The 1,101,351-nt window shown below is 39.9% G+C and overlaps 11 protein-coding genes and 4 long non-coding RNA genes across 29 annotated transcripts; 9 read left to right on the forward strand and 6 right to left on the reverse strand.

Annotated features, from left to right (window-relative positions):
- Positions 1-47,650: 47,650 nt before the first annotated feature.
- Positions 47,651-244,476, reverse strand: LOC132760803 (uncharacterized). The gene is made up of 3 exons (XR_009629892.2): positions 244,309-244,476; positions 131,374-131,505; positions 47,651-47,685 (listed from the first exon to the last, which is right to left on the reverse strand). It is a non-coding gene; the product is annotated as an uncharacterized lncRNA (long non-coding RNA).
- LOC132762045 (uncharacterized) lies at positions 67,413-118,175 on the forward strand. Its single transcript, XR_009630062.2, has 3 exons — positions 67,413-67,449; positions 117,200-117,358; positions 117,476-118,175. It is a non-coding gene; the product is annotated as an uncharacterized lncRNA (long non-coding RNA).
- Positions 236,010-283,486, forward strand: MAP3K7 (mitogen-activated protein kinase kinase kinase 7). 4 transcript variants are annotated; one of them, XM_060753042.2, is made up of 17 exons: positions 236,010-236,329; positions 242,844-242,954; positions 246,933-246,998; positions 248,865-248,910; positions 249,752-249,890; positions 252,751-252,875; positions 254,369-254,497; positions 256,353-256,483; positions 257,192-257,273; positions 258,741-258,892; positions 259,462-259,621; positions 262,192-262,272; positions 268,285-268,352; positions 272,227-272,341; positions 275,415-275,476; positions 279,131-279,246; positions 282,619-283,486. In XM_060753042.2, the coding sequence occupies exons 1-17, from the start codon at positions 236,240-236,242 to the stop codon at positions 282,797-282,799; spliced, it is 1,854 nt and encodes a 617-aa protein (XP_060609025.1). In that variant the 5' UTR covers positions 236,010-236,239; the 3' UTR covers positions 282,800-283,486. The 4 variants fall into 4 exon arrangements, with proteins under 4 accessions (XP_060609025.1, XP_060609026.1, XP_060609028.1 ...); XM_060753043.2 differs by having other exon boundaries at positions 268,288-268,352; XM_060753045.2 differs by lacking the exon at positions 262,192-262,272 and having other exon boundaries at positions 268,288-268,352.
- Positions 283,487-385,454: 101,968 nt separating this feature from the next.
- LOC132762044 (uncharacterized) lies at positions 385,455-393,639 on the reverse strand. The gene is made up of 3 exons (XR_009630061.2): positions 392,891-393,639; positions 391,292-391,377; positions 385,455-385,795 (listed from the first exon to the last, which is right to left on the reverse strand). It is a non-coding gene; the product is annotated as an uncharacterized lncRNA (long non-coding RNA).
- A 234-nt stretch (positions 393,640-393,873) lies between these two features.
- Positions 393,874-620,858, forward strand: BACH2 (BTB domain and CNC homolog 2). Of its 2 annotated transcripts, none has more exons than XM_067467497.1 (6): positions 393,874-394,601; positions 510,581-510,735; positions 550,848-551,102; positions 589,990-591,543; positions 610,700-610,906; positions 612,575-620,858. In XM_067467497.1, the coding sequence occupies exons 3-6, from the start codon at positions 550,860-550,862 to the stop codon at positions 613,049-613,051; spliced, it is 2,481 nt and encodes an 826-aa protein (XP_067323598.1). In that variant the 5' UTR covers positions 393,874-394,601; positions 510,581-510,735; positions 550,848-550,859; the 3' UTR covers positions 613,052-620,858. The 2 variants fall into 2 exon arrangements, with proteins under 2 accessions (XP_067323598.1, XP_060609021.2); XM_060753038.2 differs by lacking the exon at positions 393,874-394,601 and adding an exon at positions 462,365-462,422.
- Positions 620,859-623,275: 2,417 nt separating this feature from the next.
- Positions 623,276-633,200, reverse strand: LOC137095900 (uncharacterized). Its single transcript, XR_010909047.1, has 2 exons — positions 632,952-633,200; positions 623,276-624,613 (listed from the first exon to the last, which is right to left on the reverse strand). It is a non-coding gene; the product is annotated as an uncharacterized lncRNA (long non-coding RNA).
- Positions 633,201-633,789: 589 nt separating this feature from the next.
- GJA10 (gap junction protein alpha 10) lies at positions 633,790-638,089 on the reverse strand. Its single transcript, XM_060755053.2, has 2 exons — positions 637,646-638,089; positions 633,790-635,383 (listed from the first exon to the last, which is right to left on the reverse strand). The coding sequence occupies exon 2, from the start codon at positions 635,371-635,373 to the stop codon at positions 633,805-633,807; it is 1,569 nt and encodes a 522-aa protein (XP_060611036.1). The 5' UTR covers positions 635,374-635,383; positions 637,646-638,089; the 3' UTR covers positions 633,790-633,804.
- Positions 638,090-641,144: 3,055 nt separating this feature from the next.
- On the reverse strand, positions 641,145-662,395 carry CASP8AP2 (caspase 8 associated protein 2). 2 transcript variants are annotated; one of them, XM_060753037.2, is made up of 10 exons: positions 662,340-662,395; positions 661,573-661,648; positions 660,137-660,214; positions 657,047-657,147; positions 655,144-655,218; positions 653,127-653,242; positions 649,787-651,906; positions 644,405-647,594; positions 642,708-642,807; positions 641,145-641,556 (listed from the first exon to the last, which is right to left on the reverse strand). In XM_060753037.2, the coding sequence occupies exons 2-10, from the start codon at positions 661,619-661,621 to the stop codon at positions 641,500-641,502; spliced, it is 5,886 nt and encodes a 1,961-aa protein (XP_060609020.2). In that variant the 5' UTR covers positions 661,622-661,648; positions 662,340-662,395; the 3' UTR covers positions 641,145-641,499. The 2 variants fall into 2 exon arrangements, with proteins under 2 accessions (XP_060609020.2, XP_060609019.2); XM_060753036.2 differs by having other exon boundaries at positions 662,269-662,357.
- Positions 662,396-666,788: 4,393 nt separating this feature from the next.
- Positions 666,789-798,458, forward strand: MDN1 (midasin AAA ATPase 1). The gene is made up of 102 exons (XM_060753035.2): positions 666,789-667,030; positions 670,127-670,353; positions 671,601-671,825; positions 673,768-673,875; positions 673,975-674,167; positions 675,156-675,368; positions 676,163-676,294; positions 678,083-678,186; positions 678,528-678,642; positions 681,202-681,389; positions 681,634-681,712; positions 682,129-682,224; positions 683,691-683,803; positions 685,147-685,295; positions 685,390-685,450; positions 686,396-686,607; positions 688,321-688,424; positions 688,527-688,671; positions 689,820-689,916; positions 691,760-691,873; positions 692,839-692,986; positions 693,096-693,206; positions 693,494-693,645; positions 693,843-694,021; positions 696,786-696,994; positions 698,431-698,577; positions 699,670-699,811; positions 699,929-700,063; positions 700,197-700,335; positions 700,440-700,578; positions 700,688-700,818; positions 702,370-702,505; positions 704,419-704,548; positions 711,916-712,149; positions 712,370-712,567; positions 713,481-713,689; positions 714,148-714,270; positions 715,873-716,070; positions 716,563-716,670; positions 717,832-718,020; positions 719,764-719,853; positions 719,964-720,224; positions 721,121-721,391; positions 721,535-721,691; positions 722,295-722,411; positions 723,334-723,542; positions 724,585-724,730; positions 726,400-726,602; positions 727,437-727,657; positions 728,815-728,928; positions 729,164-729,296; positions 729,835-729,944; positions 732,133-732,266; positions 732,717-732,877; positions 733,392-733,512; positions 735,084-735,294; positions 735,501-735,723; positions 736,495-736,621; positions 737,318-737,488; positions 738,894-739,108; positions 739,667-740,054; positions 742,555-742,664; positions 743,054-743,747; positions 745,347-745,508; positions 747,359-747,632; positions 749,688-749,923; positions 751,690-751,785; positions 752,044-752,138; positions 752,256-752,380; positions 753,937-754,074; positions 755,518-755,627; positions 755,783-755,856; positions 764,321-764,516; positions 765,221-765,377; positions 765,523-765,669; positions 767,596-767,722; positions 768,119-768,224; positions 770,070-770,185; positions 771,137-771,598; positions 773,485-773,708; positions 774,438-774,578; positions 774,904-775,076; positions 775,293-775,454; positions 776,180-776,317; positions 777,429-777,570; positions 778,886-779,055; positions 780,223-780,363; positions 781,709-781,844; positions 783,411-783,712; positions 783,892-784,053; positions 784,528-784,629; positions 786,138-786,339; positions 790,189-790,362; positions 790,629-790,786; positions 792,459-792,539; positions 793,091-793,206; positions 793,768-793,942; positions 794,378-794,451; positions 794,548-794,662; positions 794,938-795,001; positions 796,044-796,186; positions 797,562-798,458. The coding sequence occupies exons 1-102, from the start codon at positions 666,929-666,931 to the stop codon at positions 797,748-797,750; spliced, it is 16,626 nt and encodes a 5,541-aa protein (XP_060609018.2). The 5' UTR covers positions 666,789-666,928; the 3' UTR covers positions 797,751-798,458.
- Positions 798,459-803,557: 5,099 nt separating this feature from the next.
- On the forward strand, positions 803,558-807,243 carry LYRM2 (LYR motif containing 2). The gene is made up of 3 exons (XM_060753034.2): positions 803,558-803,704; positions 804,431-804,571; positions 806,827-807,243. The coding sequence occupies exons 1-3, from the start codon at positions 803,660-803,662 to the stop codon at positions 806,905-806,907; spliced, it is 267 nt and encodes an 88-aa protein (XP_060609017.2). The 5' UTR covers positions 803,558-803,659; the 3' UTR covers positions 806,908-807,243.
- Positions 807,244-812,799: 5,556 nt separating this feature from the next.
- On the reverse strand, positions 812,800-921,394 carry ANKRD6 (ankyrin repeat domain 6). Of its 9 annotated transcripts, XM_067467494.1 has the most exons (17): positions 921,170-921,394; positions 894,798-895,077; positions 862,709-862,979; positions 845,334-845,432; positions 835,735-835,833; positions 834,983-835,081; positions 830,954-831,052; positions 829,632-829,730; positions 827,874-827,972; positions 826,667-826,744; positions 825,097-825,201; positions 824,694-824,831; positions 821,122-821,298; positions 819,527-819,679; positions 818,197-818,310; positions 814,771-815,098; positions 812,800-813,409 (listed from the first exon to the last, which is right to left on the reverse strand). In XM_067467494.1, exons 3-17 carry the CDS (start codon positions 862,826-862,828, stop codon positions 812,838-812,840), a joined length of 2,379 nt encoding a protein of 792 aa, XP_067323595.1. In that variant the 5' UTR covers positions 862,829-862,979; positions 894,798-895,077; positions 921,170-921,394; the 3' UTR covers positions 812,800-812,837. The 9 variants fall into 9 exon arrangements, with proteins under 9 accessions (XP_067323595.1, XP_060609009.2, XP_060609011.2 ...); XM_060753026.2 differs by lacking the exon at positions 894,798-895,077; XM_060753028.2 differs by lacking the exons at positions 894,798-895,077; positions 921,170-921,394 and adding an exon at positions 898,386-898,488.
- Positions 921,395-927,013: 5,619 nt separating this feature from the next.
- On the forward strand, positions 927,014-951,915 carry RRAGD (Ras related GTP binding D). The gene is made up of 7 exons (XM_060753023.2): positions 927,014-927,430; positions 940,584-940,879; positions 942,191-942,390; positions 944,331-944,445; positions 945,518-945,660; positions 948,691-948,839; positions 951,136-951,915. Exons 1-7 carry the CDS (start codon positions 927,229-927,231, stop codon positions 951,285-951,287), a joined length of 1,257 nt encoding a protein of 418 aa, XP_060609006.2. The 5' UTR covers positions 927,014-927,228; the 3' UTR covers positions 951,288-951,915.
- A 6,652-nt stretch (positions 951,916-958,567) lies between these two features.
- Positions 958,568-976,422, forward strand: UBE2J1 (ubiquitin conjugating enzyme E2 J1). The gene is made up of 8 exons (XM_060753040.2): positions 958,568-958,768; positions 963,388-963,461; positions 965,886-966,017; positions 966,553-966,637; positions 967,036-967,141; positions 968,142-968,274; positions 970,161-970,289; positions 975,701-976,422. The coding sequence occupies exons 1-8, from the start codon at positions 958,738-958,740 to the stop codon at positions 975,962-975,964; spliced, it is 954 nt and encodes a 317-aa protein (XP_060609023.1). The 5' UTR covers positions 958,568-958,737; the 3' UTR covers positions 975,965-976,422.
- Positions 976,423-979,850: 3,428 nt separating this feature from the next.
- Positions 979,851-1,020,606, forward strand: GABRR2 (gamma-aminobutyric acid type A receptor subunit rho2). Of its 2 annotated transcripts, XM_060753021.2 has the most exons (10): positions 979,851-980,357; positions 990,702-990,808; positions 1,001,488-1,001,555; positions 1,003,700-1,003,923; positions 1,005,016-1,005,098; positions 1,009,022-1,009,162; positions 1,012,788-1,012,940; positions 1,013,742-1,013,938; positions 1,014,319-1,014,456; positions 1,016,813-1,020,606. In XM_060753021.2, exons 1-10 carry the CDS (start codon positions 979,852-979,854, stop codon positions 1,017,119-1,017,121), a joined length of 1,926 nt encoding a protein of 641 aa, XP_060609004.2. In that variant the 5' UTR covers position 979,851; the 3' UTR covers positions 1,017,122-1,020,606. The 2 variants fall into 2 exon arrangements, with proteins under 2 accessions (XP_060609004.2, XP_060609005.2); XM_060753022.2 differs by lacking the exon at positions 1,014,319-1,014,456 and having other exon boundaries at positions 979,856-980,357.
- A 19,788-nt stretch (positions 1,020,607-1,040,394) lies between these two features.
- LOC132760792 (gamma-aminobutyric acid receptor subunit rho-1) lies at positions 1,040,395-1,089,738 on the forward strand. Its single transcript, XM_060753020.2, has 10 exons — positions 1,040,395-1,040,681; positions 1,065,409-1,065,462; positions 1,069,473-1,069,579; positions 1,075,214-1,075,281; positions 1,079,420-1,079,643; positions 1,083,164-1,083,246; positions 1,084,955-1,085,095; positions 1,086,284-1,086,436; positions 1,087,416-1,087,612; positions 1,088,901-1,089,738. The coding sequence occupies exons 1-10, from the start codon at positions 1,040,557-1,040,559 to the stop codon at positions 1,089,189-1,089,191; spliced, it is 1,443 nt and encodes a 480-aa protein (XP_060609003.1). The 5' UTR covers positions 1,040,395-1,040,556; the 3' UTR covers positions 1,089,192-1,089,738.
- The last annotated feature ends 11,613 nt before the right edge of the window (positions 1,089,739-1,101,351 follow it).

Consider the following 1,101,351-nt stretch of genomic DNA (forward strand, 5'->3'; position numbering starts at 1 on the left):
GAATTTGTGAAAGGTTAATTTGTCCTGTCATTCAGCTATATTCACCCTGTTTTTTCATCTGTGAAATGTTACAAGGTATGTCATTTTCTGGACTGGACTAGCACATAAGAACTTTGACTTCAAAAGCACCCAGGAGGAAAAAAAAAGACCACCATCTTGCCTATGGGACAAGTTACAGGATTGTGGTGCAAAAGAAACACAGAGGACAATATTCAACATATGACCCAAAGGTCTTATTCAGTAGGTGTAGAAGATCTGCTTCAAGGGTGAGACTCAGCTACCTGAAAAGTATGAAAGATAGGGCAAAAGACTTGGGCTCATTGTTTGTTTCCTCTTGTAAAAAGTCAATTAATTTGTCCCTCCTGCTCTTTTACTTTTTTGGATCTCCTTTTAATTATTCAGTTTTTGCATGTACTATGAATGTTGTTCGTTATTATTAGACAAAGGAGTAGGACAATCCTGCCATTGCAGAAAGGGTCAATGTTGGAATCTCCATCATGAAGATGGATGTCTGGCAAATGATGGGTTATACATCTCAGCAATTGGCAGCAATATTATTGCTAAGAATTTCACAAATCTGATCAGGAAGACTTTAATGTGAATTATGTGGGGGAGGGGGACAGCAGTATCAATGGCAGGAGTTCCACCAGGTGCTGGAGATAATAGCTCAACCATTAGAGAGAACTGGTCAGCTAGTACAAGAACTCAACAGCAGGAGGGGGGCAAACTTTAATAAGCAGCTACAGCAGGCATGGGCAAACTCCGGTCCTCCAAGTGTTTTAGACTTCAACTCCCAGAAATCCCAGTCAATTCCTACTGGCTGTTAGGAATTGTAGGAGTTGAAGTCCAAAAGGCATGGAGGGCCGAAGTTTGCCCATGCCTGAGCTACAGGGAGTGGAATACACACTGCATAGGAAAGAAACAAGTTCGATCAACCTGACCTCAAGCCAGCAAAGCAAATAAGATAGGGCAGGAACCTAGCAAAAAGAGTCTTATGATTGTGATGTAGCAATATTGGAATGTAACATATTTCAGAGGAATAGCCCTAACAGAGGAGGAAGAATAGCACTGTATGTCAAGGATGTGAGGAGATCTATGACTTAAATACTGGAAATCAAGTCAATAGCATTTGGGTAAAAATTAAGGGTCAAAGAAACAACAGACCCCCCCCCCCAACCAAATTGAGAGCTTAGATGATGCCTTCCTGGAGCAAACGACCACACAGCCATAAAGGAGAGCTATAGTAGTAATGGGGGGTTTCCAAAATCCTGATATTTGTTGGAAGTCCAACTCTGCCAAGAATACCAGATCAAACAATTTCCCCACTTGCCTTGCAGACAAAGTAGAAGGGGCAACAAGAGGATCAGCTGTTCCAGATCTGATCCTACCAACAATGATGACCAACAATGGGGTGGTAGTGTGAGATTTTGAAGTGACCATAGTCTTCTGAAATTTATTATACAGTGAAAAGAAGTGAGGAGAAATGGGAGGTGTCTAAAGAAATCAGAATAGAAGTCTAAAGAACTTTAAAATAAGATTTAAAAGGGACCTGTACAAAAAATTAAAATAGCGTGAAATCACAAAAGAGGAATTCAGATAAATAGGCAGTATGATTATGGAAAATCAGAACAGTTAAAACATAGTATAAACTTGGGTTTACTACAGTGCTTAAAAACATTGAAAAATACTTTTGGGGTTATGTCTATATCAAAAGAAAGAACATTGAAATGGGAGAGGCCACTAATGGCTTGGGTTTCCTAATGACAACTACTTGAAAATTATTTGATTTTAATTCAATAGAATTTCTGAATAAATATATGTTTACGATCTGTGCAACACCTGCTTTCTTTCTTAGGTTTTCTTTTGCAACTATGAAACTTTTTTTTAGAAAGGAAACAAACACTAGTTTGATCTAATGTTTTGCATGTAGAAGTAAGACACCAAAAGACTGAGGTTCAAATATCTACTCAGTCATGGAAATTCACTGGGTGGCCTTTAATAAGTCATATCTCTGCCTAAGAAGAAGACAATAACAAAACCTCCTCTGAATAAATCTTACCAAAAAAAACCTATGAAAGAGTCACCATGAGACAAAGTCTAGCTGAAAGCACATAACAAACAAACAAGCGCTGTGCCTCATAGCAAGCTAGAACAAGAGCACCCACAGTTGCTACATTACCCTCCCCACAATTCCCCATTCTTACATTGCCATCTTAGCTATTAACGAACAATGCTGAGTGCCTCAAGATATTTGAATGTGTCTGTAGCCGAATAAGCTTCCAAATAGTAACACTGTGTGTTTCATAGTGTTTTCTGTTCATTTTCTGTTTAGCAGCCCTGAGTAAGGAAGCATGGCACTGGTGTTATTCACATTTACCCTCTGAATTTATCAGTCATGCTTACTCCTGCTCTCTAAATGCCATATTCCCATTTTGTTGCTTCATGAGCAGTGTGGCCTTGGTTCCTGAGAGACAATCAAAAGATCCATGATGAATCTCTCTAAACCAGCAAAATCCTATTTCCAGCAGAAGATACCAAGTGTTTCTATTAAGCAGAATGCAGTGAAGACATGGAATGTACAGTGCTCATCATGATTCAGTTTTCTGAAGCATGCAGCCATCCACTCAGTGGAAATGGTGCTGCCTTGTTAAATGTGAACCAGACCTCGGAGATCATGAAATCCATATGGTGACATGCATTAAAAACTACAGTACATGTTCTAGAAAGAGCACTGGACATGTTTATCAGCAAGATCCATTTCAGGTATAGATTGCGACTAACTATAGAGCCCCCCCCCCCCATTTTCACAGAGGTTACAGGCACAGGTTTTTCATAGGGGGGAAAGGAAATTTAAAACGCACTTATTTTAACTGAGAGAAGACCATAGAAGTTCAATAAAGGATCTACCAATGCCTAGAAAGTGTTCCCTCTAGAAAGCCCTTGGTCATCCAACATGGCTCCATGTCAATTTTGAGTTGGAATTGAACACAGAGTCACTCTGGAGAGCTTTGAGAGTCTTAGAGAGCACATATTAATCAAATACGCAAATAACAAAATATGTAAAACAAATTGCTGTGGAGTAAGCCTGAGTCCTCCGCTATTACTGCAGCTGTTAGACTTCCTGACCATTGGCCTTAATGCAAAGGGGAATTGATAACCCATGGCTACAAACCACTGTCTCTGAGAGTAATATTTTCCCCTCAGATGACATTTCCTTTAATAGGAGCTAGGGACTGGCTTCCCATTACATTTAGGTCTTTGGGTTTCCTGTAATTTTCTGAACATTCTCATTTCTTTTCTTTTCATAACTGCTTAGTTATTCCTTTGAGGGGAGGTCATGGCTGCTGATATAGCTTTTTATTGCTTCTTTTGCAATCATTTCATGTTTATTTGTTTTCTCCTCACAGCTTAGTGGATTTGTTTTATGAATTGCTACAGGCAAAGCTTTTATTTTTAAATAAACGCTTATTACATTAAGATAATGTCATTGATATTTTGGTGTATTGCAGTCTGCTTTTCTCTCTCCAAATCCCCAAATTGTAACATATCATCTACAACAAAAAGACTGTAACTATTGTCAGATGACAATGTGAAATGCTTCAGAATTCAGATCCTTCAGGGTTAGAAACATTTTCTTATTTGACTGCAGAAAAGAAAGAAAGATGCTACTAGAAACCAAAGAGAACAGCTTCCCTACAACTCATTTCCTTCTCAAATGGCTGTAGTATTTCTGTTACCAAATAATCTCCTACTCAAACTGTATTCACAGTTCGTACTACTTGCAATATACCCCCTACCTCCACCCATTTAGATTTATTTTTATGTATGGATTTCTAAACTTTACAACTATTTCTTCATTGGCTACTCTGGTTCCTACAAGATGGATTGTTGTTGTGGTTTATTCGTTCAGTCACTTCTGATCTTCAAGACTTCATGGACCAGCCATGCCAGAGCTCACTGTTGGCTGTCGCTACCCTCAGCTCCTTCAAGGTCAAGCCAGTCACTTCAAAGATAACATCCATCCATCTTGCCCTTGGTTGGCCCCTCTTCCTTTTTCCTTCCATTTTCTCCTGCATCATTATCTTCTCCAAACTTTCCTGTCTTCTCATTATGTGGCCAAAGTACTTCATCTTTGTCTCTAATATCATTCCCTCCATTGAGCAGTCGGGCTTTATTTCCCGGAGTATGATCTTCTTGCAGTCCAAGGCACTCTCAGATTTTTCCTCCAGCACCACAATTCAAAAACATCTATCTTCCTTTGCTCAGCCTTCCGTATGGTCCAGCTCTCACTTCCATAGTTACTGTGAGGAATACCATTGCTTTAACTATACAAATCTTCATTGTCAGTGTGATATCTCTACTCTTAACTATTTTATTGAGATTAGTCATTGCTCTCCTCTCGAGAAGGAAATGTCTTCTGATTTCCTGTCTGCAGTCTGCATCTGCAGTAATCTTCACACCTAGAAATACAAAGTCTGTCACTGCCTCCATGTTTTCTCCCTCTATTTATCCGTTATCAATCAGTCTGGCTGATTATAGAAGACTAAAAATCCAAATATTATAAACTCATGTAAAACAGCCATTAAAACCTATAGTGTGAGATGAATTCCCCACCTCAGTGTTGCATTTTAATCTTCATTAAATATTTTAATTGTTAATACATTAAAAGTAGTTTTAATTGTGTGTGTGTGTGTGTGTGTGTGTGGTTTCATGCTTTTTAAAGTTTTGTACTCCATATTATTTTAGTTGTTCTGTTTTAATTGATAATTCTCAGACATTTTGAGTCCCATTCAGGAGAAAAGTGGGCTATAAATCAAATGAATATATATAGCAGTTGTTTGATTCAGTACAAGACAGCTTCCTATGGGTTTTTTTTCCACCAGACAATATGAATATTTTGCAAGAAATGTTTTGTGCACAAAGATTTGGAAAAATAGCATTTATGTGATTCTAAATAAATCTTCCAAAACCATGGTGTCATTTAGGACAACTGACAACATTTTCCAACCAGGGTCTGCAAACAAAAACATAAATACAGGGGTAACATTTGTCCTTGACTTGACTTTTCTTGTCTTTGAATGAAGCTACCTTAAAAATCTATTTTTCTCAGTCATCAAGATTGCATAGTGATAGCTGCATTGCACTCAATAGATAGGATTAAAGAGCTATTGCCTCACTCCAGAGCATGTTAGTTGTGCTTGGATCCCCTTGAAATCAATGAAGTCACTGTCTTTTAAAGTGTTTATTTGTCATTTTTAATCCTAGTCTTCCCCCAAGGAGTTCAAAACCAAACACATTATTCTCTCCTCCAATTTTATCCTTTACTAACCTCTGTGTGGTTATATTCAAAAAGATCTTGGAGCTCAAGGTCACTCTGTGTACCTCCAGCTTCTCAGTGCTAATCCGACACATACATACACAAAACAAGCCTGGTGTCTGCCACATGTTATGGACTTCAGCTCCCAGCAACTCCAATTAGGATGGCTAGGGGACAGTAATACAAAACATCTGGAAGGCATCAGGTTTAGAAAAGCTGCTCAGACCACTACAGAACACTAACTCTGCCTGCTTTTGACTACAGTTAAGTTGATACATTAGTATAAAAGATTTGAAAAGAGAAAAGAAACATCAAGTAAGTCTATATCCCATAAGTAGGAACTTGACATGTCTTATCTCCCAGTAGGGCATTACACATAACCTTGCTCATTCAAATGCTATTAAATGTTTGAGATAGGCTGTGGACATGTAAAAAACAACAATCATGCCACTCCAGTAGCATATGAAAAATAGTATCCAAGAAAGGTTTCAGTGTGATGTTTTAGCTCTGTGTCTGTATACCTCCTGCTGCACTCCTGATCTGTGATTAAAGCCTTAATCAGTTAATCACACCAATTAACAGATTATACCTGATAGCTCTAATTATTTCCTGTTGTCTATACTTCAGGCGTATAATGTGAAGGAAATCGAGGGATACCTCCTTTTGTATTTCATACTGATTCCAAAATTCACCTGCCCTGTACAAATACCACCAAAAGTATTTTAGTTCAAGCTGCAGATTTTACCAGGGAAAAAATATTTCTAAACGGAGTATTTTGCTACTGAAAACTACTCTTGAAATGAGCAAATTGGTTGAGTCCCAATAGTATATGACCCTTTGTAGCCACCAATGAACTCTGCTATATTAGAGAATTTCGGATAATTTTGTACACTAACATCCAAGGGAAGAAAACCTGATGGTTTGTCTGACTGCTATACAAATATACAACAATTAACTTGTCAGGGGAAGCATTACGAGTCTACGGTTTTAAAAAATATCCTTTTAGCCAGTCGTGGTGGTATTTTACTTGGAATGAAAAAAGTAGGAAATAATGTCTGGCTGCTTCACAACACAACTACAATAGAGAGGGTTTTTTTAATTTAATTTCAAATACTGAAATAAGTCACCTTCTGCCTGATCATATGAACCAACTAATTACTATATTGGATATCAATTGATGGACTGGAACTAGCAAACACACATAAGTGCCTCAAAAATGGATGAATTGCTTTTGAGAAGTTCATTAATAATGTAGTAGGGTTCTTAATTTTAATTAAAATGCACGTTAACCCTAATGAAATGACCACACTTTTGAAAGTTTTTTGAATGTTGATTAGAGTGGTAAAGAGCCACTTATGCTGACTCTTCAGCCTTCTAGAAAATGCCCTGTTGGGTTAAACAAGGTATACATTACGCTTGCCTTCATTTAGATGACAGACAGACAGATAGACAGACAGACATGTTGTTGTTCATTTTTTCAGTTGCTACCGACACTTCGTGACCTCATGGACCAGCCCACGCCAGAGCTCCCTGTCAGCCATCACCACCCCCAGTTCCTTCAAAGTCAAGCCAGTCACTTCAAGGATACCATCCATCCATCTTGCCCTTGGTCAGCCCCTCTTCCTTTTTCCTTCCATTTTCCCCAGCATCATTGTCTTCCCCAAGCTTTGCTGTCTTCTCATGATGTAGACAGACATAGAGGGTGCAAATTAGTATGCACACAAGCAGTCTAAGTTCATAAAAGGCAGAACAATGTGTTTGCCTCAAAGTAGCTAATTCGATTTCTATAAACATAGGTTGTTATCATACGGAGCATCCTAAATTTCATATAGATACAAGAACATCTCTCCTATAGACAGTCATCCTTTATATCAAAAGGCCAATGAAAATAAGGATGGGTTAATAAAGCCAACATACTCAGGCCTGTCCCCTCTTTCTTATCTATAGACACTATGCCATGGGAATAGCTGAGTTTCCAGGAGCAACAATGTTGTCCTCTAAGCTCAAATGTTCCTTCCTTGGGGTCAAAGAAGAGAGGCAACCATTCTGCCCTTCAAATGATAGAAGGGATTCAGTGGCTATGGCTGAAATGAGAGAGAACCAAGGAAAGAGGAATATTTGAACAGGGATTGCATCAAGAAAAAAAGTCAACAAGAATGTACAGCCATAAATCCGACCCCATGGAGACTCGCAGTTGTGCAAGAGCCACTTCCACTTCCCCACTCACTGGATCATCACCTTGTCATGGTGAGTGAGCTTCGGCACTCCAGTAAACCTATACTAGAAAATATTTACCATTTCTGTTGCTTAGGCAACCACCTTTCCACACAAGTTGATATGGATGCCAAAATACAGCACTGCCTGAGCTCTGCGAGTGCAGAATTTTTTCAAATGAAGCATAGAGTGTTCTAGGATCAGGATACCAAGATGCTTGTTTATACAGCTATTGTCCATCCAACTCTACTGTACACCTGCAAAACATAGACCATCCAGAAATGTGACTCTTGACTTCTGGAAAGATTCCACCATCATTGCCTTTGGAAAATCCTGCAAATCTCTTGGAAAAAAGATGGTCAAATGGCAGCATTCTGGAAGAAGCAAAGACCACCAGCATAGATGCTCTTCCATCAACTTCACTGGACTGGCCATATCATCCAAATGTCCAATCACTGTTTTCCAAAGCAGTTATTTTATTTCCAACTTAAGAACAGAAAATGGAATGTTGGTGGACAATAAAAGAGATATAAAGATGGGCTTAAATATAACCTTTAAAAATGTGGTATAAATACCAAGAACTGGAAAGCCCTGGCACTTGAGTGTTGTAAATGAAGGTCACCTGTTACCAATGGTGCCATGGATTTTGAAGAGGCAAGAATACCAGGGGAAAGGAAGAAACATGCCAAGAGGAAGGTATGTCAAGCAAATCCTTGTCGTGACTACCTTCCATCTTGAGATCCACGTGAAAGACCACATGGATCCAGGATAGGTCTTCACAGTAATTTATGGATCCACCTCAAAGATTCTACCTCTGTAAAACAATCATACTCAGCCACAAGTGATCACCTTGACTGATGACTCCCACAGGTTTATTATGGATGCATGGTTAGTTTGTTCTATTTTGCACCACTGTACATCATGACAGAATTCAGCACTGTCTTTACTAGGGCTTTGTTACATTTTTAAATCAGCTTATGACAATATAAAGTGTCTGGAACACAAGCTGCTGCTATCGACCTTGGAAATGGCCCTACAAATGGGCAGATATGAGGACATGCTATCTGCATGGCCCAAATTCAAGCTGCTTGCCCACCTCTTCTGTGTGTAGAAAACTGCTGATTTTTTGGCCAAAGCCATTTAAAAAAAAGTTGAACTTTTCTAAACATTTGAAACTACTTTGACACAGATGGAACAATCTGTATTTGTCCCTCACATGTTGCCCATTGGAAGTTTTTCTTTCATGTAGTGTTTTTTTACCCTTGGCAGTTCCCTATTCTCAAAACTGGCTAAAATGCCCAACACATGGGAATGAATAAGGACATCTACAACTAATGAAAACCTTAAGACATGGAGCAGGCAGATTACTCAGTGCTGTAATTAACGCATATAAGTCAGTCCAACAATAACTGAAAAATCTGCCCTGTAGTGCCCATTTTTAAAAAAAGCCATCAAAGAAAGGACAGATGTTAGATTTAAAAAAAACAAATTAATTCAAGGAAAATGTCTCTTTGCTTCCCATACAGATCATTAATTTTGTGGCTTAATTCCTATCTCTAGCTAGCAGGGATAGGCAGCTTTGTTCATTCAGTAATTGAAGCTGAATTGCCCTGCCACAGATCATGACTGGAGAATATTGCCAACACATTTCTGTTCAAGACCAAAACATCAGTTTGCCACCTTGCTTTTGCCCTTGTTCAGGCATATATCTTCTGGTTTAATGTATTCTGGGCCGGGGCAGGTGAGCGGCTTTTAAGAAGAGGAATGATGTTGTGATAGTTTTGCTCTTAAAAAGATGAAAAGGGCCAATCTAGAACTAACGCTGGTCATCTTATCCTGTTTTCAGGTGTCAGGTTATTTATATAGAGAAATATAGATATAGATGGTAACTAGCTGAAACACCATCTCTTAGTACTATTAAATCAGGCCCATCATGCTTTACTATCCCTATGTTTACTTTGATGTTGAAATACCCTGATGGCTCAAGTATCTCTGTATTCCTGAATAAACAGACTTTGACCAAACCAGATGACACTTGCCTGCCTGTGCCTTCAGCCAAAGCTATGCCTCCTTGGAGGATTGGGAGGTAACAGAGAGGCTACACAGGTACAGCTAACACGATAGGAAATGATGTCATATTGCTTCTGTTTTCATTTTTGGGTGATTTGGGGTAGTTCAGGATATTTTGGTGGGGTTGAGGGCCCTTAATCTCCCATTCTCATTGTTTTTGCTCTTACCTCCTCATGGAATTCTAATCCTATGTTAATAGAGCTAATGTGAATTCAAAAATGCAAGGATTTGTTACATATTACAGCACTTGTATTAGAACAAAACAGGAATCAAAACATACTGTATCTTGAGTGCAAACTGCGCAACGAATCTAATCATTTTCAACGCAGACACTATATTGTTGCTTTGTACCTTTGAGTCACTGCTGAATTATGGTGAGCCTAAGGTAAACCTATTATAGGGTTTTCTTGGAAACATTTGTTCAATGTTGTCTTTGTCTTTTTCTAAAACCAAGAGAGTTTGATCAATAGATTTCCATGGTCAAGGAGGGATTTGGACCCTCTTATCTGATGCCATATTCCAACAGTCAAACCACCACATCTAGCTGGGTAGTGCTTCTGTAATTTTCTTCTGAAAGAAATAGTGAGTTATTTCACCAATTTTCTTCCCACTGCTGGAAAGCATCAGTTTTCAAAGTCCATTTGCAATTCATAATAAAAATTTCATGAGGTTGCTTCATTTTCTGAACAGGAAAACACATTTTCTATGCATGTAGAAGTATTGTTTTCTAAACAGAAAAATGCTATTTTCTGAACAAAGCAACCCTGTGTGAATTTTATACAGAATCAGCTCTAGCTAATCTAGAATTCTTCTTGTCGCCCCCTTCCACATAGCTGCATAAAATCCAAATTGAACTAGATTATATGGCAGTGTGGACTCAGAAAATCCAGTTCAAAGCAGATATTGTGGATTATCCAACTTGATATTCTCGATTATATGGCTGCGTGAAAAGACCTGTCATGTTTTTTCAACATTCTGAAAGCATTTTACCCATTTTTCTTTTCTCTTTTTTTAATATTCTTTCTATGCTAAGGCAGAGTACAGTGTTGCTAGGCTGCAAGAAGGGTCAGGCCAAGAGACTAAATTTACAGATCATATTATGACATTTATGAGGGTCATTTCTGCTACAAGGTTAGCTCAGATGGCATCACAAAGTGACAGGGTCACTCCCACTTCATCCCATCTTTTCATAGGCAGGGAAGTGCCAACAGAGCTCAATCTCAGTGCATCTTTTTTCTTCTCCCCACACATTCCTTTTCTCTCAAATGGACTTTCCCCTTCATCCCAGTCCCCTTATACATTGCCATATAATCCTGATTATCAAATCAGATAATCCACATCTGCTTTGAACTGGATTATATGAGGCTGATAATTAGGATTTTCTATAGCAATGTAGAAGGGGATTCACTTCTCACCTGCTACATCTATCCATGTGCTTGACAGGAAACAATTCTGGGTGAACACTGAGTAAAAAGCATGCTCATACTCAGGTGAAGTTTTTTTTAAAAAAATGTGTTCACTCTGAGAGAAGAAATCTTCCCTATTTGTGAGTTGACTCTACATACAGGGCAAAATGGTCAAATGAGCAACAACAGTCAGCACTGGAAAAAGTACATATATTTTACTCATGAGAATCACAAGGCTCATTTTAATTCACCAACAAACACTGATGCAGGTGCCACTTTTGCAGATACAAAATATGCCATGGGCAAAGATAGATGATTTTGAGGTGAGGCAGAAGAACAGAAAGACAAATAGTGAGTAGGCTAGAAGAAAGGTTTAGAAGTTAAGGACTAAAACTATTGCCTAATCAAGCTACACTTCCTTCTTGAATCCAACAAAAATAACTCCAAGGATCAGCATCTGGCACATCCCTGAGAATCTGTCACTACCAACACATTTCCTGTAGCTCTTTAACCTTTGCTACTCCAGACAGTCAATGTGCCAAACTCATCCCTTCAAGCAGTAATAAGGAGAAGATGTAGCTGAGTTCTCTACTTGTCTTCTTCCCTTCTCCTGGGTTGGTGGGCTTCTTGAGCCCAAAGAGCAAGGTAGTAGTGATATTAATAGGAAAAAAAGTTGGTCTTCTTTGGGAAGGAAGACCACTTCAGCCATCTTGCCAAAGCCTGTGAGAAACCACACACATGTACACAGTTTTGAAGGAGCACTGGGTTCCACTTGTGCTCTTCATAAATGGAGGGACACTCCTACCCCTAGACCATTGGTGGAAGTCATGTAAACCAAGCATAGGCAAACTTCAGCCCTCCAGGTGTTTTGTACTTCAGCTCCCTGAAACCCTAGCCAGTTTACCAGCTGTTAGGAATTGTGGGAGTTGAAGTCCAAAACTCTTGGAGGGCTGAAGTTTGCCCATGCCTGATGTAAACCCTCCAGATGTCATTGGACTGTAACTCCTATAAGTCCCCGTCAATATAACTTAGAGTAACCAATACTGTGAGTTGCAATCCAACACCATCTAGGGGCCCATGTGAAACCCAATCATATGTTAGACATAATTCCCATAACTTTTTCAGGCAGATACTGGAAATAGCAGCATGGTGTTGTGAGGACAGAGCTGTATGCTGTGTTGTGTTGTGCCTGCCTTTGGAATCTGGAAAATAATTTGTGATTTAAAGACCTAAAGACCAGCTACAGGGTTAGTGAAGGATATGGAGTGTAGCCTTGTGCAACAGCAAATAGAGAAGGTCATTCTCTCATCTAGAGAAACAATAAAATTAGCCCTTTTATCGCTCGGTTTTTTTTTCTGTCCTGCACCATTCTGTAAACACTGCAGTATGACTTTGTCTCTTATCATCACCAAGCGGCATCTGCTTTTGTTGAAAGAGCATCACTCACAAGGGCTTTGCCATTCATATACTTAGCCTTATAGCATGGGAAGGGGTAAAGACAGACTCTTTCTTTCAGTCTACAATAGGTGGCTCTGTCACTCTGAGAAAAATGTGGTGGGAGGAAAGGGAATCACTGTGGATAATGTAACCAAGAGTTCACTTGCTGTCAAGCAGATTAAGATAAAGCTGAATGAGGTCAAAGCCATTAACATTTAGACTACAGGGTATATAACCAGTTAGCATCTAGTTAGACAGTAGGTTCTTTAATTGGAGAGTTGCTTCCTTCAAAAGATATGTAAACACTAATATCAGCTGCAGTCTGGGTGGTCCCATCCTTGCAACCCAGAGGACATGTCTAATGTGTATCCAGCTCCAAATTGTCCTTTGTAACCCAAACCACATTAGAATTGTAAATGAGTCTTGAGTCCTTTCTATACCCCATTGGCAAACAAACAGCTTCAAAGAAAAAAACAACTTGGCTTCCCTTTGGTGTTGATTTTGTTAAAAGTTCCTTTGCTTCCATGACTAGGGCCATAAAAGGTAAAGGTTTTCCCCTGACATTAAGTCCAGTCATGTCCAACTCTGGAGGTTGGTGCTCATCTCCATTTCTAAGCTGAACAGCCGCCGTTGTCCATAGACACCCCCAAGGTCATGTAGCTGGTATGACTGCATGTAGCGCTGTTACCTTCCCACTAGTAGATCTATTGATCTACTCACATTTGCATGTTTTCAAACTGCTAGGTTGGCAGGAGCTTGGGCTGACAGTGGGAGCTCACGTCACTCTCCAAATTTGAACCTGTGACCTTTCAGTCAACAAGTTCCACAGCTCAGTGCCTTAACCCACTGTGCCACCAGGGAACATACTTTCTGTTCAATTCCATTCTGTTAATATCTCCAATGTGCAAATGTTGAAAACATGGGGTGCAACAGATATAGGAAGAGAGAAGTGACAAAAAGGGTGGAATAAGCCAGGACGTTTGATCATTGTGTTATGTGGTAGCAAACCTGAAGCTACTAGAAACAGTTTGAGGGCACAACTGAGATAACAAACTCTTTTTGTCACTTTGACCACCACCACCACACAGTGATAACAATAATGTGTATTTTCTCACCTCACATGAAGAGCCTTAAACCAAGTGCTCTCCAACCACCTCCATCCTGTTTCATAGTAAATGTCTGTCTAGTAAACAAGACAGACATCTGAACTCCACCAGGTTAAATGGGGTGCCCAAAACAATTGTGTCCAGTGCTCTTCAACAATCCAAAATACAACAAACCTTTAATGATTCTATGAGCAGCACCATTAAGCCCCCTTTGTTGAATGTGTACTTCATGTCATTTTTAATTAGGGTCTAAAAATAAAGGGTCAGCTCTGGTTAATACTTGGATGGAGATTGCCACAAATATCAGCTCCTGCAAACTATATTTCAGAGGAAGGTACTGGCAAAACTCCATCTGAGTATTCCTTGTCTAAGAAATCCCTATGAAATTCAAGGGGTTGCCATAAGTCAACAGGCAACTTTAAGGCACATAGACATACAAAAGAGGCATGGGAGTATCCTGCAAAATCCACAAGATAAAAAGGAGACAATTCTCAGGATGCTGAAAGGATGGTTCTTTGTAAAGCTGACCAATGCAGTGTTTTTTCAATCTATAAATGGCCTTACTTTTTAGCTTTAAGTTAGCATGCACACACTATAAGTAATTCACAGATATAATAATGTTCTTATATGACTCAATGTCATGTATTTGTGTTTGACTTTTAATATAGGCGCCCAAAGAAGACATAAGAGCATCCACAAGTAAATATGTATTGGGGTTTTTAACCTAATGAACAATCATGTTTTCAGATCCCTTATACACGTCCCATTTTAGTCAGGCTATGAGAAATTAAGCATTAATGGAAATTTTGCATGAACTGATTATCGTTACAACATCAGACCAATGCTGGTTTACCAATTTCCTTAAAACACAGCAAGAAGCTTAGGGACTAGAGCCAGGTAGAAATGCCTGGGAGTTCAAGAAAAGATTTGAGACCAATAAAAGTACACAGTCGCCCTTCTCCCCTTTAGATAAACATGCATGCAAAAGCACAGACACAGAGATAAAAGTAAAAGACTTTATTTACAAAACTTGTATAATGTAATCTCATACAGGTAACAAATTCCTTGGTTACAGACAGAGCAATGGAACCAACCTTAAGATGGTGAGCAGGCCTTCTTTCATCCAAAAGTTACATCTCAGCCAAAAACAAAGAACCAAAAGGTAGCAGAGGGAGAAAGAAGTAAATGGGGGAAACAAAGGAATACATCTTCTTTATATAGCCTTCCAAAACATGTGCCCAGAGGCTTACGTGACCTAAAACACATCTCAAATGGTGGCCAGCTCATTAACTTACATGCATATTCAAATCAGGGGCAATAAACTTGGGAATGCCAAGAGGTCATGTTACAGCTGGGACCAGGCATGTAGCCGGGGGGGGGGGGGCTTGAGGGGCTTCAGCCCACCCTCCACCCCGAAATTATCGTGGTGGTTTGCAAAAAGGCCTTACTGGTGCATTATTTAAACTGTTATGTTTGTTCATATCATGATCTGATCACCATGCTCAATATATCCCATATGCATGGGGGTATTGGGGTAATGATACAAAAGGTTTGCTAGGGTAGACCCTCTTTCACTCAGACTCAGCCCCCCCGAAACTCACCCCCCCTGAAAGCCCCCCTGAAAAAAACTCAGCGCCCCCCCCCCCCCTCAAATCGAAATCCTGGCTACGGGCCTGGCTGGGACAAAACAGGAAGTGTCTCTTCAGAAATGTGAGTAAGATTGCTTTACTCACAACAGTATCTTTATTACTTTCTAAGATCTATAATCTAATTTGGGAATGGGCAGCTCAGACACTCTGGATGGTTTTAACTGTACCTTCCATAATAAGTTAAATTAAAACTTGTGCGCCAGCTGCGTCCGTACCTTGGGAAGTCTGACTTGGCCACGGTAGTCCACGCTCTGGTTACATCCCGTTTAGACTACTGCAACGCTCTCTACGTGGGGTTGCCTTTGAAGACGGCTCGGAAGCTTCAACTAGTCCAACATTCGGCAACCATGATTCTAATAGGAGCGGAACGCAGGGAGCATACAACCCCCCTGTTGCGCCAACTCCACTGGCTGCCGATTTGCTACCTGGCTCGATTCAAAGTGCTGGCGTTGACCTTTAAAGCCCTAAACGGTTCCGGCCCAAGATACCTATACGACCGCATCTCTGCCTATGAACCCATCAGGACTTTGAGATCTTCCGGGGAGGCTCTGCTCTGCTCTCGAGCCCGCCTGCAGCACAGGAACAGCTGGCGGGAACGAGAGATAGGGCCTTCTCGGTGGTGGCCCCTCGGCTGTGGAACGCCCTTCCCACAGATATTAGACTAGCTCCATCATTATTGGTATTCCGCAAAAAAGTGAAGACCTGGTTGTTCGAGCAGGCGTTCGAATAGTTAGTGCAATGAGTGTAATGAACATAGGAATGGAACAATGGATGACGGATTTGGATCATGTTTTCAGTGATGTGATGCCAGTGAATGGCTATTGTTGTTAATTATATAGGATTGTTTAGATGTTATGGTGTTATTGTTTTTTACCGTGTACTGTATTTTTGCTGTTCTGTTGTTAACCGCTGTGAGCAGGCATGTAGCCGGGGGGGGGGGTTGAGGGGCTTCAGCCCCCCCCCTCGAAATTCTGATGGTGGTTCACGAAAAGGCCATACTGGTGCATTATTTAAACTGTTATGTTTATTCATATCATGATCTGATCACCATACTCAATATATCCCATATGCATGGGGGTATTGAGGTAATGATACAAAAGGTTTGCTAGGCTAGACCCTCTTTCACTCGGACTCAGCCCCCCCGAACCCCCCGCCTGAAAAAAATTCAGCCCCCCCCCCCCCCCCCCCGAAACGAAATCCTGGCTACGGGCCTGGCTGTGAGTCGCCTAAGGGCTAAGAACAGTGGTATACAAATAAAGTAAATAAATAAATAAATAAATAAGTTGGATGTGATGGCTAGGGCTTATGGGATTCATAGCCAAAAACAGAAAGAAAGCCACAAATTATCCACCCCTGATCTAACTGGTCTTTTTCTTTCTCATTTGAAAAGAATTCCTGAAGTGCTCACTGATAAAAGAAAAAATAATCAATCAAAATAGATAAACTAGAAAAACATCTGGAAGAATTGTGCATAAATAGTGGCTCTCCAGCATGTTCATATCTAGAGGGTACACCTTAAAATAGTGAATTAACCTGGAGGTTAAAGCATATAGCTCACAGTTTGAAGGCCTTGTAGCTTTTAAAGAACATAAACAATTAAAAAAGGTTCATGTGGAGAGAGCCCAGCAAGCAGAACAGAAAGCAATTTGCCCTCAATTTAGCAATACCCTGATAAAATAGGATATCGGGGGTGGGGGGATGTGAGGATGTTTTAAGCAACTGGCCCAAAGTTAATTCACACAACCTTTGGACTTATGTTGACAATTTCAGATTGCCACACATGTCATTTCTCTACCTATGGTTAGTCAATCATGTGCTGCTGCAGTTATACGACAGCTTAAGCTTCTGGTGTGCTTTCTCACAACTTAAACAAGATTTAGTTTTAAAATAACATGCTTTATCCTACATATGGCAGTGCCTACAAATATGTTAATAATCGTTAGGCAGGTAGCCAGCACACAGCCTGAATTGTCAAGGGACCTATCGTAAGCTCATGTGAAATACCCATATTGAATTTTTCTTGTCACTTTTGAGTTAGCTTCACAGAGAAAAATATATAGCTTTACTGCAACATCTAAGATTGGCCAGAGAAAGAGAAGCGAGAGCATATCAAATGAAATAGAGCAAAACATTGTTTATCTTCCAAAATAAAGTACATTATTTTAGGCCCATGCACGCACACAGACACACGAGTATACACCTGTTTCATGAGTAATAGGCGTTCAGGGAAAAGAGTGTCTTCTTCAGGTCACCTTAAAATCGGATTCCCTTCAACCTATCTTTCCTGATCCTTAGCCATATTGGCTCAGGCTGACTGGGGTTGCAGTCTAGAAGCAGCTGAAAGTCTCAGAGTATTCACCCTTGATGTATAGAGCTCAGTTATGACTAAGTGAAATTTTCAAATAAATATTTCTAAAATGTGACAATAAATTTGAAGACAGGGAAATCTGTTTGCTTCATCATTGAATCAAGTGTGATGAGACTCCACACTCCCACCCCAAACCATTTGTGAGATACAAAATAAGAGTGTCAATGACATGCCTATGGAAAATCTCTTAAGTCACGCACACACAAAAACCAGCATTGGTGCCAATCAGGCCTCCAAGGGGAAAGCATCCAGGCTGCCACAGCTTTCTCCTAAGTGCACTGCTCACATAGTATGTTGTTCTTACTGGTATAGCAGAGAGAAGGTTCCCTTCAACAGGTCTGTCATCCTACCCCACAAGCCATCAGTCAACTCTATAAATACTAGAATTATTATCCTATTGCCACTTCTTCCTCTGTGGGTTACTTGGAAATCAGACTGGGTCAAGTTACAACTTGCTGTACTCAGATGAAACCAGAATGAATAGCCAAAGGAAATCATGAACTAAACTGAAATCTTTAGAAACTATCATCTGCCACCACACAGCCATTATGTAATTCTGTAGAGTCCTGTTCTATAATCATTCATTATCACAACAGTTGTTGCTGCTGCTACTGCTTTTCCTGCTGCTACAGCCCCAATATGACAAACCACTGTTCAGTTTAGGTGACCTCCACTTGAGATATCAATGGGTAATGCTGCATATTTTATTGAAGAGCCTTTAAGAGTTTGCAAGCTCAGATGTACCACTGCTGTGGAAACCACTTTTCCCAGTTAACACTGCCAGCAGGATGGTGGTAGATGCTCACTGAGCACTTAATAGCTACAAATGTTTTCAAGTTGCTCTTTGCAAAAACAAGCATATTCCTTCTTGAACTGAAGTCAAGGCTGGCAGTTCTTTGAGCCATCAGAAGGGTCCCTGCCTTCATCAGACACTTTAAAGAAAAAGGAAATGAGAAGCATCTCCAGATGTTTTCAAACAGATTGAGATGACTACCACCAGCTGGGCTTCTCCCCTTGGCCCCCGCCCCCATTTCTTAATGTACTAAGTTGAGTGCTCTAACTAAACTCATTCATGAACTTCCATTGTTCCAACAAAGCATATATAAATCAAAGCTCTTTCTTAGCTACCTCCAATATGTCTGTAATAACATGGTCTCTCCAAATTGCTAATGAACGTGAGGTGGGAGAATTATCCGGCATCCAACCTTTGTAGAACATCCCCTTCAGGCTCAACCATCTTCTTTCTATTGAAATTGTCAATGATGCCTTTCTATTGTTCTTGTAATCTTCAAAAGACGCATTTTTACAAAGGGATTCAAACTTCTCTTTGGTTTGAAATGCTTTATTTCAATGAAATAGCCTCATTATGCTTTGAGCCATCATAAAAACAGACAAGAGTTGATCATGATTCTATCTCTGAAAGAAGGACACAATAATTGAAGTTGCTTCTCCGTGTCTTAGATGAGAAAAAGGAGACAAATCTTTATATAGTTCATTGTTGCATGCAAAACTGAATAATTTTGGAAATGTTCTTCGCCGTGGCTGAGATGACAAGAGTTTTGGTGAATTTTTAGATGATTTTTTTGTACTTGCAAAAACCAAATTTGCGCAACAAACTTATTTTTGTCCAAATATGTAATGCACAAAACTCGATGGAAAATACCTGGGGGGTTTTCACAAAAAAAAATGGGGGTTTGCACAAAAATAAAAACATGGTTTGAAAGAAAATTAGTAAATGATTTTTCTATTTAGAGAAATTCTAAAATATGAAATGTTTTGCACTAGTTGACGATATATTTAATGAGGAAAATCATTTCTTTAATGAGAATTACAAAAACTAAGAATCTTTGTTACATTCAAAAAAATGCTTAGCATTTGGACCAAAAGTGAGAGCTTTTATGCATGTTTCAAATCCATAAAAAAGGCGTACACATGAATACAAACAAACAAACAAACAAAAAAGGATATTATTAGTCTTTATTCAAATGGATAAAATCTGCTCTTGAAAATAATACTTTTTATTACATTCTTTGAAAGGAATTGGTGTGTTAATAATAGGAGTATGTGCAATTGAACTAGCACCAATATTTTACTCAGTAAATTAAAAGACCCATAAGAGGGGTATTACTGGTTATTCCAACATAATGATGTATCCAAGCTCTTGTTAAAGCTCCATATTCCTTCTTTACAAGCCCCGTTGCAGCTATAAAGGAGAAACAGAAAAACACTTGAACAATACAAGGACTCCGTTATTGACAAAAGCCAATTCTACAATTAGGCTGAGCCACAAGGTAATAAATGCAATACAGTGACAGCCAACCTACTGCCAAAGGATTATTTCAGTGAGGAACAAATCGCTACTGGATTCAGTCTGTATACAATGGTAGTCTCAGGAATTCAGTGTGAACTAGGCCATGATACAAGCTCTTCTCTAAAGCACAAAAAGGCATAAAACAAACCAGTAGCACCATAAAGGCTAAGTAGTTTATTCTACTATGACATTTCATGGTTATGAATCCACTTCTTCATATGTATTACACATAAGATGTGCACTGCCTATGCAGATATCTATTAGAGGTGTACAAAATGCCAAAATTCTGCTCCATTTGTATTTACAAAATTTGGTGACCCCCGATTTGATTCTAAAGTTTTTTGAAAAAATTAGTATGGGGTCTAATTCATATATAATACAAAGTTCCAAGAATTTTGTTAGTTTTTCATTATGACTTTCACCCATTTGTACCAATGGGGACACTTTCAAGGCTCCTCTCTCCCTCTGGTTTAGAACTATCAGGATGAAACATGCTACACTTGTAAGCCACATTAACCACTGTAAGATACGCAAATTTCAGACCGTTTCGCTCATCCACTGATTTTTTAGGAAAATTTTGAAGTGTTTATGAACATTTTTATAAAAACTACAAAACAAGAAAATGTCTCTACAATGATACAACATAACCAGGATACCACCACCATTCCTTCACATTACAGAAAGATTCACATATCTACTTTTTAAAGAGGATTTTTAAAGTTTTGTTCTCTCTCCTAACTCCACAAAACAAAGACACAGAGGGAGATGCTTTGCAGGTGTTAGAAGGTATTAAAGCACACAAACACTGCACTTTGCACTGAATTGAATTATACTTTTTAAAACCAAAGGAAAGCAAGAAAACTAGAATTAAAATACAATTAAAATAGACTACAAAATAAAGAAAGCAATTTGTAGAATTTTAAATTGTAGAAATCTCAATGGGAAAAAATGACACCCACCCACTGACCCACCCCCCCCCCCAATGAATCCTAAACAGAACCTTCCCCTCCACACACACAAACACACACACAAAGAAAAGGGATCCCAAAACTCAACAGTGGTGATCAGAAAATGAATTCTAAGCTGAGGCAAACTAAGCTTGCATTGCACAGGTCACTACTGAGTTGCTCACTCGCTACGCTAGATCTAGAGCTCTCTCGCACCTCTCTCGCAATGGCGACCAAGGCAATATGGCTACTAGATTTAAAGAAAACACTAGAAATATCTCCTCCCTTCCCCTCTCCCTCAGCCCTGATAGGCTGAGGAGCGCATGTGACATACCCTTTTTTGCCCAGTACAGTTTTCTTACACTGAAAAAGTAGCTGACTCACTGTGACTTACAAAAGTAATAAACTTCTTATGAAATCTCCATAAATGTAATTTATTCCATGCTGGAATAAACCCGTTAATCTTAAAGATGTTATTGAATTTGTTTCATGCCTTCTTATGCTGAAATAGACCAGCAAGGTTATTCCTCTGAAACAATTCACTCATAATATATTCTACACTGCAGAGCATTCAGAGCAGCTGAGATTTACTTGTTGTACTTACTGCCTGGAGGCAAACCATTGTCTCTTGGTATTAGTCCTATAAAGAAACAAATAAAATCCCTTTCACACTTCCCCTATATCCCAGGATCTGATTCCAGATTATCTTCTTTTCCAAATTATCTGGCAGTGCAGACTTGTATAATCTGATAACTAGTGTGATCTGGACACCTCGATTGTATACTGCCTCCATGTTTTGTGTGTTGTACATGGCAGTCATGTGCATTCACCATTTCTCATACATTCTACAGTTTAAATTACATTAAAGTACACTACATTTTAATTACCTTAAAATCATTAAATTGCAACTATTTTAAAAGCAGCTAAAACATAATGATGATGATTGAAAAGTAAAACACATACCAATTAAAATAAATTTTGCAAGAACCAATTAATAGTGAGGGGTTTCTGTGAGAAAAAAAGCCATTGCTTGCCAGTGGAATGAGATTTTTTTTAAAGGGGAAGGAATTCCAATGCCTGGAACCATCGCTCTGTATGGCTATGAAAATGATGAAACTGAGAAAAAGTTATCCTCTGAATACATTAAACTTGGGCAGGCTCATGTAGGGAAATACAGTCTTTCAGATAACTTGAATAGCAAGAAAAAGGAGAAACAACTTAATGATTGGAGCCATAATTCATCAAAGTGTATATCAGGAATATGTGCATATTTTATCTACCACTTTGCTTTATTTAGAAGTGTGGTGACCAGATATTAATGGTAATCTCTTCTTTATATATAAAGTGGGACTGGAAGAAACAGATCCCAAAACTATTTCATGACAGGTTCCATTGCTTCTTAATGGAAAGGCTGGCTTCTGTCTGGCCTCTTCCTTTCACTAGTTGAAAAATATACCATTATTAATAGCCAATGTGACACTCTTTCTACAAATTGCTGCTAGAAAATTGCTAAATGAGATATTCACATATGATGCTGATGTCCGTGTTTCATTTGTGAATATCAGTGTTGTTGGAACTCTATTTCAAAAAGTTACTATATACAAGAAAAACAGAAATCGGGAGTTGCCATATTCTCATATTCTCAGTCTACTTCTTTTAACATGGCTATGAATTACATTATGGTTAATAGGCATTCCCATTTTTTAAAGGGCCATTAGGCGCTAAGGAAAGGAAATATTAAATAGGTCACCTAATGGACCGTAAATCTTAGAACATAAAAGTTATTCTGAAGTTTCAATCCAGTTCTGCTTCTGAAGATGGCTCTTTAAAACTATCACTGATAAGAGTTTACTTGTACTAGGACATTTAACTTTATGGAGGTCTGTTATACATTTCCTTTATGTGCCACACTTTATGGGAGAGTTTTCGATATACAAACCACCAGAGAATTTAGTGCATTAATTCACTAGATCTGTAAAACACTGTTCACCCATATGGAGCAGATTAAAGATATATCAAAAGGCAGTAAAGGGAAGTAGGTTGGTGGGCCAGGAATTATATACATCAGGTTGGAACTATAACTTGTAAAAAAATGTCCCCCTAAATAAATGTCATCAGCATTTTACAAAGAGCCTGTTTTGCTGCTGAAAACCAAAGGATTTTCTGAGGCCCCTTCTGCACAGCTTTATGAAATCCACATTATCTGTTTTCTACTGGATTATATGGCAACATAGACTAAGATATCCAGTTTGAATCAGATAATGTGGATTTCCTGCTTTGATAACTCGGATCTGGCAGTGTAGAAGGACCCTCCGTTATGTGAAAGATGAAACAAATTTTCACTGATTGCAAGTAGTCATACAGGGCGCTTCCAGACAGTGCCAAAATTCATGCCAAAGTGGGTTTAAGAAAGCGGGTTTGGCACGGATTTCCATCCCCACACACACACTCCAAAAACCCCAGACTTTCCCGAGAGGTGGCTAATAGCCACCCAGAAGCCCCCCCAAAACTCTTAAAATTAAAAAAAACTCACTCAGCCATTAAGGTACTCCTTGAGTCTTCCTGGCATGAAGAAATGATGAGCCAGGAGACCAGGGGGAGCGAGAGGAAAAATCATTCCTGCCCCCCCCCCCCCCAATGTCCTGGCACATTATGAATGCCATGTTTTTGGAAGCTTGTTTGGAATTGCATTTTGGGTTTCCTCCATGTGGATAAGCATTCACTTTTTGAATAATAAGACTTATATGACATGGGGAGGGAGGGAATGCATCAAGAATTTAAAGATGCTTAGGTGGGGCGTGGCCAAAAAAAGGTTGGGAACCACTGTTTTGGACTATAGCTAGCTCTACACATATTTTGTGGATTTGATTAATCGCAAATTTGTTTAAGATTTTCTCCATAAGAATCTCTAAGTCTTCTAGCTTTACTCTATGGTCAACTTCCACCAAAGGTTGACCAGAGAGTCACAATGGAGAACTTAGAGATTTCAAGAGAGAATGATTCCCCAAGCATTTGTAGGTCCTCCAGTGTAATTCTATAGACCTTTGGGTGGAAGGTGACTGTTAACTCACACTGGAGGGTCCAGAAAATCCCAGAGAGATCTTTTCTCAGATTACTTTAGAAAATTTATAGGGGTGGGGTATTCAGCATTTGCCCAGTTTTGAGAGATATGTAACCCTCACCCCCAATAGAATACAACTTGTCTGAATTAATCCAATAGAAGACAACAACATAACTGTTGTCTGAATTTAAGATAGAATTTAATACTCATCTCTTCCGGCAGGCCTACCTAGTAAATTTTAATTTGTGAATTTTAATCTGCATTTATCAGTGGATTTTAACTTGTATGTGTTTTTATAGTGTTTTAGATCTTGTTTTAATTATGTTGTACCCTGCCTTGAGCCACAAGGAGAGGCGGGTAATATTCTATTCCCAAAATATCTATCCTACCTCACCTTTACATGCCCAGCATTCTTAGAATTTTAACCATTACATTTGGTCCTGCCACAGGTTTTTTAACAGTGTCATGTTTTTGTTATTGTTCTATTGCTTTGTTATGAGTTTATTTATTGTTGCATTGTATTGTTGTTGTGTTTTTGTTAATGATGTACTTCGGGCTCGGCCTCTTGTAAGCCGCACTGAGTCAGCGGGAGATGGTAGCGGGGTACAAATAAAGGATTATTATTATTATTATTATTATTATTATTATTATTATTATATGTGCATACACACATGAAATATCGCAGTTAAGACATGATCAGGTCAGGTCATCATCATTTTTGTAAAATAACAGAAGTCTACAACATACAATATGGATGCCCATTTTATTCAATACTTTTAGAAACTAAATTGTCATTTTGTGCTACGAACGCATGATTAACTACCTTATGAGAAACACCAAAATATATTTGAAGAATATTTTGACAACACAGCCATAAGCTGGCTAAAGCCAGGTCATGCCTTCACTCATTAAGTGACTTCCTGTTTGGAGGACTTATTGGATTCCTTCTGTTATTGGTGAGAATATCTCAGTCTTTATTTCCCGCAAGCATTGCCTTGCTTAATGGAAATGTTAGCCTTTCATCTATAACTCCCAGAGAGCTGAAGAATTTTAATGACTAGGAAGCCTATGGTGCTGAGTGGACAGGTTTCCAGAAGTGGTTAAGGCAGTGGACAGGCATCAGCAGGATAAACACATGCTAATCAAACCTCCATCTGCACAGGGGGCTGCTTAGAAAAACAGACAGCTAATTTATAGAGCTCCGCGCTATGATTGGGAATGAGGAACATATGGGGAAAATTGCATTTCCAAGGTCTGTAAAATGTTAGTAAGCATCTTGCACTTTTGTAATAGGAAATGGAAGCCCTTCTAAACTTGAAGAAACAGGTATCTCCATCACAAGCAACTTCTTCATTTCTTGGGAAAGGTTTCCTGTTATTTCTTTCAGGTGGAGCACAGGATTTCTATATGGAAGGTCTCAGATTCAATTCTTACATGCAGTAAATACTACATGAGACTGTTCTAGGACAATGGAAAGTTCCACTCTAAATGATGAGAAATACATTTTATAAATAAAATATTCAGAGCTTTCCCAGGTTCCATTGGTTGGAGGTTACTTCTTCTAGACTTTGGAAGTCTCTCCTGATGAACATTCAGTCTACCCCATCTCTGGCCCCTTCTACACTGCCATATAATCCAGATTGGCAAAAAATGTCATGCGTTAGCATGAGTAGCATGCAGATTGACTCTAGCCCAGTTAACTGTGTGTGTGATGAAATGGCTCATAAAAGAAAAAACACACGAGACTTCGGTTTAAAGTAGAAAAGAAAATATTGTAGTATTGGCAGCATACAAAAACAAAGTAGCAGGATTACTGTTTCCACAAAAGTAACATGAAACAATATCTTCTGAGAGATATCACTACTCAGCTGAGATAAGCAGGAATCCTTGTCCTCTTCTCATGGCTGTGTCTTCGCAGGACATCTGCAGCATAGTCCCCGGCTTACACAAAGCAGAACGGCACAGAGGCATAGATGCACAATAGCATAAACGCACAATGGCAAAGAACTAAACACACAGTAGCTATCTTTATACACATGAAAATAACACTCTCAATTAACTCTTCAATTAACTGAAACAGCTGTAGCACAAACAGCCTTGAACCTTACAGCACTTAAAGTTATAGCACAAACAACATTGATCCTTACAACAACTTAAAGTACATTGCAACCTCTTAGTAGCAACAAAAAATATATAGAAAAGCATTTCCTACACACTTAAGAGTTGTGTACTAAAGCAATTATTTGCCAAGTGTGAAGGAAGACAGTCCTCGTGTATATCTATGCAATCTATAGAGCTATTTTCACTTTTTTCATTAGTTATATAACACAATCCTCAATTAAATCCTTGCAAGAGCTGAATTAGGGCTCTGTGGCAATAAGAAACTACAATTTAAAGCTCCATTGTTCTAATGTTGTTATTGACATTTTGAAGGAAAGATTTTAAAATATTAAAACCACAGTTATATTGTGGAAAATCTCTCCAGGTGGAATCCGCTGCAGGGTAAAAAAAATGATATTTATAAGTTCATGTATTCATTTACTATTTAACTGAATAGAGACTTCAAGTTGTTGCAAATATCTCTGTAGGTTTGTTTATGTTCAGTGGTTGGAAGGCTTGCTTCCAAAGAAGATTGCAATCAAATCTACTGTCTTTTAATCTCTTATTGAGGAGATACCTGAATGCTTCCCATTAGAGATGATTACACTCGTTTGTAGTTAAACATAATTAAAATAATGGTACTCAAGTTACTTTGGGTGTATTGCTGCCATTTTCAAAGTGTCCTATGGAATTAAAAGAAACTGCACTTCCAGAAACTGAAACAATGTGGAAGAAAATAAATTTACTTTTTTTTAAAAAAAGTTGTCATTTATACAAGCATAAATCCATTATTTCAAAATAGAACAGAACAGGTTTTATATATTATCATAGATTGTATGCTTAAAGAAAGATATTTCCCTCTTTGAGTGTGAGCTTAATGATCAAGGTCTACACAAGTTCAGACCAGTGAGCCTTTTCCTTTTCCATTTGCAGTATCATTTACCCCCCTCTGGAAATTATCCCATTTGTTTGTAGGAAAGAATGTTCATTAGAAGTACTTCATGTATATTTAGCAGCCACTGGGAAGGTAAACTAAGGGGCTAGCTGGTGCTCACTGGACACACACATACAATCTTCCCAGCAAAATCAAAAGTGTAGCATGTACAACAGTGGTTCTCAACTTGTGGGTCCCTGATGCTTTTGGCCTTCAACTCCCACAAATCCTAACAGCTGGTAAACTGGCTGGAATTTCTTGGACTTGGAAGCCAAAACATCTGGGGATCTACTGGATGAGAACCACTGATGATGTACAGTGTATGGGTGCACTGATCAAAACTGTCAATGCAGAGTGAACATTCCTATGAACCCAGCAGAATCTTCCAAAGAAGTTCACCTTAGAAGACCACATAATTGTGTGTAAATGTTTTGGCACTGTGGAAGTCAGGAGGCATGGTATTCACATCTGTGGTGGGAGTGTGAAGAGATACAAAAATTCTGGAGTCAAATTCTAGACCAGGTAGAATTACATACTAAAATAAAATTTAATATAAATACACAAATTTTGATAATAGGAATATATGGTGATAGAATATGACCTGTGAATGAGTTAAGGGTCATCCACAGATACTTCTTTTAGGTTCTCCTGGACTGGAGTAAGCTTTTCCCTTTTGCTACTTTACTCAGAGAAGGCTATGATTCCATTTTTTATAGGAGTTAAGGTACGCTATTTACATCGACCCATGGATAAGATGAACCAGGTTTTGGGAAGCTATTTTTTTATTAACATTTCTAAACTTCTACATGAGTATATATGCCTGTTCTATGCAGAATTTTCTTTAAAAAACCAGAAAAAGTGAATTCTTGCTTAATTGATATATTAATCAGTCCATGCCCCATTCCCTAAAGTGTGTCTTTGCACATTTTAAAAATGTTGTTGTGCACCATTTGTAACTTACAGCAACTCTAAAATGAATCTATCATGGGGTTTTCTTTGAAGGATTTCTTTAAAGCCATTGTCTTCTTCTGAGGATAAGACAGTGACTTGTCAAAGGCCATCAGTGGGTTTCCATGACTTTCCAGAGTCCTGGTCTGACCACTAAACTATGCTGGTTGGTTTTTGCACTTTATAAAAATGTTGTCAGCTGTATTTTTTTTCCAGGACCACAACACAAGTCAAGAAATGTGTGTAATTTTTTGCCATCAATTGTGTAAAAATATTTGAGGAGATTAACTGTCTAGCATGATTATTACCATATTTATAAATATGCACATTTCGCAACAAGATTCAAGCTATGTACTTTTTCAGCTCAATGTTTACTTCTTCCTAATTAGAAGACTGCCTCTGCCTGATGGAGGACCATCAGCAAGCAAAACTGAAAAGGGAGCCTAATAAGATTTCCTTCTTCTAGATTCAGCATACATGAATACAAGCAAGATCTCAACATTTTAAAACTGTTTATGAGTTAGGGGTGATTCTTTAAGGAAACCACTTGGAGCCTGAAACAAAGGAAAATTCACATCAGTTCTCACACACTGAAAGTGACTTTCTGAATAATGCTAACGCGGCATCTATCTAGACTGATGCGGGCCAGAAGAATGAAAGAATGACAGCCTGGGGCATTGTGGGTTAAAATAACAAATGAAATTGCTGTTGCTTAATTCATGAAGATTCCAATCCTAATTGTGCCATTTAGCCAGTTTATGTGCTTGCTAGAGAAAGTGATTGCTTTTGAAGATATTTTCCCCCCTTTGAACATCTCCAGGAATTCTTGTCAATATCTGTGTGATAAAGCCCACCTTAAAGCCGCCCTCGGGCTGAGAGGGGCGGTCAATAAATGCAAGAAATAAATAAAATAAATAATTAAAAGTCATTTAATAAGGAGTATGATTTATTGCTTAATGTGTTTTAAAATGAGTTTTGTCATATGGGTATAGTTGTAAAAACAGGGCTGGCTATGTCATTATGAGTGAAGCAGCTGCCCCAGAGAGAAGATGGATACAAAGTGCTGAGGTATAGACATGTCTCCCACATGACTTTCCTTGCCCCAATTCCTTATAAACTTACTGGTAACCTCAGATACCATTCAAGGGCATTGTTTCAGTTTTGGAAACATGTGGCTGAACAATATAAGAGTGTGGTCAGGAAACAAGATGGCAAGTGTTATTAATGAGGTAGATTACACAAAACAAGCATTTTAAACACAGAAATCTTGGAAAATATGTACTAACCAAAATCAATAAATGCAATACTTTATGGTCCCATGTGTATGTATGCTCATACAGAATGATTAACAATAAATATATAATGTTGTTTATTCATTCAGTCATTTCCAACTCTTTGTGACTTCATGGACCAGCTCACGCCAGAGCTCCCTGTTGGCCATCACCACCCGCAGCTCCTTCGAGGTCAAGCCAGTCACTTCAAGGATAACATCCATCCATATTGTCTTTGGTCGGCCCCTCTTCCTTTTTCCTTTCATTTTCCCCAGCATCATTATCTTCTCCAAACTATCCTGTCTTCTCATTAAGTGGCCAAAGTACTTCATCTTTGCTTCTAATATCCTTCCCTCCAATGAACAGTCGGCCATTATTTCCTAGAGTATGGACTGGTTTGATCTTCAAGGCACTCTGAGAATTTTCCTCCAACACCACAATTCAAAAGCATCTATCTTCCATTGCATTATTGTAAAATCAAAGTGCCTTTATTAGAAACCCTGCTCACTATTATAGTTTTCACTTAGATCCATTCTCACTGCCTGTGCTCTGTGTTCACACCTACCCTATTTGCCCAAAGCACATGATATATCAAATAAAAAAACCAACTTTCCTTTAAGACTCGGGGGTTTACTTTGAGTCAGTCATAGCTTTTCAGGTTAGCTTAGTGCACAGGGTTACTGTTAGGATTAATATATGGCTGTGTGGTTGAAGAGAGTTGGGTGGAAACCAAGATACAAGGCAATATAGTGTTCAAAGACATGAATATGATAAAGAAATCTATGCATGACAAAGGCATTTGAGAATGTTTCTCTCATGCTACAGTCCTGTACATATTTACCAATGAGTGACTCCCACTAAACTCATCAAGGCATATTGCATTTTAATGTAAATCAAATATTGTTCAGTAGAGGGAGGCTCTCACGAAGTAAGTAGTCAATAAATCTCTCCCTATGCTGGCATTCTACAAGTTAGCATCCATGCCTATGATGCAGGGGGAATTAATAAATCAAGAGGGAAGAGAGAAGAAAACTAGTAAATCTTAAAAATCAACAACTATTCAGACAGGATTGAAAGGGGAAGAAAAATACTTTCAAATTAGCAGTAATTCTCTGTAACATTGATCCTATTTAGAGTAATTAGAGATGGAAAGGGAATCTAAAATCCATTAAACAGCAATTTTTTGCATCTGCATGACAGAGAGAGTCAATACTGGTGTGGCACACAAAATTTGCCCTTCTACAGCAGCACTAAATTGCACTGTTATGCCCATAATTGCACAATGGGAACCATAAAGTTATAGTTAGGAACATGGGCCATTTGGATCTCAAATGCCTTTGGAGAATAGGGCAAACTCTTGTTCATATCATAAATGACTACCGAAAGATGTTTACCTTCTGTTAGAACAAAGAAAAGGCAGTCACTGACACAACAGGAGTTATTCCACAATGGATGACACAATAGAGCCTTGGCCTTAGGAAGCAAATCCTGGGTGTAACAAAAAGGCAACAAATTGTTAGCCGTTTTATTTTCTAGCATTTTCTAGCAGAGGGGAAAGATGGGTTTGTCAGATCATCTGCCTTGCAGGCCAAAATAATCTGGATGACTGTGAATACTATACACCTTCACTTGGCTCACAGAGAGAGACCGAAATTTGCTGTTTCTCCCACAGGGAACAAAATATCTCAAGAAAGCCCTGCCACGCTGCTTTTGCTCTTCACTCACATCAAGCAAAGTTGTCTTCTCATTTGCCAACACTCCTACAGCCTTTCTCCATGCCTTAATTTCTACCCTAACATTGCAACAAAATGTACTGCTGATTGTTCCCAGTGTCAAACATTGTTCTTGGAGTCTGCATTAAATTGCGTTCATAAAACCGAGCATTGTACAGCTCAAACCCAGCAAATCCTAGCAAGAATTGCTATGGCTAAACACATGTGGATTCATGCGCTCCAGCATGCATATGTTTGCATAGAAGGTGGGCAACCTTTTACGAACCATTTTAGAGGTAGCTCGAATAGGCCTCCCCACTATCAATAGTTCAATCTTCCTGGAAAAGTCACCAATGAATGAAACCTGATGGTGGGATGTGTGTAAACTGTTTCATATTCTAATGCATATATTGGGGGGGAAACTTGCAAAATAGTAATTGTATGCTTGGGAAAGCCATGTAAAATCCAGGGTTTTTTTTTTCTTTTCTGCTTTTTTAGGGTAGCAAATTCATTTCTGCAAAATCCTTTCAAGCACCAACAGGCCACAGACACATCTTCCTACTCAACTTTATCACCAGAGTTGATTTCATGCTATAGTCGTTCTTCAGACTGGTTGATGCAATGTCAAATGTTCTATGTTTTATGTTATGTCTATGTCGATGTTTTATAGTTCACTGGTTTTAATTCATTGTTATATGCTATTTTAGGGATGTGATATATTTTATATTTTGTGAGGCATGGAATTTTGCCAGTTACTTGTTGTGAACTGCTTTGTGTTCCCCTAGAGGTTGAGAAAAGTAGTATATAAATGAAATACATACATAAATAAATTGAACTTGAATAACAAGTGGTTATTTGAAATATGCTGCTGCTAGCACTTCTGGGTGAAACTTTCTCATTTTTTAAATTGTTATTATCATTATTGCATACATTACCTATCTAGATATTTGGCTTAATATCATAATGGGAATATTCACTGCAAGAATATTCATGGCTATTTCATGGCTATTTTAAAAACTACCTGCTTTGATGTAAAAGATTTGTGATATTTTCACAAGCTGGATGTTCACTTCTTGAGCAGGCAGATTCTTGGGCAGCAGAACCACTGTGCCTACCATACCTCTGCTTTCAAATTCTTCTTCACTTTTAGTAATACAGGTTGGGACTGGAATTGTTTTGGATATCAGACATTTTTGGTTTTAAAAAATGACATTATTGAGGGAGGTGTTGTTGAGCAATCTTGTACATACACCCAAACTCATACATTTTATGCATCTGAAATGGCAGAGTAGATGTTTTCCTCGGGTATTTACATCTACAGTTTTGTTTTGTTTTTCTGGTCTATGGCTCACTTACACATACTGCACCATGTAATGTTTCTTGGTGCTCTTTTTAAGAAGATTTTAAGATATTAAAAAGAGTATACGAGGAGACCTGTACACTCTTGTATAATGTATAAAACTGCCATACTTCAACTGTTAATGTATAAAACTGCCATACTTCAACTGTTTTTTATTTTGGCTAAACAGTTGAAGTATGGCAGTTTTATACATTTATATAATGTATAAAACTTCCATACTTCAACTGTTTAGCCAAAATACCATAATAAGAACATGATGGAGTATGATTAATGACACACTGCCTCTGTAGCTGGTTAAAATACTGATAACATCATTGTACCCTTGGATGGGATTTAGATAGCAGTAAGTGTGTGTGTGTGTGTGTATAATATATAATTTTTCCAAACACAGTGAAAATCACAGATATTAAAAGAAAAAATCAAAACACACAGCAAAAAGAGAAAGACAAGGAAAGAACCAAGAGAAAAAAGATTATCATTTTCTCAGCAGTTAAATAAACATATAATATATTAATACTACCCTCACTAAAATTGAATTACCAGTTTATTTCCTTCTTCCTGCAAAATTTCTAATCACCAAAATCTAAAATTCATATTATTCTTCTTTCTGAAAAAGCATATAAGTATTTTTGATCTTTATACAATATCCCTAATAAACATTATCTAGTCAAGATAAACAATTTATTCATTTTTTACTACAAAAATCACTTCCAGCCATAAATCTCCAAGACATACATAATCTTAATTTCTTCCATCTAATCTTGATACCCTGGTCATCATCAATTGTGCCATCATCAACTCTTTTCTAAAAGGCTTCTTTTTATTTTTATTTGTTATTTACACTTACATTAACAACATTCAATATTAATAGTATACAAAATATTTGCATTTTACAAACATTTAGACCCACCACCTAGGTCTGAACAAGTATTATTTCCTTTGCCATACACACACACACACACAATCATATCCAGAATTCCCATCCAACAAGGTCGTATTGTTTTCCTTTCTTACTCTCTAAGATGTATTTAATGAAAACTGACCAATATGAAGCAAATTTAATTTTCCCTCTAAGCACCTTCATTTCCTTTGATAATTTGTCATTTAAAACTATGTTCCGTACTTCCCCACACCTTGCTTCCAGCATGAGATTGGTTGCTGTCTTCCAATTCCTTAATATTATAAGCCTCACCACTGTAAGTAGAATAATAATAAATTCTTTCTTTTCCATTTCGAAATTCAACTTTGTGGCATCCATTAGTAATGCTAATCTAGCATCCAGGGCAATGGGTTAAAACCTTGTGCCGGCAGGATTGCTGACCGAAAGGTCAGTGGTACGAATCTGAGGAACGAAGTGAGCTCCTGTCTGTCAGCTCCAGCTTCTCAAGCAGGGACATGAGAAAAGGTTCCCTTGGGATAGTAAAACATCCGGGTGTCTCCTGGACAACGTCCTTGCAAACGGCCAATTTTCTCATACCAGAAGTTGCTCCTGACATGGGGGAAAAAATCTGGGACAATTTTTAGTCCAATCATATTACCAATTTCCTTAAATAGTGTTCCAAAAATTCTTCAGCTGGGGGCATTCCCACTATAAAAGAAAATCTGTCCCTGTATGCATGCCGCATCTCCAGCAATGTCTAATATGCTTCTTATTGAACTGGTGTGGTATACCAGGCCCGTAGCCAGGATTTCGTTTCGGGGGGGGGGGTGAATTTTTTTCAGGGGGGGTTCGGGGGGGCTGAGTTTCGGGGGGGCTGAGTCTGAGTGAAAGGGGGTCTAGCCTAGCAAACCTTTTGTATTATTACCCCAATACCCCCATGCATATGGGATATATTGAGTATGGTGATCAGATCATGATATGAATAAATATAACAGTTTAATAATGCACCAGTAAGGCCTTTTCGCGAACCACCATGAAAATTTCGGGGGGGGGGGGGGCTGAAGCCCCTCAAGCCCCCCCCCCCCGGCTACATGCCTGTGGTATACCATCGCCATATGACTTTACACACATTTTCTTTTAATCTTATCAACAGATCCTTGACCACTTTCCACTTTAGAGCCCCTTTCCAGTCAAAATCCATTAATGGCCCCAGATCTCCTTCCCATACCTTTTCTAACAACTTCAAGCCTATTTCCTCACCTATTAAACCATTGTATATTTTCCCAATTAGCACTTTCCCAGATATTTCTTGCTTTGTAAGTTTACATAGGTATTCTTCATATTTATTTAACTCTCTACATATAGGGTTTTTACCTAACCAGTCCATTTTCCATTTATATAACTGCCTTTCAAACCATTTGAAAAAGCCTTGTTGCTCCAACTTGTCAAATTTACCCTTCAAATTTTGTATCCATTCCTTCTAAGAAAGAGAAGTTTCTGCTTCCACTTATTTTTTTATTCCTAACTTTAACTCTCAGATCTTCCAGGAAATTCTCCAATAAAATGATTGGGTTTAGGGGAGAAACTCCTAGCCATATCTAACTTTTTAAACTACCCCATATCTCCATAACATCTTTTGCTAAAACATTTCACAATAATCTATACTAACAACAGGTTCTTTTATAAAAATTGCACTGAAGCCATAACATAAACTCTCAAACCCTTTAACCAGATATTCTTTTTTCCCACTACACAGCCATAACCTATTTTGTAAATAACTACATATTACAACATGCACCATCTATACATAATTATATTTCATATTATAATTTAACATTTTTCAAAAATATAAAACCTTGACTCCACTTGAAATCCTTTAAAATATTGATAAAAAGTGTATCCCTCCAGTATTGACTCCTCCAAACCAAACACCCAATTGCCAAAAACAGTTTTTGATCAAATGATTCCAATTCCCCTTTTTCCAATACATCTGAGATCACTTTGTATTTAAGAAGGGTTTCTTTCCCTGCTAAACCACACTAAATATGCCTTTCTGCTATTGCTTAAATAACAAATCAATTTACAAAACCAATATTATCTAAATAAAGAAAGCATCCTTCTAAACAAAACATCATTTTAAAGTTATCTTCTTAGTATTATTTCTTCATTCACAAGACAGTGTAGCAAAATCAGTCCCGGTAGAGTAAAACTCCAACTTTTGGGCATCCATTCTAGGTCTTTTTGTTCTCTTATTCAACAGCTGAAAAATTAGTAAAGTATTTTAATAACTCCTCAGCTGTTCCAGGGAGGTTTCTGCTTCACCCAGAACATTTGCAAAAGATTTGACCATTTCCTCTCTAGTGTCTTCAACTAAATCTCCTATATCCAGTCCAAAACAAGTCACATTTATTTTCCCCTCACCTCCAGTGATGCAAGGTTATCCATGTGCATTTCTTATTCTGTATTTTCAATTGCAAATACACATTAGAATGTTTCCACTTCATTAATTTGTCTCATCTCGCATCAGTCTAATCTTTGATTTTATCTATCTAATCCTTTTAAGCAGCTTCTGAAAAATTTCGCTTTCTGGTAGTTGCTTTGTCACCATCCTGCTTTGCTTCTGTATTTATTTCCATTTTGTCCCATACAGATTCTATATATTCAATCACACAATCTAGCTATTTTTATCATTATCTTGTTATTTAGAGTTTTTCTTTTGCCAAATTATCATTTTCCTTTAAAAAAAACAGTCCACTTTCCCAGGAACATCTGATCTAATCCAATTCAATATTTCTACATAACATCCCTCAAAAACATTTTTTATCAAGTCATGATCTTATCAAGTATGAATTAGAAATCCAGAAGAGTAAAAGGAAATAGAGAGTTGGGCTTGCTTCAGTGAGAGCTACTTCCTGGATATTTCCCATGCAATGGAAGAAGACTTTGCCTGCTAACCCCCCGAATGAAGACACAGGACAACTGTGATGGGTTAAAACTGGGCAACTTTATTGTTACCATTTTAATTTGTAACTAATTTTTTTGTTTTTATCATGAATTTGTAGTGAACACAGCCGAGGTAGTGTCCCTTCCCGGCCTACCCCTCGGCTAAATAGGGCGAAGCACCCGATCCCCTGGTGATATAATCCCGGGTAACCTTTAGGAAAATGTGTTGGATGAATCTTCCTCAAGGCTATTGAGGTCAGATCCATCCCATTTTAAGGCCATGTATCTTTATATCTCAGCTTGTCCAGTGTACCATTCGTTGATATTTCTGTTAATGGCCTTCGCCCCAGAAGGGGTGCCTAGGGTGCACACCAAATATAACTCTTTATTGCTGTTTTTCCGCTATCCTATTTAACAACCACACAAAACCAATTTGCCATCTGGTAACAGTGTAGGGCAGGCGAAAAAACCCCCCATAAACCTAGGAGGGAGAAAAATTCCTGTCCGGCTCCCTAGGGCAACCAATTATTTTACACTGTTAAAGGGCGGGTGTGGTGGGTTGACGTCTCGAAAAGACTGAGCTGGAGGGATCTAACTCCTCCAGGTCAGCCCACCCAAAGTAGTTCCGGCCGGAACTACTTTGGGTTGATTTCTTCAGCGGGCGGAAGAGGCAAAGGCCTTTTCCCTGTCTCCAGCTGCGCGGGAGACTGGAAAGGTCATTGCCTGCTAACCCCCCGAATGAAGACACAGGACAACTGTGATGGGTTAAAACTGGGCAACTTTATTGTTACCATTTTAATTTGTAACTAAATTTTTTGTTTTTATCATGAATTTGTAGTGAACACAGCTGAGGTAGTGTCCCTTCCCGGCCTACCCCTCGGCTAAATAGGGCGAAGCACCCGATCCCCTGGTGATATAATCCCGGGTAACCTTTAGGAAAATGTGTTGGATGAATCTTCCTCAAGGCTATTGAGGTCAGATCCATCCCATTTTAAGGCCATGTATCTTTATATCTCAGCTTGTCCAGTGTACCATTCGTTGATATTTCTGTTAATGGCCTTCGCCCCAGAAGGGGTGCCTAGGGTGCACACCAAATATAACTCTTTATTGCTGTTTTTCCGCCACAAGATGGAGGCAAGTGTCCACTTAGCCCCCATCTCCCCACCTTCAAAAACAGTCCTTGTCAATTTAGGCCCCAATTTGTAACAACAAGTTGCCCCATTTAGGAATGTATATCCATCTTATATTTGCGTGTGACTCACAAAATATACAATCGATATTTCAAAGAATGTTGCAAACAGTGGTGAACCTGGGGGCCCCTCCAGTGTTCCCATAACATGATAAGATAATAACTGTTGTATCGAGTGGCTAACCCTTGCGTGCCTCAGGGTTGCCATAACACCAATAACTGTTGTAACATATGGCGAACCTGGGAGCGCCTCCAGTGTTCCCTTAATGTGGTAAACACAGTAAAATGCTGTAACCGTTGGCGAACCTGGGAGCGCCTCCAGTGTTCCCTTAACGTGGTAAACACAGTAAAATGCTGTACCAGTTGGCGAACCTGGGAGCGCCTCCAGTGTTCCCTTAACGTGGTAAACACAGTAAAATGCTGTAACCATTGGCGAACCTGGGAGCGCCTCCAGTGTTCCCTTAACGTGGTAAACACAGTAAAATGCTGTACCAGTTGGCGAACCTGGGAGTGCCTCCATTGTTCTATAATATAAGTAACACATAAATGACGTGGTCCGGAGAGTTGATCTCGTCTCCCCAACCTTTTCTTAAACACTAGTGGATCGAAAACCCACAAAAGTCTTCAACCGCCACTCTTGCCCGTGGCGATGATGCCAAGCCACGCGAAGCTGGCCAACCGAACATCTTCATGCCACATCTGAATGTCAAGGCCACCATCGGAATGTGCCATAAACCAATATATGCGGAAACAGGAGCTGAAAAAACTAAAGAACAGAATCAACCGGGGGGGCGTAATACCCCTCTCCCCCTCCCTCAAGGAATCGTCTGCCCCCATACCATTTTTGTAAAGCCTCTGGGGCCCCCTGTGCACTGATTATTGTGACAATCACATTAATGTATACTCTAGTCAGGTAATATAAAAAGGGGGGGGGGTGGCTATATTTATAGCCCAAGAATTGGTGCGTATTGTTAAAGGGAATAATGATAGCCACTAGGAACTGTGCCTGAAAAGTTCGCCCCATCTTCTCCAGCTCTCTGTATCTCATGGATGGACTTCATCGTATAGTCTGTGTTGTAATAACTAAATGTCACAGCCTCTAACGCCATCTGTTAAGCTACTAATCATAGATATGCATAGAAACAATCTTGGTGACAGGTTCTTCGTCTCATACCGGTGTCCTTGAATATAGCCTGTTTGTATTTACCATCTGTTTGGGGTCTCAACCTCTGCTTAGCCTTCAATTGTAAGGTTGAAATCTATATCCCACCCCCCTCTGACGGGCCTGATTGCAAACGAGGAGTAGAAAAAGAGGGGGGGTGATCCCTAACTCGGAATGGAACCAATGGAACAGGAGGTTTAACCAAGCCCTGTAACCGCAGAACCTTGGAATTATGGTGTCTCGTTCACTCGACTGCAGTTATTGTTATTAGTATTATTGTTATTATTATTTTTGTTGTTGTTGTTGATATTGTTATTTATAATAGGGCCAACATGTCCATGAGGCCATTCATCATCAATAACCTTAGTGGTATAACCGGCTGACTATGTGGAAACAAATATTGATATGGTTATTCCAATGAGCCATGGGGTGAAGCCCTATCAACCGTTTGTATTGGGGTGGCTAAAAGACTTATCGCTGTTGAGTTGCTTATATGAATCATTGTTAGATGAAGTCTATCCTAGCAAGACCTAAGATTAATAAGGAAATGACCCTGCGTAATGATTATCTGGTATCGGGATGTGGGGAGAGGTATTCCTGGCTGCCTTAACCTAACTTTAATAATGAACACGAAACAAACCTCATAGTACTTGATGTAGCCGCCCTATTGTAGTCATGGGCCTTAACTTTAATGTGATTGGGAACATCTATGTCCGGTAAAAGCTTTCCTGTCCCCAAATAAGGCACCGCCCACCGTCTTGACCCAATGGGAGCTTATTTATAGTTAGCCTATAGGCTTGTAAACCACCATTAACTAATTATATACTGTGTGGTCCCTAGCCCTATTGTAAGAGGGTGCCAAAGCAAACACATAGATCAAGAATCAGTCATCTTGGCCAGATGTTGAAGATGTTTGATCCATGTCTGTCTGGAAAATCCTGTTCTCACTGGCCAGCGTCCCATCGTTGTTGGATGTTGTTGCCTCGACCAAAGAAATAATTTGATCAGACAGATTCGTGACAGGGGTACTTCTGTCTTGTAACTGATTAGTGCTGAAGGCCTGGTTTGCATCGGGGATGGGTCTCTCAGTTGAGACGTCCATCCTTTCATCATAATCGGGATTATCCTGGCCTTGTTCTGGCCGGGATCTAGCCTGTCTCCATAAGTGCCCTTCTACCAGATCCCACCGAAGCGCGGGATCGTGGGCTGCTTTCATGCGAAAAAGCTTGTCGTAACGAAGCCAACTGTCCCCCGGGAAACTAAAGTAGGCCTCATGAATGATGTCTAAGTACAGGAACAAAGAATATGCCCGAGCTGGGTAATGCTTAATAATCACGCTGGCATAAATCATAAAACAATTAAGCCAGTTACCCCAAGAGGGCTCCATCTCTCGTGCTTGTCTATCTGCATTGTGGTTGGGCTCTAAACTGTCCCGTGGAGCCTCATCATAAGCCGCCACATATAGAGTAAATAACTCTATGTATTTGTTGCTCAAAATCGCATCTATTGTGTCTTGTGTTAAGTGTGCTCCCAAGGAAACGATACCCAGGCTGTCTAATGATGGTGTTGATTGCGTGACTCTCCTATCCAGCATGCATGTATGCTCCCTGGTCTGAGCAAGACCGCTTGTTGAGGGCAATGGCAATGTGTGCTGTCTAACATTAACAGGAGAAACATCCATGAGGGGTGGGTTATCACAAGTTACCGGTCCTCCCTCCATTGGAAATCTAGAGTTGACATCGCCGGCTTGTAAAGGCAAGGAAGTGTTACCTGATGATGTAATTGTACCCTGAAGCCCTCGCGGCTGAAACTGTCTTGTGGTGGGTAACCTCGGTGGCATAACCCCGACTGCTAGGTGCTCAACGTTTGGCAACTGATCGTCATCGTGTTGCGGTGGCTCTATATCCTGTTGAAACTCCCGGTCAATGTCCGGCACTAATTGAAACACACAAGAGAAAGGAGCTTCGAGTAAAGTAGGCTCTGATTCATTATGTGATAACTGTGAGCTATGTCCGAGTGGAGCATTGTCTATGCTATTTTCCAATGCCTGGATACGCGCCACCAGAGCCTGATATAGATCTGGTGATATTTCCTGGCTCGACTCCCTGTTTGAGTGAGATTGGTGGCGCCTTGACCACCTTCTTCTGGCGGGGCCCTTGCCCTTTGACCCGCCGATGTTCTTCCTAGGTAACATCCTGTAAACAGAGAGGTAAGCATATGTAAGATTAGTAACCATGTATCTGCTGGCTCGAATAGGAGTTAAAGACCCACTGGTTTCGCATTAGAGAGTGTCCTCACATTGGATGGTATTGTCCGTTCAGGTAGCCTGTCCAACCTGTATACGGAGTGAACTCACCTTGAGGGTACCTTCAATTAATAAGCGACATGATAAGACCCTATCCCCTCTGCTGAAGGTGGTCCCCGCTGTCCATTACTAGGACCCTGTTTGCTTAAGAATATTACGTTTTTATAAGACATATGTCCTTTGGATAAATTATATATTGTGCAAAACCCTAGTAGCTTTTATTGTCATAATTATTAATGTTAATATTAAACTATTTAGTCGCAAATCCTGCATGTCAAACCTATGGGGGATGGCCTATTTCATTGTCCAAGAAAAACGGGACTATCTGCGGATCCCTCCAAGTCCATAGCCGTCTATTAAGGACAGTGCCCCGTGCATGCCCAGGTAGTTTGATGCTTTATCATCTTTGTGGGAGGCTTCTCTCATGCACCTGCATGAGGAGCTGGAGCTGATAGAGGAAAGCTCAACTACCCCTCTCCGGATCCGAACCTGTGACTTGTCATTCCTCAGTCCCGGCGGCACAGGGCTTTAGCCCACTGCGCCACGGGGGGCTCCCAGGAGTGTAATGAGCCATCGTATTTCTCCCCTGAGGAGTAGCGATCATAATGATCATGTATTGTGGTTTTAGACTGGAAGGTTGGCATCCCTCCACCACAAGGGTTTTTATTACTGCCCACGACTGGTACGATTTATTTCATCATGACATAGCCCACTTTTGAGGACTATTTCGGAGGAGGTGACGTGACTCACGTTTGTTTGGCTTTCCAATAAACATAAATAATAAAATATCCCAGTGTTGAATAGAATTGTTGCCTATCGCCACTGTGTAAATGTTCCCTTGACCTGTACTGTGGTAGAGAGGTGTTTGTATTGGTAAAAGCCTGCATAGACTTATTGTATCGTCTTGGAAAGGTAAACGTAGTCCCTTAAAATTAGTTCCAGTCATGTCTGACTCTAAGGTGTGGCACTCATCTCCATCCCCCAGCCGACGAGCCAGCGTTGTCCGTAGACCCTCCAAGGTCATGTGGTCGGCCTGTCTACACGGAGCGCCGCCACCTACCCGCCGGAGCAGTACCTATTGATCTACCCACATTTACATGTTTTGAACTGCTAGGTTGACAGAAGCTAGGGCCGACAGCGGAAGCACACGCCGCTCCCGGAATCGAAACTGCGACCTTTAGACCAACAAACTCAGCAGCTCAGTGCTTTGATCCACTGCGCCACCGAGTGTTCCAGTTTTATTATTATTATTACTATTATTATTATTAGTTTATCATTGTTATTGTTCTCTTCATTCATTGTTATTAATCTTTGTATTTGATTTGTATTTCTTTCTGTATTGTTTATTTTTATTTTGTTATCATTTGTTTGTTTTGTTATCACCATCATTATTATTATTACTATTAATCATTTGGCTGTAGAACAAAAGTCAGGTGGAATTAGGCTCCTAATCAATGTTAGCCCGGTGGGGAAACAGTTTTGAACAATGATATCATCCCCGAGGATTTCCACACTTGACGTGTTTTAAGGTTATTGTGAATAGAGCCAAGATGGCCGCAAGGTCTTGGTAGCCAAGATGGCCGCTGCTCCTAAAGTGAAAGTAAAAGTCAGCAGCCTGCCATGTGGCAGGCCCATGAACCCGCCTAAATTAGGCCATGGGCTTACCCTGGAATCTGAATTCAAGCCCTTCAATGGGCTAAAATAATTAACTTTCCATTATATATCTTATTGTTATTATTGTTATTATTTTGTTATATATACATATATCCATAAATATACCATATATATATAAAATTAGAATAACATCTAATTGTATCTAACCTGTAACTTATTAGTTTAAACCCTAAATCAGCGTAGATAACACATCTATATAGCCCGCAAGCATCAAATGAGCATACACACGCAAAATATGCCAGACCGGCGGCCTGTAACCCAAGCGCCCATTAGATAGAGGCAGGGGCCCACCCCAAAAGCGGGAGCGTCGACGGCCCCAGCCCCGATCGCACTCGGATGACAAAAACCCGGCAAACTGCGCGGGGACGTGTTCGTTCTCCTCATGCCACCAGGCCCTGGCCCGTCATGGGTGAGAAATACCAACGGCCTGGCGGCATGCAGAAAGACGGGGAGGAGGTTTGTCGCCTGCTGGGCAGATAAGGAAAATTACCCCCCAGCCCAAGCAGCCATGAGGAACCCAAAATCCCCAGCTGTGCTCCGAGCGTGGCTTCGGCAGAGGGCTGCCCTGGTAGAAGGCAAAATGCCTTCTTAAGCAGCCGAGCTCCTCAGCGGACATCTGTCTATGGCCGCGCCAAATACATGCGGGCCCCAGCCACGGCAGCCGGCCCGATGCCTAGCTGCCTAGCTGGGCCCCACCTACCGACCTGCCGATGAGTCCTCCCTCTTCAAGATGCGTCCTTCCTCCTCGACGTCTCGAAAAGACTGAGCTGGAGGGATCTAACTCCTCCAGGTCAGCCCACCCAAAGTAGTTCCGGCCGGAACTACTTTGGGTTGATTTCTTCAGCGGGCGGAAGAGGCAAAGGCCTTTTCCCTGTCTCCAGCTGCGCGGGAGACTGGAAAGGTCATTCTGTTTGCATAGTGGCAAGTTTGGATCAAATCCTTACAAATTTTGCCTTTCATCCTAACTACAGTTGCCAGATTGAAAACTGAACAGGTCTTCTGTATCTTTAATGGTTGTGTGGACACTGGGATTTCAGTAAGTGTTGCTTGTTACTTGGTTGCATGACAAGCAACACCTGCTGAAATTCCCTCTTCTACAAAGCAATTACAGGTACATAAACCATCTCCAGTTTTCACTAAGAGAGTTCTTTGATAGGGTTGATACGTAGGTCTGAAACTAAAAGGAAAACATGTTCCAGTTTTTTTGTTGAGCTGCAGGTAGAGAGCAGAGGGAGGGCATGCTGAATTTCCTACTTTAGTAATGAGTTTTTTATTGCTACTGTTTGGGTCTATAGCTCCCACAAATCTCTAATCAGCATACCCACTGATCATGCTGGTTGGAGTGCCTTGGAACTAAGATCTGAAATATAATTTTCCCAAGCTCTGGGGAAGATTGCCTCAAGCAGAAAAGAGTTATTTCTCCCACCCTGGACATTCTGCAGATATATAAACCTTACTTGCCTAATTTCCAAAAGACTTCACAACTACTGAGGATGCCTACCATAGATGTGAGTGAAATGTCAGGAGAGAATGCTTCTGGAACATGGCAACCTGATGAATAACTTTGCTTCCAGAGCTTAGGGAAGTTGGTCTCCTGATCCACTGCCAGAATTCTCCCAGCTGGCTCATCCATGGCCTTCCATAAACCTGTAAAGATCAAAGTTTAAAATAAGGCAACCATGTATCTTCCATGTTTTTATCTTAAGTACATTGGAAACTTTCTCTAATAAAAATTAATGCTAAATTTAGAACTACCCCCCCCCCCCCATCTTTTGCACTTCAATAAAAACATTTCCCAGGGCGCAATCCATTTCCATATTCGCTCTGCATTAATAAACAAAATTCTCCCTGAAGTTGCAGGCAAGATTACAAGTTGTGTTGTCAGATAAATATGTTATTGTGATATACAACTTGTACATTCTTAGAAATTCAATAAATATTTAATTTTGGCAAACAGATGAAGAGCAAAACAACACACACACTCAAGTTGCCGTAAGATAAAAACAATAGCCAGTGAGCTGTACCACTGGACAGAGGGCTGATCAGAAAGACTCTCTGAAGCAGAGATAAAAGGCTTCTCTCCCTTACTCAAAGAACATGGTCAAGGATGGTCTCTGCCCTCAAGTTGGTTACAAGGAGATCATCATTATCATGAACATAAAGATGCTAGAATTATAGAGCCTCCAAAAAGAAAAGCAATAAGGACTAGACCTTCCCTTAAGCAGTACGGGAAAGCTGCAGCAGACAGTTAATTTGGGAAGAAATAGTGAATGGCTTAACTGTATGGTGTACTTTTACTTGCATAGAGATGGAGCAGCAATTGTGGTTTTGTTTTTCTACATCCAGAATGAGAATGACTTTACAAGCCTTGGCTGCTGTGCCTTTATCAGGCAAGAGAAAGGGAGAGGCTACCAAGAAGGTCAACCTACCAGGAAGGTGACAGAGGTAGTCACATCAGAAAACAGATTGGGTATACAAATCTGTTTGTGTGTTTTACAGTCAAATATAAAGAGAGCAGCTTATGAGAATTTCTGCCCCAGGTGCCAAAGGAAGTCTTTTAATTTGCTAGTAGATTACACTATCTACATTTCCTTCTCAGGAAATAGAATTTCTTGGGCTGGTCCTGGGGTGCCACTTGTTGCTCTGATTCAGGAAGCTAAATGTCTTTAAAAGTCTGTATGTTTTATTCCCTCCCCCCCCCCCCCCACACCACCACCACCCCCAAGGCTTGGAGTTATTGCTGATTTTACCCACCATTGTTTACTTTATTTATTTATTTATTTATTTAATAGTTCTACTCTGCCCTATAAAATTAAAATTAAAATGAAGCCTTTTGAGACCCTTCATGCAGGATGTTGCCAACTGCTCTTTATCCAACTGATTTGAATTCCAGGGGCTCACTCAAACTATGAAAAATTCAGCAGCAAATCCCATATGTTGGAACCATTACAGTCAAAACTAGAATCATAGCACATATCATTGTCTAGTGTGAAAAAGGCCCCCAGGAGTTAATGGATTTTTTATTACTGCTTCTGACATTGAACTGATGAATCATGATGGAGCTGGCAGGAAGTTCCTCTGTGTCGTGGGAAGAGCTCCATCATAAATAGTACCCATAATAGATTAGAACTGTTTTAAAATGGGGAGGAGGCATGGGATAAGGTCCCTGGACATGTAGCTCCCCTCCCACTACATCAGTGGTTCTCAACCTGTGGGTCCCCAGATGTTTTGGCCTTCAATTCCCAGAAATCCTAACAGCTGGTAAACTGGCTGGGGTTTCTGGGAGTTGTAGGCCAAAACACCTGGGGCCCACAGGTTGAGAACCACTGCACTACATGTTTGTCTCTCTACATGGAAGGGAAATTATGAAGAGATTGAGCATGAAGAGATTTAGCATCCCTTTCTCTAAGCTTAGAAGGCTTTCTCTAAGCTTAGAAGGCCCTTACTTTAGGAAAGGCACATGGAATAGTATGTTGGAAGAAATGTATGTATTTATTGCATGCCAAAAGCTTGAGGGGAGTCAAAGAGACAGATTGTGGCCTGGTAGACCACCACAATCTGGAAGAGACATATTTACATTCTGTGGGGAAAACGCAATCTAGATATATCTCAAAACAGATCTCAAAATAGATTTTGTAAGCACTGCTGCACCAAAGTCATATTTGTGAAATCTATAAAAAAAAGCACAGTGCACACTAATGTGATGATGATGATGGTGATGATGATGATGATTATGATTATTATTATTATTATTCATTAGTGGTGAGAGTTTTATACTCAATTCCTCCACAGCAAAGGTCTGTAATTTTGCAGGCCTTGTTCAATTTGATTGCAATTACCACTTGGAAAGCTATGCATTCATGCCACTCTCCAGCACTAAATTGCTTGCTACCTTGAATTTAGCTTACTTATTTAGTCTGAACTGTTTTTAGACAGGGAGAAATAACTACATTGCTATAGCAAGAATATTTCTTCCCTCCCTCCCTTCCATTCTTACTTGACATAGACATGGATTTGAATCCTTGGAACTTATGACTAATGAGATTATGGCAATGGAATTCAACATTGGCGTCCTGTTTATAGTCTGCAAAGCTGATCTGTATCACACTCCCTTAGAGAACTGCTAGTTAAGAGTGGCAGTCCATGAACTAGTTCCTATTCTTTAACTGTTGGCTGCTGGTTCATGGTGGGTTTTCAGCAAAGAAAAGAGCCAGTTGCTTTCAACAAGCATAAAAATAGAGACAGTCTTTGGCACATACGAGTGGGATAGCAGCAATGATACTCATAAGCAGCAGTGGTGGGATAAGGGGGCACCCTTCTGGTCCTCCACATCAGGCCACTTAGAGAAACAGGGGTGGGGCAGAGAATATCTCAGAAAACATTTCTTCAAATGGACAGGAGTGAGGGAGGGTTTATTTGGATTTGTTTGAAGTTTGTATCTGTTTCAAATTTGGCACAGATTGTAAATGGTGAGAATATTTTCTGATGGCTAAAGTGCAGTTTATAATCGTATTTTGAAATGTCTCATTTTTCAAAATGGCAACAAGTATAATTCAGTTCTACAGACAATGTAAAATTTATTGTGTGTGTTTGCATTGCAGTCATTCTTTCATATTTTCTTTTAAAGCAAAATAGATTAAATAGATGATGCTAGATAGATGATGCTTAGATAGATGAACCAGACAGAGAGGCCCATCTACACTACCATATAATACAGTTTCAGAATGCAATTTAACTACATTGTACTGTTTGTTAGCTGCCATTAGTATTGATTTTTTTAAAATGTAAAAGTGAAATTAAAATGTCACAAAGGAGATGATTCTGAATACAATTCTACAGTTTCTTCTTTTCTCACACAAAGGGAGGGGGTGAAAAGAGCAAGAACAGATGGCTATCATATTTTCATATGTTGAGCTGCCTGTCATTTTTTTTTACTTCTTTCCTCTCATTTCAGTACCAAATGTCATGGAGAAAAAACCCTTTGTTCTTCCAGGACTGGTCTCCTGACAACCATATTCCATCTGTCATGTTCCCTCAGCTTTACCTCCCCTTCTCCCCCAAATTTCATATCAAACTCCTATTTTGAATCACCTATAACCTGATTCATCAGCAAGTATTTTTATATAGAGTTGTCAGCATGTGGTGACTTTACCTAACCATATCTGTACTGAAGTCATAGTACCTCATGTGTCGCAATTACTGTTGAACAACACCATAGAAATATGCCCACCTGACAGAAGTATATTGCCTCCTTTTTGCTACCATGTATGTCGTCTTCTTGGTAACCAGCCATTCTTGTCCTCCTTCTCCACCATATACATCTTATAGAGAGAAAAGGGCTAGATTGGTATACATGGGTATGACAAATGCTGAAAGCAGCAGAGCAGTGTTAAATTATTCTAGCTTTTTTGCAAGCCCTAAATCTTTAGATTTAAAGATAGCTTTGGGAATATCTACCTGACTGCATTCACCTGCATTTCGCAAAAACATGTGTTTGGAGATAAAGATTAATGCCACATTGTCAATGAACGGGCACAGTTTCACGTGAGCAATTAGATCTGCCATTGCCTTTTGGCTTGAAAAGTGTCTTCCAGGATTATCCTTTCCCCCTTCTGAAACAAAACAAAATGAGAAGATTGATGAACTGCTTACTAATTTTTAATCTTTTGAAGGAGTTTTTAAAAACACCACACCAGTCAGAAGAGGTAGTTTTCTGAGATTTTTTAAAAGATACATATAAAAATAATCAAGCCACACATAAATAACCAGAGCTTAAAGAAGCTACAGCTAACTTGGATACTGAGAACTACTGTACATTTGAAGAAAGTAATTTTTCTGATGTAATGCTGCTCCCCATTTGTCATGTTTTTGTGGTAAGAAAGCAGCAGAGAACATTGAAGAATACGTTCCATAATCTAAAAATAAAGTGTGACCACATTCACTTATAAATGAGTTCAAAGAAAATCTTAGAGAATATGTAAAATTCAATTCACACCCTTCATCCAGGTCTTTGGGCTTATCGTGGTTGTTGGGTTACCCTTGCAATGTTAACATCTTTTTGTGTACCAGTTCATTACCATCCCACTAAACTGAGCAATGCTGATGCTGCTGTTAGCCATTTCAACAGAAACATGATAGACTTTGAGGTTTCTGGGAGATAGTGTAAAACAGCTAGTGAACAAGCACCAACTTCTGTTTGTAACAGAGAGACCCCTGCAACAAATGATCCTTCCAAATCAATCATCCCTGAAATCTTACTAGAAGCTAAAATGACTAAACTGAGGATCTTGTACTCTGGATGCACTGGAAAGGTTAATAATGCTGAATAAAATGGAAAGCAGTAGGAAAAGAGGAATTACACGTTATAGATGGATTGACTCAGACAAGGAAGCCATAGCTCTGTGTTTTACAAGATCACGGGCCTATATTTACACTACAGAATTATAGTGCTATGTTTTCACTTTATCCACCATGCTTTCATCCTGTGGAAACCTGGATTGGAGTTTAGGGAGGAATATTGAATTTTCAGCCATAAAGTTGCCTCTGACCAAACTATGAATTACAATTAAAGTGGAAACAGAGCCCTATAATTGTGAATTGTAGTGCTGATACTAACAGATCTCATCCACAACATCAGCATATGATGAATCTAACTTAATGGCAAATAATGACAACAGCAAATTGTCAATGTATGTGCAATTTGGGATTTCTTTGCATTCTTGCTATAGTGGTAAAAGAAAGGGCAATTCAGCATTAGCTACAGAAGGATCTCTTCTTATGTAGTTTCTCTCATTTTTCATTGTATTTCTCCCCGTGACCAATACACCGTCATTTTTGACAGTGTCACAGACACAGAGACATTTTGTGTAGTGATATATTTTGATGTACTGGTGCTCACCATGACAGTCTCCATTGGTTTGCAAGCAGACTTAGTTTATTTGGAAAACATCTTTTATTAAGGTAAGAGGTATTCTCTTGAATTATCCATTCAAGACCCATTACAGGGGTTCTTGTCTTCCCAAACTACATTTCTCAGAATTCTCAGCTCACTTGCCCTCTCACAATGGTGGCCTCTTTGGCTTCACCCCACTGGTACAGTTTGCTTGTTGAAAATGAAACTGACTTGGGGAGACTTACGAGGCTTACCGAACTTTAACAAAAAGTCATAGGTGAGTGTTTCAGTTCTTTCTTTCTTTCTTTTTTTTTTTTTTTTTTTTTTTTTTTTTTTTTTGCGTGGAGGCCTATCGCATTTTAAAACTCACTTCTTACGAAATAGATCTGACATAGGGGGCACAAATGACTTTTTGCATGGTCCTAGTATGTACCCTCAAGTTGCCTGTTGACTTATGGTGACCTCATAAATTTAGAGGATTTTATTGGGCAAGGAAGACTCAAAGATTGTTTTTGAAGTTCTTTGCTATGAAACATAGCCTACAGCACCTGGGATGCATTGGCTGTCTCCCAACCAAGTATTAATGAGGGCTGATCTTTTTTAGCTTCCAAAATCAGACAAAATCTGTTTCCTATAGGGCAGTGTTTCTGAAACTGCATTTTGAACTTCAGCTCCCAGAAATCAGCTTATCAGCAGGAGGAGCACAGTTTAAGAAACTCTACTATAGAGAATTAAGAGTCCTTATAACAGAGATAGATAATGACAATATACTTTTGCTTGGAAAATCACACAAACAGAGACAATGTGAATATTGCAGTAATGTTGATGGAGCATGAATGTCTGAGGCAAAAGGGCATATTATTATTATTATATTTATTATTATTATTATTATTATTATTATTATTATTATTATTATTATTTGAAACACAACAAGATGAGTCCACAGCAGACAAGATCACTCTGCTGGCTGTTGTATTGGATCACATGTCAGACACTTCCCAAGTGTCTAGGACTATTGTTGTTGTTGTTGTTGTTTGTTCACCTTTCCTCATAGCTTGAGGTGCGGTACAACATGGTAAAACAGAACACACTGTGCTGGTCTCCATCACGGATCACCTTTGATGCCAGCTTGACCAGGGTGGGTCGGCGCTGCTTGTGTTATTGGATCTCACAGCAGCATTTGACACAATCGACCACAATCTTTTGACCCACTGCCTTGCTGCTGTTGGAGTCAGGGGGACAGCTTTAAATTGGCTGTCCTCCTTTCTTCACAACTGTGGACAGCAAGTGGAGAGGGGAGGCCTGGTCTCTGAGAGGTCCCCCCTATCTTGTGGGGTTCCTCAGTCATCATTGGGAGTTCCTTTAGACCCTCTGCTGACAATGGAGGCCCAGGTCTCCACCGTTAGCAGAACCACCTTTTTTCATCTGTGGCAGGCTAGACGGCTGGCCCCCTACTTGTCCAGGGATGACCTAGCTATGGTCATCCAGGCTAAGGTCATCTCAAGACTGGACTACTGTAATGCCCTCTACATTGGCCTTCCTCTGTTGGTGATCTGGAAGCTCAAGTTGGTACAAAATGCAGCTGATTGGCTTATTGCGGGAATTCCGATGAGATGCCACATAACACCAATCTTACTACAGCTGCATTGGTTACCAATTGAGCACCAGATCACTTTTAAAGTGATGGTACTTACCTTTAAGGCCTTGCATGGTCTGGGGCCGATGTACCTAAGGGACCACCTCACCCCCTACCAACCCCAGAGATCCCTCCGTTCTGAGGACCAAGATCTATTGGAAATTCCCAGTGTCAAGACCTTGCATCTAACAGCAACCAGACGCAGAGCCTTTACAGCACTAGCACCATCACTCTGGAATACTCTGCCATCTGAAGTCTGTGCCTTGCGGGACCTATCAGCTTTCCACAGGGCATGTAAGACATATCTGTTTCGACAGGCCTTTGATCTCTGATAGTGTTGTTTTTAAATTGGTTTTAAATTGTTTTAAATTGTTTTTAAATTGTGTTAGATTTTAACCTGTTCTTGTAAGCCACTCCAAGCCCCAGGGGAGTGGCGGCATATACGTTTGAATTATAAATAAATAAATAAATAAATAAATATGATATAGCAAATATACACAAGTAAAATGCAGGTTAAAATTCACAAGTTAAAATTGACCAGGTAGGCCTGCTGGAAAAGGTAGGTATTTATTGTCCCTGATACAGGAAATATCTTGGTGCTTCAACACTGGCACATGAATGAATGACATACTGCAGCACTCTGAGAAAATATACCCAAGTGTGGGAGGAGTTTCATATCACTGCAGCAGATTTTACAGTTTGAGTCCCATATTTTATATGCAACAGTGTTGGCGGAGGTAGGCATGGGAAGAATTAAACCCTCTTTGTTCCAACTCATAAGGAAACTAGTAATGAAATGAATCTGTTCGTGCTTTCTCTTTTAAAAATCCTCAAAATTCTTCTGCAAATGCTGATAGTACAGATTTATCACATTCTCTGTATATCTGGTATCCATTTCAGGGATCTGCCCACAAAATGAAAAGATACCCTGTGAAAACGGAAAGCAATCATTCCAACATAAGATGGGCCAATGTGTCGAGGGAGCTATAGCCAACAGCACAATCTGAAGACTCGCCACCTCCCACTTGGTTCAATTCCATTAACTTCAAAGGATCTTAGACACTTCAAAACTGTTTCTCAAGTACACTGCTTTAGCATGCATGACATATCGTAGATACTCCTTATTATGCCCTGATGGATACAGAAGTCTGGTAGCTGAAGACATACGCATAAGTTGGAGGAGATCCCAGGAACCATCCAGTTCCAATTCCTGCTATACAGAAACACACAATTAAATCACCCCTGAGAGAAGGTCATCTGGTCACCATTTAAAAACCTTCAAAGACAGAAACTGTACCACACTACAAAGAAGGAGCCTCTACCACACTCCAAGGCAGTATATTCCATTGTTGAACAGCTCTTGCCTTCAGGAAATTCTTCCTAATATTTAATATTTTTTCTGCAGTTTGAATCCATTTCTCTATGCCCTAGTCTCTAGAGAAGCATAAAACTAGGCTACTCTATCTTCAAAAAGATATCCCATTATGCGTTACTGAAAAATAGTGACCTGTTGCACCCCAGACATTCTAGTGCAGTGGTTCTCAACCTCTGGGTCCCCAGATGTTTTTGCCTTCAACTGCCAGAAATCCTAACAGCTAGTAAACTATCTGGGATTTCTGGGAATTGTAGGCCAAAACACCTGGGGACCCACAGTTTGAGAACCACTGTTCTATTGGATCTGTGTGTATAACCTAAACTCAAATACATTTTGTATTCTCTAGATCAGGGGTCTTCACATTGTGTCCTGGGGGCTGGATATGGCCCTCCAAGGTCATTTACCCGGCCCTCACTCAGGGTCAACCTAAGTCTGAAATGACTTGAAAGTACACAACAACAACAATAATCCTATCTCATCAGCCAAAAGTAGGCCCACATTTCCCATTGAAATACTAATTATATAAATAAAAATGTTATGTTCATTTGTGGGATTAACATAACTCAGAAAGCACTAGAAGAATTGACACCAAATTTGGACATAATATACCTATCAGACCAACAAGTGACCATCTCTCATAAAAACACTGAAAAACACAGTGGAAGAGACTTTAAAAGCCAAAAAATAAATAATACATTACAACGCATGTTCAAAACCACACGTGTATGCATATACACAAATATATACATATACATACACATATACACACAAAAACACATATACACATACCGGGCCACAGCATGGCAGGGGACGGCTAGTAAGTTTGTTAAAATTGTTCTTCATTTTAATTATTGTATTGTTTTAAAGTGTTGTTTTGTTTTGTGGTTTTGTTTTTTGTTTTTTTTGGGTTTTTTTGCACTACAAATAAGATATGTGCAGTGTGCATAGTAATTCATTCATATATTTTTTTCAAATTATAATCCGGCCCTCCAACAGTTTGAGGGACTGTGACCTGGCCCTCTGTTTAAAAAGTTTGAGGATCCCTGATCTGGAATAAGCAGATAATCTGGGATCAGATCCTGGGATATAGGGCAATGTAGATCCAGCCACAGACAAACATATTTGCAAGATATGCTCCATAACAAGTGTCATGTAGAGACACTGCTTCTGAAACATATATCTGACTTTTTCCTCCTATCTCCCTCCTCCCTGTGTGTATGTGTCTGCATCACTCATCCTCTCACACACTTTTGTCATTATTATTTTCAGGAGTGCATTCCATGAACCACATCTTCTGTAGTTAGAGCAGGGTCAGGCCTGCCTAATCTCACATTTCAGATGGGAAAAGGCTTTGAATGAAAAAAGCGATGAGTAAAGATCTTGGCCATTGAACCCCAGTACATTTATCATATCTAGTTAAGTCATTTCTATCCAAATCCCATCAGTGAAAGAGCAAATGAAAGGAACGGCTACTCACCGTGATCAAAGGACTTTTCACAGTCTTAATGAGAGTTATGTTGCCCTTCAAGGGCTGGCTTAGTAAGTGGATAAAAGTTTTATTGTCACTTCCCGCTTTGAGAAACCATTTTAGGCTTTAGGTTGGAGTCCATTTGCCATTCCTGTGCCCTAAACAAAATGTGTTAAAATAACCTACATATATTATCTTTGTGCTTATGCTAAAGATCTCTTCTTGCATGCTATAGCAAGTATTTCTCCTTAATAAGGACTCTAAGATGAGGACCACAAACTCTTGAGCCATTCCCATGCAAAACAAGGTATAAGGTTCACATACTGCTTGCCATAAGGAAACTATGAAGAGGTTGTATTTCCAGAGAACAGCATGATAGACAGCAGTAGGAATCCTATTTATAGCTTGAAGCAGGCTGGCTGCCATAGTGAAAAGCTGCCCATTCTGATCCTGAACTGCCTGTGTAGGTGAGTGACAAATATTTATTTTTGTGGTTATAGGCACAATTCAGAAAATATTGCATAATGCTACTCTCCTTGCCTCTTTTCTTCCCATTCTTCATCAAAGGAGGGAACTGAATGTAGATCACAATGACTCCCCTCAAATGAATCAGGTGGTACAGAAACCTGCAAATCAGTATTCCCAACTTGGAAAATGATTCCAGAAATACTGAATGATTCAGAGTATCAAACAATGCTAACAAAGCATTATCAACAAGAGTATATTTCTCTTTCTCTGACACATTGAAATATAATGTGAGAGTACTGTAGAGCTGTGTGAACTATTTATGTATTTGCTTCTTTTCTACCCCGCCCTTCTCCCACAAGGGGACTCAGGGCAGCTTACATCAGTGATGCTGTCAACATACATTCGATTAAAAACAATGAGGCTCAGTTAAAACATTATAAAAAGTCATCAATAAAAACATTTAACATTCAATTAACATGACGTTAAACCAAGGTCTAGTCAGATAAATCCAATGCCGTAATGTAAGGTTCAAATTTCTTTTCAAGCTGCCATTTTCCACTAGTCCATGCCTCTAGTTGAACGCCTTGTCCCACAGCCAGGTCTTCAGTTGTCTCCTGAAGGACAGGAGGGAAGTGGCCAGCCTGATGTCCTTAGGGAGGGAGTTCCACAGACAGAGGGCAGCTGCTGAAAAGGCCCTGTCTCTCATCCCCACCAACCACCTTTGCGAGAGTGGCAGGATCAAGAGCAGGGCCTCTCCTGATGATCTTAAACTGCATGATAGTTCATAGCAGGAGATACGTTTGGACAGGTAAGGTGGGCCAGAACCATTTAAGGCTTTGAAGGTTAAAACCAGGACTTTGAATTGTGCCCGGAAGATAATCGGCAACCAGTGGAGCTGACACAACAAAGGAGTGGTTCGTTCCCTGGACGCCGCTCCCGTTAGCAACCTGGCTGCTGACCATTGGACTAGTTGAAGCTTCCGAGTAGTTTTCAAAGGCAGCCCCATGTAGAGAGGGTTGCAGTAGTCTAATCGAGATGTAACCAGAGCGTGGACCACCATGGCCAAGTCAGACTTCCCAAGGAACGGGCGCAGCTGACGCATAAGTTTTAATTGTGCAAAAGCTCTCCCTGCCACTGCTGAAACCTGAGTTGTCAGGGATCCCGTCTAGTCCCATGGCTTGCCAACAATAAACAAAAGTGCCACCTGCACCATCAATGTGGTCAGCTAGCATGTGAAGAAATCCCTGCTTCATGTATCACTTCCCTCATAGAGTTTATTTTATATACACAATAAGATCTATGACTATGTGATCACAAATATAGATTGGTTTAACACCCGTGAATCCTCTTGATCTTTCCTGTGAATAGAGAGGCCATCTAAGTCCTTCTCTGTGTGATATGATAACTGGTGATAAAATATCAAGGGATGGACAGATATCAAGTCCAAAATACAACTGTGACAAGAGTCTCAATTCAATCATTAAAACTGTTAAATTTGGTGCTCCAACTTCTGAACCTAATTCCATTTATTGTACATATAACAAAGGTGCTAAACTCTCCCACAGAAAGCAATGAGAATGTTTAATTTTAGATATTCACAGCATGTGTAGCAAACACGTGACCTATAATATCCTGGTTCTTATTCTTATTATTCTTATTCTTATTTGTGTATGCTTTGGTACAAGGAGGAAAACAGGACTCTACCTCATGAGATAAACAATTTAGAAGGGGTATATGAGAATTCTGACAAATAGTGGCAATTGTAAGAATGACACATTCAACAGGAATGTCTGTCCCTTATATACAAAATAAGAACAGGGGAAAAACTAAATAACATAATGGGTCAATTTAACAAGATTTTATAATCCTATCATGATGCTCTATGAATTTGTTTTATAACCCTCTAGACAAGGCTTTTATTTTATACTCACTCTGCCTTGTTATGGAATTTTATAGAGGATCCAGATGTCACTGTCTTGCATTTCTAATCCTTCCACCTCTTCTATTTTTTTAATCACAGTAAATCTCATTAGGAAGAAAGAATGGTTGTACAAAGTAGCACTTGGAGTCTTCAATCTGCCTAAATACTAAAATAATTATCAGAGTATTTAAAACTATTAATATTTGGAACTGTGTAATAGCAAACCTCTAAAGGCACGAGCTGAGAACCTGCATGTGTCAGATAGCTATATCATTGTAACTGTATTTTTCAATACTAATCCACCTCCTCCAAACCCAATGTGTAAGCCAGCACACACACACACAGCCATGTGTGGCTTGGGTTGTTGTAGGTTTTTCGGGCTGTATGGCCATGTTCTAGAAGCATTCTCTCCTGATGTTTCACCTGCATCTGTGGCAAGCATCCTCAGAGATTCTGAGGTCTATTGGAAACTAGGAAATTTGGGTTTGTATGTCTGTGGAAGGTCCAGGGTAGGAGAAAGATCTCTTGTCTGTTGGAACTAGGTGTGAATGTTTCAATTGGCCACCTTGATTAGCATTTGATGGCCTGACACTTTTTAGGCGTGACTTGTTACTGCCTGGGAAATTCCTTTGTTGAGAAGTGATTATGTGTTCCTGATTATTTCTTGTCTGGAGTTCCCCTGTGTTTGAGGGTTTTTTAATTTATTTACTGTTATAATTTTAGAGGGGTTTTTTTTAGTACTGGTAGCCAGATTTTGTTCATTTTCATGGTTTCTTCCTTTCTGTTGAAATTGTCCACATGCTTGTGGATTTCAATGGCTTCTCTGTGTAGCCTGACATGGTAATTGCTAGAGTGGTCCAGCATTTCTGTGTTCTCAAATAATATCCTGTGTCCAGGTTGGTTCATCAGGTGCTACTTCTCTGGTTGAAGTAGTCTTCAGTGCCTTTCATGTTTCTTGATTCGTGTTAGGCCATTGCTGCGTTTGGTGGTCCCTATATAGACTTGTCCACAGCTGCATGGTATACAGTAGACTCCTGCAGAGGTGAGAGGATCCCTCTTGTCCTTTGCTGAATGTAGCGTTTGTTGGATTTTCTTAGTGGGTCTGTAGGTAGTTTGTATGTTGTGCTTCCTCATCATCTTCCCTATGCTGTCAGTGCTTCCCTTGATGTATGGCATGTGTGACTTGTTGGAGAGTGGGAATCAATTGTGTGCCTAGATATTTTTCTTTCCCTGGACATGCTGTAACAGGCACTAACAAGGTCCTTCAGAGATCTTTTAAAAATAGCTGGATATATCTCCACTGATCCCCTAACTCTCAAACAACTCAGAAATGGCAGTTTAAGGGGGGCTGCATGATTTAAAAGGTGAGCGTGAAGGAGGAGCTGGCCAAGCCTGGCTGAAGGAAGCCAATCACAATTCAGGAAGTAGTATGAAGGAGGCTGACAGAGGTCAGTGGAATTGAGTTTGGATCTGAGAGACAAAGAACTGCCTATGATTTTAGGGAGCTGTGTGTGAGCTAGCAGTCTGCATGTAATTTTCTGCAACTATGGAGCCAGCCTGCAAAGAGAATCTGTCACAGTAGGTTTAGGGGGTTGGTCGTTGCTTAATGGAAACTCAGTGACCAAAACAGGGCATCATGATATCTTAAGGGAGATGTACTAACAGGATGCAAGCCATGGTTTGACAAAGTCTAATCTCTTCAGGATGTGAAAAATACTCATTAATATTCCTATCCTCAATAAAAAGTGGGTGTCAGATAACTTGAGATACTTTGACAAAAGAGCAGAAAAATCATATTTTTGCAAAAATATACATTCTTGTGAAAAAATATTGCAACCTCCCTCAAAATGTTTTCTGCACATGTGTTTCTATGCATGTAGGGAGTTTGCTTAAATGTATGTAGTTTGAGCAAATACAATATATTTGTGCAAATACATTGATCCCTGCACAACCCTACATCTTGATGGGTTTTGTTTCATTTTGTTTGTTTTTTGTCATTACAATACATGGACTTCGGGATTATCAACATGCTTAGTGCACAAAAAGCAATATTTATTCCACAGAAGAGTTGCCTCCTACACAAGGTCAATATCTGCTACTCAGGGAGGTGACTGGTCATTCTTAATTTCCATCAAAAGGATAAACAAGGCAGGTAACAGGTTGGAGGTCACTTCAGGTGACATCGGCATACTCGTAGTTGGCAGCAGAACACTATATTCAATAGATGCTCATGAACATCTGCCCTGTCTAGATATCTAGACAAATGTCCATCTGCTCAGGAGGAGGCCTGACTATATGAAATATAACCATACTGGAATTTGTACCTAATTGGGGGAGAAATTTAATCTTGGCACACCCTCCCAAAATGATACACTAAATGAAGGTTCTGATATGGATGAATTAAAAGTTAATCAAAAATGTGACACACACACTCAGAATAAATGAATACAACTCCATTAACATTGTTTGGGTTACACCCTCTTACATCAGGGGTGAATTTACCCATAAATCCATAAAGCAAAATGAAATGTTATCTAAGGGTATGTTCTTGCAGCTGTCCTTCAGCTGAGAAAAGTTCAGGCTCACTTAGAGAATCAATATGTTGATAGAATCGTGTTTTCAATAAAAATGAGCGTTTGAATAGCTGGCTGGGTTATTAATTTCCAGAAGTAGCCAGTGAGTTCTGAAGATTTACATTTAATTGCCAATTATTAGGAGGGGATGGAATGATTGGCAAGACTGAAGTCTTAAACAATCATATCCACCTTTCTACATATGCAGAAACCACTTGGCTTTTAAGAAATGCAGGAATGAATGGGGGGAGGGAGAGGTTTTGCTGTATCCCTCCCTTCCTTTTTTAATTCCATTTTAAGGTAGCCCTATGCTCATTCTGCCACCTTGTGTGTGTCACATATATTACAAGGGATCATTAAAGAACAATTCTTTCTCCTACTCTGTGACTTTCTTTTTCTTCTAGTAAGTTACTGACCATTTTGAGATGTGCCAACATCATTTAAATCATGTTATTCACTAAAATATAACCTCCTCTTAGAATACACTGATGCAACTAGATAATATTTCAATTTTTCAAATTTAGAGCAAAGAAGATAATTTGTAAGGTCAAATTATTTTAAAATGTATATTTAAGGTCAATAACTCTTGGCAATTACATAGACAGCCAGAAAGTTAGATAAGCATGAATCTTCACATGAGAAAGCAGTGGGGTATTTTGGTAAAATGGAAAAGAGATGCTAGTTGTGAAATTTAGGAACCAGAAACCCCAATATGCAGACTCTAATGTACATCCAACAAATGGAAATACTCCAGGGATGGGAAAATGTGATCAGTGGGATAGATGAGGGCCCCAATTCCTATTTTGCAGCCTTTACGTCTCTGCACCCTTAAACCCTTTGCTGCCTCCACTGAATTTGGGGAATATTTTCTGTCCCCAAATCTCCCTCAGAAACATTGGTCTGCAAATGTGGTTTACTTTTAACTGCACCTCAAACAACTCTGCCCAAACAATGATCTAGACAATCCTTGGTTGAATTATTAAAGTGGAAGTGATGCAACATCTCTTCCGATTCTTCTGAGAAGCTCTATGTGGTCAAGGGTTGGGGAGAGGAAGGACTAAAACTGCCCTTATCCTTTACACAGTTGCCCATCCCTAGATTACACCAATGGTTCTCTTTCTGTTCCTCATATACATATCTCATTCAAAGTCATAATGGCTGTTCACAACTTTAGACCACCACAAGCAGAGTATTTGGCTTTTCTAAAAAAAAAGGGGGGGGCTACAAACGTTGGGCTATTTAATTTGTTCCATTTGTGCTTCTATTCCAGGCAGGGGAAGAGCAGCTTGTGAGACATACTGCCTCCAGTACCAAAATAATGTGGCTGATCTAAGGTTTTTTAGATGCACCTTGAATTTCAGAAGCACGATATTTTATGCTTTGCCAAAGGCAGAAAGGGGACTTGGGCCCTGAAACTGAAGAACAGCGCAGCAGAAGTGACAGCAGCCATGTCATGGAAGTGTTGTGTTTAAGACCTAATTCCAATTATGTAGGGTTTCCATAGTGAAAATTGGAGAAGTCTTCCGTACTGAGTAAATATTAACAGTTATTGTTTGTTAGACCTTGTTGCACACAACATCTGCTGAAAACGTGTCCTCTGCAGAATAAAGTTGCAGTAGCAATCTCCACGTTTCACTCTGGCAACTCCATAAGGAGTCTACCTTTGTTGATGCTTTGTATAGGGCTTCTAGAAATATTACATTTAATGTTCCCAGTTTGCCGTCTTTAATTCCACAGCAGAGCCTGAAACAAACATGCAGTTCTACAATTATTTTTGTAAATACTTTCAAGCAAAAACATAACTATTTTCTTTCTTCCTTGACACAAACTCTCAGGGTTGAAGTAGGTACAATCAGACATGAGTCCATTTCTACACAGAGGAAAATCTAACTTGTTATTACAACAAGAGGTAATAGCCTCAATCTTTTACATTTGTTCCCAAAAGAGTAGACTCCTTGAATCAATTGCCAACGGATGAGTCAGCCTGTAGCTAAATCCCACTTATTCTGTGAGTCTGATGTAATTGTGACTAACAATAGGATTCAAGCCATTGTGTCCTTCAGATATGGTAGGCGAAAATCTAATTAGACTAACAAATAAAAAATGAGTTATATGGATTGCCTTTTTCACTAGGACAGCATAAGCCAAATGTATATCAGCCAACTGCCCATATTTTATAATGGGTGTGCTATCTTCCACTTGACAATACTGTGCTGGTGCAGAAGGCACATGGTCTGCTGCTAGTATCTAGAATTTATCAGTCCACATTTCCAATTTATTATATATGTTGTTAAGTATAATAGTATAGAATCCAGTATCTTGCTGCTCTTGCATTCTGTTCTCCTTCTCCCTCCCAAAAATAACCCTGATGCTTTGTGCAAAAAAAAAAGGTATAGATGTATTGTTGAAGGCTTTCATGGCCAGAATCACTGGGATGTTGTAGGTTTTTTCGGGCTATATGGCCATGTTCTAGAGGTATAGACTTCGTTAATGCCTTCAAGGAAGTATATAAAGTACTGCCAAATTAGCTTGCTGCAATTAGTAGCTCAGGTTTCACTGAAATGGCAAAAGAAAAACAGCAGCAGTCATTGATGTAGTTAATAATGCTGACTGGGTATGATAAAAACTTGAAGAATATATTGCAAAGACCTTCCAGGAGAGTAAAAGGTCCACTTCTTAAAATGACCTCTGAAATGGTTTACAGCAGCCAACAACTGATACAAAGCTTTTTTCTTTCAAAAAGAGAATGCAACCCACCCCAAAAGAAAATGCCAGATTTTCAATCAATCAGTATCATTAACGAGATGAGTATTTTCATATTGTTTGTGATACAGAGAACACATATAAACAAAGTAAAGTTATTACACCTCCTGGTTGCAGCTGAGCTGGCATACCAGAACTTGGGGAGTTATTTTGAAAGGAGATTGAAGACAGTAACATTCCAAAGTCATCCATAACTAGAAACCAGAACACCATGTTCAGGGTGGCTTCGGTGTGTCACCAAATTCATGCTCATTACATGTAATTTCCCAAGTTCTGGTTGAGACCATCCATAAATGATCAATTTGTTTTCCACCAAGCTAAAAGTATGCTCTTCTGTTTTTTGGTATAACCATTTCCACCCCCACCCCACAAGGACAAGCAGACATGTTGATTTTAGCTTTTCTCCATTTTTCATTTTTCACTCTAGTGCACCACACTTCCATATCAGTGTGTGACAAAAATTGTATGCATGTTCATCTGGCCAAAATCCAATTATTAGTTCCAACAAAGGTAGACCCAGTGAGTCACTGTCATATTACATAGGTGTTGATTTACCAGGTTTCACTGGATTGTAATCTATCTGTAACAAATAATTGAATCTAGGTCATATATACCACTCATATAATGATATGTAATGTTTCTCCACAAAACAAGAAAACACTATCACAAAATTCAAAAAGGCAGAAATAACAAAGGATAACTGTATTCTGGTTCATATTGATTCAGAGAGCATTTCATGTTGATATCAAGCCCTATGGTGACTGGCTTAAGGAACTGGGTACTGGGTACATTTATTTTGGATTCAAAGGCAATGTGACATCCATCTTTAAATATCTGAAGAAATGTCATGTAGAACAGTAAGTAAGTTTGTTTTCCATTGCTCCAGAGACTAGAACATAAACCAATGGAGTCCAGTTACAATTTCTGTCACCACTCAGAGGGGTGGCAGGTGAGAGAGAGAGAAAGAGAGGCTCCATCTAAACCAGTGGTTCCCAACTTTTGGTCCTCTGGGTAGGTTGGACTTCAGCTCCCACAATTCCTAACAGCTCCCACATTTCCTAAGATAATTGGGAGTTCTGGGAATTAAAGTCTAAAATAACTAGAGGTCCAAGGGTTGTGAACCATTGTCCTAAACATTAAGGAGAACACCTTGGTGGTAAGAGCTATTTGATAGTAAAATTGCCTACGCAGAGGAGCAGGTAGATTCTCCTAAGTGAAGGTCTTATTACATCTCAGGAGCCTCCTCAGCAAGATAGCTAACCCAGAATAACCCAGAAGATGACCAGAGTGAGAACACCCTTTGAAGGCCACTCAACCTCTAACAGCCAAATCAGTTGAAACCTGGAGGTTTAACCTAATAAGCCACTGTTTTGGTGCCCTTTCCATCCAGTCCTGGAGTACCTGCTGGGAAGAGGGAAAGCCAGACACTGCTTAAAGGCAGCCACTGCTGATCCTTGATCCCTCCATTCTACAACAATCCAGCACAGTAAGCCGCACAGGCGAAATACAAGACAAATTGGTGTAACAGTGTGATCACGCACTTTCTCCAGCCCCAAACAAACCACTTTTCTCTGTCTAATTCTTTACTTTTTACAGAAAATTCTAAGAAAGATATTCTAAGCTCCTTCTATTAGCAAAGTGAATATAGCCTTGACTGTTGAACTTCTGCTTGAGGCTAATAGGCCTCCGCTTTGGAGTCTGATTCTCCAATGGCAGCCTAATTGCTCTTTTATGAGAAAGTCCAAGGGCATTCCTTTAAAAGCCTTGCTTTAATATGTCAATGTGTTTAAGGTGTCCCTATGTGTCACTCTGCCTTCCAATATTATTTCTCTCCCTCAAGTATAATTACTCATTAGATAAATAACACTAGCAATAAAAAATGCAAAAGAGGCTTGGGATCAGATTAAGGCAAACAATTAAAATGATGCCATGGTGGTGGTGTGCGTGTGTGTGGGGGGGGGGGGATGTTTGTTTGTTTGTTTGGAATTGCTTAGGACACAAAGGCTGTGTCAACGAGGATAATGATTGTGCAATCCTTCTTGGTGCTTGTGTGAACACAACATGCATTGCCTCAGCAAGCTTGAAAATAATTGGAAAAATATTTACCAAGGGTGCTTCAAAACATTGAGTAGGATTTACAGAAAACTCATGCTGTTGGTAATTTGTTGTCTTGTGTTGTTCCTTTTGTATTCCAAGGATAAATGCCCTCTACTAAACAACAACAACATCACGAAGTGGAAACTCATATTTTAAAATTAAGTCAAACCTGAAACTCTGTATGAGACTTCCAGCTGATCTGAGGACCTTTGGCAATTTCAAACTCATGAGTTTCACTGTTCCAAGTAGAATAACGATAGTGTCGGAAATTAAATTGACCCATTTTATTTAAAAAATTTGGAAGGGTGTAAACCTCAACTGTGTGATTGCCACTGTGTCAGAGCTGCTGATGACCTAAGCCATGAATTTAAGGGATTGTGTTGGCAACACTTTATAATAAGTGGCAAAAGATTATTTCTGCCTTTGGTACTCATTATTATAACATTAATTGAGGTGAAAGGTAATCCGTTTTGTATGCTAAATCATGGATCTTCTCTTAAAAGGTTAGCAAATGGATGATGTGCTGCTTGCCTAAATATGTGGCATTCAGGAGGTGATTTGTGTGTGCGTGTGTGCATATGTAAAAGCATTGCTTCGAAGCTGGACAGCAAAGGTGCTACCTCCAGAAAGCTTCCTCAGCAATGCTGAATTTGATACATCAAGTACTGGAATGAATCAGCCAGAAGGAGACAAACATTTTCTAGTTCATACTATGCCAGGTTACCCATAGTCAGCTTTCTACAAGATCCTCAGTCCTGCATTTATCTCCATATTTGAGTTGGACGTTCAATACAGGGGAGGATGGGGCAAAAATCCTAACTTTGCATATGCACCAATGTGCTTTGATGTTAAGATCCTATTTAATACCCACAAAACTAAATAGAAATATATTTACACTGAGGTCCTGGGGCCAATGGCTGCTACCTCAATAACAGTTCAACAGAGATCTCCAAGCACATATTCCTGGTGAATCAATGGCCATTTGGCTGAGGAAAAAGTAGAATCTGGCACCCTTTTCCAAGTACTGAGAAACCATTACACAAGGAGGAGCTGGATATTTCCTTGCATAATGCTGGAAAATGTTGTTTACGTAGCATAACCCCTACTCCTAAACCTTTATTCTCCAGATATTTTTTGGACTTCAATTCCCAGAAGCTTCAGCTCACTTTGGTCAATGGATGAAGTCCAAAACACTTGGAGGACCAGGGTTAAGGGACCGTTCCTTTAGAAGATGGGAGGACTGAGACTAAAATAGTGGTGCTTGTTGAAGGTCACCCTGTAAGTTCACAGCATAGGTAAAGTTCAGACCAGGGCATTTCTGCTTCACTCTGTGCAAGGTTTTTATTTCAATCCTTCTTCTTTTCAAAAAGCAAGTAATACTTGTGGTGCAATGCAACGCACCACACTATATATTTTAAAAGAAGTCTAACATTGATCTAGCACTGATTTTGTAAGCTGGACTGCACCACAGTGCCATGAGAACCTTAAAGCAGGGAGTTTCCTAAGCACCTGCCATTCAGACAAATAAATTCATTGGATTCAACTAATCTTAATCTTGACATTCTACAATACTATCTTTTGGGAACAGATAAAAGGCATTATCTCCCTTCCGCCCATCACCACTACCCATCCTGAAAAGGTGAAATTCAAAGAGCTGGTAACTCAGAAGACTGTGTCATGCCAAGATGGGAAAGCCAAACAACAAATGCACTTGAAATCTTGGATTATGAGCTTATTTATGGAATTTGGATTTAGAAAACAGAATGTGATGTCTGCAAATTAGTACGGTCAACCCGCTCCACCCCATATCTACAGATTCTGTTTTACCCATTAATGGCTTGAAAACCCTGATGTTGCCATTTGATAAAAGGGACACTATTTTATTACGCCACTTGAGCACCCACAGATTTTGGTATCCATGGGAAGGGGGTCCTGGAATCAAATCCCAGTAGATACCAAGGCCCTATTGCATTTCTTCTCCAAAAGTGAGAAAATACTTTAAAGGGTTTATCCGCAGTTCAAGTAAGAGAAACTACCAGGGAGTTAGAGTCATTAATTGGAGCCAGTCTAAAGACTAGAAAAACTCAAATGCAAAAGATTACTACCAGTCACCAGTGAAGGCTGGTTGCAAGAAACAGAAATCCTGGGGAGCTGCTGGGAGATTTGTGGACAGCTGTCTCAAAACAACAAGTGCTTAATTAATGGCTGTCTTCGATTTACCAGCTGTTGGGTTGATGTAATCCCTCTCTGTTTCTTTGTCAGTTGGCAAAGGATGAGAACATGCCTTCAGGATCATCAACATCTGTGACCTCGTGGTGTGGAACAATCCCTCTCCCCCTCTATCTCAGCTTCCAGCTTCAGAGAGACTGCCATCATTGGAAGCTGCACATCCCCAGACATCCAACTCCTAGGCCTGTTTGATCAAGAAAAAATTTGTTTCTAAAATCGATTTGTAATTGGGGTGTTTTTTTGTTTCGATATTTAAAATATTTACAAAACTTTCCAAAAAAATGTTTTGTTATTTACGAAATTTCGTAAATATTTACAAAACATTTTGTAAGTGTGAATGTTGCAGTAATGGTCACCTTGATTAGCATTGAATGGCTTTCATTTCTCCCACCCTGGACATTCCATAGATAAACTGAAACTCCATTTGCTCCTGACACAAAAGTTGCTCCTGACACGAAAAAAAAAAAGCCTCTCTGGCAGGGGCTCCAGGGGCGGGGAGGAGGAAGAGGAGGACAAGGAGGAGGAGAAGGAGGAGAAGGCGGGGAAGAGGAGCAAAACAGAGCAGGCAATGGGTTTGAGCTCCGGAGATCATCTGACTTGAAAGCCCCAAAGGGCGGAAGAGAGAGAGAGAGAGAGAGAGAAAGAAGGAGAAGCGAGGGGGAGAAAAGTTTGGTCCCCGCTCGGTCTCTCCCTCTCCCCGATCCCGAGAGGGGGGCGTGTTTCTGAAACTTTCTTCCCTCGCTATCTCTTCCCTTCCCTTCCTTTCCCCTTCCCTGGCCCTCCCTTCTCCGCCTGCCCGCCCGCCCGCCTCCCTCCGCCTCGCCGCGCGTGCGGCTGTCCTGCCCAGGAAGATGATGGATGGCAGGAGGGCAGCCGCGCGCCAGCAGAGCAGCAAGGAGAGGAGGAGGAGGCAGCAGCAGGAGCAGCAGCAGCGGCGCCCCAGACTTTGCTAAAGTCCCCTCGCTGCGTCCCGGATGGGCCTGGCAGCGCCTCCATCCCGGGAAGGAGGGCTTTGGAGAGAGAAAGAGGGGCGGAGGAGCCGCCGGCGAGGGGCGGGAAGCGAGCGGGAAGCAGTGGGCGATGGGGAGCCGCACGCCTCGCCCTACCCGGGAGACGCTGCCCGCCTGAAAACTTCTCTTCGGGTAAAGTTGTGCCTCCCTTTCCCTCCTCCTCCTCCGGTTCCTTCTTTCTTCTTCCCCCTTTCTCAATCCCCTTCCCCCTTCTCTCCCAGCCTCTTTCCCCCTCTTCTTCCTCACTTTCCGAGTCCCTTCTTCCTCCCTCTATCAACTCATCACACTAGAAAATGAATCGGCTCCGGCTCCTGCTCCCTCCTCCTCCTCCTCCTCCTCCCAGCTGTGTTGCTCGCGCCGCCCCTTCGCCCCGCCCGCCCCATTTACTGCTGGGGTGCTTGGGAGCGCCGGATTGGCTCCCAGGCACCAGCAGCACTCAGCAGCCTCCATCCCATTAACGAGACGAGCTGAAGCTCGTAAAAAAAATGGGGCTGCTGTTTCGATATTTTTAAACCCTTCCGGGTTTGAAAATATGTTTTGAAATCGCGTCGGATATGGTAAAAATAACGATTAAATTACGAAATAACGAATTAACGAACTAAAACCGACAGGCCTACCAACTCCTTCATGCCTGAATGGTCAAACTCCAAAGGGTGAGTTATGGCACTGGAGATATGTGATCAGAAATAGAGTCAAGTACAATTGGTTAATAGTGGGGAAGAATCTATAAAAACTGGGACTAGGAGATAAATCCAAAGCATACGAGAAATGAGGTTCAATAACTGGATCACCCCTCACTTCCAGCTGGAACCTATCAGCAGGCAAAAGTTGTTCAGGAAAGTGTACAGTTGCAAGATCCTAGTATATAGGGCTATGTGTACCAGAGACCATATCCTGACCTATCTTAGCAAGGTGCAGTGGAGGATGTTGTTTCATTAGAGGAGTTTATACAGATTCATCTTCTCCATTGCATGTGAAATGGAGAAGGCATCGATTAGACAGAAATACATATTGAATCAGGCTTTTTCAAGGGGTAGTCAGAGGCCCCAGAAGTTTTCTAATCAGATGAAAGCACTTTTGGCTTACCACAACAATTTTTCTGAATTTTTTCTCAACCAGGGCATTGCTCCTTTTTGTCCTTGCCCCCTTTTTCCTATAAGAATTGTGCAACTCCAAGATTTCAATCTATCTCATGAGACTTTGTATAATCTCTGAACAGGTTCTCAGTTGCATAGCTAATCACTTCTGCATTTCCCCAGTATACTAGAAATATTCCTACAAACACTGAAAGTATTAATAAAAAATAAAGATGCATTTTGCAATTACCAGCCTTTTTCTATTTAATGTATTCTATGGGGGCGGGGTGGTTGTCAAATCTTTTTTAAGGCTGCAGGAGCATGCATAAGCTGATTTATTTTATTTATTTTTTTGCAAAACGGACACTGCAAGTCTTTCAAACAGTAAGGACATGCTTAATCAACAAGGGAAATATATATATACTAGGAATTGCCTATAAAACTGCACCACACTTTAATTAGAAATAATATTTAAAAGGAAGCAAACAGGGCAAAAATGGCAACTTATGGCTTTGCAACTGTAGGTCCTCTCTAAGCTCTTGCTTGAAGTGGAATGGCCAGCAGTTTGTGGATGGGGAAACGAAGCAAAGTAAAATGCCATCCACAACAATATCTGTATGCCTTAAACTCTCTGCAGAAGCACTTTTGGCAGATTGCATCACCTCAACACACTTGGAAGCACTTTCTGCTACCTAAAAATGGAAGTCCTCTGTTCATTGAAAAGAAAAGTCTAACAATTTCTTGCAAATTTGTTTGGGGTGAGTTTAGAACAACATCGTACGATTGTGATCATTTCCACTCATGGTTAGGTAGCTTCTATCGCATGCCACAAGCCTCATGCAATAATATCTGCAGACAAAAGTCCTTTCCAGTCCTCCCTGGAAGATGTCAACATGTGCTCTATTCTACCACTGAGCTATGATACTTTGACTATGAAGGCGTGGGCGATTCTTTGTTTTTTACATTCCTCTTAAGTCTTTCCACACAGATGGTACCATTCTGAACATCATGAAACCACTGTCTTCCAGATGTTTTCAGCTCAAACAATGCAAGTCAGATGTGCATAGCAAATTACTCAAATCAGCACTCACCACTCCAAATTCCTATACACTTTTTTGAACAAGCATCTGATTCAATTAACCGTGAACAAAAATATTTTTCTAGCATCAGAATATTCCTCCTTACAAGATTTCTATCAAAAGTCATCAGGCCACTCTAGTGAAACAGTCCAAACCATTTCCATTACTTTAGTGAAAGGAGGATAAAATGTCATGCTAATTTCCTTTTTTATTCGAAAAGGGTATGTTCCCTTTTGGAACAAGGAGTATCTCTAAAGACAACTAAAGAATTAATAAACCATCATATATTATGCAGTTATTTCAGCTACCGCCTTTGTCATTCTGTTTTATTCCCCTATTCAGTTTTTGAAAATATCTATCAGGATTTGTAAGACAAAACACATATTTTGCCATTGGGTTAATCCAACAAAATGGAAATAAAGTTTGAGTGCTTCCATTTATACATACGAGATCAGGGTTCCCCCTTCTGTTTCTCTCCACCTTTCTCTTTCTCCCTTTGCTGCATCCTCACCTTGTTGTGATGAGCAGGCCTGTGCATTCCAATGAACCTTTGAGCAAAGCCATCATGTGCTCCCAGCAAGGCCACCTATGGTGGTGGAATCATAGGGGAAGAATAAGACCAAGAGCAGAGCAGGTGAATGATAACATGGTGCATGTTACAAAAGCTGTGAAGACGAGTTAATGCTGAAATATTTTATTTATTTATTTACTTTGCTTATATACCGCTGTATCTCAAGCCCGAAGGCAACTCACAGCGGTTCACAAACAGTAGAAACAGTAGAAACAGCAGTGGTTCCATACAACATATAACAATTGACTTAACACATTATCCATAAATTACCAATAAGCAATTACAATGCACAATTATTACAAAAAACAACCGTACCCAATCTTCTCATCATCCAAGTGTAGTCCAGGTTCGTCGTCCATTGTTCCATTCCTATGTTCCATTACCAGATTGTACTAAATTACTCAAACGCCTGCACAAACATCCAGGTCTTCACCTTTTTGCGGAATACCATTAGAGATGGTGCTAGTCTAATGTCCGTAGGAAGGGCGTTCCACAGCCGAGGAGCCACCACCGAGAAGGCCCTATCTCTCGTCCCCACCAGCCGAGCTTGAGAAGCAGGTGGGATCAAGAGCAGGGTCTCCCCGGAAGATCTCAAAGTCCTGGTGGGTTCATAGGCAGAGATACGGTCAGATAGGTAGCTTGGGCCGGAACCGTTTAGGGCTTTAAAGGCCAATGGCAGCACTTTGAATTCAGCCCGGTAGCAGATCGGTAGCCAGTGGAGTTGGCGCAACAGGGGGGTTGTATGCTCCCTGCGCTCCGCTCCTGTTAAAATCATGGCTGCTGAGCGTTGGACTAGTTGGAGCTTCCAAGCTGTCTTCAAAGGCAACCCCACGTAGAGAGTGTTGCAGTAGTCTATACGGGATGTAACCAGAGCGTGGACTACCGTGGCCAAGTCAGACTTCCCAAGGTACGGGCGCAGCTGGCGCACAAGCTTTAGCTGTGCAAATGCTCCCCTGGTCACCGCCGAAACCTGGGGTTCCAGGCTCAGCGATGAGTCCAGGGTCACACCCAAGCTGCGAACCTGCGTCTTCAGGGGGAGTGCAGCCCCATCCAACACAGGCTGTAACCCTATGCCCTGTTCGGCCTTGCGACTGACCAGAAGTACCTCTGTCTTGTCTGGATTCAATTTCAATTTGTTCACCCTCATCCAGACCGTCACAGCGGCCAAGCACCGGTTCAGGACCTGGACAGCCTCCTTAGTAGCAGGAGGAAAGGAGTGACAGAGTTGGACATCATCCACGTACAGATGACACCGTACCCCGAAACTCCGGATGATCTCCCCCAGCGGCTTCATGTAGATGTTAAACAACATGGGAGACAATATTGAGCCCTGAGGAACCCCACAAGACAATGGTTGTGGGGTTGAACAGGTGTCCCCCAACAACACCTTCTGAGATCGACCCTCCAGGAATGACTGGAGCCACTGCAAAACAGTACCTCCAAGACCCATCCCTGCGAGGCGTTCCAGAAGGATACCGTGGTCGACGGTATCGAAGGCCGCTGAGAGGTCCAGCAGCACCAACAGAGACACACTCCCCCTGTCGAGCTCCCGGCGCAGATCATCCACTAAGGCGACCAAGGCTGTCTCGGTACCATGTCCCGGCCTAAAGCCAGGCTGTGCTGGGTCTAGATAATCCGTGTCTACCAAGAATACCTGGAGTTATGAGGCCACCACACGTTCCAAGACTTTGCCCAAGAAGGGGAGATTGGAAACTGGCCAATAGTTGTCGAATTTAGTGGGGTCCAGTGATTGTTTCTTCAACAGCGGTTTTATTATAGCTTGTTTTAAGCTCGCTGGAATCTTGCCTTCCCGAAGGGAAGCATTAACCACCACCTTAATCCACTCAGCCAATCCCCCTCTGGCCTCCTTTAGAAGCCAGGATGGGCAGGGGTCCAGGATGCATGTGGTTGGCCTCATTCCTCCAAGTATCTTGTCCACATCCTCGGGTTTCACCAATTGAAATGAATCCATCAAAACTGGACAAGCAGGTGCTCGTGTTACATCCTCAGAGACTGCCATTAACATGGTATCCAGACCAGAATGGATCAAAGCGACTTTGTCTGCAAAGAACTGAGCAAAAGCTTCACAGCGAGAAGTCGAATCGTCAGGGTTCCCACCTTGAGTGGTGGGATTTAAAAGGCCTCTGATAATTCGGAACAGCTCAGCCGGACGGTTCTTTGCAGACGCAATAGTGGCCGCAAAGAAGGCCTTCTTTGCGGCTTTTATTGCCGCGGCATATGCCCTTAAAAAGGACACAAACCGTGTTCGATTTGGCTCACTCGGATCCGAACGCCACACACTCTCTAGTTCCCTCTTCCTTCGCTTCATCGCTGCCAGCTCCTCGGTGAACCAGGGAGCTGGTTTAGCTCAGCTACTTGAGAGGGGACATTCCAGAGCGATCGTGTCAATTGCCCTAGTCATCTCCCCATTCCAGAGAGTGACCAGGGCCTTGACAAGATCACCTACCAAGGCGGCGGGAAACTCCCCAAGAGCCATCAGGAATCCATCCGGATCCATAAGCCTCCTGGGGCGGACCAACTTAATGGGTCCTCCACCTCTGCAGAGGTTAGGGGGTGCAGTGAGCCTAAATAGATATGAAGTCGCCAATTGTCGGTATAACCATGCCATTAGATCAGAACCTCTTTCTGTGAATACTGTGTGTTGGTCATTGTGCACTGATATCCACAAATAAAACAATTCACACACACGGGTGTCTTCCAAGCAAATCAAAACCAACAGAATTTCCATGGTGATCTGCAAGTGGCAACGGGGGCAAGATTGAGAAATCTGGAAGCTCCTAGCCATGGACCAGCACATGCATAGTGGATATGGATTCAGTCATTCTAACTAAAGATCTGAGGTAGTTGAGCAGTTTGGCAGCTGTTTCCATGTCTAAGCAGCCCTATTTAGGATCCATTCTGCTCATCTCATTCGAGGAGGAGGTTAGAAAATGTGCCCTAAATATAGTCTGCCTTTTTAATCTATCCCTAACTGAACTCTCATATTCAAAGGTGTCATTACCCTACAGTCAAAAAAGACAAATTAATTTTGGAACCTGGAACAAATGGACACTGTTGGATAACACAGACAATGAGCACCCTGAACATAGGACTGCCATTATTGTAAGGGCCAGTTCCAGCAAGATATCAGAGACCAACTTGCAAACAAACTTAAAAGTGCCAACGCTGTTCATGCATTCAGTTTATTTGCATGAATAGCATATGATATAGAAGTTGAACCTCGCATAAAAATCACTATTGTGGCCTGGAAAATTCCTACTGGTAAATTTCCACTTCAGAAACAGTAACAGCAGAAATCAATACAGAATGGACCCCTTTGCTTGACACTAATCACATCCACACCGTACTGCCATGCTCTGTTTTACAGAAGTGGATTCCAACATATTGTCAAGTTTAATAGAAAGTATGGGAACCTTGAAGAATGCTGGCATTCACCAATTCATGTGAAAACCAACCTAGTTACTTCGACAAACTATCACCACTGCATCCTTCTTCCCATTGTTATTGTAGTGGTTTGTTTTTTTGCGTTTAAAAAATATTTTCAAGCTATGGATGATTAAATTGGTGTATACAGAATCCATGGATACAGAGGGTCAACTGTAGTGCCAAAAAAAACCTGCATTTTTCCCATTCTCATTGTATATGATTCAAAAGCTGTTGCTGTTCAAAAATATTGCAAAGGTAAAGAATATTTGGGTGCAATTCGTGTTAGTAGGGTGTAAGATTTGTGTGTGTGTGTGTGTGTGTGTGTGTGTATGCACATGTGTTTACCCTATTTACCAGAGTTTTCTAGATGTTGTTCCTTCTTTACATGATCATTGCTCAATGGTCTGCAGCCTCCACGATTTGCATGGTTCAAGTCAAAAGGAAGAGCACAGATATATCCACACTTCAGAATTTGTTTGACTCCACATTAACTGTCATGGCTCAATGTTATGAAATTCTGAAATTTGTAGTTTTGGAAGATATTTACCATTTTCTGTCAGAGGCGGCTTAATCTAGATCAGAATGTAAATTAAAGAGATCCAATTCCACTCCTGAGAGTCCAAGCCACCCTGAGAACTGCAAAGAAGTTCCCATGGCATCCACAAAACTATCCTCATGCTGAATTAATCCAACATGCAGAAATATTTTCTTTCTTATCCAGTTGGGAAAAATGCACTGAACAGAAGCATCCCATCCAATAACAATCAGCAATGGGAATCTTGGCAAGGGGAAAACAAAACAAGGAAAACAATATCTCTTATTGGAAATGTGTTATTCACCTTCCCGAGAGGCCCATGTCCAGTTCCTTGATACTTCATCTTGTTGACGGGAAGCTTCCCACCAGAGTGGAAATTATCTATCGGACAAATGGCAAGCTGTTTAACTTCAGCAGACTGAAAGCCAAAACCAAGGTTACAACAACATCTGTTATAGAACTCCAGAATGCTGATGACAAGGTCATCTGTGCGCATTCAGAAGAAGATCTACAAGCCACTCTAAACACCTTTGCAGAAGCATACGAGAAGCTCGACCTGTCACTGAACATCGAGAAAACCAAAGTGCTGTTCCAGCAGTCACCAGCCAATCCCTTTCCAATGCCAGAGATACAGCTTAATGGTGTAACATTAGAAAATGTTGACCTTTTCCACTACCTTGGCAGCCACCTCTCCACCAAAGTCAACATCGACACCAAAATACAACACCGCCTGAGCTCTGCGAGTACAGCATTTTTCTGAATGACGCAGAGAGTGTTTGAGGACTAGGACATCCGTAGGAATACCAAGGTGCTTGTTTATAAAGCTATTGTCCTCCCAACCCTGCTATACACCTGTGAGACGTGGACTGTCTACAGACGTCACATGCAACTCCTGGAATGATTCCATCAGCGCTGCCTCTGGAAAATCCTGCAAATCTCTTGGGAAGATAGGCGGACAAACGTCAGCATGCTGGAAAAAACAAAGAACACCAGCATTGAAGTGATTGTCCTCCGCCATTAGCCCGCTGGACTGGCTATGTTGTCCGGATGCCCGACCACAGTCACCCAAAGCAGTTGCTCTACTCCAAACTCAAGAATGGAAAACTGAATGTTGGTGGACAGGAAAAGAGATTTCAAGGTAGGCTAAAAGCCAACCTGAAAAACTCTGGCATAGACACCGAGAACTGGGAAGCCCTGACCCTTGAGCGCTCCAGCTGGAGGTCAGCTGTGACCAGCGGTGCTGCAGAATTTGAAGAGGCATGAATGCAGGGTGAAAGAGAGAAATGTGCCAAGAGAAAGGCGTGTCAAGCCAACTCCGACCGAGACCGCCTTCCACCTGGAAATCAGTGCCCTCACTGTAGGAGAAGATGCAGATCAAAAATAGGGCTCCACAGCCACCTACAGACCCACCAGAACACTGATCATGGAAGACTATCCTACTAGGCCAACGAGGGATCGCCTAAGTAAGTAAGTAAGTAAGTCCAGTTCCTACGTCTGGACATTCCAGTGATAGCACTGTGCTGCACATATTGGTTTTGAATTCCTACTCTGCAGCGACCATACAGTGGCCAGCTGCAGCACATTTAATCACCAATATTTTTTTATTGTGCTGTATTGGGCCAAACACATGCTCCAGCATGCATTGGGGTGTGTGAGCTTTCTGGACACTCCCCCTTTTTCTCCCACATCCTTCCAGATTTTCAGGCTGTGTAGATGGGGCCAGTGAGAAATCTGGTGACACAGCAAACTACAAATCCCAGGATTTCATAAGATGAGGCCATGGCAGTTAAAGCTGCATCAAACTGCTATAATTCCACGGTGTCAAAGGTCCCCAGCTATGCTGTTTCACCACATAACACATAACATTTTCAGATTTGAAAGACTGCAAGATGCCAGAGAGATGTACAATTGGAAGAAGAAAACATTTTATGCTGCCTCACAATAAGTTCCAAAACACTTATGTACAAAATTCTAAAGTAGCCTGGGAATGAAAAAGGAAAACATGGTACAAAAGAGGCCTCAAGACACTAGAAGATGCAGACGTACAATGCTACTTCCTATTCCTATGCAGAGGTTTAGTGGATGTAAGTTGGAGGGCAGAAAAAAGAAAGAAAAATCCTTTGATGAGCTTCCTTATGTTATGATCCAAAGACTTAATATGAAAAGAAGCACTCATTTAAAAGCATCTCAAAAAGCAGTCTTGCACGTCATCTATGATTTTCAAAAATGATTATTATTTATTCAGTCAATGATTCAAGTTGGCGCAAGCAACATTATTATATGAAGGCAGGCAGCATCCAAAACACAAGTTGAGACCAGCCAAACACTTGCAAATGTTTCCAGAAAACTCCCAAGAGTTCCAAAATAGCCAGAAATCAACCCAAACAGCAGATGCTTTGCTACGTCCTTTCTACTCTCCCATATGCAATCTATTGGCATAAACAATTGTGCACATAGGCCTATATGCAAGCAAGGCAAATCATAAACACTACACAGCAAATTATGAAAAACACAGCCTGCATATTTAGGGAACTATTACAAACACATTACAATGTATATTTTTTTAACCCCAACATTTCCTCTATAACTAAAGAGAACGCTATAGTCCTTAATAAATCCATATAGGTTTGATCTGCTCTATATCCCAGGATCTGATCCCAGATCATCTGCTAATCCCAGTTTTTTGGGGGGTTTTTTTGGCAGTGTAGACTCATATAATCCAGTTCAAAGCAGATAATCTGGGATCAGATCCTGGGATATAGGGCAGCGTAGATCCAGCCATAGTCTCTCTACGGCTATAACATTTTATTTTTCTGATAAGTAATGTATATGAAATATGAATCACCAGAAAAATTATACAGTACTAAGAATTTTGACTTTAAACACCCAGGGGGAAGGAGGAGGATGTGTCACTAGCCTCCATTATTCTGTTCCCACGTTGCATTTAACTTGTGAAACCAAACCTCATACCCTGAGATATTTTTAGACAGACACATACACACACAAAAGCTATCAACAAACCAGCTGCCACTCCTGTGCAAGAAGCTATGAGATCTCTTTTCTCTGATAAACCTCAGTATTCCATATAGTTTTATATGTTCAAGCTCCTAAATCACTTAAAATGAAGATGGAAGTCTAATCTCCTGTTAACCTTGCAGATGATATGTGCAACTTTCCACATAAAATACATTCCTCCAGTAACTATTAGGTCTGCAGGGTCATTGCCAAATGGAACACTCCAGTTGAGGGCAATGCTTCTAATGTTTCCGAAGTTTTCATAGACTGAATGTGCCAGTTTTGAATTATGATCAAGTAATTCTGGGACACATAAAGACAGAACTTATCCCCAATGGATACAGCGATTGTACTGTGTCGGCATACTGCACTTAGTAGAAATAGGAAGGAAGAAACATAAAAGCATCACATCAGGAGAATTCAACTGGACAACTGTGTTTTCAGAGTAATTTTTTTTCAACAACATAACAATACCTCATGTCATCTTCCAACTGTATTTTGTCACATATGTTGTTACTAGTGAAAGCCAACAGGAAAATTAATCTAAATTATATCTCTGTTTTAATATTCAGGCCTCATCTACGCTGCTATACAATGCAACTTGAAACTACATTGTATGGTCAGTGTAAACTCATAACACAGTTCAATGCAGTTAAACTGCATTATATGAGTCTACACTGATCAACATATAGTGCAGTTTCAATTGCATTATTTAGCAGTATGGATGGGCCCACTGTTGTCAAAATATTGATTTGGGAGAAATTTATTACAAGGTAAACATGAGACATATAGGAGGAATCAAATCCAAATATCCAAATATCACAAGACTTCACTTCACTTTATTTCTTAATTAGTCGCTTTCCACCAAGGTGCTCTGAGCGACTTACAATTTAAAATAGCATTTCACAATATAAAACATTCAACATAAAAACCTTTAGCAGTGACTATTTGGCAAATTTAATCTGATTACTTAAATGCACAACCAAACAGCCAAGTCTTGAGCGCTTTTACAAAAGGTCGCAACTCCGACATTGCTCTAACATATGGAGGCAATGAGTTCCACAGGATTGGAGCATAGATCAAAAAAGCTCTACGCCTTGTAGCTTCCAGGTGAACCTCCCTAGGGCCCGGTATGTATAGGAGATTTTCCTAGGTGGACCGAGGTGACCACTGAGAAAGGGAATAAGGCGGTCCCTAAGATATAAAGGTCCTTGGCCATTTTGAGCTCTAAATGTCAGGATCAGTATGTTGTAAGAGATCCGATGCTGTAAGAGTTACAGCAATCCCACCAAATATCCATGCATTGCCTCGGGGGCGAAGTGACTTGCAGGAGAATTATTCATATGGCAGATGCAAGGCTCTGCATAGACCAAGGTAAAAAAACAACTGGCAGCTTGGATGAGAGCCATGGGTAATATGTTACCTGTCCCTATGCTGGTAAACATAATTGAGTGCACACTGAATGTGAGCACAATTTTACTGTCTATAATCACAACACCATTTAAACTGCACTTGTATGGCCACTTAACTTGGGTATGAGCCTCACTGTACACAAAATGTTTCACTTCTGGATAGATATGTATAAGATTTTTTGTAGGGGTGGGAATTGGATCATGTTGTTGTGTGTGTTGCTGATTTATACCTCTGCTTTGGTTTTTCAGTACTTTTTCCAACATTTAAATATTATAGCCACACATTATCCAAGAAAAGTTATCACTGTTGCTTATTTGGAATCATTTCTAGAAACCTTAATGAGAAACTCCACTTTGATGGATGGTATAAATCTTTCCCAAAACAGACAGTTCCTGATCCAAAGTCGCCATTAAACAAATCCAATGAAACAAGTAAGGGTGTTTTCCTACAACAGTAAAATTGTAGGGGTGGAAGTGATGTGTTATAGAATATAGAGAGAAAGATTCAAAATTCTACTCACATGCATATTCTCTGCTAAAATACCATCAGACTCTTCATATTGTAATGTTGATTCCAGAAAACCTTCTCTGAAGGTTTTTAATTCACTGAAAGTTATATGGGCATTCTTGCATTCAAGCTGGTATATTGCTTCAAATTTCTAACAGAGGATGAATGTTTTGAACATAATTTTATGCCACTTTGCAATTATATCTCACATTACTGCATGAACAAAAAAAAGTTTCATTCTTCTATTATAAAATTCAGAATCTTTTGGTGGGTTCTGGTAGTCAAAATGGGATGGAGAGAATCAAGTAGCTTCTGCTTCTCTTGGGTGAAGAAACAATATCCATATCCTCCTACCTCCTTCCAAATTGAGATACAAGTGTATACTCTCCCTTTTGCCTGATGCAATGTCTATATGGGCCAAATATCAAAGATTCTCCTTGTAACTGCTGCAAGGATTCCACATGACCTATGACTGTTTTTGTAGCAGAAATGTTGCTTTCAGACATTAATTCTGTGCAAGGAAACTACAATTTAGTCTGGGGCTTCCTGGAAGCTCCATAGTCAACCCAGTGTTTTTGAGGTACTGATAACAAGATCAGACTGGATTCAACCAGATCCAAAGTCTACATGCCAACAAACCCACTGCTCTATCACTGGCTAGAAGCAGCTCTTCTACAGAGCCTAGCAAGTGGCATCACTTGTGCTGGTCACATGGCTTGGTGCCCTGTTGTAATCTTACCAGAAGACCATCAGCAAGGCTCTGCCAAGGAGTTGCTTTTGGCTGGTGAAACAGCAGCAGCACTAGCAGTGTATTCTCAGTCCAACCGGTCATCCAGTCACTCCAAGAACATTTATACCTCATCCAGGGCAGCTCCAGATTATTTCAGCCAGTGTGGATCCATCCTGAGTCACAGAAGACTTTAATCCACAGCTCATTCAAGCCATTTTCCTACATCAAAGGATATACAAAGATTAACCCCACTATCACATCATTCCATTTACAGAAGATGTCGAGGCTGGCATATTTGGCTGCTAATTCACCTGTGCTGGTGAATTCACATCCACTACACCCCTGAAGGCAGCAAACTTATCTTGGCAAGCATACTATGAGGAACACATCATCCTGGCCTCCATATCTTGCTGTCATGCTGTCTTCCAGCATCTGTTGCTTAAAGTGGCTGCTTATGATTCCACATTAACGGCAGTAGCTTCAGCATCCTATGGGATCCTGAAATTGTCTGCTCAGGAAGTGGCATTCAAAATTTCTGGAGACCTCTACTGCTTCATCAAACTACCAACCCATAATCAGTCTCACATTGGGAGAAAGCAGGATATAAATAATAAATAAATAATAAAAACTAGTAATAAAATAAAGCAAACCACAGGGTTTCATAGGATATCACTATGGCCATTGAAGTGAAAATTGTGATGCTATATTTTTGCAATATGAAGGGGCTCTGGGACTATGGGATCAAGATCAGAATCAGATATATATTAATTGTGCTTCAGTCCCATCATGCAAGCAACTCATGGAACTGGTTCGGGGTTCTTTGAGAGAATACAGTTATTTAATTTATTTTATTTTTACTGGTAGGAATAAGGAGAAGGAACATATATCCTGGGCCTACCCTGGATGCTGACCAATTATCTCAGTTTGGAAACATTATTTTGGACAAGTCCCAGGATCCTCCAGACATCATGGTCACCATGAAGATTATGAAAGTTGTACTCCAAAAAATATTTTCCCATTATAGTGCCATCTTGGGGTACTGTCTGTATTGTGGAACAAATATAGCAGAGTAGTGTTGAATAGTTGTCTTTCAAAAGCCTTTGATAAGCTTTGTTTTTTCAATTCCCATTTTCCTTTTTGGTCTTCCCTATTTTTTTAAAAAAACTGTTTTAAATGACTTCAATGCTGAAGAAACAAGAGATATTATTGGTGTTTTTCGTTCTCTTTTTCTGTCAACTTTTGAAAGAGGATAGTACATATACTGCATCACCCTTCTGGTTTAGCTTGTATGCAGTAGTGTGTTTTCTTTACCTTTTTTGAACAAGATAAAAGTTTTGGAACCAGCAAAATCAATACCTTATTGTTGTTCAGCAATTTCTCTTTGCATGTTTCTTAGTGTGCTTGGGGGAGAATGTACATTGCCCTCTTGCTTGATAATGCATTATTTAGCTATAACTCATTTCATTGCCCAGAAGAAGATATTGTATGACATTAGTATTCTCAAGTAGTATTGATTACCGGTATGAAATGAAAATACATAATTGATGAAAACATCAAGATCCTGCAGGGACACTTTTTCTTGGAAGGTTAAAGGAAGTCTGGTCTTTCAGAAGAAGAAGAAATTATCTACATGTTATATCCAGAGTCTGAGCTGACTCTGAAAATATGGGAATGAGAAATTTTCCATTAGTGCAGCAATTGCCATTAGTAAAGATAAAATATTCCTTGGGGAGGGGGGATCAGCTTAGAGCTTCATTTCACCTCTGGTGGTCTCTCTGTTTCATATATAAAGAGCAGTATCTCAATGATGGAGTCTCTCAGATATCTGTACTTTGTTTTTTCAAGGCAAGCTGAGGGTGCTTCCAGAGAGTGCAAAAATTCTCATTTTATATCTAAGACAAAAAAAATTCCTGGACTAGACAGCAGGTCCACACACAGGTCTCCCAACATCCTCACAGCCTTTCTCTGTCATGGATTAAAATGGAGGGCAGACAGAGGACATCCGGCTGAAGTTTTTTTAAAAAAAAAAGTTTATTTCGTATATGCATACATGTGAATATCTTAATATAAACCAAGCAGGTTCACATGTGTGCTTATGAGGTCCAACACATAACAGAGTGAAATAAAAAAAACTTCCATCATATCTCTCTCTTCCCCCAATTCTTAGTTCAACCTCTGTTTAAGATTATAAAGTATAAAATAAATAGTTTCAGAGAGTTCTTCTTGCTCTCCATTTGTGCTTCCTTTGAACCACTTGTGTGTCCATTTGACATCCCAATCCACTCTTTTGAACTTTTAAAAAGTGCACATGCAGTCTACACAGGGTGGAGGGGGAAATGCATGTGTTTTGCATGACTACAGGGATATACAGGCATGTATATCCCTGTACAGGCATGTAAAGGTGCATTTTTCAGGCAGATTCAGGCTTTAAGCACACCTTTTTATCATGTGCTTTTTAGCTGTTCGCCCAATCCCTCCCACACTTTGACCGAACATTGTTTAGCAACCACCCTCTTTTAACCCGATTACTTCCAGTTTTACAGCATATGTAGAAGGGCCCCGAGGTCACTTGGTTTTGTTTTTTCCACCTATTTTCAGCTCTATTTGTTTCTACACTGATGTGATCTCATTTCCACAGTGATGTGATTGTTAATTGATTAACTTGCATTATTTTAAATTATTAAACTTTCCTCGGAACATGCTACATGAAAGCGTTTTATCCTGAAATGCACATTTTATGAACATTTATGTTGCAGTTACTAAGCTGAGGTCTGTATTGAAAAACAAAGAAGTGGGAGGGAAATAACTTGAAGTATCACTGTGTTTGAATAGTTTATCAATCTAAGAAGTACAAAATCAGTTTGATTCATTTGAAAATGGGAAGGAGGAAAAATCCTCCAGCATTCATACTTAGTTTAAAAGAACAGAGTGAGCAGAAAAAACATGTAGAAAATGTTCCTTTGGGTAATTTGCCTCTTCATCTCTAAAATGCAAACCAGAATCAAAATACTGTAACTGCAGTGAACAAAAATTTGAACAGATAGATACCTTGAAAATCTAGACAATATGGTCTCCATAACCTATGAAACCACAGGAGAAAGTACAGACACCAGGAATAAAAGATGTACTGTGACCAGAACATGATCAACTTTCTCACATGATATTTATAGATGGGGAGAGCATTGGTAAAAAATACAGGAATGTTGCCTCATACAGAGATAGAATTGTTATTGCGGTGTGCCTTCAAGTTGTTTCTGCTTTATGGCCACACTGAGGTCAACCTATAATGGGGTTTTCTTGTCAAGATTTGTTCAGAGGGAGTGAATGTAACTTAATCAAGATCTCCCAGTGAGTTTCCAAGGCCAAGTTGGAATTTGAATCCTGATCTCAGGGTCGTAGTCCAATGCTCAATGCAGTATACCATGCTGGCTCTCCACAGAGACAAACTAATGGCTTGCAAAGCCCAGGACTGGCTGCAATAGCAAGCAAACTTTTTCCCAAGTGTTAAACAGGAATCTTTCCTGGGTGAATTGATTATGTGATTAACATTTCTTCTTGTTTTGGGTATGGGTACTGCCTTGCTGTCTCCCATTTAATCTCCTTGCTAGATGTAGGAGGAGGATGAAGAGTTACCATTGGGTCCATTTCGGTGGACAAAGCTGACAATGACTATTTTGATTTTGGAGAGACATATTTTTACATCGTTATACAGTTTTAACCATGAAATTGTAATATTTATGATACTGGACTGACCAATTTATATGTTTTAGCCGAAGCTGCTTAACTTGTTTTAATTGTATGTTTAATTTTTTGCATTTTATTATTGTCTGTGACATTGAATGTTTGCCATTTTTGTTTAGGGAAGATGCCCTGAGTCCCTTCAGGGAGAGAGGGCTGGTTAAAAATAAAGTTATTTGTTTTATGTAGTTTATTTATTTGCATTCTTGAAGCAGATACTACTAGAATGCTTCCAGACTGCCTTCTTTGATTCCAATTGGTTCTCTGGTTATGAAGAGAGAAAATGTTGGTGTACCATAATACAATAACCTTAACTGATTGGCTTCTTTATAAAAGAAGCAAGAAACTTAGTTCCTGATGTAGAAAGTGGCAGTGATGTAGAAAGTGGCTTATAATGGCTCAATTTTAAAATTTACCTTTCTCCGATCCAAGGAACTGGAGAGGAGAAAGGGCTTTGCCTCTTCCTCCCAGAAAGTAAACAGCCCAAAGTAGTTCCTACCGGAACTACTTTGGGGGCGGAGCCTGGAGGGTGATAGCCTCCCTCCAGCTCAGTCTTTTGCCTGACGGCGAAGAAGAAGGACGCGTCGAGAGGATCGGGACTGAAGGCCTGTGGGGACAGCGAGGCCTGCGGTCTCCTTCTCCCTGCAGCCTCCATCCTGCAAAACTTCGGTGGCTTCAAGTGGGTAAGGGGCCTGACAGGACTGGAGAGGCTTCCAGCCTCCAGCCCTGAGGCTCGCATTCAGGCGCCGCTGAACACACGCGGCCGCTGTTTTCGGGCGCTGCCTGCGCTGTGGCGGGTGGCGCCCATCAACAGTCAGGCCTTTCTTAGGCCTTCAGCCTCCTTCCCCCGAGGCCCTTTATGGAGCCTGGGCCTAGGGTGGCTGAAAGGGTTAGTTCCCTGGGCGGCGCGGATCAGCGTGGCGCTGGTTGGAGGGTGGACAAGAATAGAGAGGCTTTTGGGCCTCCTTCGCATGGGGCCTGCTCGGAGCTCCGTGCGCGTGCACTCTCGCTGCCCCCCCCCCCCCCCCGCCAACGCAGCACCATTTATCTGCCTTTGCCTGGGGAATTTGACCACGTGGGGCTCGCTGCCTCGAGAGAGATAATTTTGCTGCATTCATCCATGTGCATGTTTATGCATATTTATATGCGTCTGTATGCATATGTTTGGAGCCCCTGGTGGCGCAGTGGGTTAAAGCACTGAGCTGCTGAGCTTGATGATCGTAAGGTCACAGGTTCGATTCCAGGGAGCGGCGTGAGCTTCCGCTGTCAGCCCTAGCTTTTGCCAACCTAGTAGTTCAAAAACATGCAAATGTGAGTAGAGCAATAGGTACCGCTTAGGCGGGAAGGTAGCAGCGCTCCATGCAGTCATGCCAGCCACATGACCTTGGAGGTGTCTACTGACAACGCTGGCTCTTTGGCTTGGAAATGGAGATGAGATCCACACCCCAGAGTCAGACATGTCTGGACTTAATGTCAGGGGACTACCTTTACCTTTACCTTTATGCATATGTTTATGTATTATGTGCCTATGGGCTGTGTATATGTATATATACATGTATTAATGTGTGTGTTTGCATATACATGTATGTATAGTTATATATGTATATATATATAGATGAGGATGGTTATGATAAATGAATGTGGCCCTCATTTTGGGGGTGGTCAGAGTGAGATTATCAAAGGCTTGGCCCTGTTATGGCCAGTTTGAGGCTAACCTAGGCCCGGTTTATGGGCCTGCCATGTGGCTGGCTGCCATTTCACTTTCACTTTGTGGTGCAGCCAACGGCCATTTTGTTTGCCTCGTGGTCAGCAGCCATTTTGTGAGCAGTTGACTGCCAGGTTACTCTATGAACCGGCGGCCATCTTGGATTCTCGAATAGATTAGGGCCAGTTTGCTGATGGACTTACCTTGCCAGCAAATGCTATCTACAACTCCCATTGCCTGGATTACAAGTTTTACTGTGTCAGAGTCATTTGATTTTAACCCCCAGATAGTGGTTGCATTAATGAGAACGATATAATAAAATTATTATCTATGGGTTATGTATTATGATAAGGCGGTTTGTCGGCACAGCTATACATGTATGTGCACATGTGCACTTCTGCGTGTAGTGTGGTGTGTGTATACAAACCGTGTGCGTGCGCGCACGCGTGCACGCACAGGTGTGTTGTGTATATATATGTATATAAGTGGGGAGCAAATAATTATAACCATTCACTATCCGGGACAGTGGTGCAGCTGGATGGATGTCAGCTGCGTTAAGATCACTAGGGGCCAATGGTCGTGACTTCAAGCCAGCCTTAGTCAGAATTGAGCTCCCAACCATTGTGTATAGCCAGCTGTCGACCTACAGTCTAAAGTATACTGACAACAGTCAAATAAAAAAAAAATTGGGCTACTATTCAATAAGATGTACATAAATATACACTTGGGAGGGCTCCTTGGGTCAGTCAGGCCAACCCTGACAAAAACAATGCCCCGGCGGGGGTCAGACCGTATGACCCAGTAGGTTTCTTCCACTCTTTATTTCTATGATTCTATATGGCTTTAAATTAGAACTTCCTGATAATACAAGGTATATATGTATATATACTGCTGGCCCCCTGCTACACGTCGCAGTGGCCCAAGCTAAAATAGATGCATTTTGTGTATGTATATATACATAGGGTTATTGTATGTGGTTTTACACATACGCTAGGGTCGTTGACATTTTGTTATTTAGATCCTTTTCACGATATTTCAGTTTTTCTTCAGGAGGGACACTCATTGAGACGATGGGTTTGTTTTCTACCGGTTTGGTGTCAATCCGCTCAATGGTTTCAGAGTGGGTTGATCTCACAAATGAACATTACAATGTTCTATAAGCGGATCTAGAGGTATATTTATATGTTTGTGTGGGTGCGTGTGTCTCTATGCATACACGCAGACATATGTTTATTAGGTCAATAATAATAATAATAATAATAATAATAATAATAATAATAATAATAACTAATACCTCTTTCGTGTGCCAAGGCTATCACTGAACAAACGATAGTGGTCACAGCCTAGATAGAGGGCTATATATGCAGACTTCATGGTTGACTATGATGATAACGTCAATCACATTTAATCTAATATATAAGGGTGTGTATCTGTGTATACACATGCGTGTATATATGGGTGTGTGTTGTGTTTCTTATCCCTTATATGTGTATGTACGTGTATATATTTTCCAGTCGTATGATGATGGTTCAATGCAACTCAGATTTACCTTATTCAACGACCTTAATAATTCTGCTAATCTTCTTTTACAGGATGTGTCTGGAAAGAATATGAGTGGCCTAGAGGGCAGGGGCCCGGCTAAGTGAGGGCCGACAAGGCGCCACCAGACACATACCTTTGTGGCTCCCAAAGACCAGTTATCAGGAAGTATGCCACACACTAGGGGCGCACATTTAATCGGTGGAAGCTATGACAGACATTTCGCTGCCCGGACATGCTTGACGATTACCTCAAAGATAAGCGAGGCCATTTAATAACGTTCCTTTTCCTGTATGTTTTCTTTAGTTTCCAAGGCCGATGGGAGCTTAAACAAGACCCTGACCCATCTCGGGACAAAGGTGCCCAGCTGTATAAGTTCAAAATATCAGCAGGGCTGTGGTTACCTTCTGTATCTGCTACAGAAGTCCCAGCCGGTTGTACAGGTCTGTATACACTGATGCATCGGGATACCCCAGCTGCATCATTAGATATTATTGACTTGCCTACGGTCCCTTGGGATGACATAATAACACAAAATCAAAACACAGATGCTCGACCCAGAATGAGCTGCACACAGAGGATAATGGCCCGGCGGTTTTCTGCCATGACACTCAGACATGGGCCGCAATAACCAAGCTAGCTGATAGTGTCATCACTGACTAAACAGCGGGGGAAACCCAAGTTAAACTCACCAATAAAAAGTTTTTCCCCTGCGTCTTTAGGCTCACATTTGCCGCGAGAGACGGGGCTTGCTTTTATTTAGGGTGACAAAAGAGACACAGGTTGACAACGGGGACCCCTTCTACATGATAACAACACAAAATTGGATGATCGATCCGAGCTGGGGCCAATTGGTTTGAACGTTTTGGTGATATATGCTAACAGTTTAACTTGACAGATCCGGGCACATTCACGTTCTAATATCTTGACATCATTTGTGAGGCTTACCTTGTTGCCCGTGAGTGTCCGGCTCAAAGACGAGGGGCGGTTCCGACAAAGGCTGCGTGCTATCCCTCTTGTGTGGGGATATGATACAATGTGAGCTTTGGAAGTTAATACTGTCGGCATACATGGGTCGGAGCGACTACGACACCTTTAGAGATATGTAGCCGATTATTGATAGACAGGGGCTTATTGTCCACTAACTACCAACTACTAACCAAAGGCTCACCTGCCACAGGGCTTGTTTAAATAAAGTTACTTTTTGGAAAGGGGGGGGGCTTATACACGAGCCCCTCCCCCAATAAGTGGATCTTTCTAAGGTTCGATTATGATTGCAAGATAAATATACGGTTTCGTCCTGCCCTTAAGTCTACTCTAGCATCAAGCTGCTACATATAGCCCAATATTATCAATGCAGGTGTCCATTGGCCGGCATGCAGTTTAATGGCACTTCTGCTTAACCATCCAAGATTAGACGTTGGGTCAACTAAAATCTATGATAGCCACTGTTAAGTCAAGGCTAGGTTAATCTTTACAATAAGGGGAGAAGGGCTTATAAATACTAAATAGCCCAGTTAGGTTTGACCTCAATTGGCCGGTGAAAGTTATTAATACATAGCCCATTACAGCTGGGCTATTACTTGTTGACACACCACCATAACAAGGTCACCGGCTTAGTGGCTGCACAAGTTAGATGTTACGATTAGGGGGCTATACAGTTTTGGCTTCACAACGAAGCCCCCCCCCTTCCCCCCCCCCCGTCCTAATGGAGCCAGGTCATCACCATGATTGGAGTTTTTGACATTCTTTGGATGCTCTAAGCTGATTATTAACAACATGCAGATTGGGCTACCTATAATACCCCTCCCCCCGTTTTTTCCATATAATTTTATTCCTGGTGCTTAACTTAACAAGCTCCCAGGTTAAATCTCAAGGGTTTTATTACAACTCATAGAAATAATAAACATGATTGGGTTAAATTAAGGCCCCGTGGTTAATCCATGGGTTTAGGACCAAAAAGCCAGCTACATTAAATTCGCTTCTACTTAGTAAGTTATTAAACAGATATTTGGCTATTGACTCTCAACTACAACTAAACTCATAATTTCGTGGAAAAGATATATATATATGTTCCTTAGGCCAGACTATAGCCAAGTCACTATAAAATGCAGTGGGCCACACTGTCGTTTTAGGGGAGGTTGAGGAATGTCAAAAATGTTTTCAGCTATGGTGCTATTATACCGATAATAAACTGGTCACGCAAATTTCACTAATAAACAACTTCTAGACATCACATTTATTAGGTGTCTGGTCATCCGAGGAACTTTTCTTTTTGGTCAGGGACGTAGACAAGCCCACGCCATAGTTAGACTATCAACCCCTGCAGAGATCATCACCATCAGGCCTTGACAGCCATTGGGGATTACAAATAAGTTCAAACAACAAATAATACGCAAAATGATTTAGGATAGGGTCATTTGGGCCCCGACTAATAAGTCCAGTTGACAAAGCTGTTTCCCACAACCTACTAGGGTTTAACCAAACCCACGAAAACAATGTTTCAGAGTTATACCAAGAACACTGGTGTGGCACAATAGAAACCCAGGGTCTGTGATGACAACACCTCCAAAGCACAAAGAGTCATTTGCTTTACCGGTGATTACTTATGCCCACCCAGATGGTGAGCTGGGCGGCCTGACTTCAGTAACTTACCTGTCCGGCTCACACGGACTTTGTTTCCAAGGTGACTATATCACAAGGCCACCCTGGTGATATGTTAATTTTATGGAAGAGGGGTATGACGCCCCCTTCGCGTGATGGTTAATCTTTGTGTTCGAGTTTTGGCAGCCCCTGTCGGTTTGGCGTGCTGACGGACGACCGGTGGAGTCGATGGGGCTGAGAGAGACTGAGACATGGCTTCGCCACATTCCACAGTGAGCTGCATCCATCGTCATCCACAAAGGGTGGATCGGACTTACAAGGGATGGCAGATCTCCTGGTCAGGTGGAAAGAAGGTTCTCAGTGTGATATGATGGTTGGGGATAAATGTATGTCCCAAGTTGCTTCATGTGATACAAATATGACATGGGTGAGGACTGGTCGTCAATCCCCAGCCTCGACCCCGGCTTCTCACCACTACACGCACTATAAAGGCCATGCCATGAAGGCAAATATGGCTCAACATGGGATTCCTATCCAGACATTCCTATCCATGGTTGACAACATAAAATCAAAACCATGATATATACAATACGTTTAAATTAAGTCGGGAGTCATATGCTGGGCAACTTTGGGAGAGCTCAGGCTAGCAGGTTGTTAGGAGCTGTTTTAAGTGTGGGGGGATGGGACTAAGTAGACACTTGTCCGCATCCTGTGGCGGAAAAACAGCTAGGAAGAAATACATTTGGTGTTCACCCGAAGCAGCCCCTCCCTTTTGGGGAAAGCCATTGACATAACATCACTGGTTGTTACCTTGACCGAGGTGACTACTGGATAAATGGCTTTCAAATGGGGAGGGTCTTACCTCAATATCCTTGAGGAAGGTTCCTCCAACATTGGCTAAAGGTTACCCTGGTTTATGTCACACGGGAACCGGGTGCTTCGCCCTATTTTGCCGAGGGGTAGGCCGGGAAGGGACACCACCTCGGCTTTATTCACTACACGTTCATGCTAGTCTGATTAAGAGATTCTGTGGCTGAGTTAATTAGGTAACAATAAAGTTGCCCAGTTTTAAATCCATAACTGTTGTGTGGTGTCTTTCTTGGGGGGTTAGCAGGCAATTACCTTTCTCCGATCCAAGGAACTGGAGAGGAGAAAGGGCTTTGCCTCTTCCTCCCAGAAAGTAAACAGCCCAAAGTAGTTCCTACCGGAACTACTTTGGGGGCGGAGCCTGGAGGGTGATAGCCTCCCTCCAGCTCAGTCTTTTGCCTGACGGCGACCCACCTCACCCGCCCATTAACAGTATAATTATTGGTTGCTTTAGAGAGCCGGGTAGGAATTTTTTCCCCCTTCTATGTTCTAGAGGGGTTTTTTCGCCTACCCTATACTGTTACTAGGAGGCAGATTGGGTTTTGGTGGTTTTAAATAGGTTTTGCGGAAAAACAGCTAGGAAGAAATACATTTGGTGTTCACCCGAAGCAGCCCCTCCCTTTTGGGGAAAGCCATTGACATAACATCACTGGTTGTTACCTTGACCGAGGTGACTACTGGATAAATGGCTTTCAAATGGGGAGGGTCTTACCTCAATATCCTTGAGGAAGGTTCCTCCAACATTGGCTAAAGGTTACCCTGGTTTATGTCACACGGGAACCGGGTGCTTCGCCCTATTTTGCCGAGGGGTAGGCCGGGAAGGGACACCACCTCGGCTTTATTCACTACACGTTCATGCTAGTCTGATTAAGAGATTCTGTGGCTGAGTTAATTAGGTAACAATAAAGTTGCCCAGTTTTAAATCCATAACTGTTGTGTGGTGTCTTTCTTGGGGGGTTAGCAGGCAAATACCTTTATGAGCTGCAACAAGATGGAAGGATACAGTTGGTAAGGAATATGTAAAATGCAGGGCATCATCCCAGCCACCACTGCTTCAGGGTATCATGATATTAATACTTCAGAATGACTTCTCAACTCTGTTACATGTCTGACCCCAGGCCCGTAGCCAGGATTTCGTTTCGGGGGGGGGCTAAAAAAATTTTCAGGGGGGTTTCGGGGGGGGCTGAGTTTCGGGGGGGGGGCTGAGTCTGAGTGAAAGAGGGTCTAGCCTAGCAAACCTTTTGTATCATTACCCCAATACCCCCGTGCATATGGGATATATTGAGTATGGTGATCAGATCATGATATGAATAAACATAAGTTTAAATAATGCACCAATAAGGCCTTTTCGTGAACCACCATGAAAATTTCGGGGGGGGCTGAAGCCCCCCGAGCCCCCCCCCCCTGGCTACATGCCTGTCTGACCCATTAAATCTGCAATATGACAAGAGTGAATGCTGAGCCTTTCCCGCTGGATTCAATGAAGACGTCCTGTAGAATGCCAGAGAGGCTGCATGTTGCTGCATTTTTATTTAATCAAGACAAGCATCTTATATCAGGTACTTGTCAACCTACTGCTTTCATGCAAGCAAACAACAAAAGCTTGTTTTACAGATTCCCTGACGGGCTGATATACCTAGCAAGTATGGCCTGTATTTGATTCAGTAAACTATGCCAGTCTTGCAATATTTTGATGTTATGGGGTCTGAGAAGAAAGGCAATCAATGATGTACTATTATAGAAGTGAAGCGTGTAGAAACTCAGTATATTCTTTGATATGGTGATGTGGTTGGGAAAAAGGATGAACATCTGCCAAGTGGTCCATCTTAATCATTAATTATATTCTCTAAACCAGATGTGTCAAACTTGGAGCCCTCCAGATGTTTGGGTCTCCAACTCCCAGAAACCCTAGTCAGCTTGTCCAATGGTCAGGAATTCTGAGAACTGAAGTCCAAAACATCTGGAGGGTCACATGTTTGACACAATTGCTCTAAACTTACCTGAAAAGGTTCATAGCTTGAAACATCCAGCACATGTTGTACAACTATTGAATGTTCCATGCTCCGTTTTTGTTTTTGTTTTTGTTTGCTTGTTTTTCAAGCTTTTGGAAGTTAGTCTTGGGCTACAACTCTAAAAATTCACCATCGAGCCTCATTATGGTCATGCTGACTGGATAACTGGGCAGCAATTGTCCCAAAAAGTTTTTCCAAGGTTTACTCCAAAGAGATGGGGCAGAAGAAGATACCTGACATAAAAGAGAATGATACCTGATATTTTCCTCTGTTTTATTCAGAATAATTACTCTTTAAAAACCTTATCCATAGTTTCATTTTGGGACCTGTTCCAAGGTCATAGCCTGGAATTTCGCATCATTAGAATACTTTTTTTTTCAGCTATGTTTTTCAGCTTTTGTTTGGCCAGACTTTTTCTAGTTCTTGTTTTGACCTTGTAATAGGATTTATTTGGGTTTATTAGTTGTAATAATAAACCCAAATAAATCCTATTCTCTTGGGCAGACTTTCATTCAATAAACTGAAGATTTTGAGTCTGCACTGTAAACAATAAAGACAAAATAGTTCAACACTGGCTTAATCATTTTTTTTTTCAAAAATAGTGTTGTGTCTTCCTTGGGTTGTTAACTATGTTTCTTCAGTACCATTGAACTGAATCAGCTAGCAAACTAGAAAGTTGCTTTTTATATTTGTGGGCAGCAACAAGCCAGAGTCAGGTTTTTCTAATCATCTTGGGAATTCACTATACAATTTATCAGGCTTGCTTTTGGCCTGAATCAAGGCCTATAAATTAAAAACATACTCCAATAATGAAGAAGCTTTGATGTCTAATAGGGATTCTGTGGATCCGTTATTTTAATATTTTAGATTTATAATCAGAGGATTTACCCCTTCACTCCACTCCACTTTAGACAATTTTTTCCATGGGCTTTCTTTCTACTTACTTCTGACAAATATTTTCCTCATATTATGTTCATTAATGCTATTGATGCATAACTAACCCTTGGGCTCAGGGATCAGAGACAATTTGAAACATCAGCTTCCCCACATATTGAAAATACAGTTCAAAAGGAGTTGGGAGGATCTGGCCAGTTCTGGCTCATTTTAATTTTTGGACCAACAAATATTTGCTGGGAGAATGAAGAAAGCTTTAAATTATTTCAGCAGCTGCTGAACGACCACAGAACCCAACACAATGCCAATTAACTTTTGTTGGATAATACTGCTCCATGGAAAAAAAGGAATTTGTTGTTCAAAATCATGGGTCTATATCAAAATTAAGTGATCCATATACTGCTCTTCACTTTTCACCTCTTCTTTTCTAATGCTTCATTTACAGGGTTTACGTGCTCTTGTTCTGCAAACTAAACAGGAGAAGGGGGATTAGGCAACTAATGAAAGCAACTTCGTTTAGGCTATTGACAAGAACAAGCTAACTATGGTTGACCCTAAATTATAGAATTAATGCAATTTGATGCCATTTTAATGGCTCAATGCTATGGACTCATGGGAGTTGTAATTTTACAGGGTCTCTGCCAAATAATCTTGGTGCCTCACCAAACTACAATTCCCATGATGCCACAGCATTCAGCCATCACAATTAAAGTTGTGTTAAATTGCATGGATTCTACAGTGTAGATGCACCTTCAATAATGCCTACATGAAGCGCTTAAATTTCCATTTCACCATACAATGTGGGTGTCACAACCCAAATTTCAATACCTAAAAATTATGTAAACTCCTTCAAATTAAATTTCAGTTCCAGTTCATTGTTTGTTTGACATTGTCTACTTCGGATATAATGAGAGCACACAACTCACTTGAAAAGGCAGTAATACTTGGCAAGGTAGAAAATAAAGACTGCATTATAGATGGCTGGACTCAGTCAAAGCAGCCATGGCCATGAGTTTGCAATTTCCGAGCAACGTTGTTGATAACAAAATAAATTGGATAAATAAATAGGCACATAATAAATTGAAGTCAACTTGAAGGCAATTAGCAGCAGCAACCGCTCCAAAAGTAGGCAGTATATGGCCCTCCAAATTATATTGAACAGCAACTCCCATAAGCTGAAGTCAAGGCAAAAGGATACTGGGCACTGCAGTCCAATAACATCTGGACAGTGATTATTGTCCATCTAGCCCAGGCATGGGCAAACTTTGGCCCCCCAGGTGTTTTGGGCTTCGATTCCCACAATTCCTCACAGCCTTAACACCTGGAGGGCCAAAGTTTGCCCCGTCTAATCTAGCTTCTATGAAATAGCTCTAGTTCTTCACCAGAGAGAGAAAAAGCTATTGAAGCAAAATATTCTTCATAATTAAAAACTGCATAGAACGGAAATCCCTTTTTGACCCCCATTCTTATTAGAACACCACAAATGAGGCATCAACAACCACTGAGTTTTTTGTAGGCATATGAAAGTATCTCATTTTCACAAAATGTTTTCTTAGAGTCTTATGAACCCAATTTCAGGGACTTTGGGTACACCTACACGGTAGAATTAATGGAATTTGCCAACACTTTCACTACCATGGCCCAATACTATGTAAGTTGCAGTTTTACCAGTTTTTAGCTATCTCTGCCAAAGAGTGCTGGTGTCTAATCAGACTAAAAAATCCCCAAATTCCATAGCATTGAGTCATGGCAGTTACAGTGGTGTTGAACTATATTAATTCTATAGTTCAGATGCACCCTCTGCTTCCATTTAACACAAATCTGAGATGCTGCTATGCTTAAGGGCCATGCAGCTGTCAGCTCACCTACAGGAAGTCCATCCAATGGGGCTGGGTAGCAGGCTAGACTGCAATGGCCACCTGGTTCAAGATCATACCCTGCAGGAATACACAACTAAACCATTCTTGAGAGATAGTCATCCACATGCCATTCAAAGACCTCCATGGAAAATCCATAATCTTCTAAGGCAGTCTGGTTCATTTTTAAGCAGTTCAACCCTTTCATGAGTCCCTCAGCAGAGAGAAAAAATATTCCCCATGCATGGTATAAATACTTTATAGTGATGAAAGAAGTTACTTTTTTAGGGTTTTTTTGTTTTTGTTTTGGGAGTTGTAGTCTAAAAATAACTTTCCCACATACCACAAAAAAGTTACATCTGCCAAAATCCAACTGAAATACCTAAGCTGCAGGTTAGTTATAAATAACATTGATTTCAATGGGAACTAGTACATAACACTATATATTCTTGGATTGAGGCTAGAAACTTTAAAATGATTAAATAGCACAACCAGGGCATTTAAGTTATCTATAAATACTGTAAGAGTAGCGAGTTAAAACTGAATAAATCAAGAAGCACATTTTCCCACCTTACCTGAGCTAAAGCTTCCAAGGATCAAAATGTCATCTTAAAGATTAAAGGTTAGCTCATGATATATAGCCAATCAACTTAGGAGACACCTTATCTATCATGTCTGTTTTATAAGGCTAGCATTACCTAAAGTCTATATCAATCGGTCCCAGATGATGTGGACTAGGATCCAGAATTTTTTAATCAATGAACTTGGTACATTTTTTTACAAGTTTTAAAGTCTGAATTGGCTTTGTAAACCAAACATTTTGTGCATATGTTTGTATCTGGATCTAATAATAAACTCCTACTAGAAAATATCTCTTGTGCTTGTGTCATTGTATAACACATCACTTATTTTACTTGAAAATTGTGTTATCTTAATGTCAGACTTCCACCTTTTTCCTCTATAAACCATTGTGATCAACTGGGACCAACATGGATTACATGTGTGTATGTGCCTACAAGTCATCTGTCCGCTTATGATGATCCATGAATTTCATAAGGCAAGGAATACTCTGAGGTGGTTTTGTCAGTTCCTCCCTTTAAAATATAGCCAACAGGCCTTGCTTTTTGTCAGCAGGCTCCTATTCAAACACTAATCAGGAGTGACCCTCTCTAGCTTCTAAGATCAGATAGAATCTGGTAGATTTAGGAAATATGGCTACCATCATTCCTCACCACTGGCAATGCTGATATACAGTTGCTGGAAAATATAGGCAAAAACATCTGAAGGACCATAGTTGTCCACCCTGATCAATTTTTTTTAATGACAATTTACTTGCAGATCATGTCCTGTACAAATAGAATATGGCTCATTTGGAACACTTCCATGTCCTTATATATCAGTTCTGCTAAAGTATTTAAAGCGTAAATAGCTCCACCAGCAACTAAACACAATATATTATTTACATAGTCAGTAGAAATCTGAAGAAAAAAACAAAATATTTAACCCAGACCATAAATGAAATATTGCCTGCTGATCAAGGTATTGTAGGGTGGACATTCTCAAATTTCCCACTTCCCAACAGAATGTCGAGAAACAGATGTCGAGAAAAAGGCACCAGTATTTTTTCCCCATAGTGGTGAAATATTTTGGTATTTCTTTTTCTCATAAAGGAGAAAGAGATCACCACAATATTTAAAAACTTTACATTTTCAGGAAACTCACTGTTTTACTCATAACTGTGCAACTTTTTGAAGAACAACTGTGCCTTGACTATTTTATTTTAAACAACTTTTTGAGAAAGAGGGACAAGACAGAACAGGAAATGAATGGATTAGAAAACTGAACTTGATCAATAAAGGTGAACTGCATACTAGAGTTTTCTGATTTTGCTTGAAAGAAAAACCAAGGCATGCAACAAAATTACCATTAACCACTTTCCACAGTAGTCAAAGAAACCCCCAAGTAATGGTCTCTGAGCTATGAGGGCCCTTCTACACAGAAAATGCACAGGGAACCAGAGTTTAAAACTTCAGTTCCTTCCACATTTCATGCCCACACAGGGGGCCAAAAACACATCTTTTGGGCAAGAGGATGGCCACATTCCCTCCCATGCTGTAACCAAATGCAAATTGTTCTTATCCAGAAAAGAGGGGAAAACTGAATAACTGTCACTCAAGACTATAGGCTTGAAAGAATACCCATAGATACCAGATCTCTATTTAAACACATGTAACTTTTATTAAGCATTTAAAATCATACAGCAACTTAGTACCAAGGAAGCATTCATTCTCTCATTCAATCATCCTCATACTCCTGAAGAGTTGATCAGTTCCTTTGTAGAAGTGATAGGTGCAGATGCAGCATTGGTATCTGGCACACTCGAACATTTGGAAAGCCCCCTTTTTATATTATTTTCAGGTGTATTTCAATTCATGCCTTATGTAGGCTGTTTTCCACACTCCGGTTCTGGTTCATAACAGAGAGCTCCTCCCAGGTGTCAATACATCCCATTAGTAGCATTATTGAGGTATTCCTGCTGTCTTCAATATAGCAGTTTTAAAGGTCAATTGCTTAGGATTGACTATTTCTCACTTTGAGTGCCAAAATCATCATTTCAGCATGCATTGTGGTCTTCCATGTTTAATAGTCCTTTCTTTACATATTGGAGCCTATTTTTTCAGCTTTTCAGCTCAAACATCCATATTTATAATAGTGCCAAACCATCGTTGGTACAGGAGGGTGTGGTCACTGGGCCCCCTGACCTCCCTCATCCTCTTCCTGGCTATAAAGGGTTAAGAGAAAGCTCTTTACTGAGTGTAGAGTCTTCTAAGGTCTTTGTTTCCATAGGTGCAGAGTTCTGGAGGTGAAATTCCCCCTCCCTTCTCCAAAAACTCTGGCATTTAATTTAGATGGAAAACAAAGCCCTTAGAAGCCTTCATATTCTATAAGCAGCTTTCTTGTAACTCTTTACAACCAGGAAAGTGGGCGAGGGAGGAGAGAATAGCATTGCTATCCCTCCTCCGTGGGTTGCTTGATCCTGCAGAGAAAGAGATAGCTGTGAAGCCTGCTGCTGAGATCATGGATAGTGATCTCAGCAGCAGTCTCCATGTGTCCCACACTTCCAAATATCTGGACCTTAGGGCCTTTCCAGACAGATCCAAATCATGAAAGAAACTAGGATTTAAAATCCTGATTCCTTTTGTGATTTAGGCCATACATTGGACCCAAATCCCAGGTTTTCTCTGGGGGGGGGGGGCTACATGGTAGGCCATCTAGCCAGTCTCCAGCCCCCCGCTTCTTGTGTAAACTTGCTCAGGTCCCTTGCATACTCAGATCCCTTCGTTAAAGCACCCGATGCATCAAAATGAAAATCCCCCGGCCCTCTCCAAAGCTCCCAGCACAACATGCTATCACCGAGGGGGCTGAAGATGCAGGCAGGCCCCTCTGGTAAGTTTATATGAGAAACAGGGGGCTGAGAAGGGAGGGTGGGGATGCCATCCTGCTCCTATGGGCTCTAAGATGGCAATGGGGATTGGTCCCTGGATTGTAAAGACAGTCCTGAGTGTCAATTCCACAGGCCTAGCACCTAAAAAAATCCAGACCTTGCAGTAAGGTCCAGATCTTTCACAGTTTTTTTTTAAAAAATAAGAATAATCTGGATTAATTTGAGGTGTTATTTAGATGCCTCAGATTAATCCAAAACCCATCATGGGTTTTGGGGCTGTTTGTAAGGACCCTTAGTGAATGGCCCAGATCTTTGAAGGTGTCAAATTAACCTGGAATTAATTTAGATTTCCAAGTTTATCCCTGGTTAATCTGCATTATCATGAGGCATTATTTGGATGTCTCACAATAATGCACCCCCCCCCCCCGACACACACACACACCACATTTTAGTGCAGTGTAGTAGGGTCTGATTCTGTACTCCCTTCTCTGGCTCTTTCTGCCGTCTTTGATGCCTTGATTCTAACTTTTTTCGATGTTTCTACATACTTCCAGTGACTGATGCATCTACACCACAGACCTAATGCAGCAGGATACCACTTGAACTGTCAGGGCTCAATGCTATGGGATCCCAGGATTTGTCAGTTGGTGATGTACCATAACTCTTTGGCAGGGAAGGCTAGATACCTTGTAAAACTACCTCTCCCATAATTCAATACCATGAACCATGGTTTTAAAGTGTCAAACTGCACAACTTCTACAGTGTGGATGCACCCTGTGTCAGAGGATGACAGAAATTTCAGCTGGCTAGGACTTATCTCAAACTACATGTATTCTATAAGGAGGCAAGAACAGTTAAACACATGGCTTTGAACAAGAAATTAGTTTTTGGATCTAATTCATGATTTTTCAATGGAAAAAGGCCAGAAAGGCCAGAAAAGCAAAGCTTTAAAGTTAACTGTTTTCAGCCAGAATGGTTCATTGAAATTTTAAAAAATGAAGTCACTGATCAAATCCTTTTATTAATGACCACAAAGTCAAAGGTAATTTGTAAATGTGTGGGAATGTGTTATTATTAAACAAAAGAGACAATTGTGAGATAGTAAGGAAGAATTGTACAGGAAAACTTACAACAGAGGAAGACGACATTCCATAAGACTATAAAAATCCAGATCATCTGCTTTGAACTGGATTATATGATAGTGTGGACTCATATAATCCAGTTCAAAGCATATAATGTGGATTATCTGTATTGATAGTCTGGATTATATGGCAGTGTAGAAGGGAGCTAAGCAAAGCTATTGATTACTTGGAGCTCTCTCATTGGGTTGCCATAATTTGAAGTTGACTTGATGCCAGTTAACAGCAAATTTTTTTAAAAGGTAACTTTAACAAAGCTCGCTCCTTCTCACAATATAATTTGGAATTGGGGGAGAAAGCTTGATGCCTCAAAATATTGCTGGATAATAGAGAGAAAGACAAGAAATAAGTTAGGCTTAATGTCAGTACTTTTAATCACAACTTACGGTAACTATATTTTTTATTGTTTTTTGTTTGTTTGTTTGTTTGTTTTTGCAAGAGGCCTGGTATCACAATGTGTTTTTCTGCAGCCATAGCTACTCATAGTTTGGAGAAACAGGAGTTAACACAAGTATAACTATAAGCGAGCAGACAAACCTTTCTGCTCCCAATTTTCACTTTCTGAAGGCTGAAACTTCAAAGGACAGCCATATCAACTTCTCTTCATCTACATAGACTGTGTGAGTCATTCCAAATGTGTTTCCTCCTCCTTCTGGAATGCAGCTCTATGGGAGTACCATAACACTATTCTCCAGTTAATCTTATCTGTTGAAATGTAATATCAGGATGAGCTATTGCTTTTTGTTGTTGTTCACGAAACACGCTCCCACAGAAAACCTGTCTAGCAATTCAAAGGTCCACTGTTTCAGCTTTAGGGTCCCGATTTTTGCCTCTGGCTTGGTAATTAACCATTTATTTTATTATTCCCATTTCTTGCTTCATAAAACACATGCCTTTTATCAGTGTTGCCCAGTGAGTTATGTTTACAGACAAATAACAGGCAAAAGAAAGGGTAACCCTCCTTTCCAGCACATATTATTGATGCTGCATCCTGGCATATGACGCCTGCAGAAATTTGATAGTGGCATTATGTGCTTCTCTTTGTTGTAGTTGGCTCTTTTTAAAAAAATGACATTATCAGAAGCCGTTATTATATTTATGGTTTTGTGACCAGTGACTGTATTTGTAGAGCTAAATATCAAGGCTTGCTCCCAGACAAGTTCTCCACATAAAGACAGCACAAAGTTAATCCAAACTGGTCTCTGTTGGTAGGACCTAATGCTTGCTGTCAATGCCACATTTTTGTAAGAGGTGCAAAGAGGAGAGAATTGATTATTTTTAACTTCAGAAATGACTGGGCTTCTCTTGCAGCCATATTACATCGGCACTCCTGATTCAGCGGCAATTTAATAAATCAGGTGCCATGCCTTTCTTTTTATTTCTTCATTTGGCTGAATTTATGGGTATTTAGTGTGTGTTGATCAATTGACCTAATCTCTTGGGTCAGCGAATTCTTTAATTTTCTAACAAGCATTATTTACCTCCACTCCAAATTACTAAGAATTTACACTGATGCAGCGAATCTGTGCTCACACATTGGAATTAAGCCCTACTAAACTAAATGAGGCATATTTTTAGAAGACTTGCACCAGGCTTCAGAAGTTTTGTGGTCGTACATTGAGAAACTGGGTGAAAACTTTGCAATCTGTACTTCAGTGGAACTTTTGAAAATGTGTTCTTAGCACTTCAGTCTCTGTGAAGACTTTTAGATAAATATATCTTATGCCACAAATAGTCACAATTTACTTACATTTGTTGTATTTTATAATCTTTATGTTAAAAAAAGAAAGAAAGCTGGATCCAAGCACGCATTGAGATAGCAATTGTTTACTTCAATTCAAAATGACACATTCAGGAATTATGGCATCCATTTGTTCTGCTAGATACTCTGTCTCCCTTGCCTATGCTTCTTAATTTCCTTCTCCTTCTGTTACTAGTCTTATGACTAAATGCTTCAATTTATTTGCCATACAATGTCACTACACTCGATTTTGGTCATTTGTTACATTTTCTCTCTCTAGCTTTACGGTATGGCCACAGTGTGAGTGGGGGGAAACAGTGCTTTAAAGACATTGCAATGTATCAAGGTTTTCAATTTGATGCTCTCAAGCCCTTGAGGAGTCAAAATGTGTTTCACTGAGGTTGTGAAAAGTTTCTTCTTTTCTTTAATTTTATTTCTTGCCCTTTCATCTCAAGGTTGCCAGATTTTTCCCCAGATGGGAGCCCTGATATGATAAAGAAGGTAGCTTATCTCACTGCAAGTGAACAAGAAAACTCTGCAAGGAAAGCTGGCTACCATCAGTCAAATAAATTAGGCAAAGAATGTATGTGTGCGCACACATATGTATTTAATCAAAAACAGTTTAGCAGACCCAAATAGTATTAACTTTCTGCAGAAATAGGCCTGAAAGCCACTATTAATCTCAAAGGGATTTACCAATGTGTTTGCTTGCTCTTTAATAATTAAATCAATGGGTTTGCTCCAGTGTAACCAAAAGGACTTATCCCATAGAATAAATACATTAGAAACTGTGTTGTTCTTCACCGTAGGATAGGCTCCCTACCTCGAGTTCATAATGCTATGAGATGGAAAGCTCTTTGACAGAGTGGAAACACATATCGGCAAATACTCTCTCCTCCATGGAGATTCCCTTCTCATCTCCCAACTCTTCCAAAGGGTCTCCAAAGCTCTGGAGCAGACAGAATCACTCAAAATGCCCTCCTTATCCATTGGCTCAAGGAAAATTTTGTCAACAGGTAGACATGAAGTAGATACAATCCTCTAATTATATATTTAAGTATGAATAAAGGGAATGTTTGACAGAATAGTTTCCCTACCTGGCATTCCATGTTGGGTGCTTCCATACAGGACTAAAATCTGCACCGAAGTGGGTTTAAATAACCTGCTTTGGTAACAGGAGGGGCAAAGAGGAACACCCCCCCCCCCCACACACACACACACACACAAGTCCTTGCATATTATTTTCTGGCCCCAGGAGAACATTGCAGTAGGAGTTATGGAGGACAGGGACCTTGTAAGTACATTTTCAGGGCTTAATTGGGGGCTTGGGAGAAACCCAAAAGATGTGAGATAACAGTGGAGACTCACCCCCAGCTTGTCCTGGGACTACCCAGCAGTGAGTCTCCAAAGACCCAATACTCCATTAGACCCGGGCCTTTCAGGAAGGCCTGGATCTAATGGGATATCTGATTAATTCAGAACAAACCAAGGAAACTGACTATAGCAAGATATAACAAAAAAGATAAGTGCCACCCCCATTGGTTTGTTCTAAATTAATTCAATTAATTCAATGCAGTCCTTTGGAGGCGTCATTTGAATGCCTCCAGTAAAAACCGAGACAGGTCCCTGCTTTTGGGCCCATCTGGATGGGCCCATGAGGCCTCTTGCACATAGCTGTAGATGAATAGGTATTTGTCCATTTAAGAGGGCACTGTCTACCCAAGTGGCAACAGATGTCTTTCACGTCACTTTCTGCCTAATCCCTTTCCATTAATTGGACATTTTAGGAACCTAACCTAGAATGTTTTGCTTACAGTACATGGGGTCTACCAGGATCTCTCTTTATATACAACCTGGAGTGCAACTTAGACCCCTTCTACACTGCCATATAAAATCCAGATTATCTGCTTTGAACTGGATTATATGGCAATGTAGAAAGGGTCTGAGGACAAACCCCAAATAGAGCCAGAAATCACTCCTGGGACTCCAGATGACATCCAGGGCCTTCTGCTCCCAACACAGAGTAAAAGTTACCCTGATTTTATCCCACATTAGCAGAAGTTGGGGAATGCTCTGAAGCTTTACACTCTGAGTTGGACAGCTGAGCCAAGTCTAATTTGGAACTGGCCCCGCTGTTCACACAGACCAGTGCTGTCATCCTATTTTCCATTGCACTCTGCAGCAAGGGGGAGGGGGCAGTACTTATTTTTTTTATGTGTTGTCACAGTCAGGGACTTCTGAAGAACCCATGCCCACCAATAGGCACTCTGAAATTTGAAGATAAAATGGAAATCACCCACTCCTTTCTCCCTTCTCTCTCCAAGTCTTTTGGGCCCCTTTGCATCATTTACAAAGGCACCCAGCAATGGCCAGGGGCTCTCTGGAATCCGGTGGCGGTTGCTGCAAAAGGTCATGGTGATTGTCCAGCAGGCCAAACTGGATTCGCTTGACTGGACAGTCAGGACCTCACTCTTGTGGTTCAGGACTGGAGAGATGTAAACACATCAGCAGAATCGTGGGTCTGTCTGAAGCAACAATACTTGGATTTGGTCCTGAATTCAGATGCCCTTAGATTAATTCTCCGAGTCGCCTCTGGGCTGAGAGGGGCAGTATATAAATATAATATAATATAATAAATAATTCTGGGAAAGGATGGATTTCAAACAGAGCAGACAAGCAGCCTTACAATGGATTAAAAAAACACTATACAGAATGTAGGAGTGGTGGCAATTGCAACTCAAGCAATGTGAATAGGCCAAGACAGAATTTTTGCTTTCATGCAAAAGAATGCAACAGTCCAGGAAAGGCAAGTTTTTGACTGAAATAATTCCCATCAGTTCATAAGAGGAGGTGAAAATGGGTATATTTCACTGCTGCATTAAATGTAAATAGGTATTAATGCTATATTGGCTGGCACAAGCAAACATAAGCTCTGTGGCAGTGCAAGCCCTTGCAATAAGAAATACAGCCAAATCCATATTCGCAGTGACACTTACTTGCTACTCTCATTTCTCATCGCCTCTTCTGAAATTTGATTTCCTCTTATGGCAAAGAAGAAAGGGAAATATATTGATTGGAGTGTGTGAAGCAGATGCTCTGAAATAACAGTTAAATCACAGACTGTCTCTGTGACTATAAAGAAAGAAATGGCAGGAAAGTAGGGCGCCTATTGAGAATCTGTGAAGATTACCCCTAAATTATACTATAATTGGAAAGGAGGCAACAGGGTTCTGAGTAATAATAATCAAACTACAAAACTGGAAATTTCTGGGGAAGAAAAGGAGAAAAAATAGGCATGTGAGGAGGAGGAGGGACTTTCTGACTTGTTCCCAAAATATCATTAAGATCTTTTGGAACCAGCCAAAATTCTGACATCTGAGAATAATTCCACTCAATCGCTTTGCCAAGCTTTGGCATGAAAGAGCAACTGGGCTGGAAAGAAATGCTTTGCTTTAATCCAAATAAAAATGTGCCTTCTTTCCAATACTAAAGATACCCCTAGTTATTTGGATTAGTACTTCTCGATATCCCAGCTAGTTTTAAAGTACTGGAGTTTAATTAAAAATCCCCCACTAACTGAAATTGCGGTAAGTAGGAAAAGCAACCACCAATTCCTTATCATCTCAGTAAGCACTTCATTTCACAAGTCATCCTCTTGGAAGAATATTACAAATGGCCTCAGTTTCTTTTCCTATCATTAAATACAAATGGATGCACTCCAAAAACTTGCTGTACTGCTCATTAAAACCTTTTATCTTTATTCTGGCCAGGCTCTATGAAGACTTGTGAATTAATATCCCCTTTCTAATATATTTGGGAGGTGGCTTCTATTAGAGGAATATGAAAAAAAATATTTACCTTTTCAATATGTGCATTAATGGGAAACAGAATTGCAAGGTTAAGACATTCCATCACAGGCTTGCACTGCTTGCTTTTGTGTTCTGAACAGGAGATTCCTTTAAACCTGACATATTCCAAGCCAATTATTTAATCAATAGTTGGAACTAAATTATCTAGTATTGTAGCTTGACTAGGAAAGCTGGGGTGGGGGTTAAATTGCTGCAGGTGGTCTGCAAAGCTCATTTTGAAGTTAACTCTCCTAAGCTTCTGCAGTGGTCTTGGAGAATATTAATACAGTGTAATGCACCAGAGTACCCTTAGGGTGTTCACCTGCCATGGAATTTAATTTATTTTATATCTCATCTAATAGCCTGAATCTTCTCAATTAGGTAAATATAATGTGAAAATGTTTCCTTGTTTCTCTAAGGAGTTTAAAACCTGGAAGGTCATTCTCACAGAATTTTCTTACTAGTATATAATTGGGTTGAAAATGAAGTCTCGGTGCTTCTCATTCACTTAAAAAAATTCTGAAAGTACAATATGTGATTGGACCACTTCCATATGCTGTGAAGGTACAACACTTGTGTGGATGGTTCAAATGGGTTTATATTTCAGAGATGCAGCCTTGAATTAGAATAAGATTTTTTTAATCAAAAGGCAGCTGACAATAATAAATATAATAATAATAATAATAATAATAATAACAACAACAACAACGTATGGGAGAAATCTAGATTTCGCTTGACAACTGAGAACTGTGACCTCTACAATCACTTCATATGAGCAGCACTAAGGCTGGTGGAATTTGGAAGCAGGGATCCTGATCAAATCTTCTATAGACTCCACTAATATTTTCACGCTCCATAATTATAGCACTACAATTGTATTTTACAACCATGGCTACATCATACATAGTTTGTGGTTTTATGGGGCACTAGCGCAATCTAGCTAAATGCCTTGCCCTCAACTGAAAATGTCAGGTTTCCATAGGCTATCGCCACAGCAACTAAAGTAGAATCATAGTGCTATCAACCCAAGTAGGCTATAAACAGTGTTTCAGTTGCTGGTCCTGGTCCATTGCATGTGTTGGTTTAGAACTGCCCTTTGTTAGGCCCCTTCCACACAGCTGTATACAATCCCACATTATCTGCTTTGAATTGGTTTATATAGCAGTGTGGACTCTAATATTATGGGTTATTTGCCTTGATATTCTGAGTGATATAGCTATGTGGAAGAGCCCTTTAGACCTAAAGAATTTGGAATAACTTTTCTTAATCCAATTTGCTTGCTAAAACTATTGTATTGCTATCTCCTGCTCTTTAATCCACTGGTTCAGGAAGATTGTGTCTTATACTAGAGTGAGAAAAGAGCAATTACCTAAGAAATCTAAAGTTAGCAAGCAACAACATAAATAATATATGCCCATTTGTATCCTATTAATTCTGTTTAGTATTGCCCAATCTGGCAGAAACCAAAAAGTGAAATTGTCATGGATAGTAGAGAAAGGGGTGTAGAGAGGTATCCCTTCGATCTTGGGGCAAAAATACACAGGCACCTTTAAAAAGTGTGAATCAACTATGACATTGCAGTGCAGAGGAAATTGAACTCATCTATTCTTGATAGCAGGGGCTTCATTATTCACGTTTGCTTCACAATGACATTTGTGAAATATGAGGCCATCCCTACCTCATGAAGATAAATTCATGATCTGCGGTATCATTCTAGTATTTTACTTTTATAAAGAGAAGAATTTCTGTGGGATATAGTAAGCAAGTAGCAGTAGCTCTTAAAAAAACTTCAGCAGCATTGAAAAGGGAACCAAATATTCAGAGCCTGGAAACATTATTTTTCTTCTTTTATTGAAACTTCTAGAATTCTCTACCTAGTATGTTCTAGTCTCAAACTGTACTTCCCCCACCATTAATATCTGAAATAATCTTGATGAGGTAATGCCTGGTGTATATGCAGAGGTCCAGTGCAAAAGAAATTTAGATTTACTTTGTAGCAGGACTCATCAGATTTTACCTGTATGAGTTGAAATCAACTCTTTCTACACAACACCTGATATGAACTTACACAGTTTTGATATTTTAGTTGTCAGTGCATTCCCACAGTTTCACAACAAGGCAAAACCTTTGGATATTTCAGCCCTCCAGAGTTATGCATACTTTGTAGTCAAAACCATAGCAACAAATCAGACACATCAATAGGAGTTTCTTCTAACAGATTTTTAGAATTTTGCATACCCTAACACACAAACACATTTTTAAATACTTAGATCTATGCATCTCTTGAGTGATATTTTGATGCCACGGTAATGCAATGGGTTAAACCACTGAGCTGTGGAACTTGCTGACCAAAAGGTCAGCGGTTCAAATACACAGAGCGGGGTGAGCTCCTGTCATTAGCCCCAGCTTCTGCCAACCTAGCAGTTCAAAAACATGAAAATTTGAGTAGATCAATGGGTACCGCTCTGGTGGGAAGCTAATGGTGCTCCATGTAATCATTCCAGCCACATGACCTAGGAGATGTCTACAGACAATGCTGGCTCTTCAGCTTAGAACTGGAGATGAGCACCACCCCTCAGAGTTGGACTCAACTAGACTTAATGTCGAGGGGAAACTTTACCTTTACCTATACTTACCTCTGGACCAAACCTTGGGATCAGCACAAATAGATGCACTACAATGGAGAATGTGATAGAGAGGTGAAGACCAGGAAAGAATGATCATTAAATCCTTCACCATTTTTTCCTATTAAAGAAGCTGGAGGAGTCAGAATACATTTTCACCCATGAAAGTGAAATTGCTTTTGAATGTCTCACACTATGTAATAGTCTGATTGTTGCTAATACAGGATGAAAAGTGGAGGAGGGGAAAGGCGTTTCTCATTTAAGCAGGCATTTGGACCAATGTGCATTATAAACTGATTTCAGCAAGAACAGCTACATCTACAGACCTGTTGGTGTAATGGATGTCAGATTCCTCTGTGTGTGTGTGTGTGCGTGTGATGTCCCTGAACAAAGATTTTTGTTTTCTTTTCCCCATGCCTCTGAAAGGAAAATCAGGCTAGCCAGATCTGCACCTCAAACTTGAGGACTGAATTGTTGTATCATGTAGCAACCACTGCCTTACCTTGTATCCTGAGGCGAAGATCCATGTATCTTACTGAAGTAGACAACACAAATATAAGTTAGTCTTTGGCTGTGTATTTATTACATCCATCTTTCAGAGTTTTGTAATACAGCTATTAAAATCTATCTCAGGCTTCAACTTGGCATGGCATTATATGAAGCATACAAAACAGGGGAAAATGGGCTTGATTTCCCGCAAATTATTGCAGCCTGTTCAGGAGCAAGCAATTTGATCACTTGCTTTGATTCTATAAGAACAATCTGTGGGTGGAAATTTCTTGCTCTTGAACTACAACCTACAAATTTTATGAGCAGAGGCTGTTGTGGTCTTGACAACCAAATATTTTAGAAAGAGAAAAAGAAAAACTGCTATAGTTCAATGCATTTTTGGCTAGACTATACATAAAATAGGTCCGAGATTCTCAAATTTCATAAAGAATTGGATCAAATGGATATAAGTGTACTAATTGAGACACTGTTAGTGTCTCTTTTACCATTTATATCCCCGTTAAAGAAAGAATCATCTTGGTGATAAAGCTTTTATGCAAGATGTTGCCATAAATAGCTCCCACATAGGCATACACACACTCATAAACGGTAGTCAAAAGAGACCTATGCAAAATAAATATGCACAGACAGAATGTCTATATAAATGTGAAAGAAAGAAACGTTCCTAACATTTCTAGATATAACAACCAAAATGTTTGCTTCTGCCTCCCAGTGGTAGCATTTGCAAATTCCACATTTTAAAAATGAGGAAAATGGGGCGTGACAGAGTGAGTTCTCTGTTCCCATGAGAGTTCAGCCTATCTGGAATTACACATGCAGAAATGTCTGAGTTTCACTGATATCTATCTGCCAAGTTAGCAATGAAAATCAGAAACATTTCAGTAAAATGTCTGGGCTACAGTAATTCAATTAGAAAATAGTTATTAGGAAATATTATATTTTAGATCTATGTCTTCTATGGGGGCTAGCTGCCACAAGTGCTGTGAAGGATGTATTAAGCCTCTCCTTAAAGGGCAAACAAGGGTGATCTCCCAGAATGAATTCAAAATGTTGGTCTAAAATTCTATACCTTTAATCTGAACCTATTGGCCTCCAGATATTGCTGGAGTACAATTCCTGTCAGACTGGCTAGTGGGAGGTTGCCAACATCTGGAAGACCAAAGTATAGAATTAGGCTCTCAACACTTGTATCTCTGTCATCATTTCTCCCCATTCTGTCCTGGTGTTGAGGCTTGTGAAGCCTCAGCCTATGAGGATAAGGATTTTTTGCGTGAGCCTGTTACTTCTGTGGGGGAAAGTGGAAGTGTTTTTCAAGATGTTTTGGATAGATCTGTTGTCAGGGAAACAGACCGTGTTTCTCATGAGAATCTCCTAGAAGTTGACTGTGAAAGGAATGTAGAGGAGACTGGAGGGTTACCGATGACCCAGCATTTATTGTTCAGACAGGAGGGTGTGATGCAGAGACAGATTCATTGTTCTCAGAGACTGAAAGATAAATAAAGGGATCCCAGGTGTGGGAAAGAATTATGTTTAGGTAAGAGGGAGACTTCTTAAGGAATCGGAGGCTTTGTTCGGTGTGGAGATCAACGTTCGAATTTCATGTATCAAGTTGCCTGTCTATGAAGCTCAGAGTCAGGAGGTCTGGTTCTTGGTTTTTGGATCTTGTTGCCCTGTTTAAGTTGCATGTCTCCTGTTTGGATTAGAATTTTTTTCAACTTTTCAAGTCTTTGGGATTATAGTCATGTTTTGAGTGCCACCACTTTGGGATTACAGTTTCTTGTTTCACTTTCTGTGGTTTTTGGATTCATGTTCATTATTATTATTGACCTGTGTGGTGTCTGGGTGAAAAGGGATCAAACAGGTGGCTGGGCTGCAACACCTAGGATGCTATTATTATTATGTTTATTTAGACCCCACTTTTTCTCTCCACAAGGAGACTCAAAGCACATGCTAGAGAGATTCTTGTTTTCTGAAATATTCAAGGATCCATTACATTTTTTGCAATGACACTCTAGGCAAAAGATTCCCTGTCCACATTTCCATCCAACTTTTCAAGCAGAGAGAGGGAGAATCTATTTGTCTTACCAAAGCAGTTGGATTAAATACAGTTTTAACAAGACTGTTGTTTTTGTCTTACTGCTTTTCATCTATAAGAAAGAGTGTAAAAAAGAAGTGTTGTGTGTGTACAAGTGTGTAAAAGAGAGACAAACCATAGAAATTATGCATAATGTGTGTGTATGTGTGTGTGTAAGAGAGAGAGAGAGAGAGAGAGAGAGAGAGAGAGAGAGAGGCAACCATAGAAATTATATATACAAGTGATACTAATAGATATATAGAACATAAAGATGGTGAGATGTTGTGGTGGAGCGTAAGACTGGTAAAAGGCTGGAGGAAGACACAGATGGACTTATGAAAAAGGGAAATTAGAAAGAGGATAAAAAGGAGAGATGGATAAAAAGCACAAAGATTTGTAAATGCAACCTAACCTTCAATAAAACCTTGTACTGTGGAGCCAAATTTGAGTCCTTTAGCCAGTCAGGCATTCCTGACTGACTAAAGGACTCAATTCTATTCAATTCTCCTCTCTACGGAGACTCAATTCTATTCAATTCTCTATACATATTTGAAGGGGTGTATTCCCCAAACATTAGTAAATATTCCATGCCTACCCAGAATCTCCCTTTGGTGCTTGAGTTGTGTCATCCTGGATACCTAGGAATCCTCACTCAGAGAATGGTGATATTGGTATCTGTAGAAAATCAATACTGATGAATATGTAGAATTCTCCCACAATTGACTGATTGGTTAATAAGGTTGAGTGCATCACGAGGATAATTGGAAGATAACAGCAAATTTGTTGTCTATAGTCTTTTGACTTTTAACTTTAAGCCGATGGATCATTAAGAAATACATACATTTGAGAGGCTGTAAAATAAGCAAATATAACTGATTCATATAGAGGTTTACAACACATCTGTACATACTTATGTCAACCCTGTCTTCCAGGTAAATTGAGATGGAACTACCCCATATTATCAAAAATCTGTAGATAAATGCAGGATGACTGGTAATGTATTTACTAGAATATTGTGTGCATCTTTTTTTACTTAATTGCTTAGCCGAAATGGAGATGTGCATTACATTTGATGGTGCATTAGAATTGCATGCCAAAAGGTGCCTGTGCCCCTGTGACAGGCTGAGGATAGCAAAATCACCAGTCTCAGCCTGATGGAGGAGTAGCGGCTTCCCAGACCATGAATGAGGTCAGTTGGGAAGCCACGCCTCTTCACGAAGCTGAGGTTGGTGCGGGGCACCACTTCTCCTTGTCTTCCAACTGAGAAGCTAAGGAGAAGCACCCAAAGTCCCATTCTCCTTAGCCTCCTAGATGAGAGACTTCTTTCTTCTCTGGCAAATACATTTTTTGTCATGTGCCCCACATAACTTAGGTGTGCATTCCAATCAATAGTGCAGTAAAATACGGTACATGGAAAAATATTGGAATCTTGTATAAAACAATGTTCCCCTGTTGTCCTCTCTATGGAAAAACACGAATCCCCTATCAAGATCTTGGAAAGATTACTTCGTTGAATTTAAAATTTCAAAATCAACCCAGCCAACATGGTGATTAGGGTTCTGGGGATAAAATTCCACAAAAAAAGTTTCTTCCCAAGCTCTGGCCCTATCATTTTACAAAACCATCCTCTAGAAATTTCCTCTGTATTCATGGTGAACATATTACTTATTATTATGAGGGAAGCAATTTGTGCTCACCACCTTCTTTTTGTCCTACAGAATTTGTGATAAGCCACAGAGAGTGGTAGTGAAGGGAATCTGTTCTAGTAAAAAAGAAACCTAAATTATTCAGGAATATGCCACAATGTGGCTGGGACAAAACTCTCATCTTGAGTTAGTGCAGAAGATTTGCAGGGTAATACTTCTGGGACCTTTCTGTGTTCTTCCATAGGGTCTGGTATTTGTCCACAATCTGGAACCCTTACAGTCTGGAAATGGTAGGTGGGCTTGGTGTAAAGGTCAAAGTTAGGGTAAAAATCTAGAATATATGAAGCCAAGCCCCTCTTATCTAATTACATAATCCCTTCATTGTGTTTCACTCTGCTTCAGTTTCATGTTCATTTACTCAGTATTAAGTTTATTATAGACGTTGCTAAAGGTGCTACATTGTAAATAATGCACAAGACCCACATCTGCAGCAATAAACAAGCATAGCTGTTCTTGAAGTTGTTTTAATATTTTTTGCATATGTTTTTAAGTAAGAAAAATTATACACGTCTGAAATCTAAACAGAGGTCATTCCTTTAACAATGGAGCAATACGTTCCATTAAATCAATTTGCTACCTCTATAGCCTTACATAAATGATGTCATTTTGAGATTTTATTATCACATTCTTATTAAAACAATTTCTAAGTTGTCACCCAATTTTGAAAATGTAATCCATGCAAAGGTTGGATAGCAGACTGGAATATATGAAGCAAAGGGCAACTGCATGAAACAAAACTTCACACCATGATTTCACAATGCTGAAAAGGCTCTCTGTACCCAGTCTAGACATTTATTTTTAACATCTAGAGTCTCTGCTGAAAAAGAGAGTCACAAAATAAAAGATTATTTTACAATGGGAGCAGGTTTTAGCTTTCACTGAATAACAAAAGATGCCTACCGAATGGTATTTTCTTTTAAAAGAAGGTCTCTACCCATCATTCAGTCATGCATCAATCTGACCATAGCCAAATCCCAATAAAAGAAGTAAATTGGCAGGCTTGTTCAATTCATGTAAAGCCTTGAGCTTTAAACACAGACATTGATATTAATAGGGGAGGACTGGAGCTGAAGAACACATTATCTAATAGTAGTTGTATGGGCCTTTTTCTAGCTGGAAAAAAATGGTAATCAATGGATAACTTAAACCCAAGACCAGCCCGAGGCATTTTGAGGGCTCAGCCAGAGTACCAAATGACACCTTATCCCCAGCTTCAAAATCAAGGCAGACAGGACCCTAGGGCAGTCAAATTGTTTTGGCACCTGAGAAAGAATATTATAGGACTGCCTCTCCCACAAAAATGCAGTTGTTTCTGTTAACTGCTGTCAAGTAGATTTCAACTTATGCTGACCCTATGAATGAAAGATCTCCAAGACAACCTATCATCAAAAGCTCAGGTTTTGCAGACTCAGAGAATCTATGCTATCCTTGGGTGCATCTACAGTATAGCTTTAATGCAGCTTGACATCACATTAACTGCCATGGCTCAATTCTATGGAATCGTGGGAATTGTATTTTTATACTTTTTCAGCTTTTGCTGTTAAGGAGTGCTGATGCTCACCAAACTACAAATCCCAGGATTCCATAGCATTTAGCAATGAGAGTTAAAGTGGTGTCAAACTGCATTACAGTGTATATGTACCCTTTGATTTAGTTTATCCATCTATAATGTGATGCAAAAACAAACATTTTCCTCCTACTATCCCTAGATATCCCCCTCTACTTGGAGAAGCATCATAATTCACCAAGACCTGAGAGATGGCAGCCCCAGTTCTATAACACCTATTTGATACTGGCTGCTCTATGTGATGCCTGTTTGCTGCCCTCTAAAACAAATGTTAGACTTTCCATTGACAATGTTATTAATGAAGAATGAGAAACAAACTAGAAAAGGTTGCAGCAATTTCCTTTTGCCTGTGACTACAGCAAAGACTAAGGCCCCTTCCACACAGCCCTATATCCCAGAATATCAAGGCAGAAAATCCCACATTATCTGAGTGTGGACTCAAATAACCCAATTCAAAGCAGATATTGCAGGATTTTCTGCCTTGATATTCTGGGATAAAGGGCTGTTTGGACGGGCCCTAAGATTCTGCCTCTCTCTCCCCAAAATGAGTTCCTTCCCAACTTCCCTCATCTATTCATGAAACAGACTCTCAACCACAGCTTGCTGGTCAAATCAGAACTAAAGTCACCCCAAGACCTTCAGAAAATGGGCAGCACCAGCTTTTTTGCACCTCAAACTCCATAAGCTGAAAGTAAAGAGGGAAATTGAAAAAAGAAGAAAATCAGGACATTTAAAAAGTAGTTGAGAGAGTGGGACAGCAGATGATTAACTGGGATTGTCCCTGTAAACTGAGGCCGTTGGAAAGTATAAAATGTTGGACAATGATTTATCTGTCTTTTAAGGGGGGTCTTTCCCCTTGGTGCAGAGGAGAAATCTCAGGGAAAGGCTCCAGATTTTAATTTTACATTGTTTTCAATGGCATCAAATATCTGCCTATATTGTAAAGCCACCTTGAGTCCCCTCCAGGGTTGAGAAAGGCAGGATAGAAATGTCATAAATAAATAAATAAATAAATAAATAAATATTAATATTTGGAACCACTTAGTATTCACTGTCAAAGATGGTGCCTCATTCAGCATACTGACCAAATCAGCCCTGATACAAAAAATCTTTACTCTTTAACTTGTAACCTCATCAGACAGGGCAATTTGCCTGTCACACACCACTTGCTCTCCCTTTTTGCCATGGTGCCCATTACACGATGCACATCTACTTTCAGCCGGGCTCCATGCTGAAAGGGGAGCTCAAGTGGCGTATGCTGCCACCACTGCAACATGGCAAGCTTCCTGTGTTGCATTTGAAACAATGGGGGAAGAGGGCAGCGGGCACTTCCCCCTATGGGATGGGCTTCACGGTAAGTCATATGATGCAGGGAGTGGGGCAATGGGTTCTCCACACACCCCGCTGGAACCCCACGGATTTGCCACGATGTGTGGTGAAACCTGACATCAATGTGATAAGGCCGTTGGAAGTGATTCTCCCTGTGGAAACTGGGAGCATTTAATGTCAAATGGACTTCACTTAGTCTGTTTATGAATCATTCACTCCTGAACAATCTTAAAGGTTTGAAATGCATAAAATACTGTATTTGATAAACTGAAATATTTTGCCATGCACTGTCCAGCAATAACTGGGCTGGGGACAAAAAAAATTGACTCTGATGACTCAGTGGTATGTGATTATGTCCCAAATTTGGCACAGAGCCCAACATCAATCTGGGGCAGCCGTAGAGATGGCCAACTAGCTGTCTGCAACAGCTTTTGTTTTGCCACAGAATTCTTATAATACAACCATGTTTTGAGGTGTCTGCAAGGGGAGGAGTGCTCTGCCCCTCTCTCAGAATCCTAAAATGATTTGTTTTTATATATGCAGACACTCATCCAGCCAGTTAGAAACAGATTTAGGATAATCTCCAAGACCTCTCCCATTGACAGTATGGCCCCTGGATTTGGATGTTCTGTACTGTTTTGGAGGAAAGCATCTCTGGGCCAGCATGCAACTTGGATTAATACAGCTTGTTTTGATAAAATTATGCTGCCAAAATAAAGTCTTAGTATTGATATGGCTTTTGTTGTAATGAGTTGCTTTCTCGTATTCTGCTGCCCCTGTGCTTTGCTTAATATAATATATTTTTGTTTTTATAGTTGGATGTTTTCTAGTATGCTAACTATTTTATTTATTGAGTATGTTATTGCAGATGTCTTTGGCATCTACAACTATAGGAAGAGAGAGCAGTCTCTCCCCTCACATGATAGTTCTCAAATTCCTACCTTTCATTTTTTTAGAAAATAAAAATTTTAAAGCTTGTAGAAGCTGACATGAAAAGTAAAATGTGCAGCCACTATTCTGCCATTTTGTTTTGTAAGTAACTATACTAGTCCCTCATTGTTTTAGCATTTCAGCAGTCATGGCAAAGAATGGCATGCTTCCTCTCACCACAACTACTAGCCTGAAGGCTTAAATCTTAATCTGTTATGTAATTTCAGCTTCCTCAAAAGAGGAAGCTTGGGAGCCTGGTGTGCCAAGCTTTCCAGAGGACTAGATTAGGCACAGACAGGTTGAAGGCAAAATCAGACGCTTTATTCTCAATGGACAAAGTGGATTCCAGCAGAGTCTGAACTCTCAAAAACTGACATACTACAATTGTGAACACGCATTTTATTTATAGCATTTTGACAGCTATTCAGGTCTGCTATGCTGACTTCTGATTGGTCCAAAAAGTATCTGGCTAGGATCTGTTCTCTGGTTGATTCAGGGTTCCACCTGACATCATTGCTGGTTGTTCCTTGGTGGCAGGAAAGTTTAATAAAATGTCATTGGGTTTTTTAAAAGCTTTGTGTCTGTTTATTAATTCAACCAGGAAAGGAATGTGGTGGAACAAGTGATCATGGGGTGAAATGGGCTTGATATCTCAGCTTTGGCCACTACAATGGGTGCCAATCTAATAAATGAGGGGTGCTCAAGATGTTTGGTAATTGCAATGGGAGCCCCGGGGAGAGGTCTGATTTGGTGACAGGGATGAGGAAGCATTACTAGGAATAAACTGGATCATATCAGGAAGAAACAGGAAAAGACCCAGAGGCTCTTATGCAAGCCCATTGTGTGTCCCATGCATCTTTCCAGGGCATTGTGATGAGATTATGATCACCATGAGGCTACATCCTGATGTCCGGGATGCGGTGGAACAACATTCCAAGAGAAATTCATGAAAGGTTACTATAGGACAAAGAGAAAAGTCAACATGGGCTTGCTATATATCTCAGTGGAGCCACGGACCAGAATTCATGATTTTGAAGTCTAGTTTTTGATCACAAATTGAGGAATAGGCTCCTGGAAAATCCAAGTTAAAATGGTTCTCTGTATCAGTGTCAAGCCGATGATAATAAAATAAATCTGTTTTGTTGTTGTTGAAAGCAGATGCATCCTGCCACTGCAGTCAAAAAAAATAAACAACAAATAAACCCATTTCAGCATTTCACCAGTCCTAACCTATAGATTCTCATTTGCTCATCTACTGGACAAAAATAGTTTAAACGTATATTCTTTAAAGCAACTCAGATGATTTCTAACTTTTAAGAAACCACACATCAGATTTATATGTCTACTCAGAAATGTGTTCAGTGAGACTCCCTCACAGGTATGCATTATAGGATTGAACCACAAGCTATATTTGACTGAAAAGATATATCTCAGAAAGAAGATGGTTTCCTGGAATTATCCTGTTTATTTGTTTTAAAAAAGTTAAAGTCATTCTTCAATTTTCACTTCTCAGCACACTTTTTGAATCTCACTACCCAAAGCTGGGCATTTTATCTTTTATCTGCTATGGGTGGTTGGATATAATCCTATAATTTCCACTGCAATAATGAGAGGTTTAATTTTCCATTTCTTTCTGCTGTGAGACAGCATGTGGTTTGAATACTCACTCATGTCTGCATGGGTACACACTCTGCATTTGCATTACTATAAAGCCAATATCTGTATCATCTTTTCTTTATGAAGGGGTGAGAGACACACAGAAAAGCAGAGAATTGTAAAGTATATCTGAAATCTACTGAATGATTCCTCTTACCCACTTGTTTTGGTTCTCTAGTTTTAATGCTACCCAAAGACTTGTTGATAACAATTTCTCTTGTCTCATCCCAAAATCTATATTTTCAGGGTTAAAGATCATTCCAATATCCCTAGCCCATGTACAGATTTTCCAGAGTTAAAGTGAGCATGTGGAGAAAAGAACCTGTTCAACCATACATATCAATATGTCAGTTCTGTTCGCAACCCCATTTGTGAAAGGATCAATCCACAACTTCAATGGCCAAGGTATGTTCCAGGTGGCTGCAAGGAGTATACCATGTGATCCAATCAATGTTATGATCAGGAAGATGGTTTTATGTTATGAGAAATTACCTTTAAATGCTTTCATTTTTCCTCTACCAGCTCGTCAGTGAAATTTAATGGACCAGAGGCATCCTATGTTCCAGCCCAACCAAGCTGAAAAGTGGAAGCAAGAAGAAGAATCTGAAGAACATTAAAATAATCAATATGGAGAATGACCTGGTTTTCTGATATTTCTGTTCTTAGGTAACTCGCTACCAGAAATACTGTCCACATATGATAGAGTTGGTTCATGGATGAAGCAGTTTAAGTTAGGGATATCCTGGCATATCGGCAATACTCTAAAGATGTAATCCTATGTTCAATTACTGGGGAATATTTCCTATTAAACCCAACTAGATTTTAGTATATCTGCATTGAATTGGCCAGCTGCTATACACTTATACCAGAAGAGATGTCTCACCCCAAAAAATCACATAAATATTCACTTAGCTGAGATAATGATAGACCTTGACACTGCATAGATAAGAGGCATTAGTAAGAAATAAAACAAAGGAGGAAATGATCGCATTGCCTAAAATGTTGTTCCTATTTCAAAAATTACCAATTATCAAAGGAGTAAAGGCTTTTGAATATTGGAAGAAAGAGCTGGTTAAATTTATATGGGCAGGTAAGGGCACTTTTTTACATTTGGTGGTCATGTAGGATGTTACAAGATTTTTAGGGAAATGTGGTCAAGAAACAAACAAAATGATTTTCAGTAAGGTTAAAGTAAACCCAAAAATGTGTCTTTTGGGATTATTTAGGGAGGGAATTAGTAAAGGAAATGAAGAAATTTGTCAATATAGCTTTGTAGCAGCCAGATTGATAATAGCAAAATCTTGGAGGAAGAAAAATAATTATCTAAAATGGATTTGAGAGAAAAGTTATTAGACTATATACAAATGGCCAAGCTATCTAATGGTATTTGAGGAGGAAATAATGAGGAGTTCACTAAAAATGGAGGTTGGCATTTGTGTATCTGCAAAGAAAGACAAATGTAGATTTTAAAGTAGCTGCAAAAGGAATTTATTAAAGAAGTTATAAGGGTTGTTATTATTAGATATAAGATTCACAATAAGTAGTGATGGAAATTATAGGTGGTGGGTTCATGGGTTTGGGGAAGAAGTAAAAGGGTTTGTTAGGATGTTGTAATGTGTCTGTTTTGTTAGTTATTGTACTATTTGTATTTGTCTTTTGTATGCAATAAAAATAATAAACATTTTTAAAGGGAGAAAATTCTAAATATGCACAGGTAAAAATATTGCTTATCAGGTTGTATGAAGGCTTCGAATGAAAACTGATTTCAAATGTGTGCACATAATAAAATAAAGTTCTAGAAGTCTAAATGGAATTGCTATCCCCAAACAGAATAGACCAGAATACATATTTATACAAGCATTGATTAACAGATGATCCACAGCATCTACTGTAATTTGGACTAGAACTTTGACTTAAGCCAAAATAATTTGAACCATATTGTGGACTGAGAGGGAAGGAAGGAATCAAGCACTTACAAGATTGCAATATTCCTTGGAAACTCTTGATTTTTATAACATGCCATATGTATGTATGTGCTTTTAAGTGGCCTGTCAACCTATGGCAATCCCATGAATTTCACAGGGTTTCCTACACAAAGAAGGCTCAGAGGTAGCCTTGACAATTTCTTCCTCTCAAATATAGCCTTTATCATCTAGTATTCATTGGTGCCAACAGTGCTAACCAGGGCTGATCCTGCTTATCTTCCAAATGCCATAACACCTTAAACAGAAACTACAAAGTAAAAAATGCATCAGCTGTTACAAATGTCAGCAGACAGATAGAAGGAGAGGGGATATTTAAATTGACCTTAACAGAGTGTTTTTTTTTGTTTTGTTTTGTTTTGTTTTGTTATCCAGGAGCAATTTTCTGTATTGGTAAATATAGACTGCTATAAATTGAAATTTATAAAAATGCCAAAACCTATCATGATCTTTCAATAATACATCTTTATCAGTATGGTGCAATATCCTCAACAAATTATGGGCCATAAACACCTCCTAATATTGGAGAAAAAGAGGACTGCCAAGATAAAATTTGAAAAGGTAAGTGATGCAAACATCCTACCATAACCCTACTGAGTTGTTCGGTATTTTTCTTTATTTTTGGCAACACATTGTTTACTATTAGGCTCGTCTGATCTATTTGTTCAGACTGGAAAGCTGTTACTTGGCATACCGCTGTGTTCTGTAAACAGCTCCAGAAACAAACAAGGTTTTAAATAAAATCACTGTGTAATCAGAAGACTGCAACGCATCTTATCAGTTCTCTTCAAATAGCCAGGTAGCTTTGTGTTGAATGGGTACATTTAGCAACTTAAATATTGGATGTTCCAGTTGTATTAGATTATTTCTCTTGGTTTTTTTTTTTTTTTGGTTTTTTTTTTTTGGTTTTTTTTTTTTTTGTCAAGAAGTTGGCTGCTGCTTATATTCCATTACAAAAAGTATTGTTCATCCTGGTCCTAGTCTAAGATATGGATCAACAGCTTGAAACCTAGATCACTACAGTGGCCTCCAGGAACTTCCTGTTTAAGGCCGGTGTATCCTCTGATACCTGACAGACCTCCTCCTATTGCAATTTCATCATTTTTTGTAACTAAGATAAAGGCACAAGGCAGAAAGCCACATGCCACTGGACCCCCCCCCCCCCCCCCACACACACACACACACACTTTTCTATCTCAGCTGCTTTTCTCTTCCCACAAAGAGGCAAACGATTGCCCTGGGATGTTGAAGTACATCAAGGAAAAACTCTCTCCAAACCACAGTAAACTTTCCCTCAAGGAGAGAATGAATTAAAGGAGCTCAGTGCCTGGAGACATCTCAGTTTGTATGGGAATGGGTAAAGTTTTTTAAAAAATAAATAACCATTGACCAGTAAAATGTGGTCTCTTATTGCAAGAACTTGAAATACGTAAAGCTATTATATCTTTCTTTGCTTTAGGAGGAAAAGAAATCTTAAAAATTAGAGATAATTATTCAGACCACCTGTAAAATTATGTAAAAGAGCAAAGCAACTGAACAGTGAATGCCACACTTGGACCTTCCTATCCTGCTAGGGCAATGAAACTGTCCAGTGGCAGTTGTACTGTCAACCTTCCTGCACTGATCAAGGTCCATATACAAGTTGGAGCTTCTGTTCCACATAAAACAGCTTACTCTGTCCCTAAGCCATTTCAGTCTCCTGCACCCCCTGCCCTTGGCTCATGGAATTAAAATGAAATTACTATTAGGCTTGTCTGAACTATTTATTCAGACTGGAAAGCTGAATGGTGGTGGCTCCCCATCTGTGGAACACACCCTCCAGTGAAATTAGGTTGGATCTATCTATCCTTTCCTTTGGGAAGAAGCTTAAATCATAGTTCTGGGACCAGGCATTAGGGTAGCAGTCTTAACAAGTAATTGCAATGATTCGTGAGAACTGATAAGGGACAGGTTTTGGATTGGAACTCTGGATGCTGAACTGGACTTGGATGTTGTTATATTGCTTTTAGAAATGCTTTTAATTGGATATTTTATAACTTATTGTTTTAATTAATGTTAAATTGTGTTCATCTCCATCTATGAACCCATGCGCTCCCTTCATTCATCCGGAGAGGCCCTGCTCACGATCCCGCCTGCGTTGCAGGCGCGTTTGGTGGGGATAAGGGACAGGGCCTTTTCTGTGGTTGCCCTCTGACTTTGGAACACCCTCCCCAATGACATTAGATTAGCACCCACGTTGGCAGTCTTTAGGAAGAGCTTGAAGACCTGGCTATTCCGATGTGCCTTTCCGGAATAGGAAAACCACAGCACTATGTCCCAGAAGCACTTTATTAGAGTTTAAGATTCTCTGCACATTGCACTTGCCCAGAAATCCAACATACCACCTGTCACACCCAGCATTTTTTAATCTGTACCCATCACTTGGCCCGGCCCTGGTTTTTATTGTGTTATGGTGTAATGTTTTGTTGTTATTGCTGTATGTTTTTGATTTGCTTTGCATTGTATTGTTGTTGTTATGCTGTTGTTGTGTTGAGGCCTTGGCCTGTGTAAGCCACATCGAGTCCTTCGGGAGATGCTAGCAGGGTACAAATAAAGTTTAATAATATTATTATTATATTGTTTTGTTGTGTGTGTTGGCATCAAAATGCTGCCAGATGTAAGCTCCCCCCACAGGAGTTGAAAAGGATGGGATACAAATGTTTGAAATTAATTAATTAATTAAATGGGATTATCTCTTACTGAGTTTACCTTGTTACATGTATTTCTGCTCACCTACATGTCACCCTCCTTGATTCCACCAAAATGTAGCAGAGTAAGAGAACATCAGTTCATAACCAGCAAAGGTTTGCATGTGGTGAGCAAGAATTGCCAAGAATTGCAGAGTCAAATTTAGGTTTCAAAACATTTTATTTTTGAAAAAGAGATAAATTCAGGATAGAAAAGTCCTGGAGCTAACTTACTTAGTTTAACTTCATCTTAATAGGTTCATGTTTCTTTTTTCCATTTAAAAGAGGCAAAATGCATCTTCACAAAGAGAATAGAAGCAAGGAAAAAGTAAGCCTGGCTGCATGGCCTAGCTCCGAGGAAAGACAAGCTTAACCGATCCACACACTGACCTAGATGGTCAGGGTGAATGTGCTGCTAGACATGACCACATGTAACATACACCCATGCTTCATTGAATGCAGCCTCATCCATATGCAGCTAAGAGGTTATTGAAGGTATAATAAAGTATTAAATTGGTGGTGGTGGAGGAGAGAAACATCTAAAAGACATCAACATGCCCCATCCCACTCACAAGTTATTTAACAGCTTATCTGAACCAGGGCCTTTGTTAAATCACAAAAATTCTTAATAAAACAAATAAATTAAACAAAACAATCCTGACAAGGAGATGTACAACATGTCTGTGTATTGTATTTTCTATGAAATTCACTCAGGGCTTGTTTCAGTCCAGCAGCCTGAGATACGCATTTGCTGAATGCAATCTGACTTGGAAAATAGTGCTTTTTCTGCAGTGTTGCAAGTCTAATAAGACTGTAATATACTCAAAAGAACACAACCTTTGTACAGTTCATACTGTACAAGAATTTCAAGAGAAAAATCTCCGGTAGAGGGGAAGCTCGTTATAACTTATTAATGAAGAGTAGTAGAGGTGTGCTATTCAGAGCTGCTGAGTCCTATCAGCATCTTCCCCACAAGACTAGGATTTGCAAATATACCAAAACTGCATATCTGATTCACTTATATATTTTCCAAAACTATTGTAGGTACATTATGTCTGCCCAGATATTTGTTTATGTTGTTCTGAAGAGCAAAGGCCTCATTTTCTAAACAAATTCTATCACAAGATCTAGCAGTAGATAAACAAATCAAGTATAAGTAAAACTAGTGCATAGCAGATTATTTAAAAAAATGCTGAAATTCAAAAATGCTCATGCTTTCATGTGATTGCTTGAAGGACTCAATGCCTAGAACAGCGGTGGGCAACCTTTTGAGCTTGGTATGTCAAAATTCGCCAAAAACTGAGCATAACTCGGGTGGGGTGTCACTTTGGGAGAGAAAAACTATAATTTCATGATATTTATAGTTTAAATAATAAAAATGTATAATTGTAATATATAATTGTATTTAATAAACCAAAAACTAATTATTTAACTTACCGTACCTGCTTAGTGACTTCTTTGTTCATCCGCCAGTTGGTTTCTTTTGTTGATCTTGATATTATTTAACTTGTGTGGGGTGCCATGAACTAAGATAAGTGAGGGGGAGGGGGGGATTCTTTAACTAACCTGCCTATCAGTGACTGTTTTGTTGCTGAATTTCATTGACTAAATCTTCAACTGAAGGTTGGTATTTTGTACATTTCAAGCCAAGCAAGCACTACTAACTTCATAAGTCAATCTGTTTCTTTTGGTGGTTTTGATATTAATACTGAGAATAAGGTCTCACCAAAGTACATAGAGGGAAAATTGTGAGTAAAGCCATTGCTATATTTTTCAGGGTACCTGGTAAACGGTTCCAGGTACTCCAAATTTCCTGTTCTTAGTTGCACTCCTCTTGATTCTCCTCTTGCACTCCTCTTTCCAGATTCTCAAGCTGTGACCTCGAGTTGACAAACACCTAAGCCCAGATGCTATCTTGAAATTCTGCAAGTTGCACCTCCAAATCCAATTAGAAATCCATGACACCCCGATAGTATGGTTGGTCCAGTCCTGAGATGTATATAATACTTAACTGAATACCTTTATAGATATACATCACAACCATCACACAAATTGTTTTTCAAAATGTGTAGTCATTGGATTATCCCCAGAAAGCTTTAGAAAAAAACCTACTACTGTAGTAAAATATGAGAGGGAATAGCACCTTTTGCTTAGACATTTTGAGCAATACTCTTTTGGACAAGGCAACCAAGATATCTATGCAAATAGTTGAGATCATAGAAGTGAATAGAATATTTACCATCAGCTGTTTGTTTTCTGGATCTGTAAGGTGATCCTCTAGGAGCTATTCCATATTTTTTATGCTTTGTAATTGCTTTAAAAACCCAGAAAATGCACACAAATTAATTGCGGGATGACAGCTTCGTATGAAAGGCTCTTTTCAGTAGGAATAAATGACCCTTACATTTATTCCATCAGTTCTTGTCCTGCAAACAGGATTCATTACAGATTTTATAAAGCATTTGAAAAGAAATCTATATACTCTGCATTCTCAGAGTACCACATTTCCCCCCAAACCATTATGCTTTGTATTAAAAATGTACTCATCTCATATAAATTTGTGTGAAGTTGCTTAAAGCGCAGCATGGACTGAAACCCTTTGAAACACTTCAGTAATTTTCCATCCTCTTGATGGAGCTTTGATACTCGAAGTAGTATTCAGTCATCGGAAGGAAAATTCTGCTGGACAAAAGTAAGGAGATGAGGCTTATAAGGTGGTTAAAGGATTGTATGTGACCCTCTCACCAAGTGAAGCTGAACTTGGAATCTTTCCCCATACAGTTAATTAATTAGGAAACAACACAGGCCATATTTTAAAATATGATCCATGCCCATGTAAAGTCAAGTTCTGAAAGGATCAGGGCTAAGGAAGGCGTAAGGTGAAGACCTGGTATGAATGCTGCATTGCATACTTGTGAAGATTTCTGACATTTGTAGCTGCCAAAGGTGCCTTTGAGTTACTGCCACTTTAAAATATTGCCAGATATTTTTACTTTCTTTTTAAAAGCAAGAAACATTTCTAGTCTCGGTACATAGCTGCCAGGCTCCCAAGGAGAAAACCTCTGTTAAATTACTAGTTTCATTCTGTATCGAATGCCCACAGACTCTTAAAAATGCTGTGCAGCTATTTTCCCTCTTCTTTTTGTTTCCTCATTAAAAGAAGCAAGGTCTGTTGCCCCTGAAATGAAAACCGGAGGTGGGGGGAGATAGACACCCACAACCATATCATGGTCTTTTTCTCCCCAACAGCCTTGTACTGATAGCAAACTTTTAACTATCATGCTGTGTCATTCTGAACTAATCCTGCCTTCCTAAGAAAACTTTGATAGATTTCAACATCCCTTTATTTCCACCCAGTAGTGATCATTGTGGCACAAAATAATTTTTGAGGTTGTGGGGTAGGAAAAAAGGGCTATTAAAGTAAGCTTTATTGATCTCTATTCCAGGAGGTCTTATCACAGCTGACACCATCTGAGACAGCAAAACTGGGTTTTAACCAGCCATAGAATAGTTAGTGCATTTAAGTGAAGATAAGGCTTTGGAAAGAAAAACCCAAATACAATAAACCTACCCTGGTGTGAAATTATAGATTCAAACTACTTGATATTTATTTCTTCCAAGCTCAAACATTATAGTATTCATTTCCCCCTTCATCTTATTTTGATTTCTGAAGCTTCTTTTAAATTAAAGAGAAAGGGAAAAAAGAGACAGGGAAGAACTCAAAGTTAATTCCAGCGTATTGCAAACACATGGGATGCCTTTGTTAGGTGGAGAAGACGGGAAAGCATATGGGAATTCTTCAAGGCTACACTATACCAGATGGCACATTTTGTCTTGTGTGTTGCATTATACTCCAATATTTTCCATTTAAATAGGGTACTAAATCTGTGATAAGAGTATCTTGACTCCCTAGGTCCCCTAAGATGTTGTCTTGCTATTACTCTGATTTGCATTCAAACCACAGGCTTTCTGAGAGAGTTTGCCATTCTTTGAGATTTATTCTACCCCTGATATGTTTTAGGGCTACCCATTCTTCCAAATTCTCAACTGATGCTGAAATGTCACATCACTTCAGAGTTGGTCTGCAAGCATCTGTGCTGCCAGCCAGAGAGCAGTGAGTATAGTCCCTATTTTAGTCACTGCCCAAAACACAAAGATGACATGGCCATTTGTTCTACTCTGGATCAGGTCATTTCCAATCTGAATAGGACACTTCATGAGAACCAAAGCAGTAGCCAACCAACAAATAGGCTAAATAAAGGTGGGAAGTAGCTCATTGTCCGCTAGTGACCAAATCACAGAAATAAACAGAGTAGAGTAGTAATGGCAACAACTTCTACATGTGCATTTTAAGACAGCATTGTTATTCCAGAATAGAGCAGAGCCACATAATCAGTATAATATACCTGTGTATTGACTCAGCATTCAACAACTGATTCAATAGATCTACTACAACTGGAAACAATGGACATTATTCCAGCCACTCTAGATGTAAAGTGACTAATAAACAACATTGACCTAATTATCAGCTAGATTATTATAAGCCCCTTTTCTCCAAAAACCTTTGTGCCCTCCCTGAGTGCATATTTTTGTCTGAAGTAGTAACACATTGTCCATCTCCATCCCACAGCAATAGTGGGGTGGAGTCCAGACCATCCAAGGCCAGTTTGGCCTTGTTGGTTGCTCTCCTTACCTTGGATGTCCCATCACCATGGCCAGTAATGGGGACATAAATTGAGCTTTAGAGAGCACCTGGCCATCACCAGGCACCATTGCTGACATCAGCAAAAATGACTGCAGGACCAGGGAGGAGGGAGGCAACAGGAGGAGGATGGCAGTGCTGGCCAGTGTGTATTGAAGACCAGTTTGGATTAGAGCCAGTCCATCAATCAACATCAAATTGAAGTCTGGGGCTGCTTTGGAGTTTCAGAGAAATTCTGGAGCATTCTCTGCCTTTTCATAACATTGGGGGGAAATCTGCATTAATCAGGTTTACCCTGGATTACAGAATAGAAGTACCTAGATATTACCTGGGTGTCCAAATTCAGCTTCTGGTTGAAATTGGAATTTTGGGCCAGTGTTGACAAGCCCTTTATTTCTAAAACTTCTCTGTCACCTTATCAATATGAGTATAGTAGTACTGTAAATACCTTACATATGACATACACCATTTGGGCTATAGCACCACCTCTAGACTATGGATATAATAATGGCAGATCTCATTTGTATTGTTTAAAAGATCTACAGACACATTTTCCTCATGAAAAAGCACCCAATATTGCTTCTTTGCTGCAAGTTTTAAAAAGTGAATATGCTACTGCTTCCCAATGACAGCTACACCAAAAATTCTGGATTTCTCAGTTGTATTCTGGATCAGCATAACGCTTTCATAAGGGAAGACTGAAAGGAATTGGTTGAAACTGAATTCCAGTGTATAATTATGAAATGTTTAAGGTTCACTAAATCAGAAAGCTTCAAGCTATCTGACTTGTGGAACTGTCAGTTATCCTCCATTCCTGCCAGTGTTCTAGAGATTGATTCTGTATTTGTACCCACTGGCTGTAATTATTTCTTTCTTTCTTGGAGACACACCAGAGGTCATCAGCCAAAACTCATAGAACAGCACTGGTTCATAGATCATAGATCACCACTTTGACTTGCAATGTTATTCAAAGTGGCGTCATAGCTGTGGCATCTGCCCAGCAGAGTAATATGCTTTTTTAAAAAAAGAAATATTCTGCCCTACTTCATAAGAGGTCAAACTCTCAATTTACAGAAAACATGGGTTCAAAAACACAAATTAACTGAAATAGCAAAAATCTCATGTAAAGCTACAACAGCTTACTTTAGCTAAAATTATAAAACATTGTTAAAATACTTTAAAAGCACCAAAGAGAAATCAGTCATTGCTTTTATTCATTAAATGTTTGCATACAGATATGTGTTTTAAAGTGGTACCTGAAAAACAAAAATGTTTGAGTTAGTAGCAACCAGATTTCTGATACAAGAGAATAATACTAATACTAGCCCCTTGGTGGCACAGTGGGTTAAACCGCTGAGCTGCTGAACTTGCTGACCGAAAGGGGAGCAGGGTAAGCTTCTGCAATGTGAGTAGATCAATAGGTACTGCTTCTGTGGGGAGGTAATGGTGCTCCATGCAGTCATGCTGGCCTCATGACCTAGGAGGCATCTACGGACAACACCAGCTCTTTGGCTTAGAAATGGAAATGAGCACCACCTCCCAGAGTCAGACATGACTAGACTTAATGTCAGGGGAAACCTTTGCCTTTACTTTACTAATACTAATATTAATAATGTCATTTGTTACCCACCTCTCCTCATGGCTTGAGGTGAGACACAACATAATTAAAACACATCACCATATATTAAAGCATATTGCTATAAAATACATAATTCCATAACTGGGACAGCATCAAGGAGAAAGCCTTGCCAGGTGTGGTTGCCCCAAAGCCTACACTATTCTAGGGTACTGCTAGTTCAGATTTGTAAAAGTGTACTGGTTTGAGCCTACACTATTCTAGGGCACTGCTAGTTCACATTTGTAAAGGTGTATTGGACTCTGTCTGTTGCAATATACCTCACAGTCTTATAATTCTTAAAATTATGGCTCTGGATTCTATGTGGAAAAGGTATCCACAAATCTGTTTCTGGAGAATCACAGTAGATATGCAACTAAGAAGGGAAGGGTTAATCATTAGCTTTCCATTCCTATTCCAACATTAATTCTACCTAAAGTCATTGTTTAAGGAAAAGAGGCTTTTGGGAGAGTGGTTTTTTTCCCCTCAGCTCTATAAGTTTTGAACATATAAAACTGCCATGACTGAGTCTATTTTCTTCAACTCTTTAAGAATATGGGTAGTGGGTATTCTATCTATTGTGGATTACCATTTTTAATATTGTGTTGCTTCCATATTATGCTTGAATACTTGCATTTGTATTACCGTGTTATCTTAATTATGGTTTATATTGACTTGTTTAATTTGTTATATGGATTATGGATTTTCATGTGCTTTCTTGTGCTTTGTAATTCACAAATTAAATTAATGAACAAATGAATGAATAGCTTTCTTCCCAGTAAACACACTGAAAAACAAGTTAAATCAATTGGCATAAAAGAAACATTGTTTAAGAAGGGACCATTTTATATATAAAAAAAAATCTCTTCAGAAATGACAGAATTAGTTCATAAGTATTGAGTGGAATCAGTATTTATGCCCAGGGTCTTGCCATGTCTTGGTCAATGGGTCATAGAGATAAACACACCTCAGACAAATTACTCATTGAGTACATAGGCTATTCTCAATCAGAGATTCTGGGTTTGTAGTACAAACAAGCTCTGCTCAGAAAGGGCACTCTGTAGACTCATGATGGCATTGTCTGTAGGTCTCCATAAAATCCACTTTTAGAGTTTTATTGACTAATTCAATTGTAGTGCTGTCATAAGTTCAACAACTTTCCCCTCCTCTCCATCTTCCATGTATCAGATTGACCACAGATCTTGTTCAGATGGACAAATCTCTGGGGGCACTTCCACATAGTACCTATAATTTGTGAGATAATGTGTTAAACAGAATGGCCAGATAACATTTGTGCTAAACGTGTGCTAAAAAACTCCAGCCGTTATGCGCTGATATGTATATGCACACATAGAATCCCTCCATATTTGTGTTAGGTTAATCACATGTGTGTATATGTGATAACAGAGTGATTTAAAAACAAAAACTTCCAGCGGATATCTCCCATCTGCCCTCCATTTTATCCCAAGACACAGAAGGGCTAAGAGGACAGCAGGGGAAGAAAGCCCAGGACCAGCAGTTCTGTGTGGGAACCTGCTCAGAGGTCTTGGGTGTGTTAATCCCACATATTAATCCCACGTTTTGGCACTGTCTGGAAGTGCCCTAGGCAAGGACAATGAGACACATGACAGATCATTATAGGTAGCACTAAAGTTCCTTGGTAATGGTTGTATTTCTGCCAAAGGAAAATGTCTTTTACAATGTGTTTTGTCCGCCCGCCCCCCTCCCCTCCTCTCCCTGCCGCCAGACTTCAAAGCCTTGTATTACATATATGTTGACCACTCTTTCAAATGAAGGGGTCACATTTTACGACAAGATTGTTTGGGAAAGATTTTGGTTGTGTTCCTCCCTGTATTTTTGTACTATTCCTTTGCTGCATTAGAATACAGAGAGAGATGAAGTTGTGTACCTGTCAGACACAGACTTTTCACCAGAAAAAAAAATAACATGCAGCATTTTTATCTTCCTGCAATGGAACAAGATGTTAGCTTTTTTTCCCAAAGACAGTTGGCTTACATTTGAGTCATAATAAGTTTCTAACATCTTGTTTTTAAATTATTGTCACTTTTCTTGGATCCCATCCTGGGAGAAAGCTGATGTATACATTCAATAAAAAGTAAGTAAATGAACAATACTCTAGTTAAGACTAAAAGTAAAGGTAAATATTTCCTCTAACATTAAATCTAGTTGTATCCAGCTCTGGAAGGTGGTGCTCATCTCCATTTCTAAGCCAAAGAGCCAGAGTTGTCCATAGACACTCCCAAGGTCATGTAACTAGCATGACTGCATGGAGCACCATTATCTTCCTGCTGAAGCAGTACCTATTGATCTACTCACATTTGTATGTTTTCAAATTGCTAGGTTGGCAGAAGCTGGGGCTAACAGCGGGGGCTCACCCAGCTCCCTAGATTCAAACCACCAACCTTTTGGTCAGCAAGTTCAGCAGTATAACCCACTGCACCATCAGGGGGCCCTAGTTCAGACTAGCAACAGAATTTAGATCAGAAGTGAGAAACGTGCCAATTGAGATGTTGCTGGAGCGGAGTTTCCATGATTCCTCACTGTTAACAACATTGGCTAAGGCTGATGGAATATAAAGTACAACAACAACTAAAGCAGAGCTTTCAAAACATTGCATGCTGGTGACACATCTTTTAAGATAGACATCATTGACTAGCAAACCGGAGTTTGAACCAACCCCTTATAAGAGGTACAGACAAAGTACATCAACTTTAATAATGAAATGTATAGGGACACAACATATCTCATGAAAACCTTTCATATATATACTGTATACACACGCACGCACATGATTTGTTGTTTATTTCACATGGACTCAGGGGTTTCTTGTTATGTTTTTGCCATACACTGTTTGGAAAACTCAGATCTAAAGGGCTGTATTTAAAAGTATTTTCTCTCTGATTTAGCCCGTTATATCCAGCAATGCCAAATCCCTTTGTTTACATGTATCTAGGAAGCTTTTGCCTGTTAAATTGTCATTGTTTAAACCAAATATGCCTCTTAAGAGCAGACAAAATGAAATCATATTTTACTAACTTTGTGTGCAGAAGTGTGAACCATGCTACAAAGGAGACATATCTTTGAATTTATACAGTTCAAATAGTAAATGAACCTGACACTTCACCAGGATTCAGCTGATAATGGCTCTTTAAGTACCTTCCATACCAGGTCCTAGAGCAGTCCTTTCTCTTAATGCAATTTTGTTAAAAGCCATATTTCCAGCAAGGAAAAAAATACTATTATTTTATTGTTACGATCATCAGCTTCAGTTTAAGCCTTGCTGGCTACTATAAAACTGCCTAGAATGAAGTATATTAACTCCCAGGGAAAGTGTAAATTTCCCTATAATTACAGATTGATTCTGGCATTCTCACCTGCTCTGTGGCATAGGAGGCAGCGGGGGAACAGAGAAGAGTTGTGAAGCCAGCTGTGATTTCAGAGGCAGAAGTCATATGCCTATGGCTCTTCATTTGCTGTTTCTTCTCCTTGAGTGGTGGCTAAAGTGACTGGAGAAGATATAAAGAGATTGGTGTTAGGTACTCATTTTACAAGGTTCAGAAACCAAATGAAACCCCAAAGTAAATTCCCTTCAAACTACTTGGAAAATACAAGAATAGCCCAGGAACCTACAGGCTTCATGGTATACCAATTGTTCCAGAATATACACAGATTCAGAACATCAATGGAAGTTCTCACCAATAGTAACTTTAAAACTAACACTTGTTTTGGCCATATTTATTTAACCAGGTTTGTGAGAGGGCTAATGGAAGAGTATGCATCTGCATATGTAAGAGGAAGATGGGGGATTTGTGTACTTTTGTGAAGGGTAGAGTGTGTGCATGTGTGTTTATGTGTTTCCATCTCTATATAAAAGAAGATGTGCTTGTGTGAGAGAAACAGAGATGGTAAGCATGTGTGCATTTTGCGAACCCAAACAAGTGTGGTGAACTTCACTGCGTGGGAAGGTATTCATTTGATGGCCTTCATGGTCTGAGACCAGAAGACTTTGCATGAGGCACAAGGTGACAGAACTCATCATGTCATGGAGACATAAGTTATTTAATGCCTGGCCAACTTTAGTGTACACCTTGGCATTCCTTTTGTTTAATGGCAGAGCTCTAGAATAGCCTTTACAACCTAGGAACCTCCTCACATGTGCTGCTGGAATCACTGAGTATCCCCCACGGATCCTGGTGATCCTGATGGCACCTGACCAAGAGATGTGGGAACCTGTCACCCTGCACTGCCCTGGCTTCCTCCCTACCTCATCACACAGGGGGAAGTCTCAAGAAGCTGGCTCAATCCATCTTTCTCTATAGAAAGACAGAAAGCCTCATGTCATGTGACGCCAGTTTTTTTTTGGTGGCAGCAGGGATTTTTTGGCATTTTCAGCATGGAGCCATCCCAAAAGTACTTTTCCGGTGTGTGATGGGAGCTGGAGGGGTCCGTGGCAAAACTGCAAAAAACACTCTTCACCGCCAATTTTTAGCCTATGTGAAGAGGCTAGACTTGGATAGAAGGAATACCATTTGTCATGGAGGAGGGAGGGAGGGAGGGAGAGAAAGATGAGGAAGAAGTTGATGCTTTTGCTTCTCCACTCCAGGTAAGTGAATGACTTAGGACAGACCTTCTATTTCAATTTTACCAACAGCTGGCCAAGTTCAGAAACTATCCGATCCCTAAGGAAACCTTCAGAATTGTCAATATTTCACTAATATGCAGAACAAATTAGTCAAAAAAGTCAGAGGCAACAGACAGAAGAGACATTCTTTGGACATATTAAACACTACTTAGCTTTGCTTTTTATATGTTAAAATATCTATCTGCCCCCTGCTGCTTAACCATATTAAAGATTAAAACCAATCATTTTGCAACCTGGAAAATTTGTAATAGCTTCTTGAGAAAAGGGCGTCAGCATACTAGATAAGGGAACTATTAAACTGTTGTTACCATGGACTTCTGATCTGTGTCACTCACTTAAATTGCCATTATTACACATTGAAAAAAGTGAACCTTTTGCACTTAGCCATACAACATCCCTTTTAAAGAACAGGCTTCCACGACTAAAAAAATAATCTCTGGACATTTCTAAATTATTTGAAAGGGCTGCTTTTAGATCTTTTGTGTATTTGATAAAACAAATAGCAGAGCCTATATTAACATGCTTTCAATAAACTTTGGAACATGCTTAGTGTCTGTGAAAGATACAGTGTAACTGAGAAGATATTCATCCCCTTAATCTGAGAAAGCTTACTCCAAAGGACGTGAATTCAAGGATTTATTTGGGAGGGAAGGGGAGCTGTAAATAATTCATTCAAATAAAAGGCCAGCATTAAGTTGGTGACTGGGATAGGTGAGAATCTTGTTTCACATTGCTATTGTTTTTCTAAGAATCTAACAAAACCCACAAATATCCTCATATCTAAGTGAGAAAGAAATTGAATTTAAAATTAATGTATGTTAACATGAAGTTGTCACTCAAAGTCACCTGAACGGTGGAGTAGCAGTCTACAGCAAGAGGTGTAAATGCTGTGGGGCACCATCTTTGTACTGGTCACCAGTAACATTGTAACATATGTGTAAGCAGTTCCTGCAAGCATTTATGACCAATCCAAACATGAGCTGTTCAGCTGGGGGACGGTTTTCTGAACATTCCCGAGGTCCACTTAGCATGAAGTTATCATTCAGATGGCAATTATTGTATAAAGCCATATCCAGATTTGTGAGGAGAAATGACTGAATGGCTCATCACACCCAGTTAGGCATTCCTATATGCAAACATCAGGTGTAACTGTGGTGTATCTTGTCTAGCTTCACTTTTAGATGGTTGGGGTTCACAAAATTTCATGTATGTCATTCTAGCTGAGCAATGGATCATCAGCTAACAGTCATGTCACTCAATGTATGTCCAGGTATTTCAGGGTTGTAGTCTTTTTCTATGCATTATGATGGCCGTGTGGGTTATTGCAAAGTGAAAACACTACCAATTTAGCCACTGGCATTACAACTATAGTTGGAGGCACAGAATATTTCCAACACCAACACATACACATATGCACATATCCATTTATTCAACAAATGTATTTCTCCAGAACATATTTATTTTATTAAAACACTTATATCCTGCCATTATTGCAGTATCTAGACAGTGTCTACACTTACCCACTTGATTTGGAACTGCTCTAGAGCTGCCCTAGTGAAGCACAGAAGTGTCTGCCACAGCCACCAGAGAACTGGCTGGATCAAGGGTGCACTGAGGCTATCGCTACCATTGTGTTGCTGGCTACAAGCAGCTCCCCTGCATAGACTTGCTGGTGACATCACTTTTCTTAATGACATGGCTAGGCGTCCAGTTGTTATATTTTGTATGGAAAACATGTCCATATTATATTGCAATGTAGGCATGGCCTTGATGGTGATTTACATATACAATATTATAAATAATCTAAAGGAACTGAATAAGGGTAAAACAGTCTAAAAGGCTACAACATGTGCATGTACATTTCAGTTAGGCCACATAAATTATTATTATTATTATTATTATTAATAATAATAATAATAATAATAATAATAATAACTTTTTTCTTATATCCCACCACCATCTCCCTGAAGAGACTCAGGCTGGCTTTCATGGGGAGCAAGCCCAACAAAAACAGAAGTAAAATATAGCACAATTAAAATACATTGCACTGCAATAATTTAAACAATAAATCAATGCAACAGATATCATACACTTTAATAAAAAGCAATGTTTGAGTTTGGCACCAGAAAGAAACCAACACCGAGGCCAATCAAACCTCCAAAGTAAGATCATTTGACAAAGGGGTGCTACAGTCAAGAAGGCCCACCACCCCCATATCCATGCACAATGTATTTCTTTCACCGGTCAGACACAGAAAACGAGCCTTCCTGCAGTTTGCAAGCACATAGGGGTTTCTTCAGGTATTTACATCCCAAATTATTTACAGTGTTTAATAGCATCACCAAAAGTAGAATTGGCAGCCAATGTAGTTGCTATAAGGTATGAGTATCTATAAGATCCTCCACTCAACAATCTTACATTTTGCACTAGCTTCTGAGTTATTTTCAAGGGCAGTCCCATATAGAATACATTACAGCCATCTAATTGGAAAGCTACCACTATGGGATTGATACAGTGGCTAAATTATCCATCTCCAGGAAAGCCCACAGATGGTTCATTAGTCAAAGCTATCATCAAGCATTCTTTACAATGTTACAAAGTCTGCTTGGGCCTCCAGCAATAAAGATGGATCCTTCAGTGGAGTGCAATACGATCTGACACAGGTAACTTCTCAGATATAAGAAATATAGAAACACTGATCCATAGAGCCTCCATCTCGTTTAGATTCGGGCACCTAACATGCAGAGGTATAGCTAACTCCAATGGCTAGGAGTTGTGAAGTTGAGTGACACCACCATACTGATGGCACCTCACCCCCAAATCCCCCAATGGCTTTATCCAGAAACTCATACGAGGATGAGATAGAGTCCTCTGGCACTCTATAGCTTAATGACCATAGAGTTGAACTCTCATCCTGAAGTGCTGCTGTCTGCAACTGGCTGTGCAAGTAGAAATAGAATCATTGTAACAAAAGCTCTCTGCCTCCCTCTGATAAAGCCATTACCAATAGCATCAAAAGCCACTGAAATGTCCAGGAAGACCAACAGAGTAATGTACTCTGTCTTTAACCTGGGGTAGACCATCAGTCAGGCAAACTATCGTGTTTCCCTCTAAGATTTCAGAAGGAGGCATAACACAAATTAAGGTCATTCCAGTGATGTGCCCTGGCCTAAAGCCAGATTGAAACAGGTGTAGACCATTTGTTCCTTCAAGAATATTAGAACTTGCCCAGCCACCACATTCTCTTTTTTTAAATATATTTTATTGTCATTTTTCCATTTAAGTACGAACATAGGTGGTTTTACAGAATACAAGGAACACGAATACAAACTACATATACAGATACTCACACAGATCCATAAACAAAAACACTTGGGGCTCCCTATACCCTAATACACTTGCGTCATACTCAACTCGCACGAATAACATCACTTTCAGGATATATGGGAGAGGGGGGAGGGGAGGGGGTGTGATGACACAAATAGGGAAAGTATGGTAGGGTTACATTGTAACCCAGCCACCACATTCTCAAGCACTTGACTTCCAAATCAGACTAACAGCAATGCCTTTTAGTCCAGAGTGGTTCTCTTCCGGAGATTATACACCTTAACGCCCTATAAAGTAGCAGACATCTCCTCCTGATACAGTCAGGCATTCACCACCTCCAAACAATCCAGCTCTGCTAGATTTTATTAGCCAAGATGGTCTTACATGTGGTGGGATGAACCCATTCAAGCATCAACATCTTGTCCACATCAGACTGCAACAATTGAAGTGATATCAGGAAAATTGACCATATTAGGCACTGGATGCTTGCTCTAAATTTGCAATTGTAGGATTGTGTAATAGAAACTCTGGCTTCTTCTACATTGCTGTATAATCCAGTTTATCAAAGCAAATAATCCACATTATCTGTTTGAACCAGGCATGTAGCCAGGGGGGGGGGGGGGCTGAAATTTTCATGGTGGTTCGCGAAAAGGCCTTATTGGTGCATTATTTAAACTGTTATGTTTATTCATATCATGATCTGATCACCATACTCAATATATCCCGTATGCATGGGGGTATTGGAGTAATGATACAAAAGGTTTGCTAGGCTAGACCCTCTTTCACTCAGACTCAGCCCCCCCCCCCCGAAACCCCCCTGAAAAAAATTTAGCCCCCCCCCCCCCCGAAACGAAATCCTGGCTACGGGCCTGGTTTGAACTGTATTATATGAGTCTACACTGCCATATAATCCAGTTTAAAGCAGGTAATCTGGATGTTGTATGGTAGTGTAGAAGGGGCCTCAGTTAAAGGAAGCTGGATGTCACGTTAAGCCCCAGCAATGTCACAGCATACCATAAGGAGTCTACCTAGGACTATCTCAGATCATAAAGGTAATTTGAAAAACCTGCAGGTATCTATGGCTATGACTAGCATCCACCATGTCACTTGGGCATGGGATTTCAGAACAGATTGGGCAGGGTTTAATTTGTCATGACAGCCAAATCTTGTACTAATGTATTCACTATATGTTAGTAGTTGTGCAACTAGTCCTTCACATGTATATATATTTAAATTGGATTCTGTTCTTTTGAACTGTAAGCATATCATTATAATTTCAATTCTTATTTTCCATATTCTGTACTTGTTCTAGTTGATGGCACTGATTAGAAGCATAGAAAGCCATCTTCCACCAGCTTGGATTATTTGTTCATTTAGCCCAGTATTGTTTATTCTTACTTGAAGCAGCTGTCCTGCAGGTGTCTTTCACTTCATCTACTGCCTTTTCTAACTTGATCTGTCAGGAACTAAACCAGGAACATTCTGCAGGCAAAACATGTGCTCAATCACTCAGCTCCATGTCAGTGCCATTATTTTAAAAGCCATTTCTGTAGCAGAACTAAATAGGTGGAAGTGTAGGCTGGTGCATAACAAAGCTAATATCAAAGCACTTTTCCCCCTTTTTATTACAATATGCCTGAAGAAGTTTATTCCCTTAATAAGCACAATAATCCATGTATTGTCTCATTCAGATAGTACTCACACAGATTGCTCTGGAGTAGCATTAAAATAACTCTATCATTTCACTATTCTACCTAATTAAAATAGATGTTCAGTTCAACAACTATAAAAACAGAGAGAGCGCTGTATTTTGCTTTAATATAATTTGAACTATTGTAGCAATAGGAACAGTCATTTTGACTGTAAAACCTTCATAATAGTGAAATACTTCACCATTCTTCTAGAGTGAATATTAAACCAAACTACACCCTCTTCTACCTTACTCAGAAGGTATGCTTCACCAAGAAAATTGTGAAATTGTAGGATTTGCTTCTCCAAGATGTACAGATGGCGATCCATCTGGATAACTTCTATGGAGGTTAGACAAATTTATGGAGGACAAAGTTAAAGCTATTGTCAGTGGTTTGAGATCCTGATTAAGGCACCAATGTCTTAGTGAAAACAAAATAAAGGCTTTCTTCCAGGAACTCTATTCTAAAATAGACAATTTACTTAGGATGCCAATCCAATCTAGCTCCATTCTAGAGAAGAGCAAAAGGAGGACTGGCAGGAAGGAGAAGAGATGGAGAAACATCCATTAGACTATCAGTTTACACCACAGAAGGGTCACTTTATGAAGACATAGAGAGAGGATGCTTTGGATCACTCAAACTAAACCTATATTTCTGATACTTCTGCCCTCAGCCCTTCCAACAAGGGCAACTCATCATGATGGCTATGTGTTACTATCATTGTGAAAGGACCTCTCAAGAACAGTTGCAGGAAAGTACATGAGGGATGGTGCTATTACACTCATGTCATTCATTTGGCAAGCATGTGTCAATAAAAATGCTGCTCCATCCAATCTCACATGAGTCTTATTTATTTATTTATTTTGAACATTTATATCCTGTCCTTCTCAACCCCCCAAGGGGGGACTCAGGATGGCTCACAACTGTTTGTTGGCATCTACTGATTGCCAAACAGTTGTAGTACAGACAGTTTAACATTAAGTAAAACAACAAGATTATGAAATACATTAAAATATTAACCATTGAATATTAAAACACAAGGAAGCCTCAAGTCCAAATCATAATATGTTCCCATGTTCCTTTTTAAAAAATATTTTATTAGTTTTTATTTTGCAAAATTACATTAAAAACATGGGATAAATACAATGGGGTGTTGTGGGGGGGGGGGAAGCATATAGAGGAATGGGGGAGGGATAATGGGGGGGAGGGATCGAGAAGGGAAGCGGGAGGGTGGGGAGACAGTGCGGGGATTGGGGTTGGGTAAGTCAGGTACTTCCAGGTTCGCCCAGCGAGGCACATGCAATTGGTGTTTGTGAACATCTACAGGTATGTATACCAGGTGTACACTTCTATTTGTTTTCCCTTGTACGTATATTTGTTTTAACATTTATGTTTTTTAATCTCCTTGCTTGGTTTGTTTTACCAGTTTTCTCATTTGTTTAGTCCTTGGATTTCCTCTATAGGTCCATTATATACATCTCTTTGTTTTCGTCCTTTATGAATTCTAATACTACTTTCCAGTCGGTTCTTTGGGGTTTTGTGTAGTTCTGAGAGATTCTCTGCGTCAGTATATCCATGTTTATTATGTCCATTATTTTGGTAACCCATTGGTCCTTGGTTGGGATGTCTTTGTTTTTCCACATTTTTACAAGGGTCATCCTCGCGGCCACTATTAGATAAAAGAATATCCTATCTTCATTCTTTTCTAATTTAAAGTCTAGTAGTCCTAATAATAGTGTTTCTGGTTTCAATTCGAATTTTATGTTCAGTATTTTTTCTATCATCCTATGTATTTGTGACCAGAAGTTTTTAACTTTTCTACAGCTCCACCACATATGGATGAATACACCTTTCTCTTTCCCACACATCTAACATCGGTCTTTTGCTTTGTCTTTCATGATTTTTGCAAGTATCTCTGGTGTTAAATACCACCAGTAGAAGATCTTGTACCAGTTTTCTTTAAGGTCCGTAGCATATGTGTATTTAAAATTTTTTAGGCCAAATTTCCTCCCAATCTGCTAGAGGTATGGAACAACCTATGTCTCTTGACCAATTTATCATATTATTTTTTATTTGTTCAGTTTCTGTGGCCCATATTAAAAGTTGGTTATAGATTTTTCTTATAATTTTTGTATCTGTAGTTAGTATTCTATCCCAGAAGGTTTTTTTCATTTCAAAGCCTATTATCTTATCTATCTTAAAGTTTTCCTTGATTTGATGGTATTGGAACCAGGATATGGTGGAATCTATCGAGGTCAGTTCTTCCTGTGTTTTGAGCGTTACTTCCTGCCCCATGTTCTTATAAGGGGGAATATCTAATAAAGTGATTAGAAAAGGGTTGACTCCAGAGAGCAGACAAGAGACAAAGATGGTTTTGGACCATAAAGATAGGAATTAATTGGCTCAACATTTACGAAAGATGAGAATTGGAAAGAAAGGGAGGCTAAAATGTAAATGCCAGTTTTTCAAAATTGAAGGTAGACTCTTCCTCTGGAGTTTGATGTTAAACCAAGAGTTAGACCCTGTGACCAGCATTCTAGAAGATGCTTATTGCCCTAATAATATTGCCTTGCTTCTTAGGCCCCTTCCACTCAGCTGAATAAAATCCCAGATTATCTGCTTTAAAGTGGAATATATGGCAGTGTGGACTCAGATAACCCAGTTCAAAGCAGATATTGTGGGATTTCCTGCCTTGATATTCTGGGTTATATGGCTGTGTGGAAGGACCCTTAACCAAAAACCTGCCTTTGCTATCTGTGGTGAGTCACTTCATAACTTTCACTCAGGGTCAAAGTTTAAAGCATGTAAACAAAGCAAAAACAGGGGTCTTCTTGAATCTTCCAAGATGATTTAAAAATAGAGATTTTGGTGAGAATAAGACAAGGGAAATGTATTTCACTTGCTGAGCAAGGGATGCATTTTCTTAAGAGATGGGTAGGTAGAGTAGACAATGAATGACTGAATAATCTGATCTCTAATTGGAATCCCTTCCTTTAAAAAAAACTTTGTTGTAGGGAGCTCACCCATCCCACAGATTCAAAGTGGGGATGGATAGTTGTCAGCAGCATTGAGGATTATGTGCATATTTGGACTGCAGAAAACTTCTTGATGGGTGCTGATCGATAGGTGATTAAGTACCTAGAATAGCAAATGATTTTGCTTCTGCTTCTTTCATGATGCTTTCTATTTACAGAGCTATCAATTAGTCAATGAAAGGCAGTGTCCAAATGACTTTGTTCCAAAAAGAATAATGTTGGAAATAAGATATTTGCACATTCTTCTGCAGCTATGGGCCAGAGGACAGGTGTGGGCATTATTCCGATATTCTATGGCAACGGAGAACAACCAAGATACTTAAAAACTGCAGCAAGATTGACCTTTCATGATACTCTGGTATATCATGCAACTACAGACTCCAGAATTCCTCAGGGTATTGCCACAGCAGCAAAAATGGCATTTAGCACTGGGATTTTGGGTGGTATGGGTGAGCCTCAAGTCACCCACCACCATCATGGTGGAGTAATCTCAAGACAGGGGAGTGCATAGTTAATCGAGGTGGAAACAATATTCACTTCTCAGGCAATATAATCGGCTTGAAATACTACAAAGGTGAGACTTTTGCACTTTTCATTCAGTTTGTATAATTCAAAGTATTTCTGAAATTATTCTGCACCTGGGTGTTGTGTACATGTGAAAAAATTGTTTGCAGAAACATGATGTCTGGGTGGGTACACAATGGGTGTACTTTGTGTAAAAAATTGTTTTTGCAGAAAAACATTTCAGTACACGCACAAAAATGCTATTTTGTGCAAAAATCATTTAAAAATATGTTTTCCAACAAATAATATAACTGCTGCACACTAAACCATACTGGTTTGCATTCCTAATGGCCATTGGACACAGATTGGTGGTTGGACTGGGAGCAGATGGAATGAAGTTAATGGAGCCCCAACAAGAAGCACTCCAACCTTACTGTATCTTTACCAGGGCTGATTTACATAACAAAGGACATCCCCTGTGTTTTTCTTCCTAGCTCATGTTCTCCTTCACTTTCTTCTGAATAAATGTAATTGTATGTATGCTGCCACCATGTGGTGAAATAAAGCCTTTCAGCCGTATACGGCTGAATATACGTTTTCAGATATAACTTTTTTGATCACAGAACACTTGGTAGACTGGAAAGCATCCAGAATTCAAATACATTAAATGAGTCGACCTGCTAATGATTGTTTCTGGATTCCCGATAACTATTTCCTTTGCTGTTGGTGGTGTGTGCCTTCAAGTTGTTTCCGACTCATTTTTTTCCCCTGGAGCTGAGAATGTATGGATTATGCAAGGTCATCCAATGGGTTTCCATGGTTGAGTAGGGAATCAAACCCTGGTCTCCACTTAAGCTGCTACACTACCTCATTCCTTACCCCAAAATAAAAAGCAGATAGAGCAGCTACTGAACCCATGAGTGATTTTTTTTGTTGGTTGCCATCTTATATGTGAATGAATAAAAGTTTGCATCCCTGAAAAGACCTGCGGTAAATGGTAGCTTCTATCTCAGCAGAGTGGTAAATGTGCTCTGTATTTCATCCTAAACTTTAAAGTAATCCACACTGTGGTAATAACTTTATTGAGCCAACCTAAAAGTCACAAAAGCCATGTAATATCTTTAAAGTAATATGTTTTGATCAGGTAATTAAAAAAACATGGAGAGGAGGAAAGTATGAACATGATAGTATCCGGGAGTCTGGATGCTTTAATCAGATGGTTTGGAAGGAAGACACTGCAGCAATGAAATTTATCTCTTCATTGGAAAATACAGTAATTTCTCTGGAAACCTCAAAGCTGTCTCCATCCAATGCAAAGCTCAAAGTCCACTGGAATTTCAGTGAATTTCTCAGGCAGTCTCTATATTGTCAGATAATTTGGCACGGGATTCAGAGGGAGATTATTCAGCACCTTGGAGAGCCCCTTTAAAGTTCAGGCTAAGTCCTAGAGCAGTGGTTCTCAATCTGTGAGTCCCCAGATGCCTTGGCCTTCAACTCCCAGATATCCTAACAGCTGGTTAACTGACTGGGATTTCTGGGAGATGTAGGCCAAAAACCTGGGGACCCACAGATTGAGAACCACTGACCTAGAGCTTATTCCCCTGACATGGAAGTTTATTGTTTTGTTGCGGTGTGTCCTAAAGCCCAACCTATGATGGCCCTAAGGCAAACTACCCATCACAGGTTTTTCTTGGCAATATTTCTTTCTGGGAGATTTACCCTTGTTTTACTCTGAAGCTGAGTCTTTCTTGTCCAAGTTCACCCTATGGGTTTCCATGGCTGAGTGAGGATTTGAACCCTGGTCTCCAGAGTCCTATCCAACACTCAAACCACTACTGCCTCTCAATATGGAAACTATTCATGCACAAACCAAGATTTACCTTAAGATTTTTTTTTCAACTCTCTGTCACCCAACTTACAGATGAGTGCAGTCACAGAGTGCAGAGCAGCTTCTGGCTACAACATTATCATATAGAAATGAAATCTTCACATCCCATAGAATTAGAAAAAAAAATGCCATTAAAATGCATTACAAATATGAAAATGCTTGTCTAGGCCGCATTTTATGATTTATTATCATTAAAGAAAGCTTGGCAGAAAGGTTTGACTTTTGACTTTGACACAGCTTACCAGACTATTTTTGCCGCCTTTGCAGACATCCATCTTTAGGACACTTAATTGCAAATTTGCTGTGTTGATAGATGTACACATCATAGTTGCCAGATGTTTTTATACTCTGCGTAATTGTTATGTCCCCCTACACTCTTTACCGCTCCTCCCAGCAATTGTCCCGTGTATATTGCCAGTCACCCTCAATGGTCATTTTCAGAAACGATGTTGTAATCTTAACATTTCCCATGTCTATAATTTTTATTTTTATTAAGTTGTATTGCCTTAAACAGATTCCCAGAAGCCTTTTGCATCATATTACCAACATTTTGCAAAATGATATAGTTCCATTTCATGAGATAACAGCTTCAGCATCACTGGATAAATGCCCTTTTTGGCCAGTTTCCCACCTTCAGAAAACTATTAGCATGGTCATACCACCATGTGAATATTGAATTGTTCTGTATGGCAACTCCTGACCATCAAGGAAACTAGAAAGTTTTGTTTCATTTCCCAACTAAACAGTAAGTTATAGAAATGGCTAACTATACTTTCTCCTACCCTGGACATTCCACATATATATAAACCTCACTTGCCTAGTTTCCAACAGACCTCACAACCTATGGGGATGCCTGCCATAGATGTGGGTAAAACGTCAGGAGAAAATGATTCTGGAACATAGCCATACAGCTTGAAAAACTCACAGCAACAAAGTGATTCTGACCATGAAAGTCTTCAACATTATTATTATTATTATTATTATTATTATTATTATTATTATTTGAAACACAACAAGATGAATCCACAGCAGACACTCTGCTGGCTGTCGTATTGGATCACACGTTGGACACTTCCCAAGTGTCTAGGACTGTGTGATGTATCTGCGAATGATGTGTGCAGATCCCAGTAAGGTGGCCCTCTGCAGCTGGCAGATGGTAATTTTGTCAGCGCCGATTGTGTTTAAGTGCAAGCCAAGGTCTTTAGGCATTGCACCCAGTTTGCCGATCACCAATGGGACCACCTTGACTGGCTTGTGCCAGAGTCTTTGCAGTTCGATCTTTAAATCCTTATACTGTGTCATCTCTTCAATCCTACTGTCACCTGGGATTGCAACATTGACAATCCATACTTTGTTTTTTAACATGATCGTGAGTTCATATTGTTGTTGTTGTTGTTATTGTTGTTATTACAGGAAAGGAGTTTCCACCTAAACATTAGGAAGAACATCTTGATTGTAAGAGCTGTTCAGCAATGGAACTCTCTGCCTTGGAGTCTGATGGAAGCTCCTTCCTTGGAGGCTTTTAAACAGTGGCTGGATGGCCATCTGTCAGGGGTATTTTGATTGTGCTTTTCCTGCATGGCAAGAGGGTGGACTAAATAGCCTGTGTTGTCTCTTCCAATGCTATGATTCTAAGAAGATGCCAAAGCATAGAGTGAAAAACTGGACCAACTTCTTATCAAAGAAGAATTTACTCTAGGCACTAGAAAGGAAAAAGGAGAAGGCAGAAATATGACAGCACCTTTAAGATTAACCACATGTCTTTCTTATCTTATCCCTCCTCTTCCCTTTCTCCTTATGTTACAAAAGACGAACACAACTCCTTCTTTGAAAATTCCAGGCACCATTGAGAAATGTGTATACAAGAGGTTCAGAAATAATAAATGAACTTAGATTACAAGCCATGATGATCTTTTTCTGTGCTGTCAAAGACGAGGCAGGAAATGAAGAGATCACCCAAAATCTAAAGGAAGAGATAGACATTAAAAATTTGGTAGGCATCTCACACACTCTTGGAATACAAATAGAAGGGAATGGTGATGGAAATGTCTCTATTAATCAAGAACAGAAGATAATAGATCTTCTGGAATGTCATTTAAAAGATGCTAAATCATGCTAACACCGACTGAAATGTGTTTCTTAAGAAACCCTGTAAAATTTGAATCTTTAAAAAATGCTGACAAGTACAGGACTGCAGTTCACAGTCTTCCAAGTTCTCCAAGCCTGACATTACAAATGGAGTTGGAATTTTATGTGGAATGGTTAACTGTCCTACTGAAAAAGATCTCATTGCAGTTTAAAAAGTGGGCAGATATTTAAAGGAATTGCAGATTACAAACTAATGCTAATAGCTGATCACCAGCTTTAGCTGATAGGCTGCACAGATGTGGACTGGACTGGAGAATTGCCACACAGTAAGTCAACCAGTGGGGAACCTGATTTTCTATTGTGGAGGAGCCATAAACTGGTCTGCGAATGCCGATTCCTCCACAGGGGCAGAATCTGTGTCTGAAAAAGCAGACTGTGATGAAATAAGGTGGCTGCATAGCTTACTTTTATACTTTGGGATAACCGAGCCAAAGCCAACTCTTTTGTTGCAAGACAATCAAAGCTGCATTGGGATTTCTGAGCGTGAGAAGCTACTCAAAAAAGAAAATTGATATAGCCCCCCACAAGGTGCAGCAAGATAGGCTTCTTAAGCTAAAGTACAGAAGTTATGATAGCTGACTTCCTCATGAGCTTCTCCCAAAAGATCACTTTCAGAAATTGCATGTGAGTCATTTATTGTGATACAAGACAATGAGAAGAATAATCATTGTAAAATGTTTCCCAACCAAGCATTCTCTTTAACCCCCCTCCCCTTCACCCAGACAGCAAGAGTTTCCTGCATGCCTCTACTCTATACATGCTTCATGTAACCACAGGACTTTCTAGGTATGTTTGCAAGGACATAAAAGACTCATCCCTCCCTTTTACTTTCTCTCTCATCCTTCTCCCTCATGATGGTGTTAACAAGCTATGCTGAGTGTGCTTGAATGTACCATTATCATTGGTGATCGTGTCCAAGTTTGATGGCCATCCAAGAACAGGATCTTGGAAGTGGGTCTATAGGTGGCTGTGGAGACCTATTCTTGACCTGTGTGTTCTTCCTCAGTGAGGACATCAGTTTCCATATGGAAGATGGTCCCAGTCAGGGTTGGCTTAACTCACCTTCCTCTTGCCCCTTTTCTCCCTTTCACCCTCAATTTATACCTCTTCAAATTCCTCAGCACTGTTGGTAACAGCTGACCTCCAATTAGAGCACTCAAGGGCCATGGCTTCCCATGTACATTTAAATGTAATTACTAAAGATTTTTTCTATTAACTTATTTTGCTATAAATTTTGTGTATGAAACAGTTTGTATGCAGTGAACCACCAGAAAGGAAAGCTGCCACAATCTTACCCACACACTTACCCACACTTCAAAATATATTCCCTCCCAGACAATTTTGTGAACATTTTGTTCTCCAAAGCAGTTCTATAATATGCTTCTGATCAAAGTAAAGTCAAAATATAGGTTTCACTATTTTTCACAGTTTCAGGTATCCATACTGGGTCTAAGAATGTATATCCCTCTCCAATACAGTTGTTGTACTCTATACATAGAAAGATAGCACTTTGCAAAAAAGAGAAAGGACAGTGGATCTTAAGATTGGGAAGACAAGCCAATTCAGAGAGGTTTCCTATCCTTTCTTCCTTGCACCACCACCCCAATATCTATCCTCACATCCAGAAAGCTGTTATGCAAGTTTGTAAAACTTCAGAATGTGATTATTGATTCAGATGGAATACATCAGTTCGAATGCAATATATGTTGACAGGTTTTGTTCTCCCCATTTCTCCCCCACTCTCTCTCGCTCTCGCTCTCTCACTCACTCACATGCACACACGCACACACACGCACGCACACGCACACACGCACGCACACACTCCAAAACTGGAAGCACTGCATCATGGTTCAATTTTTCAGGCTATGCTGGCTAGGGGAACAATATGATTAAAGTCCAAAAAAAGCTACTTTTCCAGGCTTTGATCAATTCATACTCTAGTTAGAGGTGTGAAAGCTGTAACAGGGGATGGGAATGAACCCTATCAATAACCACCAGACATGTGGCAGAAAATCCTTGATGGTCTAGAAAGGCTAAATGACAGCAAAGTCTGTCTGGTCAAAAACTTCCCTGTTCAAAAAAGAAAACGATACTGATAGAGACAAGCAGATCAAGGCATTGTCAGAGTTTTTCCTTGTGGCTCGGTCTGAGTGACAAGAAGAAATCCCACTGGACAAAAGACAAAGTTCTTAAGAGCTGTTGGCAGCATCCAGAAAGTGGCAGGCAAACCCGGGGAGGAAAAAGGCAAGACAATCCTTTTCTCTGATGCCAAGGCTTTCCTGAGAAAGACGATAAGACTGAAGCTTCTGGGAATATTTCTACAAATGGAGGGGATGTTTTGAAAATGGATTGTCATAAAGTTGAATTAGCTGCAAGCAGAATATTTAGTGGCATGTTTGCTCAGCGCTTTAATATATGTGTTTGCAGAAACTCAGGGATGGGAATAACACTCTATAGAAAGTTGATGCTTTGGTGGATATCGGGGGTGGGAAATCTGTCGCTGTGATACAGCAACCATAAAAACAGTTTCAGATGCCCTTTTATATATAGCACACAATTTTTATATTATGCATTACATATTATACATTGTATACTATTATTAAATCTCCATTTAAAATGTTATTGCTTTCCAAAGCTTTTGGAATTACAGTTTAGTTTTATAAATCTTGTATAACTTGATTATATGTATTTGTTAGCTTGTTTTCCATTGAATTACATTGATATTTGTGTTTGGATAATTGCTTTTGCAATTATATTGGTTTCATATTTATATGAATCCTTCCTTCCCATGTGTGTATGTATTTTACATTCATAATGGAATGGGCAGCCATGCATTTACTTATAGGGGGCAGTAGAGGTAGAGACAGGTAGTTAAGGTTCCCTAGTTTGGTGTGTTCCCTCTTTACATTTGCTTGAATTACTGTATCCTTTTCCATAGGCTGGAACTTTCAGGTTTGATTCCACTTTCACTTGCCTCTCCTCCTCAGCAGTCCTTTTCCTAGTGTGCAATGCATCTACATCAGGTATGAGCAAACCCAGGCCCTTGGGCCAAATGTGGCCACCTGGGCTCTTTTCTCATGCCCTCTTCTCTTTTACCTTCCTTCCTTCTCTCTTTTCTTCTTCCTTTCCTTCCTCCCTCTTTTGCCTTCCCTCCTTCCTTTCCTTCCACCCTTTCATCCTTCCTTCCTTCTTCCCCCTCTCCCTTTCTTCTTCCTTTCCTTTTGTCTTTCCTTCCTTCTCCCTTCCCTCCCTCCATTCTCTTCCATCCTTCCTTTCTTCCATCCTTCTCTTCCTCTCTTCCTTCATTCTCTTTTCTTTCCACTTGGGGAATGTTTAGCTGAGAGACGTTTGAGAGGGAACATGAGAAGCATGTTTCAAAAGAGTGTCCCATTAAGGAGAGGGGAAAAACTGGCTTTCTGATGCTCTGGAGACCAGGGCAAAATGAAGCAATGGGTTCAAATGGCAGGAAAAGAGATTTGATTGAAAAGATTAGGAAGAACTTCCTGGAGAGTGGCATATGCTGCCTCAGAGTGCGATGGAGTCTCCTTCTCTTGAGGCTTTTCTGCAGAGGCTTTCTATTTGGAGTGCTTTGATTGTGCCTTCCTGCATGGCTAGGAGTTGGACTTGATGGCCCTTGTGGGTTTCTTCCAGCTCTAGGATTCTATATCAGGAGTAGGCAATACAAGGTATAATGGATACACTTTTCCTCTCCCATCCACCATCTCATCCTGACCAAGGCCAACCGTTTTGAGATCCAAGCGTTTCTGTCTTTCCTTCACTTTCTGCCTCCAAAAGAAAAGAGGAACGGGAGGAAAGGGCAGGGAGAGGGCTTAGGGAGAGCCCCCTCCCTCCCAGCCCACTCACCCCACTCTTGCCCACCATGTGGGCCCCCAAGTTAGAAAGTTTGCCCATGCCTGATCTACATTGTAGAATTAATGCAGTTTGACATCACTCTAACAAATATGGTTTCAGTGCTATGGAATCCTGGAAAAATTCTTCTACTGACCTAATGTGGATCTTCCATTGCCATTGCTGGCCTTCTAGTTCAATGAACACTTGAAGAAGGAGGTGATTTCTATCAGCACCACAATGTGAGAGGGGGGGAAAGTATATTTCCCACTACTACCACATTTTGTACTCTTGATCTTGATTATCCACCTCTTGGTTTTCTGTTTTGAAAAGAGGAAGGGACAAGTTGAAAGCTTTCTTGCGCTTAACATATTGGCTCTTTTGGCCTTGAATACACCAAAAAATCAATTCCAATTAAGGGTGCTGTGATTTTTTTTCCTGTTAAGCCAAATATGTTTTTATCCATTTTAAAGAGACCTGACATTAATGTGTTTGTAAACTACATGGGTTACAGTTATGCAGCAGTATATAATGTTGTAATTAAATGAAGAATAAATAAATTACTTGTAATTGGGTGGAGCTGAGTTATTTCTATAATGAAGCCGAGCCAAAGAGAATTGTTTTCGCAGTAGCACTCCACCACATCTCCACTTCCCCGTCAGCAAACTCTGGGCAACTTTGTTCTCCTTGTCACTTCTAGCAGGTGTGCAATTAAATTTGCACCTCTTCCAGGACAGCCTTGTTTCTTTGATGGTTTTAGAATTAAAATAACAAGAAGCTTCCATCAGTGTTATACTTCTTTATCTTTAATTATGCTGGCAGGAGATGAGTGATGTGCCAAAAAGATTCCAGCTGCAAGGTAGCAGATTTATTAGATAGCTCATAACCTGATCACCAATCTGCATTCCAGCAACGACTTCCATTAAGTATTAAAGGGGCCTTCAACTTACCTTTTCCAAAATAGCTCAGTAATTGCTTCACTAGACATTATTTTCATCTTTCATTCTTCCTCGGTGAAGTGAAGTAGCTCTAATTGATACTGACCTAAGGAAAGTTTAAAGTAGAAGGCTCTGGGAAAGATAAATGAATTATTTTTATTATTAAGATGGTTTTTGGGGAGGAGGTTATCTGTTGAAGTAGACCAGCCATTGGCAGCTTCTAGAGCTCTTTAGGGTCACTCTCACACATACACTCATGCACAAAAGCATGTTAGACATGACGATGTTGTGCCCCTTCTATAAGGACTCTAGACAGAGTCTGTATGCTCTTCTCCCAGTCAGAAAACCCTTGAATATGTTCTTACCATCACAAAATAACAGGTAGCACCACAGACTCTTATCCTATTGTAAAATTTTCTGAGACTAACTCAGTTTGATGAGTAAGACTGATACCAGCCACGTAACTCACAGTATCCCATCTATACTGTATATATAAAAAGTCCGTCTGTACCACAAAGACTGTTGCTAGGTGAAGTGACCCTTTGTGATGCCCCTGGATTGGCTGTTGCTAGGTGAAGTGGACCTCTGTGATGTCACTGGGAAAGAAAGGTGACATGTGTATGAGAGGAAGGGAGGGAGGAAAGAAAGAGAGCTATATTGTGGCGCAGCTGACTGAGTGTCAGCTGCATTAAGATCACTCTGACCAAAAGGTCATGAGTTTGAAGCCAGCCTGGGTTGGAGTGGGTTTCCAACCAATTGTGTAGCCTGTTGTTGACCTTTGCAACCCGACATTGGTTGGTCAATAAAGATACATTGTGGAGGTAGGCTCTCACAAAACTGGAAAAGGGAGAGGGAGGAAAAAGAAAAATAAGAGAAATGAAAGAATGGATAAGAAAAGGTGAAGGGAAAAAAGAAAAAGGAGGGAAGGAAGGAAGGAAGGAAGGAAGGAAGGGAAAGAAAGGGGGAAAACATATGAAGGGGTGAAGAAAGAAAGGGTGAAGCAGGCAGGTAGCAGTCCAACCAGCTAGGCAACGCCAGGTGTATATGATAGCAATAAATATATTCAAGGGTTCCCCTTGATGGATTGTCATCTTGTTGTGGTGAGGGGGCTTGGGCGTTTCAATGAGCCTGCAGGCATAACAGTCAGAGGCATGCAGGGGAGGTTCCAGACTGAGCACAATCTGACTGAGCACAAGACCTGAAGACCTCAATGGCAGATCAGGCAGAAGACAACATGGTACATGTTACAATGGCTGTGAAAGCGGAAGAAAGCTGCAACAGATTGAGAAGCCACTGTCATTGTGTTAACCATGCCACTGTTTGGGATCCTCACTCTGTGAAGACTGTGTGTTGATTGGCTGTGCACCAACCTCCACACATAAAAAAACACGCAGGCATCTTCCAAGAAAAATATAACCAAACCAAGTAAAATATTCAAGGGATAATAATAATAATAATAATAATAATAATAATAATAATACAAGCAGAGGCATAACACCGTTGCTTAGATGATCCACAAATGCCATCTGTCTGCAGCAAAGAACTGGTGGGATCACAAGCCAGAAAAAGTTACAGAAAATGAACACGTCAAGCTACTCTGGGACTTCCGGATTCAGACAGACAGAGTTTTGGAGCACAATACTCCTGACCTCACTATCATGTTAAAAAACAAAGTATGGATTGTCGATGTTGCAATCCCAGGTAACAGCAGGCTTGAAGAGAAACAACTGGTAAAGATGACACAATATGAGGATTTAAAGATCAAACTGCAAAGACTCTGGCACAAGCCAGTCAAGGTGGTCCCAGTGGTGATCGGCACACTAGGTGCAGTGCCTAAAGACCTTGGCCTGCACTTAAACACAATCGACGCTGACAAGATTACCCTCTGCCAGCTGCAAAAGACCACCTTACTGGGATCTGCACACATTATTCGCCAATACATCACATAGTCCTAGACACTTGGGAAGTGTCCGACATGTGATCCAGTACAACAGCCAGTGGAGTGTCCACTGTGGACTCATCTTGTGATGTTTCAAATAATAATAATAATAATAATAATAATAATAATAATAATAATAATAATCTTTATTTATACCCTGCCACCATCTCCTCAAAGGGGACTCAGGATAGCTTACATGAGGACAAGCCCAGAAGTGCATTACAATAGAGTAACATAAAAAGCATAAAACAAACACCACAGTAAAATAAATCAAGCATAAAATACAATAAACAATACAAAGTAATACAGTAAAAGATCAAACACAATCACAAGGAGTGGGCCACATGCACAAGATACAATGATAAAAACTCAGGATGAGGTAGAGATAAAACATATATATCTGTAAGGGAAACTCATGAACAGAGTAGTGGAGACAGTCCTTCATGCGGGCAGGAGGCAGTGCAATATGAGGACACCCATTATAGAGAGAATGATGTAAGATCACTCTCTAAAGGATCAACACACAGTAGCAAAATGATACAAAATTCACAAAAGAGTGATGCCTTTATTGACCAACCAAAATACACAGAACACATAATGCAGGCTTTTGAAGCTTTATTGGCTTCTTCATCTGACAAAAGTTATTGAAATACTTATACAGGAGACAGAAAAAAATGAAAGAAACAGTGATGTGTTAGAAACTCATCAACTCCCCCCCCCCCCAATCTTTTTTCTACAGAACAGCAACATCAGTAATGGGAGGGGAAAACAAAATACATATTGTAGTTAAAATATACTATTTGTAAAATATTTTCTCTTCTCACTCTTTGGAAAATCAAGAGGCATTGGACTGAGCACCATGTGAGGCATCAATCCACCTCCCCCGTCCTGCATCGAGAAATCTAGTTCGACTAGGAGAAATCTTATTCATTCTGGTATCTGAGATTTGGCAGGCATTGCTGAGATATTTCCAACATGTCACTAAGGCCTAGAAACATGGCTATTTTAAAATGCAAGCAGAACCGCTCAGGAAGGTGAATTCTATGCACATTATCATTTCTTGTTTTGTGCTTTTCTGTGTTTTTAGTGAATTATATTAGAGGAATAGCATACACTGAAATGAAGGATGTTTGAGAGGTCGGATATTTGTGGCACAGAACATTCACAGGAAATGATTACAGATTGCACTCTTCTATCCAGGAGGTGTTTTTGTTCTGATCTTTTAAAATTAAAAACCATGTCTGTGTTAGGCATAGGGACAATGGATCAAAGTGCTTAGCAAATGTGGTTTTTGAGATGTTTGATCAAACAAGTTTCATTCCATTACTGAAGGGAAAGACAAATTGATGTGCCCTTTACATTCATTCTGCATGACAAAATATTAATCTGAAGTGGGTGTTCATACTCCATCATGAAAAAGCATAAGCACATATATCTCATCAGCTGGGGCATCTATTTCACCCTTTCCTCCACCCAGCTTTTCCCTTTTTTTTACTGTTACTAGCCTGGTAAATAAAGATAATGGTACTGATTATTATAATTATGGTAATAATTGTGTTGTTTCTCGCTTTTTCTAAAATAGTGGTAAAGGAAGGATCTCTGCTGAAAGAGGAAACTAATAAACTTATAATGAAAGAAAAACTCATTTTTCCCACTGTAGTGACAAACTCTTTTAGAGTACTGAATATAGTACTGAATATTTTCCACCCGTATATGACAATTCCACATTTAGAAAACCAAACCAATGATCACCTAAGATATATTGCTTTCCTTCAACCTCTCTGTGTATGCTGTGAGAAAGAAATGCTTTCCGTGGCTGAAAGTTTAATCATGCGGATCTTCATCTTCATTCTCAAATGGTACACCCTGGACACAAGTTTAGCATTTTAGTAAGAACTAGGCCAAAATTCATTCTAATATTTTATTTTCTTGAGAAAGTACCCAGTTCATGTAGGTTACAACAATGCTTAATGTGACACTCCTGAGACATACAGCTATCAATCCATCCATAGATCACTACCTGAGTCAAACCATGTATAACTTTAGCTCTAGATAATTCTTGCTGAAACAGTCTCTGAATTGGTTTAGACAAAATATAAAGACATGGCTCCATCATAAAACTATAGAGGAACCAGTGTGGCAACACGGGTGGCTTGCTGCACTGCATTGGATCAAAGGAGGGAAGCAAGGCAGAGGATTTCCCCCCCCCCCCCACCATGGAATGAGATGGCGGAAGCCAGGCATTGCAGGCCATGGGGCAATGGGTTCCCCACGCCAAGCACCACCAGATTCGGCACGATGTGTGGTGATTCCTGCGTCCTATCTGATGGGGTCATATGAATCAAGGGAAGAAACCTTCTTTTCCACAGCCTGCTCTACTCATTATTCTTTTTTTCAAAATATCATTTTCCCAACCTACTCTAATTCTAACCCACTTATACTAAACATCTTATAAATGCCATAGATTAATCACTCATGCTAATGAAGTACTCTACTTAAGAAAACATCAATTTGGGTTTTGTGCCCAAGTTTCAATCACACAAGAGCACATAGAAGACTTAATATTCTTCCATAAATCAAAGCTCTTGGTTCATTTGCACTGGTGTCAATTTCACTCTTTCTTCATCTTAGCTTGGCTAGGGCCCCTCCCCAGTATAGTCACAGAGGACTCTCTTCCAGCCAAAGGGTGCAAATTAATGCAGTATAATACCACTTTAACTGCCATGACTTAGTGCTATGGAATCTTGGGAGTTGTCTTATGGTGAGGCACCAGCACTCTTTGACAGAGAAGGCCAAAGACTTTGTAAAATTACAACATCCATGATTCCATAGCATTGAGCCATGGGAGTTAAAATGGTGTCAAACTCCGTTAAGTCTACAGTGAAGAAACACCCAAGAGACCTATAATGATAAACATTTTGGTTGTTTAGATCCTGAAACCTATACAGCACAATTTTCTGTAAAACCTATACTAGAGAACTGCTTTATGGTGAAAGACTTCATTCTTATGAGTTGATTAACCTATTTCTGCACTACACAGCTTCAGAATTTCACACAATTGAATAATACTTGGTTCATAGTCTATGCAGAGACACTGAAAAGGTACAAAATTCTATTTGCAATGTTGAAAGGCTTTGTGTTTAAAAAAAAAAAATTCATTGACCAGATAATCCATCTTTCTCTGCAGAATATAATGTGGGGACAAATTACAGTATACTCTGCTTTCTGACATTAACTAATATTTATCGCACAGTGATTTCCCCACTCCCCTCTGTATTTTCAGGTTGAATACTGAAAAGTGAGACAGCAACTGTTTACACAGTCTAAGGAAGGGGGAAAGAAATAGAAATGAACTGTCACATTAATGCCTTCTGTGCCAAAAGGAACATAATAAAGGTGGGTGGAGTGGAAGTGAGAGGCTGTGCACACTTTAAGTAACAGAACAACGTGTACTTCACTCCTTGAAATCTGTGTCAGAATAGAAGACATTCTGGAGCCTGGACTCATTGGCAGTTTGAATTGGACATAGATTGAGAAAACAGAAATATATGCATGCTTCTCTAGCATGCATCGTGTTCAGCTACATTCATAAATGTAGACCAAGGATCTAGTCCTATACTATATATACTTGGGAACAAAAGTAACTGAATTTCTGGGCATCTATGCAATTAGTCATTGGTACATGGAAAGATGGGCAATAATATAGCTTTAGAAACTACCACCAAGCCTCCCAAAAAACAATAGAAAAGTTATTAATCTAGAAATGTTTTTGCAGTGTCTTTTGAAAAAAAATGTATATTTTGTCAAACGAAAACCTGAAAAAATGACTGACCAAGTCATATATAATACTCTGAATTAAATTATGGGCCTTGCAAAGCACCATGCTAACCTCCAATGCTCAATCAGAGAAGCAACCATGTGACCCGACAGGACACTTTTTGACATTCGGGGCATTTTTTGCAAAACTTCATGTCCAGTCTGGTTTGTCTTCAATGAATTCTATGTAGAATCAACTTTAGAAAATATTGGTCTGCTTATAGCATTTAGCATTGTTATCCCTTTTCATGTGGCATCATTGTATTCATTCTGTCCTTATATAATGTTACTATCTTTATTTGGGAGTTCTAGCATTCAGAGTGAAATCCATCAGTTAATGAAAGCTATTCAAGTAATACAGGGGACTGGAACCAAGGATTCTTCATCTCATGCCAAGCAGCAGCTATTCTTGAGGCCACTGTGCCAGAAATAAGGTCATTTCTCCTGTGTGGAATAGAGTCCTACCCTTTCTTTCTTGATCGTTATTTACCTATGTAGACTATTGTTTATTCCTGCTGTATAGAGGGGGAGAAATGAGGCATGAGTGAAGCTTTTTGTGCACAGTAAAAGTTACCTTCTCATTTATTACACTCTTATTTTGATAGATTTTTGCACACATGCTTGGACAATTTTTAGAAGTGTCATCAATCTAAGACTGCGTTGCAGTTGCTCTCTCACCCCCTGTTCAGCCTATAACTGAAGATCTGCTAGTAATAAATGAGCGATACGGCTGAGTGTCACCAACCCGCTGTAACATTTAATAGATATTCATAACAGGTATTAATCATACAGCATTCTGAAGGGCTGCCATCCTGTAAGGTACCAGGCACCTTCAGCTCCCACTCTTGTCAATGGGACCTGAGATTTGAAAGACTGGGGCCTCCTGCCCTTCAGAACTGCTTTGGCCTTCTGTCCCTCATATATTATTATGCAGCCCTAAATAAGAAGTATGTATGGTTTATCATGAGTAAATTCACCAGGGGATATTTTGGCCAGTGGATTCTTGGTCTGAGCAAGTGAACTGTTAAGAGAAAGCTCCATATCATTTATTTTATTTATTTACAGTATTTATATTCCACCCTTCTCACCCGTAGGGGACTCAGGGTGGATTACAACACACATATACATGGCAAACATTCAATGCTATTAGACATATGACATATATAGAATGACACAGAGGCAATTTAACATTCCAGCTTTCTGGCTTCATGAGGCTATGTTTGATTTCGGCCACAGGGGGAGCTGCCACTTCACTGTCCAATTGTGACGCCAAGTTCTTGATGGAGTACTTGCTCATTCTTCTGAATGCTGCTGGAAGGTTTTATGGTGTCATAAATTAGTTAAATTAACTTCCCCACATAAAGCAGTACCTAAATTTCCTACTTGACAGATGGAACTGTCTTTCGGGCTGTATAGGTCAAAAGCAAGCTAGACTATTAATGGTCAGGAACTCACTCTGACACGTGCTGGCTTCGAACTCATGACCTCTCAATCAGTAGTGATTTAATGCAGCTGGCTACTAACTAGCTGCGCCACAGCCCAGCCCTGTTAATATCATATTCATCTCTGCTCCAAAAGTCTCCAGCTTGCTTTAAACCTCCATTAATTCTGTGTACTTTATGACCCTTCTGTAATGTGAAAATGGAGAGTTTGGGTGTATACTTGTCTTCAGATAAGACTTCCCTTCAAATAAGACTTTCCAGCAGATTGAATGAGACTTTTTGGTCTTGGAACCTCCAAACATGCTCCCAAAATTATTTCACATGCTTTCAAAGATCAACATTATTTCCATGTTGTGCCATGATCCACTGCTCATAATCCTAGTGTGTCTAATCACTCACACATTGGGCCACAGTGCAAAATGAGACATTTATTCAAAACCTTGTTGAACAATGAAAGAACAGTAAGAATAACCAGAATAAAAAGAAAAAACCAAAATAGTAGGAATGAATATGGGCAGACAACCCTTCATGTTTCTATTTAGTACACAAATATGACCATCCAAGCCTTAATACAACATAAACAGGTATCTATGCAGAAGGAAAAAATATTCTGAAACACACTTTTACCTCCATTAAGGTAAAATGTTGCACTATGATTAAGATTAATGGATAAAGGCGAGGCTGAACTTCAAGCAGTTCCATACTGTAGATAATATGATCACTTTTCACTATTAAGGTAAATGATAAATTCTAAGGTGATTAATATGGTTTCTTTTTTCTCATACTTGCTAGAAAAGAAAGCATATGTTTTATCCAAGCTTTAATGTTTATATGTATTACAAAGTCAATCATAACTATTTTTCATTGCATTCTTTCTTTATTTTGATTCATATATCATGGACCTTTATTTGTCTTTGTCATTTAAGGACTGACCTCACTATAGACCAAATAAGGCTTTGATTATAGAGCATGCTGGGATGTTTTAACCTTATTTATTTATTATTTATTTTCAGGTTTAAAATCTTTTTGAAATACGTTACCTATCATTTGGCACCACTGTGTTCACAGGTTTTCTGATTATAATATGAAATCAACATTGTAAAAATCTCATAGACCCTTATGCTCTATCTAGTTCACCATTTATTCACTATTTTCTATAAGGGTGGCCATTTTACTATGGCAATGTAGCTAATAGGACTTGAATATCTATGGATTTTAATATCCATTGAGGTGCTGGGATCCCGGAATCAAGCCCTAGCTTTTTCAAAGCAACTGTCCAAGCTCTGGTAGGGTTTCTTTGAAAAATAGTAATGTAGGGGAGTCCCTATAGGAGAAGAAAGTTACTATATTTATATCCTGGACTTTGTCTTCAAGTTTGATAGGTATCTGAATTATGCTCAGAAACAAAATTGGAATCAGTAAAGATCATAAGGGTGCTGAAAGTTGAACCGAATTCCAACAAAGTCCTTTTAGTAATAATATTCACTGTAGGCATCATGAATGAATGACATAAATAAATTAGTGAATCAACAGAACCAAAATGCTTCCTCTTACATGCCTGAGGTTTCAGACAGTTAAAATGCACCACTTTGACTTGCCAATTCCAGTCCAGTCTTACTCCACCTCTTAATCTCCCGGAAGCCACACATTACTCTCAGAGTCTGTCCACAGTATCTTCCCCTCAAGGCTTCAGGACTGTTGTGTTCTGATAGCAGAAAGAAATGCCTTCTTCCCCCTCCATAAGATTACATTTTAACCTTGCTATTTGACATCTTGCTATTTGCTGTCATGTTGACTTGGAATTGTGTGTGTGCACGTGTGTGTCTTCAAGACATCCACCAATTTATTGCAACCCTATGAATTTCATAGGGTTTATTAGACAAGGAATACACAGGGATGTTGTTGCCAGTCCCTTTCTTTGAAATATAGTCTTCAGCACCAGATATTCAGTGGATGTCTCCCATCCCAGTATTAACCAGAGCTGACTCTGCTTAGCTTCCAAGATCAGATAGAATCTAGTGACTTTAGGACAGCCCTATAAATAAGAAGCCTTAAAAAAAACCCATCATCAACTTCCCTGCTCAGGTTTTGCAATATATAAGATACAATTGGATTGGGAACACTCTTGTTCAAATATGGGGAAAAGAGAAAAATTGGAACTGGTCCTGGGCATGTCTTCAGAGAGTTTCTGGTTGTGACCCACCGCACAGATATCAGAATGGAGGTTTCAATCAAGAAATCTGAAGACAGGGCAGTTAGGAAGGAACAGATGAGATAATTTGAAAACTAGTTAGGATTGCCTATGCCATCATATCCCATTCTGATTCATGATTATGAAAGCTGTACAATTAAGAGAGCAGATTGGAAGAAAATCAACACATTTGAAATGTGGTGCTGGAGAACTGAACTATTGATACTATGGACTATAAATCAAGCATGAATGCTCTCTAGAAGCCAGGTTCTCTAAACTAAGACTGTTGTACTGTACAATACATTGGCCATGTCATGAGAAAACATGGCTTACCAGAAAAGACACTAATGCTTGATAAAATATAAGGTAAGGGGAAAAGAAGATTGCCCCACTCCAGGTGAATAGACTCAACCAAGAAAGCTACATTCCTGAGTCTGAGGACCAGAGCAGAACTGTTGAAGATACGATTTGGAAGTGCCTCATTTACAAGGCTTCCATAAGTCAAAATCAATATGAAGGCAATTAACAACAAAGAGATGGAAGCAGGATGAAATGGAATTAGTGGAGCCAGTCAGAAGCAGAGTAAAGACCAGTTATGAAAAGAGTTGATATGCTCTCAATAGAGTATGTAGAGCTGGGAATGTGGGCATTCTTGATTCAGTATGTTGAAAACTTACTATACCGAATAGAATCACTTCTATCCAGTACAATCATTTACCAATACAGAGATCACCTTGAGTTCCAAGTATCAAGGGAAGGAATTTGAGGATTGAAGGCCAAAGTGAATGTCAGAAGCCCAAGGTTTGTAACTGTGAATTTTCTGCTACAGCAACCAGTTATGAAACATTAAGAAATAGTTTATTTAAACTATACTATGAAATAAACACAAAGAAACATCTTAATCAAATATTGGGTTAATATGAGAATAGTCAGAATCAGGCATGTAGCCCAAAATTCTCATGGTAGTCTGTGAAAAGGCCTTACTGGTACATTATTTAAACTGTTATGTTTATTCATATCATGATCTGATCATCATGCTCAATATATCTCATATGCATGGGGGTATTGGGGTAACAATACAAAAAGTTTGCTAGGGTAGACCCTCTTTCACTCAGACTCAGCCCCCCCCCCCCCCCAAATCAAAATCCTGGCTACGGGTCTGCTCAGAAAAAATGCTTTCCATTCTTCACTCTCCTGTAGGGCAGAAAACCTACATAAATATGTATGTTTTTACCCTGTTTCCCCTTCCCTTCTGCTCCCTCACCCATATTGTGCTTCAGTAGTTATATTTATATTTTTAATGTACCAAACATACCAAGTTTGTATGAAAATGTGACTATTTCCTGTGCTGGTCAATGACCGAAATACATTATTTGATTTGAAAACCTACATAAATAAGAAAGAAAGAAACACATCAGCAGTCTGATCAAAAAATTTATGGCATGCATACATTGACCTTAGAATTTTCACATGTCTTCAGTGCCACATTTGCATCCTCATTGCACACTCCTGACATTAAAAGATAATGCAAGGGAGAGTGCATGGTGCTTTCGATGTGAGCCCATGGCATAAATCCTGATGTTTAGCTAAAGCTCACTAGAGAGAACAATATTCAGCACACCTTAAATGAATTTTATATTTAAAAAATTAGTACCACAGCATTTTATTTCAGTGACAGAAATCTGCTGTGGTAATGAGATAAACTTTCATAGGGATTTATTTTAGTTTATATTTATTTCTCTTTTTTCTGTGTGGTAAACTGCATTTATTATGAATGGTCAATTCATATTCATATTGATACAGTTACTCTCTGTCATTAACCCATGTTGAAAAAAGTCTTATCTGATTCTACCATGACTTCACAGTCATCTAGGACTGAGATTCTAAGTCAGGAGAAGAAAGCCATTCTCTCTGTCTGAACTATTTTAATATATGTAAATATCTTCTTCGACATAATGAGAGATGCCTAGACCTTTTTCCCATTTGGAGCTGCTTTACCATTTCATTATGCAAATCCTCAATATGATTCATTGTGAAAAATAGCATAACAATATTGCAAAATGAGATACAAAATGCTTATAGCTAAAGCATATACTAACAGGTGAAATAAGAAAAAAGAACTATATTGGATGAATTGTGCCTGATGCTCAAATTATATGATTTTCCACATATAGAAAAATATTTCCAATTATCAGACTTTTTTTTTTTGAATTCTCATATGCATGTTTCTGTTTTTTCCAGAATGCAATAGTACCGATTCCATTCTTTTAGAAAGTTGATAGTGAGCTGGACTTTGCATACATATTTAAACTATGCATAACTTGTCCTTTGTGCAGATACATAGAAAGGATGCATATGCATCTTTTCTATGGAATATAAATGCTCAGTTTATAACAGGTTCAACAAAATGAAAACTTGAGAAGGCGCCTATACCTTTAATGATTGGGTAAAGAAGGAAATTTCAGCAGGTGTTACATGACAAGCAACATCTCCAGAACCATTAAAAGTACAGGAGTGATCTCAATTTTTCAATCTGTCAACTTCAATATGGGAATGCCATTGAGAAAGTATTTTCTTTAGAATCCCCAAAGCTAGCCAGTATATAAATAATCAACAGAGAGAAAAAGAAACTTGTGAAATCAAGTAATCTTTCTCCAATTAATTAAGCTGTGTGGGGTAAATACAAAACAATATTTCATTAAACATGTGATCTTGTTCTTCGGTGCGCTTTACTTTATTGGCATCTGAGAAGTTTCTAGAAATTTGAGATTGTTTGTCTTCCACAAGTACATCACAAAGAAAGGTAATGACTAAGGAAGGACAACTGTAATCAAATTATATCTATTGATTATCTGGACTACTATCTTTCTCTATGCCTAGTCTGCAATACTATACATATTGTATATATTCATGTATAAGTCTAAAAGTTTCAATCAAAAGATCAACCCCAAAAACTGGGTTGACTTATCCATGGGTCCTTGCAAATACTGTTCCTTCACTCTTATTTTAAAAAGGAATGGTCACAGTAGAGTGATAAAAGGTGAGAGCTCGGTCTGCTCTAGGAGAACATAAAAGAAACATCACACACACACACACACCACTCTGGCTGGATCCAGACAGGGCTTTATCCCAGAAGCATCCATGTTAAAATAACCCGGCTGTTTCTGGGGGGCTGTCCATACCCACCCCAGAAAGCACGTGCTTTCTGGGGTAGGTTGTCCAGATGTTCTCTAAGGACTAGCCCGACAGAATGTCTGGAGGCCCTAGCCCCCTCCCCCCAAGCCCCCAGACCCCTTAGAAAAGTTAAAAAAAACCTTACCAGGCCTGCAGTATACCTTCGGAGCAGCTCTCCCGGCTTGTAGAAATGATGCAGCATGAGAGTGGGGAGAGGGCGATTTTCCTCCCACCCTGTTTACTTTTCAAAACAGATTAGAGGGTTGAGCATTCCCACAGTTTATACCGGACTTGTTTAGCTGGGTAAACTGTGGGAATGCTGTCTGAACTGTAATGCTGACACTGGAAATATTGCAATTATCCGGCGCCTTCCAAGAAGGCGCGGAATAAATCCACTATCAAATTAATTCTCTACAAACCAGGGCTTTCCTGGTTTGTAGCAAATTAATTTGGGACTGTGCAGAACATTGTCTGGACAGTCCCTCCTTTATTGCAGAAGTTCCTGCAATAAAGGCCCTGTCTGGATGGACCCTCTGTCCACCGTGGTGCCTTTTCTGGCATTTTTGAATAAGGGAAATAGTACCCACAGTGGTCAGTTACAGGCACTTTCCCCTCTCTGCAAAATGGACCTCAACTTATCCATTGGTCATATCAAAATACACACACCCCCAAAAAACTGCCCCCAGTGAGGTTGACTTATGTACACACAATATACAACATTTATTCTAAATTGACTTCCATGGATCTGAATGGGGCTCACTTCTAAGGAGCTATGAGTGGGATTGCAACTGCATGCAGTCCTAGTAACTAAGTCTCTCTTAATTGAATGGAGTATCATGCCTTATAAGTATGCATAGGAATGCTGTGTTCAAATTATTAACAACAACAAAAGGTTAGCTTTGCCATAAACTATGAACTGAAATGCTGAAAATGCTTAGTGCTCTCCTTCCTGGAATATTCTGATCTCAACAAAAGTTTAGTCATGCAAACTTAGTGCTTGTTGTTCAAAGAATCTTGTGCATAGAATGAAATTTCATTCTCTGAGACACATGCTTTTTAAAAAAACAGAGTCAAGATCATTCTTCTGTAAACAATGGACTTGTCCCTTTCTGGTCTTTATGTTGGAAAATACCAAAGGCCAAATTGTTGTTGCAGCGTGCCTTCAAGTCGTTTCCAACTTATGGCGACCCTAAGGCGACCCTATCACGGGAAACTGAAAGGCATTATAATTATCTCTCACTCAGTGATTTGACTGTGCTTTGTGAAATTTCCCATTCAGATGTGCCTGCATGATATATGATCAAATACAGCAAGCAAGCTGCTCTGTGGACTCCCTTGGTTGAATACAATCACTGTGGGGGTTGTTACTGTATTAAGCCTCAGGCAGATTGGAAGGGACTCACTGGCTCCATATTTCTCTGTTTCCCTATCACTTGTCCTGTCTCCCTTGTTTCTCTCTCTCTCTCTCTCTCTCTCTCAACTCTTCCTTCACTAGCCAGTTATTTCACCCTGAGCAATGGCATTTGAGCTGAAATGCAAACAAAGGCGGTTTTTGTTTGTTCCAACTCAATTGTAGGGAAAAAAGAAACAAAGTCTTAGGTGACATTTCATCTTTAATACCTTCTCTGCTTTCAGCTGTCAGATTTATGTCTTTGGTGTAGTGAAATTAAGTCATTATATCACAAATCTTATTATGAATGAGGGGTTTAAAACCTTAAAGAGTTTTGGCAAAAGAAGAGTGTTCCTCCAAGTCAGGGCACAACATTCAGAAACTATGAAATTGGCCACGGTTTCCTCTCAACTTTTTGTATGGGGCCTCTGATCAAATTCCACTAACCTTCCACTGACCTCTTTTCTTGTGCTGAGTTCCAGCATATCCAAATGACCTACCATGTTATTCTTGTGGAGGATTTCATGCTTAATTACAACTATCTCAGCATCTCAGATGTCCTGTTTCACAGAGATATTTTAAGCAATCAGAAGAATTAAGTGGCATTTGCATCTGACCCTTTCATATTAACCGTTCAAAAGAAAAGCTTTCATTTTTAAATGACTAGTAGCTATATATTCTTATTGATGTACACAGCAAAAGAGTAGAAAACAAGAAAAAGACTCCACACTTTATTTGACAAGTTCCTCAAGAAAGTGAAAAACCTTTACAATAACTACCCGCAACTAAACTATAGCTCAAAGAAAGGATGAACCTGAGGTTATGTTCACTAGTTTGAACATTGTGTCTTATTGTAAGCATTTGAAGGACCACAAGTAAAAAAAAAGAGAGTTCAGATATGCATGATATAAAGAACTTGACTTACAGTTGTAACCTGACTTTTTTTTTTCTTTTCTTGCAAAGAAATCCCACCCGGCAAACATTGGTTTAATAAAGTATGAAGGTTTATGGTCAGATCCAAAATTGCCTGTCAAATCTGGGAAAACAATCACCAAAATGATTCTGATTGTTTCCTCAATGTGTGGGTTTACTTTTTTTTTCTATAATCCTCTGTGGAAAAATGGTTGCGTCAGAAGCAATTCAAATGTCTGCTCTCAATTATGCTAGCAAAGATGGACAATATTGTGATGTTTGGGGGTGAAGGGCATTACAGGAGAAGTTAAAGATTTCTTGTTGTAATTCTCAACCTGAGTTTGTTTGTCACATTTCTTTTCTTTTTTTTTTCCAAAAATGGAATAATCACATTTAAAAAAAAGAAAACAAAGAAAAGTTCTGAAAATCAACCCATCTGTGGTACCATATTGTTTGTAATTACACAAAAAATTCCAGCACAGGAAAAACAGAACAGAAACAAAAACTTAGAAATGCAGAAAGAGTACATGAGTATGTTTTCATTCTCCTATGCTTTAGTTGTCCCTTTGTATCAAAGTGAGGTGAACTTTAAACCATAGTTCTATACACACTGACATATGCTTAGGCAAACTTTCTTGAGATCATGACGTGTGAATCATGTTTGCTCCTCGTATAAATAAATATCATATATTTTCTCAACTAATCCTTTTTCAGGAGGCTTGTGAAATTCACCTTCCAACTAAAAGAATATTGATTTGTGCAAGATGTTGTTTTATTGCATTTGGTGCCACATCCTTGAAAATAAAATTTGGGGTTTCTTTCTCCTTCTGTATATTTTTCTTACTTTGTTTCTTGCCTTGTTAGCTGAAGATCCTGTCAAAAATAAGGGGAAATTTACATTGGACTCTGGCCTTGGATTCATTAAATGATGCATTAGATAACGGATTTACCAGCACAATTAGGCTTTGTCTCAAAAATTGCAAAAATAAAAAATAATAACATAATATATATCATAATATAATTATCAGCTTTGCCAGTCTCACTATTATAAGAGTGAAGCAAGTGCTTCAGGCAGTAGATGTTGCAGGGCCATGTTGGCATCTTTCCTTCTGCTGGAGGACACAGTTGTGTTGGCTTTCTTTGGCCCATCAAAGTAGCATCATCAGGCATGGCAGAGATCTGTCCAATCACCAGTACTGAAATAAGACTCATTTCTCAGACCAGCAGCTTCTGTAAATGAACCCAACAAGGGATGCAATGTTATCTTTTGCCTCACATAATAAAATGATCTTGGGAAGCCCTGCCCTGGAGACAGAAGGTGATGCTCTTTGCAAAGCAAAACAAAATTAAATTATGGTATTCCTATCTAGATACCAGAATTTTTTTATTCTACTCAGAGATGGTCAAAAGACCCGGTCTGTCACTTCTCTATCCTATGTGGATTATTTGTGAAATACATCCTCTGTTGGTGGTTTCAGAACTGAGCTGTAATGCCTGTCCAGGATTCCCTCAACAATTTTGGTCCATTATCTTTAATATAAAGAAGATAACTTGCCAGGGAGATGACACTGTTTAGTTGGCTCCTGTCCTTTCTTTTACTCTCCCTATCCCTTCACTTGAGCCAACTACCCTGCCTTGGAGCCAGGATATTAGAAAGACCACTTCCTACCATATGAGCCTGCCTTAAATTCAAGATCATCAGCATAATCCCTGTGTCAAGTGTCCCATGATTAGGCTGCTGGGTGTGGATAATGGGGCTTTCATGGTAGCAGCACCCTCAGTGTGATATTCTCCCCCTGAAGGAAATCAGGCTGGTGTCTTCCCTTTTGAGTTTCCATCAGGTAATGAAGAGAGCTGGACCTTTGGATCTTAAAACTGGGAGTGCCTGCTCTGCTTTTAGAGCTGTTTTAGCATCTCTTTTTCAAACTGTTGCGCTATTTTAAAACAGAAGCCATGCATGTTTGAAACTGTTCTAGTTGTCTAGTCCATGTTCCAAAAGTGTTTTTCCCTATTGTGCATCATCTCAGAGGTTCTAACAGAAACAATACATAAGACATAAATAAGTAAATAAATAAATAGCCTTCACTCCCTGTTGCCCAAGCCCTTCATCAGTTCAGTAGTCTATTACACTGTCCTTTTGCCTATCCTAGCTAATTCCAGCTCTTTCATACCTTAACTGAATTTTTGTGGGCTTCATTTCTAGATATTCGCTAAAGTCCACGCTCAAGGAATCAAGGGGCAGGTCTTTCCCTTTGTTTGCTCCTGGGTTTAGATGTAATATCTCAGTACTTTTTAAAGTTCTTTTTAAAAGATAAATATCACTATCTAGACTGGGAGAAGAGGCTGAGAATAGTTCTCCTCACACCACCTGTTGAGTTCAATGGCTTGGAAAGATGTGAACTGCGGACTTTGGGCTTACAGTTCACTCTTTTTGCAAGTTCACTACATCGAGAGGTCAGGTGGGCTGAGAACCTCTGCAGATCTTAGCAGATTGTGCTAAATGAGAGGTATATGAAAAATAAGGCAGAGAATAGTGGTGCGCTGGATTGTTTCGGAATTCAAATGTGCACAAGAAAAAGAAGGATTCAGAAGACGTGAAAAGCTAAATTTATATACACATACACACACTTTTGCACTCCCTGCTCTGGTTAGCTTTTCTTTTAAAAGATAATCTCTTCCTTCCTGGAATCAGTGAGGCCATCCTGTGGCAAATCATACTGGGTTTGATTATGATGCAGTAAGGGCAAAGGTGGCTATTCAGAATGAGGCCATTTCCCCTAAGTTTTATCTGTTTTTATAATGCCATTACCTTCCCAAATTTGATGGTCTTCATGACAACCTTGTGCACACAAACGGGGGGTTTTTAGGTCTTTTACTAGGATAATTGTTTTTACTGCCAATTTTATGGCACATAAAGCAAACGTCTGAAATTAGGATTATTAAATACTAATATGATAGTGACATTGTAAAACAAACATGTCATGCTAGATTTCCGTGGTCGTATATTTCCAAATTATAGTAATGCTGTTTTATCCATGCAACAGGTTTTTTAAAAATCACAGATAATGCAATCTACAGATTTACTTAATCACAGTAATTTACAGGGAAAGCTATAAAATATTTTATTATTATTTTGGCATGTGCTTTGGATAGACAAGGGCTGCAGCCAACCTTCACAAGAAAGTAGAAAATAGATTAAGGAGTCTATTCCTACTGTCAAGCAAGAGCATGATGGATATCCCACAAACAATTCATTGTCATTTATTTCTATTGCATTTATTTCTATTATACATATATAACTGTTCATTAATTCTTATATTATCTTGAGTAAAACAGTTAATGATTAAGAAAAATATTGTTCCTTTGCTTAAAAATCTAGTATTTGGGCTGACAAAACTGAGTTTTGTTTTCTTGTATTTTTGTTTTCTGTTTGTTTATTTCCTTAAGAAAAACTGTGTTCTGTGTCAACAGCTTGAGAATTTAATTTTCTCTAAAACAACACATTTTGCCTTTAGCTTACTCATTTGTGGGAACCTGACTAGTGTCTCACTTGCCACTCAGAAACACAGAAGACTTGGTAAAAAGTCAGCCCCTGGATGATATAGGAATTTGTAGGCAAAAAATATATTTTTCACTTGTGAGATAGTCTATGGACTATTACACAAAACAGGTAAAATGGCATCACATGGTGCTCTCTATGCACATCCCGCTGCCTGTCTGCCTCCTCCCCACTATTCACCTGTTCCACATAAGAAAAACCTGTCAAGGATCTCATCATCCCGAAATGCTGCCATCACCAACCTTAATGCAATGGGTCCAGTCCGCTCCTCTGCCATCATTCTGGCAGTAAATGAAGTGGGATTCTACTCCTCTCCCACTCTCACTATTCCCAAACTGTCTATTGTGTATTTATTTAATATTTTACAGTTATATTTGTCTTTTTCATAATTAAAATTAAAATATTACTATTAAAAATTGCAGGTAGAATTTCAAGAGTATACGGAAGAACACTCACAAGACCACAATAATAATAATAATAATAATAATAATAATAATAATAATCTTTATTTATACCCCGCCACCAACTTCCCAAGGGACTCGGAGCGGCTTACATGAGGCCAAGCCCAACAACACATCAATAAAACAAAAAACAATAAACAAAAACAATAAATTCAATACAATGAATATAAATCGCATATAAACAATAACCAATAAACAGTAACACACAAGGATTTAAAAACCTGTCGCCGGGCCAAATGTAATAGTTAAAAAAATTAAAAAATAAACGCTGGGCATGAACAAGGTAGGATATATCTGTTATAGGGTTTTAAAAGAGATGAGGGGGTGCAGTCAATCCTAAACCAGTAGTAAAGTGCATTCTGAGGACATATTGCTGGGAATTTTCCTTATTCTGGGAAGGCACACTGGAACAGCCACATTTTCAAGCTCCTCCTAAAGACTGCCAATGTTGGGGCATGCCTGATGTCCTTGGGAAGTGAGTTCCAGAGTCGGGGGGCCACCACCAAGAAGGACCTCTCTCTCATCCCACAAATTGTTGTATCAGCGCAATTGTGCAAATGAAGGATGGTGTGATATTTATTTATTCATTCATTTATTTATTTTACCTCACTTGTACCCCACCCTTCTCACCTCAAAGGGGATTCAGGGCAGCCACAAAAGCAAAATTCAAAGGTGTTCATCCCAGTATGTATTTGTTATCTAGGACCCTTCCACAAAGTCATATAACCCAGAATATCAAAACAGAAAATCCCACAATATCTGCTTGGAAACGGGATATATGAGTCCACACTGCCATATAATGTGGGATATTATTCAGCTGTGTGGAAGAGGCCTTGGATAGTGCAATTACCATGGAATAGCAGCTTTGTGCAATAAAATTTCAAAACTGATGACTGGAATATGACCTTCATTTCCAACAGAGCTGGTCCTCCTCTTGAGAAGAGCGAGGCATCAGATGTGCACTGAGATATCAGTGAAGTGCTGGTAAGCTATTGTGTTGCCAGAATTCAAACACATTTCAATCTGATCAGTGTTCCTATATGTAAGTAGAGAGTGCACCATTTTCCTTCACCCAAAGAAGAAAATTGTCTTGGGTCTATTCTCATTTTTACTTGTTGAAGGCAAACATTGATTCTCATTTTGTGTTTTTTTAAATGTATATTCAGTGATAACAACATGTCATATAACTGATACAAAATGAAATGCTTAGCAATGTGCTTGGGGGAATTCTTTCTTGATTAGAAAGATAACACATATTTTTCCTTAATTATTTTACTTAGTATAACCCTATTCTTTTAAGTATTGCAGGGCTTCCCGTCTCCCAATGATTTTACTGTAACCAAAGTATTAAGAAGATGAAGAAGACATTGTCGTTATTACTTATGCAGCGCCAAACATTTTTGCAATGCATGCTAATAGTGTGCAAATATTTGAATAGGAGAAAGAAAGATTACTTTACAACAATTCCAAATGGAAATTATAATAATGGAACATAAAAGCTACTATTGAAAGTCAGATGCTGTTTACTTATGGCTGCAACAACTGATAAGACTTACCAGTTAAGGAGAAATGGTGGCAGTAGTAGTTGTAGAAGCATTTTATCTTTCTTCAGACCACAGGCCATAACAAAATGAAATAAAACAAGAGAAACAAGCTGTAAACACAAAAGAGTCACTGATAGTTACAACAATCTAACGTGTAGACTACTAAAATTGAATATATATAGCCGTAAAGGGTAAATAAATATCACTTTTATTTATCTATTTGTGGATAGACTCTGGGTTTTTATGTTTGGAGAAACAGTTGTTTTAATATGAAAAGTGATATAACAAAGGTACAGAGTTGTGTATAGCTCCAAGTATTTAATAGTGAAATTCTATAAATGTCCACTCATAAGCAATCCCCATTGGACTCCATGGGATTCTATCCCAAGGAAGTATATATAGGATTGCAGCCTTAACAGCTGCAGAAACTGCAGTACATCAAGCATTAAGGCAGTTCATTCTTTCCTGCATATACAGAGTCTAAGGGCTCCTCCACGGCCACATAACACAGAATATCAAGGCAGATAAACTACAATATCTGCTTTGAACTGGGTTAGCTGAGTCCACACTGCCATATAACCCAGTTCAATGCGGATTTTATATAGCTGTGTGGAAGGGGCCTAAGGCTGCATCTACACTAGAGAATTAATGCTGTTTGGTGCCACTGTAACTACTATATAGCTCAATTCTATGGATTCCTGGGATTTGTAATTTGGTGAGGCATTGAACCATAGCAGTTAAAGTTCTTTCAAACTGTATTATTCTACAGTGTAGATGCACTCGTAGACCTTTTCTGTTAATAGCAGCCAAAAAAATGGAGAATGCCACTGATATATAAATAACGTTCTCTTATTTTTAAAAGAAAATATTGTAAGGGCTATAAATTGTCAATCAAACCATGAGCGGGTGTTGTTGTACAATTTGAAAGAACTCCTTTGTTTTGCTTTGGCTTGCCACGTGGAATGCACACAAATATTTCTCAGACTGAGCCTCATCTGATCGAACACACCAGAGCCACAACTCACACTGGCATCAAAGATGAAAGAGAGCAGCTTGATCGCAACAACTGGCCGTCTGAAGTGACATTGCATATATGTACTATGCAGCATACTTCCAGGCTCCTTTTATCAAAACTAGTTTTGAACAAAGCAGACCAACTGAAGTCTATTCAAATTAGTTGAAATGAGAAAAGAATCTAAAGATCCTGTCTCCCATGAAAGATATGCACTTCCCTTTTGGCCATTTTATTTGCACTACTTTTCAGAAAGGTATGGAACTTTTCAGAATGAGATGAATATACAGGAGACAAGGCATGTATGGCTATTATTAAGTCAACTTGACTAATATCTCCTCAACATCACCCATTTATTTATATTCTATGCTGCAAATCCAGGTGCATAGCCTATCCACTTTATATTCATCTTTCAAACTTGACAAGTGTGGGATTGTTAGCTGCCTTGAGTCCCCACGCGAAGAAAGGCAGGGTTTAAATAAAACTCATCATCATCATCACACTTAACTATATGTAACTAGTACTTGATTCAGCTAAAGTTAGCCAGTCAACCCTGGCTATAAGAGAGTCAGACTAGAGCCAAGTGATGAGACGGAACCCACCGGTGAGCAAAATGATTCACTAGTGATAGTGAAAAGGAGGAAGGAACAAAAAGTGTAGGTGATATTGAGAGAATGAATCTTTGACAATAATGGCAGTGCCTGGAAACAGAGTTTGAGGTGTGACTCCTGACAGCTTCATTGCAATACTAAAACAATTAAAAAATCAACCGCCTTCTGTTTTTTTTCCAGAGCCTAAAGCAGACTCAGAGAATACCCTTCTAAATGGCCAATTGGTCATCCTGGAAATTTGAAGGGGGCATAATTGGTCATGTTCACACATGGTCTTATTCATTGCAGCATGTTGCTGCAAGAGTTTGAAAAATGAATTGGTGGACTGCACCAAATTCTAAAGAGGCCAAAAATGCCCCCATAACACAGCATGAGAGCCAGCATGCTCTAATGGTCCAAACATTGGACTATGATTCTGGAGACCAGGGTTTGAATTCCCACTTGACTATAGAAACCCATTGGGTGACCTTGGGGAAGTCACATTCTCTGCCCCAAGAAGAAGGCAAAGGCAAGAAAAACCCATTATAGGGTGACTTTAGGGTCACTGTAATCCCGAAGTTACTCGAAGGCACACAACAGCAACAGCAGCAGCATCAAAAACAACAAATGGAGAGATGCAACACATAACTCTATTTGGAGTGCCCAGAAATGACATTGCATTGAGTCTCCTTGTGGAAAGAAAAAGTGGAGTATAAATAAAATTAACATAATAATAATATCCCTAATCTTTGGAGGGGGGGCACTTGGGAGTCACTTGTTTGGCACACATAACACTGTCATTGTTAATCTATGTGGCGACATGTGTAATACCTATGCCAATCTTAATACCCACCCACACCAGACAAACAGGTAAAGTAACCCTCAATGTAGTTATGAAATGTATTGTTCAAAATATCTGATAGTCATCCATTAATACCAACAATGGCAATAATAATAACATCAAAATCTCTCATCTCACCTACACAACTAAGGCTGTCAGTTCCCATAAGTAAGTCAACTAACTATTTCTATCCACTAACAAATCACTTCTGAAACCAACTCTACCCATAATTCTGGTTTGGACTGCCAGTCATCCCTTCCCTCGTTCTTGGGTTTCACATGCCACTCTGAAGGGTTTTGGGGTTTTTTGCAATAAGTTTTTTTCATAGCCTTCAAAGGTTGGTTTCCTTCAGAAGATGGAGAGTGGTGCTACCTCTGCCCTTTAATATTAAACCAGGTAACTGGATGGAGAAACTGTGAGAGCAGAGATGGTGTACTAAATGCCCTTGGGAATGCTGATATACAGCTCTGACTTGGAAGGGTTATTAAATCTTCGACCCAGCCAATACAAATACCTCACGCCAATGATTAATCAGCCTGGAAACAAAACAGAGGCAACAGAAAGAAAAAGAAATACAGCACAGTGTTGCTGAACTGAATGCATTGTTGAAAGCAACTACCCTGTGCCAATATTCTTGTAAGGATTTTGCATTAGCACTGTATATGTGAAATGTCACTAGTGGGATCCTGGGATAACTGTGTGTAGATATAATATTTGGCCTTTGCAAGCTCTGTTTGTTCAAAGATATTGAGATATATTTTTGGTTTGAATTTAGGCACATTTAGTATTGGAGGATGGCTGGGTAAATCAAACTTGTGATTTGGAAATGTTGGAAAGATCAAATGTTGAATGGACCATTTCACTATAATGATGGGAGTTCAGTTGCATAACACAGAGTGTTCCTTTTAGAGGGGGAAAGTTAACAATCATATTGGGCATGCTCAATCACTTAGGTGTGTTTTAAGTGCCTTTTGGGCTCTTGGTTATAATAACCTACATCCAAAGTAAGGCTTGCGCACTACAGTGCATTAATGGAGTCTTGTTTGGTTTGTTAGTTATGTACAGTAGAGTCTTGCTTATCCAACATAAACGGGCTGGCAGAACGTCAGATAAGCGAAAATATTGGATGATAAGGAGGGATTAAGGAAAATCCTATGAAACATCAAATTACATTATGATTTTACAAATTAAGCACCAAAACATCATATTTTACAACAAATCGACAGAAAAAGCAGGTCAATACATGGTAACCTTATGTAGTAATTACTGTATTTACAAATTTAGCACCAAAACATAGTAATGTATTGAAACATCTAAGGATCCGGGAGGGAGGCAGACTGCTTTGGATATAAGCGAAACTCTAGTGTAAATCCTAATGCATTTCTTCATGCAATTCCTAGGCACTCTGCTACATGTACAACTGATGAGATACATAACTGAAAACTGTTGTATTTCTCCCTTGTGTATAGTGAAGAACTGGGTACCCTATAAACTCAATCTTTGATTCACATCAAATTATATTAGATAAAATGAACACACACATATCAAAAACATTAAAACATCTAGGCGTCCCTGAGCAATGTCCTTGCAGACTGCCAGTTCTCTCACACCAGAAGCGATTTGTAGTTTTTCAAGTCGCTCCTGACATGACAAAACACACACACACAAACATAATGAGTTGCTCCGAGTCCCTTTAGGGAGAGGGGGTGAGATACAAATAAAGCTTTATTATTATTATTATGAGTTAAAGTTGGAATGGTACTACTCAAAAACCACTTTCCTCCCCATGGAGGAATTTTGACGTTTCCTCTACACTTCATGAGAAATTTGGGTGGGACCTGCCAAGCATCATCTGAGGCCCCCAGCTAAAAGCATCAAAACGGGATTATTTTGCCCTGTGTGAAGAGGTCCTTTGGAAGCCTCACAAGGCTCCAAGACTAGAAATGCAAATGCTTGACTAGTTCATCCTTACACACAAGAACAAATAATTAGTTTTCTCTCCACTGCAAGAGAAAATTAATAGTCCTCAATATTATTCTCCTAGTATTTGCACATGTGCAGGAGATATTTTGTGAGTGGAAAGGTATGTGTGTGTGTGTAAACTGAGCATTTTGTGTGTGAACAATAAAACCATATCCCTTTTTTCTGCAGAATTATTCTTATTTTGGGGACTTTGAATATAGAAAAATATTCAAATTTACACTGGTTTATTATTTCTCCTGAAAAAGATTTCTGACTGTTAGAAAACCCAATTCAATCTGGGAATGAATAAATGAATAATTCTTTCCATCCCTATCCAAGTTTAAAATTTGGAGAACGTACTACCCCAGCCTCATAAAAGGCCCAAAGTCCTGTACCAACATAGGCTTTCCCTATGTCTGCAATTTGTTCTATTAACATGCAGTCCTTGCCTAAAACCTTCTAAACAAATGAAATTCTAGGTGACTTGTTTCTTTTTAATGCCATCAATGTATTGATAGTTTCCTGTATGCAAAGTGTGTTTCTCTTACCTATTCCTTGAACATTAATTTAGTTGAATTTGCTAGCAAGAGCAAAGTGACATTGTTAAAGTTAATGACCCGGTGGTTTACAAGACAAGACACATATCAAGTCAAATTGATTGTATTAATTGTTTTATTGAGTAGCATCAACAAGAGTGGGTAGTTCACAATGTCCTCAAGCAAAGCCTGTGTGATTACATTATTGGTGAGCAGTGTATTCAAATTCATTAGGTAAGAGGATTTTTTGGTTTATAAAACCAACAGGTCTAGGTAACCGAAAATTCTGGCTTCAAGACAATAAATACCTCACATTATTCATCTTGCATTTCATCTTGCACAATAAAATTCATACAAGTCTTGCATACAAATTCTCTGGCTGTGGCAAATAGAATTGCTTTGTTCAGTCTTGCAAAACAGAAAAATAGAAATAAACAAATATCAGGCTTCTCAGACACAATGGATTGTACACACTTTGAGAGAAGGTTAGATAAGAATTCAGGATATGGACCATTGGAATTAGCAGAATCCTATAGAACCACTGTATAGTATGTAAAAGTAGCTATAGAGCTATGTCATGGATTCCGGTAAGATCTCCTCCCTCTGTCCAAATCCAACTTCCCAGTAAGCAGCTGCGAGGATCCATTCGTCTATTGATCCAGAAACAGCTAAATGAGATTCCCACCCTCTCCCATGCAAGGTTGAGATCCTGATCCTGGCAACCACCACCACCCTCAGATTCTGTTGGCATAAATATGAAGTTACGATTTTCCACCACTTGCATATGCATCACTTTGCAATGGCCTTATCACATTGCCCGAACGTGAGGATCCATGCTGGCTCCATTGGAGGGAAGTGTCATATGATGATTCTACTTCAATTGTGGGTGGGACCTCCACCAGAAGTCATGGGATGATGTTGTGGGATGAGCAGTATGCATCAATTGCTGGATTGGCGGGGTAGCATCCTAGGATGCTCCCCAAGCCCCGTCTGATGAGGTCCTTATGTCTATCACTACAATGCCTCCCAATTTGGAGAGGTCATGTTTGAGTTCTTGCTTCAGCTATTCAGAACCATGTTGATTAAACAGCAAAACAGATTACTTCAGTGCTAATCATAGGTCCAGATACTTTAAGCGGAACAGTAAAGGTACCAAGACATAGGCATTCAGGGGCTTCCATTATTGGCAACCCTTACTTTTTAGATTTGGCCATTTATTCTATTTAACAAGTTATATATGTGCCTTCAAGCTGCCTATGATTTATGACAATCCCATGAATTTTTTAAGGTTTTCTCATGTAAGGGAGACTCAGAGTTGGTTTTTGCAGTTCCTTCTGAAATATAACCAACAGCACAATCTAGAATTCATTGCTGATTTCCCATCCAAGTATTAACCGGGGCTAACCTTGCTTAGCTTAGAAATAAAGTGATGATGATTATTATTTATTTATCGTGTCATCAGCAACCATACCATTGTGTTACAATTCTAACAGAACAAGACAAACACACAGATTTAAAAAAAACAAAAACAAAACAAAACCACAGATTTTGCAAACTTGGTCGTTGGTTAAATGTCCTTTGACCAGTATTTGGCCACTTGGAGTGCCTCTGGTGTTGCCGCAAGAAGGTCCTCCATTGTGCATGTGGCAGGGCTCAGGTTGCATTGCAGCAGGTGGTCAGTGGTTTGTTCTTCTCCACACTCGCATGCCGAGAATTCCACCCTGTAGCCCCATTTCTGAAGGTTGGCTCTGCATCTCGTGGTGCCAGAGCGCAGTCTGTTCAGCGCCTTCCAAGTCACCCAGTCTTCTGTGTGCCCAGGGGGGAGTCTCTCATTAGGTATCACCCATGCATTGAGGTGGTGATGGTGATGATGGTGATGATGATGATGATGATGATGATGATGATGATGATGATGAGATGGGATCTGGTACCTTTAGGATACTTAGGCTTTAAGTAGTTATTTATTTATTTATTTATTAATTAAATGTTTCTTTGTATTAATCTTTTCCAAAAGGTATGATAGGGGTATGGGGAGGGGTAAAAATGTTAATTGTAGTAAATTAACAGGTCTTAGCAAATATCTAATAAATCATCAAGAGAGAGGAGAATGGTATGAAGGGCAAAGGAAAACATTATATAACATTTTATTACATTACATCTAGTTTTTAAATCTCTATTACTTTCACTTGGTACAATGTAAAAAATCTAAATCACACACACACACCATGCCATCTTGCCAGCAAGTGTGATGCTTCCCCCATCACAAGGAGGAGCCCTCACAACATGGGAGCCTTCCTATGCTGACAAGCAATCATCCTAGGATGCTTCCACACCAGTTGGGGAAGGGTTTCTGAAGGGAATCATGTGATTGGCTACATGCCCATCCGTCCCTCAACTGGCTGGTAAGCTTTCTAGGACACTTAAAACGGCAAGTGAGGTCCTAAGGAAGTAATGCCCAAAGGTCAGGCACATACTGATTGTGCAGAAGGGAGTGTGATGGGTTAGGGTTTTGTAAAAAAAAATTGTTTTGCTGCTTGCTTATTTGTTCTCACTTAGCCTCTTTTCCTTTTTTTAAAAAGATTTCTCTCTGTTATGAGTCAGTGGGAGAGATATTATACACATCATCTCCAAGACTGCTATGATTTCCACCTGCTTATCCAGGATCTTTCTTTGAGTGTACAGTTGCTTGAAAAATGGTTAGCAGGTACAATCCTTCTTTTTCATGTACCCACTGAACCTGGGATACAGCACTTGAGGCCTTCTGAGAAGTGCAGCAATTTCTACAATTACTAGTGATTATGGAGTCTCAGTGGAATGATCATTCATTGGCTCTAATTATCTCTGAAATGTGAAGTTGAATACATTCCATCTTCAGGTAACTTTAAGTCCTAAACTTAATATAGAGGGCTGAAGGTATCCGTGTGTAGTACTGCATTTGTAAAATATATGACTACCATTTTTCTTATCACCACACTGGTGCCACCCCATACTTTACAACTGCATCTACGTTCATGATACAGTTACAGCAAATAAGAAATAAATGAAATAAATGAACTGTTTTGCCAACCATGATAGATAGATAGATATGAAATAAACACAGCATGTGCAGAGTCCCCTATTAAACTCACTTAACATGTGTCACCTTTGTGACTACTGCAATAAAATGGATGTTGTTTCTATTCTACCCTACTGCTAAAGTCATTATTGTAGATGCTATGTTTTTAACTTACTAATGAGACCATGAGCAACTGTGATGATGTAAATGCCTCTCCAAGCAACCCAATTATAATATAAAAGGAGGAGGGCAGGGGTGCTTGATGAGAAATGTCAGCCCAAGTGAATCCCAGTATGCTTATGCTTGCCAAGCTGCAGACAGTAAATTTGCCTGATGCAGTCACTGGTCCTGTCTGGGGGATCATATTGGGGGATCATATTGGAGGACCTGAGCCTCATCACCTCTGGATTTCACCCTCATGATCCCGCTCAAGCTGCACCTCCAACAGGAGAATTTTTGAACTTGGCATCAGAGTTTAGCACTGTTTGTGAGAGACACAAAGGATAAATCTACCCTAATACAATGAACGTCTTGGTATCCACTGAGGTTTGGGTTGGGAGCCCCTTTGGATACCAAAAAGTAGATTCCCATTACATATAGAGGCATAGCAAAGCCTAATACACAATGGCAAAGGCAACATTTTCTTTTTTGGATTAAAAAAATATTTTCAGGCCATGGATGGTTGAATCCATGGATGTAGAATCCATGGATATGAAAGATAGGCTGCATTGTCCCCATGGATATACCATTTCCTAATGGGTATGTTCCCTGCTATAGCTGGAACCATAGGATTACTCTGTTGTAGAAGTGAAATGGCTTACTTCCTTCATGCCATATTAGTTAAAGTCATGGGTTGCAAAGTGTTTGAAAACACATATCATTGACCAATTATATACTCCTTCCATCACTGGTCACATCATTTGCAAAAATGTAATGGGATATGGAAAATAATACATGAGCCGTTTGCACAGGCCTATGGAGGAAACTCTTGAAGCACAAATGATACTACAGTTCAGTAGTAATAGCCTGACAGCATACCTATGGAGATGAAGGGGTGAAAATGGAATTGTAATAACAGTCAATTACATTGAATTTCAATCTGTAAAAGACTATTACAGAGTAAACAGGAAAAATAGCAAACCACCCCACTCCCATTGCAATGATTTCTTACAGGTTTTGAGGGGGAAGCCCTAAAGTTCAAATCAAGGTTCTGCTCCAAACCCTTGTTTACTACATTGCTGTTCCCACATTCCTCTAATGTGTAAATAGAGAAAGCTATGCATGTGAATCTCTACTGACCATAACTTGGCATAACTTGGAAACTACCAGGCATTCTATCTGTTAAAACTGTGGCACATCTTGCACTTGCCCACTTTCCTGTTTACACGCAATCCCAGATAGACTAGAAAACCAAGTTTAGCAAACCCTTGACAGCCTGTCACATACCTCTGGCAATTCTATTGCCTGTCAAAAATTGTGTGAGCTTATTTATATATGCCCCAATGAGCCCCATAAATAAATAAAGGTTAATATCCCATATCTAAAATGCTTAGGACTGGGAGTTTTTCAAATTTCAAAATAGTTGCATATACATAATGAGTTATCTTTGCAGCCAGGCCTGTAGCGAGGGGGGGGGGGGTTAGGGGATCAACCCCCCCCCCCCCCGAAATGTTTCAGATTTTTTTAAAAAACCTGGTTTACTCATGAATTTTAACTGGTTAACCAAATCCCCATGCTTATTTATTTGTCGTGTCAGGGCAACCAGTCAATTATATTATATTTCTAACAGAACAAAGCAAACAAACAGACAAAATACAAAATTTGTGAGTTTGGTAGTTGATTAAATGTCCTTTGACCAGTATCTGGCCCTTTGGAGTGCTTCTGGTGTTGCTGAAAGAAGGTCCTCCCTTGTGCATGTGGCAGGGCTCAGGCGATGTTGTATTTCAGTGTCAATGTGGACTTTTGTGGAGAGTTGGCTGCCAAGATAGCAGAAATGGTCAACATTTTCTAACGTTACACCATTAAGCTGTATTTCTGCCATTACAGAGGGATTGGCTGGTGACTGCTGGAAGAGCGCCTTGGTTTTCTTGATGTTCAGTGAGAGGCTGAGCTTCTTGTATGCTTCTGCAAAGGCCTTTAGAGTAGCTTGTAGGTCTTCTTCTGAATAAGCACAGACTACATTGTCATCAGCATATTGGAGTTCTATAACATATGTTGTTGTGACCTTGGTTTTGGCTTTCAGTCTGCTGAGGTTAAATAGCTTGCTATCTGTCCAATAGATTATTTCCACTCCAGTGGGAAGCTTCCCATCAACAAGGTGAAGTATCATAGCGATCAAGATGGAAAATAAGGTTGGGGCAACAACACATCCCTGTTTGACACCTGATTCCACCTTAAATGGGTCACTTTGGGAGCCATTGCTGTCCAAGACTGTTGCCATCATGTCATCATGGAAAAACCGTAGGATGTTCACAAATTTGTTAGGGCACCCGATTTTTTGGAGGATGGTCCAGAGGGCACTGCGATTCCCTGTGTCAAATGCCTTTGCAAGATCAATGAATCCCATGTACAGAGATTGATTTTGTTTCCTGAATATTTCTTGGAACTGTCGTGCAGTGAAGATCATGCCCACTGTTTCTCTGGAAGGAAAGAAGCCATTCTGGGATTCCGGGAGAGTGTCTTCTGAGAGAGGTAGAAGGCGGTTTGCAAGAATACTTGCAAGGAATTTCCCAGCTGAGGTTCGAAGGGATATTCCTCAATAGTTTCTGCAGTCTGTTCTTCCACTTTTTTAAAAAAAAAAGGGTGGTGATGGTGGCATCCTTGAAGTCTGCTGGGATTTTCTTGGTCACACACACTTTTTCAATGAGCTGGTGGAGATGTTGTGTCAGGTCAGGTCAGGTCAGGTCCACGCTCTTTAAAGATTTCAGCAGGGATCCCATCATGTCTGCTGTCTTTGTTATTTTTTGTTGGCTGGTGGCATTGCTGACTTCTTCCAAATTAGGCAAATCCCTGGTTTGTTGTTGCGGAATTTGTGAGAGAATCTTTTCGGCCATGTTGGAGCTGCAATTCAGGAGGTTGTGGTAGTGGTTTTATCAACGTAGTCCAATTGATATTTTTTTTGTCCTTCAGAAGTTTGGTTCCATCTGATGAATGTAGGGGGTGTATGCCATGGTTTCTTGGTCCATAAATGACCTTTTGGTTTAAAAAAAATCCCTGAGCACAATGGGCATCCTCAAAGTGTTGGATTTCTTCAGCCTTCTTTGCCCACTTCTTTGGACCTCAGCCTTTGCACTAGCATACATCTTTTTCTTGGCAGCACAGTTGATGTCCCCCTGCCATGTTTGGAAGGCATCCCTTTTCTTGTCAATTAACGGTTGGATCTCGTCATCCTTTTTATCAAACCAATCTTGATGTTTCTTGGTTTGATGTCCGATGGTTTCTGTCCAGGCTTGATGATGGAGGTCTTCAGTTTGTTCCAATGTTTCTCAACATTTTTGGAGTATTTTATAGGTAGATGATCTTTTTAGTGTTTTTTGGAGAAGGGCTCGCTTGGAGGGCTCCTGAAGGGCTTGTGCCTTATCCTTGAAGTCTGCGTTTGGGGGTGATCTTGATAGCCATCGTGGATCAGATTAACCTGTGGTCTGTCCAGCAGTCATCAGCACCTGTCATTGGTCTTTTGAGAAGCACATTGCGGAGGTCTCTGGCACGTGTAATTACATAGTCTAAGAGATGCCATTGCTTAGACTGGGGGTACTTCCATGATGACTTGAGTTTGTTTTTCTGGCTGAAGAGCATGTTGGTGGTGATAAGGCTGTGTTCTGCACATTTGGTGAGAAGCAAGATGCCATTCGAGTTGCTTTTTCCAACTCAGTCTTTTCCTATTGTCCCTGGCCACAGATTGAAGTCTCCCCCAACTTGGGCGAGACTCTATGCATCTTATACACAAAAGCTAAAGGTGATTTTGTACACCATAGTTTTAATAATTTTGTGCATGAAACAAAATTTGTGTCCATTGACCCATCAGAAAGCAATACTGTTACTATCTCATCCAACCTCGTAGTCAATTTTGTATCTGGTAGTATTTTGGAATTCCAGATAAGGGATGCACTGTGAACTGCCCTGAGTCCCCTTCGGGATTGAGAAGGGTGGTATACAAATACCGCAAATAATAAATAATGAATAAATGCTTGACCTGTATAATGGTATCCTCTACCATTTTCCCTGTTGTTTCCTTTCCTGGCTCAACCAGAAATTGATTCCAACATCTGTCATTTTAAGGAAAGCCCAGAAAACTTTCAATGCAGTAGCAGAGGTTGGAGACAACTCCAAAAGTACAGATCACTAGAAAAAGACAGAGAGTGAGTGAGAGAATTTCAGAACAAGGACCACAGACAGAAAATGTGCTGGCTGAGTAGCAAGCTTCAGCTTGTGAGCTAAAAATCCATCTCAGATAATTGACATTGATTTGATTGAAACAGCAGGGTGCCCTCCATCACCATGGGAGGAGACCATATGGAAGAACAGTATGAGGGTGGATAATGCCTGTCTGCTGAGTGTGACAATGTGTTTAGAGATTATTCACAAGGCTCTAGGGATTCCTCCATGGTAATGTTTCAGCTAAATTAGAATCAGATTAATTGCTCTAATCTAATTGAAAGACAATGTTTATCAAATTATTGCTCATTCACCACATGATATTGCAGAGTCATTATTCTCAGAGTTGAAATACAAAAATAATAATAATGAAAAGGATTTCTTGTAGCACATCTGCTTGAGAGCTCTGGAAGGCTGCTGAGCCCTGCGCACAAGTGTTAATGTAGTTTATGACTCTATGAGGTAACAAATAAATTAGAGCCAAAGGTTTGTGGATGATGAATCCCCTGTCTTTCTGTGAAAGTGCTTTTTTGTGGCATAATGCAGTCCTAAGTTAATTAAAAGGTTTTTGCAGAGTTTCATTTCATTTCATTTTAAGTAAAGAATATTTCTTCTTGGAAAATTAAATGTTTTTGCAGCAAGGAGCATGAAAAACTAAATTAAAAAAACACATTTTAGTTCTGCAACATTTACTTTTATCCTGCTTTAATCCCCCCCCCCCCCACACACACACACACACACACACCAAATGATACTTTCAAATTTAGTTTTGTAAATTACTTTTGTAATTTAGCAACACATAAATGTTGTTATAGCTTTCCTAGAAACCTTCATTAATCTCCACTGTTGGTTTGGGTCTTTTCTGATCAAATTGTTAACAGTCTTAATGCCTGGTCCAAAGTTGCATATAGTCTCTGAAGAAAGACTAAAGTGATCAATGGGAGCTTCCCTTAAAATACAAATGGGAGCGTTTTCTTGCAGGAGATGTGGCAAGAGAAAAACATTTTTAAAGCACCATAGTCTTTGAAGCTGTTATTGCATAAGAAATAGGTTTATAATAATTATATTCTCCTAACTAGTACTGTGTCTAGTTTGTAACCAAGGACTTTATTGTACACGGTCACCATCCTACAGCATTTGCACAATTCCAGATTTCTGGGAACTTACGAGGACAGCAACCTCCAGTATAAAAATGTCTTCTTGTTGCATAACAGGAACATTTCGCCACTCCACGATCTCACAGCCGTACTTATTGTTAGGGAGGTAACTCTGCATTCACACAATTCTCCTTTTCTGTTAAGTTTTCAGAAATTATATTATTTTAAAAGCAATTTCACAATTTATGCAAAGTTTGGTTTTTTAAAAAAATCATTATTCTTTTTAATTACTAGTATGGGGGGAAGGGGAACAGTTCCACCCTCAATGGCATTTCTATGCCAGCACAGAAATGGCTGGGGATCATTGCACCAGTTGTTGAGACACTGTGCCACAATCAAGTAGTATTTACAGATTTGGCCTGTAAAAGCAGGGGATGTGTTTATTGCAGTAATCCAACAAACCAGTATCAAGTTGCATACAGTGTGGTGCAAAAGGAACCATCACCATAGTTGACAGTTCTATGCCTGTTTGCCACCTTTGTGTGATTTTTTTTATTGTGTCAGAAGCAAATTGAGAATATATTGCTTGTCTCTTCTGATGTAAGAAAATCGTTCATATACAAAGATGTTGCCCAGAGGACACCCAGCTGTATTACCATCCTGTGGGAGGCTTCTCTCATGTCCCTGCATGGGAAGCTGTGGCTGACAGATGGGAGCTCACCCCATCTTGCAGATTCGAACCGCCAACCTTCAGTTCTTCAGGTCAGCAGTTCAGGCGGCACAAGGCTTTAACCCATTGCGCCACTGCAGTTCCCATCTTTGTGTGATAAAGTCTCTAATTTCTGTAAAAGTTACATAACAAAGATCAGGTACATATATATGTTACACAAGTTGAATGTCCCATGCTTTTTTAGATCATGGACAATGGGGAAATCTTTATTGCATTCCCATTTTTAATTAGTCCTTGTTACCTACAATGTTTATTGATATCAAGAAGGCAAGCCTTTCCTTGACATTTTCAAGTAACCTTCATTTAAGACACTGTAAAATAATGTCTTAGAGAAATGGTTACAAGGAAAAATTAGCAAGCAAAAGAAGGATTTAGCAAATCAAATCTTTCCCTGCAGCTGAACTCTACTGTTTACTGCTGAAGGCAATAATTTGTGTTCACAGACATAGATTTGAAGGTATCCAGTGCATTCTGGCACTCTGATAATATCCAAAATCCAATTATTAATCCCAATTAGAATATGCCTATTGAATTAATGAAAATATACAATTGTGTTGACATGCCAGTTACCACTAATTCAATGGAACTACTCTTATTGAGACTAACAATTAGATCTGTCAATATATTTAATATGAATATACTGCACATGTAAAACTTCCTTCGTTCTACTTTCCACAACCCTCAGAGCCTAATAAGCATTGAGTTAAATGTCATTTGTAAACAGGATTTCAATCAACGATCTAGTTTGTCAAAAGAAAAGTGTCCTACACAGCATTTGTATTTTCTCCTTGCCTGTGGGAATGGTGATACTCCATTTGATCATCAGAACAATCCCAGTCCCCAAACCAGTGTACTCAAAATATATTTCAGGGCAATTGCCACCATCCAGTTCCAGTGTGCCTTCCCGGAATAATGTCCCCAGAGCACTTTGTCCTCCAAAGCACTTTACATTTCTTTAAGTCTGCTTGTATGCCCTTCCACAAACACCAGTATCACCTTCCGTTCATGTCCCAGCATTATTTCCAATTTTAACTTAACATTTGGCCTTCCCACTGTTTTTAATTATGTGTTGTTTTATTGATAATGTTTATCTTATTGTCTATGTGTTTTTAATTGCTTGTATTGTTGTTATTATTGCTTGTATTGTTGTGTTTGGCCTCATGTAAGCTGCACCGAGTCCCTTGGGGAGATGGTAGCGAGGTACAAATAAAGTGTTATTATTATTATTATTATTATTATTATTATTATTATTATCCCCATTATCTTATCCAAGCTTTCCTGTCTTCTCATTATGTGGCCGAAGTATTCATCTTTTCCTCTAATATTCTTCCCTCCAGTGAACAGTCGGGCTGTATTTCCTGAAATATGGACTGGTTGGATCTTCTTGCAGTCCAAGGCATTCTCAGAATTTTCGTCCAACACCACAGTTCAAAAGTGTCTATCTTTCTTCACTTGGCCTTCCTTATGGTCCAGCTCTCACATCCATAGGTTACTATGGGGAATACCAATTCTTTAAATCCAGATTATTAACTTTGAATTGAATTACAGTATGTGGCAGTGTAGACTCATATAATCCAGTACAGAGCAGATAATGTGGAATTATCTTCTTTGATAATCTGGATTATATGGCAGTGTAGAAGGGGCCTAACACATAAGGAGAGGTCAACATGTGGAAAGTTAGGGTGGGGAAAAAACACCCCACCCCATATCTAGAAAGTGAATTGCAATATCTCTCATACAAGGCTTTGTACGAAATCTTTTGAGTAGGCTTTTATGGCCCATGGTACTCAATTTGCCACAGCAGAACAACCTATATCTTTCTTATTCTTTTGAGCTTTTTCTGGTTCTAATTCAACCACCAGTAGACTTGAGGAGCTACAAATTGAGTAGTCTTACACTAGCACTTGTGCAAGCATTCACCAAAAAATAGCAACACCTGTTTCCAAATTCCACGCATGTTTTTTTTTTTTAATCCAAAGAGCTGCCTGGTATAAGCACTTGTCGCACTTAAAAGATGGAGAGCTGTACTTTAGACAGACTGTGGAGAGCAGCCCTAAGAAATTGCTCCTGCTATTAATGCAAAAGGTACAGTGACAGGATCTGTATGGGAAGGATTCATAGTGGGGCTTAATTTGCATTTGTCATTTTTATGATGCACTCAGTTAACTTAAATATCTCATTTAAATACATTTTATTATTCATATTCTTTACACTCTTCACTGCAGTTATTTGGAAATGATTCAGAGTAGCTGCGGTAATATCGAGAGAATCATAACAGATGGCAGCAATGGGAAAACACATAGGAAGACCATTTGTAGGCGGAATATATAGCTTAATCTAGTGTCAACACAGCTACGGGAAACATTCTGCTGTGTAGGTGACTTTGTCAGGCATCAAATTAAAAGATTTGCAAACTAACATCAGAAGTGGCCTTTCTGAAGGAAGGGATTACTTCAATCTTATTACTTATTTTAAATTACTTTTAGCGTTAGAAATGCACAGTGAGCTTTTCAGACCTGCAAAGCAGCAAAAAGATGCAAGGAGATTTAAGCTCATTTCTGATTTCAGATAACAAAAGCACTTCGCCACGTGGGATGGGACAACCACCTTTGGGAACAAGCCTCAAAATGCCAACGACACAGACGAACCTAGCTCTTATCCTTCTTTGCAGAGAAAGGTCAATTGTCCCAGCTCTCCCTCCTGCATTACTAAATTTAGTCTTTGAAAAAGGCTGCAGTTGTCCACTTCACCTAGAGATGTTTTTACCTCGCTAGTCTTGCCTAATCCCATTGCACAGAAGAGCTGAAACAGAATGACAAGGATGTCAGGAAAGGAATGAACACTTAGGCTGCACTCCTAATATACACTTACCTGAGGATAAACTCTACCAAAAACTGTTGTTGTTGTTTGTATCTCTGTGATTGAGACACAAAGTGGCTCACAACAATAAAAAAGTAATACACTGATTCCTGCTACTTTAGGACAATTTTGAATCCCTCCATTCTCTCCCCCAATCTTATCTTCTCATCCCTTTCTTCTTCTGTAATATTGTCAGCAATGTTCATTCCTCTATCCATTATTGATATTCTGTTTCCATCATCCACTTTACATCTCCCTCTTCTATCTCATTGTTCTCTGTGTTAATTCCATCTATTCTTTTGCTCCCCCCCCCCAATTTCTCCATGTTTTTCTTTATGTTCATCTCTCACATCTCTCAATAACTAATCCCTTTCTTTCTCACACTATAGTCTTTCCTCCCTCCACATGGCATACCATGGTGTGTCTTTATTATACCGAACAGCCTGTTGCATTCAGCACTTTGTAGCAACAGGCTGTCTCTTAGTGCAGGCCTTCTATACTTAAAGCAAGATCTACCTTTCCTGCTCTTTTCCAAGAATGATGCTACATTGGCTCCAAACAGCTGACCAACAATTAACCAAACTTGACTTGTCATGTAGCTTTCTTACTTTAAACAAGTGATCACTTCATCTTACTTTGTTTGACAGTTTGAAGACTTGATTGTGTGAGACAGGCAAACCAGCATTACTGCTGGACCATCAGTTTTGAGAATGTTCCCTATGCCAGTGTGTTTCCTGCCTGCAGTTCTGCGTCCTCCACATGATTCTCTCATGCCTAAAAATCCTGCAACATTCCTACCTTGATGTGATGAGTCCCTTCCACTGCTGTGCCAACATGCTAACAATAAAGTGACATCAGGGTATGGGACTCACCTACTCTCCCCCACCCCATTATTCCCAGGGTGGCAGTGTTACTTTAATTTCTTATTTTTTCAATATTGTTGTTTTTTAAGTAAAGCTGGCATGGTACAATTGCTCTAAAATAAAAAATAAGGCACAGACACAGAGCAAGAAGGCAGAAATACAGGGGAATGTGCAAGAATGATGTCACAAATTAGCAAATTGGCACAATTGCATACTTGAAGACAGCCGCTGTGATAGGTGCTCAACTGGCATATGGTAGCAGGTTCATGATAGTGGATAGTTACTAGGTTAAGCACTTTCTATAGTGTACCTATTTTCAATTATGCAATTGTGTGCATAGTCCCAAAGTGAGGTGATTTTCATCAGACCAGGATTCCGCTCATCAGAGTTTCTCAGCACTCAAAAGACATGGGTTTTGCCCATTTTTCAAATATTTTTTATTATTCTTTCCACATCTACTGCCAAATGTTCCAGTGCATCTTGCACTTCATCTGCAGTTTCTATGACAACATTTCAGGGTTTTCTTATTTCTATGATAACATATATCTACTTTTCCTTGGGAAAATTCTGAATAATTCTGTCTTTGACTCATTGAAACCTCCCTGAAGACAAGTTCTGTGGAGTTAACTCACTTTGTTCTGGATTCTCTTCTAAAGTAGAAACATTTTTCCTAAATAACACAGGACAAGTCAACACGTGAAAAAACTGAGGGAAAATGAAACATAACAATAAATCAAATATACTATAATCTTGTTTGTTGGTGTTCAGCTCACTCCTATTCTTTACAATCACACGAACACACCCTGAAAAGATGGAGAATAGTATTTTGTCAAAGTTTCAGTCCTGGGAGAAGGAAATTTTACCATTGACCTCAACTGAACTATGCTATTTCAGAAAAACCAGGTCGGTTCCTGTGAGTGTTGAGGATGCCATGATAAGTCAATGACTGGGGGCTAAAGAAGACATCTGTGTATTCTGCATCTTCCTGTCTTGTATAGACTAAAACAACAACAACAAAATAAAACTTGTTCTTGCATTGATTTGGCCTTTGTCACTGCAACAGATGTGTTTTCCCAGTTATGACAGGTAGTTGTAATTCTATTAGTAGCTCATCAACTTCCTTGTAAAATCGATCTGTGTTGAGCTAGGCAAAGTCTTCTTAAAGGGACTGATTTATAGCTTCTGCAGGTTTTTAAAAAGCAGCAGAGAAAAAAACACATTTGCCTCTACTGTGATCAAATTGCCCAAACAATGTCTGAAAATAAGTAACTTTTAGCCTCTTTGCTGGTCGTCTTCGTGGCAGATGAGATGTGACCTTTGGCTGGCAGTTCTGCTGAAAGGCCTGCTGATGCTGGCATGTATAAATGATTGTCAATTTCCTTTATTAATTTACCTTGCCATCTCATGTATAAACTAGAAGGTTTCATTCTCCCCCACCTCCCACTTTAAATGTCTCCCACATCAATCTACCATGTTTGCCTGATTTGCAATTTTGCACCATGGTGCACAAGCAGTCAGATATGGAGAAGTGCAGAAAATGTATTTCAATGCCTGCTCTTTCATGCATATTCCAAATGGGGGCACGCAGGTGAATTTTCGGTTGACAGCACTTTAGTTAAGGTCACGGAAAGAGGTTATCATAATACTTCTATGTATTGAGTGACATCAAGAAGGTGGCAATGAATCACTGCAGTCTCAGAGCTGTCCCTGAATTTTAAAAAGTAACCATTTGTGTTGCATTAATTAAATACCTTTCAGGAGATCACACAAAATTATTTTGCTTTGGCAACAAATGTATAAAAATACAACTAACATAAAACCATATGTAGGTATGTTTCCTAACTCAATCTTCATCTTGTTTTACAATAATACAGGTGTCTATCTCATTGTTACTTTCATATTCCAACTTACCTTTAATAAGTTCCAGAAGCACATATAGTTAAGGAGCGCATCGAAGGTAGAGGTGCCAACAGAATGCAGCTGCTGCACTTCAACTCTGCTCAAGGAAGAACAGATCACATCATGCAGCGACATCTGTGGCCACACTATGGCTAGCCAGATATCGGGCCGTACTACTATCAACCTGTATTTCACTATTGTGGGAGTTGTGATGTAACACATCTGGAAAGTCCTAGGTCAGAGAAAGTTGGCTTAGAAAATGGTGACATGTAACCACTCATTCTCTTTCAAATATATACCAGATTTGTGGTCTTTCTAACATCAACCATAAGATGAGTGATGGATCAATGTTTTTGGACCACACTACCTATAATCCCTATTTATTGCTGGTTAGGACTAGTCAGGCCCCTTCCACAAAGGTAAATAAAATCCCACATTTTCTGGAATATATGGTAGTGTGAACTCAGATAACCCAGTTCAAAGAATATATTGTGGGATTTTCTGCCTTGATATTCTGGGTTATATGGCTGTGGAAGGGCCCTCAGAACTGAAGCCAAAGAGTATCTGATGTGCCATGGGCTCTCCACCCTTTCCTCATTCAGGTGAATGAGGTTATTCCTAAGATGTAGAGTATCTGGCATTTAAAACCCAAAGTTTTTTATCTGACAAAACATAGAGAGATAAAGGCATGTGCAATATGGATAATTCATAAAGGAACATAAAAAATGAATCACCTTCTAGCTTAGTACTGATGCTAGTTTTATAGAGCTGCCACTGAAGCCTAAAATATTTACTAAACTAAAAAGTAGTCTTTTTCATGGTTCACACATCCAAAATAAATTTAAAAAATATAACTGAGATCTCCTCCGAATTGGTGACCTCCAGATGTGTAGGTCTGATCCAATACTTGGAGATAGGGACAGTTGTAATCCAATACATCGTAACAGTACCACATTGGGTAAGACTATCACAACCAGAAGCATCTGGACTAATTACACTTTTGGAAATGAGGCTTTGAGATGTGCACCTTTGGATCCAATCAACAGCAAACAAGGTCTCTGAAGTGGGTCTAGCTAGAGTATAAAATGTATCCTAAAGGATTTTCTCCCCTTCACACATGAAAACACACAGTATGTGCTTATCTCTGCATCATTAGTTCCATTATCATGTGGCTTGATGAACTGTTGCAGATCTTGCCACTAGTCTCGACATAGTTTAGGAAGAGAATGCATCAGCATTAAGCACATAAACTTTGGGCTTTGGTAATAACCCCTTTGTTGATTGCAGTGGCACAAATGGGCTGTTATACCAGTCTAATCAGCCAGTAGACAATTTCCCCAGCCTGGGGAGTCCATAGATTACATTTGGGGCAATATGGGATTTGGCTGCTTAACCCAAATTTACAGTCCATTTTCACTTGCTTAAACAAGGGCACACATATTAACCAGTCTATGATGCCAGCATAAAGTAGGTCAAATTCATTCTCCTTTCTAAAAATTACAAAATAATCGTCTTCTAAAGAGCATTTAATCCAGAGTCTAGCAGGTTGGCTAGAATAAAATGTCCTCTAAAATGACTCAAGAAGGTCTTGAAACAGGCTATCAGTTCAAATTCCCAATTAAAATAATTGGTCAACACATTTTCTAATAGAGCCTTTATCATAAGGATACTTCCTCCTGCCTTTGCTTGACCATAAACTAATCAGAAATACATAAAAAAAACTGAATAGCAAAATGCCACTATGCATCTTTATAGAGCAACTACAGTTGTTATACTCACTGATGAAGTAAGTATTTTAAGCCAAAACATTTTGACAGAGAAAAAAATCTTTAGACAATAATGTGTATCACTTCACCTGCCCCTTTGGGAACCATCCTACTACTTGAGCTGAACTGGACCTGGACGCATGCCCTAAACCTTGTCCTGACATTACCACTGAGAGAATTGTGTACAGCTCTGATCACTTCATCTCAAAAAAGGATATTATAGAAGAGGGGAAAGGAGCAGAAAAGGTCACCCCGAAGGATCAAGAGCTGAAGTTGCTCCCCTGTAAAGGAAGGTTATAAGGTTTGGGTCGGGGGGGGGGGGGACAAGAGGGAATATGCTTCCACATAAATTTGCTAAATTCTTCCTGGTATAGGGAAAAAAGAATAAAAGAAGTTTTCATTCCCATATAATACTAGAATCCAGGGCTATATAGTGGTGAAAGTACATGATAGATAAAAAAGAAGTCCTTTTTCACAAAGCACATAGCTGAACTGCAGGGTTTGCTACCATGACCTTTAGTGATGACCATGACTTCAGGTGGCTTTAAAGGAAGATTAGACACATTCATAGCAGGGAAAAGGTCTGCAAGTGTTACTAGTCATCCTGACTCTGCATTACCTCCAAGTTCTGAGGCAGCATGGCTCTGAATTACCCATCACTGGAAAGAAGGTTGTTTTCCTACTCTCCTTGGGGACTTCCTATAGCTTATAGAATTCAATTCCATTAATGATCTCACTAACTTTTTCCAAGGTCTCATTTCAAGTAAATGGCCATACCTATAAGCAAAAGCTGGTATTTAATTGTGCTGTCTCTTTATTAACTTCATATTTGCAAGGTGCACGCCTACACAAATACCATACTGTAGTGTGAAGTGCCAGACCAAACAGCATAAATAAGATGTATTTCTGTGAGTAAATATTTTCTTTTTAATTGTATCATTACCTGGTTTTATACTACTAATTACTTGAAATTGCTGTGTAATAGATTCAGCATGGATTGGAGAGTTGGCGGGGGATTATCCAACCAGCACTGTTTTGAAACAATATGCACATGGTAACAGATTCCAGTCGTTTTATTTGACTTAATAGTAGGTCTGCATAGAATTATGTTCTCAAATTGCATTTGTCATATTCAAATTATGTTCTGAATCAATTTCTTACTCCTTTGGGATACCATTATGGCAAAAGATGAAACAACGAATACCTTATGATAGATTCTCCATTTGTACTAGAATTATGCTTTTAATGCTTCCACATAAAGAACATTCTTGTCATCCAAGATTAGATATTAAGCAGTTAATGTCTTGTATGGGTCCATCAGTATCAGGGTGTAACCTCACAAATAAATGGATCATACTTACAATGTACTGCCAACAGCGTGTTCAGCCTCAATTTTCTTGTAATATTATGACCTGAATGATCTGGTGCATCAATCATTTTCATTTAAGAGACATGGACACAGGTTAATATTAAACATAATCAGACATTAATCCAATTCCTTATGAACACACAGACAGGCAAATGTCACCCTTTCATCAATGTTCTATTGAGATGGAAACGGAACCAGTATTGTGATCTGAGCATTAGACTATGACTCTAGAGACCACGGTTTGAATCCCCATAGGGCCATAGAAATATGCTACCTTGGAGTCTCCTCCTCCTAACATTTATAAGCAGAGGCTGGATGGCCATTTGTCAGGAACGCTTTGATTGTATTTTCATAGATGGCAGAGATTTGGACTGGATGGCCATTGTGATCTATTCCAACTTATGATTTCACATTTGTTTTTTACCGTTGAATAACTTGCTTGATAGAAGCTTCTTAAGATCCCTCTCACAACCTCATTGCAGTAAACATTTTAACCACATTACTATCAGGGTCCTGCCCAGAGAGACTCTTGTAACTCAGTCAAGCACATGAATGTAGTCCAGAGGCAGTTCTGGGTCAACACATCCATCCGTCAGCCAAGCAAGAAGGAGCACATTCCAATAATCTCAATCCAGAATTGCTTACCAACAGTTTCCAAGTACAGGCAATCCCCAAGTTACAAACAAGATAGATTCTGTAGATTTGTTCTTGTTATATTTGTTTGTCAGATGCTTTGAGGTAAATTTGTCAGAACAGGTACATTTTCAAGTGTAACTCCAGTCATCCATCCACCTATATACATACATACACTAGCTTTGGATAATTTAGGGAAGGGTGAATACCGCAGTGGTGTTTTCTTTGCTGTCTATGCCCCTGTTCAGAAGATTTCACTTCACTTTCCATCCCTGTGATAACTGGATTGTGAAAAAGTTGGCTTGTTGTGGAAACAAGGATTGGTGAGAAAGCTTCGGTTGAAACATCTTTTTCCCATTAAAACTATTTTAGTAGCAAATTTCCCTTCTAAGAGGTAGATTTCATTAATTTCCTGTTGTCTCACCCCCGTTCTTAACTATGAGTCATTTGTAAGACAGATGTCTAACTTGGAGACTGCCTATATACTCCACAATCCAAAAATCCAAGGTACAGTTGATCTTTTAAGATCCAAGAGTAGGCTCACAAATATTACTCCCAACACCAACATTACTACCAACAACTAGTTATTCCAAACTCCAACTCTTTATGCAGATATTTCAGGTGATCTAACTTGCTGACCCTCTTCTCAGCCAAATAACTTGATCTACACACTTGAATACAATCTGGTCTTAATTGAAGACAGCCTGAAATACTTAAGTACCCTAGCATCAGTGGCAGTTGGATTGGAGGCTTTTAATCTGCTTTTGAACCTAGAAGTGATGGAGATGTAGCTGCTACTTCTCTTCTTCTAAACTCAATAAAGGCAGTTAGGATGTAGGAAGTGCCTTTAATCTGCATTAAAACATTCCCAGATAAAAAGTTACAACTGAAGTTACAAGACAAAATTGGATTGTGTCCTTTTCTTTAAATACAGCATAGAAGTGGCATGGTCACTGTGTGAAGCCTAATTCATTTTTCAAGCTGTCATATTTCATATTTGCCTTGCATGATTACACCTAAGCTCCCAAACTAATTTATCCTTTGGAAAAGTATCCTGCAAGGGCAGCTAGAGACATATTTGTTTGCCTGCAGTTAGCTATGACATCTGCAAATGGATATGAGTTCGCAGCAGAAAGCTAAGGCCTGCTCACACTTTTCTTTTTTTGGTCTATCTACCCAAATAGTCCCAACTTTCCAGGCATATTTGCACGTTCACATGGATACAATGAATGTGTGAACCAGGTGATCAAAATGTAGTCAACAACAATTCCCATAACAATGGTGGCCAAAAACAAGTGCTTCTGTGATAAGGAAAATTGATACAGACAGCCAGGATCATCTGATTTATACATTTGTCTCTTTGCATGCAGCTCTCTGTATGCGAAGAATTCACACTATGCCAAACATTTCTCATTACAGGCCACTGTGTCTCTACTATGCCAAGAACACTTCAATACAACCAACAATTAGCAATAACAGAGGGCTAGCCCTAGCTAGACCTTAGGAAAAACTAGTTATTTTTTTAAACCTGTATGTAATTAATTCCTTTCCCCAAAATGAATTTTATAGCCAAGATACATTATGATTATGACTTAGCTAGCAAGAACTCCAGTCCTTTCTGCAGCATAATTCTAATTTCTAGTTATTTGTAAGGTTATGGTGGTCTTGCTAAATGATAGAAGAAAAATATTGCATGCATGTTGTGACAATAACAAAATGCAACAGATGAGAACATAGTTTAAACCATAAATTCAGTTTAAAAGTAACATGCTAGTAACTGTTGCTATTTACTTCTAAGAAATGAATATGCAAACTGTAACTTATTTTTATAAGTGTATAGCATTACTTGACAACTGGGGCATCTTTAGAACTATAATTGTAATTAGTTATTACAATGTAATACAATGCACACTCTGAGCTTTACTCCTGTTTGGTGGAGTGGGAAACATCAGGAAGATGTTGGAGACAGCAGTGAAAGCCCACTGGCTTTTCTTCTTCCTTACCATTGTTCCTTTCTGTAAAAAGACAACTGTGTAGGTTTAAAGCCTGTTAGAACACCTTTACAATACAATAATTTACCAATCCATGGGATGTTTTTCCATGGGAAAATTGTTCTTGATCTGCCCTGAAGTATCACTTAGGGTCATTGACCCCTATCTTTCCATAGCCCCAGAGTACAGCCAGCTCCTTGTTGCGTTAGCTGGTACTGTTCCATTATCGGGACAGAGGCCACTAGGGGGCACTAGAGAGAGAAGATAGTCTATTTAACAGGAAGAGTTGAAGGGGAAAAACCATTTCCCCTGTTTTCCCTGATTATGCCCCCTCCTTCCTCCCCATATCATAAACGAGGATTCTTTCCACGACGTGGACATGGGGGAGAGGGCAGTAACAGGAAAACAGGGGGAAATTGTTTTACTACTTCAATCTACCCTCCACTCCCATAAAATGGACTATTCTTCTCACTCTATTGCCCCCTAGTGCCCTCCGCCCAGATAATGGAACAGTACCCATTAGTCTAGGGAATGATACCTGGAGAAGAGCTTGACATGACCACCCAAGAGCAAGTATAGAAGGCTAAATTAGAACAAATGTCCTGATTATGCACTATTTTCATGCACCCAGAATTGTTCATATATACAATTTTTCCATAGACAGAAGAATGTGAGGCAGGTCAGTTAATGTTACCTTACATTTGGGATGACTATAACCATATTGGTAACAGGCTTAAAATCATACCAGCAACAGAGTAGGATATTTTCACCTTCTATATCTTCTTATAGTATTCCCACTGCTCATCATATTCCCACTTCTTGTAATATTCCCAGTTATCTTTATCTACTAATTGCTGCTAAAATGCAGGGGCCATTCCCAATTTGCTGCATTCCAATCCTGCTGCCATAGCAGTTTGTAGTTTGGTGAGACATGAGAGCTGTCTAGATGAAAATTCTAAATATTTCTCCCTAACTTCAGATCCCAGGACTCCATGAGATGTAGCAATGGCAATTAAAGTGGAATACATATTGAGTATCCCTTATCTGGAGTTCCAGAATTCAGAATACTCCACAATCCAAAATTGTCTGCATTGATGGCTGAGATAGTGAAACTTTTGCTTTCTGATGGTTCAGTGGACACACATTTTGTTTCATGCAAAAAATTATGAAAATATGTATAAAGCTACATTCAGTACAAGGGGCATATGAAACATAAATGAATTTTGCATTTAGACTTTGGTCCCATCTGCAGAACATCCCGTTATACCACATTTACAGATATCCCAAAATCCAAAACACAGAGCACTTCTGTATCCAAGCATTTGGGTAATGCTCAACCTTCATAGCAGTGTGAATAGACCCTACACATTTGTATTCAGTATTAGGCACTCAATGTAACACTAGCAAATACAACAGAAAAATAACCAATATGACATGAATCTTAACTGCAGATTCACTTAGATACATTCTAAAATATAACATTAATATCACCATAGGTGATGTAATACAATTTGGGCTGACATCCATATAAACATAAGAAGAAATATACATTCATAAGCAGCCAATGCCTCACCTGGAAAAGTTTAAGAACTTAAACAGTTCAAAGCATCAGAAGCTTAATATGTTGAATAATATATAGGGACTATATTGTTTCTGAGAGAAATAGCATGCTAGAAAAAAATAAGTCATTGAAGTTATTTTTGAAACTGATGTGCATTTCAAAACCAAAAAGGATAAAATTCTCTAGGCTTGTAGTAGAAATTGAATGATTTCAAAGAACTCAAGCTGCAGATTTATTTCAGAACCCTTTTCTATCCTCCATATAATTAGCTTGACATTTTAAAGGCAGTGTTTTCAGATGTATTTATTTAAGTCCTGATGAAGGTGGGTCTAAGTAAGTCATTTTCCACAGGTGTGCCATTAATGATAAACCATCAGTCTAAGAAAATTACTGTACAGGAATAACATTGCTTTTTTAAAATGAATAATATTGCTTGTTGTGACACATACAATCCTCGTAATCATCCCTAATTGCTTCAGTTGTGTCATAATTCTGAGTGTTTTAAAAATAAACAGCAAATACATTGCCTTCTGGCTCTGTTTTGAATCAGTATGAAAAGCTATGATGGCTGCTTCCCTTATGTACAACTCTCTCATTGAAATGAAATTGCTTACCAGTGGTTCTGGCTTTTGATGCTTTGAGGTAAATAAATAATTCAGTGACTGATAGAAGTGACACCCTAGGCTTCATAATGGCATTCACCACAGAAGAGCCTGATACCGCTGAGAAATGTGTAGAGAATTTAACAATATCTGAATTATTTGTTTGTTTGTGAGAACTCAAGGCATTGTATACTGTCTTCCTTCTCTTTTTTATCCTCTCAACAAAACTATGAGATAGGTTTGAGTTAACAACTCAAGGTCAACCAATATAATTTATGGCTGAGCTGGGGCTTGAACTGGGGTCCCTTTAGTCCTAATGAACTTGAAAGAACAGGGCAATGAAAGGGAGGACCTAGAGCAACAGAGTAACATGATGCAGATATCCCATAAGCCTGAGCACAACACTAGTCCCACTGGGCAAAAAACCAAAAAAATAGTAGGTTGTAGTAGCTTTGAATTGGTATTAATGCACTCAAGGTATTAGAAAGCATCCAGCAGAGAGAAAGGGAGGTGTACAAAACTGGCACAATAGCCAAAACTATTGCATTTTGCGCCTACATTTCATCTTGTTTCCCCTCCTAAAATGGTCTAACATAAAGAAGTGCTTAGCACAAAGAGTAATAATGCCGGTCTTAAAGTTCATATTAAACATCAAGCAGCATATACAAAAGCCTTACAGTGCTCTTCACCTTTTCTTTTACAGACTTACTGCTGTGCTGCCAGACTAAAGAAACCCTTTGAATTTTCAGGATGAGTATGTGTCTTCCCTTTTAAACTATGTACTGCCTCTCAAAAGAAAATCAAAAGGAAGAATGTACAGGTGAAAGATTGCAGAGTTCCAGACTGAAACATTTTCAGCTCCTCTCCACCCTCATCAAAAATGTACCAATGTCTGTGGAACACTAATACTATAATTCCCAAGAGTAATTTAATCTGTGGATGAAGAACCAAAGACTTTTTTTGTTGAGATCTCACTAAATGTAATCTTAGCATTAATTCATGCTCATACTTTGTTTCTTCCATGAATACATATTCATTACTGCAATTCTTAATGGAAGCCTAGCTCACCAACTTCCACTGACGTGAGATAAGAAACACTTGACTCAAATACAGAACGGCTTTTGAATAATAGACTGATATTTTAGTCAATAGTTTATTCTCTCTTGAAAATATTGGTTGGTTTTTGTAAAACTCTCTCATCACAATGAAAATGAAGAACCATTTGGCTAACTTTTGTTATTTTCTGCCGATGATTATTTTTCCTCATGTATTTTAATTCAAAATAGCAGATGTTTGTGTATTCCCATGCCTGCATGTCTACTTATATTTATGATGACTTCAGTTATGAATTTTAGAGACTATTTATCAGCCACCTCTTGATTAACAAGAAAGTATAATTAATTCCATGAAAAGGATCTTTAATAAATTCAGCTCTTGAAAATCATGATTTCCATTTAATTGGATGTCTTTGAAGATAAGAGTTCTCTTTTGTATTCTGCTAACTTTGATTCATAACTATGGTAATAGAAAGATCTATTTGTTCATGTGGTTTAGTAGTTTCTATTTGAGATTTTACAAACCTGAAAGGAAACCATCTGGTAGAGATTTCTTTTATACATGATTCTCGTTTGGAAGAGGAATGTCTTGTGAGATTTATGAAAAAGACACATGTTACATCATATGATACCAGTATATTCAGTTTGCACTCTCCCATTTCTGGATACTACAAGAAATATAATATATTGTTTTTTCACAAGCAGGTTCAAAGAGAAGTATAATGTCCACACCGCAAATTTTATTCCACATCGCAATTTTTATTAACAGTGATTAATCATAGATAGTGGCAATTTTTGATGTATTCTTTGGTTCTATGGGACCTCTCAGCAACGTTTGCTATTACTATCCATGCCATTGTTCTGGACCACTTTGTCAGAAACAGGTACAGAGAGAGATAGAGGGCACATCCACACTGACCACTTAATACAGCTTGAAAGCAGCTTGAGAGTGCAGTGTTTAAAATACAAACACTGTAAATGCAAGGCACACAGTAATGCTCATTAAAAGCTTTAAGATGGGGTAAGCAAATCAGGGCATACTCCAAAATAGACATCAGCATGCTTCACAATAGACGTCAGCATGCTTCAGCAGAAACCACATTGGATGGCTAAACCAATTAAGGAACGGGCACTCTGGCAATCTGCACATGCACACTGGAGTGAAGAGAGTTGAAAAAAGCCTCAACTCTTCCATTGCCCATAAAGCCATGGATACTGCAGATCCTAGAACTGGGTTGAATCGACAGTCCGTATATCACCATCCAAACCTCAAGCCAGTTCCAGAGTTTAACAACAACAACAACAACAACAACAACATCAACACTTTATTTCTATTCTGCTCTATCTCCCCAAGGGGTCTCAGGGCAGATCACAGTACACATACACGGCAAGCATTCAATGCTGATTTGGATAGACAATACAGAACAGAAGGAGTTATGTTGTGTCGACCAACATCCAGCTTTTTGGCACCTTGGAAGATTTATGCTTGAAATCTAGCCACAGAGGGTGATGTCACTCCATCCTCTACAACGAAGAGCCATCAGGACTTCCTCCTTCCTTTTGCTCACCTGGCATTTTCTGATCTTTTTCTTTATGGTGTCGTAAAATACCTCCCTCGCTTGTTTTCACGATACCTAATTTCTCTAATTACAGCACAAGCTGTTTTCGAACTGCTTAGGTCAGCAATAAGCTGGGCTTGACAGTTGGCAGCTCATGCCATCCCAGTGCTTCAAACAGGCAACGTTTTGGTTGGTAGATTTTATCATTGCTAGTGATTTACCAGCTGTGCTAAACCCTGGCCCAAATGTGTTTCCCATTTAATCATCTGCACATTAAAATCACTTTCTCCACTGTCAGTTTCATACTGACCTAACTGGTTAATGTACATGTGCACAAGGTTTTACTGGTGTTCTGTTGCTTCTTGGAGAGACAAGTTCATAAGGCAGTGTAGAGGGATTCCCATCCCCACAGGTGCAGAGGATGGTAAGGTGACAACACAGATAAGGGGAATATGGATTCTATATCATTGTATAACTATAACCGCTTAATGTTCAAAGAGAATTTTCTAAACTAGGGTATTACAATTATTTGCAATGGCAATGCTGTTTCTTATTTTAAAATATTGTATTTCATGCCCCCCCTCCCATTTTGGGGGAGAAAAGGGGAGATATGACTATTATGTGGGTAAATATGGGTGTGCACCAGCAAGAGAAGCTTACATGGACTCCAGTAGTTGCCAATAGTTGAAGGAGACCACGTTGGCCTCATTCACCAGTATGCACACACTTGGCAAACAAAGCTAGGTGGTTTCTCTGGGCTGGTGGCAGCAAAGACAAACCTCATAGCTCTTGCGCCTTCACTCACCTGCATGCCTGCCCCTCAGAGCTATGGTGGTAGAGGTGCAGCTATTAGGCGAGGAATAGAAAATACCTAAACCGGGACCCCAAAAGGGGGGGGGGGGTACTACTGTTATGTGATAGCAACTATTATGCAATGAAATATAGTAGTAGTACTTGCAGCCTGACATGCCCTTAGTACTAAAGACTAGTAGATATTCACACTATTTAGCTGGAGGTCAAAGGACTTTTGTGTTTAGTGATTTTAGTAATTTCCCATAAATAAGTAAAAACATAAATAAGTAAAAAATATATGACATGGGCCAGTTTTGTCATTATTTTGTAACCTAAAGTCAGTTTCAACACCAGAACAATTTTTTTGCAGCACACAAGAGTCAGCAGTAACCTCCAAAGGAATGAAGCAAGGTCTGAATATTAAATTAGAGAAGAAGCATTCACTCGACCCCTCTTTGGAAAATCTCCTAAGATCATATTCTAGAAAAGGAAAGGTGAGTTCACATATTAAAGATTATATACCTGTTAAGATCCATATCAGGAAAATGTCCATTTAGTGAATTAAATAATCACCTTTGCTCCTTGGGGGGAAAAAATACATAAGATGTAGCAGAGAAGGGACACCACTTTGCTTTAAGGGCAGCTAGGAATACAACGGAATAACGTCTTTGAGTTAGGAGAAGAAGTTACTCCTAGAAGAATTTTGTGGATAATTTGAATTGGCCGACAAGTTTTTAAAATACACTTCCACAAAGCTTTTCCATTAACATTGGGCTATGACTGATTACAATTCCATGCCACTTTTACTCCAGAGGTCTCAAACCTGCATACATAATCTTCTTACTTAAAAAAAAAAAAGAGTCAGGGTGTTTCGTGTTCATCCCATGAAACAGTTCCAAGCTGGAACAACCTGGAGATGTGGGGTGGCTGACGCTCCTGCCCCCCAGAACCCCAATTCTCTACCCAAACCACACACAAAAAATAAACACTTAACAGAACTCTGGTTTCTCTACTTCCTGGTTTGCTGCCATGTGACTGAGCGCAGCAGCTTGGTAGAAGAGGAGGGGGCTCGGTCCTTCCTGTCTTGGGGGAGTGTTGGGGGTGTTGGAATCCTGCCCCATTTCCAACCATGCTGAACTGATTTCAGCATGGCTCAGTTGTTGGGCTGCTGTTCCGCCTCCAAGGTAATTGACAGCAAACCTGTGCAGCCATAATTTTTCATACCAGTTGAAGCTGCATTATGACCCTGTGTAGAATAGCCCTAAGATCGCATAACTTACTTTCTTAATGATATAAACCCATTGGAAATTAATATAAAGAAAGTTATATATTCTGTGGAAGACACTACAGCCTCAGTACAATCTATTAAGAAAGAGAAGAGACCCAATAATTTGTATTACTAAAGGCTTTTTTACTGTGAAAAAGCAACAATTATTGTAGTTTTTGGAACAACATAATGGAATGGCTTGCATGATGTGGCTTCTTTGGAAACTGGAAAGTGACTGAGTTAAACTGCATTGTAATCTGTTACCATCGAGTGGACCCTCGTAAAATTAGGGGGAGAAAAATAGTTTTGATATTGAAAAGTTATAATGGTCGATATTTAAAGAAATGGTGGGAGCATTTTTGAAGGAGGAAACCCCAGTTGATCAAGTAACCTGGCAAGAGATAGATAAAGAGATAAGAATGCTGAGGGAAAAGATCAATCAAAGGATGATTAAAATGGATTTATGGGGAAGATGCAGGAAAATTGAGATATATGTTGTTGAGGAATCCAGACAGAAGGAGGAGGATTCAGAAAAAGATATAAGTTTTGTCTATAACAACAGTTTTGGAGAATGAAAATGTTTGGCCCATTTTGAACATTTAAAGAATAAAGAAGATATGTGTGGGAATTGGAAAAAATTCACTGGGATTAAGGGAGTTAATTTTAATGGTCAGGGCATGGTCTTGGAAGGGTTTAAAAGAAAGCAGTTTTAAAACAGAGAAAATATAGTGATCCTGAAAGTTGACTGGGGACTTGATTCCCATGGCAATGATCCAGAAGGAAGCAAAGTGCTGAAAGTTAAGGAGGTTGATATCTATGAGAGGTTGTACCCAGGGATCCTTCTTCCTTGGAGGCTTTATGTTCAATTTTTACAATTGTTGAAATGTGAGGGGGGGGGGGGATATGTCAAATATAAGTTTTGAGAAGGGATAAATGTAATGGACTGTCTTACTAGATTTGGGAGAATATGTATAGCTTTGTTCTAATGTTAGATGTTTGATACTGGGTATCATGAAAAGAAATTGCTTTATAAAATGTTTTTTAATAACAGTCAGCCCTATATGTCCACTGATTCTGTAGCCAGGTATTCAACCCTCCATGATTTGAAAATATTAAAAACATATCTTAAAAGTGCAGCTTGATTTTGCAATTTTATATAAGAGACATAATTTTACTACACCGTTGTATATAATGGGATAGAAAAATTCACGGATTTTGGCATCTATCGGGTCCTAGATCCACATCCAGTGACTACCAAGGGTATATTAATGGCAGAGAGATGATTTGAAAAATGAGATACGTTTATATATGAATTTGGGAAATGAGTATGGATTTCATTATATAAAATGAGTTACTTTAAAGATTCGAAGGATTTGGTAATGTATTATCACAGTGGTAAGATTTTTATATGTTTAGAAATGGAGGGTTTAATCTTCTCAAAGGAGAAATGAAATATTGAAAATGAACAACTTTGTAAAAATGGACAAAGAGCTTGTCTTGATTAGAAAAAGGTCATTGACTTTTCCCCCCTTTCTTCTCACTTCTTTCTAAGGAAGGCAATCCCCTAATTAACTTTTAAAGAAATAATGATGGCAATGACTACTCGTTCTAATATATATATATATATGCATTAAATTGATAGAGGAAGAGTAACCACTATTTCTCGAGGGTCGCTCCCAGAAGGTGTCACTAGGGGACTCCTGCTCGACTCCTCGGCCATTGTACTGTGGAGTCCCGCAGGGCTCAATACTGTCCCCTATGTTGTTTAACATATACATGAAGCCGTTGGGAGAGATCATCCGGAGTTTTGGGGTGCGATGTCATCTGTACGCAGATGATGTCCAACTCTATCACTCATTTCCACCTGCCACTAAGGAGGCTGTTCAGGTCATGAACCGGTGCTTGGCCGCTGTCACGGACTGGATGAGGGACAACAGATTGAAACTAAATCCAGACAAGACAGAGGTACTCCTGGTCAGTCGTAAGACCGAACAGGGTACGGGATTACAGCCTGTGTTGGACGGGGTCACACTCCCCCTAAAAGCACAGGTACGCAGTCTGGCAGTTCTCCTGGATTCATCGCTGAGCCTGGAACCCCAGGTTTCAGCGGTGGTCAGGGGAGCATTCGCACAATTAAAACTTGTGCGCCAGCTGCGTCCGTACCTTGGGAGGGCTGACTTGGCCACGGTAGTACACGCTTTGGTTACATCCCGCTTAGATTACTGCAACGCTCTCTACGTGGGGTTGCCTCTGAAGACTGCCCGGAAGCTGCAGCAAGTACAACGCGCGGCAGCCAGATTACTAACGGGTGCGGGATACAGGGAGCACACCACTCCGCTGTTACTCGAACTCCACTGGCTGCCGATTAGCTTCCGAGCACAATTCAAAGTGCTGGTGTTAACCTATAAAGCCCTAAACGACTCCGGCCCTGTTTACCTCTCCGAACGTATTCTCCCCTACGAACCATCAAGACCACTAAGATCGTCTGGAGGGGCCCTGCTCTCAGTCCCTCTGCCTGCACAAGCACGGCTGGTGGGGACGAGGGACAGGGCCTTCTCAATGGTGGCCCCTCGACTTTGGAACTCCCTGCCATTAGAGATCAGAACTGCCCCCTCCCTCATGACGTTCAGGAAACTAACAAAGACCTGGTTGTGGAACGCGGCATTTGACAACTGATTTAATTCTTTGCCCACATGAAAGGAGGATGATGAATGTGATTGTGATGGTGTTGGACGATTTGGCTCTTTTAACTGGGATGTTAATATTTTAATGTGTATGGTGCTGATATTTTAATCGTGTAATGAAGTGGCATTGTGTTGTTATTGTATATTTTTTGTATGTTAACACATGTTGTGAACCGGTCCGAATCCCTCTTTGAAGGTGAGAGGGTCGGTATATAAAACCTCGAAATAAAAAATAAATTCATAAAGAATGTGGTAAAACTTTAGAAAATAAATGTATAACCTCAGAGAAAATAGTTGGACATTACTTTTTCTTCACTTGTTTTTGTTTGTTTTGAGCCGAACTGAATTGAATTCTAGTTTTTTGTATATTTTGTGTATTAAATGTGAGTACATGCAGTCCATTAGTTACAAACATCCAACGTAGAAATGACTCATATTTAAAAACGGGTGAGACAGCAGGATGAAAGAGGTGTGGTGGAGGCTCCTTCTTTGAAGGCTTTTAAACAGAGGCTGGATGGCCATCTGCCTGGGGTGCTTTGAATGCCATTTTCCTGCTTCTTGGCAGGAGGTTGGACTGGATGGCCCACGAGGTCTCTTCCAACTCTATGATTCTATGAATCTACCCTTCAGAAGAGAAATTTACTCCTGGAAGGGTTAGTATCATGAGGAAAAGGGATCTCAGCTGAAGCTTTATCTACAATCCTTGTTTCCACAACAAACCAATTTTTTCAAAATCTAATTATCACAGGAACAGAAAATGAGGTGAAAACGTCTGAACAGGGACACAAACAGCAAAGAAAATACCACAGGGTTGTTCTCACTTCCCTATGTTATCCAAACCTTATATATTCAACATATACAAGCAGTCCTCAAGTTACGAACAAGAGAGGTTCTGTAGGTTTTTTCTTAAGTTGAAATTGTATGTAACATTTCAAGTGTAACTCCATGTGTGTGTGTCCACTGTTTCCTTAGAGAGAGAGAGAGAGAGAGAGAGAGAGAGAGATTTAAGGGAAAAAAATTAAATCCATGCCAATCAGCAATAAAGATGAACCAAACCCATTGTATTCTTGTGGTATGAGTAGATGGGCAAGAAGAAGCAACTAATACAAGGCATTACAATGTATGGATTTCAAAAACTAAAAGCTCTAACACTTACAGGAAGCATTTGTCAGTTTGGAGGAACAGAGAGAGGTAAAGACAGCTTCTTCACACTTAACTTTTTGGGGGGTTTTCAGAGTTCAGCCACGGAACCTGATGGATCCCATCACACTCCAGAGAACTATTTCCAGAGTGGCTCCATGGCTGAACTGTCACCACCACCACAAAAGTGGTGGCAGCAGACAATGGCAGGCTCCCTGTCTTTCCATAAGGAAAGATAGGTCATGCCACCGAAAACAACAAAGCAGGGTACAGGGCGACAGGTCACAATGCCTCCTAAACGAGTGCTGCTGGGACATAGCAATATCCATCCATTCCAGTGGCACGTGTGACAAGCTACAAAGAGTATCCATGGAGGGAGAAAGCAGCTACGAAGAGAATGGTAGAGGCAGCAGAACTTTTAAAAATATAACTCCCAGAATCCTCCAGGTTCTGGTTGGAGAATTCTGGGATGTAATCCAAAATGTAACTTCTCCATGTTTTAATCTAGAACTCTTAGGAGTAGAGTATATGTAATGCTCTCCTCCCCACCAAGGGCATCAAACATGGAGCATCACTGAAAACACCTCGCCTATCTCCATGTCTATCTTTCACATCACCAAACCAAACAAGGCAGACAGTAGATTTTGCTCTGGTCTTTAGTGCAAAAAGTATTTCAGCACTTTGGATGCTTCCTTTAAAGTTTGGACTAAAATCTGGAATAGTTTCGGTGCTGCATCAACATTAAAACTACCAGCCACTACTGCAAAGACCACAGGTGCATCTACATTACAGAGTTAATGCAGTTTGACACCACTTTAACTGTCATGGCTTAATGGTATGGAATCATGGGAATTTCAGTTTAATGAGGCACCAGCACTCTTTGGTTGAGAAGGCTAAAGACCTTGTAAAATAATAACGGCCATGATTTCATAGCATTGAACCACGGCAATCAAACTGCATTAATTCTACAGTGTAGATTCACACCACATTATTTTTCCAGGTCTTCAAATCATGTCCTGACACTAAGTTGGTTTTGTTCTGAAGTAGCCATTGTGGATTAAGGTGTGTTTTATCTTATATTTTATGGTTTCAATGGAATAAGGTAACTATCCTGAATATATTTGAAGGACATGAAATGGAGAGCACAAGTATTTATGTCCAGTCTTTCCCTTTGGTTGCTCAATGATAAATGAATCCTGAATTAAGAAGAAAGATTCCTACCACGACGGTGGATGTAAAAATGTTAAAGGCACAAAAGTTAAGGTTCCCAAGGCAACAGTAATTTTGCCGTATGGAACAACATGCCTGACAGATGTTTCACTTTGGATTACCCTCTCCGGTTGTGATAATAAACAGGTTTATTAGAACATCCCAGCGGTCTCAGTGGCATGTGTTCATGAGTAATTGTGCTTTGAGTGTGCATTCAGTTACAACATATTCACCCTGGTTCCTTGAAAGAAAGAAGCATGACATGATACAGTGCAGAAGCACAAGAAACAGCGGGCAAGAGTTAGCACATCAGATTGAAGGCTTGCTAAAACCATTCCTGCATATTTCCACTCCTGAGTGTTTAAAACCCTCTACCTCTAGAAATTTGAGCAAATGTAGCCAATTAACAGGTCAGAGAAATGTCTGTATTTGAACTTTTTTTTCCACAAGGATTTTCTTTTCTATGTGTAGGGAAATTTTGTATTGGGAAGATGTGATGGATCTGTGTGGGTGCAGGGAGACCTTCCCTGCTGATGACCATTCACCAAAAGAAAGAAAGAAAAAATAGGATTATGACAGACTGTCAGTGTTCAGGCTAAACCAAGTGACACATCTTAGGCTGTCTAGTTGTTTGGGGAAGTTTTATACCCTTCTGCCAAGGGCACCTCTTTCAATTCAATTATATAAAAAATATGCCTTGGGTTTCTTTTCCCATAACCTAGCAGATGTCCAAAGTTACTAGATATTATGAACCAAACAGTACATGTGAAAATTTAACTGAGAAATGCTTGAGAAAACACTTTTCAAAAGAAGGTAGCCAAATATCAATTTTATAAGAGAGTTCATGTGTGAAAAATTCAGAAAAGGAGAAAAAAGTAGATAATTCCACAAACTAGTTGGAAAACAAAACCAATAAAGTTAGTCTAACGTTAACTAATTATAAACTACCTTCTTATATAATGCAACCTTCTAGTAGTGTAGAACTTATTATATACTACATTCTTAGACTAACAATAAAGTTAGCCTGACATAACAAGTAATATACTCCCTTCTTGAGTTTCATTCAGACTTCCTTGGAAGAAAGAAGACCTCCATGAATTTTGTCACCTGTCAGGATGGTTCCAACAGAATATACTGTAAAAATGCTTCACGTATATACAGAAATAAGTGAAACCAGTAAACAAATGAATGGTCCCTTACTGGAACCATTGTTATTTGGGCTATTTGAGATTGGTTCAAGCTGTTTTCAAATATAAGTCAGAAATTTAGAGAAGTAGCTATCACTTTAACAAGTCTTGATTTACATGATAAAAGAACTAATCAAATTCAACTAGTAGAAGTGGGAATGAAAGGGTTACTGTATATATAAATGTATAAGTCTAAAAAAATAGTCAATAACCCGACCCCCAAAACTTGGGTTGACTTGTTGTTGAACATTTGGCTACCTTTAACCCTTATTATAAAAATGAACCATCCCTTTGCTGAGTTGAATGACAAAAGGAGAGAGCTTAGGCCATCCCAGGGGAACCCCCTCTGCTGTCTCCATCATGTCAATACTTCTGGCCTTTCTGAATGCCTTGGTGAGGAAATGGCAGCAGTGGTGGCTTTTTTGGCACTTGCCCTCAAAGGACAAAAAAAAAAGAGTATGAGTAGTTGCTGGTTATGTTAAATGAATACTATTCTGTTAAGTTAATATTATACCTTAATGAACAAAGGGACCATTCCTTTGTAGCTTAATTAAAAAAGGAACCACCCCTTTATCTGAGTTGAATGGCAAAAGGTGTTTTCTAATCTCTGAGAGGGAATCCCTGAGGCTACTTTAGTGCTTTCTGTTCTCCGTGGAATGACCATCGACATATCCACGAATCATATTAAAATCCACACTTTTAGCTCCCAAACTTGCCCTTGACTTATACATGAGATTATACTTATATAGGAGTATATATGGTAACTCTCAGAAAATATATTGGACTTTACGATAGGATACCCTTCTGCTATAGACTTCCAGAGAAGACATTCCAGGAGGCATTTGGGATCTATTCAAAAATTAGCCTTTGTCACAGAAACATTCTTTCATATAATTCTTCATCTGTAGGGAGATGGCTCAAAAACAGCTCTATCACATGATCTATCAGGAGGTGAATTTCAAAAGATTTGATTTCAAAGAAATAAAAACATCATTGAAATGTACGAATTCAAATCATTTGGTGACCCAGAGATTATGCATTGCTTAATCAGGGGCTTAATAGCCATCTCAAGAATTACACACATCTGATTTCAAGGTAACCATGTCTGCTGAGGTGGCAAGCAGTTCTATAAAGGGGTACTAAGGTACTCTTTGTGGAGAGTTTCCTCAAAATACATTGAAAATCCAACTGTGTTCCAGCATCCTTCTCTTGTTGGTAACAATTATGTTTCTTTCTATAACTGTTTCAGATCCTTCTTACTGTGTATGGAGAATCCATGTTCTCTATCTCTGCCCATTTATCACAGCTCTACAGAAGAACCAATCATAAACTGAACTCTAACAATAGCATTGTCCTTGCTAACTGGGGCTTACTGAGTGTACCTTTAACAAATTATTATTTGTGTAATTATTTGTTCAAAGAATGAATGCTAAACATAGATAGGCAAGAGCCAGTGTCTCCAAAGATTTTGTATCTAAATAACTCAAGAGAGAAATAAATATAAGATGAAGCACAAAGGCTTGCTGTAGCAGAGGGAAACATACGGATTATTGCTGGAAAAAAGCAAAGGGAAGCTATTGAGATGAGTGGGTAGATAAGGAGAACGGGTCTACTCTAAGCATAAGTAAAAAGTAAGACCAAAACACAAACACTGGGACCTGTGGGGACATAACTATGAAGAAACTTGAAAGCTACTTGAACGGGTTTATAAAAGTGAAAAGAAATCAGAGTCAGTGAAGGAAGACATTTTTTAAACGGTACAGGCAGTCCCCAAGTTATGAACAAGATAGATTCTGTAGGTTTATTCTTAAGTTGAATTTGTATGTAAATCGGAAAAAGGTACATTTTAAAGTGTAACTCCAACCAAATATAGATATATAGATATAGCTTTAGATATCATAGGGAAAGGCTAACACACCTGTGGTGTTTGTTTTGCTGTCTGTGGCCCTGTTCAGAAGGTTTTACCTCACTTTCTGTCCCTGTGATAATTGGATTTTGAAAATTTTGGCTTGTTGCAGAAACAAGGATTGGTGAGAAAGCTACAGTGGAGACACCTTTTTCCCCATGATAACTCTTTCAAAAGTGAACTTCCCTTCCTAGGAGTAGGTTTGTCTCGCTTCCTGTTGTTTCGCTCCCATTAACTAGGAGTCATTTGTAAGTCGGATATTTGTAACTCTGGGATTGCCAGTACCATAGTTACCTCGCAGCCCTTTTCTTTAAAACATCAAGTTCTAAAAGCTTGTCTGAATAAAAAGTCTTCACCTGTTGAAAGAAGAACGGCAAGGAGGAGGGCAAAGTTTCAAAGTCCAGGAGCAGCCATCAAAGAAGCCCTGTCTTGGATTTGTATATTCAGGGGCAAGAACCACTTGGCCGAAATAACATCCTACACTCAATACAAGATTGGAAGAGATAGCCCAGAACTTGTATTGATTACAGTTGCAAATGTGGATTGGCCCTGCATGAGCATGGATCCAAGTATCAACTATGCACACATTAGGACAGGCTTTAACCTGAAACCTGTCTCGGTTTTACCGGAGGCATCCAAATGATGTCTCCGGTAAAACCGAATTAATTTCGAACATGTTCCAAATTAATTAGATACCTGGTAAGACCCGGATCTTAGATAAGATCCAGGCCTTACCATGTGCGACTCCTGTGTGGATTGGGCCTGGGGATCGTGTCATGCGATACCCAGGCCCAATCCATACAGGAATCTTGATTTTTTTTGGGCTCCATGAGCCCAAAAAACTGAGAGGGCATCCACCCCTCCCCCAAAACCACCAAACAAGTCTTAAAATTAAGCTTACCAGGTAGTCCTTCAGTATTTCTGGCACATGGAAATGATGCACCAGGAGATGGAGGGGAGGAGCTGTTGTCCTCCTCTATCCCTCTATCTCTTGGCGCATCATTTCTATGCACCAGGAGAACTGAAGGACCACCTTAATGGTAGCCCTATAAGTTTTTTATTTTATTTTGGGGGCTTCGGGGTGGCTGAATGTTATCTCAGTAGTTACTGGGATAACATCTTGATATCCCATCTGGAAAGCCTGGATTTGGGGGTGGGGTGGTGACAGAAATGTGTGTCAATTCTGTCATGTGGAAGTGCCCTAACATGTCTGCTGATCTATGAACCTGGCTCTCTTGCCTACTTCTGGAAACCTTGGGATCGCAGGAAGGATGTTTTTCCCCACCACCCCCCAACGTTGGGACCCCCTGTATTACCAATGCCAAAAGGACCGTGGTGATAGATCTCCCTGATCCATGTGAGATCAGTTGAGGATCTATGTGGTGTGATGCAGCAAAGTGTGCTTGGGGCCCTTGTCAACATGCATTAATTGATGTTCCCAAACATATGAACGATGCATGGGCATTACTGTGAACACAACTCCTACATAGTAGCCTCTTATTCATCCATACTCAAATTTTCTGACTTACCAGTATTTGCCACAATGTTTTTCCCATAACTTGTATTGTCACTCTTCACAATGCAAAAACAAGTAAGGAAAACGTCCAAGAGTGTGTGTGTTTTTAAGAAATCATCCTCAGTACAACTCCCTAAATTTTAAACCAGCATGGCTAGAAGCCATATCTGTGCAGGATTCTGAAATTTGTGGTCCATGAAAGTACCTTTCCCTAGCTATAGGGACATACTCGGTTGCACTCAAAGTGTATTCAACTCAAATCTTTCAAAATGTAGCATTGTATGAGTGAAACTACCCAGAGCACCCTTATATTGTCAGTCCTGCATAACATCTCCTTCAGCTTGAGTGCGTCAATCTCTCAAATGTTTCTGCACTTTTATTAGTGATTGTGGGGAACCAGGAAACATGCAAATGTTTATGCAGTGTAGCCATAGGAGTTTAGTAATGAAATTGCTTGGGCTGGAGTTAGCTGGACAGCTATGCTCTTGGGAAATATATCCCTGCGGGATATTGATCTTGGCAAATACCTCTGTTATGTCTTCAGGAGCACTCTGACTCTTGAATACAGATGGACTATAAATATATATTTATGTTAGATGTTTGTGTTTATGTGAAAGTGTTTTAATGATTTCCATGTTCAAATCCCAAAAGCCTAACATCATGCATGGATAGGAACCACTCTCCTCTGCCCACAGAAAATCATATGCCATCACTGTGCTTCTTTTTTAATCTTCTTTCTGATCTAAATATTAATAATTTGTTCATGAATAGTCAGCTGCAAGGGGTTCACAGATGATAAAAATAATGCATTTTATACAGACCATTAAAAATATTGCCCTACAAATGCTAGATGCATATAAAGCATTACTATGAAAGCTATTTCATATTCTTACTTTTCTCCATATGTGTACGTTAACAGAAAAGTACATCTCCTCTCAAAAGTTCAGATGATTACCTATGATCCTAGACTAATTTTGAAAGAGAAAATATGAATTGTTGTTTTAGATGGCTGGCAATATTATTTTGAGTCACTATTTAGAGTAACTGCACTCATATCACTTTGGAAAAGAAATCATGTTTAGATATTGCATCAGGCTTTTTGCAAGGCACTCATTTCTGTTCATCTGGAGGAACACAAATGAAAATATTGATGTGCCTGAGAAAATGTAAAATTCAAACTGAAAGAAAGATTTTAGAAGTAAATGTCACCTTTATGCCCCTTGGAGAAGTATAACACAGTTTTGACATTTCAATGTTTGTTTTATAAAGATTAATTCAATATACACAATACACATGACTACAGATGTTTTTAAATGTATTTCTGTTCAAGCTCTTAATACTTTTTAACTTTTCAGTGGCTTTTATAGTTTTCTGGTTTGCTTTTTCACAACAGGTCCACATAGTTGATCAAATTATATCTTGTTAGCTGAAGGAAAAAAATCATAGATTCTTCTCTATGAATTTTTAGGTCCCAGAACACAACCCTAAGATATGTGTGAACTGGAAATGAGGTTATTTAACAACATTGGGTTTACAAATGGTTTCACACAATGAGTCTGGCTGGGAACGTTTCCCTTATGGAAACAGGATCTTATGGTACTGATATGTTAAATTTCTATCTCACTCAGGGATAATGGTAGTGGAGTTTGGGGAAGGCATTTGGACCGCAAGAGATCTTGGTGGGTCACATTTCCCACACAAAAAAAATTACATTTCCCCCAGTGAAATGCCCTCTAAAGAATGTGAGGAGCACATTTGGCCTTCTGTAGTCGGTTTTAAGGACAAGGTAGGCCCTTTTGATAATAGAAAATAATTTAGAAATTAATTTCTGAGTCACTTCCTGTTAGAAAGGTTCTTTGCTTGAAATGTTCAAGGAGGAGAAAATTTGGTGAAAGTGTTCCCCGTCACCACAGGAAGCATGTGGGGAGGGGGGTGGCCTTTAGAAATGGAACCCGTGACACCAAAAATGGCCCTGGAGGTTCACATTTTCATCACTTCAGTCCTAATGTTCACTTAGCTTTCCAAATTGCATCCTTAGCATCTGAAATGGATCTACTCCTGAGGTGGCATGCACTCTACACGTTCTCAGGAGTCCCCTTCTGGCGTGGAAGGGTAGCGTGGAAGGGCACATTGACGAGTTGAATATCTCTGAATATTGGCTTTATTTGCCAGCCAAAGCAAATCACGGCAGATGTGCTCTAGGCATGAAAAGACTGTCGCGCCCCCCAAAATGGGGTCACGATATTTTATTGTTTTACAGAAATCCAAAAAATGTATTTTGATTGATGTTAATACGGTCCATTCAATTGGCCTATGTTTACCTGGAGTTGATGATACCCAACTCCACTACTCATTTTTCCCAGATTCCGAGGAAGCCCCGCGGATACTGGACCAGTGCCTGGCTGCTGTGATGATCTGGATAAGGACGAATAAGCTGAGGATCAATCCTGACAAGACAAATGTTCTACAAGTCAGTCATCCATCTGACTGGGGTATTGGGTGGCAACCTGTGCTGGACAGGGTTGCACTCCCCCTGAAGTCACAGGTCCACAGTTTGGGGGTTCTCCTGGATTCAGCTGACGCTTGATGCACAGGTGTCGGCAGTGGCCAGGAGAGCCTTTGCACAATTAAAACAGGGTAGGCATGAAGGCTACTCCTCAAACTGCAGTGGCAGCTCTTTTTCAAAGCTATACTTCTGTCTGTTTACACTCTACAGATGGGACTTACAGTTCTATATAGCAATTAAAATCTTATAAAACAACATCCTTTTCAATAATATTAAATTACCCCCTACATATGCCCTGCCACAGACAACACATGAATTGATGTATAATCAGACAATGCTATCTAAGGATGATTCCACACAGCAGGAAAATGCAGGCAAAAATAAGTTAAAGTAACCAATTTTTGCCCACATTGGAATCCCCACAGCCCACCCCAAACCCTGGATTTTCCATCTCGGGTCACTAGATACTATTCCAATTGCAATCGGGATAGAAGCCAGCTACCCCAAACTCCAAATTTAGACCCTAAAACTTACCGGAAAGCAGATGGCAGGCACATAGCCTGCTTGTAAACTTCTCCTGGCACTCTAAAATGGTGCAAGAGGAGAAGAAGCGGGTAAGGGAAATCTTTTAGAACTGGATGTTTTTAAGGAAAGGACTGCAAGATAATACGGTATGGTTTAATATTGCAGTACAGGCTGTCTCCAAGTTACAAATATTCGACTTACAAACGACTCAGGGCTAAGACAACAGGAAGTGGGAAATCTACCCCTTGGAAGGGAAATTCACTCCTGAAAGAGTTATCATGGGGGAAAGGTGTCTCCACAAAGCTTTATTACCAATCCTTGCTTCCACTACAAGCCAATTTTGTCAAAATCCATTTATCACAGGGACAGAAAGTGAGGTGAAATCTTCTGAACAGGGGCACAGAGAGAAAAACAAACACCATTGGAGTATTAACCCTTTCCTATGCTATCCAAAGCTTCAGAAGCTGGAGTTATTCTTCAAAAAATACCTTTTCCAATTTAGATACAAATTCAACTTAAGAACAAACCTACAGAACCGATCTTGTTTTGTAACTTTGGGACTGCCTATATAGTGGTTTAATTGTTTTTACTTTTTAATGTATGTTTTAAATTGCTTTAATATGATTATAGATTAATAATATTTTAATGTCAATCTTTTTGTATGTTTTTAATTACTATATCTTGTAATCAATATAATTTGCAAGGTCCCTTGAATCCCAACCGTGCAGAAAAGGGAGATTATAAAGAAAGAAATAAAAATAAAAATAAGAAAAATAATGGCAACAAAAATTATGGAAGGGCTGGAGCAACTTCTTAATGAAGACAGGTGACAATATTCACAGCATTTTACCTTAGAAAGAGCTGGAAAAAAAGGGGGAGCACATGATAGAGACATATACAATATCTCTGGAATTAGCCAAGGGAGCTGAACTCTAAGAGATATTAAATAAAAAGTAAAGGAGGAAGGAAGAAGACAAAAAACATGGCAACAACTTTCAAACTAGCAAGATCTGCTGGGGTTAGGAACCCAAAATCCCTGCAAAAGTGGAAAAAACATGAATTTAAAAAATACATTTTTTACCTCAGTCACTGCAACAATATGTTCAAATTCTACTAGATGGTGACCATAGAATCAAACTGGAGGACTTACACATGTCCAGAAAAGGGTTCTCTCCAGGAATCTCTATGCCCTTCAGCATATCTCTATGGCAAAAATTGACCACAAAGTCATAGAATCATAGAATCAAAGAGTTGGAAGAGACCTCATGGGCCATCCTGTCCAACCCCCTGCCAAGAAGCAGGAATATTGCATTCAAATCACCCCTGACAGATGGCCATCCAGCCTCTGCTTAAAAGCCTCCAAAGAAGGAGCCTCCACCACACTCCGAGGCAGAGAGTTCCACTGCTGAACGGCTCTCACAGTCAGGAAGTTCTTCCTCATGTTCAGATGGAATCTCCTCTCTTGTAGTTTGAAGCCATTGTTCCACGTCCTAGTCTCCAGGGAAGCAGAAAACAAGCTTGCTCCCTCCTCCCTGTGGCTTCCTCTCACATATTTATACATGGCTATCATATCCCCTCTCAGCCTTCTCTTCTTCAGGCTAAACAAGCCCAGCTCCTTAAGCCGCTCCTCATAGGGCTTGTTCTCCAGACCTTTTATCATTTTAGTCGCTCTCCTCTGGACACATTCCAGCTTGTCAATATCTCTCTTGAATTGTGGTGCCCAGAACTGGACACAATATTCCAGATGTGGTCTAACCAAAACAGAATAGAGGGGTAGCATTACTTCCCTAGATCTAGACACTATGCTCCTCTTGATGCAGGCCAAAATCCCATTGGCTTTTTTTGCCGCCACATCACATTGTTGGCTCATGTTTAACTTGTCCACGAGGACTCCAAGATCTTTTTCACACGTACTGCTCTCGAGCCAGGCATCCCCCATTCTGTAGCTTTGCATTTCGTTTTTCCTGCCAAAGTGGAGTATCTTGCATTTGTCACTGTTGAACTTCATTTTGTTAGTTTTGGCCCATCTCTCTAATCTGTCAAGATCGTTTTGAATTCTGCTCCTGTCCTCTGGAGTATTGGCTATCCCTCCCAATTTGGTGTCGTCTGCAAACTTGATGATCCTGCCTTCTAACCCTTCATCTAAGTCATTAATAAAGATGTTGAACAGGACCGGGCCCAGGACGCAACCCTGCGGCACTCCGCTCGTCACTTCTTTCCAGGATGAAGAGGAAGCATTGGTGAGCACCCTCTGGGTTCGTCCATTTAACCAATTACAGATCCACCTCACCGTAGTTTTGCCTAGCCCACATTGGACTAGTTTCCTTGCCAGAAGGTCATGGGGGACCTTGTCGAAGGCCTTACTGAAATCCAGGTACGCTACATCCACGGCATTCCCCGCATCTACCCAGCTTGTAACTCTATCGAAAAAAGAGATCAGATTAGTCTGGTATGACTTGTTTTTGATAAATCCATGTTGACTATTAGCAATGACCGCATTTGTTTCTAAGTGTTTGCAGACCACTTCCTTAACAATCTTTTCCAGAATCTTGCCTGGTATTGACGTGAGGCTGACCAGACGGTAGTTGTTTGGGTCATCCTTTTTTCCCTTCTTGAAGATTGGGACCACATTGGCCCTCCTCCAATCTGCTGGAACTTCTCCTGTTCTCCAAGAACTCTCAAAGATGGTTGCCAAAAGTTCCGAAATGACTTCCGCTAGTTCCTTCAATACTCTTGGGTGTAGTTGATCTGGCCCTGGGGACTTGAACTCATTTAGAGCGGCCAGGTATTCCTGGACGACTTCTTTCCCAATTTGGAGTTGGATGTCCTCAAATCCCTCATCCACTCCGTCTTGCTGAGGTTGAAGATGACTTTCTTTTTGTGAGAAGACCGAGGCAAAGAAGGTATTAAGTAGTTCTGCCTTTTTCCTATCCCCTGTCAGCATTGTCCCATCTTCTCCTCGAAGAGGCCCTATCGCCTCCTTGTTTTTCCTTTTTCTACTGACATAAGAAAAGAATCCCTTTTTATTGTTTTTAATGTCCCTGGCAAGCCTGAGCTCGTTTTGTGCTTTAGCCTTGCGGACCTTTTCCCTACAGCTGTTGGCTATTTGTTTGAATTCTTCTTTGGTGATTTCTCCCTTTTTCCAGTTCTTGTGCATGTCTCTTTTGTGTCTTAGCACAGTTAGAAGTTCTTTGGACATCCATTCTGGCTTCTTTGCACTTGCCCTATTTTTTCTTTTTGTTAGCACGGTTTGCAAATGCGCCTTGAGTATTTCACTCTTGAGAAACTCCCATCCATCCGTAACTCCCTTGTCTTTTAGTATCTGTGTCCACGGAATGCTGCTCAGTGTTTCCTTCATTTTTTGGAAATCAGCTCTCCTAAAGTCCAAAATGCGGGTTTGACTTGTCTTAGTTTCGGCCTTTCTTTGTACCTCAAATTGCAGGAGCACATGGTCACTTGCCCCTAAGGATCCTACCACTTCAACCACATCGATCAGATCCTCCACATTTGTTAGGATGAGATCAAGAGTAGCCAATCCCCTTGTTGCCTCTTCTACCTTCTGGGCCATGAAATTGTCTGCAAGGCAAGCGAGGAATTTGTTGGACTTTGTACTCTTGGCCGAGTTTGTTTTCCAGCAAATATCGGGATAGTTGAAATCGCCCATGACTACTACATCTCTTCTCTGTGCCTGTTTGGTCAACTGTTGGCAGAAGACTTCATCAAGTTCTTCCTCCTGGCTTGGAGGTCTGTAGTAGACTCCTACAACAAGATCTTTTTGAGTCCCAGTTCCCTTGATTCTTATCCAGATGCTTTCAAGCTGGTTTCCCGGATTGCTGTCATGCATTTCTTCTGCAGCATAAGAGTTTTTGACATATAAGGCTACTCCGCCTCCTCTCCCCTTTGTTTGGTTTCTGTGAAAGAGGTTATAGCCCTCGATGTCTACATTCCAGCGATAGGAGTCATCCCACCAGGTTTCAGTGATGCCTATGATATCATATTTGTGGTGTTGTGCTAAAAGTTGGAGTTCGGCATGTTTATTTCCCATGCTCTGTGAATTAGTGTAAAGACATGTGAGCCCCTGAGATCTTCCCCTGAGCTGTTTAATTGGGATTATTGTGCTTTCGGTACTTGGTCCTTTTTGTGTCTGTGTAGCCCTCCGTTTAGCCTTCTGACGGTTCCCTGACATTGTGGGTAAAGTAGTGTTCGCAAGGCTGTTGTCCCCCTCCCCCAGTGGGCCTAGTTTAAAGTGCGCCTAATGAGGTTTGCGAGATCTAGAGATTGTGAGACCTAGAGATTGCTAAATAGAATATATTAATCTGTGGATAAACAAATCTTCAAAAGTGAAAGCTTTCTTATTTTTTCATGAATATAAACCTATTAATTTGCATGTAGTACCAAGTGGCATTCATACCTCAGGTATAAAGCATATTTATACAGTTCTTGGAGTGAAAGAGAATACGATCCAGAAAATCTCATGCTTTGTCCTAACTCTTCAAAGGACTGTGAAAGATGGTACAGGTCTTTCAGATATTTACATTGGATACCCATTAAGAGGTATTCAATATTACCAGAAATTTGGATCTTGCCCATTGAAATCTGGAACAGAGACTTGATTTAACCCATACCACTCTTCTAATTCAGAAAGTTCCCAGAAGGGCTAATCAAGCTGCACTACACCCCGGTTTAGCAGTTTCAGGATTTTAGTCCAAGTTTCCAACAAGCATTTGATTTAAAATCAAAAAGACAAAAGGCATTTTCTGAAATCATCTGGCTGTTACTTTGTAATAAAACCAATACCACATACAATGTAAAAACTATGAAAAAAACAACTGTGCCATGATATCAAACATACCACTTTAAATACTTACTAATGTATTAATTTTTTTTAAAATCTTGTAATGAGAAGGTCTGAAGATGGATTTCTGAAATAAATGACCACAAAAGGGTGGAATTCTAGGCAACAGTAGTGACACAGTACCACCTTGTGGGAATAAATATAATTGTAACATCCTAGTCAGATAGTCCTCTTTTCCGTATATCATGCTTTTAAAACAGATTCCTTTTGGTATTTAAATATCTGAAAAACATTTAATAAAATTTGAGTTCAAAGGAGAGGAGAGAGGAAGAGTGGGTGCAAGGAAAGAAAGGAGCATATAGGGTCGTTATTTAAACATATCTTTAAGGTGCATATATTTATAATTTGTTGTTGCGTGCCTTCAAATCATTGCCAACTTATGATGACCCTAAGGCAAGCCGTAGGGGTTTTTTGGGGATGACTATGATTCATCCAAAGTCACCCAGTGGATTTCCATGGTTAATCAGGAAATCAAACCCTGGTCTCCCAAGTCGTATTTTAATGTTCACACAACGATATTGTACTAGCTCTCATTATTTATAATACAATAGCACAATACATCTATCAATATCTAGTATCTTTTTGAAAAACCCAAAATGTTAGTAGTTAGATGAATTATGGATGCAGCTTGCAGTATCTAATGTGGGATGTGATCCTGTAATGAAGATGTATAGCCAGGATGGAGCTAGGATTCATCTAGATCTGGGCTTCTTAAAGTTTTCAACTCACAACTCCTTTTGACCTGAGAAAAAATATGTGGTATACAGGTATATAGAATAGGTATATTAAATCAAACATTACTTATAATAAATCAGCAGTAAAGTCTGCCTGGTAGACAGGTAGATTTTCCGTTTTGTGAAGTATAAAATAGGTATACAAATCAAACATTTACTGGTAACAAATCAGAATTTGGAAAGTCTTTCCAGGCAGACAGATTTCCCTTTTTATGAAGTACAGCTGAAGCATCTTCTGTAGAGTCCATTGTAAACACTGCACAGCAGTTTCTGTAAAAGTCTAAAGCAGTCACTAGCCACCTCATCACAGTGGGGCAAATTGCCCCTTTAAAGCACCTTCCAAGTAACAAGGAAGTGATGCAGAGGTTAGTTGGTTTTGGGTAGTTCCAACAGTGGGGGAAAGGGCAACGAGGCAACATGCATTGCCACCATTTCCCCCGTCTGATGAGGAGAGGGGCAGAACACCAACACACCTTGTCCCATTGTCCCTGTCTGATGGGGGAAGGAGGGAGGGAGGGAGGGTGGGCAAGCAGGGTGTCACAAGGTGCTCCACAAACCTGCCATTTTGCTGGCACAGAGCAGGGGCCAGAGACATGTGAAAAATTTCCTCGTGATGTTCAGAAACCTTTTATTGTTTTTTCAGCACTCTAACATTGAACTAAGGGGCCCCATTTGGAGTTGTGACCCACAGTTTAAGAAGCAGTGATCTAGACACGAACTGAACCCAGAACATGGTGTCAAACTTCATTGAGAATCTTTCTCATAAGAGAACGCTCGTCACCATACAACCCTGAACACACACAATATTTTTTCTTTTCATAAGGTAGGCAGGTTCAGCCCTGATTAGTGTCTGCGTGTTGTTGTTTATTCATTCAGTCACTTTCGTGTCTGGATGAGCAACCACTAAAGCAGAGATAGTAAAGCATACACTATGGGCTATAAGTCGCTGTCATCTCCTCCCCCCCCCCCCCCCCCCCACACACACACAGGCCGCTAGAAATTCAAAAATATACTCCAAAATGACATTTTCACCATGTTTGGAGGCTCCCTGACAAAACAAATATTTTTGTAAAGTTTTTTTTTTAATCCCAGAAATGTCCTCTACAATGGAGAGGGGTTTTTTTGTTTGTTTGTTTGTTTGTTTGTTTGTTTTACCATGCTTGCGACCCTCTTCCATCACAATGTATATCCCAAAGAGGCCTTTTTGGACCAGAGATATGGGCCCCTAATCTTCCACAACTGCTCACCTGTATACTAAGGTATATCAGAGGTCTCCTGTCTGACATTCTAGAGAAGGTTTACAATTATTGATTATAAGGGCAATCTTCAGTATAAGGTAGCTTCCTCGCTTTCAGAAAAGTTGCCAGGTATTATAATTTGTATACTTTCCAGTAAGGACATTTATATCAAGTCATCCCTTTAAAAAACAAAGAAGAACCTCTAATTTAGATAGCATTTCCATAGAAATACTCATGACTTTCTCAGTGAGAAGGAGGAGTTTAGAGAAATGCTAATTCTGCATCCTTCAAGCAGATATGGTTTAGCAACATAGATTACTAGTCTAACTAATCACATTCCCTTTGACATCATAATGTCTTTCAGCAGAAACAAAACAATAACAAACAATAACAATATTAAGCCAAGATAGTAATGAGGTGAATCATTGTCTTCATATTCTAATCAGCTAAGATCTGGTTTATTATAATTTTATTATTCACACTGAGCATTTCATGTTTCTTACAAAATGGTAATTTGAAGACTGTTATCAGCTGGATTCTGTTACTCTCATACCATAGGATCAACACTGCTACCTCCAGTTGTCCAAAAATTTGCAAAAGGCTACATATTCCTGGGTCTACAGAGATACAAGAGAAAGAGAAATATCCTTTAAATAACAATTTCCATCCCTCAGAGGATACAATTTTTTGTATATATAAACAATTATGCATTCCTGTAGTGGAGTAGATGCCTATAGGGTCCTGAGGATGATTTACTTGGCTTTAAAGAATAGAGAGTAAAAAACATCACCTTGGCTCTAGCTTATCAGTGCTCTGGGTGTCCTGATAACGTGCAGGCTTTAAAGAATAGAGAGATAATGGGACACCTGAAGAGTTTAAGAGTAGTCATTCCTGCTCCCAAGTTAGAAAGGGGAATTTTCTTGTTGGGGTGATCTTCAAAGTCCTACGTTGTATATCATAGAATATCATAGAAAGAAGGAACCACAAGGGCTATCCACTATCCAGTCCAAAAAAAACCCTACCAGTAGAAAGATATTTGGTCTTCTGGATTATGATGTGGAAGGGAACAATATTCCATGGAGGTGAACAAACCCAGCAGTACTTGGTGCTAACTCCGCTCTCCCATAGACTCACACAAGGACAGACATGACAGCACATAGAAATCACAATATAAGGGCAATTGCAGGGAGGGGAAATTTAAACCAGAGGTGAAAATCACGTCACACTCAGATTATCTTCCCTAGCTAGCCTGCATAGCCCATGTTGAGGAATGGTGAGAATTATCATCCAACAACATCAAAGAACAACGTGATTCGAAGCCGAACCATGCTGTTATTCTCCCATTGCATTATTACAACGAAGGCTCAGTAACATACAAAGGAATTGCTTACAGAACATCTTTTGGGCCCTAAATCATGACTCATGGCATAACAACTGTGTTGGTTCAAACCAATTATCTCTTTCTCAGCATGAAGCAGGTTGTTGAAATTTCTCTACAACCTCTTGAGCTGATTTTCCATTTGCAAAGCCAAGAGAGAGCACATTTCCAAGCTGTTAACACTCCCTTTGGAGGCCAATCTTTTTGTTTTGTTTCATTATTTTAGCTGAGTCAGTACCTTTATTGACAGGTCACTTTCTTAATGATTTGGACATATGTTTTGAGACTCAAAGATAAACTTTATTTAAAATTTGTTTTTTGCAGCACAATAAACTTGACATTGCGGTTTTCAAATATTTAAAAACAAAGTAGAGGTACATAGAATAATCTCTTGCTATGCTCTCTTAAGAGCAGGGGCACAAAGCCTGGGAAAAATTAGCCTGCTTCCCTCCATTATGATTTGCCAGTTTCCTTAAATTATGCTTTTAGCCTGAGCACTCTCGGGATGTCATACCATTCATTGACTAAAAATTATGACTGGGACATTGGGGAGGGTGTGGAGTTTTAAAGCATGTTGATATTTTTATGTGTAGTGGTTTAATGATATAAATGGTTTGCTGGTTTTTAATATATTGATATTTGAATATTTTAATATATTCATATTATTATACTTAGCGTTGGTCTATATTATTTATTTATTTACTTACTTTGCTTATATACCGCTGTATCTCAAGCCCGAAGGCGACTCACAGCGGTTCACAAACAGTAGAAACAGTAGAAACAGCAGTGGTTCCATACAACATATAACAATTGACTTAACACTTTATCCATAAATTACCAATAAGCAATTACAATGCACAATTATTACAAAAAACAACCGTACCCAATCTTCTCATCATCCAAGCGTAGTCCAGATTCGTCGTCCATTGTTCCATTCCTATGTTCCATTACCAGATTGCACTAAATTACTCAAACGCCTGCACAAACAGCCAGGTCTTCACCTTTTTGCGGAATACCAAATATTAGCCACCTTGAGTCCCGATATTTTATCCACCTTGAGACAGGATAAAAATAAAGTAAATAAATAAATAGGGGGCAGCAGCCTATGATACTGTCAACCACCGCCTCCTCCTGAGAAAAATGTATAATATCACAAAGGACTACCACCTCACCCGCCTCATAGGAAACCTGCTACAAAACAGGAGCTTTTTTGTTGAGTTCCAGGGCCAGAGAAGCAGATGGCGGAAACAGAAGAATGGCCTGCCTCAGGGGAGCGTGCTTGCTCCATCCATGTTCAACATCTACACAAATGACCAGCCACTGCCAGAAGGGACAGAGAGTTTCATCTATGCTGATGATCGTGCCATTACTGCTCAAGCAGGGAGCTTTGAGACTGTAGAACAGAAGCTCTCCGAAGCTCTACGTGCTCTTACTGCCTACTACAGGGAAAACCAGCTGATCCCTAACCCATCTAAAACACAGACATGTGCCTTTCATCTCAAGAACAGAGAAGCATCCCAAGCTCTGAAGATCACCTGGGAAGGAATCCCACTGGAGCACTGCAGCGCACCCAAATACCTGGGAGTCACTTTGGACCGTGCTCTTACCTACAAGAAGCACTGCCTGAACATCAAGCAAAAAGTGGGTGCTAGAAACAATATCATACGAAAGCTGACTGGCACAACCTGGGGATCACAACCAGATACAGTGAAGACATCTGCCCTTGCGCTGTGCTAGTCTGCTGCTGAGTATGCATGCCCAGTGTGGAACACATCTCATCATACTAAAACAGTGGATGTGGCTCTTAATGAGACATGCCGCATTATCACGGGGTGTCTGCGCCCCACACCACTGGAGAAATTACACTGCTTAGCCGGCATTGCACCACCTGACATCCGCCGGGAAGTAGCAGCCAATAGTGAAAGGACCAAGGCAGAGACATCTCCAGCTCATCCCCTGTTTGGATATCAGCCAGCATGCCAACAACTTAAATCTAGACATAGTTTTCTAAGATCTACAGAGACACTAGCTGGAACACCTCAGCAAGCGAGAGTCCAAAAGTGGCAGGCCCAAACCCAGCACCTCAACCAATGGCTGATACCAAATGAGAGACTCCCCCCTGGGCACACAGAGGACTGGGCGACTTGGAAGGCGCTGAACAGACTGTGCTCTGGCACCACGAGATGCAGAGCCAACCTTCAGAAATGGGGCTACAAAGTGGAATCCTCGGCATGCGAGTGTGGAGAAGAGCAAACCACTGACCACCTGCTGCAATGCAACCTGAGCCCTGCCACATGCACAATGGAGGACCTTCTTGCAGCAACACCAGAGGCACTCCAAGTGGCCAGATAGTGGTCAAAGGACATTTAACCAACTACCAAACTCACAAGTTGTGTATTTTTCTGTCTGTTTGCTTGTTCTGTTAGAAATGTAATATATAATGGACTGGTTGCTCTGACACGACAAAAAAGCAGGAAAAATATGTGTAGCTTGTTACCAGGTTGGTTGGTAAGAATTATTAACAAAGAAAGCTAAGTGAACAGCTTGGGTTGTCTCACAGCAAAATCTATTTGAGGCCCAACCAGAGTAGAATGAATGAAATGGAATGCTACTTACTACTTGTAAACCTTATTAATTTCAATGGCCTTACTTTAGTTAGAAATAATTCCAATTAGTGTAATTGTTCTAGCTAATTACAAGTGTGCCTAATACAGATAATGAGTGGCAATATTAGGATGTAATCAGAAGCATCACAATTACTATATTCTAGTCATGGGCCTGAAATTTGTCCCATTTGTGTTTCTGTTTTGTTCCATCCATTCGGATGGCACAAAATGGAAAGGCACTCCTGAAAACAAAAATGCAAATAATACGAAAAGCAGGTCGGCCTGCCTTTGGGATGGATTGTAGGGGTCTGGCAGGGCCTGCAGCCGAGTGCCAAGTAAGAAGCATTCCTTACTTGGCACTCGGCTGCAGGCCCGGGTGTGTAGACACAAAGCCTGCACCCATAGGCCCAGGTGGTTTGGGCCTGTGAGTGCAGGCTTTGGACCTATGCACTGGGACCTCGCAGGGCCTGCAGTTGAGTGCTGAGTAAGGAGCTCTGCAGGCCTTGCCAGGCCCGGGCATGTAGACCCAAAGCTCTGGGGGTGCCTGCACCCATGCGCTGAGTAAGGAGCGACCGGGCTAATGGGTGCAGGCTTTGGGCATACACTTCCAGGCCTGGCAGGGCCTGCAGCCAAGCACCAAGTAAGGAACACTCCTTACTTGGTGCTCAGCTGCAGGCCCTGCAGGGCCCAGGTACATAGGCCCAAAGCCTGCACCCATAGACCCGGGTGCTTTGGGCCTATGAAGTCCCCCCCCCCCCCAAAATGAACATCAAAACAAAATGAGAAAACAAATATCTGGCCTTCCAATTTCGGGAGGTTGAGATGAAAATGGATTGGGAGCCCCACCGAAAGCTAAACACAAAACAGATCAAGGTAAGTCCTGAATGGACCAGTCTACTATACTCAAAAAGACAGAAACAGTACAGTGGGCTTCTGCTATCTGCTGTGGTTTTAGTTCCAGGACAACCCATGGATACCAAAATCCATGTATGCCCAAGTTCTATTACATGCAATGACATAGTAAAAAGATATACCTTTATATAAAGACAAAATCAAGGGTTGCTTTTTTTTATTTAAAAAAAGCCTCAGATGGTTGAATCCATGTACAGACAGTCCCTGAGTTACAAACATCCCACCTACAAACATCTTACAGTTAAGGATGGGGTTGAGAGAACAGGAAGTGAGAGAAATCTACTCCTTGGAAAGGAAACCTCTGCTGAAGCTTTATCACCAATCCTTGTTTCCACAAGCCATTTTTTTCAAAATCCAATTTTCACAGGGACAGAAAGTCATGCGAAATCTTGTGAAGGGGGCACAAACAGCAAAAGAAACACCCAGAGGGGTGTTAGCCCTTTCCTATGCTATCCAAAGCTTTAAAATACATGTTGTTGTTGTTTTTTGATGGAGTTACACTTTAAAATGTGCCTGTTCCCACTTACAAACCAATTGAACTTAGAAACAAACCTACAGAACCTACCATGTTTATAACTTTGGGACTGCTTGTATGCAGAATCCATGGATACAGGGAGCCAGGTTTAGTCTTAATAGAATTGTGTATTGAAATCATGTCATAATTCATTCACCCTCAACAGTCAGGGGACAGTTTTCTATGTCCATGATCAGAGATGCTTTGAAGGGTAAGATAAATTACCCTATGTCCTTTAATGATGATTTGCTCTTAATTATGTTTTTAGCCTATGCACTCCCAGGATGTTATCTCATTCATTGCTTAAGATGAGCAAAAAATGAGGCTAGCATGCTCCCATGGACACAAATTTACTTATTGGCGTTGTTGTCATTCTTATTCTTATTTCACTGCGCTCTTTCTCCCCAGGGGGGACTCAAAGCGCTTTGACATAAAAACATTAGCACAGAATTGAAAATATACTAATATAGAAAAATTAAAACAGAATTAAACACAAACTATACTAAAAAAAATCGGCTTAGAAATGGAGATGAGCACCACACCCCAGAGTCAGACATGACTGGACTTAATGTCAGGGGACTACCTTTACCTTTACCTATACTAAAAAAAATCTGTTACAAATCCATCAAAACATATTCAAAGTTAAAAACACAGCAGCCCCTGACAATCTTAAAAACCTTCTTCTTTAAAAGCCTGTCTGAAGAAAAAGGTTTTAGCCTACCACCAGAAGGACAGCAGGGAGGGAGCCATTCTGGCCTCCTGAAGAAGAAGAGGAGGAGGAGGAAGGAATAGTAGTAGGAGAAGTTTTATTTATATCTTTCCCCTCTCTCTGAAGGGTGGCTTTCCAGAGGGATTTCCAGAGTCAAGGGGCAGCCTCCAAGAAGGAAAGCTGGCTCTTGTTCCCCCCAACTGAACTTGCAATTGAGGTGAGACTGAGAGAAGGACCTCTCCTTAAAATCTCAGGGCCCGGACAGATTCATACAAGGTCGGCCAAACAACCTGGACCTATGCCTAGGGCTTTAAGAGTCATAACCAGCACTTTGAAATGTGCAGTGTATAGAATGAGAAGCCCTGAATGAAACAGCTAAATGTGCATATTTTAACATGGTATGAAAACTTGATGTCAAATTGTGAGTGTTCCTGTGGACTGTCTCAAAATGTGCTTTGATGCTCCTTTTCTTGGCATTAATCCCCTTGAATTGAACTTTTACGATTTTTTTAAAATGAATGTATTCTTCAGGAATCGCACAATTTTGACATATCACCATTTTGCTGTTGCTATATTTTCCCCTTCTTTAGATCTCGATTTCAGATTTCTACAATTCTGAGGATTCCCCTTTTAATTTTTAAAGTGGTATGGATGGAGACTACACTCGCCAATGAGATAGTTCAGAATGCGGAGAATTACTGTAGAAACAGACATGGGGTGGATATATTATCAGTTTTCCTTATCAACAGACCAGAAAGAAACACGACGGTAAAGAAGACAATTTCCCCCATTCCCACCCGCCACCCCCCACCCCGGTATGGTATGAAGTCCCAAATATACAATGAGAAACCTTGAATGAAGTCTATGAGGAAGCAAGATGTATGTTGTTCAGCTACTTATTTGCCTTGAACCAATAAAGTCTTCAACACTATACCTGTGCCATCTGGTCAGTGAGAACATGAAGCATTTCGAGGTCACTTGGTTTATGAGTTCAATCATAAAATCATAAGAGTTGGAAGAGACCTTGTGGGCCATCCAGTGCAAACCCCTCCCCCTTCCAAGAAGCAGGAAAGTCACATTCAAAGCACCCCCAACAGATGTCCATTCAGCCTCTGCTTAAAAGCCTCCAAAGAAGGAGCCTCCACCACACTCTGAGGCAGAGAGTTCCATTGCTGAACAGCTCTCACAGTTATATGGGTCATAAATCATAATCATCTCATAATAATAAAAGTGAAAATTATTGGGGGGGGATGTTCCCCACTATTGCTCCTCCATGTATTGTATAGTGTTCATGTATACAAGTTTTTTGCTAAAACGCAAGAAGACCTCAGCCATGCCTCTCCCACTCGAATAGTTGCCCCATTCTTTCGCTTTGATGCAGGTTGAGCATCCCTTATCTGGAATCTGGGATCTAAAATGCTTCAAAATCCAAAATTGTCCACCTTTGCTTTCTGATGATTAAATGCACACAAACATTGTTTCATGCACAAAACTATTACAAATATTGAACATAAAATTATATTCAGGCTATGAGTGTAAGCTGTATATAAAACATCTATTAAATGTATGTTTTAACTTAGATCCATTGTCCAAGAGATCACACAGGTACTTCAAAATCCAAACAAATCTGAAATCCAAAACACTTCAGGTCCTAAGCATTTCAGATAAGTGATACTTGTACAGATTCAACAATTTCCCACATCACACAGCAATCTAGTTATTTATGCACAAATTGCTCAGGTAACACTTTTACTTTTATATACCCATATTTATGCAAGAGTCATTCTGTCTCACAGAACTATGTACACTCATATTGTAAGGTGCTGGCCCACAAGTACTACTTCCTTCTCTAAATTGCAATTCATTATCTATGTTAGAGGCGCAAGCAGATGTGTAATTGATACTCATTATCTAGATTAGATGTGTAAGCAGATGTGCATCAGCATTTGTCAACCACTATAATGATGCTAAACATCACCTTTGTGCAGAAAATAATACAAATACCTCCTTTAAACTGAAAACAGACAAGCTGTGCAAACATTTATACAAGAAAATTAAGGAAACATTATTCTTGTAACCTTATTAACAAAACTTGTCCAAAAAAAGTAAGAATGCCAAAGGAGAAGCAATTATGGGGTAGTATTCAATGAGATTAGATAATGAAGGGAAAATGTAAATTAAGAAAAATATTTCATAAATATGAACATCATGCAATCTTTTTGCACTAATGGCAACTCAGCGGTAGAACATTTTAGTGAGTTTTGTTAAGTTACCTAGGAGGCTTTGAAGTAAAAGACCATGCAGCTCTTTCTAAAATAAAGCTGTTTGTATGGAAAATATTGCTGTATGAGAAGTTGTGTAATAATGATGATAATAATAATAATAATAACAACAACAACAACAACAATTAAATTTTCGAATCCAGACTGACAAAGTTTTGGAACACAATACACCAGACATCATGATTGTGGAAAAGAAAAAAGTCAGGATTATTGATGTCGCCATACCAGGTAACAGCTACATTGAGGAAAAACAACAGGAAAAACTTAGCCGCTATCAAGATCTCAAAATTGAACTGCAAAGGCTCTGGTATAAACAGTACAGGTGGTCCCAGTGGTCATTGGAGCCTGGGTGCCGTGCCAAAAGATCTCAGCTGGCATTTGGAAACAATAAACATCTACAAAATCACAATCTACTAACTGCAAAAGGCCACCTTACTTGGATCTGCGCGCCTCATTCGAAAATACATCACACAGTCCTAGGCGCTTGGGAAGTGTTCAACTTATGATTTTTTTGATATGAAATCCAGCATATAGATCTCATTTGCTGTGACATACAGTGCTTTTGTGTCAGAATAATAATAATAATAATAATAATAATAATTTGAAGCATAACAAGATTAGTATACAGTAAATAAGATCACTATACTGGCTGTGGTATTGGATCACACGTCGGGCACTTCCCAAGTGTCTAGGACTGTGTGATGTATGGTGAATAATGTGTGCAGATGCGTGTAGGGTGGCCTTTTGCAGCTGACAGATGGTAATTTTGTCAGTGCCAATTGTGTTTAAGTGCAGGCCAAGGTCTTTAGGCACTGCATCCAGTGAGCCCATCACCACTGGGACCACATTGACTGGTTTGTGCCAGAGTCTTTGCAGTTCAGTATTTAAATGCTCATATCATGTCAGCTTTTCCAGTTGTTTCTCTGTCACCTGGGATTGCAACATTGGCGATCCATACTTGGTTTTTTAACATGATCGTGAGGTCAGGAGTATTGTGCTCCAAAACTCTGGCAGTCTGAATTCGGAAGTCCCAGAGTAGTTTGACATGTTCATTTTCTGTAACCTTTTCAGGCTTGTGATCCCACCAGTCCTTTTTCAAAGGGAGATGGTATTTGTGGCACAAGTTCCAATGAATAATCTGAGCAACGATGTTATGCCTCTGCTTGTAGTCTGTCTGTGTGATCTTCTTGCAGGAGCTTATTATTATTATTATTATTATTATTATTATTCATTTGTTAAATGTCTCTCCTCACAGCTTGAGGCCAGATACAACATGGTTAAAACACACTGATAAAATATATTAAAATTAAATTAGATTATTCTTTCCATCATTTTCCTATCTATGATTCTATGATATCAAAAATGGTAAAAGGCTTGTATCCAGCATTTTGGTCATGGAAACAGGACAAAGAACTAAAACTATTCTTTCTACAAGCTTGCTCCCCAGGCAAGTGCTGAACCCGGGGGGGGGGGGGATCTTTCTTTTTTTAATAATCTTTATTGGGGGAGTTGTGTGTGTGTGGTGGGGGGGTCTTGGGTGCATCTATACCCTGGAATTAGAATCACAGAATAATAGAGTTGGAAGAGACTGCATGGGCCATGCAGGAAAAGCACAATCAAAGCACTGCTGGCAGATGGCCATCCAGCCTCAGTTTAAAAGCCTCCAAGGAAGGAACTTCCACTACACTCGGATGCAGACAATTCCACTGCTGAACAGCTCTTACAGTCAGGAAATTCTTCCTAACATTCAGGTGGAATCCCCTTTCCTGTCATTTGAATCAATTGCCTCAAGTCCTAATCTAAAGGGCAGAAGAAAACAAGCCTGATCCCTCTTCCTTCTGACACCCTTTCACATGTTTATACATGGCTATCATGTCTCCTCTCAGCCTTCTCTTCTGCAGGTTAAACATGCCCAGCTCTTTCAGACGCTACTCATAGGGCATGGTCTCCAGACCTTTGATCATTTTAGTCACCCTCCTCTGGACACTGTCCAATTTGTCAATATTTTTGAACTCTGGTGCCCTTTTATCATGCTCTTTATCACATATGTCCACTGCTCGTTAGAGAGCAGTTTTATACCACTTTTAACCGCTATGGCTTGATTCTATGGAATCCTGGGATCTATAGTTGGGTGAGGCAGCAGCACTCTTGAGCAGAGAAAGCTGAAGACCTGGTAAAACTAAAACTCTTATGATTGCATAAGACTTGGGTCCCTTCCACACAACCCTCTATCCCAGAATATCAAGGCAGAAAATCTCACATTATCTGAGTGTGGACTCAGATAATCTAGTTCAAAGCAAACATTGTGGGATTTTCTGCCTTGATATTCTGGGATAGAGAGCAGTGTGGGATAGAGGGCAGTGTTTGTTTTAAGTACTTTTTTGTTATTATATGTTTATATTGATGTTTTACTTATTGTTTTGATTTGGTTTGCCTATCTGTTTGATGTGTTGTCAAAGGCTTTCATGGTCAGAATCACTGGGTTGCTGTGAGTTTTCCGGGATGTATAGCCATATTCCAGAATGCTTCTGGTCCAGGAGCATGGCCATGCAGCCCAGAAAACTCATAGCAACCCTCTGTCAGTTGGTTTTTGTATGGCATTGAATGTTTGCCACTTTTTGTTTGGGAAATGCCCTGAGTCCTCCTGGGGAGATAGGGCGGGTTATAAAGAAAGGTGATGATGATGATTAGTATTATTATTATTATTATTATTATTATTATTATTATTATTTGAAACACAACAAGATGCGTCCACAGCAAACAAGATCACTCTGGCTGTTATATTGGATGACACGTTGGACACTTCCCACTGTGTGATGCATCAGCGAATAATGCATGCAGATCCCAGTAGGATGGACCTTTGCAGCTGGCAGATGGTAATATTGTCAGCGCTGATTGTGTTTAAGTGCAGGCCAAGGTCTTTAGGCACTGCATCCAGTGTGCCAATCACCACTGGGATCACCTTTACTGGTTTGTGCCAGTCTCTGCAGTTCGATCTTTAAATCCTCATATTGTGTCAGCTTTTCCAGTTGTTTCTCTTCAATCCTTCTGTTGCCTGGTATTGGAATATCAACTATCCATACTCTGTTTTTTAACACGACTGTGAGGTCAATATTATTATTATTATTATTATTAAAGAGAAAACCTGGGATCAGATCCTGGGATATAGGGCCTGGAAGGACCCCTAGTTTAAAGCAGGTATTGTGGGTTATTCTGCCTTGATATTCTGGGTTATATGGCTATCTGGAAGGGCTCTAACCCATGTTATCAATTCAAACTGCATTAGTTGTACAGGATTTACCCCTCTGGCACCGTTGGCTTCCATTCAGTGCTAGCGGAGAGTAATAACAATATAATAATAAAACTTTATTTGTATTCTGCCCTCTCTCCCCGAGGGGACTCAGGGTGGATTCCAACAAAAAAAAATGGCAAATATGTAATGCTAAAACACATTCTTAAAGAGAATACAAAAACAAACTATTCAAATACCAAAAGTAAACAAAAGCTACGACAAAATTGAACAAAAATTAAATGTTAACATAACCCACCAGTTACATCTTGTATAAAAATGTGCATAAATTATATAAACACACATAATGATTATTGAAACAGTTATTAAAATATTTAACGATGAGGACAGTAGCACTCCCTCGGCGCATCTACACAGTGGGGAATTGATACTTTGACAACACTTTTAACTGCCAGGGCTTTTCTGTTGGTCATGAGGGTTCTGTGTGGGAAGTTTGGCCCAATTCTCTCGGTGGGGTTCAGAATGCTCTCCGATTGCAGTTGTTGTTTCTTGTTCAATCGTTTCCAAATCTTCGTGACCTCATGGACCAGCCCACACCAGAGCTCCCTGTTGGCCGTCACCACCCCCAGCTCCTTCAGAGTCAAGCCAGTCACTTCAAGGATGCCATCCATCCATCTTGCCCTTGGTCAGCCCCTCTTCCTTTTTCCTTCCATTTTCCCCAGCATCATTGTCTTCTCTAAGCCAGGAGTCCTCAAACTAAGGCCCAGGGGCCAGATACAGCCCCCGAAGGTCATTTACGCGGCCCTCACTCAGGGTCAACCTAAGTCTGAAATGACTTAAAAGCACACAACAACAACAACAACAACAACAACCTTATTTCATCAGCCAAAAGCAGGCCCACACCTCCCATTGAAATACTAATAAGTTTATATTTGTTTAAATTGTTATTCGTTTTAATTATTGTATTGTTTTAAAGGGTTTTTGCACTACAAATAAGATATGTGCAGTGTGCATAGGAATTAATTCATATTCAAATTTTTATCAAATTATAATCCGGCCCTCCAACAGTTTGAGGGACTATGACCTGGCTCTCTGTTTAAAAAGTTTGAGGACCCCAGCTCTAAGCTTTCCTGTCTTCTCATGATGTGGCCAAAGTACTTCATCTTTGCTTCTACTATCCTTCCCTCCAATGAGCAGTCGGGCTTTATTTCCTGAAGTATGGACTGGTTTGACCTTCTCGCGGTCCAAGGCACTCTCAGAACTTTCCTCCAGCATCACAGTTCAAAAGCATCTATCTTCCTTCGCTCAGCCTTCCCTATGCTCCAGCTCTCACATCCGTAGGTTACTACAGGGAATACCATTGCTTTAACTATGCGGAACTTCGTTGCCAGTGTGATGTCTCTACTCTTCACTATTTTATCGAGATTGGTCATTGCTCTCCTCCCACGAAGTGTCTCCTGATTTCCTGGCCACAGTCTGCATCTGCAGTAATCTTTGCACCTAGAAATACAAAGCCTGTCACGGCCTCCACATTTTCTCCCTCTATTTCCCAGTTATCAATCATTCTTGTTGCCATAGTCTTGGTTTTTTTGATGTTTAACTGCAACCCAGCTTTTGCACTTTCTTCCTTCACCTTGGTTAGAAGGCTCCTCAGCTCCTCCTCGCTTTCAGCCATCAAAGTGGTATCATCTGCATATCTAAGGTTGTTAAGGTTTCTTCCAGCAATTTTCACCCCAGCCTTGCATTTATCTCTGATTATAGGTGAACTATAAATCCCAGCAACCAAAACTCCCGAATGCCAAGGTCTATTGCTATGGGATCCTGGGGGCTGTAGTCCTATAGGGCCCCCCGTTTCCCTTGCCGAAGAGTGCTGCTGCCTCCCCAGACGAGAGCTCCCACCCGGGATCCCACCGCCTTGAGGCCTAGCAGCGGGGTGGTGCCCGGCTGAGCCTCCCTCCTTCGTGGGAGGGCGGGGGGAGGGGGCGGGGCGGCTCCGGGAAGCGGGCGGGCAGGAGGAAGAGGAGGGCCGCTGGCTTCCTTGCCTCCTCCGCCGCCAGCCATGGCTCCGCCTGGGCCTCGCAGGCAGTAGCGGGAAGAGGCCGGGGAGCAGGGCACAGGCCCGGCGGAGGAGCGGCCCTCGCCCTCCCCGCTTCACGCCGAGCCCGCGGGGCCATGGGCCTCCGGTGAAGCCGGCCCGGCGGAGGAGCCTCTTCGGCGGGCGGAGGGATGTCTTCGGCCGGCCCCGCGGACATGATTGACACCCAGCCCGTGCTCAACTTCGAGGAGATCGACTACAAAGCCATCGAGGTGGAAGAGGTGAGGTCCTGGGCCGCGCCGGGCGTTGGGGCGCCCAGCCTTGGGGGACTTCAACTCCCAGGAGCCCCGGCCAGCCAGGACAGCACTGGGGCATTCTGGGAGACGAAGTCCAAAACACTCGAGGGACTCAAGCCTAAGGCCCCACCGGCACTGCATTGTATGGCCTTCGCTCAGGCACGGGCAAACTTCGGCCCTCCAGGTGGTCCGGACTTCAGCTCCCAGCAGCCCCAAACATCCAGGACAGCACTGAGGGATTCTGGGAGATGAAGTCCCAAACCCCCAAGGTTGGTGACCACTGGTGTTCGCCAGAGGTGAGGACTAGGCCCCTTCCACACAACTGAAGAAAATCCCACATTATCTGCTTTGGTTATAAGACAGTCTGGACTCAGGGCCCTTCCAGACAGCTATATAACCCAGAATATCAAGGCAGGAAATCCCACAATATCTGCTTTGAACTGGGTTATCTTGAGTCCACACTGCCATATATTCCAGTTCAAAGCAGATATTGTGGGATTTCCTGCCTTGATATTTTGGGGGCCCTACCACACAGCCCTATATCCCAGAATATCAAGGCAGAAAATCCCACAGTATTTCCTTTGAACTGGGTTATCTGAGTCCACACTCAGATAATGTGGGATTTCCTGCCTTGATATTCTGGGATATAGGCCTGTGTGGAAGGGCTCTCGGATAACTCGAGTCAAAGCAGATGTTGTGGGATTTTCTGCAATTATATTGTGAAGCCCCTTCCTCACAGCTACATAAAATCCCACATCTGCTTTAAACTGGGATATATTAACAGTGTGGACTCAGATAACCCAGTTCACATATTGTGAGATTTTCTGCCTTGAGATTCTGGTCCCCTTCTGCAATAGCTAAATAAAATCCCACATTATCTGCTTTGAACTGAAATATAAAACAATGTGGACTCCAGGCCTTCCACACAGCCCTCTATCCCAGAATATCATGGCAGAAAATCCCACAATATCTGCTTTGAGCTGGGTTGTGTGAGTCCACACTGCCATACATACCAGTTGAAAGCAGATATTGTGGGATTTTCTGCCTTAATATTCTGGGTTATATGGCTTTGTGGAAGGGCCCATAGACATTGCCACCGTTCATATTGATTTCAAAGGATGTATATACTACACCACGGAACAAATGCAGCTTCCCATCACTTTAACTACCTTGACTCAAATAAGTAAATAAGCAAAACTTTATTTCTCTCCCACCCCATCTCCCCATGGGGACTCTGGTTTCCATCAAAAGTGGTAAACATTCAGTGTCATAATAAAAACAGAAAAACAACAAATCAGTCGACACAATAAATAAAACAACATCAATATAAACTAATAATAACTAAACAATAAGACGACTGCAATAAATTAACAGCACATTCAACAATCATACAAATCACAAGTGAAACAATAATAGCAAATTAAAAACAGTATCAATAAAAACATGATTAAAAGCCATGGCAATATTAAATTCTTATTTCATAAGGCCAGATTTTTGACCATTCACATCTCCATGAGCCTGGGTTATGGGTTTTTTAAGGTTTTTATTTGCTTCCTAAAGGAGGACAGCAATTGGGCCATTCTGATCTCCTTTGGGAGAGAGTACTAAAGGCTATTTTATTTAGTACTGGGAGTTGTGGTTTGGTGAGGAGCCATCACTCTTTGGCAGAGAAGGCCTAGTAAAACCAAATCTCCCATCATTCCAGAGCACTGAGTCATGACAGCTAAAGTGATGTCAAACTGCATTTCCTCTACTTTATTTAGATGCTCCCCAAAACTATTCCTTACGTCAGGCATAAGCAAACTTTGGCTCTCCAGATATTTTGGACTTCCAACTCCCATAATTCCTAACAGCTACTGGAGGGCCAGAGTTTACCCATGCCTGCTTTAAGTCCTTGCTTGGGACAAAATCCATGAAGAAATATGTAGAGGACTGCACTGCACATTGCTATCAGGACGCCAGTGTTATTCAGGAAATGGTCTTTTTCTCCTGCATCCCACCCCTAAGTACAACTTCTTGGTACTTCTCACTCCTTAGTGAAGATGAGAGGACCACTGGACATAAGAAATAAATAAATACATTAGAATTCAAATCACATCCCTACTCAAATATGGACAGATTTTTGAGAGAAACCAGGACTCAAAAGTTATTTAGAGTCAGATCTGGCAAACTCAGGCTCCCTCTACACTGCCATATAAAATCCAGATTACCTGCTTGGAACTGGATTATATGGCAGTGTAGACTCATATAATTCAGTTCAAAGCAGATAATCTGGATTATCTGCTTTGATGATCTGGATTATATGGCAGTGTAGAAGGTATGAAGTTTTTAGGGATATTATTGGGTCACTTCTTATCAGTTAGTGAGTAGAGAAACAAGAGGTAAAATATAACAAAACAATAAAACCAATACACTTTTTCAAGTGCCCGTCCAGAAACCTGGTCTTAATTTTAAATCTCAGGGTAACCTGTGGAGATTTGGCTCACATAAAGGACCTGAGTATTCCCTAAAGGTATGCATCAAACAAATAAAAGCCATGAAAGACTTCAACCACACTTTTTAAGAGACTGCTGTTTTTCTACAGCAGGTTTAGTTATTTTTCAAGCGATGTGTTCAAAGCAAACATGATGTAGTGTTTTGAATTTTGGATTATGACTTTGAAGGCCAGGGTCTGAAAATCCTCACTTGACCACTAAACCCACAAAATGACCTAGAGCACTATTTCAGCCTCAGACCAAGGCTGTGCCCTTCCACACAGCCCTATATCCCAGAATATCAAGGCAGGAAATCCTACAATATCTGCTTTGATCTGGGTTATCTGGGTGAACACTCAGATAATGTGGGATTTCCTGCCTTGATATTCTGGGATATAGGGCTGCGTGGAAGGGCCCCCAGTCAATGGCAGAAAAACAAATCTTGGCAAGGAAACCATGTGATAGGGTCACCATTGGCCCAAAATGACTTGGAAGCACACATGCAACAGCAACAACAAAGCAACCTCAAGTGGTATGTTGTATATCTTTATATTTTAACTGGAGGGTTGGCAATTTGTAGTCACATAGAATATAATTGAAAACCTGTTTTATGTTAGTCATGAGCAACCTTAGGCTACATCATTTTATATATTCCAGAGAGTTCTTGACGGAAGGCATTAGAAGGGAGCGAGTATAAAGCCTATGGGTATATTTTCTTGTGTTAGCATCCTACATTTATGGAACTTCAGTTGCACATAAGTGAAGGAAAACTGTAGTAAACCATTGGTTTCGAGTATGAACACAAATGGACATGATAGCTGACAGTTCTCCCATTTTTTCTCATGTAAGGATAGGAATTGATCAGTCTTCCACTTGTTGTTACACATAAATTCCCATCACATCTGGCCAGCATAATTAATAATGAAAGGCAGTGAGTTTTATTCTGACTTCTCAAACCCGAGGCTATTTTTTTTACCATCATGCTTCTTTTTATGTGACATCCAGACCAGCACAAGATATGCATTTATGAAACTCAGGTTAGATTAGCAGTGAACTTAGGGCCGTGGGATGTACCAGAGCCCCTGACTGAGCTATTATTTCATAAGGAAGCATAAGTATTTGGACCTACCCTCATCTGTCCTTAAGCCTGTGACCCACTGCCACTTACAACTGACTTAACAACAATGAAAACAAATAGAAATTTACAACAAAAATTCCTCTTATGAAGAACGAAAGACTGGAATGAAATGGCCAGTCAGTAACTACTAGATGTACATTGCTGGTAGGACACATACTTATTTATTGCATCCTTGATCAACTTTTGTTCTTGCCTATAAAAGTGCAAGTAGTTATTAAATATTCCATCCATCTGTGAGATACCAAAAGAGAATCAGTATGTATGTCAATACTTGGCTTTGGCCTGAATGTGTGCTCATTGGTGCTTAAAGATAAGCTGTACTCTACCAGTTTGCTGGCAAAATATCACAAACACTGTTCTATGAAATTCATAACAGAATAAAGTAGGAATTTGTAATGGCAGAAAAGTGTGAAAATGGAACTCAATCAAATACAAAGAACATTTCATCTCAAGCTGTAGATGCATCATTTCTCAGTAAGCTGCTTGTCTTGCATATGGAGCAAAAACAGCTTCCAGTTTCAGATTAACACCTTGTCAGTCTTGGATTTGGAGACCAACATCCTTGATCAAACACATCCAAGAAATGATCTTCTTGAATTTATTTGAATGTCAAGAGCATCAAGTTGGTAAAGCTGGCTACGCTTCAGTTGAAGGAACACCTACAGTTCTGTATGAGATGTCAGTGAAAATAATGTCCTCTGTGATTGAATCTCTTTAGCCTGTGCAGCAAAGGAGATGAGTTTTATAATTAGATCTGGCAAACTTGTGTTCAAGTTTACTTTAAACAGAGGCTGGTTCAGTGCTCGGAAAGAAGGGGAAAAGTTGCTTTGATAACTACCGTAGCTAGTTGTTACCAGGACCTGGAATGGTGTACCATTTCATTTCTCGCAGACAGAGCTATGATTTTCGGTTTCCAATCTAACATCTTTTGTTTCAGTCTGAGCAGGAGACAGGTGGAAGTGGAAGAGTCACATGAAAGTCTTCCTTGTGCTACTTCTTTGAGTTGAAATGCTGTTAGTGATGAGCATAGGAGCTTCCATCAAGGAGGGGAATGAGTGTGTGAGAGAGATAGCACATTTTAAAAGTTATTGAACAAGTTACCATTTTTGACTTCATCCATTCTGTTACAACCAAGAAGAGAAAGTGAGTCAGTGTGAATGCAAGAGGAGGAGAGGAGAGGGCTATGTTGCCATATTGGAAGATCTAAACACCAGCATAGGGCATGCACTTGGACTGATTCAGTTGGTATTAGACGTGAGAAACAGGGTGTATTTTTTCTGCAGGCCTGAAGCCAGTTTAGAACTTAGCAACTGTTTGGAAAAAGTTGAGGAGGAAAAAGTTGAGGGAATCGCTCTCTCTGTACCAGTCCAGAGCATCTGTGTGTAGTGTCCGCCATGCTGTTTGATTGTGGGTGTATCGGGTAATGGGGAATCCAGTCATCGTAGTCTATTTAGAATTGTGATGATCAGAGATACAGATAACCAAAGATCCTTTCCCTGTATTAGTCAGTGGCATACTAGGGATAGCAGTGGTAACGTAACGATAAAGAGTTACTTACTGGACTGCAATAAAAAAATAAATGTTCTGCTGAGTGTCTGATGAAAAAGTTCTCAGATTCACAGTTGCAAGTCTTGTCTCAGCTGACCAAAGTACATTTCCCCCAGAAGACTTGAGTATACAAGATGGATTATATAGAAAAAGTGATACTATCAAGTAATTCAGACCCAAACTATATACCACTTTAAAGGTAACAGCCAATACTTTGTAACTTGTTCAGAAATTCATTGGCAAATGGTGGATTGGTTTTAATATAGGTATAATATGATCACTCCTAGATGCACCAGAAACTAATCTGGCTGCCATGTTTTGCACTTTGAAATACTGAAAGATAGACCAATGTCCTACACACTGCCTTGAAGCTACCTGTGTGTTCACTACCATCTTTAGGTCCCCCAGCTCCAGGAAGGAGCACAATTAACAGCAAAAGTTTTGATGGTCAGCAGTCCTGGCCATCACATCTATTTGGCCCTTCTTTGGAATAATGGATCCAGATGTACTCCCAAACTCTGAACATAGCCTTTCAGAGGGTATACATCCAGGACTGAATGACACACCTCCAACCCCAGATTAGGACCCTTAACTGTAAGCATCTCCTTCGTGTAAAGATTGGTTGTTTCTCCAGTCCACCCTGTTACCTCCTCAAAGCATTCATTCAGAAGAGACGCACTATCCTTAGATGATGCAACGAATTCAGATCCCATGTATGCTTGCATGTAATATTGCATGTGTTCAGGTGGATAATGTGATCTTCTTGAACATCTCCTTACATATTCCTGGCTAAGGGAACACATAACTCCAAGGTTATTTTCTAAGTTCCTCTTTCTTCCTCTTCTTACCACCTCTTGCACCCACATATAGTCCTGGAAACAATGCACAAATGAAAATGTTTTCCCTGAAAGAGATTACTGTACACAAAGCATCTGTTGTTCAGCAGATTACAAACAAAATCTCCAAGATTTACTTGCTTTTCGTAGAGCTTGTAAAACTTATTTATTTACGGTGGCATTTGAATTTTGTTGATCAAAAGTTTTTCTTGATCTTATATGTAATGTATCACATGTGTATATTGTAAACTGCTCCGAGCCTTCGGGGAGTGGCAGTATATAAAATTGATTGATAAATAAAAAAATAAATAAGTGTGGAAATTATTCAAGACAAGCTAGCACAAGATCCATCAGGTGAAACACCCTATTAGTAATGTGTGGTAATTAACAGGTGCATGACTAATTGAATGTAGAGATCTATTTTACTCTGTCTTTTTGTGATGTTAAGAACAGAATTGTAGGAATTATAATTTCTCAATGTTTCTAATTTTCTTTTTATTTAGGTTGTTGGAAGAGGAGCCTTTGGAGTAGTTTGCAAAGCAAAATGGCGAGGGAAAGATGTAGCCATTAAGCAAATAGAAAGTGAATCTGAAAGAAAAGCCTTCATAGTAGAGGTATAATTTTGCTTTGAAATGTATTTTAATTAAATCTATCAGTCTGCTACATCTGGAATAATATTCTTGTTGTGCTTAAAACACAATGCACCCAAGTACAGCAAATGATGTAGACTCTGAAAACAGCCTACAATGTTCTATCGCAAAATGCTCTCTTAGATTTGATTCTGGATTGTGCTTCAGTAGCTTTCTACATTTATGGAGGTGTGTTCAGTTATTCTATTTTTATTTTATTAATCTTCTACCTTTTTGCCAAAATTGTGACTCAATGGGCTTGCCAGAATACAAAAAGGAGCTTAAAAAAAGATTGAAATAATACTAAGCAGCCCAAAAAACCTACAACAACCCAATATTAAACTGTGTACAGAATTAAAATTATGTAAAACATTGATTTAAAAGCAAATAATATAAATAGTACAGCACTATAAAAAAAAAGTAATTCCCCGACTAAACAAAAAGATGTTCATTTGACACAAAAATTCAGCAGGAAGGAGCCATCCTCAGAAGGGAGTTGTATAGTTTTAAAATAACCAGATAAAAGCTTCTCTTCTGTTTCTATAAAAAATATACCTTTGAGAGTGGTGGGAGAAAAAGAATAGCCTTCACTAAAGAGTTTAGAACTTGTGAAGGCTCATACAGGAAGAAATGGTCATATAGAGGCTGGATATGACCTAGGTCTTATAGATCTTTATGGATCATAAATAGGACTTTAATTGCACCTGGAAAGAGATTGGCCACTAGCAGAGTGGTGTGCTCCCTGCAACCAGTCTTTGGATCAGCTAAGGTCTCTGACTGAATATTCTTCAAGGGCAAATTCACATGCATTACAGTAATGGGATACAACCAAACAAAAGCAAAATCTGTATGATTTTAAAATTATGAATTTTAACTATATACTGTTTGTTTAAAATGCATATGTTCTTTTAAATAATGTTATGTGTTTTGAACGGATGGTTCATGTTGTATTTGAATATGTTGCTGTTCCTTTCTGACATGGAGAGAGGCAGGTAAGAAATAAAGATGAAGAAGATGATGATATCACAGTAGTCAGATCACATTCCTAGAATGGACACTGCTGTGATACTGCCGATTCCGCAGATACAGTTCTGGCCACTGCTGTGAGGAGATTTGCTGACTTAGAGTCTTAAAAATGACTTTCCCAATGTCTGTTATCAGTAATACTCCCAACATTTGTATATCGGAAAGCTCTACAACACCTTTAAAGACTGGAGCCTTCCTTTTCTCGTATGGATATTCTGTAAACTCCCTTTATCTTGAATAACAGAATTCTGTAGACTCCTTCACCTGAAGGCAGGGTCAAAGAAAAGTATGTACAAACAGATTTATTTCTTACCAGTTTTGATAATTTCCAAACAAGCATTCAAAGCGCAGTTTTCTAGCTTTCCAGATTGCAAATTCCAGTGCAAGGAACTCAAAGATTCAATAATACTCTGCAGTCACTGGCTGGGGATATCAGTTGCAAAAGACTTGTGGGCTGGATTGTGAACATTGTATGCTTCAGTTCCTTGATCCATGCTTGCATGTGCAGAACAGAAAGTGGGATTATGGTTTCCCATGCATTCCACGGATTACTCTTTTTAATAACATTTGGATTAATAAACCAATACTGATAGTTGTTATTAGGACCACCACTGGGAGTTTAGTAAGCATACCTTTCAAAAGAATTTGTGTTGGCCTGAGAAAAGCTGCATTAAAGCTGATTATTTTTATACGAGAGAAATGCAAACTATTAGGAAGTGAATTCATTTGATTTTGTCCACCAGACTCCTGAAATTATCTAGTGATAAGTAAATGAGGCAAAATGGTATACCCTAAGTGAGCACACACAGATTATTACTTTTCTGTTTGTAAAGCAATTTCAAATGTGCTGCCAACAATAAAATTACTGAGTCCTTTCGAGACTAAAACTCCATCAAAAACCCAAGATAAAAACATTTTCGACTTTGGAATTAAATCATATTTGTTACTTATTTCACTATAAACCAGCATTCAAAATATAATAATAACAACTATCCCATAAGATGATATGACAAGATATGACAAAATGCTTTATATATTTAGAGATAAATATAGTATGTGAATTGATTTAAGTGACTTATTCTTGGCCCCAGCTGAAATCCCCTTGTACATAAGTATTCCAACAATTATCCCATCTCTTCAGCTGCAACCTCACTCAATGAACGGAGAGACAATTCACAGCTACAGTCATAGCTGAACCAGTCCAAATATATATGGATTGAGCTTGAATCTAGGACTTGCATGTTGCTGAGTTCCTTGGCTAGCTGATGTATTAAATTCAGTGGGTTATTGGTTAGACTTGTTGATCATCATGAGTGGTGGGCTGTATGTAAGATTTCCATATACTTCCTAATTATGCCATGAGGATAAATATGATAAAAGTACCATATATACTCGAATATAAGCCGAGTTTTTCAGCCCTTTTGGGGGCTGAAAAAGACTCCCTCGGCTTATACTCAAGTCAAGCTGGGCAGCAGAGGTGAGGCTCTGAAGCCAACTGGCCTTCACCTCCATGGGGAGTGGCCGGAAGAGGAGGAGCAGTGGCTGCAGTGGAGCCTTGTTACTGCCACCCCTCCTCCTCCCCTCAGTAAGCTGGCTAGGAAGAGAAGTGGTGGCGACAGCGGAGCCTACAAGTCAGGCTCCGGTGCTGCCAGTGCCGCCACTCATCCCCCACTCCTCAGCCAGCTGGCCAGGGAGAAGGAGGAGGGAGAGGATGAGCGGCAGTGGGGTCTGAAAGCGAGGCTCTGCTTCCGCCAGTACCACTGCTTCTCCCCCTCCAGGGAGGAGGAGGAAGCACAGGATGAGCAGCGGCTGTGACAGTGGAGGCTACAATCAAGGCTCTGGTGCCGCTGCTGCCACTACTCCCCCTCCCCTTGGCCAGCTGGATGAGCAGTGGAGATGGCAGCAGTGCCCGCAAGCAAGGCTCCAATGCCGCTGCCGCTGCTACCACCATTCCTCTCCCTCCCTTCTGCCAGCTGGCCAGGGAGGAGGAGGCAGAGGACAAGTGGCAGCGATGGAGCCCACAAGCATACTTACATTGAAGAAGTTTGTATAGTGGTTAAATCAGAGTTGGACAGTCTTACCTTTAATTATGTAAATATTCAAAAACATTTAAACTTGTGTTGCCTCAATTAATGTAATTTTATTTGTATTTATTTTTATGTTTGTTTTTGAAATTTATCAGTAGCTGCTGCATTTCCCACTCTAGGCTTATACTCAAGTCAACAAGTTTTCCCATTTTTTTGTGGCAAAAGTAGGTGCCTCAGATTATATTTGGGTTGAGTTATACTCATGTATATACTGTACTAACCAGTCATCTGTATAAGACTACAGAGGTCACACTGCACCTTTCCAACGTAGATCTTTAAGCACATGACTTGGTATTACTTTTATTCATAAAGATCATGTGAGATGAAAAGCCATCATTCTCCGTTCAATCCTCTACTTTTTTGCCTGGCATGTCTCCCTCTAAATTCTGTGAACAGAAAACTTAGAAAGCAGGACAGGTCTCCCATGTGGAAAATGTGATTTAGAAGGAAACTTGCATACAGTTCTAATACATACTAAAATGAATACTTGCATTAGTTGAGTAGGAATTATAAACTACCATTCAAGAATAGAAATGTATTAAAGGGTAGGTATGTTGAGTCACATTCAGGAGGTCATTGTAGAAGTCATGCCTAGTGAAAATGTGTGCTGAGGAGGCTATGATTCTTCTAAATATGCAATCTTATTATCTTCTATTGTAGCCATGTGATCTTTCTAGGAAATAAAGCTGGGAGCAGGAGTAAACTGCAGATATTTCCCCATATGGAAGCAGAATATTATTATGTAACATCAAACCTAGTTTAACATTAGATATGACTTAATAATGAAAAAAGGATGAAGAAACAACCTCAGAATTAACCTTTCAATAAATGATACTTTTTAAATTTTCAGCTTCGACAGCTTTCACGTGTGAACCATCCTAATATTGTCAAGTTATATGGCGCTTGTTTGAATCCAGTAAGTACTTACCAGTTCAGCTTATGAGATCACAATGTGACTGTATTGTGGGGTCAAAAATATCTTTGTGTTGTGGGATCAAAAATATATTTATATGTTTTTTTAGAATTCAGTCAAAATATCAGTACCAGCATAATGAAGTGGTTGAGTGCTGAACCAGAACTCAGTAAGATGTAAATCATTTGATGAAGAAAACCCTAGGATTTCATTAAAATCAGATTTAATACTTTATGACAAATATGTATAAACCAGGCTTGTTGATTCCAGTTTCATCTAAAGATAGGCTTAATGTTTCCAGCACTACAAAGATGATTAAGGTATTCAGCTTATGACTCATGCAGCAAAAGGGGGGGGGGGTTCTGTTGTAAAATTGCAATAGTGATTTATAGGCTGCAATACTAAGAAAGGCAACAGTTTTGGTTCTGGACTAATCAGTTAATCTAAAATATAAATCCTACATTCAATCCATTTCTACTCACAGTCTTCACAATTGGATTGCTCCAGAGATAGTTTAACAGGACTGCGTGTATCAAACTGTAAATAAGTACTGTAGGCCATCCCGACAGCAGAAATCACATCATTAAGTGAATAGAATCATATTTTGTACAAGTCAGAAGATACACCTTATAAAACAAACTCAAGTCTGGAAGGTTAAATCCATCTTCTGAAAATGATAGTTTCATCCATTTGAGTGAAAAATGGGGTAGCAAGGCCTCCATATAAACTTCTAGAAATATATTGATTAAAAAAAATAAACCTGAAGGATATCGAGTGAACAACCTTGAAGAACCTCCAATATATCTAGTGCAACATTCATCATAACTTTTTTTAACACCAAATACTTAATTTCAACTGTATTTTCCTTCAGCTCAGATTGTGAGCTGCCTTGGATCATATATTGAGAGAAAGGTGAGATAAGAAACAAGCAAACACACTTGAATGGTGTTACCCATCCAAGTCTAGAGACATTTCAGCAGGTGATGCAGACAAGTTAAGTTTAATCATTTGTGTGATATCTCAGGAACACGTGTCCAAATACCTTAACTTTTGGATATCAGTGAAACTGCCAGTCAGCAAAGATCCAAATAGATGGATTAACCCCAACAGGCATAGCCTCCCATTTAGACCAATTAACAGAATAGCAAAGTCATAAAGAATTTTCAAGGTTAATTCTGGGACTGGTGCATGCAGTTTGCTGTGGCTTTCATTTTCTTCACTTTTTTTTGTTCTTTTACCCTCTTCCTTACCAGTCTGCAAAAATGATAAATGTTTAAAACAGCTCATACAAAACACAAAAGTTCATTAGGATCTCTTTATATGCTCTGTTTTAAAGGGCAGTGACTCAGTAAATAGAGTGGGTGGAAGACTATGAAGAGAAAGTATAGAAGGAAATTAAAGCTGCAGCAAGTTGTTTTGGCGCAGTTTCTTTAAAGTCTCAAAATCAGAAAGAGAAACATGGTAGATCTGAAAGTATTACTGATTTTGCACTAACAAGATTAAATAGTTAGGATCCTCCAAACTCACACACAAATTCAGTTTGGGAGAATTTCACAAGCCTCCATATTTTCAACTGCTTTTCCATATAAAAAGTCATTTCTAAAGCCATAATATTCTGTGGCTGGAGCAAAATCGAAGAGGCCCTGTTGAGTTTTAAAAGTGAAATATTTTCTACAGATGTCATCCAGAATTTGAAGGGTAAGTGCAGTATTTTTGGTTGACAAGAAAATGATTGTAGACAGTAAAGTCAGGGGAACTAAATGTGGAAAATATCTGAAATAACAGTTACATTATTAACCATGATTTTTCACAACATGATTGTTTATAATGCAAACAACTTATTTTAACTTAACATATTTTTTCATTAAGGTATGTCTTGTTATGGAATACGCTGAAGGAGGTTCACTCTATAATGGTGAGCATCTCTCTTGAATATTATTGTGAAGAATTACCTAAAATACAAGGGTATGTTTACATATTGGTTTTCATAGAACCAAAGCCAGAGTGGTAGTTTTAGCAGTTTGACATCATGTAAACTCACACGTTCTTTTTTATTTTAATTAAAAAGATCAGAATCAGGCATCAAATATTCCAATAAATTACCATTCATCAAGTCTACTTAATCACTATTTTTGAGATTCAGGTTAATTGAAGTGAGTTCATTGCTGAAATCCCCAAAGATTAAATGATGGCATGATTGTTCCATTATGAGTGCTTAATTCACAGGTCACTCCATATCTTTCAAACTATTAACAAACTGGTTTGCAGTGGCAATATAAATATGGATTGATTGTTCTCATGATCAAAAGTATCCATTTATTGACCACTACTGCAAACATCACTGAAGTCAGATGACACTCAGTACATGTTCTTATTCTGCTAATTTTGCTCAAAAATGTCCTTATATTTTGTTTTAAGCTCATTTTTTCACAATGCTAAAACAATCTTTAAACTTGTGAAGTTGCATAATTCATTAATAAAATGGACTGAGAGATTGAGGTTTGTATCCTATGCTGCTAAACAGACTCAACTAGTTTGCTTACTTGGATTAGCTTTTTCACCCTAACTTAGGCATAGATGGCTTCCTAAATCAGTTTACAGAAGTGATTGATTGTAGATTGTAAGGCTTAGAAATAGTAGAACAAAGAAATACTATATGTTGTATATTTCTTGTTTGAATTGAAGAGGTGGTGTGCCCATCTCATATCTACCATAACGTGCAATCGTTCTTTTTAGTTTGTACCTTTGTTTTCCAGTTCTTCATGGTGCTGAGCCACTGCCTTACTACACTGCTGCACATGCAATGAGTTGGTGTTTACAGTGTTCCCAAGGAGTAGCATATCTTCACAGCATGAAACCAAAGGCTCTCATTCACAGGGACCTAAAGCCACCAAAGTAGGTTTTCACAAATCTTAAAAGCCACTGCCATTCAGAGAACTTGTTACCTAATTCCTACTCATTTTAGAGCCTACTGTGATATAAAGTATCTATTTTTAAATGTGATGTAAACTCACAGAAAATGCAACATTGTAAGTGTACTCTTAAAATGAGTTTAGAGCTGGACATGCTGTTTATCATTTGTTTCTGCCTTCATTGATGAGTGGATGTAAAACATAATTTTCTTGGTTAAAGCAGAAATAAATTAGCTATCCATTAATAACATACCTAGAGAAGGAGCCTTCTAATCAAGGTGAAAGAAGAAAGCGCAAAAGCCGGGTTGCAGCTAAACATCAAAAAAACCAAGATTATGGCAACAAGAATGATTGACAACTGGGAAATAGAGGGAGAAAATGTGGAGGCCGTGACAGACTTTGTATTTCTAGGCGCAAAGATTGCTGCAGATGCAGACTGTGGCCAGGAAATCAGGAGACGCTTACTTCTTGGGAGGAGAGCAATGTCCAATCTCCATAAAATAGTAAAGAGTAGAGACATCACTCTGGCAACAAAGACCCGTCGCAAACTAGGTTCCTGCGGGAGAAAACCTTGCTAGCATGTCCCTGACGTCATGAGACTCCGCCTCTCGCCCCGCCCCTTTCTCCGCCCCTTTCTCTTTGCCAGCGTGGTTTTTCCTTTGCTAGGGGAGCATTGCCCGCATTTTCTCTCAGTTGGCAGAATTCAACTGAGAGAAAATGCGGGCAATGCTGCCCTAGCAAAGGAAAAACCACGCTGGCAAAGAGAAAGGGGCGGAGAAAGGGGCAGGGCGAGAGGCGGAGTCTCATGACGTCAGGGACATGCTAGCAAGGTTTTCTCCCGCAGGAACCTAGTTTGCGACGGCTCAAAGATCCGCCTAGTCAAAGCCATGGTATTCCCTGTAGTAACCTATGGATGTGAGAGCTGGACCTTAGGGAAGGCTGAGCGAAGGAAGATGCTTTTGAGCTGTGGTGTTGGAGGAAAGTTCTGAGAGTGCCTTGGACTGCGAGAAGATCCAACCAGTCCATCCTCCAGGAAATAAATCCCGACTGCTCATTGGAGGGAAGGATACTACAGACAAAGCTGAAGTACTTTGGCCACATCATGATGAGACAGGAAAGCCTAGAGAAGACAATTATGCTGGGGAAAGTAGAAGGAAAAAGGAAGAGGGGCCGACCAAGGGCAAGATGGATGGCATCCTTGAAGTGACTGGACTGACCTTGAAGGAGCTGGGGGTCGTGACGGCCAACAGGGAGCTCTGGTGTGGGCTGGTGCATGAGGTCACGAAGAATCAGAGACGACTGAACGAATGAACAACAAGAGAACAATGTATATTGTTATATCGGTTTACCATGTTCTAATGCAGGATATGCAGCCATTAACAGGATGCACAAATTTAAATCAGGGTGCTTTAAATCACCAAAAGAAAAACTCAGTTTATATAATTGATTCAAAAAAGTTTGATGCTTGTACTACGTCACTTGTTTCTGGAACTGTAGTCATCCCAAATACATTTGTTCAGGACGATGGATACAGTTTATTTGATGCAGTCTTATTTTTTAATTAATTTTGCAAATAGTGTTACATATTATACTCATTACTTGTCATCTACAGATCTGCAGATGATCTGTCAATACACAGTGCTTAGTTTATTAATCTAAATCCCAAATGTTTTACACATGCAACATGCAATACCATTGGCCCTCCACATTTTCAGATTTAACTTTTGTGGATTTGATTATTTGCAAATTTGTTTAATATGTTCTTTGTAGAAGTCCTCTGGAAGTTGACCATAAAGTCACATTGAAGGACCTGGAGATTTGTACAGAGATAACCCTTTCCTAGGCATTTAAGATTCCTCCAGCACAGTCTGGTGGAAAGTGGCCATAGGGTCTTGCTGGAGGACCAAGAAATTCCTAGAGAAATGTTGTCTCGAGTTAAAAATAAATAAATAAAATATTTGTAGTTTTTCTACTTTCATGGCATTCCCTGTGCTCTTAGTCTCTACACAATCAAGGAGATTTAAATCTTAGAAAAATGTAAGGCTTACTATTTATCCTTTTTAAAATTTAAATATTTGATATTAAACCTAAATAATTTCTAGAAAGGTTTCTATAATTCTTAGAATTATAATTATGTTGGTCATGGGGGTTCAGTGTAGGAAGTTTGGCCCAATTCTGTCATTGGTGGGGTTCAGAATGCTCTTTGATTGTAGGTGAACTATAAACCCCAGCAACTACAACTCCCAAATGTCAAGGTCTATTTTCCCCAAACTCCACCAGTGTTCACATTTGAGCATATTGAGTATTAATGCCAAGTTTGGTCCAGATCCATCATTATGTGCATCCACAGTGCTCTCTAGATGTAGATGAACTACAGCTCCAAAACTCAAGGTCAATGCCCACCAAAGCCCTCCAGTATTTACTGTTGGTAATGGGAGTTCTGTGTGCCAATTTTGGTTCAATTCCATCCTTGGTGGAGTTCAGAATGTTATTTGATTGTAGGTGAACTATAAATCCCAGCAACTACAACTCCCAAATGACAAAATCAATCTCCCTCCAACTCCACCAGTATTCAAATTTGACATATCAGGTATTTGTGCCAAATTTGGTCCAGTGAATGAAAATACATCCTACATATCAGATATTTACATTACGATTCACAACAGTAGCAAAGTTACAGTTATGAAGTGACAATGAAAATAATATTATGGTTGGGGGTCACCATAACATGAGGAACTGTATTAAGGGGTCGTGGCATTAGGAAGGTTGAGAACCACTGCTTTAATGTAATAACTATTCTTCTTTAATTGAAAAGATACTAAACTATTATGTTTATTTGACAGCTTGCTTTTGGTGGCAGGTGGGACAGTTTTAAAGATCTGTGATTTTGGCACAGCATGTGATATTCAGACACACATGACCAACAATAAGGGAAGTGCTGCTTGGATGGCACCAGAAGTTTTTGAAGGTAACACATCAATATTAAAATTAATATATGTTATTGGATATTTAAAAATCATTGCTTATTTCTTCTGCTATTTCTTCTGATTATATTTCATTGTTGAGTTCTTGAAAGTGGGTAAATAGATGAAGAAAAATATCCTTTGAAAGTCTTTGACAAAAACACGCACTTTTTATATTTGCAGTTCATAGCCTGACAATAATTTTACGATAGAAATGCAGTTCTAAATAATTAAAGACAGATAATAACTTGTCCTGTTTAATGAATCCATTATAAATTTATACAGCTGGAAAGAAATTGCTAATCTGCAAATAATAAGACTTAATATGTCTGTGTTCAGACTCCCAATGAGCAACTTAGAATGTTGCTATTTTGAAGTACTTGCTAATGGTATTTGTTGTGGGGCACTATAATACAGGCAAATAAAATTAAGGATGCAAGTGGCAGTCATCAGGATCCTTCTGGCCTGCAATACCATTGTGGCAAAACCACATTTCAAAGTCCCGACACACTGAGCAGCTGCCTGAAACAAAGTTAGGACGTAATATTCAAAAAGGGACCTCTTAGTCATGTTCTCAATGTGATTTTATATAGTAGTCTCTTCAAGTATGCCTTCCCTGTTTTTCAATCAATTCTCACACACAGAGCACTTTATAACGTTCTCAGGATGACTATCAGGAAATATCTGCAAGGTTGTACTTACTGGGAATAGCTAGCCTATTCTTTGTGAACTTTCAGCTATTTAATTAAGATCATTGAAAAGGCCTAAAGAAAATATTTACCATGTTGCCGTCTGCATTGATTGGAGGAATTAGATAGATTGCTTTCAATTGAAATGAAGTTGTGCCCAAAGTATTCTATTCAGCTCTCACTATTCATACGACTTGTAACAATATCAGTCAGCACCAGTAGGCCAGAAATCTTGAACATTTTAGCTGCATAAAGGAGGAGCTAAACAAGCAATTGATCTTCCACACGTTATTGGTGTGCTGTTATATCCAGCCCCAGTGCTTTCTCCTACAACAACACCAGTGAAGTAACCTAAAGTTTATTGTTTCATCTTTCTATGGCTTGTTGGAAGAGAGCAAGCCCAAATGTTTATTTATGTACTCCTGATCATAGTTGAAGCAAGCAGGTGGCCTGCATAAACATGCTTAATTTTTCTGGAAATCTCTAGATTGTTTTGGATGTGAATGTGATCAATGTATAAGGATGCTTTGGGTCACATTGTATAGTTGGATTCATTTAAAAATGACATGGAATAGACTATTACCTGCATAAGTATAGAAGTGATTTGATTCTTAACTCAGTATTATGCAGCACAAAGTGTACAAAAAGAAAAATATAGAAAGAAAGCCATCTTCTGAAACCTGCAGTCTGGATTTGTGTGCAACAAACTTGGTTCAGATTTGCCACTAACATTCACAGAATTTCTTGGGCTTTCATTAAGACTGAAAATATGTTTTTGGACACCAATTATATGAATGATCTTTTTTCAGGTAGCAATTACAGTGAAAAATGTGATGTATTCAGTTGGGGTATTATTCTTTGGGAAGTGATTACCCGACGCAAACCTTTTGATGAGATTGGTGGTCCTGCATTTCGAATCATGTGGGCAGTTCACAATGGTAAGTTGAAATGTAACAGTGGCAGCAGGAATAACTGACAGGTAGTTTTCTAAAATATATAATTATGTATCTGCACCAGTCTTTTAATATTGAGCCGTAGTATGGTACCAGATGGGCTGATGAAAGCCTAGGGCCAAATTAGACATGGTAGAGTAACGTTGCTTGTATAAATACTGATCATATAAAATTTAGATGCCAAAGTGTGAGATCTGATTAAGAAAAAAAAGTTTCCCAATTTTGCTTTCCCACATGACATCTGTGAAAGTCCATATTTACATGTGCTAATCTGTTTAGTTGGCTACAACTTCAACTAATATAAGAAATTGCCTTTCACTTTCTATGGTGCTGCCTGCTTAAAAAAATTGGTACAACCAACCACCTTTGTTTTACGCCTATGATTTAAATTGTGTTTGTTCAGGTATGACTCGAATAAGATAGTAAAATTCTACAGACTGGGCTTGTAAGTAGAGGTTTACATCTTTAGGTCAAGAGCATAGGCCAAGATTAAAAAGCACTGCTTTACCTACACTTTTATGGCCTTGTATAATAAAACTATATTGTGCATTTCTCTATTCTTCATGCATTTTGAGAAAGTATTGTCAGAATGATTTCATGTAGTGCTTCAGTAATTTGTCAGTCTAAAAGCATAGGTGGTAAATATTCCATTTAACATTTAGAAGACAGCATTTTCTTCACTTGAAAGCTTTGCTACTGTTTTCTCATTGCTCTCTTAGTTTCTTTTTGCTAATGAAAGCAGTTCTGAAAGCCTTTCCAGGTACAGATACAAATTCAATCATAACTAAGAAGACTTTTCCATTCTGAATTAATTTACCACTTCATAAAGTTGATATACATCTAGAGTGTGCAATCTAGTAAAGGGATTGAATAATTCCAAGGGAGTGTTAGTTAGATTAAAAGAAGAAAAATGATGGGATTGTTACAGGAAGAGCAACAATGTAAATTTATCCAAATCAAGTTGAAGAACGTTTGATCATCCCAGCCCTTTTTGCACCATCCTAGTTCCACATTTTTTAAATATTGTGATGACAAAAAGTCCCAAACCACCTTACATTTAAATTATCAAAAATGTAAGTCAAAACCCCCAAGAAGCGACTTTGTCATCTTCCTGCGTAAGATTTTGATGGTAGAACCCTGGAAAAGTTGACAAAATTGTAGAATGTTTCATTTGGGAATGAAGAGGAAATCTAAGAGCTCTGTTAAAGCAGTTTTCCCTAGAGAGTGCATAAAGTGTAAACAGCAGAAGTGTGGCTTTCCTCAAAGACAAGAGTTTACCAAGTTGTTAAAAGGGGCCTGGATTGGCAATAGTTGAAGAGGAAAATCCGGGAGCAAGATAACCACATTGTTTATTATTTTTAACATTGATGAATTAAGCTACAAAATTTTCAGCGCATGACTATATTTGTTTTTAATACTTCTTGGAAGGTGGTCCTTGGCCTCCCCAAAGTTGCCAACCTCTATCTTAAATCATATGGGGCAGGCCCGTAGCCAGTATTTTGATTCGGGGGGGGGGGGGCTGAGTTTGATTCAGGGGGGCTGAGTCTGAGAGAAAGAGGATCTACCCTAGCAAACCTTTTGTATTGTTACCGCAATACCTCCATGCATATGGAATATATTGAGCATGGTGATCAGATCATGATATGAATAAACATAACAGTTGAAATAATGTACCAGTAAGGCCTTATCGCAGACCACCATGAGAATTTCGGCTACATGCGTGATATGGGGTATTTAGTAGTCAGCTGGTAAATAATTATTTCAGAAATATGTCTCATTCTGACAGTTCTGCATTTATGAGAGAGAGAGAGAGAGAAATAACCTAATGTTCTACTTTCAGGTACTCGACCGCCACTGATAAAAAATTTGCCTAAGCCTATTGAGAGCTTAATGACACGCTGTTGGTCTAAAGATCCCTCGCAACGGCCTTCCATGGAGGAGATTGTCAAAATAATGACACATTTGATGCAGGTATAACAGGTTATATCTTAGTTATATAGTATACTGTAAAGATAGGGTTGTAGAAGATGCAGTAAGCAGAAGGCATGGAAGCAGTGAACAAAGAGAAATATGGCTATAGAGAGGGAAATACAGTAGCTAATGCAGCAAGATAGAAGTATAAATGTGACAGAATCCAATTGTCATCAGACATTGTGTAATCATTGCATTGCATCAGGTCACCAGCCTGTTAAAAATGGCTGGATTGAATGAAAAACTGATGTTTTAAATTAAATATTTCGTATGTATTTTTCCATTGTGAATATCATGAATGCATTTTTTAAAAAATAACAACAGTGTCTTAGTGATATTCCCCACTCTCTTTATTATATAATAATAGCATTTTGTTACAACTCTTCCTATTTTCATTTTAATTAGAAGAGTAGGAGGCATTTTTAATGCAAAACCACTGTTTACCCTTTGATGCTACTGTAAGCTCAGTGGACTCAGACTCTGAGAAGGGCAGGAAATAAATATGGATTATTATTATTATTATTATTATTATTATTGTAGATTTTTTTAAAAAGAGTTTTTTTTACTTTCTGCAACAGACTACATTACAGAAAACTGAGTGATTTTCCAATTCTCTTTCTGTTCATTTTTTTACTTGCTCTATCAAATTGCTTGGCTAAAAAATGAATTTGTTAATCATTGAGATCTTCCTTCTTTATCTTCTTGCAGTACTTTCCAGGAGCTGATGAGCCTCTACAGTATCCATGTCAATATTCAGATGAAGGCCAAAGCAACTCTGCAACTAGCACAGGTACATAAAATGTATACATTGAAAATTTAGTATGAAATTATACTGACACAGGTTAAGTAGTATCCCTTATCCCGCTCACTGTCATTATGTTTGATTTATTATTATTTCTTTTCTTTATGTTTTGTGTATATTGTTTATATGCTTATATGTTTTATACTTTAATGCTATGTTGTTTATTTTATTGCAATTTGTATCTTATTTTATTGTAACCTGTTGTTTGGGCTTGTCCTCATATAAGCCGCCTTGAGTCCCCATTGGGGGAGATGGTGGCGGGGTATAAATAAAGTTTATTATTATTATTATTATTATTATTATTATTATTATCCAACTTGCTTGATACCAGAAGTCGTCCTCATTTTGGAGTTTTTCATAGTTCGGAATATTTTCATATCCACATTGAATCTTAATACAAAATTCATATACAACTCACACACATCTGCTGATGGCAATTTTTTACACAACATTTATAATATTTTTGTGCACAAAATGAAGTTTTGTCCATTGAACTATCAGAAAGCAGAGCTGGCACTCTCCGCTACCTACATGGACAATTATGTATTTTGGAATATTTCAGATTTCAAATTTCTGGATAAGGGATGCTCAACCTGTATAGACTTAAACACACACACATTCTGGATTCAGGTACATTAGTCACTGGTATGGATGCAGCATAAACTTTCTGTGGACAGAAGGTCGTCTTTAGTTCACAAAACTTAATTGATCCAGGGATGTTTTCTAATATCTAAACAGAGGACACGATGAATCTTAATTTAATCTCTTCTCCTATAGAGCCTTAAAAGCTATTGATGTGGATTAAAAGATCTTAAAGAACAGTTTGGGAAGTGGTTCTGGAAATTTCTTGGTATTGAGTGCATTCTGATTACAGCTCCAGTTGTGGATGCGCCCATCAGCAGATTTTTTTAAAAACCCTCTGAGTTCAGACCATTACTTCAGAGTTCACAGCAGTATAATGACATTAGGGTAGACGGAAGACTTCGCAGTGGAGCAGAAATATTGGTTATAACCCTAAAAATAATGCTATTGCATTTATATGCTATTGCGAATAGGTTGAAAAGAATAGATAGCAGAAGAACAGATCACTGATCCCATGAAGTCTAGTGTCCTTGCTGCTCAGTCATAGTGATTTTCCAGGATTTCAAATAGACTTTCACACAAAAAATGTGGAGGATAGCTTCTGAAATCTTTTGTATTTACAGTGTGTCCTCTCCTATAGAAACACTGCCATTCTTCATAGATGGGATGGGGATTATTACACTGTTGAAATGCCATTCTTGTGTTCTTCACCGTATATTATACTTGCAAAGGCTATTAACATCAGGAGGGCTGGATTTTTTCCATCTCTACGGTAGACGTCTTGTTCCTCTTGCCTTAAATTATACAAAGGTTTGAAGGGATAGTTAAAAAAAACCCCTCCGAACTCAACTAAAGATGGCTACTCTTTTATAGGCTCATTCATGGATATGACTTCCACAAATACCAGTAACAAGAGTGACGCCAATATGGAACTGAATGATTTCCAAGGAACTGCTACCAATGACACCATTAAACGTTTAGAATCAAAACTGGCCCAACAGATGAAAAATTCAGCAAAGCAGCAGGTAAGAATGTGTAAACATTGGCCACAGTTCTAGATGAGATCTCCTGGCCCAACCACTCACAGCAGTCATCAGCTGCTGTGAATGGTGGAGGTTTCTTCTCCTGTCGATCAGGATGCAACAGATTGCTGTTTCCTGCCCCGCAAGTCAAAAGCAGGTTCTCTGTCATACTTCCTCCTTGTGCCGGAAATTGCTTGCAGGAGGAAGTGAAAACATCAGTATGCTGTATTCTGATTGACAGAATAGTAGACCTTCATTTCTCACAGCTGCTACTCATAAATCAGGATTGTGGGACTGTATAGTGTATTGTATTAATTTTTCAAATGCCCACATTAAGTCCCTATTGAGAACTTTCAATGAAAATAAAAAGCAGGTCCAAATCTTTACTGAACATATAGCCTCAACAGAAATATAATCTTGCTGTTTTGTCACTTCTAAAGGACTGTAGTAATGATTTACTCTCATCTCATTTTACAAATTTTAATTTTTAAAAGTGGCAGTTTAAAAAATATATTTCTATATGCATTTTTGTTCACCCACTTCAAATGTATAAAGCAGCCACTTTTCTACAGGGAGAGCCTGGCCGCTTGAGTTTACCTCCATCCCGCGGTAGCAGTGTGGAAAGTTTGTCAGACATTCGTGGAAGACCACAGTCAACTCTTGTTTCGGGAGAAAGCAAACGAATGAGTGCTGATATGTCTGAAATTGAAGCAAGAATCACTGCTACCACAGGTAAAGACACCCATTAAATAACTACATCTTGTGAAACAGAGATGGGCGAAAGCTAAGTATATAGGAAATCATTAACTCTTGCCTTAGATGTTTTTAGATTTCTTGTTAAAAATCCTAATTTGGGTAAGATTCATTAGTTGCTGGCACAGTAGCCTCATGTAGTTATCTCCAAAATGATTCTCCTGAGACCGCAGTGGATAGTAGACATTTTCTAAATTCCTCTTGAGGCACTTCACAAAAGTAGAGCTTTGTAAGCACAGGTTTCCTCCAGGTCCTTCCCTTGAAAAAGACAGCCTAACAAATGTAATATCTTTACAGTTGCAATATAAAGCTTCAATTAATTGGTCCAAAGTGCTGGGTTTCTCCATGAGCTTTTGAGCATTTTTCAAGGAAATGGCAGGCCTCCTCTCATGTAAGTTTTCTATGCCACTTGTAATGATAACACCCAGCCAATTTAAATTGATGATTTCGTATCATGCGCAATATACGAATACAAAAAACTGACAATAATATAATTATAAATTAATTAATAACAGTAAATTATTTTTTAAATCCCACCACCATCTCTTGAAGAGACCCAGAGCATCTTACAAATGGCACAAAGTCCCTAAAAACAAAACATAAAAATGAAGTACAATATAAAATACAATAAAATAAAACAAACACAGTCTACCAGTGTGTCTTATATTGCAACACTGAAACACCCCAAAGGAAAATAAGGATTTCTAAAAAAAATTATACATATTACTGAATCCAGTCCCATTACCTCATTTGAAATAAGTTGGTACTGGGTGCAGTTAGGTTTTCTGTGAAGTAAAATTTCTGTTAATTTCTACTTCAGACAGTGAAATGTAAATGCAGTTATTGTGCTCTCATATTCCTTTTTTTAGATATGCCTGTGATTGTTGCTATTAAAGTCACACTTTTACAAAATTAAGCTCCTTTCCTCTTTAAACGCAGCATCTTCATCTGCCTGTAACGCATCCCTCTTAGGACATATGATGCTTTGCCCAGTGCCACATATTGCTCCTGAACTCTATTGTTGTGGCATCCAAAGGCCCCCAACCCACTGATTATTATTTTAAAAATACTACAGGTTTTCAGGTTCATTTTTTCCCTCAGAACCATCCGAAACAACACAAACTGTCCACAAATGTAGTGATTTTTGTCTCCCAAGCCCCCAAGACCATCTGAAGGTGAATAGGGGGTAGACAAAAGATTAGCCCCAGTAGTGACTTGAAAGAGATAACTGGTGCAAACATAAGGCAACAGTAGCCATGAAACAAAATAAAATGGATTCACACTATTCTTGGCTGTGTTTTAACGAATTGTGTTCTATTTTGGGATAGTTATGATAAGTTATGAGTTATTCTTCAAGTGAGGAAACATTGTGGGTTGGATACAAATAATTTTCTGTCATTGGAAATATTTTCCATGTCGGTTTCCACTCAGTTCCAAAATTGTGGGAAAGAGTGAACCTAAGCTATTTTCTCTTCCCACTGCAGCCCCTAGTTTAGCAAATAGCATGCTCAGATACCGTTGCTTAATAAAGCAAAAGCTATTGTCACTTGAATAAATGAAATGTTTTAAGGATAGATTTGTTCCTTGTATTAGAAGACCAATGGGAGCAGCAAGTTGTGATTGTGCACTCTTACACAAGTAGCCTTTGAAGTAAAGTTACTAAAGCAACAGATCTTAATCTTTAACCACAAAGTTGTCAATCCCAGTTCAGTTGTCAATCCCACACCCAAACCCAGAAATTACTCTCTTGGTAGCTTGTGTTGGGAATGCCTTAGGCAAGTACTGAACCAAAATAGTGATACATTTTCTCTAGAATATTTACTGCATTGACAAGTATATTCCTAATAAGGAGCTTTTAACATGTTGAACTACTATACTACTACCACTATCATCATCATCATCATCATACATTTTATGTTAACTGGTACAATTAACAGCTTTAATTAATTATGAAGCATTACATTAGAAATTATGTGTCCAGTAAATATTTGTGTTGTTTAATTTAATCACTTAATTTGTGTAACTGTGAGCTTAATATTCTTGGCATTGGTTAATTCTGGCTCTTTTTCAAAACATCCAGTTCTACTTAAAAACAGAGAAACTCTTTAAATGTAGTAATGCTAGACTGAAGTATTTCTTTTGGAGTGTACACATTTGATAGAGGTTTTGCACTGTATTGTAGGTAATTTCTTTTGTGAACATATGAGTGAAGTGGAGCCAGTGGACAATATAGCCTGTCTTGTGGCTAGGTTTTGGTATTTCCTTCCTTCATTACCATTGCTCTTTGTTAATTTGATGTTTGTGTGTCTAACTGTAACTAATAATGTGCTGTGTTACATGGTTGACCCTAGTTATATATGCTGCTCTTAACAAGTGCTTTACTGTTATAAGCATGACTGCAAAGCTGTGCAGTTCATTCAGCATGTCCTGTTTTGCATGTATCCTAGTTTAACCAAATCCAGTTTAAAAAGGAGTTTTTAGTCTGAATGATTTGTGTCACCATTGTAGTCGTTTGCATGTGTATTGTATGTGTGTGTGTGTTTTTTCAGCGTCTTCCAAACCTAAACGAGGCCATCGTAAAACTGCTTCGTTTGGCAACATTCTGGATGTCCCAGAGATCATCAAACCAGGTATCAAATACCAGCTACGTGGGTCTGTTGACGCTGATTCTGGGATAATGGCCAAATCTTTAAATACTTCTTGCTCCTATATATGAATGACTACTCTCTAACACCAGCATGTCAGATACGAACAAGGAAATGACATCTTTCTGTGTTTTTGCTTTCATTCCAACATCACAGAATTCTTTATATGAATAAATCCAGGGCATGTGTTCATCTTTACAGTATAGAAAGAACTTCCTTCCATTGGTTTCTTGCTATTCCAGTGTAAAAATAAGGACCAACGTTCTCTATTAGCTACTTAACTACATAACCTGTGCAGCTACTAGCATCTTCCCTTTTACTGAGCAGTAGTCAAAGCATAAAGTAGGGATTAGGAAATTTTCAATATATAGGGATTGGGAATCCAAACCAGCAATGAGTGCATAACTCTCAGGTACACATTGATGACTTTCTTAGTAAATTCTAGTCAGTATTACTATCTTTGAAATCAATGTGGATCTCTTTTTATGAAGATGATACTGCTCTTAAAAAGTGATCTGATATATACTGTTTGTATAGTAAAGCTATATGCATATGGTATACATTAATGCAACAAAACATATGCATATGGTATACATTAATGCAACAAAATACTTTACACAAAGGAGTTTGAGTAGCTGTGGAATAACTAAAGTTATGCTTAGGTATACATGCACATGTTACAGATAGATTTTCTTTCTTAAAAATGCAATACAAACATAATAAAACAAATGTTTATATGGCAGGATGTGTAATAAATGCATTACAACTATAGGAATATATGAATAAAAATTAAGAGTGATGAAAATGATAAAACATGTTATGCTTGTTCCTACAAAATGTGATAACGGGTTGCCGTTATCTTTTGTAGAAGTTTTTAAATAATGCTGAATACTTAGATACATTGAATACATAGATGAAGCCAAGAATTTGAATGGATTGAAATAATAATCTCATTATTCCCCAGTTTTAACCACTATATCAGGTACATATTTCATACAGTTCCTTCTGTTGTCGTGTGACCACACTCTTGGGTTAGAAAAAATAGGAGGACCTAAAAATCAGACTAGCATGCCCTTTACCCTTTCTGCATAGTGGATGGGTACATGGATAGGAGAAGAAGAAAAAAGAAGTAACGTTTCCTTCTTTTTCTATCAACATACCTATCCACTCCTTTTAGGACCATAACCTATAATTATTCAAAATGTATAAATTTTCAATAAATAGAAATGATGCCTATGGAGTAATTAATGTTTTCCATAAAACTGTCACTGTAGACTTGTCAGTTGAAGCATCCTTAATGCATAGCCTTTATTTCTAACCAGACAACTGAGCACATTTAATGTACCAATTACTTCTGAGAGGTTTATCCACATCCTGAGTCAAACATGAAAACAATGTGAGACAGTATATTAGGATGTGGTGAAGGAAGCTTTGAAAGGAATTCTTAATAGGCAAGATGTAATGCCACTTGGCCAGCATACAAGTGCCAACACCCTTGCCTCTTGCCCAAGTGATATGGAATTTCAAGCAAGTGGTTTGATACTTCTTGGGGTACATCCTCAGGAACAGTGGTGCTCTGAAAGAATATAGTTCTGCAGCATTTTTAATATCAGCAAAGTTATTTTCCCTTAAACACCTGTAAGCTAGATCTAACCACTTCAGATGAATAAAAAATCAATATGAAATTAATGTTTTCTCATAAGTCTAATCTTCGAATATTTGACAGATATTCATGTCAGGAAATCTGACCCTGTAAAAATCTCAATAGCCACTTGTAAATTTGAATTGTGTGATACAAGATTTGGGTTTTGAGGCTTTTGGGTGCACAGAGGCAGGAAAGTGAACTGGGAAGTTTCTCAAAGTATTTTCTTTTCTGCATTGGAAACAAATTCTGAAAATCCCCTGAACACCCTTTCTGGTACGATTGGGAGTTGGTTTTTCACATCTGGGAATCAATTTGAATCATAGGGCTATGATAGCAATACACTAGCATGCTTGCTTCTCAGTAGAACAGAAGTAACCCTGGATGCTGGATCAGCCTCACATGGCACCCCTGCTTGGGTTCCCTCAACCGTCTAGGAGGCAACCAGGAGTCCCAAATGCCCAGTGGCAATTAATGTGTTTCAGTGCTGTTGGGCAGCCACCATACAGGAACCCCTTCCCGGTGTGTCATAGATGTCCCCAGCTGCAACATCAACCTGCCAATGTCTTCCACATTCTGCCTGAGGTCCGCCAGAGCACCTTCTCACTGAGAGAGCTGAGCAGGCTCTCCCATCTCACTCAGTGTGTGGGCACTGGCTGACATCAGACAGAGTGCCTCCCATGCCCCATCTGTCCCTAGGTGGGGTGTTGCAGCTGGGGCATGGAAGGAGATAACAGGGGATTCCCATCCCATGTCCCTGTGCCACTAACCTCCAAAGAACGCAATATGAAAGTCAAGACAGTTGCCACCAGTTTCAGCTATCTTCACTGCCCCTAATATAGGGAAGAACCTGAATTCTGGTGCAGGATTCATGCTTTCCTCCAAATTAGCTTTGCCCTGGGTTAAGCCAGATCAGCCCTGTAGAGCATTTAACTCCCACAGGGTTGATCCATGCACACACCAACCTATGTGGTCAGTGTAGATGTGCCCCGAAGAAGTAGATTATAATCCATTAAGGTTCATGGGAGGATAAAATTGATTAGTTTTAATGTCACCAAAGGAGTCCCCTTTTCTAGCTGTTTTAGAATACATCATTTACTAATATCATAAAATTCAAAGATAAAGTGTTTTGCCCAAGCTTTATGTTTTGATCATGCAGCAAAAATAGCAAGCTGTGAGGTCAGGAATAAAAAGAACTAAAAACACAATTTGGATTCTTAACAGTCATTTAATGGTGACAACAGGAATGAAACAATATATGAAAAACTTTTATGAACTGAACACTAGATCTAATTGTTATTCAGGCCTCCTTTGGGATACTATGAAATCAGTTGTTAGGATATATGAAAGATTCAATGGTTTAAAAAAGGTAAACAACACCTAAGGAAAAAGTTACCAAAAAACAAAGAATGGACGAAAGAAAATTTGCACCCATTCCATCATCTCTTTGTCTTTCTTATAACCTCATCGCACTAGAAAATGAATCCACTTTAAATCCAGTTTCTGCCTCCTGCAGAATTCTGGGGTTTCTAATTTAGGGAGAAGCCTTTAACAACCTCACTAAACTACAAACCCCAGAATTCTGCAGAAGGCAGAAACTGGATTTAAAGTGGATTAATTCTCTAGTGTGAAGTAATTCCATCATTAAAAAAAAAACAGAGGGACAAAAATCAGCACTGTAAATAGAAAAGTGGCTAAAAGTTCATAGCACTTTTTAAAAAATAACATACAGACTAAATGGACACATAAAAGAAAATATGTTTGAGAGTATGTAATTATTACAAAGATACTTCAGATACAATACATGGTGATTGACCAGGATAAGGTTGGTGAATTCAGGAACTGGAGAGGGAGAAGAAAAAAATTACATTATGAAAATTGTATAGGAAGATGGAATTATTGTACATATCAGAATTAAAAATGCTTTTTTAATATTAAAGAGGAGGAAATAAACATTAAGACCTAAAGAATTTGTGGCCTCTGAAACACTTTTGTACAATTTTCATAACTGGATTATTTTGCTGTTTGCATTCTAGGCAAACAGGTGAACAACAATTGAATGTATCCAACAGTAGGTGCATATTAGCTAGAAGATGTGTGGTTTTGTCGCTGGTACGAATATGATTCCAGGAGCAATGAGTATTTATTGATATTCTGCTGCTTTGACTGTGCTTGCGCTGCTTGTTGTGTGCCTGTAATAATTAACAGTAACAAGGATGCTTAGCCTAAAAAGCTTGCCTTAACCTCTTGCTGCTGATTGAAGGTTTCTCGCTCAAAACACTCCTGCTGAGCACAACCTTCTTGAATTTTGGGGGGAGAAATGTTCATGTTCACATTTACTTCTACCCCACCCTGATTATTTTAACTTTTTAGTGGGCCACCGTATAATGTTTCAGCAACACATGTGCTGGGTTCCTTAGAGTCACAAATGTTGCTAATCTGAAAGGAGAATGGGTATTCCAGATATTTTTTCAAGTTTATTTCAGCTGAGCTAATTTTGGAATGGGGCAGTTGAATGAAACGTGCGCATAATTCTTATGTCAGTCATGGGTGGATCATCTAGAGATCCATGAACAATTGCAGAAGGTGTGGACCAACTGCCCAAATCTGTTAATGAATGGTGTTTATCCTAAATGTCCCAACTAATTTTCAATTAATACTCCTTTTGTGTCATGTCAGACTGCTGCACAATTAAGCTGATCACTTGGGTAGATCTTTGGAGGCTTATGTGGTAGATCCCTTGTGTTTTGCAGTACTTTGTAACTTGTTTCTTTCAGAAATGGACCTGAAATTTGGAACCACTTTCAAAGTGCATTATCAGCATCAAAAATTTCTGCCTTGAGTACCATTTGGTGGAAAAACTATATTCTAATTTTGCAAATTTTAAGGGCTTTTGTGAAATGCAAGTTAAATACAGTGTGCACATTATAGACTACTTATTGAGAAGCAAAAGCAGAATAATAAGCAGAAGACAGCTTGTCCTATCAGTTTTTACTCCTCTCCTCCTTTTCCTCTATAGCCCCCTGAATTTTGAGGGCTGCATAATATGATTGTATAGAATTGCCCCCTTTTAATAAATTCCCACCTTCCACTTAACCTAATCTCTTGGGAAGTTTTTCATTGGTATAGATAGCTGCAAAGGGAAAAAGGAAAAGAAAGATTGTGTTATGGAAGAAGATATGCTTTAAATATCCTTTACTTATATCCTGTTTAATTTAGATGCATATTAGAAGCATACAGCATTAAAACATTCCTAGGTGACTTTTCTTCATCCTTTAAAAAGCTGTACACAAGGAGTTGATACCTCTGATTACTGGCAAGCGGCATGTCATAAAAACTCTGAATGATGAATTGAGGGACCCTGGATGTTTGTGCATGTGCTTGTCATTGTTGGAGTGCCTGCTGTAAGTGTTATCCATAGTCTGGTGTTGTTTTTGAAGTTATGTAATGCAGCTTTCAAAGACAAAGAATCCTGGGTATTGTGTCAGCTGTTAATTGCCACAAGTTGAAGTTTCCTTCTGGAAGGCTGATCTCTCATCTCAGGAGCAGTCTAAACAATGAGGCACTGTAATAACACTCCTTTAAAAAACCAATCCAATAGACCAAAAATACAGCCTTCTATTTTAAAACAAAATAGATTTGCAGATTTGAACTATGTTTTGATTACTCTTTTTTGTAGCCATCAGTAACTTTTTAAAACAGGTTTGACAAAGTGTAGTGCTGTAGTCAAAGGGGAGTCTTTTTGAAAATATGGTAATTTATTTATAGTGTACTTGGTTATTGGAAGTGATGCAATATTATAACTAGAGTAGAATGTAGAATTTACAATTCTTAGGATGGAAAGTACAAAGAACATATTTAGGTCAGCCCTGTCATTTCCTCATTTCATTGATTAACCCAAACCAGTGAGATTATAGCAGGCAACATGTTATCTTCGTAGACTTGCTCTTAAAATCTCCATAACGTAACCTCCTTGAAATAGATACCATCATGCCAGCCCCTGATATCCCCCCCTCCCCCCAATGCTAAACTGGCTAAAGCAATGTGACAGAAGATGGTGAAGGAAAGTGCAGAAGCTATTCATGGGATAGGAGTGGTTATTGTATTAAGATATGCTTTCTGTTGACACGCCAGCATGCAGGGTGTTCTTTTTTTTCTTCCTTTTTTTTTTAAACTTAAAACTTCGCAGCTGTCTCTGTGCTCTCTTACCCCCTCCTCCTACTCCATATACAAACATACTCTTTCTTTCCCTGTCGTTGGATCGGTACAAATTCCAAGCTCTTTCTGCAGCAGTTGCACCCTTCTTGTTTGAGTGCATTTCAGTTTTGTTTTATTTTTTCGCTCTCCTTCACCAGCAGGCAACGGACAACAGAGGCGCAGATCCATTCAAGATCTTAGTGTGGCTGGAACAGACTCCAACCAGGTAAAAAAAAAGTGGGGGGAGGGTACATTTTGATACGTCAGAGAAAGTTCATTGAAAGATGTCTAAAGTTTTAAGAAGACTTGTGTGAAATATTAATTCCTCTCAGGTGGGATATCACACCATCAAAATGGTAAGGCAGTGTTTCTCAAACTGGGGGTCGGGATCCCTGGGGGGGGGGTCATGAGGGGGGTATCGGGTCACCAAAGACCATCAGAAAAACATAGGGTTTTCTGTTTGTCATGGGGGTTTTGTGGGGAAGTTTGGCCCAATTCTATCATTGGTGGGGTTCAGAATGCTATTTGATTGTAGGTGAACTATAAATCCCAGCACCTACAACTACCAAATGTCAAGGTCTATTTTCCCCAAACTTTTGGTCATATTGAGTAGTTGTGCCAAGTTTGGTCCAGATTCATCATCATTTGAGTCCATTGTGCTCTCTGGATGTAGGTGAATTACAACGCTAAAACTCAAGGTCAATTCCCACCAAACCCCTACAGTATTTTCTGTTGGTTATGGGAGTTCTGTGTGTCAAGTTTGGTTCAATTCCATCATTGGTTGAGTTCAGAATGCTTTTTGATTGTAGGTTAACTAAATCGCAGCAACTATAACTCCCCCACCACCACCACCACCACCCAACCCCCAATATTCACATTTGGGTGTATCGGGTATTTGTGCCAAATTTGGTCCAGTGAATGAAAACACATCCTACATATCATATATTTACATGACAATTCATAACAGTAGCAAAATTACAGTTATGAAGTAGCAATGAAAATAATTTTATGGTTGGGTGTCACCACAACATGATGAACTGTATTAAGGGGTCACGGCATTAGGAAGGTTGAGAACCACTGTTGTAAGGGAACATTCTCCTAATCCAAATACCTGTACCATTAATACCATTAATATTTAAATGTGTGGCATGCGGCTGCATAGGGTCCCTTCCATAACTTTGAATTTTATTCAAACCCTTTAATTAGCACCCCACCCACCCCCCAAAAAAGCTATAGAATGATATCTTATTTTCTCTGGTCAGTTCCTTTGCTTGTGTTTTGCTTAAAAAAAATAATCCTTGCATATTTAGTTGTGGATGAAATAACTGATAGTGGCTTCCAAATAAATAAAATGAATAAAACTACAATGCAGGTTTTATTATGACTATCCTTTGGAAATAACTGGTATGTGTTAATTGTATATATATTTATATTTATATTTAATTTTTTTAGAAAGTAAATGTTTGGTTGTGCTATGTGATACTTTCACTTTCATGTATGCAAACCTTTAATGTGCATCTGTAAAATTGTTCACTGAAGTAAGCTTTGGGTAATTCAATAAGATTTACGCACAAGTAAATGTGCATTAGAGTGTACATTTTCGATTTTCATCTCATACTACTAAACATTTCAGTGTGGGTGTCAATTTGATAGTTGAAACACATATAGATGCTCAGATTTACCTAGGTTTTACCTAGTAGTACAAAATCATAGACCAGACACGATGTGTGCATAATCAGGATAATGGTATTGATGGTTCATAGTGAAAGCATTGGAGGCAGTGGGAAAATAAGCTGTCATGTGTTCTACTTTACAGTAACAATCTATGTTCCTGCAGGGCAGGGGGTTGAACTGGATGGCCCTTGTGGTCTCTTCCAACTTTTTGGTTCTGTGATTCTGTGTTTTGGTACCCTGCATACTATTAATTTTGTGTAACTGTCTTTCACTAAAAATTCTTAAAGTACCATTATTGAGAGTGTCTATATATTGATAGAAATGTTTTGAGAGTTTTTATGAAACTTCTGAGCACTTCATTGAGCTATGCCATCACACATTGCAGATTTAAATTAGGGATAAAATTTGCCTTCCCTTTTGAGGCAAGATAACTTCACAAACTCATGCAAATGAATGCCTATGCACAGGCACATGCAGTATAACTGCTGTATCCACAGAACCATGATAGATGGTATCACATATTCACAGTTTCATTTATTCAATTATTCACTTAGGGCCTCGTGTATAAGGTAACACCCTATTTTTCATTCCTTTGTCATTCATTCAATTGAAAATAATAGCGTTTGCTATTATCCATAGTTTTACATATACACACAAGGTCTAGGAATGTATCCTCTGCAAATACAAGTGCACTGTGCATGTGATCCTCTATTATTTCTTTATTTTATTTGCCACACTTGTACCCTGTCCTTCTCATTCCAAAGGGGACTCAGGGCGGCCTCACAAAGACAAAATTCAATGCCGTATATACATATACACATCAGGAAATAAACAACTGCATTAATATCAACCCAATTTAAAACATAAACACTAAAACATCAGTTACAATCACAAAATCCAAATCATATTCCAGGGCCAATCTGAGTCATCATTTTGTTACTTGTAGTCTCTTACTGTGCTGCTTACTGACCAACCAACAACTTGTTCCCACAACCATGGCTTTAGTTTTTTTTTTCTGAAGGTCAGAAGGGAGGGAGCCAATCTAACTTCACTAGGGAATTCACTCTATACATCTTAATAGAGAACAGTTACAAGTTGAATTGTTTCAAGCACCACTTTGTTGATGCTATGAACCCATTTTGCTGGGGCTCTGTGTACATAATAGAATCACTGGCCTTCTGGGACCAAAATAGGAACCACAATAGTTGCAAGAGAGACCATAGTTTCATAGCAACAGTGACACCCACTTCTATAGAAACTTTTTCAACTGTAATGTTCATCAGTCATAATGTTGATGTTTTCATTGCATGGAAAACATCATTTCTGAATATTCAAGAATAGTAAAAAATAAATCCCATGATATCTTAATCGAACCCATATCCACATTTCTACAAACATATATTGAAATCTATAATGACTTGGCATCAACAAGCAAGCAGCAAGGCAGCAACTTCTAGAAACTTCCTGGTTCCTTTCAGATTGCAGTCAAAGTCACTTGGCAGTCCAAGGAGTGTCAATGAGAATGGCTGGCATATAGACCAGCGTCCTTGCATAGAAAACTGTCTGATGTGATCTTGCCCCGGGAGATTACTTATTTTGCCCAACCTGGAATTCCATGGTCATCTTGCGTGCTGACACTATTTTTACATGTGATTTTGTTTTCATTTATCTGCTACAGTAGTACCAGAATAGATATAAACTTCGATAGCTCAACTAGATGTGCATCCTTCAAACGTTTAGCCTGACATATATGATCGTCTTTTTTTAAAAAAAATAACTGTGATATTAGGGACTAAACCAGATAAGAACCAATAAGGACTTCCAATCCAATAAGCAATAAGGACTTTTTGCCCCACTGTGAGCTAGTCTGAATTAGAAGCAGGTGCACTGTCCATTTGCATGGAAAAAAAGTTCTGATTGACCCCCAGTGAGATCAAGGGGACATTGCTTTCCCACGTCTCCTTTCTGACTCCCTTGTTTCTTTGGCTCAACAATCCCTGAGTTGTGATGCAGGCATCTTTACAGAAGGATACCCCAAATGCAAGAACTGTTCCACCGATTATAATTTGAGGGAAAACAAATATACCACATGTCTATGAGCACTGAATGTGGCCCCAGACCGCTGCATTTGTTATCTTGAAAATGATTCAAAATTGCATCAAAATGACCCAAAATATTCTCTGGCAATGCAGGAAGGTTCCCAGACATGAAACTGTCCTCATGTGGGGGCAATAAATGTAGACATTTTCTTTTGTGTTTTCTTTTCTTTTGTTTCGCAGGAGCTGATTTGGGGGGGATTACAGCCTGCCATGATCCCCTGTGAAACTAATGTAGTCCCTTAACCTTCCACAGTTGTATTTGCCACAATCTTATTTGAAAGTAGTGTACTTTTAGTGGTAACTTCTTTTTAAAATGTTTTGTTATAGGAAAGCAGAAACAGCAGTAGATCATCTAGTCCTAGTGTGAGAATGATCACTACCCCGGGACCAACCTCTGAAAAGCCGCCTCGCAGTCTTCCTTGGACACCTGATGACTCTACAGGTAAACTTCTTGTAGATGTGGGGAGTGGTAGGTGTCATGGTGCATTCCTTTGAGAAATATTGGGCAAGCTGTATGATTTATTTTAACAAGCACAAATAAATATAAATAAATAAGAATTATGTGTATATGAAAGGAGGCACTTAAATGTTAAGTTTTAAATCAGTAATAAATAATGTTTGGCACCTGCCATGAAGCACAATGTTGTGCTGTTGCTCATTAATAGCTCTTCCTAACTTGTCCAGCACAATATAATGCATGAAAAGAGTTACAACATTTTCACCTCCTTCTGTGTTTCCATAAAGAATGAGCAGGCAGTAGCTATGTAACCTCCTTGCTTGCCCAACTTTCCTGAGATGGTGGTGGGACATAGAAAGAATGCACTTTGAGTGCCCATTTTATTTTAGGCACACCCATTGATATATCTCCTTCCACCCCCTCTGTTCCTGGAGCTAACCGTCTTAGACACTATGACACTGCCAGTATTTTGTACAAAAGAAATGTGAAAGGACACCATTTGCAAGTTCTATATATATATACATTAAAGACAAACCTGGAGGAAAACAGTTCTTACAATAATTATCATGAATACTTTCCCATAACAGAGTTTTTATGGCTGCCAATATGGTGAGACTCACTTGTTTCCTGTGCTTCTGAAATTTGTTTTTGCATGCTTTCAAGACATTTCTTTCTTTCAAGTCATGAATTATTAGCAAGATATTTTCATTGGGTGTTTACCCTTGCCTTCATCAGAGAAAGTGACTTGACCAGTTTCACCCAGTGAGTTTCCATGACTAAGTGGTCTGCAGCATGCAAGCCACCACACCGTGCAGCCTCTCAGCCTCTGATGAACACAATGTTGTTGTCACCAGTAATACACATCAGTACCTTTGTTGCTTCACACACCCCTCTAACATGTCCAGCTACAAAACAACATAGGTTAGCATATTTACATGTAATATATTAGGAATCTCTGGGTCGTCTGCTACTTTTTCATGGTCATCTTCCAGCAAGAGTTTGTTATAGAATCATGCTGGAAGACATAGAAATCCCTGGGAAGGTGTTTTCTTAGGCAAAAAGTAACAATTTCTTTACCTGTAGTTTTTCACTTCCACTGGGTTCTGTGCCCCTAAATCTGGCAAATATGAAGGCTGTGTTTTTATAGTATCCAGAGTTTTTTTTAAGGTGTATTGAGTTATACATTGCCCACCTGTATCATTCCCAGCAAATACTTTTTGGGAAGGTTCAGTATCTAGCTTTTATCTGAGTTAGGTGGATTTGTACCACTATAGTTCTGTCATTAAAAAGGTATTTTTCAACTCTGGACAATTTCTAAAGAGGTAGCACATTTGTGTGCAGGCTTTTGCTGTAGATTTGAAACTTGAGTTGATTCTGTTATCTAGCTAGGGGAACACCTGGAAACCTATTGTACATAAACTCTTTTACCCTAGATGGGAAGAACATGAGAGAAGTCAGATAAAGCTTTCTTTTCTTTTCTTTTTTCTTATATGAAAGCTGTGTCCACCTTTTGCTGTTGCCTGAGAGCATGTACATCCTGTGAATGTTTAAAAAGGACATTTAAGATCCAGCATGTCTTAAGAATAAATGCTTTAAAAACCAATCTATTAAATCCCTATAAGCAATTTTACAATTTATTAAGATGATTACAAATGTCAACCACAGTCGGTTGAATTAGAAATAAAGCAATAGATAGGTTTATTTCAGGCATTATTTTCAAATTCAGTTCAGTAAACTGAAAAAATAGTGGCCTATAGATGGTTATAAAGCTTAAGTTCATCTCCTCAATCAAGTTCGAGGTTTAATATCTTACAACCATAGATCACCACAATGTGATACCAAATATCAAAGAAGTTATATAAATAACAAATAACAGAATTAAAACATAACATAAAATTTCCATTTCTTATAATACAAAACTTACAAGTAAAAATTAAAATACACAAAATAAAACTTTTGGAACTGTAAGACATAACATTTTTGAGAATGCTTGTTATCTTAGCTATGCTTTCACTGATGCCATTAAGAAATGTGTAACTGCCAGATCATTGAAAATAAAAAATCTATTTTTTTGGCAGGCGGACCAATTATTTTTAATAAGTAGCAATAGATAGCATATTTCTCCACAAGTTATATTGTATCGCTGACAATCCAGACTGTATCTGCTGAATTAAGCAGTATTAATAGATACAGAACAGTTTCAGTTTTCCTGCAGCTTTCTCTCTCTTGTATTTCATTTAAAAGATAAATTTCTCAGAGCTATTGGTCATGCTTTGCTTAGCCAGGAATGTACTGATAAACTCTGGGATTGCTCCCTTTTAGTTATGTTTGCACTAGCAACTAGCAACAAAATCCATAACAGGTTTTTATGTAGTAAATGTTTGTTCCCTTCTGTAAAAACTGAATACACCAACAACTCCTTCATGACTTGTCTAATTAGTCATTTGAGACAAAAAAATTAATAACCTGCATCTAGAATGGTTTAACATGTGTACAGTTGTGCTGCATATGATATAAAGGCTATTATCCTTTAAAGGTATCTCATTCGGTATTGCAGCAATATGTTCGCATAGAATTTAGATAATTGGGTGGACCTTTGAGGGCCATTTCTATTACAGAAGCTGAGATAGATTTAAATGGGAGGAAGGGCTGCTTTTTAAATATTTATTTTCAGGCAGTTCAAACTGTGCACTGCCATATATGGACACTAAAACCCATTTATTTATTTATTTTAAATAATACATTTTATTTGTCAATGTTTCTTTTAAAAATCGAGCCTCATATTTGGCTGGAGACTTCGTTTCTCTCCACAAAGTAGTTCTTGCAAAGGAAACAATGTTGTTGGGGGTTTTGCAAATATGTTTCCAACTGGTTCTGAATGTTCCCATTTTATAATCTGGCTGATTGATTGACAACAGTTCTCCTCTATTGAACAAGCCCAGACCAGTCTGCAAAATCTTGTATTTCCTCAGAGTGAGTGGGTGAGAATTGGGGTCATCCCAGAATGACCCCCCGCTTTGAACATGTAAACCTGAGAATATCTGTATTTTTTCTACAGATACCAATGGATCTGATAATTCTATCCCAATGGCATATCTTACATTAGATCACCAGTTGCAGGTAAATCATTATTATGATTTCCTTATATATGTTCAATATACATGTTTTAGGTGTGATATAACCCTGATTTGCATAGCTTTGCCTGTATTAGTATTCTTGCAATTGACTGACCATGTCTGACACATGTTGAAAACTATAGAAACTGTATTCTCTGTTTTTATGTCTGGATTGAATGGCGTTGCTGTTTTGATACAACAGATTAGAAGGCTAATTATAATGCATTAACACAGTGACAGAGGAGCATCTTGCCAACCATGGCCTCTCATCTAGCCCACAGTTTTAAAAGTGCCATCAAAAGCATTGGTACCTCTCGATCATTCAGTTTGGAGCAGCACAAGAGCCGTAGTGGTGCAATGGATTAAATCCTTGTGTTGGCTGAACTGCTGACCTGAAGGTTGGCAGTTCAAATCCACAAGACAGGATGAGCTCCCATGTATCAGCTCCAGCTTCTCATGCAGGGACATGAGAGAAGCCTCCCACAGAATGGTAACACATCCGGGTGCCTCCTGGGCAATGTCTCTGCAGTTTCTCAAGTCGCTTCTGACACGATTTTTTTTAAAAGCATAAATGTCCCCAGGAACCAATCTGCCTATCAGGGATTCTTTTCTAATGGATGGCACAGGTTCATATAGCGGGGTTTTTTTGCCAACAAGTGTTCATCCTACGGATTATCAAATAATGATAGTTATTGCTTGGGATAAACTTGTTTGCTTTTTAAAAAATCCACCCAGTAAAACTAATTGTCTAAATAGATTACAAATACACCCAGTAACACTTTAAATCCAGCCAGTAACATGTTATCTAAATAGATTCCAAATGCTAAAATGTATTTGAATATTATTTTTAAATACTTTAGCTAGTAGGATTGTATATTCTGAAGGGCAAATCAGTTTCTGTCCCAAAATCAAAGTTTGAAGCTACATTGAAATAGTATGGCAACCATTTGGTGAAGCATCTTATCCAAAAAAGGGATTGTAGTCTGTAGTTCTTTTTTTTTTTTAATAATTTTTATTGAATGTTTTATAAAACAGAACAACGAAAGAGGGGGAACAATAAAAAGAAGATAGAAAAGTAAGAATAGAAAGAAGAAAGTACAAAAAACAAAACAAAGCAAAACAAAACAGCACCAAAAAAAAACAAACTACCCTAAACTATTCTAAAATGACTTCCACTCCAACATCAGGATCTTTTCCGTCAGCTTCTTCTAGTCTTATATATTCTTATCCTCTAATATTTTTCTAAATTTCTTTTCATAATCATAAAAAGAAGTCCAATCTGTTCTCTTTAGCGGTTTCCCGGTATTTCTTCTCATTAAAAATGTCAGTTCGTCCATGTCTCTAATTTCTTTAACTTTCTCCAACCATTCTTCAGTAGTAGGTATCTGTTCATTTTTCCAAAATTTGGCAAAAATAATTCTTGCCGCAGTAGTGAAATACGTAAATAATTTATCTTCATTTTCCTCTACTTTAAAGTCAGAGTCCATAAATCTTAGTAAATAGTATTCAGGTTTCTTTTTAAAACTTCTCTTCAATATCTTTTGTATTTCTTCATGTGTAGATGCCCAGAACTTAATTGTTTCTTTGCACGTCCACCACATGTGGAAAAATGTGCCCGTTTGTATTCCACATTTCCAGCATTTATCTGAGACATTTGGATACATATGGCTTAGTTTGTTCGGAGTCAAGTACCATCTATAAAACATTTTATACCAGTTTTCCTTCAAGTCCATGGCATAAGTATATTTCAACTTTTTATTCCACATTTGTTCCCATTCTCTAAATTGAATGGGCCGTCTTAAATTTTCGGCCCATTTAATCATACAATTTTTAACTTGCTCCTTTTCCGTTTGCCATTGGATCAATTTGTTATAAAGAATTGTAACTACCTTCTTCTCAGTTTTTAAAACTTTGTCCCATGTGTTTTCTTCCCAGTCAAATCCAATTTTTTGATCTTGTTTGAAATGCTCTTTAATTTGGAGGTAATGTAACCAAGTTATATTTCCGAACATACTCTTAAGTTGTTCAAACGATTTAATCTTCATTTCTCCTTTCAACAAAATATCCTTATATCTCGGCCAAATCCTCCATCCTAAAAGTCTTCTTTGATGGGCCTCCATCGCCGAGACCCAAAGAGGTGTAGCTTTATGAAAGAGGGCTTTGTATCTTAACCATGTCCTCAATAGGGAGGCTCGCACGAAATGATTCCCAAAGTTTTTTTCCTTAGATTCTCTATTATACCACACATAAGCGTGCCAGCCTACCCTCAAATCATAGCCCTCTAAGTTTAAGCACTTTTCCTTGTTCAGATTCATCCAATCTCTTATCCATGAAAGAGCACAAGCCTCATGGTAAGTTTTCAAGTCTGGAAATCCCAGACCTCCTCTCGTTTTTTTGTCAATTAAGTTTGTATAATTTATTCTTGGCCTTTTCCCTTTCCAAATACATTTAAGTAGATCTTTCTTCCATTTTTTAAATAAGGTTTGATTTCTTATTACCGGTATATTTGGAATAGGAATATAAGTCTTGGAAGAACATTCATCTTTATTAACGATATTCTACCCAGGAGTGACAAATTTAAGTAGTTCCATTTCTGTAAATCCTTTTGGATTTTATTCCAAACTATTTCGTAGTTATTCTTCAAAAGTTGACAATTTCTCGCGGTAATCCAGACTCCTAGATATTTAATTTTCTTTAGTCTGTAGTTCTAAGATCTACCAGGGAGGCCCTCCTCTCAGTCCCTCCTCCATCTCAAGTGTGGTTGGTGGGGGCAAGACAAAGGGCTTTCTCAGTGGTGGCCCTCCATCTTTGGAATGCCCTGAGATTGATTACTGCTGTTTATATCTGCAGCTATTACTGTATTTTATTGATTTTACTAGGGGTTTTGTGAAGTGAGATATTTATGTTGGTGGTTTTGTTATGTTATTGTTTCTGCAATTTTTGTATTTTGCGTGTTTGCACCTTTGAGTGCTTTATTAGCCACCCCAAGTCCCTCCGGGAGATAGTAGCAGGATATAAATAAAGTTTTATTATTGTTTGTTATTATTATTACAGTTCTCCACTTCTGGATTCAGTTTTGCTCTCTTCTGAAGTGGTTTTATGTTAGGGCTATGCTTATTCAACCTGTTTTCACCATGTCCTCTATCAAATAAGATTGGTCCTGCTCAATTCCAAATTAGCCCATAAAGCCAGACATTAAAAATAAGTAGATTGTGAACACCTTGTATGTGAAAGACCTGTGGTCTAAGCATTGAATAAACTAACTAAAAGTAGATAGAGGGAATCCAATATGGTCATACTTGAGGTGATATGGTGCAGAAGAAGGGTAGCTGATTGCTCATTGCCCTCCAATCTTGGACAAGAAATGAAAGTACTTACGGAGAGTAATTGAATGATATATATTTAGTTCTGTTGTATAGCATATCTTCATTCATTTGTTAAATTTAGCTGTGCTGGTAGCAGTTTGTGAAAGAACTAAACTGAAGTTTGACCATTTGTTAACTCTTATCTGGGTTGGTCTCTCCAGGTCTTCCTCATCAGTTTCTTTTTTTTCCTTGTTGAATGATACCTCTTAATATTCATTTTGCTTTCTTGTTAGTTCTTTTAATTTGTGTGTTTACAAATCTGTGAAACTGAACATATCTGATTTTATTTTCAGCCTCTTGCACCATGTCCAAACTCAAAAGAATCTATGGCTGTGTTTGAACAGCACTGTAAAATGGCACAGGAATATATGAAAGTTCAGACAGAAATAGCATTGCTGTTACAGAGAAAGTAAGTTGAAAATATGTTCTGTTATCATGAGTAGATAATATTTATTCCAGTGAAGTATGACATAAGAAAGTAACTACATCAGAAGTAACTGTCAGCATTGATTCACAGATATCAGCATTTTCATATTTCTGGCCATATTTCTTTTTATGACTAAATTGAAACAATTGGGAAAATCCCTAAAGGAATTGATTTCATCAGCCACCCCTAGATTGTGGAATGACCTGCCAGAACTGCATCAACAATTAAATGAGCTATCACAATTTCAAATACAATTAAAAAGCTATCTCTTCCCACAAACGTATCTAGTCAGTTTTAAACTATGAATTTTAAATTTACATTGTATTCGTATGTGTGTTTCAATCTTTGTTCTGTTTTTAATATAAGTATGTTTATGGTTGTTTTGTCTTTATATCTTGAGCTATGAGGACAGGTCCATAAAAACAAAACATTGTCATAATTGTTGTTATTGTTTTTATTTGAGTGTATAAGAGCTAAAATATTAGCATAAGGACAAGAACCACTATGTATTTGTCCCCAACTGGAGCCGACCCATCAAATCACTGGGATTTAGATTAATGTTGGCTAAATTAATGAATATGTTTGTGTTAGGCTTGGCAATCAGGTTTTGCCCATGTGCTCTTCTTTTGCATCTTGTACTAAGCTCAAACAATGTTCTCTTCTAATACCATGTAATTACAAATACTACCTGTTACAGCAATAAGCAAACCTTTCTGTTGAGGTTTTTAAGTAGATGTTGTGTGTTCATGTGTTGGTAAACCCTGGGGGTCCCTTTTAACTCTGTGATTCTAAGTTGCGACATGTTGTTTCTGGGAAGAAACCCCTGGCCCTCGTGACGCTTAAAGAGAAATATCTTAAGGCTCCTGTGTGATACACTTCAGTTCGCCTTCCTCTGAGTGTATCAAGGACTGTTTACTGACTAGTCCAGGGCAAAAAAGTTGAGGTTGATGTGTTGCCCTTTTGTGATAAATGTGTTTCCCAGCATCCTTGTATTCAAAAAGGCAGATTAGACTTGCAAGTTAGTTGGTTCCTTGAAAGTAGTTCTTCAAAGCTTTTGTAGGGGAGTTGCATTCAGTAAAATGGGGCTGCGAAAGGGACATACTGGGTTTAGCTCACATGCAGTCTCCCCCAACAAAAATCTTGGGCTGTCATCCTGATAAACAAGGACCTATATTCAGTTTTAGTCCTGATTACACATCCATTAGATTTATCTACATGCTGACCATTCATCAGTATTTCAAATGGGCCTACATATGAGACTAACCAGTGGAATGCCAGCTAAGGTGTGGATCCCTGGGCACCATTTTGAAATCAAAATTACTCCAATTTTTCTGGTGCCAGGGAGAGGATGTGTTCTCCTCTAGGTTTTACCAGCTAGTGCTGTATCCCTGTCCCTTAATCTTGGGAAGTTGTCCATCCTTTCTGCGAAAGAAGTGCAGGCACTACCCAGAAGGTATCTTTGAGGCTGGGAGAGAGTCCATTGACAAAATAATTCTCTAAAACTGTGCTTGGGATATTTGGTCATCTAAAATTAGAGTCCAGGAGAGTTTTGAATGCTTACTTCATCAATTAAGTGAAATGACAGTTGTGAAAGAAATAGTCTGTGTGACTCTTGTCTCTATTTTAGCTAAAGTTCATCTCTACATAGAACATGAGCTATTTTTAGAATGGTTAAAGTTGACAAAACCTAAACTATCTTTGAATCTAGGATAATCTTTCAGTATATCTTTAGCTAGGTCGAATTAGTTTTTTTCAATTTTATTCTGAGGGTTTTGCTAATTTTTAAGGTTTGTAAAAGAAGTTTGGTAGCGGCATGTTAATGGCATCAGATATTTACTCACTTACTTAACAAGAAAAAGTATGGTTTATTATACCATTGTGTAATAAGTGTCCTTGTTAAATTCTGATCACTCCTGTCTGCTAGTAATATGTAGTTTCACCCCTATCTTCTATCCCAAGCACGGGGAAACTTTGGCTCTTCAGGTGTTTTGGACTTCAACTCCCACAATTCCTAACAGCCGGTAGGCTATCAGGATTTATGGGAATTGGAAGTCCAAAACACCTGGAAGGCTGAAGTTTTCCCATTCCTGTTTATCCCATTATGTGATTCACTGCTCCTGCCTTTGCTTCCAGAGGCCAGGAAATTTGTGGTAGGATGTCACATTATACAGACACTTGAAACTACACATTAAGAGGAGATATGGGAGGAAAATGAGACAGAGGTGACTCCAGGGGGCAAGCACACGTTTTCCTTTACATTTAGTTTGTCCTTATTAAGATGCCACTGGAACTTGCTCATTACTTAATATTTCCAAGTTCAGATTCACATCACACTATATAGATAGCAGCATTGAAATCACCCAAAGGTTAATAATGTTTAGGCCTGCTGAGATAATTTTCTGACTAGGGTGAGTTAGTAAATAAAAATCTTTGAATTCTTCAGTGTTGCTGCATCATGGGACATACTGGCTGTTGAGGGGGAGTGTAGCCAGATCACTAACAATGCATCGGATATTGTTGCTGTTGTGTACCTTCAAGTTGTTTCTGACTTATGGTTACCCTGAGTTATCATGGGGTTTTCTTATTCAAACCTTTCTTCTCCAGAGTCATAGTCCAACACTTAACCAATTATGCCTCATTGGTTTTATTATCCTCAATTGTGTCTAAAACCTCATATGGAAATGCATGACATTACATATGTTGCATCACATCACACCTGCCTTAGGTTCCTCTAATGTCAGACTGGTAGACTGACCATTTATGAATACTGGTCTTCCATAAGACATTTTTCTAGATACCTGTCTCTCATTACAAGGACATCAAACTATAACCCATGTTGCTAACTAAAGAAGAATCTGGCTATCTGTCTAAAAAAGAGTGCTTAGTATTAAAATTTTCCCCTTTGAGAAAAGTGGGAGGAAAACATTTGCCATGGTTTCAAAATTACATAACAACCCCACCCCCCCCCCCACCCCCATGAATACATCAGTCAGAAAATTGCATATAGAGAGATGTGTGTGTGAACCACCTCATTCAGGGTGAAAGGGGCTTCATCTTGGATCTTATCCGAAGTACAGTAGGGGAGTAATGAGTACATTTTATTGAATCAAGCCAGTATTTTTAATTGTTTTTAATAATTGAAAATTTTCAATTTGTGGTTGGTTGAATCTGTGGATTCAGACCCCACTGATATGGAGAACCCACTGTATATGATCAGGTCACTGTGTGACTCAACAGATAATTGTTTTTGGATTACAATGAACAACATTAAATCTCTCTCTCTCACTGTGTGTGTGTATGTAATATTTTTTGTCTAGATTCTCACTTCATTTTTATTTTTTCAATTCAATTTAGGCAGGAACTAATAGCAGAACTGGACCAGGATGAAAAAGACCAGCAAAATACATCACGTCTGGTGCAAGAACATAAAAAGCTTTTAGATGAAAATAAAAGCCTTTCCACATACTACCAGCAATGCAAAAAACAGTTGGAGGTCATCCGAAATCAGCAACAAAAACGTCAAGGGACATCATGATTCACTGGGACTTTGCATTGACAGTGATACACAGAAAAAAAAACTTTACTTTTTTAATTATCCCATAATATGACAACTTCTGAGTGTTTCCTATTGGTGTGTGCTGAATATGTAGACGTACCTGCTGCTCTTCCAGCATCAGTTCAGTATCCTTTTTATTTGGGTAAACATTGAGGTTTTTGAGAATGGTAAGAGGAGCTACATGAATCAGCTGCAGCACTAAATGTAAAGCAAAATGCAATGAACTCTCTGGCTGTTTGCATGCCCCTTGTGTGATGGCTACCCTACCAAAAGTAACTAAGTGGCTGCTAAATTGTAAGATCTTTTGGTATTAATGCAATAGGAACAATGTAGAGCCCCCCTCCCTAATTTTTAGACTTTTTTTCTCACACCTGGATCTGTTTGTAAGCATTTGTTGTTTCCAAGGACTCCACTGATTTTACACCAGGCTCAAGAAGCAATGCTGGCTAAACAGTGTATTCTTTGGAATGGTTCCATTTTTTGCATTAAAAACAAGACATCTCAGCTGATGCCACCATCACTAGTCAAATGCTTGATCACCTTGCATCTTGTAATTATAAAATCATGTATTTTCTTTACTTGGAGGGTTGAGGAATGGGTTAGGGTATAGTAAACAAGGTTATCAAGGCCTTATGTGCAAATAGAGGATAAAACTTCATTAAGTCAGATGTTGTTGATTGATATTATTTAATCCTGTATGAACTGGACTCCTGTCTACTTACAAATCAAACCAGACATTGGAACTTCCCAATGCAGCGAAGAGAAACTCATTGCAGCTGCTGCCTGATCCTTCCTGTTCTATAGTATGCTCCATTTTCAGAGCTGCCATTGATAGCAAGACTCCTGTTGTGTGGTGGGGGGAACAAGTGAAATGATAAGAATAATCAGAGATGACACATTTTGCTATATTGAAAGGTTGGAAATAGGACTGAGGAACCAGTAGATATTCAGGCCGGTAGTGAAGGGGGATGGAAAGAACTTCTGGCAGGCTGCAGGTTCCCCAGCTTTGGTGCTAAAATACATATGTGTTGAGATTGCAATCAGAAAACCCTGATTCCCCCTTTAGAAGATATAATCAGAATGTCTACAGCAATATTCTGCACTAGCTACTTTGTAATGTATGTGCAACTAAGTAGTATCTCCTAATTGAGCCCCATTCCAGGCTATCTTAAAGCCAGCTGCCAAATTGGACAAAAAAAGTCCATTCAGCTTCTGCCCAGGACTGAAGGAGGAGGACATTTCCAGTTCCTCCCATCAGCAAGCAAAGCTACGACAAAGAATTGCCACAGAGGTTCTTCTTCTGATTGTTGCAGCTTTGCTTCCTTATGGGAAACATAGAAATGCCATCCACCTTGTGTCCTACTTGAAGGCTGATGGCCTACTTGCTCAATTTGGCTACTGGCTCTTAAGGCAATTTGCATTTATGTAGTCTTATGGTAAAACTATGCATATTACTGAATGCAGAGCAGTTACAGATCTAGATTAAATCTAGATGACAAATACCTAAGTGCAACATAGAATGGTAGCCATTTCAGATCATGTTGTAATCATAGTGCTGGGTTTAAAAATGCATCATAGTCTGCATCCATTTAAGGTTGGATCCACAACCAAACAATGAGTTCATCCATGATTATGGACTTGTTTTCTACTCATATTACCCTCATAGAATAACAGACCTCCATAGACTTATCATATTATACCTATGAACTAGGCCAAGTTTTAACTTTGGCTTTCTGTATTTCTTGGAGCTACTGTTTAAACATTTGGAATGAGATTATGAAATAGAAGATCGGAGTTGAAAAGCTACTTGAGTAGACTTTGTTACATAAAATGCCTTGCTCCCTTCTAAGTTTGATGTGGTAATACTACATTTTGTTGATATATGTTCCCTCAGTGCTTTCAGCTGCCAAAAAATTAAAAATCACCAGTATTGTGCATATATGAGAGGGATTGTGGATTTGGCCACAAAATTTGTCAATCAGAAAATCATTTTGCTCTTGTAGAAATCCTAATACACATGAAAATCAAAAATAATCACTCATCATTTGTGGTAATAACAGGCATAAGGGAACACTCATTCTTCAATTACCATTCTGTGGATTTAAACTGGGACATAGCTATGGAAATTGATGTAACTTATGTGGTATGCAATCCAATTTTATGCTGTTTTTACCCCCAATGAATCCCCTGTGTATTTAGTAAAGCTTACTCTCAGGGAAATATTTCTTAAACTCTTGGAAAAGATTTGACTTCCAGTAATTTACAAGTTACAACACAAACAACAACAATCGGCAAAATGTCCAAGATTCACCCAAGCATTTGAACTGGAAGTTTCACCCAAGGGAGGTTCTCCTGTGGAAAGGTTTTGAAATTATAGTGGCTTGCCTTGTGGCCCAGATACCACCATTTATGTAGATTTTCAGAGGCATGGAGGCAAGTGTATAGTAGCTTCCAATTTACATCCCCATGACTACCCCCTCAACATGCAATATTCCAGATAATATTTTCATTTGAAACAGACCTCAGAAAAGTTGTCTACTCAGGAGCTATTCCAAAGCACTATGAATGCCTCATTAGAATGTATGTCTACCTGTAAATAACCTGCCTTTCTTCCTTAAAGCTTCCTCCCTAGTAGTATATTTAGGGCTATAACCCTGTACATTGTTATATGAGAGTAAAATTGCTTGAACCCAGAACTCTCAGTAGATGGAAATAACGTTGCAAAGTCCACCCATGGCTCCCCATTTCTTTCAACTCAGGAATTGCTGACCTTGGCACAAAGATGATCAAACTGCAAGGTGTATATTCTTAAAACAAACCTCTTGATTTTACAATAAATCTATCCAGTGAGAGTTGAAAACCCATCTTATTTTGGATAAATAAAGGGGAGGGTTATAATTCCTGAAACCTCAACAGATGATTTGATTAACTGGCTGAAACTGATACTAGGATCAACTTAAGGGCACACATATTTATAGCAAAGTATAATTGGCGGGGAAAATAACTATAGTATTAAAGAATAGTGCAAGTGATCCAAGCATTGCTGTTAGCTTACATCTGTCCGGTTAGCAATATGGATGCAGCAGTGGTAAATCTGCATTTCTCAGCATGTTTAAAAATAAATATCAGCAATGTGTCTTTTACATCACAGGCTACAGCCATAGGTTTATTCATGCCAATAGACCATTGGGACTGGAGAAGTATTTTCAATCATAAATCAATAAACTGGGTGTTGTTTCTATCACATGATCTAGAGCACTGCTTTGTAAACTGTGGATCCCAACCCCAAATGGGGTCCCCTTAGCTCAATGTTGCGGTCACAAAAAGTTTAGCAGCAGTAATAGATTTCAGAATGCCACCCATTTACACAGATCTGTTAGGAACAACATTCAATGTTTACAGTAGACTGCAGGAAATGCTTCAGCTGTATTCCACAAAAAGGGAAACCAGCCAGTTTAGCAAGCCTTGCATATGCTGGTTTATTATCTGTAAATGATGTATTTATTTGTTTATTTACATCATTTCTGCCCCACCTTTCTCACCCCACAGGAATTCAAAGCAGATTTTTATACCCATTGAATATCGTTATATACCTGGGGTCATGTAAAAGATTCTTGGTCAGAAAGAAGGCCGAACGTGGGAAAGGTTTAAAAAGCCCTGATCTGGAAAATCAATCAAATAAGTTTTAGCAAGGATAAATATAAGCCATTATGTTTGCACAAATATATTATAGGTGGCACCAAGCTTGATCACAGAATTTGTGAAAGGACCTAGGTTCATAGTAAAACACAAGCTACAAATAAGCAGTGAAATTTTTGGCTGGATCAGCAGGAATATAATGTCCCTATCATGGGAAGTAATAGTACCCTTCTCTGCTTTGGTCAGAGCTCACATGGAACACAATGTTTATAATCTGGGTACAGCTCAAGAAGGATATCGACAAGATGGGAGGTATCCAAAGGAGGGCAACCAAGGTGGTAAGAGGTCTGGAAACCAAGCCTTATAAGAAATGGCTTAAGGAACTGAGAGTGTAAGTTTGGATAAGAGAAGATTGAAAAGTAATATCATAGAATCATGGAAGAGACCTCGTGGGCCATCCAATCCAACCGCTGCCAAGAAGCAGGAAAATTGCATTCAAAGCATCCCCAACAGATGGCCATCCACCTTCTGTTTAAAAGGCTCCACACAGTCCAGGGCAAAGAGTTCCGATGCTGAACAGCCCTCACAGTTAGAAAGTTCTTCCTAATGTTCAGGTGAAATCTCCTTTCCTGTAATTTGAAGCCATTTTTCCATTTCCTAGTCACTAGGGCATTAGAAAACAAGCCTGCTCTCTCCACACTATGACTTCCCCTTACATATTTAAACATGGGTATAATGTCTCCTCTCAGCCTTCTCTAGTTCAGGCTAAACATGCCCAGCTCTTTAAGCCACTCCTCATAGGGCTTGTCCTCTAGACCATTGATCATTTTAGTTGCCCTCTGGACACATTCCAGCTTGTAAACATCTCCTTTGACAAGGGGAATCAGGATGGTCTGACCAAGACAGAATCGAGGGGTAGCATGACTTCCCTGGATCTAGACACTAGACTCCTATTGATGCAGGCAAAAATCCCATTGGCTTTTTTAGCTGCCATATGACATTGTTGACTCATGTTTAACTTGTTTTCCACAAGGACTCCCAAGATCTTTTTCACACGAACTGCTCTCGAGCCAGGCATCCCCCATTCTGTATCTTTGCATTTCATTTTTTCTGCCTAAGTGAAGTATCTTGCATTTGTCCCTGTTGAACTTCATTTTGTTAGTTTTGGCCAATCATTTCTCTAATCTGTTAAGATTGTTTTGAATTCTGCTCCTGTCTTCTGAAGCACTGGCTCTCCTTCCCAATTTGGTGTTGTCTGCAAACTTGATGATCATGCCTCCAAACTCTTCATCTAAGTCATTAATAAAGATGTAGAATGACGGCCATATGAAGGAATGTCACAAAGAAGATGAACAGAAACCAGTGGATTCAAAATACAAGAAAAGAGATTCCACCTGAACGTACATATGAAATCATTTCTTGATTTTAAGAGCTGTTTAACAGTAGAACAGATTGCTTTGAAGGAAAGTGGATTCTTCTTCTCTGGTGTTTAAACAAAAGGTTGAATGGTCGTGGTTTAATTGCATATTTCTGTATGGTAGCAGATTGGATTAGATGACACCTGAAGTCCTTCCAACTCTAGGATTCTTTAAATCAGAGCAGCTTGGCATTAGGCCAGCTTATTTATCTCTTAGCCAACAGTTTTAGGCTATGATGAATTGATGGAACTGCTCAGCTCAGTACAATAACATTCTGATTCATTTGTGGGTAACCACTTCATCACACTAGAGAAAAATCCACTTTAAATCCAGTTTCTCTCCCCTGCAGAATTCTGGGGTTTGTAGTGTTGTGAGGATGTTAAAGGCTCCTCCCTTAACTACAAACCCCACAATTCCACAGGAGGCAGAGACTGGATTTTAAGTGGATTTTTTTCATTAGTGTGATGAGGCCACTAGAGATGAATACAACTGTGTCCAGTTTTGCTCTTAATAAGTTCTTGTAAAGGAGAAGCAGACATGAATTCGGCATGTAGTGATTCTACAAGTAACCTAACTGTCTTCAAGTAGATAGGCATTGCATGTCCTCCATCATGTCACAGACTCTCAGCACCTTCTCTGCTCTCAATAGATACGTATAAATGCAGTTGGCCCTTTACATTCATGGATGTACCATGCACAGGTTTGATTTGTGAGTTTGAAGCTGCTGCTTAAGGAGTGCAAACTCCTCACCCCTCCTCTCCATCTTCAATCCTTCCAACAGCTCCAGCCCATAGCTCCCTTTCTCACCTTGGCACCATCATGCCTCAAGCAGGTTTCTAACGCTCCTCTATAGGACACTGAAATGGATTTCAGCAGCAACCTGTAACTTCTGACTTTGGGAACTATGCTGAAGGAAGTAATTGTATATATTTATAATCCTTACATAGACCCTGGTTTAGGGGCTATGCAGGGACAGTGAAAGTCCCCCAAATATCATGTGCCAGTAAGCAGCTGCTGGAATCAACAGGAATCCATTCTACTATTGATTAGGAGGCAGCTGCCTGACATTCTCACCCCATTGTAAGAACACTGGCAAATGGGTATTTGTGTCATGGGTCCTTTATGGCCAGTTGCACTAGAAATCACTTGTTGGAGAGGTGGAATCTACAACATGGTAGTAACAGTGCTATATTCACCGTACATAATGGTCATACAGTCAGGAAGAGGCACACTGTGGAAGGAAAGTGTACATATGAAACACTGCATTGTTATATCCACTTACTTGGAAGTAAATGGAACTTATGCATTTTAATCAAGAGGAAAGTTTTAAATACTGCAGTAGACTCTCAGTTAACCAGCATAAATGGGGGAGATGCCGTATAAATGTAATTTGTTTTTTTTTAGAGTTATTATTAAAATAAGAGGGTGTGGGTTAAACCGCTGAGCCGCTGAACTTGCTGACCATAAGGTTGACGGTTTGAATCCAGGGAACGGGGTGTGCCCCAGCTTCTGCCAACCTGGCATTTTGAAAACATGCAAATGTGAGTAGATCAATAGGTACCACTTCTGTGGGAAGGTAGCGGCACTCCATGCGGTCATGCTGGCCACATGATCTTGGAGATTGTCCACTGTTGTCTACAGACAACACTGGCTCTTCGGCTTAGAAATGGAGATGAGCACCACCCCTCAGTCGAACATGCTTAATGTCAGGGAAAACTTTTACCTTTACCTATTAAAATAGGACTAATTATACTTTACCCCATACTATATCATATGATAAATTCTGTATTGGCTTGATATTAATATCGAAATACAATAAATAACGGCAAATAAAGAAAAAATATGTAATACAGTTTTACAGTCTTATAAAATTATTTAATTTTAATTGTTATTTAAAGTATTATTTCTTCAAAAAAAATTGCTACTTGCTTGAGAGTTCTTGTTGATTGAGTTCCAATTAACTGGAAGTCTACTTTCAGGAAACATTCAGTTTATGACCTATAGTTGTGTCACATCCTGGCCAAAATAAATTAGGTAAAATTCTGGGCTCAGGGTTCTTCCACACCCCCACCCCTACTCCACCCCCGAGTTATAAAGGAGAGGACAAAACAAATAAATTATTTGAAAAACGAGATCCCAAGTTAGCTGGAGTGATACGTGCTAGTTCTGAACTAAGGATAGACTGATTTTTTTCAAATTAATCAGTTGTGTCAATTTCTTCAGAAGTATGTAGAAGTGACACTTGCTTTTTAGAAAAGTGCTTTGCTATTTAAGAAGAGCTACCTGTGTCAAGTTTCCAGTCCTCTATTTTGTGGTTAGAACATCATTTGAATGACACAATATCCTAAAGTGACAAATCTCCCTGGAAGTTCAGTTTGGCTGTGCCACAAGAACGGACTAAGGATTTATTTTAGTAAATTAAGCAGATAATGAGGAGCACAAGCCTTCATGAAGCATGATGCCATTTTTATATGTTTTTCTGTCAACACCTGTGCTTCAAATGACAGCACAGAGCAACAGCTGAGGAAAAAGAAACAACTCTTTTGCAGAACACGGAAAGCAATATCCATTGACATGGACTGCCTGAGATTTCAAGTGAGTCATGCCTTCTCTTGCTGTTTCCAAAGTACGACAGTCTCCATTTAGTAATTTTGTTTTGTTTTTTTAGAGTTTGGCCTTGATTTGCTCTAGGACCCATTTTGCTTTCTAATAATCTATTATTAACCATTATGATTATGATTATCGAACCCCCAGTGGTGCAGTGGGTTAAACTGCTGAGCTGCTGAACTTGCTGACTGAAAGGTTGCAAGTTCAAATCTGGGGAGCGGCACGAGCTCCTGCTGTTAGCCCCAGCTTCTGCCAATCTAGCAGTTTGATAACATGCAAATGAGAGTAGATCAATAGGTACCATTCCAATGAGAAGGTAATGGCGCTCCATGCAGTGTCTTGGAAGTGTCTACAGACAACGCCGGCTCTTCGGCTTAGAAATTGAGATGAGCACCAACCCCCAGAGTCGAACACGACTGAACTTTACCCTATGATTAACAACATACCCTGTTTTGGTATGCAGTCACTCAGTTTTCTCCTGGACACCAGCACAGACTATTTCCACTTTTTTCTTCTTCTGTAGTGGGAGCATAAACTTGGATTATGATTATATTGATCCTCTTACCTCCAATATTTAGTCCTATTTTACATTACATATTTTGACTGCTTTTGCTATATCTCTCATTATTAATGCTACACAGTTTCTGACACAAAATGTCACATTCCTGTCCACTTTACCTGACTAATCCTAATATTACAATGTTTATATGTCATCTTTCTTGTTTACTGTATTTAGTTTCCTCTAATTTACTTACTTACTTACTTACTTACTTACTTACTTCATTTATATGCCGCTATTCTCACCCCTACGGGGGACTTAGAGCGGTGTACATCATAAGTATAGGCAAACATTCAATGCCACAATTGTACGCACAGTTGAACATAAACTAAAATCATTAAACAAAACTTAAAACACAATTTAAAACCATTAAACAAATTAAAACATGAATCCAAAACACAAAGCAAAGCACACATTGCACCAATCCTTAGTCAAAGTTCAGCTGCTGCATATTTCTCACATTCTATGTTCCTACAGTATTTGTTGTGCAGCTTCAGACCTTCGCTTCACTCTGAGCACGTCAACAGTTGAACATCCTTTCGCTTTGTGTCCAGTTACATCATTAGCCACTGGGGTACTCTGCTGTATTCCAGTAGCTTGTTGTGCCGTCTGACCCAGTAGTATCATTTAACGCTATCTCTTCATTCAAAAGGAGTTTGTCATGCCTCCTGAGAACCCACAACAAGTGCTATTGTGCCACTGCCGTTGCCTCCAAAAGATCCTCAACCAGTGTCACCTACCACAGCCCACCCACCCCTTCCACCCCCACCCCCACCCCTTATTGATCTGTTGAGTTTGCCAAATTCAGACTGGCTCTTTAGCTAAAGCCTGTATAACAGTCTTGAATCTATGTTCTGTCCTCCTTGAAAAACTTAGTGACTGACACATACGCAAACTTGCCCTTGTGAAAGCATGACAACAGTGGGGAGAGGAAGTGGTTTCTGGTGCTGGCAGCAATATCTTCACTAAGGAAACAAATTGATAAAATGGGAAGTGGTGACCAGAAATACTGGTGTTGTGAGTGATATATAGCCGCACTAACTCTCCAGTCCCAGGTTTGCTTTGGCTCATGTTCTTCTACCGGTTATTGCACAAACACACACATCCTTTTCACAAGCAAACGTAACGTAAATATTTAAAAGATGGGTTATCAAGAAAGAGGGGCTTCTTGTTTTGCTCTCATATTATTCTTTCACACTAAACAATTATAACAATTCATTTAATTGACAGGACAACATTCTGAGGATTCCTGGGATCTGCAGTTTAGGGAGGGACATTTAGAAAGCTCAGCCAGAGAACCAGGCTTCCAAACTTCAGGATTCCAAAGATTGAAGCCGAATCATAGCACTATAGTTGGGTCGTGTAAAGGAGCCTAAAGTTTATGCAGACAAGAATTCTGAGGAATTCTATCCATCTTTCACTTTCTCTGTGTGTGTAAGTTATGGTCCAGGAATTTGAAAAAGCATAATTAGAACTGGAATGTCAAGTAGAAAGGCTGGTGATCCTAGAGGAGATTTTATATTCCTTGCCCAACAATACTTGAAAAGATCTAGGCACCCCTGGCCCTTCCATGATGAAGATGCGCAGTTCCTACATATACACATACCACAATACCGCTCTAGTCTTAATGCAAGCAAGCATTGGTGCCTGGAAATTACACTATGCACTTTAAAAGCCTGAAAAAGAATACATTGAAGGTAAGAAAATCAACTGGAAGCTGCCTACTTCCCATTAGCTCTGGGCTAAGGCTAGCCCTGCACACACTAAAATTATTTTTAACCAGAGCTTAGAATACACAAACACACAAAAGTTCCCATAATCCCAGCCAGCATATTCATGTTTAGTGGTGGTTTGGGGTGTTGTAGTCCCAAAAAAATAACATTTCCAAGCTCTCTCACCCCACGGGCATCATACAGGCAGGGATACACAAACTTCCTAACTCTAACTACATGGAGCAACTGCATTGGCAACCAGCTCACTGGTTCTGCATGCCATTGGACATGTGTCAAAGCATATTTATATTTTGATCAAAAATCCTGCAGCCAACCAATTTAACCTGAATTGATACCATTGCCACCGTAGTTATTCTGAGACATACCACAAAAACTATTTTTTAAAGATTTGGGTTTTTAAAGGGCATTGGTTGTGTTGTGTTGTTTAGTTTTATTCAGTTTGAAGTCCAAGAGTATATCTTTACGCACAAGTGGGAATGATGCAGCCATCCAGATCTTGTTGGCATGCAACTCTCATTAGCCAAGTCAGTATAGCCAATGAGTGTTATGGTTCAACAACATTTAGAGGGCCATCCAGGGTTGCCAGCTTGAACATAAGACAGGGCTCCAAAGCTTTAATCTTTAATTGATCCTAGGCCAGAAAGAGATAAAATAAACTTCTGTCAGACTGAACTATGACATGTCTCTCCCTCTCATCCCTCACATATATTAATATTGGAACGATATATAGAAAATTTGCAAAATGCACATTTTAGTCCATGAAGATCCTCCATACAGACACAAACATTAAAGGAGAGTACAGAGAAGCATCCAGTGGAGTATAAAGTATGTAAGTGCACAACATCAGTCTCACCTCCTGCTCTAAATCTTACTAAACTGTCTCTCAAGAACCATCATCAGTGCCAGATTTGCCATTGTGCTTATGTGTGCCTAAGCACAGGGCCCCATTAGCAGGGGGCCCATCCTTCTACCATTTTTTACAATTGATTTTGCTTATGTGGTGCAATTCTAAATTTGGAGGTATTCTGTTTCAGAATGATTCCAGACATAATGATAACGTTGATAGTGTGCCACAAAGCAGGCAGTGTACCAAGCCTACCTCCTTCAGGACCCAAGTAAGGGGCTTCATAATGTAACTAGCATAGGACCTAATTTGTCCTAAATCCGGGACTGGCCGTTGTAATACTTTAACGGTTGTGCTAGAACTTCAGGAGATGAGAATTCAAATGCCTATTCGGTTATGGCAACCCACAGGTAACTTTGAGCAAGATGCATTTTATCAGCCTCAGCAGAACTAACAGCAAACCCTCCTCATCAAATCTTGCCAAGGAAACCCTATGAAAGAGTCACAATAATTCAAAATCAACTTGAAGACACCAAGAGAAAAATCACTTCATCTTGCAAGACCCTGAAATAAACCTTATCAGTTAAAAGGTGAAGCTCATAAAATTGTAGAACACATGTCAACAATAAAAATAAGGTTTCAAGCAGCCTTTAAAAATATAAATAAGAAACGGAGAAACTGACAATTCAAGATGTTTTCTTTTTCCTTTTTTGCTGAAAGAAATCAGTAATAAAGTCAGGTTGAGTCTGCAAACAGTTAAAAGACTACTGTTGATGACATTACTCCAGGCTAAGTGGCTTTACGAATGTCATCCACAACGCTGGTAGGACATCTTTCCAATACTCACATTAACAATCATTTCCAACCGTTCTCCATTAGCAACTAATAAAAGGAAAAGCCTTTAAGATGGGATTTGGCAGTTCTGAATTTGAGCCAACATCACATCATCTCTTCACTAAGAAACTATCTGTACGATCGGCACAAAGGGCAACACTTTCCCAGATAACACAGTTAGCAATGACAATGTCCAGCCTGATTGCATTTGGTCACAAAGGGAAGAAAAGCAGAACAGCTGCTGACCCTGCATATGTGTCAAAAGCTCACTTACTCGTCACCACTTCAGTTGTTGTCTTTCCAGACAGTTATAAAAATGAAGTGCTGTCAACGCAAGGCAAGGCATTTTAACAAGGCATATTAGCTCTTCGCAATGAATCAGGGATTATAACTTATGGCTTCCATGTCATCTTTGACTTCATCTCTCATCATTCCCAGCCAACATGGCCACCAATAATAGGTGGTGAAAGTAGCAGAGTAGAAGTATATCAGGGATGGAGGAGCCCCCGGTGACTGACAGGTCACAGGTTTGAATCCAGGGAGAGCACGGATGAGCTCCCTTTGTCAGCTCCAGCTCCCCATGTGAGGACATGAGACGAGCCTCCCACAAGGATGGTAAAACGTCAAAACATCATGGTGTCCCCTGGGCAACGTCCTTGCAGAGGCCAATTCTCTCACATCAGAAGAAACGCAGTTTCTCAAGTCACTCCTGATACCAAAAAAAAAATCAGGGATGGAAATTCTCCATTTCTCACTTCTCCACCAATGTGTGGATATCGGATCACTTTTTGTCCCACAGTGTTGAAATTTTCACCAACAATGGAAAGCTATCCAACTTTCCAAGGAAGTTGTGCATATTGCTGCAAGGTTTAAAAAGATAGCCAGTATGATATTGTAGTTTGAGTGTTAGATGAGGGTTAGAGAACATGCTTCAAATCCTTGGAGACCCTCATTGCCTCAGAAGAAGGCAATGACACACCTCCTGTGGACAAATCTTGTTGAGAAAACCTTGTAATCAGATTTCCTTTGGAAACGAGTGGAAGGCATCCGACAAAAAATGTATGCTAGATTAGTTTATAATTTTTAAAAAAGGATTGAAACTGAAGGCAACAGAGCAAAATGGCTCAGAAGTCAAGACTTGGGTGAGGTGACAAATGGACCCCTGTCTTCCATACTTCCTTACATAAAGACTGCCAAGTTCATCAAAGCAATAGCATCACTACCCTCAAAGAGCTGAAATGTATTATGCACCATGTAAGTGATGAGTCACTTACTCTGATAAAAAGCTCTAATATATCATATTTGGTGATGGGGTGGTTGTCACTTTTCTTTTCCCCCCATTTGTACTTGCCATATTTGGCTTAGGGGACAGAATGTTAATGGTTTCCATAAAAATTTTGCACGGCACTTCTGAGCCCAAGCAGAGAAAGTGACTCTCTTGCACTGTAATTTGTCTAAGGGCCAGCTAGTATTTATCTGATGGATGACTCCGACATTAAATGTTTTTAAGGAATGTTTCACAAAGGAGCTTCCACATATGGTAGAGATGACATAAGAGCATGGGTTCAGCATTTTGCATATGTAAACCAGCAGATCAATATGAAAAAAATCACACACACAGCTTTCTGACCATGGTTGTGGACCTCCCTCCCCAATGATATAAGATCAGCCTCCTCCCTCCTGGTCTTCAGAAAGAAAGTGAAAACGTGGCTTTGGGATCAAGCCTTCGAAGAATAATTGTAGTCCAATAGAATATGTGCAATGACTATTGGAACGTCCCAAGATTATGACTGTGGATGGCATCATTTTAATAGTGGATGTAATGTTTTTAAATGTTTTAATGTGTATTAATTTTAATCTTAATTTAAATGTATATTTTAACTGCATCCTAGACACTTGGGAAGTGTTCAACTTGTGATTTTGTGATACAAAATCCAGCATATAGATCTCGTTTGCTGTGACATCCTGTGCTTTGGGGTAAATAATAATAATGAGGAGGAGGAGGATTTAAAGATTGAACTGCAAAGATTCTGACACAAGCCAGTCAAGTTTGTCTCAGTGGTGATCGGCACATTGAGTACAGTGCCTAAAGACCTTGACCTGCACTTAAACACAATTGGCACTGACATAATTACCATCTGTCAGCTGCAAAAGGCCACCCTACTGGGATCTGCATGCATTATTTGCCGATACATCCGAAGGGTGATCCAATACAATAACCAGCATAGTGATCTTGTTTGCTGTGTACTAATCTTGTTGTGTTTCGAAGAAGAAGAAGAAGAAGAAGAAGAAGAAGAAGAAGAAGAAGAAGAAGAACAACAACAACAACAACAACAACACTTTATTTGAAGGAACTCAGGGCGGATTCTAGGATATACAGAGACACAAGGCAAACATTCAATGCCTTGAAACAATTAAACACTGACAGAAATAGAAGTCACTCTTCTAACTATTTTTTTGTGTCAGGTCTGCACAATCTGTGACCCTCCGGGTATTTTAAACTTCAGCTCCCAGAATTCCTGGCCATTTGGAACAGTTGGCTAGAGCTTCTGTTAGTTGGAGGCCCAAACACCTGGAGGGTCGCAGGTTATGCAGGCCTGGATTAGATAGTCTTGGCATTTGAATGTAGTAATCAAATACATTCAGAGCCTTAGGTCCCTCCTTTAAAGCTCAGACTAAAGTCCGGAACTGATTCAGTGTCCAAACTGCCTCTAGAGGCACCCGCCATTACTGGAACACAATACTATCAGTGGGCGTTATCATACCAGCCTGTTGTCTCTTCACAATCACTTTGTTTCAGAATAAGGAAACTTACCATTATTGAATTTTTCACTTTCACACTTCATTGGAATTGCGGGATGCTGGCACCTTGTTGATGTAATTTCAGGTTACCAGTCTTCCCAAACTCTCACTTCCCATTCATGTTTGCTCTACCCAGAGCAAGTATACTGTGGGTTTCTATTTTTCCTTCTCTTTCCCCGTTCTCATTATACTTTCAACCACTTTGAAATATCAGGACTGCAGCAAAAAGCCATTATTGCACCAGGAAGATTGGTGGAAGAATAGTGATACTGGACTGTCAGATTTTTTCCATCCGTGAAAAGAGATGATCCAAACACAATGTGACTATGATGGTGCATGACAACACACATTCTGTTGCCATGCAGTAAGCCCTATCCAAGTGTGCTTTTATCATGTTTTTTATAACATATGTCAGAGCCTCCCGTGATGTAGTGGGTTAATGCACTGAGCTGCAGAACTTGCTGACCAAAAGGTCACAGGTTTGAATCCAGGGAGCAGCGTGAGCTCCCGCTGTTAGCCCCAGCTTCTGCCAATCTGGCAGTTCAAAAACATGTAAATGTGAGTACATCAATAGGTACTGCTCCAACAGAAAGGTAATGGCGCTCCATGCAGTCATGCTGGCCACATGACCTTGGAGGTGTCTACGGACAATGCTGGCTCTTCAGCTTCAAAATGGAGATGAGCACCAACCCCCAGAGTCGGACACGACTGGACTTAATGTCAGGAGAAAACCTTTACCTTTACCTACCACTCAAATTGGGAGCTCCCGGTGGTGCAGTGGGTTAAAGTGCTGAGCTGCCAAGCTTGTTGACCGAAAGGTCACAGGTTCGATTCTGGGGAGCGGCGTGAGCTTCCGCTGTCAGCCCTAGCTTCTGCCAACCTAGCAGTTTGAAAACATGCAAATGTGAGTAGATCAATAGGTACCACTCCGGTGGGAAGGTAACGGCGCTCCATGCAGTCATGCCGGCCACATGACCTTGGAGGTGTCTACGGACAATGCCGGCTCTTCAGCTTAGAAATGGAGATGAGCACCACACCCCAGAGTCAGACATGACTGGACTTAATGTCAGGGGACAACCTTTACCTTTTACCACTCAAATCGACCCGGCACTATTCAGGGAAGGATCATATGAACAAGCATGGGATTTTGTCTCTTTCTGTATCTATGTCCTGAAAACAACCAAACAGAGGCTGCATCTTGCAAGCCTTACCAAAAGTTACCGCCTGTTCAGCCTTAATTTGAGCTCTTTCCCTCTCTTGGGCGCTTCTCTTAAATATGTTAAAGCACTCAACATATCATCTGGTTTCCCCTCTCATCACTGATATTTCTTCCTTCCACTCCTATGGGCAGAAGAAAAGCTAGCTGGATACTCTTATTTTTCCAGGGTGAACATAAACTATGAATACTGACACACTCTCCCCGTCGCTTTCCACCTCCAATGTTAGCTCTATCGCTGATACCACCACCATTTAAGGAAGCTCAGAATGAGAAGCTCCAGAGCAGGTCCTTGTAAGATACTCAGCTAATCATTATCTGGGGAAACTGTCTAGACGCTGTAGCTCATGATAGCCTTCCTCTTAAAAAGAATTATTCCACTGTAATCAATGCAGTGACTGCTCTCTCAGAGCATAGTTCTGCTAAGTGTCCATTAAATACTATTTCATGTCTCTGTTGATGACACATTAGATGGAGAGCCCTATGACTAAAAAAAAAATCGCCCTACCATCTGTTTGCAGGCAGATTTATGGTTGAAGACTTTGATACAAAGAAAATGCTGATAATAGGACTGGGTGGTGGCTAACATGAGAAGGAATAGATACTAAAAAGCACATATTATGAATCAGCAGAAAGAAGGAAGGATTTTTCTTGTAGATGGTTTGACTTTATTCTTTTAAAAGAATAAATAAAAATATTAGTATACATTCAGGATAATCTATAAGATGTGGAAAGCAGTCTCCTTTTTCTGTGGGTAAAATGAGAAATTGATCTATATTCCACGGGTTTCTTCCAAAAGACATGTTTATCTTAGGGTGCACCTCTGCTGTAGACTGAATACAGTTTGGACAACAGTGTCATCTAATCCAGATTATTGCTTTTCGGAAAGCCTGTAAAACCTTTCTCTTGCGACAAGCTTTTGAATAACTGTCTGTTCTTGTTTTTATTGTATTTTAAAGTTAATTGTATTGTTTTAATCTACTGCTGTAAACCACTCCGAGCCAAATTGGGAGTAGCGGTATACAAGTCAAATAAATAAATAAATAAATAAATAAATAAATAAATAAAATTATTAAAGCAGATAATCCACATTATCTGCTGTGAACTGGAATATCTGAGTCTACACTGCCAAATAATCCAATCCAAAGCAGATATTTTAGATTATATTTGGCAGTGTAGAGGGGGCCCTAGACTGTCATGGCAGTCTAGGGATTTGTCTAGGGCAGTCTAGGGCAGTCCAGGGATGCTATGGCAACCTGGGATTTGTAGTTTGATGCAACACCAATGCTCTTTGACAGAGAAAGTTAAAGAGCTTGTAACACTGTAACTCCCAATATTCCATAGCATTGGTTTTCTTCAAGTTAAATAACTTTTCCTTTAAAAGTTGGTTAGCATATTTGTTTTGTGTCTTTGTCATAATCCAGAAATTCATTTACTCCATCGGTCGTAGGCTAATGTTGATATGTATAGTTGGATACAGAAAAGCCATCAAGTTAACCCATTGAAATCAATGGGATTTAAGTTGTTGTGTGCTTTCAAGTAGTTTCTGAGGGCCCCTCCACACAGCCCTATATCCCAGAATATCAGGGCAGAAAATCCCACAATATCTGATTTAAACTGGGTTATCTGAGTCCACACTGAAATAAGTGGGATTTCCTGCCTTGATATTCTGGGATATAGGGCTGTGTGGATGGGTCCTGTGTTATGGTGATCCTTAAGCAAATCAATTACAGGATTTTCTGGGCTGAAAATGTGTGAGTGGCTTTAAGTTACAAGAAAGGAGATTCCATCTGAACATTAAGAAGAACTTCCTGACCATAAGAGCTGTTCAAAAGTAGAACTCTCTGCCTCAGAGTGTGGTGGAAGCTCCTTCCTTGGAAGCTTTTAAACAGAGGCTGGATGGCCATCTGTCAAGGATACTTTGTGTTTTTCCTGCATGGCAGGGGGTTGGACAAGATGGTCCCTGTGGTCTCTTCCAACTCTATTGTTCTATGATTCTGTGACTCATTGAGGCCACCCAGTGGGTTTCAATGGCCAAGCATAGAACTGAACACCAATCCCCAGAATTATAGTCCAAATTTCAACGTATATACTGAAAACTTTATTAAACCCCTTTTTATTTTACAAACCATTATAAATAAAACACAAGAGTGTTAGGGAATGCAAGGAATCAGTGTGTGTGTGTCAACTGCAAAATAAAGTGCATGAAGCCGACTGGTCGGGCAATATACGTGGGCATGTCTGAGCCTGGAACTTTTGGATACTGTTGCAATTTTGTTCAGGCTCAAGCTAGCAGATGCAGGGAGACAGTTGGAAGAGAGAAGCAGAGAGAGATAGACTGATTTGCTTCTTGGCTGCTGGAGGAAGATTATCTCATATGGACAAATACCATTTAAATTCTCTTTGAAAGGACATTTAGTGAGTTGATGCAACCGATCATACTGTAATATGTGTTCTGAATTAAGGAGAGTAAATTACTTGTTTACTGTTAATCTGTGTGGCACATTTTCTTTTTCTGGCAAGGGTGAACAATGTGAACTACACGTGGTTTATATTACATTACACCACAAAGAGGGCTATATCATCTGAATGTCCATATAGAGCTACAACAGAAGGGGAAGCAATGGATAATGGTAATGGAAGAACAGTGTATAGGTATTTGGCTATAGGATGCTTCCAGTGGAAGCCTCCTTCCACTTCGAATTAAAGAACAAGGTGGAACTAATCCATCTGTACCTTCTTGCACAAGTGTTTTGTACTTAAAATAAAAGATGGAAGAAATGGTTGGGAAAACATACCAGAGCTAACAATGGAAGATAGTATCATCCAGGGAAAAAAAACACCATCACCCTATATATTTCTGTGAATGAGTGATTGATTATACAGTCCACATCTTCTCTGGAAAGATCCTTAGACGGCAACTCTCTATTTCAGGATTTTCTGCAGAGTGCACCCTCACACATTATTTTTGGATTAAGATTTCCAGAAGCCCCTTTTCTTTAGGATCAATGGCCAAGTTGGCTGGGCAGCTCTTAGAGCTGTAGCTCCTAAAATTACATTTTCCAGGTTTTAGCCATTAGTTCCTGGATGGATTGAGGATCAAGCTGAATATGGTCCAGTTTCCCTTTCATAAGTCTCTGGATGCTTTGAACCTTTCAAAGTGCTATACAAATGCGTAAGTACACACTACACTACAACAGGTGGGAAAGCCTCAAGGGTGCAATCAGTATTTAAAATTGTTTAAGCAGCAAAAATGCCTAACAGCACATTAGCGCTAAACAACTGGAAAATCTATTTTCCACAGCTGTGCGTTCAGTGGGAGCCGTTCATTTCTTCGAAATGTAAGCGATTCTCATGTCATTTGGCGCAACCAAAGAGACGGGTCCCAATATGTTTCCTCACATTTTCCATAATTTAAAAACAGCAGAACTGCACATAGGTCTTATTTTAAACCAAAAAGAAAGAAAGAAACTTCTAATGATTATTGCAAACTCATGTAGAAAATGTAAGTGCACCATTCAGAATGATCTCACGGCACAAGACATTGCCTCTATTAATGTGTTCCAATTTGTAATTCTTTACCCAGTATGAGATTGGGAAAGCTGTGATTAAAATTAATTAGGTTAAGTAAAGTTTATCCCCCCCTGAGCACTGCTGTTTGAAGACAGGAACGGTAAAAGAGCAGCTACATCTGGCACTGCAGGAAGCAAAGACGTCACGCAGACAAGTAGGGCTGCTTATCCAGACGCACCATGCTGCTTATTTGGCACACCTCGCCCACCATGTGCTCCTTTCCGAGAGCTAATTGAGCCCAAAGTACTTGCTGACACCTTGAAATAGATATACTACCATCCACACTTTCCAGACCTTGTGGAGATCAATCAATGAAAAGAACCACAGTGGGAGGCAGGGGTAAGAAAAATACCCAGTCATAGCAAAAGCAGAATCAACCCCTTGATCAAAAATGTTACACCTGTTCGAGAGAGCAAAATAAATGCACATCCTCAAACGGATCTCAATCGCAACCACAAATGATGAAAAGCAACTCAATGCTAGTATGTTTCCAGTATCTCTAATTCGCACACACCATTACATCAGATTTAAGGGTCACAATTATTCATCCATAGGGTTGCTGTGAGTTTTCCAGGCTGTATGGCCATGTTCCAGAAGCATTCTCTCCTGACATTTCACCCACATCTATGGAAGGTATCCTCAGAGGTTGAGAGGTCTGTTGGAAACTAGGCAAGTCCAGGATGTGAGAAAGAACTACAACTCCTGAGATTCCGCAGCACTGAGCCATTGCAGTTAATGTGGTGTCAAACTGCATTCATTTTACAGTATAAGTCAAGGTGACATTAAGTCTAGTCATGTCTGACTCTGGGGGTTGGTGCTCATCTCAATTTCTAAGCCAAAGAGCTTGCGTTGTCCATAGACGCCTCCTAGGTCATGTGGCCGGCATGACTACATGGAGTGCCGTTAACTTCCCGCCGGAACGGTACCTATTGATCTACTCACATTTGCATGTTTTCGAACTTCTAGGTTGGCAGAAGATGGGGCTAGCAAGAGGAGCTGACCTCGCCCTGCAGATTCAAACCACTGAAGTTCCAGTCAACAAGTTCAGCAGCTCAGCAGTTTAACCCCCTGCACCGCATTTTATAGTCCAGATGCCCCCATACAACGGGACTCTCCCTTTTATGAATCTAGGAAACACAAATCAGCTAGTTAAGTCCACATCCAGGCTGATAGAATAGTCCTGGGTCTTGTCAACAACAACAACTGCTTTATTACAGTCCAAAGACTGAAATAGCTCAACAAAGATCTTGTCCTTGTTCTTCCTAACTTTACATAGTACTGCCTTTACATTAAAATAATTTGGGGAGTGAGTACAAAAAGTCTCTGTTTCAACCAGGAGTTGAAAGTAAATAGTCTGGACTAAAGAAAATGCATATGGATTGCCAAAAAAACGAAATCAGAAAGAAGAATAAGATCTGGGAGCATTTGGGTTTTTAAATCAGTCTGGATATATCCAAATAAATATATCATGGAATAAATGTAAGCTGGGTGTGACAATCCATCCAAAACATGTATTCTCTCTCACAAAATATACTTAAATTATTATTAAATTGCATTGTTCTTGCTCTTTGTGGGGACATGATTATGGTTTCTGTTTAGCATCTTTGGTGACTTTTGCTCCAAGGGTACTATCATGAGCATGTGGTGCTTTTTGTCATGGCCTTGGGCCCGTACAATAAACTATTTTGATTTGTATTCCCTACAGGTGCTATTAATATGGCTAGAAGTGCTACTCCTCTTGATTGCAACCTGCACTTTTGGTGCTATTGTAATTTCCAGGAGAGGAGAGGAGTGTTTCTGGAATTTTCTGCTCAGATGTCAATGCATTTTATATAGTTCAGTTGGGAGGAAGGGACAACATTCGCTGCTTTGCCTCAGGCACCAACATGGAGAAATTATTTGTAAGACCTTAAAAGAAGACATATTCTTCTAAAGATGACTCCCCAACAGCCTTCGTATAAATTATAAGATTTATTTATTTATCGTATCAGAAGCAAACGAAGGGTACAATTCCAATGTATTTAAAAAAAACACAAAGTTTAGAAACTTGGCATTGTATTAAATGTTCTTTTGATCAGTAGCTGGCCACTTGGAGTGCCTCTGGTGTTGCTGTGAGAAAGTCCTCCATTGTGCATATGGCAGGGTTCTGTCTGCATCGTAATAGGTGGTCTGTAGTTTTCTCTTCTCCACACTCGCATGTTGTGGACTCCACTTTGTGGCCCCATTTCTTAAGGTTGGCTCTGCATCTCATGCTGCCAGAGCGCAGTCTGTTCAATTATAAGATGACAAGTAGGTCAATGTGGAGAAAGAAGAGTGGTGAGACAAGAAATTAAAGAAAACCTCTTTTAATCCGATTTTGGGGAAAAGATGGAATATAAATCTATATATGGAGGTAAGATCAGCCCCCTCGCTAATGGTGTTCCGAAGAAGATTAAAAACTTGGATGTTCGAATAGGCATTTGGTTAATCAGTGCATTGAATGTGACAATTACAGGAATGGAAATATGGACGACGAATTTGGATCATGACTCTAGTGATGAGAAGCATTGTGTTGTTATTGTTGTGTAATACTGTATATTGTGCTTTTGTGTTTTGAATTGTATATTGTGATTGATTTTACCCTTGTTGTAAACCGCGTTGAGTCGCCGGTTAGGCTGAGAAACTGCAGTATACAAGTAAATAAATAAATAAATAAATATCATTCAGTAAATGAAAGAAATGAGAAAAAAAGAAATAAAAGTAAACTTAGTATTAGCAAGTACATAAGGGCTGATCATGTGAATTCAGGTACTTTGGAGTTAATTCCAGTGACTAGAGCAGGCATGGGCAAACTTCGAACCTCCAGGTGTCTTGGACTTCAACTCCCACAACGCCTAATAGCCTAATGGCTGTTAGTCATTGAGGGAGTTGAAGTCCAAAACACCAGGAGGGCCAAAGTTTGCCCATGCCTGGACTAGAGTATGACTTCATTCTTAGTAGACATGAATGTGCTGTCAATGCACTAAGTTTATACAGAGGCCAACCCCCTTTCAAGTATTTCATTATATATTTTAAACACTAGATGGCAATGTAAGCATGGATTTATTTGATGAGGTTGCAGTGGGTTCAAAACTCCCAGTGCAAAGTGTGTTACTCTCTTTCAAACTCAGCCTGTTCCACTTGTGTTGCTACACTTCCAGCATCGTTTTAGGCTTTCAAGATCTCCGCATGGGTGATTACAGTGTCAGTACTGTCAAAATTCTAGTTCGGCTGAACTATAAAGAAAAAAACCTAAAACAGCTTTTAGTGAAGTCTGAGTATTTTCTGTTTTGACTTCTCCTCAATAAGCTTTCATGCTTCTAGATTACACTTATTCCCATACTAGCATTTCTCACTCAGATTTAACTGTACTTACTCAAGAGTAAGGCTGCATCTACACTGTAAAACTGATGCAGTTTGGCACTACCTTATCCACCATAGCTAAATATTATGGAATCCTAGGAGTAGTAGTTTTACAAGGTCTTTAATCTTTTCTGCCAAAGAATTCTGGTGCCTTGCCAAACTCCAAAACCAAGGCTTCTACAGCATCAATGGAAGTTAAATTGATGTCAAACTGCATTAATTCTTCAGGGTAGATGCGTACTTAATTTCTGTGATTTTAGGATTTTTGTCCAGTTAAGCTTCATATATCTGTATAATGTGCTTTTGAAATGAATAAACATTGGGTTGCTGTGAGTTTTCCAGGCTGTATGGCATTGTTCCAGAAGCATTCTCTTCTGACATTTCACCCACATCTATGGCAGGCATCCTCAGAGGTTGTAAGGTCTGTTGAAAATTAGGCAGGTGAGACGTATATATCTGTGTAATGTCCTGGGTGGGAGAAAAAACTCTTGTCTATTAGAGGCATGTGTGAATGTTGCAATTGGCCACCTTGATTGCTATTGAATGGCCTTGGAGCTTCAAAGCCTGTCTGCTTCCTGCCTGGGGGAATCCTTTGGTGGGAGGTGTTAGCTGGCCCTGATTGTTTCATGTCAGGAATCCCCCCATTTTTTAATGTTCGCTGGCCCTGATTCATTCCTATCTGGAATATCCCTGTTTTTGAGTGTTGCTCTTTATTTACTGTCCTGATTTTAGACATTTTTAATACTGGAAGCCAGATTTTGTTCATTTCCAGAATGTTTCTGGAACATGGCCATACAGCCTGGAAAACTCACAGCGATCCAGTGATTCCAGTCATGAAAGCCTTTAATAACACATTGAATAAACACTCTTTTATTTACTGACATTTATCATATTGATGGTTGCCACATTTATTCTCATGATATGATTGTTTCAGTTTATGGAGAGGACGTAATGTCAAGACACCATGTGCCAAAATGGTTAGAGAATATATTGTGTGACCATGAAGAAACTTCGCAGATCCATCCAAAACAAATGTCGTAGGATACTGACAGCAGAGGTCTATCTCCTTCATGATAATGCGTGTCCACACACCGCTCATGCAACACAAGAGTTGTCGACTTCATTTGGTTGGGATGTTTTAAGCCACCCCTCTCACAGTTCCAATCTTGCACCCACTGACTATCATCTGTTCACTAAATTGAAGTGGAAAACACTTTTCCAATGATGATAAGGTGAAAATCGAATTGATGAACTGGCTGAAAAAGACAGAGGGAAATTTCTATGACACAGGCATCAAAAACTCATCCCCCGGATGACAAAATGTATTGAACTGAATGTTGGTTATGTGGTAAAGTAATGTAATACTTATGCTACAGTCTATGTAAGTTTTATTAAAATATATTCATTATTTATATTTATTTTTTTTAAAAATCTTGTAACCTTACTTCCCGGATAACCCTCATATAACCAAAAATGGCTGTATGGGTTTTAAGACTGTGGACAATGGGAAATGAAAGCAAGGTAATCAAGGGTATTAAATGGCAAGCTAAATAATTGAAACACAATCCTATATATGTCTTTTCTGAGATAAGTCCCCACGAGTTCATTCTTCTTACACAACATGCAGAGAATTGCAGTTTATTTAATATAAATAAATTGGGAGAATCAGTCGAAGAAAAAGTGAGTGGAAGATCACTGTGGGAATTGTTCTCACTATCAAATGTAATGAAGAAAAAATGAAGTCAAAACTAAACTTTCTTGACATAAAAAGATAGCACAAAAGTGCAATCAAAGTTGGACAGTGTAAGAAAATTACAATTGATTATCCTGAACATGAAGCTATTCTGCTTGAAATGCTAAGAAGACAACAGGAGAATTTGCAAATGATGACTAAATATTTATTTAAAAGAAGAAAATGAATATATGGTATGAGACTAATGTACAGCCCTGCTACTATCAAAGTATGCATGTTTACATTTGTTTAAGTATTTGAAAGCTTCACTGTTTTAAAAGGAAGATTACAAAAATTCACAAAAGACCCCATGAAATAATATGAAAAACACAAATACATTGAAAAGAAAAGGAAGTTAGTTGTTTAGGAAGCACAGTTAATGTGCGCTCTCTCTCTCTCTCTCTCTCTCACACACACACACAGATAGATAGTTATAGATATAGATATAGATATCTTTACATAGATGGAGTTCCATAGGGAATTTTCTAAGTTCTCCACGGCAACTCTATGGTAACTTCTGGTGGGTGTTATTAATTACAATACAGTTTGTTGCTATCTAAAATTTGTGGTTTCCATGGAAAGTTCAGAAATGTATCTGCTGTGGGTCCAAGGGTTGTACTGTATTTGCTAGTTTTTGGAGCAGAGCTTTCCAAATATTTTATGTTGCTGACACTTTTTAACCATACATTATTTCACAACAGAGGAATTCAGTTTTACTAGCAAACTGAAGGCCAAACCAATTCCTTATAAGATACAAACACATACATAAATTGTAATAATGAATACAATATATTTAATTAAAACCTTTTATTTATATATTTTAAAATATATTATTGATTGTTAACTTCACATAGACTCAGAAGTTTCTTGCTACGACACACTAATGTCTCACAACACACAGTTTGGAAAGCTCTGCCTTCGGACATGCCCTTCTATGTAAAACAGTGGTTCCCAACCTGTGGTCCATGGACCACCAGTGGTTCCCTAGAGATAAAATATGGTCTGCGGCCTCACTGTTACTACACCATTGCAACGAGAGCAGCTGGTCTTGCGAAACCCTCTTATAGTGCCGAGGCTTATTAAATATGGTTTTCTGTGGGTGAGCAGATGGCGACTACTGGATGGCATATTTTCTGATTCAGAAACTAGAGCTGATGTGGTCTATCCAATGCAATTTTCTGAATCCACGCCCCAAATAACCCAACTGAATCTAAAGTTGACGAAAAACTGATTTGCAACCTTTTTGGTACTAATGTTGGAGAGTGGTCCCCAATCAAAGTGGTCTCTGATCAAGTGGTCCCTGGTCAAAATAAAGGTTGGGAACTACTGATTTAAAAGGTTAAAAGCAACTCAACCAAGAACTGTGTGATCCATAGTGTGATGTCATCCCATGGTGATGTATTCAGTTCATAAACTTTGATAAACCTTTGCTGAAGTCTTTCTAGTTGCTGCATATTTCATCTTGAAACACTGTAAGAAAAACTGGCTTTAGTCATCAAACTCCTTCCACATTTGTTTATCTGCTCCACTTGCTGTTTCTGACAGAAATATGTGACAGGTTAATGCCTAATATAAAAAAGAGGGAAAGCAGTATACTATAAAACAGCACTGATACTCTTGATTTATAAATAACTTGAATAGATTTATGAACTTATTAATGCAATGCAGCTGCCGCCTTCATTCTCAATATGAGAGAGAAAGAAAATAAAACCTGCTGTAATAAATGCGGTTATGCATCAGCCTGATGAAAGTTAGTGGCCACCACAAAGAATGCTTGCAAGGCTCCATTCATTCTCATAAGTTCCAAGTGGCTGTGACAGTGACAAATGAGAGCCCTTCCAGACAGGCCTTATATCCCAGGATCTGATCCCAGGTTTTCTGTTTATCCCAGATTATCTGGCAGTGTGGACTCATATAATCCTGTTTAAAGCAGAAAACCTGGGATCAGATCCTGGGATATTTGGGCCTGTTTGGAAGAATTCTTCCTTAGGACTGACTTTATCACACAAGCCTGGCAAACCGGCACTGCGCTTGGGAGAGTTTTTCTCCATCAAGCTGCAATGTTTGAGGGAATAAAAGATAAAAGGCAGCCCATACATTTATAGTATCCCTCACTCTTTTGTGCTTCTGCCCAGAGAACAAGATTTATTTTAATTTCATATATATATTATTTTATATATCACCTTTGTCCCTACGTAGGTGGCTTGTAACATAGATATATAGATGCAGCATGATGTGAGACTGAGCTATGACATGCACATATTGCAGAAAATATACCCTCCATCTGTTGCGATCTAGCAGAGATAGTGGGTGCATCTACACTATAGATTTAATGCAGATTGCCACCACTTTAACTGATATGGCTCAATGCTATCGAAATATGGGAGAATGTGTAAAAATACAATCCCATAATTACTGGAAATACCTTAATCTATTGGAAATTCCAGTGCACCATAAGCTTATTGCAAAGGTAAAAAAATGATGTCACCTCCGCTTGGCAAATGTGAATCTCCATAAACATAGAGATCATTTGAAAACCACAAGTCAAATAAAAGTATGACCTTGTTAGAAGTCAACCCTTAAAACAAGTGATATTCATAAAGTATTAATGTAATAGCACACAGGTGGTTCAGCTGTTAAACTGAAGAACCATGTCTTTAAACAGCTAAATTTGGTTAGCTGAGGATGGTTGTTTCTTTGGAGTAGATTCTGCTGTTGTAATTGCTGTTGCCCAAAAGACATACACTCCCTTAAAACCTCTTACTTAAAACATGCACTCAAGAGACAAAACAAAGTAGTCTTCTTTGAAAAATAACATATCAGGTTTCCTAACTAACTTTCATATATTCACCATACAGGCACATAGTCTTTAAATGTCTTTAAGTATATCTGTACTCACTAAAGTCCATGACCACACACATCCACCTCCAAAGAAGCAGTAAGCAGAACTATAACATTGAAGTCCAAAAGCAAACATGCATTCACCTCCACTGAGATTTGGTGCAAACTGAACACAAAATGGAGTCCTGAGTCTGCACATGCTGAGTACAATCACGTCTATAACTCTTCCCACACCAAAAAGGTAAGGCAAATCAACATAATACAGGTTAACAAATATATACAGTAACAGTCAGTGGAGGCTTGGAAGGTTGCTGTTTCCAACAAAAATCTGGGAAATTGTGTTAATTCTACAGTGTGAATGGACCCAGTCTCACTTAATCCTCTGACATCCCACTATTTCACACGTATTTAAAATGTCTCAGTTTCTTTCTTCTCTTCCTCTCTGTCTTCCAATTGCTGCAAATTAAATTAAAAAATAGTTTGGGCCTTCCTCCATGGGCAAGAATGAGAAACTTGGAAGTCTCTGGACAGACTCAGAAGTGAAGTGGGCAGATCAAAAGACAACCTGGCAAAATGGCACTACCTAGAAGAATCTTCCACCTTGTGCAACTGTGGAGCAGAACTAACAACTCCTCACCTGTATGCTTGCCCACAATGCCCTGCCTCATGCACAGAGGAAGAACTCTTTAAGGCTACAGGCAGTGTGGTTGCTGTTGCCGTTTTTTTTGTCTAAAATTATTTAACTTCTGTTCCCTCTATTTTATCAGTTTTATACATTTATGCAATGGCCACCATTTGTTGTAGATGTTTTGGGCTATATGGCCATGTTCTAGAAGCATTCTCTCCTGATGTTTTGCCAGCATCTATGGTAGGCATCCTCAGAGGTTGTGAACCCAAAAAACAGACAACAACCCAGTGTTTCTGGCTATGAAAGCCTTCAACAATACATTTATGCAATGCTTTTAACACGAAATAAATAAAAGCAGCTGGAGAATTTATTTATTTATTTATTTTACTAGCCGTCCCCTGCCACACGTTGCTGTGGCCCACATGGGGTTCTGTGTGGGAGGTTTGGCCCAATTCTATTGTTGGTGGGATTCAGAATGCTCTGTGATTGTAGGTAAACTATAAATCCTAGCAACTACAACTCCCGAATGTCAAGATTCGATTTTCCCCAAACTCTACCAGTGTTCACATTTGAGCATATTGAGTATCCATGTAGAGTTTGGTCCAGATCCATTATTGTTTGAGTCTACAATGATCTCTGGGTGTAGGTGAACTACAACTCCAAAACCAAAGGACACTGCCCACCAAACCCTTCCAGTATTTTCTGTTGGTCATGGGAGAACTGTGTGCCAAGTTTGGTTCAGTTCTATTATTGGTGGAGCCCAGAAGGCTCTTTGATTGTAGGTGAACTATACATCCCAGCAACTACAACTCCCAAATGACAAAATTACTTTTTTTGAGTGAATGACATACATTGGGTTGTTAAGTGTCTTGTGTCCAAATTTGGTGTCAATTCGTCCAGTGGTTTTTGAGTTTTGTTAATCCCACAAACAAACATTACATTTTTATTTATATAGATTTAAAGCATTTATATTCCACCCTTCTCACCCTAAAGGGGACTCAGGGCGGAGCACAACATATAAATGGCAAACATTCAATGCCAAAACATGCTAGACTATACACATACAAAAGCATTAAAATCACTTATCTTGATGTTAAAATCCTCTAGTTAAAACTGTCTCAGAAGGAGACAGGAGAGGAGACAGATTTTTGCCCTTCTCCATAGGTTCAGGCTCAAACAAAATGCTGCTGCCTTTCCTAGCATTGTATGTTCTTCTTCAATAATAAATTTTGCAATCTTGACCATACTCTAATATTATTTGGTAGCATATGTTGTCGTTTTCTTCCATGAAATGCTGGCAGGTATAAGAAAATTCACGCACGGCTTGCTGAACTTGCATATATCTTTGCCTAGAGCTCAACAAGGCTCTAATTTGATTGCTCCTAGTCAACATGGGCCGGCTCTGCCCTACTGGACTTTGCTTGCAGCCTCCCTTAATCCTCCTTCTGGCCAGGCGCTCTGCTTCTGATACTTTCCAGTGACCCCAGTAATCATGTTTTGCTTTATTGTGCTGATAAGACTTGGTGGCATTAGGGCTCAACTTCCAATCTGCGATGCATGTGATTATATTAAACTTCCTTCGGTTGCTGCAAAATAATAATAATAATAATAATAATAATAATAAGTATATCCCTTCTGTAAACCTGCTCCACTGACGTCTGAGGAAGTGGCGTTTGTTATTGTTTCAAGAAAGCACCGTTCTGCACCTTCACTGCTTTGATCCTTGGCCTTACGTGGCTTTTTAAAGCTTAGCGAGGAGGAAAGGAGGGTTACGAGGCTTGTAAATGTTTCTATTGCATCAGATTATTGTCTTTCCTGTGTACAATCTGCTTGGGTGACTCACGCTTTCATGTATTAAACTGGGATGTATCTCTCTTTCTCTCGGGAAGAGGCAGCCTACGCTTGAAAATACGTTCCTCCTTTTCTTTTTCCCCCCTTGGGTTTAGATTTGGTTTAGAGGCGCCTGAGAGGCAATAATTGTTAAGCACTTATACGTTTGGAAAGTCTTTTAGAAATGATCAAAACTAATAATAAATTATAGACTACAGGAGGCTGGAGAAGTGGAAAGCTGCTTTCGCAAGATTTAAATCTGTTCTTCAAGAGCTTCATCTCCACCCACTTAACAAATCGAGTGGTGCCACGACTGTATAATTTTTCAGTTGGGTTTTTTTCCCTCTTGAAATAAAAGCCTGGAGTTGTAAAAACAGCCAGGCATGGGAACTCTATGTATATTCACGGTCCCGTTGTATATTTTTTCAGACATCTACCTGACCTAATTTATCCATTTCCCCACAAAGGAATTGTCAGAGTGTAGGAGCCTGAAGGCAGCCATAATTGTAAGCCCTGGGTGGTAATAGAGAATCTCTTGCTTACTGTATATACTCATGTATAAGTCTAGAAATTGTAGTTTTAACAATGACCCCCCCCCCCAAAAAAAACCAGGGTTGATGTATAAAAGGATCCATATAAGCACTGTACCTAATGTTTTATAAAAAAAAAAGAACCATCCCCAAAGTGGCAAATTTTATTTTTTTATTTTTTTATTAACAATATGTCTACCCCGCCTTTCTCAAACCTAAAGGTGATCCAAGGCGGCTTTACAACATAGGCAACTATTCAATGCCATTAAAACAATGAAAAAATCACTATAAACATTTAAAACAGAATTATTAGATACATACATTAAAACCTTTAAAAACATATAAAACCACTACCTTCACTATTTGCCTCATTGTCCAAAAACATCGTCTAAGCCATTCCAGTATTTGATTTCACATAGTTCTGTGTTTATCTATTGCACTAGGTTCCCAAAAGTTTGTTCAAAAAGCCAGGTTTTCACTTTTCTGCGGAAGATCAGGAGGGAAGGGGCTGATCTAATATCCCTAGGGAGAGAGTTCCACAGCTGAGGGGCCACCACAGAGAAGGTGACTCAAATGATTCCTTTATTTTGGGAGAACCTAAAAGAAGCACTGAACACCCTTACCCTCTCTGCAACAGTGCCACTTCTGGATTTTTTGACCACTGAGTGGGAAAATGACCACTGGCTCTTAAGGCAACACTGGCACTTTATCCACTGTAAAGAATGACCATCATCTCAAAACCATCAAAAATCTGCTCAGCCATGGGGTTGACTCAAACATGATGACTGGATGGCCATCTGTCACAGGTGCTTTGAATGCAATTTTCCTACTTCTTGGCAGGGGTTGGACTGGATGGCCCATGAGATCTCTTCTAACTCTATGGTTCTATGATTCTATGAGTATATACAGTAATGATATACTGTATATGCACCTTGCAGGTGTCCAGGAGTCCTAGCAGTTGAAAGTCACAGTAGTAAGGCAACAGGGGGCCATTTTACATTTGGAAACAAGGGAAAACACCTCTCTCATAGTGATACAGAAGTTTAGGCAGCAGAGGTCATATTTGGTGGCAGCAGAGGTTTAAACAGAGCCTTGCGCATGGTGGAAAAGTGATAGGATAAAATGTAACCCCCTATAACAATCACTGTAGCTCACTAAGCCAACTTCCATTCATAGCATAGTTTGACACTACAACCCCTTCCCAAGCTGTTTTTGTATCTATGGTTCCCTCCAGACTACCCAAATTGCCCACTTTCTTGGCAAAAATGGAGAAGGGGAGAGTGGCTGATTGATTTCTTCTGTAAGACTTCAGGAGCAGAAATTTGAGTTTTGAACTAACCTTTTAAATAAGTTGCAGTCTTCTCTCACTGTTTAATATTTTATGAATAAATGTTTGTTTCCCAAAGATTTACTGCTACTTCCTTAATTTTTTATTTACTGTATGACCCCCATATCCACAGGGGATACGTTCCAAGACACACACACACTGTAAATACCTCAAACCAATTTTTTCATGTCAGGAGTGACTTGAGATAACTGCAAGTCACTTCTGGTGTGAGGGAATTGGCAGTCAGCAATGATGTTGCCTGGGGAGGTCCTCTTGCATCTCTCCTCATGGTAAATTGGATCTGACAGACAGGAGCTCACCTTGCTCCCTGGATTTGAGCAGCCTTTCGTTTGGCAGCTTTGCTGACACAAGGGTTTAACCCACTGCGCCACCAGGGGCTTGACCTGAAATCATGGATAATATCAAACCCTATATTTTGACTATACTTGAGCCAGAAGCATACCATAGGAGGACCTAGAAAGACCCACATACACTTCTGGAGTGGAATTGGGGAATATATTATTTGGAGCATGGATAAGTGAAACTGTGGATACATACTTTGTGGATAAGAAGGTCATATTGTAACTTTTTACTGCATTTGTGTTGGTCCTGTGGCTATGCCACACAGCCCTTTCCTTAATAATTCCCAACAATGGGGAATAAACCAATTAGTCCATAGGGCAGAGCTTTCCAAACTGTTGGTCTCAACACATTAGTGTTTTGGCTGCAGTGTGAAGGTGTGTCATGCAAATGTAATAAGAAATAATACAAATCTTGGAAATGTATATTGTTATGTTACAAATTATATATATTTAAAAATATAAAGGAAAGGTTTTCATGAGATATGTTGTGTCCCCATACATTTGGCGTATGTGTCCATATCTTTTATGAGGGGTTGGTTTAATCTCCAGTTTGCTAATAAATCTGAATCATTGGGTTGCGAAATGATGCAGGTCTAAAAAGTGTGCCACCAACACTTTGTGTGAGAGAATTGGCCATCAGCAAAGACATTGCCCGGGGACTGCATAGGGGCTGCAGTGATTCCCTAGTGCCAGCTTTTCCTATCTATGCCTGAGATCCTACAACATATTGGCAGAGTATGTCTCCATCTATGTATTTACAAGAGATGGAAGACAGTTGGGACCATATGGCAGGAAGTGTTCTTCTTGTAGTAGTAGTAGTTGTTGTTGTTTTTGTTGTTGTATGACTTCTAGTCATTTTTGGCAGCCACAAGGTGAATCTATCACAGGGCTTTCTTTGCAAGATTTATTCAGAGGGAGTTTGCCTTTGCCTTTCTCTGGGTATTACTTGCCCATTGGATTTCCATGACTCAATAGGGTTTTGAAGCCTGGTGTCTCAGAGTCCTAGTCCACCACTGAAGTCACTCCATCACACCAGCTTGATGTGTAATGTGGCACCCAACTATATTACCTAGAATTCTCCTTGCTGTAAATACTTTTATGGCAAAATAAAACTTTCATAGTTCACTTTGTACTGACATTTTGAACAAAAGCAGTCCCAGATTAACTCCAGAATATTAAAAGGCTGCAACCCAAGGCCCTCTGTTTCTTGGAACGCCCTGGGGAGATTAAGATCAAGGAGGAATGGTCTTCTAAAGGGAATCTGAAAACTAGAGTCTGTTCCCTCCTGCTGCACCAGAAATAACAATAACTAAGCTTACAGTTAGACCTGAGTTTCAATGGCCAGATGTAGGATTGCTGCACTTTTAATCGCTGAATAGAGAAAGGAATTTCAGCAGGTGTAGATTTTACAGAACCATTAAAATGCAAGAACTTGGTAGAGAATAATTAAAAATTCAGGAACCTACACCCAGACTCAAGATTTAGTTGCTGTAACTCCCTGAATAGCCTTTCTGCGGTTGGTGGGGAGGGGGGTCGTAAAAATGTCTGGGCATGCCCCATGACTGGACCAGGCCAATGATACCTTCCTCTGAGACCCATCAGGCTCTTGGCAGATGATGTTAATTGTGTCTGGCTGGAAGGACATAACCAGATTCCTTTCCTATCTCCTGGCCTCTCTACCAGTCTTTGCGGCCAAAGCATGAATCCTTGGGTGAAGAGAATATCAACCACTGCAACAACCCATTTACAAGGTGGATTAATCATGACATATGTTAATAACACAATTGCAGGCAATGTTTCCACCCAAAAAAAGTCTGAACTGGTCTTCCTGTTAGTTTTTGCTACAAGACACCTCTTTTAGTCCAGTGTATTTTGAGTTTCATTAGTACTTCAGGTTTATTTGGGGTTTCTCATACCATGCCTCCTTGGAACAAAGCAGAATTCCAACTTGCCTAAAGGAGGCGGTTGTGTAGTCTATATTTTAAAAGCCATCCCTGAACCCCTTCATAATGGACAACTATCGGCCAGTGTCTTTCAAAAAAGAAAAACTTCTTTTTTGAACAAGGTGGTGGTCTCCCAACTCCAGGGGTTTTGGGATGTAACAAATCTGGATGACCTACGCAGAGAATTGCACATGACAATTGTGTCCTTGTTGACTCTCCTGGACATCTCATTAGTCTTCAACACCATCAACCATTTTATCCTTCTGGGGCGTCTCACTGGGATGGTGTTAAGAGGTCCTGAAGGGATGTACCCAGAAGGTGGTGGTAGGGGCTTCTGCTTTGAATCCTTGGCCATTAACCTTTGGGCTGCATTTTGTCCCCCATGCTTTTCAACATTTACTTGAAACCACTGGGAGAGGTCACCTGGAGTTTTGGAGTTCAGTGCTACCACTATGCAGATGACACCCAACTCCGCTACTCCTTCCCACCTAAAGCCAAGGAAGCTGTCCTGATCCTAAGCCAGTGTTTGACTGTCTGGCTGCATTAGAGATCATTGTCTTCCCAAACTACATTTCCCAGAATTCTGCAGGTGGCAGAAGAATGGGACTGCCCATGTTAAAGCCCAGTGTGATAACGTCACTGATAACTATTGACTTAAGCAGTTCTCAGTGGCTTGGAAACTGATCTCACATCACAAGAATGAACAACTGTGTAATATTATTTATATCAGAGGCACCAGGTGTATGGAATTATTTGAGATTACAGTAGGAACTATACTGATACAATTGTACATACTTTTATGATTTATGGTACTAAAAACAGACTTGCTGAGTCACCCTGGTGCTGAGTCTTTGATAATTATCAAATTCAAATGCATAAAGTGTATCATATCCTAGGAAGTTTATGAATTGCATAAGAGGTTTATGAATACCCCTGTTATGGGCTTGTATGTGTTCCACTACCTGGCCAAGACAAGCACAATCAGATCAAAACTGATTACACAAGACATACAAGTAATGGTGCAGATTTCAGGAGGGTTATTTTGGCAAGAATTTGCCATTTTGCTGGATGCAAAAGACTTACACATAGATTGGTTTGTTGCCCAATCAAGAGCTAGAGAAGAATGGTTTTGTTACTGGGAAAATATCTTATTAATTTAGACTTTTGTTTAATTCTTCTCAGTCTGCCGGGGCTCCCAAAACAATGTACAGCAAAACAAACAAACAGGTAAAACAATTTAAAACGCTATTGAAAAATAGACTTAAATAGTTTTTGAAACCACATATACCTAAAACAACCAGAAAAGCTACTCTGAACCTTAACTTACTACACACCCTCCTTGTTCTTAGGGCATCACTCCAGCAACAAGAACAGCTACACAAGGAGCGCTGGGTGCATCGTCAAGTCAAAATACTTCTGCTATGAACCATAGGTGCAGCATGTTTATAGCGCCTTTCAGCAATAGTTGGGAAGACTTCATATGCCAAGTGCTACTATTTTGAGTGCTTGAACAGGGAGCACATGGAGAAAGTGTTGCTTGTTTGTCAAACCAAATCCACCTGCAATCTCTATCCTTAATGTGCTGCTAAATAAAAATGCAGCCCAAAGACCTCCGTTTGAAGCTCTGGCAGTACGAATGATCAAAAGCAGGCTGCACAACAGAAATAACTTTTCAGGCAGGGATGTTGTTCCGATCTGTAAGTGATGCCATCTGGTTGTCTGACAATCTCGGCTGTTAACATGGTTCCCGTCGTCGTCACAGTGTGTGATTTTGCACACATGGCAATGATTCCTCTACAATTTTTTGGTGTGAGTCCTAAAATTGCTCCGCATATTGAAATCTCTTGTAAATGTGCTTCAGCTATGCCAGAACGTTGTCTCAGGTTTCCAGTATTTTTAGGATTTTTACAATTTAAGCAAGACTCTGCTAGAAGGATTTGGTTCAACATTAGTATACATGCAGATCTGTAAACAAAGCAAGGAACGTAGTTTGGGTCTACCACTACTATCCTGCACTGTGACACATTGATCACTACAGGAATAGGGAGCATGAAAGAAAGGTGTATTGATACAAATGTGAAGAAAGGCTTTCTACCTCTCCAGAGTCCCTGGATTCCTGTTTTCTGCCATCGAAATCTTCCAGGAGTAGTAATTCATGTTGTAAATGTTACAGGCAATCCATGTACTGGTTAACTGGTACCCATTTTTCAAAACCACAAGCATTCTGATGATTTCAGGTTTTTTAGGTTGTTTTGATTTGGGTTGTCAGTCTTTGCAGTCCCTGGGACTCTGAGAGAGAAAACCAGCTCTCCATAATTGCCTACACTTGGTCTAACACATGGACAGATTCGAAAGACTTAAACTCGGAGGTCTTGTAATCCATGAAAGGGTTTCAGTCACTGTTTTTTCTTCACAATAATTATGTGATAGAAGTTTGATCCCCAGTCTCCAAGCTTGCTGCTGTCCAAGGTATCCTTCCAGTCCAGTTTATGTTTTTCTGCTTCTTATCTTTGCTGATCCTCTGAACCTCAGTGGTTCTTAATCTGTGGGCCGCGGAGCACCAGTGTGCTGCGAGAACAAAAATCTGGTCCATGAGCCTCCTTCCTCTTTGTTTATTTGTTTTATTTATTTTATTTCTGCTCCTTTTGTGCCACTTGGCACTCCTTCCCTGTTGCTGACCATGCCATATGTTCTGCCACATATGTACCGCCAGTACACCGACCTTGGAGGACAATCTAACTCAGACAATGAGGGATCACCTAAGTAAATAAGTATGTTCTATATCAAAAACTAGAGCTGATGTGGTCTATCTAATGCAATTTTCTGAATCAGCACCCCAAACTGAATCTAAAGTTGACCAAAAACTGATACATAACCCTTTTGGTACTCATGTTGGAGAGTGGTCCCTGGTCAAAGTGGTCCCTGGTCAAGTGGTCCCTGGTCAAATGGTCCCTGGTCAAAAAAAGATTGGGAACCACTGCTCTATTGGATCCAGATTATTTATTTCCCTGTGTATGTGTCTGTTTTTGAAGGCGAGACTGCCTCCAGTCCTATATCTTCCGACTGACTCAGTTTTGCAAAGACAGTCCTGATTATTCATCTCTCATCCCTCTTTTTAGCTGCTTCTAGACTGTCCACATTTCTCTCTCCTACATTCACTCTTTGTCCTCTTCTGGCTTTAACTGCAACAAATGTAATTTGTACTCAACAACAGGGAGTGGAGAGGCCAGAAACTTGCCCTTCACAGTAGACTCAAGCAAAAACAATGTCTGCAGCATCTCTTAGCTTGTGTTTTCTTTCTCAGTAATAACTTGACCATACTCTGGTGGTGATTGGTCACATTTGTCCCAATTTTCATCTATAAAATGTTGGAGGCATGCAGTTCCAACCTTGGCATTCTTGGTTTGGCGTTCCGATGAGATCATTCTGTGGGGATTATTGGCTCCATTTCTGAGACTGACTGAAACCTGATGTCTCTGTGGCTGAACCCCACCAGCAAGCCTCTGAAAGCAAGATCCGCAGGACACCTCTTAAATGAGAACTATTGCATTTTCACAGATGCACTAAGTGTTTATCACGTCACCCATCCATTTCTTAGCACTTAATGCTAATTGCTAGCCTGATGTTTGCATTAGGTTGAAAGATCTGGGACCAGGGACAATTAAAGCCTGTGTCGCAAAAGCAAACATAACCATCTCCTTCCAGATAGTGAAACACATAATGACTGCATATAACAGAGTTCTCAGAAATCCCAAGCTGAACATATTCCAGAGCATGACTTTCTCTTTAATAGGCTCCCCGCCAGAATGACACAATGCTCTGGCTCACCGGAGTCATTGATAATCTGCCCTTTCTCTCCCCATTCCTTGCTGCAATGGCCCTCCTTTCATGGCAGGGACAGAGGGGCAGTGCTAACCCTGGTAAAACACTGTATTATTTACACTCACAGATTTAGTGTAAGGAAAAAATATTCTTTGCAGAAAAGAGAAGGAGGAAAAGGATTGAAGGGGAAATGGAGCATTGCAGAAGGAGCTGGATGCCCACCAAATGTGTAATTCTTTGTGGCTGACTTGGGTTTTCCACTCAAACTCTTTTGCTGGCATTTAGCTATAAAGTAATATATCTAAAACCATCCTGGGCCACTTCCTATTTGCCTTGAGAAGCCCAAGCATGAGCGAGCTGACACTCTGAATGTAAACTTGAGGTTAAAACAGAGGTTTACACTGAACAAGGTTTACACAGACATTTCTGAGGTCAAACCAAGAGGCTTGCTTGAAAAAAAAAGTCTTGGAAGTCTTAGAAAAATACTCTTTTGAACTACAAATCCCAGAAACTCTGCCATGGCTGCTGTAGTTTAAAAAAGTAGTTTTTACAAGATCAGAGAGAAGTTGGACTTTTCCCCACTCTATAACCTAATGAAAAGTTCAAAGCCCAACATACCCACTAAAATATCTCTGTCAAAAATAAAAAGAGACTGACTGTCAGCAAAATGTATTCATACTCTTCTCAGTACAGAGAAGAGCAATGTGTTGCAGGGTTGGATGGTAACCTGTGTCTGAACTGTACCATAGCAAATTTCAGGATGGAAGTGCTGTGGGGTTGGTTTTTGTAATGCTCCCACAATTCAAACCTCCCTGATTGCCATTAAACAACACACCAAGAGGAGGGATGCAGTGAACCCGAGTGACTAATTCTGTGAAAATATTATAAGGGTGCATCTGCACTGTATAATTAATACCTTAACTGCCATGCCTCAGTGCTATGGAATCCTGAGGGATGATGTTGCACAAGGTCTTTAAACATCTCTGCCAAAGAGGGCTGGTGCCTCCCCAAACTGTACACTCCAGGATTCCATCGCATGGGCCATGGCAGTTAAAGTGGTAACAAACTGCAATTATTCTACAGTGTAGATCAGGCATGGACAAAGTTTTTTGCCTTGGAGCCACACTGCAGGCCCATCCGGAAGGGACAGACTGGGAGGGAGAAGAGCCATTCACATGCTGAACAAAATGCACCCATGAGATGCAGGGGCCGGGAGAGGGCAGGAGTCAGGAGAGGATGGGGCCAGGAGGGAGCAGAGCAGGGCCCGGGTCATCCTCAGGTTGTCCTCCCAGCTTAAGGATGGGGCTGCTTGCCTCATCCTTATGCCAGAAGAAAGGTGGACCCAGTGACTGCCACAATCTTCCTTCCCTGATCCTTGGGCTGTCCTCTTAACATTATGCCAGGATGAGGGCAAGAAAGGTAGCTGAGAATGCTCCAGAGGGCTCTCAGCCACCACGTGCCTTCCTTGAGTTGTCTTCTCGGCATAAGGATGAAGCCGCTTGCACTACCCTAATGCTCAGAGCAGGATGAGATGCGTGGTGGCTGAGAGCTCTCCAGAGGACTCTCAGCCGTCTTTTTCTCATAAGGATATGATGGGCTGCCATGTACTTATGCCAAGAGGATGGGAAAAATAAGGAGGGTCTGAGGTAAGCACCCAGAGGGTAGCACCCAGCCCCTGGGCCTTAGTTTGCCCATGCCTAGTGTAGATGTATCCTATATCCAACCTTATATCTGAATATCTTGGGGGGGGGGCAAATAAATGCTTCCAGCTGCATCCTATCCTTTTCCACGCAGGAATGTATTGAATGAAAACTACTTTTGCACTTTCAGAGCTGTAAATCTAGGCACTCATGGCTAAGCAAGATGAGAGTGTGGCGGCAATGGCAAAGATTGTCAGTGGAGAAAAATTCAAAAGGAAGGAGGAGCTGTGGCCATTTTCTTTTGCCATAATCTACAGAGAAGGGCAAGATTGCACCCCCTCCATTCCTCCTCTCCCTCTGCTGAATTAACTTTGTTGTTGTTGTTCATTCATTCAATCATTTCCGACTCTTCGTGACTTCTTGGACCAGCCCACTCCAGAACTCCTGTCAGCCGTCACCACCCCCAGCTCCTTCAAGGTCAATCCAGTCACTTCAAGAATGCCATCCATCCATCTTTCCCTTGGTCGGCCCCTCTTCCTTTTTCCTTCCATTTTCCCCAGCGTCATTGTCTTCTCTAAGCTTTCCCTTCTTCTCATGATGTGGCCAAAGTACTTCATCTTGGCCTCTACTATCCTTCCCTCCAATGAGCAGTTGGGCTTTATTTCCTGGGGTATGGACTGATTTGATCTTCTCGTGGTCCGAGGCACTCTCAGAACTTTCCTCCAACACCACAGTTCAAAGCATCTATCTTCCTTCACTCAGCCTTCCCTGTAGTCCAGCTCTCACATCTGTAGGTGACTATGGGGAATACCATTGCTTTAACTATGTGGATCTTCATTGCCAGTGTGATGTCTCTACTCTTCACTATTTTATCAAGGTTAGTCATTGCTCTCCTCCCAAGAAGTAAGCATCTCCTGATTTCCTGGCTGCAGTCTGCTTCTGCAGTAATCTTTGCACCTAGAAATACAAAGGCTGTCACTGTCTCCACGTTTTCTCCCTCCTTTTTGCTGAATTAACTAAGTGGAAACAATTTTTGCACACTGAGCACCTCCTTGAAGTAAGGCAGAGATCATGGAGGACAATGTAAGAGAGATGGGACATTTTTAAAGAAGCTGAAAAAAATGGAACAACCAAGTGCCTATTGGGACTGTTCCTGTCAAACCAAGACATTGTTTGATATACCACTGTGGACCTCTACAGGAGCATGCATTGTATATAAATCAATCCTTTAATATATGCAGGACATCACTTTTAAGGTGGGTGAGCATTCAAAGCTAAGGACTGCATCCAACAATATGTATTATCAGTCTTCTACTTATGCCCTTTCTCCTGCTCCTTGATATGTCCCACAATCTCTTGATGTTTTCCCATCCTTTCAAAGTAGCTTTGGGAGAAATATAACGCTCACGAATATGAAATAAACCCCTTTGCTGGAATGAACAATATTGGACCCAATTCTGTAAATTCTCTCCCATTTTCAGTCAAAATTATTAACCTGGCCAAAATTGTGGTAAACCACAAGTAGCCTTCCACTTCATTAGTTGTCATATGCGATTGAGCTCCAATTTCTATTTGAAGTCGCATGGAAAAAAGGAGTCACCCAAGTCAGATCCAAAATACATATTTTAGACCACAACACATTTGTCAGTATAAGACTAGAAGTTTACTCAGGAAGCAGTTAAAGTTTGTGATTCCACTGCAGGTATATTCCCATTTCATTTTCCCTAGCAGTATACTTGGCAATAGTACAGCTTCAAAGTCAGGATGTCATAGAAACTGTATTTATGTTTTCCACAATGAGACTTCTTCCTACTCTTGCATTATCTTCTCCTGCCAAATTGAATGAATGAATAAACAGTGCTTAACTCTATTGAACTAGAAACCATTTTGTTATGAGTTTTACACATTCTTTTTTTTTTTTGCTATTGTGATTATTGATTAATCTAATTATTTCTTTCACAACAAGCACGTCATTTTAGAAGCTAATGAAGTCTTTAATCAAATCTTGTAGACCCTGTGCAAACAAAATGAAGACAAAAGAGAGAAAAGATACAGGAGAGAAAAATAAATTACATGGTATGTGTATTGAATTTGGACTTTCAATTCAAATTCCTGCTCAAGTGTGGAAAACCATTGGGTGACCTTGACTGAGTCACATTTTCCCAGCCTATGAGAAAAACAAATGCCAACCTCCTCTGAACAAATCTTGCCAAGAAAACCACAGAAAGCGTTACTATACATTCAAGTGTCAACTTGAAGGGATATAACAACAACAATAGCAATCCTTGACACAGTGAAGACATCTGCCCTTGCTTTTTGCTACTCTACTGCTGAGTGCACATGCCCAGTGTGGAACACATCTCGCCACGCTAAAACAGTTGCTGTAGCTCTTAATGAGACATGCCACATTATCACAGGATGTCTACACCCCACACCACTGGATAAATTATACTATTTAGCCAGTATTGCACCACCTGACTTCTGCCGGGAAGCAGCCAATAATGAAAGGACCAAGGAAGTGACATCTCCAATCCATCCCCTGTTCAGATATCAGCCAGCATGCTAATGCCTTAAACCAAGAAATAGTTTTCTAAGATCTACAGAGATCCTCTCAGGAACACCTCAGCAAGCAAGAGTCCAAAAGTGGCAGGCTAAATCCCGGAACCTCAATCCATGGCTGATACTGAATGAGAGACTCGCTGCTGGGCAAACAGAAGACTGGTTGACTTGGAAGGTACTGAACAGACTGCATTCTAGCACCATGAGGTGCAGAGCCAACCTTAAGAAATGGGGCCACAAAGTGGAGTTCACAACATGTGAGAATGGAGAAGAGCAAACCACAGACCACCACCTGAGCCCTTCCCCAGCCACATGCACAATGGAGGACCTTCTTATAGCAACAACAGAGGCACTCCTAGCAGCCAGCTTCTGCTTAAAGGACATTTAATGTAATACCAAGTTTTAAAACTTTGTGTTTTCTAAATACATTACAACTGTACCATCGGTTGTCTTCTGATATGATAAACATTTTTTGTTTTTGTTTTTCCAGATCTCTGCTCATGGTATAATATGGAAATGGACTATATTTTCAAGTGTGCTTCTACATAATCATTCCTACTGTCAAATGCAAAAAACAAAATTTGTTCTCAATTGGAAATCCAGCTCCATTTTCTGATACAGGTAGCAATTGAGAGCAAGGATTCTTGGTTGCGCAACTTCAATTTTCCTGGCCACTCACCACTTACCAAAGATGTTTACACTCCACCTGGAAAACACAAGATTAATATTTGCTTTCGTTATTTGATTTGGCTACTATTTTATCAAATGTACAATGTTAAAGTTAATCTTGTTTATTATTGTGCTTTGTCTAATCCATGCTTTTAGCTCTCCCAATCTGTGGTTGAGTAGCAAAGCATACACACTTAAAATAAATAATAGAATGAATGGTAGCTATTATTCACCACCACTATATCATCCTGAACATAATGATCTTATCTGATTTTGGAAGCTAGGCACCATTAGCCTTGCTAGCACTTGGTTAGGAGATGATGGGGAAATCTCCAGGTATTGCTAGTAAAGAATCTTGTCTGAACCATAGCAAGTCACTGTTACCAGTTACAGTTGTCAATACTGGTCTAAATGGAACAATGATTTGACGCTGTACAAGACAGTTTCCTGTGTTCATCTGTGCAGTCTAGGGTTATTGTATAAAAACCCATTCCTCAAAATTGATGTTTGAATCAATTATCTGGTGATATTCTCTAAATGATGCAATGGGTGAGCTATGGCCCAAAATAAGCAAAGTAGTAGCAAAGGAACACATAGCTATTAGCTACTATAAATGAATTAATATTGCTAGGACTCATTGATCTGCATTCAGGGACACTAAAGGAACTTGTAGGCATGATTTCAAAGCCAATACATTAATCTTTGAGAATTCTTGGAGAACAGGAAAGCCTCCAGCAGCCTGGAATAGGACAAACAGTGTTCCCCTCTCCAAAACTTGCAAGGGGGTAAAGAAGACCCGAGTAACTACTGACCATAACCTTAACATAACTACTGATGATTGCCTTGACATTAATACTGGAAAAGGTCCTAGGACAGATCATTAAACAATCTGCAACACTGTGGTTACTAAGGATGCAATCCCATGGGCAGAAAGGAAGCTGGGAAAATCGAGGAAAAGCATTTGGAAGAGTGGGGACTCGTCTTACCCCGGCAAGGTCCATCTCCGGGGGTGGCCAGCCATGCCACATCCTTTCCCTGTCTTCTTTCCGTTTTCCCCTGCTTCCCTCTTCTTTCTTTAATCAGGAGTCAGGTAACATGTGACTACTGAAAAAGGAGTCTTCTCTCCATTTTCGCATGCTGGCAAGACAGATCGGCAGCCACTGGAAGTGGTTGTGTGTATTGGGATGGCCTCTGAGGGTCTCTATTTTGCCAGTGTGTGAAAATGGAGAGAAAATGAGGAAAACCTTACATTGGATAAGATCCTAAGAGACTAGGGGTCTAAAAAGAAGTCATGGCACATTTATCTTACTTTTTTGTTACTCAGTTAAAAGCTTGATAGATCAGTGGAATGCTGTGGATGTAGTATATTAGGATTGCAGTAAGACTTTTGACACTGTCCTTTGTGATATTCTTGTAAATTGATGGCTCCCAACCTTTTTTTGACAAGGGACCACTTTGACCAGGGGTCACTTGACCAGGGACTAATTGACAAGGGACCCCTTTGACCAGGGACCACTCTCCAACATTAGTACAAATCAGTTTTTACTCAACTTTAGATTTGTTCTGATTCAGAAAATTGCATTGGATAGACTGCATCAGCTTTAATTTCTGATATAGAACATATGTCAGGGTCAGTGACAGGGAAGGAGTGGCAGAAGGTGCAAAAGGAGTGGAAATAAAATAAAGCGGAAGGAGACTCATGAACCAGATTTTTGTCCTCGGAGTCCACTGGTGGTCCATGGCCCACAGGTTAAGAACCACTGTTGCAAACAAACTGATAAAATATGGGCTAGATAGCAGTGCCTTGCCATATGTAATACCAAATGATACCCAAATCCTGGTTTGATGACAATACATATGAAAGCATCTAGGGTTTACTCCACACTTAACACTCTTCTACAGCATGATGCAGCAGCAAAAACAAAAACAAAAAAACTGTCAATGCAATTCCATGCTGTGGTAATATAATAGGAAGGGAAGTAATAATACAACTCTATTCTATTTCATTCACAGCTCACCTGGAATACTTTATCTGGTTCTGGGCACCACCATTTAAGAAATATATTGAAAAATGGAACATATCCAGTAGGGCTGGGCGGTTTCGTTTCGTTAATTCGTAATTCGTTAATAATTTGTTAATTTTTTCAATTACAAAACGATAACGAACCATTCTGGAGCAATTATTTTAAAAAACGAATTTTAAAAAACGAATTTTCAAAAACGTTTTGTAAATGCTTCGTATTTCGATATTGTATTCGTTTTGTTATTGTTTTGAGGTCGTTTCGTTATTATTTCCGCATGTCTGGGCCAGTTTTATGGTTTAATTAGTGAAAAAAAATTATAATATCACACCAACAGTCAACAACAGAGGGAGAGGGAAGCTTCAGAAGGTTCTGGAGGTTTTTTAGCGTATTTCGCGGTCGCGTCCGCCATTAACAAATCGATTCGTTGTTGTTTCGGAAATCTATTCGTTAATTTTTTACCATTTACGAAATTTCGTAAATATCGAACTTTTTAAAAGGAAAATTTTGTAATTATTTTAAATATCGAAACAAAAAAAACCCCAAATACAAATCGATTTTAGAAACAATTTTTTCCATTGTTACCCAGGCCTAATATCCAGAGGTGGACAACCAAGGCAGTAAAAAAAGAGAGTCCAAATAAACATCAAGAAGAATTTCCTATAGTAAGAGCTCTTCGACCATGGAAAAGCTTAGCTTGGAAAGTAGTTGACACTACTTGGACGTTTATAAACAGAAATTAGATTACTTTTTAAGCAGTGGTGCTTAAATAATGAATGACTACATGGCAAAGCTAGAATTGGGTCCTTGCAGTCCCTTCCATTACTGCCATGATTAAATGCAATGCCAAATTGTACTCCCATGGTTCTTCTTCCAGTTCTGCATTACTCCAGATTGCAAGGGAGGGGTGTGTGGGGCAGAGGGAACAAAGCAATTAAAGAGGTGCCACAAACACTCTAGTAAAACATACCCTTCCAAGTCATTGCATGGGATCATTTGACAATGGATAAAGGGGGTTAAATCAAAATAATGTGATTACACAGATTCCATAAGAAAAAATACTTCCTTCAATGGGCAAATTATTCTCTGTCAATAATTCATTTAGGTCATTGTGTATCTCGTGAATTATTCATTCAGGCCTCCCTCTGAGCTACTCAAGATGATCAAATATGAGGTCAGAAAGCAATTTTACCAATAACCTACTTACAAGTGCAATTTTTGCAAAGTACCGTAAGGACAGCATCGACTTTTTCAAATTGTATGTTTAGGAAAGGTTTCTCCCAAGGCTTAAGCAACAATCTTCTAGGATCTCTCTAAGGCAGGAGTCCTCAAACTTTTAAAGCCAAGATCTGGTTCACAGTCCCTCAGATTGTTAAGTGGGGAGGGCAATAGGTTGAGGAAAAAATATGAATGAATTCCTATGCACACTGCACATATTTTATTTGTAGTGCAAAAAATGAAAGAACAATACAATATTTCAATAAATAACAATTTTAACCAACATAAACTTACCAGTATGTGAATGGGAAGTGTGGGCCTCCTTCTGGCTAATGAGATAGTAAAGTTAATTAGGATTGCTGTTGTTGGGTGCCTTCAAGTTGTTTCAGACTTAGGGCAAACCAAAGTCTAAAGTTTAGAGTGGGAGCTGGGCAAATGACCTTGGAGGGCTGCATCTGGCCTGCAGGTTTCGTTTGGGAACCCCTGATCTAGGATCATTGAAAGCAACCATAAAAGGAGATCCCTAATCACTAGCTAGAAGTCTGCTAGTTTAAATCCAGTGTTGTTTAAGGCAGTTTAAGATGACTTGTTGCCTGAGGCAATGGACATAATGGCATCTCCCCCTATTCCATGTGCATGAAAGCACGCAATTCACACACCTGAAGCAACAGGCTATGGCTGGATCTGTACTGCCCTATATCCAAGGGTCTTATTATATGCTTCTCCCACATTATCTCGCAGTGGAGACTTATATAATCCCGTTCAAAGCAAATAATCTGGGATCAGATTCTGGGATATAGGTTATGGTAGATCCAGCCTAACTAGTCACATTGATCTGTCTAATTGTAGGGCTGATCCTGAAAGTAGGTGCCCTGCTCGGCCGGGGGGGGGGGGGATTGCCAAAATCAACTTTACGTCTTAAGATAAGTCAACATGGAATTTCACAGAAGGAAGGTTTCCCTGTATCTTCCACCCTCGGCAGCCCTCTATGCTCCATCCCATGTTGTTTCCATGGAAGAAGGCAGAAATCCCAGGCACTCTGGAGAGTCTTTTCAGGGGGGAAAGAGGGCTGGCAAAGGGGTAAATTAGCCACTTCCTCAAGTTAATATACAGTGAAATCCTATCCATTGTTTAAAATATGCTAATTGTAAAGTATGTAACTTGTCTTATTTGGTTTGTTTGCTCCTGGACACTAGCAATTCAAAGATGTTTGAATATGCCTTGCCTGAAAAATGTCTTTGAGGCATGAGGAGGAGGAGGAGGAGGAGGAGGAGGAGGATCTTTATTTATACTCCGCCACCATCTCCCCAGTGGGGACTCGGAGCAGCTTACATGGAGCCAAGCCTGGACAACATATTATAGCAGAATAAAACCAGATACGCCTTGAACTGGACTCTGGTTGAAATGAAGTGCCAGATGAGGTAACCGAGGCACCTGTCTGTCCAATTTTATGGGATTCTTTCCGTCTTGTTCTTCCTGATGACATGGAAGGGGTCCTTGGGACTGTGAGGGTGACCACTTGCGCTCTGGATCCATATCTGCTCAGAGAAGGGGATAGGCTTCCCTGTTGGTTATAAGAAAATGTGGACTACTGCTCCATTTACATCTTTGAAGTCTCTTTCCTGAAACATTGAGTTTTTTCTTGTAAGGACAACTGTGTATGGTCCCAAACCCATGTTATGATTTTTGTTTTGGTCACTCCAATGTGGATTGTGGTATATTTCTTCTCACAAAGCTGAGTATGGTTATGTACTTCACATAGAGCATCTCCCAAATTTTAAATTAATAAGCACATTTTTCAGTTCTAGGCTGGTTTACTTAGAAGGGAAAAGCTTCCTCTTAGACCTCCACCTTCAGGCCTCTTCCACACAGCTGTATAAAATCTACATTGAACTGGATTATTTTGCAGCGTGGACCCAGATAACCCAGTTCAAAGCAGATATTGTGGATCATCTACATTGATATTCTGGGTTATATAGGCTGTGTGGAAGGGCCTTCAGATGCCTCTGTTCAGAGCACCCAGCTATCCAGGAGGAGTGTTACCCTTCTCTAACCTACAAGTACCAGAATTCCATAAACTAGAACCACAGTGCTATAACTGTGTATGGTGAATCCCCTTGGAGAGATAGGGTGGGATATAAATAAAGAATTATTATTATATGACCTCTGTACCCATAGGGGATATGTTCCTGAAATTACTATGGAACCAGGAAACTGTGGATAACAGTGAACACTATTTAAATGAATGACTTCCACTAGAAGTTATCATAGAGTCACCCTGGAAGACCTAGAAAATTCCTAGAAAGGTGTCTCCATGGCAATTCTATTCTAACTTTTGGCAGAAACATACCATAAAATTGCCTAGAGGACCTAGAAAATTCCTAGAATTGATATATTTTGTCAGATGCAGGGGGTCACACAGGAATATGAAAAGACTCTCAGATATCCACCTTCAGAGGGGGAAATGTAAAATATCTATAATCCATAATATACTATTCAATTGACCATATGAACATATCTTACTAGAAGAAAGAAGCATTTCTACAGCTCGAACATAAGCTCCTTTACGCTAGCGGGAATTTTTCATGTTATTATTAAGGTATGTTAGGGATTTCGGGGCTTGATTTACAACTGTATACAAGACACATTGGCATGCCTGCCGATGTCTATGAAATGCAAATAACCAGAAGAAGACAGATCTAAAAATTAGTTTTTACATTGGTAGCTAAAGCATCAATAAAAGCAACTGAGCACTGATCCAAGGCCAAAAAATAAAAATAAATCCCCACTCTGTTTTATCATTTATCTGCTTTGCTTTGGAAGCAACTCATGGCACCTACCCGCCCACTCGCTCACCCACACACTGCCACCAATTTCCATGTTCTTTCAGACGTATCGCCTGCACATTTTATAAGCTAAACAGGACTGTCAAAGCTGCCTATCTATTCACCGATCATCTGCTCTAACAGATGCAAAAAAAAAATATCCACACACACAGAGACACAAGGTGAAGCAAATGGGAGAAAAATACATGCAGCCCTGCTTCAAGGTTAAAAAGAGCCCCAGAATGACGATGAACTGAATTTGACTAAAAAGGAAATCAAGCAAATCTTGTACATTTAAGTTTGTTTTGCTTTATTACATTTTTCTATGCACAGTGCCAAAAATAGCATCTATCACAAGGAAAAGCAAAGCAAACGTCACTGTTCCGAACAACAGAATAAGGCTGCAACACTTAACAAATTAATATGTAAAGCATATTAAGTCTTTCCTATGAGGACTGGGATGGGGGCAGCAGCATTTTCGTTGACACAGGCTGAAGTAGTACATTAAAACTAATGTATAAAAGGAGGTCTTTGGACCAAAAATTATGGATTTTCCTATGACCTGTGGATAAGTAGAGAGTCATTCCACAGAGAGCACAAAGCACCAATACACTTGGCCATGGCCGCCACCACCATTTCCCCATCCAGGCATTCAAGGATGCCAGAAGAGGCACCATGACCGAGAAAATAAATAGGGTCAGTGCTTTTTTTTAGGTTCTCCCTAGACAGACTAAAATCTTGCCTTTCGCCCCTTTGCTCAGAGAAAGGGATAGTTTCTCTTTTGACAATATTCACATTGACCCGTGAATAGATTTCCCCTGATTTTTGTGGGGTGGGCTTTTTGACTAAAATTTCTAGACTTATGCATGAGTATATAGGTTATATGATTACGTGCATTAAACATTGGAAACATATCTTACTGAAATGGAGCGGCTACGGAATGAACCAAGACATATTTAACATACCGTAAGATGAGCACATCTAATTATCTGTTGTCATTCATTTTATTTATGGGACAGAGCTGTACTTTGCAGTGCAGGAAGCTCTTGCATAGAACTGGGCTGAGCTTTGCAGCTTATGACAATGCTGCACTAGGCTTTACTAGAATTGAGTTGTGTTTTGTAGGTGTGTTAAAAAATTGCATTGAGGACCAGTCACTTTGTTTTGACCCCAAATCCATCTCCATGAAAGAAGATTTGGCTCCTAAGATCAAAATGCTTCTAATGGCCTAATGGTTAAACCGTCGAGCTGATGAACTTGCTGATCAGAAGGTTGGCAGTTTGAACCCATGGGACAGGATGAGCTCCCACTTTTAGCCCCAGCTCCTGCCAATCCAGCAGTTCAGAAACATGCAAATGTGAGTAGATAGGTACTGCATCGGTAGGAAGGTAAATGGCTCTCCGTACAGTCATGCCAGCCACATGACCTTGGAGATGTCTACAACTATGCAGACTTTTCGGCTTAGAAATGGAGATGAGAACCACCCTCAGAGCCAGAGATAAAGGGGAAGCCTTCACCTTTATCTGTGTGTATATGTCTTTCATTGTTTCAATGTTATATGTATATGCTGGAAGCCACCCTGAGTCCCCTCAGGGAGATTGCACGGAATACAAATAATAAAATAATAAATTTATTTTTGTATTTCGCCACCATCTCATCAAAAGGACTCGAGGCAGCTTATATGGGACTAAGCCCAGTCAAACAGAGTTAAAATATACACAATAAAATACATATACAACATCATAAAACATAATTAAAAGCATGATTCGCCATACTACAACCAGTAGCCAAGTATAATGGATGTTCCTGAATCAAGGGGCGAGGGAAGGCTTGTGCAATACAACTGCCTGAACAAGGGCTGATTGTAAAGTGCGGGAGGTAGATAATAAATTAAGGCTGAAATACAGTACAGCTCCAGGGCAGGGACAATAGTAAAGTGCAAGAGTCAAGGATGAGGTTATGGCTAGAGAGCTAGAAATTATGGCTAAAAAGGCCATAATATAGTACTAGTGTTGTTGTTATTGTTGTTGCTGTTGTTACTCATCTCTGATTTACAGAAAGTGTTTTACACTTTCAAAATTCTCCATTTACACCATATAAGTAAACTCTATGCCAACTTTGTGTTTTGGGTAGTAACTAGTTCAATATTTTTATCAGGGGAGCCTGTCACAGAAAAAAGAAGGTAACTTAACCAAGGGTTCCAAGCAAATTCAAAATTTATGTATTTGAAATTGGTGGTTTTGATACATGAGTACTCTTTATGGAAATATCTCATTCTAATATATTTTGAGATACTGAAATTATTATTATTATTATTATTATTATTATTAACAACATCATCATCATTATCATCATCCACAAAAGCCTACTTGCTACCTTCAGATGAGATGGAAAATGCTGCCCCATGAACAGCCTGAAGACCTTCTGCAAAGAGAAGGTAGGAGCACAAGCATAACCTTTGCCTTAAGCTGAAAAATGTCTTGCATCCCTTATGAGGGAGGGGCTATGTGTCATTTCAGGTGTGTTTGAGGTGGGTGGGGAACAAAGGTGATGAAATGTGCTTGTTTACATTGGGAGAAAGACATCTTTTTATCCTTAATGCATTAGGGAATGGTCTTAGCTCTGAGAAAACATGACCTCTGTGAAGTTGGCAAGGTCAGCTAAACCTGGAGTGATTTGCTACATAAGTGACAGAAACGGAGCTGCCTCGGGCAACTTTAAGTTAGGAAGCCAAATGCAACAAGACACGAGGATTCTGAAATCTGTGAGAACAAAACAGCATCCCTGGCTTTTTATATACTGTATACACAAACATATACACACACAGCGAGAATATTCTGAAGTATTTCATACCTGTACATGAAAAAGAAGTGAAAGATATATGTGTGATATCATTCACTGAAAACTGACTGGCAGTTTTAGATGAAAGATGTCATCCATACCTTTAACATCCATAACTTTAACTCTCTATCTTCAGAATTTTCTACCTTGGCAATATCAGCTTTCAGTTAATTCATTAAACCATATGAACAATCTCATCAGGTTTCATTTTAAAAGGGAAATCACTGACATGATGATTGCATAGGTAACCTGAACATATACATGCAATGAGGTTGGGATAAAAGCTTTTGAATACTTTGGGCTCCAGACTGAAATCAGAGAAGAAACTATAGTTTTACAAAATAATTAGCCTTTTCTAACCCACCAAACTGCATCTTCCAGGATTCTATAGTACTGAGCCATGGCAGTTAAAATAGAGTCAAACTGCATTAATTGTGTAGTGAAGGTGTACCCTTAGAAATGAGGAAGAAATACCTACAGACATAAATATATTTCTCAAGTCAGTGCTCTTCTCCTGAAAGTTGCCTCCTTTACCCCAAGATTTGGAGAACAGGGCCAAATCCAGAGACAAGAATTAAGCATGATACGTGTGCAGTTCACCATTCCTTCCATAAAGCTGGTGGCTGATGACTGATTTGATGATGGCATTGTAAATTTTTACTCATCTTTGGAGAGCAGATATACATGTCTCCAAAATCCATTGAAGTCAGGATAGACCACTTTTTTCTACTTTTGGTAGATCTTTCTATAGAACAGGTGTGGGCAGGCATGTAGCCGGGGGGGGGGGGGGGGGGACTTGAGGAGCTTCATTCTCATGGTGGTTTATTCATACCATGCTCAATATATCCCATATGCATGGGGGTATTGAGGTAATGATACAAAAGGTTTGCTAGGGTAGACCCTCTTTCACTCAGACTCAGCCCCCCCCCCCCTGAAACTCAGCCCCCCGAACCCCCCCTGAAAAAACTCAGCCCCCCCCCCCCCAAATCGAAATCCTGGCTACGGGCCTGGGTGTGGGCAAACCCAGGTCTGGGCCAAATGCGCCCCCCTTGGACTCTTTTCTCAGGCTGTCCTCTCTCTCACCATCCTTTCCCTCCTTCTCTCTTTTCTTCCTCCTTTCCTCCCTCCCTTCTTTACCTCCCTCTTTCTCCTTCCTTCCATCCTTCCTTCCCTTCCCCCTTTCATCCTTCTTTCCTTCTGTCTTTCCTCCCCTCCCTCCTTCCCCTTTGTCTTTCTTTCTGTTTTCCTCCCTCCCTCCATTCCCTTCCACCCTTCTTTCCTTCCATCCTTCTCTTCCTTCCTTCCCTCTCTTTTTCCTTCCTCCTTTCCTCCTGGGGGATGTTTAGCTGGGAGAAGAGAAGGTAGAGAGGGAACGTGAGAGCCATGTTTCAAGATTTAAAATGGTGTCCCATTGAGGAGGAGGGAGACCAGGGTACGGGGGAGCAATGGGTTCAAATGGCAGGAAAACAGATTTAACTGAAAAGATTAGGAATAACTTCCTGAGAGTAAGAGCTGTTGGAGACTGGCATAGGGTGCCTGGGAGTGTGGTGGAGTCTCCTTCTCTGGAGGCTTTTTTTTCTGCCGAGGCTGTCTATTGGGAGTGCTTTGATTGTGTCTTCCTGCATGGCAGGGGGTTGGACTGGATGGTCCCTGGCAGTCTCTTCCAGCTCTAGGATTCTAGGATTCTATATCAGGAGTAGGCAATGAGGAGTCTAATGGATACACTTTTTTTCTCCCCCGTTCCCCATCTCATTCTGACAAAGACCAACCCTTTTGGAATCCAAACATTTTCTGTCTTTCCTTCACTTTCTGCCTCCAAAACAGAAGAGGAAGAGGAGGAAAGGGGAAGGAGGGGGCTTAGGGAGAACCCCCTCTCTCCCAGCCCACTCACCTCGCTCAGGCCCTCCATGTGGCCCCCAGGTTAGAAAGTTTGCTCATGCCTGCTATAGAGCTTTTCAATGGCCTAACAGCCATGAAGGCAACTGTGCAAGGTGCTGACAACAAATGTTTTCTAGTTACAAGTGAAAGAGGTAGTTCATATTAAAATAGCATTGCTTGTGTGGTTCTGGATGAATCCAGTTTGGAATACGACCACTCCTGTTACTGGTGGATAAAGAATCAAATGGAAAGGATAGCTCACCCCTAATGAGCTGGGGGAGATACAGCCATCCCAGCTTGATCCATGAGTTAACTGTGTTAGGAACTGAGAATGCACCCCAATTTTTGAAGATCCTCATTGTGTGCTCTGTTTCTGAACTATGGCCCCTGCTGGGTGAAATATTTTAGAGAACTTCAATCTGGCATATTCAGGAACAGCTTACATTTTCTAAGATAGGAGTAGTGAAATTTTGCCGTGCTTGAGGGACATTCTAGAACAGGTATGGGCAAACTTCAGCCTTCCAGGTGTTATGGAGTTCAACTCCCACAATTCCTAACAGCCGATAGACTGTTGGGAATTGTGGTAGTTGAAGTCCAAAACACCTGGGGAGCTGAAGTTAGCCCATACCGGTTGTAGAGTATAATATGTTGCAGGAACCAATATCTTACAGGAACCAAGAATGTACATCAGAGGAACACATAACTCCTGTGGTATATGTATATGGGTCAAAGTGATAAGTGCAAATGAAAGACGGATTTACTATTATGATAAAATCTAAAAATGCAGATTGCACTGTCACCCTTTCCATAAACCATGGAAATTCCAGCTATGAAACAACTCTAGATCTAGCCTTATGAAAATGATCAGTGGTGTGGTTTGTTCCATAAAGATACACCAGCATTTGAAATGACTCAGAGGACACGGGCAGTGATTCACATGCAACAGAAAGATAATGGGGCATTGACAGAACATTCATTAACTTGATTTCTTTCTGAATGCTCTGAGCAGACCTGCTACCATGACTCAATCGTCTATTTCAGATGGCTGTATTTATATATTGATAGGAAAAGCAAGGAAACTGCACGGTGCCGCAATGCAGGGAGATGAGCTAATGGAACATCACTCAGAAAAGCCTCTCCTGCAAGTTGATTGCAAGAGAAGGGGAATGCTGTCCTTGCCAGCAGTACCAAAAGTGTTGCACAGATGGGTGCAAACTCTTGGTGCCCCCCCCCCCCCCCCCACGTTACTAAAAATCTCAATAAGAACAGTGAGACAAGGCCCTTCCCTAACTGAAGCCTGAGCTCTAGGATTCGGCTTTGCCCTCCCACACACACTTTGGGTAGGCAAAAACTGCAGGTTGTCATTTGCAAAGTCAAAAAACCGCTGGGTACACATTTAATTACCACATTAGCACTTGAGAACACTTTCTTTGCCAAGAGCACTAAGTTGTGGCTCAGCCTACTTTTCTTCCTGTCCATCATCCCCACACACATACACACACATTTCATGTTCTTCTGCTGTTCTTTCACTATGATAAATGTATGGGAGAAACCAGCACTTGGGCCCAGGCTGTGCAAGCCAGAAAATAGAAATAGAGGCAATGAGATGCCATATACATTGGCAAAGCTACGGTCAGCAGCAGGGCACAGTCACATCCTCTACCCTCCAACCACAATCTCTGCCTAGATTTGCCCATAGTTCCTTTCTCTCTTTGGAAAAGGTGCTTTTCTAGGTGGCTACATGAATGTGTTTTCAACTCCTGAAGTTAGTTTGAGGGATTTTTGCCCTTTAAAGACTTTCCTTGCAAACATTGCTCTTTAATGCTTGTAAAAAAAGTCTATAATCCTCAGATCTCACAACCTCTGAGGATGCCCGCCACAGATGCAGGCGAAACATCTGGAGAAAATGTTTCTAGAACATGGCCATACAGCCCGAAAAACCTACAACAACTCAGTGATTCTGGCCATAAAAGCCTTCGACAATACATTTTCCTATAATATCAGCAAGTATCAGGTACAAGGCACTTATGGATCAAGTAGGGTTGGGAGCTATCGCCCTCCCAACATTTCTGTGTGAGGCCTCTTTCAGACCATGACCTTTCTTCTCATTTTGCTGCTTGGCAAAATTGCTGTTGTGTGCCTTCAGGTAATTTCCAACTTATCTCCAAAACCTATCACAGGGTTTTCTTGGCAATATTTGTTTAGAGGGGAGTTGAGGCTGAGAGAGTGTGACTTGCCCAGTTCACTCAGTAGGTTTCCATGGCTGAGAGGAAGTAGTCCAAATACTCAAGCCACTGCTCCATGCTGGCTTTCACTTGACGATATGCCTACCTAAAATTCTCCCCTCTTTTAACACATGGTATGGGGAATCTTTGACCCAGAACACTCCTCTGCTTATCTGATGTGACGGCCATGAGAGCTCCAATCCAAAATATCCAGATGGCCAAATGTTTCCCACCTATGCCTCAAATATTAGAGGTTTCTGATTCATCAAAAGCCCATCCTGTTTTCAGTCCTGTCTTCATCTGTCCCCCATTCCATTTACCAGGAAATTCCTGAAATCACGAGGAGGGAATTACTGTTTCATGATTCGTCAGCCAGGTTTTTTCATATAGTGCTGCACAAGCAGATGACTTTCTGTAAGCGGTTGTGAACCTACAGCTGTAGAAGCAGTGGACAGGGTCAGCTAGTGATATCTCTGACAGTTAATCCACTACAAGTTTTCATCTGAACCTTAAAATCACTATCTAAAGTTATCTGTTTTGAGACTAATGTCCTGGGTATGGTGAAGCTTGGAATGAAGCTTAGAATGGATTCACTCCTTCACAGACACAGAGGCTCCCAATTATCCCTGCCAGTGGGTCTTATTAGTTATATGAATGAAGAATTAAACTTGCTCCATCTACCTTCCTGACATATATTGTTACTGGTATACCTTAGCCATGGTTTGGGTAATTCTTGGGAAGCATTTTTCATCCTAGAATATCTCATCTGGACATTTATGTTCTTTGTGCTAGATACAGTGAAAGCCATGCCTCTCCCTCCCCTTCAGCATAAGAGGCATGGCTGGTGACTGGATGAAAGTTTTAAAAGCCATAGACACCACTCCTGACTAAGCAAATAAGATGAAAAATCAGCAATGAGCTTACACCTGCAAATTTAAGCCAGACTCCTGCTTGCTTTTATGTCATTTGAAATACATAAAGAATAAGGAGCTAACCCTTTGTCAGGGCGACAACAACAACAAAAATGTATTTGAACAGTATCTCCTCAGTCAGCAGTTCTTCCTGATTACTTGCTGACATTCCTGATGTAGAGTAAGCTGTGTAATTTACCCATTTAGGTTGCCTTCCTTTGTGTCATTTTGTCTTCTTTTTCCTGGCTAAGAAAAAATGTGTAGACGCCATAGAGAACACAGAGCTCTCATGGCAAATTTCTGCCCTCTGGCTGGAAAATGCACATACCACTCCACAATTTTCTCTTAGGACTCTATCCCATGGGCAAGAGGAAAGGAGGGGAGCAGAGAAAAGCAAGGGGAAGTGTCCTTAAGAGTGGGGACCTGACTTATTCCAGCAAGATCTGTCTTCAGGGATGACCAGCCATCCCACGACATTTCCCTGTCTTCTTACCACTTTCCTCCACTTCCTACTGCTTTCTTCAAGACTCCTCTCTCCGTCTTTGCACACTGGAAAGACGGATTTCCACACACAGAAGTGGCTGTGCATCATGGGATGGCCTCCATTTTGCCAGCTTACTAAGACAGTAAGTAAAGAGAGAAAATTAGAGTGGGATAATGTCCTTAAAGATGCCACGGCTTTGAAGATCTTCATCTTTACTCTCGTGGTTTGTTCTAAGACCAAGAACAAACCATGAGAGTAAAGATGAAGATCCACCCAGAGGAAAAGTGTTCCTGCCATACATCAAGGGAACCACTGACCGCATAGGGAAGCTGATGAGGAAACACAACATACAAACAATCTACAAACCCACCAAGAAAATCCAACAAATGCTACGTTCAGCAAAGGACAAGAGGGATCCTCTCACCTCTGCAGGAGTCTACCGTATACCATGCAGCTGTGGACAAGTCTACATAGGGACCACCAAACGCAGCGCCCAGAGACGCATCAAGGAACATGAAAGGCACTGCAGACTCCTTCAACCAGAGAAGTCAGCCATAGCAGAGCACCTGATGAACCAGCCTGGACACAGCATATTATTTGAGAACACAGAAATGCTGGACCACACCAACAACCACCATGTCAGACTACACAGAGAAGCCATTGAAATCCACAAGCACGTGGACAATTTCAACAGAAAGGAAGAGACCATGAAAATGAACAAAATCTGGCTACCAGTATTAAAAAACTCTAAAATTACAACAGCAAAACAACAGAGAGGAAACAACCAGGCACAGATTAACACCTCCCAGCAAGAGATTTTCCCAGGCTCAGGCAGGCCTTCAAATGCTAATGAAGGTGATCAGCTGAAACATTCACACCTAACTGCAGCAGGGAAGAACTCCTTGCCCCACCCCAGCCATTCCACAGATATATAAACCCATTGTCCTAATTCCAACAGACCTCACTACCTCTGAGGATGCTTGCCATAGATGCAGGCGAAACGTCAGGAGAAATGCCTCTAGAACATGGCTCTATAGCCTGAAAAAACCCACAAGAACCTAGTGATTCCAGCCATGAAAGCCTTCGACAATACAAAAACTTTTGCTTTTTCTTCTTTCATTTCACAACCTGCCCAGTAGGAACAGGGAAAATAAGAGCAGTTGTGCACACATTATTATTTGATTTCATTCTTGCACAGATTGATCTAATGACCTCATCACATGAGGTCCTTTTTTGGCAGCATGTACCAGTTCATTTAAACTTTTACGGCAGAACCCGGTGGCTCCCATCCAATGACATAGAGCAACTTCTGGCGGGGCTCAAATATAAAAGAATAGGCAAACCAGTGCATACCACCACAGCAGAAACACAGGAGGATTCCTGTGTTGAATAGAAGGCAATGGGGGGAAGCCGGGAGGCTGACGTTTCCCCCCCCCCCCCCGCCGCCGCCGCCGCCACCGCCACAGTACTTCCCCCATGGTGATTCCATGATGTGTGGCAATTCTGGGAGCCCATCTGATGAGGTCATTAATCAATCTCATAAAATATATGGAACAATCACATCTATAGACGAAGTTATTATAGAAGTTTACATTAGCATAGTTCTTGGTTGTCCTAGTTTTTACTAATGCTGTGTAAGGAGGCATCAAGTACCTCCTTATGGATGACAGGTGCAGCCACTGCCTGAACTGCATCCAGGCACTGGACCACTAATTGGGCATTTAGGACTTTATTGCAGAAGGGAGGGAAAGCAGCATTGAAGCAGGACCATCATCTTTGATGACTATCCCTATTGCATGATACTGGGCACGTCTGGTTGCTGGTCTGTGTCTATTACCCCATCTCTTGCTATTGACAAGAAAAACCCATTGGCAGCTGCCAACTCTGCCACTACTTGCTGAGATAGGGCTGTTTCACTTCTGTTTTTGGCACTGAAGAGATGTCAAGAGGCAGTATTCTCCTCTTCCCCCACTCTCATCCCCCTCATTATTCCAGAACTGTATTCTTATATTAATAATTTGGGGTGGTTATTTTACCACTTCTGTAACTGTGTTATCATAGAATCATAAAGTTGGAAGAGATTCCAAGAGCCATCCAATCCAACTTTATTGTGTATTCCAAACAATCAAAGCTCTCCTGATATTTTTGCTCAATGGCCTCCATACTTTTGCTCAATGGCCTCCATAGAAGAAGATTCCACCAAGTCTGAGGCAGCATATTGCATTGTCAAACAACTCTTAGAATCATAGAATCAGAGAGTTGGAAGAGACCTCATGGTCCATCCAGTCCAACCGCCTGCCAAGAAGCAGGAATATTGCATTCAAATCACCCCCTGATAGATGGCCATCCAGCCTCTGTTTAAAAGCTTCCAAAGAAGGAGCCTCCAGCACACTCCGGGGCAGAGAGTTCCATGGCTGAATGGCTCTCACAGTCAGGAGTTATTCCTAATGTTTGGATGGAATCTCATAATAACAAAAAGTATGGAGCAACATAAATGTGTGATGATAGGGTTACATAGGTATACAGAAGTACGATAGTGGGAGCATGGTTTGGTGAAATGGCGCTATTTCATGAATGCTAGTATATATCTTCTATCACTATAGATATGCATTTAGTTTAAATTCCATTTAAATGCACAACCCTGTCACTCAACACAAATATTTTGTAGCACAATTAACATCTAACACTGCATATGGAGGCTTAAAACTACACAATCCATTATTAGACCTTGCCTGCTGATTAATTGGGACAATGATGTCATCTGTCAGCCACAACTAATTTGATCCTTTTGAACCCAGCCCCCCCCCCCCAGTTGCTGGGAGAGAAAGTCCCAAAAGTCCCAAAACATTGCTATGGGCATCCCCTATTACAACTGAAATTGTTTGGAGGTAGCTTGGTCTTGAATACAAAATAAAGCTTCACTAATTACCTGCTTTGAGTAGAAATGAAAACTATCAGAACTGGTTCATTTTTATGTACCAACACAGTTGCTGGCATTTTTTACTTTTCCTGTTGTGTATAGCTATAAGGCATTTTGCAGTGAGCATTCAAACTTCCACTACCAGCACGACTGCTTTTTAGTATGGGCCATCATAAGGTGTGTTTTTTTGTATGATGAGCCCAGGGTAAAATTGAAGGGCTTCAAAAAGCCAAAGACATTAACTTAAAAAGGTAAGGACAACCTGCCAAATTAGTGAAGGTAGACATAACATTTGGATGCTGGAAGCAGTAGATCAAAATGCCACTCTGTAGAAACATAATTAATAAACTAGGACCATATGAAGATGCCTCATACTAAGTCGGACTACTGTTGCCATTTAGATCACTTTCGTTGGCACAGACACACAGTAATGTCTCTCCAAGTGTTTCAAGCAGCTTTTTCAGCCCCACTTGGATATGCCTGCAACTGAATTTGGGACTTTTTATATCCAGAGGAGATGTTGAATTGCTCGTTTCAACCTTCCCAACATTCGCTCACAAGTTGTGGATCTGTAATTGTATCCCAAAATATTCCAGCTCATCCTGCCAAAACATGCTGGGCCATTTAATAACTGGAGTGAAAACTGAATTAGAGATTTCCTGGCTCACAGCTTCTCTTCACAGCCACCACTATACACCTGATGGATATATATCTGGTAAATATTATTCCAACATTGGAAAGCAAGAGTTATTTTGTCCATCTACCAGAAAAGAATTGCTTTTCCTGGATGTTGTCTCAACACATTTGGGGGTGACAGTGTGCTTTTCCAGATGGGGCAAATGTGTCAGGAGATGGAAGTGACAATAACAGGCAAAACCCAAAGCGCCATACAGTGTTGGCGCAGGTATCTTTAGACTAGTCTGGAAGGCTCTGTGTTGCTCCTTCCTTTCAAACCCCCTAAGCCTTCAGTCTTCTCCAAACATATGTGAAATTCATTGATGCATGAATCAACTCCTACCACGTAATTTTCGCATACTCTAATATTTCCTCTACTTTCATTGTTCTCTCCCCCCCCCCCCCACCTCAGTTACAAGAGTCATACTTTTTTCACATGCTGTAATTTTATGGCACACCCAATTACCTTTCACTTAAGGGCACAGGAAGAGAGAGGGAGAAGCAAAGGGGGAAATTGCATCTCTTGGTACTTTATCCAATATGTTAATAATGGTATCAGCAGGTTTATAAGCTAATGTTCTTTTAATTGTTCCATCTCCCCTTCCTCATATGCATAAGCTAATGGGCCCACTACTTTTTATCCTACTACCCCCATTGCTAATGGTTTCTCCAGTAATATAAAATGACGGATGGATATAGTCTGAGTTGAAAATCAATACGCATCCAGACTGTCTGTATAAGTTAAGAGTAGACCAAGGGGATGATCTTCTTGGAAGGAAACAGCGTCCATGGCACCATCATAGTGCCAAAGGCAACAAGGCTGAAATACTGCACTATTAGAAATCATTTATCGGGGAAAGTCATGGTCAGACCGCAGGAATACTGCTCCACAACGAAATCAGTGAATTACCATAATACCAGGAGTTTCTTCCATGTAGTTTTCTTGTAGTTTTCTCAGGTTTACTGTGGTGGCCAAAGTGGGAAACAGGATGCTTAGACCTGTTCTACATTGCCATATAAAATCCAGACTATTTGCTTTGAACTGGATTATCTGGCAGTGTAGACTCATGTAAGACAGTTCAAAGCAGATAATGTAAATTATTTGCTTTGATAATCTGGATTATCTGGCAGTGTAGATGGGGTTCTAGAACAGCTCTGTTTGTGTTTTTATGTTATGATTTCATTGGTTGTAGTCCCTGTCAGACCTCATTCAGATTTACAAGGGTACCAGTTCCACTAAGGGCCCTTCCAAACAGGTCCAAAATGCAAGACCTTTCTCGCTTTTACCTGAGGCATCCAAACGACGCCACAGGTACAAGCGAATTGATGTGGAGAAAACTGGGTTTTCCCAGTTTGCTCCACATTTATTTGACACCTGGAAAGATCCGGAGCTTAGGCTAAGATCCAGATCTTTCCAGGCACTGGGCCCCTGGGGATTGACTCCTGGGACAGCTTCAGTCCTGGGAGTCAATCTCCACAGCCATCCCAGTTCTTCAGGCTTCTGGAGCCTTAAGAAGTGGGAGGGTGCCCATCCCCTCAAGCCCCCCATCCCCCCCCCCAAAAAAAATAAACTTACCAGGGACACCTGCCAGCAGCACAGCCCCTCTGCACAGTACTCCTGATGCATGGAAATGCTATGTCATGAGGTGGGGGGAAGGGGGATTTCCTCCTCCCCACCTCCTGATATCATTTTTGCCCAACAGAAGTACTGTGCAGGGGGGGCTTGCGCTGCTGGTAGCCCCCCTCCAGTAAGTTGGGGGGGGGAATGGAAGGCCGGAGGGGAGGTGGATGCCATCCCTCACGGGAAAGCCATGGTTTGGGTTGGGGGTGGGGACAGAAACCTGGGAGGAAGGTAATCCCCTTCCTTCCAGGTTTCTGCCACGTCTGGAAGGGCCCTCAGGTCTTCTGACAATTAATTTTCTCCATTATTCTCTCATCCTAGTATTCTTGTCTTGCCTGAGGAAGGGTCAAAAGGGAACCACAAACTAAAGAAGTGTTGGCAATTACACCCTGGATTTCACTTTTCAAATAATTTCCTTTTCTGACAGTGGCCCAGTCCTTAACCTTTCAGGTTAAGCAGGGGTTTCCTGTATGACTGATTGAAAAAGTCAGCTTTCGAATATAACTCTTAAAAAAAAAACAAGACGAAAAGCATTGTTTGTTTTTTTCCAGATATATCCTCCAATCCCTGTAACCTAAGAATTTAATCCCAATACGTTGTGAGAGGTATTTGACTGCACCTCTCATAATTCCTAGCCAGCGTAGACGATGGTGAAGAATGCTTGTGATTGTAGCAACAATAGCTGGAAGATGGGTGATTTCATACCCCTTTTCAAAAAAGCCAGATAAAAAAAGCTACATTTGTATTTTGATATTAAAACAGTCTTTTGTTCAGCTGTTCTTGGGCCACAAATTTTGTTTGAGTCACATACATATCCTCAAACTGTTCAGATTTGGCAGGAATGATCTCAGATAACCCCGTCTTCACACTTTTTACACTGCTTTTATAGTTTCCCAGTTTCTCTCAACCTCCACTTTATGTGTTTGTCTTTAGCTTATTTCAATTGCTGTAAAGTAAGTTCAAACTGCAAAAGTAGTTTTCATTCAGTAAATTTACCTGATGCAGTAGCATCATCATTCCCTTCCATAAAGATTTGGGCAAAAGCAACTTACATGGGGTGGGGGGGCATTTCCCATCATCACCCCACAAGATTTTTAGATATAAAGTGGGTTATTGTATGCATATACACTGTCGAATTAATGCAATTGACACCACATTAATTGCTATGGCTCAATGCTGTGGAATCTTGGGTGTTGTACTTTGGTGAGACACCAGCACATTTTGTTAGATGAGGCTAAAGCCCTTGTGAAACTAAATGAGCCATGGCAGTCCAAATGATGTCAAATTGCATTAATACTACAGTGTAGATGGACCCATCATAGGACAAAGAGGTTCTCAGTGTGCAAGCTTGTTTGGGCAGTCAACATCGTTGTTTTTTAGCTGAACCCTGACACTGGTACGCTCAGCATTTTGGACCCTGGATAGCAATTTTGGCTATCATTGGTTCCTGACTAGACTCTGTATACCTCTGGCTTGACTTTGATAAATGGACTTCATACTACAGTATTGGCTCCCCCTTATTGGTTGTTGTGTAGAGTTCACGCTCCTGAATCTGGGGTGTTGTCTTTGACTGACTGACTCCTTTCTGCTATTTGTTTTGGACTGCACTTCTGATAAGCAGTGTGATTGCGACAGAGGCAAAGGATAGGTGCAACATGAGGGCTCGCCAAGGAGAGATACAAGAGCCAGAGCTTAACCAGCCATGGAAACCCAGTGAGCAACCATAGTCACACTCTCTCAACTTCTGAGGAAACCCTGAGGAAAACAAAGGCAAAAGTTCTCAGAGTTGCCACAAGTCTGGAAAGCACACAAAAACAACAACAAAGGAGGGATGCAGAGGTTTGAGAATATGAAGAAACACAAGGATGCCTACAGAAACAAAGATGTTCAGCTTTGTTATAAAATTATAAAAAATAAATAAAGCACTTACATTACTAATTCACTTTACTTCACTTCACTTTATTTCTTAATTAGTCATTCTCCACCAAGGTGCTCCGAGCGACTTACAATCTAAAATAGCATTTAAACAATCTAAAAATACTCAACATAAAAACATTCAACAGTGACTATTTGGCAAATTAGATCTGATTACTTAAATGCACAACCAAACAGCCAAGTCTTGAGTGCCTTTACAAAAGGTCACAACTCCGACATTGTTCTAATGCAGGGGTCCTCAAACTAAGGCCCGGGGACCAGATGCGGCCCTCCAAGGTCAATTACCTGGCCCTTGCTCAGGGTCAACCTAAGTATGAAACTACTTGAAAACACACAACAACAACAATCTTATCTCATCAGCCAAAACCAGGCCCACACTTTCCATTGAAATACTAATAACTTTATATTTGTTAAAATTGTTCTTAATTTTAATTATTGTATTGTTTTTTAAAAAAAAATTCACTATAAATAAGATATGTGCAGTGTGCATAGGAATTCATTCGTGTTTTTTTCAAATTATAATCCGGCCCACCAACAGTTTGAGGGACTGTGATCTGGCCCTCTGTTTAAACGGTTTGTGGACCCCTGCTCTAATGTATGGAGGCAATGAGTTCCACAAAATTGGAGCATAGGTCAAAAAAGCTCTACGCCTAATTCAAAGTGAAAGGTTCTATTTAAGGAATCTGAAGATCTCTCATTAAAGTCAAATATGGGATGTTGTAGGTTTTTCAGGCTATATGGCCATGTTGTAGAAGCATTATCTCCTGACGTTTCACCTGCATGTATGGCAAGCATCAAACCTCACAACCTCTGAGGATGCTTGCCATAGATGCAGGTGAAATGTCAGGAGATAATGCTTCTACAACATGGCCATATAGCCCGAAAAACCTACAACAACCCAATGATTCCGGCCATGAAAGACTTCGACAATACAAAGTCATATATGTTTTACAAGTTAATCCTACACAACAGAAATAAACACTGCAGAGTTCAATAGTGCGTATTCTTAACTAACCATGCATAGGATTGCAACCATACCCCAGAAACTTAATTATCAGATTGTTTTAGTGCTTGGTTTTCTTTGAATGTGTTTTAAGGTGGAGATTTTCAGCAGTATATTGGGAAAGCACTGGCATGTTATTGGGTTTTCCTTGACTGCATGGCTCTGAAGGCTGGAAGTTGCAGTTCAGCTGTTCTAGACCACTGCTTCTTAAACTGTGGGTCCCAGCTTGAAATGAGGTTCCCTTAGCTTAATGTTAGGGTCGTGAAAAAAATTGCAATACTAAATGTTTTCTGAACATCACCTAGTGGCTGCTTTAGACATTTACACAAAGCTGTCGTGTTTACAGTGGATTCTGCAGAAGATACTTCAGCTGTACTTCATGAAAAAGAAAATCAGTCTGTTTAACAAGCCTTGCAAATGCTGATTTGTTATAAGGAAATATTTTATTTTATACCTATTTTGTATACCTCTATATCTGGAATTGTGTAAAAAATTCTAAGGTGCAAAGGGGTCACAACTGTAAAAGGTTTAGGAAACCCTGCTCCAGGCCCATTGCCACTTGGAATTCACCCATTTGCATCCTTCAGCCCTTACCTGGAACAACAGGAGAAATGATTATGAAGCAACATGCTTGATTATACAACCGACCCAAAACTTTTACACTGAGTGTCGTTTTTTCCTCCATTTTTCTCTCATCTCCTGCTTCCTTGTCAGCATGGCCATTCACTCACCTCTCTGTGACCCACAGTCTTGGAGTTTTGTTCGAGGAGACAACATTAACTTTTGCACAGCCAGTTAATCCCATGGAATGATTCACAGAGCGCAGGAGCGTAGGCTGAAATTACGTTGCGTGCATTCATGTTTTATGTATGAAAAAAGGCTGGGTAAGGAAGGAGGTGGGAATGAAGCCCACCAATGCTGTGTTTTGAAGGGAGAAGGAAAATAGAAGACATTTTATGCTCAAAATATGTGGTGCACGGTCCAGTGATCATTACCAGAAATATAGGAAATTAAAAACAGGTGTGGGAAGGCTTTTCTGAACAATTCCAGGACTCAGCTCTGAACTTGGCTAAGAGGAAGTCTGTGTTTGCAAATGACTGGGTTACTGCAGAGTTGATTAGCTGCCACTAAGCGTCATCAAATAAAATTGTCTCCAAATGCCCAAATTAAGTTAAAATAAGACCAATTTGATAACTGTTGCTCAAGTACCCATTGGCATGAAATAAGCTTCATAATGACTACTCCCAATTTTTTCCAGATACAATTTTTATAGGATTGTATTGAGCAAGAAAAAAAAGTCAAATGAAACCTACCTTTGGCAAGGATGGACGATGCAAAATAAATTCCACACTTCCCATTAGTTTCACAGATATCCTTTCTTTAAAAGCTATTCACTGAGGCCCCTTCTACACTGCCATATAAAATCCAGATTATTTACTTTGAACTGGATTATATGGCAGTATAATGTGGATTATCCACTTTGATGATCTGGATTATATGGCAGATGGTTATTGTTTCATTCTGTTGTGTTATTGTTGTTTTATTCTGTTTTATGCTGTTTTTTATTTTTATTCTTAGTGTGTTATATTTTAATCATGTTAGTCTTGGGCTTTTTCCCATGTAAGCTGCCCCGAGTCCCTCTAGGGAAATGGAGGCGGGGTATAAAAATAAATTTATTATTAGTACTATAACTAAGAAACCCAACAAAGTAATACTGGAGGAATATTACTCTTGGTCAACATTACTGCTTCATTCAACCAATATTGTCTGCTAAGATCTGTACTTTGAACTGCTGTTTAAAGCACAAAACTCTCCCAATTGAAAAGACCAGTGTATCTAACCCACTATTGTGATTCTAGCAGTGTTCAACAATCCAATATGCTGTGAAAAAATAAGGTTGCAGATTCTTTGTAGCAGAAGTGGAAAACCTTTGGTCTCAGCATATCTGAGATGACATTAGCACAGTGAACAACATACCAAAGTGTGGAATACAATTGAACCGTCCTGATTAATCCTCTGTTATCCCATTTTACCTGTTTCTTAAATGCCTTTCCCCCATTGCCCTCAGCTTACTTCAAATTCTACAAACTCAGTCAATTAATCAGAAAGAGGAAGAGGAAAGGAGGGGTTGAATCTTCTCCTTCCCTGTAGATGCAAAGGAAATGCTGCAGTCTCTCCTAGCTTGGGTGTTCTTCCTCATGGATCATTTTTGCCATATTGCCGCTATCAATCTTGGAGCAGTTAATTCCCTGTAAGAAATATGCACTGTATGTAAAAGATATACTGTTCTTCTTTGTCTTGGTTCTCATATTTATCATAGCTCATTTGGGTTACCAGGCCAGAAGGGCAGCTCAGTAGAAATCTGATTGAGCTTATTGAAGAATATAAATGGTCTAATAACAATACTGAAAGGCTTATGGGAGACCAAAGGAATCAGAACAAAAGATAAGCAGGTCTCGAGTTAGTTCCAAATAAAAACTCCCAGTCTAGACTTAGAACAAAAAGTCTGCCTCTCTGCTTTTGTTCCTCCTCTGGAAAGAAAAGTCGAGGGGAAACTATTTTGTACTGGAAATTGGTTCTTCCTCCTCCTCCGTACTGAACATGGAGTCAAGAATTAATGCCCTGTGGCTACATCCAGTCCCTGCCAATAGAGGCCTTCAGAAGCAAATCACACGACCAAGCCTGAACAAGGGAATTTCAGTCTGAGCTTGGCCCCATGAAACACGGTGGTTGGAAAAGACCCTGAGGCTGCAACAGTACTGTAGTAATCTACGTAAACAGGACATTTTTCCCCATCCCGACTTTCCCCCAGTTACACAGAACTCATGCATATGCTAGTTTAGGCCCAGTCATGATTCTTTTTTTCGAGCTGCTGCCAATAGGTTTTAGTCATCTTCTGGCAAAGCCTTTTAAACCACAAACATTACATAGCTGCTGAATGAGTCATTGCTTGGAGTTATCTAATTCCTAGACCAGTGCATGCTTGCTTCCTGCAGTTCAGGAGAATTCCAATCACACAGATGGAGGAACAGGCCAAATCATTCCTTTGTCCAAGAGGCTCTTGCTGAAATGCTGAAATCAAAACTACTACTGTGGAGTCATGCTGCTAGGCACCTGATCAGCACCCATAGAGCAGTAGTAAGTGTGAGTAGATTACTGATGATTGTGTGCATCCTTTATTCCCACTGGTTATTTTAGTTAGGCAGAGTGATGTAATTGCCTCAAGCAAGACAGCAACAGTGAACACCCCTCAACCATTCCATCTTCTGGTGTTGGCTTTTTCTCCATCCTGCCTCCATCAGTGATGACACTTAAGAGAGATTTCTTGGTAGTTGTTCCAAAATTGTAAAAATCCTTCCCTAGGGCTGCCAACTGTTAGGGCCTGTCTTTGAGTCTCCAATTTTCATGGATTATCTTCAGGTAGAAGGTAAGGTGCAAACTGTCCAGTTTTTGTGGATTGAGCTACAGGTAGAAAGAAAGGCTGAATGCAAATCATCAGCTCGGCTATTACAGCAGCAGTTTCCTACTATTTTGCAAGGCTTAATTGATTTGTTGCTGCAACTTGTGAAGACTTTCCAGGGAAGTTACGTATTAGCTTCCTCCTTTTCTCCCAGGATACAAAGTGAACAGCTGATAATTGGTTGGTTTAAAGGTCCAGTCCATTGCAGAGATGTTACCATGGAGGGCATAGAATCATAGAGTTGGAAGAGACCTCGTGAGCCATCCAGTCCAACCCCCTGGCAAGGAGCTGGAAAATCACGTCCAAAGCACCCCCAACAGATGGCCATCCAGCCTCTGTTTAAAAACCTCCAAAGAAGGACACAGTATTCCAGGTGTGGTCTAACCAAGGCAGAATAGAGGGGTAGCATGACTTCCCTGGATCTAGACACTATACTCCTGCTTATGGAGGGCAAAATCCCATTGGCTTTTTAAGCTGCAGTGTCACGTTGTTGGCTCATGTTTAACTTGTTGTCCACGAGGACCCCAAGATCTTTTTCACACATACTGCTCTCGAGCCATGCGTCCCCCATTCTGTATTTTTGCATTTCATTTTTTCTGCCTAAGTGGAGTATCTTGCATTTGTCACTGGTGAACTTCATTTTGTTAATTTTGGCCCATCTCTCTAATCTGTTAAGATCATTTTGAATTCTGCTCCTGTCTTCTGGAGTATTGGCTATCCCTCCCAATTTGGTGTCATCTGCAAACTTGATGATCCTGCCTTTTAACCCTTCATCTAAGTCATTAATAAAGATGTTGAACAGGACCGGGCCCAGGACGGAACCCTGCGGCACGCCGCTCATCACTTCTTTCCAGGATGAAGAGGAAGCATTGGGGAGAATCACCCTCTGGGTTCGTCCATTTAACCAATTACAGATTCACCTAACCGTAGTTTGGCCTAGCCCACATTGGACTAGTTTGTTTGCCAGAAGGTCATGGGAGACCTTGTCGAAGGCCTTATTGAAATCCAGGTATGCTACATCCACGGCATTCCCCGCATCTACCCAACAACCCAATGATTCCGGCCATGAAAGCCTTCGACAATACAATATTATGGTGACCACATAAATCTCATAGGGTTTACTTAGGGAAGGAATACTCAGAGGTGGTTTTGCCAGTTCCTCCTCCTGAAACATAGCCTACCCCATTTGGTATTCATTGAGAGTACCCCATCCAAATACTAACCAAGATTTACCCTACTTAACAGCCAAACTCAAATAGAATCTGGAACTTTTGGGGATTTTAGATTCGCTTGTATAAGATGACTTGGAAATAAATGGCACATTGTTTGAACACTGTGAAGTCAGTTTCACTCTAAATTATATCAAGCTTAATCTTCTTCATTTTACATTCTTCAGTATTGTAGAAGTCAAAAGCAAGAGGTGAAGTCAGCAGTGAAGAGTGCCTGTATTATACTTTGTGGTTTTTCACTTTTATTTTGTGGCTTTCAGTTGTTGGAGTTCTAACTACAGAAAAAGGAGTTCTTTGACTCTCTATATCAGTTGAGCATTATGATTTTAAATAAAAGCAACAATAAAAGAATTAATCCTGCTGATTAAGGAGAGGAGAAAATTCTACCTTTTAGCAAGATCTTTATGGTCGTTGTGTGTCTTCAAGTCATTTTTGACATAAGGCAACCCTAAACCGAAAGATTTTTTTGGAGATGGGTTGCCATTGCCATTCTCAGACGCTGAAAGAGTTTGATTTGCCCAAGGTCACCCAATGGTTTTTACAGCAGAAAAATAGTGGCTGTTCCTTCTCAGATGTAACTGCCTGGGTGTCCTATGCCCACCCATGCCACTATATGGCTAAGAGAGTACATGCCTGCCTGTTGAAGCAGGCTTACAACAATAGGAGACACTGCACAAGGGCATGTCACTTTCCCACTTTGCAATGAACTTTCAAAAACATAAATACATGCACCCACAGGTTCATATTTCACATATCTCCAAGAGGATTCTGGCCAAAAATACAATCTTTCAAACTTCAACTGGTCTAGGCAAGCACATGTGCATGCTTGAATTAAACAAATAGTAATTTCCAGAAGCAATGAGGCAGCAACAATCTGTGCAAACTCATTTGGCCCAAATGTTCATTTTTTGATGTTGTGATCACCCACAGGATAGAAACGAAAGAAGTGAAAGTGGGACAGTTGCACAGTATGGAACAAATCTCAATATTTTGGACCCCTGATTTTAAAATGGGATTAGTCACACAGGCTGATATTAAATATTTCGGCTACAGATTTGTAACTACAGTTATGGATCCATAACTGCTCCATCATCATCATCCACCCTTTTCATCAGGGTGGAACATCAAGCATTCAGAGACAAAGACAATAAAACATGACACTATAAATAAACAAAAAATTATTAGCATCTCATCAGTTACCGTGTCAGCAATCGCAGGCCCAATTCAATAGTGTAATCTAGCAATTCCAAGAGGAAAGTCTTCAATCCTTTAGGGCAGGGTTCCTCAAACTAATGCCCGTGAGCTGGATATGGCCCTCCAAAGTCATTCACTAAGCCTCTGCCCTAAACTTTAGATTTAGGGTCACCCTAACTCTGAAATGACTTGAAGGCACACAACAACAATCCTAACTAACTTGACTATTTCATTAGCCTAAAGCAGCACCACACTTACCATTGAAATACTGGTACATTTATGTTGGTTAAAGTTGTTCTTAATTTTAAATATTGTATTGTTTTTTCATGATTTTTTGACCACAAACAAGATATGTGTCGTGTGTATAGAATTTTTCCTGTTTTTTGTTTTGTTTTGTTTTTTTCATTCTATAGTCTGGCTTCTCAACAGTCTAAGGAACTGTGAGCCAGCTTTAAAAGTTTGAGGACTCCTATAGGGAAACAGGTGAGAACCTCCTACAGCTAGAGGTACAAAGGAAGACTTTTCCAAAATACAAAGCCATATCTTGAAAAGCTTGCAAAATTGACAGACCTGTGCACATCAGTAGAACAGACATGGATCCTTTGACTATGCATCTCAAATTCTTGGATGTAACATACTATGCTAACCCAGCTGCTAGGTACTGGGAGAGATTATTGTGCAGAGCCATGAGCATGTTCCACCAACATGTACAACCTAGCCAAGATTTAACTCTAAACCAAAATTTTGCAATGGCCCAAACTGGTAGGTGGTGAAGGAATGAACAAGGAAAAGATACATATGAATATTTAGAGAGATATAATAATAATAATAATAATAATAATAATAATAATAATAATAAATTTATTTATACCCCACTACCATCTCCCCAAGGGACTCGGTGCAGCTTACATGAGGCCAAGTCCACAGTTCATCAATAACAAAAGCAATAACAAAACAATCAATGCAATACAATTAATATAAATCACATAGACAAAAAAAAAACAATAAACAGTAACACACAAGCATTTTAAAACCATGGCTGGGCCAAATGTAATAATTTAAAATTTAAAAAATAATGCTGGGCATGAACAAGGTAGGATATAACTGGTATAGGGTTTTCAAAAAGAGATGAGGGAACACAGTCAGTCCTAAATCAGTGGTAAAGTGCATTTTGAGGGCATATTGCTGAGAGTTTTCCTTATTCTGGGAAGGCACACTGGAACAACCACGTTTTCAGGATCCTCCTAAAGACTGCCAGAGTTGGGGCGTGTCTGATGTCCTTGGGAAGTGAGTTCCAGAGTCGGGGGCCACCACCGAGAAGGCACTCTCCCTCGTCCCCACTAATCACGCATGCGAAGGAGGTGGGAGCGCAAGCAGGGCCTCTCCAGATGATCGAAGAGATTGTGTGTGTTCGTACACAGAAATGTGGTCACGCAGGTAGACGGGTCCCAAACCGTTCAGGGCTTTGTAGGTAAGAACCTGCACCTTGAATTGGGACCGGAAAATGAATGGCAGCCAGAATGTTTACTATCCTTCCTCCCTTCTCCTGCTCACCGCCATCTGCATAGTAGGGAGAATAACGAAAGTTCCTCTGCTTCATAATCCCAGAGAAAATGGAGTAGCTACTCCATCCCCATTCCCCATTGCTCTCTTTGTCACCCAGTAGAGGACAGGGTGGCTTTCCATTCTTCTCCCAGGTGAAGGGTGTCAGTGTGAGTCTTCCTGCTTCTCCCCTCCAAGACTGAGGCAGGGTCGATTCTTCCTTCTTCCCCACCCTGGCACCTGAGCCTGCTATGTGAATAGTGGATAAGTCAAATCTTGCATATGGGATCCGCAGATATGGGGATTTTCCGTATACCTTAAGAGGTGAAGAGACAGGTTAGACAAAAATAGAATGGAACATACATACAAATATGTATCCCAGCCAAATGACTTTAGTAAGAATTAATGATAATATAGAAGCATCAATAGATTCACCAATTCCTTCACCTTCTCTGTATCGACACACCTTTTTTATTTACCAGTTTCTTTGACTTATTAACCAACCTCTTTGGACTGTGGTGAAGGAGATGACTGGGCCTTTTCATGAGGGAAAGCCCTACAAGTCTATTTTCTCTCGCATGAATCCTGTGTGTATATATATAATACTGTGGTTAGAGATACCCAAGCTCATTTGGTTCATCTGAAGACTGGCAACGAGATTGCCCATTGGTCTACAAAGAACTTTTAATTACGACTGAGAGAGCTTAAGGGGGGAAATCCGCTTGACTAGCAGGCTCTCGCTTTCTTTTCTTAGATTATGCCAAGATTGCAAAAATAGAGTCAGCTTAATTGCAATCAACAGATAATTCTCCAAGACTTTTTTTATACGTGTGTGTAATTAGTACATTTTGCAGCTCATTCTACTATATTTCCCTGTCTGTTTGTCCACTTAGGCACATTTAGCTGCAGTAAACAAAAATGTGTAGAATTCTTCATTCTTCATGTTTAAGATTTCATTTCCTTTGTTAAGAGGGCAAATAAGCAAGACTACTGCACCATAATATGACTCTAGACCATATATTTTTATTATTGTTCTGACATTTTCCAACCTGCTTTTCATCCTAGCAGATTTCAGGACAGTTTGCATTAAAATTCAATGTGGTTAAAATAATATGATGGTAGGGATATCAGCATAAAAACTCGAGAGGGCTCCAGTTCTTTTAATGATTGTGAAAAAGAGGATCTTTCACCAGGTGGTAGTTATCACACAACCAAGTTGCAAGTAAAAGCTGCTGAAATTACCTTTACTTGTTGTTTTGTGCTTTCCTGTCTTTGGACTTATGGTGAACCTAAGGCAAACCTATCATAGGTTATTCTTGTTCAGAGAAGGGTTTGCTTTTGCTTTCTTATACGACCATTTAAGGTATCACCTACATGCACATGACGCCCAACTCTACTACTCCTTTCCACCTAAAGCCAAAGAAGCTGTCCTGACCCTAAACCAGTGCCTGTCATCAGTAATAGACTGGATGAGAGCAAACAAACTGAAACTTAATCTAGACAAGACAGAGGTACTCCTGGTCAGTCAGAAGGCAGATTAGGAAATAGGTATCCAGCCTGTGCTGGATGGGGGTCACATTCCCCCTGAAGAAACAGGTCAGCAGTTTGGGGGTCCTCCTGGACTCAACACTGAACCTGAAGGCCCAGGTATTGATGGTGGCTGGGAAGGCCTTTGCACAATTAAAATATGTCAACTGCACCCTTTTCTTGAGAAGCCATATCTGGCCATAGTGGTACACATCTTAGTTATATCATATCTGGATTACAGTAACACACTCTACGTGGGGCTGCCTCTGAAGAGTGCTCAGAAACTTCAGCAGGTCCAAAGGGTTGCAGCCAGATTGCTAACTGGGGCTGGCTGCAGGAAGTAGACAACCCTCCTGTTGAAGCAGTTCCACTGGCTGCCAGTCTGTTACCAGTCTGTAAAAGTCACAACCAGCAATTCAAAGTGCTGGTTATGACCTTTAAAGCTCTAAAAGGTTTGGGTCCAGGTGATTTGGCTGATCACATCCCCTTGTACGAACTTGCCCGGGCCCTGAGATCTTCAGGAGAGACCCTTCTCTTGGTCCCATCTCCATCTCAAGCTTGGTTGGTGGGAACAAGAGAATGGGCCTTCCTTCTTGATGGCTCCCAGGACAATTCAGTGAAATAAAACAGCACTAAGCACGGGAGGCAAAGTCCAAGAAGATAAGAGGATATCTGCACCAGGCCCGTAGCGAGGGGGAGGGGTTTAGGGGTTCAACCCCCCCCCCCCCCGAAATTTTTCAGGTTTAAAAAAATAAACCAGGTTTACTCATTAATTTTAACAGGCTTACTAGTGAATTTGGTTAACTGGTTAACTTCCCCGCCCTCCATAGACCCGCACCCAGTGCGCCTCTGCTGCTGCCATCTCTGCCTCTCCTTTCCCCTCTCTCTCTTCTCTGAAGCAGCACGGGGAGGGGCGTTCCTCCAGCTAGCCAATCGCCTTCGGCCTTGCGCCCCTTCCCAGCCTGATTGACAGGAGCAGGCGAAGAAGGCAGAGCCGGCCAAGGAGAGCCTGTCTCTTAAAGGGAACACTCGTGATTCAATATATTTATTGTCTAGGGGCACCCTTAGAAAGGCATATATAAAGGGAACGCTCGTGATTCAATATATATATATATTGAATCACGAGCGTTCCCTTTATATATGCCTTTCTAAGGGTGCCCCTAGACTTGTAGAATTGCTGCAGCTTGACATCCCTTTAAACTGAGCATTATGGGAGTTGTAGTTTTGCAAGGTCTTCAGCATGCACCACACTACAACTTACCAGAATTCCATAGCGTTATTTATCTATCGTGCCAGGGAACCGAACAGTTGTGTTACATTTTTTACAGAACAAACAAACAAACAAACAAACATACATACATACAAAAGACAGAGTTTGCAAGCTTGGTAGTTGATTAAATGTCTTTTGACCAGTAGCTGGCCACTTGGAGTGCTTCTGGTGTTGCCACAAGGAGGTCCTCCATTGCAGCAGGTGGTTTGTAGTTTGCTCTTCTCCGCACTCGCATGTTGTGGATTCCACTTTGTAGCCCCATTTCTAAGGTTGGCTCTGCATCTCGTGGTGCCAGAGCGCAGTCTATTCAGTACCTTCCAAGTCACCCAGTCCTCTGTGTGCCCAGGGGAGAGTCTCTCATTTGGTATCAGCCATCGATTGAGGCTCTGGGTTTGAGCTTGCCAGGTTTGGACTCTCGCTTGCTGAGGTGTTCCAGCGAGTGTCTCTGTAGATCTTAGAAAACTATTTCTAGATTTAAGTCGTTGACGTGCTGGCTGACACCCAAACAAGGGATGAGCTAGAGATATCTCTGCCTTGGTCCTTTCACTATTGGCTGCTACTTCCTGGCGGATGTCAGGTGGTGCAATACCGGCTAAGCAGTGTAATTTCTCCAGTGGTTTAGGGTGCAGACACCCCATGATAATGGGGCATATCTCATTAAGGGCCACATTCACTGTTTTAGTGTGGTGAGATGTGTTCCACACTGGGCATGCGTACTCAGCAGCAGAGTAGCACAGTGCAAGGGCAGATGTCTTCACTGTATCTGGTTGTGATCCCCAGGTTGTGCCAGTCAGCTTTCGTATGATGTTGTTTCTAGCACCCACTTTTTGCTTGATGTTCAGGCAGTGCTTCTTGTAGGTAAGAGCACGGTCCAGAGTGACTCCCATGTACTTGGGTGTGCTGCAATGCTCCAGTGGGATTCCTTCCCAGGTGATCCTCAGAGCTCGGGATGCTTGTCTGTTTTTTGACATGGAAGGCACATGTCTGTGTTTTACATGGGTTGGGGATCAGTTGGTTTTCCCTGTAATAGGCAGTTAGAGCACCTAGAGCTTCGGAGAGCTTGTGTTCAACCATCTCAAAGCTCCCTGCTTGAGCAGTAATGGCACGATCATCAGCATAGATGAAACTTTCTGTCCCTTCTGGCATTGGCTTATCCCCATGCTAAGTCTATGAGACGCAAAAAATTAAGAGTCCCTCCCTGCAAGCACTATCTCAAGCAAATATTGACAATTTATTCACACTGTCATTACTTGCAGCAATAGCCGATGTAGCAAAGCAACCATGTTGGGGGGGGGGGGTGTTGAATGCTCTAAGGAGGCCAGACTTGGTGGAGGTGGTTGACAGGGGCGGAGCTGCAGGCTATTGAAGGCTGTTCTGCCCCCCCCCCCCCCCCCGCTGTGCTCTTTGCTTCAGCGTGACCTAAGAGGCAGGTTTCAACTCTCCCCCCCCCAAAAAAATTTTTAACCCCCCCCCCCGAAATTTTCGAAACTCCCCCCCCCCAAATGTTCAACCCTCCCCGAAATTTTTTTCTGGCTACGGCCCTGATCTACACCACACATTTATAACATTTGATCTCACTTTGTCTCACATATTGCCATCCTATGGCATCTTAGGGTCTGTAATCTGGTGAGAAACGTGGGTGTCTCTACTATAAAAACCTCTAGTGCTGCAGTTTAGAGTAGTGAGCTGGTGTCCTCTAGTTGAGGAGTCTTCAGGTGGCAGAATTCTATAGGATGGACTTATAGTTTGTTGATAATTATCTTCAAGTCAACTTATGGTGACCCATAAATGAAAGACCTCCATGTAATCTTATCATCAACCACCCTGCCCAGTCTTGCAGACTCAAGCAACTATGGCATTCCTTGAGTCCATTCACCTTAAATACAATTGTCCTCTTTTCCAACTGTCTTCTACCTTACCAAACATTATTGTCTTTTCTGGTGAGTATGGTCAAAGCACAAAATCTCGGTTTAGTCATCCTGGCATCTAAGGAATCTTCAGACTTGCTTTGATCTAGCACTTACCTATTTGTCTTACTAGGAATCCACAGTATCCGTAAAACTCTTCTCTTGGTATGTAAAGTGATATCTTGCATGAATCCTGTTGTCTGTCCTAGCTACGGTAGACACTGGGATTTATGTACGTATTAACTCACCATTCCAAATTTGGTTCAGTGGATCTACTGTAGTTGGAGTTAATCCATAGAATCCAGGCTTGAAATTGCCATAACTGTTTAGTGTTGATGTTGTTCTTAGCTGTCTTCAGGTTGACCCTGACTGATGGTGATGGTCTCACAGGGCTTTCTTAACTAGATTTATTCACCATGGTTAGCCAATGCTTCCTTTTACACAGAAAGCATATGATGATTGATTTTATAACTAAGCAGATATTCAAATTCTGGTCTCCCACGTTACAGCTCCAACATCATTGCACCATGCTGTCTTATAGCATAGAAAAGACATAATCCAAGTGTTTCCATAGATAATTCTGATTCCAAATGAAGACTAAGCATGTGGCAGTCATGTGCTGTCTTCCTCACCAGTGGAGATCCATCACCTACAACAAGACTTTGCGCCAAGTATCAGTATAGTCTGATTCTTATACCCAAACACATTGATACACACATGCAAAACAGATTATTTACCACCAGGGTGTCTCATTGGTTACTTCATTCTTCTTTTCCCTCCATGATTTCTTAGTTGCTACCACAGCAAAAAGCCAAAACCAGATGAAATGCAACATCTCTCTAATATTTCCTGATGTTACACTGGTATGACTGTAGTTGCCCCCCAATCTAAAGTCAGGAAAGTCCATTGAAAATGACTGTAACATCCAGTTCCTCCCTTGCTGCTTACTCCAAGACCAGGAAAGCAAAAAAATATCTGGTTGTTTGCACTTGAGACTGTTTGGTGTCTGTTTAACTTGGTTTGGGTTACTATCTGGGTCCCCTTTTTCATTTCAAAAGCTCATGACTGGAATAGTTTGTTCCATAAATTTGAATAACCCTTGTTGGATTAAGGTATTTGGATCCAGAAAAGAAAATTAATTGGACTCTTCTGTATTTGGGATCATTTTTTCCCTACCCTTATAACTGGACACAGGGGCAGTGGGGCAGGAAGAATAGTAGTAATGCTCGCATTTCAACATAAGCAGGGCTCTTTTTTCTCATAAAGAACATCACAGAAAAGAAAATGATGACGCCCCTTGTGTATATTTATAGTTACTTGGCATATTTTTTATTTAAAAGAAAAGAGTAATCAAAGGGAATGAAAGACGCCAGATAAGAGAAGGCGCTGCTTTTAAGATACACATTCCTTAATCCTTCATTCTGGTACATCGTCATTTCTCAGCCATGATGGAAAATTTCTCTCATTAATTCTCTCAGGGGCTAAGGAAGGGGAGCTAAACTCCCATTCCATCCATTTGCATCTTGCTCTGACAGCCACCGACTTGTTAATTATTAATGTGAAATATTCAATGGTACATGGAGCAGCTGAACACAGTTAAGCAAAAAAAGATATCAGCCCCACTTTGTGACATCAGAGCTGCATTACACTTAGAAGTCTTCCTTTCAGACATTAAAGTGCTGTTTGCGCGGGGGGTGGGGGGGTGGGGGGAGTTGCTTGCAAATCGCTTAAATGCCACAGTTGCTCAATCATCAGCCCTTAGCTAGTTTTCCCAATCTCAACAGCTGTTAATCCTTGCCTTGTATTTCTAACAGATCTGACACACATAACCAATTCTTCTGACACAGAACAGTTACTGGACAAGAACTTGTAAAAAATCAATATATTGTCCCAAGCTCAGTCCCATGTTGATGCTTGAAGTGAAGGATAAAATTTCTGGGTTTGCAAAAATGAAATGGGAAGAATAATTACTACAGTGCAGATGGCAAAAAACTCGACTTTTATTTGACAAGACAGGATATAGAGGGCACCTTTGCCTCTATAAGGTGGCAATACTTGCAGCAAATAAAGCTTTTCTCTTTGCGGGCATTGTGTCTGAGGATTCACGTTCAGCTGAGCTGTTCAGAGCGGTGGCAGAATTAACCCAGGTGCCCTCCCTTCCAAACCCTTTGCTAGAACCTTCAGTAGCTCACAATGATGCTTTTAACAACCATTTTGCAGATATAATCTCTTGTATAAGAGCTGACTTAAATGCTATCATTGGAGCAGAAGCTAACAACGAGGTATCCAGCAACTCTGTAAATGGGATTACATTGGATCAGTTTCAATTGGTGAGTACTGTTGATGTGGACAAGCTGCTGGAGCAAGTAAGGAAGACAACCTGCTTTCTTGAGCCCTGTCTATCTTGGCTGCTCATCCAGGGAGGAGATGCAATTCAATTTCAAATACAACAAATCATTAATGCATCCCTCAGGAAGGGAGATGTTTAAAAGAAGCAATAGTTAGACCATTGCTGAAAAAGCCCTCTCCCCTGGACAATAATTATAGACCAGTGTCTAACCTTCCTTTTTTGGGGGGGGGGGCAAGGTCATTGAGAAAGCAATTGCTCTCCAACTCCAGGCAGTCTTGGATGACATTTCCTTGACCCATTTCAAATTGGCTTCAGAGCAGCATATGGAGTTGAGACTGATTGTCACCTTAGTGAATGATCTCCATCTCAATACTGACAAGGGGTTTGTGTCCCTGTTGGTGCTTCTAGACCTCTCAGTGGCCTTCATTACCATCGGCCATGGTATCTTTCTAGAACGCCTGGAGGGGCTGGGAATCAGAGGCACTGTGCTGCAATGGTTCCTGTCATACCTCTCAGGCAGGTTCCAGGTGGGTGCTTGGGGATAGCCACTCCTCATAAAAGGAGCTGTTATGTGGCATCCCACAAGGTGCCATTTTATCCCCATTACTCTTTCATGTTTACATGAAGTTGCTGAGAAATCATCCGTAGGCATAGGGATGGGTGTTATCAGAATATATTTCTCCATGCCTTCCAAAACAGCTTCAGCTAAGGATAGGATGTCTTGTCTAAATGAATGCCTGGAGGAAGTAATGGGCTGAATGAGGAAAAACAAATTTCAGGTAAGAAATAAAATTGCTGTTATTGTTATTGTTGTTGTTGTTATTGTTGTTGTTGTTATTGTTGTTGTTGTTGTTGTTGTTGTTAAAAGCCCTAAATAGCCTGGGATCAAGATACTGAAAGGAGTACCACCTATCGTATATTCATGCATATTTGGTTGTGGAATGGGTGCCAGCACAGAGCAGGAGGTGAATACCCATTGTGTTTCTACAGCCAAAATCACACAGAGAGAGGAAACATCATATTTTCAGACCTTTGGACTCCGAGCAAAGCACTAGGATCTAGAAGAGCTGGCTCATTTCTCTACTCATGTGCATAACATTAGATAGTTGTTGCCTGATTCTCTCTTTCCTCCCTGCTGCTTCCTCATTGACAAATGCTCTTAGCTGCATCCTTGGAGCTTGCCTTCTGGGGGTAGCAATACATGCATCTGCACAATGTGATGCAAGATCTTGGCCACCGTGTTTTAATTAAAGTGCCTGTTTATGCACATATGTTTATAGATAAAACTGAGGCTCTCCTACTTTGGGCATCACTGGAAAAGGAAATAATGTTCAACATAATGGAAAGCAGTAGGGAAAAAAGAAGACCACATTATAGGTGGATTGATTCAACCAGAGCAGCTATGGTCCTGAGTTTGCAAAATCTGCAATTGGTGATCAAGGCTCTAGAGCAGGGGTCCTCAAACTTTTTAAATAGAGGGCCAGGTCACAGTCTCTCAAACTGTTGGTGGGCTGGATTATAATTCGAAAAAAACATGAATGAATTCCTATGCACACTGCACATATCTTATTTGTAGTGCAAAAACATTTTAAAACAATACAATAATGAAAATTAAGAACAATTTTAACAAATATAAACTTATTAGTATTTCAATGGAAAGTGTGGGCCTGTTTTTGGCTGATGAGATAGGATCGTTGTTGTTATTGTGTGCTTTCAAGTCATTTCAGACTTAGGTTGACCCTGAGCGAGGGCCAGGTAAATGACCTTGGAGGGCCGCATCCGGCCCCTGGGCCTTAGTTTGAGGACCCCTGCTCTAGAGATTCTTTCAATCATTGTTATTGGTTACAGTTGGTCATTTCTAACTTTTGATTACCCAATGGGAAATGTATCACAGGGTTTTCTTGCAGAATTGGTTCAGAGGGGCTTTGCTTTCCAAGGTTAAGAGAATGTGACTTGCTTAAGGTTAGCCAGTGGGTTTCCATGGCTGAGTGGGGATTTCAATCCTAGTCTCCCAGTGTCCTACGCTAACATTCAAACCACTATACCAAATTGGCTTTCTTTCATAGGTCTGATCAAAGTGTTCTTAATGGCAAATAACACAATAATAACAATTTATAGACATGGCCTGATTTTTGTTCCTACAGCAGCCTGATGAAAAACATAAGTCTTTCAATAAGCTCTGTGGCTAAGTGAAGATCTGAATGTATGACTCATTGGTACAGTTCCAAAAGACCACACCACATCGAGGTACATAAATAAAATGATTCATTTAAACATAAACATACATTGCTAACTGCTGTGGGTTTCCTCTGTACAGAAAAAATAGAGTTCTCTTTAAATAAAGAAAAGAAATTAAGCAATCTACAAATATTGTCCCTGTTTTTAGAGAGAGCTCTGGAGCTGCAATATTAGTCTTAATGGCTAGTGAAATCACATCACCCAGAGTTAAGCATGTGTTCCATGTGGTAAATACAGGCTTTGAAAGACTTATCTTTTGGCTTAGGGCACGCTTTTAGGAAGTAAATCTCTGTTTAAAATGGTTCCCATGATGCAAGATTATGATTTGTTACCTGCGTACTTTGTCAGTGTAAACATACATTATTGAGGTCATCATCTCACAGCAGCAGCTAAATGCACAATCAATAGGTTTATTGTCATCATATTCCCTTGATTCGCTGGCAAGTGCCCTGCTGACAGTTTTCAGAGATGTTTGCTTTCCTCGTGCTGAGGGCACTTTGTTGTCCTCAACAAACAGGAATCGCTGCCTTATGCATGTTTCATAGACTCATTGTTAAACGAAAAATATTTATTAATCCCTCCACCTTCTCACAGAATAGGCTGCTTCCTAGTTTTTGTCTGTCTTTAAAAGGAAACATATCTTATTTGCAAATACAGGCTGAAATGAAATTAATACATTTTGTTTTGACAGTGTGGACAACTGCAGTGCATGCTATGGGGCAAAATGGTGTCCTGAGATGGTTGTTAAGCAACTTTTAATGTGAATAGAAGTGATTTTAATGTTTGTATATATTAATGGTTTTATGCCCCGGCATAGAATGTTTGCCGTATATATGTTGTGCTTCCACCCTGAGTCCCCTGCCAGGTGAGAAGGGTGGAATATAAATGTTTTAAATAAATAAATAAATAATGTATTCCCTCCATTTTGACTTCCTCTATAATTGTATTAGAGCTCTATAAGATCGGAATCCCTGCCTTATCTTGCAGAGTTTTGTACTTACCTCAAACTGGTTGTCATACATTTGCAAAGCTTCTCCAATTTGTGGAATCCAGAGGGAGAGTGAAAATGGAACACCTGTCTCATGTTTACATAATCCTCCTGCAAAATATCTGCCTGTCTTTACTTTTCTATAACATTACCACCACCACTACTACTACTACTACTACCACCACCACTACTGCAATAACAACAGCATTCCATTTCCAAATGTATGGCCCAGGATACATGTACACTGTGCAATGCAATTTGATACCACTTTAACTGCCATGACTCAATGCTATGGAATCCTGAGAGTTGTGGCTTGGTGAGGCACCAGCACAATTTGGTAGAGAAGGCTAAAGATCTTGTAAAATACAAACTCCCATGATGCCATAGCCTTGAGCCATGGTAGTTAAAGCAGTGTCAAACCTCAATAATTCTACTGTGTAGATGCATATTTTTCCAGTTATCTGAATTGGTACCCAGGATTTTGTATAAGTGTTTCCACAAAGGGATAAGAGTCCGATTAAGAAGTTTTTATAAAAACTCATTGGGTTGCCCACCAACATAAGCTATATAGCATTTGTAAGCCCTTCACAACTGAAGAGAAGATTCACAAGATGCATGTGTACATAATCACTTCCCATTTACATGGAGCCCCTGGTGGTGCAGTGGGTTAAACCGCTGAGCTGTGAACTTGCTGACCAAAAGGTCACAGGTTCAAATCCACGGAGTGGTGTGTGCTCTCGCTGTTAGCCCCAGCTTCTGCCAACCTATGCCAAAAATATGCAAATGTGAATAGATCAATAGGCACTGCTCCAGCGGGAAGGTAATGGCGCTCCATTGAAATCATGCCAGACACATGACCTTGGAGGTGTCTACGGACAACGCCAGCTCTTTGGCTCAGAAATGGAGATGACACCAACCCCCAGAGTCAGACATTAATGTCAGGGGAAAACCTTTACCTTTACTTAGTCTATTTTTTTCTCTCCCGCCTTCCTTCTATTGACATGTTAAGACATTCTTTCTCTCCATGTGGTACAGCCAAAGACTGAGGTCATGACATGTGTCCCTTCTCCTCAATATGTTGATTTCTTGTTAGTATAACAGTCAATATATGCCAAGTGGGTCTAGACCAAAGTTGGAATCATGCTGTCCTCCAGTTGTTGTCAGGCTGTAGCTCCACCATAGCTGCTGGAGAACATGAACCAACTGTCCACAACCACATAAGTTGCAACTGTGACACCCCATCTGGCCCATGAAAACATTCCCACTATTAGCTAACCCACCTAGGGCTACTAGGCCAGATACCCCTTGCCTACATAGATATTATGACCTTCTCACAACAACATGGTTTATCCAGATAGGATCTATGCATTTTTAACCTCGCTAAACAATAAATCACATAGAATATGAAGTCCACATGTATGAAATGGCCACAAGTTAGCTGGTGGAGAACTTGAACTCAGTTGATATAGCCATGATTGCTACAGTTGCTACACTCCAGCTGACCCGCAAACAGAGAGCTTGGGAAAGTTACATTTTGAAACTAGAACTCTCGGAATTCCCCAGTCAGTTCAAGCACTGACCAAATTGCCACAGAGATTGTGAAAGTTAGGATCAAGAAAGGTAACTTTTCAAATCTCCATCAAGCATAATCTAGCATATCTCTTCTCATTCTTATGATCAGCATTCTGTAAAATAAAGTTTCCCTAAATGTTAACTCACCTTATAGAACAGCCTCAGTCAATGGCTCTGTAGAGACAACCTTTCCTTTGTCCAACACAGTAATACCTGTCCATTTTTGGTGAGAAGGGAGACTGACAGGTAGTTTTTAAAAGTATTTTTAGAAGAGTTCAGCAAATCAGAGCAGGGATTTCTTTATTAAAGATGTGAACACTTTTAATCACATTAGCTGACATTACAGCAATTTATTTTGCGGTTCTCATAAAAGGGGGTAATGAGGCATGAAATTTCTTCAGGAAATTCTCAACATCAGCCTTCAAGTAATGTTCAGCCACACGAGAACCTGGTGGGGGTAAAAAAGAGAACAGAATAACAGTTCAAGGGAAGACTCTCTATCTTCTTTCAAATAGAAGAAAGACCTTATTGTGCATCTATAATTTGGGGGTGGACTTCATGTTCAAATTTTTCTGTTAGTATTAAAGAAAATTCGGCAGATATAAAAATTATATTATAAAAAAGAAAGAAAAGAAAAGGTGGGGGAAGGAAAGAAAAGTCTGAAAGGCAAATACTTTAATCTGACTTTATTAAAATTCATTTTCTTATAGCTTAAGCAAGAGTCATGTTTTCCTTAAAGGGTTTATTGGATCATTCTTCTCCCTCACTCTGGCCCGAGCCATATTTGTACATATCATGTCTTCAGGTTTCTTCCAGGATTATCATAGCCATTCCTACATTACAGATGAACCTTTAGGTTGACATTATTGAGCCATTTTGACATTGGTAGACGTTATCAACTGGAAATCTTTTCAGAACTTAAATTTTCCACAGAAATACCATTGATGTTTAAACAACTGAAATTTAGAGGAATGGGGGCCATTTCTAATATAAGGTACTTTTCATTTTGAGCACCAAATCCTCTCAAAATCTTTTGATCTGAAAATTGCTAATATGTGTTATACTTTCTGGCAGGCATTTTCTTCCTGGAGTTCCCTCCTTTCAAAAAATCTTACCTGTGACTGAGTATTAGAATTAGTAAGCTAATTGCCAGTTTGTATGTTTGCAGATTTCCTCTTTGTTTGCTTTTCCACATCCACACTTTTCCTTTTTCACATAACCTATAGGAATTTACTCTCCTGTCTCTTTCTTCCATAAGACCATGTAATAAAATAGACTAAGCCTGTTTCTTTTCTCTGCTAAAGTCAGAGGGTGAGTGGGTGAGCTATAGCACTGGATGTTGTTCTGCCTTGCCAATTTGATTATTCTGCTTGAAAGATCATCTATCCCCCTCTCTACTCTGATATTTCTTTGTACAGCAGACAGAAATTTAGCACCAAATACTAATCAAATTCATAATACTGGGATTATGAACACAGAAATATGCATTTAGGGTTTATATCTTATACAAACCCTCCACATTTCAGACCTCCACATTTGCAGTTTAACTTTTATGGATCCGATTATTTATGGATATTGATTACTATATTATCTCTAGGAATCTCTATGTACTTCAGAGTGACCCTATGGTCAGCATCTGCCAGACATTAACTGGATGTCCTTATCGTGCCCTATGAATACCTTCATTGTTTACCCCTAGTTAAGCCCTTTTTAGTTAGAGGAATTAATATTTTATGTACAGTTTCTGAGCGGGAGGGGGGGGTCAGTATAGACAGCCTCTTTGCATTTGAAGCTTCCATCACCTTGCCCCTTTAAGAATCTCCTCTAGGGAGGAGCCGAAGGCATTTCTGGTTCTGAAAAGCGTCAGCCTTTTTGTGACTGGAATGTGAAGAGAGAGAGAGAAGCTGGAAGCTCTACAAAATAGCACATCCAGTCGGAGCTGTATTCAAGTCCAGCCATAGTTAAATAAAGACAGTTGAACACCATACAAGAAAGAAACAATAAGAAGAAATAAAGATTCAAGAGCCTCAGTTCTGCTAGAACTGTCTCTATCTCTCAAAGACTTTACCTCTCCTCATTAAGATTTTGTAGTGAGACTCAGGAGGAGAGAAAGTCTAAAATTCTTGTCAGTTAATAAATTCTTGTTTGATTCAGCTATATAGTCTCTGATCTGTTCCCTGCACAGCCAGTTCACCTTCCAAGTTGTTAAGATAGTGTGGGGGCAGAACAGACCTGTTTTGCTAGATGACCTATAGAGATTCCTAGAGATAATATTTTTCTTAGAATCTCGGTGTCCTGTAGTGTAATTTTTATGATCAGCTCCCAAAGGAAATTGACCACAGAGTTGCCCTGGAGGGCCTGAAGATTACTAGAGGTGTTTTAATGATGTTTTAATGTTGATGTTTTTAAATGTTTTGTTTTTAATATATTTGCATATTTTATTGATATATAACTGGATGGCATCAAAATGTTGCCTTTTGTAAGGCTGCTCTGAGTCCCTTTTGAGGTGAAAAGGGCAGGGTACCAATGTAGTAAATAAACAACATAACATTCTCCCAGGATAAATGTGTTTTTTATTTATGTTTTTCCACTTTTGCGAGGATCCTGTGCTCCTCGCTACTGCAAAGTAGATGGTCTACTATACTCCTGAGTTTATATTCCTGAATGCAGTTTTAAAAGATTTCCAACTGTTCATGACTGGGAGAGCATGTGTAACTACTTTTATCATACCAAATAACTCCTGTCTGCAGCTTTGTTGACAAACAAGCTATTAAAGGGATCAGTTGTCACCAGAGTGAGTGGCACTGTGAGTGCTGAGGCCAGGCACGGAGCTGATATCTGACATGCCTTTTCAGCCATGATTTCTATGCTAGAATGTAGCACAAATCACTAGATTCTTCAGAGCTTGAACAAGTTAAGATTTTGATCTACTACTCCAGGAATCTACAGTTGACATGATTATTGGCCTTACTGTTTTCCAAGTCAGGAGTTGGCACACTTGCTCTACGTTGGCCATCTACAGTGGTCATTTAATGCAATTTGAAGCTAGTTCCCACAAAAATGCCCCCTTAATGCACATCAGTGCTTTATGGTTTCTATGGCTGCATTAGATGTAAATGGGGCCTCAATCTTAGTTCAAAGTACAAAGGAGCTATCCAGGATGCCGAAGATTACTCTCATAGGTTCACAATCTTCAGTACAGGTCATACTCAAACTAAGAGTGATTTTACCAGTTAATGATGTGGTTTTATCACCTCACCAGCTAGCAGTGGCCACTTTTCAAAGGTTTAGGCCAAGGTCTCTATCTTGTTTCTAGCTCACCTAGAACAGACCTTTGTACTGAGTGGTCAATCAACATCCATAGACATCCCATTGATAGAATAACTCTACTCTCGTTGGGAGTAACAATTGGATTTAAGACTCCAAAAGTGACTTTGCAAACTTTTCCATGCTTTTCTTCTCAAGCCCGCAGCCAGATATGAAATGGAAAGATGGTGAGATATCTTTTTAGTGTTATTTTTTATTAGAAAAGGAATCCTTTCTAGCTTTCAGATTCTTCATTCATACCTGTTTATTTCTTATTAGACTATCAATCATTCTCTTCTCCATCTCTTTCCCTGATAGAGTGAAAAATATTTAGGGTTATGTGGATACCGATTTCATCTCAATCTGATTGAGATGAAGTGACATATAGCACATATATAAGAAAGAGAAGGGATTTAGAGATGGGAAGTGACTGGTCACAGGAACCATATTTTTGAGTCCAGAGCACATGGCCTTACCTTCATGAAGCATCCTATTTGGCTATCTACAGGGAAACAAAATGCAGGACCAGAAAAAGAGTTTGGGGTATTTATTTTTGACTACAATTCCCATAATGCCCATTTGTCATCCAAAAATATACATTTTCCAAGTTCTAACTACTAAGCCACTTTGCGGGGGGGGGGGGGGGGGAGCCATGAAGTGCATCATTTCTCATTTCCTCTCCTTAACTGCTTCTCTGCTTACAGTAACTATGTGCCAAAATTGCTTTTCTACAGAAAAAGCAACGTTTGGGCTTTTATTCTAGGCATATGAGTGTAACATGGAATTTCACCATAAAATGATACCTTCATGATTACTATTCATAATTTATCATTGTTATTACTCAGATCTCTAACTCACTTCCTAGCATACAAGACATTTTTAAAAGCTTCGCAGCTTTTCACAAAAGGGAGGGGGGAAAGAGCGTGTTTGCTTGTTTTCTGAAGCATTCTTCCTTTAAAGTCTGGAGTGCCTGACTGAACAATATATATCTTGACACACACTTTCTGTTTCCTCATCCAGCCTCAGAAGAAGAAGAAGACAGCTAAATTTTCAGCATCAAAAACTGCCTGAGGCATGCAGTAAATGACTTGCCTGTGATTATAAATAAACTGATCTACGCACACATTTTGAACATGAATGCAAAAGTGTTTTCTTGGATCCAGGCTATCCAAAGGAGTATTTTCTCCTGCACAATATATCATAGCATCGACTGATATCTTTAGATGAGGCCCTTTTCTTGGTCCCACAATCCTCAGTTACACTTGGTTGCAAGATTGCCATGTCTCAGGTAAGTGCCATGGTTCCCTATATTTCCAAGTATTAAGTCATTTTGATCTTTGTGTTGGCTTTATAGTCTGGCCATCTATTTCCACACAGCCCCAGCTTGTATTTAAAGCCACTGGCTCAGTTTGAAGGGAGTTGTACATGTACAGGCAGTCCCCAGATTACAAACAAGGTAAGTGATGTAGGCTCGTCCTTAAGTACAATTTGTATATAAGTTGGAACAGATACATTTTTAAATGTAACTCCAGCCACACAAACACACACAGAGTTTTGTATAGCATAGGGCAGCGTTTCTCAACCTGGGAGTCGGGACCCCTGTGTGCGTCCCACGGAGGTTTCAGAGGGATCACCAAAGACTATTAGAAAACATATATTTCTGATGGTCTTAGGAATCTCTTTGGCAGAGAAGGCTGAAGATCTCTCTGCCTGTCATTCTCTTCCTTTTTGGAAAAAGACGGCAAATCCTCCCACCAAAAGCCCTCCTCCACTGTGATTGGCCGGCCTCTCAGCCAAGGGGAGGGCTGTTTCTGAAACTCTAAGCAAGGAGGAGAGAGCAGGTGTGCTTGACTCGTGGCAGTGTGGTGTGCATGTGTGGGCGAGGGAGAGCGTGCAAGGGTGGAGTGAGGTTCGCACCAGCAAGTCCCATCAAGGCATGGGGTTTCTGTGTGAAATGTTTGCCCAGTTCTATCATTGGTGGGGTTCGGAATGCTATTTGATTGTAGGTGAACTATAAATCCCAACAACTCCCAAATGACAAGGTCTATTTTCCCCAACCTCCACCAGTGTTCACACTTGGGCATATTGAATATTTGTGCCAAGTTTGGACCAGCTCTATCATTGTTTAAGTCCACAATGTTCTCTGGAAGTAGGTGAACTTACAACTCCAAAACTCAAGATCAATGCCCACCAAACCCTTCCAGTATTTTCTGTTAGTCATGGAAGTTCAGTGTGCCAAGTTTGGTTCAATTCCATCATTGAGGGAGTTCAGAATGCTCTTTGATTGTAGGTTAACTATAAATCCCAGCAACTCCCAAATGCCATAACCAATCCTCCCCACAACCCCACCAGTATTCAAATTTGGGCGTATTGGGTATTTGTGCCAAATTTGGTCTAGTGAATGAAAATACATCCTGAATATCAGATATTTACATTAAATTTCATAACAGTAACAAAATAACAGTTATGAAGTAGCAATGTAAATAATGTTATGGTTGGGGTTCACCACAACATCAGGAACTTTATAAAAGGGTTGCAGCATTAGGGAGGCTGAGAAACACTGGCATAGGGAAAGTTTCATACCTCTGTGATATTTGTTTTGCTGTCTGTCCCCCTGCTCAGAAAATGTCACCTCACTTTCTGACCCTGTGGGTTTTGAAGATTTTGGATTCTCGTAGCAACAAAAAATGATGATAAAGCTTTAGTGGAGAAACTTTTTCCCCATGATAACTCCTAAAGATAATTTCCTCTCACTTCCAGTTGTCTTGCCCCTGTTTGTAGCTAGGAGTCCTATGTAAGTCAGACGTTTGTAACTTTGGGACCACGTGTATTGTGCTTTCCTCAAGCAGTTCTCTGTGTATCAAGGAACTCCTGCCCCTTTTTATCTACACAACAGCCCCAGAATGTCATTAGGCTGATAGACTTATATGTCAAGTGTCACCATCAAGCTGGGTGAAAATCTGAACCTGGGTTTGCGCAATTCTGATCCAGGACTCTAAACCAGTCCCAGCCATGTTTCAATGTTACAGTTGAGTCTCACTTATCCAACATAAATGGGCCGGCAGAACTTTGGATAAGCGAAAATGTTGGATAATAAGGAGGGATTAAGGAAAAACCTATTAAACATCAAATTCCATTATGATTTTACAAATTAAGCACCAAAACACCATGTTTTACAAGAAATTGACAGGAAAAAACAGTTCAGTACACAGTAACATTATGTAGTAATTACTCTATTTACGAATTTAGCATCAAAATCGCAATGTATTGAAACAGCTGTGGATCCGGGTGGGAGGCAGACTGTGTTGGATAATACAGAACATTGGATGAGCGAAGGTTGGATAAGTGAGACTTTGCTATAATCAAAAGTACAAAGTCAGTGCAATGCTTTTTGCCACAAGACGATCACCATGAATATCTTCATGTGCAATATATCTCTGGATTAATTTCTGCCAGGTATTCTCTTGGTAGCTTTTGGCTTTGCCAGTCTCTTTTCTGTATTTACAGTAATTACAGCACCCATTTCTTCCTTCCCGTCTTTCAATTCTGCCATAAAAACCAAATAGTCCTTTTGAGCAAACAGCAGACATTCCCTGCCTGGCTGCCTGCTTGCTTCCCTCTCTCTCTCTCTTTCTTTCTTTCTTTCTTTCTTTCTTTCTTTCTTTCTTTCGCTCTCTCTCTCTCCCTCTTGCACATATAAACAATGAAAACAGATGGAACAAACAGCATAGGTGAGGATGTGTCACTGTAACAATAGGCAGAGCATAGTACACTACAAACACTGCAAACAATCTGCTTCCTCTTGTGGAATGCATAAGAAAAGGTTTGTTTAAAGAAAGAGTGTGCCATACCAACGCTTGCCAGTGTTGTCATTAAACCTCCAGCTGGCAGAACTGCTGGGTGAAAATTAGCAGTTGAAAAGCCCGGCTGAAAATTAACGGTTGTGCCTGTTGTTCAACAGATTTCAAAGTGGCATCCTAGCTAACAGTTTGGAGAAAAGAACTGAAGCTTTGCAGGTGGACAAATGGAAGGTCAAAGAAGTAGAAGCAGCCAGTATAATGGACAAAATCTGAAGTCACTCTTTCTGCTAGCAATGGGAGGAAAACTTGCTTCCAGTGGCAACTGGCAATTTCTATGTCAGTAGGATGATGAATCTATTTCTAGCTGTAGTGTGAACTTTTATAGAATCCTGGAATCATAGTTGGACTTTGTGGGCCATCCAATCCAACCCCCTGCCAAAAAGCAGGAAAATCGCATTCAAAGCACCCCCGACAGATGGCCATCCAGCCTCTGTTTAAAAGCACTCTCTTTAAAGGCACTCTCTATAGATGCAGCCCCGCTCCATTTCTAAACACTTCAAAAACATTAGGAAAACAAAGTACAATGGATGCCATCACACGATACAGGAAGACTCCCCCTTACATCTGTCATGGTCTTCTGAGCTCATGATTCGAGTGGAAATGGGAAAAAGTGGAGAAAAACATTTGGGGTGGTACCTGACAAATTTACCCACATTAAATCATTTCAGTGACGTGGAGTTCCTATGGGCAGTCTCCTACCAAGCATTAATATCATAGAATCATAGGGTTGGAAGAGACCTCATGGTGAGCCATCCAGTCCAACACCCTGCCAAGAAGCAGGAAAATTGTATTCAAAGCACCCCCAACAGATAGCCATCCAGCCTCTGTTTAGGAACCTCCACCACACTCCAGGACAAAGAGCTCTCACAGTTAGGAAGTTCTTCCTAATGTTCAGATGGAATCACCTTTCCTGTATTTTGAAGCCATCGTTCCACATCCTAGATTCCAGAGCAGCAGAAAACAAGCTTGCTCTCTCCTCCCTATTGATGTCAAACATGAGATTTTAAAGGGTCCTGCCAAGGCAAGGACTGGCCAGACTCACCAAAGAGGGCCTGGACACCTAGCGAGACAAGAGCACCCCAAAAAAATTCCCTTAAGAGAGGGGAAATCATGCAAGGCCTTGGGGAAATCATATTAACCCCCCAAAGTCCATAAAAGTTTATAAAGTCTGGTAAGAGTTCATAAAAGCTCTTAGAAAGTCCATAAGAGTTCATGGGGGTGGTGTATAGAAGGCCCTGGGAACACTGATTAGCCGGAGTCCATTCATAAAACAGGAGTTTCATTTTAAAAAGAGTCCAATTAATAAATAATAGCCAAATTGGTCAGATGCTAGTTTGGGTTACAGGGGCATTGCCATGTGGGGCCATGGAAAAAACCTGAGGTTCCCACATGGGGGAGATAGGGGATTATGGGATTATTCCATCCTGGTGTCCTTGACAACACTATGAATTCCTTGGTTTTGAACTATCTTTTACAAAGTCCTGGGGGCGGGGGGGGGGGTCACCTCTGATATCACTATGACTGTCCCTCACATATTTATACATAGCTATCATGTCTCCTCTCAGCCTTCTCTTCTTCAGGCTAAACATGCCCAGCTCTTTAAATGGCTCTTCATAGGGCTCGTTCTCCAGACCCTTGATCATTTTAGTTGCCCTCTTCTAGACACATTCAAGCTTGTCAACATGTCCCTTCAATTGTGGTGCCCAGAATTGGATACATTGTTCCAGGTGTGATCTGACCAAGGTGGAATAGAGCAGTAGCATGAATTGCCTGAATCCAGACACTACACTCCCATTTATGCAGACCAAAATACCATTGGCTTTTTGAGCTGCCGGATGACATTGACATTTCTCTCCCCAAATCCTGCTTTGTGATCCTGACACGATCATTTTTAAAAAATGAATTTAATCATTAGAAATACCAAATTTTCAAGGCATCACCACTTTGTTTTTCTAGACATTTCTTCTTCACAGTAATCTTGGCTTTCAAATTTGCACTACAGCTAGGCTTTTAAACTTTATTTTGGACTTCCACAATTGAGAGAACGGTGCCCTGAGTCTCCTCTAGAATAATGGGATTGGAGAGGAAAGTCAAGTATCCAAAAAAAGTGTCTGTTTTAAGAATGGTGCCTTGGGTCTCCTCTAGAGTAACATGATTAGAAGGAAAAGTCAAGCATCCCAAAAGTTTTTTCCAATGTTTTTTTTTTAATGGAGTAGACAGAAACTACACTCGCTCGTGATAAATATGAAAATAGATGATTTGGGGTGAAAAGGCAAGAAAGTGACGTGTGATGGGATCTGAGACACAATACGATTTGCTTTCGAACGCAGTGGGATATAATGTGGTGGTAATATGACACTCTCCCCCATCCGCCTTCATGGGATGAAGTCCTAAAGTGCTGACATGATAGAGGGGTTTGGGTGTTGACTAGGACTCTGGGAAACAAGGATTCAAATCCCTGCTCAGAAAATGGAAACCGACTTAGCCTCAGAGAAAGGTCATGGCTAAATACACTCTGACCAAAACATGTCAATAATACCCTAGGAGAGGTGGCCATAAGCTTACAGTTATGTGCTCTGCTCATAATTATTGACTCTACTGCATATAAGTGAGTGACCATTCTTCACTCCTCTGTGAAAATGTGCTTTTGCTAAGGATTAGGTAAATGAGTCTCTGTTACTTTCATCTCCCTGAATTTCCACTGTCTGGACTCACCTGACTGAGCATTTGACTGTCCTTCTGTTGTCGTACAAGCTCTCCTGAATCTTCCAGAACTGTGTTGCAGAAATACTGGAGAAACTGGAAAATATACTTTTGAGGGAAAATGTCTAGAAGATTATGGATAATCTTTGTGTGTGTGTGTGTGTGTGTGTGTGTGTGTGTGTGAATATAACATACGATACAGGTTGAGTACTGCTTATAATAAATGCTTGCAACCAGAAGTGTTTTTGAAGTTGGGATTTATTTTTTTATTTTTTTGAATTTTGAAGTAACTTCGTTTTCACGTATGTTCATCATGAGATATGGTGGAGATGGGGTGCAAGTAAAAAAACACAAAATTCCTTTATGTTTCATATACAGCTTATGAACATAGCATGAGGGCAGTTTTATACAATCCTTTAATATGATTGTGTGCATGAAACAAAATTTCTGTACTGCGGTATGGCATCAGAAAGCAAAGGTGTCACTATCTCAGTGATCCATATGGGCAATTTCAGAATTTGGAATTCCAGATAAGGGATATTCAACCTGTATTATTAAAAAAAAGTTAACAAATACATAAAACTATATAGACTTTTATGCTGCTAAAATAATTCTAACAGAACTATAGTATGCTTGGCAATTTATATATGGATGTATGCTGTGGGTGTACAGTTAGAAAAGAAAGAAGCAAGGGGAAAAGAGAGAGGAGCAAGCAGGAATGCTTTCTATATATGACAGCATTGCTGAAATTCAAGTGATGTATTTACACTAGTATCTCAATGGATTGTTCTTGCTCTTAATGCTATAAAACGGAACTTGCCCCTACACGAATGCCTAGAATTAATCTCCTGCTTTGTTTTCCCTCCAACTATTTCTGTGTGCTGTCCTAATAATATTTTAACAGGATGCAACAAAAGAGATTATTTCCATAAAGATTTTTTCTTTTCCTTTTATGCCCTTAAGATACAGAGGGAGTCACTTTTTATTTAGCCTCTTAAAGAATGACACATCCCTCTGACATCTTCCCAATTTCAACACTAATCAAAGGGCCGCTTCATTAATAGTTTTGCTTCTTTGCCTCTTTTGTAACCAGCTTAGTTCTTATCAGTTCAAGAAAGGCTGTTAACTTAAGCATCACAGGATGATTCAAAGGTTTCCTTCAATCACCTCTGTGTTTACTTAGAATAATTTGTGCAACGTTTGACTTTTTATTATCGGAACAAGGTTGGCAATTCAAAACCGTATCTGCCTTCCTGGAAGAGAATCTCAGTGCTTCAAGTCAATGCTAAATTCAACATGTCAGCCTTTCAACATTCAGCATCAGCATACATGTGAATGGTGCAGCCCCTTTGTTAAGACCAAGGGGGTCTGCATTTGTGAAGCTGTAGACCAGTGGTTCTCAACCTGTGGGTCCCCAGATGTTTGCCCTTCAACTCCCAGAAATTCTAACAGCTGGTAAACACCCGGGGAGCCACAGGTTGAGAACCACTGCTGAGGACTTTCCACCTACTGCTAAGGAGTCTGCCCAGGTCATGAACCTGTGACTGACAGCTGTGATGATCTGGATGAGGGTGAACAAACTGAAATTGAATCCAGACAAAACAGAGGTACTTCTGGTCAGTCCAAAGGGCAAACAGGGTATAGGATTACAGCCTGTGCTGGATGGGTCACACTCCCCTTAAATCACAGGTTTGCAGCCTGAGAGGGAACCTGGATTCATCGCTAAGCATGGAGCCCCAGGTTTCTGCAGTGGCCAGGGTAGCTTTTGCACAATTATAATTTGTGTGCCAGCTGTGCCCATACCTTGAGAAGTCAGACTTGGCCATGGTTGTCCACACTCTTTTATTACATCTTGATTAGATTACTGTAACAATACTCTACGTGGGGTTGCCTTTGAAGACTGTCCGGAAGTTTCAAGTAGTCCAACGGGTGGTAGCCAATCTGTTCACCGGAGTGGCGTATAGGAAACATACAACTCCCCTGCTGTGCCAGCTCCATGGGCTGCCAATTTGCTACCAAGCACAATTCAAAGTGCTGGCTTTAGCTTATAATGCTCTAAATGGTTCTGGCCCAGTTTACCCGTCTGAACTCATCTCCCCCTGTGAACCACCCCAGGCGCTAAGATCTTCGGGGGGGGGGGGAGGAGGAAAGGGTTGCTCTTGGTCCCACCTTCTTCACAGGTGAGGGACACAGCCTTCTAAATGGTGGCCCCTAGGCTGTGGAACTCCCTTCCCAGTGAAATTAGATTGCCCCCTGCCTCCTATCCTTTAGAAAACATGTTAAAACCAGGATACGGAACCAAGCGTTTGGAGACTAGTGCAGGGCTATATGCAGCTATGAAGTGAATGGCAATGTGATTGAAACAGCTTCTGGATTATGATTTTTAGTCTATGTGTAATCTTTTAAGTCATATTCATACTCCTTTCTGCTTTGATCAGAGCTCACCTGGAAGAACACTGTGTCCAGTTCTGGGTAACACAATTCAAGAGGTATATTGACAAGCTGGAAAGTGTTCATAGGAGGTCAACCAAAATGATCAAATGCCTGGAAACCATGTAAAGTGATTTAGGGCACTAGGTATGTTTAGCCTGGAGAAGAGAAGGTGAAGTGATGACATATTTAGATATTTGAAAGGAGATCATATCGAGGAGGGAGTAAGCTTGTGGAGACTAGGACTAAAGCAATGGATTCAAATTTCAGGAAAAGAGATTCCCCCCGAATATTAGAAAGAACATACCGACAGTAAAATCTGTTTGGCAGTGGAATATGCAGCCTTGGAATGTAGAAGAGGCTCATTCTTCGGAAGCTAAAAGCTGGATGGCCATCTGTCAGGGGTGCTTTGATGGTGCATTCCTACATGGCAGGATGGGGTTGGATAGGACTGTGGTCTCTACCAATGTTATGATTCTAAAGTAGATAATGACCCATCTGTTGGTCTTTTATGATGCTCTTTCCAACAAAGAAACCAGGTAATGAAGGTGTGAAGATGAGCTGTTCTCTGACTATGCTACCTGTAAGCTTTCACCTCCAGTGACATGGGAAGAAGTCATGCTGTACTATGATAACAACATAAAGGAGGTCACAAGGGGCTAATAGAGAGAGAAGGATAGTCCATTTTACAGGGGGGAAGTTGAAAGTGGAAAACTATTTTCTCCATTTTCGCTTGTTATTCCCCCTCCCTCCCTTCCCATATCATAAACAAGGGTTGTTTCCATGACAGGAATGTGGGTGGGGAATATAACAGGAAAACAGGGAAGTTGTTTTACTCCTTCAACCCACCCTCCACTCCCATACAATAGGCTACCCTTCTCTCTCTAGCACCCCCTTGTGGCCTCCACCCAGATAATGAAACAGCACCAGAATTTCTCTTGCCCCATCAATGCCTCCCTTATAAATGTATTTGTCTGTTGTCTTTGAACAATAATTGAAATGAGAAAATATATTCACCCATTACACACACTCACCCACCCCTTTAGTGTTTGTTTTTTTCAGTCCAGAGGTATTTTAAAGCATCTAGAAACAATAAATAGTGTTATACAACATTGTGTCCAAAGTTCTACTGTACTTTAAAAATAATTGTGCTTGTTTAGTATACTGTAGGGTGTTGGTATCTATTTGGTTCAGGTCTTCCTGTGGAAGCTCAAGTTTCATTATTTACCATGATGTAACATAAAAGGGTGCCCCTTATATAAAATGGCAAATGCAAGTTTTGTTTTGGGGGATTTTTTAAAATATTTGCAAGCTGTGGATGGTTGAATCTGTGGATACAGAGGTCCAACTTCATATCAAAATGCTTCATTAAATATGGGGAAAAATCTAAGTGAAAATATTTCTGTTCAGCCAAATCTGAATAGTGGAGGCTCCAGTCTAAATCAACAGTGCAGAACATACCCTTCTCAAATGCATACAGATTAAGAGGATTTGTTGTGATAGAAAAAGTAAGATGCAATTGTGTGTGTGGTCATTATAACATGAAAGGACTGATTTGTATAAAAAGCAAGATTTGTATGCTTTTTGCCTGTGTGTTCATTCCCAAAAATGAAGTAATTGTTTCCCCAGGCTGCAAGGTTATTCAATGCTAATCAAGGTGGCCAATTGCAACATTCACACTTGCCTCAAGCAGTTCTTTCTCCCACCCTGGACATTTCACAGATATATAAACCTCACTTGCCCAGTTTCCAACAGAGGATGCCTGCCATAGATGTGGGTGAAACATCAGGAGCGAATGTTTCTGGAACATGGCCCGGAAAACTCACAGCAACCCAGGGTCCTTCCTCACAGCCCTATATCCCAGAATATCAAGGCAGAAAATACTACATTATCTGCCTGTGGACTCAGATAACCCAGTTCAAAGCAGATATTGTGGGATTTTCTGCCTTGATATTCTGGGATATAGGGCTGTATGGAAGGCCCCCCAGTGTTCGACTATAGTCCCACAAATTGTGAAAATTTCAATCCACATAATTCATGCTTGTCCATCTGATAAATCAGTGGTGGGCAACCTGTGCTGTTAAACTACAACTCCCACTATTTCTTTTCACTGGCTGTGGAAGCTATAGTTCAATAACACAAAGAGGAAGTTGCCTTGGTGGTGCATCTCATAGGCAGGTGCCATTGCATTCTTCTTGCTCTTTTATTGACCAGGTTTTATGGGGATGTTTTATTCTCATTTCCAGGAACTTCTTCATTAATTGTAAGTAAATTTGCCTACCACTGTTGTGATTCTGTATTTCCCCCTAACAAGACAGAAGTAGCATTTTAAATCTAAGCAGAGATGAATGAAGACAAGTTGTCACTGTCGTCAAGCTGTGATTTCCATTCTCTCTGATTTACAGGTTTGTACAGGGAAATCACCTGATGTCCAAAGTGCTTTGTGTTTTGATGTATTTATACGGATGATGTAGGTCTAATAAAAGATTTCGAATTCCTCGTATTTCCTAACAAATTAAAGGCAAGATCGGATCAGAAATGAAGGCGAAAGGGCATGTACTAACAAAGCCAGCCTTGCTACATGGCTGCCTTGATGTACTCATCTTTGCCCTAAAGGAATTTTATTATCCTATAGAGAGCTAAAATGAAAGATGTGCTCAAAACAAAAAATCAACCCTTTTAGGAAAAGATAACTTGATTTGTTTGTACCAGAATATAATACATGAATATGGTTGGAGTGTATTCTTATTGCGACATGTCATCTCTTTGATTTCTAAACTTTTTAAAAAGAAAAGATATTGATTTTGTTCGGCAAAATGTTCAGTTCAACAATCAATTCTGACACTAAAAAATCAGAAACAGATTGAGCGATCAGTTTGAAGAGTACCTTTTCCTTTATAAGAGTGTCTTTTCTTCTTTTTCTTTTGCGTCGGGCTCAATAGAATGTCAAAGCCTCCCTTTGCAAAGAGTGCAGTGGGCTGCTCAGGATTATATTTAGAACAATGCTGCATCAGATTTACAGACAGTGGAGTCAGGGGGAAGGTACCTTGCCATCAGTTTTGAGCAACACCGCACTGCATAATGACGGTGTACTAATTGCACTTGGTCATCACTTTTATAAAAATTGCCATAAGGCAAATGCCCAGGACGCCTTGCACATTTTAAACAAAGGATGCCGTCTGGACAGGCATTGTACACATTCTGGAAAGGAAGGGAGGACAAAAACAATATATTTGCAATCATATTTTTACCAATAAGCCCATTATACAGAGAGATACTCTAATATCACAATCTTCATCTGCCAAGAGACTTTTGGGGAAGGGGAGGTTCTGGGGCGGGTGGGAGGGATTGGGGGATATGAGCTTTAAAGGCCATTTTAATGTATTTGCTGTATTTTAATTCTGTTTTTACCACACTTATTATTTAATTATTTAATGGAGCCCCCGGTGGTGCAATGGATTAAGCTCTTGTCCTGGCAGGACTGATGACTGAAAGGTTGGTGGTTCAAATCCAGGGAGCAGGGTGAGCTCCCATCTGTCAGCTTCAGCTTCTCATGAAGGGGCATGGGAGAAGCCTCCCACAGAACAGTAAAACATCAAAACGTCCCCTGGGCAACATCCTTGCAGACAGCCAACTCTCTCACACCAGAAGTGACTTGCAGTTTATCAAGTCACTCCTGACATGGGAAAAAAGAAAAACAAACAGACTCTTGGAATTTGTTGATTTCTGATTTATATGGGAAATACTTTGGAAGAATAGAGCTATTGTGACAGGTTTGCTCCCATTCTCACCATGGGTGCACCTCTTCTACACAGTAGAACAGATGCAGTTTGACTCCTCTTTAACTGCCATGGCTCAATGCCATGGAATCATGGATTGTAGTTTGGTGAGGCACCAGCGCTTTTTGGCAGAGAAGGCTAATACCTTGTAAAACTACAGTTCCCATTATTCCATAGCATTGAGCCATGGCAGTTAACTTGGTGTGACATTGCATTAATTCTACAGAGTAGATGCACCCTATTCAACAATAGCTCTGTCTACCAGCACCACCACACATAAAACACTGTTTGGTAATTATGAATGCATTACTTATGCACCAGTGACTGTTTTGTATTTGATATCCCCCAGTTTAGTGGCTATGTAGGAACTGTGAGGACCCCCTAGTGATGCAGGGGGTTAAACTGCTGAGCTTCTGAAGTTGCTGACCGAAAGGTTTGTGGTTTGAATCTGGGGAGCGGCGTGAGCTCCCACTGTTATCCCCAGCTTCTGCCAACCTAGCAGTTCAAAAACATGTAAATTTGAGTAGATCAATAGGTATAGCTTCTGTCAGAAGGTAATGGTGCTCTATGCGGTCATGCTGGCCACATGACCTTGGAGGTATCTGTGGACAACGCTGGCTCTTTGGCTTAGAAATAGAGATGAGTACCAACCTCCAGAGTCGGACATGGCTAGACTTATTGTCAGGGGAAACCTTTACTTTTACTTTAGGGACTGTGAGAATACTCCAGTTTCCACTTTCTGGGAAGCGGTTGCTGCGATCAGGAGGCATCTGTTCCACTGTCAAACAGAAAACATCCGACTGATGGTCACAGTCACACATAAGCAATCTCCAGAGTGAGGGGAAATTGTAACAAAGGTTGTGCTTCTTCTTGTTGCATCAGAGATCAGTCGTGGGACGGTTAGTGGCCTCCCAAGTCACAGAGGAACGGATACTCTTCGATCGCAGCAGCTGCTTTGTGGTAAATGGAAATGGGGCGGCTTGGGACAGGATTAACTGCATCGGATAACTATGCATACATAAATCCTCAAAAGGAGTACAACCATTATTTGTAGCTTTTGGATGAAATGGAGACAAACGCTACAATTATGGGAGTTGTCCCAAAGATCAGTGTGTTGATTTAAACTTCAAGATCATTTGATTGCCAGATCTCTTTCCATTATACAAAAGGATCCTAGAATAACTTTCGGGTATTAGCGGGGGGTGGGGGGAGGGTCTGTGTCAGAAGTGACTTGAGAAACAGCAAGTCACTTCTGGTTTGAGAGAATTGGCCGTCTGCAAGGACGTTGCCCAGGGGGGCGGCTGGATGTTTTGATGTTTTACCATCCTTGTGGGAGGCTTTTCTCATGTCCCCACATGGGAGCTGGAGCTGACAGAGGGAGCTCATCCACTCTCTCCTCGGTTTCAAACCTCTGACCTATGGGTCTTCAGTCCTGTCAGCACAAGGGTTTAACCCATTGCACCATTAGGGGCTTTGGGGTATTAGCGGTCATGCGGGGAAAATGGAAGCTGAGAGCCATGAAACATTCCTGAGGGCCATCCCAAGAGCCACACTTCCCCCACTCATGATTTAAAGAAGTGCGCTTCACACATTAGTTTTGTACTAATGCAGTGCAATTTCTGATTTGAAAAAGCAAACACTAGACAAACACTAGACAACACTAAGCAAACACTAGACAATATCACATTTCTGAAACTCTTCTCAGTTTCTAGGAGCCCTTCCGCACTACCTATATCCCAGAATATCAAGGCAGAAAACCCACAATATGTGTTTTTAACTGGGTTATCTGAGTCCACACTGCCATATATTCCAGTTCAAAGCAGAAAATGTGGGATTTTCAGTCTTGATATTCTGAGATATAGGGCTGTGTGAAAGGGCCCTAGAGTGGTTGAAGAGATATCTGAAATATACCTTGCTACTACTACTTTACAGAAAAATGTTCACAGCCCTTCATATTGAGGCCATTTCATTTCAAACGCTGGGCACTGCCGAGAGAGGCAATCCACTGCCCACCCTCACACATTTTTTCTATCCATCTTAGCAGAGATTAGAGCGACACTAGACCACATGCCAACAAACAGAAGGAACGGTTTACACACTGGAGGCACAGGGTAGGAAATGGCTTGTCACTGAAGGCAGCTGCCACTTTTCACCCCAACACCTACATTTTCAATCTGGCTTGTAAGAGAAATAATTAAAGAACAGATTTCCAATTTCTGTGTATTTATAATTTTATTATATTTTTAAGGCAATGAACTTTCAGTGATGTGATATATTTCTGGGAAAACTGACAGATACAACCAGTGTCCCTTATTAAAGTGATTAAAAGAAACCAAAATCAAACATTCCACAAGTTTTGCCATTTGGTATATATTGTTGTTCATATGGAGCTTATCCGCAATTTAAATAAAACTCACATAGAAATCATGAAAGCCATTTCTGGATGCAGTGTGTAAATAATCCACGAAAAAGCTCATCTCAAAGAGCGTTTCTGGGTGGAAAGCTTTCTTTCTGTGGGTGTGAAAGCAGGGTCACCGATCCTTTCACCAGCACTAAGCGTGCCCAGTGAAATCCCTGTAACAGAAGGGGAGAGGATTAAGTAATTCTGTCATAGTGGGATACTCAGGGAGAAATGTTTTAGTGGTATGGGAGGAAGCAGGAAACTCAACAGGCTATTTCCAATTGCAGAGGTAGAAAGCACAGGGAGTTGCATCTCATACTCACAGTGTTGCCACTGTCAAATCAAACTACTCATTATAACTGGGGAGTTTATTATTCTCCACACTGAAAATGTTTCAGTGGCAGCTTCATTTGGCTACGTCAATTATGGATGTACAGGCAGTCCCTGAGTTACAAACATCCGACATACAAATGACCTATAGTTAAGAACAGGGGTGAGACAACAGGAAGTAAGAGAAATCTACCCCTTGGGAGGAAAATTCACTCCTGGAAGAGTTATCGTGAGGAAAAGGTGCCTCCACTGAAGCTTTCTCGCCAATCCGTGTTTCCACAACAAGCCGATTTTTTCAAAATCCAATTATCACAGGGACAGAAAGTAAGATGAAATCTTCTGAACAGGGGTATGGACAGCAAAACAAATGCCACAAGGATGTTAACCATTTCCTATGCTATCCAAAGCTCTGTCGATCTATCTATCTATCTATCTATCTATCTATCTATCTATCTATCTATCTAGAGTTCTTAAAAATGAAGCTGTTCTGACTTACATACAAATTCAACTTAAGAACAAACCTGCAGAACCTATCTAATTCGTAACGTGGGGACTGCCTGTCTAGCTATGTAAGAAAAGTAGAATTTTGATAAGTTACTTCTTTATAACGCCCAAAATCCCTAGGGATTCTAGTAACTTAAGTTCAAAAACTAATTTTCCTAAGGAGCCATAACTTCTTAATGGAAGAGAGAAAATGAATTGCAATTGGGGATAGAAGAGATTCAAAACCATGGTGCCCAGACCATATCAGGGACAAGAAATAGGCTTTGCACCATCCTATGCATACATTTGCTTATTTTTTCCCCATGGAACTAATAGTGTCCTTAAATTTCTAGCAAACTGCTAATGATAGGTTGCATGTTAATCTGAAATAGTAACTGTGCTAATTTGAAATTCTCAGACAGCTTCCAAATGTTTCATGTTTTAGACATGCATCATTTCGTGACACAGTAACTCAGTTTTATTAGCAAACTGGAAATTCAATCAACTCCTTATAAGAGATATGAACACATACATACATTGTAATAATGAAGTGTATAGGAAAACACATATCTTATCAACACATTTCATTTATATTTTAAGAATATATGATTTGTTAGATAATAACATTCATTTCCAATATTTTGGTTATTTCTCATTACATTTGCAACCAGCACATTAATGTATCACAACACACAGTTTGGAAAGCTCTGCTCTAAGGGATTCTGCTACATATATGTAAAAGGGTGTCGAACAGCTCATAAAAGAGAAACAGAACTGCCCAGTTTATAGATATATAGGGCATATAGAGAATTTGAGGTCTTTTCTGCTATTAACCAATTTCGTTTTCTTATTGTCAGGGTTTTTTTTGGCTGCAAAAAACTCAAAATATTTCAGCTCTTTAATTGTGCAAGTGCCTCATTTCATAGAATCCTTTCTCTGCAGCCATGCTATGTACATGTGTGTGATTCTTTCTCTTCTTATTTCTACTTGCCTTCCCCGTTATCCTCTTTCTCTGAAAATGCTAGCACACAAGTCCAGCCGCACTCCGCCTGCTGGATTTCCTCCTTCCATTGACCTACATCATTTTTATTGGCTTTCGCTCACTCAGCCTCATTACACCAATCTTCTGCCTCAGCCTCATTAGTATATTTTCATATCTTTGTGGCTTCACTTTTTATGCCATCTGCTACATCCTGCATGACTCATCACTGGAACAACAACAACCAAAAAGAAAAAAAAAACCTCCTCTTTCATGCTATCACAATAATACGCTCAGCAAATTGTCTGTTCTGCTGTCAAAGTATGGGAAGAACAAAGGTGAATACAAAGGTGGTGTGGAATTAATATCCGGATGGAGACTTTTAGAAAAAGATTTTCTGTGAGTGCCTAGCAGTGCAGCCCTATACATGTCTGCTCAGAAATAAGGCCAATGCGCTTGATGGCTCTGACTACAATATAAATCAGTCTACAATTGCAGGCTTACTCATATTTAAATTTGGTTGGTGTCAACTAATTAAAAACTCCTTCTTGGAATATTTTGCTCTTAAGTTGATACAGTTGTAAATCTGAACAAGCCTTAAATGTCTTCTAAAGATAATTTCCACTACCTACAAGAATAAACATATATTCCTGATTAACTTCCATGTTAAATGCAAGTAAATGTCTTTTGAAAAGATTTAGGTATGTATTCATTTAACTAGAAATAAACTTAAGTTCCATCTTAATTTTCGTAGGAATTTTATTTCTTACAATGAGTTTCAATGGTTTCAATTGTACAGAGTGTTTAATATTTATAATAACCTTAATATTTATACTTTTTAACATATATTTTTACACAGCTTTAAATCCGTACTACAAGCTAGCTGGCACTCCCCCCCCCCCCCCCCATGTGTGATGGGACATTACTGCCAACTGTGAGAGAAATAAGGTTGAATACTGTGAAAGCCATCCACTGCATGGCTATCAGCCTCCACACGGGGTGCATCCAGACAGCCCCGTTAATGTGGGAAGACTTGCAATTAAAAGGGGGGCGCCCAGATAAAGTCCCAGAGAAACACGAATTCATTTGCCACAAATCAGGAAAGCCCTGATTTGTCTCGAATTTAATTGTTAGTTACTTCCGCTGTCTGGACTGCTCCCTCAAAAATTCAAGGCTTTTGAGGGGCAGTCCAGACAGTCGTTCTGCAGTTTTCTGGGCTAAATTAGTCCAGAAAGCTCCCCACCCACCCCCAAACCTTCTTTAAAGAACATACCTGGCCTCCATTATTGTGGTACCAGAGCTCTCCTGGTATATAGGAGTGACATGCCAGGAGAAGGGGAGGGGAGGAAGAAAATTGCTTTCTCCTGGCACGTCATTCCTACACACCAGGAGAGCTCCAGCACCATGCTAATGGAGGCCGGTTAAGTTCTTTTATTTTTAAAGGGGAGGTTGGGCATGGGGGTTGGGTGTCCAGGTGTTTTCCTGGAAGGTTCCAGGAGTGCACCAGGACACCCGCCCCAGAAAGCACACGCTTTTAGGACTAAAGGGCTGTCTGGATGCACCCTCAGTAGACTCAAATCAAGGGAAAGCTTCATGAGAACCACCACTTCTCTTAATGTTCCCCCAGCAACAGCAAGAGTCTCCCTCTGGGCAGCTAAGGCAGGAAATCCCAACTGGATGCCCACCACCACTACCACAAGGGTCTTCCTCCAGGGGCAAACCAAGAATGGGCAAAATGGCACTCCCTAAAAGAATCCTCCACCTTGTGCGACTGCGAGCAGAACAGACAACTCTGCATCTATAAGCTTGTCCACAATGCCCTGCCTCATGTACAGAGGAAGAGTTTTTGGAAGTTACAGACAATGTGGTCGCTGCTGCCCACTTTTGGTCAAAAGATATTTAGCCACTTGTGCTCCTTCTATTTTTATCAGTTTTATACTAACATATGCAATGCTTTTGACACAAAATAAATAAATAAATTGTAAGCTGACTTGTTTCTTCTTACTGGAGAAAATGCAAGATGTAGATGAATAAAATTAGTAATGATAAATACAATTTGAGGGATGCGGGGAGTCTTGACATTAAATGGAATTGCAGTTTTATAAGATGAAGAACTTTGTTCCTTCCAAATTTTCAAAAGTTCAGTAGTCTGGAACCAAATAAATGTTTTAGATATGATCCTATGCTTGATGTTCTGTTGTTATTGTATGCCTCCAAGTCAAAGCCAATTTACAGAGATCCTATGTTGGGTTTTCTTAACCATATTTATTCAGAGGAGGTTTACTTGCCATTTCCTTCTTCTAAGGCTGAGTGTGCGCGCAATTTGTGCTTCTGTGGCAGAGGTAAAATTCTTGGTCTTCTAGGTCCTAGTCCAGCACTCTAACAATATACTTCTGGCTTCAAGTATGTTGGATAAGGGATTCTCAAAACATATTTAGTTTAAAGGGAATAACATGTATTTTCTTCCAAAAATCTTTCACAACAGGGCATTAAAAAACAGACAACCCTACTTCTCAAAATTATCTATCAAAGCTACATTGTATTTACAAGGTAAGAAGTGACTGATTCAAACCTACTTAATTGGTGGTATTAGTTTCCTAAATCACGGCTAAGCCAATTTAACCCCTGCAGCAGGACATAACTGTTGTTGTCAATGTGTCATTTGCAATTGTGTCCCTTGCAATGATGACCAGACAGGGAGGGAAGGGAATGCCGAGGCCAGGCACTGTGTTATTTCATAGGGCAGATTGTAAAGGAAATGATCCCATACATACACATACACCGAAAATGGTGGTCCCAACTACAGTGCCAAATTATGCAGTTTGAAACCATACAGTCTCATTTGAGTAGAAAGCCTCTTTTCCCAAGAGGAAAGGATTCTGCCTATCTGGGGGTCCTTCTTCACAGCCCTATATCCCAGAATATCAAGGTAGAAAATCCCACATTATCTGAGTGTGGACTCAGATAACCCAGTTCAAAGCAGATATTGTGGGATTTTCCGCCTTGATATTCTGGGATATAGGGCTGTGTGGAAGGGCCCTGAGTTGATGCTGCCATATCATTGACTTTTTGAAAATTCCCAAATTGATTTAGAATCTTTTGACAAATAAAACAATTGTAAGCAAGGCTTTCTAAGCTCTCCTTGCTTTATAGAATAAGAATTTAGCGGCAATTTTGGATCAGTCATTGCTCCCATTGATTTCAGTGCACAGGATTTTTAGTTGTATGTGTGGAACTGATATAGTTTCACTGAGGCCCCTTCTACACTGCCATGTAAAATCCAGATTATCTGCTTTGAACTGGATTATCTGGCAGCATAACATATATAATTCGGTTCAAAGAAGATAATGTGAATTATCTGCTTTGATAGTCTGGATTATATGGCAATGTAGAAGAGGCCTTAGTCACTTAGGATTGTCTATACAAGATGCATCTTTTTCTCCATACTTCCATCATTTGTCCTATTGAAAAATAACACCATATCACACTACTTTTGCCCCTGGGTTATAAATGTCATTTCCTAATAGGTTCTATCATAAAAACATGGAAATAATTATTAAACTTCAAAAACTTTGTTTCTGTGGGACATCCTGCAGCACATTTTGCTGTTGTTTTTCAATTAATATCTTATTGAGTCTCGATCAATTCAACAGTTTGTGACAGCCACAAAAATGAAGTTTCTGGAGTATAATGACTACTTTCAAAGTAAGGACCACACAATTAAATAGGAAATAACATTTTTAAACTGTTATTGAGCAATTTAGGGCAGTTATTGAGCAATTTAAGGCAGATAATGAGATCCGGAATGCAAAAACCGAGTCCGTGCCTGGCGAGGCTTAAAGCTAAAACCCAAAGCTCTCAATCAAAGAAGTCTCACCTCTTGAAGCAGAAGCCACTGAGGTACGTTATTTGACCCGGTCAGAAAGGATGACAGCCAGTGGTAAACCGCTCCAAGAAGCTGACCTGCTTTGCAAGCACAAAACATGCATTTTTATATAGTGCAGTCTTTTGTTTTTCATGCACCCATCCAGCAGGGGCGGGCTTTGCACTGACTGGAGGAGCCAGCCTTGACGTCACAAACAGCTGGGGGGGGGGGGTTCCCTTCCATGTGGAGAGGCAGCCAATTAGAGAGTGTTCCCCACTTCCAATGCAGATTCCTGCTGTCCAATGGCTGACAGGGGGCTGAGTGAGCAGTGGAACAAAAGGAGTTATAGTTTTATGTATGGATTACTATGTCTTGAGACAAACAAAGAGGGACCCTCGAGTCCCATGGGTTTGATTGTCCCTATAATGGTCCTATGAGTCCTCAACGAATAAGGCTTGACATCAATATCCTGGCTTGACATCAATATCAGAACAGAACAGTTTTGAAATTTTGCTACATAGTTCATTGTCATCTGGAGTTTCATGTAGCCATGCAGTCTGTGAATGTATCCCCATGGACAGACAGCTCATATAGTGTATTTTTTACATTGTTGTTATAGTAATTCTAGACTAGGAAGTTTAGTAAAAACTAAAACACTCGTTGCCGTGGTGCGATTCATGCTTTTTTCATATTATTCTCCTCTAGGCATTTGGTTTGAATCAGTGATTGATTAGTTATCATTACCTCGCTGAGCTACGGTGGTGTAATGGGTTAAACCCTTGTGTCGGCTGGACTGCTGACCTGAAGGTTGCCAGTCCGAATCTGTGAAATGAGGTGAGCTCCTGTCTGTCAGCTCTAGCTTGTGGGGATATGAGAGAAGCTCCCAGCAAGATAGTAACATATTTGGGCATCCCTTGGACAACATCTCTGTAGACGGTCAATTCTCTCACACCAGAAGGGACTTGCACTATGTTCTCAAGTCGCTACTGATTTTTTTTAAAACCTAATTTGCAATTTGCAAACCTTTCTTTAAAAAATAACATATTTTAGTGGATAGCAATGGGGCTGTTATGGGATGCCTCCTCTCCCTTTAAAGGACTTGATGCGATCCACGGCCTCACCATTACTACACTGCTGCAAAGAGAGCGAGTGGTTTCATGAAACCCTCTTATTGTGCTGAGGCTTATTAAATATGGTTTTCTGTGGGCGAACAGATGGCGACTACTGGATGGTATATGTCCTGCATCGGAAACTAGAGCTGATGTGGCCTATTCAATACAATTCGCTGCCAGAACAAAAATATGGTCCGCAGCCTTACCATTAATACACCGTTGCCTCAAAACCACATGGCAACAAGAGCAACTGGTCTTACGAAACCCTCATATAGTGCCAAGGCAATGGGGATGTGAGGAGGGGAGAGGCTGACTACCCACAAAAGATTACTACCACATCAGCTGTACATTATTAAATATATTTTTCTGCGTGTGAGCAGATGGCAACTACTGGATGGCATATGTTCTGTATCAGAAACTAGAGCTAATGTGGTCAATCCAATGCAATTTTCTGGATCGGCACCCCAAACAATTGACCAAAAACTGATTCGTAACTTACTTGTTGGGAGGAGAGCAATGACCAATCTGGATAAAATAGTGAAGAGTAGAGACATCACACTGGCAATGAAGATCTGCATAGTTAAAGCAATGGTATTCCCCATAGTCACCTATGGATGTAAGGGCTGGACCATAGGGAAGGCTGAGTGAAGGAAGAGAGATGCTTTTGAACTGTGGTGCTGGGGGAAAGTTTTGAGAGTGCCTTGGACCGCCAGAACATCCAACCAGTCCATACTCCAGGAAATACAGCCTGACTGTTCACTGGAGGGAAGGATAGTAGAGGAAAAGTACTTTGGCCACATGATGAGAAGACAGGAAAGCTTAGAGAAGACAATGATGCTTGGAAAAATGGAAGGAAAAGAAAGAAGGGCCAACCAAGGGTAAGATGGATGGATGGGATCCTTGAAATGACTGGACTGACCTTGAAGGAGCTGGGGGTGGCCACGGCTGACAGGGAGCTCTGGCGTGGGCTGGTCCATGAGGTCAGGAAGAGTCGGAAGAGACTGAACGAATGAACAACAAACCCATTTGGTACTAATGTTTGAGAGTGGTCCCTGGTAAAAAAAAAGGTTGGGAACCACTGCTTTAGAACTTTCCAGGCGGGAGGGCAACAAGACTACAATCCCCAGTATACCACGCGAACGAAATAAGAAGCAGAAGTTGGATGGGAGAGAGAGAGAGAGAGAGAGAGAGAGAGAGAAGGAGAAGCGCGGGAGGCAGCGTGGAATTGCGAGAGAGCGCCTTCTTCTTCTGCGCATGCGTCAGAAAAGCCCCCTTCGGCGGCGGTGACGGCGGCAACGTCAGCGTAGGAGGAGCCGCGATTCTGAGAGGCGTGGGCGCTACGCCGTTTGCGCAGCGTGGTTGTGAATGTGAATGGGTGGGAGTATCGCCGTCGAGAGAGAGAGAGAGAGAACGCGCGCGAGAGGAGAGAGAGAGAGAGGCTGCCCTCTTCTTCTTCTTCTTCTTCTGCTACGTCCGTACGTAAGGCAGGCGCGCGCCTGTGTTTGTGTGAGCGAGAGTGAGTGTGCGCGCGCGCGGTTGTGGCGGCGGCGGCGGGAGGAGGATGATGTCAGCCTTCGAATGTCAACAATGTAGCGATTGAAGGGAGTAGGCGGCGTTCCATTGGGAAGAAGGAGAAGGAGAAGGAGGAGGAGGAGGAGGAGGAGGAGAGCGCGAGCCACGGAGACCGGGAAGGAAGGAAGGAAGGAAGGAAAGAAGGAAGGAGGGAAGCGCGAGGCAGGCAAAGCAGCAGCAGCAGCAACAACAAGAACAGCCTTTGCCTTGTGCAGCAGACAAGCCCCTTTTCCCCGCGTAGCAAGCAAGCAACCAGCGGGTGGCTTCTTTTCATCACCCCCCTCCCTCCCCTTCCTCTCTTTTTTCTATCTATTTCTGCTGCTGCTTCCATCTCCTCTTCCTTTTCCCCGCGCCCTCCTTATTTGAGAATATATATATATATTTCTCAAACTGTCCCTTTTTTCCACCTCTTTTTAAGTCTTGGCTTCGTGGACACAGCTTCTGCAATTTTTTTTTTATTTTTGGCCATTTTTTAAAAAAAAAATCTTTTAAAAATATTTGTGACGCGCGTCTTCTTCAGATGCAAATTTATTTTTCATTTCCCGACCTCAGCAACAACAAACCACCACCAGGAGCCTCGTTTTCCCCTCCCCTCTCTTTGGAAAGTTGCAAGGAAGGAAAGAAGGAAGGAAGGAAAGGTGAGCCTCTTCTCCTTTCCTACTTTTGAATGGAAGTTGGAAGAAAGGTTTGGGGAAACAATTGCTATTCAGAACGTTCTTATTATTGGGATGCTGTGAGTTTTTCAGGCTGTATGGCCATGTTCCAGAAGCATTCTCTCCTGACGTTTCGCCTGCATCTTTGGCAGGCATTCACAGACGTTGTGAGGTCTGTTGGAAACTAGGAAAATTGGGTTTAAATATTTGTGAAAGGTCCAGGGTGTCAGAGGCAAGTGTGAATGTTGCAATTGGCAACCTTGAATAGCATTGAATGGCCTTGCAGCTTCAAAGCCTGGCTGTTTCCTGTCTGGGGGAATCCTTTGTTGGGAGGTGATAACTGGGCCTGATTGTCTGCTTGGGGCAAGTGTGAATGTTGCAATTGGCAACTTTGATTAGCATTGAATGGCCTTGCAGCTTCAAAGCCTGGCTACTTTCTGTCTGGGGGAATCCTTTGTTGGGAGGTGATAACTGGCTCGAATTGTTTCAGTGTTTTAAGGTGGCCAATTGCAACATCCACACCTACCTTCAACAGACAAGAGTTCTTTCTCCCATCATGGACACTCTACAGATATGTAAACCCCATTTTCCTAGTTTCCAACAACCCACAACCTCTGAGGATGCCTGCCATAGATGCAGGTGAAACGTCAGGAGAGAATGCTTCTAGAACATGGCCTGGAAAACTTACAGCAACCCAGTGATTCCAGTCATGAAAGCCTTTGACAATGCATTGAACATCTCTACAGAAAGAAACTGTTGTTGTTATTATTGTTGTTGTTATCATCATCATCATCATCACTACTGCTACTATTGATAATGTTTTGCCTGTGTGTCAAAGGAGGGGAGTGGGAGGAAGTCTCTAGGTGGGCTGCTTGGACTGAGATTGTTGTGAGAATATATATATATTTCTTTGGTTGGTATTTGGGGGAGGAGCGAAAAAGGGGTGTGTGAGAGTGAGTGAGTGTGTCTTTCTGTGGAGTGGGTCCTTTTTAATTGCATTAAAGCTTCCGTCCCAACCGCACACACTAAAAGGGGACAAGGATAGCTGGAGAAGGAGGGACAGAGTAAGGCTATCACTGGAGGGGTGTGGGGGTGGGCAATAGCTTTGGGATTTGGGTTGTCTCCTTCTCATTTAACCACTTGGGAGAAATTTGAAGAAGAATTAAAAACAGAGATGGAAGGATTAACCGCAGGTTAAAAATACCCCCGACCTTTTCACACCTCTGTTTCTTTTTGTCTTCACCCCCCCCCCATTTTGTACCTTTGGTTCAGTCCAGTTTCCCCCTCTGTTTGGCCATAGAATCTTGAGTCCTCCCTTGGAAGGAAGGGGCAGGAAAGGCTTAGGTGAGCTCAAGACAAGTTCAGAGACAGAGAGAAAGAAAGAGGAAAGTATGGCCCCTTCCAGACCGCTGTATAAAATCCCACATTGAGCTGGACTATATGGCAGTGTGGACTAAGGGCCCTTCCACACAGCCATATAACCCAGAATATCAAGGGAGAAAATCCCACAGTATCTGCTTTGAACTGGGTTATCTGAGTCCACAATGCTATATATCCCATTTCAAACCAGATCATGTGGGATTTTATTCAGCTGTGTGGAAGGGGCCTCAGATACCCCACTTCAAAGCAGATATTCTGCCTTGATATTCTGGGTTATATGGCTGTATGGAAGGGCACTTTATGGGCAGGGCAGGAAATGCTACCATTTATTTTCTTTTTATATTGTATTATATTAATGTATATTTTATTATTACCTCAATATAATGTGATTTATTATTTTATTGTTTTATTATCTATTGTATCTGGCACCAAGTAGTGTCAGAACAATAGTAAAGGTAATATTTTATTATTTTATATTTCTTTCTGTTGCAGCTAGTAGTGTACTAATCGTACTTACTTAGGCGATCCCTCGTTGTTCAGGTAGGATAGTCTTCCAGGGTAATAATAATAATCGTAATAGAAATACTAAATGTCTTCGATTCTAAGAGGCCATCGGTTATAAGATTCATGCTCATTTCAATACCACCAAGAGAAAAAAGATATATGTATATATACACATACACACATATACACACACACAAATCTACCCACACTAGAGGGCTTGCAAGGGGCCGTGGTGGTGCAGCAGGTTAAACCCATGAGCTGTGGAACTTACTGACTGAAAGGTCGGTGGTTCAAATCCACAGTGGGGTGAGCTCCCGGTTTTAGTCCCAGCTTTTGCCAACCTAGCAGTTCAAATGTGAGCAGATCAATAGGTACCACTCCAGTGGGACAGTAAAGGCACTCTATGCATCACTCTATGACCTAGGAGATGTCTATGGACAACACCAACTCTTTGGTATAGAAATGGAGATGAGCACACGGATACCTGGCATGAGACATTCAGCCACACAGACTGTGAACCCAGACCCACACACAAAGAAACCCACCTCTTCTAAGATGTACCCCATTTTAAAGCTTTTTACGGGGTGGTGGTGGTGTGCATCTTCGAATTGAAGAAACATAGTAGTAATTTTTTAAAATTTGTTACCCACCTCTCAACAAGGCTGGGGGTGGGTGGGGAGGTGGGAGAGAGTTCAGACAGTGGGTTTCTTTTGACATGTGTGTGTGTCCAGGGCTGCGTTCTGAGTTCACTTCAATTGCCATGGCTGAATGGTATGGAATTCCTGGAGGTATGGTTTCCAGCACTCTTGGGCAGAGAAGGCTGATGACCTCGTAAAACTACAACTCTCAGAATTCCATAGCATTGAGCCTTGGCATTGAAGATGCTGTCAAACTGCATGAATACTACTACAGTGGAGGTGCATCCAAGTTTGAATAAAGAAAGAGCAGAGTTTGTGGGCAGAGCTAGAACCACTGAGGTTTATTTTATTTTAAAAATAAAATGAATTGGTCGATTTTATTTTTTATTTTAAAATGAAATAAAATAAATTACAGCAGTGGGAGAATTAGCAGAGGTAGGTTTCAAAGCCTGGGTGGTTGAATGCCTCATGACAGCTGCTCTTAGGATGTGAACAAAACTGCTCTTATGATCCTCACTTCTCTTGTACTCATCTCCACTATGCCTCTGAGCATAGTGGAGACTCCTTCTCTGGAGGTTTTTAAGCAGAGGCAGGCTGGCTGGCTGTCTGTCTGTCAGGAGTGATTTGCATGTGTGTACCTACATAGTCAAAGGAGGTTGAACTGGATGGCTCTTGGGATTTCATCCAATTCTGTGATCTTCCTTTGGGGACTCCTCTTCATACTTTCATCTGAGTCTTTTTTCCTACCCTTTCCTACCCTTTTCCTAGTATAGTAGAAATGGTGGTGGTCACCTTTACGTTGTAGTGAAGCAAAGCGGAGAAGAATCCTAGGTTAAGGAGCATGTGAAGTTCCTCTGTCTTAAAGCCAGCTTTTGCTTCCCGGCTTGCTCTAGCATTCAGTGGATTGCCTTGAAGTGAAATCTGCCACCTCTCCCAAAAAGATACGGAGAGGTACATCTGTTAGAATACTCTGGTGGGTGTGTGCAACTGTACGTATTTGGCACATCAAAACCCATTGCTGCATTTCAGGTGTATTTATTAGTTTTACGCGTTGGATTACTTAATCGTTTATTGTGGCAAGTAGGACTCTCCTTTTAAAATTATTTGTGACAGGTGTTGGGAGGATGAGTCCCCCTCTTGTCTTAACAATGGGTGGCTTTTAGATGATGCCATCATTTTAAGAGTGGTTTCTCTATCGATTTAATCTGTTGAATTGCACAGCAAAGGGCAATTATTTCCCATTGCAATATCTTAGTCACCTAGTGGGATCCTAAATGAAGATAATGCTTAATGAAAGACTGCATTTTTTGCTTCTCTCTCTCTCTCTCTCTCTCTCTCTCTCTCTCTCTCGTATAAAGTTGGAGAGAGATGTTGACGTGGATAATGATTTTCCCAGATCATTAAAAATGTAACATATCTAGAGAGAAGGCAGCTAACTGCAAAGGCTTTGACTGTCATGAAGTAAGTGTGAAATCATGCCTCTCCTTTTGTGGAGCAGCCTATTTTTGTAATACAGCAGGCGTCTTTCTCAAAACACTTCAGTCACTGTGAGATCATCTTGCTTTTCATTATTGAAGCATGGGCAAATCTGGAGTAAACTTCTTCCTTTATAAGATAATACATGTGCTGCAGAGATTATACCTTCTTAAAGGTTTAGGAATTTATATTAAAGAGAAAGTGTGAAATTATAGCATAGTTGTATTTACTGTTGTTGCAGGCTAAAATTTCTTAGCGTTTTAATAACACCCCCTTGTTAAAATCCATACATTGTCAGCTGCAGTTCAATTTAATGCTTGTTTACTCATAAGAAAGCCTCACTGCGTTCCATGAAATTAACTTTCTAATAAATGTGTTTTTTGATTGTCAGGGAAGACTACAATGTTATGGATAATTATTTATGGCTGATTACAGTGATCACAATAAGACTTGGTTTTTTTGTTAGATGTGTGTTGGATTGAGATAAAATCCCTATATTAAATAAGTTGATTTTTCCCTCTCTGCTGTCCAGGGAAAAATATAGGAAGTGCTTATCTAAGTATAATACATGTAGTTACCTAGCACAATAGGTAGGAGACTGAACCACAAATTCAAGATCTCCAATTTGAATGTTGCCTGTCTTATAAACTTATTCATTGGCTTTAAGCAAGTGGCTTTAACCAATGCTAACCTACAATCCCATAATATTGTGTACATGATCTGGATGGACACTGGACTGTTTCACACCACAATCCCCATCTTTCCTTTGGTATATCTACAAAGAGGAGATTAGAAGCTTCTGTTTCTCTTTTAAACTTACTAGAGTTCCTTCTTACATTTGTATTTGGGTTAGCTGTGGTTAGTTTTAAACCATTGCTTATTCAAAATAGCCGGGATCAAAATTGTTTAGTGTATTTGAAATGAACCAGACTGCAAACACAATGGAAAAATCTGTTGAGTGTGAAAGCAGATGTTACCATGGCTGCACCAGTCTTATTAAATGTATATTTGCACACTGCATCTGTGTGTAGACCACACATTGTCAACATAAGCTTTCAGCCCTGGTTAGGACTTGGTTGAGAAATCAACAAAGGTGTATACTATAGGTTAGATTTCAGATGAAGAAACTGACAAACCGCTTCCGAGCATTCATTGGCTATGAAAACCATATGAAATTCATGGGGTCACCATAAGTCAACGGGTGGCTTGAAGGTACATACACAGATACACTTATCTACTTTGTAGAATTGTAAGAAATGCAACAAAATGCTTAATGCATATGAAGTGCTGTGCAGTCAGCTAAGCCTGCCCACCCATTGAGATCTGCTGGAAAGGTTGCGTAGGTGTTTTATCCGCAACTGAGCTTCTTTGCCTGAAAGGGAGCAGTGGACCTTCGCTGCCACAGCACCCAGATTTCATAAATCTCCTTGTGGAAAGAAAAAGCAGGGTATAAATAAACATAATGATAATAATAATGATAATAATTTATCTGTCCTTTGTGATGTCTTTCTGTGATCTTATGAAGACCTGTTGTTCAGTGTTTGCCCTGTTAGATTGCTTGGCTGTTTTAAACTCTCTGGAACATGAGTCTTCCAAATAATTAAGCGAATCCTTTGATCTTCCTATTTATCTTGTTGCTTTGTGCTGTGTTCAAACATTGGGCTTGAGCCTTTTTAACTAGAAAGGTAAGACAATTAGTATCCCTTATCCTTGGGACCAAAAATGCTTTGGTTTCTGGATTTTTTTCAAGGTTTGGAATGCTTGTATTTGCATATACAGTACATATATATATGCAAATGAGACCCAAGATACAAAATTCCTTTATGTTTCCTATACACTGTATCATTTGAAGATGATTTTATTCTATAGCTTTAATAATTCTGTGCACGTAACAAAGTTTGCATGTATTGTATAATCAAAAAGTGAAGTTTTCACTATTTCACCCATGCCTGTGGACAATTTTAGATTTTGGAATATTTCAACCTGTAATATTTTAATTAGCATTTTAATAAATATAATATACTTAAAGCAGCTTTTTAAATTCAGTGTATGTCTTCTAAACTGTTTTAAAAACCTACACATTGAAACTGTATTCTTTAAATATTCAAATATATGTGACAATATAAGAAACAGCTACAGTGGGCTCTTGGTTTTCACTGGACTTTGGTTCTGGGACCCCTCATGAATACCAAAATCTGTGGTGCTCAAGTGACATTATATAGTGTTACATAGTAAAATGGCATAATAAAGGTCTGCCTTTGGGAATTTATTTGGAATATCCGTGGATACAGAATCCATGGACACTTATTTTTTAAAACTGCTATTATCCTATAGTATTATGGCTGTACTATAACCATGTGTTTTTTAATAGAACTATCATTTAATTTTAAAAAAACCCTGTACTGTATTTCTAGAATGTTTATGAGCTGTCTTACATCCTGTTTAGGAAGAAAGGCAGAATATAAATAAATAAATATGCAATTTAGCAATCTTTTTGGGGTGCCAAAATTGTATTAAGATGTCAGTTCTACTTCATGTTTAAATACCTCTTTGTGCTGCAGTCTGAAATGAGATGTGTATTTGGGAATGTTGGACACTTGACATCAAAAACGGGAAATTGCTTTATTTGACTCCTTGCATTACAAGCGTGGGAATGAGAGCTGGGATTGTATATTTGCATTCCCAGTTCTGAGGATAACTTGTTCTGTGACTTGCTTCATTTTCTCAAGCTGCACAAGTACTGCCTTTAGCAATGTTATGAAGATGATTGATGTTTTCAACTGCAGTTAAGAGATCTCTTGATGAGAAGGACTGTGGAAGTTCAAGCAGCATTGAGATAAAATCTAGCCGTAATTAACTTCTGGAAGGTATGCATTCATAGGCAGGAGAGACAGGTTGAGGTGTGGATGATGACTACATACTGCTGCCCAGCTTGTTGCTAGATAGTCTTGTGGGAAACTTACAGTGCAAAACAAAATGTGTTTATTTGCTTCCAGAGGAATGCTATAAAATCAGGAAGCTCAATCGTGCCAGAATTATCTGTCACAGGAATGCATATGTAATTGTCTTTTCTTCTTGCTGCTTTTTAAAATCCACTTCTTGTAGGAGTTTCCCAGGTGTGCTTGTTGTGTTCCTGTGTGACTTATGTGGATACAGCGAGGCTGGTGTTCGTTACCCACTTTCACTGGGTGCCTGTGAAGCCACACAAAAGATCTTTGGATATGTTTTTCTCAAATATTGCATATTGATCCCCCAATTGTGTGGGAGGGAAAGGACTCTTACTTTTGAAAACATTCAAATGCATACCAACCTGAATGTGCGAGTTGTTGAGCATGGCCAAAGCAGAGCTGAACTTAAAATGCAAATGTCCCTTTCACATACTTGCACTTTGGCTGCCTTGATGTGTGTCACTTTAACACCAATTATGCATACACCAAAGTCATAATTAGAGACTTCAGAATGTACATTACTGAGCCTCTCTAAAATTTTGATGGGATTATCTCAATTGATGGGATTTTTTTAGATAGCTATACTCTTGCCTTTTTTAAATGAAATAACTCGTTGAGGAAAGCAAGTAGTTCAGTTTTTATTAGGAACAACATTGTCGGTATCAGGTTTGTGGGTGCTCAAGAAGATGTGTTTTTTTCAGACATATGGAAAGGGTCCTGAAGTTCTTAGGAAATGTAGCTATGCAGGGCTTTAGGTGCTCAGGATGCTGTTGGTGTATTCAGAACCTGACGGATCATTTTGTGGGGAAAGGGTCAATAGTTAGAAATGCTTTCAAGACTTGGTGCATATCCAATGACATATCTTAGAGCACAACCACAGGAGTTACATCATAGGTCTGTCTCATTCAGTATGGCCAATATTGGCTCTACCTAAAAATGCTGGGTCCACGTTTCTAAATGACCTCATTTCAATTCTGAGACGAGCCAAATTAGCTCATTTTAGACTATACCATTGCAAATCAGTTTGAAGATTTTCACTAATTGCAAATGAGAGAGTTCTGAGCTCAGATTATCAACATGAATAGAAGTTGATGGCCATGGTGTTTTTTGTACTGGCATTCTTGTCATTACATTTTGGTATTGAAGCATAACAGTAGTTCACATCAAGTTGTGTAAATCTCTACATAGCAGCACTACTTGATAATATAATAAAGCATATTTAGATTCATAATACAAGAAGAAGCTGTGAGGATATTTAGCCTATAATAGGAACAAGCTCGGAATGGCAGGTTTAATATGATATCTGGCTTCACTCCAGATTTTTTTCTGGCTCCCATTAATCAGGCTTAATAGTGCAAATCTATTTTTTACTTTATATTTGAATTTTACAGGGACATTTTTCAGGTTATATTTTGTAACAGTGGTTTTAATGTTCTTTGGCTCTACTCTGATTTTTTATATTAGCAGGTCGTGTTCCGTGTCACAGTTTGCTCCTGATCTTGTTTTTGCAGAGTGAATAGAGCTTCTCCACCATCTGTTTCAAATTAAGTAGTCTTTTTGGTTTCTGTTTGGCTATCATGTGATGTCCATGTACACTGATGTTTCTTTTGGTTATTTGAAGAATGTGTTTACAATAAATAAACGGCTGGACTTGCAAGGTTCAGTCAGTCCTTTGCTTCGTTTCCTGATTCTGTGATTTACCTGTGATTAACAACAAATCCTGTTTTGATGTGTGATCATTTTCCTCCTGGACTCCAGCACAGAATTTTTCAATGTTTTCTTCTTCTGCCTCTGTAGTTGGAGCATAAATTTGGATTATGTTTATATTGATGGATTTCTCTCTGAAGTCTTATCGATGTTAATTAATCAGACTCTGCATTATATCCTTTCTTTTGCTGCATTTCCATTGCCATTGGTCAGATGATTTCTAGAGGTGGTAGGAAATACAGTGTAGTTTGCCAATTGTCTATACAAAATTGGATTTGTTGCTTTCTAGTGATCTCAAATTACCACTTTTGTATGTGGTGTGTACATTCTTTTACATTTTAAAGGATTCCATAATGTTCATTAATATCTTCTGTTTCCAAATAGAGGATATTAAAGTTCAGGCCTTCAATATCATGTAGAATATTCTCTCAGAGAAATGAAACAGATGTTTCTTTCTTTAAAGGAATAATGCATTTATCCCTAAGGTGTTAAAATGTCTTCTGCTAACATATTGCTAATTATTTCATTGTTTAATTTCTACAATCTTGCCCTGCCTCTTCTCCAGAGCAACCAAAAGGAATGTTTTCTCTTTATATATCCTTGATATCTGTTGTTTCATTATGGCTTTTCATGAGCTTAGTGTGGAAAGCTCTCCACAAATCCCAGTTACTGAAAGAAATAAATACATAATGTAAATACTAGCAGTATTAAAATGATGTGAAGGCAATTTTCAAATATGAATTTGTCATGCATCACAATACCTGTTGACAAAGCATTTTGCTAACCCCTCCTTTCACATGATGTGGTATTATGATTATTATTAATAATAATAATAATAATACTAATAATAAACTTGTTTTGTATACCACTCTATCTCTCTGAGGGTACTCAGGGTGTTTTCTAGCATTGTAAAACATTTCCTTACATACAACCATCTCAAGTATTCATAAAATACATTATTGTAGAAGTACATTATCTCTTGATACATAGATTAAGCTGTTTAAGATGTCAAGATATTTCAACCAAATAGTTCACTACGAGGTGAACAATTTCTCACTCCATATGTAATATGGTTCTTTTGGAATAAACAAAACTCGCAGTGTATGATAAATTAGTTTACCTTGTATTATTGAAGGGCCCTTTTTATGCTATAGCAATTAACATTTGCAGATTATCTCTTTGAAACTGGTTGTTTGAAAACTTATTGTCTGGCTGTGTGTTTTGAGAAACAACAAATACTCGTGTTATGTTTTAGAGCAGAATAAATACCTTCAAATTATCTGACTTTAAGACACACAACAGACCAATCCATTTCAGGCTGTCTGAAGTACATAGTCCTTTGTACGGTACTGTTCCATTATCTGTGTGGAGGCAAAAAAGGGGTGCTAGGCAGAGAAGAATAGTCCATTTTACCGGGAGGGGGGGGAGTTGAAGAAGACAAACCATTTCCTCTGTCCTTCTCTGTCCAGTGCTCCCTTTTGTCCTCCACCCAGATAATTGACCAGTACCCTTTATACTTACTTATCAGTTTATGTACACTTGTTTTACTTGGTTCTTGTATTCTTGTATGCATCTCTACAAGCCTTCAAGGCACTTGCTGATTTATGGCAACCCCATGAATCCCATAGGGTTTTCATAGGCAAGAAATATTCAGGAATGGAGTTTCTTTGAAATACAGCCTATAGTACCTGGTGTTCTCCGGTTGTCTTCTATTAAAGTAACAAGCTGGCCTGATGTTGCTTCGCTTCAATGACCAGACAGAATTGATCTGATTTCTTTAGGTTATTAGGATGAACATATCATTTCATCAGTTAAAACTTTGATTACTTTAGATTCATATGTGAGACAAGGGTGTGATCTACCGTGGGAGCCTGTTTATTGATATCTTGAGAACAACCAACCTACTTAGACTGTGACAACAATCATATACATATTTTATGCCCAGGAACTTGATTTGAGTATAATAGTGGCCTTCTGGAAATACTAATATAACTTTGTGCAAGTCACATTCAGCCTCAAAAGAAGGCAAAAACACACTGTCCTCCCATGAACACATTTTCCCAAGAAAACCCCATGATGGGTCCGCTTGGGATTGCCATAAATTGAAAGTGATTTAAAGATGCATAGTAGCACCACTAGCATAAATATTCCTAAAACACCAGATCCTGTCTGATCTTGGAAACTAAATCGTGCCAGTTCTGGTTAATAGGCTTGTGTATGGACCTGTTTTCAAAAACTAGTTGTCCTGCACCCTAGTCGCACATCCTGCACTTTATCCCATTCCCTCTCTCCAGTACTGCAGCTGACATTTACTTTATTTGTTTCTTAATGTTTACAGCTTAGCCATGTTTACAGCAATTTACTGTCACAGTTAGAGGATCACAGTTGATTGAGACTGAGTTGATGTTTTTATGCATGTGTTTTATTTTATTTTGTGCTTATTCTTATGTATTGTTTTTAGGCACTTTGTGCCATCCATAAGCTGCCCCGAGTCCATTCAGGGAGATGGCGGTGGGATATAAGAATAAAGTTGTTATTAGTGTGATGTGGCAAGTTCGGACGCCCATAACGGCATAGATTCCTACGCAGAGACAGTCGAAAACAGGCTGCTTTTGGTTTCTTTTAGTTACAAGCAGATACTGGGAGTTGCTAGAAGGGAAAGGGGAAAGAATCCGAGAAAGCAGCATTTCTTAAGCCATTGTCTTTAACCCAGGTCTCCTTGAAAGACAGAAGGGAAAGGATCCCAGAAAGATTTTAACTCTGATACTTTTAATTCAGTTCTCAATGAAGGCTCTAAAGATAAACAATCCCAGAAAGAGTGGTATCTTAACTCTAATGCTTTTAATTCAGTTCTTAATGAAGGACATAAGAACAAACGATACCCAAAATGCCAGAAAGAAGGGCCTGGCAAGCCAGCCCCCCCCCCCCAATTGCCCCCAATGGGCTGGATTGAAAACAAACATTTATGCTTCCCAGGCCAGACATGGATTTCTGTCCTCCCAAATTTGGAAGGCTCCCTGAAAATGGATCGGGGTCCTCACCAAAATCCAGGACACTGAAGCGGATTTCTGTTTACCCAGGTTTCACAACCTTATTGGTTAATACTGGAATTGGAGACTGACAATGAATACAATGCTGTATTTATAGACAACTTGAAGGCACCAATACCTGCATTTAGTGCTACAATACAGTAGTACAAAATTCACTCAGAGTTTCTTTATATAACAATCCAATCCTGATTACCATGACTTCCTTTTTGTTGACAATATGACTTAAGGCATGACGAGATAATTTTTTTTACTGTTAATATTATTATTACTATGATGGTGATGATGATTTTGTTAAAATAACAAGCTAGGATGGCAGCAGCTCCTAATAAATTAGTTTTCAAATGTAACTTTCCAAGTTTGGTCTGTATCTTCCATCCATTGCTCCTGCATGAATATTGGGAAATAAGCACTGTGCATTTCCGTGGGAAAGGGGGCTTCTTTAAAGTGGTCTGACTTGAAATTTTTATTACATTACAGAATTTTTTAAAAATGAAAAATTATTATCCTAGAATGTACAAATTATCCATCTTCCCATTTTAAAATCTTCCTATCTTTTGCTACAGCTATGCTAATAATGCCTACTCAGCTTTTGAAAAAAAATGGTCACTGATTCTTCTGGTATGAGTGGGAAAATATAGAAATAATCTTAAGGCGGCTGCATGAATTAAGTATTCATTTTGAAGCTTGCCTCCAGAAAATGTAAAATGTATGAGCACAGCCAGCTGAGTTGCACCATGCTCGTTTTGCTTTCTAGTCAGACTGAAGCATCTTTGTAGTGTGTTGAAAAGCGTCATACTTAGCCTGCCACTGCTGGAGCTGAAATTATAATTTTAAAGCGAGCAAGCAGAGGAATGCATATAAATTTCTGTGTGATCAATAATGAGCTTAAATTGAAGCTACTGCCTTAGTACAACAATTACCAGCATTGACAGAAGAGCTATTGAAGGAACAATATGTATAAATCAAGAAGGAAAAGGGGGAGAAGTTAGGGGAGGAAAGCCGCCTTAACCCAATTCATGCTTTGTATAGATGAAATATAATGTTTGTAATTTTCTATGAAAGGGGTTAAAATGGATAATTTCCCTCTACTTTGACACTTTAGGTAGCCTGCTTTTTATATCTAAGTAGACTTGGTACTATTTGTCTACAATTTGAAATGCATCTTTTAGCAGCCTGCTTTTCACATTTGGTGCAATACTATAAACATTTACTCAGAAGCAAGACTTGGCTGAGTATTGTGCTTAGAATTGTGGCATTACTCTTTAAAAAAGACGTGTAGCTCTCAAACTCAAGGTTCCCAGTAACATTTGGATAATAGTGTTTTTTTATTCAAATCTCTTATCTTAGTGTATTCAGATTGAAATTCGTTAGGTATACTTGAAATGTTTTGCTAGTGTCCACAGACACTGATCTGATGATGCATTACTGCTGTGCTTTTCATTTTTAGTTATATTTTATATCCGGTCCGTTGTCACAGGTTCCAAAGAGTTTACTGCGGCCTTATTGGTAGCTATCCATTGTTCCACAAAGCTTTGCAATGTAAGATATGCAACAGTTATTTATTAGGTTTCAATACTTCTCTGAGCAGCAGTTAATGACATATGGTCTCTCTTCTCCCTCTTTAAAATATATGTTTAGTCCAATACATTAGATCTGAACTTACTGATGCTTAGAGTTGACCTATTGGAACCAGAGTGAGGTACCATATATAGTCATATATTAGGTCAACCCCATGTATAAGTTGAGGTTGGGTTTGGGGACCAAAATATGACCTGTATATATGTCGAGAGTCAGTTGACTTATTCATGACTATATACAGCAGGGATCCTCAAACTAAGGCCCAGGGGCCAGATGCGGCCCTCCAAAGTCATTTACCTGGCCCTCACTCAGTGTCAACCTAAGTCTGAAACGACTTGAAAGTACATAACAACAACAATCCTTCTCATCAGCCAAAAGCAGGCCCACATTTCCCATTGAAATTCTAATAAGTTTATATTTGTTAACTGTTCCTCATTTTAATTATTGTATTGTTCTTAAGTGTTTTTACACTACAAATAAGATATGTGCAACGTGCATAGGAATTCATTCTTCTTTTTTTTTTTCAAATCATAATCTGGCCTTCCAACAGTTTGAGGGACTGTGACCTGGCCCTCTGTTTAAAAAGTTTGTTGCTTGTGAATCACCTGCCCCATTGAATTTGGTGGGGGGGGGATACTGCAGCTCTTTGGTGATTTGGAAGGCTCCATGAAGAATGAAAGGGGGAAATACTATTTTTTACATTTTTGTGCAGTGTTAAATCTAGTTGCATGAGTTTAGGTTTAGGCTGAGAAAGAAATGCTTTGCTCACCCCACCAGCTCAATAGATATCTTGAGCAATGATCCATCTATTTGCCCAAGGAACTGGGAAATTGTTGCTTCTGTTTGATGTTTTGTCTTATGTCTATTATAACAGCATTTTTAATGTAATAATTCGTGTTTATATTTTGGGTTGTTAAATTTTGTTAGTATGGGTGTATTGTTGTATTTGGGCATTGAATATTTGCCTTTTATGTTTGGAATCCGCCCTGAGTCCCTCTGGGAAGATAGAGCGGAATATAAATAAAGTATTATTATTGTTATTATTGTTATTATTGTTATTATTATTATTATTATTATTATTACTTCCTATGGAAAATCCCACAAATTTGTCATCTGAAGAAAATTACAATGGCGTTTCTTGCTTCATGTTGAATATTACATTTTATTACATTTATTTATTTATTACATTTATTACATACATTTCTATCCTGCCCTTCTCCCCACAAGGGGACTCAGATTTCCTAGAAAAGTATAACCTTTCTTAACATCAGGCATATTCATTAGAATTGTTTTAAGTGTGTGAAGGGTGTGCATGGCTCTGTTTGTGCGCGCATGCATTCTGGAAAGCCTCCTGGAAAAGATGTCACAAAATTTTGAAGCTTTGACATGCATTGTAACTGTTTGCTATGCAGGCAATTATGGTAATTTCATGTAACAATGTGTTTCAATGGGGAAATTTTCTGAAACTTTTCTTTCTACACATTACAATCATGCACTATATTTAGTCCTGTTTGGGCGTTCATGCAGTGTATGTGTTTAGTTTTTAAAACAAAACGAGTAAATCTAGCACATTCTGGTGTATAGTATACATAGAAGGGATTAGGGTTGTGTGCATATTTTGTTTGTACTCTATTTTGATACAGATTTAACCAATCCACAAATCCGAGAGCAGATTGCTGTTGTTGCTGCTGTTGTTATTTTATTTACATCTTGCTTTTCTTCCACGTGAGAACAAAACAGCTGAGACACTAAAACGGGAAATGTGTACTTTTTATGATGTGCAAAAAACCCCAACATATTTTAAAATGTGGTCAAATATGTGTACATTTGGGAAACATGCACAGAACAGCAACCAACTATTATATGTGCACATGTCTAAACTTACATCACTGTGCTTTTTCAAAACAGCAACCTGCAAATCTGCACATAAACAAATAGGGAAGACGTACAAATTGATAGCCTGCTCCAAAACTTCCTACAGCGTCATGCCCAAATAGGGTTTGCAAAGACATGGACTCTCTAATTTCTATCGCACATAAATGGATTTTAAGAGTACATAAGTTGTTGTAATTTTGTTCTGTTTGCCGTCATTCAGATCAAGAACTATAGTATTATTTCAAGCAGAGATCATTTTTATACCTAGAGTTGCCTAATATTACTGAGTGCATACACCATGCTGAGCTTTATACTTCCCTCTATCAAGCTCCTGCAGTTTTCCAGGACATAAGAAATGCCCCTCTTTCTTGAAATTAACCTTTCGTACCTTGCTTGTGAAATACTTCATGATTGAAGCATACAGTATTTCAAGAGCTCCAAGTTCAAATTATGTTTCCCGCTCATTTTTTAAAGGAAATGTCTGTTACTTGCCAGTCCCTGTGGAGGAAGTTATGTTCTGTGTGGCAGCAATTTCAGTTTTGACAAAGGAGAAGTAATTCAGATCTTTTGTTAGAATAAACAAAAAAGAAGCAGCCTAAATTAACTGGCACTTGAGACTTCGATTTCAGCTGCTAATTGTCACACACACACACACAGACATTATTTCTAAAATCTGAAAAAAGAAAATGGAAAGTGTAGGATGAAAGTGTTCTCCCAGATAATATATGTGCATCTATATTTACTGAGTGGGAAGGGCTGTGTGTGTGTGTGTGTGTGTGTGTGTGTGTGTGTGCACTCTTGCATTTAATGTATGTGAGCCATTTAAAAATGTCAGCAGTTTCCTACAGGCAGCTCTTGCTGACTCACGTGTCTGCTGTGGCGGCATAAGTTACCTTAATTTAAGCTATCCACAACAGGAGATGGCTTGAAGGAAGAATGTGCCTTGTGGCTCAAAGGCTATTTTAAGTTCCCTTTGCTATTATGGTTTCCTTCCACATTAAATATCCCGATACACCTATTACCTTATTTTATTTTTTCAAGTTGTTCTTTGGATAGACATTTAAAGCAAAAAAGAGTTCAAGCTTCATTTTAACCATTGCTTCTAGATACGTTTTATCAAGTGTGGATTTATGCTTCTTTTGGGGCATTTTGCACATTACATGGCAACACATCAAGGTTTAGCACAGAAATCATGGTGGGGACCTGAAGCAAATCCAGTTTCTCTGATTGCATTTGTTTATCTCATTGATAGCTTACAATTTTTTTCTGTATACTAACATGTGCACATTAAAGTACACAAAGAGGGACACACACTCAAGTGTAATATGTGAAAGTGAGCAGAAAGGAGAAGCTTGCGGAGTGGCCCTGATTCCCTATTTTAGAGTGTAATTTTCCTCTTTACTCGTTTTCTTTTCTTCCTGTTCTCCTTGCACCTCGGCTTTTTCTTGCTGAATGAATTGCTTGCCATAGTGAACCCTAATTATTTAGAACTATGTCTAGGTCAGGTAGCAGTTTCCATGCTCCCATTGCAATGTGACAACTTCTATCCATATTTTTGCTGTTGTGCAGATAGGTGACAATGATTTGACAATGGCTGTGTGTTCTAGCCACCAAGAACCTTACCTTTATGAATGGACAGGTCATTGCACGGAGCCTTGGAGGAAACAGCTGCACTAAAAGCTGTATATTGGTTTCACCGTATTCCAGGCAGGCACAGTTTCATTGCTGGCAGTGACCAGCGTGAAGCTGATACTAGCTGTCAGGAGTAGATTAAATCCTGAAGTCCCATTATACCCCTGTGGATTCAGCTTGTTTCATCTTGCTTCAGTGGTTGTAACTGTCTGCAGAATAGCCTTTTCATTGTTTATATGGGAATAAAAAATTGGCACGCCTTGCTTTTACTCTGTTATTCCATACCTTGTGCCTGCAGAAACACAGGACTGCATCTTAGTGGCGGTTGCCATCATTGTCTTCACGCTGAAATGCTAGTCATAATTATCAGCATGCTGAAATATTGATAGTGCAAGGTGCACCAGAATCCACAGAAACTGTTCTATGTAAGTATATGTGCCATTAAGTAGCCTGTCAACTTATGGTGACCCCATTATTTTCATAGGGTTTTCTTAGAAAAGGAATACTCAGGGGTGGTTTGCCAGTTCCTTTCTCTGAAATATAGCTTACAGCCACCACCCAAGAAGTAATGAGAACAGATTCTGCTTAGTTTGCAAGATCAGATGATATCTGGTACCTTTATGGCAGGGGTCCCTCAGACTGTTTGGGGTGAGGAGGCAGGATGCACTATAATATGTTGTTGCTGTGTGCCTTCAAGTTATTGCAGACTTAGGGTGATACTTAAGGCACCCTTATCACAGAGTTTCCTTGTCAATATTTAGTCAAAGGAAATTTACCTTCATCTTCATCTGAAACTGAGAAAGTGTGACTTGGTTAAAGTCACCCAATAGGTTTAGAGCCACAGTGCGAGGTTCAAAATACTACATCACACTTTCTGAATTCTTCCCTCTCTTTTTCCTACTTACTGATCTTTCTTCCTTTTCTCCTTCCCTCTCTTTTTCCTACTTCCTTTTCTTTCTTAATTTTTCTTTTTTTTCTTTCTCCATTTTGGAGGGAAGCAAGAATGGGGTTGAGATGATTCCCTCCATTTTGCAGGGCGGGGGTAGAGAGTTGAAAGGAAAGGAGAGTTCAAGAGCAAGAGGGGAGTGTAGAAGATCCCTCTGTTTGGGAGGGATATAGAGGAAAATTAAAAAATGGAAAGGAGGTTTGAGAGGAGTAAGAGGTAGGGTCTGAATGGCGGTAGCAGTAGACCAAAATTTAGAGCGGGGGCCTGGTAAATGACCTGTGTTTGGGGACCTTTGCTTTAGGGAGTTTATACTCTATAGACAAGTATCATAAGTGTACTATTCCATACACCAGCATAATTGTCGCGATAGCTTCATAGTGCAGGTAGTTGGTGTGATAGATGCCAACCTAATTTTGGTTATAGTTATGTTTGGCTGGAAAATCAGTATACAAAGGAATCTTGTAGCACTTTAGAGACTGAGAAAAAAAAGTTCTTCATTCTCTCAGTCTCTGACCTGCTTTACATTTCTTTGCACTTTGCTATACCATTCATTCTTTTACATAGGCATTGCTTGACAAGGGACTGTAATTGACATCCAATTCTTTAATTCATCTGGTTGTTACATTTTACTGATTCTTCAGATTTGAAAACCATTTTCTGTTTCAAGAGCTGATTACATAGAACAGGTCTGTTCAAACTTTCTGTATGTTAGGTGTAGGTTAGATTTGAAATGTGTTGTCGTTACTACCTATAAGGATTGTTTTTGGCTGAGTCTGTACTATAGAATTAGTGCAGTTTCGCATCATTTTAACTTCTATGACTCAATGCTGTGGAGCCATAGAAGTTGTAGTTTTACAAGGTCTTTAGTCTTCTCTGTCAAAGTGTGCTGGTGCCTTAGCAAACTACGACTCCTATGACTCCATATGCTTGAACCATGGCAATTAAAGTGGTGTCAAACTGAATCAATACTACAGTGTTGCCTGAGACTATAACAAAGGCAGCAATGCCATTCAGTAGTAGTTTCATCCTTATGGTACATCATATCTAATGGGATATGATGTACAAAACAGCATTTGAACAGGTAATATTACAGAATAGAGTCTACTGTGTACATCCTTTTTCTGAGAATATGAAATTTTTGTAAGTTAAAGTTGGAGGCCAACTTTTTTCTAGAACTTGACTTAATATTAGTTATGAATCTCTTCTCTACAGTAAATACAGATTTGGCAGCTACCATATAAGCTGCTAAATCACTGAGTGGCTAAACTTGTTGACTGAAAGGTTACAGGTTCGAATCCAGGGAGCGGCATGAGCTTTCACTGACAGCCTCAGCTTCTGCTAACCTAGCAGTTTGAAAACATGCCAATGTGAGTAGATCAATAGGTACTGCTCTGGTGGGAAGGTAATGGCGCTCCATGCAGTCATGCTGGCCACATGGCCTTGGAGATGTCTATGGATAAAGGCAGCACTTCAGCTTAGAAATGGAGATGATCACCAATCCCCCAGAGCCGGACACGACTGGACTTAATGTCAGGAGAAAACCTTTACCTTTACCTTATATAAGCAGTATCGCTACTCAGAGCAGTTGTCCCAAGAATGGTGCTGGTCCCTGGCAAGTTAGGAAGGAAGGAAGGAAGGAAGGAAGGAAGCTAGCTAGCTAATGGGTACAGATAGAGAACCTGTCCTCTGTTAGTCCTTTGCTTGAGGGGCACTGAACTGAACAAGCAAGCATTAAGAACAAAGGGGAATTGTATTGTTTAAAGTAATATCTGATAATCTCCCTGACCATTAATGAACGAACTAGGGTTTGGGGTGGGAAGAAAAAACAACAATAACAACACAACAACTGTGTGATGTAGAGGATGTGAAAGAAATGGGTGTTCTTGGTTTCCACCAATATGTATGACTCACTAGTTTCAGGAGGTTTTCTGCTGCTAAATATAACTTTATGCAAGATTTTAAACATTTATCATAGTGCAAGCGCCCACCTACTCATAGTGAAAGGTTGGAAAACGTTATATGAAATGCTATTCTCCCTCACCCCCCTCTCTCCTTCTATTAATTGATTTGTCCATTGGTTAGCTAAGTAGATGGCTTACTAGATATTTCATAGGTTTGGCTGCAGCTGTACCATTTTTTACAAATTAAAAAGAGACTGTCTTTCTTCCGATTAACCTATATATGTTAAACTAGGTGCATTCCTGAAGACATATGAGTACATCTTGAAAAAGAGAAAATCCAGTTTGTGACTGAAAGTCATGAACTAATCTGTCTTCCTTGATCCTACAGCTGAATTTACCAGGCAGCTAGAAAACTGAATCTGTCCTGTTGGTTTTGACAGACTGGGACATTAGATCTCTATTCATTTTGTTTCATACCAGTGTACTGACTCAGTTTGTTAACACTTTGTTAACACTGTGTACTAATTTGGGACAATTTTTCAACTTTTATTTTTTGCAAAAATAAAATAAAACATTAATGTTAAGATAAATGGATGAGCAAGCATTCTTTTCTCAATGCTAAGGGAACGATGGTCTAGTTATACTACATGCTGGTTGTTTATACAGAATCACATTGGGTATTCTATCTTAAATGTAGAGGTCACTGCATTCAGAAATAAGCTGTTTATTTTTATTTGGACTACTCTGGCAAAAATATCCCAAAGCCACCATATCCTTCCTGATCTGAAGTTAAGCAGGGCCAGCTTTGGCTAGTATTTGGATGGGAGATCACCAGCAAATACCAGGTGCTGGAGGCTCTATTTCAGAAGAAGAAACCTCAGAGTATTCCTTGCCTAAGAAAACCTCATGAGGTCAAGTTGACGGCACTCTGAAAGCACATGCACTTGTTGAGATAAAAGAAATTCTGTATTTAAAGGGAAGCAATACATTATAATCACATCTTTGTCTTGCAGTGGAATGAGTGATTCATTATGGTTGGAACCCACCATTGAGTCATAGAAGCTTAGTCAGTTATAGAGACTGGAGATAAAACTAAAGGAGGACAAAAAGCCAACATCTGTATCACTTTGAAACAAATATGTGAATTGTAAACAAAGGCAATATAGTACAAGTATCCCCTGTATTTTGATGACTCACTTTTTTGTGATCCACTCTTGACCATTTTGAATTTATACCCAGAAATGTATATCCGAGGTGTGGTCTGATATTTTGACAGTTTTGTGACCACATGCCTTTTTCTCTCATCATGAGTTTGAAGTTATTTTTTCATCCCTCTCACCCAACTTGGTGCTATTCATTTAGTCTGTGTTCATAGTATATTTTAAAAATTGTGCGCAGTTCATGGTGCATCTTAGAAATTGTGTGCTGTGGTCTTTGATTCAGTGCTGTGCATTATTTTTGCTTATGATAAACTATTCACATAGTACTTGTATTTGTGCTCATAATATACACTATAACGTGTGTGTACACACAGAGACATGCACGTGACTTTTGCCAGTTGTCAGTTGAACAGGTGAGGGATAGGACGTGATGAGACATGGAAAAGTTCAGTACTATTTATTGAAAAAGGACTTTTCTGTTGATTTTTAAAACAGGAGCTAGTATTTTTCAAACTACATAGAAAAAGCTGACTCTCTGGTGTAAAGAAGCACAACAGAATGTAGAATTAACACAACTGCATTAACTGCATTGACATAACTTTTATCTCCCATAGCTCAATGCTGTTGGAATCATGGAAACTATAGTTTGGTGAGGCACCAGCACTCTTCAGCAGAGAAAGCTAAAGATCTTGTAGTAGCACAACTCCCGTGAGCAATAGCATCGAGTTGTGGCAATTAAACTGATGTCAAACTCTACTAATTCTGCGGTGTAGATACATCCTATGGTTAGCATTCTTTGCATTCTGCATTTTCTTTTCACAGAGCTTTGTCCTTCTCATCTGTTGGAGTCCCAAATTATTAATTTTGATAATCTGATTCTCCCATCTTCCCAAACTGCATCTTACAAGTAGTATAGAGCAAGGCTTCTTAATTTTTTTCCACTTCAAACCCTTTTTCTGTCTTAGAATTTTTTACACAACCCCGGATATATTGGTATATAAAATAGGTATAAAAATCAAACATTTATTGATCATAAATCAGCATTTGCAACTCTGGCTAAACAGGCTGATTTTCCTTTTTTATGAAGTACAGTTGAAGCATTTTTCTGCAGAGTCCTCTGGAAGCCCCACAGGTTCTTGCTCACAGGTTCATATCAGCGTTTACCAACCTTTGGTCCTTCAGTTGTTTTGGACTTCAAGTCCCAGAAATCCCAGCCAGCTTACCAGCTGTTAGGAATTGTGGGAGCTAAAGACCAAAACACCTGGAGGACCAAAGGTTGGAAACCTCTGATAAATGTCTAAAATAGACCAAGGTTAACCACTGCCATTTTTGTGACCCTAACATTGAGGTAAGGGAACACCATTTGGAGTCAGCACTCACAGTTTAAGAAGCAGTGGTACAGAGTAAATTTGCATTCTGCTGTGGCTACTTTTAGTTTCCTCATTGAAGCTAGGCTTTGAAGTTAATGCAATACATCAATATAAATGTCTGTACCAAGAATTCCTCTGTGTAGGTAGGCATTATGCTGTTTTGCCTCTTTTTTCATTCTTAATCCTGTGGGCTCTGCTAAAGCTGGATATGTGACTCATTTCGTTGTCTTTCTCAGATATTTGCTCATCTGCTAATTGAGGTTTACCTTCCACTTGGTGGAATCTAATGACTAATGTTTAATAAGGGTAACCACCAAGCTCCCAGCTGAGATATGCAAGCATCAAGAAAACAAACAATATCCCTTTTTACCGTGTCATGGTTTTGAAGCCAGTAGAATTTGGCATACTTGCTAATTACTACATAATTGCTTTGTTTAGCCCTGATTATTAGAACTCCCCTATGAAGGTGAATTTCTCAGCCAAGAAGATACAAGTTAAGAAAGTATGAAACATTCACATTTCATTGGTTAAATGTTAGTTCCTCTAAGGCAAAATTCTAGCTTGTAATTTTGAAGCCTGTGTTTGGTTTCCTGTAATTGCATGTGGTTTTGCATTTTTGAAATTAAAACTATTTTTTACTTTTGGATCTACATATCAATAAATAAGAGCACTTAGCGGATTCAGCAGGCACTCTTTTTGGAAAGTGGATTTGAATGAAATAATAATGGAGTGCTGCCTTAACACCTCAACTTCTCTTACGTAAGTAACATGAAAGCACACAAAAGCAAATGAATTGAACGAAGTATAAAATGAACACTAGACATTTACAGTAGGTCATCAAAAGTAGTTCACTTACTACCTAGTTTCTTTTGTTCTGTTAGATACTTCACCTTTCCTTTTGATCATCACCCCTTCCATTTTCTGAATTTGAAAAGAAGTTCATTCCAGATTACTCAGTCAAAAAGCCTGACAAAAAAGATGGTACCGTCTTTGAAGACTAACCATTTATTAAATAATCAGTTTTCATGCTCATGTGTCATCAGATACATGGAATATTTTCAAAAGCTGTGTATATTTTATACAATCCATAGATGGGAACCCAATGAAAGAGAGTGAGGTGCAGGAAAAATTAAATGCAAAGGATATAGTAGTCTGACCTGTTTATTGAGTCCAGTTTCTCAAGTTGCTCCTGCCATAACAAATAAAATCCAGCCCAGTCTATTTAAGGGACTGTGCCTCCTCCTACTAATCCACTCAACCCCTGAAACCATCAGGAGAGGCCCTTCTTTCAATCCCACCACCGTTGCAGGCGTGATTGGTGGGAATGAGAGAGAGAGCCTTTTCAGTGGTTGCTCCACAGCTCTGGAACTCTCTTCCTAGATAGGTACGATCAGCCTCCTCCTTACTGGCCTTTTGATCACAAATTAAAACTTTCCTGTGGAGCCAGGCCTTCCTAGATGAATGATAATAGGCACTGCCAGATAACTACTGGTAATTATTCAACTCTAAATGTTTTACTGGTCCCGGCAACTGAAACATGGCCTTTGAATATGGAATTTCTTAGGAGCTGCATAATTTATTCTTACAAATAACCTCAATGGCCTGAGGTTAGGGAAATGTTTTCATGGTATTTGTTATCAGTTATTAATTGTTGTATATGCGAGGTGTTCAAATTGGGGTTTTTCCCCCTTTAAATTGGCATATGATGTTTTTAGTTGATTATGTGTTTTATGTATTGATATATATGTATGTGTTTTTTAAACTTTTGTGCAACGCTTTGAATTCCATTATAATTATAATTATGTTATATACAGTTGCACTAACTTTTCTGCTTCTTTTCCCATAATACTTCCACAGATTTTTAAATATATTTTTAACCTACTATAACTTCTTGAATTCTCTTGAGTCCCAATTTGTCCCAGTATGTGGAATATACAGTCCCAGACTCTAACAGAAATACTAAGTGCTATGTGAAATTCAGTATTAGGACTGTTGCTTTAGATAAGTAGTTTTTACAGGTAACTTTTGTTCTAAGATCGGTGGTATTATTGCCTCTTAAATAAAATATAATAAAATAAAATACTTGCATCCAATATGCCCCCAGAATGTTGCTCTGCTTAGTGACTCTTGCTGCAAATCTAAAACAGAGAGCAAGTTTATTTCTTCATGAGCAGTTTTGGAGTATACCTCCTGCCAATTGGCTAGGGTTCCCTTGGAACTAACTCTTTAAATAATTTACATTTTAAATAATTTATTCCACAGTTTATTTTGGCCTCTATGTATAATTTGATGTTCTCCATACCAGGAATGCTTCAGGAAGTACATATCCCCATGCTGTATATACTGTCCTTTTTAACCCAACACACAAGGAAATAATCACATGGCTTGTTTCAAGAATAAAGCTGTTGCTGAGACAGTAGGTAGAAGAGATGGTCAGGGAGCAAATATTGTCACCTCTTTTGCTTTGTGGCTTGTTCCAGCCTACAGGTAAAGAACAGAGATTTGAATTTTGTTCCTTTCTTTGGCTGGCTAAGAAATAAAGGAGCGGCGTGAGCTTCCGCTGTCAGCCCTAGCTTCTGCCAACCTAGCAGTTTGAAAACATGCAAATGTGAGTAGATCAATAGGTACCGCTCTGGCGGGAAGGTAACGGCGCTCCATGCAGTCATGCCGGCCACATGACCTTGGAGGTGTCTACGGACAACGCTGGCTCTTCGGCTTAGAAATGGAGATGAGCACCACAGCCCAGAGTCAGACATGACTGGACTTAATGTCAGGGGACTACCTTTACCTTTACCTACCTAGGCCCAGAGGTAAATGCGATTGCAGTGGGCCACAGGGAACAAATGGACATGTAAATTTTCCATAAATTTTGAAGCCTTGGGAAAATAGAAATTTTCAAAAAAAAAATGAAAAAAGTGAAACACACTTCACAGATTGAAAGTTTGTTTTTTTAATTTGTGTCAGGAGTGACTTGAGAAACTGTCATTTGGTTATTCTATTACATTATTTATGCATTGGTTTGGGATCAATTTTTCATCTTTATATTATTATTTATTCAGAAGATAAATACACATTTAATTTACTTTTTAAATGTAATTTTATTTTGCCATACTTGGAGCTTTACTTAAACCGTAAGGGATCTCTGGTTTTGCCTATGTGAGAGGAACGGTTTAAAAAAAACCAATCAAAACTAAATAAACAAACAGCATTAGTAAAGCAAATAACTTTTTCTCCTTTAGTCCTCCATAGCGTTGAAGCTCTTGTCCACCTGTTGAAGTTCTTCAAGGAGTGCAAATGTGGTATGCTTTTCAAACATATTTCAGTGAAGGAGAAATGTGAGTGTTGACTTAAATCAAGGAAAAGTTTCATGAGAACTACCACTCCTCTAAATGTTCCTCCAGCAACAGCAAGAATATCCCTCTGGTCAGCTAAACAAGGAAATCCCAAATGGTTGGCCCCTCACAAGGTTCTGCCTCCAGGGGCAAACCAAGAACTCAGAAGTGAAGTTGATAGATCAAAAGACAACCTGGCAAAATGGCACTACCTAGAAGAGTCCTCTACCTTGTGAGACTGTGGAGCAGAACAAACAACTCAGCATCTGTATGCTTGCCCACTATGCCCTGCCTCATGCACAGAGGAGGAACTATTCCAAGCTACAGGCAATGCGGTTGCTGTTGCCCATTTTTTGTCTAAAATTATTTAGCTGCTTGTGATCCCTTTATTTTATGAGTTATCAACTTATTTATTATGCAATGCTATTGACATGAAATAAATAAATAAGCAAAATTTTTTGCTTGTTTCCCATCTGATTGCCGATAGGTGGGACTCAGAACAAGCCAAAGGAGCAATCTTTCCCCATTTCTGCGCATAAAGGCTCGAGGCTTTACAAATTCATATTTTCAAATGTATAGAGTTCTGTAGTTGATCGCTAATATATAAGTTCCTTCTGTTGTCACTTTTGCCAGTTTAACATCACAACACTGTAATTAATTCATCACATTAAGTCTCTGTCTTCTAGTGATTAGCATGCTTATTTTGATTCCTTCATACATCCCATGGGGAGAAAGCAGTATGGTGGTGTGCATTTCTTGTAATTGCTGACTAGTAAAAATTGCTACTATGTCCTCAGAATCAGAATGATCACGTTCATAATTTAGAAATGTTTTGAGATTTTATCATCTAGAAATTGACACAGAAGAAGGGAGAACTTGCTGTCTTCCCATGCACTCCATAGGGAGGCCTTAATTTCTGATTTGAGCACTGTAGGATATGGTAATGATGATGTAGTACAAGTTCATAATCACTTGAGTGTGGTATTATCTTAATTCAAATTACCCCTGGACAAATTACTTTGGTGGAAAGAAGACAAGTGAAAACATCCACCAGTTTGTGAGACCCAAAATTAATTCACTCTAAATTAACTCAAAATAAAAGTCCCCGGGAGTTGTACTTTCTTTATTAGTATACAGTAAGACCCTGTAATTGCAGAATGCATATCCTCAGTTTCGGTTATTTATGTCCGGGGAAAAAATGTCTCGGGAAAATGGTCTTTCTAGGAATTGTTTATAGTAAGCTTCACCCAGAATTTACTGTAGAGTCACCCCAAAGGACCTAGGAAATTTCTACCTAGGAATGTCTAGGTCCACTGGGGTGACTCTGTGGTATGGTGGGACCAGAAGTCAATAGTTTTTAATGGTGTTTGGTCATATCTACAATTTCAGGTAACCATGGTCCGGCCAAGAACATATCACCTTTGGATACAGGGGTCTTATTACAATACATTAACAAATTTCAAACACACACCAATAATTTAAATGCATTGAAAACTCTTAATTCAGTTTGGAATTTTTAGTTAATGCATGTCATACTGTTTTCGGTCTTTTTTAGCTTATACAAGTTTGGGGTCTCATTATGTTGGATATTTACGTTAACATTTGTAGACTATGTTGTTTTGTTGTGAATGGCCGACAGAATAGAAATGTTTGAAGATAAATCAGCAAATGTGTGTGTGGGAGAGGGAGAGAGGAAATGTAGAGATTCCTTTAAACATTCATGCTTCCAGGATCTCAGCATCAATGTTGACAGTATTTATTTATCGTGTCAGAAGCAAATTGAGGGTACAGTTATAATGTATTTAAAAACACAAACAAAGTTAAAAACTTGGCATTATGCTAAATGTCCTTTGTCCAGAAGCAGAGAACTTGGAGTGCCACTGGTGTTGCTTTAAGAAGGTCCTCCCATGTGCATGTGGCAGGGCTCAGACTGCATTGTAGCAAGTGGTCTGCGGTTTGCTCTTCACACTTGCATGTTGTGGACTCCACTTTGTAGCTCCATTTCTTAAGGTTAGCTCTGCAACTTGTGGTGCCAGAGCATCCAGTCTTCTGTGTACCCAGGAGGGAGTCTCTCATCTGGTATCAGCCACTGATTGAGGTTCCAGGTTTTAGTCTGTCACTTTTGGACTCTCGCTTGCTGAGGCATTCCTGCGAGTATCCGTGTAGATCTTAGGAAGGTATTTCTTGATTTAAGGCATTGGCTTACTGGTGATATCCGAACTGAGGATGGGCCGGATATGGCAATGCCTTGGTTCTTTCATTACTGGCTGCTACTTCCCAACAGGTGTCTGGTGGTGCAATACCAGCTAAACAATATAATCTCTCCAGTGGTGGTGGGTATAGACATCCAGTGATAATGTGGCATGTCTCATTAAGAGCCACATCCACTGTTTTAATGTTGGCAGTAAAACAGTCTCTTGGCTAGAGTAACTTTTCATCTCCATTGGATATGAATTCTGACATTTTGGGAGGCTTTATATAGAAATGCAGGAGACCTTGTCTCTCTCCCCCTTAGAAATAAATAAAAAATTGCACTGTGGTTGATTCTGTAGTGTGTAAGCAGTCAAACGAAAATCGTTTTTAGTTGCAGTTCACAAAGTTGACAGCATTGTCAGTGATTCCCTCCACAGGTGTTGTTCTATTCAGTTAAATAAACCACCACTTTAAATAATCGCTGAAGTGAAACATAGCAGTTAAAAATGGCACTTAAATTTTTTGCTTTCCTTTTTTTTCTACCTGTCCATCTTCCTGTCTCTCTTTGCTGTTAAGATCATATAAACTTGCGGGTAGGAGGGAGCATCTTGGGACTTTTGAAAGGCCAAGCTTTTTGTAGATATGCTCTTAAAAGGATAAACATTGTGAGCAATCTCCATAGATTATTCAGCTTTGTTGAAACAATCTATAATGTTCTACATGACTTGAAAGCCCTGTGAAATAATACCAAGGGGCTCTACATCTTTTAGACAACAGCTACTACGCTATAATGGCAATGTCGTTGGTCTATAGTTTATCTTTAGTGGATATAAAAATTAATAATTCAGTCTGTGAAAGAGGGATAGAGAAGAGTTGTAGCATACTTAGCTGTGTCTGTGTAACACTATAGTATATAAATGCATTGCCTCTTGTTTTTACAAATAGCCATTGTGACTCTTTTCACCTGCACAGATGCCTTGGTACAGTTCAAGTAAATTTTTACTTTCTCACACCATTTTTCTTATTAAAATACCCTCACAAACATTGTTTTTTTTCTTCCAATAATAACAGCAAGGGGCATACTATTAAGAATAACTCCAACATGGAGGCAGAAGAAGAGTTTATGAAAAATATAAAAGCTTACATTAGAAGCCCAGTGAAATATTCCTGTGGTCAGTCATTAGTAGCATAGGAGTTGAAAGTGACCACAAAGGTCATCTGGTCCAGCCCCTAGAGTGAAAAAATACAATCAAGCCTTCCCGAGAGATGACCATCTAACCTGTGCTTAAAAACCTTCAAAGAGTCTACCAACATTCCATGGCAGTACTTTCCACTTTCAGTTCACTCTTACAGTCAGGAAATATGTCCTAATGTTTGCAGTTTTAAGCTCTGGAGCAATTGAGATTCTACAACTGCATTGGCTACCAATAGAACATTGGATCTCTTACAAGATCCTGATCCTGACATTTAGAGCTCAAAATGGCCAAGGACCTTTATATCTTAGGGACCGCCTCATTCCTTTTTCCCATCAGTGGTTACCTCGATCCACCCAAGAAAATCTCCTATACATACCAGGCCCTAGGAAGGTACACCTAGAAGCTACAAGGCGTAGAGCTTTTTCCACCTATGCTCCAATTCTGTGGAACTCAGTGCCTCCATATATTAGATCAATGTCGGAGTTGCGACCTTTTGTAAAGGCGCTCAAGACTTGGCTGTTTGTTGTGCATTTAAGTAAAGTGATCAGATCTAATTTGCCAAATAGTCACTGTTGTATGTTTTTATGTTGAATGTTTTTATATTGTGTAAATGCTATTTTAAATTGTAAGTCGCTCGGAGCACCTTGGTGGAGAGTGACTAATTAAGAAATAAAGTGAAGTGAAGTGAAGTGAAGTGAGATGGCATTGATTTAAACACAGTTACTTGAATTTGTAGTTGTGTTTGAATTTGATTTGAATACAAATACAGGCAGTCCCTGAGTTACAAACATCTGACTTGCAAATTACTCATATTTAAGAACGAGGATAAGAAAACTTCTGAAATAGTTATCATGGGGAAAAGGTGCCTCCACTGAAGCTTTATCTCCAGTCCTTTATTTCCACAACAAGCCACATTTTTCAAAATCCAGTTGTCACAGCAACAGAAAATGAGATGAAATCTTCTGAACAGGGGCACAGGCAGTAAAACAAACACCACAGGGGGTTAACCCTTCCCTATACTATCCCTATGCATGCATGTGTGTATGTTTGTAAATGTGTGTATGTATATATATAGATAGACACACCCTGGAACCTCAAGTATCGGCTGTGGCCAAGAGCGCCTTCACACAATTAAAACTTGTGCACCAGCTGTGCCCATACCTTGAGACACCAGGTCTGGCCACAGTAGTCCACTCCCTGGTTACTCCTCATTTGGACTACTGCAATGGTCTCTACGTGGGGCTGTCTTTGAAGATAGATTGGAATCTGCAACTAGTGCAGAGATAGGCAGCCAGATTGCTAATTGGTGTGTTGTTCTGTTGGAGGATGACTCATTCTGCAGCAGCTCCCTCTCTGCTGATATGCTTCTGGGCTAAATACAAAGTCCTGGTCATTACCTATAAAGTCCTAAATGGTTTGGGCCCAGACTATTTGCAGAACTGCATCTCCATATACAAACTGGCCTGAGCTTTGCGATCTGCAGAGGAGGCCCTGCTCTTGGTCGCACCCCCGTTGCAAGCACAATTGGTGGGAACGAGAGGCTGGGCCTTCTCCATGATTGTGCCCCGCCTCTGGAACTCCGTCCCAAAAGAACTAAAAACTGCACCCTCTCTCCCCCCTTCAAAAAACAGCTAAAAACCCATCTATATACTCTGGCCTATGGAGAAGAGAAAGACTAGCATGCCTGACTTACATCCTCACCTAGATAGGTTAAATCTTGTCTATAGACTTTTTATTGTTGTTTGTTGTTATTATTGCTATAGCTAGAGTTAAACTAAAAAAATGTACCTGTTCCAACTTATGTACAAATTCATTTTAAGAACAAACCTACAGAACCTATTTTGTTGGTAACTAGAGGGCTTTCCTATACATTGGGAATCACTTTCCACCAACCTTTTTCACTCTAGGTTTTTGTTTTTTGTTTTTTTGAACAGTAGAAAAATCTGTAAGTTTCACTCATAGGGTGGAGGAGCCAGTCTTCCATTAAATAATTTCCCACTGTTCCATTTTTATGGTTTTTGTGTGCATTCGAGTTCTTTCCAGTCTTAAGGCGAAGATATCATGGGATTTTTATGGCAAGATTTGTTCGGGAGGGGGGGGGGGTTGTTATTGCTTTTCTCTGAGGTTGAGAACATGTGATTTTCCAATGACACCCAGTAAGTTTCCATGACTGAGAGGGAATTTAAGCCCTAGTTTCCTAGTCCAGTACCTAAAACGGCAGTTCTCAAACTTTGATCCCCCAAGTATATTCGACTTTAGCTCCCAGAATTCCTGGCCGTAGGACAAATTGCAAAACAATTGGAGAGCCAGAGTTTGGAAACCACTAACCTAAACCGTTACAACATGCTGGCTCTTTAGCTATTATACCCTGATTTAAAATAGGATTGTTAAGTAATAGCACTCTCTCTCTCTCTCTCTCTCTCTCTCTCTCTCTCTATATATATATATATATAACATTGCCATGCCTCTTTTTGCAGCTCTTTTATGTAGGTGCTTGCAACTTTTTTGTACTTTGTGGTTGTTGCTGAGCAGCTGGAAATTACGTAGGTGAGTGCAGGCTTCCTCCGAGACAGTGACAGGTGGCCAGATGTGGGTGGGGTGGCAGGGGGAAAAGCTGTGGGAGGGATGCAACACCCACATCCTTTGGCATCCACTGTAACAACTGCTGCTGTTTGTTGGCATGCACTTTGCGCTACACTGGGTTTGAATTGTACTTATTCTTTCTCTGTTGTCTGCTTTGGCTATGACTTTGCTTTCGGCTTTACACGGGTTCCCCCTTTTTTGTTAGTTGACAAAATATGCCAAGAAATATTTTATCCCAAAGCTTTCTTATGGTTGGATCAGGGCTTGGGGGACCCAGAAGGACTAGAGGGTGCATCTACAATGTAGTTTGACACCGCTTTAACTGCCATATCTCAATGCTGTGGAAATATGGGAGTTGTAATTTTGTGAGACCAGCACGCTTTAGTAGAAAAAGCTAAAGACCTTTTAAAACTACAACCCATGATTCCATAGCATTGAGCCATAGCAGTTAACGTGGTGTCAGGCTGTAGTAATGCTACAGTGCAAATGCATCTTTGGATTCAAACATGATTTGCCACCAGTAATGGTCACTTCTGGCTGTACAAGATGGAGAACTTGATTGTTAATGGTTCTTCTCCTGTCGTACTCTATATTGCATCTTTCTGTTCCCCAAGTTCTTTAGCTATCAGGAATATTCTTCTGAGCCTCAATGCACTCTATTTTATAGACAGATTTCTGCTTGCATGTCTTTGGATTGTAGGCTTTTGGTTTATTTTTTCCTCATAATCATGAAGGATTCAGGGCTGTGTCCAACCTTTAGGAGGTTGTTAAGTGTTGTAGAAATATCACTCCACTTCCAAAATAGCATGGATTTAAAGAGTTGTCCAAGTGAGACATGCACTGGGAACAATACAAAACAAGCATATATATGAAAGGCCTTTCTCTGTTATTGCTCCCCCCCCCCCCCATTTGTGGCATGTTCTGTCTTTGGGGATCTAATGGATGTGGGCACTGTTATAATTCTGGTATCACTGTTATAATTCTGCTCCGGCATGCCTTTCTATCAAGGCCTCTGAGACCAAATTACCTCCCCCCTCCCAATATGTACATACATGGTTTTCAACTATGTTAACCTTTTAAGCTGTTTTAATTTTTCAAATAGTATTGTATGTTTTGGTGTGTTCAAAATCACCCGAGTTCTTATGATTTAGGACAGGATAACCATGTTTTAATAAATAAATAAATAAATATTTGCCACATTGCATGGAAAGCCAAAGTAAGCTCTGTTCCTTTCCCAACTGTTGTGGGGTCTGACAGAAGAACCTAATACTCAGATAAATGTGAATAATTGTGTTGTTAAGATGAAGCAAGGATTCTGGTGTGCATTGCTTGGGTGTGTGGATGAAAGGTGACGTAGGAGTATGGTAATCAAGGCCTCATGTTACATTTTAATTAGAGAAAGAGGTGTATGCGCTCATGTGTGCATGGTTGTTTTTTTCACCAAAAATGAATGAGAAAGAAGGCAGGTGGCATTTCTACATTTCTGTGGATGGAACCAGCTAATTAAAACTTATTTCTCTGTAGGGTTTATACCGTTGCTGGATCGGTGATTACCAGAAAATTGAAACTGTACATATTAATGGGTCATATCAAGTTGTTGTTTTTTAATGTGAGCAGCAGGTGGATGGCATAGTGATCTTCTCTGCTCCCCATGCATTTTGTATAAAATTGGCACTAAATGCAAAAGTGTATAACATTGCCTCTTCACAAACAGCATTTGTTCAACTACCAAAAAGAATATACAAACTGTATCAGAAACTATATTTTATGTGAGTGAACAGTAATAAATAAATAGCGATAAGAAATAGCAAAACATGTTATATGAAAACAAAAGATAAAAATATAAGACAGGTTTTGTCTTCTCTGTTTAGAATTTCTTGCACAAAGCAGTATTGTATCAACAGTAGACCTGTTCAAAAGGTCTACAAATATGTTGGTATTTCTTATATTAACTTTGACCATTAATTCCAGTTTATTGATCATACCCGTTAACTCGCTTTTAGATGAAGTGGAGGATATTATAAATATAAATGCTAATTTTGCTCATGGAGAATCTTGCAATAAAATATCAACCTTATTTCTGAGTTGCCTCAATTTGCTTCCAAACCAATAGACATTCAGCAATGTGTGTGTTCTGTCAGGAGTGGTTCAAATGGATGGTCTAACAAGAGTTCAAGATGACTTACTGTCTGAAAACAAAGGAAGGAACAGACAAGATCCCATTGATCTGTCTATCTATTTTCCTTCTATCCCACCTCTCCATCTTTCCTGGAAATCTTGTATTCTCATGCATTTTGCAAACATTTTCTCCCAGTATATTTTCACCTAGCAGATTTTCAGTTGTTGCACAAGATCCCCTATACCTTCTTGTGTAAACTGCTCTAGCTGGGCGATCTTATTTTTCTAGCATCTCAAACAATCTAAAATACATTGTTAACAAGCAAACTGGTTTCCCCCCCAGCTAGCATATCAATTGTGATTAGTGTTGTGTTGAATGCAGTGTGTTTCTGTACCCTGGTAGGAGGCATTTCCATAGGGGGGGAAATATGTTTTCTGAGGCAGCCTTGTTCTTCTCCATAAATGCGTTCCTGATTTTGCTCGCTTAAGGCATTATTGTATAGTTAACATAGCATTTCTTAGAAGATGGTCCCCTCTTGCAAAGTGTTTAATTCAGCAACATGCTGCTGGATGAATGCTGATGTACTTTGCTCATTGAGCAGTTTCTTGCATTGCATTTTGAGAGAGATAATTATTTTCTTTCTTTCTTTTAAAGTCTGTTTATTGAAGTGGCAGAGAAATAAAATCACTTGGTATCTTAATACTTTTCCTCATATTTTTTGGTTTTGAAGTAACGTGGTTATTTATTTTTGAGTGTTAAAAATAATATTTAGATGTTGAACATTTTGAAAAATAGAGTAGGAAGGCAAGTACATATTGAGGAAGGGATCCAAAATTTCATTTAATTTATAAACTGTTTAACATACTTAGTTGAATATCTTTGTGCTCAGCTCAACATTCAGATGCAATGTAGAGATCAAGTTAGAGATCCCGAACCTAAACCCATCAGGACAGGGACAGGCTGTATTCTTGGGACCTCAAGTAAGTAATGAACTCTCAGTGCATTAATATTTCTGTCCTGTGTCAATTTCACAGGGTGTTGAAAATAAGTGCCAACTGCATAGCAATTTAGAAGACAATGCACAAGAACAAAAACTGAAGTCATTTGTGCAGATCTACATGTAAACACACTAGCCACTACAAAAGTCATATGGATTGGCAACTTTTGGTCTTTAAGTATTCATCACATAATAGTCTCACACCTACCTGCAGACCTGCCCCTTTTGTAAATCCATAATAATAATAATAATAATAATAATAATAATAATAACTACTACTACTACTCAAAATTCTACGCTTAGGTGCAATCAGTGACTGATAAAATGTTCACACAGATAGAGATATATATAAATAGTGTTCTCTATCTTTTCTTTATTAACAATACATTATTTTCTGAAGAAAATAACTCCCAGTCTCTATAATTATACCTTTGACTTCTCCAATCCTTGGTAAGAGGGTGCCTTGCCCAAAGGATTAGGAAATATTAGCTGTCCCTTCTTTGCATTCTCCAGAAAAATGAAACCAGTGCCCTGAGAAGTTGTCCCTGCTGAAATAGACTTATTTGGTAATGCACAACTCTCTGGGCTCTAAACACCAGTCCCGAATGCCAGCCAAGCCATGCTTTCATTCTAAAACTGGTGGTAGCTCTCCATTCCATGCCAGGCACTAGAGTGTTGTTGGCTAGGAAATCTCTGTGTAGCTAAATTGGGAATTCCTCTGGTTTACTTCTCCCAAAATAGCACAGCAACTCATCTCTCAAGCCGTTTGACTCTTCTTTGATTCCAGGATTTTCACGAGGACAGGCTTAACCCTCAAAGGTATTGGTATCTCAGAGCCGGCATGTCAATTGAGAAGTTTTAGTATTTCTGCATCTATGTCACCTGAATATGTTTTGATATTTTGCTTTGTAGAAACTCAAGCTGCTGAAACTATGCCAATAGACAGTTCTAACAGGCCTGTGAAATTCTCTCCAAATGTCACTTGGTATTTAATAGGGTCAGTGGTATGAACTAGCAGCTAACACATTTGGTTTCTTATTACAAGTCTCCTGAGATTTATGGTTGATCTGTTCATTTTTAAACTGGGACTTTCTTACCAGGGTATGGAATGTCAGCTGCAGCCAGGTTCAAGGCAAGACGTATTCGTTTGGAATAGATCCAACATGGTGTAGTGATTTCAGCCTTGGAGTACACTGGAGACCAGACTTCAAATCCCCAGTTAGCCATGAAAACTCACTGGATGACCATGTCAAGACACACTTTTTCCAGTCTCAGAGCAAGCAAAAGTAAACTCCCTCTGAGCAAAGCTTACCAATAAAATCCCATGATAGGTTCATCTTATACAGTAGTTACCATAAGTCAGAAATGACATGAGAGCACACAAAAGCATTAGGAGCAATGGAGTTGATAGGCATTTCTGTTGAAACTTCCTTCTTTACTATCCTCCTTGAACACATGATTAAGGAACTAATAATGGAATCTATATAAATAAAAATGTAATGTTCGTTTGTGGGATTAACGTAACTAAAAAACCACTGGATGAATTGACATGAAATTTGGACACAATACACCTATCAGGCCAACAAGTGACCATCACTCATAAAAACACTGAGAAACACAGCAGAAGGGTCTTAAAAACCAAAAAAAAGCAAAAAGATGCTTCAGCGCATGCACAAAACTACTCGCCCGGCAAACAAAACGCACAATAGCATATCCACACTCTCTTCCAGACTACAGCTCCCAGCAACCTCTAGACTAGGCCCTTTAGGAGAGGAGGATGATCTAAATGCACTGCTTCCAAGATGCAAACTTTCTTCTCCTTGGATTTCTTTTAGAACATCCCAATCCCTGCATATTTTCAATTTCCTATTTCTGGATTGCCACTCCCAGCAATTCTCCACATAGGCAAGATAGATTAGATAGAGATAGATAGGTAGGTAAACAGATTGATCAGGAGGACTACTGGGAGTTGCAGTCCAAGAATAGGTAGAGAAGAAGATAGAAGAGAAGGGAAAAGGGGAAGGAAGGGAAGACAAAGAGAAGGAAGAAAGAAAGAAAGGAAGGAAGGAAGGAAGGAAGGAAGGAAGGAAGGAAGGAAGGAAGGAGAGAAAGAGGGAGGGAAGGTTGCCACAGCAATGCGTGGCTGGTACAGCTAGTATTTAATAGAAGACCATAGATGAAGGGTCCTTCATTTCTCTGTTTTAGATGAAGAATGTTCCTTTCCTTTCTGTTGGTGACAAGCACAAGTGAAACCCAAACTTACACTAGCTATCTAAGTGAGTTGTGTAAAGAGTTATCTAGTACCTCCTTGCACCAGTCTTTCTCTCCATCCCTGAAAGAAAGAGTGCCCACTTCTTTGATCATGTAGGAATTGGAAAAGGTCATAGGGTTCCCCATTAGCACCTATCTACAGCTTGGAGAGGAGCCCCCGGTGGCGCAGTGGGTTAAAGCACTGAGCTGATGAACTTGTTGACCGAAAGGTAGCAGGTTCGATTCCGGGGAGCGGCATGAGCTTCCGCTGTCAGCCCTAGCTCCTGCCAACCTAGCAGTTCGAAAACATGCAAATGTGAGTAGATCAATAGGTACCGCTCCGGCGGGAAGGTAACGGCGCTCCATGCAGTCATGCCGGCCACATGACCTTGGAGGTGTCTACGGACAACGCTGGCTCTTCGGCTTAGAAATGGAGATGAGCACCACACCCCAGAGTCAGACATGACTGGACTTAATGTCAGGGGACTACCTTTACCTTTACCTTTACAGCTTGGAGAAAAGAAGAACCGTTGTTCTCCCAAATCTTCAGAGTACAATACTAAAAGGCCACAGAGGTGCAACCCACTGCTTAAAAGATTACTTTCACATGGAATGGAAATGGTATTACATGGAATGGTAGTACAGGAATAGTATGTGAAACTCCACAATCTATCTTCCACTTGTGTCTATCGATTTTACACCCCTCTCCCCCCCCCCCGAGGTTCAATTAAAATATTATTTTAATTGAACAATCATAGAAAGAGAATTGTTCAGCTCTTTATATCTTTCCTTTTCTTCAACTATCTATCAATCTTCCCCATTTCTGAACCCAGTTCTTCTTGATTTGGCACGATGTATATTTGGCTCCTCTTTCAAAGATGTACTCCTGGAGCACAAAGTCTGCTAGATAACAGTACCATTTTTTAACTTTCCATTTTATATGGTCTTTCCACCCCAAGGCCACAGTTGCTTGGGCAGCAACTATCATGTATTTTATAATTTCCCCCAGATCTTTGATGTTTTCGTTCTTGTCTAATTTCTGGGTGAAAAATTCTTTTTTATTCTAAACCAATTTATGCCCTATTAGTTCTTCCATTTCCTTCTTTACCTTATTATAATTTTTGTACTCTGTCGCATTCCCACCACATATGTATATAGGAGCCAATTTTTCCACATCTGTGTCAACACAATTTTGTGGTTGATTTAGTTATGTGCGCTAGTTTAATTGGGGTTCTGTAGCATTTAGTCAATATTTTCCTTTGTGTTTCTCTAATCCTTATGTATTTGATATTTTTGATTTAATTTATCCAGTGTTCAATGTCTGAATCCTTATTATTTAGGTCCTCTTTCCATATCTCTACCAATATTTGCTACAAATTATACTGATTTCCAATTAATTTCTTGTTTCTGCTTCCTTCCTCTGCCGCACTCCCAAAAGATAAGGAAAGCTTTGGTGTTCACATTCTTGCTTTCGAAACAAATACACTTTCGAAAAACCATTTTGATTTGCTCATGCAAACTAGTGATGAATGTGTTCAGTTTCAAGTTGTATTCCTCCTTACATAAGTAAGGAGAAATAAAGAAGATAATAATTCTTTGGATTGGTTAGAATTTAGATTGGACATCATGGAACAAGGCTATTTCCTGTATAGAGAAGAGGGAATGAAGGAAGAAAAGGATTGTGCTTAATTGACAAGAGTGGAAGCCAAAGATTCCATGTGTTGAAAATGTGTTTGAGTCACAAATATGCTGGTTTAACATCTTACATAACAAAATTGGTAATGAACAACAGTGTAAAATGTACTTACTGCAGGAAGGTTCAAACTCTTTGCCCCACTAGCCTTTGTCCATTCATTGATCTTTGGTTGTATAGTAACGTCCTCTGTTCCTGCCCACAATAAAACTTTGAATAAGTTCCTATGATTAATTATGATATAATAGGAAAAACGCCACATACGGTATATACATAATACATTATTGTCACAGAGACATTGGGTCAGTTCAAAGATCAGCAGCTGAGATATGAACCTTTTTCATATTTTATTCATTTGTTTATAAATTATTTTATTTTATTCATAGCTCTTGCTCTTCATGTTTCAACAAATGCATCCCCCTAGCTGTATGGCTTTCTTCTGCTCCAGAAAGAATACTTTTTTTGCTGTCATATCTCTATTAACCCTGGAAAATATAAGAAGGAGAAAGGCACGAAGGATTGTGTGGTATTCAGACTGTCTCCTGAGTCCTAAAAAAATGGGATAACATCAAAACATGCTGGTCTTCTTGGCAGTCTGGCTGCACAAATGTGTTGTCTTCCTCTGTTCTTGGAATATGGGCAAATGGCTTGAATCAAATCCATTATTCAAACACTTTTGTATGAAAAGTATAGGCCCCCGCAATGTATCCTGTTATGGAATAAAACTCTGAAAATGAATTTAACAAGATTAATGTCTGTAAATATTTGTAAAACCTATGAGTTGCACAACCCCCTTTAAATGAGATTATGTTACATTTATAATACTCATATCTTATAACCAATATGGTCTAACACTGAATCACTTTTATTTGATTCCCCTCGCTTGTTTAAACCAATAAGTTGCAAATTCGCATGACTGCCTGCTTATCATTACTTTGAGGATAATGGCATTAAATCACTTGTTCCTAGATGCAGATAGCTATAGGCGATTTACACTGGAGAAAAATTTAGAGAAATTTGGTGTGTTTTATAATCCACAGTATGAACTTTAGACTAATGTTGAAGCATGCTTTCAGTTTGCAATGGTGCTTAGGAAACATGGTACACATGGTATAATAGGTGATGAAGGAAATTACTAAAGCAACTTCATTGGCTGAGATGCAGAGTGGATTCCACACCAGCAGCATTTTTATGCTGCTATTTTATTTTGTTGCAAGTTGCTGTTTAAACTTGGAAGTCAAAAGTAGTATGTGTTGTGTGGCATTGTGGGACTTCTAACACATGCCCTGCCTATAATAATGTGTTGGTTTTGTTGTGGTTGCAGCCGTATGAATTGATTCAACAGCTCTAGTTTGGAATAGATTGTGCTTGAGAAATTCTTATTAGCTACTAAAATGTGCTGATTGTTTTGTTGCTTTCAAGATAGAAGCAATCTTGGGTAGATATGGATCTTTATCTAATCATATCATGACTCTTTACAGTAGTATTGAACTGTAAAAAGAAATGTTACACTGAAAAATAGTATTGGCGTTGGTGGATAAAAATGTAAGCAGCAATAATGAATGAGGAAAATGTGATGTGTACTTTAATTTGCTTTAAATACAGTTACAGTTATGTTTTATCATCCTTGTGGGAGGCTTCTCTCATGTCCACGCATGAGGAGCTGGAGCTGATAGAGGGATCTCATCCACCTCTCCCCAGATTCGAACCTGCGACATGTCGGTCTTCAGTCCTGCCGGCACAGGGGTTTAACCCACTGCGCCACCGGGGGCTCCTGACTCATAGTTAAGAATAAGGGTGAGAAAACGGAAAGTGAGAAAAATCTACCCCCCGGGAGGGAAATCCACTCCTAGAAGAATTATCATGGGGAAAAGGTGTCTCCACTGAAGCTTTCTCATCAATCTTTGTTTCCACAACAAGCCAAATTTTCAAAATCCTATTACTGCAAGGAGTGAAACTGAGGCGAAATCTACTGAACAGCAGAGATCTTTGGTTGTATAGCACAGTAAAACAAACACCACAGTGGTGTTACCCTGTGCTATCCAAAGCATGCATTCATATATATACTGGTAGATATACACACACAGTCTGAATGCACAGACTCTGTGTGTGTGTGTGTGTGTGTGTGTGTATATATGTATCTGGAGTTACATTTTAAAATGTGCCTGTTCCGACTTATATACAAATTCAACAAATCTACAGAACCTATCTTGGTTGTAACTTGGGGACTGCTAGTACAATTCTGGCATTTACAAACTGAAATGTTAAAGCAAGGCATTGACTTATAGCAGAAGACTTTCCCTCCCAGAAACAAAGTAAGAGGGAGTACAAAGGTTTTGAAGTGCAACTTCACTGTCATTTTAGGTGCAGTCCTCTAGGAGTGGAAGGCGATGCAGGTATTGCTGCACATAGGAATACTCATCAAGATTTGTATCTCCATCTTTCCCGCCTCCCCACACAGGAATCTCTGTTAGATATCAGTGCCTTCCATGATTTTGTTGTTGTGACTTGCTCTTTTGCAGGTGATTGTCTTAGTTTTACAGGCATTGCCTTTATACAGCACTGATGCTGTGCTTCCAATATCTTAGATGTCTCTTACAAAATTCAATTATTTTCATTTGGATCAGAAGAGAAACAATATAATCTTCCCCCCACTGTGGTGTTCATTCAGGGTTGCTAAAATTGTGTTAGAACTAGTGTAACTGTACTAGAGGTTCACACCTCATGAATTTGAAGTGCTATTGTATTACTACAGACTACTGTATGTTTTGCCATTTAACTCCAATGTTTAAATTTCTTGACTCTTTATGCCTATGTATAATTGAGAATCACACACCATGAGCCAATAAAGTTTATGCTCAAATAAAAGTTGTCAATCCTTTATGCTGCTAAAGGTATTTTTTCAGCAACAGGCTATGGCAGCTACAATTCTGAAGATAAGTTAACAGTTCTTTTGCCAAGAAAAAAGAGGGCCTGCCTTACTGAGAGAACGCTCAGTATGTTGGTTGTGGCTGACTATACCTAACTATATACTACAAACATGGTTTTGATGTTTAGCGGGATTCTGAGTTGAACCAGCAACACTGCTGACAGCTCCTTACTGGGAATTATATTTCCTTGGTGTGGAGACTTGAATTAAGCTATTTTGAAAGCCATCTCTGTTTTTTTGGGAAGTGAGGTAGCCCTCTTTTCATTTTACACTTTAATAGAAAATGGTTTCAATAATGCATTTTTGTTGGCATCTGTGGAGTCAATTAGAAGAAAAGCAGAGTGAAAAAAGTTTGAAAGAGTGCATAAATCAATAAATATAAACAAACATGGGTCAGACTGCAGCTGTTTTGCACATGGTTTTGCTAACTGAGCCCAAATCAAACAACCAGGAGAATTATTTCTGCTTCTAAGTGTGTTATCTTACTTTCCAAGATCGGCACAACAGCATCTGTTTCTAGAGGTCAGATGAGGTCAGTCTAACTCAATATCCTTTTATCAGTTCCAGTAGATAGGTTCATGGGTGTAGTTCAGGAATTATGCAAGGCTGTCATGTGTTTCCAGTTTCAAAGAATCAAATATGTTGACTGAGTTTATTCATATTTTGCTGTTCCATTAATTAATGTACATCTCTGATCATCAAACTCTATGGACTGGGTTCCTATTTTATTTTTAAAAATGCAGACGTTAACATATATCATCCAATAATGCTGTTAATAGGCTGCCTTGCTGAATATTACCAGAGCTTTTTTTACAGAGGTCGGGGTGGGGCTGGGAAGTCTTTTGTGGAGGAGTTACCATCTCCAAGTCCTGCTGGCCTCATGCCAGGCAGAACGCAAGTGGCAGAGAGTAGGAGTTTTTTATTGCTCATTTATTATCCTCCATCTTCCCAGTGGTTCCTAAATTCACTGCTCCAAGTTCTTGGTTGTTTCCATTTTGGAGTCAAGACCTTCTTTGAGATGTTTCAGCCATGCTTGTTTTTTGTCCACAACTCCAAGCAATAATAATTCTGCCACTTTCAGTTAATCTTTCTTTCAATTTGTCAGATTTCTACTATTGCAATAATCATTAAACTTTGGCTATGCATTTAAATTGTGTTCTGAGCATTTAAAAGTACAGGCAGCCACCGAGTTACAAACATTACATTTTAAAAGATGTACCTGTTCCAACTTACAAATTCAATTTAATAACAGACCTACAGAACCTATCTTGTTCGTAACTTGGGAACTGCCTTTAGTTTAGGCATTAAAAGAAATGGGCAATGTTACCAAGGGAATACAGATAACAGAGTTGTAGGTGTGAACAGTTTTCTATATCTTTCTGGAAATGGAAGGAAAAATTCATGCAGGGTGACAGAATTATTATTATTATTATTATTATTATTATTATTATTATTATTATCGGAGAGTAATTCCTTCTCCCCCAAACAACTACTTCCCACAGGTATGCTGAATGGTGTAAGTAGGACTTTCTGTTTCTGGAGTGTCCCCAGTGGCAGACCTCCTCTTCTAAAGGCAGACATTGATGTAGACTAAAGTAGAGAAAGGGACCCTGGCTTCTGTGCTGTACTCCCAGAGACCAAATCGGAACTTCAATAACAATGGCAAATGGATCTTCTAGCACCTTAGAGACTAACTGTGAGAAAGAAATTGGTAGCATAAGCTTTCATTGCTACTATTGCTTTTGTTGTGCTTTGCCTTGAAATCATTTTTCAGAGAGCATCTACACTATACAATTAATGCAGTTTGACACTACTTTGACTGCCATAGTTCCATGCTTTTGAACCCTGGGAGTTGTTGTTTGGCGAGGCATCAGCACTCTTTTGCAGAAAAGGTTAAATATCTTGTAAAACGACAACTTTTATTTCATAGCATTGACTATGGCAGTTCAAGTTTTGTCAAACTGCATTAATTCTACAGTATAGAAGCACTCATGGTCACCCAGAAGAAGAATATCCATGTTAATGCTGTATTCTATATTAAAATAGGCACCCTAAGCCTACTTTTTCAGATGTTTCTCAACTTTGTTCCCTGAATTAGTATCTAAGGTGCTCCAAGATCCTTTTGCATACTGATGTTCCAGACAAATATGGCTGTATCTTTGCATTCAAACAAAACCAAAAGCACAAACAGTAACAAAAAAGTACACAAATTCGGGTGTATAAACTCATTAGCAAAATGGTTAAAACAGGGTGAAAATACTTAAGATCATGAAACATATAGAGCAGATCTAAAGTCCCAGCAGATTTAGATGTTTGTAGTTTGAAAGCTTGGAGAAATTAAACGAATTACACCTAGTTACAAAAAAAGAACTACAAAAAGCTGCCTCTCCAGCCTCTCTAAAAAGGCTAAATATGATCTTATATGATATAACATGTAAAATTACTTGTTTAAAATATTTGGTTATATTGAGAAAAACATAACTCAAATAAATGAAATAGTGAAGCTTCATCATTAAAGCTGGAATTTTTCCTTTGTTTCCTTTTTAAAATATTGACTCAGATTCTTAGCTTTTGAAAAATCTATCCACTCAAATCAGTATTTGTTACTAAGATGCATCTGTTAGAACAATATGTGACAAAAACAATCTCAAAGCCATTTTGTTCTATGAAAAAGAGATTTCTCCATAAAAATAAAATAAAAAACTACCAGTCTTAAGGCACTATTTACATAGTTGTTGCATATAGTATTCTTTTTTTTCAATTTCAATCATCTCGTTTTTTGACAGTGTCTGAATAACACGCTTGGTAAATATGGCAGAAAGTAACAGAACTGTACATGTCTGTGCTCTGTATTGCTGTCAGCTAGCAAGACTTAATACAGAAACCTCCTTTATCATGTTGGAATAATGAGCATATTCCAACTTTTCCCCCCGTTTCACATTGAACAAACATCAAACACGAACAACCCCCTTCCATCTCCCCCCCAAAACCTCGTCAGGCATTCTCATCTGATTCTGTTTCTATCCAACCCACTTTGTAAGTACTGAGAGACTTCAAAGCTGCTGCCCGTTTTAAGGGGAAAAAAGAGGTTCTTAAACCTTAAGCTTTTATGTGGAAGAACAGAAGAGATTCATGGCGTTGCTTTACACCTATTATTTCTGCCTGCAGCCATACAAGGAAACATAGAAATGCTACCATAGTTACTCATTCATGGTATCTTTGCAAGTTCTACAAAATGCTTTGTTTATAGTCCAGTTATTTTGACAAAACTGTATTGTATTTGTTTTGAGTTTGGGCGATACTCTCCAAAAGTTGCTCATAGTGGACAAACAAATTAGAAAGCAGAAGGCTGGATAAACGTGTTTGCCTTCCTGGAGACAAAAATGGGTCTCTAGTATTCATTGGCAGGAAGTAAGCAATTGATGAAGTTAGAAGTAGGGGATGCTCTGGCTTCACTACAAATTAAGGACTCAAATATTGAAAAAAAATGCACTGTAAATTGGAGCCTGTTTATTTAATGTCACTCAAGGTAGTTTATTCATTGGTGGGTAGTATGCAATTGGTGAAGTTAGAGGTAGAGGATGCTCTAGATTTAGTACAAATTAAAGACTCACATATTGGAAAAAAAGTACTGTAAATTGGAGCCTGTTTATTTAGATCTCACCTTTTCACAATACTGTCACTCAAGGTAGTGGTGGTGGAACTAAGAGAAGGCCGTCCCTGGAAGATCCTAGAGTCTAGATGGACTCCTGTTGGGATGCGGTTCTTTCAGATAGCCTGGACTCAAGCCCTATAGAAATTAACATTTAAGCACTCACACTGTGTTCAAATAAGTTATGTGTTTCACTAGCATCTGTTCATATTTCTCTGAGGCAACTTACACTCCAAGAACCTCAGATCTAAGTTTAATAGCATAAGAGCTGGAAAGAATTAACAGTCTGTCAGGGTTCACCTTGACTCTTTATTTTTGTAAACAGAACTAATTTTTAGTGCTTCGGTAGACTTGGTAATCGTTTTATCTCATTTACAGTATTTATAGCAAGTTTATTTTGTAGTGGACTAGATAGAGGTGGTATAGTGCCTTTTTTTCTGTGTAACCTTATAATGTGTGAAAATGCCAGAAAATGACTGCAGCTATGTGTTTTGATGTTGAGTTCAAACAGAGATGGATCTGTGAAGGCTACTGATCAATATCTCCAGCAGTGGAGTAGTGGAGCCAGGGCCTGTAGGGTCAAGGCCCCAGGATCTTTTGATTAGCAAGAACCATCATATCATCTGCACCCTCACTTGGATTTTTCTTTGAATTTAGCAGCAATGCCATGGTATCCGGAGGGAAAATAACTTTTCCCCACAACAGTATATTGTTACGAGCCGTTTTTGTGGTAACCAAAAGAATAGAGAGGTGGCTTCATGGTAGAATGGGTGCACCATGCACTCAAGAAGACAACCAGCTTTTCAGAAGCTTCTGTTGTTTTTATACGTTTATTGTATTATTGTTTTTTTTTTTTTAAATAAATTTTATTGAATTATCTACTAAATACAACGAAAGAGTGAGAACATTTAAAAAGAGGATAGAACAGTGCGGAAAAGAGAAAGATCATTTAAACTATAATAAAAATTAGAGAGAAAAAAAAGAAAAAAAAAGAAAATGTAATAATAAAAATAAAAAGGGTTGACTTCCATCTCCTCATCAGGTGTTGTGTCGCCGAAATCCAAGTTATTCCCTTTACTTTAAAATAATACTCTTAATTACTTTCTTCTTTCTCGTAATTGTCATAAAGTGTCCAATCTGTCCTCTTTATCGGATTCCCAGTGTTTTTTTTCAACAAAAAAGTTAGTTCATCCATCTCTCTTATTTCTCTGATTTTTCCAAGCCATTCTTCCTTAGTAGGAATGCTATTCTGTTTCCAAATTTTTGCTAAAGTAATTCTGGCTGCCGTCGTAATATAAGTAAAAAGTCTGTCCTCATTTTCTTGTAATTGTAAATCCATATCTGTAAAACCTAACAGGTAATATTCTGGTTTCTTCTTAAAAGTTCTTTTCAAAATTTTTTGTAATCCTTCATGTACCATAGACCAATACTTCCCTATTTCTTTACACGTCCACCACATATGGTAGAAGGTACCAATCTGTTGGCAACCTTTCCAGCACTTATCCGAAGAATTTTTATTCATTAAAGATAGTTTCTTTGGGGTGGTATACCATCTGTGGAACATTTTTATCCAATTTTCTCTTAAGTCTGTTGCATATACATATTTCAACTTTTTATTCCACATCTGTTCCCATTCTTTAAATTGTATAGGCCTTCTTATATTTTCTGCCCGTTTTATCATACATGATTTCACTTGTTCACATTCCGTTAGCCAGTTCAAGATTGTATTATAAATAACTGCAATTACTTTTTTCTTTAAATTCAGGATTTTATCCCAAATTGTTTCTTCCCACATAAAGCCTATCTTATTATCTTGCTTAATATATTCTTTCATCTGTAAATAGTGCAGCCATGTCAAGTTAACATTTTTTTCTTTTAAATGTTGATAAGATTTAATCTCCGCTGTCTTCTCTTTCAAAATGTCTTTATATGTTAACCATGCTCTCCATCCCAATAATCTTCTTTGGTGGGCCTCCATTGGAGATACCCATAGAGGCGTTTTATTATAAAAGTAATTCTTGTATTTCGTCCATACTCTTATCAAGGATGCCCTTACGAAATGGTTTCCAAAATTTTTTTCTTTTTTTTCTCTGTCATACCACGTATAGGCATGCCATCCTACTCGTAAATCATGTCCTTCTAAATTCAAACCTTTTTCGTTTCCTAGCAACATCCAATCTCTTATCCATAAGAGGGCGCATGCATCATGGTATGCTTTTAGGTCTGGGAATCCTAATCCGCCTCTTGTTTTTTTATCAATTAAATTTAAATATTTAATTCTAGGTCTTTTTCCATTCCACACAAATTTCAATAATTCTTTATTCCAATTCTTAAAAATTACTTGATTTCTGATTACTGGTATATTTTGAAATAGAAACAATAACTTTGGTAATATATTCATTTTAACTAATGCTATTCTTCCTAAAAGGGATAGTTTCAGTGATTTCCAATTTTTAAGATCTTTCTGTATCTTGCTCCAGGTGAATTCGTAGTTGTTTTTCAACAATTGTCCATTCTTTCCAGTTATCCAGATTCCTAGATATCTTAATTTTTTAACTATCTCCATTCCTGTGGCTTTTGCTATTTTCTCCTGATGTTCAACCTTTACATTTTTTGTTAAGATTTTGGTTTTTCCCTTATTAATTTTGAAGCCTGCCACTCTTCCAAATTCATGCAACTTCTTTATCCAGCTCTCCAAATTATTTATTGGGTCTTCTACAATTCCTAATAAATCATCCGCAAAGGCTTTAATCTTGTATTCATATTTTCCTACTTTTACACCTTTAACATTCGTATCTTCTCTTATTTTCCTCATTAACGGTTCTAAAGCCATAATAAAAATCAGAGGGGATAACGGACATCCTTGTCGTGTTCCCTTCGTAATTACAAATTCCTCGGATTGTTGACCGTTTATCCGTATTTTCGCCTTTTGTACTTCATAAATGGCATTAATTGCATTTATAAATTTTGCCCCCATGTCCATTTCTTGAATTAAGATCTTGAAGAAGTCCCAGTTTAAATTATCAAATGCTTTCTCTGCGTCAATGGATAATATTGCAACTTCTTTCTGGTGGTTTGCTTCAAAATATTCTATCAGATCTAAAACTGTTCGTATATTATCCTTCATATATCTTCCAGGGAGGAACCCTGTTTGATCCTCCCCTATCCAATCTATCAAAAATTCTTTTAATCTTGTCGCCAAAATATTCGTAAATATTTTATAGTCTACATTCAGTAAGGAGATAGGTCTATAATTTTTGATGTCTTCTGGTGTTGAACCTTCCTTGTGAATCATTACTATTTCGGCTTGGTTCCAAGAATCTGGAATTTTTTGATGTAGTAATGCCTCATTTAAAACCCTTTTCAATATTGGTAAGACCGTTTTCTTCATTGATTTGTAAAATCCAGCTGTAAATCCGTCTGGGCCTGGGGCTTTATCCGAGTCCATTTTACTCACTGCTTTGTCTATCTCTTCCTCCGTAATCTCTTTATTCAACTTTTCCCGTATTTCTTCAGAAATTTTTTGTAGTTTCAATTGGCTTATATACTCAGTAATTTCCTCTTTCTTTATTCCATCACTAGTATATAATTTACTGTAATATTTTTTAAATTCTTCCATAATATCCTTGTCCGTCGTCGATGTTCTATCACCATCAGTTATTTTCGTTATCTGTGTGGCCTGTTTCTTCTTACGAACTTGTCTTGCCAGCCATTTCCCAGATCTATTCGCATTCTCAAACGTTTGTTGTTTCAGAAATTTTAGCTCTCTTGCATGCTTTTCCGTCTCCAAACGGGATTTCTCCTGTTTAAGTCTTACTAATTCTTTATTCAATTTTTTACTATCCGGTTTCTTCTTTAGTTCAGTCTCCTTATTTTCAATTTTATTCATCACTTCCTTCATTTGTCTATTTCTTTCTTTATTTTTCCTGGCTCCATGTCGTATAAGGCAGCCTCTTAGCACAGCTTTCAGCGCATCCCATATGACTTGTACTTTTGTCTCTTCAATATCGTTGATTTCTAAATAATCCTTGATAATTTTATTATAATGTACTTTGTCTTCTTCTGTCTTAATCAGGTTTTCATTTAATCTCCATTTTCTTTGATAATTTTTTTGATTTATTTTTATTTCCAGTGGACAATGGTCTGAAATATCCCTAGGAAGTATTTCCATTTCTACAACTTTGGTTGATAAGTTTTTTGTAATCCATGCAAGGTCTATCCTTGACCATGATTGATGTCGGTGAGAGTAAAAAGTATAGTCCATCTTTTTTTCATTTCTAACTCTCCAAGTGTCTTCCAAATCAAATTCTCTTTGAAGATCAAAGAATTTTTGCGGTAACAGCCCCCCACTATCTCCATTTCCTTTTAGCTTATTCTTATCTTTTTTCTTATCCATCACTCCATTAAAATCTCCTATCAATATGAGCTCATCAAATTCTGTTTCTCTCAGTTTTGTAGACAAAAATTGAATGAATTTGGTCTTTGGGCCATTTGGTGCATATATATTGCATATGAGGATTTTCAAAGCACCCATCAAGATTCTAACAGCAACACATCTTCCCTCCACATCTTTGAATATCAATTCCGGTGCCAAATTGTCCTTTATATATGTAACTACTCCTCTTTTCTTCTTTTCATATGATGAGTAAAATGTCTTGCCTAATCTTTTATTTTCCAAATGTGCCACATGCTTGTGGCAGATATGCGTTTCTTGTAATAAGATTATGTCATAATTCGCTTTTTGTAGTTTCTCAAATATTTTTTTGCGTTTCTGGGGTGAGTTCAAACCATTGATATTGTTCGAAAAACATTTAATTTGTCGTTCCGCCATTTATCCAAGTAGATCTGTATCTGATCCTACGTCGCCGAGATTCAATTCCGAAATTCCTTGCGCAGTCACATCCGGTCCATAAGCTCCTTCTCCTAGGTCTTCTAACATTGGTACACTACTCCCTTGAATTTTACTGAATTTTCTATACTCTTCTGGGGTCTCAATTCTTGGTTTTTTCTTCTCTTTGCCATTGCCATTTCCATTTCCCGGTGTTAATGCCTTTTTGTCTCCCTTTCTTTCTCCAGGTTTTTCCTCTCCTGATTCCTTCATTAAATTTTCATAGAAAGCCTTGGCTTTCTGCTCCGTTGTCAACCAATATCTTTCTTCTTTATATGTTACCATAATACCTTCGATTCTTTCCCATCGAAATCTGATGGATCTTTTCTTAAGTTCATCTGTAAGGAAGTAGTATTTTCTTCTTCTGCTCAATGTTGCTTGTGGATATTCTTTCAAGACAGCAATCTTGGTCTCTTTATAATAGATTGGATTTTTATTACTTTTGTATAAAACCTCATCTCTAGTTTTTTTGCGTGTGAATTGAACTATCACATCCCGTGGTGTCTTGTTTTTCCTTGAATAAAATGAAGATACTCGATACACTTGGTCTAACTCCATCTCCAATTCATCTTCGTCACATTCTAAACATTTTACGATCAAATCAGTCATCAATTGCTCAATATCTTCCTGTTTCTCTTCTTGAATGTTTCTGAATCTTAAGTAGTAGTCCATTTGTTTCTGAAGTAATTTTTCTTGCTCTATTTCTATTTTTTCCTTTTGTCTGTCTATTCCTTTAATTCTCTTCAAAATATGGGATTGTGTTTCTTCCATCTTTTCCTTGCTAATTTTCAATTCTTTTACTTCTCCATGCAACTGAGTTATATCTTTTTTTATTTGCCCAAATTCCTCTTCCATTTTCTTTTTCATACCTTGAAATTCTTCCGTCATATTTTTATAATTCTTTTCTTGTTTGTTGAAGAACTCCTCTTGTTTATCCGCCATCTCTTTTTTTAATGAATCTTGTTTTTCAGATAATTTTTTAATTTCTTTCAATATGTTTTCCATGTTGAGGCTGGTATCAAGTGATCCTCTTCTTAATTGAATCTTCTCCTTCTCTTGTTTACCTTTTAATGACATCTACTTTTTGTTGCTCACACCAACACTTGTTAATACTTTATTATAATTCCCTTAATTAATTCTAAGTATTTAATTTAATTTTAAATTTATTTCATTTAATCTAAATTTTATATATATATATATATATATATATGTATAAATTTAACTAATCTATATTATTTGATTTTATTCAATATTCAATCAGTTTAATTTATGATCAAATTAATCATATATTAATAATAAGTACTTCAATCTAATAATAATTCACTTTGATTGGATCAATTAATATATTCTAAACCTTCAACAACTCACTCATTCAATTTAATATGGCTTTTGTTATTCTTAATCAATTATCCAAAGCCTCTTTTCCTCTATTCAAGTCAATCACTTATCTTTCCCAATTTGGTCTCCAATCCTTCAATCTTCCTTAAGTTTCTCTGCCTTGGCTATCAGCTGCTTCTTTCCCTTTCCCTTTCTCTCTCACTGTGATCGTCTGCTTCTCTTCCTGGCTTATCGTCTACTTCTCATCCTGGATCTGGCCACTCGTCTGCTTCTCTTCCTGGCTTATCGTCTACTTCTCATCCTGGATCTGGTCACTCGTCTGCTTCTCTTCCTCGCTTGTCTTCTTCTCGTCCTGGCTCTTTCCTCCACCGTCTATTTGTCTTTCTAAAGAGAAGTATGCCGTTCTTGCCGCTCTGTAGCGATTTTTCTCTATGGTTTTTCTTACTTCCGCCCTTCTTCTTCCAACTCCTCTTCCGCCCTTCCTTCTTTTCTCCTCCCTCTTCCTTCACGTCACTTCCCCTTCTCCTCTTCGTCACTCCCTCGCTGACTCTCCAACTTTGTTTATGAAGAAGGGGGATTGCTAGCCATAACAATATGGCGCCAAGGTCGTATAAGCTTTCTTTCTTTTCTTTCCTCAGTAGAAGGGGGGTTGAGGGAGGGAGAGCACGCTCTTTATAAGATTCTGAGCCTTCAGCCTTCAATTATTTATCTACCCTCGACCTCTCCTCAAAAACGGCAGCTTACTTTATAAAACTCCATAATATTTAACAGTTCATTGTTCATTTAGTATTTTATCTCCTTATAGTCCTTATAATCCTTTGTATCCTTTCTTTCCGGATTGGAATCAGAGTTCAATATTCAAATCGCCTTTCAAATTCTCTTTATCTTTTCCCTTTTTCTTTTTCTGTTCCTTTAATTCTCCACTCTCTCCGCTTGCTTTCTTTATCTCTAATTTACCTGATGGTGAGATTTTCTTAGAGTTCTCTTTCGAGATTTCTTCTATCCTTCTTCATAGATTTTGCGCGGGCTGGCTACGGTTGGAACGGGCTCTCGCCCGATCCCAGCGGGGTGCTTGCTTCCCGCCGGCTCGGAACTCCTTCGATCCCCCTCCTTGAGGGAAGGGGGCTCTTGGGGTTCTACAAGCCTCTGCGGGTTCGCTGCACCCTTGCCTTCGATCCGGCAAGGATGGGGGAGCTGTAAGCTCACCCTTAAGCACCTCTACGCTGGTCCCCCGTCGGAGCTCCCTCTCAACGAGGCTTGCCCGTCGCCATCACCCACCGGAAGTCCCACGTTTATTGTATTATTGTGTAGGCATCAAATTGTGCCTTTTTGTAAGCCGCCCTGAGTCCCCCCCTCGGGGGTTGAGAAGGGCGGGATAGAAGTATACAAAATATACTTCTATAATAAATAAATAAATAAATAAATTTGTTATTGGAGATGAAATTTGCTAGAAGATAGACAAGCCTTGCTATAAGGATTTGCACTTCTTTGCTGTTGTTTCACTGTGCTCCAGTTAAATGTAATGTTGCCATTTAATAATAATAATAATCATCATCATCATCATCATCATCATCATCATCATCAAGGATTTAAAGATGAAACTGCAAAGACTCTGGCACAAGCCAGTAAAGGTGGTCCCAGTGGTGACCAGTACACTGGGTGCAGTGCCTAAAGACCTGACAAAATTATCATCTATCAGCTGCAAAAAAGCCACCCAACTTGGATCTGCATACATTATTTGCCAATACATCACATAGTCCTAGACACTTGGGAAGTGTCAGATGTGTGATCGAATACAACAGCCAGAATAGTGATCTTGTTTGCTGTGTACTAATCTTGTTGTGTATCAAATAATAATAATAATAATAAGAAGAAGAAGAAGAAGAAGAAGAAGAAGAAGAAGAAGAGTAGTTAGTTACTTCTCCTCATGGTTTGAGGTGGGGCGCAACACAGTTAAAAGTATCACCATAAAATACATACAGTAAAATGCATACTGTATATTAAAACATTATTATAAAATGCATATAATAAACTACATGGTACAAATATCTATGGCCATTTTATGTCCAAAATCCTATATGTATTTTGAGATTTTATGCAAAGAACAATAACATAAAGAGTTAGAGTAGAATGAAATTCAAAATTCCTTTACCAATTTATATTCCAATTTACTGTATTACAATTGGCCCTCCGTATCCACAAATTCTTTATCCATTCAACCATCCACAGCTTTGAAACATTTGTTTAAAAAATTGTAAAAGCATTTTGACATTTTATATAAAGGGGCGACCATTTTACTACACCATTGTATATAATGGGATTTCAGCATCCACAGATTTTGATATCCATGGAGGTCCTAGAACTAAACCCTAGCGGATATCAAGGGCCCAGTGTAATTTCTGTGGGATTTGTATGTTTGGCTTTTTAAAATCACTGCCAGGTCTTCTCTTAATATATTTAAACTGTTTCATGAAGCAAGGGATTATGTGGTAATCGGTAGTCAGGTTGTATTCACTGTGTTGACAGCTTAGTACAATAGTAATATGGATTAACGTTACACAGGCCCTGCATGGTGTGGTGATTTATCTACAAATTTAATTTAAGTTTACCTGTTGGTGCAGGTAATATTTTGCTTTACTAAATCAATTTTTTCAAAGAGATGAAGTGATGTATGTGAGGTGTGGAATTTGAGAAATATTTTTGTTGAGAGTGATTTAAAGGGGGAACTGTCATTTACATTGGACACCCATGAGTTGTTTCAGGTGCTTGTTTCTCGGAAAGCTACACTTAGCCAGGAAGATGCAAACTGCTGCAGATGGTTGCTCTTCTATGCCTTTGAGCATTTGGGGTTGGGAGACTCTCCAAGGTATCAGTGTTCACTGCAGAATATTTGTATATTTGTTTTATCATAATTACTGTCTTAAAAAGGACCCTCTTCCTTAAAACAAAACAAAAAGGTAAAAAGGGCCATTGCATTGTTCTTCAAAATACAAAGTGCTCTAAGACCTCTTGATGCAAGAAAAAGTAGAATTAGGTTGAGTATACACAGAAGCCAGATTTTCTTGTGAAGCTATGTGTGTGTGCGTGCGTGCATGCATGTGTGTGTGTGTGTATACACACACACACATTAACAGTGGAGTGTTGTCTTATAACTCTGAAGGCAGAACAGTATCTCTCTAGTTTGATTGATACACAGTATCTATACATATTTACTCAAGTCTAATGCACCCCTTTTTCTGAGCTACATTAGCTCTCCAAAATTAGGGTGTGCATTAGATTCATGTAATATGTTAATTTTACTGCTGAGCCACAGCAAAAGGAGAAGCTGCTTCAGGAGCACCTGGAGCTCCTATTTGAGGGATGTCATCTCTAATTTAATTTCCATGGCTCGATGCTGTGCAATCCTAGGATTTGTAGTTTGTTGAGCCTCCAACATTCTTTACCAGAGAAAGCTCGACATCTTGTAAAACTACATGATTTCATAACATTGAGCCAGGACAGCTAAAGTGTATTCATTCTACAGCATAGGCTCACCCCAAAGTTTTCTTTTCCTTGTTGGAAGCTTTGGGGTTCTAACACTTTTGCTTGCAAAGAAGGAATTGTTTTTTTATTTCACTTTATTACATTGTGTTTTAATCTGTGTTTTTTCGGGCTTGTCCCTTTGTAAGCTGCCTCGAGTCCCCTCGGGGAGATGGAGGCGGGGTATAAAAATATTATTATTATTGTTGTTGTTGTTGTCGTCATCATCATCATCATCATCATCATCATCACCATCATCATCCTAGGCAGGTAGCAACAGTAACACACACCTTTTTCAGCCAAATTACAAAGACTGTATTTTTTGCCCCTGCACATTACATTTGCCAGCAAATCCTTTTTTTGGGGTTCAGGGTTTTTAAATTTGAGGTGCACATTAGATTCCTTGGCACATTAGATTTGAGTAAATACAGGTAATGTTTTTTTTAATGTCCCAAATAATAAAGATAATTATTTTTTTAAAAACAAACAAACAATAGCAACAGAAGAAGTAAGAATGGAAGCTTTTTTGTGTGTGTCAAGAGCGACTTGAGAAACTGCAAGTTGCTTCTTGTGTGAGAGAATTGGCCATCTGCAAGGATGTTGCCCAGGGGATACCGGAATGTTTTGATGTTTTACCATCCTTGTGGGAAGCTTCTCTCATGTCCCTGCATAGGGAGCTGGAGCTGACAGAGGGTTCACATTCGCGCTCTCCCCAGAATCGAGCCTCCGACCTGTCAGTCTTCAGTCCTACCAGTACAAGGGTTTAACCCATAGTGCCACCGCAGAATGGAAGCTGAAATCTTGTTAAGTGCTGGCATCACAACATAGTATCTTGGCAGAAAAACAATGTTGGATTGCCAGTGGTAAATGTGACTTCTGTCTTCTTCAGCCAGGTCCTAGGTGCCTCCATGTGCAAGGGGCAAAAATGTCAAACCGGTCACACTGCAGACCATTGTACAAGATGTTTGACACAGTGAGATCCTGGGCATGAAGTAATAAATACAAAATCCGAAAAAAATTCCAGTCTTCCGTTTCAATTAGGAGCAGTAAGCATTTTGTTCTGCAGTAAGCTCGAATATTTGAATGCATGATGCAAAATACCCTCCTAGATATGTATGATGTCAGCTCTATTTATTTCATTGTTTACTGTGGATATACTTCTGCAACCTGACACCAAAAGTCTGTGTTTCTCCAGCTTCCTTTCACCACCCTGCCAAAGCCAATTCTCCTTTAAAAATCCAGCTAGACAGAGAAGAAAAGGGGGGTTAAGCAGATATGAAAAAGTGGTATTGTGTCAGAGGTTTTGTTAACTGAGGTGTGCTGTATGCCACCACCTGAGACTGGGGAAAGCACATGCTTCTCATTGATGTTAGAGAACTGCAACTCTCCTGGGGCCTTCCACAACTTTCCTTTAAATGCTCAAAATCTCAGTTAAAAACATTTTCATAATCCTGTTTTTTGGTTATGTATGTTGTGTTAGCATGGGTTTTTAATAATTTCATTACATTCGTTTTTAAATTTGTATTTTGATAGCTGCATTCACAATTGTATTACACTGCGGTTTTATCTGTGTTACTTCCTGACTTCTCTGTGTTCCCCTTTTCTTGCATTGGTTTTTACATTTGTGTTTTTATATCTCATTTTAATAATCATAATACCTTTTTTATATACCGGCCTGTCTCCCCGAAGGGACTCAACACTTGTGTTACATTGGATTTTTATCTGGGTTACTCCCTTATTCCTTTTCTTAAATCTTTAATTAAGTTGTACACCTTTTGGCAGGGCTGTCTCTGTTGTTGTTGTTTTGTTCTGTGAAGTGCCATGTAAATTGATGGCACTAAATAAATACAGAAACAGACAATCATATGCCTTTTCTTTTCTAGGATGTGTAGAGGCAAATTTGCTCTAGTTTTGCCTTCCATTACTGTTTTTGGAAGAGAAGCTTCTTTTAAACCAGGGTAGAAGTTGTAGCGGGCATTACTACTATTCTGTCCTCCCCAGCAATTATTCCTCAAGCTTTTGGGAATGGAGTAAGGAGGGAGAACTTGGAGGGTCTCAGAAATTGCCCATGGGGACACATGCAATACACCCCGTTTCCCCCATCCTTGGCATAAGACAAGAGTATATTACTAGTTGCCATGGTTTTCTCAGCCACAGTTCTAAGCACTAAGGAGCAAGATGTGAACTTGGATGGGGACCAGCTACCTGGATGCAAGAGAACATTGAAGGAAATTATAATTAGGGATTCATGGATCCTGGCAGAAATCTCCCACGCTTCTGAACATCAAGTTTCTGATACATCAGATCTAACAAATTCCAGAATTTGAACCTGGAAGAAGTATTTGAACTTTGGTGGTGAAGAAACTTGCCTTTGTACTGCTGCACATGTTAAAAGTAAATCAATGGTAGTGATAGTGAGTAATTTACAATTTTATACTATTAATTAAATTATTAATCTATATTTATTCAGTACATCCCACTTTTCTCCAAGGCAGGGCCCAAGGCAGTATTGTCATCCTGTATCATTTCATTTCACATCGTTATATTGTATCATATTTACAATTTTATAATAAAAAATCAAAATTTTATTTTGAAATTAAATTAATAGTTGCAGCATGAGAGAGAAATGAAATCCAACAAGTTTATTAAGTGAAAGATCAGTTCCCAGAAACTCATTGTTATACTGGATGCCATGGGTAATGTTGTAGTACAGTCAAGGTCAAATAATTCCAAAGAACTAATTAACTATAGAGCATCCTCCTCCTCTTCCTCCTTCTCCTCCTCCTCCTCCAACCTCCAATTCCCTCTACCTGAATTGTTTTCACATAATCATGGCCCACAATTCTGCAGAGGCTTGGTGGGAAGATTTCTAATTTTATTGTATTGCTGTGAGTGCCAGTCCCTATGATGTGTAGCCCCAAACAGCCCATGACTAACATGGGCATTTGATGTTAAGTTTACAGGGGATTCGGTAATATTGGTTTTTCAGTTTCTGTTAACCAGAAGCCCCTCTGCTGTATTTCAGTACAACTCTTAGGACCTTATCACATTAGGATATAATCCGTTTATATCAGTATGCATTCCATACTTTTTTAGGACTGGATGCATACTGTATTGAGATGAAATGTATACTCTCCTCATCACACCTGATTATTACACTTTGAAAATACTGCGCTTTGGCTCATCACAACATGGAAGGCTGGCTTCTCCCAATCCATTCAAAACACCCCCTACATCACTCTATGACCTTTTAAAAAGTATATTTTCTGATGGGATGCATGCAGATTTTATTATTGTACACAAAAACAGCACTTTAGCAACGGAAGAATTTGTAGTGTTTCAAACAACACGATTATAATTTCGTCTGCAAATAATCCATTTCTGTGATGCTTTGCAGATGGATTCCAATAGAATACTGATGAGATGTGACAAACGTGATGGGACCTGTCCGAAATCATTCTCAGTCTCAGAAACTGAGTATTTCCTAATGTGATAAGATCCTTAGAGAGTTGCCTGCTTAAGCTGCAAGGCTGGTGAGACTGAAGGTGCATCTACAGTGCTGAATGAATGCGGTTTGACACAGCTTTTGCTGCTATGGCTCAATTTTAAGGAATCCTGGGATTTGCTGTTTGGTGAGGCAGAAGCACTCTAACAGAGAAGATTAAAGAGTTTGTAAAACTACAACTCCTAAGATTCCATAGCATTACATTAAAGCAGTGCAAAGTTGCATGAATTCTACATTATTTATTTATTTATTTACTTCGCTTATATACCGCAATTCTCAGCCTAATGGCAACATTATAGATGCTCCCTGAGAGCTGCCAGTCAATGTATAAATTGTAGAAGTTAATAAACAAGCATAAGGAAGCCATGCACACAACTATTGTCTATTACTTGCCTTCAGATCTGTCACTCTGGATCTGCTGCATTCCATGTGGCTCATAACAACGTCCTCTGTGTTTGTAAGAAGGATTGAATTACAGAGCATAGGACCTTTCTGCCTTGAACCTCTTCCTAGGCCAATGTCAATCCAGAAACTACATTCCCCCTTCTGTTTCACCAACCCTGCTACAGTAGAGAACTCATTCTTTATTCTGTTCCTAAAGATCAGTGGTTCCCAATCTTTTTTTGACCAGGAACCACTTTGACCAGGGATCACTTTGACCAGGGACCACTCTCCAAGGGTTACAAATAAGTTTTTGGTGAACTTTAGATTCGGTTTGGCTATTTGGGTGCTGATTCATAAAATTGCATTGAATAGACCACATCATCTCTAGTTTCTGATACAGAACATATACCATCCAGTAGTCGGCATCTGTTCACTCACAGAAAACCATATTTAATAATCTAGAGCTGATGTGGTGGTAGTAATTTTTTCATGGGTTGTCAGTCTCTCCCCTCCTGACATCCCTGTTGCCTCGGCACTATAAGAGGGTTTTGCGAGACCAGTCACTCTTGTTGCCACATGGTTTTGAGGCAACAGTGTAGTGATGGTGAGGCCGTAGACCATATTTTCATTCTTGCGGACCACTGGTGGTCCACAGACCACAGGTTGGGAATCATTGCTCAAGATGAATAGTGAAGTGATAATTTCCAAAGCCATGAGCCTCAGGATTAATGTATTTTTACAATGTCTCGAATCTCAGGATTAATTCGGAATCAGTGCTGTTTGCCACCACTTTAACTGCTCTGGCTCAGTACTGTGGGATTATGGGCTTTGTAATTTGGTGAGGCTTCAATGCTCTTTGGCACAGACACTTCAAGACTTTGTAAAACCTCAGCTTCCATGTTCCCATAACACTGCGCTATGTTACTTAACGTTGTGTCGAACTGCAGTAATTTTACAATGTCTATGTACCCATAGAGTGCCTTCAGACCATTTCCAATATATTTTCAATTATCCCAAGGTTTTCTTGGGAAGACTTGTTCAGACATGGTTTTGTCATTGCTTTTCTTTGAGGCTGAGAGAATGTGACTTGTCAAAAGCCACTCGGTTGGTTTCCATGGCTGAGTGGGGATTTGAACCCTGGTCTCCCAGCATATTAGTTGAATGCTCAAACCATTATACCACACATTGGCTCTCATAACTTACAGGTTCTTAAAACTAATTTACTGAAATGGAAAAAAATCCTCTTGCCCACATGTTGTGGGAAGAATATTCTATAAAATCGTGCTAGATATGGCAGTGGTTGAAATGTCAGTTAACCACAATATTTTCATAGTAAAGTCTGAAATGTCAGTTAGGTAATACTTGACATACATGCTTCTCCAAATAATTGTATATACTCGTATTTGTGTTTCTGAAAAGAAAGGGATCTGAGGGAGCAGTCTTGTGTGACGGACTTGGAAGTGAAAGCAATTAGGACACCTAACTGTTCCCATTTTGGCTCCTTCTTCTTGAAATCGTCTTGTGGGCGTTGGTGGATACGAATTCCAATATCTCTTTTTTAGTCATGGGAAACTATTACCCTGTGTCTTTTGCCACAATTAATTCCATGACCTGTTATTGGAAGGTATGTTTTGAACTAAGTAGAGTCTAAAGGTGCATCTACACTGCAGAATTAATGCAGTTTGAGACCACTTTCTATAGTTCAATGCTATGAAATCATAGAAGTCATAGTTTGGTGAGGTATCAGTGCTCTTTGGTTTAGAAAATTTAATACCTTGTAAAACGACAGCTCCCATGATTCCATAGCATTGAGCCATGTCAATTAAAGTGACATCAAACTGCATTCATTCTACAATGCGGATGAAACTCTATACATAACTGTATTTGTTATTTCCAAACAGAGTGGACCAAATATAGGCAGTCCCCATATTACAAACATCCTGCTTACAAACGATTCAGATATACAGATGGGGGTGAAACAATCCTTGTTTCCACAACAAGTCAAATTTTTCAAAATCCAATTATCACAGACGGTGAAATCGTCTGAATGGGGACACATACAGCAAAACATACAGCACAGGGGTATTAACCCTTCCCCTTGCTGTCCAAAGGTAATATATTTATATATATTTGGTTGGAGTAACACTTTAAAAAGGGCCCTCTGGTGGCGCAGCAGGTCAAACCGCTGAGCTGCTGAACTTGATGACCAAGAGGTTGGCGGTTCGAATCCGGGGAGTGGGATGAGCTCCTGCTGTTAGCCCCAACTTTTGCCAACCTAGCAGTTCAAAAATATGCAAATGTAAGTAGATCAATAGGTACTGCTTCAACAGGAAGGTAACGGCACTCCATGCAGTCATGCTGGCCACATGACCTTGGAGGTGTCTATGGACAATGCCGGCTCTTCGGTTTAGAAATGGAGATGAGCACCACCCCCCAGAGTCAGACACGACTAGACTTAATAATGTCAGGGGAAACCTTTACCTTTACACTTTAAAAATATACCTGTTTCTTACTTGCATACACATTTAGCTTAAGAACAAACCTACAGAACCTATCATGTTTGTAACTTGAGGACTGCCGGTACTTAAATTCCGTTTACCTATTGATTCAGTGGATCTATCCTACATGAGGCTAACAATTGAGTGTAGCCTTATGTTTTCAATCTTTACAAATACATTATTTCAATTGTAAGATCATTGCAGAGAATAAGAGAAATGTGGAGAAGTCAAATGCTTCATGCGCAACCAAGTGATACCTCAAGCTGTTCTGGTGAACCTTGATGAAATATATTTTTACCAGTTTGTTATCTGCTATCTCCTTCCAATATCAAGGATGACTTATGAATACATTATCCCCATTACACTGTTCTGTATAATAGCTATGATGTACATTTATCTTATGTGGTCTCTCAAAAGTGTAAACTTGTACGCCTTCAAGTCTTTTAGGCAATTTCAAGAAGCCACTGCCAGCAAGGCTATGTCTTTATGTGCCAGCAATGTTCTAGTGTTTGAGGTAGAGTAATAAAATCATTGAGTTGGAAGAGACCACAGGTAGTTGATTTTCCTTTCATTTTAAATTATTGTAATGAATTTTAATTATTATAGTATGGGTATAGTATTAATTAGTATTAATTATGGTATGGGTGTAGTATTAGTATTAATTAGTATAGTATAGTATTAATTAGTATAGTATAATACAGCCCACTGGACACCATAGAAATGTAGCCATTTTAGCTCTAGTTCTAAAGATTGACAGTGTCTTAGTATAAAATGTATATGCAAAGACATTAAGTAGTTTTAATATTTTATAGCTATGAATAACTAAAAACCAAAACCTGCTGTCTTGTTTCTATGGTAACAAATATTGAAACATGTCTAGCCAACACTGTTTTTCTCTCCTTTAATTTTGTGTTAATGAATTCCCAGAACCTTAACATTTTTGCAGCCTTTAAAAAACAGAAGCGCAGTTGTAAATTACTTCAAGATAATCCCAAATTTTGAAGACTTCACAGAAGTGTTTTGTTGTTTAAGAGAGACGTTAATAGGCAACTGGCTATGAAGAAGTATTAGGCCATTGGATGACATTCTTGGGTAGCAGTACTCATTGACATGCTGTTTCATATTGCCAAATTGGCAGCGAGTGGGAAGACTTGAATTTCAATTACAAAACAAGTTAGACCATCAGAGGATTCAATTCAGAAAGCCAGAGTCTTCTCAGAATTGGGACACCCTCCCAATGGCACTTTGAGCTTTGGCTGCTATTACATATACACTATAGAATTAATGCAGTCTAACACCACTTTTAACTGCAATTAATTACATTTTTAAAACCGAGAAGATTTTAATACAACACTAGAACACTGCTGGCACATAAAGACATAGCCTTGCTGGCAGTGGCTTCTTAAAATTGCCTAAAAGACTTGAAGACATAAAAGATACATAATTGCTTCTGCAAAGATGAAAGAAAAACACAGAGGAAGATTTTCACAACTAGTGGCAAGGATGGGAATGGAAGAAAAGAGTCATGTCACCTTGTCCTTGGGTGCATCTACACCAGGCAAGGGCAAACTTCAGCCCTCTGGGTGTTCTGGACTTCAAATCCCACAATTCAGCCAGTAGGAATTGTGGGAGTTGAAGTCCAAAATACCTGGAGGAGCAAAGTTTGCCCGTGCCTGATCTACACTGTTGAATAAGTGCAATTTGACACTTTAACAGTACAAACCTCAGAACCTCTGAGTATGCCTGCCATAGATGAGAGTGAAACATCAGGAGAGAATGCTTCTGGAACATGGCCAGACAGCCCGGAAAACTTACAGCAACCCAGTAATTCTGGCTGTGAAAGCTTTCAACAAGTATAGGTTAGTTTGTCACATCCTCCAATGGGATACTATTGCAAAATTTGGTTTTGAAATAACGATGATGATGGGTGCACATATGTGAAGATGAATTTCAGATGTGAAGATGAATATGATTTGCTTCAAAATAAATATTGACTTTCTCCAGTACACAATACCCCATTCCTCCTTTCTTTCAAGTTTTTTAGAGCTTCAGCTGAAAGAAACAACCAATTTATCTGAGTCCCCTCTGGGAGATAGGTGCAGGATGTAAATAAAGTTTGTTGTTGTTGTTATTTATGGAAAAAGCTCATCACTCAGTGGTACTGTCTTGTTCATGTAGAAAGTCTTGGGTTCAAGACTTTTGAAAGAGTTTCTGGTAGCAGGGCTGGGTAGTCCTTTATTCTTGAGTCCCTAAAATGCTGGTGGAGGTCGGAAAATTGAACTAGCACTTTCAGTTTAACCCAGCTGCATATTTTTCAGTTCAGTTTCATATCTTCATATTCATGCCTGTCTCCTAGAGTAAGAATTTACACCCATTATCTTCCAATCTTCTCCCACCTGCTAATATTGTATTTACCGGTGACATTTTTAATTCTGGGTTTGTCATGTGACTTGTTAAGGACTGGATTTTTCCAACCTAAGCACCCCATTTTGAAGGGAATTGTTTCCTTTTCCATTGTAAGACCAACCTCTTTCATGCTCTCACTCAACAAGAACAACAAAAGAAATGTCTTACTGTAATAGTATAGGTTAGCAAGGGGAAATTGGTTTTTTGACGTTCTCTATATTTAGACTGTGTACATTTTTAAATCAATAATTCCACCCTTCATCTTGTGAACTGCCCTCAGTAGATGTTTCCTAATTTTCCCCATGACATTTGTATCTATTTATTCAGATGATTATGTGGAGTGAAAGAGGTTATTGTTTACTGCAAGAGTACAAGTATGTGCAGATTTGCTAATCTGGTTGGTACAGGATTTCAAGTGTGGGTGGCATTTGACTAAGAAACAAAGTTTGGGCACATGTGCGCATACGAATTCATGTGAAGCCTAAGCAGTTCTGTTTTTTGGAAGTGCTTCAGTCAGTTTTCCCGGACAAAAAAGTTCAAAGAAGCTTTTATCTAGAAAATTGTACTTGTATTAATGTTGAACACAGCAAAAGAAATACCAGTTTCCATCCATCCCTATTTAGTGGGATTATATTCACAATACATGAACATATCAAGGTCCTAAAAATGCCTGCTATTAATTTCAATCAAATTGGTAGGTACCGGGGACAAGGGTTCTTCATGTCCGTGGAACATCCATTTTTTTTTATATTATTTTTATTAGGTTTTAATTACTCATACATCAGGTGTTTGGAGAGTAGGGAGTGAGGTTTGGTGAGGTGGGTAAGGAGTGGAACATCCATTTTTGAGGCTTTCAAATGGACCATAAAAGCATTACTACTCCACAGATCTTTCTATTGACACTGCTACTGACCTCCTATCAATCCTTAGATGTAGATATGATGTAGATATAGATGTATTGGGTCCTAAGTATCCAAGCACTTGGAATCTGCGAGTTTATCGAACCGCAGACTAAACATGTAGAAATTGTAAAATTAAGTGAACATGAGAACTAAGAACGCATATCTGGTGCCTGGGCCTTGCTGCCACCACCACCGACAGGAAGCAGACTCAGGGCAGCAGAGTAGTGGCAGAAAGGCCTGGGCACCAGATGTGCAGTCTTAGTGAAGTGAATAATATCTGTGGTCCTCAGAGATGGTGGATCACAATATATGCATGCTTCATGGTATGTTTGCCACCCACCCTCCCTGAAGCTTGAAGTTGTGTGGGAGAAGGCCTTTGGATAGAACTTACTTCCATCCCATGTACCAGCACTGAGTCATGAACTTCTATGTGAACAAGTCCCTTTTTGGACAAGCCATGGAGGCTTAGTCTGTTGCCCTTGTGCTTTGTCCAGAAATCCACAGTGCACAACAACCTCAAGCTTCAAGAGGGGAGTGATGGTGATGGTAGTAGCATTCACTTCACAAGGCAAGCATTCCTTGTGATCCCCTGCTTCTAGAGTTGCCCACTTTCCGCAGACTTTGAACCCAGACCATGCCATTGCCCTGGGATTGCTTCTTGACCTGGTTTCACTAGATGTCACTATTATTATTATTATTATTATTGTTATTATTATTATTATTTCTGCTTTACATATAAGCAGAGGTTGTTGAGAGCCAAAGAATGTTTGCCATACCGCACACTTGTCAACTGGATCTTGGTGCTGCCTCTGCTGTGGCCCTCTGACATTTCATTAACAGGGACTTGACTGCCCACATGTTTTAGTATTTGCAGGAGGTCCAGAAACCACCCCCCCCCCCATAGATACTAAGCACCCTCTATATAGATATAGATAAAGATCAGGTGCATTTGAAAAAGGGAAGTCATGACTCTGCCACTGATGTTGTTGTTCCATTTCAGGAGATAATCCAAGGAGCTCATCTTTTTCCATTCCCTCTTGCTTTGCTCCTGGTAAACACACCCAGCTTAGAGTCCAGGAGACTAACCAGATCATCACTGCTAAGTCAGAGGAAGGGAAAGGCCTCTGAAAGCTCTGTCCTGGGATGTAGCTGAGAAGAAAAGAAGCTGGAATACTTTCTTCCACCTTGTAATCCTGCTGACTATATCCAGCTGGAGTGGGAGCATTGTGGGTGGCATGAATAAGATACTATCCACTCGAATCTTCTGCCTCCAGGAGTTGCTGTTAACAGAAAGCTACCCTCTCTCGCCCTAGAGTGTTTGTTGGGTGTACATTTCACACTGTTGTAAGAAAATGGGCACAATATGTTTTTGCAATATTTTTGAATGTGCAACATCTTTATTTTGTGAAAGCTGGTGTGTTTTACAGGAGTGTTTTGTTGCGGTATGCAGAGTTGCAGTATGCCCAGTGGATTTCTAAGCTCAGTATTGTAAACTTTTTTTAGAATTATAAGTATTCAACCTGCTGAATGTTACAATTCCTTGCATCAGTAATTGCTTTGTTCTGATTGCTGTCATGCTGGCCATATGGAACAATACTCATTCCTTTCTTTATAAAGGGAAAGGGTTAAACATGCTTTTAAAAAGCACACATAAGCACAACAGACACAGCTCTGAAATGCACAAGCATCTGTTTCTTCTGATCACCTTCATGAACTCTGGTATTTTTAGGAATATGGTGTTTGATTAGGTAATTAAACATGTATCATTTTTGTACACTTATGCTACTTTTGCTCTATATTATGACAAACTGCCACAGTATAATCCGGTTAATGTTGTTTGTCCGAATTTATTTGTGTGTGTGTTTGGATTTTTAAAAGGCCATTTCCAAGAAAGCAGAGTGTGTACGAAGAGCGAAAGGCGCCACAGCAGTGCCTGGATCAGTGGAGAATGCACCTATTTTTAACCTCCTGTATCAAGTGTCAACATTGCCCATTTTAATCCCTGTCTGCGAGGAAGCACGTGTGTGTATGTGTGCGCGCGCACATGTGCCCTCTGAGCTCCCTTGTACAAACGGGAATGCCTCTCTCTCTCTGCCTTGTTTACAGTACAGCAGTACATTCTTGAATAATTATAGTAAAAGACCTTGGCGGGTACTCTGTGCTTGCGTTCAGACGGATGAATGAGAAGAAACTCTTGCTGGGAGGGATTCTTTTTTCTTTTCTTTTTAAAAGATTTTAAAAAAAACGCAGACAGAGTGCAAAACATGCGGCTCCAGAGGGAAATTCTCTGTGCTTTACAGTTGCTTGTGTGGATGGGAACCAGATGGTAAGCTGGGACACCCGCTCGGATAGCTGAGGAGCCAAACATATGGTTAATAGTTAGGAGAAATAGCTTTCAGAGCCAGGGCTTTGCTGACTGCTTCGCATTACAGATTGTTGCAGTGTGTCATTACATTGCCAAGCTAAGTGCTTAATACCCACTGCGGGCTCTGGGCACACACACTTGCACAAACGACTTTCAGCTCTTTGCTTGGCACAAAACTAGAAAACTGATGTCATACGCAGCTTTAAAAATGCCAATCGCCTTTCCTCTTCCCTCTCTTTGGCAGGACAAGACTGTGGAGCTCACATTCTTTCACAAGTGGCGTTCCAGCACTGCTCAGACTTCTTCTGTGTGTTCATTTGTACGTTCCCCCCTTCTTTCTGTTTCTTCTGAGGATCACTTTTCTCAAACTGAACGGTTACCTGGATTTGCAGCATTGCACTTAACTGGCCCACCGTTTGACGTTCCTGTTTTGGACGCGCTGGGTGATGCTGGCCCCCATGTTATCTAAGGAACTGCTGAGCTCATTCATCTGCTTTTCATGGCCCGCTTCCTTTTATTTTTAGCCAAATCCGTCAGGCCTGACAGGCGGGTAATTTGAGCCAGAGAAAGGGCAAAGCTCCAGGTCTCTTCCACAAAGCAATTTCTTCCCTCCCTCCCTGCCTTGCTCCCTCCCTTCCTGGGAAGGCTCCAAACTTGGCCTGCTTGAGGCAGATGGATTTGTTGAGTCATGTGAGATCATTTACACAAAAACACAGTGAGCCAGTGAAAGGGGGGGGGAGTGTATTTGTGTGTGTGCATGTGTGGCAAGGGGGAGTTAAATGAGGAGCAGAGTGGTTAGGTGGGTGGGTTGGGGGAGCAGGCATTGCTGTTGTAGGAAATCTTCTGCAAAGCAGCTAGACAGATGAAGGCAGCAGATTCATTCTTGTATAAGGTAATGTCTAGTTTACAGAGTAGGGTGGAGCACCGACAGAGGAATTCCTTGAAAACAGATTATTCACAATACTAAAGCCACAGTCGTGTATGCGCCGAGGGATGCTGCTGGAGAGGATTGTGTGTGTAATGTGTGACCGTACGTGTATTTCCAAATACCTCTTGTGTTCAGGAGGGAAGCTCTGTGTGATGCAAGAGGCCTTTGCTTTGTCTTTATGCCAGCATGACTGGGATGTCAGGAAGAGTGGAATGTAACGTGAGCAATGCAAGCTGTTCTCTCCTGAGATTGTTGAATAGATCAGACTGGGAAGGGGCAAATATTCAGAATTTTAGTGCAACTAAATGCATCCATGGCAGGGTGGAGAATAGCAGTGGGTGTCAAAGGGTTCAGTTCTCAAAATCCGATACCATGAAAGGCATGGGGGTGGGATATACTTCATGACTGAGCAAACTGCATTTGTACGTTCCAGGTGTTGGAATCAGCAAACATAGTTTGGAAGGGTAAAGCAGAGGAATACCAATGGGCAATATTGGTTTTTGCATTGTAATGAAGTTGTGCTTTTTGGAGAAAGGTGGTGTTGACATTAAATAAACAATAAATAAAAATTGAAATAGCAGTGTAGTGGTACGTGGGTGTTGTAAGATGGAAGGAACAAAGAAACAAGGTGTGACTGTTGGAATGAAGGGAAAAATGGACCTGATTTGTCTGTGTACCAAAAAATAAAATGCGAGAATACTATACTAATTCGTTTACTAAGAAAACATTGTTTTGTGATCTTCCCTTCCTCATCTTCTTCCACCTTCTCTGCCTTGCATTTCTTACCATTTCCTATTGAAAAATAGCTTTTTCTGCAGAAACTGTTTCTATAATTCATAAAGTGTGTTGTGTTGTGTTGAAACCACTTTCAATTATAAAGCTATATTTTACTTTTAGTTATGGTATCTTGGTTGATTCCTTCACATCCTCTTCAATTCTTCTCATTTCTTTTTTCCATGGCTGAAATAGAAGGAAGACACATGATAAGTTAAATTCTAATTTAATATCTGATGAGGGTTCGTCAGCTATTTGGACTTTCCATTTACCTATTAATGAGCTTGGTGCTTCAGACTAGATTGGGACTCAGATCATGTGGTGGACTGGTCCTTGAAACCTAAATAAATAAACAAAGCAGAAGAAAAGAGGAAATGACTGTCAAGAAATAACAATTTGGGAAGCGGGGCGCATTCCCTTATGTGAACGTTCATTTCTGCACACCCTAGGCACAGATTTATATCAGTGAGAAGTAGTCCACAGAATTGCCAAAATGCTGTAGCAGATATTGTGTTTGCCTAAGTACGCAGCATACTCGGACATCCATGCTATCAGCTTAGCACACTTTTCTTTTTTCTTACGGAAAAGCAGCTTTGGGAAGGAAATTTGGATCTGAGAAATCTCTCTGTACTTAACCCTCTGTACATTGTCTAGTTTCTTTTCAAATCAGATTTTCCTCCATTTTCAATCTTGCCCACCCCCTTTTTTAAAAGTCAAAAATAGATTTCCTTAATAGCAATTGTTAACCTTGTGTGCGCTTGCGTAGATTGTAGGAATTGACATGAATGCTTTTGTATGTCTATCATACTGAGAATGGAGTCTGTAGTATGAGATGTATGGGCAATATGTTTGATCTTTCTCCTTAAACATGAAGTTTTACAGGGGGTTTTATTGCCGGTGCAGATGTGGCAAAAACACCTCTGAGGCCCCTTCCACACAGCTGCTTTGAACTGAAATATATGGCAGTGTGGACTCAAATAATCCAGTTCAAAGCAGATATTGTGGGATTTTCTGCCTTGATATTCTGGGTTATATGGCTGTGTGGAAGAGCCCTGAGTAAACCTGGTTAAAGAAAACCCTATGAGGGTGGGGAAAGGATGGATCCAGGGACCCTGTTTTGCAGACCCCATACCACTGACTTCCTATTTATTTTTCCTGCTAAATTACCCAAAACTATGATAAAATGTGGCCCCTTGTTCCTGAGATATAAATTTTCCTTTCTCTCATCTTTGAAGTGTAATGACAGACTAATGTACCAGCGAATTGAAGGTAGGCTCAGTCACATTTGTTGGTCAGTCCGCATGGGCCACATCTGACTCCTGCTGCTTTTTCATTGAGCTATGCTATCTGATCTTGACCATGGTAAGCGAGCTATTTGTTTTGACAGAAGAGCAGGGCTCTTCTATAGCAGTTCCCTTATTCTCATCACATTATGTTTGTACATATGCTAACATAGTAGGCTTAATATTTAATAACTCACTGCCAAGTGTGTCAACAATTGAAACAGGATAATGAGCCCCAAGTGATGCCACTGATCTTTGGTGAAAATCACTTTGGAACAGCTCAGTTGGTCATTTGCTGCTTTTTCATAGCTTCCTGAAATCGGTAAGCCTCTTATTCTTACAGAATAGGCTGCCCTGCCTGAGATACATCCAGTACTGTTTAATCCTTTAGAGTAGTCACTGGAAGCCATTCAGGTATAATGAACTGCCTTTAGTGAATAACTGGGAAACATAGAGAGTGCAATGAACGTGTGTCCATTCTGAAAGCTTTTGTATACTTCTTTATTCAGAATAAAGTAAAAAATATATCTTTTAAAATAAATGTTACATAAATGGCACACACAATATGTGCTCCCAAAGTGAAACATTGAAATATGAAAGGTCCTGATAAAGAGATGTATTCACAGCACAAGCCTGAATATATCTACTTGGAAGAAAAATCCATTGAATGCAAATGGAGCTTACTTCCAAGTAAATGTATTTAGGCTTGCAGCCTAGATAACTGAAACAAAATTATTTGTAAACTGGTCGGAATTGTGGAGATTTATCTTATTAATATTAATAGCCATTTTGAGTACTGGGATATTATCTCAAGAAAGCTACCTGGTTATAGTTAGGCTTTGCTTGAGAAGCATGCTTCTTTTGTCTTCTCCCCGCCTCCCCCCAACTTAGATTGTGATAGTCTTAATCTGAATTCATGATCCATTTTATTTACATACTTGGTTGTTCAAACATGTATTATTTCAGTACATACAGTTTTTCAAATATGATCTAAGTCATTTTCAAGGTGATAGAAAAATAATAAACATTTTCCATTTCCAGTGTTTAAAGCAGCTGCTAAATTGTAATGAATCAAGTAGCAGACTGTGATATGCTGCTGATAGGAATTGTCTGTTGGACAAAAATTCCCATCATTTTCAGCCAGTGGTCCTGCTAGATGGAGATAATGGGAGCTATAATCTAAACCAGTGGTTCCCAACCTGTGGTCCATGGACCACCAGTAGTCCACAAGAACGAAAACATGGTCAGCGGCCTCACCATTACAACACCATTGCCTCAAAACCAAATGGCAAGGAGAGCAACTGGTCTCGTGGAACCCTCTTATAGAGCCGAGGCAACTGGGATGTCATGAGGGAAGAGGCTGACCACCCACAAAAGATTACTACCACCACATCAGTTCTAGATTATTAAATATGGTTTTCTGTGCATGAGCAGATGTCAACTACTGGATGGCATATGTTCTGTATCAGAAACTAGAGCTGATGTGGTCTACCCAATTCGATTTCCTGAATCAGTACCTCAAATAACCAAATCAAATCTAAAGTTGACCAAAAATGAATCGTAACCCTTTTAGTACTAATGTTGGAGAGTGGTCCCTGGTTAAAAAAAAAAAGGTTGAGAACACTGGCCTAAACACATCTCAGGTATGCATAGCTGTTAAAGGCTGGTGTGGAGGCATTTAGGTAAGCTAAAATACAAGAGCTATGTGACCTAGGGCAATGTCCATTTTGAATACTTATAGCTGACGCAAGAGTAAGAGTTTAATCAACATTATTTTGAAAAATTGTTAGGTCTTTTGGTTTTTTTGCCCAAGACATTATATGAATGTGTGTAGAATGGAATCAAATGTATGAATGTTTATTTAGTGGGAAGGAGTAACAGGCACAGAGCTAGTTTTCCTTTGTGGTATGCAGTGGTTTTCCTCTGTTGGACTTGGATAGTCCTTAACGCTATAATATTCTGCAATCTCTTAATATACTATGCTATATTAGTGTGGTATATCATATTGTGGTTCATGGAGAAATTGCACCTTGTTCTTCATATACATATATCAGGTGATATGAAGCCAAATTTTCTCCACAAAAGTGCACAGGGTTGTTATTTTAAAAAAGAAGAAGTATATTTCTGTGGGACAGATTGTGAATGTCTTGCAATCCTGGTGAATACAATTACTTAAATAAAATATTTTGGGTAACTACTGTGTAGAAATTGCTTTTTGCATTACACAAACATAACTAAGAAAAATGTTATCTTAATGATAAACAGATCATAGACTGTGCTGTGTTGCCCAATGAAACTCTTTGATCTAGAGAATCACCATCTTTGTAGAAAATTCTGGTTTAACTCCTGAAATTTCACTTACCCAGTGAAAGACTGCTGAATGGATATCTCATTAATGCAAGGATGGTTCTGTATGCATGCCTCTTCCAACTTGTTGCCTTCCAGAAGTTTACATGACAAAACCCATAAAGTCCAACAAATATTGGAAATCATAGTCCAAAACGTCTGAAGGGTCACCTTCATCTGTCGGGGATGCTTTGAATGCGATTATCCTGCTTCTTGACAGAGGGTTGGACTGGATGGCCCATGAAGTCTCTTCCAACTCTATGATTCTATGATTCCTCTTGTCTTGTGCAGTGCCTGGGAGCTGGCTCTCCACTTCTGTCCCCTGATATGCATAGATGAATTGAATATTCTTCAATAAGATCAAAGCAATTCCTTCTAAAAATTGTAACATGTAGCTAGACAACCAGGGTGCTGGTGGTGAACATCTGGAATTTTGAAAATGGTGTTCTCACACTGAAGAGTAATGTGGAAGAACATTAGTAATGCTAGGAAATAGAAACATTTTAATAATGTGTATTTGAAACACCCCACACAAAAAGGTCTTGTGTATAAAACATTCATTACCGCAAATTACTACCTTTTTATTTTTAGCAAGTGGAAAACATTGTAACTCCTTGTGTATGCTAGTATTGTTGGGTAGGAATCATCTGAATAATTGCCTCATTGAAATTTCACCTACTGATGGTGATATTTCACTTACTATTTCACCTTCTGATGTTAGTTGCTACCATGTAGTTTACTGTGCTTTCAAGAGTCAGCTAATAGCAAGGTTCGGAAATGGCACATGACACCTGTTTGATTTGTTTGTGAGGCTTCACTTTTTAGCCCTCCTCCACTTTATCCATATTAGTCTGCCCACACAAGGTCTTTACCAGAGAGCATATGAAAGAAACATGTAACGCAATTAAAAAGAAATGACTTGGTTAGAAACCCTTAAAAGCTTGTTGTGTTGGATTTTGGATGGCGTTTGCACATACAGCAGCTGAGGGACCCACCGTAGAGCTTGCACCACAGTAAGAAACAGATGCTCTGCTAGAACTGAAAGGCATTTATCTCTTTTAATGAGATAACATCATTAGTGCTGACAAAGTGCTCCAAATCAATACACATAATAGACTGTTTCTATCTTTCAATAGTATATGGATTGGCGTTCTTGTGAACCATTAGAATGTGCTGAATCACAGGTTCAAGCTTGGTCTCTCCTTCTAATCTTTAGCTTTATAATCTCCATTTTAATGGGGATATAATGCAGGGAGAGGTAGGAAGGATGCAAAGAGTGTGTTACATCTCCAGATCTGACAACAGAACAAAATTGCATAAGAAGCAGCTTTTTGCCTGGGTCTAAGAAGGCTCATCTTAATCTGAATGTAATTTTCTTTCCTCCTTAGTTTGCTGTCTCAGCGGGTTGCTGCCATTTTTAAGATTCCTGAATTCTATTTCTCTTCCATCCTCCATTTGCTTCGTCTTAGAATACTGGGTCAATGATAGCAGCTCTGTTGCCAGATGGTAACGTGCCTGACCCCGACATTGAACCATAAAGACTGGTTGAATACAAGAGGAGATAGGATAAAGCACCAGAAAGATTGCGAAGAGCAGGCTGGGTTGCCAACTCTTCTACTTTTTCTCCCCTAGATGCCTTTAGATACAGTATATGCAGTGTCTTTTGTGGCGTAGGGAGAGAAGTCACAGGGAAATAAAAACTTCAAAGTTTTTCTTGATTCATCAGTTTTTCCTTTCCAAATGGAAAACCATAGCATGAAAATTTGGCAGTATAGAACATGTTTAAAAGGTTATAAAAACCTCAGTCCATCACCTCTTTTCTTCCACAGAACTTTTTAAAAAAATTGCGTGGGTGCCCCAAATTGTCGGGTTTTCCCCTAGACACTTAAGGCCTAGAATAAGTAAAATTTGATTGGGCTCTGGCATAACCACAAAGCTTTGCTGTTATCTCCCATATTGCAGTGGCTGAAAATGCAATTACTTTCCAATAACTCTAGTTAGGTGTGTGTTTTTTTTCCATTTGCAGTTCCCTTCCCTTTAGGAGGGGGAAATCTATTGTTGTTTTTAAAGGACCTCCCCCTTCCCCCCCAAAAAGTCTTTTGTCTCAAATCCCATTTCTTGCTTAGGTTAGGAATTTGAGCATTGAAATATATAATGCCATGGGTGCTGGGAATCACATCTCAGTAGCTGGAAAAGAATTGGCAATTCTGCATTTGTAGATTCTTGCTAGCTTGGCAGCCATCAGATTGCTGGACACATATATCAGCTGTACTCCTGTTTTAGAATCTGCGAAATAACAGTGGCCCTGATGCTCATGATTTCTTTCCAATTTATTTGGCAGAGAGGTTGCTTTGTTCATACTAAACGATGCTACAGAAAAGTAGTGGAATACATTATTGACACAAGCCAAAAGCTACTGCCTTGTGGTCCATTAGTTATTGGGTGTTGCAAGGAATTATCAAAAGAGATATATTTTGAGCAAAACCATGCAGGAAAGAAAAATACAAAACATCAAAAACATAACATGCTAGTTAAAGGTAAAGGTTTCCCCTTGACATTAAGTCTAGTTGTGTCCGACTCTGGGGAGTGGTGCTCATCTCCATTTCTAAGCCGAAGAGCCGGCGTTGTCCGCAGACACTTCCAAGGTCATGTCTGGCATGATTGCATGGAGCACTGTTACCTTCCCGCTGAAGCGGTTCTTGTTGATCTATTCACATTTGCATGTTTTCAAACTGCTAGGTTGGCAGAAGCTGGGGCTAACAATGGGGGCTCACACTACTCCCTGAATTCGAACCACCGATCATTTGGTCAGCAAGTTCAGCAGCTCATCAGTTTAACCCGTTGCACCACCGGAGATTCCTAACATGCTAGTTGCTTACTCTAATATATTCCAATATTCGAGGCTAAAATGGGGCTAGGCAAATAAGGACAGGCTTGATTCTGAATGACTAGTGATCACTGGTGGCCAGTGTCAAATGATAGTACCTAGAGATTGCAAGAAGCAACTTAGACTCAGCTGTCCAGTGTGTTGTCCTTTACTCCTTTGCTTTTTGACAAATAAGAATATCCCGGAATGGATATTCTGACTGTAAGCACAATCCATATATGTCAAAATACTTCAGAGTTTGATGTGTAAGAGAATGGCTGTCATTCCTCCCTTCAGTAAAAATAAGATACTGTTGGTATAACCTGAAAACCGAACCTGAAATGCAAGATAACTTAGGACTCCTTTAGACAAGGGAAGTGTGTTAGCCAGTTGTAAGATTTGCTGTTGTAGTCCACATGATTTTTTTTTCAAAAAATCCAAGCAACGTTTCTCTTCCCTTAAACAATTTTATAGCATTCCTCGTACCAGCAGCAATATTTTATTCCTTCAAACCCTAAGTCACCTTAATAAACCTTCAAGAGTCCTAGTGAAGATTCAAGAAATTACTACAAGCAGCTTCCAAAATAATGGAACAGGTGGAAGAAGCAGGAGCAAGGACTGACAAAACTGAATTCATACTTCTCTAGACTAATCTGGAAACACCTTGAGTCCCAATGATGAAATCTGATGTAGGATCAAACAGTTCTCTCACTTCCTCTTTAAACTCATTTCATTTCACCATGTCTGTTTACAGATATACGAGGGTTATCCGGAAAGTAAGGTTACAAGACTTTTTTAATACAAAGAATTAATACATTTTAATAAAAATGTACATGGATTGTAGCATAGATATTACATTATTTTCCCACATAATCACCATTCAGTCCAATACATTTTGTCATCCATGGGATGAGTTTTTGATATCTGTGTCATAGAAGTTTCCCTCTGCCTTTTTAAGCCAATTTGTCACTTCGATTTTCACCTTGTCGTCGTTGGAAAAGTGTTTTCCTTCCGTTTAGTGAACAGATGATAGTCACTGGGTGAGAGATCAGGGCTCTGAGAGGGGTGGCTTCAAACATCCCAACCAAATGAAGTCAACAAATCTACTGTTGCATGAGCGGTGTGCGAACGCGCATTTTTCATGAAGGAGACAGATTCCCGCCATCAGCATGACATTTGTTTTGGATGACTCTGCGAAGTTTATTCTTAGTCTCACAATATATAACGTACCCATTTTGTCACATGCTGTCTTGACATTACATCCTCTCCATAAACTGAAACAATTTTGCGATGAATCGCAGGGGCATTCATGCCCTTAGCATTTAGGTAGCGTATTCCAGCACGAACCTCACATTTGGAGGGAAATGGAATGAGGACGCTCATCTCTAACCTTCACCACAATGCCAGTCGATGAGCGACTAACAACTGGCAGTGCTCATTCACTTTCACTGGCTTCCTGCTACACGGCAGTGATACCAACTTCCCCCAAGAAAATTCCCTGGGAGAACTATGTGTCTTGTAACCTTACTTTCTGGATAACCCTCCTATATAGATAGGCACAGTCTCAATATAAAGTTTGTGAATATTTTGCTAGTTGAGGAGTAATTGTGGTGTTCTGGTGTCCTGAGATTATTAGCAGAATAGTGTTCATCAGTTTAGAAATGTAGGCAGCTTGATTCCTGCCACGTCATCAGGATCTGTTCTGTGCTTCTTCAGAGGACTAAGAAATTTATTCCTTATTAAATAAATGATGGAATGTCTAGAAATTCGTTCAGATGAAAGCAGGTCTTGCTTTAGATGAGCTGTGTGTTTCGCCTAAGATAAAACGATGAGTTGGAATGAGTTTGGTTACTCAATAATTGTTGGCAATAAGGACTAACACAACCAGGAGCAAGAAACAAAAAAGCTTAGTTCAACTTCTCCTTTCCCCCATAACAATTCACATGAGTATGCAAGTAGAAAATGGCAACCTCTCTTTTGCCCATGCTGCCTCCCATCTCACCTGTTGTTCCTACTTTGGCTCTGATGGCAGATGCTCCTCTCTTCCGGCTCCTGTTCTACCAGTGACACTATAGGGCTAAGCAGGAGCAACCACCATACTGCAAATCCAATAGTCATCCTGATGTTGCCATTTTTTTTCAAGTAGGCATTACAGAAGGCCAGAAGCAGCACCGCAGCAGACAAAGATATCATCCATGTATTTATCAGCACAATTTTTTTGTAGTCATTTTTTGTCAATTTTTTTTTCAGTTTATACACAAGTATTACTGCTTTTGTAAATTTCCAACCTGGCTTAAAACCTCAGACAATTGCAGTTTACTCTGATAGAACTTTACCAAGCATGTACTTAGACTACCTTTTTGTGCAACCTACAGCCCAAGTTAGGAGATAGTATAGAGATAAAAAAATATGGTGCACTCTAAATTAGGTAAAACCTACCATAACACATTGATGCAAAAATTCAAACTAGATATTTCCCGTGTAGGTTTTGACATCTGATACAAAGAGCATTAAATTTCATTTTTTTAAAAAAAAATCAATCCATTTTAAATGCTTGATTGCAGTGGAATATAAGAAAACAATGGTTGTTAGTTATTTGTCATGCTACTCTTTCACAGCCTTATTAAAGCATAGATAGTAAGTGCTTGTATCTGTACGTGTAAGAATTACCAGAACTTCACTGCCTGTTTTCTTCTTTACTTGGAATGTTCACAAATTATGGCACATGTTTTGATCAAGAAATTTTGTTTGTAGCTTGCTTGTTTAAAATGAAAGATATTAGAAGTCTGGTAACACATCTATATATTGTTACAATCCTCTGATTTTTACCTGTGTCTCAGTATAGCAGAGATCTGTTTGAGTTGAGTCAGAAGTAATCTCAAATAAGTGGCTGTTTTGAGTATTAGTCTGTGATGGTTTGAGGTGTCATAATTCTAATGTGAATTGATCACAAACGAGATCAAATATTGCATTTTCCCTGCAGCCTATGTAACTTAATCATAAAACGCTACTGAGCAAATTAATGAAACCATCTTAAGATGCAATCTTTGGCATTCATTTCCTAAGCAGCTTTTCTGTATTTAAGCTTTTTTTTCTGGGAATCACACTCTGAGCCTTGTACAGAAGGTTTGTACATACACACTGTCTCCTCATAATGAAAGAAGAGTCAGTCCTGTATTTTTGCATCCACTCTGATTTGAATTGCACCACATTGAAAAGTATTTAGCTGAAACCTAGCAAAGGCTCCATCATAGTATTATTTTAGACTGCAACCTTATACTCACTTGTCTTGGAGGTCTGAACTCAGTTTATATCTGAGTATATATTCATAGAATTGTACCATTTGGCCTCCTTGTAAGCTGCTCTGAGTCCCCTTCGGGGTGAGAAGGGAAGGGTATTATATATATATATATATATATATATATATATATATATATATACACATACACATATATATACATACACATATATATACATACACACATACATACACACACACACACACACAGAGAGAGAGAGAGAGGGAGAGAGGGAGAGGGAGAGAGAAAGTAAATAAATATGGTAAATAAAAATCCTGTTCCATGATTAACCACACCAAGTCTGAATTTTTCATCATTTTGAGAAAAAAAGACCTACGGTATTTCCAGTGTGCTAGCTAATTCAAATATTTATTTATTTTCCACATCGTATATTTGAATATATTGCCATTAATTTTAATCTTGTTAGAGTGTCCCTAGAATGGATATTGAGTTATAAAATGCAAATGCCAAGTAAATTTATGATAATATCCTCCCCCAAGCAACCTAAAAATACACTGTAAATATCTCTCTTCAACTTAGAAGCAAGCATCTTGTGGCAGTTTAAAGACTGAAACATTCACTAAAGCATAAGCTTTTGTAGACAAGAGCCTGCTTCTTCAGATACATGAGGTGTTGTCCTAACTCACAGGTACACACACATTCATGCATGGTAGAAGGTGTGAAGGAGAGGCTGAGAAATTTCAACATGAGGACAGAAGGAAACAACATTCAGAAAGTACAGATTATGACAGCTTTGTGTTTGACAGTAGCTATTCATAAAAATAATTGGTGATAATACAGACAGCCTGTCACGGTAAACTGAACAACAACTCAAGTTGTGTTAAGAAACCTTTATCTCAACCCCAATCTACAGCTGTCCCTCCACATTTGTGGTTTTGACTTTTGTAGATCTGATTATTCACAGATTTGATCAAAAATGTTCTCTCTTGGAATCTCGGTGTCTTCTAGTACGATTCTTTGATCAACTTCCTACAGTCATATTCAAGAACCTAGATATTTCTAAAGAGAACACTTTTCTAGGAATCTCTAGGTATACTAATATAATTCTCTGGTCAGCTTCTAGTTGAAATTGACCATAGACCAGTGGTTTTCAACCTGTGGGTTCCCAGGTGTTTTGGCCTACAACTCCCAGAAATCCCAGCCAGTTTACCAGCTGATAAGATTTCTGGGAGTTGAAGACCAAAATATCTGGGGACCCACACGTTGAGAACCACTGCCATGGACAATAGTGGAAAACCTAAAAAAATCCTGAAGATATGTTCTTTGAGGTCAAAAAAATAGCAATTTCTTTATCTGATTTTTTTTATACTTTCATGGAGCCCTGTGTGTTTAACCCAGGCGGCCCTCCAGGTGTTTTGGACTTCAGTTCCCAGAATTCCTGACCATTGGATAAGCTGGCTAGAGCTTCTGGGAGTTGGAGTCCCAAACACCTGGAGGGCCATAGGTTAGTTAATCCCAGTGAATGTGGAAGGCTGACTGTAAATAAATATTTGACACTTTAATGTAAATAGCTTGAATGCAGAATAACCCTCCTGTGACTTGAAGGACCTCTTCACTCACGAAAGTGATTGTCATAATGTTAGGACTCACAAGATAATTTTTGTTCAACCTCCTCTTTCCCCTATAATGTGCATGGGAACAAAGGGATACACAGGGAATAGCGAACAAGAGATGGTGGAAATCAAACTTTCTACTGGAGCATCCAAGTGAAATGAACACCTGGAGTACTTATATGACTGAAAGATCAAGCCCTAAAAGTCGGAGAGCAGAGCAATATAGGTGCCTTTTTACCCAATGCCTTCCTTCTGTGCCCTGTTTTGGATGCTAAAGGCATGGGTGACACCAGGAGAAAGAAGATCATTCTTAGCATCTATCTAGTACATTTCACAGGTTTAAACTTGATTCATCCGCTTCAGCTATCTACATCACATATCCTTAAACTTGTATATTACAGATAAAATATGGGGTCAGAGAATAGTGGCCCTTGTGTTTTTGTTGAATTCAAGATATTGCATTGTTGGTTGAGGTAATAATTTAAACTGGGCATTTTCTGATTTACAGATGATGCTATTTACTATGAAAGAGCATAATCTGCACACATTATACTGCATCATATTGTCTGTTTATGTTTTTATGATGACTTACATTTTATTGATTTTACTGTTTTAATACATTTTTCTGTTATATGTTTTTAATTGTGTTACTTGTAACTTTTGTTTATATTGGGCTTGGTCCCCATGTAAGCTGCCATGGGTCCCATCAGGAAGATGGAGGCATGATATAAGAATAAAATTGTTGTTGTTGTTGTTGTTGACAGCATCATCATCACCACCATTCTGGGCCTTGGTGCCCCCACAATTCCACAATACATGTTTGTTGTTGTATGCCTTCAAATCATTTCTAACTTGAGGTGGCCATAGGTGAACTTATCATGAGGTTTTCTTGGTAAGATTTGTTCAGCAGCGATTTACCTTTGTCTCCTTCTGAAACTGAGAAACCTTGACTAGCCAAACATCACCTGTGATTGAGTGGGGATTCAAATTGTGATTTTAGTCTAGCACTCAAACCACTACACTGCTTGGTTCTCTGAAGTTTGTGTGTGTGTGTGTGTGTGTGTGTGTTTGTTTGTTTCAGGAGCGACTTGAGAAACTGCAAGTCGCTTCTGGTGTGAGAGAATTGGCTGTCTGCAAGGACATTGCCCAGGGGATGTCCGGATGTTTGATGTTTTACCATCCTTGTGGGAGACTTCTCTTATATCCCTTCATGGGGAGCTAGAGCTGATAGAGGGAACTCAACCCACTGTCCCTGGATTTGAACCGCTGACCTGTCAGTCAGCAGTCCTGCTGGCACAAGGGTTTAACCCATTGTGCCACCGGGGATTCCTTCCCTGAAGTAACATATTAGGATCAAAACACACTTCTGTGATTTCAAAAAGGTTAAGATAAGGCACAAGTTTCAAATGGCAAAGGTTTGGCACATGTTTTGGCAGAATTAGAAGTGGTAAATTCTATACTCCATTCCCATTTGGAGTGGTTTCAGAGCTAAGAACAGAGCACAGGTGGTTGTAAAGGAACAGATTCTAGTGACTACAATAGATACCAATACCTTTTTATTTCAAAAATCTGCTTTGGAAACAAGCCTGTGGGCAAGACCACTAAATTTCAACATCTCTTCTGGCCCTCCTTTTTCTGTAAGGACAAATGTGTCATCATTCAGCGTTCTTGTCTATGCAAGAGGGTTCAGCAAAGTTTTATTGTCTTACATAATTGTCTACACCATTAAGTATTTTATAAACACTAATTAAATTAAATCCCACACTATTCCAGTTGTTGTTAACAGTTAAGCAAGCTACTATTATACTTGTTACCCAGATGAATAAATAAGGGCATAAATAGGTCACATCTACCATAGAAACCACAATGACTTAGCGACAGATCTATTTATAGATGCAAGATTTTTTTTGACTCATCACTTTCCTTACCTTTTATGATAATGTAATTTGCAGAAGTGTATCGTTGTGCCTTCCATAATGAGGGAAGCGAGCTAATGGGAAATTATGCTGATCACTTAAGAAATACTCTGGATTGGTTCCTGGCTGCAGTTCTCTGGTGCATATAGTGTGGTTCTTGTATTCTGCAAAATGCTGAAAGGAGCACTGATGTAGTTCTAGCAGAGGATGTCAGAGTGTGATATAAGCCCTTCCACTCCCCATATATTGGGAGCTAAGAGAAAAGGACTGAATCCACTCACTGCAGAATAATAGCAGTTTGACACCGCATTCACTGCTATAGTTCATTGCTATGCAAATTTGGGATTTCTAGTTTTGTGAGATACTTACCCTCCTCAGTCAGAAGGCTCTGTTGCCACAACAAACTACAAATCCCAGGATTCCATAGGCTGAAGCTATGGGAACTGTGGCATAATGTAAAATAAACCACGTGTACTTCACATTTGATCAGCCCACACACTGCCTTGCCAGAGAAAGAAAATATGCCACACAGGTGAACAGTAAAGAACAAGTAGTTTACTCTTTGTAGTTCAGAACAACATATGTACAGTATGATCAGTTGCACCAACTCACAGTGTCCTTTTATGAGAGATTTAAAATGATCTTTCTCCAAAATCTGTCTCTCTCTGCTTCTCTCTTCTTCTCTCTGTCTGCTGACCACCTGCATGGCTCAAGCCAGAAGAAAAATGTAACAGTAACCAAAAGTCCCAGGCTCAGCCATCTCCCCGGGACCAATCAGCTTCATTCATCTTATTTTATAGTCGACACACACATTTACCGATCCCGTGCATACTCCAACAGAAACTAAAGTAGTGTAAATCAGTTATTATTCTGCAGTGTAGATGGTCTTTAGGGCAAGCACTAAGCAATAAAAGTATATGTTGGCAATTTATTGAGCCAAACAAGTTGTCTTCTTCTGATAAGTAATTTGAACCAGTCAGGTGGAATCAAGGACAGATGAGAGTTAGGGAAGAACAAGAATTAGAGGTGCAAACGTTTTAAATGCAAAATTAAGGGACAGGGCTGACTTTGGCACCTTGTGTAGGAGTGATGCATAGGATGTGGTTTGCAGCACAGCATGTAAGCAGGAGAAGAAGGGCACTGTATCGGTAGCAAATAGCAGCCTGCTGCCCTGAAGAGAAGGGGACAGTGTCCTGAAGACATAAACTTTTTGTGTGGGAAGGAACCTGTTTTGTCACCGCCTCCCAACTGCAGGTCTTGGCATGGCAAGAAGATCTACAGACAGAACTTTTCAGGACAGGGAGGAGGAGGTGTGAACTCCTTTCACTAAGTGCTCCCAGTGTTTCTTTTTATTGGGTTGAGCAACAATGTTGAAAAATAATAATTAGTAATAATATAGTTCTGTGTAATATAAATCATTCCAGGTATTGGGTGATTAAAATGAACGCTGTCACTTTTAAACTGCTTTGATTCACCCTGCTGTCCATATTATTGCCACTTCAGAGGTTGTGTACTTTCCTAGGTAATATACTTGGCATACTTTTATTAAATTACCAGAACATTTCTCAATACCTCCTAAGCAAAAAGATTCTTATCCTTTGATGCAGGGAAAGACAAGCTCAGTAGTTGGTTGTGACACTAGGCAACCTCATTCTAAATAAGTTCAACAGTATTATATACTTTTGCCTTAGAAATTGCTATGAGGCAGAGTTAAATAAAGCAAATAAATAGGGATACTGTGTGGTTAACTATTGTGTGACAGGCAGAAATCTTGGAAGTGCACCTTCCGTAGCAAATGCACTTATGGGAGCAGCAGCATCCCAGTAAATTTCTGCATGCTATGGATAGGCTCATGCAGCAGAGCAATGTCAGGAAGACAAGGATGGCTAAGTCAAGAGTTGGACCTATGTTGAAGGCAGTATGTCCTTAGTACAGTACACTAACATTAACTCAGAGCTTAGCACAAATTAAAATCATAAAATGGAAATCTGATAGCATTTTGCTAAAAATGCTCTCATAAAAATGTCCCTTGCACAGTGCACAACAGGTAGCTATATTATTGTATCCCAAATGATTTGGCATCATTTCTGGTGACTTTTTTGATCCAAACGTGATTAGAAAAAGCTTTGCAAAAGAGTTTGAGGAACAGATAATAGATTAACTATTACCTGTTTGTGGTTGGGGCAGTTTTGAGGTCTGAAAACCATTCAAATTTGCCTGAAAAAAGCATGCTAAAGTGTGTACATGGATTCACAAATGCTGTGGCCACATTCATCCCATGAGCCTCACTTTCCTTAGGTCTAAATACTGTAGTTTGGTTTGGTTCACTTTAAGCCGAGAGTCACTTTACTTGTTGAATTCAGGCAGGTCAGCTGGATAAAAAATTAATTTCAGTTTGATTTTGAAGAATCTGCAAATCACATATTGGAATAGAAAGAACATATTTTTTAAAAAAATCAAATTTTGAGCAAAAGTGAAACTCACAGATTTTCCTACATTGATGAATAATTTGTGGATTAAGTTCAGATTTCCCCATCCTAGCTAGGGCAGGAAGTCATTCTTTGCAAAACTGTGACTTTGCAATACTGACTAAAAATGGACCAGGTGCTTAAAACACTTTTAAAATACTTTTCCAATCTTTGAAATAGCAGCATAATTGGAAATCTACTCTTCTCTATTAATGTTTCCTCCTGCCCCCATATGGTAGCCATTCAACCAACTTGCTATCATTTATTATTATGAGAAGCCAACTCTGATTTTGTTTCTCCACCAGAGATTATCCAGCTTCTTCTATTTCTACCAAACTCTGGAAAAGGGGAGAGGGGAAATGCGACCACACTTTGGCTTATTTGAGTAAATGGATTATAGACTGAATCCATTTAGGAAGGGAAAAAGGAAGGGTCAGAAACAGATTTTGACCAAATTTTAAAGTGGAATTTATTTATTTGTTTGTTTATTATTTCCTATTCGTATTCCCTGCCCTTCTCACCCCTGAGGGGAGGACTAAGGGCGGCCTCACAACAAGCATCATAAGATGCATTACCATCATAAAACAATCAAAAACACATTCAGCAATACATTAAAAACAGTAAAACAATACATTAAAAAACAATTGATTTAATACTGGCCCAGTCTGGGCCAATTCGTCGTCATGGATTGCCTAGGTCATCTTAGAGAAGGAGAAAGGTCTGATGGGTTCATATACAAGAGGACCTGAACAGTAACAAGTTAGACATTAAACATTGGATCAACTTAATAAAATTAATAATTTAATTAAAAATTAAATATATAAGGACCAGAGAAACAAAGAGGAAAATATTGACCAAATGGTATAGAATCCCAATTAAATTAGTTCACATAACTACATTAACCACAAATTTATGTTGGCACAGACGTGTAGGGATTGGCTTCTATATGCATATGTAGTGGGACTGCGATGAAGTACAAGAATTCTATAACAAGGTAAAGAAGGAAATGGGAGAATTAATAGGGCATCAGTTGGAACTGAATAAAAAAGAATGTTTCATCCAGAAAGTAGAAAGGAAGGATAACATGAAAGACTGAGCCAAAATTATAAAATACATAATAGTCGCCACACAAGCAACTGTGGCGTTGGGTTGGAAAGAGCATAGAAAGTGGGAAGTTAAAATGGTTCAAATGTTTACCAGATCCTATGCTTCAGGATTACATCCTTGAAAGGAGAACCAAATATACATCAGGTTGAATTAAGAAGTGGGATCTGAAATGGGGAAGAAATGGGCCTTCTCAGTGGTGGCCCCTCGGCTATGGAATGCCCTCCCCAGGGATATTAGATCGGCCCCTTCCCTTTTAACATTTCGAAAGCAGATCAAGATGTGGCTCTTTGAGCAAGCGTTTGCAGACACAATATAACAGACATGGAGAAAAACGGAATGACTCGACGATGTTATTGGATAACGCTTTTAACTGGGAGACTCAAATTGAAATATGTGTTTATTGATATTGTTTTACTTGGTTTTATATTTAAATTGATTGTTTTTAAATTGTATTTTATGTCTTTGATATTGATTGTAAACTGCTCCGAGTTACCTGTGGGCTGAGAGGGGCGGTATATAAATGTAGTAAATAAATAAATAAATAAAGGAAAATGAAAATACAAAGAAGTGAATCACATGCTCTCCATGATTGATCAATTAAAATAAAATTCAAATGAAGGAAAATACTGCTCCTGGAGGGTGGGAGGAGTGGGGGGGGGAGTCATAGAATCATAGAATCATAGAGTTGGAAGAGACCTCATGGGCCATCCAGTCCAACCCCCTGCCAAGAAGCAGGAATATTGCATTCAAATCACCCCTGACAAATGGCCATCCAGCCTCTTCTTAAAAGCTTCCAAAGAAGGAGCCTCCACCACACTCCGGGGCAGAGAGTTCCACTGCTGAACGGCTCTTACAGTCAGGAAGTTCTTCCTAATGTTCAGATGGAATCTCCTCTCTTGTAGTTTGAAGCCATTGTTCCACATCCTAGTCTCCAAGGAAGCAGAAAACAAGCTTGCTCCCTCCTCCCTGTGGCTTCCTCTCGCATATTTATACATGGCTATCATATCTCCTCTCAGCCTTCTCTTCTTCAGGCTAAACATGCCCAGTTCCCTAAGCCGCTCCTCATAGGGCTTGTTCTCCAGACCCTTGATCATTTTAGTTGCCCTCCTCTGGACACATTCCAGCTTGTCAATATCTCTCTTGAATTGTGGTGCCCAGAATTGGGCACAATATTCCAGATATGGTCTAACCAAAGCATACTGTTAGACACTTGTTGAAGATAAATGCAGAATCTGTGACCAGATAAATGTTTAGAAAATTAAGTGAATAATAGGCTGTTTGTACTATGAAATGGTTACTGGAATTGACATTATCTATCTGTGTTTATAATAACAAATATTTCTTTAAAAATTGACTGAATGACCATTTGGGGGGCTAGCAGTGTATGGGTATAGTGAATCTGTGACCTTCATAATATGAGCTTCTGCCCAAACCTGTTGTGAGACATACTATTTCTGCTTGTTAGCTTTGTTGTCTGTTCTATATTACACGCAGCTCATCTCCATACCCGCTGAGCAACAATAGTTTCCGAATACCACTGCATCCAAGCATCTATTTTCTCTTCCCCTCCCCGTGCCCGTTTCCTTTTTGTGTCATGTCATTTTTAGATGGGAAACCCTGAGGGCAAGGCTTGTCTTGTCTTGTTTTTATTGATGAGTAAGCCACTCTGCCCTGGGTGTCTTTCCAGCTATAGAGCAGAATATAGATGCTCTACAATAAATAATCTACCTTGACAAGATAGAGTAGATTCGGGATTGACTCAAGGGCAGCCAATCAGTGCCCCTTTTCCAATAGACAAGGCTGTAGTGTTGTGATGGACAGCATAACTAGCTAATCACTGTTGTGCAAATGTAAACAAGAAGATGCACCTGGATTGCAAATTTAGTGGAGCAGAGCTGAAATGCCTTCCCGGGAACTGCTACAAGCCTTAGATGTGTGAATGCCTGGGATTAGGGACTTGTAATTTTTATAAAACAAGAAAATGAAGAAGTACTCAGCAATGAAGATACATTTCATTTAGCAAAGCTAAACAGTCTTCGATCTCTGAAAACCTCTTCCATCATAGTTACGTCTGACAGCTTCACAGTCTTAGTGCTAATAAGTGCACCTCTAAATACGAAGAAGGGAATAACCTAGGAATAACAGAAGGAGACTTATGCTATAGCAATGTGCATGGTTAGGTTCCTTAAACCCCACCGAAGTGAATGGAATTGAAGCAGTGTAAACACGTGCCGGATTCTAGCCTTTATCCGCCTAGAAATAAATTACTGTGTAGTGCAGCATAAAAATGATGTGCCCGTGAACACTGAAGGTAAGGTTACCTTCTGTCTTTTTATCATGGAAACAGAGAGGAGGAGAGGAGGGAAGATAAAGAGATTTATTGTGCATTCCTTTCAAGCTGACCAAGCAGTTTAGAAGAGATTCAACTAATGATTTATTTCTAGAGAACAAAATTGTTCCTGATGAAGTGCCATTAATTGCTTAATTATTTGAGCCAGAAATTATACTCAGCAATTTGTTCATCTTTTATGTGGTTGCATTTAAGTAATTCTCAATGAACGCATCCTTGTGTTAGAAGGAGATGATGAAGCTGCAGAGGAAATAAATCCCTTGCAAATTGCTCGTGGTCCACTCTCGGAATTTGTGCATATGTTGACAAAAATGTTTTCATGCCCTGGCTTTGGTACTTTAAACAATGGTTGCCAGTTATAATTGTAATTACAATGATTTTTTATGTAGTAGCGATTGGGAGAAACAGGCTAAACAAAGATTGTGCCAAACGATCTTTTTAGGTTAGTATATGTCATATGAAAAACCTAATAGTTAAACATGAGCCAACAAAGTGGTACAGCAGCTTTAAAAGCCAATGGGATTTTGGCCTTCATAAATAGGAGAATAGTGTCTAGATCCAGGGAAGTCATGCTACCCCTCTGTTCTGTCTTGGTCAGACTACACCTGGACCATTGTGTCCAATTCTGGGCACCACAATTGAAGGGAAATGTTAACAAGCTGGAATGTATCTAGAGGAGGGCAACTCAAATGATCTGGAGAGGGTCTGGAGAACAAGCCCTATGAGGAGCAGCTTAAAGAGCTGGGCATGTTTAGCCTGCAGAAGAGAAGGCTGAGAGGAGACACTTTGAGTCCCCCCAGGGGTGAGAAAGGTGGCATATATACTGTAAATAAATAAATAAATGAGGTCCATGTATAAATATGTGAGGGGAAGTCATAGTGAGGAGGGAGGAGGTTTGTTTTCTGCTGCCCTGGAGACTAGGACGCAGAACAATGGCTTCAAACCACGGGAAAGGATATTCCACCTGAACATTAGGAAGAACTTCCCAACTGTGAGAGCTGTTCAGCAGTGGAACTCTCTGCCCTGGTGTGTGCTGGAGGCTCCTTCTTTGAAGGCTTTTAAACAGAGGCCGTGTGGTCATCTGTCAGGGGTGCTTTGAATGCAGTTTTCCTGCTTCTTGACAGGGTGTTGGACTGGATGGCCCACCACAAGGAGTGTGAGGTCTTTTCCAACTCTATGATTCTTTGATTCTGTGCCAGTGGAATGGATAAAAATGCACACAGTTGGCTTCATGCTTAATTTCCTCAGACTACTCCGAGGTGTGGGATTGTGCATCTATGTGATGGAGGAAGAAGTGGAAAATTATGAATAAGAGATGATTAGGCCACAGTGCTGAACGGTAGCCACTACCGTACCTTTGCAACATGATCCTATGTTTACTTCAGAGAAAATGTCATTGATATTAGCAGGACTTGCTTCTAGGGAACTGCATTATTGCTTGGCATCATCCATTTTCATTTCATTCTACAAAGTTTCCTTTGTGAATGTGAACCACATCTTAAGAATCTTCTGCCACTTCGTGGTCCTGTATTGTGAAAAAAATACAATTTTGCCTATAGATTTGTTGTGACAGATATTAAGATGGCAGCTGTTTGTAATACAATATGTTCAGTTGTCAATAAGGAGCCGTAGCCTCCTTGTATCTCAGTATTGAAAGAAAAGGGAGACTGGATTCACCACTGCATGTTGGCTCCTACAGCTGCACTTTTCAAACTTGTCATAAAATGCTTCGTATGGAAAATTCTCAGTTAGTCAAGAATAAATTTGCTAGGTGGCATGCATGCTATATTTATCTAATACTATCTGATTAGAGGGGACATGAAGGAAGGAAGAGGTATGATAATAATTTTAAAAGAAACAACTCCTAGCAGGTACAAATCTGGTCTCTGGACTGGCATTGATTTTGTGTCATCCTGGCATTTGCAGAGAGAAATCTATTTTTCAGTGTTTTATTCATTTGGTGTAGGTCTGACTTTGCACTTCTGGTATCAAAGGGAGATACTGAAAATATTACAAGCTCTTTTCAATTGTGAATGAAAATGTAATTGATGAAAACAAGATTTATAAAGAAGGGGGAAATGGAAGAGGATTCTATAGAATATTACCTCTTTATTTATTAAGAATAGTAATACCAGTCAAACTTATTGACAAGAGTCCTGGCATCTTTCTTCTACCATATTTCTATGTTATTGTCAGAAATATTAAAAATTAACTAGGTATTTTTATTACAAAAGTGTAAGCACTGAAATAGAGTCAGTGGGCCAAAGCTAGTGTCGTTCTGAGGAGTGTGAGGTAAACCTCTGTGTGAGAGAAGCCTTGTGTGAGAAAGCTCCAGTGTGAAGGCTATTGTGTGTAAAGCTACCATTTAGTTGTTTATTTATATTATGGAAACCTTATTCTTGTAAATAGTGCAACCATATTATTTTACTACAAAGAAAAGCCTCCTATGGAAGAGATAACATTGGTCTGTGTGTTTTTCTTCTTTTTTTATCACTTTTGGTACTGGTGCTGAGTCACTAGTACCGAAATATGAAGAGGGTCTTTTGTTAATAAGCACACTTGCCCAACAGTTATTACGCATTATACTCAATTCACCCTCTTCTCATTGAATTCCCACCATGAAATAAAGAGACCAAACACAAAAATATGGAGAAATAATAGGCCATTCATTGACTATTTAAAACTGGTAAATGAGCTAAGTAATTAGTTGTGGGGGGAGCACTGTGACATGGGCAGTGGCATGAGGCCAGGTATCATTCTCTGACTACCTGCCAAGCCAACCACTGGGCAAAGTACCTGACCCCAGGGGCACTCTACAGTAATGGTTTGCTATCCCAGCTGGTCATTATTGCAAGGAACCCCCCTCCTGAGCCCCAGAACCCAATACGAGAGAGGTAAACCCAGCAGGTAAGCCCCAAAGGAGATATTTTGGGGGACTTCTTGAGCCCCAGAACATATAGAGGTCAACCCAAAAGTCCTCCTTCACCCCAAAAGGGAGGGGTGCCAAGGTGCACAGCGATCCATGTTCTCCCCCCACTTCTTGCCAGTGACACCAATTAATTTTGACAGCCCCACCCATTTAAATTCCACACTCCCACCAGTTTCAATATAGGATAGGCATGGAAAAAAACCTCTTAAGGAGAGGAAAAAATTCCTACCGGGTCCTAGTGCGACCAGTATTAACTTACATTGAACTGAGGGGGGGGGGTGAATTGTGCTTCCAGAGACCGAATGCAGTGGTGAGAGGCTAACCAAAAGAGGCTTCCTTAAGCCCCTCAACACTGCAGACTGGTGGGGACACCAGTCTCAGGAGAAAATTGGTCTCCTCAACAGGGGGATTCAAAGGCTCCCCTCCAGCCATATGGCTGGCCTTTTTAACTGGAAATGAGTGTTTTAATAAGACCTATAATATGATAGTAGATTCATTAACATTATTGGCTCTACATATACTGCAGCTCTCTTTGGCTATTCTCTACATCCATGTAGTTAACTTGGCCAAATTGGAATGGTTGGCATTCATACAATATCACATCTGTCTCTTTGTGCATCCCCATTTTACATCTTTAATTATGCATGTTACTAATTTAAAAGTACATTAGTTTTAAAAGGAATATTACAATTACAGCTTTACATTAAAAGATCACTCAAAAGGAATTTGAAACGTATGCATTCCTCTAGGAGTGCAATCCTTTGTCTTACCTGCTCAAGAGTTAGCACCTTTTACTTGGATAGGGTTTACTTCCAAGTATGTGAGAATATGATTGCAACCTTATGTTGTTTCACAGACGTGGCATTTTAGAAGGAAATGCAAGTTAAATATATTGCAGATGGGTATTTTTTTATTGGCGCAAAGGTTTGATCTCTATAATGACAAGCAAAAAGTACCACACTGATAAAGGCTCTGAAGATGAGGTTTATCTGCTGACTTGCACCACTTTTAAATATGGTGTGCTTTATTGGACAGTGGCATAAAACATCCAGTTAAGATATTTTCATTTTAGGGCAAACAACACAAAGATTTTTGATTTCTTAAGCCTGTTAAAGCTCCTACAAAGCTATGAAGTACCATAGGGATAATTATAAGGAAAATTCTTTTCATGTTTGCTGTTTTAGTTCCAACAGCTAAATATAGAATCCACTCTTATGCTTCATAAATAATTGTATGCGAGTAGTTGTGAACAATTCATGGCAAAGGCAGAGGTGGAAAGAGGATCTCTTAATTCCAGAAATTTGTGTTTGAGCTCCTGCCATTTTAAATGTCTGAAACACCTCGAGGCGATTATGAAGAAAGAAAACTGCTTATTTCAAAACAAATGGAGCATTAAACTTTTCCCTAGCCTTAACTTGAGTGTTGTAAGAGTTGAATTGTGATGTATTAAATATGCTCTCACCGATACATAATTGCAACATTTTTCTAAGTTCTGCAGTTCTGTCATAGAAACTTTGGAATAAATCCTTCTGCTGTTTCTTTCTGGGTGAACATGCATAGGATCACCCAAGGCTTTGCTTTTGCTAAGCATTATAAACCCATTTTCTTTCCCATTGTCTTTTCCAAGCTTTCCTGTCTTCTCATTAAGTGGCCAACGTACTTCATCTTTGCCTCTAATATCCTTCCCTCCAGTGAGCTAGGGCTATGGTTACAACTAGAACATATACTTCTAATGTTTGGTCAGTCAAAAAATATTGACCAGAATTGCATGAGAAATGAAACTTGACTTGATAATGACATGACATGTGGCATGACTTTCACATAAACAAAAAGGAAATGGGATGATGTGCATTGACTTTAGCATTTTGAATCTGCTGTCTTCTTGCTATCTGTCTAACTATTTAAATTCAGTATTGTTTGTGGGTAAATTACTGATTTTTTAATCGTTTTATGGTTCTACTTTACATATATAAATCATAATCAACTACAACTGCATTAGGCATTTTCAGATAAAAGATGTTGTTTATTATTTTTGTTTTGTTTACTTCTTGCCACCATTGCCAACCTGAACTTAGTATGGATTGATGTCTGTACTGCAGTTGCGTCTGTATCATTGCCTCGTATGATAATATCCATGTAATATAACATTGTCATTTTTGGGTTTGCCTATATTTTAATGTAGCCATGGCCTTGCCATGTAGTAGTCCTATGTGGCTAGTTTTCTCAAGATACAAAGAACAATTGCCAGGAATTTGCACTGTCATCACACCTAGGCATAACTAAAGTAGTTATCACAAGCATCAAGGTTCTCTATACTTAAGGAGGCCTCTCACTGGAAACACAGAGAAGGAGAATCTGATCCTTTGGAAGTAAGAGGCCTCCTTAGGTATAGAGAATTTTGATGCCTGTGATAACTACTTCAGTTATGCCTAGTTGTGGTTTGGAAGATAAGGCTCCCATTTTTGTGGAAAGAGCACATGTCCTAGCCTTTGTGCTTTTTGTTTTTGCTTCCTACCCTGTGACTTTGGGTTATTGGGTCATCTAAAGTCTTGCTTCTAGACCCTTTTTACTCTTGTACTGGTCCACTATGTTTAACTCCAGTTTCTGCTTACTGATTTCATTTTCTCCTCTAGTTTTTTTGTTGTTTTTGGATTGCCCTAGTATGTGACTCAGACTGTCTCTCTGTGGTTTGTCCAAGCCTTGACCTCAAGTATTACTTCAATCTTGTCTCCTGCTTAGCTGGTCAAACCAGGACTAGACCAGATTTAGTTGTTGTTTTGGTGTGCCTTCAAATCATTTTCAACTTATGGAGACTCTAAAACATGCCTGTGGCATCCAGGTGTTTGGGACTCCAACTCCCAGAAGCCCCAACCAGCATGTCCAATAGTCAAGAATTTTGGGAGCTGAAGTCCAAAACACATGAAGGGCTGCAGGTCATGCAGAACCTGCTCTAAGGCAAACCTAAGGCAAATCATGGGACTTTCCTGACAAAGGGTTTGACATTGCCTTCCTCTGAAGCTGAAAGAATGTGACCTGATCAAGTCAGTCAGTGGGTTTTCATAGCCAAGGGAGGATTTGAACCCAGTCATTGTCCAACACTCCATCAACTCAACCACACTGGCTCTCACCAAGTTTAGCTATGAAGGTTTCCTCTCCAGAAATCCAGACAAGGAAACCTTCATATCAGGAGTACTAGCACAATAATCTTAGTAAGATAAACTCCCTGCTTGAAACGGAGACAACTCTCCCCCCCCCCCCAAAAAAAACCCTACACACATGCAGTAGAATTATTCAGTAGCAATCTGAGATCTCAAAATGTGTTTTGCAACTAAAACTGTAGACCAATACTTTTAGATAAAATTCCCCATGCTTCTACATGATGACATTCTCCTTTCACTCCAACAACAGCAGTTTCTTGAGTCAACTAGGTAAAATTCCTCAATTCTTAGGCTTCTACCATTTGTTGCATATGTGTACTAGAACCTTATTGATAGCCTAAGTGAAACAAGTTATACCAAGAAAACTAATGGTTTATGATGCTTCTTTTTGGCCTTTCCTTGTGTAGCCTATGGCTCTTGGTATGGATTTACATCTGCATTGCAGTTCAGCCTGTATCATTACCTACCTCATATGACCAATGTCAACCTCTGTTTTTATGAAGCCGTTACCTTACCAAGTAGTAGTCCTATGTGGTTAGTATCCCTTCAAATAGAAATAATAGTTGCCAGGGATATTCACCATCATTGTGGTTTGGCAAGGTTAAACACAGTGCGGTTCAGAAACTACTTAGGCTACCTATAGCTATTATTTACATTTTTTAAATTTCAGAGTGAAGTCAACTCTGTGTCCTATTTGGGCCCTTAGTTTTGGACAGCAGATGGTTGTCATCACTTTCAAGAAAGTATTGGCTCTGGTAAATCTGATTTGAAAAGGCACCTGTTCCAAGTAGCCAAAGTGCTTGGATAATGGTAGCTTACAGTATATATAAATATTAGTGTAGGAGTGAAAACCACCACAGAAATCATAAAATTATACCACATATATGAAAATATATTCATAGACAGAAGCCTTTTTTCAAACATAATGTTTATTCTGCGCAAAATTATGGGAAGTAAGGCTTGCCAGAGGAAAGTGACATTTTTGCAGCTGGGGTCTTCAAAAGAAAGAGAGAGAATAGGTCTTGCAGAACAGAGGAACTAAAGGACACTTGTGTTTTCTGGCATGATGTTTTGAAAGAGAGGAGGTTACTTGCAGAGAAGTCTTTCTTTGCCTGCAACCCCAGTGTGGCACTCTTCCTGCCTGTGAAGTGTTTTGACGTCAGTAAAACAGCTTCTAGCTTTCTTCATGCAGAGAGTTTGTGAAAGTATATCCTTAATGTGCATTTCAAGTTAAGTTGAAATATGTGCCATGTGCCCTCATATATATATTTAATCTTCTCTCAGAAAAAGGGTACTGATCTGCAAACCATTCAAAAATAAAACTTAACCGAGGTCACACAGAATAGGCTCCAAGATCGGTGAGCAATCCCTTTCACCATCCCACAAATATCCTCCAGAACTTCTGAATGTTTAGGAATAACTTTTGATATAACATCACTACGTTTGGGAGGGCATTGGAGATATTTTAGGAGCAACATATCTCTCTTCTTTATCCTGCTCAGAGTGTTTCATGTGATACAAAAATAGATACTAGTTCTCTAGAATTTTGAAATCCGAAATACTCAGAAATTAAAATATGCCCTCATGGATGACGGAGATAATGCCTCTTTTCATTTTAATTGTTGGACTTGGGTCCCATTTCAAATACATATGTGCAAATACAGGTATTCTGAAATCTGGAAAAAATCTGAAACCCAAAACACGTTTGGTCCTAAGCATTTCAGATAAGGGGTATTCAGCCTGTATTTTCTTAAGCTCTCTTGAGGCTCATTTTGGGAGAAAGGTAGGAAATGTCCAATAATAAATAAATATGAGGGTGAAAAATGTAACCTATAGGCTTCTTGCAGCACTTCTGGGGGAATTTGAAACTATTATTGACCCCCCCCCCCAAAGTATTCAGAATTCCCTAATATTTTCCACTCCTATATTTTTTTCAGTTCTCTCCCCCCAAATACCCTTTCATTAATCAAGTAATGTTAAATATGAATGTCATGTGGTCGCCGTAAGTGACTTCTCAGCAAACCAGCACAAATGTTTTCATATTCTGGGTGAGAGTGACCTTAAAACAGCTCCCACTCTGCAATTGCCCTCAAAAATGCTTCCAATAGTGACTTAATGCCATTTCTGGCTACTTTACACGGCATCCACAATGGCATCTGGAGCATGCTTATCCTTGATTTAGGTTGCCATAAACAAGCAAGTATTCAAGCCTGTTTATGATTTTTTCACTTTTTTTCTGCCTGTTTGCCAAATGCATTTGGAGGATTATTGTCATTAGCAGGGGATGGGGGAAATCACATGTGATTTTATTTTGAATCGGGAATAGTCCAACAAATGAGGTCTGTTGTGTTTTTCATGCGATAGTGATGTCGGTAACCTCTGTGAAATTTCCTAGAAGCAGGGGTAATAGTACATAAATTTCATAAACCAATAAACGTTATCAGAAAATGAGAAAGCCAGACCACAGTACAGTAGGGCCTTCACATGAATGGAAAGAGTTTGTGTGTTACCGAGTGGCTCTTTAAAAGGAGAGTGTGTTTACAGAACTCGCTCTTAGAAATGTAGGTCAGTCAGTGACCTCCCAGTTGAATGAGGCAGCAGTTTAATAGTGCAGCTGACAGCTCAGCAGCAGTAAACCTCACTGTCTCCAGGAAACTTGTCTTGACAAATGTAAACACATTATATCCTGTATTTCCCTTGCTTATGTTTTTTCCCCTATTGCCACAGCAAGAACCACACACTGTCATGTTGAAGTCCCTTTTCCTCACTCATTCTTGTCCCCCGAAGGAAACGTCTTCCAACATGCCGTCATTTGTTGTTGTTGGGAAGTCTGTGGGCAGTGTGTAAGGCTTTCATGATGACTGAATTGAACATTTTCAAATACTCAGATTACAGCAGCTTGCTTTTTATTAAGAATATGGAATTCTTGAGTCAGATGAGAAAGGGAAGTTGCTTTTTCATTTTTGTTGTTTCACTCAACTATTTCGTCTCCTGGAGCTATTTTGTAGGTCATCAGTAGGAAACACAAGTCTTTCCCTTTCATGTGCCTGCAGGAAGAAGTAGCAATACATAGTAATAGTTGCTGTAAACTCCACCTGGTGTGTTATGGAAAATTGTAACTGTATACCTGATTTCTGCACCCATATTTTTCAGTATTTGTAAAATGTTTTGTGTAGACCACTGAAAAAAAGTGCCATGACTGACCACACTGGCTTGACTCATTCATCATGATAAACGAGAATTACAATGAATTAAATGCTGTGTTGGTGCTAGGGCACCTCAATCACCCATACTGTAAGTAGAAGCAGCTCAGTGGCAGATGCCTTCAATCTATCATTTCACTTGACATAGAGACCACATAATTTAACTTATCTTTTCCCCAAATATATGGGAATCATAAACCATGAACAAAACCAAGTTTTTTTTCTTAGGAGAAGAAGTCAGACTTGAATGTCATAGTGAATAAATAGCTGATAGAAGTACCTGAGATTTTTGAGAAGTTTGCACCGACACCTCACTTTATTCATGGTCAAGCAGAATTCTCAAGAATTCTAGCTTACCCCAATGTCTAAATTTGTCCATACTCTAGTAGCCAATAGTCATGGGCCTGAAATTTGTCCCATCTGTTTGATTCATGTTTCCGTTTCGTTCCATCCATTTGGATGGCATGAAATGGGAAGGCCCCTCATGGAACGAAAATAGGCTCAAAACGAAAGGCAGGCGGGAGTGGGTACAGACTCTAAGTCTGCTTTTCAGATTGATTGCCGTGCGTGTGGACCCAAAGCGCCAGGGTCTGGCAGGGTCTGCAGCTGGGTGCCAAGTAAGGAGCGCTTCTTACTCGGCGCTCAGCTGCAGGCATCCCAGAGCTTTGGGTCTATGGATGCAGGCTTTGGGCCTATGTGCCTGGGCTTCGCAGGTTCTGCAGCCAAGTGCCAAGTAAGGAGTGCTCCTTACTCGGTGCTCAGTTGCAGACCCTGTTACCCTAGGGCCTATGGGTGAAGTCCTCCTCCCAAAAAAATGGGCTGAAGGAAAACTGATCTTTTGGCCTGAAAACAAAAAATGAATGTCTGACCTCCCAATTTTGGGGGGCTCAGACAAAACGGATCGGGGGGCCCTCCAAAAGCCGGGACACGAAATGGATGAAGATAAGCCCCGAATGCACGTGTCAAGTAGCCAATGACTTCCATTCCCCAAATAAGCACAGTGTGGCTGGCATCTTAACCTTCTACCTTTTTTTCAGATGTGAAAAAGCGTCAACACCCTGCCACTTAGGGTATTGAACAGTAGACACTACAGTTAAAGTTTTTTGCTCTAAAAATATAGAAAGTCTGCCTGGTCACACAATGTGTATTTAACATGTGGAGGGTGGCCACTTGAAACAGCCTGTTTGTGGTGACATGTCCTTGTTGTGATGTTCACTTGTTCTTTGTATAATTCTTCCACCTAGCTTGGAGATTCCACTAAAGTCTGGCTTAGTATATTTGGTGGCTGATACTCTGTGACTTCATATGCTGAGTAGGTGGGGAAAATGTACAGAAAACCAACACATCTTGTTAGCTGTGATAGAAAATGTAGTCATGTCTAGTCTGCTTTGAACAGCAAGATGGAAATTCAAAAGAGAGAGATTTCCTGTAATGTATTGTTAAAATCTAGTCCCGACTAGAGTAGACCCACTAAAACAGGCATAGGCAAACTTTGTCCCTCCAGGTGTTTTGGACTTCAACTCCCACAATTGAATTATGGGAGTTGGCGTCCAAAACACCTGGAAAGACAAAGTTTGCCTATGCCTGCACTAAACCAAATGAGACATAATACATTCTTGTTTAGTTGGGAGCAGTACAGTAGATTCGTTGATTTAGGATTGTGATTTTTCTCAGTTGTTTATTACAAAAATGAACAGGCATACCATATATTCTGTGAGTTGTCTGTTAAACACCTAAATAAGGATATTTCAGTTAATACGGGAAGTAGTTTACTGTATAGGAAAGATGTTGGTCTCATTCATCTCACTGATCACCTTATTTGCCATCTCTCAGCCTAATCCACTTCATAAGATTGTTTTGAGAACAAAACAAAACAAGCATGTATGTGACCATCCTTGGATGAAGGCAAAGATAAAAGTGCAGCTAATAACAAATCTTCGGACTCACCTGCTCAGTTACAATATTCATTGAAATATCTGCACAGTATAATATTTTCAGAATATGCTTACAAATATACACATTGTTGTTTAAGTTATGCTGCCTAGCAAACTTGATACTACACAACTTGAATCTAACCAAGTACATATGTCATTTATTATGCCTCACTCACAATGCCAGATGTGAGACACAGGGGCACCTCTGAATGAATATAATTTATTTTTCTTTAATACGTTTTTTGTTTTCATTCCTGATCAGGTCCCATTTTGTTGTTCATTTAATGTGTTGCAAAGAAAAGCTGTAATTCTGAGCCAAGTTGGAGAATTACAGATTTCCGTTCCAACAGCCTTTGGCTCTGCTTCTTGAAGATAGAGTAGTCTTTGTTTTTCCATTCACTTAAAAACATGATCATGATTTTTCCCCCTCTTCAAAAGGTTATAACTAGATTTTGATCCAGCTGGTAAAAAAAGGTATTAATATTGTGGCTCAGTTGTGCAAGGTTATGAATGGGCTCCTTGGTGGCATAGCAGGTTAAATCGCTGAGCTGCTGAACTTGCTGACAAAAAGGTTGACGCTTTGAATCCAGGGAGTAGGGTGAGCTCCCACTGTTAGCCCCAGCTTCTGCCAACCTAGCAGTTCAAAACCATGCAAATGTGAGTAGATAAAAACCTGTCCAAGTTTTGCTTCATCCAAAACTTTTTAAAGTTTGCACTATGACAGACAGCAAAACTACCATGTTTCCTCTTGATTTTTTTCTGAAATCATAGATGATTCATATATTCAAAATAAGTTACAATAGAAGAACTGTGACTCATGCTTCTATTGAATCATTTAAAGTACTACCAACAGTGAGGTCTGCATACTCCAGAAAAAAAAAATGATGTTCATGGAGCTTCCCCACGAGTGGGAAGTGCGTGAATAACATCACTTTAGAAGACAACAATAGAACCCTCACAGGACAAATATGCTTAGAAAAAAGAAAATTATTTTTAGCAATATTTCAATAATGGAGCTAAACAATAAACAATCAGTCCATATGCAATCCTAAAATCCCTTTTCCTCCTCTGATTTCTTTTCTTCTCTCAGTAAGTAAAATTGTCTCCAAAATGTCATATAGATTGTCATTGTTGAGAATATCTGTGCATCAATTTAAGAGTTACCATTTATGTTGGTGGTTCTCAACCTTCCTAATGTTGCAACTCCTTAATACAGTTCCTCATGTTGTGGTGACCCCCAACCATAATATTATTTTTGTTGCTACCTCGTTACTGTCATTTTGCTACTGTTATGAATTGTAATGCAAATATCTGATATACAGAATGTATTTTCAGTCACTGGACCAAATTTGGCACAAAAACCAATTATACCCAATTTGAATACTGATGGGGTTGGCAGGGGGTGAGATAAGTATTGATTTTGTCATTTGGGAGTTGTAGCTCAGGCATTTAGTCGGGGAGGGGGCGCTTGGGGGGCTTCAGCCCCCCCCCCCCAAATTCTGATGGTGGTTCGCGAAAAGGCCTTACTGGTGCATTATTTATTCATATCATGATCTGATCACCATGCTCAATATATCCCATATGCATGGGGGTATTGGGGTAACAATACAAAAGGTTTGCTAGGGTAGACCCTCTTTCACTCAGACTCAGCCCCCCCCCCCCCCGGAATCGAAATCCTGGCTATGGGCCTGTTGTAGCTGTTGGTCACTTATAGTTCACCTACAATCAAAGAACATTCTGAACTCCACCAATGATGGAATTGAACCAAACTTGGTACACAGTACTCCCATGACCAACAAAAATAGTGGAAGGGTTTAGTGGGCATTGACCTTGAGTTTTGGATTTGTATTTCACCTACATCCAGAGAGCACTGTGGACTCAAACAATGATAGATCTGTACCACACTTGACACGAATACTCAATATGCCCAAATGTGAACACTGGTGGTGTTTGGGGAAAATAGACCTTGCTATTTGGGAGTTGTAGTTGCTGGGATTTATAGTTCACCTCCAATCAAAGAGCATTCTGAACACCATCATTGGTAGAATTGGGCCAGACTTCCCACACAGAACCCCCATGACCAACAGAAAATACTGTGTTTTCTGATGATCTTTGGCTATCCCTTTGATACTCCCTCTCAACCCCCCAGAGGTCCCAATCCCCAGGTTGAGAAATGCTGATTTATATCATCATTCATATATACATTCCCTCTCCTCTCGTTTTTCCTTCCACAAGAATCCCAGGCATAAGGGTCTGGGTCAGATTCTCATTTTAGAAAGCAAAAGCCAGTGTCCTGCAAATTGCTTCTGTTGAATCAGTAGTTTCCACTCATCCCATTTATAGCCCCTTTGTCTCTCCCCTGCTAGAGAAGTGCATTGTTCTGGGTGCATCCTTATATGTGAAGGAATAGATTCTGTGGTCATTTTGAAGAGCAGGTAATAGGGACTTTCCCTCTAAATTCTGTTGTCAGAAGCTGTTCTGTTTATATTAAGAGTTGATTGGATCTACAAGGAAGGCTTAATTTCGCAAATTTTGTACATCTAGATTTTTATTTCTAACGTCTCTAAAGTTTTATAATGCATGCATATAATTTAAAAGTAGCTGTAGACTATATTAATCCATCTCTTTCAGTCCGATCATTTCATTACCACAGTAAATTTGTTATTTACCTGAAAGAAATATATATACTCCAGCCAAGAGGTTGTTTTCATTAGATTTAGGAAAATGCATTCTAAGGAAGAACTCTCCATGGATATCACTTTTGCAAACAAAAAGCTTTTAAATGTCCACCTCTAGAAAGTATGGCTGCATGCACAATCAGATTTAATTCACTCCTATGTCTAGCAGAGTAGCTTCAAACTTTTTCCCCCTCTGGAAACTTTTCTTTCTTAATACATCTGCTGTTGGATCATATAGCACTTCTGCATAAATGTAATACTGTACACAAGATTCTGGTTGCTCTTTTACTCTGCGCAATGATAGCACTATATTCCACTTCAGTAGGCATAACAACATCATATAGAAACCAAAGATTTATAGTATAGAGTGGGATACTATAAAAGAAAGATCAATTCTCTATCCATAGATCTGTACAAACCAGATGCTAACAGCATCCTACAGATTCATACAAGTATCTGTTGACTGAGAACACTGTGATCCAATTTCATCAGACGATGTCTGCAACACATGCATTTCCTAGTAGGGGTCAAAGATTTTTATAGAGCATGTTTTGTGTTGACCAACTGCTTTTCTGAAAGAATTCCAGTCAATGTGCCTGTTAACATGGGGCAGGGATAGGAGAGGAAATCAGTCCCTACCTCCTGAAATATCTCTTGAACTTTTGCATCTTTATGACAGAAAAGTGTTCCAGTATTGGAGCTTATTAGCCACGGTAGCCCACAATCTCATTACATTCAGGATAGACTACTGCCGTGTGCTCTACATGGGGTTGCCTTTGAAGACTGTTCAGAAACTTCAAACAGTCCAAAAAAAGGCAGTCAGGTTAATAACTGGGGCGGCATACAGGGAACACACAACTCCCATGTTATGTCAGCTCCAGTGGCTGCCTGTTTGCTGCTGGGCACAATTCAAAGTGCTGGCTTTGGCCTATAAAGCCCTAAATGGCCCTGGCCCATTTTACCTGTCTGGACGCATCTCCCTTTACAAACCACCGCGAAGGCTAAGATCTTCTGGGGAGGCCCTGCTCTCAGTCCTGCCATTGTCACAGGCACGATTGGCGGGGACAAGAGAGAGGGCCTTCTCAGTGATTGCCCCCCAGCTATGGAACGCCCTTCCTGGCGAGATTAGATCATCCCCCTCCCTCCTGTCTTTAAGAAAGATAGTAAAAACCTCACTGTGGGACCAAGCCTTTGGGGCAGTGCAAAAAGGCAATAATAGGAAACCCTCTCCGCTGGCTGGAGCCAGCATGGTGTTTTGAAATGGTTTTAAACAACTGATTTTAAAGTACATGTAACTGTTTTTAGTGTTTGTGTATATTTATAGTGATTTTATGTCCCGTCATGGAATACTTGCTGTATATATGCTGTTCTCTGCCCTGAGTCCCCACAATATATTTGGCCAGTTACGCAAAATATGCCCCTACTATGGTATGTTTTCTCTCTAAGCAAATTAACTTGGGCATATCTGCAGTATTATATGTGTTGTTAAAAACAGCAACAAAACCAGAAGGTTTTTAAATATTGCAAGCTCACTCCAAACCAAGGCAGTCATTCTGGCTGATTTGGTGTTAATTATTAGCAGGGAGAAAAGTAATTTCATGACTCAGACGCTCAATACTTCAATACTATGGCGGTTTCCGGATTTCAGTTTCATGTTCAGCTCTTTTTAGGAATAGTTTTTATTTGGCGGTTAAATCAGATTTGTGTTGTACATTGTTAGTCAAAGCAACAATAGCTTGGGCAGAGGATTACTTTGGATTTGAGTAAGGCAACTCGTGTAAATCAGTGGATATAACAGCATTAAATAGATAAATGATGTATCTTTCCCTTTATTGCTTTAACTGGAAAAATTCAACCTTTAATTTCATGGTCTACAGTATAAAAGAACCATCTGACTCAAAATGTAATATTTAATCACTTCCCATTCTTAGTCATTCCAGTCAGGGTGCATGTTAATTTGGTGACTCAGAAACAGAAATGCAAAATACTTTCCTGACTGACAGAAAGAAGTGAAACTTTGCAAAAGAGACTTCAAGAGTGTTTTATTTATTACTAATTCTTTGCTGATCTAAATCAAACTGGGTTTCTGTAGTCATCTAGATCCCTCTTCATAAAACATATTCAGTCCTCCAGCTATATAGAAACAACTTAAGTCGTCACTATCTGGCACATTTAACTTTTGGATTGGAAAACAAATTCCTAGTGAATGATTTCACTGCCTGTAGTGCTGTCTTATTCGGTTACAGCATTTGATGGAACTTGTTGGAAATATTAGAAAAGACAGGATGTTATTGCATTTGAGGTAGCACAATTTTTCTTGTTGTTCTTCAGTGTACGTTTTGTATTTACACTGCCAAGTTACACTTACTAGTCCAGTTTTAAGATGTGCCACTTACACAGTTCCTGAACCAATAAAGTACTCTCAGGATCTGAATATAAAAACATCCTTGTTTCCACTATTAATTCCAAATAAGATTTTATTTTTAACTTGCAGGAGATCTGATTCAACTTCAAGGAAACCATTTCAGAATCACACCATCCACAAGTATAAATGGTGTTTGCATAGCATAAATGACAAAGTTTTGAAGAGAAGATGTCACCACAAATGCTCACATACTATGTACAGTAGGCCCTCCATTCTCATACGAGAAGTGGCACAGGACCTTGTGAAAATGTAAATGAGAATTTTTCTTTTCTTTTTACCTAAAACAACACCTTTCTAGAAATCACTAGGTCTGCCAGAAGACCCTATAAATGACTAGAGAAATGGCAGAAGTTGAAAATAGAATTGTGTTGTTAGGGGTTCCTATAGAGCAGTGGTTCTCAACCTGCAGACCGTGAACCACCAGTGGTCCCCAAGAACTAAAATATGGTCCACGGCCTCATCATTACTACACCATTGCAACAAGAGCAACTGGTCTCTCGAAACCCTTTTATAGTACCAAGGCTGATTAAATATGGTTTTCTGTGAGTGAGCAGATGGCGACTATTGGATGGCATATGTTCTGTATCAGAAACTAGAGCTGATGTAGTCTATCCAATGCAATTTTCTGAATCAGCACCCCAAATAACCAAACCAAATCTAAAGTTGACCAAAAACTGATCAGTAACCCTTTTGGTACTCATGTTGGAAAGTGATCCCTGGTCAAAGTGGAACCTGGTCAAAAAAAAAAGGTTGGGAAGTACTGCTATAGAAGTTTCTATAGAGAGCATGTTTATCAAATTTGTGTATAAGCAGATCTACAAAAGTTGAAGACCAGCTTTAGCATTCTCTTTTTATATTGTTTCTTCTGTTCAACAAAATACATTAATGCCTTTGTATGCTTTGAACTCTTACCACGTGGTAGAGGGCTGTTTCTCTTTTGAAACTTACCTGATCTTTTTCCTCCAATTCCAGTGGCATAGTTTATGAAAAAAATTGTGTCCTTTTTTGCTTTCATTGACTTAAAGAAAAGAATTTTCGTACAGATAATAGCATCTGAAAGGCCTTTTTTATTAAAATGCAAGGTGATTTTCATCTGAGTAACATATAGATGACCAATCTACATCTGTTAATCTAAAATTAACATTAATCATTTCCATTCTTAGTGAAGGAGTGTTAAAACAGGATGATTTTACCAGGTTGCTTAGATAATAGCATAGTTGTGCCAACATCTGTATTCTGAAACCCTTTGGCATTTATGGAAAATCAGCATTGTTAAGAGCAAATAGGTTATTTATTATGTTTGGATTTAATCTGAGCCTAGCTGCTCCTCTGTCAAGTATCAGTGAATAAACATATTATGTACCTTGTCAATCCAGACATAGGGTTATTATAAAATTGATCTACACTAACATTATCAACGCCTTAGCTGGGTTCAATTTCAACCAAATGTTTTCTTTAAAGAATCTAAGTGAAAATTCTGTTTAAATACATTTCAAAACAGTATTTTATAAAGGCTCCACATAAATATCACTTCTAATGTCTAACTCGGGGTGGGAATTGTGTGTTATACAGATATTTTTGAGGAATGTTGAAGTAGACATTGAGCCACATCTCAAGGACCACAGAAGCCACTCTCCTGATCTAATTAAATTCACTACATAAGTATGTGCACTAAATCTCAATGATCTGCAGTTTGCGGAGGGAATAGTCTGGGCTTGCCAGGTGAAATAAGGCACAGAACTCTTGCCCATTTAATAATTGCATAGAAGAGGGGATTTTAGCAGGTGTTACTTGTCTAGTAGAGAAGTATTGCAGGCAAAGGGGTGCTTCATGTTTCTTCCTTTATAGCTTTAAAAAAAAATCAAAATTGTGCAACTACGACAGTTGCTGTCCTCTTCTGTAGACTTGGTTGCTTTAAATCTCACTTCAGGTTTCAATACATATATGAAACCTGCAGGGAGATTTAAGCAAATAAGTCAGGTGATTTCTAGTAGAAAAGCAGCGAACGGGGAAAGTAGCAAGCATTCCCGTTTCAGCATCTCCTCTCCAAAGCAGCCCCCTTTTATGTGGCTTTGCAGTAAAGAAACAGGTTGTCATGTAATATTTTGTGTCAGCCGAACACTTCTTGTTTAGAATTGCAAAATCAGAAATACTTCAAAATCAGAAACTGTCCACACGAGACAGTGACACCTCTGCTTTCTGATGGTTCAGTGTACACAAACATTATTTCATGCATAAAATGGAGCCCCTGGTGATGCAGTGGGTTAAACCCTTGGGCCGGCAGGACTGCTGACCGAAAGGTTGGCAGTTTGAATGCAGGGAGCAGGGTGAGCTCCTGTGTGTCAGCTCCAGCTTCTCATGCAGGGATATGAGAGAAGCCTCCTACATCTAGTCAAACATCTAGCCATCCCCTGGGCAACATCCTTGCAGACAGCCAATTCTCTCACACCAAAAGCAACTTGCAGTTTCTCAAATTGCTCCTGACATGGAAAAAATGCATAAAATTATTATGTATAACATTAGCTCCTGTTTATGTGAATAACATGTAGATCTGTAGTTCTCAATTTGGGGTCCCCAGATGGTTTTGGTTTTCAACTCCCAGAAATCCTTACAGCTGGGATTTCTGGGAGTTGTAGACCAAAAACATCCGGGGACCCCAGGTTGAGAACCACTGATGTAGATGGAACATACATTAATGTTGTATTTAGATTTGGGCACCATTTCCAAGATAACTCACTATGTATTATGTGTAAATACAGGTATTCCAAAATGCTTCTGGTCTCAAGCATTTCAAATAAGTGATATTAAATCTATACAATCTTTACTCAAATCCTTTAGATGTATTTGTAACATGAAAAAGTAGATGAAACGTGAAGGATCATCTTTATATTAGACCAGAATCTGTCCAACCTAATATTGTCTAGTTTGACTGCTCACAGTCATCCAAAGTTTCACTCTGCAAGAGGTATTTCCCAGTGTTTTGATCTAATTTAACTGGCACAACACATACTTTATCATGTCATTTCTCCATTCAAAACTGTCTTGAGAATCTGATGCTTGGAATCTTAGATCGTGTATTATTTCTTGGACTCACTAACACATGTATCCATTGCAAAGAGATCTTGTAGCACCTTTGAGATTAACTGAGAGAAAGAAGTTGGTAACATAGACTGAAATCTGTTTCATCATATGTATCCATTGCCAGTCACGAAGTTCAGATTCACTTTAATTTGTCTAGTGATCCAATAAACATGTTCTAATTCTCTTGCAATTTACACCTTTTTTCAGAGCAGGGAGCAGTAGTCAGATATCCTGCCTTTTGACAAATTGTTCTGGTTCTAACACAAAAGCAAACAAAGACTATTTATTGCTTTCAAACACTTGTGATAGGGTTTAGGTTGCTGTAGGTCAGAAATAATAATAATAATAATAATAATAATAATAATAATAATAATAAGGCATACAATAACAATAAGAAAACAATGTGTTTCAAACATTTATATCCCACCTATCTAACAGATTATGTAACATTAAAATTGGTTACATAAAGAAACCCACCAATGTCTTATTAGAGCAGGCCCTCCAGGTATTTTAGACTTCAACTCCCACAATTCCTAACAGCTTTTTTATTTATTTATTTACTGTATTTCTAGCCCATCACTTCTCAACCACCGAAGGGGGAATCAGGACGGCTTACAATGGGCATCGTTACGATGCCACTACATAACAATTACAATAATAAAACCACAATTAAACATAAGTCACAGTTAAAAACAATACATAAGCAATCATTAAAACCATAAAACAATCTCATCAGCCATGTCACCGTTCCAGTCAATATCCTTCTAAAGTGTTGCTTGCATCTAGTGTCTGAAAGCCTGGTCCCAAAACCATGATTTTAATTTTTTCGGAAAGCCAGGAGGGAGGGAGCCAATCTTACTTCAATAGGGAGTGTGTTCCATAGGCAGGGAGCTACCGCCGAGAAGGCCCTTTCTCTTGTCCCCACCAGATGCATCTGTGCTGTTGACGGGAGCAAGAGCAGGGCCTCCCCAGATGATCTTAGATTACGAGGTGGGACATAGGGGCAGATGCGTTTGGACCAGTAAGCTGGGCAAGAACCGTATAGAGCTTTATAGGTCAAAACCAGCACTGTGAATTGGGCTCGGAAATGGACCGGCATCCAGTGGAGCTGGCATAACAGCTGTTAGGAATTGTGGGAGTTGAAGTCCAAAACACTGGAGAGCCGAACTTTGTCCATGCCTGCATTAGAGGCTTTCAGGCATTGCTGTAAATGTTAGTGCAGTTATTCAGTTTGGCACTCTTCATTATGCCTTTCATTACTTGGATTTTGTTTGTACCATTTTGAATGGGTTGTGGGTACAATAGTTCCATTTATCTATTGGCAGTCTGGACAAAGACTGTATTTTCATACTTTTATTATTTTACTCTACTTATTATTGTTATTACATTTATTATTTTACTCTATTTTTGTTGGAAGGATACACGATCACATTTACATTGAAAAAGGTTAGAATAATGGTTTAATCAGAGTTGTGCAGACTTATTTTAAATTACAGTTTTATGAAAATATTCAAAAACATTTAACCTACTGATGCCTCAATGTAATTGCATTGGTATCAATTTTTATTTTGAAATTTACCAGTAGCTGCTGCATTTCCCACCCTCGGTTTATACATGAGTCAATAGGCTTCCCGTTTTTTTGTGCTAAAATTTAGGTCGGCTTATACTCGAGTATATATGGTATGTAACTTTTGTGAGTTCTATCAAGAAATGTTCCATTTTCTCACTTTCAGAACTCAGATATGCCTTCAATCCATATCTAGTGGGCTCATTCAAGGCCATGGCAGTTCCTTTTTAGAAAAGAAGAACAGTAGCAGCCTATCACTCATTTGTATGAGTCCTTCAAATGGGGAAATCTTGGACAAAACCATAGATGAAATTTCTAGGGAGGTGTCATGAGCACATCAGAAATAAGAGCTGTCTTCCAAAGACTGTTGACCACTCAGCTCTAGGCAGAAGAAAAAAAATATTTTTGAAGAGTGCTTGTTATAATGCAAAAGTAAAACCAACACCATTTTGAGTATCTAGTTCAGAGCTTGACTAGGGCATTCTAGGAATTATAGCCCCAAAAGGTAACTCTCCAAGCTCTGATCTAGATCAGTTCCCATTAAAAACATCTGGACAACACCAAGTTGAACAAGGGTGCTGTAGAAGTAATGCCTTCTTTGACGTGCAGGTTAACTGTTGAGGAAGTTCACTGTTGTGTATTTTTTCCCCTTTGGAAGTGATATTCAAGAACCTTTTTAATAAAGTTGTTAGTTTGGTGTGCATGTTTTGTAGATCTTCCATTTTATCCTTCCGCTGAAATCTTTTTATTGGAAATGCCTTCCTTCTTTCTCATTTGAAATCTAACGGACTTGTTCTTGAAATTGTTTTGTTGTTGGCTCTTTGTTAAGCAAAACATACATCTGCATCTGGGTGTTTACATTGGTTCCTGGAAGTCTTCGCAGTGATATTTTCCAATAAAAGTCTGGCAGCTGTATAGTAAAAAATATTTTATATGACTGACAAACAAGCAGAAAACATATTGGATTTAATACATACACCATAGTAAACGTGATACAGGCTCCAGGCTCCCAAGTTTGTTACGTTGCAACCAGTACATGTTGCATTGGAGAATGTATTAGTCTGGCTGAAGTTGCATTGGAGAATATATTAGTCTGACCACTTCCTCTCTGTCAATTTACACATAGAATATTAATTATTTTTAAATAATCTGAAATTTCCTTGTCCTCTTTTCACATCAATTGGGTACTGTAAGCGATCTCTGAACATTCATTGTCTAAGAAAATCTTATGAATGTATGGGATCTTTATAAGTTGACAGGCTACCTTAAGATGCACTTGTTATCATGACTTCCACTCACTCCCTTGTTGCTTCAATAATTTTTCTTCCTCAGTTGGGACATATTGCTAGAATGATCTCAGACAGTCAGGGATCACAGAGCAAACATGATACCGTGATACCATGTATGCAATTAGTTTTGACTGTGTGCTAAAGACGCTGGGGCCAAACAGGCCAAACTATAATGAAGGCAACAGACTGTTTGTATGGTGATTTTAGCAAACTGGGTCTCGTGTAGTACACGGATGATGTCACTCTGGGAAATGAACCTTTTGTAGCCAGTGATCTTGTGCAGATAAAATATTGTGTGATCTTTTGCACACACACAAAAATAATACAGAGATACTGCCTCTTATTCTGATAGAGGAGAAGTCCATCAAAAGAAACTAAAACATTAGGGAAGGATCTGAAAATGAGCAAAAAACCCTCAAAAATTATATATAACTAATTGTTTGTAATTCACATAAAGAGTACAAGCAACTACTGTGTTATGAACAAGATAGGTCCTGTAGGCTTGTTCTTAAGTTTACCTTTTTCCCATGAATTTCTCTTCTTAGTAGTAGAGTTCTCTCTGTTTGTAACGAGTAGTCGGATGTTTGTAACTCGGGTACTGTCTGGATATGGACATACAAAACATGTAAATATCTGTACAAACAAATGTTCATGATAATTCCATCCATTCACACACACACACACACATATATATGGAATTATTGTGAACATTTTTTTTGTACAGATATTGTATATCAGCATAGGAGTTCGATTTTGAGTAATTTATCTTGATTTATTGATTCATTTTATTTGAGCACAAAGCATGTATAAAAGTCACTATCTTCCTACTTTAGGATGAGTATAAATGTTAATTCCTAATATTCATTTCTCATGAGGCTAATTTCTTTAAACAAACACAAAAGCCCCTTCAGAAGCCTACTTTCAGAGCCAGGAACCCTATATTAAAGTAAGAAATGAAATGTTTCAGAAATACTGATGAGTGAAAAGGAGACCAGTGACACCAGATATGATTGTAGTACTGTGAAAGCCTATGTAGAGCAATGATTAAGAATATGCATTGGGAAGTCCCCTCAGATATGAATCCAATATGTGGCTTTTGGCAAGACTCACGGCTAACATCCTGTCTCCCCATGCACTGTAATAGCCACGATAACACATTTTAGATTCTTATGTCACTTTCCCTCTAATAGTCCTTCTAAAGTAAAATTATTAAATCAATATAATAACATAAGAAGCTAATCTCTGCACAGATTCTCAACGTATTTATGCATGTCTTACTTTGTAAGCCATCTTGACTACTGATTTTAAGGAGAAAGGTGGAATAATAATAATAATAATAATAATAATAACAATAATACACTTTATTTATATTCTCCCCTTCTCCCCTAGGGGACTAAGACTAGGTTACAACATTTACATACATAGGCAAACATTCAGTGCCTTTACAATCATATACAATGAGACACACAAATACAAAGGCAGAGACTTCTCCTTTCATTTCCGGCTTCAGGAGGTGGTGCTCATATCTGGCCCTCGGGAGGTGCTTTTCTCCATTTTCAAGCCAAGGAGCCTGCATTGTCACCTCCTGGTTGTGTGGTTGCCAAGATTGTTTGGAGCATATTATGTGAGAGCATGGAAAACATGTTGAAATACGTGCCTCTTCACTTTCTGCCTGAAAATTTCAGTAGAATGGACCTGTCACACTGAATTTATCTAAAGTCTCTTTCAGACCCATCTGTGACCAATGGGTGTGGCTCCAGACATCTCAGATGTACCTCTTGAATAGGAATGTTGTAATCCCAAGTTCCAGGTTGACTGGATTTTTTAAACCTCAAAATGCTGGCATTTAAAGGTTCAAAATATATTTCCAAACCAGTAGATGATTGATAACTTATAAGCATTTGATTCTAGACCATAGATTCTACAGTCGCTATGCAATTTCAATATTATTTCAAACTATAAATCTCATACCAGATATTCTATGTAGTGTAGTGTAGTGGTATGAGTGTTGGATTATGGCTCCAGAGACCTGGAACCCAATCCCTATCTTAATTAGTAAAGCTGCATGCCATTGTACCTATCTTATTGTGAGAGTTAAGGCAGTGCTGCTCGAATTGGGAGTCCATGCCAGTCCATGAGCTATTGGCTGCTTATCTGCCATAATTTTCCAGGAAAGGAGGAACGGGTGGCATTCAATAGGCACAAATATAGTACAAGTTTCTGACACATGGGGGAAAATATCACCAGTCCTGCAATTTAAGGTATGAAACCAACAGAAGGAAAGCCCTCTGGTCCAATTCTCTTGGTAATTGCATTGCATTAAATGACTATTACAGTAACATAAGTATGTTTCCCTTGTGGGTGATTTGTTTTTGGTGTGTGTTAGGAAATACTTTCTAGTAATTATTCCCATATTTCAGGAGGAAAAAAAAGAATGACTGTATAAAATAGTGGCATGAAATGGACTTGGACAAGACACAGGTGATTAGCAGCACATTAGGGCAAGGTTAGGTTACAGCTTACCCTAGCTTGACCCCCCTGAGCAGAGAAATTCCTGCTTTCATATTATAAGATCATGTGTTAAACTTGATACACTTTGGCTCTCTTTCTGTAGGGTAAGAATATCTGAGGAACACTGGGAGAGAAATAGAGAGTGAGACATTCGCAGAAGGGGAATGCAATGTTTGGGATGCTGTGCTGCTTGTACCGCAGTGAACATCAATCATACCTTCCAAGAACACTAGAGGCCAAGTTCTCACTGAAGTGGGTTGCACCACTGGACTGTTCATATTATGAAATTGCCACTCACCTAAAGCAGGCATCTTCAGCCTATAGCACTCCAGCTTGTCCAGTGGTCAGGAATTCTGGGAGCTGATGTCCAAAATACCTGAAGGGACTGCAGGTTGAAGACAAAGGAAGGGAAGGAATTCTTGCACGTAGAAAGCTAACAGGACAACATGGCTAGAACAGAATCCTCCTCTTTTATGTCCAGAGGCCAGACCATAGTACAGTGGTTCCCAACCTTTTTTTAACCACAGACCACTTTGACCAGGGACTACTTCACCAGCGACCACTTTGATCAGGGACCACTCTCCAACATTAGTACCAAAAGGATTACGAATCAGTTTTTGGTCAACTTTAGATTCGGTTTGAGGTACTGATTCAGAAAATTGCATTGGATAGACCAAATCACCTCTAGTTTCTGATACAGAACATATGCCATGGTCAACGACAGGGAAGGAGTGGCAGGCAGCACGAAAGGAGTGGAAATAAAATAAATAAATAAAGAGAAAGGAGGCTCACGAACTAGATTTTCATCCTCGCAGCCCACTGGTGGTCTGCTGCCCACAGGTTTAAGAACCACTGCCGTAATATGTAGAATTAATTAGGGTTGTGTGTCAGAGAAAAATTCTTATTTGATTTCAATGCATAATGAGGGGACATTTTTCTTTCCAGTTCTCATTCGTTCCAACCAGAACTTGTTCTTGTCCTCTATAGCTTTGAACTATGGGGTAGGGGAAAACCCACTAGAGGCAAAGGGAGAATAATGTTCAGCTTGAGTGCAGTTGTAAATGAGACGTTAAGCCTACCTTTGCATGTGCTCCTTGGGTTTTTATTAATGATTTACGTGTGTGAAAATGTGGCTTAATCATAATTGCATCTTTTTTTGCATTTTTTTCCCTTGTGCCCCATCCAAAATAATAATTTTATTTCTTACCTTCTTCTCCTCGCAGCTCGAGGCGGATCACGACATTGCTAAAAACGCATAATCATCTAAAAACATTCTATAAAATATATTTCTGCAAAATACATATTAACAAAGATTAAACATAACACACGAGTTTAAAATTTGTAATTAAAACTGGCTGGGTAGGCCTGCCAGAAGAGATGGGTTTTCAAATGTGTTTTAAATTCCAACAGCTCATTTAGTTATCAGATCTCATCCAGCAAAGTCACTCAAGTAGCAGAAATACTGGGCCACAGTGGTGCTGAGCTGAGGAGAGGATATAGAACTTCATGGGCAAAGCTTATTGACCACTGCAACTTTGTACATGTGTATGTTTGAATTTAGATATATGAATGTGTGATAAAAAAGAGAGATCTTCCCTGTTACCTCTGTTAAAATGCTTTTCAATTAGACCCTCTTTATCAAGAATACATCAAGAAACTGGCAGTGTAGATTTCCTGGTGAACTTCTATATATATCCATGCATAAGTCAACCTTCTGTATAAGCTGAAGGCAGGTTTGGGGGGGGGGGCAAAATTATGGGGTTTATATGGCCCATGGAGACATTGAGAGTCATGTTATGAAATGATCATTCAATGCCTCCTTGGGGAACCCTTCACCCCTAACCACTATTTTCCCACCCAGGCATTCAAAAGTCCAGTTGTGGCACCGCTACTGAGAAAATACAGGAGGTTGGTGCTTCTTTTAGGTTCTCCCAGGATAGACCACGTTCTTGCCTTTCACCAGTCTACGCAAAAGGGGAGAGTTCTGCCTTTTTGATAAATTTTGACCTATAGAAAAATTGACCCAGTTTTGGATGTGTGGTTGTTTTCCTTTTTTTTTCTTTTTTTTTTTTTATTAAAATGTCTTGACTTGTACATGAGTATATAAGATAGTTGCAGCGTTATTTCCTGGTACTGAACATATTATTTCCTCATTCTGAACTACAGAACAGTATTTACAAGTAGTAAACTGCAAGTAGTTCAGAATCAAGAAATATAACATCTCAGCAACCTCCGGCCAGCATGACCATATTCGCACAGACAGGTTCCTGCACCTCTCTGTATGGCTGCAGAAAGATGTATTCAGACTTTCTCTTCTAGAGAAAATTAAACATGCCATGAGGGGAGCACACAGGTTCTGTCCCTAACATTGCCAATCTAATGTGAAAAGCAACTATCTAGAAGACAGGAATATGGGGAAACTTGAATATGAGGAGATTTTCTACATGAATCAGAGCTGTTGATATAAAATGGCCTGGTGAGTCTTCATATTACCAGAGGCTCTTCTACAGACTCATCCATTTTCATACTGAATAATGGACTACTGATCGAAAGGGCAGCGGTTTGAATCGGGGAAGCAGGGTGAACTTCCGTCTGTCAGCTCCAGCTTCTCATGCAGGCACATGAGAGAAGCCTCCCACAGGATGGTAAAACTTCCGGGCATTCCCTGAGCAGCATCCTTGCAGACAACCAGTTCTCTGACACCAGAAGCGACTTGCAGTTTCTCAAGTCGCTCCTGACATGGAAAAAAAAAAACATGAGAAGACAATAGTTGTGAGAAGCATGTTATCATTTTATATCAGTTTACAAGTATAATAATTCCTTGCTAATTTCTTTGGCAAGTATCTAAGAAAGAGAATGCTTTAGCAACATTATATTTTTCTTGGTATACGTTTCATATACTGAACCGTATACCTGTGCAGAACAACACCAACGACTTTCATATGTTTAACAAGCACTGACCGTATATCATTTTGTAAACCTCCTTACACTTTTGCATATTTTTTTTCCATTTTTTTGATCATCTATTTTATTTCTTATATACACTGTAAAACAATAAAAAATATGGAAAAAATAACATCTACAACTATATAACTGGAAAAAATGAAGCCACAAATGACTAACTTAGCAGACAACCTACTGTAAAAAAGCTGTAGACTAGAATTTTTTGTGAATTTGTTATATGACTGGTTTTTATCAAAAACATCCTTTGAATGCATGTTTCTTGACTCATTTCTGAGTCACTAAATACAAAAGACTAGTAGCTGTAATGAATTTTAATTTTGGATGATTCAGGGGAAAATCAAGCACATGCTGCTGAATGCCTCAATTTTCTAAACTTTTATGTTGACCTTTTATATTTTAGGTTGCCACCAGCGAAGCTGAGCTGCCATAAGCTTGCCCTGTGAATCTTCAGGTGTTCATATCTTAATGGATTGCTGTAACCGATTAATTTCTCCATTCGTCCACTTCCCTGTTTCGTGAGAATATTAGCCAGCACAGATCCTGGGAAAGTTACATGTGAGTGCTGCTTTTTATTCCCTTTTCATCAAAAAAACAAGACTGTACAAAGAAGATATTTCTTTCTGACTGGTTGGAAAAAACAGACAATCCATAGAGTGCTTGTTAAAATAACCTAAAAGCTGTAATTCTGCAGATAACATTAGGCGGTGAATAAATTGATCCTGAAGTACTATTATTGTCTCTTTAAAAATTGAACAGAGAATGTAATTTTGTCATTTTGTGGGGTTCCTAAGTACTTTTTTCTGCCACAGAAAGCTTGGCGCAAAGTACTTTATAAATAGCTTAAGTATTTGTCTCAGAAATATGTTAGATTGGCGCAGGCTTTTTTAAAAAAATGTGATATTCCACTGTTAGATGTTGAAAATATACATTGTCTGACAGATTACTCTATAAAGTTTTTCAGCAGCAGGGTGCAGATTAGCTGAGCTAGGTAACCATTTTTCTTTCACAGTCTGGCAACTCTTAAAGTCACCAAGTGTGGAGTGTCCAGCTATTGGGATTTTTCTTTTTTGGGCAAATCAGTTTTATTTAAATTGTCTGTTATCATTATTTTTGTTAATGTTCAAATGTAACATTGTTTTTGTTAATGTTTGCACTCGACTTTCTTCAATAGTTGTTCCAAGTCTTCTATTTTCTGCTAGTAGTATGGTATAATTCAAAGATCTTAAATTTTTGATGTTCCATTCTCCAGTTTTTGAGCTTTCTTCCTCCCATATGATATGTTCACCATGCAAGTCTAACCGATAAAATGCAGCCTTGCCTGACCCCCTTGGCTGTGAAGGTGCAAATATTTTTATTATATCACAAAAGTTAAGTTTAAAAGAATTGAGTTGACACATTTATTGCATAACTATTCATCCCATTCGCTAAACACAAATAAATAAACTTTGATGAAATCCACTGCCTTTTGAAGAGACAGGAATAGTTGAATAAGTCCACCTGTGTGAAATTCTGGTGCCAAATTATTTCACATCAAAGTCATCTGTTTCTGGTTATTCAGGTACCTCTAAGGGTAAAATATTTTAAACCATCAAGTAGTAAGGGCAGCTTGAAAGGAGTTGGCCTTCACTGCACCCAAGTGTTCCTCCTGTGTTATGAAGTATACAGTTCCTCATCTTCTGAGGACACTGAATTTTGAAGGTCTAAACTCTGGATTTTCTGAGATACATATAGGAATTAGTTGGCTGAAATGGAAAAAGGGTTAGATGGTTATAAGAGTTTGGGAATGGGAAGCAAGAGAAAGGTGTGGTGAGTAAAACATGGAGTTTTTAAAAATGAGAAAAAACCTCTGTCTCTTCAGCAATAAACAAAAATTAAAGGGGATTACATTATTTAGTTTTATTCTGGATAGACATTTTGTGTAGGCAATTAACTTAAATCTAAACAGCTATCTATATAAATAAAATGTAATGTTTGTTTGTGGGATTAACATAACTCGAAAAACACTGGATGAATTGACAAGAAATTTGGGCACTACACTCCTAACAGACCAATGAGCAACCCTCACTCATAAACCCCTCCCAACAAACAGCAGAAAAGACTTAAACACCCAAAAAAGCTAAATGACAATACAGCACATGCACAAAAATGACAGCTCCAGCATCCCCTAGACCAGGCCCTTTAGGGAAGGAGGATGCTCCAAATGCACTGCTTCCAAGATGCAAGCTTGCTTGTCCTTGGATTTCTTTGAGAGCATCCGTACATATTTCCTATTCCTGGACTGCAACTCCCATCAATCCTCCAGATAGATAAGATATATAGATAGAGATAGATAGATAGTAGGTAGATAGATCAATCGGGAGGACTGCTGGGAGTTGCAGTCCAAGAATAAGTAGAGAAGGAAAAAAGGAGAGAAAGAAAAAGGGAGGGGAAGGAAGGAAAGAGGTAGAGAAGGGATGAAAAAGGAAGGAAAGAGAGAGGGAGGGAAGGAGAGAAAGAGAGAAAGAGGGAGGGAAGGTTGGCCCCAGCAACACGTGGTGGGTACAGCTAGTTTAATATAAACGTAGTGGTTGAATTTCTCATTTTCTAATGTAATCGACTTTGATACATTTAGAAGTTCATTAGCAATGAACTAAATGAATTAATCCAATTCTACTAAATGAATTAACCCTTCTCTACTAAACTTCACACCTCTGAGTTCAGTTGCTAGTGTGAATATGAACTGCTGACATTGAGATCTTCACTGTTCATATAAATTATCAAGTAGACATGGGCAACTCTTGGCCATAAACTCTTTTTGTAAATTAAAATGCTGAAGGGCTTTGAACTACTTATATGTAGAAAAGTGTTGCGTGGTGTCGTATAATATATGGAAGTTTTTTATATGATTTTCTGCATTAAATATTTCTTAGCTCTATTAGCATATTTCAGGGCAGGGAAGGGCACTAACCATACAGTCCTTTAAAGCAATCTAAACACTTCAGAACAATTTATATTAGTTTATGAAACCAAATAAAGAAAAGTGTACAACTTAAATTGGAAACCAAGTCAAAATTTTAGAAACCACTTGAGAAAAGCTTGGGTATTACATTGTCTACTGCTCATAGGGGTATGTGTGTGTATATGTGATATATGAGTATTTGCAGCTGCTCAAATAATTATTTAAGCATAGCCCAGAAAGAATTTGTAGAATGAAAATTGCACTAGAGCAAAGCATTAGAAGGTGAAACATTCTGTATAAGAGCACCTGTCATTCACAACTCCTGGGGTCCTTGGTTGGAGGAAACCATTCGAAAAGGACACTTCTCACAGTTTATGTACAAACAAAATCATTGTTTTGTTTGTACAAAACATGGCCATATAGCCCGAAAAAACCCACAAGAACTGAGGAAAATCATTGTTCATGTATCCAACAGGACTTTGTTTTCTCTCTATGCATTCTTATTAGTGCAGGCAGCAACCATTGGATTTTGCTGTGGCTCTCTGTTCCGTGTACATGCTGCAGAGTACAGGGAACATTTGAAGGATCCCAGTGTTTCCAAGCTTATTCTCTATTAGTAGAGTGTTATATATATTATTGGGATAATAATCTTTCATTCAATCTTAGTGAAATATTTATTATCTGATTCAGAAAATAGGAACGGCAGGTCATTACACAATCTGGGAAGGGCTGAAGAAAATGTCAGCTGAGTAACTGTCAGTCTAGTTTTGGCTGACTGAAGTAGATCTCAGAGGACCTGAGCCCTCAGCTGCAAGCTAAGAAGTCTGCACTGTGTAGGCTTCTTCCAAAGGTGATGGTCTATAGCACCTTCCCACAGACAGAAGCATGATGGAATAGATCACCCAGCCCATAGTGTCCTCAGGCAGAAAATCTTTGCCCTCTAGGTTGTATTTTCTGAAGGCCACGTCAGGCATTAAAGAATCAGCATTTGAGATACTTGCCACCAGAAGTTCACTAGAAGATCTCCAAAAAGAAAGTACAGACAAAAGTACTGGTATATTAGTGATATGGTTCCATTTAAGCACGTCCCATCTTCATAACAAACTACTGCTGTATCTGGAGTTAGGGTCCGTCGCTAGTAGAGCAGGGAAAATACGTAAACCAAACAGAAATAAAACAGAACCCTATTTGAACAGAATTTGCAGCAAGATGGACAGTGGGCAGCCTTGCCAAGGAAGGCTCAATTGCTTGCCTATCGTTTGACAGACAGCTGAGAAGACCAGCCCCTTTCCCTTGAGTGTTTTTATATGCTGCCATTTTTTAAAAAAAAAGAATGTTGTTGTTATTATTATTAATTTCAAAGTGTGTACATTGTAACATAAATATTGATATATAGAGCCATCAATTAACAGTAGTAATTTTACACTTTCTAATAATAGTAAAACACATGAGTCTTATTTGAAAGAAATCTTCCCAACCCTACACTGATAGTCTTACTGTAATTTGTCCTATCAAGCAGTGTGTGTGTGTCAATTTTACATAGTATTCAAAAGTGACCTAATTGTACAACATTTATCATAATCTTGCTCTTCTTTCTGACAATGTATTTTTAATCTCTCAACACTATTATATACCAGTCTTTTAATGTTCTATATATATATATTCTGTGAAAGGCTCCTAATTATTTGGAAAACATTGTATTATTTTATTTTTAAGAAGTTAGTTTATCAAATTCTGCAAAATTTAGCAGTTTGGTCACCCATTCGTTTACAGATATGTAGACTTTTATTTGTTTATCATTATACTGCAGTTAATGAAGGGAATTTGTTTTTGGGCATAATCACTTTAACATAAAATTTGTTACAAGTGGAAAAAATTGAATGAAAAAGATAGGAATAACTTCCTTCTTCCATGAATGAGGAGAATGAGGCAGTTCAAAATGTATGAGCAAACTTTTTATTCAAAACTAAGCAATATGCATGTAAAATTAAACAGCCAGTTCAACTAATCCTTTCATTGATAAATCTTTAAGAGACCACTGAAAGCTTTTCCCAAAATGCATCCATTCACGGCTTCTTCCAAATGTTTCCATCATTTTATGATTTCTGTTTTGATAGCTGGACTTTAAGATCCAATATTTTTTACATGCTAGAGGTAGTTGGTGAGATCGGCTCATCTGTGCTCACATTTTTTTCTATGTTTTCCTTGTCATTTATGCTTGATGAGAGATTCTGGGGGCAGCTGTGTTTTGCTTTGCTTGTTGTAGGCAGGCACATCGTAGCCACAGCAGAATCCTTCTCTTTCCCAGTTCAGGGAAACTGTTTACTGCAGACAAATTTACTGCACTCCAACACAGAAAGCCTGTTTTTCTTCAGTGGCAGACCACAAATGGGGAAAGGGGGGCTAGTCAGGCAAAAAGGGGGGGGGGACTGTAGAATGGAACTTTACTGCCTTTGTCAACTAAGGTTTGATCCGTATTTATGTGTTTATTTACTACTTTTAGTTGTTTTCTTCTTGTAATAGTAATGCAACTTCAGTTTTTATTGTAAATTGTCCTTTTGATTTTACTCTAATCAGATCCACCTTAACCATTGTGTTTTCATAGGAACACAGGTTAAATGATGTTTAAAATATCAGACAGTTCTGGTTCAGCTTACCTGTTTGAATGTATCTTCCTTCTATGAGCCAACTAATATCTGCTGGGGAGACCCTGCTCTTGGTCCCACCCCCTTCGCAAGTGTAACTGGTGGGGACAAGAGACAGGGCCTTCTCAGTGGTGGCCCCTTGGCTGTGGAACTCCCTCCCCAGTGACAAGAGATTGGCCCCATTCCTCCTGGTCATCAGGAAAAAGCTAAAGATCCAACTCTATATACAGGCATTTGGGAAGTAGGGTAACACAGACTCAACTTTAACCTAGCAGTCTGAATAATGACTGTGGGAAAACCAACAAGTTGGAAATCATGACTTGTCACTTACGTTTTAATCTGTATTGCTCTTTTACATTTTTAATTGTTTATATGTTTTAAGTTTTATAATTTAATATGGTATGTTTATTGTTATGTGCACCATGTGTTACTGAATTTTTGCCGTAGTTTGTAAGCTACTCTGAGTCCCCTTCAGCGTGAGAAGAGCAGGGTATAAATGGAGTGAATAAATAAATGAGCTCTCTCAGCTTGATTCAGCTAAGGAGATGGCACATATTCTGTAGGTAGAAATAGCCATGCCCAACTTGTTGAATTGGGGACCACAAGTGTAATTCACATGCAGTCTAGTTGCACTATGTTGTTTTCTTACAATGGATGTCTGAATACAGGCCAGCAAGTAGACTAGATTGGCATGGTTTGCATATGTGTGGGAAATGCTTCTGCAAAGAGAAGATATGGGCTTGAATAGCTTTGTATGTAATGTTTTCCAGAAGGTACTCTACAGTCAACCATCTGTCTTTGTCATGCAGGATAATAAAGCTAATGGAACCGTTGACACTTGAAGTAAGACAACATCATTGTGAGATAGTGCTATTCCTCTTTTTATGTGTGCGCTAGAAACTGCAGTGTGCAGACAGTGATTTAAGATAAATGCCCTTTGTAATCTCAGTAAATGTAAAATTAAAACTTGGAAGCCATTTTGGTATATACGCCGTAAGCCTCCATAAGCTTCTGGCCTTTCTTCTTTGCTGCCGTTAATGTGTCCATCTTCCAGCAGATATATAAAGTTACTTTAATGCTGTATCCCTTCTCTCCTCGCATTTTGTTTCTAGTGCAGCTATAGCTCTTGCAACTCTTAATTTGTGCTTTCCTTTTAGCTCAGATGGAGAAAGCTTTGCTTTGTATAATGCAGTGTTGATGGCAACAATTCAGAGAGTAATTTCATGTTTCAGGAAAGGAGGTGCACAAGGAAAATATGGGTGAGAGGGGTGGGGAGGATCACAAGAATCACAAGATCCGGAGCCTTGATAATCTCAACGTTAAAAGGCAACAAAAACAAAAATCATGTATATCTTAAGTTAATTTATTCTGGCAGTTCTTTTATGCTTAATAATTATAGACCCTGGTGAAAGGCTGAGTCAGATGAATCACATTCCACCATTGTCATCAGAAATCAAAGAAGGGGGGAGATAAGTTCTGTGTCTTTTCTTGAAAAAATAGATCAGTAGATTGCACAGGAGAAGCTGTTTCAATCATGTTTGGGGACAATTTTGAGAAGGAAGGAAAAATAAATTATTTATTTGGAACAATTTTCAGGTGACTTCCAATAAAGTGACAGGTTTCACCTAGATTTTTACTTTGTATACTTAGAGTAGTCTCTGCTGCTCAGTTGCTCATCTAACAACTATATGATAATGCAGTTTTCTTCTTTGGTTTATTGCCATTTTGTAGCTGGTGGGTTGTAGCTGATCTCCTCTAACCTCTCCCAAGGGGACCCTCAGACAGACTCTTCTTCATTATCCTCTTTCTTCTCTCTTCAGAGAAGGGATTCTGGTTGCTTCTCGGGAAATATAGTTTATTACCTCCTGCCTTTTTCTCAATGGTGGGTACCCTTTGGGAATCGGGAACTGTTTTCATTCCCAAGGAGACCTTGAAGGCTGAAGCCACAGCTACATCAATGGCACAAACATCCAAAAAGTATTTGGCCTCAAGTGCCCATGCCCTCTTGGAGCAATAAAGGCACATGTTCAATTTCACCATGTTTTAGCCACAGAAGGGGCCTTTTTACAATGGGAAATGACCTAGAAGTCAACTTCAAACTATTTTCTGTTTGAATCAAAGACTTTTTTGAGTCTTAAAATGGTCCAAGCAAGGAAAAGGTTTACCGGTTAAAAAGGTATTGCCCCATATGCCCCCCAAGTGCTTTGTTTGGGGACAGGGCATTCACAAAGTTTTTACCTGTCATCCCCTTTACAGGGCACTTGGGAGCACTTAGGAGAAAAACATTTTGGACCCATGGGATGATGTAGCCCATGGTTTGCTTTTCCCCTATCCTTAAAGGTAAAGATAAGGTTTCCCCTTAATATTAAGTCTAGTCATGTCCGACTCTAAGGGTGCTGCTCATCTCTATTTCAAAGCTGAAGAGCTGGTATTGTCCGTAGACACCTCGTAGGTCATGTGGCCAACATGACTGCATAGAGTTCTGTTACCTTCCCACCGAAACGGTACCTATTGATCTACTCACATTTGCATGTTTTCGAACTGCTAGTTTGGCAGAAACTGGGCCAAACAGAAGGAGCTCACCCCGCTCCCCGGATTCGGACTGCTGACCTTTTGGTCAGCAAGTTCAGCAGCTCAGTGGCTTAACAGGCTGCACCATGGGGGGGGGGGTTCCTTACTTTATCCTATATCTACAACAAAGTAGTATTTAACCACAGCATAGATTACCATACCATCTCCAGGTTCCTAATTAGCATATTCCTTGTGGGTTTGGCTCCTAAAAGCTGCAGTTTCCTATTATTTTTGAAGTGAATATGGAAAGTCCTAAGCCCAGTATTTAAACCAAACAAAAATTTGGTGATTGAAAAAGTAACATAGACACTCCTCACCAAGTTACCTGAAATAGAAAGGAGAAAATTGCCTATGATGTCAATTGTACCTCGGTAGCATACATTTCCTTGTAGTTCATGACCATTTATTAGACACTGTAAAAAAAATTCCAGCAGAATACTTAGCGCAGCGGATGCTAGTCATTTATTTCAAAACAAAGCAAGTGAACGATTACTTAAAAAACAATACCAGTGAAATCAACTTTCCCTAAGCCAGTGAAACTAAAATGCATCCTACCACATAAGTTTTAGTTTTACTGCAATTTCTACATTTCCCTCTGTACTTGCCCCATAATGTACAGTCATTTTAGTCCTTTGTCTGAGGGCAGTGTGGTTGTAGCTGAATAGTATGTGACCCGTTTTGTTTAACACTTCTGAAAACCAAAAGAATATAGAATTTCTGAAACATAAAGCAGTTTAGTAAAGATCGTTATTGCTGCTATTGTTAATCTACTATACACCGCTTTTAGTTTTAAATTCATTAATCTCCTCATTTCTTGACATTTGGTGAGGTCAGTTTTAGTCCAATTTGCAGGTGGGGAGGGTTGAGGGTTAGGGGGTAAAGAGATAGGGAGAGTCTCTCCAGTTACTGTCCATTTAAATCTGGAGAAATGAGTGAAAAGCTGAAGACAGGGAGAAGCAGAAGGTAATCTCCATTGTCTAAGAAATAGGCAGAAGAAATTGGGGAAAGACAAGGAGAGATTATGCTTGTAAAAGTGGGTAACTGTGTCATCCCTGTTTCAGAAGAGCTGCTAAATTCCACTCCCTGTGCTGCGGGGATAAAATGAAGAAATCAGCCAAGTAACTGAGTAAGAAGAACCTCTGCTTTGGCACCTCCCAGTGCTTGCCTTAGTCTCATTTTCTAGATATCCAGCCTTGATACTAAAATCTGCAGGCAGTTCCTGAGTTATAAACAAGATAGGTTCTGTAGGTTTGTTCTTATGTTGAATTTGTACGTAAGATGGAACAGTTACATTTTTTAAAAGTGTAACTTCAGCCATTTTTTAGTTTTGGATAGCACGTAGTAAGATTAACACCCCTGTGGAGTTTATTTTTCTGTTTGTGGTTCAGAAGATTTCACCTCACTTCCTGTCCCTGTGAGAATTGGATTTTGAAAAATGTAGCTAGTTGTGAAAACAAGGATTAGTGATAAAACATTATGAGAGACCCCTTTCTCCCATGATAATATCTCTCCCAGGAATTATTGTCTCCTGCCCTGGAGACTAGGATGTGGAACAATGGCTTCAAACTACAGAAAAGGAGAATCGCCCTGAACATTAGGAAGAACTTCCTAACTGTGAGAGCTGTTCAGCAGTGGAACTCTCTGTCCCGGATTGTGGTGGAGGCTCCTTTTTTGGAGGTTTTTAAACAGAGGTTGGATGGCCATCTGCCAGGAGTGCTTTGAATGCAATTTTCCTGCTTCTTGGCAGGGGGTTGGACTGGATGGCCCATGAGGTCTCTTCCAACTCAATGATTCTATGAAGGTCCCTTCCTGTTGTCTCAACCCTGTTCCTAATTATGAGACATTTGTAAGTCAGATGTTTGTAACTTTGGGACTGCCTGTAGTGTGGGTTCCTCATGTTTGATCATCTGTGGAAGAAGAGATAACTATTTCAGCAGCACCCATATCACCGGTCTAGTGTGACTACCACACTGAAGAAATTGAGATCTGATACACTGCCAGGTCATGATAGGAAGAGGAGAACAATATACTTGACTCAAACTGTGTTCTGAAAATAGGTTCCCATAGACATCTATAAAATAGCAGTGGACATATATACCTGGCAAATTATCTAGTAAGAGCAAGAGGGTACATCTACACTGTAGAATTAATGCAGTTTGACTCCTGTTTAACTGCCATGGCTCAATGTTATGGAATTCTAAGAGTTGTATTTTGGTGAGGCAGCAGCACTCTTTGACAAAGAAGGCTAAAGATCTCAAAAAACTGCAACTTCCTTGATTCCATAGCATTGAGCCATGACCGTTAAAGTGGCTGTTAGAGTGCATTAATTCTACAATGTAGATTCACCCTGAGATATGTTTCCCCTGAAACTCTGGGACATTTGCCCACCACTCTCACTACTTTATTTTCAGGAATTTTTTTTTTCTACTGCAAATTCCTGGAGTGCTGTCTTGTGTTTGCCACTCACATGTGTTTTGAAATGTTTTCCTATGCTAATGGGGTTTTTTTTTTCAAATGTTTTAAAAGGGTTTTAGTAAGGAAATACTGATTATTAATTCATAAGTAGTGACCTGCAAAGAGACAATAACAAGTAATATAGTAGTGGAAGCTTTAGTGTGCATAACTCTGTGGCATATCAAAAGGAGTTTTAATGAACAGAGGGAGCTAGCTTTCTGAACCATCTTCATCCAGCTGTGTGTTGATAGTCTCTTCTCAAGGTGGATTTCTGTTATATGGGCAAAAACTGTAAATAGAGTTAGTCATGTGCATGTTAAAACAGCATTGCCTTCCAATGCATTCATAGTTTCACAGAAGGAAAAATTAGGTATGCATGAGATCAGTAAAAGGGGAACATTGCAAGCTGTTGTGTGTCATATGTATAAAAAGAAGTCTAATTTGCAAAGCAAATTCTGATATGCAGTGGATAGTCACAATAGCATGTTTGACTGTTCAGTGTTCCACTGTATTCATATATGATTAGACTGGTGGTTTTTTTTCTTCTCATTGTAATCAACTTTATGAGAAGGACCGTGGCATAGAAACCTGGCAGCTATATTGCTTGTATATTGATAGTTTCAGGCTCGGCCCCTACCATCAATAATTAGAAAGCAAGTCAAGGGAAGGCTTTCTGTCTGAGAATTCTCTCTTAACCAGTATATGGAGGGAAGCCCAAGAGGTCACATTCAGGAAATCCACACCTATGTCAAAGTTTAGTGCATTGATATCCTCTCAGAGGAAATGTTAAGTGCCTACTTAAAGTCAGTGGTGTTTAAATGTATTTGCCTTTGGCTGGACCATTGATGGTATATCTGTGTTTATGAGCAAATAGGAAAGAAGATTAGAGGTGTTTGCAAATAAGTCCTTCCCATCTGTGCTGTTCACCCTCACTGTTCTGCTGCAAGATTTTTTAAATTGAAACCACTGATAGTTTTATAGTTACATTAGTTACTATTATTCTTAATCATGGTTAGAACTGGGTTTTTGTAAGTTTTTCGGGCTGTATGGCTATGTTCTAGAAGCATTTTCTCCTGACTTTTCACCTGCATCTATGGCAGGTTGACCTCACTACCTCTGAGGATGCCTGCCATAGATGCAGGCAAAAAACCTACAACAATCCAGTTATTCTGGCCATGCAAGCCTTCGACAACACATGGTTGGAACTGGCCAAACATCATCTTTTTGGGGGCTGGATGGTGGATGGTATAATCCAGCACTTCACCATCATCTTGGTATGTTTTTGGGTGTTATAAAAGGTTATTATATTGGCTGAGGAAACCCAATTTGGAAACCCAACTCAGGTCTCATGTCCTTAAATGCAATTAGCCGCATCGAATCCCTTGGGGAGATGCTAGCGGGGTACAAATAAAGTTATAATAATAATAATAATAATAATAATAATAATAATAAGATGTGTCTAAGCTAGGAATTTATGGATCAGTCTATTTGTGTTCTCTCCTGGTATCTCATGAGTTCTCATAAGGAGCCCCCGGTGGCGCAGTGGGTTAAACCCCTGTGCCAGCAGGACTGAAGATCGACAGGTCGCAGGTTCGAATCCGGGGAGAGGCGGATGAGCTCCCTCTATCAGCTCCAGCTCCTCATGCTGGGACATGAGAGAAGCCTCCCACAAGGATGATAAAAACATCAAAATCATCCAGGCGTCCTCTGGGCAACGTCCTTGCAGACAGCCAATTCTCTCACACCAGGAGTCACTCCTGACACGACCAAAAAAAAAAAGAGTTCTCATGAAATAAATCTGTTGCATTCTATTCCTCAGTAAACTATTCTTTGAATTTTGCATTTCAATTCGTATCTAAAGATTATCCTACAAGATGTGCAATACACACCTCTGGGAGTTGCAATCAAAAGTGCAAAATCCAAAGGAAAACTACATTCCTTTCCAGGAGTGGGTCAGTTTAGTTCAAAAGCTGTTACTTTCAGGGACTACAGCTTCCAGGTTCCCCAAGCTAAAGTGGTTTTGATTCTGGAATCCTAAAAAGTAACTTTCTAACCTGCCAACCAGTATGACCATTGGCTATGCTGACTGGAATTTTGGGAACTGTCATTTACTCAGTGCTCTGAGAAAAACATTTTGGCTTCTTTGAGCAGCTGTCTTGTTTATCCCTTAAATTAGAACAGCACCTTGTTCCACCAACAAGCCCCCTTCCTTCCACACAATTGCAGCAGGTCTGCACTTGTCTTTGACTGTAGTTCAATTATTTACCCTTTGTCTTTCTTTCAATAGGTAAGAGGTAGCAAGGACATATGAAGAGGAAGATAGTTAGGCTGGTTTGGGTTAGAATGAGCCATCATTCTGGGATTTTTTTTAAAAAAAAATGTGTTTGCTGCATTACTGTACTTGCCTTGTAGGTGTTAGGAGTGTAGGCGGACAAGAAAAATAGTGGTTTAAATAAGACTTTCCGTCTATTGCCCTTTTGTGTACAATGAAAATAAAGACTCATAATCAGTGCTGTAGACCACGCACAGCCAATCTGTTAAATGTTCAGCTGTTGGTTTGCATGCAGTCTTGCCTCTGTCTGTCTGGTAAGATCTATATTTTGGGTTTGGAACCTATAATAGAGGGAGAGTGGCTTGGTAAAAATTAGAGGGAAATTGTCAGGTTAATAACAGTTATGTCTTAATGGAGTTGAAGTCTTGGGGTCTGCTTAAAGTTTAAAAGCAATGTGTAACGGGTTGAAATTTTGGAATGAGGCTTTCTCTTCCTTCCTTCCTTCCTTCCTTCCTTCCTTCCTTCCTTCCTTCCTTCCTTCCTTCCCTTTTGTCTTTCCTTCTTTCTCTCTTTCTTCCCTCCTTTCCCTTCCACGCTTCCTTCCTTCTCTTCCTCCCTTTCTGAGAGATATTTAGCTGGGAGAAGAGAAGGTAGAGAGGGAACATGAGAACCATGTTTCAGGATTTAAAAGGATGTCCCATTGAGGAGTGTGTGTGTCTAGAGTCCAGGGCACAAGGGAGCAGTGGATTCAAATGGCAGAGAAAGAGATTTGACTGAAAAGATTAGGAAGAACTTTCTGAGAGCTGTTAGAGAGTGGCATAGGCTGCTTTGGGGTGTGGTGGCATCTCCTTCTCTGGAGGCTTTTCCACAGAGGCTGTCTATTAGGAATACTTTGATTGCGCCTTCTTGCATGGCAGGGGGTTGGACTGGATGGCTCTTAGGGGTCTCTTCCAGCTCTAGGATTCTATATCAGGAACAGGCAATACAGGGTCTCATAGATACACTTTTCTCGCCCATCCACTATCTCATCCTAACCAAGACAAACCCTTTTGGGATCCGAACATTTCCTGACTTTACTTTGCTTTCTGCTTCCGGAAGAGAAGAAGAAAAGGCAGGGAGGGGATTTGGAGAAGCCCTCCCTCCTGACCCTCCCACCCCGCTCCGGCCCCCAAGTTAGAAAGTTTGCCCATGCCTGATGTAGAACTATAAACAGCCTTGCTGGATGGGACCAGAGCTGCTTGCTTTTCTTAATACATGTTTCAACTAAATGCCTGAGATAGAACTAAACACTAGAAAAATACATGTCACTCCATTGGAAAGCAACAGCTATGTGTTCTCTCTATCCTTATCTGCATTGTCTGGTATGGTTTCATACTTTGTCAAGTCTGGTCCGTGTCTGGTACATACTCTCACAGCATTGTGTTGTGTGCTTCCTTCACCTTTGTTACATATCACTGTCTGAAGGTGACAAGGATGGGGCAGTGCAGACCATAGCAATGTCAAGACATAGTGTAAGTTGCTTTGTTTATTACTATGGTGGGAGCGACATAATTTAAGGCTCTTGTTTTTACTGTCCATCGTGTGTTCCTTTCTAAAACACTACATTCCGCCCCTAGGATGTGCATATTGAAAAATAAGGATTTGCTTCTTTCTAACCAGAAAAGAAAATAATGATATCAAAGAATGAAGGCAATTCAGGGTTTTAGGTCCCGAGGATGTGCTCATTAAGGGATAAAAGTGCCTGTCACACAGTTTCCTAGTTGTGTCAAATAATCGTACTAGATCTAAGGTGAGAGGAAATGCTTTCTTATTGCCTGTCTGGAATGGCTGTCAACGGAAGCGTCCTTATCAACAACCTTTAGCACAACAGTTATCACTGCAAAAGAACAACATAGAATATATAGGGCTTTAAATATTATTTTAGCCTTATAAACAAAAATTAAATGTTTTCTCGATACTGCATGAAATGATGCAAATTGTGAAATGATGAGAAATGGTGTCATTTTGTTTTTATTTTAGTACTTGTTTATGAAAAAAATCAGAGCTTTTTTCTAGTACAAGAGTTTTCCCAAAATAGTCTTCCTTTGCTTAAAAACAACAGTTTTGCTGGGGGGGGGGGGGGGGGGGTTCCACCTTGTGGTGTTTTGCTGTTCTGCAGAAATGAAAAATGTCAGCTGTTGTGAACTATCATGAGATACTTGCTATATAATTTTACAATAGACTGAGTATGAATGGAGTTGATGTAACTTTCAGCCCAAATAGATTTGTGAAGCAGGATGAGGTACCAGAAAACTCCAGCGTGTTGGGGGTTTTTTATGACTGGGGATGGGGGGTGGGGACAGAAGAGCAGCAAGAAGAGAATAGAGAACCTCCAGGCTCTGTTCTTGCTGCTGTCTTTTTCACAAACTCTGAATCCAGTTTCCACTGGAAAAGAAAGGTGTGTTACAAAGAATAGTGATGAGCAGAGGTTTAACATGTTTTCTTTCCACCTCCCTTCTACATATATACCACTTTGCCATTCTAAATTCTTACAGTTTCTATTTTTCCCTGTGAAAAGCCTAGATGTCTCCAATTTATTTTAGTCATGAAATATCATCTCTTCTTAGAAGGCAGCAAAATTTTCATTTAGATAACTGGGTAATCAGATTTCCATACATGTATAGCAATCCACTTTGTACAATATTGAGAATAAGAGCCCCCCGGTGGCACAGTGGGTTAAACCCTTTTGTTGGCGGGACTGCTGACCAAAAGGTTGGTGTTCGAATCCGGGGAGCGGGGTGAGCTTCCATCTGTCAGCTCCAGCTTCTCTTTCAGGGACATGAGAGAAGCCTCCCATAGAATGGTAAAACATCCGTGTGTCCCCTGGGCACGTCCTTCCAGACAGCCAATACTCTCACACCAGGAGCAACTTGCAGTTTCTCAAGTCACGCTTCACACGGAAAAAAATTGAGAACATTCACACTTAAAAGTAAGTCATATCTTTCCATTTAATAAACCACAATGTGGAGAATCTGTATGTAAAACCCATTCATTCTCCTCTTTGCACAAGTGGGTTTACATACCATCTTTAAACCAGGGTTTCCTACTGGTTCAAGAGCCCTGGCTTCTTTGGGTGCTTTTAACGCTAATCCTCATACAGATATCTCACAGTGCCTAGCTGTTTTGTTTATTTGTTTGTGATATGTAAGTGGATGCCCAATGTGGCATCAACTCATTTATGTCAAGATTTATTAATCAGAGGTTTTGCCTTCTCATTATGCGTGAATGTAGTAAACAGCTCCAAATCAAAATAAATAAATGGAAAATAGGGGAAGTCTAGATCGAATTTACATAGCATGTCAGTTTGTAGTACCTTGCAGTATAGTGTTTAAAAGATTGCTATGGATCTAGTTGGTTATTTCCCTCTGAAATGGGTTGAGCTGGTCTTTTGCACAATCCTGAACAATTTAAAGCTATCCATGCCTTATCTCTATCTCCTTAACGTCTGAAGACAGATGACTTGTTGAAGGTTCTGCTTCAGGTCAAGCATATTGCAGTGGCAAAGTCTAGACATGTTACTTTTTTTGGACTACAGCTCCCAACCAGCACAACCAACAGCTGAAAAAGGTAACTTCTCCAAGATCCTGAGCTCAGTTAGATGGTCCTTTCCACCTGTGACAAAGTGGAAAAATGATTACACATATGGGAAAATGATTCCATATATGGGAGCCCATGGTGGTGCAGTGGGTTAAACCGTTGGGCTGCTAAGATTGTTGACCATAATCGCAGGTTCGAATCTGGCTATCAGCCCCAGCTTCTGCCAACCTAGCAGTTCGAAAACATGCAAACGTGAGTAGATCAATAGCGGAAAGGTAACAGTGCTCTATGTAGTCATGCTGGCCACATTTATTTATTTCGTATCAAAAGCATTGCATAAATTAGTATAAAACTGATAAAAATAGAACGTGTGCAGGCGGCTAAATATCTTTTGACCAAAAACGGGCAATAGCAACGGCATTGTCTGTAGCCTCCAACAATTCCTCCTCTGTACATGAGGCAGGGCACAATGAACAAGCATACTGATGCAGAGTTGTCTGTTCTGCTCCACAGTCACACAAGGTATGGGCGTCTTTTAGGTAGTGCCATTTTGCCAGGTTGTCTTTTGATCTGCACACTCCACTTCGGAATCTGTTCAGGGACTTCCAGGTTGCCCATTCTTGGTTTGCCCCTGGAGGAAGACCCTCGGGGGGGGGGGGGGGCATCCAGTTGGGATTTCCTGATTTAGCTGCCCAGAGGGATACCCTTGCTGTTTCTGGAGGGATGCCAAGAGGAGTGATAGTTCTCATAAAGCTTTTCCTTGATTTGAATCTATTGAGAGGCTTTCACAGTGTTCAACCTTATTTCTCTCACAACTTCCCATCGCACATCGGGGGGGCAATGCCAGCTAGAGTTTATCAACAGATGTAGGTTTAAGACACCCTTTGATTATTCTGCATGTTTCATTCAATGCTATGTTCACCTGCTTTGCATGGGGAGACCTATGCCAAACAGGGCAGGCATACTCAGCAGTTGAGTAAGACAAGGCCTTATTAATTTTGGGTCTGCACCTCATGTGCTGCCAGTTTCCGCAGGATGTAATTACGTGCAACTACTTTGTGTTTGGTGTTGAAGCAGTGTTTCCTATATGCTAGTGTTCAATCTAAGGTGACACTGAGATATTAAGGATGGAAACAATGTTCAAGTTCTTGACCTTCCCGGGTGACTTTCAATTTCCTGTTGGCTTCACAGTTGTGTAGATGGAAAGTTCATATTTGTGTTTTGGCAGGGTTAGGCTTCAGGTGGTTATCTTTCTAAGTGGCTGGAGAGATCTTTCAAGGCATTAGTAAGTTGGATTTCAACTGTTTCAAAGCCACATGACCTTGGAGGTGTTACGGACAACGCCGGCTCTTCAGCTTAGAAATGGAGATGAGCACCACACCCCAGAGTCGGACACGACTGGACTTAATGTCGGGGGAAAACCTTTACCTTTACTATATGAGCTTGCAGCTAAGCTTTTATTTATTAACTTTTAAAATTGTACTGTGGGCCTTTGGTGTCAGCTGGGATGCTCAAATCCCTTTATATACAACGACATAGTATAATGGTGTCCCTTATATAAAATGTCAAAATCAAGTTTTGCTTTTTGGCATTTAACAAAATATTTATTTTAAGTCATGGATGGTGAAATCTGTAGATACAGAACCAGTGGATACAGTGCTGAGGGGGCCCTGCTCTCGGCCCCACCTTTATTGCAAGCGAGACTGGTGGGGGACGAGGGACAGGGCCTTCTCGGTGGTGGCCCCTCGCCTGTGGAATGCACTCCCCGGGGAAATTAGGACATCAACATCCCTCCTCTCCTTCAGGAAGAAGCTAAAAACCTGGATGTGGGACCAGGCCTTCAGGTAAGCTGGCAGAGGGACAAAGACAACCAATAATGACCAGAGTAGAAAAGGATAATGACAATGCTAAATGGTTTACAGACTTGGATTTGGTGAACACGGACCACAAGATGTTTTTATTGTTGCTAGTATATTTTCTGATTGTTTTAATTAGTTATAACTGTGATATTATGTGGTAAATTTGTGTATTGTATATTGCATTGTATGTTGTAATTGTTAGGCATCGAATTGTGCCTTTTGTAAGCCGCCTTGAGTCCCCCCTAGGGGGTTGAGAAGGGCGGGGTAGAAGCACCCCAAATAAATAAAATAAATAAATACAGAGGGCCAGCTTTACTCTATCTGTAAATCACTGAAGACAGCAGAAAAATGTACGTCTGTTTAGGACCTATGAAGGCACATAACCTAAAGAGGCAGCAAAAGATCATATAATATTAGAAATCACTTCCCGCATCAGTATGCATGGCTGTATAGCCTTTCAGATGTAGCCCACTTGCAGAAGCTGACCTAATCTCAGCATAGCACTTCATGTTGGTAGCTCAAGCCAATGATTGGAGTTTATGCTGAATAATATACAGCATTTAGGTATATGTATTCATGGCAGTGATGCCTTTTGCTATGTATCTCTTGTTCCTTGGGAGCACTGTTAGGATAATCGTTTGAGGAATGTTGTGTAGCACTTACTGCTAATGGAGAAATCTTGTGCATAATTGAAACTCTCAAATAAGGTTGACATTCGGAATCGGGAATATAAATGCAATGAGGGCATTTCAACGGGGGTCTGTAATTGGGAATGAATGGAGTAAATTTGTACACATGTGCCGCGAAAGGGCACGGCAGAAGGTGAAACTGCACACTCTGCAGTGAATGAGGGATGAAAGCCAATGTATCAGTGTCATGGCATGACAGTGTAGAGTATAAATGATATTGTCACTGACTACTGCAGCAGGTATCGAGGGAATTCCACTCCAGTGAATTACATTACTTAGACAGACCTGAAGGCATTGTGTCTCAGTGAGTGGAGGGAAAAAGAGAGGTTGTCAGCATAAAGCAAGAGACGTTAGAGAACAACTGGCTGCAGGGTTTAGAAATTGGTGCATTTCTGAAGTTTACCATGTTAAAGCCTCTCAGGGATCTCTGTTTTAATTTTTTTTTGCAAGTTTATATGTGTCAAAATTCATCCCTCCTGCTGCCTGCTGTTTGAATTAAGAGACCAATTTTTTTGGTTTGTGCCAGGGATTGTAGGCAGATTCTAGGTTCCAACAAAAAAATGCCACAGAGCCTCTCATCTGAGGAAATATAATTCATAATTAGAAGAGTGTAGTATCAGACTTCAATAAGGTGGATCCTTTAAAAATGCTGATATAGGTCTAGAATTCTGATGTCCTTCAAAACGTGAAATTGACCACATGGGTGGCTCAGATAGTGACACCTTTGCATTCTAGTGGTTCAGTGTACACAAGCTTTGTTTCATGGACAAAATAATGAGAAATATTGTGTAAAATTACTTTCAACCTATATTTATAAGGTACAGGGTGAGGCAGCATAACTTCCTTTTTTCAAAACTTAATAAAACTCATTGTATGAATCAGATGCTTTTATATATTTTTTATAATGTAGGTGCATACCTAAAGTTTTGTTTTACGTAGTTTTGAAGATCAAATTAGGTAGGTGACGTCCTCCATTCTCCGCCAATTTCTGGCGTTTGTCGTGACTCTTGCCAGCATAGCAGGCGTTATGTTGGCAATTTCTTCCTGGATGTCGGTCTTCAAATCTTGTAGGGCCCTTGGACGGTTCACATAAACACGGGGTTTCAAAAAAATCCTATTGAAAAAAATCACAAGGGGCCAAATCTGGAGAGCGGGCCGGCCACTCCAAATCTGCTCAAAAAGGCAAAAGCCTCAATGGCAAAAGCACGCTCCTCACTGTTCCAACGCATGATGGCGACTGAACTAAATGTATTGTCCAAGTGTGATTTGATCTAAGGATTTTCATGTTCACAGGTCAGTTTCTCAGTTACTACAGTCTGTGGGTGAATTTTTTTTACTGTCAATAGTTTCTCTCATTCATGGGAGTTTCCCAGAAGTCCTGATGATGACATTTTTACTTGGCCTTCGTTTGTTTTTTAATTATTTATTTTCCTTTTGATCACATGAAAGGAGGAAGGAAGAGAAAGAGTGGGGAGGGGGAGAGAGAATAGCTGGACACTCTTTAGTTATGAGTGCTCAGAGCCTTCTGTCTACAACAGTGGTTCCCAACCTTTGGTCCTCCAGATGTTTTGGAACTTCAGCTCCCACAATTCCTAACTGTTGGTAAGCTAGCAGGGAATTCTGGCAGTTGAAATCCAAAAAACATGGTGGATCAAAGGTGGAGACCCAGGGCCCTTCCACACAACCCTATATTCCAGAATATCAAGGCAGGAAATCCCACATTATCTGAGTGTGGACTCAGATAATGCAATTCAAAGCAGATATTGTGGGATTTTCAGCCTTGATGTTCTATGTGGAGGGCCCCCCACTGGTCTAGAAGAACCTTTACACTCAAGCTCAGTTTTCTCAAAAATCAGTAATTCTGTTAGTATTGTTTTTTTAGTATGTATACACATTTTACAGTGTGGTTTTCATTTTTATGAGAAGAGTCATAGCTCTTTATTGAGAACACGTTCAAGGAACCCAGTTCACATATAGCTGTTCCAGTGTATACATGGACATCCATACAAGCAGGAGTAGTTCAGTCAATTTTTCATTGGACCTGATTTGATCTAATCATTTTTTATTCTGAAAATATAGAGTCCTCACTCAGACTCACCTTCCATCATTTTTGCATGAATTTTGGATTCAGCATTTAAATTTGATCTCTAAGCATTTACATAGTTCTTGCCATGGTATTCTAGATTATTCTTTTACACGCTCAATGATTTATGAGGAAAAGTAGATGTTCTGGTCTTCTGTATTTAAGTACAGCTGGATTATTTTGTAGACCGAAAACTAGTCTTCACGATAAAGTGCATTGTGTATTTCCCCCATCCCATGGAACCTCTACTTATCTCAGAGGTCCTGATGAAGTTTTAATGGTTGCTAAAATGAAAAAAGGCTGAATGATCCGGATGTCAACAAGTTGAAGTAAGGGAGAAGGGAGAGTCAGAGTGGGAGGAATGCTTTAGGAAAGACAGAATAACAGGTTTTGCAGAGACTTGTTGGAGGAATGTTCTCTTTCTTAGGAAATAAGTATATTAAATACATTTGTGGGGGGGGGGGGATTCTCAGTTATCCCTTTTGTTTCTCTCTGCATGTATTAATTTCTCAGAAAACTGGATAAATATGCTAAGCAACACAATACCATTTCAAGCGCATTTAGCAAACTGCCCTCTTTAAGGACAACTTTGATTCCTAAGAGTTTTTTATTCTTCTGGTGTGCATAAGGGACACAATGATAAATGCAGGGAGTTGCAATAGAATTCCCCCAAACTTTGCTTGATGTAAAGTCCTTGGATGGGACTGTACCATGAGTGAGTGAAAGGTTCAATAACCCAAATGTAATTGGAAAAAATACGCCGTTGAATAGTGGAGGGACGAAGTAACCAATAGGCCATGGTGACAAACTGGGTTCTCAAAATAGTGGCCTCTCAGATTGTAATGTTTGCATAACCAGGCTTGTTTGTATGTGCACAGCCTCGTAGTGTTACCGCCAAATAATTTGTATGCAAGCTTCAAGTAATCAATGGCAATTTATTAAATGATCAAAAGTAATATATCAAGATAAATACAGACTACATCTGCCACAAAAAGAAGAAAACATACAACCTCTTTGGAAAATAAATTTAAATTAATTTCAGTATTTCACACAGGAAACCTATAATATGGATTATTTTATTCTTTTTGTTTATAAATACCAAAGTTTTAAAGAATACTGTGCTTTTTCCTTTCTGAAGGAGAAATGTCAGTGAAACCATTCATAACCCAGCCCTAAAATTATAGCAGTTTTATATTTTAAAGTGTGTAAATAATAAACTAACACGGTGTTTAAACTGACAAACTATGTGTACAACCTAGCCTTTTGTATTTAAGTTTCTAAAACTGTGCTTTTAAAAATCCTTCTTTGTTCCTATTCTGTAAGAGTGATTGTGGTAGGAAAATAACACTGAGCAGCCATGTTCATGCAAAGATACGTTACGAACAATGGAGTTATTTGTTCACATGTGACATATGCATAGAGGAATTTGAATTATGCAAGATTTTGTGAAATGAAGTAAAGTACACACCACTGGCATTGTGTGAAGTTCCCTGCTATTGAATCCCTGTCTTGAGAAACATAGCATTATTCTTTCTTCAAAAATCCATTAGTGTAAACTGCTCTCAGTAAAGCACTTGTCATTACAATATTAACATAATTTCATACCCCAAGAGAATCTGTTTGTCAGGTAAAGTGCCATTGTATTTGACTGGGGTTCATACCCACCCCCACTCTCCAAGAAATGGCTTTGACTTCTTTTTTCCTTATCTACTGATACCCTTATATTGGCCAGATATACAGTTGTCCCTCCACATTTGTGGCTTAAACTTTTGTGGAATCGATAATTAAAATGCTCTCTTTATTAATCTCTAGTCCCAATGGTGTGACTCCATGATCAACACCCTCCAGTGTTGCTGCAGGATCTAGAGCAGTGTTCCTCAACCTGTGGGTCCCCAGGTGTTTTGGCCTTCAACTCCCCGAACTCCTAACAGCTGGTAAACTGGCTGGGATTTCTGGGAGTTGTAGGTCAAAACACATGGAGACCCACAGGTTGAGAACCACTGATCTAAAGATTTCTGGAGAGAACACCTCTCTAGGAATAGCTGGATCCTACAATGCAATTTTGTAGTCAGCTCCCAGTTGACTATAAACTCATCCTGGAAGATCGAGAAATTCCTAGAGAGGTGTTCTCTCAAGTTAAAAAAAAAGCAATTGCTTTATTTGCTGTTTTTCACTTTCACAGGGGTCCTGTGTCCCTAACCTCAGCAAATGGGTCCGAGGATACTTTTTTTCTAATCTGCCAAACCAGATACCAATATATTTTTGAGGAGGGCAAGGAAAGATTTGTAGATACTTAGAAGGAAAGGGTTTTCCTCCTTAGCTGCCTCAAAAAAAGGAAGAATAGCTTTGATACTATTTTTTATGAAGTTAGTGCCTTTGTAATGGAACACTTATAATTAAGCTTTAAGCCGAAGATTTTATCTTTTATCTACAGAGACTTTTCCAGGACACTGACAGCCTTCCAAATGCAATATTCAGTCGATGCAATCTCCCTGCAAAGTTCAAGTGGGCAATCAGCATAGGAAAAGGTTTCATTCTCAGTCTGTTAGCAGTGTGTTTGTGATTTCAAGGAAACCTCTGGGTGACAGGAAACTGTTATAGCAGACATTCGGTGAGCAAGCTGCTTTGATTGTATTTCGTTAATGAGACTTAACATGCGTCAACCTAGGAACTGCAGCTCCTCTTTCCTGTCAAACTGTGCACAATCTAGTCACATCAAATAGAATGGGAAAGCAGGGCTGCTAATTCATAATGTCTTTCTAAGTACACAAGCTACTTGAGAAGATATAAGATTAAGTCTTAGAATAACCCTTGATTTTGAGCAAACCCTTCATAGGCTTCCTTGAGCAAATACCTATATCTCAGGCTCCATTTTCCACCTGTAAACATAGAAAGCCTAATTCGGGTTTGTGGATAGACTTAACCACTTGGAAAATTTTCAATTCTTATTTGAATTCCAGAGGAGGTGGTGAAGATCTACTGCTTGATCCTGTGAGATTTACAGTACTGGTCAAATCATGTCTTCTAAACTTTATGTGAAACTGTGGAGTTGTTGTCGAGCAATTTAGAATGGCTGTGGATAGTGAGATTCTAACCACTGTGGGTTTAGTCTGGGGAGAATAAAACCAATATTCCAGAATAAATCTCACCAAGTTGAAGCAGAAGCCACCGAGGTATTTATTTCTGTTCCAGCTGGAAAAGGATGATGGCTACAGTAATCTGCTGAAGAAACCAGACCCTATTGATAGGCGATCTAGGTGATTGCTGTGAGCCCTCAAGCCCAACTTGCCTACTGACACAGAGTTTTGAAATTTCTGTCTGGCCCCTCAGAGCCAGCCCATTGTCCAAAACTGCAGTGATACTGGTTTCTTGATGGGATCTGTGGATCCAATCTTTTGGGGAAGGGGGGACATCAATGTTGGAGAAACTGCAACATCCCCTTCTTCTTGCAGGTGCGGAAATGTCCTTTGTGAAGAATGATTAGCAAGTCCATAGGTCCCTGATACTCAGGTGGCCTGGTCATCAGCCCTCCGAGACCCAAGGAAAGGAGGCCATTTGCCTATTGTCCATGCTTGAGAATTTCTGAAAATCCATTGATTAAGAATAAAGACCCAGGATGTTTTACAATACCTGGGTCCTGAGGTGCTGGTCACAGTTCATAAAAAGGTCACCTTGCTCAATATTTTTATACAGGTATACATGTAATAATTGGGGACATGAGGGATATACAGGGGTTTATAAAAGGATAAGGAGCATGCAGGGTTGGGAAGAGATGGCTCCTTGTTGTGGTTGTTAGTCCTTCTGCAGATTGGCCAAAACTTAACTCTTATTGCAGCCTGGTGTCCTTGACAAAACTATGAATTCCCTGATTATGAACTTTGGGGGCGGGGGATCACCTCCGACTACAGAGTAAGGTCCTCCACAAGTGCTTTCTGTACTTAATATCTGATGCATGCATACATTACATCTGATGCATGCATGCAAACATTACTCTGCAACTCTCTCAATAGCCCAGTCAGTATGACCAGCAGCCTTGCAGGCTAGGAATTCTGGAAGTTATAATATCTTAAAAAGTGGGCAGTTGGAAGTGCTGAACCAGTGTCCAAATTAATTGTTAAATGAAACACTACATCTCCATTACTGAAGGCAGTTCAAGGGGGCTTTGTGACCTCCTTTGGGAAAGATTGGCTACTTGGTGACATAACAAGCTGCATAGTTTTATCCTGATGTGATTCTGAGCCCTATATAGCTTTGTAATGGATTGGGCTGTTAGTTGATCTTGTAGAAGTCTTTAGATGTAGCAGCACCGAACCAGTCAGGCCAGCCAATACTCCATAGTCTTTCTTTCTTCCCTGGATCTCTATTGAAAGGGTACCTCTAGTGATGGTTAGATATAACGTCTCACATAGCAGAATATTTCGAGCCTCTGTGTGCTTCTTATAAAGTTTTATAGCTTGTACATTCATCTCAACATCTCACTGTAACAAGCAAGTTGTTAGCTGTTTTCTAGCTGCTTTCATACATGTGTTGCAGAACAGCCATGTGTGGAGAACAATATAAACTTTCCTTAAGTTGAGGGTACGTGAGCTATGCACATGGAAATATTTTGGCCATTAAAGTCCTGGTTATAAAACTGTTTCCACAGTGTAATCTATGACACTGCAGCTATGTTACATTGTTACCACCATGATCAGAAACCCAAAATTATACACACACACACACACACACACACACACACACACCACTACAGAAAGGTGTAGAATTGCCAAAACTCAGTGGCTTATCACAAAATAAATCATTTGGCTTTAGTTGTAACAATCCTCCTGGGAATAATCAGGATCAGATCACAAGGTTGGTGTCTGCTGTCAAGTTGACTTTAACTTCTGGCAGCCCTATGAATGAGACCTCCCCAAGTCTACTCAACAGCAGCCTTGCTTAGGTCTTGCAAACTTCCTCAATTGAGTCAATCCACTTGTAATGCATTCTTCTTCTTTTTCCACTGTCTTCCACTTTATTATTATCAGTTAATAGCAAATAATTCTCCCATTTTCGGAACTGTGTCTCAGTTCTACCGATAAGGCAAATTAGACTTCAGTTAATGTATTTCTGGTGTTTTTTGGATACTAAATTATTTCTTCTTGTGAACAATTCTGGGAATTTAGTTTCAGAAGAAAGCCCAGAAAGAAAGAAATATATCATTTAGGTATAGATAATATGAAGCATTTCTTTTCTACCTGTAATTGGCTTGACTTTAAATCAATGAGTGTTGTTAAGGTAATGCTAATGTTTTTCATGGCTACCTTGGAAAGCAATCTGTGTCCATTTTATGCCAGATGGAAAGCATAGTGTGCTGCTTCTTACAGATAGGCAAAAATTGCTTAATCTTTAGAAAGGGATATAAAGTGTGACATCGGTGAACTCTGTCTTCTCTTGGAAAAAATAGTCAGCCACAGCACTTGCTTTGTATAGCACCAATCAATACTTTAAAAAAACCACCTTCAATGTTAACCTTTCTTTTCTGACGGACAAGGCTTGTCACATTAACCTCAGCTGCATTCTGTCTTCCTAATAATGCAATGCAATATCTCACTCTACTTAGAAAGTATTTTACGTTGGCTTCCTCAGGTTTCTGAAGCATTAAATAGATATTGGAAATAGCTGTACAAAGGCCTAAATAGGCTTTTTTCCAGCTGTCTGAAAACTTGGATGAGGGTGATGTGAAAGCAAGTGATGAACTGCACACCTCACTATGAAAGGACATTAATAAAAATGTGAATACCAGTTATTTTTTTAACCACGATACCTATTTCTCCATCAAACAACTATTTACGAGTATTAAATAATTAGCAGTTTTCATGAGAAAGACAGCTTTTGTGTTAGATGCCAGATTAATGAACTAGTAGTAAGCATACCAGAAACCTGTCATGTATTCATTTCCACCCTCACTTTGCAGTTCAAAAAGTTGCATTATAGGGAAAGATGGTCATTATGCAATGTTAGAGTACATGTTCACACAATGAATGAATTTACTGTTATTCCACACATATGACATTGGTACTATGACATATGACATTGATACTATGACATATGACATTGGTACTATGAATTAACATTTTGAAAGCATAGCATTCATTTTTTATCAGTTTGCTTCATGTTACAGAACATGACACTGATCTGTTTTGTAAGTCGTGTTGCTTTTCAGGAATGAACAAGTGGTGGTTAGATGGATGAATTGATGGATGGGTAAATAAATATGCATATGAACACATACACAAACAATTTGACATCTTTCCCTTCTGTTTTGGACATGGTACAGCAGTTAAATAATATATCTGTTGGAGGCTGTTTTACTCTAATTTAAAAGAAGTGCCACATTCAGGGCAGGGCTAAATATGTCTAGCTAAATAATGCCTGACAAGTTGAACAGGAAATCAAATCGGAGATGGTGTCAGGAACAAGCATCCAATGCAAAGGCGAATCTCCTACCAGGGGTTGGTAGCTTGTTGTGGTTTAGTGACCTTTAAAATATTTCTTTCCTGGGTGGTTTCATTATCACTATCTTTGCTTTCTTCCTAGCTTTTTTGTCTTTTCTGCTTATCTGAATCAGCATCTGTTGGTAATCTCTGACTTGCGTGCTTTTCACTCTGCTGAAGCAGCATTGCTGTCCTTTTATACAATTTTCTTTTGACCTCTGGGGCCACTGCCTTATCCCTACCCTGACTCCATCTCTTGTTGGTCTTTGCCAACTCAGCACTGACATTGACCAATTGTTTCTTGCTACTGCTGGCTGAAGTGTGGCCTCATCGCTACCAGCATCAGGCTCATTTAAATCCTCCTGCATCTGCTTCTTAGCATGTGGCACAATTTTACCTACTTCCACGAGGAGCCCCCGGTGGCACAATGGATTAAACCCTTGTGCCAGCAAAATTGAAGATTGACAGGTCAGAGGTTTAAATTCGGGGAGGGCGCAGATGAGCTCACTCTGTCAGCTCCAACTCCCCATGTGGGGACATGAGAAGCCTCCCACAAGGATGGTAAAACAGGGGCATCCCCTGGGCAATGTCCTTGCAGATGACCAATTCTCTCACACCAGAAGCAGTTGCAGCTTCTCAAGCCACTCCTGACATACACACAAAAACCACTATTTCTACAGCTCCGCCCCCCCAGTGGATTTGGTATATCCTTTAAACATTATGCGGGCCAAATAAATCATTGTGCTACTACTCCCACAAAATTCTCAGTGATCCTTCCACTTTCTTGCATGCAACTTTTGGGGAGCGGGGGATATGACTTAAATAAATAAATGACTTCACTTTGGGGTTTAACAATACTTTGCCACTTTCTCTTTCACAGGCTCTTCTCAGCTTTTCTTGTATTTAACAGTGACTTTTAAGAGAGCCTCCATACCCCACACCCGCTTTTCTCCTCTTACTTCATTATCCTCCTGCCTGCTATTTCAGTCCTCTTTCCCTCCCCTCATTCATCTTGGCTGACCTCCACTCTCACTTTGTCCCCTATGGCTGTGTTGCATGATGTTTTTCTTCCCTTGCTTCTCCTCTTGACCTTCAGCTTGGACCATCTCTATGTCATATAGATAGATACTCATGGATTTATTGCTAAAGACACTTGAGCAAACATTAGGTCACTGTCTCAAGGCTGTTAAACTCCTTTTATATATTCCTGTCAAGGCAACCTTCTCATGTCTAGCCAAGCTAATCTTCTCCCACCCGTACAATTCCACCATAATTAAAATAAGCAATAGGCATGGCTATGGTAGTTAAAATATCTTAATATTTGTAATTTGAAAGTAATAAAGCATCATTTTCTCTGTCTATGTCTTGGCTTACATCATGGTTGGCTCTCAATGGACTAACCTCTATTAGTCCATGCTGGTTAAGGCTAGTAGGTGTTGTCGTTCAGAAACATTTGAGGATCCTGGTTACCTACCTCAGTTTGCTCTATACACTCATGTATAAATTTAGAAATTTAGGTCACTGTGAGTATTATACCTTTACTCTTATTTTTTTTAAAAAGAACCACCCTGTTCTGTGAATAGAGTGATGAAAAGTAAGAGTTTATCCCATTCTGAGAGAACATAAAGAAGCACTGAGCCCTGGTACTCTTTCTGACATGGCACAACTTTCAGCTTTTTCTGAATACTTGAATAGGGAAATGGCAGTGGCAGCCAAAGGCATTGCTGCTTTCCCTTCTCTGTGAAATGACCCTCAACTTATCCATGGGTCATATAAAAATCCATAATTTTGGTCTTATACATGAGGTCAACTTGTACATGAGTATATAGGGTAGATACATCTCTGGTGTGAAATCTGTTTCAAAAACAGTATCAGTCATCTAGAATTCCATATATATCTTATATATATCTTATAATGGTTAGATATAATTTCCTTCGCCCCCTTCCCCAGTCATGTTGGAATGTCCACACATATTTTGGATGACCATGCTGAGACTAAATCATGTTGTATGTGACATGATATTCAATGGAAGCTGTGAACCTGTCCAAAGTAGTAGCCACTGGGCATGTGCTTAATGTGTTCTTGCCTTTGATTTCATCTTGGATGGGAAGACAAGAGATCTGGAGTGGTGAATCAGTGGTGGTTGATAGCTTCGATGTTAGTGGGATTGTGAATCTCTTCCAGTTTCAAACCCAAACTTTAAAAGAACCATCCGAGTTACTGAAGTTGAAGTGAAGATTGGGTTTAATATCATGGATATCTCTAAAGTTCACACTAAAGCCTATAGTGTGTTCATCCTAATAATGGAAGCAACTGCCCTTTACCAGTGGAATGTACAACAATTCCATTCTCATGAAAAATTTGGTACCTGCTGTATTTCAATTTGACAGAGCTTGTAGGGTCAAAACCCTGTGATTGTTTGATTAGCAAAGACTGAACATCATCCGCCATTCCCCCTGTGTCTTTTATTTCCCCTGAGTTTAGTTGCAGGCCCCACAGTTTCTGAGGAAAAATGAATTTATTCAACAACAAGATACTGTTGTGAAGTACACCTGTTGCAATCCAAAGTTTAAAAAGACCTATTGGTTTTGAAAAACAAGTAGATCGGTGAAAAGAAAAATTGCTAAGAAAACATGGACATGTGCAGGTGTGCTCGTAAAATGACCCAAATCTCTCTATCTTGCTCTTACTTGCTTGCCCTGGAACTATCTATATAAATAAAATTAAATACCTGTGTGTGTTTATTAAATAAAACCTTATATAAAATTAGCCAGCACATGTTAACTTGAGGACAGCCAAGCAGAGGGACAGGCAGCAGTAACAAAACCTTCTGTTCTTCTCCAAACAGAAGGTATGGATGTTCTCACCCTTGGTAGAGTCCAACAGCTGGGGTAGATAGCACTGACAGACAGAGTCTGTTGAGACATGGCAAGTGATGGGCTAAGTCTATGGATGGGCAGGAACAATTGACCTTCCCTCCACAGCCCCATATACGGTCACCAGCAAGGCAAAGCAAAATCGCATCAGCCAAAGAGACCTTCCAGAAACCTCAGAGAGAATGCCCCTCACTGCAGCCCAGAAGGCAGGCAAGTAGGACCACCAGATGCAAAAGCCTCAGCTCCCAGGACTGCCCTTGCAACCAACCAGAGCTGGCACCCACAAGCCTCCATCCCATCCACCCAACTGCTCCCTTCAGCCAGGAGTTGAAGTTGTTCCAGCAAAAGTTATAAAGGAGCCACACCTAGTCTGCCAGCCAAGATAGTCCAAAATCAGAAGTCCCCAAAGCCATGGCAGAGGTTGGCAAGCAGGAACGCTGCATGCAAAACTCCAATCCTCTGGCCTGTCTCCACAACTAAGCAGAGAAGACCCCTGTGGGCGTACACTGCCTTCTCTGCTGCTCTCCCCAGGCAGGAGCTGAAGGCAAAGCCGTACCAGACCAAGCCTCACATTAGTCATGTCCAGTCCACTGACCAAAATGGTCCAAAGCAGAAGCTCCCACACTGTAGCCCAGAAGGTAGGCAAGCAGAAATGCTGGATGTAAACTCAAAGCTTCTGGACTGTTTCTGCAACCAAGCAGAGCAGTTGTAGGCTTCTGTTGCTTTCCTGCTGCTCTCTTCAGCTCCCTTTATTCTAATCCCTCCTGAGTTCAGCTCCAAAACCAATACACTTTCTGTATCTTGTCACTCAAAGTTTGCAACTTCCTTTTATTCCATGGACTTACTACTCAACCCTCTCTTTAATGTGGATTTGGAGTATCAAGGGCCCAAACATGGGAGTCACTGGGCATTCATCAGGCCTATTTGTGTAATCCTTTCTTAACACTTTCCCTGCTCTGTATTTTTCAGAGCTCAGCCTCTGCTTTGCAAGACTTTGCTTGTCAAGATCTATTGTTTGCATCACTTGGCTGACTTCATTGCAACTTGACCTCTGATTTGCTTGACCTTTTCTTTCAGAACTTGATCCCTGCTTGTTTGACTGTGTTTCTGGAACCTCACCTCTACTTGACCCAACTTTGTTTACTAACTAGTTCTTTAACTGGCACTAGCAGTTTGTGACATTGCATTCTTGGATCCTGTGCCTGGCATAGCACATGTCCCTGCTTTCCACAGGCCCCCATTTCCTGCTCGTCTTTCTTTCACTCTTTCCTCTTCTTTGTTGCTTTTCCCTGTTCTTTACTGCCCCTCATAGTCACCGCTGCTACCTGCCACAAAATGATAAACCCTGATGAGGATGGAAATAAAAATGCTGCACATCATGAATGATTTCAGGGGAAACTCTGAAATTTACCTGCAATTTTATTTTTATTTTTATTTTGTTTGTAGCTTAGCTAGCAAAAGAATACTATGTAACACAATTTTTGACCCTAAGTTATAAATGTCATTTCCTAATTGGTTCTATCATAAAAACTTGGAAAAGGTTTATTAAACTGCAAAAACTTTGTTTTTGCAGGACATCCTGCAGCACATTTTGCTATAGTTTTTCAATGAATATCTCGTAGAGTCTCAACAAATTCAACATTCAGTTCTTGTGGGTTTTTTCGGGCTATATGGCCATGTTCTAGAGGCATTTCTCCTGACGTTTCGCCTGCATCTATGGCAAGCATCCTCAGAGGGTGAGGTCTGCTGGAGCTGGGAAAAGAGGGGTTTATATATCTGTAGAATGACCAGGGTGAGACAAAAGGCTTTTGTAAGTGGGCTAGGTGTGAATCTTTTCAATTGACCACCTTGATTAGCATACAATGGGCTGACTGTGCCTGGAGCAAACTCTTCTTGAAAGGTGATTAGATGTCCCTGCCTGTTTTTCTCTCTGCTGTTTTAATTTTAGAATTTTTTAATACTGGTAGCCAGACTTTGTTCATTTTCATGGTTTCTTCCTTTCTGTTGAAATTGTCCACATGTTTGTGGATTTCAATGGCTTCTCTGTGTAGTCTGACATGGTGGTTGTGAGAGTGGTCCAGCATTTTTGTGTTCTCAAATAAAATGCTGTGTCCAGGTTGGTTCATCAGGTGCTCTGCTATGGCTGATTTATCTGGTTGGAGTAGTCTGCAGTGCCTTTCATGTTCCTGGATTCTTGTTTGGGCGCTGCGTTTGGTGGTCCCTATGTAGACTTGTCCACAGCTGCATGGTACACGGTAGACTCCTGCAGAGGTGAGAGGATCCCTCTTGTCCTTTGCTGAACGTAGCATTTGTTGGATTTTCTTGGTGGGTTTGTAGATTGTTTGTATGTTGTGTTTCCTCATCAGCTTCCCTATGCGGTCAGTGGTTCCCTTGATGTATGGCAGGAACACTTTTCCTCTGGGTGGATCTTCATCTTTACTCTTGTGGCTTGTTCTTGGTCTTGCAGCTCTTCTGATGTCTGAGGTGGAGTATCCATTGGCCTGTAGAGCCCAGTTGAGGTGGTTCAGTTCATCTTGGAGGAGGTGGGGTTCACAGATTCTTTTTGCATGGTCTGCCAAGGCTTTAATGTGGACAATTTCAACAGAAAGGAAGAAACCATGAAAATGAACAAAGTCTGGCTACCAGTATTAAAAAAATCTAAAATTAAAACAGCAGAGAGAAAAACAGGCAGGGACATCTAATCACCTTTCAAGAAGAGTTTGCTCCAGGCACAGTCAGCCCATTGTATGCTAATCAAGGTGGTCAATTGAAAAGATTCACACCTAGCCCACTTACAAAAGCCTTTTGTCTCACCCTGGTCATTCTACAGATATATAAACCCCTCTTTTCCCAGCTCCAGCAGACCTCACCCTCTGAGGATGCTTGCCATAGATGCAGGCGAAACGTCAGGAGAAATGCCTCTAGAACATGGCCATATAGCCCGAAAAAACCCACAAGAACTGAGTGATTCCAGCTATGAAAGCCTTCGACAATACAAATTCAACATTGTTTGTGGCAGCCACAAAAGCAAAGGTTCTGGGGTATAACAACTACTTTCAAAGTAGGTAATGCACAACTAAATAGAAAATAACACTTTCAAGCAGGAACAGATTTTTTAAAAATTTTGTTATGTAGCATAATTAGTGTCAATATCTTATTTTCTTTCTCTAGTTCTGCCCATTTTTAAGTATATTTGGTAAGAATCTTAAGAACATGCTTTTTCAATGGCCATAAAATGATTTTCAAATTTCCTCCTTTGGGTGTTTTGCCTCACCCACTCTTCCATGGCTTTCTAATAGTGATACATGAGAAGCTTTCATAAATTGACTAATTTTAATCCAAGTTTTTCTACTGCTTCTGAAGATAATTGCCAAGGTTTTTTTTAAAGAAAAGGAAATATTAATATTTTAATTTTCATTTTGATTTTTTCCCTTGTTGCCCCCCCTTGAACAATGTTAACTTTACTCATAAAGAAAGCATAAATAAGTGGTACTTTCATATAAGGGAACCTAGTTCTGGTCGTTATAGACAACTTGAAATATAACAAATATTCACATGCCCCTAATTAGCTGAAACAAAAAAACAGAAAGGAACATTTGCTTCATTTACATATTCATTCCAAGAATGTGTTTCTTGACCTTCTTTATAAAATAAAACCAAGATGGCTTACCACCAAAAAATGATCTCATCCTCATTAGGAAATTACAGGAAGTGGTATGACAATAGAGACGAAGTATAAAATAAATCTCCATCGCCGATGGGACTCAATACCAAAAACTTCTAGAAAGACTGAAGAGAACAAGTCTTAGGCAGACCTTGCAGGTTCAGTGCCACTGGTGGGCGGGAAGGGGGAGGGGGTTAGTTAACGCTTGCCAACATTAGTTGATAAACAGTACACCTTAAATATAGAATTAACGCAGTTTGGCTCCACTTTAACTCCTATGGCTTAATGCTATGGATTTCTGGGATTTGTGGATTGGTGAGGCACCAACACTCTTTGGCACAGAATGCTATATATGTTGTAAAACTCATAATTCCATAGCATTGAGCCATGACAGTTAAAATGTTATCAAATACTATTAATTCTACAGTATAGCTATACCCAGTGTTACCTAGAAGAAGAGTTTGCATCTTAATGATGTATTATTATAAAATAAAATAGGTTATTAGCCATACTAGAACATCTTTGGCCACTACAGCAATTAGTCAATTATGTATAAAATTGGGCAACCAATTAAAAAAATGTGGTAGGGATATTTGAACACCAAAGGATCTATGTATAATCCAGAAGCAACTCATTGAGTTCATCCAGATATCATAATACAAATTCTAAAGAATGTTCCCATTTGGGTTAGCATACCTACTTAACTTCTGCCGAAGGGAGAAGTAGGAAATGTATGAATCTCACAGCCATGGTTTTGTTTAAGATTATTCTTTGTCCACTTTTCCCTCTAGCAAACCAGAATCACAATCCACTATTTGACTTTGTCTTACAACTCAACCTCATTGTGATGATAGACAATTCAGATTTCACAGGGTTTTGCCTTCAAGTCAATTGTAATTTAGGACTTCTCTGTCCTGGAGTTTTATTTATTAAGGGGAGATTAATAAATGACTTGCCCACGGCGCCACAGCATTTTTCTGTGGCTGAGCAAGAATTTGAACCCTAATTGTCCATAATCCTAGTCCAATACTCAATCCATTACACCACAATGGATTTCTGCAATACTTGCCTCATGCTAAACCAGTTGGCTTATTGAAACAAGTATGTGCATACTTGGAATCATTTTGCCATTCTAAGAAGTGGTTTGGGGTTTGCTTTCGTCTTATCATTGATACAGACTTCTACAAGCTTAAGACCTAGTTTTCCCAAAGCCTGTATTGTGCCAGCCATTAAAAATGGCATCTACATAAGTTTGAAGGGAAAGCAATAATCGTTTTGCTGATTGAAATAAATTCTGTGTTTGTTTTTAACCAAACTAAGGCCACCAACATTTCTTGTGACTGAAAACCAGCCGTATATTGAAAATTTCTGGAAGGAAAGCTATCACCATATTGATGATGTAGCCTACTGTATTTTCATTTTGTCTCTTGAGTTACTACACTCGAGAGATCATTATTATTACCTGGCAAGAGAACAAACAGGAATAAGGCTGGGAGGGAGCTCATATGCTTCCTCTTCGATAATATGCTTTGTGTCAGAAAGGATTTGAGGACCTTGATTGCATTTCCTATGTTTTCAGGTAAGCATGTGTGTGCTCATACTTCATTCTCATCAACATGTTATATATTCAGCCTTGGAGGTGAGGAAATCAGAATAACCTTGTATAGCTTTTTAAAAATACTCTTGTAAACCTTAAAAAAACATTTTGTTCCCCTTGGAATACCCAAGCTCATCCCATGACACAACCTGGCTTTTCCTTTTAACAGTAATGGTTAATTTATACACCTTTTGTAAAGCAGGGCGGATGGCTCTAGTAAGAACTCTGCACACTGAAAATGTGGCATGAGTGTTCATTTTGCCAGCGGCTTTGCATCAGAGTCAAGCATCTTGGCCTTGTTTCAGATGCTCTTCAACCTTGGTACCACTCTCCTTTATGTCTCATTACATCCCTTTGTGTATTTGCTGTTCAGCAAATGCTCACCTGCTTTTCTCTCTCCTTCCACTGTGGTTTTCAAGCTGCTGCTTCTGTCTCCCATTGATTTCAGTGAAAAGGGAGGCATGCACTTGAATCTGCCCTGTTAAAATCAGCAGCAATTAGTTCGTTAAGCTTTGAAGTCATTATTTCATTACACCTAGCCTTATCGATAGCTCACTTTTTGTCTGTGGCTGGTGGGTGCAGTTGTACTGATGCACAACACATTTGTTAGTGGGCATAAAAGCGAGACCTCACAGTCCTCCTTGATCCACTATTGTATTTCCAATTATCCCTGGTGCTCCAAGAAAGATATATTAATGCAGCCGAAGATGACATGGCAAATTATGGCTGCTCCTCAACCTTTTAAAAATTGCTAACACTGTTGTAATCTATAATTACAGAAATCAGCGTGAGAACTGTTGTACTGTATAATTATCTTTTCCTGATACGTTATTGCTGAATTAATTATTAATCTAGATCAGTCTTGTATCATACTTGCAACAGCTAAAGAATCATAATAATAACGTACAATTACATTTCACGATTTCTATCTTTATGCTCATGTTTTTGGATGTTGTAATTAGTAATCAATTTGGGTTTTTTAAAATTTTAAAAGCCTAAATAAATGTTAGCTTCACAATTACTTTTGTTTCAGAAGAAAGTGGGTTTTTTTCCAGTTTTTTTTTTAAAAAAGTGGTTTACTCTCAGCCTCGCTAAGCTCTTAATGAATTCCAGCACAGTCCAACAATCCTGTCTCCTGCACAGCAAACAGGAACTTCAGAGGAAAACATCCCACTGGGAAATGATGTTTGAGTAGTGTATGGAGAATTAGCTAGGGTATATGCTGATAGATACTTGTATTATTGGTGTTACGACTAGTATTCTTGTTACCATAGTTATACAGATGAGTTTGACCCAGTTTATATCTTATATTAAGATTTCTAGCAGTACTTCAGACATGAAAGATTTACCTCCTGAAACTATCATACTCATAATTCCCTTTGTAAATATTGTAATTAAGTTGCTCTGCACGAACATTGTAGTCTGATTGTTCATTTGTTGTTGTTTTTTATTCATATTTGCTGTTACTATAAGTTGGTTATTTCTTGCCAAAAATTTTGGGGCCAGAAATGCTCTATATTTAAGATTATTTGGGGAGGAGGGGGATTTTTCAAATACTTGCAGACATTTTGGAGAAGGGATCCATGTCTAAACACAAAATTTATTTAGGTTTCATACACACACACACACACACACATATTGCTGATATGTAATTTTATATAAAGTAGTTTTAATAATTTTGTGCACAAAGCAAAGTATATGTGGGTCCAATAGGAAGCAAAGGTGTCACTATCACAGCCACCCATGTTGGCAATTTTGGTGTATTTCAAATAAGGGATACCCAACCTGTAGTGACTTTTGTTGTTATATAATAGTTCTTCGTGTTGTTGTCACTGTTGTTTGGAAATCAAAATGTCCCATGGAAAAATTAAGAATGGACAATTAGCTGCCCCATATCAGTGGTTTATTGACCCACCTGGCCCCTTCCCAAGATGCCTCTCATGCCCAAAGAACTCAGGAAAAATAACTGCTCCTTGATGGCTTTTCAGAACCTCTCAGGATGGTCTGAGCTATAGAGATATGCTACACCTACGTTTCTGTCAAGGAGAGATCTTTGATTGTAAGTGTACTTTGAACACTCCTAATCCATTACATAAGACACTTGTTTTCCCAACCAGAATCCCCCAGATGTTCTGGACTATGACCATCCTCAGCCAATACCTGTATGATCATCGGTTAGAGATCATGGGAGTTCAAGATGAGGACAGGCTCATGTAGAGTTACAGTTCCTCTCCATAGCAGAAGGAGAGGAGACAGTATGGCAGTTCCATCAAGACCAGCTGTTGCTGGCTTTCTTCAAGTATTACTGAACCAGCAGCCATTATGTCAATCTACATTAACTGCATGAAGTACTTTGGCTACATCATGAGAAGAAAGAAAAGCTTAGAACTTAGAGAAAACAATTATGCTGGGGAAAATGGAAGGAAAAAGGAAGAGGGGCCAACCAAGGGCAAGATGGATGGATGGTATTCTTGAAGTGACTGGATTGACCTTGAAGGAGCTGGGGTGGTGATGACCAACAAGGAGCTCTGGCGTGGGCTGGTCCATGAGGTCACAAAGAGTCAGAAACGACTGAACAAATGAACAACAACAACATTAACTGTTCCCACCATAGTTGGTCACAATTGGAATTATGAGTTTAAAGAACTGATGTCTACACTTTTCTCTGTCTTTCCCTTTCTGGTCTATCATGACTTTTGGACTAGTTGCCTGAGGGCAAAGACCTGCTACTGATATCTGTAAGCTGCTCAGGGAGTCCTTTGAGCCAAAGAATGGGGTAAAAATGTTTTAAGTAAATAAGACCAGAATTTGAACGTGTTATTTTAGGGACTATGACTCCCACAACCCTCCAACCAGCATGGGAATGCTAGCAGGTGCACAGCAGAAACTATATATTTTTTAAAAAAGTAACTTTTCTGGGTTCTGTGAAAGCAGTAGTATCTCATCTGTGACTTCTCACAGTGTTTTTTTTCTGAAGACTAATGTGAAATTGGGGGGATGATGACGTGGTGTGGTAGGGGGACAGTTGCTGTGGCAACTAAATTTATGAATCCTTAGCTATGCCCAGTCTCTCAGACGAAATCTCCTTTATAGGTATGGGGAGGGGGAATATGCTCTTTCATTCTTTGAAATGAGGGCATTCATTTAATCTCTTTTGCCTTTCATTAGTGGTATAGAATGATGTCACCTTTTATTTATGTCCTCCTTACAACGGCATCCTTTCTGGCAAGCCCTCCTTATCTTGCCAATTTACTAATCACTTTTATTGCCCTTCCTGAATTATATATTTTGCATCTATATGTGATTTTGTATGGCATGAAAGCATGAACAAATCTGAACCGTATATTGAAAAGATTTCCTGTTATTTATCTTATATATACTTGTCCCAAATTTAGATGATTTACTGTCATTTATCTCCCATATGCAGCTTGATCAACATTTAAACCAGAGGTCCTCAAACTAAGGCACAAGGGCCGGATACGGCCCTCCAAGATCATTTACCTGGCCCTTGCTCAGGGTCAACCTAAGTCTGAAACAACTTGAAAGCACACAAGACCACAACAATAATCCTATCTCATCAGCCAAAAGCTGGCCCACACTTCCCATTGAAATACTAATAAGTTTATACAGTATTTGTTAAAATTGTTATTCATTTTAATTATTGCATTGTTTCAAGTGTTTGTTTGCACTACAAATAAGATATGTGCAGTGTGCATAGGAATTCATTCGGGTTTTTTTTTTTTCAAATTATAATCCGGCCCTCCAACAGTTTGAGGGACTGTGACCTGGCCCTCTGTTTAAAAAGTTTGAGGACCCCTGATTTAAACCATTGCACTATGTTAGCTGTTACACTGTTGAGATGTTAATTTTCTAACCACATAAGCCCTTATCTCAAAGATCCACTGTCCCAGTCTTGTTATTTATTTATTTACAGTATTTATATTCTGCCCTTCTCACCCCCCAGGGGACTCAAGGCGGATTACAATGCACATATACATCGCAAACATTCAGTGCCATTCGACATACAACATATATAGACGGACACAGAGGCAATGTAACATTCCAGCTTTCTTGCTTCATGAAGGTATGCTCGATTCTGGCCACAGGAAGAGCTGCCTCTTCATCGTCCACTTGTGACACTGAGTCCTTATGCATGCTGCTGGAAGGTTTTTATGGTGTTGTAAATTAGTTAAATTAGCCTCCCTGCATAAAGCAGTACCTAAATTTCCTACTTGACAGATACAACTCTCTTTCAGGCTGCAAAAGGTCGACAGCAAGCTAGACTATTGGTCGGGAGCTAACTCCGACCCGGGCTGGCTTCGAACTAATGACCTCTTGGTCAGTAGCATTTAATGCAGCTGGCTACTAACTAGCAGCGCCACAGCCCGGTCCTCCATTTGCTACACTTGTTACATTGACAGATGTTCTGTGTGCTATAATACGAATTTCAAAAGTAGATTTCCATGGGTTGTTGTGTCATACTGCTTATTCTAAATAGTGTGCATAAGCTCTACTTTGGTGCTGTAATTCTAAAAGACATAGACTATGAGTTAAATAGCCTGCTTCTGTAAAAATACATTCTCAGATGTTTTTATTGGATCTCCTTTTCACCCACCACGACCTTCCAGGTAATCTTATATTTATTAAAACAGTGTTGATGTATGGCCTTCAATGCTTTTTTTTCCTAAAGAACATGTGCCACATCTCTCATTCAATATTGTATGGAAAGAGAGAGCCAACTAAGTGGCTAGAGTAAAAGCTCATAGTGCTTACAGAGAAAAAGATAGAGAGATTTCTTGAGCTCTTTGTTCCAGCTAAGAATTAAAATGCTGATCGGCAGTTTTTGCAGAGCTGGCTAAACCATGCAGGACAGAGAAATCATGATGTAATCTTCCTTTCTTTGCTAGCTGCATGATAACTTTGCTCCGGTCCTTACATCTCTCCCTTATTGTTTGTTGTTTCTATTTTAGGGTGTGAACGGAATGTCTGTGGATGAGAAGACTGAATCCCCCATGTATGTGTATGAGTCAACAGTCCATTGTACCAATATCCTCCTGTGCCTCAATGACCAACGGAAGCAGGATATTCTCTGTGATGTGACTTTGATTGTGGAGGGGAAAGAGTACCGAGCCCACCGGGCTGTGCTGGCTGCGTGCAGTGAATACTTCTTGCAGGTGTTGGTGGGGCAGACGGAAAATGACCTGGTCGTCAGCCTGCCAGAGGAGGTACAGTATGCCATCATCCTTCTGACACATTCTAGAAAGCCTTCTAAGATGACAGCAAAGAGACAGACTCTCTTTGAAGGTAGTTGGGCAGCTAAAGGTTCAGAAAAAGATAAATCCTAAAGATCTTAAAAGTCCCACACATGTCGTGACTCTGAGAGTGAGCGTTATTCCTGAGAGAGAAAGTAGGAAATTATATGTCATCAAGCTTCCCGTGGTCTGCCCGGGGACATGAGGAAGAGCAAAGGAACTTGCCAATCCAGGTCAAGGAGGTGTCAAGTAGGAAGGAAGGGGGGAAGCGGTTCAGAGGACTCTGTGAACATAATCCCTCATCCAGTACTTTTTTAAAAAGAAAAAAGAAAAGTATAGGTTCTGCAAACTCCAAGCGCAATTTCACTGGCAAAGCTTGGAAAACATACCTACCAGATTCTCAGCATAGGCAGCTCTGGGATATGCGACCCAAAAAAGGTCCCTTTCCAAGCTCTGACCTTGAACAAAAACAAAACTTTGTGTGTGTAGTATCATATAACAAGCATTTGATTCTGCTTCCCTGGATTGGTTTTTGTTTCTTTTTTTTAAAGGGAGGCCTTTTTACCCTAACATTTACATTATTTGGAACAGAAAAGTACCCCACTCGCAAAAATGAAGCATTTTTAGGAAATCTTTCTCCCTTCTAGTGTTTATGTTTTGTTTTTTGTTTTCTTTACATAAAGAAAACTTAGAAATGGTAACCAGGTGAGAAATGGAGGTATAGCAGACCACTATGTAAATGGCAATATCATAGAAATACTGTTTTATAGAATAACATCTGTATAAATCTAGTAATAAAAATACACCCAGAGTTGGTTTTGGTTCCTACAAAGCTGGACACATTAATATGCTACTAACGAAAGAATTTGGAAGGTGTTTCAGTTATTCCCCTGGATCTAGTCTGATTACAGAGAGAAGGATCATGCTTGAAATAAAGTATCAAATAAAACAAGGTACTCAACAGGTCTTCTTCTAAATTCAGTGGATTCTTCTTTATCAAGAAAAGTAGTCTTGAAGCCCAGAATGGCTGGTTCAAGACAGAGTGTTTGGGGTTCTTTTGGTTGCAGGTAGTTACACTTTACTTGAAAAGAATTGAAATAAATGTTTGCAAATTTCTCTGGTTGAAAATAAGCACTTAGGCTAGTACAGGCAAGGGCAAACTTCGGCCTTCTGGGTGTTTTGGACTTCATCTCCCACAATTCCTGATAGTCTGTTAGGAATTCGTGGGAGGTTGAAGTCTAAAACACCTGGAGGGCTGAATTTTGCCCATGCCTGGTCTAGTACCTGATAGTTTTAAATGTCTCAAAGCAGATTCACTGTAGCATCTTCCACCCACCACTTAATAACTTCCAAATGTGGAGTACCAGCTGTATTTTGTAAAGTGAGAATAGTGGCACAAAAGTCTTGTGGGGGAGGGATAAACACGGGTCTGCAAAATTCCCATTTCATAACCTTCACATCAGTTCAGAAGAGATCACTGGTGCTGGAGGATCCTGAGCTTGGGAACTTTTACTTCTAAAATCCCTCCAGCCAGCCTGACCACTTCTGGGCGCTGCTGTCCAAAACACATAAATGTTTACAAGTACTGAGACGATCCCACATTGGACAAGAATCCATCTGTATGTATGAAATTGTAAGGTGAGAAATTTCCCTTATTTAAAAGTAGCTGCCAGAAGGCTCCGAAATGAAGAGGTATTTGGCAGTACTGGCAGTGGTTGGGGCTTGAAGCATATGTGTGTTATTTGGCCTCTTTCATTTCCTCACGCTTCCTGCCTTCTGCTACCTGTCTCTCCAGCCCTCTAGGAATATTGCCCTTACAAAAAACTGTTACTTCTTTCCAAACTTAAAATATTCTAATTGGAGTAGAGTGTGCCAGTGAGCAGTAATTATGAATTAAAAAAAAAACCCTGCAAGCTCCAGAGTCAAATACGTTTACCTGTATATTGTACAAATCTGCTGTGCTGATTCAAGATGATCATTGAGTTCTCTGTGACCCTTGTTCACTAACCTAAAGCCTATTGTCTATGTGCAGCACTCCTTCAACATTTCCAGAGTTGCTAGGGTTTTTTTAAGAAGAAGAAAGGGCAGATCTTCTCAATGATAGCTACTATCAAAATAGCAGCTTTGAGAAGTTTCTTCTTTATGGGTTAATTACAAAAGCATTTGTTACAATTTGATTCAGAACCACCCCGTTGTTTAGTCTGATTTTAGTATATATTCCTTTTGTTAGGAATTTATAGCTTGCTTTTCATGGCAAAAAGTCTCCATAAAGTAGCTTACTGTTGTCTCTCCATGTCCTAGGATTCTGCATCCATGGATTCAATCATTCAAAAATTCAAATAATCAAACCTTGGTTTTGCTATTTTATATAGGAACGCTTTTTTACTACACTTTTGTTTATAATAGAACTTGAGCACCCATGGCTTTAGGTATCCACAGGTGTCCTGAAACCAAACTTTGCCAATATCAAGGGTCCACTCTAGTTTTGCTGTTGTTTCTTGAGCAGGAGTGTATAGGCTTTTGTTTTCTTACACTCTTTTAAGAAGTACAGCATTTGCACAGGAACAATTCTAATTTTCAACCAACACAGCAATTACCTGTGCTGCTTGGTTGAGGCAGATAAAATCAGTTTTTGTGTTGTGTTGGTTCTATAGTTTATAACTCAGACCAAACTTTTGCACAAAAGGGGGTTTCCTCCATTACATATTCACACACAACCCAAACTCCTTTTTCTTCCTCCTTTCCAGGAAGGATGTTCTCCCCTATCAGTCTGCAGAATGGGACAATACCCTGGCACTGTCCTGACCCATAAAGACCCACCACTGTATTTCAGGGGTAGCAGGAATCATGTTGATAGCTGCCTACTTTTTTCTGTAGTCACTGCTGATTTTGGGCAGAAACAATGCACTGGGCAGGGGAGCCTGTTAGTCATAAATTTACAGCCATAAGAGGCTGTTTTTCCATGCCTTGTATTTGTTTTGTAAATTTGAGTCTGATGTTAAAGGCCAGTTTACTCAGACAGTTATGAAGCTGAATGTGGGGGCGCATTATTGTTTAACCACATCAGAGAGCAGAAAGTTTTTATTAGATATTGTGTTATTATGGCACATTGCTGCTTCATTTACTACTGCTGTGACTGCTGGATTAACTTCAAAACGACCTTGCAAAGTATTTTATATTTAGAAACATTATCCAATATTCTGTGCCAAATGTGTAACTAACACCTCCTAGCCCAACCCCCTCCCCCAAACCTATTTTACCAGACAGTAAGAGATATGGAGGTCTATTCAGCCCATGATTGGGACACCAAAAGATAGTGCTTCTACCCTCTCTTTCCAGCAAACGAGTGTGTAGTGAGCAGTTGTGCTGAGCTCCTGCTTCTGATTGCCGCCCTCCTTGCTCACTTGTGGGAAGGGTAGAAACATTTTCCCCTTTCATTCTGATCCCCTTCATAAATGCAGGTGCTGCTTGTGAAGGTGGGCTTGGGGAGACATTTACAAGCATGACAACAGTGTCAAAATTGTGACTAGCTAGTCTTCTTGCATATGGAGCAGTAATGGATCCATAGCTCTAGGTTAGGCATCTGTAACTACAGTAGAGAACACCAGCTATTTTAATTTAAAATAAATAACTGCAGTTAATATGTGAAAGGGTGTCATAAGGAAGAGGGAGCAGACTTGTTTTCTGCTGCCCTTGAAACTAGGACTAGGAACAATGGGTTGAAATGACAGGAAAGGAGATTCCACTTGAACATTAGGAAGACGTTCCTGACCATACAAGCTGTTCAACAGTGGAACTCAATGCCTCAGAGTGTGGTTGAAGCTCCTTCCTTTAAAACTTTTAAACAGAGGCTGAATGGCCATCTGTCAGGGATACTTTGTGCTTTTCCTGTATGGCAGGGGGTTGGACTAGATGGCCCATGTGGTGTCTTCAAACGCTATTATTTTATGATCCTATGATTCTGTGAGTTCAGCTCTCTAATGGAAGGGAAGCATGTTTTGTTTTGTATTTTTTAAGCTGAATTCAGGTGAGAAGAAACTAGCAGAAACCCAGAAAGGCTTACAAAATGTCAAGAGTGCTCCATTGTAGAATGCTACTACTTTCAAAAAGAATTTATCCCATAGTAGTGCAAACCTATATGTGTCTATTCAGGGATTAAACCCCATTGAGTTCAGTGGGTCTTTCCCCCAGGTGGATGTACTCCAGCTCTAAGCCCAAGCCTGTAACAAAAAGGTAATTCAACATGTGTATATTTGGTCGCACAATGTGCCTATTAAAGCAGCTCCGCTGGTTGCCGATAAATTTCCGGTCCCAATTCAAGATGCAAGTTATGACTTACAAAGCCCTAAACAGATTGGCTCCTGCCTATCTTCATGATCGCATCTTCCTCTACAAACCAGCATGGGCTCTAAGATCTTCTGGGGAGGGCCTCTTCTCGCACCCACCACCGTCACACGCACGGTTGGTGGGGACAAAGGAGAGGGCCTTCTCAATGGTGGCTCCCTGACTTTGGAACTTCCCTCCCTAGGGAGATTAGGCAAAACCCCACACTGTCCTTCTTTCACAGGGATTTGAAAACCTGGATGTTCCAGCTAGCATTTGAAAACGGCTAGTCCCTAGTTATAAATGACCAGTCCCTAAGTGGCCTGATAATACTTCGTTCTCTGCACTTCATCCAATACCCCCGCCTTATGGTATGCTGTTTCGCACTATCCCATGCCCAGCCCTTTTTATTGCCTGGTCATGTCTATTCCATTACTGGTTTATTGGTTTTGTTGAGCATTGTTGCTGTTTTATATTCTTATATGTTTTATTTAATTGTGTTTTTATCTGGAGTGTTATATTTTACTATGCTCTTATTTTAAATTGCGTTTTTGTTGAAATTAATTGTTTTGCTTTTATGTTTTGTGGGCATTTTGACCCATATGTATGCTGCACCGAGTCCCTCCTGGGAGATGGTGGTGGGGTACAAAAATAAAGTTATTATTATTATTATTATTATTATTATTATTATTATTATTATTATTCGAAGGGATTTGTTCCTTTTTATCCAATGTTCAGTTTCAATCACTCACTAAAAGCTCATTTGGCCTCCAGGACACCTTTCCTGCCGGCAGAGCAGCACGAGGAAACCTTTTCTGAATACGTTCCTCGTAATGGCTCATGTTAAATTCAGACCAAATCAATTATTTCCTGAGAAACAGGTTAATACTGTCGAGTTGGTTTGATCTCTATTCCTGTTGTTCTTTGCTTTATTTAATCATAGAAGCCAGTCTTCCTTCCTTTTAACAAGGCATTTCATTAAGCTTTTAATTCATGATAAGGAGTTAAATAGCACTTGGGAATTTTTTTAATGGTTTCCACTTCCCATCTAGATTAACCTGCCCCCTCCCAAAACGTGTGATAGAGAGACATGCGTGGCTGTCTGCCAAGGGTATTGTAGGTCATGCCAATATTAGCTGGCAGCAGGCCATTATCTAATTAACATTGCTTCATCGCTGCAAGTAATAACTCTCAGGAAAATGATTGAGTCATTCATGGTGCCGTGATACTTCTACTTTAGCAATATCCAGTACTGTGTAGAATAGAGCCTGATTCATTGGGTTACCTTCCCTTCTTTGCCAATTAAAGCAAAGCTGCATTAGTCATATCTGAAGGTGAAAACTGAGTGGAAGGAAAGCACTTAGTTTCCTACCCCACACCCCTCCTTGCTGCTGATAAAAGGGAGCTTTTAACTACCGGGATTAATCCCATTACACACACAAATCTGGGGTCATAGAAAACCCATGCGAACAAATCATTATTCATCTGAAAACGGTTCATCATTAGAAGAGAATAGGTCATATATCACAAGACTGGAGGGTGAACAACTATTGCCTCCTTCTTCTAAAAGTAGAGAATCTAGGTAAATGCCACCTGGTTGCTTTGAAGATGACGTCCTTGGTACACATTGGGGCGGAGGTAGGGTGAGCAGTGTAATGCTCAGCCTCCAACTTCTTAAACTATTAGCTTCCAGATATTAGCTCAGAAAACATTCTTTTTGGAATCCCTAAAGGCAATTTTATAATTGCATTGTAAGTTACATTTTGTTGTTGTAGGAATGTGTCTGGGTTAATAGGTGTTTTGAAAATTGAGACATTTTACAAGCATTTTTGATGTAAGATATGTACGTTTTTATGTACATATAGCTGTTGCAACAAATTGGAACTTGACTCTTTTTATTAATTTTTCTATTTAGGAGTGCTGTCGCCTTTTCTTCCTTTTTTCTTTTAGAAGCCCCTGAAGAAAGCCGTTAAATATTATGAGCGTAAAATGCATTTGGCTAATTGAATAAAATAAAACAAAATAATATTTTTTTTAACACCTTGAGACCTTGTCTCTTTTCACATCCCTTCTACTGGATATTACCAGCCCTCAGCGCTTTTTGCCTTGAAGATGTTGCCATTTATTTATTTATGTTCATTTGACTTTTGTAGATTTAATTATTCACAGATTTGATTAAAATGTTCTCTCCCTTAGAAACTACTGGCCCTCCAGTGTAACTCTGCGGTCAGTTTCTACTGGAGGTAGATCGTGGAGTCATACTGAAAGACCTAGGATTCCCTAAAACAAACATAACCTCCAGCAGAAATTAATCGTAAAGTCGTGCTGGAGACCCTAGATATTGGGTTGCTGTGAGTTTCCGGGCTGTATGGCCATGTTCCAGAAGCATTCTATCCTGACGTTTCACCCACATCTATGGCCGGCATTCTCATAGGTTGTGAGGATGCCTGCCATAGATGTGGGTGGAACATCAGGAGAGAATGTTTCTGGAACATGGCCATACAGCCCAGAAAACTCACATGCAACCCAGCGATTCTAGCCATGAAAGCCTTTGACAACCTAGATATTCTTGGAGAACTAGATAGAAAAAAAGCCACATTTTATTCTCGGCTTTTCACTTTCACAGAGATCCCACGCCCCTCTCCCTAGGAAATGTGGAGGGCTTCCTTTAATTTTCCATATAACCTGCCTCTTTCTCAACATGGGTTCCAAAGCGGTGTACAACATTTTAAAAACACAATACATTTTAAAAACAAAAGTTAAAACAGTTACATTAAGTATTTATTTTAAAAATACAAATTAAATAGTCAAAAGTAGCATTGAAAAACAATTTAATGTCTTGGGAACAGCACCAAAAGGGTTCCCTCTCATGGCCCCAACATATATACCTGAATGGTGGTGGAATTAAGAGAAAGTGTAATCCAGAGAATTTAAATTAGGAACAGATTATTGAGCATTCAATCTGTAAGAGTGTGTACTAAATAATAAAACCTATGATTGCTGACAGTCACATAAGTTTCTCAGGAGGAAGTGATGTCAGACTAATATCTTTGTTTGTCATAGAGTTCCGATCATGATCAATTAAGGGAAACCTTTGGGCTTAAACCGCCCAAAGGTGCAGTGGGTTAAACCGCTGAGCAGCTGAACTTGCTGACCGAAAAATTGGTGGTTCAAATCCAGGGAGTTGGGTGAGCTCCTGCAGTTAGCCCCAGCTTCTGCCAACCTAGTAGTTCAAAAACATGCAAGTGTGAATAGAGCAATAGGTACAATTTCTGCGGAAAGGCAATGGTGCTCCATGTAGTCATGCTGGCCACATGACCCTGGAGGTGCCTATGGACAACGCCGGCTCTTCGGCTTAAAAATGGAGATGAGCACCACCCCCCAGAGTCGGACACAACTAGACTTAATGTCAGGGGAAACCTTTTAGCAAACTTTTCACAAGATTTTAGCAGAACATTTTAGATGGAATTGGATCTTATTGATGTTTTGTACCCAGAAAGGGTATATGAACAGTACTTCGTCATCCTGGAAAGAAATGACAAGTTGATGCTATAGGGTTCTGCCTATTATTGTTCACCGCTTTTAGAAATTACTTAAGCAAAATCAAGATCGCAACTTTAGGCAGAAACATAATTCAGGATCATCTTGTTAGAATGGAGAACTCTGCCAAAATTAACAAAATGTGTTGCAAGAGACCAATATAAAAATTATCTGTGGGTAGGCAGAATCAATTCTACAAGCAGAAGGTGAGTCGACACCCGACTTTACAACAGCAGGTGTGAAAAGGATATAAGGGTTTATCATAGACCATAAAATGAGGCCGCGTGTGATGAGATGCCTCAAAGGCCTGTGTAATTATACCAAGAGAACTCTGATGCCCAGCCAGTGAGAAGCCATGGCTTTGCTCCATTCATCTGGATTATAACTTCCATTTCTGGGCACTTCTGTTTATGAAACATATTGACAGTGTAGGACACAGCCAGAGAAGAGGAAGAGGGTAAAAAATATGAGACTGTTTGGAAATTTTTGAAGGTGTACTTAGCGTGAAGCAGAGTTAATTAAGAAAAAAACATAGTCATTGAGTATTTGAAGGCAGGTCTGCGGTGGAGCATCGTGTGTAAATTTCCGCTGACATGACATGCAGTAAAACAGGATGGGTGTTCCACCTGTATTCCCAGAATTTTAATAAAGGTTGTCCAAATAAGGAGAACTTATTCTAGGAAACTTTTTAACCACACTCATTAAAAGTAGCTGAGTTCCTGTAAATTCAGCAAGTTTATAAAATGTGCAGAATTCAGATATTTAATTTCAGATATTTAGCGGCAGGAGCAATCAGCGATCATACCCTAATATGATGGCTCATTCAAAATAAGCATCAGGAATCAAGTGATGTCAAAAAAGCAAATTAAAATGTGAAAGTCCTTGTAGATTTGTTGTAATCTCTAAATGTGTCTTGTCGAAGGCTTTCATGGATGGAATCACTGGGTTGTTGTGAGTTTTTTGGGCTGTACGCCCATGTTCCAGAGGCATTCTCTCCTGATGTTTCACAACCTCTAAGGATGCCTGCCATAGATGCAGGCGAAACGTCAGGAGAGAATGCTTCTGGAACATGGCCATACAGCCCGGAAAACTCACTACAATCTAAATGTGTCTATTTCTATTTGGTCATTTGATAGTAAAAAAAACTTCTAATTTGCCAAAGACTCCTGACTTTTAAGCAGTCATGGTTTAAGAAGAGATGCTCCCTTATTGTTAAAAAAAAACAGGAAATAGAGAGCAAGATTATGGGAATAATTCTTTGCAATAGATGAGTTTCAACACTACAATATGTTTTGAGTTCACAACCTTTTAAGTTGTTCACAAAAGATCTGTATATGAGGCATGTACTTCCTAGAGGTGTCTGGATAATCATGTAGGAACAGAAAACTGGATAGGCTTGGCCTTTGGCTTGATCCACCATGAGATTCCTTATGTTAAATTGTAGAGTTGTTAGGAATGTGTTCCTCTCTTGTCATCATAACATTTCTTGCCTTCCTTTTAAACTTGGTTTAATTTATAAAGCATATTTGCAGACTGCTTGTTGTTGAAGGCTTTCATGGCTGGAATCACTGGTTTGTTGTCAGTTTTCAAGGCTGTATGTCCATGTTCCAGAAGCATTCTCTCCTGATGTTTCACCCACATCTATGGCAGGCATCCTCAGAGGTTGTGAGATTTGTTGGAAACTAGCCAAGTGGGGTTTATATATCTGTGGAATGTCCAGGGTGGGAGAAAGAACTCTTGTCTGTTGGAAGCAAGTGTGATTCCACAGATATATGGAAGGACCAGGTTGTGGTGCAGCTGGTTGGAAGTCAGCTGCATTAAAATCACTACTGACTGAAAGATTATGAATTCGAAGCCAGCCTGGGTGAGAGTAAGCTCCCGGCATTTGTCTAGCTTGCTGTTGACCTTTGCAGCCCAAAAGACAGTTGCATCTGTCAAATAGGAAAATTAGGTACCGCTTATGTGGGGAGGCTAACTTGCCTAATTTACGATGTCATAAAAATCTCCAGCAGCATGCAAAAGAATGAGGAAGTACTCCATCAGTGAAACAAGTGGACAGTGACGCAACAGCTACCCCAGTGACCAGAATTCAAACATACCCTCATGGAGCTGGAAGTTAAATAGCCTCTGTGTGTCTGTCTATATATGTTGTGTGTCTATGGCATTGAATGTTTGCCATGTATATGTGCATTGTGCTGTCAGCCCTAGCTTCTGCCAACCTAGCAGTTCAAAAACATGCAAATGTGAGTAGATCAATAGGTACCGCTCCGGCGGGAAGGTAACGGCGCTCCATGCAGTCATGTCGGCCACGTGACCTTGGAGGTGTCTACGGACAACGCTGGCTCTTCGGCTTAGAAATGGAGATGAGCACCACATCCCAGAGTCAGAAATGACTGGACTTAATGTCAGGGGACTACCTTTACCTTTTTTATGTGCATTGTGATCTGCCCTAAGCCCCCTGCAGGGTGAGAAGGGTGGAATATAAATCCTGTAAATAAATAAATATATAAACCCCACTTGCCTAGTTTCCAACAAACCTCTAAACCTATGAGGATGCCTGCCATAGATGTGGATGAAACTTCAGGAGAGAACGCTTCTGGACCATGGCCATATAGCTCAGAAAACTCACAGCAACCCACATTTGCAGTCATTTGACTGCTGGACGAGGAGTTTGGAGGACCAGAGTTCAAATCCCTGGACCAAACAAGAAACCCCTGGGTGACCTTAAGCAAGTCACTCTTCTGGCCTCAGACGAAGGCAATGACAAAACTCATGTGAGCACATTCTGCCAGTTTAGTAATGATGAGAGATGTCTTGAATTCAAGAGATGAGCTGAAGACACATTATCACAACCATATGTTTAAATATCTGGAATCCATTATGAAATATCCAGTATTTTTGTGATAACTGCCATCTTCTGCTACAGCCTCTAATTTCTTATTGATTTGCATAGATCAGAATACAGAATGCTTCTGAATGAAAAGAAAACCCAAGCAGAAAAATGAATTCAAGCTTCTAGGCATGTGTTTAGAAACAATATCCCTTCAGCCCCATGGGTGGGATGAAATCAGGCATGTAGCGTGACTTTGTCCCTTCAGTGGCAGCTGTTTGTCATTCACACCAGCTGAGTAGCATGAGGGGGAAAATGCTGAGCATTACCCAGCAGAAAATGAGGGGGTGCGAGAGGAAAATCAAAAGAGGTCACTTACTGCTGTGGTGCTATGTGAGCTCTGAGAGATGATGGCTTTTCTCTTTTAATCTTTCTTCTCATAGTAAATCAAGACTGTGTGGAAGTGTGGTCTATGTGTATAGAGTGTATGTAGCACGTTGTCATAGTACTCATTGGATATAACACATTTAATCTCCATCAGTGACATAACTTTGTGGGGTAGAAGAATAGTTAGAGATTGCCATTATTTGCCTCTTTTGAATTAGTAATTTAAGATCTTAGAATCATAAAGTTGGAAGAGACCTCGTGGGCCATCCAGTCCAGCCCCCTGCCAAGAAGCAAGAAAATTGCATTCAAAGCACCCCTGACATATAGCCATCCAGCCTCTGTTTAAAAGCCTCCAAAGAAGGAGCCTCTACCACACTTTGGGGCAGAGACTTCCACTGCTGAACAGCTCTCACAATTAGGAAGTTCTTCCTAACTTTCAGGGGGAATCTCCTTTTCTGTAGTTTGAAGCCATTGTTCCGTGGCAGAAAACAAGCTTGCTCCCTCCTACCTATGACTTCCCCCCACATATTTATACATGGTCATCATGACTCCTCTTAGCCTTCTCTTCTGCAGGCTAAACATGCCCAGCTCTTTAAGCCACTCCTCATAGTGCTTGTTCTCCAGACCCTTGATCATTTTAGTCGCCCTCTTCTGGACATATTCCAGCTTGTCAAGATTTCCCTTCAGTTGCGGTGCCCAGAATTGGACAACAGTATGATTCCAGGTGTGGTCTGACCAAGGTGGAATAGAGGGATAGCAGGACTTCCCTGGATCTAGACCAGTGCTTCTCAACCTGTGGGTCCCCAGGTGTTTTGGCCTACAATTCCCAGAAATCCCAGCCAGTTTATCAGCTGTTAGGATTTCTGAGAGTTGAAGGCCAAAACATCTGGGGACCCATAGGTTGAGAACCACTGATCTAGACACTATACTCCTATTGATGCAGGCCAAAATCCCATTGGCTTTTTTAGTTGCCACATGACATTGTTGGCTCAAGTTTAACTTATTGTCCACGAGGACTCCACGATGTCCATTCATAGTATTCCCTCCATATCCTTGGATTCTTTATCCACATTTTCCCCCATCCACGGCTTGAAAATATTCAAAATAAAAATTCTAAACAACTTTGATTTTGCAATTTTATATAAGAGACACACCATTTTACTACGTCATCGTGTATAATGGGACTTGAGCATACATGGATTTTAGTATCCACGGGGTATCCTGGAACCAAATCCCAGGTATATCAAGATCCTACTATATTTTTAAAAAAGAATTCAAATAAAATCAATATATGTTGAAACATCCAGTGGTTTGTCAAAATGAATTAAATATCATCCTCCCACGACGGAGCCAACATATTGAGTGCATACTTCAGATCCTGACTAAACATTCAGAAAAACTTACTGAACATAACAGCTGTTTGACATCCGAAGGTGACAGGCTCTTCTCTGGAGATTTTTAAATAGGGGTTGGATGGCCACCTCTCAAGGGTTCTTTAGCGGTGAATTTCTGCATTAGCTTAGAGTTGGACTACATAGGGTGTCCTATTAACCTTTATAGTTATGAAATTATGTGAAAATAATAATTAGAGGTTTATAACTCTTAACTACTGCAAAGTCATTTGGGTTATTTTAGATTCTGGAGCGGTTAGATCCCCAAATGTGGAAAGTCACCTTTGCTGCACATGGCAGATTTCCTGTTTGGTGTTGATTAGAGTTTCTTTGCCCCTGAGCCCTCCCCTGTTAGCACAACAGCTTCTATTCCCCCCCCCCCCCCCCATTTCTTCAAGATAAAGTAATAAAGCTAATCTCTGTCAGCTGTATTTTTCATTATCTTTCTATCACTAATAAGCATTAATGATATTTCAAAAGGAGGACACCTCCAAAGGGACTCTATACCTTGTATGGATTTATTATACGGGGTATATCTGCTACTGTGTTGCTTTAGTACAGCTTGGAAATTCTTACGTTCTTGGATCCCGAGGGATTCTAGGAGTTGTCGTTCAAAATAATAACTCTTCCAAGCTACTTTAGTCATATATCTGGACTCCAGTTTAATGTATGAACTACTGCAATATATACAAAAGAAACAAGATAGAGGATCCATCCAATTCATTTGGAAACAAAATAATTCTGAAATCAGTAAGGGAGTTGTTTGTTTTCATTATACAGCCACAATATTGTGCTAGCTTTTGACTTTCCCAGAATTTTTCATCAATGTGCATCAATAATAATAATAATAATAATAATAATAATAATAATAATAACAACAATAATAATAATAATGCACTTTATTTATATTCCGCTTTATCTCCCTGGAGGGACTCAGAGCAGATTACAGTACACATCTAAGGGAAATATTCAGTGCATTTTACACAATGAACAACTACATGCAATACACAGACAGAGGTAAATGCCTTCTCCTTTTCCTCTCCAGCATCTGGAGGCGATGCTCAACTCTGGCCATGGGGATGTGTTCTTGTTCCATTTTCCATGCCGAGAAGCCTGCTGTCAGTTGACATCTCTGATCTTTTTGCCGGCATGTCTGCATGGGGTGCCCTTTTACCTTCCCGCTGAGGTGGTACCTATTGATTTATTCACAATTGCATGCTTTCAAACAGCTAGGTTGGCAGAAGCTAGGGCTGACAGTCAGGAGCTCACCCCAACTCACAGCTTCAAACTGCTAACCCTGCAGTCAATAGCTTTTCCTTTAGCTAGCAGTTTTAACCACTGTGCTAATGTGGCTTCTGTCAAAGCTCTCATGATTTCCCAGTTGCATTTATGCTTCAAACCACATGCACACACTACATCAAATATTGCCATGAGGGTTTTTTTATAGTATTTGCTTTTTTGTGGTTATATTAGCTACAATGTTATTCTATGGTCTGCTACAGGGGGAGGTCCATGGGGATGATTCCAAAAGGTGCCCCACTGAGTAACACCAGCCCTAGTGCCTGTATCACATTTTTTCTTAAATGAAATAGAGGAGTGGTATTCAGAATAGACTCTACTCTCTCTCTCTCTCTCTCTCTATATATATATATAATATAAGTCCGCATATAAAGATCTTATTGAATTGCAATGTACTTTTGCTTCAAAAGGGCCTCCTGGTGGAGCAGTAGGTTAAACCACTGAGTTGCTGAACTTGCTGACCTAAAAGTTGGCAGTTTGAATTTTGAATCCGGGGAGTGGGTGAGGTCCTCCTGTTAGCGCCAGCTTCTACCAATCTAGCAGTTTGAAAACATGCAAACGTGAGTAAAGCAATAGGTACCGTTCTGAGGGAAGGTAATGGAGGTCCATGCAGTCATGCTGGCCGCATGACCTTGGAGACTTCTACGGACAACTCCGACTCTTTGGCTTACGAATAGAGATGAGCACCACCCTCCCAGAGTCAAACACAACTAGACTTAATGTCAGTTACCTTTTAACTACTGTTTTGCAGACTGTATTTCGGTGCACCCTATGATATTTTAATTCTTTTTCTCCTTGAATGAGAGTATGCTAAATGAAAGACAGTCACAATACAGTTTTCTCATATGAGGTTTCTTGCCAGTAAGATCCCACATCTTCATTTTTTCCCCCAACTTGGAAAATATTAGACATTTTAAGTTTAGAAGCCATTCCTTTCTCTCCCCCTGCTGGTCATGGCTGTTTTTATATGTGTGCCCATGTGTATGTATATGTGTGTAGTGAAATTATAAAGTAATTGTAGGAAACCATACATTATATAAAGATAAAAATAACTCATGTTTATTTAAATTTTATGTGCAGGGACAAACTATATTTTATAACATATTAACATTCAAATGTATCTCACAAACTAGTATAACTTTACACAAATGTTCGAAGTTGTGTGGCCAGTATCGTGAATGGCACTTTTCTGTGTCCTTTTGCACTTTGATCCCGCACACATAGCTATTGAATTACGTACTGTTATAGTTTTGGTTTGCTATCAACTCCATCTGTGTATCTGAAGAAGTGGACTGAAATCTATGAAAGCACGTGCTAAAATAAATCAGTCAGTCTCAAAGCTGCTGCTGGGTTAATCTCTATTTCCCTCCCTTTTACGTTACAAAATTAACATAACTCTCTCTTTGAAAAATACAAATGAATCTAACTTTTACCCAAAGTACATTTTTGTGCAAAAGAAGCTCATTGCTAAGGGAATGCAAAACATTTTCTCTCCTGCCATTTCTCTTCACCTGATCCTCCTCCAAAGAGCATTCCAACATACAGTAGATCCTCAATTAAATGGCATCCATGCCAGATATTTGTTATTATTAAAACAGGCCTAACGATTTATTTATTTATTTGCCCTATTTGTATCCCGCCTTTCTCAACCCCGAAGGGGACTCAAGGTAGCCTTACAAAGGCAACAATTCAATGCCACATGTACACATACATCAATGAATAAACAAAAACATTAAAACTAACTGATTAAAACATAACATTAAAACAACAATTAAAATCTTATAATCTAGGTCATATTCCAGGGCCAGTCCAGGTCATCATTAATTTAATTTATAGTCTCTTATTACACTGCTCTGTTATTGACTAAAAGCCTGATCCCAGAGCCATGTTTTTAGTTTTTTTTTTCACAAGGCCAGGAGGGAGGGGGCCAATCTAATATTACTGGGAGTTCCATAGATGAGAGGCCACCACTGAGAAGGCCCTGTCTCTCGTCCCCACCACTCACGCTTTTGAGGGGGTGGGACTGAGAGCAGGGCATCCCCTGACGATCTTAGCCTCCGAGGCTTATAACTAATACTATAATCCATACTATACCATACCTTAAGCTCTGTATTGACAATATTAATATTGAAATACAATATTTAAAAGCAAATTAAGGCAAATAAAGATGAACAACTTAATATAACAAAGTTTTTCTGTATTATAAAAACAGCTTTGTGGATGCAATATTATTTCTTCAATTTTTTGCCAGTTACTTGATTTCTAGTTAAATAGGAATCCACTATATATAAAATTTGTTAGAGGTAGAAGGAAGGAAGCATTTCAAACCCTGTTGTAGGTGCAATTTCAAGCAAAGAGATATAAATCAGGGAAAGAGTTAAGTGCTCCATCTCTGCATTCTTTTCCACTCCCAGTTACCCCCTTCCAAAGCTGATTTTCTTGTATAATGCATAATGTCTCATTTGGTCCTTTCTTTTCACAGCATTGTACCATTCATGCCAGCTGCAAATTTAACCAGTAGTGTGTTGATTTTGAAATGATAATAATGGGAAGGCTACCCCTAAAAATGAAGAGCTAACTTTTCAAAATGGCTTTAAATTCATTAATTTCCAGTCATGTTTCCCCCTTGTTTTATGGGTTGATCCACATAGGCTGTAGATGAAAGTCTTAATCTTTGAAATCCTGTTTTGAAAGTTAATAGTTTTCCAATGTAATCCAGTGCACTTGGGATTTAAGCAGAGGCTTGAATTAATAGCAGCGACCAGAGCAACCTGTGTCTGCTGAAAGTGCCAAAACTGGACAGTTCCCTGAAAGAAAAAGGATATCCTGCTTAAAATTTCCAGCATTTTCACAATTACACTACCTTCTGTGTTCTCATAAAACATGATATTTCTGATAATTCTGATTTAATGCTCTGACATAGTTCTCATGCATGCAGAAGCTTCTATAGTAAACCAAATCCTACCAGTATAGAGAAAACTGCACACCTAGATCCCCATTTCTTGCTTTTCAAACAGGTATATGTCGGTCAAAATTTTTCATATTCTAACTTCAAAGTGTAGCTTGTTAGAGGAGAGACAAGCCAGAAATTCAGGTTAAGATGTAATATTATACTGGCCTATTTTGGTAAGTTTCACATTACTATATATTTGCTCCTAGTTACAGGATGAGCAAGGTCAGAGGGATTAAGATACATACATCCAGAAGCATGCTTCTTTTTTGTCCTAAAAGTCAGAATGATAGCTTAGCATTTAGTATGGTGCAGTCTTCATGTTAAAATACCACTCACTCCACAGACCTTAGTCCAGGGCACAACACCTAGTGACATACCTGCGGCACACATTTCTCTGCTATCAATCTTGGCATCACATTTTGATAAGGATTCCTCTTCTGTGTTAGATTATTAGCATTAATGATTGCCACTGATTTGGCAAAAGGCAGAGCCATTTCCTGCTACCCAAGCATATGGATCTATTTACAGGGTATAAATCTATATAAGAAAACATTGAATCGAATTCACTGTTTTATTGTTGTTTGTTTCTTTATTTTGTATCCAGTTATCCCTCTTACGGAGCCCCCGGTGGTAAGGCGGGTTAAACCGCTAAGCTGCTGAACTTGCTGGCCTAAAGGTTGGCGGTTCGAATCCAGGGAGTGGGGTGAGCTCCCACTGTTAGCCCCAGCTTCTTCCAACCTAGCAGTTCGAAAACATGCAAATGTGAGTAGATCAATAGATACCGCTTCTGCCTGAAGGTAATGGCAGTCCATGCAATCATGCCAGCCACATGACCTTGGAGATGCCTACAGACAACACCAGCTCTTCAGCTTTGAAATGGAAATGAGCACCACATCCCAGAGTCTGACTTAAAGTGAAGGGGAAACCTTTACCTTTATCTTTTTATCCCTCTTACATGTCTAGATTAACTTTTATAATCCACCTTTCTACTTAAAAGGGAAGTTTTTTTTAAAAAAAATAGTATTGCTCTCAATTTATGATTTTTCAAAAACTGTAATTTTCTACTTCTGCTTTTCCCCTCATCCACAAACACTGGTGGGCAGTGTTAATACTGTACTAGCATAGGAAACTATATTGAAGTTATTTTTTAAAACTTTTGCATAAATGATGTGACCTGGAAGGAAGATGCCCATTAAGAGTTACCACTTCAGATTGTTCAGAAAGTGTTCTTTTAGTGTGTTTATATTACATTTTTACAGCAATTGCTGCAGTTTGTTACCACATGGAGAGCAATGGGATTGACCCTGAACCCTCTGCCCTCTCCACTAGCAACAAATTCATAAACTATGCATTTCAATGGAAATTTCTCTCCCTTTTTTAAAGCCTTCCAGCAACATGGTATTAACTTTAATATCTTCCGGGGAGGCCCTCCTTTCGCTCCCACCACCATCACAAGTACGGTTGGTGGGGATGAGAGAGAGGGCCTTCTCGGTGGTGCCCCCCCCCCCCCGACCTCTGGAACGCCCTTCCTAGGGAAATAATACAGGCCCTATCCCTCCCCTCCTTTTGAAGACCTTTGAGAATGACTAGTTCTAGCTCAGCCCCTGACATTGTTGAATATGGCCTTATTCTTCCTACCAATTACCCAGGTTACTCCCTCTAATAGGCCCCGGAAATGAACAGCCATAGACTGTACCTGTTATTGTTGTTGCCTGCTATAGCTCTGCACTTCATTTCCCATCCCCCCTAGAAATTTTGAGCTTGCACTAGCCTTGGCCCAGTCTTTTAAATTGCCTTGAATAGGCAGGATTACTTTAATATGTATGTGTTACTGTGACAATTTTATGCTTATATTGTTTTCTTAATTTATGTTGTTTACTCTGTATGTATTGATGATGTTACTTGGAAACCGCTCTTGAGTCCCCTCAGGGAGATAGAGTGGTATATAAATACAATTTTGTTGTTGTTGTTAACTGTCTCAGTTGGACAGAGACATTACCAATTAGTTCTCTGCCATCCCACTTTTTCAGCAGCTCTGAAAATGTCCTAGTTTCTCTCTCTTCTTCCCATTTCCCCCCTTTGCCCTCAGATTATCTTAGTTGCCTCAAACTGAGTTTAAGGAGTAAACATAGTTTATACTCAGTTCACTCAGAAAAGAGAAGAGGATTAAAAGGAGCAGGGATCTTTCCTTTTCCAGAACTAACACACAAAATCAAATGGCTTGTTTGTGCTTCCTCCTTAATGACTTTTGTCAAATTGTACTTCAGTGTTGCTTGGCCATACATGTCCTGGTTTTGATCTGTGAAATATTGGTGGATATGATGGCACTTGATTCAGGTAGGAACTAGTTTTCTCCAAGCAAGCCTGTTTCCTTCTGCCTTTCCTCCTCCTTCCTAGTAAACCGTATCAGAAACTGATTTGGCCAGCAGGTCCCTAGTCTTCATCTTTTGCTTACAATGGTAGCGACTGGGGAGTAAAAGCTAGTATCTAATTGTTATGCGCAGATAGGGCATATTCCTCAACTTATTTGCATTCGTTAGCTGTCGGTAGTTCCTCTGTAGGGGTTTCTCGACTTGGGTTGTTTTTCTTAACAATGCTTTCGGCAGTGTTTCTGTGCGGCGTGAATTTTTATGATCCGTTGCATGTTGCTCATGCAATTTCCTGCCCTGTAATGGTATCGGTTTTCCCTGGCGCAGAGGAATACAAACGAAAAACCCAGGAGCCTGCATTAGCATAAAATGTCCCAGTTCTGTCAGTTTGATTAATTTGTCTCTTTGTCTCCACTCTATATGATAAGTGCTATTAATGGCTGCAACACTTCATATGTCAAAGTCTTTCTTCCTAATGACTTGAAAATGTGGTTTATTTCCCCCTTTTTTGTATTATTTTTCTCATTTAGCATTCCACTCAAGTATAGATTTATGCTGCGCTCTTTCATTATCTTACTGGTTGCAGCACTCGAGTGATTACATATGGTGTTGGGGTATGCGTAAAGATGTGATCCTGGGGGTAGCAGCTGCTGATATTAGCCGAAAATAGATCCTGCGTATGCTCAGCACTTTCCCCAGAGGTCTTTTATTTATTAGTAACAGTCTTGGTGCAGGATAGCTTGGATCCTCATTTAGCAAGATGACTTTTTGCCTTTCAGAGCAACGCCGTGACTTTGCTCTATTTACTGGCTGCTGTGTAATCCCCCCCCCCCCCCCCCCCGTTTTGGCTTCTGCTTTGCGCCCAAGCAGTCACTACACCTAATTGAAAACTGTAATATAACCCTGATTTATAATGAAGCCCAGGAACGACAGGCTCCATTTGAAGTAATGAAACCAGCCAGATCTAAGGTTTTTAATAAAACAACCGTATTTTTAAGACGGCATTTGAACATGGTACGCTGATTTAAAATGAACTCCAGTGATTCCTAGGGCTCAAGTACCGCTTCTCCTGTTCTGCCTTCCACAGGGGACATTTTTCTATTAGAAATTCATTCAAGGAGATTTCACCCGCATTAGTGTACTGTCAAAAGAACTAGCCCAAACTACGTGCGTTTCATCTTTTCTTCCATGAAAAGAAATTCTTTTTGCAAGCAGAACTCCTATAGAGCACTTCTTAAATGTGTCATGTCTTTTGTTTCTTTTACCTTCTCTTAGACTGCATCTCTCCAAACCTGTACGGTGCCTGTATGCTTTCTTTCCCACAGGGCAAATAGCAGCATTGTAAAGTTGGAGGGGGGTGGGATAGTGTTTGTGGGGACACAGTCTTCCCAGAGTGCTACACCTCTGGCTTAATTTCTCCTCTGGCCTCCTTTTGTAATTCTGTTAACTTTTTTTTTCAAAAATAAAAACTATGGGACCTCCCACAATCTCATCTAGTTTGTCCCTGAGGCTCAATGATTTCCATTTCCAACTGCATGCGGAAGGGTTTTCTACTGGAAAGTTTGTATTAGATTCATTCTGAGCCATGTGGAACAATTACATTCCTGGATTGTTGTAGGTTTTTCAAGCTGTATAGCCATGTTCTAGAAGCATTCTCTCCTGACACTTCACTTGCAACTAAGGCAGGCATCCTCAGAGGTTTTGAGGATGCCTGCCATAGATGCAAGCGAAACATCAGGAGAGAATGCTTCTAGAACATGGCCATACAGACCGAAAAACCTACAACAAACCAGTGATTCTGGCAATGAAAGTCTTCAACAATACAATTACATTCCCTCTACCTACTTAACGTAGCAAGGAGAAAGCACAAGAAGTGGGATGAGAAGATATTCCCTAAGAGTCAACAGATTTATCCCTTCCACTCCCTAAAAAGGTAAAGGTAAAGGTTTTCCCCTGACATTAAGTCTAGTCATGTCTGACTCTGGGGGGTGGTGCTCATCTCCATTTCTAAGCTGAAGAGCCGGTGTTGTCCGTAGCCATCTTCAAGTTCATGTGGCCAGCATGACTACATGGAGTGTGGTTACCTTCTCACAGAAGCCGTACCTATTGATCTTACTCACATTCACATGTTTTCAAACTGCTAGGTTGGCAGAAGCTGGGCTTAATAGCGGGAGCTCACCCACTCCCCAGATTCCAATCATCAAACTTTCGGTCAGCAAGTTCAGCAGCTCAGCAGTTTAACCTGCTGTGCCAGCAAGGGGCCCTCTCCCCTACATTCCCTACCATTATAAAATGTCCTGGGATGTGTCCAATCCTTGATAAAGTGAATATCTGTATGAAAATGTGCTTAAGTGATAGTTTTTAAAGTCATTTGTGGTACATGCTTCTTCTTTTTTTTCTCCCTCCCCAGGCAGATTAGGCAAACCTTGATTTTTCAGCAAGCATTTGAAATTATTAGTCCCATTTATAAATGCGCAGTCCCTAGTTAGCCAGATAGGACTCTGCTCTCTTTACCCCATCCAATTCCCCGGCCCTATATTTTGCTGTTTGCACTTTTCCCATGCCCAGCCCTTTTGATAACCTAGTCGTGCCCATTTTAGTATCTCTCTGGTTCCTGGATTTTGAGTATTGATTGTATGGCGTTCTAGTGTGAATGTTTTATACTTTAATGTCTATTTAACTTTGTTTTAACTGGACAAAAGTTCTATCTGTGTCTTTGTTTTAATTGTGTTTTTGTTGTAATTAATTGTTTTGTTTATTGTCTTATGGACATTTGGTCCCAAGTAAGCTGTCCCGAGTCCCTTTGGGGAGATGGTGTTGGGATATAAGAATAATAATAATAATGTTGTTGTTGTTGTTGTTGTTGTTCTTTCAGATGAAAAATATAATATTCCTTTGCAGCTTCGTTACAGGCTCTGTTTAAACTCTCCTGCACCCCTGCCAGTATTTTCCCCTGCTGTGAAGCTGCTACTTTGTTACAGGGCTAATCCATTATGTAGAGGAACAGTTATCTTCAAAGGTGACTGGTGTTTGAAATATGGCACACGCACCCATGACAAGGAAGAAATGTTCCTCTGGAAAAAAAAAACCTTCAGCCTTTAATAATTTAAGTTCCACTTTGTTTTATTGTTAACATGGGTTAAATAATAATAATAATAATAATAATAATAATAATAATAATAATATCAGAAGTGACTTGCAGTTTCTCAAGTCGCTCCTGATATGAATAATTATAACTAACTATCCTCTGCCACGCGTTGCTGTTGCCCAGCCTGTGTATATGTGTTTTGAGTGTGTGTGTATTTGTGTATATGTGTATATATGTAGTTTTGCATATGTGTTGTAATGTAATTTTTATTTTCTGGCTTTTTAAGTCTCTTCCATTGTGTTTTTCAGTTTTTTATGAGTGATGGTCACTTGTTAGCCTAATAGGTGTATTGTGTCCAAATTTGGTGCCAATTATCCAGTGGTTTTTGAGTTATGTTAATCCCACAAACAAACATTAAATTTTTATTTATATAGATTATTATTATTATTATATCATAAAGCAATAAGCTTGGGGTAATAGAAATAATGTTCACAATCCATTTTTTTAAAATGCCCACATGGTTGCTATTTAAAAAAAATATAATCCTTTCAGTCAAAATCAAAGTCTGAAACTTGCATGCAGAAGGTGTCATGTTGAATCCTTGGCATCTCAAGGGAGAGTTAGGAAGAAGCCCTAAATGACCAGTAACTGGGCACGTGAAGCCTTCAGTGTGCTGCTGGATCATGCACAGTAACCAGCAGTTAGTGGTAAAGAGTTCAGGGAATTGCAGTACATTAGAGTGCAACACATTCCCCACTCTGAGTGAAGATGGACTGGTGGACCAGTTATCTGAATCTGTGGAAGATAAATTCTTAGATTTTCACAGCTATGTTAAATTTTGGGGATTAGCATATTATATATATTCATGTATCAGTGGACCTCATGCATAAGTCAAGGACAGGTTGATTTGGAGCCTAAATTATGGATTTTGATTCGACTCGTGAATAAGTAGAGGGTCTTTTCACAAAAACAGGAAAGCACCAATGTCGACTTGGGGAGCAACTCCAAGGCTGCCATCGCTGCCAAGTCTCTGCAATGGAGAGAGCAGAGAGATTGGATGCTTCAATTTGGTTCTCCTGGGACAAATTAAGCTCTCACCCTTTGCTACTCTTCTCATAGGAGGGGATGGGTACTTTTTAAATAAAAGTTATGATACTGTACTCACACTGATCCATGAATGTCAACATAGGTTTTTGGGGATTTTTTTTATGTCAAGAGCGACTTGAGAAACTGCAAGTTGCTTCTGGTGTGAGATAATTGGCTGTCTGCAAGGACGTTGCCCAGGGGACGCCCGGATGTTTTGATGTTTTGCCATCCTTGTGGGAGGTTTCTCTTGTGTCCCCACATGGGGAGCCGGAGCTGACAGAGGGAGCTCATCTGCACTCTCTCCGGATTCGAACCTGCGACCTGTCAGTCTTCAGTCCTGCCAACACAAGGGTTTAACCCATTGCACCACCAGGGGCTCCTTTTTGGGATTGATTTTTTTTTACTTAAATGTCTAAACTTCTAGATGAGTATATAGGGCATTCTTTATTCTCCCCAGTGATATACTATGCAATCATCACTGAAGACTTCAGTTTATATATAACTTCACATGTATTTAAGCTTCAGTCTTGAGTGATGATGGGTTTCCGGATTTTGCACTATTGTTATATGTCTTTCCCCATTAGGGTTCAATAAAGCAATGTGTGATAGGGATTCTGTTTAAGTTCTTTGAGGCCTCAAGATGCCTGTGTTGCTTGAAGATGCCTACAGTGCATTATAGCCCCACTGTGAATATCCTTTTATTTAACATTCTGGGTTTTAGCCTTGTTGAGGTTAAAGAGCATCTTCTGAAGGTAAATGGGATAGAGGGAGGTGTGTGTGCGTGGGAGAAATAGTAATCAGATCTGTAGCAGATACCTTTAACACTCTGTAGAGGTGACATCCTCAGCCACTTTTCATGTGGAATAAAATCATGGAGTTGGAACCGACCCTGTGACTGTGAAACAATGCTCTTTGTTGAAGGAGAACGCTTCTGAGCAAGCTATGTTTGACCTACTTCTGCTGCCAGAGAGAACTGTCATTAGAAAGCAAGGAGAGTAAGAAAAAGTGAAAGTCAAATGGTATGCCGAAGAGGCAATCGTTTCCAGTGCAGAAAAGGCTGTGTTTTAGTAAAACAGGCTTTAGAAAGAACTGGGTCTCGCTTCCAGGTTCGTAGTAGAATATCTGTAGAATCATTTGGCGCAGGGGTGTGCTGAGTGTACCCCAGCTTTTATACTCAGATTGCATCCTGTTTCCCAGGGCGTTCCACAACCACAGACTTAATATTTAGTTTCAACTAGCTGTACCCACCACATGTTTCTCTTCTTCTTTCTTTCTCTCCTTTCTTCCCTTTATTCTTTCCTTCTCTCCTTCCTTTCTTCTCTTCCCTTCCTTCCCCCATTTTCTTTCCCTTCCTTTTTCTCTCTGTTCTTCCTTTTCTACCTATTCTTGGACTGCAACTCCCAGCAGTCCTCCATCTGTCTGAAAGAGTAACCAACACAGCAGAGGAGATCAACCAGGATAGGGGTTATGTGGTTGCCTAGATAATTTTAGACTGTAACTACTAGTTTTCCTGCCCATTGACTATAGTAGGACTGACAGTCCAGCAGCATCTAGAGCAGGGTTTCTCAACCTGGGGGTCGGGACCCCTGGTGGGGGGTTGCAAGGGGGTGTCAAAGGGATCGCCAGAGACCATCAGAAAATACAGTATTTTCTGTTGGTCATAGGGGTTCTGTGTGGGAAGTTTAGCCCAATTCCATTGTTGGTGAGTTTCAGAGTGCTCTTTGATTGTAGGTGAACTATAAATCCCAGCAACTACAACTCCCAAATGTCAAGGTCTATTTTCCCCAAACTCCACCAATGTTCACATTTGGGCATATTGAATATTTGTGCCAAGTTTGGTCCAGATCTCTTATTGTTTGAGTCCACTATGCTCTCTGGATCTAGGTGAACTACCACTCCAAAACTCAAGGTCAATGCCTAAAAAACCCTTCCAGTATTTTCTGTTGGTCATGGGAGTACTGTGTGCCAAGATTGGTTCAATTCCATCATTGGTGGAGTTCAGAATGCTCTTTGATTGTAGGTGAACTATAAATCCCAGCAACTACAATTCTCTTTGATTGTAGGTGCACTATAAATCCCAGCAACTACAATGCTCTTTGATTGTAGGTGAACTATAAATCACAGCAACTACAACTCCCAAATGACAAAATCAACTCCCCCCAACCCCACCAGTATTCAAATGTGGGCGTATCAGGTGTTTGTGCCAAATTTGGTCCAGTGAATGAGAATACATCCTGCCTATCAGCTATTTACATTACAATTCATAACAGTAGCAAAATTACAGTTATGAAGTAACAATGGAAATAATTTTAATGGTTGGGGGTTGCCACAACATGAGGAATTGTATTAAGGGGACACGGCATTAGGAAGATAGAGAACCACTGATCTAGAGAATCACTTTGTGAAACCTGCATTTAGTGATTAGTAAGCCATGATCTATGCAACCCTCTGAATTTCATACTGCTGTCAGTGTTAAAGAAATCCCACCAGCAGAAGCCTTCAGCAGGCTCTTTGCGAGCAAAGAATATCAGGGGTCATGTTGTTAATTGCTGCCACAGAGAGCAAGAGATTAAGAATTAGCTTTAATTGAATTAAGATTTGTAGGGACTTATAAGAGTGATCTACCACATTTTTTTAATAAAAAATCCTTTTTTAATAACAAAAAGTGAACTCATCCAAGTTTCATGCTGCTTTGTATATCCCTATCCTGTATTTGACAATAGAGAATGGCAGTTTGATAATATGTTTTTGTTGTCCTAGCCATTCACTGTTCCTTCTGCATCTTATGTACAGTAAATGGTAGAAGAGTACAGTGAAGGTAAATTACAATCAGTAGCAAAATGACAAGTGGTTCTAAAAAAAAATCCAGCCAACAAAGAAGCTGATATTGTGTGATCTTGGGGGGGGGGGGGGGGGTATGATGGATCACAGGGGAAATAATAATAATAATAATAATAATAATAATAATAATAATAATAATTTGCTTTCTGTCTCTCCTCACAAAAAGGCTTCCATTGCCAAAAAAAAGTGGGAGAGGAGGACACTGAGAAAGCCAAACATCTCTTTGCCACACTCAGTTTTGATGAGTGATGAGTAAGTGTCCTGAAGTCTCATTCTTCCATAAGATCTATTGTCGTTCAATGGGTTAAACCCATGTGCCGGCTGAACTGCTGACCTGAAGGTTGGTGGTTCAAATCTACAAGACAGGGTGTGCTCCCTTCTGTTGGCTCCAGCTTCCCATGTACAGACTTGGTGTGGAGAAATTAGGACTTTTGAAAAGTAATTGGCTGAAACTATATTTCCCCAGATGTTTGATGCCATTGGAGTCACATGTTGTCAAAGTAAGACTACTTTTTGGTTTCTCGAACTTTAGTGAATAATTGATTTTAGTGATATTACAAATGCATGGGTGTCCTGCGGTGCAAAAGATAATCTTTCCCCAACTACGTCATTATCACTTTAATGCTCCTGACAGAGCAAAAGGTAGCATTTCTATGATGTTCCAGTACCCATAACTTTAAAAGTCATGTCTCTTTTTATTTCACCACATCCCTTTCTGTGTCAGAGCAGTACATATGACGTGACGCACCATTCTCTGCTTGCATTGGGAAAGTCAAGGCGGGTGCGTGTAATGGGGAAAGAAATTATAAAGCTACTAAATTTGTCAAATGAGGACCTCATATTAGTTAAGAGGCACTAAAGCATGATATTAATTTTCTAATTACTAAATATAAGATGATTCAGCGTGCCAAAGGCCATGCTTTTCATCATATGGACATAAATGAAGCAGCCGTCAGAATAACATTTTACTATTCATCCTTTTATTCAGACAGCACTAATTGCAGTTATTTTCTTTGAGTGTCTCTAAAAGTTTATTTATGCTGTTAATAAGATGAGCAGCTGTAGTGATACTGGCTGCCAGGGCTGTAGCCTTTTTGAAGATGCACTTAATGTAGCAATAATACAGTGTGCATATAAATTCAAAATGAGATGAAATCTGAGTTTGCTAACACATCAGTTTGTACTTTTCCTCTACTTTATCAACATAGTACTGTCATTCTCATGTGAATTCCTGCAAAACATATAGGAAAGCATTTTATTTGCCCTAGAATGTATCACAATGAAGTTCCTGTTATCTACTGATGGTACAGAATCACAGAACTGTGAAGGATAAAGAACCGTATATACTCTAGTATAAGCCAACTCAAATATAAGCCGAGGAACCTAATTTTACCACAAAAACTGGGGAAACAGATTGACTCAAGTATAAGCCGAGGGTTGAAATTGTTGCAGCTACTGGTAAATTTCAAAATAAAAATAGATACCATTACAATTACATTAATTGAGGCATCAGTAGGTTAAATGTTTTTGAATATTTACATAAAACTGTAATTTAAGATAACTGCCCAACTCTGATTAAACCACTGTTCCAACCTTCTTCAGTGTTAATGTGCTAAGTATCCTTCCAATAATAATAGAGTAAAATAATAAATGTAATAATAATAATAATAATAATAATAATAATAATAATAATAGAGTAAAATAATGGAAATGGAAATAACAGTAATAATAGACTAAAATAATAAATGTAATAATAACAACAACAATAATAAATGAAATAGGGTAAAATGATAAATGTAATAATAATAATAAATAGAGTAAAATAATAAATGTAATAAAATAATAATAATAACAACAACAACAATAATACTAACAACAATAAATAACCTTGACTCGAGTATAAGCCAAGGGGGACTTTTTCAGCCTAAAAAGGAGCTCAAAAACTAGGCTTATACTCAAGTATATACATGAGTTTTCTTGTCCTGTCCAAGACTAGGACCCCAGGACTTGCCACCATTTCACTCAAGAAATTGGTCCAAAACAAGGGTGTAAGTTCTTTTGGATTACAATTCCCACCACGCCAATCCAGCATGCCCAATAGTAATGGGATTGTGGGAGCTATCATCCTGAACAGCAGGGAAAGGCAAAGTGCAGGTAGTGGGTTGCATGCAGCTTTTCATGGCCATTTTTGTAGCTCCCCAGGGCTCTCTAACAATAAAAATGGGGGGTGGGGTTTTAAATAGATAGACATGCCCAAAGAGAAGTCCCCAGGGGTAAAAAAGAAATGTTGTAAAAAAAATTCCCAGAGAAGTGCCTCAAGATGCCTTCTAGGTGCCTCAAACATGTCCCCAAATCCCATAAAGGGGTTAAAAATATTGGTGGGAGTTTTGGGGGGTGGAGAGCAGTTGTTGGAACACATGTGTCTTCTAATCTTACCCATCCTTGATCTGTATCAGAGCTTTCCAAACTTTGTGTTGTGACACGTTAGTGCGTTGGCTACAATGTGTAGGTGTGTCGCACAAATGTAACAAGAAACCTCTGTGTCTATGTGAAATAAGCAATAAATCATAGATTAAAAAAAAACATAAACAGAAAGTTTTCATGAGGTATGTTGTGCCTCCATACTTTTCATTATTACAGTTAGTATGCGTGTCCATATCTCTTATAAAGGCTTGATTTGAGCGCTGGTTTGCTAGTGAAATTGAATTACTGTGTTGTAAAATGATGTGTGCCTAAAAAGTGTGTCACCAACATGTAATGTTTCGAAAGCACTGATATAGAGATTACCAAGGTTTCCAAATCCCTGGTCTGTAAATAGTTGAGTTAGATACCAGCCAAGAAAAAGCGCCTGCATACTTGAAATGTGCACAAAGAAGTGATACAATGCACGCGCTACAAGGAAGGCAAAAAATCTGCACATAAACACAAAACAATCTAGGCAGTTTGTCACCTAATATCTCTTCAGCATTTCTGTTTTCCAGATGACAAAAGTTATGATGGAAGGGCAAGGTTAGACTCTCCCTAACAGGCCTACTCTGTTGTCTGAATCTATTTTTCATGTGCTTCTCTGTGAAGGAAGCCTTTGAGATGAAGCACCTTGTTCCTTTGGTTCCTGTGAAAGAGGAAATAGGTGACTAGAAGAAGAGACATTATGCATCAGATAAGTGGACAGTTACATTGAACTACCATTCTTCCAGGGACAGCACAGATGAGCTTTGTCAGCTTCGGCTTCCTATCCGTGGACATGAGAGAAGCCTCCCACAAGGATGGTAAAACATCAAAACATCCGGACATCCCCTGGACAACTCCCTTGCAGATGGCCAATTCTCTCACACCAGAAGTGACTTGCAGTTTCTCAAGTCGCTCCTGACATGAAAAAAAAGTGACGAATCCTAGTGTAGAAGAGAGACCAAACGAATTATGTGCTAAGCCTGGGTTTAACAGTCCGAGTAGCCTTTCTTTGATCTAATGTCTAAGGAGGTAGCCCCTTGTTTAAGCAGAGTACTCTTTGAAGAATCCTTTCAAGCAGGTCTCTGTTGAAGTGCAATGTGGAGAATGAGAGTTTATAACAATCTAAAGGTAGAAGCAATAAATATCACATTTGGGGCAAGAGCTGTGGAATTTGTATTTCCAGTTTTCCTGAAAGCGGTAGAGTTAAGCAGAAAATGAAAGCTATAGATGCAGCACTTGATGATTTCAGTTTTAAATGGTATAGGGCCGAGAGGGAAGACAGGACATTTATAGGCAGCTGCAGCCTACCAGTTAATGATTTTAATTGCCTTGTTACCTAGTCGAGTGGAATAGTAAAGTCTCTTTTGATTATTCATTTCTTCAGTAGCGCAGTCATTCCTGGTATTTCGAATGTCGGTTTGTGAGCCTTGTTTCCGCACTGAATCAAACATTTCTCTTAAATATTTTTGCAATACTGCATTGCTATAACAGGAAAATATTGCCACCTGTTGTAATGTTAACTGCAACAGTAAGAGACTTGAACACACAAGAGCTTGTTTTACAATCCTTGTTGCTATACCCACACACATATTCTGTTTCCTGATCCCTGCTGGATCAGGAAACATCCCTGCTGGATCACCAAACATCATCATTCCCTCCCTCCAAAAAAAAGCCTTAACACAAAGTCCACATCCCCCAGCCTAGTCAGCAACATTTACCAGCAGATGCTGACCGGAGGGCTCTTGCTCTGAAGACATAATTTCACAGCAAAAATATACCACAAGTGCATTTTTAGCATGCTGTCAAAAGCATTTGCATAAATCCTTAAGCCAAATGCTGCTTTTAGAAAAAGAAAAGGAGAGAGAGAGAAGAGAATTCAAGTGGCCTTCTCTGTATAATATGTTGAGTTGGCAGAGGTGAGGTTGGCACAATAAATTGTGCATTGTTTTTTCCCCTCAAGCTAGCACTTTTGAGGCAGGTGTATTGAATTTTTCCAAATAGTCTAATGTCTTTATTTTCTTTAACCTGGGGAAAATATGATATTCTTCTTAGACAGCATATATATAGTGTTACTGTGTAGGATTTTGCTCCATCAAAACTAATAGCTACTTGTGTGTCCACCAGCACTCAGTGCCACCACTCATATTAGTACTTCCCCCCACCACTATATCCCATCGGCCCAATTTTCAACTTAATTGCTGAAAGTTATGTTACACAAGTACTGTCTTGATATTTTTAATTGAACAGCCTTACTTAGTTAGGTGATCCCGCATAGCCCAAGGATGATGGTCCTCCAAGTCCAGTGTCTTGACAGTGGGTTCATAAGTGGCTGTGGAGCCCTATTCCTGACCCACATGTTCTCTCACAGTGAGAACATTGGTTTCCAGGTGGAAGACGGTCCCGGTCAGGGTTGGCTTGACGCACCTTCCTCTTGGCACGTTTCTCTCATTCACTCTCCATTCATGCCTATTCAAATTCTGCAGCACTGCTGATTACAGCTGACCTCCACTTAAAGCACTCAAGGGCCAGGGCTTCCCAGTTCTTGGTGTCTATGCCACATTTTTAAGGGTGTCTTTAAGCCCATCTTTAAATCTCTTTTCCTGTCCACCAACGTTACGTTTCACATTCTTGAGTTGGAAGTATAGTAACTGCTTTGGCAGACGGTGATCAGGCATTTGGACAACGTGGCCAGTCCTGAGTTGATGATGTAGGAGCATTGCTTCAGTGCTGGTGGTCTTTGCTTCTTCCAACACATTGACATTTATTCGCCTATCTTCCCAAGAGATTTGCAGGATTTTTCAGAGGCAATGCTGATGGAATCGTTCCAGGAGTTGAGTGTGACGTCTGTAGACAGTCCACGTTTCACAGGCATATAGCAGGGTTGGGAGGACAATAGCTTTATTAACAAGCACCTCAGCCTTTTTTATACCCCTACCCTTTCCTACCATCCTTACACAATTTGTTCCCACACTTTAATTGTAAATCTACCATGGTTTTAAAATTCTTCTCACGCTCCAGTCTATCGGAGACAACCTTATTCTCAATAAAAATAATTTGGGGAAAAAAACAAGCACCTTGTTCTCCTTATAGATGTTCTGGACCTCAAACACTCTTTGAACATCCAAATGTCAAGTCACACCAACATGGTGAGAGATCAGTGAACAGATTGTCAGATGTCACTCTTCGTCTTGTTTGTCCAGCCTCGTTGCATCTCCTGACCTCAATGACTGTCCAACCACTCTTCATCTCTGTCAGAATTTGGAAAGAAGAAAGGTGGTTGATAGATGCTGGTCGATGTCCTCCCCTGCAAAACTGTTTAGCAGAATAAGTGCTTGGCTTACACTTGAAATTCGATAGGTCTGATGTCATATTGGAGCCAGGGCTCACACAGTTGAAGACAGAGGATGGTTTAATTAGTCAGAATATTGACATCCTATGCAGGCATTCCTCCTCCTGAACTCGGCCTGTTTCTTTGCAAATGAGCTGCAGTCTCCAATGTAGCTGGAATGGAATAGATTTCCCAAGTAATCATGCACTGTTACGAGCTATTTATGCTGTAGGTGGGTTATACCTTTGTAAAAGACCTAGGCTGCATCTACATTGTCAAATTAAGGCAATTTGACACCACTTTAACTACCATGACTCAATACTCTGGAATCATGGGCGTTGTAATTTGGTAAGGCATCATTGCTTTTTGGCAGAGAAGGCCAAAGACTTTGTAAAACTACAGCTCCCATGCTTCAACAGCATTGAACCATGACAGTTAACATGGTGCCAAAACACATTAATTTTGTTCCTATTCCTAGTAGGAGAAGAACTATTAAAAGTTGTGGCATATAAAATAAACAACGTTTTGTGGAGCCAATTTCACCCTGGATCTGGGATAGTGTGTTGTTGTTTATTTGTTCAGCTGCTTCCGACTCTTCGTGACTTCATGGACCAACCCACACCAGAGCTCCCTGTCGGCCATTACCACCCCAGCTCCTTCAGAGACAAGCCAGTCACTTAAAGGATACAATCCATCCATCTTGCCCTTGGTTGGCCCCTCTTCCTTTTTCCTTCCATTTTCCCCAGCATCATTGTCTTCTCTAAGCTTTCCTGTCTTCTCATCATGTGGCCAGAGTACTTCATCTTTGCCTCTAATACCCTTCCCTCCAATGAGTAGTTGGGCTTTATTTCCTGAAGTATGAACTGGTTGGATCTTCTCGTGGTCCAAGACACTCAGAATTTTCCTCCAGCACCACATTTCTAAAGCATCTGTCTTTCTTCGCTCAGCCTTCCTTATGGTCCAGTTCTCACATCCGTAAGTGACTTTGGGGAATACCATTGCTTTAACTATGCGGATCTTCGTTGCCAGTGTGATGTCTCTACTCTTCAATATTTTATCGAGATTGGTCATTGCTCTCCTTCCAAGAAGTTAACGTCTTCTGATTTCCTGGCTTCAGTCTGCATCTGCAGTAATCTTTGCACCTAGAAATGCAAAGTGTGTCACTTCCTCCATGTTTTCTCGTTCTATTTGCCACTTATCCATCAGTCTGGTTGCTAGAATCTTGGGGTTTTTTTATGTTTAACTGCAACCCAGCTTTTTCACTTTTTTTCACTTTGGTCAGAAGGCTCCTCGGCTCCTCCTCACTTTTGACCATCAAAGTGGTATCATAGTGTGGAACGGCCCTATGTGTCTTAGTTAGGCAGTGATACCTAGTGAACTGGCCCATACATGTTTCAACCTAAATAGATTATTCATTCATTCATTTCTGAAGCATTATGTGGTGGTCTTTCTCTTTCAGATATTTCATAAATAACTTACTTGAAATGCACAAAAATGAAGCAACTCCCCTCTGTCCACTTTTCATTCTCTGGAGAGATGATTTACATGGTCACACTTACATTGTCTATTTAGAATAAAATCACAAGAAATCAATAAGATGAGGATGGGGTACAAGGGCATACATGTATTTCTCTGCCCTGGTTCCCTATTCTTTCTTTCTTTTTAAGAGTTGCTAATTACAGCAAATGGGATTAGAAGTCATGTTTAATCCAAGAGAATTTTCTAGGGCTGTGCGAAAAAATAGAAATAAGAGTTAACTGTCACTAAGCTTGTCTTCTATTTCAAGAAAAAGGCTTTATTATACACATTGTAGCTTTGTAAAATTCCTATTGAGACAATTATATAAAGTGAATAATATATAGCTAAGAAAAAAGTCAGCCACCTCTGAAGGAAGTAGAAATGGAGAACTGGCACAGGCATAAACATTAATCTGAGACCTGTATACTCCTCTTTCTACCATGAACTAAACTTACATCTTTGCAGTTCACCTACAGTGGCAATTTTGTGTCATAGAGGATCAGTTTGGTCCCAATAGATTCCACCCTGCAGGAAGACACCATTCCTCATTCTAAATTAAATTTCCTTTTAGGGTTCTCGGGTTATTTATTTTATTTAGATTGCTTTCCCATCATACTGCAATGGAATTGTGATAGATTATTTGCACTATTTCAGTTTGGAACAGTGTCTTGGTGAATTATTTTTCCAGAGCTGGCTGATTATTTCAAGGCCAAATACCCTATTTACCTGAGTCTAATGCTCACCTATTTTGGCTAAATTGTCTTGCCAAAATTCAGATGTGTATTAGATCCGAGTCATTTGGTAATCTTAGTGCTGAACCAAGGAAAAAGAGAAGCTGCTTCAGGAGGTGCACCTGGAGCTCCTATTTGAGGAACATCACCTCAAATTTAAGTGCACTTTTTGCCAGGGTTTTGAAAATTAAGGTGAGCATTAGACTCGAGTCAATACCATATTCGGCTGGATGTTGTGGTACCCTGCATGAGGCTATAGGATATGCAGAAAGGTCTCATCTCCTTCCCATCCATGACTTCCCCTGTCTCTGCCATCTGGCTGCTCTTTCAGAAGGCAGGCATTTTTGAGATAATACTTGTCCTTCGTACTTATTAGTCTATACAACAATTTATCACTTTTTTTCCCCTATCAATAGGGACTTGAAAAACTGCAAGTTGCTTCTGGTGTGAGAGAATTCACCATCTGCAAGGATGTTGCCCAGGGATTGCCTGGATGGTTTACCATCCTGTGGGAGGCTTTTCTCATGTCCCTACATGAGAAGCTGGGACTGACAGACAGGAGCTCACCCGGCTCCCCGGACCACTGACCTTTTGGTCAGCAGTCCTGCCAGCACAAAGGTTTAACCCATTGTGCCACTGCTGGGTCCACAACACATCGCTTGCCAGAGGGAAAGCGTAAGAGACCTCCTACAGTTGGCTAGTTCCTTCTTCCCTCATTTCAGTTCGCTTGGGTGCCTTGAAGGTGGCAGTGAGTAGTCCACCTAGGACTTCTGATACACTTCATTTGACTAGGGTTTGAAATGTTGACCTAAATCCAATTTTTAATCCCAGCTACAGAAGACTTGTAGGAATTTGGGTAAATCGGCACATAAATTTCATGGATTAAATTATTCTGTTCTAGTGAGGGATTGATGCCTCTGCTTACCACATGCCCTCATGCCTTGTATAGCTCAGATATATATTATATGAATGATATGAATTTATGCAACACTCCCAACTAACCTGAAAAATGTGAAAGAAAAGAGGTTGCTAGGGCAGGATACTGTAGTGTGTGTGTATCGCTATGTAGAATACATTCTGTATGGATGTTTTGATATGTATAGAGAGCTTTTTTCCCCTCTCACACAATGGCTCTTAAGAATTGAGGTCATTGCATTCAAAGTGTATTCAGTAAAGAAATGTGACTAAGGAGACTCAAGGGCAAGCTCTTTGGCAAACTCACTCTGAGGGGATACCAGAGGCTTGAAATGCTAGGATCAAAGGCAAAAGCAGCTCTGCCTTATATAGGATCTTAACAAATTGTTACCCATTGAATATACATTTTTTAAAAAACTGCTATTTCACTTCCTTCATGAATGCTGCATGATGTTACTGTATTCATTATGCCTCCTCTTGGTTATACTGTCATTGTAGTTTACTTAAAAGTGGCTCCCAGAAGGAGTCCGAAAACCCCCTCCCCAACATGCGCAGTAACAAGAGTGTAAATGTAATATATGCAGCTTTTAAACCTTCATCTTTTACATGTGCAATATTTATAACCACTTTACAGTCCCTGAATATCTGCTTTCTTGTCACAGTGAATTAAATACGGGCGGTTCGGAAGGCAGTGCGATGGCAGACCCACAATAAAGGGCAAATCAATATTTAGACAGCTTCGGGCTACCGAGATTCTGCCGACTTCCACACTTGCCAGCAAGCTTTGCTCACATTCATCATGAAAGTTACAGCTTTATGTACTTGAAACATTAGTGCTGATCTGAAATGCTTCTAAGACTCCTCCCTTAGGGCATCTCTTAAATTTGCAAGTACGCCTGTTGCAGTGCTTCGAAATACAGCATCACTGCCCCAGTGCCTGTTGCAAATTAGCGCTGTGTTGTTAACTGATATACAAATTTTGTAAAAACAAACGATCCCTACCGATTAGTCCTCTTTATCTCTCTCTACTTGTTGCGGGCTTTCCCCCCGCTCCTCCTGGACTTTTTGTCATGTGTTTTTAAGCAACTGCCTGCAAAAGATACCAACAAGTCCAAAGGAGTTTGGCAAACCGTTTACTTCAGAGGAAGACATCGGCAGTAGATGTCTGGAAGGCTGCAGTTTCGAAGGCCCTGAAAGTCTTGACTCAGCTAGAGAGGAAAAATGTACTGTGGAATGTTCTGACTCAGTGGGTTTTTTTTTTATTTTGCCTAGATGGCATCTAAAAAAAGTGTGAGCTTAAATGTATTGCTAGAGCTTAGGTGAGCCGTTACTTGTTTTACAGTTCTCCCACCTAGTGGTTGCGGTAGACATCTGCCATGACTTATTGTGTTCTATGAAGTCTAACTTGGACAAAATTCAGACAATTCTCTTTAATTTGATGCAACTGAGAAAGCAAACTGGGTTGGCTTTCTCAATCTGCAAAGCGCCTGCTCCACTTTCAGAGTTATTTAACAACTGGTTGTGATTGCAAGTAGTCATAGTGAATTTTGTGCCAAGCAGAAGTTAATTATCCAATACACTGTGGTGTCCAAATTAGTACTGCACTCATGTAACAGAAACAGATTTAATGACTACCCTGAATGCTAATTATTCTCTGAGTTCTGCAATTTGAAATTGCAACAAATCCCAACATAACTGAGTTGATGAAGTTTTAATAGAATTGTTGTAAAATTCAGTGTCAGATGTGGAAACATTTAGTTTCACAAGCGGACTTTTCCTTCTTGGGCAGAAAGGAGATTAGTACCATCTCACTCTGGAAGCCTTCAATCTCCAGAGCAGATGGGGTGAGCGCATGGAGGCACAAGCAGGAGCAGGAATCTGTTGCTTGGCAAGTGCCTTTCATGGGCGATTGGACAAAGTTAGACCCCACTTTTAAGGGCCACAGCAGAAAAGTGGCAGCCTCTGCGCATTTGGGAAATGTCAACTATTTAAGATACATCAAACATATTTGAAGGAGGGAAATAAAGGTGGAGTACAGTAATAGTAAGTAAAAAAAGAAAATGCAGTCAGCTTTGTATATTGTAAATCTCCCTAATCTAGATCTGTATCCTCTATGCTTATGAACTGAAAACTAATTTGTTCATCCCATTTTTCCATGTCAGGAGCGACTTGAGAAACTGCAAGTCGCTTTTGGTGTGAAAGAATTGGCTGTCTGCAAGGACGTTGCCCATGGGAGGCTTTTCTCGTGTCCCCACATGGGTAGCTAGAGCTAACAGAGGAAGCTCATCCATGCTCTCCTCGGATTCAAACCTCCAGCCTGTTGGTCTTCATTCCTTCTGGCACAAGGGTTTAACCCATTGGCCACCGAGGACTCCTTCACCCTATATAATTCTGACTGAATATTTCTCCTATATTGGTTAACATTCAAGATTTTGCACATTATCTACCAGAGTTTTGTGTTCCCTTTCATTTTAAATAAGTGTCTTCCTTTCTACCTCATGCTTGTGGGAAGACTGCTTGAAAGCACCTGGAGTACAGCTGGTAATAAATCAGAAATTGGGATAAGGAGAGGGTCTGAAAGTGAATCCAAGCAGCCAGAAGCCATTACAACATACCATAATGAGAAACTATATTCTAGTGGGTTTTTTCGGGCTATATGGCCATGTTCTAGAGGCATTTCTCCTGACGTTTCGCCTGCATCTATGGCAGGCATCCTCAGAGGTGAGGTCTGAGGATGCCTGCCATAGATGCAGGCGAAACGTCAGGAGAAATGCCTCTAGAACATGGCCATATAGCCCGAAAAAACCCACAAGAACTGAGTGATTCCGGCCATGAAAGCCTTCGACAATAAACTATATTCTACATTGTCAAGCTACTTCATTCATTGAACCTTACATTGTTATTTCTCTGCAGTGACACTATAATCTGAGGAAGCAGAAATGTGTTCATATAGCACTTATTTATGTTGTTTGAAGCCTCGGTTGGGTCCTCCAATTACAAGAGCCATGAAGTAATGTATGTTGATAAGTCGCTGTTGCTTAGGCCCCATTGCAGGATAGTATTGTGCACAGTTTAGTAAATGTCTCCTACTTTTGCTCTTCCTTGTCTTTCCTGTACTTAGAGTAAGTTCTGCCTGTTTCCCCTAATATCCCTATCTTTTAATATTCATTGCATTTCTACAATGGGGAATTTGTTCTAATGAAACCCTGCACAAATGTTGATCCAATTCATTTGGAAACCTTTCAGCAGCTTTCCCCCAAAATGCTGTCCTCTCTGGGTATCTTGTACCACTGCTTCCATCAGTCATAAGCCAATGTGGGACTTCAGACTAGCAAAACTAGAGGGAAGCAAGTTGGGGAACACTATTGCAGACCCATGAAGCCACAGAAAGGATATAGTAACTGTCACCATTTATTTTGACTGCAGAATAAACTCAGCCTAGATTATAGAAATATCACAAAATTTGTGGGATTATTCACCCATTGAAAACTCAGCCACATCCATGAGGTTATTAAACATCTGTTGCCTGATTGAATGTCATTTGGCAAGTGCCAAAGACGTCATTGCTTTCTGACTCATTTGTTGGAAGTAATGTTTAGATCATTCTGTAATATGAAGTATATGGACAGCAATAGAGCAGGCAGCATTAATTATTGGAAGCAGCTTCACTGCTGACTTAATGAAAGATTAACTTGTACATTGTGGTATTTATGGACATTAGAGCTGTCAGGTTATCTAACTACAGTTGAGGGGCTTGGGACAATAGCAGTGCTGATGGTAATGTTGGCAATTTCCCTGTTTATTTTGCAGGTCACTGCCAGGGGATTTGGTCCATTGTTACAGTTTGCCTACACTGCTAAGTTGTTACTCAGCAGAGAAAACATACAAGAGGTCATCCACTGTGCAGAATTCTTGCGCATGCACAACCTGGAGGATTCCTGCTTCAGCTTTCTTCAGACCCAGCTGTTGAACAAGGAAGATGGCCTGTTCCTGTGCAAAAAGGATAGCACCTGTCAGCGGATGCATGAAGACGAGAACTCCGAAGGAGAAGAGGAAGAAGAAACAATGGAGTCAGAGACATCCAAGATATCTTGCCCCAGAGAGAGGATGCACCCAGAGCCCTTTAACTTTGAATCTGCCAGTTTGGAAGCTGAGAAGGAGGAAGGGATGCTGCCCAACTCTGACATACTGAATGACGGCAAGGATGGTTTGGATAAGGAAACAGTAACACGGTACCCCAGATATAAGAAATACCAGCTGGCTTGTACCAAGAATGTCTACAACACATCACACATTAGTACCTCAGGTTTCGCAAGCACATTCAGTGAAGAAAGTTCTGGTGACGGCCTCAAACCAGAACTTGTTGTAGGGCAAATTAAAAGTGAGCCTAGGAGTGATGAGAATGAGGAAGAGAACATCACGCTTTGCCTCTCTGGAGATGAGCCTGACATCAGGGATAAGGAGGGGGACATTGAAATGGACCGAAAGCAACAGAGTCCCACTGGACCAGACAGGCCCAAAAGTGTTTCCTCTTCTTCTTGCCTCAGCTCTTTCTTCAACCGAACGAAAAACATAGACTTAGTTGGCTTCCCCAGTACTTCCCAGCAGCACTTTGCCAGGAGTCCAGCGTGCCCTTTCGACAAGGGGACAACTCAGGGTGACCACAAAACTGATTATGTCCCTTTTGTGGGGAATTACGGACTCTCCCAAGCTGTTCAGAAGGATGCTTCCAATTTTACAGTGGAATCGCCGCCTCTCAGGGGTCCTGGCTTTGTTGAAGGTCTCTGCAAGCAGGAGGGTGAGGGGGACAGGAGGAGCGTTATTTTTTCTTCAAACGTTTGTGACCAAGTAAACCCTTCGGTGCATTCATATTCTGGCGTGAGCAGCTTAGACAAAGATCTCAGTGAGACTGTGCCAAAAGGTCTGTGGGCCGGAAGTAGCCAATCTCTCCCCAGTTGCCAGACCTACTCTCACCTCGGACAGGCAGCTGATCACCTCCCAGGACGGATGCGGCCTAACACCAGCTGCCCAGTGCCAATTAAAGTTTGCCCTCGCTCTCCTCCCCTGGAAACCAGAACAAGAACCTCCAGCTCATGTTCCTCCTACTCTTATGCAGAGGATGGCAGTGGTGATTCTCCCTGTAGCCTCCCTCTGTGTGAGTTTTCATCTTCCCCTTGTTCCCAAGGAGCTCGATTCTCGGCGGCTGAGCATCAGGAGCCCAACATGATGGGAGATGGAATGTACAACCAAGTCAGACCCCAGATAAAATGTGAGCCATCCTATGGAACAAACTCTAGCGATGAGTCTGGATCGTTCTCTGAAGCAGACAGTGAGTCATGTCCTGTGCAAGACAGAGGACATGAGGTAGGGATTTGTGGCAAGTACACCTGTTAACACTAATTGTGACCCTTCATTAAGCCCATTTTTATCTTAAAAGGGCTCCTTTGTGTGCAGAAAGAGAGAATAACCAATTTTATCCCATCTGCTATTGACTCTGGTGTCAGATTAATAGGAGGAAAAACAACAAAAATATATGTGGGGCAGTTTGATGCTGTTACATAGAAAAATACAGTTTTGACTTTACTTTGCTTAATATCCCAGCTGTGATTTAAAAAAAATTGGGAGTGCCCCATAGGCATTTATGTTACTTTTCAAATACCCCTTCTGCTACCATGCATGGGGTTTCCCCTCTCCATTTCTATACTGAAACTAAAGTCAGCCCACCACATTAACTGAGGTTAGGGGGTCAAGAATCCCACAAAACCATGAATAAAGCCCCCATCTTTTTTACCAGAGAAAGTATCTCTTGTTCAGTGGTTCACAACCTGTAGGTCCCCTGATGTTTTGGCCTTCAGCTCCCCCAAAACACTGGCTGGTATTTTGGGAGTTGTAGGCCAAAACACCTGGAGGCCCACAGATTGAGAACCACTGCTCTAGATCCTCCGGAGCAACTCTGTGATCAGCTTCCAGTAGAAGCGGTCATAGAATTGAAGAAGTTCTCAACTTGTGGGTCCCAAAGTGTTTTGTCCTACAACTCACAGAAATCCCAGCTAGTTTACCAGCTGTTATGATTTCTGGGAGTTGACTGCCAAAACATTTGAGGACCCACAGGTTGAGAACTACTGCACTAGAAGATGTAAGATTCCTAGAGAAACAATATTAATAAAATCCATGAATGATGAAATCCGCAAATGTTAAACCCACGCTTCTGGAGGGTCAACTGTACTGTGGTTAGCATTAGCCCCCCTCTCAATATTTTTGCTAATTATAGTTATCCTAAACCACAGTTTGCCAGCTTAATTCCAAACATGGGTTGCAAATTGCTTTTTGGAGTTAACTGTGGTTTGTAAAAAGGCTGGTGCAAAGGAAATTTATTCTAAAATTGAATAGGAGAGGGAAATAACTATACAAAAGGGAAGAAAGGAAGGCAAAAGCAGTAGCATATCTCACCATGATGAAATTGATTGTTACCTGTGTCTGGGAAATTAGGAGAACTAGATTCTAGGAGTTGTAGTCTCAAAAATAAGCTACATTTGTGACTACTGTTGACTATTGGTTCAATTGTCCCTTTTTGGTGAGGTATTTCTAGTGAAAAAAGGCCATCTAAGAGGAAAGCTGGAAAGAGGATGGAGAGTGCAAAAGCGAAATGATAGATCCATGTTTGCACAGCACAACCACAACAAGAATCTGGATCCCCGGAGAGTTAATCTATACTTTATCAGCCCATGCTGTCTTGAATTCCATCTCTTTCCTAGCCCAAAGCCATATGACCTTCCAACAGTTAACTGATTGTGCTTCTCATCGGTAACACTGTGGCTGCAGCAGCATTCAGTTTTTTTAAAAACCCTCTTACTGGCACTAATAATCAGCAAACATCTCACAGGAAGAGGACCAGCTAGAATCCAAAATGAAAGCAGCAAGGTCCGTATTGAATATGGATGCGTAGGCACAAGTTTTTAGCCATTCCACTCTCTTTCTTATTGGTGAAAAATAAGGCCCTTCCAAGTCATGAACTGGTGAATAAATATGTAGTTGTTACTTGTTTATTGTGGAACATTACGACAGCTTCGCCAGAAGTTGTTCAGAATACTGCTTCTTTTGGTGCTTAATTTCCATACATTGTCACTAGCAGAAAACTGTGATACTTTCCTCAGTGGGGCGATTACCGATTGGAGCAATATTTTTTTAAAAGTATGTAATAGGCACCTACTAATTAATAGCCAAGTTTAAAAGAAGGAACCTTTCAAATTGTGATTTTGGGGCAGTAGCATCTCCCTACTTTTCCCTTTGACTTCTACATCTTATAGCAAACTTTGATAACAAAAAAAAATGGAAATAATAGCTTGCAATATTATATCAATTTAATTGGGAGTAAATCTCACTGGCTTGAATGGTATAAATTGAACACTGCTTTGTCAGAATACTAAAATACTTGAAAATTTTCCACATGGATGGATAGAATAGTAACACATTTGCTTTCTGATGGTTCAGTGTACCCAAACTGTCTTTCGTTCATTATGTATAAATTTGCTATGAAATATAAATGGAGTGCATGCCCGTTTATGAACAATGGATCTATCACCAAGCTAACTAATGATATATGCATATGAAAATACAGGTTTTTCAAAATCCAAAACACTTCTTTCTGGTCCCAAGCATTTTGGATAACAGATACTCAACCTGTACTCTGAGTAGACCGCCTAGCTGAACTGATGGTCTTCACCCTTCTACAAAAACCAAACATGCCTAGTTAAGTGATGAAGCTCCCAGGGCCACAAAAAAAATAAAGAGTTCCATGTTATTAGCAATAAGTACATCCCACTGAATTGAATGGGATATTTTTAGTAGATGTGAAATGCACTGTAAGAGGTTGAGGACCTTTTTGTACTACTGTTCAGTAGTATTAATGTAACCATTTATTTTTCTTAGGAGCTCCCGGTAGCACAGTGGGTTAAACCGCTGAGCTGCTGAACTTGCTGACCAAAAGATCAGCAGTTCAGACCCGGGGAGCTGGGGAAGCTCCTTCTGTTAGCTCCAGCTTCTGCCAACCTAGCAATTCATGAAAATGTGAGTAGATAAATAGGAACTGCTTTGGTGGGAAGGTATCGGTGCTCCATGAAATCATGCCGGCCACATGACCTTGGAGGCGTCTATGGACAAAAAAATCTTCAGCTTAGAAATGGAGATGAGCACCATCCCCCAGAATTGGACTCGACTAGACTTAATGTCAAGGGGAAACCTTTACCTATTTATTTTTCTTATCTTTTCTCTCCTTAAAGCTACCCTAAAAATTATTTTTTCCTGAGCAACTGTTTCCCCTTTCCCGTGCTTAAGTGCATATATTTCATGAATGAGCAAGTCATTCACTTCTCCAGATCACCTTACAAGTGGACAGATTAACATGCTATTGCTCCTGTGTAAGAGTTTGAATGAGAACTGCAAAGAAGAAAAGGTCTAGCTGTGGTGATTTTCTTTGTTTTGTTCCTAGTGCTCCAGTTAGGTCCATACAAAGCATTCTGGAGCTTTAACTTGTGCCTTTACTACCTTACAATAAGCTTGCCTGTGTCTAGCCAGGTATTGCATCTGGACAAAAGTTTAAATGCTTACTTAAGCTAGGTTCAGTTCAGGCCACGAACAAATTGCTTTGATCTTCTCTTTGAAATAGAAGTAATGCAATTAATGTCGTAGTACTCAATCATAGGTTCTTGGATATGGTTGCATATCAGCTCCTAAAAGTCTAACCCAGTATTATTGTTACCCAAGGATGATGGGAGTTGCAGTCCAACAGCATCAGAAAGTTCAAGGTGACGAACCAAAGAATTAGGAAAAATTTATTAAAAGCGGGAATGTCTGTACTTAAGAGCCAAGCATGAGCTATAACCAAAAAAGGAACTGTGTCCTTATTGGCATGAATTTCTGATGGGTCATTTCCCCACACTTTTGACTCTTTTCTTTTATTAGTATGTAAAAAGAAACTGCAAGTTAATAATGATAATAATAATAATAATAATAATAATAATAATAATAATAATTTTATTACCTGTCTTGTGGCTCGAGGCAGGCTGCAACAGGGTTAAAAACAGAACGACAGAACACGGCACGATTAAAATACATATAATACAAGACTAGACCAATAAAATGTAGACTAAATTTCACAAGTTAAAGCTGAGTTGGCCTGCCGAAAAAGATAGGTCTTGAGTTGCTCAGCTAAATGAGCTGTCTGATCTCTTTTGGCAGGTCCTTCCAAAATTGTGGGGTGGCTGATGAAATAGTCCTCTGGATGACGGCTGTCAGTCAGGTTCCAGCTGTTAAACGCTTCTCCCAGAGGACCTCAGAGTCCAGGTTGGATCGTGCAGGAGAATGCGATCCTGTAGGTAACCTGGACCCAAAATATTCTTTCTACAGCTGTCTCCTGTGATAACTTTGTGTACCACAGATTAGTAGGAGGAAAAGATCATGAAGTAGTGAGCGGAACAGTAAAAACTTGATGTCTTCAACAGTACTGATTGTTCTATAAAGAGAGCTGCAGATGAAAACAACCATTTAACTAGAAATGTTCTTCAGGCAACTTTTGTCCTTTCTCTGGGATGCACAGGCAGGAGGATTTCTCTCATGCCTTATTTTTGCAGATCCCACAGAGAACAACTGATTGTCCAGTGTATGGATAAAATGTGCTGGGTGTCTTCCAGTAGGGCCTTCATTTCCGCTTGTCTTTCTGCACCACACTCAAGAGCCCTTATCATTTTTTTTTAATTTGATGCTCTGACAATAGAATTGGAAGAGATCTCATGGGCCATCCAGTCCAACCCCCTGCAAAGAAACAGGAAAAATGCATTCAAAGCACCCCCAAACGATGGCCATCCAGCCTCCATTTAAAAGCCTCCAAAGAAGGAGCCTCCACCACACTCCAGGCCAGAGAGTTCCACTGCTGAGCAGCTCTCACAGTCAGGAAGTTCTTCCTAATGTTCAGGTTGAATCTCCTTTCAAATCTCCTTTCCTATAGTTTGAAGCCATTGTTCCATTGCATCCTGGTCTCCAGGGCAGCAGAAAACAAGCTTTCTCCCTCCTCCCTATGACTTCCCCTTATACATGGCTATCATGTCTCCTCTCAGCCTTCTCTTCTGCAGGCTAAACATGTCTGCTTGCATCTTGGCCTTGGAAAAATATGCTGTGGTCGCTGTGTTGTTCAGTAGCTAACTACTATTGGCATCAATCCAACTTCCCCCAGCATAGTGTAAATATACGCACGAGGACTTAAGCTAGGTTGACCCATATACCCTTCTAATGACATACTGTAAAGCCCCTAAAGCCGCCCTACACAACCTTTCCATATTTCATGGCAAGCAGGCAAAATCAGAGCTGTGTCATGCCTCCATAGCCAGGCATAAAATGATTATAGCAGCATTGAAATCACTTAAGGACCAGCTCTCAGCATTAATGCCACCATTGTCTGTTTGCCCATCGGGACATAGCCATGCACTTCTCCAGTCCTGCCTGCTTGCCACAAAACATAAAATGGCCATGTGGAAAAATCTCAGAGGCTTTATAGTAAGGGGAGGGGAGCTAACCTTCATAACACCTGCAAAAGGACATCTGCATGCCTAAAGGATTCTTACTCCTACACCTGTCCCTCAGCAAATTCCAGCCTCCTTGTAGTTGTTAACATTAACATAGCATTAGAAAACATTAGCAGTCATGCACTCTAAAAGCTTACATATTGGGGCTTTATGTGTGTGTCATCAGTAAAACCTAGTTCAAACTGTGTTGCAGGTTGATTATCCTTTACCTGAATGTTAGGAGCCCCAGTCTCATGATGGATTAAACCCTTGTGCTGGCAGGACTGCTGACCGAAAGATTGGTGGTTTGAATCTGAGGAGTAGAGTGAACTCCTGTCTGTCAGCTCCAGCTTCTCATATGGGGGCATGAGAGAAGCTTCCCACAGGATGGTAAAACATCCGGGCTTCCCCTGGGCAACGTCCTTGCAAATGGCCAACTCTCTCACACCTTTAGTGACTTACAGTTCCTCAAGTTGCTCCTGACACACACACATAAAATCCCGAAATGTTGATATTTTGAATTTTGGAATGCCTGTGTTTGCATATGCATACATAATCTTGGATATGGGACACAAAATCCATGTACTTTTCACACCTTGTACCCTGAACCTAAAGCTAATTTTAAAGATGATATTTCTAATATCTTTGTGTAGGAAACAAGATTTGTGTATACTGAAGTGTCAGAAAGCTATGGTGTCATTGTCTGAGCCACCCATGTGAACAGTTTTGGATTTTGAGTATTTTTTTTATTTTAAAATTCCAAAAAGGGATGCCAAACCTGTTTTCACTGCAGTTTTGAACTATTTAATTAGTGGTTTGCAAGTAGGAAGGGAGAGAAAGGAATCTGATATATGAGAACACTATGTAACACGATTTTTGTTCCTGGGTTATAAATGTCATTTCCTAATTGGTTCCATCATAAAGACATGGAAAAAGTTTATTAAACTGCGAAAACTTTGTTTTTGCGGGACATCCTGCAGCAAATTTTTCCATTTTTTTCAATGAATATCTCATTGAGTCTCAACTAATTCAGCATAGTTTGTGGCAGCCACAAAAATGAAGTTTCTGGAGCATAACAGTATTTACTTTAGAAGTAAATACTGACAATTAAACAGGAAATAATGCTTTCAAACCAGAAACAGATTTTTTTTTAAAAAATTGTTACTTAGTGTAATACTTGAAACCTTAAGGACATATTTCTAACCAGTGTTCGTAAGACTGTATTTGTCATCCACATTAATGGAGTCCCCAGTGGCGCAATGGGTTAAACCCTTGTGCTGGCAGGACTGAAGACTGACAGGTTGGAGGTTCGAATCCAGGGAAGCACTGATGAGCTCCCTCTGTCAGCTCCAGCTCCCCATGCAGGGATATGAGAGAAGCCTCCTGCAAGGATGGTAAAACATCAGAACATCCGGGCGTCCCCTGAGCAACATGTTTGCAGATGGCCAATTCTCTCACACCAGAAGTGACTTGCAATTTCCCAACAGTTTCCTGACATGAGAAAAAAAATTCACATTAATAGCTGATGCATGGCACATAACATAAAGCATCAGCCCCCAAATTAATGCTTACAGGTAGGATGCAGACCTTCAAGGAAGGAACTGGGTTGCTGTGAGTTTTCCGGGCTGTATGACTATGTTCCATTTACGGCAGGCATTCTCGGAGGTTATGAGGTCTGTTGGAAACTAGGTAAGTGGGTTTTATATATCTGTGGAATTCCAATAAACTTCACTTGCCTAGTTTCCAACAGACCTTGCAGCCTCAGAGGATGCTTGCCGTAGATGTTGGTGAAATGTAAGGAGAGAATTCTTCTGGAACATGGGCATACAGCCCAGAAAACTCATAGCAACCCAGTGATTCCAGACATGAAAGCCTTTGACAACACAACTTGAAGGTACCCAACAACAATCATTGTAATTAACTTGGCTATCCCATCAGCCAAAAGCAGGCCACACTTCCCATTGAAATACTGGTAGGTTTATTCTGGTTAAAAATGTTCTTCATTTTAAGTCTTGTATTTTTCTTTCAATTTTTTGAACTACAAACATGATACGTGCATTGTGCACAGGAATGCATCTATGTTTGTTTTTTTCAAACTATAGCTTGCCCTCCCAACAGTCTAAGGAACTGTGAACTAGCCTTCCAGTTAAAAGGTTTTAGGACCTCTGGCATAAAGCCTAGTTACGAAGAGCCTTCCCTCTTACATGTTAACAATACTTTTTTGGGAAGACGGGGGGATTGAATGGAGTACTTTAGCATAGTAGTAGCTTTCATTCTGAAGCTGTACAGTCTTAGAAGTTGACACGGTTTTCTTCAACATGTACTTTTTTGAAATTTTAGGCAGAAATGTGCCTCGACTATTTTGATATGTGATAGAACTGACGGATATTCAAAGTTAAATATCTAACAATACCTGACCTCTTCCCGATCGGACAAAAGAAGTCTGGCTTCCTGTGATATAGCTTATTCAGGTTTTTCAATTGCTATCAGCTCTGCGCCCACTCATGCCACTCCTTTTATGGGCTCTTTGTAGCATCTTACTGATTCGCTATTATTCTAAACAACACTTAAAAGTGAAAGGAGCAAAGGATACTTTTTTTGTTCCAGTATGGCTTAGAGACTTGGAGCTCCGTCCATGGGCAAAGTCTAAATTGAAAGCACCCACTTCATTAATTCTGCAGTGTAGATGCAGAGAGACGATTTGAAGACACAGCAAAGCCAAGTAGAATAACTATTCCACCACTGCTGCCAGATAAGCAAAACCTTGCAATGTATGCCCTCTTTTTTAAATGAACATCGCTGGAATTTTGTGCCAGTGAATTACATCCAAGAATAATATTAGTACCTGGACGGCTGCAGGAGGGGATCATTGTCCTGATGTTCATTTCTGAGCACACTGGCTTTGTGTGAATTGGCATGTTTCTAAATAAGTGAAAAGTTTTGTTTTTGCTTTTGCCTTTTTTTAGTCTTTCAGTAGAGTAAACTCTCTAATTATTAACCTATAATATGTAAACTGTGTTGGAATGTTAACTGTGCAGAGGGCCAGAAACTGAACAAGTGTGTTTCAATGTCTTTGTTCGGTAAATTGTATAAGGCCCCTTATACACTGCCATATAACATCCAGATTATCTGCTTTGAACTGGATTATATGGGAGTGTAGACTCCTGTAATCCAGTATAAAGCAGGTAATGTGGATTATCTGCTTTGATAATCTGGATTATATGACAGTGTAGAAGGGGTGTAACAAGTAGAAGAATAAGATAACTTTTGTTCATAGCTTTTGAAAGATACAAAAATTATAGAACTGTTTCAGTAAGCTTATATTATATGGACAAAAGTTTTCAACCCAATGTGATGATATACGGCAGTTAATCAAAGTCAGAGAACCAGTTTGGTGTAGGTTTGAGTGCTCGACTAAGGGTTTCATCCCTACTCAGCCATGGGCCCCCAGGTGGTGCAGTGGGCTAAACCTCTGAGCTGCTGAACTTGCTCACCAAAAGGTTGGTGGTTTGAATCCGAGGAGCAGGGTGAGCTCCCGCTGTTAGCCCCAACTTCTGCCAACCTAGCAATTTGAAAAAAATGCAAATGTGAGTAGATCGATAGGTACCACTCCGACGGGAAAACTGCTCCATGCAATCATTCTGGCCACATGACATTGGAGGTGTCTACCAACAACGCCGGCTCTTTGGCTTAGAAATGTAGATGAGCACCACCACCAGAGTCGGACACAACTAGACTTAATAATGTCAGGGGAACCGTGTACCTTTACAACCATGGAAACCCACTGGGTGACCTTGGATAAGGCACACTTTCTCAGTCTCAGAGCAAGGCGAAAGGAAACCCTTTTGGAACAAATCTTACAAAGATAGGTTCACCTTAGGGTTGCCAGTAGTTGGAAACAACTTGAAGGCACACAACAAGACAAAATCAGCCCTACTACAAGGTAAAATCATCCCCTTGGGCAGCAGGATTTTATAATATTAAAGAATAGAATATTACTAATTACCTAATTTGCATTTTAAACATTTGTTTATTTTGTGGGAGGGAATCAGGTGGAGGGACTCTGCCTCAAGCATCTAATATTTTTCAACAGCTGTTGCATATTGTTTAGCAGAGTTCGCAATTTAATATTTTTTTCTTTTTTTTCTTGTTGCACTTGATAATGAAACCAAAGTAAAATGAAGAGTAAAACTTGAATGCAGAAAGGGGCATATGTTAATAAGCATTCAGTGCAGCCACTCAACTTCTTATACCTATTAACCACAGTATTTTTTAAAATGCTGGAAATACAGCACCCTTGAGAAGCAACTGTTAGTTTATTCATTGACCTAGAATGAGATTTTTTTTCCTTGTTCAGTAGTGACAGGCGCCCTCCTCTCCTTTTTTCAAAAATCTTATTTTTTTCTGGGGGGGGGGTTAAAAACAACTGGCTTGATGTTTATGTTTTTATTATATTCTCCCTGGGGCCAATATGAGTAATATCTCAACTTAATGCAGTTTAAAGGCAAAGACTTTATAGAGAATATTAAAGAAGGGTAGAAAGCATTAGTAGACTGTTTTCCAAGAACTGTTAATATCTAGGGGAATCTTATTCCTCTTGTCTTTCATTTTATATTTAAGAGCATCTCCCTAACTGAGACTGGTACGTCTCTTTTCAAAAGAGCTCTTTCTCTGGGGCAATGTTGTGAAACAGTTTAGTCAGCCCATGGAGAATGTGGAAGACCAAGTATGAGCACATGAGTGACAGCCTGAAAGTGTTTTTGTCAAGTTGGATTACGCATAGCCATCCATGTAGATGCTATAATAACTGAAAATGAATACTCCGAGTCTCAGAATAACCCAGTTAATATCAGCAGAGCTATGCAAATCTAAACCTGTCCTTACTATTTAAGACAGGGATGACAATGGTGTGGTCCTTCAAACTTTCATAAAGTAAGTGTACTACATCAGAGGCATGGAGTGAACTGCCAAGGGACAGACATTTATTCCCGTGAATAAGCAGGTTGTCTGTACGAATAGCAGTAGAAATGCAAAACTTGTGGATATGGTGATAGGGCAACTAGTTCAGTTTTAACCATGTTCATTGGGGGATAAAGGCAAGAGGAAAGATTCTGCCTCAACTCCCTCCATGAAAAAAGTATTGGCATATAGTGTGGCGTTGGTTGGGAACGAGAAAGGAGAAATGCTTAACTGTCCAATATGGGCCCTTCCACACAACCCCATATCCCAGAATATCAAGGCAGAAAATCCCACATTCTCTGAGTGTGGACTCAACCCAGTTCAAAGCAGATATTGTGGGATTATCTGCCTTGATATTCTGGGATGTAGGGCTGTGTGGAAGGGCCCTCTATATCATTTCTAAAGTGACAATAAGTGATTATAAAAATCAGGTCCAGACCAACAGCAAGCATTAAGGACTCAACCGCCTGGCTAGCACTGAGTAACCAGGATGGAGTAGCTGAAGAGTAATAAAGAAGCACAAGCTTCTCTGTAGTTAGAGTAGTGTTGAATTTGGAGGAGTGTTGAGTTGCTGGATATGGAGATACAGAGAGACTGAAGGATCAATGAAGAAGACTGTAGAGAAAAGCTAAATACTATGGAGAAGGTATGAACTGACCAGGTGTGTAAAGTGTTGGAAAGAAGGGCTGGAAGAGAGTCAAGAACATCTGCTAGACTTTTGTAAATACTACTGTATAAGTTTTCTACAAAAGATACAAGTTGTGATTGTCTACTCCTTATCCGGAGGAGGAGTGCTTCTGTTGAAGAAGGGGGTTGGCTTGTTGCTGAATCAAGAACCCCAACAATTTGCCCTCATGATGCTGGTGTGCAAATTAGTGTTATAATATACAGTAGAGTTTCGCTTATCCAGCCTTCACTCATCCAACATTCTATATTATCCAATACAGTCTGCCTTCCACCTGAATCCACAGCTGTTTCAATACATTGCAATGTTTTGGTGCTAAATTAGTAAATACAGTAATTACTACATAACGTTACTGTGTATTGAACTGCTTTTTCAATTTTTTTGTTGTAAAACATGATGTTTAAATGCTTAATTTGTAAAATCATAACAGAAGTTGACATTTAATAGGCTTTTCCTTAATTTCTCCTTATTATCCAACATTTTTGCTTATCCAACATTCCGCCGGCCTGTTTATGTTGAATAAGCGAGACTCTACAAATTTCAATATAGTATGTGTAGTGTGTCTGGAAATCGTTCTCTCTGCTCAAGCCACTGTCGAAACACATCTACAAGCATGATGGGAGGAAGAATCCAAGCTTTCGACATCACATGACTTATTGTAGTGTACCAATGACAGCTTCGCCTACCCACCCTCTCCCCTTGTATCAATGGCTCTTCACTGGGCTGAATCCAAAAGCTGGCGTTGTCATTTTCTTTACTGGGCTGAATCCAAAAGCTGGCATTGCCATTTTCTTCACTGGGCTGAATCCAAAAGCACTGGATTGAAGAGAGTGACAATACGAGACAGGTAGATGGATCTTTCACTGGTACAGGAAGGCGTGTGATGAGGAAAGTCCAGATTCTTCCCGCGCAAGCTAGACTGTACAGGTTGCCTGCCAGCAATTCATTGCCATAGCTTGCAAGGCACAGGAAAAGAAAGAAGCCAATTTTGCAACTTAAAAAGAGGGTGTGCACCTATTATGCAGTGGCAACTATTATGTGGTGCAGTGGTACATTCTATAACTCAAGTTTTAACCGAGTGGTTCTCAACTTTGGGCCTCCATATTTTTTTCACTTTAACCTAGTTCTAGCCACCATAGCAAATTCTTGGATTTGCCCAAAATGTGAGAAGCCAGAAGTTGGGAGCCACTATTTTAAAACCGAAAGTTTCATTTTTAGAACAATCAGGAATTTGCCATTTTACATGCTAACTGCTGAAGAAGAGGGCCAAATATTACTGTAAGCACCTTATCATATGTTTGAATTTACTGTAATCTTATGTAAGACCACCTATACATCAACTTTTCATGTTCCAAAACACAAGTGGAAATTGTATGGCTCTCCATAGTTTGAACTGCAACTCCTGTCTTTCCTTACCAGCATAGCCAATGTCAAAGAATGTGAGAATTGCAGTTCAAGGAGCATATTTTCCCATCACTGGTCTAAAGTGCTGTGTTTATAGTCCAAAGGGACATATTCTTATCAGTATCACTAGTTTATAATCTGCAAGCCTAATAGGCCACATCACTATATCTAAGGTCAGCTTTTGTGTATTCATTCAAAGCATTGTTTTATTTGGCAGCGTTTTATTTGTTTTTCATGCAACACAAACAGACCTATAATGTTATATGTTTTGATGCCGTGCCATCATTGGACTTCACAAATGTTTGAGTGGAATTTCGTGTTGCCAAATCACACATTTGATTGGGTTTTGCCCAGATTCTAGTTATACCGCCTAGTGCCCAGTTGCGCCATTAGCCAAACCGAGTTGCTTGTTGTTTTTGTTTTTCTTTAAAGCACATGTCTGGCTTTTGTAGGATCAGAGATATGAAACAAAGTGTGCAATTGCATTTTGTCCAGTTGTTTTATAAGAAATGAACCTTTTCCCATCTTCTAAATTTTTTACTTACGATTGAAGTCAAAACTGTGAATATCATTGGGAAATCCTGCTAGCCATTAAGGATAGAAAGGAAAAGGACAGTTGTGTTTGGAGCTTTGTGGGGATAGTATCCCCTGGTGCACAATTTCAGTGTTACTGAAAACAACTTCCAAATTTATAGTTTATATACCTAGCATTAAACAATAGTACATGCATGCCCAAACAATAACGAAAATACTTTTTCTAATTCAGTCTCCAGAATTAATTACACATCTTAAATATACCTTGATAATTAAAATAAAAGGCTGTCATTCTTATAGCTGTATTATGGGTCTGGTCCGTAGTGGTAAGGAGAGAGAAGAGAGAGAGGGGGGGGCAGTTTTGTTATTTTCATTGATATGAGAGATGACCAAGAGTAGATGCAGTGTAAGCTGGGATCTGTGACTTCGATTGTAGCAATACCATTGGGAAATTTTATTATCTGTTTTCCTATCTGTGTAGGAAATTTGAACATCTGCTGTGAATGAATGAGTGAACAGAAAGTGTTGCTTACCCCTTCCAGGGCCTCTTCTGGAATCCACATAGACCTTTCACCCACATTCCCCTTTTGAAAACCACACCAAAATATGAACAGGTTGAGAACTGAAGATTCTTAAAGTAGTGTTTTTAAATGCTGAAATGGATAACATTATCATTACACTTGGTTTGATATGCTAGCTGAAAGGACCCCCTGTAAGACACATATCATAATCAAGTCCCGTGGCCAAATCTGACCCACCAGGGCATTTTGTATGGACCATGAGGCTTTCAGTGCAAGGACGTTTTTGCAGCGGCCCTTTGAAGGCTATCATATAACTGATGTTGCCCTCAGTAAAAATGTGTTTGACACCCCTGCCCTACAAGAATGCTAGACACAAGATAGAACACCAGATGTTTTGGATTTTGACTCCCTTTATCCCTTGCCAGTGAAGGACATCTGGAGGCCTGTTTTCTGCTCATGCCTGTCCTACAAAACATATTTCACACTGTAGCAGTAAAGGCTACTTTAGTTCATTTCCCAGTAAAAGTGTCACGAAACAGTGCTACCGTGTTATAACCTGTCCATTAAATCAAGCACTGTGCCACTTTTTAAGCTGAGCAGGTTTGGGAACTTTGGCCATCCAGCTGTTTTAGACTGCCCAACAGGGTCAGTGGGAACAGACTATGGGAACTGAGTCCAGAACATCTTCAGGGCCAGATATGTTCCTCAGCCCCGTTGTGTTAAGCATTTGAGGTTAATTTTCGGATACTACATGTAGTCTATAACATAAGCTGCATAAAGATCTGTGTCGGCCTAGCTTCACAGATCACAATGACTTCTGCGTTCTTAGTAAGAGAATAAGAGAACGGAAGATCTTCACTTTTAATAGTTGTGTAGAAGAGGGAATTTCTGCAAATATAGCTTCTTAGATACAGGCAAACATCTTATTGCTGCTTGTTCTGCTAGGCCGTAATATGATCCCTGCCTGATACCCACACTCTCCCAAAATCATATGAATTGTTAGGATGTTTGGGGAGATCCAGCTGGAAGGAGGGCTGCATGTTTCCCATAAGTAATTTAAGCCATAGTCTATATAGCCATATACTTGTAGACTTAGAAGCAAGACATTAAAATCCACATTCAGATATTAAACAAGGTTTCTGTAAATAGCATATGAACTGGATTTCATTCCCATGCTCCCTTATCTAAACATAACTTTTTGGTTGGTGTGATTCATAAATACTTAGCACCATCTTGTGGCCATAAGGTACTCTGGCACACAAACCAAAATGTATTCCAGAGATTTGATTGCAAAGAGGCAAAGACAGCAGGAGATCACAGAAGTCCATTGGTTCCTTGTATTGTGGCTGAAGTCCACAAAGACTACTGGATGAATTCAAAGTCATTTGAATCTAGTATTGTGTTTCCAACAGTAGCAAGCTAGAAGTTCAAGAGAGCCTGAAAGTCATGAATGTCATAATGAGGGTCTAAAGATTTATATCCCAACACTGTTTTTCTGAACATGGTCACTTGCTTAGCTGTTGTAGCTCATGCCTGTTACGAAACCTTTCCTCCCTTCTAGTGAGCTGGACCTCGACCACCAGAAGACTTTTAGGGTCCTTGCTAGCATCGCAGCCATACAAGGGTTCATTTTTATTAGTGATCTTGTTAAATACTTTGATCATTTGAGGCTGGAAAGAGATATGAAAGTTGTGAGCAGACTAGGAGTGAGAATGATATGTGCGGGAGGGGAAGGTGCAAGAGTATGTTAAGAGTTTTACGTGAGATTGTGATTTAAAATATTTTTGAGGATTAGATGTAACAATTTTTCTGTAGTGGTTTCTCAGCCCCTGAAAATTATTTCAAAGATTCCTTCAGGCTAAAATAATTGAAACATTTCGCTTCAGTAAAGACTATAAGTAGTCCTAAGATAAGGAGGTGATAGGGCTAAGATGGGCAAATCAGGATTATAAAATCCGTGCCTTCGCCGACGATATAATATGTATAGTGGAGGACCCAATTAAGAACATAGAAAAATGGCTAAAAAAACTAGATGAATTTGGAGAAGTAGCCGGATTCAAATTAAACAAAAACAAAACAATGATTCTCACAAAGAACATCACAAAATTAAAACAAGAAGAACTAAGCACGATGACGGGCTTTAAGATCTGCTCCAAAATTAAATACTTGGGCATATGGCTGACTGCAAAGAATATACAACTCTATAAAAACAACTATGAAACCACATGGGCTAAGGTGAAAAAAGACCTCGAAAACTGGAAACATCTCAACCTTTCAATACTAAGTAAGATCGCCCTTATAAAAATGAACATCCTCCCTAGATTTCTCTATCTGTTCCAGAACCTACCTATTATAAGAAACGTAAAAGTATTTGAGCTGTGGAATAAAGAGATAAGTAGGTTTGTGTGGAACGGGAAAAAACCGAGAATCAAATTTAAGATCATGGAAGACAAAAAGGAGAGAGGAGGGTTTGGCCTACCAAATCTCAGGCTCTATTTCGATGCCTGTGCTTTGGTTTGGATTAAAGAATGGGCCCTCTTGAGGAATAAAAAAACCCTGAACCTGGAAGGTTTCAACCTTAATGTAGGATGGCACTCCTATATGTGGTACAGGACAACAGGACTACCCAAGACTTTTGGAAACCACTTCGTCCGAGCGGCTCTGATAAAGGTGTGGGATAAATATAAAAGGTGGTTTTACACCAAAACACCGCTGTGGGTTTCACCAGTAGAAGCCAAGCAGAGGCGCCTTCTAGGATGGCACAATTGGCCGACCTATAAGAACCTTTTAGATTATGACATTCAGAACAAAACATACACCTTTAAAACACAAGAAGAATTAGCAAAAAGTCTAGACAACATGACATGGCTAAAATACCTCCAAATAAGAGAAACATTTAAACAAGACCAAAAAATAGGATTTGAAACCAGTGACTCGACCTGGGACAAAATACTCAAATTAGAAAAAAAAGCAATCACGAAAATATATAACCAACTACTCGATTGGGAGGTGGAAACTGAAGAGATTAAACAATGCATGACATCATGGGCCAAAAATTTCGGTAGAACGATAAACATCAAAGAATGGCAGAACACTTGGCGAAAAAATTTAAAATACACATATGCCGCATCACTAAAAGAAAATTGGCTGAAAAGTTTCCATCGCTGGTATATAACGCCACAGAAGCTGAGCCAGATGTATAAACAATATAAGAATACATGTTGGAAATGCAAGAAGGATGTGGGCAGTTACTTCCACATGTGGTGGGCCTGCCCAGTGGTGGCCAAATACTGGAAAGCGATAAGGGAAGAAACGCAAAAAATCATTAAGAGAAAGATCCCGCTGAAGCTGGAAATCTTTCTACTAGGGATAATAGAGGAAGAACTAGATATGGAAAAGAACGAGGACATCATTCTTACCTACAGTGCTACAGCAGCGAGAATCGAGTTCGCGAGAGTTTGGAAAGGGGACCAAGTCCCCACTATCGAACAATGGCTAAATAAGCTTTTAGATATTAAAGACATGGACAAGCTAACATTCTATCTGAAGAAAAGTTCTGGGTCCCCAATAAAACAAACCAATTGGAAAGCACTAGAGGAATATGTAAAACAGAGCTTAGAAGCCAGAACAAGTCACGGAAAATAAGGAGGAGGACAAATGGAGAAATTTCCAAAACAAAAGGGTCAAAACAGGAATCTCCCTTACCCCCCCCCCCCCCCGGGCCAGAACCGGGAAGGGGTTCGGGATAGGTATTCACAAGTCAGTCAACAAGGATACAAAGAAAGGGAAGTCTTTTAGATGGTGTGCAAGATGTATGATAGAAGGGTGTGGTAAGCGACGTTACAGAAAATTGTGTGTAGGTGTGCAGATGTGTTCTACCCAATCCCCCCCCACCTCCCCAGTTTTCCCTATCACCGATCCTTCCCCTCTGTTCCCACTCCCCGTAACCCCCCCCCCCCCCAGTCATGATTGTAAAGAGGTAATGTATTTTGATGTATGCATAGTTGATGATTATACTTTTAACTTTTGGAAAATGAATAAAGATTATATAATAAAAAAAGACTATAAGTAGTCCTGAGTTTATGATTAGGGCCCAACTTTTACTCTCCAAGCATTTGAAAAATTCCTTACAAATAGAGTTTATATTTTCAAGAAAGTGATTTTTTACTTACAGATTATTTTGTGTAGAGTTAGAGGTAGTGTTCCTAGTATTATTTATTTGCTGCATTTATATCCCATCCTTCGCGACCCTACAGGGACTCAGGGCGGCTTACAGAAAAGGCACAATTTGATACCACTTTTACATACATTGGATAAAACAAAACATATAAATTGAAAACAATAGTTAAAACACATAATCTTAAAAACCAGTTACATTAAAACCACACAATCCAAAGGCATATTCCAGGAGCCATTCCATAAATTGCACTATTCCATAGTCCAGTGGTTCTCAACCTGTGGTCCCCAGATGTTTTTGGCCTTCAACTCCCAGAAATCCTAACAGCTGGTAAACTGGCTGGGATTTCTGGGAGTTGTGGGCCAAAACACCTGGGGACCCACAGGTTGAGAACCACTGCCATAGTCACTTATTGCAATGCAAATGACTTATTGTATTACTGATAACTAACCAAAGACTTGGTCCCACAACCATGTCTTTCTTTCTGTAGGACAGGCATGGGCGGCTCAACCCATTACGCAAAGTAAGCATTTGCAGTATAGTTGATTTTGCCCAGGGACGCTCTTGAGGCGCTCTTGGGGGAAAATAGACCTTGACATATGCGAGTTGTAGTTACTGGGATGTATAGTTCACCTACAATCAAAGAGCATTCTGAACTCCACCAATGATGGAATTGAACCAAATATGGCACAAAGAACTCCCACAATGAACAGAAAATATATATCAGTGATTGGTTTGGGGGGGGGGGGCAAAATACTGTTTGCTTACCATTGAAAATTACCTAGGGCCACCTCTGAAGACAGGAGGGAAGAAGGTGATCTAATTTCTTTGGGGAGAGAGTTGCATAGCTGAGGGACCACCACTGAGAAGGCCCTGTCTCTCATTCCCACCAGTCAAGTCTGTGAAGGAAGTGGGACCAAGAGCAGGGCCTCCCCAGTAGATCTTAATCTCAGAGATGGTTCATAGAGGGAGATACATTGGTACAGGTAAGCTGGGACAGGACCATTTAGGGCTTTATAGGCTAAAGCCAGCACTTTGAATTGTACTTGGTAGCAGACTGCCAGCCAGTTGAGCTGGCACAGCAGGGGGTGTTTGCTCCCTGCACCCCACACCAATGAGGAGCCTGGCTGCCACTTGTTGGACCACTTGAAGCTTCTAAACAGTCTTCAAAGGCAACCCCACACAGAACGCGTTGCAGTAGTCTATTCAAGATGTAACAAGAGCGTGGACCACCCTGGCAACGTCTGAATTCCCAAGGTTACTTTGTATAATACACTGGTGGAAGATCAACTGATAGAAAACTTAAAGTCAACATAATTTGACTTTATGTTGACTTTAAGACTTTAGCCTGAATTCAAAAAGCATACCCTCATGAAGCTGGAAAGTTAAATAGCCTCTGTGTCTCTATCTATATATGTTGTGTGTCTATGGCATTGTTTGCCATATATGTGTGCATTGCAATCCATCCTGAGTCCCCTGTGGAGTGAGAAGAGTGGAATATAAATACTGTAAATAAATAAATAAATAAATAAATAAATAAATAAATAAATAAATAGTAAATAATAATTTAGCAGTTAGTATTGATTACGTTGTCACTTTTACATTGTTTAAATAAAAGTACAGTACCCAAAGGAGCCTATTAAATACTTTGTTTATTAAGCAATCTGACTTTTATTTTCTTCAGGTGAAACTTCCATTTCCTGTAGATCAAATCACAGATCTTCCAAGGAACGATTTCCAGATGATGGTAAAGATGCACAAATTAACCTCAGAGCAATTAGAATTTATCCATGATGTTCGACGGCGAAGTAAGAATCGGATTGCAGCTCAGCGCTGCCGTAAGCGGAAACTGGACTGTATTCAGAATTTAGAATGTGAAATCCGCAAGTTGGTACGTTGAATAGTTGACTCCACTGAAATAGCGTTTTTTAAAACAAAAAAAAATCTCAAATTTTATATCAATTCTTCATTCTCTAATGGATCTCAAAACTGTCTACATTTTGGTCCACCAGTCTTAATCCAGATACTGGCCAATCCTAAATAGCCTCAACAATTTTGCTGCATCATGTGCCTTCAAACCATAAAGCTAAATCTCACCTACCTAAAGAATAAATTAGTGTAATTTGATTGTCACAACTGGCTTAAATCCCACTGATTGTAGTAAACTTACTCTAGATAGGGCTAGTGGTGGTTTTGACCACAGGTTCTGTCACATATAAAGGCCAATTCTGTGTATCTGTCCTCATTTTGATCTCCCAAAAGATGTGAAACTTACACATCTTTCAAAGTCTGGAGTGATGGGGATGCTGTAGCATCTCAGGAGAAATCATAATTGTATGCATGAAGCACACTAGGGCCCGGTTCTCCCCTTCCACATCCTTATAGTTCTCATCTGCCTGAGTTTCAATGGGATACCCCCAGTTCTAGCATTATGAAAGAGGAAGAAAAACTTCACAATTTGAATTTATGAATCCTTCGATAAAATATAATTTATGAATTGCTTCCTAGAGTAAGTGAGATATTGGATCTCCAAGCCACTTGGGTTTTTACTTGCTTGAGTTTGGAATGGATCTGGCCACTGTTCTCTTCTCTACACTCCAGACAAGAGTTGCCATTTTTTGTATGTCAGGAGCGACTTGAGAAACTGCAAGTCCCTTCTGGTGTGAGAGAATTGGCCATCTGCAAGGACATTGCCCAGAGGACTCCTGGCTATTTTGATATTTTACCATCCTTGTGGGAGGCTTCTCTCATGTCTCCGCATGGGCAGCTGGAGCTGACAGAGAGAGCTCATCCTCGCCCCTGATTCGAACCTCCAACCTGTTGGTCTTCAGTCCTGCTGGCACAAGGGTTTAACCCAGGGGTCCTCAAACTAAGCCCCGGGGGCCAGATACGGCCCTCCAAGGTCATTTATCCAGCCCTCGCTCAGGGTCAACCTAAGTCTGAAATGACTTGAAAGCACACAACAACAAAACAATCCTAACTCATCAGCCAAAAGCAGTATTTCCCACTGAAATACTAATAAGCTTATATTGGTTAAAATTGTTCTTCATTTTAATTATTGTATTATTTTAAAGTGTTTTTGCACTACAAATACCATATGGCAAGTGTGCATAGGAATTCATTCATATTTTTTTCAAATTATAATCCGGCCCTCCAACAGTTTGAGGGACTGTGACCTGGTCCCCTGTTTAAAAAGTTTAAGGACCCCTGGTTTAACCCATTGTGCCACCGGGGTCTCCTAGTTGTCAACTGAGGTGGTAGAATTCTCAATTTGTATTAAATTTCAGATCACCAGTGGCCAAAGTTATGCTTTTCATAAATCTAGTGGGCAAACATTACTCTATTTTTTCATCTGGGATACTTGTTTACGACACGGATTGATAGTTGGAGATGTTTTTGTTCTGTTGTATGAGGAAACATTTAAAAATGCTTTGTTTTTTTAAAATGGAACTCAATGTAAAAGTGTTCAGAAGTAAATAAATGTTGTTGATGTGTTATACTTCTCTTTAAAATTAACACCCCTTTTCCTTAATGTCTGCTCCCTTCCTCCTTCCCCCAGGTTTGTGAAAAAGAGAAACTTCTTTCTGAAAGGAACCAGCTGAAAGCATGCATGGGAGAGCTATTAGATAATTTCTCCTGCCTTTCCGAAGAGGTGTGCAGGGATATGCAGAGCTCTGACCAGATCCAAGACCTGCACCGATACTGCCCTGTTCTCAGGCCAATGGATCTTCCATCAGCAGCCCGAATCAATCCTTTGCCAGCCAGAGTCGATCAAAACGTAGTGACGTCCCAGTGTGTTGGGGAAGGCTTGCAGTGCTGTTCGGAGCAAAGCCCGGGGCAACCACTTGGCGCTCACTGGCTCCCCAACAATGTTTCTGACAAATGTGCAAGAGCCCTGGAGGGAGCTGACCAAGGTCCTTACGCCGAGCACGAGCTTCCTCTCGAACAGAATAACCAAACGGTGACGGTGGACTTCTGTCAGGAAATGACTGATAAATGTACAACAGACGAGCAGCCTAGGAAGGAATACACTTAGTGGCCATATAGCTTTTCTGTTACGCCTAGCAAGGTATTCTTCAGTCAGCCCGTGGCCACATTTGTTTGTTTGTTTTAGATTGAAGAACATAATTTGGTGCACACTACAGTGGTCTTAGCAGCAATACTGTTTTTAAGTATTCCCTCCTCTCTACAAGCAGGAGTTTATCTTCTTCACTATGGTGCTATCCCTCGCTCAGGCAAGGGAACAAAACAGTGGCAACACTGTCGGTGTCTTTTTTTAATTGTTGTTGTTATTGTTGTTGTTGTTGTTATTGTATTTTAATTTCAATATTCAACAGGGATGGACATAACACCTCTGAGGACCCAAACGCAGCTTTTTTTCTCAGTGGCCCATGTCACAAAACCCTAACTCAGGAATTTCCTCTGAATGTTCAATTTTTCATGGAAGACAGCTTCTTTACACATCAAAGTTTTATAGCTAAACTGTACATACTATATATAGTATATATAAAATATATATCCATATGCAAAAAAAATCCCTGCATGCCTCAATTTTTCTCATGAAAACAACTGGAAGTTTTCTAATTTCTATTGTATAGACAAATTCCAACATTCCTTTTTTGTCAATGCTAGAGGTAGTTTGTAACTGTTTTAATAGTTTTCTTCCACTACTCAGTTCACAATTCAGCAATATCATTCAGTTCGGATCTTATTTATAAAGTTTTAATGTTGGAAACCTATTTGAAATTTTGATATGGACAGCATTTGTGGCACTCCTGTCTTTTTCTGGTGCCCATTTTGAGCAATGTGGGTTTTACTCTGATTTTCTCACAGATACTGTACAGCAACGGTCAACTTTGCCACTTGCACTGAGTCTTGGATCAAACCTCGTTCCACAAATGAAGTTGTGATGTCTGTATAACTCATATATTGTATTCTTTGCTTTCCCATATTTTTTTGTATTTTGTATTATTATTATTATTGTCCTTTTTTAATTAAATGGGAGGGGAACACAAGATCACTCAGGAGATGTTTATGTAGGGAAAATAACAATCTTGCCAAATATGGAACTCGCCCAGTAATGTGAATTGGGTGTTTTCTGTATTCATCTTTTATTTTCCGTTTTTTAACTTTCTCAAATCAAGTTGACATTAACTGCTTCTTCCCTCCACCTTTTGCTTTCCTTTCAGAGTATTTGCTATTTGTTGAGTATGGTTCAATATTTAATAAGATACTTAAAACTGTTTAGGGGCCAGTGGGTGTCACTGATGCTAAGAACAATAGCTGAAGGCAATGGCTGTTTTATCAGTGAGCACTTCTTCTGTGACTCTCAATGAAGTTGGAATTGAGCTTGCCACTGCATTTCTTATTCTCTTATACTGAGCTCGTGCCCTTTTTCCTCCAAGTAGTCCTATGGGTCACTTTATACAATTCCATTAAATGCCATCTCAACCAGATGGTATTTGCAATATTTAACTACACTAGTTTCCCATTTGTACTGACTTTAGATCAAAGTGTGGGAAATAGTGTATTTGTGCAAGGTTTCTAGGCCTAGGCTAGTTAACAGAGGCCTTGCTTGGAGCAATCCTTAACCTGAAGAATTAAAAACTATGCATTTCTATAGTAGCTTCATTTCCCAGACGTCAGAGATGCCATGTAGTGAGTTCCTTTCACCTTACTCACATCAGCATATATCTGTTGGGCTCTCAAAAAAAGTTTATGGGACTAGTTTCAAAAGTATTGAAACTCAAAAAGAAATCCATAGAATTGCTATGACTAATGCGAGCCAGTTTGATCTTTCTGCAAACAGAAACTGTTTCATTGGTCGAACTGGTGGCAATCCCCATCCTCAATTTGAATCCCCAAAACCAGTCCAGATAGGTTGGAAACCATCCTCATCAGATTTCGGGACAGCAGGGCCAAATGAAGTCATGCTAGCAGTTGAGCTCCAATTGATTTAAGGTCATGGTTGGCCAAGGCAGAATCTGCCTTTCAAGCCCATGGAAGCAAGTCTTCCAGGGGGTTGATAAAATCCACCATGAACTTTTCTTCTCTATCCTCAATGGCAAAGGGGAGAATTACTCAGTAGATATAATACCGCAAAGCCTCCATTTATTTCAAGTTTTGTATAGGATAATGCTTCATCTGATAAGTTGGTTCCTTCTGTGAATTTCTCTTTTCAGCGACTCTGCCTTGACTCTGCAGGGTTGCTTCAAGCTATGTTGTTATGGTGACATCTGTAGTTTACAGATTGGTACTGTTCACCTTTATTACTGTGGATCAGACTGTGTTGGGCTGCCCCACATCCCCAACTGAGATAGCTTTTTCTCTCCCCTTCATCCTGACAGTGTGTTCCTCCTTGCTAATGTTTACACTAAACATGGTAGCACTCTGTAAATTGGCACCGGCTCTTTCTTTTTCTTCCCAGCGGAGGAATGGGCACCCTTTTTGTGTTTTGTTTTACGGTTAGTTGTAGTAAACAGCTTGCCAGTCCTATTGCTGCTTTTGGCTCCAAATTCAGTACAGTCTCCCTGCCAACCAGGTGGTGGATCCATTGCATGTGCCACGTTTATTTACTGGGAAGAGTGGGATGTCCTTTTGTAGGCTGGAAATGCTATATTTTTTAAAATATATAGATATAAATATATAATTTAAGTATTAACCATTTCTGTAACATAAATAAATACAAGCTTATCTCTTAACTATTCATATATTTATATATGCCATATGGATGCTAGTTTCAACCCGTGGGGTGCCATTTTGGCACCAGATTGGGACGGTTTTGACTTGTTTTGAAAGCATAGCTATTTAATTATATTGGAAGCATACAACCTGTGTACAGAAAATAAACTAGGGGCGAAAGGCGGTATGCACATGTAAGGGGGATGTCTTGTAACCCGTTGACGTTGCAGAGCCTTTCCGTGCCCTGCAAAGATATCTTACCTTCTGTGAGACAGACAATGAAGCTAGAATTTAAAGCTACGTGTGAATTGCATTATAGCTTCAAAGCTAGGTTTTGGCATTTGAGATTTTGTTGTTGTTTCGTTGACAGTATTGTTCAGATGTGGGAGTTTTGTTTGTTGCCTTTTAAAAAAAATATTAAGTGACCTCCAAGAGCTAGTTGTGTTTTTATGGGTATTCAACCATGTCTAAACTAGCTTCCTGACATGAAGATTTGCCATCACACCAACTCATGTGCAACTGGTACTTTTGACCTCATTCCAGTGGTTTAAATGCAATTGACAGAACATATTGTTCTACAGCAATTGTATTGACCTAGCTCTCTCATTGGTGCTGGGTTTCGCTACCTTTTTTTCTTTTTAAAGAGAGGAACTGTTTTTTAGTCAAATTATATTAAAAATCCACTGCTCAGAGAAATCTATTGCTTCAAGCTTTTTAGGATGTTTTGAGTTTGGGTCTTCACCGTTTAGAAATGACCGATCTGTATAATTTCTTCCTTGGACTCTATATATATATATTGCATGTTGTTCTTCAGAACCACATGTGGATCTTGGGTTGACTTCAAGGGAGGCATTTAGGAGAATTAGCTTCAGAACTGGACACAGATTGTCATGTTTGGATTGCAGTCTGGAGAACAATGAAAACCAATAACTGACCAAGATTCTCTTTGGAAATTAAAATAGTCCTTCGTTGTCGAGCAGGTGTAAAAGGAGGAAATCTTTATAACTTCCACGGATATTGGTTCGGAAAGTAATATTTTGTCTTGGTTTGACATTTTTGTGCTAAACAGAAGATACCTTTGCACTGATTCAAGGAGCCTGTAGGGAGTATGCATTGGGCTCTGTCCAGTCTGTATCTAGTCCTCCTTTCTTATTTGCCTGTGCTCTACTTCATGTTGCCAGAACACCTCATTTCATTTAGGCTTTTCTGCTTTTGTCAGGTGAGTATTACACTATGTAATATATTTGCGTTCTCTCAGGGGTGCCTTGAATAACTTTTAAAGTTCATTGCAACCTGATTCTGGAACAAAGAGCTAGTTAAAAAGAAAAGACTCAAGTGACGAAAACATCCCAGTATTTATATCCTCGGCCTAACATTAAATGACTCAGGCGTCAGAGTTTGATGCTGCAGTACAAAATTTTTGTTTTATATATTGTACCAGTAAATTATTCAATGTCTTTCTAAGGATATATGCTGCTTTTGAAGATGCACTATATATATATATATTGTTTTGGATCTAATCCATTTTTTTCTTGTTGTTCCCAAGGAAGTAAAAAAAAATTCATTGGATACACAAACCACTGTGATTAGTGTTCCAACTGCTGTCTCTTCAAAAGAGAAAGCAGGGGCTAAGTAAACTTTAATGAAATGGATACAGCTGCTGCTAATATGGTAGTTAAGGGTTAGGGTTCAGTGCATTGCCAATGTAGGAATTTCGAAAGCTTTTCTAGAGATCTAGCAGTATGTTTATAGAGAGAGGCTTGAAATCTTTTAGAGTCCCTAATAGGGGCTGTATCTCTCTCTAAGACATTGGTTCTCAAGCTGTGGGTCCCCAGGTGTTTTGGCCTACAACTCCCAGAAATCCTAGTCAGTTTACCAGTTGTTAGATTTCTGGGAGTTGAAGGCCAAAACATCTGGGGACCCACAGGAGGAGAACCACTGCTCTAAGAGCTCTGAACACTGATATTCAGCAGTTACAGTGATTCCCATTGGTGGTTGTTATGATGGGAAAAGCTATACCTATGGAATTTCAGTTTTTCTTTAGCTCTCATAGGGTTCATCTACACCAGTGGTTCTCAACGTGTGGGTCCTCAGATGTTTTGTCCTTCATAGGGTTCATCTATACCAGTGGTTCTCAACCCGTGGGTCCTCAGATGTTTTGTCCTTCAACGCTCAGAAATCCTAACAGCTGGTAAATTGGCTGGGATTTCTGGGAGTTGTAAGCCAAAACACTTGGGGACCCACAGGTTAAGAACCATTGATCTCCACTGTAGTATTAATGCAGTTCAACATCACTTCAACTGCCATGACTCAGTGCTATGGAAACCTAGGAGATGTTGTTTTGCAAGGTCTTTAGACACATCTGCCAAAGACTTCTGGTGTCTCACAAACTGCAACTACCATCATTCCATAGCATTGAGCCATGCCAGTTAAAGTGGTTTCCAACTGCATTAATTCTTCAGTGTAGATCAGTGGTCCCCAACCTTTGGTCCTCCAGGTGTTTTGGACTTCAGCTTCCACAATTCCTAACAGCTGTTAAGCTGGTTGGGATTTCTGGGAGTTGGATTCCAAAACACCTGGATAACCAAAGGTTGGGAACCGCTGGTGTAGATGCACCCTTAAACAAAAATGGCATGCTTCACTGGATGGAACATAGTAACCCTCCCAATAACTGCCACATGTAAGTTTATATCCCATAGTCAGAATAATTATAAAATGGAGACTTTTGGAGACTTTAATAGAAATGTAGGGCAATCTCATTTCCAGAGGTGTAGTGACTTAAAAAAAATGGTGGTCCTTGTACGCTCTTTTTTCTTTAGAAAATAGTAGGTATGGGTTTAGCCTGTGAAGCTTGAGTATCCCTTGAGTATCAGGCCTAGTGAGTAGTTTTGATAAGCCTATGCAAGCATGAGATCTTCACCAACTAGCTCAGACCAATGACTCCAAGAGGCAGTCTTAAAAAAAAAACAGATGTCACATTTATTTGTTTTCTTATTTACATTATACCAGTTTAAATGTGTACATTTTTTGGAAAAAATATTCAGTTTAGAGAAGGTGGATAGAAAAATAATGACTTGATGTAGCTTAAGGGAAACCTTGCTAAAATGTGGTAGCTAATTTCTATCTAGAGTATAAAAATCTGTGTGTAATTTTGCTTGTTTATACTGTGTATATTTATAATATTTGAATTATTTCATGACCCAGGCATCGAGTGATGCTGCAGAATAGAGTTCTACATGTACATATGTTAAATCCATTCAAACGAGTTTTTTGTATATTAAAAATCTATAGTTTGGTGGGTTGTAGACTACTAATAAATTATAATTTCCTCTGTTAGAATGTCATTGCTTGCCGTGTAAAAAATTTGCAGTATTTTCCTACACTCCACCAATATTCTATATCAAATTTAAAACTAGTGATATTTGTTTGTTTTTAAATTATCAATGCTCAGATAACCTTCTGCCATTGGTGTGATAAAGACCACTTTTTAAGTGGAGAGTAACTATACAAATTTCCAGCTCAATTTTTTAAAAAATGTTGTTATCAGACGCCTCTTCAACATGAGCTCTTTTATATAGGTCCAGTTTACATACCAGTTTAGCCACCTATGCAGTATGGTAGTTGATTTGGAAGTTTGTAGGACCTGATTCTTTGTATATTTACTTAAAAGTAAGTCTCACTGAGTTCAATTGATGGAGCTTAATTTTTTATAAGTGTGCCTGGGATTACAGCCTTATAAACGGAAGAACAATAAACAGTTTGGTCGGAAATTGAGTTTTGTTACGGTTCAAAATAAGGGCTCCCTGGTGGCACAGCGGGTTAAACTGCTGAACTGCTGAACTTTCTGACCGAAAGGTTGGCGGTTCAAATCCGGGGAGTGGGGTGATCTCCCGCGGTTAGGCCCAGCTTCTGCAAACCTAGCAGTTTGAAAACATGCAAATGTGAGTAGATCAATAGGTACTGCTTCTGCAGGAAGGTAATGGCGCTCCATGCAGTCATGCTGGCCACGTGACGTTGGAGTTGTCTACGGACAACGCCAGCTCTTTGGCTTAGAAATGGAGATGAGCACCACCAGCCACAGTCAGACACGACTAGACTTAATATCAGGGGAAACCTTTACCTTTACCTTATTGTTCAAAGCTCAGTTTCGGAACCCAGAGTTAGTGATCCATTTAATTTCAAAGGCACTTGGAGCCTAAACCCCTATGTACTCTGTCTTAACGGGTTGGTCCAAATTTGGGACTAGGACCAGTGGGAGTCTCTGGTTTATTCCCTCCCCCCCCCCCTTCCCATCTGCTCTTAAAACTCAGTGATTTCTTGAAAAGTGAGCATGGACTCTCTTGCGTTTACAGTACAACTAAAAGGGTAACTCATGCTTTGGAAACTGGCATTTGCTATTTGCGAGACGACTGGAAATACGTGGATCCTTGTAGTCGCCAGAAAATGCCCTAATCCTTCTGAGATCTTTGGAGACTTGTTTTTTTGTTTTTTTAGCCATTCAGTTCTCAAGAGTCAGCTTTGATTTGAGGGGCGGAGGGCGCCCCAAAGAGTTTGTTCCAGAACCAGTGGAATACAAGTGCACCTCGACTCTATGCCTTACAAACTTCAGAGGCCATATTCAAAACAGGGTTTTTATCAGTGTATGCAAGGGGATGCAACCCCTCTTCTCTTCCTCCCCAGGTCAGAACAGTATGGACAGTTTTCACACACATATCTACCTGTATAATCCTCTGTACCTCTCATAACTGGTCAATGACTGTAACAAGTTGCATCAGGTGTTTTTCTATATACTTTTTACACAGATTCTATGCGATTAATGTAACTTAATTCAATGCATCATTTTATTGTACTAGTTCTTAAGCTTGTCTATTATTATTATTATTATTATTTTCTAGGTGACTGTGGTTTCTTGTGATTTTTATTGTATAAATGAAATGGCTGTTGATGCTTATTCCTTGTTACTAAGAATTTTTACCTTTTTGGGGGGAAAAAGCATAGCTACAAACTAATAAATTTGAGACTTCATTTACTCATGTAAATACAGTATCGTGCAAAGAGGAAAAAAAGAACCCTTTCCATTCATTTGAATTGATAGTGTTAACTGAATTTTGTCTAGACACCATTTCTGTTGATGAAATAAAGACATATCATTATGTATTGTAGCTCACTGTCTCCTGCCTCTGAAGTTGATATTCTGCTCATTTAAAAGACAAGCAAACCTGAAATGTGGCCGCGTTGAAGCCTTGCACATTATTTCAGGTCTCGTATCTAAATAAAGTTTTTTGGGAGGGTGAGAAATACTCCTGCTTGTTATCAGTGTCCACATTGGCCCAGTGCTGTCATCCATTTCTAATTTGCAGATCTAACAGATGGTTTGAAAAGTATCTGAGGTGATGACAGGTAATGGAAAGATGATGGCTAATAGCCTGCATTAGGGTCTCATGCTCTAAATGTCTGCACATGGACTTTGTTTTCAGCGGGAACATTATATGGGCGGACTAAGTGTGCAGCAAAATGTACTCCCTAGTGTGCATGCACATCCATGACACTTCATGCACAAATCCATTTCCACAACCTTCTGATGGCTTAAGTCTCACTTGTTGTGTGCCTTCAAGTAGTTTCTGACCTATGGTGGCACATGCTTTTCCTGTCAAGATTTGTTCCCATTACCTTCCTTTTGAGCAGTGGTTTTCAACTTGAGGATCTCCAGATGTTTTTGTCTTTAACTCCCAGAAATCCCAACAGCTGGTAAACTGGCTGGGATTTCTGGGAGTTGTAGGCCAAAGCACCTGGGGGCCCATAGGTTGAGAACCACTGCTCTTGAGTCTAAGAGACTAGAGCTTGCCCAGGGTCACCCAGTGGCTTTCATGGCTGAGCATAGATTTGTACTCTGGTCTCTAGAGTCAAAGTCCAATGTGCAAACCACTATACCACACTGACACTCTTAAATTCTCTTTCCACCACTGCCATTCCCTAACATAACACTATCAGGGATATTTAAAATTATACATATATTTTATTTTTGTTGCTAGGTGCCTTCAGTTATGTGGGGAAAAGACGGCTATTTGTGTCTGAAATAAATTGAATTCCTTGTCACAAGATGTTGGAATGATAGTAATCAGTAGACTATGCCTGCATGGTAGGGGTCTGTATTAGAAGGCCCCTGTGGTCTCTTCTAACTCTGAATCTCTTATTCTAAATCAGTGGTTCCCAACCTTTTTTTGACTAGGGACCTCTTTCCAACATTAGTACCAAAAGGGTTAAGAATCAGTTTATGGTCAACTTTAGATTCAGTTTGTTTATTTGGGGTGCTGATTCAGAAAATTGCATTGGATAGACCACATCAGCTGTAGTTTCTGATACAGAACATATGCCTTCCAGTAGTCGCCGTCTGCTTGACCACAGAAAACCATGTTTAATAAGCCTCGGCACTATAAGAGGGTTTTGCAAGACCAGTTGCTCTTGTTGCAACGGTGTAGTAACAGTGAGGCTGCAGACCATATTTTAGTTCTTGCGGACCACTGGTGTTCCACGAACCACAGGTTGGGAACCACTGTTCTTTATAGAGCTTGGAAATGCTGTCTCTTTGATCACTGGGTTGTTGTAAGTTTTTTGGGCTGTATAACCATGTTCCAAAAGCATTCTTGCCTGATGTTTCACCTGCATCTATGGCAGGTATCCTCAGAGGTTGTGAGGTCTGTTCGAAACTAGGAAAATGGGGTTTGTATACCTGTCAATTTTCCTAGTTTTCAACAGATCTCACAACCTCTGAGAATGCCTGCCATAGATGCAGGCGAAACATCAGGAAAGAATGCTTCTGGAACATGGTCATACAGCCCAAAAAACAAACAGCAGCACAGTGATTCTGGCCATGAAAGCCTTTGACAATACAGTGTTCCTTCGCTTATTGCGGGGGTTCCGTTCCAGGAATATTAATATTAATATTTATACAATATTTTATATATTATTTTCTTACCTGAGCTTCCTTACCCGCCTCCCGGCCCATCCCAAGGGTGCCTGCCTGTCTCCTTGGCCTCCGCAGAGAGCCTCCAGAGCCACACAGGCAGCAGCAGGCCAAGGAGGCAGGTCTTCCCTGCCACACTTCAGGCCACCACACTTCCAGGGTTTGTGGAAGCCAGGGAGGCAGATCTTCCCTGCCACACCTCAGGCCACTGCACTTCCAGGGTCCCTGGCCTCCACTCGATGTAAATATTTTATATTTTGTATTAATATTTTCGAAAACCTGAAAAACAGCAAGTCCGCTAAAAGCAAACAGCGAAGTAGCAAGGGAACATTGTACATTCTTTGGTCACTGTTGGTTGCAGAGAGGGTAACGTTTCCACCCATGGGGCTCTGTGAATTACTGTCTTATTTCCCACAGTTGTTAATGGGGCATCCGTGTTCATAAACACGAATGCTGAGAACAAATAAAGAAGTCCATCCATCCAGTTTATCCACAAAACATGCAGTGAAGAACAGCCTTCTATTAAAAGCAGTGGGGTGGTGGGACACCATAGCAAGTGGCCCTTGGTATAATAGAAATGTGTGCCTTAAAAAAACAACAACCATGAAACTGTAATAGTATAAAGAAGTATTTTTATCACTTTAGGATACCATTGCAACTGTTGCTGGATGCATTTTTCTTTGCACAAACAAAAATAAATCAAATATTATTAGAGGGGAAATTATTGCCCTCTTCTGCAGCAAATAATTCTGTTAAACGTTTGGGGGTGGGGGGCTGTACTCATTGCTTCTTGGTGCTTAGTAACACTGTATTTCTTTGTCTGCACTGTCTCCCGAAACAAAGAGTTTATTTTAATGGAAAAATTGAAGTCCCATAGACTAACCCTAACCTCCTCCCCATTGCAATTGGGGGCTTATCGATTGTTTGTAGCCTTTCTCCCCACTTTTTGTTACTCCCTTTTAAACAAAAAGGAAAGTCCTGCAAATGATTGTTAACCACACATACAAAAGCCGCAACTTGAAAGTCACATATATGCTAGAAATCCAATTTTTCCTCAAGCAGCAGAATAGTGGAACTGATTCCAGGACACATTCCATCTCCAGAAAGACAGAATCATAAGAGTTGAAGAGACCTCGTGGGCCATCCAGTCCAACCCTCTGCCAAGAAGCAGGGAGATGAAGTCCTACAATGTAAATTGTCACTTTAGAAACTTTATGAGGAATAAGCAAAAAAAAAGCAGTATTCTTTTTTCTTTTTTAAAAAAGCGCTCAGCCTGTGTTTATTAATATTTTTGGGAGCACAGACAAGAAACAAAGTAATGCTGAACAATCCTTTAAAGATCATAGTATTCAGTGTGTAGAAGAGACTTGGAGGGGAAGCATCTATGTGTCCTTGAAGTTCTGAGATGTCTTTCTTATATGCAGCATTGAAATATAAAGTCACCGTGTGCTGCTTTCATTTTGCATTCATCAATCCTGGACTGGGCAGGGAAGGAGAGCCTTTCAAGCCTCAGGTTTATCCACCTCACCCACCTCTATGGATGATTCATGTCTGAACGTAGCCTTGAAGTTGTCTTAGGGTTTCCAATAGATGGCAACATGGCACTCCTGCAAACCAAGCAAAGTCTTCTATAATCTCTCCGAGAACAATGGAACAGTTTTGTAGCAGCGAAGTGTGCAAACCATCTCCCTGTAGCTCCACATGAGAGAAAATGGTGCACTTTGAAAGACGTCCTTGGATCATCCAAAACAGTATGTGCTGTGGCTTTTTTGTTGTCATCCACCTTGAGCTGGATATTTGCGAGGCTTAGGAAGAAATGAAGAGGACTTGCTTCCAGGTCCACGTTGGCAACTGTGTGGTGCTGGTGGTGTGGGTGGCACTGGGGTCAGCTGCTGTGCTCTGGCACACTAAGTGTTACTTTTTCAAGATAGATGACAGTTCTAGTAGCACATTCTGAAAGAGAAATGCACAGGCTGAGTCGGCTTGTAGGAGAAATGGAAACCATCAGTGCAACATTGCTCTCAAGTTCAGCTGGTGGCATTTGAGTTAATGGCACCATACTGGTTGGCAAAAAGTGCTTTTACTTTTTTTTTTGCACTTCATCTTTAGAGTACAAGAACCACATGTCAGTCCCAAGCCAAAGGGGTCTTCTGCTTTTGCATCCTATTTTAATGAACATCCCCATCACAACCAATTGACCCCACTTCTTGTTTGCTTCCCAGCAAAAGACATTTACCGTATATACTCAAGTATAAGCCAACCCGAATATAAGCCGAGGCACCTAATTTTACCATTAAAAAACTGGGAAAACTTATTGACTTGAGTATGGGAAAAGCAGCAGCTACTGGTAAATTTCAAAATAAAAATATATACCAATAAAATTACATTAATTGAGGCACTGGTGGGTTAAATGTTTTTGAATATTTACCGTATTTCAAAGAAAAAACAGTAAACTAGCTCTGAAAGTAGAAAAGTAGGGTCAACAAAAACAATATATTATCAACAATAACTTGATAGCAATAATAATAATAATAATAATAATAATAATAATAATAATAATTCATTTCTATCCCGCCCTATCTCTCCATGGGGACTCAGAGTGGCTTCCAGCATAGTAATAGGCAAACATTCAATGCCTGTATAAACAATACAGAGCTACATATAGATCTATAATTATATATACTAATTACACATACGCATTTTCCCCTGAAACATTTGCAAATCCCCTCTCTCTATATATATATGTGCATTTCCCTCCTGCAATATTTGCAAGCCCTATATATCCATACTTATATATATCTATCTAGACATCTCTCTCTATATATAGATAATTATATCTATATAGGATTTGCAGAGACTTGCAAACATGTGTGGGGAAAATTCACATTAAAATAATGTATATATATAGATACAGATATACAGGTACATGATAATCTCTAGATGTCTGTATGAATATAGGATTTGTGAAGATCTGCAAACATATGAGGGGAAAACTTCCAAGGGAACAAAAATGCACATATAAAGTTAATACATTTAGATACATACACACACACACACAGAGAGAGAGAGAGAGAGAAAACCAGGAAATTGGATGGGTTTGAAACAAGGAGGACATGAAATATATCTCCTTTCCCTCCTTCCCTCCCTTCTGACTGGAAAAGAAAACACACTGTCAAGGGAGGTGAAGAGGAGAGAGAAACAGATCATATATTGCAAGCAATTGCCTCCAGTCTCCCTGCTTGGCCTTCACCTTGACCCCATTATAAGCCGAGGGAGGCCTTTTCAGCTAAAAAAAGGGCTTGAAAACTCAGCTTATCTTCGAGTTTATGCAGTAGTGTGGAAGTTCCATGAAGTTGCCAGAGTTGCCAGAGCTTTGGGGAAATTACTTGGTTGGATTATAGCTTCTAAAATACCCCAACCAAGGACCATACTAGCTTGGGATGATGCTGGAACTATAGTCCAAAGGAGATAAAATTTCCACAGTATGGTGTATGACTCAATGCAAAGCCATGTCTGGTAGTAGTAGTAGTAGTAGTAGTAGTAGTAGTAATTTCTTTATAACCTGCCCTATCTTCCCAAAGAGATTCAGGGCAGTTTCCAAAAGATAACAGAAATGGCAAATGTTCAATGCCCAAGAAAAATCAAGACAAAACATGAAATAAGATAAACTCACTATGACTTATAAAACAACTATAGGAATGTTTTTGTATAAAACCGAGGACTAAATTAAATAAACATAAGAAACACAAGGTCTCGAACCAATTAAAACACCGTACATTAAAAGCGTAATATAATATACGACATCCGCAAGCTGGGGTATTTGATGTCAAGGCGGGGATATATATATCATGATGTATGCTGATCCTCCTCTCTGTAAACTAGATTGCACAAATAGTTCTTTAAAGGCTTTTTAGAGGAGAGGAGAAAGGGGACCAGTTTTGGTTCTTTAGGGAAGAAGTTCCAGTGACAGGGAGTGGCCCCAGAGAAGGCCCCCTCTCTCATTCCCACCAATCGCGCTTGAGATAGGGGTGGGACCAAGAGCAGGGCCTCCTCCGCAGACTGCAATGCTCATGCTGGTTTGTACGTGGAGATGCAGTTTTTCAAACAGTCTGGGCCTGAACAATAACGGGGCCTATAAGTTAATTTTACAATGAAACAATTAAGGATTTCCTTTTATCTGTCCTGAAGTCATTGGGTAATTCTAAATTGTGGGTTGATGTGAAAGAAATTAGACATTAAGAAATCTAGCAGAAAAAATCTGTCAGGTAGTTAAGCAGAACGATAATAATACACCAAGTCTCCACATTGCATGATGAAATATACCTTGCTTTATGCTGTTTCCCAAGTGAAATAACATTTCAGTAGCAGTGGTCAATACAGTCTTCTTGTTTAAACTGCCTTGGCCAATTCAGCTGCTAAATGACATGTCTCCTTGCAATTAAAGCAGAAGAGTAAAGTCTTGAAAATAGGTGGCGTTAGGTCACATTAAACTATAGGAATGTTTTTGTATAAAATCTAGGCTGGATCCTATTTAGCCCAAGAGCCAATCTCTGGTCAGGTTCGCTTTAAGAGGTTCAATAAGCATGGATATGAAACAGGCTTTTGCACTCTTTGGCATGCACTCTATTTGGGGTGCCCTGTATCTCAAAACCCCTTTCTTTGCCATGAATGTGTCTGGTTTGTTTACAAGCTTACTACATCTGATGACACTTAGTTTTACAAGTGAGATATGGATTTTGTAAAACATGCACAGGATGAATCTCTTGCTGCCACCATTATCCTCCCAATTCCATGCTGATGTCTGTAATTGCCTCTGGATACTGCTTATCTCTCATTCGAATTGACATAACTGAAGTGTGCAGAAACTAAATGTCTAATGCTTCCTAGAAATGTATGTTTGCAATCATTTTATTAATCTACAGCAGTTTTATAGCATCCATCTGGGATCCAGCTTCTACCAGGAAGCAGTTTTACTCAGTTGCTTCTTTCCACACATACAAGCACACCCAGAAACACACATACATACATGGTTTGCATCCTGCTGTTGACATATGCAAGTGATAAGTCCATCTTAAGCCTATATATGACAGCTCATTTTGTTTGTTTTTGTTCATGGTGGAGGTTAGCAGTCTCTACCTCCTTTGCAGATGGCTTTGTTTTGTGTGTCAGAACCAATTTGAGTAACTGCTAGTCGCTTCTGGTGTGAGAGAAGTGGCCGTCTGCAAGGATGTTGTCCAGGGGATGCCTGGATGTTTTACCATCCTGTGGGTGGTTTCTCTCATGTCTCTCCATTAGAAATTGGAGCTGACAGATGGGAGTTCACCTCACTCCCCAGATTCAAACCGCCAACCTGTCAGTCAGCAGTCCTTCCGGCACATGGGTTTAACCCATTGCACCACCGAGAGCTCCTGCATATGACTAGAATCATAGAATCATAGAGTTGGAAGAGACCTCATGGGCCATCCAGTCCAACCCCCTGCCAAGAAGCAGGAAAATTGCATTCAAAGCACCCCCGACAGATGGTCCCTTGAAAAACCTTTATTGTTTTATGTTGCCTTTATTCTGAGACAACCATCCCTTGGAGAGCACTGGACAGAGGAGAAAAATCTTGCTTATGTACCTGCAACAACGAAGGCATCCTCTGATCCTTCTGGGATCCTCAAGAAGGTAGAGCAGTGGCAAAAAATAGGAAGACAGTATCTGGACCAACTTCCAACATCATATTGCTTTACTTCCTTCATAACATTTACACTGCTAGCCTGCCCCCCCCCCCCCCCCCCGCCCTGCTGTCACGATTGCCTTAGTGCACCATTAGGCTTCTGGTTTTCATCTCTCATTACTCTCATCCACGAATCCATGGCTAACAGTCAGAGATGATGGGACAGCGATCCAGAAGCTCCCCACTCCCAGTCTAACATGATGAAATGCTTTTTGTTTTAACACTGATGCTACAATTCTCACGTGGTTCTTGCCTGTCTCTGGGCAGTGAAGGGAGAAATCCATATTGTGTGGATTCCTCTTCTCTCAACAAACCAGAGAAAACGAGGAAGAGCATTGATCATGCTGAACCAGGCTTAGATAGCATGACCTCCATATCCACAGGGTTTGCATTCGTGGCCTTCAAGTAAATACATGAAACTATTAATAATGGTGAGTCCTATGATTTTAAATGAAATGAATGATGGAGGCACTGAGAAGATGGTGTAGCTTGTACAGGAGGCTGGCCCGGAGTGAATTAGTGAAACAGTCAAATAGTAAAAGAGCGTACATGGGTTCCCCAGATACAGGGGTTGTTCTGTGTATACACCCTCTATTTTTCTGCCCTATAACCACCCTCATGACTTTTAAGAAGGACTTAAAGGCTTGGCTATTTAAGCAGGCCTTTGAAAATGATTAGTAACCCTTAATGTGGACGAAGACCTTGTTTTTATGGATACACTCGAGCATCTTGGCATGTAATTGACTTATTTAATCTGTTGAACCATTATGTTTTAAATGTGTTTAATTAATGGTTTTATGGTATTGTCGAAGGCTTTCATGGCTGGAATCACTGCATTGTTGTAAGTTTTGGGACTGTATGGCCATGTTCTAGAAGCATTCTCTCCTGATGTTTTGCCTGCATCTATGGCAGGCATCCTCAGAGGTTGTGAGGTCTGTTTCCAACAGACCTCACAACCTCTGAGGATGCCTGCCATAGATGCAAGAGATAATGCTTCTAGAACATGGCCATACAGGCTGAAAAATCTACAACAACCCAATGTTTTTATTGTTTAGTTATTTTGTTTTATTGGCATTCCTTATTAATTTGTAATTTGCTTTGTATATATTGTTTATTGTGTTTTACTCATGTTGTGAGCCTCCCCAAGTACTTTCGGGGAGATGGACAGGATAGAAATGATGATGGTGATGATAATGATACTACACAATGAAGTATATTGGTTAGATTGGCCAGAAAACTACACAGTCATTGCAGAGCATTATGTTCCTTGGGTACATTCCTGTATCCTACCAAATACTTACTAGAGATCTAAGAGAGTGAAATCAACTCTGCTCCAGGCACTTCCAGGTCATAAAGTGTCCAGGACAGTGTGGTTTGGAGCTTACAGGCTGCATTAGGAGGCACAGAACATCGCTTTCCACAACATCCACATAAAGATATATCTTCACAAAAACACAAACAACAGGGTTCTGACCATTGTGTACATAACAATTACAAACTACAGTTGGTCCTCCACATTAGGATTAGGTGCCCAGGACCTCTGTGAAAGTGAAAAGCTGTGAACAAATTAGTATTACACTTTTCTAGGAATTTCTCCGTCCCCCACCATGACTCTCTGATCGCCTTCTGTTGGAAGCTGACTATAGTATCACACTGGATAACCTAGAGATCATTATTAGCTTATCTTATACCAAAGAAGAGAGCAGAACTGGTTTTCAAATTGGTTTTAATGTATATGTTGTGTTTATAGTTTATTCCTATGGTTTATGTTTCACATTGTATGTCTCTTGTATTATTTTGCATATGTGGAAACCGCTCTGAGTCCCCTAGGGGAGATCAGGGGATATATAAATAAAGTATTTATTTATTTATTTATTTATTTGAGATAACATTGTAATCAAATCTGTGAATAAACACATCAGCAGTCAAATCTGGAAATGTGGAGGCCAACCATATAGTCAATTTATAACAAAAACACTTATATGGAGAAGCACTGCCATCCATAAAATACATATATGATTTTGGCCTCCAAGGATTGTTTTTTAATACAATCTTAATATATTCTATAGCAAAGTCGGACCCATCTGTTGTAATCAGAAACCACCACTGGGTTCATCTTTTCCCCATAGTCAACATTCAGAATATGTATAGTCCATTCAGCTTTCCAAAATTAGTGCATTAAGTTAGCAAAGCCACCTTAAATGATCAGGGGTTAAACCAGTAGATGTTCTGAGACTATAATGCAGAAAGCTCTATGTGTTTTCTGTGTGGTTTTTTAAGAGCCTAGAAACAGTTGTGTTCCTACCAACTAACCAGTCTGGTTCAAGCAAAACAAAGGCCAGGCTGCATGCAATGTGCCAAGACATTGATATATCTGTGTTTCTCCCTGAGGGGATTGTACATGGATATATGTATATCTCTGATTGCCTATAACAAATAGCCTAATACAACAGTTCCCAAACTTTGGTCCATCAGATGTTTTAGACTTCAGCATCCAGAAATCGTGATTTGATGGCCAAGTCAGCAAGGGCTTCTGAGAATTGAAGTCCATAAAACCCAAAGGACTAAAGTCTGAGGGCCCTTCCAAACAGCTGTATAACATCCACATTAAACTGGATGATATGGCAGTGTGGACTCAGATAACCCAGTTCAGAGCAGCTATTGTGGATTATTTGCCTTGATATTTTAGGTTTATATTAAGTGTATAGAACAGTCCTCAGAGTCCCGAAAAGTTTCTTAGATTACAAAAACATAAGAAAATTGAAGAAGACACAGCCACACTTCTGGAATCCTTTCTGAAACAAAAGGAAGTAGTGATATTAAGGTCTAAGCCACTATTGCTAAGCCAGTGGTCCTCAACCTGTGGGTCCCCAGGTGTTTTGGCCTACAACTCCCAGAAATCCCAGCCAGTTTACCAGCTGTTAGGATTTCTGGGAGTTGAAGGCCAAAACATCTAGTGACCCACAGGTCAAGAACCACTGTGCTAAGCTCATCAGCTCTTTTCCATTTGCTTTTGAGATTGTTGCCATTGTGGTCCCATGCATTTGTTATTCAACAGACGACACATATTTGAGATTGCTGTGAAAGTTGCTAGTTTAACTTCTACAATGCTATGAAGACCATGTATAGACAATGTATTGGCTTGATAAGAAAACTGTGAGATTGCCTACCCCTTGGATCTATCTGCCTTGGATCTATCTAACCTATCTATCTCTATCTATCTATCTATCTATCTATCTATCTATCTATCATATTTCCTTCTGTTGTCTAAATCTCTCTCTCACACACACACACACACACACACACACACACAAATCTTTCATTAGCAGGGATCCAGATAAGTCAAACAGGTGCAGAAAGCCAGAATAAGAAGAAGAGTACAACTTCCTTATCCACAGACTTTATATCCTCAGTTTCACTGTGTTTGTGGGTCTCTCTAGGTCTCCAGTGTAATTCTATGATATGCTTTTAGTCCACGTATAATCAAATTATATCAGATGTTTCAGCTATCCATGGGGTATTATAATATATCCCCTGCAGATAACAGGGATTGCACAATATAAGAATGCTTATGTAGACAATGCCAGAAGAAGAAAAACAGTCACAGGTGCAAAAGTTGTGAAGTACTCAAATGCCCATTCACACAACACAATTATAGGACTGCACTTGATGTACCACAGCAACATCCTAAAGCTATAGTGTAAACTTCAAAACCCATAATTCTATGGCAGCAGTTTCCAATCTTTTTGACCACTTGAATAGAGACCACTTTGACCAGGGACCTCTCTCTAACATTAGTACCAAAAGGGTTACGAATCAGTTTTTGATCAACTTTAGATTCGGTTTGGTTATTTGGGGTGCTGATTCAGAAAACTGCATTGGATATACCACATCAGCTCTAGTTTCTGATACAGAACATATGCCATCCAGTAGTCGCCAACTGCTCACCCACAGAAAACCATTTATAATACTCTAGAGCTGATGTGGTAGTAGTAATCTTTTGTGGGTAGTCAGCCTCTCCCCTCCCGACATCCATGTTGCCTCGGCACTATAAGAGGGTTTCGCGAGATCGGTTGCTCTTGTTGCCACATGGTTTCAAATAGTTTGCTGTAGTTATGGTGATGCCATGGACCATATTTTAGTTCTTGTGGATCACTGGTGGTCCATGGACCACAGGTTGAGAACCACTGGACTTAAAATGGAATTGGAACTCTATTGTTGTGAAAAGGCCCTAAAGCAGTGGTTCTCAGCCTGTGGGTCCCCAGGTGTTTTGGCCTACAACTCCCAGAAATCCCACCCAGTTTACCAGCTGTTAGGATTTCTGGGAGTTGAAGGCCAAAACATCTGGGGACCCACATGTGGAAAACCACTGCCCTAAAGGATTATAGAAATGTCTGTTTTTTTGTAGTTGCTGTCCCGTAACCATAGAGAAAGTGCAGTGGCTTACATAGTACACAATCAAAATCCCAGCCTGTGGCAACCAGAGCTAAGAAGTTTCAAGACCTAGAGCAATTCATTCAAAAAGCATGTGATATTAAAGACAAAAGCTGAAGCTAAGAGATCGTGGCTTACCTAAGACTACTCAGTAAGTTTATAGTTGATCTGTGATTTTGCTTTGAAGGAGGTGCTTCCAGCTCATGGCACATCATCTTAACCACTGAGAAGTCAACAATGGGTTTAATGTACAGTTCACAGCACCCTCAACCCCAGTTCCCATTCTGAAAAAATAGGGGAAATTGTATTTTGAAGCGGATCGATTGAGATAGATATTCTTTAGCTTGTATCTTAATTTATGGAAGACTACAGACCTTTAAATGGAATTCATAGTCATAATAGTTTGTCTTTTTTAAAAAAGATGCCTGAGAGTAAAGTTCGATACCCATTTTCAAATATGGCCTGATCCGTGACATAATAAATCTTGGACTTTATGAAATTCCAAAGTTATCAACTGACAACTAAGAACAATTTTATCAGATGCCTCCATTCTTGGAGAAAAGCTGAGTATAACTCCAATAAATAAATATTTAATATCACCCTCTGCATATTTTTTTCCATAGAAATTAATAGTGCCTGATTTTTGTTTTGTTTTGTTTCAGCAGAAACATAATAATAATAATAATAATAATAATAATAATAATAATAATAATAGATCACAAACATAGCAATTCTGGTCCATCAGACTACAGGTCTACCTTGCTCAGCATTCAGTTCTTGCTGTGACAACCAAAAACTCTTGCTCATGTTACCCAGCAGCAAAGGCATTCATAATGACTAATAGCCATTTTCCTTAGTCTTTGCTAGTTTCACCAGATTGCAGTTTAGAAACCACAAATTACCTTCCCACCCTATCTGAACATAATTATAGACTAGATTAGCCAATAAAAAGCCCAAGGCTTGGGCTAAGGTGATGCTAAGGATCAATAACTCACACTAGCAGGGTATAGTAGGAAGGCCGCTTGGGTCTACTTGCCATTGACATTCTGCGTCCAGTAGTGGAAGAAAGAGGCGGTGTGTTGGGAGGACTGCTGTCACCTCTGCGTTTAGCATCTGAACCAGAGCCATTCCGTGAGTCTGAAGTCTCTGAGTCGGTGTCCAAGTGGCTCTGGGACAGTACCCTGGACAAAAAACTTGACTTACGGTTCTGATAAGGCCCACTATCTGGAGAATCACAACGATCATCTCCCAAGTCCTTGCAAGCCGCCACCCGGTTTTGCTTCCGAAGAACAGCTTGTGGGCTCTCCGTATGACTGGAGACAACAGGAGCTTTTGTGCCATGTTGAGAAGCCTTGGAATGTTCCACTACATGTTGTTCATTTTTTCGATAGTTGTTTGCTCCCTGCTGTGGTGCCTTCTGCATATCCTCACTGCTGGAAGATCCATTTTGATGTTGGTGGTCATGTCGATGAGGCATAAGGTTTGGGGGGTGTCTAGGGAGATGTCTATTATGTTGCTGGTTACCTTCATTGGGATGATCGAGATGTCTGTAGGCCTGGTGGATTTGGTCCTGGTGCTGACTGGACCTACTTCTTTGGTTGCTACACCACTGTGACTCTACATTTTGATTCTGTCCTGCAGGATTGTATCCATCTTCTGGATTCAAGTAAGATGGCAGCCCTCCTTGTTGCTCTGACATAAATTTAAAACTGCTTTGGGGAGATGAGTTTGACATGATGCAAACCTGTTGTATTACTGAGTTTTTCTTAGAGTTGGAAAAGTTAGCATCTTCATCAGGAGCTACAAGATCCTCCTTTAGCCTCCCACAAAGAGTATTTTTAATCTTCTTAATCCCCAGATGGAAGATCTCCAGAACATTCAAAAAGAGAGAAACAGCTGCAATGGTGTGCATGAAAACCATGAAGATGGTCTTCTCAGTTGGTCTGGATACAAAACAATCCACTGTGTTAGGACAAGGGGGACGGGTACATTTATACAGCGGATACATCTGAAAGCCATATAAAAGATATTGACCCACCATAAAGCCTACTTCTAAGACTGATCGGGTCAAGATATGCAGGATATAGGTACATAGCAAGGCTCCTCTCAAGGGTGCCTTGTTGACTTTCTTTTGTTCTTCTAACTTTCTCAGCTCTCTTTCTATCCTCCGATGATCTTCTATTGTAGGCTCGATCTCCTCTAGCTGGGCTTTGAGGTAGGCTTTCTTCCGTTGCCTCTCTTTCTCGAGGGCCCGAAGTCTGTAAAGTGCATGCCCCATGTAAACCAGGGAAGGGGATGAGACAAATATCACTTGTAGCACCCAATAACGGATCAGAGAGATGGGAAAAGCTTTGTCGTAACAGATGTTGCTGCAACCGGGCTGCTCGGTGTTGCAGATGAACTCTGCTTGCTCATCATCCCAGACATCTTCAGCAGCAACACCGAGAACCAACATCCGGAATATGAAAAGGATGGTGAGCCAAATTTTGCCCACGATGGTGGAATGGATGTGAACTTCTTCTAGGATACTGCCCAGCAGGTTCCAGTCCCCCATAGTCATGGGTTCATCTCTGAAATAAAATATATTGAAGTCACGGAATCAGTTGAATGGTTCAACAACACAACAGCTCAGAGATAAGTAGAGTTTGATAGCTGCCTGATATAAATTGTTTCTCATTTGACAATTGAAACAGCAGGGTCAATAAAGGAGATTTTCCATGATCACAAATGGCAAACATTACCTCAAGCATCAAGGCCGATTTCCATCTCGTGTATCTGTGTCATAACTGTAGCAAAGCTATTAAACTAGATTAAAGAAAAAATATTTCACTTTCTCTTTGGGTGAGATATCCTATGTCCTTTCTGTTGCAGAAAAACTCAGAACAGAAGGAAAAAAAGGGTCTTCCACTGAGCTCTGGACATCAAAGAACGCAAGAAACAACAAATAAGGCACAGAGGCATTCTCTCATTTCTACTATCTGATGCAAAATCAATCCACACTTTAGAATCATCAATGTTTGACACCACATTAGCTGTCATGTCTCAATGCTGTGGAATCCTGAGATTTGCAATTTTGTGAGATATTTACCCTTTTCTGTCTCTACAAATCCTAGAATTCCATAGGATGGAGTCAGTTAAAGTGATGACAATCGACTATAATTCTGCAGTGCAGATGGAAAATGCTGAGTTGGAACCATCTGTCAGTGGATGAGTTATTGACAATAGCTGCACAACCCAAGACCTTCATAGCTATACAATATTATCTAAGAGCATCCCATGGACTGGAAAAAACTGAACTTCCATCACACCTGCAATCCATCCCAATATTAAAATAACAGAAATTATCTGCCACATTGGGCAGATTATGGCTCCTTCAAATAACCACACAACCGTGTTTCCATTTTGATGTGCTAATTGGATATCCATTGTGTTCCACTCCGTAAGGGATTTTTCATAAACTCATAGGCACTTCTCAATATTTTGAGGTTGTTCTGTCTGCTATAAATCTGCAGAAGAAGATAAAAATGGAGTGATACATGGCTCTCCCTCTCCAAACCATAATTAAGAGAATTTCCCGTTGTACATGAAAGGTTAGTTACTTGACGTTCAACTGTATCCACTGTAGTGATTTTTGTGGGGAAAATATTTTGCTGCATTTGTAAAAGGGCAAAAGTAGGGCAAGGTCCAATTAATATTGACCAGTAGCCAGAATCCTCTATTGCAGTGAACAATATTGTACATTGTACGTAGCAGAAACACTAAGAGATCCTATTAGTGAATTGCAAAGCTGCATTTGTGGCAAAAGTGCCCCAGTGTGCATGGGCAATCTCTAGCTCATATCTCAACGTATAACAGAACTGACAAAATAGCATCCCCCTTGCAAATCGGCTCCATTGTGCATTGGTCGCAATGCACATCGGCCACTTTGTTGACTCTTCTGTGTAGTAATCTAAAAGCAGCACTTTATTGGATATAGATGTTAAGGAACTGCCCAATTGCAATTCTCAAAGACTTAAGTCTCCTTACAAAGTAGTCAGTCCCCAACAGTATTCCAGTCCATTTGTTGTTGTGTGTGTACACACACACACACACACGCACAAACAGTCAACACATTCAACTGAATCTCATAATATAAAGGTTCTGGAAAGAGCCCCCAGTGGCACAACGGGTTGAATCCTTGTGCCGGCAGGACTGAAGACCAACAGGTCGCAGGTTAGAATCCTGGAGAACATGGATGAGCTCCCCCTGTCAACTCCAGTTCCCCATGCGGGGACATGAGAGAAGCCTTCCACGAGGATGGTAAAACATCAAAAACATCTGGGCATCCCCTGGTCAATGTCCTTGCAGACGGCCAATTATCTCACACCAGAAGCAACTTGCAGTTTCTCAAGTCGCTCCTGACCTGAAAAAGGGGGCTGTGGAGATACCCTTTATCAATTGGCAAATTTGAGGAGACATGCAGAATATGATAATAAGTCTGATTGGTTTGGCTAAACATGCATACAGTCCTGGATTATTTTTCAAACATTTTTTGTACGGCATGAAGGTGACAACCAACATTTCTACTTTGTCCCTAACACCAACTACTAAGCAGTATACAGCCTCTTTAAATGCATGTCCTATTAAACTGTCATAGCTCTTCGTGTAAATTTGTCTAATCCCACTTGAACGTTATCTCACAAAATGGATACTTCAATTCATATTGGGGGAGTGGATTCCACAAACTCGCCACTGGAGTGTGAAGAAAGGGTTATCATTTTAAAGGCTACAGTTCTGCTAAGCTCTGTTATCCCCTCTGTACATTTTGGGCTGAAATAAATTCAGGTGCTTACCTTTATGGTAACTCCCTTGCTCCTAAGTCCCTTGGAGTATTATAAACAAATCAGGCCCTGAAAATTATCGTATTTGCCATGAAGCATCCTTCAGCAGTTTTCCCCCCCTCATTAGCGCAATTCAAATATTCTTTAAAGGGTTGACGCGGTGACTCTAATTCTACCATTCTGTGGCTGCTAGAATCAACGAGTCCAAAGTACGCAGGCAGAGAGTTTGATCGGCTGACTCGTAACAGGACAACGCCTCTAGCCAGAGTTATCATGCAATTATTTTAGTCTGACCAAAGCATGCCTCGAGGCTTCACATATACTTCGCTGCCTTGCAATGCTGCTGCTAATTTCATTCTGGATCCAAGCACATTCAACCTCTTTTCCTCACCGATTGGTAAACTGGGTTTATTTTACAAAATGAACTAACAGCCCCTTCACGCAGCTCTGGATTCTTGTGTTTTCTTTACATTCCATTAGTTTCCATGCAAATCAATGCTCAGCGATCAATCGGTCATGTCCGATTTCATAGTCTATTGCCTAGCGGCATAGACTGGTTAGATTAATACTGAGGAGGAGGAGCTGGATGAAACACCAGAATAAACTACAATGCATCTAAAAGAGAAAGCGCTTCCCCCACAATTTTGGTTATCTTTGTTACCACTGCTATAGCAAGCATGTATCTGGAGCCAAAGAATGGCACATGGAGCATTCACAAAGGCATAAGACCCTCTTTTGTAAAGTTACTTCCACTTGTTGTTGTTGTGTTCCTTCAAGTAGACTTGAACTCCTAAGCTTTTCTTGGCAATATTTATTCAGAGGAGGTTTGCCATTGTCTTTCCCTGAAGATGAGAAAATGTGATATGCCCAAGGTTACCCACTGCGATTTTTACGGCTAAGTGGGTATTTGAAATCTAGGTCTCCAAAACATATAGGCCAACACTCAAATTACTACACTACATTGTACTCATTTCACCCTCTTCTAGAATCTAGAATCTGGCCTGAAGGACATCCACCTACCTGGTGGAAGGCACACTTAGGCCAGTGGGAAGGGGAAAGGCTAGCAAATAATGAAACAGGGTTTCTCAATGTTCACCGAAAGACTAAAGTCAAGGAGAAAGCAATATGATGCATCTGCCTGGAGTGTCAAAGTCCCTTTTTGTTTCCTGAAGTGGCATACAGTATAGATGATATTTTGAGGGTCTGTTTTGCATTTGATCAAAATTCGATTGGGATGAAGAAGAGAAAGAGTGCACATCTAAAGGTAACAAAGTCATAAATAAATCACTGTTTGCTTCAAGATGAGTCCCAATTGCTTTGATGACATTTTTCCCAATTAAGCAAGCTGCAAATATGAGTAAATGAGACTTATTACTATTTTTCTTCATGTTGTTCTACTACAACTGTAATATCTTAACCATTTTACTGTATTTTAAAGTCTGTAACTGATTTATTGTGCAATATTGTTGAACATTGTTGTTAATCTGCTCTGTTCCATATTAACCTCAATTATTTTAGTTGGATTTTAAGAGTTTTTAATGGATTTAATATGTTAAATGTGTTAAATGTACATATAAGGTCATGTCTAATTAAGCTATTTTTCTGATTAGTTATATGTTTTACTGGCATGGAATGTTTGCCACTGTGCTTTATATTGTAAGCCGCCTTGAGTCCCCTTGGGGAGATAAGGTGAGCTATGAATAATAATAATAATAATAATAATATCACAGAGTCCTAAACGCTTGGGAAGTGTTCAAATTGTGATTTTGTGATACAAAATCCAGCACATATATTTTGTTTACTCTGTCATACTGTGTTTTTGTGTGAGTATAATAATAATAATAATAATAATAATAATAATAATAATAATAGATAAAGGTAAAGGGTTTCCCCTGACATTAAGTCCAGTCGTGTCCAATTCTGGGGGTTGGTGCTCATCTCAATTTCTAAGCCAAAGAGCTGCCGTTGTCCGTAGACACCTCCAAGGTCATGTGGCTGGCATTACTGCATGGAGCGCCGTTAATAATAATAATTATTATAATAATTATAATTATAAAGAAGTCATCGTCGTCGTCGTCATCATCTCAGGAACTACAGCACGGTCACATGCATAGAATTTAATTCTCAATTAAAAGACGAGAGCATAGATTTGAAAAAAATATGAAACAAAACTTAGCCCTCACATCAGAAGACAGCAACTTTCCTCATCACTGACTAAGTGCTGTTAAAGACTCAATGGGAATTGTAATACTTTTGGAAGGCTTGTTTTCTCCCTATCATCATCCAAAAACTGGTCAGAAGCCCTCTGGAACCAAAATGGGGAAGACATCCATAACTAGGTGCATCTACTGGCTATAAGGTTTGGGGAGAATCAGTCCAGGTGATGTTACTACTTTACACATTCATAACTGAATAGAAGTCTCAGCCTTTTTTCATATGCAGATTTTTTTTCGTATGCAGTCACCTTGCAGGGCCGATTTAGTCATTGTGGCTTCTAGTAAGTCTCCATCCATCACTACATAAGTAGTAGTAGAGCAAAATACAATCGGGGTGCTAGCTGTATTAAAACCACAGATGTATACAGAATGCTTTGCAGCTAATGCATCATTACTCCTGCAAAAAAAGAGTAGTAGAATGTGGTATAAAATACTTCATTTTTTTAATGAACATTAAGTGCATTAATTTTACAAGAGTTGATGCTGCGATGACAACATGCAGCATTCGATTATACAAAATAAAAACTGTTTGCTGTAATCAAAAATGTTCAGATAAAGAAACTATTTAAACACAATATTTTATACAACAGAGAACTCTGTACATTATTTACAGAAGAGCAACATTTATACAGTACATGCATGCACCCATACACACATACATATCCAAGTCAGGATGGTGGATATGTGGTTGTTTCCCTTTTTGAAATAACAGGCCTGACTAGTTGGTAACTTCAGGGCTTTTTGTTGATTGATGACATATAAAGCCAACAGACTAAAATGCTGATTTTTAAAAAATGGGGTGGGGATACTTTCCAAAACTTTGGCTGCTGTGCACATGTTGTATGGAGATGGCTGTCAAAACAAAATCCCTAAATGTCTGGGACTTTTGAGGACAGGGATACAAATCAGTTTTATCTCAATAAACCTGAAATATAAACTCTGAGTTTGTCATTAAGGCACCTTTTGGGTTACATATTCATATTGCACATTTACTTCATATGGAAAATGTTTGCATATTTGGTTAGACATCCATGATCTTAAAGGCAAATAATACAGTGAATCAAGGAAGTCAGCCTGTGAAAAAGGTATGAGCAGTCTTATAGAAAATGTTCTATCAAGCACAAGGAAACACATATTTATTATCTGCAAAATAAATTGTATGAATTCTAACCTTCCATGATCTTAAACACATCCAATGAATATTAAGGTTTGAACATTGCAAACCCTCAAAATTTCTCTTCATGCTCTAAAAGGGAGGGAAAAGGGAGTGTGGTGTTTTAATGGCCCTTTTTTAAATTTTGTTTTTCTGCATCACATAAGTTTACTGCGTCATACAAAATGAAATTACTAAGGCAATATAAGGACAGGGATCAGGAAGTATATACTTTTCCCATTCTCCCTGCGTTCCATAATGGGTTGAGATGCTCAATGACTTCTACAACTCTGGCACTTTCCAACAAGAACCAGGTGGTAATTCAGAAAGTAAGGACTTTTGAAGAGGTCTGTAGGTATAAATGGAGCATTTCAGCTGCAGGTAAAGGGAAAAGCATTACCCCGCTATTCTGACTCGGATAACAACACACTCTCTTTCTCACACAAACGCAGTGCATATTTTCTCAAATAATTCCATCACTTGCAGCATCAGTTCAGCTAACTGTAGTTTGACATCTCAAATAGCTTCACCAACTGCTTGAATCTCTCTTCAACCTGTAGAGAGAAGGTAGAAAGGATTGATGTTTACAATATAGAATACTACTATTAATACAAAAAAAGGTGTCCAACTGCTTTCCTTTTACTTTCAAGCCACTGACCCCAAGACCAGTTTGTAGTTTAATGCCCCTTTCTTTCCTTGTGCATCTTTTCTCTCTTAAGCATTCTGAATCAATGCAACAGAGTAATATGGAATTATATTATTGTGGATTAAGAGGCGACATGCTAGCCATGTTTAAATAGCTTGTTTTCTGCTGTTCCAGGGACTAGGAGTGAATCCACACTGTAAAAGCAATGTAGTTTGTCACCACTTTAACTGGCATGGCTCAATGCTATGAAATCTTGGGGGTTTGTAGTTTGATGAGGACCCAGCACTCTTTGGCCGAGGAGGATAAAGATCCATCAAAACTACAACTCCCAGGATTCCACTGCAATGAGCTATGGCAGTTAAACTGATATCAAACTGCATTAATTCTATAGTATTGATGTACTATAGGTCATGGAGCAATGGATTCTGACTACAGGAAAAGGGATTCCATCTAAACATTGCCTTGTCCAGCACAGAATCATAGAGTTGGAAGAGACCTTGTGGGCCATTCAGTCCAACCCCCTGCCAAGAAGCAGGAAAATCGCATTCAAAGCACCCCTGACATCCAGCCTCTGCTTAAAAACCTCCAAAAAAGAGCCGCCACCACAGTCAGGAGCAGAGAGTTCCACTGCTGAACAATTCTCAGTTACGAAGTTCTTCTTAATGTTCAGGTGGAATCTCCTTTCCTGTAGTTTGAAGCCATTGTTCCGTGTCCTAGTTTCCAGGGCAGCAGAAAACAAGCCTGCTCCCTCCTCCCTATGACTCCCCCTCACATATTTATACATGGCCATCATGTCTCCTCTCAGCCTTCTCTTCTAAACGTTCTGATTGTAAGAGCTGTTCACTAGTGGAATATGCTGTCTTGGAGGGTGGTGGAGTCTCCTTCTCTGGAGGCTGGGTGGCCGTCTGTTGTTACTGCTTTGACTGTGTAGTTTTGTATGGCAGAATTGAGGTTGGACTGGATGGCCCTTTCCAACTCTTTTGATTTTATGGGGTATAAACTGCCCAAGCTGGAATACAAAAATGTGCTATAAACAAGACTCCCTGCCCAATTACATACCTGAGTTGGACTTTTGTTTAACCTGGCAGCAAGAGAAGCAAAGGTTTTCCCTGAAGGTCCTTTTTTCTGACATTCCAATAGAATCTCTCTATCATCATTTCTGTAAAAAAAAAAAAACATACAGGAGTTTGAATTCCTAAATACTGTTTTGGTACTTGATAAGAAACCAGTTACAATAGTTTATAAACATCAATATTTCAAAATAGCATTACGTAAATGGAGAGAAGTTTTGAAAAACCAAACAATTTTTTTGGATAAAGATGACAAAATGAATCCACAAGGCTATTATACCTCGGATGATATCATACTTCTGAGTATCATCTGCAATGTGTACTTGGGTCTGTCTACCCCACTAGCTCAGTTGACATCTTGAGCAGATATCAATTCATTTGCCCCAAGGAACTCTGTTGACTCTGGGAAATTGAAACTTCTGTTTTTATGTTTGTTTTATGTAATAGGTTGTTTAAATTTTATTCTAATTTGTTAAGTTATAATTTGTTTTTATATGCTATGGAGTTTAATTTTTGTTATTATGTGTCTATTCATTATGCTCAGGCATTGAATGTTTGCCTTTTTTGTGATTGGAATCTGCCCTGAGTCCCTTCAGGGAGATAGGGCAGAATATAAATGGTTGTTGTTGTTGTTACATCATCATTATTAACAATCCCTCTGCCTTCCTTTCCTAGGAACAAGATAAAAACCAAAGTTCTGAAGACCATACATCAATCAAACACTACTTTAAGATCAGATTCCTTTACTCTAGCAAACAATTTAAACGCTACCCTTTTATTTCAACAAAACAGTCTTAAAAGTTTTCCTTCCTATTGAGGCCAGACAAGAACTTTTTTGCCAACAATAGCTTTAGCGCTTTCCCATGTTTTAAATTGTAATTCACTCTGAGAACTACTATGAGCCTAAGAATGGGATATATGATCTTATACATTAATGAATGTCTCTGTAACTTAACAATTAATATACTTTTAAAACACAATTTTTAAAACACAATCTTATGGTAATTTTTTACTTTCAACATGGAAATTGTCTATACTAGAAGTATATATATAAAACACAATACATACATTATATATCAATAATACTCTGACAGAGGCCAGCATGTAATAGTCAGGAGCCGCGGTGGTGCAATGGGTTAAACTCTTGAGCCAGCTGGACTGCTGACCTGAGGGCTGGGTTGCAGACCTGAAGGTTGCTGATTTGAATGTGGGCGACAGGGTGAGCTCCTGTCTGTCAGCTCTAGCTTGTGGGGACATGAGAAAAGCCTCCCAACAGGATGGTAATACATCCGGGCATCCTCTGGGCAACATCTCTAGACAGCCAATTCTCTCACACCAGAAGCGACTTGCAGTATGTTCTTAAGTCGCTTCTGACATGATAAAAGAGCATGTAATTGGGGCTTCTAAGTTTGCCTCTATCAGCTAAATCCCCATTTTCCATTTCAAGAAATGCTCTTTAAAACACAACCTATTTGCTGATAAAGGTCCAAGAAGACAACTCCACAAAAAGGTTAGCAAGAAATCCTGTGCATTATTACTCATAACTAAATCCCATTATTACTCAGAAGTATATTTAGCATTAATGCTCCTGTTGCAATGTGAAGGGAAACATAACTTCAGCAATGTTTATGACATAGCCGAACCTTCCCACATTCAAATGTTGAAATCACTTTTATATGTTCTCACCTTGTCCAAGAAATTAGGACTTCTCCTTTCCTCTTGACTATATTTTTAGCACGTAGACTTGATGGTGACACAGGTAGTGTTGATAGAAAAGGATCTTTGTCACTAGCTGATGTATTCTTTTTACTGGATGTACTTGTGGATGCTGAATTAGTCTCTTTAGATTTTTTGTTACTTTTGCCACTTTTCTTACAAGTCAAATCATTACTTTCCTTTCTGTGTCTTTTAGTGCTGGTTGCCACTTCTGCCTCCCTTTTCCTTTTTTTGTTTACTTTAAGACTTGTTTGGCATCCTTGATCATGAACACTCAGAGCATGTTCTGTTTCCAAATTCTCATTGACCACAGACTTGTCAAGCAGCTCTTCTGTCATATGACCTGCTTCACAGTGGTCCTTTCTAGTCATCTTTCGTTCTACTTTACCTTTATATGAACTTTCTGTACTAGCATTTAAAGCAGATTCCACTGTGAGATCCCATGAATTGGCTTCATTTTCCATGGGAGTCTCTTCTTTCACATTGACACCTCTATCAAAATGACTGTTGGAGATCAAGTCTTCTGCAAATGCAATTGACTCTGAGTTAACCAAAGAACATTGTTCTTTAGTATACCGTACATCACTTTTGGGGGGAAATGTCAATGTCTGTGTCTGAGGTAGTTTAAAAACTTTAGAGCTGTCTTCCTGCTGCATAGTTTTACTTGAGGACTCTTTCAAAGACACAAAAGATGCCTTTCGTTCTTTAGAAGGATCTGGTAGACCGGAAGCTTCTTCTGAGCCAACGTAACTCCCCAACCCTGGATGAGGTCCAGGTAAGTCAGGGCCTAGATTTGAATGAGTATTGGTACATGGTTCCTGAAGGAATTCAGGCATGTCACAAGGTTGCTTTTGTCTCACATTGCTAAAAGGAGACTCTTCAAGAGCATCATCAGAAGCATGAGGATGGAAATCTTGTTGGGTTTCAGATTGAGCAGGTTTCTGAACCCTCTCAAGACATTTGGAAACTTCCTTCATGCATCCCTGTGAGTTAGGAACTTGTTCTTTTCCAACAGGAGCATTACCGCTAATACTTGCATTGTCCATAGAGGCTGTTGCATCTTCCAATGTTATGCTATTAAAATTCAAAGTATCTATTTTTTCTTTAGGTGTAATTTCATGTTTTCCTCTTTCAGTACAACAGGTCAGGGGCTCATTTCCAAGGATCACTTGATCATGGACTGGGGAGGTAGATGGTGCAGCACGCCTTATCTTAACAATGAAGTGATCATTTGATTTTTCCATTATCACTGCCTGCATTGGCAGGCTTGGGCAGTACTGAAATCCAGAAGCAGGGGGCAGACCTACCCACGAGGAAGAGCAACTGGATTTACCACTCGAATTATCTGATTCCAAAGCCAAATGGATATCCTGTTCAGAAGCATCCTCTTCATCAAGATGGGCATCTTCACTGAGGTGTGCGTTCAGAACATCCTCTGGAACAGACCCCAACACCTCAGGTTTGAGGAAACTGAGATGGGCGTCTGATTTCAAAGGAGAAGGGATAGTCAATGACACCGCTAGATCTTCCAGAAGGATAGATGAGACAAGAGATTTTGGCTTATCTGAAGTGCATGCCTCCCCTTTCTTCAAAGCTGGACTATTAGGAATTTCAAACATACAGCTCTCATCCAGAATATCTGGATCAATTGGCATTTGCATTCTTGCTAAAAATGACGAATCTCTTTCAGAAGAAACTGTAGGCCATTTAATGCCATCCAGCACCTTTGACTCTAGCGGGGTCTCCTTCTGAATAGATTCTTCTGCCTCATATGCAAGTTCATCCTCACCATTATGGCTTCCTTCTATGATGCATTTTTCTGGTGTCCTGAACTCCCATTGAGTTTCATCAGCAAAGTCAACATTCTTTTCTGAAAGATCTGCTGAGCCTTGTAGCAAACTTTTGAACATTTCTCCCATTTGGGCATCATTGACGAGGTTGAACGTCAAGCCAGACATCTGTTGTTCTGTAAGAGGTCCACAACTCACATCAGACTTGTGAGGATCTCCAACTGTGTGTGGTTCTTCCTTTTCATATTTTTCACCTTTCATAGTGGTATCCTGCTTGGACTTTTCCTTGAAAAGCTCTGTCTGAGGATGTTTAGCATTATCAGTAGAGGAACGTTTACATTTTGTGGCCATACTTTTGTGTGTGTCCATCTTGTTTGTTTCAAGGTAACTTCCCTTGGACTGTTCGTTACCTGGTTTTGGAAGGACACAGTCATCATGTTTTCGGGTTCTAGTGTTTAAGGCCAGTTTCTTTGATTTCTTTCTCTCACTTTTATGACTTGGAAGATATTTGGGATTTTCTTTCGTTCTTTTGTCAAGCTTAGTTTCATTACTCTCATTTCCAAAATGTACCAAGTTACACAACTGTAGGAGCATTTTTTTAATTTTATCAAACAGGTAGTCAAGTTGCTCTTCTACAAGTTTCCACAATTTCTTCTTCATATCTGACTGCTGCTGTTTAAACAGATGCTCTATTGCACTATTCTTTTTGATCTGGTGAAGTTTAGATTCAATAACTTCACAGAGATTCAGTTTTAAAGCCTCACTTGATTTAGCCATTTTAGAGAAGTCAAGGTATTTCACCAGGGAAGTAAAATTGGCAACGGCTGAATCGATAATCCTGTGAAAGTGCTGGACTGGAAACTGTATTTTAAATTTCATGTAGTTCTTCCGCATTTGTTTTCTTATGGCTCTCAACATGTGCATACACTCATGTACAGTAGTAGGTTTAATGGTAATTTGAACTATTCTTTCAAGATAATCAATGCTCACAGCTTTGTTTTTCATTTCTTTGGAGGACATCATGGTTTCATCGTGGGTTTTTCCTTTACCTTTTTTCGCAGGATCCAGTTTTCCAGCATCTTCACTGGAAGGTGTAGACTTATCCTTGTGGTTGCGGGTATTCTTGGACATATGAGATCTATCAGGAGAGGTTTTCCTTTTTGACTTTTTACTGTTCTCAGAGCTCTGTCCTATTTGAGGCTCATCGCCATCACTCACAATTTCCCCTTCTTCCAATTCCTCTGAAGACATGTTGAGCTGAGATGCCTCTAACACCTGGTGATCTGTGCCGAGTGGCTTTTCATTTTCCTTGTTGAGCTCACTAGACTGGTTTCTTCCAGTATAGACAGCGGCACCTTCAGGAACAAAATCTAAGAACAAAAGGACAATAACTAAATAAACAAATCAACTGAAAGAAGCATGTTTACAAGAAAGATTGAAAAACAATAAGGCTCAGAGTTTGATTTCATTTTAGAACAGTGCTCTTAACTGTTTAGAATGTTCTGTTCAGAATTACCAACAATTCCATATTGGATTTCAATAAAGAGCCAGCTTTGAAAACTAAGGAACAATCAACACAGTGGCAGGTTCAGGTTCAAACACCTGCTTAGACATAGTGCTCATAACATGGTTTTGGCTGGCCCCACTTTCCCAGTAAAACTTATGTCAGAGGATGATGTTAGGATAAAACTAAAAGGCAACTGTGTAGATCACCCTGAGCTCCTTCACAGAAGAGCCAAATGAAAGCAATATACCATATATACTTGAGTATAAGTCGAGTTTTTCAGCCCTTTTTTAAAGCTGAAAAAGCCCCCTCGGCTTATACTGGAGTCCAAGTTATTTATAATTATATTATGTTGTTGTTGTTGTTGTTATTGTTATATTACATTTATTATTTTACTCTATTACTATTATTGTTATTATATTTACATTTTACATTATTATTTTTATTACATTGATTACTTTACTCTATTATTATTATTACATTTATTATTTTACTCGATTTATTACTATTTTATTACATTTATTATTTTTTCTATTTATTATTGTTATTATTACATTTACATTATTTTACTCTATTATTTTGATTACATTTATTGTTTTACTCTGTTATTATATTTATTATTTTACACTATTATTATTATTATCATCATCATTTTACATTATTATTATTATTACAATTATATTTACATTATTTCACTCTCATTATTACATAAGCACATTTATACTGAAGGTCAGAAAAATGGTTTAATCAGAGCTGGACAGTCTTATCTTAAATTACAGTCTAATGTATATATTCAAAACCATTTAACCTACTGATGCCTCAATTAATGTAATTTTATTGGTATCTATTTTTATTTTGAAATTTAGCAGTACCTGCTGCATTTCCGATCCTTGCTTATACTCAAGCCAATACGTTTTCCCGTTTTTTTGTGGTAAAATTAGGTGCCTTGTTTTATATTCAGGTTGGCTTATACTCGAGTATATATGGTACATCATTATTCAGAATGACACAGCTTCCACACACATAACAACAGCAACTTAATTATCTTGGTATTTAAGGATCACTGTCTTAGAAACTACGGAAGGGATATTATGGCACAAGCCTGTTGTTAACTGAAATTTCAATTGTGTTCCACATCTGCCTAAGAATATGAAAAGCAAAATTTTGGTTGGCAATTAAAATTTAATTGAGAATCATAGGGAACTGGGATTAAATCTCACTGGAATACAATAAGGTTTAATTCTGAACAGACATCTACTCTGTTTGTGCTTGCCTTTTGTTGGCAAGTAAAAACAGGAGTTTACAAACTGTTGAGGGTTGGGCTATTAAATGCTGAGTGATGGAGATTTTAAGGTTTGCATAAAGTTTTTAATGTGCTTTAATTTTTAATGGTTTTAACAGTATACATTGTTGGATTGTCATTAAAAAAATTGCATTTACATTTTAATGTGATTGGATTGCTTTTAATTACCGTTGTTTCACATTCATTGTTAACCACCTTGAATCCCTATATTGAGGAAGAGGCTGGATAAAAATAAAGTAAAATCAATCTCCATGTATTACATTACACAGCTCTAGTTCATCTTGTATTCAACTTCTGTTGCATCAAAGTAAACTCATTATGTTTAAGATCATTCTGATAGTGATTTTTATGTAGTGATTAATAAAATTTATCTTATTCAGTGGTTCTCAGCCTGTGGGTGCCCTGGTGTTTTGGCCTACAACTCCCATAAATCCCACCCAGCCCTAACGTATCGTTTTGGTTTTTCCAGCACTTTACTTCCGGTCCTGTATTACACAGCTCTTGCCCTGCCCTCTCGAATCGGAATACGCCCACTTTTTCCGGCTACTGGTTGTTTATATGTTAATGACGTTTTGACTTTTCTGGTTTTAACTGTTTTAATGATATTGCTTATTGTCATTTGTTTTTAATTTTTGTTTTACCTTGTAATTTTTGTTTTATGCCGAATAAAGAAGTAGTAGTTGTTGTTATGTTGTTGTTGTTATCCTATTTAAATACACATAACAGAACAAGCAGAAACACAGTAATTAATTTACCTGCATTATGACTTTTCACAGGTCCTTTGTAAGGGCTTTCCATGCGGAGGGCTTTAGTCAAAGGTCTGATCGGACTGTTAAGTGGGCTGATTGCTTTTGGAATGCCCCTCATTTGATTGAGGTCAATACTCAGGATTGAGTTTTCGTCGTCAACCGAAACTGGATTTGCGTCCCTTGGCTGAGGTGTAGGGTTTAACTCTTGATGATGTAATGATTCCAAGTGGCTCCCGTCTTCAGGAAAACTTGGCTTCAAGTCATGGTTGACTACAGGAACACTATCATTTGTTATCTTGCCTTTGTCCACAGTGTGTGTGCAAAGAACAGGTTCACTTTCCTTTTCAGGAGACACCAGTATTTTATTCTCCTTACAATTCCCAGACTTTTCCTCTTCCACCGAAGACTCTGAATCTGATCCATGTATCTCATCTATGACACTAAGCGAATCAAAATCCACAGAACTGATAGTTTCCAAGTCATTGAAAGGACTGTCTGGATCTATGGGGCTTTCTTCCCTTTCAGTTTTGGCATTAGGTGCCATTTCATACTGCCCTTCTGTGTTATGTGGGGATGGTGGCATTTTACATTGCTGTTTGTTCAAGTCTTCTGCCAGACCTTCATTTTCCACCTGCATTTTGACCTCAGAAACAGAAGTTATTTCTTCCTTATTAGTCTGAGCAGGATGATCACGGCTGGACAACAGTGGTGTTTTTGTTTGCTTGGTTGTAATAGGCTCAAGTGGTACAAGGCTGGGACAGAGCTGGACCTCATTTTTCTTTCTTTCTTCACATGATGCTGCTGGTACTTTCTGACTTTGAATGTCTATGTCAAACACCTTGGTTACTAAATTATCTGCCTGTTTTTTAGCAGGAGAAAGTGTTAAATTTAGTGTCTGCATAAAGCTCAGTTTGAAGTCTTTGCTTTTGCTTTGCTCCTCAGCTCTACCAGCTTTTGTAGACGTGGGCTCCTCCATATCACCAACTGACTGATCGATTCCTTCCGATCGGAGGAATTTCTCTTCCTCCTTTTTTGAATGGTCTTCCTTCTCAGTTACCCTTCTTGCTGCTTTTTGCAATGTCTCCTTTGAATGCCTTCTTCCGTTCTGAGAACTTCTGCTCTCTCTCAGACCGTCTCGCTCGCTTTTCCTTTTCTCTTCGGTTCGATGTGTGTCTGGTTTTGAATGCATGCGTTCGTATTTGCTGCTCTCTTCCTTAAGATGGCCACGTTTTGGCTCTCTATTAAAAACAGGAGGTGCTGGATCTGAAAATCCTCCATGGATGCCATGGTTGCTCCTTCCCTTGTTTCTTTCACAGTTGTTGACTTTGATCTTTCTCTCCTCCACACAGCTTTTACTTAATTTTTGGGAACTTTTGGCAATTGTAGTCCTTTCAGCAAACATGGCACTTCCTTGTGGTTCTAAATGCCTATCTGGTTGTCTGATTTTTTGTGTGTTATTTCTTTCCTCTTTGCTTCGGGTATCAAAGTCCTTCTGATTTATATTTGGCTTTTTACCTCCATCATCATTGCAGTGTCCAGTTTTTGGCAGCAATCTATCCGTTGGAGTTGACTGTTTCTCCCTAGTAGAAGGGATTATATCAGTTCGTTTTTCTGCATTTGGGCTGCACTTGATATTTAAACCCTTCTCATCTTTCCAGAATCCATTTCTAACTGTTTTTTCTGAGTGAGTGTGTAACTTTCCATGAGCATTCAATAGTCCATCTGATGTGCTCTCTGGATTTTGCTGTGCTTTTGTTTTGTATTTGTGCTCCTTCTCCTTGCTATGATGCTCATTGCACTTCACTTCTTTCTTCTCCTCTTTGTCAACATTTGCCAGGCTTGAATGAGCACCATCGCTGTAAAGCTCCTCAGATGGTGGTAGATAAGGAGCTGGTCCTTTTTCTGAATGACGTTTTTTGTTCTCTCCTTCCCTGGAGGTATAACCTTGAGGTATATCCTTAGGAAGGGCTTGTTTTGTTCTAAAGTCCATTTCTTGATTGTTCTCTGGAAGTAAATCTCTGGGTTCAGTTTTTGATTTTGATGCTCCGGCGTTCTTTGCATGGTAAGTTGGTGGTGGGAAGTATGTTCTAGTGGAGGGATTATGATAGCCTGGAGTTTGGGGTAGCCTGTTTATAAAGAGACATTTTTAGTAAACAACATTTAAGAAGTTATAAACTAACTTTAAATTCTACTAAACCTCTAACTGCCTGAATTGTCCTGCAGCAGTTTATTTGCAAGAGTGAAGTAAATTATGTACAATGCTGGTTTCAGTTGAGGCAGTCCCCAAGTTACAAACAAGATAGGTTCTATATTAGGCAAAATTGTTTATAAGTCAGAACAAGTACATTTTGTAAGTGGAATTCCAGCCTATCTATCTATCTGTCTGTCTGTCTGTCTATCTGAATAGGGAAGGGTTAACACCCCTGTGGCATCGTTTTGCAGACTGTGCCACTGTTCAGAAGATTTCTACCTCTGTGATAACTGGATTTTAATAAATGTGGCTTGTTTTGGAAATAACGATTGGTGATAAAGCTTTACTGGAAACATCTTTTCACTATGTTAACTCTTTCAGAAGTGACTTTCCATTCCTAGGGGTACTTTTCTCTAATTTCCTGTTGTCCCACCCCTGTTCTTAACTATGAGTCATTTGTAAGTCAGATGTTTGTAACTCAGGGACTGTACGTATTTGAGCCTGTAAGATGAAAAGGCCCGCCCTGTTAAAAATGGTGTAGTAGTTGACTACAGTTTGAGCATCCTATCAAAAATGCTTGGAAACAAAATCATTTGGATTTCTGATTTTGCTCCCATATTTTGGAATACCTGTATTTGCATATTTGTACATAATGAGACATTTTGGAGACAACACTAGTTTAAGCACAAAATTCATTTTTGTTGCATCAACACCTTATGCACACAACCTGCAGGTAATTGTGTACACAGCACTTTTAATAAATTTGTGAATGTAACTGATGAAGTGGGCTTCAATCCCATTGTGGACTAATAAATAAAACTAGTTAATCTATAAGTGGTTGGGAAATTCTTTGTTTTTTATGTATATCAAAATATGCTTAGAAAATGACTTTGCTTTTTGCTTGTAATATTGGTCTTTTAATTTTTTTTCTTCAATGCTTGCTTTTTTTCTTTTGTTCTTTAACAACTAAATAGCAATGCTCAAAAAAGCAATTAGTAAATTAGCTTTCAATACTATTTATTTATTTATCTTTATTTACGACATTTATATCCCACCCTTCTCACCCCGAAGGAGACTCAGGGCAGTTTACATAATTAGCATTACTCCATGCCTAAACAACAACAATTAAAAACAATGAAATAACAGTCCTAGTACCTTCGCTGGAGAGCACTGATTTCTGCATCCTTGCGATTAATTTCCACTCTCGCTGTTTTGATAAGGGCTGAAATATTTCTTTTGAGGGATTGGTTTTCATTTTGTAAAGTTGAATTCTGATTGTAAAAGAAACATACAAAAACATTAATATGTTATGAACATGGGTCTGCATGCAGGACTATAAACAAGACAGAAAAAAATAATCTGAATCTATTTATTGGCCTGATTATCATACATATGAATTGAGTCTTAAGCTATGTTTGTACTGATGTTCTCTTGAGGGAAAACCCACTGAACACAGTGAAATTAAGTTCTGAATAAACATGCAAAGAACATTATAAAAGTGTAGGCTCTTAAGGGCAGGGCAAAATGATTTCAGCTATTTTCAGGACCACATTTACACAATTACCTCTTCTCACCCTTGAACAAGCTTAATTTTTTTTGGCTGTGAATTCGATATTGTTATAAACAATACTACAAATGGGATGCTCCCACTGGAGGAAAGAAAGAATGAAGTGATATTGGACGATTCCTCTTTCCCATTGCAGTGGCCTCTTCTCTCACCAAACATGCTTAGATGGGTGAATGACTCTTCCAATAATGAAGGTTATCCTGAAGGCTACTAAGAACTGCATTTCCCCATCCATCTTGGTGGGATCCCCCCCCCCCCCCCGACCTTGTCCATGTACACAAACTGAACCTGTGCTCTCAGATAGGAAATATGGGATCTAAGTAAGTGAAAATGGAGAAACTTGCTTATTTATTGATTGATTGATTTCCAACATTTCTACCCCATCCTTCTCAACCCCCAAGGGGGGACTCAGGGTGGCTTACTGCATTTGCCTTGCTATATTCTTGAAGTGGATTTATTTATTTATTTGCAGCATTTATATTTCACCCTTATCATCCTGAAGGGGACACGGAGCAGATCACAGAACACATATATGACAAAAATTAAATGCGGTTATACATTCACAAGACAGACAACTGTACACAGATGGAAGTATATATAGGCTTTCCCATCTTCAGCATCTTGGAAGTTGTGCTTGGTTCTGGCCACAGGGGAGTGCTGTCGCTCCACTTTTCCCTGCCAAAGAGCTTTGTTCATAAACGTCCTCCTTGACTGAATCACCATCATTTTTTCTGGCATTTCTTTATGGGTACCTATTTATCTACTCACATTGCTATTTTCGAAACTGTTAGGTACGCAGGAGCTGGGCTAAAGGCCAGGAGTTCAACCTGACCAGGGCTTCGAACTGTCAACCTTTCGGTTGGCAAGATTTACTGCAGCTGGAGGTTAATCTGCTGTGCTAAAGTTTAGCTCAGGCTTTAGAAAATACTTTCATTGACTTCATGATTTATTGCGAGTGGCTAGCTTTTGAACCTATGGGATATTGTTAAATCATGGATATGCAATATAGATACACTAACTGATTGTTTGCTTTGGATTGAGTGTTACATTATTGTGTTATGGAAAGAAAACAATGGCTTGGACTGAAAAAACCCAGTGAACAAAAAAAAGTTATTTTCATGTGCTTTTCTATCATGATGTCATTACTGGTCATTGCATATTTGACCTGCAATATTGAAAACCCGGGAAACTATATACAGCACTATTCAAGTGTATCATTGAGTATTGTTTTTATAAATCATTCTACTCAAGATTTTAGATGTCATTACTGACACTAAGTTGTCTTAGCAAGTGATATTACAGTAGGCCCTCAGTATCCATTGGTTCCAGTACCTTCAAAGGATATCAAAATCTGTCAATAGTCAAATTCCTTTATAAACAATGGCATAGTAAAATGGTGAAATCAAGGTTTGTTTTGGGGATTTTTAAAAATATTTCATAGCTGTGGATATCTAATTTCAAATCCATAAATACAAAATCTCAGTATGTGACAAAATGGTTATAACTGAACATGGCTAAACAGAGTATACATAAAGATTCGCATAAAAGGGCATTCTCCATTTCCGGATGCCACATGCATAATATTACCAGTTGATGCTACAGCACCTGTTTCTCTATTTCCTGAAGCCTCTTCGTCAACTCTTGAAGTTGTTGCTGACATTTCTCATATTCAGCCTGCAACTGTTGAGACAGTAATGTTCACATGTTATTGCGGGACTTATCAGTGTTCCGCAGGGCATGTAAGACATATTTGTTTCGACAGGCTTTTGATCTTTGATATTGCTATTTTTAAATTGTTTTAGATTTTAGTCTGTTCTTGTATGTCGCTCCGAGCCCTAGGGGAGTGGCGGCATATAAGTTTGAATAATAAATAAATAATCAAAGCAGCAGTCCCCAAATTGTCTGGCTGCAGTCTGTCACTAATCCACAGGGGTGCCATGGGATATCATAATCCACCCCTCTGCTCGTTCACCGGGCTCAGCTCTGCTGAGTGGAAAGAGCGAAGAGGACCACGACCTGGTCCTTTGCCTCCAAAGTGGCTTCGAAGCCGGCAGGAGCACAGGCGGCGAGTAGGAGGCTGGCACCAAGTGGGTAGAGTCTCCTCCTGCTTGGCACCTCTGTTGCTCTGGCCTTGGAGGCCCCTTGAGTGCCTTTGATGGCACTGCCAGGCTGGGCTGGGCTAAGGCCTCAGCCCAGTCTGGCAGTGCCATCAACGTCGACCTAGGGGCCTCCGAAGTTGGCAGCAGGAGCACAGGCGGCAAGGAGGAGGGGGCTGGACTGAGGCCTCTGAAGGGGGAGTGGGGAGCAGCAGAGGCAGCAAGGAGGAGCGCCTGGCTCCTCCTCCTCTTCCTCCTACCCCGAGCCACCGGGGGGGGGGGGGGAATATGGCGAGTCCACGTAAAGCGAACCGCGAAGCAGTGAGGGAACACTGCACTTTTCCATACCACTATTGTTTAATATTATTTTAATATTTGAATATGTTTAGGTTTTAAATTGTATTCCATTTGGTTTTACTATAAGCCCCTTTGAAACTCTCTTGTAGAGAGAGAAAGCAGGGTATCAATAAAAATAAATCACTGTTTGTGGGTTTCTTCATAGGCCTCCAGTTGGCTATGGGAAGACAATAGTGTGGGCTCAAAGAAGTTTTTTTGTCTGACCCGCAAAAATGATCAAATTATAAAATGAACACATTTTCTCTTATGCTGCATATTTATGAATTCTGTACTTCAGAAATTTCAGATGAATAATACATCTGAATGTGGAGGACAACAGTATTACCTACTCAATGCAGCAGGAAGACAATAATGCCAGAATTAATTTGCAAAAGAAAACTTTGAATAAAATCACTGTGGAAACGGACTCGTGGTCTGTAATAAAAATATCAAAAGGTGGCTAATCCAATGTTCACACTTGCTTCAAGCAAATAAGAGTTCTTTCCCCCACCCTGGACATTCCACAAATATATTAACCTAACTTGCCTAGTTTCCAACAAACCTCACAACCTCTGAGGATGCCTGCCATAGATGTGGGTAAAATGTCAGGAGAGAATGATTCTGAAACATGGCTATACAGCTGGGAAAACTCACAACAACCCAGACTTTTATATAATAATAATAATAATAATAATAATCATCATCATCATCATCATCATCATCATCATCATCATTTCTGTCCCGCCCTATCTCCCCAATGGGGACTCAGGGTGGTTAACAACATGCAGCAGCATGTCGTAAAATGTAAATAACTAACAGATAAATCTTATATCAACAAAGGCTAAAGAAATTCTCATAAATACTATTAAGTAAATAAAAATTATACATTTATTGTTTCTGATAAATTCAGACATTTTCAAAGTTAGTGTTTGTTATTTTAAGAATGTCTTGAAACAAAACAACATATCATTTATGAAAATGTTAAAATAAGTATGGAGTGTATGAATTAGCAAAGTAGAACTACTTAATTAAATGTAACACATTTCAAAACCGTATGATTGATCTGGAATACATACCACATTGTAACTAGCTTGCTTTGCTGTCCCTTCTTCAATCAGGATCTCATCAAACAGATTTAAATTATTTCCGTCTGGGATCACTTTTGTAGAAGAGTTCCCTGGGGCAGGAAAGAGAGATTTCTGTTACACATGGTCTCCTATTAAATAAGAATCCAAAGATCTACTTCAAGTGCTCTGAAGGGCTTGGGAGGATATTAGATCACCAAACACTCTAAACAGCAATAGAAAATGCTTTCTGAAAGTTTCCTGAGTTTCAGAAAATGACAGGGAAACAAAGGAGCATGGATGTTCAAGAAATACAAGCCCAAGGCTCAACTGACAGAACAGAATTAAGGGTTTTGTTCTTTGAATCCTCAATAATGACACTATTTTGGTTGCCTTGTTAGAAATATCCTCGGTCTTGAACTTTCAGGGTTGAAACCTGGGAACTTGGGGGAGCCTTCAGCAGTGTCACAACTGGCAGTGCCTGATCATGTCACAAGATCCAGTAACTGGGTGATGTCTTCAAGCCTCAGGCCAATGTTGCCCAGAACATGTCATTCAAAATAGGAACACAAAGTCTAAGAGATGTAAAAGAATTCTTGAATTGGAAATCTATTCCTCTGCATCAGCACTGAACAGAGAATTAAACATCTACACAGCTGTGTTTAAAACCTTTGTGAGCCTTGCTTTTGAAAGTACTTTGGAGCTGAACCCCAATCAAAGATAGTTTTGCAAGGAATGGGTTGTTGCGAGTTTTCTGGCCTGTATGGCCATGTTGCAGAAGCATTCTCTCCTGACGTTTCAGGCATCCACAGAGGTTGAGTATTCTCTCCTGACGTTTCGCCCACATCTGTGGCAGGCATCCTCAGAGGCTGAGAGGTTCCTCAACCTCTGAGGATGCCTCCCATAGATGTAGGCAAAATGTCAGGAGAAAATGCTTCTGGAACATGGCCATACAGCCCAGAAAACTCACAACCCAGTGATTCCGGTCAGGAAAGCCTTCAACAACACATTTCCTAGGAATGTTCTGAAGAGAGAAAAGATATCCTGGAGGGGCAGAAGCCTACAGAAAATATTAATTTACTTTCTTTTCATGCAGTATTCTCATGCTGAGATTCCTCCTGTCATACTCAGCCCACAGAAAATGGGTCAGGTCCTCAAAGATAGGAACCCTGGCTAGTGGCTACTCTTAATTTAATGTAGAAGATTCAAGACAGATCAATACAGATCATTGCTTCCATTCAGCAATGTAAAAATGTTGGTGGTTGAAATGTCCACTGCCTTAGTTGAGAATAAATGAAAAACAGAAACTATTTTTATAAGGCAGGAGTGAAAACTGTCAATTGTGTTCAATTTGACACAGCTTATGGCAGTGTTTTTGAAATCAGTGGTCCATGAACTATGACCTACCAGGCCTTGATGAGTTTTCAGGAAAGAAAGGAATCGTTGTATGTATTGATCACCTTGCTTCATATTACATCAATATGTATTTCTGTCTGGATAATTTGTTTTACAAATGTACTTTTTTCTACTCTACATACACATGCATGCTAGCTGGCATTGTCCTCCCAATGTGTCACGGGAAGTTGCTGCTAACTGTGACAGAATAAAGTTGAACACTGTGAAAGTCACCCTCTGCATGGCTATCAGCCTCCTCCCAGTAGACTCAAATCAAGGAACAACTCCATGAGAACCACCACTCCTCTAAATGTTCCTCCAGCAACAGCAAGAATATCCCTCTGGGCAGCAAAACCAGGAAATCCCAAATGGATGATCCCCCCTATGACGGTCTGTCTTCAGGGGCAAACCAAGAATGGGCAACTTGGAAGTCCCTGAACAGACTGTGGAGTGGGCAGATAAAAAGACAACCTGGCAAAATGGAACTACATAGAAGAATCATCCACCTCGTGTGACTGTGGAGCAGAACAACCAACTCTGCAGTTGTATACTTATTCACAATGCCCTGCCTCATGCACAGAGGAAGAATTGTTTAAAACTACAGACAATGTAGTTGCTGTTGCCCAGTTTTGGTCAAAAATTATTTAGCTATTTGTGCTCCTTCTATTTTTATCAGTTTTATACTTATGTAGGCAATGCTTATGACACAAAATAAATAAATGTGTGTGGATTAGATATTCTACACTGTATGCTGGCCCTTTTTGTTATTATTCCTTTAACTTATAAAACACTATATACACCACTTGGCTACATAAATGAATGAATGTATGATAGCCAATAGGCACAAATATAGCATCAGCCCTTTGCATCAAGTGACTTGAAATACATTGGTTTATGGAATCTAGGATGTACCCTGGATATTTCCTCTCAGATTGGCTGAGAAGGCACATGCTGGAGATAGGAAGCTGCTCTTTGCCAAAAAAACACAATAAACTGACTGCAAAGTTCCATAGTTTGCTTAGCTGATTCCACTGCAAGGCGGAGCAATAACGCAATGAGCACCAACATGCTGTTCATTCAAGACAAGTCAGTATTTCCCCCTTCAACTTCCTAAGTCATCACATAGATAAAATAAAAACTAATTTTCTTCAAGCCTAGAACGTCCCTCTTTTCTGCCAGTCAAGCTGAAAAACTATTAGATACCTAACAAGACACGATGCTAACACTATGAACCACATGGCATATAAGCATAAAGATACTTAAGAAGCGTATTTTCAGATCTTTATCATGAGTGCCACATTTTCAAATTATTTAGATTAAGTTTCTGCACATTTTTCAATATACATGTCAGATTAAAAATAATAGCTGTAACTATTGTAACCAAACACACATTATGTTCACTCCAATAAGACTCTTTCATTTGAGGTGTAAATATCATATAATGCAATTATACCAGGCTTTAATATCACAAAGGCTGTGTCTAAAACAATCTAGCTGTACTATGTCTTCACCCTGGCAGTAACTCCAGGTTCAAACCCTCAACTTGGGCACATTTTTATCTCCTAATTCATGTAGTTCCTCAAGGTTATTGTGAAGATAAAAATAGAAGAATGTGGAGAATGTACATTGATTTGGAAGAAAGGTGAAATTCACATCTAACTTTAAAAAATCAAGAAATCCCATCTGTCCAATTAATTATGGACCTACTTGGAGCAATTGGAGTGCTGTCTAGATCATCATAAATATCCACTGAGCTTTCATCATTGTCTTCTTGGCAAGGAGCAGCTGCAAATGAAAATAAAATATAGAATATGGTAAATCATTCATGCTAACATATTCATTAATGGTGCAAAGGAAGAAATGTAACCAATCACTTTGAGAATATCACTGAAGTGACCCTTGAGCAAAGATTTTTTTCCTGAACTCATAATGACAAGCAAATTATATTTCAGGAATTGAGACAAGGGGAGTTGAACCCAATGGGGAGGACTTAAAATTCAGATGGATTACATTAGATATTCTCGAGCAGTTGTAAGATATTTCATAGAAAGTATCCATTCCCCTTATTTGCCTACACCTGCATCCACTATTACTTTCTATTCTTGGGTTTACCTGAATACACTGAAAAATGTCCATAAATATCCTCTATATGGAAAGAATTCGCTGCAATGTGAGAGTAGAATTCACCAATAATGCTGTTAGTAAAAGTACCAAAGTTTTGTATCCAAAATTGCCATAAGATTAAAAAAAATAATGTTCTGCAGCTTATCTTCATGGCTGCATTGTGTGCTGAAGTTAGCACAACTTACTTTTACAGCATCTTATCAGTGATTGTTCCTGGGGAATATGATCTCAGCACAGTAGAATTCCTCAGAAAATCAAAACAAAAAATGTGTAGGAGGAGAACAAGCTTATTTTGAGTATCACTTGAGACATTGCTGCATGGAATGGCCCCTGCTTCCTTTCTGAACAGTTTGGAACAAATCCCAGAGGCCCCATCTACACTGCCTTTATAACTCAGGATATGATCCCAGATTATCTGCTTATCCCAGATTATATGGTAGTAGAGACTCGTTTAACCCAGTTCAAAGCAGATAACCTGTTATCAGGTTCTGGGATATAAGGAGAGAGTAAAAGGGGCCCAAGTTCTCAGAAGATGGGATTATGATCTTAACAGTCTGGATGGTAAAGATTTCTGACATGCTACTATAGTGAAACAAGTCTCTCTTTGAACATCACCTATGTGAACAGCTCTTACAGTCAGGAAGTTTAAGTGGAATCTCCTGTGCTGTTTAATACACAACCACCAAGGCATTTCAAGCCATATAGAAAATGACCTAAATAATTTTATCATTAAAATTAAATTATTTAAATTATTTTGTTTTATTTTCAAAATTTACGTAAATAATCTGTTTCATCCAGCAGGATAAGATCCAAACATGATAATGCAGTGCAATCAGCAGGAACAGCTCCTGCACTGCAACATACTGTACGATGGGGAATTATGTTCAAGAAATTGCATGTATTGATATTTAACAAACAGATTTTATGGTATTTCTTAAAAGTTTTTGATAGATCTAAAATACAAAAATTTTCTTTGCTCATCAAATGAAGGAAAACCATCACTAAAAAAAACAACTTACCACCATGCAGATGATTGGAAAATGTCATTTCATCATCATCTGTTGCCATTATACAATCACCCTAAGTATTCTCCATCTATATCAACAGGAGAAAAAAAAAGTATGTTAACCTAATAATTAATAACTGATATGTTATTAATATGGAAGGCAATTCATTTTCTTTAAAAAATCTCAGTGTTGGTATATAGTTTTCCCCATACATACGTAGATGCTGGAAACTGAACCACCTGACAGCAAAAGTGTCATTATCTGAGTGCCTCTCTTATTTTGCAAGGCTTTGCTGCAACCAGGCCTCAAGTGATCTGGCCTCAAAACAGAAAGGCAACGCCTGAAGCCAAGGGAGCTTCAAAGGGAGGCTGGCACACACTGGGACATGGAGTTAGTTGTAGGTGGGAGGAAATAGGCATGACTGTAGATGACTTCAAAGGGAGGCCAAAGGCTGAAGAGAGTGGGCAGATGGGTTGTGTAGTAGTTGTGAATGTAAACACTGACAGAAAGGATCCCGAGTCTTTTCAAGGAGAGGTTACAGCAGGCATGGGCAAACTTGGGCCCTCCCTCCAGGGGTTTTGGACTTCAACTCCCACAATTCCTAACAGCCTATGAAGTCCAAAACCCCTGGAGGGAGGGCCAGAGCTAGGGATCCCCTCCTCCCGCGAATTAACCCCACTTCCTGGCCTGCAAAGGGTTTCCACAAACCGGAGTGACGCCTTCCTCGCTCCGTGTGGGTCCCGTCCTCTCGGGGGGGCCGCCTTCAGCCCGGGACTCACCGCCGCCCGCCTCCTTCCTTCTGCCGCTCGCCTCCTCCGGAGGGAAGCAGGAGGGCGGGGCCGGGCCAGCGACAGCCAATGGGCGGCGGCGTTCGAGCACGCTCTCGGCACGACGTCATTAGCTCCCGCCTCCGCCGCCGAAAACATTTGGCGCCAAAAAGAAGCGACGCGGCCCGCCCTTGGGAGCCTTCGCTCCTCCTGCTCGGAGGGGGCATTGACACCAAGCCTGGGCAAACCTCGGCCCTCTAGATGTTTTGGATTTCAACTCCCACCATTCCTAACAGCCTCTGTTAGCTCTTCAAAGAGCACATACTAATCACAGGCATTGGATTTTCTATTTGCTGCTTTGGATCTCCTCCTATGAACCAGCTAGGACGTTAAGATCGTCTTGGGAGGCCCTACTCTCGGTCCTGCCTGCATCACAAGTACGATTGGCGGGGACGAGAGACAGGGCCTTCTTAGTGGTGGCCCCTCGGCTGTGGAACGCCCTCCCTACAGATCGGCCCCCTCCCTGCTAGCATTTCGGAGGAAATTGAAGACCTGGTTGTTTGAGCAGGCATTTGAATAGGCAGTGTAACATATAGAAATAAGGAACAATTGGATGACGAGACTGGATCTTGATTTTAACTAAATTTTTTTTTCATGTCAGGAGTGACTCCTGGTGTGAGAGAATTGGCTATCTGCAAGGACGTTGTCCAGGGTTTGCCTGGATGATTTGATGTTTGCTTGTGGGAGGTTTCTCTCATGTCCCGGCATAAGGAGCTGGAGCTGATAGAGGGAGCTCATCCACCTCTTCCCGGATTCAAACCTGTGACCTGTCGGTCTTCAGTCCTGCCGGCACAGGGGTTTAACCCACTGAACCACCGGGGGCTCCATTTTAACTATGAGACGATATGAGATGTTGATGCTTATTGATTGTTATAAGTGTTTATCCTTTTAAATGCTTCTTAACTGTTTTTATCATGTTTTATGTATTGTATTGTGGTTGTGAACTGCTCTGAGTCGCTCTGAGGGCTGAGAAGAGCGGTATAAAAATTTAGTAAATAAATAAATAAATAATTTTTTTGAAGTTTTTAAAAATCTTCAACTGGTTTTTGATACTGTAATTATAATTTAATTTTTAATGCTGTGGAAAGTTTAGCTATATTTATTTTAAATGTTATAAGCCCCATTGAATCCTGAACTGGAAGACAATGAGAACAACTAGGATGATAATGAGGATTCTCTTTATTTATTTATTTATTTATTTACTGTATTTGCATACCACCCTTTCTCTGCCCTCAGGTGACTCGAGGCAGTTTACAAGGCAAAATTCAATGCCACAAAAACACAAGTACATTTTTTAAAATATTAACTCTTTATTAAATTTTCCATAGTACATATTACTTTAAAAAAAAATCAAGTTTGAGCGTAGTAAAATAAGATGAATATCCAGAAATGGAAGAAGGGAGAGAGTACAATTTTTTAAAAAACAAGTACAATTTTTTAAAAAAACAAGTACACTTTTTTAAAAAGTACAATTTTTTAAAAAACATTAACATCAATAAAATCATAACAGCAGCAATAAAACATAAGTCAATAAATCCTCATTAAAAACATTGTCCAGTCCCATTGTATAGTTGTCCCGTTTTCCTATGTCGGTTTCTCAATATTTGCAAACGCTTGCTCGAAAAGCCATGTCTTGAGTTTTTTCCGAAATGTTAGGAACGAAGAAGCCGATCAGATCTCCTAGGGAGGGCGTTCCACTGCAGAGAGCCACCGCTGAGAAGGCCCTGTTTCTCGTCCAGGGGCAGCTCAACCCATTACGCAAAGTAAGCATTTGCAGTATAGTTTATTTTGCCCAGTGGCGCTCTTGAGGCACTCTTGGGGGAAAATAGACATTGACATATGCTGCAGGTTGTAGTTACTGGGATGTATAGTTCACCTACAATCAAAGAGCATTCTGAACTCCACCAATGTTGGAATTGAACCAAATATGGCACACAGAACTCCCACGACGAACAGAAAATATACATCAGTGGTTGGTTGGGGGTGTGTGTGCCAAAATACTGTTTGCTTACTGCTGAAAATTACCTAGGGCTGCTCTTGTCCCTGCCAGACGTACTTGTGACAAAGGCAGGACCGAGAGCGGGCTCTCCCCAGACGATCTTAACATCCTCGATGGTTTGTAAGGGGAGATGTGTTCGGATATGTAAGTTGGGCCAGAACCATTTATCCATAGACTCTGTATCCAAATTTTTCATTATCCACAGCTTCTCATACATATGGTCACCATAACTTGAATAAAAAGTAACAATACGAGGCAATATCCTTATCTGGAAATCCAAAACGCTTCAAAGTCCAAAACTATCAAATTTGAGTGGTTGAGATCATAACACCTTTGCTTTCTGATGCCTCACAAACATACACAAACATTTATCAATGCAGAAAACTTTTACAAATGTGTATAAAATGATCTTCAGCCTCCTCATAGAAGGTGTGCATAAAATATACATGAATTTTCATCTTTGGACTTGGGTCACATCTTCAAGCTATCACATTATGCATATGCGAATACAGACTGAATGCTCCCTTTCCAGAATTTCAAAATACTCCAAAGTCCAAAGTCAAGGGACTGAGATAGTGACTTCCATTTTCTGGTGCTTTCATTTACACAAACCTTGTTTTGTGCACAAAATTATGTAAAACTTAGTGTATAAAATTACCTTCAAACTGTGCACATTAGATTAATCACTAATGAGTTTCATGCTTTTGTCCCATTTGCACAAAATTATATTTAAAACCATGTCTAAAATGACTTTCAGGACAAAAAACCTGACAAAACACCAGTGGATTTCATGTTTAGCGTTTTGTCGCATCTACAAGATAATAATAATAATAATTATTATTATTTATCCTCAAGGATTGAGGGGGCCCAACACAGAGGTAAAACACATATATTAAAAGACATGTGCCCAATCTATACTGACCATTCAATAGTTTAAGGTAGACAACAAAACCCTCATGGAAGTGTGTGAAAGAAAGCCCTTAATACTAGGCATGTTAGGTTCGGTCGGAATCTTCGTAATTCAGAATAAATTTGGAAAGATTTGCTTTTTGAAGCGATTTCAAAGTTTTTAAGGAAACCGGAAGTCTCTTTGCCCTTCCGAAGCATTATCTGCCATTTCTGTTACGAAGCAGTACGTGAGTCGGAAATGATTCAGCGTTTCCCTGCTTCTCTTCCCTGGCCTCTGCTCAAGCCTGGGAAGCTGCGTTAAAACAGAGTGGATGAATTCCCCGCTCCCTCTTTCTCCTCGCATTCTGCCTGGATCCTGGGAAGCCATGTTAAAGCAGCCTGGATGAATTTCCTCGCTTTGTTGTCCCTCCTGCTTCAGTCTTATGCCAGAGAAGCCGTTTTAAACCAGCGTGGAAGAATTTCCTCCCTTTGCTCTCTCTCCCCCTTTCTGGAGTAAAACAACTACTTTCAAAGTAAAGACCACCCAATGAAACAGGAAATAACACTTTCAAGCCATTATTCAGAAGTCTCAGAAGTTTCAAAAAGTTTTGAACGTTTTTCTATGAAAATCAGAATTGATTTCTGAATCGAGCCATCATCCGAAAAGAGTTTTGAACAATTTTTTAAAATCGCTTCTGGTGTGAGAAAATTGGCTGTCTACAAGGATGTTGCCCAGGGAATGCCCAAATGTTTTGATGTTTTACCATCCTCGAGGGAGGCTTCTCTAATGTCCTCACACTTGAGAAACTGGAAGTCCCTTCTGGTGTGAGAGAATTGGCTGCCTGCAAGGATGTTGCCTTGGGGATGCCTGGATGTTTTGGTGTTTTACCATCCTTGTGGGAGGCGTCTCTTATGTCCTCGCATGGGGAGCTGGAGCTGACAGAGGGAGCTCATCTGCAGTCTTCTCACATTCGAACCTGCGACTTGTCGGTCGTCAGTCCGGCCGGCACAAGGGTTTAGTGGTTCTCAACCTGGAGTCCCCAGGTGTTTTTGGGGACTGGCTGGGATTTCTGGGAGTTGTAGGCCAACAACATTTGGGGACCCCAGGTTGAGAACCACCGGGGGCTCCTGGAAGGGGCCTTAAACTACATGATATGGCTCTATAGATCAGTGGTTCTCAACCTGGGGTCCCCAGATGTTTTTGGCCTTCAACTCCCAGAAATCCTATCAGCTGGTAAACTGGGTGGGATTTCTGGGCGTTGTAGGCCAAAAACATCTGGGGACCACTGCTATAGATGGAGCCTAAAACACCTCGTTTCCCAAGCATTTCATATGAAAACTCTTCCTCCCAGCATCCAGCGCGTTGATTAGGCGTACAAGTTCAGGTCGAGAAGTGCCGCAATGCACGACGGGGCGCGTAGTTTTTTCCTTTTGTTTGTTCGTAGGCCAAGGCAGTTCCCCCCTCCCTCCCCCTTCAGCTGGGCGTCGCGGGGAGATGACGTAGGCGGGCGGGGCGTTCGGAGAAGGGGGTGGGAAGCGGCCGTCGCTCCGCTGCGGTCTCCCACGTGCCTCGCGCCCCGGGTCTCTCGGGCTGGAAGAAGGCTCTCTCGAGGAAGGCAGGCAGGCAAGAGGGAGGGAGGGCGCGCGGCCAGCGATGGAGCACCTGAGGCTGAGCGTGGAGGCCCCGCTGCGACTGGTGGCACAGAGGGAGGAACGGAGCAGCGGAGGGGAGCTGAGCAGGTTCCTGGCCGGACAGGTGGGAGGGCCACAATAGCCTCCGTGGGGGAACCAAGATGGACACTGGGCGGAGAGAAAAGGGGGGGGGGGTGAGCCAGGAGGAGCGGCCATACCGCCTGCCCTGACCCTTGGACTCCCCTCTCCTCTCTCTCTCCCGCTCTCTGCTGGATGGAGGAAGAGGGGCGACATGTGCTTGCCCAGGGCTTCCTCTCGTGGTCTCCTTTGTTTTGTGAGGAGGAGGAGGATGGAGCAGCTGCACTGGTCAAGCTGGACTCCACCTCCCTCGCCTTCTGGAGAAGAAAGAGCACGGATCCTAGAGCTGGAAGGGACCCCCAAGGCTCATCCAGTCCCACCCCTCCTGCCACTACACCGGGCCTGGGCAAACTTGGGCCTTCACTCCAGGTGTTTTGGACTTCAACTCCCACCATCCTGACAGCCTCAGGCCCATTCCTTTCCCCTCTCAGCCACTTAAGAATGTTAGAATGTTGAGGCTGGCCAATCAGAAACCATATGCAAATTAGTAGGTCGAGATAGGTCATGCATGAACCAACTTGGACCCTCCCTCCAAGTGTTTTGGACTTCAACTCCCACCATTCCTCACAGCCTCAGGCCCTTTCCTTTTCCCCCTCAGCTGGAGTCCAAAACACCTGAAGGGAAGGTCCAAGTTTGCTCATGCCTGCACAACACCATCAAAGCCCTCTCCACAGATGGCCAGCCACCTATACTCTGCTGGGCTCACTAGAAAATGATTTTGAGTATAGTCTTACAAATGGAAGGAGTAATTTTCTGGCAAAGCTTGGAACGTTTAGAAATAATCAATTTTTTTTAAAAAAAGTATTGTTGAAGGCTTTTATGGCCAGAATCGCTGGGTTGTTGTAAATCAGTGGTTCTCAACCTGGGGTCCCCAGATGTTTTTGGCCTTCAATTCCCAGAAATCCTGACAGCTGGTAAACTGGCTGGGATTTCTGGGAGTTGTAGGCCAAAAACATCTGGGGACCCCAGGTTGAGAACCACTGCTGTAAGTTTTCCCAGCTTTATGGCCATATTCCAGAAGCATTCTCTCCTGACATTTCACTTGCATCTATGGCATGCATCTTCAGAGGTTGTGAGATCTGTTGGAAACTAGGAAAATGGGGTGTATATATCTGTGGAATGTCCAGGGTGGGAGAAAGAATCTGTTGGAGGTAGGTGTGAAAGCCATAGATGCCAGCGAAACGTCAGGAGAGAATGCTTCTGGAACATGGCCATACAGCCCGAAAAGCTTAACCCCCCCCCCCAAATATAATCAACCCATGTAATATTTCACCCCCCAAAAATCAGTTCCTGCTTTGAAAGTGTTACTTCTTATTTAATTGTGCTGTACTTAACTTTAAAAGTTGTTCTACTCCAGAAACTTTATTTTTGTGGCTGTCATAAATTATATTGTATTGGTTTTCAATATGATATTCATTGAAAAATTAGAGCCAAATTTAAAGCGGGATGTCCCACAGAAGCAAAAAGTTTTTGCAGTTCAAGAAACTTTTTCCATGGGTTGCTGTGTGTTTTCCAGGCTGCATGGCCATGTTCCAGAAGCATTCTCTCCTGACATTTCACCCACATCTATGGCAGGCATCCTCAGAGGTTGTGAGGTCTGTTGGAAAATAAGGCCTCTACCACACAGCTGAACAAAATCCCACATCTGGTTTGATCTGGGGTATATGTCAGTGTGGACTCAGGTATCCCAGTTAAAGCAGATATTGTAGGATTTTCTGCTGTATGGAAGGGGCCTCAGATAACCCAGTTCAAAGCAGATATTGTGTATTAGCTGCCTTGATATTCTGGGTTATATGGCTGTGTGGAAGGGCTCATAGTTTAATCCTTTCTTATACATCTGGAATTCCAAAATCAGAGTGGCTGTAATAGAGACACATTTGCCTTCTATTGGCTGAATGTATGGCAAACATTGTTCATGCACACAATTATAACCTTCAGGCTATGTGCATAAGGAATTTCCTTTTTAGACTTGGGTCCCATCTCCATGATATTATGTGTTATATGCAAATGCAGGAATTTCAAAATCCCAAATTTTCCTGATCCCAAGCATTTCAGAACTTGTATAGTTTTCAGCAGAAATGGCCACCAGAGTGGTAATTCTTAGTAGATTTTAATTGTATTGTTTTAATGTTTTTAACTTTTTTTGACTGTTTGTATTTATTATGTATATATTGAGGCAACAAATGCTGCCGATTGAAAGCTGCCCTAAGTCCACCCCCCCCCCCCCCGGTGGTTGAGAAGGGTGAGGTAAAAGATATTCGAAATAAAAACAAATAATTAAATATTCCCTTTCTATCCATTGCTATTAACAGTATACTTTGTGTGATTATTATTATTTATTTATTTTTAAAGTAACTCCTTAATTCCCTCCTACATTTGAGAGAGATGAACCTTGCACTGACAAGAGAATGAAATATGAAAATTTGACTTCGGAAAATAACAATAATAAATGTATTACTTGGAAAAAATAGGATGAAACATGAAAAAATATTCTCTCAAAATGACAAAGAACAAATGATCTTAATAACAAATAACCAAAAGCATTACTCATTACCCAGGGGGTTGAGAAAGGCAGGGTAAAAATATCTGAAATAAATAAATTACACACACACACACACACAATTTTTAGAATGTAATTGGGTTATCCCCTTGTTACAGAAAAAGAAAGATCTTCCCATTGTCCATAGCAGGTTACTGTGAAGCTATGGGAATTTGTGGCAACTGTTTATATTTCAGTAACGAATGATAGCCCTACAGTTTACTTCAAAGTAAAATAAAAATGTACTTTTAGAGTTGAAGTAGAAACAAGTTTTATTTGATGCAGAGGGGTGAATTTGGGGGCGTATTAGTAGCCAGAGTTTTTTTTTGCTTGAACCCTTTTTGTATCTTCTGTTGAATAATTAAAAAGTGAATAGATTGTGATACACTGAATGTAAAAAAGATTTTATCTTTCTTAATATTCTTGTAATTTTCTTCAGCTTTTCCTCTTACCCCTGACAGCCTCCCCATAGAAATACCCAAACATCTTCTATTATAGCTGAAGGGAATAGTTTTTTTTTATTGGATCTCCTTTTGTTTTCAGATCTGGAGCCGACAGGATCGTCAATGTATCCTCAGTGCCTTAGCACAATTATTACTCGATAAAGAATGTACACTTCTGATTGGTCGACAGTTCCGTCCTATCTTGCTGGATTTGTTGGAAAGAAATGTAGAACTTCTTAAATCTAGTGGCCAAATCAACTATGATCTTCACGAGAGACTTTGTGTGGCAGTCAGCAAGCTTATTGATTATCACCCAGATGTGATGCCGTAAGTCTTGTAACATTTGTGTATACAGGCAGCCCCCAAATTACGCACAAGATAGGTTCTTAAGCTGAATTTGTATGTAAGTCAGAATAGGTACATTTTTAAAGTGGAACTCCAGCCAAATATATATATATATATTAGCTTTAGATAACATAGGGAAGGGTTAAACACCTCTGTGGTGTTTGTTTTGCTGTCTGTGCCCCTGTGTAGAAGATTTCATCCCCTTTCTGTTCCTGTGATAATTGAATTTTGAAAAGATTGGCTTGTTGTGGAAACAGGGATTGGTGATAAAGCTTTAGTGGAGACACCTTTTCCTCATAACTCTTTCAGGAGTGAATTTCCTGAGGTAGATTTCTCTCACTTTCTATTATCTCACCTCCTGTTTTAGCTGTGAGTTGGAGCCCCCAGTGGCGCAATGGGTTAAACCCTTGTGCCAGCAGGACTGCTGACCAACAGATTGGCGGTTCGAATCCTGGGAGGGGAGTGAGCTCCCCATCTCAGCTCTAGCTTCCTATTTGGGGACATGAGAGAAGCCTCCCACAAGATGATAAAATATCAAACATCCGGGCATTCCCTGGGTAACGTCCTTGCAGATGGCCAATTTTCTCACACCAGTAGAAACTTGAAGTTTCTCAAGTATTTCCTGATACACATACACACAAAAACCTGTGAGTTGGATGTAAGTCAGATGTTTGTACTTGAAAACTGTCTGTAGTTATTAACCGTTATCCTTATTTACGACAGTTGCAGCCAGCCTGAGAGCTGGTTAATTTGGAAGCCATGCAAGCAGAAGTCATGACCATCTGATTGACTATGACTGCATACAGTGTGTGAACTGTCAAATTTTGCTTATTTTTTTACTTACACACACACATATACATATATAGTATTTGGAAGTGGGATATGCTTCTGAAGTTTTAAAAAATCACAGGGCTAGATACAAAGTTTTAGGGGAAAGCAGAGAGACATTGTTGTTCATGCAACTGCTTTAGGATTGAACTGTGTTGCTCTTCATTGTTTAGTTTCCTTGCGTAGGTTAAAACCATTTACTGAAAAGAAGGGTTAATTTTATTGGTTTTTAAAGGAGCTGTAAAACAGCTTCTTCCCAAATTTGGTAAAAAAATAACCAAATCAGTCAAAAACTTTCTGCTTTATTAGAAGATCTGAAATTTCTCCCTGTTTAGTCTGCCGTCGTAGTCATTTCCAATAATGCTAACAACAACATCTTACATTACCTTTGTTTCCTGTAGATTTGCTCTGAGGTACTTTAAGGATACTTCACCAGTCTTCCAAAGGCTCTTTCTTGAGAGCTCAGATACAAACATGGTTCGCTATGGACGCCGAAGAATGAAGTTAAGGGATCTCATGGAGGCAGCCTACAAATTCCTCCAAAAAGAACAGACTGTGTTCAGAGAGTTGTGGGACTGGAGTGTTTGCGTCCCCTTACTGAGGAGTCATGATACTGTAGTTCGATGGTGGGCTTCGTTTTTTCGCTTTATATTACCATTTTTAATGTGTAAACGTCAAATGCCTTATAATTGTCTTCTTAATCAGTGGGCAGTTTAAACACTTGTGACAAAGAATAAATTCATTAAAGTTAAGATAGGTTTTAAAACTGAAAAGGTGTTTAACAAACCACAGTGAACTTCTAAATTGACTTGCAAAAGAAACTATTTCTGATAACCTGTGGTAAAATGGTTAAGATTATCCATAAAGAAAAGTGGACTGGTTTAAGTTGTTTAACCTTCAGCTGAGAGCCAATTCAGATCTTGTAAAACCTCTCTGTAGAAGGAACTTCCACATACCATCTGGTCTGAGGTGGCCATGCTCCAGAGCTCATGAATACCATTTGGTTTCCTGTAGAGGGTCACAGTACAACATTGTGGCTGTTGTTTTGGATAACGTTATTAGCGCCCTTTGATTTGCCTTAGGACTTCCAAGGAATTTGGACAAATTCCACCCAAAAATGATTGAGGAGGGACAAAAAGGGCTTCCTTGAGGAGTTTTTTTTTGGGGGGGGGGTCAGTGCAATATCAAGGGCTGCATTGGTCTTTCCAAAGGGCTGTGTTTAACTCACCTATGTGAGGACAATTTTATGCGCACACAATAATCCATTATTGCAAGACTAGTAACATATGGCAGTGGTGGACAACTTGTAGCCCTCTCAAATTTACTGAAGTGTTCTTCTCATCATTTTTCACTACTGGTCATGCAGTCAGAGGCTAATGGGAATTGGACTCTGACAGCAGCTGAAGAGTTGTAGATTAATTCCTCAGTCATGGCCTAGAACAATGGTTCCCAAACCATGTTCCATGGAACCCCAGTTTCCGCAAAAGTATAACTTTGCTGACTGAAAGGTTGGTGCTTTGAATCCAGGGAGCGGGATGAGCTACCACTGTTAGGCCCAGCTTCTGCCAACCTAGCAGTTTGAAAACATGCAGATGTGAGTAGATCAATAGGTACCACCTTGGTGGGAAGGTAATGGCAGTCATTCTGGCCACCTAACCTTGGAGGCATCTACAGACAACGCTGGCTATTCAGCTTAGAAATGGAGATGAGCAGCAACACCCAGAGTTAGACATGACTAGACTTAATGTCAGGGTAAACCTTTCCCTTTTATCTTGCTTTAAAAACAAAATTTGAATCTGTAACACTGGATGTTTTTTGGGTAGGACTGACAGATGTATACCTTTGAGTAGCCAGAAAAGCTAACCAGGCTCTGCTTCCCTCTGTGTCCACATATCCATGCGAATTCTTATGCTTACAACAAAAACACATTTAGGAGAAAATTGGATGCCTCCTTGGGCTTTATGTCAGACATAAAGCCCAATTTGAAAAGTACACAAATGAAACCAGGTTCATGGTTGTATTTAAAATGTTTGCTCTTTATTTCCAAACCTACTACATTATACATGACCTTCAGGCAATATGAGTAGATAAAAAAGGAAGAACTTTGTGGGTTCACAATGCTTTGGGACTAAGTTGGGGTTCTGCGGGAAAATCACTGTTAAGAGTTCCTTGGGAAAAAAAGACTTTAAAAGTTTTGGATCCCTGCCCTAGAAGAACAGAGGAACCATGCATGAGATAAGTTAGCCCACAGCTCTCCTACATCAGTGGTTGCCAACCTGTGGCCCATGGACCACCAGTGGTCCACAGAACTAAAATATGGTCAGTGGCCTCACCGTTACTACACCGTTGCAACGAGAGCAACTTATTAAATATGGTTTTCTGTGGGTGAGCAGATGGCGACTACTGGATGGCATATGTTCTGTATCAGAAATTAGAGCTGATGTGGTCTATCCAGTGCAATTTTCTGAAACAGCACCCCAAATAACCAAACCAGTTGGGAACCACTGTCTTAAATAAATGTCAAAACAACAAGACAAATTGTTACTCAAGCCAACTTTTGCTTCCTAGGTATTCTGCCAGTTGTCTTGCCCTTCTCACCTGCATGAATGATGAGCATAGATTGTCCTTCCTGAAGAAGATCTTTAATCCAGAAGAATTAATACATTTCAAACTTAAGTGAGTAATTGTTTTTGCGTGGTGACTCTTTGCATGCTTCAATGAATTTGTTGTATCCTTTTCAAAACACTGTAACATTCGTGTTTGGGATTTTAACAGGCTGCTGGAAGATTCACGGATGCAGAACGTCGAGCGTGCCCTCATCTTGGCTAATCCTGAGGCAAGCTTTTGGACCAAAGAAGAAGAGCTATGCCACACTCAGGGGGAACTTGTGTCTGCTGATCTCTCTGCAAAGGTGGTAGCTGTTTGTGGAGTTGTGCTGCCTCGACAGCAATTTGGACCTGGAGAAAACGTAAGGAAATTGATGATTGGTGATCATCATGATGCTTGATATCATCCTGTCTGCTTCTTGGTTGGAGAGCTGAAACATCTTTTAAAAGTTCTAGCCAGGATTTTTGTGAAAGTTGGGGAGCAAGGAGGACTGATGGATGTTTGGCAGCTGACAATTTATTTTCTATTTTTTTTTTGAAATAATTTTTATTGTGACAATTTATTTTCTATTTTTTAACAACTTCCCTCCCCTGAAGCTCTAATCATTCACAGAAATCCTGATTAGAAACTTTGAAGATGCACATCATTTTCCCTCTCCCTTTCACAGGTGTTTTGCTAGCTGAAATGTTTTTTTTCCCACAGCCAGTTGTCCAGATTTGAGCTCACATGGAGAGAAGCTGCAGAAAAACAGAAGCTAGATTATCAGCTACCAAAATATGCAATCTACCTCAACTTCACAAATTCCCTCTGCATATCCCCCCATCTTTTACAGAGGTCCCAGCTAGAAGCTGCTACCCACAAACGAATGGATAGCCCCCCCCCCCAACCAGTTTAACAATTGGAATGCCTTTTCACAGCATAACGTGGGTTGTAGTCAGGGAAAAGAGTGAGGGAAAGTTGCAGAAAAATAGATAAATCATGGCAAATGTAAATGTAGTTACTCTCATTTTTTTTGTTTATTTGTTTGTACTTATTTGTACTTACTGGGAGATGGGTTCCTCTAGACATATCTCCTTTGTGTATCTATTTGCCCTAAAGGTCACAGTGGAGAAAATAACAAAAGGTGGGGGGAGAATAGCAGACCCAAGAAAGACTGGGAAAAATATTAAACTTCTTTTCTCCATACTGTTGTTCTGAGCCATATCTTTCACTGTGCCTCATGTCTGCTATTTTCTATCTCGTTTCATTTGTTCCTGGGATGTTTAAGAAGTCATAACTTACCATGTTCACTTTTTAATGCTTAAGTCCAGGTTATTTAGCTGAAAATGTTGCCTTCTCTGCCCTGGCAGGAAAACATCTTGGACAAATTTGTACTGGTGAAATCGACCTGTACTAATCTTCACAACCTTGCCATGGCTGTGTCTTCACAAAATGCAGTGTTACTTGAAGGTCCAGTAGGATGTGGCAAGACATCCCTTGTTGAGTTCTTGGGAGCCGTCACTGGGAGGACAAAGCCTCCTCATATTCTCAAAGTTCAGTTGGGAGATCAGACTGACAGTAAGGTAATGGGAAATACATTTTGACCTTTTTTGAAATAAAATAACTAACAATGTAAATAAATGTTAAAATTGAATAATATAGTCATGACTGGTCAAGGCTGTTAACATTTTATTTTCTTAGAATGAATGACTGTTATTGTTATTGTTATTGTTATTGTTATTGTTATTATTATTATTATTATAAAAATCATTCAATATTTATGGATTAAAGTCAGCTGACATTCTGGAACAATTGAATTGCAAAAATAAAGCACATGTTAGTAATTTAGTCCATAATAGAATAAAGCTTAGGTGCATAGTTGTGGTTAATCCGTTTTCCTGTTATTGTGATGCAAATGACTAATGCAACAAAACCACAGACACAAAGTGAGAACATTATTGGAAACTGTACTATACATATATAAATAAGGTGTCTGTATCTCTTCTTAAATACCAGGTACCCTTTTGTCTTTATCAAGCTAAAACCCATTTAGGAAATATTTATGTCAAGGGTGCTCAATCATTGACTTCAGTGTCTGCTTTTATAGTTCATATGTTACAGAGACATTGTACAAAATGTGAATACAAATTATTATGATTAGAACTGCAGGTTATAAAAAATAATATTCTAAATAATGTCATAGTTTCTGTTGCACAAAACAGTTCCAAAATGTATTTGACCTCTAGTTGCAAATTTAGAAGGAAATTAGTTGAAAGATACTATATTTCAGAAATCTTTGAAGTTTTCATACGTATTATAAGGAAGATACGAAGTTGCATACTTTTTCTAATTAGAATTTTCCTCCCCTGTTTGATAGACTCTGCTGGGCATGTATCGTTGTACAGATGTTCCAGGGGAGTTTGTGTGGCAACCAGGGACCTTGACCCAAGCAGTCAGCAAAGGGCATTGGATCCTCCTTGAGGATATTGATTATGCACCTCTCGATGTGGTATGTCCCTGTGCTTTGTAGAAGTGTACTGTAAATACTTGTGATGAAAGTCAGTTTTAGCTTCTTTGGAGTTATTCCATGATAATACCCTTAAAAGTTGAGAATTCATACTTGCAAGGCAGGTAGTAGTCTTCAGGTTATTTATTATTATTTTCTCCTTTTGAAATAATGATATTGTTATGGTGTTGAGCTCCCTGTCTTTCATACATAACATTGCTCTGAAGACATACCAGAACATTAAATGGAACTCACTTCCATAGAGTTTTAGATCACTGCTTCTTAAACTATCGGTCCTGACCCCAAATGTATTGGGTTCCTGAAAAAATTGGCAACCTTAAAAGTTTTCTGAATGTCATGTTGTGGCTGTTTGCACGGATCTGTTATGCAGTGTTTACAGTGGTCTCTGTAAAAGATGCTTTAGTTGTACTTCATGAAATGGGAAATCAGCCTGTTTAGCAAGCCTTGCAAAAGCTGATTCGTTATCAATAAATGTTTGGTTTTAAACCTATAGTATATACCTCTATGCGTGGAGTTCTTTTCAGGCTAAAAGATGTCCTGAGTGGAAAAAAAATTAAAGCCCTGTTCCAGATCTCTGGATAGATTTTCCTCCTAATGCTTGTAGATAGTATGTCATGCTTTCAGCCTGATATGTGTTGTGTCTATGATGCTTCTCTTGGTGTGGTTTTGGTGTTGTTTATCTGGAAAGAGTCTTGCCAAAATATTGACAGGGTTAATCACTTTGTCACTGGGAAAAGAAGTGGCTTCTCGGTCCCTTCTGTCCTTTCCTATACAGCAAATGTGCAGACCTGAACACTCCTAACTATTTGTTGGACTAATCGTCCAATACAAAGTTGACCATGTAGCCTGCATGAACATTTTGTGCATTAATGTTCAGATGTTACCATACATTAAATGTCTTAACCTTTCCTGCACTCCCTGTATGTGTGGCTTTCAGTTAGTTTTGCATTTAAAAGGCAGTTCATTAATAATAAAATATTAACATCCCAACATTTATATTTGATGACTTTTGGGGGAAAAGTCATGAACATCTATGCACTGTTTCATAGAATCATAGAGTTGGAAGAGACCTCATGGACTATCCAGACCAACCCCCTGCCAAGAAGCAGGAAAATCACATTCAAACCATCCCCGACAGATGGCCATCCAGCCTCTGTTTAAAAGCCTCCAAAGAAGGAGCCTCCACCACAATCTGGGGCAGAGAGTTCCATTGCTCTCACAGTTAGGAAGTTCTTCCTAATATTCAGGTGGAATCACCTTTCCTGTATTTTGAATCCATTGTTCCACATCCTGTTCTCCAGGACAGCAGAAAACAAGCCTGCTCCCTCCTCCCTATGACTTCCCCTTACATTTTGATACATGGCCCTCATCTTGTCTCCTCTCAGCCTTCTCTTCTGCAGGCTAAACATGCCCAGCTTTTTAAGCCACTCTTCATTGGGCTTGTTCTCCAGATCCTTGATCATTTTAGTTGCCCTCCTCTGGACACATTCCAACTTGTCAACATCTCCTTAAGTATGTTGTAGTATGTTGGTGTCAAATCGTTAGTGTTACAGAAATGTTAGTATCAGATGAGAATCAGCCGTTAATATTCTCTTAGTAGAGGTATCTATCAGGATTTTGCTGCTTTGTGAGAAGACTGCTGTTCTTTGATCTGATGGAGCAGATTTCATGGCAGAGGAATTCAGGGAGCTCCCATTATGTCTGTAAAACCAAGTTTGTGGTCTAGATACTGTCTTTTGGTACAATAGTATATCTTCTCTTTTTTCTGAGATCTCTGTGTTAATACCTCTTCTGGAAAATGGTGAGTTATTGATTCCTGGACGAAGTGATTGCATAAAAGTGGCTCCTGGCTTCCATCTTTTTGCGACAAGAAGGTAGGAAATTATATAACTTAAATGCTTTTGTGAAGAGATTTGTAAAGATGGCGATATAGAAGTATCGAGATTACATGTGTAGCTAAGTGTGTACACAAATAGTCAGTTGCTTGCGTCAGACTAGATTTACTATGCAATTGTGTAAATGGTCAGGCTGGTTGTAGATAATCCTTGTATTGGTTATATGGAGCTATGATTACTTTAGCTGTAGCTCTTCAGTTTGGGAACCTTGTAGAACTCAATGCACATGTAAAGCTATTAGGCCTTTTCTGTATAGTTTAGACTAAAATACTTGTAGTACTTTAATAATATTGACATTGATTTGCAATTAATTAATTTAGAGTCTTCAGTTGTGGTGGTGGTTGGTACAAACAGCAAAACAGTCATGCTGCTCTTCTGGACAAATATTGGACAAAAATCCAACTACATAACATGCCTAAAGCCGAACTCAAAGAGGTAAGCAGAAAGAGTGAAGAGAAGCATGGTTTGATAAGATCCTATCAGAAGTGGGTGGGGGGGGGTTTCTTCCAATATCCCATGCTCAGAAGAACATATTAAAAATCTTTTAGCTCTAGAAAAAAGACTAAAATGTAAAGAGAAGAAATGTTTAAAAAAATCTGAAAAAATCTCAAATTTAGTATTAGGGACAAATTGTCCACGAATCCCTCTTGATGTGCTGTAGAGTAGAAATGGAAAAAAATCTCATTGTTTAGTGCCTCATTATCTCAAATCTAGAAATCTTTCTCAAAAAAATCATCTCAAGGTTGCATGTTTTTAAGGGAGTCTGGAGAGCACTGAATGAATAGTGTGTTTACTATTTAGATTTGGGTATATCTGTTTGTTTGTTTTTTAAAAAGCAAAGCAAGTTTAGAATCTGTTATCTGGAATTTCAAAATCCTCCAAATTCTGGAATTATTCACATGAATTAATGGCTCTATGTGACGAGAGTATATATCAGTGGTTCTCAACTTGGGGTCCCCAGATGTTTTTAGCCTAAAACTTTCAGAAATCCCAGCCAGTTTACCAGCTGTTAAGCTTTCTGGGAGTTGAAGGACAAAAGCATCTGGGGACCCCAGGTTGAGAACCATCTTTGTGTGAGCTTTGTGTCCACTGCAAAAACGCAGCACTTAAAAGTGTGACCTCCAGACTTAATGAACTTATGCCCAGTCTGTTGGTGTTGTCAGTGTTGTGATACTGCATATACCTAGGTGACAGTGTATTGGCTATTTGTGGCAGATATGTGTCTTTTGATGTTTTCTTGTTTTGTTCTACTGGGATGAGAATCAGATCAGACCTCCAGGCCATTTCTGCCACTCTTTAAGTGATGCTTGCTTATTTATTTATTTATTTATTTCATACACTTGTATCCCGCCCTTCTCAGCCCCGAGGGGGGGACACAGGGTGGCCATCACAATCATAAAAACATGCAACAAATTCATTAAAACAACCTTAAATAAACAGTTGTTAAAAACATGCCAGTTAAAACCAAAGTCCGGGTCAGTTGATTGTCACTTCAAATTGCTTATGTCTTCTTCTCACTTGTCGCTATTCAATGATCAAACGCTTGGTCCCACAACCAAGTCTTGAGTTTCCTTCTAAAAGACAGGAGGGAGGTGGCCAATCTGATGTCCCTGGGGAGGGAATTCCACAGGTGGGGGGGCCACTGCTGAGAAGGCCCTGTCCCTCGTCCCCACCAATCGTGTTTCCAACGGTGGTGGGATCGAGAGCAGGGCCTCTCCAGATGATCTTAAACTTAGTTATGGTTCGTAACAGGAGATATGTTCGGACAGGTAATCTGAGCCAGAACCCTTTATAACCATTCATAATTTGCTTTATGAATGGGGGAAGTGTAGCATCAGTGCTGAGAAGCCTTGTGAAAACCAGCAGTATTTCTTTTTCACATTTTTAAAGAGAAAGTGGTCTTCTGATGTCTTCTAGTTTCACTGGAAATGTGGTCATGGCCCACAGTGGATCCCGAGTGTAAGAAGGTCCCCATTATTTTCGATATATCTATTTGACCATTGCCTCTGAATAATGCCTTTGCGGGTGGGAGTGGGAATCCAATTCCTATAGCCATAATTGAAATCCTGCATGTCATTCAAGAATTAAAAAATGTGCTTCTGGTTTATGCACGTAGAATTTTGTGTGTATGTGTACATGCATATAACACTCAAATGTGTACACTCAGCAGTGACAGATAGGACAAGATAATAATATTTTCCTATTACAGGCATTCCCCAAGTTATGAACAAGATAGGTTCTATATAGGTTTGTTGTTAAGCTATGTTTCTTTCAGCCGTATTGTTTTTATATTGCTTTCAATTGTGCTGTTATTTGTTTTTATCTGATGTTTTAATTGGTTAAGTGGTTTACATGTGTGTTTTAATTGTAATTTTGGCATGTCCCTTGTAAGCTGCCCTGAGTCCCCTAGGGGAGATGGTTGGTAGGGTATAAAAATAAAGTTATTATTATTATTATTTTATTATTATTATTAAGTTGGAACAGGTACATTTTTAAAGTGTGACTCCAGCCATATATACACACACGCACACACTTCGAATAGCATAGGGAAGGGAGTTGTTTTGTTTCTTGCTGTCTGTGACCCTGTTCATAAGATTTCAACTTACTTTCTGTCCCTGTGATAATTGGATTTTGAAAAAATTGCTTGTTGTGGGAACAAGGATTGGAGAGAAAGCTTCAGTGGAAACACCTTTACCCCATGAATAACTCTTTCAGGAGTGAATTTCCCTTTCAAGGGGTAGATTTCTTTCACTTCTTGTTGACTCACCCCCATTCTTAACTATGAATTGTTTGTAAGTCAGATGTTTGTAACTCAGGGACTGCCTGCATGTGCTATTGTCTGACCCTTACTTTATAATTAATGTCTAATGAAATCATAGGATTTTATTTTCCATATTCAAGATAAAATTCTGTATGTTATAAAATGTGATATAGTGCAGAACACTAAAATCATTAGAAAATAATTGCTTTCGTGAACATTCCTTCTTTTTTCAGATTCTGCAGAGGAATTACCCGAAACTTGCAGCAGTATTGGATTGTCTATTAGACATCTACATTGAGCTCACTAATGATAAACATTTATCCGAAAGCCATATTCCAGGAGATGAAACCATAATGGGAAATGCTCCAAACTTTACAAAATACAAAATGCCAAGTTTAGAAGGCCGAGAATTATCTCTGAGGTATTTTAATATGTGTTCAAATTGATTGATACTTTATGTTGAAGGTGGCAAATAAACTTTAGACTGTAACACTGTAAGGTTTTGTAAACTCTTTGGCCTTGCCTTAAGAAAAATTCCCAGTGGGAATGTATTAATTGAAAATGGTAATTTCCAGAAAACAACAACAATAATTAGGCAATTAGTTGAGCAAGAATGGAGTTGTGAGGTACTGTTGAGTTGGTGACCATATTTTTTCTTCTTTTAGGGACTTGCTAAATTGGTGCAATAGGATTTCTTTCCATTTTGACAGCTCTCCCAATGCTGCTCTGAATATTTTTCATGAGGTATGACTGCTTGCTACATCATTTTTGAATTTTAGAGTAATTTTGCGTTCTTTTAAAAGTAACCAAAGTGGCTTTAGAAAGTGGAAAACTGGTCCAGAACTTTAAATATTTCTCACTTGTACTTAGGTTATGCACAATTGCAATAATATCCTTGCAGGGGGTCATGTGAATTACACTGGGAAGAGAAATAAATTACTAGAGATGCTATAATATTCAGAAAACCCTGGATAATAGTGGATCGTGTTGGAATGAATGATTTCTGATGAAATTAAAGCATATAGTTGCCCTAGAGGTGTATCCTTTCTTAAGTATTTGCTGCTAGATTTTCCAGTGCAACTTTATGATGACTTCTGACAGAAACATACCATAGAATGAGTTGAAAGATCTAACTAGAAATGTGTTTTTCTCCCTTATAGGCCTTAGACTGTTTCACAGCAATGCTATCCAAACAGGAGAGTAGAGTGAAGATGGCAGAAGTCATTGGAAGCAAATTGAACATTTCCAGACATAAGGTATCTTGCATGTGCAGCTTACCACTTTACGATAGAGTGCAGAGGAGTTTCCAATGAACTCTGTCAAAAATCTTCTCCTTTCTGTCAGCTGTCAAGCCCTGGAAGGGCCAGCTGATGTTCCTTCTGACCAGAAGAAAAAGGAGAGAAGAGAAGTCAGTTCAGACCATGAAAATCTGGCTGTCCTGAATACCTGGATGAACATAAAGTTAGGTGCATCCACTTGAGAATAGACCTCATTTCTACCTCCTCCACAGTTGAGACTAGCTGCGTCTCTGTGGTCTGAATTGTCTCCTGACTTCAACAGCAACAGGGAGGTCCTCTCAGGCTTAATAGCTGCCATGTTTTGAGAAGATGTAGAATTGCATGTGCAGAGCTATACACATACATGTAGAATATAGTAGTAGTGGGAGGAAGAAGAAGAGGAGGAGGAGGATGGCTTGCAAAGTCTCTGGCACAAGGCAGTAAAGATGGTCTCAGTGGTGATTGGCACACTGGGTGCAGTGCCTAAAGACCTTGGCCAGCACTTAAAAACAATAAGCGCTGACAAATTTACCACCTGTCGGCTGCAAATGACCACCCTATTCAGATGGGAAGCGTCCGATGTGTGATCCAATACAACAGCCAGCATAATGATCTTGTTTTCTCTGTACTAATCTTGTTGTGTGTCTAATAATAATAATAATTTATTTGTTTGTATGTTTGTTTGTTACCACTTCTCCTCACAGCTTGAGGTGGGTCACAACCCAGTTAAAACACGTAATAATAAAATATATTCAATAGAATGCATATATTAAAATACATTTCTGTAAGATACATATACACATAAACCCAGACAAAGATTAAAGTGCAGTAGACACAGGGCGATTTTTAAAATTCATAGTTAAGAGTGGTTGGGTAGGCCTGCCAGAAGAGTTGGATCTTCAGTTGTGTCTTGAATTATGACAGCAGATTTAGCTGTAGGAGCTCTTCCAGCGTGAGCTTCCACAATATTGGAGCAGCTGATGAAAATATCCTCTGGGTGACGGTCGCGAGTCAGATTCTGGCTGGTTGGAGTAAGCGTCCTTCAGACAACCAGTGTCAGCAGCGGATTGTATGGGAGAAGGTGATCTTGTGGGCAACCTGGATCCAAACCATGTAGGGCTTTAATAATAAAGACCAATACTTTGTACTTTGCTCAGAAACTAATTAATAGCCAATGGAGTGACTTTAATATGGATGTGATGTGCTTACTCCTAGATGTTCCTGTAACTTGTCTGGCTACTGTGTTTTTGAATTAATTGGAGTTTCCAAATTTTGTACAGAGGTAGGCCAATGTAAGGCACATTGCAGAAGTCTGACCTTGAGGATGCCAGCACGTGCATCACCTCTTTAGGTTTTCCAAATCTAGGAAGGGGCACAGCTAGCGTATTAGCTGAAATCGGTAGTAAGCTGGTATAGAACATTATGTGTGTTCATTTTTTTTGTAGGCTGAATACTACTGTCAGCTTTATAAACCACAACTTGTTATCGCAGACCAAGAAGTTAGTGTGGGAAGAGTCAAGCTTTTGCGGAAGCCAACACATGCGCTACTTGCTCAAAGGTATTGATAATTTTCAACTCTCTTCTAAGTTACGGGCCTAACTGCACCTATGTTTATTATGTAGTGTTCAGCTCTCTTGGCTTTCTTTAAGGCAAGTGGTTTTAATTCCACTTCTTGCAAAGAGAGGAAACTTAATCCTTAATTTTCTTTAGCCAGCTTCCTCTTGATTTCTCCTTTGGAATTTTGTAATGTGTTGGTCCTCAGGAAAATGTACTAGTTAATGCAATGTGCAGATTAACCCCATTCTTTTTACATGTCTATCCTGGTATAATGAAATGTCTTGTAATTTCAAAATTTCACAGCCTTCAACAATACATCTCACAGCCATGTTTTTAAAAATGATAATCCATTTTTCCTGAACCTGATTTTAGATATTCTGTCTATTTTTTAATCATCTGTCTATTTAGGGATCCAGTAGGTGAAATATGCATGGCACTGCTTTGTGATGTTGTTGTTCATTCGTTCAGTCGTTTCCGACTCTTTGTGACTTCATGGACCAGCCCACGCCAGAGCTTCCTGTCGGTCGTCACCACCCTCAGCCCCTTCAAGGTCAATCCAGTCACTTCAAGGATACCATCCATCCATCTTGCCTTTTCCTTCTATTTTCCCCAGCATAATTGTCTTCTCTAAGCTTTCCTTTCTTCTCATTATGTGGCCAAAGTACTGTTAATGTAAGATTAGTGTAATGTGAATGTTTAAATGTAATTTTGTGTAATGCCTGTGAATGTAACCTGATTGCATTAGCAGAGAGTGTATTGACTCTGAAAGGGTTAATCAGTCAAGCCTCTAATGAACTGTGAAGTTGTGACCCTGAGTGTGCCTGAAACGTAGGGAGGATCCAGAGATAAGATTTCATTCGTCCTTCTTACTTCGGTGCTTTTGTCTTGTTTCTGTCTTTTTGGTTGGGTGTCAATGTGAGTGTGTGCTGTATATTTGCTCTACTCAGTAAAGCTATACGTTTGCTTTTACTGAAGTCTCAAAGTGTCCATTCTTCTAAGCTTCAAAGCTTCTGTCGCACTCTGACAAGTACTTCATCTTGGCCTCTACTATTCTTCCCTCCAATGAGCAGTCAGGCTTTACTTCTTGAAGTACTGCTTCATAGAGACATAATATTTATGAACTGAAGAATTAATATTCCATGTAGTAAATTGGGTCTTTATTTACCTTTAAGCAAGTACGTGGCTTGAAAAACTCTTGTAGCCTTTGTTTGGATTATTTAATTTCTCTTGTTTCAGTTATTTGTTCATTTTCATTTGGAATTGTTTGTATTTCTTTTATCTCTTTCTTACTCTGAGATGCCATGATGAAAATATTTTAATTAATAAATGATAATGTATTGGCAGGAAAAAGCTGACCTTTGCACCAACACGTCCATCTTCGGTGTTAATCGAGCAGCTTGCTGTGTGTGTTGAGAAAGGGGAGCCTGTATTGCTGGTGGGTGAAACAGGGACTGGCAAAACCTCCACTGTTCAATATCTGGCCCATATTACAGGTAAAGTCTGATATAATCTGGGAATCTTCTGTCAAGGTTCAGGAAGTCATTCAAGAACGGATTGAGAGTGTTTTGTGCTTGTTCTTTTTTCGAGGACACCGTTTGAGAGTCATCAATATGAACCAGCAGAGTGATACTGCAGATCTTCTAGGCGGGTGAGTGGCCAACAGTTCTATAAATTGCTTTTGACATCTGTAGCAATTTCTTATTTTATCACATTTATAAGTTCACAGCTTCTTCTTTTTTTAGTATGACCAACAGTATCTAGTTGTGGAGTTTATTTCCAGAAGCAATCAAATCAAAATAAATTGCAAAATGAGTTAATAGGTAGCAGCACATTGTTACCTAGGAATAGAAAATTGTGTACAGATCAAAACTATAAAAATGTATCAAATAACTTTGGTACAAGACTTGGAAAACCGCTTTTTATAGCAAAATATTTTTTTTTCAATTCCTGTAAAAAAAAATCAGATGAATGTGGTATCTTTTGGAAACAAACTCTACCATGAGTGCCTTCAACTGGAAATGCTTTCTGTCAACAGAACTGGAAAAGGGGTGATTTTTCTCTCCCTTTTGGGCTGACCTGCAGTGTTCTAAGTATCTTCTGGAGTGCATGTCAGAGGTGCAAAGAAACAGAAAAGAAGGAAAAGTTTTGTTTTGTGAGGAGAAGTTAGTTGATGTACGTTTCCTCTTGCCCCATTTTGTTGTGATGGACTTTTTGGAATCACACTTCCCTCACACAACTTTTAAGAATCTGCTTATATGTGTGACTTCCTAGAAGTATTGGGAACATCATGTTGTTAATCTGGTAGGCTAATTGGGAGGAGCTGGTGTGTTGTTGATCCAAAAGATCAACAAAGGATGAGCTACTTGAGTGCCATACAAATTAAGAAAAGATACCAAGTAAGGGCAATAAATAAAGGGATGTGCAGCTGTAAGGCGGGTGAGTTGGATGGTGGGACAATTGAGGAGGAAAGGTTCACAAAGCATGGCCCTTTCAGTGTCTGAAAATTCTAAATTTTGTACATGCTTTTTGAGATCTAGGGGTTTTTTGCCACAAAAGCAGTTGAAATGCTTGTTTTTCTTTTCATCCTTCGTAGCTATAAGCCAGTGGATAATAAACTGATTTGGTTGCCCTTGCGAGAATCTTTTGAGGAGCTGTTTGCACAGACATTTTCCAGAAAGCAAAACCAGACTTTCTTAGGCCACATCCAGACATGCTACAGGCAGAAGCGCTGGCATGACCTTCTCAAACTGATGCAGCATGTTTACAAATCTGCTATGAACAAAGAAGCTATAGAAAACACCTCTGGTAAGATTTTTATTAACTTTGGAGGACTTCAAACTTTTGAAATATCATTCGTCTATTTAATAGCTAAGTTGGATGCAATCCAGATTGGAAATAGAAACAGTGAAAATTGAATATATCCACAAACCCCATTCCATCAATAGTGGATTGAACAGAGGCTATGGTTTCCTAGCATACTGCACATATTATAATTTAAGGAATGGAGTTTTTGGATGAATTTCAATTCTGACAGCGCGTTGAACAGATATAACAGTTTCCTGGCCCGGCATGTATTATGTATTGTGTATGTTAAAATATATTATAACACTAGTTAACACTTCAGCCTCATGAGGGCCCAATTGGAAAGTTTATCCTTTCTGGTTCCCAACCAGCATCACATTACATTCCAATAACTCCCTTCACTATTCATATCGTTATGTACTTACTTTGGCTCTAGACAACATGTGCCTTTGTCCCTCAATAGCCTTTACTAAAACCGAACTTATCAGCCCAAATGCAGAAACTTTGCTCCCAAAAGTCTGCACCTAGTCACTCAATTCACCTGATGAAGTAGACTTACCGTATATACTCAAGTAAAAGCTGAGGCGCCTAATTTTATCACAAAAACTGGGAAAACGTGTTGACTTAAGTTTAAGCCGAGGGTGAAAAATGCAGCAGCTAGCTGTTGGTAAATTTCAAAATAAAAATAGATACCAATAAAATTGCATTAATTGAGAGATCAGTAGGTTAAATGTTTTTGAATATTTTCATAAAATTATAATTTAAGTTAAGACTGTCCAACTCTGATTAAACTATTATTCTAATCTTCAATGTAAATGTGTTTACGTATCCTTCCAATAATAATAAATAGAGTAAAATCATAAACGCAATAATAACAATAATGATAGAGTAAAATAATGGAAATGTAATTTTTTTCCCGTGTCAGGAGCGACTTGAGAAACTGCAAGTCGCTTCTGGTGTGAGAGAATTGGCCAGGGGATGCCTGGATGTTTTGATGTTTTACCATCCTTGTGGGAGGCTTCTTTCATGTCCCCACATGGGGAGCTGGACCTGACAGAAGGAGCTCATCTGCTCTCTCCCTGGATTCGAACCTGCGACCTGTCTTTGGTCCTGCCAGCACAATGGTTTAACCCATTGCACCACTGGGGGCTCCTATCGAAATGTAATAATAACAGTAATAATAGAGTGAAGTAATAAATGTAATAATAATAATAATAATAATAATAATAATAAAGTAAAATAATGTAAATGTAATAACAATAATAAATAGAGTAAAAATACATGTAATCATAATAATAGAGTAAAATAATAAATATAATAATAGAGCAAAATAAAAAATGTAATAATAATAACAATAACAGAGTAAAATAATAAATAATTTTGACTCAAGTATAAGGCGAGGGGAGCTTTTTCAGCCTAAAAAAGGCTGAAAAACTTGGCTTATAATCGGTGTATATACGGTAAGTCTATGAAACCGTATGAAGTCTCTTAGTCTTAAAGATTTTAAAAGCTCCTTTTGCATATTGATCTAAATTAACATGGCTCGATTATTAAGACTTCAGTTATTGCTTGGGTCATATGCTTTAAAGATCATGCTCTGTTGTTGAGTTTAATAGGTTAAAAGTGCTAGCACGATAATAACTGTTTCAACTAACTGGATTTCTGGATTAAAATAGTAAAATTTGAAAACTCTTTACTATGTTTTTGATTTTGTAGGCCCCCCATTGAAGGAAAAATGGGAAGAGCTTGGTATCCGGCTTAATCATGCCCAACAGCAGATGAAGATGACAGAAAATGCTCTAGTCTTTGCCTTTGTAGAGGTATTCATTTTGTATATTTCTTACTCATTCTTAAAGCTGATCCATTTTCTAACCAGCAGGCGATTCTCATGTACTAACCCTTGGCTTTGGTTTTGCATTTAGGGCACGCTGGCACAAGCAGTGAAGAAAGGAGAGTGGATTCTTCTCGATGAGATTAACTTGGCAGCAGCAGAAACTTTAGAATGCCTGAGTGGTTTACTTGAAGGACTGTCTGGTTCACTAGTATTACTAGACAGAGGAGACACAGGTATTTTGTTTTTGTTTTTCCAGGGGTCACTTTTTCTGATTGGTAATTCTGTATAGGCAGGTGACTGTTTTACTTTTTTAAAAGTGTAATTTGATATAGTGATATTACAGATATGCGGTTGTCGGCACCCACCTTTTGATCAGAGTTTTCCAAACTGTGTGTCACGACACATTAATTTGTCAGTTGCACTGTGGATGGATCATGCGAATGTAACGAGAACCTTCTGAATCTATGTGAAATAAGCAATAAATCTTGCATCTATCTATACACATAATAAAAGTGAAAATGTGTATGTGTGACCACTTACACAGACAGCCTTTCACCTCCACAAACAGCTATAGTTCCCACTGAGCAGGAAACACCCATGGCCCTCCCTCCACTGACATTGCAAGTTATAGTGAGCGCAATGATCATGTAGACCAGGGGTCCTCAAACTTTTTAAACAGAGGGCCAGGTCACAGCCCCTCAAACTGTTGGAGGGCCAGATTATAATTTGAAAAAAATAAATTAATTCCTATGCACACTGCACATATCTTATTTGTGGTGCAAAACCACTTAAAAACTATACCATAATTAAAATGAAGAACAATTTTAGCAAATATAAACTTTTTAGTATTTCAGTGGGAAGTGTGGGCCTTCTTTTGACTGATGAGATAGGATTGTTGTTGTTGTTGTGTGCTTTCAAGTCATTTCAGACTTAGGTTGACCCTGACCGAGGGCCGGGTAAAAGACATCTGGCCCCCGGGCCTTAGTTTGAGGACCCCTGATGTAGACCAAACCGAAGTGATATTACCTAGCATCCTAAAAGAAAAAAAATCCTTTTCTGGTTTTAAAAATGTGAATGAAAGGTTTTCATGAGATAGTTTGTATCCCCATACATTTTATTATTACAGTTTATGCGTGTGTCCGAATCTCTTATAAGGGAATGGTTTAACCATCGGTTTGCTACTTTCAACTAGCAGTTGGAATTAGGCCATCATAAATACTGCTTTCAAAGGGGAATAATAGGATTACACAGGAGTTCAACAATAGGGAAATCATTATTACCAGTGTTATATCATCTTTAAATACTTAACAACTTTCTTAGGCTGGATTGTGTTCTTTCTGAAGTTAAGAGAACTACAATTGCTTGGCGGTCTTTTTTCCAGAACCATTGGTACGCCATCCAAATTTTCGTTTGTTTGCCTGTATGAATCCTGCTACTGATATTGGAAAAAGAAATCTACCTCCTGGAATAAGAAACAGGTAAACATTTCTTCAACATTGATATCTATTTGTATCATTGGGTTTTGTCATATGAATTTAAGCTTATCTGGTTTCCAAGGCATCTTATGAACTTATCTGATAAAAGGACACATTGTAGCTAAAATTTGGTATTGGCAAAGGTATACTAACACACTAAAGAAGATGGGAATTACGATTATGCTCAGACATATTTTTCATTTGGAGATACCAGATTTAGAACAGAAAACTGGAATGAAACCATAATTTCATGGGAAAGTTAAAAGATAAAATACCTACGCTGCTCTGTTGGCTGTCTTCTAAAAGGTCAGCATTATATGGAAGCAGCGAAATACTGGATAAAAGGCTAGCTGGGCATATGAGTGAATTTTATGGTCACTGATATTTCATAGACCTTTCAGCCCGGTTAGCCAGCAACATTTGTGTTTTTGGATTGGGTTTGCAAGCAGACCAACAGTAACTTCCTGCCTTCTCTTTGCTTTTATAGTTCTGTCTGATGTTTAATTACCTTTCTTTCACCCAATAAGAGGAATAGATTCCCCTCCACTAAAAAGTTGTCATTTGGAGAGGCACATACTGCTTCCCTAAAGTGGGTTTTCCCTTTAACTTATTACAAAGTCATTCATTTCTAAGTTCTCTGAAACCCCAGCTCTGGTTTCAGTTCTGTGAAAAAGTAGCATCATTGTCCTGTTCTATTTATCAAAGAGAACCACAGAGCCTTTATGTTTCTTACTAGAGTGTAACAGAAATTACCGTATATTCTGTCATATAAGACTACTTTTTAACCCAAGAAAATCTCAAAAGTCAGGGGTCATCTTATAAGTGGGGGTAGTCTTATACATGGGAGTCGTCTTATATGCTGGAGTAGCCTTATGCATGGGAGGCGTCTTATATGCGGGAGTAGTCTTATACGTCAGGAGTCATCTTATAGAGCAGGTGCTGAAACTTCCAATCCAGATTGGAGAATCTGTGGTTGCTGCATATTGTGGGGGGAGCTCAAAAATGGCAGTGGCCGCATCCCTGCCATATGCAGCAACTGTATGAAAACATTAAGGGCGACGCTGTACAAGTATGGTAGAAGAAAATCCATTCATCAGGATTTGTGGACTTAATGCGGTCCTGATGGTGAGGTGAAGGGGTGCCTCACTGGGAAGGTGTAAACAAAGGGCGGAGCAAGCTGCAGGCATCTGGGGTGCCCGGGTATGGAAAAAAAAGATAGAGTGGCTTTGGGCCCAGAAAAACACAACTCTTTTACCTGTCTGGCCCGCCCTTGTATCCTATTATTGTACCTCCTCCTCTGCCTCTCAGATCTCGCTCCTGAAGACTGCAGTGAAGTGGTGCAGGTGCGGGATCTTAGAGGCAGAGAAGGGAGGTACAGTAATAGGAAAATAACTATATTGAAATCAAAACTGATGCTTTTAAAAAATTTATTTGGTGTGTGTTGGAAGAGGGGTAGTTTTATACAGCAAGTATATCCCAAACTCTATATTTTAACTGGAAAAGTTGGGGGTCGTCTTATACGCCCAGTCATCTTATATGACGGAATATACGGTATTTCCTTTTTTGTTACATTTTTTAACTCCTTCACATACAGGGAAATTAGTAATAAAATTATTATTATTGTTAACTGAGGTCTCATTAGGCCAGAGTTTTGTTTGTTGTACTTGCTTGTCTTATCAAATTGTATTCCACTGAAATTGCTTTCTGGTTGAAAGAGTGCAAGATACCAAAATCTTGTGATGGTACCAAAATCAAGTGCATTATTCTTGTACTGGGTATCTACAAAGCTATATACGTTAGTAGAAGTAAGCAACTGAGTTATTTATACTATAATATTATCTTGTAGATTTACTGAACTTTACATAGAGGAACTACAAAATGAAGGCGACTTGCAGATACTTATTGCAGATTACCTGAAAGGGCTGAATGTGAACAAAAACATAATCAGTGGAATCATAAAGTAAGTCAGATATTGTCTATTTTAGTAAATCATAGCAAAGCACTCTATATAGATGCATAACTGATTACTTCTGCAGTAAGAACTGGCATTCTCCTGAATTCATTGTAAATCAAAGCATTTAGCAGATTATTAAAATTGTGCGTTAATATGCAGGCCTACCTACTTATTATTTTTTAAATTAGGCTATGCTGCATTTCCTCATTACCATTATCTTAACTTTCCATACTGTAGTGTTTGATAAGTGGACTTCCTCCTCTCTTTCCAAACCTCAGTTATTTAAGAACTTCAACTGAAAGTACTTTGTCTTTTAATTTTAATCAGTAGCCTAGCTCAGTGAGTATACCCAGATCAAAAATAGCTAACTGGCCTTAGGGAAGATTTAGAAGATCTGCTTCCTTCCCTGTTCTGCCCTGCCCTGCCCCTAAATTATTTAACTCTTCTGAGAATAGTCCCATGTGACTTAAGGAATTGTCCTTCTTGAACATTGGTTTAGTTAGTCCTTCTGATAGATGATTATTTATCCCTCCAGAACAACTTTTGTTACATTCTAACTTTCTTTAGCTGGCATGAGATAAGTATAGGACTCTTGCTTTGAATTCATAATTTAACTAGGAGAGCATTTTATGTTTTATATGTCTTGATCATGGTAACATTTAGAATTGAACATTCCTTATTCTTTACTGCTGCCTTCCTTTCCCTGAATATTGGCAGTACAAACCTGGGACTTGAAGGGAATTGTAGTCCACCAGTGTGTGGAGATTGCCTAGAGGTTGGCCATCCCTGCTGAATTCGCTCTCTCACACTTGGCATAGATGGGCAACAAAATGGGAAATTTACAGTCCTTGCAAAACGTTTTGCAACTTCTTTAAGCCTGAAGGGGACAATCTTTGCAGCACATTTATTTTATTATTACCCAGGTGAAACTGGTGTTACTAAAATCATTCATCATCTGTTTTCTTCTATAGTTTCTATTTGTCTGTGAGAAAGGAGTGTGAAACCAAACTGGTGGATGGGACAGGCCAAAGACCCCATTACAGCCTTCGAACTCTGTGCAGAGCATTAAGATTTGCATCAAACAATCCGTGCAACAACATACAGCGCTCACTTTATGAGGTGATTGCTCTTGCTCTTCGTTCCTGAACTTTAAAAGCCTTTGGGGAAGAAAATGCCTATATAGAGTTTCACAAATTTAAAAAATCATATTTTGTTTCCTTTTCAACAGGGCTTTTGCTTGGGCTTTCTTACACAACTTGACAGAATTTCTTACCCAATTGTTCAGAAGCTGATAGGCCACCATATCGTGACTGGGAATATGAAAAACCTTCTGAGGCAGGTAGGTGTTTTCCACACTGCTGTCCTTTGTCCTCTTGAAGGTTGGATAAGGTTTAGGTTTGTCACATATGTATCATCTTGAGTGGCAAGGATGGGTTTTCACATAACTTTTTAAAAGCTCATGGGTGAAGCATAAGGATTTTTTTTTGTAGTTTTCTCTTTAACAGCTCCTCGATAATGTGTTTTTTGGGGTTTTTTTGGGGGGGGGTGCGGTGATCTGTGGCTAGCATTAATTTCAGCTTTTACAAGCAACTCGTGTCAAAAGGTGATGTAAAGTATCTTTTTCAGCCCTTACCAGAATTAAAAGAAGGGAGAATCATCAATATAGAAGGATACTGGATTTCTGTTGGCGATAAGGAACCCACTGTGGATGAATCCTATGTACTCACATCTTCAGTTAAACTTAACCTCAGAGATATTGTCAGAGTTGTGTCGGCTGGGTATGTTGGATTTTGTTTATACCTTTTTCTATTCAGAGCAAGTATCATAAGTAAAGTTGTATGCCAAATTAGCATCATTCTCTAAATATTCCAAAGTTCTGCTTTAATAAGAGAAACTTTAAAAAAACTAATTTGTGATCATAATACTGATGCTATGTCTCTAGCTTTGATTTTTTATATACTTCTGAATTTTCCAGGAGTTACCCAGTATTGATTCAAGGAGGCACTTCTATTGGCAAAACCAGTTTAATTCGCTGGTTGGCTACAGCAAGCGGGAACCACTGTGTCCGGATTAATAATCATGAACACACTGACATCCAAGAGTATATTGGCTGTTATACATCAGATGAGTCTGGGAAGTTGATATTTAAAGAAGGTAAAGCTGTGTTCATTAATTATGTTAACCTCTTAGTCGATCTTGTTAGAACCAGGACTCTTCCCACCCCTCCTTCTGTTTCCCATAGAAACAGAGGATCCCTTTTCTTTAGCATTGTTGTTTACCACATGGGTTACCACCGACCTTGGGTGGATAATAGCAGTACTACTGGCACCATTTTGAGTTATTTTTCTTTTTGAGGAAACTCCCTTTCTCATTTTAATTGTAACATTATGGATTCTTTACTAGCAGATTGCTCCACTGCCTTCTGTTGAACTGGAAGGGGGAAGGAAGAGGTTTGGTGAAGCAGCATGTACACAAAAGGGGAAGAGGAATGTGAGGCTATGGCTGCCTTAAGTCACTGGCCAGCCCAAGTTCTGTAGTTGCCCCATTATCTGCCCACTTACCTCCTCTTGCATGGGTGGCACGTGTGCTTTCAGACTAGTCATGGTTTTCAGCAGGCAGCGAAAGTTGCAGGCGAGTAAGTACTGTAGAGTTGGGGAGAGAAGGGTTGTGTGACAGATGTGGTGATGTTTCCAGTTCTGTGCATGTCTGTGCAAAATGAGTGAATTTGTAAAAATTTACTTTCTGGTGAATAGGATTGGCAGCCTTAGAAGGAGGGGGATTTGAGGGAGACTTCAATTGAGTTGATTTGATGAACCCTGTGTTTGGTGATGATTTATTAGTCATAAATCAGGATGTGGAAAATGTGCGCTAAGAGTCACATCCAATCTCTAGAGCAGGGGTCCCCAAACTAAGGCCCGCGGGCCAGACGCGGCCCCCCGAGGGCATTTATCCGGCCCGCGGGGTGTGGAGAAGGTTGAGAGGTGGGGTGCGAAGCAGCGTCAAAGCCGCTTCGCCCCCCGCCTCAGGCTTCGCTTCTCCTGCCTCCAGGGAAAAGCCTGGCCTTATCCCAAAGGCTGGAGAACGGGGGAGGCTGGGGGCGAAGCGGCGGGCTGCACCTGGAAGGAGGCTGGCTGATGGGGGCCGGACCAGGCATTTAAGGGCTCCGCTGTTGTGGCTGCTGCTGCTGCAGCCGCCGCATGCCGCAAGGACTTCTCTTTCTCCCTCGCCATGCTTGCGCTGCTCTTCATCCTGCTGCTGCTGCTGCTCCCCGTGGCCTCAACGGCTGCTTGCCCGCTTCTTGCTGCTGCTGCTGCCCGAGGCTCTGTTTGCAAGGTGTTGTCCTTGTGCGTGGAGGCCAAGGGCTGTGCGGGGCTGGCGCACACGCCGGGGGAGCCCTGCAGCGTCTACACTCTGGGATGCGCCCCGGATTGCGCTGCGTGCTGCGGCGGGGAGAGAGGATTCTGCTCCACGTCCTGCTCCGCAGACGGGGCCGCTACTTAGAAGGAGCAGCAGCCAGGAGGAGCACCAGCAGCAAGACCCCATTCTCTATCTGCGTGGGGGGGGGGGGGTCTTGCTGCTAGGGGTGAACTATAAACCCCAGCAACTACAATTCCCAAATGTCAAGATTCTATTTTCCCCAAACTCCACTAGTGTTCACATTTGGGTATATTGAGTATTTGTGCCAAGTTTGATCCAGATCCATCATTATTTGAGTCCACAATGATCTCTGGATGTAGATGAACTACAACTCCCAAACCAAAGGACACTGCCCACCAAATCCTTCCAGTATTTTCAGTTGGTCATGGGAGTTTTGTGTGCCAAGTTTTGTTCAATTCCATCGCTGGTGAGGTTCAGAATACTCTTTGTTTGTAGATGAACTATAAATCCCAGCAACTACAACTCCCAAATGACAAAATCAATTTTTTGAGTGAAGAACATACATTGGATTGTTAGGTGTCTTGTGTCCAAAATTGGTGTCAATTCATCCAGTGTTTTTTGAGTTCTGTTAATCCCACAAACGAACATTACATTTTTATTTATATAGAAGTGTGGGTTTTTGTTTTTTTGATTTTTTGGGGGCTTTTTGCACTGCAAATAATATATGTGCAGAGTGCATAGGAATTCATTCATGTTTTGTTTTTGTTTTTTTCAAATTATAATCCGGCCCTCCAACAGTTTGAGAGACTGTGACCCGGCCCTCTGTTCAAAATGTTTGGGGACCCCTGCTCTAGAGGCTACTTGTAGTCTTTCATTTAAAAATTGAGTTATTTTCTACTGGAAAGTGGTATTTACATTTTCAAATGCTGTAATTGTACACAAAATAATTAAACTAAAAGTCAGAATTAGCAATGAGGAATTCTAGTGGCACAGTGGCTTAAACTACTGAGCTATTGTACTTGTTGACTGAAAGGTTGGCGGTTCAAATCTGAGGAGTGAGCTCCCACTGTTAGGCCCAGCTTCTGCTAACCTAACAGTTCAAAAACATGGAAATGTCAGTAGATCAATAGGTGCTGCTTTGCTGGGAAGGTAACAGCACTCCATGCCAGTCACATGACCTTGGAGGCATCTATGGACAACACCAGCTCTTCACCTTGGAAATGGAGATGAGCACCACCGCCCAGAGTCGAACACAACTAGAGTCGAACACAACTGTCAAGGGAAAACCTTTCCTTTTACCTTAATGACTTTTGATTGGAGTGTTGCTTCAGCTCTTGGTCATTTTGCTTGTTCTTTTGCTGCAAAAGCAATATTGTATGAAAACCATACTTCAGCATTTATTGGTTCTCAATATTTATTGGTTCTCAATATTTGTACAAGTGAAAGATAGTTCTCAGGATTTTTCAACTGCTTCTTCAATGAAGAATATACCTATGTTATGCTAACTATTTTAATGATTATTGTTTTAATCATTTGAAAGGCATTCTCATTGATGCAATGAGGAAGGGCTACTGGATAATCCTGGATGAACTGAATCTGGCACCCACTGATGTTTTGGAGGCCCTGAATAGATTGCTAGATGACAACAGAGAGCTATTCATTACAGAGACCCAAGAAACAGTTAAAGCTCATCCAAAATTCATGCTGTTTGCTACACAGAATCCTCCAGGACTTTATGGAGGCAGAAAGGTATGAGACCATGACACACATCTTTTGCCAACCAGCCCAACAAAAATACATATTGGTTTCTTGGTTTTTAGGAGGTTATTTGGGGTGCTGATTCAGAAAATTGCATTGCCATAGTTTCTTTGATATGGTTATCATTATTTTTATGGGCAAGCAAATAAAGACTAGTATATGGCATATATTAAGGTGTCTCAAAAACTAGTGCTGATAGGGGAAAACTGGTACTATTTTTGAAATCAGCAGATCAGATATACCCAGAGACAGCTCTAATGTTTGAGGTACCAAAACATGTGTTGGCCAGTGTAATAATTTTTGATATATCTCTGCCCCCAACCAGTTCCAGAAAATTTGAACCACAAATCAAACCAACCCCCCCCCCCCTTCCCGGCGCTAACTTTGGTGGCATATTCAACCACAGACCCTTGGGAAGAGATTTTACAGGTTATTCTGCCATCACTAAACACTTTGGGTTGCAGTTTTGCCTCTTTCAGCAAAAGTACTCCAGCTAGTGGTTGCCATATAACTATTTCAGATTGGACTCCTTTGCTGCCTTTCCCCTCTAACACAGGCTGAGGCTTGAGTAGGTCCCATTTCTGAATTGCTTCTCCTCCTCCAAGAGAGAATGGTACATTGCAGGTTTACAGTAAAAGTCCATTATTCCCAAAGAGAAAGAGACCTCTAATATCACACTCTCGGTGGCAAGATATTTATTCTATGCTTTTAGTTCTGTTTCTGGTTTTTGTGTGGAATTGAGCAGAGGAACTAGGAGTCTGCAGCTAGCAAAAATTTCAGCTAAGATGATGTCATATCCATGAATGGGATTGCCTGGACAGCAGGCATTAACCCATTCCTGGATGTGAACCTTCTCTTTGGTAAGAATGGACCTTGATGGTGAAATCCCCATGTACCATTGCTGGATCATTTTAAAATTAGAAAATGGCCCCCAAAGCCCCCCTAACACTAAAAAAAACCCCCTAAGAGTTGTTTACATATCCCCAAAACTCAATCCAATGCTGCAAACAAAATGGCTGTAAATGGTACTCAGAGGTGGCATGACATAACTTACTGTAGCCAAAACATAGTCTCCTTTCCTCACCCAGTTGACCATCCTGATTTAGAGTGAACCTGGTGTCCCAAAGTAGCCAAAAAAGATGTATGCTTCTTTATATAAGTAAGTTACGTATCTATTCATTGTGCTATTTTACTTATAATAAAGAATTATGTCACACCTTAAGGAATTATGGGTTTTATTTGGTGTATAATGTTTACACTATTGGGCACTTCGTTAGATTTAGATTAAATGGACTGCAGTGCATGGAGGTCTACGCCTAATAAATTGTCTTAGCCTTTAGCATGGTAATGAATACTACAGTATGCTAACATGTCTTCCTCCCCTCCCCTAAGTTATTTCGGTGATGTATTTAAATTTTTGTTTTAAGGTATTGTCAAGAGCCTTCAGGAACAGATTTGTGGAGCTGCATTTCGATGAATTACCAAGCACAGAATTAGAAACCATTTTGCATGATGGATGTAGGCTTCCTCCTTCGTACTGCACTAAACTTGTCAAAGTTATGTTAGAACTGCAGGTACTGACATTACTCCTTTTCTCCTTTTTTAAAGCTAACAAATTGAATAGATTATTAAAGTAGATTCAAAGCTTGTGTTTGACGAGAGCATTGATGGTAACTGTTGTAGTTCAGCCCATGACTGTGCCTGGTATTCATGTTTATGTGGATGTAGGTAATGGGGATTCTGGGCCTGCGAGCCATCATGAGATTTTAAGTCCTGAACATGAGCAGTCTGTACCTCCAATAGTCAGTGAAGATTACATTCCACATAGTGCAGAGGAGCTTTTATCTAGGGAAAATAGTTCAGAGACTGAAATCCTAGGTGTAGAAAATAATGAGTTACAAGATAATGAGCTGGTAGATAGGAGGCTTAGTTTTCACAAACTTCAGGCTACTCAGCAGAACCTCCAAAGGTCACAGCACCTCTTACAGAAGAAACCCATAGAAGAAATTCATGGGAGGAGGCATGACTTCATGTCTTTATTAGAGAGGCCGTGATCATTTCCTGGCCAGTCTGGTCAACGTTGGTAATTGAGACAACAGCTCATGCCAAGTCCTAGTCAAGCTTTTTGAGGGAATTCTAGTTTCATGTCTTTACTTCTGTTTCATGCTTACAAGTTTGAAGGATTCTTCCTAGAGTTTTTGTATTGGATTTTATGCTGCCTTGTATTTCCTGGTTTCCTTGCATTCATGGTTAAGTACAGAGCTGTTTCCTAGCCTGGAGTGCAATAGTGCCAAGTCTTATTTTGTAAATGCTACCCTTTTAGAGCAGGTACACTGCATACTAAGTAAAGGAGCTGTGGCAGCCAAACAAATATGTGTCCTCACTTGTTATGCCTTAGAGAATTTCTGAGTAGTGTAGTAATTCCTATGATACTTGTCAGGATGTTTTAAGTTACTGGAGATTGGTGGCACCTCCTTGAACATAGTTGCCTTGACTTACTGTGAACAAGGGGAGACATAAACCAATAAATGGTGAAAATTGGACCATGTAGTGGTGATATAGCTATTTAGAAATCCCATTGAACAGTGAGAGTTACAGCTAGCACAGTGTGAAAGAAAGATTGTGCTTTAGTAGTGTGTACTTACTTTTATGTCCCTGTAATCTAGTCTTATCGCAGAGGTTCCTCAGTGTTTGCTGGCAAGCATGGATTCATTACTCTCCGGGATCTCTTTCGTTGGGGCGAAAGGTACAGATTGGCAACGCAGGCGGAGAAGAACTACGACTGGCTCCAGCATTTAGCAAATGATGGTGAGATGTTCTGTTCGTTTTTCAGCTTATACAGTATTCAGACTTAGGTTCTCAAATCCAATTCAGTAAAACATATGTTATCCAGATTTTTGTTTCATTTCATCTTTTTGTTCTTAGGATTTATGCTTCTGGCAGGAAGAGTCAGGAAACAAGAAGAAGTGGATGTTATTCAAGCTGTTGTTGAAAAACATTTTAAAAGGAAGTTGCATCCCCAGCATCTTTTCTCAAAAGGAAGTGTCAAGAAGCAATTTGGTAACAGCAAATAATGTATTTTAAATGTTTTAATAAAAGCTAATTGAAATAATTAAAATGTTTTAATAAAAGCCAATTGAGTTTTTTTGTTCATTGTATGACTGTGTGCCTGTTCTGACTCTTTTTGAACCAGCCAAAGCATCCACATGGACGACTGTAATGAATGACACATTTAGCCACATTGTATGGACCCAAGGGATGAGAAGACTTGCGATTTTGGCAGGCCGAGCAGTAGAGTTTGGTGAACCGATACTTCTGGTTGGAGACACTGGGTAAATTATTCTTTGTGATCCATATCTTTTTCCAGACTGGACTTTGGGACACAGGGCAAAAGGCCCTTAGCTAGAATGTAACTGTACATATTTTAATTTCACAGGTGTGGCAAAACTACTATTTGCCAAATATTTGCTGCTTTGGCAAACCAGAAACTGTTTTCAGTGAACTGCCATTTGCACATGGAGACCTCAGATTTCCTGGGAGGACTGCGACCAGTCAGGCAGAGATCAAAGGAAAAGGTCAGTTGAAAATAAGGTATCTGGTCCAATGGAAAGCTTTTTCTTTTTCTTTTTGTTGTCTATTTGTTTTTGATTGGAACATATATGTTTTTCCTTTTCTTTCATGTAGGAGGGACTTGACAGTTCTAGGCTGTTTGAATGGCATGACGGCGCCCTTGTTTTAGCAATGAGGGAGGATGGCTTTTTTCTTATGGATGAGATTTCATTGGCAGATGATTCTGTTCTGGAAAGACTTAACAGGTATGCTGTTGAAGGCCCATAAGATCTTCTGCAGAGCCCTTTCCCACCATCTTCTCAGAAGATGCTAGAAAACAATGGAGGGGCCTTCTCTTTAGCTGTGCCCAGACTTTGAGACCCCATAATGAGGTCAGGATAGCTCCATCCTCAGTCTCCTTATGCTGACAAACTAAAATACATAACTTTATGACATTAGGCTTTTAGAAACTGACCTGGCATAGTTGTGTTGTTTTTATAATTGGTTTATAGTTTCTACAATGGTTGTAAACTTTATAAATTCTTAAATTGTTTAAAAATAATTTTTATTTAAATTTTTATTGACATTATTGTATAATTTTAATCCGTATTGTTAACTGCCTTGAATCTCATTTTTGAGAGAAAGAATATAAATGAGTAATATAAAAACAATAATAACAACAACAACAATAATAATAATAATAATAATAATAGAAAAAAGGAGAGCAGCCTTTTTCCATTTTCTTTTATATGTAGTCAGAAATACAACTGTTAGGAATTGTGGGAGTTGAAGTCCAGAACATCTGGAGGGCCAAAGTTTGCCCATGCCTGCTATATACTCATGTATAAAAGGTAAAGGTTTCCCTTGACATTAAGTCTAGCCGTGTCCGACGCTGAAGGGTGGTGCACATCTCCATTTCTAAGCCAAAGAGCTGGTGTTGTCCATAGATGCCTCCAAAGTCATGTGACCGGCATGACTGCATGAAGTGCTGTTACTTTTCCAACAAAGCAGCACCTATTGATCTACTCACATTTGCATGTTTTTGAACTGCTAGGTTGGCGGAAGCTGGGGCTAACAACGGAAATTTACCCCACTCCCCGGATTCGAACCGCTGACCTTTTGGGCAGCGAGTTCTGCAGCTCAGCAGTTTAACCTGCTGTGCCACTAGGGGCTAGGAATGTATAGGTCTAGAAAATTTGGTGAAAAAAAACAGTCTCCCTAAAAAACAGGGTTGACTTATCCAGGGATCAATGGGAATATTGTATCTTAACTCCTATCAAAAAATCAACTATTCCCTTCTCTGAACAGTGGTGAAAAGCAACAGCTTAGTCCATTCTGGGAGAACCTAAAAGAAACAGAGACCCACTATACTTTCCATGCTGTAGCACAATATCTGGCCTTTATAATTCCTGGGAAAGGAACTGGTGTGGAGGCCAGGGTGGGTGGAGATGGCTGCCACTCTCAGGGAGCATTGGTGTTTCCCCCTCTGATTATCCATGGGTCATATCAAAATCCATATTTTTGGCTCCATATCCTGCCCTTGGCTTACATATGATGTTGACTTATATACGTTACTTATTTATTATTATTTATTTGCTTCATTTATACCCCACTTTTCTCACCCCCTCAGGGAGACTCACGGCAGCTTGAGCTTACAACTCCGGCTAGAGTCAATGCCAGATCCTGATTGTTAGGAATACATAATTCTTGAGTTAACTGATCTGTTTGTCATTGGGGTTGTCTTAACAAATTTCTACTGATTGTATTTATGTCTGGATGCACACTGAAAGGATATGTTGGGTTTTATTTTCTCCTAGTGTTCTTGAAACAGAAAAGACACTGGTGCTAGCAGAAAAAGGAAGTGAGGAGAATGAAGTTGAATTGCTAACTGCAGGAAAAAGGTTCCGTATTCTAGCTACAATGAATCCTGGTGGTGACTTTGGAAAGAAAGAGGTAATGCCATTCTGTTTGGTTTTGGTTGCTGTAACTGAATACTGTAATGTATGTGACCTTGTAGGTTGGAGTGAGAATCATATGTGCCATATATGTTATTGAACTGTAAGTCCCAGTAGGAGTACTGGAGCTGATGGAATTTGGAGGCCAGTAACATCTAGAGCAGTGGTTCTCAATCTGGGGTCCCCAGATGTTTTTGGCCTTCAACTCCCAGAAATCTTAACAGCTGGTAAACTGGCTGGGATTTCTGGAAGTTGTAGGCCAAAAACATCTGGGGACCCCAGGTTGAGAACCACCGATCTAGAGAGTCTCATGAGTTGTGTATTACTACAAGAGTGAGCCACATCTAAGGATCAGGGGCCCATTTTGGTTCTTAACATGACAGATTACATTGCGAACAGCTGTTTAAGTGTAATTTTGCACCCTCCTGATCTATCCGTACTTTGAGAAGCCAGACTTGGCCACAGCGGTCCAAGGTCTGGTTACATCCCATATAGACTACTGCAACGCACTCTACGTGAGGTTGCCTTTGAAGACGGCCCGGAAGCTTCAAATATTCCAGCGTGCGGCAGCCAGGTTGCTAACAGGAGCTGGGCTCAGGGAGCATACAACTCCCCTGTTGAATCAGCTCCACTGGCTGCCAGTCTGCTACCAGGCTCAATTCAAAGTGCTGGCTTTAGCCTATAAAGCCCTAAACGGTTCTGGTCCAGTCTATCTGAATGCATCTCTCCCTACAAACCCCCCAGGAACCTAAGATCGTCTGGGGAGGCCCTGCTCTCGATCCCGCCTGCTTTGCAGGCACGTCTGGCGGGGACGAGAGACAGGGCCTTCTCTGTGGTGGCCCCCCGGCTGTGGAACTCCCTCCCCAGGGATATTAGATCAGCCCCCTCCCTCCTGACTTTCCGAAAAAGAGTAAAAACTTGGCTCTTTGAGCAAGCATTCTGGAGTAAACAGACAAACTAGAGTTGGATATTGACCCAGGAACGGCCAAGACAATGTAACAGATAAAGATTTGAACAGAGGACATAGTTTCTTTTTAAATTGTTATTATGCACTGTCGTTTATGTTTAATTGCACTTCATGCTTTTGCTTTATTAATGTATGTATTTTGTTTCGGCATCGAATTGTGCCGACTGTGTAAACTACCCTGAGTCACCTTCGGGCTAAATGGGCGGGATAGAAATAATGTAAATAAATAAATAAAGCCCTAAACTATTCTGGCCCAGCTTATCTTTCTGAACATATCTCCCCCATGAACCAGCTCAGACATCACAATCTTCTGGGGAGATCCTGCTCTCGGTCCCAACCCCCCCCCCCCCCGGTAGGTGCAGCTGGTGGGGACAAGGGACAGGGCCTTCTCAGTGGTGACCCCTCGGCTGTGGAACTCCCTCCCTAGCAATATCAGATCAGCTTCCTCCCTCCTAGTTTTTAGAAAGAAAGTTAAAACTTGGCTGTGGAACCAAGCGTTTGGGGAATAGTATAATCACAGTTCAATTTGCAACCACAGAATTCAGTAATTGACAAAAAAGATTAGTTCATTTGATTTTTCTATAGGTTTGGGGCTGTAATCTGCTATGTTTGGAGACCAAAAATGCCTTTAAATCTACTTTAAACAGCTATGTTGCGTTCTGAGGATAAATTAAACTATTTTTATGCCGGGGTCCTGGAAACTATACTGAGGATTTTGTTGAGCTGACACATTAGCCATGGTGATCTACTTTAAGTCTGAGATGTTATTTTTCCGTCTTGTAGAAGCTGATGTGTTGCCATTCACTTAGCATAGTGTCTTGACACATTGTCATTTCCCTCTCCTTTTAAAATCCATTCAGTTTCATGAACAAGAAGGATTTTTAAATGTACTTCTGAGTGTTATCTGTAATGATGTGACAATTGTTCTATTTCCTTTCCCACAGCTGTCACCTGCCCTACGTAATAGGTTCACAGAAATATGGTGTCCGCAGAGTAACAGCCGTGAGGATTTAATGCAGATTGTAAGGCATAATCTTCATCCTGGGCTTTCCCTGACCAGGACAAATGACAAAGGTAAATCTCCTGGAAATGTGTTTAATAAGTGTGAAATTACTACCTTCTTTTTTATAGTTAGAGTTCCAATATTAATCAAAACTATGAAGAGCATGCCAGGGATCTCATTTGCTCTTTTTTATTGCTGGGGACCATTTATTTATCATTCCTCATGAAGGGCAATAGTGTGCTAAGGCTACACCAGTATCCATAGCTAGGGAAGCAATGACAAGCAATACACAAAATTCTAGATGTCACCTTATAGTTGAAGTTTTTTATTCATAATGTCAAGGGACACATCTGCACTTTAGAATTAATGCAGTTTGATACCATTTTAACTTCTGTGATTCAGTACTGTGGAAACCTAGGTGTTGTAGTTTGCTGAAGTCCCAGCATTCTTTGACAGAGAAGGATAAAGACCTTGTAAATTTATATCTCCGACGATTCCCTCTTTGAGGTAGTCTCTCAGATTCTATGGCTGCATCTACACTACTATATAATCTAGTTTCAGAATGCAGATTAACTGCTTTGAACTGGATTATGAGTCTACACCGTCATAATCCAGTTCAAAGCAGTAAAACTGCATTCTGAAACTGGACTATATGGAAATGTCTCTGGAAAGAATGTAGCAGCCAGTAGCTCTTACAAAACTGTTAAAAAACACTTTCCAAGTCAGTGAAGTAGTTTCTCTCTGAAGCTTTTTACAGTATCTGTTTTGGAACAGACAGCAGTCAATCAAACAGGCAGCTTCCCTTTCTGTCTCTCCTGAATCCCAGTAGGGCTTCCTTCTCAAAAAGCTTCTCTTCTAAGAAATCAGTTTCAGTCCTAGTCAAAAAACTGAAAAGTGAGTAGCAGCTGTTAACAGTAGTTTTATACTCTAATAATAGCTGTGCTATTTTTTATTTCCTCTAAGCAGTAAGGTATTCTTGTTGGGTAAGTCTTGCTAGAGAAGGCACAAGTGCATCTTGTACTTGTTGCACAGCCACAATTAGCAAATGTAGAAATGTCATCCAGGTTTAATGTGATGTGCCATTTAAAGTTTGGTAGCAAGATCTGGTAGCAAGGCCAACAAATTCCTATGTTCAGTCTGTGCATTTTAGATGCTCCAGATTGCAATTGTGAAGTTGAACTATTTTGTATATAAATACAGTATAAGAGGATATTTTATATCCTAATTTCACAGAATTTTTTAAAAATATGTTTATTGTAGTTTTGTTTACAAACGTTTAAAAACACTAGAATTCTTAGAAAGAGGAAAGGGAAGATAGTGGATAGGTGTGGGGGTAGGCTTGGGGGTAGGGGATGGACGCATTCGAGCGTCAAGAATAGGGGCAATGAAGAAGCAGGGGGATGGCGAGGGGAAAAAAGGGGGGGAGGATGAGAAGCAAGTGGGGGGGAGTAGTGGGAGAGAAAAAAGGCGGAAAAGGGACAGATATATGACAGTTAAAAGAATAGTTTAGAAACTGTTTCTTTTTGTTGACTTCCGCCTTTATCTTCCCTGGGTAGTGTTGGTCATCACTCTGGTGCCGCGTTTTTGTTTAATATTAGTCACTTCTTTTTTGGACTTCCAAGTCTCTGATTTCTTGTTTTCATTTCTGTCACTTGTACTCACTGGGGGTAGCAAGTCTTTGTGGGTTTCGTTGTGATTCCATGTAATTTTTGAAGAGGGTCCAGTCTGTTGGGTTTATTGGCTTGCCCTCTGGGTCTTTAAGATAGTATGTTAATAAATCCATGTCCATTATTTCAGAAACCTTAGCTTCCCATTCTTCTTTGGTTGGCAGTTCCTTTAGTTTCCACTTCTTGGTGTATGTTGTCCTTGCTGCTGTTGTCAGGAAGGTGAATAGTTCGTCTTTATTTCTTTCGAGCAGTATGTCTTCGTCCGTAATGCTGAGAAGGAAGTATTCTGGTTTTAATTGTATTGTTGTTTGCAGGATCTTCTGAGAGGCCTCCTGTATTGTTTTCCAGTATTTCCAGTATTTTCTAGCTTTAGTACATGACCACCACATGTGGTAATATGTTCCCATTTGGGTTTGGCACTTCCAGCATTTGTTTTGGGTGTTTTTATACATTAGTCCAAGTTTCTGTGGGGTCATGTGCCATCGGAAGAACATTTTGTACCAATTCTCTTTCAGGTCAGATGAGTACGTGTATTTTAGTTTCAGTTTCCATGTTTGTTCCCATTCTCTTATGTTTATTGGTCTTCCAATGTTTCTGGCCCACTTGATCATACATTCCTTTATTAATTCGGTCTCAGGTGACCATTCTAGTAGTTTTGAGTAGATCTTGGTTATGATTTTCTTTCCGTTCTTTATCAGGGGTTCCCAGAAGTCTTCCTTATCTGTAAATCCTATCTTTGAGTCTTTGTTAAAGTGTTCTTTGATTTGTAAGAATTGGAACCAGGTAATGTTTTTGTGTTGAATTGTTATCTCCTCTCGTGGTTTTAGATGTATTTTCCCTTCTTTCTTCATTAGTAGGTCGCTGTATTTTGGCCATTCCGACCAGCCTAGTAGTCTCCTTTGGCTCGCTTCTAGGGGTGAGATCCAAGTCGGTGTTTTTGTGTAAAAGTGGTTCTTGTATTTCTCCCAAATCCTGATCAGTGCCGCTCTTACGAAATGATTTTTAAAGTTCTTCTCTACTTTTGTCTTCTCATACCAGAGATAGCCGTGCCATCCGACTCGTAGGTCGAACCCTTACGCTTCGAAGTATAATTTAAGATCTGGCAGGCCGAGACCTCCTCTTTTTTGCTGTCTATCAGGTGTTTGATTTTTATTCTGGGCCTTTTCCTTTCCCATACAAATCGTAGAATGTCCTTGTTCCATTTTTCAAATGTTTTGTTGTTTCTGATGATTGGTATAGTTTGGAACAGGTATAGGAATCTTGGCAGTATATTCATTTTGATTGTTGCAATCCTGCCCAGTAATGATAGTTTTAAACTTTTCCAGGAGGATAGATCTTTTTTGATGTCCGACCACAGTGATTCGTAGTTGTTCTTCATTAATTGAGAGTTTTTGGCTGTAATTTGGATTCCTAGGTATTTGATTTTGGATGAAGTTTTCATGTCTGTTATTTTCTCTAGTTTTTCTTGGTTTGATTTGGAGATGTTTTTCGTTAAGATCGTTGTTTTTTTCTTGTTTATTTTGAGGCCGGCCAGATTGCCAAACTCTTCAATTTTATTCAGCCATTTCTTGATGTTGTCTCTCGGTTCTTCTACGAAGCAAATTAGATCATCCGCGAAGGCTTTTATTTTGTATGTTTGTTTTCCTACCTTTGGTCCTAACAGTTCCTGGTCTGTCCTTATATTTCTCATTAGTATCTCGATGGCAAGGATGAAGATTAAGGGCGAGAGGGGGCATCCTTGTCTTGTGCCTTTTAATATTTGAAAGCTCTCCGTCAGTTGGCCATTTATCCATAATTTCGCGTTTTGTGTTTCGTAAATTGCCTTAATTGCATTGTTGAAATGAAAACCAATGACGACTTCCTCTATTAGGAGTTTAAAAAATCCCAATTAAGGTTGTCGAACGCCTTCTCCACGTCTAATGCAAAGAAGGCTATTTCTTTTTGATGGTTGGTCTCGTAAAATTCTATTAGATCTCTGACCGTTCTCACGTTGTCCTTAATGTGTCTCTCCGGTAGAAATCCGCTTTGGTCTTCTCCGATCCATTCTTTCAGCCATACTTTGAGCCGTTCCGCTAGAATATTCGCAAAAATCTTATAGTCGATGTTGAGTAGCGATATTGGTCTGTAATTCCGGACGTCAGTCTCATCTGTATTTTCTTTGTATATCAGTGTGATAACGGCTTCTTTCCAGGTATCCGGGATGTTGTCTCCGGTTAGTACACGGTTCATCAGTATCTTGAGGAATGGTGTTATCTCCTCCTTCATTACTTTGTAAAATCCTGCTGTCAGGCCATCTGGCCCTGGTGCCTTGCTCCCATCGAGGTTCTTTATCGCTTTCTTTATCTCATCCTCGGTTATCTCTTTATTTAATATTTCTCTGTGGTATTCTGATATTTTGTCCAGTTTTTGTTTTCCCAGGAAGTTCGTGATGTCTTCTTTTTTGATTTGGTCTTTGCCGTACAATTTTGTGTAGAATTTAAAGAATTCGTCTTTGATGTCCTCTTCCGACACTAGTGTGTTGTTTTCTACTTTGATTCTGGTTATAAAGTTCACTTGTTTTTTTTCCCTTATCTTCCTAGCAAGCCAACGACCCGGTTTGTTCGCATTTTGGAAGTTTTTTTGTTTGATAAATTTTAATTCTTTGGCCATTTGTTCTATCTCTAAATGATGTTTTTGCTTTTTCAGTGTATCCAGGTTTTGGGCTGCCAGTCTATCGTTTGGTTTTTGTTTAAGTTTTTTTCCTCCCTGTTTATTTTTGTTTGTATTTCTTGCTGTTTTTGTCGGTGTTGTTTGTTTTTGGCTGCCGTTTGCTGGATAAAGTGGCCTCGCATAACTGCTTTGCAGGCGTCTCAAATTGTCTCTGGTTTTACATCCAGTGTGATGTTTTTCTCGAAGTATTCTTTTATCAGTCCTTTGTTTTTTTAATGTCTGTCTCTTTTTTAAGTAAGTTGTCATTTAGCCTCCATCTTCTTGTATTATTTCTGTGGTTAATTTTCATTTCTATTGGGCAATGATCTGAGTGGTTTCTGGCCAGAATTTTTATTTGGTTTATTTTGGAGGTTAGAGATTTTGAGGTCCAGGCCATATCGATCCTGGACCAGCTTAAATGTCTATTGGAGAAAAATGTATAATCCTTTTTTGTTGGGTTGTTTGTTCGCCAGGTATCTTGTAGGTCGAATTCATCTTTCAGTTTTAGCAGAGATTTTGGGAGTGTGCTGATTTCTTCTTTTTTCCTGTTTTTCTTTTTGGAGTTTTTGTCTGCATCTATATCTAGATCACCGTTGAAATTCCCAAAAATGATCAGGTTATCAAAGTTTTGTTTTTCTATGAGTTGCTTTAATGTCTCTGTGAATTTGGTCTTTGGACCGTTTGGGGCATATATGTTACAAACTAAGGTTGTTGACCCTCCTATTCTTAGCTTTACCCCCACTATTCTGCCATCCTGATCTTTAAAGGTGAGTTCGGCTGGTATATTCTCTTTTACATATGTAACCACCCCTCTCTTTTTTTCAGTTACCAGAGAGTAAAATTCTTTACATAAGTTTTTATTTGTCAAATGTGATGCGTGTTTCTGTCTTATATGGGTTTCCTGTAACATCACTAGATCATATTTAGCTCTTTTAAGGTAATTAAAGACCTTTTTCCTTTTAGACAATAAGTTGAGTCCGTTAATATTATTTGAGAAGCACTTTATTTCTATTTGTATATCATTCATCGTCATTTTTATTATTAAAAGGTATCTCATCCGGGGTAATTTTGCCTTCTTCGGTATTGTTTGGCTGCTGGGAGTCTCTGCTGGTTGTTGCTTTGGTATAATCTGGTGAGGAGTGGTGGCGTTTCTTCGTTGTTCTTGTCTCATTTGGTTCGTTGGTGGTATTTTGTTCGTTGCCTTTCTTCAATTTCTTATAAAAATCCCGTGCCTTTTCTTCGGAAGTAAGCCAATATTTTGTTCTTTGTAGGTAACAATTAGACCTTCGGATTTTTCCCATCTAAACCTGATTTGGAGTTTTTTTTAGTTCGTCCGTCAGGAAAAAATATTTTCTTCTTTTACTAAGAGTAGACATGGGGTGCTCTTTTAGAATGATCACTCTGTTTCCATTGGAGAAGGTTGGTGTCTCGCTGTTCTTCTTGAGAACTTCATCACGTGTTCTTTTCCTATCAAATTGCACTATTACATCTCTAGGGACTTTATTTCTTTTGGCAAAGGTAGTGGAGATCCTGAAGGTCCTGTCTATTTAATTTCACAGAATTTAAGGTACAAAAATTCATTGATTTTTAATTTGCTGAATCTTGTCAGAAGAAGGCTAGTGAGTAAAAGGAAGACTACCAATCTGTGCATGTGAAGGGACACTAATGAATACAAATATGGATTAAGTGGTGAAGTATTGAGGCAGCGGAAATTTATTATGTGCACTACAGACATTTCAGTGTCTAATCACTAGAGGCCCTCTATGAATGTTTTGTTGGTAGGAAGGGCACACAAGTCGCTTCTGGTGTGAGAGAATTGACCATCTGCAGAGACCTTGCCCAGGGAATACCCAGATGTGTTCCCATCCTGTGGGATACTTTTCTCATGTCCCTGCATGAGAAGCTGGAGCTGACAGATGGGTGCTCACCCCATCTTGCGGATTTGAATCGCTGACATTCAGGTCAGCAGTTCAGCCGGCACACGGGATTTAACGCATTGCTGTTTAACCATACAGCCAAGCGCTTTGGGTTCATCTACATTGTAGATGAACCCATTTTGATACCACTCTACTGTGGTTCAGTGATGTATAATCATGGAAGTAGTAGTTTTACATGTTTTTGCCTTCTCTGCCAAATTGTGTTGGTGCTTCATCAAACTACATTCCCCAGGGTTGCCTAACTTTGAGCCATTGTGCTTGAAGTAGTATCAAACTGCATTAATTCTGGAGTGTAGATGCAGCCTTGGATTTTTGGAGAGGGAGGGACTAGATCTATATAAACTGGAATTTTTGTGTAGTATTATTTTCTCTCTTCAATATATGGACTGTGTAAGGCATCGTTGATTGTAGCATAGATGCCAGGCCTAGACTCTTGGAATCTTAGATGGCTGAAGGATGCCTCTTAGGCTGTTTCTTCCCAGATCAAATGGAATGGTTGATTTGCTTGTAGGTAAGCCTTTATGGTTGCCTAAATTCTAGAGTTGGAAAATCTATACACAGTGCCGTATTCTAAAAACTTGTTTAATTCACGTTCTTGTGCCTTCTGATATTTTAAAAGTAGAGTCCTTCCTGTTTTTTGGGCAGCACTTGAATATTTAAAGGTGTTTGTGACTTTTTATTACATTCCTCTAATAAAGCTCCAATATATAGACAAGTCTTGAAAAGTCTCTATTTATGGACAGGGTCTTTTAAAAAGCACTTACAAACTGACAGAAAGGAGAAGAGTTTTGGCGGCCATGGTCCTTTTAAAGTAAGACAAGAAATCATTCCCAAAGATGGTTATTTTAACCAGCTCTAGCAACGGGTTAAAGGGCTGTGTGACAGCACTCTAAGCTACACAGTTAATATTCTAGTTGTAAGGCTGAATTCTTTTAAATTGAATGTTTATAGCTGTTTTTATTTGCTGTTTTTATTGTAATGGTCTATTTTAATGTATTTGTTAGGCATCTAATGCTTGCTTGTTGTAAAGCCACCCTGAGTCCTCCTCTGGGGGTGAGAAGGATGGAGTACAAATGCGCGAAATAAATAAACTGACTGCTCTTTCTCTCTCTTTTTCCTCTCCATTCATTCCACCTCCCCTTTTAGGAGCAGATATAGCAAAACTCATGATGGATTTCATAGAGTGGCTGATGAATCAGGAATTTGGACGCCATGGTATTCTCAGTATCCGGGACATTTTGTCCTGGGTGAACTTCATGAATGCTGTGGCAGAAGACGGGCTGCCCGATACTTCTGAGGAGCGCCAGCTTCTTGACATCTCGCCAGTGACGGCTTTTGTCCATGCTGCATGTCTAGTATACATTGATGGAATAGGCTCAGGTAAATCTTCAGACTTTCCCAGCAAGGTGTCACTTGATAGTAAGAATAAGAGTAGTACATTTGAAGCCTGAAAGAAAAGCAAATAACTAGTTTTGTCATGTTTAGTGAAGTGAGTGGATTATGACTAAGTCTTATAAGACCAGTACCATCTTATCAATTACCTACACTCCTGCCATTTAAAGTTCACTATTTTCACTATATATTTTTTGTTGCAACCTAGGCACGATGTCCTGTTCCACTGGCTCAGCTGCTTCGGCTCGTGAAAAATGCCTGGAATATTTGTGTGGAAAACTCTCCAAAATTGTGCACCTCACTGAAGAGCAGAGGAATGAACTGAGAATTTATGATCTGGAGAGAGAGAGGGAAATGGTTTGGCTGGAGGACCATGTAGGGATCCATCCATTTTATATACCTAAAGGCAAGAATTGTTTTTCTCTTCTACGGTTTGAGCAAAGATTATTTAAGCGCAGAATGTAAGAGAGATGAAATGATATTAGTCAGTTGTATGAAATGATAACACTATGTAACATGGTTTGTGTTCCTGGGCTGTAAATATAATTTCTTAATTTGTTCTAACATAAAAAACATGGCAAAAGTGTATTAAATTGCAGAAATGTGTTTTTTTTGCGGGACATCCAGCAGCACATTGTGCTATAGATTTTCAATGAATATCTGATATAGTCTCAACTAATTCAACATAGTTTGTGGCAGCCACAAAAATGAAGTGTCTGGAGTATAACAACTACTTTCAAAGTAAGTACCACACCATTAAACAGGAAATAACACTTTCAAACTAGGAACAGATTTTTTTTTCCAAATTTTATTACTTAGTGTAATATATAGTCCTGCTACTCTTTCCCTGCAAAGATACTGACAACAAATTAATGAATTACACATTAAATTTTGCTATCCCCATGTAAAAACAACTTTTCCTGCAAATAGAAAGTCAACATGTCAAGGAGAAACCATTGAGCCTAACTGGGTCTCCGATATGCAGTCCAAAATACTTGCATTACATATCTTTTTGATGTTTAGGCATAAGATAAGGATTTCAGAAGGTCTGGAATAACCTCAAAATATCTTTATGGGGAGAGACTGATCACTGAGTCCTGAAAATACTCATTGATCATGGTATACTTAATGATAGTTGAAGTCATAATCCAAATGAAGGTGTTTATGGAATGAGGCATTCAAGATAGAAAAAGGAGCTCCCCACAGTGCACCATTATGTTACAAGTCCCATGCGTCTTTCTCTTTTTGGAGTAAAAGAATTGTAGCTGTGGTCTTAGTCTGGAAACTAATTCCATTTAATGTCTTTCTCTGTGTTGCAGGCCCACTTTACCAGAAGAACTGTGTCTCCGACTATGCTCTAAATGCAGGAACAACAGCCATGAATGCACAGCGGTTGCTGAGGGCCTTGCAGCTTAATAAGCCCATTCTCCTGGAAGGCTCTCCTGGTGTTGGGAAGACAAGTTTGGTTGCTGCCTTGGCAAAAGCGTCAGGAAATTGCCTTGTTCGAATCAATCTCTCTGAACAAACGGTAGGTCAGCTCCTGTAATCCTATTAGCATTTCTGTCTTTTTGAGGAATGAAAGGCATTCCTTGTGAGATTAGGAAAGGGGGAAATATCAAAAATTGTTCAGTTAATCAGATGTTTATTGTTGACAAATAGAAAGCACATGTTCACTTTTCTCTTCTTGTGTGGCGGGATGTCTGAACTCACATTGCTTCTCCTCTTAAGATATAGGAGAATATCTATTAGAATTTAACAGGCTATGGGAAAGCAGACAGTTTGAAATATAAAGAGGAGAATATTGGTTGTACTGTAGTTTTGTTATTACTTTCACTTTGGGGTCTGGAATCCACTAATTCACTAAAGCAGAAACTACTTTTAGCTCCTGTTGCTCTAAAATAAATTGGATGTGTAGATTATTTTCCCTCTGAAGTGTTTCTGTCTTGCATGAATTGAAAACATTGGCTTGTTCTTTCTTCTCACAAGGATGTCACAGATTTATTTGGCACAGACCTGCCTGTCGAAGGAGGCAAAGGGGGGGAATTCGCCTGGCGTGATGGGCCTTTGCTTGCAGCATTGAAAGCTGGACACTGGATTGTGTTTGATGAAGTGAGTTTAGCTTTTTATGATGCAACATCTGAAGACTTCGTTTCTCATTCAGCATAAAAAAATGTCCAGAAGCAGCTTATTGATCTCAGTTGTTCTATTGGCGAGGCTGTTCTCATTTGCACTTGTCCTTTCTATTGGAAAAAAATATTGCTGTTTAAAGCAATGGAAATGAGTAGAGAATTAGTAAACATAAATAATGATTGAACTCTAAACTGGGATTTTCAAAAGTTTACATTCAGGGGGTCTGTTTTGAGAGGTGGAGCCTTTCAGTCACAAAATGGTAACATGCAGAGGTAGATTTTGGTATTGCCAACTGACTACAAAATCCCACTTTAGAAATTGCTCAACTCTATTCCATAGTGGTTTTGCTTGCAGCAGAATAGTCCATGGCAACCCTTTCTTCAGATGAAGTGTAGGCATTTTTTCTGAGGCCAGATTCATCCAGAATTCTGAAATTCTGGTTTAGAATCTATGGATGGGACTTACGGATCTTCCCGAGAACCCAGATAACAACAACAACACTTTATTTATATTCTGCCCATTGCCTGTAACACAATGAGATGCCTATCTCTTTAAACATAACTGGCATTCAATCTTTTATTTTAAAAGTCGCTTTGAGTCTCCTTATAGAGAGAAAAACAGGTTATAAATAAATATAATAACAACAACAACAACCACCACCACAATACTTTATTTATACTCTGCCCTTCTCCCTGAGGGGACTCAGAGTGGGTTTTAGTATATAAAAAGACACAGGCAAACATTCAATACCTTGTTACAATGACACACACTGACACAGACAAAGGCATAGGCTTCTCCTTTCATTTCCGGCTCTGGAGGTGGTGCTCATCTCCGGCTCTTGGGGAGGTGCTCTTTCTCCATTTCGAAGTCGAGGAACCTGCATCCATTGACACCTCCTGGTTGTGTGGCCAGCATGATTACTTAGAGCACCCTTTTCCCTTTTCTGAAGTGGTACCTATTGATCTACTCACATTTGCATGCTTTCAAATTGCTAGGTTGGCAGGAGCTAGGGCTAACAGCAGGAGCTCACCCCATCTTGCAGATTCGAACTGCCAACCAGGTTAGCAGTTCAGCAGCACAAGAGTTCAAACCATTGCACCACCACAATAAATAAATAGATTTATTTTATTGATAACTGGATTATTTAGGGCAAAAGAAGAAATATGTAGGCAAGCCACTGCAACAGGAATAACATAAGTGATAGAAATGGTTTAGTTGTGTTATTTTAAAGTTATTTTTCTTTCTCTGAGAACAGGCTTCAGACTTCTCTAAATTTCTGTTTATAAAGAAGAGTGAAAATTGGCTAATTTTTTATTTGCTGTTGTTCTAAATAAATAATTTCTAAATATTCTGTCTTTACTTTTCATGGCATAGCTGCTTGTGTTGGCTAAACTCGCCCTTGTCACTGTGAGGTGAACCAGGAAACTTAAGTGATTTTATCAGTTTTTTGTATTTATTTATTTCGTATCAAAAGCATTGCATAAATTAGTATAAAACCGATAAAAATAGAAGGTGTGTATAATGCTGTGGTATGAGACAGCCAAGTAACTAAATCCTTTTCTGGTGGTTTTTCTCAACTAGTTGAACTTGGCTTCTCAGTCAGTTCTAGAAGGCCTGAATGCTTGTCTTGACCATCGGGCAGAGATTTATATCCCTGAGTTGGGAATGACTTTTCATGTGCAGCACAAGATGACCAAGATCTTTGGATGCCAGAATCCCTACAGACAAGGAGGCGGCAGGAAGGGGCTGCCCAAGTCCTTTTTGAACAGATTCACACAGGCAAGTCCAGGAATTGTACATAATAATACCATTTGCATTGGTACTTTTGACTTTCCTTTCTAATTATGTTTCTGTAAACCACAAGTAGCGCTAGTTTGGGGCATTAGATTGCAAACATAAGGACTTTCATATTTCAACATTAGGGCCCTTAATCAGGGGGTACAATTATACTCCCTGTGACAAGTGTATTGACAGCCAGTGTGTATTGTAGTAATTAGTGCATTGGACAATGACTCGGGAATTGTGGCTGTTTCTTACCATATAACCATTTATGTTTTTCGCTTTACAATGTAAATATATAACTTCTGATAATATTTAAATGTATTTTTGGCAAAATCACTTCTGTCTGAGATGTAAGAAGTGTTACATTTCACTCTGCAGAAGCAACAATTTCTTGGGAATGATTTTTGCTGCTGTATATTTTGTGTCAGCACTGTTATAAACAGCTGTGTACTTTCTCAATTTTACTAATTAATGTTACTAATGGCATAGGTTTATGTGGACCCACTGTCAGCAGCTGATATGGAGTACATTGGGATTACGTTGTTTCCTGCCATTGGTAAAGAAAATATTGCAAAAATGGTTGAGTTCAACAACAAGGTAGATATGGTGCTTCACTTAATTCATCTGCATAGTCTTTTGTGTAGAACAGTGGAACCTGATGGTTTAGCTACCTGCATGTGCTACAGAGTCTCTGTGTGGACATCAGCTATGATAACTGCAAGTAGAGAGTTATCTAGTGCCAGACTATCGTTTCAGGCAGAGAGAAACTGCAGCCAGTTGTGAATTTGTGTCTGTAGGGAATATATAGTATAGGGAATATAACATTTGATTGGTGCATATAGATGACCTGCCCCACTATCTTGTCTCTCTTTAAGGCAGTGGTTGTCAACCTTCCTAATGCCATGACCCCTTAATACAGTTCCTCATGTTGTGTTGACCCCCCCCCCCAACCATAACATTATTTTCTTTACTACTTCATAACTAATTTTGCTACTGTTATGAATCGTAATGTAAATATCTGATATGCAGGATGTATTTTCATTCACTGGATCAGATTTAGTACAAATACTCGAAACGCCCAAATTTGAATACTGGTGGGGTTGGGAGGGATTGATTTTGTCATTTGGGAGTTGTAGTTGCTGGGATTTATAGTTCACCTACAATCAAAGAGCTTTATGAACTCCACCAGCGATGGAATTGAACCAAACTTGGCACACAGAACTCCCATGACAAACAGACAATGCTGTGTTTTCTAAAGGTCTTTGGCGACCCCTCTGACACCCCGTCATGACCTCCCCAGGGATCTCAACCCCTAGGTTGAGAAATGTTGCTTTAAGGTGTACTTGACTGATTGCTAGCTTAAATGCATGCTTTAAAATGTAATGACAGATCAGAACAGTTTGGGCACAGTATGTGTCGTCATATATTTTGTAAAAACAAAAACAGGACCTGTTCTATATATTTCAAAAAAACTCTACATAGAAATTTTTCCATGTTTAGAATGTTTGGTTGAAATGTTTAGTTATGTGTTTAATTTGTGGACAAAATAGTACATTGGGATTTTTCATGTAGAATGGCCTTTTACTGCTTTATTTTAGGAATAGACAGCTTGTCCTCCAAATGTGTTGGGGAATGGTACTATGAGCACCAACAGCATGGTTTCATACTTACCTGAATTGCAGTCTAACAAATCTGGAAAGCACCTGTTACTTTTTGTTAGTCTGTTTACATAATTTTTGAACTGTTAACTTTATTCAGATTGATCAAGAGGTCATGACTGAGAAGAAATGGGGTCACAAAGGTGCACCTTGGGAGTTTAACCTGCGCGATCTTTTTCGATGGTGCCAGCTGATGCTTGTTGACCAATCGCCTGGCAGCTATGACCCAGGCCAACATATGTTTTTGATATATGGGGAGAGAATGCGAATGAAAGCAGACAAAGAAAAGGTAAAGAGTATGAAGAAAGTGCTTGGCCTTGTAAAAATTCTTTCTTTTGCAGTTCTGAAGATATTCAGTGAGCTAGGGAGAAAATAATAATAGTTGCCCCCAAATGTCCTTGTGGTTAGAGAACCGATTTGGCAATCTAAATATATTTCACTTCTTGATAGAAAGAAAGGTCTTCCCTGGACCCTAAAAACCCAGTCAGACCCAAAAACATGGTGAAATTGCCTGTATGCCCATAGCAAAAAGTTATGGACCATTAAAAAAAACACATTATTGTCCAAAAATTAGACACTGGGGGTCACAGAAACAGTCCTAGTGTCTCATGTGACACAAAAGGGTTCTTTCTTTACCTCCAGTTTAAGGTATAAGTTCTTAGTCCAAAATTTTATACATCTGAACTACGTTCTAGTTTGTTTTCTACATTATTGCACATGCCAAATTACTTCTATACCTGAGATGGTTCATAGACCAAGGTAGGGTGGTAAGGAGTAATCTCATTTTCCCAAGAATCTTGGATAAGACTTTTCTTATCCATTTCATTTCATTTCAGTGAGTGTGGCATATGTGGGATCCCATTCAAAAGTGTTTGAAACCCATCATGTGTTCAGGGTGTGATTTGCTGTGAGTTTCTGGGCTGTATGGCCATGTTCCAGAAGAATTCTCTCCTGACGTTTCACCCACATCTATGGCGGGCATCCTTAGGGGTTGTGAGTTCTGTTGGAAACTAGGAAAATTGGGTTTATCTATCTGTGGAATGTCCAGGGTGGGAGAAAGAACTCTTGCCTGCTTGAGACAAGTGTGAGTGTTGCAATTGGCTACCTTGATCAGCATTGAATGGCTTTGTAGCTTCAAGGCCTAGCTGGTTGCTGCCTGGGGAAAACCTTTGTTGGGAGGTGTCCGCTGGCTCTGATTGATTTTTGTCTGGAATCCCCTGTTTTTGAGTGTTGTTCTTTATTTTTGATTCCAGAATGTTTTCATATAGATAGCCAGATTTTGTTCATTTTCATGGTTTCCTCCTTTCTGTTGAAATTGTCTACATGCTTGTGGATTTCAATGGCTTCTCTGTGTAGTCTGACATGGTAGTTATTAGAGTGGTCCAGCATTTCTGTGTTCCCAAATATGCTGTGTCCAGGTTGGTTCCTCAGGTGCTCTGCTATGGCTGACTTCTCAGACTGAATTAGTCTGCAGTGCCTTTCGTGTTCCTTGATTTGTGTTTGGGTGCTCTATTTATCCATCTAGAAAGCCTGCAAGTTCATTTGTGTGACTAGGATTGCCAGAGCTTGAACAGACAACATAATGGATTACATGATTCCCTTCCTCGCTCCCTTAATCTTGCAACTGTGTCCTGCTCCAGTAATTCTCAGTCTGCATAGCTCACCAGAGTATAAAAATCCATTTTTTATTTTTAAAGAGCTCATTTCTTTAGAATTATGATTATTATGCAAGAACTCTGTGAAAAATACAGGTAAATGATACTTAAATAACATGCCTTATATTGGGGAAAGTTACTGGCTTCACATGAATTTCATGTACTGAATGCAGAAGGGTTCGTGATGGATAAGTTTGTTTCTGAAGTAAACATCGAACAATGTCAGAAACATTTGTCCATATAACCTATTTAGAGACAGTAGGTTTTGTGTAAAATAGTTTCAGAATATTACATGATGAAGACTGTAGTAAAAGTGGTACACGAGCTTTTTGATGTGAGCATAATCTGCCTGTCTTTTGGGGGTGGGCCTGTTTTAGGTAGTGGCTCTGTTCAAGGACATTTTTGGCCAGGATGCTATTCCATACGTGGGAACCAGGCAGTTCCACATCACTCCCTACAATGTTCAGGTGAGAAACCTAACAAAATTATTGTTTCCGTGTATTCCTTTTGAATTTCTACCCAATAACCCTATGCACCTGCTAATGTAGTGGCATTTTTATTTCTGATTCTATTGAAGGTTGGCTTCTCAGTACTCTCCCGTGCCAACTATGTCCCTCCTCCTGGCAGAAAGCTCTCTCTTCTGCACCATTCCCTCCAGCCCTTAGAGGCCCTCATGAAGTGTGTGCATATGAGCTGGATGGTCATATTGGTGGGCCCTGCAGCTGCCGGCAAGACCAGCCTTGTTCAACTACTGGCATACCTCACTGGTCATCAGTTAAAGGTTATGGCAGTGAACAGTTCCATGGATACAACAGAGCTGTTGGGTGGATTTGAACAAGTAAGAATATTTGTACTTATTAGAACAGGCCAATGCAAACAGGAAGTCCAGTTATGTGTAGTTTGTTTTTTTGTATAATCTGCATTTTTGAAATACCAACTTCTTCAGAACATATGTTTATAGAATGTCTGGTCTCTAGGGTGCACTGTTATATGCTTCTGTTATTGTTGTACTCTATAGTTGCCATATTGCCAGAATATTGTATTGTACCAAATTTTAGGGCCCCCTGGTGGCACAGTGGGATAAACCACTGAGCTGGTGAACTTGCTGACCAAAAGGTTGGCGGTTCGAATCTGGGGAGTGGGGTGAACTCCCACTGTTAGACCCAGATTCTGCCAACCTAGCAGTTTGAAAACATACAGTAGATCAATGGGCACTGCTTTGATGGGAAGGTAACAGGCGCTCCATGCAGTCATGCCGACCACATGACCTTGAAGGTATCTACAGACAGCGCCAGCTCTTTGGCTTAGAAATGGAGATAAGCACCACCCCCTAGAGTTGGACACAAGTAGACTTAATGTCAGGGGAAACCTTTACCTTTTACTTTACCAAATTTTAGCTTTTGAAAAAGCAGATACATATTATCAAATTGTGTCTATTTAAAATTAGTGGCAGCAAATTAGAAACTCATATTCTTCTGCGGCATGCTAGAGATAATGTTGTAGAGAAAATGGGGATGCATACTGCTTAAAAGGGCATCTAGCTTAAGTTGTGATCCCTAATATTATTGTTTAACCTCGCCTGTGATGTTTAATGAAGTCAATCTGTTTCTTTAATCAAGTTTAGTTATGCTCAGATAATGGAGTCTTATCTGTTCTAATTAATCTCCTAGTTGACTGTCATTCATTTTCAATGCCTGAGTGTCATTAAGATTGATGTAATGAAATGTACTCTAGGTTGACATCATTAGGCCTTGGAAGAGCTTACTGGAGAAGGTGGAGAATGCTGTGAGCACCCTTCTGAGAGACAGTCTTCTGCTCACTACTATCTGTCCGGATGATGCTGAGGTTGTGCTGCGTGCCTGGAGTACCTTTGTTATTAATTTCAAACCCAAGTCTCTGGGGGAAAGAGATCGAACTATAACTCTGGAACTAGTAAGCAAACTGGAAGGGGTGCTTGTACTGCTCCAGCGGCTGAATTTAAAGATCAGCTCCTACTCAAAGCCAGGTATGGGTGGAAACTACAGAGAACAATTGTGTTTTATTCATTTCTTGAATCAGTAAGAATATAAATGAACATTAATTGCAAATGTATGATTTTTCATGCGTATGAAATAATACTGGCATTACCAAGAAGTGTTTTCTTTTCAGAATTTTCAAGACTGGTGGAAGAGTTTCGAAACTTTAAACTGCAAGTTCAGTTTCAGGATAGCAGCAGTCATGGCACCTTTGAATGGGTCGATGGGATGTTGGTTCAGGCTTTACAGTCCGGAGACTGGCTTCTGATGGACAATGTTAATTTCTGCAGGTACAAGTAGAGTTATATTTTTAGCTTTTTTTAAAAAAAATCATAGATATTTCTTTAAAGGAACCCAGAAGTCATCAATTCAGATATGAGAATTACAAATCCAGTTCTGGATCAGATAGAAATAGGATAATATGTTGTTGTTCACATTATTACTCCATAATATGGAAATATACATCTATTTTCCAATAAGAATTTCCTTCACTGAATAAATTGGATTTTTTTGAGAAACTGCAAGTCACTTCTGGTGTGAGAGAACTGACCATCTGCAGAGACGTTGCCCAGGGGACACCTGTGGGAGGCTTCTCTCATGTCCCTACATGAGATGCTGGAGATGACAGACAGGAGCTCACTATGTCTCCAAGATTCGAATCACTGACTTTCAGGTCAGCAGTTCAGCCAGCACAATGGTTTAACCCATTGTGCCACCATGACTCCTACCTGTGAACAGATCACAAAGTATTGCTGTTACAGAATAATAGGAATAGAAAAATAATTTTAAATTTCAGCCTTTTAAAAAAAAAAGAATATTTGACACTCTTAACTATGTTTCATGTCCATTTCATTTGAGTCAACTTTATAACAGTTTACCCTTCTTAAATGTAGCCCTTCAGTCCTGGACCGTTTGAATGCTCTGCTTGAACCTGGAGGAGTCCTTACCATGAGTGAAAGAGGGGTGATAGATGGCGAAACCCCCACAATTACGCCCCATCCTAATTTCAGGTGCTTGCTGAATTTCTGTACGCTCTTTTTTAGTGACTGTTCATATTTGTGGATTATGTTTTGTGAATTATATTGTAGATGAAGCGTTTAAAGTATTGTTTTTACAATACTTGGAAAATAAGTGTTGTGTTGGACTGTTCTCATTTGTTCTGTCTCATTACGCCTTCCCAGCAAAACACTAAATTAGTACTGTTAATCTTTTCAACTAAGCAGTGCAACTACATTCATGCTAGTCTTTGTCCCCAGCAAAAGGCATAGCTATAGGAAAATGCAGTAGTGAAAGAATCCCATGAAATTGGAATAATCTGTTATAGAGTCCAGAACTGTAGTCAATGTGACTCCTTTGGCAACACCAATTGGATGCAGCCTGCAAAGTGATGATGATGATGATAATAATAATTCTAGATTGCCCTCTTTCCCTGGATGGGATCAGGGTAGTTTACACATAAAAAGGTAAACATTCAATGCCTTGAAATGGGTATAAACACATCAAAATAATCCAGGATAATGAATAGTAACAATAGAAAACTTACAACGAAAGAATTAAGCATCAAAATAAAAATAAATCAGAAATACAGTATAAGGCCTTGAGGCTTTTTGCTAGCCTCTGGTCTGGATTACGATCAGAGTTAAAACATCAGCATTATTTCAATTTTACCTCAAACAAGCCAATTTTGAAGTGTTCGTGTTACCAATTCTTATCTCTAGTCATTAAGTACCTGTAAGACTGTGGTGTTTACTTTTCTCCCTAACTCATTTCAGTTTGCTGTTTCCAAGGCATAGCAGAAGACAAAAGAGTTATCAGATACTCAGAACATACCTTGTTAAACTAAGTAAAATCTGGTTTTGTGAAATTCAGTAAACCAGTCTTTAAAAAAATATGCTGAAATCTAATCTTGTGATGTGTTTTGAAATTTAATAGGCTTTTCCTGTCCATGGATCCTTCCCATGGGGAAATATCCCGAGCCATGCGGAATCGTGGAATTGAGATCTACATTCCTGGTGACAATAATGAGAATTCCTTGGATCCTCATGACATGAAGCTGATACTGCATGGACTGGGATTGTTAGGAAACAGTGTCTGTGAGGCACTAATGGCTCTGCATACAGAGGCTAAGGAAAGCATAGCAGGTAAGACAAAGTCATAGTAGTGAGGCAAGTGTTTCATAACATGTCTCTTTAATTATTGTGTTTGGGGGAGACAGAAAGGGTAAACCTGAAGTCTCAAAACATAAACTTACTACTTTGGTTTATAATGTGGTATCTGCTAGAGGCAGGTTGCTTGAAAGCAAAATAAGCTTACCTTTAACTTTCCTGGTTCTTAGATTGATAGGTTAATGTCTATAGATGCTCTGGGGATCTCAAAAGGAAATGATACTGGTGAAATGTTAATGATGAGAAAACAAAGTATGCCACTCATGTCTGTATCATGTTTGTGAGTTTCCAGAAATATTTTGTCTGGAAAGAGAATTGAAAACTAGATGTACCAACCTAACTTTTTTTGGTGGGGGGTGGGGTGGGCTGGGATCCTACCAGCTCCTTTTTCCCTCAGGAAAAATGTGTTAAAGGGCTACCACTATTTCAGAAACAAACATCAAGCTCAACATCGTTTAAAAGCATATCTTACTTGATGTAGAAATAGTGTCATGTAATTTGTTTTTTTAATTAATTTAAAAAAATACAGTATTTAAAAGATACAAAACATGCCCAATAACAAAAATCATCCTTGTTTATTCATTAACAGCTTGCTTAAATAAAAAATGTTTTCAGGGTATTGTGTGGTTTCCAGGCTGTATGGCCGTGTTCTAGCAGCATTTTCTCCTAAAGCCTTAGAGAGTACACAAGTGTCTTCACTTGCTGGCAGAAAGGGAAACAGAGATGGGGCCAAACTCACCTCCTGCGGGGAAAGGAGTCCCAGAGGGATGGAAGTAGCCACTGAGAAGGGTCTCTTTCATGTCCTTGCCAAGTGAGACTGTGATGATGGGGGGATTGAGAGACAGTTTTCTTCTGTAGATGTCAAGGTTCTAGCAGATTGGTATAGGGACATATGTCTGCCTAAACCATATAGTGCTTTAAAGGACATGACTAGCACCTAAAACCCTTTTGAGTAAACTGAAACATTCATAGGGACTCTGCAGATGTAACTATTGGATGGAAATGTCTGTCTTTTCAGGTTCCACATTCACCCTGTCATCTTTGATTCGTGCTGCAACACTGATAGTGCAGCAGTTACACCGGGGACTTGGCTTGTCGAAGAGCTTCTATAAAGCGTGTTTGGAGGTCTACGTCTGTACACAGCATTCGCAAAACAATCAAAAGGTGAGCTTGTTCTTTAGATACATCTGTTCTGATTTGTTGGCAGGTTCACACATGTATCTCCCTCACTTGTTAACTGTAGCACCAAGTGAGGTTGTCGAGACATGATCCACAAACATCATTTGTAATATCCAATGGCTGTTGAGTGAGATCTGTCAAAAGATGCATGCTTGTTTTTGTCTTAAATCACTTCTTAAACGGTAGGTTCTGACTCAAGTGGGGTCTCCTTTGCTCAGTTTTTGGGTCCCAAAATTTGGCAACATCAGAAGGTTTCCAAGTGTGTGACCTAGTGGCTGCTTTAGATGTTTACATGAATGTGTTGTGCAGTGGACTCTACAGAAGATGCTTTACCTCTATTCCACAAAAAGGAATGACAGTTTGGAAAGCCTTGTAAATGCTGATTTATTATTAGTAAACATTTGATCTTATACCTATTTTATGTACCCATATATATGGAGTCATGTAGAAATTTCTTGGACCAAAAGGGGTTACAAGTGGAAATTTTTAAGAGACCCTGTCTTAAATAACTATGGAACATGTATAGTATGGCCTTCATATCCACAGGAACAGTACAAGCTGCATCACCTACCCTCTTCCAACAAAATATGTCCTCTCTAGGAGTTTTGTAGATCCTCCAGGTGACTCTATAGTATACTTCTGTAGTAAATTACTGGAGAAATGCATTAGAGCAGGGGTCCCCAAACTAAGGCCCGGGGGCCGGATACGGTCCTCCAAGGTCATGTACCCGGCCCTTGCTCAGGATCAACCTAAGTCTGAAACGACTTTTTTTTTGTCGTGTCAGGAGTGACTTGAGAAACTGCAAGTCGCTTCTGGTGTGAGAGAATTGGCTGTCTGCAATGACGTTGCCCAGGGGATGCCCGGATGATTTGATTTTTTTTTTTATCATCCTTGTGGGAGGCTTCCCTCCTCCAGCATGAGGAGCTGGAGTTGATAGAAGGAGCTCATCTGCCTCTCCCCAGATTCGAACCTGCGACCTGTCGGTCTTCAGTCCTGCCAGGACAGGGGTTTAACCCACTGCGCCACTGGGGGCTTCTGAAACGACTTGAAAGTACACAACAACAACAATCCTATCTCTTCAGCCAAAAGCAGGCCCACACTTCCCATTGAAATACTAATAAGTTTATATTTGTTAAAATTGTTCTTCATTTTAATTATTGTATAGTTTTAAGTGTTTTTTTTTTTTTGCATTACAAATAAGATATTTGCAGTGTGCATAGGAATTCATTCATGTTTTTTTCCTTCAAATTATAATCCGGCTCTCCAACAGTTTGAGGGACTGTGAGCTGGCCCTCTGTTTAAAAAGTTTGAGGAGCCCTGCATTAGAGGATCTAGCAGAATCTTACAGATGATACCTCCAGGGCAACTTGATGGTAACTCCTGGTGGAAGTAGTTCATTTCCGTAAAGCTCACTATTATCCATCGTTTCCTATTCCCATGCTGAGTTCAGAAATATATCCCGCATGGATGTGGAAATCGTACTGTATAAGCAGAGGTTCATTTTGTGCTGCATAAATAATCACAAATGTTCCCCAAACATTTCAGTAGAGGAGGAAATTTTGGAAGTCAAGAGTTTTCATTATTTCTTCCCCCCCCCCCCCCCCCCAAGTGAGGGCACTTTAATGGCAGCCTTTTGTGTCTCCTTATATATTAGCTTGTGCTGGACTTGATAATGAAACATGTTTCGGCTTTGGACTCTGAAGAAACAAAGGGTACTTCCCTCATTGCTTTGGGATTGTGGCCAGATTCAGCATCCAGTGTTTTGTTTGCAGCTGAAGATTCTCTCCTTTCTACTGTTCATAATGATGGGCAGGTCCTGGCCTATTGCCTGAACAGGCTGAATATTAAAAACAGCAGGTAGGCAAAGTGATACTGTTATTAAAGCTAAAAAAATATGAGCTTTAAGCTGTTCCAGCTCAATTACTCCATAATAGTAATTATTCCTATTGTGGAATAGCTCTGTATTTTAAAGTGTTTTTTTCCTTGATGTCAGGTCTTAAAAATATAGGGCATTTTTAAAAATCATATTCACCTTAAGAGCAGTTATATGAAGGTTTTGGAATAAGATCAGTGGCCAAAGAGTTATTTCAGGGATCATATAACTATTTTTGGCCCTTTGTGTTTATAATATATAATCCCCCCCTCCCTTTAATCAAGTCTAAGCACTATTTCTAAATATTTCCAACTGAGTTCATATCCTGTCTCATGGCTGATCTCCAATGGTGCTTTAAATTATTTTGAGCTCATGATTTATAATAACCATGGATTAGTAGTGCTTAATAACGTGTACTTGATAAATCATTATTAAGCAAGTTTTCATTCCACTCAAGTCCTTGCTGTCATTCTACGCAGCTGTACATAACCTGTAGTGACAAGGCTTAATATGGTAGGCCAGGTGTTTTCAAACTGTGGATCCCCAGGTGTTTTGGCCTGCAACTCCCAGCCAGTTTACCGGCTGTTAGGATTTCTGGGAGTTGAAGGCCAAAACATCTGGGGACTCAGAGGTTAAGAACCACTGTGGTAGGCGAATGCAGTTTAACCTAGAGTTAAGGCAGCTAACTATCACTAGTTATGTTTACCGGACTGTAGTTTCACAGGCATTTTTGTAATGGTAAAGAGGCATTCTTGGGTTTTTTCCCCTTTCTCTGTGTGTTCGAATAACCTTTGTTCATAACTTACATTTTTTTTCAGGACACTTCCTCTTACTATATGTGACTTTGAGAAAATTTTGCAGTCCTCTAAGCCAGATTGTCTAAAATTCGACGCAGTTGAGATCAGTGCTTCTTGGGCAGATGACATTGAGGTCCTTTCTGCAGCCGTTAAACAGTTCATCGGGAAAGCAACTAACCAAGACTGGACGCTGAGAGTTGGGTGGCTTAATCAGCTAAAAAAGAGCCTACCTCAAGTGCCTGGTGAGCAAAACAAAAATTCTTTCCTTTGGCTTCAGCAAGACTGACCTTTATGTTTGTAGTAGAGAGAGAGAAACATAATGATGGAAAGCATGAAGAACATATGTGGTATTTATTTTGGTTTGGATTAAGATGTTTCTGTATCAGCTCCATATCTCAGCCATCAGGCATTTGGGGAATAATGAAGGTTTAGGTTTCTGGGGTCATGGTGGTGCAGCGGGTTAAACCACTAAGCTGCAGAACTTGTTGACCAGAAAATTGGCAGTTCGAATCCGGGGAGCGGGGTGAGCTCCCACTGTTAGCCCCAGCTTCTGCCAACCTAGCAGTTTGAAAACATGCAAACGTGAGTAGATCAATGGTTACTGCTTCAGCGGGAAGGTAATGGTACTCCATGCAGTTGTGCTGACCACATGACCTTGGAGGCGTCTACAGATAACGCCAGCTCTTAGGCTTAGAAATGGAGATAAGCACCACTTCTCCAGAGTCAGACTCAACTAGACTTTATGTCAGGGGAAAATTTTACCTTTACCTAGACTTCTGGGGATGTTGTTCTATTTTTGTTCTATTTTAATTGTATTTTAACTTTTGTATCCCTGACACAGATATTTAAGTGTTCTTTAAAAATGTATTTATATGTATCTATATTTGCCTTGCTTTTAAATTCTATTGTATCGTGTCATGTCATTGTTAGTGGCATTGAGTCCCTATGGGGAGAAAGGCAAGATATAGAAATAAAGTACTGTAAATCAATAAAATAAGGGCTCCTGATGCAATGAAAAAATGACAGCGTTTCGCATATTCACTTGAAACATATAGTCCAGAACATCTGGAGCGCTCTCCGAATTTTGGTATTGGAATTTTGGTATTTGGTACCTGGGAATACTGTGTATACTTGTTTGTAAGTCAACCTCATATACAAGTCGAGGGCAGATTTGGGGGTCAAAATTATGGATGTTGATATGACCCATGCTGCTAAAAAAATTATTGCACCCATTCTAAATAATAATAATAATAACAATAATAATAATTTTTTATTGCCCAGCTTTCCTTTTGACTTGACGCGGGATACAACATATAGTCATAGAGGGTCTTTGTACCCAAATTGGATGCTTTGTGGGTTGAAATCCATCTGCTACTTACAGTCCTACTTTGTTCTACAGATTCAGTGTATATCTTACTGGAAGCTGGCGCCGCATCACTGAATAATTTCTACTTCAGCCCCCTCTCAAGTGGAATCAGTAATGTAATGAAAATGCTGCAACCAAATATTACAGGTAAAATGCCCTCCCTCTGCTTTGTGTTTGTGTATGCATGCTCACATAGACACATACACACTTCATCCTGTGTTTTTGAAATTAGGAAGGTTAATGAGAGAAATTGACACTCTCTTTGGGAGTTTCTTTTTTAGCATATTGCAGGGAATGATTCCCCACGTACTCTCTGTTTCAAAGACTGAGGAAAAAAGAATTCTTTTTTATGACTATTCCTCCTATTCAACTGTCTTTTTAGATGATCATGTGATTCCTATGGATCTCAGGTGGAACATGCAATGCTTGGATATGATAAGCAATTCAGTGGATTTTGATGCAGAAGTGGAACATTCAGACCAGCTGTTAATTCTTCTGAAGTCACTTTCAAATCGGTGGGTTTAATAATCTATATCTTTCTATGCTGACTAGGGCAGTTAAAGCTTGCCACTCCCATGATTTGGAATTTGAGAACTCTCAATACGCAGGCAAAATGAGATTGCTGGTGGAAAAAGGAAGAAATCGAGATACACCCACGAAAACTAGAGATTTGGTGGGGCATAAGGTGTAGTAGTAGTAGTTGTTGTTCCTTTGAGTCATTTTTGATATATGGCAATCCCAAAGCAAACCCATTATAGGATGTTTTTGGCAGAACATGTTTAAAAGGGGGTTGTGTTTGTCTTCCACTGAGGCAGAGAGGGTATGGCTTATCGATGGTCAACCACCGTATGCAGCATGGAAAATATGTATTTTTCTGGGCAGGGCCCATTTCCCATTACTATTCCATACTACATCTCATTTCTTCATGTGTACATATAAACTTGTCAAGATAAAATTAAGTTTGTCTTGTAAGATTTTCTCTTAATGGATTGTGATTTGTTTTCCCTCTTTTAATAATATAATAATATCCAAATATTTTTAATGTTGTTGCAGGGCAATTCTATTTCTAGATCGGGAGAAAAAGAGTTATATTGAAAGGAGCTTGATTAATATGAAAAAGCCAAGAACTAGTGCTTTGAGGGTATCTCTAGATTTCCATAAAGGTACCTATTATATTTCTACAATTGCTTTATATAAAATCGGGATCCTGACATTTTGTGAACCTTAAATAAGCTACAAGTAGATGCTTTTGAACTGTGGTGTTGGAGGAAAGTTCTGAGAGTGCCTTGGACTGCGAGAAGATCCAACCAGTCCATCCTCCAGGAAATAAAGCCCAGCTGCTCATTGGAAGGAAGGATACTAGAGACAAAGTTGAAGTACTTTGGCACAATCATGAGGAGACAGCAAAGCTTAGAGAAGACAATTATGCTGGGGAAAGTGGAAGGTAAAAGGAAGAGGGGCTGACCAAGGGCAAGATGGATGGATGGCATCCTTGAAGTGACTGGACTGACCTTGAAGGAGCTGGGGGTGGTGACGGCCGATAGGGAGCTCTGGCGTGGGCTGGTCCATGAGGTCACAAAGAGTCGGAGACGACTGAACGAATAAACAACAACACAGGAACCAGTAATATATCAAGTTGCATACATATTGACATTAGAATTCCCATATGAGCTTGTATAGTTATTTACAATCTACTTGTAAATGACTATACAATCCTTGTCCCATGTATCTGTTCCACTTTGCTTGAAGAGATCCAGAGTACACAGTTCTTCTGTATTGTAGCTCTTTATAAACCTTCCTGGGAAAAGGTCTCATTGAACGCAATGTGCCATAACTCTGATTAAACACATATAGGCTTCTACCACCAAGATGGAAAACTCATGTTTTCAAGGGGTTATGAAAGCTAAGTTTTGAATAACTTTTCTTCTGTTTGGGGCTCATTCCTTCCCATGTAAACCTTTTTAAAAACCAACCCGAGAAGGCTATTAACTGAAATGGTGGTGGTGAGAATGAGGATGGTTTTAACAAATCAGCCTGATTCTCACTGTATTTTTGAATTGTGAGTTGGATCAAATGCTTCCATCCATGAATGGCGAACCTCCTTCTGTTAGTGAACATATTTAGTCAAGATGATTTACAAATGGAAATGAATAAGAAGTTTCAAAGCATAAAAGGAAGACAAAAACAGTGTTTTAAAAATGTTACACTAACGTGTTTCCCCGAAAATACTCAAAAAATAAGCTGTAGCAGGATTCCTAAGCATTTGCGCAATATAAGCCATACCCCAAAAATAATGATAGGTGTGGCTATGCATCATACCAACATGGAGCAGTAAAGGTGACCGTAGATCTGCAGGCAACACCATCAACAAGGTCGGCTTCCCCAATCAGGTCCCAGTTGTTCTGTGCATGCTGCATGCTGAGGCATAGAGAGAGACATAGTAAGTCAAAGTAAAAGTCTCCTCAGTGAAGTGAGGAGCAGGATGCTCTGATTTAGGTATTGTGTGTTTCCTCATGGGGAAGAAGTAAAGCTGCGGCTGCCATTTTACTCAGCACTGTGGGTCTGTCTCACCCAGCACCAACCAGCAGCAGTCTGTAGGTCTCTCCTCCCCCCACCCTGCTCCCAAACACCAGAAAAGCTGCTGTAGATTGTTGTACCATACTTAATAAAAATAAGACTTCCCCTGAAAATAAGCCATAATGTGTCTTCTTGTGGAAAAATAAAATATAAGACTATCTTATTTTCAAGGAAACAAAGTATTACATTGTGATAAGTAATACCACACAGTGGTGAATGAGAAAGAGAAACCTAGGTGCTGTGTGAGTATTTTTAAGAAAAGAAGCAGTGTTATACCAACTACAGTATTACTATGTACAGTTTTGACAGTTAGTGGCTCTCTCAAGATTTTGGGCGTCAGTCTCTATCAAGCGCTACCTAATATATTTTAAGAGAAGCTGCCTGGAATTGAACCGGAGAATATGCATATAAACATATACTATACTCTGGAGTTATGACTCTCTTGAATTGGTTGGCCCTCCTATTTTTTTAAAAAACAAACAAAATGTGCACTATCTGTACAGATGAAAATGGTATGAAGAGATGATATGAGATTATATTTTGAGTTTTCTGGGGTCATGTTGAACGGTCAAAGGAAAAGACTTTACTGCAGAATAGTTCATTGATTCATAAACTGCACTGATTTATACAAGGGTTTTTCATTGGTGAATGCTGAAGATCAACTCAGGAATTTATTTAATTAAAGGCAGGCATTCTATTAGTTGATTGTGTAATGTGTACCAGATGGAGTTACTTGTTTTTTCCTTTTGGTTTAATTTCAATCTTGAAATGAAGACCCTGGAAGCCATGCCTCACTTCCACATGCAATTGTGGCCAATCTTGCCTCCTTTTTTGAACTCTGGGATGCCTTCCTGTTGCACTGGGTGAAATCTACTCAAGTTGCTGTTTCTGATGAAAAATTGTTTGAAGTAAGTAGGCCACACACATATATTTCATTCTAGTTTCTTGAGATTTAGTTTCATTCTAGTTTCTTGGGTTTTATTGATTTCTTATTCCTGTTGTTGTTATCATCATCAATGTCCCTCATTTTCCCCAGTTTGGTCTTCACTGGTCTTCTCAGCTGCTGCTTTTCTAAACATTTACATATGCTAGGAATAAGCCATGAATCTGTGCTCAAATTTGAGAGCAAGTCCTCTTTGCTATTTCTTCCTGAGAGTTGGTGAACCCACTGAAAAGTTATGGGATGATCCAGCTAAAAGAAATTGGGACCTTATTGGCAGTACCTGTTCAGTTTTCACAGCCCTTTTGTTTCTAAGAGTTTGTGATTTCCTAATACAAACCTATTATTTCTCCTCTTGTAACATATTGCTGTATACAATCCTAAGCTGGAAAAAGTAATCCTTTCAATTTTCTTCTAGATATTACAGTGCTTATTGTGGCGTGACAGGTTTTGGAAAATGTCTGATGTTGTAGCAGTGGATTCATCTGGTTTGGCCCACCTGTCTCTTCATTGGCACTGGGTTGTGAAGCATTTAATCAGCAGGATACCTCACTTGTTGAGTGGATATGAGCAGCAAAAGTGAGTGGTCCAAAGTCATTGCCTGCAGTGCCACAAACAGAGCTGTTTTAACAATAATTCATCAATGCTCTAATTACAGACATGTTTTAATACCACCCATGTTGATAACAAGAATAGTAATGCAAATTTCTTTGTGTTTGGTTGTGTACATTTGGGAAGATGATGGCAGCGAGAGATGAAATACAGTTTCCTGAAGTCAGTGTGTTGGAATGTTTTTTCAGCGTTGTTTAGCTCTCTTGTAAGAGCAAATTGACTAAATTGTAATCATGAATAGCCATGTTTGCTTAAATTGTAGGGGCAGGTATATTACCTTCACAGAGATCCTTGTTCATATGCTTAGTGTGCTCCTGAAAATGGTTATGGCTTCGCATGTAATTTTATGAAAACCATCGATTTACCAAATACTGAGATTAATTGATTTATCAAGATTCTTCATATATACCATGCATGCATTGTACAATCTTTTTCTCTTGAATATCTGTATTATAATTTGATTCCTTCTCTTCATGTCAAGGCTTTCCAAGGATATCCAGTCTGTGTCCCAGCAAATCCAGTCCTGTCTAGCCGATTCTGCTGGTGCGAATGTCTGTATTAAGAAGTTGCAAAAATCTGCCAGAAAGCCTCTTCCTTTCAAGGTATGATATATTGCTGAATTCTACTGAGTTTTTTTTAATGATTTTTATTAATGAATAACATAAACATTAAACTTGTTGAACACACAAGTAATTAAAATATCTTTTTTTAAAAGAATGTTAGAAGCATGTTACACTGCTACTCTTCAACAGAACTTTAGAGAAAGTTGTGCCTGAGTAACAAACATTCATAATTGGATATCTAAGTGTTTAAAAGCTTTTTCAGCTCCCAACTGTAAGTGGCTATGATTCAGTGAGAGTGCTCATGTGTTGTCTCCTGAAGGTCACTTATTGAATCCTTGGCATTTTTGATAATGCTTGGATTGTCTAAAAGCTTGGGCAGTTAACCTGTTCATTGTAAACACTTATACTTGACTGTATCTCCAAAGAGTTGTCATAAAGGTAAAGGTAAAAGTTTCCTATGACATTAAGTCTAGTTGTGTCCGACTCTGGAGAGTGGTGTTCATCTCCATTTCTAAGCTGAAGAGCTGGTGTTGTCCATAGACACCTCCAAGGTCATGTGGCCAGCATGGCTGCATGGAACGCTGTTACCTTCCCACTGAAGCGGTACCTATTGATCTACTCACATTTGTTTGTTTTCAAACTGCTAGTTTGGCAGAAGCTAGGGCTAACAGCGGGAGCTCACCCCACTCCCCAGATTTGAACCGTCAACCTTTCAGTCATCAAGTTCAGCAGAACAGTAGTTTAACCTGCTGTGCCACAAGGGGATTCGAGCATTTTAGTAAATAGAGCCATTGTTTGGAGGTTGAAATTGTCATAGCAGAGCACTTGATGAACCAACCTGGACACAGCATATTATTTGAGAACACAGAAATGCTGGACCACTCTAATAACACCATGTCAGGCTACACAGAGAAGCCAGTGAAATCCACAAGCATGTGGACAATTTCAACAGAAAGGAGGAAACCATGAAAATGAACAAAATCTGGCTACCAGTATTTTTAAAAAAACGATGGAATCAGGACAGTAAATAAAGAGCAACACTCAGAAAACGGGAAATCCAAACAAGAAACAATCAGGGCCAGTTAACACCTCCCAACAAAGGATTCCCCCAAGCAGGAAGCTTTAAAATGGCAAGGCAATTTCAGTGCTAATCAAGGTGGCCAACTGCAACTTTCACACTTGCCTCAAGCAGACAAGAGTTCTTTCCCCCACCCTGGGCATTTCACAGATACATACACCCCAGTTGCCAGTTTGCAACAGACCCCATCATCTCTGAGGATGCCTGCCATAGATGTAGGCAAAATGTCAGGAGAAAATGCTTCTGGAACATGGCCATACAACCTGGAAAACTCACAGCAACCCAGTGATTTCGGGCATGAAAGCTTTCAGCAATTCAAATATAAAATAGTTAAAATCCAATACTCATCATTTTTGTTCATTTAGATGGGGCCCATCCATGTCTCTTATTCTGTCTTGTCTCTCCACTCACATCAACCATTTCAGTTCTGCTGTAGATGTTTTATGCAAGCATTCTAGCAAAATAAGATAACAGTTCAGACTATTCATTGTCATTGAATCCCCCCCCCCCCCATTATTCTGAACATCGGCAGGAGAAAGAGGTAATAGAAACTGCCGCTCAACTGAGGAAACTTTCCAAAGCACTTAATGTCCTGGATTTGAGGCCTGTTGTTGTGGATGATCAATGGCAGAAGGAGATCTGTATTTTGAAAACTGTTGCCACAGAGTGGAAGCTGAAATCTTTGCTACTTCAAGCTCAAGGCCTGGTTCTCAGAGCCAATCATCTGAAGGACATTTGTTCAGGTAAAGCATTTCTTGTATTTGACAGTCTGTACTAAAAATGTTGTAAAAGCATCAGTATTACTAGCTGTTTTAAAAAACAACAACCAGGGAATGGTATATTTTCTATCAACTTTTGCTGTAGTGTTTCTTCCCCCCAAACACTTCTTAATTATTTTGAATGTATTTGATGATAAAAATTCTAGTTGTAGTTCCTTTATTTATTACAGGTGAATTGCAGGCTTTGGTGAATCACCAGCATTCAAAACTGAAGGAAGTAGGAGTCTTGGTTGAGTCTTCAGGAGAAAAGCCTGCTGTGGCCAAAGAGGTGGATCCTGCCCTGCTAACTCAACTCTCCAACCGGGTGCAACTCTGGCCTGCCATGGAGTATCTAGCTGTTTTATGGCAGTACAAACTGACCTCTAAGTGTATGGATCAGGCATACTTACAAAGGTGAGGGAATTTTTCTGAGGACACAAAAACCTGCCTCAGCCCTGTAATTAATATATATTAATTAATCAGTCCTCCGCATTCGCTGGGGTTAGGGTTAGGGTTAAAAGTGAAAAACTGCAAGTAATAAAATTGCTATATTTTTACCTGGGAAAACTATCTTGGGATCCCTAGTTTTTCCAGCATGACTCTATGGTCATGTTCTGCTGGATTGTCCTGAAGAACCTACAAATTTCTAGCAAGGTATTCTCTTAGGAGTCTCTGGATTTTCCAGCATGACTCTATGATCAATTTTCAGCAGAAATTGATCAGAGAATCACACTTGAGGACCTAAAAGTTCCTATAGATAATATTTTAATGAAATCGGTGAATGATCACATCCACAGAAATCAAATCCAAAAACGTAAAATGGTGATTGTATTGTAACTATGAGACATTACAAGAGCATCTCATTGTCGTTCTCTTTATTAAAGATATTTTCTGCCTTCCTCTGTTCTCCAGAAAATAATAATAATAATAATAATAATAATAATAATAATAATAATAATAATAATAATACGGCTCGAGGTGTAAGGAAGAGTGGTGATTTAAACTTCCCTTTTTGTGATGGATAACACAAATTTGTTTAACAAGAATTTAAGATGACTAAAAAAACATTCATAGCAAATGAAGGAATGGCTCTTCCATTTTCTTTGACTAGGCGTCCTCTCATATGGCAATCTTATGGAGTATCAGCCAGTGCAGAGTTTTAGCTTGCTCTTTTTTCTTCTTCAGGAAAGACAACAACAAGCAATTAAGCATATATTCAGAAATAAAGCAATTTATTGCTTTTTGCCTTAAATTCACACCAGCTACCTCTCAACACCTTCATGGACTTTATTACCTGTTGGATCTGTGTAAGGTAAAAATAATGGTTTGTTTTCATTTTAGTAGAATATCAGCTTCTTCTTTTTCTTTAGCAAGCAGTATGATCCACTTCTTTATGTTTTTACATGAAAAGTGGTGATTTAAGCTTCCCTTTTGTGATGGACAACCTATTTGTTTAACTAAAATTTAAGATGACTAAAAAAACATTCATAGCAAATGAAGGAATGGCTCTTTCTTCCATTTTCTTTGACTAGGCGTCCTCTCATATGGCAATCATACTCCCAATACATGGTTGTGTGGAGGTTAAGTCTGTTCTTATCTGTTAAGAGGCATCTGGGAGAATCAATTGAGATGTGGAAGAAGTGTTTGTAAATTTTTAACAACTAGGAAAAGCTTCATTTTCAAGTTCTGTGTGTTGCTCTCAGCTCTCATGCCACCCCTTCCTTCCCTTCTCTTTTTGACCCCCCTCCCCCTTTCTAGATAAAGAGTGGGCAACTGTGGCTCTCCAGTTTTTGAGCTGTGTTTCCCATAAATCATCCTCATTTGTTATGCCCATTAAGACTGATACAAATCATAAGCCAAAAGCTGGAGGCTCACTGTTCCCCACTGGGTAGCTTTTTGACCAATATCACAATTCTTCACAAACAGAGCAAACATTTTATTATACCATGTTTTTTTTAAATGAAGAATTCTGAGAGCTCTTATGTTTTTCATACTGCCCATATTTTAGGTCTCTGCAGAAGAAATTTCTTTCTTGTGGTCAGAACTGGTGAGCACGGCTTTAGTAGCATTCTGGAACAGTACTGTAACCTCGGATCCAGAACGTTGGCTCTCTTGGCAGCCACTATCAAAGGCAGAAGAGAAAAAGAGGCCCAAATCTCTCATGGACAAGTCTCTTAAGGTTTGTGTAGAAAATGCTGCATTTTAAAACTTTGGTCAAGGCCAGAGGTTCTCAAACGTTTTCAGCTGTAGAGCCCTTTTTACAGCAAAAGTTTATGGTAGGGCCCCAAGAAATGTTATTATATTATATTATTTTATATTATATTATATTAACACAAAAACACATATAATATTATATTTATATGTGTGAGTATCAAACATAGGCAGATTTTTTGATCAACATAAGTTTAATAATATTTCAGTGGAAGACCCCAGGGCCAACCAGTCCAGCCTCCTTCTGCCGTGCAGGAAAAGCACAAACAAAGCACCCCCTGAGCAGTAGGAGAGAAATAGGGTTTTGAAAGCAAGGAAGTGGCGGGGAGGATCTGAGTATTGAGGAATGTGAGTAAAAAGACTTTGGTGGCAAGGGAAGTGAGGAAAAGGGGCTTTTGAGAGTGAGGAAGGAGAGGAAAAAAGGCCTTTGAGATTGAGGAAGGCAAGGAAAAAAGACTTTTGAGAGGGAGGGAGATGAGGAAAAAAGGCTTTTGAGAGTGAGGGAGGCAAGGAAAAGGGGCTTTTAAGAGTGATGGAGGGGGAAAAGGCTTTTGGGAGTGAGAGAAGCAAGGAAAAAAGGTTTTTGGTAGCCAGGAGAGGAGCAGGAAAGGAGAGCAAAAGCTTGGAGGAGGAGGATGAAGCAACTGTGGAGCCTCTCAGTATGCTCAACACACTTTGAGAACTGCTGGTCTAATCACTTTGAACATAGTTTTATAACATAGCAAGCTACTTTTACACGCTAATTGGACCTTGCGGCAAAATATTGCTGTATGGGGACCTCATGGTCACAGTGCTAGCAATGCTAGCCAAAGGCACTCCACATTGAAGTCGCAACACAGACCTGCTCCTATGTCTTTCTGTGCTTTGGGGCTCCTCCCAGTGGAACACAGAGTGTATCTCTGGCATATGTTAGTGTTTGGGCAGGTATCGGTGCCATGTGGATCTTATAAGCCAGGAGTCGGTAACTAGAGGAGTTGAGGGCCATTTCTCATTCCTGCAGCCACTCTCCCAATGGAAGCACTACCAGTACATCATCCATGGTTGAGACTGATGTGATGTCACTTCCAGTTTAGTTTTCAGCAGAAATGTCCAAATCGACTTGGTGACGGTGGGGTGAGGGGGTTTAGAGAACAAAACTGCCACAATTTGCAAAGATTTGCGGGGGCTGCCAGAGAGGGGCTTGCAGACCGTATAGTACCCTGTTTAGACTTGACTTCAGTGTTTTTCAGGTCGCTCTGAGTTCTATTTCATAACATGTTCTCTGAAATGTCCCAGCTTCTTAAGATCATTGGCATACTATTTTTTTTAAATAATAAAGCGTGAAAGATGCTTACCAATGCTTTAAATGTACATTTTGATCTTTGTTAATTTAGGGTGTGGGTATTTTGAGTCGAGCAGTTTTCTCCAAGTGCCTCGCTGAAATTCTAACTAGCAGCAGCAAGTGGAGCCAGTGGGATGTGAGAGGCCTCCCTGTTCTTTCCGCCTCCAACGTGACGCTAGGCGAGTGGCTGGAGAGAGCACAGCAGCTGCAGGAAGTCAGCACAGTTCTCTGGACAAACCTGGCCTTTTCTTCCCTAGCTGACTATAGGTATGAAACAAGGTCTGCTTTCACACACCTGTCTGCTAAAGCCATTTTTTAAAAGAGCCTTTATCACCAAACTTAATGGCTAACTTTAAAGTAGTATGTTTAAGAATGGGTTCCTAATGCTCAGGTTCTCCAGGGTCGTGTTGTCCTCTTGGTGTGGCCATGACTCAATGTACACATTAAAAAAAGGTAAGGGTTTCCCTTGGCATTAAGTCTAGTCGTGTCTTGGGAGTCATGTTTGTCTCCATTTCTAAGCCGAAGAGCCAATGTTGTCCATAGACACCTCAAAGGTCACGTGGCCAGTAGGATTGCATGAAGGGCCGTTACCTTCCTGATGGAGCAGTACCTATTGATCTACTCACATTTGCATGTTTTCGAACTGCTAGATTGACAGAAGCTGGGGCTAACAGCGGAACCTCCAACATTTTGGCCAGCAAGTTCAGCAGTTCCTGCTGCACCACTGGGAGCGTGATAATCCTAGGATGGCTACATCTGGCTCTGGGATCCATCAAGCTACTGATCCCTTGAAATTGAAATGACCCTTGCTTTTTGTCCTTTCAGGTCAATAGACTCCAAGCTCCAATGTGGGATGTTATTTCGACTGCTTCTGGCTCTTAAAGACCAACTTTCAACAGAACTGCAAGAAGAATATTGCCAAAACTGTGACAGGCTTTCTAGCAAAGATCCAGTGGCTTTTCAGTACATTTGCAAAGTACTTAGGGATGTAGCTACTCGGGACATGCTGCCTGAACAGCTTCTCTGCCTTTGGCTGACTTGTTTACAGCAAGTCTTTGGGAAGGAAGGAGGAGCCCAGAACTTGCCCGAAGCAGCTCAGGGAGGCTGTCTTTGGGTAAACCTGGGCCTTCTGCAGGTCCATCTGTGGGTTCCACAAACTCACTTTGATCCTGCAGCAAAAAGAGAATACAAACTCAAGTATGCTGAAGAAGAGGTGAGTACGTGGCACTTTTCTGTATTTTCTTGTCCACGACAGTAGGATTTATACATGCTGCTAATGTTTCAAAGTTGGTAAATTGCAGCAACAGTTGAAATTCAATAAACATGTAATAAAGCACCATTAGAAGTATTCCATATGGAAATAAATAAAAAACAAATTTTCAACTCAAACTCATGTAATATGGCCTTGTATTTTTGGTAATTAACGTGGAATCCTTTTGTCTGTATAAAGATATAAGCAAAAGTTCTGGGAGCAGGCTAGAGCTAAGGAACAGGGCACTTTCATCCCATGCCCTGTTCCTGAGCTACAATTTGCACTATCCCATTCCCTCGTCTTGTTTACAGTTTGGTCATGTCTTACGGTAGTTGTTACTAGAGGTCATTGGGTGTTGTTCTGAGTTTTAAATTGTTGTTTTATATGCTATAATTTTACTTTATTGTATTGTACTGTGTGTTTATTTCATGTTTTGTTTTAGACACTTAGTGTCATATATAAGCTGCCACATTGGCAACCATCTTTGAGAGTTCTTGGAGAACGGGAGAAGTTCCAGCAGATTGGAGGAGGGCCAATGTGGTCCCAATCTTCAAGAAGGGAAAAAAGGATGACCCAAACAACTACCGTCCGGTCAGCCTCACGTCGATACCGGGCAAGATTCTGGAAAAGATTGTTAAGGAAGCGGTCTGCAAACACTTAGAAACAAATACAGTCATCGCTAATAGTCAACATGGATTTATCAAAAACAAGTCATGCCAGACTAATCTGATCTCTTTCTTCGATAGAGCTACAAGCTGGGTAGATGCGGGGAATGCCGTGGATGTAGCGTACCTGGATTTCAGTAAGGCCTTCGACAAGGTCCCCCATGACCTTCTGGCAAGGAAACTAGTCCAATGTGGGCTAGGCAAAACTACGGTGAGGTGGATCTGTAATTGGTTAAGTGGACGAACACAGAGAGTACTCACTAATGCTTCCTCTTCATCTTGGAAAGAAGTGACGAGCGGAGTGCCGCAGGGTTCCGTCCTGGGCCCGGTCCTGTTCAACATCTTTATTAATGACTTAGATGAAGGGCTAGAAGGCATGATCATCAAGTTTGCAGACGACACCAAATTGGGAGGGATAGCCAATAGTCCAGAGGACAGGAGCAGGATTCAAAACGATCTTGACAGATTAGAGAGATGGGCCAAAACTAACAAAATGAAGTTCAACAGTGACAAATGCAAGATACTCCACTTTGGCAGGAAAAATGAAATGCAAAGATACAGAATGGGGGATGCCTGGCTCGAGAGCAGTACGTGTGAAAAATATCTTGGAGTCCTCGTGGACAACAAGTTAAACATGAGCCAACAATGTGATGTGGCGGCAAAAAAAGCCAATGGGATTTTGGCCTGCATCAATAGGAGCATAGTGTCTAGATCAAAGGAAGCAATGCTACCCCTCTATTCTGCTTTGGTTAGACCACATCTGGAATATTGTGTCCAATTCTGGGCACCACAATTCAAGAGAGATATTGACAAGCTGGAATGTGTCCAGAGGAGGGCGACTAAAATGATCAAGGGTCTGAAGAACAAGCCCTATGAGGAGCGGCTTGGGGAGCTGGGCATGTTTAGCCTGAAGAAGAGAAGGCTGAGAGGAGATATGATAGCCATGTATAAATATGTGAGAGGAAGCCACAGGGAGGAGGGAGCAAGCTTGTTTTCTGCTTCCTTGGAGACTAGGACGCGGAACAATGGCTTCAAACTACAAGAGAGGAGATTCCATCTGAACATGAGGAAGAACTTCCTGACTGTGAGAGCCGTTCAGCAGTGGAACTCTCTGCCCCGAAGTGTGGTGGAGGCTCCTTCTTTGGAAGCTTTTAAGCAGAGGCTGGATGGCCATTTGTCAGGGGTGATTTGAATGCAATATTCCTGCTTCTTGGCAGGGGGTTGGACTGGATGGCCCATGAGGTCTCTTCCAACTCTTTGATTCTATGATTCTATGATTCTACAAGGCCCTTTGGGGAGATGGAGGCAGGGTACAAGAATAAAATTGTTGTTATTATTATTATCATCATCATCATCATCATCATCATCATCATCATCATTATTCTAAGTTATTAGAGCCCTAGCTGAGATTTGCCATTCTTTTTGCAAGAGGGATTTCTTTGGGAGGCCAGAACACACGGCATATTAGCACCAGCTGTCTTTTGTTCTTTGCCCTCGTCCTCTGGCAGTCAGTGATATATTCACTTTCTGCAGATTTTGGGAAAGATGCTCTTAAGATTTCAGCTATCAAGGCCAGTGGCTATACTGTCTGGTGTAGGAAAAATAACTTTTTGAGGTCTTTATGTATCATTAGAGATCTCCTCCCCTATTATGAATATATACCCTTACTAATGTGCTAAAGACTTGTCAGAACAGGAATAACATAGAACCTGAGTACACCAAAACAGTTCTTATCTCCATTGGGATAATGGCAGATCTTTACATTAACCCCTAACTATTTTGTCTCATGCCTTTAGTTACACCATCTAGAATGTGAATGGAAGACACACAGTCTGTCAACAGAGTTGAACACAGGGAAGGATCTTGAAGATGAAACTATCAGCAATCACTGTCACCCGCACATTAGGTAACTGTAATGTTTTCCATATATGAAGGAATGAGACCAGTGTTTCCTATTGGATCATGAGCCCAAATCCTGTCCTTGAGAATTTAAGCTTGGTAGCCAGATTCTTACTCTGTTCTCATGTGCAATATGCCATCTGAATGATGAAAGAATGAGAGGAGGAATGTTTCGGTGATAACAAGCTTGCCATGAATGTCTCTTTTGCTTCTCGTTCAGTTTGCGGAGGGTTTGAAAATATGTTTTAAAATTGTTTCATATCTATCCATGTCTTCAAAAATTAGAGTGGTGCTGTCTAGTTTTCATTAATGGATCATAAGTTTGCATTAATGGTGTTTTCAGTAGCACCTTTTAAGCCACTGTTGACAGCCTAACCTATGACATTTACATCTTAGGTTGTTATGCCAAAGAATCCAGACGCTAAAGGACGAAATTGCCAGCCTTCACCGAAAGCAAGCCTTCAGACCACAAGTTCCTTCGTATGAGCTTTTGTATCGGGAAGTTCATCAGTATGCCAGCAGCATTGCTCAGATTTCAAAAGTCCAGGATCTCACAACCCGCCTTTTGCAGTTCCTCCACACGGATAAATCCCAATCTCTCCTACAAAACATGCTGAATGAGGAGGCAGCTTGGCAGCAATCGCAACATCAATTTAGGAAACGTTTGGCAGAGGAGTATGCCGCTTTTCCCGATGTGGTTATTCCTCTACAAGCTGCCATTTTGCAGATGCAGCATGGCATTAGACTTCTGGCATCTGAAGTCCACAGGACAAGCTTTACAAAATTTGTCAGCCCAATGAAGCTCAACACCCTTGTTGCTTCACTACTCTCCTTCCCTTCTGTTGGGAGCACCTTCCCTACTTATCTTTCCCAGGCAGAAGCTTTGTGCTCCCTGAACTCTCTGGACGTCCTTAAAGGCCTTAAGTCATTATCTCTTAAATACTCCAAAGAAGGATCTGACAGAGAGCAGATGGTGCATCTTACTCAGGAGCAGCTGCTGGTGAATGCTTTGCTGTACCTCCATTGTCATGTTCTGTGCAAGGGAGAACTAGACCGTCAATCTCTGCAACTTTTCAGACATTTGTGTCAGGTACAGTTTCCTAACACTAAAAATTCATTGATTTATTATTCAATCTTTCTTCTTACACAGGACCTGAGGCACCTATATTTTAAAAACTCAGATATAGTTTAAATATTATTTATACAAATAAAAAGGGGCCACAGTGGTGGAGCAGGTCAAACCGCTAAGCTGCAGAACTTACTGACCAGTTTGGCAGTTCGAATCTATGGGACAGGGAGAACTCTCATTGTTAGCCCCAACTTCTGTAAACCTAGCAGTTCGAAAATATGCAAATGTGAGTAGATGAATAGGTACCTCTTTGGGGGGAAGGTAATGGCACCTTGAGTCCCCTTTGGAGTAGAGAAAGGTGGAGTATAAATAGGGTAAATAAATAAATAAAGTAGTGCTCCAGGCAGTCATGCTGGCCACATGACCTTGGAGGCATCTACAGATAACACTAATTCTTCGACTTAGAAATGGAAGTGAGCACTACTAGACTTAATGTCAAGGGGAAATCTTTACCTTTATTCATACAGATAAAAAGTTAACAGTGCAATTAAAGAGAACTTGCAAGGTGTAGTGGCTTGAGCATTGGAGAACAACTCTGGAGACCAAATTTCAATTCCCCTCTTGGCCATGAAAAGCCAGTAGATGAGGATGGCATGTCCACTTGAGTTTCCTGCAATTCATCTGCCATTTCATCAATGAGGGGAAATGTAGTAAGCAGGGATGGTCTTAATGTCAAAGTAAAGGCTTCCTCCAAATGGCACATCTGCACCTTTAGGAGTGACTGTTTTACTAATCAACCTCCATTCAACAGCCATTTTCATTTTCAAAATCCACTTTTAAAATCTCTTCAAGTGCCAGTTCATCTATACCTATGTATCTTTGTATGGAGAATCACTATGACTGGCTTTGAATAAAAGAAAGGGAGAACAAAGAAGAGATAAAAACAGAAAATAGAGAGTTCAAACTTTCTTTCCAGCAGTTGTACCTATATAACTATGCAACTAACTATAACTATATTACTATTATTTCTTCCTTGCCTTCTTTTCCTTCCTGATACAGATAAAGACTGGGCTAGGTCCATTTACTAGATGAGTTCTTCTCTGCTGGCAGAGACTGATACATTGGGAACTTACCAGGAAGGTCAAGAATGGTTCTTTACTGTATGTTCTTAATGTATCTTTATACAAAGAAAGTTTACAGTACATAACTGTTTTGGAAAACACAAATAAATTTATTCTGGAAATGCAAATCAAGCTGAACTGGAAGAAAACCTCAACTCCAAAACCCTAGATAGTCTGGTCCTAACCGTGATTGAAATAAGGCTTCAGAACAGTCTATATCAGTGATTCTCAACCTGTGGGTTCCCAGATGTTTTGGCCTTTCACTCCCAGAAATCCTAACAGCTGGTAAACTGGCTGGGATTTCTGGGAGTTGTAGACCAAAACACCTGGGGACCCAAACGTTAACGAATACAATGTATAGCACTTACCTGTTATTTCCATATAGGAGGGGTCACAGAAAATGACTTTGCAAAATAGAAATGAGCTGTGACTTATGTGAGGTTTGTATGAATGAACCTATTGGACTTTCTCAGTTCCCATAGTGGCTTTTACTTCTTAGGTAATTGTAAATGAATGGGATGAACAAGAGCGTCTGGCCCAAGAGGAGGAGGAAAAAAAGAACAGCCTTTATAGGTACAGGAATAAAAGCCATGGAAGTGGACTCACTGAAGAGGAGGAGGAAGAGAGAGATTTCAGGAGGAAATTCCCTCTTCATGAGAAGGTAGGCAGCTATTACTTTAAATTTTCAGCTGCTTTGGCAGGATTGTGTGCAGGGAACACATGGGTCCAAAAGAAAATATAAATAGCTTGATTGCCGGGAAGTAGATCAGACTGAAATGCAGCAAGACTTCTGTTGCACTTATGTGTGACATGTTTAGTCCTGTTAATACCATGTTTCCATTGCTTTGAGGAGTGCAGTTAGGACTAATTGATTGATATTGGCCATAGTGATCCATGTATCCCTTCCACTGACTGGTGTGTAAAATAACCTTTGAAGTTGTGTGAAAGAGTCAACAAATACTAGTCATGTGCATTCGGGACTTACTTTGATCCGTTTCAAGTCCCGGCTTTCAGAAGGGGCCCCGATCCGTTTTCATCAGAGCCTCCCAAAATCGGGAGGTTAGATTTTTTTTTGTTTGTTTTCAGAGCCAAAAGATCCATTTTCTTTTGGCCCATTATTGGGGGGAGGGGACTTTACCCTAGGTCCCAAGTGCCTGAGCATATCAGTGCAGGCTTTGGGCCTATGCATCCGGGCTCCTTACTCTGCGCTCGGCTGCCTGGGTGCATATTCTCAAAGCCTGCACCTGTGGGTCCAAAGTACTCAGTGCTCGGCCCCAGGCCCTGCCAGGCCCTAAGCAATTGATCCGAAAAGCAAGCTTGGAGCTGGTACCCGCTCCTGCCTGCCATTTGTATCGATTCCAGGAGGGGCCTTTCTATTTTGTGCCATACGAATGGATGGAAAAAATAGAAACACGAATCAAACAAATGGGACAAATTTCGGGCCCATGACTAACAAATACAATCATATGTATCCAGCCTCTTATGCAGATTTAGAGGCTTTGCATTTAGTTATGCTTTTGTTTAATAAATGTATAGAGCTGTTTTGAATAGTAAAATGTCAATATGTTTGCAGATGTCTGTTAGACCTCTTTTTTTGTAAACACTCTGATAGTACAGGGTGAGGCAGCAAAACTTCCTTTTTTCAAAACTTAATAAAACCCATTGTATGAATCAGATTTTTTTAATAATGTATACGCATACCTAAAGTTTCGTAGTTTTGAAGATCAAATTAGGTAGGTGACATCCCCCATTCTCCATACACTGAGTAAACCAATTTCTGGCGTTTGTCATGACTCTTGCCAGCATAGCAGGCGTTATGTTGGCTATTTCTTCCTGGATGTTGGTCTTCAAATCTTGCAGGGTCCTTGGACGGTTCACATAAACACGGGATTTCAAAAAAACCCATAGAAAAAAATCAAAAGGGGCCAAATCTGGAGAGCGAGCCGGCCACTCCAAATCCACTCGAAAAGTAGGCCTCAATGGCAAAAGCACGCTCCTCGCTGTTCCAATGCACGATGGCAACTGAACTGTGTCAGGACAAAACTTTATGCTCCCGCCTCTCGAACGAGACTACTAGTTCTCCGCTACGTCTTCAACCGACTGAATGGCACACATTTTAAAAAAGGAAGTTATGCTGCCTCACCCTGTATATAAATGATTTAGGCAATTCTGTTGCAGTGATCGTTCCTCCATCTAATGCAGCTCATGTGTCTTCTCTATAGTCTTTTATTTTATGAGAATTCATCTGTTTGCTATTAATCACAGTGTAAAGAAGATTCCTAAGAAGAAGTTAGGTACATTAGTATAGGATTGTAAATGTAATGACCCAAGGCTACAAACAACTTCCTCTCCATGTAGCTACAGATGCAACAAAGTAATTGAGCAGGTGTCATTGGCAGATCTGTTTTATGTACAGATAAGCCTTAAAATGCACAAGATTTGTTTTTGAATTAAAAGCACAATGCTGTAAGGTGACATTTAACCATTTTAATATTTATATATGTGATTCAGGACTTTGAAGATATTACATCAGAGGCAAGCCTTGAGGGAAAAATGGAAATGGAAGATGGTTTGGAAAATGAAGAATCTCCTGAAAAACCTCTCCTTTCCCATCACTCAGTGAAAACAGTCATGGCGATTCATCAACAACTTTGCCTTCTGTTTGCACGATCTCTGTGGTATAGACAAAACCTGCCCACCCAGCAGACTAAGCATAATTTGAGTGCATTTCTTTCCTGTTACCAGACTGGTGCATCACTTTTGGCTCACTACTATCCTTTGATTGGTAAGACTTTGTTCTTCTGTTTTCAAGTACACTGTAGTCCAGTGCCTTCTTCCTACAGGGGAACATTTTGACTTGTGCACAGATTCGTTTTAACCATTTCCCTTCAGCCAAACTGGCTTTTTTTACTCTACCAGATGGCCATAACGGCAAGGGTCCAGCCATCACGTTTTCCCGTCCGTAACAGGACCACATGACAGTCGATCACGGCTCCTTCTCCCCTATTTGGCATCACAGTTGCATCCTGGCTTCAGTGTATTTTTAGCTTGGCTTGGCTTCTTGGTCTCTCTCTTGAATATTTTTTTTATTTTTCTTGATTTTCTTGTTTTTTTTTAATTTAGTGGGACTGACTGGGAGTTGGGAACATGTGGGACGGGTGGGTGGGGTGCGTGCGTGCGTGCATGTGTTTGGGGTCTTGGAGAGTCACCCTTTTAGCTTCTTTCTCTCCTCCCCTCCTCTCCTTTCAGAAAATACTTCTAAGAGATAATAATTGATATTAATAACAATAATCCCAGAAAACAAAAAGGGAAGCCTAATTCTCAGAAAACTGCTACCACCTAGTTACCTCTCCTGTAGAGTAGAAAGTTGAAACAGCTTTAAGGAAGCAGAAAGGCGTGAGAAGGAAACAAGGTAGGCACTACAGGCAAGGCCTGCAGTGCAATCAAGAGAAAAGAGAGGGCTTTTAAAAGGAAGTCCAGGGTAGGATAGTTCCAGGTTATCGCTCTTCCTTCCCTGGGAAGCCTCCTTAAAATGCCTTTGAAAGCTGCATGTAGAGCAGCTTTCACGTCTCTGCAGCACCTATGACGCCTCTGCAGCACCTATGACGCCTCTGCAGCACCTATGACGCCTATCTCCTCTAGAGCAGAAACAGCTTTAAGGAAGCATTAAATCCAGGTCTCCTCTACAGATGAAAGGGAAAGAATCGCAGAAGAGTGATATCTGAACTCTGATGCTTTTTGATCCAAGTCTTAAGGATATAGGGACAGACAATGCAATTGCCTGAATTGACAGGAAGGGGAGCCCAGGGAGCCCTCTCCATTGCCGCTAATGGGTGGGATCTAGCCGTATTTTTCGGCTGCGGTCCAAAAACGCCATCCGGCTGCATGCCCATTTTCGGGAGGCATGCAAAAGCAGATACGGAAGTCTAGAGGTATCTGGCCAGCGGAAACAGATCGAGGTTCAACTGAAATGCACAAGCCTATTGTCTACCATAGGGACATCTCAATCTCCATTGAATTGCAGAAGATTTTACACTACACACCTGTTTCTTTTGGGCCTTCTGCTATTATGTGTTAAACCTGAGAGTGCAGCCCAGATGATGTTATTCATACTGGCCATCCACAGATCATTGCTGGTTTGCAAACCATTAATTGTTGGTCTGTGTTGAGTGTCCTGGAAGCTATGTAAATATAGTAATACTGTGACACAAAAGTGGCTCTGGTCCCTGGTACACTGGGAGAAGACTTGCATCACATCATGTAGCTTGAGACACACTGCAGATGCATATGTTCTAAGGCACTGTTTCTTAACCCTGGGGGTCAGGACCCCTGGAGGGGTCGTGAGGGGGTGTCAGAGAAGTTACCGAAGACCATCAGAAAACAGTATTTTCTGTTGGTCATGGGGGTTCTGTGTGGGAAGTTTGGTTCAATTCTATCATTGGTGGAGTTCAGAATACTCTTTGATAGTAGTTGAACTATAAATCCGAGCAACTACAACTCCCAAATGATGGAATCAATCCCCCCCAACCCCACCAGTATTTGAATTTGGGCATATCGGGTCTTTGTACCAAATTTGGTCCAGTGAATGAAAATACATCCTGCATATAAGATACTTATATTATGATTCATAACAGTAGCAAAATTACAGTTGTGAAGTAGTAATGAAAATAATGTTGTGGTTGGGGGTCACCACAACATGAGGAACTGTATTAAGGGGTCACAGCATTAGGAAGGTTCTAATCCGCTGTTCTAAGGGATGATGTCCCTGCCCCCATGGTTCTGTTTGCTCTTTACCTACTGTTCCTTTTTGTTTTGCCTTTCCGCCTCACCCTGAATTTAGGTTCTGAAATGAATGACAACCTGCATGGCAGCCAACTTCTAACTAGCACAGTACTCCAAAATACACTTTTTGAAGAAGGTGCTTCAGAACTGGCTCTACAAAATGAAGGGCCATATGACTTCTATCATGATCCTAATGTTCAACAAGTACGGCAGTGTCAACCTGTGCTTGAAAACTTCACAAAAGAAGTAAAAGGACTGTTAAAAGAATGGCCTGAACACCCTGCTCTTGTCCAGGTAAGGCGTGGCCATAAGCTTGCCTCTTGGTATCAAAAATGGATGTTCAATATTGGTTGAATAACCATTATTCAATCTACGTTTGCTTTCATAAATAGTCCCTGTATTACATGGGCAGTACTTTTCACAAATCCAGAGTTCAAATGTGAGTTCCTTACATTTGATAGTCCATCCATTCTTGATAGATTGAAAAATCAGTTATGCATGTATAATTTTAATTATATTACTAATCTGAAGTTATTACCCTGTATTTACTCGAATTTAGTGCGCCATTGAATGTAATGCACACTGATTTTCAAAATCCTGAAACAAAAAACATATTTACTGGCGAATGAAATGCGCAGCTGCAAAAAGTGCATTCTTTGAAATTTGGCCAGAAAATATATTCATTATAATTTCTGCCTTCTTAGAACTGCTTCTTTAAAAACCAAAGGGTTAGGATACCAAATCTTCCAGAAACTGGAAGGAAAACCAGAGAAATAGGTAACCCTTCCTTCAAGGAGCGTCTCTTCCTTGGGTGAATCTATGCTATAGAATGGATGCAGCTTGACACCACTTGTCAATGGTGTGGAATCCCGGGAGTTGTAGTTCTACAAGACGTTTAGCCTTCTTTGCCAAAGAAGACTGGTGCCTCCCCAAACTACAAATCCCAGGATTCTATACATTCAATAACTGTTTTCTCAGCGTTATCAAAAAGCATACATGTTTCCAGTATAGTTGCATCTTAGGTGATTCCAGAGTCCTTGGGTGAATATGCACTGGAATTCATACAGTCTGACACCACTTTCACTGCTATGGTTCAGTGCTATGGATTCATGGGGGCAGTAGTTTACAAGGTCTTCAGTCTTATTTGCCAAAGAATGCTGGTGCCTCACCAAATTACAACTCCCAGGATTGCATAGTACTGAGCCATGGAAATTAAAACTGGTGTCAATCAGCATTAATTCTGCAGTATATATGCATCCTAGGAGGGTTATGCTGAGGTCCTAGTCTTTAGTCCCCAAATATCATTAGAGTTGCAAAAGGGAAACGTAAACAAATCACATGGAAAACTCCCCTAATTTACTGGAATGAATTATGGGGACTAAATTCTCCAAAGGCAGTTACCCCAAAAAATAGGATTTAGAATCTGTGCCTGAGGATTCTGGGGCTAATAGTTTAGGGAGGGGTTTTCCCATTCTCATTAAGATAAGTCCTGGGCTCACTGAACTACAAGCCCCAGAACTCTGCAGGTTTTTAGAATGGGGCAGGAAAGTCCTATCTGATCTTGTAATGGTGAAACCACAGACCATATTTTCGTTCTTGGGGACCACTGATGGTCCACGGACCTCCAGTTGGGAACCACTGCTCTTGACCCAGACCCACTCATCCCCATGTACCAGGGAGCAGCTGCTGTGATTGACAGTTTGATCTCCTGTCACTCAGAAAGCAGCTATTTGAGCAGGATTGTCATAATTCCCCCTCACTTCAGAGGTCATTCATGTGGGAAGGACTAGAAACATCAGTTTTTTGTTTGTTATTAGCAAGGGAGCAGATCCTTATTGTTTGCAGCCGCTGCTGTCTAGTAAGTGGGGAATGTGAACCTTCATTCTCGCTATATGGTCCCTAAATTAGAGAATGTGTATTCACTGTGAATATAAAATAATTACATAAAAGCACAACATTAGGTTGTGCATTTAAAAAATGAACAAAAAACCGCCTCTTGGGAATAGTTCTTTGGAAAGCAACAGCCAAACATATTATGATCTTTCATTTTCATTTCACAGATCCTGGTTGTGATAGACAGAATCTGTAGTTTTCCACTCTCCAGCCCTCTCTCAAAGTTCCTCAATGGCCTGGAGATTTTGTTGGCTAAGTCGCAGGTCAGTAGCACATGCACTTCTGTGTGTATGCATTCATATGTGCATGCATTTGTTGTGAACTTCATAAACTTTGATGGTTCAGTTGTGTTTTAATAAGCAGATTTACTGATAATGATTCTACCACTATATATATGCAACAAAAGCAGTTAGATTGGCAATTTGAAGCATAGATAATTGGCATGAAAAGTTTTTTCATCATCTTGCCTTGTTGCTCTGCAATGTGTCCTCTTGTTTAAAATGTGTCCCTTTCCCTTTTAGGACTGGGAGGAGAACGCTAGTAGTTCAGTGTCTCTGAGGAAACACCTTGATTTGGTCACTCAGCTGATCTTCCAGTGGCGTAAACTAGAACTGAGGTTTGTATTGTTGGCTCAATTTGGGCTGAGTATTTACAAAAGACTTATTGTGGGAATGAACCAAAGCATTGAGACAAATGTGATTCATTCATTTCTCCTTACTCTCTTAATTGTCAGTTGTTGGTCTGCTAGCCTGGACAACACAATGAAACATCACTCAGAAAAATCAACGAAACACTGGTTTTCAGTCTATCAGATGATTGAGAAATACAGACAGGAACAAACAGAGAAGAAAACTGAAGGTAACTTGAATGGTGTTATAGAAGGAGGAGGAGGCATAAGTCTCCCTTGTAGTAAAAGTGCACACAACAAAGGAAATGTTCTGTCTACTGAGTTTCCCAAAATACCATATGTACTCCTTAGTATAGATTCCTTTGGGGTCTTTTGTTAAGTTTGAAAATGTTATAGTGTACACCCAAGTAGTCAGGTGTAATGCTCACCTCCCTATGCTAACGTTTTGAGATCTTTGTATTGACACCAGCATATTCTTTTGTTTGCTATTAGTTTCAAACCAATACTGCTTTTTCTGCTCTTATGTTTATGTAGCTGTGAATTTTTTCCATTGCCCAGGTCAAACCTAATAAAGACAACTTTTGTGTAGCGCATTTCGTGAACTCCTTTCTTCCCTCACTTGCTGGTGTCAATACAGAGGTCCTTGCTTGTTCCTACGTTTTAAATCAGAGTTCCAGGTTGTACCAAAAGCAGAGAATTCTAATATGAAATAAGACAGCAAAGGATGTATTGTGCAAGCTACACAGCCATTCCCAACTTTATATTCCACAGCCTATTTAGCCCTTCTTGACTTAGGCTACTTTTAAGTATGTGTTGGAGTGTGTATGATTCCTGCACAATTTGATCTTTCCTATATTAAAAGAATAGAGAAGCTGTGGCCTTCCAGATTTTGGCAATAGCTGTCAGGAGCTGATGAAAAGAGTGTAGTGCTATCTGGAAGGCCACAGTTTCTGATTATATTTTGGAAAATGAAGCATGAAGTTATGAATTTAGATTTTTTTTTTGTCCTGTCAGGAGCGGCTTGAGAAACTGCAAGTTGCTTCTTGTGTGAGAGAATTGGCCGTCTGCAAGGACTTTGCCCAGGGGATGCCTGGATGTTTTGATGTTTTACCATTCTTGTGGGAGGCTTCTCTCATGTCCCCGCATGAGGAGCTGGAGCTGATAGAGGGAGATCATCTGCGCTCCCCACAGATTCAAACAGTCTTTAGTCCTGCTGGCACAGGGGTTTAACCCACTGTGCCATGGGGGCTCCTATGGATTTAGATCAGGCATGGGGAAATATTGTTTATCTAAATCAGACATGGGCAAACTTTGGCCTTCCAGGTGTTTTGGACTTCAATTCCCATTATTCCTAATAGCCTATTGGATGTCAGGAATTGTGGGAGTTAAAGTCCAAAACACTTGGAGGGCCAAAGTTTGCCCATGTCTGATTTAGATAAACAATATTACTGCCTTTCCCTCTTTTTTATTGAACCAAAGTTCTTGAACTGATTGAAATAGGATGGAGGGGAGACTATGGAGGAAAGTTTCGTAGACAGAGGAAGTTATAGGGGAGAGTGCATTTATATTCTTCAAATTGGATTCTGAATCCTTAACTGTAGATTACAAGAAGTCTGCGTTTTATATCTACATTGTATAATAATTTAGGGGGAGAGAGATGGTCGATTTGATTGTAACCACGCTTTAAAAATAGTAAGTCAAAGCAAGTCAGTAAGTCAGAATGGCATCTTGTCTTATGTCTCTCCCCTCTCCCTTTCTTATAATTCCATTTCCATCAAACTGATAGACATGAATTTAGAAGCAGTGGTCACGACGCTGCAGGCTTTCATAGAAGGATCCTCACTCGGGCAATTTCATGTTCGGCTTCAGATGCTCTTGGAATTCCATTGTCAAGTCTTGTTGATGCCGCAGGTGGAAGGAAATGGTAGGTGGATATGTAATATTTATATCTTGTCCTTTATCATTGGATCTCAGGACAGCATAAAGGTAAAAATAATGCTATGAGATGGCGAAAACCTTTTATTCTTAAAAAAAGCCCAAAGTGAATCAAAAGTTTTTGACCATTGCATAGTAGCACATGGAGCCTAATTTCATTTAATTCTTTCACCTTGATGGTGTGCTTTCCAGTTCTATGTTGTGATCCTAGCGTAAAGTGAAGAAGCATACACTATTTCTAGCAATTCCAAATTTGAAACAATAGAATACTTTAAACAGGTTAAAATCATATAGAGCAAGTTATTATGTTATAAAACCATTTTAAAACTTTAAAGTACTTATTGTTTATGTAGATTTGAAAATTAAGTTAGGCCCTAAAGACTTAGTTTAAAAACAGTGTTTTGACTTAGCACCAAAAATAAGTCAGTGCTCATCGGTCTACTAAAGACAGAGTATTCCATAAATTTAAAATGGGTTAAAATTCTTCCTGTCTCGGTGGTCAATACATTGCTTCTGGGAAATTGAATATATGCCGGTTGCATGTAGATCAGCAGGTTCACTCTTTTCTTCTTAATGCAAAATTCATCACTGTTTCTGTGCTCCCTAGGATTTCCTAGTAGACAAATCTTATCCTGCTTCCATGAGTTAAGACATTATGCATCAGACAAGCTTCAGCTGCCTGTTTCACAAATGGAATTATATGTTATGCTAATTTGTGTGTGTGTGTCAGGAGCGATTTGAGAAACTGCAAGTCACTTCCGGTGTGATAGAATTGGTTGTCTGCAAGGATGTTGCCCAGGAGACGCCCGCATGTTTGATGTTTTTACCATCCTGTGAGAGGTTTCTTTCGTGTCCCTGCATGGGGAGCTAGGGCTGAGACAGGAGCTCACCCTGCTCCCCGGATTCAAACCACCAACCTGTCAGTCAGCAGTCCTGCTGGCACAAGGGAGTTGTGCTTATTGTGAAGGATTGGCTGCCAGTCTTTAGAGAAGCAGACTTCAGTTTCCTAATCATTTTAGTTCCTCCCTGTATCAGTATCCTACATCTGCTAAATGTCTTGCTGAAATCTGGGGGGGGGGGGGGAATCTTCCAGTTGCTTTTACTTCCATCAACCTCAGATCTCATGGCCAAATGCCAGAGATAGAGTGAGTTGTAGAAAGAAATAGAATCCAGGGAGACTTATTTTGGAGAGATCTCCTAGTGGAGATGTTTCTTTAAAAAAAATAGAAGATTGGTTTAGTTTATTTTCATGTGTTAGGTTATCAGCCTCTTGAAAAATTACCCAAGCGGTCGAGTTTTTATCAAACTAGTGATGAACTGGTTTGTAAAGAAGAAATTGTCACTATAACTCAAGATCACTTCTGAATGATCTCTAAGGGATTTGACTGCCTGAAAAACTTATTTCACTGAAGTTTGTTTTTTCATTTTTCAGACATGCTGTGCAATATATTGTGGAATCTGTACAATTACTATAATCAGTTTTCAGAGCGTGTCCAAGCTAGGCTGGCTGAAGTTCGCCGTCCTATAGAAAAAGAACTGAAGGTAAGAATAAGACTTTTTAATGTAATGGCTCTCTCCTATTTTCTGTTTTCGATAAACCTGTTTCAAGCCTAAACCTAGAAACTTGTATCCTCTCATTTCCTAATACCATTCAGATAAATATTGAAGTTCACAGTCTCTGTTTGTTTACTTTGCAGGGGTTTGTTAAAATCTGTAAGTGGAACGATGTCAGTTTTTGGGCCGTAAAACAGTCTGTGGAGAAAACACACAGGTTAGTTAATGAATCAGTGGCCAACTTGGAAATTTGGGGTTAGGTAGGAAACAGAGGGCAAAACGTTAAACTGTTATTTTGAACAACAAAGAGTCTGTGGTCTCCTCAAGACTATCGGGTTGATTGTAAAATGAGCTGCTGTGGATCCCAATCCATTCCCTAAGACGTATGTTTTTCTGAAGGCTGGTCTACAATTTCCTTTTGTTGCTTTCTTCCATAAAGCCCACTGTTAGAATTGTCAAGGAAAGGCAGTGAAGGAGTAAATAGTACACCTGGGTGATATCAAATGATTTTGCCTGGAAGCCTGTTGGGACTTCACTGGTTATATTCTTGTTTAAGGAGCTAAACAAGCTGGTCCCCATTTGCTTGCAGTGTAGGCGGCCATCTTAAAGGCTGGGGTGTTTGTGCATAGAAACAGTCATGCCTCATGACTGAAATGGCCATTGATAGACTGCACTGAATGATACAGTCAACAACACCTGCACTATGGCTGCTACCCTTACCATCCATAGAAATACAGTGGCAAAGGTTTACTCTCTACCAATTTTGAATAGGATCTTAGCCCTTTTTAATTTTAGATAAGATTAATTTGCCAATATATGACCTTACAAAGTTTATTTTAGCAACTATTTTATAGGCTTGGTTGATTAAAAAATGGTTCAAAGCTCGTTTTGGATGTAGGGGGCTCTGGTGGTTTGATTCTAAAGTCAATACCGATTTTCACAGAAAAAACGTTCAAAACTTTTCTAAATTTCCGAGACTTCCGAATCCTTTCGTTAATGGTTTGAAAGTGTTATTTCCTGTTTCATTGGGTGATCTTTACTTTGAAAGTAGTTATTTTACTCCAGGAGCGGGGAAAAGCAAGCGGAGGAAATTCCTTCCTTCTCTGGTTTTAAACTGGCTTCTCTAGCTTTAAAACTGGTTTCTCTGGCTTTAAAACTGGCTTCGCTGGCTTGAGCCAAGGGCAGGAAATTCCTTCCTTCTCTGGTTTAAACCTGGCTTCTCTGGCTTTAAAACTGGTTTCTCTGGCTTTAAAACTGGCTCCGCTGGCTTGAGCCAAGGCCAGGAAATTCCTTCCTTCTCTAGTTTCAAACTGACTACTCTGGCTTTAAAACTGGCTTCTCTGGCTTGAGCCGAGACTAGGAAATTCCTTTCTTTTCTGGTTTAAAACTGGCTTCTCTGGCATTAAAACTGGCTCCTCTGTCTTGAGCTGAGACCAAGGACCAGAAGCAGGGAAAACCAAGCAGAGGAAATTCCTTCATTCTCTGATTTAAAACTGCCTTCTCTGGCTTGAGCCAAGACCAGGGACCAGAAGCAGGGAAAAGCTGAATAATTTCCGACTCACTTCATGAGTCGTAACAAAAATGGCAGAAAAAGCTTCGGAAGGGCAAAGGGACTTCCAGTTTTCTTAAAAACTTCAAAATCACATCAAAAAGGTAATTTTTCTGACATTATTCCGAATTATTAAGATTCCGACGGTATCTAACAATGCCTACTATTTTATTATTTGCCTACTGTGCACACTTAACATCTACTGTATCGCTTGTATCCCCATACAATTCTCTCTAGAGGCTTTGGGGCATTTCTTCCATATTTTAGAATCCAGTAACCATTTTAGGCCTAGGAGACGTATTTTTCAAATTATGAAAAGACCAGAAGTTACTTCAGGTTCGCTTCTAGACCTTTCCTGGCCTGTACTGTAATATGTAATATATTTTATTGATTTTAATTGAGAGCGGTTTTTAATTTTTGTAATATGCTTTTTTAATGTGAACTGATATTGTCATTGTCTAATACAGGGATCCTCAAACTTTTGAAACAGAGGGCCAGGTCATAATGCCTCAAACTGTTGGAGGGCCGGATTATAAGTTGGAAAAAAAACCATGAATGAATTCCTATGCACACTGCATATATCTTATTTGTAGTGGAAAAACACTTAAACAATAAAATAATTAAAATGAATAACAATTTTAACAAATACGAACTTAGTATTTCAATGAGAAGTGTGGGCCTACTTTTGGCTGATGAGATAGGGTTGTTGTTGTTGTTGTGTGCTTTCAACTCGTTTCAGATTTAGGTAGACCCTGAGTGAGGGTCAGTTAAATGACCTTGGGGGGCTGTATCCAGCCCTCGGGCCTTAGTTTGAGGACTCCTGGTCTAATATGTTGTGATTTTACCTGTATTTTATGTGGTTACTGCATTTGTATGCTCATATCTAAGCCGCCCTGAGTCCTTTTTGGGAGATGGTAGCCAAGTATAAATAAATTTTAACTATTATTTATATTATTACTGTGTATGGTAAAAATGTCCCCATGTGCACTAAAGAACATTAGGAGGCAAAATAAATCGAAGAGCAGCGTGACTTTTTTTTCCACCCCAGTAGTCCCTGAGGAAGATCCCAGTAGCCCTGGGATCTTTACATGGTCTGTAGATTACATTTTGCCCACCTTCTCTCTACTGGATGTCACAGAATTTCTTCTTCGTGTAGTCTGTGAAATGTGCAGATGTTGGGTTTTCCTGCACGTGCGCAGTGATTTTGGAACATTCTAGCTTAAAGAATTTTGGAGGAAGCCCCGCCCATCCTCCCAAGAGTATATAAGCCTGTAGGCGAGGCTTCGCCTTGGTTTTTCTTTCCGCATGACAGCAGCAGCATCTCGGACTTCTCTTTCCTGATCACTTACCTTTTATTGACCTTGGACTGCCTAACGATTCTTCGCTCCTCTCCAACCTTGACCACGGAACGACTACGGACAGGCTAGACTCATGGTGACTTTATCTTTTAAAAAATGCTCAACTTGGAAATCCACTCTCCTGCAAAAAGGAGCTATCTCCTCCATACCTCACCATGCACACACTTGCTTTTCCCCTGCTACTTCCTAGTAGATAAGAGGGACGGAGGTCAATGCCCCATCTTGAACCTCTGTATGCATCAACAAATTTATCACACTAACTACCATCTTCCCCTTTATCAAAGGTGGAGGATGGCGCGCCATGGTAGATCTTAGAGATGCCTATTTCCACATTTCGATCAGAGAAAGCCACCACAGGTATCTGTGCTTTGCACTAGATAACCATGTTTTCTTCTTTAATGTCTTACCCTTTGGTCTTTCCACAGCACCTAGGGTCTTCACCAAATGTATGGCCGTCGTTGCAGCCCATCTCTGCGAACATGGTGTCACTATTTTTCCATATATTGATGACTGGCTTCTCTGCTCAGACTCCCGCTCTCAGCTCCTCTCTGATATTTCTTACACTTTGTCTCTCCTACAGGAACCCGGGCTTGTTGTAAATCATGACAAATCCCATCTGATACCGACCCAGCGCATCCACTTCATAGGTGCTCTAATAGACGAGCATTTCTTCAACATCCGTCAAACCATCAACAACCTCGGTTCACTTGGCCGATCCTCTGCTTGGGCTATACAGTCCATACTTGGCCACATGGCCTCCACCACAAACATGACTCCCTTCATCTGACTCCACCTCCGCCCTCTTCAATCCTGGTTTCTCAGGGTATTCAATCCCCTTCACGACTCTCAAACCATGATCACCCTCCCCCCAGTTCTTCATTCCCTCTTATGGTGGACAAAGAGGTCCAATGTGTGTTCAGGTCTCCCATTCACACCCCCTCGCCCATCTCTGTCACTGACGACAGATGACTCCTCCCTGGGCTGGGTTGCACACCTCCAGGATCTGACGATCAGTGGCCGCTGGTCTCACTCGGAGCAACAACACCATATCGATACACCCAAACTGTTGGCAGTAGGGAAAGCTCTTCGAGCCTTTTCCGACCTAGTCTCCAACCTCACAGTTCAAATAGTCACAGACAACACGTCGGTGAAGTTCTATCTCAACAAACAGGGAGGAACTCACTCCCTGACCCTCCTCTCTGTCTCAGCCGAAATCTGGGAATGGTGCATACAGAGGAACATCTTCCTGATTGCAATCCATCTCCCTGGCAAAGACAACACGCTAGTGGACTCTCTTAGCAGAACGTCAATCACCAGCTATGAGTGGTGCCAACACCCCAGAGAATTCAAGTTTCCAGTCCACCACTGGGGCCGTCCACAAGTGGACATGTTCGCGTCCCCATAAAACACCCACTGCCTTCCTTTTTCAGTGGACTCCCAGTCTCCTATACATCTTTCCCCCTCTTCCTCTACTCTCCAGACAAGGCCAATTGCATCCCGATAGCCCTATGGTGGCCCAGGCAACCGTGGTTCGCCCCTCCCCTCCGAGCAGCGGGGAAAACCTTTCTCTGTCTTCAGTCCAGTCCAGACCTCTGCACTCTACAAAACGGCCTGATCCACCACCCAGATCTTCTGACACTTCGCCTGACGGTATGGAGGATCAGGCCATAACCCGCCTTTTTCACACTCCATGATTAATAATCCTAGCAGCCCAGAAAACCTCTACAAAAAAATCCTATACCTACAAGTGGTCTAGATTTAAAAATTTCACTCAACTCCTGGGCTGTGATCCCCTCTCAGCCTCGATCTTCATGATTCTGGACTTTCTCGTCCACCTTTCCTCACTAAACTTCTCCTTATCCTCCATCAAGTGGTACCTCGCGGCACTCTCATGGTATAGGAGAAAATCTGGCCTACCATCTCTTTTCCAAGACCCTCTGATACAACTGTTCATCAAGGATTATAAGAATATTCACCCACAAGTCTCACTCCCCCCCCCCCAGCATGGAGCCTTGAACTTGTCCCATCCAGGCTCTCCAAGCCCCCTTTTGAACCCATGTCCTCCTATGACATTTCCCACCTCTCATGAAAAACGGCATTTCTGGTGGCCGTCACTTTTGCAAGAAGGGCCAGCAAGCTCCCTGCACTCTGTGCGGATCCCCCCTTCATTAGATTCCATGAGGACAAGGTTGTCCTCCATACTGATGTCACCTTTTTACCCAAAGTTGACCCCAACTTTCATATGTACCAAGACATCACCTTACCTACCTTCTTTCCCAAACCCTCCACACCCCTGGAACTTGCACTCCACTCTCTAGATGTCAAGGGAGCCCTTTCTTTTTATACAGGGTTAGTCAAAATGAATAGGCCAATAAGAAAATTAATTGTACCCGAATGTATGTTTACTGTAACCAAACCACAGCTACGTAGCGACAGATAAACTATCAAAGTTTTTTTTGATCAACACACATGTACGTTAATGCCGCTAGGCGTCGCTAGGAGTCGCTGTTTTCAAAATGGCGGAATCAGGCAAAGAGAAGGCATTTTGTGTGATGACATTTGCTAAAACAATGTCAGTAATTACGGTCCAGCGAGAATTTCGAGCCAAGTATGGCAAGGAACCACCTCATCGACATTCCATTGCGAGGTGGGTAAAGCAATTTGAGGAGACGGGCTGCTTATGCAAGGGTAAAACCACAGGACGACCGCGTGTCTCCGAAGACACAGTGGAATCCATTCGTGCATCCTTTCAACGAAGTCCCCAGAAGTCGACAAATCGTGTTTCCATGGAATTGAACGTTCCGCAAAAAACTGTGTGGCGCGTGTTACGCAAACGTTTGCAGTTCAAGCCGTATAAATTGCAAATGGTGCAGGCTTTGAAAAAAGGTGACTATTCGAAACGACACGATTTTTGCGAATCAATGCAGCGAAGACTAGAGGAGGAAGGCTTTGCCAACAGACTGGTCTTCAGTGACAAGGCAACGTTTCACCTGTGCGGGAAGGTCAATAGGCATAATCTCCGCTTTTGGGGATCTGAAAATCCTCATGCCGTATTGGAACATGTAAGGGATTTGCCGAAGGTAAACGTTTTCTGTGCAATAACCAACCGTCACGTTTTGGCCCATTCTTTTTCGCGGAGAAAACCGTAACAGGCATAGTGTACGCTGACATGTTGTCTGAATGGTTGATGCCAGTTAGAAGAGAAAGTGCCCGATTTCGTATTCCAACAGGACGGTGCCCCTCCGCATTGGCACAACAGTGTACGCGAGTACCTCAACGAACACCTTCCCAGACGTTGGATTGGCCGTGCTGGAGTGACTGATCTTCCATTCCTCCTGTGGCCCCCCAGGTCCCCCGACCTCACACCATGCGACTTTTCTCTCTGGTGGTATGTGAAAAACACTGTGTTCCGACCTCCATTACCGCTGACCTTGGACGACTTAAAACAGCGCATATGTGCTGCATTCGATGCCATTACGTCGGATGTGCTGCAACGGATGTGGAATGAACTGGACTATCGCTTGGACGTCTGCCGTGTCACACGGGGCGCCCATATCGAACATCTCTGAAGGTGAGACAAAACTTTGATAATTTATCTGTCGATACGTAGCTGTAGTTTGGTTACAATAAACATACATTCGTCTAAAATTAATTTTCTTATTGGCCTATTCATTTTGACTAACCCTGTATATCTAGGACTGCCTCCTATAGAAAGTCTCAGAGACTTTTCCTCAAATATAGAATCATAGAATCAAAGAGTTGGAAGAGACCTCATGGGCCATCCAGTCCAACCCCCTGCCAAGAAGCAGGAATATTGCATTCAAATCACCCCTGACAGATGGCCATCCAGCCTCTGTTTAAAAGCTTCCAAAGAAGGAGCCTCCACCACACTCCAGGGCAGAGAGTTCCACTGCTGAACGGCTCTCACAGTCAGGAAGTTCTTCCTCATGTTCAGATGGAATCTCCTCTCTTGTAGTTTGAAGCCATTGTTCCATGTCCTAGTCTCCAGGGAAGCAGAAAACAAGTTTGCTCCCTCCTCCCTGTGGCTTCCTCTCACATATTTATACATGGCTATCATATCCCCTCTCAGCCTTCTCTTCTTCATGCTAAACATGCCCAGCTCCTTAAGCCGCTCCTCATAGGGCTTGTTCTCCAGACTTTTTATCATTTTAGTCGCTCTCCTCTGGACACATTCCAGCTTGTCAACATCTCTCTTGAATTGTGGTGCCCAGAATTGGACACAATATTCCAGGTGTGGTCTAACCAAAGCAGAATAGAGGGGTAGCATTACTTCCCTAGATCTAGACACTATGCTCCTATTGATGCAGGCCAAAATCCCATTGGCTTTTTTTGCCGCCACATCACATTGTTGGCTCATTTTTAACTTTTCCCTAACCCCTGTCAGCATTGCCCCATCTTCTCCTCGAAGAGGCCCTATCGCCTCCTTGTTTTTCCTTTTTCTACTGACATAAGAAAAGAATCCCTTTTTATTGTTTTTAATGTCCCTGGCAAGCCTGAGCTCGTTTTGTGCTTTAGCCTTGCGGACCTTTTCCCTACAGGTGTTGGCTATTTGTTTGAATTCTTCTTTGGTGATTTCTCCCTTTTTCCAGTTCTTGTGCATGTCTCTTTTGTGTCTCAGCACAGTCAGAAGTTCTTTGGACATCCATTCTGGCTTCTTTGCACTTGTCCTATTTTTTCTTTTTGTTGGCACGGTTTGCAACTGTGCCTTGAGTATTTCACTCTTGAGAAACTCCCATCCATCCGTAACTCCCTTGTCTTTTAGTATCTGTGTCCACGGAATGCTGCTCAGTGTTTCTTTCATTTTTTGGAAATCAGCTCTCCTAAAGTCCAAAATGTGGGTTTGTCTTGTCTTCGTTTCGGCCTTCCTTTGTACCTCAAATAGGAAGGAAGCTCTCAGCTCCCCAATCTTAAAGGCTATCATCCTGGATAATACCCACAATTCGCCTAGCCTATCAACTAGTGGGTAAAGACCCACCATCTACCCTCCATGCTCACTCCACGAGATCTCTCTCAACCTCTCAAGCCTTCCTCCGGGGTGTTCAAGACATCTGCAAAGCAGCAATGTGGACGACACTTTTTACATTTGCAACCCACTACAAGCTCGACATCCTTGCCAAGAGAGATGCGGCCTTCGGCAGAGCGGTCCTCTTCTCATGTGTGGCATGACCCACCTCCAGGTTGGTAGCTTTCTAGTCACCCAACATGTGCGCATTTCACAGACTACACAAAGAAGAAATATAGGTTGCTTACCAGTAAACGTATTTCTTCAAGTGTCAGTCTGTGAAATTCGCACATCCCCTCCCGTCCTCCCCTCTGATGTCATGCCCCTCTCCTGGCTGCTGTCTGGCAGCAAGGAACTGAGGCGAAGCCCCGCCTACAGGCTTATATACTCTTGGAAGGATGGGTGGGGCTTCATCCAAAATTCTTTAAGCTAGAATGTTCCGAAATTACTGCGCACGTGCAGGAAAACCCAACATGTGCGAATTTCACAGACTGACACTCAAAGAAATACGTTTACAGGTAAGCAACCTATATTTACTATTAATATGTCATAATATGTATACATTTAAATTGGGTTGTGCACAATGTTTAAACTATTTCAGACAACTATTTTCTCTATTTTCACTGAGATTATCATATTGTTACAGAGTTTGTGTACCATGTGTTCTTTCTGACATGCAATGAGTGTGCTGTACGTCCATATCCACTTACTCATAGCTTTTTGTTGTTATGCCTACTTTCATGGGGACTAGGACACTTTTTAAATTCATGAAGAAATTTGAAGCTGCTCTCAGTGAACCCTGTCGATCCGCTTTGGTGGAAACAGCCAAAGAAGAGCAACTTGTTTCCTTGCTGAAACAAGAGACAACAGACAACCAAGAAACTAAAATCCAGAATCTAAACAACGTATTAAGAAAAAACCTGATGGCTAGAACAGATGCCACTGAGGTAATGTGATTTTTAATGGTTTTGAGATGGAATGCTGGCTATTTACAAACTTAGTGTTGAATTTGTTGCCTATCTCAGGGTTTTTTTCTTGTAATGTAGGATCATGTGAAGTAGATAGACATAACTTTATTTTTGTACCTCAGTCTATCTGAAGGGACTCAGAGCGATTTACACGTGGTACAAAGTGCCTAAAACAACACATAAAATAAACACACAGCACGATACATGATAAACCCACAATATAGAAAACAACAATTTTAACTCAAAACGTCGCCCAATAATAGTGTCGACTGTCGTAAAAACATGGTCAACTGTAAACAAGAAGAAGGAAAAAGGATAGTGCAAGTTATAGCTAAGGAACAAAAGCATGGGATGAAAGTGCTGTTCTGTTTCATAAATAATACATCTGTTCTATTTTGAATCATCGGGCTTTTAGAAATAGATAGGTTAATTTGCTCAGTTATATGGACGCACACGACGGAGTACAAGTTGGGCTTCTCATGAGGCCATTTGTTGAGTGGCGTCCAGGCTTCTTTCTTTAATGGCAGCCAACAAGGCATAGCAGGAAAGTTGACAAAACTGGTCTTGGTGTCCACCTCTCATTTCTATATTTGAGCTTTAGTTTTTCAAAAATGAGCATAATAGTCTGATGGCTTGGTCTGTCCATAGTCATAGTGGCTTGTCTCTTTTTGACATTATATCAGGCTGTCCTTTTGGAAGAATTTGAAGAAGAGGTGTTTCAACCAGAATCCCTTCAGGGCCGCTTGCCCAAGCTCACAAAGCGGATGCAGAAAATATGTACAGGTCTGGTGAAGAACAATTCATTTTTGGATCTTGTGGAGAATCTTGACAATTTTACTGGTAAGCACTGTAGAAATACAAACATATAATTTTATATATTTAGATCTTCACATTTCCAAATGCTTTGTCGTTAAAGCCGTGGAGTAAGAATGAGAGTGTAAATGTTACTATGTAGATTATTTTTATTCCTCTCTTCCTTTTATAGGTGACATAATTTCCTCTGCCCATGAATTGCAGAATCTGGCTGTAAATCCAGCTGGAGAAAAGGAAAAACAGAAATCTGAGGCCAAACATTTCCTTGTACAGAAACAAAGGGCCTTAACAGAGCTCTTTAAACATCTTGCAACTACAGGTAAAGGGAAATTAAGCCAAATTTTTAAATTTGAATAATATAACAACAACAAAACTTTATTTATATACCGCTCTATCTTCCCAAGGGGACTCAGATAAACAGTAATATTCTGTTCTTAGTGTCTCCCCCCCCCCCCCCCCCCAATACTGGACTTCTTTATACAGTAAAACCACTGTATCCAGGGAGACACATTCTTAGTCACACCACAGTTATCTGAAACTGCAGATAGCCTGTGACTATGTGGGGAAAATGTTGGCGTGGACCAGCTATACAACTAGCCGTGGATACTATTAGCAGTGACTTCCTGCAGACATGAGGAAATCTCTGCTAGGTTTATTCATGCATTAGTTTGTAGTGTTTCAGGTGCTGCTGTGGACTTGTACACAAATGAGAAAGTATCTTAGGTTTTTATGTACACAGCAAAAAATAAGTTAATAATCTGGCCTCTCTTGCTTCATTCTCCTGTAATACCAAGCCATGACTTGCCTGAATGTAGAAATATATCCAGTTAGATCTCTTTACCAAAAGAACAAAGAGCAGTGGCAGAGCAGATTGCCCATGTGTGCCCCCACAAAATTATTTTGCAGAAATGGAAGGCCCTCCAGAGCAGATGGGGTTGCAGGAAACAGGGGAGGAAAGGGAAATCTTGTTTTACATGTGCAAGTCCACTCACATGATATAATAATAATAATAATAATAATAATAATAATAATAATGCATTTTATGGAGCCCCAAGTGGCACAGAGGGTTAAATCGCTGAGCTGCTGAACTTACTGACCAAAAGGTCAGTGGTTCGAATCCGGGGAGTGGGGTGAGCTTCCATTGTTAGCTCAAGTTTCTTCCAACCTAGCAGTTCAAAAATACAAATGTGAGTAGATCAATAGGTACCACTCGGGCAGGATAGTAATGGCACTCCATACAATCATGCTGGCCACATGACCTTGGAGGTGTCTACGGACATCGCTGGCTCTTCAGCTTAGAAATGGAGATAAGCACCCCCAGAGTCGGACATATTAGAATTAAGGTCAAAGGGAAATCTTTACCTTTTTAATATATATTATTGTTTACCTGTGTCTCCTAATGACTCAAAGCAGGGTACAACAGAGTCAAAACATACGAACATTAATAAAATACATATAAAAGAATACATAGATAAAAATACATCATTATAAAAACATACACCAAATACAGGATACAAAATTCAAATAGAATACAAATTCAAAACAAATGATTCAGAGTTGACTAGGTAGGCCAACAAGAAACTGTCTATTACTACATTAGGTTACTTATCCATGTATATAGTTCAATATTGGCTACACCGATTATAAGCAGCTCTCAGGATCCCAGGTGAAATTCTTTCCTGTCATTTGTTACCTGATCATTTTATTTAGTGGTGCCAGAGACTGAACATAGGATCTTCTAAGCTTGTGTTCATTTAATGAGCTATAGATCCTTCCTGTTACATCAGTGTGCCCTAGACTCCTGCTTCTTTTCCTGGGTTTGAACATTTCTGATTTGGAAACCCACCCAAGCTGTAATTTTCTCCAAGCAAAAGGAGAGTATAGATGCCTGATGCTCTCATTGTTATGCCAAACATTGGTTTGTTCTTGCATTAGAGTCAAATTTGAAAATTTAGTAAATACATTCAGTGATAGTCATCTGAAAGTAGCTATTATCATAAGGTGGAGCGAGTATTCTTAAGAAATACTAAAGAATTTATCTCTATTCTAGTAGTAGTAGTTTGTAAGAGTGATTAATTTTGTAGCTTCTTATATTCTCACAGGACAAACCTTGTTGAGGACAAATCTCTATATATCTTAGTGTCTCTTTAAACTAGCTGAAAATAATGCAGGGTGGAGGGAACCCGGTGACTTTACTTTCAAATCACAGAAGAGACTAATCCATGTGTTTCAACTGTCTCCCTAGGATTGTCATATCGCAAAGGCCTTGCTTGGTCTCGTTCTAAAACTTCCCAGGAACTGCTTTTCCTTCGGCCATTGGATTTGCATAGTGCATTGTCCTTGATCAGCAGCACGCAGAAATTGGATTCAACGTATGTATCTTCTCTTTTTCAGGCTACAGAAAGGGGTTTAAAAAGAAATGGGTTGTTTGACTTTTGAAAACTGAAAAGGGTACATTTGATGAGGATATTCTAAAGAAATAGCTGGAAGAAAGTTTAAGTCTTTTCTTCCACCATCAGACTCCCTTCCCCTGCAATCAACACACCAGAAATAGTAATTGGTCCTTACATTAAATCATCACTTCTAACATGTGTACATCCATTATTAGGATCATAACTTACTAATGTAATGTAAAATTGGTCGGTGCTTCCTACAAACGTAATTGAACTGAATTTCTAAGGCTTTGCATCTATGTTGTCTACCTTGAAACTTTTGAAGCAGATCACTTTTTTTGTTCTAGGGCATAAAACAAGTCTTGTACTTTCCAGGTTACTCTCTGAGATATCTTCCTCCTGGGATGGATGCCAGAAATATTTCTATCAGGCTCTTGCACGCCACTGTAGGCTTCAGACAGTGTTATTAGCACCTTCAAAGGTAAAAGAGTGGCTTCAAATAACGTTAAAGATTTGGTTTAACTTTATGCTTTTAACAGTTTTGAGCAAATAAGGCAGGATCAGTCACTGAGAAGTCTGATAAGTTTATTTAAAATAAGTATAGCCGTCCCCAGGCTTGTTTCGACTTGCCATGTTGTAGATATAAAACAAATGGATGGAGGTAATCATCTAACAGGTCTACTAGTCTGTCTCTAATGAAAGTTATTTCCAAATATTTCTACATACTAAATTTACTAGCTTAACTAGAGTAGACTAGCTACTAGCCAATGCAGCTTACATAACTGCTTTTTGCCCAGTTTACTGCCAAAGGCTATTTGCACACAATTGACCCACATAACTTTGGGAACTTTAGTTGGCTTTTGTAAATCATTGTGGATTTTTTATGTTCAGATTTTGCGTCATTATATATTTTTGTTTGATTACGTTTTGTTTAATTTAGTGATGTTAGGTTCTGATGTTGTTTTCATATGTGGGGTTTTTCTGGGATTATTATGTCAGTCCTTGTTTGTTCTGTGCTGGCATTGTATGTTTGCATCCCCTGAGGTTGTGAAGTCCATTGGAAACTAGGAAAAACAAGTTTACATATCTGTGGAAAGTCCAGGGTAGGAGAAAGAACTCTTGTCAGTTGGAGCTAGGTGTGAATGTTTCAGTTGGCCACCTTGATTAACATTTGATGGCCTGACAGTTTTTAGGTGTGGCTTGTTACTGTCTGAGGGGATCCTTTTTTGAGAGTTGATTGCCTGTTCCTGATTGTTTCTTTTGTAGAGTTCCCTTGTGTTTGAGTTTGGTTCTTTATTTGCTGTTACGATTTTGAAGCTTTTTAATACTGGTAGCCAGATTTTGTTCATTTTCATGGTTTCTTCCTTTCTGTCGAAATTGTCCACATGCTTGTGGATTTCAATGGCTTCTCTGTGTTGCCTGACATGGTAGCTGTTAGAGTGGTCCAGCATTTCTGTGTCCTCAAATAATATGCTATGTCCAGTTTGGTTCATCAGGTGCTCTGCTATGGCTGACTTCTCTGGTTGAAGTACTCTGCATTGACTTTCATGTTCCTTGATTCGTGTTTGGGCAATGCTGCATTTGGTGGTCCCTACGTAGACTTGTCCACAGTTGCATGGTATATGGTAGACTCCTGCAGAGGTGAGAGGATCCCTCTTGTCCTTTGCTGAACATAGCATTTGTTGCATTTTCTTAGTGGGTCAAAGAAACATTTGCCTTTGTATGTTGGAATCTGCCCTGAGTCCCCCTGGGGAGATAGGACAGATTATAAATAAAGTTACTACCACCACTACTACTACTACTACTACTATTATTATTACTATTATTATTATTATTATTATTATTTGATCCACAATAAGATTGGTACACAGCAAACAAGATCACTATGCCAGCTTTTGTATTTGATCACACATCGGACACTTCCTAAGTGTCCAGGACTGTGTGATGTATCGACGAATAATGCAGATCCAAGCAGGGTGGCCTTTTGCAGCTGGCAGATGGTAATTTTGTCAGTGCCTATTGTTTTTAAGTTCAGGCCAAGGTCTTTAGGCACTGCACCCAGTGTGCCAATCACCACTGGGACCACCTTCACTAGCTTGTGCCAGAGTCTTTGCAATTTGGTCTTTAAATCCTTGTTATCGTGTAAGCTTTTTCAGTTTCTTCTTCTTCTTCTTTGTTATCATTGTAAAACTTACATAATAATAATACTTATTGTTTCCAGTGTCTTCTGCATTTATTGTGATATTATTAGGTAAAGATCTATGCATTCCAGTAATACAAGTAGGAGGTAAACCCACGAGTACAGGCCCCTTTCTTGTTTCAACAGGAAATTGGACTGGGCACTGTGGAGAGGTGTAAGGGATTTACTTCACACCTCATGAAGATACTTGTCAAACAGAGGAACTCCCTGACTGCCTTGACGGAGCACTGGATTTTCCTTAGGTACCTGACTTTCCTGTTCATTCTTCTGATTTAAAAACAAAGGATAGCATTCAGACTACTAAGAGATGTGGTGTGCAGACTGCTTAAGCATGGCAAGCCGCTTGTTGAAAAGCTGCAAAAACTGACTTCTGTGTATGAAAGCAGTGGTTTTCTTAATCTAGACATTTTTACTGCTAAGAAGTAAAATCAAAGCGATCCCTGTTTTCCCTTTTTGTTTTTTACTCTCAGATCACTGGCAAAGGAATAGCATTCATTTTCTGTAGTCGCTATTCCAAAATCCTATAAAGCAGACAATTGCCTGCAGACTATTGAGGGGAGGTTTTTTTCTGACTTAAATAAAAATTTGAATTGTAGAACTTCAATCCGAGGCTCTGAAGAGATTTTATAGAAACTATAGATCTATTTATAGAAACACACAACACCTTTGACTAGACTTGCTATTTTATCAGGCATAGTCAGTTGCTTCTCTGTCCCCAACAGAATGACAGGGGACTCTCAAAATAAAACTGTGAGTCTGGGGAGGGTTTTGGTCACTGCAGGGAGAAAGAGAATCATAACCTAAAAGAACATATGCAACTGTCAGGTGAGCTTAGATTTGCATATGCCACTGTCTAGGTGCCAGCCATCTTCTGCAATCAATCAATCATCAGTATTTAAACATTGCAGTAACAGCTGCTTTATCTGAACTTTATTTACTTCACCTATAACATTTGCATTCTAAAAATGACAAACCCTCTTGTGGCATCTTAAAACACCAACAAGTTGTAAATTGGCACAAATCTTCATGGACCCCAGCCCACTTCATCAGTCCATGAATATTTTCGCCAGATCAAATTTGCTGATTCTTACCATATCACAATATTCTTTGTTGGTTTTGCTGCATAATCTAAAGACAGTTGCTCTTTCGATTGTATTCTAATTATTGTTATCCTGTTTGAATCCCCCGAACAGGAACCTTCTGAGCTGTGTAGAGGAAATTCATGCCAGGTTGAATGTTACGAATGAGTATGAAGTTGCTTTTCCTCCTCAAGATGGCATCCAGCAGTGGACAGACCAGTTGCAGTACCTGGCCATGCAGTGCGTGATGGTCCTGGAGCAACTCTCCTGGTTTATAGAGTGCTGCCCAAAAGGCCACTTCTTGAATTCTCCCGGGACAGAAAGGCAATCTGAGGAAACTGAACTAAATTCATCCAGTGTTCAAAAATTGCGACCTGAACTTAATGCCTCAGAGCTACAGTTCGTCACGCCAGTAGCTACGGATCAGCTGCCTGTTGGATGCAAGATGCTGAAGTATGGTCCATTGTATCAACAGCTGATCTCCCAAGTGAAAGAGATGCTTGTTGAAGTTAAGGCAGTAAAATCAGACGTGGAGAGAATAAGACAGCTCTCTTCCGAGACTCTCTTCCATTCCTGGTATGTTTCATGTTATGACACCAAGATAAACATATTGCCTTAACATTACCCAATTTATAGATTGTGCACATTACCCAATTTATAGATTGCACCCAATTTATAGATTGTGCAATCTAAATTGTGCACTTTCTAAAAGAATGGTTTCCATTGTCCATTTTGTGCAGCAAAAGGATTAAATAGATCTTGCATTTAGCACCCATTAAGTATGTGTTTGGTGCTCAGGAAGCACATGATCCCAGCAGAGAGCCACACTAAACAGCCTTTTGCAGTGCCAGATTACCAAGTCACCCATCTTAGTTGTAGTTGTAGAAATTAATTGGGGACAGAGTTGTGGTCATTTGCATTTGGAAGGAGGTACGTAGAAGCAGCATCTGCTGCATTCCAGAGGATATCACAGGCATTGGCAAACTTCGGCCCTCCAGGTATTTTGTACTTCAACTTGCATAATTTCTAACAACTAGTAAGATAGCTGAGCTTTCTGGGACTTGTAGTCCAAAACACCTGAAAGGCTATGTCAGCAAAATATTTGAATCAGATTTAAAGGGCGTGCAAGGGCCATTATTTACAGAATGCCATATGCATGCCTAGTTCCAAATACCAGCACGTTTGTGTGATTTCTTTCTTTCTGTTATTGATATGACACTAGCTTGACAGACAAGAACTAATAACTTGACAAAACACAACATAGCAACTACTCAACACACAGACTAATATTTAACAATTAAACATAAAACATGGATTTTGATTTCCCGCTTTCTTGCCACTGGCATTATCATAATACAAGAATTTATATCCCATCTAACAGTCCAGAATTTATCTATATATTTTAATTTGGAAAAAGAGCAAATTAGTTGTCAAAACCTACAAATATCCTTATTACTATTATTATTTGATACACAGCAAACAAGATCACTATGCTGACTTTTGTATTCGATCACACGTCGGACACTTCCCAAGTGTCTAGGACTGTGTGATGTATCAGTGAATAATGCGTGTAGATCTGAGTAGAGTGGCTTTTGCAGCTGACAGATCGTAATTTTGTCAGCACCAATTGTTTTTAAGTGCAGGCCAAGATTTTAGGTACTTCACCCAGTGTGCCAATCACTACTGGGTCCACCTTTACTAGCTTGTACCAGAGTCTTTGCAGTTCTGTCTTTAAATCCTCATATTGTGTAAGCTTTTCCAGTTGCTTCCCATCGATTCTGCTGTCACCTAAGATTGCAACATTGATCATCCATACCTTGTGTGTTTTCCCCCCACGATTGTGAAGTCAGGAGTCTTGCTCCAAAACTCTTGTCAGTCTGAATTCGGAAGTCCCAGAGTAGTTTCACATTTTCATTTTCTGTACCTTCTGGCTTGTGATCCCACCAGTTTTTTTGTCACAGGCAGATGGTATTTGTGGCACAAGTTCCAGTGGATCATCTGAGCACCAGTATTGTGCCTCTGCTTATAGTCTGTATGATTATTATTATTATTATTAGTAGTAGTAGTATTAGTATTACTACTACTACTACTATATCCTGTGCACACACACACACACACACACACACCCACACACCATTATTTCACTGTCTCCAAATTACAAGTCGAATACATGGCTTGTTGCTGGTTCCTGAGCTTGAATCAATTCTGAATCCATAACACTCATGAGAAAGGGGATGGAAGAGAACTGAACCAGAAATGAGTACAACAAAACTAGTTTCTTTGGTCATTTGTGGAAAAATAAATACCATAATGTGTGGTTTAGTACACTGCACCATTGTAACATATCTTTGATATTTCCTGCAGATATATTTAAAATTGTGTGTTGCATTTATGTTTTTGAAGTAAATGTTCAGATGAAAAATTGAGCTTTTAAAGGAACTGCAGGTACTTTTGTCTTGCAGGAAAAGCTTTGAGGTGTGTTCTTCCGGAATGGACTGTTTGTTGAAGGTTTCAACCCAACTGCAAGACATTGAGTCCTTGTTTCTTCTGCCCGAAGATAGTCAAGCTATCTCACAAATGGCAATCATCAAAAGTCTCATATACATTCAAGGGGAAATTAATAAAAGTGTGGATGACTTTGCTATCTGGAGGACACAACTGTTCAGTTCAATTTCACACTGTGAGGGTAAAGACAATCTTTTCTTCCTTCTAACTGATAATCCAGTACTTTGTTCAGGTTTGTTCATCACCATTGGGTAATTATAAGCATGAATAAATACAGTAGAATTAGATCATGATTTTATTGATGATTCTAGACATTTTTCTCTAGCTTGTGTGCTACCCATTGGTCCCGACACTGGTGTGGTCTCCCATGTGTTCGGGATATTTGGGCAACGTCCTTGCAGACAGCCAGTTCTCTCACACCAGAAGCAACTTGCAGTTTCTTAAGTTGCTCCTGACATGAAAAAAAATTCAAGATAACTCATTTGACATGCCTGATTCAAACCCACTTCTCAGCGCTCTTATTAGGCCAGTTAATAATATGAATAAAGATATTGTGTCTGCTTTGACTGCATAAAGAAACATGGATTTGTTTTCTTTGTTATCCTCTAGCCTGGCTGTCTCATTCCACCCTTTCTTTCACTCACAGCGGAACTCTGGTTTATCCAGTTCAAAACGGCATGCTCAAGTCCTAGTTTTGTTCTTAGTTCAGATCTTTCAGCCATGTTGTTTGCTGTGATGCCAGCAACAGTCTCTGTCTGCCTTCTAACCTTAGAGGTGCTGTCCATCTTAAGTTGGTGTTTCTGTAGTTACATTTGCTGTTTAGCTGCCACAGAGACTACTTTGTGATAGCATATTTGGGCAATGTAGAGATCAAGTGTGTTTCCAATTAATATTTCTGTTTTTTCCAAAGGGGAAGAAAAATCAGATGATAGCTTTGTAGACCTCTTCTCCAAACAAGTAGAACTTGCGATCCAGGTTGTCCTGAGTGCGATACAACATTTGGTGGAGAGGAGAAAAGAAAAAGAGGAGAGCAGCTCAGTGGCTGAGAATGGTTAGTTGAACTTTCTTTTTTAACATTCAGATATATATATATTGTGGAATTGAGCACAAACTTGTATTCTGTGATACTCTTAGTGGGTCAGTTAGTCGATTTTCATTCTAAATTATTGCTATTTTTAATTATTACATTGATATCCCACCCTTTTCCCAGCCCAGAATTCAATACAGCTTTAAAATGATGTCATGTAAAATTAAAAAAATATATTATTAATCCATAATTCAAATTCAATGGAATGGTCACTACTTGAGTAACCAATTTTAAAACCTCTTTGGCAATCCTTTCTTTAACTGTTGTTTGGTCATTATTTTTTCTTCAGAGGAAGAGACCTCAGTTAACCCTCTCAAGACGGGGCATTTAACCAAGCTCCTGGATGAAGACATCTGTGCAGATGTGAATTCTTTGCACATACAGAAAATAATTTCAGTCATTTCAGAACTCCTGGAGCGACTGAAATCCTATGGCGAGGATTATACTGTGTACAAGTGCAAGGTAAAAAAAAATAACAACCATCTGGAACATAATGGGTTGGATTCTGATTTGGGTTTCTTCAACTGGGTTGATGGAAGCAAAGTGAAAAAGAGGGATAATTTGGAATTATTTCTCTGATGATTTGTTAAAAAGCTGTACCTCAAATAGAGATATGGTGGGAGTTTACAACTTGATGTGCCTTCACACAAAAAAATACCTGATTTCTTCTGCCTACAGCTCTTCAATCAGTCCTGCCACTTAATGGTGCGTCTAATGCCAATACTTTACAAGTATTCCAGCACCATCCTTTTCTACCTCACCATTTCCTTGGCCACACACAGGAGTACTGGGAAGTTGCTTTCTGTTCTAACGAGTATATTTACTGAACTGGCCCAGAAGGTAAGAAATATTAGCTTATCTTCTCGTTATATGTGCTAAAAATATTTCTCATTTTGAAGTATGAAAAAAATGAAATCAGAGTCGACATCTATGTAAGATTATTGTTGTTGTAATCTATATTGATTAGGTGGGAACTTTAATCTTTGCTCCTAAAGATTTGTATTTTTATATATATATATATATTTGATCTTAAAATTAGGGCCTAGTACAGGTGTCATTTTTGCTATTGGTATATAGTCTTCTAACTTGATCTTCAGAATGTTATCATTATACTTTTGAGGGTTTTTTTCCTGTTCAGTTGAATTGTACATGTTCCATTTTGCCAGCTTTGATATCCAGATAATCATTTTTAAAAGTTTCAAACTACTTGAAACCACACCTGTAGTGCAATGTGTATAGGGCTGCTTCTCTGCAAAATAAATGGAGAATCGGTGAGCCTAAATAAACTGTGCTGCCCATAAGAGCAACTTTGATCCATACATGCCTTTTGCAAGATATGCAATTTTGGGGGGAATTTAACAAAATGGCCCTCCAGTTACATGACCTCATTTGTCAATCAATATATAGAAATAATCTCATAGAAGCCCATCATTCTGTTCGATGTTCGAAAGTATACAAGTAAATAAATTAGCACTTTCTCTGCTCCACTTGGGAGAAGCATTCAAGAAGTATCATGAAGCCTAGTTTTGAGTGCTAACCTCTCTTCACATTAATGTGCTTTTTAGGGGTTTTGCTTACCAAAAGAGCTGACAGAGGATGCTGCGGGAGAAGGAGGAACAGAATTCCATGATTATGAAGGAGGGGGCCTTGGAGAAGGGGAAGGGAAAAAGGACGTGAGTGACAAGATAGAACACGAAGATCAGGTATGTGGAAATGGAATGTATGGTTGTATTCTCAGAATTCAGCCTTTGCTTCACATACATACTCTTAATTAATATGTTGTAGCAGCATCCTGGAAGGAGTCTTAAATATCATGAAAACAGCATGCATGAAGGTTAATGGAAGTTATTGGTTTATTTTCTTACAATGGTTCAATAGTTTTCAGGGTAACTTTCCTCTTGTCGACCATCAGTTTGTTACTAAACAAAAAGAAAACAAATCATACTGGATACCAAATATGAAATCCAGTAGTAATAATAATAATAATAATAATAATAATAATTTATACCCCGCCACCATCTCGGGGTGGCTAACATGAGGCCAAGCCCAAACAATTACAATAAAGCAAAATAAAATGCATAAAAAACAGCCAATAACATCCAATAAAAATGCTTAACAATAACATAGTAATGCAATAAAACAATGACAATATAACATAATAAAAACAAAGTATAAAATGCTAAAAGAATTAAACAAGGACAAGGTGGGCCAGTTATGCCTTTTTGATTAGAAAAATAATTATTGTAATAGAGGATATATCCTAATATAGTATTAACATATTTTATTTAAGGCTGACAAGAGGAAACAAAATACCATATATAAGTTGAGGGTGGGTTTTGGGGCCTGAATTAGGGATTTTGATATGACCCGTGGATAACCTGAGGGTCATTCCACAGAGAGGGGAAAGCATCGCTATATAGCTGATGCAGTGGGCAAGCCATCCCTGACCACCACCATTTCCCTGCCTAAGCATTCAAAAAAGGCCATTCACCATCCTACTCAGAAAGGGTAATGGTTCCTGTTTTGATAAAAGTTCAGGTACACTATTAATTCATACATACACACACACATACTTTAAAAAAAAAGCCCCACTCTCTCTCCTGCATACTGGTTCTGGTCTGTTTGAATTTCTGGGCAGGAAAAGGACAACTGCAGCTCTTTGGTGCTTCCTCACAAAGGAACACAGAAAGAGCAGAGAGGGTTGTTATTTCTTTCAGGTAGGATTTTAGGTCAATGTTTAGGTTGGCCTAGGTTTCTTGGGTTGGCTTTTTAAAGTAAAGTTTCTGTACAGTAATTGTTTACTAAATCTTCTAGGTGGAAGATACATATCAAAAAGACCAAGAAAAGCCAGAGGAAGACCCAGAATCTAAACCGGATCTTGAAGGAGAAGACAATGCAGTTGAGATGTCGGAGGACTTTGAAGGAAAAACATACGATGGGGAGAAAGAAAGTCCAGGTGTGTAGGTTTCATGTTTTTTTTTCCTTATAAAAACCAATATGCACATACAAACTACTCTGCTTGGATGAGTGACAAGCATTAAGTTCTGAATAATAATACTAATTAATAATAATTTTATATTCCATTCTATCTCCCCGAGGGGACTCAGGGCAGACTATTTCACCCTTCGAAGTGAAATCTTTCTTGTTGTGATACTAATCTCATCACAATATTAAAGAATAAACTTATGCATATATGCATTGATATGTTCACAAAATTCGCATGAAGCAATCTGTGGTAAAATTAAGTTCCAAATTAGATGATCTTGCTGTCTTGTAATGTTTATAGGAGAAAGGTTTCCAGGGTTGGCAGCTACTGCTGCTTGAAAAATATTTTCTATTTTAGGTAATACTTGAAATTGTAATTGATATGAAAAAATAGATGTATTAATAATAACTTTGTCCACTAATAATTGTCCCTTCTCCTCCCTTTTTGCAACATACTTGATAATTTGTAACAATTGAATTCACTAACAATAACTCCACCCCCCTTTCTTGTTACTTTGTTAACTTTTTTCTTTTTCCTGCTTTCTTTCTCTTCATCTTGTGATGTAAAAATTGGAAGTGCTCAATAAAAAACATTATACAAAAAAAGAAAGAGAAATCTGCCAGCAATTTTTTCCCTCTAGAATTCTGTCTTTCTGAAAATAATATTTATTTATTTATTTATTTACCATATTTGTATACCACCCTTCTCAGCCCGAAGGCGATTCAGGGGGGTTCCCAGTTGGCAACATTTGATGCCTCAACAAATAAAACAATCATAAAATACTGTTAAAACATTTAGCATAAAATATAAACATATATATTAAACAACCATACAAAGCCATAAAAACATTGTTGTGAGTGTCTCCTTGTTAAAATCATTATTCAGTTGCAGAATATTAAATTTGGCAACAAATTTCTATGTATTTATTCAATCTTATACTTCAGTATGTCCGTACAGCAAATATAGGGTATATCATTTGCCACCACTATATCTATAGATATAAATAATTTGTTGGTATTCCCCATTTAGCAAATGATATACATAGAGCAGTGGTTTTCAACCTGTGGGTCCCCGGTTGTTTTGACCAGCTGTTAGGATTTCTGGGAGTTGAAGGCCAAAACATCTGGGGACCCACAGGTTGAGAACCACTGATATAGAAAGATATATAGATATATACTCCTTTTGATCTCCAGTCCTTGTTTTTATCATATCAGTGATTTGGGGGAGTTCTATAGGTGAATCAGTGCTTTCGAAAACTTACGTTAGACACTGTTCTCTTACACAGAAGATGATGAAAACTCTGATGACGATGAAGACTTAGATAAGCAAATGGGAAATCTTGGGGATGCTGAAGCTGACAAATTGGATGAAAGGCTTTGGGGAGATGATGACGACGACGATGAAGATGGAAGTGATAAGGACAGCATAACAGAAACTGGACCTGGAATGGATGAGGTAACAATGATACCAGATGTATGTTCTGGAAGGAAGTGTTACTATACTTGTCAGTGGAGTTAGACAATTGTGTTTATGTTCTTCCTAATATAAATGGAAAGATAGCATTGTTTCAGTAAACCAGTGGTTCCCAACTTGTGGTCCATGGACCACCAGTGGTCCGCAAGAACTAAAATATGGTCCGCGGCCTTACTGTTACTACACCATTGCAACAAGAGCTACTGCTCTTGCAAAAGCCAGGGACATCCGGTTTGAGTGACAACAACACAAACAGTAGTCTGAAAGCTGTGAATCCGTGTGGCTGTGTAGTATGAAGCAATCACAGACAATCAAGCTATAAAATTGACACTATTTTAGCCATATAGATTTCAGTACAATTTTTTTTTATATCGCCATTGTATGTTGTAGCTTTGCTGTTCGGGAGCTTGCACAGAAAGTATATTTCCATCATTTGTCCAGGCATATATGCAGTCCCTTCCCCTGGTCTCTCTTTTCAGAGTACTCAGTATTTATACAAGCATTCAGCTAAACAGACTTGGAAAACCTCTTCAGATCTTCGTGGTGTGTCATGCTTGAGCAAACATCTATATCCAGCATTATTATTATTATTATTATTATTATTATTATTATTATTATTATTTCCTGGTGTTTTGGGGCCCAGAAGCATGCAAAAGGCTATTGCCAACTTCCATTGCCTTGGCCTCAGAGACATATTAAAACCTCAGTATTAGCTAGACTTAATCTCATCCTACACCACAATTCCCTTTTCCTTGTGTGTCCCAGTGTCTCATTTAGTTTGTAAGCCAGAGGTTTGATAACTGTCAAATCAAACCGCATTGAGTCGCCGTCTTAGGCTGAAAAATGCGGTATAGAAATAAAGCAAATAAATAAACAATTTCTGAGATGCTCTGAGAGTCTTTGTGGCTGAAGACTGGATGTATAAATACTCTAAATAAATAATTAGGGCTCACATTTCTCTTGTTATCAGTGCCTGCTCATGCTGCCTTTTTTTTTTTGTTCTGTGCTGGAGTGCTATAGATAACAATTAGTGTCAGAAGCATAATGAATGAATTTGCTTATCTTAGTAATTACCTAATTTTCCACATGTAAAATGGCCTAATTTTACAGTAAAATGGTTCCATAGATACATATTTTTTTACCATTTAGGGTGATTCAGAACTTGTGGCCAAAGATGATAATGTGGATGTTGACAACAAAAAAGATAAAAAACCACCAAAAGATGAAGAAAAAGAGAAGCAAATGGATGATTGTGAAACTAGAGAGAAGGTCCATGAACAAATAGATGAGGTAATAAAAGAGATTTCACAGCAATCCTATGCTAACATGACCCATATGTCATTTTAGTTTATTTCAACAGATCCTATGCTGGTTAGCTTAAGATTAGTTGTGGTCACATAGCCTGGACCTCTGGTATTGCTAATTAAACTTGTGCCATATTTCATAGTTGGGTAGAGGAGAGTGGCTTCATGTTATTCAGAGTTCCTGTATACAAAAGGTGGGCAACTGTTGGGAGTCCAAGGGACCACATTACGAATAGTTCCCCTGGAGAACTCTCTGCCCCCAAGGATCATAAAGCAACCACGGGGTGCATGCTGGGGATGTAGTGGAAGAGGGGCTGAACCCAAGGGGAGGGTGTGCGACTTCTTATCCTGATGTCATTGAATTGTCAACTAAAACACAAGATGACGTGGTCCACCTGGTGCTTCAACATGGAACTAGGCTTTTGTATTGCAGCCCCTTTCCCACATGGGTGAGATAGGGGCCTGAAGGGGACTTTGTTCACTTGAAGGATGAGGAAAGCTGGCCAGCACTTCCAAGAACAGAGATTTCATTCCCTTCTCTAAGTGGAGAAGCACAGGCTGCAGGGACTAGATCCAAGTCTGCAGACCAAAGTTTCCCCACTCATGGTCTCTAAAGTAACTTGTTTTATTTCCCAGGTCAGTTCACTTTCATCAGAAATATCCAGATTTGTTTCCCATACAATGCCTACTTTGGAACTAACCATTGAGGACTTTGGAATTTTCTAAAACTCTTACCATAATTTATGTAGTGAGCAGGACAAGTAATGGGAACAAGCAAAAGGCAGTGATTGAAGAAGCCCAAAATTGTGTTTTGAAATCTTGTTATCCTGAAAAAGATGCCTGTGTGACTGAGAAGCAATTTAGGTCCAGAAATATACATCCATCTGTGTGTTTACATTTCTCTAAGTAGATACCAATTCTTTTGCATTTGGCCTGACATAATTAATGTTATGTGGTTCCCAGCTTCATTAATAACCGAGAATACTTCCGTTATTCATGTTTCATTTCATACTTTGTAAAATGTGATACATGCTATAAAGAATAAACACATTCAGATGAACACTCAAAATATAGCTTTGATGAGGCTTGAAAATAAATGAGAGGATTTGTTGTTTGTAGCAAAGGCATGTTTGTGATTTCTCTATCCATGCTTTAACTGTGTACATTGAGAACAACTTTCAGTTTTTCAAGCTGAAATACACTTCCTTAATGCAGTCAGATCTTTTCTGTTTGGGCTGATCAGAACATAACATCCAGAGTCATGATAAAGGTTTTTGTGCACTTCCTTCCACTTGGTTCCTCTTGTGATACGTCTTTCTTTTAATTACCAGCGTGAATATGATGAGAATGAGATGGATCCCTATCATGGGAAACAGGAGAAACAGCCTGAAGCGGAAGCCCTAGAACTTCCTCCTGACCTGAATCTAGAAAATGGAGAAAAGGATGATGAGGACAAGGATGAAGAAGGTGTGTTGTTGTTACTATCATCATCATTGTCCAAGTTCTTTCCAATTTATTGAGGTCCCAAGGTCTTTCAGTGGGTTTCTACAACCAAGCGAAGAATCGAACCCTAATCTCCAGAGTTTAGTCCAACACTCAAACTATTACTCCATGTTGTCTCTCTGGAGAAGGTACAGCTGACAAAATGTGATGTTTCTGGTAGATAACAAAGATGTTCCAGTTATTATTTATTTTTTCGTGGTTGTCCACTGTCTATCTGTAGCTGGAGACTGAATGCAAATGAACAGACTTAATCTGGCTCCATTCAAATTTATGGAATGATGGACTCTATAATTTGGAGAAAATGAGGACAACTCCCATTAGAGAGTAGCCCTAGTTGGTGTTCATGGTGATAACTATTGGGCACCTGTGAATTCATTGTTATGTCCAGAATGTTTGTATGCTGGAAGTGCTTGAATCAAGATTACTGCCTTTTTAAAAATGATTTAGACTTCAAATTAGTTCTCATATTTTCACAGCTTGGGTATTATAGCACAGTCATAATAAAGGTTTCCTATGATAACTGTTGGGAAGTTCCTTTGAATTCTTGTCCTACTTCCTGGTGGGTCAGAATGATAACGACAATAATAATAATAATAATAATAATAATAATAATAATAAGCTTAAGCAAGATTATGAGTAGATTATTATTAATACTGATAACATTAACAAGTACTCACAATCTTTCCTATGACATTATGTGAAAAGCACTTTTTAAATCTGGTGACATCTCAACCAGAGCAGTTATGGAGTTAAACCTGTCCCTCTGTACTTGAGTTGTTCATATCCTGGACATGACAGTGTAGCTGCTCCAAAGTTCAGTATGAAATAGATGGGAAGTCACTGAATATATTCTTGTTTTAGACTTCTTGTGACTTTGCTGCTTGATACAACTTAGATTTGTATCTGAGTATGACAAATGGTAGCCCCCTGGTGGCACAGCAGGTTAAACCACTGAGCTGCTGAACTTGCTGGTCAGCAGTTTGAATCCAGGGAGCAGGGTGAGCTCCTGCTGTTAGGCCCAGTTTCTGCCAACTTAGCAGCTCAAAAACATGCAAATGTGAGTAGAGCAATAGGTACTGCTTCTGCAGGAATGTACCGGCACTCTATGCCATCATGCCGGCCACATGACCTTGGAGGTGTCTACAGGCAATGCCAGCTCTTCAGCTTAGAAATGGAGATGAGCACCACCAACCCCCAAGTCAGATACGACTAGACTTAATGTCACGGGGAAACCTCTACTTTTTATGACAAATGTAACATATTTAGACAATTGGTGAATTCTCTGGTTATTAGCAGGCACAAATTTGAACTTTGAAAGAACATAATGTGAGCATTTAATTTCTGTATTATATTAACAGTGTTTACTGTGCCAATAGGAGTATTGCTTTGAAATGCACAACTGAATTTGCTTTTACTATGAATCTGAAGTATTGCCTCATTTCTAGCAACTGAGCAATTGTTCTAAATATGCATGTGCTTGCACACACAAACACGAAAAACTTAATCTAAAAAGTTTGTCTTTTTCTTTAGGGGAAAATCCTTTTGAGATTGAAGAGAAACCTACAGACATAGATGAAAAAGAGATGAAGGAAAAGGATCTTGAAGATGTGGGTGAAGAAGGTCAGGACCCTGAGCAACTTGAAAAGGAGTCTTCTGAAGATAAAGGTGAAGGAGACGATAAAATGGAAGAAGAAATCAAAGAAGAAGTAAACACACAAGAAAATGCAGGCAATGAAGAAGAGGAGGAATCCTCTACAGAAGACCAGAAAGAGTCTCACGAAGCAGACAATGAGAAGGGCATCCCAGTTACCGACAAAGGCCTCAATCCTCAGGTTTTACTTTTTTACTTGGTCAATATTTTTCCTTGGCAGCATATGAGGAAATATATATGGCATAAGGCTAACATTGCAATTAATAATAGCATTTGTTTTAAAGCACAAGGAGATATTCTGCATTGCAAAACTGTTTCTGGATACTCTTCCATGACACTCATAATTGAATCTGATTTCAGGAAAATGAGGATGTCAACAATCCAGATGAAGAGGAGCCTTTACCTGAGGCCGTTGAGAGAATGGAGCATGAAACGCAAGGACAGACAGGAGAGGAGAACCTGCAGAGCAACACTGCGGTAGAACTGGCAGGAATGGCAGCTGAGAAGGACCAGGCAAAAGAGGTGAGACAGGAAAACTTGTGTTGAATGAAAGTATTTTTGAACATTTCTTCAAGGTTGTCTTTGGGGCTGTTCTCATGTAAACACAATGTAGTGTGTTTCTCTGTAGTAAGGATTTATTGGCATAAGAAAAATCTAAGTAATAATCAGTAAAAATGTTGCTTTTGGAATGATCATTCTTTGGTTTAATCTCCCTTTGCTGGAGATTATAGTCAAAAGATGAGAAAAATTGAAATAATTTACATTAGGCTAGAAAGCTAGCTGCAAATTACAATAATTGAAACTTCAAAATCTGTCTACAAGGAGTCTCAGTTGCTATGTAGACCAAAAAGCACAGCATTTTCTGCACAGCATTAGAAAAGACCCAAATGTCTATTCTCAGAAATACAATCTAACATCACTTCAGAAGAACTTAGTGACCTTCCTTAAATATAGGATTTTTGTCACTATTTTTGGGACTTTCCTTTTCCTTTGCAGGAGCATGGAACCGGGGCTGCTGATGCAAATCAGTCAAAAGGGCATGAATCTGAATTAATGGCACGGCTAGCTTCTCAGAAACAAAAAAGAAATAATACACAGGTTTGTAACTCCTCTTTATAAAACTTGGTGGGATAAATGTGAAAAGAACCCTGATTAGGCCTGCATTTCTTGAACTAACATACGCTTTGAAGTTTAGTTGTGGATCACCTTTCATGCTTTCTAAATATGTGTCACATAGTCCATTTCAGAGATACTATGTTCCCAGATCAACGAGTATCCTGTTGCAGTCAGAATGCATATCACACGAGTGCCTTTTAAAATGTGTACAGGTTGAATATCTACCATATATATTCAAGCCGACCTGAATATAAGCCAAGGCACCTAATTTGACCACAAAAAACTGGGAAAATGTATTGACTCAAGTATAAGCCGAGGGTGGGAAATGCAGCAACTACTAGTAAATTTAAAATGAAAATAGATACCAATAAAATTACATTAATTGAGGCATCAGTAGGTTAAATGTTTTTGAATATTTACATAAAACTGTAATTTAAGATAAAATTGTCCAGCTCTGATTAAACCATTATTCTATCCTTCTTCAATGTAAATGTGCTTACGTATTCTTCCAATAATAAAGAGAGAAAAATAATAGATGAAATAAAAACCAATAATACAAATGTAATAATAATATTAAAGAGAGTAAAATAATAATTTTAATAATAGTAATGGAGTAAAATAATACATGTAATAATAATATAGTAAAATAATGTAAATGTAATAATAATAATAATAATAATAATAGAGTAAAATAAATGTAATAATAATAATAATCTTAAATATATACTGTATTTGAAATTATTCAGACCAGAAGTGTTCCATATTTTGGGTTTTTAATACAAAATTTATGTTTCATATACACTAATAAACATAGCCTGAATATAATTTTACATATAGTATTTTTAATAATTTTGTGCATCACACAAAGTTTGTAGAAGGCAAAAGTGTCACAATCTCAGCTGCCCACATCAACAACTCCAGATAAGGGATACCTGTTTTATATTTAAATGCAGATTTCATGTGATTTTTTTAAAATTCCAAAATGATGCAGAAACAGATCAGAACCACTCCCTACTAATCATTTACATGCTAGTCAAATAGGTCGTGGCACCACTTTACTGAATGTAGAGAGGTTGGGGAACATTGCCTTGCAGATGTATTCTAAGCATATGAGTTGGGAGATAGATATATATACAGGCCTCAGATGTCAGAAAAATGCAGTATTTGAAAACTGGGAGAGACTTTGGTAGAGTATACAGTTCTGGCCAGAAGAGATTGAATTAACTCCTTACTTTAAGGCTGTTTTATAAAAAAATTGTATTGATGAAGTTGATATTTAAGAGGTGGAATTGGAGTACCCTTTGTGCACCTCTGGTTGTGGTAAATACAATGTTTTTTTCAATCTTTAAGTGGCTTTCCGTTGTTAGTAGAACCTTTTGTACTCATTGCCACTTTTCTAAGCAACACTGAGAGGTTAACAGCTTTGGAACATGACTTTGGGTTTGCTCAGTCTTATAAGTTATACATGGCTACATGTCCTATTTTTTCAGAGTTTTAAGAGAAAACCTGGTAAAGCTGACAATGAGCGTTCAACAGGAGATCACAGTCAACATGTTCACAAACGATTGAGAACTGTGGAGTCTAGCAGTAAAACAGAACCGACTTCAGAACAGCCAGAACAAAATATGGGACAAGCCGATGCTTTTGAGCACATTAAGCAAGGCAGTGAATCCTATGATGCACAGACCTACGGTATGGCAGCATTCATTTCATGGTGTCAGAAGGCCAACTGATTCTTAATGACAATGAGAATGTTTTATTTATTGCAGTATAAACAATGAAAATATCCTTACAGGGTTGGAGGACAGTTATTCGGACAAGAAATCTGTTGTATCTGTGTGAATTTTATTCAAGGGGATTTATGTTTGTTCTCATTTCAGAGGTAATTTATAAACTTGTCCTGTACATACTTAATCAAGTGCCAGTCCCATTGAACTCAGTTGAGCTTACTATTAAATGCACAGAATTACACTCTTAAATGTTCTGGGTCTGATGAGATGCCAGATTTCTCTTCATCAGTAACTTAGTGTCTGTTTTAAATCAACTACAATACTTAGCTGTAAAACAAATTTAGAGTTTTTTTTTAAAAAAATAACCATCTTTATATATAAATCTCAGCCTTCGTATGTTTGTGCTTGCAAAAAATTGAAAAATAGTTGGTAGATTGACTTGACATTTCAATACACATGTGTTTCTAGAGTAAAATGAAATTTTGACACAATATTGCATTCAAATACACACATGTGTTTAGAGTAAAACAAGCAGTCCTGGAATAGACAAAGTGGAATCTGTGATGTCCAAAGCAACCAATCGCTGCACAGCTTTCCTTTTACCTCAGCAGTAAAAGAAATAACAACCTATCACAGAGCAGCTTTCATTTTACCTCAGCAGAAGAAATAACAACCAATCATAGCACAGCTTTCCTTTTACCTCAGCAGAATAAGGAAAACCAAACCATCACAGAGCAACTGTCATTTAATCTTAACAGTACAAGAAATGAAAGTTGAGCTGTGATTGGCTGCTATTGGTATACCACTCATACCGACCGACTAACAACCGACTAACAACTAACAACAACAAATTTTCAATACACTATGACTATCAATAATAATAATAATAATAATAATAATAATAATAATAATATCAGCGGCCTTCAATACCGTCGACCACGGTATCCTTCTGGGACGCCTCGCAGGGATGGGTCTTGGAGGTACTGTTTTGCAGCGGCTCCGGTCATTCCTGGAGGGTCGATCTCAGAAGGTGTTGTTGGGGGACACCTGTTCAACCCCACAACCATTGTCTTGTGGGGTTCCTCAGGGCTCAATATTGTCTCCCATGTTGTTTAACATCTACATGAAGCTGCTGGGGGAGATCATCCGGAGTTTCGGGGTACGGTGTCATCTGTACGCGGATGATGTCCAACTCTGTCACTCCTTTCCACCTGCTACTAAGGAGGCTGTCCAGGTCCTGAACCGGTGCCTGGCCGCTGTGACGGTCTGGATGAGGGCGAACAAATTGAAATTGAATCCAGACAAGACAGAGGTACTCCTGGTCAGTCGCAAGGCCGAACAGGGCATAGGGTTACCGCCTGTGTTGGATGGGGCCACACTCCCCCTGAAGACGCAGGTTCGCAGCTTGGGAGTGATCCTGGACTCATCGCTGAGCCTGGAACCTCAGGTTTCGGCGGTGACCAGGGGAGCATTTGCACAGCTAAAGCTTGTGCGCCAGCTGCGCCCATACCTTGGGAAGTCTGACTTGGCCACGGTAGTCCACGCTCTGGTTACATCCCGTTTAGACTACTGCAACGCTCTCTACGTGGGGTTGCCTTTGAAGACAGCTCGGAAGCTCCAACTAGTCCAACGCTCGGCAGCCATGATTTTAACAGGAGCGGAGCGCAGGGAGCACACAACCCCCCTGTTGCGCCAACTCCACTGGCTACCGATCTGCTACCGGGCTGAATTCAAAGTGCTGGCGTTGGCCTTTAAAGCCCTAAACGGTTCCGGCCCAAGCTACCTATCTGACTGCATCTCTGCCTATGAACCCACCAGGAGTTTGAGATCTTCCGGGGAGACCCTGCTCTCGATCCCGCCTGCTTCTCAAGCTCGGCTGGCGGGGACGAGAGATAGGGCCTTTTCTGTGGTGGCCCCCCGGCTTTGGAACACCCTCTCCATAGAGGTACGATCAGCCCCTTCGCTGATGGTGTTTCGGAAAAGATTGAAGACATGGATGTTTAAACAAGCATTCGGTTAATCCGTTGTAACGAATTGTGATGATTAAGGATTGGTTATACACGGACGATGAATTTTGGATTACGATTCCAGTTATGAGATGCATAGGATTGTTATTGGTGGCCCAATAATTTGTACTGTATATGTGTTTTATGCTTTTAACTGAATATTGTTTTTTAAATGTTGTAAACCGCAATGAGTCGCCGATTTAGGCTGAGATATTAGCGGTATACAAGTGCATTAATAAATAAATAATAAATAAATAAAGCGCAGGGGAAATCTTTGCAAGTGTGTGGTTTCAATTTAGAAAACAGTTGCTTTTCTCAGGGTCACTTATACATTGCTTGCTCCAGAGTCAGTAAACCGTCAGATCTTCGTGTTTATGTAGAAAATGGACAAACCAAAAATGTGGTCAATCCACTAGCTTTACAATAAAAAGTGATTTATATTAAAAAAATCTCTTTCTTTCCTTTTCTTTCATTCCACATAGACACAGCAACACAAGGCAGGGCATTGAATTGAATGTTGTGTTTTCTCTGTGAATATGTTCACAACTATACTTTTATTTACTGTCTCATTCATTTCATATCAGACTGAGCCACAGCGAAGCGTTGTCAGGGTTTTATAAAATGTTTCCCTTTTTTGTTATAATCTGCAATCTGAACTGCAGACAATGATCTCAAGCTGTAGTGCACACGAATGGTTTTATTGTCCAGAGGCTTCTGGTGCAGTGGTGATCTCGCTTGAGGGAGCATTCAAGTTGTTCTAAAGATAACTTCCTTGCTCCTAAAATGTCAGTGACCCAACTTTTCCTTTCCTATGTAACCCTAGCATTGCAACCCATGCTGAATGCTGTAGATCCTAGATGCCTAAAGGTTCTTATGTTCAGTATAGATTTGTTTGAAATCACCTGAATTTTAAAATATCAGCCTTCCTGGCAGCATTCTGCATAATCTATAGATCAATTTATTCCCAGGGAAAAAAACAGAAATTTGTGATCATGTTAAAATGTTGATATTTCACCTTTCTTATATTTATTTATTGTCAAAACCATTACCGTTCCTTATATGAGCATTCTATCTTGCGCCAATACTCATAGACTGAAATAACAAAATGGCTATTGTGGGTGCTGGCTAGGCTGATGGGACTTGCAATTCAGCAACATCTGATCACTCTGAGTGATAGGATAGGATAATTTATCTAGAATAGTTTGGCTGTCTGTAGGAACCCAATGAGAGTGTATATGCACTGTAGAATTAATACAGTTTGATATCACTTTAATGTCCATGGATCAATTTTAAGGAATCTTGAAGATTGTTGTCTTACAATGTATTAAGCCTTCTCTGCTAAACAGTACTGGTACCTCACCAAGAAATTCCCATGGTTTCATATTATTGAGCCATGGTAGTTAAAGTGGTGTCAAACTGCATTAATTTGACAGTGTAGATGCACCCTGAGTTGGTAATTTCTATACCTTTTTAATTCATCACAGCACACATATTCTTTCACTTTGTGAAGATGCTGAACTAAGAATTCAGCAAAATTCATTGTTGCTCCATCATCAGTCTACACAGTATGAGAAGAGTAAAGCTAGAACTTTACTCAGCTTTACACAGAATAGTACAAAATAGTGCTAGTTCCTGCTAGTTCCTCCAAAGTGCTAGTTGTTGTAATATTTCAGGAGCATGCACTGAAAGCGCAGTTACAAAACAAGACTTCAGGTGTGTGTGTGTGCTGGTCGTTGAGTGTTCTGTATGGGATTCCTGTTAATGTATTTTTTGTATTTGGTTTGTTTTCTTTGTGCCCCTCCCAGATGTAGCTAGTGAAGAACAACAAAAATCGATCATGCCTGTTAATGAAGTTAATGAAGAACCAGTTTCCGACGATGCAGCTATGGAAACAGAAGCTCAGAATATTGAGGATCTTAAAGCTGCAGATGCAGAGAAGTTGAATCCAGAAGTTAAAATGTCTGGTTCTTCTAAAACAGGTAAATTGTCCAGTTTCCTATCTAAAGAATGCTATTCCTTAGGATTGTTTTTATTTACTAACTTATTTTGAGGTAGTTGTTTATGTAAAGGTAGAGTAGCTGTAAAATGTAGCCATACAATGATCTGTTATGGATGCGTGACTCAATTGATAAGTCTGATCCTTATTTCCAGCCAGGAGATTCTGATGGAGTAGAGATAAAATGTAGCCATACAATACCTTCCCATACAAGGATGTATATTAAGGATGTTTGCTATTCAATTGTAGGACCAGAGGAAATGGAGTTGGAAGGCCAGGCTCTCAATACAGAGGAGGAGGAGGAGGGACATGGAAAAGAGACATCATCACCAGAAATAAAACCAGAGAGAAGCAAATATTCCACAATACATACAGCTCATCAGTTCTTGAGAGATACCACAATCCAGGTAAGCAGCCAATTGCATTATGAAAGAAACAGGACCTAGCATTCTATGTAGTTTAATATATGTCACCAAGTAATGTCTACTGTCCACCCCATCCCCAAAAAAATCTACTTTACTAGGCAGCAAGTATTGAAAGATGATGTTTCCTTCCCTATTCTGTCAGCCAGTGAAAGTGTGAATAGCAGAAACATGATCCTTGTCATATTCTTTTCTCTCCATTTGTCTGCTGCTTGGTAAAACACATTAGGGAACCAGTTATGGTCATGTGCCAAAATTGTGAATAGGTAGCAACCATGAATATGGTTCTGTTATGGATGTGAGACTCCATTGATAAGTCTGATCCTGAATTCCAGCCAGAAGATTCTGATAGAGACAAATCTTTCTTACTGTCAGTGCTGAGATGCTTGGATCCCATTGGGAAATCTCCATAGGCAGATGGTAGAGACTGGGATAGGATATTATGTATTAAATTCTTTTGCATTCTAATGATGTGAAAGGTTTCAACCTGTTTTTAATTATATTTATTATTAAATTATCCTTTGTTACTTGTTTAAAACTTGATTTCGTTTGTATTCCACACTGAAAGTTTGCCAGATAGGATCTAATATAAACAATGTAATAAAATAATTCAACATCAAAGCTTCAAAATGTATCAGCTAAGGACACATGGTTGAAGATTCGCACTGGTTCTGTAGAGCAGGGGTCCTCAATTTTTTTAAGCAGAGGGCCAGGTCACAGTCCCTCAAATTGTTGGAGGGCTGGATTATAATTTGAAAAAAAGCATGAATGAATTCCTAAACACACTGTATATATCTTATTTGTAGTGCAAAAACACCACTTTAAAACAATACAATAATTAAAATGAAGAACAATTTTAACAAATATAAGCTTATTAGTATTTCAATGGGAAGTGTGGGCCTGCTTTTGGCTGATGAGATTGGATTGTTGTTGTGTGCTTTCAAGTCATTTCAGACTTAGGTTGACCCTGAGTTAGGGCCGGGTAAATGACCTTGGAGGGCCGTATCTGGCCCTCAGGCCTTAGTTTGAGGACTCCTGCTGTAGAGGGTCAGATTCAGCAGTCTTTCAAATCCATTGAAGGTGCACAGGCCTCTGTCCACATGGATTATCAATTCATTTGGGAGAGGAGACGGGACAATACATCATTCCTAATGTATGGGATTCAGTTTCTGGACACCTAATTAGGGAAGGAACTGTGTGCATTGTAACACCCAGCAGTATACAATGTGCAGAAATATATATTATTTATTTAGGAAAAAACAGACTCTCCATTCTTCTCCAGAATACAGTATAAACTCCATATGCGTATCCATGATATCCATGGTTTCATCTACTTCTTTTAAACAAAATATGCAAAGTAGGCATTTTCTAGGTCTTCCAGCATGACTATGATATTTATGGGCCAGAAGTCCTTCATTTCCATGTGTAGTTTTATGTATCCACATGAGGTCTGGATATTGTATTGCAGTTAAGAACACTGCCATTGTGAACTGTGGTATTGAGAGAGATAGATAGATAGATAGATAGATAGATAGATAAGATAAGATAAGATAAGATAAGATAAGATAAGATAGGTGGAAATGATGCGTATGTTGTTGTTAAGTATTTATCTATATTGTTTGGTTTCAATTTCCAATTATAATTTGTTGTATTTAAGAACATTGTTAAGAATCCTGAAGAGTTGAGACAGGAATTAGAGAAGCAACTGGAGGCCTGGCAAACCGGGAACATTGCTGAGGTGGGTAAAGTACAGTATATGCATTATGACATTTTATCACATCCTTCATGAAAAACCAAGTATTGATTATTTTCAAAGAACTGCAAGCTTGGTTCCAAAATGTCTGAGCCAAGTGCAAAAAGTCATCCTATTCCTTGATTTATGTCTGTCCCAAGCTACTATTGATAGTGAGGATCAGCAAAGTGCAGCCCGAAAACAGTATGTGGTCCTTGCCGGTCCATTTTGTGTTCTCTAAAGACTCACTCAAGTTCCCAGATGAAACTTGATCCCTGGCTTCTCCTCCAATTCTTTTCCTTCCTTTAACCAATGATAGGTCTCTTCACTGCACACATCCATTATATCAGTAGCTAGAGATCTGAAAAAAATCACGTAAAGGAACTAGACAAAAATTATATATTTTCTGAACACTCACAAGGACTGCATCTCTAAAAAAAAATCCTAACCAAATAATTTCACCACTTTTGTCTTCTTTGTTCACCAGAATATAAGTTTTCACTCTTTTCAAGCTTTACTCCCTTTGTTAATTATAGTTGTTGTTTGTCTCATCTTAGGAAAGCGCAGCAGCTGAGATGTGGCAACGGTATCACCTGCTCACTGCACCTCTTTCACAACAGCTTTGTGAACAGCTCCGGCTCATACTAGAGCCAACTCAGGCAGCCAAGCTGAAGTAAGTTGCATCTCTGACAGGGATGGGCAACTACACAGGGAGGCAGCGGCCTTTTTCACCCCATCTCATAGAGGTAGACCCCAGTGCAAGCCACTGCATCACAAGGGATGTTGTGTTGTTTCTGGTCACCCTATTTAGCTTGTTTTCATTTGAAGTAAGGCCATGGGGAGCCATGAGGAAAAGTGAAGTCATCAAATTTGCAAGCGGTCTGTTTTCATTTGAGGCACAAAACCCTGAAATAGCCAATGTTAAAAAAAACTGGAGATTTCTTGGCTTCAGGATTCCCCTGCCTCCCCACCCCAGATACCAAAATCCATGGATGCTGAAATACCATTATATACAGTGATATAGTAAAATAGTGTTCCTTGTATACAATGGCAAAATCAAGATTTGCTTTTTGGATACTTAAAGAATATTTTGATGGATGCAAAATCTATGGATATAAACTACAGTCCGTATATCATTTGGGGTAGGATTTTTTTCTTTCAAAGGGTTTTCGCCTTGTTTTTCTTCCAAAGTGTTAAGGCTGCTAATATTATGCATGTTCTTCTCAATTCCCAGAGGTGACTATAGAACAGGAAAAAGGCTGAACATGCGCAAAGTGATTCCCTATATCGCCAGTCAATTTCGAAAGGATAAAATATGGCTACGAAGGACCAAACCTAGTAAACGACAGTATCAGATCTGCTTGGCCCTTGATGACTCAGCCAGTATGATAGACAACCATTCTAAGCAGGTAAAAGCATCTGAAATGTTGGAAATGGCTGAAGTGGGAACTGAAAGGTTGAACTCCATGAATGTCTCTTTAGCCTTCTGGCTTCAACCAAACTCTCAATCGTGTACTACTGCTTTTCTTCTCAGTCTTGGTTGGTTTAATTGATTTGTGTCAATATCTTATCTATTCTAAATACTAGTTTCAAGTCAAGGGCTCATAGTGGGAATCGGATTTTGAAACACACAACTGCACTGAAATTGCAAGAAATAGTCATCGAGAAGAGAAAATAGTATAGAAGCCGAAACAGTCAACTGCATTTGTTATAATTTATTGTACTGTTTTTTGGGAAAATATTTATTCACTCATAGTTTGTTAATGGTTGGTTTGATGCCACATTTTACCCACCAAGCTTTGGTATATAATGGGTTCTAACTTGTTTCCCTTTCTTTTCTGTAGCTTGCCTATGAATCTCTGGCAGTGATTGGAAATGCTTTGACGCTTCTAGAGGTGGGGCAGATTGCTGTATGTAGGTAAGCACACTTTTAAGGCCAAAACAAAGGTGCCTATGATGAAATTTAAAGTTACACAGTGCATCATTTTAAAGCATGTATTTAATTTTCTTGCAGTTTTGGAGAGACCATTCAGCTTCTGCATCCATTCCATGAACAATTCAGTGACCAGTCGGGAGCCCGAATACTGCAGCTCTGCAAATTTGAACAAAAGAAAACTAAGATAGCTCAGGTATGTCCAGTTCTTTCAGGAATTGTACCCTTAAGTTTTCCTTTAAATAGCTCTTGTCAGTTCCCAAAAAGTTCCAATGTCATGTTTAGAAAGGTATTGCTGCACTTCCATTAACTCTAAAAGATGGAAACGTGCAAGGAAACAAATAGTGTACAATTTGGAAAAAAAAGATACTTTCCTCAACTTTGTATCATTTCACTTGATTTGACATAAGTATCAGTGTCACCTTTCTTCCCATTCATACTAGATGACTTTACTCTTTTGCCTTTTTACAGTTCTTAGAAACTTCAACAAATATGTTTGCTTCGGCACAGCAGTTATCTCAAAATATCAATCCAGGTGAGTCTCCTCTATTTTACAAAACTGCTATAATAATAATAATAATAATAATAACAACAACAACAACAACTTTATTTATACACCGCCACCATCTCCCCAAGGGGACTCGGGGCGGCTTACATGAGGCCAAGCAAATAAAACAGTACAATTAATATAACTCACATATTATTTATTTATTTATTTATATATTTATTATTTAAACTTATATGCTGCCACTTCCCTGGGGCTCGGAGCGGCTTACAAGAATAGCTAAAATCTAACAAAGTTTAAAAGCAATTTAAAACAATTTAAAAACAACAGTATCAAACATTAAAAGCCTGTCGAAACAGGTATGTCTTACATGCCCTGCGGAAAGCTGGTAAGTCCCGCAGGGCACGAACTTCAGGTGGCAGAGCATTCCAGACTGATGGCGCCACTGCTGTGAAGACTATAAACAATAACACAGAGAATTTAAAACCTTATGGCCGGGCCATATGTAATAAATTAAAAAATAAATAAACCCTGGGCATGAACAGAGGTAGGATGTATCTAAGCAGGAGGGTTTTAAAAGATAATGTAGGGAGACCAACCCAACAGGTAGTAAAGTGCTTCTGAGGATAATTTTAGGGAATTAATCAGAGCAGGGCATTGTTTCCTTATTCAGGGAAGGCAATTAAATGCTAATCAAGGTGGTCAACTGATACATTCACACCTACCTCCAACAGAGAAGAGTTCTTTCCCACCCTGGACATTTCACAGATATATAAACCCCATTTTCCTAGTTTCCAGCAGACCTCACAACCTCTGAGGATGCCTGCCATAGATGTGGGCAAAATGTCAGAAGAGAATGCTTCTGGAACATGGCCATACAGCCAGGAAAACACAGCAGCCCGGTGATTCCGGCCATGAAAGCCTCCAACAACACATGTTCATGTTTATTTCTGTTTTGGGAAACAGTACTTCAGTTCTCCTTCAGGGTTACAAAAACAGTACAAATGTTTGGAATATGTATGTTTTTCTCTGTTCTCTTTGAATTCTATTAAAAATATATCTATCCTAATAGAAACAGCTCAGTTGCTCCTAATAGTATCAGATGGAAGAGGCCTTTTCCTTGAAGGCAAGGAACGTGTGACAGCAGCTGTTCAGTCAGTTCAAAATGCAAACATCTTCATCATTTTTGTCGTGTTGGACAACCCTAATTCAAGGGTGAGTGAAAGAACAATGGGAACATACTTGAATAGTTCCAAGGAAGAGTGCATTTCTTTTCCAGTTAGAGCAGTAAAGTGAAGTGTCTAGATATCATACAGGAACCACTCAGCTGAAAGATGGCTTTAAAGTTTTTGATTCTTGTTATCTTGCTGGCAGAAGTGTTGAATTTGCCTTATGATAAAGTTTGCTAGGCTGTTAAATGCTGATTGTCCACCAAATAGTTCTCCATTCTTCTAGTATGACTTCTTTTCTTTCTTTCTTCTCTTCCTCCTTTTCTCCCCCCTCTTCTTCTTGGTACTGTAGCAGTAAAGAAATGTTCATCTCCCTCAGTTTTGGAACCAAAGAAAGGAAGACATGTTCATTTATAAATATATCCATTTGGTTACAAAATAGTGTGCGGAGAATTAGTAAATGAAACTAAATCTGAATAACAGCAGGCCTGATGTTGATTGTATCATTTCACTTGATTTGGCAATTTCACTTTAGTCCCCTATAAATATTCTTTCAAGTACTTGTTTTACAAATCTTGGAAACAAAATCATTGACTGTGTGCTAAGGGAGTATGAAACAAAAGGTTTTGAAGAGGGGAGGTGGCTGATGAGACAGAGAGAAGCAACTTGATTTCAACCACTCTCGCACAACTTTTTGTGACTTTTTGTAGAGACTTGCTTATCCAACATAAACGGGCCAGCAGAACATTGGATAAACTTCTGTTTATCCAATGTTTTTAAACAGAGGCTGGATGGCCATCTGTCAGGGGTGATTTGAATGCAATATTCCTGTTTCTTGGCAGGGGGTTGGACTGGATGGCCCATGAGGTCTCTTCCAACTCTTTCATTCTATGATTCTATGTTTATGTTGGATAATACGGAGTCTCCTATTGTTATCCGTCCAGTGCTGTGCTAGACACCTAGAATACGAACAACAGGGACTCAAAGGGTTAAGGCAAGGCAACGCCTCAGGGCTAGAGTGACCCAGCAGGAAGTACCCGGATGCGGAAGAGGAATGTGGAAATCACAGAGGGAAGGAGGGAGGACGCTTCCAGTCTTTTTCCCTTTCCTCCTTTAATTGAAGGGGAAATGCTGAGGAAAAGGGGGGCGTCGGATAAGAGCATCGGATAAGACTGAATGTTGGATAAGCGAAGCAAAACTCTACTATACTTTCATCTGTTGTAACACAGTTGTCGGATAAGTGCATCGGATAAGACTGAATGTTGGATAAGCGAAGCAAGACTCTACTGTACTTTCATCTGTTGTAACACAGTTGTACCTTTTCTTGGTTTCATCTTGATAATCAAGAAAATGTGCAGCATAGATATGCTAGTTTTGTATACCTGTACATGCTCTTATCAGCCTCTTGTTTTAATCCACAGGACTCCATCCTGGACATTAAAGTACCTGTGTTCAAAAGCCAGGGGGAATTGCCCGAAATAAAGTCATACATGGAAGAATTTCCCTTTCCTTTTTACATAATTCTCAGAGATGTGAATGCCCTCCCAGAGACTCTGAGCGATGCCCTCCGACAGTGGTTCGAGTTGGTGACGGCAGCAGACAACCTGTAATTTGCCAGGGCAGTTTAATATCTGGTTGCCAGTTTGCTAGTGAACTTGAGTTGTTTGTTGTACAAATGGGACAGAAACCACACACTTCAAATGTGCATTCACCCTTCTCAGTGCCGGACACTATGCAATTCAAGATTACTTCCAATGATGTTCATTTAGGTTCCTTGTTTTTAACTGGGAATGATGGGGAAGTCACCTTGTTGTCCCTTTAACTCTTTGTTGAATAATTTATTCCAGAGTTAATTTGGCATTTCTCTGTCATTAAGACATACAAAACTCCTAAAACTTTGTCCCTATAGAAGAAAGCCTAGTTTTCCTCCTGAGAGAAGAAGTTTTAGCTATATGTGTTTTACCGTCATAATAATCCTTGTCTGTCTTGGGTCACATGTATAAATGAACCCCCCAGTGTTTGGGTTGGGGAGTGAGGGTTGAATTCAACATAGCCAAAAACAAATCTCCTTGAATACTTGAAATTGATCATGTTGCGGAATAGTTACTGGTTGACTGATAATGCTAGAGAAGGCTATTTTTATGACACAAAAGAGTCTGCATTATCACTTTTACACTGTGAAGTTTGCCCTCTGTCCAAGGCAAACGTTGAGAAGCGTTTTGTTATTCTTAAAACCATGCACAGGTCTTCCTTAACCCTTTTTTCATTGCAAAAACTATGCATCATTTGTGATTAATAAAGATGTTTTGTTGTTTGTAGTGGTGTGTCTGTTATTTGTCAGAACTGATTGAAGAATGAGTCTGAAACAGTGATTTCCCTTATAAACCTAGGCAATTTTTGAAATTTATTTTTTCTATGGGAGTAGGATGCCCTTTCAGAAAATAACTGCAGTGATTCAACTAAGAATGTTGACTTTGCGTGGGTCAGTTTGTTACTTGTTTTAAAGTACAGGCATCCCCCAAGTTACAAATGAGATAGGTGATGTAGGTTTGTTCTTAAGTTGAATTTGTATGTAAGTTGGAACAGGGCACCTCGTAGCGCAGTGGGTTAAACCGCTGAGCTGCTGAACTTGCTGTCCGAAAGGTTGGCAGTTATAATCCAGGGAGCAGAGTGAGCTCCCGCTGTTAGGCCCAGCTTCTGCCAACCTAGCTGTTCGAAAGCATGCAAATGTGAGTAGATCAATAGGTACCGCTTCTGCAAGAAGGTAATGGCACTTCACGCAGCCATGCTGGCCACATGACCTTGGAGATGTCTACGGACAACACCGGCTCTTCGGCTTAGAAATGGAGATGAGCACCAATCCCCAGAGTTGGACACGACTAGACTTAATGTCAGGGGAAAACTTTACATTTACCTGGAACAGGTACTTTTTTAAAGTGTGACTCAGGCCAAATCTCTCTCCTAAAAAAAATAATGTGTGTGTGTGTGTGCGTTAGTTTTGGATAGCATAGGGAAGGGTGAACACCCCTTTGGCGTTTGCTTTGTTGTCTGTATCCCTGTTCACTATCTGTCCCTATGAGAATTGGATTTTGAAAAATTTGGTTTCTTGTAGAAACAAGGATTAATGATAAAAGCTTCAGTAGAGACACCTTTCCCACATGGTAACGCTTTCAGGAGTGAATTTCCCTTCCTAGGAGCAGACTTTTCTCACGTCCTGTCGTCTCACCCCCATTCTTAACTGTGAGTTAAAACATCGATTAAAATCACATAATACTTGGAAATGATGGAAAACTGAGAAGAGAGCAAACACATTAGAACATAGTATGAAAAAAGAAACCTTGATGAACAAGAAAACTGGGTGGAAATTAATGACATTAAACTCAACAGAGACAATTGCAGATTTCCACAAAAATCAAATGAACAGTTATAGGATGGAGGAAACTGGGATAAGTTTTTCTTCCAAAAAAGGAAGAAAAAGAAGGACTCACCATGTAGTGCTGGTTATAAACGGAACATGATTCAGTAATCTATATATATAAATCTGAAAGTGGCGTCGAACGGAGCAGCAAAACTTAAAAAAACCCCAACGGAAATTAACCAAAATTCCCATGCACATACCTCAACCCACTAGGTACAAACAAACCAAATCAAAATGAAAAACAACACAACAACACACTCACAAAACGACAACAACTGAGCATGCGCAATGGCGCAAAGTCCCTGGCACGCGCGCGCACATGGCCAAATGGCCAACGCACCCTCTGCACCTCCCTCCCTCGCCCCGCCCAGCACGAACACGTCACCTCACTCCACCGCGGCACACACACACACCCCACCACACCTCACCACACACCCCCGCGGCACACACACACGCCACAACACGTCACCACACTCCCCCATGGCACACACACACACACGCCACAACACGTCACCACACTCCCCCACGGCACACACATGTCACACCACGCCCCAATCTTACCTCCTCCTTCTCCCCCAATCTCACCTCCTCCCCCTCCTTCTTCTTCCCCTGCAAGCCCCGCCCCCTCCAAGCCCCGCCCCTTCCTACCCTGTCCAAATCTATCCCTCCTCCCCCTCCTTCTTCTTCCCCTCCAAACCCCGCCCCCTCCAAGCCCCGCCCCCTTCCCGTAGAGAAATGGAGGGAAGGAAAGATGGGAAGGAAGGAAAAAAAGAAAGAAGGAAGAAGAGAAAGGGAGGTAAAGAAAAAGGGGGAAGGAAGGAAACTTGGTACACAGTTCTCCCACGGCCAACAGAAAATGCTGGTTAGGTGGGCCGTGTCCTTTGGTTTTGGAGTTGTAGTTCACTACATCCAGAGACCACTGTGGACTCAAACAATGATGGATCTGGACCAAACTCTACATGAATACTCCATATGCCCAATATGTCTAAATGTGAACAGTGGTGGAGATTGGAGAAAATAGAATCTTGATATTTGGGAGTTGTAGTTGCTGGGATTTATAGATCACCTACAATTAAAGAGCATTCTGAACCTCACCAACAATAGAATTGGGGCAAACTTCCCACACAGAACCCCCATGAGCAAAAGAAAATACTTAAGGCCATCCAGTCCAACTTCCTTCACCAGGACAAGAAAATGTAATCAAAGCCCTCCTGACAAAGAGCCATTCAGCCATATATATGATTCACACACACACACACACACACTAGTATCATAGATATGAAAAGGATCCCTAAAGAAGGACAATAATATATGACATGTTCCAGAATAGGCAAATCAGACAATCTCCACATCAACACTGACGAAGAAACAGCAAGAAATACTGCATACCCAACAAGCATAAAGAAATTACATATATTAGAAACCAACATTTTCACATTACTTTATTTTCCAGATCACAAGACTGGGCCACAGCAACGCGTGGCAGGGGACAGCTAGTAATTATAATAAAACTTTATTTGTACCCCACCACCATCTCCCATAGAGACTCAGAGTGGCTTACAAAATAGTACACAAAGATGCCATACATAAAATACATAATACCTAAAATACATCAACATGAAAACAATAATAGCATTACATAAACTAGGTATATACATTGGATAAAACAACCTCTATTAAAATAGAATCAATTAAAAGATCCATGTAATCAGTCGCGTGATGTTGCAACAAAAAAGGCAAATTCTATCTTAATCGGTATTAACAGAAGTACAGGAAGTTCTTGAGTTAGACATCTGACTTACAAACGACTCGCACTGTAGTTAAGAACAGGGGTGAGACAACAGGGAGAGAAATCTACCCCTCGGAAGGAATATTCACTCCTGGAAGAGTTATTTTCATGGGGAAAATGTGTCTCCACAGAAGCTATATCACCAATCCTTGTTTCCACAAAACAAAGTTTTCAAAATTTAATTATTATGGCAACAGGAAGTGAGGGAAAAACTTCTAAATAGGGTCACAGGCAGTAAAACAAACACTACAGGGGTTTGACTTTGTGACCTCAAATTCCCGTTGTATGTATCTTATCCTTTTGGGAAACTAGATTAGTAAGCAGCACATGAGATGAGATGGGCTCCAACATGATCGTGATTTGGAAGGTATTTAAGCTTCCCAAATGAAATAATATGGGTCCTTTCTCCATTGAGCTTCCAGCAGGCATCCAGTTCTGTAAGGCCTTTACATTTTAAAACTAGTTTAAAGGCCATTCATCTTTAAAACGGAATTAAACATAAGCTCTTGGGAGTTTAAAATCTTTTCTGAAAGGCTTATTTAATTGTACATTCCTTTGGGAACGCTGATGGATGGAAAAGGAACAAGAAAAATACTTTTAATAAAGACATATGATCCTGGAACAAGGAAATTACAGAGGGAGGCACAAAAGGGAAACGCTGAATGGAGTTACATTGACAAAATCCAATCCATTAACAGAGGTTTGAGCAAAGACAGTGGCTTTCATGGTACACTTTTTTGTGTCAGGAGCGACTTGAGAAACTACAAGTTGCTTCTGGTGTGAGAGAATTAGCTGTCTACAAGGAAGTTGCCCAGGGATGTCAGGATGTTTTGATGTTTTACCATCCTTGTGGGAGGCTTCTCTCACGTCCCTGCATGGGGAGCCAGAATAGACAGAGGGAGCTCATCCACACTCTCCCTGGATTCAAATCTGCAACCTGTTGGTCTTCCGTCCTTCCGGCACAAGGTTTAACCCAGTGCACTACTGAGGGCTCAACTTTAAACTTTGGAGTCCAACTTTGGGCCAACTTGAGACCTCCAGGTGTTTTGGAGCCCCCGGTGGAGCAGTGGGTTAAACCCCTATGCCGCCGGCAGGTTCGAATGCAGGGAGAGTTCGGATGAGCTCCCTCTATCAGCTCCAGCTCCTCATGCGGGGACATGAGGGAAGCCTCCCACAATGATGGTAAAAACATCAAAACATCCGGACATCCCCTGGGCAATGTCCTTGCAGACGGCCAATTCTCTCACACCAGAAGTGACTTGCAGTTTCTCAAGTCACTCCTGACACGACCAAAACAAAAACAAAAAAACGGGGGCTCCGTGGCACACTATAATATCTATTAATGCCGTCTGAAGAACCAAGTTTATATCCAGAAAAGCTTATGCTATTATTTTTAAAAAAGTCTGAAAGATATAATATACACATCCACACTTGAACGAGCCTGAATATTAGTATTTAAATGCCCTGTTGTACAAATAGGCCATTACTCTCAGTAAACTATGATTTCTTAGGCCCAAAGAAGGCAGAGGAGTTGCCGTGAGTTTTCCAGGATGTCTGGCCATGTTCCTGAAGCATTCTCACCTGATGTTTCGCCCACATCTATGGCAGACATTCTCAGGTCTGTCGGAAACTAGGCAAGTGAGGTTTATATATCTGTGGAATGTCCTGGGTGGGAGAAAGAACTCTTCTCAAACAAGAACCAATCAGGGCCAGCTAACACTTCCTAACAAAGGATCCCCCCAGGCAGCAACCAGCCAGGGTTTGAAGCTGCAAGGCCATTCTGTACTAATCTAGCTGGACAATAACAACATTCACACCTGCCTCAAGCAGACAAGAGTTCTTTCTCCCACCCTGGACATTTCACAGATATATAAACTCACTTGCCTAGTGAGACTCCCCGCAGACAGCAACCAGCCAGGCTTTGAAGCTGCAAGGCCATTCAATGCTAATCAAGGTGGCCAACTGAAACAGTCACACTTGCCTCTAGTAGACAAGAGTTCTCTCTCCCACCCTGGACATTCCACAGATATATAAAACCCATTTTCCTAGTTTCCAAGAAACCTCACAACTTCTGAGGCTGCCTGCCATAGATGTGGGCGAAACACCAGGAGAGAATGCTTCTGGAACATGGCCATACACCCCCGGAAAAATAACGTCCGGCCATGAAAGCCTTCGACCACACAAGACCTTGCAGAACTACAACTCCCAGGGTGCCTATTAGCATTGAGCCAGGTCGCCTGGATTCTGCTGGGGGCGCCATTTTCCTCCTGAGCCGAGCTGAGGAGGCCTCTTAGCCACAGAGAAAGCCCGAAATGGCGTCCTCCCGCCTGCCCCCGTCGGCGCTGACCCTCAAGCAGGTAAAGGAGAGGCAGAGAAGCGGACGGAGAAGGGAACAGGGCGGGAAAGGACGACCCGCGGGAAGCGGGTCGAAGGGGGCGGGCCCAGAGGCGAGTTGAGTGGCAGCAGGAGTGCCCAATGGCTGCGTGGTTGCTGTCGTCATCCCACTTTGCGTACGGGCCTAGTTTTGTCACCTCAGTTTGAGGCGTTTCCTTCCTCCGAGGGGCCTGTACACTAGGCCTGGGCCAACTTGAGCCCTCCAGGTGTTTTGGAGTTCATCTCCCACCATTCCAGACAGCCTCAGCCCCTTCCTTTCCCCCCTCAGCCAATTATGAATGTTAGAATGTAGAGACTGGCGAATCAGAAACCATATGCAAATTAGTAGGTCGAGATAGCTCATGCATGGGCCAACTTGAGCCCTCCAGGTGTTTTGGAGTTCAACTCCCACCATTCCTAACAGCCTCAGCCCCTTCCTTTCCCTTCTCAGCCAATTAAGAATGTTAGAATGTAGAGGCTGGCCAATCAGAAACGATATGCAAATTAGTAGGTCAAAATAGCTCATGCATGGGCCAACTTGGGCCCTCCAGGTGTTTTGGAGTTCAACTCCCACCATTCCTAACAGCCTCAGTACCCTTCCTTTTCCCCCTCAGCCGCTTCACCTGGAGTGAAGTCCCAACTTGGCCCAGGCCTGGCGTGGCACTCTTTGTGACTCAAGCCCTTTCTCTTCCCCACTTGACACCTTGTAGTTCCTGAGGAGGCAGCAGGTCCTTCAGCTGTACAGAAAAATCCTGCAGGCAATTCAACAGGTCCCGAATGAAACCGACCGCCAATACCTGAGGGACTGGGCCAGGGACGAATTCAAAAGGAATAAAGGCGCGACAGAGGAGGTGAGACGTCGTCGCCTTCCTGCGGTTTTGCAGACTTGGCAGATGAGCCAAACTACCCGCCTTTCTGTCTTTTACACAGCTTCAGTAACACTCAGTTGTATTCTTACAGAAGGGACCTTGTTGGAAAAAGCATATACAAGCAGTCCCAAAGTTATGGACAAGATAGGTTCTTTAAGGTTGTTCTTAAGTTGAATTTGTATGTAAGTCAGAACAGGTACATTTTAAAAGTGTAACTCCAGCCACTTATTCTCTCTCTCTCTCTCACACACACACACATACCCCTCTTTGGATAGCATAGGGAAGGGATAACACCCAAAAATGTTTTATCTTTTTGTTGTTTATTCGTTCAGTCGCTTCCGACTCTTCATGACCTCATGGACCAGCCCACACCAGAGCTCCCTGTCGGCCATCACTACTCCCAGCTCCTTCAGAGTCAAGCCAGTTACTTCAAGGATGCCATCCATCCATCTTGCCCATGGTCGGCCCCTCTTCCTTTTTCCTTCCATTTTCCCCAGCATAATTGTCTTCTCCAAGCTTTCCTGTCTTCTCATTATGTGCCAAAGCACTTCAAATTTATCTTTTATCTTTGGATAAAGTTAATAATAATAATAATAATAATAATAATAATAATACTTTGTTTATAACCCACACTGTCTCTGTAAGGCAGTGTTTCTCAACTTTCCTAATGCTGCAACCCCTTAATAAGGTTTCTCATGTTCTGGTGACCCCCAACCATAACATCATTTTCGTGACTGCTTCATAACTGTAATTTCTCTCACTTCCTGTTGTCTCATCCCTGTTTGTAACTATGAGTTGTTTGTAACTCAGGGACTGTATTCAGTTAAATTATTTTATAATGGGGATTCTTGGGCCTGTTTATGTTCTACAACAGACATCGCTGCCATCATATTTTATTCTTTTTTTAGAATCATTTTTGTTTATTAAAATCGACATTGAATAGAAATTGAATAAAGAATATAGGAATCGAAAACTACAAAGACAAGACAGGGAATCACCATATAGATATATAAATATTCTTCTTCTTTGATATTAGCGTTTGAATTCTCAGTAGTCTCCATCAACTTTTAATGTGTAATGTTTGACATTTAAGCAGAAACTAACTGAAGAAGTGTTGGTGTTTTAGTAGAATCAAAGACATTTGCTTTGTCAGCCTTTCAGCTATTGTCAAATCTCTCACTGACAACTTAGAAAATTACTGCAACTGCTAATACAGTAATTGTTTATAAGACTGTGTTGGTCTTGCTATTGTAGCTTTGCTTCTGAAGACTATTAGAGGCTCAATATACTTGTTAGGGGCTCAGTATGGAAGCCACAACATGCTGACAGTTCCACACAGGAGCCCCAATGCACAATATAGGAAGGACCTTTTGTTATTCTAAGTTAAAGGCAGTTACTGTCAGGACTTTTTGTTGGCTGCTGAGTGGAGGTGTAAATTGTAGGTCAATCAAATTCTGTCAAAATAAATGGGAAGAGTCCTCTCTGGATGGTTTGCATGGGACAATGCACCAGAAATTGCTAGAAGGCAAGTTCATTATCACTTATCCAAAATGTTTTGGACAAGAGATATTTGGGATTTTGGACTTTTTAGAATACCTATATTTGCATATATGTACCTAATGGGGATGGGACACAAATCTAAATGAAACATGGGCATAGCTAAAATGTGATTTTATACACAATAGTTTGGAACTTTTGTGCAGGAAAGCAAGTTTGTGTGCATCAGAAAGCAAAGGTATTACTATCTCAACCATCAATGGGGACAATTTTGGATTTTCGGAGTATTTTGGATTTTGCAATTCCAGATAAAGATGCTCAACCTTTGTGAACCCACATAACCTGTTTGCTCCTGCTTTGTCACTGATGATTTTATATTGTGTCATCTCAGTCAGGATTCCTAGCATGTTAATCCCAAACATGACAGGACTTTTAAACCAAAAGCGAACCAGGATTTGCAAACCCACTTTTGGAAGGGCATGATAATCCTGAGTTCTTGATCTAGGCAGCACATTAAAACACAGTGGAAATCATGAGACTTTCCCAGCGTTACTGTACTGAGAGTCTAAAATGCCCTGATCCTTTGATTGCTCACTCTAGGAGGGGTTGCATTTGCATGTAACTAATTCACAGTAAATTGAAATGCTACAGAAAATTGTCATTGTACTACTGCCAGAAAATGTATGTGAATACTTATTGCCTTCCGTATGCCAGCTAAGCTTAACATTTCTGTTTGACAGGACACTATTAGGATGATGATCACTCAGGGCAACCTGCAGCTTCAAGAGCTTGAGCGAACACTAAAGCTGGCAAAATCCTAGCCTTAACTCTGCTGATGGATCACAACTTGTCAGACTACTTTCCTCAGAAGACATTGCTCTGGAGAGATCTTGTGAAGAACCGCAGGGCAATTTCTGTGGAGAGTTAAGCAGGGAGGATAATAGTGTATTAAAGGGGAAAGCTGGCCTCCTGTGAGCCATGAGGTGCTGTCATGGCATAGAGTCATGGGATAGGTCTACATTTGAACTTGAAAGATCAGAAAAGCAACAAAGGAGTTTGCCATTCAAACATGAAATGCTCCTGTGAATGCAGGATGCAACCAAGCACTCAAACTGTTATTCTTTTTTGTGTCAAATTAAAGAAATGTTTATTTGCTAGTTTTTGTATTTGTTTATGTGTTGATTTTTTATGAACATCTGGGATTAACAGTCTGTGAACTGTTATACTAACCAGTGTTTCATATAGCTCAATTTACTGCATATATATTGCATGGCACAGGTACTCAAGTAGAACCCATACCAATATTTTTCATACAAGAAACATGTAAGAGATACTAACTTTGATTGTATTTTTCATTGACATATTACAGTGAGCTTTCTAACAGTTTTCCAACCTCCCTTTAAAGTGATGGAAAAAATCAGCTAGTGTACTAATCTAGAAGAGTTACTTGCTATTTATTTTGGTTTAGAGCAGCTGTACTTCGGAAACATTCCCACACAGCGTGAGGCACTAGAGGATATCCTAATCAACTTTTAGCATGAAAAGTACAGATACAATAGCTTTGAGATTTGTGTTATGAGATCTGTGGAAGATAAGAGGTTGTCTACAAATAAATAAACAGAATATTTATTTTTCTGTCATTATTATTGGTCAAGTGCCTTGTGGTTAGGTCTCATGCCAAAGAAAGGCCACAAAGGGTTATTTGGGAAAACATTTGTGGGAATTATTCCTTAATAAATGTGTACAGGTGGGAATTTTCAGTGGAGTAGCTAGTGACCAGCTTTCAATTGATATAACAACTGAGATACTGATCAAATTAGTTGTTAGGTGCCAGACTCATGGTCCCATAAACCACTATTACTGAACTTAGAATGCATGTCTGAATTGTAGATAAAAAAGAACTTCTGTAATATTGAAGTCACACACACTTTCACTCAAGTGTTATTGTTGTAGTAGTTATTACAGTATTATGCCATTTTTGTTGTTGTTGTTCATTCGTTCAGTCGCTTCCGACTCTTCATGATCTCATGGAAAAGCCCACACCAGAGCTCCCTGTCGACCTTCACCACCCCCAGCTCCTTCAGAGTCAAGCCAGTCACTTCAAGGATACCATTCATCTTGCACTTGGTCGGCCCCTCTTCCTTTTTCCTTCCATTTTCCCCAACGTCATTGTCTTCTCCAAGCTTCCCTGTCATCTCATTATGTGGCCAAAGTACTTCATCTTGGCCTCTAATATCCTTCCCTCCAATGAGCAGTCAGGCTTTATTTCCTGAAGTATGGACTGGTTGGATCTTCTCACGGTCCACGGCACTCTCAGAACTTTCCTCCAACCATATTATGCCCTTTAAGTAGCTGTTAATGTTGCAAATCTTATATTGCATATCTTCAACATCCTTGGGAAAAAATGGAAAATCTTTCCAGCTTGTACATATCAGGCAGACTTTGGCCAAGTGTTAGTATTCAGGGTAGTGCTTCTTAAGCAGAGCAATTTTTGCAAGGGCTTCTTTTTTTCTTTTTTCTTTTGCTCATTGCAGTGGAGAAAGCAATTCTTGTTGTTTACAAACATAGGCTAAGATTTTGCCCCAGGAGATGTATCATAAAGTTTTGCAAAAGTGGAACTACACTGTTCCTTTACCTCCTCTGAAGTTCCCAGTGAATGTTATAGTTCTGCTTTTGGTGACAGGCATATTGGCTGTAGTCAGGTAAAATCCTTTTGTTGCATCCAAAGGAATACTACTGTTATGGCTGATATTGCACATGTGCATGTGCAACTGCACTGCATGCTCAGTCCTGGAGAAGCCCCTGGATAGAGGTATCAGTTGCTTCTCCAATAGTTGCATTCTTTCAATTTGCATGCCAGCTTATGGAGACCACCATGCATTTCATTGGGTTTTCTTAGGCAATAAATTATCCAAGGTTTTGCCAGTTCCTTCCTCTAAAGAGCCTAGAACACCGGAGTGTACTGTCAATAGCACTCTGCAAATAAGCAAGGCTGGTCATTTAGGCCCCCATTGTAACAGTTACTAAATGACCATGGATGAATCAGCTAAAAGGTGAAATTGAGGGATAGGCAGTGAAGTTTGGATTATTGCTCAAGGTTGGTAAAAAAAGTAATGATGAAAAAAATCTTACAAACTGTTTTTTGCACTATCATAAGTCGGATGCTAGCCACAGCTAGTCTAGGAGAGCATCCCAGAATAGAGCTCTATAATATGTTAAGCAAAGGTAAATTAGGAAGATCTTTAAACATGGCATCCCATGGGTGTTAATGTATCTTCTTTATACCTAGCCCTAGAGCAGTAATGCTCCTTACAAGCATCTCCATGCAGCCATCCTGATATTGGGAGTGGGAACTACTGAATATAGTGTCCACTCACCAAAACCAATGACTTATCAATCTCAGACCCCCCAGTACTCTTGTTATTTATGAGTGATCTAATTGGAAAGACACAGCCCAGCATATTGCACTTGAGAAGTTTTCCACTTTTGTGTTCCACATATTACAGAAGTGTAATTATAGGATATAGGTTACAAGAATGTGAGAGTGTAATTACAGAATGCAAGTTACAGACTTATAATAATTCCAAGCCATGCATATTTAATATGCTTATATATTTCTGGATTATAGGATTTAAATTCATTTAGACTAAAAAGGGGTAGTGGCCACAGGACCAAAAGTTTTAAAAGTGTATACAATTTGGATTACAAAACGTGGTTTTGTACATAAAGACCTTTGTATGCTTTTCCATGTATAAGTGACATCTTTCTGAGCTAAATTCAAGGTATTTGCACTTTAGAATGAAAGGTACAGAAAGGTTCCTGGACTACTACTACTACTACTTTCACATCCCTCAATGCATTTTTACCTCAAACAAGTTGAATTGTGTGAAAATATACTGGTAGTTAGGGAGGCATGTTTAAATAAATGTCAATATGCATTTCTACAGAATAGAAGACAGTCTATAACCTCATCAAGGTGCAATCTAATTTCCGCATGCATGCATACAGCAGGAGGATTCAAAGTTGTGAGTCTAATAATACTATAGCAAAATATATTATTATTTGATACATAACAAGATTAGTACACAGCATACAAGATCACTGTGCTGGCTTTTGTATTTGATTACATGTTGGACACTTCCCAAGTGTCTAGGACTGTGTGATGTATCGGCGAATAATGCGTACAAATCAGGGTACAGTGGCCTTTTGCAACTTTTTTTTTTGTCGTGTCAGGAGCAACCACTCCTGTTGTGAGAGAATTGACCGTCTGCAAGGACTTTGCCCAGGGGACGCCTGGATGATTTTTGATGTTTTATCATCCTTGTGGGAAGCTTCTCTCATGTCCCCGCATGAGGAGCTGGAGCTAATAGAGGGAGCTCATCCGCCTCTCCCCGGATTCGAACCTGCGACCTGTCGGTCTTCAGTCCTGCTGGCACAGTGCTTTAACCCACTGCGCCACCGGGGGCTCCCTTTTGCACTGATGGATGGTAATTTTGTCACTGTCAATTGTTTTTAAGTACAGGCCAAAGTCTTTAGGCATTGCACCCAGTGTGCCAATCACCACTGGGACCACCTTTACTGGCATGTGCCAGAGCCTTTGCAGTTCTTTGCAATTATTATTATCATCATCATCTGTTCATTTATACCCTGCTTTTTCTCTCCACAAGGAGACTCAAAGCAGCTTTAAAAAGAAAAGACTGAAAGCCAGTTATGTTTTGAAGAGATAGGCATTGCATTTTGTTACGGGAAAATTATGCATGCCAACCTTGAGGCAGATTCCAGGAGAGTTTACTAAACCTTACATCCATAGAGATAAAATATATTGAAGATAAACTTTTTTTCCAGGTAGAGGTAGCCAACTTTGCTATTTTCCTAATAGTTGATTCTGGAATTGAACATTTCCCCCATTTTGAGAGTACTGCTTTACAGTTATCAAACACATGTGTTCAGGTGCAGATAGAAATAGACACGCTTATGTATTAGCAAACAAAAGAGACAAGGAATTAAAGCAGGGGGAAAACAGTTTCGTACAACTGCAAAACATTTTATTTTTCCCTTTACAGTGAAACAGGCAAACCTGTTAATGATGACTTAGCCAAAAATTTTAGTAAGGATACTGAGGTTGATGTAGGAGTGCTTTAGGCACTGGACCCAGCCCACAGATCATCCAACCCGTTACCATTTAAAATCATGGGCTGAGATCTTACATTGCATTTCCAGCTATGTAAAAATAACTGCAAATGACCTAAGGATTCAACTTCCCAAATCCCTCCTTAAACTCTAATAAGCTGCTCTGAGCAATCATCTGTGGCATGGCTGAGTGGGGCACATCAGGATGGTGCAAATAGCTTGATCTCACCCTCGAGCAACAATAGAATGAGGAGAAGTTCAGCTCAAGGACAAGAAGGGGCTACTGCATCTTTTTGAAGCACTCAATTTGAGTGCTGCAGACCTGCATTGCTCAGAATTGCTCTTGTAGTTTAAGGGAGGATTCAGGGAGTAATAGTGCCACGATCATGAATTTGTATCGTAGTTACAGATCCATCACTGCAATGCAGGATGCCAGGATTATTTACTGTAATCCTAAAGCCAATTGTAGAGATAGATTCAACTTCTCTGCCCCCTGCCAACCTTTGGTTGAAAAGCCAATGAACAAGATTGTGTCTTGATAGAGCAACATGTAGGCTGCACAAACTGGTGGCTTGAGGTTGGGAACCACATACTCCCTTGCCTCCAGCCCATTACAGACAACGATATGTGCAGAAAAGCCAGTTTCCACACCCATACAGCCCTAGTTGGATCAAGGTAGAAAAGCACAAAGGATTCACCAAATGGCAGTGTAGTCTTGGACAGAGGTAGTCTAGCTAAGGTTGGCCACTTTTTAATTTCCAAGAGGATACATGAGCACTCCAGAGCTTAAGTGACTTAACAAGGGAATTTTTTTTAAAAAAAGGATAAAATATATATAAAATAAAACTTCAAAAATATTTATAAAATGGCACAGGCATTCGATGGGAGGAAAGGGATATTACTGATCCTTGGAACTATCACGAGCAGAAGTAGGGCACGCAAGGACATCCTACACAGAACTGCTATCACATCTGGCACGCTATAGGAAGATAAAATAAACATGCCCAAAATTCTCTTGGGCAGTTATGAATATGTAATCTAAAGTTACACATTCGTGACTGTTTCATATTCATAATCTGAACATATTCCCTGATGTAATCCCCCAACCCCCAGTTACCAGGCAGTCGCTGCTGCAATCGACAGGGATCCGTTCCCTTGTCAATCCAGAAGCAGAAGATGGAGGTTTCTATTTGCACATGGTATCTGTGGAACAAGGAGGGAATTGTGGCAGCAGGTATCTCACTTCTTATCACAACAGAGATTGCTTTATGTGAAGGAGTGGAAACATTCCCAAGCGAAAGGGGAACAGACCTTGTTTATCACAGTGGCTGGTGCCTAATAAGTGGGATGTCCACAAGTCACTGCATAGCTACATAACCATGATGGTTACACATTCATTGCCGACCCAGAAGAAAAGAAGTGCTAATTTTAGAAAACAGATCTAGATTCCAAATACAGTCTTCACCATCTTGGAAGGCCACCGACCCTTGAAACATGATGCAGCTTACTCCTCCCATCTCTCCCCATTCCACCCCCTCCCCAATTAGCTTAATCGCTGTTTGTGAAAAATTGCAGCCCCCCCCCCCCCCCCCGGGAGTCTTTGCAGGAACAAGAACCAAGGCTACTTGTCTTTTTGCAACTTAGTCCTCAGTTTATGCAGTTCCTCTTCTAAATCTTTTATATGTTCTTTGAGGGCAACTTTATCTTCTTGGGCTTTCTGATTAGCTTGGCTCCGTGCTTCCTCGATCTTCCTCTCGTACCACTTCTCCATCTGACCGGACACTGCCTCAAAGAAGTACTGGGTGATTTCAAGGGCCTGAGAGGTGCCTGCAAGCTTTGGGCTGGGCTCATTGCCACCTGAGGCAGAAGGTGGTGCAGGCTGGGCTGACAAGGGCTGCCCAGGGTGAGTCCCTCCATGTTGGTGGGCTCTGTGCTTCAACTGGCCATTTCTGGTCCCCTTCTTTGTTTGGGTCCCTCTGTCTATCAAGCAGCCAGACTGTGACTCTGCCTTGGCAAAGTCAGCAGAGTGTGCAGCAGTTTGTACCTTGACGTGCCTTAATTTGGAACCTGAGTATTCTGGCGGAGGCAGCTCTTGTTGCAACCTGCTTAATCCTGCTTTGTCCTTCGGCCGGACGACTCGTGGAGAAGCTCCAGAAGGAGGTGGAGCAGCACCAACTAACTGTTGCTCAGTTCCTGTAATAAAGGAGGTTTGAATCACAATGATTGGCATTTACACGCAATGATATGAAAACATAGGTACAGGGTTGTTGTTTTTTTGTGTCAGGAGTGACTTGAGCAACTGCAAGTCGCTTCTGGTTTGAGAGAATTGGTTGTCTGCAAGGACATTGCCCAGGGACACCTGGATGTTAGATGTTTTACCACCCTTGTGGGAGGCTTCTCTCATGTCCCCACATGGGTAGCTGGAGCTGTCAGAGGGAGTTCAACCCACTATCCCCGGATTTGAACCACTGACATGTCAGTCAGCAGTCCTGCCGGCACAAGGGGTTAACCCATTTCACCACCAGGGGCTCCATATAGATACAGGTTGAGCATCCCTTATTCGGAATTTCAACATCAAAAACATTACTAAATTGTCCATATGGGTGGAAAAGATAGAGACATCTGCTTCCTGATGATTCTATATACACCCATGGTTTCATGGATAAAATCATTATAAATATTTTATAAAATTGTTATCAAGCTATGTATTTATATATGGGCCCCAACTCCAAGATACCTCTGTATGTACCTATATACGCAAAAAAAAAAATCTAAAATCCAAAACATTTCTGGTCCCAAACATTTCTAAAAAGGGATACCCAACCTTTACTATCATAGGGCTTTCTTGATGGCTGCAGAGACTGAAAAAGTGTCCAAAATGGTCCCCTCCTTGCTTTCCTTCCATTGGCAGACACATAAATTTTATCTGAATGGGCATTTAAAACAGAATGTTTAAAAGAAAAAGAAGAAAATCAGATCCAGAATACTGTATTGTTTTCAACTGAAATGATTTTTATAATTTTAATTGATTTTTATCTTTTATAGTGCAAGTTAAATTCTTTTAATATTGTGAAAATGCCATTTTAATATTCACTTTTTAATCTTATTTGCATTGTTCAATTAAAATTTTAAGCCATTTTAATCCCAATTAGGGAAGAGAGATGAGGTATAAATCAATAGTAGATAGGGAGGAAATAGCAGAAGCCTACTTCACACATACAAGTTGGCACTGGAAAGGTGCTACACCAAAAGAATACACCATCACAAATAGAATGTGTATGATGAGGGGAGGGGAATTTATGACATCCACAATCAAAAAGACAAAAATGTCACGAGAGACTGCTTCTGGAACATGGCCAAACAGCCAGGAAAACTCACAGCAACCCAGTGATTCCAGCCATGAAAGCCTTCAACAACAAAAAGAAAGACACGCAGCTGGAATTAAATTGACAGTTTTGCCCTTTGCTTCCACAAGCCTCTTGTGTTGGTTCTGCTGCCACAGAAACATACTAGCCATCTCTCTGGAAACTGCTAGCAGAAAAAAAACAAAATACCTGAGGTGGTGGATTGTTGAGCAACAAAATATTGCTTCCCGTAGCTCTGCTCTGTGGCTAGCGGCCTTCCCCTCCCAGGGTCTTCGGGCAGAGGGTTCTGGAGAGCAAGGCAGGAATGCTGCTGGGACCCATCGCTCTGCAGGTGAGGTTGGCTAGCTTTGCAGTCTTTTGTACTAGGAAGGTTTTCGGTATCCAAAGTCTCAGTGAGTGATTCACAGGTGGACAGAGTTGACTTGGGCCTTGAAGATCTGGAATCTCCAGACAGCTTCAGTTCTAGATTCTGAAGTTTTAACAGGCACCAGGCTTTCAGTTCGCCCACCAAAGACAACTGTTAGGGGAAAACAAAAAAACAAATCAGAGGAGTTTTAGCTCCCAGTTCCTTAATTTGTGCTGCTGACCTTAAGCATATTAAGCATGGAGCCACAGTAGCAAAACAGGTTAAACCGCTGAGCTGCTGAACTTGCTGACTAGAAGGTCGGCGGTTCAAATCCACAGGACGGAGTGAGCTCCCGCTATTAGCTGCAGCTCCTGCCAACCTAGCCCTAGAGCAGTAATGCTCCTTACAAGCATCTCCATGCAGCCATCCTGATATTAGGAGTGGGAACTACTGAGTATAGTAATTCAAAAACATGCAAATGTGAGTAGATCAATAGGTACCACCTTGGTGGGAAGGTAAACGGAGCTCCATGCCGTCTTGCCGTCCACATGACCTAGGAAGTGTCTATGGACAATGCAGGTTCTTTGCTTGGAAATGGAGATGAGCACCACCCCCCAGAGCCAGAAGGGGAAGCCTTTACCTTTATCTGTGTTTCATTGTTTCTAGGCATTGAACTTTCACCTTTATGTTTGTGTATGCTGGAATCAGCCCTGCGTCCCCTCGAGGAGATAGGGCAGAATACAATTATTATTATTATTATTATTATTATTATTATTATTATTATTATTCCCATCTCTCCCAGCCACCGAAGGCTTTGTCACATCAGTGTGCTGGCCCCCAGCAATCATATATGTAAACAATAACATACTGGTTACAGAAACCATCAGGTTAACACATTCTTCCCAATATGGAACTTCAGTGATTGTGTTTCAACAATCAATGTCTCATACTGTTTCACTTCACCCTACCATCCTACCTATGTCTGCTCTACATACCTGCTGTTTATAATAGTAACAACAACAACAACAACAACAACAATGGTAAAGGTTTCCCCTGACAGTAAGTCTAATTGTGTCTGACTCTGGGGTGTGGTGCTCATCTCTATTTCTATGCCAAAGAGTCGACGTTGTCCACAGATACCTCCTAGGTTATGTGGCCAGCATGACTGCTTGGAATGCCATTACCTTTCTGCTAAGGCAGTACCTACTGATCTACTCACATTTGCATATTTTTTAACTGCTAGGTTGGCAGAAGTTGGGGTTAACAGCAGGAGCTCATCCTGGTCCCCGGATTTGAACTCCCAACCCTTTGGTCAGCAAGTTCAGCAGCTCAGCGCTTTAACCTGCTGCACTACCAAGGTGGGACTATTAATAATAATATTAATAATAATTATTATTATAGCCATTGTTATTATTATCCACTTCTCCTTACGACTCAAGGTGGGGCACAACACAGTTAAAATATATCATCATCATAAAAATACATTCAATAAAAACACATCTTAAAATGTATTTCTTTACATGTTTTTCTTTTTTATACACTGCAATTGCACAATTGTACCATTTCAATGCTTCTCACAAATAGAGGACAGTGCAATAATGACAAGATAAAGTTTTAATACATTAAAATAAAATAAAACTGGGAAAATGGAGCACAAAGACATGTTTTTATTTTGCTAAAAGATAAGGAAAGGGAGGAAACTACTGCATATTCTTCCAGAATATTCTAATTACAAAGGGATAAAATGGTCAGACCAGGAAAAAAAAAGTTGAACAGCAGAGATATCGAAGCCAATAACAGGATTTTCCCATCAATGAAAAGACGTGATCCAATAACTTGGAAATTCTTTGCAACGAAAGGACAGCCATGTGATTAGGAAAAATCAAACATGGAACATAGCCAGTGCATTCGTGCAACAAATCTATTGTGTGGTAAAGTCCTGAATCTAATGGATATAATATCCTTAAAGGGTCACTTAACATTACACCTTTAGTGAAAGGCATAGTTACTTTATGAATCAAAGGAATAGAAATGAATGTTATTATACCACTGAAATAAAGGTTCACACTCATATTAGCGTGGAAGATAGCAATTACTTCCTGATTTCTGAAAAAGGGTTCCATACATAATTGGTACATAAATGCATTCTTGGGATTGAGGCATTACTATTCACTGGACCAACTAGAAATAAAGAGAAACATGACAGTGTTTTAATATTAAATGTTGCTGTATTCAATCCATAAAAATGCCAGTGGTTTTCAAGGAGGGTTATTGCTATTAAGCACATCTGTACCCCAGCCTTCTTCTAAGCTAAATGAATAACTTTCCCAATTGCAGCTTGAAAAAGTTATTTCTTTAGATTATATCTCACAGCACTAACTGCATGATTCTGCAAATTATCACTTTAAAAAATTATTTTTCTAGCCGCTGAACATAAGATCATTGAATAAGCATTGCGACAAATTTGAGATCAGAACCTTGACCTCCTCAATCAATTCTAAGTAATGTAACCACTCCATCATATAATTCACAATATTGATTCTTGGTTGGAAATAATCTAAGTAAAGTAGTATTTTTCCTTTTCCACTGTGGATAAAAGAAATGAAAATTTAAATAAACGATTGCTGTGTGTAAGGCATCTTCCAAAGCTGAACTTTTGGATGGAGACCTGCTGGAAAGTTGAAGTTCATAACTGTTTTCGGAGTTCGTGGAGAAAAACTATTGAATCCCTTCAATTTATCTCCTTTTTGACTTCTTGTTGCTATGTGCCTTCAAGTAGTTTCCGACATATGGTGAACCTAAGGCAAACCTTTCACGGGGTTTTCTTGGCAAGATCTGTTCAGGGAGGGATTGCTTCACGCTTAACTAAAAATATTTTCCTGCTGGCTCTGTGGGAGTTCAGGTGTTATCTTCCTGAAATGCAGTCAAAAAGGATGACACAAAAATCAAATGAAAAAAGGAGTAAATCATTTTTACCAGAATGTTTGAGGATATGAAATCATTTGGGAATTCAGCAGCAAGCAGGTGGCAATTAATCTTTTAAGAACTATAAAAAGAAATGTGTTTAAATATCATACTGTCCATTATTCAGCGAAGCTGTGAAAGAACACAATATTTTTCCCATTATAACTAGACTTTTCACTCCAGAAAACATATTAACTTTTTTTGCTTTCAGATAAGCATCCTGTCTTTTCTTTGTACTTTAACAGAAATGTTCAATTTCCTCATCTATTCACATAATCAACTATGTCTTTATTTTATTTTTTTACCTGGCGTTTCTCCCCTTCAGCTTTTTCCAGCTCCGTGTGCTCCTGAAGGCGATGAAGGCACTCTGTTCTTTCTGCTGACAGCCTCTCCGCCATTAATTTGTCTAAGACGCGAAGCTGTGATGGAAAAGAAAGGTTCAGCAGAAATCACACCAGTGCATGAATTAACTTATTAAATCTGAGCAATTAACAAAACCTCCCTCAATCCCACCTTTCATCATTTTGACTTCATCAAAATGACTTCATCATTTTGACTTGCTAAGAGTAGAAATAAGAGTCAAAAAGGAAGGTCTAAAAAAAGTATTTACAAACCAACATTTAAAAAATTCAGCATTTTTTTTAAACAAGGATATTCTAATTATCATAGCTAGCTGCTGGGAAGTGCTTTATAGAGATATGAAAAACCTGTGTCCTTCTAAATGCTATTAAGAGTCCCAACACTGAACAGCAAAAGGCTAAATGGGTCAGTATTCAGTGACTATGGAAAATATAATGCACCTACTTCTGCATAGTCCTCAAATATAGTCCAGATCAGAATTTATTAAAATTTTAACTTGCTATCCCTTTTGGCCCAAGACATTTTAGGTATATGGCTATATAAAATAGATATAAAAATCAAATACTGATAATAGATCAGTATTTGCAAAGCTTGCTAAATAGTCTAATTTTCCTTTTTATGAAGTACAGCTGAAGCATCCTCTGTAGAGTCCACTGTAAACCCTGCACAACAGATTCATGTAAAGGTCTAAAACAGCCACTAGATGGTGTTCAGAAATTTATTTTGGGACCCCAACACTGAGCTGAAGAGACCCCATTTGGAGACAGGGCCCACAGTTGAAGTTAGAGGCTCCTTCTTTGGAGGCTTTTAAAAGGGGACTGGATGGCCATCTGTTGGGATTGCTGATCTGCAACATGTTTGTATGAGTTCCCCCTGTTTAAGAACTAAGGAAGTGCTATGCCAGTAAAAAGGATACTGAATTACTAAAAGGATCCCAGGCATAATCTACCAATTTACTTACAATGACTTTAGAAGAAATTCCCCTTCTATATTGCCACTCCTCTCCATTTCTTTCCAAGCTCTATTTTGCAACATCTGACCATTCTATATTTATAATGTTGAAGTGGTTAAACAAGGTTGGCCTGCAAATCATGGTCATCACCACATGAAGCAGCTGCAGAGAACAGCTTCTGTGCTGCAGCTGTGCTTTGTGGCAATTGCTCCATGCTGAACAGCTTGAAAAGGAAAGAGTTTCAAGCAGCTTCCCTGTGAAGGAAGCCACTTATCACTCTCACGATGCTCCAGAAATACTTGATGCTGGAATTGCTTCCTTACCTGGTGTTGTGTTTTGTTTTCCATCTGTCCAAGTTTGCTATTCATCTTATCCTGTACTGATACAAACTCAGCTTTGATTTCTTCCACAGCAGCTGCCAATTGGTTCTCTACTTTATTTATCAGCGGTTCACAGCGACATCCATTTATTGGTGCCTGGAAGAAATGAAGAACCCCAATAACACAACCTTCCACCTTAACATTAATTCTGGCAGCTCTGATTGGGATCTATAGGAAGAGATACACCCATTTTGGCTGAAATCCCATTCAATGTCAACCTAGATAATGTACCACCAGTATACTAGAAGAGAACAAAAAAATGGCAGCACGTTGGACAGGCCTTTAAAACAGATTACTCAACTGCCTGCACACTGGATATTACCTAACCATGCATGTAAAAGGGACAATGGCTGACATAAACCAGAGTTATAGCATATAAACAGGATTCGAGTGTATATGTTTAAAATCATAGGTTGCAACAGATAATTAAACAGATCTGCCTAGATCCAGGATGGGACATTTTCAATGAATCCAGGGGGTATTTCTTTACTCTTGGGATATTCTAAGAACACTATCTGAAGTGCAAAAACAAACAAAACACCCTTGGAATGTCCAGATGTCCATTTCTGATTTTGTAAAATCACCATGTTCTGATGTTAACCATCCCAAGATAATTGCCATTTCTGAAGACTTTCTGCAGAAGAGAAGGCTAAGAGGAGACATGATGAGTGCCATGTATAAATATGTGAGGGGAAGTCATAGGGAGAAAGGAGCAAGCTTGTTTTCTGCTGCCCTGGAGACTAGGACGCTGAACATTGGCTTCAAACTACAGGGAAGGAGATTCCACCTAAACATTAGGAAGAATTTCCTCACTGGGAGAGCTGTTCAGCAGTAGAACTCTCTGCCCCAGAGTGTGATGGAGACTCCTTCTTTGGAGGCTTTTAAACAGAGGCGGGACGGCCAGATGTCGGGGATGCCTTGAACGTGATTTTCCTGCTTCTTGGTAGGGGGTTACCGGATGGCCTACCACGTACCACCTCTATGATTCTATGAAACCAGACTACAGCCAAAAATACAAAGAAAAAACGACACATATGCTGCAGTAAGAATTGGCTCAAAGCAGTACCACAGCTTAGGTTCACCCTTCAAAAAACCATTAGTCTTTTCATTCTGCACTACACACATGGAAAAATATTATCTGATAATGAATAAAAATACAATTCTAATCTATACATGGAGAGATTAAATACTTCTCAGGTGAAACTCATACTGTATTCCCATTGCTTTCTTCATCTCTCTATTAAAAAGTTACACACATATGCATACAACTGTCAATGCAAAAAATGTATTAAGTGTATCACTTCCAGTTGGAACTAAGCTGGATTTAAGATGTTGCCTCCACTATCCTTATAACCAGATTAATTCAAAGATCCAAATCATTTAACAATGAGGGCACATCTATACAATTGTATATTACACCACTTTCCAAAAAGGCATGCAAATAATTAAATCTGAATTATGCTTAGCTTTATGAAAATCCTTCCTGTTTTATTTCTTCAACATATTCATATTACTCCAGTGGGAGACTACTTGGTTACCTGCATGATTTTACCATCCTTCCCACGGTAAAGTGTATACAACTGATATGCTCTGAATTCATGGGGTGGCGGTGGAGATGAGCAGCGGTGCTTGCTCCTGCGTTTTGGCAAGTTCTGGTGTGGGCCAGAAGGCATCTGCTGGTCAGCAGGGGATGTGGGGTCAGAGAGTGCTGAAACCTGATTTTTTAAAAAAACAAGAACAACAACCTTTTGCCTGATTTTGGAGATAAAATGCTCATTCCCACCCCATCTAATTACAGTTAGGCCACAATAGAACACATTACAGATTAAAATACTTTCAACACTTTAGGTATAGTTAAAACGAAATAAACAACTTACATTAAATAGTGGCCCAAAAAAGGAGGCACTGATGAAAAATCTACGCTTTATGGTGTGGATTTATTGACCTCTGACTGTCTGCTTGGAAGCACAAAAGCAAATAATGAAGCATACTACTTCAGTCAGCTCCAAAGTCTCGGAGCAGCTCTTATCTTTTATTGCCAATTTACACTATTTACAGGAGCAGAATAAAACACGTCCATTTTCTAGCTGTACATCGCAGGAAGCTCAAACTGCATGGCAATCTAATTCAATGGAATGTAAACACACACCAGAACACTCCAAAATTACACTCTAGAAATCAAAGGACAGCTCTATGCATTTAACTCTTACATTGCATTGCTACACCACACAGTTTAAACTACAAACAATATTTCAATTAATTTAAACCCATGTTCTAACACAGGGGTCCTCAAACTTTTTAAACAGGGGGCCAGTTTACTGTCCCTCAGACCATTGGAGGGCCGGACTATAGTTAAAGTAATATATGTAATAACAATAGAGAAAAGACTGACTGGGGAAGGGGGTGAGAGAGAAAGAATGGGAAGGGGTGTTAGAAAAAGTGGAAAAATGAGGTGAAAGGGGGATATCTGGAAAAGCACAACAGATTAGGGTGGGAAGGGGGCAACTGGGGAAGGAGGAAAGATTGAGATGGAAAAGGGGGTCTGGAAACTAGGAAAGGTTGGGATGGAAAGGGAGGCTCAGGCTGGAAAGTGGGAAACTGCAGTGGGAAAGGAGGCAAGACTGAAATGGGAAAGAGAGGCTGGAACCTGGGAGAGGCTGGGATGGAAAGTGGAGTGAGAGGGACTGGGGAATGGGGGTAGTAAAGACTGGGATAGGAAGGGGTAAACTAGAAAAAGGGAATACTGGGGTGGGAAAGGGGTGCTAGAAAAGTGGGGGGGGGCTGAGGTGGGAGGGAGGAAGGTGTTGTCTGGCTCAGCCAAGGAGAGAAAAGCCTGGGGTCGCCTTCTCCTCCTCTCCCCCATCCCCAGAAGGGAGACCTGGAAAGCAGGGGGGAGAATGGAAGCAGGGGGGCAGCTGCTTGATTGTGGGAGGGGGCTCTCCTCCACACTTCCATTCCCCTCCCCACTTTCCCGGTCTCCCTTCTGGTGGGCAGAAGGGAGAGAGGAGGCGACCCCAGGTAGCTGGTGGATCACGGGAGGGAAATGGAAGCACTGAGGAGACTCCCCCTCCCGCGATTCACCAGCTCCCTACCTGCCTGGTTGGCCAACTGGAGAAGGAGGAGGAAGAAAAGAAGAAATGGCAGCAGCACCCTTTCTCCTCTTCTTCCTCCTCTTCCTTCTCGAGAGCCAATTGGAGGAGGAGGAAGAAGAAGGAGAAGGGGCGCTGCTGGGTTTCTTCTCTTCTTCCTCTTCTTCCTCTTCAATGGCCAGTTGGAGGAGGGGGAGGAGAAAGGCAGCAGTGGCCTTCTCCTCTTCTTCCTCCTCCTTCCTCCAACTGGCCATCGAAGTGGAAGAGGAAAAAGAGAAGAAGCTGCAGCAGCGCCCCTTCTCCTCTTCTTCTTCCTCCTCCTCCTCCTCGATGGCCAGCTGAAACAGGAGGAGGAGGAAGAGAAGGAGAAGGGGCGCTGCTGTGTTTCTTCTCTTCTTCCTCCTCCTCTTCAATGGCCATTTGGAGGAGAGGGAGGAGAAAGGCAGCCCTTCTCCTTTTCTTCCTCCTCCTTCTTCCAACTGGTCATCGAAAAGGAAGAGGGAAGAAGAGAAGAAACTGCAGCAACACCCCTTCTCCTCTTCTTCCTCCTCCTCCTCCTCAATGGCCAGCTGGAACAGGAGGAGGAAGAAGAGGAGAAGGGGCGCTACTGCGTTTCTTCTCTTCTTCCTCCTCTTCCTCTTCAATGGTCAGTTGGAGGAGGGGAGGAGAAAGGCAGCAGCGGCCCTTCTCCTCTTCTTCCTCCTCCTTCCTCCAACTGGCCATCGAAGAGGAAGAGGGGGAAGAAGAGACGAAACTGCAGCAACACCCCTTCTCCTCTTCTTCCTCCTCCTCGATGGCCAACTGGAAGAGGAGGAGGAAGAAGAGGAGGAGAAGGGGCGCTGCTGTGTTTCTTCCCTTTTTCCTCCTCTTCCTCTTCAATGGCCAGTTGGAGGAGGGGGGGGGGTGGAGAGAAAGGCAGCAGCGGCCCTTCTCCTCTTCTTCCTCCTCCTTCCTCCAACTGGCCATCGAAGTGGAAGAGGAAAAAGAGAAGAAGCTGCAGCAGCGCCCCTTCTCCTCTTCTTCTTCCTCCTCCTCCTCCTCGATGGCCAGCTGAAACAGGAGGAGGAAGAAGAGAAGGAGAAGGGGCGCTGCTGCGTTTCTTCTCTTTTTCTTCCTCTTTCTCTTCAATGGCCATTTGGAGGAGAGGGAGGAGAAAGGCAGCAGCGGCCCTTCTCCTCTTCTTCCTCCTCCTTCCTCCAACTGGCCATCGAAGAGGAAAAGGAGGAAGAAGAGAAGAAACTGCAGCAACACCCCTTCTCCTCTTCCTCCTCTTCCTCCTCTTCCTCCTTGATGGCCAGCTGGAACAGGAGGAGGAAGAAGAAGAAGAGGAGAAGGGACGCTGCTGCGTTTCTTCTCTTCTTCCTCTTCAATGGCCAGTTGGAGGAGGGGGAGGAGAAAGACAGCACCGGCCCTTCTCCTCTTCTTCCTCCTCCTTCCTCCAACTGGCCATCGAAGAGGAAGAGAAGGAAGAAAGAAGAAACTGCAGCAACATCCCTCCTCCTCCTCCTCCTCCTCCTCCTCCTCGATGGCCAGCTGGAGAAGGAAGAGGAGAAGGGGCGCTGTTGCCTGGGCAGCATAGATAAACGACTGCTCCAACTCCCAGAGCAGGCAATGCTGCTAGACCAGCCCTGCGTGAGCTGCCTGCCGGAAGCTAAAGCCAGGAGGACCGAGTGGAGAAGGGGAGCCCAGCTCTGCTTCTTCCTCCTCCCCAGCCTCCTGCTCCTGCTCCTGCTCCTCCTCCTCCAGACACCGGTGCCCAGCTCTCCCCCCCCCCACGGCTTTGACGGCGCCCATTTATCCGGCCCTTTCTTGCTGCCCTTGGGAGGGACAGCCCTTCAGGGCACGGTGACCCAGCGCGGGCTGGATAAATGCCCCTGGGGGGCCGGATACGGCCCACAGGCCTTAGTTTGGGGACCCCTGTTCTAACAGATGGAATGGGAAGTGAGACATTGTAAGGAAAAAAAGACCTGTGTGTCCCCCCCCCCCCCCCCACCCCTCCATCACGTTTCATTCAATGGTACCTTTTCCCTTGGTTTCTTCTTCTTGCTCTTCCTCCCTCGGAGTTCGGACAAAGGCAGCTGGGCTTCATCTTTCAAGTTATTTCTCCCGTGAGGGGGTGGGTCACTGCTGTTGGTGTCATCAGCAGCCGAGGCACTGCCCTGTTCCGAAATAAAGGAGTTCACAGGAAAAGATGAAATGGACCCGGATGGTTGCTTTCAGCTTCTTCCCCTTTCCCCTGCTCATGAGATTACATGAATCCGATATGTGGAACCATCAAGAGCATCTAAAAAGGCATCATTCAAGTGGCATTCAAGAGTAAATGACACAGGACACATCCATTTCAAACACTTTCACAGAAGCCAAAGGGGTTTGCAGAACTCAGACCACATTCTTTGCCTTCTAAATACACAAAGCTGGCTTTACCTTGCTTTGTACCACTTCATCTCTTGGTACAGACTGAGCACGTCTCTCTTCTTTGAGTCTCTCCCTCTTTTTTCTCAAGCTTCTCCCACGATTGAACCGTGAGACCTGCATATGGGGCAATGTTTCCAGTTAGTACCTTAGGGATAGACTGAGACTTAAGGTGCATCTATCCACACTGTAGAATTAATGCAGTTTGATACCACTTCATTGTCAGGGCCCAATGCTATGGAATCGCAGGAGTTGTAGTCTGACAAGGTACCAACACTCATTGGTAGAGAATTCTAAAGACCTTGAAAAACTATAACTCTCATTTTTCCATAGCACTGAGCCATTGCAGTTAAAGTGGTGTCAAACTGCATTAATTGTACAATGTAGATCCATCCTCGACCACACTTCAATTAGAAGCTTCAAAATCAATGGGATTTCAGCTAACTTACATCCTACCAATTTCAATGGCTCTAAATCAGTGGCTCTCAACCTGTGGGTCCCCAGATGTTTTGGCCTTCAACTCCCAGAAAGCCTAACAGCTGGTAAACTGGCTGGGATTTCTGGGAGTTGTAGGCCAAAAAACCTGGGGACCCACAGGTTGAGAACCACTGCTCTAGGAGAAAGTATGACTGAGTCTGGATCCTGTCCAAATTGAGCCACTCATCTTAATGCAATGATACAAAGGGAAGTTTAAAAAAATCTGTTGCTACCTAAAATGCTGAGCAAATTAATAACGAATCAAGAATAACAGTGAGTGTAGTCGCTGTACTAAAACTATGCAATAAAAACAACAAAATAGCAGCTAGTTTTTATAATTTTAAAAAATTGTTTTTCTCTAACTTCTATGCATTAGAACTAGACTAAATTATATGCTTAATTTATGTAGATTAGGTTGTCATTATTAGATTTAGAATAGATTGTCACACCAAGAACTGAAGTTGCTGACCAAAAGGTCGGCGGTTCGAATCCAAGAAGTGGAGTGAGGACCTGCTGTTAGCCCCAGCTTCCGCCAACCTAGCAGTTCGAAAGCAGGCAAACGTGAGTAGATCAATAAGTACCACTCCGGCAGGAAGGTAACTTTGGAATGTTTGTATATTGATGCTATGGTTTTTAATTGTTTTAATCTGTTTTATGATGTTCAAGCATTGAATTTTGCTACTGTAAACTACTTTGAGTCACCCGAGGGCTGAGAAAAGCAGTATATAAATGGAGTAAATAAATAAATAAATAAATAACAGCGCTCAAGGCAGTCATGTTGCCACATGACCTTAGAGGTGTCTATGGACAACGCCGGCTCTTTGGCTTAAAAATGGAGATGAGTACCCACCCCCCAGAGTTTGGACACAACTATACTTATTGTCAAGGGGAAACCTTTACCCTTTACTAATTTAGTAAAAAAAAAAGAAGATGTGCATTAGACTCAAGTAATTATGGTATTCTTAGCATGTCTGGATTCAACCCCATTGTAAGACATGCATCTTTTAACAAAATCTGTAACAAATACCTCCCCGATTTGATTGTGTGAGAGATACTGACTCCAGAGTACTTTACTAAACAGGGTACTTTAATACCCAGGGCATACCTGCGGGGCCTTTGTGAGCAGAAGGGCCACTTCAGCGTTGTTGTGTTCACGGGCAACTTCAAGCGGGGTCTGACCAGCCTGTAACAACAGAAGAAAAGTGGTTCTCTTCAGAAGACATTCATAGGAGACAAAGGAGGACTTAAAATATATGCCCACCGGTATATGAACATATTTGTATAACATTTATTAAAGAAAAGCATAATCCAATGAAGTTTCAATAAAGCACAATGGATATTGAGCATGGAAACAATAAATATGAGAAATCAGCAGTCAATAAAACCACAAACATATCTGAGTATAGACCAGGCATGGGCAAACCTTGGCCCTCCAGGTGTTTTGGACTTCAACTCCCACAATTCCTAACAGCCGATAGGAAAGCCAAGAGGGCTGAGAAGGCCAAAGTTTGCCCAGAGTTTAGACTCTGGAAAGTGTTCGACAAAAAAGTCATTTTACCAACATGACATTGTTGTGTGTATACGCAACTTTCCCATCCAGCCATTTTGGCAAAGCCACAACTGAGCAGCAAATAGCTTGAAAGAGTAAGAATGTGAGAAGATCTTAAAAATAAAAATTCAGATGAAACCAGAGTATTTCCTACTGGGGATAATAGATGAAGAAACGGAATTAGATCAGAATAAGGATATTTTATTCAACTATTGTACCACTGCGGCAAGAATAGTTCTGGCAAGAAGATGGAAATAGAAAGATGTAGCCACAAAGGAAGAATGGATGAGTAAAGTGAAGGAAATTAAAGACATGGATAAACTGACTTTTGTATTAAAAGACTCATATGGAAGACCAATAAAAAAAACAGATTGGAAGTTATTTGAGGAATACATACTAGCACATAAAAATAGACATGACATAAAAGAAGAGGAAGAAGAAATCTGAGAAGAAAGGAAGATGGAAAAAATATGGAACCAGAGAGAAGACTGAGGAAGTAAAAAAAACCCTATCACAATCCTCATCCCCCCTCCTCATCCTCCCCCTCCCCAGATTCCTTGCCTCCTTCCCCTTGCCCCAAGCAACCCTTTTCACAGCCAACACTAACCCTAGACTGGACCCTTTCCTCCCCCCAACCGACCCACCCCTCCCTATTTTTCCCCTACCCTCAATCCTAATATTTCCAACTTTTACCTATATATCTGTAAGAATATTCTTTAATAAAAATTATTTTAAAAAAAGAGTAAGAAGGAAGAGGACTTACATTGTTAACTACTGTCCCATCAGCTCCTGCCTCCAACAAGAGTTTGACTACCTTCTTATGGTTTAGTGCTGCAGCTACATGGAGTGCTGTATCGCCAACCTTAAAGTTACAAGAACAAAATATAACTCACATGCGATCATTCCTGTTGGTGAACATTTTAGTCAAAACACATAAGCTTCAAAAAGGGCTACCGAACAGAAAGACAGGCTACTGAAGAAAAACAATACTACTTTGTAGAAGGCAATTTGTTCAAATAAATGCCTCTTATTTTAACTTTCGAGAGAAAATTCACAGCCACTAAATACAATTATACAACATGCCTAAGGAATAGAATGAAAAATCTGTAATAGTAGCATTTGCTACTATTACAATGGTCATGAAAATACAAGTATTCCTTCCAGAGTTATTTGTGGTATTTTTTAGTTATATGTAACATCACTGCATCAATGGAAGCAAGCTGGTGAGATGTACTTGCATGTTATAGGAACTTGGACCAGGGTTTAAATCAGTGATTCCCAACCTGTGGTCCATGGACAGCCAGTACTCAGCAAGAATTAAAATATGGTCCGCAGCTTCACTGCTACTATACTGTTGCAACAAGAGCAACTGGTCACGCAAAACCCTCTTATAGTGCCGAGGTTTATTAAATATTATTTTCTGTGCGTGAGTAGATGGCGACTACTGGATGGCATATGTTCTGTATCAGAAACTAGAGCTGATGTGGTCTGTCCAATGCAATCTTCTGAATCAGCACCCCAAATAACCAAACCGAATCTGAAGTTGACCAAAAACTATTTGTAACCCGTTTGGTACTAATGTTGGACATTGAGCCTTTCTCAAAGTGGTCAAGTGGTCTGTGGTCAAGTGGTCCCTGGTCAAAGTGGTCCTGGGTCAAAGTGTCCCCTGGTCAAAGTAGCCCCTGGTCAAAGTGGCCCCTGGTCAAAGTGGTCTCTGGTCAAAGTGGTCCCTGGACAAAGTGGTCTCTGGTCAAAGTGGTCCCTGGTCAAAGTGGTCACTGGTCAAGTGATCCCTGGTCAAAAAAAGGTTTGGAACCACTGGTTTAAATCCTCACTCACTAGGGATGACTCCGGACAAGTCAGACTCTCTCAACTTAAAAGGAATAGCAACCACAACCTGAACAAATCTTGCCAAGAAAAACCCGTAATAGGTTCATCTTAGCGTTGCTGTAAGTCAGAAACCACTGAAAGAGTAAACTTGCATGTAATCATGATATTATCCAGTTGGGTGGGATTGGTCACTTATACATTCTTATTTCCTGATGGGGAAAGGGTTTTTTAAGACCCTTGATTTGTGCTTCATTTCTTGTTTTCTTTTTTTATGTGCCAATCGTTGCTTTCAACTTTTCAGTATGCACAGCAAATAAATAAAAAAGAAATCCAGTTATATTTTTTAAAGCTATATAATTAAAACTTATTAAATTGCATTATCTTCTGGGTCTTGACATCAATGTTGCCATTTTTACTCTGGAAAGAACTTTAAGGAGGGGGGGGGGGCGCAGAAACAATAAATGTGGATGCAGCAGCATGTTCTGACATGACAAAGCATTTCTTTAAGGCCATTCTTAAAACCAACAGGATATCTATAGTACAGCAATGTGGCAATATGGAATGGAGACATTCCAAAAGCTCTCCATGGGCTTCAGAGCCCAGTGAATCTATTTCAAAGACAAGAAACATCTTCCGCTGAGAGAGCCTTATAGAAAATGCAGCACGGCGACAATGGTGTTCATGCACTGACCTGGTTTTTTTCATGGACTGAACAGAAAGCACTGAGGAGTAGCCTAATGATGGGTAAGTGATTGTAACGAGCTGCGACATGCAAACAGGTATCTCCTGCCTAAAAATAAGGGGGAAATGTAGATCACCATAAAAACATCTCGGCTATTGGGAGGTGCAATCCTATACAAATGTAGCTGGGAACGAGCATAATATAACACAATGATACCCAAACTCTACTGAAATACTGATTTTACTGACTGCAAGCTAAAGCTCTCCACTCTTAAACTCATACAGTAATAATTGATATAAACAAGGATGAAAAGGAAGAATATGAGGAGGGGAAAGAAACTGGGACATTTTAAAAGCAGCTGAAAAAGTGGGGCAAACAAAGGATTAAATGGACTGTCATTGCCAAACTGGGACAATTGGAGTGTCCCTTCAGTTACAAGCAAAATAATTGTTTACTTGATTTTAAATTGGGGCAAAAGGGGATCACTAATGCTACATAATCCTTAACAATGTAAGAATGTATTTTACATGTTCTTTTTTCCTTAAATTGTCAAGGATTACATATTATTTATTGTTTATAAGAAGTGTAAAGAATCTAAAAATACAGTTTGGAAATGTGGAACACGAGAAGGAACTTTGTACCATATGTGGTGAACATGGGATAAAGCAAGGAAATATTGGAAGCAGATATAGTTGCTGATACAAGATTTTTTTAAATGAGTAATGTTGAAACCAGAGTTGTTTTTATTGAGAATGTTGAATAAGCAGATTAAAGGTTTAAATTATAGAGTGTGAATTTATTTGATTTTGGCAGCGTAGATTGGGTATAAAAGATTTTTGGAATGGCAGCAATGGGCAGATTATCTTCTTTGTTGCTTTTGATAATGTCTTAAATGTCTGGGAATCTTTTCTTAACCTTCATAAGAAAAGGAAAGAAAGCATTTTTGGGTTTAAAATAAGTCTTGTCGTGATTGTTGTTTGTTTGTTCTTGGCATTGGATGTTTGCCATTTTTGTTATACTTTGGAAACTGCCCTGAGTCCCTTTGGGGAGAGAGGGAGGGTTATAAATAAAGTGTATTATTATTGTTATTAAAATATTGATATTTCTCTGTATGTTTATTAGGTAGAAGTTTAAATACCAATTAAGTAGAAATAAAGGAGTGAATGACAGTTTTGCACCCATGGTTTGGAGTGTGGAAACTCCACCCTCAAAATAACAGAATAGTATTTTGTTTTATGTGATTTTTTGGGGGGGAAAATCAACATGGTACTTCTTATTTCATCCATACATAAAGGCCAAATATGTCTGTATCTATATTTAGTAACACTCACATTGTTTTTGATATCAACCCGGGAACCTCCAAGCAGTAGGACTCGAACACTTTCCGAATGACTGTTTTGGCAAGCCAAGTGCAGTGGCGTGTTACCTGCCTTAGAAAAGAGAGAGGGGAAGAACACAGTCATTTCTAGAAAGGACACAAAGTACACGAACAAAGCAAACAAACAAATTAACCTTTCTTCTCCACTGCTTTTGAATATACCTGACCTCCACGGAGAAAGAAATCTGCAACCTAACAGATAGTGAGTGACAAAGGGAAAGCAAGGCTGTTGTTGCTTTTCCTGCAGCATGTTAGATACCTAATTTGTTTTGTCCTTGTCCCAAAGATATTTTTGGAACAAGCAGATGATTATTTTTCATTTCTCACAATGTAACAATATCAGCCACCTGGTGGTGCAGTGGTTTAAACTGCTGAGCTGCTGAACTTGCTGACCAAAAGGTTGGTAGTTCAAATTCATGGGATGGGGTGTGCTCCCGCTGTTACCCCCAGCTTCTGTCAACCTAGCCATTCGTAAACGTGCAAATGTGAGTAGATCTGCAGGTACCGCTTCAGTGGGAAGGTAATTGCATTCTATGCAGTCATGCCAGCCACATGACCTTGGAGGTGTCTATGGACAACACCGGCTCTTCGGCTTAGAAATGGATATAGGCACCACCCCCCAGAGTCGGACATGACTAGACTTAATGTCAAGGGAAACTTTTACCTTTAACAATAACAGCTAAGAGAAGGAACCATGTTCTGGCCAGAGGAATGGAGGGGAAACATACTGTCTATATAGGTGACATACACAAACATAACACCCTGTTACACCTGTATATGTACAACATGACTTGCCTCATCTGAACAGCGGGAGGTGGAAGGTCTTGGGCTGCATCTACACAGTAGAATTAATGCACCCTGACACCACCTTAGCTGCCATGGGCCAATGCTATGGAACAATGGGAGTTGTAGTTTGGTGAATATCTCAACAGCTCTTGTGCTGCCAGAGAAGAACTGGGGGTGAAGAAACAGTAGCATCCAGGGAATGATATTTTTACACTGGCAGAGACGTGGACTCCACTGGTGTTTTTACTGGATCTAAGCCCAAGTGGAGTTAGTGGATGGCAGATTTAAAGGATAACATTACCATAAAGAGCTATATAATTTGGCACATGTAAATTTTGCAATCTTGTATCTTATTTGGTCAGCCTTTTTGTCTGATGTAATAAAATATGAATGGTGCATCTGTTTTTATTTCATTATAGAGATCACAGCACTTCCTCTCACTTTATTATTATTTATGGGAAAGTTTCCAGGATTTTAACAAATGAAGAACCCAAGGCTTGTAGTTGGTGATACAGAACATACACCAATGAGCCTCTGTTTCTTCTACCCTCTGCCTCCTCCCCTGTGGACAATGAAATGTTAGGTCCGGTCTCCTTAAAGGTAACTACACTCTTAAATCACGTCTTTTCTATAGGAAGCACTTAGTGAAATCCCATGGCTCAAAAACCTTAAGAGGTCCAAATGTGAACCTGATAAAAGTACATTTTAAAAAAAATCAGACAAGCTGACTGGCTCACACTTCCGATCTGCAATTTAACAGACAGAACTTGAGCCATCCTGCTGTTTTTTCATCTCACTGTTCTCATGAATTATGAAATGGAAGTACATCTCCCTTAAGTTACTTTGGTCTAATTTCAGAAACAAGAGCTTATACTTCTATTTCTGGTGAGTGGCATTTGCATACTTTGGGCTTACTTTGTGATTCATCTGCCCACTGCTGTATGTTCAATATTAAGTACGATTTTTGTTTTACAGGAAAAGGTCTGATATTACACTTCCTTCCCTGGTGCGTAATACCTCCCTCTTCAACATTTCTGTTTGGATGCATTGCCGTTATCTCATACTCAGAATGTTTAAATTCTAACCTTTAATTTTTCTTACAAATTTTGTAATAATAAAAATAGAACTTTATTTATATTCCACCCTACCTCCCTGGAAAGACTCAGGGCAGATTCCAAACATAAAAGGCAAACATTCAATGCCCGAACAATATACTTCGACATTATGTATTGACTTGATTTTATCTTTGACTTCTTCCTTTTCTCTGGTTTTCACATTTAGTCTGTTGCCAATACTTCTTCGCTTTACAACAATTTTTCTTAACTGGGGGTCAGGACCCCGGGGGGGGGGGGGGGGTGTCACAAGAGGGTTTCAGAGGGGTCACCAAAGAACATCAGAAAACATATTTCTGATAGTCTTAGGACCCCTTTAACAAAGAAGGCTGACGATCTCTCCACCTGTCCTTCTCTGCCTTTTTGGAAACAGATGGCAAATCCTCCCATCAAAAGCCCTCCTCTATTGTGATTGGCTGGCCTCTCAGCCAAGGGGAGGGCTGTTTCTAAGTGGAGAAGGGAGAGCGGGTGTGCTCGGCGCATGACAGCATGATGTGCATGTCCAGGCGAGGGAGAGCATGCGAGACTGGAGGGAAGCTCATGCCAGCGAGTCCCTCCAAGGCATGGGAATTCTGTGTGGGAAGTTTGGCCCAATCCTATTGTTGCTGGCTTTCAGATTGTAGGTGAACTATAAATCCCAGGAATTACAACACCAAAATGTCAAGGTCTATTTTTCCCAAACTCCACCAGTGTTTACATTTGGGCATACTGAGTATTTGTGACAAGTTTGGTGCAGATCATACATCTCTGGATGTAGCTGCACTACAACTTCAAAATTCAAGTGCCCACCAAACCCTTCCAGTATTTTCTCTTGGTCAGGGGAGTTCTGTATGCAAAGTTTGGTTCAGTTCCATCATTGGTGGAGTCCAGAATGCTCTTTGATCATAGGTTAACTATAAATCCCAGGAATTACAAAATAATTATTTCCCCCCCCCCACCCCCCCCCCAAAAAAACCCTGCCAGTATTCAAATTTGGGTATATCGGGTATTTGTGCAACATTTGGTCTAGTGAATGAAAATACATCCTGCATATCAGGTATTTACATTACCATTCATAACAGTAGCAAAATTACAGTTATGAAGTAGCAATAAAAATAATTGTATAGTTGGGGGTCCCCACAACATGAGGAACTGTATTAAGGGGTTGCGGCATGAGGAAAGTTGAGAAACAATATTAAAACATTTTTCTCCCTGGCAGAACCTTTGGTCCTTGTCATAGTCATCTCTCACCCAGGTGACTCTCATCTTCTCTCTGGTCTATAATTGTCTTACATTGATCTCCCTTATGTCTATTTGGTACACCAATTCTATCCAGGTACCAAAACTATTCAACTAATCTCTTTCATTATCGGTATCCTGGCTCCACTATTCTATCATCAGTCACTTTCCTTGTGTCAACTTACTATAAGCTCTTTGAGAGAAAGAGTTTTCTATTCTATAAAGTATTGTGTGCCAACAATCCTTCACATATTGCACACACATTGATACGCCTATTGGGAATGAAAGCACCTTATAATGTGTTTCCTACATAGTCCTATAACACACCCCCCGTAACATAAGATAAACATAGAAAGAGTTGGAAAAGACCTGGAAATATAATGAATCCCTCAACAGTTTTTGAAGAGATTTTGTTCAAATATTTGAAGTATGAAAACAGTATGTAAAACATGCATTATTCCCTGAGTTCGCCATTTGGTTGTCTTGTATTTAATTAGCTAGGTTTCTATTGCCATTTTTCACACTTTCTAATATAAATCCTTTCCATCACAACTAAAATGTGGAAAACCCCTTTTAGTGTCACTTGGCCATAATTCATGCAATAACATTCAGTATAATTGAGCTCTTTTTTGCGTGTGTCAGCTGTCAAAACAGACATTTTCCCATATGGAAAATTCCTCACAGGGGAAGATTCTACACAAGTTCAATTAAAATAAAATGACACGTGTATTTGCCAAGAGATACATTGCCATTTTATGAGAAATGTCACTGGTGAAAACTACTGGAGGAGACATTTCAACTTTCGAAGTAATTTCTTTTATTTTTGAATAAGCAAACTTGAAAGCTCCTTTCTGCAGGCATCTCACCTTGTTTCTGGCCAGAACATTTGCTCCTGCTTTAACAAGGAGTTTGGCCGACTGGCTGAAACCATGCCAAGAGGCTTCATGGAGAGCTGTATTCCCATCCTGAAAAGCAGATACAGAGAAAAAGAAAAATAGCCCTTAAGTCAACTATCTTCATATGAGGAGTCTAATACTTAAAACAAAGCCAAGGAACAGGAAACATCGTGTTTGCCATGCAGGGCTTTTTCTCAAACAACATGGTAGGGAATGAACTGGAAAAGGACACTGCTGGGCAATATGTCAAAGTTTATGACAGTTTGGACTTTTAAAATTTTTTAAATTGCCTTGAACAGGCAGGATTCTTTTAATATGTGTGTTATGACGACAATTTTTATGTTTATATTTTGCTTTGTTAATCTTATGGTTATGTTGTTTTTTACCTTGTATGTTTTGTGATGTCACCTGGGAACCACTCTGAGTCCCCTCGGGGAGATAGAGCAATATATAAATAAAGTTGTTGTTATTATTATTATTATTATTATTATTATTATTATTTGGACTACAAAAACCACTTAACACAAACATTACCAGCATCTCCCAATTTGACAACACTTTCCAAGGTTTTGAGTTGTTTGGGGTGTTCAGTATTGTAGTCAGAACTAGAAAGTTCCACCATAAATTATCCAAACAACTTAGACAATGGTTTATGACTATGTCTAGTTTCTAAATAGTTAAAATACTAAAACTATTTCTGGTGTCATGCATTTCCTTTTTACCTTGTCTTGTCTGTCTAAAGAGCATCCTTCATGGATAAGAGTGGATATTACATCTGTGTTCCCTACAACTGTAGCTCGATGCAAAGCTGTTTGATCACCCTGCAAAGACAGACAGTCGTTTACTACTAATACACTTTTCATTCTAAATGTGTAACATCACACATGCAAACATATTCTGCAGATTTATACAGCTCTCTTATAAGCAACAACATCCACATTGATATTGTGATACATACGAGTCGCACATTCAAAGGCACATCACCATTCCTGGTATCTCAATCAATTGTCACAATCTGAGATACTTTGGAATAACTGTTAAAAGCCTACAGACACTTCACATGTACAGTATGTGTTTCTACATGGACACCACTTCCCACTGAGAAAAAACACATAAAACTAAAATACTGTTTATAGTGTGTGAAAATCAGGCACATAAAATGTACACCATTGATACTGAAGTACCTGAAGCATTATATAAACCTCTGTTCTCTCCTGTTTTCCAGCTTATAAGTATCAAGGGAAATTATGTTATTGGGATGCAATTGTCAGAATTCCACATGCAGCATGGCCAGAGATGACTAGATGGAAAAAATTTAGGTAACATCCACAAACTCTTGTAGGTGGAGCAAACTCTAGTTTTACAATCTTGAAAGAGTCATTATCCTTCTTTCCTACCACAAAAACACATACATACAGAACAAACATGCTACTCAGCAATTATACCACGTTTCAGATAAAGTAAACTCAGCCAAGAAAAATACACTGCACAGAAAATAAATAGGTATCTTCAACAAAGTTTGCAGCATTTCTTAGTGACTGGTTAGTCTAGTCAGCAAAGCACATTCGACCAAGTATTCAATCAAATACTTGGCCTCAAAAGAAAAAGTTTTACATAGCAATTATGCATTTGCAGTTCTTAGTATGTGTAGTGGACTTTGTGCTATAGTGGCCTGATTACTGGACTAGGAGACTTGGCTTCAAATCTCCCTTTTACTATGGAAACCCACTGAGTGACTTTGGGCAAGTCCCACTTTCTCAGCCCCAGAGGAAACAATGGCAAACCCCTTCTAAACAAACCTTGCCAAGAAAACCCTATGATAGTTTTACTGGATGTTGGCATAAATCAGAAATGACATGAAGGCACACAACAATAACAAGTTCTTAGTCATTTCAAAGGGGCACAAGTCATACGTAACACAAGGATAACTTTGGCCAGGACTATAAACTTCATGTATCCAAATAACAAAGATGCTTCAGCCAGTTAGATTTTGTGAAGTTCCCATTGTTTTGCAAATATTCTTCCAGCAGTGTTTATGATACCCAATATAACATGTCTATCGCCTACTGTGGACAAAACGTATTGCTTATTGAAGGGAAAATAACTGCCTAAACTATTATCTATGTGCAAGTGGCTTCAACACACATATGACATTTCCTATTATATTCATTTTTTGGGCAATGAATGTGCCTTCAAGCTGTTTCTTTCTGCCCTAAATAAGCAATCTGAAATGCAAGCTGAGTTGCCCCATACAGAGTTGAGCAACGCTGCTCTTGTGACAATTCTGTGACAATTTGTGATGTAAACCCACTGTAAAGATACAAGACTCAAATGGGAAAACCCACACGTCTCTTAAGAAAGCAATGGGAGATCATTTTGTTTGGACTAACATTTTAAGGGAAAAAGAAATGTTCCCAGCATCACATTCAACAATTCTATAAAAAGTGCTTTTCGGTTGCGAATGGAGCTGAAAAGTTATTATCTGTCTATCATTGCCCGTTGTCCTTGGTCTCACATGGCCTAGAAACCTCTGGCTACACTGAAATCCCTCAATACCATCTGAACTGAAAGCAAACCGGGTTGCCTCTGGCTACACTGAAATCCCTCAATACCATCTGAACTGAAAGCAGCATATAAGTCTGTGACTCTAATATCTTCACTTTTCTTCTCCTGTATGATTTTTATCATCTTTGCCTGATGAAGAAATCAGCAAAGATTTGAAAGCTGGGGTGAGGCTTTTTCTGCATTTTGGATGGCAATGGAAAGTATAGCTTTTTTGTGAAGATTGTATTTTGATATATTTTGCATTTTAATTTATTGTTGATTTAAGTGTTTCCTATCCTGAAACTCAAGCAAGTCCAAAATAAAGTCTTCTATTTCTTCAATTCTATGACCCCTGGTGGCAGAGTGGGTTAAAGCACTGAGCTGCTGAACTTGCTGACCGAAAGGTGAGCAGTTTGAATCTGGGGAGTGGGGTGAGCTCCCACTGTTAGGCCCAGCTTCTGCCAACCTAGCTGTTCAAAAACATGAAAATGTGAGTTGATCAATAGGTACTGCTTCTGCGGAAAGGTAATGGCACTCCATGCAGTCATGCTGGCCACATGACCTTGGAGATGTCTACAGACAACGCTGGCTCATCGGCTTAGAAATGGAGATGAGCACCACCCCCCAGAGTCAGACACAACTAGACTTAATGTAAAGGGAAACCTTTATCTTACCTAAGACACATTTCCCCATATAAACATCTCTAAAGATAAGATATGTCTTAGAATCACAAGTATGTTTTTTTCTGCAGGTGGTACTGAAATTAGTGTGTGTCACAAATACGAGATGGCATGTTAGAATCAAAGAAATACAGTAAGTATATTTTTTAAAACTCTGGGCTGACTATGATGCAAGAAGCAATGGTTGGTTTGCAAGAGGAGCACAGCTCCAAATAATTTCAACCAAACCCCAAGAGGAAAATTTCCCGTATATGTTTGACATTCTAGCTGCCATTAAGCGGACACTTTCTTTTTGTGATTCTCATGCTCTTGGAAGTGTATGTCACTTTTTAAAAAAACATGACCATATTCATGTTTCTTATCTTTATTTTCAACATTTCAAATCCTACGCTTTATTTTTTGTTCCCTGACTTTCTGTCATTTGGTATTAGGTACTTTCCCTGATAAATGAAGGAAAGTGGTCTGCTCACCGGGAACAGAAGTAGAGGCATATGGTAAGGACAAAGATTGAATGGAGAAGGGAAGCTGCCCCATGCTGGGTCAGAGCCCTGATCCAATCCTGTTGTTCCAACTGACAAAAATGCTTCATAGTCAATTCACTTTTTTCCTACGTCTCCTAGAATCTCATTAACAACATAATCATGCTAGCTGGGGTCTCCTGAAAATGGTGATCCAAAACATTAATATATTCAAGTTTTGAGGCCCTCTCGCACTATGGAATTATACCACTAAAAATACACACTGTGATAGCTGCAGCATGCAATGGAAAACAAGGCTTTGCAATTTGATGAAGCAATATAACTTTTTGGCAGAGACTTCACAATACCTCTCTCTTAGTCTACAATTTCAAAGGGTGCAACCATGGCAGTTAAAGTGGAATCACACTGCTATCATTTTGTAGTGCAGAAAGGGGTCCAGTCTCAGAGTCTTTACTTGCTTGCCACTTGATCATTTCAAGCAGAGGTTAACTTGTGATCCTCCCCATACATTATATGTACTAAAAGAGCTGTGATGGTGCTATGGGTTAAACCCTTGAGCCGGCTGGACTGCTGAACTGAAGATTGGGTTGCTGACCTGAAGGATGCCGGTTCGAATCTGCAAGATGGGGTGAGCTCCCGTCAAGCAGAAAAGCTCTAGCTTTCAGGGGCATGAGAAAAATCTCCCAGCAGGATGGGAACACATCTGGGTGTCCCCTGGGCAACATCTCTGTAGACAGCCAATTCTCACACACCAGAAGTGACTTGAAGTATGTTCTCAAGTCGCTTCTGACACGACAATTATATGTAATCTATAGCCATTGGTCTTTTTATTAAGAAGTCCATTTAATAAGCATCCAGAATTGAAGGATGCAATGTTTCTGCAATAAACTCAGTTCTCTGGACTCAAATTATAATAGAATATAGCGGGAGTTCTTTTCAAAAAGCGTCCATGACTAACGTGTTTTTTGTGAAGATGCAGCAAAGAGTAGAAAGCTATCAATTATTGCCAGCAATAAAATCTATATTTAAGTGGAAAAACTGGTTTCTTGCTCTATTTGTACAAAAAGTTATTCAGAAGTTGAAAACTTGCTTGGTAGTCGTGAGAGACAGACTTTTGTGTTTGCCTCCAAAATGTTTCACAGATCCTGGCCACAACTGCTAGGAGGGGATGTATAACTCATAATGCCATAACAAGAAATATAATAGGACACATGGATTATACAGTGTGCACCCAAAGCTTTCTGTTACCAGTGATGTATCGAACTACTTATCATAGGAAAATCCTGTGATATTGTAATTGAAGACAATCAAGTGGTAAACAACAAATCACATTTTTCACTAGGAGCTCCAGTGATTTCCGGCAATTTAAAAACCCAAGGCTTTCTCCAAGTCTGGACTCAAAAGCCAGCTGTTGCATATAGAATGGATTAGACTGATAATTGTTTCTTAACAAAAGACCCACTTGCTCATCCACTGGATAGATTTTTGTTGAAACAATTATTTTAATTAGATCAGAGTGACAGCAACAAGAAAAACTAGTGTAGTCCATTAAAGGACTTATTAAACATGCTGGCTTCAGAGAAAGACAACATCTGCTCTGGGAAACATCTCCCCTCCAATTAAAAGGAATCTCGAGTCACAAAGCAGAAAGTTGCATTTCCAACAATGTAATAACAGAGACTAATTGAAAACCGGCCTGCATCCAGTAGGCAACACCATAAAAGAGTCATCTAGAGCAGCTTGTCTTGGTATCAGGGTGAGTGTGTATCACATAAACACACACACAGTGTTAACAGGAACTGTTGAGACTGGAGTGGTATATTTCTCTTTGGGTACAAAGGTAGGTAGTAAAGATAAAGGTTTTCCCCTGACATTAAGTCTAGTCGTGTCTGACTCTAAGGGTTGGTGCTCACCTCCATTTCTAAGCGGAAGAGCCGGCGTTGTCCATAGACACCTCCAAGGTCATGTGGCTGGCATGACTGCATGGAGCGCAGTTACCTTCCCGCTGCAATGGTACCTATTGATCTACTCACACTTGCATGTTTTCAAACTGCTAGATTGGCAGAGGCTGGGGCTGACACTGGGAGCTCATGCCACTCCTCGGATTCGAACCTGCAGCCTTTCGGTTAACAAATTCAGCAGCTCGGTGCTTTAACCCACTGCATCACTGGGGGCTCCAGGCACAAAGGTAGGCAATGAAATTGTCTAAAAACATAAGAAAGGGATAAAACATGCTCTCCCTTCTTCACCCTTGACTATATCGTGTGCTATGGGGAAGAAATGAGGAGAGAAAAATTGGGGACAGCATAACTGTTTCCTTTGTCCTCTCTTTAAAAAAAAAATGATGTTGCCTAGTTAGTCCACACTGCCCAGTAAGGCCCTCATCAGAAAGGCCAGGCAATGTGTCCCACTGGAATCAACACATGGAAAAAGAGTCACTCTCGCAGAGAGGTCCCGTGCTGGCTCCATTGGAGCCAGACTAAAACAGGAAGCCTCCTGTGTTCTGGGAGAAGTGTTCAATGGCGCTTCTACCACGGTTGGGGGTGGATCCTCTGCCAGAAATCACACTATGTTGTCTGAGGTCTGTCGTGAACCTCCGTCCTGAGGATGGCATCGAACTATCCTAGGATGCTGATTTAGGCAAGTATGATGAGGTCCTATGATCCACCACAAGGCAGAAGGCTGTGCTGGCTAGCAAGGAATTTTCCACCCAAGTAATCTATCTGATTTTCAAATATGAATTATTTGTTCAGGAGCCCCAAGATTAGTAACAGCTGCTCAACAACTTTTCTAAGAAAATTTTAATAACACTTTTCTGCTCTCAGCTAGTCAAGAAAGGTGATTCCATCCTACTACATTGGCAATATGGCGACCAGTGATTTCTATGGAGATCATATAATAGGTTAACTGATGTCCTTATTAATCTCTGGGGCTAAATGCCAGTCTGTTTCTCCCAGCCTTCCCCAGGGTGGCATCTCTGGGCATCTCTGGGCATCTTGCTTTACAATTTCTATCACCCCATGCCTCAGTGATTGCTAGGAATTATGGGAGTTGTGATCAATCAGAACCAGAAGGCAGTGGGGAAGACTAGATTATGTGAGCAGTTATCCTGAGTGAACAGCCCTTAAAAGGGGGTTGAGCAATATACAGATCACACATGCCACCATCCTTCCGGCAGTTCATCATCATCACCATCTGTGCTGCTTCTTCCCCTACACCTTAAAAATAGTGCCATGTAATGAATTTTGGCAGACATGGCAGTGACAAAACAAAAATGGCAACCCAAAAATCATCTTTGAAAAGAAGGCATGCATTGCCCAAAGCCACTTCACCCTCTGATTCATTTATGGACTCAACCATATGTTGCTGAGAAAGTAAACCCACCCAACCACCTCCCCACAACATCAAGAGCTCTTGACTCTTCACTTTATAATCTCAAAACAAACAGTCAGCCCTCCACATTTGTGGGTTTGACTTTTGCGGATTTGATTATTCCCAGATTTTATTAAAATGTTTTCTCCAGGAATCTTTGGGTCCTCCAGTGCAACTTTATGGTCAACGTCCCTTGGAGACTGACCACAGAGTGATGCTAGACAACCTAGAGATTCCTTGACAGATCACCTCTCTAGAAATATCTAGATCCTTTAGTGTGATTCCATGGTCAGCTTCATGGAGTCGTGCTGGAGGACTAGGGATTCCTAGAGAAGTAGTCTCTCAGGTCGCAAAATATCATATTCATGATTTTTCAACTTCATAGGAGTCCTTTACCCCTAACTCCAGCGGATGTGGAGGGCTGACTGTATGCAAAGAGTTAACATTTCCATAAAGGAACACACTGATGACCAATATAGTCAACAAAACACTGATAAAAGGAAGGGGCCTTCACATTCTTTGTTTTTGTAAACCAGGGATGGGCAACAAAGGGCCCTCTTGATATTATTGGACTGCAGCTTTGATCATCCCTCAACAATTGATTAAGGCCCCTTCTACACTGCAATATAAAATCCAGATTATCTGCTTTGCACTGGATTGTACGGCAGTGTTGACTCAGTTCAAAGCAGATCATGTGGATTGTCTGCTCTGATAATCTGGATTATATGGCAGTGTAGAAGGGGCCTAAATTGGCTATAGCTAAGGAAACTGTAATCCAATCATATCTGGAGGAGCACCAGTTGGTCAGCCATGGGGTAAACAATGGCTTGCAAACACCCAGAAATAGGAATTAAAGATTTTACGTGTAGTTATAAAGGTAATAAAAAGTCTGATTTAGACTGAGGTACATGTACTCAGTACTGAGACTGAGTTGTATCAAACAAACAGTTCCTCAGATAAATTAAGATAGTAGCATTTCAATGTTTACTGTGAAGACAATTCAGAGGAAGTGTTGATTGAGAATAGCCATCACAGAACTTTTAGTGGGACTTTTATGGGAAAGTAGGTGGGGTAACTCATTGGCAAAACATCATCATAGTGCCAGACATGCATCCATGCGCATTTCAAGTAGCTCTGACATGCCAGGTGGCCAATCCAAAATGCTACATGCAACTATGTTGGAGAGAAGCTGAAGTTAAGAGTTCTAACCTCCTTCTCTCTTTGCAATCTTCTAGGATCCTTTCTAGCCTTTCTCCTCTGCTTTTTCTTATTTTTCTCTTCCTTGACTTCTTTTACCAGGGCCACTGTTCCCTTGACTATTTCTGAGGTATGTGCTGTGTGAGCACTCATTGACCAATCAGAGATGGCATCAGGATTCCAATAAGGGCTTGCAGGATTAGCAGGGAGAAGGAAAGAGTTACTTCTTGGGGTTTCATACTCTAGAGAGCTGGTCTCCACAGGCTGAAATTCATAATAATCCCATTCAAGGCCACTTGAGGTCATTCTTCAACTAATGATTAGGCCTTTTACAATATCTTAACGGTCAACATCTGCAGAACACGAAGTCAGCATTTTAAATTCTCCACAACATTTTAGACTTTATTTATATTACGTAACAGATGACAAATTTATTATGATATTTACAATAGCTATCAATTTTCACAGCTCACCAAAAACACAATAATAAAATAAACACACAAAAACATATTTTAAAAAGAAAGTCTTCAAAGTGGCATACTTATTTTCCTTCTGGTATAAAATCCAGAGGGGAATAGTATTGGGAAATACTTGGGAGTATAATCTTGGGGAAAGTCAGTGCTATATACCAGTGGTTCTCAACTTTTGGCCCTCCAGATAGTTTCAACTTCTGCTGCCCCGCCACGGAGACTGGGCATTTGAAGTTGAAAACATCTGGTGGGCTATTAGTTGAGAAGAAAGACAGAATGTTATGTACAATCAATACATGGAATATTAATATCTTTGATTAGAGGTAAATTTAAAGACCTTATTTAAAGGAAGCTGAACACTTTTAGCAATTGCATTTCATCTAAGAAAGTGAATAACATCATAGAGGAAAGATGCTGGAAAAGACAATACATTTATTAAAATGCACATGCATGTACTGTATTGAAATAAGAGGGATTTCTCCCCACAGTCCCAGCTAGGAAACCTTTGATTTGAGCTCAGAAAAATATTACATGAGCTCAAGTACTGATAGCATCAAAATCAAAATTCAGTTAACAATGCAAAAACAATGTAAGGCTGTCATTCAAATATTCTTTCATTTGTTAGAAGTGGATGATTATCATATGCTAACAGTATGAATGGTATAGGAGCCCCAGGTGGCACAATGGGTTAAACCCTTGTGCTGGCAGAACTGCTGACCAATAGGTCAGCGGTTCAAATCCGGGGAGAGCTCCCTCTGTCAGCTCCAGGTTCCTGTGTGGGGACATGAGAGAAGCCTCACTTAAGGATGGTAAAACATCAAAACATCCGGGTGCTCCCTGGGCAACGTCCTTGCTGACGGCCAATTCTCTCACACTAAAAGTGACTTGCAGTTTCTCAAGTCGGTCCTGGCATGAAAAAAAAAAAGCATAAATGGTAAAGGACCAGCCACAAGGAATACAAAAACTGACAATTGATTCCCATGCCACAAAGCACTTCAGCTCCACTCAGAAATGTTCCTGGCATTATAAATGCAAACATTCTTGCTACGGGTTTTACACTTCTGAATGGTGTGAATGATGTCATGCAGGGAGTCAGTGGAGCTGCCAACTGCGTGGGTTAGGAGCAAGGGCCAGAGCCAAGAAAAAAGCAAAACATGAATTGGGTAAAGGAGGAAGCATTTCATCCTCCCTCTCCAAATACAAGTTTCACATTCAAGTTTGGGTACAACTTTAGCTCTGATATCCTTGGAGAAAGGGACAGGGTGTGTTTTAAAATGGTTAATATAATTCTAGCACTGTAAAAAAGAAAAAGAAAAAGTTCTTATTATTTAAAGGCATGACTATTGCTTACAGATATGTGAAAAGAGGTGCTGGAAAATACTCTCAAAGCCCTTAATTGTCAGGCCATTGTCCTTGCTGGGTGCTCCTTTAAATAGTTGCCCATAAAGCTTTAAAACTAGCAAACATCTCTTCTAAACAACAGCAGTGAAACCAGCTAACCTCTTGTAGTGATTTGTGAACTAAAGTGGCAAAAGGCTTTCCCTGCTGGGAGAAAGGGAGCAGGGTTGCATCTACTCACATCATCCTGAAGATCCACATCACAGTCTGCTCTGAGCAAAATCTGGACAACATGGAGATGGCCCTTGTAAGCCGCGAGATGGAGAGGAGTCCGCCCATGCTGCAGAGTAGAAGGGAGCAATTACTGGACACGTTACAAACCCAATTCCTGGTATGTACCACATGAAGAACTTTAACCCACACAAACTGGTATGGATACATTACTACCACAAAAATGTGTGCTGACATACACGTGAAGCCTCCTCTGCTCTTCTTTCTAGAACAGGGATTGACAACTGTGAAAAAGAGGAGGGTATTTCTCTGTAAAAACTACAACCTTGTGCAAAAAAACAGACATGGCAATCTGGAAATAGCATTTTTGCCCCAAACTTTGGCATTCTCAATTTTTAAAACCCACTTATTTCTTAAGAGAATTGTTTCTCTTTGGATGTATGAATAACAGGCAAGAACTGCACAGAAATATTTGTTTTCTCTGCAGCAGAAATAATTTGAGTTGACTTGCAAGGATGAAATAGTCAAATATTAACATCCCTCCTTGGAAGAGATCACGACTCCGAGGATAGCATAAGGAATTTCTATGATTACACCGCCACAGCGTCTTCATAGAAGGACTGCTTCACCACTATGTCTATAGCATGAGCCATGAATGCAGCTTCAACTCTGCAGGGACTCCAATACAAGGGGAAAAGCTGCTTAGAGTTAAATGGCATAGCAGCCAAGGACCAGGGTGTTGAGTGTTTCCTTCCTTATCATGGATGTTATGAAATGTTAAAATCTGTGAAGTAGGGATGCGCTCTCTCTCTCTCTCTCTCTCTATATATATATATATATATATATAAATGTAATGTTCGTTTGTGGGATTAACATAACTCAAAAACCACTGGACGAATTGCCGCCAAATTTGGCCACAAGATGCCTACGAACCCAAGAAGTGACAATCACTCAAGAAATTGTTTTTGTCATTAGGGAGTTGTAGTTTCTGGGATTTATAGTTAACCTACAATCAAAGTGCATTCTGAACTCCACAAACAATAGAATTGAACCAAGCTTGGCACACAGAAATCCCATGACCACAGAAAATACTGGAAGAGTTTGGTGACCACTGATCTTGAGTTTTGGAGTTGTAGTTCACTTGCATCCAGAAAACACTGTGGACTCAAACAATGACAGATCTGGACCAAACTTGGCATGAATATTCAATATGTCCAAATGTGAAGACTAGTGGAGTTTGGGGCAAACAGACCTTGACATTTGGGAGTTGCGGTTGCTGGAATTTATAGTTCACCTACAATCAAAGAGCATTCTGAACGCCACCAATGATGGAATTGGGCCAAACATCCCACACAGAACCCCAAGCCTTGAAAGGACTCTCTGGCACAAACCTCCCTTCAGCCTCGCAGGCTCTCCCTCGCCCGCACATGTGCACCACACTGCCATGTGCTGAGCACGCCTGCTCTCCCCTCCCCACTTGGAGTCTCAGAAACAGGTTGAGAAACATTGGAGTATGTGCTTTAAAAATAGAATGTATTGTTTCTTCTTTCTTTCTTTCTTTCTTTTTTTTAAAAAAACCCTGAGACACTTGTTAGGAGAAAGAAGGGATATAAATTAAACAAATAAACCTATACAACTCCCTACATTTGTATTATGAAGGATGGAAAGCATCACCAATATACAACATCATGACTAGTGGTAGCAGTGGCACAATTCGTAGAGGTTCTAGGGAATAGTCTGTGCTGTTTCTTCTGGTGTTATTTTTCCTTCTGTTTTGTTGGTGGGAGTCAAAAGATCAGCAAATACATTACGCCTCCTGGCTGACAGCAAAATGGGAACATATTGCAGTGTGCTCACCACTACTTATTGTTTGCCTCTCTGTCTCTTAATGTCCATGGTTAAATTTTAACTGAAGTTTTGTGTTCCAAGGAGGAAAACACATCAAATGAAGCTGTCCCTGGGTTTTATTTTCACTAGCCAAGATCTAATAACTTTACATGCACACACAGAACTATGTTAAATTACTCCAGTGCCAAAATGATGTTCTGAATTTTCGGTTTTATCCAAAGACGAAATGGAATCAATAGCCCTGGATAAACATCTTGACTTAATAAACAAAGACATATTCCATTCCCTAGGAGAGAGTAAAAAGTTAAATTCAGTTCCCTGTTGCATTGAAGCCAAGACTTTATTTCTAAGATTATTTGAAAACAAGGGCAAGATCCTTCATTGGATAAATGAACAACAGGAATCAAGTGCAAGCTTTTAAAAACATTTAATCTGCCATTTAAACAAAGTAACAATTTGCCCCTCATGACAGTCCCCACTCTCAACCAGTGCCTCCCTTCAAATAGATAAGTCTAGTGATACTAACAATAATAAGGGCTTTTGAATGGTCGCACCCTTACTGTGTAATTCTCGGGTCAAAGAAAACCCACAAAGCAAACTTACCTGTTTTAAATGTCTGGCTTACACTTTTTAAGCACATGACAATGCTTGCAGATAAATATAATTTTAATCCCACTGCAATCTTTCAGCGTGTCTTTGGGCTGGCATTACCTATTTCATTTAATAATATGTTCCTGTTATTTGTATAATTTAAGAGCTGCCTTCATGGATCCTTTTAATGCCAAAAGCAGGGCTGTAATGAAGTGAAAACAAATAAAGGGAAAAATGTGAAATGATCTACGTGTGTGGGTAGTGCCTTCTAGTTACATGACAACAACTTGGGTTTTGCAGGGTTTTCCTCAGCAAGGAATACGAAAGAGGTGGTTTTGCCAGTTCCTTCCTCTGAAATATAGCCTACAGCATCACATCCCAACTAGTAAAACAGAATGAATTATTTTGGAGAAGGATCCTAATTATCTGATGAACTTAATTGCCTATTACTTAATGTTGATTGCCAATTTAAAAAATATTTATTTATTTTGTTTGATATCCCGCCCTCTCTCCTGCGTTAAGGGATTCTGAGTGGCTCACCAACCCAAAATCTAATAAAATAAATAATCATGAAAGAAAACAATCTTCTGAGTTTTCTTCTAGAATGCCTTAATTCCTATAGAGCCGGCATGGGCAAACTAAGGTCTGGGAGCCGGATGCAACCCCCTGGTGCTTACCTCATTTTTCCTGTCTTCTTGGCAGAAGGACACAGTGGTCTGCCATGTCCTAATGGCAAAACGATGGGGAAGAAGGCATATAGCAGCTGAGAGCCCTCTGGAGTGCTCTCAGCCGTTGTGTGTCTTGTCCTCCTCCCGGCGTAAGGACAGTTTTTGTTTGTTTTTTTTTTTGTCCTGTCAGGAGTGTCCTGTTGTGAGAGAATTGGCTGTCTGCAAGGACGTTGCCCAGGGGACGCCCGGATGATTTTTTTTATGTTTTATCATCCTTGTGGGAGGCTTCTCTCATGTCCCCGCATGAGGAGCTGGAGCTGATAGAGGGAGCTCATCTGCATCTCCCTGGATTTGAACCTGCAACCTGTTGGTCTTCAGTCCTGCCAACACGGGGCTTTAACCCACTGCGCCACCGGGGGCTCCTATAAGGACGGTGTGAGCGGTCCATCCTTATGCTAGGAGGACGGCTTGAAGAAGGCACACAGTGGCTGAGAGCCCCCTGGAGCATTCTCAGCCACCGCCTCTCTTGACCTCCAGGATCATGCCAAGAGATTGAGGAAGGAGGATTGGTGCAGTTGCCGCGTGTCCCATCTTATTCTCGGTATAAGGATGGAGTGAGCAGTCCCATCCTTATGTTGGGAGGACAATCTCCTGGCCTCCTCCTGGCCCCACCCTCTCCCAGGCCCTCCCCACCCAGTTTATGCCCAGTCCCCTTCCCTCCTGGCCTGGCCCTCCCAGCCAGGCCCACAATGCGGCCCCCCAAGTCAAAAAAGTTTGCCCATGTCTGCTATAGAGTTTATTACCCCCCCCCCCAAATTCTTAATGTACTTGTTTTACAATAACCTTAGTTGCAACAGTCTCCGCAGAATCATCCTTCTCCTCCCCCCGCCTTAAAAATATTGAGCATTAAATCCTAAAAATGAGAAAACTACAGATTTGATTATAGTTGCCATTTTCTGATTCAATAAAATTTGGCTTTTCCAAAAGCTCTCATTAAAATGACAGCTAAACCAAACATATGGAACACATTTCCTTTTATTCTTCCCTGGGGGAGAACCAGGCCGCCACCTTACTTTCAAGTAACTGAGTAGTAAGTTACACACACACACAAAGATATACTCTACATACTGTGGGCTGATACATGATTCTAGGACATAAACGTCAGATTATAAATATGAATTCTGACAAGTTTAGGCCTGTAGTTTCTGACAGTCTTCAATGTTTAATTCTTAATTAACAGACTCATTGCTCCACACGTTGTTCTTGAATTATAGAATCCATCTCAAAAGCCAAATGTGATGTAGCTGTTTGGGTGCTATGTTGACTACACATATATTACACTTAAGAACCCAGTTCATTTTCTGGTTAACCTGAGCCCCTTAGCAATATCTTCTAATATTAACTCACAAGCAGTGGGAGCAGCAAAGCAGCAAGCTTATTATAGTAGCCAATTATGGACATTATACACCTTTTACTTTATGTTTATGCAACCTCTCATTCCCAGTTAACTCCTATGGAAGGCAATACAGCTTCTTCCCATTCTGCACTGGCATCTACTTATTTTCCTTCCTTCCTCTCCTTTCTCTAGCATAAATGATAAATAGTATATCTAATGGTTCAACCAAAAAAAAAAATGGATGGAAAAAGGGTAGACCTGGACCTACTGGTAGATTTTTGAGTGATCTGAAGTAGATTAAGAAGTGTTTCTACATTCCAGTAGTTTTAGCAATCTGTATGTATGTATGTATGTTTGTGGGTGGGTGGGCAATTTCCAAGATGACTCCCACATCCAGAGAGTCTTGTGACTCCCACCAACAACGTAGCTGGACCAAACTTGGCACATGGACCCAACATGACCAACTTTGAATACTGGCGGGGTTTGGGGGAAATTCACCCATAATCTAAGAGCACTGTCAACCCCACCAGTGATGGATCTGGACTAAACTTGGCACCCAACATGCCCAACTTTAAATACTGGTGTGGGTTTATTTGGGGGGTGGGGGTGGAATCAACCTACGATGTTGGGAGTTGCAGTTCATCCACATCATTATGTATTTTCTAATGGGATAATTCATACAAACAAAAGCAAACAATAACTATATCTTATAAATAGCATTACAAAAGACCTAACCCAGAAATGTTTTGGATTCTATTTTTAATTTTTTTTAAAAAAAAACTAGATTTGAAAATATGTACATTATGAGATATCTCATGCATGGGACCCAAGCCTAAACACAAAATTCATATAGACATCACCTTAATGTAATTTTATACCTAATATTTTAAATAATTTTGAACCAAAGTTTGTGTACATGTAACCATTAGAAAGCAAAGATGTCTCTATCTCGGTCACCCATGTGGGCTATTTCAGATTTTATATTTTGGATTTCAGAATTCCAGATACAGGTTGATCAAGCTGTACCTCTGTCATGGCTGCCCTTGTACTAATTACTCACATCTTAGTGTGATGTTTCCCATACACAATATATATGTGTGTGTGTGTGTGTGTGTATGTATGCATGTGTGTGTGTGTGTGTGTGTGTGTGTGTGTGTGTATATATATATATATTGTAGCACTTAACTTTGGAAAGATTTTTGCAGTATCTTAGATCAAGATTTGTATTTGTATACAAGCAGTCCCCAAGTTATGAAAAAAATGGGTTCTTAAGTTGAATTTGTATCTAAGTCTGAACAGGTAGATTTTTTAAAGTCTACCTCCAGCCATACATATACAAATATATACATATGCTTTGGATATCATAAGGAAGGGTTAACACCCTTTTGGTGTTTGTTTTGCTGTCAATGCCCCTTTCGGAAGATTTCACCTCACTTTATGTCCCTGTGATAATTGGATTTTTTAAAAAAAGGTTTGTTGGGGGAACAAAAATTGGTGCTAAGGCTTCAGTGCAGACACCTTTCCTCGTGAGAACTCTTTCAAAAGTGAATTTCCCTTCTATGGGGTAGATGTTTTTCACTTCCTGTTGTCTCAGCCTTGTTCTTAACTATGAGTAATTTGTAAATCAGATATTTGTAACTTGGGGACTGCCTGTATACAGTAGACTCTCCGTTAACCGGAACTCAAGAAACTGGAACTCTCAAGTGATCTTCTAGAGCAGGCATGGGCAAACTTTGGCCCTCCAGGAGTTTTGGACTTCAATTGGTAGACTGTTAGGAACTATGAGAGTTGAAATCCAAAACACCTGGTGGGACAAAGTTTGCCCAGGTCTGTTCTAGAGCTAGCAAGCTTCTGCCAGGATCCCTCAGGCTACAGCAGTGTTTCTCAAACTCTGCTCCTCCAGGTCTTTTGAACTTCAGCAACCCAGAAATCCCAGCCATTTTACCAGCTGCTAGGAATTGTGGGAGTTGAAGTCCAAAACATCTGGAGGAGCACAGTTTGAGAAACTCTGAGCTAGAGGAACATGTGGCACTCTAGAAGTGGCTGAGCAATAGATTCCATTATTCCTCAGTACTGGCTCTCTCTCTCCGTATTAAATATGTTAGGTGGAAAATATAGGCATTTTAGTCCAACAATATCTGGAGGGCCATCTTTTCCCCAGCTCTACTTTAAATATTCAAAGGAATAGCCCTTGGTTGTCAAAGGTGAGATGGACAGCTGAGGATGGGTGTTGGACCATGTATGCTGTTTAATCAAGGGGATGATTGTTGACAGCCAAAGAGTGGGAAGATGCCAGCAATCTTGGATCGAGCTGAAGTTGACCGAAAAGGGGAAGCACATACGCAGCATGGTGCTGTCTGCCTGTGGGCTCCCAAGAGAGATGAATCTGCTAGTTTATACCAAGAGACCAGGGAGATCTCTTGTCTGGTTGACAGGAGCACCTTCAAAGAGGTAAAGATTTTCAACAAGCGGGTGGCTTCACGGGCAGGAATGAAAGAGGGAGAAAGATCACTGGGATGATTTAATGCACTCCGACAAAAGATATTACAAATAGAGAAGTTCAAGTTATTATATAGTTCTTAGAATAAGTAAGGAGTAGAGCAAGGCAGAGTTCCAAAGCCTAAGGGTAAATTTTTACATCTTGGGCTTTCACTTTCAACAGGGATTTCTTTTCTCTCTCTCTCCATTACATGAGCATTTGTTTTTACATATGTTTATCCCATTATAGTCACAGAGCAAGTAGAAATATTTCATTGCACCTCACTGGTATATATAAATAGAGCAACAAGGAATCACAGAGCTATTTCACCATTATCTCTGTAAATTCAATCAAGGACCCACACATAAATATCTATGAATTACTTGACCACACATGGCACACACGTTGTTCTCAATAGTATTCTGATGGCCCTTTCAGTTACAGAACGTCTAATGCCTCACTCCTTCTGTTTGTCGCTTTCAACTTCTTTCCACAAATTATGTGCTTCTTGTTACTCCTCCCCAACAACACTTCTTCACCATCCTTTAAAAAGGTAAATAACATGCAAATCATTAAACATTAGTGGAAATTATATCCTTCTTGTACGAATAGCCTGGTTAATAATAGATCACTAAGGACTATCAGGGTTCCGTTTATCACCAGAAAGCTTTTTGGGCTTCTGGGCTATTTGGTAGGGATTGAATTGTGGTTATGCAAAATGGATTGTGGATATGTAAAGCCTGATCCCACAAGCAGATACTGCCAATTTATGAATTTGGCTTAACATGAGAAGTGCAAGCAATTGAAATCTGTAGCAGTCAATTGATATATTTAGCTAATTATGCACATGTTCAAGCTGTATGACACCACTGGGCAGCTGTGGTTCTTTAGATGTTAGATGGTAGTCCACACCAGTTCTAGTCAGTGTATTTAATGGTGAGAGATTCTGAGCTACAGTACAAGAAAATCTGGAGAATCATCGTTCTCTAGTGTTCAGGAAATGATATGCCCAGCAAATCAGAGCCCCATGAGAGCTTGTGTGAACTGACTCTTAGAAGTGGCCTACATGTTACACTTCCCACTGAATTTAACAAAAGTACTTTTAAAATGAAGCTCCCAAAATTCCCCAGACAGAGGACCACTGATTTGGTCCAAGTTCTCCTTACCATACCATAATAGAATTGCTATCATGCGAGAGCGTGCAGAAAACCACACATTAGCTGCACTATCTGTAAACATATTCTGTTTCCTCATGACACCAACATCTGCTCTGTCATTATTGACATGCAAATGACTTATGAGATGGGTTGTTGTAGGTTTTTTCAGGCTATATGGCTATGGTCTAGAGGCATTCTCTCCTGACGTTTCACCTGCATCTATGGCAAGCATCTTATGAGATGGTACCACAATATGTATTCACCAGTCATGTATTTACATTAGAAAGCAGTACGTGTTTTCAAGAACTTCATGTTGGGCTAAGGCATAAAACAGCCACCGTGTAGAGAGACTACCTGTAGGAGACTTCGTGTGGCAAATGTAATGTGAAGACTTAGCCCTAAGTCAGGAACAATCCCAGCAGTGATAGGGTTCATCACAAGTTGAGGTATATGTTTGGACTTGTAGGTTTTTTTTAATTAAAATATTTGCCAGTTTGTGTGTACTTGCATTATCTTTTTATCTGAGCATTCGTACCAGATTTCAGCCTGGCTGTATCTATTGGCCTCCAGTCAAAGAAGGCAGAAACTTTTGTTCAATGCTGGCAAGCTGAGACAACTACATCATTACCCTATGAAAGACCACATGACTTGAATTAGTTTGCTGCTGCAGTTAACAGTAATTTCAAAACGTTCTTTCATTCCAGTCTACCTTTTCCATAATTATACTATTAATTTTAAATGGACAGACGCAATCAAGGAAATCACGGTCCTGAGTCTGCAAGTCCTGGGCAGAGTGATGATGGCAGAGTGACCTAAAGGTCTCTTGAGCCATCAAGATGGGAAGTCGGTGTGACAGCAATTAACAACAAGTACACTATGTAAGATTTACTGCGTTGTGAATAAAAATAAAATTCAAAATACTGGATTGTATGCAGGCTTTGCTTTCCAACTCGTGCATCTGCATTCCTGTTTCTTGGCAGGGGGTTGGACTGGATGACCCATAAGATCTCTTCCAACTCTATGATTCTGTGATTCTACTCTTCAACAATGCAATGGAACATATCTTGCAATGCAAGGATTCACTTTCTGGAACAACTTGCATACTGTCAGCATGAACGCCCAGTATGATTATTCTGCATAGAAAGAACCCAATGTATCCTAAAAGCAAACTTTTGCTTTTGCAACAATACTTTGTCGATTTGTCCTCTCCCTTACAGACTCTCACATATTCAAAATCCTCTTCTGGAAATTTTATCAGATCCTCCAGAACAAACCCGGGCCATTTGCTGGAAGCTGGTGAGAGAATACTCTTACTCCTAGACCAGTGGTTCCCAACCTGTGGTCCATGGACCACCAGTGGGCCACAAGAACTTAAATATGGTCAGCAGCCTCACCATTACTACACCGTTGCAACTAGAGTGACTGCTCTCGCGAAACCCTCTTATAGTGCCAAAGCTTATTAAATATCGTTTTCTGTGGGTGAGCCGATGGCGACTACTGGATGGTATATATTCTGTATCGGAAACTTGAGCTGAAGTGGTCTATCCAATGCAATTTTCTAAATCAGCATCCCAAATGACCAAACCGAATCAAAAGTTGACCGAAAACTGATTTGTAACCCTTTGGTATTAATGTTGGAGAGTGGTCCATGGTCAAAGTGGTCCCCGGTCTAAAAAAGTTTAGGAACCACTGTCCTAGACCAATGGATACAATCTCACTAGATTGCAAAACAGATGCTTCCAGCTAATATTGAGTTCTTCAGCTTGTCTTTGCAAATATATCTCAGGGTCACCAAACTCTGAATTACTCTGGTTCAATTTGAACAATTGCAAACTGTATGTCATGAAGATTTCACCCTGGCATCAATCTAAAAGTAACAGGCACCAACTCCTCCCCCCCCCCCCCTTTTGAAACATCAAAAGATTAAGATGTGAATATAAACCACATGAGAAGCAAATTGTAATACACCCAAGGAGACAAGTCTGGGTATGAACAGCAATCAGAAGAAAACGCCCGTTGTTCTGTGCTCACATTTTCAGATATTGCAAAAATGCACATTGCATTATAACTATTAAAAGTTATCCTACCTTGGATGCCACTTACGTAGAGAATAAAATATATCCATGTGTATAACTAAAGGATTTTCTAGATCTATGAAGAGATTCAGACCATAAATCCCACAGACTAGAGATCTGTGAAATCCATTCTTTATAAAGCATCATTTACATCAGGAGTGAGCTATATTTTTCATTCCCAGCATTCAAACTATGAATGCCTTGGTGGAAATCAGAATGGATACATGAGTTAAAAGAACTTCAAGTTCACTTCAGCTACTAAAATCAAAATCAGAGCAAACACCCCTGCTCAACTTGTTTCTTGCTTCTGAAAACTACTAATTTCACTAGAGTCATGGTTTTCTAGCAAAAAGCAAAGTAATAATAATAATAATATAATAACTTTATTTTTATATCCCGCCTCTATCTCCCCAGAGGGACTCGGAGCGGCTTACATGGGGATGAGCCCGATCAAACATTGTTAAAATATAACACACTAAAATACAAAAACAACAGCACAACACAGAATAAAACAACAACATTGTAACAGAATATAACAATCAAATCAACAACCAGTGAACCTGCAATAATAATCAATTTCTGGGCATGGTGGGCAGACTGGTGCAAATCAATTGTGAGGATAGGGCTGATGGATAAAGTGCGTAAGTCAAATGGCAAAATTAGGGATAGAGGGCAATGTAAGATGGAGCATTATAACTTTGGGTACAAAACAGTAGTAAAGTGCAAGGATGAGATTTTGGGTCCTGGCTGAGGCCAAGATTATCTGGGGGATTGTCTAACCAAAAGCACAGAGGAACATCCACATTTTTAGATCTTTGCAGAATATGGACAGGGTGGGTGCTAGCCTAATCTCCCCGGGGAGGGAGTTCCAGAGAAGGCCACCACCAAGAAAGCCCTCTTTCCCGTCCCCACCAACCGTGCTTGTGACGGGAGTGGGAGCAAGAGAAGAGCTTCCCCAGAAGATCTTAGTGATAATGCAGGTTTGTAAGGAAAAATGCGAAGATAGGCAGGTCCCGAGCCGTTTGTTCCTTTAGTCTACATCAATACCACACAAGTGAATCACATTTCTTTCTCTACAACAATTCTTTCATTGCTCCTAATCCACCTTGCTTGGGAAAATGCTTTAGCTATGAAAAGGGATTGGGTTGGGTCTACAGAATTTGGAAAAAAAGGAAGTCTACAGATAATGATAAATGTAGTCTAATCAAACTGACAAAAACAGAAGGGTGTTTTGGCTTAGTTACCGCTCTAAAAATAAGCCAAGCCTGTGCTAATACATAGTTAGAGCTTCTTTCAAGTGCCCTATTCACTGCAACCCCTTTACACTGCAAGTCCTTCACTCATATGATCCTCTCTCTATTTTATAAGACCGGGACAGAAGTTGTTCCTTCAAATGAAAGAGTCATACACAACCAAGCTGATATGACACTTTAGAACAATGGTTCTCAACCTATGGCCCCCCAGATGTTTTGGCCTTCAACTTCCGGAAATCGTAACAGCTGGTAAACTGGCTGGGATTTCTGGGAGTTGTAGGCCAAAACACCAGGTTGACAACCACTGCTTTAGAAGAATACTCTGGTAGATAACAATCACATACATATTTCAAAGGAATCAAAGTAATGTGCCCTCCTCCTTTGGAAGATATACCTTCACGGAGGATGCACCTTCTAGGAAGCTAAAACGGATGCTTAAAATGTAAACCACAAAACAACCCTTATCAGTTTCTTTCATTTCTATCCTTTGGCTGGATCATATTTTTTTCAAAAGTTCAAACTTAATAAAGAAAAAAAATGGCGTAGAGTCAGATGCATTTCATGAGCTCAGGATTCTTCAGCTGCTACAAAGGTGGAAGAATATGTTCAAGTCCATTATTTAGCAATTCCTGGAGAGGTAGAATTCTTCCTGAGGGGAAATGATTCAGAGTAGCAGAAATAAACTGACAGAAATATGAAAGCTGTGTGCTCTCAAGTGGAAAAAGGAGAATGGGAATATCCATGACTATTGGTTATCTCCAGAGAGATGAGAATATTCTCAAGAGAGTGTTCTAAGAACAAAAATATTCTCATCATACTTCTTCCTAAAATTATTCCCTGCCTTTTGAAACTTGAATACATCACATTCAACATTTAGATCATTCCTGAATGTTACAGAGCTTTCTTAAGCATTCCAGATGGTTTGGGATCTTTATAGCTTCCAAATGTCATCAAACCTTTGCCACTAATGGAAACTATCCCTTTTTCACTCCATTGCTTGCATTCTGCAACCCACTTTCTACCGCAGCTGCTCTTCTCCATCTTCCTGCTGTTGCTGCTGCCTTCATCTGTCCTCCTCTCTAACTACTGTGCTTAATGCCATTCCTATCTATACGTTGGATAAGAGGGAGAAGGAAGTAAAATTGCCAGGAGAGCCAAAGATCTCAGTGACTAGGTCTGCTGACAATCCCAGCAGTCTTGAAGATGGCAGGATTAGAAATGAGCAACTCCTCCCCAAAGAAGGATTTGACCCTATCTTTGAGAAGGAATGTGGAAACTATCCAATCCAGAAAGGCATCCCCACTGGAAAGCAACGAGATCTTATATGTCCTGTAACTTAAGACTTTATCACACCTTGTTGTCTCATTCCAATCAGAAACATACCATTTTTGGAACAATCTCTTTCACATCTGTACTTGTACAATGCTGGCACTCTGGTGATCCAAATTACCACAATCAGTCTTCTACACAGCCTTGCTTCCTATCCTTGTTTGTTCCGCCCAGCACTGTATTTCTTCCTCCTATTTTGTAGCAACTGCATAGTCGTGCAGTTTTGGCATTCTCACGAGACCTTCTTCCATTTTACAATACCAAGATTGCAGCAGAACAAAAAAATTGCACAAAGAAGAGTGGAAAGCATTGCCCATCATTGATATTGGAGTCACTGACAGGTTTTCCCCACCACCGAAAGAAGAAAATCCAATCACACTTCAGCGCAATGCGACTATGGGAGAGCCAAGACATCATGCAGGAAGTCCTATCAAAGGGCACTTCTTAATCATGCCTTAATTGCACTTTAGCATCCTCAAGTGATAACATCCCAAGTTTCCTCAACACAAATTTGCTACTCACAACCATATTACTGTAGGCAAGTATTCATCCTTTTTAAGCACCAGTGCATCAGAAGACATTGGTCGCTCATAAATGGCAATGTTCTTTAAGGTCAGAAAACATGTGCAAGAAATATCCACAGGTTTCCCCAGGGAAGCTCTGAGGTTTTGTAAACCAGAAAGTAATTTAAAGGGGAAACTCCAATGAACAAAGATCCACCTTGGTGAATATTAAACTAGAACAAAAGAAAATACAAAAATTGAACAACAAAGACTTACTGTGTTAGCTTTTATTCCAGGTTGTTATTGTAATTTTATATTTGCCATGTGAATTATGGCCTACACTCTGGGTATCACAATATCAGCTGAAGGCCACCTGGCTAACAAAGTAAATAAACAAGCTATTGTTGTGAAGTGATTTCCTTCCCCCTTTCCCATCACAGAGTGCAATCGAGCTTTTTCTCCTTTAAAAGTCATGTTTCAATTTTAACAAAAATATTTTATAAAACAACTGTCATTGAGACATAAAATCTTATATGATTAACTCTCACCTCTACTGAATTGCTGCTTTGTAATGTATTATTATTACCATAATCTCTTTTAGCTTTAGACCCCCCTTTTCCAAACAGATTACTGATATGCAAGTACAAATAAAAATTGTGTGGTTTTAACGGAAAAACTCTAGCTTTAGCACTGTCGCAACACTTTGATGGCAGAAGGCCCAAAGGAAAGTAAAATGTATTTATTTATTTATTTATTTAGAGTATTTATATTCTGCCCTTCTCACCCCGCAGGGGACTCAGGCTGGATTACAATGTACATATACATGGCAAACATTCAATGCCATAGACACACAACATATATAGACAGTCAGAGGCTATTTAACATTCCACCTTTTCTGGCTACCCGGGGAGCTGTCACTTCACCGTCCATCCACAACACCGATGAAGTACTTCCTCATTCACCGCATGCTTGCTGGAGAATTTTAAGGTCTCGTAAATAAGTTAAATTAGCCTACCCACATAAGTGATACCTAAACTTCCTACTTGATGGATGCAACTGTCTTTTGGGCTGCAAAGGTCAACAACAAGCTACACAAATTGGTCTGAAGCTCACTCCGACCCGGGCTGCCTTCGAACTCATGACCTTTCGGTCAGTAGTGATCTTAATGCAGCTGACTCCCAGCCAGCTGCGCCACAGTCCTGGTGTACAATAACAGCACAATAGTGTAGTCAGCCCTCTCTATCCACAGATACTGTATCCATGGATTCAACCATTCATAGCTTGAAAATATACTTCCAACCCAAAAAGTCCCAAAAGCAAAAGTTGATTTTTCCCATTTTATATAAGAGAGACTATTTTGTTACGCCATCGTATATAATGGTACTTCCGCATCCATGGATTTGGTATCCACAGGGGGCTCCTAATATGAAAGGCCAACAATATAGGTTAGTGGTTCTCAAACTGTGGTCTCTGGACCACCAGTGGTCCTCAAGAATGAAAATATGGTCCTTGGTCTCACCATTACTACACTGTTGCCTCAAAACCAGGTGGCAACAAGAGCGACTGGTCTTGCGAAACCCTCTTATAGTGTCAATGTAAAGGGGATGTTGGGAGAGGAGAGGCCAAATATCCACAAAAGATTACTACTACCACATCAGCTCTAGATTATTAAATATAGTTTTCTGCGGGCGAGCAGATGGCGACTACTGGATGGCATATATTCTGTATCGGAAAATATAGCTGATGTGGTCTATCCAATGCAGTTTTCTGAATCAGCACCCCAAATAACCAAACCAAATTTAAAGCTGAACAAAAACCAATTCGTAAGCCTTTTGGTACTAATATTGGAGAGTGGTCCCTGGTCAAAGTGGTCCCTGGTCAAGAAAAGGTTGGGAACAACTGGTATAGGTAATGGGGACACTAAGGGTGCTTTCTTCAAAAACCATTATGCGGGATACCCGTTTACTGTCATTGTAGATATCAACAAGCTGTGGAAAGACCCAGCTTATGAGAAGAATCAATAAAGAAGCAATAACCATCCAATTTCAGAAGCACCGGGTACTATAAAGCATTGTTTACCAGTCCTTTTGGCAAGTGCATTATAAATTGGGTCCAGTGCATAGGGTATTGTCATTCAAAAGTAGTTCTATAAAATGTATACAGATATCCCAATGTCTTTTTATGATTTTTCCTCCCTCTGGTCCACTGGTCTTGGTAAAAAAAAAAAAAACCCAGCAACATAGGGTACCATAGTGAAACCCATGAGTCCTCTGGCTCCTAAAAAGGAAAGCCACAACAACTCCTCAATACAATGTATAGTACACGGGGGGGGGGGGGGGGGCATTTCAACTGAGCCCTGATGTGAATAGATTGGCAATGCCTTTGCTGTAGTGTGATGAGATCCTATAGAAGCCAACAGAGCTTTACTACAAATCACAGCTTGGAACTGTCCCCTTTCCCCCTAGTTTCCAGAATTCACCCAACCAGCCAAGGTTGTGGTGCCATGAGGATTTCAGGGAGATGAGGGACAAACTTTGTAATGTGCTCTCCCCTGGATGCTACAGCTCCCACACACTTAAGGAAATGCTGAATGAAGTGGAGCTCAGGTTGATTGGAAGGAATCAAGGAGGAAAAGGGAAAGCAGGAATAATGCACTATCCACAACCTAGCAAAAACCACTTGTTTCTAGAAGTAAAGTTAAATGAGCAATTTAAAGAGTACCACCACCTCTTTTTTAAAAAAGACATTTTTAAAAAAGGACAAAGTGTCTATGAGGTAGTCACTGCTTTACAACTTAAAACATAAGGAACTTAGGGATAATTTGTTCTGAGCACATTGTTTCTGCAACTTGGCTTCTCTCTTCCAGCATTCCTAGCATTTCTTGACCTCAATGGTGTCTAGATTGCGACAGAAAAGACTGCTGCTAAAGACTAGCGACTGCCACCTATTTTCATTCCTCTCATGTTGGAGGAATAGCAACAGCAACAGCAGCGTGTGTAATGTTGTGTTTAAATTGCTGTCTTCTGGCAGAATGGAAGCAAAGCAGCGGCACACCATTCCCAGCTCTTTGGCTCCAGGGCAACATAAAATACAAAGCCCCCCCCCCCCACCCTCAGGATGGTGTGTTTGGTTTTAAAAACATTGAAGGAAGTTATAAAACAATGTTCTTTCTATCAAGGCTTGAGCAAAATTTCACCAAACTGATTCTTTGCATGCCTGTTTGTCCCTTGCCCCACCCAAATGTTAAAATATTGACTCTGAAGAACCAGCAGAAGCAAACTGTACATATCAGACCATTACAATCAAACAGTACATATCAGACTATTTTACCAGCCATTAGAGGAATGTGTGGCCATCCAAAACGATTGTACTGCAACTCTCATCATGCTAGGTAACACTAAAAGCAATGAGAAAGGGTTCAACATTACATGGGTGCATCTACACTGTAGGAGCAATGCAGTTTGGCACTACTTTAACTCATGTGAGTTGTAATTTAGTGAGGCATGAGCACTCTTTGGCAGAGAAGGCTAAAGATTCCATAGCATTGAGCCATAGCTGTTAAAGTGATATCAAAGTGCATTAATTCTACAGTGCAGATGCACCCCTGGAGGACCATATATGCCGCAGCTCTGTTTTAGAGGGATCCGATTTTTATTTATAGTCCTGTTCCCAAATATATATTATCTCCATCTGAAGTAACATTCCTCAATTATAGACAGGATGCTCTGTAGGGGGCGGAGGGGGGATAATATTCTCAGTCTCTGAATTGTTTACAGCAATCCATTTTGCCACATTTTGCAAAAAGCAGCGTGCAGTGTTAAAATAAAATGCCTAACAGCCTCACTCTTCCAAGCCTGCACACTTACTGACGGAAGCTATTTGCGTCTTCCCCCCTGGGGTGAAGAAAAACAGCAAGAAAACGGGAAGAAAATTATTACATATCTAAACGTTACTCCCCTGAGGAAGAAAAGAACAATAACTGCCACTTCTAGGAGCAATTACATCTCCACAGCCAGAAGGAAATCCATCAGTTGGGGAATGAGGTTAGTTCTTGGGGAATTTGCGAGGAGTTTTTCCTCCGGTTACCTTGGTAACGGCTACCTTGGCACCCTTGTTGATCAGCTGCACAACATTATCCACTTGCCCTTTGTACGCGGCTATGAGAAGGCGTTCTGAAAGCACGGCGACCACATCCTGCTGGCTCATGAATTAGGAGAGAATGGCTTTCCTGGGGCAAGTGGTGGACTGGCTTCTTCAGCCCCAAACAAAGAGCGTCACATCGGTCCGGCTGCGGTGCGCAGGGGGGCTCCAGTTTGGTGGCGGAAGGTGGGATCCGTTGCTATGCCATCTTCCGCACCTATGGATCGGAGCAGGGTAAGGGGAGAAAGGAGCGGGGAGAGAGAAAAAGGAGAGAAAGAAAAACATCAGCCGCATCTTGGAAACCAAAACAAGAAGGAATCCTAAACAGCCTCAGAAATTGAGAGGAAGGAGTGGCAAAACATACCAGAGGATTGCAAAGCTAGAATCACCAAATCCCTACACGCAACATAAAGGGTATACTTTTTCTAAATGCTACCCACATGTTGTCAGAAGGATAACAATCATAACGCAGCAGGCAAATGGTACTACATTTCTAACTCCACAGCATAGCGAATGTGTGAAACGATGAGCGGAGACACTGTGCTGTTCAGAGACTGTCCGTCTTCTTTCCTCCGGTGGCTCCAAGATGCTCACTTGTGAGCTAGCTCCCCCTTCACAGCTTTTCCAGTAATAGACAGAAACATTGTGCCTCCTCCTCCCTTATTTGCTGTCCTCCTCCTCTAAAAAGTACAGCCTCCAACCCAAGCAGGTATCCATCAATTATCCGCTTCTCAGTTCCTTCTACCTGTAGCCTCACAATTGCTCAACCATATCATGAAATTGACTTGGTTTGTGCACTCAAGCACCAGATCCCTTGACTGTCAAGATTATCCCCCCTTCCCCCTCCACCGACTGAAAAAGTAAACAGTGAAGCCATGAAAGAACATCTAATTAGAAAAACAAACCAAATTAAATTAATTAGTCTGCCTGCTCATGTATGCCAACGGTTGTCATTTTGCCACACATCCTTATGACAGAAACGGGATAACAACAACGACGTAATCCAGTCTCATTCAGTTGACAAAACAAAAACAAAACCCTTCGTAGATTGGAAGATGAGATTCAAGCTCAGGCTGCCAATATAGGTGAGGATAGCAAAATGGGCTATATCATTTCAGAACATACATTTCTTTTTTAAAAATCCTGCAAGTAGAAACCACATGCAAAGCCTACATGGACTGGGACAGAAGTGCTACAGCTTTTCATTTTACAAGCACATGCAGAGACTAGTTTTATATGCAGAAGCTCGAAAAGAAAGTGCATACACAATGGTTACAGTCCATTCTGCTGCCTTCCTTTGCTGCAATTGAAGGACAAGGCCTTATTACAGGTTAACAAGTAAACATCCACTTACATGTTTGCTATAGAGAGATTTATCTGCATCCTCAGACTTGAATCTGGACTCTAATACAAACTTCATTTGCTTATTACATATTTCCAACATTTACATTTGGGGAAGACATTGACTTGACCTTTCCATGAAGATGTTATTGTTGCAGAAATGACATTAACATAGAGTTCTGTCTCATATATATGAAAATCAAGTCTTGCCTTAAGTCTTTATGGATTGCTTTACTTTGGAGGTAAGAGTATAATCATATGGCCTTATGCCTGACTCTTAAAAGACCTTTTCCATTACAGTTTCTCCTTTATTTGTATCCTGAAGCACCAGAAGATCTCTTTAATCCATGTGTTGTGTTTCAATACTATTTTGATGATAATTTATACATCACTTGATGTGGGAAAGTCTTGGATGACACACACTTCCTTGACCCATTTCAAACCAGCCTCAGAGCAGGATACATAGTTGAGGCTGCTATGGTCACCTTTGTGGATGATCTCTGTTTTAACACTGAAATGGGGAGTGTTTCTCAGTTGGTGCTTCTCTCAGTAGCTTTTGATATCACCAACCATGATATTCTTCTGGAACGACTGAGGGAGCTGGGAATTGGAGGAACTGTGTTGCAGTGGTTCCAGTCATACATCTCAGGCAGATTCCAGATGCTGGTGCTTGGGTGTAGCTGCTCCTCAAAAAAAAGAGGAGCTGTTATGCGGCATCCTACAAACACTGTGGCTATCAGTATTCTGATGGCACCCAAATATATTTCTCCATCTCTTCAAAAACAGTCTCAGCTAAGGATAGTGTGTCTCCTCTGAACAAATGCCTGCAGGAGGTAATGGGCTGGATGAGGAAAAACAAATTGAAACGGAATCCAGACAAGACAGACTTGCTTGCCATCAAAAGTCCTAATCTGAGGATGGAAGTATATCAACCAGTTCTGGATGGGGTTACCCTCCCCCTGAAAGACTGTGCCTGCAGCTTGGGAGTCCTCCTTGATCCGTTTCTCCAAATGTCAGCTCAGTTAGATGTGATAATTAGGAGTACTTACTACCATCTTAAGCCATATACCAGCTGTGCCCCTTCCTAGATTTGGAGGGCCTAAAAATGTACACACTGGTAATCTCAAGGTTGGACTTCTGCAACGTGCTTTACATTGGGCTATCTCTGTAGCAAGTTCAGAAACTCCACTTGCTTCAAAATATGGCTGCCAGATTGGTTACAGGACCATCCAGGAGTGAGCTTATTATACTTATCCTACAGTCACTCCGCTGGCTGCCAATTAGTGTCCGGGCAAAGTAAAAAGTGTTGTTTATACCCCTTAAAGCACTACATAGTTTTGCTCCAGGTTACCTACAGAATCGCATTATCACATACAATCTGTTCTGAATACTTAGGATGCCTGGGGGTTGGCTACTCCAACCTGTCAGAACCCACCTGGTGACCACCACCCAGAGGACCATTTGATTGATACCCTACAACTGTGGAATGACCTGCCAGAAGAGATTTGACAGGTGGATCAGCTGTCAGAATTTAAGACACAACTGAAGACCCATCTCTTCCAGCAGGCCACCCTAATCAATTTTAAGTTGTGAATTTTAATCTGCATTTTGTTAATGGATGTTAACTTTTATTTTAACTCTGTGTATCTTGTTGTATGTCTTTTAACAATATCCTGTTGTTGTTGTTGTTGTTGTTGTTACTGTTGTTGTATTTGCTTTCTCAGATTGTTTTTTTAATCGTGTCAGAAGCAATTTGAGAATATACTGGAAGTCACTTCTGGTGTGAGAGAATTGGCCATCTGCAAGGACGGTGCTCAGGGGATTCCCAGATGTGTTGCCATCCTGTGGGAGGCTTCTCTCACATCCCCGCATGGGAAGCTGGGGTTGGCAAATGGGAGCTCATCCCATCTTGCAGATTCAAACTGCCAACCTTCAGGTCAGCAGTTCAGCCAGCACAAGGGTTTAACCCATTGCACCACCACAGCTCCTCTCTCTGAATCATTCAAATGAAAACAATTAAGATTAGTCATGAGAAACAATAATTGAAGTTTCAATGTTGTTTGTTTCCAAATCTGTGAACACTACACTGAATCTTTAATTCCCCGTCATTTTATCTTTAAATCTACCTGAATTTGTCGCCAGTGTGGTCTTTGATGCCAGATACCACCCTGGACACCAGAACGTCCATATTTGACAACAAAACACTCAGCCATGGGAAGCTACTTGGTGACCTTAGGCAAGTTACAGACTCTCAGCCTCAAAAGGACAAATGCAACCACCCTCTGAACAAATCTTGATAAAATGCAATGCACCTCAGAGTCACCAAAAGTCAGAAATGGCTTGGAGGCATGCAACAGCAGCAAAAAGAAATTTATATTCAGTCTTTCCTTTTCTGAGCAGCTTCAGACAGCTAACCACAATAATCAGTTTAAAAAAACACAAGTAATGATAGAAAAAGATAATAAAAGCATGTAAAATAATATATTGCTAATCTTAAAGGTGCCAGATTCCACCTGAATGTATTAGTTAAGTAGGGTCAGACCTAGTTGGCACTTGGATGGAAGACCACCAACAAATGCTAGGCATGGTAAACTATTTCAGAGGAAGGAAATGGGAAAACCACCTCTGGGCAATCCTTGCCTCAGAAAGCACTTTGAAATTAATGTGGTCTCCAAGAGTTGACAGGCAATTTGATGGACACACAAACACACAAAGAAAATCAGACAACTGAGAAATCAAATGCCTATCAACAAAACCTCATTTCAACAAAGAGGAACAGAAAATACTACATTCTGGGTGATGCACTAGCAGCAAAAAAAGGGGGGAAACCCAAACCTTGTAGGCATTTTCACTATGCTCTGTGCTATGTATTAGCACAGAGATGGCTTTAGTACAAGGAATACCTCTCCAGAACAACACAGTTGTTTGCAAAAGACCCCATGTTTAAACCTAGATTTCTAGATAAGCTTGGAAAGTCTCCCCTCTGACAGGTTGGAGAGCCACTCCCAATCTGTGGAAACCATACTAAGATCGATGGCCAATTATCCTTTTCAATATATGCCAGCTTCCTATAGTCTCATAGTGTGCAGGATCTCTCTCTCATTCTTTCTCTCTCTTTCTCTCTCTCTGTGAATGTGCATGTGAGAAAAGAGAGAGAGAGAGGTGTGTTTAGCCAAAATATTTTCATACTTCACAACAAAAATTAAATATAATCTGTGCATCGCTTACAAAAATGGGTAACTTATTTTGCCATGGGAAGCAGACGCTCTGATTTGTGTACAGAGCTGTCCAAACTCACAGGCAAACAAGTCTGTAACCCAGACTCTCGGCATATTTCCCTCATTCTGACCCAGAATGTTGCAAAGTGCTATAGACACCAGGAGACTATACCAGGGTTTCTTTAGCTTTTTCCGTTTGCAGACCTTATTGCCTAAGACATTTCTACATGAACCCAGACATTTATATATATATAATGAGTATAAAAACCAAACATCTAATTAAAATAAATCAGCATTTGCAAGCCTTGCTAAACAGACTGATTTTCCTTTTTTATGAAGTACAATTAAACCATTTTCAGCAGAGTCTATTGTAAACACAGCACATTGTTGCTAGCAGACTGTAAATGGGTGGCAAATTTTCATGACCCCAACACTGAGCTAAGGGGACCCCATTTGGGATCGGGATTCACAGATAAGATGCAATGGATTAGACCACTTATACATCTGGGCGATCACTCAGGCAACTAAAACAAATAATGTTTTTAATGTTCTTTCACATGTGCTCCACTTTTTACAAAGTCTCCGCTTTTTAAGATATATGCCACAACTGGCCATGTTGCCTAGGACAGTAGGTGCAACCATGGAAGTGACTAGCAAGTCCATAGGCTTAACATCAAATTCCCTTGGCAAATTTCTCAAAGGAAGGAGGAACTGTACATGTATTTCCGTGTTTAATGAAGCAGGACTTAAACAGTTTGGATGTGCGGTGAATTTTCACAAGTCATGCCTACATATCTTCTGCTCACAGTCTAACATGTGGTGGAATGAAAATCATGTGTAGTTCACATATTTACCAATGCACACTTGTCTTGTTAGAAAAAAGATATGTCACACAGATAAGTAAAGAACAAGGTGTTTACTCTTTGTTATGCAGAGCAACATATATACAGTCATGTGAACAGTTGCATTGACTCGCACAATGTCCTTTGAGAGAGATTCAAATGGTCCTTAAGTGTCCATGTGAAAGATCTTCTTCCAGCAGCCCAGAAGCAGAAATATAAACATGTAACTGTTGCCAAAACTATCAGGCTCAGCTAGCCTCTTGAGCATGGCCCAACCAATCAGCTTCGTGCTTTATATTTTTCAGTTAGCACACTCACCAAGTGATTTTTACATGATTCAACATAACACACACACATGCCAGGAAATTAGTAGTACCTTACATATCATATAGGGCCTAAATACTCTAGGAACCACAACCTGTCTGATGTTGGAAGCTAAACAGGGCCAGCCCTGTTTAGTACTTGGATGGGAGACTACAAAAATAAATACTAGGTACTATAGTCTATATTTTCAAGAAAGAAATGGGCAAAACCAACTCTGAATATCTCCCACCTAGGAAAATGCTACGGAAGAATTCATGAAGTCCTCATAAGCTGAGAGGCGACTTAGAGGCAGAAGCACAGAGACAGGTTTCATATACATGAAGTTTCAGTCCGAAAGTGTGTATTGTTACACTAAAAGCCCAACTATCTTGTTGGCATGACCCCTGATTTTATATCAAAAGCATGACAGCTCTAATTGCTACATTTCAGAACACTGATTCTGCTAGAAATTATTGCTAATTGTTATTTATAGTATCTATGGTTCTAGTATTGCTGTTTATAGTATCTAATAATCTATTTTGTTGTTGTAATTTACAGTACAGGTAGTCCCCAAGATATGAATAAGATACATTCTGTAGGTTTGTTCTTAAGTTGAGTTGTATGTAAGTCGGAATAAGTACAGTTTTAAAGTGCAACTCCATCCTATATATAGGTTTTGGATAGCATAAGGAAGGGTGAACACCCCTATGGTGTTTCCTTTGCTGTCTGTGCCCCTGTTCAGAAGATTTTCCCTCAGTTTCTGTCCCTGGGATAAATGTATTTTGAAAAAAAAATGGCGTGTTGTGGAAACAAAGATTGGTGAGCAAGCTTCAGTGGAGATACCTTTTTCCCAAGAGAACTCTTTCTGGAGGGATTTTCCTTCTGAGGGGTACATTTCTTTCACTTCCTGTTGCCTTACTCCCGTTCTTAACTATGAGTTGTTTGCAAATCGGATGTTTGTAACTTGGGGACTGCCTGTATCTGCTCCTCATATTTCTAATACTGTCATTGTTTACAGTATCTAATAATCTTCTCTGTTGTTATTTCAACAACTAAGGATCACTTTTGTGTCCACCAAGTTCACTAAAAGAATGCACAATAAAATGTATTTAAAACTTTCTTTACAGTTAGATTTAAAACTTTTTTAAAAAAAAAATCAAACCACAGATGGAGTAATAGACTTTTTACTGTGCACCAGTAACTTAACAAGGATGAGCTCATCCTATTTTCCTAAGGGAAAAAGTCATTTTGAAACTAGTACTTGTGTAACCCAAACAGCCGAGCTATGTGATTTTAAGGATTTAAAATGTCTACATAAAACAAACCACAATTACCAGTCTCCCCTCCCACACCTGGTTGGGCACCAGTATATGTAAACTACATATTTGATAAATCCAAAACTGTTCACTGACAGACAAAGTTTTATCATGGGTGAATGTTTAAAATTGCCCATTTAACACCATTTTTCAGGCCTCTAATCCAACCAGATCAACGTTTTAACCTGTTACGTTTAATATTATCATCTCCCCTCATTTTGTTAGGATTGCTGAACCAGCATTTTTCTCTTTATCTTTGGGTGCATCTAACACATTCAGCTGTCTGGCATTTGAAGAAGGATAATGGGGATGTGGTTAGGAAGGTTGTGAGCGGTATTTTTTTGGGGGGGGGAGATGGACTGGGGGTTCTAAAAGGAGCCCCCGGTGGCGCAATTGGTTAAAACCTTGTGCTGGCAGGGCAGCTGACCAAAAAGTTGGCGGTTCGAATCCAGGGAGAGTGGGTTGAGCTCCCTCTGTCAGCTCTATTTCCCCATGCAGGGACATGAAAGAAGCCTCCCAAACTGCAACTTTCACTTAACAGTGTGTGTGTGTGTGTGTGTGTGTGTGTATGCATGCATGCACACATACAGTCAGCCCTTCACATTCAATGGAGTTAGAGACATAGGAACCACATGAAAGTGAAAAAATGCAAATAAACAATTGTTTATTTGTTTATACCCAAGAGAACATCTTATTATTTATTTATTTACTATATTCATATCCTACTCTCTCTCCTCCCAGTGGGGACTCAGATCAGCTTACAACATGGCAATATTCAATGCCGCATATACAATCAAATCAAATCAAATACAATACAGCTCTCTAGAACTGGTGTCCAGCCAAATTCTATGGTCAACTTCATGCTAAAATCACACTTGAGGACATAGAGATTCCCAGAAGGATCATTTAAATCCAATCTTCGAATAATCAAAGCCACGAAAATCAAACCAGCAAATATGGAGGGCCTACTGTATGTGTGTGTGGATGTGTGTATACTCACACACTTCTACTTTTAGTTTTTTTTTAATGAACAATTAATCCCCAAAGCTTGCAAGTATCCTTTTTTCTCTCTCCCACATGAATGGCCAGAAAGGCTCCCAATGGTCCAACTCTATGTCAAACGTTTTCTGTTCTTCAAGTGAGGGAATTTCCTTACTCTTCTATATCTGGGATCAAAGAGGATAGTAAAGGGGGTGTAGAGGGCTACAAATGCAGCCAGAGGCCATAAAGCCACAGTTTGTCTACTTTATCAGACCATTTATGAAGAAGCCAAGAAAAAGTGAATGGACTGCAGGTACATGAAGCCAAGGTTGTTAGAATTCCAGTTTACCAATCCATGGAAACACAATTTCTGACCTACTGCATGTTAAGAAACAAAGTCTATTCTTCAAAGGAACTGCAAGAAAGCAGAAAGAGCATGGAGTGGATAAAGTATGAAGGACGCACCATGAAGCCTCTTTCAGAGTCATGCTCAGCTCTCTGGTGTGTGCTTTGGAAAATACTGATTTTGGCTCTAAAAACAGAAACAGGTGTTTAGCACTGCAGTGAAGCAATGAAAAAGGTCTGCAGTTTCTTCCCATATGACTTGGCAAAAGCTGTATCTTCAGGAGATTAAAAATCAAAGTGAATCTTCTGGTGGAATGGCCTGTTACCATCGCAAATATTAGGACAACTTATTTGGGCATACTTCTGGTCTCAGCACTCAGCTTGACAAACCCTGGGTTAGAAACAGTTGAGGGTGAAATGATGGGAAAACAGCTACAGGAGAGACTCTGGGCCCTTCTACATAACCCTATATCTCAGAATATCAAGGCAGAAAATCCCACAATATCTGCTTTGAACTGGGTTATCTGAGTCCACACTCAGATAATGTGGATTATCTGATATAATTATCTGATATAATCTGCCTTGATATTCTGGGATATAGAGGTGTGTGGAAGGGCCCCCAGAGAGCAAGAAGAATAGTTAGATGTCTCAAATGGCCAGCTGATTCTCCCCTGCAGATGTCCCTCTGTATTACAAGATTGGTCACCTTTTGAAGTTCTTACATATTATCTTTTACTTTAATTTCTATTCTGCCTTTCCACATATAATATCTAGGTACAACACATTGGTTCTCTTTCTCCCGTCTTTATCCTTACAACAATCCTGTGAGTTAGGTTGGTTGAGAGACAGACACTAGTCCAAGATCATTCATCTCTGTAAAACCTGACTTTCCCAAATCTTAGACAAAACTCTTAAATAATCATTGACCTAAAATAATATATTTCGGAACTGCTATATGTGGATGGAATTCTGCGTATGGATGGGTGCTATCCTAATTTTACAATCAACTTGGTGCTTAGATGATGTGATACCTGCATTGGCTATTGGTCCATTTCTGGAGTGAACTCAAAGTGCTAATTTTGAACTTTAAATCCCTACACAGATTATCTGAAAGACTATATCTTCATATAAACCAGTGGTTCCCAATCATTTTTTGACCAAGGACCACTTTGACCAGGGACCACTCTCCAACATTAGTACCAAAAGGGTTATGAATCAGTCTTTGGTCAACTTTACATTTGGTTTGGTTATTTGGGGTGCCGATTCAGAAAACTACATTGGATACACCACATCAGCTCTAGTTTCTGATACAGAAGATATGCCATCCAGTAGTCACCATCTGCTCACCCACAGAAAACCATATTTAATAATCTTGAGCTGATGTGGTGGTAGTAATCTTTTGTGGGTAGTCAGCCTCTCCCCTCCCAACATCCCCATTGCCTTAGCACTGTAAGACAGTTTTATGAGACCAGTCACTCTTGTTGCTGCATGGTTTCAAGGCAATGGTGTAATAATGGTGAATCTGCGGACAATATTTTCATTCTTGTGGACCACTGGTGGTTCACTTACCACAGGTTGGGAACCACTGATATAAACCAATGGGTGCAGAGGAAGGCTTTCTCTCACTCCACCATCTTGGCAATCTCTCTCTCACTCTCGATAGAGAGATTGCCCTGCTCCCTTTTCACTGGCAGATGCAAATGCTATTATTTAAGACAAATCTTTATATTTTAATTATGGTGCTGTAGTGTGTGCTCAAATGATGTACTATTTTTAATCATTTATTGAAACTATGTTTTAATTTTCTTTCATCATATTTTTATAATAATAGCAGTATTTTAATTACTTTTTAAAATGTCTATATATTAATGTGTTAGCTGCATCTTTTTAAAAATTATTGTGACCCATGTCAAATCTTACTTTGGGAGCAAGGCAGAATAAAAATTCAATCAATAAAACAGGAGTTTGTCCTTCTTACGTCTTAAATCACTGGATTGATCACTACCTTTCTGTTACTTAAAATTCTTAGGATTTATAAATTCATGGCACAAAACTTGAAAACGGAATTTTAAACTAGGAAACATTACTTGTTAAACAAATAAAGTGGTTTTGTTCTCACTTAGTGAGTTAATTTTGAAATTTAACTTTATGCCCATCACTGTTAGAATAAAAAAGAGATCTTACTGTTACTTCTGAACTGTTGATATTTATTTGTTTAATTTTATCCTTCATTTCACATACACTTCTAAGGAAGTTCAAACTGAAATGACAATTGATGTTTTGGGAGCACATGGAGTTTTACAATGGGACCTTTATATCTGCAGGACTGCTATCTGCAGTTTCATTCATAAATATCCAACAAAATATCTACTCTCCGGGTATTTTCTAGATCAGTAGTTCCCAACCTTTGGGCCTCTAGGTGTTTTTGGATTTCAGCTCCGAGAAATCCATCAGCTTTCCAGCTGTTAGGAACTGTGGGCACTGAAGTCCAAAACACCTGGAGACCCAAAGGTCGGGAATCACTGATCTAGGTCCTCCAGCACTACTCTGTAATCCTGGGTTGGAAGTCTTACATTTCAATAGGGTTTCTATTATCCATGGTTTTACATATCTATGTGAAGTCCAAGAACATATCCCAAGCAGATACAGGGGGCATATTGTATTTTATTTTATGCTGTGTCTTTACTATATTCTTGCTATGTTCCTTCAAGCCAAATGTAGCTTATGGTGACCTCTCCTAGGATTTTCTGGGCAAGAGTTATTACACGGACATTGGCCATTGTCATCCTCTGAGGCTAAGAGAGCACAACTTGCCCAAAGCCACCTAGAGTGTATATAAAACCAAGCAGGCATTTGAACTCCAAGAGTCTCAGGCCCCTTCCACACAGCTGAATAAAATCCCACATTATCTGCTTTGAAATGGAATATATGGCAGTGTGGACTCAGATAACCCAGTTCAAAGCAGATATTGTGGGATTTTCTGCCTTGATATTCTGGGTTATATGGCTGTGTGGAAGGGCCCTTAGTCAAATGTTCAAGCCACCCCAACATGCTGATCCTCTGTTTAAAATATGGTGGCATTAAACGTGTAAAAGCACCAGTTGGAATCAAGGCTTTGCAAAGCAAAAAGCTGTCCACTGCCCCAAAAGAAGAACAGAGCTTACTGGCTAGGATGGCAAAAGAGTCCAAAAAGTAGCTCATATCTTAAAAGAGCAGTCACTTATAGGAACATGATATGAGAGCAGGCAAAAAGGAAAGCTGAACTGGCAAAATGAATTAGTACTTCGGAGTCAGAGTAATGAGGCAATGATGTAATCTGCTTCCGGATAATGAAATCCAAGAATATCCCAGAATGACTCATTCACTGCTGCATTTACTATTGAACCATCTTTTTAAAAACTGCATTTCAAAGCAAGTCAGCTATGCAATTTCTCCAAAGCAAGATTAAGCATTGCCAAGGTTTAAGTACCCTTTCAGCACTGAAGGTTTCCTGTGGGTCAATTCTGAGTTCAGGTTTAAGTCATCAGAGATTATAAGTACCAACTAGACCTAAAGCACTTGGGATTTGTGAAAGCACAGCTGCCATACTGAATAAGGCTAACATTCCCACTAAAGACTTTATCACACCAACCTGTTGTCTCATGGCAACAGCATTGTTTATGCAAATGGAAGCATACCATTATTGAAACGATCACTTTCAGGCCTTGCTGCAATTGAACTATGCTGAAACTTTACTGATGCAAATTGCTGGGATCAATCTTCCACACAGCCTCACTTTTTGTTTACTTGTGTTTGCCTTATCCAGCACATGTGTACCGTGTTTTTACTTGTTTGCAACCAATGTTCAGTGGTGCAGTTTTGATGTTCTAGTGAAACCTTCCTGTGCTTTGCAATATCAGGACTGCATGGAAAGGAAATTATTGAACAATAAAGAGTGATGGAACAACAGTGTCATTGGATTGACAGGTTTGGGCATCAATTAAAAAGATGATCCGATTACAAATCAAGAACAATGCAGCCACAGGAGAGACATAACTGTGTGCTAAACACCATTCAAAGGCACTTTTAACCTGCCATAATTGTACTTTGTCAATCTTGTTTGTAAACTCCTAAAACAAAACAGGATCTACAAATATAAACCTAAGAGATTAAGATCACCGGGGGAGGCCCTGCTCTCAGTCCCACCACCTTTGCAGGCGCCACTGATGGGAATGAGAGACAGGGCCTTCTCAGTGGTGGCCCTTCAGCTGTGGAAATCCCTCCCCAGTGATATTAGAGAAGCTCTCTCCCTCCTGGCCTTCAGAAGGAAAGTGAAAACCTGGCTCTGGGGTCAAGCCTTTGGAGATTAACTACAGTGCAATAATAACTACGAAATATGTGTAATGATTCTTGGAATGTCCCTAGATTATGATTGTGGATTTTAATAGTAATTGTAATCTTTATATGTTTTAATGTGCATTTTAACTTTAATTTTTAAATTTTAACTTAAATGTATTTAATTGTCTGTTGTCTAAAGGTATCAAATAGTTGCCATATGTAAAGCTGCCTTGAGTCCCTTTCGGGGTAGAGAAAGGCAGGATATAAATAAATAGATAAATAAATAAATAAATAGGCAGAAATAGGCACAAGTTACATGCGCAGCCATATTCCACCATGATTTTACTTATCTTACGGCCAGACTAAATATGGTACAAGAAATCTCTTGACCTCTTTTTGCTGCCTACCCAGCAGTACAGGAGAGCTTTCAAAGTAAACGAGGCTCATGTGAAGTTATAGGACACTACCACCACCCCCTTCACTATGGAGAGGAGAAAAGATTAAGGACACGTTGGATTTGTTTCCTCTCCCTTCCCTACAAATAACAGCAGTTTCATAAGATAATGGACTTAAACAAAGAGGACGGGACCCACCCACATGATTTCAAGCCAGATATTGGGTCAGGAGGCACTAATGGACATCTTTGAGGCCTTAAAAACAATACTAAACGTCAGTGGGAGATCTGATAATATTAAATTGTCTCTTTCTCCCTGTTTTTATTGCTATTCTATAGAGGTAGATTACACTGTAATAGACAAATATATTTCACTACCTGTTTTAAGTTGCCTACTTCCTTTCTTTGCTAATTCAATGATGTTCTGCGAATAGTTTTGTTTTCAAAAATTATATTACAAAGATTAAAATGAAATGCCAAAGAGGTTGGGGTAGAAAGACAGTTTAAAGAGGATAGGTCATTGCTATAAGCAAAGCATGAGGGCCTGATGGAAGGATGCACAGAACTGGCGGATGCACAGAAAACGAATACTGGATAATAGTTTGAGTAAATGGGAAAGTTGGGATGTAGGGACTTGGGTGAGGCGTAAGAGACTCAATAGAACATGAAGATGGTACCATAACAGTATGACCAAGTTTCCAAACTTAAGCTCCCAACAGCCCTGGCTAGCCTAGCTAGTGGTGAGGGTTATGGGAACTACGGTCTGTAACAGTCTAAAGCGGAGTGCTCTAAACTGTGTGCTCTGACACATGATTGTGTAAGTGTGTTGTACAAATGTAATGAGAAATGACAAAAAGTTGAAAATGTATGATATTATCTTACAAATAATATATATTTAAACTTATAAAAGAAAGACTTTTGTAATAATGTATGTATGTATGTATGTATGTATGCATTATTATTACAAGCCTCTGGTATGTTTTGTTCCCACATATTTCATTATTACAATCTTTTTTTCTGTGTCAGAAGTGGCATGAGAAACTGCAAGCTGCTTCTAGTGTGACAGAATTAGCTGTCTGCAAAGACATTGCCCAGAGGACGCTCTGACTTTTTTTTTATGTTTTACCATCTTTGTGGGAGGATTCTCTCATGTTCCTGCATGGGGAGCTGGAGCTAGAGGGAGCTCATCCACGCTCTCCCCAGATTCAAACCTCAGACCTGTCGGTCTTCAGTCCTGCCGGCACAAGAGTTTAACCCATTGCGCCACTGGAGGCTCATAATAATAATACATACATACATACATTATTACAATGTATATGCAGTATGTGTCTGTATCTCTGTGGTTGGTTTAACTTCTGCCAAGAAAACTCCATAAAAGTGTCACCTTAGGATTCCTGTAAAGTGGAAACAATTTGAAAGCACACAACAATAACACCTATGGTAATAAACACACACACACATATGCAGTATACAAAATGACTTTTTAAGACTCCCAAACTACCTGCTTAATGAATATGCTTTTAACATTATACAAAAAACCAATCATTCTAGAGAAAAATAGGCAGGACTGCCAACAGGAAATCATACATACACTTAATAGCTTTCTATTTGTGGCCTAATTTTTCATTTCCACTGCCAATTCAGAAAGGGTTTTCATTTGAAAAAGGACATCTTGTTTCAACAGCAAAACGTGCTATGCAGTATCAGTCCACCAATGTCGTAATTAAATTCTATGCCTTTAAAAATAGAAACACCAGCATGCCCAAGTTCTTCATTTAATCTCCAAGACGATTTTTTAAAGTATTGGTTCTTTCCAAAGCAATTAGTGAAACAGTGTATTTTAGTGCACATTTTACTGGATAGAAAGGTAAATGACAATTTATAGGCCAGGATCCAAAGATCTGTTTGCTTGTTTAAATATTTCTCATCTGGCAATACTCATACTATTTCAGGGTAGTGTACAATAATATCAATATAATACACCACTCAAAAATCCAACTATTCCATGCTCTGTGTACATGGTCGCTGTATGCATTTTCACTACTGGTAAGGGCCCCCTGGTGGCACAGCAGGTTAAAGCGCTGAGCTGCTGAACTTGCTGTCCAAAATGTTGGCGGTTCAAATCCAGGGAGCCAGGTGAGCTCCTGCTGTTAGCCCCAGCTTCTGCTAACCTAGCAGTTCGAATACAAGCAAATGTGAGTAGATCAATAGGTACCACTTCTGCGGGAAGGTAACAACACTCCATGCAGTCATGCTGGCCACATGACCCTGGAAGTGTCTATTGACAACGCCGGCTCTTCAGCTTAGAAATGGAGATGAGCACCACTGCCCAGAGTCAGACATGACTAGACCTAATGTCAGGGGAAACCTTTACCTTTAACTACCAGTAAATACTTTGAATTCGTAACATATGAGGCAGCCCTCCTCCCCAGCTGTGAAGAAGTCATCATTTCTAAACTTAATCCACCCCACAGGATTACAGTGAAGATAGCCATAATCTAAGATGAGCCCTCGGATGAGACCAGCAAACAAATATTAATCGACATGAAGTCTGAAACAAAACAACGAGCCTTATGACAATTTAAAGACTAACAAATGCATTATAGCATAACATCTTCATAGATTATAGTCCACTCCATCAGATATATAGAATGTTATTCTCAATAGTAAATTGTGTGTGTGTGTCATATATACACATGGGATTAGATGATGATGATGATGATGATGGAGCAATAAGCAGTGAGGTTTGAGCTAAATGAAACACAAAGAAATAAACAATTCCATTAGAGCTCAAGATATTCAAGGGTAACTTCGGATGCTGAAATAGTCTTGGTTGTTCATGCCACAATATACTGTATATACTCAAGTATAAGTTGACTCAAATATAAGCCGAGGTACCCAATTCTAACAAAAAACACTGGGAAAACATATTGACTCAAGAATAAGCTGAGGGTGGGAAATGCAGCAGCTACTGGTAAATTTCAAAATAAACAAAGATACCAATAAAATTATATTAATTGAGGCACTGGTAGGTTAAACGTTTTTGAATATTTACAAAAAAACTGTAATTTAAGACAAGGCTGTCCAACTCTGATTAAACCATTATTCCAACCTTCTTCAATGTAAATGTGTTTACGTATCCTTCCAATAATAATAAAAAGGGTAAAATAAGTAATGTAATAAAATAATAATAATACTAATAATAGAGTAAAATAATGGAAATGTAATAATAACAGTAATAATAGAGCAAAGTAATGAATGTAATAATAACAATAAAGTAAAATAATAAATGTAATAGAAATAATAATAGAATACAGTAATGTAAATGTAATAATAATAATAATAATAAATAGAAGAAGAAGAAGAAGAAGAAGAAGAAGAAGAAGAAGAAGAAGAAGAAGAAGAAACAACAACTGGAAAAGCTGACATGATATGAGGATTTAAAGATCGAAATGCAAAGACTCTGGCACAAGCCAGTAAAGGTGGTCCCAATGGTGATCGGCACACTGGGTCCCGTGCCTAAAGACCTTGGCCTGCACTTAAACACAATCAGTGCCGATAAAATTACCATCTGTCAGCTGTCGATACATCACAGAGTCCTAGACACTTGGGAAGTGTCCAACGTGTGATCCAATACAACAGCCAGCATAGTGATCTTGTTTGCTGTGTACCAATCTTGTTGTGTTTCCAATAATAACAATAATAATAGTAGTAAAATAATAAAAATAAAAATAACCCAGTAAAATAATAAATAAGTTTGACTCCAGTATAAGCTGAGAGGCATTTTTTTCAACCTAAAAAAAGCTGAAATATTCGGCTTACACTCGAGTATATATGGTACCCAAAGGAAACTACTCCTCTGTAAATGAAGGTTACAAATTCTGAAGGATGCTTTACCTGCCCCTGCTCCACTGGCAGCAGCAACTTCTCCCTTCTTCTTACATTTGTTCAAATATTAACTTAGCTAATGCTTGGAACAGGAAAACGTCTGAATAGTTCAGATCTGTCCCAAAATTAATGGAGAAACGTTTGTGCTAAACAGATTACCTCATTTACCTCCCTTTGTTCACAATTCTGCAGTATTTGCATGGCTCCATGGGCAATAAAGATAACCAAAGTCACCCAGCACTTGAACCATAGAGAAAGTGAGAACAAAAATAGTTTTATATGCTTTTCACAAGACATCTGAAGTGGAAAAGGCTGCTGAAGTTTGCCAACTGCTAAAACATAAAACGAAGACCCAGTCCTTGGAACGTCCTTGGCTTTCAAATCGGGAACATCCCTGTGCAATTTTCCTCCCAGCACAATGTTTTTATTTAAATCAATAAATGTGCAACATTTCAATAGTTTTAAGGTTTTCTACACATTTTCTCCAAATTCCTCAGAAGTTGATAATGGGAAATGGAATACACATTATTTAATATACACTCTAGACATTATTTAATATACATTCTAGCTATTAGTACACATGTGTCAAACCTGCCACGTCATTTTATGTGGTCTGTGAGACTTTCAATGCCTGGACAACATAGCTACATTTATGCAGTCTTATAATTGCAAGGCATCCATAAAGTTGATGTGGCCCTCAGTGAAAATGAGTTTGAAATCCCTGTATTAGACTATAGATATCGATATTACAAAACAAATTGTATTTCTGACCAGTTTGTTTGGATCCAGAAGGGTGATGTTAGTCACTATAAACATATATATTTTTAGAGAGCGTAACAAACAGAACTTGATAAATAAATCAGCAGTAATAATGCAGCTTACTTGTTTGAAACAACTGCAAACAAGTAAACTGCATTTTAATAATGTGTGTGCATTTGTCAGATCATTTTCCTATCAGAAGCTATTTTGGAAAGGGGAGCAGCTTCCCAGAACTTCATTTCAGAGGCAGGATTTGCTGAAAGCAATATATACTTGTGGAACCAGAGCTAATAACTTGATACCATGAACCTTCTGCTAGAAATCCCACAGAAAGAAGAAACAGTTTCTAATATCTCAGAAGGGGTCATTCCTCTTTTGACAAAATACGAAGTTAAGCTTCCTAAGGCTTGCTTTGCTATTCACAATGGAGCAACATCTCCCAAACTAAGGCCCTCTAGACACTATGCAGGACATCTTCCATCATGTCTGATCATTGCCCATGCCCAGTTGGGGTGTCAATGGGACTTACTGATAACCTCTTCCCTATCCTGGCTCCTCAGTGAGGAAGGGTGGAGTGAAGAGCCACCATTGAGAACCCCTTATATTTTGCATCTGGGATGGCCACCCTTTTGGTGCTGAGGCTAGTCATAGTTTCCTTAAGATGACAATGTCTTAATTCAGAGCCCTGGTCTTTGTTCTTTAGTAGCCCAGTTTCTGTTATGGTCTAGAATTAGTTCCAGGGCTTCCCAAAGCTTCATCCGTTGCCAAACTGACAGGCCTTTGATCTTTGAAATTGCTGTTTTTAAATTGTTTTAAATTGTTTTTAAATTGTGTTAGATTTTAGCCTGTTCTTGTAAGCCGCTCCGAGCCCCAGGGGAGTGGCAGCATATAAGTTCCAATAATAAATAAATAAATAAATAAATGTCTTACTGCTATAAGATAATCTTTATTGGTAGTAAATGATACAATGGACAGCTTTCACCCTTTTACTGAAGTGGTCCAGTATGGGAGAATTGGGCTCGTAAAGGACATTCTACCCAGGTAATCCCTGGCTGACAAATCAATTATTTTTATCTGCCTATGAGACACCTGGGCTGAGGTTCATTCAGGGGATGAGATAGAAGATCCTAAGAACTCTTATATAGCTATATAGTGCAAAAGCAAAGATAGTGCACAAGGATGGTGCATGTCTCTTCTACATAATGTGCAAACAACTTAGTAACAGTGCAAAATTCACACACACACACATTTCCAGTCTTCATATCGTTTTCCAGGCTCATAACTGCTAATCTAGTGCACACACTCATAAAGTTTCAACCATAAGGCATTAATATAAATTCACCAAACATGCACACAAACATATATGTGGGTAGTAGTTAATGTCTGGCCAAGATACCCCAAATCCACAATTTGGTACAGTTGCCAACAGGTCTTTTCCGGAAAAACCATCATCCTTATATATGGATTCTAAATCCATGGATTCCATCATTCACATCTTTACAACATTCTTCAATAAAATCCAAAAGGCATATCTTGATTTTGCCACTTATATATAAGGGACACCATTTTACTATGCCATTGTATATAATGCAACTTGAGAATCTATGGATTTTGGTATTTACTGGTGGTAATGGTAGGGCCCTGGCACAAAACCCCAGTGGATACCGATGGCCCACTGTATTATTCTTGGAATCCTTCTACTTTCTCCCCACACTCTTCCAAATGCTTTTCTTTTTATCTCCATATAAGCAAGCCAAGCTAGGGTGAAAAGTGGCAGCACAATATAAATTCTATTTTCCTTACAGATGAAAGCAGAACATATTCCTGAATTGCTCTCCATTTCTGGTGGGCCGTGTTCTGTATTTCAAGTTACACACCCACATTTTGAACGGATGATCAGTTTTGAAAAGCATTTCCGCAGAAAAACAACCATTTCAGGATCCCATCACCACTCGCCCCACCCTCTCCACCCCCAAGGGTCCTGGGGGTTTGGCCGTTTCCTATTGTTCTGCTACTTCCCAGTCCTCCTATTTTCCGTTTTCTTAATATATGCATCTGTGCTCATTAGAGTGATTTTATTTTGCTTTACACAAATGAGGGAAGGACCCGGAGCAGGTGCAAAACACCCGTCAGACGTTGGCACTGGATCCCTGCCAACCTTCCCGCAAACTGCTTAGCATAAGAAGGGGAGTAAGCAGATTGGTTTTTCCCCTGGGAAAAGAAAGGGTCAATACAAGCAGAAGAACTTTGTCTTTGTCATCCCAAGCAAGTTCACATTTCCGCCTGGACTGGGAAGATCAGTCATTCATGTCTTTGCTAATAACAATGCACACCATTGACACGCCAGGCAGGCCTACTAAGCTTTTCAGATACGGTATCGGATACTTACTCCTCTCTAGTTTAGCAAAATTACAGAGACCTTTGCATCACATTGTTTAATCTCCGCTGCACATTTTAAAGTGACATCAGTGCAACTTGTTTAGCAACTGTGCAAAGACAATTAACCAGTGACAGTTGTACAATCTAAATGGATATTAGGACCTTTGTTGTGGTTGCTGTTCTTATAGGAGAGACAACATTTAAGTGCAATCCTCTTTATGTCTGAATTAATTTTGAATTAAGCCTGTTGATTGACTAAGTGAATCTGATTTGAATTCTCAGTCTCATCAAGACACCTCTCCTAACACAGCCATACTGCTTTGCTTTTCTATTCAACAGCAATGATCATACACTTGTGAAATAAATATTCAGTGAATTATTAGCTCAGTCCTATTCATCTTTATTCAGAGGTAGGCCCAATGTGTTTAATGAGGCAATTGGCTATAATGCTGCAGCACAAAAGAGTTATTTAAATAACCTGTATCTTTGGACGGATCAAGAGTCTTCATTTTTAATGAGCAACTTACAAGCTGACAAAGATACAAAAATATTACAGTAAATCCACTGAGATCAGTCTCAAGGGTTCTGTTTAACACCAGAAGGTTACAATGCAACCCAGTTCATGTAATATTATGGCACGTAGTAGAAGAAACCTAATGTCTGCACCAAACATAAAGCATAAGAATCCTAGTACCAATTTCTGTTAACATTCCTCCTACATTATGTATATATTGTATGTATGCCTCACATTTTCCCCAATATTGGAACAAGCTCAAGCCCGCCAGCTTCTTCAAGTTGCCAAATTATGGGAGAAATTCTTTGCCATTTAGGAATATAAGGCACAAGAGTACTTGCTTCAATTACGCACTGTTCAAGTTTATCAACCATGGTGGATGGTGGTTTTCTATATATTATTGGGTGACAAATTCCATAGCTAATGCTGAAAGGCAATTGGAGTTACAGCCACACATTTCCCATCCCTGTTGTAAATATTCACCACAATCCAGAGAAGCCTTCATGTACCCAAGGAGGGAAGTAAACTCTAGAGACAAGCCAATCAAGCCTCTATAGCAGTAGTCCCAACCTTTTTTTAAAACCAGGGATTACTTTGACAAGGAACCTCTTAACCAGGGAACACTTGACCTCTCTCCAGCATTAGTACCAAAAAAGTTACAAATCAGATTTTGGTCAACTTTAGATTCAGTTTGGTTATTTGGGATGCTGATTCAGAAAATTGCTTCAAATATACCACATCCGCTCTAGTTTCTGATACAGAAATATGCCATCCAGTAGTCGCCATCTGCCCTCCCACAAAAACCGTATTTAATAATCTAGAGCCATGGACCTTACTTTAGGTCTCATGGCCCATCAGTATGCTGTGGCCCACAGGTTGGGAACTACTGCACTATAGATAAGGTTCAAATTCCCACTCAACCAGGAAGCTCACCGTGGATAGTCAACTCTCAGCTTGCCTACTTCACAGACTGAGGGAGTGTGACTTATCAAAATTCACCCAATGGAGTTCCATGGCTGAGCAAGGACTTGAATTGTGATCTTCCAGCCTTCTGGCTTAACACTTAATTGTTATGCCATTCTGGCTCTCATAATCTCTATTTTTAACAATTTCACTAGGAGGAAATGAAGCTAAATTGGTTACATGATTGCATGGCAATATTTACATAGACCGAATTTATATTTGGGTATGAATCAAAGCAATCTCCTCCTCTGAAATACTCAAAAAATACATTTCACAAAGACACTTCAAAAAGGATGGAAAAGATAAACCAAGTAAGGGCATACAACCCATGACATTTAGCTAGGAGAACTGTGGCTATAAAGAGGTCTCTTTTGATGTATACCACTTTTGAAGATTTCTGGGGGGAAAGTTTAAACAAGCTTTAATAGTTCAAAGCTAAGTATTTATTGACTGGTTCCCACATCCTCCTTCATTAGGATAAAGATTTTCTGCTTATGAGGCTAGACTCAGAGTTAAGAAGTATGCATTTATTTAAAAGGAAAGAAGTTTCCAATAACAAATGTGTTAATCCCACAAAGAACAATAAAGCTTCAAAGCTTCTATTTGACCTTTTGAAAACCATCCATCTTCTAATGCAGTGGTTCTCGATCTGTGTCCCCCCAGATGTTTGGCCTTCAACTCCCAGAAATCCTAACAGCTGATAAACTGGCTGGGATTTCTGGGAGTTGTAGGCCAAAACACTGGGGAACCCACAGGTTGAGAACCACTGATCTAATGGAAGGACAACACCAGAACTTTAGATCCCCGGACATTCACCAAATATACACTGATGTACACAAAAGTAGGCCAACAATGCAGGTCAATGTATGACATTTTCTTGTTGACTAGAGTCATCAATGTCTCCCAAGTTGTTCACTGGCCATTCTTGATACATGACTAAGTACACCATGATCTCCATCAACTAATGAGTCTCTACACAGAATGTTCTCATTTCTTAAATGATTGCATAATTAATTTTTTTAGACTGATGATTTTCATTTTGGGAAACATAACATTTCATGGATTTCAAAGGTTCATGAAATCTGTAGTCCTTGGATCAGAGGCCATGAGAAAGACCTCTCCAGATGCATCTACACTGAAGAATTAATGCAGCTTGACACCACTTTAAATGCCATGGCTCAATTATATGTAATCATGAGATCTTTAGTGTTACAAAATCTTTAACCTTCTTTGCCAAAGAGTGCTAGTGCTTCACCAAACTATAAATCCCATGTATCATCAAAAGCTTTCATGGTCAGAATCACTGGGTTGTTGTAGGTTTTTCGGGCTGTATGGCCATGTTCTAGAAGCATTCTCTCCTGACGTTTCACCTGCATCTCTGGCAGGCATTCTCAGAGATTGTGAAGTCTGTTGGAAACGAGGAAAATTGGGTTTATATATCTGTAGAAGGTCCATGATGGGAGAAAGAACTCTTGTCTGTTGGAGCTAGATGTGAAGCTGGCCAATTGAAACATTCACACCTAGTTCCAACAGACAAAAGTTCTTTCTCCCCTCCTGGAACTTCCATAGATATATAAATCCAATTTTCCTCATTTCCAACAGACCTCACAACCTCTAAAGATGCCTGCCACAGATGTAGGCAAAACGTCAGGAGAAAATGCTTCTAGAACATGGCCATGCAGCCTGAAAAAACCTATAGAACCCATCTTTTCATAATATTTTGCCATGACTGACAAATTGGTGTCACACTGCATTAATTCCACAATGTAGATACACCCTTGAAGAAGGAAAGTTGAGACCAGATCCCACTTCTGACAGCTTCCAGCCACTTCAGAGGTTTTCACTGGGCTCCCAATTGGAATCTGATAGGGATGAGGAATATTCATGAACCATGACAGAAGGAGAAGAGGGAGAAGATTTGGATTCACTAGATTCAGAGCCTTTTAAACAGCAGATCATGTTCTTGAATAAACAGAGAACCTTTGGTGTGTCTCTAACTTTCACTCCTTTGGCTTGCAATCAGAAGTTCTTGTGACTTTAACAAAACACACACACTAAGAAAAAGAACTCAACTCTGCTGGCAAGATCACAGCAGGTCTTTGGAGATGTCAGAGGCACTGACAAGAGAGTTTCTTCCTCCATTCTGCTTTTAAGAATTCAAAGCTGCAAAGCTTCCCATACATTTTCTTCTGAACTTTCTCTTTGTAGAGTAAGGCTAAAAAGTGTTTTGAAGTTTTTTAAAAGGTATTTTGGGAGAATAAAATGTTAGAAATGGGGACAGGCAGGTCAGTCCACATTCCATGTACTTTGGTATTATGCATAAGTTAAAAGAGAGAGGACAAGAGGAAATTAATATGATTGGCCCTCCATTATGACAGATTTCAATTTTGCAGATCTCATTATTTATGGATTTGATGAGTATGTTCTTTCAAAGGATCTCCTCCATCACAACTGTATGGCCAACTTCTGATGGAAGTTAACTACAGAGTTGAGTTGGAGGACCGAGAGATTCCTAAAGACGACACTTCTCTGGGTATTTATAGGTCAAGCAGAACAATTCTGTTGAAAGTTGACCATAAAGTCATTGTGGAGGACCTAGAGATACCTAGAAAGGTGTTCTCATGGCTTAAAAAAACAGTGGTTTTTATTGGTAGCTTTCCATAGTGGTCTTGTGCCTCTATCCTCAGCAAATGGGAAAAGATGACTGTAGTTGAAACTCAGCATGGTCATTTTTGTAGATTTGAGTCTATACAGTAATTCTTCAGGACACACAAGATTATCTTATTAAGAGACAAAGAAGCACTATCTTCAGTACTATCTAATTCTGAGATTGAAATTTGGACCATGGACACACAACCTTGTTGAAGAGCTAATCTCACGCAGATGGGAGCTTTAATCCTATATTAGTGGGACTTGAATTTAATGAACAAATATCTCAGGTTTGTGTTTAAAACACCTCCAAGGCAATCACGTAAATTGCATTACAAATACCCACAGAATCAGCATATTGATCAAATGATATAAATAAAGGAAATAAATCATACTCAAGTGTATTATTTCTCAGACCCTCAGTAAACTCATAAAGTCCCTCAAGCATAAATATTTCTAAATGGCCAAAAGAAATATGTGTTCCAAATCAAACCCTTAACCCATCAAAACAATAATTTTAGACCAGAGTTAGGAAAATATAGCTCGTAGGCTCAAAGTGTTCCCCAAAGCCTGAAGTCCTTTGTGCTTTTCAGAACACAAAAAAGCAGCTTCCCCAGAGAGTAATTTTGCATGGGGAGGAGGTCCAATATTTTCAGGTTCTAGGTTCTTGTGGGTTTTTTCGGGCTATAGAGCCATGTTCTAGAGGCATTTCTCCTTTCAGGTTCCTTTTGCTGGGCACAAAATAGCCTAAGGACCCAAAATGTGGTAAAATTGCCCTAAAAGCCACCTAGGGGGAAAGGGAAAACAACCCCCCCCCCCCACAAGAAATGAGGGTGTGATGGTCCTCCAAGGTCTCCTGATGGATCAGTGCAGCTCATTGATGCCCGATAGCTACCAATCCCTACTTCAGACTGTATGGAAACTTAGCAATGAAGACTTAAATCCTGATCCACTTGGCTGGCATCCTATTGGTTTACATCAACTAGGGCAAACCCATTCAATTAACTGTTGAATGAAGAATCAACATGTAGATAAATTTAATGGATTCAAAGGATCTCCTCTAGCCAAAATGGCTAGAAAGTCAACAGCTGTCTGGATAACAGAGTTTGCTGCTCTGACTAGGCATAGCCAAGTCCTTCTTAGCACAATAAGAACACGGTGTACCATGATAGTTAGAGAATGGAGATGAAACCTCTTCAATACCATCCCCAATTGGCTGCTAAAGAAAGCAATGGTTTCCCCATGAAAACGCTGTGTGAAGATAACACTTGCTTCAGTCCCACCCAACATGAGGCCTAGGACTGTCAGATGTTGTTGTTGTTGTTGTTATTGTTGTTGTTGTTGTTGTTGTTGTGTGCCTTCAAGTCATTTCCAACTTATGGCAATCCTAAGGGGTCATATGGGACTGAGAGTGTGTGATTTGTCCAAAATCACTCAATGGGTTTCCACAGCTGAGCAGGGAATTGAATCCTGGTCTCCAGAGTCTTAGTCCAATGCTCAAACCACTACACCACACTGATCTAAAGACTTTCACCAGCATCATATACTCTGGGAATCAGGGAATTAGACACTGAACAGCTATAAAAGATCATTTTCCTTCAGCATTATTATATCCACTTAGAGTAAATCTTTTCTTCACATAAATAAAACTATGGAAATGTGTACGCCTCTCCCATACATGAAAAACTACTTTTAATTTGGAGGGGATTAAATCACATCAATAAACTCTTGGGAGACATTACGTAAGCTTACCTCTATATTAATAGTAGCTGCAAAAAGGATAAGATAACTTCATGCCAAGCATCCATTAATGGATGCTCTCACAGCCAGACACGGCAAAATTTGTCATCTGAGAGCCATCTACCAAAATTCAGACATTAATCCTTTTTTTTCCCCAGTAGAAAAGTGAAGAGGTCAGACTGCAGCAGGAAATGCCCTAATTGTTGGCAAGAGAAGTAAAACATGGTATTAAGAACTGAAAGCACTGTGAGTCAAGGGATAGACAGATGGTGGCAAGTCCTACGTACAGGCTGCTTAAACCCGCAGCAGTGAATGGGACCAGTCTTCTAAGTGTACTTGGGCCTTCGGCCAAACTCTGATGTCTCCAACATAGTTTCAATTGTTATGGGTCTTGTTAAAGGGCTTCTTTGCTTTTACAGGAACACTAAAAATGGAAGTATTTCAAGGGCTTACGAAGGAAGTCTTATTTATGTGAAACTCGTGAATCCTTTCAAAATATAAATGCTAACTCAAGCAGAGTGTGTGTTACATTAATTAATTAACTTGTTCCATTAATTCATGCAATTCTAATGAGTTATAGTAGGATGACACAAGGGAGATAAAATCGCTGGAATTAATTCCACTTGTTTTCTCCTTGCTAGTCAATAAAAACTATGAAAACAGTGGGTGGGCAGGGGTTGCAAATTAGACCAGGGATGTAGGTGCTGCTGCCCGACCCTTTTCTAAATTGGGGGCTTCTATGTTTCCTTTCCCAAAGGGAGAAAAAGAGGGGTGCCAAGCAAAACACAGGATTATCCCCAATATCCCTAGTATGACAAGAAATCCTGACATCCACTGGGGAAGAAGGTATCGTTGAACTGAACTGCTCTTCCCCTTCTTCTTTCTACATACATAATGAACTTCCTTTCCACTAAATTAATCTGATATTACAAAGCATTTTTGTTGCAGTGTTTTCAGTTCTTACAAGATGTGATTCCTACAGCAAACTGCTTTCATGTGTTTTGACTTTGTGCATAGAATCATACAGCTGGAAGAGACCTCATGGGCCATCAGTCACATTGAAAGCACCTCTGACAAATGGCCACCCAGCTTCTGTTGAAAAGCCTCCAAAGAAGGAGACTCCACCACACTCTGGGGCAGAAAGTCCCACTGCTGAACAGCTCTCATGGTTAGGAAGTTCTTCCTAATGTTCAAGTGGGATCTCCTTTCCTGTAGTTTGAAGCCATTGTTCTGCATCCTGGTCTCCAGGGCAGCAAAAAACAAGCTTGCTCTCTCCTCCCTATGACCTCCTCTCACATATTTATACGTGGTCCTCATCATGTCTCCTCTCGGCCTTCTCTTCTGCAGGCTAAACATACCCAGCTCTTTAAGCTGCTCCTCACAGGGCTTGTTCTCCAGACCTTTGATCATTTCAGTTGCGCTCCTCAGGACACATTTCAGCTTCTCAACATCTCTCTTCAATTGCGGTGCCCAGAATTGGTCACAGTGTGATTCCAGGTGTGGTCTGACCAAGGCGGAATAGAGGGGTAGAATGACTTCCATGGATCTAGGCACTATACTCCTATTTATGCAGGCCAAAATCCCATTGGCATTTTTTTGCCGCTGCATGACATTGTTGGCTCATGTTTACAAGGACTCCACTATCTTTTTCACACGTACTGCTCTTGAGCCAGGCATCCCCCATTCTGTATCTTTGCATTTCATTTTTTTCTGCCTAAGCTAAGTATTTTGCATTTGTAGTGTCGAAGGCTTTCATGGCCGGAATCACTGGGTTGTTGTAGGTTTTGTCGGGCTATATGGCCATGTTCTAGAGGCATTTTCTCCTGATGTTTTGCCTGCATCTATGGCAAGCATCCTCAGAGGTAGTGGGGTCTGTTGGAACTAGGAAAAAGGGTTTTATATATCTGTGGAATGACCAGGGTGGGACAAAGAACTCTTGCATTTGTTTCTGTTGAACTTTATTTCGTTAGTTTTGGCCCATCTCTCTAATCTGTTAAGATTGTTTTGAATTCTGCTCCTGTCTTAGAGTTAAGACAATGATGCCTTAGAAGAGGGATGGAGAAACTATGGTCTACAGCAGTGGTTCTCAACCAGTTTACCAGCTGTTAGGATTTCTGGGAGTTGAAGGCCAAAACATCTGGGAACCCACAGGTTGAGAACAATTGGTCTAAAGAGTTTGTGTGACCCCAACTCTACTTTGCAGTCCCTCCAAAGGTGTAAAAGCAGACCAGGAAGGGGGCAGGGATCTCCTAGTTGTTTGTGCACAACATATGATATTTAGTACAAGGCTGTGTCTTAACATGGAGTCTCTCATCAACCTGCAGATAATATCACAAAATGCAAATTTAGTGATGTTTTTCTATTGACTAATCCGTTTTAGCCCTCAAAGAAATGAGCACACAGGCAAAACCAACATTAACTTAGATAGATCCGTGTAACATTGCACCAGCTCTTGTTGATGCCTTTATCTTTACTGTATAATTGCAATTTTAATTGATATTAGCCACCTTGAAGAGTGCACCGGTATCAGAACAGTGAGGTAAAGGTACTGTGGTTTATTTTTAGATTAAATAGGCGAGCTGGATAGTTTTAGTACTGCAGATCAAAGAAGAAAACATCTTTTGTCAGCTGGTATAGAAAAGGAGCAACAACAATGAATTTCTTGCTTGTGTAGATTTCAGAAGGAACATCAGGCATAAAATTCACTAGGCTAACTACCTTGGTATATCCCATGTATTGAAAGAGAGCTCAAGGAAAAACAGTTTTGTTTTTCACTTTTCAAATGGAGAATAATCTGTCTGAAATGGATACGGTATCTTTTAATCCCTGAGACAAACAATTACAGTTCCTTCCTCCCTTTAAAAATGTTGAAAATATAATATAAATTAATCTCTAGCCATCTGTCTTTCTTAAGCAATTAGACACTGAAGAAGAAAGAGGGCTGTTCTAACCTATTTCTAGTATCCAGATAAACACTGAATAGACATAATTTAATCATTTCACAGTCAATACAATAATGGTGTAATATGTATGCTGTTAATACTTCATATCATTGAAGGAAAGCAGTTGCTCTTTGACCCCTTTTTGAGTTGAATATCAGTAATATATCCCATGGAGGGTTCAAAAGCAAATCTACTTTGAGTTTTAATCAGAACTTTAAAAGATATATCCACAACGATATAACTTTATCCCCAAATAGGATCACCATAATGGATAGATCCTTTGAAAGTTCCAATTCAAATAACGCAACAGATTCACTACTGCATGGAAATGGAAACCACTGGATGGCATTGGCTGTTATTTTTTGTGATTTAATTTAATGCCTGTCCTGCCTTTCTCCCAACATGAGATTCAAGGCAACTTATAGTCATTTGTTTGAAACACAGAGAGAATAAAAAATTGCCAATACAAAAGTTTTCTCATATTAGTTAAGAAAAGTAGTAGAACATACTTTGGATTTCAAAACAAAGATTTTCTAAACAGCTGAAATATGTTATTTCCTATAAACAATCTTGAGATGAGAACACTACTGTGCAGGTCAGATGTCAATGGTCTACAAGTTCCAGAGTCCTTGACAGGAGTCACGGTAGCACAGCAGTTAAAACCACTAGCTGCAGGAAATCTGCTGGCCAGAGTATTAGCAGTTCAAAGCCGCAAATGGGGGTGAGCTCCCAGCTGCCAGCCCTAGCTTCTGTCTACCTAGCAGTTCAAATACATGTAATGCTAGTAGATCAATAGGTACTACCTCGGCGGGGAGGTAAAAGGTGCCCCATGCAGAATGTGGGCAACAACTGGAGAAAGTCTATGGACAACAGGCACCTTGGCAAGGAAAAATGGAACAAGAGAACTTCCCCATGGCTGGATTCAGACACTGCCTCCAGACACCTTTACTTTTGTCCGTGTATTGCCTCCTTTACCTTTGTCTGTGTATTGTATGGCCCTTGAGCGCTCCAGCTGGAGGTCAGCTGTGACCGGCAGTGCTGTAGAATTTGAAGAGGCATGAATGGAGGGCAAAAGAGAGAAACGTGTCAAGAGGAAGTTGCATCAAGCCAACCCTGACTGGGACCGCCTTCCACCTGGAAACCAATGCCCTCACTGCGAGAGAGGATGCAGATCAAGAAAAGGGCTCCACAGGGTCTACGTACCCACCGCCAGTACACCGATCTTGGAGGACAATCCTACTCGGACAACGAGGGATCACCTAAGTAAGTAAGTAAGTCTTTATTATTGTGTAAAAAGGCATTGAATGCTTACCTTATATATGTAAACTGTAATTCACTCCGAGTCCCCCCGGGGAGATAAAGCAGAATATAAATAAAGTGTATTATTATTATTATTAACCACTGCTAAGCTAGTTGGAGCATCTGAGAGAAGAAGTCCAATAGCACCTGTGGATTAAAGTTTGAGAACAGCTCGGATAGAAGGAAGAAACCTAAGAGAGATTTATTGAATCCCCTAAAATAATTTGAAATTTTCTTTTATCATCATACTAGAGAAATTCCTCAACTTTCCACAAGATAAAAACACCCTTCATTAAATGCAGTGAAACTTTCAGGCACAATTGCATAAATGGCAGAGTAGGATGCATTGGTCTCATTCTGTCTGAATGAAGTCATCAACACTCTACTGCCCCCACTTTCCGCCCTTGTTGTGAAATGGTGGGATATCCCATAGCAACAACAAGAAGGCAGCAATATCATTCACACTACTTTGCATTGGTTTCAAACTGCATTGACAGCAAATCTGTGTGCTAGTTAGGGAAGACTTCCATCTAGTGACTGAAGACAGTACTGCAAGTCCACATTTAACTAAAATTAATTAATATGTGGGGGACGGGACAGAATGGGGGAGAACAATATTTCATAGCAATATTAACAATATTTCAGAATGCTTTTTATGGGGAGCAGATTTTACAGATGAATAGATGGAAATTGAGCTGTGACTATTTGACCAAATGCATTGTCTAAGGACTGTTAGAAATAATGAATATGAGATCACATTATTTGTTTCCTGGTTAACTAATCTAAAATTAATCTCACATCCCAATTGTGTTTCAAAGCTATAGACACAGTCTTCAATATCATCATAACATGATGGATCAGTGTGATTTATTCCAGTTTGCTCAATGAATAAACTGGAATAAAATTAAGAATTAGTGTATGACAAAGTCCCACAAAGGATAATTGTTTGTCAAATAATTAAATCATCCTGCCATGCAAAGGATGTATGCACGTGCCTTCAAGTCTCCTGTCGACTTATGGCAACCCCATGAATTTTATGGGGTTTTCTTAAGCAAAGAATAATAAGAGATGGTTTTCCAAGTTATTTCCTCTGAAATATAGCCTGTAGTATCTGATATTTGTTGATGATTTCCATCCAAATTCTCACTAAGGAGGCTAGTGTTTCGCTTCCAAGATGAGATACAATCTGGTCCCTTCAGGGTAAACCATCCCTCCAGAAAACAATAGTGTGTAAAATAGAATAAAAATGAAGCATTAACCTCCTATGAAAAAGAAAAATAATTATATTGTTGCCTCAAGATTGACTTAAGGTTGTTAACAATTTAGATATTTCTTTACCGCAAGTGAATGAAACAACTCATTAAAGAGATTAAATAAACCTACATGCATTTCAACTTGGAAGGCACCTCCAGTCTTAAATCCAAAGCTTCCACTTCATCTATGCTATTCTCTTTCACAGGAAGAGTTTCACCAAACCACAGCTAGCAGCATTTAATCTTCTAGTATTCGTGCTGACAATCAAATGTAAGAAACTCTTGAAAAAAGTTTAAAAGGAAAACCACTGGAATTAACTCAAGTGAGACTAAAACACACAGTACTCAACTTACGTTTCATGCAGACCACCACAATATTGCAATTATTTTTAATACAGTAGGCCCATCTATTATATGATTCTTCCGTTCAAGAACCCTCAATGCAATACAATTTTCACATAAACCCCTTTTTCTGGAGACAGATTCTTTCCCTTGGCCAGCCTGCCACTGAAACAACTATATATTCAAAATGCCTCCTCCTTGGCTCACCTGCTACCCCATGGATAGGGCAGTAACCAAAGGGAAGACTCACGTGTTGGGTGAAGTGTGCCCACACTGAGCTCCCAAAAGCAGCCTCCTCCTGAGGTGCCAAATGTGGTGGGAATCCTAGCTGTGCAGAGCCATAGACCTCTTGTCCAAGAAGGAAGCCTCTCTCTTTCTCCTCAGTTGAGAGAAGCGCATGGCTCAATGATGCCAGGTTTCCATCATTTCCCTCCACTGAGGAGGGAGTTCATCTCTTTTCTCTGCCAAGAGAAGCGCAGCTGGGACTCCTGTCGCTTCTCTCTACCAGGAAAGGTGTTAATTTCTTCCTTCTGTTGAAAGAAGATATGCAAAAACATATTTGCTTTAACTTTCACATGCCATTCCTTCTGATATTTAATGATGGTTTTCATGCCACCTCACAGTCTTTTCCAAGCTAAATTGTGTGGAGGGGGTCTAAATCGTTTGGATGAAAAGCGGGTTTACTATATACAGAACCAGCAATTCTGCATTTTGGGTTGTTGTAGATTTTTTCGGGCTACATGGCCATGTTCTAGAGGCATTCTCTCCTGACATTTCACCTGCATCTATGGCAAGCACAACCTCTGAGGATGCTTGCCACAGATGCAGGTGAAACGTCAGGAGAGAATGCCTCTAGAACATGGCCATATAGCCCGAAAAAACCTACGACAACCCAGTGATTCCAGCCATGAAAACCTTCAACAATACAATTCTGCATTTTGTTTCTTGCTCAAAAATCCCAGATCCTAAACATCAGAGCCTTGGGGATAGATGACTCCCAATGCATCACCTGGTTTTCCTGCTTCCCACCAACACATAATGAGCACAAGTCACCATAACTTCACCCACCCTGACAGTAATCAGTGCCTTTATTGTCTCCAAACTAGCACCCATTTCCACACATGAGAAGCCCTCTAGACTCAGACACAGCAGACAATCTCAGATTTTCCTCCAACGAAATGTTTATTCAAGTTCCCACCATACACACTTTGCCAATCACAAGCTGCAAAACACGACAACAATCAAAGTACTTCAAACCAATAAGACAGCAGATTGTAATTTGCACAAATCAGAAAAATGTCTATTACTCTCAAATGTCTACAAAATACTGATGTCTGTAAATGGAGGGTGTGTCAAATCTGATATTCTCCCCTGGCATCCTTCCTTGATCAACAAAACAACAAAACTCTGAGTCTGGCCTCATCTCTGCTTGTCTCGATTGGGAAACTTTGGAGCTACCATGCTGGGAACGAACCCTGGGATTCAACAAATCATAATGTTGGAAGCAACCACATGGGCCATCTAGTCGAACCCCCTGACATGCATGAAAAGCACAGGCAAAGTATCCCGGACAGATGGCCACACAGCTTCAGTTTAAAAGTTTCCAAGGAAGGAGCTTTTAGCACACTCCAAGGCAGAGAGTTCCACTGTTGAACAGCTCATACAGTCAGAAAGTTCTTCCTAATGTTCAGGTAGAATCTCCTTTCCTGTCATTGCCCCAAGTCCTCATTTAAGGGCAGTAGAAAATAAGTCTTCTCCCCTTTCCTTATGACACCCTATCACATATTTATACATGACTATCATGTCTCATCTCAACCTTCTCTTCTGCAGGCTAAATATGCCCAGTTCTTTAAGACACTCCTCAAAGGGCATGGTCTCCAGACTTTTGATCATTTTAGTTGCCCTCGTATGGATACCTCTGGACGGAGGCTGGATGGGCCTCTGTCAGGGATGCTTTGATTGTGCTTTCTTGCATGGCAGGGGGATGGGCTAGATGGCCCATATGGTCTCTTCCAGTGCTGTGATTCTATAATCTTCCTGATTTTTAATACTCTGGATTTGTTTCAAGGTATTCCAGGGGAAATGCCTGTTTCCTCTGATAGCATTTTTCTTTACACTCCATACAGTTATTGTCCCAGGCTTTTCTTGTGCTGTTTTTACCATTTGGACCATCGTGTTTGAAGATTTCTGCCTCATTAACTTTGTTTCAAAGCCTTGATGAAACTGTGGGTGAGGTTCAGACTTAGGTCTATTGAAATCATGACAAGCTGATTTCAACGGCTCTGTGGTCCATTTTTTTCCCTTTAAAGGTCTCTTAAAAATTCAGAACAACAAACAAGCACTTCTAAAGTTCATGACTGTTTCTATTGTATCTGTACTGAAAATGTGACACACAGTTCATGTGTTTGGGATTCTAAAATAGTGGAGGCAATGCTTAACTTAGAAATCCAGTGCTTCTTTTCAACTCCTTAAAGGGGCCTTCCAGTAAGGCCCTATATCCCAGAATCTGATTGCAGGTTTTCTGCTTTAACCTAGATTATATGAGTCCCCACTGCCAGATAATCTGGGATAAAAAAAAGAAAACCTGAGATCAGATCCTGTGATATAGAGCCTGTATGGAAGGGTCCAAAGGACTAGAGATCTCCTATTAACCTGAACACTGGCTTACATAAATGTTTTTAATATCTGCAACATATATTCATATATTTTATTGAAAGGGCACTCCATGCAGTCCTGCCAGTGGCCACATGACCTTGGAGGTATCTACGGACAGCACCGACTCTTTGGCTTAGAAATGGAGCCCCAGAATCCCAGGGTCGGACACAATGGACTTAATGCCAGGGGAAAACCTTTACGTAATAATATAATATATTGTATTTACATATTACTTGTAAGTCACTCCAAGTCCCCTTTGGGGTGAGAAGGGTGGCATATAAATGTCAAAAATGAATGAATGAATGAATATATGCAATACATGCTTAACATGTATATCAGAAAAATCAAAACTTTAAAGCAGTATGATGTAATCTACCCTATTTATCTGATGTAGTTTTGAGAAGAATCCATTTAAAATTTATTCCTACATATTATAAGGAATGCAACTATGTATCATATTTTAAAAATAGCAGATGAGAATAGTAAATGTGGTTGTGCATCATTATAGTCCAGTAATCGCCTGTCTGATTATTCTCTTGCCAGTCCATAAGCGAAAAATAACCAGTCTTTCACATGCTATCATAATAAAGAAAGCAATTAAGGCCAAATACCCCAATTATGCATCCCAAAACTAGGATACAATTTATCAATTCTTGTTGCTATTGCATACAGTAATTATATCACAAGTTTTAACAACAGCAACAAAACATCTGTAGTCATATACAAACTATCTCTTACTGTCTTCCCTTTTCTCACTCTCTGCACCTTGTAAAAACAAGTATTATAAGGAATTGCATACTAAGGAAAGTAATGCTTGCAGACTTTTAAGAGCCTATATGAAAAACAAATTGGCGTCAGTCTACTGTAATTGCTTAATCACACTTTCTGCTAAGCTACAACATTTTTTTAATTCAAACTGAAGATCCAACAAACAAAAAACTAAGTTTTTTTGTGAGTTATCATACTGTAAAGCCATACAGTGTGAAAAAGATAATATAGCCCATTGTTCAAAGAAACAAGAACCTTCAATTACTACTTAAGGCTTTTAACACCTCTTCCTGGAGCTTAAATGGCAAAATATTCCAAATATTTAAACATAAATACTCCCTTTGGCTCGAACCATACTCAGCATTAGGAAACGTGTGCACAACAACTTCCCAACATTTTACAGCTTCATACTCACACAGAACATGTTTGCCACGCTCTAAGAAGCCGCGAATCCTCTCCACCATGTGTTTGCAAAACATCTTACGGCATTAGAGATTAAGAAACAAACCCAACAGAGGGACAGCTGGGATAAACAGCACTCTGCCTGCACACAATAATAGGGCAGAGCAATTTACATGTCAATAGGGGAGTCCCCATTGCCATCAGAGGGGAAAAGCTTTGGTCTTTGAATGAGATTGGGAGCGGACAGCTCTGTTCCCATTATGTCACAGAGCACATGCAATTGTTCCTGAGGACTACATACATCTCTGATTATGATATGTAAGTTTATCATATTTAAAATTACAACCACAAGACATGCTCCGGAAAGATCGCCTTATTAATATTTCCAAGAGTAAGACTTCATTTTTCTGTGCTTCTACACTCTTTTAGATACAGGCAGTATGGACTCACACTCATATAAAATCACAGTTTTAATCTGCCCTGGTTCATTTTGGAACAGAGCTAGCAGAAAGTTAGGAAAGTTACATGGCATCCCCAGTTGTCCTCTTTGAAAAGACTATCCTGGATGCTTTTGTAAAATGTGGAAAGGCATATAATATTTGTGGCATATTTGCTGAATTTCTTTATTTGGTATATTAATTAATTAATCAGGTTCACTCCTTGATGAAATAAATGTGTGTTTCCTGATTTGGAAGGCTTCTAGTCAGTTTTACCCCATGCATGTGTTTTGTTGTCTTTTAAGTTCATTAAGTACACTGGTGTACACTAACTTTGGGAACTGGGAAGTTAGAAGCTGTTGGAAGCCTTGACCAGACAATGGGATTCATACAATAAAACTGGGGTGCATCTACACGGTAGAATTAATGCAGTTTGATACCACTTTAACTGCCATGGCTCAGTGTTATGGAATCAGGGGAGCTGTAGCTTTACCAACTCTTTACTTTTCTGTCAAATAGTCCTGGTGCCTCACCAAACAATTCCAGGATTTCACAGCATTGGGCAATGGCAGTTAAAGTGGTGTCAAAATACATTAACTCTATAGTCTAGATCAGGGATCCTCAAACTAAGGCCCAAGGGCCAGATATGGCCCTCCAAGTTCATTTACCTGGCCCTCACTCAGAGTCAACCTAAGTCTGAAACTACTTGAAAGCACGCAACAACAACAATCCTATCTCATCAGCCAAAAGCAGGCCCACACTTCCCATTGAAATATTAATAAATTTATATTTGTTAAAATTGTTCTTCATTTTAATTATTGTATTATTTTAGGTGGTTTTGCACTACAAAAAATATGTGCAGTGTGCATTGGAATTCATTCATATTTTTTTTTCAAATTATAATTCGGCCCTCCAACTGTTTGAGGGACTGTGGCCTGGCCCTCTGATTAAAAAATTTGAGGACCCCTGGTCTAGATAATTGGTCCCCAATCTTTTTTTGACTGGGGACTACTTGACTAGGGACCACTTTGACCAGGGACCACTCTCCAACATTAGTACCTAAAGGGTTACGAATCCGTTTTTGGTCAACCTTAGATTCGGTTTGGTTATTTGGGGGTGCTGATTCAGAAAATTACATTGTATAGACCACACCAGCTCTGGTTTCTGATACAGGATATATGTCACCCAGTAGTCACCAACAGAAAACCATATTTAATCATCTAGATCTGATGTGGTAGTAGTAATCTTTTGTGGGTAGTCACTCTCTCCCCTCCCGACATCCCTGTTGCCTCGGCACTATAAGAGGGTTTTGCGAGACCAGTCGCTCTTGTTGTCACATGGTTTTGAGGCAACAGTATAGTAATGGTGAGGCCGTGGACCGTATTTTTGTTCTTGGGGACCACTGGTAGTACATGGATCACAGGTTGGGAACCACTGGTGTAGATGGACCCTACGTTGCACCCTGCCTGTAGAACTGACAGGACAGTAGCATTACATTTCATGAGAATTCAAAGCTAAAATCTGAGATCAATGAGTGACACCACAGAGGCAGGGTAAGTAAGGGGATGTGACTGTATAACACATGCCTTAAGATAATTTGGCAAAATGGACCAATCAGAGTAAAACCCAGCTCAACTTGTCCCAAGTAATAGGACAACCTGAAGCCAGAAGAATTTTTTTTCATGTCAGGAGCAACTTGAGAAACTGCAGGTTGCTTCTGGTATGAGAGAATTGGCCATCTGTAAGGACATTGCCCAGGGAATGCCCGAATGTTTGATGTGGAGTCAGAGCTGACAAAGGGAGCTCAACCCACTCTCCCCAGATTTGAACCACTGACCTATTGGTCAGCAGTCCTGCTGGCATAAGGGTTTAACTCATTGTACCACCGGGGGCCAGAAGAAAATGTAAAAACACTATTTTGGTGGCCAGGAAAATATAAAATGTGGCTGCTGATACTATTCTTGATATAGTTCACATCCTATGCAGCCTTACTTACAAAACACATCACATATGGGGAGCTTTTCTAGACCCTAAATAGCTGCTAGGACTTGTGGAAGACTCACCAAAAATTCACAAGGGTTTGTTTCGAAGTCCTGTGCCACTACAGTCAAGATTGTGCAACACAAAGGTTGAACTTCATCCACAATCCTAATCTAATTACCATGATGACTGTATGTATAAGGTATATATGAGACATAAATAAATTTTTTGTTTAGACTTGGGTCCTATTGCCAAGATATCTCATTATGTATAAGCAACTATTTCAAAATCCAACTAAATAAAAAAATACTGAACACTTCCGGTCCCAAGCATTTAAAGGGATACACAACCTCTATCATTTCACCATAGTAACTGAATACCTGCAAGAACTTTCAAAAATCACAGCAATCCCATATAGTCCAAACAGGAATGAAAACTGTCTTGTGTGCTTTCCCCCACAAATGGACTGGCAATCCTGGCGACAGCAGACTCTACAGGCAAATGGTGACGTGAGGAAAAGTACTGTCAGGAACCTGAGGAGGCTGAGATACAACGGCTGGTTTCCATCAATATCCTTATCTCTCCTCCTCCTACCCAAGGGAGAAGCAGAGCACAAATCTAATTGCTGAACTGTTGGGATCACGTAAGGCCAGCACCTTTAAACAACCCAGTGAGTTCAGATAAAAGAATGCACACTCACTCCCACTAAGTGGGGTTGCACACATGCTGGCAAATCATGTTTGCTGTTTTACCTTATTGTTCTTTTCTTTCCATTTTGCTGTTCACGTCTGCTTTCCTGTTTAAGAAAGAATGTCACCAGAATGTAAGCAAATCTTAATATGAATCATAAATTTACTCAGTGTATCTAATGAAACAGGGATGGAAGTGAAGGAGGGAAAGCTCTATTTTCCCTGTCATGGACGAACTTGGATGAGCAAACACAACAAGTAAAGATTTCTTTAATAGTATGTAAATAAACCAACTTAATTGCCAAATGAAACTAATGCACTGAGAGTTGTTTCCTGTGGGAAACTTTTATTCCTGCAAAATACAACAAAATACAAAATTCACAAGTAGCAATGCCTCCATGTTTCATTCAAAATTAAAATGTAAGAGTAAAATTCATGAACAACGCCACTTTGCTCAAACATATACCCACATATTCCTAGTCTTTTTTGTAATATTTTAATGGGATGTTCAAACACTGGTAGCCAGAAATCAAAACAAAGAAAACAGAATGGAACACATCCGAATGCACAAACCTACAGTATAGTATAGTATTAGTATAGAATGAATCAGGGGTCCCCAAACTAAGACCTCCAGGCCAAATACAGACTTCCAAAGTCATTTACTCAACCCCCGCTCTAAACTTAGATCCTCCACACTATTTTTGGAAGATTATAGTTCTTAAGAGCCAGTGTGGCGTAATTGCCTAAGTGTTGGGTAGGATCCAAGGAAACCACGTTCAACTCCCAACTCATTCATGGAAATGCACCTTGGGCAAGTCACATTCTCTCAGTCTCAGAAAGCAAATCCTCTGAACAAATCTTGTCAAGAAAACACTGTGATAGGTTCACCTTAGAGTCTCTGTTAATCAGAAGTTATTTGAAAGAAAAACAACAGCGGTATTGCCTCTGTGGTAATCACTGCATCAGGTTTCATCCCACATCTATACTGAGAATTGTTGGATGAGTGGGCTTATTAATAAAAGACCCTCCCCATAAATATACAGCAGAGCAACTTATCAGCAGCAGCATGACCCAGTACTAGTGATAAAAAGAACAAAAACACACAGACCAATAGTATCTCTTCCATTGGAGGCTTTTCTTTGTAGTAAAATAATATGGTTGCACTATTTACAACAATGAGGGTTCCATAACACAAATAAACAAATACACAGTAGCTTGACACACAGCAGCCTTCACACTGGAGCTTTCTCACACAAGGCTTCTCTCACACAGAGGTTTACCTCACACACCTCAGAATGACACTAGCTTTGGCCCACTAACTCTAACAGACTTTGGCCTACTTGTTTTCCTCAGGATGACACTAGCTTTGGCCTACTGACTCTAACAGGCTTCAGCCTACTAACTCTTTCAGTGCTTGACCCACACTTTTGTAATAAAAAATGCCCAGTTAATTTTTAATATTTCTAATGAGAATGACTCAACAAGCAATAAAAACTGAATATTAAAGAGCTGAGTAAAATCATAGTCTTTTTCTGTGTGTACAAAGCAATTCGTGCTAGTTTGTATAGTGCTTCAAAAAAGCCCTTTGAATTTACATCCAATTTGAAATTGCACAGGATTGCTGTAGAAGCCTACAGGGTTCAACAGAGCTGAGAAACTACTCACAGTTATTTCATTACATTTCATTTATCACAGCATTATTTCATTCCCTATAAATAAATATTTGTTAAACAGAACCTTTCTAATGTTACTTCAACAAGTAATTCATGATATACAGGCAATACAATAATGTTGCAAGTTAAAAGAGAAACAGCTCTCTGGATACAAATATCTCTTACACATCTAACTATAAGTGCAACAAACATGCTGAATATTGGTTAAGAGGCCATACTTTATCCAAACATTCATCTATATATTACTGGAAGCAATTGCACAGGACATTAAGCTTGAGCACAGGAACAGGAATTGTTACAAGAAAACACCTTGGAATATTAATATATTTTCCACAAAACGGTTTTGCTGAGCAGAAAGCGTTCAACAAAAATTACTCATGACAAATGTTCCCTAAGATCAAAGGCATTTTTATTACTACCAGTTTCATTAGAATGCTGCCAGAGGAATTTTCTGACCATTCAGATAGAACATACCAACTGTATTTTATCCTGATAAGGATATACTCCTACAAGCCTTAGTTTATCAGAAATGATCCAGAAGGATGAGGAGGGGAGAAGTACTTACGTCACGGTTTGCTCTCAAGTTTTTTTTAGAAAACTTAGCTAGAGGGAAAGCGTGCAGCCTCTACTGAATTCAGAATAAAATGTGAACGTTTCTCAAAATTAACCTTAGGTAGGAGGGAGGATGACCAGTTTTGCTACTCTCCATTATATTTTAAAAATACATTATTACAGGGTGGAAATAAATGAAGCCAGAAAAGATCATCAACTTTGTCCAAAGTGTAAGAATGAACAAGGTTCTTGTATTACTCAGCATTCATCAATTGATGATGATGATGATGATGATGATGATGATGAGTAGTAGTAGTAGTAGTACTTCTCCCCTCCTCATCCTGCTGGATCATTTCTGATAAACCAGAGCTTGTAGGAGTGTATCCTTATGTCTCCCAAAGGTGAATCAAAACATCTAAACATAAAAGCATTAGCACCCAATTTAAAATATACAAATATGTGAACATTAAAACAGAATTAAATATAAACAGTATTTTAAAATCCACAATTAAAAACCATTAAAACATATTCAAAGCATATTTGAAGTTAAAAACCACAGCACCCTCTGACTAGGTCTTAAAAACCTTCTTCTTTAAAAGCCTTCCTGAATGATCTTTATAATTGTGGGGCAGTTATGAATGTATAACTTGGAGTTATGCACCCATGACAGTTAAGTATTCACATAACTGAATACATAGGGCCTATGTAGGGACTGTAAACATTCCCATTCACTAGGAAGCAACTGTCATGATCAATGGAGGTCCATTCCCCTGTTCTCATTTTTTTTTTTTTGGTCGTGTCAGGAGCGACTTGAGAAACTACAAGTCGCTTCTGGTGTGAGAGAATTGGCTGTCTGCAAGGACGTTGCCCAGGTGATGCCCGGATGATTTGATGTTTTTATCATCCTTGCGGGAGGCTTCTCTCATGTCCCCGCATGAGGAGCTGGAGTCTTCAGTCCTGCCAGCACAGGGGTTTAACCCACTGCGCCACCGGGGGCTCCAGTAAGTCTCATGAAAGGGAACAGACCGGCCTGAGCCAAGAATCCCATTGTTCAGGATGAGGACAAATAAATATTAGATAAAGCAGAAACAGGGCTGGTATTGAAGTCAGAATAATAATAGCTGCCCCAGAGCACTGAGAGGGACATGGAATGAAAAGATTGAGCACTAAAAATGCACTGGGTTTGGGAGGTGTGTGGAGAAACCAGGTTCGCTTTTCCTTGGGACACACAGTGATTTGCAATAGGCAGTCCCCTTCCACGTATTCAAACAACTTTGACATAGGAAACTAAGGTTTGTTGAATTTAAAAAGGAGAACACAAAAATGATAGAGTGAGAGGTACAGGAAAGGGATATCCAAATTGCACCGAAGGGGAGCCACCGAATCAGAAAGATTCCAGAGATTATGAATAGCTTCAAGCTCCAAACTCCAGTTGCATGATGTGAAGCGTGATGAGATCACTGTGCCAACTACTTGCTGTATAGTTGCCTGGGAACATTCTGACATTGTCTCCTCTATAAACGCAGTTCTTTAAGTACAACCAATAAAACCTCTTTGTCTTTCATATCGAGAACATCCTCTCCTCATCAACTGATTAGCATGTAATTGAAGCTAACATGTTTTGTTTTTTTACAATCATTTGGGAAATATTATATTTGTTTCCCAATGTGTTATAAACAGTTGAGTTTTTTTTTTTTAAAAAAAGCCAATCACTTTCAGGTACTTTTACAATAAGCAGCTTTCATCACCCATCTGTTTTGTCTTTCAATTAAATTTGGTGTGTGTGTGTGTGTGTGTGTCTTCCTTCTAATCTCCTGTTGATTTATGGTGAGCCCATTAATTTCACAACATTTCCTTAGGGAAGGAATTCTCAGGTTGTTTTCCCAGTTCCTCTCTTTGAAATATAGCCTACAGTATTAGTTGGTGGACTACCATCCAAGCTGTCCTTGACTAGTTTCCAAGATCAAATGGGATCTTGAGCCTTTACAGTAGTGATACTCAGGTGGCATTGTGCTGCAAGTAATCATTTGAGATTCACTGTCACCAAAATATATGATTCCTGTTATCTGTACTTGTGTTCTTTCACAAATGTATGTACATTTCAGTCACTGCTACTGCAGTGGCCTGAGGAGGTCATGATCGAAACATGTTCCATGTCAAATATACAGGCAGACATTCTATCACAGTTAATGTGTAGTGGTCTGAGTGTTGAACTAAGGCTGGATCTACATTGCATTATAATCCAGTATCTGATTCCAGATTATCTGATTTGAACTGGATTATATGAGTCTACACTTCCATAAAATTAACTTCAAAGCAGATAATCTGGACTTTATATGGCAGTGTAGATGTGACCTATAAGGTTCAAATACCTGCTCATGCATGGAAACCTATTAGGTAACCTTGGTCAAGGCACACTCTCCCAGCCTCAGAGGAAGGCAAAGGCAAATCCCCTCTGAACACATCTTGCCAAGAAAACATTATGATAGGGTTGCCATAAATTAGGGTCTAGTTGAAGGAATATAAAGACACCTTGTTAGAATGTTGTGCAAGAATAAGTTGAATTTACACCACGTTCATATTATTGGGGAGGGTGTCATTATGATGATGGGGTGTCTCTACCACCCTCCTAAAAGGCCCACCCCCACAAACCGAGTTATAGCTGCTGCATCTCCCATGCTAATTTACTCGCTGGTGGACAGGAAGTGTTCACCTATGTTCCTATAACTCAGGGACAGGCGAAGTGCAGCCCATGGGCTACATACAACTCCCAAGAAAATTTTTGTGTCCCTGGATCTTTGGAATGTTAGAAACGATTTCTGGGGACTTGGAAAGCATTTTGACGCCCCCATATCTAGAGCCCCTTGGAACCTACCAGAGATCAAGATGGTATCTTACCAAAAAACCCCAAAATTCATCTCAAAATGTCCTGCAGTGACCAAGAAGGTACAAAAACATGCCTTATGTTCCCTAGATGCGCAGTAACAATTGGAACGGCTTTTTGACTTTGATCTCGGATTGCGTGGTTTTATTTATTTATTTATTTATTTATTTATTTATTTATTGGGAACATTTATATACCGTCCTTCTCAACCTCTGAAGAGGGACCCAGGATGGCTACCAACACAAAATAAAACATAGCATAAAATACAGTTAGACAGCTATAAATATACATTGCATTAAAACAGTTCACCAGTTCAAATTGTCGTCCTAAAAACAGTCCATTGTCGTCCATTAAAACATTGTCTTTCCCAGCAAATCAGTCTGTTCTGCAAACGTTTAATCCCACATCTAGGATTTGAACTTCTTCTGGAAGGTCGGGAGGGAGGGAGGTCCACAGCTGAGGGGCCACCACAGAGAAGGCCCTGTCTCTCAGCCCCACTAAACGTGACTGCGAAGGCAGTGGGACCGAGAGCAGGGTCTCTCCAGACGATCTTAAGGTCCTTGATGTTTTAATCTTTATATTATTTTAAATTCATATTTTAATGTATATGTTTATTTTATGACTGTTGTTTATATAGCATCAAATTGTTGCCTTTGTAAGGCTGCTCTGAGTCCCCTTTGAGGTTGAGAAGTGTGGGGTAGAAATACTGTAAATAAATAAATACATACATTTGGTGACAAGAAAAATCTTGACCAGGTATAGTGCATAGTACATCCCTACAAGATCTTCCCGAAGTGTAATGCACCCCCCAATCCTCCACAGTTGTTCATTCCAACTTAGCAAGATGCACAGTACCAATGGTCTTCCCCAAGACACCTAAAAGACAGCAGATGATGCCTTATCAACTCTGTGTCCTGCTACTGCCACACTTCCTTACTCTCCGTTGGCCAATAATTGGCAATTGGAGAAGCTGCAGGAGTTAAGCTTGGCAAAGAGGAGGGAGATGTTTCTTATTTTTGCCTTTGTGGGGCTTAACAACCCATCTTTCAGTGTAGAAACTTGGCTACAGTTAGGTATCTGCTGTCTCAGTGGTCTAGGGAGTGCTTCCAGGTGGATGATTCCTAGTATTATCAGTCAAAGGGCGCTGTGTAGAGACGGCCCATCTTCCCCTCCCTTTGTGTGATAAGAAGATGAAGGGAGGAGCACTGCTTGGGAAACATGGGAAGGGTAGAAAACTTGCGTAATCTACAGCTGAAGGCTGCCTGGTACGCTCTTTCAATCTACAAACAACTTAAACTTCAAAACAAATTACTATGGAGGAGGTTGGTGTAAGTAACTAGAGCACATTGTGAACAATCACAGTTGTGTTTTGTTTACTTCCTCTTTTCTCACAAAGGCTTTCCTATATGCAAACAGAAAGTAAAGGGGATAAACCAACCCTTGGGCAGATCACATCATTATTACTAATAACTTCTGCAAACACTTTTCATCACTGTATTGTCGAAGGCTTTCATGGCTGGAATCACTGGGTTGTTGTGAGTTTTCCGAGCTGTATGGCCATGTTCCAGAAGCATTCCCTCCTGACGTTCTGCCTGCATCTATGGCAGGCATCCTCGGGGGTTGTGAGGTATGTATTGTTGAAGGCTTTCATGAACATGGCCATATAGCCTGAAAAAACCTACAACAACCCATTGTGAGGTATGTTGGAAACTAGAAAAATTGGGTTTATATATCTGTGAAATGTAAAGGGCTTGAAGAAAATGCCATTAAGCTATTTCGGTCATTACCTGTGACATAATTAGAGATGAATGCCAAACCCCTCCGCTTTCACTCTGTAAATTTGTCATAAACTTTCCAAAGTGTTATTTTCTTCTTCTCTTTGAAAGTCTTTCCTTCTTGGGAAGCTGTTCAACTGTGGGAAACAACCCAGTGGTGGGACATTCACTTGCTCATAGTTTTTTAAACATCAGAAATTGCCAAGGTTTCCATCTTCCCTTCCCTATCAGACACTATGACATTATATGCTAAAGTGTTCAGACATTCCTTGAAAGACAATTTCCCAGTTATCCCTATAGGCTTCCCAATATTTTAAAGATTTTTTAAAATTTTGTGTCAAAGGCATTGCATAAATAAAAATGTTGTAAAGCAATATTAGATGAAAACTGGTATTCCAAAATCCAAAAAACAAAACCCCAAATCCAAAATATTTCTGGTCCCAAACATTTTGGATAAGTGAGGGGGTCATGGAAGGAATACTCAACCTGTACCATGTTAACAACTTTTTTAAAAGTAACTTTTATCCTGCATTATGTTAATGCAAATCACAGTGTCAGAAAAATCAGGGGCAATAGCTTCAGCAGTTCACATCTTCAAACTTCTCTCGTTTTGTTCTCCATCCAAAACAAGGAGTGCTTTGGAGCCTATTCACAAAGGTCATAAGGGGTCACAAGAAGGCCATTAACATCCAGTTTCCCCCTCTGTCAAAAGGCAGCAGCAAAGGGCTCAGGAATGAAGATTTAGTATCTGAGTGAAAAGATCTGGTTTTACAAGATCTTTCACAGATAATGTCCTTTATTCCAAAGCACTGCTGGCGTTTCTCCCCCTCTCCTCTCTCCCTACAAACAGACACATGCAAATCTGTGATCCAACTTCTGGAAGAAAATTAAGTCTCCTGATGGGAAAAAAACTAGCAAAGCAGAGGGAAGGTCTTACAATATTCACCTCCTTTTGTAACAAGATGAGAATTCCCTCGGAGTCATTTGTTCATAGAGTGAACACACAAATCACAGAGATGACAGCAACAGTAATTCAAGAAGCAGACAGACAAAGACACGTTAAGCCACTATCAGACTGTCACTCCTATACATCCCTCAAATTTAAGGCAACCCTGGTATTTATGTATTATTTATTTTATTTTATTTACATCTGGCTGTCTTCAGAACGTTTTAACAATTGATTTTCAAGTGGATATAACTGATGTTAGTGTTTGTGTATATCTATAGTTTGTTTTATATTCCAGCATTGAATGTTTGCTATATATATGCTGTGCTCTGCCCTGAGTCCCCTTCGGGGTGAGAAGGGTGGAATATAAATGCTTTCAATAAATAATAAATAAATATCTCTACTTTCTATGAACATGAGTCTCAAGGTGCTTTACACGTCCAAAAATGAGGCAATGATAAAAAGAACCCCTAATGATCAAAAGTTAAAGCATAATTTAATAAGCTATTTGATTAAAACACAGTGGACAGCTCTATTATAAGTCAACTAGAGCAATCCCATGGTAAGAAACTATTCATTAGCTGAAAAGATTCCTTAGCCTGTTAAAGGAAAAAATACACCCAGAAAGTTTAATCATGACATCAAAAAAGTAAACAATTTTTATTTTGGTGCATACTTTAAGGGAGGTGCAGCCTCAATTCATCAGATACATCTAAGTAGGGGATATTATTATTAATAATAATTATTACTATTACTATTTATTTGTATCCCGCTCCCTGTGGGGACTCAGGGCAGTTTCCAATACAACAGACACACATTCAGTGCCTATATAAAATGAAATCAATGCAAATATAAACAAACAATAATACTAAACATTATATACTAAATTTAAATCAGCAATTATATTAAATAATAACCATTAAAAACCAGCCGAGGTAGAGTGTCACACCAGTTACATTTCCATTCCAGTTAATCCATGCTCTGGGATTTACTTCTCCTCCTGGGAGCATTAAAAAGTTTTAAGTTGTTTCTCAAAGGAGAGTAAAGAGAGGGTCATTCTGATCTTCTTGGGGAGGGCATTCCTCAGGTGAGGGGCAACCACCAAGAAGCCCCCCCCATCTCGTTCCCACCAGCCATGATTGGGATGGGGTGGGACCGAGAGCAGGGCCTCCTCAGTCTATCAAAGGGCCTAGATAGGCTTGTACAAGGAGATGTAGTTTGTTAGGTAGTCTGGGCCTGAACCATTTAGGGCTTTAAAGGTAATGACCTGCAATTTGTATTTAGCCTGGAAACAAATTGGCAGCCAGTGGAGCTGCTGCAACATGCGAGTTGTTCTCTCCCTGTGCGTAGCCCCAGTTAAAAGTCTGGCTGCAGATCTCTGTACCAGTTGAAGCTTCTGAACTATCTTCAAAGGCAGCCCCACACAGAGTGCATATCAGTAATCCAAATGGGATGGGACTAAGGCATAGACTACCATGGCCAGATCTGGTATCTCAAAGTATGGGTGCAGCTGGTGCACAAGATCTACATATTTATAAATCTGCCTGAATGGGAGGGAGATGTGGAGAACCAAAATGCAAAACATTACAGAGATTAATGGTATAAAGTTCACTCTGGTGTGCCTGTGATGTGCCAAAGTAGTTTTAAGAGTAGTTAAAATTCATAAATTAACTAATGAAAACTACAGTTATGGTTGAGTTATGCCTAATCAGCAAAGGAGATGATTTCATCTGAAAGGCCGAGGGAAAGTGATCATTTCCACTTTCATTTTTGTTACATACGTTAATTTGTGAGATTTGACTCTTCTATCAAACTTTAGTCCTAGACAAAATATTAATGTTGATTCATAGCAGAAATCTGCACAGTCAGGAAGGTCGGTTTAAAAAGGACTACGGTTCTGTAGTTATTTCCGGAAAGAGTTCCAGGAGATGAGTGACTAGCCATGCTGACAGAAGAGGTTTTGAAGAATTATGTCAGCTGCAAGCCCTGCACAGCGTTGCTAGCACTATTAGTTCCTGTTATGCCCTTCACACAAAACCAATGAAGCTTGAATTGTCTACAGTAGCTGCACTCCCGTCAAACACCACACAGTGTTCTTAAAATCCTTTGGACGCCTGGTATGATAGCAGGTCGCAAGCTGTGACCCGTAAATGTAAATAATATTGTTGCCTCGCTTATAATGCTTCTTTGTCACTGATGGTTTTGGCAGCAGGCGAGCCAGCAGAAAAACAGCTCAGGTATGTAGGACTCCCTCGGAGAGTTCTTGAATGAGAAGCGAGTTTGTAGAGCTGCCAAGAAAATATGATGCACAAAAGCACACATTTTCAAAAGCTATTAAAATCCAGTTTTTAATAGGAAGCCTACTGAACAGCATGTGGCTTCCTCTTAAGTAGATCCACATAAAGTCTGAGAAAACCACACTATCTCAGACTGGAGACAGAGTAGATTTTTGTCTCCTGCTTCACTTTTATTTCCCTTTTGGGAATTTGAGTCGGGTGCAGGAAGAACGCCCTGTTATATCAGATTGGAAGTATCGAGAGCATTTACTGTGCACAGAGAAGGCAGAAATTATACCAGGGAGGCAATGCAGTAAGATGACATCAAGGAAGCGAATGGCATGATAACATGGATTGTTATTTTAAAAGTTGCTGTTCTCACCAAAAAATTTAAAGTAAAATATGGTTATGTGTGTGATGCAGCCGGTCCTCCGTATCCACAGATCCTGCATCCATGAACTGAGAAACAACACAAAACAAAACAAAAAAAAAAGCAAAAAAGTAAACCTTTTAGGTTGGTCACCATTTTGGATAAGGTATGAGATTTGAGCATCCACAGATTTTGATATCCACAGGAGGTCCTGTATATGTAATAACCTAGGGGTCTACTGGGTGGAGAATTGGGAGTATGGAAATCTGGGAATGAGTGCTCAATGTTTGAAATTACCTTTAAAAAGCTAATGTGTATCATAGATAAACAGAAGGCCACAAAGGAGTGCCTTGACATAAAAAAATACTATCCCCGGACCAGAGGGGAACAAAAAAAAAAAAAAACCCTCTAAATAGGTAATTAGAAAGTACATCCTGTGAAAAACTTAAAGGGCACAGGACAATAAAAGTCTACTGGAAATAAAATATAGCTGAGTATCAATGAAATACAATATAGTGTTTGTATATATATCTATGTATATGTGTATAGGGGGGGGGAGAGAAAAGAGCAGTTTCAATATTGATAAATAATTCAGAACTAAATATGATGTTCCATAATTTTTTCCATGTCAGAAGTGATTTGAGAAACTGCAAATCACTTCTGATGTGAGAGAGGTCAGCTGTGACTAGCAGTGCTGCAGAATGGAGGGCGAAAGGGAGAAACGTGCCAAGAAGAAGGCGCATCAAGGCAACGCTGACCGGGACCGCCTTCCATTTGGAAACCAATGTTCCTCTTCCTCTTAAAAAAATGCAATACAACTGTTTGGTTTTGCTCCTGAAACGATAAATAAATAAATAAATAAATTCCTCTTCTAACCAACAGAGAGGCATAAGGGAACAGGAGCCATTAACAAGGAGAGACTGAAGTAGACTAAACTACTTTAAATATTTATTACTTAGTTTTCACAGCACATGTTTATTAAAGCAACAACCCAGTAACTAAAAATGCACTGAACAAACATTTTGATGGATATCATTGGCTCAAGCACTTAAAGCGGATAAGAAACATTTTAAGGAATTAAAGACAGACTTCTGGCAGATTTTGCCACTGAGACGTGAGTTCCTTTCAAGGCATAACTCATCTTAGTTTAAAACTCTGCTTTCAGAAGAAGCCAAGCATACAAACGACACAAAACTAATTCCAATCTAATATAAATTACTTTTGTACAAAAACCAGAGGCCTGGAATATAAATGAGCGTCATACCTTATGTTTCTTGCAATTCATCTTTATTATTTTTCACCTCTTTTTTCGTATTAGAGCAAGTTGAGAAACTGCAAGTCGCTTCTGGTGTGAGAGAACTGGCCGCCTGCAAGGACATTGCACACGGGATGCCCAGATGTTTTACTATCCTGTGGGAGGCTTCTCTCATGTCCTCGCATGAGAAGCTGGAGCTGACAGACGAGAGCTCATCCTGCTCTCCGCATTCGAACCACCAACCTTTCGGTCAGCAGTCCTGCCAGCACAAGGGTTTAATGCACTGCACTACGGGGGGCTCATTAAAAAACCACAATAATAGTATCACATCACCCATTTCTATTTTGAATAATGAGATGGCTTTCGCTGACTTGAAAATAAATATACATACACATTGCAAAGTATCTACAGTACAAGAATATCTACATTGGCTATGTGGTTTTTTTCTTAGCATCCTTTAAGTACAATTGGCCCTTCAATTGAATGGGTTTAACTTCTGCGGTTTCCATGAGTTTTCAGGTGATGCTTAGGTATCAATGTAGTTGCTTAACCATCCTTTCCACAACAAGTAGTTCATGCTATATGTGCTGGCGTCTCCATTCTAAATATCCTGCGGATTGGGTGGTACTGGTGCTAACGGTTATGGTGGTGACAGTATTGTTTAATAGCTTATGTGGCTTTGGGTGAGTGCATTTCAGTAGCCTGTTTCTAAAATATAACACCTTTCGTGTGTAGAACATTAAACTGCAAACTGATATGATCAGTTTCCATAACTGTGCAAACAGTAAAATGCCCTGTCTGTCTAAACTAGAAATAATAACAAAACATAACATTTAGCATTGCCTGAGGTAGAATGAAAGAACGCATTGAAAACATAAAACTAATCTCCTGAATGCTGTGTTTTCCCAATTGCTATCCTGTTTTCATAGGCTTATGTGAAAGATTGTGATAACGGTGGAAGCAACAAATGGAAGTCTTGTGTTACACATTTTATCTCCCAGAGAAATATACCAGAAGGGCCAGTGGGGGAAAAAAGATACTTTCAACACATTCAGTGGATTTCTGCCCCAGTGAGTGTAAAAAAACAAAACAGAACATATGTAATGTTGCAAAGAACGAGTCCCAAAGTTCTAAATTTGGATTCAAATAAAGAGGTTCATTCTCGTACCTGATGTCTAAAGTTGTTGGACCATGCAATGAATCAGTGGGTATGTGTGTGTCAACTGTAAAATAAGATGCATGAAGCTGTTTGGTCAGGCAATGCCTGGGGAGATGGCTGAGCCTGGGGCTTTTGGATACTGTTACATTTTTGTTCAGGTTTGAGCTATGAGATGTTCAGAGAGAAGAGGAGAGAAGCAGAGAAACAGAGTCTGGCGTATGCTCTTGCTTCATAAGCTGCGGAAGGAATTTATCCACACGGACAAATAAAGACCATTTTAAATCTCTCACAAAAGGACATTATGTGAGCTGATGCAACTGATCACATTGTACAAATGTTGTTCTGAACTACAAAGAGTAAAGTACTTGTTCTTTATTGTTCATCTGTGTGGCATATTTTCTTTCTCTGGCAAGACTGTGTGTGGGCTGATCAAATATGAATTGCACGTGGTTTATTTTACATTAGACCACAAAAATCTATAAACTGTGGCAATTGTAATAATTATATGAACAGCCATATGTATCTTCAAGGTGCTTGTCAATAGTCAGGAATCTCATGCATTTCATAAGTTTCATAGGTTTTTGCTTTTTTTTAAAAAAGGGAAGGAGGTGAACTGTCATTGCCTTCCTTCAAACACAGCCTACAACAGTGGTTCTCAGCCTGTTGGTCCCCGGATGTTTTAGCCTTCAACTCACAGAAATCCTAATAGCTGGTAAACTGGCTGGGATTTTTGGGATTTGTAGACCAAAACACCTGGGAACCCACAGGTTGAGGACCACTGGCCTATAACATCTGGTATTCTGTGGCAGTCTCCCACCCAAGTCCTAACTAGACCTGACTTTACTTTGTTTCCAAGATAGGATGGGATTTGATGCCTTCAGAATAGCTAAGTTCCATGAGCTGCAAAAAAAGTGTACCGTGTTCTTCCATTTTAAACACATAAAGCAGGGCTCTACGTATGTTCAAGTGTGTCCAAAGATCTGGAAGCCATGCTCTATGAGGAGCGCTTAGGGAGATAGATGTGTTTATCTTGGAGAAGAAATGGTTAAGAAGGGACGTTGTTGTTGTTGTTGTTTATTCGTTCAGTCACTTCTGACTCTTCGACTCTTTGTGATCTCATGGACCAGCCCACTCCCAGCTCCTTCAGAGTCAAGCCAGTCACTTCAAGGATCCCATCCATCCATCTTGCCCTTGGTTGGCTCCTCTTCCCTTTTCCTTCCATTTGCCCCAGCATCATTGACTTTTCTACGCTTTCCTTTCGTCTCATGGTGTGGTCAAAGTACTTCATCTTTGCCTCTAATATCCTTCCCTCCAATGAGCAGTTGGGCTTTATTTCCTGAAGTATGGACTGGTTGGATCTTCTGGTGGTCCAAGGCACTCTCAGAATTTTCCTCCAGCACCACAGTTCAAAAGGGTCTTATCTTCCTTTGCTCAGCCTCCCTTAAGCAATGGTATTCCCCATAGTAACCTATGGATGTGAGAGCTGGGCCATAAGGCTGATCAAAGGAAGATGGATGCTTTTGAACTGTGATGTTGGAGGAGAGTGCTGAGAGTGCCTTGGACCGCCAGAAGATCCAACTACGGAGATCTTCGTTGCCAGTGTGATGTCTCTACTCTTCACTATTTTATCAAGATTGGTCATTGCTCTCCTCCCAAGAAGTACACGTCTTCTGATTTCCTGGCTGCAGTCTGCGTCTGCAGTAATCTTTGCACCTAGAAATACAAAGTCTGCCACTGCCACCACATTCTCTCCCTCTATTTGCCAGTTATCAATCAGTCCGGTTGCCAGAATCTTGGTTGTGATAGCCATTTTTCAGTATTTGGAAGGATGCCATATAGAAGAAGCTAGCTTTCTGCTGCTACAGAGACTAGGACACAGTGGATGGGATTCAAGCCACAGAAGAAAAGAATCCAACTAAACATTAGGAAGAACTGTTCAATAGTGGAACATGCTGCCTCAAAGGATGGTGGATGGAGTCTCCTTCTCTGGAGGACTTAAAACAGAGGCTGGATGGCCATCTGTCAGAAGGTCTTTGAATGTGTATTTCTGCATGACAAGGGATTAGACTGGATGACTCTTGTGGTCTCTTCCACCTCTATGCTTCTATGATTCAAGGCACGGTTTACTTTAGAATAGATTCTGTTTTGCCTGTATTTCTACTTGCTCTTGCATAAGCTGCATTTTTGATCTCAAGATCTTTCTAAGCTAAGGTTGTAAGTAGAGTGTGTGCTGTATGAAAAGAATGCACTGAAAATAAACATCAGAGATTAGTTGGTTAATAGCCTGTGGTTAATGTCACAATCAAGAACCGTTTATAAACTTCCTAATAACATGGCATCTAGAAGGAGACTGGTACAGACACTTGAAACACGTCAGGCCCCATTTCATTCATGCACAGTGAAAAATCTCACACATAAGGTACATGGCAACAAACATAACCATGCTGAAGAGCCTTTTGCCTATGGCAGTGGTTCTCAACCTTCCTAATGCCGTGACCCCTTAATACAGTTCCTCATGTTGTGGTGACCCCCAAACATAATTTTCATTGCTACTTCATAACTGTAACGTTGCTACCCTTATGAATCATAATGTAAATATCTGATATGCAGGATGTATTTTCATTCAATGGACCAAATTTGGCACAAATACCCAATACCCCCAAATTTGAATACTGGTGGGGTTTGGGTGGGGGTTGATTTTGTCATTTGGGAGTTTTAGTTGATGGGATTTATAGTTCACCTATAATCAAAGAACATTCTGAACTCTATCGATGATGGAATTGAACCAAACTTGGCACACAGAAATCCCATGACCACAGAAAATACTGGAAGAGTTTGGTAGGCACTGACCTTGAGTTTTAGAGTTGTAGTTTACCTACATCCAGAGAGCTCTGTGGACTCAAACAATGATGGATCTGGACCAAACTTGGTGCAAATACCCAATATGCCCAAATGGGAACACTGGTGGAGTTTGGGGAAAATAGACCTTGACATTTTGGAGTTGTAGTTGCTGGGATTTATAGTTCACCTAGAATCAAAGAGCACTCTGAACCCCACCAACGATAGAATTGGGCCAAACTTCCCACACAGAACCCCCAAGACCAACAGAAAATACTGTGGTTTCTGATGGTCTTCAGAGACTCCTATGACACCCCCTCATGGCTCCCCCAGGGATGCCGACCCCCAGGTTGAGAAACACTAGCCTATGAGATCCATACATCATGACAAAAGACCTTTTCTGTAGAAAGTAAATCTATGGCAGGTGACTGGAGAAGAGAAGAAGGATTCAGTCCTTCATCTTGGAAATAAAAGGTTTCATAAGAGAAAGTGGAAGATTATCCTGTGGTATTAACTTCTCTATGAACTGGTGTATTTACTGCCAGGATGTTTGTATTGTGAGCAACACATTGAGAAATGTTAATATCTCAGAGTGGCATACAATAAATGCAACACGATTTATTTAAAACCAATGTAAGATCGGTTTTAAATAATTTTAGAAGGCAAGACTTTAGAAGGCAAAAAAATAAACAATTTAACAAGTTAAAAGAAGACAAATTAAAACCAGTTAAAACACTTCAGAATTATTTTAAGCCAGGTAGACATTAAGGTTTAAAAAAAAACCCGTTCGTAATCAAGCATGTTTTCACTTGGTACCAAGATGACACAAATGTTGGTGCCAATTGGGTGTTGAAGAAGTGTGTTTTCCATTACTAGGGTCAATCACAAAAAAGGCCTTCTCCCACATCCTCCGACAGGACTAATGGGACACAGGGCTTCTCCAAGTGATTCCAAATATTGTGCAGGAATATTTAGGGGGAGACAATCCATCAAGTATTAACGACTCATTTTTCATTGGGTGAATCTCCCACAACACCTGGAGGGCCAAAGTTTGCCCATGCCTGATCTACACAGTAGAATTAACCCAATTTTAAACCACTTTGACTGCCAGGTGTAGTGCTGTGGAATCATGGAAGTTGTAATTTGGAGAGGCACCAGCACTCTATAGCAGTGAAGACTACAGACCTTGTCAAACTACAACTCCCACAGTTCCATAGCATAGCTGCCCTAAGTCCCCTTGGGAAGATGGGGCAGCCTATAAATACAGTATTATTATTACAATATTATTATTGAGCCAAGGCAGTTAAAGTGGTGTCAAACTGCATTAATTCTACACTGTAGATGGGCCCATGGGCCCTACTTTTCCTTGGCTTCAATCTCTCCCTGCTCTCACTGTTTACATCCTTTGTTACATGTGTTGTATAACACACATATGAACTTCTAAAGAACATTTTCATGTGCCTGATGAAGTCCCCTGTAATCCATAAAACCTCAAGAGGCTCAGTATTTTATTTTGTGTTTTGCTGCAGTGGGTGAAATCACTGATCATAATCTACTGTAACGCTCTCTTGCACAAACTGTGCTAGAATGACCAGGAGGTACACACCATGCCAGTGTACTATTCCTATTAATTTACACATGGCTTATGGCTGAGCAGTCGGACTGCGGCCAAGTCAAATTTGGATATACCGCATCAGCTTCATGCCAAATCATCAAAGGAACCTGGCTTTGCCTATAAACAGAAGTGTAGGGAGATGGTCGGCAGGCATCTACAATCAGCAGGAATGTAGGATTCATGTCTGTTTAATACAGTGGTTCCCAACCTTTTTTTGACCAGAGATCACTTCACCAGGGAGCACTCTCCAACCTTAGTACCAAAAGGGTTGCAAATCAGTTTTTGGTCAACTTTAGATTCATTTTGGTTATTTAGGGAGCTGATTCAGAAAATTGCATTGGATAGACCACATCAGCTCTAGTTTCTGATACAGAACATATGCCACCCAGTAGTAAACATCGGTTCGCCCACAGAAAGCCATATTTAATAAGCCTCTGCACTATAAGAGGGGTTCACGAGACCAATTGTTCTTGTTGCAACAGTGTAGTAACTGTGAAGCCAAGGACCATATTTTAGTTCTTCCGGACCACTGGTGGTCCATGGACCACAGGTTGGGAACCAGTGCTTTAACAAGATCAGTGACTATAAGGGTGCATCTACATTGTAGAATTAACAGTTTGACCATGCATTCACTGCCATGCATTCAGAGCTATGGAATCAGGGGAGCTCAGCAAAGAGCCCTGGTGCACCATCAAGCTACAAACCCATACTTTCCATAGCATTGAGCCACAGCAGTTATAATGGTCTCCAACTTCATTTACTCGGTACTGTAGATGCACCCTAAGATTACCCTCTCACCCAGCCAAACTAAGCTACTACATGCGGTAGAGAAATAGCAGTGGATTTCATATATGACTATAATGTCATGAAAACCCAGGTTGCGCATCCCTTATCCGGATCTCCAAAATTGTCCACATGGGTTGCTGAGATAGTGACACCATTCCTTTCAATGTACACAAACTTTGTATCACACATAAAATTATTACATATATTGTGTAACCTTCAGGTTATGTTTATAAGATGCCAATGGAACATAAATGAAATCTGCATTTAGACGAAGGTCCCATCTCCAAGACATCTCACATCTATGCAAATACAGATATTTCAAAATCCCAGAAAATAAAAAATCCCAAATCCAAAACTTTTCTGGTCCCAAGCACTTCAGAAAAGGTATTGCTTTAAGTAGAAACCAGTCCCAGGATTCCTTAGTTTAGGGGATCTCCCTTCTGATTGGCACATGATCACAGTTGAGATCCAAGTAATACAGATCCTACACACTTGAATGAACCCTACCCAAACCTCATCCCATCTTCTAAGGTAGACTCACTGCAAGGGATGTGATTTGCATCTTAATATAATATTGTATTAAGATAATATTATCCTAATAGGTTTGCTGTGAGTTTTCCGGGCGGTATGGCCATGTTCCAGAAGCATTCTTTCCTGACGTTTCACCCGCATCTCTGGCAGGCATCCTCAGAGGTTATGAGGTCTGTTGGAAACTGGACATTCCAGATATATAAACCCCACTTGCCTAGTTTCCAACAGACTTCACAACCTCTGAGGACGCCTGCCATAGATGTGGGTGAAATGTCAGGAGAGAATGCTTCTGGAACACGGCCATACAGCCCAGAAAACTCACAAGAACCCAGTGATCCTGGCCATGAAAGCCTTCAATAACACATTATCTTAATATATTATTAATTATTTTAATATAATATTATCTTTCCTATTACATTCTTTCCCACCCCTGTATGAATATGGGTGCATCTGCACTGTCGAATTAATGCAATCTGACACAACTTTCACTGCCATGCGATAGACTTGTACTTTTACAAGGTCTTTAGCCTTCTTTGCAAAGGAGTGCTGGTACCCTTGCAAACTACAACTCACAGGAATCTATAGCACCGAGCCATGGCAGTTAAGAGTGATGTCAAACTGAATTACTTCTGCGGTGTAGATGCACCCTGTGCTTTATCCCTGAGACCCTAACACCACTCAGTTCTGCATCTGAAGAAGCTAAGCCACAAAAACTAACCTATCACAAACCACAATGGCTATACAACCTAGCAAATAATGGGCAGGTCAAATAATGGGCCCCTTGTTTACAATCACAAATCAAGCTGGAAGAAGACTGGGATTGCACCCACGCTGTGGAGTTAATGCAGTCTGACACCACTTTAGCTGTTAGGACTCATGGGATTTGCAGTTTGATAAGGCACCACAACTAAGGCACTACAACTCCCAGGATTCCATAGCAGTGAGCCGTGCCAGTCAAAGCGGCATCAAAATGCATCATTCCACAGTGTAGACGGCATGCAGGATCCACACGAAAAATAAAGCAATCCTACCTTTCCTCCTCCGCTCTCCTAGGGCGCCCTGCTCTACACATCCCAGGGCAGGGGGTGGGCTCGAAGAGGAGGCCCAGAGTGGGGGGTCTACGCCGTTTGAGCGACCCCCCGTCTCTCCTTGCTCCTCCCTCGGGAAAGGGACTTGTAAAGTTACTGCGAAATCTTCCTCCTCTTCTCCCCGCAGGTAACTTTGGTTCCTACTGATTGGGGAGGGGAAAAGGGTTCCTTGCTACTTCGACCCCACAGCGCCATCTCATGGCAGCTTCTGAGAATGCAACGAGGGAACTGGCTCCAATGTGTAAGCATTGAGCAACACCGGGAAATTTGCGCTGAGCAGCGACATCTAGCGGCCGTTCCCAGAATAGGTTACAGTCCAGTTTATCTCTGAATAATAATGATAATAATAATAATAATAATCATCATCATCATCATCTTTATTTATACCCTGCTACCATCTCCCCAAGGGACTCGGTGCGGCTTACATGAGGCCAAGCCCGCAGTACATCAATAAACAAAGGCAATAACAAAAACAATCAATACAATACAATTAATATAAATCACATGAACACAAAATAAACAATAAACAATCAACAGTGACAGACAAACATTTAAAAACCAATGGCTGGGCCAAATGTAATAGATTTAAAAAAATTAAAATAATAATACTGGACATGAACAAGGTAGGATATAACTAGGATAGGATTTTCAAAGAGAGATGAGAGAACACAGCCAGTCCTAAATCAGTGGTAAAGTGCATTTTGAGGGCATATGGCTGAGAGTTTTTCTTATTCTGGGAAGGCACACTGGAACTGAGTCCCTGAGTCCCCCCTCAGGGCAGGGTAGAAATGCACGAAATAAACTACCACGTTTTCAGGCTCCTCCTAAAGACTGCCAGAGTTGGGGCATGTCTGATATCCTTGGGAAATGAGTTCCAGAGTTGGGGGGCCACCACCAAGAAGGCCCTCTCCCTCGTCCCCACCAATCGCGCCTGCGAAGGAGGTGGGAGCACGAGCAGGGCCTCACCAGATGATCGAAGAGATTGTGCAGGTTCGTACACAGAAATGCAGTCATCTCCCAGTTGGTTCTATCATAAAAGCATGGGGAAAGTTTATTAAACTGCAAAAACTTTTTTTTTGTGGGACATCCTGCAGCACATTGTGCTCTATTTTTTCAAAGAGTGCCTCATAAGAGTCTTATTAGATGATGGGACTCTTAGGCCCCTTCTACGTGGCCAGATAATCCAGGTTATCAAAACAGAAAATCCACATTATCTGATTTGATTATCTTATTCTACACTGCCATATAATCAAGTTCAATGTGGATTTTATACAGCTGTATAAAAGGGGCCTTAATCCAACAGCATTTGGAGGACTAACGCTTCCCACTTTTGCCATTTTTATGCACTTCTCTGCTTTCACCTTAATTTCAAGCCATCCCTTCACAACATACTTGCAAGAATCATCTGGCTCTTTCTGGGAGCCAACAATATGGTGTTCCATGGGATTCAATGGGAAATACAAAGCGTAGCATTCGAAAGCACAATTGTTAGTCTGTTGAAGCATAAACAGATATAAGGTATCACTTTTCAGACTAATTGAGGAAAATTACATTTCTAGCACAAGTGTTTTTGGTCTCAAGTACACTTCTGGAGTCCATGAAAGTGTACAGTACACATTATTTTTTAAATATGATTTTTAAAACATTTGTATTTTCTCTTTTAACTGTTTAATTTACATTGCAAGCCAGCTTAAGACCCATATTGGAAGAACAGTGGAATAGGAACACGGCCACCAATACAGGGAGTCCCCGAGTTACAAACATCTGACTGACAAACTACTCCTAGTAAAGAATGAAGGGGTGAGACCACAGAAAGTGAGAGAAACCTATTCCTTGGAAGTGAAAATCACTCTTAAAAGAGTTATCATGCTTCATCACCAATCATTTCCACAACAAACCAATTTTTTCAAAATCTAATTATCACTGAGGCAGAAAGTGAGGGGAAATCTTCTGGACAGGGACACAAACAAAGGTGTTAACTCTTCCCAATGTTATCCAAAGCTTATATATGGAGTTGCATTTCAAAAATGTACCTACATATAAATTCAATTTAAGGTCAAACCTACAGAACCTATCTTGTTTGTAACTTGGGGCTGCCTCTGTTGTGATTTAGCGAAGACTGTGGATAATAGGATCCATGCCTGGTGAGCATATGCTAAACCAGAAAGACCAGGACAGAGAAACAACTCACCAAGTTGAAGACAAGCCACAGAAGTTTATTACGATTTGTCCAAAAAGGATGGAAGTACAAGCAATTTGCTTCAAAATGTAGAAGCATAAACATACAGAGAAATGCAAGACATCTTATACTGTTCTGACAGGCATTCAAGCCTCCTGCTCCTTCCTCTGATTGACTAGAAAAAAAGGCTGGCCATGATCTGCAACAGGATTGGGGCAAAAGTATGATAGCTGGGACCCAATGCTGGTTGCACGACACAGATCAGAATTAGAGAAGCAAAGATGTTACATATTTGAACGTGTTTGCATACAATATCCGGATAGCCTTAAGCACTATGCTTGGCTGTTTATTCCCCCTCTTCTGCCCCCCCCTTTCTGCCCACCAATCTTGCCATGACTCTGTCACACCTGCATCTCTCACTTGCTGCTCTGTCTTGGCATTGGGTGCCAGCTATCATACTTTTGCCAGGACTGGCTGAAGGTTCTGCTGACATCGTGTCTTCCAGGCAGAGATTCCCTTGGTGGGGGAAATGATGGCTGGGGATTGCCCCCTGGGAGGATGTGAACTGTGAACAAGGAGAAGACAATACTAGTGATGTGTTGATAAGCTTTTGAGGAGCTCAGCTGTCCAGTTCTATGCCAAATAATGATACATGGCTCAAGAAACAAAGGTGCAAGACTCAGAAAGAAAGGTGCTGATCCTGGGCAATCAAGAGCTGGGATGTCAAATAATAGAGTTAATGAATGTACATAATTTTAAGACATTGTTTCTGCAGGGGTAACAGACTCTCAGCTTCGAGGGAACCACACACACATTTCTGAGCTAATCTGGCTGGCACGAGAGATCATCTATCTCTACACATAAACAATGAAGCTGATGATTATCTGGTGTGGGAAACTGCCAGGGGGATTGGCCCAACCTTTTCCGTTCCCAAGAGATTATCTGAATAGGGTCACAGCAGGGTGGCTGCTTCTAAGGTACATTTAGATACATTTCTAAGAAGCCATTTATATACATTTCATATAAAAGAAATAGATACAGTACACAGTTGAAAGATACAAGTTACACAAAATCATGAAGTTGATACTGTTTATTGAGGAGTGAGATAGGATAGAGTTTAGGCAGTTTTACAGCTGCTGCCGGTTCAGTCTAAATCGTCTGATGCTTTGAACTGGCGCGGGCCTGGGAAAGGTCTTTTTATTTTTTTTAAAAAAGAATAATAATATATTTATTTCTGAGCTTTTGGTGACTTATAAATCATTGGGGCGGGGGTGCTACTGTGGCTCAACAACACTTGAATATTTTATATATGCATGTGTGTATATATATGGTGTGTGTGTGTATATGAGTATGCAATTTTCTAGTTACTTCTTAAGTCATATCAAATTTGTTAAATTTGTATTTACGATGTGATATCCAATGCGCAGGGCCCTCTGGTGGTGTAGCAGGTTAAACTGTTGAGCTTCTGAACTTGCTGACTCAAAGGTTGGTGGTTCAAATCTAGGGAGTGGGGTAAGCTTCTGCTGTTAGCCCCAACTTCTGCCAACCTAGCAGTTCGAAAACAGGCCTGGTATAGAGGGACCTTCAGTTGCCTCAACCCCGTTTTTCTTCAGCCTCACAGCTCTGGTGTTGATTAGACATGGTTTTGATTTGGGACATGGTGACCTGATGGTGGAATCACACCCTCTCCGCTCCAGACAAAAACCCCATGCAAGCAGTCCCCAAGTTACAAACATCCAGCTTACAAGCACCACAATGGAAGGGAGATGTTGACAAGCTGGAATGTATCCAGCGGAGGGCGACTAAAATGATCAAGGGTCTGGAGAACAAACCCTATGAGGAGCGGCTTAAAGAGCTGGGCATGTTTAGCCTAAAGAAAAGAAGGCTGAGAGGAGACATGATGGCTCTTGGGCTTAGAAATGGAGATAAGCACCACCCTCCAGAGTCGGACACAACTAGACTTAATGTCAAGGGTAACCTTTACCTTTACTATCCGATGCGCAAGCATGGCCTATACTGAAAACTTTAAAATCCAGACTTACCCCATACTTTTTTGTTTGAATTTTGTAAACCTCAGAAGCCTCCCAAAGTCACTTTTATTTTCAGCATAAGGAAGCAAAGCCAAAAAGGCTGCCTTTCCTCTTTAAATTAATGACCTCTCACCATTAGGAGAGGGAAGCAGCAGGGAGAAAGCAGAGTTCACTGGGAAAGAGCCTGAGAAAGCACAGAATTCTGGGAAATGTAGTTTGGGAAAGCGAGGAGCCCTATGCCAGAGAATTTTTGTTACTCTTGTTATAGTTATGAAAATTTCTCTAACAATACTTTAGAAACAAAATGCTGGTGCTCCCTAATTTTATAATGAATTTTGAAACATTTTTTCATCGATCCCACAGTCCTAATACACACGCACAAACACATATATGGTGTATATATACATGTATATATGCATCATAGGTAAAGGTTTTCCCCTGACATTAGTCATGTCTGGGGGTTGGTGCTCATCTCCATTTCTAAGCCAAAGATCCGACATTGTCCGTAGACACCTCCGCGGTCATGTGGCCAGCATGACAGCATGGAGTGCCGTTACCTTCCCACCAGAGCACTACCTATTGATCTACTCACATTTGCATGTTTTCAAACTGCTAGGTTGGCAGAAGCTGGGGCTGACACCGGAAGCTCACGCCGCTCCCTGGATTCGAACTTGTGACCGATTGGTTAGCAAGTTCAACAGCTCAGCAGTTTAAACCACTGCACTGGGGGCTCTCTATATATGCATATTCTATATACTATATTCTATATACACAAATATAAATACATGCATATGTATGTGTACACATAGGTAAAGGTAAAGGTTTTCCCCTGACATTAAGTCCAGTCGTGCCCGACTCTGGGGTGTGGTGTTCGTCTCCATTTCCAAGCCAAAGAGCCGGTGTTGTCCATAGACACCTCCAAGGTCATGTGGCTGGCATGACTACATGAGTGCCATTTGTGTGTGTGCACATACAAATTCACAAATAATAATCTGCCTCTCCTCAAGGCTTTAGAGCAGGCATGGGCCAACTTTGGCTCTCCTGGTGTTTTGGACTCCAACTCCCACAATTGTGGGAGTTGAAGTCCAAACACCTAGAGGGCTGAAGTTGGCCCATGCCTGCTCTAGACAGGACACAACATTGTGTAAACATAATGCATATATTAAATAGGATGCCTCTACATTGTAGTGCAGAATTAACGCAGTTTGGTGCCACTTCATCTGCCATGGCTCCATTCTATGGTGTCCTATCAGCTGTAGCGTCACCAGGTCTGTAGCCTCCTCTGCTACAAAGGGCTGGTTCCTCGCCCAGCTACAACTTGGCTCCAAGGCAGGTCAAGCGGTGCCGAAGCGCGTTATTTCTACAGTGTAGACAGCACCCAAAGTCCGAAGGCAGAGCTCCTTCCACAAATGGAGCCCCCCTAATGACAATGGGGTGTGTGTGTGTCCCCCGCAAAATCTTGGGGGTGTGCTGCACCGGTGCCGCCCGTGCTGGCCTCTCCCTCCCTGGGTGTCTTTGTGGGGAAGGCCCTCCCCTCGGCGCCTGGCTCCCCTCCTACTATTCTGTTACTCAGGGAGTGAGCGAGCGAGCGAGTGAGTGTTTGTCAGGTGACTTGGGTCACGCCGTTTTCTCTCCTTAGGGAGGAGGGCCTTGGCTGGCTCCCCTTTCACAACGGCGGCCAGGAGGAGGAGGAGGAGGAGGAAGAAAAGGAGGAAGAGGAAGGGGAGAGGAAGCACCATTGCGGGGGGAAGGGGCTCCTCAGGGGGGGCTGAGGGATTGGGAGAGGGGTCAGGATGAGCCAGGTGCCGGGGAAGCCGAAGGAGCAGGAAGAAGGAGAGGAGGAGGAGGAAGAGGAGGAGGAAGAAGGAGAAGAGGAGGAAGAAGAGGAGGAGGAGGAGAACGAAGACGACGACGAGATCGTGGGCCTGGCCGACTATGGGGACGGGGCCGAGTCCTTCTCGGACGGAGACCCCGAAAACGGAGGCAGTGGGGCGTGTGAGTAGCCAGCTCTCCATAAAGGGAAAAGGGGCCTTGAGGGTGGGGAGTGGGAGGGCTGGAACGGGGCCCCTCGGAGCCTCCAAAGGCTTGGCTTCCTTTAGAGGAGCCGCCCCTCTTTTCTCCTCCCCAGGAACCCAAAGGCCATCTAGTCTAACCCCCCAAGCTTCTCCAAAGGCTAAGCTTCCTTAAGAGAAATTCTGACTCTCCTCCTTTAAGGAACCCAAAGGCTATCTAGGCTCCCCCCCAAAACTAAAGGATATTCAGATGCTAAGGCTTGACTTCCTTCAGAGAAATTCTCCCCTTTCCCCCTCCTCTTTTCACATAAAAGGGAATCCATAGACCATCTAGTCTGACCCCTCAAGTTCTTTCAGGGCCTCCAAGGCTTGGCCTCCTTGAGAGATGCCGCCCCTCATTTCTCCTTCTCCAGGAACCCAAAGGCCAACTAGTCTAACCCCCAAGCTTCTCCAAAGGCTAAGCTTCCATAAGAGAAATTCTGACTTTTCCCCTTTAAATACAGAGGAACCCAATGGCTTTCTCGTCTCTCCCCCCAAACTAAGGATATCCAGATCCTAAGGCTTGGCTTCCTTCAGAGATATCCCCTCCCCCTTTTCACATAAAGTGGAACCCAAAGGCCATCTAGTCTAATCTCCAAGCTTCTCCAAAGGCTTAGCTTCCTTAAAGATGATTTCTGACTCTTCCCTTTAAATACAGAGGAACCCAAAGGCTCTCTAATCTCTACCCCCCCCCCCCTCCTCCAAACTAAAGGATATTCAGATCATCTAAGTCTTAAGTCTTGGCTTCCTTCAGAGAAAGCCCCCCTCCTTTTTTGTTCCCACCCCTACCTCTCCCCTTCCTACCTCTCCCCTCCCTTTTTGTTTCCCCCCTCTCCTCTTTTTATGTAGGAGACAAAGTGATTTGTTTTTTATTATTGTTATGGTCTTAATTGATATGTTATGCTTTTAAATGTTTTAATATGTTTTTTATGATATTGTTGGCATTGAATTGTTGCCTTGTGAACCACCCAAGTTGCCTGCAGGCTGAGAGGGGCAGTATACAAATGTAGCAAATAAATAAATAAATAATAAACCCAAAGACCATGTAGTATAACCCCTCAGCTTCTCTCAGGGCCTCCAAAGGCTTGGCTTAGCCCAAAGAAACTAGCTCCCCTTTCTTCCCTTCTTTCCTTTTCGTAAAGGGGAACCCAAAGACCATCTAGTCTGAGCTTCTCCAAGCTGAAGAGAGATCCTGAGAGCTTCCAAAGGCATAGCTTCCAGCAGAGGAATTGCCCTTTTCTTCTGGTTCTTCTACCTCGCCTTTTCATATAGATGGAAGCCAAAGGCCATCTAAACCAGCCATGGGCAAAGTTAGGTCCTCTGAGTGTTTTGGACTTCAAACAGCCAGTAGGCTGTTAGGAGTTGTGGGTGTTGAAGTCCAAAACACCAGGAGGGCCCAAGTTTGCCCAGGCCTGGTCTAGACAAACCTCACAGCTACTCACAGAGCCTCCAAAGTCTTACCTCCTCTTTTGTTGCTCTTCCCCTCTATCTTTTTCATTAAAGGGAAACCCAAAGACTATTTAATTTAACCTCTAAGCACCTCCAAAGGCTTGGGTAACTCCAAAAAAACTAGCTCCCTTTTCTTCCCTTTTCATAAAGGGGAACCCAAAGACCACTTAGCCTGAGCCTCTCCAAGCAGAAGAGGGACCCTGGCTTAGCTTCCTGCAGAGGAATTGTCCTTCTTTTCTGGCTCTTCCACCTTACTTTTTCACATAGATCAGTGATCCCCAGCCTCCAGGTGTTTCGGACTTCAGCTGGCTGGGATTTCTGGGAGTTGAAGTCCAAAACACCTAGAGGAGCAAAGGTTGGGAGCCACTGACATAAATGGACTCCAAAGGCCATTTAGACCAGGCATGGATAAACTTGGGCCCTCCAGGTGTTTTGTACTTCAACTCTACAATTCCTAACAGCAGGTAGGCTGTTGGGAATTGTGGCAGTTGAAGTTCAAAACACCCGAAGGGCTGCAGTTTGGTGATGCCCGATCTAGACAAACCCCACAGCTACCCACAGGGCCTCCAAATTCTTGCCTACTTTTTTGTTGCTTTTCCCCCACCTCTCTTTTTCATTAAGGGGAACCCAAAGGCCATCTAGCCTGACCTGTGGAAAGGGCTCTAAAGAGAAGTCTTCACCACCATCTAAGGCACTTCTTCTTAAACTGTAGGTCCTGATCCCAAATGGGAAATGAGGGTCATAAAAATGTAAACATCTACACCAATGATTCTCCAATTGTGTTCCACCAGGTGTTTTGGGCTTCAGCTCCCATAATTCCTAACAGCTGGGATTTGTGAGAGCTGAAGCCCAAAACACCTGGTGGAGCACAGCTTGAGAACCACTGATCTACACAAATCTGTTAGCAACAGTGTTTACAGTGGACTTTGCAGGAAATGCTTCAGTTGTGCTCCACAAAAAGGAAAATCAGCCCTGTTTAGCAAGACTTGCAAATGCTGATCTCTTATCAGTACATGTTTTGATTTTATACCTATTTTATGTACCAGGGGGTTTCATACATCTTTGTTGGCCAGAAAGGGGTCACAAGTGGAAAAAGCGTATGAAGTTCTGCACTAGGGGACAGACTCTTCCTCTTGTATCAGCCTAATGCTAGCTCCCACCTTTCCTCATTTGAATCTTTCAAGATACAAAGTCTCCAAGTTACAAACATCCAATTTCCAAATGACTCAGTTAAGAACAGGGGTGAGATAATAGGAAATGAGACAAATCTCCCCCTAGGAAGGGAAATCCACTGAACGAGTTGTTATCATGGAGAAAGGGTGTCTCAACTGAGGGCCCTTCCAGACAGGCCCTATATCCCAGGATCTAATTCCAAGTTTTCTGCTTTAAACTGGATTAAATGAGTCTGTAACTGTCATATAATCTAGGATAAACAGAAAACCTGGAATCAGATCCTGGGATATAGGGCCTGTCTGGAATTGCCTTGAGGCCACACTGTCATATATTCCAGTTCAAAGCAGATATTGTGGGATTTTCTGCCTTGATAGTCGTAATCTTTTTTATACTGGTTTTAAACCACTTAATTTGATGTGTTGCAATAACAGATTCCCAGATTCGTTTAGTGTTTTTTCTGGTTATTTAATATTTAATATAACAACAGAGAGAAAAACAGGCAGGGACATCTAATCACCTTTCATTAAGAGTTTGCTCCAGGCACAGTCAGCCCATTGTATGCTAATCAAGGTGGTCAATTGAAAAGATTCACACCTAGCCCATCTTACAAAAGCCTTTTGTCTCACCCTGGTCTTTCCACAGATATATAAACCCTCTTTTTTCCCAGCTCCAGACCTCACCCTCTGAGGATGCCTGCCATAGATGCAGGCGAAACGTCAGGAGAAATGCCTCTAGAACATGGCCATATAGCCCGAAAAAACCCACAAGAACTGAGTGATTCCGGCCATGAAAGCCTTCGACAATATATTTAATATTTAATGTTTATTTTACTTAAGTGATATTTATTTTTACTTTTTGAATGTAGCACAAATCCTATGTAAAATCATACTATGTATTTTTGACATTAATATTGAAATCTGAAATATATACAGAAAGTCTTTACTTTGTTTATATGGCTGTGTGGAAGAGCCCTGAAGCTTTTTCACCAATCCTTGTTTCCATGACAAGCCACATTTTTCAAAATCCAATGATCACAGGGACAGAAAGTGAGGGGAAATCTTCAGAACAAGGGCACAGACAGCTAAACGGACTAGATGGTCTTTGAGTTCCCCTTTACAAAAAGGAAAGAAGGGAAGAAAGGGGAGCTAGTTTCTTTGGGTTCATCCTTCCCTATGCTATCCAAAGATACATAGATGGATGGAGTTACACTTTTAAAATGTACCTGTTCCGACTTACAGATAAATTCAACTTAAGGACATCCCTACAGAACCTATCTTGTTTGTAACTTGGGGGCTGCCTGTACTTGGAGGGAGGTCAGTCATCCCTATCTATATTGGGTGATACAATCATCCCTGAGGACAGCAGATTACAGTAGAGTCTCGCTTATCCAACCTTCGCTAATCCAACATTCTGTATTATCCAACGCTGTCTGCCTCCCGCCTGGATTCACAGCTGTTTCAATACTTTGCGATGTTTTGGTGCTAAGTTCGCAAATACAGTAATTACTACATAACGTTACCGTGTATTGAACTGCTTGTTCTGTCGATTTGTTGTAAAACATGCTATTTGGGTGCTTCATTTGTAAAATCATAATCTAATTTGACATTTAATAGTATTTTCCTTAATCCCTCCTTATTGTCCAATATTTTCGCTTATCCAACGTTCTGCCAGCCCATTTATGTTGGATAAGTGAGACTCTACTGTAGTTGGGGTGTGTATTTTTCGAACCAGAGCACTTGTTAGACCAAGAGGGTCACGTTTATGTTGCCTGAGGCAGCTGCCTCATTGCGCCCCCTCCCCCTTCTACAAGTATAGTGGTTTGCTGGCAAAGGAGGCTAGCATTGGGTAGAATGAGGCAGTTGCCTCAGGCAGCAAGCACTGGACTAGTAGGTGGGGAGGGCCAGAGGGGAGGGGATGACGAAATTGTGTGTGTGCTTGTGTCACATGCCTGCCTTGTGCCTCTAGGGGAGTGGAGGTCTTGCTTGTTTTGAAGTGATATTCTCAGAAAACCACCCTCCAGGCCATTTCTCCCCCCCCCCCCCACTGTTTTCTTCCGTGCAGATCATAGTTGCATTTCCACCCAAAGCAATCCTGTGTTCTTAAAGTGCAGATATAGAATACAAAGGGCTCTAGATCTCCTCGAGGTCCACCTAGCCTTTCTTAAGGATTAGAAGTTGTGCGATTGCAATAGAAGATCAGAGGTTTCCAGGACAGGCAAGCGGTCTTGCTGCTTTGAGGAGGTGCGGCTACACATGAATGCAGTTTAACACAACTTTTGTTGCCGCAGCTCAGTGCTATGGAATCATGACAAGTGTAGTTTTCAAAGGTCTTTCGTTTTCTCGGCCAAAGAATGATGGTGCCTCACAAAGCTAAGGGCCCTTCCAGACAGGCCCTATATCCCAGGTTTTTTGCTTCAAACTGGATTATGTGATCAAACTGGATTAGTGGTTTTCTGGGATAAACAGAAAACCTGGGATCAGATCCTGGGATATAAGCGTCCTAAAACTTCCAGGGTTCCATAATAGTAAGCCATGGCAATTAAAGTAGTGTCAAACTACATTAATTCCAGAGTGTAGATAATATAATAATAATAAATCTTTATTTATATTATGCTTTCCCCCTTAATAATGACTCAAAGCAGCTCACAACTTTTTAAAACACAATACAAATCAACCAGACATATAACAATGGAGCCCCAGGTGACGCAGTGGGTTGAACTGCTGAACTTGCTGACTGAAAGTTCGAATCTGGGGAGCGGGGTGAGCTGCCAACCTAACAGTTTGAAAACATGCAAGTGTGAATAGATCAATAGGTACTGCTTCGGCGGGAAGATAACGGCTCTCCATGTAGCCATTCCAGCCACATGACCTTGGAGGCATCTACGAACAACGCTGGCTCTTCCATATAGAAATGGAGTTGAGACCACCCTCCAGAGTCAGACACAACTAGACTTAATGTCAAGGGAAATCTTTGCCTTTACTATAACAATAAAACCTCATCTGCAATGGTGGCGCCAGCAAGAGAAGATGTACACCTAGTCAGGCTGCCAAGAGTGGAAATCAACAAGGGTGCTTGTACATTTAATGATTGTGTAGAAATGAGGGTTTCAGCAAATTTTTACTGTTATCTTGTTGTGTGACAATACCTGCTGCAATTTTTTCTTCTACAATTCAAAGCACAGGAGCCATCTCCAGTTTTATTCTGGCAGCCCTAGCAAGACATGCTTGCAACAGCTGCCTTGTCTGCCAACCCGTTTCTGGGCATAATTCAGAGTGCTAGTTTTGATCTATAAAACCCTATACTGCCCAAGTCCAGGTTATTTGAAGAACTGTTTTTCTCTGTCCCATCACCCTCTCAAGCTCTTTCTATGGTAACACAAGAGAGGGCCTTTTTTGTTGGCTGGTCCGCAACTCAGGGGAGGCTCCTTGTAGTAGAATGAAGGCAGTTTGACACCCTCTTAGATGCCATAGCTCAGGACTGTACTATGGAACCACAGGAACTGCAGTTTCACAAGGCCTTTAGCATTCTCTGCCAAAGAGCATTGTTGCCTCACCAAGCTACATCTCCCAGGATATTTCATTGGTCTCAAAGTGCTTTAATTCTGCATTGTTGTCACACCCAAATATGGTCCCATTCCTGATTGCCTTTCGTAGGCAGGTGAAAATCTTCCTCTGCCATCAGGCATTTATGGACTGATGAGAGGTGGACTTCTGGGGATTCTCATACATTAGCAACACTGTCAGAAGCCAGTGTGGTGTAATGATTTGCGCATTGGGCTATGACTCTGGAGAGGGGTTCAAATCCCCGCTTGGCTATGGAACCCCACAGGGTGACTTTGAACACGGCACACTCTCTCAGACTCAAAGGAAAGAAAGGGTAAGCCTCATCTGGAGAAATTCTGCCCCTGATGGCACAGTGGGTTAAACTGCTGAGCTGCTAAACTTGGTGACTGAAAGGTCACAGGTTTGAATCCGCGGAACGATGTGAGCGCCCACTGTCAGCCCCATCTTCTGCCAACCTAGCAGTTTGAAAACATGCAAATGTGAGTAGATCAATAGGTATCTCTCCAGTGGGAAGGTAATGGCACTCCATGAAGTCATGCTGGCCACATGACCTTGGGGGTGTCTATGGACAATGCTGGCTCTGCGGCTTTGAAATGGAAATGAGCACCAACCCCCAGAGTCGGGCACGACTGGACTTAATGTCAGGGGAAAACCTTTACCTTTAACCTTATGGTAAGTTTGCTTTATGATCTCAGTAAGTCAGAAATGACTTGAAGTCGCACAACAACAAGTAGTACTGCTAGGAGGAGAAAGGTCATGGGATGCATTGAGCTTTGGAGGCATGGAAGTTTGGTTTTGTGTGTTTAATGAGGGCCCAAAAGGAGGGAAATTTAGAGGTAAGGCTGTGAATACATGAGGGTCTTTCAGGTAAGGAAGTTGGAAAGTTGGGAAAGGGGAAGGTTTAAAGCAGAGGAAGGAATTTAATGGTGGCTGGGGTTTCAGAGTCCAGAAAAAATATAATGGGCTGAGGTTACGGATATGAGACTGTGAGCTGGCTATTGTAGAAGTGTAGTACAGCTAGGAAAGGGGCTGGTTTGAAGAGAGGTGTGTTGCTGCACATATTTTGGCCATACCAAACTGAAAGAGAGAGAGAGAGAAATGATAATTCAGTGCTAATAACCACATTTCTTGGTCAAATACTCAGCAGGCCAAGGTATGGGATATTTTCTGACAAGTGCTTGATGTTGAATCTAAGATCAGCTTTCTTATAGGCACATTTAAAATAACTTCTTAATAGTTTCATATTGCATTGCAGACAAAACTCTATACTTTATCCAGCTAACTCGTACAACAGCTTTTGCAAAGGCCAATATTGCAGATGGGACACTAAGGACGAGAGGCTGAGATTTGTGTAAAGCTATCTTTGTGTTACTGTAGCTACGGAGAGATGTAAGCCAGGAGATTGCTGGCTCAAAGCCTTAGGCAGCATTGTGTCCCCAGCTTTCGAATGTTTGGTTCTTGGTTATCTGTATATGTGCTCAGGAAGGACACAGAGGACAGTATTTCTGTGGGGTCTTATCTGAGCCAGTCTTTGCTTTCAATATTACATCTTTAGTCCCAGAAAATCAAAAGTATCTTTGAACACAGGTTTTCCATTGCTAGCGAATACCCATGTTCAGAATATACACGTCAGTATCTGAAGTCAAAGGGAACTTGGTGTTTAGAAAGTATAACTCAAAGTCAGACATAATTCCACCCTCATACTGTCCTCAGCATGTTGTATGAAGTGAAGAAGAAGGCTAAATAGCTGACTCTGGATAAGAGCAAAGCCAAATCTAGCTTTGTTGGGAGTCATGTGAGTATAGGTTTTCTGTGTTTTGCTGCTCTGAGGAAACATTGACCCATAATTTGGGGACGAGAATGAGTAAACTATATTTTAGCTAAGTTTTATAGGGAAGAACGGGGGAAAGGGGGAAGGGAAAAGAGAAGAAAAGCTTCCATGTGATGCAGAAATAATGAGATAGGGTTGTATAGGAGACTCTTGCTACTATTGGGAATGTACAGAAATAAATGAATAGTGACTTCCCAATTTGTTTTACCAGTAATTCAGAATAATTCTGCTATAGAGTGATAAGTGGGAATAGGAGAAATTTATTTTAGTTTTATTGCATTTTATCCTCCTTTTCTTCTGATTTAGGACCAACAATAAATATGACACAATGCAAATTAAAACAATGAACATGCATTACAATATGAGGGAGCCCCTGGTGGTGCAGTGGGTTAAACCCTTTTGCCACCAGGTCTGCTGACTGATAGGTCAGCGGTTTGAATCCGGGGAGAGCGGGTTGAGCTCCCTCTGTCAGCTCTAGCTCCCTATGCAGGGACGTGAGAGAAGCCTCCCACAGGATGGTAAAAAGATCAAACATCCGAGTGTTCCCTGGGCAACATCCTTGCAGATGGTCAATTTTCTCACACCAGAAGCGACTTGCAGTTTCTCAAGTTACTCCTGACACGGAAAAAAAAATGCAGTATGAGTGTATATATATACCAGTTAAACCTTTTGTGTCATTAAACTATTAAACATAAAAAATATTAAAATACATTAAAAGCTACACAGTTACCCCCAAATCCCGATCACCCCATCCCCAGCAGCCCACCACTCATCATCTAAATGACGAATTAATGTCAGTTCAATTCTACATTCAGTTGGATGAGAGACGCAGGACCCCTGAAAAAGTGTGAAAAACTTGGACCACATGTTAATAAAATGGTTTTGGAAATCTGTCAGAGCAAGGAAGGCTGACTTCAAGCCCATAAAAGGCAGCAGCTGTGTTCATCGCTCCTTTGCAGCTGTGAATGTCACTCCTTGTATTGCTAGCTGTTCTCCAAGGCTGTCTGCATATGTAGCTCTGATGAACTCTTATGCATTGATGTATAAGAAACACATTTTATGTGCAGATGTTTAAGAGAATGAACAAAGTGTATATTCAGTAGACAAAATGGTTTATTTTTGTGTTAAACATGGTTTTCCAGAACCTATTGCATTTTGCAGACCATAAACTTTCTTCTTTAGGGATGTTTCTGTTTTATGGACCAAGGAGACAACAAAAAGTGACTACTTTAAACTTTAGGCTTTCTTGAATACAGATTTTCCAAAGTATATTTGCTGGTGTTAATCCTTAAGAAACATTTATTTTCTTTGTTGCTCTAACTCCTTCCCAAATAGCAAATATATATTAATTATTTAGGGAAGGGAAGCCTTGCCTCTGTTTATGTACTATCTGTCTCTGTCAGTTGTATAACAGCATTGAATGTTTGCCATATATGTATCTATAATCTGTTCTGAGTCCCCTCGGGGAGATAGAGCAGAATATTAAAAAAGTATTTTATTATTATTATTTGAAACACAACAAGAGGAGTCCATAGCAGACACTCTGCTGGCTGTTGTAGTGGATCACACGTCAGACACTTCCCAAGTGTCTAGGACTGTGTGATGATGATGATGATGATGATTATTATTATTATTAACAAATTTAATGCATTAAATGGTAGCACAAGGCATCACCACCACATGCATTTTCAGATTACTTAGACCAGTGGTTCTCAACCTGTGGGTCCCCAGATGTTTTGGCCTTCAACTCCCAGAAATCCTAACAGCTGGTAAACTGGTTGGGATTTTTGGGAATCGTAGGCCAAAACACCTGGGGACCCACAGGTTGAGAACCACTGACTTAGACTGATAGAACATAAAATATAGGTAAAGATTTCCCCTTGACATTAAGTCTAGTTGTGTCTAACTCTGGCGGTTATCGCTCATATCTATTTCTAAGCCAAAGAGCTGGTGTTGCCTGTAGGTCATGTGGTCAGCATAACTGCATGGAGCACCGTTATCTTCCTGCTGAAACGGTAACCTATTGATCTACTTACATTCTGCTAGGTTGGCAGAAGCTGGGGCTAACAGCGGGAGCTCTTCCCGCTCCCCTGATTCAAACCACCAACCTTTTGGTCAGCAAGTTCAGCATCTGAGCAGTTTAACCCGCTACACCACCAGGGGCCCCAACATGAAATATACTGTGGACATGCAATGAATTTTAAACAAAAGGGGCATTTTAGATGACACCACTTTCAGAAGTATATATAAGAAGTGTTCTTTTTTTTCTCTTCGAAGAAGAGGAAATGTGATGAAAACTATTTCCAATGCATTAACCTCAGAGATGATTATACTTCTCCAAATTGAATATACTTCTCTAGCCGATGTCTTCTCCCATGCTTCTTGTTCATATATGTCATCTGATGATTCACAGCTCCTTTTGTGAACTGTTTTGAATGTACAGAAATAGCAAATGATAACTGTTCTTTCTGGGCTATCCTCCCACAGATTGCAGGTGGTGATTGAAAGGATTGCATACTTAAATGTTTTACACTATAAAGGATTCTGTTTATATGCACCAAGTTTTTTCCTCATGCATAATGCTTAATCCTGGGCACATGACAGAATTGAGAGAGGTCGCAAGCACAATGCTTGCCACAAGTCCTAAGGTGAAACCATAGTAAAGGTAAAGGTTTCCCCTGACTCTGGGGGGTGGTACTCGTCTCAATTTCTAAACCAAAGAGCCGCCATTGTCCATAGACACCTCCTAGATCATGTGGCTAGCATGACTACATTGAGCACCATTACTTTCCCACCAAACCGGTACCTATTGACCTATGCAGATTTGCATGTTTTTGAACTGCTAGGTTGGCAGAAGCTGCATCTAACAGTGGGAGCTCACCCTGCTCCCTGGGTTTGAACCGCTGACCTTTCGGGCAGCAAGTTCAGCAGCTCAGCAGTTTAACCCACTGCGCTACTAAGGGGCCCGACAGTGTGAGACAAAATAAATATATTTTGTGTGAACTGACATTGGAAATACTACTGGCCATTTATTGGTTGACCTGAGGAAGTGCCTTCAAGATTGACTTTTAGAGGTCGGATCTTAATCCTACCACTGAGATCTCAAACAGGGACAGAACTGGCCCACAGTTCTACTTCACATTTCCTGTGTTCCTAGATATCTATAAACTGATTAGCAAAGCTATCTAATTCAAAACAATATTAGTTCTTGTTAAAAAAATAAAGAAACAAGGCAGATAAAACAATGAGAACTAAAACTGCCATGTCACATTTTCTCCATAAAGCCATGGGCTGGATCCAAAGTGGCTATTCTGTCACAGAAGGGGGAAAGCCAATAATAATAATAATAATAATAGTAATAATGTATTCATTTATGTTCCTCCCTTCTCCCCGAGGCGACTCAGCAGGTTGCAGTATATAAACAGACACAGGCAAACATTCAATGCCTTGATTACAATGACATACACATTGAGACACAAATACGCAGGCAAAGGCACAGGCTTCTCCTTTCATTTCTGGCTTTGGAGGCAGTGCTCATCTCCAGCTTTGCAGGAGATGCTCTTTTCCATTTCCAAGCCGAGGAGCCTGCATCTGTAGACACCTCCTGGTTGTGTGGCTGGCATGACTACTTGGAGCATCTTTTTGCCTTTTCCTGCTGAAGCAGTACCTATTGATCTACTCACATTTGCATGTTTTTGAACTGCTAGGTTGGCAGGAGCTAGGGCTAACAGCGAGAGCTCAGCCCGTCCTGCAGATTCAAACTGCCAGCCTTCAGTTCAGCAGGACAAGGGTTTAACCCATTGCACCACCGCATCCTAATAGCCCTTTTTTCCCCCCATGGGAGCATCCTTTGAGTGGAATTCCACTCAAAATGGTCCAACCAATGGAAAGGGTAAAAGCTATCTCTTTCTTCTTCAGTTCTACTCACACTATGTCGGATGTTTCCCCTCTAAATTAGATATTCCAGATGGGAAAAGTGACATGGGGGGGGGGGGGGCTTCAAAAGATGTTTAGTGCTTTAGTCAATTTAGTCCAGCCTTCTGTGAGCGAAAGAAAGGCTCTGGGCAAAGTCGTCACTGGGAGAAAAAGGCAAACTTTAATTCTTACGTTTCCATTGCTTATATCAGTTACCATTAACTGGAACCGGTATAACCTCATGAATAATAAAAAAAATCTTCCTTGTTCAAAATGTGTGCTAATTGATAGCTGTAATTAATTTTCCTTGCACTTGCAATCCAATAACCCAGTAATAATAAAATGCGTAAAGAATATGGAACTTTAGATAGCATTGTATTCCGGATTGTTATCAAACTTAGTGGCTTATTCCTTAAGCAACTGTTTTCAAACCAGCAGGTGGTGCTAGAAAAATTGCTTGAAGAATACAGAGATCAATCCTTAAAATCAATTACTAAAGCTCATCCCTTCAACATCAGAGAAAATGCAAATACACAGTAAAGTTAATGCAGCTTGACGCCCCTTTAATTTTTTAAAATTGTGTCAGAAGTGACTTGAGAAACTGCAAGTCACTTCTGGTGTAGGAGAATTGGCAGTATGCAAGGACATTGCCCAGGGTATGCCCAGATGTTTTACCATCCTGTGGGAGGCTTCTCTCCAGCTTTCCATGTCCCTGCATGGAAAGCTGGAGCTGACAGATGGGCGCTCACCTCGCTCCCTGGATTCAAACCACCGACCTGTCAGTCAGCAGTTCAGTCGGCACAATGGTTTAACTCATTGTGCCACCGTGGCTCCACCCCTTTGCTATGACTCAATGCTGTGGAATCATGGGAGTTGCAATTTGGTGAGGCTTCAGCACTTTTTGGCAGAGAAGGATGAAGACCTTGCAAAACTACAATTCCCATGATTCCGTAGCATTGAGCCATAGCAACTCAAGTGGTATCAAATTGCATTAATTCTACAGTGTAGGTGCACCTGTAGCTCTGTGGGGGGTGAAAACAGTTAATAGGGGGGCAGTTACCTTCAAATGAATTTTAGGATTTTGAAACAAATACACATATGTTAATTGTTAATTATATAGTGTTGAAAAAATTCAGTTCTAGATTTCAATTATCTGTTTTGTTCAGTCCTAGATTTCAATGACCCTTTTAGCACTGAAGTCAAACCCAGGATCCTGCTCATGGGACTGAGAAGAAGTGGGAAATCCTCCATTCAGAAAGTCGTCTTTCACAAAATGTCACCAAACGAAACCCTTTTCTTGGAAAGCACCAATAAGATCTGCAGAGAAGATGTTTCCAACAGCTCCTTTGTCAACTTTCAGATATGGGACTTTCCTGGACAAATTGATTTCTTTGATCCCACCTTTGACTATGAGATGATTTTCCGAGGCACTGGAGCACTGATCTTTGTTATTGACTCTCAGGTAAAGAACTATTCACAGTGTTAGATTAGTTTTGCTTTCCTGTCCACACCCAACAGCCTAAACATGCACAGACAAACAACACCTGTAAGTAGACAAGTAAAACAGAAAGTGAAAAGAAAATCTGCACACATTGAGCTATCTTTCTCCATAGTACAGAGAATTTCAAGCAGAGTTTACGTTCTCTAACAGTATTGCCCTATGTTTTCCCCATTCCTACTGCTTGTTTTGTATTCAAAGGATGCTCCCAAGGATTGTAAGATTGTCTGGAATAGCATGGACTGTAACAGGAGACTTCAGTCATAATCTCCCATGGGTGGAAGAGACTTTGTCCATAAGGGACCTCACCAGTTCTTCTCTGTTTACATCTGGAAAGTTCTAATGCAAATATTCATTTGTGCTAGCATTCCTTATTTCGTAGGTCTCACCATGGCAATTGGCCTTATTTGCTGTTTCTGGCTATATGAATTATCTAAAACAAATATTAGCAATGTTCCGCTAAGAACTCATCATGAGCCATAACAGACCAGAAAATGCAATGAAAAACTCAGACGCGGCTGGAAGTACAGCGGGCCCTTGATAGCCACTTGGGGTTTGTTTCCAAGAACTGCTGTGGATGCCAATATGCATGGGTACTTAAGTCCCATAATATGGAATGGTATCGTAAAATGCTGTCACTTGTATAAAATGACAAAATCCATGTATTCATGGATTTAACCCTTCTCAAACCATGGGTTAAATCCATGGATACAAAATCTTTGGATGCATTGGTTTCTTTGGTTCTTTCTGACACTGACATGTTTCTTTTCCTACATGCAAGAACATGGTGGTGGTTTTTATTGTGATAGAGCTCAAGTTTTTATTGTGGTATTTCTGCAGACTGTAGTTGTGTAGGCAACTACAGATTCCACAGACACAGTCCACAGTTGTTGAAAATATGAATAGTCATAATACAAGAAAATGACCCGTCAGTTGAAACAACCACGAATGAAAAAGAAATCACATAATGTTTAAATGTGGACTGCATGGAAAGAAAACTAGGTCTTGTTACCAAATGAAACATGTTTGTTAAACAGTTATTTTAGCAAAGGAAAATAAAAAAACAAGAAAGAAAATAAGATTGAAGGTGTAGGAGTGCTGTGGAGATAATAGTCCTTGATAATTAGCCCAAGGATTATCTTTGCTGTAATTTCTGGCTGTGAAACTTTATTTTTTGATAAAAAGGAAATGTTTTGTCGCTAAGTAAACATTAGAAACTCTTCACTTTGTTATTGTTGATACAAAAGCACTTATCCAATTTATTTTTGTTTGTAGGATGACTATATGGAAGCATTGGCTAGACTCCATCTCACTGTTACAAGAGCATATAAAGTGAATCCAGACATAAACTTTGAAATATTTATTCACAAAGTCGATGGTTTGTCTGATGATCACAAGATTGAAACACAAAGAGACATTCATCAGAGGACAAATGATGACCTTGCAGATGCTGGGTTGGAAAAAATCCACTTAAGGTGAGAAGCAATTGATAAATCCCGACAGAGAGAAAAGAAATCATTAAAGCAAATAATCAGAGTGGCAAAATTGTAGGAAACAAAAGTAGGGTTACACTTCAGTCAAATATGCAGTAGTCAAGTAATTGGAGCCCTTGAGCTTGTTATGACCAGCTTCAGTATTGTGTTTTCAAATGTGGACTGCTCTGTTGCCCTGCGCCCTTGATTGTTTCTCATTTCCAGGAATGGGGGACTTTTGTCTCTCCATACATTCTTAGACTTCACTTCCCATGAACCACAACCAGGGGCGGCTTGTCCATTACTCGAAGTAAGCGGTCGCAGAACACTTTTTTTTTGCCAGGGGCGCAGAGGCACCTCTGTAAATGCCCCTCGACTGCCACTTGAGGAGCGCCCCCTCAGCTCACAACAGCCCTAGCAGTCCGGGGGGAGCCTCGGCTTTCTTGCCTCGCTGCCGGGCGATCCTCTTCCCAAAGGGGCCGGGCCCTTGAGCCTCGCCTAGCCCCTCTCATTCCTGCTCCACCCGGCACCGGGTGTGTGAGCAGAGCCGCCGCTCAATCGTTCTCCGCGTTCAATCCCTTCTCCATGACCGACTCCCTTTCCCGAGCCCCGGTGCTCCACCTGCCTCCTCTCCTCTTCCCAATCCGCGGGTGGGCCAAGGGGCGGAGCTGCTGTGCCTGGCCTGCTTCGGGTCCGGAGGCGTGTCTGAAGACCCCAGCGTGCGCACGAAAAGTCGCCTCTTCTCCTGACTTTCTCTTCAGCCATTGGGACCGAGAGAGAGAGAGAGGTAGGGAGCCCCTCCGGCTGGAGGTATCTCCCACCTCCGCTCCCTCCTTTGTTTTTGCGCCTACCTTCAGGAAAGGTGGGCATTTCCACCTCTCTCTCTCTCTCTCTCCGTCCCAATGGCTGAGGAGAAAGTCAGGAGAAGAGGTTACTGGGATATATAGTTCACCTACAATCAAAGAGCATTCTGAACTCCACCAATGATGGAATTGAACCAAATATGGCACACAACTCCCACGCTGAACAGAAAATATATATATTAATGATTGGTTTGGGGGGGGGAGGGGCAAAATACTGTTTGCTTATCGTTGAAAATTACCTAGGGCCGCCTCTGACCACAACCACTATGGATGGTGGTAAGGAGTAATGGGAGCTAGGGTCCAACAACAGTTGGAGAGCCAGAGGTTTCCCACTCCTGTATTAATAATATATTGTGAAAAACAGAACCAGAATATTGCTATAATCCTAATCATACCACTCTTGACAAATATAATTGGAGGAAAACCTTGCTGGGAAGAGAATTCTGCCAGTTCCAGGCAGTACGGCCATGTTTTTTTTAATTGCAAAGCAGTGATCTGCTTTGCAATAAAAAAGTTAAATAGTATATTATGTACAATAATTGACCTTAAAATAATGAATCCTGTTTTGAAGAGGAACACTTTCTGAGGATATTATACATTGGGATAAATTGCTAACTCCACAGTGTTACAAATGGAGTCCCTAAGAAAGCAGCCTAAAATTGGAAAGAGGCCTTTAAAATATTTATATGCTTTCTTGTTGCTATTCATTTTTACTCTGTTTCCCAGCATTCCTTTACATTGGGTTGCAAAGTAGAAAACATTAATAAAATGTTATTTAATGTGTTGTCGAAGGCTTTCATGGCTGGAATCACTGGGTTGTTGTGAATTTTCTGGGCTGTATGGCCATGTTTCAGAAGCATTCTCTCCTGACATTTCGCCCACATCTGTGGCAGGCATCCTCAGAGGTTGTGAGGTCTTTGCTGAAATGTCAGGAGAGAATGCTTCTGGAACATGGCCATACAGCCCAGTAAACTCACAGCAACCCAAGTATTTAATGCATTCGTATTTTCTAATAAATAAAACATTCTGTAGATGGCTGTTTTAAAGGAGTACATTGCTAATAACTGTTTCCTTTCCCAGCTTTTATTTAACAAGTATATACGACCATTCTATATTTGAAGCATTTAGCAAAGTGGTGCAGAAACTGATCCCCCAGCTGCCAACCTTGGAAAACTTGCTTAACATCTTTATTTCGGTAAATATTTATGTACATGTGTGTAACTATTTGCATTTCATGTATTCTATTGAAAAAAACATACTTTCATTTGTTTTTAATATTGTTTTCCAAAAACATTGTTACATTTTTTTTGCTGCTAGGCTTTCTGAAGTATAAGCTAAAAATGCAGACAAATAAGAATCTGACTCAGGGCCCTTCCACACAGCCTTATATCCCAGAATATCAAGGCAGAAAATCCCACAATATCTGCTTTGAACTGGCTTATCTTGAGTCCACTGTCATATAAGATAAAGGTTTCCCCTTGACATAAAGTCTCTGGGCAGTGATGCTCATCTCCACTTCTAAGCCAAAGAGCTGGTGTTGTCCTTAGATGTCTCCAAGATCATGTGGCTGGCATGACTGCCGGAGCAGTCCCTACTCACATTTGCACATTTTTGAACTGCTAGGTTGGCAGGAACTGGGGCTAACAGCGGGACCTCATTCTGCTCCCCAGATTCAAACTGCCAACCTTTATTTATTTATTTATTTATTTTACAGTATTTTTATCCTGCCTTTCTCGGCCCAAAGGCAACTCAAGGCAGAGTACAATTGGCAACAATTTGATGCCACAACATACATAAATACCAATTAAAAACATTTAACATAGCATAATAAAAATCCATATAAAACAATTAAAACTATAATCATCAATGTCTTCTAGTTAAACTCATTATCCATTAGCATCATTTAAGCTGTTCTGTGTTTGCTATTTCATAGTACTGTGTTTGTTTGTAATGCTGCATCTCCGAAAGCTTTTTTCAGAAAAGTCAGGAGGGGGGGGGGCGATCTTTTGGTCAGCAAGTTCAGCAGCTCAGTAGTTTAACCTGCTGCACCACCCACACTGTTATATATTCCAGTTCAAAGGAGATATTGTAGGATTTTCTGCCTTGATATTCTGGGATATAGGGCTGTGTGGAAGGGCCCTGGGTTATCACCATTAGTGATATTTCCCCAGTTTGTATTTGCTATCAACATATATGAGAGGCTGAGAGACACAAGAAATTATCACATTCGTCATCTAAAGGTTTCTCTGCTTCTTGTTTCCTTGTAGAATTCTGGAATTGAGAAAGCCTTTCTCTTTGATGTAGTCAGTAAAATTTATATTGCCACTGACAGTTCGCCAGTGGATATGCAGACGTATGAACTAAGCTGCGATATGATAGACGTTGTCATTGACATTTCCTGCATCTATGGGTAAGTAGAGTGTTCTTGCCTGTTGCTTTTCTCTGGAGGCAGTCTGCAAGGCTTAAGAGTTACTAGAAAATTAACAGATTTGAAAAGAAATACCCTCTGGACTCTCCATATGCAGGGACATGTTTCCAACCTTACTGTTCTCATTCTAGTAAAAACACTATTCTCAAGAATAAATAGCCCACCGAAACTATTGGAGTCATGTGATCACATAATATGTGTGTGCTTATTAGAGCTATATGTGTATGGATCAAAGTAATCCTGCAGCTTTGCAGAGGGGTGATTTAGAGGAATTGCTTTGGGGAGGGGCAACAAAAGGAGTAGAGTGGTAAATATAGGTGTGGGAAGGCTAAAGCAGTGTGATAAAACTTTTCTGGGTTTTTGTTTACATATGTAGACGCCTTGGATCTTTCAACTGGAGTTAGCCAGAATTAGTAATATGTACTCTGAAACTAGACTCCACTTTAATTCAGTTCTCTCTCTTGATAGCTTCAAGAGCTAGAGATTCGACTTTTAAATAGGGCTAGAGATTAAAGAGCTAGAGATTCGACTTTTAAATAGGATGACACTCTGTGTCATAAAAATACTCTTTTTTTTCAAAAGCAGAAATGGACTTTGAGTAACTTTCTTTTGTCATTTTTTGTATCCATGTGACCCCCTGAAGGTTCCCAAGGGCAGAAAATAGGTGCCCAAACGTGCCACCACTCTTTGTTGTGAGCAATATATCTAGGATCAATGTGTTGTCGAAGGCTTTCATGGCCAGAATGACAGGGTTGCTGTGCGTTTTCCGAGCTGTATGGTCATGTTCCAGAAGCATTCTCTCCTGACGTTTCACCTACATCTATGGCAGGCATCCTTAGAGGTTGTGAGGTCTGTTGGAAACTAGGCAAGTGAGGTTTATATGTGGAATATCCAGGATGGGAGAAAGAACTCTTGTCTGTTCGAGGCAAATTTGAATGCTGCAATTGCCCACCTTGATTAACATTGAATGGTCTTGCAGCTTCAAAGCCTGGCTACTTCCTGCCTGGGGGCTCCTTTGTCGGCAGGTGTTAGCTGGCCCTGATTGTTTCCTGTCTGGAATTCCCCTGTTTTTTGAGTGTTGCTCTTTATTTTCTGTCCTAATTTTCAATATTGGTAGCCAGATTTTGTTCATTTTCATGGTTTCCTCCTTTCTGTTGAAATTGTCCATATATTTGTGGATTTCAGTGTCTTCTTTGTGTAGTCTGACATGGTGGTTGTTAAAGTGGTCCAGCAACCCAGTGATTCCGGCCATGAAAGCCTTTGACAACAGAAGCCAAACTTCTGGTTTCACTTGAAGACACAAAAAAGCCCTAATTGTTTTCATCATCTGCTCCTCCTATTGTGTTTCACCTCTGAGTAATGTTTTGAACATTGCCAGGATCTACTGATGGGCAAAGCATATTTCTAAGATAAAAGCACAAAAGAAGGGAAAGTGAAAACAGAACTAAACACTTAGCCGAAGCTGCGGGCTATTTTTAAACTTACAGTCCCTCTTTATGTTCTTTCAGATGACTCACACTTGGTAGAAGGAGATGGAGCAAAACAAAACTTATTGTTGAGAAGCAAGCACCACTTTTTCAAAAGCAGGAATTCCCTGTGCTTGTTGCCTCTTGTTTTCTCCTCATTCTCATAGTGATTTTAAATTCCTTAAAATTGTATGGATGAGAGGAGTGCATAGCACTGGGAAGCTTAACAGTCTTTCCCTATCAGCTTTTAATCAGAATCATTCTGATTATATCATGCAATTAATGTCAAAATCTTAAATTTTAGTCCCTAACTAGTGTGCAAAATGTCAAAGGCACAATATGAAGGAATACCTCCCTGTTGTGACTTGATGCTGCCTTGCACCTGGTTAACTAACCAGTTGTCTATCGTGTATTCAGAGAATCACCTATTTGAGATTTTCTATAATAAGACTATTGTAGATTATTTGTAGAATACTGCAGACATCAGATTTGTAATGCAATTTATTTTAAAGGGTGCTCACCAATGCTTGCTCTTCATCCTGGAAAGAAATGACTAGTGGATTGCCGCAGGGTTGGGTCCTGGACCCAGTTCTGTTCAACATCTTTATTAATGACTTGGATGAAGGTTTAGAGGGCATGATTATCAAGTTTGCAGATCACACCAAATTAGGAGGGATGTCTAATACTCCAGAGGACAGGATCAGAATTCAAAATAACCTTAACAGATTAGAGAGATGGGCCAAAACCAACAAAATGAAGTTCAACAGGGACAAATGAAAAATGCCCCACTTAGGCAGAAAAAAATGAAATGCAAATATACAGAATGGGGGACACCTGGCTTGAGAGCAGTACGTGTGAAAAAGATCTTAGAGTCCTTGTGGACAACAAGTTAAACATGAGCCAACAATGTTATGAAGCAGCTTAAAAAGCCAATGGGATTTTGGCCTGCATAAACAGGAGTCTAGTGTCTAGATCCAGGGAAGTTCCGCTACCCCTCTATTCTGTCTTGGTCAGACCACCCCTGGAATCACACTGTGTCCAGTTCTGGGTATCGCAACTGAAGGGAGATGTTGACTCTAAGCTGGAATGTGTCCAGAGTAGGTTAACTCAAATGATCAAGGGTCTGGGAACAAGCCCTATGAAGAGCGATTTAAAGAATTGGGCATGTTTAGCCTGCAGAAGAGAAGATTGAGAGGAGACATGATGACGGCCGTGTATAAATATGTGAGGGAAAGGACATGGAACAATGGCTTCAATCTACAGGAAAAGCGATTCCACCTGAACATTAGAAACAACTTCCTAACTTTGAGAGCTGTTCACCACACTCTCTGCACCAGAGTGTGGCGGAGTCTCCTTCTTTGGAGGCTTTCAAACGGAGACTGGATGGCCATCTGTCAGGGGTGCCCATGAGGTCTCTTCCAATTCTATGATTTTATGTTTCTATGAAATAGTTTATAAGATAGGAATGCTTTTTCCTATGTGGGAATGAGTAAATAATGTGCTGTGTTTTCTCGTTCCTTTCCCCATCCTGCACTATTGTGTTTAGGCTGAAAGAAGATGGCGCTGGAACTCCTTATGATAAAGAATCAACAGCAATAATAAAACTGAACAACACAACTGTCCTTTATTTAAAAGAAGTGACAAAGTTTCTTGCCCTTGTTTGTTTTGTCAGAGAAGAAAGCTTTGAAAGAAAAGGTATTTTGTTTCTTGTATGTAATTATAACATTTGAATTGGTCAAAATGGCTTCATAATCTTATTCCCCTCCATAATTACATAATTTGCATGTGTTGGTAATGCAGTGTAAAAGAACTAAAACATCCAAAACTGCTGCAAAGAATATTATTGTGAAGAATATGGAAACAATGAAGAGTCTGGAGACACATTTGCGTAGTTTAATTAAATTATAAATGCAAGGGTGGCCTCATTACAACTAAGTTGCTGTTCTATGAATAGCCATTCTTAAAATTCAATTTGTTTAGTTCCATTATTTAGTGTCCTGCACCCACCCAAGCAAGTATGTATAAAACTACCAACTCAGGTAATTGGGTTGCTGTGAGTTTTCCAGGCTGTATGGCGATGTTTCAGAAGCATTCTCGCCTGATGTTTCGCCCACATCTATGGCAGGCATTCTCAGAGGTTGGGAGGTCTGTTGGAAATTCAGGTAACTCTTCATGTATTGGATAAAGTGGACAGTGATTTCAGAACAAAACTGGTTAGTCTTCAAGGCATACAAAACAGTTTTATTGTTTTTGCCACAACAAACTAGTATATCAACACTTCACTAAAGAATGTTGTGAGACAAGGAAATGTCATAGCAGATGGAATCAGCTTTGTATAATGCAGGTTAAAGTTGCTGGATCCATTTGTTGTGGTGTTTGGATTGGAGTTCAGGATTGCTGATCATCTTTTTACTCTCAAAACAACTCTGTGAAGTAGTAGGATGTATCTCAGTGATCTTTATGGAATGGGACCAGCATGTTGTTTTGGAGTAAGATACCAGGAGACCAGGGTTCGAAAACCATCTTCATTGGGTGAATTTGGTCATGCCACACTTTCTAATTCCAAGAGAACAGCAATGGCAAACCTCTCCTAGGCTTAATACATTGGCCAAGAAACCCATAGAAGAGGGCCACCATAGGTCAAATTAGCTGTGAAGGCACATAATAACTCATTACCCCGCCCAACCAGAGCTTTCCTTGTACAAGATGCTCTTCTCACCATTCCTGCTCTTTGTTTGCTTCTCATAAAAGAGAATGGGGAAACACTATGTACATAATTTGTGTGTGTTTATATATGTATATATATGCATTGCCAAATAACACAGCCCAACAAAAAACTTTTTTTCTTGGTGTCTTGGTTTTTAGGCCTGTTCCCAGCATTCTTTGGGGTGCCGACTCACAATATTGTATCGAGTAGACCATATCAACTCAAGTTTTTTAAGATATGGATATTATTATTTTTTTAATGGGAGAACAGATTAAGACTGGTATATGCCATATATTTGTATCTCAAAAACTGGAGCTGATGCGGCGGAGGGGGGGTTGGGGTTCGAACCAGCAGGCCAAATATACTCCAAAATCAGGCTAACATTTGAGGCACCAAAATATGTGTTGGCCAGTGTTATAGTTCAGTGTGCTTTCCTTTTCTTCAGTCCTGATTGAGACCCACATTTTCCTATTATACTCATCTTTTCTGCTCTTCTGCTGGAGTGTGTAGATGTAGTTATGTAGTCCTTCTCGGCCTTTTCACATGCTCATTATATATTTTTTTCATATCAGGAGTGACTTGAGAAACTGCAAGTCGCTTCTGGTGTGAGAGAATTGGCCGTCTGTGGGAGGCTTCTCTCATGTCTCCGCATGGAGAGCTGGAGCTGACAGAGAGAGCTCATCCATGCTCTCCCCGGATTTGAACCCCCAACCTGTTGGTCTTCAGTCTTACCAGCACAAGAGTTTAAGCCATTGTGCCACAAGGGGATCCCACTCATTAGATTATACTAATATATATGCAGTAATTAATTCTCAGAGTGGTAAATTATTCAGGCTAGCTCCTTATTTTTGTGCAAATTTATATTTAGGTTTCAAATTGAACAACTTATGTGAGGCGCCCAAAGTGAGTGGAGATTGGAAAGATAAACTAGAAATAATTGGGAATTGTTTCATTCCAGATAATTGACATATTTTTGAAATAGCAACCATACATTAAGTAAAGAAGTGATTATTTGTAAATTTTCAGGCCATGGTGCATGGATCTTTTAGGTTCCCATCTCCTTTGAAGTCTGCTAACAATTAGATCAAATTAGTTTCTTGCTAGTGAGATTGTATTCCTCCAGAATTTAATTACTCTAGCTACATAACAATATGGATGATTTTAAACTGCTGCAGGCAAGAAAGAGTTGATCTGTGTACAATTATTTTATTACCTTGAGGATTCATATAAGGGAAGTCGCCTCACTGCACTTTGTTGTCCTCCCCCCCCCCCCCCCCGGTGTAGGATTGATCGACTACAACTTCCACTGCTTCCGTAAGGCCATACACGAAGTGTTTGAAGTCAGAATGAAAGTTGTGAAAGCACGGAAGAATCAGAACCAAATGCAGAAGTCCAAGAGGACCACCCCGAACGGCACACCTCGAATGCCAGTGTAGTAAACGTTTTACTGTTAGGAGATAAGGCCTCTTTATGACATTTAAGGGTGTCGTAAGGTTCCATAGCTGGATAATGAACGGAACTGCTGTATAGTCAATATGGATTTTTTCCACACTAGCCTCCCTCCGAAACACTGTATATTTTCATTTGTTCATATTACGGTATCTATGACAGAACTGTTTTGCACTTTTGTCTCGTTTCATGATCAAAAATGAACTTTTTGATAAACCAGGTTGTATTTTATTTAAAAAGACACTTTTTAATGTGTGGTCTTGGATAGAACATGTATCATAATTTCCCTACATGCTGCAGATAAATGAGTAAACAATCAAGAAAACATGATAAGGTAACTTTTTTTACACCTTTGTGACTTTAATATTCATGACGGATATAGATATGTATAATATCCCGACTAGTAAAATCATGATTTATTTTGAAGTACAATAGCAATACAATATTTCTTGGGGAGTCCTTGTGGGATACATCAGACATTTTGTAAAAAAACAGGCTTTGGGGCTAAGTAACTCCCAAAGGTCTCCATAAATCCTAGTAAGACCTCTTTGTTCTTTATATGATTACCGCTACCTGAAAGTAACTTTCTATAAAGAGACTTATTTTGTTATGGTTGCAGGTTGTGTCTGGTTGTGTTTTTCTTAACATGTTTAAAAATGCTGTAGTGAGAGAAGTCTTACAAATGGAGGAGTGTAGTAATTGTGCATAGAAGGGATAGGTCCAAGTACAAAAGCCATTGTTCATAATCCTTTAACACAGTGTTCCTCAAACTTTGTTCTTTCACGTGTTTTGGACTTCAGAACCCCAAGGAAGCCGAGGCTTCTGGGAGTTGAAATCCAAAACGCTTGGAGGACTATTAGGAATCACTGCTTTAGCATTTCCTTCATAGATGCCTACATTTCATTGATGGGTGACTACTTTGGAGGAGGGTGCACAATCTGTGTGGAGCCACAGGATGCCATACAGTCAGAACTACACTCCTTATTTGCTGAGGTTAGGGGCACAAGACCCCAGTAAAAGTAAAAAAAACCAATAATAAAGAGTTATTCTCTATCTATCTATCTATCTATCTATCTATCTATCTATCTCATCTCTGGGGAGTTCTAGCCTTTTCAGCATGACTCTATGGTCAACTTCACTGAATGTTGACCACAGAATTGCACTAGAGGAACTAGACATTCCTATAGAGATGTCCTTTCTAAACAGTGGTTCACAAGAACTAAAATATGGTCCACGACCGTACATCATTACAACAAGAGCAACTGATCTTGCAAAACTCTCTTAGAGTGCCAAGGCTAAATATGGTTTTCTGTGGGCAAGGAGCTGGCAACTACTGGATGGTATATGTTCTGTATCATAAACTAGAGCTGATGTGGTCTATCCAATGCAGTTTTCTGAATCAACATCTGAAATAACCAAACCAAATCTAAACTTGACCAAAAGCTGATTCATAACCCTTTTGGTACTAATGTTAGAGAAGTCAAAGTGGTCCCTGGTCAGCATGACCAGAGGAAGATGGCCATAGAGTTGTACTGGAGGGATTCCTACAGAGTATTTAAATCAAATCTGAATAATCAAATCCACAAAACTCCAAACTGCAACTGTGGAAGGATGAGAGTATTATATTTACTTTTATTAAATATATATTATGTTTTTAGTGGCATTGGGGCTCTGGATGAGCAGCACTGAGGTCCTTTCTGCTACTGTTACCTTGGGCCAGTAAGGAAGGCACAGCAACCTTGGAGGCATCTTCCAGTGAGGAGAAAAGTATACATTTTTAGATAACCTCAGGTTTACTTCTGAAATCATTCATGTTGTTGTTTATCCGTTCAGTCGCTTCCGACTCTTTGTGGCCTCATGGACCGGCCCACGCCAGAGTTCCCTGTCGGCTGTCACCAAACTCTTTATCTGACTACACTTGATCTTAGCCAAAAGGCTGAGAAGCTATTTGATTTACTGCAAACTGATTGCATTAATTATATGAATCATTTAGTCATGCAAAAAAGTTTGTTTTGGTTCTAATGGTGTTATGTGCCAACTCTTGGAAGAGCGTAACGTTCAATTTGAATTTGAACATTCTCCTTGAGGCATCAAACATGCAGGTGCATTTAAATGTATAAGCATGTTAGCACAAACAATGCAATAACTTTGCCGTTTCCTCTTGTGTCTGACATTGCATTAGCTGTATTAATTTTAATCAGATTTGCTCTATCCAGATTTCCTGTTTGAGATGCATTATGTAAATGGCTGTTCATCTTTCCATCATTGCTGGACATCCCTGTTTCCTTGTTTTAGCACATCCTGGCTCCATTTTGGCAGGACTACTAATTTAAAATAGTCCAGCAGATGAAGTTTAATGAAGGCCGCTTGTCCCTTCCTTTTGGAGGGAAAGGTTTGTACATCCAAGAGAATGCATTTTGAGCCCAAAGGCCATTTTATTATTATCCATATGGGCCCTTCTACACTGTCCTTATATCCCAGGATCTGCTTTGAACTGGATTATAATATGAGTCCCCACTGCCATATAATCTGGGATAAGAAGATGATATGGAATCAGATCCTGGGATATAAGGACAGTGTAGAAGGGGCCATTGAAGTGTCCTCTAGAGATTGATATCATGGTTGAAGTAATACTCAAACTGCCTATTTTTTTCAAATCAGGAGGATCTGCATTGAACATGAACATTTAGTTTTAAAATAGCACCCCACATCCCTAATGTTGGTATTGTGCTGAACTTAGTTCATTTCTAAGTGGTGTTCTTATTATCCTGTTTTTAAAATAATATTAGGGATTATCATATGATCCTCATATCTGCAGGAGTGGTACCCATGATATCACTTACGCCCAAAAAATGTTTATAGGCAACTTCTTCCTGTCTCTTCAATAATGGAGCCAATAACTCATATCCAAAACAAAACAATTTAAAGAGGAAATTTATTCAACACATGTCTTGCTTTGGAACTGGTCGTAGTTTCCGGCCTCGCCAACTGTTCTAGCACTAAACACGCACATATAATATCACTAGAGCATAAAACATTATTGACAGTAAATGCTGCAGCAGATGGTACACAGCAGAGAAGCACTCAAACCCTTTCTCTGATAGAGTCCAACACTCTCACAGCCAAGGATCGAATTGGGTCTTCACACAAATCCTACCCAGACTTAAGAATTGCTGGATATATACAGCACCTACATCAGGATGTGATCCTTCCCAGATCACGGCAAATAGAAGATGGACACTCAGAGGGTTTACATTGTTCTGAATCAACTAAAATCAAAGTGCCTGTGTGACTGATTGCAGCAGTAATGACATCTGTGCAAACAGATTGGTAAAAGAGTTAACTCCTCTAGCTGGTTCTCAGTTTTGTACCTTTTCCAAGCCCAAAGTGCAAAGCAAATCCAAAAGTATCCAACAAAGTCATTAAATCAAGTTAACTTTCATTCCACTGAATGGCTATGATGGTCAAAAGGACTGCAGAATCAAAATACAGGCAGTCCCCAAGTTACAAACATCTGACTTACAAATGACTCGTAGTGAAGAACGGGGGTGAGACAATAGGAAGTGAGGGAAGTCAACCTCCTGGAAGAGTTATTATCATGGGGGAAAGGTGTCTCCACTGAAGCTTTATCAACAATCCTTGTTTCCACAACAAGCCATATTTTTCAAAATCCAATGATCACATGGATAGAAAGTGAAGGGAAATCTGCTGAACAGGGCCACAGGCAGCAAAACAAACACCACAGGGATGTTAACCCTTCCCTGTGCTATCCAACACACACACACAGCAAGAGAGGGGGGAAGGGGAGACAGAGAGTGTGAGTTTTTGAATAGCACACACATATATATCACCAGGGTTACTCTTAAAAAATGTATCTGTTCCAACTTGCATATAAATTCAACTTAAGAATAAACCTGCAGAACTATCTTGTATACACAATGGCAAGTATTATGGCAGAACCGACCAACAGTGATAAAGTATACAAATAACTAGATAACAAAGAACAGTTGCTTCAAAATGGGAGTTGACTCAAAGAAGCAAACAGGCTGTTTCCACACAGTAGAATTGCAGCAGTTTGACGCCATATTAACTGCTGTGGAATTCTGGGATTGATGATTTTATGAGAATTGTACCCATCTGTAAAATTACACTAATTCAGCGGTGTGAGTGGTCCCAGAGTTTCAAGATCTAGTCTGTTGGTTGGGGTTTTGGGGAGGCACCAATACTCTTTGACAGAGAAGGCTAAAGACCTTGTCAAACTACATCTCCCAGGATTACAAAGCATTGAGCCATGAAAGTTAAAGTGTTGTCAAACTGCACCCCAAGAGGTATTGCTTGCCAACTGCAAAAAGTCACCCTGGGAGACATGACCCTTTGCAGTTGGTAGGCTGCAGTACGCATTTACATCCAATAATTTAATATTCTAGGCCGCCTTCCTTATTCCCTCCTAGTATGCGTGAGGATTTGGCTAGGGAGGCCTTTTTGTTTAATTGCTGGCAAATCCCTCCTCTGCATTGTGCCAGAAAGGATTCTAGCTATTTCATGTAAAACACATGTGTCCTGGCAAAGATGTTTTGTAAATCCAAAGGACTTGACAACTGCCAGGTTTGCTTCCTACCCTTGTAGCTGAATCTGGGCAAATAATATGTAACCAGACCATATCATTCTTGTGACTGAGACTGTAATAATATTTGCTCTTCTAGATCAGAGGTTCTCGAGCTGTGTGTTGGCTGCAGTGTCTACAAGGAGAAGTGACAAGTGGAAATTTATATTACCGTATCTTACAAATCATATATATGAAATGTTTTCTTGAGATATGTTGTGTATCTCTAAATTTCATTATTACAATTTTTGTATGAGTCCGTATCTCTTATACAAAGTTGGTCTAACCTACGTTTTGCTGGTAAAACCGAATTATGTGTCGCAAAATGATGCCTGTCTAAAAAATGTACTCCCAACATGAAATGTCTGAAAAGCTCATAACCTTTTAGAGAAGAGCCAAAAACCTGTTTGAGTATAATCTTCTCAAGTGGTATACAATCAAATGTAAATATGCAAGGCAGTTTGGCTTCAATTGTTAGACTGAATGATCTGCTGTCTCTGATCTTTTAGGAAACAGAGAATATGCCAGTGCATTAAAAATATCCGTTCTTCAGATGTATTTTTCAGTGCCCAAAATGTACTCTCTCATAAGACAACTTGTTTTATATTATGCACTCAAGAGACAAAACAGACTTTGGTTAAAAAATAACATATTTGGTTTACTCACAACCTTCATGTGTTCAGCATACACAGGTACACAACTTATCAGTCAGTTACAGATATGTTTGAGATCATTTCTATGCCCAGCTCTTTAAGCTGCTCCTCATACGGCTTGTTCTCCAGACCCTTGATCATTTTAGTCACCCTTCTCTGGACACATTCCAGCTTGTCAATTTTTCTCTTCAGTTGTGGTGCCCAGAATTGGACACAGTATTCCAGGTGTGATCTAACCAAGGCAGAATAGAGGGATAGCATGACCTCCCTGGACCTAGACACTATACTCCTATTGATGCAGGCCAAAACCCCATTGGCTTTTTTTGCCGCCGCATCACACTGTTGGCTCATGTTTAACTTGTTGTCCATGAGGACTCCCAAGATCTTTTTCACATGTACTGCTCTTGAGCCAATTCAGAATGGCTCCTTTAACACTTTAAATATCAAGGCTGAAGACTTAAACTTTATAATCATCCAGCTCTCACACAACCAGACACATCTTCCCTTTAGCTCAACCTGCTAAAGACTGGCTCATATTTTAAAATGTCGACTCTTCTGTTGTCAGTTAGCTCCTCCCCTTTTTCCTCCTAGCTCTTCTGAAATGGATACATTTCTACTGCAGGTTTCGCTACTATGGCAACGCATCAACCAATCAGCTGTAGCTAAGGCTGGCCTGCACTTACGATATACCAACATTAATAAACACATTCAAAACTTACATTATAATTAGATATTCCATTACACACCTCTTTCAAACAATGAAGTTATTTTTGAAGGGCAAGCATTTTTCAGACGATGAGACTCTGATTTCCGAAGTCACAACGTGGCTTTTGGAGAAACCTGTCAACTTGTACAACCGAGGCGTTTTGTTATTGTTGTTCATTTGTTCAGTCATTTCTGACCAGCCCATGCCAGAGCTCCCTGTCGGTCGTCACCACCCCCAGCTCCTTCAAGGTCAGTCCAGTCACTTCAAGGATGCCATCCATCCATCTTGCCCTTGGTTGGCCCCTCATCCTTTTTCCTTCCATTTCCCCCAGCATCATTGTCTTCTCTAAGGTTTCCTTTCTTCTCATGATGTGGACAAAATATTTCATCTTTGCCTCTACTATCCTTCCCTCCAATGAGCAGTCGGGCATTATTTCCTGAAGTATGGACTGGTTGGATCTTCTCGCTGTCCAAGGCACTCTCAGCACTTTCCCCCAACACCACAGTTCAAAAGCATCTATCTTCCTTCGCTCAGCCTTCCCTAAGGTCCAGCTCTCACATCCGTAGGTTACTACAGAGAATATCATTGCATTAACTATGCGGATCTTTGTTGCCAGTGTGATGTCTCTACTCTTCACTATTTTATCGAGATTGGACATTGCTCTCCTCCCAAGAAGTAAGCGTCTCCTGATTTCCTGGCCGGTCTGCGCCTGCAGTAATCTTTGCACCTAGAAATACAAAGTCTGTCACGGCCTCCACGTTTTTTCCCTCTATTTCCCAGTTGTCAATCATTCTTGTTGCCATAATCTTGGTTTTTTTTATGTTTAACTGCAACCCAGCTTTTGCACTTTCTTCTTTCACCTTGGTTAGAAGGCTCCTCAGCTCCTCCCTGCTTTCGGCCATCAAAGTGGTGTCATCTGCATATCGAAGGTTGTTAATGTTTCTTCCAGCAATTTTCACCCACAGGAAGTGGGTCAGGGGAAATCTTTAATGAACGCCCCTGGTACATGTAGGCTGTCCTGTCTGCCACAGGCAAGTAGGGAATAGTAAGCACAGTTTGGGCCCAGGATGGCAGTCTTCACAGGAGAATGGGTGCAGTGGAACTGCTGTGGTTGAATGCTATGGGAGAGTGGGAGTTGTGGGTTTGCAATGTCTTTCCCCTTCTCTGTCTCAGCAAACTCCAGCTCCCAGGATTCCCAAGCATTGTGTGGGCGGAGGAAAGCCGGCCTGAGGGCGCATGCGCGTGGTCGCCAGGGACACGTCAAGGCCAGAGCGTGAGGGAGGAGGGAAGGAGGCGGGCTCGCGACTGCCCCGCCTCGCGGCCTCCTCCCCCTCCCCCCTCCGGCCTCGTCAGTTGCCGGGTCAAAACAAAGCCTGGAGCCTGACGTGGCCTGGTTTCGTCTCTGCCGCCGCCGCCGCCTGAGAAGACGAGGAGGAGGAGGGAGAGAAGGAAAGGGAACCCTTCTCGGCGCCGCCATGGAGGCCCGCTACAACCTCAAGAGCCCCGGTGAGCAGAGGAGCAGAAGGGGGAAGGGTGGGCCGAGCGCAGGAGGGGATGCCGGTTTCCCCTGGAATGTGTAGGCAGGGCGGGCTCGGCCCTCACGCGAGACCGCGGCGCCAGGCCTCCTCTAGGCCGCAGCACCGAGCCTCACCAACACCGCCTCCTCCTTCTTTGGCCCCGCTGGCGTGTCTCTATACTGGGCAAGGGATGCAGTCTAGCACCACTCCAACCGCCATGGCTGTGGGATCATGGGATTTGTAGTTCGGGGAGGTACCAGCCCTCCTTGACAGGGAAGACTTAAGCATCTCGTGGAACTACAAATCCCAGCATTCCATAGCCATTTGCTACATTCACACTTGCCTCAAGCAGACAAAAGTTGAAGAATTTTCCTAGTTTCCAACAGACCTCACAACTGAATGGTTGTTGGTTTATCAGGCTGTATGGCCATGTTCTAGAAGCATTCCCTCCTGACGTTTCTCCAGCATCTGTGGCAAGCATCCTCTGAGGATTTTTGCCACAGATGCAAGCAAAACATCAGGGGAGAATGCTTCTTGAACATGGCCACAGAGCCCGAAAAACCTACAACAATGTGAAAAACCTACAATAACCCAGTGATTCCAGCCATGAAAGCCTTTGACAAGATCTCACAACTTCTGAGGCTGCCTGCCATAGATGCAGGTGAAACGTCTGGAGAGAATGCTTCTGGAACATGGCCATACAGCCCAGAAAATTCAGAACACCGCAGTGATTCCGACCACGAAAGCCTTTGACGATAGACGAGAGTTCTTTCTCCCACCGTGGACATTCCAGAGATATATAAACTTCACTTATCCTAGTTTCCAACAGACCCCTCAACCTCTGAGGATGCCTGCCATAGATGTGAACAAAACTTCAGGAGAGAATGCTTCTGGAACATAGCCATACAGCCCGGAAAACTCATAGCAACCCATTCCATAGCAAGTTCGAGTGGTGTCAGTCTGCATTTTAATATTAAGCTGTCGAATTGTAAAAAATATCTTGTAATGTCTTTGCTTAAGTTCTCAGGATAGTGTTTTTGTTGGTATGAGCTTGAATGTTTGCCGTTGCTTGTTGGAAACCACCCTGAATCCCCACGGGGAGATAGGGCGGGATAGAAATAAAATTGTTTATTATTATTATCCTAAAGTGTAGAGCAGGCCTGGACAAACTTCAGCCCTCCAGGTGTTTTGTATTTCAACTCTTACAATTCCTAACAACCGAGAAATTGTGGGAATTGAAGTCCAAAACAGCTAGAGGGCTGAAGTTTGCCCAGGCCTGGTGTAGAGGAACCTTCAGTCACCTCAACCCTGGAGCGCCGTTTTTCTTCAGCCTCACAGCTTTGGCGTTGATTAGACATGGTTTTCATTTGGGTCATGGTGACCTGATGGTGGAATCACACCCTCTCTGCTTTAGACGACAACCCCTTGCAAGCAGTCCCCAAGTTACAAACATTCCAACTTACAAGCAACTCCCTAGTTAAGAATGGGGCTGGAACAACAGGAAGTGAGATAAATCTACCCCTCTGTAGGGAAATTACTTCTGAAAGAGTTATTATCATGGGGAAAAGGTATCTCCACTGAAACTTTTTCACCAGTCCTTGTTTCCACAACAAGCCAATGTTTTTTCAAAATCCAATTCTCACAGGGAGAGGAAATGAGGTAAAATCTTCTGAAGAGGAGCACAGGTAGCAAAACAAACACCACAGGGGTGTTAACCCTTCCTTATGTTGTCCAAAGGTACAGGGTGAGGCAACATAACTTCCTTTTTTTAAATGCGCGCCATTCAGTCGGTGGAAGACGTAGTGGAGTGCTAGTGGTCTCATTCGAGAGGTGGGAATATAAAGTTTTGTCCTGACACAATTCAGTTGTCATCATGCATTGGAACAGTGAGGAGCATGCTTTTGCCGTTGAGGCCTACTTTTCGAGCTTATTTGCAGTGGCCGGCCCACTCTCCAGATTTGGCCCCTTGTGATTTTTTTCTATGGGGCTTTTTGAAATCCCGTGTTTATGTGAACCGTCCAAGGACCCTACAAGATTTGAAGAACAACATCCAGGAAGAAATTGCCAATATAACGCCTGCTATGATGGCAAGTCATGACAAATGCCAAAAATTGGTTTACTCAGTGTATGGAGAATGGGGGACGTCACCTACCTAATTTGATCTTCAAAACTATGTAAAACAAAACTTTAGGTATGCGCCTACATTATAAATTTTTTTTTCTGATTCATATAATGGGTTTTATTAAGTTTTGAAAAAAAGAAGTTATGCTTCCTCACCCTGTATATATATGTGTGTGTGGCTGGAGTTACACTAAATGTATCTGTTCCAACTTACACATAAATTCAACTTAAGAACAAACCTACAGAACCTATTTTGTTCATAACGTGGGACTGCCTGTATATGCTTTTTCTCATTTCTTCTTATTTTAAGGATTGTGGAGCCAAGTAGCAACTTTTCGCTGTTTGTGTATATATGTCCCATCAAAAGACCTGTTGACTTGTGATGACCCCAGGAGAGCCAGGATGGTCCAGTAGTTTGTGTGTTGGGCACAGGGTTTGGGGTCCTCACTCAGCGATAAAAGCCCGCTAGTGATGTAGTGGATTGAGCATTGGACTACAACTCTGGAGATCAGGGTTTGAATCCCCACTCAGCCATAGAAACCCCACTGGGTTACCTTGAGCAAGTCACACTTTCTCAGCCGAAGAGCAGATCTTACCAAGAAATCCCTGCAATAAGTTTACCTTAATTCAAAATGATCTGAAGGCACACAGCAACAAAACAAACTGTTGGTTTCACTCAAAGAAATCAAAATTTAAAAGATACGTGTTCAGTTGTTTTCATCTTCTGCTTCTTTCAAGAACCATCTCAGAATAATGTTCTAAAAATTGTGAGGGTGCAAGTATTGGCAATTATTAGGTTACCTTAAGTAGGAGGAGCTTGAAGAAAAAACAACAGTGTTGAAAAGGCTTTTCTTAGCCAATGTGGGTAGCTGCTCCCTGTCTCTGAAATATTGTATTCTGGGTACTACTAAGCAGGCCTGACCCTGCTTATCTTCTAGGCCAGTGGTCAAAATAGCACCTGGTTTTCTGTCCAGGGTTTCAGGCAAGAGGTATTTCTCGTTCTTAGCAGGATGTTCTTGGGTTTTGCTGTACATGTGTCATCTACTTCCTGACCAGATCTGACACTTAGCTTTTGGAAACAGACTAAATGAGCTATGGTCAGAGAGGTCTGATGTTGATAGATAGATAGATAGATAGATAGATAGATAGATAGATAGATAGAGGGATAGAGGGTTCCCAACCTGTGGTCCAAGGACCAGTGGTCTCCAAGAACTAAAATACGGTCCGTGGTCTCACCGTTATTACACCTTTGCAACGAGAGCGACTGATCTCGCGAAACCCTCTTATAGTGCTGAGGCTATGAGGATGTTGGGAGGAGTTAGGCTAACCACGAAAGGCTCAACAACAAGCCTTCTGACTGCTGCTTCTCCTCCTCCTCCCAGTGAGTGGAGCAGTAACATTTGGCGCCTGGAAGTGGGATGCCTTTGTATCTTTGTTTTTAGACCTGTTCCTGGAGTTATTTGGGGTGCAAATTCAGAACATTGCATTGGATAGACCATATCAGCTCAAGATCATTAAATATGGTTTTCTGTGTGAGCAGATGGTGACTACTGAATGGTTTATCTTCTGTATCGGAAACTAGAGCTGATGTGGTCTATTAATGCAGTTTTTTGAATCAGCACCCCAAATAACCAAACTGAATTTCAAGTTAACCAAAAACTGATTCGTAACCCTTTTGGTACTAATGTTGTACAATGGTCCCCGGTCAAATTGGTTCCTGGTCAAAAAAAAGTTGGGAACCACTGTAGTAGATGTTACTTAGTTCCATTTGTTTGAAAAGCAAACTTCTACTTTATAGAAATAACATGTTACCTAATTGAAATCATCTTCTAGTGTAAAAAACATGATTTTCTTGCCTGTTATTTGACATGCCATTAGAATTTTTTAAAAAAATAGTATTCTGTATTATTGGGAATGTTTGTGTCTGGCATCCATAGGGCTTGGGAAGGTTTTCACAGGCCCTACTCCTTGCCCGGTCTATCTCAGAAGTTGCTATTCAAGGTCAGGCTACTTTCAGGAATATGAGCCAAATTATCATTTAGCTGTAGCATTTAACACAGAGGGCAGATTGATAACACCTTCATTTGTGGTTGTTCCTTAGAAGTGGTGTTTAGACCCTTTTACTTACTTAGGCGATCCCTCGTAGCTCAAAGATCATTTTCTTCCAGATGTGGGGTCTTGGTGGCTGTGGAGCCCTATTCTTGATCTGCAAGATCAAAACCCTATACAACAAATGTCATTTTGTATTTCAACCATTTCCTACTGGATATGCAACATGTACCGTATTTGTTTTATAGATGTGTTTGGAAGCTGTGTACTATAGATATACAGCTTCCAAACACATTTTATTACAATTTATGTCCAATTTTATGTACACACTGAAGACTTTTAAAAATATTTTGTCTGAGGGGAGGATCACTCCTTATTCAGGTTTAAGCTCTTGTTACTTTTCTGTGCTCATGTAGTGTTATTTCCTCCTCCTTTCAGCTGTTAAACGTTTAATGAAAGAAGCTGCTGAACTGAAGGATCCAACAGACCATTATCATGCCCAGCCATTAGAGGTTTGTCTATGTTCACTCTATAAAATAAATCTATACAAATTATGAGTTTACCATCAGTTTCACAAATTTGACTGTCCACCTATGGCTAGGAGTTTGTGGCATGTGAATGATGGTGGCATATAGACATGCATATAACTTAATGGGGGAGTGACATATGATAATGTAAAACGTTCTTTTTAAAGAAAAGATAACTAAGTTATCATAAGCTCTAAAACAGGTCAAATAACAACAGCTGCTTCTGGCTTAGATTTTCTCAGGAACCAAAGAGAAGAGGAAATGTTTCTGCATTTATTTTTTTACCAATGCTTGAAAAGAGAGCAGTACATTATACAGAGAAAACATGGCCATAGTTGTAAACAAGCTTCCTTTCACAAAGATATAATTGAATGAATAACAGAGAGAAAACTCCTTTTGCCCAGAATCACTTATTTGCATCAAGACTGTTACACATATTTCCTCTTTCCTTCTGGCTCATCCTTTGTTTGATTCAAGACTCAGTGCAACACAGGCCTACTTGAGTTCTGTGAGGAAAAGCATGAGCTTGCTGCATTAGTAAAGTGCCATTTATACTCGGGAAATATCTAATCTTGCCAAGTTTTTCAGTAAAATCCCACAAAAGCAGTTTTCCTTTCAGGCAGCTGCAGGGCTTGCTGAATCTTCTGAATGAAATCATCTCATGAGAAATGGCTTGCTGTTTTTTCTGCCTCTTGACTCTCAGGCAAAGAAATCAAGACAAATGTACGGGAATCAGATAATCCTCTGGCAAAGTCCTTGCTGTGTATCCACCTGATTGCTAACAGGCTTCTAGGTCATTTGAGGGTAACTTCCAGCAGAGGCACCAGGTTCCCTACTAATGTGCAAAATCATTCATGTGGCTGTGCATTTGGGTTATGTAGATCATAATTGTGGGGTTTTATGTACCATGTGTCCTAATCACGGCCAGACTATTCTGTCTTCTCTGAAACACACATGTTCATAAGTACCGCCTGCACTGAGTGGCAAGTATTGCCTATTTTGCATAATGCAGAGGTGTAAAGAGCTTGTCTAGTGATCGTACATCAGGCATTTCTAAAAGGCACAAGGTAATAGTCATATGACCTCAGAGATGGGCAGTTAGGTATTATTGAGCTGGCATGTGACGTAGGTAGAAAAGTCACATTAATGCCTCAGATGTCCTGTTTTGCTCTTAAAAACAGCCTCAACACAAAATTGAAAGTAAAAGAAAAATGCTTTACTCCAGCAAACAAAATAAGCAAATGCAATTGAAAAAGAAAACAAGGAAGTCTTACTACAGACACCAATGAAAGTCTTTTGCAAAAGTCCCAGCAAAATCAGCAGACAATAAGGCACAGATCATGAAGTCCTTAACACAAAGCAGGTTCTGGCAGTAACAGAGTTGTTCTTAGCGAAAAGCTAAGTTCTCCTGCTTCTGATTTATATCCCATGCCGGAGGGCTTAGGGCATCACCCAATTAGCTCATCAATCTGTTAGCCGCGAGCTCACCGCCGCCTGTTCTCTGACTCCCTCCATCTTTCTAAAAAAGTAGGCACCTGCAAAGCCTCATTGTCGGATTCTTCTTCATCTCCCTCCAAGACCTGAGCACCTCCCTGCTCCCCTTCCTCTTCCGACGATGAGAAATCCCCAACATAGGGAGAGCAAAGTTACTTGCTTTTGCAAAAGCCTTCATTGAATAAAATATTAATTTAGGAATCTGAGATGTTTATTGTCCAGAAAGAACTTGGAACTTGTTCATGGTACCATTCCTAATTTTCTAAACTGATTTGAGGCAAAGTGCAGTATCACTTGTTCCCGGCACTATAATAATGTTGATTTCTCTTACTGAACTCACAATTAAGGATAATGCCAATATTCATGCTTTGTTCAAGTGACCTTCTAATTAGAATTCACTGCCATGAATTCCAAATCCTGGCTAACACAAACAATAGATTCTAGTTAGCAGTAATCATAGTTAATGTCCTAGGCATTAATAATTATGGTTAAAACTAGTGGAGAGAGAAGCTTCTGCAAAAGGCAGTGTATGATCTGTGGCTAAGGAAGTCTTACTACAGACACCAATGAAAGTCTTTTGAAAAAGAGAATATACATTAGTCTATGTTAGAACTGATTTAATAAATAATATTAGTTTAAATGAGGTGAGTTTTCATTTTAATATTTGCTTGAATTCTGGTTGTATCACATATATTATTTTGTAGCAAGTTTGAAATGTTAGTTAAACTTTGTTTGCCAGTTCAAGTATTGTGTTGATGCTTGAAGCCAACAAGAAATTATTTGCACAGCACATCTTTTGTCTGTAGAAGTAGCAGCAATTAATGTGAGAAGCATATCATTTAGTTCCAGACTTAATTTGATAAGTTTGAAATAGGTTGTTGATATTCTCAGTGCATGTTTAATATTATTTTGCAGGATAATCTTTTTGAATGGCACTTCACAGTCAGAGGCCCTCCAGATTCAGATTTTGATGGAGGAGTTTATCACGGACGGATAGTTCTGCCACCAGAGTATCCTATGAAACCACCAAGTATTATTCTCTTAACGGTAAGATGGCTCAACAACCAATCCATAAAAGCACAACCACTGCCATTAAATATGTTGTAAACTCAAACAATTGGAAGAGTAATTTTAAAAATACTGCAAGCATGGTTCTTGTGCTTCTAGTCTTCCCCTCTGTGTCCTTTGCAACTAACCTAACTGAATGTATTAGATTTTGTCCAGGAAGCACTGGAAGGGTCCCAAGCAAGCAAAAGAAAATTATCTTTCTTCTCCTCTGACCTGTAAATAGGTCGATGTTTTTTTAATGAATTAAAAAATACTGTAAATACCGGAGCAAATTAATAAAAACTGGGTGGATGGGTGGGTGGTGGATTGTGTTCATTTGTATTTGGAACTTTAATAGTTGCACTGAAACCCCCTGACAATAGTTGCACTGAAAACAATTGGGTGATGTGTTACATACAGGGAATACTAATGGTGCTTGTCCAATTTACTGCATTACAATAATGTATTTGAACTGGCCTAATATTTTAAGTTATTTAAACAAATGAATTGAAAACTTTTTTTCTACTTGTTGAAGGCTAATGGCAGGTTTGAAGTGGGAAAGAAAATTTGTCTAAGTATCTCAGGACATCACCCTGAAACATGGCAACCATCATGGAGCAGTAAGTATCAGCTGATTCTGGCCATCAGGGACCTTCTTAAATAACTGAATCTATTGAACAACATCCTAAACTGGACAGTAGGCCTTTCCTTGCAGTGTGTTACATTTTTGCTTCACTCTAGGAATTGATTACATTTGCACTTTATTTATTTTTTTAAATCAGCAGGTTTATCCAGTATCCCATATGGATTTCTGTTGATGAAACTGGATTTTCCCTTTCTTTCCTTACTTGCTTTACTCCTGAAAACTACCTCTCCAAAATCTGTCCCAGAGGGTCTCTGCTGGTGGGTGGAGAATATTGGGTACAATCTGGATTGCTTGCATGTTTGACTTTTGCGCTTCAGTAGGATTCCTTTCTCACTGTTGGTTAACCTTCATATTTCTCTTCTCTGACTACAGTACGAACTGCCTTACTTGCTATTATTGGATTCATGCCTACGAAAGGGGAGGGAGCCATAGGATCTCTAGACTATACACCCGAGGAAAGAAGAGCACTTGCTAAGAAGTAAGAGTTTTACTTTTGAGTTTAAGTGATGTTTTTATTGCTAATTATTCAAGGCTTATTTCAGTGTTCTTTGAATAATCTTGACCTGGAACTAACAACTGGATTTAGTCCTCTGATTTTTCAGGTAGAATAGGCAGAATTATTTTGTTTTGTTCCAGAAAATTTTAATCCCAGTGCTCATTTCTCTCCCTTCCTGGAATATCTTCAGAATTTTGTTCATTGTGATTCTGACACCATTTCATACCGGTCTGGCAAGGAATGGCTCCATCCCTCTCTTTTTTCTTTCTTTTCAAATTTCCACTTATGTCCTCTAAGTGGTGTAAATTGACATTTGGCACCACAAACCTCCGGCATGTGGTTGGCATGACGGCGTGGAGCACCATTACTTTCATGCTGAAGCAGTACCTATTGATCTACTCACTTTTGTATGTTTCCCAAACTGCTAGAAGTTGAGGCTAACAGCGGGAGTTCACCCTGCTCCCTGGTTTCAAATCACTGACCTTCCGGTCGGCAGGTTCAGCAGCTCAGCAGTTTAACCCACTACGCTACCAGGACTCCAGAGTAATTTTTTTTCCGTAACAGTTAAAATTGAATCATAATCCTTTGATTCTGTAGTATGATAGAACCTCTGTAGGCTATAATACTCAGGACACCAACTGAAGAATACAATCACAGTGTGTTTGTTCATGCCCCCCCCCCCCATCCGAAACCAGTTGTATTGAAATTAGGATTTAAATTAATGCATTTTCTGCACATTTTGTTTCTTGAACATTTTTATAGTGATAACTGCTTTCTTCACTTTTTCTGTGAATAATGTAGGGTTTGCCTATAGATATATATTTATGATACCAGACTGAAAATATCATTTTTCCCCCCTATAACGGTAGATCTGTGTCTAGTTATATCATTTAATACATGTGCAAATTGAGTAGGAAATCTGGTGAGCATGATTGCTGTTGAACACTGTTAAAGTAATGTATATGTTTCTCTAACCTTCCAGGTCTCAGGATTTCTATTGTGAGGGATGTGGATCACTTATGAAAGAAGCTCTCTTACCATTAACATCCGGAAGTGCCTCAAGTCAGGCTGCTGATAAAGAGGCCAAGGAACTTGCTAGGCAAATTAGTTTCAAGGTAGAATAACTATTTGTTCTTTCCCTCCTCCTACATAATTGGATGAATGTTCCCATGCTTAAAGTCAGCTGATCAATGCTCTTTGGATGGAAAGAATGACAGTAGCATGGAATGAAATTTTTAAAAAGTTACTTATACTCCTCATGAGATTAATAAGCCACACTTCATTTACTGTTTCATCCAAAGCACAGCATGGCTTTCAAACTGTTTGTTTGTTTAAAAAAAGCTTCAAGTATGGCATAGTGATAAAATATCTATTTTTAATTAAGGATAAAAGTTTGTTTAGAAAATAAAGATGGGAATTTGTGCAGGAGCCTACGATGGCCACTGTGCAGGAAATTCCAGTTACAATTTTTGTGAGAGAGATTGAGAGCCCACTCACACGGCACAACATATCTCTCTGGTGCCATTTCATCTGCTGTGGCTGCATCCCAGGGGATCTTGGAGTTTGGTGAGAAACCAGAACTCTTTGCCTTGTAAAAGCCCTTCCCTTAACTACAAATCCCAGGATTTCATGAGGTGTAAAAGTGATAGCTAAAGTAGCACCGTAATTATGTAGCATAAATGAGTGTGTAATTTGAACTGAGAAGTTGGGTCTTCGTTAAAGTGTTTTTTTCTGTCTTTTAATATGCAAACTCTTGAAATGTGATTTCAGAATTTTAATCTATCTGTCTCTATGTGCATTAAATGTAATACAGTAGACTCTCAATTAACAGGCACCCATATGGATTGGTAGATGCACGATAAATGTAGTTTTGTGTTCTCTGAGAGCTACTGTTACAAATAGCCTAACTAACTACAATACTCAATGCTCTACCATACCATAAACTCTGTATTGACACAATATTAATGCTGAAATGCAAAGAAAAAAAAAACTTAACATTACATTTCTACTAGAAATTGTTTTATTTTCATTTTTAAAAATATTTCTTTTAAAAAATTGTCCATTGTGTGAGAGTTCCGGTTGCTTGCATTCCAATTAACTGAGAATCTGACTGTATTTAGAATGGCTACCATAAAGTTCCCTGAATAATTTCCACAAAAGTGCTTTGCTTTGTGCGTTTGACAACCTAAATGATGTAAGAATAGCAGTGATTTTCCAGAGCTTCCCTTGTACAATATGCTCTTCTCCCCATTTCTGTTCCTTGTTTACAGTGCTTCCTTCTCATAAAAGAGAAGGCACTGTATACACAGTGAATGTGTGTGTGTGTGTGTGCGTTGTCAAATAACACAACCCAACCAAAAAAAGTTTTTTTCTTTGTGTCTTGATTTTTAGGCTTATTCCTCGGGCCGTTTGGGGCACTGACTTAGAAAATTGCATTGGCTAGACCGCATCGGCTCTAGTTTTTTAGATATGGCTATCATGATTTTCAGTGGGAAAGCAGATGGCGATTGGTACTTGACATCTGTTCTATATCTCAAAAACTAGAGAAGATAGGGAGAAACTGGTGCTATTTTTGGAATCAGCAGGTCCTATATGCCCAGAAAGGGAGAACATTTGAGGCACCAAAAATGTGTGTTGATGAGTTTAAACCCTGTTAATTTCATAGGTTCTTCTTAGGCAAAGCATACTCAGAGATGATCTTGCCAGCATATGAAATACTAAATTGGTATCACTGCCCCTCCCAATTTATTTAATTTTTTCATTTTGTGTAGATTAAGTGATAAACTATTAAGTTGATAAAATAAATCCTTTTTTGTCTTTTGAATGCTGTCATTTCTAATTATTTAGTCATTTCAATTTGCTCTAGAAGTAATATTGCATATTATGTGTACCTCTTAAGAAGTGTTGAACATATCATGTAGGTAAGAAAAAAAGTTTTCATAACATAATCTGCCTAGAGTTCTGAACTCCCATTTAGCTTTGTGGCATCCTTTTGTTTAAGGCGGAAGTTAACTCATCTAGAAAATCTGTTGCTGAACCAGCAAAGTTATCAGAACTAAGCCACTCGGACAGTTCCCCTGAACACCAACAAGAAAGTACAGTCCCAGCCTTCCAGGACACAATTGAAGTGGTGGGTATTAAACAAATATGGACATGATGCATTTTTCAAGAGGAGTAAGAGGAGAAGGATTCCTAATTTTTGTGTTGCTTGGAGATCAATTTAATCTTATTCATATTCTCAGAAAGGATTTACTCCTCACAGTTAGTGATAACTGCCCTTATATCTAGAATTTTTCATACCTGTGATCACATCATTGATAGCACAGCCCTACCAAAAACAGTCTTGATGTCTTGGTTCTTAGCACTGTTCCTGGAGTTATTTGGAGCACTGATTTAGAAAATTGCATTGGATAGACTGCATCAGCTCTAGTTTCTTAGATAGGGTTATCAGATATGCCCAGAAACAGGTCTAACGTTTGAGGCCAGTGTCATTTGTAACTTTCCCTGTTGTTGGGTTTCATCCCTGGACTGCAAAAGTCTTTGTTTCATCAAGTTTCCAAAACTCAATGAGTAGCTAGACTAGAGACAGGGCCAAGCACAGGGATTCCTTTCCCCACATTCCTTTGCATGTTTTTAAAGGGTTTTGTCTTTGTTTTTACTGCCAGCCACTGTCTCTCTCCCCCTCCCCTTTAATAAATGTTTTCAACCTAAAGATTGACTTTGCAATCCTCAGCCATTCTAAAGATTAAAAGGCTCTTTCTACTCACCACATGTAAGTTTCTGCTGGTTATGGAGTTTACTCCTTGTACTCTGCTATATTTTGATGGAATTACCCTAACTGAGAGTCATTTTTGAGCCTAACACCTCAGGTTCCCCAACTTCTGTTAATACTAGGCCCTATCAACTGATTTTTTTTCATGTGGAAGAAGTAAAGCTGTTGATTCCACCACCTCCTTTATTTACCATTTCTGTGTAAGCTGTCATCCAGAAAAATGTTATTTGTGATTATGCAGTTATTTATTATTTCCTTCTTAAATTGGTAACTGTCCCATAATAGGGGATGGATCGAGATTTTACTTACTAATTTTGGTTGTTTCTTAAAAATGTATTTTATCTCATTCTGGTTACTTTTTTCATGTCAGGAGTGACTTGAGAAACTGCAAGTCTATTCTGATGTGAGAGAATTGGCTGTTTGCAAGGATGTTGCCCAGGGGATGCCCAGATGTTTAATGTTTTAGCACCCTTGTTGGAGGCTTCTCTCATGTCCCCATATGGGGAGCTGGAGCGGACAGGGGGAGCTCAACCCGCTCTCCCTGGATTCGAACCACTGACCTATCAGTCAGAGGTCCTGCCAGCAGAAGAGTTTAAGCCATTGTACCACCGGCGGTTCCATTCTTGTCACTGTGCTACTATAAGTGACACAGCGAGCCTGTTCTCTCGTATAATCTTTATGCCTTGTCCAGTATGTCCCCTATATCTGTGGAACTGCTGTCCATGGCTTCATTTGTCCACTTTGGAAAAAATACGGCCTCTCTAGACATTCTTCTTGGTCTTCCTGTGTAATTCCATGGAGCAGAAGTCCTTCATTTCAATAGCGTTTACCATTGTCTTCAGTTTAGTATACAGTATCTATGTGAAGTCCAGGAATGTTTCCACCAGGCAAATGGGAACTGCACTATATATGTAGCTCTGAGACCCAATATGGAGTAGTTGTTTGAGTGTTGAACTAGGAAACTGGGAGACTGAGGTTTGAACCCTGCTTAGTCTTGGAAACCCACTGGGTGACCTTGAAGAAATCACATTTAACTTCAGAGGAAGGCAAAAGCAAACTTGCTGTGAACAAATTATCTTGTTTTGGGCTCACCTTAAAGTTACCATAAATTAAAAAATGCCTTGATTGCAAACAACACAACAACAGTTGTAGATCATTCTTAAAAGGAGTTAAGTACAACTTATTGTGAGCTGAATGATCAGCTAAGTATTTGCTTTTTACTTTGAAATACTTTGCTATTTTGTGGGATATTCCTTATACTGTAAACTTGAAACATTTTTATATCACACAGCTTGCCGGAATTCTCATTAAGGTCAGAAAATACACAATTTTGAGTCTCTCAGTGCCTTGGCTGGATGAGGGATAATGAAATATTTTATTTTTATTGCTTTTTATGGTCCTACTATTTATTCTTATTACAACCTGTGACTTTTAATACACATTATAAACCACTTCGGAGATTATGGAACAAAAAACAGCATAGAAATTTCTACATTAATAAATAATACTTTTCTTCTCCCTCCACTGTTCTAAGAACTTCAGTAAAGTATTGCGAGGAAAGACGCATCTGTCAGGTCAAAGATGTATCTTCAACTTCTGAGTCCTGCCTTTGGAAACCAAATGGGGCTTGTACAGAGGGAAGTTTCTTTCCCAAAATAGTATGGGACTTGCTCCTCAATGCTACAGTAGTTTTAGCCCTAAGCCTGAGAGACTTATGTAAACGGAACCAAAAAGACTCTGCACATTAGTGATTTTCAGCTTTTATTCTATTAAATATGCTTACCATGTTCCTTTTTTTCATCATCTCCAAAGTAAATTTGACCACATAAAGGGCAGTATTAATTCTGGCCATTTTAAATCATTGTTAACTTAATTATGACATATTAATATGGTGAAAGAGAGTGCTTATATAACCCATCCACTTTGGAAGTAGCTGAGGCCTGATACTGGTACAGGGCAGCTGCTGCTATGACTGCTGTAGATGCAATCTAAATTCACGGACAAATTGTAGACAAATCCTTGTTAAGCTCTGTGTGTGTGTGTTCCCAGGGTTGATAGGAGTACAGATTGGTTAAAAAAATTCATGTGAAATAACGTCAGACCATCTGTTGCCTGGTGAAGAGTATTTTCCAGCTATTTAGAAATGTGGGCATGCTAATATTATGCAGATTTTACCAAGAAACGTTCCCCTCTCTTTCGCATATGTAAAGAACTATGATTTGACTCATTCTTTGCAAGTCTCGTAATTCTTCAGTGCAGTGTGTGCGCTTTAAGCTCATCAGCTACAGTCACTGGAAATAATAGTATGTTGCCCTAGGACAAGGAAAAAAGTCAGCAATTGTTCAAATTAATCCTATTTTGAATGAAATTGTTTCCCCTTGCTGCTCATCAGTTTTATTCCATCTGTACTTGAATCTTCAAAATAGGTGCCATGCTTAAAACAAAACAAAAAGCCTTAACTTATTTATTTCCATTTGTTGCATATGACGGATGATTAACTACCCAAAGTAGATTAATATTTTAAGGGATCAGGATGTTGATCTCTCTGCATGTGGTATTGCTTCACTCGACATATGTTTGAAGAAGCCCATAATGCTGAGCTCTCCCTGGTCCAATGAGAAGCAAACTCTGGTTGTTTTTGTATATTGTGAAGCCACCTTTTATTTGTTATGAGACAGATTCTGAAACAGAAGGACTTCCCCTTTTTTCGGCTTAATGATTGTCTGTAAATATCTAAGGATGTGTCTCCATAGATGTATCTCCAGTTGCATCCTTAATACTATATATTGTTGGCCGTATTTTATCAATGCTTTAGTGAGAATAACCAGTTGCAGGCATTTAAAAAAAAATATTTGTTTTATTTCTGTATAATACTAGGAGCCATATGTTCCCTGTGTGTTGTGAAAAATATGTGCCCTTGCTTCCGTAGTATTTGTCTGAGGTACACCACAGGGTATTAATAAATATTCTAATTTCTAAAACTGAAAAGGAAAAATGAATGTTAGACAGGGAGACTAAAGGCTGAGAAAATGGAAGCGTGCAAAGTAAAGTATTTTGTTTCACTTCTCTTAGGCACCTCCTTCCATGCAGGTAAATGAAACCCTACATTTTCTGCTTTGAAGTGGAATATATGGCATTGTGGACTCAGATAACCCAGTTCAAAGTAGATATTGGGGGATTTTCTGCTTTGATATTCTGGTTTATATGGCCCACCTTTTGTATTCCATACATTCCGTGTTGCATTCAAATTGGATTCATTTGTGTTGTGTCCTTCATTGACTAGGTGGCAGCTCCAGCCATCTCATCCTGCCTGTCACTTTTAGGTTTATTGTTCAAATATGAAATTCATGGGTGTTTTCATTTTAGAGTGGGAGTTAGCAATGATGGAGGAGCAGGGCTCATTTTTCACCTTGGATGTGACATCATGTCATTCAGTTTTGATTCCTGACTTTTTTTTTTTTGGAAGGTGTTTTAAGATATGTCATGATCATAAGGTCAAAAAAATCTTTTAATTGGGGAACTTGAAGATGCTGCAGAGTGGGACCTTTTGGGCTGTACATTTTCTCTGTACGTTTTGGAGGCAATTTAGGTTTATAGGCGCAGCATGGCTTTTCAATTTGCCAGTACTGTCCTCTCTTACCGTTCCCTCTGACAATTCTGTGAATGTTACACTGTGTCTCAGCACTCTATCTATTCACACAAGTACCTTCAATGCAGATATTATTCAAAGGACAAATGAAAGTGATTGGGATTCATTTGTTTTGCTTTTCATATGTTTTATAAAAGGAGTATGCAACTTGTTTAATATTACACCTAGGAGTGGGGATGGCCGAAGGAAAGGCAGTATAGGGCAGGTAGAAATCCTGTGAAAGATATAAGGAAATGAAGATACAAAGTGATTTGAACAAAACCCTGACAACAAACCTTTGGATAGGAGATTCACATGCTAGAGGTTGAGTGGGTTTTTATACCAGAAGAAAAGAGGAAAGAAGGAGGCCTGTTGACAAACTCAGAGCCTCCAAATGATAGATACCTTCTAGCTTCCAGGTTGGAGAAAAATACAAACATCTGTGAAATAGTGGAAGTTGTAGATTTGTGTACTATAGTTGGTTTCCTGCCATTTCACAGATCCCTGCATCTCCCTTGCAATACAATGCTGTACATCCTAGTCTGCTTTACATTATGTTGTGTAAAATACTGTGTTGTGTACATGTTGTAGTTTGACTCCTCCATTGGTCGATGCAGGAATATGGTGAGCCCAGAATGCATAGAGAATGTGAGAAGTGACCTATTAAACCAAAGCATCATTCGGTCAACAAATAGTTTCCTTCAGTGCCAGAGATCCAGTGTAGTCCAGCAGTAGAAGTCTGAGAGTCTGGCAAAGTGCTGAGTCAGTTGTCACTTCGCCTCCTGAATTTTATCTAAATGGACAGTGGGAGAGAGCTTTAGATTTCTGCACTGTATCCCACACTAGAGAGCAAGTTTATGTTGCGGAGTATGGGAGATCCCATGCTTGGGGGGAGCGGGGAGAGGAGGAAGCAGGCTTTCTTACTTATTTATCCAATATCCTTTCTTCCTCCCATTGCTTTTAAAATATTGTCTCACTTTGTTGCATTAAACACTACATTTTCCAGTACTCCTGGGATAGTAGCCTTTTGAAAGTATTCTCCTTTCTGCTCTACTTTGAAAAACACATTCATTCAACCAAGATGACAGTTAACTGTTCCATTCTTTTAAATCCATTCCCCCTTTCCCACTTTCTTCTGTAGTCTGAAAATCAGTCCAACTCGGCCCCTTCAAGTCCTGAAAGCAACCCCCAGCCTGTGGCAAATGCTACTTCTCTGAGCCCTCGCCAGAGGCGTGCACAGCAGCGGAGGGTGCCGGCATCAACCAACTTCAACCAGGGTCAACAGCCGAGAGTCAACGCAGATCCTATAGAGTCAAACGTCCTAATTCTTGTTCTTGTTCTGGCATTAGCAGCACTTATATTTAGGCGTATATGTCTATCCAATGAGTATATATTTGAGTTATGATTTTCTCTCGTAATGTTACTTAATAATCTCTTTACTAAGGTATTGGATGTTGGGTATGAGGATTGTTTACATAAGGTCACTTTTTGTATTTACTCATTTTAAGTCCGAATGTCGCTGTACCATGGGGTACCGTAATATCTGCAAAAAGTGTGCACCTTAATATTGGTGTGAGTATGGACTATTGGCATTCTGTACCAACCAAGCAGATGACCTGCAGAAATGCTTTGGCATTAGCAGGACGTTTAGGCAATAAGAGGACTGGATGGATCACTTGTGAACTTTTGTGGATCACTTTTAACTGAGGAAAACAAGATAGTTGTGGTTTTATGCTTGAATGAATAAACTATAAAAGTTTGCCTGAATGAACTATAAATGTTTGCCTGAGAGGGATACATTGAAGTACAAATATGTCTGCCTAGTAGATGTTATTAAACTGAACAGAGAAGGGAAGTCGCTAATATTTTGTAAGTACATTTATTTTTCACACAACAAATGCCAGGGGGGAAAATCCTGACATTATGAAATTTTTGTCATCTATGGAAAAAGGGGCCAGAACATATTTGATTTTTTTAAAAAAAAATTAATTCTCTAGAAGTTAGAATAATATTTTGCGAGATTTAAATGTGATTTTCTGATATTCAGTTGTGTATATTTCACTTTTTTATAATTCCAGAATTGGTTATAACTATGTATAATTTACCCAGAATTTACTGACAGTGACATCCTCCAGAAATACATATAATGCATTAAGTTAACTGTTTCATGTGCCCATTATTTAAAAAATAATAAAAGCAATTTCAAAATCTGTAAATAAGGATATGATGATTTGAGAAAATTGTCCATGAAATCTGTAAAGTGCCAAGAACAGAACATGTGAGTTTTATTTTAATTCTTTCTGATGGCTTAACAACTAATGAGTTGTAAAAGGAAAGCATTGCAGTTTTTCGCTGTGGAAGAGGCTAACCTTGTAAATATATTTCTTGTGCTAATAGGCAAGCTTTCGTGCAAATCAGGAGATTGGCGTTTCTGTTTACAGGACCATAATAAAATCTGGGACTTACAGTTCGCCCATATCCAGAGAACATTCTGAGCCTAACCAATGATGGATCTGGACCAGACTTAGCACACATACCCAACATGCTCAATTTTTGAGTAATAGTGGGGTTTGGAGGGAATTGACCTTAGAGGTTGGGAGTTGTAGTTCACTTGCATCTAGAGAGAACCCAATAAAAATTGACTTTGATCAACTTTGGCACATAGATCTAACGTGGTCAACTTTGAATGCTGGTGGGGTTTGGAGGGAACTGAGCTTGAATTTAGGAAGTTGTAGTTCACAATGAATCCGATGAACAGTTGATCTGGACCAAACTTGACACACACGCCCAACATACCCAACTTTGAATACTGGTGGGTTTGGAGGAAACTGACTTTGAATTTAGGGAGTTGAAGTTCATCCTCATCCAGAGAGCACCATGAACCTCAACCAACAATTGATATAATAAAAGTCAAAGTATGCATGTATGTAAATATGTGGGTGACAATATATGTTTGTGACCAATTTCCTATTGACTCCCACTTTCTTGGAAGCTTTTAAACAGAGGCTGGATGGCCATCTGTCAGGGGTGCTTTCATTGTGATTTTCCTGCATGTCTGGGGTTTGGACCAAGTGGCTCATGTAGTCTCTTCTAATTATATGATTCCAGAGAATATTGTAACTCCTACCGATGATGGACCCGGACTACACTTGGCACACAGAACACCCATGACCAAGAGAAAATACTGGAGGGGTTTGGGGGGATTGACACTATGGTGGGAGTTGTAGTTCACCCTGCATCCAGAGAGCCCTCTGAGTCCCACTGTCGATTGGGCTGGGCTATACTTGGCACATAGACACACCCCACCCCTACACACACCTTCATCAACAGAAATAGAGTGGATTGAGGAGAATTAACTTGGCATGATGTGAGTTGTAATCAACCCACATCCTCATACACATATTTTCTTAATGGGACCATTTATAATATCCCTAAATGACTTTTTCTAATAAATAGTGTTACAAATTACCAAATATCTAACAGGTATTGCCAGGTACCTAAGCTAGTATATAATAAAGTTCATATTTGACTTTAGCACTTGTTTTGAGTTTATCTTTTGGACGGGTGGCAGGGGATCAATTTTTTGACAACTGCAGAAATCCTGGAAGCTTCTCTGGGTTTAAGAAACAAAATAAGAGTTGCCTCATGATTCAGGAGTTCAAGGATCCCCATGATACTTGATCTTGTCATGACATTGGTTCTTGTAGGTGATTCCAAAGCAGTGGATAGAGCATTTAAGCATCATGGTGGAATTTTCCCCCCTCTTTCTAGGACTTCTTACAGGATTTAAGAAGGCAAAAATATGCCCCCCCCCCTATTTGTTTAAAGAAATAGGGATAGAATGGGACATGAGGGCAACTGAAGATTTATTGAGAATCCTGCCTCAACCCACCTGCCTCAACCCACCTTCCTCCCCATCTGCACAAGTACATTTCTAGCATCAGAGGGTGGACCTACACTGTAGAATTAATGCATTTTGATGCCACTTTCCCTGCCATGGCCAAGTGCTATGGAATTTCTTGGGGTTGTAATTTAACAAAGTAATTACTCTTTGCCCAAGAGAGCTGCTAGCTCACCATACCACAATTCCCAGGATTACAACTTATAGCAGAGAGTTGGCATGTCTGCATTTGTGAAAGTTTACTGTTTTTATTGTCTCCCTATACAATTTTCCTTCAGTTCCTAATTCTCACGCATTGCAACATAAGCCTTCAATTGAATATTTAGAAGTGAAGTTGGATATCCAATTATGAAAGACCGGCACAGTTCCAAAGGGAATGTCAACATAGCAAATGTAAGAATTGGGAATGGTTTTCAGTATTCTCGCTCACTGCTATGGTCAGCAGTTTGAATCTGGGGAGTTGGGTGAGTTTCCGCTATTAGCCCCAACTTCTGCCAAGTTTGAAAACTTGCAAATGTGAGTAGATCAATAGGTACTGCCTTGATGGGAAGGTAACGGTGCTCCATGCTGTCATGCTGGCCACATAACATTGGAGCTGTCTATGGACAATGCTGGCTCTTTGGCTTAGAAATGGAGATGAGCACCACCCTCCAGATTTGGACACGACTAGACTTAATGTCAGGGAAAACCTTTACCTTGTTCATGTTTAGAGGACATTTTCATTTTGCCCTACCCGTTCTGTTACTTCACTTCAAAATGAACCTGTGCTAAGTTTGCTGCACCATAAATATTTAGACCCCAGTTGAAGGATAGTTTCACACAATGTGAGTAGCAAAAATGCTACAAGATCCCTTTGCGTACTGATCCAGACTAGCCTGGCTATGCCTTTGAATTCTTGTGTGATGCCATTGTTAGCCTTCATTCTCTTTAAAAAGATTACAGACATCTGGATCAAACAGGAAATTGAAAAGGCATTTTTGATCTCAAGAGAGAAAAGTTTTCTAAATTTATAAACATATATGCACAGATCTGTGGGTGCCAAGCTTGGGACGAAGCAGTGGCGCAATACAAATTCCTTTTATAGGACTCTCAATACAGGTGCCTCCCTTAAAGTTGTCAATCACACTATTGGTCAGGTAAACATCAGCTTACATCTTTTTCTTTCCCCTTGTGTTCTGCTCATTGAATGTGTCTAACATCTTCTATTCTCACCCTTTCTGCAGCAGGCAAGGCTATTCCCCTATATTGCTTGGGCAAAGAGGAGACACTTATCTCTGGTCATGACAACCCTTCTTTGGCAAAGTGTGTGAGCATGAGATGCCAGCAAAATGACAGAGGGGCTGTCACCATGGCCCACAATTTATTCAGTCTCCCTAATAAAAAGCAGAGGCATGGGTTTACACAGTCTGACAGAAGGCGTGCACAGTTCAGAGATTAAGGGTTTGAGCAAAACTCTGGCAGATGGAGCTTCATTCTCTTTATCCCCTGGCTTTCTGCAAAAGCCCTCATTTAGGACCCTGTGGAAATGTCGCTGGGTGAATCTAACTTCCCACAGGAGTAATGGCCAATCACTGAGCACAGACGAGGAGAACAGCTTTGAGTTCAGAAACCCTGGGAAGCTGGTTGAAAACATTAAATCAGAAAGAAAGGAGTGCTTGCAACAATGCTCATTGTGGCAAATGCAAGGCTTGAGAGAAGCAGCCGATTCGATGTTTAAACCGGGATGTATTTCTGCGGCAGGAGGTTATTGGACTGACAAGCAGGGGAGCAGTGATAGCCTCAGCATGCCACACTCTGCAAAACTGATTCTGCTGATCTTTTGCTTGGTCCTCCTTGCGGAGAGCAAGAAGCACAGGAGGAGGAGATGGACAGGACAAGTCGAAGTGCAGAAAGCAAGGTATCGATGTTAAATATACACTTGGTTCATTATTTATCTTTACCAAAGCATTTTAAAGCACTGTGTACTAATGTGTGTTGTGTCAGAGGAGTTTGCATTACAGCTGTCATTGTGAGAAGCGAGCAAGACAGTCGTAGTGATCCTAAATTGGATAAATTACTTTTATTTCTGCCTTCAGGACAATTGTAACTAACAGGCTATGTTTCCAGTGAGTTTAAAATCCTTGATTCTGAAACATGAAACATCGGACATGGAAGTCTCTCTCCTGCTCACTTACTTTGAAAATAGACCCACTTACGTGAGTGGGAACTATTTTTATTGTGACTAAATATTATTTAAGATCAGAAGGCTCAAAAGAAATATCTTACTTCTTGCAATTTATGTATATGCAGGGTGAATTTGTTCATGTCCATTTAAAGCAGTGGTTCTCAACCTTCCTAATGCTGCAACCCCTTAATACAGTTCCTCACGTTGTGATGACCCCCAACCATACAATTATTTTCGTTGCTACTTCATAACTGTAATTTTTCTACTGTTAAGAATCGTAATGTAAATATCTGATATGCATGATATATTTTCATTTACTGGACCAAATTTGGCACAAATACTCGATACGCCCAAATTTGAATACTGGTGGGGTGGGGGCTTGATTTTGTCATTTGGGAGTTGTAGTTGCTGGGATTTATAGTTAACCTACAAGCAAAAAGCATTCTGAACTCCACCAACAATGGAATTGAACCAAACTTGGCACACAGAACTCCCATAACCAACAGAAAATACTGGAAAGGTTTCGTGGGCATTGACCTTGAGTTTGGTAGTTGGAGTTCACCTACATCCAGAGAGCACTGTGGACTCAAACAATGATGGATCTGGACCAAATTTGGCGTAAATACTCAATATACCCAAAGTGAACATTGATGGAGTTTGGGGGAAATAGACCTTGACATTTGGGAGTTTTAGTTGCTGGCAGTTAGAGTTCACATACAACCAAAGAGCATTCTGAACCCCACTGATAGAATTGGGCCAAACTTCCCACACAGAACCCCCATAACCAACAGAAAATACTGTGTTTTCTGATGGTCTTTGGTGACCCCTCTGACACCCCCTCGCAGCCCCAGGGTCCCAATCTTCAGATTGAGAAATGCTGATTTAAAGAAATGTGGCACTTTGCTTATTCCCAAATCTATACACAAAGGATTGCAAGTTGCTGATTTGTCTGCTTTTTGAACATTTTTGAGATATGCTTTGGAATACTTAATGTGAACTTGAGCAAGTATGAATATTTAGACAATTGGATTTTTTTAGTGTGCAGATGATTTGTGACCTTCTTTTTTCTTTTCTGGAGTAGGAAGGAAAACATGTACCAGATAGCTAAAAGGTTTTAGTAAAGTTTATCAGATTTAACATTTCAGAGGCAAGGTTATTTATTTACATTAGAAAAGATAATCTTCCAAAACCTACCAAGCTATCCTAGATATATTATCCATTTCTGAGTTATGTCATTGATTGACAATTGCAACTTGTAAAACCTTTTGCCTGGCAAAGACCTTGTAAACAAAGTTGGGTTAATCTGTCTCATTGAACGGAAACACTGCGACCTTTATCTTTTTATTGGTGTGTTGCCTTGAGCACAACATTTTGAAGCAAGTTTAGACTTTTGTGGATACTTTTTTTTCCCCATAAGGCAAATCTATAGTAGTTCATCTAGTGTGTAAGATCTGACAGAGGCTTACTTAGGGTTTCAAAAATGCTGTTCATGAGCTTTGTAAGAGATACACAGTGAATGCGATTATTCCTTTTATTTGTGACATTAACAAATGTGTATGGCACTGCAGATGTTGCTATTCTATTTCTTTTACAAAGACATATTGATTAAGTTCTTGAAGCTAATAGTTTAATTTACAGTTTGAAGTGCAGTCCATGGTCCAAGTAGGGCTCTGGAAGTAAGTTTATTCAAACTATGGAAGTAGAAGTTATTGACAATGTGCAAGAAATAGGACCCTATGCATGGCATACCTTATTTATGAATTTATTTTTTACTTTAAGGTAAAGGTTTCCTCTTGACAGTAAGTCTAGTTGCATCCGACTCTGGGGGTTGGTGCTCATCTCCATTTCTAAGCTGAAGAGACGGCGTTGCCCGTAGACACCTCCAAGGTCATTTGGCCAGCATGAATACCTGGAGTGCAGTTACCTTCCCACAGGAGTGGTACCTATTGATCTACTCACATTTGCATGTTTTTGAACTGCTAGGTTAGCAGAAGCTGGGGCTAACAGCTGGAGCTCACCCCACTCCCCGAATTTAAACCGCCGACCAACCAGTCAGCAAGTTCAGCAGCTCTGAGGTTTAACCCACTGTGCCACCAGGGGCTCCCTATTTTTACTTTAAGGTGGATATAAACCTATTTTTCTACCAAAAAAAGGCTCCCAAATGAGCTTATATAAGATGAATGGTAGCTTATGAGGACTCATCCTGCAGTTGGGGGGTGAATTGGCTATTTTAACCCTGGCTCAATATATAGAACAGTATTTCAAGATCAATAACAAACAAGGAAATCCCTGCCCCAGAAAGGATATAAAGGAATAGATAAAGGGAACAATGAAGACACCACTTCTGAGAGTTAGAAAAAGTTACTTCAGATAGCCTTCCTGAATGCAGACAGTGGGCTATGCTGTCTCACCTGCAGACAAATGGCATGGCTGGAGATGGATGATCATTGAGGGTGCTGCCTTTTACTGTACTCTTTTAGAGGCCGTGAATGTTTTATCAGGGGGAAAGGGAACTTTTAAATATAATTTAAATTATATTTTATTATATTTTAACTGTATTTTAACTTCTGCCTCTATGTCACAAATATTTAATTGCTTTTTAATTTTTGTATTCATATGTATTATAGTCACACGGAGAGACACCAAGACATTTTGGCAGAGAAGGCTAAAGCCCTTACAAAACCACAGCTCCCATATTTCTATAGCATTGAGCCAGAGCAGTTAAAATGGAGCCAAACTGCATTAATTCTACAGTGCAGATGCAGCCAGAGTAGCACATACAGGACTAACCTTTTTGATAAATCCAGTAACCTTGTGTCCAAGATTATTAAACATTTCAAATTCTAAATTATGAGATAGTAACTTCCCCAAAGCCACTCAATGAATTATATAGTTTTCTGAGGACTAGATGAATTGTTAGTTCCAACCACCGTAATTCCGGTGAATAAGTTATGCAAGTTCCTATTATTCAATATTTTTCTTCTAGTTGGGATCAACAGTTCAACCAATCTAAGACTCAAAAGTGCAATGTATTTTATCACAGTAGTGTCCAAGGGGCCACCCAGAAAGACATCTTCATGCCATGGTGGGGAACCTGAGCTCCATGGGATAATTAATTGCCTTTATTTAGATTAATTGCCAGATAATAGGAATTGTGGGGGTTGAAGTCCAACACACCTGAAGGGCTGAAGTTTGTCCATATCTGTGCTAGAGTATTTAGAAATGGGTGCTCTGTTAATTGTATCACTACAGAGTACAGGTTGAGCATCTCTAATCCAAAATCTGAAACTTTTTTCTGACAGCCACGTGTCTCCTCTTTCAAAGCAGTGGCTGCGGCGTACTCGCTTCTTTATTCATGAGGAGTAAGTACGGAGGTGTTGGGTTCCTTGGAGATCTTCTGTAGAGTACTGTATTCCACCTCTTCATATCAGTTCTGTTATACCATCAGTCCTTCAGATCCTCGGTCTCTTCTCAGTCTCTTGTTTCACAGACCACAGAAATAATGGACAAATGAGACACAAGGTTGGAGATATAGGCAAGGCGGGAGAGAGACATGGGGATCCGTGAAATGGTGAGAGGCATGGATTCACACCAAGCACTTTGCTTGGAGTCCTGCCATTTCACAGATATCACAAAATCCAAAATTATAAATTAAAAAATCCTAGTATCAAGCATTTCAGATGAGGGACACTCAACCTGTATGTCTACAAAGAACCAAGTCTGTCAAGTGCAGCTTTGCCTATTGCAGTACATCAGTGAGGCTAGTTTTGCCCAACTTCTACTTATCTGGGCAGCATACAACCCCCCGTTATGCCAGTTTCACTGGCTGCCAGTCTGCTACCAAGCACAATTCAAAGTGATCACTTTAGCCTACAAAGTCCCAAACCAGTTGTTCTCAAACTGAGGTCCACAGATGTTTTTGGCCTACAACTCCCAGAAATCCCAGCCAGTTTACCAGCTGTTAGGATTTCTATGAGTTGAAAGCCAGAAACACCTGGAGACCCCAGGTTGAGAACCACTGCCCTAAACGGTTCTGGCCCAGCTTACTTGTCTGAACGTATCTCCCTCTATGAATCATCTAGAAGGCCACGATCTTCTTGAGAGGCCCTGCTCTCAGTTTCACTTCCTTTGCATGTGTGGTTGGTGGGGGCAAGGAACAGGGCCTTCTCAGTGGTGGTCCCTCATCTGTGGAACTCCTTTCTTAGTTAAATTAGATTAGCTACCTCCCTCTGGGCCTTTAGGGAAAAAACTAACAACCTGACTATGGAACCAAGCTTTCAGAGAGTAGCACAGTACAATAGACAGCTATGAAGTGATTGTAACACGATTTGAATGGCTCCTGGATTATGACTTTGAATATTTAGTTATTTTAACAGTTTATTTTAATGTACTGATATGTATGATTTTTCTGATTTTCTACTGATTTTAATTTATGGTGTGTATTGTATTTGTATGCTTATGTTTGTTATGGCATTGAATTATTGCCAATCTGGAAGCTGCTCTGACTCCCCTTCGGGGTGAGATAGAGTGAGGTAAAAATAAAGTAAATAAGTAAATAAATAAATAAATAAATACATAAGTTAAAATTCACATGAATAGGTTTATAGACGAAAGGTCCATTTCAGTTCCTCAGACTGTTGGGGGCCAGACAATAGTTTGAAAAAAACACGAACCAATTCCTATGCACACTGCACATATCTTGTTTGTAGGACAAAAAACCACGAAAGAACAGTACAATATTTAAAATGAAGAACGGTTTTAACCAACATGATTTTATTAGTATTTCAGTGGGAAGTGTGGGCTTTCTTTTAGCTGATGAGATAATTAAGTAAATTAGGATTGTTTTTGTTGTGTACCTTCAAGTTGTTTCAGATTTAGGGTGATCCCAGGGCTATAGTATAGGGCAGGGGCCAGGTTAATGACCTTGGAGGGCCTTACTTTGGGAACCCCTGGACTAAAACAAAATTTCTTAAATGGTGAGCCACAACACCATATGGGGTTGTGAAAAATTTGACAACAGTAAAAGGTTTCTGAATGCCATCTAGTGACTATTTTAGACATCCACACAAAGCTGTTAGCAACATAGTGGACTCTGCAGAAAATGCTTCAGCTGTACTTCATAAAAAGGGAAAAGTCAACCTGCTTTGTTTAGGAAGCCTTGCAAATGCTGATTTTGCTTGATGACTACCTTTTCAGTTTCAGAAATACTTCCCTTCAATTTTTGATTCTAAATAACTAAGTTGGGTTCATAAACCACATAAATCAAAAACCATTAAAAGCTCCAGAAGAATTTGCCTAGTTATCAAGTGACACAGGTTTAAATTTTGAGTTCCCTAAAAAAATAGTTAAATCAATTTGGTTTTGGAATTAGGACAGATTTCTGAAATGGTCTTAAACATACTTCTGCTCTTTTGCACTACATATTGATGCAAAATTACTTTGTCAGCATTGGCCATTATAAAGTCAAAATATTAATAATCTCTGATTTAATTCTTTATGTAAAAGCTCATAAGCACATCCATCTCATTAGTATGCAAATTTGTTTTTTTTGTCTGTAATAAATGGTACAATTATATTTTATACCAATAATTATGTATACCTATATCTTTATATTTCTTTGAAGAAACGCTTTAAGAAGTCCTGGCTAGAGAATGACCGTGCCAATCTGTCTATGACTAAAATTTTCATAAGATCATAGTCTAAATATAATATTTTCTTCTATCTATTCTAAAAGAAACAACACAAGAACCCTAGTATTGTGAACCCTTCAAAGAAATGAATCAAACAAACAAGACTGTTCTTTGAAATTAGCCATGAGGCTATTCTCCTAAATTTGAGCATGCCCAAAGGTTCCTTCTCTGAGGTGGGAAGGGATGCTTTGCAGTCAGAGGAGTTGGGCAATTTGGAGAGCCAGCCATGGCCTTGTAAGTGGCATTGGAAATGCCCAGATGGCAGGCCTTGATTAATTGGAGCTCTGTTTTTAATCTGCCATCAAGCTGTTAATCGATTAATGCTCCCTGCCCCAGCAAATAATGATATTATTCCACACTGCAGAAGGCTTCGTAATGCCTCCCTTTTCTGGCTTCCAAGGTTTGTTGGATGTAAAGGGTAGTACTTGTTTTATGCTGTGAGTAACATCCTCTTGCATTGGGGTGCAAAAAAAAGAAAACAAAAGAAAGCCACAAATATATAGAACTATAGATATCACAACAATTTTTGGAATCCTTCACTACAAATGATTATTTCTTTACATGTAAAATCTCCCAGTTGGTCCCCCCCCCCAATCTAACACAATGCATTTTCCAAAGCACATGTAAATGAAGGGAAGAATTTAGAAATTTTTTAAACAGGCATAATTATTCACAATTTGGTAGACCAAAATACCCCAAAGCCACTGAATCTTGTATGATCTCAGAAGCTAAATAATTAGTTCTGTTTGGTACTTGGATGGGAGACCATCAATGAAGACCGCATGCTGTAGGCTATATTTCCAAGGAAAGAACGGCCGAAACAAACTCTTTAAGTATTCCTTGTCTATTCCCAAATTCATGGGCTCACCATAAATTGACAGGCGACTGAAGGCACATACTCATACATACTAAAATGGCCAAAGACAATGCGTAATAGTCTGCTACCAAATCAAGCCAGTTGCATGAGTTGCTTCAAAACTAAGTACTAATTTAGAGCACCAAGTTGACAAAAATAGAATTTCCATGTACATGTATGGGGTATATTTTGACCTTTTATAAATGTGCTTTGGAACCATGGAAACCGAGAAAGACGCAATTCTGGAGCACTGAGAGCAATTATTACTGGTCCATTTACATTTTTCAAACAACAGGCTTAGAGAGAAAATCAAATGAAACATATTATGGCCTTTTGTGATTGGGAGACTGCCATGATATTTTAAATACAAATCCTAATTCTGCCTACAGAGTCTGCACCTCTGAAGACCATCTTCAGCTAAGAATACTCCATTTGCATGCTCTTTCAGCTTTTCCTTTATTTGATTAAAAATGTTTCTTTCCATATCCATTCCCTTTCTTTGATCAGAAAAGTTCTGCTCTATCAATATAATAATTGTCACCCAACTTCTTTAATCTTTGCATTGACTTTCAGGATCAGCTGCAACCTTTTAAGGGAAGGTTGGGAACTATGCAGGCCTCCAGATGTTGCATTATAACTCCTCCCTTAACTATAATGACCAGGTTGCTGGGACCTGCATCCAACGACATCTGGACAGCTATATGATTCTTCCTTCCCTTTGCTCCCTGATGCCAGATATTTCTAGGAGGCCCACAAGCAAGACATGAAAGCAATAACATCCTCCCACTGTTGTCCCACAGTAGCTGGCATTCAGAGGCAGCCTGTCTCTGATACTACAAGGACAGGCAGTCCCCAAGTTGCAAACATGTGACTTACAAATGACTCCTGGTTAAGAACAGTGAAACAACAGGAAGTGAGAGAAATCTACCCCTCAGAAGGGTAATTAACTTCTGAAAGAGTTATCATGGGGAAAAGGTGTCTCCCTTGAAGCTTTCTCACCAATCCCTATTTCCACAGCAAGGCAAATTTATCAAAATCCAATTATCCCAGGGACAAAAAAGGAGGTGAAATCTTCTGTTCAGGGGCACGGATAGCAAAGCAAACACCACAGGGTATTAACCCTTCCCCGTGCTATCCAAAGCTGACTCTTTTAATTGTTTTAGTTGATGGGATATGTTTTATGGTTATGTTTTAAACAGCATTGAATCTGGGTTGTTGTAGGTTTTTCAGGCTGTATGGTCATTTTCTAGAAGCATTCCCTTCTGACATTTCACCTGCATCTGTGGCCGGCATCCTCAGAGGTTGTGAGATCTTGCATTGAATCTTGCCGGAGTTGTAAGCCACCTCAAGTCCCCCCACGGGGGTGAGAAAGGCGAGGTATAAATTAAGTGTGTGTGTGTGTGTGTGTGTGTGTGTGTGTGTGTGTGTTTGTGGCTGAGCTATACTTAAAAATGTACCTGTTCCAAGTTACATACAAATTCAGCTTAGGAACAAACCTACAGAACATGACTAGAAGCCATTCAAACCACGATTCACGTTTCTCATCAGCTGGAGACACCACCTTTTTTTTAACTACAGAGCCAATGTGCATGATATATTTTCTTATGGGGATGCCATCAAAGTCTCTTAGCGCAATAGCTTCAACGCCTCCTGTAGATACTTTAAAATGTTAGGGGATACCTGCATTTCTCTCTCCTTTTTCTCATCTGATGGGTAAAGGGCAATGTGATGAGGACAAGGACAGGGTGACAACATGCCTTGTCCCATCCCTGACATGTGATGGGGGAAGGAAGGAGGATGCGCGGGGTCCTGCAAAATGGAGCAACTGGTAGTTAAGTGTGAAGAGGTCCTTCCATATGGTGCGGGTAATTACTTTTAAAACTAAATTTCCAAAAACTAATTGGAGAAACATAAACAGAAGTTGTGCTGATCCACAAAGACAATTCTGTAGCTGCCTTTTCTCATGGTGAATAATTTTGCAATACCTCTGCATTAAGAGTGGGCAATTCCAACAACACGTAGTGGAGTAATTAAGCAAAAATATCCCTGACACAAAGGCCCCACTAGCTTACCATTAGGCAGGCAGAGGTAGTCATCTCAGGCAGCAGGTGGTAGGAAGAGCCTACAAGGTGTTTTAAGACAGAGCTGTGTGCTAAGTGTCTTTTCCAGTTTCTACTCGCTTGCTGCATTCAAATGTCCCCAATATTATGGCTGAAAAAAGAATTAAGTGCCTGTCCAATCAGTCAGCTTTCATACGTGGAATGAGGTGTCATCATCTTGTTCTTCACCATAGGTAATCTTTGGCTAACCCTATGCCGAGAATGCAAGATTGGACCAGTGAATCATGGAAATATGCCTCACTGACTGTGTTAGACCCAGATGAGTGTTTCTTTCATTATGGCAGGGCAATGACACCAGAACTTTTTAATGGTTGTGTGGATCTCAAAAAATGCCCCCCTCAAAGGTTATCTCCACCTTTCTTATGACCTCCATTATGGTTACCAAAGTTCTAGATTTATATTGTTTTTTAAATAATAATAATAATAAGAGGTGGCTTAACTGTTTCCTCCTTTTCTCTATTTTGTTGTTCATGCAGGCTTAGTAAAGGATTCTGAAGGTAGACACTGTTTGTTTGGCTTGTTGTGGGATCAGCTATAGACCAGGGTTCTCAAACATTTTAGTCACAGAGCCCTTTTTGAAGCAAAAGTTTGTTTGTGAAACCCCAAGGAATGTTTGTAATATATATGGGCAAACTTTTGATGGGCATGGGCAAACTTTTGATGGATAGAGAGCATTTGTGTGAACTAACTGAAATAAATGAACAAATTCCTATGCCACACTGCACATATCTTGCTTGTAGTGTAAAAGAAAAAAAAAGATAATACAATATTTTAAATGAAGAACAATTTTAACCAACATAAACTTAACAATATTTCAGTGGAAGACACCAAGTGCCATTCAGTCCAACCCTCTTCTGCTAGGCAGAAAAAACACAATCAAAGCATCCTCAAGGCCATCCCGCCTTTGTAATAGTAGTAGTAGTACTAAAAACCCCAGGGTCCATCCAATCAACCGTCTTATGATATACAAAATCAAGGCACCCCTGAGTGGTGTGAAGGAGATATTATATGCTATAAGAGGCTTCTCATTACATCCTGGGATATTTCCTACTAATTACCATTGGTTATTTTTAACTCTCTAGATTTTTAGTGATATGATTAAATGTGAGTGAGCAGTATAGATGATTACTGTACTTTGAACTCTATGTTGTTCTTTAATCATTCTGAACAGAGTCTCTCCACTTCTTTTCTTAAAACATTAGACATTGCCTGTTTTGACAATATCGTGGGTTCTGCCTTAAATTTTTCTTCAGGCAGAGGAGAGAACCTGTTCATATAGACGCCTGGATGCATGGTAATTGCATGACAGGATCACTGCATAATACCTTTTATGTTTTATGATTTGTTTCTTTTACAATTTGTTTCTGCATAAAGGCTGGAAGTGACAGACTACTCTCATTTTCCATTTTAGTCAAATATATAAAAAGAACCATGACATGACCAAATCTCGGACAGGAAAAAGTGAGCAGCTTCTGAGGGTAGATGACCATGATTTTACCATGAGGCCTGCCTTTGGAGGTAAGAAGCGTGTTCTTCATCTTTTGGGGCTAAATCCTTCAGAATACCATCTCAGAGGGGAGAGGAGAGGGAGAAAATTCATTTACTCTGATTTAAAACTCTTCCCAGGCTTGAGACAGAAGCGAGGGGAGAGGAGAAGGAGGGAATTCATCCACTCTGGTTTAAAACGTCTTCCCAGGCTTGAGCCGAGGCCAGGGACCAGAAGTGGGGAAACACTGAATCATTTCCTACTCTTTTACTGCTTCGTAACAGAAATGGTGGAAAAAGCTTCGAAAGGGCAAAGGGACTTCCGGTTTCCTTAAAAACTTCGAAATTGCTTCAAAAGGCAAATCTTTCTGAATTTATTCCAAATTACGAAGATTTCAACCGAACCTAACCATGCCTAGTACACATGCATTGTGTAATGGGCTCTGTCTCGAAAGGGGAGAACAAGCAGTGTACAACAGGCAAAGTAGCTTGTCTGATGAGGTTGAATGTGTACATGTTCAACAAATTTCAAACCCCAGAGTCCGTAACACCAGCATATGCCCTGCAAAAATGAGGCTGCCCTATGAACATTCACATAGCAGCCCTGTCTTCAGGAGGTGAAGGGCAGTCATTGTTGCCACCCAGGTGCCCACCTCCTGAAGACAGAGCCGCCCCTACTTCTTGAAGTAGGTGCTACGGCACTGATTGTTCCCCTTTGGCATCTCCTGAGGACAAGGCTATGGTGTGGATGTTTCTAGGGCAGCCCCATTTTTGCTGAGGCTGTTGTGTTAACGTGCACACGGGCAGGTATGGGTGGTGCTCTTGACAAGAAAAAAGGTAGGGAGAAGCAGTTGGGAGGGAATAGATAGAGCTAGTTAAGGAGCAGGTACAAGATTGTGAATAATAAAAAATGCAAATGTAAAACCCATGAATGTGGAGGGCTAACTGTAGAAGTTTCACATGTGTCTATATCCCATGACCACCTCTTCTTCCCTTCCTTCCTGCTCTAATTACAGCTAAAGCTGTTTTTGACTGCTTAGGTAAACAGTGAGCAGTGCTGACAGTTGGCAGTTCACACTGACCCGGGGCTTCGAACTTGCAACCTTTTGATTGACAGATCTTATAGTTGCTGGCGATTTACCAGCTGTGCTAATCATTTGAAGTGGTAGAATTGTGTTAGTTACTATTTATTTATTTATTTATTTATTTGCGACATTTATATGCCGTCCTTCTCACCCCGAAGGGGACTCAGAGCAGCTTACAAGAGATACACACACACACACACACACAAAATACATTATACCACAGTACAATATCAGTGCTATACATCACTATATTGTGCTATACAATTATATTGTAATATTATTAGTAATATTACATGTAATATAAAATATATAATTATAATATCATACTATTATTAGTAGTAGTATTATACTGTATTACATCATAATATAAATATACGTATATACAATATATTATATTATAAATTATATATATATTATATTATATATTAGCATTATTATATTATATACTAAGCAAATATGTCACAGCAGGTATAGGATGACTGAGGTATGCTTAATTTAACTGCAGGCATACTTGCAGAGGAAATCATTGCTTTGTTGTGCAATGAGCAGGCTACATGTTCACTTACCTTGGGACATCTTAGTTAAAATAACCTTGCCTGTTCCAGTTTGCTTGTTGTCTCATTCTGGTCTATTCCAACAAGATCTGAAGATGTATGTAGTTCTTGCAAAAGTTACTCTTTGGACTACACTTCCCATAGACAGCCTTGCTGTGGCATTCTGGGAATTTTTCCAAGGACAGTTATCTAGCCCTTCTAAGAACTTCTCATACACTTGACTTCCATGTTGCATGCGTTGGAGCATTTCCCTGTCCTAATATCAGAGCACATATGCTTTGACCCTTTCAGAGTTATCTCTGTGCCAATGACATTGTGAAAGCTAGCAGATGTTCAGGTATTATTTACTACAGATATTAATATTTGAAGATTATGTAAATGTTTCAGTTGGGCTTGGGTTCCCTTCCTCAAACCCTCGCTGTGAACATTTCATCTAGGACATCTCCCTCCACCCCCTGAGTCCATGAATAAGCAGCTTTAGCTGATACTCAAAATAGCAGTATCTTTTCCATCGAAGAACAGCCTAATGCTTCCTGTGATACAATTTGTTTCTCTCCCCCACCTCCCCATTTAGTTCCAGCCCGTTTGTGCTGGATGAGATTCAGACACATATGTTGGAAATGAAGGAACAAATAAGGCCACTTCAGTCACAAGACTGACAATCTATCTTCATCCTCTAGAGCAGTGTTCCTCAACGGTAGGTCCCCCGATGTTTTGGCCTTTAGCTGCCAGAAATCCTAACAGCTGATAAACTGGCTGGTATTTCTGGGAGTTGTAGGCCAAAACACCTGGGGGCCCACAGGTTGAGAAACACTGCTCTAGAAGGAGAAAAGTGGACCATGAATTAAATAAAGACTAGAATAATAAGTCAAAATGAAGATGACTTTTTCCTGTGCACATCTGCTTCGTGAACATTACTGGATATTTCTAAAGCTTTTGGAGGTCCTCCTTTCTTTTGGATATGTCAAGTTTTGCTGGTGTGCAAGCTGCCTAGTAGGAAAAAAATGGAGAAACAATTACTTGAGCCACGTGCGGTTGCAGTCTTCAGGAGAAAAGGTACAGAAGTAGTTCAGGAAGTCATGGTGTCTCATACTTCCCAATTCTTGAATGTAGTCAACCCATTTGCAAGGTCATTTTTTTGTGAATTTGATTATTCACAGATTTGATTAATACGTTATATCCAGGAGTTTCTAGGTTCTCCAGGGGGACTCAGTGGTCATCTTGCAACCTGGAGGAACCTAGAGCAGTGGTTCTCAACCTTCCTAATGCCGCGATCCATCAATACAGTTGCTGATGTTGTGGTGACCCCAACCATAAAATTATTTTTGTTGCTACTTCATAACTGTAATTTTGCTACTGTTATGAATTGTAATGTAAATATCTGATATGCAGGATGCATTTTCATTCACTGGACCAATTTTGGCACAAATACCCGAGACACCCCAATTTGAATACTGATGGGGTGGGGGGGGGGATTGACTTTGTCATTTGGGAGTTGTAGCTGCTGGGATTTACAGTTCACTTACAATCTGAACTCCATCAATGATGGAATTGGGCCAAACTTGGCACACAGAACTTCCATGACCAACAGAAAATATTGGAAGGGTTTGGCAGGCATTGACCTTGAGTTTTGGAGTTGTAGTTCACCTACATCCAGAGAGCACTGTGGACTCAAATGATGATGGATCTGGACCAAACTTGGCACAAATACTCAATATGCCCAAATTTGAACCCAGGTAGAGTTTGGGGGAAATAGAGCTTGACATTTGGGAGTCGTAGTTGGTGGGATTGATAGTTCACCTACAAAGATCATTCTGAACCCCACCAGTGATAGAATTGGGCCAAACTTCCCATACAGAACCTCCATGACCCACAGAAAATATTGTGTTTTCTGATAGTCTTTGGTGACCTCTATAACACCCCCTTGTAACCCCCAAGGGGTCCTGACCCCCAGGTTGAAAAACACTGACCTAGAGGCTCATAGAGAGAGGTGTTTTCTCAGGTAAAAACAATACTAAATATACTAATGTATAAGTCAACCTCATGTGTAAGTTGAGGGCACATTTTGGGCCACAAAGTATGAATTTTGGCATGATCTGTATATAAGTCATTCTGGAAAGATGGGAATGACTTATCGATAGTAGGGTGAGTTGGTGCTTCTTTTAGGTTCTTCTGCGGCCTCTTCTATACTGTCCTTATATCCCAGAATCTGATTCCCAGATTATTTTATTATCCCAGATTATAAAGCAATGGAGACTCATATAATCCAGTTCAAATCAGATAACCTGAAATCACATCCTGGGATATAAGGACAGTGTAGAAGGGGCCTGGGCCAAAATAATTCTTACCGTTTACCACTCTACTCAGAGGATGGGATAGTTCCTTTTTTGAAAGGGTTGAGGTATATTATTTATTATTTATTTATTTATTTATTTATTTGCTTTATTTCTATACCGCATTTTTCAGCCCTTAACAGGCGACTCAATGTGGTTTACATGGTACAATTATCAAACAGTGTCAGTGCAATTAAAACATAACAATGCAACAAACAGGATCAACAGCATCAATCCACAACAGTTAACAATCAACAAGACAAATCAACAAAACAGACATAACATAACGCCTCAGTTGAAATCAGATCCGTTCTCATAATCCTTGTGCCATTCCTATGTTCCATTTACCGTCTTCCTATGATTGGTTGCACTGCTTAACCAAACGCTTGTTCATAAATCCAGGTCTTAACCATTCTCCGAAACGTCAGCAGCGAAGGTGCCTGTCTGATGTCTGCCGGTAGGGCATTCCATATCCGAGGGGCCACCATTGAGAAGGCCCTGTCTCTCGTCCCCGCCAAGCGCACCTGTGACGCAGGCGGGATCGAGAGCAGGGCCTCCCCAGACGATCTTAATGTTCTGGTCGGTTCATAGGTGGAGATGCGTTCGGAGAGGTAAGCAGGGCCAGAACCGTTTAGGGCTTTATAGGCTAAAGCCAGCATCTTGAATTGTGTCCGGTAGCGGATTGGCAGCCAGTGGAGCTGGTTCAGCAGAGGAGTGGTATGCTCCCTGAGTGCCGCTCCCGTTAGCAACCTGGCCGTCGAGCGCTGGACCATCTGAAGCTTCCGGGCAGTCTTCAAGGGCAACCCCACGTAGAGCGCGTTGCAGTAGTCAATCCGGGATGTAACCAGAGCGTGGACTACCATGGCCAAGTCAGACTTCCCAAGGTACGGGCGCAACTGGCGCACAAGTTTGAGTTGTGCAAATGCTCCCCTGGACACCGCCGAAACTTGGGGTTCCAAGCTTAGCGAAGAGTCCAGGATCACACCCAAGCTGCGAACCTGCGTCTTCAGGGGGAGTGTAACCCCGTCTAACACAGGCTGTAACCCTATACCCTGTTCGGCCTTTCGACTGACCAGGAGTGCCTCTGTCTTATCTGGATTCAGTTTCAATTTGTTAGCCCTCATCCAGTCCGACACAGCGGCCAAGCAGCGGTTCAGGACCTGAACAGCCTCCTTAGTAGTAGGTGGGAAAGAGTGACAGAGTTGGACGTTATCTGCGTACAGATTACTCACATTGGTCATGGATAAGTCAGGATAGTTTTTTTTTTGGACTTATTTTTTTCCATAAAAAATGTCTAGACTTATGCACAAGTATATAAGGTAGTGTTTCTTTATCCATGTTCTTTCCACTTTGTGATGTTCTTCCGAAGGGGCTGCAGTGCAATTAAATATCCCCACAGCTCAAAACAGCACTGTGCAGACCAATCTGCATGTTCTGAAACAGTTCTATCTCTGATTTCTCAATATTTCATTTAGTACTTGTGCGGATTGACATTGTGGTACTGAGTGGGATTTTGGTGGCTGATTGTTTGTTTTCTTCTGGCTATTTTTGTCTTTTAAAAAAGTATACTCTATCACTGCTTTGTCTCATTTAGAAAAAAGTACATGGAGCATATTCTCATATATTACATATTCTATCCATAAAATATACATTATATACCTTGTAGTTTGCAAACAGAAGAACTGGGATGATGTTTGTTCTTTGTGTAAATTGTCAGGACTTCACCCTCTCAGATTATTAATTCCTTGGCCCTTTAAGCGATTTATAATCCAATCAGAATTTGAAAATAAAAATGTAGCAAATGTGGCTCACGAAATTACAGGATTAGCCTCAGTGGCCTGGAACCAGTGGGCAGGTATACCAGTGCCCTGCCAACAAAACTTTAATCCTAACCTCCAGAAAGTCTTTCTGTTCCAAGGCCCTCTTCCATGAGGGCAGCCATCCAGGCGGAATAAATGAAGCTAGATTGCTGTGCACGCAAACGCAAATTTAGAATGAAATCAGACAGTCTTTCTGAACAGGAATTACAATACTGCAAAAAGAAAGTAAATCCCTTCAAACTTCAGGTACTCCCAGGTTGTTATAAAAGATTGTATGCTATCCTCCTCACCCCCAAAAGTGGGGGGGGGGGGGGAGCACGGACAACTCAGGGCAGCCTCACAATCAGTAACTGTTAGATGCCCAAGCAAGGCAATTATAATAATTATAATAAAATTTTACATTTAAAACAATTGTTAAAATATCACCTATAAAAACCTCCAATTAAAATTACACAAGTTCAAATCATAACCCAGGTCAGTGAATTCTCAGTCCTATAAATCATTCTCATTGCTAATGATCGTCCAACTGAAAATATTGTGTTTTTTATGGCCTTTGGCAACCCCTCTGACACTCCCTTACGACCGCCCAGGGATCCTGACTCCCTGGTTGGGAAATGCTGCCTTACAGGCTTATCTTAATATCTTGTATTTGTGCTCTATCTTGTAGCTGTAACAAAACACAAATGCTATATTTATGAACAATGATAAAGGCAAAGATAAAACACCAATAGCCTCAGTCTATAAGTATATTTATACGCGATTGCATAAGGAACATAAAGGCTGTGTTAGCATGTAATGGTAAACCAGTTTTTGAGCCATTTTTAGTCCCAACAGTGAAAAACAGCAACAACAAAAAGACAAATATACCTCTAAAGTATTAAATACACTGAAAACAGACAGTTGGGAAAAGTGAGGGAGAAAGGTAGAGAAGGAGAAACGTGTCCACAGACGTCATTTTACTGCTACCTTGTTGACCCAGAAGAGGAACAGACCCATAACACAAACTAATGATTGGAACATTATGGGATTATGTGCTAATTATAAGTTTTCCCCATCAATAGGGGGAACAGGTAATTGTGGAGGGAGAGGCAAACCAATAGTTGAAATGTGTTTGGTAGGTGAAATATATTTGGGGGAGGTCCAGCTTCAATACTGGAGCCACCGGTGGCATAGTGAGTTAAACCCTCGTGATGGCAGGATTGCTGACCAACAGGTCAGTGGTTCAAATCCGCAGAAAGAGGGTTGAGCTCCCTCTGTCAGCTCTATCTCCCCATGCAGGAACATGAGAGAAGCTGCCCACAAAGATGATAAAACATCAAACATCCGGGTGTCCCCTGGGCAACGTCCTTGCAGATGGCCAACCCCTGAGGCTATCCAACCTTTACTCTATTTAGTTGGGGATTGGGGGGGGGGGGTGAATCAGTAAAAGTACTCTCTCTCTCTCTCTCTCTCTCATTCTCTCTTTCTCTCTCTCTCTATATATATGCTCTGTTCATTTTAAGTGACATCATAACTCAAAAACCGCTGGACTAATTTGGCCACAAGACATCTACTAACCCAAGGAGTGACCACCACTCAAAACAATAGAGTTGTAGTTGCTGGTATTTATAGTTAACCTACAATCAAAGAGCATTCTGAATTCCACCAATGATAGAATTGAGCCAAACTTCCCACACAGAACTCCCAAGATAAATAGAACATATTATGTTTTCTGCTGGTCTTTGGCGACCCTTCTGACACCCTAACCCTAACCCCCCCCCCCCAGGGGTCCTGAACTCCAGGTTGAGAAATGCTGCCTTAAGGCCACCCAGTCCAACTCCCTTCACCAGAGCAAGAAATCATAATCAAAGCTCTCCAATGGGACTCCCCGAAAGGTTAGCAAATAACTTAGAAGAAAAGGGATTAAGGAGGGTACAAGATATGTGGAAACAAGATGGAGAGATAATTAATTGGCCAGAGTTTTTGGAAAAGGGGGGGAGGAGAAAATTGGTTAAAATTAAGAGGGATTTGGGAAAAAGTAAAAAAAGAGGGTGCAAAACCCACTGAAGAACTAAAGGTAGATAAATTGCTAAATGCAAGAAAAAAGACAAGTAAAGGAACAGTGGCAAATATATATAATTTAATGGTAGAAGATAAAGAGTTTATGATTAGAGCAATAAGTAATAAATGGAATGGAGTTAAATCATTAAGAGAAATAGAAGAAATAATTAGGAACATGAATAAAATAAAAATAGAAAAATATAATGAATTAGAAAAAAAGATGATATTAAGATGGTATAGAACTCCTGAACAATTGGCTTATATGTTAAAAGGAAAGAATTCGAAGTGTTGGCATTGTAATAAAGAAAAAGGTACTTATTCACACATGTGGTGGGAGTGTTCTGAAATAAAAAAATTCTGGCAAGTCATACAAGTAAAAATTCAGGAGATATTCCAGATAAGAATTCAAATTAATAATGATTTGCTACTTTGGGGAGTGTTGGATCATCCGAGTATAATAATTAATTGCCAGGAGTTATTTAAGGTAACAATAAGAGCAGCCCATGCAGTGATTGCCAGAGGATGGAAAGACAAATCGAAATGGACGTTAACTAATTGGAATGATTATATGTACGACCAAGTGCTATTAGACATTACGGGAATTATGACCAAGCAAACACCAAGAATGGACAAAGAAAAGATCATTACAAATAGATGGAAGGTCTACTTCAACTGGGTGAAAAATGGAGGAGCCAGCGATCACATCAAAGAAAAAACACAAAGACTCTACCAGTGGCTGGATCTGCAAGATTAGCTAGAAATATACTGTGGTTGAAGAGGGAGGGAGAGGGAGGGAAGGTGGAGATAAGGTAATATACACCAGTGTAAATTAGTATAATATCTTTAATATATGTTGAATTATTCAGGTTTTATATGTGTAACACTTGGAATTTGGCTTACTGATCTGTGTGTATAATATAATAAAAATATCTTACAAAAAAAACATAAAAAAAATAATCAAAGCTCTCCTAACAGAGAGCCATCTAGCCATAGATATAGATAGATAGATATTATTCTCTCTCTCTCACACACACACACACACACACACATGACAGATATAGCATCGTAGATTTGAAAGGGACCCCTACAGAAGGACAATGATATGTTACATCTTCCACAGTAGGCAAACCAGACAATCTATACATCAACACTGACAAAGAAACAAGAAATGCTGTTTATTATTTATTTATTTGCCATATTTGTACCCCGCCCTTCTCTACTCCAACAGGGTGTTTACCCACAAGCTTAAAGAAATTACATATATTAGAAACCAACAGTTTATCATAGAATCATAGAATCATAGAGTTGGAAGAGGGCCATCCAGTCCAACCCCCTGTCAAGAAGCAGGAATATTGCATTCAAAGCACCCCTGACAGATGGCCATCCAGCCTATGTTTATCATAACTTTATTTTCCAAATCACCAAACTGGGCCACAGCAACGCATGGCAGGGAACAGCTAGTAAAATTATAAAACTGTGACAATAAAATATTACATTAAAATATCAAAAATATTTGGTTGAATTTACTTATGCATAAATGCATTTGTGGTGTTACATGGTGAATCCTGTTGCAGTCCCCCATCCCCCCCCCCTTATTGGGAAAAAGTCACTGTGACTAACAGGGATCCTAATTTTAGAGGAGAAGAAATAAAGTAAAAAAAGAAGGAGAAATGGTAGTGATAAACTCTCTAGTGATAAACTCCACCACAGCAGATTGCTGATGTATAGAGATCCATCTGTTTTTTTTATTCCAATGAGATCCATATAAGAAGTGTTTTGGAAACACTGTGCCCTAGAATATAGATACTTCCACAGCTATTCATTTCGCATCACATTTCCACCTTTTATTTCCTGTGTTTTTGAAGTTTTGTTTGCTCTTCTGTGGTGTTAGCTGGGCAGGAATTTGACAAACCATCTGGAGCAAGCTCTTCCTTCTCCCTCCCTTGTCCCTTTCCATGGCTACATAGTTCATTTGGAGGGAGGGGCGGGATTAAAAATCTAGCAGCTTCCTAATGACCATGAGGATTAGCGAGATCAAAAATCTCTTGACATCTTTCTGTGACTCATCACCAGATGCTTAATTCAACAGTATGGTCTGTGGCCAGGGCAACCTCTAAAAACACCCACACAAGAGTTTAGGGAAGGATAGCTTTGTGTTTAGCTTATATTTCGCTCTAGGTTTGTGTATAAACTAAGTGCTACATATTCAGCCTAGTAACTACAATGACTGGAATCCCCTAAATCAGCTGCAAAAGTGTAACCTGGTGTTGGACATTTGTGGTTGTTTCACATTCATAAGCCCTATGTATTTCCTCGTTTAGGGGATATATAGGGATTGTGAAAATCTCCAAATCCTCACCTACCAGGTAGTAGTCACTGCGATTGATGGGGGTTTGCTCCCCTGTTAATCAGGAAGCTGCTGACAGACATACCCACCTCTACTCACACAAATAATCATGGGCATAGGTGGAAATTGCAATAGGGTTCCAGCTTTTGGCTGTAGCAATTGAGATTGCTCACAGGAGAGGGCGAGGCCATCAATCAGCTGCGTCCCAATTGACAAGAGGAACAGACTGCTGTTGATTGCAGCAGCTGCTACCCTGTGAGTGGGAATTGGAGTGTTGGGCTGTGAGTTACACATTCATAACTGCCCAAGTTAATTCTTGCCATTAAATGTTCCAGTAAAAACATGTACTTCAGTCTTTATACATCATTCGGTTGTACTTCAGCATAAACAAGACTGTGATGTCAAGTCTACCAAGCATGGCAGTTGAAAGAACCACTGCAGATCCCAAATGCAGCCTAGGGGTTTTCCTAGTATTAATGAAAAATGTGGGCCTTATGACAGACTTTAATACTTTTATTTTTGTTCTTCTACAGGTCCTGCCATTCCAGTTGGGGTAGATGTGCAAGTTGAAAGCCTGGATAGTATTTCGGAGGTTGATATGGTATGCTACTTTCATTTATGTTTTGATTTCTTAGTTGTTGTAATAATAATAATAATAATAATAATAATAATAATAATAATAAGGTGGTCCCAGTGGTGGTGATCGGCACACTGGGTGCAGTGCCTAAAGACCTTGGCCTGCACTTAAACACAATCGGCACTGACAAAATTACCATCTGCCGGCTGCAGAAGGCCACCTTACTGGGATCTGCACACATTATTCGCTAATACATCACACAGTCCTAGACACTTGGGAAGTGTCGGACGAGTGATCCAATACAACAGCCAGCAGAGTGATCTTGTCTGCCGTGGACTCTTCTTGTTGTGCTTCAAATAACAATCATCATCATCATCATCATCATCATCATCATCATCATCATCTATATAAATAAAAATGTAATGTTCATTTGTGGGATTAACATAACTCAAAAACCACTGGGCGAATTGACACCAAATTTGGACACAACCCACTTATCAGGCCAACAAGTGATCATCACTCATAAAAACTCTGAAAAACACAGCAGAAGACACTTAAAAAGCAAAAAAAAAAACCCACAAATTTTATATCACAAAGGGACTCAGGGTGGCTTCCAAACATAAAACATAAAATTGTCAAAGGCTTTCATGGCCAGAATCACATTGGGATATAATCCGTGTATCTCAGTATGTATCCTGTTACCTTTTCTGACTGATTGCGTACTGTTTTCAGACGGGATGCATACTGACCTCATCACACCCAAATACTATGATTGTTACTTTCAGAAAATACTCCACTTTGACTCGTCCCACCATGGAAGGCTAGCTCCTTTCAGTTTGTTTGGGAGACTCCCTACGTGACTTTAAAAATTAATAATTCTAAAATTGTGCAGTGATGTAGCCTCAAAGTCTTGAACTACCGCTGTTGCGAGATTTGAAAATATTATTGCATCTGCACAGTAAATGCATTTACCTCTTGGTGCAAAGTGTGGAGTTCTGAGAAATCTAATAAAGAGTTCTGAGAAACCTAATCTTATTAGATTTCGAAACGATAGATTTTTGATTCATTAGATATGGCTCCTTTGCTGCATCTACTGTTGCTGCAGGTACTGCTTCCAGTAAAGTGGAAACTCCCAATTTCCTTAAACCCAGAGATCTTTCTCTTTTGATGTCCCAAACAGAAATGGTGGTTGCTTCCATCATGAACAGTCTAGGATCAGGAGACTCAATCCTCAGGCACACCTCCACATTTCAAGTTATCATAGTTGATGGAATTTCCCAAACACACACACACACACACACACAACAACAACAACAACAACAACAACAACAACAACGCTTCCATGATGGAAACCTCCATAGTATTTCAAACACTGCTATTAGAATCCCATGTACAAATACTCCATTTCTGCAATGTTTTGACAGGATGGGGGCAATGTCGCATAATAGGACCCGTTCGAAATCATTCTCGAAATGGGTTGTTGTAGGCCTTTCGGGCTATATGGCCATGTTCTAGAAGCATTCTCTCCTGACATTTTGCCTGCATCTATGGTGAGGTCTCACAACCTCTGAGGATGTTTGCCATAGATATTTATTTATTTATTTATTTATTTACTTTGCTTATATACCGCTGTATCTCAAGCCCGAAGGCGACTCACAGCGGTTCACAAACAGTAAAAACAGTAGAAACAGCAGTGGTTCCATACAACATATAACAATTGACTTAACACATTATCCATAAATTACCAATAAGCAATTACAATGCACAATTATTACAAAAAACAACCGTACCCAATCTTCTCATCATCCAAGCGTAGTCCAGGTTCGTCGTCCATTGTTCCATTCCTATGTTCCATTACCAGATTGCACTAAATTACTCAAACGCCTGCACAAACATCCAGGCGAAACATCAGCAGAGAATGCTTCTAGAACATGGCCATATAGCCTGAAAGGCTTACAACAACCCGGTGCTTTCAGCCATGAAAGCCTTTGACAATACATTCTCAAACTGTTTCAGAAATGTGATGAGATCCTAGGATTCTATGAAACAGATACATTACTCAATATATTATGTGTTGTATTTAGGTATGTTCATCAATCTTATTCTGTATTATAAGTTCTTCCTAGATGAGGGATATAATATATTTGTTTTCTCCTCTCCTAACATAGGATTTTACAATGACACTGTATCTGAGGCATTACTGGAAGGATGAGCGCCTTTCCTTTCCCAGTCATACGAACAAGAGCATGACTTTTGATGGGAGGTTGGTGAAGAAGATTTGGGTGCCGGATGTGTTTTTTGTTCACTCTAAACGATCGTTTATTCACGACACAACTACTGACAACATCATGTTGCGGGTATTTCCAGATGGCCATGTGCTCTACAGCATGAGGTAATTTCATAACCAATGCAGTGCAAACTGGTTGTCCAGCTTGGTTCCCGCACAGTTTTGTTGTGGCTACTTGACCACAGTTCCTCATTAAAAGTAAGCAACAACTTACTGCTGCTTATTTCAAGTAGTAAATTGCACCACTCCCTTTCCAGGTATGGTATTTCATTCGGCTGAGTTTAGAAGTCATTATTGTCACTCTCTTCAGCCCAGTGCTTCCAGACTCAACTAAGTGAAGGGTCATAGCTCCAAGGGGAACGGGTGCACTGGCAAAGCTGTCATTTGTACAGTGGAGCAAGTCACATGAAGAGGGAAGCTGGGAGTCCTTCCTGTGCTAAACTGTCTTCCCACACTGGCTACACTGCAAGCAGATTGTCTGCCAGCAGAACATTGCTGTGCAAAGAATTTCATTCTGATCCTGAATGAGGATAATTTTATATGCAATTCAGCAGGCTTCAAGCTGAAAGTGACTGCTATTATGAACAGCGTGGAAACAAAGCTGCAGAAAGGCATGGTTTTTTATTGTGTAATAGTTGCACCCCCCCCCCTTTTTCCAGCTAAAACAGGGCACATGCGACTATTACATGATGAAATACGGCATATGCTTCTTAAAAGCTGAATTTGGAGTGATAGTGGTGAAAAACAGTTTATTAATAAACTATGATGGAAAACAGTTTATTATGTTTTTAAGCTGTCTGTACCTAGTTCTGTCACAATACTGGGAAATCTCTCCCAGCCCTTAAATCCCAGGAAAAGTTTTGTGTTAATAAAATCCTTGTCTGTTTTGACTTAGTAAAGTGAAAAAGAAACTAAACTCCTGAATCTTCAAAGAGGCTTAAAATTAAGCAGCCTGCCTTTCTGTGAGTGTTATATCTATGGTTAAAGTTGAAAAATTGGGAAGATAAGTGTTTCTTAGTGGCTCACACACAATGTGACATGTGACTGCCTTTCATCAACCAATTTAATCAGTTCAAACTTACAGTAAATCCAAGTAGAGGAGTACACGTTTATGTGTTATGTACTTTTTCTCTGTCTTGTTAGTTCATCACAGATTTCTATATAGTCAAGCTGACTTTTCTTTCATGGACTTTCCAGAATCACAGTGACAGCAATGTGCAATATGGACTTCAGCCGATTCCCATTAGATACACAGACCTGTACTCTGGAACTGGAAAGCTGTATGTAGCATTTTGTATTTCTCATGTTTTCTGACACCTGTTCATTAATATAATAATAATAATAATAATAATAATAATAATAATAATAACTCGGTGCGGCTTACATGAGGCCGAGCCCACAATACATCAATATGGTTAAACTGATGGGGAAATAGACCATACATTGTCCAGAACCAATCACTGTAGTAGTTTCAGAGTTGACCTAGTCTAGAATTGATCAAATTGTGGCTTTTGTTGTTGTTGTGGCTCTTAGTTTGTGAAATGCCTTGTGCACAGAGGCTCAGTTGGCACCAGCATTGGTACCATCACATGGTCTTTTATTAAATCATTTAGGACCTGGTGGAGTTGTTTCAAAATGGACACAGTTTTTATCTGATTCTGTTTTTAAGCTGTTTAATAATTTTATTTTTGTACCCTTCCTCCATCTCCCTGGAGGGTCTCGGGGTGGCTTACATGGGGACCAAGCCCAATCAACATATTTAAAATATACGATACTAAAATACAAAATGTAAACTGCATAAACAGCAGCATAAAAATAAAATAAAACAACAACATTATAACATAATATGAAAGCAACCATTGAACCAACGACCAATAAACCTGCAATAATAATCAATTTCTGGGCACGAGTAGACAATGGAATAGTGCAAATAGTTCAAATCAATTGTGAGGATACGGCTCCTGGATAAAGTGCGAAGTCAAATGTTTGGACTTGTTAACTTGGTTGGTGTGCTTTTAATCTAATTTTTATCATTTTAAATAATAATAATAATAATAATAATAATAATAATAATACAAAAACTCAGCTCTTATCAAGACCTCAAAATTGAACTGCAAAGGCTCTGGCATAAACCAGTACAGGTGGTCCCAGTGGTAACCAGCACACTGGATGCCGTGTCAAAAGATCTCAGCCGGCATTTGGAAACTATTATTATTATTGTTGTTGTTATTGTTGTTTTATTTATACCCCACCCTTTTTGAGGACACCCCCCCCCCCAAAGTTAGGATTGTTGATGTCACCATACCAGGTGACAGTTGAATTGACGAAAAACAACCGGAAAAACTCAGCCATTATCAAGATCTCAAAATCAAACTGCAAAGGCTCTGGCAAAAACCAGTACAGGTGGTCCCAGTGGTAATCGGCACACTGGGTGCCGTGCCAAAAGATACATTGACAAAATCACAATATGTCAACTGCAAAAGGCCACCTTATTGGATCTGTGCTCATCATCCGAAAATATATCACACAGTCCTAAACGCTTGGGAAGTGTCCGACTTGTGATTTTGTGATACGAATTCCAGCATATATTTGCTGTGTCATACTGTGTGGTTTTGTCAGTATTATTTGACTGCAGCTCTCAGAATCCTTCACTGTTGGCTCAGCTAGCTCTGATGGGAGATGCATCCTAAAAGTATATGGTAAAAGTACCCACTACATCATAAAGTATCAGTAACTGTTTACTTTACAGAGCCCTGCATAAATGTCTATGTCACTACAAACACAGGAAAACAAGGACTAAAACAGATATAGTGCTATCTTATGTTTCTTAATTTATCTAATTTTGGTAGAAAGCGACATACCATTTTTTTAATAAATCAGGAAAGTGGGGTTACGTTAACCCCACTCTTCTGACTAAACAGCACAAACTGCAGCTTTCCAGATGCTGTTGTATTACAACTCCCATCATGATGTCTAATGAGGAGGAATACAGAAGTTGTAGTCTAGCATCCATCATGGTGGGATGGAATCATCCCATGGACCTTGAGTTTGACTCATGTGCTTTAGGTGAATAATACACCAATGCCTGATGTTTTCTTCTGGGTCATAAAATGTATGCCTTGTGGTCTGTAAGCCCTTTCTGGTTTTGTCTTATTTTTGCTCCTTGCCTGCATTTCATATCGCAATGCAGATACACTGGTGTTGGGAAAGGCAGATCTGATTTTCCCTTGACTGACATTTCCAAAAATATAAGCGTGTCTCATTCTATACAGGCATGTAGCCAGGGGGGCGGGGGGGGGGGGGGGTTGAGGGGCTTCAGCCCCCCCCCCCCAAATTCTGATGGTGGTTCGCGAAAAGGCCTTACTGGTGCATTATTTAAACTGTTATGTTTATTCATATAATGATCTGATCACCATACTCAATATATCCCATATGCATGGGGGTATTGAGGTAATGATAGAAAAGGTTTGCTAGGCTAGACCCTCTTTCATTCAGACTCAGCCCTCCCCCCCCCCCCGAACCCCCCCCCCTGAAAAAAATTCACACCCCCCCCCCGAAACGAAATCCTGGCTACGGGCCTGATTCTATAGCTACAATATATGGGGAGTATGATCCGTGAGCACGGAGCCAAGGAGCTTCAATTTCCCTTCTGATGTCTGATCAGGGCTTCAGCTGTAGAATTTAAAAAAGGATCTAAAGACCTTGGAAAAGGATATGTCTCATTCCTGTGGGTTTTGTTTATGTTCCGTGCCACTGACTCCAGGAGATTATCATGTTTATTTGTGATCCATAAATCCCCTGGGGAGACCAACCTATCTATGGGCCAAATTAATGATATTTAATCCATTTGCTCACTGGTCTATTTGGCTTTCCTTTATGGGATCAGAGCACATCAACAGAGCTATAGCTTGCTTCTGAGCGGCCAGATCAACCCCTGCTGGCTTTTGTCTGAAATGGTTTCTTCCCTCCTTTCAACACATAGGCAGAACCAATATAATTTATAATTTAGTTTACAGATGTTTTATGTGGACCCAAAACTCTGAGGATCAGATCTAAGATTTGCATGCATCCTGTATCCTGTAGGCTGGATCTGCAGGAAAGCAGATATCTTGTATATCTTGTTTGTTGTTACAGTGATGCCATGTTGAATAATTTGGGATGTATACATGCTACAGGTAATATTGGTATAGTGGCCAGAATACTGTTTGGAATCTAGTTGAGTTAGTATGGTATAATTGTTTGAAAAATGAACGATTAGCACTTAAATCCTGCTCAGGCATTGAAACGGGGAGGAGCCCCCAGTAGCGCAATGGGTTAAACCAGGGCTCCTCAAACTTTTTAAACAGAGAGCCAGGTTACAGTCCCTCAAACTCTTGGAGGGCCGGATTATAATTTGAAAAAAAATGAATGAATTCTTATGCACACATCTTATTTGTAGTGCAAAAAACACTTTTAAACAATACAATAATTAAAATGAAGAACAGTTTTTAATAAATATAAGCTTATTAGTATTTCAATGGGAAGTGTGGGCCTGCTTTTGGCTGATGAGATAAAATTGTTTTTGTTGTTGTGTGCTTTCCAGTCATTTCAGACTTAGGTTGACCCTGAGCGAAGACCGGGTAAATGACCTTGGAGGGCTGTATCTGGCCCCCGGGCCTTAGTTTGAGGACCTCTGGGTTAAACTCTTGTGCTGCAGGACTGCAGACATACAAGTCAGCAGTTACAGTCTGGGGAGAGCGGGTTGAGCTCTCCCCAGACTCATGTGGGGACATGAGAGAAGCTTCCCACAAGGATGGTAAAACATCAAAACATCTGAGCATCCCCTGGGCAATGTCTTTACAGATGGCCAATTCTCTCACACCAGAATCGACTTGCAGTTTCTCAAGTCACTCCTGACACACACAAAAATGGAATTGAAATCCATTGAGTGACTGTGGGCAAGTCACATTCTCTCATCTTCAGAGGGAGAGGCTAGAAATCCAATATAAGGTCACTTTAGCGTTGACGTAAGTCAGAAACCACTTGAAGGCACACAACAGCTATGTAAGAGTAGTATCAATTGTAGATTGCCAATTAAAATTAGATTTTCCTTTCACTCCACTCTCTCATCTTTCCAGATTGGGTCACTGATTCATTTCACTATTTCATTACCTTGTTGTTGATCTATAAAGTAATATTTTTCCTATTTCAACTCTCCTCACAGATGCTTACACAGATGAAGATCTGATGCTCTACTGGAAAAATGGGAATGAGTCTCTGAAAACAGATGAGAAGATTTCCTTGTCTCAGTTCTTGATACAAAAATTCCATACAACTTCCAGACTCGCTTTCTATAGCAGCACTGGTATCAGGTTTTCTTTCTCTCTTTTTATTTAATTTAATCATTTTGATAAACCAGACCAGAGAAAAATCATTAAAATATTTGTCGTTTTATTGATTCCTTTTTATAAGGTTTTTTTTTTTTACCCCTCTTAGTAACAGTCATAGTTCTCCACCCACCTTATGCCCCATATAACCTTGTGAGGTTAGAGGGATAATGACTGGCTCAAGGTCGCTCCAGGAGCTTCATCAAATTGTAGCCCTCATAAATACCACGTAAGCTGTCTTGCGGTATTTGGGTTCCTCTGACAATGCTGTTAAAGCGGGACAAATCCATTTGTAAATCAAACTCATGACTCTGCAATGTAGTGAAAAAATGCTGAAAGTTTTAAACTGTGGAGTTTAAATTGGAGTTGTGATACAGTAACATCTGGAAGGCTGCAGTTTGCTCTGTTTAGTCAGGATAGTGGATTTTGAATTTAGATACAAGGCTTGTGGGTATGATGTCTGACTTTAAAATGTCCTTTAACCTTTCCCTAACCTCAGAGACACAAGTGTTGTTGGGTTGCAATTCCTAATACCTCAGTCCACATAAGGGACAATAAAACGTGATGGGGGTTGTCATTCAATATCACCCAGGACTTGGAGACCCCAGTGGAAGCAATGGCAAGACTGCTAACCAAAAGGTTGGCGGTTCAAATCCAGGGAATGGGGTGAGCTCCCATCTGTCAGCTCCAGCTGAGAGAGAAGCTTCCCACAGTATGGTAAAACATTCCAGGCATCCTCTGGGCAACGTCCTTGCAGACGGCCAATTCTCTCACACCAGAAGCGACTTGCTTCTGACACGAAAAAAAAATTCTGGGCCCCAAACTGGGTCAAAACTAAAGAACACTGACCACTATCTACATTATTATAGTTGGCCCTCTGTATCCACAGAATCTCTGCCCTTGGATTCAACAGCTTTTTGCAGGCAACCATGAGGCTGATGTGGCCCTCAGTGAAAATGAGTTTGACACACCTGGTCTAGGATAATTCATCTCCTCAATAAAATCCTTGTTTGGAATCTTGTTGGGGATTTATGTGTGTATAAACACCATAGTTAGGATGCTGTGTCATGAATCCTGTTCCAATACATTTTTTATTTTCACTTACCAGGGAGCAGTAGTGTCAATTGGTGGTGGTCTGTTCCTCTGTTAGTTTGGAAGCCGCTAACTGATAGTCTTAGCCCTTCCTGGTAGTGATCTGTAACGCAACAGGTAGAAGCAGGGTTTGAATCACAATTTCCCCTCACAGTGGAGATCACTCACATAAGGGCAGATGGGATCTTCAATTGACAGCTAAATTGACCCCCCACTGACCACAGTGGCTGCTTCCTAGTAAGTGGAGATTGGAGGGCTTTCACTGTTCCTATGTATTCCTTACACTAGGGATTACAATAAAGATCACAAATATGAAACAGTCATGAATCCATAGCTCTAGTGTGTAACTCTCTAACAGAATTTCAGCCCTAATTTCCTTAAGCACATAGGAGGACACTACAGTCAACCCTCCATTTTCACTGTGGTTAGGGGCACAGGTCTCCCATGAAAACAGAAAACTGTAAATAAATAAATTACTATTATTTTTAACCAGCAAGAATATTTTTCTAGGACGTTGTAGGTCTTCCAGCACAGCTCTATGGTCAACTTTCATAGAACTGCACTGAAGGAATTAGAGATTCCTAGAGAAGAGATATCTCTAGAAATATCAGAGTCCTCCATCGTGAGTAGAGGAAGATGGTCATAAAATCACACCACAGGACCTAGAGATTCCTAGAGAGAACATTTTAAATCAAATCCATAAATAATAAAATCTGTAAAAGTCAAAATGTAAATGTGGAGGGACAACACTACATGAACAAAATAAACAAAAAATATAGACTATCTATATAAATAAAAATGTAATATCTGTTTGTGGGACTCAAAAACCACTGGACGAATTGACACCAAATTTGGACACAACACACCTATCTGGCCAATGAATGACCATCACTCATAAAAACACTGAAAAACACAGCGGAAGGGACTTAAAAAGCCAAAAAAGCAAAAAGATGCTACAGCACATGCGCAAAAATGATTCCCTGGCAAAACATACACACACACACACACACACACACAATAGCATATTCACACTTTCTTCCGGACTATAGCTCCCGGTATACCCTAGACCAGGCTGTTTAGGAGAGGAGGATGGTCCAAATGTACTGCTTCCCAGATTCAAGCTTTCTTCTCCTTGGATTTCTTTGAGAGCATCCCAATCCCTGTATATTTCCAATTTCCTATTCCTGGACTGCTACTCCCAGCAATCATCCAGATAGATAGATTAGATAGAGATAGGTAGGTAGGAGGACTGCTGGGAGTTGCAGTCCAAGAATAGGTAGAGAAGGAAGATAGGGGAGAAAGAGGAAGGGAAAGAAAAGGGTGGGAGGAAGGGAAGAGAAGGAAAGAATGAGAGAAGGAAAGAAAAAAAAGGGAAAGAAAGAAGGAAATAAAGAAGGAGAGAAAGAGGGAGGGAAGGTTGGCCACAGCAACTTATGGCGGTACAGCTGGTGTTAAATAAATACTTGTGTATCCTTTGGCAAGGCATGATCAACCCCACTTTACCTTTGTAAATTGAAAATACAAATGTGTTAGGGCAAATTTGTTATGTACTAAGGACCTCATCACACAAGGGGCAGGGGAGTGGAATTGTCTTCTTCCTTTGGCGTCTCATAGCATTCATCTTGAAAGAAGATGGAGAATTTATTCACCCCATCAAACAGGACCTCCTCCTCCTGTTTCTAGTTAATCCCTGCACTGCATTTCTCATTACACGGACAGGTGTTGTTTCATCTTATTTCCTTATCTGTGGAATAGAGCCACCAATGGCGCAGTGGATTAAACCCGTGTGCTAGCAGGACTGGTCGATTGACAGGTTGGTGGTTTGGATCCGGGGAGTGGGGTAAGTTCCCATCTGTCGAGCTCTAGCTTCTCAGGTGGGGACATGAGAGAAGCCTCCCATAGGATGGTAAAACATCAGTCATCCAGGCATCCCCTGAGCAATGTCCTTGCAGACAGTCAAATCGATTTGCAGTTTCTTAAGTCCCTTCTGACATAAAAAAATAACCTGTGGAGTGCTCACGTTTTTTTCACTTTTTTTTTAAAAAAAAGTGCAATTCCAGAATGTTAAAGGCTCAAAATTGTACAGTTACAGCAACAGAATTTTTTAAAAAAGAATAATAATAGAAGTCTCAAAAGTAATGGCTGTAAAAGAAGCATTGAGGGGCTCACATGGACACCCACACTGAAACGTCAGAATATGGACTTAAAACGGGCAGATGCACCATATCCCATCCCAGAGAAAAATACCCGTTTGTAAGCATTTCTAAGCCCAGGGAGAAAAGTGGATTCAATTTCATCCCGTCTTTCAAATACACCTGTTTCTCCACACTCCAAGTCCCTCGGGCAACCCACGGAATTGGTTGTGGTTGTTTGATGGAATCTGTAGGATTCCATCATTTTAAGTGTGTAGAAACAGAGGACAACGTTCATCTGACGAGGTCCTGAGTCTCACCTAACGCTTGCTCATAACTCTGAGTGCTATCTGTATTAAAGTTCATTTTCTCTCAACAGGTTGGTACAATCGCCTATATATTAACTTTACTTTACGTCGTCACATCTTCTTCTTCTTGCTCCAAACTTATTTCCCTGCCACACTGATGGTCATGTTGTCTTGGGTATCCTTCTGGATAGACCGCAGAGCTGTCCCTGCAAGAGTTTCATTGGGTGAGTGATTTTCTCTACAATGCACAGTTTACTTGTTTCAAGGACAGGACTTTATACAGACACAAGGAAAGGAAAAAAAAATATTGAGTATTCATGTCAGGTTTGGTCCAGATCCATCATTGTTTGAGTCCACAGTGCTCTCTGGATGTAGGTGAACTCCAACTCCAAAACTCAAGGTCAATGCCCACCAAAACCCTCCAGTATTTTCTGTCGGCCGTGAGAATTCTGTGTGCTTCAATTCCATCATTGGTGGAGTTCTGAATGCTCTTTGATTGTAGGTAAACTATAAATCCCAGGAACTACAACTTCCAAATGACAAAATAACCCCCCCCCCCCAACCCTACCTGTTTTCAAATTTGGGCATATTGGGTATTTGTGCCAAATTTGGTCTAGTGAATGAAAATACATCCTGCATATCAGATATTTACATTACAATTCATAACAGTAGCAAAATTACAGTTATGAAGTAGCAACGAAAATAATTTTATGGTTAGGAGTCACCACAGCATGAGGAACTGTATTAAGGGGTCGCTGCATTAGGAAGATTGAGAAACACTGCTCTGTGTCATCCAGTGTGAATCTGTTATCAACGTTTTTCCTGAAGTTGACTGTAAAATCATGATGGAGGACCTAGAAATGCCTAGAGAAGAGCAGCTTAACTCTGTGATAAGATTCTGATAGAACATATTAATCAAACACTGATTAATGAAATCAGCCAAAGTAAAACTGCAAATACGGAGGGCCAACTGTACTTGTCCTGTGTTAATACTTGAAGTAAACCTTCGTATTGGGCTTTTTTAGGGATCACAACAGTGCTGACCATGTCCACCATCATCACGGGTGTCAATGCCTCCATGCCTCGGGTTTCTTACATCAAAGCTGTGGACATTTACCTCTGGGTCAGTTTTGTGTTTGTCTTCCTCTCAGTCATCGAATATGCCGCTGTGAACTACCTGACTACTGTGCAGGAGCGGAAGCAGCGGAAATTGCGAGATAAGGTAAGAGCTATTCCCTGTATGTAGGTTGAATATATCAGAGCAAGTGTGAGAAACCTTTTTCAGTCAGAAGCCAAATTCAATTTCAGATATATTTTCAGTCCCATTTTAGCTGTGGGCAGAGGAAAAAATATCAGCTCACATTAGCTCTTACAGCCTCTAATTGTTTCTAAGCACATCAGTCATTTAGAAGAGAGAGAAAAAAACATGTACGGAGACTCAAAACCACCCAGCAGTGATGTCGTGGGGAATTGGATATGGTGTAGAAGGCCACAATTTGTTCCCAGGGCCCAAGATTCCTCTCCCAACACCTGTGCTTTGTGAATGTAAATGAGAAAAGTCTGATCCTTGAATGTCTGTGTGTGTGAACAATTTTTGTCTAGAGCATTCGATCTGACAGCGGAGGCCTGACACCACAAAAACAGGAGTTGATGGTAGTAGGAACGACAGAGGGAAAGAAACTGAGATCAGAACTGGGGAAGTCTGCAACCTGGGACTTTGGCAGAGACAATATAGGGAGGGTAAGGAAAGGGAAATCCATCATGGCATTTCCCTGTGTTCGCTGCACTGTGTTTAACTACTGCCGATAAGTTAATACATAGCACTGACCAGTCAGATACACATTTACAATCTGGCTTCAACCAAAATCACAGGAGAAGACAGAAAGTTCTTGAATGTGACGTGCACCCAGACTGGTCTTTCTTCCATTTCACAGAAGTTGTATGACTTCTGTGGCTTTCCTTTTGCTTTTGTGATTTTATTGCATCTGTTTTGAGGCATATATTACTCCGAGAATGCCCTTGTTACTGAAAGGCAGTACATAGATCAACTTAATTAACAACTCAATTAATTAAGTGGTAAGAACAGATGCAGGAGTGGTGTGGGCATCCTCATTTCCCCCTCCAGTGTGATGTACAAAGATGGGGGTGGGAGGAATGAGCTTCCTATGTATAATAAAGGAAGCACACCTGAGATCCACACATAGACAACAATGCAGGCCTTGGAACAGCAAAACTTGAATGAGGCCCCATGGACAGGCTCAGTCCATGACTTGATACAGGAGGATGAATACAGCCCATCTCAGGATTAAGTGTTGTATTTATTTCATGGAACTATAGCCAAATCCATAGTGTTTTCACGGTGAGTCATCTATCTGTTTTCCATAATTATGGTTAAAATTGAAAGACTGCATTGAATAATACTCCATTGTGTACTTGTCAAATTTATGAATCTGATGTCTTTATAATTGTTTCTGTTATTTTTGTCAACATTTACATCTTTATTCTGAGTTGTAATAATTTACACAAGCCTAGGTTGCTGATGTAACTCTTAACTGTGACAATTTTTTAAAACTTTGGGTACTGGTTTCATGGGTACAGGGCTCGTACCATATATCCTGATTTACTTCCAATACATTTCAAAATCCATAAAAAGTTTGCAATATCTCAGTAAACTGTAACACTGTTTTAAAATAATTTAACATTTCTTATAGTGTTTTTTTGTGTGTGTCAGGAGTGACTTGAAAAATTGCAAGTCACTTCTGATGTGGGAGAATGGGCCATCTGCAAGGACATTGCTCAGGGGATGCCCGGATGTTTGATATTTTACCATCCTTGTGGTTTCTCTCATGTCCCCACATGGCGAGCTGGAGCTGACAGAGGTAGCTCAACCCGCTCTCCCCAGATTCGAACTGCTGACCTGTCAGTCAGCAATCCTGCCAGCACAAGAGTTTAACCCATCGCACCAACCATTCTTATAGTTGAATGCTGCCCTTAAAATTATTTTCTCTTTTCCATTTTTGTTGTATCCAGAACACTTAGAACCATCCCAATTCTTTTGTGTTTTCTTTTCCCCATGTCATATTTTCACTCATTTATTTCATAAGATAATGCCAACCAATATTTATCTTGTCCAACATACAGCTCTCCAGATATTTTCCTGTTCTTGTTTGCTTTCAAGTCATTTCAAATTTATGGTGACATTAATGTAGACTTATCACAGGGCTTTCTTGGCACTGCCAAAGTGAGACCCTAGTGGCCTGAATCTAGTTGGTAGCCCAAGTGTGAATAAGTCTATTGAATCAATGGAATGTATCTAGTATGTTGATTTCCCATTCAGCAATTGATTCAATGAGTTTACTCTAGCTAGGACCAAGAAAGTGGATGGAGGCTACTGAGTGAACAACTTATGACAAGCCTCAAAACATGAGCTCCCCACAATCATTCAAAGTAAGCATATTAAAAACGAAACAATCCCAGCTGCACATCACTGGAGCCTCCTCAAAATTCATGCCAAGCTCCATATATTTATATTTCATGGACATAGGCCTATAATTCTGACAGAAAGAGAGGCACATTGGCACCCTCCTTAATAATATATATATATATGGTATTACAATGTTAAAACACCTTTCGTGCAAATAGACTTATTTTAAGTGCTTGCTGTCTTCAGAAGTCACACTATTTTATGTAAATAATACTTGATTGCTGTTGTTTTTCTGATTTATAGAGATCCTAAAATTACCTTACCTTAGGGTTTTCTTGGCAAGACATGCCTTCACTTTCCTCTGAGACTGGAAGAATATAACTTGCCCAAGGTCACCAAGTAGGTTTCCATTGCTGCCCAGAAATTCAGACACTAGTCTCTGGTGTTGTAGCCCAACATGCAAACCATTACACTATTCTGGCTCTTATAAATAATACTGCTGAGTCTGAATTTACCCTTACAATCAGCAGAAATATGTTTTCATGTGCCACCCCTAAGGCCCTTCTCCTGTCTTAGGATTTGAAGATAAATTCTTAACACATGTTGTCCATAAAGTAGAAGTGTGATTTTTCTCTCTCTCATTCTGGTCTATTCACTGTTCTGTTTCCTCAGTTCTCCTGTACATGTGGAATACCTTCGACAAAAACCATGCTGCTGGAAGGTATATATGGTGAGTCAGAAACCAATAGCCTAGAAGAATATGCAAGAGGCCAGATCGTGACTGAAGAAGACAAGCAAGACAAGATGGTAGTCCATTTGGCCATGAATAATGAGTCTCATTCATCAAGAAAGAAAGGGCTGAAGGGTCACGTTAGCCTGCGCATCATGCAGAACACACATGCCATTGACAAATACTCCAGATTAATATTTCCAGGAACTTATATATTTTTTAACCTAATTTACTGGTCTGTCTTTTGCTGAAGAAGACTTCAACACAGAAGATATTAAAGGATCATACTGTGCATTTTGCTATTATTTTGAATCTAAGATAGAGCACAATTATCCTGGTGCAAATTTAGGACATAGTTTTCTAACAGCCACTTATTTATTGTTTATTTATTTACAATTTATTAACCACTTTGAGTCCCCCCAGGGGTGAGAAAGGCGGTATATAAATACTGTAAATAAATAAACATTTCTGCCCCGCCTTTCTCAAACTCGGAAGAGACTCAAGGCGGCTTCACAAAACTATTGGAAGACCATTCACTTGTGCCAGTCAGTGTCTGTTTCTTTTCCCATCGCGTTATTATCTAATGGGAGTCTTTTCTTTCATTCTTGAAAACAGGTTGAGTTTTGGTGTCAGACAATGTATGCTACTCTGGTCATAGGCCCCCAGTATTGATAGATTCACATTTATAAGTCAAGCAGAGTCTACTATGTAAACTCTGCAGAGAAAGTAGTACAGAAGAGTCTCGCTTATCCAACATAAACGGGTCAGCAGAACACTGAATAAGCGAAAATGTTGGATAATATGGAGGGATTAAGGAAAACTTATTAAACATCAAATTATGTTATGATTTTACAAATTAAGCACCAAAGCATCATGTTTTGCAACAAACTGACCTAAAAAGGAGTTCTATAGATGCTAACATTATGTAGTAATTACTGTATTTACAAATTTAGCACCAAAACATTGCAATGTATTGAAACAGTTGTGGATCCGGGCCGGAGGCAGACTACGTTGGATAATACAGAATGTTGGATGAGTAAAGGTTGGATAAGCAAGACTCTACTGTATGTTGAAATCAGGAGAAGGTGCTATATTTTATGAAGAAATGTGCAGATTTGGAATATATTGTATGGGGTATGTCATCCATCGTTGAGTTTGCTTTGTAAGAAGCAGTCATCGTAAGCAAACTACAAAAGGTGATCTGCCTGACTAGGAAATCTTCTGAAGATAATAAGAAGAATCTTGAAAAACTAGGTCCCACCTACACTGCCATATAATCCACATTCAAATTAACTACATCAAATTGGATTATGTGTCAGCGTAGACTCATATAATCCAATTCAGGAAATGGATTATATGGCAATGTAGATCCAGCCTCAGGGTGTTGTTGTTGTTTTGAGGAAAAGCAAGCTGCTGAATAAAACACCTTTTGCAACTTCATGGTTAAAATAATGAGAGTTCAGTCAGTAAAAATCAGTAGAATATTTCTGACCAAAGATGGGAAAGTAGAGCTATTTAATCTATTGCGTCCCTATCGCACAACATTGTGAAAGGGGAATCATGTAGATCTCAGGAGGGGAAAAAGTGTTAAGTACAGTATAGAAGAAACCCACCACTAGAGTGGTGTATTTGGTTTTTTTGGATGAGCCTTGTAAAAAAAAAAACTTTCCTACATTAGCAGTGTGTCTTTGGGGTTGCCACAGGCACCTATCATTTTTGTGTGCTACATCAGAAGATCCTCCTTACTTATTCCTATCTTGCAAACTTTTGCTTGCTGCAATACCCGAAGGATTCTGGTGGTAGTAGTAATCCAGAGGAATAATGTTTCCAACTTCTAGCTTGAGAAGCGATTTATCCCAAGAACTACAATGAAATACTCTATGATTGTTAACTCTTCCACTAATATCAAGTGACAAATATTAGGAACTCTCTGCCTTGGAGTGTGGTGGAAGCTCCTTCTTTGGAGGCTTTTAATTAGAAGTTGGATGACCATCTGTCAGGCGTGATTTGATTGTGCTTTTCCCGTATGGCACGAGGTTCGACTAGATGGTCCATGCAGTCTCTACCAACTCTATCATTCCATGATTTTAAGATAGCACAACGTTATACCAAGAACACAATTTTTCTTTCTTCTCTCACTCCAAATCTCTGTGAATTGGAGGGAGATAATTGGTTATCAGTATTTAAAGTCATCTTGACTTTCCTATGCTCAGGAACAAATTGAAGGTTAAATATTTTAAGTTCTTAGGAAATCAGATGTTGTCATTTCTGAGCTATGGCTGGCCTTTTGTATTATTTCTTCCAATAATAATTTAAGACAAAATGTAAAACGTTTCTGAAAGTCCAAAATTATGAGGCAGCGCTCCTCTTTTTTCCTTATTTATTTAACCAGAATATGAAGAGCAACAGGACAATGAGTCTGAAATTTAGAAGAACTAAGTATGGTGCCTTAAACCCTACAGACTTCCTGTGACAAATCTTGGTGAATGTTATTTCTCTTTGTCAGGTGCATGAAGTGTCACCTTCAGGCGCACACATGCACAATGCACATATGCAGAGAAAGACAAATGTAGTCAATGGGTAGTCATATGAGGAATATAACCTTATTGTTGTATCTGAGTGTGGGCTATGGACTTCGATAATTGTATTTCTATAGTGTAGAAATAAGAATACCCTAAATTAGTGGTGCCGAACCTATGGCACACATATCAGAAGGGGTACACAGCACCCTCACTCCTGGTATGGGAGCCCACCGCTTGCTCGCTTGCTCCCCTTCTCATCCTCCCCCCCCCCACTTGCTTACCTGCCCCACACTCGCCTGCCCCTGATCACTCCCCATATTGCCTTTTTTGAATATACTGTATATAATCTTGTGTAAATAGGTATAATTATACACACATAAGTCCATTTCTATAAATCAAAGTAAAGGTAAAGTTTTCCCCTGACATTAAGCCTAGTCGTGTCCGACTCTGGGGAGTGGCGCTCATCTCCATTTCTAAGCTGAAGAGTTGGTGTTGTCCATAGACACTTCCAAGGTCATATGGCCAGCATGACTGCATGGAGCACTGTTACCTTCTCGTCGAAGTGGTACCTATTGCATCTTTTCAAACTGCTGGGTTGGCAGAAGCTGGGGCTAACAGCGGGAGCTCATCCCACCCCTGGATTGGAATCACCAACCTTTTGGTCTGCAAGTTCAGCAGCTCAGCGCATTAACCCACTGCGCCACCAGGGGGGGGGGCATTTCTATATATAAGTTATTTTATAAATCTGCTTTCAACTGAGAGAGCAAGATGGACGGTGATGTGTTACCATGGCTTTCAGGATGTCACTGAAACTCTCTGTGCCTTAGTTTCTCCATCTGTAAAATGGTAATCAACCAACCTACCTCACTGGGATATTGCAAGATTTATTTGACTACAGAATGTTTGGATTTCTTTGGATTCTTGGGTGTGAGGTCCTGTGTCAATGCAGGCAGTTTTTTAAAAATAAAAAGTAGTGAATACACTGTTGTATGAACTCAGAAGTCCATTGCTCAATAACTCAATGTTAATTGTAAAATCTTATTGCTGAAACTAGAGTAATGCATAAGCAGGAGTCATTCAGGAATGGCCGAGATAATGTAACAATAGTCAGCAGTGTCCATGGGCTTGCTTCAGAGCTAAATGTTGTTTATGATAGAATGCTGTTGTAATAGGACAGTGTCTCCTGCTGTGTAAATAAACATCTTGGCTTCAAATTGCAATGTATATTTGCTGAATCTATTGCATGACTTGTTTAGTGGCAGAAAACATAGCATTCAGACACAACATTTCATAGAATCGTAGTTAGAAGAGACCACGAGGGCCATCCAGTCCTCTGTGCCATGGACACAACTTCCCAATCAAATGCAACTCAATGAATCCTGTTCTGAAGAACTTAGCCCCTTATTAAATAATTTGCATGTGTGCATGTACAGAATAAGCTATTTTGAAAGGATATCCAGCAACTGGAATGGTGCATTGCGAGTGGGTGTCGGAGGGGTAAAGCTCAGGGGGTGTTTTTAGTTACAGTAGGGTTGTGCTTATCCAACATAAATGGGCTGGCAGAATATTGGATAATCAAAAATGTTGGATAATAAGGAGGCATTAAGGTAAGGCCTATTAAACGTCAAATTATGTGATGATTTTGCAAATTAAGCACCAAAACATCATGTTTTACAACAAATTGACAGAAAAAGCAGTTCAATACATGGTAAAGTTATGTAGTAATTACTGTATTTACGAATTTAGCACCAAAACTTTGCAATGTATTGAAACAGTTGTGGATCCAGGCAGGAGGTAAACTACATTGGATAATACAGAACGTTGGATGAGCGAGACTCTACTGTATTTAAATAATTTTATTGAACTCAGGCACAAATTAGTCTGAGAATATATTTGCACTCTCTGATTCCATTATTGGCTCAATAGGAGATCCAAATAAAAGTAAAATTGATCACAATTTTCATGTATTTGCAGTTCATTTGCTCAACTGTTTATCAACCAGTTCTCACATGCAAAGCAACTGGGCATTGTAGAAGTCGTATTCAAAAAAGTAACTTTTATCAGCTCTTCTAATACATGACAGATCCAAGTTGACTTAACCGTGGAGTCCAACATGATCTAAAGGCAAATCATTTTCACCTCTTTTTCAAGTATTACTAAGTCCAGTTTGGCAAGGGCAGTATCCTCCCGTATGAACCTGCCCATGTTTTGAGATCACGGGCAGGTTCATACTCCTCCACCAACATCACAGCTACTTCTGGTGAGGACATGGGAGAGGGATTTCTTGGTGAGTGTTTTAAGCTCTGGAATTCCCCAGATTTGTTAAACTAACACCCTACACTATCCCATTGTGTATGATGAGACTTCAACATCCAGGGGTTTTGGTATCCATAGTATGTCTTGGAACCAAACCCCAGAAGATATCAAAGGCTGACCATACTAATATCTTTAATTTTGTATTTTGCTAATTTTTATCTATGATTTTTGTCTTGAGTATCAAATTGGGGGGAAAGTAGGATATAAACAATGTCCAAAAACCTCTATGACAGTTACGAATGTATAACCTAGAATATGCACTCATGACTGTTACATATTCATAATCTCCTCATAGCCCCTATTGATTGCAATGGCTGCTTCCCAGTTAGTAGGGTCAGAGATGTACTGTGTAGCACTGTAACTATTGTTGTAGTTGTGGGCCTTCAAGTTGTTTCTGGCTTATAGCGACCCTATCACTGCTTTTCTTGGGCTAACTTTCTCAGAGTCACCCAGAGGTTTCATGACTGAGAGGAGATGCAAACCCTGGTCACCAAAGCTGTAGTCCAATATTTAAATCACTACACTGAAATAGGCCAAAGAGCTAGGTGATGTTTGAGAACAAGGATACATGTCGACTCCCACAGTCCCAGTTCCCAAACTAACAGGGAAAAATTATTCACATGGGATTTGCAAAATACAGCTTGAATTATGCATCCATAAATCCCATACAGGATTCGTGTCAATCATCATAATCCAAATCTTAGTCATATACTGAGCTATTTCAATAGAAGGATGGTAAAGATGAACAAGGTAAGAAAAGTATCAATTTATTTTCATTCTCAGGCCACTTCCACACAGCTGAATAAAACCCCACAATATCTGCTTTGAACTGGGTTATATGGCAGTGTGGACTCAGATATTGTGGGATTTTCTACCTTGATATTCTGGGTTATATGGCTGTGTGGGAGAGCCCTTCGTTTCCTTTTGGGGCTACCTGGTGATAGTCACAAAAGGGGCTGTAGGATATCCATTTGTGCCTACTGAGCTTCATGCCGCAGACAATTGCTTCTTTCCCTGTCTTTAAACATGATATCCTATCCTCATTCTCAGGAGCAGGAGGGATTATAATGTCATCCTATTAAATTAATTTCGTCTGATCCAGTATTCATAAATTCCCTTAAACATTTCATAAATATATACGGTACTTGTCATCTTTATCATCTCATCTCTGCCCGTTCTAAGATCCACGTATCTCCCACTTAGCCATAGATTAAATGTTATGACGGGTTGATATTTTGTGATCAAAATCGTTTCATCCAAAGTAGCACTGTTTGTGGAATGGTGAATATAATAAATTACTAAAAACATCAAAATATCTCCCAGCAACAGCTTTATTATTAGCTACAGAGAAGCCATTGATGTTTTATACAGAGATATGGTCTAAACAAATTGCTTAAAGGTATGCTGTTTGGAATAGACTTCATCCATATACATAAGACACTTTGTAATTACAATTAAAACATAAAATTAATGCAATTAAAACATACACACAAACACATCACCCACAAGTCAGGGTAGGTAAAGGTCGGTAAAATAGTGGATGAGGCTCAAAATGACTTTTGATGATATGATTCAATTTTTTCTCCAAACTGTAAAATGTCATACTTACATCTATGACAGGAGGAGATTTATTAGTTTCTTCCTCTTACACCTGATATGGAGAATGGATGATTTTTTACATACTGTCAGTCACAAAGATTCAGTCAAATCCAACCATAAGAATATGCACTACTGACCACTTTCATTGAGTGTATCTATTCTGTTCCTTGCCTTAACATTATGGTGGCACAACTGCATTTGGAGAAGCTTAAGCGGCCAGGGATGAGGCTAATTTGCTGCTGGAGAAATTAATAAATATCAGTGAAATACCCCAGTAAACATAGTTAGACATTGAGTTGTACCACCAATGACCGAATCAAAGTTTGTTTTCCTTTTTCTCACTTGTTTATCTCCATACTCTCAGCATCTTTTTCAGTTAAGGAATTGGAGAAAAAAGTCAGGGGCAAGTCATAGTTTGTTTGCAAGAGCAGGATTAGACCCAACAAGCCAACATTCAATAAACCAAATTCTAGTTTACATTGTTATTTGTAAATCAATGGTTCCCAACCAGTGGTCTGCAAGAACGAAAACATGGTCCGTAGCCTCACCATTACTATACTGTTGCCTCGAAACCATGCGGCAACAAGAGCGACTGGTCTCGCGAAATCCTCTTATCGTGCCAAGGCAACAGGGATGTCAGGAGGGGAGAGGATAATTACCCACGAAAGATTACTACTTCCACATCAGCTCTAAATTATTAAATATGGTTTTCTGTGTGTGAACAGATAACAACTACTGGTTGACATATGTTCTGTATCTGAAACTAGAGCTGATGTGGTCTATCCAATGCAATTTTCTGAATCAGCACCCCAAATAACCAAACTGAATATGAAGTTGACCAAAACTGAATTGTAACCCTTTTGGTACTAATGTTGGAGAGTGGTCCCTGGTCAAGTGGTCCCTGATTTAAAAAAAAGGTTGGGAACCGCTGTTGTTAATCCAGCTATTATGCAATACTACACAAACAGGAGGTTCTATACAAAGTGGAGGTGCTGAAAAACAACAATCAGCACTGGAAATGTGTTAAAAGTGAGAAAGGCAAGATGCCATACGTCTGTAATGTTTACTCCAAGTAGATGTGCTCAAAGTCATGTTTTGTTTCCATACTAACTAGAAAGGCAGTCTGACACTTCCTAAAAGGAAAGTATTGATGTGCCTTTGTTTTTTTGTTGATGCCACAGGGCAAGACTAGATTCGATTAGATAAACTGGGGAAGATGCCTCCATCATGGTATCCAGATTAAATAGGTGGAAAGGAAAAAAATACTTTTTGAGTAGAGATACTTTTTTATTATAGCTTAATCTATGCAAAATCTTCTAGATGTGTTGAACTACAATCCCAATATTGGTTCTATTGATCAAGACTTATGGCATCAATTGTCTGGCAATCTCAGATAGCTGAACAGTATTGAATGCTAATAAATGCATATAAACACACATACACATTTTACAAGTGACAAAAAGGGGGGCGGGGTTGACAGCAGCAAAAAGGCAATATTGGCATTACTTTCTGAGAATATTCTGAGCCAAATGTCCAAAACCATTTGTCTATGTCAGTTGAGGATGTAGGCACCAGACTGGGGCAGATAAACATTGAGACACAGAGAGATAAGGAAAGAACATGAAGGTCTGTGCGGGAGCCTGTGTCTCCGCATAATTGTAAAACGCACACTTACAAAATGGTGTCTAAATGAAAGTGTTTGAAAATCTGTGGGTTTGTGTTCCTGTATTTCACGCTTTGTTTGATATATAAATTAAATATGCCGAATTGCTATGTTCAGCTTGGGCCTCGTGTTAATAAACGGTCATTACCAGCTGACAGGTGGTTAGAACAGATTAATTCCTAATGAAGACAAAAACTCTTTATGTAATGTAATGCTTTTGGCGATGGCTCAAGAGTCACAATCATCCACTTACAGCAAATGTTAAAATCTGGCTTTGTTTCACAGAGGAAAATTGCCCTAAAATATCTGCCCAGGTGTAAGGTTTCTGTCCAACCATCCCACACTATTTATTTGTCATGTCAGGGTAACCAGTCAATTGTATTACATTTCTAACAGAACAAAACAAACAAACAGACAGACAAAACACAAAATTTGCAAGTTTGTTAGTTGATTAAATGCCCTTTGACCAGTATCTGGCCACTTGGAGTGCTTCTGGTGTTGCTGCAAGAAGGTCCTGCATTGTGCATGTGGCAGGGCTCAGGGTGCATTGCAGCAGGTGGTCAGTGGCTTGCTCTTCTCCACACTCGCATATCGTGGATTCCACTTTGTAGCCCCATTTCTGAAGGTTGGCTCTGCATCTCGTGGTGCCAGTGCGCAGTCTGTTCAGCGCCTTCCAAGTCGCCCAGTCTTCTACACAGAAGACGCCCAGGGGGAGTCTCTCATTTGGTATCAGCCACTGGTTGAGGTTCTGGGTTTGAGCCTGCCACTTTTGGACTCTCACTTGCTGGGATGTTCCAGCGAGTGTCTCTGTAGATCTTAGAAAACTATTGTTCCCACACTGAACAATATAAATTATCCAGTAGCAATGATAGGGTACTAAAAGAGAAGCATTGCCGGTTTGACTAGAGTGCTTAGGAGTAATCAGATGTTGACCAAGGGATGTACATTTTTATTCTTAAATGAAGCACATTGAAAGCATGTCTTAAAATTAATAATATAATAATAACTTTATTTTTATACCTCGCCTCTATCTCCCCGAAAGGACTCGGGCGGCTTGCATAGGGACGGGCCCGAAATAAACATGGTTAAAATATACACTTGTATATAGAACACAACACTAAACAGAACAAAACAATAACATTGTATATAAAAGCAACCATCAAAACAACAACCAATGAACCTGCAATAATAAACAGTTCCTGGGCACGTGTGAGCAGACTGGTGCAACTCAATTGTGAGGATAGGACTGGTGGGTAAAGTGGGTAAGTCAAGTGGTAACATTAAGGACAATGGGCAGTATAAGATTTGATTACTGGATGTATTTGGAGGGAACTGACCTTCCTTTCTGGGAGTGGTAATTCACCCACAAACAAAGAAACTGTGACCTCCACCTGGACCAAACTTAGTACACAGAACTCCCACGACTAACTTAACCTATTGGAGGGGGTTTGAGGGGACTAACTCACCATAGTGGAAGTTGTTGTTTACCCTACAGCCAGAGAGCACACTGAATCCCACTGATGATGCATCTAGAGCAAACTTGCCCAACATAACAAACTCTAAGTACTGATGGAGTTTTTCGGAGTTAACCTGGTATGATGTGAGTTGTAGTTCACACACAAACTTTTCCATTTTGTACAATTAAAAACTGATTTTTTTTCAAATAACCCTGGTACCCAAGTTAGTATTTAATAAGTGGAATCCAACACAAATTTTGGATATTAATCAGTAATATTTTAAAACTTACAAGGAAAAAAATATAATAGAGATGATATTTTATTGACACTGCTAACAATGGTTTGGGTTACGTCAAAGTTCTCATATTCTCACTGCTCCCCCCCCCCCACAAACATCCAAGGATGGTGATAATAATAATCATAATAATAATATGTCTTACCTGCTTCTCCTCACAGCTTGAGGTAGGTTACAACATTGCTAAAACAAATAAACAAAACAAATAATCATTTTTTAAAACTCTGCATATTTATTTATTTATTTAATAGTATTTATATTCCGTCCTTCTTACCCCAAAGAGGACTTAGGCAAATAACAATGCACACATACATGGCAAACATTCAATGCCATTTTTAGACATACAAGACATACAGACAGATAGAAGTCATTCAGCAGTTTTTTCCAACATCGGATACTGGAGGTTGCTCAATTCTGGTCAAGGGGGGAGCTGTCACTTCATTCACTATGACACTGAGCCTTTTTGATCATAGTATTTCCTCCTTGCTCTTTGATCTCCAGCATTTTTATGGTGTCATAAATTAACCTCTCCAGTTTAGAGGGTCCCTAATTTCTCTACTCACAGCACAGCTGTTTTTGAACTGCTTAGGTGAACAGTAAGCTGGGCTATTAACAATCGGAAGCTCAACCCCGACTCAGGCTTTGAACTTGCAACCTTCCTGTCGCTAGTGATTTATTGCTGCTAGTGATTAACTAGCTGTGCTACAGAATACACATATTAAAACATATTTCCATAAAATACATATTAAAATCCACAAAACAAAAGTTAGACATAGAGTGGAAGTTTGAAATTTGTCGTTACAACTATCTGAATACGGAGCAATGTTTTGTGTTTAATAGCTTGGTTAAGGAAAAAAACATAAGAAAAAATAGTTGAAAATATACGACTGTTAACCTGTTGATTTGTAATTGTCACTATATATTTATGGTTTTAGAGCATAGGGCATTCATTTAAAAGGACGGTCATTTCTGCAGCAGGACAAACATTAGGACCAGCATCAATGTCTAGTTCTGTCACCATTTAAAAGAGCCACTGCAAAAGCAAACTATCACATGTTAGCTAGCTGATGTAAATAAGCATGGGGGCAAATGCAACCTGGAACATCTTGTTCATTGAAAAGGAAAGCTGGCACTTGCTGATAGCGGCAGCTTCAAGGATATGTAAACAAAGCCGCTTTCCCAAGCACATCCCACCCACCCACTCCTTGCTCAAATGGTGGTCATGCCAAATCATCAAAATACACCCAGAAGTACAAGACACATTTGTCATTTCTTGGTGCAATGAGGAGCAGGGGATTTCCATCCAAGATTATCTGGATAATCTAATTACCAAGATTATCTAATTAATGGCAGGAAAACGTAAAAGGACTGGATGTAATCTGAGGCTGCTTCTACCCAGTAGAATGAATGTGGTTTGAATGCTCAATGCCATAGAATCATGGGAGCTACAGTTTTGTGGGGCACCAGCAGTGTCAAGTAGAGAAATCTAAGGGCTCTGTAGAACTTCAACTCCCATGATTTCAAAGCATTAAACCATGGCAGTTAAAGTGGTGTCAAACCACATTAAATCTACAGTGTAGACACACCCCAAATCACTAGTCACAGTTGTAAAGATCACATGAGACACTACTGTGTAGCCTTTTTGTAAAATGCTGATAGAGCACACTATCTGATGGGTTTATAACATAACTATGTGAGCATCTACACTTAATTCAGTAATGCCTAATATGCTGCATTGCTTTCATGGATGCCTGATGTAAAAACTAAGAAAAAATTAACAAGACGGACCCAAGAAAATTTAAATACACACTATCAAATTTATGCAGTTTGATACCACTTTAATTGCCATGGATCAATACTATGGAATGCTGGGATTTGCGGTTTGGTTGGGCATCAGTACTATTTGGCAGAAAACGCTAAAGGCTTTATAAATCTATAGCTCCCATATGTATTGTCGAAGGCTTTCATGGCTGGAATCACTGGGGTGTTGTAGGTTTTTCAGGCTATATGGCCATGTTCTAGAAGCATTCTAGAACATGGCCATATAGCCCGAAAAACCTACAAAAACCCTATAGCTCCCAAAATTCCATAGCATTGGACCATGGCAATTAAAGTGGTATCAAACTGCATAAATTTGATAGTGTGTATTTAAATTTTCTTGGGTCCGGCTTGTTAATTTTTTCTTAGTTTTTACATCAGGCATCCATGAAAGCAATGCAGCATATTAGGCATTACTTCAATCTCATTAATATCAGTCAGAATTTAAAAGCACCCAATCCAGCCCAAAAGCTATAAAAACCATTGCTATTCTACTGCTATGTTCCAGCTCCTATGCAGCTTCAAGGCTTAATCTTTCCATGTTTTGCTGTGACAGGAATATTCGTAGGAAGATACAGTGTTGAAAACAGAATTTGCAGTTTTATGTTTGCTCCACCAGAGGGAAATAAATCCACACACATTTTAATTCTTCTTTCGACAGAAAAGCTGTCTTGTGATCCTCACCCTGCCGGAAATGCATTTAATATCTTCTGGAAAGACCCCAAAGTACTGCAAAATTTGAATGCCATCTTAAAATCCTAAATAAAAAAATACCCAATAGATGCAAATGCTTTATAAAAGTATACTACAAAGGCTTTACCTGTTTTGTTCCATCTTAAATGCATAACTGAAAATTCACTACCATATTCCTTCGCAACTGCAACTCCTCTCCAGCTCTAATTTTCCTATCTTCCTAAACTCAAGTAATATTATTGGTATTATTGTTATTATTATGAATATATTTGTGTATATATGCCACTTTTTCTCTCTTAACAGAGGCTCAGTGTGGCGATCAGTGCTAAAAACAATACAGCATCTTCCTTAGAGTTTTCCTAACAACTGAACAAAAGCAATAATTAAAAGCGTTGTTGTAGCTATGTGCCTTCAAGTCATTGCCATTACCATTGCATAAACCTTTCTTTGCAAATCAACCTAATTGCAAATAAACTTAAATGCAGAATTTACTCTCTTTTATATCAGTAATATTTTGTTGTGACTGTGAGCCTCCAAGACGTTTCCTACGTACTTATGGCAACCCTAAAACAAACCTATTACGGGGCTTTCTTGACAAAACTTATTCAGAGTGGGTTTGTCATTTCCATCCTCTGAGGTTGAGAGACCGTAATTTACCCAAGGACACCTGATATATTCACATCAGTGGTTCCCAATCTGTGGTCCGTGGACCACCAGTGATTACTACACCATTGTAACGAGAGTGACTGGTCTCACAAAGCTGTCTTATAGCACGGAGGCTTATTAAATATGGTTTTCTGTAGGCGAGCAGATGGTGACTACTAGATAGCATACGTTCTGTATCAGAAACTAGAGCTGATGTGGTCTATCCAATGCAATTTTCTGAATCAGCACCCCAAATAACCAAACCGAATCTAAAGTTGATACATTAGTAACCCTTTTGGTACTAATGTTGGAGAGTGGTCCCTGGTCAAGTGGTTCCTGGTTTTAAAAAAAAGTTGAAAACCGCTAGTTTACACAGACAAGTTGGAATTTGAACCCTGGATGAAAGAGGGACTTTCTCTAAACTACTCAGTCAGGCATGTAGCCAGGGGGGGGGGGCTCGGGGGGCTTCAGCCCCCCCCCCCCCCGAAATTCTCATGGTGGTTCGCGAAAAGGCCTTACTGGTGCATTATTTAAACTGTTATGTTTATTCATATCATGATCTGATCACCATACTCAATATATCCCATATGCATGGGGGTATTAGGGTAATGATACAAAAGGTTTGCTAGGCTAGACCCTCTTTCACTCAGACTCAGCCCCCCCGAAACTCAGCCCCCCCGAAACCCCCCCTGAAATTTTTTTTAGCCCCCCCCCCCCCCCCCCGAAACGAAATCCTGGCTACAGGCCTGTACTCAGTGAATTTCGTGCCAGAACAAAAACTGAAAGCAGTAATCAAATCCATCTCAGGGAATACTTGATATAACTCTTGGGTTTGATTGTGTCCTTCTCACGCATGTTATGGTTGTTATTGTTGTTGTGCGCCTTCAAGTTGCTTCGAACATATAGCAACTTGGTAACCTAAGATAACCTTATCTTTGAATTATTGTCAAGATTTCTCAGAGGAGATGTTCCTTTGCCTTTCTCCAAGGAACAAAAAGTGTGATTTGCCAAAGACCACACAGACGGTTTCCATAAATGAGCAGGGATTCAAACTCTAGTCTCTAGTGCAAAAGAGTCCAATGCTCAATCCATATAAAGTTTCAGCTTTTTGCAAAATAAAAACAATTTCCAAAGGGAGAACCATATTAGTCTGATGCAGTCCAAACATGAAACTGTCCTGGGGTGCATCTACACTATAGAAGTAAAATGAATGAGGTTTGACACTCAATGCTCTGGAATCACGGGAGCTGTAGTTTGGTGAGGCACTAGCACTGTTTGTAGAATACAATAAAGAATCCGTCAAACTACAACTCCCAGGATGATGTAGCACTGAGCCATGGCAGTTAAAGTGGCGTCAAGTTACATTAATTCTACAGAGTAGATGCACCTTATGTCAGCCTAAAGACAAAGAAATTCACCTTCAGCTTTTGTTGGCTACATGGGAGTTCAGTCCATGCAGTAACTTTATCCTTATCAGACATATTTCCACTTCCTTGTATTTTTCAACTATTTATACAGGGAATATTTTCCTTTTTGCACTTAATTCACCCTTGCTCCAGATTGGAAGAGCTGCCCAAATCCTTGCTTTAGGAGTGTTGGCTCTAGAAGCATATGGCTGAGCTCCAGTCTGGAATTAACAAAATGTCCAGGGGATTCTTATAACCATGAAATCAATGAGTAAATCCGCTGAGTAAAGTCTGCAGTACGAGACATGCAACAGGTCCGCAAAAGGGCACGTCATTCAGGCTGCTTTGCATCAAGACTATGGCTTTTCCAGTGTTTCCCAACCTTCCTAATGCTGCAACCCCTCATGTTGTGGTGACCCCCAACCATAACATTATTTTCATTGCTACTTCATAACTGTAATTTTGCCAGTGTTATGAATTGTAATGTAAATATCTGATATGTGGGATGTATTTTCATTCACTGGACCAAATTTGGCACAAATACCCAATAAGCTTAAATTTGAATATTGGTGGGGTTGGGGGGATTGATTTTGTCATTTAGGAGTTATAGTTGCTGGGATGTATAGTTCATCTACAATCAAAAAGCATTCTGAACTCTAATGATGGAATTGAACCAAACGGAACTCCCATGACCAACAGCAAATATTAGAAGGGTTTGGTGGGCTTTAACCTTGAGTTTTGGAGTTGTAGTTCACCTACATCCAAAGAGCACTGTGGACTCAAACAATGATAAATCTGGACAAAACTTGGCATGGATACTCAATATGCCCAAATGTGAACACTTGGGGAAATATACCTTGATATTTGGGAGTTGTAGTTTCTGGTATTTATAGTTCACCTACGATCAAAGCGCATTCTGAGCCCCACCAATGATAGAATTGGACCAAACTTCCCACACAGAATCCCCATGACCAACATAAAATACTGTATTTTCTGATGATCTTTAGTGATCGCTCTGACACCTCCTCACCCCCGCCCCCAGAGGTCCCAACCCTCGGGTTGAGAAACATTGGTTTATTCGGACAACGTACATGGGTGCCTGGAAATGGTATCAGAATTTACCCAATCGGATCAGGTTAGACTGGGAACTTGTGCCACAGACCTAGTTTATCCTGTCCTTACTGACCGATGAGCTTGACCACACACAACATCCCTCTATAAGAAAGCCAAGCTCTCATTCGAAATGATCTCCACGTGCACAATCCAGCCATTCTGTGGTGAACTGAGGCAGATTCATTCAGCTCCACTTGACCTTCTTTACCAGGGCAAAGTGATGTGCTGATGAAATCATAGAGGGTGCGGAGGGCTTCTCCTTCCTCTTGCAGAACTCATCGGCCACGTTGCAGCCCTGGCCGCAATCTCTTTCTTATTGACATCTGGCAAAGGCACCCCCTCCCTCTTTCTGGTCTTTCCATTTTTAATATAGTCTCCCTTGGAAGAAGATTAAATGTCTTTCGGTCCTCGCTGAGCTGCTGTCTGCTGAATCATTCGTTCGGGAAAGGGATTACTCTCTCTCATACTTTGCAAGAGGCAGTGGTCGAGATCCTAGTTACTGGTGGTGCAGTGTAAAATGCCACAGGCATAGCTATGGGATTGTACTCGGTTGTGCTGTTGCGGTTGCACTATCAATTGCTGTGTGTGAGAAACCATGCAGTCTCTCATCTTTCTATTTCCCAATCAAAGCTAAGAATTGCTACTACCTAGGCAGGAGTCATGGGTGCATCTACACTGTAGAATGAATGCATTTAATTGTCTCAATTCAGTGCAATGCAATCATTTGAAGCAAGATTGACAAGAAGCAACTGGAATAGCTTAAACAATATGAGGATTTAAAGATAGAATGGCAAAGACTCTGGCACAAGCCAGTAAAGGTGGTCCCAGTGCCTAAAGACCTTGGCCTGCACTTAAAAACAATCTGTCAGCTGCAAAAGGCCACCCTACTCAGACAATACATCACATAGTCCTAGACACTTGGGAAGTGTCTGACCTGTGATCAAATACAAAAGCCAGCATAGTGATCTTGTTTGTTGTGTACTTATCTTGCTAAGTATCAAATAATAATAATAATAATAATAATAATAATACTTTATTTACATTCTGCCCTCTCTTCCCAAGGGCCAGAATTCCAAAGCATTGAGCCATGGCAGTTAAGATGGGGTTAAACTGCATTAATTCTACAGTGTAGATGAACTCCTAACCTTTTGTACCCTAACAACATCAAACAGTTATCACCAGACTCTTGTAGAGCTTGGAAAAGATTGCTTTACTCATTGCTAATGAAAACCTTCCTCTCAGGCCAAATGGTAGCTTAGAATTGGGATTTTTCTCAGGGACACTGTAGAAAGAGAAGAATTAAATTCTCCATCCTAAGACCTGTGGTCCTTTTGATCTTGTCTGTGGACATTGTGTACAGCACTAAAAACACGACTGATTAAACTATAAGAAGCAATAATTGCATTCGTGTAGTTAAAGCCATGAAGGAACATTACCATTTGGTGGCAAGTATAAATCAGCTCAACTATTTTTTAAAATCCTATTCCATAAAATTCAAATTTACTACTCTCATATGCGAATGAACAGAAGAACTGCTTCTTGAGGCCAATGTGATTTTGGACTTAAAACAAGAATAAAGAAACAAAAAGGAATATATAATGAAAAAAACCTCTCCACTCTAAGGAGGAGGGGCACAGATTCCTAAAAGTTCAGAATCAAAGACTTGTCATATGAGCCCGTTCTTCTACAGTAATTGTATTTTTTTTTCCTACTGCACCTTCTGAATGATTGTGGGATTGCTCTGTCCATTTGCCCTAAAACCACATTGCACATAGTATTTTGGACTAAATGGACACCATCTCTGGCAGGTAGAGTAACTATCTCTCTATGTTTCCCAGGGCTCCTGCATTTTGGTTACTGTATATACTGTATATAAGCCAAGTTTTTCAGCCCATTTTTAGGCTGAAAAAGCCTCCCTCAGCTTATACTCGAGTCAAGGCTATTTATTACTTTATTCTGTTATTATTGTTGTTATTACATTTATTATTTTACTGTCTTTATTATTACTGGAAGGATACGTAAACATATTTACATTGAAGAAGGTGAAAATAATTGTTTAATCAGAGTTGGATAGTCTTATCTTAAATCACAGTTTTATGTAAAACATTTAACCTACCGATGCCTCACTTAATGTAATTTTATTGGTATCTATCTTTATTTTGAAATTTATGAGTAGCCGCTGCATTTCCCACCCCCAGCTTATACTCGAGTCAATACATTTTCCCAGTTTTTCGTGGTAAAATTAGGTGCCTCAGCTTATATTTGGATTGGCTTATACTCAAGTATATACGGTATTTTTTAATCCTCCCAACTAATCCTCCCATATTGCTTTTCCATTTCTCCCTTATATTTAGAAGTTAAGCCAACCATAGAAGAGAAGGAAAAGAAGAGAAGGAGGAGAGGAAGAGAGGAAGATGAGGGAGAAGAAGAAGAAGATATAAAGGAGGAAGGGGGAGAACACTAGATGAGGAGGAAGAAGAGAAGGTACAGTGAAAAGGAAGAAGAAGAAGAGAATTTCAACATGTTCCCATAAGCTTTTAATTCATAACTAACCATGTGCATACATGAAATGACATGACCAGGTGAGGGTAGCCATTCTTTCCCACTTCAACTTTTATTGCAGCATGCAAACGGTGCTGCTGCAACCTGATACTGGATATCTGTGTTTTTCCAGCTCTTCTTCACAATGCTCCCAATGCTTATACATCTAAAAAACATTCAACCTTTTTTTGACCAGGGACCGCTTGACCAAGGACCACTCTCCAACATCAGTACCAAAATGATTTTTGGTCAATTTTAGATTTGGTTTGGTTATTTGGGGCACTGATTCAGAAAACAGCATTGAATAGACCACATCAGCTCTAGTTTCTGATACAGAACATATGCCACCCAGTAGTCGCCATCTGCTCACCCACAGAAAATCATATTTAATAAACTGGAGTTGATGTGGTAGTAGTAATCTTCATGGGTAGTTAGCTTCTCCCCTCCCAACATTCCCATTTGCACAATAAGAGGGTGTCGTGAGACCAGTTGCTCCCGTTGCCGCGTGGTTTCGAGGCAACAGTGTAGTGATGGTGAGGCTGCGGACCGTATTTTCATTCTTGGAGGCCACTGGTGGTCTATGGACCACTGAGCTAGATAGTGGACAAAGAGGAAAAGTGGAGTGGAGCTGCTGGGCAACCTTTGTAAAAAAAAAAAAAAGGATTTCCCTGACAGGTTTAGTGACTGTTCTCATGCCACTAAAAATGCACAAAATTTGTTGTGACTAAATCTACTTTAAATTAATGGCCAGAAGTCTGTCACCTTAGGCACAAAATATTATCCTCACCTCCTTTTCATTGTTTGACATGCACACACACAGATTTCCCTCCACATAGAAGACACTCTAGTGCTATAGCGTTGCAGTGTTCCAGCATTACTTTTTGCCTGAACTTTAATCCAACCTGCAAAAGAGCTAGGGTTGCCTAGGACACTGCAGAGCTACCAGGCCCATCTAACACACACTTCTGGTCACCAGGGCTTCATCCAAACTTCAGAGGAAAGCATCAGTTTTGGAGCTGAGTGGTGCTAAGACCCTCTGCCACTAATTATATCACTATGTCCTCCAATGTTTTCCTATCCAAAGCATGGCCACTAGACCATTCTTTGACTACCCAAAATCAGAGTAAAAGTGCAGTTGTGCACAGGAAATCATTGCGTGACATAATCAGAAAAAGAGCTCATTAACCGATAACAGATTTTTTTTCAGCTGAAAAAAATTAATCTCTTTTAAAATCTCTTTTAAACTCTCTGCCTCGGAGGTTCCTTCTTTGGAGGCTTTTGAAACAGAGGCTGGATGGCTATCTGTTGGGGGGGGGGGCTTTGAATGTGATTTTCCTGCTTCTTGGCAGAATGGGGTTGGACTGGATGGCCCATGAGGTCTCTTCCAACTGTATGATTCTATGAAAATCTTTCCTGTGGGACAACTGCAGTACGACAATGTCATGTGTTAAGCCATCACCAAAGGCACTATTACCCTGATGCAGTTCTGCTTTACCTGCCTCGGTGACAATGTCCTTTGTAAGCTTCCCAGAAAAACACACCTTGGACATAGACAGATCATAGTTAATGCCATGGCCCCCACACCTGCCAAGCTCTTCAGTGTCCAATACACTGTCTGAGCAAAAAATGCACTGCTGAAATGGCAGATAGTGTGGAAAAACAACAGCCAGCAGTGTTGGGTGAGAAGCAGGAGGCTGGAATGGAGAGACTGAGACAGAAGGAACTGAGAATGAGAGAGACTGCAAGTGACAGAAAGGATGAAGTGTGATGATCCATTGGGTTCAGGCAAGAGCTTGGCAGAGAGAAGGGAGAGAGTATAGGAGAGAGGTGTTGGGCAGAGAGGGCATGAAATGGACTTGGGGGGAACACCAGGCAGTGAGGGTTGAAATGCAGTGGGGAATCCAATGAGTTGATAATGGTAATGACCTGGAAACGGGGGGGGGGGGGGGGGAGGGAACGAGTGGAAGAAGAGAACAGAAAAGTGTGAAGTGTCTGTTGCATTTGCAAGGATGCAAATAGAACAGAAAACCACAGTGACAGAATAACATAGGTAACAGCCCCAATGAAGCAATTATCATATGGGATCCTGTAAAACAAATGCACTCCTCTGTTTTGAAGCCTGTTCATCTAAAGCATTTGCATCCAACAGCATTAGCTCAGGCTGGCATTTGGCCAGTTTACGGGAGCAGACCCAGAGATTTCTGCTTCTATGCTCTGCTCTGCCTGGCATATTCTCCTTTCTTTATACAGTATACAATCCATTTAGGGATTTATAGGCTTAGGCCATACATGAACTTTACTATGCTTGTGGTTTATTCTTCCTCTGGTTTAAGGAGGCTGGAGCTGTTGAAGCTCTGGGAGGTCATGTTCTCCAAAATACAAAATTCCTATCAGCATCTAATTGGCAGGCTGGATTTTTTCCTTCTTGATCATAAAAATAATAATAATAATTCTGACTGTCCTAAAATATGCCATGCATTTTGCAAGAGTCATGGCCCAGGGAGACTCAAACTTCATTCATCATTACTGATTATCATAATCACAGCTGTGGTCTTTCCCCTTAATCCGTTTTAATGTGTGCTTTCTAGTTTAGTGTGGTGGGTACATGATAGAAAATTAATGAATAATTTAACTTCAGAAATATTTATCAATAATGTATCTGGCTATCAGGTACATTAAATGATATACAATAAAAATCACAATGCAAATATGTATATGACACCTTGCCTAAACCATCATACCAGTCCCAGATGTAAAAGCAAATATATCAATGACCTCCTAGCTCTACCGAAGTGCATTTCTGAGATACCCTTGTATTCTGTTCAAGGTCTTGAAGGTGGCTCATCAGTCAGGGAAACCAACTTTGACAGGACTCATATTTTCTTTTTAGTGGGCAGTGTAGCTATTTGAGTTTGGCTGATAACAGGGAAATGAATAGGGTGCCCATGTAACCTTAGAAGGAATTGCAGACTTGATTTGACTTGGGTACTAAATGGCATTTTCAATCAAGAGCAGGGTGAGTTTCTATAAAGTAAGTTGTAGACTATTCTCACCTAAACTGCAGGTCTAGATAATTCTAAGATTTGGACCAAACTATAGATCCCAGGATTTCATAGGATAGACCCATGGCAATTAAAGAATAAAATGCCATGCTATTTCTCTGTAAGCCTTGATATACCAGAGACCTTAGCAGTTGTTGATGTAGGAGCAGCAGAAACTTACATCTTCTTTATCAGCAGAACATTGAATCCGTTGATTTTAGTCCGAATTTTTAAAAAGCTATTCCATGAGCCCTGGTGGGGCAGTGGGTTAAACTGCTGAGATGCTGAACTTGCTGACCAAAAGGTTGGTGGTTCAAATTCAGGGAGTGGGTTGAGCTCCCACTGTTAGCCCAGCTTCTGCCAACCTAGCAGTTCGAAAACATGCAAATGTGAGTCGATCAGTAGGTACCATTCCAACGGGAAGGTAACGGTGCTCCATGCAGTCACGCTGACCACCTGACCACCTGCGCCAGGAGTGCTCTTCTACGAAGTTTGCTTCCAACCTGACCTCTTTCCGTCAGGATTTGGGGAGACTTGGGGTTCTTCTCACCCTTTCGAGAAGGTCCAGGACTCCTAACTTTGAGAGCCTCGGAGACATGCTGCAGCCACCATCTTGCCTTCACCCGGAAGTCCACCTTTACCTTTTTTTATTCCATGTGCTGAATCCTATTTTTTAAAAAAAAAATCAGCACATTAGGCAGCTCCTTAAAGCTCAGAGCAAAACCTTGAGCAGACTCATCATGGGTTCATCTATACTGTAGAATTAACATAGTTTGAAACCACATTAACTGCCACAGTGCAATGCTCTGGGATCATGGGAATTGTAGTTTTGCAAGATCTTTAGCTTTCTTTGTCAAAGAGTTCTGGTGCCTCACCGAACTACAACTTCCAGGATTCCATAGCATTGAGCCATGGCAGGTAAAGTGGTGTCAAACTGCTACAGTGTAAATGCACTCTGACTCACTATCATAGAAGCTGCCACTCCACTAGGAAACTACTTACGGTAGTCTAGATAATTACTAGAAGTATTCAAAATCTGACTTATTTGTTGTTGTTCTAGTGTTCCCTAATTTCTTCGGCATAACATAGCTTCATGTTAGGATGATGTTTTAGTGATAAGATAGATAGAAAGCCATATAAACTGTTGGATGAATGAAGCAAGCAGCTTCACATTTTATCCTTATGGTAGATAACTATTTCTACATAAACTCCCCTACATTGGGTCCCCAAGCTTATTTAAAAATATTACTTTTTTTCCTAGAAAGGCTTTCCATGAGTTTATTTTGCTGATGGGGGACAATCAGCAATGTTAGTTTATAACAGTGGTTCCCAACCTGTGGTCTGTGGACTAGAACTGGTCTGCAAGAATTAAAATATGGTCCGTAGCCTCACTGTTACTACACCATTGCCACGCGAAACTCTTATAATGATGAGGCTTATTAAATATAGTTTTCTTTGGGCAAGCATGGCGACTACTGGATGGCATATGTTCTGTATCATAAAGTAGAGCTGATGTGGTCTATCCAATGCAATTTTCTAAATCAGCACCCCAAATAACCAAACCAAATCTAAAGTTGACCAAAAACTGATTCATAACCCTTTTGATGTTGGAGAGTGGTCCCTGGTCAAGTGGTCCCTGGTCAAAAAAAGGTTGGGAACCACTGGATTAGACTGACCCAATAATGGAAATGAAAGGAAACCTAGAAAACTCTGCCCACATCTTTTCTGTACGTGCTAAATGGGTAGGATTGGCCATAAGGTTATCTAGGGTGAAGCAGCTGACCAGTAGATTTCGAGTGAAAATAAAAGCCAATGGATAATTAAATATCTAATTTTGCCATATTGCACATTTACAGCCTACTGGGTTATCTCTTCATTGCTCTGGCCTCTCACACAGCCATCCAGAGAGCAATGACACAGAAGCCATAAGACGACTGTGGTTGCTAATACAGTCAGCAGTTTCTTCTTCTGTAGAAATAATAGGTTTTGTATGCCAGTTTCAAAGCAACTGAAGATCAAAACATTTTTCACTCAGAGACCAAAGGGACAAAGACAAAGTGGCGCATCATAAAAGAGAATGATCTACATCAGAATGGTACTTTATTCAACTATTGATATAGAACCACCTGAATACATCCTGTCTCCATTACCATCAAATGCTTTCCTGATGGTTGAAAGAGATGCCACAGTCAGCTTTTCTAGAGCCAATTTCCTGCAGGAAAATGTAAAATGCTATTTTCTACAACACCTGAAATGCTTCACTTTAAACCAATTTGTCTAATAGTCCATTTCAAGCAACAGCAACAATCGCAACAACAAAAAGAATAATTGTTCTGTGCAGATTCACGAATTCTACACTGTTAGAAAATCCCTGCCATCTGACGTAGAAGGATTTATAGGTTTAGTGGAAATTGCTTTCCCCACTGTCCAGATTAAATACTGCGGGATGATTTTTCGTATGAGTAAACATCCTTCCAATAATGAACAGCCCGATAATGTCTTAAAAAGAAGGAAAGGATCTTCATTTTGGGTTTCTTCTCCTTTTGTGGACTATTTCTGGACATAAAAGCAGAGGATATGATGTTGACTGTCCATAAAATGCAGTTTAGCATCTTCTTGCTGTTTTGGGGATGTGTTTTATCCACAGAATGCAGAGCCCACTGGCAAGGAAAAGAGATATATGAAGTCTATAAGAAGGGCAGGTGAGTTGGCCAACGCTATTCTGCAGGTTGAGAGTTGATATAATGTTTTAGATTAATATAGCAGCCATCATAATTAATCAAACTAACCACAGGCATCTTGCGTTTCTACATGTTACATTCTGGTTTTTGGTTTCTATAATTTGTATAGTACTTTTTCATTTGATGACTACTTTTTAATAATCCACACACTAAATATATTAAAATAATAAAAAATATATGGATTTGGAGATCTCCCCTGTTTTGGAAATGAAAGCAGGAGGAGTTACTTTATCAACAGTTTGTGTGATTGCTGCATAAACATAGCTGAAGAATTTAGACTACAATGGGAAGATACATTCCTATTTGATTCAGTTTACAATTTTTAATAATATATTAAAAGAGAGAGAGCCCTTGTGTCAAAACATTGTGTATCGTTCATCTTTCTGCATACAATTATTCACCAACATCCTAATTATTAATATTTGATTATAATGTATTAGCATTTGGGGAGAAAAATAAACAGACAGCAAAGTATGATGTTACTTAAAATGTGGAAAATATGCAATAATGGTTGTATTTCTACAAAGGACAGGTTGTTGACTTTCTTGAACTGATCTAACAAGGAAAAACATACACCTGCTAGGAATCTGAAAGGATAGATATTGACAATTCATGCCTTTTGTGTACATGGTATTTCAAACATTCTGCTTATCGCCAACATAATATTGCTGTGAATGAAAATGACATTGAAGATTTTGTTACAAAATTACTACATACTAAATAAGGCAATAGTCCTGTTTAACTGAGCAGGACTTACTTCTTGTCAATAGCTATAAGATTGTGTCATCATATAGCCCTATTATTCTCAATTATTTTAGCTATTTACAACAATGTAGACATGGAATAACATGTGTAAAGGACTGCAATTCACAGCATTAGAGAGAGGGAAGATCTCAAATACTTTTTACAGCATAGTTCCAATTCCTCCATGGATTTAGGAATGCCAAAGAAGACTGTAAATCAGTGGTAAAGTCAAAGTCTTGCATGCAGAAGCTCAGTTTGGACTTGCAAATAATAATTTTTGCTAGAAAGTCTATGTCAGAGGTAGTGGAACTTGGCTAGTTGGATCAAACATGCACCATAAGGCAGTTTCCTGTGTGTAAAACAAAGCATGACTACAATATTTATTACAGTTGTTGCATGTCTTCAAGTCATTTCTGAGTTATGGTGACCTTAAAGCAAACTTATCATGGGGTTTTCTTGGCAGAATTTGTTGAGTGAAAGTTCACCTTTGCCTTCCTCTGAGGCTGAGAAAGGGTAACTTTCCCAAGGTCAGCCAGTGAGTTTCCTTGGCCAAGCAAGAACATGAAACCTGGACTTCAGAATCATAGTCCAATGCTCAAACCACTACACCACGCTGGCTCTCCAAATATTTATAGTCCGCCCTATATAAAGGGAGTCCCAGGTTGGCTTATGATAGCATTGAAACACACTAAAAACAGTAATATAGTTTAAATAAATGAGAAGAACATTAAATAATATAAGCAGTTAAAACAGATTTTAAAATATCTTGGTGTTGCATTAATGAGGCCCAATGCCTTTGGTGAACAGCCAAGTTTTCAATTATAAAGCGTGTTGGCACCAGTCGGGCCTCCAAGGGGAGAGCAGTCCACAGTTGGGTGCCATGGCTGAGAAGGCCTTCTCCCATTTCCCAGCACAGTCTATTGGCCTCACTGGTGGGACACAGAGCAGCTCCTCCACAGCAGATCTTAATCCTCAAGCAGGCAAATTACGGTAGCATTAAGGATAATGACATTGACTCTAAGGTCAAAGAAAGAATGTTTCCAGTGCTCTTATCCTCTTCCTAGATGATGTGGTCTGTGTCACTGAACTGTTGGTAGACAAAAAAAAACCCTGTTCTAATCAAGGAGTAAGCTTCATAATTTTGGGTCTTCCATATCGTCTTTATTCAGGAGGTTTCCTATGAACGTTGGAGATAATATTTTGTTTGGAGAGGCAAAAGAAGCTGTCCATGAGATAGAAACACTTTGTTCTGTGAATATCTTTACTTAAGTCCTTTTAGGAACCAAGATTTAGGACCCAAGATTAGCCAATTTGCCAATCATGAAAATGCATCCAATGGTGAATTGAAATTATAGACTGAGAATACAGGCCTTTTGAGAGCTGTCAGGATGAAAAGAGGACAGGGCTCCTATATCTTTAATGATGGTGTAAATGAGGAAGTTTCTACAGGGAAAAAGAAGTACCTGTTGAAACTCCCTCTCCTACACAGCCATTAAAGTATAAGAGCTTTTTTTCAGTTTTTACTCTGGCAACTTTAAGTCCAGGATCTATGAGAATACCTCCAATGGACATATTTCACATGCTGGAAAAAAAAAACCCACCCCTGACTTTTGCACATCTGCTATTGCTAAATATATTAATGCAGTGGGAGCACATGCAAAAGGACTTTCAGCTCCATGTCCTTGTGGGCGTGTATTCAGAAAAGATACCTGTTATATGATCTGTTATCTGAGACCAAAGGTATAATATATTATCTTAATATGATTTTTCAAATGTTTATACCACCAATCTGCCTTAGGGTTGAAAGGGCAAAAGTCATTGCTTTATTTCACAGATGGAAGGGTGGAGGCTCCATGAATCCTGAAAACACACAGCCAGGTTCACACGCGGAAATAATCTACACCTTTTTGTCTTTCTGCTAACAACTACCTCCATGCTAATTTCTATTTCAGTCCATTTCCATTAAAATGTTGGTTTTACGCAAAATTTACAAACAGGCAAAATAACTCACCTAAAAGGCAAAGGTGCAGAAGCCTGATGAAGTCAGCAGTTATTGTGGATCTTACCCTCACAAAGACATAAAAGGAGTCTTTGTGCCTTGTTTTCATTCAAGAAAGAATTCAGATGGGGAAGTTTATATAGCAGTGTAGATCCACCCCTAGTCTCCCTGGGTGCTTCCAGATATATGTTAAACCTGCTCTGAAGTGGTTTTAAGTCCCCATATTCCAGGGGGAAAACTGGCTTTGTTCATTGGCTGTCCTCATGCTCTCCCGAAAACTTTTGGGATGGCTTTGGGTCACCCCCTTCCAAAAAAACCTTAAAAATAAAGAAAAACAGATGGGAACACTCCAGGAGTCCTGCAGAGAGGCCTATGGGTGACTCAGTAAAAATTCCTTTATTTTTAAGACTTGGGGGGGGGGGGGAGTTGGAGGGATGCCCTCCTTGGTTCTCCAGGCTTTTGGAAGCCTGAAGAACCAAGATGGCCTGTGGAAATGGTCCCCTGGGTAGTCCCAGGACTACTTGGGAGTGAGTCCCCACAGGGCCCATACCCCATTAGACCTGGGCCTTTCAGGAAGGCCCAAATCTAATGGGGTATCTAAATAATTTGGGACAAAGCAAGGTTTACCTGATTTGTCTCAAATTACTTTGGTTTTCTCTGAGGCATTGTTTGGATGCCTCAGGTAAATATCCAACAAGGCCCGGAATATGACCCTGTTTGGTAGGGCCCCCTGAGTCCTAATGAAGCAGTCACAAGACTACACTACACTGGTTCTCAGACTGGGAACTGGAAAGCAAAAGCCTGAGAAACGTCATATACCTGACAAGAGTATGGGCTAAATAATAGATACTGGTGAGGACTTCTTGTACTGTTGTTTTTGCCTGGCAAAAGAGTAACCAAACAGACATGTCAAAAATTAAAGATAGGCTACTTGTTTACCATCTGTAGCATGTTTCACAAAAAAGTACACCATCACATTCTTTAGATATGTGTGAATACAGCAAAGCAATAAGAAATGAGAAAAAAACCAAGATATAACCCTTATGCATTCTGCAGAACATACTATTGATTGAACTGAGAATACAGTCAACCCTGTGTATCCACAGATTTTGCATCCACAAATTTAGTCATCCACAAAGTGATTTTTTTTAAAAAAAAAAACAAACAAAAAGCAAACCTTGCTTTTACCATTTTGTATAAAGGGTGCTGTTTTACTATGCTATTGTGTATAATGGGAATTGAGCATCCACAGATTTTGGTGTGCACATGAGATCTCGGAACCAAACCCCAGCAGACACTATTGCCTGAAGTGACTGAATGGAATATACAAGAACCCTGATCAGAATAAAACGATCACTACAACAACATGCTTGAGTTTCTACATATGGCTAGCCTGTTCAAATAGAAAACAAGATCAATCTGATTTGTGATAAATCAGTGTATAGATCTGGATCTAAATCCCTAATAGTACAAAGAGGCTAGGTGTAACACACAACCCAAGCCACCAACTGTGCTTCCTAATTATTAATTTCTGTATAATTTCTGCTCAAGTACAGGCAGTCCTCAAGTTAAGAACAAGACCTTGAGTCTCACCAGGTCATAGAAGGTATAGGCAGCCCCCAAGTGACGAACAAGATAGGATCTGTAGGTTTGTTCTTGAACTGAATTTGTATGTAAGTCAAAACAGCTCCATTTTAACTTGTAACTCCATATATATATATATATATAGATACACACACACACACATACACACACACAGTGTAAAGGTAAAGGTAAAGGTTTCCCCTGACATTAAGTCTAGTCGTGTCTGACTCTGGGGAGCGGTGCTCATCTCCATTTCTAAGCCAAAGAGCTGGCATTGTCTGTAGACACCTCCAAGGTCATGTGGAGCGCCATTATCTTCCCGCTGAAGTGGTACCTACTCACATTTGCATGTTTTCAAACTGCTAGGTTGGTAGGAGCTTACGCCGCTCCCCGGATTTGAACTGCCAACCTTTTATCAAGTTCAGCAGCTCAGTGGTTTAACACTGAAGTTACACTAGATGTGTGTGTGTTTGTGTGTGTGTGCGTGTGGAGTTACACTTAAAATGTACCTTTTTTGACTTACATGCAAATTCAATTCAAGAACAATCCTATATAAAAATATATGTATATGTATATAAAAACTTTGGATAGCATAGAGAAGTGAGTACACCCCTGAGGGATTTGTTTTTCTGTCTGTGTCCCCGTTCAGAAGATTTCGCCTTACTTCCTGTCCCTGTTATAATTGGATTTTGAAAAAATTGGCTTGTTGTGGAAACAAGGACTGATGATAAAGCTTCAGTGGAGACACCTTTCCCCATGATAACTCTTTCCCTTACAAGTGGTAGATTTCTTTCACTTCCTGTTGTCTTGTCCCTGTTCTTAACTATGAGTCATATGTTTGCAACTTGGGGACTGCCTGTAGTTTGAAAAGAAAAGAAAACTGCTATAGTAGTTATTTCATGGGCAATTTCTAAGGAAAGTATCAGTGATTACTTCAGGCAGAAACCACTAGCCCTCTTCCATTTTAGAGTAATATGGCTGAAAAACATCTTACGTGTATTGCACAAAGTCTGCACAACATGATTCAGCAAGGCAACACAACCTTACAGCTGTGTACAGTGGTCCTACTAGACCTCTATAATTATACATTTTTGGTGCCTGACTAGCAGTGTATGTATATGCATGTTTGTCTAGTTTTGCCTTTTTGGATTAGGAAACATGGATATAGTGTTTTTGGCCCCAAGACTTGCTCTCAATATATACATAAAGCCAATAAATGCATGGGTGCATATGATACTTAATATGTGCCACCCTATTTATTATAAATGTGCAAAAGCTATCCAACTACCCATTATGATATGCCTTAACAACTTTAGTTCTGACATTTTATTCTGGTCACAAGAAAAAACAGAGGTAATATGAAAGAAAAAGTGTTTATATTTATACTAATTCACTAATATGACTTTGATACTAATAGATTATTTCCAAAGAAAATAGTAGGAGTTTTAAGATGGTATCAAGCTCCTCTGGATGTTGCCCTTGTTCAAATTGACTTGTGAATGTGCACAATGTCTTGTGTCTGGAAATTAATTTTGTGTGGACAATGTAGGCACCTCCAAGAACCAATTTATGTCCAGACCTACAACTATTTATTTTAACATCTAAAACATGTTGATGTCTACGTTTGTTGATGTAAGGTTCTCAAATGTGCAAAGAGGCCAGCTGACCCCTTTCTCAGCCTAATGCTCTCCAGATGTGTTGGACTATCACTCTCTTAATCTGTAGCCACCAGGTTTGAGATGATGCGAGGTGTAATCTAATACTTCTGGCAGACACAAGGGTTGGAAAAGGCTGAATTAAGTAACCACTTGGAGATTGATTGGAGGAGAGGAGCCTGGTACAGTGTCCTGTGACAAATAACAGCGAGGGACCTCCAAGAACAGTGAGGAGGGTAGTAGTAGTGAGTGGCAAATGCTTCCAACCTTTGTTGGAATATGTTGTCTCTTCCCTAAGACTGATCCCTCCTCATTCTTGCTTTCTGACTAGTCTTCACTTATATCTAAATAGTCTATGTCAGTCAATCTGAGTTTGTAATCCCAGCCAGACTTGCTTGATGTTCCTCCACTGCTGACTCATCTTTGCTACCAGAAGATCCCATATACATCCACATTATATGTCTATCATGCAGAGAAACCAACTGTGTAGACCAAGACTAGAGCAAAATTGGTTTAAGACTACAAAGCAATAATGGAAAAATATTCAAAATGTACACTTTGGTTTCACTACTTTCCACTCTATACATCTTCTCCTAGAATCATAGAATCAAAGAGTTGGAAGAGACCTCATGGGCCATCCAGTCCAACCCCCTGCCAAGAAGCAGGAATATTGCATTCAAATCACCCCTGACAAATGGCCATCCAGCCTCTGCTTAAAAGCTTCCAAAGAAGGAGCCTCCACCACACTCCGGGGCAGAGAGTTCCACTGCTGAATGGCTCTCACAGTCAGGAAGTTCTTCCTAATGTTCAGATGGAATCTCCTCTCTTGTAGTTTGAAGCCATTGTTCCGCGTCCTAGTCTCCAAGGAAGCAGAAAACAAGCTTGCTCCCTCCTCCCTGTGGCTTCCTCTCACATATTTATACATGGCTATCATATCTCCTCTCAGCCTTCTCTTCTTCAGGCTAAACATGCCCAGTTCCTTAAGCCGCTCCTCATAGGGCTTGTTCTCCAGACCCTTGATCATTTTAGTCGCCCTCCTCTGGACACATTCCAGCTTGTCAATATCTCTCTTGAATTGTGGTGCCCAGAATTGGACACAATATTCCAGATGTGGTCTAACCAAAGCAGAATAGAGGGGTAGCATTACTTCCTTAGATCTAGACACTATGCTCGTATTGATGCAGGCCAAAATCCCATTGGCTTTTTTTGCCACCACATCACATTGTTGGCTCATGTTTAACTTGTTGTCCACGAGGACTCCAAGATCTTTTTCACACGTACTGCTCTCGAGCCAGGCGTCACCCATTCTATATCTTTGCATTTCATTTTTTCTGCCAAAGTGGAGTATCTTGCATTTGTCACTGTTGAACTTCATTTTGTTAGTTTTGGCCCATCTCTCTAATCTGTCAAGATCGTTTTGAATTCTGCTCCTGTCCTCTGGACTATTGGCTATCCCTCCCAATTTGGTGTCGTCTGCAAACTTGATGATCCTGCCTTCTAGCCCTTCGTCTAAGTCATTAATAAAGATGTTGAATAGGACCGGGCCCAGGAGGGAACCCTGCGGCACTCCACTTGTCACTCCCCACCTCCACCCCAGAGTTTTGAAACCACAATCTTATTGCCATTTTGTGTTAGCTCACCTGTTCCCAGCTCTGAAATACAAGATAATGACTATATATGTAGAGCTTTAAAACACCACATTTTTCTTGTCTTGCAGTTTAATTCTATGCCTATCTATCTTGGAATAAGCCCTGCTGAGTTCCATTGAATTTCTTTCTTGAGCACCAGTGTGATGTAGTAGTATTGGCACTGGACTACAACTCTAGAGACTAGTGTTTGATTCCCTGTTTGGACATGAACTCAGAGGAAGGCAATGACAAACCTCTTCTGAGCAAATCTTGTCAATAAAACCCTGTGATAGGTTCACCTTAGGGTCACTATAGATCAGAAACTACCTAAAAGCACACATGACAACAACTGAATATAAGCCTGGAGCCCTGAATAAGTTTGATAGACATTATGGTAAGAGTTGAGCTTTGGTTTAAGAGAATGTATTTTCTTTTGCCTGAATTATGGTATTGTCTCACCTTCTTAATTAAATGAGTAAGATCTGTGATTTCCCCCACAGCTGAATAATATTTAGCCTTTTTTCATTAAATATGATCAAGAAAATGCCGCTCACTTGGAGTGAGCTGAATTAGCTCTAGTTTATAAAAGTACGATCTGATCATGAAAAGTTCTGAAGCTATTAACATTTGGATGGAGGAATCATACGACCTCATCAGATGGACTGATTTACCATCCTATGCCACTTCTCTTCCCCTTTCACCACGGAGCCCTTCCCACGATGCATAACAACTTCCGGCTGGGCTTCATGGTGAAAGAGAAGAGCAAGCAGTGTGTGCTGCCACTGCAGCAACATGGGTGACTTCCCATGTTGCCTTAGGAACAGTGGAAGGAAACTGGGCAGCAACATCCCCCCCGTGGGGGGTGGGGGTCGGCGTAAGTCACGTGATGTGGAGCAATGGATTCTCCATGCTCCCTGCCAGGACTCCCATGGATTTGCCACGATGTGTGGCAAATCCTCAACCTAATGTGATAAGGCCAATAGACCAATCATATGCATCAGATTAATGTGACAAGATCAATAGACCAATCATATAGATCAGATTAATGAGGCAATTATCATTACCCCAAGATATGACTGCTCAAAGAGTTGATTAAAACACATACCATTTTGTATGCACAGTGAACACAAATAAATTCCTGTGAGAGTCACAGTTTTCCTAGCCTTATTTTTCTTTCAGAGAAAGACATTCCAATTCTGGACCAGTGCCTCCTTTGCATTTTCTTCTCATGCTGCATTTTCAGATGAATTTCCTATATAACTGATTGGGTGAAGCAGAATGATGTCTATAGCTCAGCTAAAAGAGCAGCCATTTTACAAAACTTAAGAAAACAGACCCTATTTTCCGGCTGCCCTTGTGCACAATATTGTCTGAGGTCTGAATTTTGAAATGAGCTGCTTAAAAAAGGGTTAATGCTGTTTTGAAAATGGTCTTGTTTTATGACTTGCTGGCATGGTTACAAAAGGGGAAAGAGAAGACAGAAGGCGAGTCTCCCAGCACAATAAAGCAGACCAACTTTTTTCCTCAGCTGCCACTAAAATCCCATTGTGACCCAGATTTCATCTATTTTTACCTTTGTTCCCTTATCATCTTCTTTCATCCCATTTGGCACATTTACTGCAACATTTTTTTCTAGTGTAAGAACATAAGACGAGCCATATAGGATCAGATAGAAAGGCCTATTTCATGTAGAATCTTGTTATTATTCTTGCTGTTTAAAATGCTTTAAATTTTAAAGTTAATCTTACTGTGCAGCGCCATGAGAACTGTAAATACAGAGTGAGACATAAATATTTAATAATATTAATAACTAAGAATCCACAACAATGTGTATGGAATTAAAGAAGGTGCATTATTTTGTCTATTGCCTCAGCACTAAAATTTAAAAAATGTTGGCTCATCATCCAACTCATCCAATCATTCACTCATGTGGGACTTTATCGCACAAAGCAGCTATCCCATAGTGTTGTGGCCAATAGGAAAGATAAAAACCAATAGCGATACTTGGTATATCTTAGAAAAGAAGCGGTTTTATTTTAAAGTACTAGTTGGGACTGGTCGTGGATCAGTTCCAAAAGCAGACCAGAGTGAGGACAAAGGCATTGACTTCCCCTTGTATACATCTTCAAATACAGGCAAACAAAGAAACATGCTTCCTACGTACGTATCATCATCCCTACGTCACATTAGCATCATAGAAATACCAAATTCTATCTTTCTACATACAGGGGGCATCTCTATATATGTCTCGGCATTTTTCTATCTAAAAAGCAGCTTGCAGCAAGTTACAGATACTAAGGTTCAGCTATAGAGATCAATCAAGGGGCCTGCCTCGACCTACCAAGCTGTTCCAGGCCTCTGGAATGTATAGATAACAGGTCTCCTTCTCCTCCCCCTTTTAACACAGATCTATTCACCATTGCTTTGTCCTGCCAGCTTGTGCATCTTTAAGAATCTAACACAGAGAGAGAGAGTCTGATTCTTTCTATCCGTTTCATGTGCTTATTGCCATATAATATAGGGTGAGGCAGTATAACTTCCTTTTTTCAAAACTTAATAAAACCCATTGTATGAATCAGAATTTTTTTTTATAATGTAGGCGCATACCTAAAGTTTTGTTTTACGTAGTTTTGAAGATCAAATTAAGTAGGTGACGTCCCCATTCTCCATACACTGAGTAAACCGATTTCTGGCGTTTGTCATGACTCTTGCCAGCATAGCAGGCGTTCTGTTAGCAATTTCTTCCTGGATGTTGGTCTTCAAATCTTGTAGGGTCCTTGGACGGTTCACATAAACACAGGATTTCAAAAAACCCCATAGAAAAAAATCACAAGGGGCCAAATCTGGAGAGCAGGCTGGCCACTCCAAATCCGCTCGAAAAGTAGGCCTCAATGGCAAAAGCACACTCCTCACTGTTCCAACACATGATGGTGACTGAACTATGTCAGGACAAAACTTTATACTCCCGCCTCTCGAATGAGACCACTAGCGCTCCGCTACATTTTCAACTGATTGAATGGCACGCATTTTTAAAAAGGAAGTTATGCTGCCTCACCCTGTATATAGGTGTGATTATATTTATTTCTAAATGTAGCCATATCAATAGCAGTCGTATGATCACCAATACCAGTAACATGCCAGGATGAGCACCCTGCATCACACCTCTCTGTCTTTGTGCAACTGCACCCATTTGCTGATTTATGATCCTGCTACTGTACTTCGCTTAATCTCATAATTCCCTTTTCCTGCATTTCCACTGCTTTGTAATTTTTGAAAACACACACACACACACACACTAAAACTTCAAATCAGAGAATTACTGAGGGAAGAGGGGAGAGTTGGAGAGAAGAGAATCCTACCACCTGATGTCACTTCTGTGCTGTCTTATTGTGCTAGTGAGTGATAGGAATATGGCAGAGGCTGCCAGTGTTGACAGGTTTTCCCATCAATATGAGGGGACAAATTTATCATAAGAAGACAGGCTAGCAATGGGATGAACCTGGTATTGTGTGATAGAGACTGTTAACAAAGATTTGCCTCCTTCATGCAATAAAGTCCTCACTCTCACCAATGTGACAAATATACATTTTCATAACAAAAAAAATCAAAAACAAAAGTTTACCCTTATCATCTGGTCTTGTAGTGATGGCAGTTAACTTTCCTGATTTTTGGAACACTATAACTTAAACTATACATTGTCCTGAATGCTTTTTTAATAAATGTGAAATGCTGAAACTAGCATCCAGTTTACTCTTTTTCTTGATTAAGCGTGGTCAGAAAACTGAGACATGGCGTAGCTATCATCAAGATAAAATAAATCAACATATTCTGAATACATTTAGATATAAATTTCCAAAACAGCCCATCTCAAGCTTTCTACCTGTTCTAAAGTTTAAAGATGCCACCCATTCCTCTCAGTATGTTCTTCTAGGGGAGACGTCTAAAAAAGAAAATTGGAGGGCAGTCTAGTGGCCCTTTGAAGACCAACTAGTAGTCCCCTGCCACACATTGCTGTGGCCCAGTCTATGAATATGTGTTTTGTGTGTGTATATGTGTGTGTATATATTTGTGTCTATGTGTATATGTGTGTTTGCATATGTGTGTGTGTGTGTGTGTGTGTGGTTTTGCGTATGCATTGTAATTTTGGGGGGGTTTTTTGCTCTTTAAGTCTCTTCTGCTGTTTTTTTCCCAGTGTTTTTATGAGTGATGGTCATTTGTTGGTCACTTGTTGGCCTGATAGGTGTATTGTATCCAAATCTGGTGTCAGTTCGTCCAGTGGTTTTTCAGTTATGTTAATCCCACAAACAAACATTACATTTTATTTATATAGATGGGCATTTGTGGATTCCAATCCAATACTTCAGAAAATTAATGGAATATTATCTTCAAGTCACAGGTAATTAAGAACAGATATGACCTCATCACACTAGATGGATCCACTTTAAAGCCAGTTGCTGTCTCCTGCAGAATTCTGGAGTTTGTAGATTAGGGAGGAACTTTTAAACTGCTCAACCAGAGAGCTCCTGACTCTCACTGAAATACAAACCCTAGAATTCAGCAGGAGGCAGCAACCGGATTTAAAGTAAATCCATGCTCTAGTGTGATGAGGCATATACATAGTTGTGAGGGTTACAGTTGAGTATGATAAGAGGTACAAAGGTACAAACTATGACATTAGCCATAGATCTCCAAAGGTTGTGTAAGATGATACAGCTGTGGCAAGCAGCTGTCCTATTAATCTTGAGAAGTCAGAACAATACAATCTCCTTACAAAAATGTTAGTTCTGTCGAAGCAAGATTCTTTAATATGCCACTGTGGTGAGAACTGGAATATTAACCATTATCCCTGTTCAGATGTCTGCTAATGGATTGGGATTTTTGAATAAATGCTGTATCTGCTCGTCCTTTTGCCAATCTTCCTTTTCTGTTTTTGTTCCAGAATAGCTTCCTGAATGTCAGTATTAAATGTTCTGCCATTGATTTTGGAGTATTGCCATGCCCAATGTCAGATTAATGTCCATCTATTGCCATCCTTAGAGACTTTCTTGGGTATCTACTATAGAGTACAGAGGGATATTGCTGACAGACGATGGCATCTTACATATGAGAATATGTAAGTTAATGTACCTCTATTGTATGGGTGACATCATTAGGGCCTGTAATGTTACTATATGAAGGATAGAACTGTCGACCTAGTTTGTACCAGAATCTTGTCCTTGGATGTCCAACCTTATTAATTATCCTATTGTAGGTGGGTTGCAATTGAAGCTTGTGGAAAGCCTGCCTCTTCTCTAAAAGCTGATGATTTGGTTGTAGCTGGCCAAAGATACATTTCAGTGATTTTAAATGGGAAAAAATATTCTGTCATTTTCTGTTTTGTGTTTTGTAGTAGGTCATTCCTACATATCAGTCTTGTCTTGTAAATCTGTTTTTTTTTTCACCTCTTCAAGTAAGTATATAGAAATGCCTGCTGTAAATCTACAAGTTGTGATTCCCTGTCTTTGGGTCCTAAACATACGTAGTTGTATCAGAGGGTTTGGCAGTGAAGTTGAATTTTTTTGGTGAAAACTAGAAGTATGTACATGTGTAAATCAATAGTGTTAATGTTATGCTTAGATATCCATTATGTATTTGAGATTTATGCCAAAAAACTGAACTTTGTGTGTGGATTGCTTCAGGCTCACGTTGGTGTGTGGGGTGAAAGTTGTTGAAATTCTGGTGGAATTATCAATGAATCTCATGTTGGTGCGAGGTTTCTGGATATAGGTGGTTACAAAGCATTGATCCAGGTGAGGCATTAAGATTTTTGCATACTCTGGCATAGGTGAGAGGTATGCATCCAAGCATAACAAATCTATTTTGATATGTATAAGAATTAGGAGAACACTATGTTGCACTTAAGATAACTTAGTTAACGAGGCTTAATATCTCCTTTTCAAACACCATAAAGAAATTGCACAATCTGCTCCCTTCTGCAACGGCCATCCATGAACCCCCAAACTCTGCCCCAAATCTTAGGAATTGAGCTGCAAGAAGTATGGCAAACCAAAGCAAAGAGTTCTGTCACTTAAAATGAGATTCTGGTAGTCAACTCATTGGAAAAACCTTGGGTTTTTTTTTTTTTTTTTGTAAATGCAGTAAATCATTCCTATTTGCATGTATTAGGAATCATGACCCCTGTGAAAGTTGAAAAACCAAGAATTTTACTACACTTTTTTTAATCTGAGAAAACATATTTCTAGGAATCTCTAGGTCCTCCTGTATGACTCCATGATCAACAACCACCAGAAGTGGGCCACAGAATTGTAATGGAAGACTTACAAATATCCAGATAAGCATTCTTTTCTAGGATTGTCATGGTCCTCCAACATGACTCTGGTATAATCTCTGCTGGAAATTCTCTAGGTGTTTGTAGATCCTCCAGAATGGTTTGATGGTCAGTTTCCACCAGAGGTTCACCATAGAATTTACAGAATACTTCAGAGAACATTTTAACCAAATCTGTGAACATTCAAATCTGCAAAAGTTAAACCCACAAATATGGAGTGCTGATGGTACTGGTCTTCATGAGAAGTGAAGACTTGGAACAGAATGTTGCTGTGTATCCAGGATTACTAATAGGAGTATGCTTTGCCATGGAATGAGGCTGCCAAAACAGGACAGACAGCTCTTGGAAGGTTAAGAAGAATCACAATTATGGCATGTTGAAGGCATCCATAAATCAGCAATGGCAGGATGATACTATGGGACCCAGAACATCTTGTATTAAGTCAACAGATTTTTTAAAAATTCTTCTTAAAAATAATATTTCAAGTCCTGACAGGATCCTTGCATTCTGTTCTGGACTTTCTTGAGAGAGGAAGATAGAAGCAGGTTTTCGTTGTTACCCTAAGCTTCTCCTTTAGCATAGAAAACAGTTGTAATGAAATTGTAGTCCACAACATTTCAATGGCTTGAAGTGGGAGGACGGACTTGCTAGGGGCCCAACACACCCAGTTTCTTTTCTACCCCATTTTAATCCTCAGTAAACTATTCTATTATGTTGATCACTACTGCATTCTATAGTTCCTTGGAATCATCAAGCAACATTTGTTTCATTTTCTTTGGGTATACAACCTAAAACATGTCTGCATACTTGGTGCATTTTCTGAATCTGCAGATTTTGTTGTTGTTGGTAGATCTACTTCACATCCCTCCTAGATTTGCAGTTTTGACTTTTGTCAATTTGATTATTCATGCATTTCATTTTTAAAATCTTCTCTCTTGGAATCTCTAGCTCATCCAGTGTGACTCTATGGTCAACTTTCTCCATTCATGGTGGCGGACCTACATATTTCTAGAGAGAGAACAGCTCTCTAGGAATCTGTAGGTTCTCCCATATGATTCTATAGCCGGCTTCCAGCAGATATTGACCATAGAGACATGCTAGAACACCTAAACATTTCTAGAGAGGTTTTCTTTCAGGTAAAAAATTAGCAATTTCTTGAATAGCACTTTTTAAAAAAACTTTCCTGTAAGACTTGTGCCCCTAATTCCGGGTGATGTGAAAGGCTGACTGTAGTTGGAATGATAAGAATGACTGAACAACAACAACATATTTGCATGTTTTGATATGGTCAAAATTGACTAAACAATAAAGAATTGTTGTTGACTGAAAAGCTAAGAATTTGCTAAGTTGACTGAAGTTGTATTGATTAATAAAATGTATTATTAACTAATTAATGTAACTGTTTGATAGATGAAATATTTTAACACAAATAGTCACTTCATTCAATATGGTGTCCCACCTATAATTCCATTATATTGTTATAATTAACATGTTATAGGTTCTTCTTTCACAAGCCTAAGACTAACAAAATGTATCAGCCCCCATCTTGCTCTATTTTAAATATGCTAATTGAACACAGTGTCCCCTTGAGGGAACATCTTGAGAATCATTCAGCGCTGAACATAATTTGTCTTGCTGATATTGTAATAAAGGCCCTCTTAATTCTAAAGCCACATTTTTGATTCAAAAAAAGATCAAGTTGTATGTGCCCTATAAATCTGGACAGACATACATGACAATAGAGATTTCTGTGTTTTCAAAACACATCATTTATCAAGTGTATTCTAAAAGGCAACCTTATAATTACTGATAATTACATTAACCACTCTAAGTACCTTCTTGTTTTTTGCAGTACTTTTTGGTTTTGAGTTATTTTGGATAGAAAAAAACCCAGCCACATTTGCTACCCCCTCATTTACCTCCTGGTGTGATATAAGCTAGAACAGAGGTTGACACAAAAGATACGCCTTCCAGTTCTTGTTTTAACACTCTGGTGTTGCTTTTTCTGGGAAATGGGTTAGCTATCAATTATCTGCAAACACAACTACTGAGAAATAAAGAATGATCAAAGAAGTGAGGGGTCTACTCAGGGAGGACTAGGAAACAGCAGAGCGGAGGATGAAGCTTAACGTTCCACACTAAAATGGCTCATCATAATCCTTTACTCTCACATTTCTGACAAGGATAGTAAAAGTTTTGAATCTTCTATTAAGAGGATACTACAAGAACCCTCTAACATGAGCAATAACCATAGCTTTTCTGGGACCTATATGATAACATTTCCAAGCTGTGTTTGTCAGATGAGGGTTTTTATTTGCTTTCTCTTCGTTGCATTCAGATTTCAGGGAACTCTCAAGGAAATGTTGTCGTTTGGAGATCCATATTAGTGCCCACCCATCTCTACCATGGGCTTGCCAGAGCACAACACGAGCCATATTTATGTGCTACCATTTTTTATTTCCCATAATGTGATAGAGTACCCAGTTGAACATCTCTCCAGGACACTGTGTTCCATGCCCCTGAGCAATCTTCCGTGCTCGTGGGCCATGCCTGACAATAGTAAAAACAAGTATGTTAGAGATAATTTTCCCCTTTCCTCCTGAACTCCAGCTCACTTGTTTTGGGTCTTTTGTAGTTGTTCTACTCACCTTTTCCAGCCCTTGAGGCATCAGTTGGGTGCTACACATGAACTTTCTTGTTCTCCATTTATGGTACACTAATTTGGATTACATAGGTTCGACAGTTAGTAATATTTGGCAATCAAAGACCTACTTTAGTAAGGCATTTGGCTGATATGATGGTTGGCTTCCACTCCAGCCTTACAATACTTTCCATAATATTACTCCAAGACAGGTCAGAGGTTCAAATCCGGGGAAAGGAGGTTGAGCTCCCTCTGTAAGCTCCCAATCCCCATGCGGGGACATGAGAGAAGCTCCCACAAGGATGGTAAAACATCAAAATATCCAGGCATCCCCTGGGCAACATCCTTGCAGACGGCCTATTTTCTCACACCAGAAGTGACTTGCAGTTTCTCAAGTCACTCCTGATACAACCCCCCCCCCCAAAAAAAAACAACTCCAAGTTAAAATGAATGACAGAAAGTAAAACTATGGGCATACAAAAGAAATCTTGTATATTGGCTATTGTAGAGAGACTTCTTTTTAAACCAGTGACTTTATTCTTATGTGGTTATGTTTCTCCCTTTTCTCAGGGTACAGTCCTTAAGCAAAACTGCGCATTTCATAATATGATGACACCTAAAGTGCAGTGACATTTTTATTAAGTAACTGTATGAAATTTCATTTCATTTCATGAGAAGGACCACATCTAACTGGAGTACAGGCAGTCCCCAAGTTACAAACAAGCTAAGTTCTGGAGGTTTGTTCTTAAGTTGAATTTGTATGTAAGTCAGAACAGGTATATTTTTAAGTGTTACTCCAGCCATGTCTGTCTGTCTGTCTATCTATCTGTCTGTCTGTCTGTCTATCTGTCTATCTATATTTCCAGCTGTGTGAATCTTTAAGAAAACCCTACAAAATGCATGGGGTCACCGTAAATTGACAGTCAACTTGAAGGCAGGGAGGGAGGGAGATAGAGAGAATGATGGGGAGAGTGTAACTGACACTGCTGAACAAACCAAACTGGCTCTTTATGTCCTGATTAGAAGATCCTCTTTCAGATGGGGCATTATATCTACTCTGGAAACAAAGACTGTATATTTTAGTAAAGGATAACAAGAAATCAATGGGACATAAGATGGATGTTCTATTGTTTGTATACTTGATAAAAAGCTGAAATGCAGCTTTGCATGCTCATACATCTGGAACAAACATTGGAAATGTAGTAAGTGAAGTCAAGGGAAAGTGTTTTTAATTACCTATATTCTGGTGTATAAGACTACTTTTTAACCCAAGAAAATCTTCTCAAAAGTCAGTGGTCGTCTTATACATGGGGTCGTCTTATATGCAGAAGTAGTCTTATACATGGGAGTAGTCTTATACACAGGAGTAGTCTTATACATGGGAGTAGTCTTATACATGGGAGTAGTCTTATAGAGCGGGTGCTGAAACTTCCAATCGGATTGGAGAATCTGTGGTTGCCCCATATGGTGGGAGGAGCTCAAAAATGTCCCTGCCGTATGCAGCGACTGTATGAAAGCATTAAGGGCGACACTGCACGAGTATGGTAGAAGAAAATCCATTCATCAGGATTTGTGGACTTAATGCGGTCCCGATGGTGAGGTGAAGGGGCACCTAACCAGGAAGGTGTAAGTGAAGGGTGGAGCAAGCTGCAGTCATCCGGGGCACCCGGGGTATGGAAAAAAGTGATAGAGTGGCTCTGGGCCCAAAGAAACACACCTCTTTTACCTGTCTGACCTCCTCCTCTGCCTCTCAGATCTCGCTCCTGAAGACTGCAGTGAAGCGGTGCAGGTACACACGTGCGAGATCTGAGAGGCAGAGAAGGAGGTACAGTAACAGGAAAATTACCATATTGAAATCAAATCTGATGCTTTAAAAAAATTGGTGTGCGTTGGAAAAGGGGTAGTCTTATATGGCGAATATATCCCAAACTCTATATTTTAACTGGAAAAGTTGGGGATCATCTTATATGTCCAGTCGTCTTATATGCCGGAATATACGGTAGATGGCTTTTACCACTTGGGGAGGCACTCTTTTTAAATATGAACTCAACCTTAACTATCTTAATTGTGTGTGTGTGTGTGTGTGTGTGTGTGTGTGTGTGTGTACATACATGTATAAATGTATGAGCATATAAAATGACTGAGATGTCCCAACTGGACCATTGGCATGCATCTTTCCCATCTGAATGACTTCACTGTAAAGGAGGTTTAAGGCAAATGTGATGTGATAGAGGAATGGAAAATTTTGATCGAAGTCATTCTCAACAAAATGTTCAACTTGGGTTGGAGATGGAGACATCTTAGCTGCTCCTAAGCAGACACTGAAAGAACTAAGAGAAATCTTTGGCTTTCCAGTTGTTTTTGGATTACAAACCCCACAATCGCTTCTTGAAAATGAAGGATGCATCTACACCAGTGGTTCCCAACCTTTGGTCCTCTTGGTGTTTTGGACTTTAGCTCCCACAATTCCTAATGGCTGGTAAACTGGCTGGGATTTCTGGGACTTGAAGTCCAAAACAACTGGTGGACCAAGGGTTGGGAACCACTGATCTACACTGTAGAATTAGTGCAGCTTGAGTTAAACTGCCACAGCTCAATGAGAATTGTAGTTCTTCAAAATCCTTAGCCTTTTTTAACAAAGAGTACAGGTGCCTCATCAAACTACAACTGCCACGATCCCAGAGCCTTGAGCCATGGGAGTTAAGGTGGCATCAAACTGAAGTATTTTTACATTGTAGACGAACCCAAAATCTTAAAACATTTGAAACACTAAAATTTCCCCACCACTGGGCTGTAGACATTCTTCATACTGTATTGTCAAAAGCTTTCATGGCTGGAATCACTGGGTTGTTTAGGTTTTTTGGGTTGTATGGCCATGCTCTAGAAGCATTCTCTCTTGACATTTCGCCTGCATCTATGGCAGGCATCCTCAGAGCTTGTGAGCTTGTGAATGCTTCTAGAACATGGCCATACAGCCCAAAAAACCTACAACAACCCACTCTTCATACTGTTTATATCTTCTAAAGAAAAACATCAAAAACCTTGAAGCGTTTCAGCCAATGTACCCACAGGAAGCAGTTTGTCTTTGTTGTAGTAAAGAAAGATACCTTCCCATTCGTTGATGGTGGCAATGAAATGTTAAATAGCTAAATAATGCTGGCTTTCAGACCTTCTTTAGTTGTCTTCTTTGTCTGAATCTAGTCCTCAGACAGCTTTCTCTCACCAGCCAGGAGACATGCACACCTTGAACATGAATGATTTTTGGTGGCATGTCTAGCTTTGGCAAATCATTTTCCTTCTTCCACTGACTTGATCATAATGCTTCCTGGCTTTGAAAAGCCTTTAACTAAAAAGATCATAATGTCTTGAGTTTGTGAAGATGTTGATGAATATTTGGATAATTAGTTTTAGCGGTTGGGGAAACACACAGGCTATACAGAACAATGCCTTTTGTTCTTGCTTCCAGTTAAACAGACAAAATTTAGTCGCTTCCTATCATTCCATAAAACAACCATGTCAGCTCATTCTGACCTCCCTTTTTCAATGCTTTTAGCTTCCCTCCGTTGTTACTGAAAAGCTATTTTGATAATGCACTCCCTTTGTTAGTAAGCATGCATGCTTACATAAGGCCACACAGAGTGTACCTGAATTTGGCAGAGACAAGAGGAGAGATTAGCAAATGAGTCCACCGACATGATGCATCATTTTTCATGCGTTAAGCCTGGATTTTGTGTGTTGAAAGGGTTACTTTCCTTGTCCTATCCCACCAAGCATGCTAATTTAGAAGATCCTCTTTTAGATGGGGTACCACATAGCCAGCAAAGAAGTCAAAATTGTCAGATAACATCAGATAACCTCGAGTCCCACCAGGTCATAGAATATACACACAGTCCCCAAGTTACAAACAAGATAGGTTCTGTAGGCTTGTACTTAAGGTGAATTTGTATGTAACTTAGAATATATATATATATATATATATATATATATATATATATATATATATATCTGGATAGTATAGGGAAGGGTAAACAGGTGTTTTTTGTTTGTTTGTTGGTTTGTTTTTGCTCTGTGTGTTCAGAAGATTTCACCTCACTTTCTGTCCCTGTGAGAATTGGATCTTGAAAAATTTGGCTTGTTGTGAAAACAAGGATTGGAGATAAAGCTTCAGTAGAGACACCTCTTCCCCATGATCACTCTTTCAGGAGTGAATTTCCATTTCTGGGGGTAGATTTCTCTCACTTCTTGTTGTCCCAACCCTGTTCTTAACTATGAGTCGTTAAGGTTTGGAGAATCTCTGGAATTCAGCAAATGTGAAAAAGCACACTGGGTTTGAAAGAAGTCATCATATCAGTCCAAGAGCCAAGAGAGGTTGGTCCTACATGGGTCACAGTTCTTGGTGTACATTTGGGCAGAATGGAATCTTCAAAAATTCATTATAAACACCCAATTCTCAATACACTTCAAGCAAAGTGCTTCATAATCTTATATATTTCTATTATATGCATTCATCAGTTCACTTTGCTTTGTATTCCATTAATTTTCGTATTTTTGATGTATAATTCATTGGAGTGGGAGCCCCCAGTGGTGCAGTGGGTTGAACCACTGAGCTGCTGAGCATGTTGACCAAAAAGTCGCAGGTTCAAATCCGGGAAGCGGCATGAGCTTCTGCTGTCAGCCCCAGTTTCTGCCAACCTAGCAGTTCGAAAACATGCAAATCAATCGGTACCCTCCGACGGGAAGGTAACGGCGCTCCATGCAGTCATGCCGGCCACATGACCTTGGAGGTATCTATGGGCAATGCCGGCTCTTTGCCTTAGAAGTGGAGATGAGCACCAACTCTCAGAGTCAGACACAACTGGACTTAATGTTAGGGGAAAACCTTTACCTTTACTTAATTCATTGGAGTAGGTTACGGAGACCATGGATCTCATCACATTAAGGTCCTGAATCCAGGGGACAGTGGGGGCATTTGTTGTGCAGTGGGGCAAATCTGGTGGACAGGATGGGCATCCATTGCCCTGCATCACCCGCTTTGTCCCCTTCCCCATCCCCGGGGGGGGGGGGGAAGCATCACTGCCCAGCTTCCCTGCACACTTTCCCCATTCTATTCAATGAGAACCTGGGAAGCATCCTGTGTCATGTGATAGACTCTGTGTGGCTCCATCCTGGCTCCATGTAGAAATTGTCCTACAACCTCCTGTGATGAGGTCTTAAATTACATCTCAACTGAAACAGCTTTACCAACTGCCAGTTTGTTTCTGGAGACTATTCAAAGTGCTGATTATGACCTATAAATCCCTATACAGCTCAACTCCAGGATATTTGGCAGATGGTATCTCCCTGTTATCCTCAGAAAAAGGTCCTTCTCTCAGTCCCACTCCTTTCATGTGTAAAGTTAGCGGGAATGAAAGAGAGGGCCTTCTCAGTGGTTGCCCCTCAGCTCAGGATCTTCCTTCCTATTCTCCTTCCTCCACCAGGCTACAACCTTTTTATTTAGGCAGGCTTTCAAAACTGAAAGTTTTTAAAGAATGGGCTAAGGAGCACTGTGTTGTTTTGACTGTACAGTTTTAAAGAACCTTTTATGTGTTTAAATTGCATTTTCTTCTTTTACTGTGATGTGGATTGTTTCAGTAATTTAGGTAATATCATTCTATTTTATTCTATTCTATTTGTATGTTTTAATTATATTGTCCTTTAAAATCACGAGCTGCTTTTGAGACACAGTTTCGGGGAGAAAGTGGGATATAAATATAACAAAAATGACAGCTGTTTTTTGAGGATGGCTGCCATAGATGTGGGCAAAATGTCAGGAGATAATGCTTCTGGAAAATGGCCATGCAATCCAAAAAACTCACAGCAACCCAGTGATTCTGGCCATGAAAGCCTTCAACAACACATTAAACAACAGTATTGCTTCTTCCTTCCCTTGTATGCATGTCTGTATTTTAGATTTTGAGTCTTTGTTAGGGCTGCCTTTTAAATAATGAATGAAGGTGAAAATGATTGAAATATTGTCCTCATCACTTCCACTAATAGTGTTAATATTCGTGCACTCATTTGTGATATTAGTCTGCCTTATGTTTTGCTTTAGTGAACAAAGTTATGGATGATAACAGCATTTGAATGATAGAGAGAAAGGTAGAAGTACTTGAGCCACTAGCCTTATATTGATCAATTTCAGCACAAACAAACAAAATTGATTTTAGTTCTGAACAGGAAAAGTAGGAATAGAAAAGAAGGATTGAGTAGTAAATTTCTCCTACTCCTCATAATGCACCTGTCAGCAGCCATGACACCATAAGCAAAAATACAAGGAAAAAAACACACACGCACACTAGAGAGAGGAAGAAATAAATATTAATCTGATTTTCTCTATCCCAAGTTTAAGTTTGGGGCAGGAAGAAGCCTGGGTTTGTCTTGAACATGCCTAGACTTGGATCAGAAATGCATTTTCAATGAACATGCCTAGACTTGGATCAGAAATGCTTTTTCAGCCCGTTTGCATTGTTTACACAGAATGAAAGCTAATCTACTTGGCATAAATACCAAAAGCAGACTCTCAGATTTTTCAAAGCCTACTGATTTACTTGCTCTGAAATTCTTCATCCAAACACATATCGTATTTCGCCAATTAATAATTGTACTTTTCCCCCTATTTTGGCTGAGAAAACAGAATTTCAAAGGAGAAAGGGGGGGATGGAATAATCTAAAATTATGACTCACTTTTTCTGGAGCTGTTTGATCATTAACTTAGATTTGTGAGGAGTTAAGAATTTTTCTTTACCCATATAATTTTTACTGCCCCTTCTCCCCACCTTTTGTATCTATCTCTACATGTTTGTAAGGACGTATCTACATTGGCTGCTTCATCTGAGGCCAGTTCACAACAATAATACTCTGGAGTGGCAGACTTACACTCTATGCCTGACCCGTGGCAGCAGCAGGGCGAAGTCTACATGGGTTCAGATGGGCTGAAATTGGTTCACCTTACCTCCCCTGTCACTGCCGCCACTGCCAGATGGCTGCTGGCTGCTGCAGGCACCGCGTATTGACATCAGCAAAGGTGCCCATGTGATCAGGGAAAAGGAGGGGACAATCCATTATTACTATAATGGCATTTACTAGTTATTAACTCAAAATGTGATATTACATGGAAACCATTTGTTAATTTAAACCATCAAATGATCATGTGAAATCATGTAAAATATGTAAATCCTTAAAGTATCACTTGACTTTGGGCTGTGCTTGAAGGAGCACCTTAACTCAGCTCCACCAGTCACTGCCAGGAAGAATTATAGAAGGAATTTGTCCACAATGAAAAGAGCTGCTGGATGATGTTGTTGATAATGATAACAACAATAGCCAGCATGGTATAGTGGTTTGAGTGTTGAACTAGATACTGAGGAAACAGGGTTTGAATCTTCACTTAGCCATGAAAACTTACTGGGTGACCTTGGACAAGCCACACTCTCTCAGAGGACAGCAAGGCAAAACCCTTCTGAATCAATTCTGCCATAAAACTCCACACTGCGCATTGCCCAGCTCCTGTTCCAGCTGATCCCATTGGGGCGAGCATTGATTGTGCGGCTTCCCACCATGCCCTCCTATGGCAACATGTGTTGCTGCAGCGGTGGCATATGGTGGCTCTTTTGTACATCACCCACAGAACCCCAACAGATTCATTTGATGGGAGCTGGTGGGCTCCATGGGCGATGTAGGGTGGAGCCAGTGTATGCTGCTGAAAAGTGCCCTTTGTGATGAGGTTATTAGTTTGAACATAACTGGCCAATGCAAATATTTTTGATACTGGGTCTCCCTGCTGCCATACATAAACACATTACCAAAGCATGATGAGATGCTTGGTCCTCTCTGTTTCCTTAACTGTTCTCAACAAACTGAAATCACAGTCTAGGTGGGACTTGGTAAAGCTAGCAATTATGAGATCCTCCTAGCAGCTCCCCCACCCCCACCGCATCCCACCACCCCAACATTTATACTGGACTTTACTAATGTGTGTGTTTGTTTTCTGCCGGCTTGAAAAATTTAAAATTCAGTTATCTCAAAATTTCTGACATTTTACAGTCTTCCTTTGCCTTTTCTTTTCAACAGTCGTCCTCAGAGACAGAGAAGAGAAACACATGAAGTATCACACAAGCAAGGCAGGTATGAAGCATTATGGCGCCCATTCCTATGTCCCATTTTCTTTTTTTCCTGAAATACAACTGACGTCTGTGACACCAATAGATAATTTTATTGCTCTTACACTGTAGCAGCACTACCCCCACACATACAGAAATCAACATTGTGCATCAAAATGCTCCTCAACTATAAGATATGTTGGGTCATTTTTGTCATGTTTTTAGGTCCCACCTTCAGCCATTATAGACCATGGTGGGACTTTTGAAATAACAGGAAATGACTAGACGTCCCTTCATGCTCACCTTCTGTTTAAAAGGGGGGTCCAAAAAGGCATCACCTGGGAGCAGCTACCAATAAGTCAGTCACCAGGTAACCAATTAGACCAGTGATTCTCAATCTGTGAGTTGCCAGATGTTTTGGCCTTCAAACTCCAGTAATCCTAACAGCTGGTAAACTGGCTGGGATTCCTTGGAATTGTAGACAAGAACACCTGGCAAACCACAGGTTGAGAACCACTCACTTAGGCACTCTTTCATGGAAGAACTACATATATACTTAAGAGCTGTGTCTGATTAAAAAGAAATCTTTTCATGCTGCACATCAGGTAGTTGCACATCATCAAGGACAAATATTCCTGGTTGCCCAGTGTCTACCATCAGTTGTGGGAGCAACCAGAACAGTACATACCAAAATAAGCACAGATCAAGAATAACCACTGAGCAAACAATCTTCACTGATTTTTAGTATGATACTTTTTGTCAAAGGTGGTGTTTTTCTGTTGAAACATTGTATAGTGTCCCATTGGAGACTTGTAAACCACATAGGAACAGACACTGTGCCTTTTATCCCAATATATTACAGGTTTATGGGGGTTGGCATAACAACAGCTATACACAGCATCAATTCTGTAAGCATCAAACCTAAAATTATAACATAGCTCTTTCCAGTGAATTTTAAAGAAGCCAAAATAGGCTCAATAGCTTACATCGCTCCTTTAAAGTTCAGACTAAAATTGTGGGTGTATTCTTCCACTTTTGACAGTCTGATCATACGTGCAAAATTGCCTGTCATATGACACTCCTACTTCACTTGCGGCACGGAGCCTGCCAGCTCCCATCCTATAATGTCAATCTATGCGAGGCTCCATGATGAAGTAGGAGTGTAGTAAGCCACCACTGCAGGAACACGGGAGGTTTCCCATGTTGCATAGGCAACAGCGGGGAGAAGCCAGGCGGCAGATGCTTCCCCCCATTAAATGGGATGAGGGGGAAGCCAGGCGATGCAGAACGTGGGGCAACAGATTCCAGATTTGCCACAATGCATGACAAATCCTGGTGTTAATGTGATGGGGTTCTGAGTTTATAACATGAGATAGGCAAATCATAATTATACCAGGAGAATAACATGGTGAAGTAGGGGTTTGGTAAGCCACAGCAACACCTTAGGCTTCTCGTGTTGCATAGGCAACAATGGGAAGGAGCCAGGCATCAGATGCTTCCCCCTATGAGATGGGGTGAGGGGGAAGCCGGGCAATGCGGGACGCGAGTCAACAGATTCTGGATTTGTCACAATGCATGGCAAATCCTGCTGTTAATGTGATGAGGTCCTGAGTTTATAACACAAGGCAGCCAAATCATAATTATACCAGGACAATAGCATGACGAAGCAAGAGTGTGGTAAGCCACAGCTGCAGCAACACAAGAGGCTTCCTGTGTTGCATAGGCAATAATGGGGAAAAGCCAGACAACAGACACGCATCCCCATGAGATGGGGTGAGAGGGAAGCCAGGTGATGCAGGGCACAGGGCAGCAGATTCTGGATTCGCCACAATGCATGGCGAATCCTTATGTTAATGTGTTGAGGTCCTGAGTTTATAACACCAGGCAGGTAAATCATAATTAGACCAGGACAATAGCATCCTTGCTCTGGACTTATCACACAGCGTTGCTCCTTTTCTACTGCTCTCAGTCGGAGATATTGGAAGGCATTTCTTTTACAGAAAAAGATTGTTAATCAATCATTTGTGTTTGTAAAAGAAATACTTTCCAGGCTGTGTCCCACTTGGAGAGCAGCAACAGAGGGAATCAATTTCATGTGATAAGAGAAAGACAAAGACCCTGTTGTCCTCCTGCAATTGCCTGTAATAAAGAATGACCGTCTAGGATGTAAAACTCCTGATATTGGAGCTGTCTCCATAAGCATTTCCTTCAATAGGTGTTTCCCGCTATCAGCAATGGTTGAATCAGCCATCTTAGGCTGAAGCCTTAAGCCTATTTGCTAGGGATTACCTTTGAGCAAGAATATTTAGGACTAAATATCAAACAGTGCCTATCAACAGAGCCAGCAACCACAGTGAAATCCACAGTTGGGCCTGAGCCATCAGGCCCACATCCAACAATCTGTTCTCAGCATAGCTAGATAGACTGCAAAAGTACAGTATTAACAATTATTAAAACAATGTGGAATGCACACTTAAATGTGATTTTTAAAAATCAGTTAAAATATTGTATAATTGAAACAGGCCAGCACTCTTTTAGAAACCCTATCCTTAAAAATGTTCAGTTCTAAAAGGCTGTCGTTGTCGTCATCATCATCATCATCATCATCATCATCATCATCATCATCATCATCATCTTTTCACCTGTAGATGGAAGGACAGCAAGGAGGGAACCATTCAAGCATTTCTGTGGTCCTTTCTACACTTCCATATAATACAGATTACCAAAGCAGATAACTCACATTTTCTGCTTTGAACTGGATTATATGAGTCCACACTGCCATATAATCCAGTTCAAAGCAGATAATCTGAATTTTATTTGACAGTGTAGAAGGGGCCTAGCAAGGATTTTCCAGAGACTGGGGGCAGCTAATGAGAAAGCTCTTTCTGATGTTTCTTCCAGTTGTACCTGTGAAGGTTGTAGGGTTGAAATTAAGCCCCCCTTGAGGATCTCTGTGCCTAATAAGGCTCATACAGGAAGATAAGATGTGTCAGATAGCTGGATGTAAATGGCATAGGGCTTTATAGATCACAACCAGTATTTTGAATTGTACTGGAAACATTAGCTACCATTGATACTACAGGTGGTTTTCGACTTTTCCGGATCTTACTTTTGTACATCTGACGATTCACAGATTTGATTAATATGTTCTCTCCAGGATCTCTATGTTCTCCAATATGATTCTACTTCCACTATAGAGTTTTCCTAGAAGACCTAGAGGTTCTTGGAGATAATGAGGTTCTTGGAGATAATGATTCTCTAGGCATATTATTCTATGGTCAGTTTTCCAGCAGAAGTTGATCATAGAGTTGTACTGGAGGACCTAGAAATTCCTAGAGGTATATTCCCTTAGGTAAAAAAGGAGTGACAGTTTCCCCGCTTTTGCAGGGGTCCTGTGCCACCAACCCTGCAAATGTGGGGGGCTGGCTGTGTATCTTAAAGCAGAAATTGTATAGTCCTCATGTGGTTGGGATGCAGCTCATGGCTGTCTTGGGCAGCATAGCCAATAGTGAGATATGCTGGAAATTGTAGTTCAAGAATACATTGAGGGCTGATGATTCCCACGCTTGCCTCAAACCAAAGGGGCTGAAATGTATTTTGAGTTCATTTATCTTCATTATGAAGGAATGTTTCAAATGGGATTTTCCAATACGTTCTAGAGCAGGCATGGGCAAATTTCAGCCTACCAGCTGTTCAGAATTGTGAGAGTTGAAGTCCAAAACACCTGGAGGGCCGAAGTTTGGCCATTCTTGTTCTAGAGCTTTTTCTCTCTGTCCCAATCTTACTTCACCTTCAGTTTCTCTAATGGAAATAATTTCAATGAACTGAGTGACTCTAATGGAAAATCCAGTTCAAATACTGGATTTGAATGGGAAATCCTGAGATTTGACTGTTGGGATTTGACTGTTGGGACAGTATGGGATTAAGATCCTGTCTCTGAGACCTAGGAACGCTGAATGATATTGTATGACCCCCTTACAAGAACAATGTATTACAGGTTATCAGATTGTTCGTTGGTTTTTATCCCCCATGCAGTCCAATATTGAAACGAAGTCCTGATATCACCAAATCACCACTAACAAAATCAGAGCAGCTTCTGAGAATAGATGACCACGACTTCAGCATGCGACCTGGTTTTGGAGGTATGGTACATACATTTCAGTCGATGTTTTCTTTTCCTCTCTGCTGATCTCTAAAAATACATCATACTGACTGACAAAAGAAATCTATAACATGGATTCTAGGCTTACCCAACCTAGTTATTATTGGTTTGAATTTTAAAAATTCATGAAGTATGTTGAACTTGGGTTTTTTTTTGTGGTGCAGGAACTTATTCCCATTCTTTCCATGTTACTTCTGCCTCTGGTCTCGATTTTTCTATTAAAGAAGTATGGCTCTAGAATGCATCCATTTCCTTAACACAGGTATGCCCACATTGCTAAAAAGAAAACAACTTGTCATCAGATTGGTTTTAGTATATATATAAAAAAGAAATTGAAAGACACACTTTTTAAAAACTATAATTCTCACAGTCCCCAACTAGCATAGGCAGTGGCTATGTTGGCTGGGAGCATTTAGGAATTATAATGCAAAAAAGGAAAGGTTTCCAAACACAGGAGCAGAGCTTGAGAAATTACTTTTAAGAATAATGAGCATAGAGACATACTGAAAGCTGTTGGAACATGTAAGGAATCAGTGAGTGTGTGTGTGTGTCAACTATAAAATAAGATGCATGAAGCTGATTGGTCAGACTGTGCCCAGGGAGCAGGCTGAGCCTGGGACTTTTGGATAATGTTACATTTTTGTTCAGGCTTGAGCTATGCAGGTGCTTGGAGCAGCAAAGAGAGAAGCAGAGAGTTTGGAGTGTGCTCTCGCTTCATTGAGCTGCTGAAGGATTTTATCCACATGGACAAAGAATTACAATTTTAAATATCCCATAAAAGGACATTGTGTGAGTTGATGCAACTGACCATATTGTAGTGATGTTGTTCTGAACTACGGAGAATAAATGACTTGTTCTTTATTGTTCGTCTGCATGGCATATTTTCTTTCTTTGGCAAGGCAGTGTGTGTATGCTGATCAAACATGAACTTCACATGGTTTATTTTTACATTACGCCACAAAAGCCACCTATAACTAAGCAATGATAAGGTGATGCTCAGTGATGGATGGTTTCAGCATGTCCACTGTATTCACTCTTTTAAAAAATAACTTTCAAAACTGCCCTGGAGCAGTGCCTGAAGAATGGAGTACTTTGGAAGATACCAAGGTTAACCTGTCTAAAGTTTTCCTCAGAGAAAAACAAGGCAGACTACTATACCTTCTATAAATATTAGATTTCAGGGCATTAAGCTTAACCTTTTCCTAATGAAATCTCTCTGGTCAGCGCATATTTCTCTGCAGGCAGCTGCAAAATCCTCCGGAGGCATTACCTCACCGCAGCCATGTGCCCTGTGGATGTGGGTATCTAAGATGTAATCAACTAATGCATCATTTCACTGACCTACAGAAGGAAAATTTCTCAACGGAAGGAATATTCAGAAAGCTTTGAGTTAGTGTTTCACTGCTAGTACTGCAGTTGTCTCTTGCTTTCACTAGAAACCAGGCTTTTAGAACAGAGGATTAGGAAAATATGATTCCTTATGTGCCCCGTGGATTAAAGAACATTGTAATTTATCTACCTTTTCCTGGCCGACAGATGGTCATTCCAGTCCAAATTGCTATTATACTCCTTGATGGGGGGGGGGGGAGGATGTTCATTATTATTAAATGCATTGGATTCATGATAGAAATATATTCTGTTAACTGTATAAAAGGATTTTAGTTTCAGTGTTGTTCATTAGAGGAAACAATGTTTATGCTTTTAGTAAATTTCATGCTCTGTAATTGTAGTTAACTCCATTTGAAGGATCTGTGTAAGCACTTCAAAAAGATCATCCTTACCGGAACTGGAAATCTAGCATTTTAAACTTTCTGATGAGAAGAAATAAATGGCGCAGCTAGAGACATAGCAACAATGCTGCAGAAGAATCTGCCCTGAGTTCCCTCGGGGAGATAGGGCGGAATATAAATAAAGTACTATTATTTTTATTATTATTAAGAAGAAGAAAAAATAGGAGTTACTTTTACTTACTTATTTAGGCGATCCCTTGTAGCTCAAGGATGATGGTCGTCCAGATATAGTGTGTTGGCAGTGGGTGGCTGTGGAGCCCTATTCTTGATCCACATGTTCTCCCACAGTGAGGACATCGGTTTCCAGAGGGAAGGTGGTCCCAGTCAGGGTTGGCTTGACGTGCCTTTCTCTTGGTATGTTTCTCCCTTTCGCCCTCCACTCATGCCTTCTTCTAATTTCTCAAACTGTAATTCTCCAGGTGTTTTGAACTTCATTTCCCAGCACTGCTGGTCACAGCTGACCTTCAGTTAGAGCGCTCAAGGGCCAGGCCTTTCCAGTTCTCAGTGTCTATGCCACAGTTTTTGAGGTTGGCTTTGAGCCCATCTTTAAATCTCTTTTCCTATCCACCAACATTCCATTTTCTGTTCTTGAGTTTGGAGTAGAGCAACTGCTTTGGGAGACGGTGGTCAGGCATCTGGACAAGGTGGCTGGTCCAGCGGAGTTGATGGCAGAGGAGCATCGCTTCAATGCTGGTTGTCTTTGCTTCTTCCAGCACGCTGACATTTGTCCACCTGCCTTCCCAAGAGATTTGCAGGATTTTTTGGAGGCAGAGTTGATGGACTATTTCCAGGAGTTAGTATCCAGCTGCATTAAATCACTACTGACCAAGAGATCATGAGTTCAAAGCCAGTCAGAGTAAGCTCCCAACCATGAATAGTCTAGCTTGCTATGCAGCCCGAAAGACAGTTGCATCTGTCAAGTAGGAAATTTAGGTACCACTTTATACAGGGAGGCTATAATTTAACTAATTTATGACACCATAAAATCTTCCAGCAGTGTGCGTAAGAATGAGGAAGTACTCCATCAAGGACTCGGTGTCCCAAGTGGATGGTGAAATGACAGCTCCCCCTGTGGCTGGAATCGAGCATACTCTCATGAAGCCGGAAAGCAGGAATGTCAAATTGCCTCTGTGTCTGTCTATATATGTTGTATGTCTATGGCATTGAATTTTTACCTTGTATTGTGAGTCCCCTGCGAGGTGAAAAGGGCGGAATATAAATACTGTAAATAAATAAATAAATGGTCATTCTGAAAGATTACCATCTAACTCAGTGATTTCTCAAACTGTAATTCTCCAGGTGTTTTGAACTTCATTTTCCAGCAACCGCACCCACACTGGGCAATTGTCAGAGATTCTGGAAGCAAGGTCCAAAACATCTAGAAGATTAGAGCTTGGGAATCACTGTAAAAAATAAAAATTCAAAGAAGAAGAGTCCAGAGTCTGTTCCACTGTTGAATCATTATTACAGTCAGAAAGTTCTTTTGACTGTTTTGGTGGAATTTCTTTTCTTGTAATTTTTTCTTCCCAAATCTGAGGCACATCCTCTGTCTCCTCTTCTGGTGACACTCTCTTTCTTTCCTTCCTCGCTTTTCTCATATGACCTCATCACATTACCTATGATTACCCGGCACGGGGAGCCTGTCGTCCCACAACCTGCATTGACTGGCTTCTCCCTTACTCTATCCCACAGGGGAAGTGCTCGCTGCCGGGCTTCTCCGTATTGTTGGCTATGCAACACAGGAAGCCTCCCATGTTGCTGCAGTGGTGGTATATGACAGTTCTATTCTACTTGCACCACAGATCCCCACCGGAAGTAGTTTGACGTCGTGGTACAAGCAGAGTAGGACAATTGTATGATGGGCAATTTGTCTGATGAGGTCTCCGTGGGCTCCAGATAGTGGAGCTTCTGGGCTGACTGAGTGAAATCACATGTTTCAAACTCAACACCTGTGGGCCACATTTAACCTGCTATGTCATTTTATGTGGCCTTCCAGATGCTGGACTACAACTCCTGTATTCCTCATCATTAGATATGTCTAGAGCAGATGGGAGCTGTGGTACCATAACTTCCGAAAGGTTGCAGTTTGTTCTGTTTAGTAAGGATAGTGGGATTTGAATTTAGATACAAGGCTTGTGGGTATGATGTCTGACTTTAAAATGTCCTTTAACCTTTCCCTAACCTCAGAGACACAAGTGATGTTGGGTTGCAATTCTCATTATCTTCAGTACACATGGCAGATAATCAAAAGTGAAAGGGGTTGTTGTTTAATAATATCCAGAGACCTGAATTGTGTAAAACTAAAGAGCACTGGCCACTAGATAAAAATATATATAATTGGCCCTCTGTATCCATGATTATCCACACATGCATTCAACAGCTCTTTGGAGGTAATAATAAGACTGGTGTGGCCCTTGATGAAAATGAGTTTGATACCACTGTTCTAAATAAACAACCCTGGCTGTTAGGATTTAAAAGCATTTACATCATGTTTCTGCCCCATCAGTGGAAACAATATTTTGTTGGAAGTCATTGTTGGAGCTCAGCCTGTGATTGTGTTTCAGGATCAGGATGCTTTGGATGTGGGGAGTAATGTCAATGAGTTTAATATGGCAATGGTTTGTTCAATGATATTGATGCAGAGAATGACCAGGAGATCCCTGTTCAAAGTGTAGTTTCCCATGAGAATGTCCCTGAAGGGTGTGGGGATGATAGTGTACTCCCTAAATTGCTACCAGAGAGTTCCCAGGATTTGGGGCTTGAAAACAACTCCGCACCTGCAGAAGTTAATGAGCAAATAGATAGACGGCAGGAGATTAGTCAAAACAGACAAGCCAAACAGCGGCTTCAGCGTTCTGCCAGGCTCCGACAGAAAAAGATAAGGGAATCTCAATTAAAGTGAAACCAATTTCTGAGTGCTTGGGATAGCTTAATGTGCTACTGAGTCAAATTAATCTGTGCATTGTATGTAACCTGTGAAGAAGCATACACACATGTTGGGGTTGGTAAATGTAAATAAGCAGATAAGCAAAAGCTTTACCACAGTTTCTGATCAAAATAAGCCCTGCAGTATAATAAAGTGTCACTCAGGCTTGTGTAACAAGTAACAGTATCTTTACTTCAGTTCAAAAGTTCAAACATAGTAACATATATAGCAGTCTCTTTGCGATGACACAGAGATCAGAGGGAATAAAATAATCCTTTTAAATAGTCTTTAAATATGCCTCATGACTTAAAATGATCAGGCTTCAAGTTAGTTGTCAGCCAGCACTCTCTTCATTGACCAAAATGAGAATGGCAGTTAAAACCGTTAGTCCCAGCAGCAAGCCAGAGACAGCAGCCAATCAGAACTCTGGATCCTGGCAAACTCAGCAAATCAGCTGCTGACACATGACTGACACCACATCTTGGAGTCTTTTACAAATTCTCACAGCACACACATTCTTGTCCACATCGTACATAGACGAGAGTGTGGACATGTATGTGAACCAGTATAGGTTGAATGAGCAGGGATCTTAATCAATTATCGTAATCTTACCCGTAATGTTTTGCTTCAGTTTAATGCCAAATAATATTTACTTGCTTCTTGCCAGGTCATGACAAGGAAGCACTGTAGTCATTTGTCATGCTGTGACTGCTTGGGATCTCCTTAAGGATATTGCTTGCTGTGAATGAAAAATCTTAAGCCGTGCTTAGGACTCACATTGTCCTTTCTAATTCTCTGTCAGAGTCCCAGCACAAACTATTCCTTCTTCTGCAACACCTTGTTCTTTTTGGAACATTCTGTCTGATTGATTAAATACTGTGTTCTTCTGTTTCCATAGGCCCTGCAATTCCTGTTGGAGTAGATGTACAAGTTGAAAGCTTGGATAGTATTTCAGAAGTTGACATGGTAAGTGCCAGGAGGACAATTCAGATGTTTCCTTCTCAGAGTGTACGTTAATGTTTTGGGATAAAACTATATGCTATTAAATGAATGCAGCATATTGTTTTGTGGCTTTCTGCTTTGCTAAATGGCAACGTGCTTCAGGAAATCAGCTTTTCATGGAAAGAGTGCTCACAATTTCTGTATTGTAATGTCTGTTTACAAATAGACACTTACTTAGGCTAGCCCTCGTTGACTGGTTAAGACTTAAGGTCGGTGGGTATGTAGATGACTGTGGAGTCCTATTCTTGACCCGCATGTTCTCCCGCAGTGAGGGCATCGGTTTCCAGGTGGACGGCAGTCCCGGTCAAGGTTGGCTTGACGCACCCTCCTCTTGGCAAATTTCTCTCTTTTGCCCTCCATTCATGCCTCTTCAAATTCTACAGCAAATACAAATAGACAAGCTGAGCATGGACCACCAAATAAGCTGAATGGTGCACCAAATAAACAACAGTTTGCAAATTAGTGTGAGTTTGCTCAAAAATTAACATTACATGTAGATATCCATTTACCTCAGTGGTTCCCAACCTTTGGTCCTCCAGATGTTTTGGAAGTCAGCTCCCACAATTCCTAACAGCTGTTAAGCTGGCTGGGATTTCTGGGAGTTGAACTTCAAAACACTTGGAGGACCAAAGGTTGAGAACCATTGATTTTCCTGAAACCAGTAGATCTATAACTAAGGTTAAAGTTCAGGATTGTCCCACGCTCTGAGGTTTCCAGGCCATCATCTGAGAGCTTGGAATAACCATTGCCATGTCATTAAGCATTATGCAATTATTGCCAGAAACCACAGTTGTCCACAGATTATAAATCATAGCAAGTTTCAGCTCTACTAGCTGGGTCAGAGGAGGTGGCAACCCTTCCTGTGGTATATTCATGGATCCAAACCTTTTCCTCATCGGTATGAAAACTGATGACAATTTTTTAAAAACACGGGGAAATTCACCTCTAGCAGTTAAGAACATGTAACCATCATAGTTGTATAATCTGTATAATTAGGGAGGGTCTTCTGATCAATCCCTCCCAGCCCTCACTTATGAGGCAGCAAATGCTGTGATCAATAGGGATCTGTCCCCCTGTAAATTGAGAAGCAGTTGACGGATGGTTCTACCCCTTCGTGTGATGGATCTCCATTGCGACAGCCAGAAGGAGAGGACATTGATTTGGAAGAAACTGATATTCCTACTGCCCATTGCTTGAGCAATGGGCAGTAGGAATATCAGTTTCTTCCAAATCAATGGAAAAAATGAAAATCTGATGCCATGCCAAGCACCCATCACTCCTAGCAGCTGCTACTCACTAAATAGAAACTAGGGAACTTTCACAATCCCTATGCATTCCCTAAACTAGGAAATACATACTGATTGTGAAAATGGACCAGTCATGAATATGTAAATCTAGGTAATGATTTGTAACTAAATGAATTCTGGCCCTAGTTATCTGATAACAATACAGTAGTATTAGAAGTGCCTGCGCGTAATGAAAGGTTGTTGCTGTTACCAAATGAGAAATATACACAGTCACTTACATAGTTCCTATCCTGTCATTAAATATCACATCAACCCCGTTGTGAGATAGTGATAACCTAAGATAATGTGGCAAATTCTGTGACCATACAAGGATTTGAGCTTGTGTGTCTCTGTCCCGGTTCCAGAACTGTACACTTTATGATATTTGTCCTCTCAGAAGACTGCTTACTTTAAAATAGTGGTAAACATAAATGCAACATTGTCACTCTTCAACAACAAGTGAACATTGAATTGGTATAATCAGAATACAAATCAATAACAAACATACATTAAATAATGTGCATAATATGGATCTTTTAAGTCCTGACTTGAGATGGTGGAATATGTACTCTTCACTTACAAATTAGTGAAAAGGAAGAGGCCTGAAAAGCTTTTTGCATTAATAGTTAAAGATGTGGTTGGCAGATAGTGTGTTTTAAAATAAAACACTTTTTTTAAAGAAACTTTTTTTTCAGAAAATACTTTTTAGAAAGCATTTTGACAGCTTGCTAGAGCACAACTACATGATAAACTGTATTCCTAATACATATACCTATTCTCAAATATCTAGTATGCTGCAACAGCAAAGAAAATGCATTTAAAGACAATTGTGTCTGTTAACTGATTGAATGGCAACAGTTTTAATAGTTATTGATTTCTATGTTTTGAGGTGTCTTCTAGCATTTTCAAAAGAAATGTTGTCCACTGTTAAGGATTTGTTTAGATATTTCTTTATAAATTAAACATTTACAAAGAATATGTACTTACCTTAGTTTCAAATCAAGTCCAGGAGTTCAGTGGCTTTTCCTTTAGCAGATCTTTAACTACAATGGGGGCTGGGAGTGAACACTTTTACCATGTCCATACTGTGCTGTCTTACTTGTACAATCCCTCTTCCAAACTGCATTTTGTGCAAAGTCATCTCAATTGTTTGTAATTAGGTTCTTCCCGAAATAATTTCTTATCTGAGATAAAGAAGAAAATGGCACCCTCTTTCCCAATATATAAACAGAGATCAGTAGGACTGGCAGATGAATAATTACTTCAGTATGGGGCATGATATGGTTCCCTGTATCAGCAGTTCCCAAACTTTTTCGGACATGGAAACCTTCAGAAGACCAACTGTGTTACTGATTTTCTCAAGGAACCCCAACTCTGTCCCTAAGCATTGTGAACCCACAAAGTTCTTCTTGCTTTCATCTACTCCCTATTGCCTGGGTATTTGGTTTGGAAATGAAGAGATTCACCTTCCATTTATAAAGCAGAACTACACTGAATTTCAATAAGAGCTTCATACTCTGGCACTGGCTTTTTAAAAAGTGTAAAAAAAGATTTTAAAGATTGTTAGTGAAACTCCCATGATTCTTTTGGGGAACCCTAGGATTCCATGGAACATAAGTTTGGGAACCGCTGCCCTACATCATATTGGAAGCAACCTAGAAGAGTATGTGTGGAATATACATCTCAAAGGTAGAGCAGCAGGGGAGGCAGCAGAGTTCGTAAGGAACATCTGGAAAGTTCCCCGCCTATGTAATACCTAGCCTTCGCTGCTGTAGGCAACTAGCTCACTATCGACCTTATCACGTTGCGAAATTTCCCAGTTGTAGGACACTTCAGCCTTTTTTCAAGCATGGAGAGGCAGGGAGCTCATCACATGAGTTAAACTACTTCCAGCCATCATGCATAGCCCTCTGTAAATGAAAAGAGGCAGAAATGGGATTTTGGCCTGCATCAATAGGAGCATAGTGTCTAGATCTAAGGAAGTGATGCTACCCCTCTATTCTGCTTTGGTTAGACCACATCTGGAACATTGTGTCCAATTCTGGGCACCACAATTCAAGAGAGATATTGACAAGCTGGAATGTGTCCAGAGGAGGGCGACTAAAATGATCAAGGGTCTAGAGAACAAGCCCTACGAGGAGCGGCTTAGGGAACTTGGCATGTTTAGCCTGAAGAAGAGAAGGCTGAGAGGAGATATGATAGCCATGTACAAATATGTGAGAGGAAGCCACAGGGAGGAGGGAGCAAGCTTGTTTTCTGCTTCCTTGGAGACTAGGACGTGGAACAATGGCTTCAAACTACAAGAGAGGAGATTCCATCTGAACATTAGGAAGAACTTCCTGACTGCGAGAGCCGTTCAGCAGTGGAACTCTCTGCCCCGGAGTGTGGTGGAGGCTCCTTCATTGGAAGCTTTTAAGCAGAGGCTGGATGGCCATTTGTCAGGGGTGATTTGAATGCAATATTCCTGCTTCTTGGCAGGGGGTTGGACTGGATGGCCCATGAGGTCTCTTCCAACTCTTTGATTCTATGATTCTATGGTAAGTGTCCTGAAAGGAGGGAAGTCTGAACATGGGCCAGAAATTGTGTTAAGAGCCCATACCTCTTATCACACTTTATACCCATCTTTACAACTGAAAAACAGGTGGGATGGGAACTATCAAAAGTTTTCCGTCCTGTTTCATTGCCTACCCATCAGCAGTCCGTTGTATCCTATGGTTTGTTCCATGGGATTAAGCAGTGCTTTTTACTAAATTAAATCATATTCAATGAAAATAATGCTAATGTGAATGAAATGTTCCCTTTTTGCTTTACATCAGGATTTCACGATGACACTCTATCTCAGACATTATTGGAAAGACGAGAGATTATCCTTCCCAAGTACCAACAACCAAAGTATGACCTTTGATGGCAGGCTTGTGAAAAAGATCTGGGTGCCTGACATGTTCTTTGTCCATTCCAAACGCTCCTTTATCCATGACACCACCACAGATAACGTCATGCTGCGCGTCCAGCCAGATGGGAAAGTGCTTTACAGCTTGAGGTAAAATGAAACTCATAGGAATCCTCCACTTTTGCCATTGTTTTGGCTTCCTACTTTTTTTTCTTTTTCCAAATAAACGCCATTTTTACTGTGTCCCAGAACACAGATGTTGCTGTTTCTTCTTGCTCTTGCTCCACTTGGGAGAACAAGTGAATAATAGATGGCAGTTTACACAAGGCACAAGGTGCCTAAAAGCAAAATATGAAATAAAACACAATATAAAATACAATTGAATAAAACACAGAAGCATATAACAACAGCATAAAACTCAGAATAAAACAGCGCTTATCCATCAAAGGTGATAGCTAATGTAAACATGCCCAGGCTGTAAACAATAGGGCCAGGGAATGGGAATAAGTACAGAGCTGTAACCATGGGATGAGGGCATAGGAATGAAGTGCAAGGCTGCATAACAATTCATAGGCCAGCTAGGGATGAGCTGTAAGGTGCTGCAAAATGCTTAACCTGTGGTGATGGCCATAGCAGAGCAACCCAACACTGACAGTTCTGGGTGCCAAACCCTCAGGGAGATAGAGCAGTATATAAATAAAGTTTTATTTTATTATTAAGCTACATATCTGTGAACATTACAGGCCATGGGGAGATATCAACTATTGTCAAGATGGAGTTGACCAGACTCATTAAAACCGATTAGAATACAGTTGAAGCTGTAATTCTTATTTTATGCCAAAAATATAATTATTAACAACAACAACTACTACTACAACTACTGCAAAAGGCCACCTTACTTGGATCTGCGCACATCGTTTGAAAATACATCACACAGTCCTAAACGCTTGGGAAGTGTTTGACTTGTGATTTTGTGTTCCAAAACCAGCATATATATCTCGTTTGCTGTGTCATACTGTGTTTATGTGTCAGAATAATAATAATAATAATAATAATAATGATGATGATGATGATGATGCACCAGAGCACTCTTCCAGCTCGATGCTTCTATTACTCTGTTTCCAGCTCAATCATTCAATGAATTAGAGTCTCAACCAAGCAAACAAGTCTTACTAAGGAAAAATGCCACTGCATTTCTGAGAATGATGACTCAGAGAATGTTTTGTTGATACTGTTTCCAGATCAGTAATTTGCTGTTTCCGGCTTAGTAAGAATGAAGAGCCAACATTCATAATGTATTGGCTTGGACCCAGTTTAATCAAGAGGCAGTCAAAGAAGGCATTTGTTTCATAAAGAAATAAAATCCTGATCCACAGTCTACTGAAGACATGGCTTCAAGTGACTGTGGGACTTGGAAAGATAAAGAAGCACAGACTGGGCTTTCTATTTCTCATAATGTTGTCAATGGAAATATAACTTTCACACCTCCCAACAATGACTTTAATCCTTTACAACGTCCTTTACAGTTACATCCTAAAGCTCTGAGCTGGTGCTAAAACAACCATTCAGCATACCTATTACAAAGTCCGTGGTCAAGTCACCTACATTTTTTTATGTTAACCACAACTGTATGTTAACTATTCTACAATGCAAGCCTACTTGTCTATCTCATTGCTAGTTTGCTGGAAGTGGAAGATAGGTTCAGGGGAAGATGGCCTTCTTTTAGCCTCCATCAGTGAAAGGGAGTAGAGTTGGCCCTCCACATTTGCATGCTTTTTTTCCTGCAGGCTGATTATTCATGGGTTTGAGTAATATGTTCTCTCTAAAAATCAGTAGGTCCTCCAGCGTAAGTCTATGGCCAACTTAGATTTTCTAACCTGGGAATACCCCTTGAAATAATGTTCAGATCCCAGGAAACCTCTGCCTAAAAGGTTTTATAGCTAAAGTTTGTGGGGTTTTATTCCCAGTCATAATTTTTCATGGAGCCTCTGGCAACCTCTCATGGAACCCTAGGATTCTAGGGAACCATGGTCGGGAAACCCTCTTCTAATGGATCAGAAACCTCATGTGGATGGAAGAGACCCTTCTTTCTGTGGAGGTAGATCCATGTTTTAATGCTTTGGCTAAAATCCTACATCAGGAGACTTGGCTACGGAGATGTAGCTATATCTTTACATTCCTGCAATTACACCTCCCAACTTGTCCTACCACAATGTATATTTTAAGCAGTGGAGCCTGCCTCACCCCTCAGCATGACCACTTCTATGTTGATGGAGAGCAGGATATTGAGTAGAGACATATCCGACTCTTAATAATAATAATAATAATAATAATAATAATAATAATAATTTTATTTGTATCCCACCACTATCTCCCCAAAGGGAATCAGGGTAGCTCACAGAAAGCACTCAATAGTGAAACAAAATACAAATACAGTGAAATACAGGAAGGTAAAATTAATAACAATAAAATTGACCCAATTATACTTAAAATAGCAATAAAACCCCTATCAATTTGAAAAATACTATAAAACCCAGCAAGCTACAAAAATTGTGGCTGTGTACAATATCAGTTCCCAATAAAGTGCAGAAGTGAACACTCATGAAATCATAAAATATAATGATTAAGTCCATAATCCCTAAATACAGTCAAAAGTTTGTTTAAAAAGCCATGTGTTCGGGTGTTTCCAGAAAATTGGGCGACCCTAATCTCTTTAGGGAGGGCATTCCAAATCCAGGCAGCCACCACCGGGAAGGCCTTCTCTCTTATCCCCATCAACCATGTTTGAGATGAAGGTGGAATGGAGAGGAGGGCCTCCCCGGCAGATCTTAGGGCCCATTCTGCTTCATAGACGAAGACGCGGTCTCGAAGATAGGTTGGATCCAAAACGTATAGGGCTTTATAGGTAATAACCTGGACTTAATTGGTCCTGGAAATGTGTCCTGGAAACGTGTTGGCAGCCAGTGGAGCTGCTTTAGTAGGGGAATGGTATGCTCCCTATAACCAACCCCAGTTAGTAATCTGGCCACCAACCTTTGCACTAACTGCAGTATCCGAGTCATCTTCAAAGGCAGCCCCATGAAGAGTGCATTGCAGATATCTTTTCCAATATCTAGATCCATCCCATTAATCTCTTTGCTCAATGGCATCATGAAAACCATTATTTTTGGAAGGGGGGGCTGCACTATTTGAAAAGTAAATAGAGTTTGTGGAAGCCTTTGGTCATTAAGCAGTTGGGAGAGACTTCCAATATGTGCAACAACAACAACAACAACAACAAAACAAAAAATAATTGTCATTGTATGAATCACATGTATACAGTAATAATTAATGAGCAATTGGCATTATTTATGTTTAGGATTGTAGTCACGTATCCTATGCATACTTATGAAGAAAATTCTTTTGAGGAGTAAGTGCTACTCCCCAGTCGATGTGTATAGGACAGGAGACTTAAGAAGGAGTCCTGTGTCCTTAACTGGGAATGAATGTAGTGAGATTAAGCATCTGCAAACATACACAGTACGATTGTATTGCCCATTGCATCAAATCATATTAAGACATTAAAAAGTTTTTCGTGTATCTATCATGCATTATTCCTCCCCTTTATTATATTTATCTCTTTTAATCTTATAATGTGAAGGAGTTTTAAATATACTTGCTCTGTTTCTAGGGTTACCGTAACAGCTATGTGTAACATGGATTTCAGTCGCTTTCCCCTCGATACACAAACCTGCTCACTCGAAATTGAGAGCTGTAAGTACGGTAAATAGGAACTGTACAGAAGATCAGCTTCTGATACCTCAAATCCAGCATTAAAGTAATGAATAGTGCTCTTTTTTGGAAAATGTTCCAAAAGTTCTCAGATTGGGGAAGTTCTGAAAGTACAAAAATGCCTCCTGTGCACAAACAGCCAAAGCCAGAATCCTGGGGGAGTTTAGGAAGAACAGATATATATCTCTTCTGGGTCAATCACTTTGAAGCCTATAAGGCTGGTATCAATCCCCTTTGCTGTTGACTGGCTGCCTTCCCAACAAGCATGAGAAAAGGCATGTGGTCTCTTGAGGAGGTGACTGGGGCCACTTGTATTGTGGCCTTCTGCTGTGCCCCAGCCAGTGGGAAAGCCTGAGGCTATTATGGCAGCCTTATCATAAGGTTTTATTGGCAAAATTTAATCAGAGGGTTGCCACTGGCTTTCTCTTAGACTTGTCCAATGTCACTCAGTGGGGTTGCATGGCTGAGTGGGGATCAGTCCAGGGATGGATTAGACAGGCACCCCCGCAGCCATCCAGCAGCACTAAACCCAGTTCGATGCCACCTCCCTGTCCTCCCTGGGAGTAACATGGGTCCCACTGGTCCGCCATTGCCTGCAATGAAATTGGACAAGGTGATAGAGATTAGAGAGGAGGAGCGGAAGAATTGCCTCCTTCGCTCCCCTCCCCCAATCTCCCCATAGCTTTAGCTAATTTCCTTCCAGGTGAAAACCATCCAGTGAAACCTGTGTCACAGCCACAGACAATGCAACATGGAGGATGGGAGTGGACAGTTAAGTGCCATTTCCAGAGCATGTGTGATCATGAAAGCAAACAAGGGGCAGCAGAATGTTGAAAATGCAGTTTTAGAATTACATTTCTAAGAAATGCATAGCTAGCTTGTTTGGAGCATTGCCTGAAAAATACTTTTTCCTAGCTCTGCTGCTTAATCATCCTTGTTGCCCAACCCTTTACTTGTTTTTATCATGTTAGAAACGGCTTGAGAAACTGCAAGCCGCTTCTTGTGTGAGAGAATTGGCCATCTGCAGAGACAATGCCCAGGGGACACCCAGATGTGTTACCATCCTCTGGGAGGCTTCTCTCATGTCCGCACATGGAGCTGACAGATGGGAGCTCACCTCGTCTCGCAGATTCAAACCGTCAACCTTTAGGTCAGCAGTTCTGCGGTCACAAGGGTTTTGCCTATTGCAGCTCCAACCCATTACTGATATTATGGATATTGATCGCAGGGTCTTTAAATCTTTCTGTAAATGCCAACAGATGCTCATTGCTGAAAATATAAAAAGTACAGTAGAGTCTCGCTTATCCAACATAAATGGACTGGCAGGATGTTGGATAAGCGATAATGTTGGATAATAAGGAAGGATTAAGGAAAAACCTATTAAACATCTAATTACGTTATGATTTTACAAATTAAGCACCAAAACATCGTGTTTTATAACAGACAGAAAAAGCAGTTCAATATACAGTAATATTATGTAGTAATTACTGTATTTACGAATTTAGCACCAAAACATCGCAATGCATTGAAACAGCTGTGGATCTGGGCAGGAGGCAGACTGCGTTGGATAATGCAGAACGTTGGATGAGCGAAGGTTAGATAAGTGAGACTCTACTGTATATAAAGCTGTTCGTACTGACTGATGTTTGTTTATACTCTCATAATTAAGACGTCTACCACCCTTTTGTAGATGCCTATACTGAAGATGATCTCATGTTGTACTGGAAGAATGGGAATGACTCCCTGAAAACAGATGAGAGGATATCATTGTCACAGTTTCTTATACAAGAATTTCACACTACCACCAAGCTTGCCTTTTACAGTAGCACAGGTGAGTGTTTTGTGGGATGCTTGTCAGATTTCTTTGTTGGGATCTGTTTTATCTGTGCTTTGAGAAACTCCCTTGAAGCTTGAGAAGACCTGCTTTGTCCTGCCAGGAGTGAGCAAATGAAATGTGCTTGTGTTTCGACACCTCAAACTTGGGATTGTATGCTTATGTCCTTAACCAAGTATCTTTGGGCAGAGTTACATAGCTTGTTATGTACAAGAAGACAATTTTATTGTGTAGAAACCTCTTTCCTCTGACCAAGTGGCAGGCAGCTTTAGCAAGTCTGGGATTCAGTTTTCTATCCCAGAGGAAGTCACAGGAGGATTCACAGACTACCAAAACTGCATTACGATACAAGAAATGAAACTCAAATTAGCCAGGTCAATCTGTTGTCAAAAGCTTTCATGACCAGAATCACCGAGTTGCTGTGAGTTTTCTGGGCTGAATGTCCATGTTCCAGAAGTATTCTCTCCTGACATACCTCCTACATCTATGTCAGAGATTGTGAGTTCTGCTGGAAACTAGGCAAGTGAAGTTTATATATCTGTGGAATGTCCAGGGTGAGAGAAAAAACTCTTGTGTGCTTGAGGCAGGTATGAATGTTGCAAATGGCCATTTTGCTTAGAATTTAATGGTCTTGCAGTTTCAAAGACTGGCTGATTGCTGCCTGGGGAATCCTTTGTTGGGAGGTATTGGCTGGCCCTGATTGTTTCATGTCAGAAATGCCCCTGTTGTATGAGTAATTTCTGCTTTTCTTTTACTTTTTTCAATGTTTAAGGAAGGAAAGAACAAGAACACTATTTTTCTGTAAACATAATCACTAGTTTGTTTCTCTATGAAAATTACAAGAACAGTACATATTCCGCTTCACAATGATAAGTTTTGTTAATTGTTGCATGGAGTGAGAATGTGACCTCTGAGATATCCTCCTGTGATTTTGTCAGATATTATTCTCAGCATTGTTATAATCAGATTCACACAAGCAGATGCAAATAACTGCTATAGAAATCCATACTGCTAATTCCATGTCTGCATAAGTAACACCCCCACCTTCTTAAAAAAAAAAAAAAAGCTCCTGCTGCCAGATATTTTATATTAAACTATTCTCATAAATATTTACAATTTCTGCATGTGGTTTTATGACTGATCATTCTTGTGCATTAGCTCTCTTAATAACTCTTTCTCTTTCAGGCTGGTACAACCGCCTCTACATCAACTTCACTTTGCGCCGACACATCTTCTTCTTCTTGCTCCAGACCTATTTCCCTGCCACTTTGATGGTCATGCTGTCTTGGGTGTCCTTTTGGATAGACCGCAGAGCCGTGCCTGCAAGAGTTCCCTTAGGTAGAGGAGTATAAAATCTCCTGCATTTGATTTGTTTTCCGTTTGTAGTCATTGTTGTCAAAGAGAGCCTTTCTGAGAGGAAAATGTAACTGTAATGTCTTTTCCTGGCATTCACTTACCCATAGTCCATTACCTCTTAATGGAATTATAGCTGGTTATAAGAGTTAGTGGAAGGAAGAAGATAACCACTTATTTTAACAGCGCTATATCAGTATGGCCGAGCCTAATGCTTTTTAAGGCATGCTGACTGAGGAACAGAACTTCATCCAACACACCCGTAAAGCACCAAGTTGCACAAGGTTGTGTTAAAGATGATAATGGCCAGGATCCTCCATTGTGTAAAGCTTTGCCAAACACATCTTTGATCCCTCCCAGCTTACAAGCAAGGTTCAAACTACTGAAAGTGACAAGGATTAGAATTAGAACTCCATCCTATTTTTGAGGAACTGAAAACCATTTGCAGCACAATATTATATCCACTAAGTTTAATAAGACATGCCTTCAATTTTTTCCATAAGGACTGAAACTATATAGAGCAGTGGTTTCTCAACCTGTGGGTCCCCAGATGTTTTGGCCTTCAACTCCCAGAAATCCTAACAGCTGGTAAACTGGCTGGGATTTCTGGGAGTTTTAGGCCAAAACACCTGGGGACCCACAGGTTGAGAACCACTGATATAGAGCAACCCCATGGATGTCTACTTAGAAATAAGTCCCTATGTTCAGTGAGATTTACTTCCTGGTAAATGGTCTTAGAATTGCATGGACCACAAGTTATCCATCTATCACAAACCAGTGCTTAATGTTCAGAAGCAGATAAGCTGATCACAGAAAGGTGACAGCATGCAAGATGACAGAAGTCATCAAAGAGGATCAATGTATCTCAACCTAGCATGTCACTTTCTTAATGAAAAGCTTGCCTCTCTATGTGGGGTGCACAATAACCATGATTCTCTCCAAATGGTTAATTTTATTTTCTCAGGGATAACAACAGTGCTGACAATGTCTACCATCATCACGGGTGTCAATGCCTCCATGCCTCGGGTTTCCTACATTAAAGCCGTGGACATTTACCTTTGGGTCAGTTTTGTGTTCGTCTTCCTCTCGGTACTAGAGTACGCTGCAGTGAACTATTTGACTACGGTGCAAGAAAGGAAGGAACGGAAACTACGAGATAAGGTAAATGTACCATCATATGGAGCTGTGTTTTGTAACTGAAATATCCATATAGAATCCAAAGATGACTCAGAAACATAAAAAAGAGAAGCATTTGGAATTTAGAAAAACATCTGAATTACAACGTTGTTGAACAAGGCCCATTTGAGTTTGAGACACTGGGTGATGCACACCCCTTTCCCAAGACATCCTGCTTTCTCAGAAGGACCTGACTCAATACTTACATCCATGTTGGGTTTCACATACCTCCCACTTTATGGCAAAAATAACTCAACCAGTTCCTCCAACTATCTGTTAAGTCTTCTATCTGCCTTTTGCCATTTCTATTGGAAACAGTGACTGGAACATAACTGTGGAATTTTATTTATACCCTGCTTCTTCCCCATATGGGAATCTAAACAACAAGAAGTTCTCCCTTGTGTGACTCTTTCTCAACTAGAAAGGTGAATCTCTCCTCTTGAGGATGATGATTTTGGAGGATTCCCAGACTTCACAAAGTAAAACTAGCTTCCAAATATACAAAATGGTTAAGTATATAGGCAAGTTATAGAGCAAATGACAGGCAACATTTTTTATTCTTGGGTATATAGTAGACTACTGGAGTATTTTCCAAAGACTAATCTTGAATGGTAACTTTTTCTACAGAAAAAGGACTACTTTGAAAATACTGAAGATGGTTTAAGGTCCAAAATGCACTCTTGCTTATGTATTGAAATGTATCTTTCCAGTACTTTTCATAATTATTTTTATCTCTAAATTACACTGCATGATCTTGTGCATGAGATCTTTTATTCTATACTTATGTTATTACATTCTGTATGTGTATTAGTTTTTTATGCATATTATATACTTATACACTAATTAGTTTACTTCTCCATTGTTGATATATCCTACAAGGTATTACATAAATCTTCCTAGACCAGGGATAGGTAACCTGTGACCCTCTAGAACAGTAGTTCCCAACCTTTGGTCCTCCAGTTGTTTTGGACTTCAACTCCCAGAAATCCCAGCCAGCTTACCAGCTGTTAGGAATTGTGGGATCTGAAGTCCAAAACACCTGGAGGACCACAGGTTGGGAACCACTGCTTTAGAAATAATGGGTCTAAAGCTTCTCTTATTCCTTACTAGGTATGTTAAGGTTTGTAGAAGTTGTAGTCCAGTAATATCAGGAGGGCCACAGGTTACTCACTTCCCCGTGGATGTAAACACTCTTACAGTAACTAAGCTGTAGAATTACATTAAAAATGCTTTAAGAATATTCCTGAATACAATGCTTTTCTCTTTTCTACAGCTTCCTTGCACTTGCACACCACCTCAGCCAAGACAATTGATGGGGATGGATGGCAGCTACAGCGATGGGGAGGTGAATGAAATGGGACAGTACGTATCTGAAAATGGAGATAAACAAGACAGAATGATGGTCCAGCTGGCACTTGGTTCAGAAAGGAATTCAACCAGGAGGAAAAACCAGAGATACAGCAGCATGAGGATTGACACCCATGCCATTGACAAGTATTCCAGAATAATATTCCCAGGGGCATACATTTTATTTAACCTGATATACTGGTCTATTTTTTCATAGTTCTATTTTTTTTCTTCTTTAGCTGGTTGCATGTGGTATATGAATTAACTATATAAAAACTGGTATCAAACAAATATTTCATTCAAGAAAACAGGAATGCTCTTGGTTTTGACAATGTTTTATAATTCTGCTGCATGAAATCCATACACAACCCTCTTGTTCGTTTTGAGGGGCTCTGGAGAGATCCAATCTTGACTATCAATCAATCTCAGCACGATCCAAGACAGACATTTCAGATATATAAAGGGAGGGGAGAAGAACTGGAAAAACAGAGGGATTTGTTTGAATTGTACTTTTATTTTCAAAGGCATGATACTTCATTGTTAAATACACAACGTAACGTGGCCATTAAGAGGAGTTTTTCAATTTCCCCTTTTGAAACTGCTAGTTTTGACTTCTATATTCTCAAGAGTGTCCATCTTTTTCCATTTGTAAATATATATAATACTGTAAAATTTCAAGTATCTGTGTAAATAGGTAAGACTACATATCTGAATATTCTATGACTTATCAAGACACAGAATTATAAATGTTGTTTTTTATTACATATATGTTCCCTTCATTATTGTTAATCATGTCCTTTACTAATTGATATTTATGACATCCTTTCAAAAAAGCTCATCAATCTCCTTACTGAATTAATACTATCACCTGTGCCCTAACTCACCACTATCCTGCAAGAAATTCCACAAGGTTTTATAGAGTGATTACAACTTCAGTTAAGAATGATAAAAACTAAAGTATAATGTTTACATGTAAATATTTTTGAAAGCATCAATGCAGAAGTGATAATGCATGTTATTGAAACAGTAATTATGATAATCACATTGTGACCAAACTATTCTCCATATAATATTGTAGCTGTGTCTGCAGCCATCATAAATACGAGTACATAAAGTACTGTGCTTGATTTAGGTTCTCTTACAACCATGCCTTATGGAAAACTCTAATTTAAGCAGACATACACTGTCTGATTTTAATTTAAGAAATGCCTGAAGCAAAATACTTCACTAGCGGTTGAATCCAAAAGCTACCTCTTTGTGACAGAGTTCCTTTGGTTTGCCAGAAGCTTCAGGCCTCTGCATCTGAGTAGAATGAGAGGTTGGACCTGCTGTGAGTGTTCATTCTGATGGCAGAAGGAGCAGTCCATCAAAATTGAGATAATCCCTATGTGCCAACCTGACTAGGCAGTAGTCAAAGTTGTTTTCAGTTATCATTGAGACCGCTTTTCCCTTCTCTTCAGTTTATTTTTTCTAGTCCCGACCTAAACCTGTTTTCCATTCACTTTGTACCTTAATTTCTTTTGATGTGGATTGTTTCTTCTGTCATCCCATAATAGTCATGGTAAATCCCATTCTTCTATTCTTATTATGGCATGGAGGAGCAATCCTCCGTGACTGGGAAATAATCAAGCCTCCATCATTGTGTGAGACCGCACTGTACTTAGGGAATAATATACTTTATTTATTTATATTCTGTCCTATCTCCCTGAGGGGACCCAGCGAGGATTACAGATCACATATACGGCAAACATTCAATGTCGTTATACAATTAACAAGGACAGACAATACATAAACAGAGGCATAGGCTTTCCCCATATTTTTCCATCTCCAACATATGGAGGTTGTGCTCGATTCCGGCCACAAGGCGATACTGTTGCTCACACTGCTCTCCAGATTCCAACCTGCAACCTTTTGGTCAACAAGTTCAGCAGCTCGGTGGTTTAACCTGCTCTACCTCCGGGTTGTGTAAGAATAATTCTAGCTCTGCAAAAGCTGGTGTGATATTGGTCTCTCAGTACGCTTTTTTATTATGCCTAAAACATAAGAGTCAATTTACTTTTAGAACAAAGTTATACAACAATAACACCTTGCTTCCTGGTTTAATAAGTATCTCAAAATCAATGTGATTAACACCTGTCAATTTTGTGTTATGAAGTCTTATATTTAGAAGATTAAAATTAAAGTGCATAACTTAAAGGGCAACATAGGGTTAAATCCAATGCAAAATATTATTTTCCTCTTATTCCTCCTTGCTCACAGGATCTGCATATGTGAAAATCAGATTTTGAGAATGCACAGGCTTGAGGAAGAATATTAGCATCTTTCAATAGAATACCACTCCTGGATCCAGGCCATGTATCTGTTGTATTTGTTATGCATTTATTAGAGGACTGATTTTTTGACTTTACAACCAGTTATAGCTTTAATCACATGCCACCTACAACATCCTAAGTAGGCAATTACAAAAATCCAATGGCAACAATTTGACTGAACAAAGAGGCAGTTTACATGTCTCACCATGGAGTCTCCAAGTTGGTTTTATGTATTGCCTTAAAACCAACAGATTGTTGTATTCAAGAACAGCAACATATAATGCATTTACTCCTTCCCAAAGATAAACAGCAGCATGAGGTGCTTTTCCATTGTATTTCACAGTCATGCTAGGAAACAATAACCCATTTTATTTTTCCAGACTCTTAGAATTAAAGAACATGACCATTTATTTACCCCATTTATACCCTGCCTTTCTCTACCCCAAGGGGGACTCAAGACGGCTTACATATGGCAATTATTCAATGCCTTAAACAAATACAAACATTAAGCTTAAAATCAATTGAATTAAAATTAATACACATTAAAAATTTAAAAATTACATTCAATATTAAAATCACAATATTAAATTTCTGCCCAGAGTGCTTCTTCCAAACAACTACCTCCAACAAGGCAAGTATAAAGTTGCAGTCAAATAGGCAAGTTATTAATAAATAAACCCATTCGGGTCAGAGGGAGATCATGCCACATACTTTATAATGAATTTAACAAGACTGCGATAGATGAAACCAACATTGTTTTTCTGTTAGGTGTCAGAATTTTGTTCATCCACTTAGCCATCTAAAAGTATTTTAATGCATATTAAGTATTGTTTGACTGCTCTTTTTATATGCTGGCATCATGCCTTATATGTGGTATTCTGTGTGTTTTTATTTTAACCTTTCATATTACAGCCAGATTCTGTTTGAAGAAGAATGAAAATGCTTTCAATAAAACAGCAACAGAAGGGAAACATTAACTTACGGACAATATGCTAAAACAGGTCTCCTTGAAATGGATGAGCCGTGAACACAACATCCAGGCCATCAAAAGGACCAGCTTTGATCAGGGTTGCTTCTCCCGCTCTGCTTTCTCCTGCTGGTGTATCCAGAACACTGATCTGGGAAGAAGAATCGCACTCAAGTTCTAATGTTAAGCTGCATGCAGATTCAGGACATTTATCAGTACACCATTTATAAAATATGTAAAAAAAATTCTAGTACCCTTTTGGTCACTCCTGTATGTCTGAATGTCCACTCTGACACATTGAGGGATTACTTTAAAAATATCAAGCCCTGAACACTCCAAGGAATCATGTAATGGGATTAATATGAATTGGACAGCAAAATAATGTTTTATTGAAAAGTCATACATCAAATTGTTAAAATGCATTCAGTTTTGCAAATGTGTTGTCGAAGGCTTTCATAGCCAGAATCACTGGGTTTCTGTGAGTTTTTCGGGCTGTATGGCCATGTTCCAGAAGCATTCCCTCTTGACATTTCACCCACATCTATGACAGGTATCCTCAGAGGTTGTGAGGTCTGTTGGAAACTAGATAAGTGAGATTTATACATCCATGGAATGTCTTGGATGGGAGAATGTTTGTTCAAGAGGCAGTGCAACTGCCGCCAGTTGTCCAAACTTTTGCACCACTAAGGTATAAACCAGTACAACAATGCTACTGGGGATTTTTTACTCTGCTAGTACTGCTTTGGCCTTAGGCTATTAGAAACATGGTGTTGTGGATGGTCATGTAACTATGAGGAAGAGGAGAAATTCCCAGCACAGGACAATAGAGAGAGGCAGATATGTGAAATGACATGATGGGAAGAAGAGACTGGTAAATTTGCACGGAAAACTCTTGCAGCAATTTCCCTCTGGAACTACACAAAAATCTTTGTAGTGAAAGGAGTAAGAAGAAGCTGGACATATTCTTTACAAATGTGGAATGCTAAAGTATGGATATTGATCGAGCTTTCCAAACATTTCATGTTGATGACACATTTTTTTTAGGCATGCATCATTTCTCAGCACAGTAATCTAGTTTTACAAGCAAACAGAAGGTTAAACTAACCTCTTATAAGAAATATAAACATAAATTGCAATGTATCCCAACATATCTCATGAAAAGCTTTCATTTATATTTGGAAAAATATAGGATTTCTTGTTTATTTCACATTGATCCTCACTTTTCATAGTGTTTATGTGACACAGCTACACACTGTAGACGCCACAGTTTGGAACGCTCTTGTCTAGGCTAACATGGGTGTCTCTTTGAATTCTTCTTGCATGTCACTAATAGGATGCCAATGTAAACTAAACAGCCCAGAAGTACAAGAGAAACTGAAACAATGAATACAGTCCTGGAATGCCAAGTGATTTTGTAGCACCTTACAGATGAACTGATTGAAAGAAATTGGCAGTACAGGCAGTCCCCAGGTTACAAACAAGATTGGTTCTGTAGATTTGTTCTTAAAGCTGAATTTGTTTGTAAGTCAGAACAGGTACATTTTAAGAGTAATTCCAGCCATAGATATGTGTGTGTGTTAGTTTTGGCTAGTGTGCATTCGCATCCAAGCTGCTTTAAATGTCTTTAATGCTAATGTGTCTTAACTTTCTATCAGCTTGGGGGATGCTGGCTTGCCTTCCTGTTTGAGCAAGGAATCCCACAGAATCAATGTCCATGCTATTGCTTTAGAGAAATTGTAACTATTTATTAATTGGTCTCGGGCCTATCTCCATCTAGGCACTATCTTAGGGCCCTTCCACACAGCTGAATAAAAATCCCACATTTTCTGCTTTAGACTGGAATATATAGCAGTATGGACTCAGATAACCCAGTTCAAAGTAAATATTGTGGGATTTTCTGCTTTGATACTTTGGACTATGGCTATGTGGAAGGGCCCTACTTTAAGTCCATACTTAAAGTTTGAAGATAACTGGCTGTTCTTGAAGTCACTGCCAGTGAGTGATTCTGGAGATGAAGGACAGATGAGTTTCCCTTGCTCACTTTCTCTGGTGAAGGGGCTTCTGAGGGGCCTTCCACACAGCCCTATATCCCAGAATATCAAGGCAGAAAATCTCACATTATCCGAGTGTGGACTCAACCCAGTTCAAAGCAGATATTGTAGGATTTTCTGCCTTGATCTTCTGAGATATAGGGCTGTGTGGAAGGGCCCTGAGGCACCCAATGCCCAAGGTGATCAGGCCAGAGGCTAAGAGAGCATGTCTCTTCTATTGAGGCCTGGCACCTTGCTGGAGGCGCTAGAAACTCCACAGACTGCCACTGACCAGTGGTAGGTCAGTCTGGTCGAATGAGTTCCCAGAATAGTAGTAAGTACTGGCTTGAAATGGCTTGTCCAAGCCTGGATCTCGCAGAGACCAACTATAGATACGTCTTTTTTCCAAGATTCCCTGGTGGTAATAACTCTAATCTGGCTCCCTTTCCCCAGGCAAAGGGGCGGGCCTATTTACTGATACAAACCAGAAAGGGTTTCCTTACACTCCATCCTCATAAAGCTAACAGGGAAAAATATTTATTTATTTATTTACTGCACTTCTACCCTGCCCTTCTCAGCCTGAAGGCAACTCAGGGCAGTGTACAAACTGGCAATAATTAAACGCCACAATAGCCATACATCGATTAAACAGTTAAAAGTACATAGTAAAATTCATATAAAAAGCAGTTCCATATTCAAATCAATTAAAACAATAATTAATATCTTCCAGTCCATCTGCTTGTCCTTTGCATCGTTTAGTCATTCCATGTTTGCTATTTCATAGTCTTGTGTTTATATTATTACACTGCGGATCCAAAAGCTTGCTCAAAGAGCCAGGTTTTCACTCTTTTCTGAAAGGTCAGGAGGGAGGGGGCCGATCTAATATCCCTGGGAAGGGAGTTCCACAGGCAAGGGGCCACCATTGAGAAAGACCTGTCCCTCGCCCCCGCCAAGTGTGCCTGCGAGGAAAGTGGGATCGAGAGCAGGGCCTCCACTGATTATCTTAAATTCCTGGTAGGTTTGTAAGGGGAGATACTTTCGGATAGATATGCTGGGCCAGAGCCATTTAGGACTTTATAAGCTAAACCCAGTACTTTGAATTGTGCCCGGTAGCAAACTTGCAGCCAGTGGAGCTGGCACAGCAGAGGAGTTGTATGCTCCCTGAGTGCTGCTCATGTTAGTAACCTGGCTGCTGCCCGCTGGACCATTTGAAGCTTCTAGACCTTCTGGCAACTCTCCAGCTGTAGGTGAGATAGCCTAACACATGAGCTGGGATCTATACAGTTCCATTGGCAAAAGGGTTAACACCCTTGTGGTGTTTGTTTTGCTTGCAGTGCAAAACCGAAAGTTTCTGCCTCCATTTCTGTTCCAGTGATAATTGGATTTTGAAAATTTTGGCTTGTTTTGGAAACAAGGATTGGGGAGAAAGCTTCAGTGGAGACACCTTTCCCCCATGATAATGACCAAAGGTCTGGAGAACATGCCCTATGTAGAGCGTCTTAAAGAACTGGGTATGTTTAGCCTGCAGAAGAGAAGGTTGAGAGGAGACACGATAGCATATATAAATATGTGAAAGGGTGCCATAAAGGAAGAGGGAGCAGACTTGTTTTCTGCTGCTCTGGAAACTAGGACTTGGAGCACTGGGTTCCAAAGACAGGAAAGGAGATTCTGCCTGAACATGAGGAAGAACTTCCAAGTTGCTTTGAGTTCCCTTGGGAGGAGATAAAGCCGGGTTTAAACAAATGTAGCTGTACAACCTGTTCAACAGTGGAACTCTCTGCCTCAGAGTGTAGTGGGAGCTCCTTCCTTGGAGGCTTTTAAACATAGGCTGGATGGCCATCTGTTAGGTATGCTTTGATTGTGCTGTTCCTGCATGGCAAGGGTTTGGACTGTATGGTTCTCTTCCAACTTCTTTCAGGAGTAAATTTCCTTTCCGAAGGGTTGATTTCTCCCACTTCCTGTTGTCCCACCCCCGTCCGTAACTATGAATCGTTTGTAATTTGGATGTCTGTAACTTGGGGACTGCCTGTATATGCTTCCATAGACTTAAGAAACATGGTGACATGGACAACTATAACTTTAGCCTTCAATTGTACAAGGTTTAAGTTGACACTTCAGGATCTCCTCCGGTTTCTTACTATCTGCTCTTCCAGGTCTTTCTCCGAGTTCCTGACAAAGCAAGCTTGAGTGGGTCTAGGTCCCTCTCCCACATTCCTTTAAATACATTCAAACTTCCGGCTTCCGCTGCCAGGCCCCGCCCTCCCTCGAGCGCCAAGCCTTCTGGGAAATGTAGTCTCCTGAGCAACCAGGGCCGTTGCCTTTGGGTTGCTCGCAGAACGGTCCCAGAGTGCGTCTGCGCATGCGCAGTGCCTCTTTGTTGGTACAGTGTAGGTGAATGACCCCGAGTAAGCATCTCTCTACGCTGTAGAATTCATGCAGTTGGACACCCGTCTCTCATGGCTCAATACTGTGGAATCGTGGGAGCTGCATGTTCTTTGTCCTTCTCTGCCGAAGGATTCCCTGTGTCACCAAAACATACATCCTCAGGATTCCATAGCATTCAGCCATGGCTGTTCAACTGATGTCAAACTATTGGCGAAGGGTTTCATGGCCGGAATCACTGGGTGGTTGTAGGTTTTCCGGGCTGTATGGCCATGTTCCAGAAGCATTCTCTCCTGACGTTTCGCCTGTATCTGTGGCAAGCATCCTCAGAGGTTGCGAGGTTTGTTGGAAACTGGAAAATTGGGTTTATATATCTATGGAAGGTCCAGGGTGGGAGAAGAGAACTCTTTGTTGGAGCTAAGTGTGAATGTTTCAATTGGCCACCTTGATTAGCATTTGGCGGCCTGACACTTGTGGCTTGTTACTGCCTGGGGAATCCTTTGTTGAGAAGTGATTAGCTGAGAAGTGGCCAGGTGTTCCTGATTGTTTCTTGTCTGGAGTTCCCCTGTGTTTTTTTATTTAAATTTGGCTACCAGTACTTAGAATTTTTAAGTACTGGTAGCCAAATTTTGTTCAGTCTCATGTCCCCCCCCCCTCCCGAAATTGTCCACATGCCCATGGACCCCAATGGCCCCTCCGTGCAGCCCGACATGGTGGTTGTGAGAGTGGTCCAGCATTTCTGTGTTCTCAAATAACATGATGTGTCCAGGTTGGTTCATCAGGTGCTCTGCTATGGCTGACTTCTCTGGTTGAAGTAGTCTGCAGTGCCTTTCATGTTCCTTGATTCGTGTTTGGGCAGTGCTGTGTTTGGTGGTCCCTATGTAGACTTGTCCACAGCTTCATGGCATTTGGTAGACTCCTGTAGAGGTGAGAGGATCCCTCTTGTCCTTTACTGAATGTAACATTTGTTGGATTGTCTTGGTGGGTATGTAGATTGTTAGTAGGTTGTGTTTCTTCATCAGCTTCCCTATGTGGTCAGTGGTTCCCTTGATGTATGGCAAGAACACTTTTCCTCTGGGTGGATCTTTGTCTTGACTCTCGTGGCTTGTTCTCAGTCTTGTAGCTCTTCTGATGTCTGAGGTGGAGTATCCGACTTGGGGGGGGGGGGGGAGGAGGCAATGAAAGTGAACAGGGTCTGACTGCCAGCACTATAAAATTCTAAAATTATAACAGCAAATGAAAAACAAGACTCAAACATAGGAGAACTCCAGCCAGGAAAAAATCAGGATCACCTGGCCACCTCTCAACAAGGAAATTTCCCAGGCAGTAACAAGTCACACCTAAAAACTGTCAGGCCATCAAATACTAATCAAGGTGGCCAGTTGAAACATTCACACCTAGCTATAAACTCAATTTTCCAGTTTCCAACAAACCTCACCACCTCTGAGGATGCTTGCCACAGATGCAGGCGAAATGTCAGGAGAGAATGCTTCTAGAACATGGCCATACAATCCGAAAAACCCACAACAACCCAGTGATGTCAAACTGCATTGATCCAACAGTGTAGATGCACCCCCTGCTCAACATTCAAACCTTTTAACTCTAAGTTTGCGCTATTTCCTGTATGGAAATGTGTGAGCCATAAAAGGCTTGAACATCTCATATATTATCTCTAGAAATAATGAGTCTAAGGCCCTTTTTACATTGCCATATAATCCAGATTATCAAATCAGAGAATCCACACCTGCTTTGAACTGGATGATGAGTCTACACTGACATATGATCCAGTTCAAATCAGATAATCTGAATTTTATATGGCAGTATAGAAGGGGCCTACATCATTATTTAAGACTAAATTCTGAGGGCCTAAGGCTTCCTGGAAAACCCCAGACATCTCTTGGAGATATAGGAACAATATGACCTTGAGTCCTTATTATCAGGGAAAGGGTAGGATAAAAATAAAAGTTAATAAAAGAAATAATATGGGTTGTTGAAGCATTTCATGGCCGGAATCACTGGGTTGCAGTGAGTTTTCCAAGCTGTATGGCCATGTTTTCCAACAGACCTCACAACCTCTGAGAATGCCTGCCATAGATGCAGGTGAAACGTCAGGAGACAATGCTACTGGAACATGGCCATACAACCCGAAAAACTCACAGCAACCTAAATAAATAATAATATGGTCTATTTCCCCATTAACCGAATAAATAAAGCTTCATCAGTACCCACTTACATAATGGAGTCAGATAAAAAAAAAAACTCCCCGTGTCTGCATATATGGCTCCCTTTTCAGTGTTGGCTGCTTCATTTGTATTCAACGTGACTTCTCTGACACATACCCACGGTGTTCAGGAAGAAGGATATAAAGCATGTAACGTACTGTACAGAAAAGCTTGCCGAGACAAAACAATTTCCTGAATTGATTTAGAGCAGGAATTCTCAAACTTTTTCAGCTGCAGAGCCCTTTTTGAAGTAAATTTTTCTCATAAAGTCCCAAGAAATGTTTACGTATTATATTATTATAATGTGTGTATATCCAGCTTGGGCAAACTTTTTGACCAACACAAACTTAATGGTGTTTCAGTGGAAGACCCCAGGGGCCATCCAGTCCAAGCCCCTTTTGCCATGCAGGAAAAGCACAATCAAAGTACCCCCAACAGAGGGCCACTCATCCTCTGTATTATTATTATTATTATTATTATTATTATTATTATTATTACAAAGGTGGGAGGAAAATAGGGTTTTGGAAGCAAGGAAGGCGAGGGGGAAAGAGATCTGGATGGTGAAGGTGAGGAAAAAAGGCTTTTGGCAGTGAGGGAGGGAGAGGAACAGAAAAGAGGAGGGAAAGCTTAAAAGGGGCATAGGGAACTGCAAAGCCCCTCGGGATGACCTGTTTCTATTTCACCTTGTTTCTCATTATTATATTAAGAGGGGTTTTTTTTGTAGTTTTGCTGCAAAACACCTCAATTATGGAGAGACCAAAGTAGCTAAAATTAAAGACATCCCTATTTGAAGAGCTTTCTGCCTTTTATGGTTACTTTGCTGACAGCAGTTAACCTTTGACAATGTGGAATGTTGCTGAGTATTTAATGAATTATTGCAAAGCCCCTTCTTTGGCCAGTTGCCCTGCCTGATTAAGTGCTGCTTTCAAAACATCACAAGCATAATCCCAAAAGAGCATTATTTTATCTTCCTAGCTCTTTTTGGTCCTCCAGAGCTTCTGTAGTTTTATGCTCCCTAGAGCTCCATTTCCCAGTGACCAAAAAGAAACCCTTCGATGAAACAAAATGTTTCTGCTAAAGTTGACAGGCAAGATGGATGGATGGCATCCTTGAAGTGACTGGATTGACCTTGAAGGAGCTGGGGGTGATGACGGCCGACAGGGAGCTCTGGCGTGGGCTGGTCCATGAGGTCACGAAGAGTCGGAAACAACTGAACGAATAAACAACAACAAAGTTGACAGGCACATTTACTTGAGCAAAGTCCTGCCGAGTTCCTATCATTATTAAGTCGCTCCTGACATGACAAAAAAAACAAACAAAACTGCAGGCATAAGGATATATGCCCCAATTGTCTTCAAAATGCTTTATACTTGTAAAACATACTATTTTAGATTCTACACTTTTACAATGGGCTTGCTGGACAATGTCCTATTTGCAATAGATTTTTATATTATTTAGATGTTTGTTACTTATAACTTACTGCTTTATCTCATAAAGTAGAATTGGGAAACTTCTGCACTGGCTGTCAGTCATTTACTGGGTGCAACTGGGTGTTGGTTTTCAATTTTAAAGCTCTGGATTAGGTGCTGGATTTTGTGAGATTGTCTCTCAGCACAAACATGCAAATTTTTAATTAGATCAATCATTGGCTCCTTTACATGTACAGTACTGGACTGCTAGGACCTAGGGTGCAATTACACTGCAGAATTAATGCAGTTCATTACTACTTCAAGCTGACATGGCTCCATGGGAATTGCAGTTTTACAAGTTCTTGAGCTTTTTCTTCCAGAGTGCTGGTGACACACCAAAACCTCACCTCCCAGATTCCACAGCATTGAGACGTGACAGTTAAAGTGGTGACAAATTGCATTAATTCTACAATGTAGATTCGCCCCTTTATCTGTGCTTGTTCTGGGATTCATTCCATTAGTGTATGATTGATGTCCCCTTGTCAGCATGGTACTGTTTTATAGTTTTATTTTAATTGCTTTGATTACTTTCATAGAAATGGGAGAGAAACACATCAATCTGACTTTATTGTTTTGTTCCTGGACTCTGCATAGGGTTACTAACAAAATCGCGGTGTGCTAGATACCAGCTAGTGGGAACTCTATATCTTCTTAGTTACCAATCTATTAATTTCTTTCATTACACAGGTACATTAATTGGCTAGTTTAAAGTCTTGGCAGGAAATAATTATGAATCATCTTCAACCCAAGAGAGATCAGCATGTTAAATAGCACTTTCTCATTTTGTATAAGTATGTGAGAGGGAGTCATAGGGAGGAGAGAGCAAGCTTGTTTTCTGCTGCCCTGGAGACTAGGATGCAGAACAATGGCTTCAAACTACAAGAAAGGAGATTCCATCTGAACATAAGGAAGAACTTCCTGACTGTGAGAGCTGTTCAGCAGTGGAACTCTCTCCAGAGTGTGGATGGCCTATGAGGTCTCTTCCAGCAGCTCTG

Source organism: Anolis sagrei, chromosome 1, assembly GCF_037176765.1.
Source record: "Anolis sagrei isolate rAnoSag1 chromosome 1, rAnoSag1.mat, whole genome shotgun sequence".
Taxonomy (NCBI): Eukaryota; Metazoa; Chordata; class Lepidosauria; order Squamata; family Dactyloidae; genus Anolis; species Anolis sagrei.

What these genes read in the sequence shown, in the direction of transcription:
- GJA10 (XM_060755053.2), bottom strand. Translation starts at nt 635,373, where the DNA reads ATGACTATGGGGGACTGGAACCTGCTGGGCAGTATCCTAGAAGAAGTT.
- MAP3K7 (XM_060753042.2), top strand. Translation starts at nt 236,240, where the DNA reads ATGTCTTCGGCCGGCCCCGCGGACATGATTGACACCCAGCCCGTGCTC. An exon ending in ATGGCGCTTGTTTGAATCCA is followed by an intron (nt 246,999 to 248,864) that starts GTAAGTACTTAC and finishes TTTTTCATTAAG; the next exon opens with GTATGTCTTGTTATGGAATA. An exon ending in GGCACCAGAAGTTTTTGAAG is followed by an intron (nt 252,876 to 254,368) that starts GTAACACATCAA and finishes ATCTTTTTTCAG; the next exon opens with GTAGCAATTACAGTGAAAAA.
- CASP8AP2 (XM_060753037.2), bottom strand. Translation starts at nt 661,621, where the DNA reads ATGGCAACAGATGATGATGAAATGACATTTTCCAATCATCTGCATGGT. An exon ending in AGCAAGCTAGTTACAATGTG is followed by an intron (nt 655,219 to 657,046) that starts GTATGTATTCCA and finishes CTGTCTCAACAG; the next exon opens with TTGCAGGCTGAATATGAGAA. An exon ending in ATCAGTGCTCTCCAGCGAAG is followed by an intron (nt 651,907 to 653,126) that starts GTACTAGGACTG and finishes CTTTATAAACAG; the next exon opens with GCTACCCCAAACTCCAGGCT.
- LYRM2 (XM_060753034.2), top strand. Translation starts at nt 803,660, where the DNA reads ATGGCGTCCTCCCGCCTGCCCCCGTCGGCGCTGACCCTCAAGCAG. An exon ending in CGGCGCTGACCCTCAAGCAG is followed by an intron (nt 803,705 to 804,430) that starts GTAAAGGAGAGG and finishes GACACCTTGTAG; the next exon opens with TTCCTGAGGAGGCAGCAGGT. An exon ending in ATAAAGGCGCGACAGAGGAG is followed by an intron (nt 804,572 to 806,826) that starts GTGAGACGTCGT and finishes TCTGTTTGACAG; the next exon opens with GACACTATTAGGATGATGAT.
- BACH2 (XM_067467497.1), top strand. Translation starts at nt 550,860, where the DNA reads ATGTCTGTGGATGAGAAGACTGAATCCCCCATGTATGTGTATGAGTCA. An exon ending in TCGTCAGCCTGCCAGAGGAG is followed by an intron (nt 551,103 to 589,989) that starts GTACAGTATGCC and finishes TTTATTTTGCAG; the next exon opens with GTCACTGCCAGGGGATTTGG. An exon ending in TGCAAGACAGAGGACATGAG is followed by an intron (nt 591,544 to 610,699) that starts GTAGGGATTTGT and finishes TATTTTCTTCAG; the next exon opens with GTGAAACTTCCATTTCCTGT.
- GABRR2 (XM_060753021.2), top strand. Translation starts at nt 979,852, where the DNA reads ATGGGTTTACACAGTCTGACAGAAGGCGTGCACAGTTCAGAGATTAAG. An exon ending in AGCGGAAATTGCGAGATAAG is followed by an intron (nt 1,013,939 to 1,014,318) that starts GTAAGAGCTATT and finishes ATTTTTGTCTAG; the next exon opens with AGCATTCGATCTGACAGCGG. An exon ending in GCAGAGACAATATAGGGAGG is followed by an intron (nt 1,014,457 to 1,016,812) that starts GTAAGGAAAGGG and finishes CTGTTTCCTCAG; the next exon opens with TTCTCCTGTACATGTGGAAT.
- MDN1 (XM_060753035.2), top strand. Translation starts at nt 666,929, where the DNA reads ATGGAGCACCTGAGGCTGAGCGTGGAGGCCCCGCTGCGACTGGTGGCA. An exon ending in GGCAGAGATCAAAGGAAAAG is followed by an intron (nt 700,579 to 700,687) that starts GTCAGTTGAAAA and finishes TCTTTCATGTAG; the next exon opens with GAGGGACTTGACAGTTCTAG. An exon ending in TAAACATCTTGCAACTACAG is followed by an intron (nt 765,670 to 767,595) that starts GTAAAGGGAAAT and finishes CTGTCTCCCTAG; the next exon opens with GATTGTCATATCGCAAAGGC.
- UBE2J1 (XM_060753040.2), top strand. Translation starts at nt 958,738, where the DNA reads ATGGAGGCCCGCTACAACCTCAAGAGCCCCG. An exon ending in ATGGCAACCATCATGGAGCA is followed by an intron (nt 966,638 to 967,035) that starts GTAAGTATCAGC and finishes CTCTGACTACAG; the next exon opens with TACGAACTGCCTTACTTGCT. An exon ending in AGAAGAGCACTTGCTAAGAA is followed by an intron (nt 967,142 to 968,141) that starts GTAAGAGTTTTA and finishes CTAACCTTCCAG; the next exon opens with GTCTCAGGATTTCTATTGTG.
- RRAGD (XM_060753023.2), top strand. Translation starts at nt 927,229, where the DNA reads ATGAGCCAGGTGCCGGGGAAGCCGAAGGAGCAGGAAGAAGGAGAGGAG. An exon ending in TCTTTGTTATTGACTCTCAG is followed by an intron (nt 940,880 to 942,190) that starts GTAAAGAACTAT and finishes TTTTGTTTGTAG; the next exon opens with GATGACTATATGGAAGCATT. An exon ending in TTGGAAAAAATCCACTTAAG is followed by an intron (nt 942,391 to 944,330) that starts GTGAGAAGCAAT and finishes TTCCTTTCCCAG; the next exon opens with CTTTTATTTAACAAGTATAT.
- ANKRD6 (XM_060753024.2), bottom strand. Translation starts at nt 843,590, where the DNA reads ATGACCTCAAGTGGCCTTGAATGGGATTATTATGAATTTCAGCCTGTG. An exon ending in GGGTTGATATCAAAAACAAT is followed by an intron (nt 829,731 to 830,953) that starts GTGAGTGTTACT and finishes CCTTATTTTTAG; the next exon opens with GCAGGAGATACCTGTTTGCA. An exon ending in ATGGGACAGTAGTTAACAAT is followed by an intron (nt 826,745 to 827,873) that starts GTAAGTCCTCTT and finishes CTGTTGTTACAG; the next exon opens with GCTGGTCAGACCCCGCTTGA.
- LOC132760792 (XM_060753020.2), top strand. Translation starts at nt 1,040,557, where the DNA reads ATGATGTTGACTGTCCATAAAATGCAGTTTAGCATCTTCTTGCTGTTT. An exon ending in GTATTTCAGAAGTTGACATG is followed by an intron (nt 1,075,282 to 1,079,419) that starts GTAAGTGCCAGG and finishes GCTTTACATCAG; the next exon opens with GATTTCACGATGACACTCTA. An exon ending in TGCCTTTTACAGTAGCACAG is followed by an intron (nt 1,085,096 to 1,086,283) that starts GTGAGTGTTTTG and finishes TTTCTCTTTCAG; the next exon opens with GCTGGTACAACCGCCTCTAC.